General features: G+C 44.4%; 1 protein-coding gene and 1 long non-coding RNA gene across 2 annotated transcripts; both read right to left on the reverse strand.

Moving 5' to 3' along the window:
* Positions 1-304,672: 304,672 nt before the first annotated feature.
* On the reverse strand, positions 304,673-824,518 carry B3GLCT (beta 3-glucosyltransferase). The gene is made up of 15 exons (XM_044284963.1): positions 824,360-824,518; positions 711,262-711,314; positions 636,761-636,797; positions 634,847-634,956; positions 567,930-568,006; positions 520,238-520,349; positions 518,144-518,280; positions 455,418-455,481; positions 401,061-401,192; positions 354,711-354,780; positions 343,878-343,991; positions 339,344-339,443; positions 318,428-318,547; positions 314,489-314,633; positions 304,673-305,174 (listed from the first exon to the last, which is right to left on the reverse strand). The coding sequence occupies exons 1-15, from the start codon at positions 824,415-824,417 to the stop codon at positions 305,013-305,015; spliced, it is 1,491 nt and encodes a 496-aa protein (XP_044140898.1). The 5' UTR covers positions 824,418-824,518; the 3' UTR covers positions 304,673-305,012.
* Positions 483,132-484,496, reverse strand: LOC122931057. Its single transcript, XR_006388206.1, has 2 exons — positions 484,034-484,496; positions 483,132-483,881 (listed from the first exon to the last, which is right to left on the reverse strand). It is a non-coding gene; the product is annotated as an uncharacterized LOC122931057 (long non-coding RNA).
* Positions 824,519-1,153,433: the final 328,915 nt, after the last annotated feature.

Consider the following 1,153,433-nt stretch of genomic DNA (forward strand, 5'->3'; position numbering starts at 1 on the left):
GTCATAGCAGAGAATCAGGCTTCACGTCACCACACCACTGTAAGAGTCCATTTTCATAAATTTAGGCCCAGCACCCAGGCAGAGGAGAGAGGTCCCGTAACAGACAATCTGGCTTCATGTCAGCAGAGAATCAGTCTTCATGTCATAGCAGAGAATCAGGCTTCACGTCACCCACCACTGTAAGAGTCCATTTTCATAAATTTAGGCCCAGCACCCAGGCAGAGGAGAGAGGTCCCGTAACAGACAATCTGGCTTCATGTCAGCAGAGAATCAATCTTCATGTCATAGCAGAGAATCAGGCTTCACGTCACCCACCACTGTAAGAGTCCATTTTCATAAATTTAGGCCCAGCACCCAGGCAGAGGAGAGAGGTCCCGTAACAGAGGATCTGGCTTCATGTCAGCAGAGAATCAGTCTTCATATCATAGCAGAGAATCAGGCTTCACGTCAGCCACAACTGCAACAGTCCATTTTCATAAATTTAGGCCCAGCACCCAGGCAGAGGAGAGAGGTCCCGTAACAGAGGATCTGGCTTCATGTCAGCAGAGAATCAGTCTGCATGTCATAGCAAAGAATCAGGCTTCACGTCAGCCACCACTGCAACAGTCCATTGTCATAAATTTAGGCCCAGCACCCAGGCAGAGGAGAGAGGTCCCGTAACAGACAATCTGGCTTCATGTCAGCAGAGAATTAGTCTGCATGTCATAGCAGAGAATGAGGCTTCACGTCAGCCACCACTGCAACAGTCCATTGGCATATATTTAGGCCCAGCACCCAGGCAGAGGAGAGAGGTCCCGTAACAGACAATCTGGCTTCATGTCAGCAGAGAATCAGTCTGCATGTCATAGCAGAGAATGAGGCTTCACGTCAGCCACCACTGCAACAGTCCATTGGCATATATTTAGGCCCAGCACCCAGGCAGAGGAGAGAGGTCCCGTAAAAGACAATCTGGCTTCATGTCAGCAGAGAATCAGTCTGCATGTCATAGCAGAGAATCAGGCTTCACGTCACCCACCACTGTAAGAGTCCATTTTCATAAATTTAGGCCCAGCACCCAGGCAGAGGAAGAGGTCCCGTAACAGACAATCTGGCTTCATGTCAGCAGAGAATCAGTCTTCATGTCATAGCAGAAAATCAGGCTTCACGTCACCCACCACTGTAAGAGTCCATTTTCATAAATTTAGGCCCAGCACCCAGGCAGAGGAGAGAGGTCCCGTAACAGACAATCTGGCTTCATGTCAGCAGAGAATCAGTCTTCATGTCATAGCAGAAAATCAGGCTTCACGTCACCCACCACTGTAAGAGTCCATTTTCATAAATTTAGGCCCAGCACCCAGGCAGAGGAGAGAGGTCCCGTAACAGACAATCTGGCTTCATGTCAGCAGAGAATCAGTCTTCATGTCATAGCAGAGAATCAGGCTTCACGTCACCCACCACTGTAAGAGTCCATTTTCATAAATTTAGGCCCAGCACCCAGGCAGAGGAGAGAGGTCCCGTAACAGAGGATCTGGCTTCATGTCAGCAGAGAATCAGTCTGCATGTCATAGCAGAGAATCAGGCTTCACGTCAGCCACCACTGCAACAGTCCATTTTCATAAATTTAGGCCCAGCACCCAGGCAGAGGAGAGAGGTCCCGTAACAGACAATCTGGCTTCATGTCAGCAGAGAATTAGTCTGCATGTCATAGCAGAGAATGAGGCTTCATGTCAGCCACCACTGCAACAGTCCATTGGCATATATTTAGGCCCAGCACCCAGGCAGAGGAGAGAGGTCCCGTAACAGACAATCTGGCTTCATGTCAGCAGAGAATCAGTCTGCATGTCATAGCAGAGAATCAGGCTTCACGTCACCCACCACTGTAAGAGTCCATTTTCATAAATTTAGGCCCAGCACCCAGGCAGAGGAAGAGGTCCCGTAACAGACAATCTGGCTTCATGTCAGCAGAGAATCAGTCTTCATGTCATAGCAGAAAATCAGGCTTCACGTCACCCACCACTGTAAGAGTCCATTTTCATAAATTTAGGCCCAGCACCCAGGCAGAGGAGAGAGGTCCCGTAACAGACAATCTGGCTTCATGTCAGCAGAGAATCAGTCTTCATGTCATAGCAGAAAATCAGGCTTCACGTCACCCACCACTGTAAGAGTCCATTTTCATAAATTTAGGCCCAGCACCCAGGCAGAGGAGAGAGGTCCCGTAACAGACAATCTGGCTTCATGTCAGCAGAGAATCAGTCTTCATGTCATAGCAGAGAATCAGGCTTCACGTCACCCACCACTGTAAGAGTCCATTTTCATAAATTTAGGCCCAGCACCCAGGCAGAGGAGAGAGGTCCCGTAACAGAGGATCTGGCTTCATGTCAGCAGAGAATCAGTCTGCATGTCATAGCAGAGAATCAGGCTTCACGTCAGCCACCACTGCAACAGTCCATTTTCATAAATTTAGGCCCAGCACCCAGGCAGAGGAGAGAGGTCCCGTAACAGACAATCTGGCTTCATGTCAGCAGAGAATTAGTCTGCATGTCATAGCAGAGAATGAGGCTTCATGTCAGCCACCACTGCAACAGTCCATTGGCATATATTTAGGCCCAGCACCCAGGCAGAGGAGAGAGGTCCCGTAACAGACAATCTGGCTTCATGTCAGCAGAGAATCAGTCTGCATGTCATAGCAGAGAATCAGGCTTCACGTCACCCACCACTGTAAGAGTCCATTTTCATAAATTTAGGCCCAGCACCCAGGCAGAGGAGAGAGGTCCCGTAACAGAGGATCTGGCTTCATGTCATAGCAGAGAATCAGTCTGCTTGTCATAGCAAAGAATCAGGCTTCACGTCACCCACCACTGCAACAGTCCATTGTCATAAATTTAGGCCCAGCACCCAGGCAGAGGAAAGAGGTCCCGTAACAGACAATCTGGCTTCATGTCAGCAGAGAATTAGTCTGCATGTCATAGCAGAGAATGAGGCTTCACGTCAGCCACCACTGCAACAGTCCATTGTCAGATATTTAGGCCCAGTACCCAGGCAGAGGAGAGAGGTCCCGTAACAGAGAATCTGTCTTCATGTCAGCAGAGAATTAGTCTGCATGTCATAGCAGAGAATCAGGCTTCACGTCACCCAACATTGGAACAGTCCATTGGCATATATTTAGGCCCCGGCACCCAGACAGAGGAGAGGTTCATTCAACTTTGGGTAGCCTCGCAATAAAAATAAAATAATGGTAAAATGAAAATAAAAATAGGATTGAATGAGGAAGTGCCCTGGAGTCCAATAATATATGGTTAAGGGGAGGTAGTTAATGTCTAATCTGGACAAGGGACGGACAGATCCTGTGGGATCCATGCCTGGTTCATTTTTATGAACGTCAGCTTGTCCACATTGGCTGTAGACAGGCGGCTGCGTTTGTCTGTAATGACGCCCCCTGCCGTGCTGAATACACGTTCAGACAAAACGCTGGCCGCCGGGCAGGCCAGCACCTCCAAGGCATAAAAGGCTAGCTCTGGCCACGTGGACAATTTAGAGACCCAGAAGTTGAATGGGGCCGAACCATCAGTCAGTACGTGGAGCGGTGTGCACACGTACTGTTCCACCATGTTAGTGAAATGTTGCCTCCTGCTAACACGTTGCGTATCAGGTGGTGGTGCAGTTAGCTGTGGCGTGTTGACAAAAGTTTTCCACATCTCTGCCATGCTAACCCTGCCCTCAGAGGAGCTGGCCGTGACACAGCTGCCTTGGCGACCTCTTGCTCCTCCTCTGCCTTGGCCTTGGGCTTCCACTTGTTCCCCTGTGACATTTGGGAATGCTCTCAGTAGCGCGTCTACCAACGTGCGCTTGTACTCGCGCATCTTCCTATCACGCTCCAGTGCAGGAAGTAAGGTGGGCACATTGTCTTTGTAGCGTGGATCCAGCAGGGTGGCAACCCAGTAGTCCGCACAGGATAAAATGTGGGCAACTCTGCTGTCGTTGCGCAGGCACTGCAGCATGTAGTCGCTCATGTGTGCCAGGCTGCCCAGGGGTAAGGACAAGCTGTCCTCTGTGGGAGGCGTATCGTCATCGTCCTGCCTTTCCCCCCAGCCACGCACCAGTGATGGACCCGAGCTGCGTTGGGTGCCACCCCGCTGTGACCATGCTTCATCCTCATCCTCCTCCACCTCCTCCTCATCCTTGTCCTCCTCGTCCTCCAGTAGTGGGCCCTGGCTGGCCACATTTGTACCTGGCCTCTGCTGTTGCCAAAAACCTCCCTCTGAGTCACTTCGAAGAGACTGGCCTGAAAGTGCTAAAAATGACCCCTCTTCCTCCTCCTCCTCCTCCTCCTGGGCCACCTCCTCTTCCATCATCGCCCTAAGTGTTTTCTCAAGGAGACATAGAAGTGGTATTGTAACGCTGATAACGGCGTCATCGCCACTGGCCATGTTGGTGGAGCACTCGAAACAGAGCAACAGGGCACACAGGTCTCGCATGGAGGCCCAGTCATTGGTGGTGAAGTGGTGCTGTTCTGTAGTGCGACTGACCCGTGCGTGCTGCAGCTGAAACTCCACTATGGCCTGCTGCTGCTCGCACAGTCTGTCCAGCATGTGCAAGGTGGAGTTCCACCTGGTGGGCACGTCGCATATGAGGCGGTGAGCGGGAATGCCGAAGTTACGCTGTAGCGCAGACAGGCGAGCAGCAGCAGGATGTGAACGCCAGAAGCGCGAACAGACGGCCCGCACTTTATGCAGCAGCTCTGACATGTCGGGGTAGTTGTGAATGAACTTCTGCACCACCAAATTCAGCACATGTGCCAAGCAAGGGATGTGCGTCAAATTGGCTAGTCCCAGAGCTGCAACGAGATTTCGCCCATTATCACACACCACCAGGCCGGGCTTGAGGCTCACCGGCAGCAACCACTCGTCGGTCTGTTGTTCTATACCCCGCCACAACTCCTGTGCGGTGTGGGGCCTGTCCCCCAAACATATGAGTTTCAGAATGGCCTGCTGACGTTTACCCCGGGCTGTGCTGAAGTTGGTGGTGAAGGTGTGTGGCTGACTGGATGAGCAGGTGGAAGAAGAGGAGGAGGAAGCCGAGAAGGAGGAGGTGGCAACAGGAGGCAAAGAATGTTGCCCTGCGATCCTTGGCGGCGGAAGGACGTGCGCCAAACAGCTCTCCGCCTGGGGCCCAGCTGCCACTACATTTACCCAGTGTGCAGTTAGGGAGATATAGCGTCCCTGGCCATGCTTACTGGTCCACGTATCTGTGGTTAGGTGGACCTTGCTACAGATGGCGTTGAGCAGTGCACACTTGATTTTATCGGATACTTGGTTGTGCAGGGAAGGCACGGCTCTCTTGGAGAAGTAGTGGCGGCTGGGAACAACATACTGTGGGACAGCAAGCGACATGAGCTGTTTGAAGCTGTCTGTGTCCACCAGCCTAAATGACAGCATTTCATAGGCCAGTAGTTTAGAAATGCTGGCATTCAGGGCCAGGGATCGAGGGTGGCTAGGTAGGAATTTACGCTTTCTCTCAAATGTTTGTGAGATGGAGAGCTGAACGCTGGCGTGTGACATGGTTGAGACGCTTGGTGACGGAGGTGGTGGTGGTGTTGGTGGTACATCCCCTGTTTGCTGGGCGGCAGGTGCCAACGTTCCTCCAGAGGCGGAGGAAGAGGCCGAGGCGGCAGCAGCAGAAGAGGCCGAGGCGGCAGCAGCAGAAGAGGTAGCAGGGGGAGCCTGAGTGACTTCCTTGGTTTTAAGGTGTTTACTCCACTGCAGTTCATGCTTTGCATGCAGGTGCCTGGTCATGCAGGTTGTGCTCAGGTTCAGAACGTTAATGCCTCGCTTCAGGCTCTGATGGCACAGCGTGCAAACCACTCGGGTCTTGTCGTCAGCACATTGTTTGAAGAAGTGCCATTCCAGGGAACTCCTTGAAGCTGCCTTTGGGGTGCTCGGTCCCAGATGGCGGCGGTCAGTAGCAGGCGGAGTCTCTTGGCGGCGGGTGTTCTGCTTTTGCCCACTGCTCCCTCTTTTGCTACGCTGTTGGCTCGGTCTCACCACTGCCTCTTCCTCCGAACTGTGAAAGTCAGTGGCACGACCTTCATTCCATGTGGGGTCTAGGACCTCATCGTCCCCTGCATCGTCTTCCACCCAGTCTTGATCCCTGACCTCCTGTTCAGTCTGCACACTGCAGAAAGACGCAGCAGTTGGCACCTGTGTTTCGTCATCATCAGAGACATGCTGAGGTGGTATTCCCATGTCCTCATCATCAGGAAACATAAGTGGTTGTGCGTCAGTGCATTCTATGTCTTTCACCGCTGGGGAAGGGCTAGGTGGATGCCCTTGGGAAACCCTGCCAGCGGAGTCTTCAAACAGCATAAGAGACTGCTGCATAACTTGAGGCTGAGACAGTTTCCATGGTATGCATGGGGGTGATGTGACAGACTGATGGGGTTGGTTTTCAGGCGCCATCTGTGCGCTTTCTGCAGAAGACTGGGTGGGAGATAATGTGAACGTGCTGGATCCACTGTCGGCCACCCAATTGACTAATGCCTGTACCTGCTCAGGCCTTACCATCCTTAGAACGGCATTGGGCCCCACCATATATCGCTGTAAATTCTGGCGGCTACTGGGACCTGAGGTAGTTGGTACACTAGGACGTGTGGATGTGGCAGAACGGCCACGTCCTCTCCCAGCACCAGAGGGTCCACTAACACCACCACGACCATGTCCACGTCCGCGTCCCTTACTAGATGTTTTCCTCATTGTTATGGTTCACCACAACAACAAAAATATTATTTGGCCCAATGTATTGTATTCAAATTCAGCTGAATATAAATTTGAGGCCTAGTATTTAGGCGCTGGGTGACCGGTATGGATTTACTAACAGAATTAGACTTGGAAATGCACAGTAGCGTGTGTGTGAAGTTATTCTGAATGACCCTATGTGCACCTTGAATATTATATACCCTTTTAGGGATAGATTTCAAATAGCTCTGATATAGCAGAAACCACTAAATTATGAAATTGCTAAATTGGGAATTGTATTTCAACCCATAACAAAAAATGTGCTTTGACGGACACTAAATAACTTGCCCATCCACAACAGGACAGCGGTAATGACAGATTTAGCGGGATATAAATTTGAGGCCTAGTATTTAGGCGCTGGGTGACCGGTATGGATTTAGTGACAGAATTAGACTTGGAAATGCACAGTAGCGTGTGTGTGAAGTTATTCTGAATGACCCTATGTGCACCTTGAATATTATATACCCTTTTAGGGATAGATTTCAAATAGCTCTGATATAGCAGAAACCACTAAATTATGAAATTGTTATATTGGGAATTGTATTTCAACCCTGAACAAAAATTGTGCTTTGACGGACACTAAATAACTTGCCCATCCACAACAGGACAGCGGTAACGACAGATTTAGCGGGATATAAATTTGAGGTCTACTATTTAGGCGCTGGGTGACCGGTATGGATTTACTGACAGAATTAGACTTGGAAATGCACAGTAGCGTGTGTGTGAAGTTATTCTGAATGACCCTATGTGCACCTTGAATATTATATACCCTTTTAGGGATAGATTTCAAATAGCTCTGATAGAGCAGAAACCACTAAATTATGAAATTGCTAAATTGGGAATTGTATTTCAACCCTGAACAAAAAATGTGCTTTGACGGACACTAAATAACTTGCCCAGCCACAACAGTACAGCGGTAACGACAGATTTAGCGGGATATAAATTTGAGGCCTAGTATTTAGGCGCTGGGTGACCGGTATGGATTTAGTGACAGAATTAGACTGGGATATGGCCAAAAAATAACCACACTATTGCTGGTTAAATGCACTTGGTGTGATAGCTTGACCAACCACACTACTGAGGGTTAAATGCACTTGGTGACGGGCGCAGCTTGCCCCTGATGTAGTATATGGCCAAAAAATAAACAGACTATTGCTGGTTAAATGCACTTGGTGTGACAGCTTCACCCTGATGTAGGCTTTAGCCAAAAAACAACCACACCATTGAGGGTTAAATGCACTTGGTCGCAGCACCGCACAAGACACAAAATTGCCGCCGATCACCCCAGAAAAAAGTGACTGACAAACGGTCTGGGCAGCCTAAAAACAGTGAGCAATTGAATTTCAGCAGCTCAATGATGCACAGCTGCAGATCGATCGATTAATCAAGTCCTTTGGAGGAGTTAATCTGCCTAATCTCGCCCTACTGTCGCAGCCGCAACCTCTCCCTACGCTAATCACAGCAGAGTGACGGGCGGCGCTATGTGACTCCAGCTTAAATAGAGGCTGGGTCACATGGTGCTCTGGCCAATCACAGCCATGCCAATAGTAGGCATGGCTGTGACGGCCTCCTGGGGCAAGTAGTATGACGCTTGTTGATTGGCTGCTTTGCAGCCTTTCAAAAAGCGCCAAGAAAGCGTCACAAAAGCGCCAAGAAAGCGACGAACACCGAACCCGAACCCGGACTTTTACGAAAATGTCCGGGTTCGGGTCCGTGTTCGGGTCCGTGTCACGGACACCCCAAAATTCGGTACGAACCCGAACTATACAGTTCGAGTTCGCTCATCCCTAGACAGAATATGTCCTATTCTGGTCTTCAAAATGAGGACCTCAAATCCATAGAACAAAATGGGACAGCCAAAATTGTGGATCGCAAAATGGATATTCACCTTAAGGACCAGGCCATTTTTTGCAAATCTGACCAGTGTCACTTTAAGTGGTGATAATTTTAAAACACTTTGACTTATCCAGGCCATTCTAAATAGTTTTTTCGTCACAAATTGTACTTCATGACACTGGTAAAATGAAGTTAAAAAAAAATCATTTTTATTTATTAAAAAATGCCAAATTTACCAAAAATGTGTAAAAAATTGCAAGTTTCAATTTCTCTACTTCTATAATACATAGTAATAATACCAACAAAAATAGTTATTACTTTACATTCCCCATATGTCTACTTCATGTTTGGATCAATTTGGGAATGATATTTTATTTTTCTGAAATTTTCAAAAAAACACTTTTTAGGGACTAGTTCAGGTCTGAAGTCACTTTGTGAGGCTTACATAATACAAACCACCCGAAAATGACCCCATTCTAGAAACTACACCCCTTAAGGTATTCAAAACTGATTTTACAAACATCGTTAACCCTTTAGGTGTTCCACAAGAGTTAATGGCAAATGGTGATAACATTTCAGAATTTAGAGTTTTGGGGCAAATTTTCCATTTTAATCCATTTTTTCCAGTAACAAAACAAGGGTTAATAGCCAGACAAAATGCTATATTTATTGCCTCGATTCTGTAGTTTGCAGAAACACACCATATGTGGCTGTAAACTAGTGGACGGGCACACAGTAGGGCGTAGAGGGAAAGGTGCGCCGTATGGTTTTTGGAAGGCAGATTTTGCTGGACTGTTTTTTTTTACACCATGACCCATTTGAAGCCCCCCTGATGCACCCCTAGAGTAGAAACTCCATAAATGTGACCCCATCTAAGAAACTACACCCCTCAAGGTATTCAAAACTGATTTTGCAATTTTTTTAACCCTTTAAGTGTTGCACAAGAGTTATTGGCAAATGGAGATGAAATTTGCGAATTGTAATTTTTGGGCAAATTTTTCATTTTAATCCATTTTTTCCAGTAACAAAGCAAGGGTTAACAGCCAAACAAAATGCTATATTTATTGCCCCAATTCTGTAGTTTGCAAAAACACCCCATATGTGGCCATAAACTACTGTACAGGCACACAGTAGGACTGTTTTTTTTTTGACGCCATGTCCCATTTGAAGCCCCCCTGATGCAACCCTAGAGTAGAAACTCCATAAAAGTGACCCCATCTAAGAAACTACACCCCTCAAGGTATTCAAAACTGATTTTACAAACTTTGTTAACCCTTTATCTGTTCCACAAGATTTAATGGAAAATAGAGATCCAATTTCAAAATTTCGCTTTTTTGGCAGATTTTCCATTTTAATAATTCCAGTTACAAAGCAAGGGTTAACAGCCAAAAAAACCTCAATATTTATGGCTCTGATTCTGTAGTTTACAGAAACACCCCAGATGTGGTCGTAAACCGCTGTATGGGCACACAGCAGGGTGCAGAAGGAAAGGAATGCCATACAGTTTTGAAAGGCAGATTTTGCTGGACGTTTTTTTTTTTTTTTTTACACCATGTCCCATTTGAAGCCCCCCTGATGCACCCCTAGAGTAGAAACTCCAAAAAAGTGACCCCATTTTAGAAACTACGGGATATGGTGGCAGATTGTTGGTACTAGTTTAGGGTACATATGATTTTTGGTTGCTCTATATTACACTTTTTGTGAGGCAAGGTAACAAGAAATAGCTGTTTTGGCACCGTTTTTATTTTTTGTTATTTTCAACATTCATCTGACAGGTTAGATCATTAAAATTTTTTTTACAGAGCAGGTTGTCACGGACACGGCGATACCTAATATGTATCCAATTTTTTTTATTTATGTAAGTTTTACACAAAAAAAATCATGTTTTAGTGTCTCCATAGTCTGAGAGCCATACTTTTTTCAGATTTTGAGCAAATATCTTGGGTAGGGTATGATTTTTGCAGGATGAGATGACGGTTTGATTGGCACAATTTTAGGGTGCGTATGACTTTTTGATCGCTTGCTATTACACTTTTTATGATGTAAGATGACAAAAAATAGCTTTTTTTACGATATTCACCTGACGCGGCGATACCTAATATGTATTATTTTTTTTCTTTATGTAAGTTTTACACAATTATTTCATTTTTGAAACAAAAACTAAAAAATCATGTTTTAGTGTGTCCATATTCTAAGAGCCATAGTTTTTTCAGTTTTTGGGCGATTATTTTAGATAGGGTCTCATTTTTTGCTGGATGAGGTGACGTTTGATTGGTACTATTTTGGCGTACATACGACTGGGCAAAATTTCTAATTCATCATAGTTTTAAACTTTTTTATTTTTATGGCGTTCACCGTTCGGGTAAAGTAACATGACCGTTTTATAGATTAGGTCGTTACGGACGTGGTGATATCAAACATGTGTAGGGAATTTTTTTTTCCATTTTTAATCAGTGATAAATGTGTTTTTTTATTTTTACTTTTTTTTTCACTTTTTTTGACCCAGACCCACATGGTTCTTGAAGATCCAGTGGGTCTGATGTCTGTATAATACAGTACAGTACACTATATAGTGTACTGTACTGTATTTTCACTTTACAAAGTCTGATCAGACTTCTGCCTTTAGCAGCAGAGCAGTGGGTGATGGGAAGGGAGGGCCCCTCCCTCTACCATCGGGGATGAAAAGGCACAGCAGCCCCCGATGGGAGAGGGAGGGAGCTCCCTCCCTCTTAACCTTTTCCAGACAGGTGTCCCTACGGACCGCGGCATGGAAGGGGTTAAACGCATGGCATCTGTGCCAGCACAGATGTCAGGCGTTTCGAGCAGAGTGTCAGCAATGTGCTGACACTCTGCAAACCGCTCGTCTATCCTGAGAGAGGGAGCGGGCGGATCATTGCATGCCTGCCCGCCCTCCCTGCCGCACTCCCCCCACTGCGCCCGCCGGCAGATAACAAAGAGGGCAGCAAGGGGGGGTGGTTAAACATTAAAATAAAGCTTATTTGAAGTTTCTGATCCCTGTGGTCTTTGACCGCGGGGATCAGAAACTTCCGAAACCGCAGCAAACCGCAGGTCTGAATTGACCTGCGGTTTGCTGCGATCGCCGACATGGGGGGGTCACAGGACCCCCCGGTGCATCTAGCCAAGGTGCCTGCTCAATGATTTGAGCAGGCACCGGGTTCCGATCACCGCCCGCCGGGCGGCGGTGATCGGAACCATACATGATGTGTCCTTAAGTACCAGGACAACATGACGTACCGGTACGTCATGTGTCCTGAAGAGGTTAAGTCTGTGCGATGCCATCCCTGTACATGTACAACATTTTACGTTAACTACTTTCTTGCTGTGCCATACATGTATGGTGTTTTGTGAGAAGGGGTTAAAGGGGTTATATATCGAGAGTATATACAATACTGCAGAGATATAAGGGTGAGAGTTAGACGCGTTTGCATGCTGGTGTGCAGTGATAGTCAGTTTGCAGTGTTTGCCAATGAACACATGCGGGCTGCCATCTTGACTCACCCGCCCGGCGATGCACAGGTAAGCCCTTACCTGTGCCTGTGCCGGGAACAGGTCTGAAATCAAATGTGGTCACCGGGAGCAGGCAGTTCCGAGAACAGCCGCCGGGGGCCTTCATCTGGATGTTCTCAGAACTGCCTGCTCCCGGTGACCATATTTGATTTCAGACTGGCTTCCGGCACAGGTTCGTTTGCGAACACTGCGAACTGAGCATCACTGCTGGTGTGTAGCCTATGGGAGTTGCAAAATGTTCAGCTTCTGGGAGTCCCACAAGGCATACAATATTGGATTACTGTCTGTATGTCACAAATTGTTCAGATGGGTATACCTCTAAGTTTTATTGCACCTCTTGAAAGTGGCACAATCTGTGGTTTTTAGACTCTGATATAGGGCAATGCCTACTATCAAATATAGCTTTCCATTGTTTGCAGTCTAAAACAACATTTTTAGAATCTAGGTCAGGCTTTCACCGAAATCTGACTACTTGCAACATTTGTCAAGTCTCTTGATTTTAAAGAGAAATCCACTTTTGTGAGTCAACCATAGTTCTAAGGGTACTTTCACACCTGCGGCAAAGGGAATCCGGTAGGCAGTTCCGTCGCTGGAACTGCCTGCCGGATCCGTAAAAATGTATGCCAACTGATGGCATTTGTAAGACTGATCAGGATCCTGATCCGTCTTACAAATGCATTGAAATGCCGGATCTGTCTTTCCGGTGTCATCCGGAAAAACGGATCCGGCATTTATTCTTTTCACACTGCATGCTCAGATCGGAAGGACGGATCTGGCACTAATACATTCCTATGGAAAATAATGCTTGATCCGGCATTCCGTCAAGTGTTCCGGATATAAAGCATGCTGCGGTATTATCTCCGTCCCAAACAGTCAAAAAGACTGAACTGAAGACATCCTGATGCATCCTGAACGGATTGCTCTCCATTCAGAATGCATGGGGATAAAACTTATCAGTTATTTTCCAGCATCGAGCCCCTAGGACGGAACTCTAGCCATAAAAGAAAAAAGCTAGTGTGAAAGTACCCTAAGCCACCTGCTGAGTAAGCCTTCAGATTCCTATATAAGATACAGGGAGTGCAGAATTATTAGGCAAGTTGTATTTTTGAGGATTAATTTTATTATTGAACAACAACCATGTTCTCAATGAACCCAAAAAACTCATTAATATCAAAGTTGAATATTTTTGGAAGTAGTTTTTAGTTTGTTTTTAGTTTTAGCTATTTTAGGGGGATATCTGTGTGTGCAGGTGACTATTACTGTACATAATTATTAGGCAACTTAACAAAAAACAAATATATACCCATTTCAATTATTTATTTTTACCAGTGAAACCAATATAACATCTCAACATTCACAAATATACATTTCTGACATTCAAAAACAAAACAAAAACAAATCAGTGACCAATATAGCCACCTTTCTTTGCAAGGACACTCAAAAGCCTGCCATCCATGGATTCTGTCAGTGTTTTGATCTGTTCACCATCAACATTGCGTGCAGCAGCAACCACAGCCTCCCAGACACTGTTCAGAGAGGTGTACTGCTTTCCCTCCTTGTAAATCTCACATTTGATGATGGACCACAGGTTCTCAATGGGGTTCAGATCAGGTGAACAAGGAGGCCATGTCATTAGATTTTCTTCTTTTATACCCTTTCTTGCCAGCCACGTTGTGGAGTACTTGGACGCGTGTGATGGAGCATTGTCCTGCATGAAAATCATGTTTTTCTTACCTTGCAGACTTCTTCCTGTACCACTGCTTGAAGAAGGTGTCTTCCAGAAACTGGCAGTAGGACTGGGAGTTGAGCTTGACTCCATCCTCAACCCAAAAAGGCCCCACAAGCTCATCTTTGATGATACCAGCCCAAACCAGTACTCCACCTCCACCTTGCTGGCGTCTGAGTCGGACTGGAGCTCTCTGCCCTTTACCAATCCAGCCTTCTGGCCCATCAAGACTCACTCTCATTTCATCAGTCCATAAAACCTTAGAAAAATCAGTCTTGAGATATTTCTTGGCCCAGTCTTGACGTTTCAGCTTGTGTGTCTTGTTCAGTGGTGGTCGTCTTTCAGCCTTTCTTACCTTGGCCATGTCTCTGAGTATTGCACACCTTGTGCTTTTGGGCACTCCAGTGATGTTGCAGCTCTGAAATATGGCCAAACTGGTGTCAAGTGGCATCTTGGCAGCTGCACGCTTGACTTTTCTCAGTTCATGGGCAGTTATTTTGCGCCTTGGTTTTTCCACACGCTTCTTGCGACCCTGTTGACTATTTTGAATGAAACGCTTGATTGTTCGATGATCACGCTTCAGAAGCTTTTCAATTTTAAGAGTGCTGCATCCCTCTGCAAGATATCTCACTATTTTTGACTTTTCTGAGCCTGTCAAGTCCTTCTTTTGACTCATTTTGCCAAAGGAAAGGAAGTTGCCTAATAATTATGCACACCTGATATAGGGTGTTGATGTCATTAGACCACACCCCTTCTCATTACAGAGATGCACATCACCTAATATGCTTAATTGGTAGTAGGCTTTCGAGCCTATACAGCTTGGAGTAAGACAACATGCATAAAGAGGATTATGTGGTCAAAATACTCATTTGCCTAATAATTCTGCACGTAGTGTATGTGTGGTCTGCAAATGTGGCCAGCCTGTGGATCAGGGAAATGATAATACTTCATAGTGTAGGCTACATTTTCAAAAATCACTTTCCTCATATTTCCACAAAGGCTATGGACACCTTCGGATCCAATTCTTGTATTACTGATTCACACAGTATTTGCAGTGTCTTAAAAAAGTATTCATACTGCTTGAACTTTTCAAAAAATTTTCACGAGACACCCACAAACATAAATGTATTTTATTTATATTTTATGTGATAGACCAACACAAAGTAGCAAGTATGTGTGAAGTAAAAAGAAAATGATTTTTAAAATGTTTAATAAATAAAAATCTGGAAAGTGTTGTATTCTGTGGTATGTCTCTACCAGTTTTGCACATCTAGAACCTGAAATTTTTGCCCATTCTTCTTTGCAAAATAGCTCAAGCTCAGTCAGATTGGATAGAGAGCGTATGTGAATAGCAATATTCAAGTCTTGACACAAATTCTCTTTGGGATTTAGGTCTGGATTTTGACTGGGCCATTCTAACACATGATTATGCTTTGATCTACACTTTCATTGTAGTTCTGGCTGTATGTTTACGGTCGTCCTGCTGGAAGGTGAACCTCCGCCCCAGTCTCAAGTCTTTTGCAGCCTCTACCAGGTTTTTTCTCCAGGATTGCCCTGTATTTAGCTCCATCCATCTTCAACTCTGACCAGCTTCCCTGTCCCTGCTGAAGAAAAGCATCCCCACAGAATGATGCTGCCACCGCTATCTTTCACGATGAGAATGGTGTGTTCAGGGTGATGTGCAGTGTTACTTTTATTTTTCTCCCACACATAGCGTTTTGCATTTAGGCCAAAAAGTTCAACTATGGTCTCATCTGACTAGAGCAACGCTATGTCCCCTACATGTCAAAACATCGTCGGATCCGTGGTCACAACCAGGAAGAAAAAAAAGCTCACCTTCTCCCTGGCTGTGATGCTTTCCACTGCGATTGGCCAGCTCACAGCCAGGGAGAAGGAGACACCCCTTGAGAAACACGGCCGTCTCCTCCTCCCTGTACTGATGGTATGGATTTACATACAGGGCTGGAAACCAGGATGGGGGGGGTACAACGGGGGAACAGAGCAGTGCATAGAAAAAAAAAGAAAAATATCATATGTCATCAGTATGCCCTACACTACCAGGGCAGGTATTTATATGGTAATGTCAGGACCGGTGAAAGGTCCTCTTTAACCCTTTCATGACCAAGGGTCATTGATGCCCCAGTGTCCAGGTCAAAATTTACAAATCTGACATGTGTCGCTTTATGTGATAATAGCTTTGGAACACTTTTACTTATCCAAGCCATTCTAAGATTGTTTTCTCGTGACACATTGTACTTCATGATAGTCATATATTTGAGTCAATATATTTCACCTTTATTTATGAAAAGATCCCAAATTTACAAAAAAAATTGAAAAATTCACAATTTTCCAAATTTCAGTTTCTCTGCTTCTAAAACAGAAAGTGATACCTAATAAAATATTTATTACTTAACATTCCCCATATGTCTACTTTATGTTGGCATCATTTTGGAAATGTCATTTTATTTTTTTAGGGCGTTAGAAGGCTTAGAAGTTTAGAAGCAATTCTTACAATTTTAAAGAAAATTTCCAAAACCCACTTTTAAAGGACCAGTTCAGGTCTGAAGTCCCTTTGTGGGGCTTACATAGTGGAAACCCCCATAAATGACACCAATATAGAAACTGCACCCCTCAAGTTACTCAAAACTGATTTTACAAACTTTGTTAACCCTTTAGGCGTTCCACAAGAATTAAAGGAAAATGGAGATGAAATTTAAAAATTTCACTTTTTTGGCAGATTTTCCATTTTATATATTTTTTTTCTTTAACACATTGAGGGTTAACAAAACTCAATATTTATTACACTGATTCCGCGGTTTACAGAAACACCCCACATATGATCGTAAACTGCTGTACGGGCACACGGCAGGGCGCAGAAGGAAAGGAATGCCATACGGTTTTAGGAAGGTAGATTGTGCTGGATTGGTTTTCTGAACGCCATATGTTTTTTGTTTTTCTGCCGATTGTCTTGTGCAGGAGCTCGTTTTTTGCAGAAAGTGTTGAGGTTTTTATTGGTACCATTTTTGGGTACATAGGATTTTTTGATCATTCATTATTACACTTTATGGGGCAAGGTGACCCAAAAATTGGCTGTTTTGGAACAGTTTTCATTTATTTATTTTTACAGCGTTCATCTGAGGAGTTAGGTCATGTGATAGTTTTATAGAGAAGATCGTTACGGACGTAGCAATACCTAATATGTATACGTTTTCTTATTTATTTAAGTTTTACACAATAATAGCATTTCTGAAACCCAAAAAATTATGTTTTAGTGTCTCTATAGTCTGAGAGCCATATCTTTTTTATTTTTTGGGCGATTGTCTTAAATAGGGAATCATTTTTTGCGGGACGAGGTGACGGTTTGATTGGTACTATTTTGGGGGTCATAAGCCTTTTTGATCGCTTGCTGTTGCACTTTTTGTGATGTAAGGTGACAAAAATAGCTTTTTTGGCACTGTTTTTTTAATTTTATTTTTATGGTGTTTATCGGACGGGGTCCATCATGTGATATATTTAGAGACGGTCGTTACGGACGCGGTGACACCTAATATGTGTATTTTATTTTATTTTTTCATTTTTTTATAGGAAAAGGCAATGTCTTTTTTTATTTACATTTTTTTATTTATTGATTTATTTTTACTTTTATTATTTTCACTTTTTTTTTTTATCAGTTCCCTCTTGGATCTTGAAGATCCAGTGGGGCTGATAGTTGTACTATACTTTGCAATGCTCTTGCATTGCAAAGTATAATACTTCCAGATTGCCTGTAGGTGGCAGCACTGGACACCTTTGCCATGGCAACCGGACGCTTTTGCAAAGCGTCCGGTTGCCATGGCAACCATCGGGTGCTGCAATCACAGCGCTGCAGCCCCGATGGTGGAGAGAGGGAGCTCCCTCCCTCTGTTAACCTCATGGATGCCCCAACCGCGGCATCTATGGGGTTACAGGAGAGTGTCAGCATAGAGCTGACACTCTGCTGATGGCGACGGCTCAGGAATGGAGCCGCCGCCATCACACACAGAATGGGGAATCGGGGGCAGCGCTGGAAGGGAGGGGGGGATAAATCGGGGGGTACAAACTACAGGAGGGGCGGAGGGGCGGCTAGAAAATTAATGCAGGGGGCGGGGAGGGGGCGGATCGCATGGCAGGAAGGCGAGGCACAGTGGGGCATCATGGTCTTAGAGCGGCACAGATCGGGGGGGGGTGCATGAGGAACACTATCGGCTTTCAGGCTCTGATCTGCAGAGCGCAGATCAGAGCCTGAAACCGGCATTTTAACACTGCCGCGATCCGATTGGTTAGTCTGCACAGACTAACCAATCGGATCGATTGCCGGCAAGGGGCCACTCTGATTGGTCCCTTGCCGGCATTACTGCACTGTATGCTGTCCGTGACAGCATACAGTGCAGGGGCAGAAGCTTTAATCCAAGCGCTTTGCAGCCCTTGGATTAAAGAGCTTGTTTGACGTTTATATACGTGGTAGCTGCACGGGGTATGTGCAGCTATCACGTATATATACAGATTGCGGTCGTGAAGGGGTTAAGGACCAGATTATCTAAAGAGGGTGTTGAGGTAGCAGTCACTCATGGGGTCCAAAGATCTCTTTGCCACAAAATAAGATTTTGCATTGAGACCGAGGAGCTACCAGAATAAGGCTACTTTCACACTAGCATTGTTAGAATCCAGCAGGCAGTTTCGTCGGTGGTTGCCGGATCCAGCAACCAGTATGCAAACTGATATCCTTTTTTGATGGATTTGGTGAAATACCGGATCCGTCTCATCCGGGATCACACGAAATAACGGATCCGGTATTTACATTTTTTCAAAGATCAAAAGCGAAACCATCTCCTCTTATATCCTGGTGCATGCGCAGGCCGGATCCAGTGATGCAGCAATTTCTGGAACACTTGGTACCGGATCCGGCATTAATACATCTCTATGGAAATGCAAGCTGTGGTATTTTGTCCGGTCAAATACCATACAAGGGACGGAACGAAAGACATCCTGATGCATAGTGAACGGATTGCTTTCCATTCAGAATGCATCAGGACAAAACATCAGTTTTTTTCCGGTATTGAGACCCTTTACCGGATTTCAATACCGGAAAAGAATAAGGATAGTGTGAAAGTACCCTTAACCTTTAACACATAACCTTTTATGACAAGCATTTTTAAATATTATTAACTACATAAATATGAATATGTGGTGATGTCCAGTCCAACGGTTACTGCGGTATTCTTCAGGGTGATGACTTTTCACCATTTTGGCTATATTTATGTTTCACAGTGTTAAGTTATACTTTTCTTCCAGCAGAACACCCCATGATACATTTCCTGTGTATTCTTTTCTCTCTTGCAGTTTCCATTGCGATTCCTTTGCTAGAGCTTATCACACTCAATTACTGTCTAAATTACTATCCCTTCAAATCATAATTGTACTTGCTTGTACTGGCGCTGGAGAAGACTTGTAAAACATAATACTTCTGTCATGTATACAGTAGAGGCAAAGAAAGCTTCACATCAACCATATCCTCCAGCTTTACATCATTGGCCTAACACATACCCCCCAACCTTTGGCAAACAAAGAGCGGGGCACAACAAACAGCGTGTACATCATTCAGTGCCACACCGCCCTCGGACAGCGATACAGATGAATTCTACAGGCAGGGGAGAGGCATCTCCCTTCCCCGTTCATCTGAGAGGCTGCAGGCCTAATGACTGCAGCCTATCAGAGGCCAATGCAGGCGGCGCGAGCCGCACAGCAAGGGACACAGGCCGGAAGAGGCCTGCATAGCATTGCTGCCAGCCTGATGCAGGTAAGTATGTGAGTTTATTTTTATTATATGGTACAATACAGGAGAGGAGCACTATGGGGCACTGTGGGGGGCACTTGTTACTGCCACATGATTGAGGCGCATCTATGGGGGGCACTTCTTACTGGCACATTATTGGGTGGCATCTATGGGGAACTTCTTACTGGCACATTATTGGGGGACACTATGGGGTTCACTTCTTACTGGCACATTATTGGGGGGCACTGGGGGAATCTATGGGGGCACTTCTTACTGGCACATTATTGGGGGGCACTATGGGGGCATCTACTGAGGCCACAAAGAAGGGGTATTTTATATGGGAGGCACAAGGGGGAAGGGGGGAGAGGAACACTATGGGGGCATCTACTGAGGCCACAAAAATTGGGTATTTTATATAGGGGCTCTGTATAGGGGCATTTTATACTGGGACACATTATTGTGGGTACTATGGGGAAGGGGGGAGAGGAGCACTATGGGTTCATCTACAGGGGGCACTAAGAAGGGGTATTTTATACTTGAAAATTATGTTGAACACTTAGGGCATCTACTAGGGAACTATACAGGGGCATTGTACACTGGTACATTATGGGGGGCACTAGGAGAACGGGGGGAGAGGAGCACTATATAGGGGTATTTTATACTGGCACATTATGGGGCACTATGGGGACATTAACTAAACTGGGGGCATTAAAAGGGGGTATTATAAGGAGAATTTTTACTACTGGGGGCATTATGGTGGGCTTTATTACTACTATGGGGAACATGATTACTAGTATGGGCACTATGGGACCATTATTACTTCTGGGGCACAGTGTGGACATGTTGGGGCCCTTTGGGAGCACTATTACTGTGGGGGCACCCTGGCACAGTATCAGCTTACCACAATTATTTTTGGTGGACGTTATGTTTGCACTATTAGTGTCAGGGGCACTATTTGCTGAGCGCAGTTATTTTAGGATCCTGCGTGCCAATAATTATTGAGGGGCACTATTTGCATGGTACTACTATTATCAGGGGATTTATCTGTTTCTGCAGTATATTATTGGAGAACACAGCGGCACAGTATTGGGGGTTGTAGGGTGATTTGTCCAGAAGATGGGAGGATAATAGAAAAGTAGTAAACTAAGATTTTATTTTATTTTTTTCAAACTGCAGAGACGAGAAATGGCTGAAAACTCGTGTTCTGGTCTGAAAAGGAGAAGATGAGGAAAGAGAACATCTACATCAAAGGCGACGTCACTGGATGTAAGAGGTATGTGCCGCTGTATTACCCTGTATGTTCTGTAGTTATATACGTAATGGTGCTTTTAAAATTTTCACCTGACAGCATTCCATGGCATTCACACGTGGGTGTTTTGGTCATTGATTTACATCTGTGATTGTGAGCCAAAACCAGGATTGGAGCCTCCACAGACATAACGTATAAGGGAAAGATCTGCACCTGGTTTGGGCTCAAAATTACGGATGGAAATCACCGACCAAAACACTGACTTATGAATGAGGCATTATTCTATCCAATTCTTGCCCAAGGACAAAAAAATAAAAATATTCCAATGAAACAAGTCTGTAAAACACCCTTCAAAAAATTATTAGTTCCAGACATTCTCCCCAAACCAAATACTTACCATAAATATGGGCAGGGAAGACAATTCAGCACTCTTGCCATAACAGATCTACTACAGGACAGTTAGCGTTTTTTTTGGAAATTTAAAAAAAGTTACAGTGATAAATCTAGAGCATAGCTAATTAACATAAGGCAGCCACACCCACTTTCACAGCCACGTTTTGAAACTGGAGTGAGTGGAATAAAAATGCAAAAAGTCACAAAAATTTTGTGCAAATAAGTCCAATAGTTGTAAGACCCTATTTTTTTTGCTTTTTGAAATGAGAATTATGGGTGCAGGACATGATGAATTCCCCCCTACAAAATCTAGGCATATGCAAGCTGCCTCAATCCCTGCAGAAACAGTTAAAAAACAGGCAAGTCTTGAATATGTCTGCCGGGGACCACCAATCTTTAAGTGAATTAGGCTGGGATGCAAATTGCGTACTTCATACATAAGTCCTTTTTATTCATGTACAGATTTCCTAAATTAATAAAAGCCACTAGGGGGAGGAAACTGACGACAGGTGTTTACATATGGGGATCTTCTAAGAGCCAGAGGTGGTGTACAAAAGTCACACAAGAGCATTTTGCACAAGCATTTAAAAAAATTTTCTTTTTTCTGCATCACTTTTGGAAAAAGTAAGGCATGACCTCACACATCCTGACAGATGTACTACAAATTATACTGTAAACATACATCAGTTCATTGTTGTCATATATTTTAGCTCCTGGGGCATGCATTGCAAGAATATGTGTCAAATTTATTAAAAGGCCTGCATCTCTTAAAAAAAAAATTGGCACGTCTTACTCCAGAACAATTTTTATTATAGGGTTTTCTGACTTTTTTAGACTGATGAGCTATCCACTTTATAGGTCATCAGCATCTAATCAACAGGGCTCCTACACTCGGGTCTCTCACATATCATCTGTTAGAGAAGGCCAGAGAGCCCCTGTGAGTGCAACGGCTTTCTCCCAGCTTGCCCTAGGCCAGTGACGTTATGTTTATCGTTCACATGGTCTAGGCACAGCTCGGTCCGATTCAAATGATTAGGCTGAGATGCGATACCGAACACAGCCGCTGTACATTGTATGCTTGGTAAGCTGTAAGGAGGCAGCTGCGCTCACTGGACCACTGCAGTCTCCTCAAACAGCTGGGACCCCTGCCGATCAGATACTGATAAGCTCTCCTGAGGTTAAGTCATCAGAATAAAAAAGTTGGAATAAATTCCGGCCAGGGAGTGCCCCAATGAGTCACTGAACTACTTGCACCACTTGGTGGAAGATATGACAGAAGACACTGTAAGATACTGTAGGATGAGGTGAAGGGTTTTGAGGAAGAGTTTTATTAAAGGGATTATGTCACCTTAAAAATCGGTTTCAAACTCAAAATACCACCTTATAGGATAGTTGCCCAAAAACATAATCATGCTTTTTTTTAAATGAAATTCCAATCCGTTAATTCTTAGAAAAGCTTCATTTTGTTTTGTACAAATAAGGTTTCTCATCACCGTGGGTGGAGTTGCTCTATTTGGTGCTCAACGCTCTGCCAGTAATGGCGGCCAGCACCTCCCTACTTAGGGTATTTTATAGACAATTCCTGAGATTTCAGAGCTGGTAGTGATAACATAGGGGAATACAGGTAGACTGAAACACAGCCCTGGTCAAGGTGCACTAAAAACCTTATTTGCATAAAAATAAAAAGAATCATTTCTCAGGATTAGGGCATAGTCACACGGTCAGGTTTCTGCGTGCAGTTTTGGAAGCCAATATCAGCAGTGGAATATGAAAGGAGAGAAAGTATGCAGGACAGATATGACTTCTCCTCTTTTTTTTTTTTTTTTACTGAATCCTGGTTTTGGCTTCCCAAACTACATCAGGAAACCTGACCATGTGGTCGCACCAATAGGGCTCCTGCACACAAACATGTGCCATCTATTCTGTGCATTGGGGACCACAAATTGTGCACAGACACCATCCGTGTGGCTGGTGCAGATGGATGCAGACCCATTCAACTTGAAAGGGTCTGTGATCCTTCCATACCGTAAAAAATAGAACAAGTTCTAATTTTTTTTGGGGTGCGGAGGCATGAGCCGAAAGCTATGGAAGCACTCCTCCGTATTGCTTCAATGGCCTTCTGCTCCGTGCCTCCACACCGTATCTTCCGGATTGCGGACCACAATACGGACACCGGCCATCAACGGCTGAGTGCGTGAGCCCTTAGAGTACCAGATTTTCACAACAGAAAGATAAGGGCATGGCTATATTTTGGGGAAACTATCCTACATGGTGGTATGTTAACTTTGAAACCAATTTTGGAGGTGAAAGGCTCCATTTAAACATGACCCTAGAAATGGTTGTAAAAAGAGGGTAATATACAGAAAAAAAGAAATGGAAAAGAGATGGAGAGAGACTCCATCTAAAAGATAAGAACTGATATATCTAAATCTCTTTTTACCCTTGATGCTGTGGGGGAAAAAAACTCATATTATAGGCGGCTGCTAAATGTACTATGTATTTAATTACTTTGTGTCAATAGATTTGTCTCCTGCATTTACTTAGGGTACTTTCACACTTGCGTTGCTTGATTCCGGCAGGCAGTTCCGTTGCCTGAACTGACTGCCTGATCAGGCAAATTGTATGCAAACGGATGTCATTTTTTCTGACTGATCAGGCATTTTTCAGACTGATCAGGATCCTGATCAGTCAGAAAAATGCCTGATCAGTCAGAAAAATGCATTGCAATACCGGATCCGTTTTTCCGGTGTCATCAGGCAAAACGGATCCGTTTTTTTTTTTTTTTTTCATTTTTAAAGGTCTGCGCATGCGCAGACCGGAAGGACGGATCCGGCATTCCGGTATTTTGAATGCCGGATCCGGCACTAATACATTCCTATGGAAAAAAATGCCGGATCCGGCATTCAGGCAAGTCTTCCGTTTTTTTCGCCGGAGATAAAACCGTAGCATGCTACGGTTTTCTCTTTTGCCTGATCAGTCAAAACGACTGAACTGAAGACATCCTGATGCAAACTGAACGGATTACTCTCCATTCAGAATGCATGGGGATATCCTGATTGCCTGATCAGTTATTTTCCGGTATAGAGCCCCTGTGACGGAACTCAGTGCCGGAAAAGAAAAACGCTAGTGTGAAAGTACCCTTAGATACACATTCATGGTGGAAGCCAAGTGATTTCTACTGCATAAATGTTCCTGTCATGAAAATTAAATACAATTGGCATAAAAATATTGAAAACAGCAGGAATCTAATTATGAATGTGCATAATTCTCCACACAGTCATGGGGTCTGCAGTTAAAGTACAGTACAAAGATTTATTTGGGCTGTGATACTATGAGATCAACTGAGGATGGCGGTACAGTTGAAAACTGCAGCAGGTACGAGACCCAATGAGTTCCATCCTCGCCATTCACCATCACAGTCTGCCACTAGACCTGAAGCCTATGAGGCAGTAGAATGGCACAGGCAGCACAATGACGTCTTTGTGTCCAACTGTGAAAGGAGGCAGGTGGCGCGATGATGTCATCTAGTGTCGCCTGTGTCGGGATGCAGGCAATACAAGTGGAGACCGGAAGAGGCCTGTGGCAGAAGTCAGGGAGCATGGTGGTGGCAGTATTTTGAACACTCTGTTTTCACTTTGTCATTGTGGGGTATTGAGTGTAGAATGATAGGGAAAAATCTTAACTTTTTTAATTTTAGCACAAGGCCACAACATGTGAGAGAGATGGTACTCAGCAATATATATGCGTTGTCTTGGGGGGGGGGGGTACTATTTCTCATGACAGAGATAGCACAGTAGTATGCGTTGTATGCGGGCAGAGTATTGTAGGCCAGGCAATGAAAAGATATTCCAATTAGCTTTCCTAAGTCAATTTGATGCCAGCAGATGTAAGATTTGATAATTTTCATATACTTTTCTCAAAAACCCAAAGGAACGTTGACTGGATTATGATACTTTTTTTTAAAAGGTAGTTACCCAGAAACCAAGCCTGTATTTATTTGTGTGTAGTGCATTTACAGTATGTATCTGTTTAGTGCATATATATGATGTATGTATGTATATTTACACAGTATACGTGTCAGGTTCATATATAATAAATGTAAGCATTACAGAATTACCAGTAATCATTAGAGATGTCCTGAATAGTTCCCGGCGAACATAGCTTGTTCGCATTCACTGCGGCGGGCGAACATATGCGATGTTCGGTCCGCCCCCTATACATCATCATTGAGTAAACTTTGACCCTGTACCTCACAGTCAGCAGACACATTCCAGCCAATCAGCAGCAGACCCTCCCTCCCAGACCCTCCCACCTCCAGGACAGCATCCATTTTAGATTCATTCGGAAGCTGCATTCTCAGTGAGAGGAGGGAGAGTGTAGCTGCTGCTGATTCAATAGGGAAAGCGTTAGCTAGGGCATTGTTCTGTGTCCACAGACTCATCTGCTGTAAGGACAGCGTCCAGATAGCACCCCAAAAAGCCTTTTTCAGGGCTGGTACATCAGTCTGCTTTTTTTTATATATATATATATATATATATATATATATATATATTGCAATTAAATCACCTATGGTCTCTTGTGAAAGGGTACACTCCCACAGTAATGAAAATAACACAACGAAAATGAGTGCAAACACACCACTATAAAGTAGTAAAAAAATAAAGTTTTATTAATATATAAATAAATAATGAACATGATCAACGACATGTATAAAAATAAAAAAGCAGGGACTAAACACAGTTTGCACCGCCCTGCTGTTAGCCCTATCCCAATAAAAATGGTAAGAAATGTCTCTGATGATCAGTGCAGGATAGAATAAATAACCTATTGAAAGTGATCAATCAAAACAGTGTTAAATGGGTATGCAATACCAGATGCAAACGTGCCTCCTATAACTAACGGCAACACTACTAAGGCCCAGAACAATCAAGTCATACAACCTATGTCGTTGATCATGCACATTATTTATTGATATACAGTTGCAAGAAAAAGTATGTGAACCCTTTGGAATGATATGGATTTCTGCACAAATTGGTCATAAATAGGGATGAGCGAACTCGAACTGTATAGTTCGGGTTCGTACCGAATTTTGGGGTGTCCGTGACACGGACCCGAACCCGGACATTTTCGTAAAAGTCCGGGTTCGGGTTCGGTGTTCGTCGCTTTCTTCGCGCTTTTGTGACGCTTTCTTGGCGCTTTTTGAAAGGCTGCAAAGCAGCCAATCAACAAGCGTCATACTACTTGCCCCAAGAGGCCATCACAGCCATGCCTACTATTGGCATGGCTGTGATTGGCCAGAGCACCATGTGACCCAGCCTCTATTTAAGCTGGAGTCACATAGCGCCGCCCGTCACTCTGCTCTGATTAGCGTAGGGAGAGGTTGCGGCTGCGACAGTAGGGCGAGATTAGGCAGATTAACTCCTCCAAAGGACTTGATTAACTGATCGATCTGCAGCTGTGGATCATTGAGCTGCTGATCCTCAATTGCTCACTGTTTTTAGGCTGCACAGACCGTTTGTCAGTCTCATTTTTCTGGGGTGATCGGCGGCCATTTTGTGTCTTGTGGTGCGCCAGCACAAGCTGCGACCAAGTGCATTTAACCCTCAATGGTGTGGTTGTTTTTTGGCTAAAGCCTACATCAGGGTGAAGCTGTCACACCAAGTGCATTTAACCAGCAATAGTCTGTTCATTTTTTGGCCATATACAAAATCAGGGGCAAGCTGCGCCTGTCACCAAGTGCATTTAACCCTCAATGGTGTGGTTGTTTTTTGGCTAAAGCCTACATCAGGGTGAAGCTGTCACACCAAGTGCATTTAACCAGCAATAGTCTGTTCATTTTTTGGCCATATACAAAATCAGGGGCAAGCTGCGCCTGTCACCAAGTGCATTTAACCCTCAATGGTGTGGTTGTTTTTTGGCTAAAGCCTACATCAGGGTGAAGCTGTCACACCAAGTGCATTTAACCAGCAATAGTCTGTTCATTTTTTGGCCATATACAAAATCAGGGGCAAGCTGCGCCTGTCACCAAGTGCATTTAACCCTCAATGGTGTGGTTGTTTTTTGGCTAAAGCCTACATCAGGGTGAAGCTGTCACACCAAGTGCATTTAACCAGCAATAGTCTGTTCATTTTTTGGCCATATCCCAGTCTAATTCTGTCACTAAATCCATACCGGTCACCCAGCGCCTAAATACTAGGCCTCAAATTTATATCCAGCTAAATCTGTCCCTAGTGCTGTAGCTGGGCGAGTTATTTAGTGTCCGTTCAAGCACATTTCTTGTTCTGGGTTGAAATACAATTCCCAATTTAGCAATTTCATAATTTAGTGGTTTCTGCTATATCAGAGCTATTTGAAATCTATCCCAAAAAGGGTATATAATATTGAAGGTGCACATTGGGTCATTCAGAATAACTTCACACACACCCGCTACTGTGTATTTCCAAGTCTAATTCTGTCACTAAACCCATACCTGTCACCCAGCGCCTAAATACTAGGCCTCAAATTTAAATCCCTCTAAATCTCTCGTTACCCACCGCTGTACTGTTGTTGCTGGGCAAGATATTTAGTGTCCGTCAAAGCACATTTTTTGTTCTGGGTTGAAGTACAATTCCCAATTTAGCAATTTCATAATTTAGTGGTTTCTGCTATATCAGAGCTATTTGAAATCTATCCCTAAAAGGGTATATAATATTGAAGGTGCACATAGGGTCATTCAGAATAACTTCACACACACGCTTCTGTGCATTTCCAAGTCTAATTCTGTCACTAAATCCATACCGGTGACCCAGCGCCTAAATACTAGGCCTCAAATTTAAATCCCTCTAAATCTCTCGTTACCCACCACTGTACTGTTGTTGCTGGGCAAGATATTTAGTGTCCGTCAAAGCACATTTTTTGTTCTGGGTTGAAGTACAATTCCCAATTTAGCAATTTCATAATTTAGTGGTTTCTGCTATATCAGAGCTATTTGAAATCTATCCCTAAAAGGGTATATAATATTGAAGGTGCACATAGGGTCATTCAGAATAACTTCACACACACGCTTCTGTGCATTTCCAAGTCTAATTCTGTCACTAAATCCATACCGGTGACCCAGCGCCTAAATACTAGGCCTCAAATTTAAATCCCTCTAAATCTCTCGTTACCCACCGCTGTACTGTTGTTGCTGGGCAAGATATTTAGTGTCCGTCAAAGCACATTTTTTGTTCTGGGTTGAAGTACAATTCCCAATTTAGCAATTTCATAATTTAGTGGTTTCTGCTATATCAGAGCTATTTGAAATCTATCCCTAAAAGGGTATATAATATTGAAGGTGCACATAGGGTCATTCAGAATAACTTCACACACACGCTTCTGTGCATTTCCAAGTCTAATTCTGTCACTAAATCCATACCGGTGACCCAGCGCCTAAATACTAGGCCTCAAATTTAAATCCCTCTAAATCTCTCGTTACCCACCGCTGTACTGTTGTTGCTGGGCAAGATATTTAGTGTCCGTCAAAGCACATTTTTTGTTCTGGGTTGAAGTACAATTCCCAATTTAGCAATTTCATAATTTAGTGGTTCCTGCTATATCAGAGCTATTTGAAATCTATCCCAAAAAGGGTATATAATATTGAAGGTGCACATTGGGTCATTCAGAATAACTTCACACACACCCGCTACTGTGTATTTCCAAGTCTAATTCTGTCACTAAACCCATACCTGTCACCCAGCGCCTAAATACTAGGCCTCAAATTTAAATCCCTCTAAATCTCTCGTTACCCACCGCTGTACTGTTGTTGCTGGGCAAGATATTTAGTGTCCGTCAAAGCACATTTTTTGTTCTGGGTTGAAGTACAATTCCCAATTTAGCAATTTCATAATTTAGTGGTTTCTGCTATATCAGAGCTATTTGAAATCTATCCCTAAAAGGGTATATAATATTGAAGGTGCACATAGGGTCATTCAGAATAACTTCACACACACGCTTCTGTGCATTTCCAAGTCTAATTCTGTCACTAAATCCATACCGGTGACCCAGCGCCTAAATACTAGGCCTCAAATTTAAATCCCTCTAAATCTCTCGTTACCCACCGCTGTACTGTTGTTGCTGGGCAAGATATTTAGTGTCCGTCAAAGCACATTTTTTGTTCTGGGTTGAAGTACAATTCCCAATTTAGCAATTTCATAATTTAGTGGTTCCTGCTATATCAGAGCTATTTGAAATCTATCCCAAAAAGGGTATATAATATTGAAGGTGCACATTGGGTCATTCAGAATAACTTCACACACACCCGCTACTGTGTATTTCCAAGTCTAATTCTGTCACTAAACCCATACCTGTCACCCAGCGCCTAAATACTAGGCCTCAAATTTAAATCCCTCTAAATCTCTCGTTACCCACCGCTGTACTGTTGTTGCTGGGCAAGATATTTAGTGTCCGTCAAAGCACATTTTTTGTTCTGGGTTGAAGTACAATTCCCAATTTAGCAATTTCATAATTTAGTGGTTTCTGCTATATCAGAGCTATTTGAAATCTATCCCTAAAAGGGTATATAATATTGAAGGTGCACATAGGGTCATTCAGAATAACTTCACACACACGCTTCTGTGCATTTCCAAGTCTAATTCTGTCACTAAATCCATACCGGTGACCCAGCGCCTAAATACTAGGCCTCAAATTTAAATCCCTCTAAATCTCTCGTTACCCACCACTGTACTGTTGTTGCTGGGCAAGATATTTAGTGTCCGTCAAAGCACATTTTTTGTTCTGGGTTGAAGTACAATTCCCAATTTAGCAATTTCATAATTTAGTGGTTCCTGCTATATCAGAGCTATTTGAAATCTATCCCAAAAAGGGTATATAATATTGAAGGTGCACATTGGGTCATTCAGAATAACTTCACACACACCCGCTACTGTGTATTTCCAAGTCTAATTCTGTCACTAAACCCATACCTGTCACCCAGCGCCTAAATACTAGGCCTCAAATTTAAATCCCTCTAAATCTCTCGTTACCCACCGCTGTACTGTTGTTGCTGGGCAAGATATTTAGTGTCCGTCAAAGCACATTTTTTGTTCTGGGTTGAAGTACAATTCCCAATTTAGCAATTTCATAATTTAGTGGTTTCTGCTATATCAGAGCTATTTGAAATCTATCCCTAAAAGGGTATATAATATTGAAGGTGCACATAGGGTCATTCAGAATAACTTCACACACACGCTTCTGTGCATTTCCAAGTCTAATTCTGTCACTAAATCCATACCGGTGACCCAGCGCCTAAATACTAGGCCTCAAATTTAAATCCCTCTAAATCTCTCGTTACCCACCGCTGTACTGTTGTTGCTGGGCAAGATATTTAGTGTCCGTCAAAGCACATTTTTTGTTCTGGGTTGAAGTACAATTCCCAATTTAGCAATTTCATAATTTAGTGGTTCCTGCTATATCAGAGCTATTTGAAATCTATCCCAAAAAGGGTATATAATATTGAAGGTGCACATTGGGTCATTCAGAATAACTTCACACACACCCGCTACTGTGTATTTCCAAGTCTAATTCTGTCACTAAACCCATACCTGTCACCCAGCGCCTAAATACTAGGCCTCAAATTTAAATCCCTCTAAATCTCTCGTTACCCACCGCTGTACTGTTGTTGCTGGGCAAGATATTTAGTGTCCGTCAAAGCACATTTTTTGTTCTGGGTTGAAGTACAATTCCCAATTTAGCAATTTCATAATTTAGTGGTTTCTGCTATATCAGAGCTATTTGAAATCTATCCCTAAAAGGGTATATAATATTGAAGGTGCACATAGGGTCATTCAGAATAACTTCACACACACGCTTCTGTGCATTTCCAAGTCTAATTCTGTCACTAAATCCATACCGGTGACCCAGCGCCTAAATACTAGGCCTCAAATTTAAATCCCTCTAAATCTCTCGTTACCCACCGCTGTACTGTTGTTGCTGGGCAAGATATTTAGTGTCCGTCAAAGCACATTTTTTGTTCTGGGTTGAAGTACAATTCCCAATTTAGCAATTTCATAATTTAGTGGTTCCTGCTATATCAGAGCTATTTGAAATCTATCCCAAAAAGGGTATATAATATTGAAGGTGCACATTGGGTCATTCAGAATAACTTCACACACACCCGCTACTGTGTATTTCCAAGTCTAATTCTGTCACTAAACCCATACCTGTCACCCAGCGCCTAAATACTAGGCCTCAAATTTAAATCCCTCTAAATCTCTCGTTACCGCTGTCCTGTTGTAGCTGGGAAAGTTATTTAGTGCCCGTCAAAGCACATTTTTTGTTCTGGGTTGAAGTACAATTCCCAATTTAGCAATTTCATAATTTAGTGGTTCCTGCTATATCAGAGCTATTTGAAATCTATCCCAAAAAGGGTATATAATATTCAAGGTGCACATTGGGTCATTCAGAATAACTTCACACACACGCTTCTGTGCATTTCCAAGTCTAATTCTGTCACTAAATCCATACCGGTGACCCAGCGCCTAAATACTAGGCCTCAAATTTAAATCCCTCTAAATCTCTCGTTACCCACCGCTGTACTGTTGTAGCTGGGAAAGTTATTTAGTGCCCGTCAAAGCACATTTTTTGTTCTGGGTTGAAGTACAATTCCCAATTTAGCAATTTCATAATTTAGTGGTTCCTGCTATATCAGAGCTATTTGAAATCTATCCCAAAAAGGGTATATAATATTCAAGGTGCACATTGGGTCATTCAGAATAACTTCACACACACGCTTCTGTGCATTTCCAAGTCTAATTCTGTCACTAAATCCATACCGGTCACCCAGCGCCTAAATACTAGGCCTCAAATTTATATCCCGCTGAATTTGAATACAATACATTGGGCCAAATAATATATTTGTTGTTGTGGTGAACCATAACAATGAGAAAAACATCTAGTAAGGGACGCGGACATGGACATGGTCGTGGTGGTGTTAGTGGACCCTCTGGTGCTGGGAGAGGACGTGGCCGTTCTGCCACATCCACACGTCCTAGTGTACCAACTACCTCAGGTCCCAGTAGCCGCCAGAATTTACAGCGATATATGGTGGGGCCCAATGCCGTTCTAAGGATGGTAAGGCCTGAGCAGGTACAGGCATTAGTCAATTGGGTGGCCGACAGTGGATCCAGCACGTTCACATTATCTCCCACCCAGTCTTCTGCAGAAAGCGCACAGATGGCGCCTGAAAACCAACCCCATCAGTCTGTCACATCACCCCCATGCATACCAGGGAAACTGTCTCAGCCTCAAGTTATGCAGCAGTCTCTTATGCTGTTTGAAGACTCCGCTGGCAGGGTTTCCCAAGGGCATCCACCTAGCCCTTCCCCAGCGGTGAAAGACATAGAATGCACTGACGCACAACCACTTATGTTTCCTGATGATGAGGACATGGGAATACCACCTCAGCATGTCTCTGATGATGACGAAACACAGGTGCCAACTGCTGCGTCTTTCTGCAGTGTGCAGACTGAACAGGAGGTCAGGGATCAAGACTGGGTGGAAGACGATGCAGGGGACGATGAGGTCCTAGACCCCACATGGAATGAAGGTCGTGCCACTGACTTTCACAGTTCGGAGGAAGAGGCAGTGGTGAGACCGAGCCAACAGCGTAGCAAAAGAGGGAGCAGTGGGCAAAAGCAGAACACCCGCCGCCAAGAGACTCCGCCTGCTACTGACCGCCGCCATCTGGGACCGAGCACCCCAAAGGCAGCTTCAAGGAGTTCCCTGGCATGGCACTTCTTCAAACAATGTGCTGACGACAAGACCCGAGTGGTTTGCACGCTGTGCCATCAGAGCCTGAAGCGAGGCATTAACGTTCTGAACCTGAGCACAACCTGCATGACCAGGCACCTGCATGCAAAGCATGAACTGCAGTGGAGTAAACACCTTAAAACCAAGGAAGTCACTCAGGCTCCCCCTGCTACCTCTTCTGCTGCTGCCGCCTCGGCCTATTCTGCTGCTGCCGCCTCGGCCTCTTCCTCCGCCTCTGGAGGAACGTTGGCACCTGCCGCCCAGCAAACAGGGGATGTACCACCAACACCACCACCACCACCTCCGTCACCAAGCGTCTCAACCATGTCACACGCCAGCGTTCAGCTCTCCATCTCACAAACATTTGATAGAAAGCGTAAATTCCCACCTAGCCACCCTCGATCCCTGGCCCTGAATGCCAGCATTTCTAAACTACTGGCCTATGAAATGCTGTCATTTAGGCTGGTGGACACAGACAGCTTCAAACAGCTCATGTCGCTTGCTGTCCCACAGTATGTTGTTCCCAGCCGGCACTACTTCTCCAAGAGAGCCGTGCCTTCCCTGCACAACCAAGTATCCGATAAAATCAAGTGTGCACTGCGCAACGCCATCTGTAGCAAGGTCCACCTAACCACAGATACGTGGACCAGTAAGCACGGCCAGGGACGCTATATCTCCCTAACTGCACACTGGGTAAATGTAGTGGCAGCTGGGCCCCAGGCGGAGAGCTGTTTGGCGCACGTCCTGCCGCCGCCAAGGATCGCAGGGCAACATTCTTTGCCTCCTGTTGCCACCTCCTCCTTCTCGGCTTCCTCCTCCTCTTCTTCCACCTGCTCATCCAGTCAGCCACACACCTTCACCACCAACTTCAGCACAGCCCGGGGTAAACGTCAGCAGGCCATTCTGAAACTCATATGTTTGGGGGACAGGCCCCACACCGCACAGGAGTTGTGGCGGGGTATTGAACAACAGACCGACGAGTGGTTGCTGCCGGTGAGCCTCAAGCCCGGCCTGGTGGTGTGTGATAATGGGCGAAATCTCGTTGCAGCTCTGGGACTAGCCAATTTGACGCACATCCCTTGCTTGGCGCATGTGCTGAATTTGGTGGTGCAGAAGTTCATTCACAACTACCCCGACATGTCAGAGCTGCTGCATAAAGTGCGGGCCGTCTGTTCGCGCTTCCGGCGTTCACATCCTGCCGCTGCTCGCCTGTCTGCGCTACAGCGTAACTTCGGCCTTCCCGCTCACCGCCTCATATGCGACGTGCCCACCAGGTGGAACTCCACCTTGCACATGCTGGACAGACTGTGCGAGCAGCAGCAGGCCATAGTGGAGTTTCAGCTGCAGCACGCACGGGTCAGTCGCACTACAGAACAGCACCACTTCACCACCAATGACTGGGCCTCCATGCGAGACCTGTGTGCCCTGTTGCGCTGTTTCGAGTACTCCACCAACATGGCCAGTGGCGATGACACCGTTATCAGCGTTACAATACCACTTCTATGTCTCCTTGAGAAAACACTTAGGGCGATGATGGAACAGGAGGTGGCCCAGGAGGAGGAGGAGGAGGATGAGGAAGAGGGGTCATTTTTAGCACTTTCAGGCCAGTCTCTTCGAAGTGACTCAGAGGGAGGTTTTTTGCAACAGCAGAGGCCAGGTACAAATGTGGCCAGCCAGGGCCCACTACTGGAGGACGAGGAGGACGAGGATGAGGAGGAGGTGGAGGAGGATGAGGATGAAGCATGGTCACAGCGGGGTGGCACCCAACGCAGCTCGGGTCCATCACTGGTGCGTGGCTGGGGGGAAAGGCAGGACGATGACGATACGCCTCCCACAGAGGACAGCTTGTCCTTACCCCTGGGCAGCCTGGCACACATGAGCGACTACATGCTGCAGTGCCTGCGCAACGACAGCAGAGTTGCCCACATTTTAACCTGTGCGGACTACTGGGTTGCCACCCTGCTGGATCCACGCTACAAAGACAATGTGCCCACCTTACTTCCTGCACTGGAGCGTGATAGGAAGATGCGCGAGTACAAGCGCACGTTGGTAGACGCGCTACTGAGAGCATTCCCAAATGTCACAGGGGAACAAGTGGAAGCCCAAGGCCAAGGCAGAGGAGGAGCAAGAGGTCGCCAAGGCAGCTGTGTCACGGCCAGCTCCTCTGAGGGCAGGGTTAGCATGGCAGAGATGTGGAAAACTTTTGTCAACACGCCACAGCTAACTGCACCACCACCTGATACGCAACGTGTTAGCAGGAGGCAACATTTCACTAACATGGTGGAACAGTACGTGTGCACACCCCTCCACGTACTGACTGATGGTTCGGCCCCATTCAACTTCTGGGTCTCTAAATTGTCCACGTGGCCAGAGCTAGCCTTTTATGCCTTGGAGGTGCTGGCCTGCCCGGCAGCCAGCGTTTTGTCTGAACGTGTATTCAGCACGGCAGGGGGCGTCATTACAGACAAACGCAGCCGCCTGTCTACAGCCAATGTGGACAAGCTGACGTTCATAAAAATGAACCAGGCATGGATCCCACAGGACCTGTCCGTCCCTTGTCCAGATTAGACATTAACTACCTCCCCATAACCATATATTATTGGACTCCAGGGCACTTCCTCATTCAATCCTATTTTTATTTTCATTTTACCATTATATTGCGATGCTACCCAAAGTTGAATGAACCTCTCCTCTGCCTGTGTGCTAGGCCTAAATATATGCCAATGGACTGTTGCAGTGGTGGCTGACATGAAGCCTGATTCTCTGCTATGACATGCAGACTAATTCTCTGCTGACATGAAGCCAGATTGTCTGTTACGGGACCTCTCTCCTCTGCCTGGGTGCTGGGCCTAAATTTATGACAATGGACTGTTGCAGTGGTGGCTGACGTGAAGCCTGATTCTCTGCTATGACATGCAGACTGATTCTCTGCTGACATGAAGCCAGATCGTCTGTTACGGGACCTCTCTGCTCTGCCTGTGTGCTAGGCCTAAATATATGCCAATGGACTGTTGCAGTGGTGGGTGACGTGAAGCCTCATTCTCTGCTATGACATGCAGACTGATTCTCTGCTGACATGAAGCCAGATTGTCTGTTACGGGACCTCTCTGCTCTGCCTGTGTGCTAGGCCTAAATATATGCCAATGGACTGTTGCAGTGGTGGGTGACGTGAAGCCTCATTCTCTGCTATGACATGCAGACTGATTCTCTGCTGTCATGAAGCCAGATTGTCTGTTACGGGACCTCTCTGCTCTGCCTGTGTGCTAGGCCTAAATATATGCCAATGGACTGTTGCAGTGGTGGGTGACGTGAAGCCTCATTCTCTGCTATGACATGCAGACTGATTCTCTGCTGTCATGAAGCCAGATTGTCTGTTACGGGACCTCTCTGCTCTGCCTGTGTGCTAGGCCTAAATATATGCCAATGGACTGTTGCAGTGGTGGGTGACGTGAAGCCTCATTCTCTGCTATGACATGCAGACTAATTCTCTGCTGACATGAAGCCAGATTCTCTGTTACGGGACCTCTCTCCTCTGCCTGTGTGTGTGCTGGGCCTAAATATATGCCAATGGACTGTTGCAGTGGTGGCTGACGTGAAGCCTCATTCTCTGCTATGACATGCAGACTAATTCTCTGCTGACATGAAGACAGATTCTCTGTTACGGGACCTCTCTCCTCTGCCTGGGTGCCGGGGCCTAAATATCTGAAAATGGACTGTTCCAGTGGTGGGTGACGGGAAGCCAGATTCTCTGCTATGGAACCTCTCTCCAATTGATTTTGGTTAATTTTTATTTATTTAATTTTTATTTTAATTAATTTCCCTATCCACATTTGTTTGCAGGGGATTTACCTACATGTTGCTGCCTTTTGCAGCCCTCTAGCCCTTTCCTGGGCTGTTTTACAGCCGTTTTAGTGCCGAAAAGTTCGGGTCCCCATTGACTTCAATGGGGTTCGGGTTCGGGACGAAGTTCGGATCGGGTTCGGATCCCGAACCCGAACATTTCCGGGATGTTCGGCCGAACTTCTCGAACCCGAACATCCAGGTGTTCGCTCAACTCTAGTCATAAAATGTGATCTGATCTTCATCTAAGTCACAATAATAGACAATCACAGTCTGCTTAACTAATAACACACAAAGAATTAAATGTTACCATGTTTTTATTGAACACACCATGTAAACATTCACAGTGCAGGTGGAAAAAGTATGTGAACCCTTGGATTTAATAACTGGTTGAACCTCCTTTGGCAGCGATAACTTCAACCAAACGTTTCCTGTAGTTGCAGATCAGACATGCACAACGGTCAGGAGTAATTCTTGACCATTCCTCTTTACATAACTGTTTCAGTTCAGCCATATTCTTGGGATGTCTGGTGTGAATTGCTTTCTTGAGGTCATGCCACAGCATCTCAATCGGGTTGATGTCAGGACTCTGACTGAGCCACTCCAGAAGGTGTATTTTCTTCTGTTTAAGCCATTCTTTTGTTGATTTACTTCTATGCTTTGGGTCGTTGTCCTGTTGAAACACCCATCTACTGTTGAGCTTCAGCTGGTGGACAGATGGCCTTAAGTTCTCCTGCAAAATGCCTTGATAAACTTGGGAATTCATTTTTCCTTCGATGATAGCCATCCATCCAGGCCCTGATGCAGCAAAGAAGCCCCAAACCATGATGCCCCCACCACCATACTTCACAGTTGGGATGAGGTTTTGATGTTGGTAAGCTGTGCCTCATTTTCTCCACACATAGTGTTGTGTGTTTCTTCCAAAGAACTCAACTTTGGTTTCATCTGTCCACAGAATACTTTGCCAGTACTGCTGTGGAACATCCAGGTGCTCTTGTGCAAACTGTAAACGTGCAGCAATGTTTTTTTGTTTTTTTTTACAGCAGTGGCTTCCTCTGTGGTATCCTCCCATGAAATCCATTCTTGTTTAGTGTTTTACGTATCGTAGATTCGCTAACAGGGATGTTAGCATATGCCAGAGACTTTTGTAAGTCTTTAGCTGACACTCTAGGATTCTTCTTTACCTTATTGAGCAGTCTGCTCTGTGCTCTTGCAGTCATCTTTTCAGGACAGCCACTCCTAGGGAGAGTAGCAGCAGTGCAGAACTTTCTCCATTTATAGACAATTTGTCTTACCGTGGACTGATGAACAGCAAGGCTTTTAGAGATACTTTCATAACACTTTCCAGCTTTATGCAAGTCAACAATTCTTAATTGTAGGTCTTCTGAGAGCTCTTTTGTGTGAGGCATCATTCACATCAGGCAATGCTTCTTGTGAAAAGCAAACCCAGAACTGGTGTGTGTTTTTTATAGGGCAGGGCAGCTGTAACCAACACCTCCAATCTCATCTCATTGATAGGACTCCATTTGGCTGACACCTCACTCCAATTAGCTCTTGGAGATGTCATTAGTGTAGGGATTCACAACTTTTTCCACCTGCACTGTAAATGTTTACATGGTGTGTTTAATAAAAACATGGTAACATTTAATTCTTTGTGTGTTATTAGTTTAAGCAGACTGTGATTGTCTATTGTTGTGACTTAGATAAAGATCAGATCACATTTTATGACCAATTTGTGCAGAAATCCATATCATTCCAAAGGGTTCACATACTTTTTATTGCAACTATATTAATAAAACTTGATTTTTTTACTACTTTATAGTGGTGTGTTTGCACTCCTTTTCGTTGTGTTATATATATATTGCAGTTGCCTGGCTGCCCGTGTGTGAGGAGGCTGCAGGCTCAGTCACAGACAACACTGTGTGCACTGCACACCATTCATACAGGGTGTGACAGAAAATACCTCGCAGATAAAAAAAAATTATATTTAATATTTTTCTGTGATATAATCACAGTTGCAAGCCCGTGTGTGTCAGGCCCAAACAGACTGTACTGTGCCCACTACTTATACAGGGTGGCACAGTACCACTTATCTAAAAAAAAGAATGACAGGCAGAGGCAGGCCACCCCGCAGGGGCCGTCGTGGTCGTGGTGCTGTGATTTCCACTGGCCTTGGAATAATGCCCAGTGTTCAGAGGCCACGTACCCTGAACCCCGAAAATTCGGAGAAAATAGTTGACTGGCTTACACAGGACACCCAATCTTCAACAGCTTCCGCTAAGAACCTTGACGCACCATCCTCCTCCAGCTCAGCTTTGGTCACCTGCTCTCAAGTTACCACTTTCCCGCCCGCCGCCACCACCACCACTACCACCACAGCCGCTTCACTTGATCCCTCAGAGGAGTTATTTACACATCAGTTGGATGAAATTATTGATGCACAACCATTATTGCCAGAGGATGTAGATAACAGGGATATGTCTCAGTCAGGCAGCATTACACACATGTACGTACAGTGTGATGATGATAATGATGTTGTACCCACTGCTTCTTCCTTTGCTGAGGTGTCAGATACAAGTGAAGTGGTTGATGATGACGATGTGTCCGTGGATGCCACATGGGTGCCTGCTCGAAGAGAAGAAGAAGAGGGGGAAAGTTTAGAAGGGGAGACAGAGAGGAGGAGACGAGTTGGAAGCAGGGGGAGGTCGTCGCAAGGAGCTAGTGGCAGTCAGACAGCATGTATCGGCACCCAGGGTCAGCCAGACAGCACGCCAATCAACGCATGCTGTTGCCACCACCAGAATGCAGTCATTGCAAAGCTCAGCAGTGTGGCATTTTTTTGGTGTGTCTGCCTCTGACAACAGCGATGCCATTTGCAACCTGTGCCAAAAGAAACTGAGTCGTAGGAAATCCAACACCCACCTAGGTACAACTGCTTTGCGAAGGCACATGATCTCACATCACAAACGCGAATGGGATCAACACATGAGTACAAGCAGCACACAAACTCAAAGCCACCATCCTTCTCCTGGTCCAGCATCTTCAGCCACGTCAACCACTGCTGTCCTCCTTGCCCCCTCTCAACCACCCGCAACTCCGCCTCTCACCTTCAGCAGTTCCATCTCATCTGCCCACAGTCAGGTGTCTGGAAAGGAAATGTTTGAGCGTAAGAAGCCAATGTCACAGAGTCACCCCCTTGCCCGGCGTCTGACAGCTGGCTTGACGGAACTCTTAGCCCGCCAGCTTTTACCATACCAGCTGGTGGAGTCTGAGGCCTTCAAAAAATTTGTCGCTATTGGGACACCACAGTGGAAGGTACCCGGACAATTTTTTTTTTCAAAAAATGCAATCCCAAACCTCTACTCAGTGACTGAAAAGAAAGTCATGGCATCTCTGGCATACAGTGTTTGGGCAAGGGTCCATCTGACCACTGATACCTGGTCTGAAAAGCACGGTCAGGGCAGGTATATCACCTACAGTGCGCATTGGGTCAACCTGCTGACGGCTGCCAAACATGGAATGCGTGGCTCTGCAGCGGAGTTGGTGACACCGCCACGACTTGCAGGCAGGCCTACTGCCACCTCCTCTACTCCTCTTACTCCATCCTCTTCCATAACCTCCTCGGCTGAGTCCTCTTCTGCTGCGGCGTCTGGCTGCACATCAACTGAATCCCCCCAGCTCCCCAGGGGCTATTTCACATTCCGGATACGACAGTGTCACGCTGTCTTGGGGTTGACTTGCCTGAAAGCAGAGAGCCACACCGGACCAGCACTCCTGTCCGCCCTGAACGCACAGGTGGATCAGTGGCTGACCCCGCACCAACTGGAGATCGGCAAAGTGGTGTGTGACAATGGAAGCAATTTGTTGGCGGCATTGAATTTGGGCAAGTTGTCACATGTGCCGTGCATGGCACATGTGTTGAATCTCATCGTACAACGCTTTGTGTCTAAGTACCCAGGCTTACAGGACGTCCTCAAGCAGGCCAGGAAGGTGTGTGGCCATTTCAGGCGTTCCTACACGGCCATGGCGCACTTTTCAGACATTCAGCGCCGAAACAACATGCCAGTGAGGCCTTTAATTTGCGACAAACCGAGACGTTGGAATTCAACACTCCTAATGTTTGACCGCCTGCTCCAACAAGAAAAAGCCGTCAACGAGTATTTGTATGACCGGGGTGCTAGGACAGCCTCTGCAGAGCTGGGAATTTTTTTGCCACGTTTCTGGACGCTCATGCGCAATGCCTGTAGGCTCATGCGTCCTTTTGAGGAGGTGACAAACCTAGTCAGTCGCACCGAAGGCACCATCAGCGACCTCATCCCATTTGTTTTCTTCCTGGAGCGTGCCCTGCGAAGAGTGCTGGATCAGGCTGTAGATGAGCATGAAGAGGAAGAGTTGTGGTCACCATCACCACCAGAAACAGCCTTGTCATCATCACTTGCCGGACCTGCGGCAACTCTTTTTTTTTTTTTTTTTATTGATTATCTTTATTAATTAATATATCAAAACATTACAAATAGAAAAAAGGATGCAATTCCCCCCCCAACCCCAATTCCCTAACCCCTCCCCTCTCCCCCTACCTGTGGTGCGTCAAAGAGAAAAAAAAGAGAAAAAAATGTATCACAACTAATCAAGTCCTCCAACCACCCCATATCTTAGTCCACTTCTCCTCAGCTTCCCTCTGTTTATACATGATTTTCTCATAATTTTTTACCTTATCAATTAGATTTATCCATGTATTTATATCTGGAGTATATCGCGCAAACCAGGTCCGACTGACCAACACTCTGGCCAACATCAGTATCCTACTCAGGAGGAACTTTTGATACTTATGATTATTTATTTTGGAAAGATCATTAAGCACGAATACTTATAGTTCAAAAGGGATTCGTATTTTTAGTTTATACATAATACAATTATTTATAGTATTCCAATAGTTTATGAGTTCTGGACAGGTCCATATCATATGAAGATAATCCGCTCCTGCAGTGTCGCATTTAGGGCAGTTAGACGTGTCTCTTAATCCACATTTATTCATCCATAAAGGAGTGATATATAATCTATGGCAAATATAAAATTGTATTAAAACATGGTTGAAGTTCTGGGATAGTGAGCCTAAGTTCCCAAAAATATTCTCCCACCCTTCTAATTGTAAATTCGGACAATCCACCTCCCACGCTCTTTGTCCTGGTGACTGTGTATCACTAAACCGTGCCTTAAGTAATAACTTATATATATTTGAAATCTTTATTCTAGACAATGTACCCCCTACCCAATCATTCAAAAAAGATGAATTATCTATATCCAACACCAGTTTATCGTCCAGACTGGATAGTACTGAGCGCAATTGAAAATACCTAAACCATGAAAGGTTTTCTATATTATGTGTCATCTCTATAAATGGTTTAATATCTCTATCCTTAACTACCTGTGAAATATACAAAATTTTATTCTTCTGCCAAAATGTGTCGGCTGCAATATCATCTAGCCTTTGTAAATACACATTATGCCAGAGAGGCGTAAATGTAAGTGAACCCTTAACCTTCAACCATGTCCTAGTTATATCCCACACTTTCAGGAGTAGTTTTATAGTCTCTCTGTAGCCTCGCTCATAGCTCTTCAGTAGCCCGGATTCCAACAGAGTAAAAATATTATTGTGAGCGTGACTGGTTACCAACTTCCCCAGCAGTGCGCTGTTCTCTGATTCATAGCACATCAATAAGTGGGCTGCGATAAAATACCCTTTAAAGTAAGGGAGATTTAAACCTCCGCACTCCACTGATTTATACAAATATTCCAACTTTATTCGAACTCGCTTTCTTCCCCATATTAAATCATTAATTATTCTTTCCATGAGTTTAAAATACTTATCTTGTATCCAAATAGGTGTATTCCTGAGCACATAAAGAAATTGTGGTAATATCACCATTTTAACCAGTGAAACTCGGTCAGCTCTGGATAGGGGAAGTCTCAGCCAGATCCCTATTTTAGCTCTAATCCTTACCATTATGGGGATCAAATTAAGTTGTACAAAATTTTCAACCCGGGGTGATATAGTCAAACCCAAGTATTGAAAAGTGTCAACAATGTCCAACTGTGTCACAAGAACCTCTTTCTGTGGCAGGGGGTCTATTGGCATCAAACTGGTCTTGGCCCAGTTTATAAGAAGACCGGACACCTCACCAAATGCTTTAACCATTTGAATAATCCTAGGAAGAGTAATTTCCGTATGGTCTATAAAAAAAAGAACATCATCCGCATACAAGGAGATACGGTCTTGTGATCCTAGCGTACCAAATCCTTTAACCTGATCGTCCTGCCTGATGGCCATCGCAAGGGGTTCGATATAAAAATCGAATAACAAGGGGGATAATGGACAGCCCTGCCGCGTGCCTCTATTTAAATCAATACTACTACTCAGGATTCCATTAAGACTCAATTTTGCCCTTGGAGATCTATACAATAACTTGAGAGTACCTATAAACTTTTCCCCAAAGCCCATCCTTGCCAGGACCTTCCAGAGGAAGCGCCACTCCACCCTGTCAAAGGCCTTGGAGGCATACAATGACAGGATGGAGCGAGCGGTCCCCCCAGGGGCCTGAATATTAGAAAAGAGCCGATGCAAATTATGATGTGTGCCCTTGTTTTGAATAAAGCCACTCTGATCCGGATGGACAATAGAGGAAATGACCCTAGAAAGCCTTGTAGCCAGAACCCTCGCAAGAAGCTTTACATCTGCATTAAGCAGTGAGATCGGTCTATAAGATTCTAGATCTAAAGGGTCCTTGCCTTTTTTTGGAATTAATGTTATTACGGCTTCCATCATTGAATCTGGCAACTTCCCATCCTCCATTGATTCAGAAAAGACTTCCAACAGTCTAGGGAGAATACAGTCCCCATATTTACTATAGAATTCATATGGGAGTCCATCTGAACCAGGAGTGGAGTTGGCTGAGCATAATTTAATAGCTCCCTCAAGTTCCTGAATTGAGACCTCTAGTTCAAGTGCTTTCTTTTGCGCCTCAGTAATAGTTGGAAAGACGATCCCGTCAAGATAGGAATCCATCTTATCATCTGTGATCTTGGATTCAGCTTTATACAAATCAAGGAAATAGTCAACGAAGGCCTTCTCTACCGGACCCTGTCTAGTGACCATCCTACCATCAATCAGTCGAACCTTATCTATATATTTTTTGGATTGTTGGCTTGAGATTACTCTGGACAAAAATTTACCAGGTCGCCCTGACTCCGTAAAGTGTTTTTGCCCTTTAAAAAAAAAGACTCTGTTGGGCCTTGTCCAATAAAAAATTAGAATATATTTGTGTGGCTCTTTGCATATTTTCCCTATTCTCCTCCGTCTTATTCATATAGAAGGATTCTGTCGCCAGTGATACACGTTCTTCTAGATTTTTCAGTTTTTTCCCGTACTCCTTTCTGAGGTTCGCAATGTTACTAACCATCAATCCCCTCATATACACCTTGAAAGTATCCCATACCACTTGAATTTTTACTGAGCCATAGTTATTATCCCAAAATCGGCCAATTTCATTTTGGATTATTTCATGTGTCTTTATAACTGATAGCCAATAAGGATTTAGTCTAAAAGGAGGTTTTTGTGTGTATCTTTCCTGAGATAAGCAGAGTTCAAGTAGTAACGGAGAGTGATCCGATATTGACCTCGTTTCATATTTCATTCGCTTTACCAGTTTCACATGTTTACTACTTATCAGTGCAAGATCTATTCTAGACATCGATTTACCTGCTTTACTAAAACATGAAAAAGCCCTTTTCCCCTGTCCTAGATATTCCCAAACATCTTCAAAACCAGCCTCCAGGCAAAACCGTGCCAGGGGAGACCCCTGAACCGGACTATCACTCCTGACACTCGTAGAGACCCTATCACGTAGAGGATCGATGACACAGTTGAAATCACCAATAATCAGTGTTGGACACTCTGGCCATTTATCCATAAATAATACCAAAGAATTAAGAACCGAAAAGGAAAATGGCGGTGGAATATAGACAAAGGCCAAAATACATATCTTCCCCCTTAACCTACAATATAAAAAGATAAATCTCCCCTGATGGTCGACAGAGGATGCCTCACAAATGAAATCAATAAGTCTATGTATCAAGACAGTAACACCTCTCGAGTAACTGGAGAAAGTAGAATGATACGTGTGCGCAGCCCATCCCCTGTCGACCACCCTAGAGGTCTCTTCAGTGAGATGGGTCTCTAACAAGCATACTAGTGCTGGTAAGTGGACCTGAGTCAAGTCAAAAACCGCTTGTCTTTTTCCTCTATCCCCCAAACCGCGTATATTCCAGGCAATAATTCTAGTCGACATTATCAACAGCGGTTAAATGGGAAAAAAGGAAAAAGAGAAAAAAATATATATATAATTTGACGCACCACAGCCCAACCCCAACCCCCACCCCCCAACCCCCCAACCCCCCGTACAGGTAATCCACCACATGTTGTAGAAGATTTCTCTCCTATGACCATCCCTCCCGCACTCCCCCCACTCGGCCACCCCTATTGGGAAGCGGAGAGAAAGAAATTTAGGGGTATAAGCCCCTTATAACAATTATTGTTCCCACCACATCCTAAAACAATTAAATCATAGATTATTTCGTTCAAGCCAATCCACGGCTTCTTCCGAGGTGTCAAAAAATAGAATTTTGTCATTGAAAATAATCCGCAATTTTGCTGGGAACATAAGAGAATATTTAATATCCCTTTCTCTTAGCCTCTTTTTGACAGTCATAAATGTGCGTCTCTTTTCTTGTATATCTTTTGAGAAATCTGGAAAAAAGGCCAATCTGTTACCATTATATACAACCGGTGAACATTCCCTCGCCCTTCTCAAAAGGATATCTTTATCCCCTGTGGCCAGTAACTTAACAAGAAATGTCCGAGGTTGTCTCCCTGGAATTGGCTTACCCCCTGGGACCCGATGAGCTCTTTCTATCATAAAAAAAGGGGAAAACGAATCTTTCCCAAAATTCTCAAAAATTAACTTCTGTATGAATTGGGTTGAGTTCTTCTCTTCCGCACCCTCTGGAATCCCTATTATTCTCACGTTATATCTTCGTGACCTATCCTCAAGGTCCACCACCTTTTTCTTCAGAAGGTTACACTCTAGTTTAAGTGTGGAGACTTCAGTGTTTATTTTTTTGGATTCATTCTGTATCAGGGCAACGGAGCTCTCGAGGTTGTTAACTCTGTCTCGCATTTTTGACAAATCATCTTTTATTAGTCCCACATCAACTTGGATAAACCCAAGTTGGGTTGTAACAGCCTGTATTAAATCCCCATTTTGTTTGACCGCTAGCAGTATTTCTTCTAACGGAGAGGAGTTGTCATTAGGGATAACTTCCCCCATTATACCGTCTTCCTCTTCGGGGTATCTGGAGGCTTTTTGTGGTTCTATCTCAGTCACCTCTGAGTCGTCATTTTTTTTTGTGACAAGTTCCTTTTGTCCGCCCCTCGTATTAACCCTCGGAGACCTCAGGAACTGGTCTATTTTTGTTGTTTCAAAAGTTTTGGACCCCAATTTCTGACTTGAGAGGTCAACCGAGCGCCTACTAGCTTTTGGAGCCATACCCTGTTCCTGTATATCCTTTTTTTTTTCTTCTTCTTCTTTTTCCTTTTTTTTCCTTTCCTTTTCCCTTCTTTTTCTTCTCCTCCTTTTCCTCCCTTTTTTTTTTTTTGTTTTTTCCGCCTCTTTCTCTCCTTTTGTATTTATATCTCTTCTTTTTCTTTTTTCTTTTTTTTTCCTCTCCTTTCTCCTTCCTTCTTTGTTCTCCTTTTCTTTTCCTTTCCCTTTTTTTGCTCCTTATCCCTCTTTCCCCCCTTCCTTTTTTTTTTTCTTTTTTTATTTTGTGTTCCTTTCCCCCCCCCCTTTTTTTTTTTTCTCTTCTTTATGCTCTTTCTCCCCTTTTTTCTCTTTTTTTCCACTTTCCACCTTATACTTTATAGTTTATTCCTTTTATATTTGTAGCCACCTCACTTTTTTCCTCAGAAATGAGGATGGGTAACAATAAGCCTTAAATGTGTTTTAAGATGGTAAAGTAGTTTTAGTTAATAAGTATCATCCAAGGGAGAGGACATATGGGAGACAAAAGAGGGAGGACAAAAAAAAAGGAACAATCTCACCGGTTTTCAACCTTCCCCGACCATCCCAGGATTGGAAAGTCATGAAACGCACCGGCAGCAAAAAAGAAGAAATCACAATCTCCAACAGCCTGTCAAAGTAAGATTTGTAAGGTTGATCCCAGCAGTGCAAAGGAGGAGGGGAGGATGGTCAACGAAATCTAGAGGCACGAGGAGGGGTTCGGATATAACAAGGAGATCATACAAAGCCCCCTGAAGAATCCTCCAGCAGCCCGTCAATCTCCACACAGGATTAGTCACAATCACAGGGAGGTTAGTCACAACGGTAACAAGGAGGAGGGGAAACAGATCGGTGAAAACTGGAGACACAAGGGAGAGGTCAGGTATATGTCGGACGATCAGCAGAAGTCCCAAATGAATTCCAACAACCCGTCCTGCGGTCCATCAGCCGAGAGAAACACAGCAGGGCTAATCACAGCGACACAGGGAGGAGGAGGGAGGATCGGCAGAGACTGAAGACGAACTCCACACACATTCAGCGATCAGGGCAACACAGGACTAACCACAGCGGCACGGAGAGGAGGAGAGAGGATCGGCAGAAGCTGAGGACAAACTCCACACACGTTCAGCAATCGGGGCAGCAACACATGCCCCACGACCATAAAGAGGACACGGCCGAAGATCACCACGAAGACGCCAGGAGATTCAGGGGAGCAGGACAGCTGGGCCGCGGGGAGGCGGAGAGCGTGACGTACTCTGTCTACGTCATCACGCCATCACGTCTACGTCAGGACGTCCTCAAGCAGGCCAGGAAGGTGTGTGGCCATTTCAGGCGTTCCTACACGGCCATGGCGCACTTTTCAGACATTCAGCGCCGAAACAACATGCCAGTGAGGCCTTTAATTTGCGACAAACCGAGACGTTGGAATTCAACACTCCTAATGTTTGACCGCCTGCTCCAACAAGAAAAAGCCGTCAACGAGTATTTGTATGACCGGGGTGCTAGGACAGCCTCTGCAGAGCTGGGAATTTTTTTGCCACGTTTCTGGACGCTCATGCGCAATGCCTGTAGGCTCATGCGTCCTTTTGAGGAGGTGACAAACCTAGTCAGTCGCACCGAAGGCACCATCAGCGACCTCATCCCATTTGTTTTCTTCCTGGAGCGTGCCCTGCGAAGAGTGCTGGATCAGGCTGTAGATGAGCATGAAGAGGAAGAGTTGTGGTCACCATCACCACCAGAAACAGCCTTGTCATCATCGCTTGCCGGACCTGCGGCAACTCTGGAAGAGGAATATGAGGAAGAGGAGGCAGAGGAGGAATGTGGCGTTGAGGAGGAGGAAGACCAACCACAGCAGGCATCCCAGGGTGCTTGTTGTTGTCACCTATCTGGGACCCGTGGTCTTGTACGTGGCTGGGGGGAAGAAAAGACCATCAATGACATCAGTGAGGACGAGGAATGGGAAATAAGTAGCTCGGCATCCAACCTTGTGCAAATGGCGTCTTTCATGCTGTCATGTCTGTGGGACCCTCGTATAAAAAGGATGAAGGAGAACGACCTGTACTGGGTGGCCACGCTACTAGACCCCCGGTATAAGCAGAAAGTGGCGGAAATGTTGCCAAATTACCGAAAGTCAGAAAGGATGCAGCAGTTCAAAACCAAACAAAAAAATATGCTTTACACAGCTTATAAGGGGGATGTCACAGCACAACGGGAATCTAACAGGGGAAGAGGTGAAAGTAATCCTCCTCCTACCACGACCACGGCGGCAAGGACAGGACGCTTTACAGATGTGTTGTTGATGGAGGACATGCAGAGTTTTTTCAGTCCTACACATCGCTACAGCCCTTCGGGACCCAGCCTTAGAGAACGACTCGACCGACAGGTAGCAGAGTACCTTGCCTTAACTGCAGATATCGACACTCTGAGGAGCGATGAACCCCTTGACTACTGGGTGTGCAGGCTTGACCTGTGGCCTGAACTATCCCAGTTTGCGATAGAACTTCTGGCCTGCCCCGCTTCAAGTGTCCTGTCAGAAAGGACCTTCAGTGCAGCAGGAGGCATTGTCACTGACAAAAGAAGTCGCCTCTGTCAAAAAAGTGTTGATTACCTCACCTTCATTAAGATGAATGAGGCATGGATCCCGAAGGGACTGACAGTGGGGGATACGTTTGACTAACAAAAGGCCTGATGACATGCCTTGGCCTCAAAATGGTGCCCACGCTGCTGTATTTAATGTCTGCATACCGGATGACTTTCGTGAATTCTCCGCCACCAACTAGGGTTCAAGCCGCAATGTTTTTGTCACCTTGCAGAAGCTGCAATAATACCTAATAATACCAAAAAATACCAAAAAAAAGGCACATGCATGTGTCAATTCCCCTTCGTGATCGGTACCTTGTTGTGGTGAAGGGGCTTGCGTATCACAATGAAGCGATCATCACCTCTATGAGTGTGTTGGCAATGTTGTCACACCCCAGATAAGGCCATTGCTTCATTATGATCAGACTAAAAGCGATCGGCTGGATAAGTTTTCATAGAAAAAACATTATTTTTCTTCTTTTTTTTTAAGTTGTATGGGTTTTTAATGCATAAAATAAAAAATCATAATAAAGTCTCTTAATAGTTTATTAGAAATAATGTAGACAAATAAAAAAATCCCCATCAATTCCAATACAAAGCAAGTACAGAGCTCAGAACAAAATTATTTCAGGATGTCGTTAATTCGACAATGATTAATCAGTTCGACACACGTCCCCGGATAGGGGACGTAACAGGGATTAAACTGATGAGAATAGTACTACAGAAAATACCACTCATATCGGGTGTGACAGTAAATTACACGGCGCAGACGCAGTGACCGTGGTGTGGATTCAAACAAAGGGGAGGGAGCCAGCGTTTTTTGAACCATCTCCCCGTTCGAAAAATCTATTCAATTCACCTTTTGGGGACCCTTGGTGTTGTGCGTGGCTGGGTGGAGGAAGAAACCTTCAATGACATCAACGGGACATGGCTAGCTTGGTATCCAACCTTGTGAAAATGGGAAGTTTGCGGTTGGGCAAATGGACTGTTTGCGGTGCATTAAAAGGGGAGTTTGGTCTGTCAATGTTTGTGAAGCGGGCATAACCCTTATACTACCTGATCGATACAACATCATACCTGATCGTATACACACACTGGATGTTCTAAACCAAGTTGTTCAAAAAATTTTAGGATTGTTAGGTGATTTATGCCCTTTATGGATTAAAATCCAACTCTGCGTCAACTATGTAATTTTCCATGGGAGTTTTGCCATGGATCCCCCTCCGGCATGCCACAGTCCAGGTGTTAGTCCCCTTGAAACAACTTTTCCATCACTACTGTGGCTAGAAAGAGTCCCTGTGGGTTTTAAAATTCGCCTGCCTATTGAAGTCAATGGCGGTTCGCCCGTTCGCGAACATTTGCAGAAATTCGCATTCGCGAACGGAAAATTTTATGTTTGCGACATCTCTAGTAATCATTAGTGATGAGCGGCAGGGGCGATATTCGAATTCGCAATATTTCACAAATATTTGGGCGAATATTCGTGAATATACACCCTGAAATCCAGACAAGGTCTTAAAGAACCATCTTTTTTCTTAACAAAAAAAAAAACTGCGGCAACAGGTGACTTCGAGGGTCGGATGTGTCCCTTTCTCAGGCTCTCAGAGATATAAGTACAAATAGCGACTCTTTAAGGTTGGGAGAGATTGTATAAACGTGATTTCCAGTAGTGGGCCCTGGCTGGCCACATTTGTACCTGGCCTCTGCTGTTGCAAAAAACCTCCCTCTGAGTCACTTCGAAGAGACTGGCCTGAAAGTCCTAAAAATGACCCCTCTTCCTCCTCCTCCTCCTCCTCCTGGGCCACCTTCTCTTCCATCTTCGCCCTAAGTGTTTTCTCAAGGAGACATAGAAGTGGTATTGTAATGCTGATAACGGCGTTATCGCCACTGGCCATGTTGGTGGAGTACTCGAAACAGCGCAACAGGGCACACAGGTCTCGCATGGAGGCCCAGTCATTGGTGGTGAAGTGGTGCTGTTCCGCAGTGCGACTGACCCGTGCGTGCTGCAGCTGAAACTCCACTATGGCCTGCTGCTGCTCGCACAGTCTGTCCAGCATGTGCAAGGTGGAGTTCCACCTGGTGGGCACGTCGCATATGAGGCGGTGAGCGGGAAGGCCGAAGTTACGCTGTAGTGCAGACAGGCGAGCAGCGGCAGGATGTGAACGCCGGAAGCGCGCACAGACGGCCCGCACTTTATGCAGCAGCTCTGACATGTTGGGGTAGTTGTGAATGAACTTCTGCACCACCAAATTCAGCACATGCGCCAGGCAAGGGATGTGCGTCAAATTGGCTAGTCCCAGAGCTGCAACGAGATTTCGCCCATTATCGCACACCACCAGGCCGGGCTTGAGGCTCACCGGCAGCAACCACTCGTCGGTCTGTTGTTCTATACCATGCCACAACTCCTGTGCGGTGTGGGGCCTGTCCCCCAAACATATGAGTTTCAGAATGGCCTGCTGACGTTTACCCCGGGCTGTGCTGAAGTTGGTGGTGAAGGTGTGTTGCTGACTGGATGAGCAGGTGGAAGAAGAGGAGGAGGAAGCCGAGAAGGAGGAGGTGGCAACAGGAGGCAAAAAATGTTGCCCTGCGATCCTTGGCGGCGGAAGGACGTGCGCCAAACAGCTCTCCGCCTGGGGCCCAGATGCCACTACATTTACCCAGTGTGCAGTTAGGGAGATATAGCGTCCCTGGCCGTGCTTACTGGTCCATGTATCTGTGGTTAGGTGGACCTTGCTACAGATGGCGTTGCGCAGTGCACACTTGATTTTATCGGATACTTGGTTGTGCAGGGAAGGCACGGCTCTCTTGGAGAAGTAGTGGCGGCTGGGAACAACATACTGTGGGACAGCAAGCGACATGAGCTGTTTGAAGCTGTCTGTGTCCACCAGCCTAAATGACAGCATTTCATAGGCCAGTAGTTTAGAAATGCTGGCATTCAGGGCCAGGGATCGAGGGTGGCTAGGTGGGAATTTACGCTTTCTCTCAAATGTTTGTGAGATGGAGAGCTGAACGCTGCCGTGTGACATGGTTGAGATGCTTGGTGACGGAGGTGGTGGTGGTGTTGGTGGTACATCCCCTGTTTGCAGGTGCCAACGTTCCTCCAGAGGCGGAGGAAGAGGCCGAGGCGGCAGCAGCAGAAGAGGCCAAGGCGGCAGCAGCAGAAGAGGCCGAGGCGGCAGCAGCAGAAGAGGCCGAGGCGGCAGCAGCAGAAGAGGTAGCAGGGGGAGCCTGAGTGACTTCCTTGTTTTTAAGGTGTTTACTCCACTGCAGTTCATGCTTTGCATGCAGGTGCCTGGTCATGCAGGTTGTGCTAAGGTTCAGAACGTTAATGCCTCGCTTCAGGCTCTGATGGCACAGCGTGCAAACCACTCGGGTCTTGTCGTCAGCACATTGTTTGAAGAAGTGCCATGCCAGGGAACTCCTTGAAGCTGCCTTTGGGGTGCTCGGTCCCAGATGGCGGCGGTCAGTAGCAGGCAGAGTCTCTTGGCGGCGGGTGTTCTGCTTTTGCCCACTGCTCCCTCTTTTGCTACCCTGTTGGCTCGGTCTCACCACTGCCTCTTACTCCGAACTGTGAAAGTCAGTGGCACGACCTTCATTCCATGTGGGGTCTAGGACCTCATCGTCCCCTGCATCGTCTTCCACCCAGTCTTGATCCCTGACCTCCTGTTCAGTCTGCACACTGCAGAAAGACGCAGCAGTTGGCACCTGTGTTTTGTCATCATCAGAAACTTGCTGAGGTGGTATTCCCATGTCCTCATCATCAGGAAACATAAGTGGTTGTGCGTCAGTGCATTCTATGTCTTCCACCGCTGGGTAAGGGCTAGGTGGATGCCCTTGGGAAGCCCTGCCAGCAGAGTCTTCAAACAGCATAAGAGACTGCTGCATAACTTGAGGCTCAGACAGTTTCCCTGATATGCATGGGGGTGATGTGACAGACTGATGGGGTTTGTTTTCAGGCGCCATCTGTGCGCTTTCTGCAGAAGACTGGGTGGGAGATAATGTGAACGTGCTGGATCCACTGTCGGCCACCCAATTGACTAATGCCTGTACCTGCTCAGGCCTTACCATCCTTAGAACAGCATTGGGCCCCACCATATATCACTGTAAATTCTGGCGGCTACTGGGACCTGAGGTAGTTGGTACACTAGGACGTGTGGATGTGGCAGAACAGCCACGTCCTCTCCCAGCACCAGAGGGTCCACTAACACCACCACGACCATGTCCACGTCCGCGTCCCTTACTAGATGTTTTCCTCATTGTTATCGTTCACCACAACAACAAAAATATTATTTGGCCCAATGTATTGAATTCAAATTCAGGCCTTTTTTTACAGACACCTAACACTATCTGGCTATCTATTTAGGTACCGTATTACACTAATACAGGCACAGCAGTAACCACAGATTTAGCTGACTATGAATTTGAGGCCTAGTATTTAGGCGCTGGGTGACAGGTATACGTTTTACGGACAGAATTAGACTGGGATATGCACAGTAGCGTGTGTGTGAAGTTATTGAGAATGACCCTATCAGCACCTTGATTCTGATATACCCCTTTAGGGATGTATTTAAAGTAGGCCTGATACAGCAGAAACCACTAAATTAGGAAATTGCTAAATTGGGAATTGTATTTCAACCCAGAACAAAAAATGTGCTTTGACGGACACTAAATAACTTGCCCAGCCACAACAGTACAACAGTAACGACAGATTTAGCAGGATATAAATTTGAGGCCAAGTATTTAGGCGCTGGGTGACAAGTATACGTTTACTGACAGAATTAGACTTGGAAATGCACAGTAGCGTGTGTGTGAAGTTATTCAGAATGACCCTATGTACACCTTGAATCTGATATACCCTTTAGGGATAGTATTTCAAAGTAGCTCTGATACAGCAGAAACCACTAAATTAGGAAATTGCTAAATTGGGAATTGTATTTCAACCCAGAACAAAAACTGTGCTTTGACGGACACTAAATAACTTGCTCAGCCACAACAGTACAGCAGTAACGACAGATTTAGCAGGATATAAATTTGAGGCCTAGTATTTAGGCGCTGGGTGACAGGAATACGTTTTACGGACAGAATTAGACTGGGTTATGCACAGTAGCGTGTGTGTGAAGTTATTGAGAATGACCCTATCAGCACCTTGATTCTGATATACCCTTTTAGGGATGTATTTAAAGTAGGCCTGATACAGCAGAAACCACTAAATTAGGAAATTGCTAAATTGGGAATTGTATTTCAACCCAGAACAAAAAATGTGCTTTGACGGACACTAAATAACTTGCCCAGCCACAACAGTACAACAGTAACGACAGATTTAGCAGGATATAAATTTGAGGCCAAGTATTTAGGCGCTGGGTGACAAGTATACGTTTACTGACAGAATTAGACTTGGAAATGCACAGTAGCGTGTGTGTGAAGTTATTCAGAATGACCCTATGTACACCTTGAATCTGATATACCCTTTTAGGGATAGATTTCAAATAGCTCTGATACAGCAGAAACCACTAAATTAGGAAATTGCTAAATTGGGAATTGTATTTCAACCCAGAACAAAAACTGTGCTTTGACGGACACTAAATAACTTGCTCAGCCACAACAGTACAGCAGTAACGACAGATTTAGCAGGATATAAATTTGAGGCCTAGTATTTAGGCGCTGGGTGACAGGAATACGTTTTACGGACAGAATTAGACTGGGTTATGCACAGTAGCGTGTGTGTGAAGTTATTGAGAATGACCCTATCAGCACCTTGATTCTGATATATCCTTTTAGGGATGTATTTAAAGTAGGCCTGATACAGCAGAAACCACTAAATTAGGAAATTGCTAAATTGGGAATTGTATTTCAACCCAGAACAAAAACTGTGCTTTGACGGACACTAAATAACTTGCTCAGCCACAACAGTACAGCAGTAACGACAGATTTAGCAGGATATAAATTTGAGGCCTAGTATTTAGGCGCTGGGTGACAGGAATACGTTTTACGGACAGAATTAGACTGGGATATGCACAGTAGCGTGTGTGTGAAGTTATTGAGAATGACCCTATCAGCACCTTGATTCTGATATACCCTTTTAGGGATGTATTTAAAGTAGGCCTGATACAGCAGAAACCACTAAATTAGGAAATTGCTAAATTGGGAATTGTATTTCAACCCAGAACAAAAACTGTGCTTTGACGGACACTAAATAACTTGCCCAGCCACAACAGCACAGCAGTAACGACAGATTTAGCAGGATATAATTTGAGGCCTAGTATTTAGGCGCTGGGTGACAGGTATAGGTTTACTGACAGAATTAGACTTGGAAATGCACACTAGCGTGTGTGTGAAGTTATTCAGAATGACCCTATGTGCACCTTGTGCACCCTTTTAGGGATAGATTTCAAATAGCACTTATACAGCAGAAACCACTAAATTAGGAAATTGCTAAATTGGGAATTGTATTTCAACCCAGAACAAAAACTGTGCTTTGACAGACACTAAATAACTTGCCCAGCCACAACAGTACAGCAGTAACGACAGATTTAGCAGGATATAAATTTGAGGCCTAGTATTTAGGCGCTGGGTGACAGGTAAAGGTTTACTGACAGAATTAGACTTGGAAATGCACAGTAGCGTGTGTGTGAAGTTATTCAGAATGACCCTATGTGCACCTTGAATATTATATACCCTTTTAGGGATAGATTTCAAATAGCTCTCATACAGCAGAAACCACTAAATTAGGAAATTGCTAAATTGGGAATTGTATTTCAACCCAGAACAAAAACTGTGCTTTGACAGACACTAAATAACTTGCCCAGCCACAACAGTACAGCAGTAACGACAGATTTAGCTGGATATAAATTTGAGGCCTAGTATTTAGGCACTGGGTGACAGGTATAGGTTTACTGACAGAATTAGACTTGGAAATGCACTGTAGCGTGTGTGTGAAGTTATTCAGAATGACCCTATGTGCACCTTGAATCTGATATACCCTTTTAGGGATGTATTTAAAGTAGGCCTGATACAGCAGAAACCACTAAATTAGGAAATTGCTAAATTGGGAATTGTATTTCAACCCAGAACAAAAAATGTGCTTTGACGGACACTAAATAACTTGCCCAGCCACAACAGTACAGCAGTAACGACAGATTTAGCTGGATATAAACTTGAGGCCTAGTATTTAGGCGCTGGGTGACAGGTATACATTTACTGACAGAATTACACTGGGATATGGCCAAAAAATAACCACACTATTGATGGTTAAATGCACTTGGTGTGACAGCTTGACCAACCACACTACTGAGGGTTAAATGCACTTGGTGACAGGCGCAGCTTGCCCCTGATGTAGTATATGGCCAAAAAATAAACAGACTATTGCTGGTTAAATGCACTTGGTGTGACAGCTTGACCAACAACACTACTGAGGGTTAAATGCACTTGGTGACAGGCGCAGCTTGCCCCTGATGTAGTATATGGCCAAAAAATAAACAGACTATTGCTGGTTAAATGCACTTGGTGTGACAGCTTGACCAACCACACTACTGAGGGTTAAATGCACTTGGTGACAGGCGCAGCTTGCCCCTGATGTAGTATATGGCCAAAAATAAACAGACTATTGCTGGTTAAATGGACTTGGTGTGACAGCGTCACCCTGATGTAGGATTTAGTCAAAAAACAACCACACCATTGAGGGTTAAATGCACTTGGTGACAGCTTGCCCCTGATGTAGTATATGGCCAAAAAATATACAGACTATTGCTGGTTAAATGCACGTGGTGTGACAGCTTCACCCTGATGTAGGATTTAGCCAAAAAAACAACCACACCATTAAGGGGTTAAATGCTCTTGGTGACAGGCGCAGCTTGCCCCTGATGTAGTATATGGCCAAAAAATAAACAGACTATTGCTGGTTAAATGCACTTGGTGTGACAGCTTGACCAACCACACTACTGAGGGTTAAATGCACTTGGTGACAGGCGCAGCTTGCCCCTGATGTAGTATATGGCCAAAAAATAAACAGACTATTGCTGGTTAAATGGACTTGGTGTGACAGCTTCACCCTGATGTAGGATTTAGCCAAAAAACAACCACACCATTGAGGGTTAAATGCACTTGGTGACAGCTTGCCCCTGATGTAGTATATGGCCAAAAAATAAACAGACTATTGCTGGTTAAATGCACTTGGTGTGACAGCTTGACCCTGATGTAGGCTTTAACCAAAAAACAACCACACCATTGAGGGTTAAATGCACTTGGTGACAGGCGCAGCTTGCCCCTGATGTAGTATATGGCCAAAAAATAAACAGACTATTGCTGGTTAAATGCACGTGGTGTGACAGCTTCACCCTGATGTAGGATTTAGCCAAAAAACAACCACACTACTGAGGGTTAAATGCTCTTGGTGACAGGCGCAGCTTGCCCCTGATGTAGTATATGGCCAAAAAATAAACAGACTATTGCTGGTTAAATGCACTTGGTGTTACAGCTTCACCCTGATGTAGGCTTTAGCCAAAAAACAACCACACCATTGAGGGTTAAATGCACTTGGTGACAGGCGCAGCTTGCCCCTGATGTAGTATATGGCCAAAAAATAAACAGACTATTGCTAGTTAAATGCACCTGGTGTGACAGCTTCACCCTGATGTAGGCTTTAGCCAAAAAACAACCACACCATTGAGGGTTAAATGCACTTGGTGGCAGCTTGTGCTGGCGCAACACAAGACACAAAATGGCCGCCGATCACCCCAGAAAAAAGTGACTGAAAAACGCTCTGGGCAGCCTAAAAACAGTGAGCAATTCAATAGCAGCAGTTCAATCATCCACAGCTGCAGATCGATCAATGGATGGAGTCTTTTGGAGGAGTTAATCAGCCTAATCTCGCCCTACTGTCGCAGCTGCAACCTCTCCCTATGCTAATCAGAGCAGAGTGACGGGCGGCGCTATGTGACTCCAGCTTAAATAGAGGCTGGGTCACATGGTGCTCTGGCCAATCACAGCCATGCCAATAGTAGGCATGGCTGTGACGGCCTCTTGGGGCAAGTAGTATGACGCTTGTTGATTGGCTGCCTTTGCAGCCTTTCAACAAGCGCCAAGAAAGCGACGAACACCGAACCCGAACCCGGACTTTTACGAAAATGTAAAAAAACTATACTTTTCGGGTTCGCTCATTCCTAGCCGTGAGGCAATTCTCTCTGCAAAACTCACTCCAACCATTTATTTGCCTTGCTTGCCAATCAATGGTGGGGTTATGTTTAGTGAGCCAGGGTAGCCCCAACACTAGAGTAGGTAATCCGCTTAAGACGAAACATGACATATCCTCAACATGAGCGTCACCCACAGTCAAACGGATATTGTGAACTATGCCCTTTAACAATCTTTGAGAAAGTGGAGCCGAATCGATAGCAAAAACAGGTATATCCTTTTCCAAAGTGCATACCTGGAAACCATGCGTTATTGCAAATTGATTATCAATGAGATTGACAGCTGCTTCACTATCTACAAAAATCTCACAAACAATGTTCTTGCTGTCTAGTGCCACCCTGGAAGGTAGGAGAAAACAGGGACTACAAGTAAATGGCAAACCTTCAATTTCCGCATCAACCTTGCCAATAGTAGCAAATGGAAAGTTTTTAGAGGTTTTTTTTCTCCAACTCCATGAAACTCCATGAATCTCCTAGAGGGGCAAACATTAGCTAAATGATTTATACCCCCACAACAGAAACAAACCCTCCTCTGAGAGCTGAATCCTCTACTATCAGAGGCAAGCAAACCCAGCTGCATGGCCTCCTCCTCAGAGGGGATTGAGACAGACTGAGACCCCTGTGCACTGAATGAGACAGCCCCACTGTCCTTGGGCTGAATATGACAGGAAAGAGTAGTCTCCTCTCTCTCTCTAAGATGCCTGTCAATACGAACAGCTAGAGACATGGCTGACTCTAATGACGCTGATCTCTCATGAAAAGCGAATGCATCTTTCAATCTTTCCGAAAGACCATGGCAAAATTGACTTTGGAGTGCAGCATCATTCCAACCAGTATCAGCTGCCCATCTCCGAAATTCTGAACAATATATCTCTGCGGACTGTTTAACCTGGCATAAAAGACGCAGTTTAGATTTAGCCAGAGCAATACGATCCGGGTTATCATATATCTGCCCCAGGGCTACAGTAAATTCATCCACCGATCGGAGGGGCCGTGCCCCGACCGGCAGCGAACAGGCCCAAGACTGAGCGTTATCCCTGAGCAGCGAGATGATGATCCCCACCCTCTGCTCCTCATCACCAGAGGAATGGGGAAGTAGGCGAAAATGGCGTTTGCAAGCCTCTCTAAAGCGAACAAAATTCTCACTACCCCCGGAGAACATATCCAGAAGCGAGATCTTAGGCTCGGAACAAACTCCATGAATGCCAGCAGAACCAGTCACCTGAAACTGAGACACAGTTTTACGGAGATCTGCTACCTCCAGCAAAAGACCTTGCATGCGGTTAATCAAAGCTGAAACCGGATCCATGCTTAAGACGGTTATGGCAGTTTATAATGTCACGGATGGTGTTGCAGAAAGCTGGAACTTATAAATAAACATCCGACTGGCTTGATCCCAAACTAAGGAGCATATGGGTGAACCCTATAAAACCCCTAGAGCTCTCCCTTACTGCTATGCCCATGCAAAGGTCTTTATGGTAGACGATTGCATGTCCACGTACCTAATACTATGTGACACCTGAAAACCCTATAATAGTGAGGGGACACAACCACCGGCTCCCTGCACTTAATACGGACAGAGTCAGGGTCACCTAGAATCAAGCCAGCAAGGAAACACAAATAAAGGAAACAGACTTATCTGAGGAATCAGCAAAAGCAGCATCCAGCAGTGAACAACTCATCCAGGAAGAAGTATAAACCGCAAAGTGAGGCAGTATGGGAGAGAATATAAAGGGAGACAAGTGTAAATAGGTGACAGCTGGGAGAAGGAAAGGAGATGACAAAGTGAAACCAAAACAAAGAACGTCATGCAAGAGGTAGAGAAGAACGTCTAACAGATCCTCTCACAGAACTGGCGGTGACAATAAGTTACTGTGAAATTTAGGCCTGAAATACGGCTTTTGCTTACTGGGGTTAAAAAAAACTCTGATATACTGCACATCTTGGATTAGAGGTGCATAAGTTACTGTGAAATTTTGGCCACAAATACCGCTGTCATATAGAGTTAAAAAAGTTAGAGTTAGCCGGAGGCAGCGTTTGAACAACATGGTGGAACAGTACCTGTGCACACGCCTACACGTACTTACTGATGGTTCTGCACCATTCAACTTTTGGGTCTCCAAATTGTCCACATGGCCAGAGATTGCCCTGTATGCCTTGGAGGTGCTGCCCTGCCCTGCAGCCAGTGTACTCTCTGAACGTGTATTTAGCACAGCAGGAGGCATCATTAAAGACAGACGCAGCCGCCTGTACACAGCCAATGTGGACAAGCTCACGTTCATTAAAATGAACCAGGCCTGGATCCCACAAAACTTGTCTGTACTTTGTGCAGAATAGACAGGTCTAACAGCCTCAACCATCCATCCTTGACTCAAGTGCACTTTTTTTTTTATATGTCCCAATATTTTGGGGGATACCCCTATGTAAAAATGAGAAAATAACACATATCTGTGTTGGCTACCTATTCCTCCTTTGCCGCCGCTTCCACCTAGACCAACACGTGAGCCTACACGGCCTCATCCACCCATTCACTGCCTCCTCAACCTCCTTCTCCTACATCATTCCTAATTTTAATTTTTTTAAGGTCTTTTATGTTTTTTTTATTAATTTCCCTATCCACAGAGCAGAGCATTTGCTTTGCTCTTAAGCACATGTTGCTGCCTTTTGCAGCCCTCTAGCTCTTTCCCGGTCTATTTTAGAGCCATTTTAGTGGCCAAAAGTTCAGGTCCCCATTGACTTCAATAGGGTTCGGGTTCAAGTTCGGGGCAAGTTCGGGTCCCGAACACGAACTTTTTTTTCAAGTTCGACTGAACCTGCTGAACCCGAACATCCAGGTGTCCGCTCAACTCTAGCCAGGACCTAGGTCTACTACTACCCAAGCTATTGTTTATTAGGACATGGATAGTGATTTTGCTACCCACTAAGAAGAGCTCTATCCCATAAAAGGCATGATGAACAGTAGAGATGAGCAAAGTTATGAAAAATTAGATTTGGCTGCTTCACTGAATTTCACAAAGAAATTTGATTTGTGATGAATAACTTCAACACAGAGCATCTTCTTTTGTATGTAGCAAGCACAATGACGGGGAACGGTGATCGTGCTGCCCCCGTCATTGAACCCCTCAGATGCCGCACTCATCGCTGATTGCGACATCTAAGACTACAATTTTGGCCTTAGGGTTAAAAATTGTAAAATAAATAAATACTCATAGAGCCCATCATCGCGACCTTGATTGAAGACACCACGCACCACTGATGACAACACTGCGCCCCGCCAGTGCGCCGGTGTGCTGACGTCATACATTATGTCACCCTTGAGCTGGATTTCTAGCAATGGCACTCCGATCCCATGATCTATCAAAACTGGTGTACTTAGATAAGGCCTGAGCTAGCTGTCCCTCTCTCTCTCAGAAGGCTAGTACCCTGGCCAAAGGCTTGTGGCCCAGGGTCTGCGGCTCAGTAGTCCGACTGGTTCCTTGATCACAGTGCTGGTGAAACATGGTCTGTGTCTCAGCATCCCCCTCCAAGCATCTTCGTATGCTCATTCATGCAGTCTGGCACAGTCTGTCCTAATAAACACTGATCCCTAACTGCAGAACACTAGGGGCTCTGACTGTTTTTCTTTATAAACAGTTTCTAACTGAACTAGAACAGTCTAGTGGGAGGGGGGAAGTGGAGAAACACAACTCAAACTAATACAATGTTACACTTTTTGTCTGTCATAGACTTGCATTAGAACTTGAACAATGTTCAATGAGAATGACAAATACATTTTTCCAGACAAAAAAAAGTTGTCAGACATAATAACATACATACAGACGTGGACAAAATTGTTGGTACCCTTTGGTCAATGAAAGAAAAAGTCACAATGGTCACAGAAATAACTTTAATCTGACAAAAGTAATAATAAATTAAAATTCTATAAATGTTAACCAATGAAAGTCAGACATTGTTTTTCAACCATGCTTCAACAGAATTATGTAAAAAAATAAACTCATGAAACAGGCATGGACAAAAATGATGGTACCCCTAACTTAATATTTTGTTGCGCAACCTTTTGAGGCAATCACTGCAATCAAACGCTTCCTGTAACTGTCAATGAGACATCTGCACCTCTCAGCAGGTATTTTGGCCCACTCCTCATGAGCAAACTGCTCCAGTTGTGTCCGGTTTGAAGGGTGCCTTTTCCAGACTGCATGTTTCAGCTCCTTCCAAAGATGCTCAATAGGATTGAGGTCAGGGCTCATAGAAGGCCACTTTAGAATAGTCCAATTTTTTCCTCTTAGCCATTCTTGGGTGTTTTTAGCGGTGTGTTTTGGGTCATTGTCCTGTTGCAAGACCCATGACCTGCGACTGAGACCAAGCTTTCTGACACTGGCTAGTACATTTCTCTCTAGAATTCCTTGATAGTCTTGAGATTTCATTGTACCCTGCACAGATTCAAGACACCCTGTGCCAGACGCAGCAAAGCAGCCCCAGAACATAACAGAGCCTCCTCCATGTTTCACAGTAGGGACAGTGTTCTTTTCTTGATATGCTTCATTTTTTCGTCTGTGAACATACAGCTGATGTGCCTTGGCAAAAACTTCGATTTTTGTCTCATCTGTCCACAGGACATTCTCCCAGAAGCTTTGTGGCTTGTCAACATGTAGTTTGGCATATTCCAGTCTTGCTTTTTTATGATTCGTTTTCAACAATGGTGTCCTCCTTGGTCGTCTCCCATGTAGTCCACTTTGGCTCAAACAACGACGGATGGTGCGATCTGACACTGATGTTCCTTGAGCATGAAGTTCACCTTGAATCTCTTTAGAAGTCTTTCTAGGCTCTTTTGTTACCATTCGGATTATCCGTCTCTTAGATTTGTCATCAATTTTCCTCCTGCGGCCACGTCCAGGGAGGTTGGCTACAGTCCCATGGATCTTAAACTTATGAATAATATGTGCAACTGTACTCACAGGAACATCTAGTTGCTTGGAGATGGTCTTATAGCCTTTACCTTTAACATGCTTGTCTATAATTTTCTTTCTGATCTCTTGAGACAGCTCTTTCCTTTGCTTCCTCTGGTCCATGTCGAGTGTGGTACACACCATATCACCAAACAACACAGTGATTACCTGGAGCCATATATATAGGCCCAATGGCTGATTACAAGGTTGTAGACACCTGTGATGCTAATTAGTGGACACACCTTGAATTAACATGTCCCTTTGGTCACATTATGTTCTGTGTTTTCTAGGGGTACCATCATTTTTGTCCATGCCTGTTTCATGAGTTTATTTTTTTACATAATTCTGTTGAAGCATGGTTGAAAAACAATGTCTGACTTTCATTGGTTAACATTTATAGAATTTTAATTTATTATTACTTTTGTCAGATTAAAGTTATTTCTGTGACCATTGTGACTTTTTCTTTCATTGACCAAAGGGTACCAACAATTTTGTCCACGTCTGTAGCTAAAACAGACATTCAAAAAGTGTCAGTCTGTCTGGTTTTGGTGGTAAACAAGTCTGGCCTTTTCCTTCCAAAACATATTCTTCTTTAATCCTTAGCTAGAAAGTTCCAACAGTCTCTGTATTCATTACCCTTTCCACAGTGCTTTGCAAATACAGTGCAAGTAACAGGATATATGCCACAACAAACATAACATGCAGTTACACAGTATTAAGCTGTATAAGTCAGTACAAGTTAACCTTTTAAAATGAAATAAAGACTTTGTATAGGGGAAAGAGGAGCAAATGTCCAAAATATACAGACTCCAAAGAACCCCTGCTCCAGGGCACTACACTACCATATAGAATGCCCCTTTTCAGTCCCTGAGGATCTGAAAGACCTGTATAGATCCCTCGTGAGTATTGCACCCACACATGCTGAAGGTCTACCCCCCCCCCATCCCAACTCCCCAGGGCTGACCCCACATGATGTATTAGAATATCTCCATATGGAGTAAGCAAAACAAGGGAGACAAGCCTATCAGGGGGGGGGGGGTGCATCTCTGCATAAAACCAATTATACCACAGTGGTAATTTCTAGGGGGTTAGACTACTCTTTAGTCCTACTGAGTCTAAGGGTACTCATTAAGTATGGGCACAAGATTGATGCATGAACACACACTATAATTTTGTTGAAGATGGATACAAAGGGATAAGGAACATCAGGACAATTCTATATAAAGTCAAGAAACAGAGACTGAAGGACCATTTCCCAGGAGAGTTTCTCGGGGATGCCAGGCAATTTATTTACCCCACGCTGTGAAAAAGGACTTAAAGAGCATCTGTCAGCAGATTTGTACCTATGACACTGGCTGACCTGTTACATCTGCACTTGGCAGCTGAAGGCATCTGTGTTGGTCCCATTTTCATATGTGCCCACATTGCTGAGAAAAATAATGTTGTAATATATGCAAATGAGCCTCTAGGAGCAATGGAGGCATTGCCTTTACTCCTAGAGACTCAGCTTTCGCTGCTATTGTCACGCCCTCTGAACTTTGATTGACAGGGCCAAGCAGTGCAAACCTGATCACACCTGCCTGGCATCGTCAAAGTGCAGAGGGTGCAGCAATGCAGGCACATATGAACTTGGGACAACACAGATGCCTTCAGCTGTCAAGTGCACATGTAACAGGTCAGCCAGTTTCATACGGTAGGTACAAATCTGCTGACAGATGCCCTTTAACCCCCCTTTCCTTATGCTGGGCCTCTACTCTCCAAACCATTTTCATAATGAAAAATAACTTTTCGGCCCCTTCATTCTCAGTCTCATTAGGGTTCCCAGAGATCAGATCCTCTTTCATTCATAAATCTGATGGCATATTCTAACAATGTGACACCACTTTATAAGATATGAATAATTAGTTAAGAAAATAAGAAAAAATAATGGCAGAAAATATGTTTTTCCTACTACCCAAAAAGATTTGTACAGGGACATCGAAAATCAAAGTTACAAATGTACGACTCTCACAAAAAGTGGATATAAAGGGGGCGTTCCAGTCTCATCTGCATGATGGGAAAGTTACTTTAATGTAATGACAAAGTTGCCCTTTAACTGTAAACTTTTTTTGTTTTATTATCCATTCAGATCAAGGCTTATAAGTCCATTTATTACCACTATATACCCTGCAGGTATATATTGAGTCCCCCTCCAGACACATGAATGAATGATCTGTATGTATGTATGTACTTCAAAGGCAGAAGCGAAGATTCTTCATAGTTGGAAAGTTTTGGTGGCGTTCGATTTTATATGTTACCATCGTATAATGTAAATTATATTGTATATCAAAATGATATAAATTATTTATTTAGCAGTGTGATTACTGGCCTCTGATTTATTACATTTGCTATCTGTGGAGTAGAAAAAATGGTTCATGTGTGGCACAGCGTGGGCCAAAGGATGAATAATGGGTGCTTTGGAGTGAGATATATCACCGCTGAAATGTAAGTTGTGTCATTGCAACCGGCGAAATTGGAAAAAAAATGATAACTATCAAATGGCTGTAATCTTTGCTTTAGCATCTGTTTCAGGGCATTCTGTAAAATCCTCTCACCTTATGTAACGTTTTAAATTGCTCACAGCATTGACTCCATGACTGATAAATTGGATTAGCCTTATATGGGAAATGATATAAGAATGGCACCATCTACAATGAACACATTGCAATCTTTGGTCATCATAGGGTTACTCTGCCCATCTTCAGATACTTTAATAATTAATTCTGTGTTACTAGAGTCTCTTATTCAGGACAATGATCGTCTCAGCCTCTGGAGAACCTGGCATATCAGTATATTGCATAGACCTCATATTGATTTCAGTGGGCAACATGTAATGCTTCATTTCCCCTATTGGTGGCGCTGTGGAGACATTAAAATACAGAATAACCCTTTCAGCCTGGGAGGATTTTCAGTTTTTGCATTTCTGTTTTTTACTCCCTGCCTTCCCGGATCGAAAAACTATTTTTTTTTCTGCTCGCATAGCCGTATGAGGGCCTTTTTTTGAGGGACAAGTTGTACTTTCTAACAGCACCATATAATATTACATACAATGTAGTGAGAAGCTGGGAAAAAATCTGTTGGAATTGGGAAAAAAAATAAAAAATTCAGCCACAGATTTATGGATTTTGTTTTTACCACGTTCCCTATGTGAAAAAAATGACCTATTAACTTCATTCATCCAGAGTGAATACAGAGGGTTCACTACAAGATGTAAACCATTGCTGAGCCTCAAAAACAGGAAGGCCAGATTAGAGTTTGCCAAACGACATCTAAAAAAGCCTTCACAGTTCTGGAACAACATCCTATAGACAGATGAGACCAATATCAACTTGTGCCAGAGTGATGGTAAGAGAAGAGTATGGAGAAGGAAAGGAACTGCTCATGATCCTAAGCATACCACCTCATCAGTGAAGCATGGTGTGGTAGTGTCATGGCGTGGGCATGTATGGCTGCCAATGGAACTGGTTCTCTTGTATTTATTGATGATGTGACTGCTGACAAAAGCAGCAGGATGAATTCTGTTTCGGGCAATATTATCTGCTCATATTCAGCCAAATGTTTCAGAACTCATTGGACGGCGCTTCTAAGTGCAGATGGACAATGACCCAAAGCATACTGCAAAAGCAACCAAAGAGTTTTTTAAGGGAAAGAAGTGGAATGTTATGCAATGGCCAAGTCAATCACCTGACTTGAGCATGCATTTCACTTGCTGAAGACAGTTGCAGAAGAGGTCTGGCAGAGCATCACCAGGGATGAAACCCAGCATCTGGTGATGTCTATGCATTCCAGACTTCAGGCTGTAATTGACTGCAAAGGATTTGCAACCAAGTATTAAAAAGTGAAAGTTTGATTTATGATTATTATTTCCCATTACTTTTGGTCCCTTAACAAGTGGGAGGCACATATGCAAACATTTGTAATTCCTACACCGTTTACCTGATTTGGATGTAAATACCCTCAAATTAAAGCTGACAGTCTGCAGTTAAAGCACATCTTGCTAGTTTTATTTCAAATCCATTGTGGTGGTGTATAGAGCCCAAAATGTTAGAATTGTGTTGATGTCCCAATATTTATGGACCTGGCTGTATTTCCATTGCAATTCATTGCAGTTTGCTGTGTTCTTATGGAGCCCTGACACTTGCAGGGCTCCATAAGAGCCACAACTGCAATAACATGGGTTTCTTCATAAACTTGTATATTTGCTTAAAAACTGGCTAATAAAACATACAGAATAAAATAATGTGTTGCTTTTTGTTATGGTGGCCCTTCGCTATCCAGGGTAGGCACAAGCATCACATCTCTCACCTAGCTTTTGCTTAACCACCAAACTCCTGTGGCCCTCGTTTCAGGATGCAGTCTGGCTACAAGGTCTCCTACTGTGTGTACAGGTGAAACTCGAAAAATTAGAATATCATGCAAAAGTTCATTTATTTCAGTAATGCAAATTAAAAGGAATTGTATTAATGCAGCTTAAAATTAGAATTGTGTGAAAAGAATTAATATTTTAGTGACTGCATCGGGGCCCGCCCCTAGTTCCGGACTCCAGCCCCTCCTTTTTCCCGGCTCATACATCGCAGTCTGCGATGTAAAATGGAAGCATTTGCCCAATTAGACGCAGGGGCATTTCCCCCACACACACTTTTGGGGGGGGGGGGGGGTGTGTCTTATGGGGCGAAAAATACAGTAATCCATACCCCCTGAGAAAAGGGGACCTCAAAATTGTGACTTTGGGGTTTCATAAGCTGTAAGCCATAATCATCCAAATTATAACAAATAAAGGCTTGAAATATCTCGCTTTGCATGTAATGAGTCTATCACATATATTAGTTTCACCTTTTAAGTTGCATTACTGAAATAAATGAACTTTGTACGATATTCAAATGTTTTGAGTTTCACCTGTATGTGAGACAGACTTTTTCCTGCAGCAACTCAGGGGTAAATGGGTAAATGCCCTTTCTGATACCACGTTCAGCTGCTTTACTAATGAGCTCATTAGCCCTAGAATATACAGGTGAAACTCTAAATATTTGAATATCGTACAAAGTTCATTTATTTCAGTAATGCAACATAAAAGGTGAAACTAATATGAGATAGACTCATTACATGCAAAGTGAGATATTTCAAGCCATTATTTGTTATAATTTGGCTGATTATGGCTTACAGCTTATGAAACCCCAAAGTCACAATTGTGAGGTCCCCTTTGCTTATGGGGTATGGATTAATTAGCTGACTAGAGTGTGACACTTTGAGCCTAGAATATTGAACCTTTTCACAAAATTCTAAGTTTAAGCTGCATTAGGGCTGTTTCACACGAGCGGATGCCGTGCGTGACATCCGCTGAGTGAATGAGAGCCAAGACCCGATGCGGACAGCAGAAGCACAGAGCATTAACATGATTGATAATGCTCCGTGCCTCTCTGTGATCTCTTTACTATGAAATCACAGTGAGATAAAGTTGTCACAGTGATTTTGTAGTAAAGAGATCAAAGAGAAGCACAAAGCATTATCAATCATGTTAATGCTCCGTGCTTCTGCTGTCCGCAACGGGTCTTGGCTGTCATTAACGCAGCGGATGTCACGCACGGCATCCACTCGTGTGAAACAGCCCTTAATGCAATTCCTTTTAATTTGCATTACTGAAATAAATGAACTTTTGCACGATATTCTAATTTTTCAAGTTTCACCTGTACAGTAGCAGTGCTGCTGACCTCACTTCCTTACCTGTGCAGTTTGGGCTCTTGCAGATCATGCTCAGTCTTTCTAGTAGAAACTTATCTATCATGCAATACTATCAGGAAGGCATCTGATTGTAAGTTGAGGCCATCCATCTGCTGCAGAATAAATTTGGAGTCAGTCATTAAGAACTATCTTCAGCGTAAGGCTTATTACACACGAACGTGTGCTCTCCGTTGCCGTATTGTGGACTGCATTTGCGCATCCACAATACACAGGCACCGTTCTGTGTGCATTCCACATCATGGATGTGGACCCATTCACTACAGAGTGCTTCCATGGGGTTTCGTCCCGTACTTCCGTTTCGCAAAAAGATAGAACATGTCCTGTCTTTTTGTGGAACGGCCGGATCGCGGACCCATTAAAGTGAATGGGTCTGCGATCCGCTGTGGCTGCCCCATTCGGCCGTCTGAATGAGCCCTAAAGAAGAGCAAGGGGTCCTGAGACTGATGATATGGCCCCCACAGAGCCCTCATCTGAACATCATCAAATCTTTCTGGGATTACATGAAAATACAGAAGGATTTGAGCAAGCTGTCCAAGATGTCTGGAACAACCTTCCTGCTGAGTTCCTTCAAAAACTGTGTGCAAGTATACCTAGAAGAACTGATGCTGTTTCTAGGTCAAAGGGTGGTCGCAAAACAAATATTAACTGGTTTTAGATTTCTCTTTTGTTCCGAATAGCACTTCTAGTTTTGAAAGCATTCTTGCTTTGCAGCATTTTCTACAACTGCCTACAACTTTTGCACGTTACTTTAAGTCTGATAATGACCAACTAGTTTAATATGATATAGTGGCCCTGTCTCACACTCTGTGTCTCTACCGCCAGTTGGGGAATGTAATGCTTATCTTCAATTACTATAATCAGAAATTCCATTTCCACGACTATTCAGATCAGCAGCAATGCTGTGTGCAGTCCTCAGTAATTCTGGACAATAAACCAGGACAGTAATAATTCAGATGAAGTTATGAGCGTGCATTGAATAACACAATCGTTTCTTAAGAGCATCCCAATTTCCTCAGATGTCGGTAAGGCTGCTATTTTGTGCACTGTACATTTATGAATATCCATTATACCCTAGTAATGCTATATAGCTTTCTTGGATCTAGACGCTTGGAAAGGAACAATGGGCTCTTTATAATAGTCTTCAGACGTATACAGCTCAATAGATCAACTCAATGTGCATGCAAGAAAAAGATGTCTCATCTTTTCTATTACAGAACGAGTCTATCACAGTCATCTGCTCCATTAATATACCATTGTCTGTCTTTTCTCAAGGAATCTCAACTGGTTCAATCGAAAGGAATCACACACAGATAGGAAATAGTCGCTTATGAACTGTGCCTTGACACAAAGTATAGGTCTTACATTCTCCGCCTTTTCGAAAGTTCAAAGAAATTTAAAAATCATTTTTGAAACAACTGAAAAATATGAGACCAGGTTATACCTTCAAAGCTATTAGTCCAAAAGTGACTAAACTACTCTCTCCATGCCTCTTAGGTCTCTTTTCCTCCCTTTTTTCATTCAAACCAGATAATGAAACTATATATTTTTTTATCTGTTTTTAAATAAACAGATACATAAATGACCCAACCCTTCCCATTGTTTCTCTTTTATACATCAAAAGGGGAATAGATGCCCGTGATGAGAACATAGTCCTGCCACTATACAAATCACAAGTCAGACCACACATGGAGTACTGTGTACAGTTCTGGGCTCCTGTGAACAAGGCAGACATAGCAGAGCTGGAGAGGGTTCAGAGGAGGGCAACTAATGTAATAACTGGAATGGTTGGGCTACAGTACCATGAAATATTATCAACATTAGGGTTACTCACTTTAGAAAAAAGACGACTGAGGGGAGATCTAATTACCATGTATAAATATATCAGGGGTCAGTACAGAGATCTCTCCTATCATCTATTTATCCCCAGGACAGTGACGAGGGGACATCCTCTGCGTCTGGAGGAAAGAAGATTTGTACACAAACATAGAAGAGGATTCTTTACGGTAAGAGCAGTGAGACTATGGAACTCTCTGCCTGAGGAGGTGGTGATGGTGAGTTCACTACAAGAGTTCAAGAGGGGCCTAGATGTATTTCTGCAGGGTAATAATATTACAGGCTATAGCTAGAGATTAGCAAATCGAATCCCACGAAGTGGAATTCGATTTGAATTTCAGGATAAATTCAATTTGCCTCGAAGCCGAATTTCCTTGTGTTTCGTGTCAGCGAATCGATTTAACCTGAAATAGTGTAACAAACAAAAAAATTCAAACTTACCTCCTCCATTTGCTTGTGACGGGGAGCCAGCCTCCGTCTTAATTGAAGATCTCGGCTGAAATCCCATGCGTGGTGATGTAATCTCACGCCACGCAAGATTTTGCTCCAGATCTTCAAGCAAGATGGAGGCTGGCCCATCTTGAGCAAATGGAGGCGGTAAGTTAGATTTTTTTTTTTTTTATTGTTAATTTTGCACAGTTTTTAGACTCAGATCATGTATGAATACATGGCATCTGAAGGGTACAATGACGGGGGTGTCGCTATTGCAGCTCCCTGTCATTACACCCGCTACTTAAAAAAAAAAGCTCTTCGTGACTAAGTAATTGGTCACGAATCAAATTTTTTTGTAAAATTCGGCGAATCAGCCGAATCAAACTTTTCAAATTTTCGCTCATCTCTAGTTATAGCTACTAGAGATGGGCCGTTGATCCAGGGAGTTAGGCCTCTTGCTCACGAACGTAAAGGCTCAGTGCCCGCGCTGTGGACCGCAAATTGCAGTCCGCAATGCACGGGCACCGACCATGGGGCAGCCGCATGTGAATCGCGGATCCATCTGTTCCGCAAAAATATAGAACAAGTTCTATCTTTTTGCACAACGGAAGCACTCCATAATGCTTTCATTGGGTTCCGTTCCGTACCGCACCACATCTCCGGATTTGCATTGACTGATTGGAGTCAGGAAGGAATTGTTTTCCCCTAAAGTGGGAAAATTGGCTTCTACCTCACAGTTTTAGTTTTTTTTGCCATCCTCTGGATCAACTTGCAGGATGACAAGCCGAACTGGATTGACAAATGTATTTTTTCAGCCTTATAAAATATCCTACTATATTACTATGTAAATCCACATATAACAAATTAATGAAACTAAAAGGAAATTCATAAAACCTTCCCTTTTATGAACAAGGTCTCTTTCATTTCAGGCATAGAATCGTTGTTTTAGAGAAAATTGATCTGTTTAAAAAATATTTTTGCATCCTTTTTGTTTTTGGAAAAAGAAATTTAGCCAGTTTTATCATTTTTACCTGGAAACAAGGCAAGTGACCCGAGACTGAATTTTTGTCATTCTTTTTATAAAACCGAAACAAAAAAGGGATCCATTAAATTGATAGATGCTGTTGTATGCAATCGGTTTAACAGATCCTCTATTACTTTCAATTGATTATTATTATTTTTTAGATTTTTTTTTTTTTTTGCGGATTGAAATGGAAAGGGCTGCATGACAGTTTTGGAAAAAAATATATATTTTCATCGCTATATTCTGACCCCCATAACTGTTTTATAGTTATGTATATGGAGATGTGTGGGGGCTCATTATTTGCAGGACGATCTGTCCTTTTTGACCATTTTAGGGTGTGCATGACGATGGCTTTTTGTTAAATTTTCTTGGGCGTTACCGGTAATCGGACTTTTTTTTACGCCATTCACCATATGGACTAACTTTTTTTATATTTTAATAGTACGGGCGCTTTCGCATGTTGCAATGCCCATGATGCTGTTTTGTTTGTTTATTTTTATTTTAGGGAAAGGGGGGGTATAAGAATTTGTAATTTCTTTTTTTTTTTACTTTTTGTTTGGTCCCCAAGTGGACAACAACTTGCAATCATCATATTGCAACTTATACAAAATAATAGAAATGTATCCATTATTCTGTATAGAAATCTCTGTATCACAGTTCAGTGCTTCCAGCTAGTGGCCTGAACTGGGATATACTAATAATGAGACTGGAAGACTAGTACAGGCTGCGGCTCATTATTAGAACAGGGTGCTTTCCCTGATCTCCACCGGGGAAAAGCAGATCTCCACCGTCTGAGCAGAAAGCCCGTTCTTCCGGGTTTTAACACTCTCAGATGCAGTGGTGACATTGGACAACGGCATCTGATTGGTTAAATGTCCAGATCAGCATTACCGCAGATCGTGGACATTGGCCTCGAGTCAGTGGCGTACCGTCAATATAGGCAGACCACGCACTGGCTATGGGGCCCGTGAGGTTAGGGGGCCCGGCCAGGCTGCATGGCTCCGCCCCCTTTCCGACCTGAATACACGCTGCATTAGCTAACAGTAGAGATTTAAATACTGGCAATGGGGCGTTTGGGTCTGCAGCCCTGGGCCCAAACGCCCCAGTGCCATTACAGTTTTAGATTTTCATTTGGCATTATACACAGCGCTAGTGCTGCTCTGACAACAGCAGGCGGGAAGGAGGGAAGGGGGGAGAGTGAGCAGCCGATTCCTCCAATCAGGAAGCAGCTCACTGCCTGATGTGCCCGCCCCTCTGTGATGTCTTTGGTGGAAGTTTGCTCCCACAGCTAGCACCGCGGTAAAGTACCAGCCCTGCATTTACTTTTATCAGCAGTGATGTCCCACACGCTGACCCTCCTCTGGGTCTTCCTGCTCTTCTCTTGCTTGTTAACCCCCAGCACTGCCTTCACTATTCCTAGGCTGTGTGAGAGGGCAGAAGGAAGCAGAAGCGCTCTGCATGATAGAGCTGAGGTGAGAGGAGCTGACAGGAGGACGGGCTGTTTGCTGCAGCAGTGTGACTGGACTCAGAGCTGTTAGGGTCAGCCTCAGCTCTGCTCACTGTAGTGCATATGTATTCTTTCATATGGGACCTGTGCCATGTGCTGGATGCTCCAGATAGACAACCTCTGAGTGAAGGATGGGACATGACTAAAATTGCTCAGCTCTGCTCCCTGTTAATAACAAAGGGAGAAGTTGAGCTGTGAGACCGAGATCTAATGCTGTGGACCTGCAGAAGATCTGTCCCAGGGGTCACATTGACCAGTGTGGACAGTTCTGCTGCAGTAATTAATCCTCTGATTTACACCTATCATAAAATAAATAAAACTTAAAGGGTTAGGGTCCATTCACACGTCCGTTGTTTCTTTCCTGATCTGTTCCGTTTTTTTGCGGAACAGATCTGGACCAGTTCTGTACCCATTCATTTTCAATGGGTCCTGAAAAAAATCGGACAGCTTAATGTCTGATTTTTTTCATTCAGGACCCATTGAAAATAAATAGATACAGAACTGGTCCAGATCTGTTCCGCAAAAAACGGAACAGATCAGGAAAGAAACAACGGACGTGTGAATGGACCCTAAGGCCGAGTTCATGTCCCGTTTTTTCCATCCGTTTCATGTATACATACAGTGGCATCCTTCATCATAGAGTTTGAAAGAAAAATTTATTTGTTAACCTATACGGTTTTTCTACTGGACGCTGCAGGATAGAAAAACATAGGGTGCAGCACTTTTTTATTCCCCCCCCCCCCCCAACATATAAGTAAAAACGGATGGCAAAAACGTGATGTGACCATAGCCTAACCTTTTATTTAGCTCCTAATGTACCCCGCACCTTCACTAATCAGCTTTAATAATTAAACTTTTTATTGGGGGGGGGCCCAATTCTGAGTTTTGCTATGGGGCCCCATGATTTCTATGTACGCCCCTGCCTCGAGTGCCTGCTGCATGAAACAGCAGGCGTCCAGTTGCTATGGCACCCGATTCACTTCAGAGTGGGCACAATCTCTAAAGACCCGACATGCACAGTACATTTACGGCGGATGTCAGATAGGGGTTAATGGTCACATGACAAAATGTGTCTAGGACAGAGCTTTCTTTCTGCACAGACATTGGACCTAGTGCAGGTACTTTGGGAGAGAGGGGTTGTGTATGCCTGCAAGTGGCTGGGTAAGGTTGGGTCTAGTGGTGTGCTGTGGGGTACATGCTGTATGATGACTGGCTCCATTGCTGTAGCTTTTTGTGAGGGAGGGGAACTCATTGCTGTCAGGGGAGGGGGCATGTGGCATATTCTGGGGCCATGAGGGGGCAGATCTGTATGAGGAGCTTTATGGGGTGTAAATCTGTGAGGGAGGGCCGGAATCGACAGAATGTAACTGTGTTGTTAGTATATTATTACATGATTTGGGGCCCCACTTTTGATTTTGCCCAGGGTTTTTGTCTAAAACCGGCCCTGGCTAGTAGTATTGGTCATTTACCACCACAAATCCCTATGATATCTATGGTGGCATTCTTTGTTTTGGAGTGGGCAGTGGGCAGTACCTGCATGTAAAATAAAAGCTGGGCCCTGATGATACATTTGCAAGATTTAAAGGGACTCGTTCACCACAATTCTGGACTATTATCTGTAGTAATACATGAGCAAGGGTCTATTCACACATCTGCAATTTCGTTCAGCATTTTTCGGAACGGAATTGCGGACCTATTCATTTCTATGGGGCAGCACGATGTGCTGCCCGGATCCGGAAATGCGGATCCGCACTTCCGTTCCCGAAAAAAATAGAACATGTCCTATTCTTGTCTGCAATTGCGGACAAGAATAGGCATTTTCTATTAAAGGGAACCTGTCACCGGGATTTTGGGTATAGAGCTAAGGACATGAGCTAGATGGCCGCTAGCACATCTGCAATACCCAGTCCCCATAGCTCTGTGTACTTTATTGTGTAAAAAAAACGATTTGATACATGTGCAAATTAACATAAAAGAGTCATATCTTACTTGTGACCAGAGATGAGTCATATTTTCAAGCTCTGACTCATCTCATGTTAATTTGCATATGTATCAAATCGGTTTTTATACACCATAAAAGCACACAGAGCTATGGGGACTGGGTATTGCGGATGTGCTAGTGGCCATCTAGCAACCCATGTCCTCAGCTCCATACACAAAATCCTGGTGACAGGTTCCCTTTAAGTGCCGGCGATGTGTGGTCCACAAAATAGTGCATATATGCAGCCCAGATTGCCATTTTTTATTTTCCTACTGCCCTCCCCCCCGTTCCCTTGCCTTTAGCACCCAAAGCTGTGCAGAAATACACAGTCTGGACTTCTATGCCATGCTAAAACAATGGAAAGGACTCCTGTACATATGCACAGCATAACCAACAATGTATTTCAGCACAGCTTTAAGGGTCCATTCACACGTCCGTAGTGTATTGTGGATCCACAATACACCAGGCCGGCACCCCCTATATAAATGCTAGTGCGGACAAGAATAGGACATGTTCAATTTTTTTTCAGGAGCAGCGGATCGGAAGTACGGAGCAGCGGACCGGAAATGCGGATGTGTACAGCGCAATGGGTTGTCCACATCCTTTCAATCCCCATTTAGAATGACTGGGTCTGCCCCCTTTCCTCAGAATTGCGGAATGGATGTGGACCCACTCTACAGACGTGTGAATGGACCCTTAAACAATGACAGTGAAGTCATGGGGAAGCGGGTAGTAGGAAAAAAAAAAATAGCGATCTGGACTCCTTATCTTAAGTGCTACTCCTGTATTACTGCACATAATAGTCCAAGATCGTGGTGACAGATTTTCTTTAAAGCAGTTACTGACACATATAGTACAGGCTACTGCAGGGCCAGACAGATGAAGGAACACTGGGGTTCAAATTATTCATGAAAAAAGCTAATGCTGTGATGCCCAGCACATGCGAAGACCTGGACCATGAACCTGCTGCCTTCCACAACTCTCAAGTACTTCAGAGATAAGCTGTGCCACCCTGATCTGAAGATGCATGAATGCAGGAGAAAAAGAAAGAGTTCAGGACACAGAACACCATGGAGGTCGGATTTGGGGATATAGTGAAGGTGCAGCTAATGATAACCTCTAATAGAATGGTCCATTTGACTAGGGAATCCAAAGCCTGTGTGTTCAGATAATTCCTATCTGCTTTTATTTCCTTTCTTCAGGGAGGGAACATGAACCCTTAAAAGCTCACAATAATTGTGCGAGCAGTCTATTCATTCTTGAAAACCACAGAACGCTCCCTCAGTGTGTGTGCCTCAGTTACAGTAGTTCATCTTAGAAGTTTACCATAAAATTGTAATGTTATTTTAGTTGCGCTGCCAATATTGCCGCTCTGATGGAAAGCCTGAAATGTAATTCAGACTATTACAATATTTTTTTTTTTATCAAGAAAGCCTGCCAGTTCTTCCTTTTCACTGTAATTATTATCAATCCTGAGGACTAGTAGCAACTCTTAACCTTACAATGACCTACTACAAGAAAATTTAGACTAACACATTCATATACATAGTCACAGGTGCATATATCTATCAAGCAAACATGGTTGATAAAAAAAATAGCTGCACAGCTTTACACATACAAACAATAGAGCTGAGAAATGGGGATCATTCTAAATTAAAGTGGTATTATACCTACCATAAATGGAAAAATGGAAGCTCTTTGCGCACATATTTTATCAAACGTGTGTCGGGCCCATCTACCAGGCGTCAAGGTGGCTTCCGCAGACGGGTAACTAACACTAATATACCGGTATATTAGCTATGTCTTTCCGTCTGCTCCAACGAGATATGGGTGCCAACATGCTTCCATAACTCAGGGCACATCATGCCGACCATTTATGGTAGATACTAATTATGACACATATAGGTGTCCCAGAATGTCAGTTCTTCATTACGTGGGAACACAGGTCACCGCGTGTGGGGTGTTTAGAGTTCCTGTGACTCCCATGCTATACCGAACAAGATTATTAAAGTTATCAGCATGTAGGTCTTATCAGTAATGAGTTACAGCTGATAATACATTTACTCATATTCTGGTGTGCAATCTAACAGCTCCTGAAGCACATGCTGTAAAGGGGCCGGAGTGTCTGAGCTTCATTAACAGTTCTATAGGCTGGAGTATAAAGCGCAGGACACATCTTGTTAGCAGTTCCAAAAGCCACACGCTGTCCAGACTTCTTGGAACCGTAAGAAGGACTTCGTTATTCTAAGATTCAGTACAATATTATACCAGGAATTGGAAACATATTATACACTCATGAAATCATGTTGCAGAAAATAGAAGATACTAGAGAGGTGGAGGTCCTGTATTAATATTGCTAAATTCAACATCATTGCATGACATATTCATAGAATCAGACACAGATAATATATGCCATATAGAAGGTCATCTATTTATCACAGGGACATATGACATACCCAAAAATCACTCAACAGATAGTAGTAGAATATGTATATTCTCCCTCCTTTATGGGACATAGGAAAGTCATTTCCCAAGCACCTCACCTTGACAGGTCTCTCTGGCCTGACAACCCATCTGTGTTGAATGCTCAATATCCTTTCTAACCAACTCAAGTGATTATGAACAGTGATCCCACTTAAAGGTCGATAATGTAAAAACATTTGGAGCTGAGTAGGGATGAGCGAACCCGGACTGTATAGTTCGGGTTCGTACCGAATTTTGGGGTGTCCTGTGACACGGACCCGAACCCGGACATTTTCGTAAAAGTCCGGGTTCGGGTTCGGTGTTCGTCGCTTTCTTGGCGCTTTTGTGACGCTTTCTTGGCGCTTTTTGAAAGGCTGCAAAGCAGCCAATCAACAAGCGTCATACTACTTGCCCCAAGAGCCATCACAGCCATGCCTACTATTGGCATGGCTGTGATTGGCCAGAGCACCATGTGACCCAGCCTCTATTTAAGCTGGAGTCACATAGCGCCGCCCGTCACTCTGCTCTGATTAGCATAAGGAGAGGTTGCGGCTGCGACAGTAGGGCGAGATTAGGCAGATTAACTCCTCCAAAGGACTTGATTAATCGATCGATCTGCAGCTGTGCATCATTGAGCTGCTGAAATTCAATTGCTCACTGTTTTTAGGCTGCCCAGACCGTTTGTCAGTCACTTTTTACTGGGGTGATCAGCGGGCATTTTGTGTCTTGTGGTGTGCTAGCACAAGCTGCGACCAAGTGCATTTAACCCTCAATGGTGTGGTTATTTTTTGGCTAATTCCTACATCAGGGTGAAGCTGTCACACCAAGTGCATTTAACCAGCAATAGTCTGGTTATTTTTTGGCCATATACTACATCAGGGGCAAGCTGCGCCTGTCACCAAGTGCATTTAACCCTCAATGGTGTGGTTGTTTTTTGGCTAAATCCTACATCAGGGTGAAGCTGTCACACCAAGTGCATTTAACCAGCAATAGTCTGTTTATTTTTTGGCCATATACTACATCAGGGGCAAGCTGTCACCAAGTGCATTTAACCCTCAATGGTGTGGTTGTTTTTTGGCTAAATCCTACATCAGGGTGAAGCTGTCACACCAAGTGCATTTAACCAGCAATAGTCTGTTTATTTTTTGGCCATATACTACATCAGGGGCAAGCTGCGCCTGTCACCAAGTGCATTTAACCCTCAGTAGTGTGGTTTGTCAAGCTGTCACACCAAGTGCATTTAACCATCAATAGTGTGGTTATTTTTTGGCCATATCCCAGTCTAATTCTGTCAGTAAACGTATACCTGTCACCCAACGCCTAAATACTAGGCCTCAAATTCATATCCAGCTAAATCTGTCGTTACTGCTGTAGCTGGGCGAGTTAGTTAGTGTCCGTTCAAGCACATTTCTTGTTCTGGGTTGAAATACAATTCCCAATTTAGCAATTTAAAAATTTAGTGGTTTCTGCTGTATCAGAGCTATTTAAAATCTATCCCTAAAAGGGTAGATCATATTGAAGGTGCACATAGGGACATTCAGAATAACTTCACAAACCCGCTACTGTGCATTTCCAAGTCTAATTCTGTCAGTAAACCCATACCTGTCACCCAGCGCCTAAATACTAGGCCTCAAATTCATATCCAGCTAAATCTGTCGTCAGTGCTGTAGCTGGGCGAGTTAGTTAGTGTCCGTTCAAGCACATTTCTTGTTCTGGGTTGAAATACAATTCCCAATTTAGCAATTTAAAAATTTTGTGGTTTCTACTGTATCAGAGCTATTTGAAATCTATCCCTAAAAGGGTAGATCATATTAAAGGTGCACATAGGGTCATTCAGAATAACTTCACACACCCGCTACTGTGCATTTCCAAGTCTAATTCTGTGACTAAACCAATACCTGTCACCCAGCGCCTAAATACTAGGCCTCAAATTTATATCCAGCTAAATCTGTCCTTAGTGCTGTAGCTGGGCGAGTTATTTAGTGTCCGTTCAAGCACATTTCTTGTTCTGGGTTGAAATACAATTCCCAATTTAGCAATTAAAAAATTTTGTGGTTTCTGCTGTATCAGAGCTATTTGAAATCTATCCCTAAAAGGGTAGATCATATTCAAGGTGCACATAGGGTCATTCAGAATAACTTCACACACCCGCTACTGTGCATTTCCAAGTCTAATTCTGTCACTAAACCCATAACTGTCACCCAGCGCCTAAATACTAGGCCTCAAATTTATATCCAGCTAAATCTGTCATTAGTACTGTAGCTGGGCGAGTTATTTAGTGTCCGTTCAAGCACATTTCTTGTTCTGGGTTGAAATACAATTCCCAATTTAGCAATTTCAAAATTTAGTGGTTTCTGCTGTATCAGAGCTATTTGAAATCTATCCCTAAAAGGGTAGATCATATTGAAGGTGCACATAGGGTCATTCAGAATAACTTCACACACCCGCTACTGTGCATTTCCAAGTCTAATTCTGTCAGTAAACCCATACCTGTCACCCAGCGCCTAAATACTAGGCCTCAAATTTATATCCAGCTGAATTTGAATACAATACATTGGGCCAAATAATATTTTTGTTGTTGTGGTGAACTATAACAATAAGGAAAACATCTAGTAAGGGACGCGGATGTGGACATGGTCGTGGTGGTGTTAGTGGACCCTCTGGTGCTGGGAGAGGACGTGGCCATTCTGCCACATCCACACGTCCTAGTGTACCAACTACCTCAGGTCCCAGTAGCCGCCAGAATTTACAGCGATATATGGTGGGGCCCAATGCCGTTCTAAGGATGGTAAGGCCTGAGCAGGTACAGGCATTAGTCAATTGGGTGGCCGACAGTGGATCCAGCACGTTCACATTATCTCCCACCCAGTCTTCTGCAGAAAGCGCACAGATGGCGCCTGAAAACCAACCCCATCAGTCTGTCACATCACCCCCATGCATACCAGGGAAACTGTCTCAGCCTCAAGTTATGCAGCAGTCTCTTATGCTGTTTGAAGACTCTGCTGGCAGGGTTTCCCAAGGGCATCCACCTAGCCCTTCCCCAGCGGTGAAAGACATAGAATGCACTGACGCACAACCACTTATGTTTCCTGATGATGAGGACATGGGAATACCACCTCAGCATGTCTCTGATGATGACGAAATACATGTGCCAACTGCTGCGTCTTTCTGCAGTGTGCAGACTGAACAGGAGGTCAGGGATCAAGACTGGGTGGAAGACGATGCAGGGGATGATGAGGTCCTAGACCCCACATGGAATGAAGGTCGTGCCACTGACTTTCACAGTTCGGAGGAAGAGGCAGTGGTGAGACCGAGCCAACAGCGTAGCAAAAGAGGGAGCAGTGGGCAAAAGCAGAACACCCGCCGCCAAGAGACTCCGCCTGCTACTGACCGCCGCCATCTTGGACCGAGCACCCCAAAGGCAGCTTCAAGGAGTTCCCTGGCATGGCACTTCTTCAAACAATGTGCTGACGACAAGACCCGAGTGGTTTGCACGCTGTGCCATCAGAGCCTGAAGCGAGGCATTAACGTTCTGAACCTTAGCACAACATGCATGACCAGGCACCTGCATGCAAAGCATGAACTGCAGTGGAGTAAACACCTTAAAAACAAGGAAGTCACTCAGGCTCCCCCTGCTACCTCTTCTGCTGCTGCCGCCTCGGTCTCTTCTGCTGCTGCCGTCGCCTCGGCCTCTTCTGCTGCTGCCGCCTCGGCCTCTTCCTCCGCCTCTGGAGGAACGTTGGCACCTGCCGCCCAGCAAACAGGGGATATACCACCAACACCACCACCTCCGTCACCAAGCGTCTCAAGCATGTCACACGGCAGCGTTCAGCTCTCCATCTCACAAACATTTGAGAGAAAGCGTAAATTCCCACCTAGCCACCATTGATCTCTGGCCCTGAATGCCAGCATTTCTAAATACTGGCCTATGAAATGCTGTCATTTAGGCTGGTGGACACAGACAGCTTCAAACAGCTCATGTCGCTTGCTATCCCACGGCCTCTTCTGCTGCTGCCGCCTCGGCCTCTTCCCACAGTATGTTGTTCCCAGCCGCCACTACTTCTCCAAGAGAGCCGTGCCTTCCCTGCACAACCAAGTATCCAATAAAATCAAGTGTGCACTGCGCAACGCCATCTGTGGCAAGGTCCACCTAACCACAGATACGTGGACCAGTAAGCACGGCCAGGGACGCTATATCTCCCTAACTGCACACTGGGTAAATGTAGTGGCAGCTGGGCCCCAGGCGGAGAGCTGTTTGGCGCACGTCCTTCCGCCGCCAAGGATCGCAGGGCAACATTCTTTGCCTCCTGTTGCCACCTCCTCCTACTCAGCTTCCTCCTCCTCTTCTTCCACCTGCTCATCCAGTCAGCCACACACCTTCACCACCAACTTCAGCACAGCCCAGGGTAAACGTGAGCAGGCCATTCTGAAACTCATATGTTTGGGGGACAGGCCCCACACCGCACAGGAGTTGTGGCGGGGTATAGAACAACAGACCGACGAGTGGTTGCTCCCGGTGAGCCTCAAGCCCGGCCTGGTGGTGTGCGATAATGGGCGAAATCTCGTTGCAGCTCTGGGACTAGCTGGTTTGACGCACATCCCTTGCTTGGCGCATGTGCTGAATTTGGTGGTGCAGAAGTTCATTCACAACTACCCCGACATGTCAGAGCTGCTGCATAAAGTGCGGGCCGTCTGTGCGCGCTTCCGGCGTTCACATCCTGCCGCTGCTCGCCTGTCTGCGCTACAGCGTAACTTCGGCCTTCCCGCTCACCGCCTCATATGCGACGTGCCCACCAGGTGGAACTCCACCTTGCACATGCTGGACAGACTGTGCGAGCAGCAGCAGGCCATAGTGGAGTTTTAGCTGCAGCACGCACGGGTCAGTCCCACTGCGGAACAGCACCACTTCACCACCAATGACTGGGCCTCCATGCGAGACCTGTGTGCCCTGTTGCGCTGTTTCGAGTACTCCACCAACATGGCCAGTGGCGATGACGCCGTTATCAGCGTTACAATACCACTTCTATGTCTCCTTGAGAAAACACTTAGGGCGATGATGGAAGAGGAGGTGGCCCAGGAGGAGGAGGAGGAGGAAGAGGGGTCATTTTTAGCACTTTTAGGCCAGTCTCTTCGAAGTGACTCAGAGGGAGGTTTATTTCAACAGCAGAGGCCAGGTACAAATGTGGCCAGCCAGGGCCCACTACTGGAGGACGAGGAGGACGAGGATGAGGAGGAGATGGAGGAGGATGAGGATGAAGCATGGTCACAGCGGGGTGGCACCCAACGCAGCTCGGGCCCATCATTGGTGCGTGGCTGGGGGGAAAGGCAGGACGATGACGATACGCCTCCCACAGAGGACAGCTTGTCCTTACCCCTGGGCAGCCTGGCACACATGAGCGACTACATGCTGCAGTGCCTGCGCAACGACAGCAGAGTTGCCCACATTTTAACGTGTGCGGACTACTGGGTTGCCACCCTGCTGGATCCATGGTACAAAGACAATGTGCCCACCTTACTTCCTGCATTGGAGCGTGATAGGAAGATGCGTGAGTACAAGCGCACGTTGGTAGACGCGCTACTGAGAGCATTCCCAAATGTCACAGGGGAACAAGTGGAAGCCCAAGGCCAAGGCAGAGGAGGAGCAAGAGGTCGCCAAGGCAGCTGTGTCACGGCCAGCTCCTCTGAGGGCAGGGTTAGCATGGCAGAGATGTGGAAAACTTTTGTCAACACGCCACAGCTAACTGCACCACCACCTGATACGCAACGTGTTAGCAGGAGGCAACATTTCACTAACATGGTGGAACAGTACGTGTGCACACCGCTCCACGTACTGACTGATGGTTCGGCCCCATTCAACTTCTGGGTCTCTAAATTGTCTACGTGGCCAGAGCTAGCCTTTTATGCCTTGGAGGTGCTGGCCTGCCCGGCGGCCAGCGTTTTGTCTGAACGTGTATTCAGCACGGCAGGGGGCGTCATTACAGACAAACGCAGCCGCCTGTCTACAGCCAATGTGGACAAGCTGATGTTCATAAAAATGAACCAGGCATGGATCCCACAGGACCTGTCCATCCCTTGTGCAGATTAGACATTAACTACCTCCCCTTAACCATATATTATTGGACTCCAGGGCACTTCCTCATTCAATCCTATTTTTATTTTCATTTTGCCATTATATTGCGAGGCTACCCAAAGTTGAATGAACCTCTCCTCTGTCTGGGTGCCGGGGCCTAAATATATGCCAATGGACTGTTCCAATGCCGAAAAGTTCGGGTCCCCATTGACTTCAATGGGGTTCGGGTTCGGGATGAAGTTCGGATCGGGTTCGGATCCCGAACCCGAACATTTTCGGGAAGTTCGGCCGAACTTCTCGAACCCGAACATCCAGGTGTCCGCTCAACTCTAGCTGTTACTGTATTACCAGTGTAATACAGGGGGCTGGATCTCACAGGCCCTCCCGGAAGGCAGCCACGATGCCTAAGGAAGGCATCAGGCTACCTTCCCTGCCATTGGGTCCCCGTCACAGCAGCGCAGGGACCTGTCCGAAGCTCGCACGTGCCGCGGTCAGCGCTGACCACGGCCGTGCAGGGGTTAATGACATCAGTGATTTCAGTAACTGCCGGACCTTAGCCCCCGATCGGGAGGTCACAGCTCCTGCACCAGTCCGATCACCATGCAGTACATTTACGTCACTGGGCTTTAAGTCACGTCCAGATCTGACGTACATGTACGTCATCGGGCGTTAAGGAGTAAAGTGGGGGTTGTATCTAATGTAATGATGTACGAGATCTTTTACTGGAATACAGAATGATAATTGCTGCTTATGTATACAGTATATACACTATCACTGAGTACTAAGATATTACAGCAGTCAGTTGCTTTTTTAGAACAAATATCACTGAGGGCAACTTCTAAAACTTAACCTTTATTGTACATATACAAAATAAAAAATATTTTACTTGGTCCATACAGGACCCTGATAGCCATAGTACAAAAGAGCTGTCAAAACAATGGACGGTTAGCAATCATAAAGGTACAGCCTGGGGTATATTTGTCCCTATTCTTGCCCTGACAGAAATTGTTCAGCCCAGAGATACACCTTAACGGTAGGTGCACTCTGTCAACATTCCTGGGCTAGCCTGTCCTTATGTAGCCTTATCACTTTCTGACACAACATATAATGTCAAACATGGATACAGTGGGTGATTAAGCAGAAATGAGGACAGTATTCTGCGATGTGGACAGAGAATTAACCTCTATCTGTCCCTATTCTTGCCCTAAAGAAACTGCTCAGCCCAGAGATGCCCCTTAATGGTAGGTGCACTCAGTCCACATTCCTGGGCTAACCTGTCCTTGTAACGCCCTATCTCTTTCCGACACAACAAACAATGTCCCAGCGCGTTTCCCTTATAGGTAATCAAAGGTTCATTAGGGGACCAAATGCATCAGTTTGGTAATAGGCTACAAATTACAAAGCAAATATAAATAACAATAGAAAGGCATCTGCAATGAGGTACGAGGCAATAAGCCTCTGAACTAGAGTATTTACTAACAATGTATGAACACTAAGATACGCTCAATATAAGTTCACCACATATTAGATAGTATTAACAACACATTTTGAAAATATGACAACTTAGCTTATATAGAAGGATAGTGTGTTGATCCAGTCCTCTCACATATGCAGGATACTCGGCTGGGGGGCACCAGGGGGCAAAATAACAGCTCCATTTTGCCAAGGGAAAAGACTCTCATTTAAAAGATGATATAGAAGGCGGGCTTAAACCAAATTCGTCTTTTCCACATATGGATCCGCCCCCTCTATCACATGATCACACATTGCCACTCTCATTGGGTGGGTACGTGTTAATGTCCTCCCCTATTAACCCCAGTCAATTAACCAAAAACGCATTACGTCCACAACCTAATCTGGAGGCGCGTATCGCCGCCCCCCACTATCCTCCACACCTCTCTCGGAGAGCCGCCACAAGTTTCTACTGTGGAACGCACCATCATATGAGGGAACCCAAGATGGCCATCCACTCCATACGCAACGATCGTGGAAAACACGGGTCCAGGGCCAGCTGGAAACAGGCGCCTGAGATGCTAAATACTACGCGCAGGAAAGGAGAAAGGAAAGAGGAAAAGAAGGAAAAAGAAGGGAAAAGAAAAAAGAAAAAAAAAAAAAGGAGAAAAAAAAATAAATAAAAAGGAAGAAGAAGTGATACATATACAAAAGGAGAGAAAGAGGCGGAACAAGGAAAAAAAAAAAAAAGAGAGCAGGAACAAGGTATGGCTCCAAAAGCTAGTAGGCGCTCGGCTGACCTCTCAAGTCAGAAACTCGGGTCCAAAACTGTTGAAACAACAAAAATAGACCAGTTCCTGAGGTCTCCGAGGGTTAATACGAGGGGCGGACAAAAGGAACCTGTCACAAAAAAAAATGACGATCCAGAGATGACTGAGTTAGAACCACAAAAAGCCTCTAGATACCCCGAAGAGGAAGACGGTATAATGGGGGAAGTTATCCCTAATGACAACTCCTCTCCGTTAGAAGAAATACTGCTAGCGGTTAAACAAAATGGGGATTTAATACAGGCTGTTACAACCCAACTTGGGTTTATCCAAGTTGATGTGGGACTAATAAAAGACGATTTGTCAAAAATGCGAGACAGAGTTAACAACCTCGAGAGTTCCGTTGCCCTGATACAGAATGAATCCAAAAAAATAAATATCGAAGTCTCCACATTTAAATTAGAGTATAACCTTCTGAAGAAAAAGGTGGCGGACCTTGAGGATAGGTCACGAAGATACAACGTGAGAATAATAGGGATTCCAGAGGGTGCGGAAGAGAAGAACCCAACCCAATTTATACAGAAGTTAATCTTTGAGAACTTTGGGAAAGATTTGTTTTCTTCTTTTTTTATGATCGAAAGAGCTCATCGGGTCCCAGGGGGTAAACCAATTCCAGGGAGACAACCTCGGACATTTCTTGTTAAGTTATTGACCACAGGGGATAAAGACATCCTTTTGAGAAGGGCGAGGGAATGCTCACCGGTTGTATATAATGGGAATAGATTGGCCTTTTTTCCAGATTTCTCAAAAGTTATACAAGAAAAGAGACGCACATTTATGACTGTCAAAAAGAGGCTAAGAGAAAGGGACATTAAATATTCTCTTATATTCCCAGCAAAATTGCAGATTATTTTCAATGATAAAACTCTTTTTTTTGACACCTCGGAAGAAGCCGCGGATTGGCTTGATCGAAATAATCTATGATTTAATTGTTTTATGATCTGGCGGGAATAATAATTGTTATAAGGGGCTTATACCCCTAAATTTATTTCTCTTCGCTTCCTAATGGGGGTGGCCGAGTGGGGGGAGTGCGGGAAGGATGGTCATAGGTAAGAAATCTACTACAATATGGTCGACAGGGGATGGGCTGCGCACACTTATCATTCTACCTTCTCCAATTACTCGAGAGGTGTTACTGTCTTGATACATAGACTTATTGATTTCGTTTGTGAGGCATCCTCTGTCGACCAACAGGGGAGATTTATTTTTTTATATTGTAGGTTAAGGGGGAAGATATGTATTTTGGCCTTTGTCTATATTCCACCGCCATTTTCCTTTTCGGTCCTTAACTCTTTGGTATTATTTATGGATAAATGGCCAGAGTGTCCAACACTGATTATTGGCGATTTTAACTGTGTCATTGATCCTGTACGTGATAGGGTCTCTACGAGTGTCAGGAGTGACAGTCCGGTCCAGGGGTCTCCCCTGGCACGGTTTTGCCTGGAGGCTGGTTTTGAAGATGCTTGGGAATATCTAGGACAGGGGAAAAGGGCTTTTTCATGTTTTAGTAAAGCAGGTAAATCGATGTCCAGAATAGATCTTGCATTGATAAGTAGTAAACATGTGAAATTGGTAAAGCGAATGAAATATGAAACGAGGTCAATATCGGATCACTCTCCGTTACTACTTGAACTCTGCTTATCTCAGGAAAGATATACACCAAAACCTCCTTTTAGACTAAATCCTTATTGGCTATCAGTTATAAAGACACATGAAATAATCCAAAATGAAATTGGCCGATTCTGGGAAAATAACTATGGCTCAGCAAAAATTCAAGTGGTATGGGATACTTTTAAGGCATATATGAGGGGATTGATGGTTAGTAACATCGCGAATCTTAGAAAGGAGTACGGGAAAAAACAGAAAAATCTAGAAGAACGTGTAGCACTGGCGACAGAATCCTTTTACATGAATAAGACGGAGGAGAACAGGGAAAATATGCAAAGAGCCACACAAATATATTCTAATTTTTTATTGGACAAGGCCCAACAGAGCCTTTTCTTTAAAGGGCAAAAATACTTTACCGAGTCAGGGCGACCCGGTAAATTCTTGTCCAGAGTAATTTCAAGTCAACAATCCAAAAAATATATAGATAAGGTTCGATTGATTGATGGTAGGATGGTCACTAGACAGGGTCCGGTAGAGAAGGCCTTTGTTGACTATTTCCTTGATTTGTATAAAGCCGAATCCAACCAAACAGATGATAAGATAGATTTCTATCTTGACAGGATCATCTTTCCAACTATTACTGAGACGCAAAAGAAAGCACTTGAACTAGAGGTCTTAATTCAGGAACTTGAGGGAGCTATTAAATTATGCTCAGCTAACTCCACTCCTGGTTCAGATGGGCTCCCATATGAATTCTACAGTAAATATAGGGATTGTATTCTCCCGAGACTGTTGGAGGTCTTTGCTGAATCAATGGAGGATGGGAAGCTGCCAGACTCAATGATGGAGGCTGTAATAATATTAATTCCAAAAAAAGGCAAGGACCCTTTAGATTTAGAATCTTATAGACCAATCTCACTGCTTAATGCAGATGTAAAGCTTCTTGCGAGGGTCCTGGCTACAAGGCTTTCTAGGGTCATTTCCTCTATTGTCCATCCGGATCAGAGTGGCTTTATTCAAAACAAGGGCACACATCATAATTTACATCGGCTTTTTTCTAATATTCAGGCCCCTGGGGGGACCGCTCGCTCCATCCTGTCATTGGATGCCTCTAAGGCCTTTGACAGGGTGGAGTGGCGCTTCCTCTGGAAGGTTCTGGCAAGGATAGGCTTTGGGGAAAAGTTTATACGTACTCTTAAGTTATTATATAGATCTCCAAGGGCAAAATTGAGTCTTAATGGAATCTTGAGTAGTAGTATTGATTTAAATAGAGGCACACGGCAGGGCTGTCCATTATCCCCCCTGTTATTCGATATTTATATCGAACCCCTTGCGATGGCCATCAGGCAGGATGATCAGGTTAAAGGATTTGGTACGCTAGGAGTACAAGACCGTATCTCCTTATATGCGGATGATGTTTTGTTTTTTATAGACCATACGGAAATTACTCTTCCTAGGATTATTCAAATGGTTAAAGCATTTGGTGAGGTGTCTGGTCTTCTTATAAACTGGGCCAAGACCAGCTTGATGCCAATAGACCCCCTGCCACAGAAAGAGGTTCTCGTGACACAGTTAGACATTGTTGACACTTTTCAATATTTGGGTTTGACTATATCACCTCGGGTTGAAAATTTTGTACAACTTAATTTGATCCCCATAATGGTAAGGACTAGAGCTAAAATAGGGATCTGGCTGAGACTTCCCCTATCCAGAGCTGACCGAGTTTCACTAGTTAAAATGGTGATACTACCACAATTTCTTTATGTGCTCAGGAATACACCTATTTGGATACAAGATAAATATTTTAAACTCATGGAAAGAATAATTAATGATTTAATATGGGGAAGAAAGCGAGTTCGAATAAAGCTGGAATATTTGTATAAATCAGTGGAGTGCGGGGGTTTAAATCTCCCTTACTTTAAAGGGTACTTTATTGCAGCCCAGTTATTGATGTGCTATAAATCAGAGAACAGTGCATTGCTGGGGAAGTTGGTAACTAGCCATGCCCACAATAATATTTTTACCTTGTTGGAATCTGGTCTATTGAAGAGTTATGAGCGAGGCTACAGAGAGACTATAAAATTACTCCTGAAAGTGTGGGCTACAACTAGGACATGGTTGAAGGTTAAGGGTTCACTTACATTTACGCCTCTCTGGCATAATTTGTATTTACAAAGGCTAGATGATATTGCAGCTGACACATTTTGGCAGAAGAATAAAATTCTGTATATTTCACAGGTAGTTAAAGATAGAGAAATTAAACCATTTATAGAGTTGACACATAATATAGAAAATCTTTCATGTTTAGGTATTTTCAATTGCGCTCAGTACTATCCAGTTTGGATGATAAACTGGTGTTGGATATAGATAATTCATCTTTTTTGAATGATTGGGTAGGGGGTACACTGTCTAGAATAAAAATTTCAAATATATATAAGTTACTACTTAAGGCACGGTTTAGTGATACACAGTCACCAGGACAAAAAGCGTGGGAGGTAGATTGTCCGAATCTACAAATAGAAGGGTGGGAGAATATTTTTGGGAACTTAGTCTCACTATCCCAGAACTTCAACCATGTTTTAATACAATTTTATATTTGCCATAGATTATATATCACTCCTTTATGGATGAATAAATGTGGATTAAGAGACACGTCTAACTGCCCTAAATGCGACACTGTAGGAGCGGACTTTCTTCATATGATATGGACTTGTCCAGAACTCATAAACTACTGGAATACTATAAATAATTGTATTATGTATAAACTAAAAATACGAATCCCTTTTGAACCACAAGTATTTGTGCTTAATGATCTTTCCAAATTAAATAATCACAAGTATCAAAAGATCCTCCTGAGTAGGATATTGATGTTGGCCAGAGTGTTGGTCAGTCGGACCTGGTTTGCTCGATATACTCCAGATATAATTACATGGATAAATCTAATTGTTAAGGTAAAAAATTATGAGAAAATTATGTATAAACAGAGGGAAGCTGAGGAGAAGTGGATTAAGATATGGGGTGGTTGGAGGACTTGATTAGTTGTGTTTAATTTCTTTATTTATAAAGGTCTTTATTTTGACGCACCACAGGTAGGGGGGGAGGGGAGGGTTTTTTTTTTGTTTTTTTTTGTTTTTTTTTAGGGAATTGGGGTTGGCGAGAAATGGTATCCTTTCTTCTATTTGTAATGTTTTGATATATTAATTAATAAAGATAATCAAGTTTATAGATGCAAAAAAAAAATAAAAAAATACTACGTGCACTCCATTCCGGAGGCTTACATGAAAGATTCACTTAAATCTTCAATGCAGACAGGAGAAAAATTAGATGAACACCATATTAGAATCTGTTTATAACAGAGGGTGAGGATTGAGTGTCAGTTACATTGAGATGAGATAGACACCATATTAGAATCTGTTTATAAGAGAAGGTAAGTATATGTATATATACACACACACACATACAGTCCGGTCCATAAATATTGGGACATCAACACAATTCTAACATTTTTGGCTCTATCCACTACCACAATAGATTTGAAATGAAACGAACAATATGTGCTTTAGCTGCAGACTGTCAGCTTTAATTTGAGGGTATTTACATCCAAATCAGGTGAATGGTGTAGGAATTACAACAGTTTGCATATGTGCCTCCCACTTGTTAAGGGACCAAAAGTAATGGGACAGAATAATAATCATAAATCAAACTTTCACTTTTTAATACTTGGTTGCAAATCCCTTGCAGTCAATTACAGTCTGAAGTCTGGAACACAGACATCACCAGACGCTGGGTTTTATCCCTGGTGATGGTCTGCCAGGCCTCTACTGCAACTGTCTTCAGTTCCTGCTTGTTCTTGGGGCATTTTCCCTTCAGTTTTGTCTTCATCAAGTGAAATGCATGCTTAGTCGGAATCAGGTCAGGTGATTGACTTGGCCATTGCATAACATTCCACTTCTTTCCCTTAAAAAACTCTTTGGTTGCTTTTGCAGTATGCTTTGGGTCATTGTCCGTCTGCACTGCGAAGCGATGTCCAAGGAGTTCTGAAGCATTTGGCTGAATATGAGCAGATAATACTGCCCGAAACACTTCAGAATTCATCCTGCTGCTTTTGTCAGCAGTCACATCATCAAGAAATACAAGAGAACCAGTTCCATTGGCAGCCATACATGTCCACACCATGACACTACCACCACCATGCTTCACTGATGAGGTGGTATGCTTAGAATCATGAGCAGTTCCTTTCCTTCTCCATACTCTTCTCTTCTGATTATTCTGGTACAAGTTGATCTTGGTCTTATCTGTCCATAGGATGTTGTTCCAGAACTGTGAAGGCTTTTTTTAGATGTTGTTTGGCAAACTCTAATCTGGTCTTCCTGTTTTTGAGGCTCACCAATGGTTTACATCTTGTGGTGAACCCTCTGTATTCACTCTGGTGAAGTATTTTCTTGATTGTTGATTTTGACACACATACACCTACCTCCTGGAGAGTGTTCTTGATCTGACCAACTGTTGTGAAGGGTGTTTTCTTCACCAGGGAAATAATTCTTCGGTCATCCACCACAGTTGTTTTCCATGGTCTTCCAGGTGTTTCTGAGCTCACCGGTGCGTTCGTTCTTTTTTAGAATGTTCCAAACAGTTGTTTTGGTCATGCCTAATGTTTTTGATATCTCTCTGATTGGTTTGTTTTGTGTTTTCAGCCTTATGATAGCTTGCTTCACTGCTAGTGACAGCTCTTTGCATCTCATCTTGAGAGTTGACAGCAACATAATCCAAATGGCACACTTGAAATAAACTCTGGACCTTTTATCTGCTCATTGTAATTGGGATAATGAGGGAATAACACACACCTGGCCATGGAACAGCTGAGAAGCAAATTGTCCCATTACTTTTGGTCCCTTAACAAGTGGGAGGCACATATGCAAACTGTTGTAATTCCTACACCGTTCACCTGATGTGGATATAAATACCCTCAAATTAAAGCTGACAGTCTGCGGGTAAAGCACATCTTGTTCGTTTCATTTCAAATCCATTGTGGTGGTGTATAGAACCAAAAATATTAGAATTGTCGATGTCCCAATATTTATGGACCTGACTGTATATATATATTTCTGTGTGTGTAAAACGCACAAATTTAGCCGGTTACATCATACATCTGTACCTCGCTGTGTGTATAAATATATATATATTTATATATATATATATATATATATATATACTGTATTCTCATGGCGAGGTACAGATGTATGATGTAACCGGCTGATTTGCTACATGTCACACTAGTTAATAAGTAATCATTTGTAAAGGGATGACATTTTCATAACTTTAATTATCCATAACATAATAATTTTATAACTGTAATTATACTGTCCTCATACACGTTAGCACGGTGTGTAATCTGACATGTAGCTAAACCTTTTTGTCCTCTGAGAGAAAAGAGACTGTTCCGCTTTAAGGTTCTCTTTATTGCTCGTAGACTGACAGGAAAGGGTGAAACTACAGAATAAAACAGTAGTATTTTAGAACATAAATACCATGGTATATGGCATAAAACACAGATTAACCTGCTATACATTCAGTATATGATATAATACAATGATAGTAATGAGCTATCAATACAAGAAACATAATAAAATGCAGTAAATGACACATAGATAGTGCTCTTACCGACTATGCTCAAAAACAGGCTGAATAACAGATGATGTGACAGGAAAACCAGTGAGAGAGCATGGTTGCTGAGACATAAGATGATGGCTGCTTGCTGTACCAGCACAAGACTAGCAAGAACCAGGAACTACCCACAATGCACTGGGACTCCCATAATGCATAGAGAAAAACAGGCTGGGTGAAATACCTAAACTCATCAATAGATGGTGCTGTTACGACACAATGTAATGCAAATGAATTACAACAGTTAAAATGCCATGTCAACTGATAAAGAGACAGAAACAACTGGAACTGAATCTGGGGACAGAACAGTAATAATTCATAATTATTTTCAGAACTGTATATATACATTACAGAGTGTTGGCGAGAGATACAAAAGCAATGTAAGCATTGTACCTGGGCATTTTCTGTCATGGATCACTCTAATCCGCTCTGAATTCCTCCTCTTCAAATCCGACCATTTTTTTTTTATATGGCCATCCTAGGGTGATTGCGCTTAAACTTCCTCTTGAGCTCGGAATGGTTCTCACTCACAATAGCCTGCTTTGGTATGGGGTATGGGGTGTACAGCTGGTTCGCCTCCACGTGGTGTACCCTGGGTAACTAAATTAACCAGCAAATACTGGCAATAAGACAAAAAAAGCTTCTCCTTAGTCCTGAGCAACAGGACACAAACTCTAATCTATAGACTGTGTTTGTGTGTGTGTGTTGGGTATATAGTGTGTGGCAGGAAAATGGATGTGCAATGTGCATGTGAGAGATATTTCTATGCTGTCCATACGTACATTCTACAGACATGGTGCTGTGATGTTACAACAATACTTAGTGCACCAATCAGTAATATCTACTTAGACCTGATAAAAAGTAAAGTTATATGTATCGCAAATATTTTATAACACATCACTTCATATGGAAATAAATGACGAATATTCTAAAAAACGAATATATAGCACTATATTGAATTTAGTGCTATATATTAGTTTTTTTAGAATATTCGTAATTTTTTTCCATCTGAAGTCATGATTCCTCCCTGCTTAAGTTGCTTGTGGGCCAATGACTCATTGGCCCACAACCAAGAAGCAGGGAGGAATCATGTGTTCAGATCGAAAAAATGATGAATATTCTAAAAAAGAAAATATTTTGCACTATATTCTATAGTGCTATATATTTTTTTTGACCCACGCCTCTATTGATCGTGTAATATTCACATATTACGCGATAATTACCTTGCCGATTTTTGCTTAAATAAAAAAGAATGTAGAATATAACGAATACAAATATACGAATTCGCGAATATTCTACAAAATACTCGCAAAATATTACAAATTCGAATATGACCCCTGCCGCTCATCACTATTCAGGAGTTCTTCCTCACTGTCTCAAAAATTGCTTCCGACCATCTTTTCCAATCGCCTCAAACTTCGGGTAGTTCGAAAATAGTTGCTAGGACACGCCCCTTTTTGCGCATGCGTATTAAGTGAATTTTGCATTGTGATTTTATTAATGAAAAAAAAATGTGAACGAATGTAGCGAATTCACGAATATATGCCGAATATTCGTCCATATATTCGCAAAATATTGAGAAATCGAATATTGCCCCTGCTGCTCAACACTACTTATATACAGTCTTTTCCTACCAATATTCACTACACAATCACAACATGAAGAAGAAGGCATCCTAATATCCACTAACAACATATCTGCATATATTTTGTATATTCTCCCTGTGCTTGGATGGGTTTCCTCTGGCTACTCTGGTTTCCCTCCCACATTCCAAAGACATATTTGTGACGAACATTGGACATCTGTATTTGACTGTTTGTGTTTCCTGTATCCATAGTTAATGGCTGAATAGTAGTGTGTTGGCCAGTGATGAATTCTAGCTATTTTATGGCCTTGAATTCCTCTCTGAGACTGGGCAAGGAAGTGGAGGATTCTGGCATTGTCAGGCTCCAACTTACCTTTGTTTGAAGAGAGCCTCAAACCCATTTAGACCCGGTCACCAGATGGATTGGTTGGGGGCAAGACATATTAGATAATATTCTTGTGTTAGTTATATTATTATAGGTTGTGGTTGCCAAGACAAAGTTTTACAAACCCCATCTGGTCCTGTATGGGGAGAGAGTTGTGTGTGGATTGATATAATAACATCAGAACACAGCTCCTTGGATAACAGACAAAAATAACTGAATAGCAAGCTCCACTGTCAGGCATACCTGAACCACATTTTTAGGGATGTAAGTTTGGTTTTTATGTAATTTATTTTCTTTTACATATCTTTGTATTGTCTGTTACTGTTCATTTTCACAAAGTGTAACAGGAGAAAAAGCACACTATAGTTTGTGTCGCTGGAATTTAGGACAAGTACCAAGCTAGAGGACTACACTCGATTGTCTGTGGGATTCAAATTGGTTAATAAGTTTCCCCAGGTGCCAGGGGATGCGGTCGACCTAAAGAATCAAACAGCCAGACAAGTTTTCTGGTCAAACGATTCTCTGCCAGGCAATGCCCGTAGAGTCAGTTTTATTAAATGTACATTGTGGATCTAGCCACCCCCCCCTTCAACCATTTTAATATGACCAATTACAAGCATTTATTAAAGCAACCAATCAGAAACATGATGGTATATGATGGTATGAAAAATGACACATAGACACACAGGCATTGCTCATATATATCATGGACATTAGTCATCTGTCTGCAAAAATCCCCCTGTCTGTATATATCACATTCTGAAAGCAGTTCCCTATATGTGGTGTCCGTCCAGCTTCCTTTAACAAACCAATTGATGGTGACTCTTATTTCTCAATCATAGATTTTAAGAATAAAACAAAAAAAATTGAAGTTTGGCAATATAAGCACTATTCATATTCATTAGTTCATTAACCGCTTAATTTCTTTCACATTTGTTTCCTATTTTCTCCAGAATACGACAGCACCTCATGTGTGGTTGTAAACCGCTGTAGGGACAAACCACAAGAGACAGAAGGGAAGGAGCACCACATTGCTTTTAGAGGGCAGATTTCTCTGGAACAGACTCTGGAAGAGACTCTGAGGTACCCCTATAGTGGAAACCTCCAAAAAGTGACCCCATTTTGGACACTACACTCCTCATGAAATTTATCGAGGGGTGTACTGAGTGCTTTATGCCCACTGCATTTACAGAATTTAGAAATGCAGCAATCGCCTTTTTGGTTTTGTTCTTGTGGCATACACCGTGTAGGAAAAATGGCATGTTATCTTTATTCTTCTGATCAGTACGATTACAGAGATCCCAATTTTTCATTTTTTTTTTATATTTTAGCACTTTTATACAAAGCATTTTTGTAAAGAACAATCATGTTTTTGAATAGCCAATTTTTAGAAAGCCATATTTTTTTTTTTATTATTCTGGCAATGTGTTTAAGGTCTTGTTTTTTTGCAGTGTGATGAGGTGATGGTTTGATTGGTACAATTTTGGGGTACATACGTATTTGATCGCTCAATATTACACATTTAGTAAGGCGAGTTGTACTGGCATTGTTTTAATTTTTTTCTTTTTTACAGCATTCAACTGTCATAGTAGATCATTATGGATGCAGCCCTAATATGTCAATTTTTTATTTTTGTCATTTTTGAAAATAAAAATGTATTTGTTTTTGTGTCGCCATTTTCTGAAAGCCAAATTGCTTTTTATTTATTTTTCTGACGATTGTCTTAGATAGATGCTCGTTTTTGCGGGATGAGGTGACATTTTTCAAAGTTTTACAAACCCCATCTGGTCCTGTATGGGGAGAGAGTTGTGTGTGGATTGATATAATAACATCAGAACACAGCTCCTTGGATAACAGACAAAAATAACTGAATAGCAAGCTCCACTGTCAGGCATACCTGAACCACATTTTTAGGGATGTAAGTTTGGTTTTTATGTAATTTATTTTCTTTTACATATCTTTGTATTGTCTGTTACTGTTCATTTTCACAAAGTGTAACAGGAGAAAAAGCACACTATAGTTTGTGTCGCTGGAATTTAGGACAAGTACCAAGCTAGAGGACTACACTCGATTGTCTGTGGGATTCAAATTGGTTAATAAGTTTCCCCAGGTGCCAGGGGATGCGGTCGACCTAAAGAATCAAACAGCCAGACAAGTTTTCTGGTCAAACGATTCTCTGCCAGGCAATGCCCGTAGAGTCAGTTTTATTAAATGTACATTGTGGATCTAGCCACCCCCCCCTTCAACCATTTTAATATGACCAATTACAAGCATTTATTAAAGCAACCAATCAGAAACATGATGGTATATGATGGTATGAAAAATGACACATAGACACACAGGCATTGCTCATATATATCATGGACATTAGTCATCTGTCTGCAAAAATCCCCCTGTCTGTATATATCACATTCTGAAAGCAGTTCCCTATATGTGGTGTCCGTCCAGCTTCCTTTAACAAACCAATTGATGGTGACTCTTATTTCTCAATCATAGATTTTAAGAATAAAACAAAAAAAATTGAAGTTTGGCAATATAAGCACTATTCATATTCATTAGTTCATTAACCGCTTAATTTCTTTCACATTTGTTTCCTATTTTCTCCAGAATACGACAGCACCTCATGTGTGGTTGTAAACCGCTGTAGGGACAAACCACAAGAGACAGAAGGGAAGGAGCACCACATTGCTTTTAGAGGGCAGATTTCTCTGGAACAGACTCTGGAAGAGACTCTGAGGTACCCCTATAGTGGAAACCTCCAAAAAGTGACCCCATTTTGGACACTACACTCCTCATGAAATTTATCGAGGGGTGTACTGAGTGCTTTATGCCCACTGCATTTACAGAATTTAGAAATGCAGCAATCGCCTTTTTGGTTTTGTTCTTGTGGCATACACCGTGTAGGAAAAATGGCATGTTATCTTTATTCTTCTGATCAGTACGATTACAGAGATCCCAATTTTTCATTTTTTTTTATATTTTAGCACTTTTATACAAAGCATTTTTGTAAAGAACAATCATGTTTTTGAATAGCCAATTTTTAGAAAGCCATATTTTTTTATTTATTATTCTGGCAATGTGTTTAAGGTCTTGTTTTTTTGCAGTGTGATGAGGTGATGGTTTGATTGGTACAATTTTGGGGTACATACGTATTTGATCGCTCAATATTACACATTTAGTAAGGCAAGTTGTTCTGGCATTGTTTTAATTTTTTTCTTTTTTACAGCATTCAACTGTCATAGTAGATCATTATGGATGCAGCCCTAATATGTCAATTTTTTATTTTTGTCATTTTTGAAAATAAAAATGTATTTGTTTTTGTGTCGCCATTTTCTGAAAGCCAAATTGCTTTTTATTTATTTTTCTGACGATTGTCTTAGATAGATGCTCGTTTTTGCGGGATGAGGTGACATTTTTCAATAGTACAATTTTGGGGTACATTTGACTTTTCACTTTGTGTATTACACTTTTTGTGCGGCAAAGAGACAAAAAGGCTATTTTGGCACAATTTTTTTTGTTTCTTTTTTTTTTTACAATGTTCACCTGATGGGGTAGATAATATGATATTTTTATAGATCAGATTGTTACAGACACAGCAATACGTAATACAGTATGTCTGTTTATCTTTTTTTTCTATTTTCCTTTTACAATTTTATGTGACTTTTATTTATTTCCTTTCTATTTTTGTCACACTATGGGACTTCAACTTTTGGAGCTCTGATCCCCTCTCTAATGCATTACAATACACCGTGTATTGTAATGCATTGCACTTGTCAGTAACACACAGCTTCGGGGCTGGGTCTCATGGGCTTCCATAGCTGCCATGCTATAGCAGTCATCGGCCCCTTGTCACGCAGCACAGGTGACCAATGGGGTTGGAGAAGGAGCCCCCTGCTTCTGCAAACCCCATACATGCCGGTAAGTGTTGACCGCAGTATACAAGGGGTTAACACGCTGACATCTGTGTTGGCCAATACAGGAGGGGTCCATAGCCTGCCACTGAGCAAATGGGCAGAGCTCCTACACCCGCCTGATCAGCCTGCCATACATGTATGGTGCTGGGCGGCAAACCACATCCTGCTTTGCCATACATGGATGGCGCTGGTCAGCAAGGGGTTAATAGCTGCTGTGCTATCCTGTTGATGGAACCTGGTTATGTGTAGTATTGCAATCTACCATGTTTACAGCAGTGTGTTGGCTTGGCTGCAGTTGCTGTGCAGTGGGTGGCAATAGTCCTGTCATGGATAGGAGCCTCAGCAGATAAGGGTGAGGTCCCATAGGATGGAGTACTGTATCTGGCGTTATATAGCCTGGGGAATTCTGGGAACAGCCTTCTGTATCAACCCACAGTTAATCAAGCAGATAAGCTTAGCCAAAGAATGAATGGTGAAAGGTAGAGTGGTGTGACGTGACACCTACTGGTAGGGAACTTAGATTGTGAGCTCCACTGGGGACAGCGAGTGAAGATAATGGGGATCATTTTTCAATTTGGTGTAAAGTAGAACTGTCTTAGTTGCCCTTAGCAACCAATTAGATTCCTCCTTTCATTTTCCTAAGAAGCTGTCCAAAATGGAAGGTGGAATCTGATTGGTTGCTATGGGCACCTAAGCCAGTTCTATTTTACACCGGTTTGATTTTGATAAATGACCTCCAATGTCCGTAAGGGGCTGCTGAATATATTGGTGCTATATAAGCAATAGAAATAATTAAATACTCGCTTTGTAGCATTGCTTTTAGGGAAGGATACAGTGGTGCACAGAGTACTTATGTCTCCATAATATACAATTGTGGGGACTTATTGTGCTGTTATACATGCTGTGTGGGTCAAAAGATACACAACAGAAAGACCAACCAGAACTTGTTTGTTTGCCGAAATAATTTCTGGGAACAGAACAAATATAATTTAAAAAACATTAAAAAAAAAACTCAACTGTTTCCTACAACTCTGAAAAGAAAATAAGGCTGCTATAAAACAAATAACATAAGTAAAATATATAATGCAGTCCGTTATCGTTGGTAGGCCACCATCAAGTTTTAATGAGTTTTTGTGGGAACCTATAATGCACTAGTGTTGAGCGCGAATATTCGAATTGCGAATTTTTTTCTTGAATATCGCAATTTCGAGATTTCGCGAATATTTAGAATATCGTTCTATATATTCGCGAATTCGAATATTCGTTTTTTTATTTTTTTATTATTATATTTTTTTCTTTCCCACTTCTCTAAAGTTGTTCTTACCTGTCCTTTGGATTCCTGGCTTCCTGGCTGCTCCAGTCAGTGGCGTTTTCAACTTACTGCTATATTCCATATTAGCTAAATTACAATCTAATCTATATGTGTATTTTACGAAATTTCACAAATTGCGATGCGAGTAATATAACACGAAATAATCGCATGAAGATTTCAATTTAGCACTGCTATATTCCATATTCTAGCCTAATATGGAATATAGCTGTGCTAAGTTAGCACTGCTATATTCCATACTAGGCTAGAATATGGAATATAGCAGTGCTAAGTTGAAATCTTCATGCGATTATTTCGTGTTATATTACTCGCATCGCAATTTCGACTTTTGCAAATGTTCTTAATATTGCTCTAACTTCGTCTTTTAGAATATTACGAATATTCTAAAAGACGAAGTTAGAGCAATATTACGAAATTTCGTAAAATACACATATAGATTGTAATTTAGCTTATATAGTGCTATAATCCCTTTTTTTTCCTCTAATTTTTTTTGCCTCTTCTGAATTTAAGTTTTGTAAAATATGTACACTATTAAAAAATATTACTATAGCAGTATATTAGCTTAAATACAATCTATGTGTATTTTACGAAATTTCGTAATATTGCTCTAACTTCGTCTTTTAGAAATTTCGTAATATTGCTCTAACTTCGTCTTTTAGAATATTCGTAATATTCTAAAAGACGAAGTTAGAGCAATATTGAGAACATTTGCAAAAGCCGAAATTGCGATGCGAGTAATATAATACAAAATAATCGCATGAAGATTTCAACTTAGCACTGCTATATTCCATATTCTAGCCTAGTATGGAATATAGCAGTGCTAACTTAGCACAGCTATATTCCATATTAGGCTAGAATATGGAATATAGCAGTGCTAAGTTGAAATCTTCATGCGATTATTTCGTATTATATTACTCGCATCGCAATTTCGGCTTTTGCAAATGTTCTTAATATTGCTCTAACTTCGTCTTTTAGAATATTACGAATATTCTAAAAGACGAAGTTAGAGCAATATTACGAAATTTCGTAAAATACACATAGATTGTATTTAAGCTAATATACTGCTATAGTAATATTTTTTAATAGTGTACATATTTTACAAAACTTAAGTTCAGAAGAGGCAAAAAAAAATTAGAGGCAAAAAAAGGGATTATAGCACTATATTAGCTAAATTACAATCTATATGTGTATTTTACGAAATTTTGTAATATTGCTCTAACTTCGTCTTTTAGAATATAAGAGACGAAGTTAGAGCAAATCACGAAACTTCGTAAAATACACATATTAGCCTAGCCATAGTCAATTAGCATAGGAACGTTGCTTTATACTATCAAGATAAATAATCGCAATACGCGGAAAAAAAAATATTCGTATGTTATTCGCGATAATTAGAATAATTACGAATATTCGATTTCGACGAATATAACACGAATATTCATTCGAATATTCGCGAAATATCGCGAAATCGAATATGGCACCTCCCGCTCATCACTATAATGCACGCCACTGTTTGTCATTCTATCTGAAGCTACCTGATAACATACTGCACAAGAAGGTTCTTGGAATAGTTTCAGAGGATAACAGCGTCTGCTAAAAAGTAGCTGTGCTTGAAAAGGTTTTTCTTGTTATTTGTATACAATAAATTGTTCAGAACAAAAAAAGTATTGAGAGTTTGGTTGTATTTGGTTTTGGATTAAAGAACAAGGCAAATGTAGGTACCATATGTTTCACTTTTTAAGACGCACCTGATGATAAGACGCTCCTAGGTTTTAGAGGGGGGAAAAAAGAAAAAAAATATTGGACCAAATGGGTGCTTTGGTGGGTTTTGTACCAATAGGGATCTAGGGATGACACACTGTTATGGGAGATCTGCAGATGATGCACAGTTATATTATTTGATTATAAACCCACTAATCAATAAGAATGCATCAAGGCCCTGCAGTGCATAAATACATTCTTAAGGATGAGAGGAGTTATAGTCACATTTAATATAAACTCTGTCCAGGCACTGTACTGTAATTGTTGAAGTGTTTATAAGTCTTATTTTAAATATGACTATAGCCCCCCTCATCCATAGGAATGCACCCAAGTTCTGTGGTACAGGGATGTATCCTTAAGGATAATGAGGGGTTATAGACACATTTAATATAAACACAGACCAATTACAGTACAGTCTGAGAGTGTTTATATTAAATGTGACTATAACCCCCCTCATGCTTAAGAATACAACCATGTACTGCATGAGGGGGTTTATAGTCATTTATTGCCCCTGAGCTCCCTTTCATGTTCCCCTTCATGTCCTGGCTTTCACTCAGCCAGAAACTATGGTAGACAGTCCATTGAGAGACAGTGTCATTCACTTTACTGCCTTCCTTCCTTTAACAGCGGTGTACTGCTGGGCGGGAGTAAGTTGATGGAGGCGTCGGAGCAGGGCTCTCTGTCGGGATAGGCTGCAGCTGCCCCTTCTCCCACTCTTCTCACCATAGACTTGTTCCGGTATTTCCTAACTCTGCCCCTGCAGCTCCGGGACTGATTAACCCTTAAGTCTCCCCCAGCCACTCCGGTACGATCCTAGCACAGCTCGTCTTGTACCTGCCAAGAAATGCGGGGAAGGAGCGGTGGAGAACACCCGGGGCAGGAAGTTTTCTGTATAGAAGTGTCCGGGGATAAGCGAGGAAGGGGCGGACAGCAGAGGAAAAGGAAAATAGCTCTTCTCTCTCTTCGGCTATGGAGCGACAACAGGCAGGCTGGCGGCATTTAGCTTAACTGACAGCTTCAATGCCGCCGCCCGCGCTTCAATGCCGCCTCCGCCCGCCCTACACTGCAATGTCCAGGCTAACATAAACAATGTGCTGGCCATGATGATTTTTGGCACATTTGCTTTTTTAAGATGCACTAACTTCCCCCCCCCCACCCCCCCAAGGTCCTGCATAAAGAAGAAAGAAGACGATAACGGCTGTGCAATCAAGTGGATGAGGTGAGTAATTTTTTTATTTATTTTTTAACCCTCAATGGATATTTTACTTAGCATTCTGTATTAAAGAATGCTATTATTTTCCATTATAACCTTGTTATAATGGAAAATAATAAAATCTACAGAACACCGAACCCAAACCCGAACTTCAGTGAAGAAGTCCGGGTTTGGGTCTGGGTACCAACTGTCACGATCAGTGTATAGGGGGGAAACTCCACACTGAACACAGAAGGGAAGGGAAACAGTCTCTGGGCCTGGAAACTAGGGAAGAGACAGGTCACCTCCTAGAAAACCCTAATCCGGGCCCTGACTACCTATTAATATGAATAGACCTTGAAGGTAGGAATATTCATATGCAGTATACCTAGGCCCTGATTTCCCTACAAGGCCCTGGAATAAGTTTAGAACCAGAGAAAACCAATTCCTCCCCAGATGGACGAATGGAAGTCTCTGACTCAGATACAACAACAGGGAATAAAACAAATACAAACAAATGCAACACTTAACTTCTGTAGAGATGGAAGAACAGGAACACCAGAGACGACCTCACACCAGCTCAGCCAAACATAAATTAAGCTGTCTACTGCATAGTCAGAAAGGGTGTGGTCAGACTATAAAGGGTAGAAGTGATGACCACTGAGCAACAGCTGAGAAAAGGGAAGTGGTCATTAATCCAATCAGCACTGAATAAAGAGAAATCAAGGAGGCTGTTAGATTCCTCCACGCTCAGCCAGTCTGATCTCCTGACACCAGTCACCTGAGGGACCGTGACACCAACATTCAGTTTTTTACTACACGCGTGCAAAACGCTTTGCACTCGCGCTGAAAAAACTGAACAATGCAATAGCTGATAAATTGCGTGCAAACTCGCCCGGGTTTCCCTGAACCCGCCCGCAATGAATCTGGACTGAATCCAGCACGCTCATCTGCAAGGGGCCTTATAGTGGTGTAGAACACTGTGCCTTGCAGTAACATACATAGGGAGTCTGCTTTGGTAGTAAAATAATACTGTTAGTCCGTACAGCTGACAGGCGTCCCTCGTAGAATCACTGCATACTTCACTTATTTGGGCAATCACGGTGCCAAAACTGACCAAATAGCTCAAGTATGAACTCAGCCTTACAGGTTGATGTTAGTGCCAAGAAGAAGTGCACTCCTTTTACACAGTCGTCAGCTGATTCCACATAGATGGACGATTGCGCAGATAGGCAGCAGCCAACTAACTACATAGGATGTCTCTATACTAGTTCAGCTTGTCCTCCCTCTCATGGGTGTAAAAAAGGCCCCCATTTTGGACCAGTAGCAAGGTTCCAACAAGGTGGAGAGCCAGAAGTAATCCTTCTGCTGAATGGTGACAATTCGGCTTTCACTACGCCAGCAAGTGAGCATGCATCGGGCCATTTGTGCAAGTGACTCGGAGGGACTCCCTGCCTCCATCTCCACTGCATACTGCCACGGTGTGTCTGGGTCTTCTGCCTCGTCTTCCTCATCGCCCTGTAGCTCCTCCGGCTGCTCCTGCTTCTCCTCTCCGGTCACCTGTGTAGAAAAACCACCCATTTTGCTACACATTGCTTGTGCTCCAATGTCCTCCTCCTCCTTCTCCAGTTCTGCACCCACAGGGCTCATGTAGTCGTAAGATGTAGGCACCACATCTCCAGTAGTGTTGATCGCGAATATTCTAATCGCAAATTTTTATCGCAAATATCGACACTTCAAGAATTCGCGAAGATGTATAATATAGTGCTATATATTCGTAATTGCGAATATTCTAGATTTTCTTTTTCATCAGTAACCTCCCTTCTTGCTTGTGGGCCATAGAGAAGGCTGCAATATCTTTGTCAGGGCTTATCAACATTCCTAGCAACCAACAGGAACGTTGTTTACCCCTTACTATATAGTAAACTCCCCAGCAGCCATTTTCCAATTTTTTTTGGCAGTTCTCAGAAAGAGAGCAGTGTCATTGCTGTGCTCTGTGCTTTGTTGTGTCATTACATTAGATAGTTAGCTCATATATATAATACAGATAGTGGGAGATATTCAGTGTAGGTTAGATAGTAATATAGTGTAGCTGATTCCAGTACAGGGTGTTAGGTAGTGTGATAGGAATTACTATTTCTCTGCTGTCCATACATACATGCTATAGACATAGTGCTGTGATGTCACAACAATATTTAGTGCACAAATCAGTAATATCTACTCAGATCTGATAAAATGTAAAGTTGCATGTATTGCGCAAAAAATATGCGCATCATTAGTGCCCATTTGCGCAATTGCGAAAATAATGACTGGAGGTCACGAATTCTAGAATTCACGAATTTATTGCGAATATTATGCAAAAATTCATGAAATATCGCGAAAACGAGTATTGCCTATGCCACTCATCACTAGTCTCCCATCCCCTCACCAGCCAGATTTACCAGCATCTGTTCCAGGACATGAAGCAGTGGAATGACGTTGTTCATCACGTAGTCCTGGCGACTGACAGATAACGTGGCCTCCTCAAAGTGCCTGAGCAAACGGCAGGTGTCACGCATGAGCTGCCACTGGCTGACATCAAAGTTACACAGGGGAGTACTCCTGTCCCCTTGGATCATTCGTTGATGGCCTTTCTCTGTTCGTATAGTCGGTACAACATACAGCATGGAGGGTGGAATTCCAATGGGTGGAAACGTTGCATATCAGCCTATGATGTGGGATGGCATTCTGCCACTGCAGCTCAAGGTGTGCTTTGCAGTGTACAAGTGGCTGCAAATGGGTGGAAGACTTCAGGAACCGCTTGACAACCAGATTGAACACGTGTACCATGCAGGGTGCCCTCCTTGACGCAGCGTCGACACCATGTTCTTCCCGTTGTCAGTCACCATGGTTCCAATTTTTAGTTGCCGCAGAGAAAGCCAGGATTCGATTTCTTGCTGAAGGACACGGAGTAGTTCCTCCTCTGTGTGACTCCTTTTGCCCAGGCAAACCAAGTGAAGAACAGCGTATGAGAGGTATGAGAGGGGTTGCACATGGCTTGCATACACTACATGCCACCAACAAAATTTTCGGATCTCTACATGAAAATAATGTATTTGCTGTAAATCGCGAGAGGGGCATAGTTGGAGACATTGACTTCACAAGAGATGCAACACAGCGGAGTTCAGCCACCTCTATTTGCTTCCCGCTGTTTACTGCTCCTGAATTAAAATTGGGGCAACCAGCTTCAGCTTCCTCTGATGTGTATGCCTACGGAGTCCTTTTGTTATGGCTTTTCACAGGGAGTAAGAATGTTACGCACAATTCTGATGAAACACCTGATCTTAAGAAACTGGACTTGGACTCCAAAGCAGAGGCTCTCCTGTCATGTCTTGTGTGCTGTGGCGAATGAATGCAGACGGAGCAGAGAAAAACACTTGACTATTTTCAACTTACTGAAGCTGCTTGATTTAATTGTGAATAGATGGTAAAGGCAAAGTCTACCGGTGTGTTGTCATCAACGTCTTCATTATGTTTACTGCAGGACCCAAAATGACGTAATTCGGTCCATACAGCAAAAGGAGGTCTACAATCGCCCATGAATTTTTCCGAAAAAACATGTTTGAATTAAAAAATTTCACCAATGAAAGGATAATGGAATTTAGTTCATACAGAAGAAAGTCTACAATCACCCATTAATAATAAAAAAAAAAAAGCCTGTTTCACATAAAAAATTTCACCACTACGTAATCTGGTCCATACCGCAAAAAGGTTTTTACCACATATAACTGCACCGCTGAACAGCGATTATCTTTTTTTTGCCACTAATACTGTACATGGCAAAAAGGGCTTTACCACATATAACTGCACTGCTGTACGGCAAATAGGTCCTTATCTTTTTTTCCACTTTTCCACTACACAAGGCTTTTCAACATATAAGTGCAACGCTGAACGTCGAATATATTTTTCTTTTGCCACTAATACAGGGCAAAAATGGCTTTAGAATATATAAATGCACCGCTGAACAGCAATTAGGCCCACATTTTTTTCCACTTTTGCACTACACAAGGCTTTTCAACATATAAGTGCAACGCTGAACGGCGAATATATTTTTCTTTTGCCACTAATACAGGGCAAAAAAGGCTTTAGAATATATAACTGCACCGCTGAACGGCAATTAGGCTCTATTGTTTCCCACTTTTGCACTACACAAGGCTTTTCAACATATATGTGTAGAGTTGAGCGAACACCTGGATGTTCGGGTTCGAGAAGTTCGGCCGAACATCCCGGAAATGTTCGGGTTCGGGATCCGAACCCGATCCGAACTTCGTCCCGATCCCCAAACCCAATTGAAGTCAATGGGGACCCGAACTTTTCGGCACTAAAAAGGCTGTAAAACAGCCCAGGAAAGAGCTAGAGGGCTGCAAAAGGCAGCAACATGTAGGTAAATCCCCTGCAAACAAATGTGGATAGGGAAATGAATTAAAATAAAAATTAAATAAATAAAAATTAACCAAAATCAATTGGAGAGAGGTTCCATAGCAGAGAATCTGGCTTCCCGTCACCCACCACTGGAACAGTCCATTCTCAGATATTTAGGCCCCGGCACCCAGGCAGAGGAGAGAGGTCCCGTAACAGAGAATCTGTCTTCATGTCAGCAGAGAATTAGTCTGCATGTCATAGCAGAGAATGAGGCTTCACGTCAGCCACCACTGCAACAGTCCATTGGCATATATTTAGGCCCAGCACCCAGGCAGAGGAGGGAGGTCCCGTAACAGAGAATCTGTCTTCATGTCAGCAGAGAATTAGTCTGCATGTCATAGCAGAGAATGAGGCTTCACGTCAGCCACCACTGCAACAGTCCATTGGCATATATTTAGGCCCAGCACACACACAGGCAGAAGAGAGAGGTCCCGTAACAGAGAATCTGGCTTCATGTCAGCAGAGAATCAGTCTGCATGTCATAGCAGAGAATGAGGCTTCACGTCAGCCACCACTGCAACAGTCCATTGGCATATATTTAGGCCCAGCACACACACAGGCAGAGGAGAGAGGTCCCGTAACAGAGAATCTGGCTTCATGTCAGCAGAGAATCAGTCTGCATGTCATAGCAGAGAATGAGGCTTCACGTCAGCCACCACTGCAACAGTCCATTGGCATATATTTAGGCCCAGCACACACACAGGCAGAGGAGAGAGGTCCCGTAACAGAGAATCTGTCTTCATGTCAGCAGAGAATTAGTCTGCATGTCATAGCAGAGAATGAGGCTTCACGTCAGCCACCACTGCAACAGTCCATTGGCATATATTTAGGCCCAGCACACACACAGGCAGAGGAGAGAGGTCCCGTAACAGAGAATCTGGCTTCATGTCAGCAGAGAATCAGTCTGCATGTCATAGCAGAGAATGAGGCTTCACGTCAGCCACCACTGCAACAGTCCATTGGCATATATTTAGGCCCAGCACACACACAGGCAGAGGAGAGAGGTCCCGTAACAGAGAATCTGGCTTCATGTCAGCAGAGAATCAGTCTGCATGTCATAGCAGAGAATGAGGCTTCACGTCAGCCACCACTGCAACAGTCCATTGGCATATATTTAGGCCCAGCACACACACAGGCAGAGGAGAGAGGTCCCGTAACAGAGAATCTGTCTTCATGTCAGCAGAGAATCAGTCTGCATGTCATAGCAGAGAATGAGGCTTCACGTCAGCCACCACTGCAACAGTCCATTGGCATATATTTAGGCCCAGCACCCAGGCAGAGGAGGGAGGTCCCGTAACAGAGAATCTGTCTTCATGTCAGCAGAGAATTAGTCTGCATGTCATAGCAGAGAATGAGGCTTCACGTCAGCCACCACTGCAACAGTCCATTGGCATATATTTAGGCCCAGCACACACACAGGCAGAGGAGAGAGGTCCCGTAACAGAGAATCTGGCTTCATGTCAGCAGAGAATCAGTCTGCATGTCATAGCAGAGAATGAGGCTTCACGTCAGCCACCACTGCAACAGTCCATTGGCATATATTTAGGCCCAGCACACACACAGGCAGAGGAGAGAGGTCCCGTAACAGAGGATCTGGCTTCATGTCAGCAGAGAATCAGTCTGCATGTCATAGCAGAGAATCAGGCTTCACGTCAGCCACCACTGCAACAGTCCATTGTCATAAATTTAGGCCCAGCACCCAGGCAGAGGAGAGAGGTCCCGTAACAGACAATCTGGCTTCATGTCAGCAGAGAATTAGTCTGCATGTCATAGCAGAGAATGAGGCTTCACGTCAGCCACCACTGCAACAGTCCATTGGCATATATTTAGGCCTAGCACACAGGCAGAGGAGAGAGGTCCCGTAACAGACAATCTGGCTTCATGTCAGCAGAGAATCAGTCTGCATGTCATAGCAGAGAATGAGGCTTCACGTCACCCACCACTGCAACAGTCCATTGGCATATATTTAGGCCTAGCACACAGGCAGAGCAGAGAGGTCCCGTAACAGACAATCTGGCTTCATGACAGCAGAGAATCAGTCTGCATGTCATAGCAGAGAATGAGGCTTCACGTCACCCACCACTGCAACAGTCCATTGGCATAAATTTAGGCCTAGCACACAGGCAGAGCAGAGAGGTCCCGTAACAGACGATCTGGCTTCATGTCAGCAGAGAATCAGTCTGCATGTCATAGCAGAGAATGAGGCTTCACGTCACCCACCACTGCAACAGTCCATTGGCATATATTTAGGCCTAGCACACAGGCAGAGCAGAGAGGTCCCGTAACAGACAATCTGGCTTCATGTCAGCAGAGAATCAGTCTGCATGTCATAGCAGAGAATCAGGCTTCACGTCAGCCACCACTGCAACAGTCCATTGTCATAAATTTAGGCCCAGCACCCAGGCAGAGGAGAGAGGTCCCGTAACAGACAATCTGGCTTCATGTCAGCAGAGAATTAGTCTGCATGTCATAGCAGAGAATCAGGCTTCATGTCAGCCACCACTGCAACAGTCCATTGGCATATATTTAGGCCTAGCACACAGGCAGAGGAGAGGTTCATTCAACTTTGGGTAGCCTCGCAATATAATGGTAAAATGAAAATAAAAATAGGATTGAATGAGGAAGTGCCCTGGAGTCCAATAATATATGGTTATGGGGAGGTAGTTAATGTCTAATCTGGACAAGGGACGGACAGGTCCTGTGGGATCCATGCCTGGTTCATTTTTATGAACGTCAGCTTGTCCACATTGGCTGTAGACAGGCGGCTGCGTTTGTCTGTAATGACGCCCCCTGCCGTGCTGAATACACGTTCAGACAAAACGCTGGCTGCCGGGCAGGCCAGCACCTCCAAGGCATAAAAGGCTAGCTCTGGCCACGTGGACAATTTAGAGACCCAGAAGTTGAATGGGGCCGAACCATCAGTCAGTACGTGGAGGGGTGTGCACACGTACTGTTCCACCATGTTAGTGAAATGTTGCCTCCTGCTAACACGTTGCGTATCAGGTGGTGGTGCAGTTAGCTGTGGCGTGTTGACAAAAGTTTTCCACATCTCTGCCATGCTAACCCTGCCCTCAGAGGAGCTGGCAGTGACACAGCTGCCTTGGCGACCTCTTGCTCCTCCTCTGCCTTGGCCTTGGGCTTCCACTTGTTCCCCTGTGACATTTGGGAATGCTCTCAGTAGCGCGTCTACCAACGTGCGCTTGTACTCGCGCATCTTCCTATCACGCTCCAGTGCAGGAAGTAAGGTGGGCACATTGTCTTTGTAGCGTGGATCCAGCAGGGTGGCAACCCAGTAGTCCGCACAGGTTAAAATGTGGGCAACTCTGCTGTCGTTGCGCAGGCACTGCAGCATGTAGTCGCTCATGTGTGCCAGGCTGCCCAGGGGTAAGGACAAGCTGTCCTCTGTGGGAGGCGTATCGTCATCGTCCTGCCTTTCCCCCCAGCCACGCACCAGTGATGGACCCGAGCTGCGTTGGGTGCCACCCCGCTGTGACCATGCTTCATCCTCATCCTCCTCCACCTCCTCCTCATCCTCGTCCTCCTCGTCCTCCAGTAGTGGGCCCTGGCTGGCCACATTTGTACCTGGCCTCTGCTGTTGCCAAAAACCTCCCTCTGAGTCACTTCGAAGAGACTGGCCTGAAAGTGCTAAAAATGACCCCTCTTCCTCCTCCTCCTCCTCCTCCTGGGCCACCTCCTCTTCCATCATCGCCCTAAGTGTTTTCTCAAGGAGACATAGAAGTGGTATTGTAACGCTGATAACGGTGTCATCGCCACTGGCCATGTTGGTGGAGTACTCGAAACAGCGCAACAGGGCACACAGGTCTCGCATGGAGGCCCAGTCATTGGTGGTGAAGTGGTGCTGTTCTGTAGTGCGACTGACCCGTGCGTGCTGCAGCTGAAACTCCACTATGGCCTGCTGCTGCTCGCACAGTCTGTCCAGCATGTGCAAGGTGGAGTTCCACCTGGTGGGCACGTCGCATATGAGGCGGTGAGCGGGAAGGCCGAAGTTACGCTGTAGCGCAGACAGGCGAGCAGCGGCAGGATGTGAACGCCGGAAGCGCGAACAGACGGCCCGCACTTTATGCAGCAGCTCTGACATGTCGGGGTAGTTGTGAATGAACTTCTGCACCACCAAATTCAGCACATGCGCCAAGCAAGGGATGTGCGTCAAATTGGCTAGTCCCAGAGCTGCAACGAGATTTCGCCCATTATCACACACCACCAGGCCGGGCTTGAGGCTCACCGGCAGCAACCACTCATCGGTCTGTTGTTCAATACCCCGCCACAACTCCTGTGCGGTGTGGGGCCTGTCCCCCAAACATATGAGTTTCAGAATGGCCTGCTGACGTTTACCCCGGGCTGTGCTGAAGTTGGTGGTGAAGGTGTGTGGCTGACTGGATGAGCAGGTGGAAGAAGAGGAGGAGGAAGCCGAGAAGGAGGAGGTGGCAACAGGAGGCAAAGAATGTTGCCCTGCGATCCTTGGCGGCGGAAGGACGTGCGCCAAACAGCTCTCCGCCTGGGGCCCAGCTGCCACTACATTTACCCAGTGTGCAGTTAGGGAGATATAGCGTCCCTGGCCGTGCTTACTGGTCCACGTATCTGTGGTTAGGTGGACCTTGCTACAGATGGCGTTGCGCAGTGCACACTTGATTTTATCGGATACTTGGTTGTGCAGGGAAGGCATGGCTCTCTTGGAGAAGTAGTGCCGGCTGGGAACAACATACTGTGGGACAGCAAGCGACATGAGCTGTTTGAAGCTGTCTGTGTCCACCAGCCTAAATGACAGCATTTCATAGGCCAGTAGTTTAGAAATGCTGGCATTCAGGGCCAGGGATCGAGGGTGGCTAGGTGGGAATTTACGCTTTCTATCAAATGTTTGTGAGATGGAGAGCTGAACGCTGGCGTGTGACATGGTTGAGACGCTTGGTGACGGAGGTGGTGGTGGTGGTGTTGGTGGTACATCCCCTGTTTGCTGGGCGGCAGGTGCCAACGTTCCTCCAGAGGCGGAGGAAGAGGCCGAGGCGGCAGCAGCAGAATAGGCCGAGGCGGCAGCAGCAGAAGAGGTAGCAGGGGGAGCCTGAGTGACTTCCTTGGTTTTAAGGTGTTTACTCCACTGCAGTTCATGCTTTGCATGCAGGTGCCTGGTCATGCAGGTTGTGCTCAGGTTCAGAACGTTAATGCCTCGCTTCAGGCTCTGATGGCACAGCGTGCAAACCACTCGGGTCTTGTCGTCAGCACATTGTTTGAAGAAGTGCCATGCCAGGGAACTCCTTGAAGCTGCCTTTGGGGTGCTCGGTCCCAGATGGCGGCGGTCAGTAGCAGGCGGAGTCTCTTGGCGGCGGGTGTTCTGCTTTTGCCCACTGCTCCCTCTTTTGCTACGCTGTTGGCTCGGTCTCACCACTGCCTCTTCCTCCGAACTGTGAAAGTCAGTGGCACGACCTTCATTCCATGTGGGGTCTAGGACCTCATCGTCCCCTGCATCGTCTTCCACCCAGTCTTGATCCCTGACCTCCTGTTCAGTCTGCACACTGCAGAAAGACGCAGCAGTTGGCACCTGTGTTTCGTCATCATCAGAGACATGCTGAGGTGGTATTCCCATGTCCTCATCATCAGGAAACATAAGTGGTTGTGCGTCAGTGCATTCTATGTCTTTCACCGCTGGGGAAGGGCTAGGTGGATGCCCTTGGGAAACCCTGCCAGCGGAGTCTTCAAACAGCATAAGAGACTGCTGCATAACTTGAGGCTGAGACAGTTTCCCTGGTATGCATGGGGGTGATGTGACAGACTGATGGGGTTGGTTTTCAGGCGCCATCTGTGCGCTTTCTGCAGAAGACTGGGTGGGAGATAATGTGAACGTGCTGGATCCACTGTCGGCCACCCAATTGACTAATGCCTGTACCTGCTCAGGCCTTACCATCCTTAGAACGGCATTGGGCCCCACCATATATCGCTGTAAATTCTGGCGGCTACTGGGACCTGAGGTAGTTGGTACACTAGGACGTGTGGATGTGGCAGAACGGCCACGTCCTCTCCCAGCACCAGAGGGTCCACTAACACCACCACGACCATGTCCACGTCCGCGTCCCTTACTAGATGTTTTTCTCATTGTTATGGTTCACCACAACAACAAATATATTATTTGGCCCAATGTATTGTATTCAAATTCAGCGGGATATAAATTTGAGGCCTAGTATTTAGGCGCTGGGTGACCGGTATGGATTTAGTGACAGAATTAGACTTGGAAATGCACAGAAGCGTGTGTGTGTGAAGTTATTCTGAATGACCCAATGTGCACCTTGAATATTATATACCCTTTTAGGGATAGATTTCAAATAGCTCTGATATAGCAGAAACCACTAAATTATGAAATTGTTAAATTGGGAATTGTATTTCAACCCAGAACAAAAAATGTGCTTTGACGGACACTAAATAACTTTCCCAGCCACAACAGGACAGCGTTAACGAGAGATTTAGCAGGATATAAATTTGAGGCCTAGTATTTAGGCGCTGGGTGACCGGTATGGATTTAGTGACAGAATTAGACTTGGAAATGCACAGAAGCGTGTGTGTGTGAAGTTATTCTGAATGACCCAATGTGCACCTTGAATATTATATACCCTTTTAGGGATAGATTTCAAATAGCTCTGATATAGCAGAAACCACTAAATTATGAAATTGCTAAATTGGGAATTGTATTTCAACCCAGAACAAAAAATGTGCTTTGACGGACACTAAATAACTTTCCCAGCCACAACAGGACAGCGTTAACGAGAGATTTAGCAGGATATAAATTTGAGGCCTAGTATTTAGGCGCTGGGTGACAGGTATGGGTTTAGTGACAGAATTAGACTTAGAAATACACAGTAGCGGGTGTGTGTGAAGTTATTCTGAATGACCCAATGTGCACCTTGAATATTATATACCCTTTTAGGGATAGATTTCAAATAGCTCTGATATAGCAGAAACCACTAAATTATGAAATTGCTAAATTGGGAATTGTATTTCAACCCAGAACAAAAAATGTGCTTTGACGGACACTAAATAACTTTCCCAGCCACAACGGGACAGCGTTAACGAGAGATTTAGCAGGATATAAATTTGAGGCCTAGTATTTAGGCGCTGGGTGACAGGTATGGGTTTAGTGACAGAATTAGACTTGGAAATGCACAGTAGCGGGTGTGTGAAGTTATTCTGAATGTCCCTATGTGCACCTTCAATATGATCTACCCTTTTAGGGATAGATTTCAAATAGCTCTGATATAGCAGAAACCACTAAATTATGAAATTGCTAAATTGGGAATTGTATTTCAACCCAGAACAAAAAATGTGCTTTGACGGACACTAAATAACTTTCCCAGCCACAACAGGACAGCGTTAACGAGAGATTTAGCAGGATATAAATTTGAGGCCTAGTATTTAGGCGCTGGGTGACAGGTATGGGTTTAGTGACAGAATTAGACTTAGAAATACACAGTAGCGGGTGTGTGTGAAGTTATTCTGAATGACCCAATGTGCACCTTGAATATTATATACCCTTTTAGGGATAGATTTCAAATAGCTCTGATATAGCAGAAACCACTAAATTATGAAATTGCTAAATTGGGAATTGTATTTCAACCCAGAACAAGAAATGTGCTTGAACGGACACTAAATAACTCGCCCAGCTACAGCACTAAGGACAGATTTAGCTGGATATAAATCTGAGGCCTAGTATTTAGGCGCTGGGTGACAGGTATGGGTTTAGTGACAGAATTAGACTTGGAAATGCACAGTAGCGGGTGTGTGAAGTTATTCTGAATGTCCCTATGTGCACCTTCAATATGATCTACCCTTTTAGGGATAGATTTCAAATAGCTCTGATATAGCAGAAACCACTAAATTATGAAATTGCTAAATTGGGAATTGTATTTCAACCCAGAACAAGAAATGTGCTTGAACGGACACTAAATTACTCGCCCAGCTACAGCACTAACGACAGATTTAGCTGGATATGAATTTGAGGCCTAGTATTTAGGCGCTGAGTGACAGGTATGGGTTTAGTGACAGAATTAGACTTGGAAATACACAGTAGCGGGTGTGTGTGAAGTTATTCTGAATGACCCAATGTGCACCTTGAATATTATATACCCTTTTAGGGATAGATTTCAAATAGCTCTGATATAGCAGAAACCACTAAATTATGAAATTGCTAAATTGGGAATTGTATTTCAACCCAGAACAAGAAATGTGCTTGAACGGACACTAAATAACTCGCCCAGCTACAGCACTAAGGACAGATTTAGCTGGATATAAATTTGAGGCCTAGTATTTAGGCGCTGGGTGACAGGTATGGGTTTAGTGACAGAATTAGACTTGGAAATGCACAGTAGCGGGTGTGTGAAGTTATTCTGAATGTCCCTATGTGCACCTTCAATATGATCTACCCTTTTAGGGATAGATTTCAAATAGCTCTGATATAGCAGAAACCACTAAATTATGAAATTGCTAAATTGGGAATTGTATTTCAACCCAGAACAAGAAATGTGCTTGAACGGACACTAAATAACTCGCCCAGCTACAGCACTAAGGACAGATTTAGCTGGATATAAATTTGAGGCCTAGTATTTAGGCGCTGGGTGACAGGTATGGGTTTAGTGACAGAATTAGACTTGGAAATGCACAGTAGCGGGTGTGTGAAGTTATTCTGAATGTCCCTATGTGCACCTTCAATATGATCTACCCTTTTAGGGATAGATTTCAAATAGCTCTGATATAGCAGAAACCACTAAATTATGAAATTGCTAAATTGGGAATTGTATTTCAACCCAGAACAAGAAATGTGCTTGAACGGACACTAAATAACTCGCCCAGCTACAGCACTAACGACAGATTTAGCTGGATATGAATTTGAGGCCTAGTATTTAGGCGCTGGGTGACAGGTATGGGTTTAGTGACAGAATTAGACTTGGAAATGCACAGTAGCGGGTGTGTGAAGTTATTCTGAATGACCCTATGTGCACCTTGAATATTATATACCCTTTTAGGGATAGATTTCAAATAGCTCTGATACAGCAGAAACCACTAAATTTTTAAATTGCTAAATTGGGAATTGTATTTCAACCCAGAACAAAAAATGTGCTTTGACGGACACTAAATAACTTTCCCAGCCACAACAGGACAGCGGTAACGAGAGATTTAGCGGGATATAAATTTGAGGCCTAGTATTTAGGCGCTGGGTGACCGGTATGGATTTAGTGACAGAATTAGACTGGGATATGGCCAAAAAATAACCACACTATTGCTGGTTAAATGCACTTGGTGATGGGCGCAGCTTGCCCCTGATGTAGTATATGGCCAAAAAATGAACAGACTATTGCTGGTTAAATGCACTTGGTGTCACAGCTTGACCAACCACACTACTGAGGGTTAAATGCACTTGGTGACGGGCGCAGCTTGCCCCTGATGTAGTATATGGCCAAAAAATGAACAGACTATTGCTGGTTAAATGCACTTGGTGACGGGCGCAGCTTGCCCCTGATTTAGTATATGGCCAAAAAATGAACAGACTATTGCTGGTTAAATGCACTTGGTGTGATAGCTTGACCAACCACACTACTGAGGGTTAAATGCACTTGGTGACGGGCGCAGCTTGCCCCTGATGTAGTATATGGCCAAAAAATAAACAGACTATTGCTGGTTAAATGCACTTGGTGTGACAGCTTCACCCTGATGTAGGCTTTAGCCAAAAAACAAACGCACCATTGAGGGTTAAATGCACTTGGTGACAGGCGCAGCTTGCCCCAGATGTAGTATATGGCCAAAAAATAAACAGACTATTGCTGGTTAAATGCACTTGGTGTGACAGCTTCACCCTGATGTAGGCTTTAGCCAAAAAACAACCACACCATTGAGGGTTAAATGCACTTGGTCGCAGCTTGTGCTGGCGCACCACAAGACACAAAATGGCCGCCGATCACCCCAGAAAAATGTGACTGACAAACGGTCTGGGCAGCCTAAAAACAGTGAGCAATTGAGGATCAGCAGCTCAATGATCCACAGCTGCAGATCGATCAGTTAATCAAGTCCTTTGGAGGAGTTAATCTGCCTAATCTCGCCCTACTGTCGCAGCCGCAACCTCTCCCTACGCTAATCAGAGCAGAGTGACGGGCGGCGCTATGTGACTCCAGCTTAAATAGAGGCTGGGTCACATGGTGCTCTGGCCAATCACAGCCATGCCAATAGTAGGCATGGCTGTGATGGCCTCTTGGGGCAAGTAGTATGACGCTTGTTGATTGGCTGCTTTGCAGCCTTTCAAAAAGCGCCAAGAAAGCGTCACAAAAGCGCGAAGAAAGCGACGAACACCGAACCCGGACTTTTACGAAAATGTCCGGGTTCGGGTCCGTGTCACGGACACCCCAAAATTCGGTACGAACCCGAACTATACAGTTCGAGTTCGCTCATCCCTATATATGTGCACTGCTGAGCAGCAAAAATATATTTTTTTTCACACTAATACATGCCACAAAAGGCTTTACAACAGATACAGGTAACTGCACCGCTGAGCGACAAATATATTTTTTCTTTTTCTACTAATACATGCCACAAAAGGCTTTGCAACAGATACAGGTAACTGCACCGCTGAGCGGCAAATATATTTTTTCTTTTTCCACTAATAAACGACACAAAAGGCTTTACAACAGATAACTGCACCGCTGAGCGGCAAATATATTTTTTCTTTTTCCACTAATACACGACACAAAAGGCTTTACAACAGATAACTGCATCGCTGAGCGGCAAATATATTTTTTCTTTTTCCACTAATACATGCCACAAAAGGCTTTAGAACAGATAACGTCACAGCTAAGTGGCAAATATATTTTACTTTTGCCACTTATACACTAAAAAAATGGCTGTAATTTTAGCACTTCACCACACAATGACTAATAAGCCCTTTTTCCCACTAAAACAAGCCAGAAAATGCTTTAGAACATATAACTGCACCACACAAGGGCAAATAAGACATATAAATATTTCCTTGTAATAAACCCTGTTAATGCCTGTATCAAATAGCACTTGCACCCTAATAAGAACGGTTTGCTGGAATTACAGAGCTGTATAATGGCAATTTGGATCCCCAGTCAGTGCAGCAAGGTGTAATCGGATTGTTCCTATTACCCAGCCTGTAACCTCCCCTACTAAACCCTGTTCAACATAAATGCTGTGGAATGATTCCTCCCTATCCTTTCCCTACACCTTCAATAATCTTTCCCCGCACTTGTAAATGTTTTTTTTAGCACAATTATTATTTTTTTTAGAACACTGGTCCCTAGCACCTGCAGACGTCTTTCCCTGTACTAAGTACACTGGTAAATGGCAAAATCTAAGATGGCTGCCACTATTTATATGGCTGTGACATCACAGGACTAGCTGGCTGCTGATTGGCTGTATGCCAGGCATTATAGGTGATCCCGCCTTCCCAGACTTCCTTGCTCCATGTCCTCACATGTGCGGACATGGACAGTGACATACTAGAGGGGGATCAATGCCAAAAAATCCAACAAAAAATATGTGCCTTAATCAGGGCACATTTTTATGCGTCTTAAAGGGAAATTCTCTGAAATGTACCCTGTCGGAGACTAGAAAATTTTTATTTTAGGCAACGGGAGTACGGGCCTTAAAAATTGGGCATTCACCTGACATAAAAGAAATTCTAATTATGTGGCTCAAGGTACATTATGCGGTCAATGGATAAAAATTTTACTGTAGGTCACTGGACTACAGGCCCCAAACATTAGGCATTCACTGGACAGAAAAGATCAAATGATAATGTGGGCAGAGGTATATTACATGGTCAATGGATATCAATTTTACTGCAGGCCAGTACAAATACAGGTCAAATACAAGTGTTTAAAAGAACTAAAAATATTAAATTAAATCAAAAACATGGCTAACGAAAAATCCCTCTTAAAAAAAATTATGATAATAGTTGAAATTCGATAACACGTGGTCATCACTGGTGTTGAAGTCATCCGAGCCCCAAACAATTATTCATTCACCGTACAGAAAAGAACAAGTATGTATGTAACTGGAGGTAGATTACACGGTCATTGGATATCAATTTTACAGCAGGTCAGTGGACTACAGGAATAACTCTTATATTAGCAATCTGTTTACAAATTTTTCTGGAAATACTATTTACTGCCTGATAAGAATGCTTAAAATTATTAATTTATTCTGATAATGTTAAAATGTTGTGGTTACCCGCAGTGGCGTCTCTAGCTTTCAAATTTTGGGGGGGCACACTGGGGGCCAGGACAAAAGTAGGGGGGGCAGCTATAACAACGATACATTTACACAAGTACGCTTAGAAATGCTGCGATACTTTACCCAATACCTAAAACCGCAACAGGGAAGAAAAGTCCAGCTGTCTGTGGATGACACTGCTATGGGGGGGATCTGTGGATGCCACATACCGTGTAATGTATAGCATCTTATGCTATATGTGTCATCCACAGATCCACCCCATGACAGTGTCATCCACAGATCCCCCTCCCTATAACAGTGTCATCCACAGATCCCCCTCTCTGCCGCTCACAGGAGTGTACATTTGACATTTCTAAACCGTAATCCATATCCTGCAGTAACTTTAACTTTAAATCAGGATTAAGCGGCCGCTCATCTCTACTAGTACCTTAACCTTACACCATTCGGCTAGCTTCGGAAACAGGGCCAGGCTACAGCCTACAGGTACTGCCTGTTAGTTCTTATCGAGCGAGTGCTGATTTCTGCAGGTCAGAGGATACGGATTAGTTTAGAAGAAATGTACACTCCTGTGAGCGGTCCAGACCAGTGGCGGATCCAGAGCCTGGTCTCGGGAGGGGCACTTCCAGATTATTTTCTGTCCACCGCCACAGAACAAGGGTGCTTATAGAACAGACTGCACAGTGTACCGGTATACTATATATTGTGGGGCACAGCGTGGCGGTATACTGTATATTGTGGGGCACAGTGTAGGCTATATGTGTATAACAAACATATTCCACATGAACACTTACAGTTACTTGGCCCTTGGGGATCTCAGACGCCACTTCCACACTTTGGCCGGGGTCTCGGAGGAGCTGATGTGTTTTATCCTAATGAGAAAGATTTCATAATAAGGATTTGGAGAAGAGGCAGAGGAATAGCAGAGCAGGAAGAGGCTGGTGCTGCTACTAGGGGTCATACCATGTGGGAGTAATAAAGCCCACCATAATGCCCCCCGGTAGTAATAATTCTCCTTATAATGTGACAATGCAAAAAATACCCCCTTATGCCCCCAGTTGAGCTAATGTCCCCCATAATGTGCCAGTATAAAATACCCCTATATCGTGCCCCCAGTAAATGCCCCATAGTGCTCCTCTCCCCCTTCCTCCTAGTGCCCCCATAATGTACCAGTATAAAATGCCCCAGTAGATGCCCTCAATGTCCCCCATAATTTTGCAAGTATAAATTACCCCTTCTTAGTGCCCCAGTAGATGACTCCACGTGCCAGTAATAAGACCCACATTACGTGCCAGTAATAAGCCCCCCATCATGTGCCAGTAATAAGCCCCCCATCATGTGCCAGTATTAGGTCCCCCCATCATGTGCCAGTATTAGGTCCCCCCCATCATGTGCCAGTATTAAGCCCCCCCATCATGTGCCAGTATTAAGGCCCCCCCATCATGTGCCATTATTAAGTAAGTACCCCCCCTTCATGTGCCATTATTAAGTAAGTACCCCCCCCCCCCTTCATGTGCCATTATTAAGTAAGTCCCCCCCAATGTGCCATTATTAGGTAAGTCCCCCCCCCCCCCCCCCCCCAAGTATCACTATTGTAAAAAAAAATATTATACTTACCTCAGTGTCAGCGATGCGATGCAGGCCTCTTCTGGCCTGTGTCCCACGCTGTATGGCTCAGGCGGCGCGATGACGTCATCGCGCGCCTGTGCCGGCCTCTGATAGGCTGCCGGTCTAGTGCCTGCAGCCTATCAGAGCAAGGGGAAGGGACACGCCTCTCCCTCCCCTGCACCGCCGCTTAGTGATGGGAAGTTCGGATCTTTTAGGTGAATCGGTTCATTTGAATCAGCTCATTCAAATAAACCAATTCATGAATCGGATATTCGGTTCACTTGGTGAGTCAGACTGCTGAGCTGACTCGCAAGTGAACCGAAGACTCTAGGTGCCGGTGCGCATGCGCAGATGCTTGATACATTCGATTCACTCACTACTTGCTGCGCTGCTGACTCAGTGCAGTCGGCTCGTCTTCTTCAGCTCTCTCTGAACTCTGATTACTAGTATTGAGTGATTTATTATAGTAAAGGGAAGCTGAGGCTGACGCCGGCCAGGAGGACTCAGGAGTCAGACAGGAGTCAGAAGCTGTCACTGTGGTGTGCAATGTGAATTGTTGTCTGTTGTGCATTGTTACCCACAGTGACAACAGTCTGACACTGACAGTACAATCCATAAAGGTGATGTGAACCCACCCTTAGGCCCCTTTCACACTTGCGTTGTCCGGATCCGGCATAGAGTTCCGTCGTCGGGGCTCTATGCCGGAAGAATCCTGATCAGTTTTATCCTAATGCATTCTGAATGGAGTGAAATCCGTTCAGGATGCATCAGGATGTCTTCAGTTCCGGACCGGAACGTTTTTTGGCTGGAGAAAATACCGCAGCATGCTGCGCTTTTTGCTCCGGCCAAAAATCCTGAAGACTTGCCGCAAGGCCGGATCCGGAATTAATGCCCATTGAAAGGCATTGATCCGGATCCGGCCTTAAGCTAAACGTCGTTTCGGCGCATTGCCGGATCCGACGTTTAGCTTTTTCTGAATGGTTACCATGGATGCCGGGACGCTAAAGTCCTGTTTGCCATGGTAAAGTGCAGCGGGGAGCGGCATACTTACCGTCCGTGCGGCTCCCGGGGCGCTCCAGAGTGACGTCAGGGCGCCCCAGGCGCATGGATGACGTGATCGCATGTACACATCATCCATGCGCATGGGGCGCTCTGACGTCATTCTGGAGCGCCCCGGGAGCCGCACGGACTGTAAGTATACTGCTCCCCCGCTCCTCACTACTACTATGGCAACCAGGACTTTAATAGCGTCCTGGCTGCCATAGTAACACTGAACGCATTTTGAAGACGGATCCGTCTTCAAATGCTTTCAGTACACTTGCGTTTTTCCGGATCCGGCGTGTACCTCCGGCAAGTGGAGTACACGCCGGATCCGGACAACGCAAGTGTGAAAGGGCCCTTAGTTATATAGCTACTGAATGAGATGCCTTTAACATATCTATCTCCTGAGAAGCCAATTTTATTCTAAAGGGTTAATTTAATTCAACCTGTAATCTAAACTCTTGTGTCATCTGTCACTTCTCCTGTCCCTTAATCTTATCACTGCTGCAACAAAAGCAGCCTCAGCCTCAGTGTTAGGCTCCTTTCACACTAGCGTTCGCTGGTCCGTTCGTGAGCTCCGTTTGAAGGAGCTCACGAGCGGACCCAAACGCCTCCGTCCAGCCCTGATGCAGTCTGAATGGAGCGTATCCGCTCAGATTGCATCAGTCTGGCAGCGTTCAGCCTCCGCTCGCCTCCGCACGGACAGGCGGACAGCTGAACGCTGCTTGCAGCATTCAGCTGTCCGCCTGGCCGTGCGGAGGCGAGCGGATCCGTTCAGACTTACAATGTAAGTCAATGGGAATGGATCCGCTTGAAGATGTCACCATATGGCTCAATCTTCAAGCGGATCCGTCCCCCATTGACTTTACATTGAAAGTCTGAACGGATCCGCTCAGGCTGCTTTCACACTTAGAATTTTTTCTAAGTTATTAATGCAGACGGATCCGTACTGAACGGAGCCTCCGTCTGCATTAATATGATCGGATCCGTTCAGAACGGATCCGATCAAGCGCAAGTGTGAAAGTAGCCTTACCTGTTCTACCCTCTGACTCACGGCTCTTTTAACTCAATGAATCGAATGAGTCACAAACTAAGTCGGATCTTTAGATTCTTTTAACTTGTGACTCATTCGATTCCTTTCTATTCTGACTCCCTGCACTTACTTGTGTGACTCGATTCAGAGAGCTGCTGGTGTGCTGTGCTTGCCTTGCCCCCTCAGCTCTGGTCGGTGATTGGTTGGTGGGCGGGGAGGGGAGGGGCCGGCAGAAGCAGCCTCCACTCTGAGATCATATTACGCTCCTCCCCGTCCCTCCCTCAGGCTTCGGCTCCCTGCGTCCCTGCTGCCAGCAGCGTGAGGTGAGAGAGAGACTGTGACTGAGCTGAGCTGAACTCGGATCAGTCAAGTGAATGCTGCTGGCAGCGGGACGGGACGGGGGGGCGCATTTTAGTTGGGGGGGCACATGGGGGGGCCCAGCATGATGTTGGGGGGGCCGTGGCCCCCTCTGGCCCCCCCCTGGCGACGCCACTGGTTACCCGCCAACAATACAATTCAGGCTAGGTGCAGTGGAGTGGTGGACTGTTGGTATAATATTCAGCCACTAACTCCACTAGTACCAATGATACTCCTTTTTGCAGTACTGGATATATTCTCCACCAGGATAACTGCTCTCAGAATAGATACACTTTATGTTTGAAGTGTGTATCATGAGTTAATACTGTAGGTCAAACAGAGCTAATGATAGCACTCACAAAGGGAGGGGGTGATTGCTTGAATATGCGTTTGTAGCTAGCAGTCATACCCCAAACAGCTGTCACACTCTGAGACCTAGTATTAAGGCTCTATTGTGCATAGTCCCTGCTTAATGCAGCGTCCACTCGACACTAGATGGGGCCACTTCCACTAGGCTGAGCTACAGGCGGCAGGGATTGGAGGAGGCAGAATAAAACCTCCCCTCATGCCGTCCTTCATATTATGCTTATATACAGCACATAGGTGTTATTGATAACATCAGGCTGAGGGTGTTGAAGCCTATATGCATCAGATTATTTTGGCATAAATGCGGCATGGTATATATATCTAGCTGCCGCTAAAGAGCAGCAGATTTTCTATCTAGGTTTAGATGAAGCTGATATATGAAATAAAATCATACAAGCCACTTGGTTTAAGCGTCTGTAATGTGAAGGTCCACTGCGCTTCTTTGCGCAACAGCAGGTTGTCCACATCCCCCCTCTCTGGGGGAACCCTTCACACGTTTGATGCCATGAAATGTGATGTAGTTGTTCATTCCCAAATGACATTACATAATGTGTTGCGCAATTGGTGTATCATCCTGTTTGCTAATATTGGAAAGGTGTTCCTTATACGCCTCCGAAACTCTCTTTTGGTTTTGCCCACATATTGTTTGAGGCAAATACATGTGACAACATACACAACACCAACTGTCCTACAATTTATAAAGGATCTGATGTTATATGTGCGTCCTGTAACAGTACATCTGACCACATTGCCTTTCTTGATCGCTTTACAAGCTATACAGTTACTGCACTTAAAGGTGCCCATGGGTTTGTTGCTCAACCATGTTGTGTCAATAGGAGGATTGTATAGGCTATGTACCAACTTGTCTCTCAGATTGCTTCCCCTTCTATATGTTACCAGGGGATGGTCTCCCACTAGGTGACCTACTATTGGGTCTGATTTCAATAGTCCCCAATGTTCATTTAGTAGTTCATGAATTTATCTGTGTGCCACATCATAGGTCCCTATGATCCGGTTTGTACCATCATTAGAATCACATTTTTTAGGGAGCAAAAGGTCATCTCTGTTACTCACTGAAGCGTGTGCATACGCCTCAGTGAGATATGAACTTGGGTATCCTCTTTGGGAGAATCTTTTATGCAAGTCATTAGCAGCCCTTTTAAAATCTACCCACTCAGAACAATTACGCCTAGCTCGTAAATATTGGCCTTTAGGTATGCCACGTTTGAGCCTTTTTGGATGAGCGCTTTGCCATCTGAGTAGGTTGTTAGTGGCCGCAGGTTTGCGGTACATGTTGGTAACAATATTTCTCGATTTGTCAATAGTGATTGACAGATCCAGGAATGTCAGATGGGTGCCATCAATGTCCCTGGTGAAAAACAGGCCAAGATAATTGTTGTTTACCTGTGATACAAACTCATGGAAGGCCGCACGTGTGCCATTCCATAGAATGAAGACATCGTCTATGAATCTCAACCATAGAGTCACAGACGATGTCCATTGGTCCATTTTATCACTGAAGACAAATTCTCTTTCCCACCAGCCCAGGTAGAGATTGACAAAAGTCGGGGCACAGTGACTGCCCATTACCACTCCCCTGATCTGGTGGTAAAATTTCCGGTTGAAGAGGAGCACATTGTGGTCCAAAACGAACTCTAGTAGTTCCATCAAGAGCTCGCTGTGGGCCACTAAATGTGATCCCCTCTCATGAAGAAATGTTCTAACTGCTTCACATCCCTTCCTGTGTGGTATAGAGCTGTACAGTGCCTCTACATCAGGGCTGGCTAGGAACGTTTCTGTGACACAATAGACGTCATTTAGGCGTCTAAGGACGTCCATTGAGTCTCTCACATATGACGAGATATTGAATACAAAAGGTCTCAAAATTTCATTCACGTACATACTGATTTTCTCAGTGAGACTCCCTACGCCTGACACTATAGGCCTGCCTTTTAGGGGACTAAGTCCATTGTGGATTTTTGGCACACTGTAAAAAGCAGCTATCACCGGACATTCAGGTAGCAAGAAAGAGAATTCTGTTTTGTCAATAAGGTGACATTGTTCAACCTTTGATAGGATGTGCTTAAGTTGAAGTTTAAACACATCCATAGGATTGTGATCCGGACGCCTGTAGCATGAACTAGCATTAAGAATGCGTGTACACATGTCTTCATATTTATCAACATCCATAATCACAACATTACCCCCCTTGTCCGAGGGTTTGATCACTATAGTGGAATCTTTTTGTAGAGTTTCAAGGGCCACAAGTTTTTCCACTGTGAGATTGGATGCATGGGGTGTATTTCATTTTATCCGTAGTGACTGTGAGAAACGCATCTAGTGGGGAATAGTCACCTATGGGGGGGCTTTTACGTGATTGTTGTCTCAGATTGGTAAATGGGCCCTGGCAGAGATATTTATCCCCTTCTTCCAACAGGCCAGTTAGTACTCTGACATCCTGTAAATCTTCAGGTTCAATACCTAATCTGTGACACTGTTCACTGTCGTTTTGTAGAAATTATTCCTTCCATTTGAGCTTCCTGATAAACAGGTTGATATCTTTGACCCAATGGAAGGGGTTAAAGCGGCAGTCTGGGACAAACGAGAGGCCTTTATGTAAAACTTCCATTTCCACTTTATTGAGGGGACGTTTAGAGATATTAATGACTTGTAATTTGTCAGATGTGTTTTCTATCCCAAATTGTCTCTCCTCTTTTGTAGTTGGTAATTTGAAGTGGGGGTTGCTGTCCCTAAACCCCCCCATCACTTCTATCACTTGTACCTCGACCACATCCACGAGTACGGTAACGGCCCCTTCCCCTGCCTCTGGGAGCTGTAGATGTGCTCTGACTTTCTGACTCAGTGTCGTATTCCAAGGATGACTGTTCTCTGTCACTGTCCACTGTTGTTTTTTGGCCAGTTTTAATAAAATCAAATATTTTCCCCTCCTTAAAGTCCCTAGTATCCCTAACGAACTGAAAATGCTTACGCTCCCTGAGGAAGCCTGTGAATCTTTCTATTGACTGCTGCAGCAATAGCTCTCTTTTCTCAAAATCTGTTGCTGCAGAGTTTTTTTTTTTTAGCAATCTCAATACACTCCTGTTTTTCACATGTATTCGTCACTAGGAGTTTTCTCTCCTCTTTCAGGAGCAATTTCATTAGACGTAGGGTGCCCTCCACTGACTCTTTCTCCCACTTTTTAATAAATGATTCTGATCTCAGGCGTATGTTGAGCAAAACAGGATTCCTCAAACCACGTAGGATTATTTTATTTTTCAAGTACGTCTCTATGGTTTGCACCTCCCACCAAGATCGTACCGGATTTTTGTAAACTTTGGTGAGGTTCCTGAATGCTGCTGAAATAATAGGTGTTTCAGTCTGTGCTGATAAATCTTTGTCTGAGAAAACCTCCCTTGGGTTGCCCAGACACGTTTCAGGATCATGACCTCCTGACAAGAAGCCTGCCATTTTGTGTGCAAAATAAATGGAGTAACTCTTATATTATCAATCTGTTTACAAACTTTTTCAGGAAATACTATTTACTGCCTGATAAGAACGCTTAAAATTATTAATTTATTCTGATAATGTTAAAATGTTGTGGTTACCCGCCAACAATACAATTCAGGCTAGGTGCAGTGGAGTGGTGAACTGTTGCTATAATATTCAGCCACTAACTCCACTAGTACCAATGATACTTCTGTTTGCAGTACTGGATATATTCTCCACCAGGATAACTGCTCTCAGAATAGATACACTTTATGTTTGTAGTGTGTATCATGAGTTAATAGGTCAAAGAGACCTAATGACAGCACTCACAAAGGGAGGGGGTGATTGCTTGAATATGCGTTTGTAGCTAGCAGTCATACCCCAAACAGCTGTCACACTCAGAGACCTAGTATTAAGGTTCTATTGTGCATAGTCCCTAATGCAGCGTCCACTCAACGCGTTTCTATGCTGACCAGTAGGGGAAGTCTATCATCAGGAGCAGAGTGACTTGACTCCCATTGCATCTCGCCTATGTGTTTTAGCGTGATTTCATATGGGAGAAACAGGGGATAGTGCTGCACGCTGGAGGAGCCACTCGTGAAGCTAGGTAATCGCACAGCCTCCGGCTCTATGACGTCCGTAATCGCGGCCGCCGAGAGCGCTCTTTACATAGATGGCCAGTGGACTACAGGCCCCAAAAATTATGCATTCAGCGTACATAGAAGAACAAGTATGTATGTGGGTGGAGGTAGATTACACGGTCATTGGATATCAATTTTACTGCAGGCCAGTGTATTACAGGACCCACAAATTATGCATTCACCATACAGAAAAGATCAAGTGATTATGTGGCTGGAGGTCTATTAGATGGTCAATGGATATCAATTTTACTGAAGGCCAGTACAAATACAAGTTTAATAGAACTAAAAATCCCCCCTGTCGGTCACGATCCCATCTGCTGCACTGAATGTCCTTTCGGACAGGACATTCAATGAGGATCAAGCCAAGAGTTCCATGGCAAATTGTGCCAGCTCTGGCCACAGGTCAAGCCTGCACACCCAGTAGTCCAGGGGTTCTTTGCTTCTCAGAGCGTCCACATCGGCCGTTAACCTGATGTAGTCGGACACCTGCCGGTCTAGGCATTCCCCAAGGCTGGATCCAGAGTACGGCTGTCGATGGGTTGGCTGCAAGAATGATCTCATATCCAAAGTGACCAACACATATTGAATCCGCCCTCTTCTTGCATGCGCTGTTGGATTGGTACCCGCAACTGTTTCGCTGTGAGTGGAAATTCCTCTGACAACGCCCGCAAAAGCAGAATGCAGCATTTCTCAAAGCAAGGCCTGGAAGTACTGCATTCTGACAGACCTCTGTGATGCTGGTAACATGTCCGCCATTTTGTTTTTGTAATGGGGCTCTAAGTACGTTGTCACCCAGTACTGGTCCTTGCCCTTTATGCTTTTTATACGGGGGGCCCTCTTGAAACACTGGAGCATGAAGGCCCCCATTTACACTAAACTGGAAGCGGTGGAGTGGCCTGGCTCCTGCTCATCGTCCAGGATAATGTCATACTCGGTCTCATACCCCCAGCTATAGGCAACTCCAGGGATCCCAGAAAGGTTTAAAGAATGCTATTCTTGCTCCTCCTCCGCCCCGACATCCTCCTCCTCTGACTCCTCTTCAGACTCCTGTTGACTTGTCTCAGATGGAGTAGCCACCCCAGGGAATTTATCCAGCATTGCGACTTCCTCATCTTCCAGCTTCTACTCCTCGATGGCTTGATCAATGCCACAACGCAATGCACGCTCCAGAAAGAAGGCGTAAAGTACAATGTCACCGATGGTGCCCTGGCTGTGACTGACCAGTTTGGTGATCTCATCAAATGGCTGCATTAGTCTGCATGCATCACGCATGAGCAGCCACTGGCGCGGTGAAAAAACCTGCCCAAGAGTTCGTACAGGTAGTCGTTAACTGCACGCTTCTGCTGGAGCAGCCTATCAAGCATATACAAGGTGGAGTTCCAGCGCGTTACCTACAGTAAAATATGGTGGTGGTTCCATCATGCTGTGGGGCTGCGTGGCCAGTGCAGGGACTGGGAATCTTGTCAAAGTTGAGGGACGCATGGATTCCACTCAGTATCAGCAGATTCTGGAGACCAATGTCCAGGAATCAGAGACAAAGCTGAAGCTGCGCCGGGGCTGGATCTTTCAACAAGACAACGACCCTAAACACTGCTCAAAATCCACTAAGGCATTTATGCAGAGGAACAAGTACAACGTTCTGGAATGGCCATCTCAGTCCCGAGACCTGAATATAATTGAAAATCTGTGGTGTGACTTAGAGAGCTGTCCATGCTTGGAAGCCATCAAACCTGAATGAACTAAAGATGTTTTGTAAAGAGGAATGGTCCAAAATACCTTCAACTAGAATCCAGACTCTCATTGGAACCTACAGGAAGCGTTTAAAAGCTTTAATTTCTACAAAAGGAGGATCTACTAAATATTGATTTCATTGCCTTTTTGTGGTGCCCAAATTTATGCACCTGCCTAATTTTGTTTAAACAATTATAGCACACTTTCTGTAAATCCAATAAACTTCATTTCATTTCTCAAATATCACTGTGTGTGTCTCCTATATGATATATTTAACTGACTTTTTTTATCATAACAACCAACGATTTATACAGGAAAATTATGACGATTAACAAGGTGCCCAAACTTTCGCATCCCACTGTATGAGTAGAGTTCAGCAGACACCTGGATGTTGGGGTTCGACGGGTGCGGCCAAACTTCAGAAAAAAGTTTGAGTTCAGGACCCGAACTTCACCCCGAACCTGAACCCCATTGAAGTCAATGGGGACCCGAACTTTTGAGCACTAAAATGGCTGTAAAAATGTAATGGAAAGGGCTAGAGGGCTGCAAATGGCATTAAAATGTGGTTAAGAGCATGTAAAGTGCTCTGCAAACAAATGTGGATAGGGAAATCACTTTTCAAATACGTAAAAAAAAATATATAAATCTTGATCTAGGAGGATGCGGTCCATATGGAGTAGGAGGTTGAGGAGACGTTGAATGTGGCGGTGTAGGTGGAAGCGGTGGAGGAGGAGGTAGCCTACACTGCTTTTTGGTTTTAAATTTATATTTATTTTTTTAAATTAGGGTACACCCCAAAACATTGGGAAATATAACCTGTAATAACCCCCTCCAGTCGTGCTAAACACACGTTCAGATAATACACTGGCTCTAGGGCAGGCCAGAACCTCCAAGGGGTAATGGGCAAGCTCAGGCCATGTGCCCAATTTGGAGACCCAGAAGTTGCAGGGGCTAACCCCTGTCAGTCCGTTCGTGTAGGCGTGTGCATACTTACTGCCCCACCATGTTGCACGTCCCTGTGATGTTCACGATCCAATTTGATATCTGCTTTCGATGTTCTTTTAAGCGCCTACCATGGTGATCACGGGTGGCGGGGAATCAGGGTTCCAGGCCAGAGAGGGAGCGTGAGAAAGAGAGACCACATCCAAGGGAGTATACATTTTTTCTAATTTAAAATTATAGAGCGGAAATATGGGACAAAGTATTAAAGCGTAAAAGTTGAACAACTTTTTAAAGTTTAAGCATTGAATGTAAGAATGTGTCGCGCATCAATTAATGAAGAATTTCTTAAATTGTATTCCCTGTCAACTATGCAGAGCAGAGGTTTCTATCCGGTAAAATTTGAAAAATGTCACCTGACAATGTAATTGACGATTTTTTTTAATTTATGTTCCTGTCACCCATGTACAGGTGCCCCAGTGACATCCACCATCCATTTGGATATCTTCTCTATCAACTTGAAGCGCAAATGTGGGACAAAAGAGTAAAGCGAAAATGTGGGACAAATTATTGAAGTGCAAATGTGGGACAAAAGAGTAAAGCGGAAATGTGGGACACATTATTGAAGTGCAAATGTGGGCCAAAAGAGTAAAGCGGAAATGTGGGACACATTATTGAAGTTCAAATGTGGGCCAAAAGAGTAAAGCGGAAATGTGGGACACATTATTTAAGCGCAAATGTGGGCCAAAAGAGTAAAGCGGAAATGTGGGACACATTATTAAAGCGGAAATGTGGGACACATTATTGAAGCGCAAATGTGGGCCAAAAGTGTAAAGCGGAAATGTGGGACACATTATTGAAGCGCAAATGTGGGCCAAAAGAGTAAAGCGGAAATGTGGGACACATTATTTAAGCGCAAATGTGGGCCAAAAGAGTAAAGCGGAAATGTGGGACACATTATTAAAGCGGAAATGTGAGACACATTATTGAAGCGCAAATGTGGGCCAAAAGTGTAAAGCGGAAATGTGAGACACATTATTGAAGTGCAAATGTGGGCCAAAAGAGTAAAGCGGAAATGTGGGACACATTATTGAAGCGCAAATGTGGGCCAAAAGAGTAAAGTGGAAATGTGGGACACATTATTGAAGGGCAAATGTGGGCCAACAGAGTAAAGTGGAAATGTGGGACAAATTATTGAAGCGCAAATGTGGTACAACTTGTTAAAGTTTAAGCATTGAATGAAAGGAGGTGGCGCGCATCAATTAAAGAAGAATTTCTGAAATTGTATTCCCTGTCATCTATGCAGAGCAGGGGTTTATTCACGTCTAAAATTGTAAAATGTCAACCCAAGAATGTAACAGAAAAATTGCAGAAATGTATTAACCTGTCTACTTGGTAGAGCAGGGGTCTATGAAAGAAAAAAATTTTTTATTGTCACCCAAAAATGTAAAAGAAAAATTATTGAATTTTTTTTTACCTGTCTACTCAGTATAGCAGTGGTACATTTCACCCAAAAATTTGTGAATTTCACCAGAAAATGTAACTGACAAATATTTTTTTTAACCTACAGTCATGTGAAAAAATTAGGACACCCTTTGAAAGCATGTGGTTTTTTGTAACATTTTTAATAAAAGGTTATTTCATCTCCGTTTCAACAATACAGAGAGATTAAAGTAATCCAACTAAACAAAGAAAACTGAAGAAAAGTCTTTTCAAGATCTTCTGTAAATGTCATTCTACAAAAATGCCTATTCTAACTGAGGAAAAAGATAGGACACCCTCACATGTATTCCCTCTTAAATTGGCTCAGATCTCACACAGGTATATCACACCAGGTGCACATAATTAGTAGATCGTTACTCTGCATGTTGAATGAGGCTTGCCCTATTTAAACCTCAGACATTTAGTTTGGTGTGCTCCTGACTGTTGAAGTGAGAGTGAGCACCATGGTGAGAGCAAAAGAGCTGTCAGAGGACTTCAGAAAAAAGATTGTAGCAGCCTATGAGTCTGGGAAGGGATTTAAAAAGATCTCAAAAGATTTTGAAATCAGCCATTCCACTGTCCGGAAGATAGTCTACAAGTGGAGGACTTTCAAAACAACTGCCAACATGCCCAGGACTGGTCGCCCCAGCAAGTTCACCCCAAGAGCAGACCGCAAGATGCTAAAAGAGGTCTCCAAAAACCCTAAAGTGTCATCTCGAGAACTACAGCAGGCTCTGGCTACTGTTGATGTAGAAGTACATGCCTCTACAATCAGAAAGAGACTGTACAAGTTTAACTTGCATGGGAGGTGTGCAAGGAGGAAACCTTTGCTTTCCAAGAGAAACATCGAGGCCAGACTGACATTTGCCAGAGATAAAGTTGACAAAGACCAGGACTTCTGGAATAATGTTCTTTGGACAGATGAGTCCAAAATTGAATTATTTGGACACAACAGCAGAGGACATGTTTGGCGTAAACCAAACACAGCATTCCAAGAAAAGAACCTCATACCAACTGTGAAGCATGGAGGTGGAAGTGTCATGGTTTGGGGCTGCTTTGCTGCAGCAGGACCTGGTCAGCTCACCATCATAGAATCCACGATGAATTCTACTGTGTATCAGAAGGTGCTTGAAGAACATGTGAGACCATCAGTTAGAAAATTAAAGCTGAAGCGGAACTGGACCATGCAACATGACAATGACCCAAAACATACTAGTAAATCAACCAAAGATTGGCTGAAAAAGAAGAAATGGAGAGTCCTGGAATGGCCAAGTCAAAGTCCAGATTTGAATCCCATTGAGATGCTGTGGGGTGACTTGAAAAGGGCTGTACGTGCAAGAAACCCCTCAAACATCTCACAGCTGAAAAAGTTCTGCATTGAGGAGTGGGGTAAAATTTCCTCAGACCGATGTCGAAGACTGGTAGATGGCTACAAGAACCGTCTCACTGCAGTTATTTCAGCCAAAGGAGGTAACACTCGCTATTAGGGGCAAGGGTGTCCTATCTTTTTCCTCAGTTAGAATAGGCATTTTTGTAGAATGACATTTACAGAAGATCTTGAAAAGACTTTTCTTCAGTTTTCTTTGTTTAGTCGGATTACTTTAATCTCTCTGTATTGTTGAAACGGAGATGAAATAACCTTTTATTAAAAATGTTACAAAAAACCACATGCTTTCAAAGGGTGTCCTAATTTTTTCACATGACTGTATCTACTTGGTATAGCAGTGGTACTTCACACCCAAAAATTTGTGAATTTCACCCGAAAATGTAACTGACAAAGTAGTGAAATGACATAAAATACGTACAAATAAAAAAAATATATTTGATTTATGAGGTGGAGTTCCATATGGAGTAGGAGTTTGAGGAGGCGGTGCACGTAGCGGTGTAGGTGGAAGCGGCGGTGGAGGAGGACGAGGTAGCCAATACTGTTTTTTGGTTTTAATTTTAATTTTATTTTTATTAGGGTACACTCCAAAAGTGTAAAATATCCGAAATACAAGAATGAACAATTGCGCTGTAGTATAACAAAGGCTGGTTAAGGCCAGTATACTTGTCTATTCTGCACAAAGTACATACAAGTCCTGTGGGATCAATGCCTGGTTCATTTTAATCAACATGAGCTTGTCCACATTGGCTGTAGACAGGCGGCTGCTCTTGTCTGTGATGACGCCCCCTGCCGTGCTAAACACATGTTAGATAATACACTGGCTGCAGGGCAGGCCAGCACCTCCAAGGCGTGAAGGGCAAGCTCAGGTAATGTGCCCAATTTGGAGACCCAGAAGTTGAAGGGGGCAGACCCGTCATTCATGTAGGCGTGTGCACACATACTGCTCCACCATGTTGGTGAAATGCTGCCTCCTGCTAAGACGTTCTCTATCAGCTGGTGGTGCTGGTTGTTGTGCTTTTCCACATTTCGACCATGCTAACCCTGCCTTCTGAGGTTCTGGCGGTGCCCCAGCTGCATTGGGGACCTCTTCCTCGTCCTCTTCCTTCGCCTTGTGCTTCCACTGTGCCCCCGCTGTCAGGTGGGAATGCCACCAGCAGCGCGTCTACCAGTGTGCGCATGTACTCGCGCATCTTACGATCACGCTCCAGTGAGGGAATTAAGGATAGTACGTTATCCTTGTAACGGGTATCCAGCAGTGTGACCACCCAGTAATCAGCACAAGTTAGAATGTGGGCAACTCGGCGGTCGTTGCGGAGACACTGCAGCATGTTATCGCTCATGTGTGCCAGGCTGCCCAGAGGCAACGAAAACCTGTCCTCTGTATCCCCCCCAGCCACGCACCAGTGATGGCCATGAGCTGGTCTGGGTGCCACCCTGCTGTGAACATGGTTCCTCCTCCTCCATCTCCTCATCTTCCACCTAATCATCCTCCAGAACTGTGCCCTGGCTGGAACATTGTGTACCTGGCGTTTGTGGGTGCAGGAACCTACCCTCGGAGCCACTTGTGAATGACTGGCCGGAAACCCTACAAATGATCCGTCTTCCTCCTCCTCCTCCTGTGCCACATCCTCTTCCATTATTGCCATCAGCGTTTTTTTCAAGGAGGCATAGAAGTGGGATAGTTACGCTGATAACGGCGTTATCGGCACTGGCCATGTTGGTGGAGTGCTCGAAACAGCGCAACAAGGAACACAGGTCTCGCATGGAGGCCCAGTCATTGGTGGTGAAGTGGTGCTGTTCCGCAGAGCGACTCACCCATGCGTGCTGCAGCTGAAACTCCACTATCGCCTTCTGCTGCTTGCACATTCTGGCCAGCATGTGCAAGGTGGAGTTCAACCTTGTGGGCACGTCGCATATGAGGCGGTGAGCGGGAAGGCCGAAGTTACTCTGCAGCACTGACAGGTGAGCAGCAGGAGGGTGAGACCCTCGAAAGTGCGCACAGACGGGCCGCACTTTTTGCAGCAGCTCTGACATATCAGGGTAATTTTTAAGAAATCTCTGCACCACCAAATTCAGCACATGCGCCAGGCAAGGGATGTGGGTCAAACCGGCTAGTCCCAGAGCTGCTACGAGATTTCGCCCATTATCGCACACCACCAGGCCGGGCTTGAGGGTCACTGGCACCAACCACTCATCGGTCTGTTGTTCAAGGCCCGTCCACAGCTCCTGCGCGGTGTGAGGTTTGTCCCCCAAACAGATAAATTTTAAACCTGCCTGCTGTCGTTTACCCCTGGCTGTGCTGAAGTTGGTGGTGAAGGTGTTACGCTGACCGGATGAGGAAGTGGAGTAGGAGGAGGACGCAACAGGAGGAAAACTGAAGCGCCCTGCAATCTTCTGTGGTGGAAGGACATGTGCCAAACTGCTATCCGCCTCAGGCAATGCCGCCACTGCATTTACCCAGTGTGCTGTTATGGAGATATAACGTCCCTGACCGTGCTTACTGGTCCACGTATCCGTAGTGAAGTGCACCTTGCCACAGATGGCGTTGTGCAGTGCACACCTGATTTCGTCCCCTACTTGGTTGTGCAGAGAAGGGATGGCTCGCCTGGAAAAGTAGTGGCGGCTGGGCACAACGTACTGTGGGACTGCCACTGTCATAAGGCCTTTAAAAGTTTCAGTCTGCACCAGACGGAATGACAGCATTTCAAAGGCCAGTAATTTAGAAATGCTGGCATTCAGGGCTAGGGATATGGAGAGCTGAACGCTTCCGTGGGACATAGTGGAGATGCATGGTGACCCAGGTGGTGGTGTTGCTGGCAGATCCTCTGTTTGCGGGGTGGCAGGTGGCACTGTCACTCCAGAGGTGGATGAAGAGGCCGAGACTGCAGCAGAAGAGGAAGCAGGAGGAGCCAGAGACCTTTCTTGGTTTTTGAGGTGTCTACTCCACTGCAGCTCGTGCTTAGCACTTAAATGCCTGGTCATGCAGGTTGTGCTTAGGTTGAGAACGTTTATGCCTCGCTTCAGGCTCTGTCGTCAGCACATTGTCTGAAGAACTGCCATGCCAGGGAACTCCTTGGAGCTGGCTTTGGAGTGCTCGGTCCCTTACTGCAGTGGGCAGTAGCAGGCGTACTGTCTAGAGGACGGCCACTCCACTTTTGTACCCTGCTCCCTCTTCTGCTGTGCTGGTGGCTCTGTGCGACCAACGCCTCTTCCTCCGAACTACATAGGTCACTCGCATGACCTTGATTTCATGTGGGGTCGAGGACCTCATCGTCCTCCACATCATCATCCACCGAGTCTTTACCCCTGCCCTCCTTGTCGGTCTTGCACTTTCGAAAGCCCAGCAGTTGGCACGTTTGTTTCATCATCATCCGAGACGTGCTGCGATGGTCCTCCCATGTACTCATCTTGAAAGATTAGTGGTTGGGCATCGGTGCACTCAATCTCTTCCACTTCTGGGGCAGGACTAGGTGGATGGCCCTGGGAAACCCTGCTAACAGTCATCAAAAAGCAGAAGAGACTGTTGCATGACTTGGGGCTCAGACTGCTTGGCTGATTTGCAAGGGGGTAAGGTGAAAGACTGATGAACATGGGCTGCCGTTGCCAACTCTGATCTTTCAGCAGGATACTGGGTGAGAGACAATGTGAAGGAACTGGAGGCACTGTCAGCAACCCAATCTACTATCGCCTGTACTTGTTCAGGCCTCACCATTCGTAGAGCCGCATTAGACCCGACCAAATACCGCTGCAGGTTCTGTCGCCTACTCGCACCAGAGAAAGGGGTTTCACTTGTGCGTGTAGCTGGCACAGATCGACCACGTCCTCTCCCTGCAACAGGAGCTCCACCAGCAGCACCACGACCTGGGCCACGTCCCTTATTTGACGCTCTCCTCATATAAAGGATCTTTCCCTAAATGGGTGTTTAATAGTAGAATAGAACGACAGTATTTACAGGGTGTATCTCACACGCCCTGAACCAGACTAGGCCTAAATTAAATGTTTGCCCAAAATGGCTGTATTTCAAATACATGAATATAACCCCTGTATAAAAAGGATGTATCTCACAATGACATCTGCAGCAAAGGCTGCCAAATAATTATTTTTTGCCCAAACGGGTGTTTGTTTAATAATTTATTATGACAGCAGTATATAACCCTGGAATTTCAAACGTCTTGATGCTGCAAGGGCGGATAAATTGTGTATTTTTTTATTAATATAAGAATATAACCATATAAAGTGTGTATCTCATACGCCCTGACCCACACTAGGCCGCAATTTAAGATTTGTACCCAAAATGGCTGTATTTTAAATAACTGAATATAACCCCTGTATATAAAGGGTGTATCTCACACGCCCTGACCCACAATAGGCCGCAATTAAAGATTTATAGCCAAAATGACTGTATTTCAATTAACTGAATATAACCCCTGTATATAAAGGGTGTATCTCACAATTACATCTGCAGCAAAGGCGGTCCCAATTATTATTTTTGCCTAAACGGGTGTTTGTTTAATAACTGAATATGACAGCAGTATATAACCCTGGAATTTCAAACGTCTTGATGCTGCAATTGCAGAAAAATTTGGTATTTTGCCCCAAAAAAGGGTGTTTTATTAATAGAAGAATATAACCCCTGTATATAAAGGGTGTATCTTACACGCCCTGACCCACACTAGGCCGCAATTAAAGATTTGTACAAAAAATGGCTGTATTTCAAATAACTGAATATAACCCCTGTATATAAAGGGTGTATCTGTCATGGTCTTACCTTCTTACTGTTCTCCTTCGTTTGACATGTGCTGGTGGCCATCTTGGTTTCTGGGTTTCTTGTAGCCTCCCACCCTGCGGCTTCTCCTTCCCACTGGGAGGAGCTGGATGCCTAGCTCATATATATAGGAGGTCTGTGGCTTCAGTTCCTTGCTTGGTCCTCCTGTGTTCACATGCTTCTAAGACTGCTGCTGCTTCTGGTTCCTGATCCTGGCCTCGTCTGACTACCCCGTTGGTTCCTGATCCTGGCTTCGTCTGACTACCCTGCTGGTTCCTGATCCTGGCTTCGTCTGACTACCCTTCTGGTTCCTGACCTCTGTCTACGCAAGACCCTGCTTCGGTTTAGCCATCCGTTTGGACTTTTGCTTACAGCTTGATTTTCAATAAAGCCTTCTTATTTCCACTATCTCTTGTTGTACGTCTGGTTCATGGTTCCATGACAGTATCTCACACACCCTGACCCACACTAGGCCGCAATTAAAGATTTGTGCCTAAAATGGTTGTATTTCAAACAACTAAATATAACCCCTGTATTTAAAGGGTGTATCTCACACGCCCTGACCCACACTAGGCCGCAATTAAAGATTTGTGCCCAAAATGGCTGTATTTTTCAAATAAATGAATATAACCCCTGTATATAAAGGGTGTATCTCACACACCCATATCCAGACTAAGCCTCAATTAAATTTGTTTGCCCAAAATTGCTGTATTTCAAATACCAGAATAGAAACCTGTATATAAAGGGTGTATCTCACAATGACATCTGCAGCAAAGGCAGCCAAATAAACTTTTTTTGCCCAAACGTGTGTTTGTTTAATAACTGAATATGACAGCAGTATATAACCCTGGAATTTCACACGTGCTGATGCTGCAAGGGCTGTAAAATGGTGTATTTTGGCAAAAAAGTGTTTTTAAAAACCCAGAAAACTAGGGCTGTATTTCTAGCTTAAATTGCACACGGACTAATCCAGATGTTGTATATTGCCAAAAAAGTGTGTTTTTTTTACTAACAGAATATAAAAGCTGTATATATTAAACTTGAATTTCACACTTGCAGATCTGTAAAATAGTGGATTTTGGCAAAAAAAAAAAAAAGTGTGTTTTTAAAAACCCAGAAAATGATGGCTGTATTTCTAGCTTAAATTGCACACTGACTAATCCAGATGTTGTATATTGCCATATTGCCCAAAAAGTTTTTTTTACTAACAGAATATGAAAGCTGTATATAACGGTTGAATTTCACACGTCCATACAGAGGCGTAGCTAGAGTTCTATGGGCCCCGGGGCAAACTTTGAATTGGGCCCCCCCCCCCCTCCAGTCATACACAGGGGACTGGCATGGCATCAAATCCTTCATAGAGGCCCGGCCTCGGGGGCAAAATCATGAAATATATACAGAGCGGGCAAAAAATGTAATATATACACAGGAGACAAATGTAATATATACAGAGGGGGCAAAATGTATATATATACCCTCTGCGCCTGCGATCGTTACGCCCCTGCCTTTATATAAATCCATTTTGCCCCCTCTGTATATATTACATTTGTCCCCTGTGTATATATTACATTTTTTGCCCGCTCTGTATATATTTCAATTTTTTTCACTTTGCCCCTATATATGTCATTATTTTGTCCCCCAGGCTGGGCCCCTATGAAGGATTTGCTGCCATGCCAGTCCCCTGTGTATTACCACTGTGCCATGCTGCCAGGTGCCCCTCTGTGAGTTATGAAGCCAGCGGTGTGTGCACATTTACACACCTTCTCTGAGGAGACTTCTCCACTCCCGTCATCCGGCGTGCGCCGCGGGCCCAAGGGATCCCGCGAGATTACAGCAAGAAAGCAGCGATTGGTGGAGGCAGCGCCGGATTGGTGGAGGCGGGGCCGGGGCCGGATGTAATTCACTGTCAGAGCGCATCGCTGTGCCGCCGGTCAGGCATGACCTGACTGGCCATTATTAAAGTAAGATTAAAAAATGTTAATCACTTGCGTGCGGGGCTGTGGAGAGCGCGATCATTAGGACTTGCAAGGGGGGCCCTCTGGGCCCCCCTGGCTTAGGGGCCCGGTCGCAACTGCGACCGCTGCGACCCCTATAGTTACGCCACTGCGTCCATATGCAGCTAGGGATATAAAATAGTGTATTTTGGCAAAAAAAAAGTGTGTTTTGAAAAACCCAGAAAATTATGGCTGTATTTCTAACTTAAATTGCACACTGACTAATCCTGCAAATGCACCAGATGTTGTATATTGCCAAAAAAAGGGTGATTTTTTACAACCAGATTATTAGAGCAGTTTTCCAAGATTGGATTTTAATGTCACAAAAGCTCTGATGCAGTGCTGGTGCACTGAGCTTTCATAAAATGGCCGTTGCCGCTGCCCACCTAACTAACAGACGGATAAAAGTATTTTTTTTGCGGTCACTGGGCTCAGGGCAGGGTAAAAATATTGTGCCCTGCACCCACACAACTAAATGTACTGTATGTCGATCGCTGAGTTAGATTCACATTCTGAACCAAAGATTCTCTCCTATTCTCTCCCTGAAATAACCAACCACATCCTCTCCCTACACTAGTAACAGCAGAGTGACGTGCAGCGCTACGTGACTCAAGCTTATATAGAGCCTGGGTCACATGCTGCTCTGGCCAATCACAGCCATGCCATTAGTAGGCAAGGCTGTGATGGCTTCAAAGGGCACAGAGTTAAACGCTTGTTGGTTGGCTGCTCTGCAGCCTTTTAAAAAGCGCAGAGAAATCGCTGAACACCGAACCCGAACCCGAACTTTTACTGAAATGTTCGGGTCCGGGGTCCAAAAATCCTAAAGTTCGGTACAGTTCGGGTTCGCTCAACCCTATTTATGAGATATCTTCTGGTTTTGCCAGCAGTGTTTAAGATGCCTTCAACTGGCATGCTAATTCACAGGAATAGTTAGAAATTAGTAAATATCTCTGGCATCACTTTTTCTGGAGGTAGGTTGCATTAGGAATAGTGATGGCCTTGTGGTTCGCCCAGCGGTCAGTTTCACGGCGAACTTTGCGCGTTCGCGATCCGCTGAACATGCCGACATATGGCGATGTCCGCGTGTGCCATATTCTTTTGCATTTCGCCGAACTTTGACCCATGAGACATCCATCCGGTGGGACAGGACAGCCAATTGAGACGTTTCAGCACATGGACACCCCCCAAGTGTTAGGAACTTAGGGACACCAAATGCTAGCTAATAGGGCCCCAAAATTCCTTTTAAGGACTGGTAACATTGTGCTATCGATAGGTGTGATACATAGAGGGATGTGATATACTTCTAATATACTTTCTAACATAGAAAGTATATTATAGTGCATTTGTATGCTTCCAGAAAATACTCATTGAGGCCTGCCATATATCAGCTTCCACAAAATAGTGATAGAGGTTTTCCATATACCTGCGTCCTCAAAATTACTACTTGATGGTGATATACCAGCTTCAACTAACAACTGATTGAGGCCTGCCATATATTAGCTTCCACAAAATAGTGATAGAGGTTTTCCATATACCTGAGTCCACAAAATACAGATTGCGGGTTTTGATATACCTGCTTCAACTAACAACTGATTGAGGCCTGCCATATATCAGCTTCCACAAATACTGATCTTCTCTAGGGACTTTGGCACAGGGTAATTTTGAAAATGACAGGCAGAGGAAGAGGCAGGCCATTCCTCAGGGGTGGTAGGGGTTGGGCAGGTGCACCAGACCGAAACCTAAGTGAGAAGTTGGAGAAGGTGCATGCGATTATGTGAAAGGACGCACCAGACTTGGTTGAGTGGCTCACTCAGCCTTCTGCTTCTGCACCCTCCTCATCCTCTGTATCTGCACCCTCCTCACTCTCTGCTGCGTGCACCCACAAAGACACCACCACCACCATAGCCCCTCTACTCGAGTCAGAGGAATTATATTCCCATCCATTCCCAGACCTTACTGATGCGCAGCCATTCTTGGCATCGGATGAGGAAAAGGAGGTAGCAACGGCTGCCACCCAGCGGTCTGACGACAGTACCCAGATTAACCCAAGGAGGGTGGTCCCTGCTGTTGCTGCCTACTCCAAGTTCTATAATGTCAGTGGTGGTGAAGGTTACGATGATGATGTGTCGATGGACGTCATGTGGGTGCCCACAAGAGAGGAAGAGTAGGGGAGTTTAGAGGGAGAGACGGAGCAGCAGATAGGGAGGAGCAGGAGGAAAAGCAGGCAGAACTTACAGTACACAGGAGGCAAAAAGCAGACTGCAAATGTATCTGGAGCGAGCCATCCACCATGCACGGTCATATCTTGCGCTCCCAGGACGCCAGCACATGGCTCCGCAGTGTGGGCTTTTTTTTAACGTGGCAGCTGCTGACAATAGTGTTGCCATCTACAGCCTGTGCTGTCAACGCATAAGTCACGGTAAACCCAACACTCACCTAGGGATGACCCCTTAAGAAGGCACCTGGCCTCCCATTATCGAGCCCAGTGGGAGCAATGCTGTCAGAACCCACAAAGCCACACTCCCGGCGCTCCACGTTCTGCCTCTTCTCCTTCTCCTGTCTCCTCCCATTTGTCCTCCACTCCACCTTCCACTGTGCCGTTGTCGCGTTCATCTGGCACAAGGCAGGGTTTCGTGGCCCAAATGTTAGAGCGTAAAAAAATTATGACGCCAGATAATCCTCTTGCCCTAACAGCTAACCGCTGGCTTGTCGGAACTGTTAGCCTGCCAACTACTGCTATTCCACACCGGTCCCTGGAAGGAAATATTTCTCCCAGAAGGGCATTCTTGAACTATATGGCCACGTTCAGTATCAAGTTAATATACAGTGGATATAAAAAGTCTACACACCCCTGTTAGGATGTCAGGTTTCTGTGATGTAAAAACATTAGACAAAGATAAATCATTTCAGAACTTTTTCCACCTTTAATGTGACCTATAAACTGTACCACTCAATTGAAAAACAAACTGAAATATTTTAGGTGGAGGGAAGAAAACAAAAAATAAATAGAATAATGTGGTTGCATAAGTGTGCACACCCTCTTATAACTGGGCATGTAGCTGTGTTCAGAATTAAGCAATCACATTCAAAATCATGTTAAATAGGAGTCAACATACAGCTGCCATCATTTAAAGTGCCTCTGATTAACCCAAAATAAAGTCCAGCTGCTCTTGTTGGTCTTTTCTGAAATTTTCTTAGTCGCATCCCACAGCAAAAGCCATGGTCCACAGAAAGCATCCAAAGTATCAGAGGGATCTCATTGTTAAAAGGTATCAGTCAGGAGAAGGGTACAAAATAATTTCCAAGGCATTAGATATACCATCGAACACAGTGAAAACAAGTGGAGAAAATATGGCACAACAGTGACATTACCAAAAACTAGACGTCCCTCCAAAATTGATGAAACGACGAGAAGAAAACTGGTCTGGAAGGCTACCAAGAGGCCTACAGAAACATTAAAGGAGCTGCAGGAATATCTGGCAAGTACTGGCTGTGTGGTACATGTGACAACAATCGCCCATATTCTTCATATGTCTGGGCTATGTGGTAGAGTGGCAAGATGAACGCCTTTTCTTACGAAGAAATACATCCAAGCCAGGCTACATTTTGCAAAAACACATCTGAAGTCTCCCAAAAGCATGTGGGAAAAGGTGTTATGGTCTGATGAAACCAAGGTTGAACTTTTTGGCCATAATTCCAAAAGATATGTTTGGTGCAAAAACAACACTGCACATCACCAAAGGAACACCATACCCATAGTGAAGCATGGTGGTGGCAGCATCATACTTTGGGGGCTGTTTTTCGTCAGCTGGAACTGGGGCCTTAGTTTAGCTAGAGTGAATTATGAACAGTTCCAAATACCAGTCAATATTGGTACAAAACCTTCAGGCTTCTGCTAGAAAGCTGAACATGAAGAGGAACTTCATCTTTCAGCATGCCAACGACCCAAAGCATACATCAAATCAACAAAGGAATGGCTTCACCAGAAGAAGATTAAAGTTTTGAAATGGCCCAGCCAGAGCCCAGACCTGAATCCGATTAAAAATCTGTGGGGTGATCTGAAGAGGGCTGTGCACAGTAGATGCCCTCGCAATCTGACACATTTAGAGTGTTTTTGCAAAGAAGAGTGGGTAAATCTTGCCAAGTCAAAATGTGCCATGCTGATAGACTCATACCCAAATGTAATAAAATCAAAAGGTGCTACACTTATGCAACCACATTATTTCATTTTTATATTTTTTCTTCCCTCCACCTAAAAGATTTCAGTTTGTTTTTCAATCGAGTGGTACAGTTACATTAAAGGTGCAAAAAGTTCTAAAAATTATTTATCTTTGTCAATTTTTTTTTACATCACAGAAACATTTTAACAGGGGTGTGTAGACTTTTTATATCCACTGTATCTCTGGCACACAGTGTTGGTGCCAAGATACATCTGACCACAGACACGTGGTCTAGCAAACACGGGCAGGGAAGATACATCACTTTTACTGCCCACTGGGTAAATCTTCAGATGGCCATCAAGCATGTAACCTGAGGCACCTGTGTGGATTTGGTGTTACCACCATGAATTGCATGTAGGCCTGCTTCTTCTTCTCCTTCCACTCCATCCTCTGTCTCCTTCTTGCCTGACTCCTCATTTTCCACTACTACCGCCTCTTCCGCAGCACCCCCTAGCTCCCCAAAACCTATTTGACGTGCCAGGTGAGACATTGCCATACTGTGCTGCAACTGTTGTGCCTGGAAGCCAAGAGCCACACTGGTCCTGCAGCTCTGCGGTCACAGGCCGATCAGTGGCTAATCCCGCTCAATTTGACAGTTGGTAAAGTGGTGTGCGACAACGGTGCCAATCTGCTGAGCGTGCTTAAAAAGAGCAAAATGACACACGCGCCGTGCATGGCACATGTCCTGAACTTAGTCGTGCAGCAATTCATTGCCAAATACCCGGAGTCCAGGACGTCTTGTAGCAGGCCAGGAAAATCTCTGGCCATTTTAGAAGATCTTACACGGCCATGGCTCGCCTTGCTGATGTTCAACGGCGACACCACCTGCCCGTCAGACGTCTGATTTGTGACTGCCTGACGTGCTGGAACTCCACCTTGTATATGCTTGATAGGCTGCTCCAGCAGAAATGTGGCATTAACGACTACCCGTACGAACTCTGCGGCGCGACAGGTTCTGGGGAGCTTGGTTTCTTTTCACCGCCCAGTGGCTGCTCATGCACGAAGCATGCAGACTTCTGCGGCCATTTGATGAGATCACCAAACTGGTCAATTGCAGCCAGGGTGCCATCAGTGACATTGTACCTTACGCCTTCTTTCTGGAGTGTGCATTGCATCGTGTCATTGATCAAGCCGTTGAGGAGCAGATGCTGGAAGAAGAGGAAGTCGCAATGCTGAATGAATTCCCTGGGGGGGCTACTCCATCTGAGACAAGCCAGCAGGAATCTGAAGAGGAGTCAGAGGAGCATGGTGCTGGGGGGAGGAGGAGCAAGAAGAGCAGGCTTGAAACTTTCGGTGATCCCTGGTGTTGTCCGTGGATGGGGGGAGGAGACCGAGGACGACAATCTCCTGGGCGATGAGTAGGAGCCAGGGAGCTCCACCGCTTCCAATTTAGTGCAAATGGGAGCTTTCATGCTACAGTGTTTGAAGAGGGACCCCTGTATAAAAAGCATAAAGGTCAAGGACCTGTACTGGGTGGCAACGTATTCAGAACCCTGGTACAAAAACAAAATGGCAGACATGTTACCAGCATCACAGAGGGCTGTCAGAATGCAGCATTTCCAGGCCTTGCTGCGACAGATGCTGCATTCTGCTTTTGCGGGCACTGGCAGAGGAATTTCCACTGACAGCAAAACAGGTGCAGGTACCAGTCCTACCGTGCCTGCAAGAAGAGGGCGGTTTGAAGATGTGTTGGTCACTTAGGATATGAGATTATTTTTGCAGCCAACTCATTGACAGCCGCACTCCGGATCTAGCCTCAGGGAATGCCTAGACTGACAGGTGTCCGACTACATTGGGTTAACAGCCAATGTGTATGCTCTGAGAAGCGATGAACCCCTTGACTACTGGGTGTGCAGGCTTGAACTATTGCCAGAGCTGGCACAATTTGCCATGGAACTCTTGGCTTGCCCCTCATCGAGTGTCCTGTCTGAAAGGACGTTCAGCGCAGCAGGGGGGATTGTGACCAACAGTGATGGCCAGTTCACCGCGTTCGCCCACGAACACATGCGGGCTGCCATCTTAACTCACAAGTCCGGCGATGCACAGGTAAGTCCTTACCTGTGCCAGGAGCCGGTCTGAAACAAATGCGGTCACCGGGAGCAGGCAGTTCCAAAAACAGCCCGATGAAGGCCCCCGGCGGCTGTTCTCGGTGACCGCATTTGTTTCAGCCCGGCTCGCGCACAGGCACAGGTAAGGGCTTACCTGTGCATCGCCAGATTTGTGAGTTAAGATGGCAGCTCGCATGTGTTTGCGGGTGAACACGGCGAACTGGCCATCACTGGTATCCAATAAGCGCACTCGCCTAGCTCACGACAGTGTGGACTACCTCACATTTTTTTTAATGAATGAGACATGGATCTCGGAGGAATTCAACACCTGTGATGACCACGTGTAAGTGAGTTTCCTCATGACAGCCCACACATATCCGCCACCACCCAGAACAAAGAATGGTCCTTGCCTTATGTATATACAGGGGCATAAAGGGCCTTTTATGTCAGGTGAATGCCTAATTTTTGGGGCCTGTACTGGCCGACAGGTACATATTTATCCTGCGACTGCCTAATGTACCTCCAGCCACAGAATCCAAAGTTCTTTGCTGTCATTTGAATGCCTATTGCCTAATTTTTGGGGCCTGTACTTGCCGACAGTTACATTTTTTATCTCTAGCCACATAATCACACCCTTGTCTCACTCCTCTGCCTCTCATTATGGTGGCGTATGAACCACATTCACCATAAGGACCTTCTAACGTCACAGGGTCATGTGACCCTCACCCCGTACTGTGCCCCCTTATACCCTACATTGTGCCCTCTTACCACACCCTGTGCAGTGCCCCTAGTCATTCCCTGTACTGTGCCCTCTTATTCCCTTTTATCCGGTCACGGTAATAGCGGTGTTATTTGGTCACTGTACAGAGGTGTTATCCGGTCAATGTATGGCGGTGGTATCCAATAACTGGATAGCCATAACTGTATCCGTTTCCCTGCCCACGCCATCCTTTTTTAGACCTGGCATGAGCGGGAAAAATATGCAGATTGCGGTGCTAAGGACCTTTGCGCCACAATCTGTGTCAGAAATACGCCTAACATAGATGTATTTCTATATAATAAATGAACACCTAATTGTATTATTATTCAAGGGTAGGGCTTATATCTTTATATTATATAGATTATAGTGTATTATACCGTGTTAAGCATATAGAAAAGAAATAGTGTGCTCATTAAAACAGATACCTTTATTATAAGTTAACGGGTAAACAGCAAGAGGGGGGATCTATTGATACCAAGATAAAAAAATAAGAATGATGCAAACCTGATCCGTCTGATTTCTACTTATGATATAGCCAACAGAGAGGTTTTGGCCATTTTGCGAACTTATTGGCCAATCCTGACTATGGATAAAGATCTCTCTAAGGCAATGTCTCCCTTCCCACAAGTTACATACTGTAAGGGGAGGAGTCTAAAAGATAGACTTGTACACAGTTCCTATTCAGGTGTAAAAAAAGAAGGCACTTGGCTTGACAGGCAACCAAAATGGATTTTTAAATGTGGGACATGTAAGGCCTGCAAACACATCAATCCAACTAAAACGGTAACCTGTTCAATGACGAAATATACTGTATATACACTCTAAGCGATTTTATTAATTGCTATATTAAAGGGGTCATCTACAGTACAGACCAAAAGTTTGGACACACCTTCTCATTCAAAGAGTTATCTTTATTTTCATGAATATGAAAATTGTAGATTCACACTGAAGGCATAAAAACTATGAATTAACACATGTGGAATTATATACATAACAAAAAAGTGTGAAACAACTGAAAATATGTCATATTCTAGGTTCTTCAAAGTAGCCACCTTTTGCTTTGATTACTGCTTTGCACACTCTTGGCATTCTCTTGATGAGCTTCAAGAGGTAGTCACCTGAAATGGTCTTCCAACAGTCTTGAAGGAGTTCCCAGAGATGCTTAGCACTTGTTGGCCCTTTTGCCTTCACTCTGCGGTCCAGCTCACCCCAAACCATCTCAATTGGGTTCAGGTCCGGTGACTGTGGAGGCCAGGTCATCTGGCGCAGCACCCCATCACTCTCCTTCATGGTCAAATAGCCCTTACACAGCCTGGAGGTGTGATTGGGGTCATTGTCCTGTTGAAAAATAAATGATGGTCCAACTAAACGCAACTAAATCGGATGGAATAGCATGCCGCTGCAAGATGCTGTGGTAGACATGCTGATTCAGTATGCCTTCAGTTTTGAATAAATCCCCAACAGTGTCACCAGCAAAGCACCCCAACACCATCACACCACCTCCTTCATGCTTCACGGTGGGAACCAGGCATGTAGAGTCCATCCGTTCACCTTTTCTGCGTCGCACAAAGACACGGTGGTTGGAACCAAAGATCTCAAATTTGGACTCATCAGACCAAAGCACAGATTTCCACTGGTCTAATGTCCATTCCTTGTGTTCTTTAGCCCAAACAAGTCTCTTCTGCTTGTTGCCTGTTCTTAGCAGTGGTTTCCTAGCAGATATTCTACCATGAAGCCCTGATTCACACAGTCTCCTCTTAACAGTTGTTCTAGAGATGTGTCTGCTGCTAGAACTCTGTGTGGCATTGACCTGGTCTCTAATCTGAGCTGCTGTTAACCTGCGATTTCTGAGGCTGGTCACTCGGATGAACTTATCCTCCGCAGCAGAGGTGACTCTTGGTCTTCCTTTCCTGGGGCGGTCCACATGTGAGCCAGTTTCTTTGTAGCGCTTGATGGTTTTTGTGACTGCACTTTCAAAGTTTTCCCAATTTTTCAGACTGACTGACCTTCATTTCTTAAAGTAATGATGGCCACTCATTTTTCTTTACTTAGCTGATTTTTTCTTGCCATAATACAAATTCTAACAGTCTATTAAGTAGGGCTATCCACCTGACTTCTCCACAACGCAACTGATGGTCCCAACCCCATTTATAAGGCAAGAAATCCCACTTATTAAACCGGACAGGGCACACCTATGAAGTGAAAACCATTTCAGGTGACTACCTCTTGAAGCTCATCAAGAGAATGCCAAGAGTGTGCAAAGCAGTAATCAAAGCAAAAGGTGACTACTTTGAAGAACCTAGAATATGACATATTTTCAGTTGTTTCACACTTTTTTTGTTATGTATATAATTCCACATGTGTTAATTCAAGTTTTGATGCCTTCAGTGTGAATCTACAATTTTCAAAGTCATGAAAATAAAGAAAACTCTTTGAATGAGAAGGTGTGTCCAAACTTTTGGTCTGTACTGTATATCTGCCAGTGCACTTGTCCTAAAGATTATATAGGAAAAACGTACACGGAGCTGAGACGTAGAGTATGTGAACACGTCAACGACATAGTCAAAAAGAATGATACATCTGTGGCCAATCATGTGAATTATCATCACAACGGTGACCTCAGGTCCATCCATTTTGCGACATTTGCCTCTTTATCTTATCTTGCTTGTTCTACGGGCCCCCCATACAGTCTGCGGAGCCTATAGATTTGCGTGTGGCATCTGACTTTAGCCACACTCTATGCATGTCTCCTTTCTGTGACTATCAGGCCGGTCTGTGTATATGTGACATACCCAATAAAACTCTGTTATTATGTTATCATTCTGTCTGTTATATATTACCATCTTATTAAGGTTACCTGTATAAATGAGCAAAAATATATAATCTCCTACACTTCTGGATCTATTTCCAACTTTTGCGCTTTAATATGCGCTTCAAGGACTGTAAATAACGCGCTCTGGATCTATTTCAGCCTCATGCGCTCCAACTTGCGCTCCAAAGATCGGAAATTACGTGAACACTTTCGGTTTTACTCGCATGCGTTCCATTATGCGTGCCATGTACCGGAAGTGACGCGTCACAACTATGCGATGCGCTCCATCAACCGGATATGTATAATACCGGTGTCCGTAAGTGTAATTACAATATCAGTGCTTAAATACTGAGCACTGGCATCTTTAGACCGGCCATATCAGCTCACCCTAACATCTGTGACGACAGTGGGTCCCTCCTGATCAGAAGGTATATGAAACAGATACCCTGTGGACAGTGGTTTAGCAGTACTTACATCAATCCTTCTATTACAGGCTATCAACTGACAGGACTTAGTATCATCATATACTTTCCACTGACTGTGTACTGGAGCTAAGTATCATTTCTTTATTTATTTTGTGTATCCTTTATTTGCCCTACAAATTAGGGTTTGTCTATCACCCCCTGATGATCTTCCAGGCGCAGGTGAAACGCGTCAGGGTTTTACATAAATTCATCTTTGTATCCACCATCTAAGTTGGGTCATTATAGGGTGACTATAGCCATAGGTACAGGGACAGGGTATCTATACCATCAGGGGATATCCCTGGGCTTAGGGCCTAGAATAACTCCCTCCCCTTTAAATACCCCCTATGACCTGTCCTCGGATGTAAATACCTAATCACCTGTATGACTATAGGTTTATCTCTATAAAGTATCTTTTTGTGGCATCATAATCACAGTGGGAGTCAAAAGACTTAACCAACCTTCTGTTAGGTCATGGTCACCATTTGAGCAGCTTTCTGCTCCATTTACCCATTAACTTATAATAAAGGTATCGGTTTTAATGAGCACGCTATTTCTTTTCTATATGCTTAATACTAATTGATGACGTGTCGATTATATATATCTTATCAAATCTATATATATTTTTTCCTTAAACTGTATTATACCATGCCCTGTATTTCCCAGTAGAAAATGATCCTTGGGAAACACAGTCCTCATCCCTGACCACCAGAACCAGGTAGCGATCTGTCAGTACATGGCGGCCTCTCCTCTCCGCCACGCTGCTCTGCTGTGTATTGGTGCTTATTCTGACACTAGGGCTGGGTTCACATCCTATTTTTGCCACCCAATTAATGCATACCAAAAATTTATACTTTAACAGATGCCTCAGACTTTTTTAATGGACTCTGCAGGATACAAAAACGTGGAGTGCTGAACATTTGTATACATCAAACTGATAGAAAATAAAAAATTTCTAGGCCCCAGCAGGGAACATTTTTGAGAGTTTCCCTTTAAGATGCATAAAAATGGTCCCTGATTAAAATACATATTTGTGTGGGAATTTTTGCCAATGATCCCCATCTGGTATATCACTGTCCATGTTATGGGATTATTTGTGTACGTCTAGTAACTGTTTGCTGACTGCAAATATGACCTGAAGGTTTTTCAGGTTTGCCTACAATTAAAGTGAATGGGGTCCGCTGTGAACGCGCGATTCTGGAACATTTGATTGTGAACATGCATTCGCGAATCGTCCCGGCCACTGTTCGTCCATCACTAATTAGGAATAAAAATTGAGATCTAGTGTGGTGGATCTAAAACTATTCTAACCTTCAAATAAAAAGGCAGTTTCATAAAAATGTCAGTTACACTAACAAGAAAATGCATTCAACAAGTGAAAACAATTCAATATTTTAATAAAATCGGTAAAATGTAATAAACACAAAGTTTACCTAAAGGAGCACAAAGCTGTTCCAACAATGATAATATACTGGGATATAGAGATTTATTCCACCCCAGGTAATATATGGACATGATTTGAATAAGAAGTTTCTCCCGGGGTTTCTCAGCACTATGTATGCAGCAATATGAGACATGGATACATTTTGAAAGAGTTCTTACTCTCTATAGAAATGAATGTTTGAATTAGGGATTGTATATATTATGGTAGAATACAATTCCAGCAGTGTTAAAGCATATGGCGGGATTTATCATGAAATGCAGTATTTAAAGGGGTTGTGCAGGATCCTAAAAATGTAATTTAATTGTGTAATCCTCATCTAGAGAGCATAATAGTGTACCTGTTAACTTTTGGAAAGTATTCACTTCAATCTCCATGACCCTGCTGCACTTCATTGTTTAACACCCAAACATCCAGGTTGTGGGTGTAGATGAAAAGCAGTCACAACACTTCCCATAGTACTGTGTGTTGCATGATCAGTCACAAAAGTAAATGCCTACTACACCCTTTCCCGGGCTGAAAATTCCACTCACTACACCTTCCACCATCCCCTTGCTGTCTCCTCCTAATGCTTCCTCTCACACAGCCTCGATATGACAAGCAGTGGACTCCATCTAATCTGCTTGTGGCTTGAGAGTGTGGACCAGCCCATTCCAAGATCAAATAGGTCTGAGATCACGACCATTTGGGCAGGGACTCTGACAAAGGGGATCATGTGAGGCCTGGTCGTGATGTCAGAGGAAATACAGTCTGCTCAGAGGGCAAAATCATGTTACCACACGCTGGGTGCCGTCAGGTCACAGTACTGCGCAGCGGTAACAATTCCAGGGAGGGTGAGTGAATCTGTCAAGTAGCAGCACCGTCTGGAGCTGGAGAGGTAAGTTTATTTCCTTTTTTTAAATGTCTGATTGGGGGTCAAATCTGAAGATGTGCAGGCTGGGGAGTCTGGGGGCGTCTAATGGAGACTGATATGAGGCTGGGGAGGGTCTGATGGGGGTCTGATATGTTTGGGGGTTCTGATCTGAGGCTGATGGAGTTGGAGGGGCTGATCTGAGACGGAGAAAGGAGAAGGTATATGAAACAGATACCCTGTGGACAGTGGTTTAGCACCCCCATCTGTGCTCCAGCACCCCCAGCACCACCCAGGTATTTAGGGAAAGGTTAGGGTCAGATTAGGTTAGGCAGGGATATTCAGGGAAAGTTAGTGAGAAAAAAAACTACACATTTTTGTTGCATCACCCTAATATTGGGTGTCTGACAGACACCCCACCACTGATCAACTGCAGATGGTTGATCAGCGATTTTGAATTTATTATTTTTTTGTTAGTCTTTTATTTATATTTTTTGTCTGTTAGGTTTAGGGTGAGTTCGCGAACACCTGTGCCCCCCCCCCCCCCCCCGCCCCAAAAAATTAAGTTTATCATGCGCACACACACACGCAGACACACACTCCCTTATGGCCCGCCGGATGTTCTCGGCCGAGGAGGCATACGCCCAGCTTGCCTCTGAGTCCGAGAGTCCCAGTGAGGATGAGAATCACCCCACTTTCCTTTTGTCATCCGCGTCCTCCTCATCATCTAGCGATGATGATGAGCCCCCAAGGCGGCGGAGACGCTGTCAGGCGTAGCAAGGGGACTGCCATGCTAGGGACCCTGTGGCTCAGCCTAGTACGAGCAGCTCGGACATTTATTCATAACTTCCAGCTATCTGCAACATCAATCCGTGACATTATAAACCGCCTTTACCGTCTTAAGCATGGATCCGGTTTCAGCCTTGATTGACCGCATGCAAGGTCTTTCACTGGAGGTAGCAGATCTCCGTAAAACTGTGTCTCAGTTTCAGGTGAACGGTTCTGCTTGCGTTCATGGAGTTTGTTCCCAGCCTAATATCGCACTTCCGGATACGTTCTCCGGTGGTAGTGAGAATTTTGTTTGCTTTAGAGAGGCTTAAAAACTCAATTTTAGCCTACTTCCCCATTCCTCTAGTGATGAGGAGCAGAGGGTGGGGATCATCATCTCGCTGCTCAGGGATAACGCTCAGTCTTGGGCCTTTTCGCTGCCGGTGGAAGCACAGCCCCTCCGATCGGTGAATTAATTTTTTGTAGCCCTGGAGCAGATATTTGATGACCGGAATCGTATTGCTCTGGCTGAATCTAAACTGCGTCTTTTATGCCAGGGTAAACAGTCCACAGAGATATATTGTTCTGAATTTCGGAGATGGGCAGCTGATACTGGTTAGAACGATGCTGCACTCCGAAGTCATTTTTGCCATGGTCTTTCGGAGGGATTGAAAGATGCATTTGCTTTTCATGAGAGACCTGCCTTGTTGGAGTCTGCCATGTCTCTAGCTGTTCGTATTGACAGGCATCTTAGAGAGAGAGGAGAGACCACTCCTTTCTGTCATATTCAGCCCAAGGACAGTGGGGCTGTCTCATTCAGTACGCAGGGGTCTCAGTCTCTCTCAATCCCCTCTGAGCAGGAGGCCATGCAGCTGGGTTTGCTTGCCTCTGATAGTTTTGTTTGTTTCTGTTGTGGGGGGTAAAAATCATTTGGCTAATGTTTGCCCCTCTAGGAGATTCATGGAGTTTTCTGAGGGTAATAAAAAAGAAACAAAAAGAAAAAAAACCTCTAAAAACTTTCCATTTGCTATTATTGACAAGGTTGATGCGGAAATTGGAGGTTTGCCGTTTGCTTGTAGTTCCCGTTTTCTCCTACCTGCCAGGGTGGTGCTAGACAGCAAGAACATTGTTTGTGAGATTTTTGTAGACAGCTGTCAATCTCATTGATAATCAATTTGCTATAACGCATGGTTTCCAGGTATGCACTTTGGAAAATGATATACCTGTTTTTGCTATCGATTCCACTCCACTTTCTCAAAGATCGTTAAAGGGCATAGTTCACAATATCCGTTTGACTGTGGGTGATGCTCATGTTGAGGATATGTAATGTTTCGTCCTAAGCGGATTACCTACTCCTCTAGTGTTGGGGCTACCCTGGCTCACTAAACATAACCCCACCATTGGCAAGCAAGGCAAATAAATGGTTGGAGTGACTTTTGCAGAGAGAATTGCCTCACAGCGTCTCTTTCAGAGGTTTCTACCAAGACTGTACCATCTTTTCTCTCTGAATTTTCGGATGTGTTTTCCGAGAGTTGTGTCCAGGAGTTGACCCCTCACCAGGAGTACGATTGCCCTATTAATCTCATCCCAGGCGCCAAGCTGCCAAAATCACGTTTATACAATCTCTCCCAACCTGAAAGAGTCGCTATGCGTACTTATATCTCTGGGAGCTTGAGAAAGGGACACATCCGACCCTCGAAGTCACCTGTTGCTGCTGGTTTTTTTTGGGTTAAGAAAAAAGATGGTTCTTTAAGATCTTGTCTGGATTTCAGGGAGCTTAACCGTATCACAATTCGTGACCCATATCCGCTTCCTCTGATCCCTGACCTGTTTAACCAGATTGTTGGGGCTAAAGTTTTTTTCTAAGTTGGATTTAAGAGGGGCATACAACCTAGTCAGGAAAGGGGACGAATGGAAGACGGCCTTCGATACCCCTGAGGGTCATTTCGAGAATTTGGTTATGCCCTTTGGTTTGATGAATGCTCCGGCCGTATTCCAACATTTTGTGAACAGCATTTTTTATCATTTAATGGAGAAATTAATGGATGGTGTATCTAGATGACATTTAGATTTTTTCTCCTGATTTCAAAACTCATAGGGACCACCTTTGTCAGGTCTTGCTCATTCTGCGGGAGAATAAATTGTACGCTAAACTGGAAAAATGTGTGTTTGCGGTTCCGGAGATTCAATTTCTTGGTTTTCTTCTCTCCGTTTCTGGTTTTTGCATGGACCCTGAGAAGGTCCACACTGTGCTTGATTGGGAGCTTCCTGAGAATCAGAAGGCGCTGATGAGGTTTTAGGGTTTCGCCAATTATAACAGAAAGTTCATTTTGAATTATTCCTCTGTTGTTAAGCCACTCACTGATATGACTAAAAAGGGGGTAGATTTTTCCTCCTGGTCGGTAGATGCGCTTAAGGCCTTTTCTAGTATCAAAGAGAGTTTTGCTTCCGCTCCCATTTTGGTACAACCTGATGTCTCTCTACCTTTTATTGTTGAGATGGACGCTTCTGAGGTGGGTGTGGGTGCGGTCTTATCTCGGGGTCCCTCTCCTGCCAAATGGCGACTGTGTGTCTTTTTCTCAAGGAAACTCTCCTCTGCAGAGAGAAATTACAATGTGGGAGATAGGAAGTTGTTGGCCATCAAATTAGCTTTTGAGGAATGGCGCCATTGGCTAGAGGGAGCCAGACACCTTATTACCGTGTTTACCGACCATAAGAATCTGGCCTACTTGGAATCAGCCAAGCGTCTGAACCCGAGACAGGCCAGATGGTCTTTGTTCTTTTCTAGGTTTAATTTTGTTGTCTTGTTCCGCCCTGGGGTTAAAAATGTAAAGGCGGATGCCCTGTCACGTTGTTTTCCGGGAGGGGGGAACTTTGAAGACCCGGGTCCTATTTTGACTGAAGGGGTGGTCGTCTCTGCTCTTTATCCTGATTTGGAGGCAGAGGTTCAGGCAGCCCAGGCAGAGGTTAAGAGTTTTGTGGCAGCCTGCGAGACCTGCGCTCGTGCCAAGGTCCCTCATTCACGGCCATCGGGTTCTCTCCTCCCGTTACCCATTCCTTCCCGTCCTTGGACGCATCTGTCCATGGACTTCATTACGGACCTGCCTCGTTCCTCGTGGAAGACTGTGATTCTGGTGGTAGTGGACCGTTTTAGCAAAATGGATTCCCTTTCCTGGGTTACTCAATTCTAAGACATTGGTGCAAGCGTTTGTTGATCACATTGTTAAATTGCATGGCATTCCTTCGGACATTGTTTGGGATAGGGGCACGCAATTTGTTTCCAGATTCTGGAAGGCCTTTTGTTCTCGCTTGGGGATTCAGTTGTCATTTTCTTCTGCTTTTCATCCGCAGTCGAATGGTCAGACCGAACGCATTAATCAGAATCTGGAGACATATCTGTGCTGTTTTGTGGCGGAGAATTAGGAGGATTGGTATTCTTTTTTGTCCCTTGCTGAGTTTGCTTTAAATAACCGTTGCCAGGAGTCCTCTGATAAGTCACCATTTTTTGGTGCATATGGGTTTCATCCACAGTTTGGGACATTCTCTGGAGAGGGGTCTTCTGGTTTACCTGATGAGGAGAGATTTTCCTTGTCTTTGTCATTTATTTGGCAAAAGATTCAGGGTAATCTGAAGAGGATGAGTGAGAGATATTAGCGTGTGGCGGATAAGAGACGTGTGCCTGGTCCGGATGTGCCTGAATGTGGGTGATCTGGTGTGGTTGTCTACAAAGAATATGAAACAGAAGGTTTCCTCCTGGAAGTTGGGTCCTAAGTTTATTGGGCCTTACAAGATCTTGTCCGTCATCAATCCCGTTGCCTTCCGTCTTGATCTTCCTCAGACTTGGAAGATCCATAATGATTTTCACAGGTCCCTATTAAAACCTTATGTCTAACCCACTGTACCCTCCTCTTTGCCTCCTCCTCTGATTTTTGTTGATGGTAATCTTGAATTCCAGGTCTCTAGGATTGTGGATTCTCACATTATCCGCAGTTCTCTCCAATACCTTGTTCATTGGGAGGGTTATGGTCCTGAGGAGAGGATGTGGGTTCCAGTGGCGGACATTAAGGCCACTTGTCTCATCAAGGCTTTCCATAGGTCTCATCCTGAGAAGGTGGGTTCAGAGTCCCCCCGTAGAGGGAGGGGTACTGTCACCACCAGTTCTGTGAGAAGGTCTGACAGACGTCCTTCTGTACCTCTTGCATGATGTTCTTTGTTTTGGTTTCACTTTCTCATCTCATTTCCTTCTCCCAGGTGTCACCTATTTAGACTAATCCTCTTTCCTTTATATTCTCTCCCATACTGCCTCACTTTGTGGTTTATACTACTTCCTGGATTGAAGTGTTCACTGCTGGAGGCTTCTGCTTGTTCAGATAAGTCCTTTCATGTATTGTGTTTCCTTGCTGGCAGATTCTAGGTGACCCTGACTCCCTCCATATGAAGTGCAGGGAGCCAGTGGTCGTGTCCCCTCACTATTATAGGGTTTTCAGGTGTCACACAGTCTTAGGTACGTGGGCATACAATCGTCTACCTTTGAGACCCTTGTATGTGCTTAGCAGTCAGGGTGAGCTCTTAGGGTTTTATAGGGGGTCACTTATATGCTCCTTAGTTTGGGATCAAGCCAGTCAGACGTTTATTTATAACTTCCAACTATCTGCAACATCATCCGTGGCAGCTTCACTGAATACGACTACTTTAGTCTTTTTTTCAGTGACCACTTTGTAAATCTAATGGTGGAGCAAACAAACCTGTACGCCCAACAGTTTGTTGCTCAACACCCGGGCTCCTTTTTGGCTAGGCCCGGTGGCTGGACTTGGGTCAGTGCAGCCGAGATGAGAACATGTTGGGGCCTCGTGCTGCACATGGGTCTAGTTAAGAAACCTGTCAGGCATTACTGGAGTGGGGACGTCCTCTACCAGACCCCACTTTACAGTTTGGCCATGACACGCTCCCTGTTTGAGGCCATCCGGAAATGCCTGCATTATTCAGATAATGCAGCACGTCCCCCCCAAGAAGATCCTGCCTATGACCGCCTGTACAAAATCAGGCCGGTCATCGATCATTTTGGGGCCAAATTTGTACAGGCCTATGTACCTGGAAAGACGGTCGCGGTTGATGAGTCTCTCATTGCTTTCAATGGGAAACTCTTTTTCCGCCAGTATGTTCCCTCTAAGCAGGCAAAGTATGGTATGAAGCTGTACAAACTTTGTGAGAGTACCTCAGGGTACACTTACAAGTTTATTGTGTACGAGGAGTGAGATTCCCGTATTCAACCCCCAGAATGTCCCCCCACTCTGGGTGTTAGCGGGAAACCTTCTAGATAAAGGTTACCACCTGTACGTGGATAACTTTTATACTAGTAACCCCTTGTTCCAGTCCCTCGCCACCAGATCCACGTCCGCTTGTGGGACCGTGCGGAAAGATCAACGCAGGCTCCCTACCCACCCCCTTCAGGTACCTATCCCCAGGGGTAAGACCCGTGCCTTTACCACTGGAAATCTGTTGCTGGTCAGATATAAGGACAAGAGGGATGTCCTTGTACTGTCCACAATTCATTGTAACGGCATCACCCCTGTCCCTGTGCGAGGTACCGCGGCAACGGTCCTCAAGCCCGATTGTATCGTTGACTACAATCGGTTTTTGAAGAGGAGTACGCTACACCTTAAGTGGAGCGTGTGGACTGCTGGGGGCGCACGAGACAACCAAACAAGGACTGTGTTTTAATTTCGGCAGTATTCCATTTATTTATAAGACCTAGTCTTATAAATAAATGGAATACTGCCGAAATTAAAACACGGTCCTTGTTTGGTTGTCTCGTGCGCCCCCAGCAGTCCACACGCTCCACTTAAGGTGTAGCGTACTTCTCATCATTTCCATTACCCTAGTGGCAGGGTGGCCCCTGCCCAAAGGTGTTAGGACGGATCTTGGCTGCACCAACCATCCCTTGTCTATACTTGATCTCCATTGCAGTTGCATCCAATTGATGCAACCGCAGTAGGTGAGCAAACCATTTCTTTCATTAGAAATTTGTTTGTTTGAATTTACTTACCATATGAGCGCCTTCTCTATCCCATTGGCCATCATTTACAATCGGTTTTTGGGAGGAGTTTATCTATCTGATCAAGTCCTCAAGCCATCTAACGCCATGCGCAAAACCCGGGCATGGTACAAAAAAGTTGAGGTCTACTTGGTGCAGGTTGCCTTGTGCAACTCTTTTGTGCTCTCCCGGAGCGCTGGCAACACAGGGACATTCCTTCAGTTCTATGAGGCAGTCCTCAAGGACCTGATCTTTTCTGACCGGGAAAGAGCAGGCCAGAGTACCTCGGGAACTGGAGGCGTCCAGGTCTTCCCTGGCCAACAATTTCCAGGTGTGGTCCCCCATACTGGAAAGAAGGGACGGACCCAAAAAAGGTGCAGAGTGTGTCACAGGAGGGGGATACCTAAGGACACCACTACTCAGTGTGACACGTGCCCCCATTATCCGGGCCTTTGCATTATTGGTTGCTTCAGGGAGTACCACACTTCCATGGAGTACTAAATTTATATCCCAATTTAGCCACTGACAATCGGATAAAAAACTATGGTTCTCAGACTTGAGACACTAAAACAAAAAAAAATTGTTTTCTAAAATATCATTAAAAAAGTTGACATATTAGGTATCGCCGCATCCGTAAGAATCTGTTCTATAAAAATATCCCCCTAACGCCTCAGATGAACATGTAAAAAAAAAAAAAAGGTGCAAAAAAATGTCATATGCCCCCCACAATACTGCCAATAAAACTGTCCATTCATCCCGCAAAAAAATGAGCCCCTACCTAAGATATTCGGCTAAAAACTAAGAAAATAAATGACTCATACTATGGAGATACTAAAATGTTTTTTTTGTTTAGAAAAAGATAATATAGTGCAAAACATAAATAAATTTAAAAATAAATAGACATATTAGGTATCACTGCGTCCGTAATAATCTGCTCTTAAAAAATACCCCCCCAACCCATCAGATGAACACGGTCCAAAAAATAAAATTTCAACGGTGCCAAAAAAGCTATTTTTGGGCAGATTTTCCATTTAAATCAGTTTTTTCCAGTAACAAAGCAAGGGTTAACAGCCAAACAAAACTTTATATATATTACCCTGATTCTGCAGTTTACAGAAACACCCCATATGTGGTCGTAAATTGCTTTATGACCAAATGGCAGGTCGCAGAAGGAAAGGAATGACGTATGGTTTCTGGCAGATTTTGATGGCCTTTTTATTTTGGCACTATGTCCCATTTGAAGCCCACCTGATGCACCCCTAGAGTAGAAACTCCATAAAAGCAACCCCATCTAAGAAACTACACCCCTCAAGGTATTCAAATTAGATTTTACAAACTTTATTAACCCTATACGTGTTCCTGTTTATGGCAAATGGGGATTAAATTTCATAATTTCTATTTTTGGTAACCTTTCCTCACAAAAATGTAATATACAGGTCCTTCTCAAAAAATTAGCATATTGTGATAAAGTTCATTATTTTCTGTAATGTACTGATAAACATTAGACTTTCATATATTTTAGATTCATTACACACAACTGAAGTAGTTCAAGCCTTTTATTGTTTTAATATTGATGATTTTGGCATACAGCTCATGAAAACCCCAAATTCCTATCTAAAAAAATTAGCATATTTCATCCGACCAATAAAAGAAAAGTGTTTTTAATACAAAAAAAGTCAACCTTCAAATAATTATGTTCAGTTCTGCACTCAATACTTGGCGGGAATCCTTTTGCAGAAATGACTGCTTCAATGCGGCGTGGCATGGAGGCAATCAGCCTGTGGCACTGCTGAGGTGTTATGGAGGCCCAGGATGCTTCGATAGCGGCCTTAAGCTCATCCAGAGTGTTGGGTCTTGTGTCTCAGCTTTCTCTTCCCAATATCCCACAGATTCTCTATGGGGTTCAGGTCAGGAGAGTTGGCAGGCCAATTGAGCACAGTAATACCATGGTCAGTAAACCATTTACCAGTGGTTTTGGCACTGTGAGCAGGTGCCAGGTCGTGCTGAAAAATGAAATCTTCATCTCCATAAAGCTTTTCAGCAGATGGAAGCATGAAGTGCTCCAAAATCTCCTGATAGCTAGCTGCATTGACCCTGCCCTTGATAAAACACAGTGGACCAACACCAGCAGCTGACATGGCACCCCAGACCATCACTGACTGTGGGTACTTGACACTGGACTTCAGGCATTTTGGCATTTCCCTCTCCCCAGTCTTCCTCCAGACTCTGGCACCTTGATTTCCGAATGACATGCAACAGTCCAGTGCTGCTTCTCTGTAGCCCAGGTCAGGCGCTTCTGCCACTGTTTCTGGTTCAAAAGTGTCTTGACCTGGGGAATGCGGCACCTGTAGCCCATTTCCTGCACACGCCTGTACACGGTGGCTCTTGATGTTTCTACTCCAGACTCAGTCCACTGCTTCCGCAGGTCCCCCAAGGTCTGGAATCGGTCCTTCTCCACAATCTTCCTCAGGGTCCGGTCACCTCTTCTCGTTGTGCAGCGTTTTCTGCCACACTTTTTCCTTCCCACAGACTTCCCACTGAGGTGCCTTGATACAGCACTCTGGGAACAGCCTATTCGTTCAGAAATTTCTTTCTGTGTCTTACCCTCTTGCTTGAGGGTGTCAATGATGGCCTTCTGGACAGCAGTCAGGTCGGCAGTCTTACCCATGATTGCAGTTTTGAGTAATGAACCAGGCTGGGAGTTTTTAAAAGCCTCAGGAATCTTTTGCAGGTGTTTAGAGTTAATTAGTTGATTCAGATGATTAGGTTAATAGCTCGTTTAGAGAACCTTTTCATGATATGCTAATTTTTTTAGATAGGAATTTTGGGTTTTCATGAGCTGTATGCCAAAATCATCAATATTAAAACAATAAAAGGCTTGAACTACTTCAGTTGGTGTGTAATGAATCTAAAATATATGAAAGTCTAATGTTTATCAGTACATTACAGAAAATAATGAACTTTATCACAATATGCAAATTTTTTTAGAAGGACCTGTAGATAAACCAAAAATCATATGTACCCTAAAAATAGTCCCAACAAAACTGCCACTTTATCCTGTAGTTTCCAAAATGGGGTCAATTTTATGGAGTTTTCTAATCTAGGGGCGCATCAGGGTGGCTTCAAATGGGACATGGTGTAAATAAACCAGTCCAGCAAAATCTGCCGTCCAAAAACCACATGGCGCACCTTTCCCTCTACGCCGTACTGTGTGCCCGTACAGTAGTTTACGGCCACATATGGGTTGTTTCTGCAAACTAAAGAATCGGGGCAAAAAATATAGCATTTTGTTTGGCTGTTAACCCTTGATTTCTTACTGGAAAAAATTGATTAAAATGAAATTTAAGAATTTAAATTTTTGGGCAAATTTTCCATCTACATTTGCCAATAACTCTTGTGCAACACCTAAAGGGTTAACAAAGTTTGTAAAATCAGTTTTGAATACCATGAGGGGTGTAGTGTCTTATATGGGGTCACTATTATGGAGTTTCTACTCTAAGGGTGCATCAGGGAGCTTCAAATGAGACATGCTGTAAACAAACCTGTCCAGGAAAATCTGCCTTCCAAAAACCATAAGGCGCATCTTTTCCTCTACGCCCACTTATGGGGTTGACGGCCACTTATGGGGTGTTTCTGCAAACTAAAGAATCGGGGCAATAAATATAGCATTTTGTTTGGCTGTTAACCCTTGATTTCTTACTGGGAAAAATTGATTAAAATGTAAAATTTTCCCAAAAATTTAAATTCGCTAATTTCATCTCCATTTGCCAATAACTCTTGTGCAACACCTAAAGGGTTAACAAAGTTTGTAAAACAAGTTTTGAATACCTTGAGGGGAGTAGTTTCTTAGATGGTGTCATTTTTATGGAGTTTCTACTCATGGGGTGCATCAGGGGGGCTTCAAATAGGACATGGTGTAAATAAACCACACGGCGCACCTTTCCCTCTACGCCCCAAAAGTAGTACAGTAGTTTACGGCCACATATGGCGTGTTTCTGCAAACGACAGAATAGGGGCAATAAATACAGTACAGACCAAAAGTTTGGACACACCTTCTCATTCAAAGAGTTATCTTTATTTTCATGACTATGAAAATTGTAGATTCACACTGAAGGCATCAAAACTATAAATTAACACATGTGGAATTATATACATAACAAAAAAGTGTGAAACAACTAAAATATGTCATATTCTAGGTTCTTCAAAGTAGCCACCGTCTGCTTTAATTACTGCTTTGCACACTCTTGGCATTCTCTTGATGAGCTTCAAGAGGTAGTCACCTGAAATGGTCTTCCAACAGTCTTGAAGGAGTTCCCAGAGATGCTTAGCACTTGTTGGCCCTTTTGCCTTCACTCTGCGGTCCAGCTCACCCCAAACCATCTTGATTGGGTTCAGGTCCGGTGACTGTGGAGGCCAGGTCATCTGGAGCAGCACCCCATCACTCTCCTTCATGGTTAAATAGCCCTTACACAGCCTGGAGGTGTGTTTGGGGTCATTGTCCTGTTGAAAAATAAATGATGGTCCAACTAAATGCAAACCGGATGGAATAGCATGCCACTACAAGATGCTGTGGTAGCTGTGGTTGAATAAATCCCCAACAGTGTCACCAGCAAAGCACCCCCACACCATCACACCTCCTCCTCCATGCTTCACGGTGGAAACCAGGCATGTAGAGTCCATCCGTTCACCTTTTCTGCGTCGCACTAAGACACAGTGGTTGGAACCAAAGATCTAAAATTTGGACTCATTAGACCAAAGCACAGATTTCCACTGGTCTAATGTCCATTCCTTGTGTTCTTTAGCCCAAACAAGTCTCTTCTGCTTGTTGCCTGTCCTTAGCAGTGGTTTCCTAGCAGATATTCTACCATGAAGGCCTGATTCACACAGTCTCCTCTTAACAGTTGTTCTAGAGATGTGTCTGCTGCTAGAACTCTGTGTGGCATTGACCTGGTCTCTAATCTGAGCTGCTGTTAACCTGCGATTTCTGAGGCTGGTGACTCGGATGAACTTATCCTCCGCAGCAGAGGTGACTCTTGGCCTTCCTTTCCTGGGGCGGTCCGCATGTGAGCCAGTTTCTTTGTAGCGCTTGATGGTTTTTGTGACTGCACTTCGGGACACTTTCAAAGTTTTCCCAATTTTTCAGACTGACTGACCTTCATTTCTTAAAGTAATGATGGCCACTCGTTTTTCTTTACTTAGCTGCTTTTTTCTTGCCATAATACAAATTCTAACAGTCTATTCAGTAGGACTATCAGCTGTGTATCCACCTGACTTCTCCACAACGCAACTGATGGTCCCAACCCCATTTATAAGGCAAGAAATCCCACTTATTAAACCTGACAGGGCACACCTGTGAAGTGAAAACCATTTCAGGTGACTACCTCTTGAAGCTCCTCAAGAGAATGCCAAGAGTGTGCAAAGCAGCAGGGCCGGCCTTTGGGGTGTGCGGGCTGTGCGGCCGCACAGGGCGCCATAGCAACAGGGGCGCTGGGCGGCTGACAGCTCGCAATGTAATATGCGGCAGGCGAGGCTGCACTTGTGTTCTCCCTCGGGGCGCCCCCTCCATCTCCCCCTCCCCTGTCTGACCTGATTCGTTCCTCCTCCCCTGTGTCTGACCTGCCTGCTGCCCCGCAGCTGCCAATAAGAAGAGACATGGGAGGAGGAGGGGAGGGGCTGAGGCCACTGCGCCACCAATGAAGATAACTGACCTGTAATACAAATACAGGAGGCGGGTGCCGGAATCAAATAGCCGGCACCCGACCTCTGTGACAGGGAGCTGCGATCAGCTGCGGTACCTGAGGGGTTAACTGCCGCTGATCGCAGCTCCCTGTCACAGAGGTCGGGTGCCGGCTATTTGATTCCGGCACCCGCCTCCTGTATTTGTATAAGAAACGTTGGTGGCACAGTGCGCCCCCCCCTCAACACCCCAGTATAAGAAACGTTGGTGGCACAGTGCGGCCCCCTCCCCCCCAACACCCCAGTATAAGAAACGTTGGTGGCACAGTGGGAAGTGCCAATGAGGGTTAAAAAATAATAAAAAAAATTAACTCACCTCCTCCAGTTGATCGGGTAGCTGCCGCCTGCCGGTCTCCTGTTTCACTTTCTTCAGGACCTGTGGTGACGTCACTGAGCTCATCACATGGCCCATTACCATGGTGATGGATCATGTGATGGATCATGTGATGCATCATGTGATGAGCACAGTGATGTCACCAAAGGTCCTTTGACAGGTTCTGAAGAAAGAACAGGAGACGATCAATTGGAGGAGGTGAGTTAATTATTTTTTTATTTTTTAACCCTCATTGGCACTGCCCACTGCGCCACCAATGTTTATTATATGGGGGGTGCACTGCGCCACCAATGTTTATTATACTGGGGTGTTGGGGGGGCACACTGAACCACCAATGTTTATTATATTGGGGGGCGCACTGCGCTCATGCTTGTTATATTGGGGGGGGCGCACTGCGCTCATGTTTGTTATATTGGGGGGCGCACTGCGCTCATGTTTGCTATATTGGGGGGGCGCACTGCGCCAATGTTTATTATATTGGGGGGGGCGCACTGCGCCACCAATGTTTATTATACTGGGGTGTTGGGGGGGCGCACTGCGCCACCAATGTTTATCATACTGGGGTGTTGGGAGGGGCGCACTGCGCCACCAATGTTTATTATATTGGGGGGGGCGCACTGCGCACAACGACGGGTTAGGGAAATTTCACAGCAGAGTGCGCATGCGCTGGGAGCCTCACCAGCGGTTAGGGTAGGGAAAAAGCACTGGCCCGTACGTAATTTTTCCCTTCCCTAACCGCTGGTGAGGCTCCCGGTGCATGCGCAGTGTCGGCCGGTGTCCAGCTGAGAACATCCATCCGATCACTGCGCCTGCGCACTGGCCCATAGTTTTTCCCTACCCTAACCGCCGGCGAGGCTCCTGGCGCATGCGCACTCTGCTGTGAAATTTCCCTAACCTGTCGTTGTGCGCCTGCGTGGCGCTGCACACCTCCTCACGTCATGTCCGGTGCGACCGGAAGTGACGAGGGTAGGGAGATCTCACGAAGTAGGGAAGTATAACATTACACCGGCCTTTGGGGTGTGCGGGCTGGTAACTACTTGGTTGGATAGTCAGCCAGCCTATGCCATGATGCCAGCAACAAGCAGTGTTTTTTTTTTTTTTGGGGGGGGGGGGGGGGGCGCCACAAGGTTAGCTCGCACAGGGCGCCTGAACACCTAAGGCCGGCCCTGCAAAGCAGTAATCAAAGCAAAAGGTGGCTACTTTGAAGAACTTAGAATATGACATATTTTCAGTTGTTTCACACTTTTTTATTATGTATATAATTCCACATGTGTTTATTCATAGTTTTGATGCCTTCAGTGTGAATCTACAATTTTCATAGTCATGAAAATAAAGAAAACTCTTTAAATGAGAAGGTGTGTCCAAACTTTTGGTCTGTATTGTATATAATTTTGTTTAGCTGTTAACCCTTGCTTTGTTATTGGAAAAAATGGATTAAAATGGAAAATTTGCCCAAAAATCAAAATTCAGAAATTTTATCTCCATTTGCCATTAACTCTTGTAGAACACCTAAAGGGTTAACGACGTTTGTAAACACGGTTTTGAATACAATGAGGGGTGTAGTTTCTAGAATGGGGTCATTTTTGGGTGGTTTCTATTATGTAAGCCTCACAAAGTGGCTTCAGAACTGAACTGGTCCCTAAAAATTTGGTTTTTAAAAATTTGAAAAAAAAATTCAACATTTGTTTCTAAACTTCTAAGCCTTGTAATTTCCCCAAAAACTAAAATGTCATTCCCAAAATGATCCAAACATGACGTAGACATATGGGGAATGTAAAGTAATAAGTATTTTTGGAGGTATTACTATGTATTATAGAAGTAGAGAAAATGAAAATTGGAAATTTGCTATTTTTAAAAAAAAATTGCAAATTTTGTATTTTTTTATAAATTAAAATGATTTTTTTTTCTTCATTTTACCAGTGTCATGAAGAACAATATGTGACGAAATAACAGTCTCAGAATTGCCTGGATAAGAAAAAGTGTTTTAAAGTTATCACCAGAAATTGGAGAAATATAACTGAAAATTACTATATTTTTTCCATAATTTTCTATACTTTTTCTATAAAGGGTGTCAGGCCAGAGATTAGAGAAATATAACTGAAATTACTATATTTTTTCCTTAATTTTCAATATTTTTTCTATAAGGGTGTTTGCAGTGACTAATGAGATCCGTCCAGTACCTTCTGTATGTCAGTGCCGGAAATTGGAGAAATAGAACTGAAATTACTATATTTTTTCCATAATTTTCAAGAATTTTTGTATTTTTTAATAAATTAAAATGAAATTTTTTTACTTCATTTTACCAGTGTCATGAAGAACAATATGTGACGAAATAACAGTCTCAGAATTGCCTGGATAAGAAAAAGCGTTTTAAAGTTATCACCACTTAAAGTGGCACTGGTCAGAAATGCAAAAAATGGCCTGGTCCCTAAGGTGAAATATGTGTCTTCAAGGAGTTAAGGACTATTGTATGTGGTAGCAGGCTGGCAGTATTTTACAACTACAGTAAAAAAAAAAAATCCAGCATTTTCAATACTTATTCTATAGAGGGTGTCTGCAGTGACTAGTGATATCTGTATTATACCGTCTGTGTGTCAGGGCCAGAAATTGGAGAAATATAACTGAAAATAAAAATATTTTTTTTACATTATTTTCAATAATTTTTCTATAGAGGGTGTCAGCATTGACTTGTGACATCTGTCAAATACATTGTGTGTGTCAGGGCCAGAAATTGGAGAAATCTAACTGAAAATTACTATATATGTTTTCCATAATTTTCTATACTTTTTCTATAAAGGGTGTCAGGCCAGAGATTAGAGAAATATAACTGAAATTACTATATTTTTTCCATAATTTTCAATAATTTTTCTATAAGGGTGTTTGCAGTGACTAATTACATCCGTCCAATACCTTCTGTGTGTCAGTGCCGGAAATTGGAGAAATATAACTGAAATTACTATATTTTTTCCATATTTTTCTATACTTTTTCTATAGAGAGTGTCAGGCCAGAGATTAGAGACATATAACTGAAAATTACTATATTTTTTCCAATTTTTTTCTATAATTTTTCTATAAGGTTGTTTGCAGTGACTAATGACATCTGTCTAATACCTTCTGTGTGTCAAGGCCAGAAATTGGAGAAATATAACTGAAATTACTATATTTTTGCCATCATTTTCAATTATTTTTCTATTGAGGGTGTCTGCAGTGACTAGTGACATCTGTATTATCCCTTCTGTGTGTCAGGGTTAGAAATCGAAGAAATATAACTGAAAATAAATATATGTTTTACATAATTTTTTCTGCAGTGACTAGTGACATCTATATTATACCTTCTTTCTGTCAGAGCCAGAAATTGGAGAAATATAACTGAAAATATATTTTTCCATCATTTTCAATAATTTTCTATAGAGGGTGTCTGTAGTGACTAGTTACATTTGCATTATACCTTCTGTGTGTCAGGGCCAGAAATTGGAGAAATATAACTGAAAATTAATATTTGTTTTACATAATTTTCAATAATTTTCTATAGAGGGTGTCTGCAGTGACTACTGACATCTATATTATACCTTCTGTGTGTCAGAGCCAGAAATTGGAGAAATATAACTGAAAATTTCAATATTTTTTCCATCATTTAAAAAAAAAATTCTATAGAGGGTGTCTGCAGTGACATCTGTATTATACCTTTGGTGTGTCGGGGCCAGATATTAGAGAAATATAACTGAAAATAAATATATTTTTTACATATGCAGTCCTGCAGGGTGAGCGATGGTGAGGTCACAGGGGTAGTTACTAACCGAGGGTGTTTTTGGTACTCACAGTTTTTATGTACCCTGGGCAGGCGTACAGCAGTGATGGAGAGGCTGGCACAGGGATCCTCTGGGGCACTCTCTATGTATAGGGACCAGACCGGGTGGTAGGTGAGGTGCCCTGGGTGTTGCAGGTTTAATGTTCCAGTGGCAAGATCCCTTTAAGTTCGTGACGCCAGTGCCGGTAACGGTGGCACACCGATTTATTGTAGTAATAATTGAGGAACACAAGTTGCAGTAAACCAGAACTCCCTTTTACTGAAACAGTTCAACTATTTGCAGTCTTTAGTTGGTTCCATATGAAAAAAGGTTGAATACAGGCAGGCTTTATATAAAACGGCAGGCAAAGTCTTTGCAAGATACTCAGAGGGCATAAACACTTACAGATCAGGTTACACTTTTCCTCAGATCCTGTCTGGCTTACTCCAAGGCCCGTATGCCCTATTGCTGGCTTTATCCTTGGGTAGGGAAACCTTCCTCTGGTATACAGGGAGTGCAGAATTATTAGGCAAGTTGTATTTTTGAGGATTAATTTTATTATTGAACAACAACCATGTTCTCAATGAACCCAAAAAACTCATTAATATCAAAGCTGAATATTTTTGGAAGTAGTTTTTAGTTTGTTTTTAGTTTTAGCTATTTTAGGGGGATATCTGTGTGTGCAGGTGACTATTACTGTACATAATTATTAGGCAACTTAACAAAAAACAAATATATACCCATTTCAATTATTTATTTTTACCAGTGAAACCAATATAACATCTCAACATTCACAAATATACATTTCTGACATTCAAAAACAAAACAAAAACAAATCAGTAACCAATATAGCCACCTTTCTTTGCAAGGACACTCAAAAGCCTGCCATCCATGGATTCTGTCAGTGTTTTGATCTGTTCACCATCAACATTGCGTGCAGCAGCAACCACAGCCTCCCAGACACTGTTCAGAGAGGTGTACTGTTTTCCCTCCTTGTAAATCTCACATTTGATGATGGACCACAGGTTCTCAATGGGGTTCAGATCAGGTGAACAAGGAGGCCATGTCATTAGATTTTCTTCTTTTATACCCTTTCTTGCCAGCCACGTTGTGGAGTACTTGGATGCGTGTGATGGAGCATTGTCCTGCATGAAAATCATGTTTTTCTTACCTTGCAGACTTCTTCCTGTACCACTGCTTGAAGAAGGTGTCTTCCAGAAACTGGCAGTAGGACTGGGAGTTGAGCTTGACTCCATCCTCAACCCAAAAAGGCCCCACAAGCTCATCTTTGATGATACCAGCCCAAACCAGTACTCCACCTCCACTTTGCTGGCGTCTGAGTCGGACTGGAGCTCTCTGCCCTTTACCAATCCAGCCATCTGGCCCATCAAGACTCACTCTCATTTCATCAGTCCATAAAACCTTAGAAAAATCAGTCTTGAGATATTTCTTGGCCCAGTCTTGACGTTTCAGCTTGTGTGTCTTGTTCAGTGGTGGTCGTCTTTCAGCCTTTCTTACCTTGGCCATGTCTCTGAGTATTGCACACCTTGTGCTTTTGGGCACTCCAGTGATGTTGCAGCTCTGAAATATGGCCAAACTGGTGGCAAGTGGCATCTTGGCAGCTGCACGCTTGACTTTTCTCAGTTCATGGGCAGTTATTTTGCGCCTTGGTTTTTCCACACGCTTCTTGCGACCCTGTTGACTATTTTGAAGGAAACGCTTGATTGTTCAATGATCACGCTTCAGAAGCTTTGCAATTTTAAGAGTGCTGCATCCCTCTGCAAGATATCTCACTATTTTTTACTTTTCTGAGCCTGTCAAGTCCTTCTTTTGACCCATTTTGCCAAAGGAAAGGAAGTTGCCTAATAATTATGCACACCTGATATAGGGTATATGATATATACAGTGGAGGAAATAATTATTTGACCCCTCACTGATTTTGTAAGTTTGTCCAATGACAAAGAAATGAAAAGTCTCAGAACAGTATCATTTCAATGGTAGGTTTATTGTAACAGTGGCAGATAGCACATCAAAAGGAAAATCGAAAAAATAACTTTAAATAAAAGATAGCAACTGATTTGCATTTCATTGAGTGAAATAAGTATTTGAACCCCTACCAACCATTAAGAGTTCTGGCTCCCACAGAGTGGTTAGACACTTCTACTCAATTAGTCACCCTCATTAAGGACACCTGTCTTAACTAGTCACCTGTATAAAAGACACCTGTCCACAGAATCAATCAATCAAGCAGACTCCAAACTCTCCAACATGGGAAAGACCAAAGAGCTGTCCAAGGATGTCAGAGACAAAATTGTAGACCTGCACAAGGCTGGAATGGGCTACAAAACCATTAGCAAGAAGCTGGGAGAGAAGGTGACAACTGTTGGTGCGATTGTTCGAAAATGGAAGGAGCACAAAATGACCATCAATCGACCTCGCTCTGGGGCTCCACGCAAGATCTCACCTCGTGGGGTGTCAATGGTTCTGAGAAAGGTGAAAAAGCATCCTAGAACTACACGGGAGGAGTTAGTTAATGACCTCAAATTAGCAGGGACCACAGTCACCAAGAAAACCATTGGAAACACATTACACCGCAATGGATTAAAATCCTGCAGGGCTCGCAAGGTCCCCCTGCTCAGGAAGGCACATGTGCAGGCCTGTCTGAAGTTTGCCAATGAACACCTGAATGATTCAGAGAGTGACTGGGAGAAGGTGCTGTGGTCTGATGAGACCAAAATAGAGCTCTTTGGCATTAACTCAACTCGCTGTGTTTGGAGGAAGAAAAATGCTGCCTATGACCCCCAAAACACCGTCCCCACCGTCAAGCATGGGGGTGGAAACATTTTGCTTTGGGGGTGTTTTTCTGCTGAGGGCACAGGACAACTTATTCGCATAAACGGGAAAATGGACGGAGCCATGTATCGTGAAATCCTGAGCGACAACCTCCTTCCCTCTGCCAGGAAACTGAAAATGGGTCGTGGATGGGTGTTCCAGCACGACAATGACCCAAAACATACAGCAAAGGCAACAAAGGAGTGGCTCAAGAAGAAGCACATTAAGGTCATGGAGTGGCCTAGTCAGTCTCCGGACCTTAATCCAATCGAAAACCTATGGAGGGAGCTCAAGCTCAGAGTTGCACAGAGACAGCCTCGAAACCTTAGGGATTTAGAGATGATCTGCAAAGAGGAGTGGACCAACATTCCTCCTAAAATGTGCGCAAACTTGGTCATCAATTACAAGAAACGTTTGACCTCTGTGCTTGCAAACAAGGGTTTTTCCACCAAGTATTAAGTCTTTTTTTGTTAGAGGGTTCAAATACTTATTTCACTCAATGAAATGCAAATCAGTTGCTATCTTTTATTTAAAGTTATTTTTTCGATTTTCCTTTTGATGTGCTATCTGCCACTGTTACAATAAACCTACCATTGAAATGATACTGTTCTGAGACTTTTCATTTCTTTGTCATTGGACAAACTTACAAAATCAGTGAGGGGTCAAATAATTATTTCCTCCACTGTATATATCCTTGCTGTAGAATATCCTTCTTCCCTTTGGCTCTCTGTTTGGCTGGAATAAACTTGGCTCTGCACTGTACTTTTATAGGAACTTGGTTTCTCAGGAGGCAAACTCTTCTCCTGGTGCAACTTCTGAGTTTCTTCTGCTCAGGAAACTCAGACAGGCTAGACTGCACTAACTAGCCTCCTGGACTATATTGCACTGCTTCTTTACTGTCTGGGCCTAACTATATATACTAGGGGTTCCCTAGCTCGCTCTACTGTCTAGGAGGAGGAACTACCCCTAACAGGCCTGATACAGGAGATAACAGGAAAAACACATAAAAACATCATATAAAATACAATGACCATGTTCCACAGGAGGTGGAGAATAACGTGGCCATATTTACCCTTGTGTAGTGCCCACATTTACCTAGTGGGACACTACATACCCCGCTGCTTTGAGGTTGCCCGTCCTCGGGGCAACACAGGGGGCCCGCCCAGCTGGAAACTGCAACCTGAAAGACAAAAATGAAAAGCAGGCATTTACAATAATCACTACTTTTGCAGTATAAATATATCAGTCAGCTCCACTGGCAAAGGAACAAGTGCTGTGAAAAGGGGCGTTGTTCACTTCATGTAGTATAGAACAGGGAACAAGGGCGCTGACCTGGTACAGCGTATCCGGAATATCCAGGATAGTCCATAATAATGAAAATTGTAACAATAACATAAGTTCCTGGAGGCTCAAAAGAACAAAATAAGTCCGTACCCGGGTCTTGTAGACAGTTAAACAGGGGTTTCCTGGGAGAAGCTACTCTGGTCCACAATGTAGTCTCCGAATCTCACAGGTGGGTGCCCCTTAGTAGGCCGCATGGACCTTCTTACTGGCAGAGGCTCTTCCTGCCTTGGTTCAGGGGGGCCAGAGGAATCTACAGGGTCTGGAGCCCTTTCAAGTACACCCTGTGTCACTACCAGAGCTTTGAGACGTTCTCACAGCTCTGTGTCTCCACCCCTGTGATGATGTCACTTAGAGTTTGGAGGTGTTCTCACTGTTCTGTTTCTCCGCCCCTGTGATGAGGTCTTTACTCCCAGCTGTTCCTCCTGCGTTTGATTTCCCTGCCTTTAAATCACCCCTCCTCCTATTGCAGGGCGTGGATTATATTTCTCTTTTCAGTTGTAGCTCTGCCTTGAGTATCTTCACTTGTTAAGCTATTAGTTCTCTGGACCTGTGTTCTGTTGCTGCAAGCACTCCGGATATTGCCAGCGGCCCTTGGATCCGTCTTCTCTGCGGCTGCAGCTCCATCAGCTAAGTGTGCAGACATTGTTGTGTACCTGGTGATTTTCTGACTGGATCTGAGGTGGCCACGGTTCCCTCCATATTCTGAGCAGGGCATCGGTGGCCGTGCCCCTTCCACTATTGTAGGGGTTACAGGGCTCATCAGTTTTAGGCACGCGGGCATGCCTCGTTCCACCACATGGATCCGGGCATGTGCTTTAGCAGCATAGGGATAGTGTTGAGGGTCTGACAGGGGTCACCCTTTCTCTTCCCTAGTTTGGGTCCGGTCAGTAGCTCTTTTTACTGTGTATGCTCTTGTTACCCTTAAACAGCCGTGACATTATAATCCACCAAAACCGTCCTTGTTGACATGGATCCGCTTTCTGGCTTGGTTGACCGCATGCAGGGTCTTTCTTTGGAAGTAGCGGATCTCCGTCAATCTGTGACTCAGCTACAAGCATTGGGCTCTGCTCCGGCTCATGGAGTCTGTTGCGAGCCAAAGGTCTCACTTCCGGAAACGTTCTCTGGGGGCAGTGAGAATTTTGTTCGCTTCAGAGAGGCATGTAAGCTCCATTTTTGTTTGTGTCCCCACTCCTCTGGTAATGAGGAACAGAGGGTGAGGATTGTCATCTCCCTGCTCAGGGGTAATGCTCAGACTTGGGCTTTTTCGCTGCCATCAGGGGATCCTTCCCTTCGATCCATGGAAAGATTTTTTGTGGCCCTGGGGCAGATATATGATGACCCGGATCGTGTTGCTCTGGCAGAATCGAACTTACGTGTTTTATGCCAGAACAAACTGTCTGCGGAGCTTTATTGTTCTGAATTTCGGAGATGGGCAGCTGATTCAGGCTGGAATGATGCTGCACTCCGAAGTCAGTTCTGTCATGGTCTCTCAGAGGGTTTGAAAGATGCCTTTGCTTTCCATGAGAGACCAACGTCCTTAGAGTCTGCCATGTCATTGGCGGTACGCCTTGACAGCCGTCTAAGGGAAAGAAACAAGACCTCTCCGTCCAGCCATTGTCAGTCTAGGGGCAATGGTGCGGACTCATTCAGTATGCAGGGGTCTCATCCTTTCTCGCTCCCCTCTGAGGAGGAGCCCATGCAGCTAGGCCGACTTGCCCCTGATAAAAGAGGATTTAGTCCTCAGAATATGGTGTGTTTTTGTTGTGGGGGCATAGGTCATTTGGCAAATGTTTGTCCGTCTAGGAGATTCCTGAACTGTACTAAGAGCGATAATAAGAGAAAAACCTCAAGAGGTAGATCATCAAGTTCTGCTTCATCTGCTACTTTGGGCAAAGTTGATGTGGGAATTGATGCTATTCCTCTGACCTGCAGTTCCCGTTTTCTCCTGTCTGCCAGGGTGGCGCTAGAGAGCAAAGTCATTCCTTGTGAGATTTTTGTCGATAGTGGAGTGGCCGTCAATCTTATTGACACTCAATTTGTAGCCTTGCATGGTTTTCAGGTTTGTACATTAGAAAAGGATATACCTGTTTTTGCTATTGACTCTGCCCCACTCTCGCAGGAATCTCTGAAAGGCATTGTTCACAATATCCGGCTAGCTGTAGGTGACACTCATGTGGAGGAGATATCTTGTTTTGTCCTTAACGGATTGCCTTCTCCTCTAGTTTTGGGGCTACCCTGGCTCACTAGACGTAACCCCACTATTGATTGGCAAGGAAGGCAAATAAATGAGTGGAGTGACTTTTGTAGAAAGAATTGTCTCACAGCGACTTTTGCAGAGGTGTCTACTAAAACTGTGCCATCATTTCTCTCTGATTTCTCGGATGTGTTTTCCGAGAGCGGTGTTCAGGAGCTACCTCCTCACCGGGAGTTTGACTGTCCCATTAACCTCATTCCCGGCGCCAAGCTGCCAAAAGCACGCCTCTACAATCTCTCACAACCGGAAAGACTCGCAATGCGAACCTATATCTCCGAGAGTCTCGAGAAGGGGCATATTCGTCCCTCAAAGTCACCTGTTGCCGCGGGTTTTTTTTTGTTAAAAAAAAAGATGGCTCTCTGAGACCTTGCTTAGATTTTAGGGAGCTGAACCGTATCACGATTCGCGATCCCTATCCCCTTCCTCTGATCCCGGACCTCTTCAACCAAATTGTTGGGGCCAAGGTGTTTTCCAAATTGGATCTGAGAGGCGCGTACAACCTGGTCAGGGTCAGAGAGGGGGATGAATGGAAAACGGCCTTTAATACCCCTAATGGGCATTTCGAGAATCTCGTTATGCCTTTCGGCCTGATGAATGCTCCGGCCGTCTTTCAGCATTTTGTTAATAGTATTTTCTATCATTTAATGGGGAAATTTGTATTGGTGTATTTTGATGATATTTGAATTTTTTCCCCTGATGTTCAGACCCATCAGGATCATCTTTTTCAGGTCCTGCAGATACTGCGGGAAAATAAACTGTATGCCAAGCTGGAGAAATGTCTTTTTATGGTATCGGAGATTCAATTTCTGGGTTTTCTCCTCTCTGCTTCTGGTTTTCGCATGGATCCGGAGAAGGTCCGTGCTGTGCTGGAGTGGGAGCTTCCTGAAAATCAGAAGGCATTGATGCGCTTTCTGGGTTTTGCTAACTACTACAGAAAGTTCATTTTGAACTATTCCTCTATTGTCAAACCCCTTACTGACATGACAAAAAAGGGGATGGATTTTTCCTCTTGGTCGGAGGAGGCGCTTGCAGCCTTTTCTAAGATTAAAGAGAGTTTTGCGTCTGCTCCCATCTTGGTGCATCCCGATGTTTCCTTACCTTTTATTGTTGAGGTGGATGCTTCCGAGGTGGGTGTGGGTGCAGTTTTGTCCCAGGGCCCCTCTCCTGCCAAATGTCGACCTTGTGCCTTTTTCTCTAGAAAACTCTCTCCGGCAGAGAGAAACTATAATGTGGGAGATAGGGAGTTGTTGGCCATCAAGTTGGCTTTCGAGGAATGGTGCCATTGGTTGGAGGGGGCCAGGCACCCTATCACCGTTTTTACCGACCATAAGAATCTGGCGTACTTGGAGTCGGCCAGGCGTATGAATCCGAGACAGGCCAGATGGTCTCTGTTCTTCTCCAGATTCAATTTTGTTGTTACTTTCCGCCCTGGGATCAAGAATGTGAAGGCTGATGCTCTCTCTCGCTGTTTTCCGGGAGGGGGAAACTCCGAGGACCCGGGTCCCATTTTGGCGGAGGGGGTAGTTGTTTCTGCTCTATATTCCGATTTGGAGGCCGAGGTCCAGGCTGCCCAGTCTGAGGCACCTGCCTGTTGTCCCTCCAGGAAGTTGTTCGTGCCTCCTGAGCTACGTCACAAACTCTTTAAGGAACATCATGATACGGTTCTTGCTGGTCACCCCGGGAGTAGAGCCACGGTAGATCTCATTGCTCTGAGATTTTGGTGGCCGGCTCTTCGTAAGTCTGTGGAGGGTTTTGTGGCGGCTTGTTCACGACCTTCAGGTTCCCTTCTCCCGTTACCCATACCTTCCCGTCCTTGGACACACCTGTCCATGGACTTTATCACGGATCTTCCTCGTTCCTCGGGGAAGTCGGTGATCCTGGTGGTCGTGGACCGTTTTAGCAAGATGGCTCATTTCGTTCCTTTCCCTGTTTACCCAATGCTAAAACGTTGGCGCAAGCTTTTGTCGACCATATTGTTAAATTGCACGGCATTCCCTCTGATATTGTTTCCGATAGAGGCACGCAGTTTGTGTCCAGGTTCTGGAAGGCTTTCTGTTCTCGCCTGGGGGTTCGGCTGTCCTTCTCTTCTGCTTTTCACCCGCAGTCGAATGGTCAGACTGAGCGCCTCAATCAGAATCTGGAGACATATTTGCGCTGTTTTGTGGCAGAGAACCAGGAGGATTGGTGTTCATTTCTCCCTCTTGCTGAGTTTGCTTTGAACAACCGTCGTCAGGAATCTTCTGATAAGTCCCCATTTTTTGGTGCATATGGGTTCCATCCGCAGTTTGGGACATTCTCGGGGGGGGCTCTTTCTGGTTTACCTGAGGAGGAGAGATTTTCCTCGTCTTTGTCTACCATTTGGCAAAAGATTCAGAGTAATCTCAGAAAGATGAGTGAGAAGTATAAGCGTGTGGCTGATAAGAGACGTGTGCCTGGTCCGGACCTGAATGTGGGTGATCTGGTGTGGTTGTCTACAAGAAATATTAAACTGAAGGTTCCCTCCTGGAAATTGGGTCCCAAGTTTATTGGGCCTTATAAAATTTTGTCAGTCATCAATCCTGTTGCCTTCCGCCTTGATCTTCCACGGGTTTGGAAGATACATAATGTATTTCACAGATCTCTCTTAAAACCATATGTCCAGCCCACGGTACCCTCCTCTTTGCCTCCTCCTCCGATTTTGGTTGATGGCAATCTGGAGTTTGAGGTTTCCAGAATTGTGGACTCTCGCATTGTCCGCGGTTCTCTTCAGTACCTCGTTCATTGGAAGGGTTATGGTCCTGAGGAGAGGATGTGGGTTCCGATGTCGGACATTAAAGCCACTCGCCTTATCAGGGCATTTCATAGGACTCATCCTGGGAAGGTGGGTCCTGGGTGTCCGGAGTCCACCTGTAGAGGGGGGGGGGGGGTACTGTCACTACCAGAGCTTTGAGACGTTCTCACAGCTCTGTGTCTCCACCCCTGTGATGATGTCACTTAGAGTTTGGAGGTGTTCTCACTGTTCTGTTTCTCCGCCCCTGTGATGAGGTCTTTACTCCCAGCTGTTCCTCCTGCGTTTGATTTCCCTGCCTTTAAATCACCCCTCCTCCTATTGCAGGGCGTGGATTATATTTCTCTTTTCAGTTATAGCTCTGCCTTGAGTATCTTCACTTGTTAAGCTATTAGTTCTCTGGACCTGTGTTCTGTTGCTGCAAGCACTCCGGATATTGCCAGCGGCCCTTGGATCCGTCTTCTCTGCGGCTGCAGCTCCATCAGCTAAGTATGCAGACATTGTTGTGTACCTGGTGATTTTCTGACTGGATCTGAGGTGGCCACGGTTCCCTCCATATTCTGAGCAGGGCATCGGTGGCCGTGCCCCTTCCACTATTGTAGGGGTTACAGGGCTCATCAGTTTTAGGCACGCGGGCATGCCTCGTTCCACCACATGGATCCGGGCATGTGCTTTAGCAGCATAGGGATAGTGTTGAGGGTCTGACAGGGGTCACCCTTTCTCTTCCCTAGTTTGGGTCTGGTCAGTAGCTCTTTTTACTGTGTATGCTCTTGTTACCCTTAAACAGCCGTGACACCCTGGGACCGGTCATCCTGGGGTTGAGGACTAGAAGGAACTGGAGCTGGTTCCACCAAGTTCAACCAGGGTGTGAGGGACCAATGAAGTGGCTCTTTATCATGTAACAGGTTTTCAACAGCCTACATAGGAGCAACAGGTTGGGCTGGCAACTCGGGCTCAGGAGACTCTGGCTCAATGTCCCCTGCTGCAGTTTCTTCTTCTATGCAGGGTTTTAAACGATTCCTGTGTACAATTTGGGAGCCTTTACCTTCCCTGGAAATTTAATAAATGTGGGCCTCAGCATTAGGAATAGCAGTTATGACGTAGGGAGTCCTTTCCCACTTACTATCCAGTTTACTGGTTCGGTGGTTATTCTTCAGCCACACCATGTCTCTTAAAGCTAGAGGTTCTGCATGAGCAGCCAGGTCATAGTCTCTCTGCTGTCGCTCTCAGGCACTTTCCATGCGCTCCTGAACAATCTCCTTGGCATTAAGGAGACGTCTTTGATGCTCCACCACCCAATCAGTGTTTGGTAGTGGGTTGATGACATCAGGCACTTGTACATCCAGGGAGTGGTTGGCAGGCAGCCTCCCTTGACGGCCGAACATCAAATAGAAGGGCGTGTACCCGGTGGAACAGTGAATTGTATTGTTATATGTATACATAAGTTGTGGCAGCAGTGTAGGCCAATTACCCCTTGTCTCAGGGGGTACTGCTCTCAACATTTCAATGAGAGTTTGATTCATCTTTTCACAGAGTCCGTTACCTTGCGGATGATAGGCTGTGGTCCTTACCGTCTGGCAATTATGTAGCAGGCACATCTCCTGGAACAACTGTGATTCAAACGCAGACCCCTGGTCAGTGAGGATCTTCTCTGGGCAGCCGTAGGGCAGGAGGAAATGCTTCCAGAATGCTTCTGCCGCAGTCTTGACTGTCAGGTCCTTCACAGGCACTGCTACAACAAACTTAGTGAAGTGATCAATAACGGTCACGGCATAAGTATAACCTGAGCGACTTGGCTCCAACTTCACATGATCAATGGCAACAAGCTCCAGGGGAGTTTTACTCACTATAGGATGGCGAGGCGCTCTCTGGTCATGGAGTTCACTGAACGGCACAGGCAGTACATTCCCAGCACCATTTTTCAATGTCTTCTCTCATCCCAATCCAATAGAACCTTCTGCGAATGGTGGCCTCAGTTTTCTGCACGCCAAAGTGTCCGGACTGGTTATGATACATCTCTAGCACCAGACTGGCATCTCAACGTGGTATGAGGATCTGGTACACCCTATCGCAGGACACTGGATCCAGGCTCCTTCTTAGCAACAGGCCTTTTTGAAGGAAGAGTTGGTGGCGTTGTCTCCACAATTTCAATAGTTCTTCCGCTTGTAAGGATGTCGAGCAGTTCACCGAGGACTCTACTTTCTGACTGGAGCTTAACCCACCTTTCTTGTTCGCCTCTGGATTCAGGATTATTCGGTGGAGAGGGATCAGCAGCTGAGTTGTGTTCAGTGTGAACATTATCTTGCTGAGCAAACTTGTTATAAAATGCTGGCATCTCTACTTCTTCCCAGGAATCCTTTGGTTCGTCTGGGGCCTCTGTAGTGGGAAGCCGAGACAGAGCATAAGCATTATCATTTGAACGGCCTGCCCGGTATTTCACAGTGAAGTCATAGTTGGCGAGACGGGAGGCCCACTTTTGCTCCAGAGACCCTAACTTGGCCGTATTCAGATGCGCCAGGGGATTGTTGTCAGTGGCAGCAAGGTAGTCCTTGAATTTTTCTGTCACAGCCCACACTAAAGCAAGGAACTCCGGCTTAAAGGAACTATAGTTCTGTTCGTTTTTCTTAGCTCCCCTCAGGGATCTGCTGGCGTAGGCAATCACCTTCTCTTTGTTGTCTTGCACTTGAGCCAACACGGCTCCCAGGCTTCTCTTTCTGGCATCCGTATAGAGGTGAAATGGCTTCTGGTAATCCGGGTAACCCAGGACAGGGGGTTCGGTCAGCTTTTTCTGTAGGAGCTGAAAGGCATCTCCCATTCTTCATTCCATTCAACAGGGATAGGAGTCTTTGGACTCTTTTTGGGATGCCCCCTTAGGAGTTCCTGGATCGGATCTGCAATCTGTGCAAAATGCGGGATGAAGCGTCTCTGTAATATCCTGCAAAGCTGAGGAAACTTCTCACCTCCTTCACGGTTGTAGGAGTAGGCCAATTGCGGACAGCAGCAAGTTTATCAGGATCAGGCTGGACTCCTTCTGCACTAACAACATGTCCCAGGTACTTTACCGCTGGTTTCAGCAGATAGCACTTTGACGGCTTGATTTTGAGGTCATATTTAACGAGGACTTGAAACACTTCAGCCAGATGTTTTAAATGATCCTCATATGTCTTGGAGTAAATAATGACGTCATCCAAGTATAGCAATACGGTCTCAAAGTTCTTATGGCCTAAACAACGCTCCATCAACCGCTGGAACGTCCCTGGAGCATTACACAGTCCAAAAGGCATGTAGTTAAATTCAAACAGGCCCATAGGCGTAGTGAAATGGTCTTTTCCCGGTCTTCCGGGGCCATAGGTACTTGCCAGTATCCACTGGTTAAGTCCAACGTTGAGAAGTAGGCTGATGACCCCAGGGCAGTCAAAGACTCTTTAATGCGTGGCAACGGATAAGCATCTTTGTGGGTGATTTGATTGATTTTTCTATAGTCCACACAGAACCAAATGCTGCCATCTTTTTTACGAACAAGAACTAGGGGCGCAGCCCAGGGACTATGACTGTCCCGGATTATATTAGAGTCCTTCATTTCCTGTATCATCTCTTTTACAGACTGGTAGGTAGTAGGTGGTATGGGTCTGTATCTCTCCTTGATAGGAGGATGAGAGCCAGTGGGTATGGTGTGTTTGATTACATTGACCTCTCCATAGTCCGTGGAGTGCTTGCTAAAGGCCTTGTGGTGCTCTTTCACCAGATTCAGGACTCCCTCTATTTGATTATTTGATCCATCGCCGGGGTGGATTCGTTCCCCACATGAAGTTCCTCCCACCAGGACACTGAAAAGGCGCTGGCAGGGGCGCTGCTGCTCTGTGCGGTTTGAGACGTCTCCGTGGCAGGCAGACAGATAACATACTGGAAGGATACCTGGAAAAGCTGAGCAACAGGGCAGTGCTTAGAGAGAGTAACAGGGTGATCACTGAAATTAATCAAACGGACAGGCACTTTACCTTGTGATACAGTCACCAGGCTCTTGGCTGCTCGCACGAAGGGATGATTCTCAATTTGGATAGGCTCCACCAGGGCTTGATAGTCTTGGCCCTGGATTTCTAGTACAGCATGGCACCACAGAATGATCTGAGAATTAGGTGGCAGGATTACCGGCCGGTTATCCCGGATCCGGGCAGTACAGATTTCTCCTTTTCCATTTGCAAATTTTTTGCTGAGCACGCAGCACACTGATAGTCTTTTGAATGACTCTTTTAGAAGCAGGTGAAGCTTAAGATATGGATTGGCTCAGTGCCTCAAGCACCTCGGAGTAACAATTTTTAAAGACATTAGTTCCTAAGATCACGGGGTGTCCCCCTTTGTCTCCGGCTTGCACCACAATCACACCTTGCTTTGGTAAGGTGGCTTCTCCCACCTGAAGGGTAGGTTCCCAGTATCCATGGACTTTCACAAGCTTGCCATTGCTAGCAATGATATCCAACTAGGATTCCGGTGGCTGGGTGAGGAGACTTGAATCCCAGAATTTGTCAAATGTGGGTCGTTGTATGGTGGTGACCTGAGACCCAGTATCCAGCAGGGCTTCAAAAGGGATCTCGTTGATGCATATGTAAATTTTTGGACGAGATCCCACGTATCTGGGGATCCAATTTGGATCCTTTGGACCTACTGGTCTACCTCCCGAGGGTCGGTCCTTGGCCTCGGGGGTGCCCGTTTAACTGGCAACACATTGACTGAAAGTAGCCTAACACACAACCTCTTAACTCAAATTTCTTAACTCATCAGGTAATCTTGAAACACAAGGTATTTTTAAAATATCTTAACGTATTTAATTGCATTAAGTTTACATAACATGTCTCATAAAGCATGTGTGTTAACTCTACTACATCCGTGTTTCATCCCTTTTCAAATCATTACTTAATACCTGTTGTGACATGTACAAAATGTGGTTTCATCATATATCTCTACCTCGCTGAGATTGTATATATATTGTTATACACAGCGCGGTACTGATGTCACCGGATGATTTCATACGTTCCACACGTTTATATCTAAATAAACTGCAAACATCATTCAGCATTCCGGTCAACGTCCCCGACCATTACATACATCCCCCACTTAATTTGCATGGGATTCAAGAATATATATACAGTACAGACCAAAAGTTTGGACACACCTTCTCATTCAAAGAGTTTTCTTTATTTTCACGACTATGAAAATTGTAGATTCACACTGAAGGCATCAAAACTATGAATAAACACATGTGAAATTATATACATAACAAAAAAGTGTGAAACAACTGAAAATATGTCATATTCTAGGTTCTTTAAAGTAGCCACCTTTTGCTTTGATTACTGCTTTGCACACTCTTGGCATTCTCTTGATGAGCTTCAAGAGGTAGCCACCTCAAATGGTTTTCACTTCACAGGTGTGCCCTGTCAGGTTTAATAAGTGGGATTTCTTGCCTTATAAATGGGGTTGGGACCATCAGTTGCGTTGTGGAGAAGTCAGGTGGATACACAGCTGATAGTCCTACTGAATAGACTGTTAGAATTTATATTATGGCAAGAAAAAAGCAGCTAAGTAAAGAAAAACGAGTGGCCATCATTACTTTAAGAAATGAAGGTCAGTCAGTCTGAAAAATTGGGAAAACTTTGAAAGTGCAGTCACAAAAACCATCAAGCGCTACAAAGAAACTGGCTCACATGTGGACCGCCCCAGGAAAGGAAGACCAAGAGTCACCTCTGCTGCGGAGGATAAGTTCATCCGAGTCACCAACCTCAGAAATCACAGGTTAACAGCAGCTCAGATTAGAGACCAGGTCAATGCCAAACAGAGGAAGGAGTCCTGTTAACTCCGAAACGCGTCTGGTGTACACGAGTCTCTAAAGTAAGAAGAAAACCGCAGTATACCTTCTGCACACCACCTTGCGATTATGACAAACATTTGAATATTTCCAACAAAGAAACGAAAGTCCAGCCTTGTCTTGCAAAAAAAGACACAAAGATACGCCGGATTCCACAGCCGGACTCCACAGCGGTTCCAACTATATATTGACCCCGGCGCTAAAGCGGACTGTTTCTTGTTTTAAAGACACCTCTCACTCACGATAAAGTCGACTGGAGGTAAGACCGCATGTGCTGAAAATACGTGGGACGCCATGCTAAGCACAGCAGGACAAACACCCCATCGCTGCCAAAAGTGAGTAATGTGTAGCAATTAAGTAAAGCTGCATCTGTGGAATCAAAATCTAGCGGTGAACAACTACATACCGCAAACCAAGAGGTTACTATACGTGTACTTGTTACACAATCCTTATTAGTGGAATCTATTAAACTAAACAAATCGCAGGTTTACCGCAGACTATTAAAAGACCGGACCCATCAACGTCTTGGCTGAAACTAAAAACCGTGAATAGGCAGTGTATTCAAGACTGCAACATACGACCTTATTATAAATTAACCCTTAGTGTTTTATACTTTATATTAATATTGGTATTATCTGTAACATTTTAGAGTGAATGATTAGGTACCTATGTGTTATATTATAATAAATTAAATTTTAACATATTGGCTAGTGTTTTATGTAAATCCAGATGTAGGTGTGCCTCCCTATTCCTTTATTACAATGCCACATAGAGTTCTAGCAGCAGACACATCTCTAGAACAACTGTTAAGAGGAGACGGTGTGAATCAGGCCTTCATGGTAGAATATCTGCTAGGAAACCACTGCTAAGGACAGGCAACAAGCAGAAGAGACTTGTTTGGGCTAAAGAACACAAGGAATGGACATTAGACCAGTGGAAATCTGTGCTCTGGTCTGATGAGTCCAAATTTGAGATCTTTGGTTCCAACCACCGTGTCTTTGGGCGACACAGAAAAGGTGAACGGATGGACTCTACATGCCTGGTTCCCACCGTGAAGCATGGAGGAGGAGGTGTGATGGTGTGGGGGTGCTTTGCTGGTAATTTATTTGGGGATTTATTTAAAATTGAAGGCATACTGAACCAGCATGGCTACCACAGCATCTTGCAGCGGCATGCTATTCCATCTGGTTTGCGTTTAGTTGGACCATCATTTATTTTTCAATAGGACAATGTCCCCAAACACACCTCCAGGCTGTGTAAGGGCTATTTGACAATGAAGGAGAGTGATAGGGTGCTGCGCCAGATGACCTGGCCTCCACAGTCACTGGACCTGAACCAAATCGAGATGGTTTGGGGTGAGCTGGACCGCAGAGTGAAGGCAAAAGGGCCAACAAGTGCTAAGCATCTCTGGGAACTCCTTCAAGACTGTTGGAAGACCATTTCAGGTGACTACCTCTTGAAGCTCATCAAGAGAATGCCAAGAGTGTGCAAAGCAGTAATCAAAGCAAAAGGTGGCTACTTTGAAGAACCTAGAATATGACATATTTTCAGTTGTTTCACACTTTTTTGTCATGTATATAATTCCACATGTGTTAATTCATAGTTTTGATGCCTTCAGTGTGAATCTACAATTTTCATAGTCATGAAAATAAAGAAAACTCTTTAAATGAGAAGGTGTGTCCATACTTTTGGTCTGTACTGTATATATGTATGTATGTTCCGCAAAAACTCAAAAACACAACCATCGATTTAAACGAAACTTGGTATACACATCCCTTGCTACCTGGAAAGAAATCTTGCATGTTCTCGGCTGTCTACGACGTACACAAGATATTCCCCCAAAATTACCTGTATTATCCAATACAAGCCTGCCAGCCTTTCACTTAAATCCTAACTGCCAATTGACGGGAGCTGTGGAGTTCACAGTTAAAGGGGCGTTCACCGTGAAAGTCACTGTGTATTAGGGCGGTCACCATCAAAGTCACTGTTAAAGGGGTGGTCACCGTCAAAGTGACACTTAAAGGGGAGACTTTAAGCCTCCTTCTAATTATAAAGTTACCTTGACAACTAAATCAACAGGGAGGGAGGGCGGTTTGGCAGCAGATCTTCAAAATGCGGCTTAGCAGACAGTCTAACGCTGGCAGCCACAAAAAAATTATATACCCAACATAACACCATCCAATATCCCCTTATCTAATTTCCAAACTGTTGTTTGGTTTACCTAAACATTCATTACCCAGTCACAATACCCTATAGGGCCCCTTCCTAACAAATCCCATGTTACCTCATTCTACCTTGTAACTTAGACAATTAAAAAAAAAAAACATTTTAAAGGTAAATCCACAATTGGTATGAAGAAAATGTGAAGGCGCCCATGGAGGAGGAGGGAGAAAATGTGGAGGCGGCCATAGAGGAGGAGGCAGAAAATGTGCAGGCCACTTCACCCCCAGATATAGGTGATACAGAGGCCACTGAGGAGGAGGCCGGACCTTCCCAGCCACCTGATTCTGCCCCCCCAGCTCCAGAAGAGGAGGAAGAGGTGGTCTACACCCCCCACCGGGAGGGTAAATATCTGCACACATTACTATAATTTGATATACATAACATATTCACAAGCATCCCACGATCCCCACAACACCCTGCATCTCCGGAGCTGTAATGCACATGTGTAATGAATCTGACAAATAGCAGCCCTTAGTTAACATGGCTGCCTGTTTAGCTGAGTTGCATTTGCACCCCGATTCACAAACGATTATGCCTGGGGGCAGGGTGTTTGTTGGTCCGTAACAGACTGTCCCTCTGCATCAAGTCACGTTCCGCTGAGGCCTATGCTTAATGGCCGGTTGTGAAGTGGTTAAAAGTGGTAACAATGAGGGGACAACAGAAACTAGTGTTATATTAAAATAAAAATAAATGCACTATTTGTCTTATAAGTAACTTTAATTTTAAATATAATATTTTTTTTTCCAGTAGTGAACATGGCTATAAGAGAATTGGAGGCCACCAAAATGGAATTCAGTAAAGATGTTGCGGAGCATAAGAAAATGCAGCATTGCTTTAGTTTCAATAGTTTTTTATTTTATCAAATAAAAACAAAGGAGCATTCGAGCATGGACAACAACACACCAGTCAGATGAGTGCATAAGCAAAGACAGTACAGCTGTGGTCGCAGCCACTATTAAACAATAACTGATGTCAGAGGTCTATCAAGTATATTAGACACAGTAACCGTACACGTCGACAGTAATATAGGTGTAGCACTAAAGCACCTACAAGTGTAATCCATATTCCGCAACCTAGGCATTGCAGTCGTAACGATCTGAGAGCACACAGACACAAAAAAAGAGTGAACCATGTAGTCACTATATAGTGACAACCAACAATTTAAACAGAACCAAAAGCTGTGGGTTACCACAGAGCAACCTAGGGTAAGGCCACTTCTTGAGAAAAGGAAATAATGGAGAGAGGGAAAGGAGGACACAGAAGGAGGGGGTTAAGAAGTACCCGAGTTGTATTCCAGTTGTATCTCCGCTGCTTCCACCGTTATCCAGGGTTCCTCCCTCAAGGGGAGTAGAAGGTGCTACGGATCCACCCACTCCAAGTCGCCTGCCTCAATTTTATGGGAATAATTGATGAGGGTAAAGAAAGTTCATACCTGCAAGTCTGATTAATCTCTTGTATAACTTCGGAAATCGAAGGAGGGGCCTGGTTCTTCCAGTGTCTGGTAACAACCAGTTTGGCGCTGAGCAGAATATGGCCTGTGATGTGTCTATTCAGGAGCGATATTCCCTTAATCCCAATGAACAACAAGGCTAACTCTGGGGACGGGTCTATTTTTCGCCCCACTAGAGTAGAAACCAAACGGAAGACTGTCTTCCAGTATTCATTGAGGATAGGACAAGACCAAAGGATACGGAGTAAGGATCCGCCTCCTCCACAGTTCCTCCAACAGTATGGCGATGTAGAAGGGTAAATTATATGAAGTCTCTGGGGGGTAAAGTACCAATGGAGGATGGTTTTTAGACCTGCCTCATAGTGAGTGACACACTTGAAATTTGATGTAATAAATCCAATGGCATCATTCCAAGAGTCATCTGGAAAGGTCCTATTTAGTTCCCTTTCCCATCTAAGGATGGGAGGGGATTTAACAAAAGTAGCTTTATCCCCCAGTATATCATATAGGTTTCTTGTGGAGTGTTTCCTGAACAGGGAGGGGAACCGAAATAATCGCATTACAGATGAGTTGACCTGCGGAGGGGATTGGAGGGTCTTTGAAAGAAAGTGACGTATCCTTAAATATGTAAATAATTCAGAGTGAGGTAATGCAAAAGTACTTTGAATGGTAGCAAACGGGAGAATGGAGTGACCTGCCATCAGTTGGGAAATAGTGACGATCCCTCTATCTCGCCATGGCGCTAAGTTAATGTCAGGTATGGACAACTCGATAGCCCGTGTGGAAGAAATTTTAAGGAGCTGGGATGATTCATCTTTCGATGTGTTATGAATGGTGGTCCACAGGGCTCCAACATGCAATATTGTGAGAAGAATGCGTGCGGGGGAAGCAGGACCCCACAACAGGTGAATTAAGTAGTCTTTAACCGGAACGTGTTGCAGCGCATGGCTTTCAATCTGCTGCCACGCTTTTTCATTATTGGACGCCCACCATTCCCTAGCAAAGGAAAGGCCGATTGCTATAAAATAATCTTTAATGTTAGGGAGACCTGCTCCACCAGCACGCCTCCTTTTGGTCAAGAGTTCGCGAGCCACTCTAGGCTTAGAACCTCCCATATGTACTTGCCTAGTAGTGCTTGGGCTTTCTGAAAAAATGCAGCTGGGATCGGGATTGGGAGGGCCCGAAAGATATAAATCAGCTTCGGCAAGGTCATCATCTGGAACGATGCAATCCTACCCACCCAAGAGACTGTCCGCATAGAGAAGCTCGCGAAGTCAGTAGACAGGGTGGTAAGAAGGGGGACATAGTTCTGTGTGTACAATAAAGAACAGGGCAAGGTGATCTTGATTCCTAAATAGGAAATCTCTGAACACTGCCAGTCAAGGTCGTGGGAAGCTTTCAGAGTGGCTAAATCCGAGGGTGAAATGTTGATGGGGAGGACCTGTGATTTCGAACTGTTAATCTTATAATATGAGAGGGATCCATAATGGGAGATCACATCGAATGTGGCTGTAAGGGATTGTGAGGGGTTCGTCAAGGTGAGTATGATGTCATCAGCGTACAGGGTAATGGTGTGAGCTCTATCACCAACTACAATCCCAGATATGGTGGGCAAGGTTCTAATATGTTGTGCCAGTGGCTCCAATGCAAGAATAAATAGAAGCGGGGACAATGGACAGCCCTGTCTCGATCTGTTAGTTATTATGAAAGGGTCCGATAGGATTCCATTAACCCACACTCTCGCCAAAGGGTGCGAGTATAGACTAGTGATGGCATGAATAATCTGACCCGAGAACCCCATCCATCGGAGAGTGGAAAAAGCGTAATCCCAGTGTAAGCGATCAAACGCTTTTTCGGCGTCCAAAGTCACTGCAAGCATTGGGAGGGAATGAACCTCCGCGAAATTAACCAGGTCTACAATGCGTCTGGTATTGTCGGAAGCCTGTCTTCCTGCCACAAAGCCGGTCTGGTCCGAGTGAATCAAGGAAGGAATCAGGGGAGAGAGCCTGCTTGCAATGAGCTTGGCAAAGAGTTTTATATCAGAATTTAACAGGGAGATCGGCCTGAAATTTTGGGGTATATCAGGAGGTTTGCCAGGCTTGGGTATTGTGACCACTAGAGCCTCAAGCATGTCCGCAGGGAAGGGGTCGCCCTCCATCACCCTATTAAACAGGCTTAGCAGGTGGGGGAGGAGGTCGGGTAGAAAATGACGATAATATTCGTTTGACAGACCATCAGGGCCTGGGGATTTACCCGGCGGTAATGATAAGACTACTTTGGTCAATTCCTGGGAGGAATCAGGGGTATTGAGGGACTGAAGTTGCGCTTCGGTTAGAGTGGGCAAAGACGCTTTGGATAGAAAGTCTGCCACTAGTGTCGGGTAGTCTTGCGGCAGAGGGGTATGGTCTTTTAAATTGTACAGGGTTTGATAATATAGTTTGAATTGATCAGCGATGTCTCTCGGGTCCATCAACCTCGCCTTTGTAACCGGGTGAAGTAAGTATGGGATTTTGGATTTGGCCTGTTGCCTTTTAAGCTGCTGGGCCAAGAGACGGCCTTATTTCCCTGGGCGTAGAACTTTGATTTCATTCTAAGGAGAGATTCATGATAGTTTTGTAACAGTAAAGCACTCAATTTATTTCGCGCCACACGGAGGGAATTAGAGCCTTGTAAAGTGGGGGAGGACTTATTAATAGTCTCCAGATCCGTTATTTCCTTCAAGATCAACGCTATCTCCCCCTCTCTGTGCTTCTTTAAATTAATGTTCAATTTAATTAGGGAACCTCTCATGAAGGCTTTATGAGCCTGCCATAAAACAAAGTTATTCGAGACAGAGCCAACGTTGAACTGAAAGAACTCGCGGAGGTGGGCAGACATTTCCTCGATGTATTTAGGGTTATTAAAGAGAAAAGTGTTGTTTCTCCACACTGGGGCCCTATGAGATTGGTATTGTTCATCAAGAGTAATAGTGATGGGAGCATGATCAGACCACTTTATCAGGCCTATCTCTGAGGAGATGGTGTGGAGCAGGGAGGTATGGTCAACCATAAAAAGGTCTATTCTAGAATAAGAGAGATGTGGGACCGAGAAAAAGGTATAATCTCTCTCCAGGCTATGTTGGGCTCTCCACACGTCATTCAATCCCTCTGACTGTAAAAAGGAGGCTATACCCACATCTGTTCTACGGGAGGGGGAGGAAGAATCTAAGGCAGTTTGCAGGACCGAATTGAAGTCTCCACAAATAATCAATTTACTTTGCTTAAGTGAGTTAACCTGTCGCATGACTTTATGTAAAAACGCCAGCTGATGTGAATTAGGGGCATATAGATTGACAAGAGTGTATACTATATTATTGATGGAGCACACTAATATCACATAACGGCCAGAAGGGGCTGTCTTGGAGGCAATTAGGGTGAATGCTACCGTGTTTTTAACTGCAATAAAAGTACCTCGTTTTTTCCTGGAGAAGTGTGAGTGAAAGATGTTTGAAAAGAGGCGATGATGTACTCGAAAGGCGTCAGCTTGGAGCGGGTGGGATTCCTGTACACACAGCACATCGGCGTGGGAAGCCAAGGCTTCAGCCCAGAGATAGGTTCACTTTTGAGGGCAGTTGAGGCCTTTGACATTGAAGCTCATAATCTTGAGACCCATCTCTACACGATGAAGGACACCTATATGTTAGGAAAGCAACGGAGATACAACTTCAGCTCAGTGCAATACAAAATGGAACTATAAAATCAGACAAATATTCCCTGAAATCACAGAAAGAAGATCAACTCCCCTGGACGGAGAGGGAAGGGTTAAACAAACAAAGGGAGGAAAGAAAGAGGATTAGGACAGATTAGGGTGGGAGGCGACAAATCCCGTCACCTAGACGAACTAGGGGCGAAAGTCCACTGCCAGGGCTGGCGAGGTAGAGAACAAGTAGAAGGAGGTAGGAGATCGCACCGGTCCTGTGTAAGCAATAGAAAGCAGCCCATTATTAGAGTCCAAGTGCCGTGTTAATTCCATCATCCGGTGGGTTCTATATATTCAGGACGTCCGTTCCTAGCAGGAGTACTGCATACCAAGTAGAGGGCACGTATCAGTCCCTGTGGAGAATGGATAAGATTATTGTGAGACAGGGGGATTATCCCCAGTGGGCTTAGTGGATAAAGGGATACCCCAGAGCCGGAGGAGATGTTTCCCCTCATTCAGATTTTTGGTCGCATGAACTTGCCCATTCCTGCGAATAAGAATTTTCAGGGGGTAGCCCCATTTATAAGGGACATCACAGTCCTGAAGAGCCGTAGTTATAGGTATTAGTTCTCTGCGACGGCGGAGCGTAAATCTGGACAGATCCGTAAAAAGCTTCACTGTTTCATTAGGAGCTGGGAGTGGTTGCTTTCTTCGCGCCGCTGACATCATGGCTTCCTTGGTATGAAAAAAGTGGATGCAAGCAAGGGTGTCGCGCGGGATATGTGACCCTAAATGAGAGGGCTTTGGAATCCTGTGAGCTCGATCTATAATCATGTCCGGACCCGGAATCTGAGGCAGGAGCAATTTCATGAGGCCTTTCAAATATGGTTGCAATTCCTCAGGGGTCACCTCTTCAGGGATGCCTCTAAACTTGATGTTATTTCGCCTTGAGCGATCTTCCATATCAGCAATCTTTAAATTAATGGCTTCAATCTGGTCCGCCATGTCATTATGAGCGTCAATAAGCTCGTTTTGGGATGCCGCAAATTCGCCCATTTTCGTTTCAATGTGGTCAATTTTGCGTTCAGCTGTCTGCATTCTGGCGAGCACGGGGTTAAGTAGCTTCCCCATATCAGTGCTGAGGGAGAATTTTAGGGCCAGCAGCATATTCTTTAGGGAGTCCTCAGTGACTAATTTATCAGAAGTAGAGAGACTGTGGAACGGGTCTTCCGGCTGTTCAGCAGCATAAGACTTGTTAGCAAAGTCACTGACCTGTACAGCAGATGGTTCGGAGACATCCATGTTCAGATGCTGGGAGTCTCTGAGTTGTGGCCATTCACGGAGGTCAGCGCTGTCTGAGGGGGATTGGGCGCCATCTTGTCCAGCATGTGTTGGGTCTGCAATATCTGCAGGAGTCGGAGGAAGAGACGGCTGGGGGCCATGGAGGAGGTGAGTCAGCTCTAAATGGTCCGGTGGGGACGGGGAGCGGACTGCAGGTGAAGGCGACGGAGCGCTGAGAGGAGACGCTGGCGGGGATTCCGTCATGGGGCCGGCGCCATCTTTCCCTCTCCCCCTCGTGAAGAAGGAGTCCACTGACCCATACTGTAGTTTAGGCAGGGATCTTTTCGATTTCCCCATGGCTGCAGGGGACGGCAGAGACGGCGGGAGGCAGAAAATCAGCCACTCAGAAGCTGTTTATAAAAGGCTGGCTGTGGATACGTCGCTGCGGTGCAGGAGCTCCTCTTTCATGCGGCCATCTCGCTCAGCAGCCAGGCCACGCCCTGCAGCATCGCTTTAATAAGAGGATGCGGCAAATAGAGGTAAAAAACCTTCACCAGCTCCGAAAACTTAACAAAGTATTATTGGAGCTAAAAAAGTTGCCATAGAGGCTTGCTTTATTATTTTTGTTATAATAAATATATTTTTTACAGTTTGATAACGTGTGGTTTTTTTTATTTTTTTTTTTATGTAATTACGGTGTAGTTTTACGGTGTAATTTTAGACATTTTAGAACAGACAGCATTAGGTACAAGGTAACACTGTAGTATACGCCCCACACATAACTCAGCAGTGTCAGGACCTACAACAGCAAGTATCGGTAACGTTGGAGTATAAGGCCCACACATAGGTAATCAGGGTCAGGACAGACTTCAGCATCAGCAGCAGGCATATGCTAAGGGTCCAGTATAAGGCCTACACATAGCTCGGCCTAACTCAGCACGACAGTCAGCAGCACGTTCGAAGTGTGCAGCAGTAAAAAAATTACACTATTTGACTTTCTAAAATTTGTTTAAATAAAAAATAATTTTTTTAAACAACAAGAAAAAGAAGTACAAAATTAGCTACACAGGACACGACGCATTCCTCTGACTGAGAGAACTTTCAAGATTGGACACATCAAGTCTGTGGCAGATAAATGTTTTTAATAACATTTTAACAATAACAATATCAAACATTTTAACAATAACAGTCAATTTTGGCTTATTTTAATTTTTTTTCATGAAATGCATATGTTTTATTATTTATGGTTCCTCTGATCCATCCTCCAAACCTTTTTTGAAACCCGCCGCAGCAGCTTATGTAGAGCCAATCGATCCTTTTCTTGCTCCTTCTGGTACTTGGCCATTCGTTTATGGCATTTATTGATTACTGTATGTTTAAAAGAAAAGAAAATATTAATGCAATTTAGTTTATCAGAGTGCATTGTGTGGAGTAGGTGTATAAACACTTAAGATTTACATCTAAATCCAAAAGTTACACATGTTTATGGTCATTATAGTGTTTTATAGATTAGAGATAGTTCGGATACAGTTTAATGTTATTTTTTTGGGTAGTTTATATTTATTAGCTACTTTAGACACTTACGCCACTTGCACACGACCGTATGCCCTACGAGACATACAGTCCAAAAAATAAAATCGTTTTAATATAGATAATAATCGCATCTACGAATATTTCAGAATTCGTGATCTACAGAACAACCATTGTGCTGCATGCAATATCTACACAAACATATATATGCTTTAAGAGAATATTACTTAATTAGTTAATATGATGTCGTCCTCATCTTTCTCAAATATGTGTCTGAACTTTGACTTTTTTTCGGTAGCCATTGTAGTCATTCACTTGTAAAGTTCAAATAGTGATGATGAATGCTTTATACTGGTCACAGTCACTGGGCGGTTCTAGTACTGTAAATTACGTCATACGCTTTTTCACGCATGTTTACGTTACCCGCTTTATTTAAATTAGGGACAGCGATAGCAAATAAAAAAATAAAAAAAAATCTAATATTATTTGGAACAAGAAAATCGAAATCAAGATTTTGATTATTTCACGAATATTTGAAAAAATCAATACATAGCAATATAGTGAATATATTCGTTATTTAATCAACTTCAGCATACACGTCCCCGACAAGCGTCCCGTCACCATGGGAACGCCTGTGGGTTAGAAAATACCATCGGATCTGAGTTTTCCCTGAGATCGTGAAAACTCAAATCCGATGGTATATTCTAACCCACAGGCATTGCCATGGTTATGGGGATGCTTGTCGGGGAGCAGTATGCCAAAGTGGAATAACTACACATTGGAAAAAAAAAAAAGACGAATATTCTAAATAACGAATGTATTCTTAATACTGCTCTAACTTCGTCTTTTAGAATATTCGTAAAATTGCTCTAACTTCGTCTTTTAGAATATTACGAATATTCTAAAAGACGAAGTTAGAGCAATATTAAGAATATTCGTAAAATACACATATAGACTGCAATTTAGCTAATACAGTGCTACAGTAATTTTTTTAATAGTGTACATATTTTTCAAAACTGAAGTTCAGAGGAGGCAAAAAAAATTTGACAAAAAAAAAAGATTATAGCACTATATTAACTAAATTACAATCTATATGTGTATTTTACAAATATTCGTAATATTGCTCTAACTTCGTCGTTTAGAATATTAGCTAATATTCTAAAAGACCAAGTTAGAGTAATATTAAGAATATTCGTAAAATACACATATTAGCCTAGCCATAGTCAATTAGTCATAGGAACGTTGCCTTATACTGTCAAAAGAAAAATCGTGATACGCGATTAATTAAATCGCATATTATTCGCGATAAATGGCATAATGACGAATATTCGATATCGAATATAAGACGAATATTCAATCGAAATGATCTCAGCAGGTCCAATGAAATACAGTGGAAAGTTTTTTTGGGGATTAAGTTAATTTTCATAGCAAAGAAGGACTATGCAATTCATCTGATCACTCTTCATAACATTCTGGTGTATATGCAAATTGCTATTATAAAAACTTAAGCAGCAACTTTTCCAATTTCAAATATTTATGTAATTCTCCAAACTTTTGGCCACGACTGTATACATTCTATGCGTCAGTGCCAGAGTCTGGAGAAATATAACTGAAAACTACTATATTTTTTCCATCCTTTTCATTTATTTTTATATAGAGGTTGTCAGTAGTGACTAGAGACATCTGTCTAATACCTTCTGTGTGTCAGGGCCAGAGATAGGAAAAATATAAGTGAAATCTATTTTCATTTTGCTATAGTTTTAAGTACTTTTTCCAGGACGTCCCTCCATGACAGTACCCACTGGAGGATGTCCTATTGGATCTCTGTAGGGACAGGAAGCGTGAGAGGTTAAAAGGCCCCTCCCCTACCCTCCCACCAGTGTTCTTCCTGTCCCTACAGGGATAGGAGCAGTGAGTGGATCCCTGCAAAATGTAGGGAGCAAACACTAGGCCGAGGCTGGTCGGGGGGCTCTTGCCTCTCCTCTTCAGCCTCCGTGAGGCCTAAAAGCCAGCACCCCTCTGGCAAGGGGTCCCCTAGCTTGTCCGGTACCTTTTTTTCCTGAAGCAGGCCGCAGGTACCTGGACGCTGAGCGGCTTCTCCGACGGAGCTCTGCGCTCAGCAGCGGCTCCGCCCTCCTCGATGACGCGATCAGCGTCACTTCCTGTGCGACCCGGAAGTGACGCGTCCAAGATGGCGGCGCGCATACATGCTGGAGGCCTCGGTTTGGGGCCTCGCATGTGGGGTTGATTTTTCTATGGAAGAGTCCCCCAGAAGAGGAGGCGGTCCCGGCGGCGATGAGGGGAGGGCCTGTAAGGTAGGAACCTTATTTAAATGCTATGATGTGTGCTAAGTGGCGGTTGCATCATGGAGGCCCAAGGTGTGAGCAAGCTAGATGCGGTAGCTGACCCCCTCGTCCAGAGTAATGTAAGTAGTATCCGGCTGGCAGGTGTATAGTTCCCCCTAGGCTGGTTTTTATATCTCCTTCTCCCCCTATTAAGGTGGAAAAGGAGGCGGGACATAGACCGCATGGAGACACCAAGAAAAAAGCTAAGAAGTGTGCGACATGCACAAAAAAGCTGTCTGAGTCGTATAGAAAGGCCCTCTGCATGGATTGCTTAGCAAGCCTTCTCTTCCAGTTCCCGCTTCCCCTCCGTCCAAGCGTACCAGGGTACACTTAGTATCGGATTCAGAGGAAGAAACCGGGTACCCTTCAGACGATCTGGAGGATCAGATCCCCCCTTCGGTGTCGGAGGAGCCTAGGAAATACCTGTTTTCCTCGGATCAGCTGGACTCGCTCCTTACTGCAGTAAGGCAGACCATGGCAGTTGAGGAGGAGGAGCCGAAACGTTCTATACAGGACGAGATGTTCGGCGGATTAAGGGCCAGGAAAAGAAAGGTTTTCCCGGTGAATTCTTACCTTCAAGATCTGATCAAAGAGGAATGGGAAGAAGGTGACAAAAAACTCTATATTCCCAGGGAATTCAAGAGCAGACTGGCCTTCAATCCAGAGGAGACTAAACTTTGGGATGAAATTCCAAAAGTCGACATCCAGGTGGCCAAGGTGGTGAAGAAGACATCTATTCCATTCGAGGATTCTTCACAATTAAAGGACCCCATGGACCGGAAAATGGATGGACTCCTGAAGAAGGCCTGGGAATCCTCAGCGGCCACTATTAATGCTAACATTTCAGCAACCTCAGTAGCTCGAGCAATGTGCTTATGGCTGGAGCAACTGGAGGAGCATCTCAAGATGAAGACCTCCAGGGAGGAAATTCTTGAGTCCTTACCCTTATTAAAATTTGCTGCATCCTTCATGGCGGACGCCTCAGCAGAGTCCATTCGTTTCGCTGCCAGGAACGACGCTCTTACGAACACTGCAAGACGGGCCCTCTGGCTCAAATCCTGGACAGGAGACATTGCCTCTAAAAACAAATTATGCGCAATTCCCTTCACCGGAACATACCTTTTCGGCCAGGTCCTCGATTCCATTTTGGAAAGCGCAGCCGACAAAAAGAAAGGGTTTCCGGAGGAAAAAGCAAAAAAGCCTGTGCAGCCCTTTTGTAAGACCTCCAAACAGTATACACCCTCAGAGAGAGGGAAAGGTAAAACAGGTAGATGGAGCTACCCTAAAGGAGGGAGAGGTAGGGGTTTCCTCTTCAATCCCAACTCAGGCCCAAGTAAGCAATGACATCAGGCCAGTAGGGGGCAGGCTCCGCTTATTTTGGGAATCCTGGACTCGGATTACCCAAAACCAGTGGATCCTAAAAACCATCCGAGAAGGGGTAAAATTAGATTTCCGTGGTCCTCCCCCGGAAAGATTCCTGGTTACAAAAGTCCATTCGGTGAGTCAGCAGAATCAATTAGGTCTGGACGTGCAGAAGCTACAAAAATTAAATGCTATCGTCCAGGTTCCAGAAAATCTGAAATTTCTGGGTCATTACTCAAGTCTCTTTCTAATAAAGAAACCAGACGGATCCTACAGGACAATTATCAATTTGAAGTCCCTGAACAAATCAATAACCTATCACAAGTTCAAGATGGAATCCATAAAGTCGGCAATTCCGTTGATTTCAGAGGGAGACCTTCTATGCACCTTGGACCTGAAGGATGCGTATTACCACATCCCGATTCACCCCCTACACCAGAAATATCTCAGGTTTGTAGTCATTCAGGAGGGGACGGTCCTTCATTATCAATTCCAGTGTCTCCCCTTTGGAATCTCTTCAGCCCCTCGAATCTTTACAAAAGTCATCACGGAAATTGTGGCGCATTTGAGAAAGCAGCAAATAAGGATTGTTCCATACTTGGACGATTTTCTTCTTATGGCCAACACGAAACAAAATCTAGAGGGCAGTATTCATCAGACCTTAGCCCTCTTCAAGGATCTAGGTTGGGTGATAAATTACCCCAAATCCGACCTGGTACCAAACACCAAAAAACAGTTCTTAGGGGTTCTCTTGGACACAGAAAGTCAGTTCTCCTTCCTTCCAGAATCCAAACAGGAGACGATAAGGAGGAAGATATTGGCCTTCCAGAAACAGAAGGGTCATACTTTAAGGGAGGCAATGAAGATCCTTGGCCTAATGACTTCATGCATCTCAGTGATCCCGTGGGCCCAGTTCCATTCCAGGAGCCTACAGTCCGCAGTGCTGGCAGCTTGGGACAGGGATCATCAGTCCTTAGACTCAAAGGTAACACTTACAAAGCGGTGTCTAGATTCTCTATCCTGGTGGACCAATCCCGGAAACCTAAAGAGGGGGGTTGCCTGGAACCTCTCTCCTTCTATAGTCATCACCACGGATGCAAGCCAGTGGGGTTGGGGGGCCCATCTGGAAGGACATGTCTTCCAGGGCAAATGGTCCACCCTGGAAAGCCGCAGATCGTCCAACTACAGGGAGCTGAAGGCGGTATGGAAGACACTAATGTCAGCCGAATATATTCTCTTCAACCACCACATCAGAGTGCTGTCAGACAACATAACCACCGTATGTTACCTGAAGCGTCAGGGGGGTACCAGGAACCCTCTACTTCTGGAGTTATCCGAAAAAATATTTCACTGGGCAGAGAGGAAAGTCCTCTCGGTGACAGCGGTCCACTTAAAGGGGGCAGAGAACTCTGCGGCAGACTTTCTGAGCAGACACTGTCTCGATGCAGGCGAATGGTGTCTAAACCGGGAAGTTTTCCTTCAAATATGCCATCAATGGGGGTTCCCACAGATAGACCTATTTGCCTCCAGAAGGAACACCCAGGTAGATCAATTCTTCTCCCTGAACCCCAGAGACAATCCGAGAGGGGTAGACGCCTTATCCCAGAAATGGGACATGGAATTAGCTTACGCCTTTCCTCCGTTTCCTTTAATTCCGCTGGTCCTGAAAAAACTAAAGGCTTGCTCAGCGACCCTTATCCTGATAGCCCCGGCCTGGCCAAAGAGAGCCTGGTTTCCGCTCTTGACGGACTTACTCCTAGAAGACCCAATAACCCTTCCAGCAAGGAAGGACCTTCTCGTTCAAGGGCCCCTGGAACACCCGAATCTCGAGAAGTTAAAGCTAACAGCCTGGATCCTGAAAGGCAGATCCTGAGAAGTAAAGGCCTTTCGGATAAGGTAATCTCAACCTTGCAGCAGAGCCGAAAACCGGTAACCTCTGCCATATACTTAAAGATATGGAAAAGGTTTTTATCATGGCTCGCAGACACTCATCCAGGAATCTCGGTCCCATCTATAGGCTGCATTCTGGACTTTTTACAGGCAGGGTTCGACCTGGGCCTAAAGCCCAGTACCCTTAAGGTCCAGATTTCGGCTTTGAGTAGTTTTCTTGACACCCCTCTGGCCGACCACAGGTGGATTAGGAGGTTTGTTAAATCGATTTCCAGGTTAAGACCCACTGTTAGACAGACGGTTCCCCCATGGGACTTAAATGTAGTCTTAGAGAGTCTTTGTAGGTCCCCCTTTGAACCTATTGACCAATTATCGGATAAAATGCTTTCCCTTAAAGCTGTCTTCTTACCACAGCTCGTAGAATTGGGGAGATTCAGGCCCTCTCCATCAGAGAACCATTCTTGAGGATTCTGGATGACAGAGTCATTCTGAAATTAGACCCATCTTTCTTGCCAAAAGTGGTATCACCGTTTCACAGAGAGCAGGAAATAATTCTTCCCTCCTTTTGTACCTTCCCTAAGAATGCGAAAGAAGAAAGGTTCCATTGCCTCGACGTAAGAAGAACCATTCTCGCTTACCTCCAAAGGACGGAGCCGTGGAGAAGATCACAGAACCTCTTCGTTTCCTTTGGGGGAAAGAACAGAGGCAACAAGGCCTTGAAACAAACTCTAGCCCGCTGGATCAGAGACTTGATTCGAGAGACTTACTCACAGAAAGGACTTCCTTGTCCGTTTCCCTTAAGAGCCCACTCCACCAGAGCAGTCGCATCATCGTGGGCAGAGAAAGCAGATGCTTCTGTAGAGCAGATTTGCAAGGCCGCAACCTGGTCCAGTTTCTCTACATTCATTAAGCACTATAGATTAGATTCCCTGGCCAACCAGGATCTGGCATTTGGTCGCAAGGTCCTTCAGGCTGTGGTCCCCCCCTAGTTGTTTAGCTGGTAGTTCTCCAGTGGGTACTGTCATGGAGGGACGTCCTGGAAACGAAGGTTTAGTCTTACCGGTAAACGGTTTTCCAGGAGTCCGACATGACAGTACCCGTTATTTCCCCCCCATAATTCTTTTCGGTTATTGCCAGGATCCTTAAAATTATCTTTCCGATGTGTGTCTAACATGGAAGTTTAATAAATACGTTGGATCCTATCTGGTGTAGTAATTGGAAAGAACACTGGTGGGAGGGTAGGGGAGGGGCCTTTTAACCTCTCACGCTTCCTGTCCCTACAGAGATCCAATAGGACATCCTCCAGTGGGTACTGTCATGTCGGACTCCTGGAAAACCGTTTACCGGTAAGACTAAACCTTCGTTTCCTTATACTGTGCTTGCTGTGAACTTTGACATCCGTGCCACATCTTGTGTGTCAAGCGTGCATATAACATGTAATATGCGCAAGGCGAGCCTTAAGGGACCAGGAAGTGGCCGTTATGCTGATGGTTAACGCAGAGGCTGTGGCCCTGGGCGTGTTGAAACTGTGCCTGCTGCCAGAGCACAAGAAAAACAATCATCCATGATACCTAGCTTCATGTCCCAGTGTCACGACCATGGTCATGGCCGTGACTCCTGGAACCGCAGGCAGGGCTGCAACATATTGTATTTGACAGTATAGCAGCCTGAGCTGCTGCTAGGCAGCTTGCTGTCAAGTGCATGTGGTTGCACCTGGCAACCTGTCTATGTATGTGTGCACGTTTTCTGTTTGGTGTGCACGGGGTTTATATGTTGGTGCACTTCCCCTTTAACCCCTTAAGGACCCTGCCATTTTTCACCTCAAGGACCTGGCCATTGTAACGGTCACGTACACACACACACACAGGGGGGAGGATAGTGGCCACTGCGCTCCACCCTCACCCCTGGCCCTGCCTACTTGCCTCACGAGTCCTGATGACAGGGGACAACTGGACGGCAGTCCCTAACTTAGAATACGTGCGGGAAGGACAGACAAGACAAATAACGGATAGTGAACGGACCGGGTCAAAACCAAGAGGACAACGCAGTACAGAGGGATAAGCAAAGAAAGGTCAGGAGAAGCCGGGGTCATAAATACCAGGAGAGTCGAGAAGTACCAAAGGAGTCCACAAAGAATAGTCAGGTGGAAGCCGAGGTCAATATACCAGGAAGGATGCGCAGTACAGGAGGAGCAGGCAAAGGATCGTCAGGGAACAGGATCAGGTAAGTACACAGGTATCCAACAACTGCCTAAATTAACCTAAATTAACAGGCAACCTGTGGCCAGCAGGCTGCCTATATTTATAATGGGGAGTGAGGATCATGTGACGTGGCCAGCGTCACATGACCGACAGACCGACCAGTCGAGCACCGATTGATCAGCTCGGCGCTCAAGGCAGACCTAGGAGCAGGGAGCCTCCCAGCTAGCAAAGCTGCCCTGGGCACGAGGTCAAACACAGATCCTCACTCCCGAAGCCAAGCAGCAGGTCTGCGGCTGATGGGAGACCAAGTGCGCCTTCGGCACCTCGTTACAGCCATTTTTTGCAAATCTGACAGGTGTCATTTTATATGGTAATAACTTTGGAACGCTTTTACTTATCCAAGCCATTCTGAAATTCTTTTCTCGTCACACATTGTACTTCATGACAGTGGTAATTTTGAGTCTAAATATTAAATTTTTATTTATAAAAGAATACCAAATTTACCAAAAATTTGGAAAAATTCATAATTATCAAAATTTCTATTTCTCTGCTTTTTTTTTTTTTTTGAACAATAATTTTTATTGAAAAATTTTATAACAAATAGGTTACATAATGAATGAATAGTAATCACATTTACATATTCAATTACATGTTTTTCTCGCAGCATTGGAAGCACTTAATAAGCTTTGTAGAGGTAGAACGGTTAGACGGGTACATATAAGAAGGAGAGATATCAAGAACTTGTATAAGCTAGGCAAGCATTACAATCTAATGGAAGCATTCATAGGCAAATTACATTTTTTGTGACTCAGCCAAACCTCCCATTTCTTTAAAAATGAAGTCTTCATATTCTTTGAGGATGCCCATAAACCTTCATATAAGCAGCTATTGTCTAATGATCTACAAATCCTATTGATATTAGGAAGGTTTCCAGACTTCCAGCAAGCAGCAATTTTTAAGCGAGCTATGAATATTAGGTGGCTAGCTATAAATCTAAAGTGACAAGGAAAGTCTAGTAAGCCAATAGATAACAAGGCCATCTTAGATGAAGGTTCAATAGTGTAGCAAGCTAATGATGAGATAAAGTTAAATACTGAAGCCCATAGAACTTTAACATTTGGGCAATCCCACCACAGATGAAGAAAATTACCCTGAGCTTGTCCACATCTCCAGCATGCCGGTGAAATTTCGGGAAAGATTTTATTTAAATATGTAGGAGTTCTATACCATCTATAAAGTATTTTCCTTGCTCCTTCTAAGTGGTCAGCACATTTAGACAATTTGGATACAGAAGTGAAGGCTTCAGTCCATTCAGAGTCTGAGAGGACAGAACCCAGGTCTGTATTCCAGAGGTCCAAGGTATGTTGTAAGGGGTTAACGCCTGACTCTTTCAATAGGAGATAACCCTTAGTGATGCCTTTGTCCAAATTTTGGGACATGTGAATCCATTGTAGAAATGCTTGGTTATTGGCATTGTGTGTAAAAATTCTTGGAGATTTTAGTAAGTGTCTCAACCTTAGATATTTATAGAAATCTGAATTGGGAATACCAAAATCTTTATGCAGTTGGGCAAACTCTACAAATACCGTATTTTTCGCCGTATAAGACGCACCGGCGTATAAGACGCACCTAGGTTTTTGGGGAGGAAAATAAGAAAAAAAATATTTTGAACTAATTGTGGTCTGTGGGTGATGCACTGTTATGGGGATCTGTGGATGACGCACTGTTATGGGGGATCTGTGGGTGACACTTATAGGGGATCCTCTCTGGATGGCGCTGTTATGAGGATCTGTGTATGACAGTTATGGTGGGGATCTGTGGATGACACATATATAGCATCTTATGCTATGTGTCATCCACAGATCCCCTCCATAAGTGTGGGGGTCGCATTTGCTTTTATAATGGGGGTGGGGGTCGCATCTGCATTTATAATGACAGCGGGGCCCGTGCAGTGACTGTATTCTACTACACGGGCCCCGCTTACTGTACAATCATATCCCTAATACCGTAGTTAATTGTTGTGTGCACTGCATGTAAAAGCATAATGAGCGATGATGAGCGCTATTACTTACAATTAGAAGCGCTTGCCGTTCGGAGCAGGGAGGAGGGAGGAGGCAGGAGGCAGGCCGGGAGGACGGGCGCTGGCAGTGTGAGTCATCCGTCATGCGCCCACGCCGCCTGCTTCATTCATGAAGCAGGCGGCGCAGGCGCGTGACGTATGACTCACACTGCCAGCGCCCGTCCTCCCGGCCTGCCTCCTGCCTCCTCCCTCCTCCCTGCTCCGAACGGCAAGCGCTTCTAATTGTAAGTAATAGCGCTCATCATCGCTCATTATGCTTTTACATGCAGTGCACACAACAATTAACTACGGTATTAGGGATATGATTGTACAGTAAGCGGGGCCCGTGTAGTAGAATACAGTCACTGCACGGGCCCCGCTGTCATTATAAATGCAGACGCCGGCCCCCAGCCCCTCCTCCCTCACAGCTGATATACCCGCCGCACGGCATCGCGGCGGGTGTATCATTGAAAACTAAGCAAAATCGGCTACATTCGCCGTATAAGACGCACTGCTATTTCCCCCCCACTTTTGGGGGGGAAAAAGTGCGTCTTATACGGCGAAAAATACGGTACATCTTCTTTCCATAGTTGTTTGACCTCAGTAATGCCTAACTCCACCCAATTATTTAAATGAATGTCTGGAATAGCTAGTTCACAGACCTTCAGAGGCATTGAAGATAAGGAGGTAGTAATTAATTTATCTATTCTAGTAACAGAGTACCAGGTGTTTAGTATTGCGGTCAAAGTTGATAGTGGCGAGTTATTTTTGATACCGAAAGCTGCTGAAGCGGAAAGGCGCATATTTATGTTGTAGGAGCCCATAATATTTTTTTCTAATGATACCCATTTTTTTGTGGTGTCATCTTTGATCAAGTATCTCAATTGATCTAGTATAGATGCGGCATGATAATGTTTAATAGAAGGTACATTTAGGCCTCCTGTTTTAAGTGGCTTGTTAAGAATAAGTGTTTTCACTCTAGGTTTAAATTTACCCCAGATGTGACGGTTAATTAAAGATTGGAGCTTAGCCATGTATCCAGAAGGGATGGCTATAGGGATGTTACGGAACATGTAGATAATCTTGGGAAGAATAACCATTTTCAATGCAGCAATTCTTCCTAACCATGAAAGGGAGTCTATCCGCATGTTATTCAAGGAATCATTAATTTTATCATATAGAGGCCAAAAATTTACCTTGAATAGCTTGTTAGTAGGGAAGGCAAGTTGAATACCCAGATATGTCAAGGATCCGTTAGCCCAGGGAAATTTAAATGAGTTGGAAATTAGACGTTTGGTAGCCGGGGACAAGCCTAGGTCTAGTATTTGAGATTTATTTATATTTACTTTATAGAAGGAAGCTCTACCAAACCTGGAAATAATATTATTAATAGCAGATAATGCTGTAGCTGGATTAGATGTAATAATTAAGACATCGTCTGCGAAGAGACCTATGCGGTGGTCCACGCCTCCTACTGCTATACCTTTAATAAGCGGGGAGGATCTAATGTGTTCTGCGAAGGGTTCCATTGCGAGAGCAAATATTAAGGGTGACATAGGGCAACCTTGTCTTGTTCCATTCTTAATATTAAATGGAGCAGAGAGAAAACTGGACGAATATATAGCAGCACTGGGATTAGAATACAAAGACATTACTGCAGTTAGATAGAAATCCCCAAACCCAAATTTCTTTAAGGTTGCATAAATATAATCCCAATGTATTCTATCAAATGCCTTCTCTGCATCCAATGATAGAAGCAGAGAAGGTGTTCGGGTAGAATATGCCACATCCAAAAGGTCTATAAATCTTCTAGTGCCATCTGAAGATTGCCTATTAGAAACAAAACCTATCTGATCATTAGAGATCAAAGAAGGTAGAATATTGGATAGCCTTTTTGCTAGAATTTTTGCAAAAATCTTTATATCAGAATTTAAAAGTGATATGGGTCTGAAATTAGCTGGAGTGTCCGACGGCTTACCAGGTTTTGGGAGGGTTATGATTAGTGCATTTAACATGTCTTTTGGGATTGACTTTTGTGCAACTATTGAATTGAAGGTTCTATTCAGGAAGGGGTTTAGAATGTGCGAAAGGGTCTTATAATACTCATTTGTGAGACCGTCTGGACCAGGAGATTTGTTATTTTTGAGGGAGTGGATAGCTTCGGAGATTTCTGAATGTGTGATTCCAGCATTTAGAGTTTGTTTTTGGTTTGCTGTCAGAGATGGGAGGGAAATGCCACTGAGAAATTCGTTTATATATTCAGGAGTAGGTTGGAGAGTATCCTTTGAGCTTTCTAAGTTATAAAGTTTTGCGTAGTAGTTTGCGAATTCCTCTGCTATATGTTTGGGGTTAAACAATTTTTTGCCTTGCGTGTCATATAAAAAAGGGATTCTTATTTTAGCTTCTCTTTTTTTAATTCTGTTTGCCAGAATTTTTGAGGCTTTGTTACCTTGTGAGTAATGGTCTGATTTGATTTTACGAAGATGGAATTCATGCTTTTCATGAAGGTGAAGATACAAGTGGTGTCTAGCTGTTTTTAAATTGTTAAGAATTTTCGGATCTAGAGAAGATTTAGAAGATTCCTCTAGATGTTTAATGTCCGCTAGTAGTTTATCTAGAGCTTTCCTTCTGTTTTTTTTTTGGATGGCCGCATGTTTTAACAGTATCCCTCTGATGAACGCTTTGTGTGCACTCCATAATGTGGTGTCTGATATCAAATTATTATCATTAGTCATAAAATATTCTTTAAGCGATTTTTCCACATCCATACGAATAACAGAATTTTGGAGCAGTGAGTTATTAAGTCTCCAAGGTGAATATACTCTGTTGTTGTACATGTCATCTAGTGTGAGAGTTATAAATGCATGGTCTGACCACGTGATATTAGAAATGGATACGTCTAACACTTTTTGAAGAAGCCATTTATCTGAGATAAAAAGATCAATTCTAGAATATGTATTATGTGGATGTGAAAAAAAAGTAAAATCTTTTTCATTTGCATGATGTACTCTCCAAATATCAAGAAGTCCTTCTTGAAATAGAAAGTCTTGTAGATACGAGGATTTATGGGAAGTAGGATGGGCTGGTAGCCTATCAATTGAAGAATCTGGGCACATATTAAAGTCCCCACATATCAATAGAGAACCTTGCTTGGATTCTTGAGCCAGCTTAATGGTACGCTTGATAAAATTTATCTGATCAGAATTTGGTGCATAAAGATTCACTATTGTATATCTGGAGTTATTTATGTCACAGATGATTATAATATATCTACCCTCCTTGTCCAAAATTATATCGTGACACTGAAAAGCGACAGAGTTTTTAAAACCTATAATCACACCTCTCTTTTTTTTTGTAGCTGGAGACATAAAGATGTGTGGAAAAGAGGGGTGGCAGAATCTGCGGGAATCTTCCTCATTAAGGTGAGACTCCTGAACACAGATAATGTCAGCTCTCTGTCTTCTCACCTCATTCCAATAAGTAGAGCGTTTAAAAGGGCTGTTTAAACCTTTAACATTTGTTGAAAGGATCTTTATACCGTTGTTAGCCATCTTAAAGTTCTAGATAGAAAATCCTTGCTAGACTTAGTACCCTGTGTTTGTGCAAAAACAAAACAAGTATTACAGAGCAAAGTACCCCAATGTTACCGTTTGATGATTGAGGGGGCCATGGAATTATACCTTTGTTTTCAGATATTTGATAGGATAGGAGTGGATCCCGTATATGTAACCTTGTAAAATAATAATGAATTAAAACGTAAAAATTAACATAGATAATAAATAACAATAACATGGTAAGGGTCCAACAGTGACCACAAAAAAGAAACTGTGATGTCTATCACTTAGAATAAGAGGCGTAAAGGGAACAATGGATTAGGGAGAGTGAACACCTGGATGAAAAAGGTGTTCTGAGAGGTAAAGCAACAGGGTGTGGAACCCCTGAAGATTTGTGGAACATAGCAATTAGCTAAAAGAAAAGGCAGCTATATTTACTGTCCCGGATTGGAATCATGGAGGAGTTCTTCCAACTCTTGTCCATTCTGGTGTTAGGTTGAGATGTTTCTTATCAGCAGAGGGTCTGTTGGGAGAGGAGTCCATAGCTTTATCTTTGTCTTTGGCGCCCTCTTGTGGTAGAATAATGTTCCATTTAGAAAAAGCTTCTGAGGCTTCCTGAGGAGAAACTAGAACATGTGATGAGTTTTGATATCTCACAATTAGTTTAACGGGGAAACCCCATTTGTAGGGGATATTGTTATCCCTTAGCGCTTTGGTGTAGCTTTGAAATTCACGTCTCCTGCTTAGTGTCGCTGGTGAGAGATCTGTAAAAAGGAGAACGTTACTGAATCTGTCAGGAATATCTTTCTTCTGTTTTTGAGCTTCTCTCATCAGGGAGTCTTTTAGATGATAAAAATGGATCCTAGCAAGGACGTCCCTGGGAACAGAGGCTGGGAGAGCTTTGGGTTTAGGAACCCTATGTACCCGGTCAATGATTAACTCTGACCCCGGGGTATCTGGGAGGTACGACACGATAAGATCCGAAATAAATTCTTGCAGCTGAGAATCCATCACATTTTCAGGAATATTTCTGAATCTGATATTGTTCCTTCTGGAGCGATCCTCCAGATCAGCAATTTTAAGTTTAATGGTTGCAATATCGTCCTCAACCACATTGTGATTATCCACTAGTGAATTATGTGCCGTAACAAATTCCTCCATTTTTTCTTCTAAATGTGCTGTTCTTTCTCCTATAGCTACTATATCTGCATGGATAATCGAGATTGTCTCTTTAAAATCTCCATGAATAGATTTTTTTAGGTCTGTCAGCATGTCCTGCATTGTAGTGACAGTAAGTCCAGGTTCAGTGCCTGGTGAAGCAGGGTAAGTATCAAGGGGAGCATTGTATGCATGCTGTTCACTCACCCTTTTTTGTTTTTTAGACTCCTGTGGAGCTGAAGGACTGGATCCTGCTGAAGAAGGAGACCCTGAGGACCGCTGGTCGGGTGTCGCTGCAAGAGAGGCACGGAGCTCTCTCTCTGTGTGGCGGGAATCGGCGCCATTTTGAGAAGACCCAGGAGCTGGATGGAAGAACGCCGTCATTTTCTGAGGCTGCGCTCCCTTCTTCTTCCCCCTCGTCATCATCAGCAGATCTGCAGGATTAAGGTCCGTCCTGGGGTAGGTAAGTATGGCAAAAATCGCTCTGTATTAATCGCTTTTAGCCGCTGTAAGGGGTTCCACAGATGGAGCTCAGGCTCTAAGCGTCCTCTGCTCCCGGCATCCGGCCACGCCCCCTCTCTGCTTTTAAAATAGATAGTAATACCTCCTAAAATAGTTTACTTTACATTTCCCATATGTCTACTTCATGTTTGGATCATTTTGTAAATGACATTCACTGGTCACAGAGCTCCCCAAACATAGCACTAAGGAAGGGCTATGGATGTGTGAGGAGTACTGAAGGGGTTAACTCTGCAGCTGAGGAGGAAGGGCAGGCTAATCCACAGCTTTGATCTCCTCAGCACTAGAGAAGGAGAAATACAAGTAGCTCGGTTCTAATCAACTGTGTGTTTACTCACAGTGACAGTTTAACTGCAGGACGGATTGTTCGTCCTAGTGCGTTAAGTACCTGCAAGTTAGGGGGAGCATTCTCGTCCAAGGTCCTGAACGTGTTAAGTGGCTTCACTACCCCGTCTGGCATTGGAAGGGTTAATTCCCTTTCCAGTGTGTGTCTGTGTGGGTGTGGCTACTGGCTATTTAGCTTCTGCTGAGATCTGAAGCTAAGTGGTACTCCAGTCTTGTTTGTAAGCTGGAGTCATCCTCCTGGTCTTTTTACCATCTGCCAGTCAGGGCCACCCTTGTGGTCATAAAAGTTATGCGTGATCTTTATTTTAAGTTTGTATGGTGCTTATTATCACTGCAGCTATGGATCTGGGTTCCTGTGTGTTTATGTGTGTGCTGTTTCCTTTTTATGTTTGGTGTGGACACTAGCATTTGAGCACGGGATCCAGTCAGTGTGTCTGTGGCAGGTAGGTGTGGAAGTGCTTTCACTCACCTGCCATATCCATAGGCTGTTTATGTTTCTCCTTCCTTGCAGTTTGGCCAGTTTAGACTCCTGTTCCTCCGTGTCTAGGAGGAACAGGTTGTCTTACCCAGCTCCTAGCTCAGGGATCTGCTGAGGGTTAGTAGGGACCCGAGGTTCCTGAGTATGAGCCCTCCTACCATCTGGGTTGGCTCATAGAGCTAGGAGTCAGGGTCAGAGTTAGGGACGCTGTAGGAGGTGACCTGCTCCCTAATTCTGTTGTCCTGGCCAAGCAGCTTCCACATACATTTAACATCGCACGGCTGAGGGTTTCCCCCATCCTCAGTTGTGACACCCAGTTTGCAGTGCATCGCAGGACAAAACTCTTGAAGTCCGACCACTGCGACAGTCACAAGAACATGACGATGGGGAACGGCAATGAGGTGGATGATGATGAGACACAATTGTTAATGATTCAACAGCAATTTTTGTCTCAAGAGGTTGATGAAGAGGATGAGACACAGTTGTGAATCACTGAGGTTGTGGTTAGGTCAACAAATCAAGAGAATGATCAGAGTGAGGAAGTGGAAGAGGAGGTGGTGGATGATGAGGTCACTGACCCAACCTGGGAAGGTGGAAAGCCAAGCAAGGACAGCAGTACAGAGAGGGAAGGATCTGCAGCACTGCAACAGACTGGAAGAGGCAGTGGGGTGGCAAAAGGGAGAAGGCGGGCCACACCAAACAGGCCCGCAACGGTGTAAATCTCATTTGCCAAGGGGTAGGTGTTCCTCAGTATGGTGCTTTTTTCAGGAAAGTGCGTACGACAAAAGAATAGTAGTTCGCAACCTGTGCCACACCAAAATGAGCCGGGGCGGGAACACTAGCAACCTCACCAACACCAGCATGATCCGCCACATGGCATCCAAGCACCGTAATAAGTAGGACGAACGCCTGGGTCCACAATCTGTGTCTGCGAGTCACACCACTGTATCCTCTTCCCCTATGGTACGTGCTGGCCAATCGCCTGTCGAAGGCGCAGGCGAGGATGCCTTCTGCCCTGCACCTGGACCTTCGCAAGCACCATTAGCGAACCACATCCACTTCCCTGTCCCAGCAGAGCAGCTAAATGTCATTACCCCAGGCATTTGAATGCAAGCGTAAATACCCAGCCACCTACCCACAGGCCATAGCACTAAATGCGCAACTTTCAAAATTACTGGCCCTGGAAATGTTGACATTTAGGATTGTGGACACTGAGGCCTTCTGCTGCCTGATGTCGGCGGCCATCCCGCGGTACTCTGTCCCCAGCCGCCACTATTTTTCGAGGTGTGCCGTGCCCGTCTCACACCAACGTGTCCCAAAACATCACACGTTCCCTGACCAACGCAGTTACTGGGAAGGTCCACTTAACCACGACACATGGACAAGTGCATTTGGCCAGGGACGCTACATTTCCCTGACGGCACACTGGGTGAAATTGTGGAGGCCGGTTGTGAGTCATACCCTGGGATGGCACAGGTGCTACCGATGCCGAAGATTGCGGGCGCTAATTTCATCAGGGTTTCCGCCATCACCTACGTTAGTGGCTTCAACCCCCACTTTTCCTCCTCTGCCTCCTTCTCCACTTCCACCTCTGAATTATCCACATGCAGCACCAGTCAGCCATGAGCCAGTAACTAGAAGCAGTGTAGCACTGCAGTGGGGAAGCATCAACAGGATGTGCTGAAGCTGATATGCTTAGGGGACAAACAGCACTCCGCCGCAGAGCTGTTGCAGAGGACAAGAGACCAGACTGAGCTGTGGCTTTTGCATGGTTGTGTGTGATAATGGCCGTAACGTGGTGGCGGCTTTGGAGCTCGGCAAACTCAGACACATCCCATGCCTAGCCCACATCTTAAACATAGTGGTTTAACGGTTTCTCAAAACCTACCCCAATTTGCCTGAGCTACTGGTGGAGGTGCGCCGCGTGTGTGCACATTTCCGCAAGTCATTGACAGCTTCAGTCGGTTTGTCACTTAGTGGCTGGGAGCTGATTTCATGACTGATATGTTCAATTTTCTCAGTGAACTAGGCAGCTAAGTCTTCAGCAGAGAGGTCTGTGGTGGGTGCCTGAACTTTAGGACTGAGGAAGGATTGGAAAGTGTCAAAGAGGGTTTTTTGGGTTGTTGGACAGTGGGGAGATTAGAGTGGTGAAGTAGGTCTGTTTAGCGAGGTTGAGGGCAGAGTTATAGGTCCATAGCATGAATTTGTAATGGAGGAAATTCTCGGGTGTGCGCGTTTTCCTACATAGGCGTTCAGCACTCCTGGAGCAGCTCTGGAGGAAGCGAGTTTGTGGTGTAAGCCAGGGTTGCTTTGGTCTGTGTTTGAAGGTTCTGAGGGTAGGGGGCGCTACTTTGTCCCGGGTGCTTCTTAGGTGATTTACAGCCTTATCGGGATAGGAAAGGAAAAAAATGTGGGGGATTCAGCCAGCACAACCCTGTAAGCAGGTGCACATTGCTATGGCGAAATAAACATACAAACGCAAAAACACAAATGCAATCGCACTCTGCAATCAGCACTCTATGCCTCTATGCTGGATGTTGAACGAGGCATTAGTTTGGCCAAAGCGTAATAAGCCACTCACCGCGTCAAGGTCGCCTCTATGAGTGGTCCCTAACACTAGTTCCTACCTGTTATGGGCCATGTCAGCCACACAAAGTCCAGGGAGCGCAGGTGCAGCATGCACGCTAGGCACACTCTGCTTTTAACCCCGTCCGGTGCCATTACAGCTTTCATCAGATCCAGGGATGCAAGTACCAACATCCATGCTGAGCCCACTATATACTTCTCCTGGAGCCAAATGGCTACTGGTAGGCGCTATGAGAGCAGACTCAGTTTTATACTGACTTTAAAACCAGCCTCCAGGGCAGACTAACTGGTCAGGTGTGACTGACTGCATGGAGATCGCCAAGCCTCCAATGAATACTACAAAGAAAAAAATGTGGGGGATTCAGCCAGCACAACCCTGTATGCAGGTGCACATTGCTATGGCGAAATAAACATACAAACGCAAAAACACAAATGCAATCGCACTCTGCAACCAGCACTCTGCCCTGCCTCTATGCTGGATGTTGAACGAGGCATTAGTGTACATTTTGGCCAAAGCGTAATAAGCCACTCACCGCGTCAAGGTCGCCTCTATGAGTGGTCCCTAACACTAGTTCCTACCTGTTATAGGCCATGTCAGCCACACAAAGTCCAGGGAGCGCAGGTGCAGCATGCACGCTAGGCACACTCTGCTTTTAACCCTGTCCGGTGCCATTACAGCTTTCATCGAATGCAGGGATGCAAGTACCAACATGCATGCTGAGCCCACTATATACTTCTCCTGGAGCCAAATGGCTACTGGTAGGCGCTATGAGAGCAGACTCAGTTTTATACTGACTTTAAAACCAGCCTCCAGGGCAGACTAACTGGTCAGGTGTGCATGACTGCATGGAGATTTCCACGCCTCCAATATATACTACAAATAAAAAAATGTGGGGGATTCAGCCAGCACAACCCTGTATGCCTCGTTCAACATCCCGCATAGAGGCAGGGCAGAGTGCGTTTTAGGAAAGTAAAAAGATTGGGGACAGTGATGCATGTAGAGTGTCTGTAAGTGTATGAGGGTCATAGTGTTGATTTAGCAGCAGCATAAGGAGACCACAAAGTGGCAAGGTGACATAGTGTGGAGGTGCAGCAGCAGAAGGAGGCCACAGAGTGGCCCATTTACATAGTGTTAAAGTGTCAGCAGAATAAGGAAGCTACAGAGTGGCCCAGTGACATTGTTTTGACTTAGCAGCATCATTACGAGGCCACAGTGTGGCAAGGTTACATAGTGTGGAGGTGTTAGCAGCAGCATGAGGAGGCCACAGACTGGCAAGGTGACATAGTGTGGAGGTGGCAGCAGAAGCATGAAGAGGCCACAGACTGGCAAGGTGACATAGTGTGGATGTGTCAGCAGCAGCATGAGGAGGTCACAGACTGACAAGGTGACATCGTTTGGAGGTGGCAGCAGAAGCATGAAGGGGCCACAGACTAGAAAGGTGACATAGTGTGGAGGTGTCAGCAGCAGCATGAGGAGATCACAGAGTGGCAAGGCGACATAGTGTGGAGGTGGCATTAGCAGCAGCATGAGGAGGCCACAGAGTGGCAAAATGACAGAGTGTGAAGGTGGCAGCTGCATGAGGAGACCACAGAGTGGCAAGGTGACATAGAGTGGAGGTGGCAGCAACAGCAGCATGAGGAGGCCACAGACTGGCAAGGTGACATAGTTTGAAGGTGGCAGCTGCATGAGGAGACAACAGAGTGGCCCAGATACAGCGTTGTGAGTTGGCAGCAGCATGAGCACACAACAGAGTGGCAAGGTGACATAGTTTGGAGGTGGCAGCCGCAAAATGAGGAGGCCAAAGCATGACCCTCTGACATAGTGTTGATTTAGCAGCAGCATAATGAGACCACAAAGGGGCAAGGTGACATAGCGTGGATGTGGCTGTAGCAACAGCAGGAGGAAGCCACAAAGTGGCCCATTTACATAGTGTTAAAGTGGCAGCAGCATGAAGAAGCCTCAGAATGGCTCAGTGACATAGTTTTGAGTTAGCAGCAGTATGAGAAGGCCACAGAGTGGCAAGGTGACATAGTGTGGAGGTGTCAGCAGCAGGATGAGGAGGCGAAAGGCTGGAAAGGTTACATAGTGTGGAGGTGGCATTAGCAGCAGCAGTGTGAAGGTGGCAGCTGCATAAGGAGACCACAGAGTGGCCCAGAGACAGAGTTGTGAGTTCGCAGCAGCATGAGGACACCACAGAGTGGCAAGTTGACATAGTGTGGAGGTGGCAACAGCAGTATGAGGTGGCCACGGAGTGACCCAGTGACATAGTGTTGATTTAGCAGCAGCATGAGGAGCCCACAGAGTGGCAAGGTGACATAGGTGGCAGCAGCAGCAGGAGGAGGCCACAGAGTGGCCTATTTATATAGTGTTAAAGTGGCAGCAGCACGGCAGAGCATGTGTGTGGACGTACACAGGTGACGCCGCACCTCCCCCCGGGTAATGAACTTCCAGCCCAGGTAAGACGCTACCTCTGTTGAGACCATTCTCAACCCGCCGACTCTTGTACCTGAGCCCTGCCGTGAACCCTGGTGTGTGTCCCGCTGTGCACTACCTGCTGTCGCCGATGACCCTGTCGTGAACCCTGGCATGTGTCCCGCTGTGAACTACCTGCTGCTGCTGATGTCTGCCTGAACGATGTACCGAACGTGGAGTACAGACGGATTCCGGTGGCTTTCAAGGTTTGAGACGGTGAAGAAGACGGGTAGCGGCAGAAGTAGATTTTTCTAATCAGGTTTGAGCACTGGATATTCTCCTTTGCCTCTGTGTTCCCCGCTCAAGGAAAATGAGAGCGGAGTGGGACGCGAAACAGCAGTGTGGAGGGTTGAGTAGCGGAGTGGAGTCGGTGGTATGTTAGTTCTCTTGCCAAAGTGAGACGGGGAGCTGCAGGCGGACCTAGTGCTGGGACTTAAGGCTGATAAACTGAAAGGTCCTGATTTATTTTCTATAAAACTGGGTCGAGGTTTCTCCCCTTCCTCTGAGGTATATGTTGGGGGTGTAAGTGGAATTAACGTTTTGGAGTTGGGGAGAGAGGGATGACCTCCGAGGCAGAGACGGACATGGAGGGAGATAAAAGAAATTGGAACTAGTGGACCAACTTGAACTTGTTTTTTTTTTTTTTTTTTTGCTGGAGGGTCCTCGCTTGTTAATTCTCCTTGCTGTGTACTAGAGGAGTGGGGCTTGTAATGCAATAGGGAGGTTGATCTATCGAGTGAACGAGTCACCAATTTTATATTGGATATAAAGGACAATACCTTCCTAAAGCTAATGTATAGAAGATAACTAACGTTGGTATTTCCTTCCCTCCCCCCTCCAGTTGAAACAGATCCTTCTGGCGATTACTGGGAGTACAAGAAGCCTGAAGAGTTGTGAGATTCTGGACTTTTTTTTTTTAATTAGTTTTTTTGCTTCTCTCTATATGAAATTTGCACGTTTCCCTTATTTATTGTATTTTTGATTAATTGTGGATTAATTGCAACTATAATAATGGTATTTATGGACTGAGAGGAGCGAAAGCCCTCGGTAGGAATCTAGCAAGATCTATTAATTAACCTAGGAATTTTTAATTCTGTCTATGGATGTTTTGATTGTAAATACTAGATTAATTATTAAGGATGTTGTATAATAGGTAGAGGGGAAAAAAGAAAGGGAGAAAACAAAGGAAGGAGGAAGGAGGGAAAAGGAAAAAGAAAGGGGGAAGGGGGAAAAGGAAGGAGGAAAAGGAAAAAAAAGGGAAGAGAAAGGAAAGGAAAAGGAGAAGGGGACGAAAGGAGGGGAGAAAGGGAAAAAAGAAAAGGGAGAGAAAGGGGAAGAAAGGATGGGAAAGGAAGGAGAAAAAAGAAAAAAAAAGAGAGAAGGTTTTAGGATATATAAATGTCTAGACAGGGAACAGGGAGCAGGGAAAAAGGGGAGAAATAATCCAGAATTAAATATGACGATCTCCCTGAAGAGGGCAGAAAGAGTAAAACAACATCTACTGATTAACACAAGCAGACAGATTAGTCCACCTAGAAAGAAGAAAGATGATATATCTCAAATTCAGGAAAGGGATCTTGGCTTGACAGAGAGCGCGATGATGATTCCACCTGACGGTGGTGAAATCCAGTCTGGTGGGAGAGGTACAGAATTTTTTTAGGAAGCCGAAAGAGGTGTTTTAATTCAGGGGGAGCAGGCACCGAGTCTGCTGGAAATATTTCAAGAAAAAAAATACAATTTGGCGATACAGGACCTCTCTCTCCAGACTGGAAACATTAGGGGCTTCTCAGGATGGATTTACAAAAATACAAAGATAGATTACTAGAAGTAGAGAAGAGAAAATCTGATTCAGAGGACCTGTTGCAGACAACAGTTAAAGAGAAATCTACTTTAAAGGAGGAAAATACAGTGCTTAAAAACAAACTATTGGACTTAGAGAATAGGTCTAGGAGGTCTAACCTGAGATGCCTAGGGTTCCCAGAGGGAGTGGAGGGACAAGATCTTTGTGGTTTTATACAAGCCTGGTTAAGGGAACAACTGGGACAGGATATCTCAGAATATAAAAACTTTATAGAGCAAGCTCATAGGCTACCGGTTAGGTTGCCCCCTCCTGGTACAAGACCGCGCCCAATAATAATTAATTGTCTGTCGGTAAGAGAAAAGGAAGAAGTGTTACGAAGGTCAAGAAATAAAGGGAAGCTGGAATATGGGGGTGCAATAATAATGTTCCTCTGAATGCAAAAGAAACAATAAGAGAAAGAAGTTTTTTCATTGATGTTAAAAAAAAATTGCGTATAAATAATGTAAAGTACTCATTGATAGTTCAAGCTAAGCTCAGGGTCGAATACAGCGGAGGCAGCGGAAGAATGGTTAAAGGAAAAGTTAAAAAGTTAAGGAAAACAGGGCTGGGGGCTCATACGAGAGGGAGTAATGCAAGAGAGAGGGCTAGGTTCAGATGGTAACCTGGGCCATTCAGGGAGGGTGGGTTAGAGAGGTTTTGGTAACTGCTGTGGCGTTCATTCCTGGGGGGGATCCAAGAGGAGGAATAAAAAAAAAAATTTTTTTTTCCTGTACTCCGTTTCCCCCGGTTGCTCCCTCCTCTTTCCCGGGCCTATATTTTTGCACTGTTAAATAAAGGACAGCTAGTAATATATTTTTTTGAGGAGAGTGCATGAGAGCAATTTTATGGAATATCAGGGGATTTAGTAGGGGAACTAAGAGAGTAGCAGTCTTTGATGCAATCCAAAGGTTTCTCCCTGCCATAGTCTGTTTACAAGAGACACATCTGACAAGTGAGACGATAGTAGGGGTGAATAGGTCATGGATACAGCATGCTTTTCATTCAGTGTTTTCATCATATGCAAGAGGGGTGAGTATATTAATTCATCGAAATATAGATATTATAATAGTTAGTACAGCCATTGATCAGGAAGGTCCATATGTTCTTATGGATTGTATAATAGAAGGTAGAGCATGGATTATAGCAAATGTATATATACCGCCCCCCTTTAGACCAGAGGTCTTATTAAAAATAAATGATTATTTTGTTCTTAAGGCAGGCGATAAACAATTGTTAGCAATGGGAGATTCTCAAATGGACAGATGTAGACAAAATAATCTTCAAGTAATTAATACAGGGTCGAAATTAAAAGATATTACAACAGAATTAGGTTGGCTTGATATCTGGAGGGTAAGAAATCGAAACTTAAAAATATATTCTTGTTATTCCAAAACTTACAGGAGTTTGTCACGAATAGATCTGGTATTCACGGATAATAAAGGTGCACAGGACATTGAACAGATTAAGTATGGACGGCGGGGGATATCGGATCATAACACAATTATCATAAATGTACAAAACACAAAATAAAATAAGAAACACAAGGATGAAGGTAAATATAGGCTGGATTAATATAATGGGCACTCACAATAAAATTTTGCAAGAAATTAGGGAATATTTTGAGATAAATGAGGGCTCAAAGGCATATATAAGGGGGATTATCACTAAATATACTGTAATGTATAGGAAAGGAATTAGGAAAAAAATAATGGAATTAGAAAGTGAGGTGGAAGAACTTGAAAAAAAATATGTCGAAAACCTTATTGTACAGAATTATAAAGTATGGACAGATAAAGCCACCAAATTGGAAAGTGACCTACTTTTAATGGCGGAACAACATAAAGAGAACCCAGTAAAAAATTGGCCGCTTTGGCGGCAACTCAGACAAAAAATAATAATTATATACATTGCCTGGTAGACAAATCTGGCCACAAAGTGGTTGAAGAATCAGCTAAAATGGAGGTACTTAAGGAATATTTTCAAAATGCATATAATAGCAAGATAAATAAGAGCAAGATGGAAATAAAACAGTTCCTTGAGGAAATTAGTATTATCAAGCTAAGTGAGGTTCAAAGAGAAACCCTAGAGAATCCGTTAGATGTTACAGAAGTGGAGGAAATTTTGTCTAAGATATCTAAGAATAGGACTCCGGGAATAGATGGGATCCTGTTTGAAGTTTATGCTCAATATAAAGAAGTATTAACTTCAAAATAGCTAAAAATGTGGTTATCCTCAAAGGAACAGGAAAACTTTCAGATTCTGTGAGGGAAGCCCTAATAACACTTATATTAAAACCAGGGAAAGACCCAGCATTCCCGGACTCTTATCATCCTATTTCATTAATAAATACGGACCATAAATCACTGGCAAGGATCCTGGCAAAAAGATTAGGGATGGTGGTTTCCGGGATTATTCATGAGGATTAGTCGGGGTTTATGTCAGGGAAAACTACAACCATAATACTTTATGAATACCCAGTTGGAACCTTTGAACTGCGGTGAACGTATGACTGTAACCATAGACACAGCAAAGGCTTTTAACACCATTGAATAGCCTTTCTTATTTGCTACATTGGAGAGAATGGGATTCGGGGACAATTTTATAGCTTTGGTTAAATTATTGTACGTTGAAGTTTCTGCAAGGGTAATAATGAATGATGAATATTTGGATAAAATATCTATTGGTAGGGGGGTTAGGCAGGGCTTCCCCCTATCTCTGTTGCTATTCGCTATAGCTATGGAACCACTAGCTGATATAATTAGACAAGATAAACAAATTGTAGGCTTTAGATTCGGGGCATATGAAGAAATAATTTCTCTGTATGCAGATGACATTATGCTGTTTGTGGGAACTCATGGTTCACTTAGGAAGATATTTGGGGTATTTGAAGATTATAGTACATATTCTGGACTGAATATAAACTGGTCCAAGTCGGCCTGCATCCCGATTGATCCTTTGAATGGTTTTGTACAGGATTATTCGAAGTTAAAGAGAGTCTAGAACCGGTTAAATATGTAGGTATTCAGATAACAACTAGTCCCGAGGATTATATACAGTTGAACGTGCTCCCTAAAGTACAGGAGTTGCGAAAGTAAATAGAAGTTTTGAAAAAAATACATATTTCGATGGCAGGACATATCTCACTGGTTAAAATGACTTTATTACCCTCTTTAAATTACTTCTTTTGGAATACACCAATAATAATCCCCAGAAGAATCTTTAAAACAATAGCCACTCTAATAACAGACTTTATTTGGCAAGGTAAAAAACCGAGGATAAGAGCACAGATATTATATATCCATGAGAGAAAGGGTGGACTATCAGTTCCAGATTTGTAACTTTATTTTGTTGCTGGATAGATTAGAAATATGCTAAATTAAAAATGTAATATTTTCCAATTAGTAGAAGCAGATATATTGTCAAATCAACAAACTGATAAAATATCTATATTTGACCTATGGAATAAATCTTGGAACATGATAAAAAAAGAACTGTGCTCTCAAAAGGAAATACATTCAGATACTTTGTTATGGGACAATATTCACTTAAAGGAACTAAAATTAATTGAACAAAAAATCTGGTGGAAATATGGAATATTTAAATTGGGTCAGATATGGAGAGAGGGGGATATAATAACCTATCAAGATCTTAAGAATGAATACAGTATGGGAAATAAAGATCTGACTCTCTTTTATCTTCAGTTGAAACAAGCTCTGCGCACGGAGCTGGGAAAGGATATACAAATAACACCACCCCGCGACCTTTAGAGGATATTTTTAACCTAGTGCCAGGGAGGAGACAGATTTCCAAGGTACAGTCATGTGAAAAAATTAGGACACCCTTTGAAAGCATGTGGTTTTTTGTAACATTTTTAATAAAAGGTCATTTCAACAATACAGAGAGATTAAAGTAATCCAACTAAACAAAGAAAACTGAAGAAAAGTCTTTTCAAGATCTTCTGTAAATGTCATTCTACAAAAATGCCTATTCTAACTGAGGAAAAAGATAGGACACCCTTGCCCCTAATAGCGAGTGTTACCTCCTTTGGCTGAAATAACTGCAGTGAGACGGTTCTTGTAGCCATCTACCAGTCTTCGACATCGGTCTGAGGAAATTTTACCCCACTCCTCAATCACTTTTTCAGCTGTGAGATGTTTGAGGGGTTTCTTGCACGTACAGCCCTTTTCAAGTCACCCCACAGCATCTCAATGGGATTCAAATCTGGACTTTGACTTGGCCATTCCAGGACTCTCCATTTCTTCTTTTTCAGCCAATCTTTGGTTGATTTACTAGTATGTTTTGGGTCATTGTCATGTTGCATGGTCCAGTTCCGCTTCAGCTTTAATTTTCTAACTGATGGTCTCACATGTTCTTCAAGCACCTTCTGATACACAGTAGAATTCATCGTGGATTCTATGATGGTGAGCTGACCAGGTCCTGCTGCAGCAAAGCAGCCCCAAACCATGACACTTCCACCTCCATGCTTCACAGTTGGTATGAGGTTCTTTTCTTGGAATGCTGTGTTTGGTTTACGCCAAACATGTCCTCTGCTGTTGTGTCCAAATAATTCAATTTTGGACTCATCTGTCCAAAGAACATTATTCCAGAAGTCCTGGTCTTTGTCAACTTTATCTCTGGCAAATGTCAGTCTGGCCTCGATGTTTCTCTTGGAAAGCAAAGGTTTCCTCCTTGCACACCTCCCATGCAAGTTAAACTTGTACAGTCTCTTTCTGATTGTAGAGGCATGTACTTCTACATCAACAGTAGCCAGAGCCTGCTGTAGTTCTCGAGATGACACTTTAGGGTTTTTGGAGACCTCTTTTAGCATCTTGCGGTCTGCTCTTGGGGTGAACTTGCTGGGGCGACCAGTCCTGGGCATGTTGGCAGTTGTTTTGAAAGCCCTCCACTTGTAGACTATCTTCCGGACAGTGGAATGGCTGATTTCAAAATCTTTTGAGATCTTTTTAAATCCCTTCCCAGACTCATAGGCTGCTACAATCTTTTTTCTGAAGTCCTCTGACAGCTCTTTTGCTCTCACCATGGTGCTCACTCTCACTTCAACAGTCAGGAGCACACCAAACTAAATGTCTGAGGTTTAAATAGGGCAAGCCTCATTCAACATGCAGAGTAACGATCTACTAATTATGTGCACCTGGTGTGATATACCTGTGTGAGATCTGAGCCAATTTAAGAGGGAATACATGTGAGGGTGTCCTATCTTTTTCCTCAGTTAGAATAGGCATTTTTGTAGAATGACATTTACAGAAGATCTTGAAAAGACTTTTCTTCAGTTTTCTTTGTTTAGTTGGATTACTTTAATCTCTCTGTATTGTTGAAACGGAGATGAAATAACCTTTTATTAAAAATGTTACAAAAAACCACATGCTTTCAAAGGGTGTCCTAATTTTTTCACATGACTGTATATGGAAGTCTGTTACAGCATAAGACAAATAAAAAAGCTATAACTGCTCTAAGGTACAGATGGCAAGAGGATTTTAACTCGCAACAGGAAGAATTTTGGGAAAAGGTTATACAATCTAAAAATAAACTTAAATTTATATAGAATTATGCAATTTAACATAATTTATCGATTATATTATTCCCCAAAGTTTTTAATGAAATGTTATAAATCTAAACAATTTGGCTGTAAAAAATGCAGTGAAGTAGGAGCAGATGACATTTATATACTTTGGACATTCAGCAATTCTGTAGGAATGTGAAGGAAAAAATAGAGGAAAATCATTTGTTTAAACTTCCTTTCAGTTTTGAGACATGCATTCTGGGGGTCATGGATAGAATGGTCACCTCTAAAGATCATGAAGTAGCATCTAAACTGTTATTCTATGCTAGAAAATGTATTGTGGCACATTGGGGAGATGGGGCGGTCCCTACGGTAAAGGAATGGGAGAATTTGACTAGATTTTCGCTGGTTGGAGAAGAATTTCATCTGGTGTTGGATGAAATTGGAAGAAGGATAAATTTGTTAGAAGGTGGCAGAGGGGGAGTGGATGGGGGTGGATGGGGGTTTGGGTTGGCATTGTGGGGAACGGGCAGGAGAATAAAAATATTAATATTCCCCCCCCCCCCCCAGGAGTGCACTAAGCAGCAGGAGGGATGATAGTAAGGGTATTATTGTTTATATTGAAAAAATAAGTAGTAAACTAAAATGGAGTTACTGAAAATTTGTAAATTGTAAACATAAAAAAAAAAAATTGGCAGCAGCATAAGGAAGCCACAGAGTGGCCCAGTGACACAGTTTTGAGTTTGTAGCAGCTTAAGGATGCCACAGAGTGGCAATGTGACATAATGTGGAGGTGGCGGCAGCAGCATGAGCATGAGGAGGCCACAGAAAGACCCAGTGACATAGTGTTGATTTAGCAGCAGCATGAGAAGACCACAGAGTGGCAAGGTAACATAGCGGGTAAGGTGGCAGCAGCAGCATGAGGAGGCCACAGACTGGACAATTTAAATAGTGTTAAAGTGGCAACAGCATAAGGTAGCCACAGAGTAGCCCAGTGACATAGTTTTGAGTTAGTAGCAGCATGAAGCATCAGAGTGGGAAGGTTACATTGTGCGGAGGTGGCAGCAGCAGCTTGAGGAGACCACAGAGTGGCATAATGTCAGAGTGTAAAGGTGGCCAGAGACAGAGTTGTGAGTTGGCAGCAGCATGAGGAGACCACAGAGTGGCAAGGTGACATAATGTGGAGGTGGCAGCAGCAGCAGCATGAGGAGGCCGCAGAGTGGCCCATTTACATAGTGTTAAAGTGGCAGCAGCATAAGGATACCACAGAGTGGCCCAGTGACATAGTTTTGAGTTAGCAGCAGCATGAGGAGGCCACAGAGTGGCAAGCTGACATAGTAGAGTTGGCAGAAGCAGCAGCCTTAGGAGGCTACGAAGTGGCAAGGTGATATAGTGTGGAGGTGGCAGCAGCAGCAGCATGAGGAGGCCATAGAGTGGCCCAGTGACATAGTTTTGAGTTAGCAGCAGCATGAGGAGGCCAAAGAGTGACAAGGTGACATAATGTGGAGATGGCGGCAGCAGCATCAGCGTGAGGAGGCCACAGAAAGACCCAGTGACGTAGTGTTGATTTAGCAGCAGCATGAGAAGACCACAGAGTGGCAAGGTAACATAGCATGAAGGTGGCAGCAGGAGCATGAGGAGGCCACAGACTGGCAAGGTGACATAGTGTGGAGGTGGCAGCAGCAGCAGCATTAGGAGGCCACGAAGTGGCAAGGTGATATAGTGTGGAGGTGGCAGCAGCAGCATGAGGAGGCCATAGAGTGGCCCAGTGACATAGTGTTGAGTTAGCAGCAGCATGAGGAGGCCACAGAGTGGCAAGGTGACATAATGTGGAGGTGGCGGCAGCAGAATCAGTGTGAGGAGGCCACAAAAAGACCCAGTGACATAGTGTTGATTTAGCAGCAGCATGAGAAGACCACAGAGTGGCAAGGTAACATAGCGTGAAGGTGGCAGCAGCAGCATGAGGAGGCCACAGACTGGCAAGGTGACATAGTGTGGAGGTGGCAGCAGCTGCATTAGGAGGCCACAGAGCACAAAGTGGCAAGGTGATATAGTTTTATGTTAGCAGCAGTATGAGGAGGCCATAGAGTGGCAAGGTGACATAGTGGAGTTGGCAGCAGCAGCAACCTTAGGAGGCCACAGACTGGCAAGGTGACATAGTGTGGAGGTGGCAGCAGCTAGGCGGGATAAGAAAGCTGCTTATCATCAACTCTAGACTCAAGCTGATGGAGCTGGTTCTGCTCCTACCCTCCCCCCCACCATAGCAGTCATGGCAGTAGAACGAGAGTGCAGAGGGCCCCCGGTCAGACCTGTCAGAGGATGGACGATGGAGCAGGTAGGCAGCGGCCAACTGACTACATAGGATGTCTCTGTAGTAGTTCAGTTTGTCCTCCCTCTCAGCGTGTGTAGTAAAGGCCCCCATTTTGGACCGGTAGCGAGGGTCCAACAAGGTGGAGAGCCAGAAGTCATCCCTCTGCCGAATGGTGACAATTCAGCTGTCACTACCCAAGCAAGTGAGCAAGCAGTGGGCCATTTGAGCAAGTGACTCAGAGGGATCTCCCTCTTGCTCCTCCGGCTGCTCCTGCTCCTCCTCTCCTGTCACCTGTCTAAAAAACGACCCATTTTGCTACACATTGCTTGTGCTCAAATGTCCTCCTTCTCCTCCAGTTCAGCCCCTTCAGGGCTCATGTAGCCATGAGATGTAGGCGCCACATCTCCAGTCCCCTGGCCAGCCAGATGTACCAGCATCTGTTCCAAGATATGAAGTAGTGGAATTACGTTGTTCATCCCGTAGTCCTGGCGACTGACAAATAACATGGCATCCTCAAAGGCCTGAGCAAACGGCAGGTTTCACGCATGAGCTGTCACTGGCTGACATCAAAGCTACACAGGGAGTCTTCCTATCCACTTGGATTATCAAGAAATCATTTATGGTCTTTCTCTGTTCATATAGTTGGTCCATCGTTCCAATGGGTGGAAACATCGCATATCAGCCTATGTTGTGGGATGTCGTTCTGCTGTGGCAGCTCAAGGAGGGTGTGCTGAAGTGCATGCATAGTTTCCTGGCCATTTTTAGGATGTTTTGAAGATGGGTGGAATACTTCAGGAACCACTTCACAACCAGATGAAAGCCAGGATTCGATTTCTTGATAAAGGGCATCGAGCAGTTCCTCCCCTGTGTGACCCCATTCACCCAAGCAAACGAGGTGTAGAACAGTGTGACACCGCTGTGCCCTGCACATGTGGTATGCTGGAGGAGCACTGTGAATTGTCCCTGCAGTGGAGGCCGAGGACACGGTTGAGGATGAGGAGGCAGAGGTGGACATTGTCGCAGGACCAACTGCGTGAGAACGTGGAGGCAAAAGCGGCGTCACCTGGCAAAGTTGCAGGTTTGGCTGGGCAGAAACCACATTTACCCAGTGGGCCGTAAAGGACATATATTGTCCTTGACCATAGTTACAGCTCCATACGTTGGCAGACACCGACAGGCTCAAGGACTGGCCCACCTTCTGTTCTACATATTTGTGCAGAGATGGTACTGCCTTTTTGGCAAATAAATGACGGCTTGGCACAAACCCTCATTCACCACTTGGAAAGGGAGCACCAGCAACTTGGCCAGGAGCACATTCAGCTTCTTCGCCATTGGATGAATGCACGCATACTATTGTCGCTTGTAAATCGCTTCAATTAATGATTGCTGACGAAATGACTAATGAGGAGTAGGAGGTCGAGGAGCAGGAGCATCAGGACCGGTAGACGATAGGAAGGACAGACAGCTCCCTTCGGCTGAGGTGTTGCAGCCTTGACTGCCTGAAATCGAGTGTGGGCCACTGGGTGATGCAGCGGTTGCTGCGGCAGGCTGGACCACCACATCAGAGCAACGGTTCTCCCAGGTCACTGTAATTCTCTATACAGGAAAGACAGTGAAGGCAAGAAGGGGGGAGGGATGGCCCTGTATGTGAAAGATAGCATGAAATCTAATTTGATACAAGTTAGCAAGACCAATTTAGAGTCAGTTTGGGTTACCCTGCAGATTGATAATCATAAGGTAATTCGTGTAGGTGTGATATATAGACCACCTAGCTGCCTAATCAAAGAATTAGATCTACTAGTTGAGGAAATAGCTAAAATGACATTGAAGGGGGAAGTTATCATTCTGGGAGATTTTAATCTTCCTGATGTAAACTGGAAAACCAAAATAGCTAGTTCTGCCAGGAGTACAGATATTCTAAATTCCCTACTGGGATTATCTGTACAGCAAGTAGTTGAGGATCCAACCCGGAAGGAGGCCATTTTAGATTTAGTATTCACAAATGGGAATTTGGTATCTGATATTACTGTAGGGGAAAGCTTGGGATCTAGTAATCACCAGTCAGTGTGGTTTACTATAAGTACACTGACTGAGTCACACCACACAAAAACAAAAGTTTTAGATTTGAGAAAAACTGACTAGTGGTATATGAATCCCTATCAGATTGGAAAAGTTTCAATGGAGTCCAGGAGAAATGGGACTACTACAAAATGGCACTATTGACGGCAGCAGAAAATTGCATTAGGCTTGTCAGTAAAAGCAAAAAAAGGAAGAGACCACTGTGGCACTCAGCAGAAGTGGCCAAAATCATTAAAAACAAAAAGATAGCATTTAGTAATTATAATAAGAAAAAAAAAACAGGATGACAGGCAAATTTATAAGATTAGGCAGAGAGAGGCCAAACAAGTTGTAAGAGCTTCTAAAGCACAGGCAGAAGAGAAATTATCTCAGTCAGGGAAAGACATTCTTCAGATACATAAATGAAAAAAGGAAACTAAAACAAGGAATTACCAAATTAAAAACAAAAGAAGGATGGTATATGGAAGAAGCTAAAGAACTAGCTGACTGCCTCAATGAATACTTCTGTTCAGTTTTTACGAAAGTAAAATGAAGGAAAAGGATCTCAGTTAGGAAAGAAGACTAATTAATTTTCTGATGCATGTGTCTTTACAGAGGAAGAGGTTCTAAGTCAGCTGTCTAAAATTAATACAAATAAGTCACAGGGGCCTGATGGGATACACCTAAAGCTATTAAAAGAGCTCAGCGGCGAACTAGCAAAACCATTAACAGATTTATTTAACCAATCACTGGAAACAGGAGTCATCCCAGAAGATTGGAAATTGGCAAATGTTGTGCTTATTCACAAGACAGGTAGTAGGGAGGAATCTGGCAACTATAGGCCAGTAAGCCTGACATCAATAGTGGGGAAATGAATGGAAACCATACTTAAGGAGAGGATTGTGGAACATCTAAAATCCCATGGATTGAAAGATGAAAAACAGCATGGGTTTACTTCAGGGAGATCATGTCAAACTAATCTTATTGATTTTTTTGATTGGGTGACTAAAATAATAGATGGCGGAGGTGCAGTAGACATCGCTTATCTGGACCCTAGTAAGGCTTTTGATACTGTCCCACAAAGAAGGCTTATCAATAAATTGCAGTCTTTGTGCGTGGACTCCCATATTGTTAAATGGATTAGGCAGTGGCTGAGGGACAGACAACAGAGGGTTGTAGTCAATGGAGTATATTCAGACCATGGTCTTGTTATCAGTGGGGTACCTCAGGGATCTGTTCTGGGACTCATATTGTTTAATATCGTTATCAGCGAAATTGCAGAAGGCCTCGGTGGTAAGGTGGGTCTTTTTGCTGGTGATACAAAGATTTGTAACAGGGTTGATGCTCCTGGAGGGATGCACCAAATGGAAAAGGATTCAGGAAAACTAGAGGAATGGTCAAAAATCTGGCAACTATAATTTAATGTTGAAAAGTGCAAGATAATGCACCTGGGGTGTAAAAACCCAAGAACAGAATATAAAATCAGTGATACAGTCCTAACCTCAGTATCTGAGGAAAGGGATTTAGGGGTCATTATTTCAGAAGACTTAAAGGTAGGCAGACAATGTCATAGGGCTGCAGGAAATGCTAGCAGAATGCTTGGGTGACCTCTTTATGAGTGGAACAGTGTAGCTCCAGAGATTTCTTTAGCAGGCACGGGGCAGTCTGTTCTCAGCCAGCAGATAAGAGAGAGGTGCAGGTCCTGGTGGTCTGTAGCGTACGCAGAGATGGTGGTATTAGAGGGTCCAAATTTCTCCCAGACGCGTTTCGAAGTCTTATGGGTTCTGACTTCTTCCTCAGTGGACAAAAAGGGCTGCAATTTTCTCACTTCACCATACAACGGCTAATAAGCCTTTTTTTGCCAATAATACACTTCAACAAAGGCTTTAGAACATATAACTGCACCGCTGAACGGCAAATAATACTTTATTTGGCACTAATACACGTCAAAAAAGGCTTTAAAACATATAACTGCACCACTGAATGGCAAATAATACTTTTTTGTCACTAATACACAACAAAAAAGGCTTTAGAACATATAACTGCACCGCTGAGCGGCAAATAATACTTTTTTTTGCCACTAATACACTTTAAAAAGGGCTGCAATTTTCTCACTTAACCATACAGCGGCTAATAAGCCCTTTTTTGCCAATAATACACTTCAAAAAAGGCTTTTTGAACATATAACTCCACCAGCTGAACAGCAAATAATACTTTATTTGGCACTAATACACGTCAAAAAAGGCTTTAGAACATATTAATGCACCGGACAAGGGCTAATAAGACATAGAAATATTTCCTAGTAATGCACCCTGTTAATGGCTGTATCACACAGCACTTGCACCCCAATAAAAAGAACGGTTTGCTGGAATTACAGAGGTATCATCTATTGCAAACCTGAAAGTAGCAGTATAATGGCAATTTGGATCGCCAGTCAGTGCAGCAAGGTGTAATAGGATTGTTCCTATTACTCAGGCTGTACACTCCCCTATTGGACCCTGTTCTGCTTTTATAGCATGGAATCGTTCTACCCTATCCTTTCCCTATACTTCTAATAGTGATCCTTACCTAAAAGTTTTAAAGTCTTTCCTAGCATTTTTCCTAGCGCCTACTGACGTCTTTTCCTGCACTAAGTACACTAGAAAATGGCTGAATCCAATTTGTCTGAGGCTATTTTTAGGGCTGTGGCATCACAGGGCTGGCTGCTGATTGGCTGCATGCATGGCATTGTGGGTGATCCCTTGTTCCCAGAGTTCTTTGCTCCATGTCCTAACATGTGCAGTAGCCATTCGGTGCAAATCGAATTTCTCCTGAAATTCGGATCGAATTCCACTTCGTCAACTTCGATTCGCTCATCTCTAGTTAATTAGGTTCTTTGGGCTTCTGGTGTTTTTAACAGCAAGATTAGGTCTGCTGACTACAGTCTAATTTCCATCAATGTGATAAACAGATGGTCCATCCTGTAGTATATGTTACCTGCTGTGTGATTTAGGAGTATGACATATTCCTGTGATAAATAGTTGCAAGGGTCCTGAAAGACTTTTTTTATACTTTTTTTTCTGATACTGGACTGGAAAAGGACTTGCGTAAGGCTACTTTCAGACTAGCGGCAGCATTCTTTGCCACGCTGTTCCGGCGGGTGAACAGCCTGCCGGATCCGTGCTGCCGCTAGTGCACGTGTGCTGCCGGAGGTCCGCTCCGGCCCCATTGATGATAATAGGGGTGGGCCGGAGTTATGACGGCAGCACGGCAAACATGCTGAGAGGTGGCCGGAATAAAACTACGAGAAAGCTGCCACTAGTGTGAAAGTAGCCTAAGATTGTGGAAAGTTTGCTGTACTGTTGCCGCATGAACTCAGCTCTAGAGTTGAGCGGACACCTGGATGTTCGGGTTCGAGAAGTTCGGCTCCGGATCGGGTTCGGATCCGAACCCGATCCGAACTTCATCCCGAACCCCATTGAAGTCAAAGGGGACCCGAACTTTTCGGCACTAAAAAGGCTGTAAAACAGCCCAGGAAAGGGCTAGAGGGCTGCAAAAGGCAGCAACATGTAGGTAAATCCCCTGCAAACAAATGTGGATAGGGAAATGAATTAAAATAAAAATTAAATAAATAAAAATTAACCAAAATCAATTGGAGAGAGGTCCCATAGCAGAGAATCAGGCTTCACGTCACCCACCACTGGAACAGTCCATTTTCATAAATTTAGGCCCAGCACACAGGCAGAGGAGAGAGGTTCCGTAACACAGAATCTGGCTTCATGTCACCAGAGAATCAGTCTTCATGTCATAGCAGAGAATCAGGCTTCACGTCACCCACCACTGTAACAGTCCATTTTCATAAATTTAGGCCCAGCACCCAGGCAGAGGAGAGAGGTCCCGTAACAGACAATCTGGCTTCATGTCAGCAGAGAATCAATCTGCATGTCATAGCAGAGAATCAGGCTTCACGTCACCCACCACTGTAACAGTCCATTGTCATAAATTTAGGCCCTGGCACCCAGGCAGAGGAGAGAGGTCCCGTAACAGACAATCTGGCTTCATGTCAGCAGAGAATCAGTCTGCATGTCATAGCAGAGAATCAGGCTTCACGTCACCCACCACTGTAACAGTCCATTTTTATAAATTTAGGCCCAGCACCCAGGCAGAGGAGAGAGGTTCCGTAACACAGAATCTGGCTTCATGTCACCAGAGAATCAGTCTTCATGTCATAGCAGAGAATCAGGCTTCACGTCACCCACCACTGTAACAGTCCATTTTCATAAATTTAGGCCCAGCACCCAGGCAGAGGAGAGAGGTCCCATAACAGACAATCTGGCTTCATGTCGGCAGAGAATCAGTCTGCATGTTATAGCAGAGAATCAGGCTTCACGTCACCCAACATTGGAACAGTCCATTGGCATATATTTAGGCCCCGGCACCCAGACAGAGGAGAGGTTCATTCAACTTTGGGTAGCCTCGCAATATAATGGCAAAATGAAAATAAAAATAGGATTGAATGAGGAAGTGCCCTGGAGTCCAATAATATATGGTTAAGGGGAGGTAGTTAATGTCTAATCTGCACAAGGGATGGACAGGTCCTGTGGGATCCATGCCTGGTTCATTTTTTTGAACGTCAGCTTGTCCACATTGGCTGTAGACAGGCGGCTGCGTTTGTCTGTAATGACGCCCCCTACCGTGCTGAATACACGTTCAGACAAAACGCAGGCCGCCGGGCAGGCCAGCACCTCCAAGGCATAAAAGGCTAGCTCTGGCCACGTAGACAATTTAGAGACCCAGAAGTTGAATGGGGCCGAACCATCAGTCAGTACGTGGAGGGGTGTGCACACGTACTGTTCCACCATGTTAGTGAAATGTTGCCTCCTGCTAACACGTTGCCTATCAGGTGGTGGTGCAGTTAGCTGTGGCATGTTGACAAAAGTTTTCCACATCTCTGCCATGCTAACCCTGCCCTCAGAGGAGCTGGCCATGACACAGCTGCCTTGGCGACCTCTTGCTCCTCCTCTGCCTTGGACTTGGGCTTCCACTTGTTCCCCTGTCACATTTGGGAATGCTCTCAGTAGCGCGTCTACCAACGTGCGCTTGTACTCGCGCATCTTCCTATCACGCTCCAGTGCAGGAAGTAAGGTGGGCACATTGTCTTTGTACCATGGATCCAGCAGGGTGGCAACCCAGTAGTCCGCACACGTTAAAATGTGGGCAACTCTGCTGTCGTTGCGCAGGCACTGCAGCATGTATTCGCTCATGTGTGCCAGGCTGCCCAGGGGTAAGGACAAGCTGTCCTCTGTGGGAGGCGTATCGTCATCGTCCTGCCTTTCCCCCCAGCCACGCACCAATGATGGGCCCGAGCTGCGTTGGGTGCCACCCCGCTGTGACCATGCTTCATCCTCATCCATCTCCTCCTCATCCTCGTCCTCCTCGTCCTCCAGTAGTGGGTCCTGGCTGGCCACATTTGTACCTGGCCTCTGCTGTTGAAATAAACCTCCCTCTGAGTCACTTCGAAGAGACTGGCCTGAAAGTGCTAAAAATGACCCCTCTTCCTCCTCTTCCTGGGCCACCTCCTCTTCCATCATCGCCCTAAGTGTTTTCTCAAGGAGACATAGAAGTGGTATTGTAAAGCTGATAACGGCGTCATCGCCACTGGCCATGTTGGTTGAGTACTCGAAACAGCGCAACAGGGCACACAGGTCTCGCATGGAGGCCCAGTCATTGGTGGTGAAGTGGTGCTGTTCCGTAGTGCGACTGACCCGTGCGTGCTGCAGCTGAAACTCCACTATGGCCTGCTGCTGCTCGCACAGTCTGTCCAGCATGTGCAAGGTGGAGTTCCACCTGGTGGGCACGTCGCATATGAGGCGGTGAGCGGGAAGGCCGAAGTTACGCTGTAGCGCAGACAGGCGAGCAGCGGCAGGATGTGAACGCCGGAAGCGCGCACAGACGGCCCGCACTTTATGCAGCAGCTCTGACATGTCGGGGTAGTTGTGAATGAACTTCTGCACCACCAAATTCAGCACATGCGCCAAGCAAGGGATGTGCGTCAAACCGGCTAGTCCCAGAGCTGCAACGAGATTTCGCCCATTATCGCACACCACCAGGCCGGGCTTGAGGCTCACCGGCAGCAACCACTCGTCGGTCTGTTGTTCTATACCCCGCCACAACTCCTGTGCGGTGTGGGGCCTGTCCCCCAAACATATGAGTTTCAGAATGGCCTGCTGACGTTTACCCCGGGCTGTGCTGAAGTTGGTGGTGAAGGTGTGTGGCTGACTGGATGAGGAGGTGGCAACAGGAGGCAAAGAATGTTGCCCCGCGATCCTTGGCGGCGGAAGCTGCCACTACATTTACCCAGTGTGCAGTTAGGGAGATATAGCGTCCCTGGCCGTGCTTACTGGTCCACATATCTGTGGTTAGGTGGACCTTGCCACAGATGGCGTTGCGCAGTGCACACTTGATTTTATTGGATACTTGGTTGTGCAGGGAAGGCACGGCTCTCTTGGAGAAGTAGTGGCGGCTGGGAACAACATACTGTGGGACAGCAAGCGACATGAGCTGTTTGAAGCTGTCTGTGTCCACCAGCCTAAATGACAGCATTTCATAGGCCAGTAGTTTAGAAATGCTGGCATTCAGGGCCAGGGATCGAGGGTGGCTAGGTGGGAATTTACGCTTTCTCTCAAATGTTTGTGAGATGGAGAGCTGAACGCTGCCGTGTGACATGCTTGAGACGCTTGGTGATGGAGGTGGTGGTGTTGGTGGTATATCCCCTGTTTGCTGGGCGGCAGGTGCCAACGTTCCTCCAGAGGCAGAGGAAGAGGCCGAGGCGGCAGCAGCAGAAGAGGCCGAGGCGGCGGCAGCAGCAGAAGAGACCGAGGCGGCAGCAGCAGCAGGGGGGGCCTGAGTGACTTTCTTGTTTTTAAGGTGTTTACTCCACTGCAGTTCATGCTTTGCATGCAGGTGCCTGGTCATGCAGGTTGTGCTAAGGTTCAGAACGTTAATGCCTCGCTTCAGGCTCTGATGGCACAGCATGCAAACCACTCGGGTCTTGTCGTCAGCACATTGTTTGAAGAAGTGCCATGCCAGGGAACTCCTTGAAGCTGCCTTTGGGGTGCTCGGTCCAAGATGGCAGGCGGTCAGTAGCAGGCGGAGTCTCTTGGCGGCGGGTGTTCTGCTTTTGCCCACTGCTCCCTCTTTTGCTATGCTGTTGGCTCGGTCTCACCACTGCCTCTTCCTCCGAACTGTCAGTGGCACGACCTTCATTCCATGTGGGGTCTAGGACCTCATCGTCCCCTGCATCGTCTTCCACCCAGTCTTGATCCCTGACCTCCTGTTCAGTCTGCAGAAAGACGCAGTTGGCACCTGTGTTTCGTCATCATCAAAGACATGCTGAGGTGGTATTCCCATGTCCTCATCATCAGGAAACATAAGTGGTTGTGCGTCAGTGCATTCTATGTCTTTCACCGCTGGGGAAGGGCTAGGTGGATGCCCTTGGGAAACCCTGCCAGCAGAGTCTTCAAACAGCATAAGAGACTGCTGCATAACTTGAGGCTGAGACAGTTTCCCTGGTATGCATGGGGGTGATGTGACAGACTGATGGGGTTGGTTTTCAGGCGCCATCTGTGCGCATTCTGCAGAAGACTGGGTGGGAGATAATGTGAACGTGCTGGATCCACTGTCGGCCACCCAATTGACTAATGCCTGTACCTGCTCAGGCCTTACCATCCTTAGAACGGCATTGGGCCCCACCATATATCGCTGTAAATTCTGGCGGCTACTGGGACCTGAGGTAGTTGGTACACTAGGACGTGTGGATGTGGCAGAACGGCCACGTCCTCTCCCAGCACCAGAGGGTCCACTAACACCACCACGACCATGTCCACGTCCACGTCCCTTACTAGATGTTTTCCTCATTGTTATTGTTCACCACAACAACAAAAATATTATTTGGCCCAATGTATTTTATTCAAATTCAGCTGGATATAAATTTGAGGCCTAGTATTTAGGCGCTGGGTGACAGGTATGGGTTTACTGACAGAATTAGACTTGGAATGCACAGTAGCGGGTGTGTGAAGTTATTCTGAATGACCCTATGTGCACCTTCAATATGATCTACCCTTTTAGGGATAGATTTCAAATAGCTCTGATACAGCAGAAACCACTAAATTTTGAAATTGCTAAATTGGGAATTGTATTTCAACCCAGAACAAGAAATGTGCTTGAACGGACACTAAATAACTCGCCCAGCTACAGCACTAACGACAGATTTAGCTGGATATAAATTTGAGGCCTAGTATTTAGGCGCTAGGTGACAGGTATGGGTTTACTGACAGAATTAGACTTGGAAATGCACAGTAGCGGGTGTGTGAAGTTATTCTGAATGACCCTATGTGCACCTTCAATATGATCTACCCTTTTAGGGATAGATTTCAAATAGCTCTGATACAGCAGAAACCACTACATTTTTAAATTGCTAAATTGGGAATTGTATTTCAACCCAGAACAAGAAATGTGCTTGAACGGACACTAAATAACTCGCCCAGCTACAGCACTGACAACAGATTTAGCTGGATATAAATTTGAGGCCTAGTATTTAGGTGCTGGGTGACAGGTATGGGTTTACTGACAGAATTAGACTTGGAAATGCACAGTAGCGGGTGTGTGAAGTTATTCTGAATGTCCCTATGTGCACCTTCAATATGATCTACCCTTTTAGGGATAGATTTCAAATAGCTCTGATACAGCAGAAACCACTAAATTTTTAAATTGCTAAATTGGGAATTGTATTTCAACCCAGAACAAGAAATGTGCTTGAACGGACACTAAATAACTCGCCCAGCTACAGCACTAACAACAGATTTAGCTGGATATAAATTTGAGGCCTAGTATTTAGGCGCTGGGTGACAGGTATGGGTTTACTGACAGAATTAGACTTGGAAATGCACAGTAGCGGGTGTGTGAAGTTATTCTGAATGACCCTATGTGCAGCTTCAATATGATCTACCCTTTTAGGGATAGATTTCAAATAGCTCTGATACAGCAGAAACCACTAAATTTTTAAATTGCTAAATTGGGAATTGTATTTCAACCCAGAACAAGAAATGTGCTTGAACGGACACTAACTAACTCGCCCAGCTACAGCAGTAACGACAGATTTAGCTGGATATGAATTTGAGGCCTAGTATTTAGGCGCTGGGTGACAGGTATAGATTTACTGACAGAATTAGACTGGGATATGGCCAAAAAATAACCACACTATTGATGGTTAAATGCACTTGGTGTGACAGCTTGACAAACCACACTACTGAGGGTTAAATGCACTTGGTGACAGGCGCAGCTTGCCCCTGATGTAGTTTATGGCCAAAAGATAAACAGACTATTGCTGGTTAAATGCACTTGGTGTGACAGCTTCACCCTGATGTAGGATTTAGCCTAAAAACAACCACACCATTGAGGGTTAAATGCACTTGGTGACAGCTTGACCCTGATGTAGTATATGGCCAAAAAATAAACAGACTATTGCTGGTTAAATGCACTTGGTGTGACAGCTTCACCCTGATGAAGGATTTAGCCAAAAAACAACCACACCATTGAGGGTTAAATGCACTTGGCGACAGGCGCAGCTTGCCCCTGATGTAGTATATGGCCAAAAAATAACCAGACTATTGCTGGTTAAATGCACTTGGTGTGACAGCTTCACCCTGATGTAGGAATTAGCCAAAAAACAACCACACCATTGAGGGTTAAATGCACTTGGTCGCAGCTTGTGCTAGCACACCACAAGACACAAAATGGCCGCCAATCACCCCAGTAAAAAGTGACTGACAAACGGTCTGGGCAGCCTAAAAACAGTGAGCAATTGAATTTCAGCAGCTCAATGATGCACAGCAGCAGATCGATCGATTAATCAAGTCCTTTGGAGGAGTTAATCTGCCTAATCTCGCCCTACTGTCGCAGCCGCAACCTCTCCCTACGCTAATCAGAGCAGAGTGACGGGCGGCGCTATGTGACTCCAGCTTAAATAGAGGCTGGGTCACATGGTGCTCTGGCCAATCACAGCCATGCCAATAGTAGGCATGGCTGTGATGGCCTCTTGGGGCAAGTAGTATGGCGCTTGTTGATTGGCTGCTTCGCAGCCTTTCAAAAAGCGCCAAGAAAGCGTCACAAAAGCGCCAAGAAAGCGACGAACACCGAACCCGAACTTTTACGAAAATGTCCGGGTTCGGGTCCGTGTCACGGACACCCCAAAATTCGGTACGAACCCGAACTATACAGTCCGGGTTCACTCATCCCTACTGATGACATAAACAAATGGGGTCAATCTGCAGGGAATATAATATATTACACCGTACAAGAAAGAAATCTATGACATTATTGTAAAGTTTGTGAAATAGTTTTTGGAGAGCACTACAGAAAAACTGAACCAATTGCCAGAGTAAAATATAAAGTTATCCAGCATACACAGAATAATAGTATAGGAGGAAATGCTACGTTATTATTACACTCAAAAATCCAAAATTGTCCAGATACTGGAGACATTGCACAAAAGTTGCTCTAAAAAGCTAATGTTCCTTTATTTTGTCTGAAAGTCTAGGTATAATGTTGCTAAGCCTTGAAATATAATTCTGAAAGCAGGTCTAACTTTGTAATATGAATCCACTGTTCCACTCAACAGATTAGGGGCTACTCCTAGGGGTGTTATGTAACTTTGCCACCCTTATATTTACCCTCTAACCCCTATATAGTGACATGGGCTTTGCTGCAGGGGAAACACCAGGTCACTACCTTGTGACATCGTCGCTGCTCAAGCCACTGCTGACCCACAGGGGTCAAGAGACAAGTGTTCAGCCACAACCATAGTAAGCGAACAATCCAATGTTAGGGCATGTTAGGGCAAGCACCAATTCAGTTATAAAGTGATTTTGAGGGGCTATTTTAGAAACTACACGAATCAGGTAACCTTAATCTAAACAACACTGAATTGATTACCTCCGTAATCTCGTATGGACCTATAAAACGAGGTGCAAACTTTTTGGAGGCCACCTTAAGAGGCACATTCTTAGAGGACAGCCACACCTGATCCCCAACCTGAAAATCCATCCCCCTCGAACGTCTCTTATTAGCTTTAATTTTTTGATTATTTTGAGCCTTCTCTAGGTTTGACTGAACCCGGGCCCAAACTGTGCACAGTTCAGATGAGATCTTATCCGCCTCAGGGTTAGACGAGGAGACAGATGACCGAGAATGAAAACGAGGATGGAAACCATAGTTACAAAAGAATAGGGAGAAACCAGCGGAGGAATTAACATGGTTGTTTATCGCAGATTCTGCCAAAGGAAGGTATTCAACCCACAACTGTTGCTCACCAGACATATGACCTGAGAAATTGTTCCACAGACTGATTAAGTCGCTCCGTCTGCCTGTTACTCTCAGAATGATAGGCAGACGAGAAGGGCAATGAGATTTGGCACCTGTGACAGAAGGCTCTCCAAAATCTCGACACAAACTGGACACCCCTATCAGACACAAAGTTCTCAGGGAACACCAGGCAAACATACAATTTGTTCCACAAATACAGAAGCAAGAGTCTTAGCATTTGGAAGTTTAGCAAGGGGAACAAAATATACCATATTACTGAATATGTCCACTACCCAAACCACAGTTTTACCCTCAGCAGGTGGCAGATCCGTGATGAAGTCCATAAAAATATGGGACCAGGGTGTACTGGGAATGGGTAGGGGTCGCAGTTCACCAGTAGGACGAGTCCTAGGGGTTTTGGACCTAGCACACACCTCGCAGGCCGACACCTAGGACTTGATACCCTTGAACAGGGTGGGCCACCAATAAGACCTGGATACCAGCTCTTTAGTACTCTTGATACCAGCATGTCCACACAAAACAGAGTAATGACACTCACCCAAGAGCCAGGGACAGAACTGTTCAGGAACAAACAGCTTATCTGTTGGTGTGAGTACCGGGCCAGAAGTTGTTGTGCCTTAATAAGAGCCGTAAGATCTTGGGATAAGGCTGCTAAAAAGACACTAGCTGGCAATATGGTTTCAGGCGGTGCGTCCGTGGGCTGAAACGCACAGAAACTTCGGGATAGGGCATCTGCCTTCACGTTCTTACTCCCTTGCCTGAAAGTGATGGAGAAATTAAAGTGTGTGAAAAACAATGCCCATCTGGCTTGACGGGGATTTAACCTCTTAGCAGACTCAAGAAACATCAGATTTTTGTGATCAGTAAGAACGGTAACACAATGTTTAGCCCCCTCAAGTAAATGTCTCCACTCCTTAAATGCCCATTTAATGGCCAGCAATTCACGATTCCCTACATCATAATTTCTCTCGGTTGGGGAAATTATTTTGGAAAAGAAGGCACAAGGCCTTAAATTGGTAAGACTAGCGGGACCTTGAGAGAGGACTGCCCCCACTCCGTCCTCAGAGGCATCCACCTCCACAATGATAGGTCTCTCTTGATCCGGCTGAATCAAAACTGGAGCGCAGCTGAAAGCCTTCTTAAGTGTCTCAAATGCTTCAGTAGCCTCAACAGACCAGTTCTCCAGGTCCACCCCTTTTTTGGTGAGGTCGGTCAAGGGCCTAGCCATTACTGAAAAATTATTTATAAATCTACAGTAATAATTAGCAAATCCTAAAAAATGTTGTAAGGCTTTTAAGGATGACGGCCTTACCCAGTTCAAACTTGCTAGGATCCATTTTAAAAGCATGAGGAGTGAGGACATACCCAAGATGCAGATTCTCTTGTACCCCAAAAACACATTTCTCCTGTTTGGTCGCCAATTGATTCTTCCTCAAAACCTCCAATTCTTTTTTCACATGAGACACATGACTCTCAAAATCAGGGGGGAAAAAAATCAAAACATCATCAAGGTAAACAATTACAAATTTACCGAAGAATTCCCTAAAAAAATCATTCATAAAGTTTTGAAACACAGCTGGCGCATTGCTGAGTCCAAAAGGCATAACAACATATTCGAAGTATCCAGCTGGTGTATTGAAAGCTGTCTTCCACTCATCTCTCTTCTTAATACGAATCAAGTTATATGCCCCATTCAGATCAATTTTAGAGAACTAGGAAGCCCCCTTTACCTGATAAAACAAATCAAGAATCAATGGAAGGGAGTATTGATTCTTGATCGTTATCTTGTTCTACTCCTGGTAGTTGATGCAAGGTCTGCAGCCTCCATCTTTCTTTTTGACAAAGAAAAATCCCGCACCCATAGGAGATACAGAAGGCCTAATGTGTCCCTTGCTGAGAGTCTCTTCAATATAATCTTCCATGGCCTTGCGTTCAGGTCTGGAAAGATTATAGATACGTCCCTTGGGATATCTGGCCACCTCTACAAATTCAATGGCGCAATCATAAGGTCTATGGGGCAGTAGCAACTCGGGGTTTGAGGAGGAGAACACATCCATATATTCCTTTAAGAGTAAAGGAAATGTATTGGATTCTGCTGAGACCCCCGCTTGCACAACGGACAAGCACAAGTCGCATTCAACCCCACATTTCACCAATTCACCCTTGGTCCAGTCAATAATGGGGTTATGTAACTGGAGCCATGGCATTCCCAGTACCACTTCTACTGGTAAGTTTTCTAGAACAAACAGAGAACATATTTCAGAGTGACACCCCCCCACAATCAAGGATATCTCACGGGTAGAATACTTCACAGTACCACCCACCAGGGAGGTGGAATCGATAGCCATGATGTGGATGGGAGTGGGTAGTGTCAAAATCGGAATACCCAAATTTAATGCAAATCTTATTTTAATAAAGTTGGCAGCAGAACCTGAGTCAATGAACGCATTACCAGAACATTTCAGAATGTTCAGAATGATAGGCAGAGGCACATAAAGGAGTTCAACACATGGCTTGGTAAATGGTGTCAAGAGCAAGGATTTGGCTTTGTTTCTCATAATAGCTCTACTTGGAATAGAAAGGAACTGTACAAAAAAGATGGTTTGCATCTTTCTCTCAAAGGAACAAATGTACTTAGTGAACAACTCCAAGAATTTGCGAAAGAGTATTTAAACTAGGAAGGGGGGAGCAAAAGAGTGAAAATAAAAGAGTCCAATTGCCCCCCGAAACAATGCCAGAACAGGTCAGAAGCACAGAGGGTAAGAAATAAGCTCCGAGTCCTCTCTACAAATGCTCGCAGTTTAGGTAAAAAAATCAATGAACTTGGGTCAATAATGGCATCTGAGAATGTAGATTTAGTGGCTGTTACGGAGACATGGTTTAATGAAAGAAATGACTGGGACATAACCATACCAGGGTACTCTTTATACAGAAGAGACAGAGAAGGCAAGAAAGGAGGAGGAGTGGCCCTGTATGTGAAAGATAGCATTAAATCTAACCTAATACAAGTTGGTGAGGCCAACATAGAGTCAGTTTGGGTTACGTTGCAGTTTGCTAATCATGCAGTAACTCGTGTAGGTGTGATATATAGACCACCTGATCAAGTTAAAGAACTAGATGATCTACTAGTTGAAGAAATAGCTAAAATGACAATGAAAGGAGAAGTTATCATTATGGGAGATTTCAATCTTCCAGATATAAACTGGAAAAAACCAAAATAGCAAGTTCTACCAGGAGTACAGATATTCTAAATTCCCTACTGGGGTTATCCCTACAACAAATGGTTGAGGAGCCAACCCGGAGGGAGGCCATTTTGGATTTGATATTCACAAATGGGGATTCGGTATATGATGTCATTGTCGGCGAAACCTTGGGATCTAGTGATCACCAGTCAGTGTGGTTTAATATAAGAACTGTGAAAGAGTCCCACCACACAAAAACAAAAGTTTTAGATTTTAGAAAAACAGACTTTTCAAAAATGAAATTAGTCATAAATGAGTCCTTATCAGACTGGAACGGATTACATGGAGTCCAGGAGAAATGGGACTACTTAAAAGGTGCATTATTGAAGGCAACAGAAAATTGCATTAGACTTGTCAGTAAAAGCAAAAAAAGGAAGAGACCACTGTGGTACTCAGCAGAAGTGGCCCAAATCATTAAAAATAAAAAGCTAGCATTTTGTAATTATAAAAAAAAAACAGAGCAATGAAGATAAGGAAATCTACAAGATTAGGCAGAAAGAGGCCAAGCAAGTTATAAGAACTTCTAAAGCTCAGGCAGAAGAAAAACTAGCTCAGTCTATGAAAAAAGGGGATAAGACATTCTTCAGATATATAAATGAAAAAAGGAAATTAAAACAAGGAATAACTAAATTAAAAACAAAGGACGGAAGGTATGTAGAAGAGAATAAAGGGCTAGCCGACTGCCTTAATGAATACTTCTGTTCAGTTTTTACAAAAGAAAAAGAAGGAGAAGGACCTCCACTAGAAAGGATGACTATTAAATCGTTTGATGCATGTGTCTTTACAGAGGAAGATGTTCTAAGTTTGCTGTCTAAAGTGAAGACAAATAAGTCACAGGGGCCTGATGAGATACACCCAAAATTATTAAAAGAGCTTAGTGGTGAGCTGGCAAAACCGTTAACAGATTTATTTAACCAATCATTAGTAACAGGAGTCGTCCCGGAAGATTGGAAATTGGCAAATGTCGTGCCCATTCACAAGAAAGGTAGTAAGGAGGAATCGAGCAACTATAGACCAGTGAGTCTGACATCAATAGTAGGCAAATTAATGGAAACCCTATTAAAGGATAGGATTGTGGAACATCTAAAATCCCATGGATTGCAAGATGAAAAACAGCATGGGTTTACTTCAGGGAGATCATGTCAAACAAATCTTATAGATTTTTTTGACTGGGTGACTAAAATAATAGACGGTGGAGGTGCAGTAGACATCGCATATCTAGATTTTAGTAAGGCTTTTGACACTGTCCCACATAGAAGACTTATCAATAAACTGCAGTCATTGAGCATGGACTCCCATATTGTTGAGTGGATTAGGCAGTGGCTGAGTGACAGACAACAGAGGGTTGTAGTCAATGGAGAACATTCAAAACAAGGTCATGTTACCAGTGGGATTCCACAGGGATCTGTACTGGGACCAATTTTGTTTAATATCTTCATAAGTGATATTGCAGAAGGCCTCGATGGTAAGGTTTGTCTTTTTGCTGATGACACAAAGATATGTAACAGGGTTGATGTTCCTGGAGGGAAACGCCATATGGAAAAGGATTTAGGAAAACTAGAAGAATGGTCAGAACTCTGGCAACTGAAATTTAATGTGGATAAGTGCAAGTTAATGCACCTGGGGCGTAAAAACCCAAGGGCAGAATATAGAATATTTGACACAGTCCTGACCTCAGTATCTGAGGAAAGGGATTTAGGAGTAATTATTTCAGAAGACTTAAAGGTGGGAAGAGAATGTAATAAAGCAGCACGAAATGCCAGCAGAATGCTTGGATGTATAGGGAGAGGTATAAGCAGTAGAAAGAGTGAAGTGCTTATGCCGCTGTACAGATCACTGGTGAGACCTCACTTGGAGTATTGTGCGCAGTACTGGAGGCCATATCTCCAGAAGGATATAGATACTCTAGAGAGAGTTCAGAGAAGAGCTACTAAACTGGTCCATGGATTGCAGGATAAAACTTACCAGGAAAGGTTAAAAGACCTTAACATGTATAGCTTGGAAGAAAGAAGAGACCGAGGGGATATGATAGAAACTTTTAAATACATAAAGGGAATCAACTCGGTAAAGGAGGAGAGCATATTTAAAAGAAGAAAAACTACCACAAGAGGACACAGTTTTAAATTAGAGGGGCAAAGGTTTAAAAGTAATATAAGGAAGTATTACTTTACTGAGAGAGTAGTGGATGCATGGAATAGCCTTCCTGCAAAAGTGGTAGCGGCAAATACAGTGAAGGAGTTTAAGCATGCGTGGGATAGGCATAAGGCTATCCTTCATATAAGATAGGGCCAGGGACTATTCATAGGATTCAGATATATTGGGCAGACTAGATGGGCCAAATGGTTCTTATCTGCCGACACATTCTATGTTTCTATGTTCTATTATAGACACATTCTATGTTTCTATGTTCTAATAACTTGTTCCTGACCACATTAGGAAATACCTGGTTCTTAAGCTCTTGGTAGATTTACCGGAAGAAGGTTTCTTGGAGCATTGGTTTATCCAATGGTCTGACTCGACACAATAGAAACAAGCCCCTTGTTGGCGACGCTGATCTCTACGAGTCATCCCGACCTGCATCCTGCATGGGTTCCTTAGAAGAGAAATCTGCTCTTCTCACAGGACAGACCTCTGACTGGAGCACCTCCTGAGAAAAAAGCAAACATCCCTGCCGTCTCTCCTAACATGTGTCATAGTCTCCTCTGTCTCAGGAAGCTGGTAGTTCACCAACAGGTTTTTGAGATTTTCAGACAACCCTGACCTGAACTGGCTTTTTAGGTCTGGTTCATTCCAGCCAAAAGGAACACACCATCTCCTGAACTGGGTACAATAATCTTTGGCTGGTTGATCTCCCTGTACCAAAGCCTTAAGAGCGGTCTCAGCTACCATAGCCCTGTCAGGTTCATCATACAAGGTACCCAGGGCCTGGAAGAACCCATCGACAGAGCTGAGACAACAAGCGTAAGAAGGCAAGGAAAAATCCTGGGGATCTCCCTGGAGACAGGAGATTACAATGCCCACGCGCTGGCTCTCAGAACCAGATGACAAGGAACATAATCTGAAATAAAGTTTACAATTCTCTTTGAAAGACAGAAACTTTCTACGGTCACCTGAGAATGGTTTAGGAAGCTTTATATGAGGCTCCATATGATGACTAGATACATGAGGAGTGGATGCACTGTGTCCTGACTCATGTAAATGGAGTTTCTCCCCTAATTAGAAAAATGTTCCGTCAGGGTAACCAAAGGGTTCATGATAACAGTGGTAATGTGGGCCTGTTATTCTGTCACACACAGGGGGTGGGGTAGTGACCACTGAACTCCACCCTCACCCCTGTCCCTGCCCACTTGCCTCGCAAGTCCTAGCGACAAGGGGCAACTGGTCGTCAAACCCTTAGCTAGGATAGTGCAGGGAAGACAAACAACACATAAACAGAAAGGTCAAACAAGCAGCGTCAAAACCAAGAGAGCAGAAAAGGTACCGGAGGAACAAGCAGAGAATCGTCAGGACAAGCCGGTCAAACCAGGAGAGCACGCCAAGACCAGAGGATTAGACAGACAGTAAATCGGAAGCCAAGCAGGAACAAGCAAACCAGGTGAATAACATGCAGGAAGGACCACAATAACAGGCAATCTGTGGCCAGGAGATTGCCTGTTTAAATAGTGCACTAGTGGAGTCATGTGGCATGGCCAGCGTCACATGACTCCTGAGCTCCAATGCAGCCCATACAGCCGAGCGCCGAGTGAGTCTTGAGAGTTTTTATTTTAATATTTTTTTACAGCATTCACCTGAGGGGGTAGATCATGTGATATTTTTATAGAACAGGTTGTTATGGACGGGGCAATACCTAATATGTCTTGTGATTATTTTATGTAGCGGCTCATTTTTTTGTGGGATGAGATGACGGTTTGGTATTATTTTGGGGTACATATGACTTTTTGATCCCTTGGTATTACACTTTTTGTGAGGCAAGGTGACCAAAAAATTGTTGTTTTGGCACAGTTTTTATTTATGTATTTTTATTTCGGCATTCACCTGATGGGGTGGATCATGTAATATTCTAATAGAGCTGGTCGATATGGACATGACAATACTTAATATGTCTGGTTTTCTTTTTTTTTGTCTTATTTTATAAATGAATATTATGGAAAAGAGAACTTGAAACTTTTTTTTGTATTATAAAAAACTTTTTTTTTACTTTTTATTTTTGTCCCACTGTGGGAGTCTAATCTCGTCTACAATGCTTTACAATACATACGGTATGTATTGTAATGCATTGACTGTCAGTGTATTATCAGTGTAATATACTGACACCCTGCTGTCAACGTGGTTAATACATTGGCATTCAGTGTTTTTACCAATGCTGGGGTATACAGAAGGGGCTCGGCTGTCAACGAAAAATGTACAGAGAAGGTCCTCTACGGTTTAAGAAAACGTAGAAAAGTTAGCCATAAGTTGAACAGTTAAATGGTTGCTAACTTTCCACACAGCTTTGCATAAATCAATAAAGAGAAGAAGGTATGCAAATTAGCTCTTAGCAAGCTCTGCCTCTGATGCCACCAGATGTTAGTTAGCTATCCTATAACTCAATGTTTGATCCTTTAAATAAGCCTTGGGACATGCCTTGGATAATAATTAAGGCAGAACCTTTTCTTCTTGGGAGAGCACCTTAATCGGGGTGAGGAGTCTTATAGGCCATACATGTTTCTCTGGAATTCTGAGAATAAGGTATGCAAATGAGCTCTCAGCAAGCAGATGTAAGCTAGCTATTCTGTAAGTCAATGTTTGACCCTTTAAACAGGCCTTGAGACATGACTTGGATCATCTGCAGATGAGGTGCTAGCTTAATTATTATCCTAGTCATTTCTCAAGGCCTATTTCAAGGGTCTGTTATCCAACGTGAATTCAAAAGATGTGCAACCCTAAAAATTCGCCTGCAGATTATTAATTTCTCATTCCAAGTGGTGGGTCCAAACTACCTTCTCTCTATGTAACACCCTATCAATGATAAGCATATTCATTTGCTCAAATCCCACTTCTGACACCAAGTGTAAAGAAATGTGAATTCAAAATATTTCAGAATGAATAAGCTTACGGAGGCTAAGTGAGTAAATATATATACTAAGTGTGATTAAATATACGATAACGCAAACAAATCACATACTAAATAATGAAAAATAAATAAACATAAACATAACTAGCCTAAATTGGGTGGAGACTCAGTCGATCATCCTATAACACATGACTGTCTACCACATTATAACATATGAACGAAACCCCAGGGTGTACGAGATAGGGCAAAACAATACTTACATCCTACCTAGGATGAATTTCAAGCTGGAGTTCCCTGAATGCATGTGTGTCACAGATTTTAAACCTTTTAGCCCCTCCTCCAGTGTGTAGCACACATGTCTCTGAGACCACTCAGGAATGTGGTCTTATCAGGACAATGGGGGATGAGTACTAGATTACAAGGCACATCAATACACAGAATGGTAATAATAAAACAGAACAGAATTCAAGGGACAGAACCAATTAGTACTTAAAAAATACCCTCACAATACAGGGTCAAACACTGACTTAAAGGATAGCTACCTTACATCTGGTAGCAGAGGCAGAGCTTGCTAAGAACCCATTTGAGTACATTTGTTCCAGAAATCCAGGGGAGTATGTATGGCCTATAAGACTCCACAAGTCAATTAAGAAATTCTCCATATACACCCCAAATCATAAATCAATAGTTCAGGCGACCACAAGAAACTTTGTAATGTCTTATCAGTGAGAAATGTCTAGTTTGATAACTGTTAACATCTCACCCCTTCCTAATTTCTTTTTACTTCGAAAAATTTTAAACCATCCAGAATGGTGCAGCTCCACAGAAGGATCATACTACAAGTATATTGATGAGGGATTGGGGAGAAGTGAGCAGGAGCTAAATGAGATAGACAAGGCTAAAATATAAACTTTCTAAGCTTTGTTCACAACTATACAGGTTAGAACTTTTCTGTAATGCCCTCTATGATCCTGGAGCTGCTTCTGAGTGAGTAACAGAAGGTTAGGAAGCAGATTCTCCTTTACTTTCTGTATGCAGTGGATGACAGATCGTCTCGACTCACACACTGTTTCAGAGGAAAACTGCTAAAATGCCAAACACAAGTCATATAGTGGCCAGATATAGTCTTATTCCTCATATACACACATTTTACTATTGATTAATGTAAAGTTTGTTGAAAGGTTAGGTACGCTTAAAGGATGCATGCAAGCTGACCATTTAGGAACCGGAGGAAGCACGCACCATATGGAAAGTCAGAGACACTGCAGGCAAGAGCATACCAGCGAGACACTGATGAGCAAAAACCACCACAGCACAAGAGCAGGGGATTGGGTAAGGGTTGTAGTAGCCAAGTCCGTCAGGAACAAGGAGATGCTGATGACCATGGACTGATGATGTCACAACACCCTATAAAATCTCCTCAAATATTGCTTTCAAATGCTCCCAGATAAGCTACACATCAATTAAATGGGTCTGAGCTGCAATAACAGACCATGGACAGCCCCTTTAAGTAATACTTAAAACTGATCGAGTAAATTTAACATCTTTAACAGATTGTGCCCATCTGTTGCTGTCTGGCTCTTTTCTAACAGCTGAGCAAGCACTGAATAGAATCATAGACTTTCTATGAGCTTGTACACTGCTTACTATGCTCTCAAAGGATAGATGATCAGAAATGAAGGGGAAGAGCAATGGGCTGAGCTAAGGATGAGCGAACCTGTCAAGATTCAGCCCAGTTCAGGTTTGCCATATTTTTGAAAAAATTTTGTTCTGACCCATATTGATTTGGAGTCACTTACCAAAGTGACTCCAATTGCCCTGAAAAGTCCCTCTAGTCTCCTAGGACTTGGAAATTTTAGGAAAACATATCACTTTTTTCTGCTTTTTCCCTCCCGAAGCTCTTAAACTCAATGAAAAGTAAATGACGTCTGAGTGACATTGACATACATAGCTATGGGTAAACACATTTGAAGCAATTAACAAACAGTGTATTTAAAAACACATTGTCACCGTCATGTTTTTTGCTTTACATATTCCTAAAATTATCCCTTATCAGGGGTAGATGGTGTTATGGAATAAAAAAATTTTTTTTTTTAAGTACCTTGACCAAGCATCCAAAAAGTATGCCTTGACAGGGTCAGAATGCCTGTCCATACAACATGCACAAGTGTTAATTGTGAGAAGAAAAAATGGCTCTGTGAACAAGCCTAGAAAAATTCTCCTTTCTAACCCCTTCAGCCGGCACCTGGCAACAATGACCGGAATCGGCAATGGATCCAAGGAAGATACATGCGGCACTCCGCTGTCAGTGTTGCGGTGCGCGTGTCCCGGGAAGGTCCGCAGATACTTGTATAGAAAGGGCCTGGCACTTACTCTGGTTGTAATTTTCAAGTAATTTTAATGGTCACATACAAGTGGTGACGCGTTTCGGTTACTATGAGCCTTTGTCAAACATAATAAGTGCAGGTAACAGACGAATTTAAATAGCCCGCGATGGAGCCGGAAGTGACGGTGGTAACTATAGCAACGTCGTTAACAAGGGGCACAACAATGCAGAGATAACAATTTAACAAGTGAATGTCATTAGTTAACAGGGCACCATGCTTAACAGTGCTATATTCTGCTGAACGTTGTGATATACTGCTCAATGCTAGATGATACGCACTGTAACAAACTTGTATAAGAAAACGTCATTAATTCACAGTGCACCATGCTTTACAGTGCTACATTGTGCTTGGCATTATTATAATGATACAAAATACTAAATGCAAAATGCTTATATGTTACGTGGTGAACTTACGCCCTGATCAGGCACTAAATGACATAGGTTTTTTTATTGCATCAAGTTCTCTGAGGAAGAAAGAGAGAGGGAACATGTTGAAAGGGTTACTAAACACTATACCTTAAAGGAAACAGTTCAAATCATAATCACGATTTAACCCCTTCGGTTCTAGGGTTTGCAAGCGATGAATCCAGTAGGCTTCTCGTTTTTTGAGCATTTTAAACCTGTCTCCTCCTCTCCTGGGTAGTGATACGTGCTCTATTATCTTGAAGCGTAACTGGGAGATGGCATGCCGGTGTTTCTCAAAATGATATGGGATGGGAAGTAGTAAATTTTTCTTTCTAATTGTAGATTTGTGCTTACAGAAGCGATCTTTCATCCTCATGGAGGTCTCACCGACATACACAAGTCCACAGGGATACTTCAAGAGGTAAACTACGAAGTTACTGTTGCAGGTAAAGAAGCCATTTATTTTGAATTTTTCCCCTGTGTATGGGTGAGTGAAATATTCTCCTTTGATGGCACTAGAGCAATGTATGCATTGAAGGCATGGATATGTCCCATTTTTAGGTGTGGAGAGAGTGGCCTGATTGGCAATGGGGCAGAAAACAGTCATTTAACCCCTCAGATGCTGCATTCAATAGTGAGGTAGAGGTTAGTCAGAAGGAGTCAGCACCCAATGCAGTGAAATCGCAAGGCTCTGATTGGTTACCATGACAGCCTAGGGCCTGGTGAAGTTACCTAGGTATTCGCTGATGGGCATAGTGAGTTCATAGAACTTTTTATTTTTTGTCACAAGTTAGCGGAAAATGATGATTTATTTTTTATTTTTATTTTTTCCTTACAAAGTCTCATATTCCACTAACTTGTGACAAAAAATAAAAACTTCCATGAACTCACTGTGCCCATCATGAAATACCTTGGGGTGTCTTCTTTCCAAAATGGGGTCACTTGTGGGGTAGTTATACTGCCCTGGCATTTTAGGGGCCCAAATGCGTGAAAAGTAGTTTCAAATCAAAATCTGTAAAAAATGGCCTGTGAAATGCCCCTCACGGAATACCTTGGGGTGTCTTCTTTCCAAAATGGGGTCACTTGTGGGGTATTTATACTGCCTGGCATTTTAGGGGCCCAAATGCGTGCAAAGTAGTTTGAAATCAAAATCTCTAAAAAATGCCCTGTGAAATCTGAAAGGTGCTCTTTGGAATGTGGGCCCCTTTGCCCACCTAGGCTGCAAAAAAGTGTCACAAATCTGGTATAGCCGTACTCAGAAGAAGTAGGGCAATGTGTTGTGGGGTGTCTTTTTACATATACCCATGCTGGGTGAGAGAAATATCTCGGCAAAAGACAACTTTTCCCATTTTTTTAAACAAAGTTGCCATTTGACCAAGATATTTCTCTCACCCAGCATGGGTATATGTAAAATGACACCCCAAAACACATTCCTCAACTTCTCCTGAGTACGTCGATACCACATGTGTGACACTTTTTTGCAGCCTAGATGCGCAAAGAGGCCCAAATTCCTTTAAGGAGGGCATTTTTAGACATTTGGATCCCAGACTTCTTCTCACGCTTTAGGGCCCCTAAAAAGCCAGGGCAGTATAAATACCCCACATGTGACCCCATTTTGGAAAGAAGACACCCCAAGGTATTCAATGAGGGGCACGCCGAGTTCACCGAATTTTTTTGGGGGGGCACAAGTTAGCGGAAATTGATTTTTTTTTGTTTTTTCTCACAAAGTCTCCCTTTCAGCTAACTTGAGACAAAAATTTAAATCTTTCATGGACTCAATATGCCCCTCAGCGAATACCTTGGGTTGTCTTCTTTCCAAAGTGGGGTCATTTGTGGGGTGTTTGTACTGCCCTGGCATTTGAGGGTCTCTGCAATCATTACATGTATGGCCAGCATTAGGAGTTTCTGCTATTCTCCTTATATTGAGCATACGGGTAATGAGATTTTTTTTTCCGTTCAGCCTCTGGGCTAAAAGAAAAAATGAACGGCACAGATTTCTTCATTCGCATCGATCAATGTGGATGAAAAAATCTCTGTCCCAAAAAAAAAAAAGGAGGGGAAAGGCGTCTGCCAGGACATAGGAGCTCCGCCCAACATCCATACCCACTTAGCTCGTATGCCCTGGCAAACCTGATTTCTCCATTCACATCAATCGATGTGGATGAATAAATCATTGCCGGGATTTTTTTTTAAATATATATACAAAGTGTTTGCCAAAGCATATGAACACCGCCGCCTCCTCAGCTCATATGCCTCGGCAAACGTATTTTTTACTGCAGAGGAGAAATCTCGTCTTGCAGCGCCGCATACACCGACTTTTGCGGAATCTGACAGCAGCGCAATGCTTCTGTCAGAATGCACATCAGTGCTGCAGCTAGTCGATTGGTTGGTCCACCTGGAAGGTAAAAAAAACAAAACTAAAAAGAAAAAACCAGGCCGCAACGCAATAAATTTATTAACTTTATAATAACTTTTGAACAGAACATATAAACTTTATTTAACTTTTTGAACATAACGTTAAATTTTTGGCTTACTGGTGATTTTTTTTTTATTCCATTTTTTTTACCTTTATAGGACAAACCTCTCCTTCCCCATAGGACAATGTGCAAAGCGCAAATCGCCCAAAGATGTGGCAAAGTATATTATGCACTTTGTCCCAGGTGAAAGGAGAGGTTTGCAGCAGCTCTGTGTGAATGGGCCCTAATAGCCCTGTGTGCCTGTCCTGTGAGATGTGAACCCTATGCTAAGTGTACCTGTGTGTGGTACTTCCGGAAACACTCCCCAAAGCATAGGGCAGGGTGGGCAGGGCAGTCAGGACAGAAATAACGGGTGTCACGCCTTATTCCACTCCTACTACAGACACAACATCTTTTTCGGGGTGACGGTTGAGTTGAGGTACCGGCAACGACACTGGGGAAATGTCGCTCACTACACTGGTGGATGGGGCCACGGAACCTCCTGGATACAGGAGGTTCTCTATGATCTCTTCCTGAAATTTGAGGAAGGATCCTGTTCTCCCAGCCTTACTGTAGAGAACAAAACTATTATATGCAGCCAATTGAATTAAATATACAGACACCTTCTTATACCAGCGTCTGGTGCGTCGGGAAACTAAATATGGAGCCAACATCTGGTCATTGAAGTCCACCCCTCCCATGAGCAAATTATAGTCATGGACACAGAGGGGCTTTTCAATGACACTGGTTGCTCGTTCAATTTGTATTGTTGTGTCTGCGTGAATGGAGGAGAGCATGTAAACGTCACACTTGTCTCTCCATTTCACCGCGAGCAGTTCTTCATTACACAAGGCAGCCCTCTCCCCCCCTTGCAAGACAGGTGGTAACGTGCCATTGGGGGAAGCCCGTGCGACTAGGTCGCGCGGTGCCACAGCAGCCAATCTGTTCTAGGAACAAATGCCTGAAGAGGGGCACACTTGTGTAGAAATTGTTAACATAAAGATGGTACTCCTTGCCAAATAGGGGGGACACCAAGTCCCAGACTGTCTTCCCACTGCACCCCAGGTAGTCAGGGCAACCGACCGGCTCCAGGGTCTGATCTTTACCCTCATAGATCCGAAATTTGTAAGTATAGCCTGTGGCCCTTTCACAGAGCTTATACAATTTGACCCCATACCGGGCGCGCTTGCTTGGGATGTATTGTTTGAAGCCAAGGCACCCAGTAAAATGTATAAGGGACTCGTCTACTCAGATGTTTTGCTCAGGGGTATACAAATCTGCAAATTTCTGGTTGAAGTGGTCTATGAGGGGCCGAATTTTGTGGAGCCGGTCAAAAGCTGGGTGGCCTCTGGGACGAGAGGTGCTATTGTCACTAAAGTGCAGAAAACGCAGGATGGCCTCAAATCGTGCCCTGGACATGGCAGCAGAGAACATGGGCATGTGATGAATTGGGTTTGTGGACCAATATGACCGCAATTCATGCTTTTTGGTTAGACCCATGTTGAGGAGAAGGCCCAGAAAAATGTTTAATTCGGAAACTTGGACGGGTTTCCACCGGAAAGGCTGGGCATAAAAGCTTCCCGGGTTGGCGGATATAAATTGAGTGGCATACCAGTTTGTTTCTGCCACGACTATGTCCAAGAGCTCCGCAGTCAAGAACAGCTAAAAAAAAAAACAGGACCGAACCGATCTGAGCTGTCTCAACCCGAACTCCAGACTGGGCGGTGAAAGGGTGAACTAATGGTGCGGCTGAAGTTGGGGACTGTCAATCAGGGTTTGCCAGCACCTCAGGGACTCTAGGGGGTCTGCAGGCCTGTCTGTGTGGTGGCTGCGATGGGGTAACTATTGCACGTGCCGCCGTACCAGCTTCAACTGCCCTTCTGGTGCTTGCCACTTCACCATGTTGTACGGCAGTGCTGGTACTAGGTCCAGGGTGGGCTGCGCTGCTGGTATATGCCCCACCACGTAATCCGACAGCGCCAGCCCCACTCTGCTGCCCTTGAAGCGGATCCTGCGCAACCTGTGGTCTAGCAACACGGGGGTGGGTACGCCTGGTGGTATCAGGGACCTCAACCTCCTGACTTTGTGTCAGACTGCCACTGCTTTCTACAGGTTCATATTCTGACCCGCTAGATTTGTCAGATGAGGGTTCCCATTCCTCATCCGACTGGGTCAGAATCCTGTAGGCCTCTTCAGAAGAATACCCCTTGTTTGACATTTGGACTACAAAATTTAGGGGGTATTCCCTGTGACTACCCAAGAAAAAAAGCAAGCCTGTCTTACAAATGGGAGGCTAGCGAAGTACCGGAGGCCGCTGCGATTGATAAAAAATATCAAAACTGATTTTTTTATCGCCGCAGTGCTTGTAAAGTGAATGTGCAGTGATCAAAAATAAATAATTTTTTTGTCACTGCGGCGAGGCGGGCGTGGGTGAACGCACGTGTGGGCGACCGATCAGGCCTGATCGGGCAAACACTGCGTTTTGGGTGGAGGGCGAGCTAAGGTGACACTACTACTATTATAGATCTGACTGTGATCAGTTTTGATCACTTACAGATACTATAAAAGTACAAATGCTGATTAGCGATACGCTAATCAGCGAATCAGTGACTGCGGTGCGGTGGGCTGGGCGCTAACCGATTTCTACCTAACCAAGGGGCCTAAACAATCCTAAAACCTAACAGTCAATACCAGTGAAGAAAAAAAAGTGACAGTTTACATTGATCACTTTTTTTCCTTTCACTAGGTGATTGACAGGGTCGATAAAGGGGTTAATTGGGGTAATGGGGGGGTGATCTGGGGGCTAAGTGTTGTGTCTTGTGTACTCACTGTGAACTGTGCTCCTCTGCTGAGACCAACCGACGAAAAGGACCAGCAGAGGAGCAGGGAAGCTATTTAACACTTTATATTTATAAATATAAAGTGTTAACTGGCCTGTGATTCGTTTTTTTTTTAAATCATCAGCTTGCCAGCCACGATCATTGGCTGGCAAGCTGATGACGTGACCCCCCTCGAACTTTTGCCGGCCCGTGATGCGCATGCGCGGGTCGGCTGTGCGCGTCATCTGGTAAATTAGAAGCAGTAGCATTGCAGTGTGGATGTGGAAAGGTTAGGGTAATAAGAGGCACATTGCTGCAATAGTATAGGCAGCAGAAGCAGCATATCATCAAAAATACAAGGCAGTAGGTCTGCTGTGTATGGGTGGTAGTAGTAGTAGTAGTAGTGGAAGTGGTAGTAGTGGTGATAATACTGTTAGATGCATAGCGCTACTAGTGGTGGCAGTAGCAGATTAGCAGCAAGCAGCCATATGGTACATGTTGGCAGGCAGCAGCATGGTGGAGGAGGCGGTGGTGTAGCCTAACAGAAGATGATGGTAGGCAGGCAGCAGCAGTGGCATAATGGCAGCAGTTGCAGTGTGAAAATCCAGCGCAATCCACCCAAATGGATCAAAGTGATGTTTTGGTCCATTTAGGTGTTCCACGGACGTGTGAATGAAGCCTTAGGCCGAATGCACACGGCCGTTTTTCACAGCCGTGAGCGGTCTGTGGAACCGCGGCCTGGATTCCTGCTGAGAGCAGGAGCGCACGGCGTCATTGGTTGCTATGACGCCGTGCACTCCCTGCTGCCGCTACAGTACAGTAATACACTGGTATAGATCATACCAGTGTAATACCGCATAGCAGCCAATGACGCCATGCGCTCCTGCTCTCAGCAGGAATCCAGGCCGCGGTTCCACGGACCGCTCACGGCTGTGAAAAACGGCCGTGTGCATTCGGCCTTACTCTGACCATTCCTCTATTCAACCCTGCCTTTGGCAGAGTCTAATTGGCTTATATAATTAACAACCTCTGAGATCATTGTTAGGCCTCTGGATGCCATAGCGACCATTGAATCTCAGTGATCATTTACAGGGGGTCCAATGGGGTATGTAGGGAACTACGAAACATCTAAGGGGTTTAATTCACTAGTTTTGAGCTACGATAGCTCTGAGCTTGCATGTTAAGGGTCCACACGTCCGTTGTTTCTTTCCTGATTGGGTCCGTTTTTTGCGGAACAGATCTGGACCAGTTCTGTACCCATTCATTTTCAATGGGTCCTGAAAAAAATCGGACAGCTCAATGTCAGATTTTTTTTCAGGACCCATTGAAAATGAATGGGTACAGAACTGGTCCAGATCTGTTCCGCAAAAAACGGAACAGATCAGGAAAGAAACAACGGACGTGTGAATAGACCCTATAGCTCAGCTGTGTATTACAGATTGCATGGGCTCAGTTGCTGAACTTGTGTAATGCCAGCACCTTTTCGCAACGCTGTACATGTTTAGCAATTTCGAGAAGACGTTAACTTACAAATTATGAGAGTACTGTTATTATCACTGCAATTATAGTCAATGCCGCTAGGATCACATACCAGGGCACTTTTCATTCTCTTGCTGTGATACTATCATAGTTTTTCTAGTAGTAATAAATTAATTAGGGTTGAGCGAACCCGAACTGTAAAGTTCGAGTTCGTATCAAACTTTAGGATTTGTAGACCCCGAAACCGAACATTTCTGTAAAAGTTCGGGTTCGGTGATTTATTGGTGCTTTTTGAAAGGCTGCAGAGCAGCCAATCAACAAACGTTTAACTGTGTGCCCTTAGAAGCCATAACAGCCATGCTTACTAATGGCATGGCTGTGATTGGCCAGTGCAGCATGTGACCCAGGCTCTATATAAGCTGGAGTCACATATCGCTGCACGTCACTCTGCTGTGCTTAGTGTAGGTAAAGGATGCTGCTGTTGTGAGGGAGAGAATAGGACAGAATCTTTAATAAGAACTCCAATTGAAATCAGCGATCTATATAGATTTTGTTGTGTGGGTGCAGTGCACAATCTTTTTACCCTGCCCTGAGCCCAGTGACAGAAAAAAAAAAAAACTTTTATCCGTCTGTTAGTTAGGTGGGCGGTGGCAGACTTTTTATGCAAGCTCAGTGCACCAGCACTGCATATGTGCTTTTGTGACATTCAAATGCAAGCTTGAAATACTGCAATAATAATATGGTTTTAAAAAAAACACCCTTTTTTGGCAATATCCTACATCTGGTGCCTTTGCAGCATTAGTCAGTGTGCAATTTAAGCTAGAAATACAGCTATAATGTTCTGGGTTTTCAAAAACATCCCTTTTGGGCAAAATACAACATTTTTCTGCCCTTGCTGCATCTGCATGTGTGAAATGTTAACGTTATATACAGCTGTCATATTCTGTTAGTAAAAAAAACACACCCTTTTTTGGCAAAATACTTATTATTGCAGCCTTTACTGCATCTGTCATTGTGAGATACACCCTTTACATACTGTTGTTCTATTCTGCTATTAAAAAAAACACCCATTTAGGGCAAAAAACTAAATTTGTCAGCCTTTTCTGCATATGTCATTGTGAGATACACCCTTTACATACTGTTGTTCTATTCTGCTCTAAATAAAAAAAAACACCCATTTTGGACAAAAATCTTAAATTGCAGCCTAGTCTGCATCTGTACATATGAGATACACCCTTTAGATACTGTGGTTCTATTCTGCCATTAGAAAAACACAAATTTTGGGCAAAAATCTTTAATTTTGCAGTATTTGCTGCATATGTCATTGCAAGATACACCCTTTAGATACTGTGGTTCTATTCTGCTATTAAAAAAAACACACATTTTGGGCAAAAATCTTACATTGGGGCCTAGTCTGCATCTGTGCGTGTGAGATACACCATTTAGATACTGTGGTTCTATTCTGCTATTAAAAAACACCCATTTAGGGCAAGATAAGAGCGTTAAAAATGAGGGACGTGGTCCGGTCGTGGTGCTGCTGGTGGAGCTCCTGTTGCAGGGAGAGGACGTGGTCGATCTGTGCCAGCTACACGCACAAGTGAAACACCTTTCTCAGGTGCGAGTAGGTGACAGAACCTGCAGCGGTATTTGGTCGGGCATAATGCGGCTCTACGAATGGTGAGGCCAGAATAAGTACAGGCGATAGTAGATTGGGTTGCTGACAGTGCCTCCAGTTCCTTCACATTGTCTCCCACCCAGTCTCCTGCTGAAAGGTCAGAGTTGGCACCTGCAGCCGATATCCATCAGTCTTTCACCTCACCCCTTTGTAAATCAGCCAAGCAGTCTGAGCCCCAAGTCATGCAGCAGTCTCTTCTGCTTTTTTATGACTCTGTTAGCAGGGTTTCCCAGGGCCATCCACCTAGCCTTGCCCCAGAAGTGGAAGATATTGAGTGCACCGATGCCCAACCACTTACAAACCGGATTCCAAAAAAGTTGGGACACTAAACAAATTGTGAATAAAAACTGAATGCAATGATGTGGAGATGGCAAATGTCAATATTTTATTTGTAATAGAACGTAGATGACAGATCAAACGTTTAATCCGAGTAAATGTATAATTTTAAAGGAAAAATACGTTGATTTAAATTTTCACGGTGTCAACAAATCCCAATAAAGTTGGGACAAGTAGCAATAAGAGGCTGGAAAAAGTAAATTTGAGCATAACGAAGAGCTGGAAGACCAGTTAACACTAATTAGGTCAATTGGCAACATGATTGGGTATAAAAAGAGCTTCTCAGAGTGGCAGTGTCTCTTAGAAGCCAAGATGGGTAGAGGATCACCAATTCCCACAATGTTGCGCAGAAAGATAGTGGAGCAATATCAGAATGGTGTTACCCAGTAAAAAATTGCAAAGACTTTGCATCTATCATCATCAACTGTGCATAACATCATCCGAAGATTCAGAGAATCTGGAACAATCTCTGTGTGTAAGGGTCAAGGCCGTAAAACCATACTGGATGCCCGTGATCTCCGGGCCCTTAAACGACACTGCACCACAAACAGGAATGCTACTGTAAAGGAAATCACAGAATGGGCTCAGGAATACTTCCAGAAACCATTGTCAGTGAACACAATCCACCGTGCCATCCGCCGTTGCCAGCTGAAACTCTACAGTGCAAAGAAGAAGACATTTCTAAGCAAGATCCACAAGCTCAGGCGTTTTCACTGGGCCAGGGATCATTTAAAATGGAGTGTGGCAAAATGGAAGACTGTTCTGTGGTCAGACGAGTCACGATTCAAAGTTATTTTTGGAAATCTGGGACGCCATGTCATCCGGACCAAAGAGGACAAGGACAACCCAAGTTGTTATAAACGCTCAGTTCAGAAGCCTGCATCTCTGATGGTATGGGGTTGCATGAGTGCGTGTGGCATGGGCAGCTTGCATGTCTGGAAAGGCACCATCAATGCAGAAAAATATATTCAGGTTCTAGAACAACATATGCTCCCATCCAGACGTCATCTCTTTCAGGGAAGACCCTGCATTTTCAACAAGATAATGCCAGACCACATTCTGCATCAATCACAACATCAAGGCTGCGTAGGAGAAGGATCCGGGTACTGAAATGGCCAGTCTGCAGTCCAGATCTTTCACCTATAGAGAACATTTGGCGCATCATAAAGAGGAAGGTGCAACAAAGAAGGCCCAAGACGATTGAACAGTTAGAGGCCTGTATTAGACAAGAATGGGAGAGCATTCCTATTTCTAAACTTGAGAAACTGGTCTCCTCGGGCCCCAGACGTCTGTTGAGTGTTATAAGAAGAAGGGGAGATGCCACACAGTGGTGAAAATGGCCTTGTCCCAACTTTTTGGGAATTTGTTGACACCATGAAATTCTGATTCAACATATTTTTCCCTTAAAATGGTAAATTTTCTCAGTTTAAACTTTTGTTCCGTGATTTATGTTCTATTCTGAATAAAATATTAGAAGTTGGCACCTCCACATCATTGCATTCAGTTTTTATTCATGATTTGTATAGTGTCCCAACTTTTTGGGAATCCGGTTTGTATGTTTCAAGATGAGTACATGGGAGGATCATCACAGCACGTCTCGGATGATGACAAAACACAGGTGACAACTGCTGGCGCTTTTGAAAGTGTGCAGACAGACAAGGAGGGCAGGGGTGAAGACTGGGTGGAAGATGATGTGGAGGATGCCACACGGAATCAAGGGCATGCGAGTGACCTGTGTAGTTCAGAGGAAGAGTCGGTGGTCGCACAGAGTCACTAGCACAGCAGAAGAGGGAGCAGGGTGCAAAAGCGGAGCGGCCGTCCCCTAGGCAGTACGCCTGCTACTGCCCACCGCAGCAAGGGACCGAGCACACCAAACCCAGCTCCAAGGAGTTCCCTGGCGTGGAAGTTCTTCAGACAATGTGCTGACGACAAGACACGAGTGGTTTGTACGCTGTGCAATCAGAGCCTGAAGCGAGGCATAAACGTTCTCAACCTGAGCACAACCTGCATGACCAGGCATCTAAGTGCAAAGCACGAACTGCAGTGTAGTAGACACCTCAAAAACCAAGACAGGTCTTTGGTTCCTCCTGCTTCCTCTTCTGCTGCAGTCTCGGCCTCTTCATCCACCTCTGGAGTGACAGTGCCACCTGCCACCCCACAAACAGGGGATCTGCCAGCAACACCAACATCTGGGTCACCAAGCATCTCCACAATGTCCTACCGAAGCGTTCAGCTCTCCATCTCCCAAACACTGGAGCGGAAGAGGAAGTACCCCCCTACCCACCCGCAATCCCTGGCCCTGAATGCCAGCATTTCAAAATGACTGGCCTTTGAAATGCTGTCATTCCGTCTGGTGGAGACGGAGAGTTTTAAAAGCCTTATGGTGGTGGCTGTCACACAGTACGTCGTGCCCAGCCACCACTATTTTTCCAGGCGTGTCATCCCTTCCCTGCACAACTAAGTAGGGGACAAAATCAGGTGTGCACTGCGCAACGCCATCTGTGGCAAGGTGCACCGCACTACAGATACGCAGACCAGTAAGCACGGTCAGGGACGTTATATCTCCATAACAGCACACTGGGTAAATGCAGTGGCGGCTGGGCCTGAGGCGGATAGCAGTTTGCCACATGTCCTTCCACCACCAAGGATTGCAGGGCGCTTCAGTTTGCCTCCTGTTGCTTCCTCCTCCTACTCCACTTCCTCATCCTCTACTGGATCCTCATCCGGTCAGCGTAACACCTTCACCACCAACTTCAGCACAGCCAGTGGTAAACGACAGCTGGCAGTTTTAAAACTTATCTGTTTGAGGGACAAACCCCACACCGCGCAGGAGCTGTGGACGGGCCTTGAACAACAGACAGATGAGTGGTTGGTGCCAGTGAACCTCAAGCCCGGCCTTGTGGTGTGCGATAATGGGCGAAATCTCATAGCAGCTCTGGGACTAGCCGGTTTGACGCATATCCCTTGCCCGGCGCAAGTGCTGAATTTGGTGGTGCAGAGATCCCTTAAAAATTACCCCGATATGTCAGAGCTGCTGCATAAAGTGCGGGCCATCTGTGCGCGTTTTCGGCATTCTCACCCTGCTGCTGTTCGCCTGTCAGCGCTGCAGCGTAACTTCGGCCTTCCCGCTAACCGCCTTTATATGCGACATGCCCACAAGGTGGAACTCCACCTTGCACATGCTGGCCAGACTGTGCGAGCAGCAGCCGGCGATAGTGGAGTTCCATCTGCAGCAGGCACGGGTGAGTCGCTCTGCGGAACAGCACCACTTCACCACCAATGACTGGGCCTTCATGCGAGACCTGTGTTCCTTGTTGCGCTGTTTGAGTACTCCACCAACATGGCCAGTGCCGATAACGCCGTTCTCAGCGTTACTATCCCACTTCCATGCCTCCTTGAAAAAATGCTGCTGGCGATGATGGAAGAGGATGTGGCACAGGAGGAGGAGGAAGAGGGATCATTTCATAGGGTTTTACGGCCAGTCATTCACAAGTGGCTCCGAGGGTGGGTTCCTGCACCCACAAACGCCAGGTACATAATTGTCCAGCCAGGGCACAGTTCTGGAGAAAGACGAAGTGGAGGATGAGGAGGAGGAACCATGTTCACAGCAGGGTGGCACCCAGACCAGCTCATGGCCATCACTGGTGCATGGCTGGGGGCGATACACCTCCCACAGAGGACAGCTTTTCGTTGCCTCTGGGCAGCCTGGCACACATGAGCGATTACATGCTGCAATGTCTCCGCAACGATTGCAGAGTTTCCCACATTCTAACTTGTGCTGATTACTGGGTGGCCACGCTGCTGGATCCCTGTTACAAGGACAACGTACCGTCCTTAATTCCCTCACTGGAGTGTGTTCATAAGATGCGCGAGTACAAGCGCAAATGCGCTGGTAGACGCGCTGCTGGTGGCATTCACACATGACAGCGGTGGCACAGTTGAAGCTTAAGGCGAAGGCAGAGGAGGAGGAAGAGGTCGCCAACGCAGCTGGGGCACTGCCAGCACCTCAGAAGGCAGGGTTAGCATGGCCGAAATGTGGAAAAGCTTTGTCAGCATGCCACAACAACCAGCACCACCAGCTGATATGGAACTTCTTAGCAGGAGGCAGCATTTCACCAACGTGGTGGAGCAGTGTGTGTGCACATGCCTACACGTACTGAATGACGGGTCTGCCCCCTTCAAATTCTGGGTGTCCAAATTAGGCACATGGCCTGTGCTTGCCCTTTAAGCCTTGGGGGTGCTGGCCTGCCCTGCAGCCAGTGTATTATTTGAACGTGTGTTTAGTATGGCAGGGGGCGTTATCACAGACAAGCGCAGCCGCTTGTCCACAGCCAATGTGGACAAGCTCACGTTCATTAAAATGAATCAGGCATGGATCCCACAGGACTTGTCCATACCTTGTGCAGAATAGACATGTATACTGGCCTTAACCAGCCATTGTTATACTACAGCGCAATTGCTCATTCTTGTATTTTGGATATTTCCCACTCTTTTGGAGTGTACACTAATAAAAATTAAAAAATTTAAAAAAAATTTAAATTAAAACCAAAAACCAGTGTTGGCTACCTCGTTCTCCTCCACCTCTGCTTCTATCTACACAGCTACGTCCATCACCTCCTCAACCTCCTACTCCATATGGGCCTCCACATCATAAATCAAGTTTTTAAATTTTATTTGTACGTATTTTATTTTATGTCATTTCACTAATATGTCTGTTACATTTTCGGGTGAAATTCACCAATTTTTGGGTGTGATATACCACTGCTATACCTAGTAGACAGGTAAAAAAAAATCACGAATTTGTCTGTTACATTTTCGGGTGAAATTCACCAATTGTTAGGTGTAATATACCACTGCTATACCTAATAGACATGTAAAAAAAAATTCACAAATTTTCCTATTATATTCTTGGGTTGACATTTAAATTTTTTTGCCGTGAATAAACCCCTGCTCCGCATAGGTGACAGGGACCAAAATGTAAAAAAATAATATGTTCCATTGGTGGGTGACATTAACTAATTTCTGGCGATGAAAACCCCCTGCTCTGCATAGGTGACAGGGACTTAAATTTCAAAAATTCGTCTTTAATTGGCCCTTTCATTCGATCCTTCTGCTTTAATAACTTGTCCCACATTTCCGCTTCATCCCATTGCAGCCATCGACCTCCCTTGGATGAGTTCTCCCTTTCTCATGCTCCCTCTCCGGCGTGGAACCCTGATTCGCCAATAACCGTGATCAACATGGTAGGCTCATGAACTTTAAAAGTTGATAGAGAAGATATCCAAATGGATCATGGACATCACAGGGACGTGAAATTAGGCATAGCCTCTCCTGGCTAACATTTCCAAATCCAAAATACCCCAGTGATATTCTATATAATTTTTTATTAATAATTCCAATAACAGGGCATCTTAAGAGTCCTGTATTGTTATTTATCGTCACTACCTCCCCGAGTCAGGATTGGGTAATTGCCCCACGCCCCCTCCTTTCCTTCAATTCTTCTGCTTTAATAATTTAATAATTTGTCCCACATTTCTGCTCGAACACAATTTAATTTTATCCATTGATCTCCCTTGTTTGTGGTCTCTCCTTGTTTGTCACGCTCCCTCTCCGGCGTGGAACCCTGATTCGCCGCTAACCGTGATCAACATGGTAGGCACAGAAAAGAACATCGGACGTTGATAGAGCAGATATCCAATAGGATGGTGAACATCATGGGGACGTGCGACATGGTGGGGCAGTAGGTTTGCACACGCCTACACGAACTTACTGATGGGTCTGCCCCCTGCAACTTCTGGGTCTCCAAATTGAGCACATGGCCTGAGCTTGCCCTTTACGCCTTGGAGGTGCTGGCCTGCCCTGCGGCCAGTGTATTGTCTGAACGTGTGTTTAGCACGACTGGAGGGGGTTATCAAAGTTTATATTTCCCAATGTTTTGGGGTGTACCTTAATTTAAAAGAATAAAAATAAATTTAAAACCAAAAAGCAGTGTAGGCTACCTCCTCCTCCACCGCTGCTTCAACCTACACCGCCACATCCACCACCTCATCAACCTCCTACTCCATATGGACCTCGCCCTCCTAGATCAAGATTATAATTTTTTATTTTTACGTATTTTATGTTATTTAAAGTCCTTTCCCTATCCACATTTGTTTGCAGAGCACTTGCCATGCTCTTAACCACATCTTGATGCCATTTGCAGCCCTCTAGCCCTTTCCATTACATTTTTACAGCCATTTTAGTGCTCAAAAGTTCAGGTCCCCATTGACTTCAATGGGGTTCGGGTTCGGGATCAAGTTCGGGTCCCGAACTCAAATTTTTTTGTGAAGTTCGGCCAAACCCGTCGAACCCGAACATCCAGGTGTCCGCTCAACTCTAAAATGAATCAAACCAATGAAATTGCTTCCAGTGGTGGAAATGTCCTCAGCAACCAAGGAGGTTACATTCCACAATTTGTTTTGTGTATACAGTACAAGTAGTTTAGGTAATATAAAGCCAATAAAACGTAACGCGTGCTTTCTAGTCTGGAATACTTTGTTCCTTCCTGCTGAGTTCTTATTATTCCTTTCAAAACACATAAATCTCTGACATCTCACTACAACACTAAATGTTGGTCCAAGTTCCTATTGCAAAAGTATCGGTTTTCCAGCATGTTCTAATAATAAAACACCTTGCTTACACATGTGCTAAAAAAATTGGCAAGTCAGAAATTACTGTCCAGCATATGATTGCTTGTCAAGAGAATGATGATTGGAAGGATATGTACTGTGTTTACAAAAGGATTTCCATTGTCTAAGAGATGAAGCTTAACCCCTTCAGGACCTTGCCATTTTTTTACTTAAAGACCAGGCCATTTTTAGCAAATATGACGTGTCATTTTATGTGGTGATAACTTTAAAATGCTTTAACTTATCCAGGTCATTCAGAGATTGTTTTCTCGTCACATATTGTACTTCATGACAGTGGTAAATTTAAGTCAAAATATTAAATTTTTACTATCATAGATAGTAATACCTCCAAAAATAATTATTACTTTACATTACCCATATGTCTAAAACACTAAATAAAATGGCCTAAATGGGAGGAAGTGCTCAGAACCCCAAATACTGTAGCGTATTTATAACCGGGATAGCAAATGCTCCTCATGTGGTCCGTTGCTAATGGCAATCCCCAGAAAAAAATGCATACAATGGAGGATGCTGGCAACATACCACATGTGCCACAACAACATCCTACACAAAAATGGATACATGTGGATGAGACTATAAGAATAGATAACTTACTGCAAAAGGTGCACTACAACAATATGCAAATTATAATATATAGCTAAACCCTCACGCTAGTGTTAAAAATGAGATTTTAGCCAATATATTCCGGTCAAGAACATATTGGAGCCCGTGCACATCGTCAAGGTATCTCAGTGTAGCGTGAGATCTAACGCTAACCTACCTGTAGTATGTAAACACTGTCTGATAGGTGCAAAAGTCCGACTCACAGCCAAAACTCCCAAAAACCTCCAAAGTAGGATCACAAATACAATGGGAGGAGGGAGGAAGCTGTGAGCCCCACCTATAACAAGCTCATGTGATGCAGGCTACCAGGTGCACCAGAATGTTTCCAAAGATGAAAACCGGCACATTCCATACATATAACAAAACCAAATCACTAAATAAAGTGGCCTAAATGGGAGGAAGTTCTCAGAACCCCAAATACTGTAGCGTATTTATAACCGGGTGAGAAAATCCTCCTCATGTGGTCCGTTGCTAAAGGCAATCACCAGCAAAAATTCATACAATGGAGGATGCCCGCAACGGACCACATGTGCCACAACAACATCCTACACAAAAATAAATACATGTGTGGAAGAGACTATAAGAATAGATATACAGTGGATATAAAAAGTCTACACACCCCTGTTAAAATGTCAGGTTTCTGTGCTGTAAAAAAATGAGACAAAGTAAAATCATTTCAGAACTTTTTCCACCTTTAATGTGACCTATAAACTGTACCACTCAATTGAAAAACAAACTGAAATCTTTTAGGTGGAGGGAAGAAAACAAAAAAACAAAAATAATGTGGTTATAACTGGGGATGTAGCTGTGTTCAGAATTAAGCAATCATGTGAAATAGGAGTCAGCATACACCTGCCATCATTTTAAGTGCCTCTGATTAACTGATCAATAAAGTTCAGCTGCTCTAGTTGGTCTTTCCTGAAATTTTCTTAGTCGCATCCCACAGCAAAAGTCATGGTCAACAGAGAGTCATCATCAAGTGGAGAAAATTTGGCACGACAGGGACATTACCAAGAACTGGACATCCCTCCAAAATTGATGAAAAGACTAGAAGAAAACTGGTCTGGGAGGCTACCAAGAGGCCTATAGCAACATTAATGGAGCTGCAGCAATATCTGGCAAGTACTGGCTGTGTGGTACATGTGACAACAATCTCCCATATTCTTCATATGTCTGGGCTATGGGGTAGAGTGGCTAAACAAAAGCCTTTTCTTACGAAGAAAAACATCCAAGCCAGACTACATTTTGCAAAAACACATCTGAAGTCTTCCAAAAGCATGTGGGGAAAAAGTGTTATGGTCTGATGTAACCAAGGTTGAACTAGTTGGGCATAATTCCAAAATATATGTTTGGCGCAAAAACAACACTGCACATCACCAAAAGAACACCATACCCACAGTGAAGCATGGTGGTGGCAGCATCATGCTTTGGGGCAGTTTTTCTTTACCTTGAACTGGGGCCATAGTTAAGCTAGAGGGAATTATGAACAGTTCCAAATACCAGTCAATATTGGCACAAAACCTTCAGCCTTCTGCTAGAAAGCAGAACATAAAGAGGAACTTTATCTTTTAGCATGACAACGACCCAAAGCAAACATCCAAATCAACAAAGAAATGGCTTCACCAGAAGAAGATGAAAGTTTTGGAATGGCCCAGCCAGAGCCAAGACCTGAATCTGATTGAAAATCTGTGGGGTGATCTGAAGAGGGCTGTGCACAGGAGATGCCCTCGCAATCTGACAGATTTGGAGTGTTTATGCAAAGAAGAGTGGGCAAATCTTGCCAAGTCAAAATGTGCCATGCTGATAGACTCATACCCAAAAAGACTTAGTGCTGTAATAAAATCAAAAGGTGCTTCAACAAAGTATTAGTTTAATAGTGTGCCATATTATTTTATTTTTATATTTTTTCTTCCCTCTACATAAAAGATTTCAGTTTTTTTTTATTGAGTTGTAAAGTTTATAGGTCACATTAAAGATGGAAAAAGTTCTGAAAATGATTAAACTTTGTCTCATTTTTTTACATCACAGAAACCTGACATTTTAACAGGGGTGTGTAGACTTTTTATATGCACTGTATGCCTGGAGAAGCTTCTGCAACAGAAATGCTCCAGCCTTCAGAGCCAATAGAAGCTATTCCTATTACTGAAGACATCACTGAGGCCACTGCAGAAAGGACCCCAGTTGTTGCAGCACCAGTTTGCCGTTCATCTTGCAGACGAAGGCTACTTCCTCAGATCGATTCCGATTTAGATTCTCAAATATCTAAATCGGAATCGATCTGACAGCAAGGAAGAAGTGGCTTTAAAAGGCGGTGCATTTCTGCAGTGGCCTTGTTAATTGATCAGTTTGCTGGGCCTCAAAAGCCACACAAAGTGGTAAACACACCAGACCCCACAATAGTTCACACCCCTGGCCCTTATTCAAGGGAATTATTCGCTTTGTAATTTATTAATTTTTTTTGTTATAATAAAAAAAATATTATATTGTTACTATTTCGTATGTTTTTTATCTTTAAAAATATAATACTTTAAAAAAGTATGTTTTTAATATTGATGACCTATTATCTGTTTAGGTCATTATTATGAAATAATATTTTAGAAAAAAACATTTTTCAATTATAATAAGGCATCATGTACATGGCTGTTGCCAGGCCGTGGCCGTATTGTGGCCCAAAAACAGCAGGTCCGCAATATGCATGCACCCTGTATCATGGATGCGGACTTATTCACTTGAATGGGTCTGCTATCCGGAAGATGTGGAATGGAAGCACGGATTGGAAACCCACGGAAGCATTATGGAGTGCTTCCGTGGTGTTTCTGTCTGTGCCTCCACACTGCAAAAAAAATGTATATTTATTTGCGGTGCGGATGGATCGCAGACCCATTCAAGTTGATCCGTCCTGGCCACAAATTGTGGTCCCCAATTGAGCTTGAGTAAACAGTAGAAATTATCATGTTCCCCCCCCCCCATTTTAGGTTCAGAGCTGACCCGGACATATCCATAAATTCACCTAGGCAGCCCCCCTGACAAGAGTATCGGAGCACTTCATGCTCCGATGCTCTCCTTTGCCCTGCACTTGATCGCGCATGGAAAGGGCTCCTTTTGTTAAAACAACATGCTTCCGGCAAGCAGTGTGTTTGGTGACACCATCAGCTCTGAAGGGCCGGCTTTAGCACTGCCCTAGCCTTTTTAGCTAGGTCAGCACAGAAGCCTGCACATTAGTGCCGGTGATTAGGGATGAGCGAACCCGAACTGTATAGTTCATACCTGTCACCCAGCGCCTAAATAATAGGCCTCAAATTTATATTCATCTAAATCTGTGGTTATTGCTGTGGCTGGTCAAGTTATTTAGTGTCCGTCAAAGCACAGTTTTTGTTCTGGGTTGAAATACAATTCCCAACTTAGCAATTCTCTAAATTAGTGGTTTCTGCTGTATCAGGCCTACTTTAAATCTATCCCTAAAAGGGTATATTAGATTCAAGGTGCAGATGGGGCCTTTCTCAATAACTTCACACACACGCTACTGTGCAATTCCAAGTCTAATTCTGTCTGTAAACGTATACCTGTCACCCAGCACCTAAATAATAGGCCTCAAATTTATATTCAGCTAAATCTGTCGTTACTGCTGTGCCTTTATTAGTGTAATACGGTACCTAAATAGATAGCCAGATAGTGTTAGGTGTCTGTAAAAAAAGGCCTGAATTTGAATTCAATACATTGGCCCAAATAATATTTTTCTTATTGTGGTGATTGGTAACAATGAGGAAAACATCTAGTAAGGGACGCGGACGCGGACATGGTCGTGGTGGTGTTAGTGGACCCTCTGGTGCTGGGAGAGGACGTGGCCATTCTGCCACAGCCACGTGTCCTAGTTTACCAACTACCTCAGGTCCCAGTAGCCGCCAGAATTTACAGTGATATTTGGTGGGGCCCAATGCCGTTCTAAGGATGGTAAGGCCTGAGCAGGTACAGGCATTAGTCAATTGGGTGGCCGACAGTGGATCCAGCACGTTCACATTATCTCCCACCCAGTCTTCTGCAGAAAGCGCACAGATGGCGCCTGAAAACCAAGCCCATCAGTCTGTCACATCACCCCCATGCATACCAGGGAAACTGTCTGAGCCTCAAGTTATGCAGCAGTCTCTTCCACCTCAAGTTATCCAGCGGTGGAAGACATAGAATGCACTGACGCACAACAACTTATGTTTCCTGATGATGAGGACATGGGAATACCACCTCAGCATGTCTCTGATGATGACGAAACACAGGTGCCAACTGCTGCGTCTTTCTGCAGTGTGCAGACTGAACAGGAGGTCAGGGATCAAGACTGGGTGGAAGACGATGCAGGGGACAATGAGGTCCTAGACCCCACATGGAATGAAGGTCGTGCCACTGACTTTCACAGTTCGGAGGAAGAGGCAGTGGTGAGACCGAGCCAACAGCGTAGCAAAAGAGGGAGCAGTGGGCAAAAGCAGAACACCTGCCGCCAAGAGACTCCGCCTGCTACTGACCGCCGACATCTGGGACCGAGCACCCCAAAGGCAGCTTCAAGGAGTTCCCTGGCATGGCACTTCTTCAAACAATGTGCTGACGACAAGACCCGAGTGGTTTGCACGCTGTGCCATCAGAGCCTGAAGCGAGGCATTAACGTTCTGAACCTTAGCACAACCTGCATGACCAGGCACCTGCATGCAAAGCATGAACTGCAGTGGAGTAAACACCTTAAAACCAAGGAAGTCACTCAGGCTCCCCCTGCTACCTCTTCTGCTGCTGCCGCCTCGGCCTCTTCTGCTGCTGCCGCCTCGGCCTCTTCCTCCGCCTCTGGAGGAACATTGGCACCTGCCGCCCAGCAAACAGGGGATATACCACCAACACCACCACCTCCGTCACCAAGCATCTCAACCATGTCATTCAGCTCTCCATCTCACAAACATTTGAGAGAAAGCGTAAATTCCCACCTAGCCACCCTCGATCCCTGGCCCTGAATGCCAGCATTTCTAAACTACTGGCCTATGAAATGCTGTCATTTAGGCTGGTGGACACAGACAGCTTCAAACAGCTCATGTCGCTTGCTGTCCCACAGTATGTTGTTCCCAGCCGGATAATCCAAGAGAGCCGTGCCTTCCCTGCACAACCAAGTATCCGATAAAATCAAGTGTGCACTGCACAACGCCATCTGTGGCAAGGTCCACCTAACCACAGATACGTGGACCAGTAAGCACGGCCAGGGACGCTATATCTCCCTAACTGCACACTGGGTAAATGTAGTGGCGGCTGGGCCCCAGGCGGAGAGCTGTTTGGCTCCCAAGGAGAAACTTTTGAGAAAGCTGTTTGAGATCCCAAGGAGAAACTTGAAATGCAAAGATGCAAATGAGTTTCCGGTTGCAAGGAATCTAAAAAAAAAATATAGAAAAAATACAGCTTTATACACCACCACAATGGATTTGAAATGAAAAAAACCAAGATGCGCTTTAACTGCAGACTGTCAGCTTTAATTTGAGGGTATTGACATCCAAATCAGGTGAACGGTGTAGGAATTACAATAGTTTGCATATGTGCCTCCCACTTGTTAAGGAACCAAAAGTAATGGGACAGAATAATAATCATAAATCAAACTTTCACTTTTTAATACTTGGTTGCAAATCCTTTGCAGTCAATTACAGCCTGAAGTCTGGAACGCATAGATATCACCAGACGCTGGGTTTCATCCCTGGTGATGCTCTGCCAGGCCTCTACTGCAACTGTCTTCAGTTCCTGCTTGTTTCTGGGGCATTTCCCCTTCAGTTTTGTCTTCAGCAAGTGAAATGCATGTTCAATCGGATTCAGGTCAGGTGATTGACTTGGCCTATGCATAATATTCCACTTATTTCCCTTAAAAAACTCTTTGGTTGCTTTTGCAGCATGCTTTGGGTTATTGTCCATCTGCACTGTGAAGCGCCGTCCAATGAGTTCTGAAGCATTTGGCTGAATACAAGCAGATAATATTGCCCGAAACACTTAAGAATTCATCCAGCTGCTTTTGTCAGCAGTCACATCATCAATAAATACAAGAGAACCAGTTCCATTGGCAGCTATACATGCCCACGCCATGACACTACCACCACTATGCTTCACTGATGAGGTGGTATGCTTAGGATCATGAGCAGTTCCTTTCCTTCTCAATACTCTTCTCTTCCCATTACTCTGGCACAAGTTGATCTTGGTCTCATCTGTCCATAGGATGTTGTTCCAGAACTGTGAAGGCTTTTTTAGATGTCGTTTGGCAAACTCTAATCTGGCCTTCCTGTTTTTGAGGCTCACCAATAGTTTACATCTTGTAGTGAACCCTCTGTATTCACTCTGGTGAAGTTTTCTCTTGATTGTTGACTTTGACACACATACACCTACCTCTTGGAGAGTGTTCTTGATCTGGCCAACTGTTGTGAAGGGTGTTTTCTTCACCAGGCAAATAATTCTTCGGTCATCCACCACAGTTGTTTTCCGTGGTCTTCTGGGTCTTTTGGTGTTGCTGAGCTCACTGGTGCGTTCGTTCTTTTTAAGAATGTTCAAAACTGTTGTTTTAGCCACGCCTAATGTTTTTGCTATCTCTCTGATGTTTTTGTTTTTTTTCCAGCCTAATGCTAGCTTGCTTCCCTGATAGTGACAGCTCTTTGGATCTGATCTTGAGAGTTGACAGCAACAGATTCCAAATGCAAATAGCACACTTGAAATAAACTCTGGACCTTTTATCTGCTCATTGTAATTAGGATAATGAGGGAATAACACACACCTGGCCATGGAACAGCTGAGAAGCCAATTGTCCCATTACTTTTGGTTCCTTAACAAGTGGGAGGCACATATGCAAAATGTTGTAATTCCTACACCGTTCACCTGATTTGGATGTAAATACCCTCAAATTAAAGCCGACAGTCTGCAGTTAATGCACATCTTGTTCGTTTCATTTCAAATCCATTGTGGTGATGTATAGAGCCAACAATGTTACAATTGTGTCGATGTCCCAAAATTTATGGACCCGACTGTATGTTTTAATATTAATTTACATAAGTTAATATTCAATATATAGTATTAATTAAAATGATAAAGTTCACTTACTTCAAGGTGACTATCAACCTTTGCTCTGCTGCGATGCTGCACCTCATACTGGTGTCCATAAAGGTAAGGTCAGGATGAAGACAGACCAGCAGGTGATCAAATGCTTCCATGGACATCCGGCAATAGTTTTTTAATTTGATGGGGTCACGTTGCAGCTCGTTATACAAGGTATGAAATTGTCCTTTGTAAAGGCGCTAAGCAACAATGGGATACACCCACTGCAGTCTCCTCTTTCTCACCGGTTTCTCATCCAGCATCGCTGACTGCCGTCTGAATCGCCGAGAAAGAATCAAGTGAAATAGTACTTTATCTATAAGGTCTGCCATGATGATCGCTGAGAAATAGGAAGAAAACTATGGCAACCAAGCAAAGGTTTCTCACACAGCTCTGAACAACACCAAAAGCACAATAAAATGGCACCTGTACTATCCGGTATTTCCGGAAACACAGATCCGCAAAAAATGGAATGTAAATCTGGAAAGGAAAAATGCTGACGTGTGAATGGACCCTTAGGGTCCATTCACATGTCTGTAGTGCATTGCGGATCCGCAAATCGGGGTTCGCAATACACCCGGCCGACACCCCCATAGAAATGCCTATTCTTGTCCGCAATTGCCTCTTGCACATGTCCGCAATTGCCTCTTTTTCCTTTACATTCCGTTTTTTGTGTTTCGTATACGGAACCATTCATTTCAGTGAATCCGCAAAAAAAACGGAAGGTACTCCGTATGCCTTCAGTTTCCGTTCCGTTCAAAGATAGAACATGTCCTATTATTGTCCGGATAACGGACAAGGATAGTACTGTTCTATCAGGAGCCAGCTGTTCCGTTCCGCAAAAAACGGAATGCACACGGACATCTGTATTTTTGGTGGATCCGTTTTTTGTACACCGCAAAATACTGAAAAAGCCATATGGTCCTGTGGAAGAGGCCTTACTCTCAGCCCATCTAGAAGTTTTCCGTGTTAATTGTCAGAGTCATAGCGCATTAACTAGATGTGATAGCTCAACAAGTGTGTGTTAACTCTGCTACATCTGTGTGTGTTTGTATATATATATATATATATATATATATATACAGTACAGACCAAAAGTTTGGACACACCTTCTCATTCAAAGAGTTTTCTTTATTTTCATGACTATGAAAATTGTAGATTCACACTGAAGGCATCAAAACTATGAATTTACACACGTGGAATTATATACATAACAAAAAAGTGTGAAACTACTGAAAATATGTCATATTGTAGGTTCTTCAAAGTAGCCACCTTTTGCTTTGATTACTGCTTTGCACACTCTTGGCATTCTCTTGATGAGCTTCAAGAGGTAGTCACCTGAAATGGTTTTCACTTCACAGGTGTGCCCTGTCAGGTTTAATAAGTGGGATTTCTTGCCTTATAAATGGGGTTGGGACCATCAGTTGCGTTGTGGAGAAGTCAGGTGGATACACAGCTGATAGTCCTACTGAATAGACTGTTAGAATTTGTATTATGGCAAGAAAAAAGCTGATAAGTAAATAAAAACGAGTGGCCATCATTACTTTAAGAAATGAAGGTCAGTCAGTCCGAAAAATTGGGAAAACTTTCAAAGTGTTCCCAAGTGCAGTCACAAAAACCATCAAGCGCTACAAAGAAACTGACTCACATGCGGACCGCCCCAGGAAAGGAAGACCAAGAGTCACCTCTGCTGCGGAGGATAAGTTCATCCGAGTCACCAGCCTCAGAAATTGCAGGTTAACAGCAGCTCAGATTAGAGACCAGGTCAATGCCACACAGAGTTCTAGCAGCAGACACATCTCTAGAACAACTGTTAAGAGGATACTGTGTGAATCAGGCCATCATGGTAGAATATCTGCTAGGAAACCACTGCTAAGGACAGGCAACAAGCAGAAGAGACTTGTTTGGGCTAAAGAACACAAGGAATGGACATTAGACCAGTGGAAATACAGGGAGTGCAGAATTATTAGGCAGATGAGTATTTTGACCACATCATCCTCTTTATGCATGTTGTCTTACTCCAAGCTGTATAGGCTCGAAAGCCTACTACCAATTAAGCATATTAGGTGATGTGCATCTCTGTAATGAGAAGGGGTGTGGTCTAATGACATCAACACCCTATATCAGGTGTGCATAATTATTAGGCAACTTCCTTTCCTTTGGCAAAATGGGTCAAAAGAAGGACTTGACAGGCTCAGAAAAGTCTAAAATAGTGAGATATCTTGCAGAGGGATGCAGCACTCTTAAAATTGCAAAGCTTCTGAAGCGTGATCATCGAACAATCAAGCGTTTCATTCAAAATAGTCAACAGGGTCGCAAGAAGCGTGTGGAAAAACCAAGGCGCAAAATAACTGCCCATGAACTGAGAAAAGTCAAGCGTGCAGCTGCCAAGATGCCACTTGCCACCAGTTTGGCCATATTTCAGAGCTGCAACATCACTGGAGTGCCCAAAAGCACAAGGTGTGCAATACTCAGAGACATGGCCAAGGTAAGAAAGGCTGAAAGACGACCACCACTGAACAAGACACACAAGCTGAAACGTCAAGACTGGGCCAAGAAATATCTCAAGACTGATTTTTCTAAGGTTTTATGGACTGATGAAATTAGAGTGAGTCTTGATGGGCCAGATGGATGGGCCCGTGGCTAGATTGGTAAAGGGCAGAGAGCTCCAGTCCGACTCAGACGCCAGCAAGGTGGAGGTGGAGTACTGGTTTGGGCTGGTATCATCAAAGATGAGCTTGTGGGGCCTTTTCGGGTTGAGGATGGAGTCAAGCTCAACTCCCAGTCCTACTGCCAGTTTCTGGAAGACACCTTCTTCAAGCAGTGGTACAGGAAGAAGTCTGCATCCTTCAAGAAAAACATGATTTTCATGCAGGACAATGCTCCATCACACGCGTCCAAGTACTCCACAGCGTGGCTGGCAAGAAAGGGTATAAAAGAAGAAAATCTAATGACATGGCCTCCTTGTTCACCTGATCTGAACCCCATTGAGAACCTGTGGTCCATCATCAAATGTGAGATTTACAAGGAGGGAAAACAGTACACCTCTCTGAACAGTGTCTGGGAGGCTGTGGTTGCTGCTGCACGCAATGTTGATGGTGAACAGATCAAAACACTGACAGAATCCATGGAAGGCAGGCTTTTGAGTGTCCTTGCAAAGAAAGGTGGCTATATTGGTCACTGATTTGTTTTTGTTTTGTTTTTGAATGTCATAAATGTATATTTGTGAATGTTGAGATGTTATATTGGTTTCACTGGTAAAAATAAATAATTGAAATGGGTATATATTAGTTTTTTGTTAAGTTGCTTAATAATTATGCACAGTAATAGTCACCTGCACACACAGATATCCCCCTAAAATAGCTAAAACTAAAAACAAACTAAAAACAACTTTCAAAAATATTCAGCTTTGATATTAATGAGTTTTTTGGGTTCATTGAGAACATGGTTGTTGTTCAATAATAAAATTAATCCTCAAAAATACAACTTGCCTAATAATTCTGCACTCCCTGTATGTGCTTTGGTCTGATGAGTCCAAATTTGAGATCTTTGGTTCCAACCTTCGTGTCTTTGTGCGACGCAGAAAAGTGAACGGATGGACTCGACATGCCTGGTTCCCACCGTGATGCATGGAGGAGGAGGTGTGATGGTGTGGGGGTGCTTTGCTGGTGACACTGTTGGGGATTTATTCAAAATTGAAGGCATACTGAACCAGCATGGCTACCACAGCATCTTGCAGCGGCATGCTATTCCATCCGGTTTGCATTTAGTTGGACCATCATTTATTTTTCAACAGGACAATGACCCCAAACACACTTCCAGGATGTGTAAGAGCTATTTGACCATGAAGGAGAGTGATGGGGTGCTGCGCCAGATGACCTGGCCTCCACAGTCACTAGACCTGAACCCAATCGAGATGGTTTGGGGTGAACTGGACCGCAGAGTGAAGGCAAAAGGGCCAACAAGTGCTAAGCATCTCTGGGAACTACTTCAAGACTGTTGGAAGACCATTTCAGGTGACTACCTCTTGAAGCTCATCAAGAGAATGCCAAGAGTGTGCAAAGCAGTAATCAAAGCAAAAGGTGGCTACTTTGAAGAACCTACAATATGACATATTTTCAGTTGTTTCACACTTTTTTGTTATGTATATAATTCCACATGTGTTAATTCATAGTTTTGATGCCTTCAGTGTGAATCTACAATTTTTATAGTCATGAAAACTAAAGAAAACTCTTTGAATGAGAAGGTGTGTCCAAACTTTTGGTCTGTACTGTATATATATTCAAACCGGATTCTCAAAAAGTTGGGACACTATACAAATCGTGAATAAAAACTGAATGCAATGATGTGGAGATGGCAAATGTCAATATTTTATTTGTAATAGAAAGTAGATGACAGATCAAACGTTTAATCCGAGTAATTGTATCATTTTAAAGGAAAAATACATTGATTCAAAATTTCACGGTGTCAACAAATCCGAAAAAGTTGGGACAAGTAGCAATAAGAGGCTGGAAAAAGTAAGTTTGAGCATAACGAAGAGCTGGAAGACCAATTAACACTAATTAGGTCAATTGGCAACATGATTGGGTATAAAAAGAGCTTCTCAGAGTGGCAGTGTCTCTCAGAAGCCAAGATGGGTAGAGGATCACCAATTCCCACAATGTTGCACAGAAATATAGTGGAGCAATATCAGAAAGGTGTTACCCAGCGAAAAATTGCAAAGACTTTGCATCTATCATCATCAACTGTGCATAACATCATCCGAAGATTCAGAGAATCTGGAACAATCTCTGTGCGTAAGGGTCAAGGCAGTAAAACCATACTGGATGCCCGTGATCTCTGGGCCCTTAAACGACACTGCACCACAAACAGGAATGCTACTGTAAAGGAAATCACAGAATGGGCTCAGGAATACTTCCAGAAACCATTGTCAGTGAACACAATCCACCGTGCCATCCGCCGTTGCCAGCTGAAACTCTACAGTGCAAAGAAGAAGCCATTTCTAAGCAAGATCCACAAGCTAAGGCGTTTTCACTGGGCCAGGGATCATTTAAAATGGAGTGTGGCAAAATGGAAGACTGTTCTGTGGTCAGACGAGTCACGATTCAAAGTTCTTTTTGGAAATCTGGGACGCCATGTCATCTGGACCAAAGAGGACAAGGACAACCCAAGTTGTTATCAACGCTCAGTTCAGAAGCCTGCATCTCTGATGGTATGGGGTTGCATGAGTGCGTGTGGCATGGGCAGCTTGCATGTCTGGAAAGGCACCATCAATGCAGAAAAATATATTCAGGTTCTAGAACAACATATGCGCCCATCCAGATGTCATCTCTTTCAGGGAAGACCCTGCATTTTTCAACAAGATAATGTAAGACCACATTCTGCATCAATCACAACATCATGGCTGCGTAGGAGAAGCATCCGGGTACTGAAATGGCCAGTCTGCAGTCCAGATCTTTCACCTATAGAGAACATTTGGCGCATCATAAAGAGGAAGGTGCAACAAAGAAGGCCCAAGACTATTGAACAGTTAGAGGCCTGTATTAGACAAGAATGGGAGAGCATTCCTATTTCTAAACTTGAGAAACTGGTCTCCTCGGTCCCCAGACGTCTGTTGAGTGTTGTAAGAAGTAGGGGAGATGCCACACAGTGGTGAAAATGGCCTTGTCCCAACTTTTTGGGGATTTGTTGACACCATGAAATTCTGATTCAACATATTTTTCCCTTAAAATGGTACATTTTCTCAGTTTAAACTTTTGTTCCATGATTTATGTTCTATTCTGAATAAAATATTAGAAGTTGGCACCTCCACATCATTGCATTCAGTATTTATTCACGATTTGTATAGTGTCCCAACTTTTTTGGAATCCGGTTTGTATATATATATATATATATATATATATATATATATATATACAGAAAATGGACGGCACTCCAGTTAGATGAAATTAAGTGATTCCTTTTTTCCGAAAATGGAAAACATTTGTGCATCCCAGCACAGGCGAGTCTCACAACATTTTGTTTCATCTCACATGTAACTCAAGTTACGTTAGTTATGTGTTATCATGCCCGTGTAACTTGCTCTACGTGGGCGAAACGACGACCGACCTTAAAACCCGTTTGAACAACCATCGTCTGAGAAGTCGGAAGAAGCGTTTGGATCTACCGGTATCCAAGCATTTCTCTGAGGCGAGTCACAAGGAGGGTGATTTGAGGTTTTGGATCCTCGATCATATACCTCAGCCCAGACGTGGGGGTGACAGGTCAAGGTTACTCAAGCGCAGGGAACTAAGTTGGATTCATAGATTGGACAGTTTAAGACCAAATGGGTTAAACATAGAATTCAATTTTGGTGATGTGGTATGAGGTGTGGCTTGCCTCCTCTGATCGTCGGGCTGCTTTTCAGTGTCCTGTGTACACACTAGGGGAGTGTATTTATTTATTTCAAGATTCTTTGTTTCAACAGTTTCAAATATATATTTATATTTTTTCTGTTCTCTGTTTTTTCACAGTTCACTTATATTCAGCACTTTGAGGGAAGGAGCATGTGGATGAAGTGGACGCAGCATCATATGCGGGGGGGGGGGGGGGGGGTGTCATTCCTATGGGCTATACATTTTTATTATTATGTATTCAATTTTTTTATTTTATGTATTCGCACATTTTGTACTGCCGGACCCGGCGAACACCTTGGGACCCATATATATATCCTGTCACATCAGCCTTGATGGTGTTACCCAGATTCTCCATTCTAGCTGGTTGGATCTGCCCCCTGTGGCATCTGTGTTCCTGTAGGAGGAGAACCCTCCTGAGTATGGTTGCGATATGACACCCTCGTTATATACCTGTTCCTACACCGCGGCTCACCGTGGGTGTTATAGGTTGATACTTGGGTATAGCATGTGGGCACCCTGGTTTTTACGCTGTCCCTACTGGTCCAGATTGCTATACTCTATTCTACAACAGGTCTGATGCTTGCACATAGTGATACATGGGGCATGGGCATTCCTCCAGTGCTAAAGATGGCGTTCCGAGAACAGATGGCACTGGGCATGCGCTGCAATGAATGGCGTTGTGATGACGTAAGAGCACTGGCCAGCTCTGATGATGCTTGACGTCTTCCTACCACTGGTCCCGGATTGGTGTAGCGCCGCGCCTGTGCACTGGTGCGTACACAACGCTGAATAGCCGTATGGAATATGCCCCTCGTCCCTGCTCCGCCCCTTGTTTGCCTTATGTACACTGGGAGCATCCATCAATTGGTCTCTTGTGCCAGATCGATGGGTCTGTCCCTATATTTACATGATGTATGCAATTATGGGACATGTATATTCCTGTTCTTTGCCTTATCACTTGTTGTTTCACTGCTTTTATTGTTTTTGCTTGTTACCCTGTCACTGACATTTTTGTAAACACACCCACTGGGCGGGGTGTGGTCACATGATCTGCACATTGATTGACTCACTTATATATTTGCTTGTACTCACATTGTATCTCTGCCTGGAAAAGGCTCATTTTAGAGCCAAAATTTTGCACCGGATGGTTGAATAAAGGAATTGCTTAATTTCATCTAACTGGAGTGCCGTCCATTTTCTGGATACATTGGTGGGGGAAGAAGTCGATTCCCCAGGAACGTGCACCCTATCTCTACTGATTGTAGCCATTTTTATATATATACACACATACATACACACACACACACATATATATATATATATACAAAGAAAATCATTACTGGGATTTCCGCCTACTGTGCCAGTGTCCACTAGATGAACATCCAGAGTATACAAATGAGGAAAAAAGACCACAGCATTGCAGGTTCCAAATATATGCAATGTTTTGGCAGTACAACACGTTGCATATATTTGTAGTGGACATGACTGTCTGAATAAAGTGACTTGGAGCAACACCTGGAGCCAGTGATGCTGTGCTTTTTTTCCCCCACGTTTATAAATATATATAGTTTTGACAATGATTTTCACAAAAAAGTGTTGCTACTGTGTTTTTCTACCTTTTTGTCAGATGTTTCTATGGCATGGTAAGCATTTAATTTTTTTTTAACTATTGACAAACTGGTGTAGAGGAAAAATGGTTTAGTTGCCCATAGCAACCAGATTCCACCTTTATTTTCAAAAGGAGCTTTGAAAAATGAAAGGCAGAATCTGGTTAGCATGGGCAACTAAGGGTACTTTCACACTAGCGTTATTCTTTTCTGGTATTGAGTTCCATCACAGGGGCTCAATACCAGAAAAAAATCGCTTCAGTTTTATCCTAATGCATTCTGAATGGAGAGCGATCCGTTCAGTATGCATCAGGATGTCTTCAGTTCAGTCCCTCTTTCAGTATTTGGCCGGAGAAAATACTGCAGTATGCTGCAGTATTTTTTCCGGCCAAACACTTGCCGAAATGCTTGATCCGGCATTAATTCTCATTGAAATGTATTAATGCCGGATCCAGTACCAAGTGTTCCAGAAAACCGGATCCGGTTTCAAGGTCTGCGGATCAGTTTTTACAGATGACACCGGAGAGATGGATCCGGAATTTCAATGCATTTGTCAGACGGATCCGCATCCAGATCTGTCTACAAATGATATCCGTTTGCATATGCAAATGTGAAAGTACCCTAAGGCAGTTTTCCTTTGCATCAGTTTTGGCAAATCTCCCCCATCAGGTTTATGGAAAGACTCAATATTTACAGTGTGTGCCCTTCTTTATCAAGGCTTTTTTTTAATTCTCCCTGGCATGCTGGATATCAGCTTTCCCATTCTTGCCTTTTCAGTTCTTGGAGATTATCCCAATTTCTGTTTTCTTTTTGTACTCTCGCTTTTTGAGGATTGACCACAGGTTCTCAGTGAGATTGAGATGCGGGGAGTTTCCTGAGTATGGAGCCCAAATTTTCAATGTTTTGCTCACTTTTTATGTGACATAATGTTCTATCATGCTGGGGAAAAGTACTGTTCATCAAATTGTTCCCTGTATGAATCATTGGGAGAAGCTGCTCTTGGAGGGGGTTTAAACACCATTCTTTATTCATGGCTATGTTCAAAGACAAAATAGTGTAAGCAAGATCACTCCCTTGGATAATTATCAACCCCACACATTAATGGTTTCAGGATGTTTTACTAGTGGTGGCATGACATAGGGAATCAACAAGGTAAAAGAGGAGATAATATTTAAAAGAAGAAAAACTACCACAAGAGGACATCGTTTTAAATTAGAGGGGCAAAGGTTTAAAAGTAATATAAGGAAGTATTACTTTACTGAGAGAGTAGTGGATGCATGGAATAGCCTTCCTGCAGAAGTGGTAGCTGCAAATACAGTGGAGGAGTTTAAGCATGCATGGGATAGGCATAAGGCCATCCTTCATATAAGATAGGGCCAGGGGCTATCCATAGTATTCAGTATATTGGGCAGACTAGATGGGCCAAATGGTTATCAGCCGACACATTCTATGTTTCTATGCTCATGGTAGCACTCAACTTTTCTTCTCAAATCATTTTTCCAGATGTCCCAAACGGTCAAAAAGTGTTTCAAAAGAGAAAATAACTTTACCCCAGTGCACTGCAGTCTAATTGCCGCACTTCCTGCAGAATGTTAGTCTGTCCCTTTTTTTTTTTTTTTTTAGAAAAATGGCTTCTTTGTTGCCCTTCTTGATGACAGACCATCCTCTAAAAGCAATCACCTTATATATGCACCCACACCTGCCATTTCTGAGCAAGCTGTGCGCTGGTGGTAAATTGATCCCATAGTCGACTCCTCTTTAGAAGAGGCACTCATCTTTAGTTCTGGCACTAAAGCCTTCTTAACAGCAATTGAACCTATCTCCTTGACGTTATCGATCTGATAAATGGTTGACTTAGACGCAATCTTAGGGTATGGCCACACATTTAGATATCCTAATGCAGTTTAGTAAGCCAAACTCAGGAGTGGAATACAAAAGAAGAGAAAGTATAAAGGGAACATGCAATCTCTCTTTTTTTTAAATTAATTCCTGATTTTGGCTTCCAAAATTGCATTAGGAAACCTGACCACGTTGCCATACCATTACAAGTAGCAATGTCCATGCCTGTGACCTTGTCACCAGCAATGATGAATGCGTGTATCTTTTTGGAGGTAACCATAGTTAACAGAAGAAGACAATGAATTCAAACATCACCCCCTTTTAAAGCAACCAGCCTGCTTTTCTAATTCAATCAGCATTATAGAGTAATATCAGCAGCCTTATCCTTGGTAACACTTTCTCCTGAGCTAATGAGATGATCACCGAAATAATGTTAGCAGATCAATTTGTGGCAGGGCTGAAATGCAATTTTTATGGCAAGGAATGACTTTGCAATTAACCACTTAGTGACCACCCATATGCCTTTTACAGCAGTCACTAAGGGACCTTAGCCTGGGCCACCATTTTTTTTACGGTGGCCCAGTATAAGTGCTGCATGGGTCCCCCTGTGCAGCAGGGGCTCAGCTCCTGCTCAAGCAGCCCAGACCAGCAGGAGTGCCGAGCCGGGTTGTTTAACGCATTATATGCCACCGCAATGGCACCTGCCTTATGTAAAGTGCTGACAGAAGGAGTGGACTCCCTCGGTCTCCTCGGCACCCGCAAATACGATCATGGGGTGCCGATGCGTGTGAAGGCTGGCTGGGGTCTGATGTAGGCCCCAAACCAGTCTTGACTAGTTTCCAGCAGGCTGTGCCTCTCTCGTACAGCCTGCTGGTCAATGTCAACATAGCACTGACATTAAAATGCAATGCACTATAGGGATAGTGCATTTTAAAATCAATCAAAATGTTGTCTGTTAAGTGGTAAAAATAAGTACAAAAAACCACATTAAATAAAAGAAATTCCAGTAAAAATAAAAAAACACACTTTTTTCAATTGAAAATACGCTTTCCAATAAAAATAAATAAAAAATAAATAAAAAATGTTTGGTATCGCCTGTAACGACCTGCACTACATGAAATATCATGTAAATTATTCCCTACTGTGAACGCCGTAAAAAAAAAAACAACAAAAAAAAACTTACCGTAACTTAAATGCCACCCAAAAAAACATTCAAATGCTCAAAAATTCAAGCCCTCACACAAATCCATAGAAATAAAAAAGTTATGGGTCTTAGGAAGCGGCGATGCAAAAATGTTTTATTCCTTAACCAGCTCAGCTCCCCTAGCTTAAACCCCCTTAATGACCAGACCACTTTTTACAATTCTGCCCTACACTACTTTCACGGTTTATTGCTCGGTCATACTACTTACCACCCAAATGAATTTTACCTCCTTTTCTTCTCACTAATAGAGCTTTCATTTGGTGGTATTTCATTGCTGCTGACATTTTTAATTTTTTTTATATTAATCAAAATTGACCAAAATTTTCACTTTCTGTTGTTAAATTTTTCAATTAAAACTACATTTCTATATAAATTTTTCTCTAAATTTATTGTTCTACATGTCTTTGATTAAAAAAAAATGCAATAAGTGTATATTTATTGGTTTGGGTAAAAGTTATAGCGTTTACAAACTATGGTACAAAACAATTAATTTATGCACTTTGACTTTCTGAGCACCTGTCATGTTTCCTGAGGTTCTACAATGCCCAGACAGTAGAAACACCCCACAAATGACCCCATTTCGGAAAGTAGACACCCTAAGGTATTTTCTGATGGGCATAGTGAGTTCATGGAAGTTTTTATTTTTTGTCACAAGTTAGCGGAAAATGATTATTATTATTATTATTTTTCTTTTCTTACAAAGTCTCATATTCCACTAACTTGTGCCAAAAAATAAAATTTTACATAAACTCGCCATGCCCCTCACGAAATACCTTGGGGTGTCTTCTTTCCAAAATGGGGTCACTTGTGGGGTATTTATACTGCCCTGGCATTTTAGGGGACCTAAAGCGTGAGAAGTAGTTTGGAATCCAAATGCGTAAAAAATGCCCTGTGAAATCATAAAGGTGCTTATTAGAATTTGGGCCCCTTTGCGCACCTAGGCTGCAAAAAAGTGTCACACACGTGGTATCGCCGTACTCAGAAGAAGTAGGGCAATGTGTTTTGGGGTGTATTTTTACATATACCCATGCGGGTGAGAGAAATATCTCTGTAAAAGACAACTTTTCCAATTTTTTTATACAAAGTTGTCATTTTACAGAGATATTTCTCTCACCCAGCATGGGTATATGTAAAAATACACCCCAAAACACATTGCCCTACTTCTCCTGAGTACGGCGATACCACATGTGTGACACTTTTTTGCAGCCTAGGTGCGCAAAGGGGCACAAATTCCAATGAGTATCTTTTAGGAGGGCATTTTTAGACATTTGGATTCCAGACTTCTTCTCACGCTTTAGGGCCCCTAAAATGCCAGGGCAGTATAAATACCCCACATGTGACCCCATTTTGGAAATAAGACACCCCAAGGTATTCCGTGAGGCGCATGGCGAGTTCATAGAAGTTTTTTTTTTGGCACAAGTTAGCGGAAATTGATATTTTTTTAAGTTTTTTTCTCACAAAGTTTTCCTTTCCGCTAACTTGTGACAAAAAGTTCAATCTTTCATGGACTCAATATGCCCCTCAGTGAATACCTTGGGGTGTCTACTTTCCAAAATGGGGTCATTTGTGGGGTGTGTTTACTGTTCTGGCATTTTGGGCGGGGCTAAATTGTGAGCAACCCTGTAAAGCCTAAATGTACTCGGACTTTCGGCACCTTTACGCAACTAGGCTGCAAAAAAGTGTTACACATGTGGTATCGCCGCACTCAGGAGAAGTAGGGCAATGTGGTTTGGGGTGTATTTTTACATATACCCATGCTGGGTGAGAGAAATATCTCTGTAAATTGACAACTTTGTATAAAATAGTTTTTTAAAGTAGTTATTTAAAGAGATATTTCTTACACACAGTATGGGTATATGTAAAAATACACCCCAAAACACATTTCCCTACTTCTCCTGAGTACGGTGATACCACATGTGTGACACTTTTTTGCAGCCTAGGTGCGCAATGGGGCCCAAATTCCAATGAGTACCTTTTAGGAGGGCATTTTTAGGCATTTCGATTCCAGACTTCTCACGCTTTAGGGCCCCTAAAATGCCAGGGCAGTATAAATACCCCACATGTGACCCCATTTTGGAAAGAAGACACCCCAAGGTATTCCGTGAGGGGCATGGCGAGTTCCTATAATATCTTTCTTTTGGCACAAGATAGCGGAGAATGATTTTGTAAGAGAGAAAAAAAAAACATTTTCCGCTAATTTGTGCAAAAAAAAACAATATTCTAGGAACTCGCTATGCCCCTCATGGAATAACTTGGGGTGTCTTCTTTCCAAAATGGGGTCACTAATGGGGTATTTATACTGCCCTGGCATTTTAGAGGCCCTAAAGCGCGAGAAGAAGTCTGGAATATAAATGTCTACAAAATTTTACGCATTTGGATTCCGTGAGGGGTATGGTGAGTTCATGTGAGATTTTATTTTTTGTCACAAGTTAGTGGAATATGAGACTTTGTAAGAAAAAATAAAACTTCCGCTAACTTGTGCCAAAAAAAAAATATCTTCTACGAACTCGCGATGCCCCTCAAAAGTGATCTTTATAGCGCCGCAGCGATTTTACTGTGTTTTTGCTGTGATCAGAAAAAAAAAATTGTCACTGCGGTGGGGCGGACTGAGCGCAAGTGTGCGCACAAGATCAGACCTGATCGGGCGAACACTGCGTTTTTTGTAGAGCCTATAGAACATGTCCTATTCTTGTCCGCAATTGCGGACAAGAAAAGGCATTTTCTATATAGTTCTGGCAATGTGCGGATCCGCAAGCACATTGCCGGTGTCCGTATTTTGCGGATCCGCAAAACACATACGGATGTCTGAATGGAGCCTTACAGGGGGGTGATCAATGACAGGAGGGTGATCAGGGGTTAATAAGTGACAGGGGGGGTGTAGTGTAGTGCTACTTATTACAGAGCTGCCTGTGTCCTCTGGTGGTCGATCCAAGCAAAAGGGACCACCAGAGGACCAGGTAGCAGGTATATCAGACGCTGTTAACAAAACAGTGTCAGATATACCTTTCAAGGGTTATAAATAATCGCATCTACAGCCTGCCAGCGAATGATCAGCGCTGGCAGGCTGTAGTTTAACTTGTTTACTGTGCGCTCCTGTGAGTGCGCGTTCACAGGAAATCTCAGGTCTCACGAGATGACGCCAATAGGCGTCGCTGAGACCTGAGAGCGCTGCCGCCCGGACGCCTATCGGCGTCACAGTGGCGGCAAGCAGTTAAAAAAAAAGGGGGTGAACAAAAGTAGTATAATAGAAAAGAAAAAACAATATGTTTTTGGTATCACTGTAATCGTACTGACCCAGAGAATAAAGATATGGTTATTTATTCCAAAAAATGAATGCTGTAAAATGTATAACGTATAAGCTCATTGGCAGTATTGCTGTTTTTCCCATCTCCCTCCCAGAAAGAGTTAATAAAAGTTAATAAAAGTTATGTGTACCCCAAAATGGCACTATTAAAACTACAGTTTGTCCCACAAAAAAACAAGCCCTCAAACAGTTATATAGATGGAAAAATAAAAGCTCTTGGAACACGATGATAAGAAAAGGAAGAAAAACACTTGGTCAGTAAGGCTCAAAACAGGCTGGTCACTAAGAGTTTAATTGAAATTAATCCAATCACTATTCATAACAAATTGACACTATAAATAGTGAAGCAGAAAACTTTGTGAAAACCGAACTTTGTGTCAGTTTCAAAAGTTTTGTCTATGACTGTATTAACAGAGAAATGCTAGACAAGTATTTTGGCAGCAAAGCAAATTGAGTAATTCAAGTATACATCCATACTCGCACATACTGATTGACACAATAAAACAATCATACTACATACAACGACTAATAACAATAAATCATCTGCCTACTATTGTGTAGGCTCCACTGAGTCACCAAAATGTCAAGGCACTCCCCAAGACATCTGAAGCTGTCCTGTGGTGTCTGGCACCAACACATGCCAGATACCGCATGAGATCTGGGGAATTATGAATGTGGAGTCCAAGTCAACTCCATGAACTTTTTGTCATGTTCCTCATTTTTGCTTTCATCACTGATCTCTTTATTGGTTTGGGGATTTTTTTGATTTATAATGGAACAAAACGGAACAAGTCAAGCACGCCATAACAGTCTGTAACTTTCATGGCATGCTAGGATGTGTAGCTTCAGAACAGGAGAGAAGAACGAACACAAATGTACCGGTACAGTTGAAAGATCAGTATTCTTATTTATGATACTTTGCATAGGCTTCTGTAGCCATTAGGAGGAATATCAGGGCTGATCGCCTACAGCCCTGATACCCGTGATCAGTGAGCATGATATAAAGGGGGAAGGTTTAACAAAAATGATTAGTTAGCAAGGAGAGAGAGATTTGCCCTGTAAAAAGTCAAGAATACAAGTGGTTGAGCTTGCAACAGAAAAACTGTACCTATTCAGTAGCAAAGTGGAATTCAAATAAAAGGGCTGTTCCACTAATCAGTTTGATCATGCAAAACACAATGTTTTTGAAATCGTTTAACCCTTTAATGACCAGCGCCATGACATCTGAGGCAGCTTTCCCTTGGAGTGCTACGCTACTGGGGACTGAACAGCTCGAGGTAGCCTGGGTCCCTCTGTAGGATCCAAGGCTACCACAGCAGTAGTTCCTATGGAGGCCTAAAGGTTGCAGGGCTCTATCAAAACATGGTGAATCTCCCATAGGCTACAATAGTAATTCATTGCAGTCTATGTTAAAAGTGATCTGAAGATAGCCTTTTCAAGTCTCCTAAGGGGATTTAAAAAATGTATACAAAACAAAGGTTAAAAAAAGCTTCTAATATAAAAATTCAAATCACTTCACTTTCCCCATAAAAAATAAAATAAATAATAAAAAATAAACATAGGCATTGCTGCATTCCAAAATGCCGAAACTATTAAAATATAAGCATATTTATCGTGTCTGGTGAATGGCATAAGAAAAGAAAAATCTAAATTTGCCATTTTTTTGTCATCTGTCAAAAAATGTAATTAAAAGTGATTAAAAAGTCATACACACGCCAATGGTATCAGTAAAAAGTTTCCCAACAAGGCTCCATAGGCGTAACTATAAAAAGTCAGAACGTGCTGATGAACAGAAAAAAATATATTTTTTCCTATTTTTTTTTTAATTATTAAAACACAAGAAAAACTACGTGAATATGATATTACTGTAATCCTACTGAGAATTAAGGTAACAGGTCAGTTTTCCTGCATAAGGAATGACGTAAAAACAAAACCAATAAAACTGTGGTGGAATTGCGTATTTTTTTTTTCCAATTCCGCCCTATTTGAAATATTTTTTTCAGCTTCCCACTACATTGTATGCAATATTAAATGGTGTAATTAGACAGTACAAATTGGTCTGCAAAAAACAAGCCCTCAAATGGGTACATGGATGGAAGAATAAAGTTATGGCTCCGGTAAGGAGTTAAAAATAAAAAAATAGAAAATTGCTCAAGGCTGAAGGGGTTAAAATGATGCTTCTGTTTAGATATTGCTATCACAAACTTGCTATAGCCCTGGGTGATTCTGATTCCATCTCAGAAAGCCAGCCTAATTTGTCAAGTGCTGGAGGTCACACTCAATTCCACTGCCTAGATCCATTCGTACGCAGGTGGCAGATTTCTGCTACAACCTGGAAAATCGAAGGAATTGCCACCCAGCACTGCCATTTTTATGGTGTTCTGAGAACAGACAAGCAAGTGTGCATCTTGGGAGTTGCAGTTTTACCACAGCTGGAGTGCCGGAGGTTAGCCATCACAGACCTACAGTAGCCTAACCAGCTGCTCTTTTATTTCTTCACACACTTAGGTAGGCAGCAGCTTATCAAATGCCTTCATTACTCAGGGAGGTATTGCAGTCATTGCTGGTTAACCCTTTCCACCACTGCACAGAAAATAGTCCTTTACACACAGCACCAGTGATGCGACTAATATTGGAGCCCCAGTTACAGGGGAAAACAGCCCCCTGTGGGGGCATTACACACAGGCAGAGCTGATCAGGGTCTCCTTAGACCCTGCAGCTCTGCTCCTGCCCCTGACACCCCCGGTGGTCACATGATGTCACTTTCCTTCTCTCTTGCATGGATCTTCTGCCGTCACGGGAGAGGGCAGAAGTGGTAATAAACTGCTACTGTCTTCTCCTCAGGGTCCCTGCTGTGTCTGTCAGCCAGGCCACGACTTGCTCCTGGGTCCCAGCTGCACAGGGCATGTGCAGATGGGACGTATATACCCAGTGGGCAGGGAAGGGGTTAATAATTACTTCATTTTAAATGCTCCATTCACTGCACAGTAATTTTTGTGGGATTACCCCATTAAGAGGTTGTTCACTCAGCTTTTTTTACTTCATAGAAAATACACAAATATGACTTTGTGAAACATACTTCAAACAAATATTTTTCCAGATCGAGTAGAAGAAATAAAATATGGAAAACCCAACAAAAAATATTCCAGTTAAAACTTTGCTGATCTTCTTCGGGAATGGCATATACCTGGATTGTTAGATGCGATGTGTTACCTGTACACGGTGCTGAATAATAGTTAAGAAGAATAAAGATAAGTATTTCTGAACGGTTCTAGGACGTCTTTATTGTTCACAGAATTACATGACAGCAAATAGCGTAACACAGAACACATGGGAACAACAATGCAGTAACATAGTACACACTGCACACCGAAAACCAGTAGATATGCCTACTGTGTAAGGCACTCTGTTCTTCAATGAGCAAAATGCTTTTGTAAAGTGTCGCTGCCAGTCGTGAGTTGTCGGACAATAGTGGTCAGTAAATCACAGCGAGAAATGTTTTCCATTCACGTAATCATGAAAACGGATAAACCGGTATGTTCTTTACACCATCGTCCCTGAGTGCGGACTGTAACAAGGGGCAATAAACATATTGCTTTCAATAAAATATGAATAAGGTAATGCCGTATATGAGAACACACAAATAATGGGGTTTAATATTATACAAATAATGGGGTTTAAAAGGATCCTAAATCAAGTGTAACAATTTCTATAGAAACATACAAAAAGCAAAAATATGTAAACTTAATAGTAATAAGTATATAACATATCTAAAAGTCCTAACCCTGAAGAGTCAACCAGGGATACAGTCAAGGAAAACCCTTCCAATGCTCACACTGCCAATTTTCAAGTGAATGGTGCCAAACTTTAATACCGGTTACGGCACTGTTAATTCTTATCCAGGACAGCACATTGAAAGGCAGGTGCATCTGGTTTTTAAGGTTTTTAGTGTAGGCTTTGCCACTTATTAGATGTAAGGCTGGTCATACTCAAAAAAAATCTAGGATGAACTTTTCGTCAAGATTGGTTGATCGTCTAATGTGAACGGGGGCCTCCTGATTCTCCTGGCTGTAGATGTTAAAGAAAGCATCAGGCAGTCGGATTTCAACGCCCCGATCTTTTGTTACCTGGAAAATTAGCTGCTGACAGCGTATATGGATGCGGCTTTCTCCCCTTTTCCCTTTAAAAGAAACGTGTCACCAAAAGTTTTACCTGCCAGTTGAAATCAGATAGCAGCACATCTCCTTTTTTTCCTGATGTTTTTATTTTGATTGTAGATTTTTTTTTTTTCCTTGAACCTGATAATGAGGGCAGCCATCTTGGCTGAACTGTTCATAACAGCATTTATAAAGCATTAAATTGCTTTACGGCAGTCCCAGCAGCTAAAGACACAATGGACCGGAGGGAACCCTATTGACCTCTATGGGAGAGTCTTCTAGGCATGCTCTGTGACCTGTGCAGAGGTCATTGTACATGGAAAGAATAAATAAGCTCTGACAATCACTTACTAGGAATGGTGGATCCCGTCTTATCTATACAAAGAGGTGGTAGCATTCCAGGCAGGGTTAGAATGAGTTAACTGCAGTAAAGTGATCTGTGAGGACCAAGAAGTGGCTCGTTAGACATAGTGGCCAGTGCAAAAACTGCAGGAGTTTTTGTTTCAGTTTAAATATAAAAAGTGGCATGGAAAATGAACAATAAAATAATCAAAAATTCTTTAAAAAATATATGTTAAACATAAAAAAAATGATTTAAACAGGTCATTTTCTGATGACACATTCCCTTTAAGGACAAAAGCTTGCTGGGCCAAACCGGGTTCACATGTGTATGGAGGAGTCAGGAAAGATGATGTCGGCTGAACGTGCATTTGAGAAATGTGTATGACTAGCCTCAGACATGGGATACAACTGTATCCGCTTAATACCCATCCCAAAGTGCTTGAATAAAGACCTCTGCACATTGCCAAGAGGTTCCACTGTATGAAACGAGCCACAGAAGGGGTGTTTCTATATGGGATGCAGAGATAGCAATGACACACGGGCTGAGATCAGCCCATAAACCCCTCTTCCCTGTAAAACACCAGTATTATAAATGGCAGCAGTGTCACTTCTATGGAGTCTGACCAGTTTGTGCTGCTAACTGGCCAGGAGGGCTCATTTCAGGGAATGGTATAAGCTGCTATACATTACATCCAGTAATTTAACGATTGTCACCATAAAGGGGTTGTCTCATCATAGACAATGGGGGCATATCGCTAGGATATGCCCCCATTGTCTTATAGGTGTGGGTCCCACAGTTGGGATGTGCACCTATATCAGGAACTGGAGCCCCGCAAGGTGGTGGCTGGAGGACTCCGGTCCAGCCACCACCAAGCCGGCTCCCCATAGAAGTGAATGGGAGTGCACCGTGCATGACAGGCCACCACTCCCATTCACTTCTATGGGCTCGAAGAAAATAGCCAAACCAGTGCTCGGCTATTTTCTCCGGCCCTTCTTAACTTTCTGTGCTCTGTTTTCTATATAAGTGCGGGTCCCAGAGGTGGAACCCACACCTATAAGACAATGGGGGCATATCCTAGTGATATTTTATTCTGTAAAGTGACGTGATCCATCTGCTGGATCCCTACACAGGCCAGCTGTTCCAAGAGAGTGGGCTGTTCTGTGACTTCTAAATGATACATCCCATGTCATATAACACAGGCTAGGAAAACTCATGGCAACTGCCCGTTTTTGGGATGCGATGAATTTTAAAACACATGATATAAAATCCTGTACATTAATCGTTGAGGCTTCTAACAACTGTATGTCTTAGTTCTATGGTTAGTCTTTGGTTGCAGTACTCAGTATACACAAAGTATATACAGTAGGATGTCTGTGGATTTATGGTTTATGGTCAATTCAGCTTATGGACAGTGTGGATACTGCAAAGTGCCGGTACCTGTTCAGATATTTGAAACACTAAGGCCCCTTTCACACGAGCAAGTATTCCGCGCGGATGCGATGCGTGAGTTAAACGCATTGCACTCGCATTGAATACTGACCCATTCATTTCTATGAGGCTGTTCACATGAGCGGTGATTTTCACGCATCACTTGTGCGTTGCGTGAAAATTGCAGCATGCTCTATATTCTGTGTTTTTCACGTAACGCAGGCCCCATAGAAATGAATGGGGTTGCGTGAAAATCGCAAGCATCCGCAAGCAAGTGCGGATGCGGTGCGATTTTCACGCACGGTTGCTAGGAGATGATCGGGATGGTGACCCGATCATTATTATTTTCCCTTATAACATGGTTATAAGGGAAAATAATAGCATTCTGAATACAGAATGCATAGTTAAATAGCGCTGGAGGGGTTAAAAAAAAGAAGAAAAATTATTTAACTCACCTTAGTCCACTTGCTCGCATAGCCCGGCATCTCCTTCTGTCTTCATCTTAGCTTTTTGTAGCAACAAGGACCTTTGGTGACATCACAGTCATCACATGATCCATCACCATGGTAAAAGATCATGTGATGGAACATGTGATGACCGGAGTGATGTCATCACAGGTCCTGTTCATGTAATTAATGCTCACCCCAGGTCCTGTTCAGCAAAGGACACAGAATGAGAGGCCGGGCTATGCGAACAAGTGGACTAAGGCGAGTTAAATTATTATTATTATTTTTTAACCCCTCCAGCGCTATTTGACTATGCATTCTGTATTCAGAATGCTATTATTTTCCCTTATAACCATGTTATAAGGGAAAATAATACAATCTACAGAACACCGATCACGCGAGTGCAAAACGCATTACAATGTTTTGCACTCGCGCAGAAAAATCGCGGGTGTTCCCGTAACGCACCCGCACATTTTCCCGCAACGCCCATGTGAAAGGGGCCTTAGGCTACATACAGCAGCTAAAGTTAAGAATTAATCAACCTTGTAAATGGTCTTCATTAAAAATCTATTTTTTGTGCTACATCATCTCTGCAGACGTGGTAACAGCCTACAAACATTGTCCTTCTATTGGTAGCCTCATTCTTGATAACCTACGAAATGTATGTTAGAAGGAATTAAGGGACAATGATTGTAGAATCTGACTGCACAGGGTTTGTTTGTAGTCTGTAACCATTGAGACACATGGGCCTGAACAAAAGCTGCATACATAAATTGATGAGAGATTCGTAATTAAGACAATTTGCATTTTCATCTTAGATTTTAGATCAACAAAAACAAAACATGTAAATGATAGATAGTCCCTTTTATGATATTCCTTATATCAATTCAGTGGCATCATTAGAACATGTGCATTCCAAACGCTCAAAAAAGGATGTTACAACATTGATGTTGTATTTCAGGGATCAGCAACCTTCAGACTCCAACTGTTGTGACACTACTACTCCCAATGTACATTTTAGTTGCACAACTGCTGGAGTGCTGGAGGTTGCTGAATCCTGCAGTGTATTTCTTAATGGAAACCTTCCATCAAACATCATATGTCATCAATAAGCTTTCAGTATATACGTACTAAATGTGTCTTAGTAGATTTCTGCCTTGTGGGTACAGGCCATACAGTTCCATCATAACCGGTATCAGCGTTCACTTTCCCACAGAGACATTATGCAAGCAGTAATCAAAGTAATGGATCGGGCAACAACAAGTGCTCAACTGACCAAGCCAATTAAGATGTCTCATCTGAAATGCTGGGAACGGATACATTCAGAACCGAGGATTAAGAAATTTCTAACCATTAAGAATAGATGTTAAAATTCACTAAGAATTTCCTTCACTGGTGTAGAGTTTCCTTTATTAGACAGCAATATATGTAAAAAGCCCAATACTGGAACAGCAGCGACAGCTAGTGACCATAGCTATTTGTTACATAGGTTGGTCTGGAACGTTATACTTAAATATTTTGTTCAGCGAATTGTGTACATTACAATAAAAAAGAATACTCTCTCCATCTCCACATATAGGTATCTACCAGGTATGTCAATGGCCAACCCATAAAAGAAACACGACGATAGATATTAGCCAAACTGAACATCCATCCCGACACTAACTGGATCTTATATATATATAAAAAAAAATAATAATGTAAATCCCACTCCCAGATACAATCCTAAAACAAAGTGATAGAAAAACAGGCGAGGTGCTGTTTTAGTATGTACGCTGCAACATTTTTTTCTTCTTTCTACTTCTGGACAAACCTTTTAAAGCCAGGGCACAACATCAAAATCAAAACTCAGTTTACCATCTTCACCACCAAAGGGGTTGCCTGGCATTAGGAATACAGAAAGTTATAAATGGCACCCCACTTGTCCAATGTGTCTGGTATTGCAGATTAGCCACAGCCACTGGACAAGAGTGGTGCTGTTTTTGGAACAAGAGGATCCTTTTTTGTCATTGATTTAAAGCTGTCCAGAACTATTATCATTTTTAGCGTATGTCGTCTAGACTGGTAACAGACATACTGTCTATGGAACAGAAGCAACAATAATACTGTTCTTACTGTGCATTAATAAAAAATTACTAAACATAGCTGTCGGAGAACAAAGAGCACAAAATAATCATTCATCTGCTCTCTAGTGAATGTTTTTATCTCTCTATGTTTAGACACTACAAGATCGCCCCCTAACCTTTGTCCTCATCTTAGGCTACTTTCACACTTGCGGCAGAGTGATCCGGCAAGCAGTTCTGTCGCCGGAACTGCCTGCCGTATCCAGCAAAACGCATGCCAACTGATGGTATTAGTAAGACTGATCCGGATCCTGATCAGTCTTAAAAATGCCTGATCAGTCAAAAAAAATGCATTGAAATGCCGGATCAGTCTTTCCAGTGTCATCTGGCAAAACGGCATTTATTTTTTTCACCTTTTTTTCCTGCGCAAAAGATGGATTTGGCACTAATACATTCCTATAGGAAAAAATGCCGGATCCGGCATTCAGGCAAGTCTTCCATTTTTTTTTGCCGGAGATAAAACCGTAGCATGCTGCGGTTTTCTCTTTTGCCTGATCAGTCAAAATGACTGAACTGAAGACATCCTGATGCATCCTGAACGGATTACTCTCCATTCAGAATGCATGGGGATATGCCTGATCAGTTCTTTTCCGTCATTGAGCCCTTTTGATGGAACTCAGTGCCGGAAAAGAAAAACGCTAATGTAAAAGTACCCTTAGAGGGTGATCTGCTGTTTTAACTTACTAGAACATTCTGTCTATGTCGGCCACCTCGTTTATGAATACATTATGTCATGCCATGCCGCAGTATGCAAATTACAAATGGCTTTCAGTCAAGCAAACAATTGGCGTCTTAAAAAATGTGTGTCAATGGATAAATTCAAGAGGATAATCTCCACATTGCATGCGAGAACAATCTCCAAGCATGTCAGGAAAGAAGTCAGTAATGTCTTTTTTATGTTTTCTTTGCATTGCATGATGATGTTTTTATGCACGTGAAATAAAGATTTGGAGTTTTTAACCACAAGTGCCAGAAGATTTGTCCAGGATTCACAACATAAAGGGCGGACTCAAAGGGAATCTGTCACCTATTTTGACCATATAAAACCGTTAACATAGAAATGTGCAATAAAGTACCTTCTTACCTACATGTGTCTTCTTTCTTTTATTCAACTTTTCATTCTTATTAAAAAGCGATATTTCTGATATGCAAATGAAGTCTCAAGGTGCCCAGAGGGGCGTTATTACTCTGCTCTAGTGCCCAGTAATGCCCCCCTGCACTGCCCAGCTGGCCTTCCTTCCAAGCCCAGCTGGCCTCCGAAGAAATAAATGTCCTCCCACATACTTGCCGAACAGCACCGCCGCCTCCCCACTAGGTCATTTAATTTATTCACTGCATCAACTGTGCTCCCTCCTCTCTTTGCCTACAGCGCCGCCCCCTCCCCACTACGTAATTTAATTTATTCACTGCACGCACCGGCCCTTGCTTCCTCCTCGCTTGTCCTCCGAAATCCAGCGCAGGCATGCGCCGAGCCCAGTGACGTAATCAGAGTGCTGTTGCCTCTGAGAGATTCTAGAGGAGGAAGCAAGGGCCGGTGCGTGCAGTGAATAAATTAAATGACGTAGTGGGGAGGGGGCGGCCCCATAGGCCAAGAGAGGAGGAAGCAAGGGCTGATGCAGTGAATAGATTAAATGACGTAGTGGGGAGGGGGGGCGCGGTTCGGCAAGTATGTGGGAGGACATTTATTTCTTAGAAGGCGTGCTGGGCTTGGAAGAAAGGCTGGCTGGGCACTGCAGGGGGGCATTACTGGGCACTAGAGCAGAGTAATAACGCCCCTCTGGGCACCTGGAGACTTCATTTGCATATCAGAAAAATCGCTTTTTAATAAGATTGAAAAGTTGAATAAAAGAAAGAAGACACATGTAGGTAAGAAGGTACTTTATTGCATATTGCTATGTTAACGGTTTTATATGGTCAAAATAGGTGACAGATTCCCTTTAACTGACACAGCCAAGCCTGGGTTTCTCTAGAGCACTGTGGAGATCCAAGAGGTGCGGTACTACTGTAAAAGGGTGAACGAATAGACGTCTATTTATTTTTTTACTTTACCAAGAAGTCAGTAATATAACATAAGACCATATTCTTAAAGGGATTATTTACCCATGTTGCTTCCAGGCATTCAGCTGTAAAGAATACATATTTTGCAGGTTCAGCCATATCTCTAGATCAGTGTTTCTCAGCATTACTAAGCCAAGTACCCCTTGCCCAAAGCTACAGCTCCCAAGATGCCCCCTTGCTTGGCTGTTCTCAGAACTCCATAGAAAGGAATGGAGCATGCTGGGAGTTGTAGTTTCACCACAGCTGGAGTGCTGGAGGTTAGCCATCACTGTCCTATAAGGTTCTAAATGTTCCCACTCAGTGATTGTATTGTACATTGTAGCCTGCCAAGGGTTTGCTGGCATGATTCAATATTGGATAGAATATGTTCCATTAGAAATTGGAGACCTTGACCAAATTTGACCTAAGGTAAGGGTAGACACATCTGTACATCAAGTTTAAGCAACCACACACTATAGATTTCACTTCTAAGATTTCTAAGCGACTTGTCTTTCATGGTTGGACTGAAGATCTAGGCCTCTGTCCTGATCTGTGATCTAGGCTATCAAAAAGGTGCAAATCTGTTGTTTGGCACAAACAATTTTAAAGAACTACCAAAGAGTGCACCTGACAATCATAATACGTAAGATCAGCTTTTTTTACAGAGTTGTTTTATTGTCGGCCTTGTGTGTCACTTAACACTTGCGTATGACCAGCTTACGAGGAGTCACTTGGGGTCACTCTTTTTTGTTATTAAAAGGACTAACACCTCCACCCCTCTTGTGATAAGGGGATGCCTGGCGGGATAACATTTTTTAAATGGGGGCAGAATGGGTTAAAACTAAAATAAAAAAAGCTTGACCAATCCCCTGCCACAGCCAGTTTGACACTTACCAGGTTTCCGCATCTCTCCTCTTCATTGCCTCAACACACAGGAAAAAGCAGTGGTGACCTACTTCAGCGAGCTATTGTCTGATCAGACATTTCTTGCACATTTCTTGCTTGTTTAGACTGAACCAGAAAGTGGAGACCAGCAACTGGTAAACATCAGAACGGCAGTAATGAGGGATCGGTGCAGTATCAAATCAATGCTGTGAGCAAGGCTTCTTTTTTTTTTAAACCTATTCTGCCCCTTATTGAAATTTTTTTATTCCTGTGGATGACCCATTTAGTATGCTGTAGATTTATCTTTGCTTCTTTTTGGAATATATGAACGCAAATGATAAATAAAAATCAAATGAAAACATTTTTGTAAAAGCCAAAACACTTCAAGCAGTCAGCATCTTGTATACATGCAGCCTGTGAACTAACCATGGTCATTTTTTCTCTGTAGACCATGGTATAGACAGTATATCCCCATCTCACCAAGGTTGCCCACCTTGACCTGAGCCTCTTTTCCATTGCATGGGATCGGCTTGACTTTACCCTGTATTACCTTGTTTTTTCCCTAGTAGGCCAGAATTTCAAATAGACACCTGGGGGGACATTTATTAAGAATGATACACCACTTTTTGGAGTATTAATTGCTGTTGAGCAAAGAGAGCTTCGGATGCTTCATCTGAAGTTGTTTCACTCAAAACTTTGGAATAATGCTGTCCGGAGGTTTGTTGAGCCGAGTTCAGTTTCAAGTTTTAAAGTGTTTTTCCACTTAAAAAATTAATTACAGAAGTTATTCAATGAAGTCAGCAACGACTTCACGAATAACTTACCTCAGCTCATCGGAGCCCATACATTGTAATACTGTACGGGACGTATCTCCGTACATTATTATTCCGAAGTTTTGAATTTGCCTACTTGAGATGAAGCATTCGAAGCTCACTCCGTTCACACTAGTATTAATGTAGAAGATTTTGTCACAATAGGTTTTTGCGGCAAAATCTGTAACTTATTGCCACTCAAGACACTTTTCCCGCGTGCTGAGAAAAGGAGGTGTGGTGTGGGTGGGGAAGAGGGCGCATTGCCCAAGGGAGCTGGTGTAGATTTTAATATTTTGCACAGCCTGCTGTAGGAAGCACCAAAGTTATGACAGGGCCTGTGTCTCGATATAACTTTGGCTCATACACCGGGAGCGCAGAAGGACTTACCGGTGTCTAAATCACTGGTCTTAATAAATAATTAATAAATGTCCCCCGTGGTACTTTTTTGGTACTTGATCTAAGGGGGTACCATACAAGCAAAGTTGGTACCATGAAGTCGCGTTGCCACACTGCTGTCTAATGACCGACTGGAGAAAAACTTCACTACACTGCCACACTGAGGGGGTAAAGTTTGAAGATGGAGTCTCTGATCATGTGGACTTCATTGTGTCTGACTCAATTATCCTGACATACAGTATGTATAAATTTAAGACTTGTTTGACATGTTTGTGTGAGACCTTATCCATTTTTGTCTTCTGGAATTAACAAAAGAAACTTGCCTGAAATGTTTGTGGAAGACTTTGCCCATGTTATCTGATATTACAAACATGTCTTCTTTGTCTATGTGTAAAAGGTATTATCCCACTTACAAACCGGATTCCCAAAAAGTTGGGACACTAAACAAATTGTGAATAAAAACAGAGTGCAATGATGTGGAGATGGCAAATGTCAATATTTTATTTGTAATAGAACGTAGATGACAGATCAAACGTTTAATCCGAGTAAATGTATCATTTTAAAAGAAAAATACGTTGATTCAAATTTTCACGGTGTCAACAAATCCCAAAAAAGTTGGGACAAGTAGCAATAAGAGGCTGGAAAAAGTAAATATGAGCATAACGAAGAGCTGGAAGACCAATTAACACTAATTAGGTCAATTGGCAACATGATTGGGTATAAAAAGAGCTTCTCAGAGTGGCAGTGTCTCTCAGAAGCCAAGATGGGTAGAGGATCACCAATTCCCACAATGTTGCACAGAAAGATAGTGGAGCAATATCAGAAAGGTGTTACCCAGCGAAAAATTGCAAAGACTTTGCATCTATCATCATCAACTGTGCATAACATCATCCGAAGATTCAGAGAATCTGGAACAATCTCTGTGCGTAAGGGTCAAGGCCGTAAAACCATACTGGATGCCCGTGATCTCCGGGCCCTTAAACGACACTGCACCACAAACAGGAATGCTACTGTAAAGGAAATCACAGAATGGGCTCAGGAATACTTCCAGAAACCATGGTCAGTGAGCACAATCCACCGTGTCATCCGCCGTTGCCAGCTGAAACTGTACAGTGCAAAGAAGAAGCCATTTCTAAGCAAGATCCACAAGCTCAGGCGTTTTCACTGGGCCAGGGATCATTTAAAATGGAGTGTGGCAAAATGGAAGCCTGTTCTGTGGTCAGATGAGTCACGATTCAAAGTTCTTTTTGGAAATCTGGGACGCCATGTCATCCGGACCAAAGAGCACAAGGACAACCCAAGTTGTTATCAACGCTCAGTTCAGAAGCCTGCATCTCTGATGGTATGGGGTTGCATGAGTGCGTGTGGCATGGGCAGCTTGCATGTCTGGAAAGGCACCATCAATGCAGAAAAATATATTCAGGTTCTAGAACAACATATGCTCCCATCCAGACGTCATCTCTTTCAGGGAAGACCCTGCATTTTTCAACAAGATAATGCCAGACCACATTCTGCATCAATCACAACATTATGGCTGCGTAGGAGAAGGATCCGGCTACTGAAATGGCCAGTCTGCAGTCCAGATCTTTCACCTATAGAGAACATTTGGCGCATCATAAAGAGGAAGGTGCAACAAAGAAGGCCAAAGACGATTGAACAGTTAGAGGCCTGTATTAGACAAGAATGGGAGAGCATTCCTATTTCTAAACTTGAGAAACTGGTCTCCTCGGTCCCCAGATGTCTGTTGAGTGTTGTAAGAAGAAGGGGAGATGCCACACAGTGGTGAAAATGGCCTTGTCCCAACTTTTTGGGATTTGTTGACACCATGAAATTCTGATTCAACAAATTTTTCCCTTAAAATTGTACATTTTCTCAGTTTAAACTTTTGTTCCGTGATTTATGTTCTATTCTGAATAAAATATTAGAAGTTGGCACCTCCACATCATTGTATTCAGTTTTTATTCACGATTTGTATAATGTCCCAACTTTTTTGGAATCCGGTTTGTATTTGATGACCAATAAATTAACAAGGACAGGGTTTGGAAATGTGTGTGCAAGAGAGTTAGCTTTGTCTGCCCAGGTCATCTTGGGTTTCTGATTTATTGCGGATCTGAGGATTGGCCACTCCAAGGTCCGAAATAATAACAGATAAACAAGATATGCACACTGACCCATATAGATTTGATAAGCTGGCTACATTGTACTAGTGGGTGAAGCTCTTTTGTTAAAACAGTATTAAAGCTGGACCTTTTCAGTTAAGCAGCTGAAGTTCACCTACCCCTCATGTTGAAATGTTTTCCCGATTGAGACTCTGACTGCTTTCGTTGAAACAGATGTCCCAGATGATGTGTCGCTCTCAGATGATGTTAACTCAATTGGTGAAGTAAGCTTTCTATTCTTTGTATATACTTAACTTGCGAAAAGAAGGACATCATATATCTATATACTTATTGTAATATTTAATAAAATCCTATTATCAACATTCATTTGAAATGTAGTTGTCACCTTTATGTGAAGTTGCAGTTAAGAGTCTCTCTTTAAAGAGCATCCGTACCTGAATTCTTGCTCTTATCACCAAAACAGGGGTTACTATATTCACTGTGAAAAACAAACTGCCTTGCACCAAAACAGAGTAGAGTAGGGTAGGGTGAAGCCAGTACCATACAGTGGAAAAGTAGCTCTACAGAAAAGGCCCATATCTTATGAGAACCACCTACCCTAGGCTGAGAACATAGGTTCCAAGGCACTGACCTCTAACTTGTGGCACTTTGGCTATTACTGGGAGATGCGGGTTAGAGATCACCGATCTAGAGGTAACAGATCAGCACTGTGGATATGCCATAAATATCCAGATGGGAATACCCCTTTAAGTAGAAATAATGACCTTACTGAATGCATATGAGGGTGTAGTACCTAGACTGTAACAGAAAGCAGTATCAGGAGACGGTTAATTAGTGACTAGATTATTAAGAACATGTCTGTTTATGCAAATACACAGATTTATTTCTTTGCTACTAAGCCAGGCTTTTACCAGTCAGGTAGACACTACTGATTTAATTGAAACAATTAAGAGAAAATAGATCAATAAAATAGATCTGCCGCACTTCAAATCCACTCCTGGTAACATCTGTCCTGAAATGCAGTGTTCAGGTATCTGATGGCCAATTGTTTGGAGGTGCATCTCAGACATCACCATGTTCTTTTCCACAGTTGACCACTGTGGTTGAAAGACAGAGCTCTTAAACCGGTAAGACCTTGAGAGGTTGTCCACGATCAGAATAAAGATCGGGTCCATTGGTTTTCTGGTAGATTGGATCTCTTCACTTAAATGGGGAAGATATGCAATACCAGATACAGCCTATGGACAAGAGTGGCACTGTTTCAGGGACAAACAGACTTTATTTTTTTTTATACCTAATACCAGATACACCACTTTATTAAATCTACACAAATATTAGCATAAGCCATCTTGTAATGTTGTACCTGGCAGTTATACAGGGTGACCGTTCCATGCCCTAAACAAACATTTCATAGATGGCTATTATGATCAACCACTCAAGCATGAAGCACAGACTGCCATCACTAGTTCCACGGGAACGAAAGGGGTTCATTGTCATAAATACTGCTCTTTTCCACAAAATGGCTGCCTGGTAAAATCTTGTGAACCTAAAAACCATTTGTACTTTTTTTGTGCAGTGTAGGGTTGTTGTGATCTCATAGATCTTCCTTTGCATATTTTCTTTTTTGAGGTTTTTCACTTTTATCTTGTGCCAGCCAGGAGTTGTAGACTTTTATGGGGTCAATGTTCCAGTGCTTGTGGAATGATACGGGGACTTGGTGGGAAAGGTAATCTTTAGAATAGTCCGCTGGCCGTGCCTAAAAATTGAAATGCAAACAGATAAAAGTTAGATAATCTGCATATCCCAATCTGTCATTGTTACATTACCGTACTTTAAGCAAGTCATATAAAGTTTACTTTGCTTTCCTTACTGACTGCCCATGCAGGCCACTGGGTGTATACGTACATAGATACCAACATTTACACCCTGCCCCAGGCATGGCTAAACTACCTTGTAATGACCACTTCTGGGTGACGTTTACATGTCCCACCCATTTTAAGTTTGGGACAAGCCAAATTCCAGATGATCCTGGCCAATATTGGCTGTCGGTAAGCGAATGGTGTGGTCTATTGCTCCAAATGACTATTCAAATGGACATAGTTGCAGAAAGTTTAGGCTGTCAAATTTGCTTCCATGAGTCACTATTGTATCACAGTTGACTTGTGACTTGAGCAACTAAAGCAAGGCCTCCATTTTTCTTTTACACCAGTTTCTATAAAAGTGCCAATACAGATGTAGCAAAGCAGATCCTGTGCATAGTCAACTGTAGTGTACTTTGGATAGCTCCTTTCCAAGACATAACTTGAAGCACTGGGGACTCAATGCAAAATGTGTAATATACCCCATTCCCAAACTACCATGTGCCATTTACAGGTGAAACTCGAAAAATTTAAATATCATGCAAAAGTCCATTTATTTCAGTAATGCAAATTAAAGGGAATTGGATTAATGCAGCTTAAAATTAGAATTTTGTGAAAAGGTTCAATATTCTAGGCTCAAAGTGTCACACTCTAGTCAGATAATTAATCCATACCCCCTGACCAAAGTATGGATTTTGGAACCTCAAAATTGTGACTTTGGGGTTTCATAAGCTGTAAGCCATAATCATCCAAATTATAACAAAGGCTTGAAATATCTCGCTTTGCATGTAATGAGTATATCTCATATTAGTTTCACCTTTTAAGTTGCATTACTGAAATAAATTAACTTTGCACGATATTCTAATTTTTCGAGTTTCACCTGTATAATATTGGTCTCCTTAAGGACTTTTAGGATCTCCTTAGGCCCAGTACCTGGGTACAACTGCAAACTCTACAACTCTTATGGCTACTTTCCAGACGCCTTTCTGTTAGATAGGTTCCCGAAAACTAGATAATCATGAAGGGTAATGCAAAAACATGAGTGATCATGAAGAAAGAAAACCACTCATATAGCTAACAGAAGGGATTATACACAAGTATGTATCTTTCAAAAAAAAAATGAATTTAGAGGCCTTTAATGTCTTGATACTGTAGGCAACCGTGTTCTGTTTTCCATAACTATATCTGTCATTATGGATTCAACATCATGCATTCTTCATTTACTTAGTAATCATAATATATGAAACAGTCAATCTCCGCAGCAGGACCACAATATCAATGGCTAAATTAACTTGGCTCAATTGTGATAACAGTCGCCAAAACTGCATTTATTACCGTCACGGGGACTAGAAGATCGAGGAGACTGGCTGCACGTGATTGACGGTCTCTTTAGTTTTACTTTCCGTGTTGTTGCTGATGACCACACCTCTGGTCTCACGTCTAGCAGCTTAAGTAGTCATTCCTCCTCCTCTATTTAGTCTGTTCTCACCCAGCATGCTATGCGGTTGATAGTTCCTTTTGGACGTTGGAAGTGCTGGTGTTGGTTCTCCTTTGAGTTCCTGCTCGTTCGCATACTTCGGAGTTGTGTTTTTCTTTATTTCTTGGCAGCCAAGGCTTCAGTAGCGTCCTGGCTGCCATGGTAACTGATCGGAGCCCCACAATTTCACTGCTGGAGCTCCGATTGGTAGCTGCCACTGCACCAATGAGGAGGGGACCCTGTGGCCACTGCCACCAATTACTATAATACTGGGTGGATGGCGCACTGCGCCACCCATGAAGACAATTAATCTGTTAATACAAATGTAGGATGCGGGTGTCGGCGGAATCACATACACGGCACACGCCCTCTATGACAATGTTCTGCGATCCCCGTCAATTAACCCCTCAGGTGCGGCACCTGAGGAGTTAATTGCCGCGTTTCAGAGGATAGCAGCGCCCTGTCAAAGAGGGCGGGTGCGGGGTATGTAACTCAGCCAGCAGACACATCTTACATTTGTATTAACAGGTTATTTGTCTTCATATTGGTGGCGCAGTGGCCACAGCCCCTCTCTTCTCATTGGTGGCAGCAGCAGCAGCGACACAGTGGGGAGGGAGGGAGGAACTCCCTCCTTCTCCCCTGTGCTGCTGAGACCATGGCAAGCGCTGAGAGCGGCACGTGCTATGTTCTTTAACAGATACTGGTATTGATTGGGTATTGCTAGTTCGATAACCAGTGCAACCCTAATACTTACCACCACATACTAGGAACACCCAAAAGACTTGTCATTTTGGAGATGCCCTGACCCATTGGCTTGTCATAACAATTTGGCACTTGTCAAAGTTACTTCCATACTTACACTTGCCCATTGTTTTCTTGCTCCCTAATGTATCCCACCACTTGTCAGGTGCCATTGTCACCAGGTAATCAATACTATTCACTTCACCAATCAGTGCCTTTAATTTATTGGCTGATCGGTATGCTATATGTAGTGTGCTTGTAAGTGCCCATTGGCAGCAGCTGCAGGAAGCCAGAACTGTATAAATGTAATTGTGTCTATGTCTATTCAGTGGACTTTGTGCTCCGAGTCCCAGCTTAAATTACAATTTCAGACATGGACCACTCCTGTGTTACAGTCCCATGTCCAGAATACATGTTTTAATAAATTGTTCCATGTGTTCTGCATATGGTTTTGAGGCAACATCAGGAAGGTAAATTATTAATAATAAAATGTATTTATATAGCGCCACCATATTCCGCAGCGCTTTACAAGTTCATAGTGTTTGGGTGAGAGTGAGAAGTTTGAACTGTATTCTGTGGTGAATGGGCAACCAGTGAAGTGACTGGCACAGACTAGTAGCATCAGTGTAGCGGTTGGATGGATAGATGAGCCTGGCTGCAGCATTTAGAACAGACTGAAGGGGAGAAAGTTTAGTGAGAGGGAGACCGATTAGTAATGCATTACAGTATTCAAGACGAGAATGGATCAAGGCAACAACAAGAGTTTTTGCTGTATCCACCGTAAGAAAAGGGTGGATTTTGGCAATATTCTTGACGACAAAAGCGTGTAAGTGATTGAATATGGGGAACAAAGGAAAGATCAGAGTCAAATGTGGCCCCAAGAGAGCGGGCATGTTGCACAGGAGTTATGATAGTGCTGCAGACTGAAATTGAAATATCAAGTTTAGGTGAGTAAGCAGATGGGGGAAAGACAAAAAGTTCAGTTTTTGAGAGGTTCAGTTTTAGATACAGAGAGGACATGATGTTATATACAGCTGCCAGACAATTACTGATGTTTCGGAGTAAAGCAGGGGTGATGTCAGGGGATGAAGTGTATAGTTGGGTGTCGTCAGCATAGACATGGTGTCGAAAGCCAAATCTACTAATAGTCTGTCCGATAGGGGCTGTATAGAGGGAGAAGAGTAGAGGACCTAGTACTGAGCCCTGAGGAACTCCAACATCAAGAGGAAGAGGAGAAGAAGAAGAGCCCGTGAATGATACACTAAAGGAGCGGCCAGAGAGATACAGTCCTGATCAAAAGTTTAAGACCACTTGAAAAATGGCAAAAAATCATATTTTACATTGTTGGATCTTAACAAGGTTCCAAGTAGAGCTTCAACATGCAACAAGAAGAAATGAGAGTGAGACAAAACATTTTTTGAGCATTCAATTAATTGAAAATAACGATTAAACTGAAACAGGCTGTTTTTCAGCTGATCCAAATTTTAGGACCACGTGCCTTTAAAAGGCCAAATCTGTGCAAAGATGTGGATTAATTGTCATTTTCTGTCAGGTAGTGACACGTTGTGATGGCAAAAGCCAAAAGACTCTCCCTTTTTGAACGTGGTTGGGTTGTTGAAATGCATAAGCAGGGTCTCTCACAGCACGCCATAGCTGCTGAGGTGGGACGCAGTAAGGCCTCCTGCACACGACCGCTGTGTGCACCCGTGGCCGTTGTCCCGTTTAACGTGTTTTTCTGCGGTCCCATTGACTTTCAATGGGTCCGTGGAAAGATCGGAAAATGCACCGTTTGGCAGCCGCATCCATGATCCGTGTTTCCTGGCCGTGAAAAAAAATATGACCTGTCCTATTTTTTTCACGGCCAACGGTTCACGGACCCATTCAAGTCAATGGGTCCGTGAAAAATCACGGATGCACACAAGATTGTCATCCGCGTCCGTGATCCGTGTCTGTTTTTTCTTATCATTTCAATGGCAAACTTGACTTTTCATTTTTCATGTCCGTGGATCCTCCAAAAATCACGGAAGACCCACGGAAGAAAAAACGGGCACGGATCACGGTACAACGGAACCACGTTTTGCGGGACGTTAAAAAATACTGTCTTGTGCAGGATGCCTAAGACAGTCATTTGGAATTTCTTAAATGATCCTGAGGGTCATGGAACAAAAAAGTAAAGTGGAAGACCCAAAAAAATGTCATCAGCACTGAGCCGGAGGATCCAATTGGCTGTCCGTCAAGACACTCGATCCTCGACCCAAATTAAGGCCCTTACTGGTGCTGACTGCAGCCCCATAACCATCAGACGGCATCTGAGACTGAAGGGCTTCAAAAGCTAAAGATGTCTTCAAAGACCTCGTCTCCTTGAACGCCACATAACTGCTTGTTTGGACTTTGCAAGAGAGCACCAAACATGGGACATTCAAAGGTGGAAGAACGTTTTATTCTCTGATGAGAAAAAATTTAACCTTGATGGTCCTGATAGTTTCCAATGTTACTGGCATCTCCCAGCTGAGATGATTTCTATGCGACACAGTGGAGGGGGCACCATAATGGTCTGGGGTGCTTTTTCCTTCAGTGGAACAATGGAGCTTCAGGATGTACAGGGGCGTCAAACGGCCGCTAGCTATGTCCAGATGTTGCAGAGAGAATTCCTCATGACTGAGGGCCCTCGCCTGCGTGGTAACGACTGGGTTTTTCAACAGGACAACGCTACAGTACACAATGCCCACAGGACAAGGGACTTCTTCCAGGAGAATAACATCACTCTTTTGGCCCATCCTGCGTGTTCCCCTGATCTAAATCCAATTGAGAACCTTTGGGGATGGATGGCAAGGGAAGTTTACAAAAATGGACAACAGTTCTAGACAGTAGATGGCCTTCGTGCAGCCGTCTTCACCACTTGGAGAAATGTTCCCACTCACCTCATGGAAACGCTTGCATCAAGCATGCCGAAACAAATAAACAATAACGGCGGACCTACTCATTACCGAGTTCATGTTTTTGGGGGGTTTAGTTTTTTTTTGGAGGTGTGGTCCTTTTTTGGAGGTGTGAAACTTTTGATCAGATGAAAAACAGCTTGTTTCAGTTTATCTGTTGTTTTCATTAAATTGAATGCTCAAAAAATGTTTAGTCTCACTCCCATTTCTTCTTGTTGTATGTCGAAGCTCTACTTGGAACCTTGTTAAGATCCAGCCATGCTAAATATGATATTTTGCCATTTTTCAAGTGGTCTTAAACTTTTGATCAGAACTGTAGGAAGAGAACCAAGAGAGGGCAGTGTCCTTAAGGCCAATTGAGTGGAGCATGGTGAGGAGGAGTTTATGGTCTATGGTATCGAACGCTGCAGAGAGATCCAACAGAATCAGTAGCGAATAGTCACCATTTATTTTTGCTGTTAGGAGATCGTTAGACACTTTAGTAAGGGCAGTTTCTGTAGAATGAAGAGGGCGGAAGGCAGATTGTAATGGCTCAAGAAGAGAGTTTGCACAGAGATAACTTATTAAGCGAGAGTAGACAAGACGTTCAAGGAGTTTAGAAATGAAGGGGAGGTTAGAAACAGGTCGGTAGTTTGCAGCACAGGTCGAGTCAAGAGATGGATTCTTTAGTAGTGGGGTTATAATAGAGTGTTTTAAAGAGGAGGGAAAGATACCAGAAGAGAGAGAGAGGTTGCAAATTGTAGTTAGGTGAGTGATGACAGCCGAGGAGAGGGACTGGAGGAGGTGTGATGGAATAGGATCACTGCTACAGGTTTTGGGTCGAGAAGAAGAGAGAAGCCTGGAGACTTCCTCTGTTATAGGGTCAAAAAAGGAGAGAGAGCATGTGTAGGAGTTGGAGGGAGGAGGATTGAAATTATTTGGGGACTGGGAGATTATTTCCTGACGGATAGTGCCAATTTCCTCTAATGGAAGTGCTGCCTATGCACCACTTCAATTGGTATTCAGTCCATCATTTAGCAATATATTTTTATTAATGAGGTTATCTTGTGCAAAACAGCATTCAAAATAGAAAAAAGTTATAAAAACCATACATCGATATTGTCAGGTCCATGTTCATATTCGAAGACACCTGCGCTATTATGCATTAAATAAGTTTCTATATCTTGTGCACTCGGCTGGTGTCTTTCTCAAGAGCAAAATTCGCCAGTGTCAGCATGCTGCCCCAGTCATGCGATGCTTCGAGGAACATGCTCCGTTTGTCAAGCATATGCTGCCATCACATTACCACGCTTTTAAATCGTATATGACATGATCGTATACAAAACATTAAAGTTACACATCCCAATGAGGACTTTCGTCGCTGAATCAAAAAGATCGATTTATGTTCATTCAGATGTAATTTAATGGATCCATATCCCATACCACAAGGTCGTTTCAAAAGTGTAATAGAATTCATATCACAAGTGCAAAGATGATGAATCTTTTTACCACTCAAAGGATGACGAACTATATCCCCTTTAATAATTGAATTAGTAAAATACCCAATTACCGCCTCATAATATACCTATTATAGGTGCTAAAAAAAAAAAAAAGTCTATATTTCTTAGTTTTATTTTTATTCCTATTTTTTCCACTGCCTCATATGTGTATTTTCTTTATCATATACCTAGGATAACCTCTCTTAAGGAACTTATTACACACATTCTTTTTTTTTATTCCAAATATTTCAGTGCACTTGATAGTCTATCTATCTTAGCGAGCTATCTCCTCGGTAAACTCATAAATATGTGGGAAGAATGGTAGCTAGAAAAACAAAAAGCATTATTCCAATCTGTGCTTTTACATATAGGGTAGTTTCAAATCTACTTACAGGTAATCTTACATCCAAAAAGGATATTGTACTTTTCACCCATTCTGGATTAAACTTGATACGCTCGTGACACTGATTCAAATAATAAACAAATCTATTAAATTCCTCTTCTGTGCCCTTTCATGTCAAAAATATATTGTCCAAGAATCTGAGCCATTTAACCACAAGGCTCATAAAGGGGGACAGAAAAATAAAACTATTTTAAATCAAGTCCATTAAGGTATTGGCAAAACATGGAGCTGCAGAGCATCCTTTCATTGTCCCCTGCAGCAACTAGTAAAAAGTTTCCCAAAAATCAAAGTAATTCTTATTCAAAATAAACCAAATCCATCATCACCAAAACCTTATGCCTCGTTTAGACTGCTCAACTGTTGGGCACATTATCAGGAGTGAACATTCCTAGAAAACGTATTAAAATAATACAGACTGGCACTCAGACATAGGGGATCACGTGAGAGACTCAGAAGATGTGTAATAAAATGCAATTGAATAACTAAATACAAAATAAAATCCAATAAAATACAACATGAAAGTGAGATCTTAGGTACGCATTCCTATATATAAAAGCCACAATAGATAGTTATAGCATTGTTATATATTGCCACAAACTTTATGAAACAGGAACTGAAGCTGCCATTATAACAGGACCGTTTTTTTTTTCACATCTGCATATTTATCTAACAGCTATAACAACCTGCAGACTTTCCAGCTATAACTATCTATTGTGGATTTTATATATAGGACTGCGTACCTAAGATCTTACTTTCATGTTGTATTTTATTGGATTTTATTTTGTATTTAGTTATTAAATTGCATTTTATTACACATCTTCTGAGTCTCTCACGTGATCCCCTATGTCTGAGTGCCGGTCTGTATTATTTTAATAGTTTTACTATTTTGAAAGGGTGATTCATATCAGACATAGGCACCTGGCCGTTATTATAGGGAGTGAGCCGTCTTACTACCAAACCAGATCTTTGATTCCTAGAAAATGCCTGTATAAAAAAATCTGCCCATGTAAAGGCGCTGCAGATCACCCAATGAACGAGCAAAACACTCATTTAGACTTTGTGGGATCGACCTTACTATCGGTTGCATGAATGAATCTAAGTAAGCAGCTAATGGCTGCAACAGTGTACCTAACCCGGAGGCTATAGGCCTCCTCAATGGTTCACAGGTTCCTTATGCATTTTTGGCAATAGATACAGCAAAGGTATCGTAGGTGTTTCACAACTTAATGCCCTCATCACATTTTCCATTAATTTTACCAATATCAACCACTTATTTTAGAAAGTAATCTATTTCTTTTGTTAACCCTTTCGCTACCAGAACCATGTACAGCGCTGGAGCTCTGGGTAAACATGGCACCCGCTCACACGTGCAACGACCCATGGCCAGCAGAGACCCGCGACTAATGACCACGACCGGCGATGATGATGCCGATCGTGTTCATTAAAGCGTTTAGATGCAGCTTCCGGGTTATTACCGGAATTCCCCTCTGGCAATGGGGATGCTGGCAATTTACTTTAATACACTGAATCTCTCTGAAGAGACCCAGCATATTAGAGCGCCAATTCTTCATAAGAAATTAGCGATTCACATATTACCATGCTCATGTATGGAGTGTAGTAAAAAAAAATTGTGAGTGTTGTAGGCGCCTACACAGGCTACAAAAACAAAAAAAAATATTTCTTAGAATAAAAAGATAAATATATAAATAAATAAAAATTAAAACATTATGGGCTTCACTGCAACTGCTGCACCTTGTGCATTTTGATAGACTTAAGAAGTCAGGCGTTATCACATTTACTCTGGCTGGTCCTGTCTGTCAAAGTGCAGAGGGTGCTGCAGTTGCAGAGAGAGCAGAGCCTCTAGGTGTAATGGCGACACCCCCGTTGCTCCTAGAGGCTCATTTGAATATATTAAAACATCATTTTTCTCAGCAATGAGAAAATATGAACATGGGACCAACACAAATGCCTTCAGCTGCCAAGCACACATGTAACAGGTCAGCCAGTTTTCATAGGTACAAATCTGCTGACAGATGCCCTTTAAGAGGAAGTTTATAGGCTATTTAAAGGTGGGGCTGATGAGCACTTTTATTTCCATCTGCTACATTTCATGTGCATGATAGGTCAATAAGACAGAGCAGCATATAAAATGTCATTAAAAGCATTACCCTCTTACCTGATGGAATAGTGGGCTATGAGTGACGGAGATTCCCAGGCCACTGGCGCACATCCCGAGCACCATATCATCGGGTGCATCATTGCTGTAACATCGACAATTACTCCCAATAAACTCCTTCACAGCCGCTCTGCTAAACACCATTCTGGGAAACAGAACCAGTTGAGATATTAATATATCTATTATATATCTTTACTCTATGTTTTGTGAAGTTGTAAATGCATTTACATGTATAATCTTTGGGTTCAAGTTTTTTTCATATCCTCACTACTGTATGTAGTACTTTTATATTCTCTTCTACCGCATTAGCTTTACTTGAACTCATACTCAGATACACAAACATTGTGATCAGCCATTTCTGCATTGTTACTAGACAGAAAATTGCCACCACATGGAGAGAAGTACAGTATATACCTTCCACCACAGAAATAATGATGGGAGTTGAGACCAATTGTCGGTATGAAAGGGTTTCTGCCACCTCCGTAAATAAAAAAACTCATTTTTTATAAAAAGTGGGATATCTTGTTGTATTAGTTATTTTCACTCCTCTTCTATAAACTCCTATTTTATAGTTGTTTTGTTATTTATACACTTTAAAAAACTGCACTTCGCTCTACTATTTGTTAGATTTCAAAATATACAAATATAAATCCAATGTTTCAAAAATAACTAAGTAAAATCCTCAAAAACCTCTTTAACTGCTGATTTAACCTCAGTATCTAAGGAAAGGGATTTAGGGGTCATTATTTCAGAAGACTTAAAGGTAGGCAGACAATGTCATAGAGCAGCAGGAAATGCTAGCAGAATGCTTGGGTGTATAGGGAGAGGCATTACCAGTAGACAGAGGGAGGTGCTCATGCCGCTTTACAGAGCAGTAGTGAGACCTCACTTGGAGTATTGTGCTCAGTACTGGAGACCATATCTCCAGAAGGATATTGATACTTTGGAGAGAGTTCAGAGGGAATCAACAAGATAAAAGAGGAGAGAATATTTAAAAGAAGAAAAACTGCTACAAGAGGACATAGTTTTAAATCAGAGGGGCAAAGGTTTAAAAGTAATATCAGGAAGTATTACTTTACTGAGAGGGTAGTGGATGCATGGAATAGTCTTCCTGCAGAAGTGGTAGCTGCAAATACAGTGGAGGAGTTTAAGCATGCATGGGATAGGCATAAGGCCATCCTTCATATAAGATAGGGCCAGGGGCTATCCATAGTATTCAGTATATTGGGCAGACTAGATGGGCCAAATGGTTCTTATCTGCCGACACATTCTATGTTTCTAATTACAGTTTGTATGTATTATAAATAGAGTTGAGCGAACTTGTGTTTTAAGTTTGGCGTCTAAAGTTCGGGTTATCGAAGAATCGCGTTATGGATTCTAAATTCCGTTATGGTCCGTGGTAGCGGAATCCATAACGCGATTCTTTGACAACCCAAACCCGAACTTTAGACGCCGAACTTAAAACACAAGTTCGCTCAACACTAATTATAACGTCTTCCGCATCTTTTTCTATATAGCACTACTATGGCATATTTTTTTTCTAATGTAAAACGTTTTTGGAAACTGCTCAATGGAAAAATGTCCTACAATAAAGAATAGAAAACTTGGAAAAATTAGGAGATAACCAAGAAGGCACTTGGATTACACGCATCAATTCATCTCTGCAGCTCCGATAACAAATGTGGAATACAAAAGGACATTCATGGAATTAGATTTTGACCACAGAATAAATACAGTTTTCGGCCATGATGCATGTCGCTCACTTTAAGATAAATAACATCCATTATAAATCAAAAAGCAGATGACAAATAGTTATCTATATAGCAGTTCTGTGGTTTATACAAGATGTTCTCATATTGAAGCTCACATCCTCCATTCTGATTGCCATCTGCCAATGAACAAACAGTTGCCAAACTTGACCTTGCTATAAAGAAACCTGGATGTGGCCTGGGATTTTATCCAAAACTATATAACAACATTTATTCTAGTCACCACAAAAATTACAAAATGTTATTGAATACAGTATTTAAAGGGGTTTTCCAGGCTTTTAATATTGATGACCTATCCACAGGATAGGTCATCAATACCAGATTGGAGGGGGTCCGACACCCCCGCCGATCAGCTGAAGAGATATAGCAGACCTGCTGTACTGTTATCTCAATTCTACACCTACTATTATCATAACGATTATCTTGCACATAACATCTTCCCCTCACAGTAGCAGTAAACTGACAATTCATTCACCATCTACAGTATAGAGAAGTGTTACCCCTGTGCTGACTGCTACAAAAGGACACAATTTTGTAATTTTTAAAGTAAACGATAGCTGAAATGAAAAACAGAATAAATATGAACGATACCGCACACTCCTTTCCCTAAACCAGTAAGATGCCCCAGCTGAAAGTAGATCGCAGACACTTACAACCAATTGTAACATAAGTTACCTTACTAGTGGTTCTCGTACCACAGCGTCTACAGTATCTTCCTCTCTATGCAGTATGGGGATCAAGCTGGGTATGGGTCTGGTTTCTAAGATGCGGATCGCACCCCGGCCGGTGGCACGATACCGTGCATATAAGTTGTACCTCAAGCTCTTAGTGAGCGACTAGTGACGTCACTATACAAACTACGGATAGTTGCAAGTACCAAACTTCCTTTCAACGCGTTTCAGATAGTACGCTGTCCTTTGTTAGGTATGCACGGTATCGCGCCACCGACCGGGGCGCGATCCGCATCTTAGAAACCAGACCCATACCTAGCTTGATCCACATATTGCATAGAGAGGAAGATAGACGCCACGGAATGAGAACCACTAGCAAGGTAACTTATGTTAAAATTGGTTATAAGTGTCTTTCCAGCAGGGGTATCTTACTGGTTTAGGGACAGTAGAGCGCGGTATCCTTCATATTTATTCAGTTTTACTTACAGTGTGCAGTAGTTTGTGCTGTCCTGCTGCGATACCGCAGCCAAGTGTAGAGACGGAGGGTATAAGCGCCAGGGAGACACTATAGCATATTGGTGAAATGAAAAACAGACAAAATTCCCCAAAAAATATAGCTTTCTATGACTATTGAGTTTATAAAAATACCCCTTTTTGACAGTGTTCCTTTGATATGGCATTCGGACACAGTTCCAAACTAAGGGCTCATTCAGATGACCGTATTTATGTGTCCGCATCCGTTCCGCAATTTTGCAGAACAGATGCGGACCCATACATTTCAACGGCGCGGCAAAAGATGCGGACAGAACACAGTGTAACGTTCGCATCAGTACTTCTGTTCTGCGGCCCTGCAAAAAAGATAGAGCATGTCCTATTCTTGTCCACAATTGCAGACAAGAATAGGACATGCTCTATCATAGGGCCGGAAGGCACAAGGCCGGTATGGTGTTTTGCGTATCTGCAATGTGGGGACCGCAAAACACATATGGTCGTCTGAATGAGCCCTAAGGGTACATTTGGGACTATTTTGCAAGCATGGAGGACAAACTTGACCAGTTGGTGTAGATTTGGATCAGAGTAGCTGTGTGTTAGCTACTCTCTAGTTCATCTGGCGATATGACCTTGAAGCGCATCTCTCACAAAGGGAGAATGAAATGATCAGATCTGACAGTCCATAGTTTGTAGACAGGCGACACTTTTGCTTTCCGGTTGGAGGACTTTCACAGCGAGATCCATCAATCACTAAGTTGCACATTAGGAGTTAATCACTGCTTGCAATGCATAATCATTGGCAAACCTACCGGTATATGCTCTTGGTTTCCCACAGGCTTTGCATTTATGGGAAATTACTAAAAAATGAATATAATTATAATACAGCTGCTTGATTTCTACTCGCCGTGAGCATAGAATATACAATTAGTAAAACTTGAAAGTATTAAAAAGGAAATAGGCTTAAAGATTTATATCTAAATCACATCAAGTAGATCGCAATCTCTTACCCGCCTCCACCGGTGATATAACTGTAACCTCTCGCTCCTAATCCATAGCCATAACGTTCTCCCAAAAAGACAGGCTCATTAGAATCATAGCAGCTTAGCAGTTTCTGTAATCTTGGGAGGCTAGACAGGAATAAAAAAAAAGTTCATAAAACAGTATTAAAATAACACAAACAACTCTCCAACTCAAAAGCTAAACTAGAATGCAGATAACCAGATATCCTGCTACCGCTTACTGTAGCAGGATATATGGAAATATGGAGAATTTGAGTTTTTTATCTGGCAAACAAAAACAAAACTCTGCAAGATTAAAAGGACGGAAATGCTATTAGCATTCACCGGCAATTACAAGCTTTCTAGTGCTCAGGGTCAAACATAAGTGAGAGCTTCTAAGACAAAAACAACAGCCCACACAAATTGAAAGAGCAGGGCCTATGAGCGCTGAGGAGAATGGCGTGCAAAAAATGATCTATCCACTGTTCACTCACTGCTGAGCTCTAAACTTCCTGTAGAAGCGACCTAGGCACAAGAACTGGGCTCCAGGAGCTTTATTAAAGGGGTTGTGCCACAAAAAACATTCTACATTCATTCAAATCAGCACCTGGGTCTAAATACTTTTGTAATTGCACGTAATTAAAAATTTCGTATGGCCACTGAGCTATTCAATAAAATGTATCTGTATAGTGCCACCTGCCGTTTGTTCGTTTCCTTATTTCGTGTCCACCTTACTGGAGGGGTCGCACACGCTCAGTTTAAAGGTTATGTACAACTTTTTTATATTGCTATTATTTTGAGCTAAAAATCATTTTTTCTTCAATTGGTCTTTATTAACACTATGGAATCCTTTTGTACATAGCTGACATGCTCTACTAGCTGCCTGTGGATTTTCTCTCTTTTCAGTCATCTGGGGAGCAGACCGACTTCTTATCTCTGCTCTATGACCTTATAAATGCTCATAATTGTTGATAAGAATGTGGCTACCATAAGTGTTAATCACCTATTAGTAGTTTAGAGATAAGGTTTATTAGATGACGATATACCAGTTCCGTCTCATCCGGTATCATCCAGAATAACAAATCCGTTTTTTTTAATTTTACAAAGATCAAAAGCGTAACTAGCTCCTCCTATATGCCGGCGCATGCGCAGACCGGAGAACCAGCATTAATACATCTCTATGGAAATTAATGCCGGATCCAGCAAGTGCGGTATTGTTCCAGAATTTTGTCCGGAAAAAATACAGCAGCAAGCTGCAGTATTTTGTCCGGTCAAATACTGTACAAAGGACGGAACTTTTTTTTTTTTTGGTATTGAGCCCCTTTATTGGATTTCAATACCGGAAAAGAATAACACTAGTGTGAAAGTTACCCTAAAGAAGTTTCCTAAATTGGCTAAAAAAAAAAACTGCTAAAAGCAGAGGGCTGTATAAAATAATGGACAAACCCTTATTCAGTGTACTTCCTTGATATTGTGAACTTCTTCTGAGTACACCAGTGCCTTACATAACAGGCAGTTCTTTCTAGCAGTAAACTCAGGAAATATAAAATAAATAAACGAGACAACTCTACTATTTTCTAAGCTACATTTACGTTTTTATTAAAATATTAATATGAAGTCATAATCCACAACCGGAAAATCTCATATACCATACAGTGAAGAAGGCATTAATACATTTTGTAAGCCACTCAATCTGTTTGTGTAATTAACTGCCAAACCCAGGCTGATGATCATACTTTAAAAATTAAAGAGCCATGAAAGGAGGAGGATGGGCCAGGTACGTGGTAGGGAAGGGATGAGATACTGAGAAAACATCTGCAGTCTATGTTAGCCTGTGTCTTTGAAAGCCATAATCATTGCTCAGGAAAGACTGACAATACGTGGTCTTCCAGCGAGGTCTTCTCTAGGCTACAGATAGATCATATACTCCAGGCAGATCATCAATATCAGATTGGTGGAGGTCCGACATCCAGCAATTCAACAATCAGCTGTTTTGGGGCAGCCGAGTTGCCAGAAACTAACAGTGTACAGAGAGAAATCAGAAGGCTCTATCCTCTGACGAGTTTCTGGTGCCAGCATATTGAAGCTCAGCTTTTTTTTTTTTCACTTAATGTGAGCTGACCTGCAGTACCCCCATATAGCCACTACACAGTGTGTGGTGCTGCCTGCCCACAGAAACAGTCACAGTATAGTTTATGGTGGCGCGGCTGGCCGGAACAGCTGATTATGGAGTGCCAGGATTTTAACCCCCCACCAACCTGACACTAATGATCTTTTCTGGAGGATAGTTCATCAATGTCTGTAACCCAGAGAATTCCATTAACATTTTCTCATAGAATGGCAAACAAGAAAAGCAAACTGGTTGAGTTTCTAGATTCACCAAATTTTTCGAAAATTTTAGTTTGAACCCGAAACTTTTCGGGACGATCCAAAGTGGCTCTAATTGCCCTGGAAATTGAAAGACCCTCTAGTTTCCTAGGATTTATAGGAAAACTTATCTCTTTTCATAAATTTTTTAAATGAATTTTTGCTTTTTCCCTCCCACCTCCCTAAGCTCTCAAACACAATGACAGCAATAGTAAATCATGTCTGAGTGACACTGACATACATAGCTATAGGTAAACGTATGTTTGACGGCGTGTATAAAGACACACAGAGCCATCATAAGTGTTATACTTTTTAAAAATCCACAGATTTCAGAAATAAACATGGTTTTATGGGATTGAAAAAAAATAAGTGGCTTGTTGTGGGACCAAGCATCCAAAAAGTATGCCTTAACAGGGTCAGAATGCCTGCCCATACGACACACACAGGTGTTAACTGAAAAAGTGGCTCTCAGCGAATAAGCCTAGAAAAATTCTCCCTTTGAATTGGGAGCAGCAGCAGTGCAGTGTGGAAAGGGTAGCAGTGAAAGAAGAAAGTGCCAATTTGGGCCACTGTTCCAGTCTGCCTGCCCAGAAATCCATGGGGTCAGGGAACAGGTTATGCACCAGAGATCGACTAGAGTGCAGGTAGGCCTGAATCTGGTTGTTGAGGCGGGAGCTATCGGCTGTCTGTACAGTGATCCCTCAGGATACAATATTTTCAACATACAGTGGTCTTTTCTGACCCATCGTAACTTGAAACCAGACTGAACATACAATGGCCCAAACTCAGATACAATGACTTCTCTAGTAAAATATCTGTATTAGTTGTTAGTTGGCAGCTATTACTGACTGTTATATGTAAGGATTTGGTTTATCTGTCTTAGTTAGCTGCTTATTTGTGTTAAATCCTCATTTTCTCCTCTTGAAAAGGCAGCACTTCATTCTCATCCACCTCCTGTTCCATGGTAGTTTCTACTTTTGGGTACCCAACAGCTATAGGGCATTAGCTGTTCTAAAATAAATATGAGGGGGTGACATCTTTCATGCTGCAGTTGTCCCTGCTAACAAACTTTGCGGCTTCTTTAAAGAGCTTCAGCACCTGATAGGCATCTCAAAGCTGCTCCCTGCTGCTGAGGTGGTCTGGTACATGACAAAATTGTTCATGGCTTTCGCTGCTTGTATAGTTGCTCGAGAATGTGCAAAGTTGAATTCCAGCGAGTTGGAACGGCGTGGATTAAGCGGTGTGGCAGCAAGTCTTTCTGTCACTACAAGTCCAAGAGAGCGTTCCTTGCCACGTACTGCCAGTACAATCTCTTGGACAGTGACAACAACTTTGCGCAAGTCAGTATTCTTATTTAAAACGTTGCATGACTAGGTTGATGTTGGACGTACACCAGTTAGGGAGCATGTGTTATCTCTCAGGTTCACGATGGCCACAATGTTGTGGCCACTGTTGCTGATCAACATGCCCAGTTGGAGTCGGAGGGGTGACAGCCAGCAGGATGTTTACTTCTTGATGTACTTTAGCAACTGCTCGTCTGTGTGGCTACTCTAGCCAAGGCTGATCAGCTTTAACATGGAGTGGCAACGCTTGACATGACATATGTAATTGGAAGGAGGTGGAGGGGAAGCAAGGCAGTGCCCTGCTGCTGTTGGGGAGGGAAGCGCATCAATGGAAGAGGTTTCGGATTTGATACTTGATGTGGGAGTTAGTTTGACGAAATCACAGGGGAGTCAAAAGGACCTGGCCTTGTTTCCGGGGTGCTGCATTGCCGCTTCTGCAAAAACACTGACCCAGTAGGCCGTGAAAGACATACAGATGTAGCAGGGTTAGCACTCAAGCTCTTAACTCAAATTTATTAACTCATTACATTATCTTGAGACAAAAGCCATTGAAGGTGTTTGCTTAACGCATTTAGTTTAGATAACACGTGTATACTGACCCTGCCCATAACAGCCGCTCTAGGGGTTCACCGTGGCGTGAACCTTTCCTCACAGCGAGAATCGCAGGGATCCTCCCGCTTTTTCCACCAAGTGAGAATACAAGGTAGGGGTGGCTTTTTGGGAGAAATAATGATGGCTAGGTATCTTCCAGCAAGGCTGAGAGCATGCCATCGGCTCCTTAAAGGAAGAAGACTCGACTAGATGGTGAGCCAGCAAATGCACAGCCAGCGGATTTTTGAGCGTGTACAGTTGTTTCCTGGCCACACATTCCGTTATTGATGGCTGACGATGGAGCAAAGAAGGGGAAGAAGTGTCTGAGTGGAAGAGGCAGAAACGGATGACTACGATATGAAAAACAACGTACTGCCCATGGATGCGGCCTGGCTGTATAAAGGGGACTGGGAGAAGGTGGGAACTCCTGTTGCAGTAGCTGGCTGCCACCTTTGCTTGCCCATTGGATGGGGTGATGCCTTTTCATGTGGTTCAATAGATCTGTGGTGCCTGCCAATGTCTTATTTTGTTCTTGCAGAGCTTGCACAGGGCAGTGCTTCTGTCTTCCAGCAGCATGGAGAAAAACTGCCATACAGGAGATACTTCCCCAAAGCTAGTGGCACCCAAGAGTGGTTTAGCTCTGGCACGATTTGGGCATAACTCACCCAGAGTGTCACTGGAATCACCAGAACCTGAAGCAGACATGGTCCTGGCTATCGCCATCCCTCTCTGATGTTGCCTCCTCCTTCTCAGCAACCCAATCCGGCTCCCAGGTTCTGTCCAGCACAAAATCGTCATCAGAGTCCTCACACTCCCTATGCTTTTACCAGAATGTGAAATATCATGGTGGGTTCTTTGGCCCCCTCCCCTGCATTTGCCCCGACTGCCACTGTTGCTGCCCCCAACGCCAAAACAGTGGCTATGGGTGCCAATATTTCCACCAACACAGTTATGCGTGGGGTGCTGCTGCCTCATCCTGTACCTCCTCCTTAGGGCAGTACAGATGCTTTTTGCTCTTTACAATATGCAGATTCAGAAAAACTAAATTCTCCAGTGTAAAACACAAGTTGGCAAACTACTATGCAATTATTACCATCCCTCCACCACTATACCAACCCTTGAAGTGCCTGGACATGGATTTTTACGTAGTTTTTCACGTAACCATTGTAGCTGGCCAGCTAAGACCTGTCCTAGGTTGCTAATATAGCTTGTGTGTTTATACAACTAGACCTGCCAATCACCTTAATACAGTTCCTATGTTTGTGTGTTAAAGACAAAAGCAGAGTTATTTACAGTGACTTCATGTTTGGATGCCATGCAATAGTTATATTTTGTGTCCACAGAAGCAGAAAAAGATAATGTGCCTTTAAGATTGATTATATAATGTGAGGTAAGCTCAATGACACAGCAGAAACAACAGAAAGCATAGAGTTAAGCTGTTGTTGCTGGGCAGGAGTCTAGACCAATCACAGCCAGCCTCACACATAGCCTGTGTGGGAAATTCCCTAGCAGGAGCTGCTAGAAATTATTATTCACCAAAGAGAGAAGCTGAACAGACATTCACTCCACTAAGAGCTGTGTTTTAAGGAAGCAGAGGCCAAAATACCTCCAGCAATTGCAAACTACTAAGTTCACAATCCAAATTCAAATTGCATATTGCAATCTAAATTGCATACAACCATAACAGATCATACTCAACAAATCTGGAAATAGTTACTAACTGCATATTGCAAATTGCAACCAAATTCAGCAAGTAGAACTATTAGTTAGACCTCAGATATACCTCTCAGAGAGATCATAAAGTGCTTAAATAACTTAAAGTGAGAGTATTTAAAAAAAAATTCCCCATGAAAAGTGTCCTGTCTGACCCAGGAAGAAGTACAACAGCGACTTAAAAAGATTAAAATAGACAAATCACCAGGACCGGATGGCATACACCCCCGTATTCTAAGAGAATTAAGTAATGTCATAGCTAGACCCTTATTTCTGATATTTGCAGACTCTATACTGACAGGGAATGTCCCACAGGATTGGCGCATAGCAAATGTGGTGCCAATATTCAAAAAGGGTCCAAAAACAGAGCATGGAAACTATAGGCCGGTAAGTTTAAAATCTGTTGTGGGTAAACTGTTTGAAGGTTTTCTGAGAGATGCTATGTTAGAGCATCTCAACGGAAATAAGCAAATAACGCCATATCAGCATGGCTTCATGAGGGATCGGTCATGCCAAACTAATTTAATCAGTTTCTATGAGGAGGTAAGTTCTAGACTTGACAGTGGCGAATCAATGGATGTCATATATCTGGACTTCTCCAAAGTATTTGACACTTTACCACATAAAAGGTTAGTATATAAAATGAGAATGCTCGGACTGGGAGAAAATGTCTGTATGTGGGTAAGTAACTGGCTGAGGGATAGAAAACAGAGGGTGGTTATTAGTGGTACACACTCAGATTGGTGAGGTTTAACACTGACAAATGTAAAGTTATGCACATGGGAAGGAATAATGCAAGTCACCCGTACATACTAAATGGTAAAACACTTGGTAACACTGACATGGAAAAGGATCTAGGAATTTTAATAAACAGCAAACTAAGCTGCAAAAACCAGTGTCAGGCAGCTGCTGCCAAGGCCAATAAGATAATGGGTTGCATCAAAAGGGGCATAGATGCCCGTGATGAGAAAATAGTCCTACCACTTTACAAATCATTAGTCAGACCACACATGGAGTACTGTGTACAGTTCTGGGCTCCTGTGAACAAGGCAGACATAGCAGAGCTGGAGAGGGTCCAGAGGAGGGCAACTAAAGTAATAACTGGAATAGGGCAACTACAGTACCCTGAAAGATTATCAAAATTAGGGTTATTCACTTTAGAAAAAAGACGACTGAGGGGAGATCTAATTATTATGTAAAATATATCAGGGGTCAGTACAGAGATCTCTCCCATCATCTATTTATCCCCAGGACTGTAACTGTGACGAGGGGACATCCTCTGCGTCTGGAGGAAAGAAGGTTTGTACACAAACATAGAAGAGGATTCTTTACGGTAAGAGCAGTGAGACTATGGAACTCTCTGCCTGAGGAGGTGGTGATGGTGAGTACAATAAAGGAATTCAAGAGGGGCCTGGGTGTATTTCTGGAGTGTAATAATATTACAGGCTATAGCTACTAGAGAGGGGTCGTTGATCCAGGGAGTTATTCTGATTGCCTGATTGGAGTCTGGAAGGAAATTTTTATTCCCCTAAAGTGAGGAAAATTGGCTTCTACCTCACAGGGTTTTTTTTCTTTTTTGCCTTCCTCTGGATCAACTTGCAGGATGACAGGCCGAACTGGATGGACAAATGTCTTTTTTTGGCCTTATGTACTATGTTACAGATACTCAAGGGGTAAATATATCTACCATTTTATGTTGAATGACAAGATTGAACAGTTAAACCACCATCTTATGCATAGAGCCATTTTGTGATATCTTTTCAATACGTGTTATGTACATGGGCTATCTGCTGCAGAGGCGGCAGTGCTATATAAAGAAAAGTTAATAAAGAAGTTATTTCAAGCATTTGGTGTGCTCCATAAACCTACTGTTTCCATAGAACGGCGCTAGAGGAATTACAGAGTAATAGACAGTCTAGTTAGACTAAAAGTCAGAGATATCAAAATTCTTCTAATGCCACAGCGCAAAAGGCACTTCATAGTGCTGCGCCTGCCACAACCACTGATGTTAACCGTCTGCTACCCTGCTAATCGTAAGACAAGTATATGCTGCTTTTCAAAAGTTCCACCCAAAAAAATTAAATATGAAGTGTGTGGAGATGAAACAACACGGCCGTATGTTTAATATTTCACATTATCACTCAAATATTTTTGTCTGCTACCCTACATATTGTAAGACATGTATATGCTGGTTTTTAAAACTTCAACCTAAAAAAATGTAATTTGAACAGTGTGAAAATGAAACAACATGGCTTTATGCCTGATATTTCACATCATCAGTCACAGATATTTTTGTCTGCTATCTTTCATATTGGAACACAAGTATATGCTGGTTTTAAAAATTTCAACCCAAACAAATTTGAACTGTGTGGAGATGCTCTGACATGGAGTTTGGACTAGTATTTCAGGTGTTTTTACTGATATTTCAAATGCTACATCTATTGTCTAGATGGTAAAACAGGTGTTGTACAGTATTGCGCTTATTCTATATGCCCCACCCAAAAAAATAAAATAAAAAAATAAAGGGAAAAAAATTAAATAAATAATCTTACAGGTAGGTGCTTTTTAGGTTTGTAGCAACTGCAGTTGTGCTGGGAGGCACTCTCTTCACTTCTTACTACCTGGATGACAGTTTTCCCTGTCTGTCCCTGCTGTACACAATTCTTCCTCTTTCAAATTACAGTTGCAAGAAAAAATATGTGAACCCTTTGGAATGATATGGATTTCTGCACAAATTGGTAATAAAATGTGATTTGATCTTCATCTAAGTCACAACAATAGACAATCACAGTCTGCTTAAACTAATAACACACAAATAATTAAATGTTACCATGTTTTTATTGAACACAACATGTAAACATTCACAGTGCAGGTGGAAAAAGTATGTGAACCCCTATACTAATGACATCTCCAAGAGCTAATTGGAGTGAGGTGTCAGCCAACTGGAGTCTAATCAATGAGATGAGATTGGAGGTGTTGGTTACAGCTGCCCTGCCCTATAAAAAACACACACCAGTTCTGGGCTTGCTTTTCACAAGAAGCATTGCCTGATGTGAATGATGCCTCACACAAAAGAGCTCTCAGAAGACCTACGATTAAGAATTCTTGACTTGCATAAAGCTGGAAAGGGTTATAAAAGTATCTCCAAAAGCCTTGCTGTTCAGTCCACGGTAAGACAAATTGTCTATAAATGGAGAAAGTTCAGCACTGCTGCTACTCTCCCTAGGAGTGGCCGTCCTGTAAAGATGACTGCAAGAGCACAGCGCAGACTGCTCAATGAGGTGAAGAAGAATCCTAGTGTGTCAGCTAAAGGCTTACAAAAGTCTCTGGCATATGCAAACATCCCTGTTAGCTTATCTACGATACGTAAAACACTAAACAAGAATGGATTTCATGGGAGGAAGCCACTGCTGTCCAAAAAAAACATTGCTGCACGTTTACAGTTTGCACAAGAGCACCTGGATGTTCCACAGCAGTACTGGCAAAATATTCTGTGGACAGATGAAACCAAAGTTGAGTTGTTTGGAAGAAACACACAACACTATGTGTGGAGAAAAAGAGGCAAAGCACACCAACATCAAAACCTCATCCCAACTGTGAAGTATGGTGGTTGGGGGCATCATGGTTTGGGGCTGCTTTGCTGCGTCAGGGCCTGGACGGATTGCTATCATCTAAGGAAAAATGAATTCCCAAGTTCATCAAGACATTTTGCAGGATAACTTAAGGCCATCTGTCCACCAGCTGAAGCTCAACAGAAGATGGGTGTTGTAACAGGACAATGACCCAAAGCATAGAAGTAAATCAACAACAGAATGGCTTAAACAGAAGAAAATACGCCTTCTGGAGTGGCCCAGTCAGAGTCCTGACCTCAACCCGATTGAGATGCTGTGGCATGACCTCAAGAAAGCGATTCACACCAGACATCCCAAGAATATTGCTGAACTGAAACAGTTCTGTAAAGAGGAATGATCAAGACTTACTCCTGACCGTTATGCACGTCTGATCAGCATCTACAGGAAAAGTTTGGTTGAAGTTATTGCTGCCAAAAGAGGTTCAACCAGTTATTAAATCCAAGGGTTCACATACTTTTTCCACCTGCACTGTGAATGTTTACATGGTGTGTTCAATAAAAACATGGTAACATTTAATTCTTTGTGTGTTATTAGTTTAAGCAGACTGTGATTGTCTATTGTTGTGACTTAGATGAAGATCAGATCACATTTTATGACCAATTTGTGCAGAAATCCTATCATTCCAAAGGGTTCACATACTTTTTCTTGCAACTGTATATCCTGTCTCTAGCAGTAGAATAGAAGATGGATTATAATTTTTGACTGCCCCTAAGATTGTTTCTCTGGCAGATTAAAGGGGTTGTCAGAGTTATGGAAAAAAAAAGATATAGCACTGTAAATCTGATGATCAGCGTTATGTATAACTAAGCTAAGCAAGTTTTAGGAAAAAAAAAATTTATATTTCCTCATTTCCCTGGTTCTCTTCTGGCCCTTTGTTTACTTGCAATAAAAACAATCTCTGCCCCTCCCCCTGCACTGCTAAGGAAGTGAATACAAGTGCTGCCCTGAGTGACATGTCTGCCTGCTGGGAGACTCTGCAGCATGTTGTGTGTATAGAACTACAAGTCCCAGCTGTACAATGACAGTGCTAAAACACACAGGATCTTCCCCCTACCAGCAATGCTCTGCAGAACTTCTCTTTCAGCTCCTGTGCCCAGCATGCCTGCAGCTACACAGTAAACACTTCAGCCCTGAGTCTGTGAAGCTGAAGGGGTTAAGAATCCTGGGAGATAGCAATAAACAGCAGCGAGTGCAGGGGGCGTGGCCAGCACAGTGAGGTCTCCTGTACAGATCTCTCAGGCTTGTGCACCAACATTATCAGAGAAGGGAGAGAAGCTGACATCACAGGTCATGCGACCCTCAGTGAAATCTGAGAAACCAGCCAATGGAGATTAAGTGAGCTAATTGGAAAGCTGTTACATTTGCCTAGTTACAAACATAGAAAGAATATAAGAATAAAAAAAATAACTCGGACAACCCCTTTAAGACCCATCCCCCCCTCATTTACAGCCCAACATAGAATGACGTTCTGCAAGAGAACATCCCTGCACTGATTGACTCATCCAGGCTGTCTGTCGGCTAGGGAGCCAATCAAGGCAACCTCCCTCTCCCATTTCCTCTTATGGTCACCTTTTTTCTTCCAGCCGATAAATGCAGTAAAATGGCACTGTGTGGCGTTTGGCTGGATTTGTGCGAAATAAACCTAAAAAGGTTCGGTTTCATCTGCCACCTGAAATTTAGCAGTTTGCAACAAATCCCAGTTTGTTACGAACTAGTTCTCTCATTCTTAAATGGGAACCCTACTGCATATCAGTCACCAACAGACCAACATGGCTATCTTTAGAATAAGCTGTTAATATGGAGATCTGATCATGTCCAACTGACACAGACAATTGTCGGGAAGAAAGCGTCGCTTCACGACAATCGGCAGCCCATTAAGTTGAGGTGAAGCAAGCACTTACATACAGTGATCACCTCCACAGTAAGTCCCCATACAAAATGATTGTTCCTGGGCAGCAGAGTCCTGGTTAGATAGCACAATCTGTGGCCCGGCAATGATGATTGAGGTATCCACACCTCAGATCATTTTGCCCAATGAACAAGTGTTTTGTTACAACTTTATACGGTCAGATTATTGGGAACGAGCAATAATCAGCCTGAACTTTGTGCTGTGTAAACCCAGCTTTAGGGTACTTTCACACTTGCGTTATTCTTTTCCGGCATAGAGTTCCGTCAAAAGGGCTCTATGCTGGAAAAGAACTGATCAGGCATATCCCAATGCATTCTGAATGAATAGAAATCCGTTCAGTTTGCATCAGTATGCCTTCCGTTCAGTCACTGTCAGGCGTTTTGGACAGACATAATACCGCAGCATGCTGCGGTATTATGTGCGTCCAAAGTGCCTGATCAGTTGCCAGAATGCCGGATTTGGCATTAATTCCTATTGACTTGCACTAGTGCCGGATCCGGCATTGCAAAACAACTGAAGGACGGATCCGTCCTTCCGGTCTGCGCATGCGCAGACCGGGAAAGCTGTGAAAAGGACTACAAGACAGATATGCGGACAAGCGGAGAGACGGATCCGTTCTTGCAATGCATTTGTAGACTGATCCGCACCCGGACCCGTCTACAAATGCTGTCAGTTGTCATACTGATTGGCGGATCCGGCAGACTAGTGTGAAAGTACCCTTACCTGACAGTACAGTAAGTACACCGAATAATTTTTGGGCCAATTATTGAAAGCAGTCATTCAAAGGATCTCTCATTTCTGGCCCATATAATTGTGCCGTCAATCAGCTTATAAAGAGCGCTTGTTTGTCGTCATATTGGCATCGTTCATCAGGATAAAAGATGGATGATTATCGGGCACCACATCTCCCCGTGTCAGGGATGTGCTGCCAATAATCAGTAGACTGAACTGAAGGGAGCAGCTACGTGTTCGTGTTTATCATCCATCGCCGCTTGCACTGCCCAAATATCAGGTAGTGTAATAGAGAACCGAGTGTCCATCGTCATTACAGGAGAACTAAGGTATTACACAGTTACTATAGATGCCACCCACCGTTCTGGCAAACAGTTGAAGGTCCTGAATGGGGGACTCAGAATTCCCTTAAAAAGCATTTAAAAATAGATTTTTAAACCAGACAACCCCCTTGGCGACAGACATTTGGTAGCTAGCAGCCGATCACAGAAGAGATTTAATTTATTGCAGTAAACTTGAAAAATTAAACATATGCTGTGATTGGTTATGTAGGCATTAGATGGTTCCTTATTACGTTTTTTGGAAATCTCTCCTGCTTTACCCAACAAATAAAATTATTAAGTGACTGCTAACCGAATATTTATTCTAATAAAACTAACCGATCCTTCAGGATGTCCTTTGTTCCCTCCACAGAAAAGATACGGTAAATACACTGCCTGATTTCTGCTCTTAACGTATCTCCTGCCATCAGTGAGCTGCACACTATGATCTTCCTTACTCACTGACCTCTTCCTAAGAGCATTAACTGAATGTATAATATTAGAGTAATTTCTCAAATTATGAGCTATTTGAACTGAAAAACACAGTATTGGAAAGGTCCCAGAAAGGTCTTTGCAGACTTCTCATTATCGAGCAGTACATTTGTCATGTAAGTGAAGTTCTCCATCTGTAATTAGCCGCAATTTCTTTATTATTCCTTAAGCCATGCAGATAAATTTAGCTTTCACAACATATTATAGGATTCTTGTGGTCTGAAAATGCATGGGTCAATGGACATATCAGTATGATGTTTGCTTCCTATTATTCATTCACTCAGACAAAAATGCAATGAGCAAAGAATCTTCCGGTTACTCAAATAAATCCTGGTACAAAAGATCACAAAAGGCTTTTAAAGTAAACATTCTAGTAATAAAATGTAGCGCGCCATGAAAAAAAATAACAAAGGGAAAAAAATTGTGGCATTTCATTTTTGGGTTTGGGGTTTTTGACAACTTTTTTTTTTTTCATTTTAATTACGGTCATACTAAATCTACATACTTTTCTGTTTCACTACTTTTGCACAATAAAAACACTTAAATGTTATTGTTTGTCCCCATATCCTGAGAGTCATAGGTTTTTCTATCAATGATGAAAGGTGAGGGCTTGTTTATTAGTGGGATTCGCGTCCCCACCCATCTCTTGGTTGAACCTGATGGACTTATGTCTTTTTTAGACAGTGGAAAGATTTGCACTCTTTCTTTCTTTTTGACCTGCAAGTGGTTTTGGCTCCCACGATTAGTAGAAGGAGCTGAAACCACTGTAACTAACCAACGTTATGGAGCCAGAAGCAGACAGCTCCCTACACTTTATCAGTGGTGGTGCTGGCAGTTGGACCCCCACCAATTTGATATTGATGAGTTAGCCGTAGACCTGATCCTTTTTCAGTGATCTTCATCAGTGGTTGGGAGCCAAAACTAGATGTGGGTCAAAAATACAAAAAAGTGCAAATCTTTGCATTATAACTCATCTCTGTGTAGAATCCACTCCTGGTTTTACCTTACTATTATTGATCGAAACACTGACCAAACACTGTCAAAAGAGCCTCAGGACTAAGACCCAGTATAACCCTTTAAAGGCAAAAATATACGGTCATCTTGGTCAGAGAAGGGGTTAATGCCACTAATCCCTGCACTGCAGTGGGGTGATGGGTGTTGGACATCCATCAATTAGATATTGATGACTTAGCCTTAGGCTTGATCCACATGTTAATGTTTTAGTCTGTGATTTTCATCAGCGATTAAAAGCCAAAACCAGATATGGGTCAAAAAGACAGAAGTACAAATCAATTCATTATATCTTATCTCTGTCTAGGACCCACTCCTGGTTTTACCTAACAATCACAGATAAAAAAAACTGACCAAACACTGACTGTGTGAAAGGAGCCTCAGGACGAAGACCTGGTATACTCCTTTAAAGGTAAAAATAGGTGCCAGTAATCCCTGGTGGTCTAGAATGGAATGGTTAATCTTTTACACCTGGGGTCCAACGCTGTCCTGACTGCAGGCTTGGACTGGCCCACAGGGGTACAGGGGAATCCCCCGGTAGGCCCCTGAGCAAGGTGGGCCCCTAGTCTCCCACCCCCTGCATAAGTGTCACATAACACAGTAGACTTACTGCACCACATATAAAGATTCAATGTACCACACCTCAACCAGCCTATGTTCATATAAAAAACCTGTTAGATTATTTAATATATTTGAATGTATCCACCATACAGTGGGCCCCCAAAATAAATTTTACTGGTGGGCCCTAGGTACCCCAGTCTGACACTGCCTGACTATATTCAGCTAAAAACCTTGTACAGACTGTTTTGATAAGCAATCAACAGAAATGTTCTGCTGGATTCTCTATTCTCACCTAGCTAAAGGAAACATTTTGAAAAATGAATCATGAGGGTTATAGCTAAAGTCAGTTTTGCCTTAGTCAGCGTCGCTGTATTTTGCATCAAATGTTGCATGTTTTTTGTTAAGTTTTATGCACCTTTAAACGTAACCCTTTTGTCTAAAAAAACTGGAGTGAGTTTGAGTGTTTTTTTTTTATATTTTTTATCTGTGAAGGTGATAAATCTGACCTGCCCCTTATTTACACAGCTAACCAAGCTCACTTTCTCATCAAGAAAGTGGAGTGAGTTGTGTAAAAAAACAATTTTGTGGGGGTTATCTGGAGTACAGGTTATGAAATCATATTAAAGGGTTATTCCTATCTCAGTCTTTCATGGCTGATTTCAGAATAACCTTTGTAAGAGGCGGCCAGAGGGAGTGGAGCACAGTCACTAGGTCTATCACAGACCTTCGGCACTCCAGCTGTGGTAAAACTACAACTCCCAAGATGTACACTTGCTTGGCTGTTCTCAGAACTCCATAGAAATAAAGGGAGCATGATGGGAGTTGTAGTTTCACCACAGCTGGAGTGTCGGAGGTTAGCCATCACTGCGACTAGGCTGTTTACAAAACTCCACCCATAGGTGATGAGAGTTATTCCGATTTTGGTCATGAAAGACTGAACAACCATTTACCAGGCCCTAAAACTATAGGTCGCACTCAGGTTTTAGGCAACAAAACATTAGGAAAACAAATTCATACTAGTTTGGCATAATTATGGCAGTACCAAGTATGTCAACAAGCACTTCAGAGAAAAGCAAACTAGATTCCCACCATCTCAGCCCATCTCATGCTTCAAACAGTGCTGGCGGTGTAAGGGGAAAAAAATCCTGAATCGGAGACAGGCACATAAGCGATAATCCCAAGATGTGAAATTTTCTCTAGCACTCCATAAAAACTGATAATCTTTATTGTCACCTCTATAAAAACAGCTTAAAATGTAGCAGTAAAAGATGCTTACGCATTTCAAACAGAGCGTGACTTGTTCTTAATCCTAGCACTTGTCTAACTGTGGTGAAACACATTTAAAACCACACGAACTACAACACAAGTTGTTAATTAGAATCACACACGGTTAAGGCTACTTTCACATTAGCGTTTTCAATTCCGCTATTGAGATCCATCATAGGATCTCAATAGTGGAAAAAAAAACGCTTTCGTTTTGTCCCCATTCATTGTCAATGGGGATAAAACTGAACTGAACAAAACGGAGTACTCCAGAATGCATTCCGTTCCATTTGGTTGCGCTCCCATCGTGGACAGGATAATGCTGCAAGCAGCGTTTTTCTGTTTGCAATGTGGTGCGAAGCAAGACAGATCTGTCCTGACACACAATGTAAGTCAATGGGGATGGATCCATTTTCTCGGACACAATAGAAAACGGATCCGTCATGGCTATAGAAAACATAATACCAGCGGATCCCTTCGTGACGGATGCATGCAGTTGTATTATGGTAACGGAAGCGTTTTTTTTTGCAGATCTATGACGGATCTGCAATAAATGCTAGTGTGAAAGTAGCCTAACTTAAACCTGGCCGATACCTGCATCCTTTAGCATAAAAAAAAAATATATAGATACCGTATTTTTCGCTTTTTTAAGACACACTTTTTTCCCCCAAAAGTGGGGGGAAAATGGCTGTGCGTCTTATAAAGCGGATACTTCGCTGGCCGCTATGCTGCACAGCGCGGCCTGCGAAGTATCAGTGTGGAGGGAGGAGGCGGGGACACTCATGGCAGGGCCCGGTGCAGTGACTCTACCCTAATACACCGGGCCCCGCAACTGTTAAGTACATTCAATCCGATCCATATCTTAATGTATACTGCACTGTTCTGTACTTACTGTAGTACTGTATGTATAGCATTAAGATGGCGCAGACCGGCAGCTCCATCGGTCATGCGCTGCCTTTCCCGCCTGCCTGTTCATTCATAAAGTGAGATAAGCAGGCAGGCCGCATGACGAGGGAACTGCGGCAGGCGGTGCATGACCGAGGGAGCTGCAAGTCTGTGCCGTCTTAATGCTATATATACGGTACTACAGTAAGTACAGAACAGTGCGATATACATTAAGATATGGATCGGATTGAATGTACTTAACAGCTGCAGGGCCCGGTGTATTAGAGTAGAATCACTGCATCGGGCCCAGTCATGAGTGTCTCCGCCTCCTCCCTCCACACTGATGCACCTGATGGGGGATCTGTAGATCACATAAGTGTCATCCACAGATCCCCCATCAGTGTAATCCACAGATCCCCCATCAGTGTCATCCACAGATCCCCCATCAGTGTCATCCACAGATCCCCCATCAGTGTCATCCACAGATCCCCCATCAGTGTAATCCACAGATCCACCCATAACAGTGCATCATCCATAGATCCCCCATCAGTGTAATCCACAGATCCACCCATAACAGTGCATCATCCATAGATCCCCCCATAACAGTGCGTCATCCATAGATTCCCCCATAACAGTGCGTCATCCACAGATCCCCCCATAACAGTACGTCATCCACAGGTCCCCCCATAACAGTGCGTCATCCACAGATCCCCCCATAACAGTGCGTCATCCACAGATTCCCCCATAACAGTGCGCCATCCACAGATCCCCCATAACAGTGCGCCATCCACAGATCCCCCATAACAGTGCGTCATCCACAGATCCCCCATAACAGTGCGTCATCCACAGATCCCCTATAACAGTGCGTCATCCACAGATCCCCCATAACAGTGCGTCATCCACAGATCCCCCATAACAGTGCGTCATCCACAGACCACCATTAGTTCAAAACCTACCAAAAGCACACCTTTTGGTTCAAAATATTTTTTTCTTATTTTCCTCCTCAAAAACCTAGGTGCGTCTTATCATCAGGTGCGTCTTATCAAGCGAAAAATACGGTATATGTGCGATAATTATTCTAAACACAAAACCATATACAGGTCCTTCTAAAAAAAATTGCATATTGTGATAAAGTTCATTATTTTCTGTAATGTACTGATAAACATTAGACTTTCATATATTTTAGATTCATTACACACAACTGAAGTAGTTCAAGCCTTTTATTGTTTTAATATTGATGATTTTGGCATACAGCTCATGAAAACCCAAAATTCCTATCTAAAAAAATTAGCATATCATGAAAAGGTTCTCTAAACGAGCTATTAACCTAATCATCTGAATCAACTAATCAACTCTAAACACCTGCAAAAAATTCCTGAGGCTTTTAAAAACTCCCAGCCTGGTTCGTTACTCAAAACCGCAATCATGGGTAAGACTGCCGACCTGACTGCTGTCCAGAAGGCCATCATTGACACCCTCAAGCAAGAGGGTAAGACACAGAAAGAAATTTCTGAACGAATAGGCTGTTCCCAGAGTGCTGTATCAAGGCACCTCAGTGGGAAGTCTGTGGGAAGGAAAAAGTGTGGCAGAAAACGCTGCACAATGAGAAGAGGTGACCGGACCCTGAGAAAGATTGTGGAGAAGGACCGATTCCAGACCTTGGGGGACCTGCGGAAGCAGTGGACTGAGTCTGGAGTAGAAACATCCAGAGCCACCGTGTACAGGCGTGTGCAGGAAATGGGCTACAGGTGCCGCATTCCCCAGGTCAAGACACTTTTGAACCAGAAACAGCGGCAGAAGCGCCTGACCTGGGCTACAGAGAAGCAGCACTGGACTGTTGCATGTCATTCGGAAATCAAGGTGCCAGAGTCTGGAGGAAGACTGGGGAGAGGGAAATGCCAAAATGCCTGAAGTCCAGTGTCAAGTACCCACAGTCAGTGTGGTCTGAGGTGCCATGTCAGCTGCTGGTGTTGGTCCACTGTGTTTTATCAAGGGCAGGGTCAATGCAGCTAGCTATCAGGAGATTTTGGAGCACTTCATGCTTCCATCTGCTGAAAAGCTTTATGGAGATGAAGATTTCATTTTTCAGCACGACCTGGCACCTGCTCACAGTGCCAAAACCACTGGTAAATGGTTTACTGACCATGGTATTACTGTGCTCAATTGGCCTGCCAACTCTCCTGACCTGAACCCCATAGAGAATCTGTGGGATATTGGGATAAGAAAGTTGAGAGACGCAAGACCCAACACTCTGGATGAGCTTAAGGCCGCTATCGAAGCATCCTGGGCCTCCATAACACCTCAGCAGTGCCACAGGCTGATTGCCTCCATGCCACGCCGCATTGAAGCAGTGATTTCTGCAAAAGGATTCCCGACCAAGTATTGAGTGCATAACTGAACATAATTATTTGAAGGTTGACTTTTTTTGTATTAAAAACACTTTTCTTTTATTGGTCGGATGAAATATGCAAATTTTTTTAGATAGGAATTTTGGGTTTTCATGAGCTGTATGCCAAAATCATCAATATTAAAACAATAAAAGGCTTGAACTACTTCAGTTGTGTGTAATGAATCTAAAATATATGAAAGTCTAATGTTTATCAGTACATTACCGAAAATAATGAACTTTATCACAATATGCTATTTTTTTGAGGACCTGTATATAAACAATATAATACATACATATACAGTACACAGGTTAAAAAAAAAATCTATTTTCATATTCATCCCAGAGGGAAATTGTATGTCCAAGTTTAACATCCACAATCTTTCTCTGGCACATAATTTATGTTCCCAATTACCACCTCTGGGAGGTTTATTGACTTTCTCCAGGCCCATGAGTTGGATAGCCTCTAAGTTTCCAGCATGTTTAGTAACAAAATGTTTTGAGGCTAAGTACCCTGTTTCCCCGAAAATAAGACAGTGTCTTATATTAATTTTTGCTCCCAAAGATTCGCTAGGTCTTATTTTCAGGGATGTCTTATTTTTCCATGAAGAAGAATAAGGTACACATTTATTGTTGAACAAAAAAATCAGGGTGGGGAGGGGGATGACTTAAAATGGCACAGGGGTATCAGGGTGGGGAGGGGGATCAATTAAAATGACACAGGGGGATCAGAAGGGGGAATCAAAATGGCACAAGAGAATCAGAGAGGGGGATTACCGTACCATTTTAGTACCCCCTTCTGATCCTCCTGTGTCATACTTGTATGGCGTTTTTCAAAAGTGTCACAACTGAAATTACAAAAACCCCTCCAAAAAAAAAACATGTAAAAAACATGATTAAAAAACACAACCTAAAAAACATCTACGGTAATAAAAAAAACCATTAGAATGATGGTATTTTTTTCCAAGCAAAAAGAATGCTACAAAAAAAAGCTGTTTGAAGGATCCCGTAGTAAGGCTATGTTCTTTTCAGTGTTATTTCATTATTTGCTTTACTCTATTGCTCAGGGTTTTAATACCGATAGACTATAGGCCATCAATATCTAATCTGCTGAGTCCAACCCTCCACTGATCAGCTGTTTCTGTCCACTGTGGAAGCAGCTGGTAACTGCAGTGCTGCTGCCTTGAAGTGAAAGGGAGTAACACTGTCGTTACCAGGTCCATCCCCTATAAAATGGACAGAGCTGTGTAGTTCTGGGGTTGACACTAATCTGAAAAAGTTGATTGGTGGGAGGGTCCGGGATGTGTGACCCCCATAGATCAAGTATCCCGGAATACCGCATCAAAAGTGTTGTCCGAGATACTTCACCTCAGAAAAGTTCTATAATGGCTTAAAAAAACGTTATACTTACCCATTTCTCTCCGCCGCTGGTGGTTATCCTGTGCGGTGGTGACGTGCTGGGATGTTTTGAGACCACTGCAGCCAATCATGTCCCTTGTCCCAGCACGTGAATGGTGAGTATACTTTTTTATTTTAAACCATATTACAAATTGTCAGACAAACTCCTTTAAGGATAGGCTAAAGTGGGATTATTTTATAGAGGCGTGGGGGCCAATACTTGTATTTGTACCACAGAGTTGGTTCATTTTTCATTGCAAACCGAATACAATTCAATACAAATATTTCGTTTTGCACTATACCCTGCTACATGAAAACACACCTGATCAGTGTATCGTCATCCACTACCACGAGCCACCGTGCACGTAAAAGATTCGATTTCATAAACCGCTCCAAAATAGCAAATGTTTTCCCACAGTGTCCTGAATACACACAAAAAAACAGTTGTGATAAAATAAAAACTGCATTACATACAACTAAAGTAGATTTCACATTATACATACAACTAAAGCATTTTCAGCTGCATTTCCACCACCGAAAACGCTTCTGAATTATACCTCAATTCCCAAGGGTTGGATAAGAAATACGCTGGGAAAACCACTTCAAAATCGTCTTCTAATACTTCTCTATATCCCCCTGTTCTCAGCTAGTAATCGGGTACTGATTTTGTTGCCGCAGATTTTGCTGTGTGAACACACCCTGAAGGAGCAAGTTATCAAACCTTCTCTTCCAGCAGGAGATCCCAGCAAAATCTATGAGACCAATGAATTGCTGAATTACATTCAATCAGATACATGTTGCCCAACTCGTTTGTCTTTGTCTCTGATATTGAGAAAACGCTCCTAAAACCTACAGAAGCTGCCAAACAAGCGGTGGGGGTATGTTTTTAATGCTGACGGTTTATATAAATTGTGTATTCTATTGCTTTGCTGTTTGCAATTCTTTTTAACACTGAGAAAAAACAACTACATCAAGTACTCAAGGTTAAAAGTATTTTTCAGCCTGGATCAGAAGCTGAAGGAGCAGGTTGAATAGAAGGTCAAAGCAACCTACGAGTTGGAGAACAAACACAATACTAAGGCTACTTTCACACTAGCGTTCGGCTGTCCGCTCGTGAGCTCCGTTTGAAGGGGCTCACGAGCGGACCCGAACGCAGCCGTCCAGCCCTGATGCAGTCTGAATGGAGCGGATCCGCTCAGACTGCATCAGTCTGGCGGCGTTCAGCCTCCGCTCCGCTCGCCTCCGCACGGACAGGCGGACAGCTGAACGCTGCTTGCAGCGTTCGGGTGTCCGCCTGGCCGTGCGGAGGCGTGCGGATCCGTCCAGACTTACAATGTAAGTCAATGGGGACGGATCCGTTTGAAGATGCCACAATATGGCTCAATCTTCAAGCGGATCCGTCCCCCATTGACTTTACATTGAAAGTCTGGACGGATCCGTCCGAGGCTATTTTCACACTTAGCTTTTTTTAGCTAATATAATGCAGACGGATCCGTTCTGAACGGAGCCTCCGCCTGCATTATTACGATCGGATCCGTTCAGAACGGATCCGATCGAACGCTAGTGTGAAAGTAGCCTTAAATGGTGCCCTCTTTTTCACCTTTTTAGTCGCCGATCTGCTGATTCACGGGCCCATATAAGAAGGATGCACCGCTTCTCAGCGAGCTTATTGTGCGTTTTGTAGCCCAAGACACTTACTGCTGCCCGTGCATTGGTCAGCGCTGCTCATGTGAACTGTGCTGTCCAATCCAAGAGCGGGGCTGGGCAAGTAGGAAGTGTCTTCGGGTACCAATACACAGTATACATCAGATAGTCTAAGAAGCCGCACGGCCATCTTGGATGGCAGAAGAGGAGCCCAAGAAATAAAGGATCTGCAACAAAAAAAATGAAGAGGAGGTCACCAAGTGAGCATTCTGCTTGTTCCCCAGTTAATGTGATTTTTTTTTTCTTGAACTACAGGATCGCTTTCATGATAATCTGGTGGAAAACAGGATACAAAGAAGGACACTTATCAAGACTGGTGTACCCATGTGCCAGCCTTGATCTCTGGGCACTGGCGTGATATGCTCTTAATTAAGAGGCTTAATAAATTATGCACATCTCTGCCCTGCCGTGCACCAAACCTGAAGTCTATGCTAGCTACAGGATGGTGTTGCATTCGGCTATAACTTCCACCCCTTTCCGGCGAAAGCCCCGCCCCTTCTCGACACAAAGTGCAAAAAGTCACAAATTATGGTGCACATTTGACATGCGCCATCATTTATAACTTCGTTACACTACAATAGTGGTGTGAATGCCTTGATAAATGCCCCGAACGTCTTGTAGAGGCCACTGAAGTACAACTACAGTAGCTATTAAATATGTTTATACAATCATATAATACGCAGTGGAGAAACACAATCTGAAAAAGACAGCGTCAAGTTTCATACACACAACACTAGGCAGTCTAATCATTTAAAGTGTAGCTCCACCAACCAAAAATATAATCTCTACTACTCAAGAATTGACGTTTGGACCCACTGCAGGGGAGGCAGGATGTGCCGTGGTGAGAAAACAGCTGGACAGCAAAGTCTCACTTGTAAACATCTTGTCCAGATGATTCTTTGATGACCAATGGTTGCCTTAGAAACCATTCTGCATCTCCCACCATCAGTTCTAAACTTTGGGTGGGAGAGCTGGCATTCTAAATCACTGGAACTACACTTTCTATGGCATTCTTCTTCAGGACAGGAAGTAGACCACACCACTTGGCTGTCTCCATCAGTCCCACAGATTTGCTTAACCACCGCTCCATTCAAACTCCTCCTACTGTGGTTGTGCAGAGAGGAGGAATGAGGGCTTGGAATCCCCATGTGAAGTGACTGTACGAATTGCATGGTGGCACCCTCAACAATCATTTATCGCCTATCCTGATCATCATTTCTGGACAACAGATCTTACTATTTAAACAGTGATCTGCTTCCCAGAAACAATGATTCTGATTGCTATAGTGATCCCTCTTCCTCATACTGTGAAGGAGATTGCTCCATGTAAATACATTGGTCTCCTTCACTGAGTGAGCAGCTGACTCTTGTGAAGGAACGCTTCCTTCCCGACAATCGGTCGCTCCATCAACCCATCTAAACCCGCCTTTAGATACTAACGATCTATCCATCAATATCAGGTCTTTGGCTGTTTGAAACCTGGCACCTCAATGATCTGTTTTGTGCAGCTGCTGGTACAGTAGACATACTTGGAAGTGAAAAGCTCCTGTCAATGTGCAGTAGTGTACCAGGTTACTAAAGATCAAGGATGCTCAACCTGCAGCCAGGGGCGTATCTACCATAGCGGCAGACCATGCGACTGCTATGGGGCCCAGTCTTAGTTGGGATTATCTCCTCTACTGAGGGTGAAAACTTGGTCAGGAATCTTCCCTCTAAAGGAACAACTTTTAGTAAATTGAGCAGTGGAAAAATGATCCATGGGTCATTGAAAAGGGTTTAGGCAGAAACCATTCTGTCCTGTGTGGGGGGCCTGGTTTGATCCTTGCTATGGGGCCCTTACTTCTCTATGTACGCCACTGCCTGCAGCCCTCCAGCTGTTGCAAAGCTACAACTCCTAGCATGCCCTAATAGCTGTAGGCTATCCAGGCATACTGGGAGTTAAAGTTTTGCAACAGCTGAAGTCCCTGCTATAGATCAACCCCCATTCAAGTAAATTGGAGCTGAGCAGCAGTACGCCGTCGACAGGAACTGCACAGTGGACGGAGACTTCTGCTTCCAGCATCACCCCACTGTGTAGTTTCTGGCGCTGTAGTAAGACCTACACCAATCAGATACTGATGACTTATCCTACAAAGAGGTCATCTGTATCTAAGTCCAGTAAAACATCTGTAATGGAAATGCACTGGCCTCTACATAACTTCGGCGCATCCAGCACCAGTTCTAAATGTATGACAGCTTCCTAGCTGTCTTACATGTAGACCATTTTGTAAGCCTAAAACAGGCGTCAAAATAATGAATAAGACATTTTTTTTCCCAAGTTATCACTATTTCTGCCTGATTTCTTCCTCTACCCTTCAGTGGGAAGCCATATATACCACTCATGGGCCAATAAGATCCTATATAAGGTCTAACCCCCTTACATATTACCTGAATGGCTATTCTATGTACAATATACACCTGGACGTTGTTCCCTACGTCGCTAGCAACTGATTGCCGCAGCCACAGGTCTACTGTAGCCTCTCCCACCCCCAGTGATCAGCTGCTTCCTGAAACAGCTTATGAGAAGTATGTATGGTGACCAATCTGCACAGCAGGCGACACCAACTTAGGTGACTTTCACACTAGCATTTTTGCTGGATCTCTCATGGTTTAGCAAAAACGCTTCAGTTATTGATAATACAACGGTCTGCCTCTGTTATGAACGGATATGGTTGTATTATTTTTAACATAGCCAAGACGGATCCGTAATGAACTCCACTGAAAGTCGATGGGGGACGGATACGTTTTCTATTGTGTTAGAGAGTCACCATTGATTTACATTGTGGGTCATGACGGATCCTTTTTGCTCCGCAACCCAGGACAGAATGCGTTTTGCTCCGGTATGAGAACGGAACTGAATGTATTTTGGAGCATTCTGTTCTGTTACGTTTTGTCCCCATTGACAATGAGTGGGGACAAAACTGAAGTTTTTTTTTCCGGTATTGAGACCCTATGACGGATCTCAGTACCGGAAAATATTAACGCTAGTGTGAAAGAAGCCTTATGTAGTGAAGCAAATTATAATCCTTGAAAATGAAAACCTATATATTTTTCAAATATATAAGAATGGTTTTACATACAGCATCGAGGAATGCAGACTACAAGTCATTTTACCTCTTTCGACATTTGGAACGCCTAGATCTATTGTAGGGATTGTAGGATCGGCATAATCACTGTAATATTCAAGGAGCACAACATTCTTTTCCCAAGTCTGTTTCACAACTGGTACTGCAAAAACAAAGTATGGATTATACATCTACAAATGAGAAGTAAAACACAGAAAGATAGGTTAAAAGGGCTGACATGTTTTGGAGCAGGGAGGGCTGTGTCAATTAAAGAAACAACCTTACTAACCTTTACAATGTCCGGCCACTCCCAATGCGGCCATCAAGTGAGCAATGAACGGCATATGTGTATGCTACAGGCCCGGCGAGGATTTGAGAGGCAAGCCATTTAAAAGATGAGCAGTTATTTTTCATTATTTAACACAGCCCCATGCTCTGCCAAATATTCAACAATCTTGGAAAACACTTCTAATAAAGAACATATAAAGTATCTTTGAAGTGAATCTCCATATTTCCATTCAATGATAAAACAAAAATGGCAAGAAGTTTAATGAAAAAAAAAAAATGCAATAAAAACATCAACTAAAAGCACTAACTCAATAAGGTAAACCTGCCAAGAAGATGTGAAATATCCCCAAATACCAGGCAACTAACGTGAGCCAGTTGGCGCTTCCTATGAACTAATTCCATTTTCTAATCTTCACAGATGATGGGTACATGATATGCAGTAATGGTGGGAAATTCTAGCAACTTGGCAAGCAATAGGTTCTTCATATTATTCCAAGTACACATGCTACTGTCATGCATTGGAAGGCCTGCGGTGAGTTCATCCAAGTTTATCATGGGAATGCCCCCTTATTTTTTTGAGGTCTTCTATAACACCCTTAATAAACAATGCCTTTCTTTCTTATTTTAAAATCAATTGAACGACAGGTGTGAAAGCCATATATATTCACAACAGCGTTCCCAGCCAATCACACACAAGACTGCTGCTTGCCAAGCAATGGCCTCAGCCTTGATGTGGCCAGCAGTGTTGACCATGTATATGGCACACGACCCTTCTGGCCCAGTATAGACTGAAAGTGGCTTGGATGGGTGCTACAAGGTGAGTTTATATATTTTTTATGTGATGCTGGCACTTGCAAATACAGGGTTAGACATTGGCATTCTGATAGGGCATCTATTTTACCCAGGATGCATGACAGATGAACAGTTTTTGTTATTTTTTAAGTTTATGGTGTTGCTTTTTTTTCCCTACTTTTGACTTCGGAAAGATGATGCTTACATTTAGGAGCTGCCTTGCCATTTTAGTAACATTTCCAGCTTTTTTTTACATTAGTACGATCAAGTTGTAACCATGACTGCCTGGTCTGGAGAACTACCATGTCTTGTTTAAAGTAATCATTCATCAAATTGCTCACTTAATGGGGTTGTTCACTTTTTTGGGGAGGGGGGGGGGGGGGGTTGAAAAGACCCCCATTCTGGTGAGACCTGCAAAGGGAGGCATACTTAGCTGCTCTACAGTGCTGGGACCTGCCTCTTTTGCTGCCTCGTTCAGGTCCCTGCTGTCAGCGTTCAATTTGACACTGCGGCCTTCAATGAATGGCCGCAGCAGTGATCTGGCCCTTTTGAGTCATGTCAATTGATCACGCAAGGCAATGGGGCCAGGTCACCCCCCCACCAGCCTAAAGGCGAACAACCTCTTTAGAGAAAACGTGTCAGGTGATTTCTGCTGTACTGAGAGCAACATATGATAGAGCGAGAAAAACTGAGCTCTGTGATACAAGTGGTCCCTCAAGTTACAATATTAATTGGATCCAGGACAACCATTTTAAGTTAAAACCATTGTAATGCTATAATAACTCTAGGGAAAACCAGTAATTGGTTCCAAAGCCCAAAAATGGCAACACAAAATACAAAAAAGTGAACTAAGCAGATAACCAAGACATAAGGCCGGTCTATACATAAAATAGACAGGAAAAGATGCTGGATGCTAGACATGACTTTCTATGGTAAGATCAGGAGCTTATTCAGGGTCTTGTATTGGACATACAGTACAGACCAAAAGTTTGAACACACCTTCTCATTCAAAGAGTTTTCTTTATTTTCATGTCTATGAAAATTGTAGATTCACACTGAAGGCATCAAAACTATGAATTAACACATGTAGAATTACATACATAACATAAAAGTGTGAAACAACTGAAAATATGTCATATTCTAGGTTCTTCAAAGTAGCCACCTTTTGCTTTGATTACTGCTTTGCACACTCTTGGCATTCTTTTGATGAGCTAGCTTCAAGAGGTAGTCACCTGAAATGGTCTTCCAACAGTCTTGAAGGAGTTCCCAGAGATGCTTAGCACTTGTTGGCCCTTTTGCCTTCACTCTGCGGTCCAGCTCACCCCAAACCATCTCGATTGGGTTCAGGTCCGGTGACTGTGGAGGCCAGGTCATCTGGCGCAGCACCCCATCACTCTCCTTCATGGTCAAATAGCCCTTACACGGCCTGGAGGTGTGTTTGGGGTCATTGTCCTGTTGAAAAATAAATGATGGTCCAACTAAACGCAAACCGGATGGAATAGCATGCCGCAGCAAGATGCTGTGGTAGTCATGCTGGTTCAGTAAGCCTTCAATTTTGAATAAATCCCCAACAGTGTCACCAGCAAAGCACCCCCACACCATCACACCTCCTCCTCCATGCTTCACGGTGGGAACCAGGCATGTAGAGTCCATCCGTTCACCTTTTCTGCGTCGCACAAAGACACGGTGGTTGGAACCAAAGATCTCAAATTTGGACTCATCAGACCAAAGCACAGATTTCCACTGGTCTAATGTCCATTCCTTGTGTTCTTTAGCCCAAACAAGTCTCTTCTGCTTGTTGCCTGTCCTTAGCAGTGGTTTCCTAGCAGATATTCTACCATGAAGGCCTGATTCACACAGTCTCCTCTTAACAGTTGTTAAGGTCTGCTGCTAGAACTCTGTGTGGCATTGACCTGGTCTCTAATCTGAGCTGCTGTTAACCTGCGATTTCTGATGCTGGCGACTCGGATGAACTTATCCTCCGCAGCAGAGGTGACTCTTGGTCTTCCTTTCCTGGGGCGGTCCGCATGTGAGCCAGTTTCTTTGTAGCGCTTGATGGTTTTTGTGACTGCACTTGGGGACACTTTCAAAGTTTCCCCAATTTTTCAGACTGACTGACCTTCATTTCTTAAAGTAATGATGGCCACTCATTTTTCTTTACTTAGCTGCTTTTTTCTTGCCATAATACAAATTCTAACAGTCTATTCAGTAGGACTATCAGCTGTGTATCCACCTGACTTCTCCACAACGCAACTGATGGTCCCAACCCCATTTATAAGGCAAGAAATCCCACTTACTAAACCTGACAGGGCACATCTGTGAAGTGAAAACCATTTCAGGTGACTACCTCTTGAAGCTCATCAAGAGAATGCCAAGAGTGTGCAAAGCAGTAATCAAAGCAAAAGGTGGCTACTTTGAAGAAAATGACATATTTTCAGTTGTTTCACACCTTTTTGTTATGTATATAATTCCACATGTGTTAATTCATAGTTTTGATGCCTTCAGTGTGAATCTACAATTTTCATAGTCATGAAAATAAAGAAAACTCTTTGAATGAGAAGGTGTGTCCAAACTTTTGGTCTGTACTGTACATTTACCAGAAAAATAAAATGAAGGAGCAGCTCACCCTGACACAGACAGTGGACAGTACAGAAAATGTAGTACCACAAACAGAGGTCTCACTACATTTTTTCCAGAAGAGTAAAAATACTGCTCTGACCATTTCTGAGGAGTATTTTTACCCGAGGAGGATTATTAAATTTGCGGATAATTGAACTTCATAATATATAGGCTCACATCTGCGTTGGATGCTACGTTTGGAGCCTCTGTTGCAGATTCTGTTGAAAGACCAGACAAAAAAGCCTTACATGCAGGACTACTTTGTCTGGTAAAAAGACAGATCCTGAACGGAAACTGAACAGTCTCCATCATAGTCGGCGGAGTCTCTTCAGCTTCTTCCCTGTCAGTTAGGCCTACAGGTTTTTTTTGCTGAATTTTGCAGGATGGAAAAATGTGGTACACTATGCTTTCCCATCCTGCAATGGAACTCCATAGTGCCATGCCACAGTATGGCATCTGTCTGAGGCATCCGTTAATGTGTACGTTTTTTGTGTACGTTGAACGCATCACAAAAACCCAGCCTTACGTGCCCGATCCAGCACTAATGTTATTTTTGTTGCTCTGCTCATCTAACGGAGCAGAACAACATAAATAAATAGCGCTGGTGTGAACGTGGCCTAAGAGGTGGATAATTATGCGGGGGAACCATTACTAATCTAAAGACCATCAGGCAATTATAGTCAAGTGATAAAGTCCAGTCCAATATAGTGGATTTAACCCTGTAATTTATCACTTGGCTATATTAGCCTGCCTGCATTAACGACACACTACATACATCACACACACTACACGCATCAGTGTGTGTGGTGCAGTGTATGGTGCATGTGGTGCAGTGATCATCACACACTGCTGTCACCTCGATGTCTGGGGCTGTTTGTCAACTCTGAGGAGTCCCCTTCAGCTCCTCCGCCATGTTTCCCAGAGTCCGTGTCCAGCGCGCCCCCTTTCCTTATTGTAGAAACTCCAGACAGCCGGCCCCTCCTCCTTCCATCTCCTGCTGGCTTCCTCTGCTGCTCGGCGCTGTATCGCATTGGCGCCCGCCCAAACCAACCAATAGCAAAGCTCCTTACTGTAAGGAGCTTTGCTATTGGTCATTTCAGGCACAGGCAGCATCGCTGCGCTGCCCGTGCCATTCACAGAGCGCCCTGCGCTCATGAATGTGGGGGAAAAGTCTAAGGTATATTGGTATGCCTTAGACTTTTTCCAGGGAGTAATATGGCCTGAACAGGCATCAATGACGCTTGCACAAGCGTTATTGCAACCTCTGACCACAATTAGACAACCAATTAAGGTGTTTTACCAGTAAAATGGCCATGTTGATTGGTTGGATCTGAGTCTGAGGCATTGTATATTGAGTCCCGTTTTAAGTTATGGTGGCCTAGAAAAGACCATTGTAAATTGAAAACATTGTATCTTGAGGGATCACTGTATATAGATTAACATGATTTGGAGGATATGTAGTAAAATGTAGCGTAAATCGTGACAGGACTCCTGACAGAAGGGTTTCCTTAACAGTCCTAATTACCCTACACATGATGGTTGACAGCTCTCCCTGCATAAGTGTGTGTACAGCTAAAACAGGGCAATGTGCTGCTGACAATAAGGAATGCATGAAAAATACAATCGTCTAACATAAAGGCAAAGTTTGCTTGTTTATCAGCACATTTACACATGCCAATTATCGGCAACAATTGTGCATACAAACGTTTGTTCCCAATAATTAGCTTAATCCTCAGCCTGTGTAAAAGTAAAGAAATCTTATAAACCTATATATCAGAGAGCTCAGCTCTCTACATTAACTTTTGATTTGCCATATTGACTATATATATATATATGTATATACACACGTAAAACTAAAAAAATTAGAATATTGTGCAAAGTTAATTTATTTCAGTAATGCAACTTAAAAGGTGAAACTAATATATGAGACAGACTCATTACATGCAAAGCGAGATATTTCAAGCCTTTATTTGTTATAATTTGGATGATTATGGCTTACAGCTTATAAAAACCCCAAAGTCACAATTTCAGGTCCCCTTTGCTGAGGGGATATGGATTAATTAGCTGACTAGAGTGTGACACTTTGAGCCTAGAATATTGAACCTTTTCACAAAATTCCAATTTTAAGTTGCATTAATGCAATTCCTTTTAATTTGCATTACTGAAATCAATAAACTTTTGCACGATATTCAAATTTTTGGAGTTTGACCTGTATAACATATATATATATATATATATATATATATATATATACACACACACATATATATACATATATATATATAGTGATGAAAGACGGACAGCACTCCAGGTAAAAAGCAATGGTGTTTATTCATCACTATTTATATGGGGTAAGCAGCTACATCCCTGGACCTAGCACCCAAACGGCTTTTTTCCGGTGCCGCCATCATTTTCTTCTTTTTATATATATATATATATATATATATATATAGAAAAAAGAAAGTCCAGCGGGAGCACCAACCTGAAGAGTGGGTGCAAAATCCAAGGGGGATAGCGGCAGTCCCCAATAGTATAATCGAAGAAATAGGACTGCACTCCGGATATTGATGAAAAAATCAAGTGGTTTTATTCACCCATATAATGGCAAATCTTGCAACGTTTCAGCTCTTGCGAGCCTTTCTCAAGCATAGAGTAAGTGAAAGTGAGCACATATAAAGCGTTTACAAAAAAGTGTTACACCCATCGGGGTGTGGTTACAATCAACTTAATTACAGACATGTGTTACAATTATAAAGTGCATGTTTAGCATAGTAATCAGTGGAATACATTTTATCATATCAGGATATAGTTCCTTTACATACAGAATAAAAATATATCCAAGACTAGTGTTCCAATTAGAATCATAAAGTGTTATAAACATACTGAATAGGGATCCCAGGAAGAGACTCAGCAAGCAATGGAGCCCACATATACCATCACGTATCCTTCGCGTCTCGGTCTCTTCAATGCGCATGCCCAGAGTGACGACATCATGTGAGTCGCCGTGTAAAATTGGTGCGCATGCGTTCTATCCAGTGACATCTCACCGCACCATCTTGGTTAATGGAAAGTAGCCCCAAGTGACAGCTCTACGCCCATCATATACATGGTAGCTAAACGGAGTAAATATCCTCCCAGTATATTTTAAGAACCATAACTATAAATAAAAATTCATAGAGAGTATTACAGACCGCAGCAGGGATCTCCTGCAAAAACCAGCATCAGGACCGGGGTCCCCACCTCTCGGGAGGGACACCGGACCCTGGGGTCGTCCACGTCAGGGGGGAACATCTCCATGTGGAGGAGGGAAAGAGAAACAAATGGGTTCGTGATGCAGATGATTACAAACGAGGCGATATATATACATGGCAATCCGATACACCATCTATGGGCTCTAACCGCAATAAGAAAAGTCGGAGATTTATGCAACTACCCACAGATGAGAATAAATCTTTTTTAGGGGACATTTTGGATATAAAGGAGGGAAAGGATCAAGGACAAGGCGAGGAGGCCGCAGGTACAAACGGAAAAGGGAAGCAGCGATACAACCGGACCAGACTACAATCGACGAAAGTACCATCTCAGAGAAAGAGACAATAGTCTTCAATTTGTCTTCAGCTGAACTGACTGTAGCCCAACATAGTGTCCTCTCTAAAGGGCTTACATTTTGCCCAAGATCCAAGGTAAACTGGTTCGATCTAGAAATGGATCTAAATGATTTCTTTCGATCTATTAAACTGAAGGTTTTTTTTAAGCATCATACTGTTGACACACTGACACATACGAGTGAATTTTCACTCAAGAAATTGGGTTTAATGAATAAAAGTAATTTTTTTCCTTATGTAAATGAACCTGCTGTTGAGGCCTATATTTCCGCAGTCAAAAGGGACGTTAGAGAGCTAAAATCCCGTTTTGGTGATATAGAAAAATTAAATAAACCTAACCTGACGACTGCTGAAGTAGAGGCCCTTTCTCAACTTAGAAGCAACCCCCAATTAACCATTAAACCCGCCGATAAGGGGGGTGGGGTGGTTGTTCTCGATACATGTAATTATGTTAAAGAAATTGAACGTCAACTTCGTGACACAGATGTGTATGGTTTGTTACAGCATGACCCTAAATTTCAGATTATGAATGCTATAAAAAATATTTTGTCCGATGCTGTGGCCGGGGGCATTATTGATGAAGGGCTAAGGGAATATTTAACGGTGTCTTCTCCCATTACTCCGGTTTTATATATCTTGCCCAAAGTCCACAAAACTCTTGTGGACCCCCCCGGCCGCCCCATCGTCTCTGGCACGGACTCTGTGTTTAGTAAAATCGCTATGTTTCTTGATAGGATTTTGCGAGAATTCTCGACGGCCGGTAAATCATATATTCAGGACACTGGGCATTTTTTACAGCAGCTGAGAACAGTTGATACAGCTGAGTTGCAGACTGCTACTCTCGTGTCCTTTGACGTTGTATCTTTATACACGTCAATAGGACACGAGAAGGGCATTTCTGCTGTGAATAAATATCTGGATGGATCGTCTATCACACAACATTCCAAATGTTTTATTAATATCCTGCTGAGACTTATTCTGGAAAATAATTATTTTCTTTTCCAGGACACCTTTTTTAGTCAAAAACGTGGCGTTGCGATGGGGTCCAATGTGGCCCCCACGTACGCAAATATTTACATGCGGCACATGGAGGAGGACTTCATCTATGTATCCCACCACTTTCAGTATGTTATTGGGTGGTGGCGGTACATAGATGACGTCTTCCTCCTGTGGTCAGGCTCAGAAGTCCAGCTGACTGAGTTTCATACATATTTAAATAGCATTGATTCTGACCTCCAGTATACGGTGTCTTACTCCAAGATTGAACTATCCTTCCTTGATACCAGTGTCAGATTGGTTGATGGTTCGATCAATACAGGTCTTTATGTCAAGCCAACTGACAGGAATACCACTTTAAGATACGAAAGTAGTCATCCTCGTAGTTTAATTAAACATCTTCCACATTCACAATTTCTACGTGCTAAACGCATAGTATCCGATCAGACTGAGCTAATATCCACTTTGGATATGATGGTGGATAAATTTAAGAGACGGGGTTACCCCCACCGATTGTTATCTGCCCAAAAAAATGATGTTCTGCAGAATAGCCCTGAGAAAATTACCACTAACCTACAGAGGACCCGCAGAATACCTTTCATGTCCACATATTCTGAGTGCAGTGTGGAGATGGGACGTATTCTAAAGGATAATTGGAATATCCTCAGTAGGTCCATAAAAGACATACCTGAATTGAATTCCCCTCCTCTCCTATCATATCGAAAAAGTAAAAATATTAAGGACCATTTGGTTAGAGCGGATGTAGGCCCTAAAAAAATCAGCGTACAACGAACATTGTCTAAATCGGGACATGGTTGTTATCCATGTCTCAATTGTGTTAACTGTCGCTGTATATGCAAATCCAGATCCTTTATACATCCTACTACACATAAAGAATATCCCATTAGGTTTCATTTAAATTGTTCATCTTCGTATGTGATTTACGTGCTAGCATGTCCATGTAATTTAATATATATCGGTGAAACGTCTACAGAACTAAAACTAAGATTGAATAACCATAGGAATTCAATAAGAAAAAAACGTGCCGATTTACCAGTCTCCAGGCATTTTACGTCCCTTGGGCATTCCGAGCGGGACTTGAGATGCTGGATACTGGACCATGTTGAGCTCCCAAGGAGAGGTGGTGACCGTTTGGCAATTCTCAAGAAAAGAGAACTGAGGTGGATTTATGACTTAGATACTCTGCACCCTAGAGGATTAAATGTGGAGTTTAGATAGGTGTCTGTTGATCTGTCGCCTGCCCGTCCTTTCCACGCATGTATGCATTGCGCCTTCTCCATGTACAGAATAGGTGCATCAGAATTGTGAAAGTAATATATGCAATTGCACAACTGACAGATTTGGAAACTAATATATATTTTTTTCTTGCCTTTTAGAATTTTTAATCCTCACAGTGCTGGATACGGACCCCTGGACTTTGACTCAATGGAAGCGGTGCAGCCCAGTACCAACTACAGCGTCCTATGGTGTATGCGCTATTCCAGATATATCACTAAGCTCCAGTATGTTTTTGCTCTTTGTAAAGGTGAGGGATTACCCCTCCCAGACTGCTTTATTTCCAGCAAGAGGGCCAGACACGTCGGTGGGGTTCATGGAGATGTTCCCCCCTGACGTGGACGACCCCAGGGTCCGGTGTCCCTCCCGAGAGGTGGGGACCCCGGTCCTGATGCTGGTTTTTGCAGGAGATCCCTGCTGCGGTCTGTAATACTCTCTATGAATTTTTATTTATAGTTATGGTTCTTAAAATATACTGGGAGGATATTTACTCCGTTTAGCTACCATGTATATGATGGGCGTAGAGCTGTCACTTGGGGCTACTTTCCATTAACCAAGATGGTGCGGTGAGATGTCACTGGATAGAACGCATGCGCACCAATTTTACATGGCGACTCACATGATGTCGTCACTCTGGGCATGCGCATTGAAGAGACCGAGACGCGAAGGATACGTGATGGTATATGTGGGCTCCATTGCTTGCTGAGTCTCTTCCTGGGATCCCTATTCAGTATGTTTATAACACTTTATGATTCTAATTGGAACACTAGTCTTGGATATATTTTTATTCTGTATGTAAAGGAACTATATCCTGATATGATAAAATGTATTCCACTGATTACTATGCTAAACATGCACTTTATAATTGTAACACATGTCTGTAATTAAGTTGATTGTAACCACACCCCGATGGGTGTAACACTTTTTTGTAAACGCTTTATATGTGCTCACTTTCACTTACTCTATGCTTGAGAAAGGCTCGCAAGAGCTGAAACGTTGCAAGATTTGCCATTATATGGGTGAATAAAACCACTTGATTTTTTCATCAATATCCGGAGTGCAGTCCTATTTCTTCGATTATATATATATATATATATACAGACATGACTGCACAGAATTATTGTTACTGTTGTTGTACTGTTATTTCTACTTTTATTTTTACAATCTGTTATTTCTCCTCAAGGCAAAACATAGGCCATGAACAAACCACTCTGTTTCTTCAGCAATCATAACATGTATCCTCTCGATTTACCCAGTAATGTACTATATCAGATGAGAAAACATACTTCTGTCTTTGTGAAACTTTTTGCATGTTTTCACAGCCACAAATATCTCCTCGCTCTTCGCTGGTTTGCCCTAAAAAATAAATAAAATAAAAATTATAATAATATAATAATTTAACAAAGTTAAAAGGAATCTTAAGTGAATTATGTTTCAGAATGCTAATCATAAAAATAAATTAAAAAAATATTAAAGGGGTCTCCAGGAGTGTAACATCTGGTAAAAAGTTGTATTATCAGATTCTATTACAAAAGGTGGTCAATTTTGCATCTGAAGTAAAATAAAAATGTTAAAACCCATCATTTAGCCAAACATTTCTGACAGAATCTGCAACAGAGGCTCCTGAGATGTCAACCCAAGTGTGAATGAGCCCTTATCCTGCTCTAGTCACTGCTGGTATAGTTTACAAAGTTGTGCAACCCAATATGGGTGGGGCTGCAGTATAAATGAATGACAGCTCCAAGGGTTGCCATAGGTTAAGACACTTTGATGGCATGTCCTACTAAAAAAATTAGCATACTGTGATAAAGTTCATTATTTTCTGTAATGTACTGATAAACATTAGACTTTCATATATTTTAGATTCATTACACACAACTGAAGTAGTTCAAGCCTTTTATTGTTTTAATATTGATGATTTTGGCATACAGCTCATGAAAACCCCAAATTCCTATCTAAAAAAATTAGCATATCATGAAAAGGTTCTCTAAACGAGCTATTAACCTAATAATCTGAATCAACTAATTAACTCTAAACACCTGCAAAAGATTCCTGAGGCTTTTAAAAACTCCCAGCCTGGTTCATTACTCAAAACCGCAATCATGGGTAAGACTGCCGACCTGACTGCTGTCCAGAAGGCCATCATTGACACCCTCAAGCAAGAGGGTAAGACACAAAAAGAAATTTCTGAACGAATAGGCTGTTCCCAGAGTGCTGTATCAAGGCACCTCAGTGGGAAGTCTGTGGGAAGGAAAAAGTGTGGCAGAAAACGCTGCACAACGAGAAGAGGTGACCGGACCCTGAGGAAGATTGTGGAGAAGGACCGATTCCAGACCTTAGGGGACCTGCGGAAGTAGAAACATCCAGAGCCACCGTGTACAGGTGTGTGCAGGAAATGGGCTACAGGTGCCGCATTCCCCAGGTCAAGCCACTTTTGAACCAGAAACAGCGGCAGAAGCGCCTGACCTGGGCTACAGAGAAGCAGCACTGGACTGTTGCTCAGTGGTCCAAAGTACTTTTTTCGGATGAAAGCAAATTTTGCATGTCATTCGGAAATCAAGGTGCCAGAGTCTGGAGGAAGACTGGGGAGAGGGAAATGCCAAAATGCCTGAAGTCCAGTGTCAAGTACCCACAGTCAGTGATGGTCTGGGGTGCCATGTCAGCTGCTGGTGTTGGTCCACTGTGTTTTATCAAGGGCAGGGTCAATGCAGCTAGCTATCAGGAGATTTTGGAGCACTTCATGCTTCCATCTGCTGAAAAGCTTTATGGAGATGAAGATTTCATTTTTCAGCACGACCTGGCACCTGCTCACAGTGCCAAAACCACTGGTAAATGGTTTACTGACCATGGTATTACTGTGCTCAATTGGCCTGCCAACTCTCCTGACCTGAACCCCATAGAGAATCTGTGGGATATTGGGAAGAGAAAGTTGAGAGACGCAAGACCCAACACTCTGGATGAGCTTAAGGTCGCTATTGAAGCATCCTGGGTCTCCATAACACCTCAGCAGTGCCACAGGCTGATTGCCTCCATTCCACGCCGCATTGAAGCAGTCATTTCTGCAAAAGGATTCCCGACCAAGTATTCACTGCGCTCACCACGTGGACCTTTTATCTTCATTCAGCAGGACCTGCGGTGACATCACCGCAAGTCCTTTTGCAGGTCCTGAAGAAAAGAAGATACCGGCTGCGCGATCAAGTGGATGAGGTGAGTTTTATTTTTAACCCCTCAATAGACATTTTATTTAGCATTCTGTTTTAAGAATGCTATTATTTTCCGCTATAACCATGTTATAACGGAAAATAAAGTGAAGTTCGGGTCCCTATTTACTTAAATTGGGTCCTTGTTCAGGGTGAAGTTCGGGTCCCGAACCTGAACTTTGACCTGAAGTTTGGCCGAACCCACCACTTCCACGGGTTCGCTTATCCCTAGAGATATTACATCATTTCATAAAATATTTTTTTTTTTATAATTTAGAACATGATGGCAGCAACGCATCTCAAAAAAGTAGGCAAGTTACATGTTGCGCATGACTTCCATTAAAGTTAATGGAGTAAAAGTTGCATTGCGACATCATAGACAATCATTAGATCAAATGTCGCTGGACTCTTTTGATGTGTGACACTAGCCGTACCGTAAATCACAAGACTGGGAATAAAAAGAGCATGTTAGACAGGCAGAGTCTATCAGAAGCAAAGATGGACAGAGATTCACCAATCGACGAAAAACTACATCTAAAAATGTTGGAAAAAATTTCAGTTGAATATTCCTCAACATAAAATTGCATAGACATTGAAAATCCCATCATCTATAATACATATTATCATCAAAAGATTAAGAGAATCTAGAGAAATCTATGGGCTCAAGAGACAAGGGGTCAATACTGGATGCTTGTGATGTATGGGTCTTCAGACGGCATTACATTAAAAACAGGCATTATTCTGTACTGGAAATCACTGCACAGGCTCAGAAACACTTCCAGAAATCATTCCCTATAAACACAGTTTGCTGTGCAATCAACAAATGCAAGTTGAAGCTGTTTCATGTAAAGAAGAAGCCATGTGTCAACAATCCATTACACTTCATCCCATGACATCAATCTTTCTGTACTACAGAACAATAGTAATTGTCTGCCTACTGTCCTCTCTCCATCTGAAACCGAATCTTTCAAAAACAGAACTACTTGTAGTAATAGGGGATGTCTAAAATGTAATCAGCGTGGTCTCATGTTGCAGCAAGACCCCATCAAAATTGCCACAACGCGGGGATGATCGAATCAGTTCTATTCCATTGAACCTCAAACAGTCTGGATTTCCATTATGTTCAAGGAGAACATGTTTAGCGATTGGGATCTCGCTCTAGTTTCTAATGTCCCCCAGATGTTCATCCACTGTCCGCAGTAGCTCTCGCAGGGTTTTTCCTACATATTCTTTAGTGTAACTACATGTCATTTTGCACTCCTTTTGATTTGCAGTTGATAAAATCAAGGATTTTATATTCTCTCCCTGTCATCTGGCTAGTTCATTTTTTTTCCTGTCATCATGAACCTACAGCCACCACAACTGTAGCATCCTTGGACTTTCTAACCAAGCGGTGCCCCTCGGTGGTGATTTGTAGGGCTGTGTACCAGCCTATCATGGAGGCTGCGACCCTTCCTATATGTAATAAGGGGTGGTCATTGTTGAAATCCTTTAGATCATGATCTAATGTTAATAGATCCCAATTTTTACACCTCGTCTACTACTCTGTCATAGGTGATGATAAGGCAGGTAGCAGTTCTATCAGAGTCCCTAGTCCAAGGTGTCTAAAGCTTGTCCCTGCTGGTGTCCTGGGCCTGCCTGTTGATCTAAAGATGGCATCAAGATAACCCTTATCATTGAACAGTGACTGTAAGTCATAAACTTTATTCTGAAAGTCTCAGACATCTGGATTTAGGGACCTATACTTTAGTATATATGGGCCTTGCCTCCTCTTAACTCCCTGATGCTCTTTGATTTGTCTTGCCTTCTGATAATAGGCTAAGAATTAATTCTGAATAATGATTAGTGTCACCTTATCCCCAAAAAAGGAATATTACTTCAGAAGGTATCCCTTCATATGGTTAAATGGATACAGGGGTTTTGTCCTATTTACATGTATGGGTCATAATTAATCATCCCTTCATCATTCCACAATAACCTAATTTGCCTAATTGCTTATTATGGATGTGTTGGGATCGGCTGATCAGAAAGCCTAAATGTATCAAATGAAAGACAACCCTCATGTGTGTCAGCACCAGCATCGATACATTGTGCAGTGTTATCAGTCTGCACTCACTTGACCCAGGGGATGTCAAATGTCCTCTAGCAGCAGGCATCTTGATTGTGAGCGGGCAATAGCATTGTCATGACGCTGTCGTGATGCGTGGTATAGAATGTGCTATCATGTGACAAAGTGCTCCGCATCACGTGACAACGTCCATATGCACATTGGGGTGGGACCGGGCAACGTTTGAACAGGGGAGTGCGTTCATACTTAAACAGTGTGCTGCCTGCACTATCCCTTTATACTTAAAGGGGTTCTCCAGTTTTTTTTAAACTGATGATCTATCCTCTGGATAGATCATCAGCATCTGTTCAGCGGGGGTCCGACACCCGGGACCCCTGCCGATCAGCTGTTTGAGAAGGCAGCGACACTGGCAGTAGTGCCGCGGCCTTCTCGCTGTTTACCGCAGGCCCAGTGATGTCACAACTAGCATCACTGGCCTGGGCGGGGCTAAGCTCCATTCAAGTGAACAGAGCCTAGCCACGCCAAGGCCATTGATACTAGTCGTGACGTCACTGGGCCTGCGGTAAACAGCTAGAAGGCCACAGCGCTACTGCCAGTGCCGCTGCCTCCTCAAACAGCTGATCGGCAGGGGTCCCGGGCCCCTGCCGATCAGATGCTGATGATCTATCCAGAGGGTGGCTTCCAGAGTCGACAGTCCACTGACTGCGGCTCTTGTTGATTTGATTGAAGTGGATCCTGGATCTCTTTATCCCTAGCCTCTCGCTTACTATACACACTTTTGGTTTCCTACCCCCTATCCTTAGTCCACTGAGGAGTTAATCAGTATTGAGACAAACATGGCAAGTTGGGCAGAAATAGGGCTGCCTAGGAGGAATAGGTCCAATATAAAGGGCAAGGTTTCAGACGGGGATGCTCTGTGGATAGGTCTCTTAGTTTTGATAGTCTCCTTTGCTCTTTTGCAAGGGCTATGCCAGGAACTGATAGGCCACCGTCCACAGAGGATCCAGCCTAAATAACTGGGGAAGAAATTACCTTGACTGCTCTGACTTACTGGATATTCTGTTATATTATCACTGGAACTTAATCTTTAGCAACACAAAATCCAGGATACAGCCAAAGAATACAGCATCCGAAAAACTACACTGATGGCAGAACCACCAGGTATCCTCTACTGACAAGGCAATGCCTCTCGGTAAAAGACTTTTTGTGTTCCAGCACACACTGTATATCAGGCGCCAAGAAGTAACTAGTAGCAGCCTTTTTTTTTTCATTTTACAGCAATTCAATTAAAAGTTACATTTTAGACATCGCCTATTACTGTATATTCACTTAACTCTCCCCAATACACTCAGAATGCAGCAGCCAGGCTCATCCATCTGTTTAACCGCTACACCCATGCCTTCTGACTCTCTCCACAGCACTGCACCCCCTATATCTCTGCACTCATCTCTGTCTACCACCCTACCTGTGCTCTACCGTCTGCAAATGATTTACCACTAACATCCACCATAATCTGAATCTCTCATTTCTGTTCTCCAAGATTTCAGTAGACCTTCACCTGTTCTCTGGAATGACCTACCCCAAGAAATTAAGTTAATTCTCAACGTTCACATATTTAGGCGCTCCCTAAAAACATATCTTTTTAGGGTGGCCTAACACATGTCCTAATCTAAGTCTTCACCATTTCTGCTCCCAACCCCATCCTTCAGAGCCTGATCCACCATCCAACTGTATCCACCACACCCCATGCACTCAGAAGCACTACATATATGACTTGCTCATGCGGCTTTATACCTACTCCCGTATGTTAAGGGTCCATTCACACGTCCGTATGCGTTTTGCCAATCCGCAAATGGCACACCCCATGAGTTTTGCGGATCCGCAAATGGCACACCCCGTGCACTCAGAAGCACTATGAACGTCTGTATGTCCGTATGTGTTTTTCAGATCCGCAAATGGCACACCCCATGTGTTTCGCGGATCCGCAAATGGCACACCCAATGCACTCAGAAGCACTACATATATGACTTGCTCACGCAGCTTTATACCTACTCCCGTATGTTGTTAAGGGTTTATTCACACGTCCGTATGTGTTTTGCGGATCCGAAAAACACGGACACTGGCAATGTGCGTTCCGCATTTTGCGGACCACACATCGCCGGCACTCTCATAGCAATTGCGGACAAGCATAGGAGATGTTCTATTTTTGGGCGGAACGGAAGTGCAAATGTGGATGCGGGCAGCACATTCCGGCCCCAATAAAAATTAATGGGTCCGCACCAGTTCTGCAAAATTGCGGAACGGATGCAGACTCATTTTGCGGACGTGTGAATGGACCCTAAAATTGTACAAAACAAGCACTTTTATCTGAGTACAATGAGAGTACACCCTTTAAGGCTAAGCATGCACTGTACCCCCTGTGCTACAGATACCACAGGTTGAGAGCCTAGGCTCTAGAAGACCATTTTTCACAGCAATTTGGGATAGTGTTGCCTTTAGTAATAAGGTAATGATCACGACTAAGCACGTTTGTGAAACGCGTTGGAGGAGTGAGGGCTCCTTATGCAGACAGTTCGACTTTCTTAGACGTTTGCTTTTTTCATCTGGGCACTTTATATACCTTTATTTGGTATAGGTACTTGTGTGCAATAGTGTTTCTGTTCGTTTTAAGCACTTTGCACTTTCTTATACGTGACTTTTTCAATCTCTGCCAACTGGGTTTATTGTTACCAGTATGCTATTTTTTGTGCCCTCTCCTGTCTGATCATATTACCTGGCTCTACACTATTGCAATGTCTGCCTTGGGTACGTCCCTCAAGTGAATCTTGTTCATCTATCCTGTGTGGATTTTTCCAATTTTAATTTAGACATTTTAATTCATAATTAATAAAGGATATATATTTTTAGTCATCTTCTTGCCTTTATTTCTTTTTTTTGTGTTTAAAAGTATTTTTATTATACTCTTAAGTAAGCATACAGTGTAACATAACACCAACAGTGGTGTAAATCGGTACCATCCACATAAGCATGTAAACATCTTATAGCACAGGAAGGGTTAGGAGTGACAGGAGTTACAATCCAATAATAACGAGAGATATCGCACATTAGGATCATACATCAGCCATATGGAAATAGAACCAGATTACACTAGTCAGAAATAATACTGTCGTTATCAGAGGAGTATGTTGGGTAAGACTCATCGGGCACTTATAACCAAAACCCTAGCATCCATTCAAGTAGGGTGCTCATAGGGGCCGAGGAAGAGGGGAGATTCATTCCTGTTGGAATCCAGCCAGTGGGCTTAACTAGACATATTTTGGATGGAGAGAATGATGTAAAGCTGTCAGTGCTGGGTGAATCTATATTTAGTCCAGGGGGCCCACTTTCTCAAAAATGTTAGGTGGGTCCGAGATTCCCAGGAAGCCATTTCTTCGAAGCGGTGGATTTGGTCTACCTTCAATCTCCATTGCTCCACCGAGGGTAGACTGGTTTGCAACCAGTATTTGGGAACCAAAGCGAGAGGTCTTAATTGGGGTAATGTACTATTGCGAGAGAATTTTGTAGCCATTCTCTTGGGCCCTAACACATCTAGATGATTTGTGAGGGGTGTCAAAGAGCGTAGGTAAAGAGTGGATAGGGAGATCCACACCAGTTTCCAATTCCCATGAGCGTATGAAAGCTGGTTTAACAACTAAAGGCGGAGATCTTAACTTGTTGTAGACCAGGGAAATAGGTCTTTTAGGGGAGTTGGGGTTGATTATTAATGCTTCGAACCATGTGAGGGGTCGGAGGAGTTTGCCATTCATGTTATTTTTGTGAATAAAGGATTTGATAAGAGGGATGATAGTAAAATCACGTGGTTGTGGATTCAGAAGGGTTTTGATAGTTTCATTCGAAGGTGCCAAACCCTGGGGGTCAAGGAGAAGGGAGAGTGGCAGGGCTGAGGATCTAATTATTTTGGAAGAGGTGTCCCAGGGCCCGCTGGTAGGTGAGCCGAGGATATCGATGGTTGTGATAAGGGGAGAGGGAAATGGGGTAGAGCAGTGGGAAAGATTCCACCATTTCCAGGCTTAAACTGTTGCTTTGATGAGTGGGAAGGATTGTATATTGGTTTGGGGGGGGGGGGGGGAGTATGATATCCCAGGCAGAAGGCTCGAGTCGGCATTCCAATAATGTCTTGTTCCATGGCTACCCAGGATTTGCTCTCTGTGTTCCTCAACCAGTCTATTACTCTTGACATAAGTATAGCCTTCCCATATAGTTCAGGATCTGGCAGCCCAATCCCACCTGTCATGCGAGAGCGAGACAGGAATGAGTAGGAAAGTCTCGCCTTCCTGCCGTTCCAAATGAATGTTCTGAATCTCTGTTTTAGGGAGGTATAGTAGGATTTAGGCACGGGAATTGGGAGGACTTGCTGGAGGTATGTAAGACGTGGGATGATTAGAGCCGAGAGGATATTTTTTCTACCAAACCATGATAAGGTGGGGGCTGATTTAGTGAGTTTGTCAAGAGCTGAAAATAGGGCAGTTTTTAAAGGGACATAGTTGAGTTTGAACAGGTCTGGTATGGAAGGGCTAAGTTTCACTCCTAAGTAGGTAATAGTTGGAGAAAACCAGTTAAAAGGGGAATCTATCATTAAAGAGTGTTTGACTGATAATGATAGTCCTGTGCTAATGATGGTAGATTTGTTCTCATTAATCTTGAAGTTGGAGACCGCTATAAATCTTTAAGTGTTCCTGGATTAAGGGGAGGGAAATTTTAGGATTGGATGTCATTATCATGACATCATCAGCGAATGCCGCAATTTTATGACTCCTACCCCGAAGGGTTGGTCCCTCAATCTTGGTATCTGCTCTAAGTTTGGAAAGTAGGGGTTCCATAGCCAATATGAAGAGCAGGGGGGATAAAGGACAGCCTTGACGAGTTCCGTTTTGAATACGAAAAGGAGTGGATAAGTCACCATTGACCATAACTCGAGCTGTGGCCTGGTCGTACATAGCAAATACAGCCTTGATATATGGACCAGGCAGGCCAAAGAACTTAAGAACATAGCTCAGGTAGTTCCAATTTATGCGGTCGAACGCTTTTTCAGCGTCAGTGCTGAGGAGAACAAGGGGAGTAGAGGTATGTCTAGCATAAGAGAGAGCATTAACAACTCTAGAGGTGTTATCCCTACCCTCCCTATTACGTACGAAGCCTACCTGATCCATATGCACCAGAAGAGGGAGAAGGACTGCCAGGCAATTGGCCAAAAGCTTCGCAAATAATTTTAGGTCGATATTCAAAAGAGAAATGGGCCTGTAATTTGCACACAGCTTAGAGTCCTTCCCCTCTTTAGGGATCAAGGCTATATGAGCCAATGTCATGTCCCTGTACAAAGGGATGCCTTGCAGAGATTGATTGCACACTGCCAATAGATGTGGCAACAGTAGCTTTTTGAAGGTCTTGTAGTAAAATGCAGGTAGTCCGTCTGGACCGGGGCTTTTCCCCTGGGGCATTTGGTCTAGGGCTATAGAAATCTCCTCCATAGTAAATAGAATTTCGAGGGCATCTTGTTGATCCACTGATAAAGTTGGGCAGGAGGTAGTTTTTAGAAAAGCGTCCACTAGGGAGGAGTGGGCAGATGGAGTCGCGGGGGAAGGAAGATTATATAGTGCTTCGTAAAAATCTCTAAATTGTTTTGCGATCTTAGAGGAAGCAAAGATTGTTTCACCGCTAGGGGTAGACAACTGGTGAATGTAGTTATCAGCTCTTCTGGATTTGTCCCCGTGTGCAAAGAACTTATATTGAGAATTAAGATAATACTTGGCCGAGTTATTATGTAATAATGTTTTTAACTCTGCTCTTGCTTTAGACAATTCTTGGAGTTGGATGTCGGATGAGGTTAATTTATGGGCAGACTTCAATTTGTTTATTTTAGAGAGGAGGGTGTTGATGTTGATTTCTCTAGCCTTCTTTAAATGCGATCCAATACTAATGAACTCACCCCTAATATAGGGTTTGTGCGCATCCCAAATGGTCTGTGGTGATAGCTCAGGTAAAGAGTTTATGGTGAAGTATTCTTCCAGCTTAGACGTAATTTTCTTTATAGAATCTGGATTGCCAAGGATAGATTCATTTAGTCTCCAGTTAAAGCTTTCAGTTTTCTGTGTAGGGGAGGATACCTTAAGGAATATAGGGGCGTGATCAGAAATATGTATAGACCCAATCTTGGCCATTTGGCATAATTGGAGGTGCTCTTTTGCGATAAAGAGATAATCTATACGGTGGTAATTATTGTGTACGTGGGAATAAAATGTATAGTCAAGGGCATCAGGGTAATGTGAACGACAGACGTCTACTAGATGGAGATCCCAAAGGATATTTTTGATGAGCTTTAAGGAATGTTTTGAGTGGGAAGTTGTGTGAGCTGATGAATCCATTTGGGGATTGACGGCCACATTGAGATCACCCCCTAGCACTACTATGCCCTCCTTAAAGGAGGTAATCAAGGGAGCCAAGGAGGAGAGCCAACTAGCCTGTTTAGAGTTAGGGGCATAAAGGTTTACAAATGTATATACCTGAACACCTATGCTCCCCTTGACCATAATGAATCTGCCCTCTGGATCTTGCTTATGATCAATATATTTAAAGGGAACCTTCCTCTTGAAACCGATACTCACTCCTCCGGACGAGGCGGAGCCTCCCCCACAGTGAAACCAGAGAGGGTAATGAGAGAATTCCATGTTGGGGTAATGATTAAACCTAAAGTGTGTCTCCTGGAGGAGCAGCACATCCGATCCCTCCTTACGTAAAATGGAGAAAATTTGGCTTCTTTTGGAGGGCGAGTTGAAGCCCTTTACGTTATACGAGGCTATGAGAATATCAGCCATGATCAAGGGTCATTGTGTAAGGAAGAGTGAATGGTGTGCTGGTCCCCCAGAAGAGGGCACTTACGGTTTTAGGAATATCCACCTCGTCCAGGAGAGAAACCCGGCCTCACAGATTCTGTGCGTCCTTTGAGAGGATAAGGAAGATGTGTGGCAGGTACCTTGAACTAAACAAAGGGAGAGGGGAAACAATGAGAACATAGAAAAAGAAAACAAAAAAGTAACTTAGAAAGTGGGTTGGCCCACTGGTGTAAAGCATGGGGGAAAATTGGTCAGAGACCTGTGAACAGTCCGTTCTGCACATAGGATTGCAATCAGGAACTAAACTAACTTTAGTTCAAGCAATCTTCAGCTTTTTATATGAAGGAGGAAATGGTCAGGTCTTCCTCGGGTATTCCTAGCAAGGAGAGTAAAGAATCAGCAAGGTATTACAGGAGGGAAAAACTTAAACAGGATAAAAAAGAGGAACCAAGAGAAAAGAAAATTGGAGCAGGGCGTTGAAGGTTAGAGGAGGGAGAGGAGAAGCAGATGAGAAAAGCATGAGCATCATAGTACAGAGGTAATATCATACTAAGCCGGACTTAAGCCTGGGTCTACTAGCAGTATGTTCAGCTAATAAGGCATATGGTAGCCAAGGTCTCTTTATAAGGACGAAGCAGATTATCTGGATAGATCCAGGGAAGTCCAGGAGAAAGGAGAGTACCATCTCTGCATGTGAGGATTAAACCGGACACAGTCCAGAGAGATTAATCTTGAGACAGTCTCTTGGGTGTCAACTGCCGACTCCTCTTCCCCACTTTGTGGGCCTTAGGGGTGTGCTGCACAGTGAAGGCTTCAACCGATGGAATATCTGGTAAGGCTCCTATATCCAGGAATAAGTCCCAGTTCTCAATTGGCATAGGAGGGATTTGCAGGTGATCATAAACAGCCTCCAGGTCGGCGTAGGTGGTAATGCTTATGCGGCGGCCTCCATGGGAAAAAGAGATGCCAAAGGGAAAGTTCCATTTGTAAAGGATTCTATTCGCCCGGAGCCATTCTGTCAAGGGTTTAAGAAATTTGCGCTTCCTTAAAGTTGAGGGGGCTAGATCTTGGTAAATTGAAACTTGAGCCCCTTCAAATAAGATGTCTTGTCTATTTCTTGCAGCTTCCTGGACAGCATTCTTGACCTGGAAATTGAGAAATCTGCACACTATGTCTCTCGGGGGTTCTTCCGGTTTAGTTTGGGTCTCAGCGCTCTGTGAGCCCTCTCCAGAACGATCTCCAACGCAAATTCGGGGCCCAGGAGTGAGGAGCAGAGGGAGACGATCGCAGCTGGAATATCGCCGGGGAGCACAGACTCAGGGATCCCCCTTATGCGCAAGTTGTTCCTGCGTCCCCTGTTTTCCTGGTCCTCCAGGGCGTTCTGGAGTTGGTTCAGGTAAGTACCGCATTTCTGGAGGGAGATGGACGTGGCCCTCTGGTGGTCCAGCATCTGGACCTGCTGATTCTCCAGCGTTTCCACCCTGTCCCCTATGTGACGCATGTCTTGTCGCATAGCAGCGAATTCACTCAAAAGGGGTTCAAGGGCTTTGCTCAGGGTGTTCTTCAGGTAGTTTCTAGTGATCGGGAGGGCCCCCTACCTTGCGGTTCTTCATTATCGCTTTCGTCTTCCGACCTGGCCTTCTGTGGCTGAGCGGGCGCCATTTTAGATTCGCGGGCAACGTATGAAGCGGCCGCTTTCTTCAGGAATTTATCCATGTCGCCTCCCGCCACTTGACTTTTGCCGGTACCGGAGCTGTCCCCTGCTCTGGGGTTCCCGATTTTGACCATCTTCTGGCAGATTGCTACTGTTAGCTAGTGCAAAGAACGGAGTGTGGCACGGAGCTCAGAAACAAGCGGCCATCACAGAACGGCGCAGGCTCCGCCCCCCCCCCCCCTTCTTGCCTTTATTTCTGGGCTTTAGCACTGCAGTTGTTTGTAGGTTTTGTATGTATATTGTGGTGTGCCCTGAATATTAGGTCTATTTTTGATAGTTTATGCTTTAGTAATAAGAACCTACTGAGCTTCTGGCAATCACATGAAGGAACTATGAATAGGAGCAATTTGTTCATATGTATCAACCTAGTATATGTTTCCTTCTCACTAGTCTACAGTACATACTAAAAAGTTATTTTCTGTAAAAGGAAAATTTTATGTTAGATAATAAAATTATGTCTTTACAATTCTTCTAAAATATGTAAAATAAAATTAAAATAAAAAAAGTAGTTTTGTTACAAGAAAACTGTTTGTGAGGGAATTTAATCTGGCTCATAACATAGCGCAACAATTATTTTGCTACTGAGAAAAACATGTGATTTATACTATAAATGAGCATGCGGATTCCAAATATGAACTTGGAATTTGCCTGACACGTCTAGATTTTAACCCCTTAAGGACCCTGTGATTTTCCATTTTTGTGTTATGCATACCATGTAGTAGGAAGCAGGAAAAAAATAATTCCAAATGGGGTAGAATTAGGAAAAATTGCAATTCTGATAAAGGTTTTTATTTATTATTTTTTACACTGTACACTATGCAGTAAAATTGACCTGTTATCTTCATTCTGCAGGTCAGTACAGTTACAACGATACCACACTTGAATCATTTTTCTTGCGTTTCATTACAGAATTTTTTAAACCTTTGAGAAAGGCCTTATGCACACGACCGTTGTATGCATCCGCGTCCGTTACAGCATTTTTCACAGTTTAGCTGAGGTCCCATTTATTTCTATGGAGCTGTGAAAAAAACTGATAGTCCTCAGTTTTTTCTCTGCGTCCGTGATCCGTGATTCCAGTCTGTCAAAAAAATATAACCTGTCCTATTCTTGTCAGTGGAAAAACAGAGGACGGACCCATTCAAGTCAATGGGTCCGTCAAAAAAAACGTGTCCGCTTTTTTATACAAGACCTTACACTTTTCCACTTTTCATTAACCTTCCTTTTTTTCCCCTGTCAGCCAAAAACAAAGGAAGACACAAGAAAACACAACTGAAGCAAAATCGGACACGGACCACTGAAGCCAAATCACTGTCAGTGAAAAAACTCTGTCATGTGCATGAGGCCTAAAACAACATTTTTATTTATAACCATATTCTGACCCCTATAACTTTTTTGTAGTTATGTGAACAGGGCTGTGTGAAAGCGCATTTTTTGTGGTACAATCTGTTCTTTTCAGTGATACCAATTTGAAGCGTGCGCGGGTTTTTTAAATATTTTTTTTATGAAAAAATTAATGGGTAGTTGAAGTGACAAAAAAATGGCAAATTGGCTGTTTTTATGTTGTTCCCCGTTACGCCATTTGCTGTATGCCATTAATATTGTTATATTTTAATAGTATGGGCATTTGTGCAAGTGGTGATGCCCATGATGTTTATTTTCTTTATTGTTTAAGTTTTTTTATTTTAAGGAAACGGAGGCAATTTGAACTTTTTTTTATATTTGCAAATATATATATTTTTTATATTGGGTGACAATAACTGGCAATCATTGCGTTCATTGATGTCTATATATACACCACTGAACACTTCATATGCACTATACCAATACAATGCTGCCACCTAGTGGCCTGTATTGGTATAGTCATCTAATAGGCACCGAAGCCTGCTTGAGGCTTCAGCCTATTAGATTGATGCAACAGGTTCCCCGATCTTAGCTGGGGAACGCTGTTACCGGAGCGGAAGTGTGCGATTCCGCTTCCGGACTGCGCAGATGCCGTGGTCACATTTGACCACGGCATTTAAAAGTGGAAATATATGCGATCAGCCTTATGGCTGATCACTAGTGATGATCGAGCACCAAAGTGCTCGGGTGTTTTGGCCGACAACATCGGGATGCTCGGGTGCTCTACCAAGCAACCGAGTATAATGGAAGTCAATGGGAGAACCTGAGCATTAAACCAGGCACCCCCTGCTCTGAAGAAGGGAGGGTGCCTGGTTCATAGAAAAAGGTCAGATATTGATGGAAACATCACTAAAATGGTTCGGGAACAGCACGGGGAGGATGTCTCGATGCATCTTGGACTCACAGGTCGCTGCTGGGAACCATGTTGTCCGAGTAGTATGCCACTTTTACAGACTGACAATAATATGCAAAAAAAAAACAAAAAAAAAAAAAAAAATTTTAGAGGAAAAATTGTTAAGAAACATTCTTTCCTGTATATTTACTTGTATATAAAGTGCAAATGCTGTCAAAAATTACAAGGAAGAGGTATAACGATACAACCTGTATATCACATAATGGAGGGCCCTTATTCACATTGTGGTACAATAGTTCAGGTAGTGGGACTCCTACACTCATAAATCCTATGCACTAAGGGAAAGGGCTGCCAAAAATTACAAGGAACCGGCGCTCGAATACACCGTTTGTTACACATAAAGGAGGGCATCATACACACCCTTGAAAAATTATGATTGATGGCCTGCTTGTGACCCTCAGAAACATTTGGAGCAAGGGCCTGCTGATCTGACCATCTAAAACCTTAAGGACGCGGGCCTGCTGTCGCATTGGTGACTCTAGATAACCTCTGGCTAATTGCACGTCCCCGTGACGGCAACGATCCAGTCGGATGTCTGCCCTATCAACCTTCCATGTTCTTTTCTGCGCCTACCATGGTGATCACAGGTAACGGGCAATCAGGGTTCGATGCCGGAGAGGGAGCCTGAGAAAGGGCTACCACATCCAAGGGAGGTCAATGGCTGAAATTTGGTTGGCTGTTGTTTCCTTGCCCCTTTTTTTTCCTAATTGTGAACCACCCAGAGAGGGTGGGTCAAGTTATTAAAGCACAAGCATGCAAGGAAGGCAGCAGGCACGCGGCAATTACCTTCTCCCGACTCAGGGAGGTATTGACAATAAATAACAATACAGCACTCCTAAGCGGCCCTGTTATTGGAATGAGTACACTTTCCATTAACGAGGATCTATTGGAGGGCAAGTCTGGTGCCAGCAGCCAACTTGCTCCGGCCACCACAACGTTAACCCAGTGTGCCATCATGATGAGGATTGTGCTGACCAGACTCTTGGCTACGGAGGCGGGACTTGTAGGTGAGGGCCTGATGCCGCTTTGTTAAATTCTAGGCGATCACATGTCCCCATGATGGCGACTATCCATTTGGATGTCTGCCCTATCAACTTTGGAGCAATTTTTCAACAAGGACCTTCTGGTATAGCACCATTTTGCTTGTCCTCTCCACCAGAGGAATGAGAGATGAGGAGTTCTCTTTGTAGCGGGGGTGGAGAAGGGTGAACAACAAGTAATCCGTGTTGTCTAAAATGCGCATAACGCGCGGGTCGTGGTAAAGGCAGCCTAACATGAAGTCAGCCATGTGTGCCAGAGTACCAACAGGAAAGACTTTGCTGTCGTCATCAGAAGGTGAGCTGACCCTGTAAAACATTATATGCGAGGGCCTGCATGTGAGCTGACCCTGTAAACATTATATGCAAGGGCCTGCAGGTGAGCTGACTCTGTAAAACATTATATGCGAGGCAGTGCTCCAGACTAAAAAAAATATCAAGGAGCCATTGGCTCCTAACCTGAAAAATGTAGGGGCCAAATGAAATTTTTAGTTGCCAAATTTAAAATACACATAATATAGCTGGGATGCTTAGGAGCATGGGGTTTTCTAAGCTACAGCACACGCAATTTAAGGAGTTGTACACTCATTTCGATGACCTGTCAGACTAGCCAGATTCGCGTTGGTAATCCCTAGGTGCTGGGTCCCGGCTCATTCGCTTCCTGGCCTCCGCTGCTTGTCTTGGGTTTCTCCATGAAAACGTTTGGCTGCAGTGGCATCAAGACAATCTCTGGCCACGGTGGAGATCTGCTCCCCTTGCATCACATGACCATTTAACATAATGCACGGGAAGCAGTAGTCAGTCATTGGCTGTAACGCCGTCAAATAGGAGGTTTTCATGAAGGGACTCAAGACAAGCAACAAAGGCTGGGGAGCAAACGAGCCGGGACCCCGCACTGGGCATCAGGCAAGCATGATCACCAACAAAGCTCCTGCCAGTCTCAGAGGTCCAGAAATTAGTGTATCCAAACCCGTTAAGGAGTAATTTTTATATTTTTCTTTAAGGGGTTTTAAACCAGTATTATTCTATATGTGACACAGAATCGGTTCAAATAAACTATCCCCACTGCACTCCTTAAAAGGCCAAACTTGAGAGTCGCCACTGCAACCAGTGACCACATCAGCGGGCATCACGTGTTGACGGGACCAGCATGACAGTGGGGGTGGGGAAGGGCAGATATTTATAATACTGACAGATAAAAATATAATACTTCACAAGATTTACTCTTTATTCTCAACCTCTCTGCTTGCCGGTCAGTGAATGAAAACCTCTTGTTGCTGTTGTTTCTTGAGGAAAGATTGCCCATATTCTAGTGCTGCTCACTGTGTAACTGTGGCTGGACATGGACATTCAGTCTGTGAATGTCAACCTTAAAGGTTTCTATTCACTGCCAGCAAGCAGAGATGTAGGAAAGCTAGGGGACCTCCTCTGGCAGCTAAACTAGCCTGTGCTTAACCCCTTATAGGCTGCTTCAGTGCCATTTCCCCTCTTTTTAACTCTACCACGTCTTTGGCACAGAAAGGAGCAGTTAAGGGCTCTCTGCCCATCACCCACGTGTCAGCAAGGAGCCGTGCACGGACATCGCCCTCCTTTTCTAGAACGTGCGCAGTATAGGCGGCAATCTCTCCTTGTCAATCTGCGTGCCTTGGGACTGCTAAGCGATCCCCTAGGCTGGGGGAGTCCCATTGTTTCATCATTCTGCCAGCAGTAACACGGACTGACGGGAAGGTTGACATCCGATTGCTATTCCCTATGTGGAAGTGAATACTGGTCTTGTGAAATAAGGGGAATAGATTATATGATTTATGATCAGAAATGGTTACTAGTCTGTGCATTGATAGGATTGCACTGGTTTTACACCAGTGTGTCTGCAGGAGTTCTGTACTGCTGGGGTCGCATAGCATTATATTGATTTATGATGCTATGTAACCCTTACAGTTCTGGAATGTATTGGATAACACTGGCAGCATTAGGTCAGTGTTATGCAGTACATTCCAGACCTCTAAGGGTTACTTAGCATCATAAAACAATATAATGCTGTGCAACCCCGGCAGTGCTATGCAGACCAGGACAGCAGATCCCCCCCCGACATACTGTGGTGTTAAAGCAGCACAGCTGGTGCTTATACTTGTTCTTACGGATCTCTGCCTTCTCCTTGTGACCTCATAGGGACCCAGTCCTATAACACTAATAAATCTGCATGCCTAGTGTTATTAGCAGAGGCCCACGCGGGAGCTCTGTGCTGCCCTAGTTGAAGTGTCTCAAGCAGCTCAGCTCCACAGCAGATTCCACTCCAAAACTTGCTAGACTGCTGGAAGCGGGAGCAGTAGCCACGGGTAGGGTGAGGGACGGATCTTCACCCAGCAGACATCTGCAGAGTGTGTCTGTCTGCTGGATGAAAGCCTTTTTTTTCTTAGAGGCAGAGCAGCAAGCGGAGGGTCTAGGCCATTTAGCAGTTCTAAGTCGCATTGGCGACCATTTTGGTCGCCATCTGGAGCCCTGCGAGGGCCTGCAGGTGAGCTGACCCTGTAAAACATTATATGCGAGGGCCTGCAGGTGAGCTGACCCTGTAAAACATTATATGCGAGGGCCTGCAAGTGAGCGGACCCTGTAAAACATTATATGCGAGGGCCTGCAGTTGAGCTGACCTTGTAAAACATTATATGTGAGGGCCTGCAGTTCAGCTGACCCTGTAAAAAACTTATATGTGAGGGCATGTATGCGAGGGTATTATATGCAACGAATAAGCATGTTGATATGATGGAAGAGGTGGAGGAGGATGAGAAAAGGAAGATTTAACCATATACCCTTTTTTGGTGGAAGGGGTGTATGGGAATACAGTGTATTGAGTACATTAAACAACACATTTAGAGTGCCTTTGTTCATCCGCTTTCTTCTGGTGGAGTCGAGAAGTCTGGGGCAATCCTTGTTCATTTTTATAAGAGTCAACCTGTCAGCATTTTCAGTTGACAGGCGGATACGCTTATCTGTTATAATGCCACCAGCAGCACTAAATAACCGCTCAGACAAAACGCTGGCGGCAGGGCAGGCCAGCACCTCCAAGGCGTAGAGCGCAAGTTCGTGCCACGTGTCCAGCTTGGACACCCAGTAGTTATAGGGCACTGAAGGATCACTGAGGATGCTTAAACAGTCTGCTACGTAAATGAGAAGTTCTCTTTGTAGCGGGGGTCGAGAAGGATGAACACCCAGTAATCCGTGTTGTCTAAAATGCGTATAACGCGTGGGTCGCGGGAAAGGCAGCCTAACATGAAGTCAGCCATGTGTGCCAGAGTACCAACAGGCAAGACTTTGCTGTCGTCATCAGGAGGATCATTCTCAATCTCCTCATCCTCTTCTGCCCACCCATGCTGAAGAGATGGAGGCAACTGTCTCCTGCTTCTCCTCCTCTTCATCGTCCAATTTGCGTTGAGAAGACGGACGGACAGATGGTGGTCTGGCTATCACCCTGTGTAATGTCTTCTTCCCCCATTTCCACCTCTTCCACATGCAAAGCGTCGTCCTTAACCACCTCCCGACCGCTGTACGCGTATATGCGTCCGGGAGGTGGTTGCTTTATTCCTCCTGGACGCATATACGCGTCTTCTCGCGAGACGCGAGATTTCCTGTGAACGCGCGCGCACAGGCGCGCGCGCTCACAGGAACGGAAGGTAAGCGAGTGGATCTCCAGCCTGCCAGCGGCGATCGCTCGCTGGCAGGCTGGAGATCCGAATTTTTTAACCCCTAACAGGTATATTAGACGCTGTTTTCATAACAGCGTCTAATATACCTCCTACCTGGTCCTCTGGTGGTCCCTTTTGTTAGGATCGACCACCAGAGGACTCAGGTAGGTCAGTACAGTCCCACCAAACACCACACTACACTACACTACACCCCCCCTTCCCCGTCACTTATTAACCCCTTATAAACCCCTGATCACCCATGATCACCCCATATAAACTCCCTGATCACCCCCCTGTCATTGATCACCGCCCTGTCATTGATCACCCCCCTGTCAGGCTCCGTTCAGACGTCCGCATGATTTTTACGGATCCGATCCATGTATCCATGGATCCGTAAAAATCATGCGGACGTCTGAATGGAGCCTTACAGGGGGGTGATCAATGACAGGCGGGTGATCACCCATATACACTCCCTGATCACCCCCTGTCATTGATCACCCCCCTGTCATTGATCACCCCCCTGTAAGGCTCCATTCAGACGTCCGCATGATTTTTACGGATCCGATCCATGTATCCATGGATCCGTAAAAATCATGCGGACGTCTGAATGGAGCCTTACAGGGGGGGTGATCAGTGACAGGGGGGTGATCACCCTGATCACCCCCTGTCATTGATAACCCCCCTGTAAGGCTCCATTCAGACGTCCGCATGCGTTTTGTGGATCCGATCCATGTATCCATGGATCCGTAAAAAATCATGCGGATGTCTGAATGGAGCCTTACAGGGGGGGGGGTGATCAGTGACAGGGGGGTGATCACCCTGATCATCCCCTGTCATTGATAACCCCCCTGTAAGGCTCCATTCAGACGTCCGCATGCGTTTTGTGGATCCGATCCATGTATCCATGGATCCGTAAAAAATCATGCGGATGTCTGAATGGAGCCTTACAGGGGGGGTGATCAGTGACAGGGGGGTGATCAACCTGATCACCCCCTGTCATTGATAACCCCCCTGTAAGGCTCCATTCAGACGTCCGCATGCGTTCTGTGGATCCGATCCATGTATCCATGGATCCGTAAAAAATCATGCGGATGTCTGAATGGAGCCTTACAGGGGGGGTGATCAGTGACAGGGGGGTGATCACCCTGATTACCCTGATCACCCCCTGTCATTGATAACCCCCCTGTAAGGCTCCATTCAGACGTCCGCATGCGTTTTGTGGATCCGATCCATGTATCCATGGATCCGTAAAAAATCATGCGGATGTCTGAATGGAGCATTACAGGGGGGGTGATCAGTGACAGGGGGGTGATCACCCTGATTACCCTGATCACCCCCTGTCATTGATAACCCCCCTGTAAGGCTCCATTCAGACGTCCGCATGCGTTCTGTGGATCCGATCCATGTATCCATGGATCCGTAAAAAATCATGCGGATGTCTGAATGGAGCCTTACAGGGGGGGTGATCAGTGACAGGGGGGTGATCACCCTGATTACCCTGATCACCCCCTGTCATTGATAACCCCCCTGTAAGGCTCCATTCAGACGTCCGCATGCGTTCTGTGGATCCGATCCATGTATCCATGGATCCGTAAAAAATCATGCGGATGTCTGAATGGAGCCTTACAGGGGGGGTGATCAATGACAGGGGGGTGATCAGGGAGTCTATATGGGTGATCACCCCCCTGTCATTTATCACCCCCCTGTCATTGATCACCCCCCCCCTGGTAAGGCTCCATTCAGACATTTTTTTTGGCACAAGTTAGCGGAAATTTTTTGTTTGTTTTTGTTTTTGTTTTTTCTTACTAAGTCTCATATTCTACTAACTTGTGTCAAAAAATAAAATCTCACATGAACTCGCCATACCCCTCACGGAATCCAAATGCGTAAACATTTTTAGACATTTATATTCCAGACTTCTTCTCATGCTTTAGGGCCCCTAAAAAGCCAGGGCAGTATAAATACCCCACATGTGACCCCATTTCGGAAAGAAGACACCCCAAGGTATTCCGTGAGGGGCATATTGAGTCCATGAAAGATTGAAATTTTTGTCCTAAGTTAGCGGAAAGTGAGACTTTGTGAGAAAAAAACAAAAAAAAAAATCAATATCCGCTAACTTATGCAAAAAAAAAAAATATTCTAGGAACTCGCCATGCCCCTCATTGAATACCTTGGGGTGTCTTCTTTCCAAAGTGGGGTCACATGTGGGGTATTTATACTGCCCTGGCTTTTTAGGGGCCCGAAAGTGTGAGAAGAAGTCTGGGATCCAAATGTCTAAAAATGCCCTCCTAAAAGGAATTTGGGCCCCTTTGCGCATCTAGGCTGCAAAAAAGTGTCACACATGTGGTATCGCCGTACTCAGGAGAAGTTGGGGAATGTGTTTTGGGGTGTCATTTTACATATACCCATGCTGGGTGAGAAAAATATCTTGGTCAAATGCCAACTTTGTATAAAAAAATGGGAAAAGTTGTCTTTTGCCAAGATATTTCTCTCACCCAGCATGGGTATATGTAAAATGACCCCCCAAAACACATTGCCCAACTTCTCCTGAGTACGGCGATACCACATGTGTGACACTTTTTTGCAGCCAAGGTGGGCAAAGGGGCACCTTTCGGATTTTGCAGGCCATTTTTTACACATTTTGATTGCAAGGTACTTCTTACACATTTGGGCCCCTAAATTGCCAGGGCAGTATAACTACGCCACAAGTGACCCCATTTTGGAAAGAAGACACCCCAAGGTATTCCGTGAGGGGCATGGCGAGTTCCTAGAATTTTTTATTTTTTGTCACAATTTAGCGGAAAATGATGATTTTTCTTTTTTTTTCTTTTTTCCTTACAAAGTCTCATATTCCACTAACTTGCGACAAAAAAAAAAAAATTCTAGGAACTCGCCATGCCCCTCACGGAATACCTTGGGGTGTCTTCTTTCCAAAATGGGGTCACTTGTGGGGTAGTTATACTGCCCTGGCAATTTAGGGGCCCAAATGTGTGAGAAGAACTTTGCAATCAAAATGTGTAAAAAATGCCCTGCAAAATCCGAAAGGTGCACTTTGGAATATGTGCCCCTTTGCCCACCTTGGCAGCAAAAAAGTGTGACACATCTGGTATCGCCGTACTCAGGAGAAGTTGGGCAATGTGTTTTGGGGTGTCATTTTACATATACCCATGCTGGGTGAGAAAAATATCTTGGTCAAATGCCAACTTTGTATAAAAAAATGGGAAAAGTTGTCTTTTGCCAAGATATTTCTCTCACCCAGCATGGGTATATGTAAAATGACACCCCAAATCACATTCCCCAACTTCTCCTGAGTACGGCGATACCAGATGTGTGACACTTTTTTGATGCCAAGGTGGGCAAAGGGGCACATATTCCAAAGTGCACCTTTCGGATTTCACCGGTCATTTTTTACAGATTTTGATTGCAAAGTACTTCTCACACATATGGGCCCCTAAATTGCCAGGGCAGTATAACTACGCCACAAGTGACCCCATTTTGGAAAGAAGACACCCCAAGGTATTCCGTGAGGGGCATGGCGAGTTCCTAGAATTTTTTATTTTTTGTCGCAAGTTAGTGGAATATGAGACTTTGTAAGGAAAAAAGAGAAAAAAAAAAAATCATCATTTTCCGCTAACTTGTGACAAAAAATAAAAAATTCTAGGAACTCGCCATGCCCCTCACGGAATACCTTGGGGTGTCTTCTTTCCAAAATGGGGTCACTTGTGGCGTAGTTATACTGCCCTGGCAATTTAGGGGCCCAAATGTGTGAGAAGTACCTTGCAATCAAAATGTGTAAAAAATGGCCTGCAAAATCTGAAAGGTGCACTTTGGAATATGTGCCCCTTTGCCCACCTTGGCTGCAAAAAAGTGTGACACATCTGGTATCGCCGTACTCAGGAGAAGTTGGGGAATGTGTTTTGGGGTGTCATTTTACATATACCCATGCTGGGTGAGAAAAATATCTTGGCAAAAGACAACTTTTCCCATTTTTTTATACAAAGTTGGCATTTGACCAAGATATTTTTCTCACCCAGCATGGGTATATGTAAAATGACACCCCAAAACACATTCCCCAACTTCTCCTGAGTACGGCGATACCAGATGTGTCACACTTTTTTGCTGCCAAGGTGGGCAAAGGGGCGCATATTCCAAAGTGCACCTTTTGGATTTCACCGGTCATTTTTTACACATTTTGATTGCAAAGTTCTTCTCACACATTTGGGCCCCTAAATTGCCAGGGCAGTATAACTACCCCACAAGTGACCCCATTTTGGAAAGAAGACACCCCAAGGTATTCTGTGAGGGGCATGGTGAGTTCCTAGAATTTTTTATTTTTTGTCGCAAGTTAGTGGAATATGAGACTTTGTAAGAAAAAAATTAATAAAAAATCATCATCATTTTCCGCTAACTTGTGACAAAAAATAAAAAGTTCTATGAACTCACTATGCCCATCAGCGAATACCTTAGGGTGTCTACTTTCCGAAATGGGGTCATTTGTGGGGTTTTTCTACTGTTTGGGCATTGTAGAACCTCAGGAATCATGACAGGTGCTCAGAAAGTCAGAGCTGTTTCAAAAAGCGGAAATTCACATTTTTGTACCATAGTTTGTAAATGCTATAACTTTTACCCAAACCATTTTTTTTTTTTGCCCAAACATTTTTTTTTTATCAAAGACATGTAGAACAATAAATTTGGCAAAAAATTTATATATGGATGTCGTTTTTTTGCAAAATGTTACCGCTGAAAGTGAAAAATGTCATTTTTTTGCAAAAAAATCGTTACATTTTGATTAATAACAAAAAAAAGTAAAAATGCCAGCAGCAATGAAATACCACCAAATGAAAGCTCTATTAGTGAGAAGAAAAGGAGGTAAAATTCATTTGGGTGGTAAGTTGCATGACCGAGCGATAAACGGTGAAAGTAGTGTAGTGCCGAAGTGTAAAAAGTGCTCTGGTCATGAAGGGGGTTTCACCTAGCGGGGCTGAAGTGGTTAATTGTGAGCAGCAAGCGTTTGAGTAGACATAGAAGTGGGATGGTTACGCTGATAATAGCATTATAGCTGCTCACCATCTGTATTGATTCCTCAAAGTTTCTTAAAACCTCACAGAGGTCAGACATCCATGCCCACTCCTCGCTTCTGATTAGCTGAAGGTGACTGGAAAGGCGATGACCATGTTGCAGCTGGTATTCCACTACTGTCCTCTGCTGCTCACAAAGCCTGGCGGTTAATCATATGTCTGGATGCAGTGATGCCTGGGGCTGCCGTGCACCTTGCTGTATAGGGCCCAGGCAGTATCAGGTATGCTGGATTCCTGTGTGTGTGTTGTCTGTACGATGTCCTGTTTGGTATGTGGGCACCTGTACTTATGCTTGGGTTCCAGTCGTGGCGGCAGCGGCAGCTGAGTTTTCCGGTGTTCTTACCTGCCAATCCAGATGCTGTATATGGTCATTTCCCTTCCACCTGTTACTAGGCAGCTGGAGACTCTGGTTCGTCTGAGTCCCTGAGGAACCGGTTGTTTCCTATTCCTGAAACCCTATGCCAAGGACCGCCAGGGTCAGCAGGATCCAGGTTACAGTGCATGAGCCCACCCACCTCATGCAGTCAGGAGATCAGGGTCAGGATTAGGGCGGCTGTAGGTTGTGGCCTGCTCCCTTAATTGTTGTCTGGCCTAGTACCAGATCCTACTATACGGTAGACAGCCTGCCACGACCAGGGCTGTGGAGTCGGAGTCGGAGTCGAGGAGGAGTCAATTTTGGGTACCTGGAGTCGGAGTCGGCAAAAAATGAACCGACTCCGACTCCTACTAAATTTAAATTGGAATAAAAAAATAAAAAAGCAAGTTTAAATGTCCGAATTCATAAACAGTTATAATTAATGACTTCTCTACTGTAAGAATAAAGGCCAATGCATGCAGTGCCTCACATAACCGCAAAACAAACGTGTTCAATGATGTGAAGAAGCATGCTTTTCATATGCTTCACTATATGGCACGCAATGCACAATTAGGAGTGGCAATACATATACTTTCCATTGTGTTGTGTTCTGATGTTACAGGGAACACAATGCCCATGGTTTACCTAGCCTCTCACTGATAAGGGATTAAGTAAATATGTGTTTTGCAGGACTAGAGACACTTGTATAAGTGAAGGGAATGGAGGGTCAATAGTTCAAGACGGAAGCTGTAAACCATGGATGTCAAACTCATGGCCCTCCAAATGTTGCAAAACCACAACTCCCATCATTCCCTGATAGCTGTAGTATGCCCAGGCATGATGGGAGTTGTAGTTTTGCAACAGCTGGAGGGCCACGAGTTTGACATCCCTGCTGTAAACCATTGGAAAAACTGCTGTCATTCAGCTAAGGCTATAAAACGTGTAAACTCAGAATGTTATCTTAAACTTTAAACATGACTATGGGATTCTTCTAGGGAAATCATGTTTTAAAATAAATGTCCCTTCTTGGATCCTCCCACTGCCCTGTCTTCAGCAGAAGATCAGCACACAAAGGAGAAGGCAGCAGCTTCTGCCCAACTACCTCTCTGCTATAAGAGCTTAGAAGAACTTCTTTCTTTCCTTCAAGGAATGTATAAAATACATTCGCATATTAAATACAGAGGAGTCGGAGTCGGAAGTACAAAAAACTGAGGAGTCGGAGCATTTATCTACCGACTCCACAGCCCTGGCCACGACACACAAAATAGTCTTTAAAAGGACTTTTGGATCTTTGAAACGTTTTTCTACTGAATTGATTGTGATCAGTCTCCCTACACTCTCTGTCCCTTCCAGGGCACAGCACTCCCTGACTACAAATGAACCAAACATGAGTCATCAGGTGCTATATAGCACCCGATGACTTGTTCCGGCCAGCCAATCACTGTAATGCCAGTAGCCAACGTGGCTACTGGCATTACAGTGAGGTCAGTACTTACCTGCACGTTTACTGGCTGCAAAGCAGCCGCAAAACGAGCGGGAAGGAGACTCAAGCATGTACCGCCATGTGCCGAGCATAGCGATGCTCGAGCCGAACAGCAGTTCGGCCGAGCACGCTCGCTCAAAACTACTGATCACATACATGTGCCGGAGGTCTCTGCTTTTTAAAGTAGCAGAAACCCGATGGCTATGGCGCCCGCTACACATGCGAGCGGGCACCATGTTTGGGGACCGAATTTCTGCCGTGCATGTACGCTTAAAGGGTTAAGTTATACATGCAAAGCCTATTCAGTTATAATATTAATGCATTATATTGGATATATTTTAATGGACATGTCCAGACCTGTTTGGACGCACTCAGGCTGATGTCAGCAATGAGTATATAAGGCAAGCTGGACAGATTTCGATAAAGTGATCTGTTAGAGTGCTATCAGTTTTGAAACTTAAGATGGATAAACGCAAATGTGTTAATGATCCAGACAATTTCTGCTACATATGTGGCAAATACACTGCTTATGATCAGTGCAGAACTTCCTTGGGAACAGACAAGCTGCAAACTATGCTGAATTAGTAGACAACATGCTTGCAGCATATGAACAACTTGGCTGCCAAATGTCATTGAAAGTGCATTTCTTATATTCCCATCTTGACTTTTTCCCACCCAATTTGGGACACGTAAGTGACTAACATGGAGAGCGGTTCCATAAAGATATTTCTACAATGGAGAACAGGTATCAAGGCCGCTGGAATCCCGACATAATGGGGGACTACTGCTGGTTTTTGCAACGAGAAAATATGACCGTTCAAACACAAAAGCAGATGCCTGAAGCACTTTTAACAGTACTGAGCCTTGCTCAAGTAAGACTTTTAGGCCCATTTCACACGGGCATTGTGGGAAAATGTGCAGGTGCGTTGCGGGAACATGCACAATTTTTCCGCGCAAGTGCAAAACATTGTAATGCGTTTTGCACTCGCGTGAGAAAAATCGGCATGTTTGGTACCCAAACCTGAACTTCTTCACAGAAGTTCGGGCTTGGGATCGGTGTTCTGTAGATTGTATTATTTTCCCTTATAACATGGTTATAAGGGAAAATAATAGCATTCTGAATATAGAATACATTGTACAATAGCGCTGGAGGGGTTAAAAAAATAAAATAAAAAATATTTAACTCACCTTAATCCATTTGATCGCGCAGCCGGCATCTCTTCTGTCTTCTTTCTTTGCTGTGTGCAGGAACAGAACCTGTGGTGACATCACTCCAGTCATCACATGGTCCATCACATGATCCATCACCATGGTAAAAAATCATGTGATGGATCATGTGATGACCGGAGTGACGTCACCACAGGTCCTTTTCCAGCACACCGCAAAGAAAGAAGACAGAAGAGATGCCGGCTGCGCTATCAAGTGGATTAATGTGAGTTAAATATTATTATTATTTTTTTTAACCCCTCCAGCGCTATTTTACTATGCATTCTGTATTCAGAATGCTATTATTTTCCCTTATAACCATGTTATAAGGGAAAATAATAATGAACGGGTCTCCATCTCAATCGTCTCCATCTCAATCGTCTCCTAGAAATCGTGCGTGAAAATCGCACTGTATCCGCACTTGCTTGTGATTTTCACGCAACCCCATTCATTTCTATGGGGCCTGCGTTACGTGAAAAACACACAAAATAGAGCATGCTGCGATTTTCACGCAATGCACAAGTGATGTGTGAAAATCACCGCTCATGTGAACAGCCCCATAGAAATGAATGGGTCGGGATTCAGTGCGGGTGCAATGCGTTCAACTCACGCATCGCATCCGTGCGGAAATCTCGCCCGTGTAAAAGGGGCCTTAAACTGAAAAACAAGACTTTTTGAAATGTTGTTATTCCATTACATTTTCATACACTGTTTACTACGCAAACTTTGATGTAGATCAGGTAACTGTTGGAGTAAAACTCGTTCTGTTCAAAATTATTCAATGCTTTCCAAGTGCTTAATTCATTTAGGCATAGTTATGCATAGCTAAATTTTGTGACGTGTTACAACAATTCTGAGCACGGATTTGTAATCCGTACACTCAATTTAGTATAGGACAAATGGTTTTTGCCCAGTAGCAGACGAAAAGTATTTTTTTTTAGCATTTTTTATATCTCTTAGACATCATCTAATCTAATATATAAAACTGAGTGTATGTGTGTGTGTATGTCCGCTAAAGGAATCCGCACTGTCGCATTTACAATCACGAAATTTGGCACACAGGTACATCAGGTGTCCTGGAAGGTTTTAGATCAGCTCTCTTGGACGACCGTTCCTGAGATATTCACAAAAAATGCATTAGCCAATAAAAGCCTGGTCACATGACCCTTATCAGCGAATAGAACCTCGCAGGTCCTCTAGCCTCCACATACACAGTTTTACTCCAGGTTTCCATAACAACCCAGCCATTTATCTTCACTGCTGTAGGAGAGCTTTAAAGGAAATCTGTCACCAGGATAATTGATATTGAAGTAAAGCCATGGCCTAATAGCAATTAGTACCTTATTTCAAGATGTGCCTTTGTTCTAGCAATAGATATTTTTATCCTCTGAAAATCCAGTTTATTTGGTATGCAAATGAGCCAGTAAGGTGCCCAGAGGGGCGTCACTCTTGCAGGAAGGAGCCCAGACACACCCCCTGCCACAATGTGTCCACCCTCAAAAGACTTAAAACCCTGCCCTCAGGTAAGTCAAAGCCACGCCCCTGTTCTTGTTAGGCCACGCCCCTCCTACTCCTGAGCAGATGGGGATTGAAAAAATGAAGTTAAAAAGCTACTTCTGCAGGGGTGGGAGGGAGGGTGACTTTCTCCCTGCAGCTCACAGTCAGACAGCACAGTGCTGTTGTGTTGGTGAGCTGTTCCAAAGGACACAACCCCGATCCGGTTAGGCCACGTTCCCTCCCACTCCTGAGCCGATCGGGGATTGAAAAAATGAATGTAAAAACACAAAATGCAATCGCACACTGCAACCAGCACTCTGCCCTGCCTTTATGCTGGATGTTGAATAAGGCAGCAAGGGGTTGTGCGGGCTGAATTTTCCATATTTTTCTCATTGAAAAAATGAAGTTAAAAATCAACTTCTAGCTTGCACTAAGCCACGCCCCGATCTGGTTAGGCAACCCCCCCTCCACTCCTCAGCTGACAGGAATTGAAAAAATTAAGGTAAAAAAAAATACTTTTGTTAACTGCATAGGTGGGATGGATGGCGACTTTCTCTCTGCAGCTCACACTCAGACAATACAGTGCTGCTGTCTTAGAGTGAGCTGCTCAAAAGGACATGCCCCCGATCCAGTAAAGGCCACTGTTAAGGGGGCAGGCCCCTGTGGAGGTCACTGTCAAGGGTGTGGTAAGCTGTGAAAGTCAGTGTTAAAGGGGAAGGCTTCTGTAAAGGTCAAAGTTAAGGGGGTGGGCTGCTGTGGAGGTCCAATTATAAGGGACGGGGCAATGTGGGGGGATCAGTGTCAAGGGGGGGCTGTGGAGGTAATTGTTTTGGGGGCGGTGTAGATAGTGTTGATATCTTTTAACGACACACACAAACATTAAATTAAATAGATTAAATATACCCGAGCGAAGCCGGGTCCTTCTGCTAGTTTAACATATAAATGTAACAAACACATGAGGGAGCTTTCTTTTACCATTCAAATTTTAAATATACCGAAGTTATTAAAATATTGAAACTCGCTTTAATCATTATTTTACACAGGAAAAATGTTTTTAATTTAATTTGTCATAATAAGCCAGGGAAATTGTGCAGATGTTCCATGCTCCATAAAACTATTAAAATATTTAATCCGCCTCATCATTTTAACCTCTTCCCGACATGCACCATACATGTACAGCACAGCAGCTCAGTAGCTCCCGCAGAGTGATATACATGTACGATGCAGTGATTGGGTAGGCACAGAAACTCTATCACAGGAGCAAGCCAGTAGTTCCTGCAAAGTGCTGTACATATACAGCGCAGTTATTGTGCATGAACAGGAGCCAGTGGTGTAGCGTGTGGGAAAGGGGGGGGGGGGGCGCAATGCCCAGGCGCAAAATTGCAGGGGGCGCCAGGCAGCAGGAATTTTAATGTGGGCCATGGAACCCTTTAGCTCCCATCCCCTCCGTTCAGCCTCATAGGCTTAAGGCTAGTGACCTGATGCCTATGAGGCAGTAAAGCGGCGCAGGAGATGGTGACCTCCTGTGTCGGGTCTCGCGGGATGACGTGATGATGCAGCGCAGAAGGTTATGGTGATGTGTTTGCGACCGCCCGTGCCGGGACGCTTGAAGACAGGTCATAAGCGGTGACGGAGTAAGGAAGAGAGGTGAGTATTTATTTTATTTTTTTAATAGGCAGGTCATGGACTGGGGGTACTATGGGGCTGGGGGACATTATACAAAGGAGGCAATCATATATAGAAAGAATGGGGGCCCTGGACTGGGGGCACTATGGGGATGGGGGACATTATACAAAGGAGGCAATTATATATAGAAAGAATGGGGGCCATAATTATTACAATAATACAGAAGGGACCATAATTATTACAATAATTCTACAGAGGGGGCCATTATAATAATAATAATAGTACAGAGGGGCAATTATATCATAAAATATTACCAAGGACATTATACATATGGGCACTACGGGGGGAGGTCTTTTATCTAGTGGCACTACAGAGGGTCATTATAACTGCATGGGGCACTGCAGCGGGTCTTTATAAATACTTGGACCACTATAGTAGGTATTATAACTACTGCAGACACTATAGAGGACTTTATTACTATTGCGGGCTCTTATAGGGGTATCTTATAGAGGGGCCTTCTTACTGCTGGGGGGATTATTATTGTTGCACATAATAATGGGGATGCTATTGGAGGTACTGTGGGGCAGTGTTCCTCTACTCCAGTCCTCAGGGCCCACCTGCCGGTCATGATTTGAGAGTATCCCACAAAATAAATACCTGTGGTAAGTCCTGATGCACTGACACTAATTATATTACCTGCTCAATACTAAGGAAATCCTGAGCACATGACCGGCAGGTGGACCCTGAGGACTGGAGTTGAGGAACCCTGCTGTAGGGAACACTATTACCATTAAGGACAGTTTGGGAGCATATTATTATGGGGGACTATTTAAATGGAACTAGCTCAGTATTGGAGGTAGAATCAGAAAGACAGTGTTTAGGCACCAGCAAGGGGAGGATGATAGTAAAGTGAGGAATCAAAAAAATAATAATCTTTGAAACTCTGCAGAGACGAGACATGGCTAAAAGAAGGTGTTATGGCGGTCTAATCTCCGAATGAAGACATTGAGGAAAGTCTACATGACAGGAGATGTCACTGGATGTAACAGGTATATGCTGCTGTATTCTACGGCATATTTTGCAGCAATATATGAAATCTCCATCCAAATATCTGTTTCACGGTAGGGTTGTGGGGGAGGGGGATATAGAATTTGGCCCACACTGCCTCAGCCCGGCCCAAGACTTCTGTACGTGTTCTGAATTCTGGGGCCTCACACCCATCTACTACATTTGTATTTAGAGAGTTATCACTGTGTTATCTGTGGTGTTACATAGGACTGCAGGTGACATCTACTACATTATCTGTAAAAAGGGCGTGGCCACAGGTTGGGGGGGCGCAGCAATACTTGGCTTGCCCCGGGTGCTGGCAATCCACGCTACGCCACTGACAGGATCCGTGCTTGCTCGATGACTAACAGCCAGGCTTCTTCTGTAACTGCCGGTGATCGGGGATAACTTTGATGCTGTCCATTTAACCATTTTTTTGCGGTGGTCAATGTTGACTACCGCATCTAAGGGTTTTACACATAATGTCAGGGAAGAGATGGACTGGGCAAAATAAATATTTTAGTAGGTCCCTTTGTTTTCCTGGGAGATAAGCAGTCACCAAAAGTGTCTGGCAGCGGATTTGTCTGCTTCACCCATAGAATGCACACAAGTGTTCGGCCGAGCCAAATATCCATGTAGGAGGAAGTCAGGAGAGATAGCTGTCGGCCGAATGATAGTTTAGCAGAGAGCAAAATGTATATGCCCACCTTAAGTCTCTGATGGACCCGCTGTGCAAAACATATTGAGCTGTGAAGTGCCATAGGTCGAAAAAACAGCAATTTTCATTCTGCAAGTTTTACCGTGCATTTATACATTTCATGACCTAGTCCAGGGATCAGCAACCTCTGACACTACAGGTGTCCCGAAACTACAACTACCAGAATGCTCCATTCACTTCTATGGGAGTTGTGAGAACAGCTGAGCAGGATTGCATGCTGGGAGTTGTAGTGTTACAGCAGCTGGAGTGCCGAAGGTTGCTGATCCCTGACCTAGTTTATGAAACACTCGTGGGGTCTAGCCAATAAACATAATCCCAGGAGAATTTCATTAGGGTTTTAGTTTCCAAAATGTGCTACATTTTGGGGGATTTACACTGTACTCAGGGGCTATGCAAAAGTGAAATCGTGCCCGAGAACCATTCCAGCGAAATCTGCGCTTCAAAAGCCAAATGGTGTACCTTCCCTTCTGAGCCATGCAGTGTGGCCATACAACATTTACGATCACATATGGGGTGTTGCCATATTCAGAAAAAATGCACACATTGGTGCTTTTTTTCCTGCTGCTCCTTGTGAAAATGAAACATTTGGGGCTAAAGCAATATTTTATTGGAATAAATGTCATTTTGCATTTTCACAGCCTAAGGCCTCATGCACACGACTGTTCCGTTTTTTCCATTCCGCAAAAAACGGAAGCCGCCCATGTTGCCTTCCGCAATTTGCAGAACGGAACGGGCACTGGCAATATAAATGCCTATTCTTGTCTGCAAAGCGCGGTCAAGTATAGGACATGTTCTATATTTTTAGCGGGGCCGCGGAACGGAGCAACGAATGCGGACAGCACACGGAGTGGTGTCCGCATCTTTTGCGGCCCCATTGAAGTGAACGAGTCTGCATCTGAGCCGCCAAAACGGCGGCTCGGATGCGGACCCAAACAACGGCCGTGTCCATGAGGCCTAATTCTAATAAATTCTATGAAACAATTCTGGGGTGAAAATGCTCACTACACCGCTAGATAAATTCCTTGAGGGTTGTAGATTTCAATATGGGGTATTTTGAAGGGTGTTTCTTATGTTTTGGCAGCTCAAGACATGTTTCCTAAATTCATCTCAATAAAATCAAGGCCCTAAAACACAAAGTGTGCCTTAATTTCTGATTGTGTTTGAAACGTTTAGCACACTACAGTACCACATGGGTTATTTCCATTTTTCACTATTAATCCTTAATTAATTAATTTAAAAAAATTGGATTAAGATGGGAAATCTGTAAAAAAAAATAAAAAAATTAATTTCATCTACTTTTTGTTTTACTTCATGTAGAACAACTAAAGGGTTAACAGTTTCTAAATTCAGTTTTGAATACTTTTAGTGGTGTATCTGTAAGGAATAATGAGAACCTTCACAGACATTTAGTGGTGTAGTTTCATTTATGGTAGTTTCCCAGTATGTAAGCCCGTTAAAGTCACTTCTCAACTGACTTTGTCCTTAAAGGGGTTGGCTCATCTAAGACAATGGGGGCATATCGCTAGGATCTGCAGGACCTGTAAAGGGAATCTTACTTACCAGTTTCCCAGCACTGGTTCCCTACCCCTTTTTCTCCAGTCCTGCTGGATGCTCTTCTGGGCTCCAGCGATTTCAACATTCGGTTTGACATCGCCGTAGCCAATTACAGGCCACAGTGGTGTCAGGGTACCCCTTGCGACCATTTGTCATGTTGCAAAGGGGAGCCTGACATCATCACAGTCTGTGATTGGTTGTATCAATATCAAAATGGATGTGGACATCACTGGAGGCCAGAGGAGCGTCGCAGGCCTGCAAGAGAAGGACCAGGGAGCCGGTGCCGGAAAGCAGGTAAACTTCCCCTTGCAGGTCCTGGAGAATGGAGGGGTGAAGGGGGTTAGGAACCCCCCTTCCCCATTCTTGCACAACCCCTTTGAGCTTTTAATGATGCAGCAGACTTTGGCTTCAAGGATCCCAAGAATTGTTTTTGTCTCTTGGCATTTAATTCGTCAAACAATAATTATGTGGGAAATAGTATTGAACTGTACAACCCCAATTTCAAAAAAGTTGGGGCGCAGTGAAAAATGTAAATCAATGTAATTAAATACAGAATGCAATGATTTGCAAACCTCATAAACCCATATTTTATTTACAATAGATCGTAGAATATATTTTTGTATAACGAAAGCATATAATTTTGTCAATTATTGAGTGCTTTCATTCTATAACTCTGGCCAGTTTTTTCCCCTTTTTTGTATATTCAAAGTTTTCAAAATTTTATGTCGAGGAATGTTTTTATAAAAATGTGCCACAAATTTTAAATGCAGTTTTTCGCAGATTGGTGGACCTCTGTCCATCTTTACTTTTGAGAGACTCTGCCTCTCTAAGGGTGGGTTCACAGCACGTTTTATACCTCTGTTTGACATATATGTTACAAAAAAGGATATAAAAACGTAGCACACCACATTCTTGTATCCTGCACAGTCCAGTAAAAAAAAACGTATACCGTATTTTTCGCCCCATAAGACACACTTTTCCCCCCCAAAGTGGGGGAAAAATGCCCCTGCGTCTTATGGGGTAAATACTAATGAGCGCTTCCATTATGGAAGCGCTCATTAGTACCGGAGGACCAGGAAGCGGTGAAGGGTCTGTACTCACCACTTCCTGGTCCTCGGCTGTCGGGTTTGAAGGCTGCGCACCGCGTGAGGGTGCTCTGTGACCTCACACTGTGCACACCAGTTCACAGCACAGCCAACAGCAGGAGGCAGAGGATCGCAATTTGAGGAGCGATAATGTCCAGGAGCAGGAGAGGTAAGTTTTTTTTTTTGTGATCTGAGGCTGAATTATGGCAGGGGGCTGCTCACATATGGCTGGGGGCTGATTATATGACTAGGGGCTAATATGAGGCATGGGGGTCTCATCTGAGGTCTGATTGGGGGTCATTCACATTGGGGTCTGATCTTAGATCTTATTAACATTGGGGATCTGATTGGGGCTGTGAGCTGAGGTCTGATTGCTGATCTGAGGTCTAATGAAAAATTTATTTTTCTTATTGTCCTCCTCTAAAACCTAGGTGTGTCTTATAGGGCAAAAAATATAATACTTCTTTTTTTTACAACGGTAAAACAAGTATACTTTTTTTTTATAATAGAACACTATGGTAAATGGATGCCACTGTTTGGCATCAGTCTGAGGCATCTGTTTAACGCATACTTTTTTTTTGTATACGTCAAACGGATGGGAAAAACGTCACGTGAACCCAACCTTACACGTTCTTTTAATAGCCAGCTGTTGTTTTCTTTTTAGTTCTGAGACACACTTGGGGTCTGATTGGGGTTCTGGTCTGAGGTCTGAGAATCACTGGGGGTCCGATATGAGGTCTGAGAATTATGGGGGGATCTTCATCAACACTGGGGGTCTGAGAAACACTGGGGGTCTGATTGGGGCTCTGATTTGAGGTTTGAGAAACACTGGGGGTCTGATCTGATTAGCATTGCGGATCTGATCTGAGGTCCGATGAAACATTTTTTTTTTCTTATTCTTCTCCTCTAAAACCTAGGCACGTCTTATGGGCAGGTGCATCTTATGGAGCGAAAAATACAGTACATGGAATAAAAATGGCTCTCTTTCATCTTCCATTGTGCATTATTTCTGCCTCTCATATTAAATTTACAGAGAATAATCCATAAAATTAGTTACAGTAGTTATATAAAATTTTCATTCATGATGTGTGTGTTGCATCAATTGTGCTATGAATGCAGAGTGACTACTTCAATTACATATGTAATTATGTTAAAATATTAAACCAATGTTTACTCCATAATGGGAGTAGGAAAAGACTGAAGTGGAAAACATTAGTTGTTCGCATCAGTAATAAATTGCTTTGTGTGTTGGCTGTCAATCAATAGTAACTTTATTGAGAGGATAATTACACCTCGGGATGCCTTAAGTTTGATTTGCAGATTTCTGTAATTTATTAAGAAAGACATATGCTGATTTAGATAAGACAGATATAACACTGGAGCTATTTAATCACAAAGCGTAAAAATAAAGAGAATACAAAAAGCAGAGTCAGTTACAAAAGAAATTCCACTGTAGGATAAAAGTTGCCTAAAATGTCAACTACCACCTCACATAATACTCTAGTTGGGCAACAGCTATGGTGCGACATATTTTTAGGCTGGATTCACGGTAGTGGTACTGTTCCACACGGCCAAACTACAGGCGGTTTATGATGCATTTCTGTCATGTAAAAAAAAAAAAAGATCTGTATCACGCAGGACAACAATAGACATATTGCAGTGGATTGTACAAAGTGATCAAATGATGGCAGGTTCCAGTCACCTATGGTTACAAAAAAAAGCTTAAAAACGTTTTTTAAAATATATAAAAAAAAAATTTTACAATTTTTTTCCCACTTTTTCTAAATTCAAAAAAAAAAACACATAAATTGGTATTGTTGTGTCAGAAAGTGTCTAAAATATTGCATCCTGCATAGTGAATGTCATAAAAAAGAAATCCCATTGTCAAAGACTGGCCCAAAAAAAATGACAATTAAAAAATTATTAAAAAGTCATGTTACCAATAAAACTTACAGCTCACAACAACAAAAAAAAAAAAAAAAATTTTAAAAGTAGTAAAAAATAAACTACATAAACTTGGTATTGTCTTAATTGTACCAACTTGCTGAATAAACTTAACGTAATTTTTACGGCAAACTGAATGCGGTAAAAAGGAAAACCAAAACCCAAGGCAGAATTGCCTTTCTTCTCCCATTCTACTCCACAAATATTTTTTTTTACAGCTTGTTAGTACATTATTTGGGTTATTAAATGGTGTTATAAAAAATACTATTTGTCTCGCAAAAAAAAAAGTTCTTACGATGTTATATTGACGGAAAGTGGCTTTTGGAAGTCGGGTGAAAAAAACAAAAAACAATTATGCCAAAACTGGCTTGGTCCTAAAAGGGGTACTCCAGGACTTTACTACTGAAGGCCTGTCCTTGGGAAAGGCCATCAAGATTTTTGTTTGGTCCCAAACCCTGCACCCACCGGTCAGCTGTTCCAGGTCCGCTCCAGCGCTGGAACTAAACGTCCATTGTGTTGTGGACAGAGATGGTTACTGTTCCCATTCACATCAATGGGAGCAGCACTGCAGTATCCAGTTCTGTCTACTACTCTGGAACAGCTGAGTGGTGGGAGTGGGGGGTGTAGAAAACCTCCAATCTGATACTGAGCTGATCAATTCTAAGGGTAGAAATAGTTCTTTAACCTTAAGGCTATGGGCCACAAATGGTGTAATCACTGAGAAAGACTGAAGGCAAGACCCGCTGTGATTCCTGCAGCAATGCCGCTGCAAGAAGCAGCCCATTTTGGCAGTTTTTTTTTGCTGAAGCTGATGTCATAGTAAACCACTGTTGGATATATCCTAAATCAAGTTCTTATGTTAAACATATTTTTAAGAATTTCTGGTGTTTTATTTTTTATTTTTCATGTCCCTCGCTATATTAAAATAATCATGAGTTCTTGCAGTTTTCATTGTCCAATAAGCCTAATAATAGTCGGATACTTCCTATTCTGTGCTGATTATTTCTCAGCAGTCATTATCATCACAGGCAGGATTACAATGAAACGTAACAAGTATATATACAAATAACAAACAGTTGATGGTTACTGCTCCCCCCCTCACACACACTCCTCGTACATTGATCTCTGCAGAGGTCACAAACCATGACTAGAAAAGCCTCCCAAAGTCAATGGGTCATCAACAGTCTACAAGTCCCTATGGTCCATTTGGCTGCTGTAAAGCATATCTCTGCTGTCAACTGCAGCTGAGGCAAGATGTCTGCCCACATATTCATGTAAAACTTTTAGAAAATGATAAAGTAAAAAATAGTCCCATACAAAAAACAAACAAACCTATTGTACCCCCCATCAAATGTGTGCATTTTTATTAAATAATAAAATAAAGAACAAGGACAAGTTAGATCCACTTGATGAAAAGCTATGGGGCAACGGTACATTGGGACATATACTTTGCACTGTTCACCTGTTGCTATACCACAACATAGTCCCGACATAGGAGGATACCTACTTAACCGCAGCACATGCAACATTAGTCCTGATGCCCTGGTACTTCGACATGCATTTCACTTTCAGTTAATCAGGAGGCATACAGGAAGAGTAAGCCAGAAAGATAAGACGGACCAATCTACCAATGAGTTGATGGTCATATACTAAGCCTAGATTCCCTGTCACCGAGGAATACTCAGCGCTTACTCAAACTGACCTGCTCCAAACCAAGGAGCTTTCACCCACCATCCAAGGCATGGGTGCATTCCTTGAATCGTAGGTGGACAGTTTGAGCATGTGCTGAGGGTTCCTAAGATCTGGTGACAGGTTATGTAGGCTTAGCATATGACTGGCCAGGTAGTTCATTGGTGAATTGGTCTTCTTATTCTGCTCTTACTCCTCTTTCCCGTACACCTCCTGACGACGCCAAAGCAAAACACATGTCAAGATTATAAGGCATTAGAATTACTATTCTGTGCCGTTTTAAAAGGCTATGTACACCTTTGGGGGCATTTTTTTTAATTAGTGCATTGTACTCATTATGAGCTAAAAATCATTTTTCCAATTGGGCTTTAAAGAGTCCTTTTCTCTGTACAGAGCTGAGATCCTCTACTAGCAGGATCTTAATTTTCTCTCTGCTCAGTCAGACAGGGATCTGACAGGCTCCTTATCTCTGCTCTCAGACATTATAAACACTCAAGATACCAATGAGCAATAAAACACAAAATCGGAATGCATCTGTACAACACAAATAGAATGCAAGTGTCAAAAAAGAATAGCTCCTAGATGGGACAAACCCAGACACTCAGCATATACACAGATATAATACAAAAATGTAGGAAGCTGACGCGAAACACGTGTCGGGGTCTCTAAGAGGTGCCACTAGCCAGGTCTCTATTGTGTATTTTTTTGTTTTATTGATTTCAATAAAGATACATTTTTGGATATATATTTTTTTATTATATCTGTATATATGCTGAGTGTCTGGGTTTGTCCCATCTAGGAGCTATTATAAACACTCATGAAAGCTCAATCCGTATCTTACGGATAAGAATGTGGCTTAAATAACTGTTTATGACCTCTTAGTAATTTAGAGATGAGGGTTATTAGATGACCAACACAATGTGAAAGTGAGATGCACACAGCTAGAAAATGCAATTATAAAAATAATTGTTCTCAACAGTGTACATAGCCTTTAAACTATTCTTTTATTTCAAGGCTATTTTCTAGTATAACAACTAATTGACAGGGGGATGCAAAGCATACATACCAATGTGATATGCAGTGATAGATATGTATATGTAGGGTATACGGTTATTCTGTAGCTTTTTATCAAGTGGATCAATTGAATATTTAATAAAAGGTATGCACTTTATGGGAGTACAAAAGGCTCTTTTTTCTTTTTGTATTGAATTAATTGTTATCTTGGCATAATTGTCGTATAATTTGGCATAATTGGTATAATTTGGTATAATACATTGGTATAATTCCCTGTGATGAAAGAGTTACAAAAAAAGTCTGTTAATAGGGTTAATAAATCTGATAATAAAAACAGGTTAGAAAGTATACGTACAAGCTATGGTTTTAATTAGTAACAAAAATAATAATAAAAAAAAATAGGCAATGCATTTGCTTCAAACAATAATGAGGCCTGCAGACCGTTCTGAATTTTCAAGGGGAAATTGCTATTTTTAAATTAAAAACTGCAAAAAGAAAAAAGTATATTTAGCCTCAAAATCTCCAAGCCTATTGCTACCTTCAAGTCTGAGCACTGTCTCCTTCCATGTGCAAAATGGTGTGAAGGCTGGCACTGGGCACACTCCTTTTACAGTCTGCACAGTAGCAGCCTCTGCCATTATGATCATTTTTTTTTTTTATGTATTTATTTTATGCTCTTATATAGCGCTGTTATATTCTGAAGCGCTTTACAGACATTATCATCACACTCCCCCCAATGGGGCTCACAGTCTAGATTCCTATCAGTATGTCTTTGGAGTGTGGGAGGAAGCCCACACAAACATGGGGAGAACATACAAACTCCATGCAGATGTTGTTCTTGGCCGGATTCAAACTTAGGACCCCAGCGCTGCAAGGCACCAGTGTCAACCACTGAGCCTCCACGCACAGGTAAGAAGACAACACTCAAGCATTTTTGAGACACAACCACGTTGAGTGGTGAGACTATATACCCCTCCCCCACCCTTTTTTTTGTTGTTGCTATTTTGCTGTGTTTATTGGAGAGAGCTCTTAGTTGACTTAATCTAAGGATCTGCATCTTCTGTCCATAACTACAGGAAGATAAAAGAATCATAGTATCATAGTATGCTCTGTGTGTTTTTTGTTTGTTTTTTTTATAGTCAAGATTTTTTTTTTTTTATAGTCAAGAGATGAGGGATTCAAACCTTCTACATTTGTCATCAATAACCTAGCAGTCTGACATGGCTATTAGGGTACATGTACTCGACTGTAATTTATTCAGATTTATCCAATGGATTTTCGTGTGGTTTATGCTACATTTCCGCACCAAAATCTACATGTGTTAATTGTGGATTTTGTCACAGATTTTGATGTGTATTTGGCTCAGATATCACCCTTTGCATTGCAAACACTGAAATTTGCATTTATACAAACAACTGACATTCTGCAGATTTCCTTGTGGAAAATGTCTGAACCATGTACATGATATTTTGAAAATCTCATCTACTTAACCCCTTAGGGACACAGCCTTTTTACACCTTAGGACCAGGCCATTTTTTGAAAATCTGACCAGTGTCACTTTAAGTGATGATAACTTTAAAACGCTTTGACTTATCCAGGCCATTCTGAGATTGTTTTTTCGTCACATATTGTACTTCATGACACTGGTAAAATAAAGTTAAAAAAAATATTTTTTTTTGCATAAAAAAATGTCAAATTTACCAAAAATTGGGAAAAATTAACAAATTTCAAAGTTTCAGTTTCTCTACTTCTGTAATACATAGTAATACCCTTAAAAATTGTGATGACTTTACATTCCCCATATGTCTACTTCATGTTTGAATTATTTTGGGAATGATATTTTATTTTTTGGGGATGTTACAAGGCTTAGAAGTTTAGAAGCAAATCTTGAAATTTTTCAGAAATTTACAAAAACCCAATTTTTAGGGACCACTACAGCTCTGAAGTCACTTTGCGAGGCTTACATAATAGAAACCACCCAAAAATGACCCCATTCTATAAACTACACCCCTCAAGGTATTCAAAACTGATTTTACAAACTTTGTTAACCCTTTAGGTGTTGCACAAGAGTTATTGGCAAATGGGGATGAAATTTGAGAATTTCATTTTATTGCCTAATTTTCCATTTTAACCCATTTTTTCCACTAACAAAGCAAGGGTTAACAGCCAAACAAGACTGTATCTTTATTGCCCTGACTCTGCCGTTTACAGAAACACCCCATATGTGGCCGTAAACTACTGTACGGCCACACAGCGGGGCGTACAGTGAAAGGTGCGCCGTTTGGTTTTTGGAAGGCAGGTTTTGCTGGACTGTTTTTTTGACACCATGTCCCATTTGAAGCCCCCTGATGCACCCCTAGAGTAGAAACTCCATAAAAGTGACCCCCATCTAAGAAACTACACCCCTCAAGGTATTCAAAACTGATTTTACAAAGTTTGTTAATCCTTTAGGTGTTGCACAAGAGTTATTGGCAAATGGGGATGAAAATTGAGAATTTCATTTTTTTGCCTAATTTTCCATTTTAACCCATTTTTTCCACTAACAAAGCAAGGGTTAACAGCCAAACAAGACTGTATCTTTATTGCCCTGACTCTGCCGTTTACAGAAACACGCCATATGTGGCCGTAAACTACTGTACGGCCACACAGCGGGGCGTAGAGTGAAAGGTGCGCCGTTTGGTTTTTGGAAGGCATGTTTTGCTGGACAGTTTTTTTGACACCATGTCCCATTTGAAGCCCCCCTGATGCACCCCTAGAGTAGAAACTCCATAAAAGTGACCCCATCTAAGAAACTACACCCCTCAAGGTATACAAAACTGATTTTTACAAACTTTGTTAACCCTTTAGGTGTTGCACAAGATTTAATGGAAAATAGAGATACAATTTCAAAATTTCACTTTTTTGGCAGATTTTCCATTTTAATATTTTTTTTCCAGTTACAAAGCAAGGGTTAACAGCCAAACAAAACTCGTTATTTATGGCCCTGATTCTGTCGTTTACAGAAACACCCCATATGTGGTCGTAAACCGCTGTACGGTCACACGGCAGGGCGCAGAAGGAAAGGAATGCCATACGGTTTTTGGAAGGCAGATTTTGCTGGACTGGTTTTTTAGACACCATGTCCCATTTGAAGCCCCCTGATGCACCCCTAGAGTAGAAACTCCAAAAAAGTGACCCCATTTTAGAAACTACGGGATAGGGTGGCAGTTTTGTTGGTACAAGTTTAGGGTACATATGATTTTTGGTTGCTCTATATTACACTTTTTGTGCGGCAAGGTAACAAGAAATTGCTTTTTTGGCATTGTTTTTTTTTTTGTTATTTACACCATTCATCTGACAGGTTAGATCATGTGGTAATTTTATAGAGCAGGTTGTCACGGACGCGGTGATACCCAATATGTATACAATTTTATTTATTTATGTACGTTTTACACAATAATTTCATTTTTAAAACAAAAAAATGTTTTAGTGTCTCCATAGTCTAAGAGCCATAGTTTTTTTTAATTTTTGGGCGATTATCTTAAGTATGGTCTCATTTTTTGTGGGATGAGATGACGGTTTGATTGGCACTATTTTGGGGTGCACATGACTTTTTGATTGCTTGCTATTACACTTTTTGTGACGGAAGATGACAAAAAATGGCTTTTTTATTTTTATTTTTTTACGGTGGTCATCTGAGGGGTTAGGTCATGTAATATTTTTATAGAGCCGGTCAATACGGACGCGGCGATACCTAATATGTATACTTTTTTTTTATTTATGTAAGTTTTGCACAATGATTTCATTTTTGAAACAAAAGAAATCATGTTTTAGTGTTTCCATAGTCTAAGAGCCATAACTTTTTCAGTTTTTGGGCGATTATCTTGGGTAGGGTATGATTTTTGCGGGATGAGATAACGGTTTGATTGTTACAATTTTGGCGTAGATGCGACTTTTTTGATCACTTTTATTACCTTTTTTGGGAAGTAAGGTGGGCAAAATTCCAATTTCATCATAGTTTTTAATTTTTTATTTTTATGGCGTTCACCGTTCGGGTAAAGTAACATGACCGTTTTATAGATCAGGTCGTTACGGACGCGGCGATACCAAACATGTGTAGGGAATTTAATTTTTTTCATTTTTAATCGGTGATAAATGTGTTTTTTGATTTTTACTTTATTTTTCACTTTTTTCACTTTTTTTTTGACCCAGACCCACTTGGTTCTTGAAGATCCAGTGGGTCTGATGTCTGTATAATACAGTACAGTACAATATATAGTACTGTACTGTATTTTACACTTTGTCTGAACAGATCTATGCCTTTCAGCACAGATCTGTTCAGCACCATGGACAGCAGGACGCCTGAGAAGGCGTCCTGTTGCCATGGGAACCTTCCCCGTCTGCTCAGTTATGGTCAGAACTGCGCAGACGGGGAAGGGTAAGGACGGGGCTTGGGGGGCTGCCTGGGAGCTCTCTCCCTCTCCATTCGGAGGGGCTGCAAAGGCACAGTAGCCCCCCGATGGGAGAGGGAGGGAGCTCCCTGCGCTGTTAATCTTTTCCATACAGCGGTCCGTACGGACCGCTGTATGGAAAGGGTTAAACGGCTGACATCGCATCACCGATGTCAGCCGTTTATACCAGGGTGCCAGCAATGTGCTGGCACCCTGGTATACCCACTAGACGCCAACGATTACGCAATGGGAGGCGGGCGGGGGATCGCGATCCCGCCTACCGCACCGCCCGCCTCCCGCACCGCCCGCAACCCTCCCCCTGTACCTCCCACCGTGCTCGAATAACTCAGGGGTGCAAGGGGGAGGGATACACGAAACAATTTTTAATCCTAAAGTTTCTGATCCCCGCGGTCAGGGACCGCGGGGATCAGAAACTGCAGAAATCGCAGCAAACCGCAGGTCTGAATTGACCTGCGGTTTGCCGCGATCGCCGACATGGGGGGGTCACGGGACCCCCCCGCGCATTTAGCCTAGGTGCCTGCTCAATGATTTGAGCAGGCACCGGGTTCCGATCACTGCCAGCCGCACGGCAGTGATCGAAAATGCACAGGGCGTACATGTACGCCCTGTGTCCTTAAGTACCAGGGCACAAGGGCGTACCTGTACGCCCTGTGTCCTTAAGGGGTTAAAGGAGTTGTCCCATGAAAAAATATTGTACAGTTGTCAATCCAGCACTTGGATGTTAATACTTTTGTAATTCCATGTAATTAAAAATTTAGCATAGCCACTAAGTTATTCATTAAAATGTATCTGTATAGCGCCACCTGCTGTGTTTTTTTTTTCTTATTTCTTTGTCCTGCTCACTGAGATGGCCGCACATGCTCAGTTTCATCCTTCAACTGCCTCCTGAGCTGTGATAGGGAGAGCTGAGACACGCCCCCTGAGATGCAGCGGAACAGACACTCCCCCTTGAGCTGTCAGCTTGATAAAAATATACCAGAGCAATGAATGGGGAAATCTCTGGATCCATGTGAGGTACAGGGCTGGTTCTAGCTTTGTTAGAAAGAGGTTGTCATGCACTAGATCAGGGGTGTCAAACTCGTGGCCCTCCAGCTGTTGCAAAACTACAACTCCCATCATGCCTGGGCATACTACAGCTATCAGGGAGTGATGGGAGTTGTAGTTTTGCAACATCTGGAGGGCCATGAGTTTGACATCCATGCACTAGATGGTGTCTGATTTTCAGTTTTTACATTGGTCATGGGATAAACCTTTTAAGCTATTACTGTATAATGCAGTGGATTTTCCACACAAATATCTGCACATAATACACACCACAAGCATGTGGCCTTATAATATTACCGCTTGCTGTTTCTACACTTTAAGACCTCATGCACATGACCGTTGTTTCATTCCGTGTCCGTTGTTCGTGATTTTCTGCGGACCCATTGACTTTCAATGGGTCCGTTGAAAACTCAGCTAATACACCGTTTGTTATCCGCGTCCGTGATACGTGGTTACAGTCAGTCCAAAAAAATATAACCTGTCCTATTTTTTTTCACGGAAAACGGTTCGCGGACCCATTCAAGTCAATGGGTCCTTGAAAAAACACGGAGGCACACAAGATTGTCATCTGCGTCCGCGTCCGTTTTTTTCCTATCATTTGCATGGCAAACTTGACTTAGAATTTTTTTTACTTTCATTCATGTCTGGTGATCCTCCAAAAATAAAGGAAGACACACGGAAACAAAAACTGAAACGGAACAACGGAACCCCATTTTGCGGAACGGAACACAACAATGGTCGTATGCATGAGGCCTAGTAAGTTATCAAGCTCTCTGCTGGAGGCTAATGAACTTCTTCCTCAGCACAGCATGCAGCTGGGTGCACTCAATTTACACTGTCACTAATACACTAATACAAGAACACACACAAAGATGTTGCTACTTCCAACAGCAAAAGAACTCTGTATGTTGTTTCCGAAACTTGCACAAAATTAATACTCACACAGACTGGTAAGGTGTTGGTGAAAGTGGTGGCGCATTCTGCTGCTTTCGGAGACTTTGGATCTTCTGTGCAAAACTCTGGAACCGATGTAAGCTCCAGGGCATCAACTTTCTGCCATATGTACAGGGCAATCTATAGAAAAACAAGAAAGCTTACTGCAAAACATTTAACCTAACAGCGTGCAGTACTGACACTACCAAATTTACATTAGAGCAAAAGGTTCTTAATATTTATTGACTGCATAAAACATTTAGTTTTGCATTTGTCTTTTCCTTCTTTTTATCAAAATTGCTCTATAATTGTATGCACATCAGTTTTAAAGTACGGTGCTGACAAAAAGTATTTGGTCCTTCCACTTTCTTCTATTTTTACACATTTATCACACATGAATGTTTCAGATCTTCAAAGACAGACAAAATTAGACACATATACTGTAACCCAAGAAAACGCAAAATTTTGTTACCGAATAATGATTATTGAAGGAAAAATGTTGTTCAGCCCTATATGGCCACTAAATCAACCAGGAAACCAAATTCAATTGAGAATTTGGTTTCATTTCACCAACTACATACACCCTGGCATGATTACTGAGTGAAAAAAAAACAAACAAGGCCTCATTTAGTCATCTCAATGCGAAAGTGTTTTACAATCCAGAATACCAAGAAGAAAAGGCTAAATATTTTTCAGCCCCTTAAACGGAACCGGTCACCAACATGTACTTGGCATATGAAACTAATGGGATGGAGCTGCAGGGCACATTACACTGAAATCTATCATGTCTCCGGTAACACCGTCAGCAGTGCCTTTTGCAGAAACAAAACTTTAAAAAAAAGTACCTGTCTGTATATAAATGAGGATCCTGGGGTAATCTATTGTCTCACGGTAATGCGGTCACCGGTCCAAACCTGTCCATCTTACTTTGATTGACATCCCCTTGGCTTGGAAACAATCACCCAGCATCACTGAAATCTTGAGCATGATGAGATTTATATATATTATATCTATCTATATACATCTTGGCTCACTACTACTGTCTGGAGAAGAACAGTAAGTTAACTGCTTGGCGCAAAGGAACCAACACAACTTGCAGATTGGATGAGATGAGAACTTCGTTATTATAGGTTATGCACAGAAACAACGCGTTTCGGGGGCATCAAAATCCGTTTCATCAGGTTACAATATGTCCCAGAAACACATGGTTTCTTTGCATAACCTACAATAAAGACGTTCTCATCTCGTCCTATCTGCAAGTTGCGTTGGTTCCTCTGCAACAAGCAGTGAATTTACTGTTCTGCTCCGTTTCCTACAAAATTGGGCATCTTTCCTAAAGGCACTCAGACTGCGGCTGCATAACGGGCAAATTTGCTTTTGTTACACGCTTACATTTGATTTGTGCCTAGTAGGGCTGCAACGAGTACTCGACTACATCGAGTAATTAGACACAAAAAAAATCCTCAATGCAAATTATTTGCATCGAGGATTGGTTTGCATCACGTGACCACGGAGCGGGAGTGAAGCGCTTGCTATTACTCCCTCTCCGTGGTCTCCCGCTGGACTGCAATGCGCTCGGAATACTCACCTTTCCAGCAGGGGGCCTCCAGACACTCCACAGCACGTCCATGGTCCCGTGCTGCACTGACCTCCTGACTAGTGATGAGCGAACTTCTGTTTTAAGTTCGGCGTCTAAAGTTCGGCTTCCGGTTAGCGGAGAATTCCGATTTGGTTCCCGATATGGATTCCGACTTCCGTTGTGGTCCGTGGTAGCGGAATCAATAATCGGCCATTATTGATTCCGCTACCACGGACCACAACGGAAGTCGGAATCCATATCGGGAACCATATCGGGATTCTCCGCTAACCGGAAGCCGAACTTTAGACGCCGAACTTAAAACAGAAGTTCGCTCATCACTACTCCTGACGTATGTACGCACGTAGTGACCTGACGCTCTGTGTGACGTCAGGCCCAGAGCAGCACAGAACGATGGAGTATCGGCGGCGGCCCTGCTGGAAACGTAAGTTGGTGATACTGAGGGGGTGGGGGAGCGACTAAGGCCAGACGCCCAGAGTGCTCAGCATCATAGCAACCAATGACGCTGTGCACTCCAGGTGTCAGGAGGAGAGCAGGCTGGGCTTTCATGGACCGTGCGTCCCTAGTGTGGCCTGGCCTTAGGGGAGAGATGGCACAAGGTGAGCAGAGACGATGGCACAAGGGGAAGTGGAGCTGATGGCACTGGGGTGGTGAAGAGCTGATGGCTCTGGGGTGGGGGAGAGCTGATGGCTCTGGGGGAGTGGAGCTGATGGCAGTGGGTGGGGAGAGCTGAAGGCACTGGGTGGGGGAGAGCTGAAGGCACTGGGTGGGGGAGAGCTGATGGCACTGGGGTGGGGGAGAGCTGATGCCACTGGTTGGGGAGAGCTGAAGGCACTGGGGGAGTGGAGCATATGGCACTGGGTGGGGGAGAGCTGAGGGCACTGTGGGAGTGGAGCTGATGGCACTGGGGTGGGGAGAGCTAATGACACTGGGTGGGGAGAGATGGCACAAGGTGAGCAGAGACAATGGCACAAGGGGGGAGAGACGATGGCACAAGGGGAAGTGGAGCTGATGGCACAGGGTGGGGAGAGCTGAAGGCACCGGGGTGGGGGAAAGCTGAAGGCATTGGGGGAATAGAGCTGATGGCACGGGGGGAGCTGATGGCACTGGGGGATATTGGAGCTGATGGCACAGGGGGATAGTGGATCTGATGGCACTGTGGGGAATGGATCTGATGGCACTGTGGGGAATGGAGCTGATGGCACTGTGGGGAATGGAGCTGATGGCACTGGGGGGGAACTGATGCACTAGGGCTGATTGCACAGGGAGGAATGAAGGGTGTTGGGGACTGATGGGCAGGGGGTCTGTTGTGTTTTAATAAAGAAAAACAGTCTATTAATTCATTTTTCTTATTAGAGTACTCGATTAATCGTAAATAATCGGTAGAATACTCAATTACTGAAATATTCGTTTATTTCTGCAAAGAGGCCCTGCTGAAAGTTTATGTAATGTAAGGTGTAATGTGACCAGCAGCACCATGCCATTAGTTTTATATGCAAAAAGTTGCAGACGAATTTCTTTTAAGCCCAAAAATGCCTTGGTCCTAAAGGGGTTAAATAGAGTGAAAACCAGAACAGATTTATTATTTAAGCACAGTGCATGATAATATGACATTCACTGGAAAATGCATTACAAAAAAAAAAAAATTTCTAATAAGAAATTAACTACTAGATGTGAAGTTAACAGGAACAATTTTTGGTTTGGTAGAACATGACAAATCAGTGCAATTACAGTCATCAGGCGTTCATAGGCACTGGCCACAGCAGCACAATAATTAAGATGCAAACAAAATTGTTACAATTAGAAGGAAGATGAGAGCAGGTCACAATGTCCACACACCATGACACAGGAAAATCTTCCTTTCTGCAAATATAGCTCATAAGAGCACAGATAATGCCACAAGTATCCACAGTGTTCTTGAGACGGCACAGAAAATCTAGTCTAATTAACGGGCATCTGTCAGCAGATTTGTACCCATGAACCTGGCTGACCTGTTCCATGTGCGCTTGACGGCTAAAGGCATACACATATGTGTTGGTCCCATGTTCATATGTGCCCACATTGCTGAGAAACATATTTTAATATATGCAAATGAGCCTCTGGGAGCAATGGGGGCGCTGCCGTTACACCTAGATAGTCTCTGCTCTCTCTGCAATTACGGCACTCTCTGCACTTTGTTTGACAGGCAGTGAAATCATCATAACGCCTGGCCCTGCCAATCAACGTGCCGAGGCACGTCAGTTCCAGAGAAAGCAGTCTCTAGGTGTAACAGCAACGCCCCCATTGCTCCTAAAGGCTCATTTGCATATTTAAAAAATCATTTTTCTCAGCAATGTGAACACATATGAAGATGGGACCAACACAGATGTCTTCAGCTGCCAAGCGCACATGTAACAGGTCAGCCAGTTTCATAGGTAAAAATATGCTGACAGATGCCCTTCTGGTTATGTAAAATTTTCCCCTATCCACAAGATCGTCTATCTCTGGGACGCTGACGATCAGGAGAATGGGGACCCGCTCCGTTAATTTCACAGGGTATGGGGGTCAATATTCTGATGATCAGTGGGTCCCAGCAGTAGGACCCCCACCGCTCTATCTTGTGGATAGGGGATAACTTTACATAACAGGAATACCCCTTTAAAGGAGTTTTCTAGAAATTTGTTGTTTTTCTATAATGACTGCAGTCTGCCTCTGTAAAGGGAAGATTCATACTTACCTTCTTTCCACCTCTGCAGTCCTCCATGCTGGCTCCCGCTTGTCCTTGTTCCGGTCGACGCCGTGTCTACATCCAGCACTGCATGGGCATGGTAACATGCTCATCTACAACCAATAACTGGGTTCAGCAGTGATGTCCCGCTTGTGGCCACATCACTGCTGAAGCCAGCCCCTGGCTGCAGCGGAGCATGCGACCATGGCCATGTAGCACTGGATGTAGACACTGTATGGAGCAGAAGACTGACATGCAGTAACCAGCGCAGATCACCGGAGCAGTGGGAAGAAGGTTAATATGGATCTTCCGTTGACAGAGGCAGACTGCAGTCATTATAGAAAAGACATTATTCCTGGAAAACCCCTAACGTTTTTTTCTGGACAGTAAAAAATATATAACCTAAAGGCTAATCTAAACAGGGTTAGCCCTACTACAAATGCATCACATTACAATTAAAGGGTTTTTCTAAATTTTATATAAATGTTCAAGCACTGCTTACATAAAATATTTTCAAGATATCTGTTTGCTGTCAGTGAATACTTATTAAAGGGAACCTGTCAACTGGATTTTGTGTATGGAGCTGAGGACATGGGTTGATAGATGGCCGCTAGCACATCCACAATACCCAGTCCCCATAGCTCTGTGTGCTTTTATTGTGTAAAAAAAATACGATTTGATACATATGCAAATTACCCTGAGATGAGTCCTGTCCCTGACTCATCTCACGCACAGGACTCATCTCAGGTTAATTTGCATATGTAACAAATCATGTTTTTTAACACAATAAAAGCACACAGAGCTATGGGGACTGGGTATTGCGGATGTGCTAGCGGCCATCTAGCAACCCATGTCCTCAGCTCTATACACAAAATCCAGATGACAGGTTCCCTTTAAGGCCTTATTTTATGTGGCTCTGTGTGGCCATTTCAAAAATAATAAAACACGTTCTATTAATTTCTATTGTTTGGAGTGAGAAAAATGTGGACTGCACACAGAAGGCATCCGTATTTTGCGGACACTTAATATATGGACCGAAACCTGGTCGTGTGTATGAAGCCTTAGAGCCAGAAAACCAGTACTTCAACTGAGAAGCAGATACAAATCAGGGATGAGCGAATCGATCCGTCTCATCAGCTAGACTTCATTACCTATGCCCAACTGCAGTTTTAGTGACAGAGCCGGACATCCCGCCCGGTGCTGTCAATCTCTTGCCTGTGCCGCTATTCTGAGTAGTGGGGCAGAAGCTCACATTCAGCTTCAGAAGCAACGACTGCTTATGCGCCCCTACCCAGAAGCACTGCCGCCTGCGCAGCTACTCTGAACAGTGGCGCAGGCTGGAGGGCCAGGTATGATGTCAGGCCCTGTCAATCAAACCACAAGTGGGCGCTTCTTCATCTGTGGAGATTTATTAGAATCCATTTGCTACGAATGTATCCAGTCTAGGCACTGCTGTCTGACGCTAATAATCTGGACTCCAGACGGATACATTGTGGCAAACGACGAGACATTTGTGCAGCTGCTGGTGATGTTTTGTCTCACAGAATATTACCCAGGTTAGACACAATCACATCCACTTCTCATTTAAGAGCAAGACTAGGTATGTAGGGCCCCTGAATGTAAACAGGTGTGTTCTCGTTCACTGACAGCAAACAAATATCTTAAAAATCAAAAAGGAACCTAATCTAAAAGGTTTAGATTAGAAACTAAATGTGCGAGTGTACATTATATAAATATATCTTTAGATACATCTGTATCTCTGTCTATAGATATAAAAAAAGGGGAAAAAGGGGCAGCACTCAAAAAAAGATTAAAAAAAGTATCTGTAGCATTATAGGTGAATAAAACATTCCACGTTTTCATCTCATTTGGAGCGCTGCCTCTTTTTTCCTTTTTCATTGTCGTTATTAGTTTGCGATTCTTGGAGGAGTCTATCTAGACTCTATCTAATCTCTAGAATCTATCTAATCTCTCTCTGAATAACAAAAATTGAGGCAGTACTCCAAAGATGGTGAGGGGGGTGGACCCGATTATTACCCCAGTCGCAACGTTTCAGCCCAGCTCAATGGGGCCTTTGTCAAGCAAACAAATGATGTCTCACAGGGGTTTAAATCCATAGTGTAAAAGTTCATATTGTAGCAGTTGATAAATCATATATATATTCATCCTTTAGTGTTATAAAAAACATATAATATAAAGTGCCTGTGCACAGGTAAGTGATTACACCTGTAAAAAGTGCCTAGTGCAATTAAAAATCACCAGCGTCAGCTGTGATAAATATAATCTCTACAGAAAACACCTGCTGCATCGTTGGTGGCTCATAGTGTGAGCAACCGCGTCCTCCATGGGCCAATGAGCATGTCACAAGTAGCGCCAATCACTCACTATCATCGGCCGACCCCACATGACTAAGGGTCCATTCACACGTCCGCAAAATGGATCCGCATCCGTTCCGCAATTTTGCGGAACGGGTGCAGACCCATTCATTTTCAATGGGGCCGGAATGTGCTGTCCGCATCCACACTTGCGGATCTGCGCTTCCGCATCCGTGCTTCTGTTTCCGCAAAAAAAAATAGAACATGTCCTATTCTTGTCCGCAATTGCCATCAGTTTCTTAGAGTTAAGCGTATTGTGCAGTACTCTGACAAACTGTCTAATAGATATCAGGAGATGACATATAAATGTAGACAAAAGGGGGTATCCCTCTAAAACTTATACAGAAAGGCTCCCTTTACGCGTATACCTTTTGTTACTACTTTCTCTGAACAGAGTATTAAATAGTATTATCAGGAAACATTGGTCTATTTTGACTAGTAATTTGAAACACAATTATGCACTATTGGTGTTCAATTATGTAATCCTGTATCTTTATCACTATGTGGGCATTTAAACCCCTGTAGAGTTCTGTTCCCTTTTTTTTTCTTCTTTCTTCTCTTCCGTTCTCTCTCTCCTCCTCTCTCCACCGGGGTGGGGGGTGGGTGGTTGGGTGATATTACATAATTTTTTTTTTATAGTAGTAATATGGAATATGTTTTATTATGTTATTGATCTGATGAAAGATTTTATGTCTTAAAAAAGAAAAGAATAAAGGTTATATAAAAAAAAAAAAAAAAAAAAAAACCCTGTGAGACATCATTTGTTTGCTTGACAAAGGTCCCATTGAGCTGGGCTGAAACGTTACGACTGGGGTAATAAATGGGTCCACCACCCTCACCTTCTTTGGAGTACTGCCTAAATTTTTGTTCTTTGGGCATTATCTGTGGATTCGTACCTGGAATCTAGGAGGGATTACACCTATTTTAACTTTTTAGGAAAATGTGCTGCTGTTGTTTTTTGTTTGTGTGTAATCTCTCTAAGGCTACTTTCACACTAGCGTTTACGTTTCCGGTATTGAGTCATAGGGGCTTATTACCGGAAAAAAAACACTTCAGTTTTGTCCCCATTCATTGTCAATAGGGACAAAGCTGAACTGAACGGAATGCTCCAAAATGCATTCCATTCCGTTTAGTTGCGTTCCCAGACTGGAGAGCAAACCGCTACATGTATTTTGCTTTCCGTCCTGGGATGCGGAGCAAGACGGATCCAGCATTGCCCCCAGTGTAAGTCAATGGGGAGAGATCCGTTTTCTCTGCCACAATAGAAAACGGATCCGCCCCCCATTGACTTTTAATGGAGTTAATGACGGATCCGTCTTGGCTATGTTAAAGATAATACAACCGAATCCGTTCATAACAGATACAGATGGTTGTATTATCAGTAACGGAAGCGTTTTTGCTGAACCCTGCCGGATCCAGCAAAAACTCTAGTGTGAAAGTAGCCTAATCTACATCTATCATTATCTCCAATTAAACTATCTATCTTATCTTTCTCTCTAATCTATCCATCCATCCATCATACCGAACTGTGGAACGCTATGTTTTCCTGGTCTATACAACTTCAGCTTTTAGCGGTGTATCTTTAGCGTTATATACTGACCTTTGCAGCTGAGCAGCATATAGATGTTTCAGACACAATATTGTTCTGCATAGCTGGCCAAAAACAAGAAACAAGCAGCTTTGTTTTTTTTTTTAAATCTAGGATAGTCCCAGGAGGTTACAGATATTTGGCAGCTACTGTACCACGGCAAACAGATGAAGCAAGCACAATAGGTGGTATCTTTTTGCAAAAAATGCTATGTGCAATCCTCTTTTGTATTTGCTCATATTACAGTCTTCATATTGATTGCCATCCCTAGAGAAAACGACTCGCCCTGCGATAATTAGATCACCTATGTGCTTTGTTCTAAAAGATATTATGGTTTAGATTGGATAATCCTGGCTGGGCAATGTGCCATGACCGGAGCAATCACTGTAGAAAATAGATGCCGGATTTAAGCAGGGGAACAGTGTATTCATGCATTTCTCAGAAGCGGTTGCAGTTTTGCAGAATTAGTGTCAGCTGTTGGCCGTGGCAGGGACTTAACTGCGATTCAAAGTGTCACATCAAAGTGATTATGAGAATAATATAAGGCTTGCACAAACAGAAAATGAAGAGCTAATAATGATGGTAAATTATGTCTGTGCCGACCACTGGGCTAGTGCTATCTGGTTAATATAAGGTGGTGTTTGAACATTTTGAAGCACTCATCTGTTTCTAAGCAGTATAAACACTAAAATGATATTACGCTCACAAACCAGTATCCTAAAACATCTGATGAAATGAATATACCCAAACTAAAAACTGCAATAGTCTTGCGGTCAGTTCTGAACTGATTGTATCATAAATTACTATAATACAGTAAGTTCGGTTAGGGGGTGCCTCTGTTGAACCCTGGAAAAGCCACCGACACGCGCTTCATGTTGGCCGAGTGGGCAGACTTTCTGCTGTTTCTGTAACTCTGTAACCAGTCTTAGAATGTGTCTAGGACGGGTGGCCTCCTCCTGTAGACCTGACTTGTAGCATGAAGGGAGCAGGGCCTCGATTGCACTCCAGTGCCTGCCTTCACTTCACGTTGCTGAGCTTTACCATCAGGCTGCTCAGCCTGACTGCATTTCTCATGCTCTATTACCACCTATTGTAAATTATGCAGAACACGTCATTCTGAGGCACAGTGCGACAGGCAGCCTGTCAGAATCCTATAGACTGCAATAGTATTTCTAATGCAAACTATGATACAAGTGATCAGAAGATCGCATGTACAAGTCTCCTATGGGGACTAAAATTTACAGTAATAAAAAGTTGTTTCAAAAATAAATTCAAACATCTTAAAAATTTAAAATCAACCTCCTTTCCTAATTGTACATATAAAAAATAAACAATAAAAAATTAACATAATAAATATAGCTGCATCAGAAAAACGTCAAATTATAAAAATACAAAAAATAATTTTCCCGTACAGGGAATGCCATAATGGGGGGGGGGGGGAAAGAAAAAATGCATATCATTTTTAGTGCATAATGAACGCAATAACAAAGCCAAATAACCATGGTGGATTTCTTATTTTAAAGACACAAAATGCAATCGCACTCTGCAACCAGCACTCTGCCCTGCCTTTATGCTGGATGTTGAATAAGGCATTAGTGTACATTTTGGCCAAAGCGTAATAAGCCACTCACCACGTCAAGGTCGCCTTCATGAGTGGTCCCTAACACTAGTTCCTACCTTTTATGGGCCATGACAGCCACATAAAGTCCAGGGAGCGCAGGCACAGCATGCACACCAAGCACACTCTGCTTTTAACCCCGTCCGGTGCCATTACAGCTTTCATCGGATCCAGGGATGCAAGTACCAACATGCATGCTGAGCCCACTTTATACTTCTCCTGGAGCCTAATGGCTACTGGTAGGTGCTGTATAAGCAGACTCAGTTTTATGCTGACTTTAAAACCAGCCTCCAGGGGGCAGATTAACTGGACAGGTGTGCTTGACTGCTTGGAGATCGCCACGCCTCCAATACATACTACAGAGAGAAAAATATGGAAATGCCTTATTCAACATCCAGCATAAAGGCAGGGCAGAGAGCTGGTTGCAGTGTGCGATTGCATTTTGTGTCTTTACATTTATATCTCTATTTCGCCATAGCAATCTGCACCTGCTAGGGGTTGTGCGGGCTGAAATTTCCATAGATTTCATATTTTAGTTTCACCCCACAAAGAATATTTTCCCGTTTTCCAAAACAAGACGTGGCAAATTAGACAATGACATTAAAAAATACAACTTGTGTTGGCTCGGATACGTCTATGTGAATAAAAAAATAAAAATACAACATTTTGGTTTTTGGAAAGTAGAAAGGAAAAGAATGCAAACGTAAAACCTAAAATTGACCTGGCTCTTAAGGGGCTAATCATTCCCAGAGAAAAACTTTAATATCTCCCATAAATATATTGCCCATCATCAGCTTAGTCTATGGTTGCAAGAGTTCTTTCAACTCATCTCTACAAAACGGTATGTGCAATAGTTGTTTAGCCATCAATCAAAATACATATTCAGTGAAAAGTCCACAAAAGATCACCCCTTTGAGAACTCCCCTCCCCATTTCAGACTTTTTTTATGTACCAATTTGCCTATCCATTATACTATATGGAAGCTATTCCTGTATAAGACCACCCCTATCCTCACTAAAAGGTCACTTTTTAGCACAGTTTTCAGTGGAAATCCCTCAGAAAACAATTGCAACAATTGCATACACTATAAATTGGATAGACATGGGTCTGCGATGCATCAAATCATCAGACTAGAGTGTACAGGAGCAGACTTGAGAGGGACATCAGCAAAGAGATGCTACCAGCATTGAGCTGCATCACTGGAATAGAGAGCAGGAGGAGGCCCATTTTCAGCACTATCGGGTGTCATAAAAGGGGAGAGGCTGGGTACAGTCCACATCATACTGCACTTAAGAGAATGTAAACTACTGAACAGAGGAGGTTTTAAACCACCACTGAAGTGTCGTGGTTAGTGGGTAGCCATGTTAGGAATCAGGAATGAGAGTAAGAAGAGGAAGACATATGTTGGACACTAGGAATTATAGAATGAAGTTATACAGGTAACCACGGCAGAGACCAACATTTAAAGAGGTGCCATTCTAGGATTTAGAGGCAGGCTACTCGGAGAGGGGGTTTTGGCAGGGGCTGTCATTAGAAGCAATAACAATAATGGAACCATCTTGAACTGTAAAAAGGAGGGCTTACCATGGGGACGGTGAAAGAGAGAGGACCACCTACAGTTTTGTTTGTGATCAGTTACAATACCCATGCCTGTATTATTAGATCTAGTCTGGTTCTGTGTGATTTGGTAATGTGAACCCAAACACAAAATACATAATTTTGGGGCATTTTGATCATTATTTGTGCACTATACACTTTTAATGACTCAGACTCTGTAACCTGCATTCTGTATAGTTTTCTTTGAGAGGACTACATCCATAAAAGACCATAGTGAAACAACTCAAGGAAATTCCACTGTGAAATTGTTTGTTTGTTTCCCTTAAATCCTATGAACACCTTTAGGTTCATGTTTTATCATTGCATTCTACTCATTTTGGGCTAAAATGATTTCAATTGGTCTTTATTAAAAGTTTTCAACCGTTTCCTAGTTTTCACTGCAAGTACATCTATAGACTGTTGCTTTCTGCTTCACAGTGAATCTTTCAGAAAGCAGCTCTGACTGCTTGATCTGTAGCCCCTCATAGCTCATACATACTCATTTAAAGCATAACTGAGTTTTCAAAAAAGGTTTGCATAATGGCTGTGCTTCTTTTTACTATCATAATTGTGAAGGAGTAGGTATTTTTTGGGCTTCCCTAAAGTCTTTTTCAGCCGTATTCTTCCTTGTCTCAGCTGCACAGCTAGATGCATTTCATTCAAAACCAAGGGACGTCTCCCTTCGGTAGAATCGGCCAGCACTGTACCGCTGTATCCTTTCTCTTCCCACTATTAGTGTTGAGCGAACCCAAACTGTAAAGTTCGGGTCCATACCGAAAGTTACGTGCTCGAGTACCCGGACCCGAGCTTTTCTGGAAAAGTTCGGGTTCGAGTTTGGGCTTTTAATAAAGCTTGTTAAAAGGCTGCAGGGCAGCCAATCAACAAGCTTTTACGCTGTAAACACTTAGAAGCCATCACAGCCATGCCTATTAGGCTACAGTCACACGAACGTTGTTTGTTTCCGTGTACGTTCCTTTTTTTGCGGCTAGGATGCAGACCTATTTATTTCGATAGGTCCACAAAAAATGCGGACAGCACACAGTGTGCTATCAGCATCCGTATGTTCATTCCGCAGCCCCGCAAAAAAAATATAACATGTCCTATTTTTGTCTGTTTTAGGCATTGTTACAATGGAACTGCTAAAAAAAACGGATGGCATCCGATTTTTTTTTTGTGGAACCGCAATTTGGGGACCGCAAAACACATACAGTCGTGTGCATGTAGCCTTAATGGCATGGCTGTGATTGGCCGGTGCATCATGTGACCCAGCCTCTATAAAAGCTGGATCACGTGTAGCACCGCCCATCAGCTCTGAGTATTGCAGTGACAGGAAGCAGGCAGCTGAGGGAAAAAGAGGGAAAGTGTTAGTAATCTCATCTGGCTATTTATTCTGTGGGTGACATGTACAGATTTTTTTTGTGGGTGCAATACACCAGCTTTGCACCCCTGACACAGAAATATAATAATTAATCTGGCTGTTAATTCTGTGGGTGACATATACCCATTTTTTTGTGTGAGGTACACCTGCACTGCATACATGACGGGGAAAGTAATATAGTTAATCCGTCTGTTAGTTCACACCCGTGATGAGATGCAGTGATTTTCACGCATCACTTGTTCGTTGCGTGAAAATCGCAGCATGCTCTTTATTGTGCGTTTTTCACGCAACGCAGGCCCCATAGAAGTGAATCGGGCTGCGTGAAAATCGCAAGCATCCGCAAGCAAGTGCGGATGTGGTGCTATTTTCACGCATGGTTGCTAAGATAAAAGTCTATTCACTGTATTATTTTCCCTTATAACATAGTTATAAGGGAAAATAATAGCATTCTTTAATACTGAATGCTTAGTAGAAGGTCTCCTGTTCTTTCTTCAGGACCTATCAAAGGACCTGTGGTGACATCACTTTGCTCATCACATGATCCATCACCATGGTGATGGACCATGTGATGAGCTCAGTGACATCACCACAGGTCCTTTGAAAGGTCGTGAAGAAAGAACAGGAGACCGGCAGCTACGCGATCAATTGGAGGAGGTGAGATAATTATTTATTAATTTTTAACCCTCAATTGACCTTCTACTAAGCATTCTGTATTAAAGAATGATATTATTTTCCCTTATAACCATGTTATAAGAGAAAATAATAAAATTTACTGAATACTGAACCCAAACCCGAACTTCTGTGAAGAAGTCCGGGTTCGGGTACCAAACATGCCGATTTTTCTCACACGTGTGCAAAACGCATTAAAACGCTTTGCATTCATCTATTCCTGCAATGCACCCACAATGACCGTGTGAACCCAGTCTAACAACCATGAGGCCTGTCACTGCCTCACAGTGACATATACCCATTAATTTATTTTATTTTTTTAGGTACACCTGCACTGCATACATGACAGGGAAAGTAATATAGTTAATCTGTCTATTACATCGGTGGGTGACATACACCAATTGTTCGTGTGAGGTACACCTGCACTGCATACATGACAGGGAAATTAATAAAGTTAATCTGTCTGTTACATTGGTGGGTGACATATACCAACTGTTTCTGTAAGGTACACCTGCACTGCTTACGTGACAGGGAAAGTAATAAAGTTAATCCGTCTGTTACATTGGTGGGTGAAATATGAAGAGAAATGTGACTCCATCTTGTCTTCTCTAAATATGTAAAGAATTGTTATAGCATCTCACCCACGCACTGTTTCACCTTCCCCCGCTGTGAGTTCGGTTTTCTTATCTGTCCCAGGACAGATTCTGTGAATCTCCTAGAACTAGTAGAAACGTTCTTGCCTTATTCAGGGTCATTCGGCACAACTGCGTACATTCCTATATGTGACTGATTAAAACCTATTCTTTCTGCTTACTGCACGTACACATACCATAAAAGGATGTTCCGGTAGTACGTGTGTGAGCACCAATTTTTATCTTTTATGATTGGTTTAACGCTGTTGTTATGCAAACTTTTCTACTGCCTATATACAGGGAGTGCAGAATTATTAGGCAAATGAGTATTTTGACCACATCATCCACTTTATGCATGTTGTCTTACTCCAAGCTGTATAGGCTCGAAAGCCTACTACCAATTAAGCATATTAGGTGATGTGCATCTCTGTAATGAGAAGGGGTGTGGTCTAATGACATCAACATCCTATATCAGGTGTGCATAATTATTAGGCAACTTCCTTTCCTTTGGCAAAATGGGTCAAAAGAAGTACACAAGTATGGGTTACTCAGAAAAGTAAAAAATAGTGAGATATCTTGCAGAGGGATGCAGCACTCTTAAAATTGCAAAGCTTCTGAAGCATGATCATCGAACAATCAAGCGTTTCATTCAAAATAGTCAACAGGTGTTGTTGCCTCTGGGCAGCCTGGCTCACAGTGACTACATCCTGCAGTGCCTGCACAACGACCGCCGAGTTACCCACATTCTAATCAGTGCCGATTACTGGGTGGACACCCTGCTGGATCCTCGCTACAGGGAGAACGTGCCGTCCTTAATTCCATCACTTAAGCGTGAACGGAAGATGCGCGAGTACAAGCGCACACTGGTAGACACGCAGCTGATGGCATTCCCACCTGACAGCGGGGGCTCAGTGGAAGCACAAGGCGAAGGCAGAGGAGGAGGAAGACGTCGCTAAAACAGCTGGGGAACCGCCAGCACCTCAGAAGGGAGGGTTAGCATGGCCGAAAGGTGGAAAAGATTTGTCATGACGCCACAACAACCAGCACCCCCAGCTGATACAGAACGTCTTAGCAGGAGGCAGCATTTCAGCAACATGGTGGAACAGTACATGTGCACACGCTTACACGTACTGACTGATGGGTCTGCCCTAATCAACTTCTGGGTCTCTAAATTGGGCACATGGCCTCAGCTTGCCCTTTACGTCTTGAAGGTGCTGGGCTGCCCCACAGCCAATGTGGACAAGCTCAAGTTCATTAAAATGAACCAGGCACGGATCCCACAGGACTTGTCCGTATCTTGTGCTGAATAGACAAGTATACCGGCCGCACCAAACCATTGTTAGCCTCCAGCGCACTTTCTCTTTGCATTCTCTTTTCTAGTTCCCAATGTTTTGGGGTCTTCCCAAATTTATAAAAATAATAATAATAATAAAAAAAAACTGTGTTGGCTGTCTCCTCCTTCTCCACTGCTTCCACCTACACCGTCACGTCCACCGTCTCCTCAACCTCCTATGCCACTTTGATCTCTGCCTTCTAGTTCAAGATTTTTTATTTTTTTTTGTTAAGTAATTTCCCTATCCACATTTGTTTGCAGGGCAACTGTCCTGCTGTTACCCCCATGTTGCTTCCTTTTGTAGCCCTCTAGCTCTTACTATGACTATTTTACGGCCATTTTAGTGCACCAAAGTTCGGGTCCCCATTGACTTCAATGGGGTTCGGGTTCGATTTTGAGTCCCGAACCCAAACTTTTACCCGAAGTTCGGCCGAACCCGAACATCCACGGGGCCGCTCAAACCTGCCCACTATGTTTGTTTTCAGCTCTGGAGCTCACATAACAGATAAGGAGGGGGAAATCACACTTAAGGAAATGTGGAAAGTACAGTGACTAAGAAAACTTTCTAACAAATAATAATTTAGCTATAATAAGCATCTATGAGCTGTTAGGAAAGTACAGATGAGGGCAACAGATTGAGCTGACAGTCTGCAGATGCAATGATGTTGAAGAAAAACAGCTGACATTTTTTAAAAATTAGGCCACTTGAAAAAATGTTTTTTTTTTGTTCAAAATGAGTAGAATACAATTAGAAAAAGTGCCTCCATGGCCTTTAATGACTTTGTTAATTTATCACTAATAGAGGCTCTCTTCACATTTGAGTTTGGGAGTTCTGTTGGTCTTTCTGATACCACGGATGGCAAAGTCTCCAGTGCTATTTCTACTGTTAAAACAAACTTATCAAGCGATTTCTGCTGCTGCCTTATCTGAGAGCAGGATATGAAAGAGGGAGAAAAGACGAACTGTGCACTGTGAGTTATCAATGAGTAAAAAGCACAATAAATCTTGACAGGACTCCTACCAGAGTCATGATTACTCTGACCCGACACACAATGATTGACAACTCTCCCTGCATACGTGTGTACACAGAAGGTGGTCAATCATTCTGTGTTGGCATATGACTCTTACAGTCTCTCCTAAGTGTCCTGTCAGGATTTACTATGCTTTTTACTCAGAAACCATGCTCCAAACAACACAAATTTATAAATCACAAAGCTCTGCTTCTCTCCATCATATTCCACACTCAGATAGGGCAGCAGGAGTCCCCTGATAGGGCTCTGACAACTTTAAAGCAAACCTATTGGACCTTGTTATAAACAATGGGGTCCATGGGGATTTGGCAGTTTATATGCAAAAACCATGAAGCTAAATGTCAGCAGATCCTTACATGTAGAGCGGCTTCACACATTCATTACACTTTCACTATATACTAATATTGTTGTCTAGAATTACACCACAGCAGGATAGGAGATGAATAACTGGGGCCTCACTGTTAGGACCCAAACTCATTGTGGGGTTCTCCTCTTATTTCTCACTGATGGCAGTGGTGATGCATAATGCTCGATAGCCTCTTTATTTAAGCTCCCACAGTTGTGTAGTGAAGTGAAAAGTGGGACAGCGGACCCCCTAGCTACTAGTGTGAAAAGCAGGACACAAGAACCCAGAGCTACTGATGTGGAATGCGGGACACGAGAACCTCTAGTTACTGATGTGAAAAGCAGGACATGAGAATCCCTAGCTACTGATGTCAAAAGTGGGACGGAAGAACCTCTATCTACCGAAGTTAAAAGCAGGACACAAGAACCCAGAGCTACTGATGTGGAATGCGGGACACAATAACCCCTAGCTACTGATGTGAAAAGTGGAACACGAGAACACTACCTACTGATGTAAAAAGCGGGACATGAGAACCCCTAGCTACTGATGTAAAAAGTGGAACACGAGAACCCATAGCTACTGATGTGAAAAGTGGAACACGAGAACACTACCTACCGATGTAAAAAGCGGGACATGAGAACCCCTAGCTACTGATGTAAAAAGCGGGACATGAGAACCCCTAGCTACTGATGTAAAAAGCGGGACATGAGAACCCCTAGCTACTGATGTAAAAAGCGGGACATGAGAACCCCTAGCTACTGATGTGAAAAGTGGAACACGAGAACACTACCTACTGATGTAAAAAGTGGGACATGAGAACCCCTAGCTACTGATGTAAAAAGCGGGACATGAGAACCCCTAGCTACTGATGTAAAAAGCGGGACATGAGAACCCCTAGCTACTGATGTGAAAAGTGGAACACGAGAACACTACCTACTGATGTAAAAAGCGGGACATGAGAACCCCTAGCTACTGATGTAAAAAGTGGAACACGAGAACCCCTAGCTACTGATGTGAAAAGTGGAACACGAGAACACTACCTACTGATGTAAAAAGCGGGACATGAGAACCCCTAGCTACTGATGTAAAAAGCGGGACATGAGAACCCCTAGCTACTGATGTAAAAAGCGGGACATGAGAACCCCTAGCTACTGATGTAAAAAGCAGGACACGAAAACCCCTAGCTACTGGTGGGAATCCTAGTACTGTGGCCCCCAGTGATCATACATCTGTCAGTTATTCTATGGACAGGTAATGTTTTTTTTTGTGGGATAGCCCCTTAACCCCTTAGTGACCAAGCCTGTTTGGGCCTTTATGACCAAGCGTTTTTCTTCCTTTTTTCATGGTCTTGTTCCAAGAGCTATAACTTTTTTATTTTTTCATCTATATAACTTTATGAGGGCTTGTTTTTTACGGGACAAGTTGTAGTTTTTAATGGCACCATTTTGGGGTACACATAACTTTCTGATTAACTCTTTCTGGGAGGGAGATGGGGGAAAATAGCAATACTGCCACTGCGTTTTTACATTATAAATTTTACGGCGTTCATTTTTCGGTACAAATAACATAATATCTTTATTCTCTGGGTCAGTACGATTACAGTGATACTAAATACCTATAATTTTTTTTACGTTTTACTACTTTTTTTTCCAATAAAACCCCTTTTATTAACCCAAAAAATGATTTTGCATTGCCACTTCACAAGACCCATAACTTTTTTTTTCTTTTTCTATGGAGTTGTGTGAGGGCTTGATTTTTGAGGGACAACTTGTATTTTTCATTGGTATCATTTTGGAGTAAATGGCGCTTTTTGATCGCTTGTTATTAAGTTTTTTTCGGTGGAAACTAAGAATAAATTAGAAATTCGGTCTTTTTTTTATTTTTATTTTTTACGGCGTTTCCCATAGGGGATAATTTATGTTGTATTTATGTAGTCCAGGTCGTTACGGACGCGGCAATACCAAACATATGCGGGATATTTTCTTTTTGCAATTTTTTTCATTGAAAAGTGTATTTTCAATGGAAAAAAAAGCATATTTTTTTATTTTATGGAATTTTTTTATTTAATAAATGTGTATTTATTTTTTATTTTTTTTACTACTTAAAAGTCCCACAAGGGGACTATAATATACAGTATTTTGATTGCTTTTAAAATGTAATGCATTATCTCTATAAGGCATTACATTTCAATAGCAATGCATTTCAAACATTGACCAGCAGGCTGCGCCAGAGAGGCACAGCCTGCTGGAGAGAACTGAAGACAGGCTCGGGGTCCTGAACAGAAGCAAGGTAAGCTTCCCAACACATCAGCACCCCGCGATCTTATTTTCGGGGTGCTGATGGGAGACAGAGGGAGCCCGCATGTAAAGGGTTAAACAGCCCGGATCGGCACTCCTGCCGGTCCGGGCTGTTAGAGCAGGGTCCCAGCTCTAATGTGAGAGCCGGGTCCGTGCTCCCCGCTGCACGGGGGATCCGTGCAGCGCTTAGACCGGGCCGCCGTAAAAACGCGGCGGCCCAGCCTAAGGCCCCTTAGTGACCGCCGTAAAAACACGTATGGGTGGTCACTAAGGGGTTAAGTCTACATAAGGAAAAAATGTGAATATTTGGTTATTTTATGGATTGAATTATAAAATTGTTCCTTTTCATGATGAGTAGAGCTTTTAAAATAATCCACAAAAACAGAATTATAGCATTATAAGTTTGAAAGTCGGTCAGCGCATTATTTTTTATAATACACTCTTCTTATAGACCTGAAGCTTATGTTAATCAGCACACGGCGTAGCTGCAGAGACCAAGCTCAATGACAAGTGCAACACAAATCTACCCCCTACTGTGAGACTGACATGCTGGTTCTCTCATATATTCAGTCTCAAAGTTACTGCGAAAATATTAATTGTCTGCCCAAAATCTAGTCTGTAGGAATCAGCTAAATGTCCTATTATATCTCATACGCTTGTACAGTATGTGCTGTAAGAGAATAAGGATTCTACATATTCAGAACACACGCTATAATAGCTTTGGTCTATAACTTCTACAAGTGGCTAACATAATGCCATTCCTATGCAGTATACTGTACATGACTGAAATCAGAAAAGTCAAATAGTGACGTCCTATAGACAAGTGAGACGACTTGGTAAGTGGGAATCTGTGAGCTCAGGCTTGTGCTCAAGAGCCTGTACTCCATGTTGTAGAGCAGAAGAAGCTGAGCAGATTGATATATAGTGTAGTTTTGTGGGAAAAGATGTAGAAAAACTTGCAATTTATTCATTCTGGGCTTAGGAGTCCAGTAGGCGGTCCTACTCAGCGATTGATTGCCAGCTTTCTCTGTACACTTAACCATGCAGTGTTGGCTGTCAATCACATGGTAGAAATGCCCACTGGACACCTAAACTCAGCATAACCAGGGTTAAACAGAATATTTTTCCCATAAAAATACAGCATACTTTATGGACATAAGCATTGGGACACCTACAGGAACTTTTTATGACATCTCATTCTAAATCCAGGCAATAATATGGAATTGGTCCCCCCTTTGCAACCTCAAAAAATAAAACAGCCCCATAGCATTATTCCTTCTCCACCAAACGTAAGAGGGGTAGTCACAATGCAGTTAGGCAGGTAAGGGTCTCCTGGCATTCGCCAAACCCAGACTCGTCCGTCAGACAGAGAAGCATGATTCATCAATCCACAGAACACTTTCCACTGCGGCATGCGTTACACCACTCCATCTGACACTTGGCATTGTGCATGGAGTTGTTCGGCCATGGACACCTATGCCTTGAGACCATTTCTGCTGATGTTGAGGGGAGTCTGTCACCATGATTCTGGACTATCATCCACAGTAATACATGAGTAGTACTGAAGAAAAGGAGCCTGGATCGCAATTTTTTTTTTCCCTGACCCCTGTTAGCGCTCAAAGTTGCTCTGAAATATTAAGTCTGCACTGCTCTGCTAACATAACAGAGAGGACTCCTGCAGGTGCAGCAGTCCTGACAATGTATTTCAATGCAGCTTTAAGAAAGGGAAGGGGGGCGGTGTAAAACAAAAAGTAGCAATGTGGACTCCTTATCTGCAGTACAGGTCATGTATTACAGACGATAATAGTCCAAAATTGTAGTGACAGATTCCTTTTAGTGCCAAAGGAGGTTTGAACTCTGCAGTTTTGGAGTCAGCAGAGCATTGGCGACTTCAATTCATTATGTACCACATCACTCGGTGACTCTGTAACTTTAAGTGGTCTGCCACTTTGTGGCCGAGCATGGCTAGGGGCAGGATTTTATACACCTGTAGCAATGGGACAGAATGAAACACCTGAAATCGCTGATTAAGAAGCGAGTCTCAATACTTTTGTCCATGTAGTGTATAAGCTCAGCTCCTCCTGCTCTACAACATACTGCCTGCAGATCGCACTGCATTTCACAGTGTGATACGTTCCCTTTAAAGAGGACCTTTCTGCGCTCATGATATATCTGCTTTAAATAAATACTTGCGTTGTCCATGCAATAATAATTCTGGAGCATCTTTTCTTAGAAGTCTGTGCTGTTCATATGCTATTCCTCCTGGAAATGCATGAATACAATTGATCTTTCCACTTCCTGTTAAAGACAGGAGAACGCTAGAGGCCAGAGGGGTATGCAAGAGTAAATGTTGCAGCGTCCGAGACCCCCAAAAAACTAACATTATCCCTTTCTCTGCTCTAGACCTCCAGGGATACTGGCATTGACCCCCTTTCTCTGTGCTAGAGCACAAGAGATGCTGATAATAATCCCTTCAGTACCCTGTCATTAATCCCTTAGTGACCACATTTTAAATTCACACCGTTCACCCTATAGTATAAAAAAATATGTTGTAAATCTCTGTGTCAATACGATTTTGGCGTTAACAAATTTCGAACAATAGAAAACCCATTAACATGACATTTTTGCAAAGCATTTTGTAAGGCAAAAACATTGATTTTTTTTAACCCTTTAACAAACACTGAAGTCTTTAATAGGTCATACGTGCCGTGGAAACCCATCGGCACAGGGGCACTGATGAGATGATAGAAGACCCCTCCTTTTATGACTGTGGCATCTAAGGGGTAAGGGGTTAAATGGCCAGGATGGGAAATTAAAGAAGACCTGTCGCCACAAAACGCAATGCAATCTGAAAGCACAATGTTATAGCGCAGGAGGAGCTGTGCAGATTGATGTGTATTTTTGTGGGAAAAGATTTTGGAAAACTTTTATACACGCACTGGTATTAATCACTGATAACCCCTCCCTCCTGTACCAACAGGTATTCACAGGAAGTGAAAAAAAGATATAAAATGTATAAAATACAAGTATGACTGAAACTTTTTCCCACAAAAATATATATCAATCTGCACGGCTTCTCCTGCCCTATAAAACGTTGCCTGCAGTTTTCATCGCATTTTGTGGCGACGGGTCCTCTTTAAGGGTACTTTCACACTAGCGTTTAAGTTTTCTGGTATTAATCCCACATGACATAAAACAGCACTGTGGGTCTGTGTCTGCTATGCTTCATTTCACCAGACTCTTTCAGCACCCCGAGTCTAACTAGTTTGCCATGTTCTTTGCAATAACGCATGCAATGGTTGACAATTAAAATCATTTGTAGAAGTATTTATGTATTTGTCTTTGTCACACTAAAATGGGCACTTCAGAAGTAGAACATTATTTTGCTTCTATCTTTGGCCTAAAGATCTAAAATAATGTAACAAGCATGAAAATATAATGTAAGCTAAACACCACAACAAAACATATCCATAAAACTGAGTTAAAGAGTCACTGTACTTTCACACAATTTAATTTAGTTTAATAGATAATTGCGTAACAAGCAAAAGTTTCTAAGTAACTTTATGCCTGCATCCACTGCAAATGCTGTAAAATCATGGCCACGAGGGTTCTCACCTCAACCTTAGTTGAAGTCCACTGCCTGTTGTCAGATCCATCTCTGGTAACAGAGACTCAAAAGATGGCTGAGAGGAAGTGGGGGTGTGTGGGGGCTAGCTGAGATCGTGAACCTGATAAAACAACTGCTTCTACACTGTGAGATTTATCCCACCACATCAGCTTTTTGAACTCCCTAGAAGAAAACAAACATAGTGGGAAGTCAGCCTGGCTATGAGCTGTGCGCTGCGATTGGCCAGCAGTGCAGCAAGGGACACGCCTCCTACAAGAAATCAGTCAGAGGGAGCGCAGACACCGGAGCCTATACCGGGCGAACGGAGCGGCGCCCAGGCATACTAGTAAGTGCAGGGGGACCCCTGGGCGCCGCTCTGCCCACAGGTATAGTTAGTTTTTAGTTTGTAGAGTAGTGAAAGGTCCTCTTTAAAACCTTTGTAAAGTAGATAATCAGGGAGATTAATAAAAACTGTCTACCAACCAATCACGGAGCAGCTTTAAAGGGGTAGCATGGCCTAGGGGTACCCAATAAAAAAAATAAAAAAAAAGTAATATACCCAAAGGTCCAATGTTACTGACCTACACACATAAAATATATGTAATTTATTAACCACTTAAGGACCACAGGTTTATACCCCCCTAGTGACCAGGCCCTTTTTCATAAATCGGCACTTCACAACTTTACCGGTTTATTGCTTGGTCATGCAACTTGGCACCCAAATGAAATTTACCTCCTTTTCTTCTCACAAATACAGCTTTCTTTTGGTGGTATTTGATTGCTGCTAAGATTTTTCGTTTTTACGATATTAATCAAAATAGGCCGCAATTTTCTCAAAAAAAGTGTATTTTTAACTTTCTCTGGTTAAATTGTTCAAATATAATTACATTTCTATACGTTTGTGTCAGAATTTATTGTGCTATATGTCTTTGATAAAAAAATCCAATAAATGTATATTTATTGGTTTGTGCAAAAGTTATAGCGTTTACAAACTATGGTACAAAAATGTGAATTTCCGCATTTTGAAGCAGCTCTGACTTTCTGATCACCTGTCATGTTACTTGAGGTGCTAGAATGCCAGGATAGTATAAATACCCCACAAGTGACCCCATTTTGAAAGAAGACACCCCAAGGTATTCCGTGAGGGGCATGTCGAGTTCCTAGAATATATATTTTTTGGCACAAGTTAGCGGAAAATGATTTATTTATTTATTTTTTCTCTTACAAAGTCTCATATTCCACTAATTGGTGACAAATTATAAAATTTTACATGAACTCGCCATGCCCCTGACGAAATACCTTGGGGTGTCTTCTTTCCAAAATGGGGTTACATGTGGGGTATTTATACTGCCCTGGCATTTTATGGGCCCTAAAGCGTGAGAAGAAGTCTGGAATATAAATGTCTAAAAAATGTTATGCATTTGGATTCCGTGAGGGGTATGGTGAGTTCATGTGAGATTTTTTTTTTTGTCACAAGTTAGTGGAATATGAGACTTTGTAAGAAAAAAAATAAAAAAATCAATTTCCGCAAACTTGTGCCCCAAAAAAAAAATCTTCTATGAACTCCCCATGCCCCTCAAAAGTGAGCTTTATAGCGCCGCAGCAATTTTACTGTGTTTTTGCAGTGATCAGAAAAAAAAGATATTCTGTCACTGCGGTGGTGCGGACTGAACGCAAGTGTGCGCACAAGATCAGGCCTGATCAGGCAAACACTGCGTTTTTTGTAGAGCCTATAGAACATGTCCTATTCTTGTCCGCAATTGCGGACAAGAAAAGGCATTTTCTATAAAGTGGGAGTGATCAGGGAGTCTATATGGGGTGATCAGGGGTTAATAAGGGGTTAATAAGTGACAGGGTGGGTGTAGTGTAGTGTGGTGATTGGTGCTACTTACAGAGCTGCCTGTGTCCTCTGGTGGTCGATCCAAGCAAAAGGGACCACCAGCGGACCAGGCAGCAGGTATTACAGATGCTGTTAACAAAACAGCATCTAATATACCTTTCTGGGGTTAAAAAAAACGCATCTACAGCCTGCCAGCGAATGATACAAAAACATGACAAAAAAAACAAATTACCCATGGTATGACGGAACCCAAGGTCGGTGACCACAGCTGCACCTCGACGCGCTGACGAAGCCTTTCTCTGCGAAACGCGAGTCGAGGTGCAGCTGTGGTCACCGACCTTGGGTTCCGGCATACCATGGGTAATTTGTGTTTTTGTCTCATGCATGGCTATTTTGTTACTTTAGTATGATTCAATGCTTACACATAGCATTCCTGCTTTGCCATTGACTTTGCCACTATTCGGTAATCTGCATTCACCCGATGGCCATCTATGTTATATCTGGAGGGCAGGTTTGCTATATGTGACCATATTTACTTTCTTATATCATTGTATGTAGCATACACATGTTAATAGGTTACTTTGGGTGAACTTACAGCTCTCCCACTAGTATGCGGCTTTTATACCCAATGTCTGTGACCCCCTTTCCCTGTTAGTCCGGTATATGTGAGGGTGGTTGATTTTGGTCCCAAGACATGGGGCGCCTCACCACCCCCCTTTACTCTGTGCCTTTGTGTTATATTTATTGTTATTTAATTGTGTCTTTAATAAATTACATATATTTTATATGTGTGTCTTCTCATTCTATATGGAGTTTATTGGTCTTTTTTTCGTTGGTTGGTTCAGTATATTATACTAGACCCCAGTATATCTATATACCCAATTTGAGTTTTTTCTTATAGGTTGGACATTCAACACCTGTGACTCCTGAGGTCAGTGAATGGCCACAGCCATCGCAAGACCAAATCAATTCCTGTCTGGCAGGTACCCAAAGCAGCCAGGAACATGTTACCAATACTGGGGTTGTCGGCCACTAGACTGGACAACCACTTTATTTTTTGTAAATTAAAGTACAACTGTGATTGGTGTGAAGGGCAAGTTTTCATTGATCACTCCCATTGTTTCAAGGTGGCTTACTAGAGATGCTGGCCGCACTAAACTAGTAGTCAGGGGAGAAAGGCCTTGGCATGAGAGGAGACAGAGAACACAATGTTCACTCTGGCTGAGCTCCAAAGATCCTGCATGCAGAAGGAAGAAACTTCCAGAGGGTCTCTTTCTGGCAGAGTGGTCAGAAAGAAGACTCTCTTCTTTAAAAGCCACATGAAAGCCCAACTGGAGTTTGCAAAAAAAGCACCTAAAATACTCTCAAACAAACTGTGAGAAACAAGATTCTCTGGTCTAATTAAACCAAGATTTAACTTTTTGGCCTCAATTCTAAGTGTTATGTTTGAAGGAAACCAGGCACTGCTCATCATCTGCTCAATGCCATCCCTACGGTGAAGCATGGTGGTTGTAGAATCATGCTATGGGGATACTTTTCAGCGACTGAAACAGGGAGACTGGTCAGGGTTGAGTGGAAGCTGAATGGAGAAAATTACTGAGATATTTGAAACCCTGATCCAGAGTGCTCTAGACCTTAGACTTGGCTAAAGGTTCATATTCCAACAAGACAATGACCCTAAGAACACAGAAGACAACATATGAGTGGCTTATGGGACACCTCTGTGAATGTCTTTGAGTGGCCAAACCAGAGCCCAGACTGAAACTCAAACAATTCTGAAGAGACTTTAAATTGGTCACCGATGGTCCCCATCCAACCTGACAGAGCTTGACAGGATCTACAAAGAAGAATGGCAAAAAATCCCTAAAGCCAGATGTGCAAACATTGTGGCATCATATCCAAGAAAACTGGAGGCTGTATTCTCTTCCAAAGGAGCTTTAATTAAAGGGAGTCTGTCACCTCCATATGGCCATATACAGTGCTTACATGGCTCTGTAGCACACCTATACAGGATTGTAACAGTACCTTTGTTCTTTTCTTTAGACTTTTAGCAGCAGGAAAAACGAAGTTTAATTCATATGCAAATGAGCACTCGCAAGTGCCCAGGGGCGGCGTTCAGTGTGTAGGTGCACAGGCTGCTCTGCCTTCTTTTTACTTTACTCCTCCCCAGCCTCTGCCTTAGCCTGCCCTCCAAGTCTCTTGCCTCATCAATAGGGCAAAGGCAGAGGCTGGAGAGGAGTAAAGTGAAAAGAAGGCAGAGCAGCCTGGGCACCTACACAGTGAACTCCTCCCCTGGGCACTTGCGAGTTCTAATTTGCATATGAATTAAACTTCGTTTTTCCTGCTGGTGCAAGTCAAGTCTAAAGAAAAGAACAAAGGTACCGTTACAATCCTGTATAGGTGTGCTACAGAGCCATGTAAGCACTGTATATGGCCATATGGAGGTGACAGACTCCGTTTAAGTACTGAGTAAAGGGTCTGAATATTATGTCAATGCAAGATAATAGTTTATCCTTTTCTATAAAACAGAAAAGATTTTATTCATTCTGTTATCCCTTTCTCATTATAGGGTATTGAGTGTAGAATGATGGGGAAAAACTTGAATTATTGTTATTTTAGCACAAGGTTGTAACATACAGTAACAAAATAGTGAAACGGTCTGAACAAAGAAAAACAGTTTAAAGACTTTCCGAATGCATTGTACATCTATTGTGAGTACAGGAGTGCACTGTTTCCCTGTGTTAGTTTTACTACTCTCTATCAGATGGTCACTACCCCACCCGACATGTTTCGCCGCGATGCAGCTTCGTTAGGGTAATAGCGTGACACGCTATGTTTCGCCTGCCTAAGTAAACTATCTATCCCCTCCCAAACTATGGGTTCCACCAATCGAGTTGTGTTGCTGCGATTGACATGTGTATCAGCCCATCCTGTGGGCTTCACTAGGATTGGCAGGTGGGCGGGGGGAGTGACATCAGACGAGTGCTACTCCTCTCCACCAATGAATTGAATCGCACACCCCCTTACATAGTATCGCATCACTGATGATGCTTTCTTGACGCCTATCATGCGCGTCCTTCTGGGTACTGCGCGATCGGCATGTATATCAACCCACCCTGTGAATAAATAAAATAGTAGGCGGGGGGAGTGACATCAGACGAGTTTTGCTCCCCTCCAACATTGAGATGAATCGCACCAAAGACACACACCCTTCCATTGTATCGCATCACTAAGGATGCTTTCTTACCGCCTATTGCCCACATCCTTCTGAGTGCTGCACCAAACCATGGGGTGCGACGTCATGGAAGTGCCGCTTCCTTACTACCAGTACGATTCCCCTCGGCACAGACACGCCCCCATCCTCCATATCACGTGATCAGTGTCTCTTGACAGGGGTAGGAGGTTGGACTATGTCATTCTCAATGCAGTAACCCTTTCCTTTCTGCTCATGTAGTCGTCAGCAAGTGATCACTGTAATACTATGGGAGTCCATGGATACCCTAGCAATGCCATAGGTGCCTCTCACATGGGCCATCCTATACCTTATCCCTTTCATGTATAGGATCAGTGACAGGGGAGGGGAATATGGTATGTATTGCAGTCTTATTTACCCAAAAATAAGGGCTTCTCTAATTTATAGTGTATTAGCATCTTATATCTACACTAATGACAATATCGGCATTATATGGCTACTTAACTCCTTACATGGATCATAGCTTACTAAATGAAAGCTGTGTATGAGAAGCCCTCATTGAGGCCACTCAGACTCAAGGATTGTAGTCTATAGATCCATCTGGCTTCCTCCTGTAATAATGTCTGATTCAAATTTCCACTTCTTGGTCCCAGTTTTATTCTTGAAATACCCCAGAATTTTAACACTTTGGGGTTTTCATTGTGTACGTATGCAACATGTCTGTAGAGAGGTGTATCCTTTTTAGTATTGATCGCAGTGACGTGTCCAGAAATTCTTCTTCTTAGTTCCTGCATTGTTTTGCCCACATAACTTTGGACAGGTGCACTTTGCCACGTAAACAATGCTGCTGCTGCGGCAATTAAAAAATTCCCTGATAGTGTATTCCCGACCATCTACTGGGTTCCTGATTTTTATTTTTTTTACTCTGGGTAAATATTTACAAAATTTACAGTTACCACGGGGGAATGAGCCCTGTATCTTTGACTTCAGCTATAATGCATTATCCGTATGTATTTTAGGCAGAAAACTGTGACCCAGATGGTCCCTGACATTCTGCCCCCTTCTATATGTGATACTCGGATATGCTGGCAAAACCCTCCTAAGGCTACTTTCACACTAGCGTTCGGGCGGATCCGTTCTGAACGGATCCGATCATATTAATGCAGACGGTGGCTCCGTTCAGAACGGATCCGTCTGCATTATTTTTAGCATAGAACAGCTAAGTGTGAAAATAGCCTAGTACGGATCCGTCCAGACTTTCAATGTAAAGTCAATGGGGGACGGATCCGCTTGAAGATTGAGCCACATTGTGGCATCTTCAAACGGATCCGTCCCCATTGACTTACATTGAAAGTCTGGACGGATCCGCACGCCTCCGCACGGCCAGGCGGACACCCGAACGCTGCAAGCAGCGTTCAGCTGTCTGCCTGTCCGTGCGGAGGCGAGCGGAGCGGAGGCTGAACGCCGCCAGACTGATGCAGTCTGAGCGGATCCGCCTCCATTCAGACTGCATCAGGGCTGGACGGCTGCGTTCGGGTCCGCTCGTGAGCTCCTTCAAACGGAGCTCACGAGCGGACCAGCGAACGCTAGTGTGAAAGCAGCCTTAGATGAGCGTCACTTGTAAGTATTCTCCAGTGTTTTTTTTTTTTATCCCCATTATTTGTTGGTAGTGACTATCAAAGCTGCTGATACATCTAATTATCTGAGTTTTCTGGGAAGTATCCTTGATGTTTTTTGATACTCTCAGCTCCTCGCTTTTTTGAGTTCCCCTGCCTTTTTTTCAAAGGCTTCCTCTGTACTGCAATTTCTTTTGGCTCTTAAATACTGACCAACTGGAATCCCATTTTTTTAATTCTTTTGGATGCCAGCTGGACCAGTGGAGGAAACATATAAATCTCTGTCTGCATGTGTCCATTTTCATCTTTGATGATTTTTTAATTCAGGGAGCAAATTTCCTGCGAATGAATTTCGCTTGTGAAGTGCATGCCAATTGTGTTGACATTCAGTTTCTCAACAAAATCATGGAACAATTGTAATTCCCCATCCCAAAATATAAGGACGTCATCATTGAATCTGCCCCAAAATAAAATGTGCCTGTGAATTGTGAAAAAGTATCCGAAAAAACTATATGATCCTCCCACCACCCTAAAAATAAATTAGCAAAAGTCAGTGCACATGGCGTACCCATAGCGGTACCTTTCGTCTGATGGTAAAAAGTACCGCTATGGATAAAATAAATTATTTGTGAGTACAAATCTCAATAAATCCAAAACGAAACAATTGTGTTAAAAAAAAGACGTGCTCTTAGTATCCAGATAGGTTTTCGCTGCCCTGATGCCTATTTCATGTTCTATGTTGCTGTATAGCGCCTCGACGTCAAGACTGGCTAGATACTCCGAGGCTGGTAATGTGAGGTCATTGATTTTCACAAGTGTGTCACTGGTGTCCTTTAGATAGGAAGGTAATGATGTACCAAAAGGTCTTAATTAGTGCAACTGCTCATAGTCTGTTCTATTTTGAATCACAATATTGCCTCCCTTGTCACTAGGTTTTGGATTTATTGAGATTTGTACTCGTACATAATTATTTTATCCATAGCGGTACCTTTTACCATCAGACAAAAGGTACCGCTATGGGTATGCCATGTGCACCGACTTTTGCTAATTTATTATTAGGGTGGTGGGAGGATCATATCGTTTTTTCTGATACTTTTTCACAATTTACCAGGCACATTTTATTTTGGGGAAGATTTAATGATTACGTCCTGATCTGTAGACAGCTCTCCGTAATGGAGGAGGAAAATGCATTTTTGAAATCTGAGATTTGTAAATTAACTGTTAAACTCAGGCTGGGAATGTTGCAATGCCACTGCCACAGAGGCCCCCTAGAAATAGAAGATGGGTTACTGCAGGTTCTGGTAGAATTAGAGGTGTTGACAGAAGACATGTCCCACAGTCTGTGGCCCTCCATAATTCAATTGCCGCACTTTCAGAGCGCAAGAGCAACATGGAGGATGTCTCAGGCACAGTGGGTGAGGAACAATCATCTCCTATGCCTAAAGTATGCAAGACTGCAGCCAAAGACAAAAAGGATAAGGTGAGGACTGATAGTAAGCAGCTGTTGGTGGGCGATTCTATCATTAGAGGTGTGAAGTTTGAGGAAAATGGTTTTGTGAGATGTCTCCCTGCTGCTACCGCTAGCAGGGACAGACGACGCATCCTTAATATTGTTAGGCAAGCAAAGCAGGAAAGGGAGATGGATGTCATTGTCCATCTTGGGACAAATGATCTGGCTTGCAATGAGGTTTCAAAGGTGAAGGAAACTTTTCACACACTTGATGATGATATACGGGAGGTTGCATCAACTGTTTCATTTTCTGCAGTTTTGCCTGTGCATAACCTTCAGCATGACAGGAAGATGATCTTTAAGGAATTCAATGTATGGCTTGGTTAATGGTGTCTGAACCAAGGGTTTGGCTTGGTGTCTCATGTTAGCTCTCGTTGGAATGGAAAAGAACTGTACAAGAAAGATGGTTTGCATCTTTCTCTCAAGGGAACGAATGCCCTCAGTGAATAGTTCAAAGTATTTGCTAAGGAGCATTTAAACAAGGAAAGGAGGGGGGGGGGGGCAAAAGAGTGATAATCCAGCAGTCCGACTGCCCCCGGGAGCAATGCCAGAAGATGCAAGTAGCACATAGGTTAAGAAAGACCAGCTCAGAGTCTTGTCTACAAATTCTTGCTGTTTAGGGAATAAGATCAATGAACTTGAGTCTATAATGGCATTGGAGATTATAGATTTAGTGGCCGTTACTGAGACATGGTTCAATGGGAGTAATGACTGGGATATAACAATACCAGGGTTGTCTCTATATAGGAAAGACATAGAAGGCAAGAAAGAAGGAGGGGTGGCCCTGTATGTGAAAGATAGCATAAAATCTAATTTAATACAAGTTAGCGAGACCAATTTAGAGTCAGTTTGGGTTACGTTGCAGCTTGATAATCATAAGGTAACTCGAGTAGGTGTGATATATAGACTACCTGGCCAAGTCGAAGAATTAGATGATATACTAGTTGAGGAAATAACAAAAATGACATTGAAGGGGGAAGTTATCATAATGGGAGACTTTAATCTTCCTGATGTAAACTGGAAAACCAAAATAGCTAGTTCTGCCAGGAGTACAGTTATTCTAAATTCCCTACTGGGATTATCTCAACAGCAAGTAGTGGAGGAGCCAACCCGGAAGGAGGCCATTTTAGGTTTAGTATTCAAAAATGGGAATTTGGTATCTGATATTACTGTAGGGGAAAGCTTGATATCTAGTGATCACCAGTCAGTGTGGTTTACTACAAGTACAGTGACTGAGTCACACCACACAAAAACTAAAGTTTTAGATTTTAGAAAAATTGACTTTTCTAAAATTAGATTAGTGGTATACGAGTCCCTATCAGATTGGAACAGTTTCAATGGAGTCCAGGAGAAATTGGACTACTTAAAAATGGCACTATTGAAGGCAACAGATAATTGCATTAGGCTTGTCAGTAAAAGCAAAAAGAGGAAGAGACCACTGTGGTACTCAGCAGAAGTGGCCAAAATCATTAAAAACAAAAAGATAGTAATTATTAAAAAAATAAAAAATGAGGATGACAGGCAAATTTATAAGATTAGGCAGAGAGAGGCCAAGCAAGTTATAAGAGCTTCTAAAGCACAGGCAGAAGATAATTTAGCTCAGTGAAAAAAGCCGATAAGACATTCTTCAGATACATAAATGAAAAAAGGAAACTAAAACAAGGAATTAACAAATTAAAAACAAAAAAAGGAAGGTATATGGAAGAAGATAAAGAACTAGCTGACTGCATCAATGAATACTTCTGTTCAGTTTTTACAAAGGAAAATGAAGGAAAAGGACCTCAGTTAGGAAGGAAGACTAATGAATCTTTTGATGCATGTGTCTTTACAGAGGAAGAAATTATAATACAAATAAGTCACAGGGGCCTGATGGGATACACCCAAAGCTATTAAAGGGATTCTGTCACCTCCCCTCAGCCAAAAAACGATTTAAAAGCAGCCATGCAGCACAGCTTACCTGGATTAAGCTGTGCTCTTTTATCTTGAAATCCGTCCAGCAGTTAGTGCAAAAAACGACTTTGATCGATATGTAAATGTGTCCTGAAGGTGCCCAGAGGGGCGTTTTTTTTCTTCTTAGTGAGCCCAGTACCGCCCCTCTTTCAGTGCCCAGCCCGCCTTCCTTGTACTTTCTAACCGCCGCCCCCAGCCTGCCACAGCCTCTCCTGCCTCTCCTCCCCCTCCCTCACGCCGAACGAAGTCTCGCACAGGCGCAGTACCCACTGAGGGCTGCGCCTGTGCGATCATCAGGAGACTGAGGGCGGCAGCTTCATCTTCGTCACTGGGCATGCGCCGAGCCCAGTGACGTCCGATATTAGCTCTTTCCCTCAGTCAGCCTGGTAGGAAGCGCCGAGGATTGCCGATCGGCTGCTGCACCCTGCGCTTTCTCCAGTCTGCCTGCCTTTACTTAATATAATAATACCTAATTCTCCCCAACAAATACTTATTTCTTTCCTGAAGGGAGGGTGGGGAAAGAAATCGCTGGCCGTCTTCACTGTGGCAGGCAGACTGGAGAAAGCGCAGGGTGCAGCAGCCGATCGGCAATCCTCTGCGCTTCCTACCAGGCTGACTGAGGGAAAGAGCTAATATCGGACGTCACTGGGCTCGGCGCATGCCCAGTGACGAAGATGAAGCTGCCGCCCTCAGTCTCCTGATGATCGCACAGGCGCAGCCCTCAGTGGGTACTGCGCCTGTGCGAGACTTCGTTCGGCGTGAGGGAGGGGGAGGAGAGGCAGGAGAGGCTGTGGCAGGCTGGGGGCGGCGGTTAGAAAGTACAAGGAAGGCGGGCTGGGCACTGAAAGAGGGGCGGTACTGGGCTCACTAAGAAGAAAAAAACGCCCCTCTGGGCACCTTCAGGACACATTTACATATCGATCAAAGTCGTTTTTTGCACTAACTGCTGGACGGATTTCAAGATAAAAGAGCACAGTCTAATCCAGGTAAGCTGTGCTGCATGGCTGCTTTTAAATCGTTTTTTGGCTGAGGGGAGGTGACAGAATCCCTTTAAAAGAGCTTAGCGATGAACTAACAAAACCATTAACAGATTTATTTAACCAATCACTGGTAACAGGAGTCGTCCCAAAAGATTGGAAATTAGCAAATGTTGTGCCCATTCGCAAGAGAGGTAGTAGGGAGGAATCGGGCAACTATAGGCCAGAAAGCCTGACATCAATAGTGGGGAAATTAATTAAAACCATACTTAAGGAGAGGATTGTGGAACATCTAAAATCCCATGGATTGAAAGATGAAAAACAGCATGGGTTTACTTCAGGGAGATCATGTCAAACTAATCTTATTGATTTTTTTGATTGGGTGACTAAAATAATAGATGGCGGAGGTGCAGTAGACATAGCTTATCTAGACTTTAGTAAGGCTTTATATACTGTCCCACATAGAAGGCTTATCAATAAATTGCAGTATTTGAGCTTGGACTCCCATATTGTTGAATGGAATAGGCAGTGGCTGAGGGACAGACAGAGGATTGTAGTCAATGGAGTATATTCAGACCATGGTCTTGTTACCAGTGGGGTATCTCAGGGATCTGTTCTGGGACCCATATTGTTTAATATCTTTATCAGCAAAATTGCAGAAGGCCTCGATGATACAAAGATTTGTAAAAGGGTTGATGTTCCTGGAGGGATACACCAAATAGAAAAGGATTTAGGAAAACTAGAGGAATGGTCAAAAATCTGGTAACTAAAATTTAATGTTGATAAGTGCAAGATAATGCACCTGGGCCGTAAAATCCCAAGAGCAGAAAATAAAATCAGTGATACAGTCCTAACCTCAGTATCTGAAGAAAGGGATTTAGGGGTCATTATTTCAGAAGACTTAAAGGTAGGCAGACAATGTCATAGAGCAGCAGGAAATGCTAGCAGAATGCTTGTGTGTATAGGTAGAGGCATTACCAGTAGAAAGAGGGAGGTGCTCATGCCGCTCTACAGAGCACTAGTGAGACCTCATTTGGAGTATTGTGCTCAGTACTGGAGGCCATATCTCCAGAAGAATATTGATACTTTGGAGAGAGTTCAGAGAAGAGCTACTAAACTAGTACATGGATTGCAGGATAAAACTTACCAGCAAAGATTAAAGGACCTTAACATGTATAGCTTGGAAGAAAGACGAGACAGGGGGGATATCATAGAAACATTTAAATACATAAAGGGAATCAACAAGGTAAAAGAAGAGAGAATATTTAACAGAAGAAAAACTGCTACAAGAGGACATTGTTTTAAATTAGAGGGGCAAAGGTTTAAAAGTAATATCAAGAAGTATTACTTTACTGAGAGAGTAGTGGATGCATGGAATAGCCTTCCTGCAGAAGTGGTAGCTGCAAATACGGGGAAGGAGTTTAAGCATGCATGGGATAGGCATAAGGCCATCCTTCATAAAAGATAGGGACAGGGGCTATTCATAGTATTCAGTATATTGGGCAGACTAGATGGGCCAAATGGTTCTTATCTGCCGACACATTCTATGTTTCTATGTTTCCTCTGGATCGCTGAGTAAAATATATGCAAATTATCATGTCTAACATATGCCGGCATCAGGTCTAGGAAAGCTAGTTTGAAGACAAACTGCTCTTCCGGACACCAGTTGAGGGCTTTGTGTGTCTCGTAAACCACGAAAGTGACTTATATGTTATCTGTCGTTTTTTCTTTTATGTAAGCACTTTTCTTACCTGTAGTAGTTATGTGGATATTTTTCTTTGATCTCTATTTATTTATTTTATTTTACTACTTTGGAAAGAATAAACAGTTCACCCATAGAATTATGGTCTAAGATTCCAATACTTTCAAGTTACAATGGTTGTTCCAGCATAAAATATTTGTAATTAACTAAAATTTGAGGGAGCACTATAAAAGGTAGATATTTAACCTTTTCCCCGACCTCCCCTGTAATACTAGGGCAGAGGTTGGATCTTTAAAGATGGTACCTGCTCGCAAGCACAATGGAGCCATAGCTGCTGGGTTTCTGCTGTTTCATTCAGCAGACACCCAGGTATAATGCCTGCTATCAGCGGTAATGCTGATTGTAGGCGTTTAACCCCTCAGATCCCACAGTCAAATGAGACCATTGCCCCTGAGATTGTAAAACCCAGAAGCGCTGCCACCTGCAGGCCTACACTGTGAAAAGCATTGGAGCAGGCCCCGGCCTTTCACAAGCACGAATGGCTCCTCCGATCACCATATGGGGGCAGCACTACATTGGAATATACTGAATGTTCTATCTATGAATGGATTCATTTTCATTGATATATAGAATTGGCGACCTAAGGATTGCATGAAATTGGGCCCTTGGGGCCTAAATGAAAGTAAAAAAAAAAAGTAAAACAGTAATAAGAAAAAGAAAAATTATAAAAATTAAATACAATAAAAAAATATACATCATGGGCACCACCGCATGCAAAAATGCTCATATTAAAATATTTATTCCATACGGCGAACAGCATAATGAAAAAAACAAACATAGAATTGGCTGATTTTTCGGCATTTCACCTCCCAAAAAATGTAATAAAAAGTGACCAAAAAGTCCCACACTCCAAACTGGTATGAATAAAAACTACACATCACTGTGTAAAAACTAAGCTCGCACACATTTCCATAGACATAACTATAAAAAAAGTTATGCGGGTCAAAATATGGCGATGAAAAGAAAAAAATAATCCAAAGTTTTTACTTTAAGTGTTAAAATACAAGAAAAACTATATAAGTGTATAACTATATAAGTTTTAACGCATAGGAAAGGAATTTCAATTTCACCATTTTTTTTCCACCCTCACACTACATTATATGCAATATTAAGTGGTTCCATTGGAAATTAAAACTTGTTTCGCAAAAAAACAAGCCCTCATAGGGCCATGGGAAGGCAAGGAGTAAAAAACGCAAAAACAAAAAGTTGTCGGGGGTAGAAGGAGCTAATATTGTATAAACTGCAATATAGAGGGACAAAAACTATTTATAAAGAGCATTGAAAAAAAAAAAGATTAACCTGCATATTATTTTCCATTACGCAATATCTAAAAGTTTTAAATAGCAATTTATACTAAAACCTGCAGTGATCTATAAAAGAACTTCAATTTAGAGGAGGTGTTGTATTACAATTTTGGAATTGATTTATTAAGCAGAGCAGAACTTTGTTTTATTTCTCCATACGAGAAAAACACAACATCCAGTTAATTGATTTACAGAGAAAAGAAGCATTACATTTTTAATGAGACTCTCATTTTACCATTCTTTGTAAGGCCCAAGAGTTCTGGTATTTAAATGGTCCAAAAACCCAAGAAAAGTCGATGTCAAGATGATATATTTCAAATATTAATTGAAGTCAATAACTATTGTAGCTGTAAAATTTTTCCATTTAGTTTAGAGTCTTACAATGGCTGGTACTTGATACAAAGTATGTACAGAGCAATACAATTAAATTGACTCTTTCTTGCCAGGAAACCTAACAAAGCAGAACTTCTTTGCATTCAAGTGACCCTGTGAGGAGAAATTGACACTTTAAAGGCGTTGTCCAAGATATCAAAAAAATCTTGGACAAGCCCCAAAAGGGTTTTCCCGAGATCTAAATACTAATAACCTATCCTCCGGGACCCCCGCCAATCAGTTGTTTGAGAAGGTACTGGCGCTCATTTGAGTGCCTCAGCCTTCTCAGTGCTCACCAAGTACAGTGCCGTACATTGTATAGTAGTTGTGCTTGGTATCGCAGCTTAGCCCCATTCACTTCTATGGGGATGAGCTGCACCTAGGCCCCGTGACAAATGAACGTGTCATCGCTGGCTTAGGAAAAGTTGCGAGAAGGCCATGGTGCTACGGCAAGGACCGCTGACTTCTTGTCAGGGATCCCATTTGTTGCACACCCACTGATCAGACACTGATGACCAAGAAGACAAGTCACAGTAAGTTCTGGAAAACCCCTATAAATGGTTTAAAAAAAAAAGCATGCTATACTCACTCCTTTATCCCATGCCCTTTTTTCTGCATCGGTTTTCCTGCCACTGCGTATCTACAAACAGCAGTGATGATGTGTCTAGACACAGCACAGTCAATCATGTTCCTTGCCCCAGCATGGCTTATGAATTTTTTTTGTAAAAAAAGTGTAAGGGGGCTGGCTTACAGTCAGTAAGAGAAATAAGCCATGACCCCTAAAGCCAAATCATTGATGACGCCTCGTGTTGGCAGAGAAGGAGAGCAAAGAAGAGGAGCGGGATTCACACACAGCTGAACTTTCAGCCCACTGGTATGTATACATATTTATTGTAAGGGTATTTTTTAAGTACCGATTGGTTCTGTCCTTTCCCTTTTATTATTACCATTCTGTGTAATGATGTGTCTTGTAATGCACTACCTATCCCCCATTGTGCTGATAAGATCACATTCCTGAGTAATATCAGAGACATGTATGCTGCACATTGGAGGAGGGGCAAAAAGGTTTAACATCTGTGACGCACATACATTCGGGGGACTCCAGCTAAAACTTCATCCTAGGTAGGATGTAAGTATTGATTTGCCTCATCTCTTGTAGACCCTGGGGTGTCGGTCATGTGTTATAACGTGGTAGACAGCCATGTGTTATAGCATGATTGAAGGAGTCTCACCCCATAATATTGCATATTTAGACTAGTGATGTATTTACTTTTTTATTAAGTATGTAATGTGTCTGTGTTATCTTATATTTAATCACACTTAGTAAATATATTTATTCAATTGGCCTGCGTAAGCTTATTCATTCTCAAATCTTTAGAATTTACAGTCAGGTCCATAAATATTGGGACATTGACACAATTCTAACATTTTGGGCTCTATACACCACCACAATGTATTTGAAATGAAACTAAGAAGATGTGCTTTAACTGCAGACTGTCAGCTTTAATTTGAGGGTATTTACATCCAAATCAGGTGAACGGTGTAGACATCACAAGACGCTGGATTTCATCCCTGGTGATGCTCTGCCAGGACTCTACTGCAACTGTCTTCAGTTCCTGCTTGTTTTTGGGGCATTTTTTCTTCAGTTTTGTCTTCAGCAAGTGAAATGCACGCTCAATCGGATTCAGGTCAGGTGATTGACTTGGCCATTGCAGAACATTTCACTTCTTTCTCTTAAAAACACTCTTTTGTTGCTTTTGCAGCATGCTTTGGGTCATAGTCCATCTGCACTGTGAAGCGCCGTCCAATGAGTTCTGAAGCATTTGGCTGAATATGAGCAGATAATATTGCCCGAAACACTTCAGAATTCATCCTGCTGCTTTTGTCAGCAGTCACATCATCAATAAATACAAGAGAACCAGTTCCATTGGCAGCCATACATGCCCACGCCATGACACTACCACCACCATGCTTCACTGATGAGGTGGTATGCTTATGATCATGAGCAGTTCCTTTCCTTCTCCATACTCTTCTCTTCCCATCACTCTGGTACAAGTTGATCTTGGTCTCATCTGTCCATAGGATGTTGTTCCAGAACTGTAAAGGCTTTTTTAGATGTCGTTTGGCAAACTCTAATCTGGCCTCCCTGTTTCTGAGGCTCACCAATGGTTTACATCTTGTGGTGAACCCTCTGTATTTACTCTGGTGAAGTCTTGTATTGATTGTTGACTTTGACACACATACACCTACCTCCTATAGAGTGTTCTTGATCTGGTTAACTGTTGTGAAGGGTGTTTTCTTCATCAGGGAAATAATTCTCTCAGTCATCCACCACAGCTGTTTTCCGTTGTCTTCCAGGTCCTTTGGTGTTGCTGAGCTCACCGATGCGTTCCTTCTTTTTAAGAATGTTCCAAACAGTTGTTTTGGCCACGCCTAAGGTTTTTGCTATCTCTCTGATGGGTTTGTTGTGTTTTTTCAGCCTAATGATGGCTTGCTTCACTGATAGTGACAGCTCTTTGGATCTCATCTTGATAGTTAACAGATTCCAAATTCAAATAGCTCACTTGAAATGAACTCTGGACCTTTTATATGCTCATTGTAATTGGGATAATGAGGGAATAACACACACCTGGCCTTGGAACAGCTGAGAAGCCAATTGTCCCATTACTTTTGGTCCCTTAACAAGTGGGAGGCACATATGCAAACTGTTGTAATTCCTACACTGTTTACCTGATTTGGATGTAAATACGCTCAAATTAAAGCTGACAGTCTGCAGTTAAAGCACATCTTCTTTGTTTCATTTCAAATCCATTGTGGTGGTGTATAGAACCAAAAATGTTAGAATTGTGTCAATGTCCCAATATTTATAGACCTGACTGTACGTTACGAAACATAAAAGTACAGAAAGCACTTTAGACAATATACACTTTGCTTGCATGGAGAGAATCTACAGCAGGACAACGTAGAACATTAATTACTGGTAAATAACACCCCCCCCCTTTCCACCCACACACCCACACTAGAATACCCCTTTAAAGAAGTTGTCTATTGAGGTAGGGTAGAATCAGCTAAAAACACAAAGACCTCTCGACAGCAGCAGTGGTAGAGGTTAGTGAGGTAAGCAATGACTCTTATGATTTTTAATATCTTTGTACACCATACTGTATCTGAAATGCCCCCTAATCTTCAGCCAACCACAGATTTAAAGGGATTCTGTCACCTCCCCTAACCCAAAAAACGATTTTAAAGCAGCCATGAAGCACAGCTTACCTTGATTAGGCTGTGCTCTTTGATCTTGTAATCCGTCCAGCAGTTTCTGCAAAAAACGACTTTTATTGATATGTAAATGTGTCCTGAATGTGCCCAGAGGGGTGTTTTGTTCCTCTTAGAGAGCCCAGTACCGCCCCTCTTACAGTGCCCAGCCCGCCTTCCTTGCACTGTCTATCCGCCCCCAGCCTGCCACAGCCTCTCCACCCTCTCCTCCCCCTCCCTCACGCCGAACGAACTTTCGCACAGGCGCAGTATCCACTGAGGGCTGCGCCTGAGCAATCAGCAGGAGACTGAGGGCAGGAGCTTCATCCTCGTCACTGGGCATGCGCCGAGCCCAGTGACGTCCGATGCTCGCTCTTCCCTCAGTCAGCAGGGAAGAGCGAGCATCGGACGTCACTGGGCTCGGCGCATGCCCAGTGACGAGAATGAAGCTGCCGCCCTCAGTCTCCTGATGATCGCACAGGCGCAGCCCTCAGTGGGTACTGCGCCTGTGCGAAAGTTCATTCGGCGTGAGGGAGGGGGAGGAGAGGGAGGAGAGGCTGTGGCAGGCTGGGGGCGGATAGACAGTGCAAGGAAGGCGGGCTGGGCACTGTAAGAGGGGCGGTACTGGGCTCTCTAAGAGGAACAAAACGCCACTCTGGGCACATTCAGGACTCATTTACATATCAATAAAAGTAGTTTTTTGCAGAAACTGCTGGACAGATTACAAGATCAAAGAGCACAGCCTAATCCAGGTAAGCTGTGCTTCATGGCTGCTTTAAAATCGTTTTTTGGGTTAGGGGAGGTGACAGAATCCCTTTAATCTAATTGTATACACAGTGAAATCTGACAAACACAATGAGCTGAGTGGTTAGCCCATGTTCAGATGTAGATATGTTGTACAGTGGCTCACCAATTTAGCAATATGGAGTGAGGTGCTATGTCATCGGCACACCCAGAGGCCATGAATTGAAAGAGAATGAGTATAGATGGGTATGACAGGCACACTCTTATACGTTACTGCACGGAATAAATACAGAGACAATGATGGGGTTTAAAATTGTGTGTTTATTTATATATCTAAGTGGCTATTCAGTTGGGATATGTAAAAATGTGGTGTTTATTTGTGTTTATTTGCCGTAAAGGTTGGCTGGAGTGTAAAGTGTGTGGGTAGTTGTGCCGGATGGTTCTTGGTTAGGTATTAGGTGTGGTAGAACTTCAGTGCAGTATGTGAACTTGTGCATGTAAACACAAAAAAAAGGAAAAAAAAAGGAAAAAAAAAAAGGGGTTAGGCTTCCAATGTTTCCTCAGGAAATTTGTCCTGGTAGAGGAATTTGTATGACAATCTTGTGGTAATCATAAAAAGTCATATAAGTGGTTCCATGTGTTTGAAAAAACTTGCAATGTGAAAAGTGAAAATAGAAATAACAATAAAAATAGAAAAATAGAATTGGGAGTGATATATAGTTTCACTTGAGTCGGTTAAAAATGTTAGGTAGATTTTACTTTACCAATTTGCTGTGTTTTGTTCCGCTTGTCCGGTTGCTTTCTTTATCATGCAAGGACCTACGAGGCGTCCCACATGGTCCGTTGCGGGTGTGTTGTGGAGTCTCACGTGACAGGGCGGGGTAACGCATCAATCCTGGCGGTGGTTGCGATTGGTCCCCAAGATTTAGGTGGGATTTCGTTTTTGGAGTGTAGAATCGCAATTGGTTATCCGCTTTTTTGTTCTTTCCGATTGGTTTTAAGGTTTCCGAAAGATAATTCAAATGATTTCGAAAGAAAGGATATAAAAATTATATAAGAAAAAAAAGGTGGAAATAAATGTATATGACCCTCGAGTTCCTTTACCAGATGTGTTTCGGAGCTTTTTAATCTGCGCCTTCCTCAATGACTAAATAATTTCATCCAAAGACTCCAAAGACCCATAACTCAAAGAAGACCAAATTGAGACATGAAAGCAAATACAACACTACTTTCGAAGAGATCAACCCTAAATGTTCTGAAATAGAACAACACTTCCAAACACCCCCATTCATGCGATTATCACTGCGATTTATCCAACAATACAAACAAATACCAAATTCGACAAAATCCAATCCAGATCTTCGAGATCAGACAATCGCAACGCCCACCTTCAGGAAAACTGCTTAAAATACCCTCACAAGTTAAAGTACATCACTACAAGCCACTGAGGAAGGAGCAGATTAAAAAGCTCCAAAACGCGTCTGGTAAAGGAACTCGAGGGTCATATACAGTTATTCCTATTTCCACCTTTTTTTTCTTATATAATTTTTTTTTAAATCGTTAGAATTATCTTTCGGAAACCTTAAAACTAATCAGAAAGAACAAAAAAGCGGATAACCAATTGCGATTCTACACTCCAAAAGTGAAATCCCGCCCAAAACTTAGGGACCAATCGCAACCACCGCCAGGAGTGACGTGTTACCCCGCCCTGTCACATGAGACGCCGCAACACACCCGCAACGGACCACGTGGGACGCCTCGTAGGTCCTTGCAGGGTAAAGAAAGCGACCGGACAAGCGGAACAAAACACAACAAATTGGTAAAGTACGATCTACCTAACATTTTTAACCGACTCAAGTGAAACTATATATCACTCCCAATTCTATTTTTATTGTTTTTTTTCACATTGCAAGTTTTTTCAAATACATGGAACCACTTATATGACTTTTTACGATTACCACAAGACTGCCATACGAATTCCTCTACCAGGACAAATATCCTGAGGAAACATTGGAAGCCTAACCCACCTTTTTTTTTTGTGTGTGTTTATATGCACATATTCTCATTGAAGTTCACATACTGCACTGAAGTTCTACCACACCTAATACCTAACCAAGAACCATCCGGCACAACTACCCACAAACCTTACACTCCAGCCAACCTTTACGGCAAATAAACACAAATAAACACCACATTTTTACATATCCCAACTAAACAGCCACTCAAGAAAGAAGACTCTCCATCCCCAACAACAATTCTGCCAAAAATGTTTTATAAAAATTTTTTTTTTTTTTTACATAAAATAACTTTTAATACTTAGATATATAAATAAACACACAATTTTAAACCCCATCATTGTCTCTGTATTTATTCTGTGCAGTAACGTATGAGAGTGTGCCTGTCATACCCATCTACAGTAGTGGCCAAAAGTTTTGAGAATTACATAAATATTGGAAATTGGAAAAGTTGCTGCTTAAGTTTTTATAATAGCAATTTGCATATACTCCAGAATGTTATGAAGAGTGATCAGATGAATTGCATAGTCCTTCTTTGCCATTTAAATTAACTTAATCCCAAAAAAAACTTTCCACTGCATTTCATTGCTGTCATTAAAGGACCTGCTGAGATTATTTCAGTAATCGTCTTGTTAACTCAGGTGAGAATGTTGACAAGCACAAGGCTGGAGATCATTATGTCAGGCCGATTGGGTTAAAATGGCAGACTTGACCTGTTAAAAGGAGGGTGATGCTTGAAATCATTGTTCTTCCATTGTTAACTATGGTGACCTGCAAAGAAACGCGTGCAGCCATCATTGCATTGCATAAAAATGGCTTCACAGGCAAGGATATTGTGGCTACTAAGATTGCACCTCAATCAACAATTTATAGGATCATCAAGAACTTCAAGGAAAGAGGTTCAATTCTTGTTAAGAAGGCTTCAGGGCATCCAAGAAAGTTCAGCAAGCGCCAGGATCGTCTCCTAAAGAGGATTCAGCTGCAGGATCGGAGTGCCACCAATGCAGAGCTTGCTCAGGAATGGCAGCAGGCAGGTGTGAGCGCATCTGCACGCACAGTGAGGCGAAGACTTTTGGAAGATGGCCTGGTGTCAAGAAGGGCAGCAAAGAAGCCACTTTTCTAAAAAAAAAAAAAAAAACATCAGGGACAGATTGATCTTCTGCAGAAAATATGGTGAATGGACTGCTGAGAACTGAGGCAAAGTCATATTCTCCGATGAAGCCTCTTTCTGATTGTTTGGGGCATCAGGAAAAAGGCTTGTCAGGAGAAGAAAAGGTGAGCGCTACCATCAGTCCTGTGTCATGCCAACAGTAAAGCATCCTGAGACCATTCATGTGTTGGGTTGCTTCTCATCCAAGAGAGTGGGCTCACTCACAATTTTGCCCAAAAACACAGCCATGAATAAAGAATGGTACCAAAACACCCTCCAACAGCAACTTCTTCCAACAATCCAACAACAGTTTGGTAAAGAACAATGCATTTTCCAGCACGATGGAGCACCGTGCCATAAGGCAAAAGTGATAACTAAGTGGCTCAGGGACCAAAACGTTGACATTTTGGGTCCATGGCCTGGAAAACTCTCCAGATCTTAATCCCATTCAGAACTTGTGGTAAATCCTCAAGAGGCGGGTGTACAAACAAAAACCCACTAATTCTGACAAACTCCAAGAAGTGATTATGAAAGAATGGGTTGCTATCAGTCAGGAATTGGCCCAGAAGTTGATTGAGAGCATGCCCAGAATTGCATGAAAAAGAAGGGCCAACACTGCAAATACTGACTCTTTGCATAAATGTCATGTAATTGTCGATGAAAGCCTTTGAAACGTATGAAGTGCGTGTAATTATATTTCACTACATCACAGAAACAACTGAAACAAAGATCTAAAAGCAGTTTAGCAGCAAACTTTGTGAAAACTAATATTTGTGTAATTCTCAAAACTTTTGGCCACGACTGTATACTCATTCTCATGTTCAGATGTGTTGCTTTTTCCAGGTGGTCAGGAGTGCCACTGTGAAGGGAAAAAACTGTGACGGGCCTGCGGTGGCCTCCAATGGCCACTTTATTCTCTGATTCTTCACTGGGGATCACCAAAGTGGGACACTCAACATTTAGAAATTGATGGCATGTCGTAGTGATATACCATCACTACCTGTGATAGGAAAACCCCTAGTTAATAGGCAATAATTTAGCATAATCTTCAGGTATTCTATTTGCTGCTAATATCATATTAATCATTTACAGATTACAATCTAGATAAGGAGAGATATTGCTCAAATCTTACAGGAGATTTTTTATTTTACTGGCAATCTTTTTTCCAACTGGCAGCACTTCAGGGAATGTATGTATTTTTACAGTTGAGAGTAAGTTGGCATAATAGGCTTCCATTAAGGGCTCATTCACACAACTATATCCATTTTTGCGGCCCACAAATTGCAGATCCGCAAAACACAGATACCGGAGGTGAGTGTTCCACATTTTAAAGATCGGAACATCCTTCTCCATGAAAGAAATGCCTATCCCTGTCCACCAAAAACAGATGAAACTTTTGCAGCCCTATTGAAATGAATGGGTGCGGATCGGATGCAGAAAGAAAAATACGGTCGTGACTGGGCCCTAAACCTGTAATCTTGTACTGAGAATATCTGTAAAGAATTCGCTCTATTTGACTCACCTAACCATTACCTGCACATAGGTTTTAGAGGAGGTGCACTAAAATATTTTACTACCTACAGTTTTAAGGGAATGTTATATGATAGCCTTTTCCTTCTTTGATATCTTTCAAAATTGTACCATATGCAGCAGAAGACTAAGGCATTTTTTGCTACAAAATACAGTAATGAAAAAAAAATGTCAGCACTGTGTCCTTCATAGTTATGAGGGCACTGCAGCTGAGAACATCAGTGGATGATATACTGTTATGGGGATCTGTTCCTGATACACTTATGAGAGATCTGCTACTGACACACTGTTATGGATGATCTGTTGCTGACAATCTTATGGGAGATCTCCTGGTACACTTTAATAGGGGATCTGCAGATGACACACTGTTATAGGGGGATCTCAGTGGCGGATTATAATTGGGGCGTTTGGGTCGGTAGCCCCGGGCCCGGCATCGCTGGGGGGCCCAACGACCCAAACGCCCACAAACTACGGCGGGGCACGGGAGCGCATAGTTCCCTGCCCCGCCGCGGATCACCACCATAGGCTTCAGGCCTAGCAGGCCTGAAGCCTATGCGGTAGTAAAATCCTGGTACAGGCGGGCGTGATGACGTCATCGCGCTGTGCCCGGACGCAGCACACTGACGTGTGTGCGCACGCCTGCACCATCTACGAGTGAGCGCCGGCTGGGACACAGGTAAGTATTAGCTTTTCTTTTTTTCTTTTTTGGTGTGCCAACTACTGACTTTGGGGGACATTACTGAAGGAACAGGGGGGGGGCAAACTACTACGTGGGGGCAAATTACTAGTATGGGGGAAATTAATACTGTGGGGGTAGTGTGGGAGACAATTAATACTGTAGGGGCAAATTACTACCATGGGGGGAATTAATACTGTGAGGGCAGTGTGGAGAAATTAATACTGTGGGGGGCTATTTACTTAATGGATGGCAGTGTGGGGGAAAATTATCTAATGGGGGGCAGTGTGGGGGGTTATTACTTGATGGGGCAGTGTGGGGGGCAAATTACTTAATGAAAGGGCAGTGTGGGGGCAAATTACTTAATGGATGGCAGTGTGGGAGCAAATAACTTAATGGATTGCAGTGTGGGGGGCAAATTACTTAATGGATGTCAGTGTGGGGGCAAATTACTTAATGGATGGCAGTGTCAGGTAAAATGATCTAATGGGGGGCAGTGTATGGGGTTATTACTTGATGGGGGCAGTGTGGGCAGCAAATTACTTTGTGGGTGAAATTACTACATGGGAGGCAGTGTGGGGGAAATTACTGTATGGAGCAGTGTGGGGGAACTTACTATATGGGGGAAATTACTATATGGGGCAGTGTGGGGGAAATTACTATATGGGGCAGTGTGGGGGAAATTACTATATGGGGCAGTGTGGGGGAAATTACTATTTGGGGGCAGTGTGGAAGAAATTATTATATGGGGGCAGTGTGGGGGAAATTACTATTTGGGGCAGTGTGGGGGAAATTACTATATCGGAGGCAGTGTGGAAGAAATTACAGTATGGAGCAGTGTGGGGGAATTTACTATTTGGGGCAGTGTGGGGGAAATTACTGTATAGAGCAGTGTGGGGGAATTTACTATATGGGGGCAGTGTGGGAGAAATTACTATATGGGGGCAGTGTGGGAGAAATTACTATTTGGGGGCAGTGTGGGGGAAATTACTATTTGGGGGGCAGTGTGGGGGAAATTACTATTTGGGGGGCAGTGTGGGGGAAATTACTATTTGGGGGGCAGTGTGGGGGAAATTACTATTTGGGGGGCAGTGTGGGAGAAATTATTATATGGGGCAGTGTGGGGGAAATTATTATATGGGGGCAGTGTGGGGGAAATTACTATATGGGCCAGTGTGGGGGAAATTACTATATAGGGCAGAGAGGGGGAAATTACTATATGGGGCAGTGTGGGGGAAATTACTATATGGGGCAGAGAGGGGGAAATTACTATATGGGGCAGTGTGGGGGAAATTACTATATGGGGCAGTGTGGGGGAAATTACTATATGGATCAGTGTGGGGGAATTACTGTGTGGGGGCAGTGTGGAAGAAATTACTATATGGGGCAGTGTGGGGGAAATTACTATATGGGGGTAGTGTGGGGGCCTTTCTATTAGGGGACATTATTTTTGGGGACACTATACAGGTATTATTACCTGGAACACAATATAGGGTGTTATTATTACTGGGGGCACTCTAGGGGACATTATAATTGCTGTAGACACTATAGGGACCTTTGGGGTAATTTATCAAACTGGTGTAAAGTATAACTGGGTTAGTTACCCATAGCAGCCAATCAGATTCCAGCTTTCATTTTTCACAGCTCCTTTGGAAAATTAAAGGTGGAATCTGATTGGTTGCTGTGGGCACCTAAGGCCCCTTTCACACGGGCGAGTTTTCCGTGCGGGTGCGATGCGTGCGGTGAACGCATTGCACCCGCACTGAATCCTGACCCATTCATTTCTATGGGGCTGTGCACACGAGCGGTGATTTTCACGCATCACTTATGCGTTGCGTGAAAATCGCAGCATGCTCCTCTTTGTGCGTTTTTCACGTAACGCAGGCCCTATAGAAATGAATGGGGTTGCGTGAAAATCGCATGCATCCGCAAGCAAGTGCGGATGCGGTGCGATTTTCACGCATGGGTTCTAGGTGACAGTCTATTCACTGTATTATTTTCCCTTATAACATGGTTATAAGGGAAAATAATAGCATTCTGAATACAGAATGCTTAGTATAATAGTGCTGGAAGGGTTAAAAATAATAAAAAAGTTAACTCACCTTCTCCTCTTGTTCGCGTAGAGGCCGGTCTGTTCTTTAGCTGTGGCTGAAGGACCTTTGATGACGTCAGATCACATGCTCTATCACCATGGTGATGGACCATGTAATTGGAGCATGTGATCTGACATCACCTCAGGTCATTCAGTCCACAGCTAAAGAACAGACCGGGATCTACGCTAACAAGAGGAGAAGGTGAGTTAACTTTTTTATTATTTTTAACCCTTCCAGCACTATTATACTAAGCATTCTGTATTCAGAATGCTATTATTTTCCCTTATTACCATGTTATAAGGGAAAATAATACAATCTTCAGAACATCAATCCCAGACCCGAACTTCTGTGAAGAAGTTCGGGTCTGGGTACCAAACATGCGTGATTTTTCTCACGCGAGTGCAAAACGCATGACAATGTTTTGCACTCGCGCGGAAAAATCGCGCATTTTCCCGCAACGCACCCGCCTCTTATCCGGGCAAAAAACATGACGCCCGTGTGAAAGAGGCCTTAGCCAGTTGTAATTTACACCAGTTTGATAAATGACCCCAATTATGAGAACTCTAACGTGTCTGTGTAACAAACTCTGTAGAGACGAGATGCGGCTGAAAGAATTTGTCATGGCGGTCTAACGGAGGAGAAGATGAAAGAGAGGATCTACATGACAGGAGATGTCACTGGATGTAACAGGTATGTGGTGCTGTATTATCCTATATGTAGTGCTGGCTCACTACTGTGACCATCTTCTCCTCCAAGTCTTTTTTTATCATAATCGTATGTATTTTAAATTTGGCAACTAAAATTTGTATTTGTCACCTGCAGTCCTATGTAACAGCCTAGATAACAGTGATTACTTTCTGTGTACAGATAATGTAGTAGATGTTCCATGCAGTCCTATGTAACACCCCACATAACACAATAGTTCACTGTGTTATGTGGGGTGTTACATAGGACTGCAGATAACATCTATGACATCTGTACACAGAGAGTTATGAGATGGTGGGGGTCTGACTCCTGGCACCCCCGCCAATCAGCTGTTTGAGGAGACCGCGATGTCCCAGTGAGCGTCGCAGCCTCTTTGCTCGTTACCAAGCACAGCTCTGTCCATTTGATAGCCCGAATTGGGTAGACAGCCCCGGGCCTCTCATGCACTTAATCCGCCCCTGGGGGATCTGCATATGACACACTGTTATAGGGGGATCTGCAGATGACACACTGTTATAGGGGGATCTGCAGATGACACACTGTTATAGGGGGATCTGCAGATGACACACTGTTATAGGGGGATCTGCAGATGACACACTGTTATAGGGGGATCTGCAGATGACACACTGTTATAGGGGGATCTGCAGATGACACATTGTTATGGGGAGACCTGGAGATGACACGTCTTTTGGAGGCACACTATTACCCAAGCGACAAGCAGGACCACAGCTAGAGGGCTTCAAGTATCAAAGAGATCAGCGAATCTCACAATCTTACAGTTCGATGGCCGATTAATAGGTAAAGTAAATATGAGTAGCGGTATGACCAGTAGAACACTAGATGGCAGCGGGCTTTAACAATTATTAAAGGGTTTCTATCACTTCGCTGCACATATTTAGCTGTCAGACACTAGCGATCCGCTAGTGTCTGCTCTGCCCAACCATCCTAATATAATTGCTTTTGGGGCAGCCGTTTTGCTAAAAAAAAGAACTTTTATTAATATGCTAATGAGCCTCTAGGTGCTATGGGGGCGTCATTAGCACCTAGAGGCTCTGTCTACCTTCAGAAACTGCCGCCGCCCAGCGCGTCCCTCCAGCCCCTCCTGAATGCGATCCTCCTTGTGAGCGTATGTATTCTGCGCATGCACAGTGAATGTCTGACCGCTTCCTTGCTCAGACATCTCCACTGCGCCTGCGCGATGACGCCATAGTGCTCCGAGGAACAGGCGCAGTGGAGATGTCTGAGCAGAGAAGCTGTCAGACATTCACTGCGCATGCGCCGAATACAGGCGCTCACAAGGAGGATCGCATTCAGGAGGAGATGGGCGGGCTGGAGGGATGCGCTGGGCGGCGGCAGTTTCTGAAGGTAGACGGAGCCTCTAGGTGCTAATGACGCCCCCATAGCACCTAGAGGCTTATTAGCATATTAATAAAAGTTCTTTTTTTAGCAAAACGGCTGCCCCAAAAGCAATTATATTAGGATGGTTGGGCAGAGCAGACACTAGCGGATCGCTAGTGTCTGACAGCTAAATATGTGCAACGAAGTGATAGAAACCCTTTAAAGGGGTTATCCAACCCCTATAATGCCCCTCCAAATGCCCAGGCCCCTCACACAGATTGTACTTACCCCGCTCCCCAGCACCTGCATTGCTTCTGATGCCCGCACGGCCGCTCCTGCATCTCCCCATAGCGCGGATTGCAGGGAAGTCATAACCATGGATAATGTGATAAAAAATTAATCAAGCCAGCAAAGGAGGCAATATGGACAATCACAATACATTACTAAGTGTCTTTTATTAAGTTTCAGACAACCCCTTTAATATCCAAAGCTGACCTCACTGCTGTGAATTAGCACTATGTGGTGTTAGGGCTGCAAATCTTATTTCAGCTCGCTGGTTTCCTGCTTTAATGAGTGAAAAGTGACTGCCTAGCTCTTGATCGGGTAATAAATCAAATGCGAATAGTACGTAACTACTTGTAAAATCTTTATTTCATGTACAAGAGACATATACTTTTTGATGGCTAAATCGACTTCGAAATTAGGCTGAAAAGGGCTTGCAGGAATCTGTTATCCATCTATATACAGAGCAGCATGATTTATATTACACCCAGATTCCTTTGGTAATTTCTGATAAATGCTTCATTATCCACAAATCCTAACAGTTTTAGGAATCTGACCCTCAAACTAATTTTCATGATTTGAAGTCCCTGTACCATTCGGTATGCTGTACACTTTTAGGCCCGCTCTATTAACCGCATATTTGGCTGGAGTTGTTAAAAGCACTTGACTGCGACCTATTCTGACAGCTGGCGCTACCTGCACTCATTTGCCATAAAGAGAGGCCTGTAAGATTTGTACTTGAAACTGTTCAGGGTCGGCAGATATCAAACAAAAAATATCATTTTTGGATAGTTTGGTTTTAACCCCTTCACGCATTTTTAGGTACATGTACGCGGGGGAATGTGGTCTCTTGTCGCATCCCCATGTACATGTACGTGAACTGAACGGGCTTGATCAGTGGCACGGGCCTGGCTGTAACCAGCAGCATAGCTGAAAACGTAGATGACAGCAGATTAACCCTTCACATGCCGTGGTCAATGCCGACTGTGGCAGGTGCAGGGTTTACAGAAGGAGGGGGCTCCCACTCTGACCCAATCAGCATTTGGGAGTTTCTACTGTAGGGGTGCATCAGGGGGTCTTCAAATTTAACATGGCAACCAATGAAATCTGCCCTCCAAAATCCATATGGTGACCCTCCCTTCTGCACTCTGCTGTGTGCCCATACAACAATTTACAACCACATATAGGGGGTGTCTACAAACTGCAGAATCAGAGTAATAAATGTTGAGGTTTTTGTTAAACCTTGCTGTGCTACAGGAAAAAAATTGATAAAAATAGAAAATCTGTAATTACATGTATCACTAATCTTTTCTAGCAATACTAAATTGGTTTTATGCATTACAATCTTTATTATATTTATGCTTTCTCTTATGTTGTCTGACTTTTCGGTTGACCGGCTCCTTTCACATATCCGACTCCCTCCTTACTTAGGGAAGCACTTTAGCCATGCTTCCCATTTTTGTTGCATAATGGTATACCTGTCCATACATATTGCATACGATTTTTCATTGATACAGCTTCATGACACCATCTCTATAATATTTTTAGTAATTGGTATGTATTGTTTCTGTTTTACAGTTTTTTGCTATCAACGTTCTGTATGCAATAAAGATGTGTATCAAGGGGAACTGCACCGATGAATCCATAGAGTCTATTCCCAGATTCAGCAATACCAGTTCTGGGGTGATAGTAAGGGTTTTACCTGTGATCATATTAACTAGTATACCTATATCGCCTTTCAATCTCGTCAGTTTCGGGCAAGACCAAAAGACATGGAACAAAGTTCCCCTTTGATTACAGTTTCTCCAACATGTGTCTGAGCATGTGTCGTAAAAGAAATGTAATCTTGCAGGGGTGTGATACCATCTACATAGTGTTTTAAATAATTGTTCTCTATGGTTAGTGCAAATTGTTGCTTTTTTAAACAATATCAATGCTGTGTTCCAATTGTGATTAAAGAAATGTTCTCAATGTATATGTAATAAAGATTCACTTTTCTTTATTCATTTAAGGTTAAAGTTAACAAAGATTTAAGAAGGCACTTTTGTGTATATGTTTATTTTACTTTGTAAAAATACACCCCAAAACACATTGCCCTACTTCTTCTGAGTACGGCGATACCACATGTGTGACACTTTTTTGCAGCCTAGGTGCGTAAAGGGGCCGAAAGTCCAACGAGTACCTTTTAGGCTTTACAGGGTTGCTCACAATTTAGCCCCGCCCAAAATGCCAGAACAGTAAACACACCCCACAAATGACCCCATTTCGGAAAGTAGACGCCCCAAGGTATTCACTGAGGGGCATAGTGAGTCCGTGGGAGATTTATTTATTTTTTTGCCAGAAGTTAGCAGAAATGAAAACTTTATTATTATTTTATTTTCCTTAGAAAGTGTCATTTTCCTTTAACTTGTGAAAAAAAATTAAATCATACATGAACTCACCATGCCCCTCCACGAATACTTTGGGGTGTCTTCTTTCTGAAATGGGGTCATTTGTGGGGTGTTTCTACTGTCTGGGCATTGTAGAACCTCAAGAAACATGACAGGTGCTCAGAAAGTCTGCTTCAAAATTCACATTTTTGTACCATAGTTTGTAAACGCTATAACTTTTGCGCAAACCAATAAATATACACTTATTGGATTTTTTTTATCAAAGACATGTAGCACAATAAATTCTGAATACAAACTTGTATAGAAATGTAATTATATTTGAACAATTTTACCAGAAAAAGTTAAAAATAAATTGCGGTCTATTTTGATTAATATCAGAAAAACTAAAAATATCAGCAGCAATCAAATACCACCAAAAGAAAGCTGCATTTGTAAGAAGAAAAGGTGGTAAAATTCATTTGGGTGCCAAGTTGCATGACCGAGCAATAAACCGTTAAAGTTGTGAAGTGCCGATTTGTAAAAAAGGGCCTGGTCACTAGGGGGGTATAAACCTGTGGTCCTTAAGTGGTTATACTGAAATAGATAGAAAAACAACAACAAAAAAACAGCAAACCTACAGCATGCTTAATTTTATTTTTTTAAGGCAGGATGACAAAAAAGGCACCTAGTGAATGAAAACCCCACTTGCAAAAAAAATATGCTTGTGTGTCCTGTATTTCATATTTCCAATAGATCATCAGCTAACATCTGGTATAAACTGCAGCACTAAGAACAGAAAACTGCAGAATAATGCCCAAAAAACACACTTGTTAAAGCTTTCTGAAAGTTAAAAGTAACAATTATAACACAAAGTAACAGTATTTTTCTTCTGCTAAATAAGAAAATCGCCTTACCTCATGTTTCAGGTCTATAGTAAAATCCGAAATAGGTGGATCCTTAATGAGAATCTCAGTAAGCCTAAAAAAAAAATCACAATAAAAAGTCTAATTAACACATCATGGAAAATGGCAGGCAGATAAAACCCACAAAACTATACACTGGGAAATGTTACAGAAACCAAACTCATCTACAATGACTTGATGGGGCCCATTTACTCTGTGTTCTTGTTATAATACTCAAACAGCTGCCAACAGCATTGAAAGCAAATATACTTAATTTAATAAAATGATTTAATTGCAAAGCGGTCAAATGAAAGTATCTTGGGGGAAAAAAGTTAATGAAAAGTACAAAAGTAAAATAGAAATGTACTACATATGTTGAAATGAATAACAGATTGAACAGAAAGCCTTTTTCCATCTAGAATTTCCAAATACGTAAGAGGTATAATTAGTGAAATAAGGGAGTACTTACATCACGAAGCAAATGAACATTTTAGGTTTAATATAATAAATACATGCTAACTCAATAAGGATTATATATAGTAAACTTTCTCCAAAAGACCACTCCTGATCAAGACCAGATTTTTCTATGAAACATGAATTTCAGTTTCTTATACACATCATGTATCTTGCCAAAGGGCATCTGTCAGCAGATTTGTCCCTATGACACTGGCTGACCTGTTACATGTGCACTTGGCAGCTGAAGGCATCTGTGTTGGTCCCATGTTCATATGTGTCCGCATTGCTGAGAAAAAAAATAAGTTCTCATACAAGCAAATGAGCCTCTTGGAGCAACGGGGTGTTGCCGTTACAGCTAGAGACTCTGCTCTCTCTGCAAATGCCGTGCCATCTGCACTTTGATTGACTGAACCAGGCGTGATGATGTTACCCTGTCAAAGTGGAGAGGATGTAGCAGTTGCAGAGAGAACAGTGTCTCTAAGTGTAATGGCAACGCCCCCATTGCTCCTAGAGGCTCATTTGCATACAATAAAACAATTTTTTTTCTACAAAAGCGGGCACATATGAACATGGGACCAACACAGATGTCTTCAGCTGCAAAGTGCACATGCACCAAATCAGCCAGTTTCATAGGTACAAAACTGCTGACAGATGCCGTTGAAAGGACACCTAAATCTTTAGGGTATGACCACTCGGTGAAGAAACTTCAGTACTGCGCACCCTTTAACAATACAGACCCATTAAACAGTACAATGTTCATTAATTTAATTAGAGCTAGTTGTGCGTGGTACTCGAACGCAGCAAGGCCGTGTCCCAACCGTGGCATGACTCCGTGTGAAACCACGAAGATGCAGCAGTGCTTCTCAGTGTGCACCTTTTGCTTTCATTAGCTCTGCTTTTCCAGCATGAGGGGGTTGGATCATGGAAATGATATGTAAGATCCATGCTCTGTACACTAGAAAAGCTGAGCAGAGCTGATGAAAGCTGAAGGTACAAAGTGCTTTAACCTCCTAACAGTCCCGTTAAAATTGGAAAAACCCTCACAAAAATGTCATTTTTTTATTGCAGTCTGCAATAAATCCTGTTGGCACACAACTCAGGGGACACTATTGCATTTTTAACCCCTTAGTGACATCATTCATTTTAGCCTTAAGGACCAATAATATTTTTCCCCTTTGTGTTCCAGGAGTCATAACTTTTCCCCCCCCAAATTTTTATTTTATTTTGTGGGATTAGTTAAGTTTTTAGGAACCATTTGGGGTATATATAGCGTATTAAAGGGCTTCTGTCACCCCAAATACACAATATTTTTTTTGGGCTTGTTAAAATCCTTATTTAATGACTATTCCCTATACAGGGCTCTTACCTTTGTCTGTGGCTTCGTTTCCTTAAAAATCGATCTTTTAAAATATGCAAATCACTTTACTACCAGCAAGTAGGGCGTCTACTTGCTGGTAGCCGCCGCAAAAAACCGCCCCCTCCTCCTGTTGATTGACAGGGCCAGCGAACGCTCTCCTCCTCCGGAAGGCCCTGTCAGCATTTCAAATCCTGCGCCTGTCTTCATTCGGCGCAGGCGCTCTGAGAGAAGGAGGCTGGCCTCCTCAGCACTCCCTCAGTGCGCCTGCGCCGATTACGTCACCGAAAGAGAAGACGTCATCGGCGCAGGCGCACTGAGGGAGTGCTGAGGAGCACGAGCCTCCTTCTCTCAGAGCGCCTGCGCCGAATGAAGACAGGCGCAGACAGGGCCAGCCGGAGGAGGAGAGCGTTCGCTGGCCCTGTCAATCAACAGGAGGAGGGGGCATTTATTTGCGGCGGCTACCAGCAAGTAGACGCCCTACGTGCTGGTAGTAAAGTGATTTGCATATTTTAAAACATCGATTTTTAAGGAAACAAAGCCACAGACAAAGGTAATAGCCCTGTATAGGGAATAGTCGATAAATGAGGATTATAACAAGCCCCCCCCCCCCCCCCCCAAAAAAAGAAAATGTGACAGAAGCCCTTTAAATTTGTTTTATTATTACATTTTTAGGGAGAAAGATTACAAAACAGCAATTTTTATTATTTTGTGGAATTTATTTACAGCGTTCACTGTGTGGTAAAAATTACTTTATTATGTGGGTGTTTACTTTGATGATAATGTCACATTTCTATATATTTTACTGCAAGCTGTCAGCCCTGTAACTGCTCCCTCGTTCTCCTCCAGACGGACAGGGGGGAGGGGCGGGCAGTTCCTTTAACTGCACAAATCTCTAATATTGTTTGAAAGCTGACATTCCAAGCTTTCAGACAATACCAGAATGACAGTAATATGTTCAGGACATGGGAAGATATCACTGTTAGAAATCAGGATGCAGTGAATACAGCTGAAAGTAAAAGCGGGCTTTACCCGCGATTATTCCCGACTCGAGTGATATCTCCTCTGTTGCTTGGACTTTAGCATCCAAACAAGACTAGTTGCATGTTTCTAGCTGTGACCATTCAGGAGATAGCAGCATCTAAAGCAGTTCTCCCCCTCCACTTTCTGCCTGAGCTCAGTGAACAGGCTCAGGACGGCACGGTTCAAACTTCAACTCTACGCGTTTCAGAATTCTCTGATTCCTTCATCAGGGATGCGGATTGTTTGCATCCTATGTCTTTGAACACACTCCCTTAAATCGCAAAACAGCTGTATGGTTTAAATAAGTGGTAAATGTACTGTTTGTAACAAGCAATCTTTTTTTTTTTTTTTAGCAAACTTCTGTTTTCACATCCCATAATAAATCAATCAAACAGCGATAGAAAAACCATACAAATATGGTATTGTTGTAATCATACTGACCCAGAAAATGAAAGACACAGGTCAGCTGTACCACATAGGGAACGCTGTAGAAACCAAACCCATGGGGAATTGTATTTTTATTCCAGCCCATTTAGATTTCTTTTTCCAGCTTTGCGCTACAGTGCATTGCAATATTAAATGGTGTCATTAAAAAGTACTACAAATCCTGTAAAAGACAAGCCCCAATAAGACTAAAAAGTTACGGTTACAGGAAGGTAGAGAGAGAAAAACAAAAATGCAAAAATAGACTGCTGGCTCATAAAAGGGGTTCAACATTGACTAAGGGTCCATTCACACGTCCGCAATTTCGTTCCACATTTTGTGGACCCGCACTTCCGGGTCCGCAATTCCAATCCTGAAAAAAATAGAACATGTCCTATTCTTGTCCGCAATTGCGGACAAGAATAGGCATTTTCTATTAAGTGCCGGCGATGTGCAAAACACACACTGCCATCCTGACATCACACAGCATGGGGACATAGTGCACGCATACGTGTAAGGGCTGAAAGTGCAGTGTGACACGGGCCGGCGGGTAATAGCAAGCGCTTCACTTCCGCTCCATGGTCAGATGGCAAAAACGAATCCTCGATGCAAAATATTTTTTTGTGTCGAATGAGGCTACTTTCACACCTGTATTAGGTGTGGATCTGTCTGTTTTTTATTTATTTTTTGTTCATGATAATGCAAACGGATCCGTTTTGACTTACACTGAAAGTCAATGGGAGGCAGATCAGTTTTCAATTGCACCATATTGTGTCAGTGAAAACGGATCCGTCCCCATTGACTTAGGCCTCATGCACACGACCGTGCCGTTTTTTGCGGTCCGCAAACTGCGGATCCGCAAAAAACGGAAGCCGCCCGTGTTGCCTTCTGCAATTTGCGGAACGGTACGGGCGCCGGCAATGTAAATGCCTATTCTTGTCCGAAAGTGGACAAGAATAGGACATGTTATATTTTTTTAGCAGGGCCATGGAACGGAGCCACGGATGCGGACAGCACACGGAGTGCTGTCTGCATCTTTTGCGGCCCCATTGAAAAGAAACGGCAGCTCGGATGCCGACCTAAACAACAGTCGTGTGAGATCCTGAACGGATCTCACAAGCGGACCCAGAAACGCCAGTGTGAAAGTAGCCTTAGGCTGCTTTCACACTAGCGTTCGGGTTTCCGTTCGTGAGCTCCGTTTGAAGGAGCTCACGAGCGGACCCGAACGCAGCCGTCCAGCCCTGATGCAGTCTGAATGGAGGCGGATCCGCTCAGACTGCATCAGTCTGGCGGCGTTCAGCCTCCGCTCCGCTCGCCTCCGCACGGACAGGCGGACAGCTGAACGCTGCTTGCAGCGTTGGGGTGTCCGCCTGGCCGTGCGGAGGCGTGCGGATCCGTCCAGACTTACAATGTAAGTCAATGGGGACGGATCCGTTTGAAGATGCCACAATGTGGCTCAATCTTCAAGCGGATCCGTCCCCCATTGACTTTACATTGAAAGTCTGGACGGATCCGTCCCAGGCTATTTTCACACTTAGCTTTTTTTAGCTAATATAATGCAGACGGATCCGTTCTGAACGGAGCCTCCGTCTGCATTATTATGGGCGGATCCGTTCAGAACGGATCCGCCCGAACGCTAGTGTGAAAGTAGCCTTAGTCGATTGTTTCAGCTCTACATGGACCCACTATGAATGCAACATTTACCTGGCAAGAATCAGAATATCATTAGGAACATGTATTGTTAAACCTCTCAACCCCTTTCCATTTATTTAATTACATGCTGGCAGCGTATTTGTTCTTTGGCTTTGCAGAGATCCAAAAGTGTTTAGTTTCATTTTAAATAATGTGGTTTTAGGTTTAAATATTTTGAGAGGCACCCAAAACAAAAGGGTAAAAATTAAGATACTATACAATGAAATATAGCTGGCTTGGTAAATACAGAAACTGATCTATTTTAGTAAATCAAGAATTAAAATAAGCTCTCATCTTGCAAGGACATGAATTTGTTAAAGGGAACCTGTCACCCAAAAATCGTCTATCAAGCTGTTTACAGTACCTTATAGTGCTGTGTCCTCGTTTCTCGATGCACTTTTTCTTCGTTTTGCCGCATGTCTGCTCATTCAGAAATCGTAGTTATATTCAGCTGCTGCCCCGTGCTGCAAGTCAGGCTTGAAGTCACGGGGGCAGCGGCCTCGGCGTCTTCCATGGCCCTCTCCCCGCCCCCTGCCTCTGTGACTGACACCCGAACATCCGAATCCGGGACCGCGCTCAACGGCCGCATGCGCAGTAAAGGGCGGCAGGAGCGCGGTCCCGGCTGCCGCGCGTACTACGGGCCGTCTTACTTTCGCCGCACTGCGCATGCGCCCGACATCCTGTATCAAACGCGCCCGCGCCCGGCATCTGGGCGCGGGCGCGTTTGATACAGGATGTCGGGCGCATGCGCAGTGCGGCGAAAGTAAGACGGCGCGTAGTACGCGCGGCAGCCGGGACCGCGCTCCTGCCGCCCTTTACTGCGCATGCGGCCGTTGAGCGCGGTCCCGGATTCGGATGTTCGGGTGTCAGTCACAGAGGCAGGGGGCGGGGAGAGGGCCATGGAAGACGCCGAGGCCGCTGCCCCCGTGACTTCAAGCCTGACTTGCAGCACGGGGCAGCAGCTGAATATAACTACGATTTCTGAATGAGCAGACATGCGGCAAAACGAAGAAAAAGTGCATCGAGAAACGAGGACACAGCACTATAAGGTACTGTAAACAGCTTGATAGACGATTTTTGGGTGACAGGTTCCCTTTAACATGTAGTTACAACTCATAAGAGAAACGTCTTTCAGTTCTTTAGATCCCTAGGCACATTAAAATAACATGGACTTACAGCCCTGCAAGTCTGAAGTTATAAGCATGCCTCAGCCATGTAAGAAGCAGCCCTGATCATCCAGCAACATTTCCAACACATATATATATAGCAGACTGTCATGTTTCCCTCCAGCCACCAGAGGCCACTGTGGCTGAGTAGGACAGTGAGAGGAGTTGTTTCCAGAGGACAAGGAGTTAAGTGTTTTTCCCGGGCTGAGCAGAGGGCCTGGGCTGAAGGTGTCTGAGTACACAGGAAGAAGGACGCTGTGCACTGAGAGGGAGATCCACAGGGAAGATTAGAGCGATTTCTCCCTGCCTGCTGTGACACAGTATCTGTGTGCTGTCTGCTGTAGTGTGAGGCACTTACCAGAGGAACTGTGAGTGAATTCCAGGCCCTGTCTGATTACACGTCCAGAGCTGCTGATTATCTCTAACCAGAGTTACAGAGACTACAAAGAGAGGCCAGAGCTGAGCCACGCTGAAGCAAGCAAGCAAGCAAGCAAGCAACCAACCAGATTGGGACCCAGACTGTACCTGCCTGCATGTGCCGGACACCGAACTGTGAGTGCACTGATGCTAACCTGAGCTAGGGCATAGTGGAATAGGATTTAGTTTAGTGCACCGTAGAGGTGCACCCCGGGTAGCGGGGACAGATAGGACTACCTAGAAGAGAGTAGCCTGCTATTGTCTGTACTTGTGTTTGTGATTCCTTTGTGTTCTTTATGCAAATTTCCATTATCTTTATTGTGAATTCTCAAGCTGTTCATATTGTAAATCTGCTTCTCCGGCAGTTAGAGTTCTCTTTTAATAAAGCCGGTTTCTACTTCAGCCTCCTTGTCTGCTGCACTGTAATTGAGTCCTGCTCTACGGTCTCTTCCTCTGCTGACCGTTACAAGTGGCGCTGCGAGCAGGGTACAGTCACAAAGATGGAGGCGGCTGAAGGCAATGTGCATGATGTTAATGTGAGTACCTCAGGCAATGGTGGAACCCTTGCAAGGGCCCTTCCTATTGGCACGTTGTTCAACTTGCTACCCAAATTTGATGGCCAGAACATGACACTGTCAGACTGGGTGACAAGGTTACAGAGTGCTGTTAGGATTTACAATGTCAGCCCAGAACTACAAGTAGAAATTGCTTTGGCCGCTCTCGAGGGTGAGGCCCGAAGAAATGTTCTCCTACAACCAGAAGCCACGCGCAATACATTGCAAGAGATGGTGAGATTCCTGGAAGAAATATATGGGGAAACAGCCAGTGCAGGGCACCTCCGGGCGAAGTTTTTTTACCGGATTCAACGGGAAGACGAAGGTGTCTCTCAGTACGCTACAGCCCTACAGGAAGTGTTGGCCGAGGTACAAAAAAAAGAGGCAGATGGGGTTACTGGCATGGGACCCATAGACCGGATACTGCGGGAACAATTTATTCTAGGGCTCTACAGCAATCCCCTGAAACAGGCTCTGCGGGAACGAGTCAGAGTAGACCCTACCCATACCTTTCGACAAATTTTGGCAGAGGCCGTGACGCGAAACAAAGAAGACGGCTATGCTTCTGGAGTAATACGGACCCAGACCGTTACACCCCCCGGGGTTACGAGAAATGAGGAAGCCCTGGTCAGAGTGGTACAAGACTTGCAGAGCTCCCTGAGTGCCATGCACGAAAAGTTGACACACCTGGAGAAACGGATAGAGTCGCGCCATACTACTGAGGCTGCCTATCCAGCCCGACAACAAACCTATCAGGCGACTCCGTGGGTTCCTACACCCGAATGCCCTTATGCTAGTTTCCCATACCATCAAGCCCCTCATTACCCTTCAGTGGGGCCATCCAGCCAAGCTCTGAGGGCACCTCCCACTCGCAGGCAAAAAGTGGGCCGTCAAGGGGCACAGTGTTGGCGGTGTGGAGATCTAGGACATTTCGCCAGAGAGTGTCGGAATAATCCAGCTGGACGCCAAGAGCCGCCGTTAAACTACCGACCCCTGCAGTAGTGGGGCGTACTGCAGGGGAGGTGGAGAGCCAAGTTACCCAGCAAAGCTCCGAACACCTGGTCGCAGGGTGCCCCACTATACGAGCTGAGTTCGAAGGTGTTCCTGTCGACTGCTTAGTGGATACTGGGTCTCAGGTGACAACTATGCCCGAGTCATTCTTCTACCGTTACTTTCAAGCGCTGGCCAAGCCAGAAAGAGAGACACTGGTCCGGGTTACAGCGGCTAACCAACAACAGATTCCTGTCACAGGGGTCGTGTGGATGAATGTACGGCTATGTGGACAGGAAGTGGGGCGGAAAGGTATCTTGTTGGTCCCCGAAACGTTCAAAGAAGATGTGCCGGTGATAATGGGCATGAATATCCTGCGAGAATTGGATCAGATCATGTTCACCAAACGGGGGCCGGGTTACTGGAAACAAGCCACCCCGCACAAACCTACCCAGAAAGCATTTCAACGGCTAATCCGTTTTTGTGGAACACAGAAAAGTGTACCAGCACACCAGGCGGTGGGAACGATCCGAGCGCCAGGAAAGGCTACCTTCACCCTTCCCCCTGGTCGGGAGACCGTGCTGACGTTACCCGTGGGAACTTTCCGTAATCTTGAAGGCATGGAGGTGTTCGTTGAACCAACAGGCCTAGGAGAGCTGGGTCAGGACGTCCTGGTGGCCCGGACACTGGGAGTGGTCCAGAATGGACGAGTACCCATAAGAGCTGTGAATGTGGGATATCTAGAAGTTCCCTTGACGCCAGGGGTGGAACTGGCTCGTGTGTACCTACATCAGGGAGAAATCCTGAGTCAGAGAGAAGTGACTCTAGCTCCGGTAGGGGATGCTGGTTGGACCCTTGCAGTTACTGCCAGTGCAGAAGAGGCGCCGACCCCAGAATGGAATGGGGGAACCATCTTGGGTCAAATGGAGATAGATGTTAAGGCTCTCAGTTTAGACCAACAGCGAGCAGTTGAAACCATGCTGTGGGAGAATCAGGCTGCGTTTGCCCGCCACGCCGATGACTTTGGCTGCACGAATGCTATCACACATGATATACCGACGGGGGACACTCCACCAATTCGGGAGAGATATCGACAGATTCCGCCCAAGTTGTACCAGGAAGTGAAGACGCTATTGAAACAGATGATAGATTCCGGAGTGGTGCGGGGAAGCCAGAGCCCTTGGGCAGCCCCAGTGGTGCTTGTCAAGAAGAAGGACGGCACTATTCGATTTTGTGTGGATTACCGGCGGTTGAATGCTTGCACTGCGCAAGACTCATATCCTCTGCCACGCATCGAGGAGTCTTTGACGGCTCTAGGACGAGCCAAATACTTCTCCACCCTGGATCTAGCAAGTGGGTACTGGCAAGTACCAGTGGCTGAGCAGGACAAGGCAAAGACAGCATTCATACTCCCCATGGGGTTATTTGAATTCAACAGGATGCCATTCGGACTGACTAATGCCCCTGGAACCTTCCAGCGGCTGATGGAGAGATGCCTGGGAGACCTGAATTTTGAAGCCACTCTGATATACCTAGACGACATCATCGTATACTCTGCTACTTTTCAAGAACACTTGAATCGGCTAGGGCAGGTACTCGAGCGACTGCGATCCCATGGCCTGAAGGTAAAGCCAAAGAAGTGTCATCTCTTCAAGAGGGAGATCGAGTACCTGGGCCATAGGGTGTCCCAAGACGGAGTGCTACCGTCCCAAGACAAAGTGGCTGCAATACGACAATGGCTAGTGCCGAGAACACTGCGTGAGTTGAAGGCCTTCCTGGGACTGACTGGGTACTACCGGCGGTTCATCAAAGACTACGCAAAAATAGCGGGCCCTCTGAATGAGTTGTTGAGAGGAACGGCTGGGCAACCCAAGGGCCAAAGTATCCCCTGGGGACAGAAACAGGAAGAAGCCTTCCAGGCCCTGAAAGAAGCCCTGACATCGGCCCCCATCTTGGCTTATGCCGATTTTGATAAACCATTCATCTTAGCTACTGATGGCAGCCTCTACGGACTTGGGGCAGTCCTGTCGCAGGTACAAGATGGACATGAGAGAGTGATCGCTTATGCCAGTAGATCCTTGCGAGATACGGAGCGAAACCCCCATAACTACAGTTCCTTCCGGCTGGAACTCCTTGCCCTGGTGTGGGCTATGACGGAGAAATTTGCAGGATATCTGACAGGAGCTAAGAACTTCGTACGGACGGATAACAATCCCCTGGCCCATCTGGGTACTGCCAAGTTGGGAGCCCTGGAGCAACGCTGGGCAGCTCGCCTCGCAAAGTATGACTTCTCAATTCGCTACCGCTCTGCTACAGAGAACACTAATGCTGATGGTCTCTCGAGGGTTACTTTTGAACCTCCAGTAGGGGATATGGATGAACAAAAGGAAGAAGATGAAACTCCTGACTTCCGCAAGTTCGCTCCCCCAACAGTCGCGGCCCAGACAAGTGGGGAGGCCCGTAAGCTACCCAAAGCATTGGGGAGAACTAATGAAGAATGGGGCAGATTGCAAGATGAAGACATTGGACTGCAGCAAATGAAAAGCTGGGTAACCCAGTGCAGGAAACCCAACAAAGAAGAAAGGACTGATCTGGATGCCGAGATGAAGTCCGTTCTACATCAATGGGACAGACTGGAAGTGCATGGAGCTGTTTTGTTCCGCAAGTGGCAACAGCCTGCCGACCTAGAGGCGAGGTGGCAGGTAGTGATACCCAGAAGAATGGCACGGGAGATAGCCAAAGAGGCTCATGGGTTTGGAGCTCACTTCGGGCCAGTCAAGACATACCAGTGGCTGCACCGTTATGTGTATTGTCCGCGACTGGAGGCCACAGTTGAAGAAGTTTGCCGACAGTGTCGAGTGTGTGAACTCACGAAGAGTACAGAACAGAGAGCACCCCTACAGTCCATCCAGACCACAGAACCGCTGGAAGTGTTGATGATAGACTATCTTCTTGTGGGACAATCGTCAAGAGGTCCACAGTATTGCCTGGTCATGATCGACCACTTCTCCAAGTTTGCAGTAGTCACCCCAACTCGGGACCAGACGGCCGAGTCCGCTGCTCGAGCCATTTGTCAAGACTTCATTCGGGTCTATGGGTGTCCAAAGTGGATCCATTCAGATCAAGGGGCGTGCTTTCAAGGAAAAGTGATGGAAGAGCTACATCGACTGTACGGCATTGAAAAATCCAGGACAACTCCTTATCATCCCCAAGGAAACGGAGCCTGTGAGCGCTTTAACCGCACATTGCTGCAAATGCTGAGGACACTAGAGGAAGACAAGAGGGCACACTGGCCTGACTACCTGCCAGAATTAGTCTGGGCTTACAATAATCGTGTCCACACCACCACCGGTTACACCCCATACATGTTACTGTTCGGTAGGGCTGGTCGAGAGATCGTGGAATTAAACCTAGAACAGCCAGAAGACCTAATAGAGCGATCAACCACCTCATGGGTGAAAGAACACCGTTGGAGTCTCCAGACCATTCGCCGGTTGGCAGGTCAGCGGTTACAGGAGAGAGCTCATACAGACCGTCCTCCAGTTCAGGAGGTTCCATTGCAGCCTGGGGATCGGGTACTGGTACAAGAGAAACGTCCCAGAGGCAAGTTGAGTGAGCGTTGGGAAGTACAGCCGTATAAAGTGATCCAGAGAGTGTACCCTAATGGTCCGGTCTACGAAGTGCAGGTTGAGAATGAGGAATTTGCTTCACGGACTCTACATAGGAATATGTTACGGCCATGCCGGTCCAAAGATCCCGCACCTGTTCAGAGGACACCTCCTCCTGCCCCATACTCAGAACTTGTTATCTCTGATGGAGATTATGGTGAAGACTGGTGGTCTGCTCCCAACACTGAAGAAGCCTCCCAGGTTACAGGTGATGAAGGCACTGTCACAGAACCATTGCCAGCCCGTAATGGAGAGGGGCCCTCGGACACACCCGAACCTCCTATTGTGGTGGATGAATCCAGACTGGCAGTTCCTAGTGGAGAGAGTCAGGTCGCAACAGATAGCCAGGACCTCCGGAGATCCAGTAGGCTTACTGCAGGGGTTCCACCAAACAGGTACGCTGCTGATGAGTTCATTTGGTCCACCTGTATGTATTGTGGACAATGTTGTACTGCTGTATAAAAAGTTACATTAACCATTATTTCTATGGACTATATAGCAAGGCCGAGGACGGCCACCTTTAAGTGGGGAGGCATGTAAGAAGCAGCCCTGATCATCCAGCAACATTTCCAACACATATATATATAGCAGACTGTCATGTTTCCCTCCAGCCACCAGAGGCCACTGTGGCTGAGTAGGACAGTGAGAGGAGTTGTTTCCAGAGGACAAGGAGTTAAGTGTTTTCCCGGGCTGAGCAGAGGGCCTGGGCTGAAGGTGTCTGAGTACACAGGAAGAAGGACGCTGTGCACTGAGAGGGAGATCCACAGGGAAGATTAGAGCGATTTCTCCCTGCCTGCTGTGACACAGTATCTGTGTGCTGTCTGCTGTAGTGTGAGGCACTTACCAAAGGAACTGTGAGTGAATTCCAGGCCCTGTCTGATTACACGTCCAGAGCTGCTGATTATCTCTAACCAGAGTTACAGAGACTACAAAGAGAGGCCAGAGCTGAGCCACGCTGAAGCAAGCAAGCAACCAGATTGGGACCCAGACTGTACCTGCCTGCATGTGCCGGACACCGAACTGTGAGTGCACTGATGCTAACCTGAGCTAGGGCATAGTGGAATAGGATTTAGTTTAGTGCACCGTAGAGGTGCACCCCGGGTAGCGGGGACAGATAGGACTACCTAGAAGAGAGTAGCCTGCTATTGTCTGTACTTGTGTTTGTGATTACTTTGTGTTCTTTATGCAAATTTCCATTATCTTTATTGTGAATTCTCAAGCTGTTTATATTGTAAATCTGCTTCTCCGGCAGTTAGAGTTCTCTTTTAATAAAGCCGGTTTCTACTTCAGCCTCCTTGTCTGCTGCACTGTACTTGAGTCCTGCTCTACGGTCTCTTCCTCTGCTGACCGTTACAGCCATAAACCTGGTCATTTAAGGATTGAGTAAACCTGTGATCTGTGACAGGTTGGGTAGAAGTTTCTAAGCAATATACTGAATGCCCAATGCCATGGTGTCCCTGTAATTCTATAAGAAGCTAAAGTTCATAAAGTTCCCAAAAGAATTGTGAATTACCTGACAATTCCAACACAAAAGTGTACACTGACCTACAATAAAGCCTGTATTACACCAACAGATTATCTAATAGATCTTTTAACCAATCATTGCTCAGATGGCCATTTCCACACACAGATCTTTTGTTATACACACCAACTATTGGTTCGATTGGACAGAAATTGGTCAGATAATCTGTTGGTTTAATACAGGCCTTACACTACGGTATAACTAAATTCAAGAAGAAGAGTTAAGGACAGAAGCTTTTACTCACAGTTAAGTACTAAATTACTAAACCTTTCTTTCAGTACTATGTGAATAAAAAACAAAAACCCCAAACATTACAGGAGTTATTCACTTCACACATCACTAATGACTGGCTGCAGTGGCCAAATGACCTGCATAAACCATATCTTGACGCAGGGAGACCTGAGAGTTGCAGCGGTGCGGAGAAAGGGAAGGAGACAGAACTCAGCAGCAGGGATGAAGTAAATATGATTCCCTCCACAGATCTGGCCAGGCTGGGGGATTTGCCCAAGAAGTGAACAACCCCTCTAACCACCTCCCGTCCGCCCACAGACTAAAAACGTTTGTGAGGTGGTTCTCTCTCTCTGAATGGACATTCCAGAACGTCCATACAGAGACTGCAGCTGCACGCTGATCGTGCAGCTGTAGATCGGGTTGCCCGCTGTCAGTGACAGCAGGGCAACCCTTAGAGAAGGCAGGGACAGTTCCCAGGTGTCCCAGCCTTCTAGATCGCTGTATATAAAGCACTCACAGAGCACTGTGTATACAGAGCAGGAAGCGCTATGAGCTTTCTGTTCTGGCCCGGCAGTCATGTGACCGCTGGGGCCGGGAGAGTGCAGGAGCTGACGGGTCTTTCACAGACCTCGATCAGCCCTGCACTGGGGCTGTACAGCCTCTCTGGGGGGTGTATTTCTCCTGTAACTGGGGCTACTATGTCAGCCGCTGTTACAGGAGAAATCAATGGTGAAAAAAAAAAAGTGAAGTTAAATGTCCCCCAGAGGTCTTGTATGACCTTATGGGGGATGAAAAGTATATATAAAAAAATAATAATAAAAATAAAGTGTTAAAATAAAAAAATAAAAAAGGTTTCACATGTAAAAAAGAATTCCCCAAGTAAAGAATTACAAAAGATTTTAAAAATAGAAAAAATAAAATAAAATAGCCATATTTGGTATTGCCGCGTCCGTGACGGTGAGCTCTATAAATATATCACATGATCCACCCAGTCCGATAAACATCATAAAAATAAAAATAAAAACTGTGTTAAAAAAAGCCATTTTTGTCACCTTGCATCACAAAAAAAGCAACACCAAGGGATCAAAAGGCATGTCCCACAAAATGGTACCAATAAAACCGTCACCTCATTCTGCAAAAAATGAGCCCGTACATAAGAAAATCGCTCAAGAAATAAAAAAACTATAGCTCTCAGAACATGGACACACTAAAACATCATTTTTTTGTTTCAAAAGTGCTATTATTGTGTAAAACTTAAATAAATAAAAAAAAGTATACATATTAGGTATCGCCGCATCCGTAACGACCATCTCTATAGAAATGTCACATGACCTAACCCCTCAGGTGAACACTGTTAAAAAAAAAAAAAAAAAAAAGGCCTTTTTTGTCACCTACTATCACAAAAAGTGCAACACCAAGCGATCAAAAGGGCGTATGCCTCCTAAAATAGTACCAATCAAACCGTCACCTCACCCCACAAAATATGAGCCCCTACCTAAGACAATCGGTTAAAAAAAAAAAAAAAAGACTAGAGGAAGCTTTTTTTGGCCTCTATCAGGTGAATACAGGCCTATGGCTACATACGCCAACTGCATCTATTGACTGTAGTGTGAACGCAGATTTATCAACACTAGTGCATGGTACAGAGTAGCGCTTTACAAATACAGCATTTTGTCCAGAAAATTTACAGATATGCCCCGTTATTTTCCAGTTATTTGCGTAAAAGGACATGAATAAGGGTAGGTTCACACAGATTTTAGGAGGAGGTTTTGAGGCAAATTTTTCTGCAGTTTTTTCATTCAAAACCAGAAGTGGGTTCGAAAGGAATCGGAAATGTAAAAGATCCTTCTGGATTCACTTCTGACGTTGGCTGAAAAATCTGAAAGGAAATCTGCCTTAAAACCTGCTTCAAAAAAACCTCAGTGTGAACCTACCCTTAGGGCTCATGCACAAGGAAGTATTTTTTGTCTTTGTCCATTATATATTTTTCAAAATTTACAAATGATCAGTGAGACCAATGGCTGTCTCTAGATTGACACGTGTGATAAATTTTCCTAAATTAAAACGTAACATTTATTGTATTGAGTAGTTAAAAACTTCACACTAGACTAACGTTTAAAATTGTCAGCTCAGCCTACTGTCTGTATAATGATTTTTTATTTTAAATCATGAGTGATGGTTATGGCGTCTTAGGATGCATGTGGAGGTGCTGCTAACTGCCTTATTATTTTATTTTATTATTTTTGCTCTGCTTGGCTGCTTTGTTTTTAGAAGCCACCACAGATGTTTGCTGTTACCAGCTCTGTTGATTCACAGTGCTGTAGTCCGTCACAGTGGTTGGTGCGCTCTCGCTCCTATTTGTTTTGTTTAAGGCAGAAGCTGATGCACTATTCCTCCTCAATGTCCCCTATCTGACTGTTTCTCTTTGCTCTCCTAGTAGCTTGTACATAGTAGGCTAAAGCTGTCTTAAATTCGCGCATGCGCCTAATACGGAGCCTTCGGCTGACCGCGGGCTCTACTGCGCATGTTCAGGGACTTAGACTCAGCGCTCTCCTTCGTGCGCTGGACCGGATTGTGAAAATAGAAACGGAGGATGTGATTGGATCCCATAGGAAGGCGGAAATAAGGACAATATAGAAGGTGGCCCCCGATAGGCTCAAGTAACATGTGGGTTACGATATGTATCCAGAGTGGATACAAACAACATGACATCATCAAAGGAAGGTCTTATAAGCTCCGGTCACCTCAGCAGCAGACTGCCCGTTCCCCTGAAGACGCCAAGTTAAATTGGCGAAACATGTTGGGGGGCAGAGTGCTGTAAAACATGAATTTTAGACAGCTTTAGCCTACTATGTACAAGCTACTAGGAGAGCAAAGAGAAACAGTAAGATAGGGGACATTGAGGAGGAATAGTGCATCAGCTTCTGCCTTAAACAAAACAAATAGGAGCGAGAGCGCACCAACCACTGTGACGGACTACAGCACTGTGAATCAACAGAGCTGGTAACAGCAAACATCTGTGGTGGCTGCTAAAAATAAAGCAGCCAAGCAGAGCAAAAATAATAAAATAAAATAATAAGGCAGTTAGCAGCACCTCCACATGCATCCTAAGACGCCATAACCATCACTCATGATTTAAAATAAAAAATAAAAAATCATTATACAGACAGTAGGCTGAGCTGACAATTTTAAACGTTAGTCTAGTGTGAAGTTTTTAACTACTCAATACAATAAATGTTACGTTTTAATTTAGGAAAATTATCACACGTGTCAATCTAGAGACAGCCATTGGTCTCACTGATCATTTGTAAATTTTTAATTCAATTGTGTCTCAACACGTAGTGAAGGGTCATTTTTTTCCCCGCCTGTATATGGAACCATATATATATATTTAGCAGAGCTGTATCTGAAGCTGTTCTGCAACAGTGCTAGAGGGTACTGGTGGAGACAGATGTAGCAGAGCTGTATAGGAAGCAGTTCTGCCACAGTGCTAGAGGGTACTGGCGAAGATAGATGTAGCAGAGCTGTATAGGAAGCGGTTCTGCCACAGTGCTAGAGGGTACTGACGAAGACAGATGTAGCAGAGCTGTATAGGAAGTGGTTATGCCACAGTGTTAGAGGGTACTGGCGAAGATAGATGTAGCAGAGCTGTGTAGGAAGCGGTTCTGCAACAGTGCTAGAGTGTACTGGCGAAGATATATATAGCAGAGCTGTATATGCATCTATACAGATACATGGTCTAAGGCTACTTTCACACTTGCAGCAGAGTGATCCAGTAAGCAGTTCCGTCGCCGGAATGTATGCCAACTGATGGCATTTTTAAGACTGATCAGTCTGAAAAACGCATTAAAATGCCGGATCAGTCTTTCCGGTGTCATCCGGCAAAACGGATCTGGCATTTATTCTTTCTACCTTTTTTCAATCTGCGCTTGCGCAGACCGGAAGGACGGATCCAGCATTCTGGTATTTTGAATGCTGTGTGCGGCATTAATACATTCCTATGGGGGAAAACGCCGGATCCGGCATTCAGGCAAGTGTTCAGTTTTTTTGGCCGGAAATAAAAACCATAGCATGCTGCGGTTCCATCCTGATCAGTCAAAAAGACTGAACTGAAGACATCCTGAACGGAATACTCTCCATTCAGAATGCATGGGGATAAAACTGATCAGTTATTTTCCGGTATTGAGCCCCCAGGACAGAACTCTGTGCCGGAAAAGAAAAACGCTAGTGTGAAAGTACCCTTAGGTGTATACACAACTGTAGGAGAGCTGTAATGGAAACAAATCTGCATCAGTGCTGGTAGGTGGGGGAATGTTAATATTTTAGGGGAGGAAAAAGCACAGATCATTTGACTACTAGCTAACATGCTTTTGGGTTGATGTACAGTAGTGATTTTTTTTTGCTGCTCAGAATGGGGTTTGTGTGTTAAACTGTATTAGAATGCAGGACAGCCAAATGTTACCGTCTTCGCTCATTCCCATGACTCTGAGTGATTATTCCCCAGCAGGGGGGAGGGGCCTCACAGACACTGCAGGCTGCCAGACTGATGACTCATACTCTTCACATGAACCAGCACGCAAGGACTGAGTTCTCAGTGTGATGTCATAAGGAGGTGTCAAACTGCCTAAGCCCACCCAGCCTTAGCAGCAGGAAACCAGGAAGTGAACAGCATAGCTGGCTGCAGGTAAGGATTAAATAGCAAGATGGGAATACCCCTTTAACAAACTGGTGTAAAGTAGAACTTGCTTAGTTACCCATAGCAACCAATCAGATCCCACCTTTCATTTTCCAAAATTGAGCGATTGGTTGCTATGGGCAACTAAGCCAGTTCTACTTTATACCAGTTAGATAAATTAACCTCATAGGGTTCTCCAGGTAAACCTATGTATTGTTAGCACTAAGAATCATTTTAGACTCAATGGTGTTCAGCTTGTTTCAGTCTTCTCTCAAGTAGGTATGTCTCTCCCAGGTATCAGTGTGTCCAGGATGCTGCTGTCTTCCTCTGCAAACTACCTTGTGCTTTCCACTCTATCTTTAGCCTGTGTGAGCTGGCCTCCTTGGATGCTTGCCCCTCCCTCTCCACTCTCTGACCTTTCATGTACATCCTCCTCCTACCGCTGAGAGAAAGGAGGGAGAGCGGTCAGAAACAGGATCCGTGCTCTAACAGATTAATGTCAGATTCAGCACCTAGGCTTACAGTGTGCAAACGCAAAATGGTAGGAAACTTTTAATGAAGACTATTCAAAAAGTTGTTTAAATTTGGATCAATTTAATAAATGAACAACAGAAAAACATCAGTAAAAAGATTTCTATAACCTTTTCTATAATTACTTCAATATCGTCACACTACTATATATGTCAGCGGTAGGGTCTCTAAAGAAGGCGTCCGCTCTGGAGCAGTTTGGGCACCAAAGATGCCAGGTTTCTGCAGACATTCAACCCCTCAGATGACTGGTCAAGTGTGAGCAGCTTTCCCTAGGAGGGCTGTGCTTCTGCGTCCGCAAGAGCTTCCCCATGTGGAGATTGAGGCTACCATGCCTTTCGACAGCAATGCTCCTATGGAGCCCTTCCTGTGACAGAGCTTCATAGTAACATAGTAAATATCCCAAAGACCACAATGTTTAATTACTGAAGTCTATGGGAGAAGCAATCAGATGAATGAATGATAAAGTTCCACAGGGGAACTATAAAAAGTGAAATAAAACTTTTTTTTATTTTTAATTACAAAAAATAAATGTAAAAATTCAAATCATGCCCCTTTCCCCATTTTACAAATAAATAAAAAATAATCACAGTCACCGCCACAAAAAAATAAATAAAAATAAAATCTAGAACGGAAAATGAAGGAAACTGGTCTGTAAATACTGCATAGGGAACATTGTAAAAACAAAACCAATAAAACCGTTGCGGAATTGCGTCCCCCCCCATTCAAGCGCATTTGAATATTTATTTATTTTTTTACAGCTTCCCACTACATTGTATGCATTATTAAATGGTGTTATTAGACAGCACAACTTATCCTAAGGGAAAAAAAAAAGAAAACCCTTATAAAAGCTACGTGAACAAAAATATAAAAACAATATGGTCTGGGAAGGCTGGGAGATAAAAATGAAAATGCAAAAAATGGAAAGTTGCCTGGTAATAAGTGGTTAAGTAGCGGGTGTCACACTGCCTAAGATGCCTTAGAGTCTGACCATTCTGGCTATAGACTACAATGGTTCCTCAGTAAGCGTTTGCTTCCAAAAGGCATGCCAGTTTTGATAGATGTGGCAGTAAGTCAGCGACAGTCTTAAAAGTATTAAGACATTCGGTTTCCCAAGTAAATGTTTAATTTACAGGTATGTTGAAATCCTCTGGAGAGCTTTCTTCATTCATTGACCTTTATTATTATCCATATTAAAATGATAAAGTAATTAGCCAAGAAATTTACTAAAGCATGACATCTTGGATAGTCAAAGAATTCGACAATTTATTGTTGTCTCTTGTTTTCCACATCTGAAAGGTCACTTCAGCACTTTGCGCATACTTCCGAGAATATTTAATTTATGCTGATAGGTTGTGATTACCAAGTAACAGAACTGCAATTTTTCACAATCCATTCCTGTCCTTCATAAATGTATCCATAAACCACTCAACAAAGCCGATTGTCCCCAAAGAGAGGGACATCATGACAAATTGAGTCTAACAGAAGAGAACCTGGAGGGTTAAAAGGGACCCTGTCAGCAGCGACCTCCCTATCCAGCTGTTTGCACAGACACATAGCTGTGGGCACCTGATTAAGGACTCATTCACATGACCATATTTATGCATCTGCATCTATTCTGCAATTTTACGGAATGGATGTGGACAGCACACCACCCTGAGCTGTCCGCATCAGTACTTCCGATCCGGGGCCCCGCAGAAATGATAGAGCATGTCCTATTCTTGTCTGCAATTGGGGACAAGAATAGGCATTTCTATCATGGGGTTGGTCGTGTGCGTTCCGCAAAATGCAAAAAACATACGGTTGTCTGAATAAGGCCTAAAGCACTGTTTTTGTTTTGTTGATCTGAGGCTCAGTTTACAGGTAATGACACTTTCTTAATATGCAAAATTAGGCCTTTCGTGCAATGAGGGTGTCACCATTGCTGTTGGTGCACCCAAGCTCCACTGATTTCTGAGGCCAGCCCCACCCTTACTATTTTGATTGACAGGGCTAGGCAGTGGCCAAGCAGCGAGGTAGGGGCTGGCAACAGAAAGAAGTGGAGCTTGGACGCAACAAGAGCAATTGTGACCCTTCAAAGGATTAAATGCTTAATTTGCATATTAAGAAAAAGTATCCTCTTGGGAATGAAGGCCCAGATAAACAAAAGAATAACAATGTTTTAATTAGATGAACCACAGCTACAGTCAGGTCCATAAATATTAGGACATTCACACAATTCTAACATTTCTGGCTCTATACACCACCACAATGGAATTGAAATAAAACAAACAAGATGTGCTTTACCCGCAGACTGTCAGCTTTAATTTGAGGGTATTTACATCCAAATCAGGTGAACGGTGTAGGAATTACAACAGTTTGCATATGTGCCTCCCACTTGTTAAGGGACCAAAAGTAATGGGACAATTGGCTTCTCAGCTGTTCCATGGCCAGGTGTGTGTTATTCCCTCATTATCCCAATTACAATGAGCAGATAAAAGGTCCAGAGTTCATTTCAAGTGTGCTATTTGCATTTGGAATCTGTTGCAGTCAACTCTCAAGATGAGATCCAAAGAGCTGTCACTATCAGTGAAACAAGCCATCATTAGGCTGAAAAAACACAAAAAAAACATTAGAGATAGCAAAAACATTAGGCGTGGCCAAAACAACTGTTTGGAACATTCTTAAAAAGAAGGAACGCAGCGGTGAGCTCAGCAACACCAAAAGACCCGGAAGACCATGGAAAACAACTGTGGTAGATGACCGAAGAATTATTTCCCTGGTGAAGAAAACACCCTTCACAACAGTTGGCCAGATCAAGAACACTCTCCAGGAGGTAGGTGTATGTGTGTCAAAGTCAACAATCAAGAGAAGACTTCACCAGAGTGAATACAGAGGGTTCACCACAAATTCTAAACCATTGGTGAACCTCAAAACCAGGAAGGCCAGATTAGAGTTTGCCAAACGACATCTAAAAAAGCCTTCACAGTTCTGGAACAACATCCTATGAACAGATGAGACAAAGATCAACTTGTACCTCTATGTTTCTATGACCTAAACATGTATAGCTTGGAAGAAAGACGAGACAGAGGGGATAACTGTAGGATAGAAACTTTTAAATACATAGAGAATCAACAAGGTAAAAGAGGAGAGAATATTTAAAAGAAGAAAAACTGCTACAAGAGGACATAGTTTAAATTAGAGGGGCAAAGGTTTAAAAGTAATATCAGGAAGTATTACTTTACTGAGAGAGTAGTGGATGCATGGAATAGCCTTCCTGCAGAAGTGGCAGCTGCAAATACAGTGAAGGAGTTTAAGCATGCATGGGATAGGCATAAGGCCATCCTTCATATAAGATAGGGCCAAGGGCTATTCATAGTATTCAGTATATTGGGGAGACTAGATGGGCCAAATGGTTCTTATCTGCCAACACATTCTATGTTTCTATGTACCAGAGTGATGGGAAGAGAAGAGTATGGAGAAGGAAAGGAACTGCTCATGATCCTAAGCATACCACCTCATCAGTGTCATGGCATGGGCATGTATGGCTGCCAAAGGAACTGGTTCTCTTGTATTTATTGATGATGTGACTGCTGACAAAAGCAGCAGGATGAATTCTGAAGTGTTTCGGGCAATATTATCTGCTCATATTCAGCCATATGCTTCAGAACTCATTGGACGGCGCTTCACAGTGCAGATGGACAATGACCCAAAGCATACTGCAAAAGCATCCAAAGAGTTTTTTAAGGGAAAGAAGTGGAATGTTATGCAATGGCAAAGTAAATCACCTGACCTGAATCCGATTGAGCGTGCATTTCACTTGCTGAAGACAAAACTGAAGAAAAAATGCCCCAAAAACAAGCAGGAACTGAAGACAGTTGCAGTAGAGGCCTGGCAGAGCATTAACAGGGATGAAACCCAGCGTCAGGTGATGTCTATGCGTTCCAGACTTCAGGCTGTAATTGACTGCAAAGGATTTGCAACCAAGTATTAAAAAGTGAAAGTTGGATTTATGATTATTATTGTCCCATTACTTTTGGTCCCTTAACAAGTGGGAGGCACATATGCAAACTGTTGTAATTCCTACACCGTTCACCTGATTTGGATGTAAATACCCTCAAATTAAAGCTGACAGTCTGCAGTTAAAGCACATCTTGTACGTTTCTTTTTAAATCCATTGTGGTGGTGTATAGAGCCAAAAATGTTAGAATTGTGTCGATGTCCCAATATTTATGGACCTGACTGTATGTGTCTATGCAGACATTTGTATAGGGAGGTCGCTGGTGACTGATTCCCTTTAAAGGGGTTTGCCAAGTTTATAAGTTATCCTCCAACAACAGGATGAGGGATAACTGGCTCATTGCTGGGGTTACAGCTGCTGGGACCCCACCAATCCCAAAAATGGGGGCCTCATGCCCCCGTGTGTGCACACTGACGTTCCATACTCTCTCTAGGGGAGCGCTGGAGATAGGCGAATATAGAGCTCAGTCGGTGCTACCATAGAGAATAAATTGAACGGAAGCGCACAAGCATGACCTGCCACTCCATCAGAACAGGGTAATGGGACCTCCATTCTTGGGATTGGTGGTTATGTTTAAACTTATTTTATTCAGTTATGTTCCACAGTACGTATAGGGGATAGCTTTAAAACTTGCCACAACCCCTCTAATATCCTACTAGTGGACTTTTCTCATGTACAGTCATTGCAGTCATTAAAGGACCTGCTGAGATCATTTCAGTAATCGTCTTGTTAACTCAGGTGAGAATGTTGACGAGCACAAGGCTGGAGATCATTATGTCAGGCTGACTGGGTTAAAATGGCAGACTTGACCTGTTAAAAGGAGGGTGATGCTTGAAATCATTGTTCTTCCATTGTTAACCATGGTGATCTGCAAAGAAACGCGTGCAGCCATCATTGCGTTGCATAAAAATGGCTTCACAGGCAAGGATATTGTGGCTACTAAGACTGCACCTCAATCAACAATTTATAGGATCATCAAGAACTTCAAGGAAAGAGGTTCAATTCCGATGCTTCTTTTCCGGGTGTAGGCTGACGTCATCAGCGCAGGAGCACTGAGGAAGGAGCAGGCAAGCGAGCGTCCTTCTCTCAGAGCGCCTACGCCGAATGAGGACCGGTATGGCGCAGGCGCGGGATTTTATGGTCAGAGAGGGCCAGCGAGAGGAGGAGAGCGCTCGCTGGCCCTGTCAATCAAGTGGAGGAGGGGGCGTTTTTTTAGACCGAGGATGCGGCAGCTAGTAGCAAGTAACCGCCCAACTTGCTGGTAGTGAGGAAATTTGCATATCACAAAAGTACTATTTTTTTAAAGAATTTAAAGCACAGCCAGAGTTAAGAGGGGTATATATGGACTCTGTGTACATTAGCAATTATATTAAGTCCAATACTGAAAATTGCTGTTTGGGGGTGAAAGAAGCCCTTTAATGCACGGAGCCACATTTGGCAAAAAACAAAGACAGTGCAAATACAGTACCGCATACCAACTGTCAAGCACAGTGGTAGAAGAGTGATGATTTAGTCTTGTTTTTCAGCCACAGGACTTGGACATCTTGTGTTTTTTTTTTTTCAAAAACGAAAAAAAAACTGATCCAGCGCCCATTGACTTAGGGCTCTTTCACACATGCGTTCTTTTCTTCCGGCATAGAGTTCCGTCGTCGGGGCTCTATGCCGGAAGAATCCTGATCAGTTTTATCCTAATGCATTCTGAATGGAGAGAAATCCGTTCAGGATGCATCAGGATGTCTTCAGTTCCGGACCGGAACGTTTTTTGGCCGGAGAAAATACCGCAGCATGCTGCGCTTTTTGCTCCGGCCAAAAATCCTGAAGACTTGCCGCAAGGCAGGATCCGGAATTAATGCCCATTGAAAGGCATTGATCCGGATCCGGCCTTAAGCTAAACGTCGTTTCGGCGCATTGCCGGATCTGACGTTTAGCTTTTTCTGAATGGTTACCATGGCTGCCGGGACGCTAAAGTCCTGGCAGCCATGGTAAAGTGTAGTGGGGAGCGGGAAAGCAGTATACTTACCATCCGTGCGGCTCCCGGGGCGCTCCAGAGTGACGTCAGGGCGCCCCAAGCGCATGGATCACGTGATCGCATGGACACGTCATCCATGCGCATGGGGCGCTCTGACGTCATTCTGGAGCGCCCCGGGAGCCGCATGGACTGTAAGTATACCGCTCCCCCGCTCCTCACTACTACTATGGCAACCAGGACTTTAATAGCGTCCTGGCTGCCATAGTAACACTGAAAGCATTTTGAAGACGGATCCGTCTTCAAATGCTTTCAGTTCACTTGCGTTTTTCCGGATCCGGCGTGTAATTCCGGCAAGTGGAGTACACGCCGGATCCGGACAACGCAAGTATGAAAGAGGTCTTACAATGGTTTCAGTGCTGGATTCGGTTTTTAAATTTTCGATATAATACAACCGGATCCGTTCTGAATAGATACAGCCAGTTGTATTATCATAACAGAAGCATTTTCCTCCAGTTATTTAGATCCCATGCTGGATCTCAAAACTTGACAGCAAAAACACAGATGTGAAAGTATCCCAACCCCTTTAACCCTTTAAGGAAGTCCGGTCCCTAAATATGGCGCCCGCTCACACATGCAGCAGGCGCCTTAGCAGCAGGGTTTGTGCTATTTTAAATAGTAGGGACCCGCAGCACATGTATGCGATCATCCATAAGGCTGATCGCATACATTTTCCCTTTCAGATGCCGTGGTCAAATGTGACCACGGGATCTACGCAGTCCGGAGCGGAAGTTTTGCACTTCCGCTCCAGTAACAGCGTTCCCCGACTGAGATCGGCGAACCTGTTACCTTGCGCTAATAGGCTGAAGCCTCAAGCAGGTTTCAGTGCCTATTAGAGGACTATACCAATACAGGCCACTAGGTGGCAGCATTATATTGTTATAGTGAAAATAAAGTGTTCAATGATGTCTATATAGACATCAATGAACACAATAGGCAATCTAATGAATGCCAGTTATTGTCACCCAAGGTGACTTAAAAAAAAGTTTTAAATATTTTTTTACAAATATAAAAAAAAAGTTCAAATCACCTTTTCCTTAATTTTCCTTAAAATACTTAATAAAAAAAATAAACATCATAGGTATAGTCGAGTGTGAAAATGCCCATACTATTAAAATATAACAATATTAATGGCATACGGCAAATGGGGTAATGGGAAAATAAATAAATACCAATTTGCCATTATTTGTCACTTCAACTACCCATTAATTTTTTTATAAAAAGTGATTAAAAAGTCACACATACTTTAAATTGGTATTACTGAAAAGAACAGATCGTCCTGCAAAAAATGAGCCCTCACACAGCCCTGTACACATGACTACAAAAGAGTTATAGGGGTCAGAATATGGTTATAGAAAAAAAAAAATCCTCAAAGTTTAATTATTATTTTTTTCAGTATTAAAACGCAAGAAAAATTATACAAAAGTGTGGTATCGTTGTAACCGTACTGACCTGGAGAATGAAAATAACAGGTCAATTTTACCGCATAGTGCACAGTGTAAAAAAAAAAATATAAAAAAAAAAAAATCTATCAGTATTGCGTTTTTTCCCTGTTTCCTACTACATGCTATGCAACCGTAAATGGTGCCAATAGAAAGCACATCTTGCCCCGCATAAAATAAGCCCTCATAAGGCTATGTGAATGGAAAAATAAAAAAGCTAGGAGTATGGGAAGGCGGGGAGTGAAAAACCAAAATGCAAAAATGGAAATCTCTGGGTCCTTAAGGGGTTAAGCTTCACTCCGATACTGCACAGTGTGGTAACCAATGTGGGGGTATAGCTGCAAATAACTCCCCTCTTCTGTCAATAGACACCTTACCTAAATTGAAGAGGAAGTCTATGTTACTGAACGGTCATATATTGGTCTATAATCAATGGGCGAGTGTCCGTAATAATTTGACGGGTATTGCTGTATAAAAATACTGATTTAGGTTCCTCATTTTAATCTTATTTTAATGAATCCCACTCATGATAGAAAATATATAGCAGATGATGCGCTGATAGATAAAACACGTACAATGCAAGCTCCCAATTTAATGCTAGGCACACTGTGCCCCTTTATTATGGCTGTCAATGTCTGCCCCATACAATGGCAACTATAGTGTTCCCCATACGGTCACAGTGAAACATATGTTGCATCAATGATGTTGCAAAGACCAGTAAGTAATCAATCTGCTATTACTACAGAGACTAGCGACCATTCCGTAATTACTACAATTCTGGAATTGATTCTAGAATAACCTTTCCCATTAGTTATGGCTTTGTTCCCCTTACCAAACTCTTATAAAACTAAACTGTGTCCTACAATCTACTCCATACTGAGAGGCAGGTATGGTATTTGGCTTTTAGGATGCCAAAGAATACATACCAGTAGGACGCATGAACAGAAAAACTGCCTCAACAGGATCACTTCAATACCTGTACAAAGACAACCTCAAGCAGGAGGTTGGAGATATTCAATGCCACAGGATTATCCAGGCTGCTGGTTTATATAGTATAAATTGACAAAAATGTTTTGTGAGGTTAATGCAGTATAAAACATTGCATAGATGTGTGTCAGGTTCAAAACCATGTTCATAATGTTTGAGCTCAGCTTTTGGGTATTTGGGAAGCCCCTTTAAATTAATAGGCCATCAATATTAGATCAGTGGGAATTCGACACCCAGCAACCCCACCGATCACCGGTTTTCAGCAGCTGCTGTTACCAGAAAGAATACAATGGACGAAGCCAGGGTTAGAGACCTTTATCCACTGTATAGTGAGTCATGTTAGGGTCTTGCAGTTCAATCAAATGCTGCTGAAAACAACTGGTCAGTGGAGATGCCACTGATGCTAAGAACCTATCCAAGGATAGGTCATCAATATCCCTAATAACACCTTAAATATTTGTAATATACATATTTTATATGACCATCTTCAGGTGTTATTTTGCTTCTCCCCCAATTACATTAGGCCTACATGATAATAAGTTCTGTATACAGAAATAATTTAAACAAAAACCTCCATAAATGATATTTTTTTATTTCTGCATGAAGGTGGTTAATGTCATACAAACAAGGAAATGCTCTTCATTTAGATAGAAGGGAGCAGATAATCTTGATTCTGCTCTTCAGACCTTGGTTTATGCTTGTGTGTTGCTTCTTCAAATCCAAGCCTCGTTCACACATGATGAAGAAGTGAAGAGCTGGAATGTTGGAAGTGTGACCCATGTAGGTGGAGTTCTCCCTGGATTCCTCTAGGATGTTCTTCCCACAACACTGCATTCATCCATTTGGCCTTTTGACAAATCATGGTTGTTAAAGGAGCAGCCGCATCCTTCTGCCATTCCATGTCTGATTAGAGAAGGAGCAGCCGCATCCTTCTGTTAGTCCATATTCGGTAATTGAAGGAGCAGTCGCTTCCTTCTGTCATACCCAGTAGTCAATATCGGTAGTGTTTGTGGTTGGCACCAATTCTGCAGATGAGCTGTCTAGATGGTTACATAGCAAGTAGGGTTGAAAGAACTGCTGTGGAGATCCAGAGAGAGGCGAAAAAGCCCTGAGGACTACTGGTTGTCTTGTCCTCGTATTAGGGTAAACAATTCCTCCCCGACCCCAATTTTGGCGATCAGAATAAAACCCTGGATTGTTGGTGCTCGAATCTGCCTGGATGTTAAGTGGTGGATGCTTGGTAGGTTTGTCACAAATCGGTGTAGAAAGGTTCATTCCTGGATGTTACTGGAATGAGGCTGATTTATATCAGCCGTTTACTCCTGTAAAAAGACAAATAGATATGTCTGAGAATCAGCTCTTCACATATATATTGTATAACTGGGGGGAGGGGGTAAAAATACTGATAAGGTTTATAGTGTCTATGTAACTGAGCAATGATAACACTATAGATGACATTGGGATTTATACTTACAATCCCATTGGAATTGTGGGCGGGCTCTGCTGAAGAACCGGTGACATCTGATGGAAGATGTTATTGCCAATCGGCCATGTGTATAGGTAAGGGTCTATTTACACATCCGCAAAATAGGCCCTCATCTGTTCCGCAATTTTGCTGAACAGGTGCGGACACATTTATTTTCATCCTGAGGACCCATTTCTTCCCTTCAGAACAGATAAAAATGTTACCGCTGATGAAGGTCTGATGTGACCGAAACGTCCGGTCTAGATATTCTGTTTGTACCTTGAAGATAAATATTGGGCAATTGGATGAAACTACTGCGAAACTAAATAAATAATTTAATTGCAACACTAAAAAATCTGTGTGCCTCAATCTCACTGCATGTACATTGGCGGGGTTCAGCCCTTGATTGGCACCAGAGTCAATCAAATTGAGTGCGGCTCTCCACTTCATCATATACTGCAGAGAGAAAGACACTTATTATCGAGGATAATTTATGGTAAGAACTTTAGAAAATAGATTTGTAAAAAAACAACTTGGGGAGTCAAGGATAATATGATTATGTGTGAATTACCGATGAACGATGCCGTGTTCATGCAGGTATTGGAGTCTGCAGACCATATCTGCTGCAAAGAGTCTGTGGAGTAGAAAGCAGAGAAATGATTAGAGGTTACATACAGTGGATATAAAAAGTCTACACACCCCTGTTAAAATGTAAGGTTTCTGTGATGTAAAACAATGAGGCAAATAAATAATTTCAGAACCTTATCCACCTTTAATGTGACCTATAAACTGTACAACTCAATTTAAAAACAAACTGAAATCCTTGAGGTGGAGGGAAGAAAACAAAAATAAAATAAAAAATAATGTGGTTGCATAAGTGTGCACACCCTCTTATTACTGGGGATGTAGCTGTGTTCAGAATTAAGCAATCACATTCAAAATCATGTTAAATAGGAGTCAGCGTACACCTGCCATCATTTAAAGTGCCTCTGATTAACCCCAAATAAAGTTCAGCTGCTCTAGTTGGTCTTTCCTGAAATTTTCTTAGTCGCATCTTACAGCAAAAGCCATGGTCCACAGAGAGTGTCCAAAGCATCAGAGGGATCTCATTGTTCAAAGGTATCAGTCAGGAGATGGGTACAAAATAATTTCCAAGGCATTAGATATACCATGGAACACAGTGAAGACAGTCATCATCAAGTGGAGAAAATATGGCACAACAGTGACATTACCAAGAACTGGACGTCCCTCCAAAATTGATGAAAAGACGAGAAGAAAACTGGTCTGGGAGGCTACCAAGAGGCCTAAAGCAACATTAAAGGAGCTGAAGGAATATCTGGCAAGTACTGGCTGTGTGGTACATGTGACAACAATCTCCCATATTCTTCATATGTCTGGGCTATGGGGTAGAGTGGCAAGACGAAAGCCTTTTCTTACGAAGAAAAACATCCAAGCCAGGCTACATTATGCAAAAACACATCTGAAGTCTCCCAAAAGCATGTGGGAAAAGGTGTTCTGGTCTGATGAAACCAAGGTTCAACTTTTTGGCTATAATTTCAAAAGATATGTTTGGCGCAAAAACAACACTGCCCATCACCAAAAGAATACTAAGCTAGAGGGAATTATGAACAATTCCAAATACCAGTCAATATTGGCACAAAACCTTCAGGCTTCTGCTAGAAAGGTGAACATGAAGAAGAACTTCATCTTTCAGCATGACAACAACCCAAAGCATACATCCAAATCAACAAAGGAATGGCTTCACCAGAAGAAGAATAAAGTTTTGGAATGGCCCAGCCAGAGCCCAGACCTGAATCAGATTGAAAATCTGTGGGGTGATCTGAAGAGGGCTGTGCACAGGAGATGCCCTCGCAATCTGACAGATTTGGAGTGTTTTTGCAAAGAAGAATAGGCAAATCTTGCCAAGTCAAAATGTGCCATGCTGATAGACTCATACCCAAAGAGTGATGTAATAAAATCAAAAGGTGCTTGAACAAAGTATTAGTTTAAGGGTGTGCACACTTATGCAACCATATTATTTTATTTTTATATTTTTTCTTCTCTCTACCTAAAATATTTCAGTTTGTTTTTCAATTGAGTGGTACAGTTTATAGGTCACATTGAAGGTGGAAAAAGTTCAGAAATGATTTATCTTTGTCTCATTTTTTTTACAGCACAGAAACATGACATTTTAACAGGGGTGTGTAGACTTTTTATATCCACTTTATATATACACTCAAAGCGAGGTAGAGATGTATGAGGTAAACGGATGATTTGCTACATGTCACACCAGGTACTTAGTAATCATTTGTAACGGGTGTATATATACAGTACACATTGTTGGCGATAGGGAGAAAAAAAAATAAAATAAAAATAAAAATAAAAAATAAAATAAAAAAAACATTGTACCCGGGCATACTCTCTCACTGAGCTCTGTGATCCAGTCAGGGTGCCTCCTCTTGAGATCAGACCACTTCTTTATTATGGCCACCTCTTCATGAGCAGTTTCTGTATCCCCATCACTATTCTCTGCTTTTCCTTTTGGACCCTGATCCGATCATATATAAGTATTAAGAGTAAATGTCCTCAACAACACAGCAAAAAGTATTTAATTGTTGGAAGGGGAAATATTAGATTTAATGTTATCGTTATAAGATCAGATTGTATTCCAATTCTATGTGTATGGGGTCTGAGCAATCGTATATTGGCCTGCTGAGCTGAGATGTACGGTACCTGTCTAGTGAAGAGACAGTACGTTATGGGGTGTAGAGCTGGTTCGCCTCCCCGTGGTGCACCCTGGGTAACTCTAAATGAACCAGCTAATACTGGCGGTCAGACAAAAAAAGATTCTCCAGACCACCAAGACATAAACTCTAATCTATAGACTGTGTGTGTGTGTTATATAGTGTGTGGCATGTGATTGATATTTCTTATTTCTTTGCTTTCCATACATACATGCTACATAGTGCGGTTATGTCACAACAATACTTATTGCAACAATCATGAATATCTAATCAGACTTGATCAAAAATGAAGTTCTATGCTTTGTACAAAGATAATTGCAACATTATTTAAGATTTGCGCAATCGCAAATATTTTATAACACTCTTGCTTACTAAACTGATATTATTCAAACATGCATTAAAAAAGTAATTGAATACAGTGTTGTACTCACAGTTATCAGGAGTTCGTCCTCTTCGTCGCGGAAATTGCTGCCAACCATTTTCCAAAGTGTCTTGAAACTTTTGCCCAGTTTGAAAAACGTCGTCACACACGCTAAGCCATGCCCATAATGTGCAAACACTTGCGCATTACGCAAATATTATGATTGGGATAACGAATTAGCGAATATTTGATGAATATATGTCAAATATTCTATCAAATCTTCGAGAAATATCGACTATTACCCCTGCTGCTTATCACTACTTTGTGAGGCCTCATGCACACGACCGTGCCTTTTTTTGTGGTCCGCAAACCGCAATTTGCAGAACGTAACGGGTGGTTCATTTGTAGACATGCCTATTCTTGTCCGCAAAACAGACAAGAATAGGACATGCAATATTTTTTATGCAGGGCCACGGAACGGAGCAACGGATGTGGACAGCACACTGAGTGCTGTCCGCATTTTTTGCGGCCCCTTTGAAGTAAATGGGTCCGCATCCGAGCCGCAAAAACTGCGGTTCAGATGCGGACCATAACTACGGTCGTGTACATGAGTCTTGAAGGAGATGTTTATAGCGGATGACCTGGAACGCTTTTAAAGCACCATTCACTATTTGTCTTGCATAGAAAAGTGGTCTCCTACATTGGATAACCCAGTCTCTGTTGTTTTTTATTCTGTTCTGGGCTGCCTCTCTTTGTAGGTTTTGGGTCTCTAGACTTTCAGATCTGGAGGAAGAGACATACGGTATATTGATGTTTTTTGGAGAACCTCTTCAATTCTGTGCAGATGATCTTTCTCAGCTTTTGGAGGATTGCATCTTTGTTCATCGTCATTCTCTGAGGGGCCAGTTCTCCAATTTTTCTCATGGTGTTAAGAATGGTCCTCTGAAGTTCTTTATTGGCAGAGTTTGCAGAGTGAGGTTTCATAAGGTTCTCCATTTTCCTTTTCTCTGTTAGGATTTCATGTCTCTTGATCTTTCTTGTTTTCTCCAGATTCTGTCTTTTAGATGCCATTTTTAAGGCAACATTGTCCATATCCAGTGGTTTAGAGCCTTTTCGCCCTAAAGCGAACAATGGTTTTTGTTCTTCATTTATTCTTCTCCTCTGTCTCGGAACCCGATCTCTTTGGGTTCTTCTCCTCTTCTGCTCCTCCATTATATAATCAGTTTTTACTTTGTTTATCACGAAACGCATGGCGCCCACCTCACCAGCGGGAGTCTGTAAGGTAGTGATTTTCTCCAAGTAGGAGCAGTGACAAACAGAAGTTGATGATGTTATCAAATCACCAATTACAGTTGTGTTCAAAATAATAGGAATAAGACATCAATAAACTGATCAATTACTGTTTTTGGTAGAAATGATATTTCTACATGGCAAATAATTGACTAGCAAGTGTCAATTATAGAAACCCAACAGTCATGACATGCATGCTGCCGATTCTCTGTAATTCAATCACTTAATGAATAATAGCAGTGTGGGGTTCAATGAGTGAGGTCATTCACTCTTTGAAAAACAGGTGGCAATTATTGCCCTTATTTAAAGTATAACTGTCATATATATATATATATATATATATATATATATACACACACACACACATATATATATATATATATATATATATATATATATTGGAGTATTGGATTGTGGTGATTAATATCTTGGTGGACCTATTTCAACTTTTCACTGTGTATTCTTTTCTTTTCAATTTTCTTTTTATTAGTTTTTATATAATATATGAAAAAATCCAATAAATGTACATTGTATACATAATGAGGAAGAAGTTCAGTGATTCATTAGACACCATAACAATGTACAGCATAAAGACAGGTAGTACAACAACTCAGTTTGCGTATTTTAAGTCTGATAGAGTAACCATAAAACAAAGTGAGTGACGGAAGGAGATGTAAGTGAGTTGGTCCAAGGTTGGAGACAACCATATTGCGTCATGTAGGAGAGGGCGGGAAAACGTCAGGAAGAGGAGGCAAAGGGGGGGGGGGGGGAGGAAAAGAAGTGGGAGGACCTCAGTTATATGATGGTGTTTATAATCACCCTAGGTGTAATTTAAGTTGAGTCAGTTAAAAGTTGTATGGCAGGAGTGGAGGAGCGGTATTTAGTCCAACTGTCCCAAATTTTAGTAAACCTATTGTGTGTCCTCAGTTCCCAAGCCGAAAGTTCCTCCATGTGAAAGATATGGTTAGCCTTATGTAGCCACTGTGAGAGGGTGGGAGAGCTTGGTTGATTCCAATGTTGAGGAATCAGTAATTTAGCTGCAGCAATGAGGTGTTGGAAGAGTATTCTTTTCTCTACTGGAACGCTATCTAAACGGATATTAAGGAAAATAGAGGCCAGAGATGGATCATGCGTTAAGGTACATATCTCTTTGATTAAACTGAGTACCAGGGCCCAGAATGGGTTGATTACCGGGCAGTCCCACCACATGTGGATATATGTGCCTCTTGAGCATTTACATTTCCAGCATATGTCAGAGTTTAGACAGGTCATCTGCCTTAGTCTAACGGGTGTACGATACCACCTAGTGACTATTTTGTATGAGTTTTCTTGTAGCCGGATACATCTGGAGATACCGTGAGATTTGAGATATATTTGTTTGATTTCTGCATTGGACCATGTGGTGTCCAGATCTTTTTCCCATTCCCCCAGAAAACCTCTAATGCTTGGATATTTAATTTGTTGTAAGGTATTATAAATCTGCAACAGCAAATGTTTAGGAGGAGCGGAGGAGGCCGCAAATTTTTCAAATTGCGTCATTTCCCTGGGACTTGTGGCTTGGGCGAGATATGGCTTTATTAACGAGTGAACATGGGCCTTATGTAGCGCGTGCATTGACTCAGAGGATCTTCTATTTGTTCTTGATCAAGAAAGGAGTGTATTGTAATGGAACTAACATCATTAAACTTTAGACCTGTGTCCTTGTATTTCCCCTGGTGTAGTTCTGCAATGTCTGTTATCATTAAGGGGGACAATATGGGACTTAGGGAGTCCGAATATTGGTACCATAACGACAGGGTGGACTGTGTAATAACGTTTGGTGTAAGTTGGGAGATAGGTTTGTCTTTTTTCCTCCATAGTAATGCCCTGAGAGGAGATATTGCTAGTAGGTTTTCCAATGGGAGCCATATTTTATTTTCATCTGACCTTAACCAATGTACTATCCTGGAAATATGGGTAGCTTCGTAATATAATCTCCAGTCAGGGATCGACATGCCTCCTCTTGATTTGTGCTGGGTTAGCAGATTCCAATTTAATCTCGTTTTTTTGCCGTCCCAGAGGTAGTTACTAACAATCCTGCGTATATTATTGAAAAAGGATACTGGGAGTGGTATCGGGAGAGTTTGGAACAGGTATGTCAGTTTAGGGAGTAGTATTGCTTTTATTAGGTTTTTACGACCCATCCAGGACAAAAAGGGTAAAGACCACGAAGATAATATTTGTCTAAAGGTGTTTGGAATCTGAGCGTAGTTGAGTGAGTATAAATCGCTCCAGTTTGAACTTAATTTTATACCTAGATAAGTGATGTATTATTTTGGCCAGTGGAAGGGGTGTTGGGAGCGCAGAGATTCAATCTCCTCCTTACTAATATTAAAACCCAGTGCTTCTGACTTGGAGGCGTTTATTTTGAAGTTTGATATCATGCCATATTCCTTCAGGATGCCCTGCAGCGCAGGCAAGGCGTAGAATGGGTTTGACAATGTGAGCAAAATATCATCCGCATACGCAGCTGTTGTATGTACGTATCTGCCATCATTGAATCCCTTTATGTCAGGATGGAGTCTGATAGAAGCTAATAATGGTTCGAGCGAGAGGACAAAGAGGATTGGTGATAGTGGACACCCTTGCCTTGTTCCATTATAAATATAAAAAGGTGCCGATAGGTTTTGGTTGATACGTAATCTCGCTGAAGGGGCATCGTACATCAGGAATATGGCATCCACAAACTCTTGTGGTAGTCCAAAATGTAGGAGAACCTGTTTCATGTAGGTCCAGTCCACCCTGTCGAAAGCCTTCTCCGCATCTGTCCCTAGCAGGACCAGGGGGGTTTTCATCTGGCTAGCTATTTGCATAATGGAGAGAACTCTCAGGGTATTATCCTTCCCCTCCCTTCCGGACACAAACCCTACCTGCTCTGGAGAAATCAAAGACGGTAATAAGGGTTTGAGTCTATTGGCCAGCAAGCTTGCGTATAATTTCAGGTCTGTGTTTAACAAAGAGATTGGCCTATAGCTTCCACACTGAGTGGCATCCTTCCCCTCTTTATGTATTAATGTGATATATGCCTTGAGGGCCTGTTTTGGAATGCTGGATCCTGAGAGGTAAGCATTGAATGTGTCCGTCAGGTGAGGGAGAAGGACATCCGAAAAAGAATTGTAATAGGAGCAGGGAAGGCCGTCTGGGCCTGGTGCTTTCTGTTTAGGACACTTTCGCAGGATGGACCGGACCTCTGTCTGTGAGAAGGGTTTCATCAGATTTGTAAGTACGCTAGGGTCTAGTTTGGGGAGGGAAGCACGGGTTAGAAATTGAGATATTGCTGCAATAGTATCCTGTGCGTTCATCTGTCTCTCTGGGGTGCGTAATTGGTATAATGAGGAGTAGAAGTTAATAAACTCTTTTTCAATCTTTCCTGGGTCATTAGTGATGATTCCCCTACTGTCCTTAATTTCCCTTATAAAAGTGTGGGACTTTCTTCTTTTGATAAGGGACATCATTAATTTAGAAGCCCTATGTCCATGGGCATAGAAAGAATGTTTGACGGACATGTAGAGTTTGGCTGAGTTTTTGTTCAATAAATCTCTAAGCTGTAGTCGAGATTCTGTAAGCTTCTGTAGGATTGGCGCTATGAGTGATTGTTTATGAAGTTTTTCCAGGTGTGAAATTTCTGACTGCAAGGATCTAATTTTTTGTTCTCTTTATTTTTTACAATATGTGCCAATGGAGATGAATTCGCCTCTGATGGTTGCCTTGTGTGCTTCCCACACTACCGGCGTGGAGACCTCTGAATTGTCATTCAACTCAAAGTACATTTTGAGACGTTCTGAGATTCTATTATGGACCTCAGTGGTGGTAAGGAGAGTTTCATTAAGTCTCCAAGGCGGCCGTGTACATGGGCGGTCTGATAATATTATGTGAATTTCTAACGAGGAGTGATCCGAGTGTATTCCTGAACCTATTGCAGATGATTGTGCCTTGGTGAGGGAAGACTGCTGAAGAAAAAAGTAATCGATTCTGTGGTAAGAGTTGTGTGGTGCTGAGTACAGAGTATAGTCTTTCACCGAGGGGTGGAGAAAGCGCCACACGTCGGTCAAGGATAATATCTGCAATGATTTCTTGATATGTCTTAATGCTTTGTAAGAAAGGGTGGACCGCCCGGAGGATGTGTCAAGAAGTGGATCAAGGGCTACGTTGAGATCCCCACCTACTACTAGAACTCCTTTTGACAAGCTATGTATTAATGTCGTGGGGTCTCTTATCCATTGGGGTTGTTGTGTGTTGGGGGCATATAGATTCGCCAAAGTGACCTGCTTACCATTTAGTAGCCCAATGAGTACAAGTAGTCTGCCTTCTTCTTCTTTGTATGAGCTCTCGAGTTCGAATGTGATGTGTTTGGAGAAGGCAATGGCTACCCCTCTAGAGTTTTGTAGGGGTGTGTGAGTGGTACCAGTGGTTATAAAAATGTTTCTGGAATGAGGGGGTCTTTTCCGTGAGGAAATGGGTTTCTTGTAAAAAATAGAATATCGGCTCGTGATTTTTTTAGAGCTTGGAGCAGTTGGCTGCGCTTAATCGGAGAGTTTAGGCCTCTAACATTATAAGTGGTTAAGTGTACCGTGGTCATGGGAAGTGTTGAAAGTGTGGTGTTCGAGTGTCGGAGTTACACCTGGGTGTTGTAGGGTAGTGGAGTGGGAGGTCCAAGGGTTGTGACTCAAAAGGAGGCAGGAGAAGGGTGGAGGTCAAACAGGAGGTACTTGTCTGTAACAACCATAAATGTAGCATCCCTAAAGGGATAAACATATGCAAATGCAGTAAAGAACAAAACATATCTAGCATATGCAACAACATTGATAAGCTACAGCCATGAGGGCGTTATCACTTTTAACATTGCTTTGACTGCAGAGAGGGGACTTATCAGGGAACTATGTCAAGTCGGGAAGGGGTGTCCGACACTATATCTAGGTATGAGGAGCAGTGGTGAGGGATGGGGGAGAGGCCCACCACCAGCTCCCAGTGGGTGTGGGGGTATCAAGCGAACAAAATTATGCTTTTATCAAGTATATGTTGTCATGACCCACTCCCCCATCCCGCACCAATAACAGGGCCATAGAGGCAAAGGTGAAACCAGTAAATGAGGTGATTGCAACAAATGGTAACTACGAACAAATTAAACTACTGAGTGGGAACCCCCTGAGGGGGGTAGCATAAGCTAGCATCACCTAGGAAAAATCAGTTCTCAGGTGGGGTCGATGTCTAGACGTCTTGGAGTCAGCTTCCCCTGTCGTTTTTCGGCTGCGACTCTTCCTCTCTGCACCAACAGATTCCCATGGTGTGGGTGGAGGGACCGTTGGTAGGCTGGTGAGGTCTAATATTGGAGACCAATCTGGGATGTCCACATCTGTGATCTGAAGTGATGATAGGATTTCTGCCAGTTCGGAGTGATCCCTCAAGATGTATCTTTTTCCTTCAGCTGAAAAGGAGAGGCCGAACGGGAATAGCCATCTATAAGGGATATTTCTGTGTCGTAGGACTTCTGCGAGAGGACGGAGCATATTCCTTTTGGATAAGGTGACCCTGGCTAGGTCTTGATATATCGACACTTCAGACCCTTCTAATTTGACCATGGGTTTGGCTCGAGCGAATTTTAAGATGTCATCTCTCACTCTGGAGTTGAAGAGGCGGCAAACTACATCTCTCGGTGGGTCTGACCCTTGTGGTTTGGCTCTTAGCACCCTGTGCGCTCTTTCAATAGAGATTTCTAGTAGATAGTTGTCACCCAGTATAGCTGAGAATATTTGTTTGACTGTATCCGGTAGGGCCTCTGTAGAGATGGATTCCGGGATTCCTTTGAGTCTCAGGTTATTGCGTCTGGCCCTATTCTCCTGGTCTTCCATCCAGTTGACGATTTTGTTCATGTGTGTCTGGCATGATGAAAAGTTTGCGGAAGTCGCTTCTGTGTATGAGATTATTTGAGCTTGCGTAGATTCCAATTGCTCAACTCTTCCGCCCATGGATTTCATTTCTTGTTTAATATCCTGCAGCTCCTTTACTACTGGTTTGAGTGCTTTTGAAAGGGCCTGCCCCAGAAATGCTCTTGAAATGGGTAAGCTAGTGTCTTCTTCTTGGTCACTTTCCATCTCTGAGGGACTGTTGGGTGTAGTGTTTTTGTTAAAGAACCCGAGTGCGTGGATCTGTGTGTATGTGGATTCTTCACAGGTGGTGCAGGGAGACGTTTCTGCATGTAGGAGTCGAAAGAGCCTGAAAGACACTTATTGGAGTCGGGCCTGGGTTTGCCTGGGCCGATTTTAACCATCACTATTTAGCTAGTTGACTGAGCCAATCAATCCCACTGGAGTGAGAGCTTTAAGGAATAGCAGAACAGTGCGAGTAGTATGGTGAGTCCCCTTTAACCTCTTTTCCTATGGCCCTCAATGGCCGTGGCTGTTATTTATATGTAGAATTGCATTGTGGTGCCTCTATTAATCTTCTAAGTAGAGGCTAGAAAAAATTGGGCCAAAGACCCTAAAGTCTGTTAGATCTCAGTTGAGGGGGGGTAGATATGTCACTGAAAATTCTGTGTCAGAAGCGTAAATGATGAGGCACTCCTGTTTGCCTATCAGCTCCAATGACTGAAGCACAGAGTGGCTGTTTTACTGATAGGAATATTCTATGCGAATTTTTATGCGAATTTTTAAATCGATCCGAATTTTCTAGACATCCGAATTTTCTTTTCAGCAAATAATCGCAATGCTCAGTCCTATGATAAGATTATTTCTATGCGATCCGATTTTTATGAACATCCGATTTTATCTGCGGCGAATATTCGCAATAGCCTGGGGCTAGGTCTGTGAAGTAGCAGATGACTCACCCAGCTCAGAGCTTCCTGTTGTCGGATGCGATCCTCCGTTTCAGTCCGCTCTCTGCGGGCCTCTCTGAGTCGCCGTGACTGCCAGCATCTGGGGAGACGGACCCTGGATTCGGGTTGATGATGCGATTGCCGTGCACGCCGAGGATTACAGCTCTCTGTCAGCGGTGCCCGTACGTCAGGGTGGGCTGGTAGCTGGATCGCTACTCTGGCGCTTCTGTAAGTTGTATCGTCCGGCTCTTTGGGTGATCACTGGACGCTTGTCGGGGTCCGCAGCTGTGCGTGGAAGGCGGCTGTGTCTCCTACTTTAGGCCGCTGTCTGGGTGCCGCGCCAGGCCGCAGTCTTATCTTCCTCCTGGAAAGCTGGATTTTCCAGGGATATGGCTGATGATGCAGGCGGAGGGCTCACCAGTTCCTCCAGTCTCGATTTTCTTTACTTTGGAGGTCTTAAACCCCGGGTAGCCGGCTGGCAAGTCCCCGGCACCCCTGCTCTAGTAGGCCGCAGCTCTGTGGACTCTTTAGATTCTTGTTACAAGTCCAATAAAGTAGTTATTCTGCTCTGTCAAAGCTTGTCTGTTGATTGATATCGTTTTTAAATGCTTTTGGAGTCCTTTGAAGGCTGGATGAGCTCTGATTTATTTAATAGAGCAGGAGCTGTGGATCTGTGCGTCTTCTCTCATCAACGGTCAGCTCCGCCCCCTTTCACTGTTTATTCAATTACCCCCTAATTCCACATTTTTGTTCCCTGTACTGCCTATTATTACCTGTGCTTAAAATAGGGTTGCTAGGCATGGTCCGTCTATCTGTTGATAGACGGAGCACACAGAGTGCTGGCTCACATTACTGACAGCCAGGGACTGTAAGTAAATGATTAAAGCCAGGTCCTCCCCAGCAGCTGATAACAGTGCCTGGGCTGTGTGCACTTCTCCTGTCCCTGCGCTTGGCAGATGCTCCCTCACTCAGCAGAGCTGGAGAATGCAAAGTTGGAGCAGCGCAGACCAGGGAAGGGAGATCTGCCGTCTGCTCAGTGTATAAATGAAAGCAACATTTGGTAAGAGGACCCCTTTGTGCTGCAGGACATTAACCCGTTAGGGGGAGGGCTCTGGTTACTGACACTTTTGGGGGGCTATTGTTACTGGCTAGTGCATGTGAGAAGCTCAATGCATTGTGGGTAGTGAGGGCAGGCGAGATTAGCCTCAGGGTGAGGGCAGTGGCGGCCATCTTAACTGAATAGTGAAATTGCAGTTTTATGCAGACTGGTTGCTAAGGGCTGAATCTTATTAAATATGGGGTAAGTCAGTCTAATAGTAACTGATTCTGGAATATCATGTTATTACTAACTACATATATGAAAATTGAAATGAGGGTCTAAATGTGACAGTTATCCTTTAAGGAAGGAAGGCAGCAAATATTGTACATGCTGGTTACAGGGCATTTCTCTCTGAAATTCTGAGGAAAATGGGTCGTTCCAGACATTGTTCAGAAGAACAGCGTACCTTGATTAAAAAGTTTATTGGAGAGGGGAAAGCATATAAAGAAGTGCAGAAAATGATAGGCTGCTCGGCTAAAATGATCACAAATGCTTTAAAAGGGCAACCAAAACCTGAAAAAGACGTGGAAGAAAGCGAAAAACTACCTTCCTAATGGAATCAAAATGTCAAGGACTCAGCCAACAATCAGCTGCAGGAAGATCAAAGGTCTAAAGTTACCTGTGAGTACTGTTGCAATTAGAAGACGCCTATGTGAAGCCAAACTATCTGCAAGAAGCCCCCGCAAAGTCCCACTGATAAAAAAAAGACATGTGCTAAAGAGGTTACAATTTGCCAAAGAGCACATTGACTGGCCTAAAGAGACATTTTGTGGACTGATGAAAGTAAGATTGTTCTTTTTGGGTCTAGTGGTTGGAGACAGTTTGTCAGACGACCCCCCCCCCCCCCCCCCCCCCCCCAAACACTGAATTCAAGGCACAGTACACTGTGAAGACAGTGAAGCATGGTGTCGCAAGCATCATGATATGGGGATGTTTCTCATATTTGAAATGTGTGTTCCAACAAGACAATTTCCCCAAACACACCAGTAAACGTGCAACATCTTGGTTTCAGACCAACAAGATTGATGTTATGGAGTGGCCAGCCCAATCCACGGATCTTAATCCAATAGAAAACCTGTGGGGTGACATGAAAAATGCAGTTTCTGAGGCAAAAAACAAGAAATAGAGAAGAACTGTGAATTGTAGTCCAATCATCCTGGGCTGGAATTAGGGGTGGGGGCGATATGGCATAAAATCTATATTGCAATATGAATTTAAGCATGGGCGATATGCGATATATATTGCTTTCTATATTGGGGGGGTTTAAACTTTTTTTTATATCTTTTTATTTATTTAATAACTATTAGCCCCCTAAAGGGCTAGAACCCTTGTCATATTCACCCTAATAGAGCTCTATTAGGGTGAATAGGACTTTACACTCTCCCTGCTGCCCTTTACACTCTCCCCATGGCAGATAGCCTCTCATGTGCCCCCAGCCTCTGATCAGCCCCCCAGCCTCATGTGCCCACCAGCCTCTGATCCGCCCTCCAGCCTCTGATGTGCCCCCCAGCCTCTCCCTCTTATCAGCCCCCTCTGGTAACTCAAACCCACCCCCCCTCCCTCCCCAGTATTAATCATTGGTGGCAGTGGCCACAGGGTCCCCTTCCCCATCATTGGTGGAAGCGGGCAGTGCGCCCCCCCCCTCCCTCCCCAGTATTGATCATTGGTGGCAGGGGCCCCCTTCTCCCCCACATCATTGGTGGCAGCAGCAGTTCCGATCGGAGTCCCAGCAGTGTAATGCTGGGGCTCCGATCAGTTACCATGGCAGCCAGGACGCTACTGGCTGCCATGGTATGTCAGTGAGCAGCATTATACTCACGTGCGCCGTGGCCGCCGGGCGCTCCTTCTTCTGTCTGTGCGGCGCATTGCTAATGCTTATAGCTCACGTGCGCCGTGGCCGCCGGGTGCTCCTTCTTGTGTCTGTGCGGTGCATTGCTAAAGCTTATAGCATTAGTAATGCGCCGCACAGACCTATGATAAAAAGGAGCGCCCGGCGGTCACGGCGCACGGGAGCTATAAGCATTAGCAATGCGCCGCACAGATAGAAGAAGGACCGCCAGGCGGCCACGGCGCACGAAAGTATAATGCTGCTCACTGACATACCATGGCAGCCAGTAGTTCAGTAGCGTCCTGGCTGCCATGGTAACCAATCAGAGCCCCAGCATTACACTGCTGGGACTCCGATCGAAACTGCTGCTCCGTGGTCATATCGCAGTCCGGCGATATGCACAAAATTTATATTGTGGCACAAATCTATATCGCATATCGCCTATACCGCCCACCCCTAGCTGGAATACCTGTTCACAGGTGCCAGAAGTTGGTTGAGTTTATATAGTGAATGTTTGAGTTTGTAAAGAAGAATACAAACACTGCTATTTTTTTTGAACAGTCTAATAGTCACTTTTCTTCAATTTTTTTTAGAGGAACAACACAAATTTGATATATTTTTCTTCATGTTTTGATTCAGAATAGAATGTGTAGTGTTCCCAATGCATTTGTGTGTATGGAAATAAAAGCTATTAGAAGGATTTTAATCTGTATTTACTTTTTTAAACACACTGCTATTATTTTGAACACAACTGTAGATATTTCTTCTTGTGAAGTCATAGTACCATGGTTCCATGACAAGTTACCATTACAATTTTCTTACTAAGAGGTCATAATACTGGTGTTCTACAATCACCATGGCATATTACTGTGAAGGGAGTGTATGTATGTGTACATATGTATGTATATATGTTAAATGAATACAATTATATAAATCCAGCATCATACAATATTTAAAATGATCATATATTCCATTATATTCACATAGTACATCAACAAGGTTCTATGTCTATGTACTTAATGGGGGTTCTTCATCATAGTATGGTCATGATAAATCTGCTGGCAAAGATACAGAAATAGCACCTGTATTTCCTTCTCCGTGCTATATACATAGGTACTTACTGCTCTGCATTATTAATATAACTCAACATCTAAGAGGTTTGACAGGGTAAGGCCTCATGCACACGACATTATTTTTTCATGGTTCGCAAAACGGGGTTCCGTTGTTCCGTGATCCATGTCCGTTTTTTCTTCCGTGTGTCTTCCTTGATTTTTGGAGGATCACCAGACATTAAGGAAAGTAAAAAAAAAAAAAAAAAGTCGTTTTGGTGTCCGCCTGGCCGTGCGGAGGCAAACGGATCCGTCCTGACTTACAATGCAAGTCAATGGGGACGGATCCGTTTGACGTTGACATAATATGGTGCAATTGCAAACGGATCCGTCCCCCATTGACTTTCAATGTAAAGTCAGGAGTCCCTATCAGCGTTTTCTCCAATCCGATGGTATATTTTAACTTGAAGCGTCCCCATCACCATGGGAACGCCTCTATTTTAGAATATACCATCGGATTTGAGTTAGATCGTGAAAACTCAGATCCGACAGTATATTCTAACACAGAGGCGTTCCCATAGTGTTGGGGACGCTTCAAGTTAGAATATACTAAGAACTGTGTACATGACTGCCCCCTGCTGTCTGGCAGCACCCAAACTCTTGCAGGGGGCTGTGATCCGCACAAATAACCCCTCAGGTGCCGCACCTGAGGGGTTAATTGGGCGCATTATAGCCCCCTGTAAGAGATCAGGTGCTGCAAGGCAGCAGGGGCCAGACCCCCCTCCCTCCCCAGCATTGGTGGCCAGTGCGGCCCCCCCCCTCCCTCCCAAGTATTAAATTCATTGGTGGCCAGTGCGGCCCCCCTCACTGCCCAGTATTAAATTGGTGGCCAGTGCGGCCCCCCCCTCCCTCCCCTGTATTAAATTCATTGGTGGCCAGTGCGGCCCCCCCTTCCCTCCCCTGTATTAAATTCATTGGTGGCCAGTGCGGCCCCCCCTTCCCTCCCCTGTATTAAATTCATTGGTGGCCAGTGCGGACTCCTCTCTCCCCCCCCTAATTAAAATGCCCCCGATCATTGGTGGCAGCGGAGAGTTCCGATCGGAGTCCCAGTTTAATCGCTGGGGCTCCGATCGGTTACCATGGCAACCAGGACACTACTGCAGTCCTGGCTGCCATGGTTACTTAGCAATTTTAGAAGCATTATACTTACCTGTGCTGTCTGTCTCCTACTGGTAAGTGAAAGGTCTGTGCGGCGCATTGCTTATAGCACAGACCTGTCACTTACCAGTAGGAGACAGACAGCACAGGTAAGTATAATGCTTCTAAAATTGCTAAGTAACCATGGCAGCCAGGACTGCAGTAGCGTCCTGGTTGCCATGGTAACCGATCGGAGCCCCAGCGTTTAAACTGGGACTCCGATCGGAACTCTCCGCTGCCACCAATGATCAGATGGGGGGGGGTGATTGGGCAGGCCGCAGTGGCCACCAATGAATTTAATACAGGGGAGGGAGGGAGGGGCCGCACTGGCCACCAATGAATTTAATACTGGGGAGGGAGGGAGGACCGCACTGGCCACCAATTAATTTAATACTGGGGAGGGAGGGGGGGGGCCGCACTGGCCACCAATGAATTTAATACTGGGGAGGAAGGGAGGACCGCACTGGCCACCAATGAATTTAATACAGGGGAGGGAGGGGCCGCACTGGCCACCAATGAATTTAATACTGGGGAGGGAGGGAGGGAGGACCGCACTGGCCACCAATTAATTTAATACTGGGGAGGGAGGGGGGTCTACCCCCTGCTGCCTGGCAGCACCCGATCTCTTACAGGGGGCTATGATATGCACAATTAACCCCTCAGGTGCGGCACCTGAGGGGTTAATTATGCGGATCACAGCCCCCTGTAAGAGATCGGGTGCTGCCAGGCAGCAGGGGGCAGTTATGTCCACAGTTCTTAGTATATTCTAACTTGAAGCGTCCCCATCACCATGGGAACGCCTCTGTGTTAGAATATACTGTCGGATCTGAGTTTTCACGATGTGAAAACTCAGATCTGAAAAGCTGTTATGCAGACGGATCTGCGGTCTGTGCGAAAGTAGTCTACGGGCGCGGATGAGAATCTTGTGTGCATCCGTGTTTTTTCACGGACCCATTTACTTGAATGGGTCCGTGAACCATTGTCCGTCAAAAAAATAGGACAGGTCTTATTTTTTTTGACAGACAGGAAACACGGATCACAGACGACAAACGGTGCATTTTCCAAGTTTTCAACGGACCCATTGAAAGTCAATGGGTCCGCAGAAAATCACGGAAACGACACATGTTTTTGTCCCACGTTTAACATATACTTTGGGAAAACAAAGGATGCAAAAGTGTACTACACTATGCTTTTCCATCTAGCAGATTCCCATCATTCACTCCTATAATTCTATATCGTTGCTTCTGTAAGGGTACTTTCACATTAGCATTTTTCTTTCACGGCATAGAGTTCCGTCACAGGGGTTCTATACCGGAAAAAAAAAGGATCAGGTATATCCCCATGCATTCTGAATGGAGAGCAATCCGTTCAGGATGCATCAGGATGTCTTCAGTTCAGTCATTTTGACTGATCAGGCAAAAGAGAAAACTGTAGCATGCTACGGTTTTATCTCCAGCGAAAAAAACTGAAGACTTGCCTGAATGCCGGATCTGGCATTTTTTCCCATAGGAAGGTATTAGTGCCGGATCCGGCATTCGGAATGCCGGAACCGTCCTTCTGGTCTGCGCAAGCATAGATCGAAAAAAAGGTGAAAAAAGTAAATGCCGGATCCATTTTGCTGGATGACACCGGAAAGACGGATCCGGCATTTCATTGGATTTTTTTGACTGATCAGGCATTTTTAAGACTGATTATTATCCTGATCAGTCTTACTAATGCCATCAGTTGGCATATGTATTGCTGGATCCGGCAGGCGGAATTGCTTGCCGGATCTCTCGGCCGCAAGTGTTAAAGTAGCCTTATAATGCACACTATTAAAATATCACTTTATTTAATTGGCACAGTGATCACTTTTTGGTCATGCTGCCTCCAAAGACAGGAATAAAGAGTGAATAAAAGTCAAACAGTGAATTCCAAACTGGTAGTAATAAAAACTGTTGCTCGCTTCACAAAAAAACAAGCGCTCACAGAGCTCTATTCACAGGTTCCCTGGCTCCCAGAACTTGGGGGCGTAAAACCATTTATTTTTTCTTCATTTTTCTTAATGGTGCAATACACTGAAAATATAAAAAAGTGACATTTGATATCGCAGTGATTGTACTGACTGGTAGATTAATGGTAACATGTTATACAGTGAAAAGTGCAAAATCTACAGAAACAAGTCAAAGTAAAAAATGTAACATTGGCTTGTTAGTAAAGTGTGTACATACAATAGGCACTGTGGGGATTCGCTCTGGTAGTTGGGAAAAGCGGGTGCAGCACAGAGGCAAAAAACAAGTTCATAATTCAAATGTCCGTGTTTATTCACACATAAGGTCAAACAAAAAACCCTCTTTGCAAGCTTGGTGTTTGATCACACCAAGTAGAAAGTTTGTGCATAACAAAAAACTTCACCTTGTCGGCGGTTCTGCCTCCAGCAGTCAAAATGCAGGCTTTAGGTGGCCTACTCTCCAAACACACTGGTCTCAGCTTTTCAACCCAGCCCAGGGCTCAGTTTCCACACTAGCGATTCCCAGAGCTCCTCTGTGAGAGAGAGGTAATCACTCACAGCTGGCACTGCTGGCTGTTTTTTTTATAGGCCAGTCAAGACCCGGCCTGGAACGTGGGGAGTAGTCACCCACCCATAACTTTGACTACTTCCAGTAAGAGCCATCCCGGATCAGCTATACAGCCATACCATACCAATAGCAAAGTGTCAATCAGCATTAGCTGCCGCCGACACCTGAAAATACCAGCTCTTACTTCACCGAGGCCAGGCACCTCGGCGACACATACCTTCCATCTATGACGGTACCTTGCGCCTTCCTACATACCTCCCGCCTTTGTTCAACCCTGAGGGGGTGAACACTTGCCAGACAGTGTACCCGGGACAGGGCATCCACGTTTCCCTTTAAGCAGCTTGCCCTGTGTTCCACTGAGAACCTAAATTTCTGTAATGACCAGAACCATCTGGTGACCCAAGCATTCCTCTCTTTGACCTGGCTCATCCACTTGAGAGGGGAGTGGTCGGTCACCAGACGGAACTTTCTCCCCAACAGATAATAGCAGAGAGACTTGAGTGCCCATTTGAATGCAAGGCACTCTCTCTCCACTATACTGTACCTAGTCTCGGCTGGGGCGAGTTTGTGGCTCAGAAAAACAACGGGATGTTCCTCCCTATTGATTTCCTGAGAGAGTACAGTACAGCTCCGAGGCCTACTTCAGAGGCATTGGTCTGTACCAGAAACTCCCTCTTGAAGTTGGGCGTCACCAAAACCGGTGACCCGCACAGGACCGACTTCAACGCGGAAAAAGCCTCTTCCGCCTGGTCATTCCAGCGGACCATCACGGACTTCTGTCCCCTAAAGGGCCCTATCAACGGAGCCGCTAAAGTGGCAAAATGGGTAACGAACCACATATAATAGCCCACCATTCCCAGGAACAAATTTACTTGTCTAGCGGTGACAGGTTGGGGCCAATTCCGAATTGCCTCTATTTTATTCACTTGGGGTTTGATAACTCCACGTCCAATGACGTACCCCAGGTACTTAGTCTCCTCTAACCCTATTGCGCATTTCTTTGTGTTAGCGGTTAGTCCAGCCTTTCTTAGGGAGTCCACTACAGCCTGCACTTTGGGTAGATGACTTTCCCAGTCGGTACTATGGATGACGATATCGTCCAGGTAAGGCTACTTTCACACGTTTGGTGCGGATCCATCATGGATCTGCACAGATGGATCCGTTCATATAAGGCCTCATGCACACGGCCGTTTTTTATTTAAGGTCCGCAAAAACCGGGTCCGTAGGTCCGTGATCCGTGACCGTTTTTTCATCCGTGGGTCTTCCTTGATTTTTGGAGGATCCACGGACATGAAAAATGAAAAAAAAAATCTAAGTCAAGTTTGCCATTGAAATGATAGGAAAAAAACGGACATGGATCACGGACGCGGATGACAATCTTGTGTGCATCCGTGATTTTTCACGGACCCATTGACTTGAATGGGTCCGTGAACCGTTGGCCGTGAAAAAAATAGGACAGGTCATATTTTTTTCACGGCCAGGAAACACGGATCACGGATGCGGCCGCCAAACGGTGCATTTTCCGATTTTTCCACTGACCCATTGAAAGTCAATGGGTCCGCGAAAAAAACGGAAAACGGCACGACGGCCACGGATGCACACAACGGTCGTGTGCATGAGGCCTAAGACAAACGTCTGCATCCGTTCAGAACGGTTCAGTTTGTATTATCTTTAACATAGCCAAGACGGATACGTCTTGAACACCATTGAAAGTCAATTGAGGAAGTATCAGTTTTCTATTGTGCCAGATTGTGTCATAGAAAACGGATCCATCCCCATTGATTTACATTGTGTGTCAGAACGGATCCGTTTGGCTCAGTTTCGTCAGACGGACACCAAAACGTTACAAGCGGAATGGAGACGGAACGGAGGCAAACTAAGGCATTCTGAGCGGATCCTTTTCCATTCAGAATGCATAAGGGCAAAACGTATCTGTTTTGGATTGCTTGTGAGAGCCCTGAACGGATTTCGCAAACGGAAAGCCAAAACGCCAGTGTGAAAGTAGCCAACGCGCACCGTCGATGTGGACGAAGTACAATGTCCATGAGTCGTTGGAACATGGCGGGGGAACCTTGCGGACCAAAAGGTAACACTTTATACTGATACAGCCCCTCAGTGGTGACAAAGGCAGTTTTCGCTTTGGCAGCCTCCGTTAAGAGCACCTGCTAGTAGCCCTTCGCGAGGTCCAAAACAGAAAAATATCAGGCTTTTCCTAACCTCTCGATATGCTCTTCTACCCAGGACATGGGATATGCATCGGAGATTTCATTTAGTTTGTGAAAATCGTTACAGAACCGTAACGTCTCGTCCGGCTTGGGTATTAAGACTATCGAACTGGCCCATTCACTTTTGTACTCCTCAATGACGTCTAGTTGCAGCATTAGCTGCACTTCTCCGCGATGGCTTGTCGCCGAGCCTCGGGTACCTGTTATGTTTTTAACTAGACTTTTCCCTGAGGCTCAGTGACAATGTCATGCTGGATTATGGAAGTGCATCCAGGGGGGTCCGAGAACACATCCGTGTTCCGACTAATGAACTCCCAGGCTTCCTGAGCCTGTTTAGAGGAGAGGCTGTCACCAATGTTTACTGTGACAACTGCTTCTCTTGCATCAGACCAAGGAGCCTGAACCTTTTCTCCTACAAAACCTGGCCGTGGGCTGTCTTCAGTAGAGGACTCCCTATCTTTCCACGGTTTTAGTAAATCACACGGTACACCTGCCCGGCCATCACTGCCCCGGCAGGTGTACCTTGTAATTTACCTCTATCACTTTATCAAGTACCTCGTAGGGCCCCTGCCACCTAGGTAGGAACTGTCTACGGTTGGTACCAGAACCAAAACCTGATCACCTGGGTTAAAGTTCCGGACCCGAGCCTGACGATTATAGACCCTACTCTGGGCTTGCTGCGCTGCCTCCATATGCTCCCTGACCAGAGGCAACACTGTCTCCATCCGTCCTTGCATCTGGGTGTGGGTTGTTGTTCCCATGCTTCTTTGACTATGTCCAACAGACCGCAAGGGTGTCTGGGGCACCTCTCGCACTGTGAACATGATAGGGCAGAAGAAGGTCCCAGTCCCTCCCATCCTTAGACACCACTCTTTTTAACATGGATTTTCATGTTTGATTAAATCTTTCTACCAGACCATCCGTTTTTATATGAAGCAACTTACAGAGTTCCCTCATGACCATGGACATAAAAGGGGTCCCTTGGTCAGTCAAAACCTCTTTAGGTAGTCCCACTCTGGAAAAAATCTCCATTAACTCCTTAGCTATGAGTTTGGCTGATGTATGTCGCAGAGGCACCACGTCCGAGTACAGAGTGGCGTAGTCGAGGACGACCAAGAAATATTGGTGCCCTCTAGCGGACTTCGGCACTGGGTCTATGAGATCCATACCGATTCACTTGAGGACCTCGTTAATTGGCAGAGGTACCAGGGGGCTCCAAAAATGTGGCTGGGGGCTATTTATCTGGCAGGTTGAACAAGACTTACAAAACTCTTCTACCTCTCTGAACACACTGGGCCAGTAAAACCGCTCTAGTATCTGGTCCTGCATTTTCTGCAACCCCAAGTGACCCCCAAGAACATGTTGGTAGGCAAGCTCCAATACGAGCTTGCGATACACCTTGGGCACCACCAGCTGTTCAAAATGCTCACACCGTAGTTGGTTTACCCAATATAGCATTTCCTGATGAACGACAAAATGAGAAAATATCGAGTCGGCCCCAGGTTTTTGTGGTTCACCATCAATTATTACCACATTCTCCCAGGCCCGGGATAAGGTTGGGTCCCGGTGTTGTGCGGTTCCGAAATTTTCACCGGAGACATTGAGGTCTGCCAATTCAGGACTCGGCGGAAGTCCTCAAAGTCTCCAACCAACACACTCAGCAGGGGGTCACCTCTACCGCTGGTCCTTCGGCCTTAGGTTCCCAGGGTTCTGGCTTCCTGCCCGAGCCAGGCCTCTCTGCTGAAGTTACCCCTATTTAGGGGCATCAACAACTCTCACAGCCGAAAGTCTCTCCCTATTATTAGTTCATAAGGTAAAGTGGTGGCAACGGCCACCTCGTGGGTCCACTTGCCCCCTCCCGTGGATAGAGACACCAGGGCAGTGGAATAGTCCTTTAAATCAACATGTATAAACACGACCCAGATTTTTCAGCCAGTATACTCTTCGGGCCGCACCAGGGTAGCTCTTACTAGGGACACCAGACTCCCAGAGTCCAACAAAGCCACTGCCTGAGTGTTTCCCACTTCTACCTGGCACAGGTGGTTATTGTCTATAGTCTCTGGGATACCTGATGCACACAGCTTCCTGGCGTACGAGTTGCGGTATCCATAGTTAGTCTCCATGAGTTCGCCAGGCTCCTGACACCTCCAGCATACTATCAGAGCTGGGTGTACGGGGGATACACCCTGGGCGGGCTTGGATGGCACAAGTCTCTAGGTCTGGGATGGAGATTGCTGGAGTTTGGCTGCCCCCCCTCCTAATCAAACCCCCTTTTAAATTCCTGGTAGCCTCATAGCGTTACACCATCTTAAGGGCATTACCAGGAGACACCTGGCCGATCCAGTGCTGGAGGGGATACGGCAAAGCCCTCCAGAACACATTAACCAAAAGACGGTCCAATATAGCAGTGGGACTCCGCACATCAGGTTGAAGGTTTGCAACAGGTGTAATATGGTATAAAATTGGGGCCTCGCAGGCTCAGCTGGGTTAAACTCCCACTGATGCAACCACTGGGCCCGGACTAATACATTCAACCCCAGTCTCGCCAGGATCTCACCCTTTACTGTCGGGTAATCAGCCGCTTGGTCATCCGGTAAGTTAAGTTAAAATACACCTGCTGGGGTCCAGACACCATGAACGGAGCGATGACCTCAGCCGATTGCTCCCGGGGTAGCTTCTCTTTCACGGCTACCTTCTCGAAGATTGCAAAATTGGTCTCGACATCATCTGCGTGGGTCATCTTGGGGATTGCAGCACGGACCGCTTTCAGGCATCATGGATGCTCTAGGATGCTCTTGCTGCTTGTAAAGCCATCACATGTTGTAACGGCAGCTAGTTTGTTTCCTGCTGTTGCTTATTGGCCTCCCGCTGTTGCAGGTTAGCTTCCACGAGGGCTTTCACGACAGCTTCCATTTTATCGAGGGACACTGGTTGTAATCTCACTGGCTTCATGTAAGACATACAACTGTGTCCGTAAAAACAAAAATATTTCACGCCAGCCTCACTGCAATGCCCGCATCCTCCACCAATTGTGGGGATTCGCTCTGGAAGTTGGGATAAGCGCGTGCAGCACAGAGGCAAACTACAAGTTCGTAATTCAAATATCCATGTTTATTCACATATAAGGTCAAACAAAAAACACTCTTTGCAAGGTTGGTGTTTGTTCACACCAAGTAGAAAGTTTGCGCATAAAAAAAAAAAAAATTCACCTTGTCAGCGGTTCTGCCTCCAGCAGTCAAAATGCAGGCTTTAGGTGGCCTGCAATCACAACACACAGGTCTCAGCACTTCAGCCCAGCACAGGGCTCAGTTCCCACAACAGCGTTTTTTAATTTTTTTATAGGACAGTCAAGACCCGGCCTGGAACGTGGGGAGTAGGAACCTAAGGGACACATACCTTACATCAACGACGGACCCTTGCGCCTTCCCACAGCAAATAGAATACATTTACTGGACTGAGGAATCATTTACAGATACGTTTTATTAAATCTTAGAAGAGATATTTCTTGTTCTGTCCTTTACTTTATGTACAGATGTAGTTATTACTGTGATGGAACAAGTCTTCTAAACGGCAGCTTCTTGGGAACGGACATAAAGTTATTGGTCTCCAGATTTCATGCAGCCTCATGTAGTACTGCAATGGTTGATGCAGTTATAGCGTGAAATTGTGGTAGTTATCTTGAACTGTAAAGTGCTGGTCTTTTGCTTGAGTGTAAAATTTATCTCCAGGCCTGGACATGTAACCTTCACTAGGGTTTATTTACCAAGTCTACGGAAGCGAATGGACAACCAATTCAAGAGCGACAGAATATCCTACATAACACAGAGTTTAGATTACAACAAATTCCAGAGGTGACCTCCCCACTATATATTGCAGGAATAGGTGCCACTAAGGGTGTACATACCATGCGGCTGATACTGGGCGGCCCTTATAGAGAGGAGACCTAGCCCTGGTTGGTCCCATTTCCTCTTTGCATCTGTGCAGGTCTGTGTGCTGTAACTGAAACCTATGGTAGCCTGGGGCTTGTATACATTTCAGGTATAATGTACACCAGATTTCTGTATGAATGATGAGGTACTGTATTATGAAGTTCCATACCACAACAAAAAGGTTTACTCACGTGTACCGCCAGCATGGAGACACAAAAAAACCCACTTCATAGCCTCCTTTACTACAGCCCTATGGATACATCTAATATGGTGACCATATATGTACAATTTATAGCTGTATTATCTGGGGGTGCGATATATTTTGCACTGTAGGTTTGGTTCTGTTATTTGCACTTTGCATTGGTGCTTTTATATGTGCACTGTATGACGGGTTTACAGTGTATGGCTCTTTGTGCTTTGCACTATTGTAATATCTTCTGCAGGTCTCTAGTCTCAGACAATTCCTGTAGATAAGCTGAAACCAGCCTAAACATTCTGCCTATCACATTCTGTCCTTATTTAGTGATCCTATTGGATTTACTGATTTATTAAATATTTGAGCAGAAAGAAAATGGTTCTTCAAGGAACAACAAGACCTTGGTTCAGACATTCATTATTAAAAGTTAAACATGTGATAGTTTCATTTAGATGGAAGGTGGACCCTCAAAATAACTTCTTCTAGTAGGCACCATGGGGGAGATTTATCAAACTGCTGTAAAATAGAACTGGCTTAGTTGCCCAAAGTAGAACTGGCTTAGTTGCCCATAGCAACGAATCAGATTTTCCATCATCCCCCCTATGTACTTGAAGTCACACACTGAAAGTATTGGTCATATGAATGAGGTTTTACTGGAAATAACCTGCAGGACAGATGATGATTTTCAAAGAACTGCAGTGTGCCCATAGAGACCTGAAGTCCTCTACAGCTCAAATCATGGGACTGGGGGGGGGGGGGCCTGATGGGACTTGGGGGGGCTGATGAGTTTTTATAAACAAAAACGTTCTTTTAATTAGTTTTTTGTTATTAGAGTACTCGATTAATCGATAGAATACTCAATTACAAAAATAGTCGCTAGCTGCAGCCCTAATATGAGCCCAAATGAATTAGAGTTGCCCATTTTCTCAAAATGTCCTTGCATTACGTCACAAAGTAAATGCCTAAAAATCTTGCAGCAAGATCAACTGTATACTGAGGGTGATAGGAGCAGGACCTGTCGTTATCATTTGATCACTCCAGGGGCCACGTTATAATTTTTTTTTTTGTCTCTAGCGAGACAATGAATTTAAAGCACATCTGTCAGCAGATTTGTACCTATGAAACTGGCTGACCTGTTACATGTGCACTTGGCAGCTGAAGACCTGCATTGTACCCACATTATTGAGAAAAATTAAGTTTTAATATATGCAAATGAGCCTCTAGGAGCAACGGGGGCGTTGACATTACACCTATTCTTCTCTCTCTGCAACTGCCTCTCCAATTCGACAGGGTCAAACAGTGAAATCATCATCACGCCCCTAAGGGCTTATTTGCATATATTAATACTTAATTTTTCTCAGCAATGCGGGCACATATGAACATGGGACCAACACAGACGCCTTCAGCTGCCAAGCGCACATGTAACAGGTCAGCTGGTGTCATAGGTGCAAATCTGCTGACAGATGCCCTTTAACAGGGGTTGTCTAGGTTCAGAGTTGAGCCTGGACATAACCCCTTCTTCACCCAGGCAGCCCCCCGATGTTCCCCCTTGCCCTGCATGATGCCGTTTGTTTACCTTTTTACATTCCGCCTAGCAGTGATCCCAGTGATATTACCAGCACTAATGGGCAGTCTTTAGCGCCAGCCTAGCCTGTTTTAAAGGCTCGGGCAGCGCTAAAGACTGCCCATTAGTACAGGTGACATCACCGGGATCACTGTTAGGCAGAAGCCTCCGCCTGGCATTGCCGGGTACATCAACGGTTCTTGGGGAAGAAGGGGTTCAGCTCTGAACCCAGACAACCCCTTTAAGATCTCCTACATCAATTAAAAAGTAGGCATATATTGTGTTTTGTTGTGAAGATTGAATAAGCAGATAGAAAACACATCAGTGTCAAATTTGCAGGTGTAGAGTTCCCTCTAAATACACAATGCTTCTTTTTCTGGCACAATATATAAAAAATAAAAGCACAGTATTTCTATTATGATGAAAACTTTAGCCTGGTCCTCAGCACCTAATTAAGTAGTGCTTGTTCTTTCAGGTTAAAGAAAACGTACAGTACAAATCTGCAGGTGACAATTTCAAACAATCCTATTAAACCTGTGTCTGTCATAACCTCTATCGCAACGGGAAAAGACATTTTGGTTGCAGTTAGTAAATGTCTGTTAACCATCAGAACAAAAGGTTGAAATCAAAACATTTCCTGAAAAGTTTATTTTCCGCAGAATAAAAGAATTAGCATTGTTGGTTTGGACTATAGAAAGACAAAAGGTAATATTCAAAAACTCATGGGGATTGTAGTACAAAAATGTAGACAAACATTGGAGCACAGGGGCGACTGACTTCCAACTAATACACAAAAAGACAGATCTGGACAGGTGGACCTTTAAATATTAAACTCAACTTCATGTTCCTTTTTTGTCATCTGTGGTCTTGGAGCATTGATCCCTTGAATTGCTTCGATAATGCTTCAAAATACCAAGCCTCTGGACCACAGGTGCCCAGCTTCTGAACCCATGTGATCACAGTGGCACACCTCTATGTATTAAAAGGGTTTTCCTTAATTTTGTTATTGATTGTCTATCCTCAGAATAGGTCACAGCAGACTGTCAGGGGTCCCCCCCCCCCCGCCCCCCGCCATCAGCTGTATGAAGAGGCCGCTTGGCTCTGTGAGAGCTTAGGCCTCTTCCTAGGCCAGTGACATCATATTCATTGGTCACATGACCTAGACACAGTTCTGTCCCATTCAAGTGAATGGGGCTGAGGTGCAATACCAAGAACAGCTGCTATGAAATGGACGGTGATGACCATCAGCCTTATCAGAGCAACGGTGAATGCAGCAGTTCCACCAGGGGCGGACTGGGCCGGGGGGCAGGGAGGCAATTGCCCCCCAGGCCGCCACGTCTAAAAAAAAATAAAAAAATTTTTTGGGCCGGGCTGTGGGGCAGGGGAGGGAGAGGCGTGTCCCTCCCCTGTTCTTCTGATAGGCCGCAGGCACTAATGCCTGCAGCCTATCAGAGGCCGGCTCAGGAAGCGCGATGACGTCATTATCATCGCGACGCCTGAGCCGGCAGCACACGCTGCTGATGGAGGTAAGTATTTTTTCTTCTTTGCGGAGATCTGGCACTATGGGGGGGGGGGGGGGGGGGCGGAGATCTGGCACTATAGGGGGGGAGATCTGGCACTATAGGGGGGGGGGGGGGCGGAGATCTGGCACTATAGGGGGGGAGATCTGGCACTATGGGGTGCACTATAGGGGGAGCTGGCACTATGGGGGGCACTATAGGGGGAGCTGGCACTATGGGGGGCACTGTGGGGAGCTGGCACTATGGGGGGGACTATAGGGGGAGCTGGCACTATGGGGGGGGACTATAGGGGGAGCTGGCACTATGGGGGGGGGACTATAGGGGGAGCTGGCACTATGGGGGGGGGACTATAGGGGGAGCTGGCACTATGGGGGGGCACTATAGGGGGAGCTGGCACTATGGGGGGAGCTGGCACTATGGGGGGGCACTATAGGGGGAGCTGGCACTATGGGGGGCACTATAGGGGGAGCTGGCACTATGGGGGGGGCACTATAGGGGGAGCTGGCACTATGGGGGGGCACTATAGGGGGAGCTGGCACTATGGGGGGCACTATAGGGGGAGCTGGCACTATGGGGGGGCACTATAGGGGGAGCTGGCACTATTGGGGGAGCTGGCACTATGGGGGCATTTCTTACTGGCACATTATGCGGGGGCACCATGGGGGAGAGGAGCACTATGGGGGTAACTGGGGGCTCTAAAGGGGCTTTTTTTTTTATTATTAGCACATTCTGGGGGGCACTATAGGGGAGAGCAGCACTATGGGGCATCTGGTGCTACTATAGGGGCATTATTTGGGGGCACTATGGGGAAGTGGGGGCTCTAAAGGGGCCTTTTGTATTGGAACATTATGGGGGGCACTATGGCATTTGGTGGCACTAAGGGGGCATTTTTTACTGGCACATTATGGAAGGCACTATAGGGGACAGCGGCACTATGGGGGAGTGGAGCACTATTGGGGCATATGGTGGCACTAAGAAGGGGCATTTTTTTACTGGTACATTGTGGGGGAGAGGAGCACTATAGGGGCATCTGCTGGGGGCACTAAGGGGCATTTTTTTACTGGCATATTATGGGGACACTATGGGGAAGGGGGAGAGGAGCAGTATGAGGGCATTTACTGGGGCACTATATAGGGGTATTTTATACTGGCATACATTATGGGGACATTAGCTCAACTGCGGGCACTAAGCGGGGGTATTTCATGTACTGTCATATTATAGGGAAAATTAGTACTACTAGGGGGTATTATGGGGAGCTTTACTACTACTAGGGGCTATGAAGAACATGATTACTAGGGCACTATAGGGGCATTATTACTACTAAGTGTGCTCTGGCAGAGAATTATTTCTATTGGTGGGATTTTGGGGAGCATTGTTACTTTGGGGGCACCCTGGCATAGTATCAGCTTAGCACAATTATTTTTGGGGGACATTATCTTTATACTATTAGTGTCTGGGCGCAGTTATTTTTTAGAGCGCTGTGTGCCAATAATTGTTTAAGGGGGCACTATCTGTGGGGTAGTAGTATTTCCAGGCGGACTGTTTCTGCAGTATAGTATTGGGGGCATAGCGGGTACAGTATTGGGGGCACTATCTGTGTGGTAGTTTGTATTTCCAGGGGGACTGTTTCTGCAGTATAGTATTGGGGGTGGCAGGAAACTAATGTCTGTTTCTCAATCTCTGCAGTGAAGGGAGATGGCAGAAAAATCATCATGGCGGTCTGGTCTGAATGGAGAAGATGAGGAAAGAGAACGTCTACAACAAAGGTGACATCACTGGATGTAAGAGGTATGTGGTGCTATGTAGGAGAGGAGATGCTCCGGCTCATCCCCCTGCCATTTGCAGAAGGAGGATTCAGAACTGGGTGAGGATGACGAAAGGGGGCAGCAGGCCACGGGCGGGTGGCAGATGGTGGGGGGAACCACAGGCCTTGAGCAGGATCAGGGTAGGGAGGAGAGCGGAGGAGCTTCCTGGCTGTAGCTTGTTATATAAGCAGGCAGTGCAGCCAGGACAGACCTCCCCTCTCCGTATGATGTGTAGAGACAGGCCGCAACTATAAAATGTCAGCTGTACAGTGTGTGTTGGGAGTGGCCTATTATATGTAGGAGGGGCTTTTAATGATGGGCGGGGCTAAAATGGGCCACTTGACTAGATTTGCCCCCCAGGACTAAGGCTGCCAGTCCTCCCCTGAGTTCCACGGACGTCTGCATGAGGCTTTACATGTATATGTAGAATTATCTCTTATGTATAGAGACAAGCAATCGATAATGCTACTGGTCATCTCCATACAGATTTATTGTTTCTGAGCAGCAGAAACCAAGATTTTGGTGTCCACATCAATGATGTCTTCATCCAGTGAACGAGGACAGGACTGTTACTGGAAATAAGTATTCGTAGGAATGCTGCTTTTCAATAATCGATTGTTGCCCAAACTCTGAAGGGGCCCACCCAGGAGGAGGACTAAAAGATTTTCTGCCAGAGGAGCCTCAAGAGTATTATATAATGACATTATATACAGTGACAAGACAAACAATATATAGGTGTAGGAAAAAGATGGAGCGGTTGCCCGGCCTCTTCTGAGAGAGCGATCTTGACTAGTCTCAGGAGTGGGGGTTGCACCGGAGGAGGGTGTTGCGAAGACGTTGCTGGTGGAGGTCTCATTTTAAAACTTGCTGAGGCCCCCAGTCATTTCTAGATACACCACTATACAGGGAACTTAGTAATGAACTGTGATTGTCCATATTGCCTCCTTTGCTGGCTTCATTAATTTTTTCCATCACATTATACCCTGCTCATATCTAGGGGTTACGACCACCCTACAATCCAGCAGCGGTGGTCGTGCATGCATCACTATAAGAAATAGCGCCGGCTTCTCTGGTGGCTGAGATTGTGAGAGTGCACACAGGTAAGCATGAGAAGCAGCTCCCGTACCGGCCACCTCGTGTCTGCGCTGCAGTGGCCATAACCCCTGGAAACAAGTAGTGTATCATGTGATGGAGAAATGCATCAAACCAGCAAAGGAAGCAATATGGACAATCAAAATACATTAGTAAGTGTCTTGTATTACCATTCTTTACAGGATAAATTAAGTGAGACAACCCCTTTAAGCCTTTTTATGGATATGTTCAATGAAACTGCCTATATCTGTTTAGTCAGTAACAGCTTCCCTCTCGCCAGGAACATGGCTTGAAACTAAGCAGGTAGGAAAAACATTTACGGCATGTTAGGACTTGATTAGTGCGAGAGAGACACACTCTACGACAAAGGTCACACCTGACTATTTAACCTTTCTCCAGTATCAGTCATTAGCCGGAAAAAGTCAGCAAAAATAAAGCCAAACTAAAATAAATAGGACTAATTGCATTCTCCCAGGTTTTGAAAATACATCAGCCCAAGCCCTGGAAATGTAAAGGCCATTAGACATGGTCTGAGATGTTTTACACAGTGTGGGAAAAAGATGCATGTGCTTTCTCAGGTGAAGTGCAGCTCTTAAAGGAGCTATATATATATTTTTTTTTTTAACAAGAAAATGCACACTGCTCATTTCTCTATTGAATATTACAAACTGCTCCTAATACAGGTTGTCCCCTTTAAATTAGTCAATGACTTGTAATTTTCATTGTCCAATGTGACAAATTTCAACCACTCATTGTCGTCTGGTTGCCTTTTCCATGTCACGCAAAAGACCACGTCAGCATCAATCAGAGACATATTTATGTGTAAAATTTGACCCAATGGTGCATTTTTAGGCAATAGTTGGAAAGCCATTCATGGCAAACAATAGTTTGTGCACACCATCGACAGAAGCGTAGCCTAAGATTAAAGGGAACCTGAGACTTAGAGGAGGAAAACGCCGTCCACCTTGACTTGAACAGAATTATTTTGGCAAGGAGATTAAAAGCAGATTTTTGGCCCATTTACTAGTCAGAAAACCACAACAAGAACTTCTTCCAGAGCTCCATAAGCACATAAATAAGGTACCGTGGGCAGTGTAAATGACATATCGGAGGTGACAGGTTCTCTTTAAGGTGGACTCTAAGGCCAGGTCATACTTCAAGACAATGATTTATTGGAAATTTGTGGTTTTAATTTCCAGAAGGTATTTGTCTGGCTGAAACATGGTCAATGACAATTCGGCTGTACATGGTCGTGTCCAGCAAAGCCGGAAAAAGTGAGCTCCGGTAGCCTGATCCTCTGTCAGATTAGGCTACCAGATTCCCAGAGCAACTGTGAACATAGCTTAAGGCAGGTAGATTTAGCAAGTTCCCTGGAGGCAGGGCTTCATAATGAAGTGCTCTCTGTACTGAGCTGCTTCACAGCCCCTTACCTCTGCTGTAATGGTCTCCTGGTTGGGTGCTATGGCGGTCACATGGAGAAGAAGGGAAGGGCTGTGAAGCAGCTTGCGAGTGCAGAATCTGGCAGAAAGTTTAGCAAGGTCAAAGTGCCAACTGAAACCCTTGAAAGACTTTGCCAACTCCCAAGTATTCTTAGGCCAGAGAACTACAAAAAGGAACTAGGCGGCACAAATTTATAGGTGGTGGAGGCCCCTAGGCAATTACCACTAATCTAGGCCCACATAAGCCCATTTGACTGGAATTAAACATGTTCCATTGTTCCACCTCCGAGAAGAAGGGCTTCCAGAAATATCTGGTTGCAGCTTATCCCCTGATTTAAAGGGTTTTTCTCACAAAAATTATTTGACATTTTTCAAAGCAGCACCTGGATCTCAATACTTTTGAGATCACATATTATTGAAAATGTAGTATACGGACTGAGTTATTCAGCAAAATGTATCTGTATTGCGCCGCCTGCCGTTTGTTCTTTTCCTTAGTTCTCCATTCACCTCAATAACATCGCTGAGGTAGTCGCAAATCTCAGTTCTATCCTTCGACTACCTCCAGCCATATCTACTGTTAGAAGCCGTGCCGGCTACAGGGAGAAATCTGCCGCAGAAAGGACATGACCCCTCAACTGCAAGCCTTAAGAACATCTAGCATTTGGGCCAATGACTGGTGGGATCTCTGGATCCATGTGAGGTACAGGGATGGTTCTAGCTTTGTTCCAAAGAGATTGCCATATACTATATGATGTCTGGTTTGCATCTCACTTTGATCGCAGGACAACCCCTTTGAAATGAACATGTACGCTCAACTGGTGTAAACGAAAACGTTTACATGGCGGTTACAACAGACAAATGATGTCCGACGACTAACTCAAGAGTGGGAGGGAAATGGTGAAGAACGTGCAATAATAATTTCCATATTAAATACTTGCTCTTTTGTACCTTCTCCAGATGTAAAATAAAAATAAGCAGCGCTTTCTGACTACATGGAAAAATAAAATCTGGACAAAGTACCAAGCTCTGTCTTCCAGTGCTCCTTATTATTCTGAAGTGTGTGCTGCATCCACTAATGAACTACGCCGAGAAACTGTTCAGCTCAGTGGGTGCTGTTCATTTTATTTTATCGTCTAAACGGAAGGGATGCCTTATTTACTAAATCTCTGTAGAGTCCCATGAGAGCTGAAAACTAAAGGCGCAATGTTGTAGCAACTCATTGGCTCGCCGTCGAATTGTTTTCTAAATGTAAATCATATCAGTGCTCTGTGCGGGTTTCATTTGTGAATACTAAGAACAAACAGCAGCCTTTCAGAATTTTATTAGGAGGAGTAAAAAAAAACTGTAAAATAATAAAAAAAAAATAATATTACCTTCTCACAAGTGGCATACTGAGAGCCCAGCCGGCAGCAAAGTCTGGATACTTAAAATTTGTAGGGTCTTCAGCAAAGGCATAATGATGAACGATAGTAGACTCTTCATCATATAGTTCTTTCCCCAAAAAATATTTCTAAACCAAAAAGAAAGGTATACAAAAGTCTATAGCTTATAATCGGAAAGGACAGAATAGCAACTACGGTACTGATATAACGAATGAACATAAATACAGTAGGTAAAGTTAACAACTTTGTGGAAACCAGGTACGTAGGTCATGTGCACCCGGGGCAGATTTGCTGCAGAAGTTTATTTGGATGTCCCATTTGTTTGAATGGGGTTTACAGAAATCCATGCAAATTCTGCAGAAACAACCCTATTCTGATATATCTGAACCGATTTTTTATTTGGGAAATTTCAACAGTTTCCTGCTGCTCTAGTCCAGCGTCAAGGGTCTCATTCCTGCTGCTTCCTGTAGCCTGTGGCCTCAGGAGTAACCACTGCTTGGGGACGTGTCCCTGCTGAAAACAGTGAATGGCTTCAACGTTGCACGTGACCATAGATGGGACGCCACACTTCTGATCCACAGAGGACTGGAAGGAGGTGAGATGAGAGCCTTGCACTGGATAGGCTAGTGTTTTTTTTTTTTTTTTTAGATTCTCTTTTAGAGACTCACCCTGGTCAGATAATCCCTTATAGGGGTTTTCCAGGATTACTATTGTTTTTAAAAGATATGTTCATATAGTTGCTTTCCTTACCTCCTTTCCCCAATCACTCTGGTTCGTATATAGCAGTATCACTGTCGCAGTTCCAGCGCCGATCCCAACAATGGGCAACTAGTCTATAGCTACTCCCACCCAGCTCGTTACATAGACACTTGCTGCACTTGCGGCCTGTGCCTACAGCCCCACTCCTCTGAGAAGGCATGGGTGCCTCGCCACTCACCCAGTGCCTTTAGTGCCAGCCATCCAGACCTGGATCCTCTTCTCTGCGCACCTGAAGAGGGCCCGACCACCTGTGCTTCCTATTAAGGCCACCTAGCTCTGCTCCTACGGCATGTGAGCACCATCCGGCTCTTGAAGGGCCAATGAGCACACTCCCCAGTCTTCTCCAGCCAACAGTTGTCCATCTCAGAGTATCTAAGGAAACTTCCCCTTGGGGAGTGTGCCTGAGCTTTAGATTACCTAGCTTGTTATCGACAATTGGTGATAACTGGCACATCGACAAACAGGAGGCATTGCACAATTATCCCACATGACGATAACATTTTGAGGTTTCATGTGGCTATACATTTTTTTTTTTCAATCTGCCTTTTATACCCCTCCTACATTCCACAGATTGGAGCTAAGTGCTTGAAAATCTGATCCTAGTGACACCTGTTACCTCCTCCATTTGCATAACATTTTGGCTTGTGCTGGTATTTTAATGTTGAGGAGTGTAGTTTTTAATTACACCCCCTTGTTCTAAAGACTTTCCTTTCAAGACTGTACTGATGGGCCAGACCAGCACCATTTCTGACTACCGATCGACACATTGAAGGGGTTGGTCACTTTATATGGTATTTAATTTCACAGATTTGTGACCTGTATTAAAGGTACTCTTTTTAGCAGTTCAGTGCCATTGGCTTGTTCTGAGAAATAATGACCTCTTTTAGTATAGCCTTCTCCACTATCTGCATGGTGCTATGGTCCTATACATTGATGCTGAGGGAGAGGCAAATAAGCAGATCAATCAGCAACTTTCAATAACACGGCGTGGCAAGGAAAACTAGCACATGCACAGTACCGTGTTGTCCAATAGAGGCCACCAGTGGTTGGGTCTGGTCATGTGCTCCTCACCAGCAGCATGTTTAGGAATAAAGCACCATCTAGACAGTGCAGAACACTATACTAACAAGGGGAGAGCATTACTCAGAGCAAGACTTTGGCAATTGGCTGCTAAAAACAATATATTATTAAGTACATACATTTTTTAGCACAATGCCCTGTTCAATGACATCCTAATTGCCATCAGTGTAAGTGGCTGAATAACTTTATCCCCATCAATTTTTTACCATTTCAGTTTTCATGATTATTTCAGTCAGGAAGACATACCTTAGACTTGTCATATCTCTGCAATGTTTCCAGTAGCTTTCTGAGGCTCACCGATGTGTCTTCTTCACAGAAAAATATCCAGGAAGAATTTCTGCCATAATTATCTGCAAAACTTTAAGATAGGAACATTGTGAGGATGATGAGGATAAACACTAAAAAAATTTCAAATAGAAATCTGAACACAAAAAAGCGAGGTGATAAATGTACTATAGGTAATGGACATCACTGCTTACTAGACACAGTGGTTCCCAACATGATGATCAAGTCTTGCATCCCTGTCAACACAATACATCCTTGTATACTCAGAGTACTAAACAGAGAAGCATCCCATGTATCTGCAGCAAGTAGTAGATCTTTATTCAGTGTAAGAAAAATAACAAGAAAAAGTTAAATAATAAAAACTAGGCGGGCAGGAACAATGTGATAAGGTTTGGCCATAATGTTATATTATGTCTTGTTACCCTCATAAGCACTAGTGGGGAGAATGTGCTATTAAACATATGATGGTACAGGAATTCCTTGGGGAATGCACATTAAAGGGGCTGTCCGAGATAATTTCATGCAATAGCATAAAATAAAATAAAAATTCCACATGCTCTCCTCTTTTTCCAGTGCCATGCTCTGTGGCACTGTGCCGGTCCTCCAGCCGCTGTAAGGCATGTGACTGCTGCAGCCAATCCTTGTCCTCAGTTCTCCATTTGTTCAGTGGACAGAGCTGGTTACTGCGGCACTGACCCAATTAGCTTCAATGGGGCTAGCACTGAAGTCAATTCCATTTGCTTCACAGTGGAAAAAGTTGTGTTGTTTTGTCACCCACAAATGACCGAAACAGCTAATCGGCGGATGAGCGGGGCGTTGGAATCCTGAGGTCTATCCTGAGGATAGGTCAATATAAAGGGGTTATGGCATGATAATCAAAAAAATAAATCACACAACACATAGTAGATGACAATATCTTCATTATGAACATTGGTTAGCGTTAATCTGCCGGTGTAAAGGTGCCACCATTTAGCCAATGAATGAGCGAAATGCTCATTCATCGGGTAATATGATTGTTTTTGTGCGGTCTCCGAAATCATTGTTTGCTGGCAGGAGATTGTGCTGTCTAAACACACTCTGCTGCCGGCAAATAATGATTCTGTATGGGGATGAGAGATGGCATTAGTGATCAAGCCTCTCCATACTCTGGAGGAGATCACTGCATGTAAATACGGCGGTCTCCTCCACTGATGAGCAGGCGATTGCTGGGAAGGAATGCTTTGTTTCCGATAATCTGCTGCTAAATTGTTCAGCGTAAAGGGGTCTTAAAAGGGGTATTTTGATTGGTACAAGTTATCCGCTATCCATAGGATAGGGGCTAACTTTACGATAGGTGGAGTCCTAGCGGTAGGACCCCCACTAATCACGAGAGCGCTGTCAGCTATATCCGGAACACCCATAGAAATCAATACAGCGGTCACTCTGGTCATTTTAGGGGAGGCTACCAGGGGCCTACAGGGGGTACGGGCCCCATTCTTGTGATCGGTGGGGGTCCCAGAGGTCGGACCCCCACTAATCTTATTAACCGGAATAACCCTTTAAAGTTAGAACCAGCCCGGTACAGCACATGGGTTCAGAGATCTTCCTTTTCACTCCTTGTTCAGATTCAAACTGAGCATGTTCGACTAGCTCAGTGTGGTGGACAATACTGTGGAATACACCACATTAAACGTGACCTTGGGCTTTGATCATTGTTTCCGTCCTAATTTATGCACATGATAATCAATTATCCATCCAACAATGTGATATTTGGCCGTCAATCCAGGATCTCTAGATAAGTGCAGAAGTCGCTTTCTATACCCCGTCTAAGCTGACATTTGGTCACCTGGTGTCTTGTGAGAAATGACACATAGATTTCTAGATCGTTGATAGCGTCAAAGCATCAAATTTAAAGAAGATTATAAATGGACACACAGACATCTTAGATTCCTCACTTTTCCATCATCCTCCCCCTCCTGGTGCCGCAACATTGTCATCCTGCTGCTATCTCTATTACTGTTCCCACTGTGCTCCCCAATGCCCACAAACGCTATACTGCAGAAATAATAGTGCTAAACAGATAACCCCCACAAAAAACCCTCAGACAGTAATAGAGCCCCCTACCGTACCTGCAATACCAACCGCATTAGAAGTAGAGCCCTCCATTACTGTGCCCAATAATAATGCCCCCACAGAACACCTACATAGGGCATTAAGGCCCCCTATAGTGCCCCATTTATATAATACTCCCCCCAGCAGAGGTCGCGCTACATTTTTTCTGGAAGAGTAAAAATACTCCTCTTACCATTTTTGAGGAGTATTTTCAGCCGATGAGGAGTACGAAAGTTACAGTAATTCAAATAGTTAATACTAAGGTCTACATAACATTAAGGGGTTGCTATTTATGCAGGGAAACCATTACTAGTATCTAGAACTGTCTTCCTTGCATATATAGCAAATTTAGATAATTTAAAATCTAGCTGGTCACTGTTGCTCTGAGGGGGTCGGCACCACTGAGGTCACTGTTGCGCTGAGGGGTCGGCACCACTGAGGTCACTGTTGCGCTGAGGGGTCGGCACCACTGAGGTCACTGTTGCGCTGAGGGGTCGGCACCACTGAGGTCACTGTTGCGCTGAGGGGTCGGCACCACTGAGGTCACTGTTGCTCTGAGGGGGTCGGCGTCACTGTTGCTCTGAGGGGGTCGGCACCACTGAGGTCACTGTTGCTCTGAGGGAGTCGGCACCACTGAGGTCACTGTTGCGCTGAGGGGTCGGCACCACTGAGGTCACTGTTGCTCTGAGGGGTCGGCACCACTGAGGTCACTGTTGCGCTGAGGGGTCGGCACCACTGAGGTCACTGTTGCGCTGAGGGGTCGGCACCACTGAGGTCACTGTTGCTCTGAGGGGGTCGGCACCACTGAGGTCACTGTTGCTCTGAGGGGTCGGCACCACTGAGGTCACTGTTGCTCTGAGGGAGTCGGCACCACTGAGGTCACTGTTGCGCTGAGGGGTCGGCACCACTGAGGTCACTGTTGCTCTGAGGGGTCGGCACCACTGAGGTCACTGTTGCGCTGAGGGGTCGGCACCACTGAGGTCACTGTTGAGCTGAGGGAGTCGGCACCACTGAGGTCACTGTTGAGCTGAGGGGTCGGCACCACTGAGGTCACTGTTGCGCTGAGGGGTCGGCACCACTGAGGTCACTGTTGCTCTGAGGGAGTCGGCACCACTGAGGTCACTGTTGCGCTGAGGGGTCGGCACCACTGAGGTCACTGTTGCTCTGAGTGAGTCGGCACCACTGAGGTCACTGCTGTGCTGAGGGGTCGGCACCACTGAGGTCACTGTTGCTCTGAGGGAGTCGGCACCACTGAGGTCACTGCTGTGCTGAGGGGTCGGCACCACTGAGGTCACTGTTGCTCTGAGGGAGTCGGCACCACTGAGGTCACTGTTGCGCTGAGGGGTTGGCACCACTGAGGTCACTGTTGCGCTGAGGGAGTCGGCACCACTGAGGTCACTGCTGCGCTGAGGGAGTCGGCACCACTGAGGTCACTGTTGCTCTGAGGGAGTCGGCACCACTGAGGTCACTGTTGCGCTGAGGGGTCAGCACCACTGAGGTCACTGTTGCGCTGAGGGGTCAGCACCACTGAGGTCACTGTTGCAGTGATTTTATGAGGTTTAAAGGGTTTGTCCTAAGATCGATATGTATCACCTGTGGTTAAAGAGGACCCCTCACATCTCCGTATTTGTCTGTTTTGGAAACTACTTGCACCCCCCATGTAATAACAATCCTGGAGCATCTATTCTTATGACTTTATGTTGCACCATTCCTCTTATTTCTGTTATTAGTTATGAATGACTTGCTAACAGTTTGCAGTGAAGGTCCAGATGGGGGTGGCACAGCACAGCACAGCCTGATATTATTCAATCAGTGCTCTCAACTGGTAACCCCCTGCTGGAACTTTATTGCAGACTACTAGCAATTTGTTCATAAGTTCTAGTAGGAATGATAGAGGAATGGTACAATATAGAGTCACAAGAATTGATTCCCCAGAATTGTTATTGCATGGGAAATGCAAGTCGTTACTAAAACAGACATGTCCCCTTCAAGTACATGATCGCTGGGGGCCCCACCTCGGTTACCATGTTCTAGTGTTCTCTGGGTCAAGTATGGATACGTAAATAGTGTTGATCTTGGGACAATCCCTTAAGTTTTTGCTGCTGTTTCTGTGTCACTGGGGTTTGCCATCCATCACGTGGCCATTGCTGCCCACCAAAGTTACGTCCTTGTAGATGAGCTCTCAGGTGGGTATGTCGTGCCACCAGGGCTGTTGGTAGACTCTGAAGAGACCTGAGGCACTGGCAGAACAGGACACAGGCACAATAGATGGTGGTGCATGCTGGTGCCAAGGGCACAAGCGAAAGACCCGGGCACATACCTCTGGTGCCAGGTGCTCGCACCGACAGTCACTTGTTGTGGATCTGGATGATGTCATCACGCAGTAATAACCACTGATCTGGGGTGCAGCAACCTTTGGCACTCCAGCGCTGCTGTGAAACTACAACACCCAGCATGCACACTTGCTCAGCTGTTCTTGTGACTCTCACAGAAGTGAAAGGAGGATACTGGGAGTTGTAGTTTCAGAACAGCTGGCGTGCCGGAGGTTGCTGATCCCTGATCTAGAGGCTGTCATTTTGTGTTGTGCTTGATCTGGCTATAAAGGGGAGTTTGTCTTCCATGACCCATTTCCCCATCTCATGCCACCAGATAATGCCACAAAATTGCCACCACCGCTGTGGTTATTGGATTATACAGTCTTACAGCGAAGACTTCATGCGCTTGGCAGAGGGACTGTATGTCCTGGAGGCTGTAAATCGCCACATGCAGTCCTTATAGCACCATGTGCCGCCATGAGGCGCCGCATTACAGAAGAAATCCTTATAGCACACAAAATGTCTAGTTCAGCGTCTGATGGAACATGCGGCAATGAATTATCCTTGATGGATTCATAGGAAAGCTGACAGGTGACATAGATGTCTACGGGTGACAGGTCTGTCCATTATGGAGGTCTCCTGTTGGCGTGTCCAGCGCTGGGACCCTCGCTGACCTCAATAAGCAAGAGTCTGAAGCGCTCAGCCACTTTTCCTCACTGCGCGGTAGTGAAGACGGTCCCCTAGACCTTCTATTGAGGCAGTCTTCAGTACCGCACTCAGCAGGGAGGAGAGACGGCGCTCGGCTGAGCACTTCAGACTCATCATTATAGAGAAAAACAAGGGGCTCAGATCCAGGACCCCCACTATATTTCGCAGCAAGGCCACTTGCCCCGCCAGTGAGGATCGCGCGCCTCCTTCCTCACTTCAGAGCGGTGTGCCATAAGCTCCGGCAGACGGCTCAAACTGACCAATAACAAAGCTCCTCACTGTAAGGAGCCTTGTTATTGGTTGTCTCAGGCAGCAGCAGCATCGCTCACGGCACTGATTAATGGCAGGAAAAGTCTAAAGGCGCATCGGTACGTCTTCAACTTTTTCCAGGGAGTGAAATGGCCTGAACAGGTGTCTATGATGCTTGTACAGGCGTTATTGCGACCTCTGCCCCCCAGTATAATGCCCACATAAATGATGCTACCCCTCACTGTACTATAATGCTCCCATATATAATGCTCTCCCATAGCAGTGCCATAGATATATTTAAAAAAAAATTATAATCATCTGTGTCTGGCTGTTATACGTGCCACAGGTTTCCTTCTTTTTTCAGTTCTGAGTTGCTGCTTCCTGGAGCAGGCGTCACAATGACATCACTTCGACCTCCTGCACCGGGTTACGGGGGTGGCGTGATCATGTGGTCACGTGCCTACGTGCCCGTGACCAGGTGCCCATTCTACTGCCTCACAGGCTTCAGGCCTAGCGGCCTGAGGCGTAAGGGGCTGAACAGCAGGGATGGGAGCCAAAGGCTCCTGTGCCCCGCAGCAAACTGCCAGAAGTGGACATGTTTACAGTAATTAAGAAAGGGCGATATCGCCATTTCTTAATACCGTGGTATATGTAACATACCGGTATACTGGCTAAAACTAGAGACAACAGGAGAAATGGCGCTGGATTTAACGGGTGAGTAATGGTTGTTTTTCACGTTACAACTTGTTTGTTTATTTTTTGCAAACTCCTGGATAACCCTTTTAAGTCTTCAGTAATATTTTTAAACAACACAGTTCAGATCAGCCTTACACAAGTAGTTTCAGGGTCATTATCCCACTGTAATACAATGTTCTTTTCCTATAATGAGAACATTAAATGTTTAACTTTTTTCCTCCAGAAACATAATCATCAAAAATTGCAGCGGCTTTGGTTCTGTAACCGAGACTACTTCCTCCCCACAAGGAACAAACCGTGATATTGGTACAAAATTCTTGAAAATCTTTTAGACAAGGGATATCCATGTTCAGTAAAATATAACATGTAAATAAAAAATTTGCCAAAATTGACAAAATTCAAACATGAGACGTGACTGACATAACTTGTTGTGCGATGGCTCAATTTATGTACACAGTGGAAATGGCAAGGTGGGACAACCCGTTTAAAAGGGTTATCTGGGAAATGATAAAGATGACCTATAGATAGGCCATTATTATTACATCGGTGGGGGTCCAAGTTGTGCCATCCTACCGATCAGCTGTGTCAGGAACCCGCTACACTCACCAGAGCTCTGGTGAGCACCTTCCAGGTCATTTCCCCAGTTCCATCACTCACATCCCCATCTTTTGAGGGCTACATCCCCAGCATCTTTCACCCACTGTCCCAGAGAGTGGTAGTTGTATACTGAGCCTCTGGCTCACCCTCCCTGTCTTCTGAACTACCAACTCTCACTTTGGGTGACTTTAAGATCAGCAGAATCTTCCCATCTGCCTCCCAACTCCTATACCTTACCTCCTCTCTTGGCCTTTCAGAATGTTGGCAATACACTTGACCTGGTCTTCCTTTGGTTCTGCTCTATTTCTGATTTCATTAACCCTCCTCTCTCACTCTGTGACACAACCTTCTCTCCATCACTGTTGAAATTGGAGAAGGTGGTGCCTTCAGGCAATACACCCTCTGTGAAGACACTTTGTCGGCGCAACTGAACGACCAGATGAGTAATGATGTGAACTTCTGTTTATTGAGGATGACAATGCATTTCGGAGCATGCAGAGCTCCTTTTTCAAGTCTTAGATGCCAATAGCCAGATGTGAGGGATGCCGGAAAGGCTTCCAGTTCACATCCTTACTCATCTGGTTGTTTAGTCGCGCCGACAAAGTGTCTTCACGGAGGGTGTATCGCCTGAGGGCACCACTCTCTCCAATTTCATTATCCACCTCCCAGGGGATGGCAACCCGTTCTAGTGAGGATCGAACGACACTGGCAGCACCGACCACTTACCAACACCTGTGTACACTAGGGTTGTGCCTGCGGTTGCACAACCACCTAAGGCGAGCCTAATCATCTTCACAGTCTTTTTTCTACCATACATACTACCCTATGAGCGCCTATCGTCTCCTTGTTGCCCGATTTGCTCCATCAATGTTGGAAATCATTATCCATTCCCAGCACACTCCTACTAATCACATATTGAGAAATCTACATGAAATTGACACTAAGAAATGTACGGACACTCTACAGTCATCATTGTCCCTAATCTCTTCCCTCTCCTATCCTGATGTGGCTGCAAACTACAATCACACACAAGAAAGCAATCCTGACTCACACATCAAACTCGCTTTCTTGAGCTATTCTCCAGGAGTGCTGAACTCCTATGGAGAAAACCTCATACAGGAGTAGGTTCCCTCCATTATATACTACCTATAACTCTGCCATCCACCGTGCCAAACAAACCTATTTCACCTCTCTCATTTCTTCACCATCCAATAAGGAGGGTGATCAGGGCCCCTATTATTCGTTTAAATAGTTGACTTGTTTGTTGCTAGGTAATTTAGGATTTTATTTGTATATGAACCCTCTTATTGTAAAGCGCTGCAGAATATGTTGGTGCTATATAAAGATGATTATTATCATTCTTAAAGAAGAGACAAATTCTAAATCTACAATAAAGGGCTCATGTGCCGGCACTTACGTGCATTGAGGACTGCAAATTAAAGTCCCCAATGCACGGGCACCGTGAATGGGTCTGTGATCTGGTCGCATCGCAAAAAAATAGAATATGTTCCTTCCAGATTAAGGACCCATTCGAGTGAATTGGTCCACATCCGTGATGCTGTGCAGAAACGGCCAGTGCCTTTATATTACAAACATGCTGTTTGTGGGCCGCAATACGGACCCGGCCGGCACACTTTCATGAGCCCAGAAAGTGAAATTTTCAGGAGGGTTTTTCCAATTTAAAGGTTAGGGCATTAAGCAGCAAAAATCTCGGTTTCTTAGATGCAAGTATGGTTTAGGTGGCAAGGGAAGACTGCTTTGAAATTTTCGATTTAAAGGGATACTTCAGTTCCAGCAAATATATTTTTTTTTTTGCAAAAGGAAAAGCTACTTGATGGCTCATTACAAGACTCTGAGGCTGGGTTTGCCTTGCACTGTATTTGCTGTGTTTTGAAAACCAGGGAAAAAACACAAATGAAAAACCACATGTAGAAATTAGTGTTTTTTTGACGTGTATACTTTTTCTGAAACCACAGATGCTTTTGTGACTTTGATCAAGGACATATATCATTGATCAAAGACACAAAATGGATGTGTGCTTTTAAAAAAACAAACGTGTTTCTCCATTACATTTTTTCAGATTTGTTTTTCAGATGTAGTTGTCTCCTCTGAATTTCAAAATGCAAGAAAAATGAACTATGTGACCATGCAGAGCTCTGTATCCAATGGAAGTAAACAATGAACTTCCCTACTGAATGACTGCAAGCAGAGATCTTGGAAACTATAAAGAACTGGTACAGAGTATAGTGGAAAATTGCATAATTTTTTTTATTGCAACTAAAACATATATTTCCTCTTTTTTAAATGTAGTCATTAGGCTTGAGCGAATTAAGCATCGGACCACAGATTCAAATTCAATTTTTTTCAGACAGCATTAAATTCGGCTCTTTGTAGCCAAACTTTGTCTCACAGAAGTCGGTGAATGACTACGACATTCCTATCGGTGTATTTAAAAACAATGTAAAATAGGAATCCGAAGTTGGCTTCGGTACTGGCAGGTACCTCGGCACTAAAGCCGATTTCGGAGTACGCAGATAGGTATACTGAAGTCATTCACTGAAGTCTTGCTACATGGGGCCAATACATATTAATGCTGTACGGAAACCGCATTAACACCAACGTTTTTAAACGAATCGACTTCGGATCTATGATCCGACGCTCGATTCGCTCAAGCCTAGTAGTTATAATCGATCATAATCTAGTCTTGTTTCAAAAACTGCATTTATGTGTATTTGCTGTAATTCTGAAGAATTGCTCAGGGGCATTTTATACTTTGTTACTTCTTTTATTAATAGAAAACCGCAGAAGCTTTTAGTGTTTCGGGAATCTAGGCCACATAAATTGGATGTCATGGATGTCTCCCACAGCTGACACTGGATTATTGCTACACATTGTATTTAAATGTAATTCAAGCCACTGAAAAGTCATTAGACTGGTGGTGGGTGAAGTCTCCCGAGGCAAATGAGCAATGTTGTAAAGATACAGAATAAAATGACAGTAGACAGCTGATGTGCATGACTTCCGCATAAGTTGGATCGTAGCGAGTAACACTAGGAATATTTCATCCAGACAAAGTCCAATATCAATGTTATAAGCCCCAAGTGCGGAGCTCATCTGCTTAGAAAGAACAAACAGAAGAGAAATATGTAGAGTCCAGATGTCAGAGTCCATGTCAAGAGGATGAGCTTGAAGATGGTTAAGGCCCCTGCAAGTTTTTCGCGCGGGTGCGATGCGCGACGTAAACGCACAGCACCCGCACTGAATCCTGACCCATTCATTTCAATGGGTCTGTGCGCGTGAGCTTTTTTTTCACGCATCAGTTCTGCGCTGTTTGAAAAACGCAGCATGTTCTATAGTCTGCGCTTTTCACGCAGTCCTGGCCTCATAGAAGTGAATGGGGCTTCAGTGAAAAACGCATCGCATCTGGAAGCAAGTGCGGATGCAATGCGTTTTTCACTGATGGTTGCTAGGAGATGTTTGCAAACCTTAGACATTTTTTTATCACGCGCGTGAAAAGCACATTGCACCCGCGTGGAGAAAACTGAACTGAACACAATCGCAGATAAAACTGACTGAACTTGCTTGCAAAATGGTGCGAGTTTCACTGAACGCATCCAGAGCCAATCCGTATCGCTCGTGTGAAAGGGGCCTAAAAGTCTAGGAAGAAATGGGTGATATATTGCTTATGTACGTGAGGATCCAAACTGCAAAGTATCTAAAATGTAAATTGGGAGTTTAAGCACTTCCATTTTTACTCCCTGTCTTCCCAGAGACATAACTTTTTTTTTTTTCCATTCACATAGCCTCATGAGAGCTTTTTTTTTGTACTTTCTAATGGAACTATTTAATAATGCATACAATTCAGTGGAAAGCTAAAAAAAAAAAAATAATCCAAATGGGATAGAATTGGAAAAAAATACAATTCCCCCACAGTTTTATGGGTTTTATTTTTATGGCGTTCCCTGTATGGTAAAACTGACCAGTTACCTTTATTCACCAGGTCAGTACAATTACAATGATACCACATTTATATAGTTTCTCTTATGCTTTAATAGTGAAAAACAATAAAATAAAATAAAAATGGAAAAATTTTATATTTTTTCTTTTTATCGCCACATTTTGACCCCATAAGGCTACTTTCACACTAGCGTTCGGGCGGATCCGTTCTGAACGGATCCGCTCATAATAATGCAGACGGAGGCTCCGTTCAGAACGGATCCGTCTGCATTATTTTTAGCATAGAACAGCTAAGTGTGAAAATAGCCTGAGCGGATCCGTCCAGACTTTCAATGTAAAGTCAATGGGGGACGGATCCGCTTGAAGATTGAGCCACATTGTGGCATCTTCAAACGGATCCGTCCCCATTGACTTACATTGAAAGTCTGGACGGATCCGCACGCCTCCGCACGGCCAGGCGGACACCCGAACGCTGCAAGCAGCGTTCAGCTGTCCGCCTGTCCGTGCGGAGGCGAGCGGAGCGGAGGCTGAACGCCGCCAGACTGATGCAGTCTGAGCGGATCCGCCTCCATTCAGACTGCATCAGGGCTGGACGGCTGCGTTCGGGTCCGCTCGTGAGCTCCTTCAAACGGAGCTCACGAGCGGACCAGCGAACGCTAGTGTGAAAGCAGCCTAACTCAAAATGGCGAAACGCCCATTTAGATTTTTTTTTCTGTTACAGCGTTCACCAATCAGGATAAATACGTTTTTTGTATTTTTTGAGTATTTCAGGGCATGGGGATGCCTATGATGTTTACTTTTTATTGTTTACTTATTATTTCTTATTTAATTATGGTGAAAGGAAACAGATTTTAATTTTATATATTTTTTAAAACTTTTATTTTAATTTTTTTTAACCTTTTTACCTTTGGGGACTATAAGAAGCAATTACTAGATTGCTACTCCCTTACATTGCAATGACGTGCAATGTCCTTATGGAGCCCTCCCACCCGCAGAGCTCAGTAGGAACTAGAACTGTAATAGCATAGGTTTCCTCAGAGAGACCCAGGCTATGGCAGGCAGTGAACAGTTCCCCCAATCATCGCACAGGGAAGCCATTTAGGACCTGGGAGTGAAGCACTCCCGGGAGAAAACTGGATCTTTGTATCAGAGGGGTTAATTCAAGGCACTTACAATATATTAGTAATTGTCCATATAGTCTCTTTTGCTGGCTTGATTCATTTTTCCTTCATATTATACACTGCTCATACCCTGCAATCTATCAATGGTGGTCAAGCTTGCACAGTATAGGAAAAAGCGATGGTTTATGCGTGGTCCCAGACACCAGAGAGGCCGGCGCTTTTTCCTATAGTGTGCAAGCATGACCACTGCTGCTGGATTGCAGGGTGGTCGCAACTATGGAAACAAGCAGTGTATAAGGAGATGGAAAAATGAATCAAGCCAGCAAAGGAGACAATATGGACAATCACAATACATTAGTAAGTGCCTTGTATTAACTTTCTCGACATGACAAATGCCATTTGCTAAAATTAGACAGCCCCTTTAACGTATACTGCACAGTGCAATAACACATTGAACACAGCACACAGTAAGCTCCCTATAGGGGCAAATGTCAGGTTTTATTAGAAAAATAAATAAATAAACAAATAGACTTGGGCAACTTCAACTCCCACCTTTTACCTACATTTCTATTGTGTTGCACTGTTCAGTGGTAATGTTCTTGTTAGGTGTTTTCTTATACGTACAGTATATGCAGGGTGTGCAGTGATTATTATCTACTAAGAGTGAACCAAGGAAGGACTAGTTAACCAGCTCATTGATCGCTGCGCAGAACAAATCAGTAGCAAACTGAATGTATTACAAGGAATTATACAGACACAACCCTTCTCATGGCCATTATGAACTTGGAACACTCCTACATATACATTGCGCATATATATATATATATATATATATATATATATACCCAATCTGGATGGGCCGTCGCAGGAGCTGCTGGCCGCCTGTGAGACAAGAAAATGTGGTAATCTGTACAAATAGATAAGAAACATTAGCCTATGCCATGACATTAGTATGAGAAATGCTAATGCTGTTTACACCACTTCGGCAGAACATTGACTAAGATGTTCCCTGCATTAATGTGATCCTGAATTAGGCTGCGCTGTCCATTATTAATAGTGTTTATGCCGCTGCATGCTTATCTACCTCTGTCCCAATTCCCTGGCAGTATACATATAGAGCAGCAATTCTGTATCCTCCAGTCTGACTTGTCTGTTTTCGGATAATGGAGGCTAGGAGTGTTAAAGGGGTTTTCCAGGATCAAAATACTGATGGTCTGTCCTCAGGAGAGGCCATTAACAACAGATCGGTGGATCCCCCCGCCAATCTGTTGTTTGAAGGGGCCTCCTTCCACTCTTCCATAGTCCAGTCCTAATGCTTACATTCCACTTTTAGTGCTTTCGGCAGTGGAAAGCATGGACGCTCTGACCAGTCTGCAGCGGCGCAGCCCCACGCCCTGAAAGCTGCGATGGCCTTTGCTTTCCGGCACCTTTCTTTCATAGCCAGAACAGACTTTAGTCATTTGTGCTGCTGATTTGTTCCGCGCAGCAATCAATGAGCTGGTTAACTAGTCCTTCCTTGGTTCACTTTTAGTAGATAATAATCACTGCACACCCTGCCATTTGGAGACCCTCTGACCGAGACATCTAGCTGTTGGCAAAAACAGCCAGATCCCATTTTTCCAAAATTGGAGTGAGCGGTGTAAAAATGCAAAAAGTAAAAAAAAATTTGCGGAAGTGAAAAAATCCTAATTTGTGACTTTTTAACGCAGGATTCTGCAGTGAATGGCTTGATAACTTCCCCCTATTAACTTCAAGAACTGACTGTTCACTATATGCTTAATGTATTTCACCTCCTGACTGGCGCCAATGTCATGAAACAATCAATTTTCTTTGGTTCTCCTGTCAATGGTTTTAACGTACAGGCTGCTGTGTCCTAAACACCTAAACCCGCACTGTAGTAAACGTATGGAGTAAATTAAAGCAACTATGTGAGCTGTGGAGCAGCTGAAGGCCAGCCCTAGCACAGGAGACAAGGGTGGCAATGACTAGACCAGTGCAACTGTCCCATTGTTACAGAGGTGAGTTAGACCCGCACAGTCCTAATAGTGACAACTATTATCTCTGTAATCAGACCGATTTTTTTCTCTAACTGGTTTACACAATACTCCGGTACAGACAAATCTGAAAATACTTGACCCTCTTTTGATTTAAAGGGCTTGTCCAGGTTCAGAGCTGAACCCGGACATACCTCCATATTCACCCCGGCAGCCCCCCTGACTTGAGCATCGAAGCAGATAATGCTAAACCGCCACTAAACCGCGCAGGGCAAAGGCATTTTTTGGAGATCCGGTGACGTACCGGGGCTCTCCATGGGGCTGCCAGGAAGCCCGGTGACGCACTGAAGGGCGGGATTTAGCACTCCCCTAGCCAGTAAAACGGCTAGGACAGCGCTAAAGCCCGCCCATCAGAGCCGGTGACATCACCGAACACACTGCCGGGCGGAAAAAAGAGCCCATCCCCTGTGCGATTTAGCGCAGGGAAAGGGAGCGCATCGGAGCATGAGATGCTCCGATGCTAGCCTCAGGGGGGCTGCCTGGGTGAAAATAAGGGTATGTCCGGGTTCAGACATACCCCAAAAATGGTCAGGCATTAATATACTTAAAATAGGTGTTTATAGCTTACAGACTAAGGCGTCATGCACACGGCCGTTGGGCGGCCGTGGCCGTATTGCAGTCCGCACCATGCATCACGGATGCGGACCCATTCACTTGAATGGGTCCGCAATTCCGGAGATGAGGAACGGAGTCATGGAATGGAACACCAGAAGCACTATGGAGTGCTTTCGCTGTGTTTCTTTCCGTTGTTCCGCACAGCAAATAAATAGTACATGTCGTATTTTTTGGCGGTGCAGACAGACCACGGACCCATTCACGTTGAATGGGTCGAGCCAGCTGCACTGAACGGCCGCCCAACGGCCGTGTTCATGAGGCCTTACAGCCAGAACATAATGCAAGTGCAGGTCATTATATAAAATTGGTCAATTACATTTATTTTCCTGATCTTATTCGAGCGGTGAACGCAATAATAATAAAGAAATGAGGTCACCTCAGTTTTCAGATCTCTTGCAGTGTGGTAACCTCTAACTATTCTGTTGGGAGTATAAACCTTTCTTATACAGAGTATCAAACTGAAAATAAATTCAGTTCACCCCATCTGGTCTCTCTTAGGGTGCATTTACACGGCCATAAGTATTTTGTAGTGTGCAAAATGAGGATTTGCAAAAAATATGGATGATGTCCGTGTTCCATTAGTTTTTTTTTTTTTGTGGAACCATTGTAATAATGCATATTCTTGTCTGCAAACCGGCACCATGTGCTGTCCGCATTTTTCCAGCCCCATTGAAATGAACGGATCTCCATCTGTTCTGCAAAAATTGGATGCAGAGCAAAAATACGATCCAGTGAATGGGGCCGTAGTGTCCTTACAGAACATAATTTGTAGTCTGAAAATCCATGATAAAATGCACGTTACACACCGACCTTTGGAGGATTAAGCTGCAGAAAAAAAACGGACATGCAGTGGATTTTTTGTGGAAATTTCTTAACATGTACAGTGCAAGTGCCGCAAGTTGGGGTTTTTAAAGAAGACACCTGCTCAGGAGCTGAGCCTGTTCCATAACAGCAGGGTGCTTGCTATTTTACACAGCAGACACCTGGAGGCATAGACCGTAATTGGCGATAATGCCGATCACGGACACTTAACCCCTCAAATGATGTGGTAAATTGCGACCATGGCATCTGAGATGTCTTTCCCTCTCACATGAATGAGATACTGTACAGGTTATACTAAATCTCTACCCACAAAACTATACAATCTGCTCAGCTCCTCCTGCTCTATAACATGTTGCCAGCAGATCAGTCTCCATGTTCAACGTGACAGGTTTCCTTCAAATCTTGCTGCCAATAAGAATTTCAAGTAGGAAATTTTTACTTTTTCAAAAGTGTCTCTTCATGTTTTCATGCCCTGACCAGCATGTTCAGACCTCAACGAGATTGACTTACTTATTGACACCTTTTAGCTGCTGTAGGTCTTATCAATGCTTATCCTGTCAGGTTTCAAACAAATGGTGGCAATTTCTTTTCGTTTTTGGTGCTTCTACTCTTCAATTTTTTTTTTTTCATGGTGCCTCTACTCTTCTTCCTCGTCTCCACTAAGCCATAAAGAGCTGGTGACATATTCCCAAGACCATTCCTTCTCTTTAGAACTCCTGGAGAACTCCAATGACTTGCCTCCTAAATATAACATGACTACTTCTACGCCTTGCTTACAGGAAGTTGTTTGTGGAATTCTTTACACACTTGTTAAGGAGTATAAACCTTTGAATATGTAGAAAGTCCTTTGTTTCAGAGATTTCATTACTTATACCATATCCCCAATGTGATGGTTGATGAATCTAGACCTTCTTTCAAGTCTATTACAATATGCTTATGAGATATTCACCTGGTTAAAAGCTTGAAGAAACTCTAATAACCTAGATGGCACCTTGTCAATCACAGTCATCATTTATCAGCACCATTCCACTCTTAAAGCTATAAGTGACACCACCATCACATCTCAGTAATTAACCTGCCTACTTGTAAGGTCCTTAACTTTCTCACTTAGTGTCAACTGTCAGAAGCCACATACATTCACTGTAATAACACCCTCTATAGTAACTGACTGAAATTTAATATATCAGGACAAAAGCACCAAGAAATCATCAAGTAGTCATAAAAGTCTTGTGAACGGTTCATCATCAAGGTCTTAAACAGTATCTAAAATGTTACAACAGCCCTTACACCCCTGCAGAATTTGACTTTGTACTGGAACTTATCCTTCCACAGGTGGACACAACTGGGCACAACTAGTGCAAAGACACTTGCACTTATATTAAAAACGAAACCGTAATTGCACTTTCGTTGCAGAATTTTCTTAAAATCCGTGGCAACATTTAGGTTTTACATAAGGATTTTGTTGCAGATTTGCTTTGGATTTCACTCTATGCAATTGCAAAAGGTAAACTGCCAGGTGAAAATCCACAGCACAAATTGACATGACGCTGGTTTGAAATATGCGACACAGGACAATTTCTACACACTTTTTTGGATAATGATCTGAGGAAAGATAATCAATTCTAAATTCCCTGAAAAAAAATCCTTTTAAATGTCATTTAGATTTTTATTCACTATTGCATAGGGACAAGGATTTTAACCCCTTCCTGACATGCATCACATACATAGGGCACAGCAGGAGGAGAGTTCCTGCATTGTGCTGTACATGTATGGTGCATTGATCGAGTGGGCACAGGACCTATGCTCGCTCAATCAGGACAGGGGCCTGACTGTTACTGAAAGTCAGGCCCCTATTGTAGCTGCCGATATTGGTGAAAACCCTAATGGTGGCCTTTGACCAAGATGGGGCGGTCAATGATAACCGCTGCATCTAAGCAGTTTGTGGAGAGGGGGCTCCCTCTCTCAACACATTGTCACGGTCCCGCCTGTGACAGGGGTCAGAAGATCTAAGACTGGCTGCACGTGATGTGATCTAACAGCCACTCTGGTTTCACTTTTCTGTGTTGTTGCTGGGTATGACCACACCTCTGGTCTCAGGTGTAGCTTAATTAGTTAAGTTATTAGTTAATTCTAACTCTGCCCTAACTTTAGTCTGGCCTCACCCATCATGCTATGCAGTTGATAGCTCCTTTCAGGTTGTGAAGAGCTGGTGTCTGGTTCTCCTCTGAGTTCCTGCTCGTCTGCATACTTCGGAGTTAAGTGTCTTTTCTCTATTTCTTGTCCGTGGTTTTCCCCTACCTTTCGGTATTAGGCTGAGGGAGTCTCCTGTTCCCTCAGCTGGGAAGGAACAAGTCATCTCTTGTCCTGACACTATTTCCAGGGCCCTTTAGGGTCAGATAGGGCCCTAGGTTCCAGCGTATGAACATTCCTACCATTAAGGTCTGTTCATACTAATAGTAGTCAAGGCTCGGTTTAGGGATTCACTAGGTGGTGACCTTTTCCCCTTACCCTAGTTTCCAGGCCTAGTACCTTTTCTCTTAGTACCTTTTCTCGCTTGTGGTCGTGTGGAGTGATCTACCCACACTGCGCCGTGACACACATCTGCTCTCCACAATGCGATAGCATTACTATATTACTCAGGCTGCTATGGTTACTATAGCAGCCTGAGGCTTTATGAAGGCTTTTGGGCCTGTCAGCTAAGGACGCCTATAAGGCCCAGCTACTGACCGTAAAAAAATGGCAGTTTCAATGTAATACAATACAGCATATATTGTATTGCATTGCATTATAAAAGTGATCGAACCCTAGTGGGACTTAATTTTATTAATTTTTTTAAAACCTGTAATTTACAAAAAATAAATAAAGTGTCACATGTAAAAAAAAAAAAAATGTGCCACTCTTGATGTCTCCTGCACTGTCGAAATAAAATTAAAGGGAACCCATCATCAACTTTATGCTAACCTCACTGAGGGCAGCATAAATTAGTGACAGAAATGCTGAGATAAAATTAGGTGGTTGCTGAGAACCAGCATCATAATCATTGCAGCACAGGCCTTGAAAAGAGTCAAATCTACCTGAGAAGAGTCATGGTTATTCATAATGTCCTGCACTCTCACCCATCTGCTGAAGATTGGCAGTTCTCTCCTAGAGAAAAAGGGAGAAAACTAGGTAGAAACCTGTCAATCATCAGCAGGTGGGCAGGAGAGCAGGAATTCATGAATAACCATGACTCTTCTCAGGTGGCTGTGACTCTTTTCACGATCCAGTCTGCAATGATTGGGCAACATAAAGTTGATGACAGGTTCCCTTTAAAGGGCTTCTGTCAGCCCACTAAACCCTTTTTTTTTTTTGTTAATATTAATCCCTACACTGCAAGCTCCCTGTACATATGCTAAATATTAATTTTCGTTCAGTAGATATTGTTAAAAATCAAGTTTTATCATATGTAAATTACCTTGCTACCAGCAAGTAGGGCGGCTACTTGCTGGTAGCAGCCGCATCCTCCTCTCATGACGCCCCCTCCTCCGTTTGATTGACAGGGCCAGGGAACGGGTTCGTTCTCTGCTGGCCCTGTTCGAATTCAAAATATCGCGCCTGCGCCGTACCTTTCTTTAATCGGTGCAGGCGCACTGAGAGGCGGCCTCTCTCCCGGCCGCTCCATCCTCAATGCGCCTGCGCCAGGTGTAGATGTGACGTCATCGGCGCAGGCGCACTGAGAGGCGGCCTCTCTCCCGGCCGCTCCATCCTCAATGCGCCTTCGCCGATGACGTCACATCTACACCCGGCGCAGGCGCATTGAGGATGGAGCGGCCGGGAGAGAGGCCGCCTCTCAGTGCGCCTGCACCGATTAAAGAAAGGTACGGCGCAGGCGCGATATTTTGAATTCGAACAGGGCCAGCAGAGAACGAACCCGTTCCCTGGCCCTGTCAATCAAACGGAGGAGGGGGCGTCATGATGAGAGGAGGATGCGGCTGCTACCAGCAAGTAGCCGCCCTACTTGCTGGTAGCAAGGTAATTTACATATGATAAAACTTGATTTTTAACAATATCTACTGAACGAAAATTAATATTTAGCTTATGTACAGGGAGCTTGCAGTGTAGGGATTAATATTAACGGGGAAAAAAAAAAAAAAAAAAAAAAAGAGTTTAGTGGGCTGACAGAAGCCCTTTAAGCATTTCCTCCGCAGTCTGTGCACCTAAACAGAATCTACAACAGCTGAGAGCTGCCATAGATTTCTGGATTCCTTTGCACCAGGAATCTGGTATAATTGAAAATAAATTTGTCTCTGCTGTTGACCATGCCTCTTTCCCATTCTTGCCATGCCTACTTTTGGAAAAGTGGCGCATTTAAAAACTCACAAACGTACAGCTTGTGACTTTTTAAAGCCACTTTTCAGGTGCAACTGAGATGATAAATCTCCCCCATGGTTCTTAGAAAACAGCTATACCTCAGAGGCAGTTTGATAGCAACAAAGCGGCAGTAAACCAATCCATTTATGGCATTTCCGTGACTAGTTGAACCTGCCCAATTTAAGGGGCGTGGTGTCTCTCAAATGGCACATGCAGCGCAAAACACACTGGGAATTCGAATGCCATTCCGTGGAAAAATGTGAAGTTCCCATTTTACACTGTCCCCTGCAGAGGTCACAATAACACCTTTACAAGCATCACAGACGCCTGTTCAGACCATTTTACTCCCTGAAAAAAGACCCATGGTCTTGCTCTAGTCCACAGTGCTGTATCAGCAGCCTGCCAGGTCCGGCATACAGGAAGCCCCACCTTCTCCTGAGAAGCCCCGCCCCTCACCAATGATCTCCCTCATTAGGGATGAGCGAATCGACTTCGGGTGAAACATCCGAAGTCGATTCGCTCATCCATCATAATAATAATAATAATAATAATAATAATAATAATAATAATGATGGAGGCTAGTAATGGTTTCCCTGCAGAAATAGCAACCAAATAACTAGAGATGAGCGAATCGAAGCTGACGAAGTGGAATTTGTTCCGAATATCAGGAAAAATTTGATTCACACCGAATGCGAATTTCCTCGCACTTCGTAGTGACTAATCAAATTTCTCCTAAAATGGCTGCTGCATGTGTGAGGACATGGAGAAGGAAGTCTGGGAAGGCGGGATCACCCATAATGCCATGCATGCAGCCAATCAGCAGCCAGCCATCCCTGTGATGTCACAGCCCTATAAATACTGCAGCCATCTTAGACTCTGCCATTCACCAGCATACTTGCAGTGCAGTGCAGGGAGAGACGTCTGCAGATGCTAGGAACAGTAATAGAAAAAATTTCATTGTGCTAAAAAAAAATTTTTTAAAGTGCAGGGAAAGATTATTTAAGGTATAGGGAAAGGATAGGGAGGAATCATTCCACTGCATGTCTTTTGAACAGGGTTCAGTCGGGGAGGTGACAGCCTGGGTAATAGGAACAATCCGATTACACTTTGCTGCAAAGAATGGGGATCGAAAATGCCTTTATACAGCTCTGTAATTCCAGCAAACCGTTCTTATTAGGCCTCTTTCACACGACAGTATGTCCATTTCAGTGTTTTGCGGTCCGTTTTTCACGGATCCGTTGTTCCGTTTTTTGCTTCCGTTGTGGTTCCGTTTCCGTTCCGTTGTTCCGTTCCGTTTTTCCGTATGGCAAATACAGTATACAGTAATTTCATATAAAAAATTGGGCTGGGCATAACATTTTCAATAGATGGTTCCGCAAAAAACGGAACGGATACGGAAGACATACGGATGCATTTCCGTATGCATTCCGTTTTTTGCGGACCCATAGACTTTAATGGAGCCACGGAACGTGATTTGCGGCCAAATATAGGACATGTTCTATCTTTAAACGGAACGGAAAAACGGAAATACGGAAACGGAATGCACACGGAGTACATTCCGTTTTTTTTGCGGAACCATTGAAATGAATGGTTCCGTATACGGACCGTATACGGACCGCAAAAAACGGCCCGCAAAACGGAAAAAAAAAACGGTCGTGTGAAAGAGGCCTTAGGGTGCAAGTGCTGTTTGATACAGGCATTAACAGATTTTATTACAAGGCAATATTTCTATGTCTTATTTGCCCTTGTGCCCTTGTTTTAGCGTAAAAAAAAGAAAAAATATATTTGCCGCTCAGCGGTGCAGTTATTTCTCGTAAAGCCTTTTGTGACGTGTATTAGCGCAAAAAGAAAAAATACATTTGCCGATCAGCGGTGCATTTATTTCTTGTTGAGCCTTTTGTGACGTGGATTAGCGTAAAAATAAAAAATACATTTGCCACTCTGCGGTGCAGTAATCTGTAGTAAAGGCTTTTGTGGGGTGTTTTAGCGGAAAAAGAAAAAATACATTTGCCGCTCTGCGGTGCAGTTATTTCTTAAGCCTTCCGTGAAGTGTATTAGCGCAAAAATAAAAAATACATTTGCCGCTCTGTGGTGCAGTTATTTCTTGTACAGCCTTTTGTGACGTGTATTAGCGCAAAAAGAAAAAAAATATACATTTGCCGATCTGCGGTGCAGTAATCCGTTGTAAAGGATTTTGTGGGGTGTTTTAGCAGAAAAAGAAAAAATACATTTGCCGCTCTGCGGTGCAGTTATTTATTGTTAAGCCTTTTGTGACGTGTATTAGCACAAAAAGAGAAAATACATTTGCCGCTCAGTGGTGTAGTTATCTGTGGTAAAGGCTTTTGTGGGGTGTTTTAATTTCCTTTTTATTTATTTGATCTCACAGTATGCCAGACACAGAAGTACCAGGCCCTGCAGGCAGAGGTCGCAGCAAAGTAAGGGGAAGTGGCAGCAGTGGTCACTTCCAGAGGCCTGAGCTCCCAGTGTAAGCGAGAGGTCGTGTCGTGACCAGCAACCCAGCGGTTCTTGAGTGGTTGACTCGATCTTTGACTTTGTCGCAAGTGACATCAGACACCCCCAGCCAAGAGTCAGTGGGTTCGTCAGACACAACACTTAGTTTGTATGGCCCGGGAGCAGGCCTTGTGCCCTCACCTTTCTTCAACCTGCCTCTGTCCTTTTCTGTTCCCACAGCCATAGAAGTATTGTATGCTGTGGGCTCAGCTCCACTATATAGAGAGGACGAGGTACTAGTGGACAGTCAGCAGCTACTGGCCAGCCAAGATCTGGAGGAGACATCCGCCACTTCCTCCGCTAGGCAAGCAAGCTGTGATAAGGAGAGTGGCGTGAGAGCTGGTGTTGCGAGCGGTCAGACTCCTTACCCAGAGATGGTTGAGGAGGACATCAGTGACGTGTAGACAGTACTCGATGATGATGTAGCTGATCGCACTTGGGAGACGGGTGACGAAGGGGCTTCATCATCATCGGGAGAAGAGGGTGGCAGCTTGTACGTGAGCCAGTGGCAGAGCCAGCAAGTCGCTAGCATGGCCGGGAGTCAGCAGGGTGGAAGCAGTGGGTAGTCGGGAGCTAAATGTTCCCGGGGTATACCACCTGCATCGCGGGAGCCTACCTGCCAGGGATGTAGCGGTGCAGGGGTTCATCAGAGGCAGCGGCTGCATTCAGTCAGTGCGTAGTGTTGGTGGTAAAATCACCACTATGGCCCTGCGTCATCATATGCAGCGTCGCCTGGGAGAACCGTGGCTCCGATGTGGTGGTCCAGCCGCCACAGCAACCGCTGCTTCACTCAGTGGCACGTACCCAGTTTCAGGCAGTCAAGGCTTCATCACCTCAGCCGAAGGGAGCTGTCTGTCATTCCCATCATCTGCTGGTCCCGATGCTCCAGCTCCTCTTCCTCATCACTCATTCCGTCAGCAATTGATCACCGAAGCGATTGCCAAGAAACAACAGTATGCGTGCACTATTCCAACGGCGCAGAAGCTGAATGTGCTCCTGTCCAAGTTGCTGGTGCTGCAGTCCATCCCTTTCCAAGTGGTGTACTCTGCACCTTTCACAGAACTGATGGCTTGTGCCAAGCCGAGGTGGAGAGTCCCTAGCACCGACGTGTGGAGCTGTAACTACGGTCAGGGACAATACATGTCCTTTACGGCCCACTGGGTGAATGTGGTTCCTGCAAAGCCACACCAACAACTTGGCCAGGTGATGCCGCTTCCGCCTCCACATTGCTACACCGTTGGTCCAGCGACAATGTCCGCCTCTGCCTCCTCATCCTCAGACTCAACTGCAAGGACAATTCACAGTGCCCCTCCAGCATACCACATGTGCAGGGCACGGCGGTGTCACGCGGTTCTGCACCTCCTTTGCCTGGGTAAACGGAATCACACAGGGGAGGAATTGCTCCATGTCCTTCAGCAAGAAATAGAATCTTGGCTTTCTCCGCATTAACTGAAAATCTGAACCATGGTGACCGACAACAGGAAGAACATTGTGTCGGTGCTGCGTCAAGGAGGGCTGAGCAAAGCGCCCTGCATGGCACACGTGTTCAATCTGGTTGTGAAGCGGTTCTTGAAGTCCTCCACCCATCTGCAAGACATCATAAAAATGGAAAGGAAACTTTGCATGCATTTCAGCCACTCGTACACTGCAAATTCTACCCTCCATATGTTGGACCGACTGTACGAACAAATAAAGGCCACAAACGATTTCCTGATCATCCAAGTGGACAGGAGTATTCCCCTGTGTAACGTCGATGTCAGCCAGTGGCAGCTCATGCGCGATACCTGCCATTTGCTCAGGCCCTTTGAGGATGTCACGTTATTTGTCAGTCGCCAGGACTACGGGATGAACGACGTCATTCCACTGCTTCATGTCCTGGAACAGATGCTGCTAAATCTGACTGGTCAGGGGACAGGAGACGTGGTGCCTAGATCTCACGGAAACATCAGCCCTGTGGGGGCTGAACTGGAGGAGGACATTGGAACACAAGCAATGTGTAGTAAAATGGGTGGCTTTTCGACCCAGGTGACAGGAGAGGAGGAGCAGGAGCAGCCGGAGGAGCAAGAGGGAGATGAGGAAGACGAGGCAGATGACCCAGGCACACCGTGGCAGTATGCGGTGGAGATGGAGGCAGGAAGTAACTCCGGGTCACTTGCGCAAATGGCCTGCTGCATGCTCACTTGTTTGGGTAGTGACAGACAAATTGTCACCATTCGGCAGAGGGATGACTTCTGGCTCTCCACCTTGTTGGACCCTTGCTACCGGTCCAAACTGGGGGCTTTTTTTTTTTTTACACCCGCTTAGGAGGACAAACTGAACTATTATAGAGACATCCTATGTAGTCAGTTGGCCGCTGCCTATCTGTGCCATCATCCATCCTCTCGCAGGTCTGACCAGGGGGTCCTCTGCACTCACGTTCCACTGCCATGGCTGCTGGGGAGGGGTGGGGTGGCAGGAGCAGTACCAGCTCCATCAGCAGCAGCCTGAGTCTAGAGTCGCTGATGAGCAGCTTCCTTCACCCGCATAGTGAAGAAACTACTCACCAGCAGCTGGACATAGAGCAGGACCTGAACCAGCAGGTGGTGGCATACTTGGACAGCACCCTGCCACCCTACATTGAAGATCCGGACTACTGGGCAGCCAAACTGGATTTGTGGCCGCAACTAGCAGAGTTTTCCCCCGGAAAAGCTATCCTGCCCGGCCAGTAGTGTGGCATCAGAGCGGGTGTTTAGTGTGGCAGGGGGCCATAGTTACCCCATGAAGAACTCGCCTGTCCACCCAAAATGTGGAGAGACTGACCTTTATCAAGATGAATCAGGCGTGGATCAGCCAGGATTTCCACCCACCAATGCCTGATGCATCAGACTAGATAAGCCATGGTGCCACATCAACACTTTGACAAAAGAGACCGGTTTCTTCTGGCTACTTGCCTCAGCTACTATTCTGATGCTGGCACCCGCCTGATGCCACACATCTGATGCCAAGTGCTCATGCTTTAACCAACACCTATATCGAGCACTGGTATTGCCACCCACCTCCACACTATGTCACCGTGCCACTCTGTGGTCTCCTGATGCTGCTTTCCCCTCACTACTATGTCACCGTACCACTCTGTGGTCTCCTCATGCTGCTTCCACCTCACCACTATGTCATAAGGCACTCTGTGGACTTCTGATGCTGTTCCCACCCTCCACACTTCATGACTGGGCCACTATTTAGCCTTTCTGGCTTGGCTGACATCATCATTTATTTAACCCGTCTTCTAAATGAGATGCACAACTGATCCTCTCTGTGTAGCAGCTGTAAGGCCTGTATGGTCCCATCAGAATTGGCTTATGATTTGGTATCAAAAGTAGGAGTGGGTACAAAACACAGAAGACATGCAAATATTCTGTTCACGTGTCATCTCTGTTTTGGGTCCACTCCTGTTTTTTGGGCATTAGCGATACTAATGGATTACTGACAAAATGCTGACCGAGTGAAGGTGAATGCTCCATGGACAGGATCGTTTTTTTGTGGGTTATTGTTCTGACGGATCAGAGGAAGGGCAAAATAATCAGTGACGTCGACAAAAACTGACTGCTGACACTCTCTCCGCTCTATCAGGCAACTCTACTTGTATAAGCGTTTAATAGAACAGGGTCTGTAGACATCTATGTGGAATCAGCAGATTATGGTTTAAAAGGAGTGCGCTTATTTTTGGCGCTAACATTGAACTGTAAGGCTGAGTTTATACTTGAGTTATTTGGTCAGTTTTGGCCCTGTAACTGCCCAAATAAGTGAAGTGTGCAGTGATTCTTAGAGCGACGCCTGTCATCTGCATGTCATACGCCCTCTCAGTATTATTTCACTACCAAAACAGACTCGCTATGCATGATACTGCAAGGCACAGTGTTCTACTCCACTATAAAGGCTCTCTGCAGCCGGGAAATAGCCGTTTTTTCACGTAATTCGCCGCAAAATATATATTTTTTTTTATTCACTTATCTCTAATCATAACGTTATGTAGACCTATGAATTACTGCAAAATTCATACTCCTCCTCGGCTAAAAATACTCCTCAAAATTGTTAAGAGGAATATTTTTACTCTTCTAGAAAAAATGTAGTGCAACCTCTGGTCCCCTGGTCATTAGTTTCCACGAAATACCTGTGATGTCAAAATACTCACTCCACCCCTTGATAAACAACTTGAGGGGTGTATTTTCCAAAATGGGGACTCAGGATCTTTGCATGTGTGATGTAGTGCCTGAAAACCATGGCAGGAAAATCTGCAGTCCTTCCCTTATGAGCTCTGTCAAGTGCCCATAAAGCAGTTTAACCTGCTCAGGACCGCCGTACGCAGGATTGCGTCTTTGCGGCGGTCCTGTTCTTCTGGGTGGACGCGCCGGTGCGTCCTCTCGGGAGACGCGAGATTTCGGGGAAAGCCGGCCCGCGCATGCGCATCGCGGGCCGGCAGAATTCGAAAGACAAGTTCGTCATCAACCTGCCAGCCAATGATCGCGGCTGGCAGGTTGCTGATTTTCAAAAAAACTAATCAGCAGCCAGATAACCCATCATATTAGTAAATATGATGTGGTTATATGGCTGCTGTGCTCCTCTGCTCCTTCTTTTGGTCGGTTGGTTCCAGCAGAGGAGCAGAGGAGCACACATCACTGTGAGTACCCACCAACACCACACTTAGCCCCCAGATCACCTCCCAGCACCCCAATTAACCCTTTGATCACCCCTTATTGCCCCTGTCAATCACTAGTGAAAAGGAAAAAAGTGATCAGTGCAAACTGTCACTTTTTTTTTTTCACTGGTATTGACCGTTAGGTTTTAGGATAGTTTAGGTCCCTTGGTTAGGTAGTTTAGCGATCAGTTAGTGCCCAGCCCACCGCACTGCAGTCCCTTATTCGCTGATTAGCGTATCGCTAATCAGCATTTGTACTTTTATAGTATCTGGAAGTGATCAAAACTGATCACGGTCAGATCTATAATAGTATTAGTGTCACTTTAGTTCGCCCTCCACCCAAAACGGAGTGTTTGCCCGATCAGGCCTGATCGGTCGCCCACACGTGCGTTCACCCACGCCCGCCCCACCGCAGTGACAAATTTATTTATTTTTTTTGATCACTGCACATTCACTTTACACGCACTGCGGCGATAAAAAAAATCAGTTTTGATATTTTTTATCAACCACAGCGGCCTCCAGTACTTCGCTAGCCTCCCTTTGTAAGACAGGCTTGCTTTTTTTCTTGGGTAGTCTCAGGGAATACCCCTAAATTTAGTTGCCCAAATGTCAAACAGGGGGTATTCTTCTGAAGAGGCCTACAGGCTTCTGACCCAGTCGGATGAGGAATGGGAACCCTCATCTGATGAATCTAGCGGGTCAGAATACGAAACTGTAGAAAGCAGTGGCTCTCTGACCCAAAGTTCGGACGAGGAGGCAGAGGTCCCTGATAGCACCAGGCGTACCCGGCCCCGTGTCGCTAGACCACAGGTTGCGCAGGATCCGCTTCAAGAGCAGCAGAGTGGGGCTGGTGCTGTCGGATTACGTGGTGAGGCATACACCAGCAGCACAGCCCTTCCTGGACCTAGTACCAGCACTGCCGTACAACCTGGTGAAGTGGCGAGCACCAGAAGGGCAGTTGAAGCTGGTACGGTGGCACGAGCAGTAGTGACCCCGTCGCAGCCACCGCAAAGACGTGCCCGTAGAGCCCCTAGAATCCCTGAGGTGCTGGCAAACCCTGATTGGCAGTCCCCAACTTCAGCCGCACCTGTAGTTCCCCCTTTCACCGCCCAGTCTGGAGTTCGGGTTGAGACAGCTCAGATCGGTTCGGCCCTGGGATTTTTTGAGCCGTTCTTGACTGCGGAGCTCTTGGACTTAGTCGTGGCCGAAATAAATCGGTATGCCACACAATTTATATCCGCCAACCCGGGAAGCTCTTATGCCCAGTCTTTCCGGTGGAAACCAGTCCAAGTTTCCGAAATTAAAACTTTTCTGGGCCTTCTCCTCAACATGGGTCTAACTAAAAAGCATGAATTGCAGTCATATTGGTCCACGAACCCAATTCATCACATGCCCATGTTCTCTATGCTTTGTCCAGGACACGATTTGAGACCATCCTGCGTTTCCTGCACTTTAGTGATAACAGCACCTCCCGTCCCAGAGGCCACCCTGCTTTTGACCGGCTCCACAAAAATCGGCCCCTCATAGACCATTTCAACCTGAAATTTGCAGATTTGTATACCCCTGAGCAAAATATGTGCGTAGACAAGTCCCTGATACATTTTACCGGGCACCTTGGCTTCAAACAATACATCCCAAGCAAGCGCGCCCGGTATGGGGTCAAATTGTATAAGCTCTGTGAAAGGGCCACAGGCTATTCCCACAAATTTCGGATCTATGAGGGAAAAGATCAGACCCTGGAGCCGGTCGGTTGCCCTGACTACCTGGGGAGCAGTGGGAAGACAGTCTGGGACTTGGTGTCACCCTTATTCGGCAAGGGGTACCATCTTTATGTGGACAATTTTTACACAAGTGTGGCCCTTTTTAGGCATTTGTTTCTAGAACGGATTGGCGCCTGTGGCACCGCGCGAACTAGTCGCGCGGGCTTCCCCCAACTGCTCGTTACCACCCGTCTTGCAAGGGGGCAGAGGGCCGCACTGTGTAACGAAGAACTGCTCGTGGTGAAATGGAGAGACAAGCGTGACGTTTACATGCTCTCCTCCATTCACGCAGACACGACAATCCAAATTGAGCGAGCAACCCGTGTCATTGAAAAGCCCCTCTCAGTCCACGACTATAACCTTCACATGGGAGGGGTGGACTTCAATGACCAGATGTTGGCTCCGTATTTAGTGTCCCGCAGAACCAGGCGCTGGTATAAGAAGGTGTCTGTATACCTAATTCAATTGGCTCTGTATAATAGTTTTGTTCTCTATAGTAAGGCTGGGAGAACTGGATCCTTCCTCAAATTTCAGGAAGAGATCATAGCGAACCTCCTGTACCCAGGAGGTTCCGTGGCCCCATCCACCAGTGTAGTTAGCCGTCTACACGAGCGACATTTCCCCAGTGTCGTTCCTGGTACCTCAACCGACCGCCACCCCGAAAAAGATGTCGTGTAGCAGGAGTGGAATAAGGCGTGACACCCGCTATTTCTGTCCTGACTGTCCTGACCACCCTGCCCTATGCTTTGGAGAGTGTTTCCGGAAGTACCACACACAGGTACACTTAGCATAGGGATCACATCTCACCAGGACAGGCACACAGGGCTATTAGGGCCCATTCACATACAGCTGCTGCAAACCTCTCCTTTCACCTGGGACAAAGTGCATAACGCACTTCGCCACATCTTTGGGCGATTTGCGCTTTGCACATTGACCCATGGGGAAGGAGAGGTTTGTTCTATAAAGGTTAAAAAAAAATAAAAAAAATAAAAAAAAAACACCAGTAAGCAAAAAGGTTAATGTTTAGTTCAAAAAGTTAAAGTTTATATGTTCTGTTCCAAAGTTAATAAAATTCTTGCGTTGCGGCCTGGTTTTCTCTTTTTTTTTTACCTTCCAGGTGGACCAACCGATCGACTAGCAGCAGCACTGATGTGCATTCTGACAGAAGCATTGTGCTGCTGTCACTTTACACGCAAGTCGGTGTATGCGGCGCTGCAAGACGAGATTTCTACTCTGCAGTAACAGATATGTTTGCCAAGGCATACGAGCTGAGGAGGAGGCGGCGTTCCTATGCTTTGGCAAACACTTTGTATGTAAAAAAAAAATCCCGGCAATGATTTATTCATCCACATCGATTGATGTGAATGGAGAAATCTGGTTTGCCAGGGCATACGAGCTAAGTGGGTATGGATGTTGGGTGGAGATCCTATGTCCTGGCAGACGCCTTTCCCCTCCTTTTTTTTTTTATGGGCAGAGATTTTTTTTTATCCACATTGATTGATGCGAATGAAGAAATCTGTGCCGTTCATTTTTTTTCTTTCAGCCCAGAGGCTGAACGGAAAAAAATCTCTCATTACCTGTATGCTCAATATAAGGAGAATAGCAGAAACTCCTAATGCTGGCCATACATGTAATGATTGCGGAAACCCTCAAATGCCAGGGCAGTACAAACACCCCACAAATGACCCCATTTTAGAAAGAAGAAACCCCAAGGTATTCGCTGAGGGGCATATTGAGTCCATGAAAGATTGAAATCTTTGTCCCAAGTTAGCGGAAAGTGAGACTTTGTGAGTAAAAACAAAAAGAAAAAAAAACAATTTCCGCTAACTTATGCCAAAAAAATACATTTCTATGAACTCACCATGCCCCTCATTGAATACTTTGGGGCGTCTTTTTTCCAAAGTGGGGTCACATGTGGGGTATTTATACTGCCCTGGCTTTTTAGGGGCCCTAAAGCGTTAGAAGAAGTCTGGGATCCAAATGTCTAAAAATGCCCTCCTAAAAGGAATTTGGGCACCTTCGCGCATCTAGGCTGCAAAAAAGTGTCACACATGTGGTATCGCCTTTCTCAGGAGAAGCAGGGGAATGTGTTTTGGGGTGTCATTTTACATATACCCATGTTGGGTGAGATAAATATCTTGGTCAAATGCCAACTTTGTATAAAAAATGGGAAAAGTTGTCTTTTGCCAAGATATTTCTCTCACCCAGCATGGGTATATGTAAAATGACACCCCAAAACACATTCCCCAACTTCTCCTGAGTACAGCGATACCAGATGTGTGACACTTTTTTGCAGCCAAGGTGGGCAAAGGGGCACATATTCCAAAGTGCACCTTTCGGATTTCGCAGGCCATTTTTTTACACATTTTGATTGCAAAGTACTTCTCACACATTTGGGCCCCTAAATTGCCAGGGCAGTATAACTACGCCACAAGTGACCCCATTTTGGAAAGAAGACACCCCAAGGTATTCCGTGAGGGGCATGGCGAGTTCCTAGAATTTTTTATTTTTTGTTGCAAAATAGTGGAATATGAGACTTTGTAAGGAAAAAAAATAAAAATAAAAAAATCATAATTTTCCGCTAACTTGTGACAAAATATTAAAAATTCTAGGAACTCACTATGCCCATCAGCGAATACCTTAGGGTGTCTACTTTCCGAAATGGGGTCATTTGTGGGGGTTTTCTACTGTTTGGGCATTGTAGAACCTCAGGAAACATGACAGGTGCTCAGAAAGTCAGAGCTGCTTCAAAAAGTGGAAATTCACATTTTTGTACCATAGTTTGTAAATGCCCAAACATTTTTTTTTTATCAAAGACATGTAGAACAATAAATTTTGCTAAAAATTTATATATGGATGTCGTTTTTTTTTGCAAAATTTTACAGCTGAAAGTGAAAAATGTCATTTTTTTGCAAAAAAATTGTTACATTTTGATTAATAACAAAAAAAGTAAAAATGTCAGCAGCAATAAAATACCACCAAATGAAAGCTCTATTAGTGAGAAGAAAAGAAGGTAAAATTCATTTGGGTGGTAAGTTGCATGACCGAGCGATAAACGGTGAAAGTAGTGTAGTGCAGAAGTGTAAAAAGTGGCCTGGTCATTAAGGGTGTTTTAGCTAGCGGGGTTGAAGTGGTTAAAGGGAACCTGTCACAAGGATTTGGGGTATAGAGCTGAGGAGATGGGTTGCTAGATGTCCACTAGCACATCCGCAATCCCCAATCCCCATAGCTCTGTGTGCTTTTATCGTGTATAAAAACCGATTAAATACATATGCAAATTAACCCGAGTTGAGTCAGAGCTTGAAAATATGACTCTTCTCTGGTCACACAAGAAAGATATGACTCTTTTATGTTAATCTGCATATGTATCAAAGCGTTTTTTTACACAATAAAAGCACACAGATCTATGGGGACTGGGAATTGCGGATGTGCTAGTAGCCATCTAGCAACCCATGTCCTCAGCTTTATACACAAAATCCCGGTGACAGGTTCCCTTTAAGGCTACTTTGGGCGGATCAGTCATGGATCTGCAAAAATAGATCCGTTACAATAATACAACCGCATGCATCCGCCATGAACGGATCCGTTTGTATTATCTGTAACATAGCCAAGACGGATCCGTCATGAACTCCATTGAAAGTCAATGGGAGAGGGGGGCGGAGACGGCGCTGAGAGTGGATGGCTGTGTGAAGCGTCGCTCCGCTACTTAGACATCCTTCAAAGCCCTTTATCATTTGCCAATCAGACCAAAAATGGTCAAAATCTGTGGACAGAAGAACGCAGAACAGTCTGGTACTACCAGAGCGCCGACTCAGCCCGGAGATATGGACAAATTTATTAAGAAAGCGGCTGCCTCATATGTGGCGAAGGAAACTAAAATGGCGCCCGGAACACCGAAAGCTGCGGGAGGCAAACAACAGGCCCCGCCAGGCGCCGAAGGAGGCAGAGAATCTTCTCCCAGCCCTGACGCTCTTCCAATCTCCAGGAGCTTTCTCAAGGACTCTCTGGCTGAAGCTCTCGAACCTCTTAGCTCTGAGCTTGCGGCTATTAGAAGTGACATTCGTCACATTGGATCCAGAGTGGAAACCCTGGAAGAAAACCAGCAGAAGATGGTTGCGCATCAGAACGTGGTGTCTGCGAACCTGGCTGAATGTCATTCTCACATTAACTCGCTCTACACGGCGCTGGAGGATCAGGAAAACAGAGGTCGAAGGAATAACCTCAGATTTAGAGGCATCCCTGAATGTGTGGGCTCGAGCGATATCTCAGAAGCAGTAATGCAGATCTGCTTCCAGTTATTAGTCCCCGATACTGCGCATGAGGTTATAATTGAGAGAGCTCATAGGGCTCTAAGACCCAAGCCGCCTCCGAATGAACCTCCACGAGATATAATATGCAGGTTCCTACATTTTCCAGCCAAAGAAGCGATTCTCTCTAGTGCTAGAAATAGTCCTGAGATACTGTGGGAAGGCAATGAAATCTCGATTTACCAGGATCTAGCTCAAACAACACTTCGCAAACGCAGAGCGCTTAAGCCACTCACAGACTGGTTGCGATCACAAAAGATATTATATCGATGGTCCTTCCCTTTCGGTCTTTCGTTTTCGCATGATGGCCGACGCATGTTTGTCTCCTCACCTAAAGACCTGGAGAAGATTTATGAGCAGCTTCAAATTCGGCCGCTACCTATCGAAAACTGGGAAGTGCTCCAGAACTCTATTTCTCTGCCGGACTTACCTCCTCTCATTCCTTGGGAACCGCCACGCACCCCAAAACCGCAAAGAGGCAGAAGAATGTCTGCTTCCACTCCGAGGAGACTTCCTATGAACGTCGACTGAATCCAGTCTTCTCCTGATAAGAATATACTCACAGGACTGCAGTAGCGGTATTCGCAAGTATACATCATAATACGATGAGGTTGTTAACTGCTGGCGTCTATCGTCGTTGTAGATAGCTGCAATGTTTATTCCCTGCGGATTCAGTTAAGTTAGGTTACCTTAAATTCGCATGCATCAATGGTTAGAGATGAGTTGGTCGCTGCGAATCGGGTCTTGAGACATTAGAAAAACGGTGTTCACCTTTCCCTGACTTTCTTGGTTTGACTTGCTGAGAATAATATTCATAATGAGTACTTTATCCCAGTGACTGTTTCATTATGCGATCATTTGCATTTAAATCTTAGGTCACGTTTTCTATTCTTTTCGGCTGACCACATTGATAATACCTTGTAAACTGGGACCACTTTCCCTGTTTTGTAGTATGGGATTTGCTAAATCTTCAATGCTTCTTGATTTCTTTCCAGCTAACTGCTCGGATGTTTTTCCATACCCTTAATTCAATTCGCATGACGTAAGAGTATGGAAATTGTAGCATACGCTAATATCTGCGAATATTGTCATCCGAATATATTAGATTGGGAGGGTAAATGTTCGCATGAAGGGCCCTCCGTTGGTTAGGCCTAAGTCGCAAGTCCTGTCTCACGTGAACTACGCTTTTGGCTTTCATCTTGCGATTACATATTGTTACTGTATCTCCATATGTGAACCATGGTCTGGTTCTATTTGCTTTTGGGAAGGATGTAGCGAGATGAATACTTCTCTCTCCCCCCTAGATGATAAGTGTTTTGATCTGTTTTAATATGTTCAATGCACTTTACTGTGTTTTCTCCACAGTTGTTCGCCATTTTTGTTCCTTTTCTTTTTCTTTTGTTATTTCTGTTTTTCAATCAGGTACCTTTCCTTGTATACAGGACATACACCTTTCTTCAAGATTCGTGGGCCATACTGAAGCTAAGTTCCTGGAGGTTAAATGCTCCTCGTGTCTAACAATACCAGGTTTCATATTAACCACATTAAGCATAATTGTAGTACACCCCCTCACTTTGGAGTATGGATGATCTCCGTATTGCATCCTTCAATGTGAAAAGATTTAACTCCCCCTCCAAACGAAGTCAAATCTTCTAATATTTGAAAAATGAAAAATGCTCAGTCCCATTTCTTCAGGAGACTCACTTTAAATTCGACAAATACCCAAACCTTAAAAATTCATTATTTTCAGATTGGTATCACTGTGGCTCGGGATCCTCGTCCTCCAGAGGTGTTAGCATAGGCTTTAGGAAAAATACCCCATTTACTTATATGTACCATACACAAGATCAGGAAGGTAGATACCTGCTACTCAAGGGATCCGTGGCTAATCAGATCTACACTTTCATCAATATATATGCCCCCAATGCTGGCCAGGCTGCATGGCTTATAGAGGTGCTATCCTTATTAGAACCTTTTAGGGAAGGAGTGGTAATTTTTGGGGGAGACCTCAATCTAACACTTGAACCCCACATTGATTCTACTTCTAAAAAACCTCCGCTAGCCACTAAAGTGCTTAGACGGCTCAAGAAAACCTTACACAGTTGGTCTATATGCGACGCTTGGAGGCTTTTTAACCCCAATGAAAGGGATTATTCCTTTTTTTCCCATGTACATGGATCTTATCATAGATTACAGTCATGTGAAAAAATTAGGACACCCTTTGAAAGCATGTGGTTTTTTGTAACATTTTTAATAAAAGGTTATTTCATCTCCGTTTCAACAATACAGAGAGATTAAAGTAATCCAACTAAACAAAGAAAACTGAAGAAAAGTCTTTTCAAGATCTTCTGTAAATGTCATTCTACAAAAATGCCTATTCTAACTGAGGAAAAAGATAGGACACCCTTGCCCCTAATAGCGAGTGTTACCTCCTTTGGCTGAAATAACTGCAGTGAGACGGTTCTTGTAGCCATCTACCAGTCTTCGACATCGGTCTGAGGAAATTTTACCCCACTCCTCAATGCAGAACTTTTTCAGCTGTGAGATGTTTGAGGGGTTTCTTGCACGTACAGCCCTTTTCAAGTCACCCCACAGCATCTCAATGGGATTCAAATCTGGACTTTGACTTGGCCATTCCAGGACTCTCCATTTCTTCTTTTTCAGCCAATCTTTGGTTGATTTACTAGTATGTTTTGGGTCATTGTCATGTTGCATGGTCCAGTTCCGCTTCAGCTTTAATTTTCTAACTGATGGTCTCACATGTTCTTCAAGCACCTTCTGATACACAGTAGAATTCATCGTGGATTCTATGATGGTGAGCTGACCAGGTCCTGCTGCAGCAAAGCAGCCCCAAACCATGACACTTCCACCTCCATGCTTCACAGTTGGTATGAGGTTCTTTTCTTGGAATGCTGTGTTTGGTTTACGCCAAACATGTCCTCTGCTGTTGTGTCCAAATAATTCAATTTTGGACTCATCTGTCCAAAGAACATTATTCCAGAAGTCCTGGTCTTTGTCAACTTTATCTCTGGCAAATGTCAGTCCTCGATGTTTCTCTTGGAAAGCAAAGGTTTCCTCCTTGCACACCTCCCATGCAAGTTAAACTTGTACAGTCTCTTTCTGATTGTAGAGGCATGTACTTCTACATCAACAGTAGCCAGAGCCTGCTGTAGTTCTCGAGATGACACTTTAGGGTTTTTGGAGACCTCTTTTAGCATCTTGCGGTCTGCTCTTGGGGTGAACTTGCTGGGGCGACCAGTCCTGGGCATGTTGGCAGTTGTTTTGAAAGCCCTCCACTTGTAGACTATCTTCCGGACAGTGGAATGGCTGATTTCAAAATCTTTTGAGATCTTTTTAAATCCCTTCCCAGACTCATAGGCTGCTACAATCTTTTTTCTGAAGTCCTCTGACAGCTCTTTTGCTCTCACCATGGTGCTCACTCTCACTTCAACAGTCAGGAGCACACCAAACTAAATGTCTGAGGTTTAAATAGGGCAAGCCTCATTCAACATGCAGAGTAACGATCTACTAATTATGTGCACCTGGTGTGATATACCTGTGTGAGATCTGAGCCAATTTAAGAGGGAATACATGTGAGGGTGTCCTATCTTTTTCCTCAGTTAGAATAGGCATTTTTGTAGAATGACATTTACAGAAGATCTTGAAAAGACTTTTCTTCAGTTTTCTTTGTTTAGTTGGATTACTTTAATCTCTCTGTATTGTTGAAACGGAGATGAAATAACCTTTTATTAAAAATGTTACAAAAAACCACATGCTTTCAAAGGGTGTCCTAATTTTTTCACATGACTGTAGATTATTTGTTCATATCGAATGAACACCTTCAGTATTGCAGCCAGGCCAGCATTGGCACGATGCACTTGTCAGATCATGCCCCTGTCTTTTTGACACTGTCCGCCCCCAACAAGGTCCCGCGCCCGTTTAGATGGAGATTCAATGAGCAATTAATAGCCCCTGGTGACCCGTTATCCCAGACTCAGACAGCGCTAAAGGAATATTTTTCTCTCAACAATAATTCAGTGAGCTCTTGCCAGGTTCTATGGGATGCCCATAAGGCATTTATAAGAGGTCATTTCATCTCTATGGAAGCAAGAGTCAAAAGAGAAAGAAAAGCCCAGGTAGATGCCTTACTTCATAGAATCCAGGAACTGGAAACCCTCCATAAACAATCTCTACTAGAGTCTCACCTTACCGAATTAACAGCTGCGAGAGAAGCCTTGAAAAAGATCCTAAATGCTATCTCAGCCAAATATTATCTACAAGCATGTTTTAAATATTATGCCCATGGTGATAGAGCATCTAAGTTCATGATGCAGCGGATCAAACAGAGAAAGGCTCACAATTTTATTCACCAGATTAAGACCACTACTGGTAAGCTAGCTTACACTACAGCCGAAATAGCTGCTCAATTTAAGGAATTCTACCACTCTCTATATAACCTAAAACACCAGGACGATATGATACAGTATCCTTTTCCACCTAATGATTTAATATCATCCTTTTTACGATCTTTATCGTTACCCTCTTTAGCCAAGGAGCTGGCCCAATGGCTATATGCCCCTTTCACCCTCCAAGAAATAAAAGAAACTATCATGCAGCTTCCAGGAGGAAAGTGTCCCGGCCCTGACGGATTCCCAGCTTCATACTATAAATCGTTTTCTGACATTTTAAGCCCCTTTCTACTGGATGTATGTAATAGTGCTCTATTTGGCGCTAACATGACTACAGACATGACGAAAGCTCACATCTCTTTAATTCATAAAGACGGAAAAGATAGCTCGGATTGTGCCAGTTATCGCCCCATCTCTTTGCTAAACTTAGACCTTAAAATACTAGCTAAGTTATTGGCTTCTCGTCTGTCCTCCCTCCTTCCCTCCCTAATCCAAAAAGATCAAGTAGGTTTTGTAAAGGGTAGGGAGGGGAAGGATAACACGGCTAGAGTCCTAAACTGCATTTTTCAGGCTAAAAGATTTAAACGTCCGCTGATCCTTCTCAGAACTGATGCTGAGAAGGCATTTGATAGGGTAGATTGGGATTTTATGTGTAAAGTCTTATCAACATTTGGGATTCCAGATAATTTCCTGAATGCAATCTTCTCCCTATACGCAAATGCATCAGCCTCGGTAATTGTAAACGACTCACTATCCTCCCCCTTTAACATACATAACGGGACTAGGCAGGGTTGCCCCCTCTCCCCTCTTTTATTTGTACTAGTGATGGAGTCATTGCTACAGGCCATCAGGAATGAGGAGGGAATCCAAGGGATCAAAGCTGGACGTCATGTCCACAAAGTCGCAGCATTTGCTGACGACCTGCTTATTATGTTTACGAACCCAACCATAGCTTTCCCACATATTGAACGTATACTTGGACTCTTTGGTAGGCTCTCTAATTTTAAAATTAATGCCACAAAATCACATGTCCTTAATGTTGGCTTTTCTTCATCCCTGGTTAGTAAGCTCAGGTCGAACTCTCCATTTAATTGGGATCAGCCACACATCACTTATTTGGGAGTTAAAATAGGTCCTGTTCCGGACACACTATTCCGCCTAAATTACACTCCTCTTCTAAATTCAATACAAGATCAGCTATCCGCCCTTAACTTAAAAAATATAGTGACTTCTATTATTATTCCCAGAATGACTTATCTCCAACAGGTCCTTCCAATCCCAGTGCCCAAATCATTCTATGTCTCATTCCAGCGGATGATTAGGACATTTATTTGGGCTGGCAAGAAAGCTCGGATTGCTTTCTCGACCTTGAAGAAGCCCAAACCCTCTGGTGGGATAGCTTTACCTGATCCTGAACTATACAACATTGCAGTCCTCCTTGCTAGATTTGTAGGATGGATAAAAGGCAGCTTGAAGGAACCTTGGGTCGATCTCGAACAAACACACCATGGCACCCCTTTTAGGGGACTTCTGATAAACAAGGAAATATCCCAACAAAGGGCCACAAATGACAACCCCATAGTCAAATCCACATTGAGGGCCTGGGATTGGCTCCAAACTTCTATTCATGCGATCCCTTTACCGTCCCCTTTGGTTCAACTGAGAGATATAGTGGGATTAGCACCTAAAGCTCTGTTGGATAGCCTCCGAAAATCTATTAGAGACTCGGAACAGACGGTGATTTCACTACTAGACGATAATGGTGAACCAATGAGCTTAGCTTCCGTCACTAAACTTTTTCCAGATTGCAAATTCCCCACTCCTTTCTTTTCCTTCCTGCAGTCCTTTATTAACAAGTTCATTAAGATAAGCTCCTTACAACGCCCACTCACATGGTTTGAAAACCTTTTAAATAAGCCTAACCCACAACCTAAACTGATCTCCCTGATATACAAAAATCTAATTTCACCTAAGCCTTTAGTAAAGCCGGCATTCATTGGCATGTGGGAAAAAGACCTTGACTCCTCGTTCACACATAATGATTTCCAGATTACTTATTAGACCTCATAAGGCTTCGAGATGCGTGCGCATCCAGGAGAATGCCTATAAAGTTTTAACTAGGTGGTATAAAACCCCGGAAATTACCTGTAGATTCAACCCTACACTCTCAGACAGGTGCTGGAGGTGTGGAATAGAAAAGGGTTCCTTCTTCCACATATGGTGGTCCTGTTCCAAAATCAAAGCATGGTGGGGAGCTATATTTGAACAATGCAACAATATATGCAATTTATCAATCCCCGTTTCCCCTGACTTAGCCCTTCTAGGGACACATATCTCTAATAACAAGACTCCCATTCCTCATCTGTTTAGCCATCTGTTGGATGCGGCCCGTCTCCTGATTCCGTGCTATTGGCTTTCAACGGAAACACCGCCCATTTCTAGGTGGTATGCCAAGATTGATCAAATTTATAGATTTGAGGAACTGGCATCTTGGGAAAATAGAAATGTAATTGCTTATAAGAAATGCTGGTCGCAATGGTCGTCATTTCGGAAATATGATTAATTGTTTCCCATGTATGTGGATTCTGCCTATCTGATACTCATTGCTGAATGCCTTTATGCAATTGTCCAGATCAGTAACTTACTGGAATAGATATACAAGCTTTATAATGTTAACCCGAGAAGAATCCCAAATCTCTGTAACACAGATTTCTGTAACACAAATTTCTGTAACACTAATTTGTACCTGATTGTACTTGATTTTTGTTTGTACTTGTTTTACTTTTGAAAAAAAAAAAGGTCTGTAACCTTTGGAATTTCTTTCAATAAAGAAAAAAAAAAAAAAAAAAAAAAAGAAAAAGAAAGTCAATGGGAGACAGATCCGTTTTCTATTGTGCCAGGTTGTGTCAGAGAAAACTGATCCATCCCCATTGACTTACATTGTGAGCCAGGAAGCACCCTTTCTTGGCTCAGTTTTGTCAATCGGACAGCAAAACGCTGCAGGCAGTGTTTTGGTGTCCGCCTCCAGAACGGAATGGAGACTGATCGGAGGCAAACTGATGCATTCTGAGCGGATCCTTTTCCATTCAGAATGCATTAGGACAAAACTGATCCGTTTTGGACCGCTTGTGAGAGCCCTTAACGGATCTCACAAACAGAAAGCCAAAACGCGAGTGTGAAAGTAGCCTAAGTTGGTATTTATGGAATTTCCATAACCAGTAGAACCTTCCTATAACTTTAAGAAGTATAGTGTCTCAAATGGCACAAGCTGGGCACAGCATATCAGGCACTGAAATAATATATCTGTGGAAAAAACTGCAATTTTCACTTTCACTGCACATTACTTTCTCCCAAATACCAGTGTCATCAAAATGCTCACTCCACTCCTTAATACTTTGAGGGGCGGCGTTTTTAAAATGTCATCACCTCTTACGGGTTCCATTTATTACTTCACCCCAGAACCTTAGGCAAAAGAATAGAGCCACATATGTAGGGAGTTTCCAAAACCAGGAAACCCATTATAATAAGAGGGCTTGCTTTTCACACTGGTACATGTTGGCCACATACCATATTTTTCGCTTTATAAGACGCACCCCGGGTTTAAGAGGATGAAAATAAGGAAAAAATATTTTTCATAAGCCCTCATATCAGACCCCCATAAATATCAGGACATCAGATCAGGCCCCCATAAATATCAGGACATCAGATCAGGCCCCCATAAATATCATGACATCAGATCAGGCCCCCACATCAGGACATCACATCTGACCCCCTTATCAGGACATCACATCAGCCCTCCATGTCAGAACGGCATCAGACCTCAGATCAGCCATCAATGTTAGACCGCATCAGACCTCAGATCAGATTAAAGTAAAAAATCTCCTCTTACTTGTCCTGCGCCGCGGCTCCTCTCCACTTCTGGCAGAAGTCGCGCTGCCCTGTCTTCCCGGCCTGCGTTGCTCTGTCACCTGACTGCGTGCAGCGTCAGGTCATACTGCCTGCACTACATCCTGACGCTGTACGCGGTCAGGGCAGTGAAGCGCCGGCCCCAGGAAGGAAGAACGGGTGAAGACATGGTGAGTACCACAAGCGCTTGCTGCGCTTCACTCCCTGCTCCTGGCACCTAATTCATACTAGTGAGCACTTCCATAATGGAAGCTTTCACTAGTATTCGCTTTATAAGACACAGGGACATTTTTTGTCTTCTAAAGCTAAAAATACAGTAATATTGGGCACTAAAATGGCACATCTGTGGGAAAAAATGCAATTTTCACTTTGCACCATATGCTGTGCTCTAATTTTTGCAAAACACCTGTGGTGTCACTACACCCCCTGGTAAATTCTGTGAGGGGTGTGATTTCTAAAACTGGGTCAGTTCTTGGGGGGATTCTTTATTTTTGTTGACTTCCGAGACTCTGCAGTTATCAGCCAGTGCTGTATAAGTCACCAAATTAGGCCTCAAACAGCAGTTTATGACCACGTAAAGGGTATTGTCTAACAAAATTATCTAACACAATCTAGGGTGGTTTTTCTTTCATTTTCACTTGTGAAAATGAAACATTTGAGGCTAAGATTATATATAATTAAAGCAAAATGCCCTCTAAAACCAAAATGGCACTCCTTCCCTTCTGAGCCCTGCCGCCTGCCCATAAAGCAGTTTAAAACCACATATGGGGTGTTTCCATAATCAGGAAAAATGCTTAACAAACTGTGTGGTGCTTTTTCTCCTGCACCCCTTATGAAAATAAAAATGTAAGATGATGATAAAGTAGAGATATGGTAAATGTTAATTAATAACTATTTTGTGAGGTATCACTATCTGTTTTAAAATCAGAGAAATTCAAATTCAGAATTTATAATGTTTCTATAAATGTTGGATTTAACTACCTGAGCTTCAATATAACAAACATCAATCAGAGTAGCTGCATGCCACCGATGGCGTGTGTGCAGCCTGTAGCCTCCGGCTCTATAATGGACGTTGGATTTAAACTAAAACATATTAAATTTACCAGTAATGTTAAGTACAATGTGTCACAAACAACAAGCTCAGAATCAGTTAGAGAAGTAAAAAAAAAAATATATCAAAGTTATTAAAGCTTAGAGTGACAAATCACATTTGGAAAATTAGACTGTCAGGAATGTGTCTGGAAGGGGTTAACAATGTTAAAAATTTAACTTTACTAGAGAAATATGTTTCTTTTTATTAGCAAACAGGGTGCAAAGAGTTCTTAGAAACAGGCTAAACACTGCTAAGGAGAGTCTGTCTTCAGCATTCTACTAAGCACTGAAGACGAATGTATGGAACACAGAGGGGAAGGCTTGTCAGTCAGTGTGCCTCTGAGTTCACTACCCCAGCGCCTGGCTCCCTGTGTGTGCCCTCTCTGCCTATCTGACTTATTGCCAGCACTAACTAGTAGCAGCTTTGCTCCTTTATCTCTATTGCCCGTGCTTCTAGTTTACTGAGAGCAGAGAAGCAGTGCTGCCAGCGCAGATGGGGTAGTGAAATAAGAGGCAGGCTGAGAAGATTTAGTAGAACATTGAAGACAGATTCTTCTTAGACATGCTCAGAGTGTTACTAAGGAGTCTCTGTATACCTGTTCTTTGGTATACCTTCGCATCGTAGTATGGCTTTATGCCTCTTCTATGCTGATTATGGTTCAGAATAATGGTCCATTCACACGTCCGCAATTTCCTTCCGCATTCTACGGAACGGAATTGCGGACCCATTCATTTCTATGGGGCAGCACGATGTGCAGCCCGGATCCAGAATTGCGGATCCGCACTTCGGGGTCCACAATAGAATAGAATATGTCCTATTCTTGTCCGCAAATGCAGACAAGAATAGGCATTTTCTATTAAGTGCCGGCGATGTGCGGTCCGCAAAGTGCGGAACACACATCGCCGATGTCAGTGTTTTGCGGATCCACGGATCTGTGAATGGACCCTAACACTGCGGTGTATCAGCCATTATACACTGTTTCATTACATTTACTCTGGGACCCGCACCTACACGGAGAACGGAGCGTTGGCTCGGCTATTTCAGTCGGCTCCTTAGTAATAAATGGGAGCGGGGGGTGCACATGTGTGGCACACTCCCATTCACTTGTATGGGAGCAGCGCTTGGTGGTGGCTGGACACCGGAAAATCTGGGGTCCTCCAGCCACAAATCTCCCTGCTCCATTGTCGTTGTAGGTGCAGCTCCCAAAGGTGGGACCCGCACTTATCAGACAATGGGGGCATATCCTAGTGATATGTCCCCATTGTCTGTGATGGGAATACCCCTTTAATAAATCCCCAGAGGTTGAACAGTCAAACTATTTAAACCAATGCAGTGAAAATGCGGGGCTCCAATTGTGAAAACTCCCAGTAGACCGCCTGTTAAGCAGTGGCTGTGGTAGGGCTTTGTAGGAAGTTAGCCTAAGTTCCTAAAGACTGCAATAGCTGGCTATGGTATAACTAATCAGAGAATATAACATTCAAGAACCCTTAGGGGACTAAAAAGACAATAAAAAAATGTATACAGTCAGGTCCATAAATTTTGGGACATCGACACAATTCTAACATTTTTGGCTCTATACACCACCACAATGGATTTGAAATGAAACAAACAAGATGTGCAGGAATGAACACAATTGATGGCTGGCACTCTACTGAGTATAGTGTTGTCTTCGGTGCTCAATGATAGAGGTTATCTCCAAGGTAGATACTGCAGACTGTCAGCTTTAATTTGAGGGTGTTTACATCCAAATCAGGTGAACGGTGTAGGAATATATCAGGGATCAGTACAGAGATCTCTCCCATAATCTATTTATCCCCAGGACTTTGACGAGGGGACATCCTCTGCGCCTGGAGGAAAGAAGGTTTGTACACAAACATAGAAGAGGATTCTTTACGGTAAGAGCAGTGAGACTATGGAACTCTCTGCCTGAGGAGGTGGTGATGGTGAGTACAATAAAGGAATTCAAGAGGGGCCTGGATGTATTTCTGGAGTGTAATAATATTACAGGCTATAGCTACTAGAGGGGGGTTGTTGATCCAGGGAGTTATTCTGATTGCCTGATTGGGGTCAGGAAGGATTTTTTTCCCCTAAAGTGGGGGAAATTGGCTTTTACACAGTTTTTATTTTTCCTTCCTCTGGATCAACTTCCAGGATAACTGGATGGACAGATGTCTTTTTTCAGCCTTATAAACTATGTTACTATGTATTTTAGTACCAGTAAAATATAATAAAACTATAAAAAATCTGGTATCCCGTTTATCACACTGACTCACGGAATAAAGCTCTCATGTCTTTTTTAGCAAAACAGTAAACAAAGTAGTGCTGTAAAGGTAAAACCTAAAAGCAATGGCAGAATTGTGTTTTTTTTTTTTTTTTTATTCAATTTCACCCCCCACAAAAAAAATTCTGTCTTCCAGTCAAGAAATAGTAAATGAAACGGTACCATAAAAAAATAGAACTTGTCCCACAAAAAAATAAAAAAAAAAATAAACCTTTATACAGCTATGTGAACTAAAATGTAAAAAAAGCTATGGTCATTGGAAAGTGGACAGGAAAAAAAGGCTGTGTTCTGAAAGGGTTAAAACAATACGATTAAGTACATTATTCTCAGTATTTTCTTTTTGCAAGGTAGAAGTATTATTCATAAAGACCAAGGCAGGATGTCTTATGCAGCGTGATTTATCCTTACCCCCCCACCAAACCATTTGAATATTTGTTGCTCGAGTCCAGTAGAAGTCCTAACAAGAGGTGATAAAAATGATGATCTCCAGCAAGGATCTTATATTATCAGTGAAAGTAAAATAACCAGACTTGACCTACCTTAGAAGAAGATACTCAATTTTACACAAGATACAACATGCAATTTAAATGCACAGGGGCAGATTCATCATAGAGGGCGGCACACTCCAATCGCCTTGCACCCCGCAGTCCGTGTGCTTATACTGATATCTGACTTTGTTGCAGCAGTTTTCATGAATCTGCCCCTTAGCATAGTTTAAACAAAAGGGGCAGCTTTAAGACGGTAACATCTCAGAAAGAAAATGTTTTTGTGTGTGATGGAGTTTGTAAGAACTAGAATTTGTGAAATTTTCCAAATAAAACTGGTAAATGTGCTTTGCATAGAAACTGCATTTTGCGTTGGGTGAAGCCATTCAAAACCATTGGCTGTTTACATCATTGGAAAAGTCGGGGCCACCCAAAGACAGTGAACAGGAGTCAGGCATAGTCCTAGAAAATTAACTAGGCTGACTAGTGTGGAACTACAAGTGCCACAAACTACGGTATGGCATATCTTACAAAAAGGTCTGCGTTGTAAGCCATACATACAAATTCTTCACGAGCTGAAAGCAGATGACAAACCGAAACGCGGTGAGATTTGCGCTGACTTTCGGGTCCAGTTAGAAGAGGACGAATTTGCTGACAGACTAATGTTCAGTCATAAGGTTACCTCTAACCTCAGTGGGAAGATCAATCGCCACAACGTTAGAATCTGCTGCTCAGAAAACCCAAGTGCCCTTATTGAGCACATTATCAAATACACTTTAGGGGATATGGTGGAGAAATGTTGTATCCAAAGCGACAAAATACTTACTGGAAATATGATGATTTATGGTTTCCATAGGCACGTAGTACCCATATTAAGGGCCAATATTATGACCTTCTCCCCATGTTTCTGCTTGAAGGGGCTGTCTCACTTCAGCTAATGGCATTTATCATGTAGACAAAGTTAACCCCTTCACTACCGAGCCAATTTTTACCTTAAATCCCAGGCCAATTTTTGCAAATCTGACATGTATCACTTTATGTGGTAATAACTTTAAAACACTTTTACTTATCCAGGCCATTCGGAGACTGTTTTCTTGTCACATATTGTACTTTATGACAGTGGTAAAATTCAGTCAAAAAATATCATTTGTATTTATAAAAAAAAATAAAAAATTTAGAAAAATTTGCAAATTTCTCTTCTTTTATAATAGATAGTAATAACTCCAAAAATAGTTGCAACTTTACATTCCCCATATATCTAATTCATGTTTGGATAATTTTGTGAATGCCATTTTATTTTTTGGGGACGTTAAAAGGCTTAGAAGTTTAGTAGCAAATCTTGAAATTTTTCAAAACCCACTTTTTAAGGACCAGTTCAGGTGTGAAGTCACTTTGTGAGGCTTACATAATAGAAACCACCCAAAAATAACTCCATTTTAGAAACTACACCCATCAAGGTATTCAAAACTGATTTTACAAATTATATTTATTGCCCTGAATCAGAAACACCTCATATGTGGTCGTAAATTGCTGTATGGGCACACGGCAGGGTGCAGAAGAAAAGGAACGCCATATGGTTTTTGGAAAGCAGATTTCACTGGGATCATTTTAAACTGCCATGTCACATTTGAAGACCCCCTGATGCACCCCAAGAGTAGAAACTCCCAAAAAAAAAAAACATTTTGGAATATATGGCATAAGGGGGCAGTTTTGTCGGTACTATTTTAGGGTACATATGATTTTTGGTTGCTCTATATTACACTTTTTGTGAGGGAAGGTAACAAAAAATTGCTGTTTTGGCACAGTTTTTATTTTTTGTTATTTACAGTGTTCTTCTGACAGGTGATAGATATCATGTGCTACTTCTATAGAGCAGGTTGTTACGGACGCAACAATACCAAATATGGTATTGGTTGTTTGTTTCAGTTTTACATAATAAAGCATTTAAAAAAAATAATAATTAGCGTCTCGATATTCTGAAATCCATAGTTTATTTTTATTTTTTGGGCGACTGTTTTAGGTAGGGTCTCCTTTTTTGCGGGGTGAGATGACGGTTTGATTGGTACTATTTTGGGGTGCTTATGACTTTTTGATCGCTTGCTATTACACTTTTTGTGATGTAAGGTGACAAAAAATGGCTTTTTTGACACCGTTTTTATTTAAAAAAATTTATAGAGCAGGTCGTCACGGACATGGCAATACCCAATATGTATACTTTGTATTTATGTAAGTTTTACACAAGGATATAAAGGAGAGCCATAGTTGTTTCAGTTTTTGGGCGATTGTCTTAGGTAGGGTGTATTTTTTTTTTGCAGGATGAGATGATGGTTTGATTGGCACTATTTTGGTGTGCATATGACTTTTTGATGGCTTGCTATTACACTTTTTGTGATGTAAGGTGATTTTTTAACACTGTTTTTATTTTAAAAAATTTACGGTGTTCACCCGAGGGGTTAGGTCATGTGGTATTTTTATAGAGCAGGTTGTTTTACGGACGCGGCAATACCTAATATGTCTACTGAACTGACAACCGTGTGATCAGAGGTTCCTCAAGATATAAGAAGGTCACTGGTATATAGAGTAATGCGGATTACAGTGGCTGTCCTACAGATTTGTACCATACACACAATACGACAGCTGCACGTGGCACTTACTATGGTATGACAGGAAGAACGGTCCAAGCACCATCATTTTCAGCAACCTCGTGAAGCAGTAGCACTTTGGGTAATTTCTGAAAAGTAAAAATATACATACCGTAAGTAAATGAAATATCATCAGGTAAGGTGTCAGTCAAGATAAGCCAGAAGTGGGGGAGGGCAAGCATTTATTTTACTATAACAGGCTAAGGGGGAGTCAGACAGCTTGTTTCTGCCTAATAAGCGGATCACACTTTCATGTATTTCATTATTAGTGGATGTATAAAACCAGGTGTCCCCTGCAGCAGCACACAGACCACTGTTCCCCCACAAAGGATCGGATATCTTCTCCGGACTTACTGGATTCAATAAGAAAGATTTGACCTACTATTTCCATACAGGTCTGAAAGGTGCCACCCCTCTTTTTTCAAGAGCTAATCTCCCGCCCTCGTGGGACGCCACGATCGTAGCTGGTGAGTATAGAGGGTTTTTACCAACTATCTGCGCTACGGAGTACCCCGCTCCCGGCAACATTCAACAGACGGGTAAGGTTATATATACACCTTTTAAACACATTGGCTACATTTATACCAATGTAACTACTGAATTGAGCATTGCTATAGATCGCTTTTGCTCACAGGAGGATCTGTACTGTGGCACAGCTATTCAAATGTGAAGAAACATAAGTGCTACTACAGGTAGTACCAAAACTCCCAGCAATCCCATGAACAGACTCTTTTCCATACAAGACTTTCCACAGGTGTTCGGAATATCACCCTCTGGAGCCTACATCAGATTCATCCTTGGACATTGACTGTATCCTTTTTCTGGGACTTATTTTTACTCTTACCCCTTTTTATATACTTTTTTTTTTGATATCCTTCATTTTCTCTATTCCTATATTTATTACAGCTCTCCCACCCTTTTTTAAACATCCACTTTTAATAAACATCCATTCCTATTTATATATATATATATTTTATATTTAATGATAAAAATCCACTTTTAGGTATACTGTAGTTATATTTGATTGTATTTCATACTATCCACTATTTACACTGACAAACAACCATCCAATCCTAGGTAATGAGTGCCCTCCACACTGACTAAACTTTACAATAGCCATTTCCTTTTGCGGCATTGGGACGAGTCGCACGGAGTGAGCACCACACCATTGTTTTCAGGCAGGTGTAGCCACTTTCTCCTACACAGTGTGAAACCTACCTTGGTTTTGCAGATCTGTGGCTGCTATGTGTCGAAAAAAAACTGTTTTTACATTCATGCAAATTAAATGCTCGGAGCACGGAGGGCGCGGCCTAGCCCATCGGAGCACCAAACTTTCATCTCTTTTCTCATTGCACCCCTTTCTCCTCTTTCTAATTGACAGGGTCAGGCTACTGTATCCTGCCATCTCCTGGCCGGGTAATCACAAGAATAGCTCCAGGGGGGCCTGCACCAGCAGGGGTCTTGGGCCAGGCAGCTCAGGAGACTATTCACTATTTACATACAGAACCTGGCAGACTCCACAGGTAGAGATGAGCGAATTTCATATTATGAAATTCGTTCACACTTCGTTTGTTGGTTAAAGGTGAATTGCGTTATGGATTCCTTTACCAAGGACCATAACGCAATTCTTTGACGGAATGAATAACGGAATGCCTCTAAAGGCATAGAGCTGAGTTATGGTCCGTGGGAACGTAATTCATAATACAATTCACCTTTAACCAATAAACAAAGTGTGAACGAATTTCATCATCTCTACGAATTCAAGCGGAAATTCATCTCTAGCCACAGGTAATGTGCTAAATTCTCCAGTGAGGTCTCTAAGGCTACATTCACACTGTGCTATGCAGTGTCAGATTACCTTTTTTTCTATATGGAATAATGCACGATTTTCACAGTGGGAGTCTACGACAGGAGGATGCCACTGTTTGCTATCCTCTTTTAGACCAGTACAATATTAACACCATGCAGATAGAATAGGCCAGGGATCAGCAACCTCCGGCACTCTAGTTGTTGTGAAACTACAACTCCCAGCATGCTCCATTCACTCCTTTGGGAGTTCTGAGAACAGCCAAGGAGCTGTGCATGCTGGGGGTCGTAGTTTCACCACAGGTGGAGTGCAGAAGGTTGCTGATCCCTGGAACAGGCATTACATATGATCAGCTACTGATGAGCAATCGATTCATACTCATACACATATAAATACATTGAGGGAGATTTATTAAATCTGTTATAAAGTAGAACTGGCTCAGTTGTCCATAGCGACCAATCATATTCCCCCTTTCATTGTCCAAAGGCTCTCTCAAAAATGAAAGGTGGAATCTAATTGATTACTATGGGAAACTAATTCAGTTTTGATAAATCTCCCCCATTCACTTTTAATCACACCATATATCCAACCTGATTTATCTGCCCCAAAAATATGTCTAAAAAGTGGAGGAAATTGACACAACTTGGCAAATTTATGGTTTTTACACTTTCCTCTGATATGTTTGACGAGAGGGTGGTGCTTAGTGGAAAGGGTTGAAATGTTGCGGGAAGGGTGTGGGGCCCATTTTGCACAGAAATTGCACCATAAGGGCTTATGCACATGAACGTACTTTCTTTCCGTGTCTCTTCCGTTATTTTAATTTTTTTTCAGAATTTATGGTGAACCATTCATTTCAATGGGTCCGCAAAAAAATGGAAGTTACTCCATGTGCATCCTGTTTCTGTATGTCCGTTTTGCAAAAAAAAAAAAAAAAGACCATGTCCTATTATTGTCTGCATTACGGACAAGGTTAGGACTGTTCTATTAGGGGACAGCGGTTCTGTTCTGCAAAATACGGAATGCACACTGACGTCATCGGTATTTTTTGCGGATCCAAGTGTTACAGACCACAAAATACATACGGTTGAGTGCATGAGCCCTAATGCTGCTGTAAAAATCTGTCACAAAGTAAGCAAACCAATATTTGTATGTACTGTATAAAGTCAGAGAAAAGTCTGTCCCTGCACCACATGTAGTGTATCCTCCAGCCGGTCTAAGCTTACGCCATCTACAGGATCAGTAAATCTGGGACTGGCTCTTTCACATTCAAACATTTCAGCAGCCTCTGTGCCCTTACTCAGGTGCATCAGTTATATTCACTTTGATGCAAGCAAAATTGTCTGCAAAATCTGGAACAAATCAGTGGCAAAACAGAGCAGGAGCTGAGTGAGCATGACTGTTACCGATAGCTCCAACATGGGGTGAAGCTTGGCACCGCTGAACTACTTTCATGTTGTATTTATTGTGCTTCATTTACTTTTTTTGCAGGCTGTAATGGGCCAAAGCCTTTTCTTGATTATTTTCCTGTACAAAACACATTAGCAGCGAGCGCTCCAGGCACTGGAAGTTGTGCTTCATGGTCACTTTGAACTTGGCAGACTAGAACAAGGATATATTACCAGGAACAAACACCGTCTTGCTTCTAGGAATACTTGATTTCTTCTTAATCCAACACAAATTTGATGAATTGTTACTAAAATACAATTCTATTTTACAGCAGAATCCAGAATCTTGTGTAATATAAAAATATTAATTACATAAATATACTATCTCTAATGGACTCACTGACAAAAAAAAATAATCAGATAGAAATGTCGAATTGCTGAAAAACTCTGCTTGCAATTGTGTCTTAGGCAGCAAAGGATTGCTGGTGAGGTCTGATTAGAAACTGGGTCTTGCCCCAAGTCCAGGGTGGATTTGATTTAAATCAAACTGATTTAAATCACTAGTCAGTAAGGCTTGATTTAAATTATAGTTTTCTACATAAAGACTAATTCTTGCTGGTATAACTTATAATATGCAAGTAGATGAAGATTTTTCGAATAACAACTTTTCATATTAGTTTGATTAGGTTGATTCTGTATTCATAGGTTTGTAGAAGTTAGGATTAAGGTCTTTTTCTCAACTCTGTTCATGTTATAACATTTTTGCTGTGAAGAAGAGGCATGTGATCTCTGCTGAGTCAAATTCAGTTTTGAGAACTGCAAAAGTAAACCAAGCATCTGTGATAATCCAATTGAGAATCTGTGGAGGGAGCTAAAGATCAGGGTGATGGCAAGAAGACCCTTCAACCTGAAAAATTTGGAGCTCATTGCTAAAGATGAATGGGCAAAAATACCTGTGGAGACCTGCAAAAAGCTGGTCTGCAATTATAGGAAGCGTTTGATTGCTGTAATAGCCAATAAAGGCTTTTCTATTGATTATTGAGAAGGGTAGGAATAATTTTGGACTGGACACTTTTTGCTCAAAAGTAAATAAAAGCTGAGAAATGTTTTTATCCCACAATAATGCCTCTTGTACATAGTCATATTATCTTTTGGGAGACACCTATGTCATTTCCCGTCAAAAAATTACTTGCTGGTTGAATAAAAGTACGGTAACCTTAAGTAAAAATTTGCCAGGGGTATGAATAATTATGGGCAGCACTGTATATATAGCGCGGGTGCAAGATCCTCCCAGCCGCAGGCTCAACGGCTAATGAATAGATATATATTCAAAAGATGAGGCAGCACTCTTCAGAGGGGTCAATAAAGGGCCCATCGATTTTCACTTTACCTTTGGAGTGCTGCCTCATCTTTTGAATATATATATATACACACACACAAGACACAAGAAAGTGGTTTGCTGCGTTTTTGTATCCTTTTTTATTCTAACGTATACGTCAAGCGGAGGCATAAAAGTGATTTGACTTATACACATAAGATATGGCCCTTTTAACCCCACCTCATGCAAAATACTCCAATAATGAGTGAGAGGAGGGCTGTGGAGTTGGTAAGGCTAGTTTCACACTATTGCTTAATATCTGGCAGGCTGCTGAATATTAAAGGGGTTCTGAAGTTTTTTTAAACTGATGATCTATCATCTGGCTAGATCATCAGCATCTGATAGGCGGGGTCCAACACCTGGGACCCCTACGGATCAGCTGTTTAGGAAGGCAGCGGCTAGTATCACTGGCCTGGGGGCGGTTAAGTTCCATTCAAGTAAACAGAGCTTAGCCCCGCACAGGCCATTGATACTAGTCGTAACGTCACTGGGCCTGCGGTAAACAGCTAGAAGGCCACGGCGCTACTGCCAGCGCCGCTGCCTTTTCAAACAGCTGATTGACAGGGGTCTCGGGTGTCGGACCCCCGCCTATCAGATGCTGATGATCTATTCAGAGGATAGATCATCAGTTTAAAAAAAACGGCAGAACCCCTTTAACCACCTCCCGACCGCTGTACGCACGGATGCGTCCGGGAGGTGGTTGTTTAGTTCCTCCTGGACGCATCGGCGCGTCCTCTCGCGAGACGCGAGATTACGTCACAGCCGGCCCGCGCATGCGCATCGCGGGCCGGCATTTCGCAGAAGACTATTTCGTCAGCAGCCTGCCGGCCACGATCATTGGCTGGCAGGCTGCTGATTTTTAAAAAATCCAATCAGCAGCCATATAACCCCACATATTAGTAAATATGATGGGGTTATATGGCTGCTGTGCTCCTCTGCTCCTTCTTTTGGTCGGTTGGTTCCAGCAGAGGAGCAGAGGAGCACATCTTTACTGTGAGTACCCACCACACCACATTTAGCCCCCAGATCACCCCAATTAACCCTTTGATCACCCCTTTTATCCCCCCCTGTCAATCACTAGTGAAAGGAAAAAAGTGATCAGTGCAAACTGTCACTTTTTTTTTCCACTGTTATTGACCGTTAGGTTTTAGGTATAGTTTAGGTCCCTTGGTTAGGTAGTTAGCGATCAGTTAGCGCCCAGCCCACCGCACCGCAGTCCGTTATTCGCTGATTAGCGTATCGCTAATCAGCATTTGTACTTTTATAGTATCTGAAAGTGATCAAAACTGATCACGGTCAGATCTATAATAGTACTAGTGTCACTTTAGTTCGCCCTCCACCCAAAACGCAGTGTTTGCCCGATCAGGCCTGATCGGTCGCCCACACGTGCGTTCGCCCACACCCGCCCCACCGCAGTGACAAAAAAATTATTTTTTTTTGATCACTGCACATTCACTTTACACGCACTGCGGCGATAAAAAAAATCAGTTTTGATATTTTTGATCAACCGCAGCAGCCTCCGGTACTTCGCTAGCCTCCCCTTTGTAAGACAGGCTTGCTTTTTTTTTCTTGGGTAGTCTCAGGGAATACCCCTAAATTTAGTTGCCCACATGTCAAACAGGGGGTATTCCTCTGAAGAGGCCTACAGGCTTCTGACCCAGTCGGATGAGGAGTGGGAACCCTCATCTGATGAATCCAGCGGGTCAGAATACGAACCTGTAGAAAGCAGTGGCTCTCTGACCCAAAGTTCGGACGAGGAGGCTGAGGTCCCTGATAGCACCAGGCGTACCCGGCCCCGTGTCGCTAGACCGCAGGTTGCGCAGGATCCGCTTCAAGAGCAGCAGAGTGGGGCTGGTGCTGTCGGATTACGTGGTGAGGCATACACCAGCAGCCCAGCCCTTCCTGGACCTAGTACCAGCACTGCCGTACAACCTGGTGATGTAGCGAGCACCAGAAGGGCAGTTGAAGCTGGTACGGTGGCACGTGCAGTAGTGACCCCGTCGCAGCCACCGCAAAGACGTGCCCGTAGAGCCCCTAGAATCCCAGAGGTGCTGGCAAACCCTGATTGGCAGTCCCCAACTTCAGCCGCACCCGTAGTTTTCCCTTTCACCGCCCAGTCTGGAGTTCGGGTTGAGACGGCTCAGATCGGTTCGGCCCTGGGATTTTTTGAGCTGTTCTTGACTGCGGAGCTTTTAGACTTAGTCGTGGCAGAGACAAACAGGTATGCCACACAATTTATCACCGCTAACCCGGAAAGCTTTTATGCCCAGCCTTTCCGGTGGAAACCAGTCCAAGTTTCCGAATTTAAAACTTTTCTGGGCCTCCTCCTCAACATGGGCCTGACAAAAAAACATGAATTGCGGTCATATTGGTCCACGAACCCAATTCATCACATGCCCATGTTCTCTGCTGCTATGTCCAGGACACGATTTGAGGTCATCCTGCGTTTTCTGCACTTTAGCGACAACACCGCCTCCCGTCCCAGGGGCCACCCTGCTTTTGACCGGCTCCACAAAATTCGGCCCCTCATAGACCATTTCAACCAGAAATTTGCAGATATTTATACCCCTGAGCAAAACATCTGCGTAGACGAGTCCCTGATACATTTTACCGGGCGCCTTGGCTTCAAACAATACATCCCAAGCAAGCGCGCCCGGTATGGGGTCAAATTGTATAAGCTCTGTGAAAGGGCCACAGGCTATACCCACAAATTTCGGGTCTATGAGGGAAAAGATCAGACCCTGGAGCCGGTCGGTTGCCCTGACTACCTGGGGAGCAGTGGGAAGACAGTTTGGGACTTGGTGTCACCCTTATTCGGCAAGGGGTACCATCTTTATGTGGACAATTTTTACACAAGTGTGGCCCTCTTTAGGCATTTGTTTCTAGAACGGATTGGCGCCTGTGGTACCGCGCGAACTAGTCGCGCGGGCTTCCCCCAACGGCTCGTTACCACCCGTCTTGCAAGGGGGCAGAGGGCCGCACTGTGTAACGAAGAACTGCTCGCGGTGAAATGGAGAGACAAGCGTGACGTTTACATGCTCTCCTCCATTCACGCAGACACGACAATCCAAATTGAGCGAGCAACCCGTGTCATTGAAAAGCCCCTCTCAGTCTACGACTATAACCTCCACATGGGAGGGGTCGACTTCAATGACCAGATGTTGGCTCCGTATTTAGTTTCCCGACGCACCAGACGCTGGTATAAGAAGGTGTCTGTATATTTAATTCAATTGGCTCTGTACAATAGTTTTGTTCTCTACAGTAAGGCTGGGAGAACTGGATCCTTCCTCAAATTTCAGGAAGAGATCATCGCGAACCTCCTGTATCCAGGAGGTTCCGTGGCCCCATCCACCAGTGTAGTTAGCCGTCTACACGAGCGACACTTCCCCAGTGTCGTTGCTGGTACCTCAAACCGACCGCCACCCCGAAAAAAATGTCGTGTCTGTAGCAGGAGTGGAATAAGGCTTGACACCCGTTATTTCTGTCCTGACTGTCCCGACCACCCTGCCCTATGCTTAGGGGAGTGTTTCCGAAAGTACCACACACAGGTACACCTAGCATAGGGATCACATCTCACCAGGATAGGCACACAGGGCTATTAGGGCCCATTCACTCACAGCTGCTGCAAACGTCTCCTTTCACATGGGACAAAGTGCATAACGCACTTCGCCACATCTTTGGGCGATTTGCGCTTTGCACATTGACCCATGGGGAAGGAGAGGTTTGTTCTATAAAGGTAAAAAAACAAAAAAAAAACAGGTAAGCAAACAGGTTAATGTTTAGTTCCAAAAGTTAAAGTTACATGTTCTGTTCCAAAGTTAATAAAATTATTGCGTTGTGGCCTGGTTTTTTCTTTTTTTTTTTTGTCTTTTTACCTTCCAGGTGGACCAACCGATCTACTAGCTGCAGCACCGATGTGCATTCTGACAGAAGCATTGCGCTGCTGTCAGATTACACGCAAGTCGGTGTATGCGGCGCTGCAAGACGGGATTTTCTCCTCTGCAGTGACAGATACGTTTGCCAAGGCATACGAGCTGAGGAGGAGGCGGCGTTCCTATGCTTTGGCAAGCATTTTGTATATATATATATATATATATATAAAAAAAAAAAAATCCCGGCAATGATTTATTCATCCACATCGATTGATGCGAATGGAGAAATCTGGTTTGCCAGGGCATACGAGCTAAGTGGGTATGGATGTAGGGCGGAGCTCCTATGTCCTGGCAGACGCCTTTCCCCTCCATTTTTTTTTTTGGCAGAGATTTTTTCATCCACATTGATCGATGCGAATGAAGAAATCTGTGCCGTTCATTTTTTTCTTTCAGCCCAAAGGCTGAACGGAAAAAAAAATCTCATTACCTGTATGCTCAATATAAGGAGAATAGCAGAAACTCCTAATGCTGGCCATACATGTAATGATTGCGGAGACCCTCAAATGCCAGGGCAGTACAAACACCCCACAACTGACCCCATTTTGGAAAGAAGACACCCCAAGGTATTTGCTGAGGGGCATATTGAGTCCATGAAAGATTGAAATTTTTGTCCTAAGTTAGCGGAAAGTGAGACTTTGTGAGAAAAAACAAAAAAAAATCAATTTCCGCTAACTTATGCGAAAAAAAAAAAAAATTCTATGAACTTGCCAGGCCCCTCATTGGATACCTTGGGGTGTCTTCTTTCCAAAGTGGGGTCACATGTGGGGTATTTATACTGCCCTGGCTTTTTAGGGGCCCTAAAGCGTGAGAAGAAGTCTGGGATCCAAATGTCTAAAAATGCCCTCCTAAAAGGAATTTGGGCCCCTTTGCGCATCTAGGCTGCAAAAAAGTCTGACACATCTGGTATCGCCGTACTCAGAAGAAGTTGGGGAATGTGTTTTGGGGTGTCATTTTACATATACCCATGCTGGGTGAGAAAAATATCTTGGTCAAATGCCAACTTTGTATAAAAAAATGGGAAAAGTTGTCGTTTGCCAAGATATTTCTCTCACCCAGCATGGGTATATGTAAAATGACACCCCAAAACACATTCCCCAACTTCTCCTGAGTACGGCGATACCAGATGTGTCACACTTTTTTGATGCCAAGGTGGGCAAAGGGGCGCATATTCCAAAGTGCACCTTTCGTATTTCACCGGTCATTTTTTACAGATTTTGGTTGCAAAGTACTTCTCACACATATGGGCCCCTAAATTGCCAGGGCAGTATAACTACGCCACAAGTGACCCCATTTTGGAAAGAAGACACCCCAAGGTATTCCGTGAGGGGCATGGCGAGTTCCTAGAATTTTTTATTTTTTGTCGCAAGTTAGTGGAATATGAGACTTTGTAAGGAAAAAAGAGAAAAAAAAAAAATCATCATTTTCCGCTAACTTGTGACAAAAAATAAAAAATTCTAGGAACTCGCCGTGCCCTTCACGGAATACCTTGGGGTGTCTTCTTTCCAAAATGGGGTCACTTGTGGCGTAGTTATACTGCCCTGGCAATTTAGGGGCCCAAATGTGTGAGAAGTACCTTGCAATCAAAATGTGTAAAAAATGCCCTGCAAAATCCGAAAGGTGCACTTTGGAATATGTGCCCCTTTGCCCACCTTGGCAGCAAAAAAGTGTGACACATCTGGTATCGCCGTACTCAGGAGAAGTTGGGGAATGTGTTTTGGGGTGTCATTTTACATATACCCATGCTGGGTGAGAAAAATATCTTGGTCAAATGCCAACTTTGTATAAAAAAATGGGAAAAGTTGTCGTTTGCCAAGATATTTCTCTCACCCAGCATGGGTATATGTAAAATGACACCCCAAAACACATTCCCCAACTTCTCCTGAGTACGGCGATACCAGATGTGTCACACTTTTTTGATGCCAAGGTGGGCAAAGGGGCGCATATTCCAAAGTGCACCTTTCGTATTTCACCGGTCATTTTTTACAGATTTTGATTGCAAAGTACTTCTCACACATATGGGCCCCTAAATTGCCAGGGCAGTATAACTACGCCACAAGTGACCCCATTTTGGAAAGAAGACACCCCAAGGTATTCCGTGAGGGGCATGGCGAGTTCCTAGAATTTTTTATTTTTTGTCGCAAGTTAGTGGAATATGAGACTTTGTAAGGAAAAAAGAGAAAAAAAAAAAAATCATCATTTTCCGCTAACTTGTGACAAAAAATAAAAAATTCTAGGAACTCGTCGTGCCCTTCACGGAATACCTTGGGGTGTCTTCTTTCCAAAATGGGGTCACTTGTGGCGTAGTTATACTGCCCTGGCAATTTAGGGGCCCAAATGTGTGAGAAGTACCTTGCAATCAAAATATGTAAAAAATGCCCTGCAAAATCCGAAAGGTGCACTTTGGAATATGTGCCCCTTTGCCCACCTTGGCAGCAAAAAAGTGTGACACATCTGGTATCGCCGTACTCAGGAGAAGTTGGGGAATGTGTTTTGGGGTGTCATTTTACATATACCCATGCTGGGTGAGAAAAATATCTTGGTCAAATGCCAACTTTGTATAAAAAAATGGGAAAAGTTGTCTTTTGCCAAGATATTTCTCTCACCCAGCATGGGTATATGTAAAATGACACCCCAAAACACATTCCCCAACTTCTCCTGAGTACGGCGATACCACATGTGTGACACTTTTTTGCTGCCAAGGTGGGCAAAGGGGCGCATATTCCAAAGTGCACCTTTCGGATTTCACCGGTCATTTCTTACACATTTTGATTGCAAAGTTCTTCTCACACATTTGGGCCCCTAAATTGCCAGGGCAGTATAACTACGCCACAAGTGACCCCATTTTGGAAAGAAGACACCCCAAGGTATTCTGTGAGGGGCATGGCGAATTCCTAGAATTTTTTATTTTTTGTCGCAAGTTAGTGGAATATGAGACTTTGTAAGAAAAAAAAAAAAAAAAAAAATCATCATCATTTTCCGCTAACTTGTGACAAAAAATAAAAAGTTCTATGAACTCACTATGCCCATCAGCGAATACCTTAGGGTGTCTACTTTCCGAAATGGGGTCATTTGTGGGTTTTTTCTACTGTCTGGGCATTGTAGAACCTCAGGAAACATGACAGGTGCTCAGAAAATCAGAGCCGTTTCAAAAAGCGGAAATTCACATTTTTGTACCATAGTTTGTAAATGCTATAACTTTTACCCAAACCATTTTTTTTTTTGCCCAAACATTTTTTTTTTATCAAAGACATGTAGAACTATAAATTTAGCGAAAAATTTATATATGGATGTCGTTTTTTTTGCAAAATTTCACAGCTGAAAGTGAAAAATGTCATTTTTTTGCAAAAAAATCGTTATATTTTGATTAATAACAAAAAAAGTAAAAATGTCAGCAGCAATAAAATACCACCAAATGAAAGCTCCATTAGTGAGAAGAAAAGGAGGTAAAATTCATTTGGGTGGTAAGTTGCATGACCGAGCGATAAACGGTGAAAGGAGTGTAGTGCCGAAGTGTAAAAAGTGGCCTGGTCATGAAGGGGGTTTCACCTAGCGGGGCTGAAGTGGTTAAGTGCTAATGTGAATCTAGTCTTAGCCAAAGCTCTGACTCCTGCATTTATTACACTCTGACTCCAGCTCCGACTTCATAATTGGCCACTAATTTAATCATAAATTTACTATAGTAAAATGGAAACATCGGGCCTTTTCTTACTATCATGTAAGTAATCAGGCTACTTACATAGAACTTAAACTATATTTAGTGGAATATAATTTCTGAAATTCCTGAAGTGTTCCTGTAAATAAATATTAATTGCATAGTACATTGCATAACTGGAAAACACTGCTACACACTTCATCATTTTAAGAAATCTATGAATTTGTCCCCATAAAAAGTTAGAAAAGCTCTATATGCATGTCCTGGAAATGCAGAGAATCATGTGCAAGTCTAAATGGGAATAAAAGACACAATAAAATAAGTGTACAGTAGCTGCTATATTCAGTGGTCTGGGGATAAGTCACTTTTCACAGTTGCCCACAGCCTGCTATCTGCAGCTCCGGTCCATATGTCCGGTCCGCGCATTGTTTACTTCCACTCTGGCATGAGCATGATCATCTGCTCTGCTGCAGCCAATGACCGGATTAAGCGCTGATATGTCCATACGAGACATGCTAGTTCTGTGTGCTCAGAACTGTGCTGCATTTCTGTTGGACCTTCCCGTTTCTGACTAGGCTTTAACTGATATTTCTGCCTTTGACTCTTCAGCTTGGTTCAGGTTTAACCCACTGTCTGCTGTTTTGGCATCTATTGACTCTCCTGGCTGAGACTCGGGCTTGTTTTACTCTTCTGCTACTCCTTGGCATCTGACAGGTCTGCTGCTTATGAGCTTGCACCTGTTTTCTGTTACCTTACTGCACAGACCTAACCTGGGTCCCGAGCAGGCAAGCCCAACTGGCCTAACAATGGTCTCTGGTGAATCTCAAGGGGGTAGCATAAGACTAACAGCAGTGGGGAAGTAAGATAGGTAACAGACAGAGTTTGATAGCAGTGGTCCATGATGGTGACCCTATTTTTTTTTAACCTCTGTTCCCTTAAACGGGAATGCTTGTCGCCTTGCACTGGGTTGACCCTCCTTTTCACATGCACTGCCGTTGCCTGTGTGCCAACCACACAATACACATAACTATGATCACTTCACGGTGTAAAAAAGTGAATGATTTCCCAGCATACAGTATTTGTAAACTATAGTCAGGTTGACATGTATATAATCCCCTGGAACGCCCTATTCCACTAGCAATTGTAAGCATCATAAACACCTAATTTATGAAAATGCTGCCTGTGGATACGGGCAAAGGGACAAAAGTGAAATATTCATCTTACAAAAGTATTTGCATTTATGTGATCAAAATTTTGAATGTGAATGTCACATATATCAAACAAGACACAATTGAGACTAAAATGTAATCAAATTGGCAACATGTATACCACACAAGAAAAATGTCTGATTCCATATGGTCCTTGGTACGAATAAAGCTGCCACTAATTTCAACATGTAGTGATATACCAGAAGAAAAAAGCTGGATGGATCGTGGCGCTGTTCCTCAGGGGTTAACACTCAGTGGTCTAGTTGTTAAAAGCACATACGTTAAAATCCTTGTGTAACACGCTTCAAAGAGGGTCCCCCTTCTTCATCAGACACAAGAAGACAAGAATGGCAGCTAGATTTATACTGATGACACAGTATGAGTACTAGTGCAAAGAAATACCATAAAATACATACAAATAAAATACGCCATACCTCATACTGTAGAAAAAAAGGGCAACACCTGGGAATAAAAGAATCGTACTAAGACGATAAAAGAAAGATGGATTAAAGGGGCTGTCTGGGCTTTTTCGGTTAGGTCATCAATATCAGATCGGCGGGGGTCCGACACCCGGCATCCCTGCCAATCAGCTATATGAGGAGACGGTGCTATATGAGGAGACTGTTGATTGCTGTTGTCTATGGCAAAGACCATAGACCGCAGCAGCGGACAGGAAGAGAGAAGGGAGACGGCAAATGCACACAATCTCCTCATACAGCTGATCGGCGGGGGTGAAGGTTGTCGGATCCTCGCCAATCTAATATTGATGACCTATCCCCTAAAGCCTGTACAACCCCTTTTACCCTGGGTTCAGACCTGAGCGTTTCACAGCACGTTCCTACGCGCTGTAAAACGCTCAACAAGGAGAACAAAATGCTTCCCTGTGGGAATGGTTCTCCCCTGGGCGTTTTACAGCACGTACGATCGCGCTGTAAAACGCCAGACGCTCAAAAAAGTTCTTGAGCTTCTTTGGGGCGTTTTGTCGCGCGTTCCCGTACATAGACTTTCGGGAACGCGCGACAATGGGCGTTCGCTTGTCTCTGTATGCGCGATTGTTAACGCCGGTACAATCGCGCATACAGAGCGCTCCATCGCGAATGCTCAGGTGTGAACCCAGCGTTAAGGGAGCTAAAGTGTAAGGGAAGTGATCTAAGAGGGTACGCAAGAAAAAAAAAAAAGCGACAAGGATGAGAAAGTAATGATAATGAACGTTAAAAGAGGGAATATGTAAAGAAGTAAAAGAAAAATAACTAAGAGAATGTGCAGGACACTAATGTAATACAAAGGCTGGTATGGGGAAATAAAAATTGGGAGACCAGAAAGGAAATGGTCAGAATCTTTTTTTGCAGTAAACTAATACGAGGACAAACAAAGAAAGGGTTCAAGGCTAAGAACTACAATGAATGGAATGAAGATAAAAAAAAATAAAGAAACAAACAGAGCTACTAATGATTTTCCATATTTGAAAGCTAGAGCCAGGCTGAAGTCCCCTGAAACTCCCCAAAACTTGGCCATTTCACTGGCAGTTGTAAATATCATCATAACTACCTAATTTGTGTAAAAGCTGTTTGTGGATACGGGCAAAGGAACAAAAAATAATAATAATCATGATCGCATAAAAGCATTTGCGTTCATATGAACCACATTTTAAATGTGAATGTCACATATATCAAACAAGACACAATTGAGACTAAAATGTAATCAAATTGGCAACATGTATACCACACAAGAAAAATGTCTGATTCCATATGGTCCTTGGTACGAATAAAGCTGCCACTAATTTCAACATGTAGTGATATACCAGAAGAAAAAAGCTGGATGGATCGTGGCGCTGTTCCTCAGGGGTTAACACTCAGTGGTCTAGTTGTTAAAAGCACATACGTTAAAATCCTTGTGTAACATGCTACAAAGAGGGTCCCCCTTCTTCATCAGACACAAGAAGACAAGAATGGCAGCTAGATTTATACTGATGACACAGTATGAGTACTAGTGCAAAGAAATACCATAAAATACATACAAATAAAATACGCCATACCTCATACTGTAGAAAAAAAGGGCAACACCTGGGAATAAAAGAATCGTACTAAGACGATAAAAGAAAGATGGATTAAAGGGGCTGTCTGGGCTTTTTCGGTTAGGTCATCAATATCAGATCGGCGGGGGTCCGACACCCGGCATCCCTGCCAATCAGCTATATGAGGAGACGGTGCTATATGAGGAGACTGTTGATTGCTGTTGTCTATGGCAAAGACCATAGACCGCAGCAGCGGACAGGAAGAGAGAAGGGAGACGGCAAATGCACACAATCTCCTCATACAGCTGATCGGCGGGGGTGAAGGTTGTCGGATCCTCGCCAATCTAATATTGATGACCTATCCCCTAAAGCCTGTACAACCCCTTTTACCCTGGGTTCAGACCTGAGCGTTTCACAGCACGTTCCTACGCGCTGTAAAACGCTCAACAAGGAGAACAAAATGCTTCCCTGTGGGAATGGTTCTCCCCTGGGCGTTTTACAGCACGTACGATCGCGCTGTAAAACGCCAGACGCTCAAAAAAGTTCTTGAGCTTCTTTGGGGCGTTTTGTCGCGCGTTCCCGTACATAGACTTTCGGGAACGCGCGACAATGGGCGTTCGCTTGTCTCTGTATGCGCGATTGTTAACGCCGGTACAATCGCGCATACAGAGCGCTCCATCGCGAATGCTCAGGTGTGAACCCAGCGTTAAGGGAGCTAAAGTGTAAGGGAAGTGATCTAAGAGGGTACGCAAGAAAAAAAAAAAAGCGACAAGGATGAGAAAGTAATGATAATGAACGTTAAAAGAGGGAATATGTAAAGAAGTAAAAGAAAAATAACTAAGAGAATGTGCAGGACACTAATGTAATACAAAGGCTGGTATGGGGAAATAAAAATTGGGAGACCAGAAAGGAAATGGTCAGAATCTTTTTTTGCAGTAAACTAATACGAGGACAAACAAAGAAAGGGTTCAAGGCTAAGAACTACAATGAATGGAATGAAGATAAAAAAAAATAAAGAAACAAACAGAGCTACTAATGATTTTCCATATTTGAAAGCTAGAGCCAGGCTGAAGTCCCCTGAAACTCCCCAAAACTTGGCCATTTCACTGGCAGTTGTAAATATCATCATAACTACCTAATTTGTGTAAAAGCTGTTTGTGGATATGGGCAAAGGAACAAAAAATAATAATAATCATGATCGCATAAAAGCATTTGCGTTCATATGAACCACATTTTAAATGTGAATGTCACATATATCAAACAAGACACAATCATGGCATAAAAACGGAATCCAACTGGCAACATGTATACCACAGGAGAAAAATGTCCGACGCTGGATGGTCCTTGAAAGCTGCTGTTGATTTTAACATGTTCATCTTGGCTGAACAGCTTGTGACATGAACACTCTAGTCCCCACAGACAGCTTAGACCTATGATAGAGGCTTTATTTCAACTGGGAGACACACCTTTATAGTGTATATTGTTAGACAAAAGGAAAGACAATGGGGAACATTTATTAACCCCTTAGTGACCAACCCTGTATGAGCCTTAATAACCAAGCCAGATTTGGGAAATCTGACGTGCCACTTTAGCAGAGAATAACTTTGTAAAGGTTTTGTACATCAAAGTAATTCTGACACTGTTTTCTCACCACATATTGTACTTTACTTAGGTGTTAAAATGTTACTGATAAAATATGCGCATCTATTAAAAAAAGTAAAAATCTATAAACATTTTTACAAATTGGCATATTTTCCTATTTTTAACTGCAATATTTCACATACAAACAAATACTATTCAATATTTTTATCAGAAATATATTTCCACATCTTTACTTTATTTTGGCTGCACTTAATTTTTTATTTATTTAGGAGACTTACCATTTTAACATAAATTTAAAAATTTTGGAAGTACATATTTTATCCTGCAACAAGCCAAGTTTGCAGAGGCTTATAAGTGTCAGAATAATAGATCCCCCCCCCCCCCCCCACAAAAAAAAAAGTGACCCCATTTTGAAAACTAGACCCCTTAACGTATTCATCTATGGGTGTAATGAGTTTTTTGAACCCCTAGTCTTTTTGAAATTAATGGGAAGGTGTGAATTTAAAGACACAAAGTACATGAAAATGAAGAAGTACACCCCAAAATGTATCACCCCATTTCTCCTGTCTTCAGAAATACCCCCTTTGTGGCCCTAATCTTATGTCTTGACACACGGCAGGGCCCAAACATAAAGGAGCACCTGAGGCCTTTCAGACACATGTAATGGCGTTGACCTGCAAAATGATAGAAAACCCTTATAAATGACCCCATTTTAAAAACTAGATCCCTTAAAGCATGCATCTAGTGGTGTAGTAAGCATTCTGAGTGCAAAAGAATTATAGGATGAAATAATGAATATATATAGTTTTATTTAAATTGCTAATAAAAATTTTCACAGGAAATTGGAGGGTTTTTTTGTTTTTTTTTAGATGGGTAACCCTGTTACTGTCTTAGAAATCCGCCACACGAAGCAACTATGTTTGTTCACAAGATACAAGAACAGCGATAGGGCTGTAATGACAAGCTGACATTCAGGGACAGTGACTGGTCGTACGACGTCTCTTTCGCCCCATCAATCCCTATATGAGAGACGAACGTGCTAAGTGACGTGGCGCACCATAACAGGCCCCTGTGCACACAATCAACCAGTCACCTACAGAACATATAAAAGGACAGTGTCCAGAACCGTCTGTAGGAACAGTAATGGATCACTAATTCTCAAAGTTATGTCAATGTTTCTAGACGTGTTGTAGGGTGTCCACAAAAAATAAATTCTTAATAAAGCCCTTAGCGTACTGGTGTGGAACAACTCAATCATTAGAGATCCTACAAATAAAATATCATGCCAATATCATGATACAGTAATGTGAATGGAATTAACAGCTTTGTGTGGCAGTCATAAAAAATGAAATAAGCAAAATTAAAGAAAAGGTAAAATTAGTTTCAATGTCAGATTTTTTTTTTTAGCTCCACAACTCATCCCAAAAGGGTTTGTTCCTCCCTCCCTGGAAATCCCACAAACTAAACAGAAAAAGACAATAAATTGACTTCCTGAAATGCCCCCCATCACCACCCACCCCTTTTGGTATTAAATAAAATTAATAATTAGCAACCGTATGGTACGTCTCAAAACAGGGGTAATTGCAGAGGCCTGGTTGTGATGGGCAACTGGGGCAGTAAATTCGGACGTCCCTCCTCCTTCTGTGTTTGCTACACACCCAGCATCATTTCTGAGGATATGTCTTGCTAGTAGTGGCAGAGACGGGGTGAGGGAAGAGGCGTTCTGAAAGCCTTCGAACGTCCTCAGATTCAATGGCTTGCCCAGCTACGCCTCCCATAAATTTATTGTAGTCTGTCACACAGACCGGTTTGTGTTTGTCCGCAGTAGCCCCCCTCTCCCGAACTGCTACTGTGGTGTCTGCGTGCACGGTGGTGAGCATGTAGACATCCTTCCTGTCCTTCCACTTCACTGCAAGCAGCTAGTCACTTGCAAGGGGCAAAGGATTCTCCTTTCTCCAAACGCTTGGACATCAGTGGGTGTGGGTATCCCACTCTGTTTTTGCGCACTGTCCCACAAGCCCCTGTGTTTGCAGCATAGAGGGATTTAAAAAGGGGTATACGGCTCTAAAAATGATAACCTTTGTGTAGGAATGGCGCCAATAGATCCCACACAATTTTTCCAGATGTCCCAATATTTTCGGGGCAGCCTGGGGGGTTAAGTTGGGAGTCTCTGCCCTCATATACAGACAGACCGCAGGTGTAGCCGGATGTGCTCTCGCACACCTTGTATAATTTTACCCCATATCTTTCACGCTTGGAGGGAATAAACTGACGGAAGGAAAGGCGACCTTTAAAAGGAAAGGCGACCTTTAAAACTAAAAAGGGATTCATCGACAGATAAAATTATATACCCCTGAAAAAAATCTAAGAATAAATCTGTAAAGAGGTAAATAAGGGGTCTCAATTTATTTAGGCAGTCGTAGGATGGGTCAGTTCTGCGGGGGAGAGTTGGGAATAGTCCCAAAAATGCATAAACCGCATTAGGACTTCATAGCTGTTTTGGGACATAACTGCTGCAAATACAGGGGTTGAGTGGACAGTACTCGCAGTCCAATACGATCGGACAGATTTTTTTTTTTTTTTTTTTTTTTTTTTTTTTACAATGCCCGTGTCCAAGATAATCCCCACTTTTTTATTTTATTTCAGGGACACTTGTGGGGGTCCACCATCTTGTATAGATAGACATGGGCCTTTGTACAGCAAACTGTGTGGCGTACAGATTAGTTTGCTTCACAATTAACTCAAGGACTTTATAGTCCGAAAAGAAATGAAAAAAATCATAAGGGGTAAATTTGGTGACGTCCACATTAATTTGGGGAGTGTATAAAAATTGGGGTACTGGGGGGGGGGGGGGGAATGAAGTGACAGGAACCCACATAGTAGAAGGGACGGGACCACTGGGTTGAGAATGAGATGAGGTGGCGACTTCTACCACCATAGGGCTATGGGATCTGGGGATGGAAGCAGAACTAGAGTCCCCGCCATCTGAAAACATTTCTGCCTCTGAAGCGGTGTCAGAGTGGTCAGAGCAGAGCAATTCATATGCCTGCTCTGCCCCGAACAATCGGAGGCATTTATTTTTTTTTTTTATTTTTTTTTTTTACAACGTCCCTAATAGACTAGTGACGGACACCCACTGACCGCCAGTAACAGATGGACACAGGGTCCCTAATGAAAATAATTGACTAATAGACGTTTAATGATGGACGCCTAATTACGGACACCCACTGACCGTCAGTTGCTGATGGACAGTTTATAAATTGATTTTTCTTTTTATTTAACAGTAAATCGCACAGCCAGGACAGAAGTCTGATCTCTCTCTCTCCTCACAGAACAACTGCACTGAGGGGAGAGAGAAGCACAGCCCATGTCCTGGCTGTGTTTAGTAAATATAATGGATGTGATAGGTTTATCATGGAGACCACATGATCAGGGACCCATTGGTCCCTGATGGTTACTGTGCTGAAGGCAGATATTCAGCACAGTAACCAGTGCGCATGTCTGCGCCATTTTGTAATTTATTTATTTTTTTTACACTGAGGGGGGCTCCTGCCCTTTATTTAAATGTATTCGGGGCTATATTGCCCCAATTGGGCTGCTGCCGGGCCAGATCGGGGCATTATTACTCTGGTGCGGGGGCAGAGGCGGACAGCTTACAGTGTGTGCATGCGCTGGCCGCCAACTTTCTTGTGGGCAGAGGGGGTGGGGGTGAGGATCGGGACCCAGCTTTCACTTATGGGGATGCTGGGGGATCTGATCACTGCACCGGAGGCTTTCTCCCTCCTCTCTTTCAGTGATCGCCGTGATAGAGTGTCACTGTCTCTGAACACTGCCCCGAGACCTCAGCTACCTCAGGTAGCAGCAGGAACAGAGCTCCAGCGCTTGATTTAAGCACTAACTTGGGCAGAAGTGCCGCCGTAAAAAGGCGGCACTCCAGCCCAAGGCCCCTTAGTGACCGCCGTAAAAACACGTATGGGTGGTCATTAAGGGGTAATACCTACGAGTGATACACTGATCTTAATCCCTGGGTGCGGCAGGTGGATGCACCTAAGTTATGTAGAGGAGCGGTCCTCTACATAACAGATGGTTGCTGCGGTCACCAGTGCGACATGCTTTAATCTGTGCCAGCTCCCTTGTTGGGGTAGTTTAAGGTAATTTTTCAATCATAAACTGGCGTGGAAAATGATAAAGACAGGCCGGCCAGCCCACCTTTTTCTGCCACTTCATAAAGATGTCGTGAGCGGAGTAAAGTCAAAAAATTTTTTGCAAAACACCTGCAACAAAATCTGATACCTAAATACGCCATAAAGTGGCATATAACACATATTAAATGAATGCTAACAAAGTGGTCATTAATATCCAGGAGGCGCAAGAAGCAGTGAGAGAAGCGCTATGCTGGCTGTGCTCACCCTCCTTGGTCTTCTTCCAGGCTTCACTCTGCTCTATGTCCTGACTGCGCACAGCATCAGGACGGAGTGCATGTAGGCGTTCACTATAACCTGACACTGTAGTGGTGTATCAGGCCAGAAAGTGCTGTGCAGGCAAGAAAGCGGTGAGTGTAAGATCTACCGAGTGGCAGCACCTTCTAGAGCAAGTGAGGAAAGTGTATTTATTTTTGGGGGGTTCTGATCTGAAGCTGATGGAGGCTAGCTGTGTGTGTGTGTGGGGGGGGGGGGGGGGTCCAATATGAGGCTGTAACAAAAAAAGGCTAGGGCGGCACTAAAGCCCGCCCATTAGTGGGGGTGATGTCACTGGGCTCACTGTTAGGTGGAAGCCTCCGCCTAGCTTACCATGGAGAGCCTGATACATCACCGGATCTCAAGAAAATTACCTTGTAGGGCAAGGGTGGGGGGGCATCGGAGCATGAAAAGCTCAGATGCTTCACTCATTCATGGTGAATTAGCGCAGATCAAATTGTATCCAGGTTCAGGTCTGATGGTATACACACACGGTATATACATATATCAGAAAGTAAGAGTTAAGGAAAATTGGTGCAGTGATGAAGAAGAAAAAAAAAAAAAAAAAAGACAAAAAAGAAAATGCAATAAAAAATGTGCATGGATCGCTTGGCGCCCTCCAGATGCATACAGGGAGATGGCAAGGGTAAAAAAAAAAAAAAACTTTCTGCACTGTAAATAAATAGAAATAATACAAAAATAGAAATTTATGTCACTGATCGGCAGAAAGTTGGTGCAGAAGTAGAAAAAAAAATTAAAATAAAATGTGACCCAAAAAAAATATAAAAATGGCTCAGCATTCGTCAGACACATGGACCATGGACACACACAGGTAGGACATTGGATGTGAAAGGGATAGGGAACCGTTAATTCCTGCAGCTGATGATCATATGAGGAATATGCTTGCGTTTGCTTCCATGCAGATTCCCAGCAACTACTGCATATTACAGTACCAGCAGCGTGTATGAGATTACACAAATCTCATGTATACTTTGCTGACTTTTTCCATGCAGAAACTGACCTGTCACGTACAGTAGATTTCCAAATCCTCAGAATGTCAATTATGTTTGTGATTTTAGATGCGGATTTCACCCTTTTCCAAAGGAAGGGCAAGATCTCCAGCAAAACAGCATCAAATACGCACCAAAATCCGCAATTAGAAATTGTGGATTTTGGTGCAGTTAGGGTGCAGAAACGCACATAAATCCACGCTGAAATTTGGGCGGCTCTTATGTGCGTTCACCCGCACTCATATGCAGGAGGCCAAGTTGTGTGACTGGCCAGTCAGAACTGACCAGCTAAACACAGCGTTTCAACAGGCGGAACACGAGAGCCTTGCCTGCCGTGCCGTACATGTACAGCAGACAATGGGAAAGGCTTAAAGAGCTTGTGTCACTACAGCAACTACACGTAGCTTATATTATGTAGAGGAAGTTAATACAAGCTACTTACTAATGTATTGCGATTGCCTTCATTTTTCGATCACATTATACATTGCTTGTTTTCATGGTTACAACCACCCTGCAATCCATCAGTGGTGGTCGTGGCTGCACACTATAGGAAACAGTGCCAGCCTCTCTGGTGGCTGGGACCATGGGAGCGCACATAGGCCGGTACTTTTTGCTATAGTGTGCAAGCACGACCACCATTGATGGATTGCAGGGTGGTCATAACCATGAAAACAAGCAGTGTATAATGTGATAGTAAAATGAATCAAGCCAGCAAAGGAGACAATATGGATAATAACAATACATTAAAAGTGGCTCATATTAACTCCCTCTACATAATAAATGCTACTTTAGTGAGGCAACCCCTTTAAGGCTAGTTTCACACTAGCGTTCGCGAGATCCAGCAGGCTGAATTTCTCCATATCCGGTATGGACGTGGATGCCGTCCAGCCCCATTAACTATAACTATAATGGAGAATGGAGGAAATCCGGTCGCAATCCGGCAAACATGCAGCGAATCAGCAGGACAAATACCGCTGCGAGCACATTTGCCAGGTAGCACCCAGATCTCTGCCGATTCCCATTAAAGTTGAAGGGGCCAGATGACATTTATGTTGCTTCCCGGCAATGCCAGATACTGAGAGATCCGGCAGGCTATTCCCTGCCAGAACAGCCAGCCGGATCTCACAAACGCTAGTGTAAAACTAGCCTTAGAATATGAGAAAATGTCTGAAAGCTGGTCCTTTTTGCAAAAGGCTATAAAATAATCTGTACAATCATGATTTAATGTAATTGCTTAAAGGGATGTGTCATCAGAAAACCACCTTTTGTTTAATCCACTTTTTTATATTTAACATATTGAAGTATTTTTTGATGATGCCATTTTTTATTTTCCATGTCACTTTTCATGTTTAAACTAAAAACAAAAATCCAGCAGTTTTTGCACTAGCCACTATGTCTAATAATTGGCGCCACTTAGGGCTGAAACGATTACTCAATTGAAACGAGTAATTCGACACAAAAAAATCCTCTATGCAAATTTTTTTTCATCGAGGATTGGTTTGTGTCATGTGACCACGCAGTAAGAGTGAAGCGCTTGCTATTACTTACCGCTCCGTGGTCACCCGCCGGCACGTACCGCGCTGCACTGGATCCTGACATATCACCAGGTCATAGTGCACGTAAGTGCACACTATGACCCGACGCTGTATGACGTCAGGATCCAGTGCAGCACGAGGAGAAGAGGAAGGTGCTGTGGAACGGCGCCCCTACAGGAAAGGTAAGTATTTTATTTCACTGGCGCTGGGGACATGGCACTGAAGGGAGTGCGGGACATGCAGGGGCGGATCTGATGGCACTGAGGGAGTGGGGGACATGGAGGGGCCGATCTGGTGGCACTGGGGGAGTGGGTAACATGACAATGGATGGCATGGAGTGGCTGATGGCACTGGGGGAGTGGACCTAAAGGCACTGGGGTGGGGGAGAGCTGAAGGCACTGGGAGAACTGATGCACTTGGGCTGATGGCACAGGGGGAACGAAGGGTGTTGGGAACTGATGGCAGGGAGTCTGATGAGTTTTTATAAAGGAAAACAGTCAATTCATTTTTTCTTATTAGATTACTCGATTAATCGTCTACTGCAGCCCTAGAGCCACTTCTTGGTTCATACAGATTACTTTACTGCAGTTAACTCATTCTAATGCTGCCTGTAATGATACCACCTGTGTGTATAGATAAGACAGAATCCACCATTCACAATAGGTGATTTTCAGAACTTATCTTTTCTTTCCTTGTACCTCTGCACAGGTCACAGAGCATGCCTAGAAAACTCTTCCATAGAAGTCAATGAGGTCCCCTCCTGACTTCTATGGCCCATGGGGCTGACGTGAAGCAATTTTTCAAATGTTTTTTAAATGTTGTTAAAAACAGCTCTGGCAAGATGGCCGCCCCTATAATAATGTTCAGGAAACAGAAAAAAAAAAAATCTATAATCAAAAAATAAAAACAGATCAGAAAAAAAGGAGATGTGCTGCTACATGGTTTTAACTGGTAGGTAAATTTTTTGGCGACACATTTCCTTTAACCCCTTCCCAACCAGCGCCGTAATAGTACAGCATAGCAGGATGTGACTTGCCGCCCAGCGCCGTACTATTGCGGCGGGCTGATAGGGCGAGTGCAGGAACTGCGTCCACTCGATCAGAGGCAGGGGTACAGCAGTGACTGATAGCCGGACACCTGCTGTATGCGCCGGCAATGGTGAAAATACCAATGCCGGAGCACTAACCTTTGATGTGCCACGGTCCGTGCTGACCGCGGCAAGTGCGATATATGGGGAGGGAGCAGCCATCAGGTACCCACGCTGCTGTGATGGGGACCTGATGGCAGGGTAGAGAGCCCGATGCCTGACTCAGCGCCCTGAATCTCACAGGCAAGCAGGCTGTAAGTGTATTACACTGTTAATACACTTAGATGTATTGTGATACATTGCAAAGGGGATCAGACCCCCAAAAATAAAGTGAAAAAAATAAAGTTTTACCCAAAAAAAATTAAAGGGTTTCTGTCGCTAGAATTTTCAGTATTCATCTGGCTGACATTAGCAATGTGCTAATGTCAGCTGCACCTAACTCTACTATTCTAATGATTATCCATGCCCTCGTTACTGTCGAATTCTTACTTTTATAATATGTAAATGAGCCTCTAAGAGCGGGGGGGGGGGTGCTTTCTCCTGCACCTAGAGGCTCCCGTCTCCCACACCTCAAGTCACGCCTTCTAAGTGTTCATTGACAGGGCCAGGCATCGTTCGCATCCTTCTGCCTGCCCTGGGGAAATTTCGTGCCGTTCGGTATTCTGCACAGGCGTGGTGAGGGAAGGGCACTCGCAGGCTGCCAGCTTCCTCTCCGCGCCTGCGCAAAATACCTAATGACGCGAGATTTCCCCAGGGCACAGGGCAGGCAGAAGGATGCGAACGATGCCTGGTCCTGTCAATCAACACTTGGAAGGCATGACTTGAGGTGGGAGACTCTAGGTGCACGAGCAATGCCCCCCCTGCTCCTAGAGGCTCATTATAAAAAGTAAGTATTCTACAGTAACGGGGGCACGGATAATCATTAGAATAGCAGAGATAGGTGCAGCTGACATAAGCACATCGCTTATGTCAGCCAGATTAATACTGCAAATTCTAGTCACAGAAACCCTTTAAAAGTTTCAAGAAAATAAAAAAAAGTTTTATTTTTCCAAAATAAAGTACAATTGTTATTTATTTTTTTAAATAGGGAAAAAAAAAAGAACAGTGGACATATTGGGTATCGCCACGTCCGTATCGACTGGCTCAATAAAAATATCACATGACCTAACCCCTCAGGTGAACGACATAAAAAAGATTAAATAAAACCGGTATAAAAAAAAAGCCATTTTTTGTCACCTTACATCATAAAAAGTGTAATAGCAAGCGATCAAAAAGTCAGATGCACCCAAAAATATTGCCAATCAAACCATCATCTCATCCCGCAAAAATGATACTCTACCTAGACTATTGCCCAAAAACTGAAAAAAATATGTCTCTCAGACTATGGAGACAATAAAACATGATTTATTTTTTTATGAAAAAATAAATAAAAAATATGCTGTTATCGTGTAAAACTTAAAATAAAAAAAGTATACATATTAAGTATCGCCGCATCCGTAAGAACCTGCTCTATAAAAATATCACATGACCTAATCCCTCAGATGAACACTGTAAAAAAAATAAAAATAGTGTAAAAAATGCCAATTTTTGTCACCTTACATGTAATACCGAGCGATCAAAAAGTGATATGCATCCTAAAATAGTACCAGTCATCTCATACCGAAAAAAAAATGAGCCCCTACATAAGACAGTCGCCGAAAAAAATAAAAAATAATAATAATATGGCTTTCAGAATATGGAGACACAAAAAATAATTTTTTTCAAAACAAACAACCAAAGAAAGTTATATTTGGCATTGTCGCGTCCGTAACAACCTGCTCTATAAAAATAACACATGATCTAACCTGTCAGATAAACATTGTAAATAACAAAAAATAAAAACGCTGCCAAAAGAGCTATTTTTTTGTTACCTTGCCTCACAAAAAGTGTAATCTAGAGCAACCAAAAATCCTATGTACCCTAAAATAGTACCAACAAAACTGCCACCTTATCCCGTAGTTTTCAAAATGGGGTCTTTGTTTGGAGTTTCTACTCTAGGGGTGCATCAAATGTGACATGGCAGCTTAAAATTATCCCTGTGAAATCTGCTTTCCAAAAACCATATGGCGTTCCTTTCCTTCTGCGCAATTCCATTTGTCCATACAGCAGTTTACGACCACGTATGGGGTGTTTCTGTAAACTACAGAATCAGGGCAATAAATATGTTTTGTTTGGCTGTTAGCCCTTGTTTTGTTAGTGGACAAAAATGGAAAATCTGCCCAAAAAGTGAAATTCAGAAATTTCCTCTCCATTTTGCATTAATTCTTGTGGAACACCTAAAGGGTTAACAAAGGTTTGTAAAATAAGTTTTGAATACCTTGAGGGGTGTAGTTTCTAAAATTGGGTCATTTATGGGTGGTTTATATTATGTAAGCCTCCCAAAGTGACTTCAGACCTGAACTGGTCCTTCAAAAGTGGGTTTTGGAAATTTTCTGAAAAAATTCAAGATTTGCTTCTAAACTTCTAAGCCTTGTAACGTCCCCAAAAAATAAAATGGCATTCACAAAATTATCTAAACATGAATTAGGCATATGGGAAATGTAAAGTAATAACTATTTTTGGAGTTATTACTATCTATTATAAAAGTAGAGAAATTGAAATTTGCTAATTTTTTGTGAATAAAAATGAAATATTTTGACTCAATTTTACAACTGTCATGTGATGAAAAAACAGTCTCAGAATGGCCTGGATAAGTAAAAGTGCTTTAAAGTTATTACCACATAAAGTGACACATGTCAGATTTGCAAAAAAAATGGCCTGGACAGGAAGGTGAAAACTGGCCCGGGGTTAAAAGGGTTAAGCTTCATACCGTGAAATCATGACACGAACAGATCAAACATTACCTTGATGGAGTTCCCCTAGGATGCCAGACTGGAAAAAGGCCATGCCACATGGGAGCCCTATCTAACCCTGCGTATCTACTGCATTATGAAGGGATCTATTGTGTCTTTTGAGTATAGTACATTGTATTTGTGCTTCGGGATTGTATCCTTCTAACGTGACAGCGAGCCCTAGCTGATATTGGCTGCAATGTCTGGAATACCCAGAATGTATTTGTCCTGTAAACACTTAGCAGCTACAACACTGAAACCCTTGACACAAGAAGTGAATAACATGGATTATCCTGTGACAATGGGAACTGTCAAACGGTGGGATAGATTAAGCAGCTTAACAGTCAGTTCTTGAAGTTGTTGAATTGGAAGCAGAAATATAGGCAAGCGTTATGGATCTGAGAGACACCGATAAGAGTCAAATTATGATGGCTAGTCGACTGGATCAGAGCTTCTCCAAAACGGCAGGTCTTGTGGGGTGTTACTGGTATGCAGTGGTTAGTATGGATCAGTGAACCCCTGGCAGAGTCTTTGGCTTATTGTTGCACAAAGTGAGAGAAAACCGGTCGGTCTGATCATGCATAAGGGCTACTCTCGCATAAATGGATGAAGAAGTTAAAGGTGTTTTTTACTGATGACCTATCCAGAGGATAGACATTCAAATAGTAGATGACGGCAGCATCGTTCTCCATTAATTCTTTATTTGTCGTTAATCCATAAAATATGTACAAAAAAAAGACCAATAATAGCAGCAACGTTTCGACTACGAAGCAGTCTTTTCACAAAGACTACATCGTAGTCGAAATTTTGCTGCTATTATGGGTCTTTTTTGTACATATTTCATGGATAAACGACAAAAAGAATTAATGGAGAACGATGCTGTCGTCATCTACTATTTGAATGTCTATTGTGGGCGACAATGGATCTGCTGCCCGAGACAAGCTGCTCTACATACAAGATTACGCTATCCAGAGGATAGGTCATTGGTGTCTGATCGGTGGCGGTCTGACACCCAAGACCCCCGTGGATCAGCTTTTTTAGAGGGCACCGGCACTCACGATAGCGTAGTGGCCTTCTCTCAGCTAACTAAGCACAGTGCCGTACATTGTATAGTAGATGTGCTGGGTATCCCAGGTCAGACTCATTCAATTCAATGGGACTGCACTGCGCGTAGGCCATCTGACCGATGAAAGTGATGTCACATGGTCTAGGCCAGACATCCTCAAACTGCGGCCCTCCAGCTGTTGTAAAACTACAACTCCCACAATGCCCTGCTGTAGGCTGATACCTGTAGGCTGTTCAGGCATGCTGGGAGTTGTAGTTTTGCAACAGCTGGAGGGCCACAGTTTGAGGATGCCTGGTCTAGGCAAAGCTGGAGAAGGCAGTGGCACTACTGTAAGCTCCCCTGCCTTCTCAAACAGCTGACCGGCAGGCGGCCCGGATACCACCGGACACCTTCAGAGGTCCAGGCCAGTGACAAATGAGAGCTGTTTTGGTGGCACAAATGGGACCTACAACATATGATACAGGTTACAGCTGACCATTCTACATTGAGAGCACCACTTACCTGACATACCCGTCTGCAGGTCAGAATGGCTTTCACATGCTCTACTCCACGCACTCCCATTGCCAGTAGTGTTGTACATAACATGGATCTTGAGTATATATCAGTCATGGCAAAGTTTAAAGTGCAGCCAAGTACACTTCATAAAAACTTTTTTAACCCCTCAAATACTAATGGTAATTATAATTACAAATGGCAAGACACAGCATGCAGTAATAAGGTCTGTAAAAGGTTTAAAATCCAAGTCCAGGCTCTGTAAATCCATAAAAAGAACATTATCGGATAACACATCTCATTGAAGGTGTTCATGTAAGGTCACTCTGACCTATCATGCTGCTCATGGCTATTTAATTTCTCCCCATCATTTCTATTGTGGACATAAAAAAAAAAAAACACCTGCTTGAAAATTTAGCCTTGCAAAAGGCATAAAAGTTGTAAATGGAACAAAAAAAAACAAAAAAAACAAAAATTTACATATTTCCTCTGGCAAGATGAGCTCTTAAATTTTACACAGATTTATCTTTGTTATTTGGGGGACATGAACCTTATCTAAGAGAAGGTTTTAACAAGGGCTATGCTCTTATACGTTAAAGGGGTTATTCCATGATTAATGTAAAACTTGAAAGAAGCAAGGGATGGGCAGCGTCCGTGCCGCCTCGGGAGAGTGGGACAGTGGTGGACATGGGCCGGCAAAGTAACAGTACCCCCCTTATGCTCCTTCTTTGTTCCAGACAGTTGCAGGAATTCAGCAGGACAGGAGCATCAATGTTCTCAACATGCTCCCAGGACTAGTGATGAGCGAACTTCTGTTTTAAGTTCGGCGTCTAAAGTTCGGCTTCCGGTTAGCGGAGAATGCCGATATGGATTCCGAATTCCGTTGTGGTCCGTGGTAGCGGAATCAATAATGGCCGATTATTGATTCCGCTACCACGGACCACAACGGAATTCGGAATCCATATCGGAATTCTCCGCTAACCGGAAGCCGAACTTTAGACGCCGAACTTAAAACAGAAGTTCGCTCATCACTACCCAGGACCTCTCATTGGGACCAAAACCTCTAATCTATCCAGAAGAAGGTTTTACCTGTAATCATCTTCATGCCCAGAATATCGTACATTGATCAGTTTATTGGCGATATGGTTTTGTGCATTTGGTCTATTCAAAATGGCTTCATAAAGAACGTGGCATAAAAAAACAGTAGCATAATGACTTTATGGGGGGATTTATCAAGGAAGGCGCCTTCTGTGCTGGTCTTGATATCCTCTGCGCCACCGAAGGATGCGCCACATTTATGATGAGGTCCTCGACTTGTCATAAATTAGGCGCATCTTCCGTCAGTCAGTGCACCTAAACAGAAATCTAAGGGTCCATTCACACAACCATAGGCCGTCCATGTAAATCCCGTATCATGGATGAGGACCCAATAAGGCTACTTTCACACCTGCGTTCGATGCGGATCAGTCTTGTATCTGCACAGACGGATCCGCACCGATCATGCAAACTGATCCGTTTGCATTATTCATTACAAAAAAAAAAAAAAAGGCTAAGGGCTGTTTCACACGAGCGAGTTCAGGCCGGGAATCGCGCTCTGTGTGCGAGTGTGATCCTCTGCTCTGGACTTGCAGGAGCGCACGGCATGATCATGATTTATAATGCTATGTGTCTCTGCATGGCCTTTTTTCCACAGAATCATAGTGACATAAAGCTGCGAGTAGGATTCTGTAGAAATAAGGTCAAGCAGAGACACATAGCATTATAAATCATGATAATGCCGTGCGCTCCTGCAAGTCCAGAGCGGAGGATCACACTCACACACGGAGCGCGATTCCCACAATGGACTCGCTCGAGTGAAACAGCCCTAAGTCAAAACTGATCCATCTTGACTTACATTGAAAGTCAATGGGGGGACGGATCCGTTTTCAATTGCACCATATTCTCTGTGAAAAATGGATTCGTCCCCTTTGACTTACATTGTAAGTAAGGACGGATCCGTTTGGCTCTGCATCGTCAGGCGAACACCAAAAATGCTGCAAGCTGCGTTTAAGTGACCGCCTTTGGAGACCAAACGTAGCCAAATTGATGCATTCTGAACGGATCCTTATCCATTCAGAATGGGGCTGAACTGATCCCTTTTGGGCCACTTGTGAGAGCCCTGAAATGGATCTCACAAGCGGACCCAGAAACACCAGTGTGAAAGTAGCCTAACTTGAACGGGTCCGCAATCATCGAGATACGGTGTGGTGCTGAGGCACAGAACGGAAGCCCATAGAAGTGCTCCGAAGCGCTTCCGTGGGTTTTTTAGTCTGTGCCTCTGTCCTATGTTTTGCCGTATATTGCGGATTGAGAACCCATTCAAGTGAATGGATCCGCGCCGCAAACCGGGATTCACACGGCTGGTGCCCATGCAGCTTACGTTTGTGTGCATGTACCCTAAGACCACTCAGAGCTGCCATAGATTTCTGGATTCATTTGCATCAGAAAACTGGCGTAAATGAGGATAAATTTGTCGGATTCGCTTGCCACTCCCCCTTTAGGGAAAGTGGCAAGGGTCGGCAAAAAAATAATAGATGCAACACATTTTTTTAAAGTTGCAGTAAAAAATTAGCACCTGTGACTTTTTAACGCCACATTTCAGGCCCAAGGAAAATGATAAATCTCCCTCTAAGTAGGTATTGTGTGTAAAAAATATCTTACCGCAATCTCCTAATATTGGTATATATCGGTATTAATCCCATCACCTGCCCAGCTCTCCCGCTACAGTAAGATCGCAACTTCAATTTGAATAAAGTGATCTCACTGGTTGATGATTTTTCTTTAATTAAACTGGCCGAAAAGCTTTGTTGTATACAAGACGTGAATCCGGTTTACTGCATTGGCACAAGCGAGAATTGGCCATTCTCAATTCCGCATAATTGTAATGCTGAGCCGTGTAAATCTTTGATGAGGACATCACATAATATAAGCAATCAAATGAACAATAGATTCATACATAAGAGGGGAACAGCAGGATGTTGTTTAGAAGGACAATCGCTCATCCGCAAAGTTATGCAAGATAATATTAAGATACTGAGCAAATTACGCATATTTAAGCATCCTGCTAAGTAATCACACATTAACGGCAAATGCCTGACAAAATGATAGCTCCCATGTAAATTCTTGACTGTAATCATGTGGCCACTGCAGTCTCTCATGGGTCACTTAAAGGGGTTGGCCATTTGTAAGTCAATGGGGACGGATCCGTTTGAAGATGCCACAATATGGCTCAATCTTCAAGCGGATCCGTCCCCCATTGACTTTACATTGAAAGTCTGGACGGATCCGTCCGAGGCTATTTTCACACTTAGCTTTTTTTAGCTAATATAATGCAGACGGATCCGTTCTGAACGGAGCCTCCGTCTGCATTATTACGATCGGATCCGTTCAGAACGGATCCGATCGAACGCTAGTGTGAAAGTAGCCTTAGCCAACATTTTGGTGCATTTAGTTTAGCAAATCCCTTGTGGCAACCCCCTGTGGCAACCCCCTCTCCCCAGCTTGATTCACAGGTCTCGTCCTCTTTGTAAATATTTAAGGCAGCATGAATCTGCTTGCAGGTCTCCTATATGAGAGAGCAGCAGAAATACCTAGTCAAGGAGTTCAGAAAAAAAAAAAAAAAGCTTTGATTTGACTGCCATAGTACATGACACAAAGAAAACTACAAATATAAAGCTCTAAAAGTACTGAAAACACAATAGGGTGTTATTTAAAGTCACAAATCATACTGAACAACCAGTGTGTATAATTAAAGCGGCTAAAGAGGACATCCCAGCGCTAAAGCCTTCTGTGAGACATCTAATTAGAAGGTGGAGGACAAACAGAACAAAACGATATTAAAAAGCAGACAAAGAATCATGATGTGAACAACACTCATTATGCAGGCGGCATCTGCGCTGAAAAGTAATCTGCACGCGCCCTTTCTACGGTAAGAACTGTATATGCTAATGTAATGGCGCAGAATGCAGGGAAATTATTACTCGTATCATAAGGGTCACTACCACTAGATAGGCTACCTTCTCCCATATAACATCCTGAATTCTTTAAGGCCCGGATCGGATAAGGTACTTCAGACAAGCCCATCCATTTGTGCCAAACTAGCATGGTCATCCTATGGCGGTATACAGTAAGGGTTTTGCCACCATCAAATCCCCCCTAACACCTGCCCACCCTTCTGTATGCACACACACTGAGGCCTTATGCACACATGTCCGTTGTTCTGGTCAGTTTTTGCGGCTCGGATGCGGACCCATTCACTTCAATGGGTCGGCAAAATATGCGAACAGCACTCCGTGTGCTGTCCGCATCTGTTGCTCCGTTCTGTGGCCCCGCAAAAAAATATATATAACCTGTCCTATTCTTGTCCATTTTGCAGACAAGAATAGGCAGTTATATCAATGGCTGTCCGTGCAGTTCCGCAAATTGCAGAATGCACACGGACGATGTGTGTTTTGCGGACCGCAAAACACATAACGGTTGTGTGCATGTAGCCTGAGGGAGAGATACTGCACCTGCACCCCTTAATCTACTACTTATTGCTCTACAAGGGTTTATATTCCCCTAAAAAGACATAGGGGTTCACTTATTTTAAGACCGTCATTTTAGGCGCCGGTCTTACTACCCCTTTAACTGGCGGTGGATGAACCGAATTTATGTAGTGGCACCGGCTTCCACATAACTTCGGTGTGTGCTCCGCTGGTCTAAATCTACGCCAGATCCCTTGCTGGCTTAGATTTAGAACATTTTCTACGCCTAAAACAGATAAGAAAATGATGAATGAGATGGGCCTGCCAGCCTACCCCCGCCATGTCCCCTTTTTAAACCTCACGTGAGCGGGGAGAAGTCACAAAGGTTATTTGCGCCACAGTCTGTGACAGATATAAACAGAAAAGTGGCATATACCTGTTATTAAATGACCCCCATAGTATAAATTTTCATATATTCACACATGCTACTCATTTATAAAAATAAAACACTCGCTATAGGCCTGGTTCATAAGGCAAGCCAGGAGGCACTGACGGATATGTTGCATGACAGATACCAATCACACCCAAACTTATGTTGCTATTGCTCCCGTTAAATCAGAGGAGGTTTGCAATGGAGCCTGAGCTTTAGGGTCCATTCACACGTCTGTAAGTGTTCTGCGGATCCGCACATCGCCGGCACTATAATAGAAGATGCCTAATCTTGTCCGCAATTGCAGACAAGAATAGGACATGTTCTATTTTTTTGTGGAGCACGGATGCGGAAGTGTGGAGCCGCAAATGCGGACGCGGACAGCACATTCCGGCCCCATTGAAAATGAATGGGTCTGCACCCGTTCCGCAAAATTGCGGAACAGATGCGGACCCATTTTGCAGACGTGTGAATGGACCCTTAAATGTGAACAGATCTTGACTTTGGACAAAATGATCCCAACGTGTCCATCTGCTGGGATCACTAGCGTTCAGCTTTTATTTCTCTGCAGTGCCTCCGCAGGGGAGTCTAAGCATTACACAGTGTCCATTCACATCAATTGTTTGCCTGTGTAATGTAGGACAGGACATGTCCTCCACAGTAAGGCTAGCTTCACACATGGGTCACAGCAATCCGGCAGAGAACAGTTTTCTGGATCTGGATAGCTTATGTCAAGATAGTCTACCACTGTGGCGGAAAGATGAGGATCCTGAACAGGGGACCTCCTTTTTTTTTTTTTTTTTTATCTAAAATCTCCATAATAGGTTATATGAAAATGTGCTAGCTACACTGGAAAACTCTTTTAATGTGGGTTATACTAAATGTACTAATTTATGACAGATCACAATCCCTCCACACAAAACCCCCCCCCCCAAAAAAAAAAAAAATTATTCCATTGTTAAAGCCATTTATACTAGATTCCTTGATGATAGCTATACGGATACATTCACACAAACTTAAGCTGTCTGCCGGTGTGAACCCCATATTGCGGCACGGACCATTCATTTGAGTGGGCCCGCGATCTGCAATTTACGGCAAAAGATGGGACATATTCTATCTTTTGCAGTGCGGAGGCACGGACCAAAAAGCCCACAGAATAGCTTCCTATCCGAGCCTCTGCACCGCGCCATGTCTTGCGGACCTATTCAAGTCAATGGATCTGCATCAGTGATACGGGATTGTGGAAACGCCGTTTGCGCAATATGGTCACGGACTGCCTATGGTCGTTTGAATGAGCCCTAAGTGAACCTGCTGCTGGCTCCAGGTGCTAACGCATGTGCGGTTTCAGATTATGCACTGTGGTGCAACACAAAGCCTCATGTCTAACACAAACGGTATGCTAAAAGTCGCCATGTCATCATGACAACCCCTTTTCATATGACCCAACATATAAAAGTCGCAGAGGGAGGTTGTCAGCCACAGCAGTAGGCGACTTTGTGCAACATTTCAAATTATACAACTTGTGAGCATTACAGCAATCCATACACATACTCACTGAAATAACAAGTATATCACAACTGGGTAAATATATAGAGGAGTATCACTGAACAAACTACAGTAATTACCCCTAAAACGGCACTTTATTAATAGTGAGCTATCTTGAGGCCCATTTGGGGCACAATGTTTTTTTAGGTGCCTTCTGATGTCCTGGCTGATGTGTGCGCGCTCCAAATGTGTGTATTTGCTCTAGTGCATTGTAAGATAAAATAACATTGATAAAGTAACATTGTTGCTACATCGTACAGATACATTATTACCACTAAGAACATTGGCGTACGTCACATGGGGATTGATACATTGAACTATTTCTAACAATCCAATCCTAGAAGAGATTTTTTGCTTTCTTTTGCCTTCAATTGCTGCTAATATTGCTGCTATCCATTAATTGCTATTTAATAACTGATATTGCTGCTATTTGTCAACTGTTATTAATTGCTGCTATACATTGTTGCTAGGATATTGCTGCTATACATTGTTGCTAGGATATTGCTGCTATACATTGTTGCTAGGATATTGCTGCTATACATTGTTGCTAGGATATTGCTGCTATACATTGTTGCTAGGATATTGCTGCTGAAACTATTTGCACTGTATCTTCATAAATATTTTATCCTAGCTCATAGCCATTAATTGTTGTTATATTATTGTTATCTATTGTATTGTTTTATGCTCATATATTTTTAATGGTATTTCAAATTAATTAAAAACCTGCTTTTCCATGAACCCATAATTTGAGTGCCTGCCTGTCATTATTTTATCTTTTAAACCCATTTACAATTGACAAGGGTGAGTCATATTGGGCAAGAGCACCTGCTTCCAGAAAACCAGTGGAGAGACGCCTTTTCTGCTATATTTTCTAGTGCATTGTAGCCCGATTGGGCACTGAGCTTTACCCAATAGGAGACTCCCTAGGTCGGCGCATGCGCAGTACTGTGATTGACGCCACTTGCCAGGAATACGAATTTCTAACCCTTGTGCGGGCGCAAATGACTAGGATTTACGCCGATCGTGGCAATGGATAGCGTGTGATATTTAAACCTGCGGGGGACATTCATTCCCTTGCTGCAGGTCAGTACATCCACTGGCTTCTTCCATATTGTATATAGGGGAAACACGTCAACGCACAGTAATTTGGAGACATTATATGGGGATATCATCTTAATATATAGGCAGCATCATATATGGGATTTTTTTTTGGAGAGGTAGGGATTTTTAGGAGAGGGAACAGCCACCGATAACTGGGGCTGCCCCTTTCGGGACAATTTCTCTGCTTTTAGGTAGGGACAGTATAGATCAACAGGGACAGTATCCCATTGCCTACAAGCAGATTTGGTTCAGTTGTTTCCTGTGTCCCCTTGAACGGTACAAAGATCCATCGAATAATGCTGCAGCATCTGGTACTCAAGTACCTTCACAGAGTGACGCGGTGAACGAAATCTCTCCATTATTGAGATCCAAAGTACCGTGAGTAACCACATCTGTGGTAATAATCGATGCCTATAACAGTATATTGTCATACTTGCCTCCTTTGCAATATTTTTTATTGTTTTGATGTTGGAATATTTTTAGTCATTATTAATAAGTGATGTTTTAAGGGTAATTCGTTTGTTCAGTGATTCATACACGTCTTAAAATGAGAAAAGAGAATGTCTATTGTCCAAAATGATCAAAATCATCCGCACGCTAAACTAAAAACTAAAAAAGAAATTAAAATTTGGTTTTAACTGAATGCAATTTCATAATAGCATAATGGCTCATCATAAGGAGATGCATATCATATCATTTTAATTGGAGTACTCCAGTTTTTTTTTTATATATATGTGCGTGAGCCCCGCATTTCTGTATGTTAATAAGGAACGTGGTTATGCATCAAAGTGTTTTTAACTTTATTCTTTTATATGTTTAATAAATTGACCTCGATATCCGGCTGCTTGCACAGACAGACCGTGGTTCATCTGATTATAATGCCTTTTTTATTTTGTTGATCCAACCCTCCGTTCCAGACTTATGATTTTTATTGATATGCAAATTATACCTTTGGTGCAACAAGGGTTTCACCATTGCTCTTGCTGCACCCAAGCTCAACTCATTTCTGTGGCCAGCCCCTCCCAGGCTGCTTTGAATGACAGGGCCCGGCCGTGGCAAAGCAGCAGAGCGGAGAAAGGAGTGGAGCTTGGGTGCAACAAGAGCATTGGGGTGCGCTCACTGCATCAAAGGCCTAATTTACATATTAAGAAAACGTATCTTAATTATCGATGGTGAAACATTCCCTTTAACTGAAGGCTAATTAACAGAAACCATGAGTCTTTCAGAAACTTGAGATTTATTTTTGAGGAGCTTCTATTACATATTTATAAAATGTATGGGCTGGCTCCTCACAAAAGCATCTCCGAATGGGCAACATATTAACCATTCATCAAATAGCTTGGAAGATCCCCACAGACCCAGTCTTAGAGTCTGGTAACTTGAGAATGAAATATTTATTAGGAATATTAATGACATGATTTACGCCCAGAAATGAAACTTGTAGACATCAGATCAAAGTACATACCATAACTATAGAAAATCTTGCTTAGGGTACTTTCAAACTAGCGTTTAAGTTTTACGGTATTGAGATCCGTCATAGGGGCTCAATACCAGAAAAAAAGCTTCAGTTTTGTCCCCATTAATTGTCAATGGGGACAAAACTGAACTGAACAGAACAGAGTGCTCCAAAATGTATTCCGTTCCGTTTAGTTGCATTCCCAGATCGAAGAGCAAACCACAACATGTTGTATTTTGCTTTCCGTCTAGGGGATGCAGGGCAAGACGAATCCGGCATTGCCCTCAATGAAAGTCAATGGGGACAGATCCGTTTTCTCTGCCACAATAGAAAACGGATCCGTCCAACATTGACTTTCAATGAAGTTAATGACGGATCAGTCTTGGCTATGTTAAAGATATGTTAAAGATAATACAACCAGATCCGTTCAGAACGGATGCAGATGGTTGTATTATCAGTAACGGAAGCGTTTTTGCTGGACCCTCCCGAATCCAGCAAAAACAATAGTGTGAAAGTAGCCTTAGGTGGGGTGCTAGCTCTCCTTAAAGAGAAGCCACTGAAGTAAAGATAATAACTGGTCTGGTCCTGACTAAATAATATAGTCACTGCCTGAAAAGATACTAAAAATGAAAATAATAAAACCTTTATTAGTATAACATCTAAAAACCAACATAAAAGCAGAGTGCCCTAAATATCTAAGGCAGATGTCTCTATGTATACAGCACTCTGCACTCAAAAAGGAGGCAAGATGATGGTATGCTAAGTGTCCGGCTCGTCAGTAGTGTGTGGTTATCAACATATATCACCCTTTCAAAAATCACCACTGGCGGCTGAGAGGCAAAAAATTTCCCAATTGAGGAGATCTGTAAAGTGACCACACGTCCCTCAAAACTGTGTGTACAATCAAAGGTATAACGCTATCCTCTGAAGCATGTCAAAAATGTGCTCTAATGATGTCCTGTTTTATAGCTTACAATGTGTACGCGTTTCCCCAGAAAGTATCTGGCTCCTCAGGAGCAGGCAGCATAGAGGACCAAAGGTTCAAAATACCAAAAGAACATGTATAGACGACAACAAGCCTTGGAACATGACAAGAGAAAATAGCCAAACCATATATCCATCTGTAGACAGTTGTTTCAGGTTGCTTGTACCTCATCAGTATAGACGGATTCTGGACGGCAGAATGCGATACCTTGAATGCAGCTTAGACACTGTGCTGCCTCTCCTTAAGCTAAGTTCACACTTCAGTTATTAGGTTAGTTATTTCCATCAGGTATTGGGAGCCAAAACCAGTTGCGGGTCAAAAACGCAGAACAGATGTGTAACGGCAGTTGCTGACCGCCTATGTTCCCCTACTCACCACCACGGTCCCATTCATGGCCGCAGTCCTGGGCTCTGTCCTTACAGACACCATCCTTCCTGGAATCTGTGCCATGGTTTCCTTCTACCCCTGGACACAGCATGCCTTCCAGCTTCTTCCCTGTAGCACCTTATTAAGGGACAGCACACGTCACTTCCTGTGTTTAAGGGTTTTGCACATGTGACCTGAGCGACCTATCACAGCCATCCTGCACCTACAGTACAGACCAAAAGTTTGGACACACCTTCTCATTCAAAGAGTTTTCTTTATTGTCATGACTATGAAAATTGTAGATTCACACTGAAGGCATCAAAACTATGAATTAACACATGTGGAATTATATACATAACAAAAAAGCGTGAAACAACTGAAAATATGTCATATTCTAGGTTCTTCAAAGTAGCCACCTTTTGCTTTGATTACTGCTTTGCACACTCTTGGCATTCTCTTGATGAGCTTCAAGAGGTAGTCACCTGAAATGGTTTTCACTTCACAAGTGTGCCCTGTCAGGTTTAATAAGTGGGATTTCTTGCCTTATAAATGGGGTTGGGACCATCAGTTGCGTTGTGGAGAAGTCAGGTGGATACACAGCTGATAGTCCTACTGAATAGACTGTTAGAATTTGTATTATGGCAAGAAAAAAGCAGATAAGTAAAGAAAAACGAGTGGCCATCATTACTTTAAGAAATGAAGGTCAGTCAGTCCGAAAAATTTAGAAAACTTTGAAAGTGTCCCCAAGTGCAGTCACAAAAACCATCAAGCGCTACAAAGAAACTGGCTCACATGCAGACCGCCCCAGGAAAGGAAGACCAAGAGTCACCTCTGCTGCGGAGGCTAAGTTCATCCGAGTCACCAGCCTCAGAAATCGCAGGTTAACAGCAGCTCAGATTAGAGACCAGGTCAATGCCACACAGAGTTCTAGCAGCAGACACATCTCTAGAACAACTGTTAAGAGGAGACTGTGTGAATCAGGCCTTCATGGTAGAATATCTGCTAGGAAACCACTGCTAAGGACAGGCAACAAGCAGAAGAGACTTGTTTGGGCTAAAGAACTCAAGGAATGGACATTAGACCAGTGGAAATCTGTGCTTTGATCTGACGAGTCCAAATTTGAGATCTTTGGTTCCAACCACCGTGTCTTTGTGCGACGCAGAAAAGGTGAACGGATGGACTCTACATGCCTGGTTCCCACCGTGAAGCATGGAGGAGGAGGTGTGATGGTGTGGGGGTGCTTTGCTGGTGACACTGTTGGGGATTTATTCAAAATTGAAGGCATACTGAACCAGCATGGCTACCACAGCATCTTGCAGCGGCATGCTATTCCATCCGGTTTGCGTTTAGTTGGACCATCATTTATTTTTCAACAGGACAATGACCCCAAACACACCTCCAGGCTGTGGTAGGGCTATTTGACCATGAAGGACAGTGATGGGGTGCTGTGCCAGATGACTTGGCCTCCACAGTCACCGGACCTGAACCCAATCGAGATAGTGCTAAGCATCTCTGGGAACTCCTTCAAGACTGTTGGAAGACCATTTCAGGTGACTACCTCTTGAAGCTAAACAAGAGAATGCCAAGAGTGTGCAAAGCAGTAATCAAAGCAAAAGGTGGCTACTTTGAAGAACCTAGAATATATGACATATTTTCAGTTGTTTCACACTTTTTTGTTATGTATATAATTCCACATGTGTTAATTCTTAGTTTTGATGCCTTCAGTGTGAATCTACAATTTTCATAGTCATGAAAATAAAGAAAACTCTTTGAATGAGAAGGCGTGTCCAAACTTTTGGTCTGTATTGTATATAAATGGCTCAGCCCCCTTCCCAGGTGCCTAAGCGTCAAAGGTCTTTGTGTCCTGCAAAGATTGCTGTCCTTTGTCCTTCCTGTATTCCTGACCTCATTATTTGTCCTGTCTCGACTCTTGTGTTTCTGACCCAGATTGCCTGACCTGTACCTGAGCCGTCTGCCCTTACCCATTGCTTGTACGACTTTGCCACTGCCTACTCTGTTGCTCCTGGTTACAACTCAGCCTGTTGACTGACTGTACCTCGGGTACCCCCTGGTCCGCCTAGACCAACTGCTTCGTGTGCCAATCCACCTCAAGAGGTAGCAACCTGGGACTTCGCTCGGGAAAGTCTATTCCCACCATCAGGGGTACAGCGAAGAATAAGTGTTTCACTCAGACAATGCTGTTAGAGGAGGTTAGTCACCTGGCACAGCGAGTTCACACCCTCTGGTTTGTGAGAAGATTAATATCTTTCCATTATACCTTATCTCTGAGTAGGATTCACTGCTGGTTTTGGCTCACAGTAACTGATAAAAATAACTAATCAAATAACTGAAGTGTGAACTCAGCATTAAAGAGCCCAGTCCTGTATGGAGACTTAAAGGGTTTCTACCACTTCAGTATGACCAAATTAGCTTTCAGACACTAGCGATCTGCTAGTGTCTGATCTCCATAACCATGCAATTCTTAGAGCTTTGTGTGGAGCCGTTTCATAAAAAAATTAACTTTTATTCCTATGCAAATGAGCCTCTAGGTGCTATGGGGGCGTCTTTTCAGCACCTAGAGGCTCGGTCTACTCACACTGTATGCCCGCCCATCTCGTCTTGAATGCCTGCCTCCATCACAGCCATCGGACGAATTCACGCGCCTGCGCCGTTCACTTCTGTCTTCAGTGCAGGCGCAGTGAGTAAATGATACGCTTCTGGTGCCGGACTCCTCACTGCGCCTGCGCCGACTACGTCACAGTGAGGAAGCCGGCATCAGGAGAGCGGCCTTCACTCACTGCGCCGAAGACAGAAGTGAACGGCGCAGGCGCGTGAATTCGTCCGATGGCTATGATGGAGGCAGGCATTCAAGACGAGATGGGCGGGCATACAGTGTGAGTAGACCGAGCCGCTAGGTGCTGAAAAGACGCCCCCATAGCACCTAGAGGCTCATTTGCATAGGAATAAAAGTTAGTTTTTTAATGTAACGGCTCCACACAAAGCTCTAAGAATTGCATGGTTATGGAGATCAGACACTAGCAGATCGCTAGTGTCTGAAAGCTAATTTGGTCATACTGAAGTGGTAGAAACCCTTTAATGACAATGCTACATGGGAAAAAATATGCAAAGCGGTATCTCCCAGGGAAAGAGAACCATCTCACTGGTACCACCTAGCGCCCACCTATTCCAAGGCTTGTTAAAATGTTGGACTTTGCCTAGTAGGGAGCCACTCCCAGAAGGTGGCAGTAGCAAGATGTTTCTCCTATCCTGGGAGATATCAATTAGCATATAGAAAATCTCAACGCACCAGTCAAATGTTGCCAAACTATATTCACAGCTTCACTTAATTGACAAGGCTCTTTTCATATAAGCCGTTTAGCTTTTATTTTAAGAGCAACTCAAAAACTAGAAATTAATGCTAAAAGTAAACTAAAAATATAGTAGTCCTGTGTATGTCAGTCTGTAGTATTAACCTGACATTTCACAGCATTCATTTCAGCAACTGGCATTTATCATATAGACAAAGGTAATACAAGGCACTTGCTAATGTATTGTGATTGTCCATATTGCTTCCTTTACTATTGATTCATTTTTTTCATTGCATTATACACTGCAATCCAGCAGTGGTGGCTGTACTTGAAGAAAAAGGGTCAACCTATGCACACTCCCTTCCACGAGAGAGGCCGGCGCCTTTTCCTATAGTTTGCAAGCACGGAAACCGCTGCTGGATTTCAGTGTATAATGCAATGAAAAGAATAATCAAGTCGGCAAAGGAGGCAATATGGACAATCACAATACATTAGTAAGTGCCTTGTATTAACTTTCTCTACATGATAAATTCCATTTGCTGAAATGAGACAACCCCTATAACTATGAGGCTGGGAGGACAGAAAAGCAAGAAATGTTAAACTCCCCATCAGAAAATGGTGCGTCCGACTCCTTTAGGTATAATATGTAAGTAATCAGCAAGATACAGTGTAAGAATACTGTATGTCCCCACAACGTTTTCCTTCCACAGATTTCATTCGTTGAAATGCAAATTCACAGTAACATTTCAGGAACAGAATGGGTTTGCTATGCATCTGAAAATCAGCAGCATGAAGAGAGTCCTGTACAGATTATTCCACTACATCCACATGTATCGCACCCTCATATGGCACAGAAAACCTGCCAGGTCTGAATTTGGCACAAGTACAGACTCGTGAGATTAGGAAATATTTAGAAAATAGAGGGATCAGTTTATGAAAAGCAGGCGAGTTACAGCCCTGGAAGGGGGAGACGTCAAACTTATCGCTTTGTAACTGTACTAAGAATAAAGGTAGTGAAATGTCAAATCCATTCTATATAGGTTAGGTGGCACACCTGTTTCAATGTCGTAGATCACAGGAGATGGTTCCCAAGCCAATCAGAATAAGAGAAAAAAAGACTTCTGTATTGCACTATGTTCCTGCCAATATTCCCTGCGCTGCGGCCACGTTCATAAAATGTTATGTCCGTACTCCGTACACCGCTGAGCAGTCGGCGGTGTACAAAAGTGTCAGTTTTAAGCGCACAGGAAATGGTGCGCTTTATCAAGGAAAAAGTATAATAAAAATACAAAATCCATTAATAAAGTATACTAGAAAAACATTTATTTGGGCACTAGGGACATCTTATTAAAATTGAACTCAAATGTTTAGTTACTCTTTAAATTTACTGGATACTCACCTAATAAATTAATACAGCACGTAAAAGCAACCCAGTGGAATACAGACTTTTCATTGCATCCAGACATGATCAAGCACCAGATACACAGGTACAAGTACAAGAAATGAGTTTACTTACAAACCAGAAAACACAGAAGGGCATTTATCAAAACTGGTGTACCCATACACCAGTCTTGATCTCCCTACACTGGCGTGAGATGCACCTAATTTATTAAGAGGCAGATGCCTCTTAATAAATTAGGCGACTCTCTGCCATGTTGTGTGCCAGATACTGAGCTCTATGCCAGCTATAGGCTGGGGCAGACTTCAGCTATAACTTTTGGCACTTTCTAGCGAAAGTCATAGCAAATCTAGCTGGCAGCATGAAGCTCTGCCGCCTCCCACTAAGCAAAGTCCCTTTTCTAGGCACTTTTGAAAAATGCAGAGAAGCTTAAAAAGTCGCAAATTATTGCGCAAATGTGACTTTTACACCACAATAGTGGCATAATACCTTTAGTCTGTTTCCCATAAAGTCCATTCATATGTATTATATACTGTTCTTTTTTCACATAATACAGTATCATGGTTTAATCCATTTAACAAGACTTCTTTTCTAAGGCCACATGCACATGACCATATGGATTTTGCTGTCGGAAAATCCTCTCATACCAGCTGTGGTTCGATGCGCAACACTTTCGCCCTACCCCTTGTCGGGTCAAAGAAAAAGAATTGGATAAATTGGTAAGGGGGCACTCTGTAATACTCCCCCTTTTTCTCTTACTTGTTTGGTACCCCATTAGGCTGTGCTCCCTCCCGTTACCTGCATGGATATCTGGAACCACATGGACACCAAAGTCAAGAGAATAGAATCTTATACTTTTGATAAATTATTACAGTGTATTATGATTAAACACTTTTAAAGATTTAAAAAAAACTTTTGCATAAACAGTTGAGAAACAAATGGGAAAATCAGATCACTGAACCAACTCTTCCAGAGTGGTTTGATCCCTAAAGGTTTACAATTGAATAAAGAACCAGCGCAGGATCTGTTATGCGACACGTTCAGGTTGGAATGGGACACGTGTTTGAGAGAACAGTCCTGCCAACTTATTAGAATTATAGTTAGGAGACGTACAGAAATGCTAGAAGAGATTTTGGAACAAATTACTGGTCTTAGAGTAACTATAGACAAACTACCACAGGATGAGACTTACCATAAACGGCAAGAAAGAATCTGTAATAGTTTAGATTATTTAGAAAGAGAAATAATGAGCAAAAAATCCAAGAAATTCAGACACTGCAGTAGAATCAACAGTCACAGGACCTATTCACACACAGGAACCAGTTGAATCCCAAAGAAACGTTAACCCCTACCAGTATAACGCATCCACTATTAATAGATTTGAGGCTCTATTTTCTCCCCTTTTTTTAGACCACACTCCCCCACATCACAAGACGAGAAGAAACAAGTCACTCACTCACTCCGCCATGTAGTTACATGAAAACACAAACACGGACAGACAATCACAATTTGAGACAACACCACCACAACCACAGGAACACTGAACAACAGAATTATCCACCGAGACACCAACAACACCGATCGTAACACCACAAAGTCAGGGCACCCACCAGGATAAACACTCACTATGAAAACCAATACGCAGAGGAAGACACAAACAAAAAAAGAGCTGTACACAGACAACACAGGAGACATCCATAATAGATAATCTAAGTGATACTATTCTCACTTCAGCACAATCTTCACTTTTGAATAAGGGTTTGAAATTCTCACCCACTACCCCCCTTCATAGGTTCTCAATTTTTATAGGTATAAGAAACATTTGTAAGGAAACTGTGCTTGAAAAAATATTTTATGAAAAATCCAATAATTAGGGTAGAAAGTATCCCATCTCCGTTTACACACACTGATCTCAAGCCCTTTTCAAAAAAGTATCCTAGACAAGAGATCAGCTGTGAAACTGCCACCTTTAGAAAGAATGTGGAAACAGATCTCCGTAAACTAAAACAACCTAAGGTCACCAATAATTTAACTAAAAGAGAATTTGAGGCCATTAGACAACTACAGTCGACCAAAAAGAACAATAAGACCAGCCGACAAAGGGGGTCCAATGGTGATTTTAAATACAACTGACTATGAGAAAGTGTGGGAGTCAACTTCTGGACACAGCCACTTATAGGAAATTACAGTCTGATCCCACGCATGAATATCACCAACAATTGATTGAATATTACAGAAGGGGCCAATAAAGGGATACTTTCAGATAACAAATTCAGATATATAATAGGAACCCAAAAGCGCATACTAGTTTTCTATTGTATCCCAAAAATACACAAAAGTCTAAGTAATCCACCAGGCAGGCCAATCATATCAGGCATTGGTTCAGTCTCTTCTAATTTATCACAATATATAGACAAACTCCTACAACCCCTAGTAAGGACGATTCAATCATTCATAAAAGACACTACAGATATCATCACTATCCTTGAAAAAAATCACCTTTGAGGAAAATTGGGTAATGGAAACCATAGATGTCACCGCTCTATATACAAGTATAGAACACTCACAAGGTATGGAGGCGTAAGAGAAATAATTGACTCACAATAGCAAATTACATAGAGATCAGATCTCCTTCCTCCTGGAAGGAGTCAATTATATTCTCACTCAACTATTTTGCTTTTGATTCAGATTTTTACATTCAAAACCGGGTACCGCCATGGGCACCAGATTCGCCCCCAGTTATGCAAACCTCTTCATGGCCCAGTGGGAGGAGGATCGTATTCTACCTAGACTGGGGACGGATCTGGTGCTATGGCGACGCTACATCGATGTCATTTTCATTTGGAGAAACTCAGATCACTCATTAGAAGAATTCCTACAGGACATCAACACAAATGATAGGAATCTTCAATTTACCAGTTCAATTAGCAAGACGAGAATAGAATATCTGGATTTAACAATAACTACGGATCACAATAAATTAGTATGTAGCACATATCATAAACCTGTCATGCGTAACAGTTACATCCTATTCACTAGTTGCCACCTACGCAGGTGGCTGTTAAATATCCCTATCACCCAGTTTAGAAGGATAAAAAAAAACTGCTCAGATACAACTCAATTTGAATGTGAGGCTATGGAGCTGAAATACCAGTATACAATGAAACAATATCCCGATAAGGCAATAGAGAGATCCCTAAATAAAGTTAGGACCATGAAAAGAGAAGAGTTCTTTATACCTAACCAAGAGAAAAAAAGACCATTACAGAACGACAACTGCCGAATCATTTTACCATTCAATGCCCACTTCAAATCAACAAAGAATTATTAGGAAACACTGGCACCATCTTTTAGGGGATAAAATTAAAAGGAGCCACATTAACAGATCCACACATAGTGTACACCAGGGCACCCAATCTATGCCTGAAAGTGGCACCGACGGTGAACAAAAGAACCACCCACAACAACTCAAATTAGCTCAGTTTTAAAGATTTCTTTAGATGTGGCAGATTTTGGTATTGTCAGATCACATCTCCGGAAAAAAAAACTGACAGGTCCAATCAACCCAAAATTCCTTTAAAGTATAACTGTAATTTTTTTTTTTTTTTGGGAGTATTGGATTGTGGTGATTAATATCACCTTGGTGGCCCTATTTCAACTTTTTCCTGTGTATTCAATTACCCCTTAATTCAACAGTTTAGTTCCCTGTACTGCCTACTTTTACCTCTGCTTAAAATCAGGTTGCTATGCAGGGTCCGTCTATGTGTTGAAGGACGGAGGACGCAGGAGCAGGCAGTGTGCAAGGTCAGATTACTGATAGCCAGGGACTGTAAGTAAATGATTAAAGCCAGGTCCTCCCCAGCAGCTGATAACAGTGCCTGGGCTGTGTGCACTTCTCCCTGTCCCTGCGCTTGGCAGACGCTCCCTCACTCAGCAGACTGGGACAATGCAGAGTTGAAGCAGCACAGAGCAGGGAAGGGAGATCTGCCATCTCAGTGTATAAATGAAAGCAACATGTGGTAAGAGGACCCCTTTGTGCTGCAGGAGATTAACCCTTTAGGGGAAGGGCTCTGGTTACTGACACTTTTGGGGGGCTATTGTTACTGGCTAGTGAGGGCAGGCGGGATTAGCCTCAGGGTGAGGGCAGTGGCGGCCATCTTAACTGAATAGTGAGATTGCAGTTTTATGCAGACTGGTTGCTAAGGGCTGAATCTTATTAAATATGGGGTAAGTCAGTCTAATAGTAACGGATTCTGGAATATCATGTTATTAGTAACTACATATATGAAAATTGAAATTAGGGTCTAAATGTGACAGTTATCCTTTAAATTTATGATAAAGGATGGCTTGACCTGTGACTCAATGGATGTGATCTATCTTCTTTTTGTCCTGCCTTATATACTGTTTACGGCAAGGACATTCAAGATCTCTGAAAACACGAGTGGCAGAACATATAGCCAACATCAAAAAAGGTTTTGAATCCCATTCAGTGTCACACCATTTTTTAAAAACTTTCATAATAGTGCCCTTCCCTACTAAAATATGTAGCGTTCGAAAAGGTAAAAAAAAGTAATGGAAGGGCGGAAACCACATTGCGAATATGTCCCAAACCGAATCAAGGAGGATTTTTTTTATTTAACACCATCATTCCATTAGGTTTAAACACCGAATTTGAATTTTAGTTTTTTTGTTATGACTCTCTGGGGTGGATGTCGGGTGGTAACAGAATTGAGTGTCCGGATGTGTATCAGCACCTCAATCTCCGAGAGGCTGTTCACCCTTTCGAATCCATCCTGCCGCTATTTGGCCGTGCTGCCGCTCCGTCCCCAATGACTATAATGGGGATGGGGCAGAGCTCCGGCTCAGCTCGGCAGTTCGCAGTGAGAGGCCGCCGGACTAAAAAGTCGGACATGCAGTACTTTTAGTCCGGCGGCTTCTCGCCGTGCACTGCCATGCTGCACTGCAGCACCACCGCTCCCTCCCCATTATAGTTAATGGGGAGGGAGCGGCGGTCCGGCAGCACGGCCAAATAGCGGCAGGACGGATCCGACAGGGTGAACAGCCTGTCGGATCCGTCCTGCTGCTAGTGTGAAAGTAGCCTAAGCTATTAATGAACTGTCTTTACACCCTAACTGTATATCAAATGCTTGTCTCTACACCATCACTGTTGGAGTGAGAGACACTCCTACTTGTCCAATAGGTGATACCCCATTATTTTTGGATAAACAAGGGGCAGTCATTGGTGACGTTATTTGGAACCTGGCTTTTAAGCAAGTCCCTTAACCATCCAGTTTGGACATTATTGTCTTCACTAATTGGACTGCTACACTTTGCTGCATTTCTTGCCTCTCTTGTGGGCATTCGCTATTGCCCCATATTTACACCATTTGGTGCCCCCCCCCCCCTTTTTTTTGTATTTTTATCCTTTGATATTCCACTTCAGCTCCCCCTCTTGTACTGAAGGAAAGCCTTAGGGGGTCATTTATTATCAGATATATGACCGTTTTTTGGTGAATATCTGCTTGCGGCAAAAAGTTTTTTTGCGCAGCAAACTGCGATTTTTCCCCGCTCATGCTAGGTCTAAAAAAGAGAGGGTGGGGTGGTGTGGGAGGGGAAAAAGTTGGGCCTCCAGGCCCCTCTTATTTAATCAATTTCTACGTCAGTTTTAGACATAGAAAATGTTCTAAATCTACACCAGCATGGAAGTCGTAGTCGATTTAGCCGGCGATGAATGCGTCAAAGTTATTTAAGACCGATGTCTAAAACGCCGGTTTTAATAAATGACTCCCTAATTCTTATATTTTTGCTTGAAGGTCACAGCTTAAATTTTTGTCTGCAGAGCTTGCACACTGCAATTATTTTGTTGACAGACACTGTGGAGAAACATTGTCACACGGGAGATACTCGCACAGAGCCACCACCAGCAATGCTCACAACATTCCTGGCACCACCACTACCAGCATCTAAGCTTGTCTTAGGTCTGACAACTGTTGAACCTGCACCAACAATATCAGCGGTAACACCTGCATCTGGATGTTTTGGGACATTGGTTTTTGCTCTTCACTGCTCCACCTCTCGTCTGAAAGCTCAATAGCACAGTTTCAGACTCAGAGATAACATCGTCCTGCTGTGATTGAGACGAGCAAACCATCCAGCCTGCAATAACATCCGCTCCCGCCACAATAATAATCTGTCACCTACTGTAAAAGAAACGAGGAAGAACCATGGCCTGCTACTACTGGCACTGACTGTGCTGCTTACGTTTAAGCCACCCACATTCTCACCAGCAGATGACTTGGAATGGGTCTATCACTTTCCATTACACCACTCATTTCCACTTTGTCGTTTGCCAGATATTTTTTTTTAAAGCCTATTTTAACAAACAGTTAACAGTCATACTGTAAGGTTAGAGAAAGTCCACTAAAATTAAACAGAATGACACAGAACACAACAGGTACATCTGTCTGTGATAACTAGAAGTTTTGCAATAAAATTTACAATACTTTTTATTTTTTTTTAAAGTCCACTACATCAGAACAGTGAGTGAAGCAGAACATGTCAGGTACTGTATATTACTCTATGATGAATGACATTTTTGTAATAATATTAGAAACACTTTTTTTTAGAAAACAAAAATGTGTAACTAGGCAGAGTCCAGTGCAACTATGAAGCAGAAAAATGTGTCAGCCACTACAATATTAACACCAAGATTAATATTGGAGATTTCTGCCGGTGATTGTAATTTGAGTACTGTAACTTTAAATTTTAATGTGCAATGCATGCAGAGTCTGACTGAATGGTTGCAGCCCAGTGACACACATTACACTGAGCCAGATGCCTCTCCTGTCCCCAGCGATCCTCTCTATCAATTAAGTCTAACTAACTAGCCATATATTTTCTAAAATTGTCCCTGTCGGATCCTAAAATTGGTGTTTTGTGTGTCTAAACATAAGCTTTCTTTGCTCACTCTCTCTGACACATCCACATACAAACATAGTAACATAGTTTATAAGGCTGACAAAAAGACCTCTGTCCACCCAGTTCAGCATGTTATCCTGCAAGTTGATCCAGAGGAAGGCAAAAAAATATATAATAAATAAACCCTGTGAGGTAGTTGCCAATTTTCCTTATTGTAGGGGGAAAAATTCCTTCCCAACACCAATCAGGCAATAAGAATAACTCCCTGGATCAACGACCCCTCTCTAGTAGCTATAGCCTGTAATATTATTACCCTCCAGAAATACATCCAGGCCCCTCTTGAATTCCTTTATTGTACTCGCCATCACCACCTCCTCAGGCAGAGAGCTCCATAGTCTCACTGCTCTTACCGTAAAGAATCCTCTTCTATGTTTGTGTACAAACCTTCGTTCCTCCAGACGCAGAGGATGTCCCCTCGTCACAGTCACAGTCCTGGGGATAAAGAGATGATGGGATAGATCTCTGTACTGACCCCTGATATATTTAGACATGTTTATTAGATCTCCCCTTAGTCGTCTTTTTTCTAAAGTGCATAACCCTACTTTTTAATAATCTTTCAGGGTACTGTAGCCCAACCATTCCAGTTATTACTTTAGTTGCCCTCCTCTGAACCCTCTCCAGCTCTGCTATGTCTGCCTTGTTTACAGGAGCCCAGAAATGTACACAGTGTGTGGTCTGACAGGTGATTTGTAAAGTGGCAGGACTATGTTCTTATCACGGGCATCTATGCCCCTTTATGATGCAACCCCGACACTGAGGCGCCGCTCCAACATGCAGCCTATTTCAGCAGCTCTCCATTCATTCTTGAGTTCTTCCTTTTTTAATTATTTTTTTAAAACCTGTTGTGTACTTACTTGTTACTTAGTTTTTGCCTATTGACAAGATGGAGTGGACTACATTTTGGTCAACCCGTTTTTTTTTGTTTTTTTTTCTTTAATAGTTTTTGCGTCCGGCGAGAGAGTGAGCGATCAAGCTGCTATTGTTTACAGCAGGGATCAGCTGTTAGCGCTCCGTAGCTCTGCTGGGTCGTTTACCACACAACAAGACTATATTCCCCGCGAGTTAAGGAGAAAGACGCGGGACCCGGGCTGGAAAAGGACATTGGGACCGGAGGAAAAAGAACAGACCCGCCATCTCTTCCATCATCATGGGAAATATGAGATTGCTCCAAAAAAGAAGGAGATTAACTTGCGGCATTAGTGCATCTATAGAGAGAGTAGTTTACTCATTCTGACTGAGACGTGGCTGACAGGATTAACGCCGGACATGCATGTATACATGGAAGGGTTTCATCTGCTCCTGGCTGACAGAAGCAAAGAGAGCGGTAAGAAGACAGGAGGAGGTCTGGCTGTGTTTGTGACTGATAGATGGTGTAACTCTAGGCATCTAACTATCAAAGAGACACTTTGCTGTGAAGACATTGAGCTGCTAGGTGTTAGCTTGAGACCTCACTATCTACCATGTGAGTTTACACAGGTTATTGTTTAAGCAGTCTACGTGCCCCCCTCTGCCAATGCTTCAGCTGCCTGTGACATTATTCACACTAGGACCAGCAGACTCCAGACAAAACACCCCAGGCTCTCTTTTTGGTCTCTGGAGACTTTAATCACGTGTCCCTGTCTTCCACTCTTCCCACCTTCAACTAGTATGTTAACTGCCACACCAGAGACAACAGAACGCTAGACCTACTGTATGCGAATACTAAACAGGCATACAGCTCCTCAGACCACAATCTGGTTTATCTTCAGCCTGTGTACAGACCCCTTGTATGCAGAGTACCAGCTGTGAGGCGCACAGTGAGAGGATGGTCTGAGGAGACTGAAGACGCTCTGAAGGAACTGTTTCAACTGCACTGTGTGGGGTGAGCTCTGTGCTCCTAATGGGGAGGACATCGACAACATTACTGACTGCATCACAGACTACATCAACTTCTGTGTGGAGAACACAGTGCCAGTCATGAAGGTACAGTGTTTTTCTAATAATAAGCCTTGGATTAACACAGAAATAAAGGCTCTCCTCAAGGAAAATAAAATAAACTTTAAATCTGGAAAAAAGGAGGAGCTTAAAACTGTGCAGAAGGAGCTGAGAAGGAAGATTAGAGTGGGGAAAACCATCTATAGGAAGAAGATGGAGGACCAGCTGCAGCAGAATAACACACGCGGGGTCTGGAAAAGCTTGAAAACCATCTCAGGTCACAAACCGGGTCAAATCCAGACTGCAGGTGACTTGGGGTGGGTAAATGAGTTCAACAAGTTCTTCAATAGGTTTGACCAGATACCCACCCTCCCCTGACCCAATCCCCCATGCCTACAGACCAGTATCACTGACCTCACACTTGGTGAAGACCCTCGAGAGGCTGGTAGTCAAACATCTTCGCCCCCTGGTGAGGTCTTCATTGGATCCACTGCAGTTTGCCTACCAGCCTGGCATCAGGGTGGGTGATACCATCATCTACCTCCTACACCAAGCTCTAACTCACCTGGAGAGGCCTGGAAGTACTGTGAGGATCATTTTTTTTTATTTCTGCAGTGCTTTTAACACCATCTAACCTGGACTTCTGAGGGACAAGCTGGAGATGGCAGGAGTGGACCACCACATGTCACATTGGATACTTGACTACCTCAGAGAACGCCAACAGTTTGTTAAATCTCAGGGTTGTGTCTCTGATAAGCTAAACTGAAGTACAGGGGCACCACAGGGAACTGTGTTGGCACAGTCCCTCTTCACCCTCTACACTGCAGACTTCTCCATCAACATAGAAACATAGAATGTGTCGGCAGATAAGAACCATTTGGACCATCTAGTCTGCCCAATATACTGAATACTATGAATAGCCCCTGGCCCTATCTTATATGAAGGATGGCCTTATGCCTATCCCATGCATGCTTAAACTCCTTCACTGTATTTGCAGCTACCACTTCTTCAGGAAGACTAGTCCATACATCCACTACTGTCTCAGTAAAGTAATACTTCTTGATATTACTTTTAAACCTTTGCCCCTCTAATTTAAAACTATGTAGCAGTTTTTCTTCTTTTAAATATTCTCTCCTCTTTTACCTTGTTGATTCCCTTTATGTATTTAAAAGTTTCTATCATATCCCCTCTGTCTCGTCTTTCTTCCAAGCTATACATGTTAAGGTCCTTTAATCTTTCCTGGTAAGTTTTATCCTGCAATCCATGTACTAGTTTAGTAGCTCTTCTCTGAACTCTCTCCAAAGTATCAATATCCTTCTGGAGATATGGTCTCCAGTACTGCACACAATACTCCAAATGAGGTCTCACTAGTGCTCTGTGGAGCGGCATGAGCACCTCCCTCTTTCTACTGGTAATGCCTCTCCCTATACACCCAAGCATTCTGCTAGCATTACCTGCTGCTCTGTGACATTGTCTGCCTACCTTTAAGTCTTCTGAAATAATGACCCCTAAATCCCTTTCCTCAGATACAGAGGTTAGGACTGTATCACAGATTTTATATTCTGCTCTTGGGTTTTTACGCCCCAGGTGCATTATCTTGCACTTATCAAGATTAAATTTTAGTTGCCAGATTTTTAACCATTCCTCTAGTTTTCTTAAATCCTTTTCCATTTGGTGTATCCCTCCAGGAACATCAACTCCCCAAGCTGCCACCTACAGAAGTTCTCTGATGACTCTGCCATAGTCAGCCTTATCACAGGTGAGGACGACTCAGAGTACAGACAGAGGACACATGATTTTGTGGACTGGTGTCAACGGAAGCAGCTCCAGATAAACGCGGGCAAAACCAAGGAGCTGGTGGTGGATTTCCGCAGACACAGGCCCTCTGCTTTAGTTTCGGTGAACATACAGGGAAAAGATATTGAGGTGGTGGACTCTTATAAATACCTGGGTGTTCACCTGAACAACAAACTGGACTGGAGCCATAACACGGATGCCCTTTTCAAAAAGGGTCAGAGCAGACTATCTGTTGAGGAGACTGAGGTCCTTTGGAGTGCAGGGGATGTTCCTAAAGACCTTCTTTGACTCAGTGGTGGCATCAGCCATATTCTATGGTATGGTTTGTTGGGGGAGCAACTTATCTGCGGCTGAGAGACAGAGATTAGATAAGCTCATTAAGAAGGCCAGCTCTGTCCTAGGTTGTCCCCTTGATCCAGTGCAGGAGGTGGGTAACAGAAGAACTCTAGCAAAATTAACATTACTGTTAGACAATGTCTCCCACCCCATGCACAAAGCTGTTGTGGAGCTGGAGAGCTCCTTCAGTGACAGACTGCTGCATCCTAGGTGCACAAAGGAACGTTATCGGAGGTCCATCCTCCCAGCAGCGGTTAGGATTTATAACCACCATTGTTCCCAGAAACCCAGTAGTGAATTTTTAAAGAAAATTCTGTTATGTTTTTCTTGTATTTTACTCTTTCATTTCTAATTAATTACTCTTATTTTTACTCCTGTTGCGAATGTGATTGCTGCTGTTATGCCAAAATTTCCCCACTGAGGGACAATAAAGGGATTTTCTTATTATTATTGGTCTTGGCAGCAGCTGCTGGTTTCTACAGCTTAGTTTGCTGCTCACTAAAATTCTTAGGTCCTTTTCCATGTCAGTGTTACCCAGTGTTTTACCATTTAGTATGTACAAATGACTTGAATTATTCCTTCCTATGTGCATAACCTTACATTTGTCAGTGTTAAACCTCATCTGCCACTTCTCTGCCCAAGCCTCCATTCTATCCAGATCCATCTGTAGCAGTATACTGTCCTCTTCTGTGTTAATTAAATTAAACAGTTAGGTGTCATCTGCAAAAATTGACCTTTTTACTGTGCAAGCCTTCTACAAGATCATATATAAATATATTGAAGAGAATACGTGCCAATACTGACCCCTGTGGTACCCCACTAGTGACAGTGACCCAATCTCGAGTGTGTACCATTAATAACCACCCTCTGTACTTTTTTGATCATTGAACCAGTTACTTACCCACATAAAGACATTTTCTCCCAGTCCAAGCATTCTCGGTTTATATATATTTATATATATTTTCAAAGGCTTTGGAGAAGTCAAGATATACAACATCCATTGATTTGCCGCGGCCAAGTCTAGAACTTACCTACTCATAGAAACTGATTAAATTAGTTTGACATGACCGATCCCTCATGAAGCCATGCTGATACAGCGTTATTTGCTTATTTTCATTGAGATACTCCTAGAATAGCATCTCTTAGGAAATACTTTAAACAGTTTACCCACGACCGGTAAACTTACCGGCCTATAGTTTTCAGTATTTGTTTTTGGACACTTTTTGAATATTGGCACCACATTTGCTATGCGTTAATCCTGTGGAAAAGTCCATCAATATAGAGTCCTTAAATATCAGAAATAAGGGTCTGGCTATGATATTACTAAATTCTCTTAGGATAGCAGAGCGTTTGTCATCTGGTCCCGGCGATTTGTCTATTTTAATCTTTTTAAGACGCCACTTCTTCCTGGGTCAAACAGGGCACTTTTAATGAGGAATTTGCTTTTACATTCTGCATTTCATCTGACAGATAATTTTCCTAAGTGAATATAGTGGAGAAAAAAGTATTTAATAGCTTTGCTTTCCCCTAGTCGTTGTCTGCAATCCCCCCCTCATCACTCTGTTAAGGGCAGACACCTTCAGATTTATACTTTTTACCATTTATATAATTAAAGAACATTTTAGGGTTAGTTTTACAATCTTTGGCAATGAATATGTCTCTAGTTTGGCTGCTTTTATTTGTCTTTTACATGTTCTGATTTTTTTTCCTTATAGTTTTTCATCGCATCGATTTGCATAATACTTCATTTGAATGCAGTTCGGAGCGAGTGCCTCATACAGTATTAGAATCTATTGGCTCAGATGAGCCGAAGTTATTACTTTGCGAAGTCTTGCGAGACTTTGCATAATAACTTAATAAATTACGGTAACTTCTGCTCATCTGAGCCAATACATTCTAATACTGTACGGAGAACTCGCTCCGTACAGTATTCAAACAAAGTATTATGCAAATCTACGTCGGATGTTTCATCCGAAGTCGGTTCGCTCATCCCTAATAACGACCTCATGATTTGCTGCCTCATCTATCTCGTTTAGTAGTAGATTTTCTACTATTAGGTGGCTTATAACAAACATCTATCAGTATTTTATTATTGTTTTTGCCTCCATGTATTTCTACCCGCAGTGAATCCACATTCTCTTGTCCCTTACTAATATCTTCCCGGAGTGTGGGCTTTAGAATATATGTCTTCCCTGGTTGGAATCTTATATAGTGCTTATGACACATCTAAATACCGTTCCTCCTGACTGGCGGATGAAAACAAGGCATTATGGCCAAGTCCGCAGGCCAGGGTAATCCTCCCCCATCTTCTGTGCAATGCTATTCTGTCTGCTAATCTGTAAAATGGCCAATAGCATTTTGAGAGATTCGACCAAGCCGGAAATATTTCAGATTCGCTGGAACCCCAAAGTTTTGGGAAATTCAACACAAATTTAATTCATTTAGAGCTTAACTCATTTCTAATTCTAACCAAATGTTTTATCTGCTGTGCTTTTCAAGGAAATGTACATCCACATGGGAGTTCCTTAGGACGTGGCCTGTCATGTGGCGTTTCTAACCTTAGAGTAAAAGAACAGTCAGGAGCACGTGTACGCTAAATTACTTGGGTGAAGGTAGACTTTAATAAAGCAATGAATAATTTAACGCAGGAACGTAATTCTGGGAACACATTTACAATATTTCTCTCTATTACAGTTATAAAGCCATTTATGGAATTAACATAATGAAAAGATAATGTCCATAAAATGTGTAGATAATAAAATAAAATGGAGTGTACTAAAGTGTATGGCAGCACACCTCTAGTAACTGTAGGGTCAAGGTGCATTTTATGAAATTGTATACTAAATATTAAAAAATATGTAACACCACCCCCCCTCCCCCCCAAAAAATGTTCTTTACAAATGATGGGGGAGATTTATCAAACTAGTGTAAAGTAGAACTGGCTTAGTTGCCCATAGCAACCAATCAGATTCCACCTTTCATTTTCCAAAGGAGCTGTGAAAAATGAAAGGTGGGAGCTGATTGGTTGCTATGGGCAACTAAGCCAGTTCTACTTTACACCAGTTTGGTAAATGACCCCCTATGTCTTTAGGTTGCTTCATGACTTTCAGCTCATCCTATAATTTTCTAAGAAGCATTGAACATACCATACAGAACGTATACAAACAGCTGTATGCTCCAGATCTCAACACATTATATAGAAGAGGAATCTGTACTGCAGCAATGTGTATGTTTAGGGCCTGATATACCATGGCTGTTTTTTAAGCCACACAAACTGAGGTTTTTGCACTTTTTCTGAAAACTAGTGTAAATTATAGCTGACAGCTATGTCAGTTCTGAGCTGGTGTAGATTTCAGGTGCAGAGAAGTGACAAAATCATTAAGAACAAGCAAACCAGATTATTAAATGGCATCTGTCAGCAGATTTGTACCTATGGAAATGGCTGACCTGTTACACATGCACTTGGCAGCTGAAGGCATCTGTTGGTCCCATGTTCATATGTGCCCGCATTGCTGAGAAAAACAGCAATTGCAGAGAGAGCAGAGCCTCTAGGTGTAATGATAACGCCCCCGTTGCTCCTAGATGATCATTTGCATATAATAAAACATCATTTTTCTCAGCAATGAGGACACATACAGTACAGACCAATAGTTTGGACACACCTTCTCATTCAAAGAGTTTTCTTTATTTTCATGACTATGACAATTTTAGATTCACACTGAAGGCATCAAAACTATGAATTAACACATGTGGAATTATATACATAACAAAAAAGTGTGAAACAACTGAAAATATGTCATATTCTAGGTTCTTCAAAGTAGCCACCTTTTGCTTTGATTACTGCTTTGCACACTCTTGGCATTCTCTTGATGAGCTTCAAGAGGTAGTCACCTGAAATGGTCTTCCAACAGTCTTGAAGGAGTTCCCAGAGATGTTTAGCACTTCTTCGCCCTTTTGCCTTCACTCTGCTGTCCAGCTCACCCCAAACCATCTCGATTGGGTTCAGGTCCGGTGACTGTGGAGGCCAAGTCATCTGGCGCAGCACCCCATCAATTTTCTTCATGGTCAAATAGCCCTACCACAGCCTGGAGGTGTGTTTGGGGTCATTGTCCTGTTGAAAAATAAATGATGGTCCAACTAAACGCAAACCGGATGGAATAGCATGCCGCTGCAAGATGCTGTGGTAGCCATGCTGGTTCAGTATGCCTTCAATTTTGAATAAATCCCCTACAGTGTCACCAGCAAAGCACCCCCACACCATCACACCTCCTCCTCCATGCTTCACGGTGGGAACCAGGCATGTAGAATCCATCCATTCACCTTTTCTGCGTCGCACAAAGGCACGGTGGTTGGAACCAAAGATCTCAAATTTGGACTCATCAGACCAAAGCACAGATTTACACTGGTCTAATGTCCATTCCTTGTGTTCTTTAGCCCAAACAAGTCTCTTCTGCTTGTTGCCTGTCCTTAGCAGTGGTTTTCTAGCAGATATTCTACCATGAAGGCCTGATTCACACAGTCTCCTCTTAACAGTTGTTCTAGAGATGTGTCTGCTGCTAGAACTCTGTGTGGCATTGACCTGGTCTCTAATCTGAACTGCTGTTAACCTGCGATTTCTGAGGCTGGTGACTCGGATGAACTTATACTCCGCAGCAGAGGTGACTCTTGGTCTTCCTTTCCTGGGGCGGTCCGCATGTGAGCCAGTTTCTTTGTAGGGCTTGATGGATTTTGTGACTGCACATGGGGACACTTTCAAAGTTTTCCCAATTTTTCGGACTGACTGACCTTCATTTCTTAAAGTAATGATGGCCACTCGTTTTTCTTTACTTAGCTGCTTTTTTCTTGCCATAATACAAATTCTAACAGTCTATTCAGTAGGACTGTGTATCCACCTGACTTCTCCACAACGCAACTGATGGTCCCAGCCCCATTTATAAGGCAAGAAATCCCACTTATTAAACCTGACAGGGCACACCTGTGAAGTGAAAAACCATTTCAGGTGACTACCTCTTGAAGCTCATCAAGAGAATGCCAAGAGTGTGCAAAGCAGTAATCAAAGCAAAGGGTGGCTACTTTGAAGAACCTAGAATATGACATTTTCAGTTGTTTCACACTTTTTTGTTATGTATATAATTCCACATGTGTTAATTCATAGTTTTGATGCCTTCAGTGTGAATCGAAAATTTTCATAGTCATGAAAATAAAGAAAACTCTTTGAATGAGAAGGTGTGTCTAAACTTTTGGTCTGTACTGTATGAACATGGGACCAACACAGATGACTTCAGCTGCCAAGTGCACATGTAACAGGTCAGCCAGTTTCATAGGTACAAAACTGCTGACAGATGCCTTTTAATAATCTGGTTTGCTTGTTTTTAATGATTTTGTCACTTCTCTGATGCTATACTGCACCTGAAATCTACACCAGCTCGTTGTATGAAATGCCAGTCTTTGTAGATCAGGGCCATAGACCATGATATATCAGACTGGATTTGTCTTTATTTTGGAGTAAATTGCAACTTTTCTGTTGTTTTACTTCCCAGGAAAATGTATCAATAGTCTGCATCTGGTCCAAAAAATTTTTTGCTCCTACTAAGTCCACTTCAGAACCTAGCTGTTTGTGGGTGTTACTCTGGAGTAAGTTGGTTTTTGGCCTTATTCATCATAGAGGACACGAGTCAAAAATTGTCTCCATTGTGTTCCACTCCTGACCTGCCTTAGCTGCTGCAGGTGAAAAGATGTCCGAATGTGATAGTTTGCCTGTTCCAAATTCAATGCGTGCTGTGCGCCACTTTCATAAATTTGAATGACAGACAGTTTCCTTCACATAAATAGACAAATTTAAATGCAAACTTCAAATTGTCCCCGGCTGGTAAATCAGGACCTTAAGTGTTCAAAATGTGGAATACAATGCTGCCATCTAGTGGCAAGGATTAGGAAGCTTTACTCTTGACTGGTTCTTTATGCATTATTACATCAGGGCAGTCTTATGGTCAAGCAAACAGGAATTACAGAATGCTAGGCACTACCCCTGATCCCTAAAACTCATGAGGACAGGTGTCAAATGGTTTCAGTATTTGATAGCTGCCAGCCAAGATTTACCAACTAAAATTGACATTTGGCTCCTTAGTGCATTTTAATCCATAATGCCATCCGAGTGATGACCTCTCACTCCACGTACCCTTCATCCAGGCAAATATATTACATTGCCATAAGGGACGGTGTCATCCACAAGTACTGAACACACACAAACACTAGAACTAATGCCTCCCATATAGTACAAGTCACATTCCTGCAGTGAATAGTATAAAACTACATCAGCTACAATACAACACAACAGAGTACAAAGCACCGCGCTGAGATCTGAGCAGTACAACCAAACCCCCAAAGAATATTCAAAGCAGCTCTGGATGTGAACAGAGCACAAGATATCACATACTTCAAGACCAGTACAAGATAAAGAAACCTCAGGATTACAGTACAATAATGTTCAACACTGGGCCGCTTTTTGGGGTTTTCAAGGATTGTTCATTGATGGCCTACTCTTACAACAGACCGGTAATGTAGGATAAGGAATGTCAATGAAGGGGCAGAGACACTTGTTGCAGCCCCTTCACTGCAGTACCTGATACAGGGACGTCCATTCACTGTGGCTGCGTCTGGTCCTGCACGTGAACCTACTAACGTGAACACGGATTGTCACTGCCAACACGAATTGCATACTGATGGTCCATGAAAAAGAACGGCTACTGACAAATCACAGAAAATCCCTTTAAAGAGCTATTGCAGTAGTAGAACTGCTGCTCTGACATTACCTGGGTGCCACGCTGCTCTCTACTTACTGCTCCTGCGTGAATGGGCCCTAAGGCTGGGAACGCTGCTCAGCCAGTCACGGCTGCAGCAAATATCCAACTCAGCTGGTGACTGGCTGAGCGGCATTCCAAGCCATTTACTGCCGAGTCGAGACATGAGTTGGAATTACGGTGAGCACCCGAAGCAGCAGTAATTATAGGATAGGATATAGAATAGGATATGCCCCCATTGTCTTATAGGTGCGGGTCCCACCGCTGGTACATGCACCTATATAGGAAACGGAGCCCCGCAAAGTGGTGGCTGGAGGTGTTCTCCCTATAGAGGTGAATGGGAGCAGACCACACATGACCGGCCACCGCTCCCATTCACTTCTATGGGCCCGACGGAAATAGCCGAGCCAGCGCTCAGCTATTTTTGGTAGCCCCATAGAAAATGAATAGAGGGGGCTAGGTGAGACCCACACCTGTAAGACAATGGTTGCATATCCAAGCAATATGCCCCTATTGTCTGAGGTGAGACAACCCCTTTAACATATGAGGAGAAACCTTGTCGGAGGATCCTCGGCCGCTTGTCATTGCAGAACATTTCCAGTTCCTTGATGCTCCTGTGTCATCACTTGTGGATTGCATTACTTAATATGCACCACAGGTGTTCAAATGGGATCAAGTCTGCAAACAGAAAGGCCATTGCACCCATTTTTGTGTAGCGTTTGATGTTTTTAGGGTCATTATCTGAAGCAGCCAACCATGGCCGATTTTCATGGCGTCTTCTGGCAGATAGGGGGGACCAGTTTAAAACCTCCTGATGTTTAGAGAAGTCCATTATTTCACCAGAAGCACCACCACATCTGACTACATTGCACGATTCCAATTGTGGTTCCAATGATGTTGTGTAAATTGAGGGCACAGCACATTGTGGCTCACTTAGGCTACTTTCACACTAGCGTTCGTCGGTCCGCTCGTGAGCTCCGTTTGAAGGGGCTCACGAGCGGACCCGAACGCAGCCGTCCAGCCCTGATGCAGTCTGAATGGAGCGGATCCACTCAGACTGCATCAGTCTGGCGGCGTTCAGCCTCCGCTCCGCTCGCCTCCGCACGGACAGGCGGACAGCTGAACGCTGCTTGCAGCGTTCGGGTGTCCGCCTGGCCGTGCGGAGGCGTGCGGGTCCGTCCAGACTTACAATGTAAGTCAATGGGGACGGATCCGTTTGAAGATGCCACAATATGGCTCAATCTTCAGGCGGATCCGTCCCCCATTGACTTTACATTGAAAGTCTGGACGGATCCGTACGAGGCTATTTTCCCACTTAGCTGTTATATGCTAAAATAATGCAGACGGATCCGTTCTGAACGGAGCCTCCGTCTGCATTATTATGATCGGATCCGTTCAGAACGGATCCGATCGAACGCTAGTGTGAAAGTAGCCTTATAGTTAAGGCTTCTTTCATGACTCTTCCCAAAAGCTTCTGGTTACAAAGGTCACACCAGATGGTAGGTTGGAACCACCTTATTTCACTAATTTTCTGGAATTGCGATCCTTGAAATGATTTTTTTCACTTTTTAACTCATCTGTACCTGCCAATAATTTTGCCCTTATTGTATTTAATGGCAGCTTTAACCGCCTCCCGACCACCTAACGCAGAGATGCGTCCTGCGGGCGGCCGGGTTATTCCTCCTCGACGCGTCATCTCGCGAGAGGCGAGATTTCGCATGAACGTGCGCACGCTCACAGCGACGTGCAGCTAAGAAGTTGATCTACAGCCTGCCAGCAGCGATCATTCGCTGGCAGGCTGTAGATGCGATTTTTTTAACCCCAAAAAGGTATATTAGACGCTGTTTTGATAACAGTGTCTAATATACCTGCTACCTGGTCCTCTGGTGGTCCCTTTTGCTTGTATCGACCACCAGAGGACACAGGCAGTTCTGTAAGTAGCACCAATCACCACACTACACTACACACACCCACCCCCCCCCCCCCCGTCACTTATTAACCCCTTATTAACCCCTGATCACCCCATATAGACTCCCTGATCACCCCCCTGTAAGGCTCCATTCAGACGTCCGTATGTGTTTTGCGGAAATTGATTTTTGTTTTTTTCTTACAAAGTCTCATATTCAACTAACTTGTGACAAAATTTTTTTATCTTACATGAACTCATCATACCCCTCACGGAATCCAAATGCAGAAAAATGCCCTGTGAAATTCTAAAGGTACTAATTGGAATTTGGGCCCCTTTGTGCATCTTGGCTGCAAAAAAGTGTCACACATGTGGTATCGCTGTACTCAGGAGAAGTTGGGGAATGTGTTTTGGGGTGTATTTTTACATATACCCATGCTGGGTGAGAGAATTATCTCATTTAATTGACAACTTTGTTTAAAAAAAAGTAAAAAGTTGTCTTTTACAGAGATATTTCTCCCACCCAGCATGGGTATATTTAAAAATACACCCCAAAACACATTGCCCTACTTCTTCTGAGTACGGTGATACCACAAGTGTGACACTTTTTTGCAGCCTAGGAGCGCAAAGGGGCCCAAATTCCAATGAGTACCTTTTAGGAGGGCATTTTTAGACATTTGGATTCCAGACTTCTTCTCACGCTTTAGGGCCCCTAAAATGCCAGGGCAGTATAAATACCCCACATGTGATCCCATTTTTGAAAGAAGACACCCCAAGGTATTCCGTGAGGGGTATGGTGAGTTCATGTAAAATTTTATTTTTTGTCACAAGTTAGTGGAATATGAGACTTTGTAAGAAAAATAAAAATAAAAAAATCATTTTCTGTTAACTTGTGAGAAAAAATAAAAACTTCCATGAACTCACTATGCCCATCAGCGAATACCTTAGGGCAGTGATAGCTAACCTTGGCACTCCAGCTGTGGTGAAACTACGACTCCCAGCATGCTCCATTTATTTCTATAGAGTTCTTAAAACAACCAAGCAAGAGGGGCATCTTGGGAGTTGTAGTTTTACCACAGCTGGAGTGCCAGGGTTAGCCATCACTGCCTTAGGGTGTCTACTTTCCAAAATGGGGTCATTTGTGGGGTGTTTCTACTGTCTGGGCATTGTAGAACCTCAGGAAACATGACAGGTGCTCAGAAAGTCAAAGTGCGTAAATTAATTTTTTTTGCACCATACTTTGTAAACGCTATAACTTTTACCCAAACCAATAAAAATACACTTATTGAATTTTTTTTTATCAAAGACATGTAGAATAATAAATTTAGAGAAAAATTTATATAGAAATATAGTTTTATTTGAAAAATTTTACAACTGAAAGTGAAAAATTTCATTTTTTTGCAAAAATTTCGGTCAATTTCGATTAATATAAAAAAAAGTAAAAATGTCAGTAGCAATAAAAAACCATCAAATGAAAGCTATTAATGAGAAGAAAAGGAGGTAAAATAATTTGGGTGGTAAGTTGTATGACCGAGCAATAAACAGAATTGTAAAAAGTGGTCTGGTCATTAAGGGGGTTTAAGCTGGGGGAGCTGAGGTGGTTAAAGGGGCATTACCATCTGGGGCAACGATGGCATGTCACTAGGATATGCCATTGATGTCAAACAGGTGCAGGTCCCATAATTTGGACCAGTTCCCATCTCCAGAACATAACCCCAAAGAACAGGCCACCCTTTGTTCACCACTACTATAGGAGTTCTAAAAATAGTCAAGCGCTGGGAGACCCACCTGACGCTGATGGCATATCCCAGCGATATGCCATCAGTGTCTGACATGGGACATCCCCCTTAAAAATTTGCTTCAATAGACAAAGCGTCTAAAAAACGTGGCTGACCAGTTGATCACGTTTGGTCTCGCTCCCAGCACCCCTTGACTTTGCCAGGGACGCTGCAGCCAGCCAGGCATTTCCCCTCTAGTGGCCGTGCATGAGAAACGTAGTATTGCACGACAGCTATTCAGATGAATGGGCACCTAGGTAATACAAAGACTGTTCGAGTCCGGCAGAAGGGGAGTTGCTTGCGTAGAGCAGCATGGCTCATAACAGGACATAAGACGGGTTGTCTTCATGAGACACCCCTCTGCTAATGATACTCACAGACTACTCATTTTAATAACCATTTATTAATCTGTGCAGCCATCTGCCTCGTTTGAACTGACAGCTCTCCACCCCAGGACAATGAGAAATGATTGAAGGGTTTGGTCAGTTTGATGCAGGAGGCTGCATGTTTACCCTGCAGCGGCCTCGGAAGGAGAAATGGAGTATTACATGGTGTCCACTGACATGAATGGAAGACCTGTAAGTAATACATGTGATGAGTGGTTCTCTGTTGCAGCAGACAGCGGCGGTCCTAGCAGGACACTTGTATGATGTCTGATATACCGTATGAATGGTAAGGAATTTAATTATTACCAGTATTCTTTATTTTACATGGTTTTGACCAGGCTTTTTATGGGTTGGCTGCTGACGGTTCAGGAGATGGCTTCATACTGTATGTGCTAGGTAATTGAGCTCCGGGGTTCAGGATCAGAGCACATGACAAGCACCTACCTTGCCGATTTCTGCAGCCTGCTTTGAGATGTTTTCTTCCAGGTCTTTGGCTCGCTTTTTGTGGAAGGAATTACTCTGGCTTTGTATCACGAATACAATTTCTTCCAGTTCTATAATAGTAGAAAATGGATCATTTACAAACAAAGCCGAGGATGAGTGAAAATGTTCTAAAGTGGAAAGACACAGCCGACTTTTATATTCAAGTGAGAATTGTTACACTGTAGTTCTCAATATACTACGAGAACGAATAGTGGGCCAGTGTGACTGACCCTTATTGCTTACACTTGTAGGACGGGGGCCAGGTAAGGGGCATTTACAAGATTGCTGTATGAAAAGTAGTAGGAACCAGTAAATGTCCGAGATGCAAATGTGACACAGACCTATCAAAACTATAGCAACACTGCCACCTACAGCAGATCAATGTGTACTGCATCTTATGAACTGTTTACTAGAGTATTGGGGTCTCTGTAATAACACAAAGAAAACAAAATCAAAACCTTCTGCAGCTTGTACTTACATTTTTTCCAAAACCACATTTGGGGACCTAACTAAACATGTGGAATTAGCTCTTCGCTCACGGAAGAAAAAAATCACGCAAACTTTATACATTGCTATCAGAATGAATTGCTAATATCCTGGGGGACAAACTATGAAACTGTCTATTAAATATCAAATTAACTAATTATACTGTGTGGCACCCAGTAGGACAGCATGCATCACATACACTGACATATATGTATGCATATATCAAATAACACAAAGTCTGCCAAGACATTTACACTACAGCGTGTGGTCTACTGAGAGTTAAAGATGTTGGCCCATCTCATACATTGGGGGCATACCCTCTGGAACCTGCCCTCCCTTCATTTCTAAAGGAGTGCCAAAAATGGCCAAGTCCTGTAAAAATGAATGGGAAGCACGCTGCGCAAGTGCAGCCACGGCTCCATTTACTTCTATGGGGAGAAGAAAATAGCCGAGCCAGCACTTGGCTATTTTCAGCACTCTCACAGGAATGAATGGTGGGTGGCCACGCATGTGCGGTGCACCCTCCTTCACTTTGTGGGCTTCGTTCTAAGTATAAATGGAGGTCACAGAGGTGGGACCCACACCTATCAGACATTGGGCACATATTCTAGAGATGTGTGATCTGTAGGGGTCTGGCTAAGTTGATCAGCAGGATATAGAGGCTGCAAAACTGCTGTAGCACTGTGGACACTTCACTGACTACCACAATATTACTCTCATTCTTTCAGCTGTGTCTAATGTACCATTTCAGCCATAGCTGCGTGGATGTGGACTGTTCTGGGTCTGCTACAGTAAAGAGATCATGGTGCTCCAAAGGGTCTGTATTCTTAAATGGAATTTCCTAGATGATATTTATGGCCCAACCATGAATGGGACTGAACTGCAGTACTCGGCAAAGCTGTCCCAGCTGGTAAAGAACATCCTGCCCAGCACTGACAATATCGCACCTGTGCCACCGCTCCAAGTAGGGGCATAAGCACAGAGTCTCTGCTTCAACTTCTGGAGCAGCAACTGCTCATGCGTCATTACCTGAAAGTGTAGTGGTCCATGCACAGTTGCTGCCCTGGCAGAAGCATAGCCTCTGCTTCTGCACTGCAAGTGCGAGATTGTCAAGGCAGGGCAAGATGTCCAGCCATGTCAATCAGGCGTCAGGAGGAGATTCTTCACCAGCGGGGATAGCCCCCATGGGTGAAGAACTCTGGTTGATGGGAAGAATTGATCTGTAAGAATTGATTAGCTCATTCCTAGTCCTGGCCCCTTCAGACAGCAGATCAGTGGGATTGCTGCGAGTCAAACTATAGCAATCTCATAATGACAGACAATATCAAAGTCCTGAAAACCCCTTGTAATGTCTTCAAATACACATGTTCAAATTCAGGAAAAACTCACCCAAAGGCACAGGAGCCAGCGATCCGCTTTCAGGATTCTATGGCAAACAAAAAAGAGTATATAAATACAATAAAATAAAAGAAGAATTCTATCTATTTTATGATATCAAAGACAGTTTATATGTACAGTAACTTCTCAAACCTAACAGTAGTATTCATTATTCATAAGTAGTATTCATTAAAAAGGCCTCACCTTCATTTATTATTTATAAATCTTACTTTATCGTCTGGTAATGGTCGCCACACCGCAGGAGGAAATAGGTAATCTGAGCAGGTGTATTGTTATACATTGCCACACCTAGCTGTGACACCCTGGCCAAAAGCAAATGTGGTTATTTTAAAGGGAATGTGCCATCAGGAAATGACCTATTCTTTAAATCAAGTTTTTATGTTACACTTTTTTTTTAAATTATTTTGTGTATAGAAAAAAATATATAAATAACTATCTACTGTATTTTATGCTAGTAAGAGAAAATGGTGGTGCATTTTATAAATTGAATAGATCCGAGGCCTGCTGAAGACCGGGAGTCTGATCCGAGGCCTGCTGAAGACCGGGAGTCTGATCCGAGGCCTGCTGAAGACGGGAGTCTGATCTGAGGCCTGCTGAAGACAGGAGTCTGATCTGAGGCCTGCTGAAGACCGGGAGTCTGATCTGAGGTTGCTGCTGACGAAGCTTGTGCTACTTCTGCCCCCCTTCAGCTGTCATGGCTGTGGAACGTGAGCGCAGAGAGCAGCCCTGGTCAGACCTTCGTGAAGATGGGCGATAGCGTACATAGGAAGCGGCCAACTGACTACATAGGATGTCTTGATTGTAGACGAGTTTATCCTCCCTCTCAGTGGTAGCAAGGGTCTAACATGGTGGAGAGCCAGTAGTCATGTCTCTGCTGAATGGTGATAATAAGGCTGTCACTACGTAAGAAACTCCGTATGCAGCTGAACATTTGTGCAAGGGACTCCCAGCCTCCATCCTCACTGCATACTGCCACGGTCTGTCGGGGTCATCTGCCTGGTCTTCCTCATCGCCCTCTAGCGACTACTGCTCCTATCCTGTCACTGTGCAGAAAAACCACCCATTTCTGCATACATTGCTTGTGCGTGAATGTCCTTCTCCTGCACCAGTTCAGCCCCCAAAGGGATCAGGTGGCTGTGAGCTGTAGGCACCACGTCTCCTGTCCCCTGGCCAGCCAGTTTCATCAGCATCTGCACCAGGACGTGAAGGAGTGAGATGACGTTCATCCCATAGTCCTGGCGACTGACAAAGTGGCCTCCTCAAAGGGCCTGAGCAAACAAAAGGTGTTGCGAATGTGCTGCCACTGGCTAACATCGAAGTTACAAACTGGAGTGCTCCTGTCCGGCTGAATCACCAAGAAATCGTATACAGCCTTCCTCTGCTCATATAGTCGATCCAACATGTGGAGGGTGGAGTTTCAATGGGTGTTAACGTTGCATATCAGCCGATGTTGAACGCTATTCTGTTGGGGCTCAAGGAGGGCATATTTTGCAGTGTAAAAGTGACTGAAGTGCATGCACAGTTTCCTGGCCATTTTCAGGATGTCTTGCAGTTGGGTGGAAGACCTCAGGAACCACTTTACAATCAGAATAAAGACATGTGCCATGAAGTGGGCATCGGTCAGCCCTCCCTGACGTAGCGCCGACATGATGTTCTTCCCGTCATCAGTGACCATGCTTCAGTTCGATTTCCTCTTGAAGGACATGGAGTTCCTCACTGGTGTCACTCCGTTCGTCCAGGAAAACCAAGTGCAGAACAGTATGACACCGCCATGCTCTGCACAGGTGGTATGCTGGAGCACTCACAGCTTGAGAAAGAGGAGGCAGCAGTACAGTCACTTGGACAAGTTGCTAAGGTGGCTTGGCAGGAACCACATTTACCCAGTGGGCCGTAAAGGACATATATTGTCCTTAACTGTAGTTACAGCTCCACACGTCGGCGTTGCTGTGTACTTTAGCAGACACCTACAGGCCTACCTTCTGTTCAACATACGTGTACAGGGCTGGTACAGCATTTTTGAAGGTAATGACGGCTTGGGACCCTCCACCTTGGCTCGGCACAAACAAGCCAACAGTTTGCTGAAAGATGCAGAGTCCACTACATGGAAGGGGAGGGACTATAGTACCAGCAACTTGGCCAGGAGCACATGCAGCTTCTGTGCTGTTGGATGAGTGCACACATACTGTTGTCTTTTTGCAATCGCCTCAGAGATCAATTGCTGACGAAATGAGTGACGAGGAGTAAAAGGAGTAAAAGCATCAGGACCAGTAGATGATGGGGAGGAAATACAGCTCCCTTCTGCTTAGGTGGTGGAGCCTTGACTGCTGGAGAAGAATTGTACAACTGCCATGCTGACGCCCTCCGGCGACTTGATGAAGAATTCCCACACCAGCGAGTATGGCATTTTCCCCCCACCACTCCATGCTGACTGCCTGCCACAGCTGCCTCAGTGAACCCATGCACCGCTAGTTCTTTCTGGACAGGTAGGCTCCTGTGTAGCAGATGGTCTACCCTGGGCACGTTTGGCTCCAGAGCTCACACTGGTGCCACTCTGCTGACTCACAGCCAGGCTAGCACCTTGCTGGCTCAGCTACTGCCTCATGCGCAAGATGCCAACCTCATCCCCCGATGAAGCCCCCTCTTCACCAGGCTCCCACGTGCGACTGGCTACATTATCGTCCACTACTGTCTGTACATTACTGATGTCACCCTCATCAGTCGTACATGACTGCTCACAACACCTGCTCCCACATGACACTGATCGTCACTACTTGCCTGCCTATCGGAGGAAGCAGAGGATCTCTCCTCCACATCTTGGCTGGCCAGTAGCTGCTGAATGTCCTCAATTAGCTTGTGCTTGCTGAAAAGCGGAGCAGAGCCGACAGCATACAATACAATTCTGGAGGAGATGGAATAGAAAATATAAGAGGCTTGCTCACAACAGGTGGGGGAACATAGCTTGTTCCTGGGCCATGCCAACTAAGTGTGGTGTCAGAGGAACTCACCAACTCCTAGCTGAGGGTGCTTGATGTCACTTGAGATGATGTTGAAGACAGAGTCAACCATACAAGGACAGCTGGGTTGCTGGTCAAAACACGACTGCTGGATGACACTGGCAGCTCTAACCTGTCGCAGCGACTGCTGCTACCACCCCCACTTCTTCTGCTGCAACTTCTGCCAGCTCCAGGAACATTTTTGCCACTGCCAGTTCCCTTAGAAGGCACTGTCACCTGTCTGTCGGACATACTGTAATGTAACAGTAATTAAGTGTAAAATAGCAGTAGTTTTAGGGTGCAATTTCACCACCGAATCAAGGATGAATGGATGTATAGTCGTGGCCAAAAGTTTTGAGAATGACAAATTTTAGTTTTCAAAGTTTACTGCTAAAATGCTTTTAGATCTTTGTTTCAGTTGTTTCTGTGATGTAGTGAAATATAATTACACGCACTTCATACGTTTCAAAGGCTTTTATCGACAATTACATGACATTTAAGCAAAGAGTTAGTATTTGCAGTGTTGGCCCTTCTTTTTCAAGACCTCTGCAATTCGACTGGGCATGCTCTCAATCAACTTCTGGGCCAATTCCTGACTGATTGCAACACATTCTTTCATAATAACTTCTTGGTGTTTGTCAGAATTAGTGGGGGGCTTTTTGTCCACCCGCCTCTTGAGGATTGACCACAAGTTCTCAATGGGATTAAAATCTGGGGAGTTTCCAGGCCATGGACCCAAAATGTCAACGTTTTGGTCCCAGAGCCACTTCGTTATCACTTTTGCCTTATGGCACGGTGCTCCATCGTGCTGGAAAATGCATTTTTCTTCACCAAACTGTTGTTGGATTGTTGGAAGAAGTTGCTGTTGGAGGGTGTTTTGGTACCATTCTTTATTCATGGCTGTGTTTTTGGGCAAAATTGAGAGTGAGCCCACTCCCTTGGATGAGAAGCAACCCCACACATGAATGGTCTCAGGATGCTTTACTGTTGGCATGACACAGGACTGATGGTAGCGCTCACCTTTTCTTCTCCGGACAAGCCTTTTTCCTGATGCCCCACAATCGGAAAGAGGCTTCATCTGAGAATATGACTTTGCCCTAGTCCTCAGAAGTCCATTCACCATATTTTCTGCAGAAGACCAATCTGTCCCTGATGGGTTTTTTTTGGAGAGAAGTGGCTTCTTTGCTGCCCTTCTTGACACCAGCCATCTTCCAAAAGTCTTCGCCTCACTGTGCATGCAGATGCGCTCACACCTGCCTGCTGCCATTCCTGAGCAAGCTCTGCACTGGTGGCATTCCGATCCCGCAGCTGAATTCTCTTTAGGAGACGATCCTGGCGCTTGCTGGACTTTCTTGGACGCTCTGAAGCCTTCTTAACAAGAATTGAACCTCTTTCCTTGAAGTTCTTGATGATCCTATAAATTGTTGATTGAGGTGCAATCTTAGTAGCCACAATATCCTTGCCTGTGAAGCCATTTTTATGCAACGCAATGATGGCTGCACGCGTTTCTTTGCAGATCACCATGGTTAACAATGGAAAAACAATGATTTCAAGCATCACCCTCCTTTTAACAGGTCAAGTCTGCCATTTTAACCCAATCAGCCTGACATAATGATCTCCAGCCTTGTGCTCGTCAACATTCTCACCTGAGTTAACAATACGATTACTGAAATGATCTCAGCAGGCCCTTTAATGACAGCAATGAAATGCAGTGGTAAGATTTTTTGGGATTAAGTTAATTTTCATGGCAAAGAAGGACTATGCAATTCATCTGATCACTCTTCATAACATTCTGGAGTATATGCAAATTGCTATTATAAAAACTTAAGCAGCAACTTTTCCAATTTCCAATATTTATGTAATTCTCAAAACTTTGGGCCACGACTGTACTCATGTATAAAAGAATGTGAACACCCCAAAATCTGTAGTATCAGGCCACAATTTCACCCTAATTACACAGTTAAGGATTAACAGATTTACTTATGTATAAAATAATGTAAACACCCTAAAATCTGTAGAATCAGGCCGCAATTTCACCCCAAGCACACAATTGGGGATTAAAGAATTGGATTATGTGAAAAAGAATGTGAACACCCTAAAATCTGTAGTATCAAGCCTCAATTTAACCCCAATTACACAATAAAGGATTAACAGACTGAATTATATATAAAAGAACGTTAAGCACCCAAAATCTGTAGTATCAGGATTAATGGAATTACTTATGTATAAAAGAATGCAAACAACCTAAAATCTGAAGTAATAAAACACTTGATAACCTCAATTAGTGCAGTAAGGTGTAATAGAATAGCCCCTATTATCCAGGCTTACACAGTTCAATTGTCTCTGCTCTCTCCCTATAGTATAGATAATGCCACCCTTTTATATTTCTACACTTTTACTTAGCTGTCCTTGAACTGCTCAATAGTAATATTTTGTAAATAGTGATGGACGAACATCGGCCGGGACAGTTCGCAAACACAATCAAATGTTAGCGAACCGCAAGTTTGCGGCTGGCCCCATTCACTTTAATGGCAGGCGAACCTGAAAAACATTCAGCTCATAATTGCAGCCACCAAATACTTAGTAGAAGTGCGCAAATAGTCCCACAACATGGACAGTGACATAGGGAATCAATGACAAAAATTCCAACCAAAAATATGTGACTTAATCAGGGGACATTTTAGGCCACAGGAGTACAGGCCTTCACCTGACATAAAAGAAATTCTGATTATGTGGCTCAAGGTACATTATGCGGTCAATGGATAAAAAAATTACTGTAGGTCACTGGACTACAGGCCCCAAACATTAGGCATTCACTAGACAGAAAATATCAAGTGATAATGTGGCCAGAGGTATATTACACGGTCAATGGATATACATTTTACTGAAGGCCAGGACAAATACAGGTTAAATACATATGTTTAAAATAACTAAATATATAAAATTTTATTAAAAAACATGGCTGACAAAATTCCCCCTTTTAAAAAACAAAAACAAAAGAAAATAGTTGAAATTCGATAACACGTGGTCATCATTGGTGTTAAATTCCTCCAAGGCTGCAACAATTTTTCATTCACCGTACAGAAAAGAACAAGTAAGTATGTGGCTGGAGGTAGATTACACGGTCATTGGATATCAATTTTACAGCAGGCCAGTGGACTACAAGCCCGAAACATCATGCATTCAGCATACAGAAAAGAACAAGTATGTATGTGGCTGGAGGTAGATTACACGGTCATTGGATATTAATTTTACTGCAGGCCACTACAAATACAGGTCAAATATATATGTTTAAAAGAACTAAAAATATAAAATTGGAATAAAAAAATGGCTAACAAAATCCCCCCTCTTGAAAACCCCCCCAATGATAATAGTGTTGATGCACGTGGTAGTCACAGGTGTTGAATTCCTCCGGGGCCCAAAACATTAGGCATTCAACAGACAGAAAAGGCCTTTTATGCTGCGGATATTTGTGGGCTGTCATGAGGAAATTCAATTAAACGTTGTTGTCACAGGTGTTGAATTCCTCCAAAATCCATGCCTCATTCATTTTTAAAAATGTGAGTAGCCCACACTGTCGTGAGCTAGGCGAGTGCGCTTATCGGTCACAATCCCCCCTGCTGCGCTGAACGTCCTTTCGGAAAGGACATTGGACGAGGCGCAAGCCAACAGTTCCATGGCAAATTGTGCCAGCTCTGGACACAGGTCCAGCCTGCACACCCAGTAGTCCAGGGGTTCCTCGTTTCTCATAGCGTCCACATCGGCCGTTAACCCGATGTAGTCGGACACCTGTCGGTCTAAGAGTTCCCTGAGGCTGGATCCAGAGGGCGGCTGTGGATGGAATGGCTGCAAGAATGATCTCATATCCGAGGTGACCAACACATTTTCAAACCGCCCTCTTCTTGCATGCGCTGTTGGATTGGTACCCGCAACTGTTTCTCTGTGAGTGGAAATTCCTCTGCCAGCGCCCGCAAAAGCAGAATGCAGCATTTCTCAAAGCAAGGCCTGGAAGTGCTTCATTCAGACAGCCCTCTGTGATGCTGGTAACATGTCCGCCATTTTGTGTTTGTACCGGGGGTCTAAGTACGTTGCCACCCAGTACTGGTCCTTGCCCTTTATGCTTTTTATACAGGGGTCCCTCTTCAAACACTGGAGCATGAAGGCCCCCATTTGCATTAAACTAAAAGCGGTGGAGAGGCCTGGCTCCTGCTCATCGTCTAGGATAATGTCATCCTCGGTCTCCTCCCCCCAGCCACAGACAACACCAGGGATCCCCAAAAAGTTTAAAGCATGCTCTTCTTGCTCATCCTCAGCCACGACACATCCTCCTCTGACTCCTCTTCAGAATCCTGTTGACTTGTCTCAGATGGAGTAGTCCTCCTGGGAATTCATCCAGCATTGAGACTTCCTAATCTTCCTGCTCCTCGACGGCTTGATCAATGACAACGCAATGCAAGCTCCAGAAAGAAGGTGTAAGGTACGATGTCACTGATGGAGCCCTGGCTGCGACTGACCAGCTTGGCGATCTCATCAAATGGCCGCAGAAGTCTGTATGCGTCGTGCATGAGCAGCCACTGGCTCCCCAGAACCTGTCCTGCCGCAGAGTTCGTACGGGTAGTCATTAACTGCACGTTTCTGCTGGAGCAGCCCATCAAGCATATACAAGGTTGAGTTCAAGTGCGTCGGGCAGTCACAAATCAGACGTCTGACAGGCAAGTGGTGTCGCCGCTGAACGTCAGCAAGGCGAGCCATGGCAGTGTAAGATTTTCTAAAATGGCCAGAGATTTTCCTGGCCTGCTGCAAGACGTCCTGGACCCCGGGGTATTTGGCAACGAATCGCTGCACAACTAAGTTCAGGACGTGTGCCATGCATGGCACATGTCTCATTTTGCCCTGTTTCAGCGCGCTCAGCAGATTGACACTATTGTCACACACCACTTTACCAACTGTCAAATTGAGCGGGATTAGCCACTGATCGACCTGTGACCGCAAAGCTCAAAGGAGTGCAGGACCGGTGTGGCTCTTGGCTTCCAGGCACAACAGACGCATCCCAGCTTGGCAACATCTCACCTGGCATGTCTAATAGGTTCTGGGGAGCTTGGGGGGGTGCAGCGGAAGAGGCGGAAGCAGCGAAAAAGGAGGAATCAGCCGAGGAGGAGACTGAGGATGGAGTAGGAGGAGGAGGAGAAGAGGCAGGACTGCATGCAATCCATGGCAGTAACACCAAATGAACATGGGTGCCACAGGTTGCATGCTTGACGGCCGTCAGAAGGTTCACCCAGTGGGTAGAAAAAATGATGTACCTTCCTTGTCCGCGTTTGCTAAACCACGTGTCTGTGGTCAGATGTATCTTGGCATCGACACGATGTGTGCCAGAGATACATTCACTTGCCGATGAACGTGGCCATATAACTCTGGAATGCCCTTCTGGGAGAAATATTTCCTTTCAGGGACCTTCCATTACGGTGCCAATGGCCACAAATTTTCTAAAGGCCTCCGAGGCCACCAGTTTATATGGCAGTAGTTGGTGGACTAGTAGTTCCGACAAGCCAGCGGTCAGCCGTTGTGCAAGAGGGTGTTCCGGCGTAATCATCTTTTTACGCTCGAACATTTGGGCCACGGAAGCCTGCCTTTTGCCAGATGAACGCGACGACAGCACGGTGGAAGGTGGAATGGAGGAAAAATGGGAGGGGAAGAGGCAGGACGTAGAGCGCCGCGAGTGTGGCTTTGTGGATTCTGACGGTGTTGCTCCCACTGGGCTCGGTGATGGGAGGCCAGGAGCCTTCCTAAGGCGGTCGTCCCTAGGTGAGTGTTGGGCTTACCGCGACTTATGGGTTGAAAGCACAGGCTGCAGATGGCAACACTATTTTCAGCAGCAGACACGTTAAAAAATGCCCTCACTGCGAAGCCATGTGTCGGCGTCCTGGGAGCGCCAGATGTGACAGTGCATGGTGGATGGCTTGTTCCAGATACAATAGCAGTCTGCATTTTGCCTCCTGTGCACTGCAAGTTCTGCCTGCTTCTCCTCCTCCTCCTCCTCCTCCTCCCTATCTGATGCTCCATCTCACCCTCTGAACTCCCCTCCTCTTCTTCTCTTGTGGGCACCCACATGACGTCCATCGACACGTCATCGTCACCTTCACCACCACTGACATTAGAGATCTCGGAGTAGGTAGCAACAGCGGGGACCACCCTCCTTGGGCTGATCTGGGTACTGGTGTCAGACTGCAGGGTGGCGACCGTTGATACCTCCTCTTCCTGATCAGATGCCAAGATTGGCTGCGCATAGTTAAGGTCTTAGAATGGATGGGAAAATAATTCATCTGACTCAAGCGGAGGAGATATGGTGGTTGTGGTGTCTTTCGGGGTGCAGACAGCAGAGAGTGAAGAGGGTGCAGATAGAGAGGATGAGGAGGGTGCAGAAGTGGAAGGCTGAGTGAGCCACTCAATCAAGTCTGGTGCGTCCTTTGACGTAATCGCAAGCACCTTCTGCAACTTCCCACTTAGGCTCCGGCCTGGTGCACCTGCCCGACCCCTACCACCCCTGCGGGACGGCCTGCCTCTTCCTCTGCCTGTAATTTTTACAATGACCCTGTGACAAAAGTCCCTATAGAAGAGCAGTATTTGTGGAAGAAGGTATATCACACCCCTGCCTCAATCAGTTTTCTTGGGGGGGGCAACTGGTATATCACACCAGTAGAAATTATTTGTTCCAATAGCGTTTGTCACACTTATTTTGCGCGTGGTATCGAATGATATCGAGTATCGCAATACTTTTTTATGGTATCGAAACTGAATCAAAATTTTGGTATCAAAGCAACCCTAGTTCCAAAAGCGTTTGTCACTCTGTAGATGCTGTAACGCAGCAAAACCACAAACAAATGCTGCACTGTCTAAATGCACCATACAGAAAGTATATTATTGGTATATAATACCCCAGTTTCAGTTTTTTGGGACAACTGGTAAATCACACCAGTAGAAACTATTTGTTCCAATAGCGTTTGGCACTCTGTGTAGCTGCAGTATCGCTGCAGAACCGCACACAACTGCTGCACAATACAATTACACTGTAATATACTTTCTATGTTAGAAAGTATATTATAAGTATATTACACCCCTCTGTATGTCACACCTATCGATAGCACACCTATACTAGTCCTTAAAAGGACTTTTGTGGCCCTATTAGCTAGCGTTTGGTATCCCTAACAGTCTGTCCTGCTCCACACAGCAACCTCTCCCTACACTGGCAAAATCCAGTAGTGAAGCCTACACAGACATGAGGTATAATAGAAAGATCTGCACCTGTTCTGTGTTTTTGATCCGTACCTGCTTTTGGCGCACAATAACTGACCAAATAACTGAAGTGTGAACTCAGCCTGAATGGAGCCTAACACAGATACTGCAGTGCGTATTCATATTATGCGCGTATATTACACTAGTCTGAAACATGCCATAGTTTAAATAAACCTGTACATACAACACATAACCTTTAATAAAATATTGCACCTCTGTAGCTGTAATACTGAAAACTGCCAGGAGAGGGCAGACAGGCACCAGAGAATCAGGGATAAGTTCTTTTGAATGGATTTGTATTTTTTTATTCTAAGCTACTGAGAAACATCAAAGAACAGCAAAAAGCTACCCGCCCTATAGACCCAAACGATTTACTGGAAAATATATTCATGTCAACAGTTTCTGCCACTTTGTGGGCAGCTAAATCCCTTGGGCAAAAGTGTCAAATCTCTTCTCACCATTAGTATCTCATGCTCTCCTAGGATACTTTCACACTTGCTTTAAACTTTTCCGGTATTGAGTTCCGTCCTAGTTTTATCCTAATGCATTCTGAATGGAGAGCAATCCGTTCAGTATGCATCAGAATGTCTTCAGTTCAGTCACTGTACGGTTTTTGGATGGAGAAAATACCACAGCATGCTGCAGTATTTTCTTTGTCCAAAATTCCAGAATGCATTAGTGCCGGATCCGGCACCACGCGCAGACCTTTAAAAATGTGAAAAGATAAATACGGGATCTGTTTTTCCAGATGACAACCAGAGAGACGGATCCGGTATTGCAATGCATTTGTGAGACGGATCTGCATCCGTCTACAAATGGTATCCATTTGCATACAGATTGCCGGATCCGGCCGGCAGTTCTGGCGACGGGACTGCCTGCTGGAATCCAACAACGCAAGTGTGAAAGTACCCGCAGTGTGCTAGTTTATGTTGGGACTATGCTTTGTTTCTGTCCTGCAATGCTTACTACATCCCTATTCCCTGGCGAACCTTGTACCTCACTTACATTTTTCTGTGTATTTCCCTCATTATTGATATGGCTGTTATCTATTACCCTTAACTCCTTAACGACCAGAGAGCTCTAGTCCTTAACTATGCACATGTGCTGGTTTCACAGTTCGAACGTTATTTTTTTTTGGGGCGTTTAAAATCATTTTGGGGCTGGATTCACACATAGCCCAAAAAAAAAAAAAAAAAAAAAAGTTTTTGATTCTAATTTTTTATTTTTTTTTAAGCCAATGCGGAAGTGGATTAAAGACGAACAGGAAATGTCCTTGCTGGATCTACCTCTGACTTTGCCTCAATCAGCTGCATCAAAAACTGCCCCAAAAAGCAGCAGCATTTTTCTTGACACACACAGGGCTGTTTTTACAGTGGAGTCTGTCAGCAGGAAATTCACCGATAAGCCCAGACAATGTCTTGTAAGCTCCAGCTCAGCTGAATGTAATGATACCTTTCCCTTAGCGATCCGTAAGTAAATAAGCAGACAAGTGTACCGAGCGTAGGCCCAAGCCATCCTGTGCACCCTGCTCCTCCTGCGTCCTCTGCCAACCCCTCCATCATTCTTGATTGAAAAGGTCAGGCAAGAAGACTTGCGATGGGCGGGCATAACAGTATTCGGACCCCCACTAATAAAAACCTTTGTCACTATGACATATCAAGTTTTTGGTCAAAGTTTTTTTTTTTTAAAGGACAGGTATGCATACAAAAAGTTGGAGAATGAGTTATGGGGGTAAATATGTCTGTAAGATGCCCCACCAATCAAATGACACTGTATTACATGTTGATGCTTTGTCAAGGGATTTGGTGTTAATTTTAATATTTTTAGGACACGCCCAAACAGTGTGTATACGCTGAAGATCTTTCAAAAAAGAAAATCTACAGAAGCAGCAGCGAATTAAGTTTAACCCCTTTAGAACCCAGCCACTTTTCACCTTCCTTACATAGAATACTGTATTTTTCCGCTCTATGATCCGTAACTGCCCATAAAACATAGGTTTTAGAGGGAAAAAAAATAAGAAAAACATTTTTCATGAGACCTCAGAACAGAGCCCCAATCAGAACCAACATTGTGCACAAGACCCCCATTCAGACCTCAGATCAGACCTCGATATCCATAAGTCCCCCAATCAGACCTCGATATCAATAAGTCCCCCAATCAGACCTCAGATCAGAGCCCAATGTGAATGACCCCCATTCAGACCTCTATGCTCGGATCAGAGAAATATCAATAAAACAACTTACCTCTCCAGCTCTGGACGCCGTAGCCGCTCCCGTCATCTAGCTCTCTTCTTGTTCTCCCTGCCTCGCGCTGTGCTGTGACCCGATGCCACACAACATGAAGTCACAGAGTGCCAACGTCCTCACACTGTGCGCAGTCACAGCACAGCGAGCAGCCAAGGCAAACCAGGAAGAAGTGCGTACATACACCAGGGAGCGCTGCATTCCTGGATGCACTGAAGTTGTGGGAAGGTCTGCAGCTCTTCATAACTTTGGCGGAACCACCGCCGGCTTAGGGCTTTATTAAAACCGGCGTCTAAAACGTTAGTCTAAATAAATGTGCCCCTGTATCCTCAAGTTATTCAAAACTGAAATTATTTAAAACATTGTCAACCCTTCAGGTGTTCCACAGGAATTAAAACGTTTCAGTACATCAATAACTAATAAACCACATGAAGTGTGTAACACAAATTACACCAAGATTACACAGCACCTGAAAAAGCATCCAGAGTGTCATACAGTAAGCAGCCCTAGTGTCACATATCCTGGTGCCCTACATCTCCCATCATTATCAAGGGCAGTCCCAAGTGACCCCTATGTATGGTTACCCTATAATCACCCTCATTTGCTTGGAGCAAAGGGGGAAAAAGGGTCCCTCATGGGTTGTAGAAGGAGAAATCGGTACAGAAATGGGGGCTAGTGAAGGCAGTAGCATCCTGGACACACACACTTTAGTAGAGCATTACTGGGAAGGCTACATACATGATAAAACTAAGAGCAGGATATAAACTAAATATCAGGGGGTCTGGAAATGAATGAAGATTGCTTGTTTTTTTTTTACTCAAGGTAACCTTCTAAGAATCGATTCTTCCATATCAAAGATGTCCAGGGCCTTTTGATTCACTGGGCAAAAAAATTCACATCATATGTGGTATCAATGGTTGTTTCAAAGGCTAGCAAAGTACTCAAATGCACATCAAAAGAAGTGTAAACTGCTCAACTTGCAAGGTCTTCCAGGAGAGCCAGACTTCAGTTACTATTCCCTGCGTAGCTTACAATGCATTACAATAATGACTTGCTTCACTGAGAATTTGATTGGTTTGAGTAGAGAAGCCGATAAGCATCAGTCAATGTCATCTCCAGGTGACACAACTGCTCCACTTTCAAAAGGAGCCTCAACCCAGAATTACACTTGAATTATAATGTGTCCATGCCGTGTAGAGCGCTACATCAATTTCTTCTAATAGCTGAATGCATCTACAGCCCACTAAAGAGATCTCGGCAGCTCTTGACATGCCGCACGTTTCAACAAAATCTTGTCAGGGAACTTCACATTAATAACGCTTTTTGGAAGTGGCGACAGTGGAAATATTATTCGTTACTAAAGGTGTCCAGATAGAAAAGTTACCCATCCTAAATCTAGATCATTAGTAGGAAAATTTGTTTGGCTACAACAAAAATAATCCTCCAATAAAGTATAAAATAATAATAACAACAACAATAAATCATAAGAGAATGGCTAAGTATATAGAAATATTAAAATAAACTTGCAATACAAAGGCTTTAGAGTTTTTTTTTTTATCCATACTGATCACTATGTTGTGTACCTCTGTCTAGAGAACAGAATTGTCAACAGCTCCTTCACATAAAAGAGAAAGAGAGGGGGAGAAAGATAGAGGGCGAGAGGGAGAGAAATAGAGAGGGCGAGAGGGAGAGAAAGAGAGAGGGCGAGAGGGAGAGAAAGAGAGGGCGAGAGGGAGAGAAAGAGAGAGGGCGAGAGGGAGGGCGAGAGGGAGGGCGAGAGGGAGGGCGAGAGGGAGGGCGAGAGGGAGGGCGAGAGGGAGGGCGAGAGGGAGGGCGAGAGGGAGGGCGAGAAAAAGAGAGAGGGAGAAAGAAAGGCGAGAGGGAGGGCGAGAGAAAGGGATGGAGAGAGCAAAGGGGAGGGAGAGAGCAAAGGGGAGGGAGCAAGAAAGAGGGAGAGAGCAAGAGGGAGGAAAGGAGGGAGAATGGGGGAAGGCAGAGAGGGACAGAGGAAGAAAGAGAGGGGGGACAAAGAAAGAGGGCGAGAGGGAGAGAGAGAGAGAGAGAGAGAGAGAGGGTGAGAGGGAGAGAAAGAGAGAAAGAGAGAGGGCAAGAGGGAGGGGGAGAGGGAGGGAGAGAAAAAAAGAGAGAGAGAGAGAGAGAGAGAGAGAGAAAGAGAGAGGGAGAGAAAGAAAGGCGAGAGGGAGGGCGAGAGAAAGGGAGGGAGGGAGAGAGCAAAGGGGAGGGAGGGAGCAAGAGGGAGGAAAGGAGGGAGAATGGGGGAAGGCAGAGAGGGACAGAGGAAGAAAGAGAGGGAGAGAGAGAGAGAGGGAGGGAGGAAAGGAAGGAAGGGGAGTGGGAAGAAGGAAGAATGGGGGAAGGCAGAGAGGGACAGAGGGAAAAAGAGAGGGGGAGAGGGAGAGAGAGAGGGAGGAAAGGAAGGAAGGGGAGAGGGAAGGAGGAAGAATAGGGGACGGCAGAGAGGGACGGAGGGGGAGTGAGAAACAGACGTAGGGGAGAGAAGGGGGTAGAGTGAGAGGGAGAAAGATGAGAGAGGGAGGGAGGAAGGGAGAGGAGGAAGGGAGAGAAGGAGGGGGAAGAGAGGAAGAAAGACAGGAGAGAGGGATAAAAACCAAATGGGGTGAGAGAAGGAGGGAGAATGAAAGAGTGAGACTACAAGGGAGAGGCAGAGTGACAGAGAGGAAAAAAGGAGGAGATGAAGAGAGGGAGAAGGCGTGCGAGAGAAATAAGATGGATTTGTGAGATACATACAGAAAGATATAAACAAATTTGGCAACAGTTTTTTGGCAGCTTCATTGTTGTATCGTATTTGACCTGTAAATACATGTGTTTTTGACAACATGGCACTCCAGCAGCCCGCACACATTCACACTAACACTTCTGATAATCTGAGCACTGTCTAAGGAAAGGCTCCAAATTGTATAAGACACCTTTCTAGCAGGCATGGGTCCGACTCCTCATACAATGCTCCATCGGGTGTTGTATGTCACAAGCTACAGTGCAAAAATCAATAATTCCAGGGGAGAAAAGCTCTGTACATTTAAGATCAATGGAGTATGTCACATTCTGTCATTTGAATGCAATCTAACAGAAAAATATAAAAATGTTCCAGGATGTAAAGTCCTCGTGCACCTCATGTAAACCCAATAACAACTTAATAATAATATTTATATGGTGCCACCATATTCCGCAGAGCTTTACAAATTCAGAGGATTCATGTACAAAACAAAAGACATCACAACGTAACTGGCTAATATACAACTGAAACACTGGGAAGAGCTTACAATCTATGAGGAACTGGGGGGTGACACATATGGTAGATGATTATGATATCTAGTAGTCAAGCCATTATTATACTGAAAGCAGTGGTGTAGGCCGATCTGCTTCGGGTGTGGGACCGTTCAGGCTTGAGGAGTTGGTGGGTCAGAGGTTTACTCGGGGAACAGTCATTTTAGGAAGCTTAATAAGCCTGCCTGAAAAGATGAGTTTTTAAGGCACGTTTGAATGTAGGGAAGTTGGGAATTGACCTAATATTGTTGAGAAAAGTCTTGAAGATGGTAGTAAGAGGTACGAATTATGGTGGATTTTAATCTTAGGTCACTAACAGAACGGAGAGCACGAGTAGGGTGGTAGATGAAAATGAGGGAGGAGATGTATGGAGGTGCAGCACTGTAAAGAGCTTTGTGGGTAAGGGCGAAAAGTTTGAACTGTATTCTGTAGTGGATGGGCAACCAGTGAAGTGACTGCCACAGGATAGAGGCATCAGTATATCGGGTAGACAGATAGATAAGCCTCGCTGCAGCATTTAGGACATACTGAAAGGGGGAGAGTTCAGTGAAAGGGAGACCGATTTGTAATGAATTGCAGTAGTCGAGAATGAATCAAGGCAACAAGAGTTTTTGCCATTTTCACTGTAGAGATATGCTTGAAGTGCAGAGACAAGATGGGAATACCCCTTTAAAGAGGTTTTCCAAGCCTGCAATACCATCAAACTATCCTCAGGATAGGTCATCAGTATCTGATCTGTGGAGATCTGACACCCGGAATCCACGCCGATCAGCTGTCTAAGAAGGCAGCAGCGCTCAGCTTTTCCTCGGCTGTGTGACGACACGTTGATCGGTCACATGGCCTAAGCGCAGCTCAGCCCCATACAAGTGAATAAGAATGAGCTGAGATCCCAAGCACAGCCGCTATACAATGTAAGGCGCTATGCTTGGGAGAAGGCCGCAGTGCATTATGTGTATGAAGTTGACAAGAGTTAACTTAGGCTACTTTCACACTGGCGTTTTGGCTTCCTGTTTGTGAGATCCGTTCAGGGCTCTCACAAGCGCTCCAAAACGGATCAGTTTTGCCCTAATGCATTCTGAATGGAAAAGGATCCGCTCAGAATGCATCAGTTTGCCTCCGTTCCCTCTCCATTCCGCTCTGGAGGCGGACACCAAAACGCTGCTTGCAGCTTTTTGGTGTCCGTCTGACGAAACTGAGCCAAACGGATCCGTTCTGACACAGACACACAATGGAAGTCAATGGGGAGGAATCCGTTTTCTATGACACAATAGAAAACTGATCCGTCCTACGTTGACTTTCAATGGTGTTCAAGACGGATCCGTCTGGCTATGTAAAAGATAATACAAACTGATCCGTTCTGAAAGGATTCAGAGCTTTGTATTATCTGAACGGATCCGTCCATGATGGATCCGCACCAAACACGAGTGTGAAAGTAGCCTTATACTTATTATACTAATATAATGGCCCTGGTCCGCAATATCTTCAGATTTGTTCTTTTTTATACACTGCTTGTCCGCAGCGGTGGCAGCGCTTGCAGACAAGAATAAAAGCCAACCTGCTCTTTACATACAAACAGATTGCACCAACCATTTACCATTGGTTGTCACGATCTTTACAGAGCCCGCTCAATCAAAGTTGCTAGTGATGCCGATACACTAGCAGTCCCGGGATGGCGCACGCACAGCCGTTTGCCTGCGCAATCATTCACAAGAGGCACCGCCCCCACTACAGCTTAGGCACCGATGGCTAACCTCCAGCTGTGGTGATATGAAACTACAACTCCCAGCATGTTCCATTCATTCCTATGGAGTTCTGAGAACAGCCAAGCAACTGTGCATCTTGGGAGTTGTAGTTTCACCCCAGCTGGAGTGCCGGAGGTTAGCCATCACAGGCCTAGAGGGGGTGCCGGAAGTGATGTGTGCAACACTAAAATCAGGAGGCGTGACAACCCCTTTAGGCCGAATGTTCCGCGACCGAGAGCGGTCCGTGGTATGCCGGGCTGGATTCCTGTTCAGAGCAGGAGCGCACGGCGTCATTGGTTGCCATGACACTGTGCGCTTCATGTAGTCACTGCACTACAGTAATACACTATACTAGTGCAGCGGTGGCATGAAGCGCACGGCGGCATAGCAACCAATGACGCTGTGCGCTCCTGCTCTGAACAGGAATCCAGCCCGGCAAACCACGGACCGCTCTTGATCGCGGAACACGGCCGTGTGCATTCGGCCTAAAGGTCACTACCACTGAGAAACTGGAAACATGTACAATAAATATGGCAGTTTCTGGGGAAGAAAGAAAACATACAAGATAAAAAGGAAGGGAGTGGGCTCAATATTTTAAGTCGTGTGCTATATGTGCACTTGAGATTCCTATAAGTAAACTGGAGATCAGGTGTAAGCCACATTATGAAAAGTTGGCTTCCGCTTGCAGTGTGAATTGCACAGCTATTATATTCATCATATCAATTCAACAGCAGAAGACTTTTGCAGTGAACGCCTGAGACACTTTGCAAAGAATTTCTATCTAACAAAAGTACTGAATTAACCTGGAGAAATCTGTTTACAAGCTGCCACATGTAATGGAATTCTGAGCTAAACAAGCAGAGTGAATAAAATGCACTTCTTTCCCCTTGTGTATGTATCATTAGCGAGCAATAAGAAAGCTTTGGTGACCCGGGTCATTAACGGAGTCCACCTCCATAAAGCTGGAAGCAGAAAATATGCATTCCATTGTGTGCTGGTGGCATCTAATAAAATTGACGCAGAATGAACAGCTGGATGCGAAAAAAAATTGTAGTGGGAGGATTAAAAGGCGACAAACACCATAAGGGCTCATTCACACGACTGTATGAATGAGTTTGCATCAGTTCTGCAATTTTGCGGAACGGCCGTGGACTCATTAATATCAATAGGGCTGCAAAAGATGCGGGCAGCACGCGGTAGTTCCGTTCCGTGGACCCATAAAAAATATAGAGCATGTCCTATTCTTGTCGGCAATGCCGCAAAAGAATAGGCATTTTCTATAGAGCGCTGGCCCTGTACAAAATGTGTAACGCACACGACCGGTCCCCAAGTTTTTGCAAGGATCCGCAATTTAAGGACCGTGAAACACTGACACACTTCTCCGTGCTGAATATGTGAAGGGAAGCATACATACTTTCGAGTGCTCATTTGCATATGAATTAAACATTGTTTTTCCCGCTTCTGCAAGTATAAAGAAAATAACAAAAGGTACCATTACATTCATGTATCGGTGTGCTACAGGATAATGTAAGTGCTATATATGTTCATATTGTGGTGACAGACTCCCTTTAATACTGAGTAACTGCATTTTATATATAGGTTGTCATACATATCCTGCTCATTTGCACTGTTTGAACAGCACTGTGGAAAGGGTTAATAAATACTGAGAGACGTATGGGACTTTCTAGCTAATAAAGAGAAACTGTTAACTTTCCACAGTTACCATAATAGTTGAAGAAAAACTTGTTTTGGAGGGAAAAAGCTAGACTTCGTTATCACCAAAACCAGACAGGCTGACATTTTGAATGTCTGATTTGGCTAAGTTGTCATGTCTTAAGACTTTTATTTTGTCTGGGAAAACTGCTGTGTCATTGCTATTGAGTAATTTAGGATCTAATGCAAGTCTATGAGAGACTTGTATTGTAACATTGCATTTGTTTGGGTTGTGTTTCTCCACTCCACTGCTGTGACTAGAAGGTTCTAGTTCAGCCAAAAACTGTATATAGAGAGCAGTCAGAGCCCCTAGTGTTCTGCAGTTAGGGATCAGTGCTTAGGGTACTTTCACACTAGCGTTATTCTTTTCCAGCATTGAGTTCCCTCCTAGGTGCTCAATACTGGAAAAAAGCTGATCAGTTTTATCCTAATGCATTCCGAATGGAGAGCAATCCGTTCAGGATGCATTCAGTTTAGTATTTTTGCCTTTTCAGAACAGAGACAAAACAAATCAGTTTTTGTGGTCTGTGCATGCTCAAAATAAATGCTGGATCCGTTTTTCCCACATGACACTGGAGACGGATCCAGCATTTCAATGCATTTGCCAGATGCATCAGGATCCTGATCCGTCTGACAAATGCCATCAGTTTGCATACGTTTTGACAGTTCCGGCAAGCAGTTCCGGCGATGGAACTGCTTGCCGGAATCCTCTGCCGCAAGTGTGAAAGTACCCTTAGAAGAGACTGAATGGGTGACCTGAAAAAGACTCTGAGATGGGGGATGCTGAGCCACACACCATGGGTCACCAGTCTGGTGACCAAGGAGCCGGCTGGACTACTAAGCCACAGACCGTGGGCCTCCAGCCTTTGGTCAGTGTACCAGGAGAGAGAGAGAGAGTGAGAGAGTGAGAGAGTGTGAGAGAGTGTGAGAGAGAGAGTGAGAGAGAGAGTGAGAGTGAGAGTGAGAGTGAGAGAGAGAGAGAGACTGCTAGCTCAGGCCTTTCCTCAGCATTAAACCCTTCTTCTGCCCGGGATGAGACTAGAGAAGCAAGCCCTATGCCTTGGCTGTATTGTTTTGCACTTGAGTTCCTACAGTAAAGAACATACTGGTTCACTGCAGATCCTGACTCCCTGGACTTATTTCCCATTGGGGTGCACTAGCAACATGTGGTGACATCTCAATGGTGTTCGGAGAACCAAGCGCAGCGCTCGGGCCATACCAAACTCGGCCACTGCACACAGAATATCAACAAAGGCTGTATTTAGTAACCGTCATATAGTCACCTTACATACACACTGGTCACAAGAAGCTATAAAGTGGCCATTCCCTTTAACATTATAATATTCCAAAGCACTGATTCTCCAAAACTCCTCACAAGAAGTGTCCAGCTGCTCAAACTTATACCCACAAAAACCGAAAGAAGGCAAACCAGAAGACAGACCGAAAAAAGCAATACAAGTAAGGCTACTTTCACACTCGCGTTTGGTGCGGAACCGTCATGGATCTGCACAAACGCTTCCGTTCAGATAATAAAACCGCATGCATCCATTCAGAACGGATCCGTTTGTATTATCTGTAACATAGCCAGACTGATCAGTCTTGAACACCATTGAAAGTCAATGGGGGACGGATCAGTTTTCTATTGTGCCATATTGTGACAATGAAAACGGATCCTTCCCCGTTGACTTACAAGGTGTGTCAGGACAGATCCGTTTGCCTCCGCATCATCAGACGGACACCAAAACGCTGTCAGCCTCCAGAGCGGAATGGAGGCGTAACGGAGGCAAACCGATGCCTTCTGGATTGATCCTTATCCATTCAGAATGCGTTAGGGCAAAACCAATCCGTTTTGGACCGCTTGTGAGATCCCTGAAACGAATCTCACAAACGGAAACCAAAACGCCAGTGTGAAAGTCTATTACAGCTTCTAGCAGTATGACAGTGTAGACATTTAGTGATTCACATCATTCCCCTCATTTTTCTTCTCACTGGCTTAGTAATTTGCACTTTGGATTTCTATTACAGCAAGGACAGAATGATTGTAATCTCCATGCACTGACTTTCTGCTGAGTTAGTGACAGACGTGTGTTTATACCGCAGCAGCCTATCAGAGGAGGCAGAGCTGCAGGGGCAAGGAGAGAGCAGAAACCCGACCATTGATCAGGTAGGAAATGTATCTCAGGCTTCTACAGACCCCCAGTGCGCACTGTAGACAAACTGTAGTCATAGGTCATAGCCGTGCCCTAATGGAGCCGAATGAAATACATAGCAAAAAGAAAAAAGAGCAGGCAGACTTTGAAGGGAGTCGTCTAATCTAGGCCTTTCATGGGCAAGATGGGAATAACCTACAGTTGAGACATGTCCAGGGTGGCCAGAAGTAACAAAACGGCCAAGCGGTCAGCGCTCCACTGTTTCTGCAACTCCCACTGCAGTGAATGGTTGATACGCAAATAGCCAGCTTCTAGTCACTCACCATGGGCCAGGGCTTACTGCGGGTTATTTCTATCTTGGCCACAAAAGACCAGAATGAGACAACCACGCTAAGCTCACACTTGGGCATTAGCTCCTACTTCTACTGACAACTTAGTGCCAGAGCTTGACTACTGATATTTAAGTTCTTTGGCACGGTCCAGGTTCTGATCTCCTTCTGGTTACATTTTCCATAAACACTTTCTGGCACCATTCATATTCTGCTGCTTGATTCTGTCCACGGCCACGTTCCTAAATGGGACTAATATTTAATGAGATATTCCGGTCTTTAGAAGTTATCCACAGGATAGGGGACAAGTATTAGATCGGTGGAGGTCCTACCCCTGGGACCCTCAATGATCACAAGAACAGGGGCCCCATACTCCCTGCAGCCACCCTAAAATGAACGGAGCGGCCGGGGAATAGCAGGAACACACATGGAGGGTCGGGTGGTCCTAATCTTGTCCAAGATACGATACGATCAGCTCGCCAGCAAGATTGAAGGAGGTGTTCCTTTTGGTCTACTCCTAAAACTTTGAAAAGATAAGCGACTCCTTCACTACAAAAAAGGTTGAACACTCCTTTAAGACTGGATATAAAAGAGTACATATAATTAGATACAAATATACATACAGGGCTAAAAAGATTGATCTAAAACATACAATTCAAAGGATTATGCAATGAAAGCAAACTATATTCTTCACTGCATACTTTCGCTTATTACCTTGAGGAAAAGCAAAACAAAATTCTAAAGGAAATGCACAAGAAATGTAAAGCGCCCCACTAGGACTAAATAATAGGTCACACTTCAGATATCATTAGGCATACGGTATGTCTAAACATATGAAACTCGGCTCATGGCTGCACGGGTCTCACTGGACAGCCGCATACATTAAGAGCAGAGTGCCTTAGGGTTAGCTTTCATGTCTATCCCTGGAGATGTTTAATACAAATCTCTACGTATCACAAGACCAGAGATTTCATTCCAGATATTTCTGTGTTATATTTTAAGGCTTGGTATAGCTTTGTGGTAATCAAACTTGCCGATTTTCATTTTCTACATTCTAATGCCTATAACTGTAAATACCTCTTTCTTAAGTCCTTGCCTGTGATGACATCTGTGACTAAACTGTCAGTGGTTCATCTGTGAAGACATCCAAGAAGACTGTGTTTGGTCCAAGTGTCCGCTTTTTGCCCTCCATCATCCCTATTCCTTGGTGACTGCTAGGCTAAAAATTAATTTCCAGAGCATCTCCAATGGTCCATGAAAACTCTGGTCCAAACACGAACGGCATCCGTGTTGTGCAAGTGGTTTTTATTGACTCAATGTCCATGAGTGATCCATAGCAATCACAGAAAAAATAAGGCATGCTTCCAAGTCCCTACAGACCCATGGCCCATGGAAAACTACAGATGTGGTCATTGGATACGTGAGCTGTTATGGAGACCACGTACAGCAGGCATCCATGATTCACTGCCATGTACTCTGCCTTCAAGAGCATTAGTTTGTGCTTCTAGAGTTGTTGCGATACCAATTTTTTGATTCGGTTTCGATACCATGAAAAAGTATTGCGATACTCGATACCATTCGATACCACGCGAAAAAAATAAACAAAAAAAGCCACGTGCATTCCTCATTTTTAAAAATGGCGAATCGCGCAGTTTTTATTTTATTTTTTCTGTTCCGGCATTCACCACCTAGATTTTTTTTTATATATTTTAATAGTTTGGACTTTTCTGACGTGGCGATGTAATATGTTTATTATTTAAATATTTTATATGTGAAATTGGGAAAAGGGGGTGATTTATACTTCATATTTTAGTGTTTTTTGTTTGTTTTTTTTACACTTTTTATTTAATGACTATTTTCCCCTTAGGGGCTAGAACCTGGGATCTTTCATCCCTTTTCCTATTCAGCCTGATAGATCTCTATTAGGGTGAATAGGACTCCACACTGTCCCTGCTGCTCTGTGCACACAGCATCAGGGATGTTACCATGGCAACCAGGGCTTCTGTAGCGTCCTGGCTGCCATGGTAACCGATCGGAGCCCCAGGCTTACACAGCTGGGGCTCCGATCAGAAGCTGCCACTGCACCACCAATGAGGGGGGGGGGGGGGGGGGGGGAAGAGGTCCCTGTGGCCACTGCCACCAATGATTTTAATACTGGGGGGTTGAGAGGGGCCGGCACACTGTGCCACCAATGATTTTAATGGGATGGGTGGGTTGAGGGGGGGGGGGGCAATGATAACTACCTCTTTATACAGGAGGCGGGTACTGGCAGATCAGCGGCAGTTAACTGCCGCTGATCGCAGCTCCCTGTCAGGGGCAGGGTGCCGGCAATGCGATTCTGCTGCCGGCACCCGCCTCCTGTATGTGTTAAAGACTGACTACTGTATATGAGTCCAGACTTTCACTATCAGGCCACACAGAGCGGCGCCCAGCAATGTCCCAGCACTCACCATTAGTCCTGGGCGCCGCTCCGTTCGCCTGCAGTGCTCCATTACTGTCTCCTGTCCTGCTCCACATGCTGCTGATTACTATCGGAGCGATGGGAGGAGACATCAGATTCACTAGTGGGCGTTCCTTCTCCCTGGCTGTAGCGCTGTCCAATCGCAGCGCAGGGAGAAGGAACGCCTACTAGTGAAGCTGATGTCTCCTCCCATCGCTCCGATAGTAATCAGCAGCATGTGGAGCAGGAGAGGAGACAGTAATGGGGCACTGCAGGCGAACGGAGCGGCGCCCAGGACTAATGGTGAGTGCTGGGGCATCGCTGGGCGCAGCTCTGTGTTGAAATAATCCTATCATTGGTGGCGCAGTGCGCCCGCCCCTCCTCCGCCCCTCTCTTCTCATTGCCGGCGCCGCCCCTCCTCCGCCCCTCGCTTCTCATTGCCGGCGCTGCCCCTCCTCCGCCCCTCGCTTCTCATTGCCGGCGCTGCCCCTCCTCCGCCCCTCGCTTCTCATTGCCGGCGCTGCCCCTCCTCCGCCCCTCGCTTCTCATTGCCGGCGCTGCCCCTCCTCCGCCCCTCTCTTCTCATTGCCGGCGCCGCCCCTCCTCCGCCCCTCGCTTCTCATTGCCGGCGCTGCCCCTCCTCCGCCCCTCGCTTCTCATTGCCGGCGCTGCCCCTCCTCCGCCCCTCGCTTCTCATTGCCGCCCCTCCTCCGCCCCTCGCTTCTCATTGGTGGCAGCGGCAGCAGCAGCACAGGGGGAGGGAGGACAGCTTCCTTCTCCCCGTGCTGCTGAGAGAGAACATGAGCGCGCCGATAGCAGCGCGCTCATGTTCAGAGATACTAGACTGCGCAGAAGCGCAGCCCAGTATCGAAAAAACGGAAATCCCGGTATCGTATCGATACCGGGACAAAAGTATCGATTGGGTATCGAAATTTCGATACCCGCAACAACCCTATGTGCTTCAGAGCTGCTCTTATGACTGCGATTGTCTATCTTACTTCCAAAGCCCGTGCCTACATCAGGGGTCGGCTACCTTCGCCACTCCAGCTGTTGTGAAACTACAATTCCCAGCATGCTCCATTCATTCCTATGGGAGTTCAGAGAAGAGCAGAGCAAGTATGCATGTTGGGAGTGGGAGTTGTAGTTTCGCAATGACTGGAGTGCAGGAGGTTGCTGACCCCTGGGACAAGCACACAAGGGGACAATCATGACAGCCCACATGCACCATGGGTTCTTGTAGTGCAGATTCCTGGTATGTTTTTAATCAAACAAAAGTAGTCAGCAGGTCTTGCATTTTAAATAGTATAACCTAATACATACTCGTTTTAGAAATTCCAAGAACGTTTTGTGGAATAAGATGTAAAACAAGTTTTTATAGTTTGTATTCTAATAACACAAAAAAGTCTAGCATAGTGCCACTGGATCTATGGTGCTTTGGCACAACTGTACTGATTGATGACATCACTGTCCAGATATCTAAACAAATATATGGTAGAAATGATGAGGGCCGTCTTACTGCGACAGCCCTTTTAGAAAAGGAAACAGTTCCAGCTTCAGAACCTATCTGTGATAAGGGGACAGAGAAAGCTGCAACCAGGAAGACATTTCTACAGCAGGGGAAATGTAGGATTATATGGTGGCCATTGACATGGATACATAGCTAGGCCTGGTCTGCCAGAGTGGGAGAACCTGTTGCTTCACGGCTCACAGATCGGGGTCCTAAGCAGGAGACTCCCTTCTATGACATCCATAAGCCCTAAAGCTGTAAACTCTTAATACTCGCAACATAAACCCCTACTGAGTTAAAGGGGTTGTCAGCCAAATTATATATAAAGTGAGGAACAGAAGGATTTTGAAGGATTTTGCAAGCACACAGCCATGATAACCAAGGAGTGGCTCCGTAAGCATATCAAGGTTCTGTAGCGGCCCAGCCAGTCCCCAGACCTAAATCCAATAGAACATCTTTGGAGGGCGCTGAAACTCCATGTTATTCAATGACAGCCCCGAAACCTGACAGATCTAGAGGAGATCTGAGTGGAGGAGTGGGCCAAAATCCCTGCTGCAGTGTGTGCAGAACTACAGGAAACGTTTGACCCCTGTAATTGCAAACAAAGGCTTCTGTACCAAATATTAACACTGATTTTCTCAGGTGCTTAAATACTTATGTTCAGCAGTGCAAGACTAATACATTCTTTAAAAATCATACAATGTGATCTCCCGATTTATTTATTTTTTATTCTGTCTCTCAGAGTGGGAATGCAAATGTGAAGTTCAGACCCCTCCATGATTTCCAAGTGGGAGAACTTGCAAAATTGCAGGGTGTTCAAATACTTCTGTTCCTCACTGTGTGTGTGTGTGTGTATATATATATATATATATATATATATATATATATATATATATATATATATAACAAATTCAGGGCAGCACACCTTTAGTACAAAAAAAGAGTAGTGCCAGCAGTACAAACTTGACCACTGTTCTATCAATAGCATGAAGAAAACCACAGCACTTCCAATTGGTGAAAAAATGTGAAGTCCTTTATTCACTCGCGCAACGTTTCAGTCCGCTTACTGGAAGGTATTTCCGGACCCTGCAGCCCCGATCGCTGCTATTGGCTAGATTCCGCAGACACGCGCATCGCAGTTCCAGCTGCGATACTGAGATGCAGGGGGGGCAGGCTGTCATGTGGAGGTGAATGGTGCTGAACAAGCCAGCATCTGTCTCCACCTGGGTCAGGCAGGGGACACCAGTGTTTTGGGTCCCCTGCCAGCGCTTCTAGTGGCTGGAACAATGCTCCAGCCAATGGCAGCGCTATAGCTGCACATGAAGAGGCAGAACTTCCCTGCATGCAGCCATTCTAGCTGGTGACTGCGTGCAGAGAGGTTCTGTGTCTTTCTGTGCTGCTGTTGGCTTGCTGGGACTTGTGGTGCACCACCACTGTAATTTAACCCTTTCCTGCTGAAAGAAGAAGAAAAGAATTAGAACATCTGAAATAGCTATACAAATTTTTTTTTTCATTTACCTAAACCACCCTCCGTCCCTGTCCCTTCCCCTATCTTTTTTTTTTTTTTTTTTTTTTTACAGACGCCACTTTACCATTTTCCAGATCTGCACCACTTTTTGTGCATGTAAGCTGTGACCGCCAAGTGCTGGTCACTGCTTACCTGCCTGGGGATTATTTGTGCTGATTTTTTTTGCCAATTTTTTATATAAAAAAAAAAAAAATTAATAATAAATAAAATAAATATATATATATATATATATATATATATATATATATATATATATATATATATATATATATATATATATATATAGCCAGTGTTCACTGTAGTGAATTTTGATAATTTTGAGTAGCATCTGCACATTTTATTTTTATTTTTTGTGTGTGTGTGAAAAAAGAACTGCAGTTAGTGGTAGTTAGATATATACCGTATTTTTTGCTTTATAAGACGCACTCCCCCCCCCCCCCCCCCCCCCCCCCAAAAAAATGGTGTCATTTTTACATGGCTGACACTGATGTATCGCGGGCCGGTATGCTGCACAGCGCGGCCGGCGTGTGACGTCAGTCCGTCCGTCGCGCTCCTGCTTAATTAATGAAGTCAGAGGAGCGCGACGTCACGCGCCGGCCGGACCGCTGCATTCATAGCGAGTACTGTTTCAGACAATTAGGCTAGTTTATCAAAGGAGAGCGATTGCTTCTGCATTAAAGAAATAAAGAAATAGACTTTACAGGAGGGCGGAGCCAGCGCCTGAGCCGAGAGGACATGCTTTGCTGAGCTCCGTACACTACCTTGCCAAGGGACCCGCTTACGTCTGCTGATTATAGCTAAAAATGGTTAAAATTGGAGGACAGAAGCCTGCTGAAGCTGGCGCGATGCCTAAATCGCATAATTCGGGTGCAGGAATGGTGAAATTTCTGAAGAAGCAATCCAGCACGGCTGTGCTCAAAGAATCCAAGATGGCGCAGGCAGAAGATCGCACTCCCGCCGAGACAGAAGGAGCTACAGAGGACGAAAGTGACGGAGGTGAGTCAGTTCACTCACGTCACCTACCTGTCTCCAGACGCTTTATTAAGCAAGTTCTAGCAGAAGCCTTAACCCCGCTTAAGCAGGAGATCTCGACTCTCACTCAGGAGATCCAGCACATAGGCCACAGAGTGGAATCTCTGGAGGCCACACAGTCGGCAACCCTGGAGCATAGCTCTGCTGTCACTCAGTCTCTCTCCTCATGCCAGCGCCACATTAACTCCCTCTATGCCGCAATAGAGGATCAAGAAAACAGGGGTAGACGAAACAACTTAAGATTCAGAGGCATCCCAGAAGCTGTGCCTGCTGAAGAGCTTGCTTCCACTATAAAGAAAATTGCTGGATCACTTCTGGGTAGTGAAGACCCTGAAGATATGATTATAGAGAGGGCACACAGAGCCCTTAGGCAAAAACCAAGAGATTCTGAACCTCCTAGGGACATTATATGTCGATTTTTGAATTTCTTAGATAAAGAAAAAATACTTGCGGCGGCTAGAGCAGTTAACTCCATTACATTTGGGGACGCCACAGTTACAATATACCAAGACCTTGCTCCTGTGACCCTACAGAAAAGAACAAACCTCAAACCCCTTACAGAGCATCTCCGCAAAAGTCGGATCCCATATAGATGGACTTTCCCGTTTGGTCTTACATTCTCACATGCAGGAAAATTCATCAGGATTTCTTCCTATGAGGATCTTCAAGCAGCCTTCATTAACATGGACATTTCTCCACTGGACATTCCTAATTGGGACACTGTGTCTGACATTACATCACTTCCAGATCTCCCGAGAATGATCCCATGGGAAATATCGCCTACAACCAAACTCCAGAGATTCAGACGCAGGAGCGGTTTGCCGACTCCAAGAAGAATTACCTGAGCTGTCTTCACCTAAAATAGGACTCTCAGAAGTTCTCTAACATTACCTAAAATGGTCCCACACCTTTGTGTCTCTACACTTCTCTTGATTCTAAATTTACTTGTCCCTCCTGAAGGGCATTCTCTTGCAGTATGTTCTCGGTCCTTTTTTTTATATCTACTTAGTATACCTGTATGCTCTACTGTTCAACTTATTTTGTCCCATTTACTGGCAAGACCTGATACATGGGTTCGCCCACTTTTCCCCCTCTCACGATTGAGCTTGTAAAATATACAATGCTCATAGTGAAAATACTTTTCTTCTTGCTATATTACCATAATTTTGTTCACAGTTATGTTTATGGTTGTAACCTTACCTATTTTTCCCCTCAGTCATGCCTTGTCGAACCAAATTTCCTCAAGCCACCGTATAATTGTAGGACAGGATGCTCACTCTCCCTTGAGGTTGCCTGCTGTAATACCCTCTGCATGGATCCCGCAAGGTATTGGTATGTACGCTCAGCCCGAAACTCATTTAAAACACAATGGTAGGACCTAAATATAGTCACTTATAACGTGAAAGGCCTTAGATCTCCATCTAAAAGATCTCAAATTTTCTCCCTTTTGGGAAAAGAAAAATGCTCAATACTTTTCCTCCAGGAGACCCATTACAAACATGGTAAATACCCAGATCTCTCCTTTTCCAGGTTCCCAACCTGGTATCACTGTGGAGCTGATGGTGCCGCCTCAAGAGGAGTGAGCATAGGATTTAGAAAAAGTGTCCCTTTCACTTACACCTTTCATGTTCAAGATCCCGAATGGAGGTATATCATTCTAAAAGGCCATCTTTCTCAGAAAATGTACACCTTTGTGAACGTGTATGCACCCAACTCTGACCAAGTATCCTGGCTGTTGTCTATTCCATCTTTAATAGAAAACACTCAGGAAGGTATTCTTGTCTTAGCAGGAGATCTCAACATTGCGCTACAACCTCTCACTGATACCTCCTCTAAAAGGTCTTCCTTCTCTGCTAGATTACTAAAAAAAATTGAACACTAAGCTATACAATCTGGGCCTTATTGATATTTGGAGATGTCTTAACCCAAAATGTTCTGACTACTCTTTCTACTCCTTTCCAGGCCAATCCTACAGTAGAATTGATTATATTTTTGTCCCCAAGAACCAGGTACAGTTCTGTACAGACACGAAGATTGGCAACATTTCTATTTCCGACCACGCCCCGGTATTCTGCACCATACGTTCCCTAACCAACCCTGGTAGGTCCTCTCTTTGGAGATTCTATACTGAGCAGCGAAGCAAACAGACATTCTTTTACATCTCTATTAGACGAATATTTTTCCTTAAACAGTACACCTGAGATATCCCCCCAAGTCCTTTGGGAAGCCTATAAGGTATTTATCAGGGGACATTTTATTAGCAAATGTTCCTTTATTAAGAAGCAAGCTAAGTAACGTCTGTCTTCCCTACTAGACCAGATTCACTCACTTGAATCTATACATAAAAGATCCCTAGCACAACAACATTTAATTAAACTTAATGCCCTTAGAGCAGATCTTAAAAATGTATTAAATGAGAGATCAGTTAAATACCATCTGTCTTCACAGCAAAAAATTTTTACTCATGGAAACAAAGCATCCAAATTTGTGATGAACCGTATTAAACGTAGCCAACAAATTAGACATGTGACCTCTATTAATCCCTCCCAAGGCCCACCAATATTCTCTTCTTCGGCAATAGCGGAGCAATTCAAGAAGTTTTATGAATCTCTCTACAACCTTAACCCACTAGATGAAGGTCAGGCATTATTAGCTAGAGAGAATGAAACGCATCGCTTCTTAAAATCATTGAAACTTCCATTGATTTCTTCTACCCAAAAAGAAGCCCTATCGAAACCTTTCACAATTCAAGAACTGACTTTAGCTTTAAAAACCTCCCCTAAAGGAAAAAGCCCTGGACCTGATGGCCTATCCACTTCCTACTACCTAACATTTCAAAAAACACTGCTTCCCTACTACCTCCCAGTATGTAACTTAGCTTTACAAAATGTCTCATTATCCTCTGAGATGACTAATGCCCTAAAAACAATAATCCCAAAAGAAGGAAAAGACCCCTCATCTTGTGCGAATTATCGCCCCATATCCCTCTTGAACATATACCTAAAATTGCTTGCACAAATGATGGCCACCAGACTACAATCCCTTCTCCCATCCCTAATACATCCGGATCAAGTGGGATTTGTACGTGGTAGAGAGGGAAAAGACAACACCACCAAAGTCCTTAATGCCTTGTACTTTGCCTCTCATAAAAAAAAAAAAAAAAAAAAAAAACGCTCGTCCTTTTAGGCACTGATGCCGAAAAGGCATTCGACCGTATAGACTGGTCTTTCATCAAGTTGACCCTGCAAAAATTCCAAATCCCTGATCCATTCATACATGCAATTTTTGCAATGTATAACAAATCCTCTGCAGCGGTTTCAGTTAACAACCTTATTTCTTCACGCTTCCCTATAAGAAACGGTACCCGTCAGGGTTGCCCCCTTTCCCCTCTTATTTTTGTCCTCATAATGGAAACCTTGATGCAAGCCTTTAGACAGGAAAATGAAATTATAGGCCTAAAAATTGATTCTTCGGAATTTAAATTAGCTGCTTTTGCAGACGACCTTTTGATATTCACCACTAATCCCCTAACCTCCATGCCTTTAATTGTTTCACTCTTAATGAAATTTGTCTATTTATCTAATTTTAAAGTCAACTCACATAAATCACAAATTCTCTATACTGGCCTATCCCCTAAAGCTCTCTCAGCTCTCAGAACCAATTCCCCTTTTGACTGGTCCTCTCCTCATCTAAACTACTTAGGTATCAAACTAATTTCACATCTCCCTGATTTATTTTGCCTTAATTACACGCCCCTCCTGTCAGCTATCGCTGCTCAGTTGGAATCACTGGATAACCAATATTTATCCTGGTTTGGGAGAAAAAAAAACTTAGTAATGTCTCTAGTGATTCCTAGACTCACTTACCTCATGCAAGTCCTCCCGATACCAATCCCTAGATCTTACTTTTATTCCCTGAACAAGTACATTAGAAAATTTATCTGGCAGGGAAAGAAACCTAGGATCTCGTTCGCAACTTTAACCAAGCCCAAACACTTAGGCGGAATAGGCCTTCCGGATCCTGAGAAATATATGAAGGCCATACACTTGTGTAGAGTTATAGACTGGCTCAGACCCTTTAAGCAAAAGCAATGGTTGACTCTGGAGAATATATTCTTCCCTTCCACACTTAGGGCCTTGTTGCTGGTGGACAAGCCACTCCCTGCCCGAGCCTCTATCCCAAATCCGATAATACGTACTACTATTAAGGTATGGAAGTGGTTCTCCGCTAATTACCATGCCATAAACTTGCCTTCTCCCCTGCTACAGGTAAGGGATATAATATCCTTAGCACCTAGGGAAATAAAAGACTCCTCTCCTATTGAGACTAGATTCTCCAGCAAATCTGTATTAGACTTTCTAGATGATGATAGCTGTATCTTATCTGATACGCTTCTTATGGAATCTCTAGGCCTCTCTTCTTCCAATAACTTACTCCTCAACTATGTAAAAAAAGAACTCCGCTTTTTGCAAAAACATTAGATGCACAAAGACCTTCAGAATGGTTCGATAGCCTAATAACTTCTTCCAAATACCCTCTCAAGCTTATATCCACTATGTACAAAAAAATAAACCTTCCTTCCGTAGATGTTAAACCTGCTTTTATTGGTACATGGGAAAAAGACTTAAAGAAAACCTTTTCTCATAAAGAAACTATTAAACTATGTTCTATCCCTCATAAACTCTCTCGCTGTGTTAGGGTTCAGGAAAATGGCTATAAGGTACTCTCTAGATGGTACAAGACTCCAGACAAGATTTCATTGTTCTATCCTAATGTTCCTGATACCTGTTGGAGATGTGAAGCCTCGAAAGGCACGTTTCTCCACATCTGGTGGGAATGCCCCAAGATTAATGAATGGTGGAAAAAAATATTCCAAATTAAGAACGAAGTATGTAAGTCTACATTCACATGCACCCCTGAAATTGCGTTACTTTCATTCAGCATCCGAGGCAGAGATATACACAAAATGTCCTTATTTTCCTCTATGATTTCAGCAGCTCGTCTATTGATTCCTTATCACTTGGCGTTCAACTGAAACCCCAAAGGTAGAACATTGGTTCAATAAAGTCGATCAGATTTATCGTCTGGAAGAACTATCCCACTGGGAATTAAATACCAGGCACACATTTTTGTCCATCTGGTCCCACTGGAAAAAATACAGGGACTTTACATAACATCCAAAGCCTGCAATACCCCTTTTTCAAATAAACATGACTGACCGTCCCACCCCTCTCCCCCTGTTCCCCTTTTTCCCTCTTTCCTCCCCTCTTCTCACTATTTTTGAACTAAGTGTTTAACTATATGTTCTAATTGTATTACTTGATACATCATCATTTGTATTTCTTTGGATTCATCTACTGTCCATTGGACTGTAATATGCTGATGTTCTCATGTATACTGCTTAACTAAAACAATAAAAAATTGTTAAAGAAAAAAAAAAAAGAAATAGACTTTACATACAAGTGGGCAAGGTATGGCATTAAACTGTATAAAGTCTGTGAGAGTAGCTCTGAGTACACTCACAAGTTCCGGGTTTATGAAGGGAGGGACAATCTGATTGAAATCCCAGTATTCCCCCCCGCCCTCCTAAAAGTTAGTGGGAAGATAGTGTGGGACTTACTGCATAAGGGTATATGTGGATAATTACTACACGAGTCTTCCACTGTTCCAAACACTAAGTTCCAGAGGTACTGTTACGAGCGCCACAGTATGCAAAAATCAGAGAGGCCTCCCTAGATCCCAGGTAGGGCAACTACTAAGAAAAGGAGACAGCCGTGCTCTTCTCAATGAGAACATGTTGGTGGTTAAGTACAAGGACAAGAGGGATGTCCTTGTACTGACCACTATTCACAGTAACACCAGCTCCCCTGCCGCTGTACGTGGTACCACTACCACTGTCCCCAAAACCAGACTGCACTACAATAAACACATGGGGGGGGGGGGTGATCTTTTAGATCAAGTTCTGAAGCCCTACATTGCCACACCAAAAACAAAAGTGTGGTACGAAAAGCTGGCCATGCACCTTGCACAGATTGCGCTGTACAATGCATACAAACTATTTAGGTCTAGAGGCCAGACAAGAACATTCCTACAATTTCAAGATGTGGTGATAAAGGCCCTAATTCTTCCAAATCAAGCAATGGAGGGCCCCAATATGCAAGTTACGGTGCCCGAGTTGTACCAGGGCAACATTTCCCTAGTGAAGTCCCCCAAACAGCAAGGAAGAGAAGGACCCCAAAAAGATGCAGGGTGTGTTCCAAAAGAGGGATAAGGAAAGACACCATTTACTATTGCGAAACCTGCCCAGAAAAACCTGGCCTGTGCATCAAAGATTGTTTTAGAATCTACCATTAATCCATGGAGCATTAATTACATTTCATCCTTGATGTACCCTGTAGTTTTACCACCTTATATCTCTGATTTACGGCAGCAGCATAACTTATATATCCACTTTCCACCAACCACTACATATTCATTTCTGTGAAACACCTGTTAGGTCAAAAGTGCCCTTTCCACCCCTTAAAATGTTCGGACGGGGGTGCTGTTTCCGAAATGGGGTCACTTCTTGGGGTTTTTCTGGGGACCTCAGGAATTTTATTTAATGCGACATGGCATCTAAAATACATGTCTGTTGCACTTTGCCTCTAGAGACCTGCTGTGCGCCAATACAACAGGCTACAAGCACATATGGGGTGTTTGCAAAAAGGGGAAAAAATGGGGAACATATACTGGGGTGCATTTTTTTCCTTTAACCCCTTGTGAAAGTGAAAATTTGGGGTCTGCTAGTAATTTTTCATTTTTACAAATGTGTGCTTTGAAATGCTCTCTCTAGTATTTCTGCCTTCTGTGAGTCACCTGTTTGCTGAAAAGTACCCTTTCCACCACTTAAAATGCTCTTTCCGAAATGGGGTCACTTTTTGGGTTTTCTAATTTCTGGGGACCTCAGGAAATGTATTTAATGCGACATGGGCACCTAAAATAACTGCCAATTCAGGTCAGCAAAATTCTTATTTAGCCGTTTGATTCTAGAGCCCTGCTGTGATCCCATACATAATTTTTTTGAGCACATATGGGGTGTTGGCGAATTCGGGTGGAAGTGGGGAACAAAGTGTGGGGTGCATTTTGTCCCGTTACCCCTTGTGAAAGTGAAAAATTTTGATATAAAGCTGATGGGTCAAAGTGCTCACTGCACACCTTGAAATATTCCTTGAGGGGTGTAGTTTCTGGAATGGGGTCATTTTTGGGGGGTTTCCACTGTAGGGCCACCTTAGGGTGTCTTCACATGCGACATAGCTCCCAATTACCATTTCAGCTAAATCCGCTCTCCAAAAGTCATATGGTGCCCCTTCCCTTTTACTTTCTGTAAACTTCAGATTCAGGGTAATAGATTTGGTGTTTTGTTTGGCTGTTAACTCTTGATGTGTTGCAGAAAAAATAGATTAAAATGTAAAATCTGCGGGGGAAAAAAAAATAAAGTTTAATTTTCACATTTCATTCTCATTTTCTTTTAATTCTCGTGGGGCACCTAAAAGGTTAACAAAGTTTGTAAAATCAGTTTTTAATAGCTTGAGGGGTGTAGCTTCTAAAATTGGGCAATTTATGGGTGGTTTTTAATATGTAAGCCCCAGAAAGTGACTTCATAACTGAACTAGTCCTGAAAAAATTGGGGTTTGGAAATAGCCTTAAAATTTGCTTCTAAAAAATTCTAAGCCTTCTAGCGTCCCCAAAAAATAAAATGTAATTTTCAAAATGATCCAAACATCAAGTACACATATGGGGAATGTAAATTAATAACTATATTTGGAGTTATTACTATCTATTATAAAAGAGAAATTGAAATTTGGAATTTTGCGAATTTTTACAAAAATTTGGTAAATTTAGTATTTTTTAATAAATAAAAATGAAATTTCTTTACTTAATTTCACCACTGTCATGAAGTACAATATGTGACGAGAAAACAAACTCATAATAGCCTGAATAAGTAAAAGCGTTTTAAAGTTATTACCACATAAAGTGACACGTCAGATTTGCAAAAATCGGCCTGGGATTTAAGGTGAAAAGTGGCTCGGTAGTGAAGGGGTTAAGGCTTTAAACATGCAAATACAAACATAACCTAACTCGCAGAACCCCCCCCCCCCCCCCCCCCCCCACCTCCACTCTGGTTTTAAGGGGGAAAAAATGCATCTCTCTTGTCATATAGAAATTGGAAAATCTGCAATTTCACCCAAACCCTAGCTTGTAGAGTATTTTCATTGAAGGGATAAAGTTAGGTCCGAGCCATTTCAAAGATATCACCATTGGACCATTGGACATTATTAAATTCCTTAGCAGCATCAAGTGAGACAGCTCTATTCCACACTCAACAGATGGAATTTGAAGGCTCAAGTAGAGGCGTCTCAAGTTAATAGCTGTAGACTTTTCAGGCATAAAGCCAGTTTGGTCTGAATGTCCAACGGATGTTATAACCTTAGTTAGTGGAATAGACAGGACCTTGGCTAAGATTTTAATATGTTAAAAGAAGAGAGATTGGCCGATACAATTCAGGTAACGTTTGATCTTTACCTGGTTTGGACAATACAACAATTACGGCTTCCTGCATGGAGGGTGGCAAAACTCCTCGTTCAAAAAGAGAGCTGGAAAACCTCCAGTAATTTAGGAAGCAAATCATCTTTTTATATCTTTTAGATATCTCCGTTGGTAATCTATCTACTCCCTGAGCCTTTTTATTGGCCATTGTAGTAACTGCCTTTTCTAATTTTACTAAACCTAAATGGGTCCCTAAGGAGTTTCTAGCTTTCTCTGATAGTTTTGGGATTCTAAAGGCTTAAGTATCCCCAAAATTGTGCGAGACTATTTGACCAGTAGAAGTTTGCAAGGAACTAATGTAAGAGGCATATAGTCTGGCTCTCAATATCACTGAAAGCAGATGACCTGCTTTCTCCTCATCAAAGAACTTCTTTTAAAAGGTAAAATCTTTTCCTATCAGCTACCTCAAGAAGGTGACACTTGATCTCCGACTGAGCAGAACGTGATCTATGTTGATGTCACGCTTCGGTGTGGGAAGGAAACACCACACGAGCATAAGAGGGAAGGGGGGGGGGCAGGGAATCAGGCCTGAGAACTAGGGAAGGAAGATGGACACCTAGAAAAACCCTAACCAAAATCCTGTCTACCAGTATGAACAGACCCCAGAGGTGTGTTTATACGCAGGAATACCTAGAGTCCTTTCTAGCCCTGTAGGACCCTGGTACTAATGACAGGGATGAGACTACCTGTTCCTCCAAAAAGGAGGTCTCCTACAGGCCTAATACAAACAACAGGGAAATGCAACACACAAAACCCAAAGAAAATACAAAAGGGAAAACAAAGACTTAACTTCAAAGGGGCTATGGAAGCACAAGGAACTCTGCCGAGATCCACACCCCAGCTCTCCACAACTGAAACTGAAGCTGAAGCTATAAACCGCACAGCATTGTGGGACAAGCAACAATAAATAAGGAAGGTTAAATTACCACATTAGCAACACCTGAGGCAAGGGGTGTGGCAGAAACAACACAGAGGCCTATTGATCCACAGGGAGAACTTGTCAGATCAAACCACGTGTTGCCAATCTCACGATCTCCTGCCACCTGTCGCGAGAACGTCCGTGATAGTTGAGTAGTCTGAGATGGGTTTTCTACAAATGCGGATTCTGCCTCATGAAGCTCTACGTGCAAAGCTGCATTTAATACTTTAGTCTTCATTTTGGTGACATTAATTGATTTATTTATTACTCCACAAATATAGGCTTTCGTCACCTCCCAAACAGAATGCATAAATGCCAGCCCAGCATTGAAAATATTCTGTTATATATCTAATAAAGGAAAGACTGCAGCACTTCCAATCGGTGAAGAAAAAAAAAAAGTGAGATCCTTTATTCACCTTTATTCATGGGTGAATAAAGGACCTCACATTTTTTTCACTGATTGGAAGTGCTGCAGTCTTTCCTTTATTGTATTTTATGACGGTGGGTTGGGTCTTATTGCTGGCACTCCTGACTTTAATCATATTTTTGTGCTGCCTTGAACTTTTCTGTTATATATCTAGAAATTTCCATCTATTAATGGACACCAGAATAGATTTTATTTCCATAATCTAGGGCCCAACATAGTCATCTGAAAACATAAAAGATATCTTTAAGGGGAAATGATCAGACAGTGTTCGTGGTAGATACAGATAAGCTAAACTTGATGGTTAAAGGGGTTAGCCCATGACTAATGTAAAAAATGAAAATCAGACCCAATATAGTACATGACATTCTCTTTCTAACAAAGCTAGAACCAGCCCTGTACCTCACATGGATCCAGAGATCTCCCCATTCATTGCTCTGCTAGATTTATATCAGGATGACAGGTCAAGGGGAGTGTCTTTTCTGCTGCAGCTCAGGGGGAGTGTCTCAGCTCTTCCCATCACAGCTCAGGGGGCGTGTCTCAGCTCTCCCTATCACAGCTCAGGGGGTGTGTCTCAGCTCTCCCTATCACAGCTCAGGAGGCAGTTGAAGGATGAAACTGAGCATGTGCGGCCATCTCCGTGAGCAGGTCAAAGAAATAAGAATAAAAAAATCAAAGAGCAGGTGACGCTATACAGATACATTTTATTGAATAACTCAGTGGCTATGCAAAATTTTTAAGTACAAGGTGAAGGAGAATTCCAAACTGAGTCAATTGAGAGCTCATAAGAGAATGACCAGAATGACATTTATCCTGTTGTGAATCAGGGACATTGTATTAAAGTCCCCGGTAATATTATAAGGTAATTCAGGAACTGAAGATACAATAGTTAACACTTTAAAGGGGTTTTCTGAGATTTTGATACTGATTACCTAATCTCAGGATAGGACATCAGTATTTGATCGGTAGGGATCCGACACCCAGGAAATTGCCAATCATTTGTTTGACAAGGCACCAGTGTTCCTGTGAACGCTGTGGTCTTCTCGCAGCTTACCAAACACAGTGCCATACATTGCTCAGGCCCGTTCACTTCTATGGCATGGCTTGTTCCTATACACTTGAATAGGAAAGAGGAGTCCCATTAAAGTGAATGAGATGGCTTGTAATAATACCTGGTCACCACTGCGATGTCAAGGGTGAGCAGGTAAACAAAGAAGGGAAGGCAGCGCTGGCATGGAGTACGGCCTTCTCTGCAAACAGCTGACCAATGGGGGTATCAGTTGATTGACCCCCGCTGATGTGATATTAATGACCTATCCTGAGGATAGGTCATCAATAATAAAATCCCAGAAAACCCCTTCAAGCATAATCATAGTACTATGAAGAGATTTGTCGCCGATTCAGAGCACAGACACGTTTGTGCAGATCAAGGCAAGGAAGGAAGTGAGGTTTCTGCCAGACAAATTCATTGGATTAAGAGAGCAGATGCTAAAGTGCCTTCACAAAGCAGCAAACAGGTATTTGAATCTAATGGTGCCTCTGGGGAGTCCAGCGAACCTCAAGGTGTAGGATCCTCCAGAGGCTTGCAGTTGCGCATAAAACTACTATTAGGCCACACCTAACCAGTGCTTACAAGCAGAAATGGTTGCAGTGTGTCCAGACATAGGCCACAGTACTATTAGTACACAGTAAACCTGTCCTAATCATACAGCAGGACAAGTTAATTTACAACACTGAGCTAAAAAGCTGCCTCATCCCCCTCTCTGCTCTATTTGACAGGGATATGATCCTGAACACACCTGATAAGATGTTCAGCTGAATCTCTGTAGAAAGGGAGTTCATGAAAAGACATGAAGTACAGAAAGGACAGACAGGATATACTGTGGTAATGTGGTGCTGTGGTAATGGAGACTAAATACAAGACCTGCTGCTCATTAGCCACATGAAATCCATTCCTACAGAGATTCAGCTGAAGATCTAAACATCTACAGGTCCTTCTAAAAAAATTAGCATATTTTGATAAAGTTCATTATTTTCTGTAATGTACTGATAAACAGACTTTCATATATTTTAGATTCATTACACACAACTGAAGTAGTTCAAGCCTTTTATTGTTTTAATATTGATGATTTTGGCATACAGCTCATGAAAACCCAAAATTCCTATCTCAAAAAATTTGCATATTTCATCCGACCAATAAAAGAAAAGTGTTTTTAAAGTCAACCTTCAAATAATTATGTTCAGTTATGCACTCAATACTTGGTCGGGAATCCTTTTGCAGAAATGACTGCTTCAATGCGGCGTGGCATGGAGGCCATCAGCCTGTGGCACTGCTGAGGTGTTATGGAGGCCCAGGATGCTTCGATAGCGGCCTTAAGCTCATCCAGAGTGTTGGGTCTTGCGTCTCTCAACTTTCTCTTCCCAATATCCCACAGATTCTCTATGGGGTTCAGGTCAGGAGAGTTGGCAGGCCAATTGAGCACAGTAATACCATGGTCAGTAAACCATTTACCAGTGGTTTTGGCACTGTGAGCAGGTGCCAGGTCGTGCTGAAAAATGAAATCTTCATCTCTATAAAGATTTTCAGCAGATGGAAGCATGAAGTGCTCCAAAATCTCCTGATAGCTAGCTGCATTGACCCTGCCCTTGATAAAACACAGTGGACCAACACCAGCAGCTGACATGGCACCCCAGACCATCACTGACTGTGGGTACTTGACACTGGACTTCAGGCATTTTGGCATTTCCCTCTCCCCAGTCTTCCTCCAGACTCTGGCACCTTGATTTCCGAATGACATGCAACAGTCCAGTGCTGCTTCTCTGTAGCCCAGGTCAGGCGCTTCTGCCGCTGTTTCTGGTTCAAAAGTGGCTTGACCTGGGGAATGCAGCACCTGTAGCCCATTTCCTGCACACGCCTGTACACGGTGGCTCTGGATGTTTCTACTCCAGACTCAGTCCACTGCTTCCGCAGGTCCCCCAAGGTCTGGAATCGGTCCTTCTCCACAATCTTCCTCAGGGTCCGGTCACCTCTTCTCGTTGTGCAGCGTTTTCTGCCACACTTTTTCCTTCCCACAGACTTCCCACTGAGGTGCCTTGATACAGCACTCTGGGAACAGCCTATTCGTTCAGAAATTTCTTTCTGTGTCTTACCCTCCTGCTTGAGGGCGTCAATGATGGCCTTCTGGACAGCAGTCAGGTCGACAGTCTTACCCATGATTGCGGTTTTGAGTAATGAACCAGGCTGGGAGTTTTTAAAAGCCTCAGGAATCTTTCGCAGGTGTTTAGAGTTAATTAGTTGATTCAGATGATTAGGTTAATAGCTCGTTTAGAGAACCTTTTCATGATATGCTAATTTTTTTAGATAGGAATTTTGGGTTTTCATGAGCTGTATGCCAAAATCATCAATATTAAAACAATAAAAGGCTTGAACTACTTCAGTTGGTGTGTAATGAATCTAAAATATATGAAAGTCTAATGTTTATCAGTACATTACAGAAAATAATGAACTTTATCACAATATGCTAATTTTTTTAGAAGGACCTGTATATTCAGAATCATAATCCCTGAGGCAGCTCTTTAGCTCAATGTTGTGAAGTACTTAGTGTTGCTGTCTGATTAGGACAGGTTTTGTGTGTACTAATAGGACGGCAGCATTTTTATTTCCCCTGGTGACTTATTCTCAGAAAAAAATAAGTCATTATAACTAATGAAAGGTATTTGGGAATGTATTTAGAATAAAGTAATATTTAACCACCCTGGCGGTAAGATTATGTCAGGAATTTTGTACCAAAAGTGGTACAATTTTTTGCATGAAATTTGGTGTCATGTATTGTAGGCTTGCAATTCTTAGTAATTACTTACTTAAACCTGACCAAACAAGACTTTAGTAGAGAGAATCTAAATCGCACATCCTCATTCCTATACTTATGACTACGGTACGTAATTTGCAGCATTTCTATTGATAAAACGTGGCTATACAGCACCAGTATCAATCATTTGCTGTGCACTATTAGGAGGCATTAGTATACAGTTTGATCAAAGAGCATAGGCCCACTTACCGCGACAAGGTTGCCTCTTGTTAAGTGGGAACCTACTCTAACCATAGCGCAGTGCCATGCGGCGACCACCGCGTCTCCACACTGCTCCAGCAGGCAATGGGATCCAGCAGCCACACAGCTACCCCGCTATACGGCGGAGCTACCTAGGCCTCGGATCCCACAACTCCACCAGCACAGCACAGAAGCAGCGACGGCCACCGTCCAGCGCCGCATGTGAACTGGTGCTAAAGGATCACCTGTTCACAGCTTCTCAGGAACTCCAACTGAGATGTGGTAGGAATTAAAACCCTGTGCAGATTACTGCTAATTTAAGTTAAGAGCACCTGTGCCACATGGGGAGGAGTGCTGACTTAGAGGGGTTGCACAGTGTTTTAATTCCTCCAGCAGATGATGTGGCCATCCCATAGGCGATTTACCTGGGGTTGAACTTCATGTCTTTACCGGTGGATGACTCGCAGAGCATGTAGGATTTGATGCCAAACCACGCTCTTTTGGATGCAATGTACTGTATCCAGCTTAGGCTTCCCTTGTAGGCCATCAAACTTTCATCTACGCTGACGTCCCTTTCTGGCACGTAGGTCCGCTGGAAAATTGGTCACAATAATTTGCCATACCTCCCATATTTTTTTTTTTTTTTTAGTTTGTGCGCAGGATGCGTGGCCTCATCAAATTCTTCATTGTTTGTGAAGTGGAAATACTTTATGATGAGGGAAAACCAGTATTCTGACATCACGGTGCCAAAAAAGTGTGGCCAGTAACTTATTGGTGGTCCAGTACCATTTCTGGAGCTGTTTCCCCATCACCCCCTGAAGAATGAGGAGTCCCAGAAACTGCCACATACCCTCTTTGGTCACCAGTTCCCACTTTCTGCTTCTGGAAAAGGTGGCATGCAGCGTAGCGGATTGCTGCTCTTGGTAGCGATTTGTCTCTGTGACAATTTTTTCAATTACCTCCTCCGTGAGGAATAATTGCAGGTATGCCAGAGGGTTGTCACGCTCAACATCTACCTCCATCCCAGGTGATCCAGTTAACAGGAATCTTGGGGGGCGTTACCTGGTCCGTATCGCAGTCAATAGGGCACCAAGTGCGCACAGGGCTGAGGTCAGGTGCAGGATCATCGCCGTTGTCACTTGCCAGATCACTGTCAGACGACAAATCTCCCCACAACTCACTATCGCTCAGTTCTGAGAGCACCTCCGTGTCACTGTCGCTGTCCCTCAACTGGAGCAAAAGCGCTTTCGTAGTAAAGTTGCGCTTTTTTGATGCCATCTTATAAATTTATTTTATGGGCACAAATGACAGTAAAATGGCAGGCAAGGGGCACTGTACAGTCAGATCTGAGGTTATACAGTGTAATCCTCTCAGATTACAATGTATAACCTATTTTATGTGTGTGTGTCACTTTTGTGTTTCCCGCCCAGTTCCGTTCCCATGCGCAGCTGCTGCTCGCAGGGAACAGAACCAGGAAGTCAAATGCACTCTCACCGGCGATCACAGCGAAGGACAAAGCCGACAGAAGGTGAGGGGACTCTGCAATGCTACCCCGCGCGTGACTCAGGGTTACTGCTCCTGGTAGCGAAAATTAACCCTGAGTCACGCTCGGGAATACCGCCAAGGAGGTTAAGTATTTTCAGTACATTTATTTTATTAATTTCCAGAAAACCCCTTGATATGAAAAAAAATAAAGTTCCAGCACTTACAATTTCTTGGTAGCTAAAAATCTGTCTTTATTCAGGCAGTAGAAAAAAGTGTACAGGACATCCACCCACTAGTGCAGCAACATTGATGCGTTTCGAACAGAGTTCCTAATCGAACTCTGTTCGAAACGCATCAATGTTGCTGCACTAGTGGGTGGATGTCCTGTACACTTTTTTTCTACTGCCTGAATAAAGACAACGATTTTTAGCTACTAAGAAATTGTGAGTGCTGGAACTTTATTTGTTTTCATATCAAGGATATATAGGCTCACCAGCCTGTTCCGTGCACGCGGGTGATTTGGATGATTGGGCGAGCTGGACTTTCTTTGTGCATATTCACGCCAGAAAACCCCTTGAATGTTAAGTTTATTTTGACACTTGCGCTTTCCCTTTGCGCTATTGAGATCTGTCACGCTTACGTTTTGTCCCCATTCATTGTCAATGGGGACAAAACTTAACTGAACGCACCAGAATCCATTCCGTTCCGTTTGGTTGTGTCCCCTTCGCGGACAGAAAAACACTGCAAGCAGCGTTTTTTCTGTCCGTGATGTGATGCGGAGCAAACGGATCAGTCATGAGGCTGATGACAAGATGAGGCTGATACCAGGAAGATAGTACTGGGCATGCGGAGAAAAAAAAAAAAAACGCCCAGTGCAGTGAATACTAATGAGCTGGGCGGCACTAGGAGACGGCAGTTGGGGTGCGGCTGGGCACACAACTGAATGAGGGACAGCCCCTTGGGCACAAAGTACGGTAATGTAAGTCAATTGGGACGGATCAGTTTTCTCTGAGACAATAGAAAACTGATCCTTCCCCCTTTGACTTTCAATGGACGGATCAGTATTGGCTATTTTAAAGATAATACAACAGAATCCATTTATAACGGATGCAGACAGTTGTATTATCAGAACTGAAGTGTTTTTGCGGATCCATGACGTGTGAAAGTAGCCTAAGAGACAAGCTTTGTTAAAGTCAGTCAGTTAAAGACAATCTACAGGAGCTACACATCTGTACACGGTTCAGGTTTTTACTTCATAGCATTGCTCCAATGCATATTTATTAACCCCTCTCTTGATTCAAAAACCAAAGTAGCTAGTAAGCAGTGATCTCGCCCCCGCAGACATCCCATCTGTCTTGACTTGTGATGCCGATAGTTGTGCAGCCGTCTTCTCTCTTGTGTCTTCTATTTGAAGTGCATCATGGACAGGAGAGCTTGTAATTACCTCCTTCTACATCTGTTCTCTGTAGAGAGTAGTCCCTTCCATCTTCACAAGCTCCCCATTCCATGATTATTTTCTTTTACACCTCAGCTTTTAGCTTTTAAGTGCTCCTATAAAATGACTGCATTCACTTTCAGGATTGTAGCTTTTCATCCAACCCTTGCTGTACATAACTCTCTCATTCTTCATATTTGCTTGACTCTTCACAAGTCTCAACAGTTATAACACTGATCAGCTCACTTGTTTCATAGCTATATAAAATAAATTACATATAATATATACAGGTGAAACTCGAAAAGTTAGAATATCGTGCAAAAGTCCATTCATTTCAGTAATGCTAATTAAAAGGAATTGCATTAATGCAGCTTAAAATTAGAATTTTGTGAAAAGGTTCAACATTCTAGGCTCAAAGTGTCACACTCTGGTCAGCTAATTATTCCGTACCCCCTGAACAAAGGGGACCTCAAAATTGTGACTTTGGGGTTTCATAAGCTGTAAGCCATAATCATCCAAATTATAACAAAGGCTTGAAATATCTCACTTTGCATGAAATGCGTCTATCTCATATATTAGTTTCACCTTTTAAGTTGCATTATTGAAATAAATTAACTTTGCACGATATTCAAAATTTTTTGAGTTTCATCTGTACACCATATTTCATTTGATATGCTATATGTTTTCATAACAAAAAATAAATATATATACACACACACACACACACACACACACACACAGTGAGGAACAGAAGTATTTGAACACCCTGCGATTTTGCAAGTTCTCCCACTTAGAAATCATGGAGGGGTCTGAAATTCACATTGTAGGTGCTAGGGATCGAGCGATATTGATTTTTTAGAGCCGATACCAATATTCTGTGAACTTTCAGGCTGATAGACCATAACTTATACCAATATTCTGTGCATTTTCATTTTAGAATACTACATCATACACTCCTTATATACCTGATAATAGTATACATAACATATACTGTGTGTTATATATACACCTCATACTATTATACATATACAGTGTGTTTTATACGTATTTTATATACCTCATATTCACACTACATCATACACGCATTATAGTATGTAATTCTAATATGTGTATGATGTAGTATGAGGTATATATAACATACTGTATATGTATAATAGTATGAGGTATATATAATACACTGTATATGTATAATAGTATGAGGTATATATAATACACTGTATATGTATAATAGTATGAGGTATATATAATACACTGTATATGTATAATAGTATGAGGTATATATAATACACTGTATATGTATAATAGTATGAGGTATATATAATACACTGTATATGTATAATAGTATGAGGTATATATAATACACTGTATATGTATAATAGTATGAGGTATACATAACACACAGTATATGTTATGTATACTATTATCAGGTATATAAGGACTCTAAGGAGTGTGTGATGTAGTATGAACGAGGTATATAATATAGAACACACTGTATATGTGTAATATTATGAGGTATATAAGGACTCCTCGCTCATACTACATCACATACTCCTTAGAGTCCCTATATACCAAATAATAGTATACATAACATACACTGTGTGTTATATATACCTCATATCACATTATATACCTCATACTGTTATACATATACAGTGTGTTATATGTATTATATACCTCAGCTCATACTACATCATACACACATTACAATTACATACTATATAATGTGTGTATGAAATAGTATGAGCTGAGGTATATAATACATATAACACACTGTATATGTATAATAGTATATGAGGTATATAAGATGTGTAATATGATGTCGTAGGTAACACACTGTATATCTACTATGATGCACGTATGTATTATTACCATAGCACAAGTGTATAGTGACTGTAATTGTCACGACCGCTATCCCAGCAGCAGTCGTGTCGCACCAGACGGAGGGGAAGGGGGACCCTTATCTACGGATGGGAAATAGAACGGTCACCCCTGTCTAACCCTAAGCTGGCACCTGTCTGCCCTGATACCCTAGACGGGGTGTGAACCCGTGCGGCGAGCAGGATGCCTAAACCCTCAGTCACCCTAACAAGACTAGACTGGGGAAAGGCAGATGGGAGCACTAGTCACCATCACTCACGTCTAGGAGAACAACAGGGGAAGACAGCAACAAACAAACAAACAATCAAACATAGATAGACTTATCCAGTCACGAGCAGAGAAGGTGATCCCAATAACGACAGTCCACACCAGACGAGAGCTCCACAGCAATACCATCAAACGATCTCCTTCAAAGGTCAGAATAGCACTGGAAATAAGGACTATATCTGGCAATGACTGCAAGTGAAACTGAAACTAATATAGTAGCTGGGAGTGGCAGACAGGACTCACCTGAGAAGGATGCCTACAAACTTCCAGTCAGGACAAAAAGGTTCACAAGGCAAAACCCTGATGACATACCCTGAACCACAGAGCAAACTCACAAGCTATCGTGAGTAGCAAGTCGCTGCGACCTTCTCCTCCCAGACCTGTCTGGATCAGTCACAGTCGTGACAGTAATCTCAGCAGGCACTCCTTTATGTTTCTCCACTCTCCCCTACACTGACCACTTTCCCACCTCCAATGACGTCAGTAACATCGACTAGCGTCTCCTACGTAGTCCCGTTCGGGGATGTTCCAGACAGGCTCTCCTGTCTCTCCTGTACTCCCGCGATAATTGGCACTGGCAGCCGAAAGACATGGCGGACTCAAAGACTTTGGACAGACGGGCGCAGTGTAACCATTATCGGCAATTTAGATACAGATACAGATACCAAAAATAGGAATATCGACCAAACCGATAATCGGTCGATCCCTAGTAGGTGCATTCCCACTCAGAGATAGAATAGAAAAAAATTAAATAAAATCAGGAGATCACATTGTATGATTTTTAAAGAATATATTTGTCTTGCACTGCTGAACATAGGTATTCGAACACCTGAGAAAATCTGTGTTAATCGTTGGTACAGAAGCCTTTGTTTGCAATTACAGGGGTCAAACGTTTCCTGTAGTTCTGCACACAGTGCAACATGGATTTTGGCCCACTCCTCCACACAGATGTCCTCTAGATCTGTCAGGTTTTGGGGCTGTCTCTGAGTAACACGGAGTTTCAGCTCCCTCCAAAGATGTTCTATTGGATTTAGGTCTGGACACTGGCTAGGCCACTCCAGTGATATGCTTCAAAGGAAGCCACTCCTTGGTTATCCTGGCTGTGTGCTTCGGGTCATTGTCATGTTGAAAGACCCAGCCACCGTTCACACACACGTGAACCCATGTGGCTTTCCCAGCCTGATGTCCATCAGCCTCCTGGCTGTTACCACACCGGTGTCTTTTGGGGGATTGTGGCCTGGTCGTCTGCCCGACGCCGACCATGCGACCCTTATGCCTAGGTGTCGCGGGATCCCCCAAACCGCAGACTAATCCCATCCTCGTGGTCTCTCAGTGCTCCCAGCTCAGACCACACACAGAACCACTCCAGGCTTCTGTACAACACAAAATACACACCCCTCTCACTTTGAGGACAGCTTTATGCTCCGTTGAAGGCCTGACCACTGGTGGGAAAGAGATGGATAATCCTGCCATTCCTCTCTCCTAACAGCCATGAGGCCAAGATAATGTTTTAAGGCATTTTTTATTACTTTCTGCAATGTCAAAATTTTACATACACTAAGATTACTATGCCGTTAAACAATTCTGGACTGCCCATATGATGTCATGTGTTTGGAAGCTTCTGCAACAGAGGAGTTAATTAGAGACACACTTGTGGATGTATTTAAATGCACACCTGAAACACACTGCTCGTTTGTGTAGCATCATGGGAAAGTCTAAAGAAATCAGCCAAGATGTCAGGAAGAGAATTGTGGACTTGCACAAGTCTGGCTTTACCTTGGGTGAATTAGCGCAGAAAGAAGGGTCCACTAGGGATCCAAAAAAGAAAATAAGGAAAAAAAGCCCTTATAGTAGCACCAAAGGATACCTCTATATAAACGCCTTAGTGGCAACCGGTAAACTGTAGTGAAGGTTCAGGAGAAGTGTGTCCCTTTATATGCTCTAATGGCCTGTCAGTGTCCCTTTAATACTGGGGAGGAGGGGGGCGCACTGCCCACCAATGATTAAAATCATTTAAGTGAGTGCTAATAACGGTGATATTAACTCCCACAACTGAAGGCGAGCACATAATTATTTGCAGTCATCATCATTTTTGTGCACTTACACTCTCCTGCACATGAAGCTCTCCCCTTTTTGTTTTCCTCTACTTTGAGGCTGACCCTTGCCCGGTCTGTGGGTTTTGGTGAGCAACGTCTCCCGTCAAGTTTGTAGTTGTGCAATATACTTTTATAACCCAACCCTGATCTTCACTTCTCCACAACTCTGACCTCCTTGGAGGCTCCTTGGTATTCATTTTTCTTGCTTAGTAGTGTTGCAGACTCGGGAGACTTTCAGAACAGACATGGTTATACTCAAATCATGTGACAATTTGAACACAGGGGACCCTATTCACGTATTCAACTGACTTCTGAAGTTAACTGGTGGAACCAGTCCAACAGGACACATAAGACCCTTATTTTGTGTCTTTAGATGAAGATATAATATAAAAAAATATTATATTTAATAAAATAATAAAAAATTCCTTTGTTATCAATTTTTTTTAAAACACAAAAGAACACGCTATACTAAATATAGTTAAAACAAATGCCTATATTTTTAATATTTTTGGTGATAGAAAAAAGGAAAAAATGTGTGTACATTGTGACAACTTGGGGTGACTTATCTCTCCAGGTTCGCCGTCTTCTCACCTCAGATGGTTGGCACACCTCAAGAAACCATTCCAACACTGCAGTTTTGGGTGCAAACTGGCAACAACCAGCTTTGTCACTTTTGCAGGCATCAAAACATAACTCATAAACATGAATCCTAGGCCGTCTAGCCCCTAACTACACAGCAGTTTCCCTCTCTATCGGGATCTGGGTCTACCACCCAGCTCACCAAAACACCACTCAGTGCTTACCCCACACAGGGTCAGGGGGTCCCGGCTCCCACAGGCCTTGGCGCAGCCTGCTCCTTCCCCAGGCTGGGAGCCCTGATTGAGGAGCTAAGCCCACATTTACCTGACCTCCTCAGCTTGCTGCTAACTACCTTCATTACCAGCCTGGCTAATACACATGGAGGGAAAACACTATTTTCCCAGCCTTTCTTCTTCTCACCCAGCTTCCTCTTCTTCACCATTTTAATGGCCCTCTGGTAGCTCCACTGCCACAACGTTTATATATTTTACACACACACACACAAGTCTATGGTTATAACTTTTATAAAACAGTTATAAAATTCTTTAAAAACACGTTTGACATAAAAATGCAATTTAACCTCCTCACGACCGCCGTACGCAGGATTGCGTCTTCTCGGCGGTCGTGCTCTTCTGGGTGGACGCGCCGATGCGTCCTCTCGCGAGACGCGAGATTTCCGGGTATGCCGGCCCGCGCATGCGCATCGCGGGACGGCAAAATTCAAAGAAGAAGTTCGTCATCAACCTGCCGGCCACGATCATTGGCTGGCAGGTTGACGATTTTCAAAAAAAAAAAACAATCAGAAGCCACATAACCCATCATATTAGTAAATATGATGAGGTTATATGGCTGCTGTGCTCCTCTGCTCCTTCTTTTGGTCGGTTGGTTCCAGCAGAGGAGCACACATCACTGTGAGTACCCACCACACTACACTTAGCCCCCAGATCACCCCAATTAACCCTTTGATCACCCCTTCTTGCCCCTGTCAATCACTAGTGAAAAGGAAAAAAGTGATCAGTGCAAACTGTCACTTATTTTTTTTCACTGGTATTGACCGTTAGGTTTTAGGTATAGTTTAGGCCCCTTGGTTAGGTAGTTTAGCGATCAGTTAGCGCCCAGCCCACCGCACCGCAGTCCGTTATTCGCTGATTAGCGTATCGCTAATCAGCATTTGTACTTTTTTAGTATCTGGAAGTGATCAAAACTGATCACGGTCAGATCTATAATTGTATTAGTGTCACTTTAGTTCGCCCTCCACCCAAAACGCAGTGTTTGCCCGATCAGGCCTGATCGGTCGCCCACACGTGCGTTCGCCCACGCCCGCCCCACCGCAGTGACAAATTTTTTTTATTTTTTTTATCACTGCACATTCACTTTACACGCACTGCGGCGATAAAAAAAATCAGTTTTGATATTTTTTATCGACCGCAGCGGCCTCCGGTACTTCGCTAGCCTCCCCTTTGTAAGACAGGCTTGCTTTTTTTTTTCTTGGGTAGTCTCAGGGAATACCCCTAAATTTAGTTGCCCAAATGTCAAACAGGGGGTATTCTTCTGAAGAGGCCTACAGGCTTCTGACCCAGTCGGATGAGGAGTGGGAACCCTCATCTGATGAATCCAGCGGGTCAGAATACGAACCTGTAGAAAGCAGTGGCTCTCTGACCCAAAGTTCGGACGAGGAGGTTGAGGTCCCTGATAGCACCAGGCGTACCCGGCCCCGTGTCGCTAGACCACAGGTTGCGCAGGATCCGCTTCAAGAGCAGCAGAGTGGGGCTGGTGCTGTCGGATTACGTGGTGAGGCATACACCAGCAGCCCAGCCCTTCCTGGACCTAGTACCAGCACTGCCGTACAACCTGGTGAAGTAGCGAGCACCAGAAGGGCAGTTGAAGCTGGTACGGTGGCACGTGCAGTAGTGACCCCGTCGCAGCCACCACAAAGACGTGCCCGTAGAGCCCCTAGAATCCCAGAGGTGCTGGCAAACCCTGATTGGCAGTCCCCAACTTCAGCCGCACCTGTAGTTTTCCCTTTCACTGCCCAGTCTGGAGTTCGGGTTGAGACAGCTCAGATCGGTTCGGCCCTGGGATTTTTTGAGCTGTTCTTGACTGCGGAGCTCTTAGACTTAGTTGTGGCCGAAACAAACAGATATGCCACACAATTTATAACCGCTAACCCGGGAAGCTCTTATGCCCAGTCTTTCCGGTGGAAACCAGTCCAAGTTTCCGAAATTAAAACTGTTCTGGGCCTCCTCCTCAACATGGGCCTGACAAAAAAGCATGAATTGCGGTCATATTGGTCCACGAACCCAATTCATCACATGCCTATGTTCTCTGCTGCTATGTCCAGGACACGATTTGAGACCATCCTGCGTTTCCTGCACTTTAGTGATAACAGCACCTCCCGTCCCAGAGGCCACCCTGCTTTTGACCGGCTCCACAAAATTCGGCCCCTCATAGACCATTTCAACCAGAAATTTGCAGATTTGTATACCCCTGAGCAAAACATCTGCATAGACGAGTCCCTGATACATTTTACCGGGCGCCTTGGCTTCAAAAAATACATCCCAAGCAAGCGCGCCCGGTATGGGGTCAAATTGTATAAGCTCTGTGAAAGGGCCACAGGCTATACCCACAAATTTCGGATCTATGAGGGAAAAGATCAGACCCTGGAGCCGGTCGGTTGCCCTGACTACCTGGGGAGCAGTGGGAAGACAGTTTGGGACTTGGTGTCACCCTTATTCGGCAAGGGGTACCATCTTTATGTGGACAATTTTTACACAAGTGTGGCCCTCTTTAGGCAATTGTTTCTAGAACGGATTGGCGCCTGTGGTACCGCGCGAACTAGTCGCGCGGGCTTCCCCCAACGGCTCGTTACCACCCGTCTTGCAAGGGGGCAGAGGGCCGCACTGTGTAACGAAGAACTGCTCGCGGTGAAATGGAGAGACAAGCGTGACGTTTACATGCTCTCCTCCATTCACGCAGACACGACAATCCAAATTGAGCGAGCAACCCGTGTCATTGAAAAGCCCCTCTCAGTCCACGACTATAACCTTCACATGGGAGGGGTGGACTTCAATGACCAGATGTTGGCTCCGTATTTAGTGTCCCGCAGAACCAGACGCTGGTATAAGAAGGTGTCTGTATATTTAATTCAATTGGCTTTGTACAATAGTTTTGTTCTCTACAGTAAGGCTGGGAGAACTGGATTCTTCCTCAAATTTCAGGAAGAGATCATCGCGAACCTCCTGTACCCAGGAGGTTCCGTGGCCCCATCCACCAGTGTAGTTAGCCGTCTACACGAGCGACATTTCCCCAGTGTCGTTCCTGGTACCTCAAGCCGACCGCCACCCCGAAAAAAATGTTGTGTCTGTAGCAGGAGTGGAATAAGGCGTGACACCCGCTATTTCTGTCCTGACTACCCTGCCCTATGCTTTGGAGAGTGTTTCCGGAAGTACCACTCACAGGTACACTATTAGCATAGGGATCATCTCACCAGGACAGGCACACAGGGCTATTAGGGCCCATTCACTCACAGCTGCTGCAAACGTCTCCTTTCACCTGGGACAAAGTGCATAACGCACTTCGCCACATCTTTGGGCGATTTGCGCTTTGCACATTGACCCATGGGGAAGGAGAGGTTTGTTCTATAAAGGTAAAAAAAAAAAAAAAAAAAACACCAGTAAGCAAACGTTAATGTTTAGTTCAAAAAGTTAAATTTTACATGTTCTGTTCCAAAGTTAATAAAATTATTGCGTTGTGGCCTGGTTTTTTCATTTTTTTTTTTACCTTCCAGGTGGACCAACCGATCTACTAGCTGCAGCACCGATGTGCATTCTGACAGAAGCATTGCGCTGCTGTCAGATTACACGCAAGTCGGTGTATGCGGCGCTGCAAGACGGGATTTTCTCCTCTGCAGTGACAGATACGTTTGCCAAGGCATACGAGCTGAGGAGGAGGCAGCGTTCCTATGCTTTGGCAAACACTTTGTATATATATAAAAAAATAAATAAAAAAATCCTGGCAATGATTTATTCATCCACATCGATTGATGCGAATGGAGAAATCTGGTTTGCCAGGGCATACGAGCTAAGTGGGTATGGATGTAGGGCGGAGCTCCTATGTCCTGGCAGACGCCTTTCCCCTCCATTTTTTTTTTGGGCAGAGATTTTTTCATCCACATTGATCGATGTGAATGAAGAAATCTGTGCCGTTCATTTTTTTCTTTCAGCCCAGAGGCTGAACGGAAAAAAAAATCTCATTACCTGTATGCTCAATATAAGGAGACTAGCAGAAACTCCTAATGCTGGCCATACATGTAATGATTGCGGAGACCCTCAAATGCCAGGGCAGTACAAACACCCCACAACTGACCCCATTTTGGAAAGAAGACACCCCAAGGTATTTGCTGAGGGGCATATTGAGTCCATGAAAGATTTAAATTTTTGTCCTAAGTTAGCGGAAAGTGAGACTTTGTGAGAAAAAACAAAAAAAATCTATTTCCGCTAACTTATGCGAATTTTTTTCGATGAACTTGCCAGGCCCCTCATTGGATACCTTGGGGTGTCTTCTTTCCAAAGTGGGGTCACATGTGGGGTATTTATAATGCCCTGGCTTTTTAGGGGCCCTAAAGCGTGAGAAGAAGTCTGGGATCCAAATGTCTAAAAATGCCCTCCTAAAAGGAATTTGGGCACCTTTGCGCATCTAGGCTGCAAAAAAGTGTGACACATCTGGTATCGCCGTACTCAGGAGAAGTTGGGGAATGTGTTTTGGGGTGTCATTTTACATATACCCATGCTGGGTGAGATAAATATCTTGGTCAAATGCCAACTTTGTATAAAAAAATGGGAAAAGTTGTCTTTTGCCAAGATATTTCTCTCACCCAGCATGGGTATATGTAAAATGACACCCCAAAACACATTCCCCAACTTCTCCTGAGTACGGCGATACCAGATGTGTTACACTTTTTTGCTGCCAAGGTGGGCAAAGGGGCACATATTCCAAAGTGCACCTTTCGGATTTCACCGGTCATTTTTTACACATTTTGATTGCAAAGTACTTCTCACACATATGGGCCCCTAAATTGCCAGGGCAGTATAACTACGCCACAAGTGACCCCATTTTCGAAAGAAGACATCCCAAGGTATTCCGTGAGGGGCATGGCGAGTTCCTAGAATTTTTTATTTTTTGTCGCAAGTTAGTGGAATATGAGACTTTGTAAGGAAAAAAGATAAAGAAAAAAAATCATCATTTTCCGCTAACTTGTGACAAAAATAAATACATTCTAGGAACTCACAGTGCCCCTCACGGAGTACCTTGGGGTGTCTTCTTTCCAAAAAGGGGTAACTTGTGGCGTAGTTATACTGCCCTGGCAATTTAGGGGCCCAAATGTGTGAGAAGTACCTTGCAATCAAAATGTGTAAAAAATGACCGGCGAAACCCGAAAGGTGCACTTTGGAATATGTGCCCCTTTGCCCACCTAGGCTGCAATAAAGTGTCACACATCTGGTATCGCCGTACTCAGGAGTGGTTGGGGAATGTGTTTTGGGGTGTCATTTTACATATACCCATGCTGGGTGAGAAAAATATCTTGGTCAAATGCCAACTTTGTATAAAAAAATGGGAAAAGTTGTCTTTTGCCAAGATATTTCTCTCACCCAGCATGGGTATATGTAAAATGACACCCCAAAACACATTCCCCAACTTCTCCTGAGTACGGCGATACCAGATGTGTCACACTTTTTTGATGCCAAGGTGGGCAAAGGGGCACATATTCCAAAGTGCACCTTTCGGATTTCACCGGTCATTTTTTACACATTTTGATTGCAAAGTTCTTCTCACACATTTGGGCCCCTAAATTGCCAGGGCAGTATAACTACGCCACAAGTGACCCCATTTTGGAAAGAAGACACCCCAAGGTATTCTGTGAGGGGCATGGTGAGTTCCTAGAATTTTTTATTTTTTGTCGCAAGTTAGTGGAATATGAGACTTTGTAAGAAAAAAAAATATATAAAAAATCATCATCATTTTCCGCTAACTTGTGACAAAAAATAAAAAGTTCTATGAACTCACTATGCCCATCAGCGAATACCTTCGGGTGTCTACTTTCCGAAATGGGGTCATTTGTGGGGTTTTTCTACTGTTTGGGCATTGTAGAACCTCAGGAAACATGACAGGTGCTCAGAAAATCAGAGCTGTTTCAAAAAGCAGAAATTCACATTTTTGTACCTTAGTTTGTAAACGCTATAACTTTTACCCAAACCATTTTTTTTTTGCCCAAACATTTTTTTTTTATCAAAGACACGTAGAACAATAAATTTGGCGAAAAATTTATATATGGATAAATATACCGAGGACGGTGATGCAGATGAATTCAGGGGATACCTGTAGCTGTAAGCCCGATGTATAAGAACCTGATGTTCCAAGCATTAATTAATGCTGAGAGCATCAGAGAATTATGTAGCGGGCCAGTAGCTGTGAGGAGGGCTTGGGCAGCCCCCAGGAGATTTACCTGTGGGGTCTATAGCCAGTCCGCCCCTGAACGGCTGGGACTTGTAATTTCACATTCTCTCCCTCCTTTCCCAGTTCCGAGAGGCATCAGCAATCAACTTTTCCCCATTCAAAAGACCTCAGAGAAGTCATGTTCAAAAACAAGTAAATATAACACAACACATTAATAAAATCAAGAAAAGAGCAGCATGCCAGGTAAACTTGCCCGACCCTGGGTTTCCCCACACAACTGGCTTCTTCTGTGGCAGTATTGCTGTTTTTTGCCATTAAAAACTACAACTAGTCCCGCAAAAGACTGATGGAAAAATAAAAAAGTTATAGCTCTTGAAATGCATCAATGAAAAAAATTAAAAATAATTGCATGGTCTCTAAGGCCCAACACTAAGGAGTTAAAATACGTAAGATAGAGGATGGATTTACAGAAACCCTACAAGTCAATAAGAACGTCATCAAGAAAGCAGAGCTTACACTGGTCCAAACTAATCTATACACTGTACATTATAGAGACCACATTAATCGTAAACCCAGACACATAAATTCACATAGACATATCTTAATGCATTTACTGCACTGACAGCCACAAGGTATATATTGATAAAACTATGTAATCCATGGATGAGAAACGATGAGCTATTTCTAGATCTTAATGTACTTTCTACTGGAGAAATAAACCTTCGCTCTAAAAGTAGATGAATAACTCATCTCCAAAAGTAATACATTTAGCATGACAAAGCAGGGGGGAACACAAAGCTGCATTATTGGCAACGCTCTTCCTTTCCCATAGATTCCTACTATTAGTTGGGGCGGTGGGGGTATGTTAACACAAGGATACTGTAAAATGTTTTATATAGCATTTGTCACTCAAAGAGTAACTAAACCTTTATCTAAACTTAATAGGTGGTCCCTAATGTCCTAATAAAATAAACTCTAATATACTTTATTAATGAATTTTCTATTTTTCCTACCTAAAGCACACCTGTCACACAGACAGAGGGTGGGGTAGTGACCACTGAACTCCACCCTCACCCCTGTCCCTGCCTACTTGCCTCGCAAGTCCTAGCGACAAGGGACAACTGGTCGACAAACCCTTAGCTAAGATAGTGCAGGGAAGACGAACAACACATAAACAGAAAGGTCAAAGAAGCCGCGTCAAAACCAAGAGAGCAGAAAAGGTACCGTCAGGACAAGCCGAAGTCAAACCAGGAGAGCACGCCAAGACCAAAGGATGAGAGGGATGGGAAATCGGAAGCCAAGCAGGAACAAACAAACCAGGTGAGTATCATGCCGGAAGGACCTCAATAACAGGCAATCTGTGGCCAATAGATTGACTGTTTAAATAGTGCACTAGTGGAGTCATGTGACGTGGCCAGTGATCAGCTCGGCACTCAGCCCCAGTGTGGTTCCCACGGGAACGGGCGACGTCGGGTGCGATGATGACGCGAGCGCGCCTCGGCCATGCCCGCCTCCTGGAACCATACACAGAGCTTAAAACTCTGTTATCTGTACACTGCTGAGCTGTCAGTGGTGTACGGAGTACATTTTCTCAATGGGCTGGGCAGCGCTATGAGTAAGAGCACATTGCTGCTACGGCCCATACTCCCTGGACTATTATTAACTCTCGGCATAGCACAAGATGTGACTGTGATAACAGTGGGCAAAACTATGCTCCGGTTAGGAACTAGAGTGCAGGTCACTTGGACAGTACATGATCTGCATTTACTCATGGTCAAGTTATGTCATTCAAAGAAAAAAATTATAAAATCACAGAGAAACAGCTCTATAACATAACACTATAGACGTTATTTACATTGCCGTATTATTTTATACTGATCTCTACATATAAAATTCTAAAATGGCACTCCTGATGATGCAAAAAATGAACCCATTTAATGTGCAGTACATCGGGGCTTCACCGTACTGATTCAGATAACAAGGGTAGCCAGAAGCTGATCTCCGAGCCCAGCACCGCCCCGCTGTTAATTTATTCACTCCTCTCTGGCCTTTTTTATTTTTTTTCTCAGTGCGCATGCGCCGATGTCACACACATTCCGGCCCGCGCGGTGTCCTAGCAGCAGCCTCATCGAGTGTGATCGGAGCATGCGCGGGATTACGGCGCACAGAGAGAAAAAGAAAAGGCCGGAGAGGAGTGAATAAATTAACAGCGGGGCAGTGCTGGGCTCGGAGATCGGGGGCATGGCTGGGCACAAAGAGCTGTATGGATAGCCCCTTGGGCACGTTAAGAAGGTAATTACCATATACAGAAAACCTATTTTTATAAAAAATGAAACGACAGGTAGGGGTAAAACTAGAATATTTTTAATGAGATAATGCAGACTAATATGATGATGAGACCAAAATCTCAGTATCGAAAATCGGGCTGACAGAATTTCTTTAAGGGTGTGGGGGACATCTTAGGCTGGGTTTAGACCTGAGCATTTTACAGCGCGTTCCTACACGCTGTAAAACGCTCAACAGGCAAGAACCAATGATTCCCTATGGGAATGGTTCTCACCTGAGCGTTTTACAGCGCGTACGATCGCGCTGTAAAACGCCCGACGCCCCAAGAAGTACATGAGCTTCTTTGGGGCGTCTTGTCGCGCGTTCCCGTACATAGACTTTAGCGGGAACGCGCGACAATGGGCGTTCGCTTGTCTCTGTATGCGCGATTGCAAACGCCCGTACAATCGCGCATACACAGAGCGTACGTTCAAGTACGCTCAGGTCTGAACCCAGCGTTGGAGAACAATGCTTGTGGCGCTAGCTGCACAATTGAACATGGCTTAGAAATTAAAGTACCAAACCCCAAGGAACAATGTTTTGTGGCGGACCTGCAAGAAAACATCATTATGGAAAGGTTGACATGTGACAGGAACACAATTTTGTGTCTAAGGTTACTTTCACACTTGCGTTAAACTTTTCCGGTATTGAGTTCCGTCCTAGGGGCTCAATACCGGAAAAAAGCTGATCAGTTTTATCCTAATGCATTCTGAATGGAAAGCAATCCGTTCAGGATGTCTTCAGTTCAGTCACTGTACGGTTATGGGATGGAGAAAATACCGCAGCATGCTGCAGTATTTTCTCCGCCCAAAATTCCGGAACACTTGCCTGAATGCCGGATGCAGCATTATTTTCCATTGAAATGCATTAATGCCGGATCCGGCCCCAAGCGTTTCGGAAAAATTGAACCGTTTTTTGCAGTCTGCGCATGCGTAAACTTTTAAAATGTGAAAAATATAAATACCGGATCCGTTTTTTCGGATGACAACCAGAGAGACGAATCCGGTATTGCAATGCATTTGTGAGACGGATCCGCATCCAGACGAGTCTACAAATGGTATCCTTTTGCATACAGATTACCAGATCCAGACGCTTACCAGACACTACATAGCATTGACCACCAGGGACAAACCATAAATGTCCCATTGACCAAAAGACACCACATGATAAACATAGCTTTACACTGAGGGTTTGAGAAACCATTTGCTTATCAGTGCTAGTGGGCTATGTGAGCGTAATGTACATCTCTTGCTGTCCAACAGGCCATATGACCATGTTGAACACATCATCCAGTAAGTTATGACCTTCTTCTAACAAGCCATTTAGGTTTCCCCACAATAGCTGTCAAATGTTAGACTATAATCTGATAGGATACATCCTAGGAATAGTTATATAAAGGTTCTAAATAATAATTTTCCATATGGAGGTTGGCTTTTAGGCCTCACATTGAGGACAATATGAAGTTCATCTACGATGCTATATGTAGAGGTGTTGGATTCAGCACGCTTCACAATGACCACAAAAAGTTGCCGTTTGTTGTAAGTTTCAGAGATTCACAGCAACCGTCACATCAGCCTGGATAAAAGCAAGCCTTGTTAATCCGAAAAGACTCGAAGGATAAGATTTTTTTTTTAACAGAACATATTCTGAAGTGATAGCGAAAATCTTCCTTTCTGATTTCTTGAAACTTTTATCATCAGGGACAGGATTGTCTGCCTTTCCTGAGCTGTGTCCTCCATCTTGACATTTTGATGGCCATTATTTATAAGCTGCATTATACGACTCCACACACAATTGCACACAAAAATAAGTAAAAAATCTTCTTTAAAGATGTTTGCTCAAGGGAGTCTATCAATACATGGACCTTTTTTTCTATTTTAGAACATTAATTTTAAAACCCCCAATAAAGAAATAGTCTTCATCTACATTGACTAAATGTCCCACATACAGTTCACATTTCACAAGGACCCATCAGCTCTTCTGATATGGCTGTTTTAGTAAATACTTGGATTCCCCATAAAATTACAATTCTAGAGCATCTGTTCCTAAAACTGTATGTGTCATTCATCTGTTATTCCTGCCGGAAATGTATGAAGAATAAAACAATTGGGTGTGTCCATTACCCTTGTCAATGGCTTCTCTAACCACAGTACCAGACTATGCAGAGAAAATCCTAGTAACAAGGGTTTCAGCTAATAGCCTGTGGGTCCTCAGAGAATTAGACAAGATTCTTAAAGGGATTGTGCCATGATATAAACTTATCCGATATACACAGAATAGGGGCCAAGTATCTGATCAGAGGCGTTAACGCCATACGGATCACAAAGATGAGGTCCCATGTGCCAATATGAATGGAGCACTAGGTCAAGCTTGCACGTTGCCAGTGCAATCATTCTCTATGACACTGCCTGAGATAGCCAAGTGTAGCAAAACACATACAGACGTCTGAATGGAGCCTTACAGGGGGGTGATCAATGACAGGGAGGTCATCACCCCCCTGTAAGGCTCCATTCAGACGTCCGTATGCGTTTTGCGGATCCACGAAACTCATACGGACGTCTGAATGGAGCTTTACAGGGGGTGATCAACCCATATAGCCTCCCTGATCACCCCCATCATTGATCACCCCCCTGTAAGGCTCCATTCAGACGCCCATAAGTGTTTTGCGGATCCGCAAAACACATACGGACATCTGAATGGACCCTTACAGGCGGTGATCAATGACAGGGGGATGATCACCCAATATAGACTCCCTGATCACCCCCCTGTCATTGATCACCCTCCTGTAAGGCTCCATTCAGACGTCGGTATGTGTTTTACAGGTCCGCGGATCCGCAAAACACGGACACCGGCAATGTGTTTTCCGCATTTTGCGGATCCGCACATTGCCAGAACTATATAGAAAATGCCTTTTCTTGTCCGCAATTGCGGACAAGAATAGGAAATGTTCTATATGCTCTACAAAAAACGCAGTGTTCGCCCGATCAGGCCCGATCTTGTGCACACAATTGCGCTCAGTCCGCCCCACCGCAGTGACAATTTTTTTTTCTGATCACTGCAAAAACACCGTAAAATCGCTGCGGCGCTATAAAAAGATCACTTTTGAGGGGCATGGCGAGTTTATAGAATAATTTTTTTTTTGCACAAGATTTTTTTTTTTGTTTTTTTTGTTTGTTCTTACAAAGTCTCATATTCCACTAACTTGTGACAAAAAATAAAATCTCACATGAACTCACCATACTCCTCACAGAATCCAAATGCGTAAAATTTTTTTAGACATTCTTCTCACGCTTTAGGGCCCCTAAAATGGCAGGGCAGTATAAATACCCCACATGTAACCCCATTTTGGAAAGAAGACACCCCAAGGTACTCCGTGAGGGGCATGGCGAGTTCCTAGAATATTTTATTTATTTTTTGGCACAAGTTAGCGGAAAATGTTTTTTTGTTTTTTTTTCTCTTACAAAATCATTTTCCACTAACTTGTGCCAAAAAAAATAATAATAATATTCTAGGAACTCTCCATGCCCCTCACAGAATACCTTGGGGGGTGTATTCTTTCCAAAATGGGATCACATGTGGGGTATTTATACTGCCCTGGCATTTTAGGGGCCCTAAAGCGTGAGAAGAAGTCTGGAATCCAAATGCCTAAAAATGCCCTCCTAAAAGGTACTCATTGGAATTTGGGCTCCTTTGCGCACCTAGGCTGCAAAAAAGTGTCACACATGTGGTATCGCCGTACTCAGGAGAAGTAGGGCAATGTGTTTTGGGGTGTATTTTTACATATACCCATGCTGGGTGAGAGAAATATCTCTGTCAAATGACAACTTTGTATAAAAAAAATGGGAAAAGTTGACTTTTAGAGAGATATTTCTCTAACCCAGCATGGGTATATGTAAAAATACACCCCAAAACACATTGCCCTACTTCTCCTTAGTACGGCGATACCACATGTGTGACACTTTTTTGCAGCCTAGGTGGGCAAAGGGGCCTAAATTCTAAAGAGCACCTTTAGGATTTCACAGGGCATTTTTGACACATTTGGATTTCAAACTACTTCTCACGCATTAGGGCCCCTAAAATGCATTTTTGACACATTTGGATTTCAAACTACTTCTCACGCATTAGGGCCCCTAAATACCCCACAAGTGACCCCATGTTGGAAAGAAAACACCCCAAGGTATTTTGTGATGGGCATAGTGAGTACATGGAAGTTTTTATTTTTTGTCACAAGTTAGTGGAATATGAGACTTTGTTAGAAAAAAAAAAAAAAAATATATATATATATAATATATATATATATATATATATATATATATATATATATATATATATATATATATATATATATATATATATTTGTGGTCATGGCTACGGCCAAGAGGTATCCGAAGAACCCTAGGGAGAAACAACAGGAACAACCTAACCCAGCTAGGCGTGTCTTAGCTGACCTGACTAAATGGCTTGTTGTGTGCCCTAAGCCATGATCGTGGGTAGGCCTATAAGTGGGCATACCCTGTGGAAATGAGAAGATAAGGGAGGGAGGGTGGGGCACCTGAAAACACACACCTGTGAGTGAGGGTGTGGCTCGTATATGAAGAGCCTCCGCCCCTCCCACAAATGCAGGCTGACTAATCAGCCTTACCAACTTGTGGTCATGGCTACGGCCAAGAGGTATCCGAAGAACCCTAGGGAGAAAACAACAGGAACAACCTAACCCAGCTAGGCGTGTCTTAGCTGACCTGACTAAATGGCTTGTTGTGTGCCCTAAGCCATGATCGTGGGTAGTCCTATAAGTGGGCAAAAACCAAGCCAAGTAGGGTAGAAAAGGAATTTGAATGGCATGTACAAACTAATCCCCAAGCCAACTGCAAGGCATCCGGGATCTAGAGCGAAAATTCGGGGTATGTGAGGCAAGACCAGTAGGAAACCTACAACCCATCTTGTGGATGACAAGGCCAGAGACATGATGCTCAATATTGCGGATACTGCACCAAAGCGGAATGGAGGACCGAGAATACGTTGTGAAATGGATCATAAAAACCAACTGAAACTTGTAAAGTTTGGTTCTAGTGCGTGTACTGGCAATGCCCTAGCGTCAGGAGATCATGGGACCAAAACCTAACTGCCTAGACTATGCAGGAATGGGGGCCAAAAAGAACCATGTAGATAGGAAGAGAATCCTTGAATAGTTACCCAGACAACAGCTATCCGCGCTTTGTTCTACTGTACGCCCCTGAGAATTGTTTTTACGCTTGAGACGTGAAGACCGACCTACTATCTGAATCTTCTACCGTGAGAAAATGCTGGACCTTGTCCAAAATCCGATTCAACGTGGTTGTAGGGAGTCGGAGGTTAGTGCGGCAAGAAGCTATGAAGCCATAATATACAAGATTCTGTCTATGCCCTCCCATGAGTGAGGGAATGCAATGCAATGAAGCTACTGGCGAAAATGAATTCCTGGTCGCGGTAAAAAGGCAAAGACTTTGCGTGGGGACCTGGTTGACAAGATATGATCGACTACAATCAGAGACTGAAATGCTAGAGCGAATTGCCCTACTTGTTCTTCCTCTGGCAGGACCTGAACGAAAGCATGAACAATTGAAGAAAGACAAAATATCTGCGTAAGACATGACAATAATGCTGTAGGGCGAACCGGACCAGTTTGCGGTAAAAACATAAAATGAGCGATCAACATGGATTATTAGGAAATTAGGGAAGCGGGTATGTATGCGATACATAGGGGCCAAATCAGCTTAGAAGCCACGGGGCCGAAGCAGTCGTCGGGCCCCCGAAGCCACGGGGCCGAAGCAGTCGTCGGGCCCCCGAAGCCACGGGGCCGAAGCAGTCGTCGGGCCCCCGAAGCCACGGGGCCGAAGCAGTCGTCGGGCCCCCGAAGCCACGGGGCCGAAGCAGTCGTCGGGCCCCCGAAGCCACGGGGCCGAAGCAGTCGTCGGGCCCCCGAAGCCACGGGGCCGAAGCAGTCGTCGGGCCCCCGAAGCCACGGGGCCGAAGCAGTCGTCGGGCCCCCGAAGCCACGGGGCCGAAGCAGTCGTCGGGCCCCCGAAGCCACGGGGCCGAAGCAGTCGTCGGGCCCCCAAAGCCATGGATCAACATGGAGCGATCAACATGGATTATTAGGAAATTAGGGAAGCAGGTATGTATGCTATACATAGGGGCCAGCCTAGATGCACCTGAAAACACACACCTGTGAGTGAGGGTGTGGCTCGTATATGAAGAGCCTCCGCCCCTCCCACAAATGCAGGCTGACTAATTAGCCTTACCAACATATCATTTTCCGCTAACTTGTGACAAAAAATAAAAAGTTCTATGAACTCACTATGCCCATCAGCGAATACCTTAGGGTGTCTACTTTCCGAAATGGGGTCATTTGTGGGGTTTTTCTACTGTTTGGGCATTGTAGAACCTCAGGAGACATGACAGGTGCTCAGAAAGTCAGAGCTGCTTCAAAATGCAGAAGTTCACATTTTTGTACCATAGTTTGTAAACGCTATAACTTTTTTGCAAACCAATAAATATACACTTATTGCATTTTTTTAATCAAAGACATGTAGAACAATACATTTAGAGAAAAATGTATATAGAAATGTAGTTTTAGTTGAAAAATTGTAGAACTGAAAGTGAAAGTCATTTTATTGCAAAAAAAAAAAAAACAGTTAATTTCGATTAATAACAAAAAAAAGTAAAAATGTCAGCAGCAATGAAATACCACCAAATGAAAGCTCTATCAGTGAGAAGAAAAGGAGGTAAAATTCATTTCGGTGGTAAGTTGTATGACTGAGCCATAAACCGTGAAAGTAGTGTAGTGCAGAACTATAAAAAGTGGTCTGGTCTAGGGCTGCAGCTAACGATTATTTGAATAATCGATTAGTTGCCGATTAATTTCTACGATTAATCGGGAAAAACGACAAAATTACAAAACAAAGAGGTTTATATGATCTTACTTGAAAAATTATGTTCAAAGGCCATATTAAAACAAATTGTGGACGACACTATTATGGGGAGGATCTGTGGATGGCACTGTTATGGGGAGGGGGGGATCTGTGGATGGCACTGTTATGGAGGGTGGGATCTGTGGATGGCGCTGTTATGGAGAGGGGGATCTGTGGGTGGCGCTGTTATGGAGAGGGGGATCTGTGGGTGGCGCTGTTATGGAGAGGGGGATCTGTGGGTGGCTCTGTTATGGAGAGGGGGATCTGTGGGTGGCTCTGTTATGGAGAGGGGGATCTGTGGGTGGCGCTGTTATGGAGAGGGGGATCTGTGGGTGGCGCTGTTATGGAGAGGGGGGGATCTGTGGGTGGCGCCGTTATGGAGAGGGGGGGATCTGTGGGTGGCGCCGTTATGGAGAGGGGGATCTGTGGGTGGCGCCGTTATGGAGAGGGGGATCTGTGGGTGGCGCCGTTATGGAGAGGGGGATCTGTGGGTGGCGCCGTTATGGAGAGGGGGATCTGTGGGTGGCGCCGTTATGGAGAGGGGGATCTGTGGGTGGCGCCGTTATGGAGAGGGGGGATCTGTGGGTGGCGCCGTTATGGAGAGGGGGATCTGTGGGTGGCGATGTTATGGAGAGGGGGATCTGTGGGTGGCGCCGTTATGGAGAGGGGGATCTGTGGGTGGCGCCGTTATGGAGAGGGGGGATCTGTGGGTGGCGCCGTTATGGAGAGGGGGATCTGTGGGTGGCGCCGTTATGGAGAGGGGGATCCGTGGGTGGCGCCGTTATGGAGAGGGGGATCTGTGGGTGGCGCCGTTATGGAGAGGGGGATCTGTGGGTGGCGCCGTTATGGAGAGGGGGATCTGTGGGTGGCGCCGTTATGAAGAGGGGGATCTGTGGGTGGCGCTGTTATGGAGAGGGGGATCTGTGGACTGTTATGGAGAGGGGGATATGTGCACTGTTATGGGCATAACAGTGCACAGATCCCTTTCCCCATAACAGTGCACAGATCCCCTTTCCCCATAACAGTGCCATACACAGACCCCCCTCCCCATAGCAGTGCCATAGACAGATCCTGCCCCCTCCCCATAACAGCCCCGGCCCCGCTGCTTAGTCGGACTAATCACTGCATCTTTATTTTACCTTTTACAATGACGCTCCGGTAACAACTAACAGGCAGAGTGGACGCGGCGTAACGTCACTTACTCACGTGACGCACCTGCTCCGCCCACTTAATGAATGAAGGAGGCGGAGCAGGTGCATCACATGAGTAAGTGACGTTACGCCGCGTCCGCTCTGCCTGTTAGTTGTTACCGGAGCTGCATTGTAAAAGGTAAAATAAAGATGCAGTGACCGCCCGCCCGCATAGCAACGAATCGGCGATTATTCGATGACTGGATTCGTCGACAACGAATCCAGTTATCGATTATAATCGATTACATCGATTAATCGTTGCAGCCCTAGTCTGGTCATTAAGGGGGTTTAAGCTAGGGGAGCTGAGGTGGTTAATAGGGACTCCTGACTTTACATTGAAAGTCAATGGGGGACGGATCCGTTTGCAATTGCACCATATTGTGTCAACGTCAAACGGATCCGTCCCCATTGACTTGCATTGTAAGTCAGGACGGATCAGTTTGGCTCCGCACGGCCAGGCGGACACCAAAACGCTGCAAGCAGCGTTTTGGTGTCCGCCTCCAGAGCGGAATGGAGCCAAACTGATGCATTCTCAACGGATCCTTATCCATTCAGAATGCATTGGGGATGAACGGATTCGTTCGGGGCCTCTTGTGAGAGCCCTCAAACGGATCTCACAAGCGGAAACCCAAACGCAAGTGTGAAAGCCGGAATTAGACTTACCGGTAATTCAGTTTCCACGAGATCACCACGACGGCTACAAGGAGATTGACCCCTGACCTCTGTAGGGGCAGGAACAGAGAGAGGGTTTAAATCCCCCCCTCCCACCACCAGCACCAGTGTGTCCAAAATTACAGAGACAGAAATAAGTGGTGAGAACAGAAAATTAATGAACCGAGAGGGTATTACTTCATAACCTCCCAGGTAAGACTAAGGAAGGGTAGGGAATATATGTGCCGTCGTGGTGATCTCGTGGAAACTGAATTACCGGTAAGTCTAATTCCGGCTTTCCACCTCATCACCACGACGGCTACAAGGAGATATAAAAAATTATAGCTTAGGGGGGGACGACCGCCTGAAGGACCTTACGTCCAAAAGACAAGTCTGAAGTAGATAGGTCTAACCTATAGTGTTTAGTAAAGGTGTGGATGTTAGACCAAGTAGCAGCTTTACAGATATCCTCAAGAGAAGCTCCGGCCCGCTCGGCCTGGGAGGAGGACATAGCCCGGGTAGAGTGAGCTCTCAAATTTGGGGGGCACGACAGACCTTGGGACTCATAGGAGATGGAAATAGAATCCTTTATCCACCGTGCTAAGGAGGACCTGGAGGCTTTTAGACCCTTATTCTTACCTGAGAATAACACAAATAGGTTGCTGGATTTACGGAAACCTTTTGATACCTCAAGATACCGTAAGACAGAGCGTCTTACATCTAGAGAGTGGAAGCTAGATTCCCTAGTATTAGAGGGATTACTGCAAAAGGAGGGTAAGACTATCTCCTGGTTACGGTGGAAATCCGATACCACTTTAGGCAAAAATCCTGGATCTAACTTAAGAATGATTCTGTCATCGGTGATACGGAGATAGGGTTCCTGTATCGATAGTGCTTGGATCTCGCCTAGCCTTCTTGCGGACGTGATGGCCACCAAGAATGCAGTCTTAAGCGATAGATGTTTGGTGGAACAACTAGATAGGGGCTCAAACGGAGCAAGAGTCAAGCCAGTGAGTACCGTATTGAGGTCCCAGTTGGGGATCCTAGATTTTAGAGAGGGACGTAGTGGGGAGGCAGCTCTCATGAATCTTTTAATCCAGCGATGACTGGCTAGATCTCGATCAAAGAAGCAGGCAAGTGCCGAGACCTGTACCCTCAGGGTAGAGGGTCTAAGACCTAATTCAAGCCCCTGCTGGAGGAAGTCCAAGATTTTCAGAAAATTGGGCGGCTCTAAGTTTGGGGCAGGGTTGCCCATCCAGGTACAGAATCTCTTCCAGATCTTTAAGTAAATTGAGAAGGTAACCTTCTTTCTACTCGCTTTTAGGGTGGCTATCACTCGGTCTGAGAGCCCCTGGGACCTCAACCTCTGGACCTCAGGATCCATGCTGACAACTTGAGGAAGCTCGGATCTGGGTGTAGGATTGGCCCCTGGTGAAGCAGGTCCCTCCTGGAAGGAAGAGGCCATGGATCCTCTACTGATAGATTTTTTAAAGAAGAGAACCAGCTCCTTTTCGGCCAATAGGGGGCTATTAGAATTAGTGTCGTATCTTCTAGGTAGAGTTTCTGGATTATCCTGGGAAGTAGAGGCAAAGGTGGGAATGCATAACTGAGATCCCAGTCCCAATGAATCGTCAGCGCATCCAGCGCCCAGGGATTGTCCCGTGGGTTTAGCGAACAGAACGTTGGTACCTTTGCGTTCTTTTTGGAGGCGAACAGATCCACTTGTGGAGTGCCCCATCTTTCTGCCAAAACCTGAAATACTTCTTGATTCAGGGACCACTCGGTATGATCTATTGACTGGCGACTGAGATAGTCTGCTTCTACGTTCAGTATTCCTTTTAGGTGAATTGCGGAGATAGAACTCACATGGGATTCTGCCCAGTTGAAGATCTTCCTTGCAATAGACATCAGTTTCTCCGATCTCGTGCCTCCCTGGTGAGAGAGATAAGCCACCGTCGTCGTGTTGTCCGAAAGGATCTTTACGTGCTGACCCACCAGAAGGGTCTCTGCAGCCTTCAGGGCTTTCCAGACTGCTTCCAGCTCTCTGAAATTGGAGGACTGAGAGCGGGTTGTTGGAATCCAGGAACCTTGGAACAAATGATCTCCTACTTTCGCTCCCCATCCTTTTCCGCTTGCGTCCGTAAGTACTTGAATGTAGGGAACCTTCTCCCAGGCAACTCCCAAGGACAGATTGCTTGTGTTTTTCCACCAATTCAGGGAGGTCTTCACCGCTAGGGGAATCAGAACTTTGTGATCCAAGGAGGACTGTTGTTTGTTCCAAGTTCTGAGGATCCATGCTTGGAGAGATCGGAAGTGGGCCTGACTCCATGGGACGGACATGATACAAGACGAGAGAAGACCCAGGAGGCTCATAGCTTCCCTTATGGGACATGACCTCCTGTTCTGGAAACGTCGAACCTGTAATTGAAGGTTTTTGACCTTGTCTGGTGGAAGGAAGGTATGCTGCGTTCGGGAATCCAGGATGACGCCCAAGAACTGGATAGTGCTGGAGGGCACCAGGTTCGATTTTTTCATGTTCACCAACCAACCCAGATCTTGAGTGAGAGACAGGAAGGTTTGTAGGTCTGTTCTGAGTTTGTTCTCCGAATTCCCAATTAGTAGGAAATCGTCCAGGTACGGTATAATCACCAGACCTTTGTGTCTCAGGAAGGCCACCATCTCGACTACCAGCTTCGTAAACACTCTGGGTGCAGATGATATCCCAAAGGGGAGGGCCGTAAACTGGAAGTGATGAGTTACTCCCTTGTGGTCCTGGATGGCGAACCTCAAGAACCTTTGTGACTCTGGATGAATTGGGACGTGATAGTAGGCGTCCTGAAGGTCTACTGAGCACATCAGGGCGTTCCTCCCTATTAACGGAATCAGGGACTTCAGGGATTCCATCCTGAACTTCCGATAAATGACAAACTTGTTCAGGGCTTTCAAGTTTATAATTGTGCGGAATGAGCCCTCTTTTTTCTCTACCAAAAACAGGTTCGAATAGAACCCTTGCCTTTGCTGTGTTGACGGGACTTGTACTATCACGTTCGTCGCCAGAAGACTTTGGACCCCTAGCAGAATCTTTTTGCGCACTTTGGGGGAACTTGGGTTGGTGACAATAAAGCGGTTTGGGGGAGATGAAGAAAGTTCGATGTGGTACCCGGATTTTATTATGTCCCGAACCCAAGGGTTCCGGGTAGTGGACTCCCAAGGAGTCAGAAAATTCTTTAATCTCCCCCCAACTCTGGCGTCACTGCTTGTCCGAGGGCTTATTCTGGGAGGAGGAGGGGTTGTTCCTACCCCTGCCCCCTTTTGGGTAACTCCAGCGTCCTGACTTCCCTTTATCCTTAAAGGGTCTATTCTGGCTGGTGGGGGCCCGAAAAGGATATCTCCTTTTAAAGGGTCTCTCCTCTGGGAACCCCTTTTTTTTGTCCGCCGCTTTCTCCAGGATATGGTCTAGGACGGGCCCAAAGACATATTCCCCCGAGAACGGGATGGAGCATAGTTTCATCTTTGATGTGTTGTCGCCTGACCAGCTCTTCATCCACAAGGCCCGGCGGGCCGCATTAGAGAGCCCCGCATCCTTTGCCGCAAATCTGACAGACTCGGCTGAGGTGTCTGCCATAAATGCTGTGGCGGATTTCAATAGGGGGAGGGACCTTAGGATCTCATCCCTGGAAGTATTATCTCTGATGTGAGATTCCAGTTCCTCTAGCCACAGCCTCATGGATCTTGCCACTGAGGTAGCTGCGATGTTCGTTTTTAAAGTGAACATCGCCGCTTCCCACGATTTTTTTAGGAGGCTATCTGCCTTCCTATCCATGGGATCACGCAGCTGAGAAGTGTCTTCGAACGGCAAGGCAGTCTTCTTATTGACCTTTGCGACTTGAATGTCGACCTTTGGTGTTTCACTGAAAATTTTTGCTTCGCTTGAGTCAAACAATAGCCGGTTCTTAAAGGACCTGGACACCCCCAACCTCTTCTCCGGGTTGGACCACTCGTCAAGCACCATATCTCGTATGTTCTCGTTTATTGGGAACACCCGGGTCTTTTTAACCCTGAGTCTCCCAAACATCTCATCCTGGACCGAGTGGGCTCTAGGGGTTTCTTCGACCCCCATAGTGGCCCGGACCGCCTTTAGAAGATCTGGCATCTCGTCCAATGAAAAGCAGAATCTTCTATCTGATTCCGAAGTATCAATATCAGAGGAGGCCCCCTCGTCCTCCCAGGCTCTAGATGATGAGGCATCTTCCTCTATCATCTCCGGGTCTGATAAGGAAGGAGATGGACCCCTACGTCTTTTTGGTGGAGGTGCATCCCTGGGTGAAGGCATCTGGGATAAGGAGGTTCTTACTTCCTCATGGATCATGGACCTTAATTCGTTAAAGAAGGAAGGCTGTTCTTCAGCGATAACGCTAGAGATGCAGTCTTTGCAAAGCTTTTTGCGATAGTCGTCCGGAAGCCGTTTAAGGCAGGACACACACTTTGACTGTTTTCAGATTTTTTTCTGGGCCTCCTTAGCGACCTGGGAAGAATAACCCCCATTAGCCATCTAGGTATACATGGAACTAACAGACAGAAGCCCCAAGCCAGAGAAGTGGAGGAGGAGGAACAAGCAACCTGGTACAGTGTCTAGGAACAAGTAACAGGGTGGAACAAAGCGCTTCCCCACAGGGGAACTTACTGCAGGCGGCACAGAAGGGTCTCCAGGGGAGCGGGGTTCGGTCGACATGACTGCACGCTGCTCCGATGTACGCCGGTACACTGAGACATTCGGCACAAAATTTGAATGTGAGACGCCTCTGAATGACGTCACTTCCCTCGTCCACCGGAAGTGACGTCTGCCGCTTTCCTGAAGCGCTTAGCCAAACAGGCCCGGCGGGAGAACGCGACCCGGGAGCAGGCTCACATATTGTAATGGAGCGAGTCCTCCCTCCTTCGCCCCTGCCCAGCGTTAGTACGAGGACCGCAGGAGGGCAGGGGGAACACCCGGTAGGTGTCAGGACGTTACATTCTCTTCATCTCCCCGCAGGGAGACTCTCTCTGCCCCTGTCCTCTGTAGGGACAGGAAACACTGGTGCTGGTGGTGGGAGGGGGGGGATTTAAACCCTCTCTCTGTTCCTGCCCCTACAGAGGTCAGGGGTCAATCTCCTTGTAGCCGTCGTGGTGATGAGGTGGAAAGTAGCCTTATCCAAGAATTCCGTTATGGATTCCGCTCCTGTAAATGTTGCGGCCTTCTACCTGTATACACATTGTAAAGCGGCTATGCTTGGTATCGCGCTCTGCCCCATTCAAAATTGGACAGCTTAGGCCACACTTTCTTTCCGGCAAAGCACTGCCCCTATTCCACTAAGCCCTGTCCCACTGTGAAGTAGAGTTGTTGTGATACCAAATTTTTTATTCCATTTCGATACCATAAAAAAGTATTGCGATACTCGATACCACGCGAAAAAATAAATAAACCAAAAAAGCCACGTGAATTCCGCATAGATTTTTTTTCTATTTTAATAGTTTGGACTTTTCGTACATGGCGATATGTGATATGTTTATTTATTTATTGTTTATATATTTTATATGTAATTTTAACTAAATATTTTTATTTTTACTTTTTATTTAATAACCATTTCACCCCTTAGGGGCCAGAACCTGGGATCTTTTCATCCCTTGTCCTATTCACCCTGATAAAGCTCTATCAGGGTGAATAGGACTTTACACTCTCCCTGTTGCCCTGTGCTCTGTGCACACAGCATCAAGGATGTTACCATGGCAGCCAGGGCTTCAGTAGCGTCCTGGCTGCCATGGTAACCAATCGGAGCTCCAGGATTACACTGCTGGGGCTCCGATCAGAAGCTGCCACTGCACCACCAATGAGGAGGGGTGAGGTGACCCTGTGGCCACTGCCACCAATGATTTTAATACTGGGGAAGGTTGAGGGGGGAAGGGGGCGCTGCGCCACCAAATGATTCTAATACTGGGGGGGGGGGGGGGGGGGGGCGCACTGCTCCACCAATGATAATTAACCCTGAATACAGGAGGCGGGTACTGGCAGCAAATCAGCGGCAGTTAACCCCTCAGGTGCTGCACCAAAAGGGGTTAACTGCCGCTGATCGCAGCTCCCTGTGAAAGGCAGGGTGCCGGCAATGTGATTCTGCTGCCGGCACCCGCCTCCTGTATTAAAAGTTAAAGACTAATCTTTCATGGGTTCAGACTTAGTTAAGTTAGCAGGCTACATAGAGCGGCGCCCAGGGATCTCCCTGCACCTACTATTATTCCTGGGAGCTGCTCCGCTCTCCTGCTATGCCCCAGTTACAAACTCCTGCTCCGAATGCAAATTACTACTATTGCAACGATGGAGAGGAGACATCAGCTTCTCTCCTGGGCGTTCCTTCTCGGAATCAGCTGTACAAAGAGGCCACGGTGCTCTGTGAGCGCTTAGGCCTCTTCCTAGGCCTGTGATGTCACATGTATCGGTCACGTGTCCTCGGTGCAGCTCAGCCCTATTCAATGCAACACTGCATTCAAAGCACAACCACTATACAATGTACTGCAGGGAATCCCATAATAGGGTAACCTGCTGCAGTGCGAATAGTACTACTGCTTATTATTCGTCCCTAGTGATTTTATTCATACTACATATTTCAAAGTGATTTTGTAGCTATTTGACAAAAGGGAATTATGTGCAGCTAACAAAATATTAATATTGTTTTGTTCAATAACAAGGTTTCTAAAGCTCCAGAACTTTTCTTGTAGCAGAGGGATACAAAATAGAAAATATCTATATTTCATACAACTACAAAATGAGGAAAGACCAATCGAATTTAAAAAAGGGAATCTCTCACGCTCGCTAAATGTGGCCATTTAATTAGATTTCCATAGTATTTGTGTATATCTGATGTACAGCAAGAACAGCACTTTGTGAGATCACTTACCTGAGGATGTGCACTCTCTTTGGGGCTGTGTGCGGAAGCAATGCCAAAAACATCTGTTTGGAAAAAGAAAATGGAAAATCAAATAACATGACAAATAGAAATGGAACAGTTTAAAAAAATGCTAACAGTCCTCAATTTCCAACAGATATAGAATGTAACTTTATGGGAATGTTCTAAAACAAATTCAGCTTTATTAAAGCATTAAAAACCCAGTATGTAGTCAGAAATTACAGTTTCTGATGCGTTTCGGCCTCAATAGCAGCTTAGCTATGACTAAGGCCTGCTAGTCAGGTCGAAACGCATCAGAACAGTGCATTTTTTGACTACCAATGGCTGACTTTGGATCTTACTGGGTTTTCTATGCTCCAGCAAAGATGGACTTGTTTCAGAAGATCAGCATTTTCCCGGTGACTCGCTGTAACGCATTAGCTGTACTAGACTGCTTTTTATAGGAATATTCTTACACTAGCTGAATCAACCCAAAGCTTCATGTGGTATCGGTTGGTATCACACGCACAATGATTCTGCCCCATGTATTAAGATTTTGATTTGATAACCGGCTGTATTTCCGTACTAATAACATGAATCCTAAACTGGCCTTATTAAACCTGCTTGTGGCTCTATTAGCCCTAAAAACTGAATTTTATAATCTGACAATCAGCTACCTAAGGTGCACAAGAGGACGTCCGTTAATACAGCACTTCACTCAACGAAGCCGCTGCCAGGAGTCCGCAGCGCACGGACGGGAGGATTGCGGAGGCGGCGCTGAGGTGAGGAAGGTGATTAACGGACGTCCCCTTGGGCACCTTAGGTAGGTGATTGACAGGTTATAAAAATCAGTTTTTTGGGCTAAAAGAGCCACAAGCAGGTTTAATAAGGCCAGTTTAGGATTCATGTTATTAGTACGGACATGGGCATATGTTTAGCTTATAGGGCTAAAATCTCATGACAGAATCCCTTTAAAAAGGAGTACTATACCATTAAAATGATTGTGCTGTTATACCAACAATACTGTAGAATACTGTATAAAACGTTTACAACATTTTAAAGGATTATAAGGTAATTCTGACAATGTTGACATCTATGGAAATACAGCTTTTTTTTTTTTTTTCGAGACAACTGTTATAAAGGGCACTAAACTACTTGAAAAGTTTTAGAACTATGCGAATGTGACCTAAGACATAAAATATGATCCGGGCGGCATGTAGCATATGTTCTAATGAGGACATTAGCTGACTAATTACTCATACTGCAGAAGATCAAATATATTAATAAAGCTGAGCAAACAACTCTGATATTTAAGAATCTTACTTAGACTCCCACAATTCCTGATTTAGAGGCCGATTTCCAGCTCATACATGATGATGATGATACACACAACCGTTTCACAGTACGAGCTAGTATGGGGTAAACAATGGGAAAGCTCAGACACAGCTGGTGCATCGAAGGGGAAACCATCAGCTTTTAAGTTCGTAAAAAAAATAAACTCCAATATGATAAAAAAATAAATAAATTATATATATATATATATATATATATATATATATATATATATATATATATATATATATATAATAATTTTGGATATTATGATGATGTTCTTTCAAAATCTACAATATCTACCAGTTCCTTCAGATAGATATTGCACCTAAGGGAACAAAGCTCAACATGACATCATTAATTATCAAAATTTGTAATGGTAAACATTACAAACTCCTGTGGAGAAGCAATACCATTGCAACAGTTTCTGTCCCAATATTTAAGCAAATCTTATCTACATCAACCCTCAGGACTTTTTAGCAAGAGGTTTTCTTGTCTTATAGTCAGAAATATAAGTCCATTGCAGGAACAACCAGAATAAACACAATAATGGCCGATAGTTTGTGGACACTTGAACTTCACATCCATACAGTTATAGGCCTCTTTCCCACGGGTGTGTGCGCCCCATGGTCGTGCTGCGGCCCGGAAAATGCGGGCCACAATGCACGAGCACAGTTCGCGGGGCAGCAGCATCGGATCACGGACCCATTCACTTGAATAGGTCCACGATCCGACTGTTCCGCAAAAAGACAGGACATGTTCTATCTTTTTGCGGAATGGAAGTACGGGACGAACCCCACGAAAGCACTCCGTAGTGCTTCCGTAGGATTCTGTCCCGTGGTTCCGTCCCGCACCATTGCGCATCTCCGGATTTGCAGACTCATTGAAGTGAATGGGTCCGCATCCGTGATGCGGAATGCCTACGGTACGGCGCCCGTGTAATGCGGATCCGCAAATGCGGTCCGCAATATGGCAACGGGGCGCACACGCCCATATGAAAGAGGCCTTACAGAGGATCTAATTCTCACGTCATGGGGATAAGGAACTGGTGATGCTTCTGACTTTCCCTCTTCTGGTTGTAACAGCCTATAACATTTGTGTGAAGGTTTTCTACCAGGGTTATATTTCGTTGTACAAATGTTAGCATGCTCATAAATAGATTTTAGGAAAGATAGCATGGACCTCAACTGGTGTCCCAATCATCATGATTGGGTTAACGTCAACTATTAGTGGAGATCAGTCAAGTTCTATCATATCAAGTAATTCGTTTTTAGACTCGTCAAACAGTTGGCACAATGTTGGAAGCATAGAAGTGTATGCTGTGTTACAGTATGCTGCATTAAGAGGAAAATTGGGTGCCCACCACGACCCATGAAAATAGCCATCAGGAATAAAAACTCTTCAGTCAAACTCTATATGGCATTCTAAGGCCTCTTTCACAAGGGCGTCATGTTTTTTGCCTGGATAAGATGCGGGTGCGTTGCAGGAAAATGCGCGATTTTTCCGCGCAAGTGCAAAACATTGTAATGAGTTTTGCACGCGCATGAGAAAAATCTGCATGTTTGGTACCCAAACCCGGACTTCTTCACAGAAGTTCGGGTTTGGGTTAGGTGTTCTGTAGATTGTAATATTTTCCCTTATAACATGGTTATAAGGGAAAATAATAGCATTCTGAATACAGAATGTATAGTACAATAGGGCTGGACCTGGGTAAAGGACCTGTGGGGATGTCACTGCGTTCATCACATGGTCCATCACATGATCTTTTACCATGGTGATGGATCATGTGACGGGCCATGTGATGAGCGCAGTGATGTCATCACAGGTCCTTTACCCAGGTCCTGAAGAAAGAAGACAGAAGAGAGCTGGGCTGCGCGATCAAGTGGATTAAGGCGAGTTATTTTTTTATTTTATTTTTTTAACCCCTCCAGCCCTATTGTACTATTCATTCTGTATTATGAATGCTATTATTTTCCCTTATAACCATGCTATAAGGGAAAATAATAATGATCGGGTCTCCATCCCGATCGTCTCCTAGCACTTGCTTGCGGATGCTTGCGATTTTCACGCAGTCCCATTCACTTCTATGGGGCCTGCATGAAAAATGCACAAAATAGAGCATGCTGCGATTTTCACGCAACGCACAAGTGATGCGTAAAAATCACTGCTTATGTGCACATCCCCATAGAAATGAATGGGTCCGGATTCAGTGCGGGTGCAATGCGTTCACCTCAGGCATTGCACCCGCGTGGAAAACTCGCCTGTGTGAAAGGGGCCTAACTCTGCAGAGTCAAAATTCAGCTGTAAATTTGCAGATGGTGACCTGAGATTTGTCTCTCCAGATGACATTTTCCACTGTTCTAGAGGCCACAAGCAATAAGCTGATGCTTAGCATTGTGCACTGTAATATTAAGCTTGTATGCAGCTGCAAATGAAAACTGAATCCATAAAGATCCCGATGATCAATTCTTTAGCTGATATTGCTTCCAGGACAGTATTCAATACCACCCAGTGTAGAACTGAACTGCAATTTCTTGACTACAAAGATTGCATGGCTTGATGTTGCTTTTATGCACTTCTCTACAATGGCCAAAACTACTGATGATTAGTTAAGATATAGAACGTATTTTTAAGACTAAGACACACTTTTTTCCATAAAATAAATGTGGGGAAAATGGCAGTGCATCTTACAGTCTGAATTCTAATGACCACTTCCATTATGGAAGCCGTTATTAGCATGCAGGAGGCGCAGGGAGTGGTGAGCAAATCCTTGGTGTGTCTTATCGTCTGGAAAATATGGTACATACTGCTGGCCATGCAATGTGTTTTATGTTTAAGTTGCAGTAACAGGTTGCAGAGTCAGATCCAATGCGATCAGGGAGATTAAATGCTACTCATAGCTCAGTAATTCCATAATAAATGCACATCACGATCAGGTTGATGCAACATCACATCCCCATTCGACAGAGTACGCATCGTCTTCAGTTAATTTTCAGGATTTTTCCACTTCTTTGGCCTCTCATCTGCGTTCACAGTGGCGTTGATGAGCCTTTTGAGTAATAATTTAATTTCCACACAGATGTTTCTACAGCTGCAGAAAGCAAAATCTGCATTCTGCACTGTTAAAATACTAATTGTGTGTGTGTGTGTGTGTGTGTGTGTGTGTGTGTGTGTGTGTGTGGGGGGGGGGGGGGGCACTGTTTTATATACATACATAGATAAGTGCATTTTGGAAAATTTCAGTATTCAGGACAGTCTTAGAAAGAAAGTAGCATTGTAAAATAAATAAAATAAACTTAACATATTACCAAAATTACACAAAGTATCTTAAACCAATAGAGGATAAAATATTCACAAAATATAAAAAACTAGGCATGATAAATTATACTGTTGGAGAAGCTTACAAGCCACTTACAGCCGGGGAAAAGGTTCAGATGTGACTCAACACATTTACTATGCTGCAATAAAAAAGCCATTTGCTTGAAAGAGAGCATGTGCCACATTTTTCAGACTATAAGACACACTTTTTATCCTTGATCTTGTGTCGCCATCTCTGCACTCTGCGTACACAACCTGTAGGTTACCTGCTCACTGAACTCTCACATATTACACAGATACTTTTTACTAGAATTTCCTATGAAACTATAATTTCAAGTTCTAAAGCTCTATATCTGGTGTGGGATGTTTCCATCCTGACCATAATAAACCAGGACTTCTATAAAATCCCCCTGAATCGTCTCACCTACTTAACATCTCAGTCAGGGATCATGCACATGAATATTTTTTCTTTCCGTGTCCGTTTCACTTTTTTTGCGGACTGTATGCGGAACCATTCATTTTAATCAGTCCGCAAAAAAAAAAAAAAAAAGTTACTCTGTGTGCAATCCATTTCGGTATGTCTGTTCCGCAAAGGGATAGAACATGTTCTATTATTGTCCGCTTTATGGACATGGATAGGACTGTTCTATTACGGGCCGGCTGTTCCGTTGCGCAAAATATGGAAAGCACACGGACGTCATCTGCATTTTTTGCAGATCAGTGTTTTGAAGACCGCAAAATACACGTGGCCGTGTGCATGAGCTCTCACTCTGTATGGTAGTGACACAGTTTGGTAAGAGACTAATCACACCAAAACCACTATTTACCTACTATATGATCAAAACATACCACATAAAAGGTTAGCTGTTTAAAGAGGTATTCCGGTTTTAATTATGACATTTAGTCATTAGACAAGAGGATGTTGAACCATTTTCTAATCAGTGATGGTCAGTTCGCAGTGTTCGTCAGCGAACACATGCAGGCTGCCATCTTTAGTAGGTCGTTACCTGTGCCTGTGCCGCGAGCCGGTCTGAAATCAAATGCGGTCACCGGGAGCAGGCAATTCCGAGAACAGCCCGATGAAGGCCCCTGGCGGCTGTTCTCGGAACTGCCTGCTCCCGGTGACCGCATTTGATTTCAGACCAGGTCGCGGCACAGGCACAGGTAAGGACTTACCTGTGCATCACCGGACGGGTGAGTCTACCTTACTAAAGATGGCAGCCCGCATGAGTTTGCTGGCGAATACTGCGAACTGACCATCACTGTTTCTAATAAAGTTCTACAGGCAAAATTTTAAATACATAGATTTATATTATATCCATACAGTATCCGCTTCCTAAAGAAAAAGAAAAAAAAAATATAGTATGACCCATTTTAGTCCTGTAAAATGCATCCATAAAGAAGCTGGATAGGACTAAACATGGCGTTAGTCATATGAGCCATCCAAGGATTCATCCAGCACTTTAAAAAAAAAAAAATCTGGCTTTTACTGTCACAATTTAAAAACCCTCTGGATGTGCATTCAGAAGCTTCTAAGGCTCTTTGAATAGAAATGCTCCTCATCCTGTCATTGCTCTTGATGAATACATTTTATTCCAGATAATGGCGAGGACAATTCGGTAACCTTATTAATGAAGCCGTACAAAATGTTTTTTTTCTATTATTAAATCTACCACAACCCTCTCTACTGAATAGTGCTTGGAGCAACACAACATGAGGCACGCACACCAATACAGTTCTGGATTGTAAGCGGCTCATCAGTGGTTTAGGATTCTTACATCCATGGTTCTTGTCCATAAATATCTGGCTACTTATCCTACCCAACCACAGTCATACCAATTTCATCTTAGCCTTGAGTCTCCAAAGCTGCAAAAGTCAAATTTGAGTTGCCAAGGTCAATGGTGCCCAGTGAACTCCCTTGCCTGGCAAAGTACAGAATGAATGATTACTTCCATAACGACCAGATGCTCACGTCACAAGGTGGCAAATGCTCCCAATTTCACGACCATGTATGACTGTTAGTATGAGGGTTTTGAAGTTGAATCTAAAGGTCTTTTCAGATGTTTCAATTTAGAAGCATTTTGCCTTCAGCAGTAACTTCCAGTGGGGAACATATAAGCTTTTACAGTGAACAAGACTTTTAAAAATATATAACTCATACAATACAATGAACCATTTTCCGGCCAAGCAGCAAGCCAGACAATCGGAGATGGCTCACCACAATTCCAGGTCTATACAAGTTACAGATAATTGGGGGGGGGGGGGGGGGGATATCATTTGCGGTGGTTTGGATGTCAATTTTAAGTCTGTCTTTGCTTTGTGAGGTTGTGTCAGATTTATGAACTGGTGCACAGTAATAATATATTTGGTGCAAGTGCAATGTGGTGTACGCCTACAGATGAGTTTATGAGTTAACTAAACTAAATGCGTTAAGCAAACACCTTCAATTGCTTTTCAATGGCTTTTGTCTCAAGAGAACGCAATGAGTTAAGAAATTTGAGTTAAAGGGGTTGTTCGGGTTCAGAGCTGAACCCGGACATACCCTAATTTTCACCCAGGCAGCACCCCTGATGTTGGCATTGGAGCATCTCATGCTCCGATGCGCTCCCTTGCCCTGCGCTAGATAGCGCAGGGCATGGGCTCCTTTGTTTACAATCACACACTGCCGGGCAGAAGCTTCCGCCCGCAGTGTGTTCGGTGACGTCACCAGCTCAGATGGGCATGCTTTAGCACTGCCCTAGCCGTTTTACTGGCTAGGGCAGCGTTAAGCCCTCCCATCAGTGCCGGTGATGTCACTGGGCTTCCTGGCAGCCCCATGGAGAGCCAGTTACGTCCCCGGAACTCTTGAAAATGCCTTTGCCCTGCACAATTTAGCGCAGGGCAAAGGAGAGCATCGGAGCATGAACTGCTCAGATGTGCATGTCAGGGGGCTGCCTGGGTGAAAATGGAGGCATGTCCGGGTTAAGCTCTGAACCCGGACAACACCTTTAAGAGTTTGTGTGTTAACCCTGCTACATCTGTATGTCGGTGAAAGTGCCACAGGGGGTTGCTTGGTGTGGAGAGGCAACTTTTTGTCACTTTTAAAAATGAGACCTAAAGGTTTTTTTCCCCCAAGAGTTTTATACTGATGACCTATCCACTGGATAGTTCATCAGTATCTGATCGGTGGGGGTCCGACAATCGGGACGCTGGTCAATAAGCTGTTTGAGAAGGCATCACGCTAGCATCAGGATCGGTGTATCAGCAGCCAATTGTGGAACGGCAGAGGACTTTGTACTGCTCGACCTGGCAATCAGCCACTGATGCTGCAGCCGCAGTCCGTGTCTCTACAATCCTGCCAGGCTGACTGGGCACAATGCACAATTAAAAGTATTGTGCAGAAGGGTCTCAAAAAGGGGTTGTCTCACTTCAGCAAATAGTAATTATTATGTAGACACAGTTAATACAAGGCACTTACTAATGTTTTGTGACTCTCCATATTGCCTCCTTTGCTGGCTGGATTAGTTTTTCCATCACAATATACACTGCTCCTATCCATGGTTACCCCAGCATAACGTAAACCGGACGGATGAGTTATGCAGCCCTTAGACTAGAATTGCGTTATGGTCCGTGGTAACGGAATCCATAACGCAATTCACCTTTAACCAACAAAGTGTGAACGAATTTCAAAATATAAAAATTTGCTCATCTCTAGTCGTAACCATGGAAACGAGCAGTGTATAATGTGACAGAAAAATGAAACCAGTATGTCAGCAAAGGAAGCAATATGGACAATCACAATACATTAGTAAGTGCCTTGTATTAACTTTCTCTACATGATAAATGCCCCTTGCCGAAGTGAGACAACTCATCCGAGTTGCATTCTAGGCCAGGTTTCAAACAGTCAGTGCATCTTACCGATTTATTTATTTCCTGGAGAACACCTTTAAGTCTTTAGTACTAAAAGGTGCAACTACTTTCATAGATGGATAGCTTTGTATTGGTCTCTCTTGGTTGGTGGTGGAAGGATTTTGGGGGAGCTACATTTGTGTGACCATAGTGTGGAGGGAAGCATCATCAGACTGTAGATGGTGCGTGAAGTAATAGAAATAGAAACGTTCCTCGTGCAATTTTGCAGAACACGTCTGAGATAAATGAAGTAGAAGCTACAAAATCACAGTAATTAACGCCAATCACATTAAGGAGAAACACAATAATTAACTGATGGATTCATGATTACTTATCAAGGCTGATAAATGGAACTGCTCTTAATTTAATAAAGTACCTGCTATTCTAAAATCCCATTAAGGACAAATCATAAAACTCTTTTATATTAACCGCTTAAGGACTGGGCCAATTTTTGCATTTTGGTTTTTTACCTTCCAAAAGCTGCAACTTTTAAAAATTTTCATTCACACAGCCATAAGAGGGCTTATTTTTTTTAAGTTTTGTTTTTGTTTTTTATGACTCCAATTAACTTACCATAACTTTAATTGGAAAACAGGAAAAATTATATGTAGGAAACATTAAAAAAATTAAATAAAGCAATAAAAAATAAAATTCTAGCATTATTTAGGGGTTTTATTATTACGGCATTTTAATATGCGTTAAAATAGACGGGACAAATTTATTCTGTGGGTGACCATTTTGTGACACCTATAACTTTTTATGTTTAATCAATATTAAATTAAGTTTTTCATGAGAAAATACAAAAAGGAAATAGAATACCCTTGCAGGACCAAACAGGAAAACTACAAATATACAACCCTACCAACATAAATCTAGCCTCTTCCCTCCAACATAAATAAGCAAATGTTTGTCCCTTCAGAAATAACCACTACAATTTACATTCCGGCACTGGAATATCAGAGTGTTCCCCAATACTACCCCATTGGTGGCCCAGTCAGTGGAAAATGAGCCTAAGTCAAGTGGGGCAAGAACAATTTCTGTATGGAGGGCAAGCTTGAGGGAGGCACACCAACAGCTTCTCACACAAAACCATAAAGAATGCAGGAATTTGTGAGAATAACCAGAGGCCTTGGTGGAGAGCTCTTCCATGAGACATCTCCACCTGCCACTCCAATAAGGAGGAGGATGTGGGTTGACCTCCAATGTCATTCTCTAATTGCAGTCAGGCAAAATCGTAAAAGTTCTCTTTTCTGGGAACCAAAATGCTACCTGCGGGGAAACCAGTTAAACTTTTACCAGTGATGGGAGTGTACATGGGAAAAAAATCCAATCCAATAAGATCTCAACTGATTACAACTTCACTAGATATGTCACATAGTACCCCTTCCCCTCCCACAGCACCAACTCATCTCTGAAACTGAAGGATAGAATGAGTGTATCTTAGTAGAAATACAATACGAATCAGGCTACTTTAACAACTGCGTTTTCAATTCTGCTATTGAGATCCATCATAGAATCTCAATAGCGGGGGGGGGGGGGGGGGGGACGCTTCAGTTTTGTCCCCTATTCATTGTCAATGGGGACAAAACTAAACTAAACGGAGTGCACCAAAATGCATTCTGTTCCATTACTTTTTTGTTCTTTATTTTTATATGTAAAATTGGGAAAGGAGAGTGATTTTAATTTTTAATATATTTGTGTTTCTTCTTTATTACCATAATTTTTAGCCCCCTTACAGGACTTATACACTCTTCTGATCACTTGTCCCACAGACTGCAATAGAATACTATTGCAGTCTATAGGATTTTAACAAGCTGCCTGTCAGGCTGTACTTTCACAAGGCCCCTGGCGATCGGAGCCCCAAAGTTTTGCTGCAGGGGCTCTGATTGGAGGGCTGAGGAAACAAAACTTCCTTTGTCTATATCCACAGACTCTGCAGCTGCTATTGAGGAGTTGTGTCCCCAAAGATGCCGCGCATGTATGTAATTCATGACAGTGTCCTATTCAAGGGGTGGTCTAGAAGAATCTAGGTGTTTAAATGGCCAGGATCTCGGCTGCCAGTTCTCGGCTCCTGTAGTACTGCTGCCACCTCCCCTCAGCCCAATTATTGGACCTTCCTGCAGGGAAAAATCTAACTCATGCTGAACGGCAAAATAATCACATTACTTTGATTAACTTCACAGCCATGGGTTTAAGCATCGCCTCAAAAACCTTATCTAGATTCCGTATGTAAATAATGTTCACTGACCTCATCTTCAAACCCATTAACACCCTCATACAGGGGTACACCTAATTAACATTGCTACATACATCCACTTTTCCACACTCTTCAAAATTGGCGAGAGAATATTGCACCAGAATTTTTTACCGTTTTTCCACCAAAATTCCTGCACACATGAAAAGATAAATACCCCAATGTATTTGATTGTCTGTGCACCATGTAAAACACTAAAAACCCATGCTGATGGCTGAGGAGGTGGGACCACACTGCAGTGCCAGTTAGTATGACATGGCTAGTGCCATGGGTTCCCACCATACATTGCTGTTGACCTCATGAGCGCACACCTTACTGATGAGACTGCCTAGAGCCTGAGACTCTGAAGATGCAATCATGAGATAGACATGGGTTGCCAGACATTGCTCAAATCCTAAATGTATGAGCAGAGAATAGTACTCCGGTTCGACGGACCACGCACTCTAAGGTGATTCGCATAGACAGCGATGGAGAACGCTACACATACTTCACAGACAGGCCCTGGTGAAATACTAGTCACAACCAGAGATGTAACTTGTGCGCAAAGCCAAAATTGGTGAACCAACAAAAATAGCAAAATGTTTACTGCAGCATATAAATCATTGAGATGCAGACACATGGTATCTGTTACATCATGAGGCAGCTGCAATAATCATTTGGACCGTTTCCCCTGGCGAGTGCCATGCTAATTTCTCCTTTATGGGATTGTTTGGACTTGTCAGTTATCACTACCGAGAGGGCCTGCGCCCGCTACCGATGAGGATCTGCGAGTTGATAGCACCGATCACCGCACTATACATACTGGATAACATATACTGATAGATCGATCACTGCCAAACTCGAAAAAGAAAAGACAGCGACCCTTTAATCAACAAAAAAAGAGGAGAAAAATGAAGTCACAGTCTGTGAATGGTAATAAAAACCTAATAAACAGTGATAGTTTGATAAATGGAGCTAACAGTCTGCTGGCCATAAGAATGTAAAAAGCAGCCGCAAGATAATATAAAATAATTAGCGTGAAAAGCAAGCTCAGCACAACGTCGGGCCATGGCGCCCAAAGTAAAGGACGGAGCTGAATAGAAAGTGCATTAAACATTTTCATCTAATCATTAAAATGGCCAGTGCTTGGAGGAAACAGGTTCAACATAACGAAAAGATTAATGAAATAGGATTAAGGAGCAAACATTCAGTATGAATAGGAAGTAGGACATAGAAAACAGTACGTCTGAATGGTGTCTAGGCAGCAAGCCGGAGAGAGGAGATGAGATGTATATGGCAGCTGTCACAGATTATAGGGCTTACAGCACAAGTTGTAGTTTATATGGAAAATAATACGAAAGCAGCAGAGTAGCTTCTGGAGGTAATAAGGCGAGACTTCAACTGCAAAATTATAACAAGATCCACAAGCGGATAACCTTACCTTTGGAATAACAATAGGCAGAGAGATTGTATATGTATATGGTACACGTTTCTTTTACCATAGGGTATATCAGTCATTGTAATACACAGGGCATGAGCACGCCCTCCGACTGCGGCAATTTGGAAGGTGTATTACAAATACACAGAATAGACGAAGGGAATAAGTCTCTGTTCAATGATCTGGTTATCAACCGCTATCAGGTGAGGCCGTGACTCGAGGTGCGGATTTGAATGTATGAAAATGACAATAAAAATGCACATAAATCCACACTATTTATCACAGTTTTTCCATGTTTCGGTGCGGATTCTTATGCGAATCTTTATGTGTTCCTCCTTTCCTATTATTCATCCAAAAGACGCTGTGGAGTCCTATCAATTCTTCTTCAAGGAAATCTGCCACCGGGATTATTCACTGTTAAGCCTTGCACAACGGTTTGTTGGCCTAGCTCTGCTGAAGGTAATAAAGCTCCACCTGGTAGCTGTTGCCTCATTCTGGAGATTTTTTTTTTTTGCATTTGTAAAGGATAACTATTTGACCATGAAGGAGAGTGATGGGGTTCTGCGCCAGATGACCTGGCCTCCACAGTCACCGGACCTGAACCCAATCGAGATGGTTTGGGGTGAGCTGGACCGCAGAGTGAAGGCAAAAGGGCCAACAAGTGCTAAGCATCTCTGGGAAGTCCTTCAAGACTGTTGGAAGACCATTTCAGGTGACTACCTCTTGAAGCTCATCAAGAGAATGCCAAGAGTGTGCAAAGCAGTAATCAAAGCAAAAGGTGGCTACTTTGAAGAACCTAGAATATGACATATTTTCAGTTGTTTCACACTTTTTTGTTATGTATATAATTCCACGTGTTAATTCATAGTTTTGATGCCTTCAGTGTGAATCTACAATTTTCATAGTCATGAAAATAAAGAAAACTCTTTGAATGAAAAGGTGTGTCCAAACTTTTGGTCTGTACTATACACACACACACATATATATATATATATATATATATATATATATATATATATATATATACACACACAGGTCCTTCTAAAAAAAAAAAAGCATATTGTGATAAAGTTCATTATTTTCTGTAATGTACTGATAAACATTAGACTTTCATATATTTTAGATTCATTACACACAACTGAAGTAGTTCAAGCCTTTTATTGTTTTAATATTGATGATTTGGGCATACAGCTCATGAAAACCCAAATTTCCTATCTAAAAAAATTAGCATATTTCATCCGACCAATAAAAGAAAAGTGTTAATACAAAAAAAGTCAACCTTCAAATAATTATGTTCAGTTATGCACTCAATACTTGGTCGGGAATCCTTTTGCAGAAATCACTGCTTCAATGCTTCGTGGCATGGAGGCAATCAGCCTGTGGCACTGCTGAGGTGTTATGGAGGCCCAGGATGCTTCGATAGCGGCCTTAAGCTCATCCAGAGTGTTGGGTCTTGCGTCTCTCAAATTTCTCTTCCCAATATCTCACAGATTCTCTATGGGGTTCAGGTCAGGAGAGTTGGCAGGCCAATTGAGCACAGTAATACCATGGTCAGTTTTACCAGTGGTTTTGGCACTGTGAGCAGGTGCCAGGTCGTGCTGAAAAATGAAATCTTCATCTCCATAAAGCTTTTCAGCAGATGGAAGCATGAAGTGCTCCAAAATCTCCTGATAGCTAGCTGCATTGACCCTGCCCTTGATAAAAACTGTTTCTGGTTCAAAAGTGGCTTGACCTGGGGAATGCGGCACCTGTAGCCCATTTCTTGCACACGGCTGTACACGGTGGCTCTGGATGTTTCTACTCCAGACTCAGTCCACTGCTTCCGCAGGTCCCCCAAGGTCTGGAATCGGTCCTTCTCCACAATCTTCCTCAGGGTCCGGTCACCTCTTCTCGTTGTGCAGTGTTTTCTGCCACACTTTTTCCTTCCCACAGACTTCCCACTGAGGTGTCTTGATACAGCACTCTGGGAACAGCCTATTCGTTCAGAAATTTCTTTCTGTGTCTTACCCTCTTGCTTGAGGGTGTCAATGATGGCCTTCTGGACAGCAGTCAGGTCGGCAGTCTTACCCATGATTGCGGTTTTGAGTAATGAACCAGGCTGGGAGTTTTTAAAAGCCTCAGGAATCTTTTGCATGTGTTTAGAGTCAATTAGTTGATTCAGATGATTAGGTTAATAGCTCGTTTAGAGAACCTTTTCATGATATGCTAATTTTTTTAGATATGAATTTGGGGTTTTCATGAGCTGTATGCCAAAATCATTAATATTAAAACAATAAAAGGCTTGAACTACTTCAGTTGGTGTGTAATGAATCTAAAATATATGAAAGTCTAATGTTTATCAGTACATTACAGAAAATAATGAACTTTATCACAATATGCTAATTTTTTTAGAAGGACCTGTACATACATACATACACACAGTCCTGATCAAAAGTTTAAGACCACTTGAAAAATGGCAAACAATGATATTTATCATTGCTGGATCTTAACAAGGTTCCAAGTAGAGCTTCAACATGCAACAATAATTAATGGGAGTAAGACAAAACATTTTTTGTTTTATTGAAAACAACGAATAAACTGAAACTGGCTGTTTTTCAGCTGATCAAAAGTTTAGGACTACACCCCCCCCCCCCCCCCCCCCCAAAAATAAAAAAATAAAATAAAAATTTTCTAAGTTATTAATGCAGACGGATCCGTACTGAACGGAGCCTCCGTCTGCATTAATATGATCGGATCCGTTCAAGCGCAAGTGTGAAAGTAGCCTAATGAGTAGCTCCGCAGTTATTGTTTATAACTTCCAAAATTTGTTTCGGCATGCTTGATGCAAGCGTTTCCATGAGGTTAGTGGGGACATTTCTCCAAGTGGCGAAGACAGACGCACGAAGGCCATCTACTGTCTGGAACTGTTGTCCATTTTTGTAAACTTCCCTTGCCATCCATCCCCAAAGGTTATCAATTGGATTTAGATCAGGGGAACATGCAGGATGGGCCAAAAGCGTTGTCCTGTTGAAAAACCCAGTCGTTACCACACAGACGAGGGCCCTCAGTCATGAGGAATGCTCTCTGCAACATCTGGACATAGCCAGCGGCCGTTTGACGCCCCTGCACTTCCTGAAGCTCCATTGTTCCACTGAAGGAAAAAGCACCCCAGACCATTATGGCGCCCCCTCCATTGTCACGCGTAGAAAACATCTTAGGTGGGATCTGCTTGTCATGCCACTAACGTTGGAAACCATCAAGGTTAATTTTCTCTCATCAGAGAATAAAACTTTCTTCCACATTTGAATGTCCCATATTTGGTGCTCTCTTGCAAAGTCCAAACGAGCAGTTCTGTGGCGTTCAAGGAGACTAGGTCTTTGAAGACGTTTTTTGTTTTTGAAGCCCTTCAGTCTCAGATGCCGTCTGATGGTTATGGGGCTGCAGTCAGCACCAGTAGGGGCCTTAATTTGGGTCAGGGATCGTCCAGTGTCTTGACGGACAGCCAATTGGATCCTCCGGCTCAGTGCTGACAAACTTTTTTTTGGGTCTTCCACTTGACTTTTTTGTTCCATAACCCTCAGGATCATCTAAGAAATTCCAAATGACTGTCTTACTGCATCCCACCTCAGCAGTGATGGCGTGCTGTGAGAGACTCTGCTTATGCAGTTCAACAACCCGACCACGTTAAAAAATTGAGTTTTTTTTCCATCACAACGTGTGACTACCTGACAGAAAAGGACAATGAATCCACGTCTTTGCACAGATATGGTCTTTTAAAAGGCATGTGGTCCCAAAATTTGGATCAGTTGAAAAACAGCCTGTTTCAGTTTAATTGTCATTTTCAATTAATTGAATGCTCAAAAAATGTTTTGTCTCACTCTCATTTCTTCTTGTTGTATGTTGAAGCTCTACTTGGAACCTTGTTAAGATCCAACAATGTAAAATATGATTTTTTTGCCATTTTTCAAGTGGTCTTAAACTTTTGATCAGGACTGTGTATATATATATCATTCTTCGCCAAGCTAAATGATGGATTCCCACAGGAAAGACTTATTTCAAGTCCTTTCCATTTAAGATCTGGTCTAGCAAAGATCCTAGATCCCTGTTATTTGTCTTAATAGTCTTACCAAAGTCATATGTGTGAAAATAGTCCAGGATGGTGTGGAAGGATACAGTTACCTCTTCTAAGTTATATCCTTAAATGGATTTGCCCATTCTGGAAGTCATGTGATGTGTAGTTGGTTAGAAGGGGGCGGAATGTATTAAGCATTCTATATTGATGTCTAGGATTAGACATGCCCATTTCTTGATATCATGAAGTTTTCTCTGAACAGAGGTAATGTATATAACTTGTATTCCTATTTTATATCCTAACATAATAATAGCTTTGTTATAATGTGACAAGTTATTTCCACTCACATGTATTGTTAAGCTTGTAATGCTTTATATTAATGCTATATATATATATATATATATATATATATATATATATATATATATATATGTAACTTTGCATGTATCATTGTGTTTATTTACTTATGTTTATAATCTTGTAACCAATAAATCTGCATATTTTTATAATACCTGTGTATTATATAATGCTAAACTACATTTTTATCATTAACGTCATCTCACGTCAAAAATAACTTATTATCTGAGGAAATAGTCGGACTCAGATGTGAATTGTATCGATTAGGTTGTCTAGAATTCACCAGATCATGTTTATGAATTTATGACAAATTTTATAAATTTTATTTTTTTCATGGTTAATTTTAGGACCATAATTAATCATTCTTAATTGAATTATTACCGCCCGACACCAAGCTATATGACAGCTACAGTGGATATAAAAAGTCTACACGCCCCTGTTAAAATGTCAGGTATCTGTGCTGTAAAAAAAAAAATTAGACAGATAAATCATTTCAGAACTCTTTCCACCTTTAATGTGACCTATAAACTGTACAACCCAATTGAAAAACAAACTGAAATCTTTTAGGTGGAGGGAAGAAAACAAAAAAACTAAAATAATGTGGTTGCATGTATCTTATAACTGGGGATGTAGATGTGTTCAGAATTAAGCAATCACATTCAAAATCATGTTAAATAGGAGTCAGCATACACCTGCCATCATTTAAAGTGCCTTTGATTAACCCGAAATAAAGTTCAGCTGCTCTAGTTGGTCTTTCCTGAAATTTTCTTAGTCGCATCCCACCGCAAAAGCCATGGTCCACAGAGAGCTTCCAAAGCATCAGAGGGATCTCATTGTTAAAAAGGTCAGGAGAAGGGTACAAAAGAATTTCCAAGGCATTAGATATACCATGGAACACAGTGAAGACAGTAATCAAAATATGTCACAACAGTGACAATACCAAGAACTGAACATCCCTCCAAAATTGATGAAAAGACAAGAAGAAAACTGGTCTGGGAGGCTACCAAGAGGCCTACTCAACATTAAAGGAGCTGCAGGAATATCTGGCAAGTTCTGGCTGTGTGGTACATGTGACAACAATCTCCCGTATTCTTCATATGTCTGGGCTATGGGGTAGAGTGTGGTAAGACGAAAGCCTTTTCTTACGAAGAAAAACATCCAACCCTGGCTACAATTTGCAAAAACACATCTGAAGTCTCCCAAAAGCATGTGGGAAAAGGTGTTATGGTCTGATGAAACCAAGGTTGAACTTTTTGGCCATAATTCCAAAAGTTGTTTGGCCTAAAAACAACACTGCACATCACCAAAAGAACACAATCTCCACAGTGAAGCATGGTGGTGGCAGCATCATGCCAAGGGGCTGTTTTTCTTCAGCTGGAACTGGGGCCTTAGTTAGAGGGAATTATGAACAGTTCCAAATACCAGTCAATATTGGCACAAAACCTTCAGGCTTCTGCTAGAAAGCTGAACATGAAGAGGAACTTCATCTTTCAGCATGATGACCCAAAGCATACATCAAATCAACAAACGAATGGGCTTAGATAGACATAGCCGTCATATAGCTTAGATACATAAAGCAGTCATATAGCTTAGATACATATAGTCGTCATATAGTTTAGATACATATAGCCGTCAAATAGCTTAGATACATATAGCCGTCAAATAGCTTAGATACATATAGCCGTCAAATAGCTTAGATACATATAGCCACCATGTGGCTTAGATAGACATAGCCGTCATATAGCTTAGATACATATAGCCACCATGTGGCTTATATAGACATAGCCGTCATATAACTTAGATACATATAGCTGCCATAGAGCTTATATACATATAGGTGTCATATAGCTTAGGTCAGTAATGGCTAACCTCCGGCACTCCAGCTGTGCTCAAACTACAACTCCCAGCATGCTCCATTCATTTCTGTGAAGTTCTGAGAACAGCCAAGCAATTGTGCATCTTGGGAGTTTTAGTTTTACCACAGCTGGAGTGCCGGAGGTTAGCCATCACTGGCTTAGGTCTTAGAAGATACTCTGCCTGTGTGAGCTAGGAGATGATGCAAAGTTAGGATGTGCAGAGCAGGGGGAGGGGAAGGGCAGATTGTTCACGCCCATAAATATTCATGAGGCAGAGCTCAGGCATTGTTGGTACACGCCCCCACAGCTTTGCTGCAGCATGTATACAAAGCATGAATAACAGAACCATGCAAAGGTGCAAGTGTGGGTTTTTCTCTTAAGAAATCAAGCTTAACTAATGTATATGTATGTCCTGATGAGTTTTACAAATTTTTTTCCCCCCAAAACTCGGATAACCCCTTTACATCGCAGATAGCATGCCAAGGCGTGCAAGTACGTGCATTTCTGTGTGTGGCGCTCTTATTCAATACTGAATAAAACGGATAATGTTTTGAATACGTCCCATGTTTCCATTTTTTTATAATTTGCATATCATTAACATGCCTGTAATTTCCATAATTCCATGACTTTCTTCTTGGTGTTGCAATTCCAATTTGCATATAGAGAGAGGGAGAGAGTTTTGCTGGTGAAGGTCACATCATCATATTATAAAGTTTCTCTGTTAAGAAACCTTTTATCAAGACCACAATATACTTTCCCACTCGATTCACTGGAGTGGTTCTCCTGCACTTAACATAAAACGGCCTCCTCTGTATTGTAGAGCTCTTATGTTCCTCCACCTTTAATTTGGTGCCATTTGTGTGAAGATATCCCTGGCATATTTATGCCCTAAAAGAACATAATACATTACAAGAAAGCGCGGTGCGGTGCGTATGAAAGCTGCAATCATGTGGGGGGAAAGGGGGTTTGACGCAAAAAAGCACTTACTGCTTAAGAAAAGCCATTCCTCCTGAGCTGGATGCCAACCCGCAATAGCCACTGAATGCGCCCCCCCCCCCCCCCAGAACTTGGATAGCTAATAAATGTACATCATTATTGATTGTATCTACACAGACGACCATGCCATTCAGCTTTGAGGAACACTGGGTGAACGAACCTTTGAGGTGTTAACGGCTGCTTTTAGTGATCGTCATCCAGTGTCTGTAGCGCTGCCAGAGACCAAGATAACCCTGGGACTTCTATCTCATTCATTATCTTATGAATACACAAACTTCACTATACTTTTCAGTATCAGAAGATAAAGACAAACACATATACATAAGTACAGACAGTATTAGACTGGCAGATGATCGCTAATGAACGTTCCTATGAATGCTCGTTAGCCATCATCTGGCAGTCTAAGGCTGCATTCACATCACCGTTCAGCTTTCCGTTCGTCTGATCCATCAGAAGACGAGAGAAAGGGGGAGAAAAAAAAACCAGGATCCTGCTGCATCAGTCTGAGCCATTTCCATCGGAGATCCGTTTTTTTTTTTACACAAATGCATGCAGTACTTTTATTTTCTGTTTTAAAAAACTGATTTCAGATGGAAATAGTTCAAACAGATGACAACTGATGCAACAGGACCGTTTTTCTACAGGATCCTGTTATTCTTCTCTCTCTCCTTCTGACGGATCAGAAGAACGGAAAGCTGAACGGCGATGTGAATGCACTCTAACGCTGCCTCCAAATGGCCGAGGAATGATCAAATGCTCGTTCATCGGGCAATTATGATTTTTAAGCACTCTTAAAAATCACAATGGTGCCGGCAGCAGATCGCACTGTGTAACAGCGATCTGCCGCCGCCACACCGCTGCCCTGCATATCGCTCCATGGTCTCCTCCACTAGCTATCTGACGATTGTCGAGAGGGAACGCTTTTCTACCGACAATCGTCTGCGGCATCGTATTGTCTAATAAACCCTTTACTTTCCTTCAAGGCAAGATAAACTTCCAGATGAAGAATTGGTTAACTTGCACTCACAGAGCAGTAAATACATTGGTGTAGAAGATGTTATCTTGTCTTTCCATAGCTTTGTTGCGATAGGTACAAATCTGATAAACTGACACCTATGACACTGGCTGACCTGTTACATGTGCACTTGGCATCTGAAGGCATCTGTGTTGAGCCCATGGTCATATGTGCCCGCATTGCTGAGAAAAATGATGTTTTAATATATGCAAATGATCCTCTAGGAGCAATGGGGGCGCTGTCATTACACCTAGAGGCTCTGCTCTCTGTGCAACTGCCACGCCCTTTCCACTTTGATTGACAAGGCTAGGCAGTGAAAACACCATAACCCCTGGTGCTGACTTTTCCTAAAGTCAAAGTGCAGAGGGTGCAGCAGTTGCAGAGAGAGCAGAGTCTCTCGGTGTAATGGTAACGCCCCCGTTGCTCCTAGAGGCTCATTTGCATATAGTAAAACATCATTTTTCTCAGCAGTGCGGGCACATATGACCATGGGACCAACACAGATGCCTTCAGCTGCCAAGTGCACATGTAAGGCTACTTTCACACTCGCGTTTGGTGTGGATCCGTCATGGATCTGCACAGATGGATCCGTTCAGGTAATACAAATGTCTGCATGCGTTCAGAACGGATCAGTTTGTATTATCTTTAACATAGTCAAGACGGATCTGTCTGGAACACCATTGAAAGTCATAGGAGGACGGATCAGTTTTCTATTGTGCCACATTGTGCCATAGAAAATGGATCCATCCCCATTGACTTACATTGTGTGTCAGGATCTGTTTGGCTCAGTTTCTTCAGACGGACACCAAAACGCTACAAGCAGCGTTTTGGTGTCCGCCTCCAAAGCGGAATGGAGACGGAACGGAGGCAAACTGGTGCATTCTGAGGGGATATTTTTCCATTCAGAACGCATTAGGGCAAAACTGAACAGTTTTGGACCGCTTGTGAGAGCCCTGAACGGACCACAGAAACGGAAAGCCAAAACGCCAGTGTGAAGGTAGCCTAACAGGTCAGCCCGTGTCATAGGTACAAATCTGCTGACAGATGCCCTTTAAAGCTTGTTGTGTACTAAATGCATTAAGTGCCAAGTTAAAGAATGCTACAACGGTGTGGGTCCTTTCTAAGGCAATTTCCCGAACATCATTATTTCCTGATTGAAGAGCACGTACCGAGGAGAAGTGTGAGGTCTACAATGACCGAGTCACCAGAAAGGTTAATAAACACAGCTGCCTGTCACACCTGACGGCAGCGGCAATCTCCTGGCCTCCTGAGCACATTTCCAAGTGTACCATTATTAACATGTCAGCAGTTACTCCCTCGCCACATTTCACATCCTGTGGAGTCTATGTATAAAAAAACAAAACAAAAAAACTTCACATTTATTTCAGGAATGGTTATGAAATTCATTCACTCTTTGTTTACTGGTAAAAGGTGAATTGCGTTATCGATTCCGTTACCACGGACCATAATGCAATTCTATGACGGAATGCCTTTAGAGACATTCCGTTATTCATTCCGTCATAATAGAAGTCTATGGGCTGCAAAACGTATTTGTCCCATTTCCACCATGCAGGGGGGTCCCAGGGTTGTCAGGATACAAAAATTTTGATTCGATTTCGATACCATAAAAAAGTACTGCGATAATCGATACCACACGAAAAAAAATAAAACACCAAAAAAGCCTCGTGCATTCCATATTTTATGAAACGTCCAGGCCATAATAGAGCACTCCTATCCTATTTTTTGGGGGGACAAGGTGACAAAATGGCAACTCACACGTTTGTGATTTTTTTTTTTTCTGTTACGGGGTTCACTGCATAGAATTTTATTTTTTATATTTTAATAGTTAATTTTTTCGGACATGGCGATATGTAATATAAAATTTACAAACAAAAAATGTACATATGTAAAATTGGGAAAGGGAGCAATTAAAACTTTTAGTATTTACATTTTTTTTTTATTTTTTTTACTTTTTATTTACTATTAGCCCCCCTTAGGGGCTAGAACCCTTGTCACCGAGTATCGTTATATAGTAAGACCCGGTACCATATCAATCCAGGTCTAAAAGTATTGACCGAGTATCGATACTTCCATACCCAGTGCAACCCTAGTACGACCAGTTTCCACCGCCCACTGAGGTAATGACCTACCAGTGCTTACATGAATTAAGGCACCTTTACACGAGAGCGATGAACGAGTCGTTTCATGGTGTAGTGAACGTTCCAACAATGACCCTTTAGATGCGGTGAATATCATTCACAAAATCGCAATGTCGATCGCATATTCCATCATTTATAAAGCAGACAGTTGCATTTACAATAAGCGAAATTTGAGTGGCGTGTTTAAACACAGCCACGGTGTAATTGTCTGTAATCGTGCGTGCAGTGAACAATTCCTGTTTACACGTATGAAATAGTTAACGCCCAATGATGATTTTTGTGCCCACACAAACGATTGACCCAACGAGAAATCTACGGATTGTTGGTTATCGCTCTATAGTTCATTGCTTTTACGCTGCATAATTGTGCAGTTCCACTCGATTTAATAATAATTTTCACGATAATCGGCTTGTGTAAAGGTAGATTAAAGCCTGTATTACACCTGCCGATTTTTGTCAGATGATTGCTCATGGGCTCCTGCACATCTATAAGTGGTTCATCCCCCTTCCCAGATGCCTAAGTGTCAAGGTCCTTGTGTCCTGTTAAGGCTCCTGATATCTGCTTGTGTTCCTGACTCGTGCTTGTATTCCTGGACTTTGCTACCCGTTTGATCCCTGCCTGCTTGCCTTGAATCTCCTGTTGCCGATGCAACGGATCAGTCTTGAACACCACTGAAAGTCAATGGAGGACAGATCCATTTTCTATTGTGCCAGATTGTGCCATAGAAAATGGATCCGTCCCCATTGACTTACATTGTGTGACAGACTGACACCAAAACACAGCAAGAAGAGCTTTGGTATCCGCGTCTAAAGTAGAATGGAGATGGAACGGAAGCAAACGAATGCATTCTGAGCGGATCCTTTTCTATTCAGAATGCATTAGGGCAAAACTATGCATTAGGGAAATAGCCTAAGACTGTCGTGGTCACGAGGCCACTGTATGGAATGGAGGGGGCCATGTATGGGTGTTATCGCAATCACTAGGCTCAAAAGTGGCCCAGGACAATTAGTAAACAAAAAAATAAAAATAAGAAAAGCTGCATCATTTTTTAATAAAGAAAATGTACTATACTGTATTCCAAATTATTATGCAAACTGTCATAAAGATGTAATTTTTTGTTTTTCAATTAATCCCTTCAAGAAAAAGCCAGGAAAATACCAGAGCCCCAATTCTCAAATCGGTCACTTTATCTGGTAATAACTATGGAACGATTCTAAGACTTTTCTCTCATGACATATCTTACTTTGAGATAATATGCTTTATCTTTAGGCAGGGCTCCAGATGGCGACCAAAATGGTCGCCAATGCGACTTAGAATTTACAAATGGCGACAAGACTGAGAAGTACATCGGCGACGGGGCAGAGAACCATCAGCTCCTGTGCCCCGCCGCTGCAGCTCTGCTGTTAAATACAGCGGCGGGGCACAGGAGCTGATGGTTCTCTGCCCCGCCGCCGATGTTCTTCTCAGCAGCGCAGAGGAGAAGGAGTCTCTCCCTCCCCCCTGTGCTGCCATCGCCGCCAATAGGAAGAGACAGGAGGAGGAGGGGCTGTGGCCACTGCGCCACCAATGAAGGTAACTGACCTGTTAATACAAATACAGGAGGCTAATCGCATAGCCGGCACCCGACCTCTATGACAGGGAGCTGCGATCAGCGGCAGTTAACCCCTCAGGTGCCGTATAAAAAACATTGGTGGCGCAGTGCACATTGCACCCATGCAATAAAAACTGAACAACGGAACGCAATCGCAGTCAAAACTGACTGCAATTGCGTACCTACCTGCGGGGGAATTGCTGCAATGCACCCGGGACGCATCCAGAGCCAAAACGTGACGCCCGTCTGAAAGAGGCCTAAGGCTACTTTCACACTTGCAGCAGTCGTCGGAACTGCCTGCCGGATCCGCCGATCTGGATGCGACTGAAAGCATTTGTGAGACGCATCCCGATGCGCATCCATCTCACAAATACATTGCAAGAACGAATCAGTCTCTCCACTTGTCATGCGGACAGACGGATCCGTCTTGTATCTTTTTACACATGCGCAGACCGGAAGGACGGATCCGGCATTCCGGGATTTTGAATGCCGGATCAGGCACTAACAGGCACTAATAGATTCCTATGGGGAAAAATGCCGGCATGTCTTCTGTTGCCTGATCAGTCAAAATGACTGAACTGAAGACATCCTGATACATCCTGAATGGATTGCTCTCCATTCAGAATGCATGGGGATATAACTGATCAGTTCTTTTCCAGTATAGAGCCCTCTATGCCGGAAAAGAAAACCGCTAGTTTAAAAGTACCTAAAATATTAAGTTTAAATCCTCCCTTTCCCAATTTTACACATAAAATATATAAACAATAAATAAACATATTACATAGCGCTGCGTCCGAAAAGTCCAAACTATTAAATTATTAAAAAATATATCCTATGCGGTGAGCGCCGTAACAGAAATGAATAAATAAAAACCATGCGATTCAACTTTTTTTGTCATCCTGTCACCCCAAAAAAATAGGAAAGGACTGTTCTATTATGGGCCGAACGTTTCATAAAATGCTAAATGCACGCGGCTTTTTTAGGCGTTTTTTTTTTTTTTTTTTTTCTGGTGACGAAAGCAAATCCAAATTTTGGTATCGAAACAACCCTACACCGATCTGATCGGCGTAGCGTTGTCACAATACCAAAATTTTGATTCGGTTTCGATTTGGCGACCAAAAATTTAACCACCTCCCGACCGCCGTACGCGTATATGCGTCCGGGAGGTGGTTGTTTTACTCCTCCTGGACGCATATACGCGTCCTCTCGCGAGACGCGAGATTTCCTGTGAACGCGCGCGCGCTCACAGGAACAGAAGGTAAGCGAGTGGATCTCCAGCCTGCCAGCGGCGATCGCTCGCTGGCAGGCTGGAGATCCGAATTTTTTAACCCCTAACAGGTATATTAGACGCTGTTTTCATAACAGCGTCTAATATACCTCCTACCTGGTCCTCTGGTGGTCCCTTTTGTTAGGATCGACCACCAGAGGACTCAGGTAGGTCAGTACAGTCCCACCAAACACTACACTACACCCCCCCCCCCCGTCACTTATTAACCCCTTATAAACCCCTGATCACCCCATATAAACTCCCTGATCACCCCCCTGTCATTGATCACCGCCCTGTCAGGCTCCGTTCAGACATCCGCATGATTTTTACGGATCCGATCCATGGATCCGTAAAAATCATGCGGAAGTCTGAATGGAGCCTTACAGGGGGGTGATCAATGACAGGCGGGTGATCACCCATATACACTCCCTGATCACCCCCTGTCATTGATCACCGCCCTGTCAGGCTCCATTCAGACGTCCGCATGATTTTTACGGATCCGATCCATGTATCCATGGATCCGTAAAAATCATGCGGACGTCTGAATGGAGCCTTACAGGCGGGTGATCACCCATATACACTCCCTGATCACCCCCCTGTCATTGATCACCGCCCTGTCAGGCTCCATTCAGACGTCCGCATGATTTTTACGGATCCGATCCATGGATCCGTAAAAATCATGCGGACGTCTGAATGGAGCCTTACAGGGGGGTGATCAATGACAGGCGGGTGATCACCCATATACACTCCCTGATCACCCCCTGTCATTGATCACCCCCCTGTCATTGATCACCCCCCTGTCATTGATCACCCCCCTGTCATTGATCACCCCCCTGTCAGGCTCCATTCAGACGTCCGCATGATTTTTACGGATCCGATCCATGTATCCATGGATCCGTAAAAATCATGCGGACGTCTGAATGGAGCCTTACAGGGGGGGTGATCAGTGACAGGGGGGTGATCACCCTGATTACCCTGATCACCCCGTCATTGATAACCCCCCTGTAAGGCTCCATTCAGACGTCCGCATGCGTTCTGTGGATCCGATCCAGGTATCCATGGATCCGTAAAAAATCATGCGGATGTCTGAATGGAGCCTTACAGGGGGGGTGATCAGTGACAGGGGGGTGATCACCCTGATTACCCTGATCACCCCCTGTCATTGATAACCCCCCTGTAAGGCTCCATTCAGACGTCCGCATGCGTTCTGTGGATCCGATCCATGTATCCATGGATTCGTAAAAAATCATGCGGATGTCTGAATGGAGCCTTACAGGGGGGGTGATCAGTGACAGGGGGGTGATCACCCTGATTACCCTGATCACCCCCTGTCATTGATAACCCCCCTGTAAGGCTCCATTCAGACGTCCGCATGCGTTCTGTGGATCCGATCCATGTATCCATGGATCCGTAAAAATCATGCGGACGTCTGAATGAAGCCTTACAGGGGGGGTGATCAATGACAGGGGGGTGATCAGGGAGTCTATATGGGTGATCACCCCCCTGTCATTGATCACCCCCCCTGTCATTGATCACTCCCCCCCTGGTAAGGCTCCATTCAGCCATTTTTTTGGGCACAAGTTAGCGGACATTTTTTGTTTGTTTTTGTTTTTGTTTTTTCTTACAAAGTCTCATATTCCACTAACTTGTGTCAAAAAATTAAATCTCACATGGACGCACCATACCCCTCACGGAATCCAAATGCGTAAACATTTTTAGACATTTATATTCCAGACTTCTTCTCACGCTTTAGGGCCCCTAAAAAGCCAGGGCAGTATAAATACCCCACATGTGACCCCATTTCGGAAAGAAGACACCCCAAGGTATTCCGTGAGGGGCATATTGAGTCCATGAAAGATTGAAATTTTTGTCCTAAGTTAGCGGAAAGTGAGACTTTGTGAGAAAAAAAACAAAAAAAATCAATATCCGCTAACTTATGCAAAATAAAAAATTATTCTAGGAACTCGCCATGCCCCTCATTGAATACCTTGGGGTGTCTTCTTTCCAAAGTGGGGTCACATGTGGGGTATTTATACTGCCCTGGCTTTTTAGGGGCCCGAAAGTGTGAGAAGAAGTCTGGGATCCAAATGTCTAAAAATGCCCTCCTAAAAGGAATTTGGGCCCCTTTGCGCATCTAGGCTGCAAAAAAGTGTCACACATGTGGTATCGCCGTACTCAGGAGAAGTTGGGCAATGTGTTTTGGGGGGTCATTTTACATATACCCATGCTGGGTGAGAAAAATATCTTGGTCAAATGCCAACTTTGTATAAAAAAATGGGAAAAGTTGTCTTTTGCCAAGATATTTCTCTCACCCAGCATGGGTATATGTAAAATGACACCCCAAAACACATTGCCCAACTTCTCCTGAGTACGGCGATACCACATGTGTGACACTTTTTTGCAGCCAAGGTGGGCAAAGGGGCACATATTCCAAAGTGCACCTTTCGGATTTTGCAGGCCATTTTTTACACATTTTGATTTCAAGGTACTTCTTACACATTTGGGCCCCTAAATTGCCAGGGCAGTATAACTACGCCACAAGTGACCCCATTTTGGAAAGAAGACACCCCAAGGTATTCCGTGGGGGGCACGGCGAGTTCCTAGAATTTTTTATTTTTTGTCACAATTTAGCGGAAAATGATGATTTTTCTTTTTTTTTCTTTTTTCCTTACAAAGTCTCATATTCCACTAACTTGCGACAAAAAATAAAAAATTCTAGGAACTCGCAGTGCCCCTCACGGAATACCTTAGGGTGTCTTCTTTCCAAAATGGGGTCACTTGTGGCGTAGTTATACTGCCCTGGCAATTTAGGGGCCCAAATGTGTGAGAAGAACTTTGCAATCAAAATGTGTAAAAAATGCCCTGCAAAATCCGAAAGGTGCACTTTGGAATATGTGCCCCTTTGCCCACCTTGGCAGCAAAAAAGTGTGACACATCTGGTATCGCCGTACTCAGGAGAAGTTGGGGAATGTGTTTTGGGGTGTCATTTTACATATACCCATGCTGGGTGAGAAAAATATCTTGGTCAAATGCCAACTTTGTATAAAAAAATGGGAAAAGTTATCTTTTGCCAAGATATTTCTCTCACCCAGCATGGGTATATGTAAAATGACACCCCAAAACACATTCCCCAACTTCTCCTGAGTACGGCGATACCACATGTGTGACACTTTTTTGCTGCCAAGGTGGGCAAAGGGGCACATATTCCAAAGTGCACCTTTTGGATTTCACCGGTTATTTTTTACACATTTTGATTGCAAGGTACTTCTCACACATTTGGGCCCCTAAATTGCCAGGGCAGTATAACTACCCCACAAGTGACCCCATTTTGGAAAGAAGACACCCCAAGGTATTCTGTGAGGGGCATGGTGAGTTCCTAGAATTTTTTATTTTTTGTCGCAAGTTAGTGGAATATGAGACTTTGTAAGAAAAAATAAAAATAAAATCATCATCATTTTCCGCTAACTTGTGACAAAAAATAAAAAGTTCTATGAACTCACTATGCCCATCAGCGAATACCTTAGGGTGTCTACTTTCCGAAATGGGGTCATTTGTGGGGGTTTTCTACTGTTTGGGCATTGTAGAACCTCAGGAAACATGACAGGTCCTCAGAAAATCAGAGCCGTTTCAAAAAGCGGAAATTCACATTTTTGTACCATAGTTTGTAAATGCTATAACTTTTACCCAAACCATTTTTTTTTGCCCAAACATTTTTTTTTTATCAAAGACATGTAGAACTATAAATTTAGCGAAAAATTTATATATGGATGTCGTTTTTTTTGCAAAATTTCACAGCTGAAAGTGAAAAATGTCATTTTTTTGCAAAAAAATCGTTACATTTTGATTAATAACAAAAAAAGTAAAAATGTCAGCAGCAATAAAATACCACCAAATGAAAGCTCCATTAGTGAGAAGAAAAGGAGGTAAAATTCATTTGGGTGGTAAGTTGCATGACCGAGCGATAAACGGTGAAAGGAGTGTAGTGCCGAAGTGTAAAAAGTGGCCTGGTCATGAAGGGGGTTTCACCTAGCGGGGCTGAAGTGGTTAATTTGGCTCCTACATTTTTCAGTTCAGGAGCCAATGGCAAGTAGGTATTTTTTTAAGGTCTAAAGAAAAGAAAATTATAAAAAATTTGCTTAAAAGTTGGAAAAATTTGTAATTTTCTATATTTGAATTTCTCCGATTTTAAGACAAATAGCGATTGCTCGCTAAATCGTTTTAAAAAAAAGCGTCAAATAGTGCAAATGCCTGTTATTTGCATCAACCAAAATTACTTTCCACGATAAGTTGGAATGTGGTGTAGTTTCATTGCTTGCCACTCATTTAAGGCAAAGGACCCTTACAGGGTCTTTGGTGCTACAGTTTATCAAGCCACAGCTATGGGCTGTACCCTCAAATGTGACTGCACCTGGTACATCTGCAGGAGCGGGTACAGGCATATGCTGCTCTAACTGATCAATAGGGGTTCTGGACGTTTGGACATCATGGACTATACTATGGATAATACAAACTATAAAAAGAAAGAAAAAAAAGACTACATGCATAAAAACATAAGATACAAAAGTCAGGGATTTCTTCTGTTACACCATAGAATTTTACAATCTGGGGAATTGAATTACTTTACAGATGTTGCTCATTTTCTAAAACTATTCAATTTTTTAAGCAGCCCATTATACAGTCAGTATGTTTACTGCTTCTTGTAATACATTTTCTGATTTATGCTGAAGTAATCCTTAATGAATATGGCCGTGTTACAGTAATTGACACCTCCACATTACCTTGTCACACAGCGGCGGTTGATGGAAGGATTATGTTGCTGCCAAGACAATACTGGTAATCAGTGTTCGTGCAATTAATTATAGGGTTATTGCAAACTTCCTTCATGTAGAATCGTACGGTATAATCAGTGTGGAAGGACAAGAATCGGGAAACGCCTGGAGAATGCGAGAACTGCTTCTCGGGGTCCACAAAGCAGGGAGAAAACAAGACAACATCTGATGGTGGAAGCAGAGTCTATAGGCTAGGCCAAAGAAAAATAATCATATTCACAGGAAGCCTAGGATGTAGGAGGACGGGTACGTGGGATCACCGGCAGAACCAGTTTCAAATATACATCCAAAATAATACCATCTGCAGCCAGTTATTGGTTTTAGAGACTACTCTCAAGTCATAACTTGGGATTCCCTGCACATACCGTAAGGTTATACTGCCATGCAGGTACTTTTAGGTAGAAATGGCAAATTCCCTTAGACATCTCCACCCCCCACCTAGCCGTAAGTCAAATCTAAGTATCACAGTGGGTCCACGCCCCTCTCGAGTGTTACTCACCCTGCACGCTCTGTTAATCTCATTCAGCCGGGTTATTTAAACTCTACTTGGGCAGCAGGACACTGCCTGATTATACAAGTTGTCCTGCGTCCTGTTAACATGGCTGTCCAGTTCACCTCTGCTACACCAGCCTCTGCTACACCAGCCTCTGCTACACCAGCCTCTGCTACACCAGTAATTAACCTCCCTACTGCCATACAAAACCGCTGCCTATCCATGCTACCGAGACCTGATCGTGAGAGCAGGAGAACTTTATTTCAGCGGTTTAAAAACTTTCTGTTACAGGAAATAAAGTATTGTTACGCGTTTCAGACCACCTCTATTCTGGGTGGTCTGAAACGCGTAATACTACATCATTTCCTGTAACAGAAAGTTTTTAAACCGCTGAAATAAAGATCCCCTGCTTTTGATTACAGCTGGACTTCCAAGTGTGGTTTTGGACTATTGATTTAACAGCCAAACTCAGAGGCTGCTGTCCATGCTCTGCACAGCAGAAAACAGGTGAGAGACGCTTTTTCCAATACTTACACTTACACCAAGGCACTTATTAATGTATTGTTATTACCCATATTGCCGCCTTTGCTGATTTGTTTCATTTTTCCATCACATTATACACTGCTTGAACTCAGGGGTTACGACCACCCTGCAATCAAGCAGCAGTGGTCGTGCTTGCATACTAGAGGGAAAGACGCTGACCTTTCTGGTGGCTGGGCCTGTGGGAGTGCACCTAGGCTGGCGCCTTTTCCTATAGTGTACAAGCAGGGCCACCACTGCTGGATTGCAGAGTGGTCGTAACCCCTGGATACGAGCAGTGTATAATGTGATGGAAAAATAAAAAATCAAGACAGCAAGGGAAGCAATATGGACAATCACAATACATTAGCAAGTGCTTTGTATTTAAGAGGACCTGCATTGCAATCTGCAGGAAGCATGTTATGGAGAAGGAGCAGCCAAGCGGATTGATATATTGTTTTGTTGGAAAACATTCAGTAAAACCTGCAATTTATACATTTACATCTCTGGCTTTTTCACCTCCTGTGAACAGAAGAAGGGGTTACCAGTGACTGACAGCACTGTGTGCATAAGTCTACATAGATAGCAGTCAGTCACCGGTAACTCCTCCCCCTCCTGTACCAATAGCTGTTCACGGGAAGTGGAAAATGCAAAGATATAAATGTAAACATTACAAACTTTACTGAATCTTTTCCCATAAAACTATATATCAATCTGCTTGGCGTCTCATGTACAATAACACAGGGGTTTCAGATTGCATTGCTTTTGGTGGTCCTTTTTAACTTTCTCTACATGATAAATGCCATTTGCTCAAATGAGACAAACCCTTTAAAAAACAAAAAAAAACAAAAAAAATGAATTATTAAATTAAATCCCTAGTTTGTCCTCCAGTGTGGGGTCTTTTAAGATACCTAAATCTCTGACAGAAGGGCCGGATGCCGTAAAACACTTAGTGTTTTTTTTCTGCACATTTCAGCCCTGAGGTTGTTGCTACAGCTTCTCTCCACACCAAACACAAAGTCTAAATTTATTCCCAGGACCACCATAAGTACCAGAGTCCGTATCCGTCCAATATCACGAACCTCTAAGAACCGCAGGATTTCTACAGTAAACAATGTAAAAATACTAGGAGTTCCCCTCTCTGTAATTAAAATGACCTGACAACCATGAGATGGTTGAGCGACACTGGTGAAACATGAGCTTGGAAATCTAACCTGTGGTGCTGAAATACAAGCTAACATTATACTGGAGTGTGATGACGAGAAATGATAGAATATCCTGGACACGACATACAAATGGCCCTTGTTACTTACCTCGTACTATGTGCAAGGCTCATGTGGAATGTCCTTTCCAAGGTGTCCATCACAGCCGTGGGTCCAATGAGCAGTAGAAGAGATAGTGCATCCACCTAGCTAAAATCAACGCTCTTTTCCTTGTGACCAACATTACAGGCTAAGGGGGTCATTTATTAAGACCGAAGTTTTAGACACCTGCGCTGACGGTGGATCTGCCAGAGTTATGAAGAGGAGCCGGCCTATTCATAACTTTGATGGATCCACGGCCGATTCTAAATGTATGACAGCTTCCTTGCGGTCTTACATTTAAAGGGTTTCTACCACTTAGGTGTCACATATTTAGCTGTCAGACACTAGCGATCCGCTAGTGTCTGCTCTGGCCAACCATCCTAATATAATTGCTTTTGGGGCGGTGGTTTGGCTAAAAAAACTACTTTTATTAATATGCTAATGAGCCTCTAGGTGCTATGGGGGCGTCATTAGCACCTAGAGGCTCCGTCTACCTTCAGAAACTGCCGCCGCCCAGCGCGTCCCTCCAGCCCGCCCATCTCCTGCTGAATGCGATCCTCCTTGTGAGCGCCTGTATTCGGCGCATGCGCAGTAAATGTCTGACAGCTTCCCTGCTCAGACATCTCCACTGCGCCTGTTCCTCGGAGCACTATGGCGTCATCGCGCAGGCGCAGTGGAGATGTCTGAGCAAGGAAGCGGTCAGACATTCACTGCGCATGCGCAGAATACATACGCTCACAAGGAGGATCGCATTCAGGAAGAGATGGGCGGGCTGGAGGGACGCGCTCGGCGGCGGCAGTTTCTGAAGGTAGACGGAGCCTCTAGGTGCTAATGACGCCCCCCATAGCACCTAGAGGCTCATTAGCATATTAATAAAAGTAGTTTTTTTAGCCAAACCACCGCCCCAAAAGCAATTATATTAGGATGGTTGGCCAGAGCAGACACTAGCGGATCGCTAGTGTCTGACAGCTAAATATGTGACACCTAAGTGGTAGAAACCCTTTAAGACCTTTTTCTACTCCTGAAACAGGCGTAGAAAATGGTAAATGATACGGGCTTGCTGGCCCGTCCACTTTTTTCAGACATGGCGTGAGCTGCGAAAAGTCACAGTTTACGGCATAACCAACCTCTAATGCCTAATTCAAATGTCAGTTTTTGATCAGTGATTTTGAGCCAAAACCAGGTGCAGATCTTTCCCTTATACCTGATCTCTGTGGAGGCTCCAATCCTGACTGAACACTGACTGTATGAATGAGGCTCAATATAGACGTATTTCAGCCCTTATAAAATGACCACCTAAGTGTATACTTTGCCCAAGAACTCGTGATTGACAACACTGACAAGCATGGCAGAACCACAGAATATGCCATAAAAGTTGGATATTCTCTATAAGAGTGTGGCGGTACTTGACCCCAGCTCCTCCACCAGATGAGGTAGCCAGTAGTTAATGGGGGAGATTTATCAAAGCCAGTGCTTTCCGCGTCTGTCTTGATACCCCTGCACTGCTGGAGGATGCACCTAGTTTATGACAAGGTACAGGCCTCATCATGAATCAGGCGTGTGCTCCGGCAGTCCGCGCACCTAAACAGAATCTTCAACATCTCAGAGCGGCCATAGATTTCTGGTGTAAAAGAAGATTAATTTGTCTCAGCTGTTGGTCACACCCTTTCCCACCCTTGCCATGCGGAAAGCACGCGGCCGGTATCTGTATTTTGCGGACACACATTTTGCAGGCCTGCAAGTGTTGGATTTCTTGAGACGGGTGCAGCGATCCCATTCATTTGGATCAATTTTGCCCTAATGCATTGGAAAAGTATCCGCTCAGAATGCACCAGTTTGCTTCCGTTCCGTCTCTATTCCGCTTTGGAGGCGGACACCAAAACGCTGCTTGCAGCGTTTTGATGTCCGTCTGACGAAACTGAGCAAAATGGATCCGTCCTGACACACAACGTAAGTCAATGAGGACGGATCCGTTTTCACTGATACAATATGGCACAATAGAAAACGGATCCGTCCCCCATTGACTTTCAATTGTGTTCAAGACAGATCCGTTTGGCAATGTTAAAGAGGATACAAACTGATCCGTTCTGAACAGATTCATGCGGTTGTATTATCTGAACGGAAGCGTCTGTGCAGATCCATGACGGATCCGCACCAAATGTGAGTGTGAAAGAGGCCTAACCTGGCTGCGAAGCCTGTCGCATGACCAGTGTCACCGTGTAGCCGTATCCTTAGCGGCATATTTTTCGCTGCAAAATACATCTGGTGTGGACGTATTCTAAAAGGTTATTTTCACGTTATAGCACAGAGACAGGATATGCCCGAACATTAAGATTGGTGGGGGTCCAACCTCCGGGAATCCTTCAGATCTCCCTCATCTTATTCCCAGCACACTGGCACGCCACTCTACCTTCTGGGCAGGAAACGGAGGGCGGCCGGGATCACAGCTTTGCAATAACCCTGAACAAGTCGCAGCATTTCGTCAGCTCTGTGGCCCCTTCATTCCATGGAGGTGCCAGAAGTCAGACACCCAAGGCTGGGTTCATATCAAGTTTTTCCCATCCATTTAATGCATACAAAAAACGTACACGTTTAACGGATGACTCAGACTGATGCCATACAGTGGCTTCTGTTCACCATTCGTTTTTTTTTTTTTTACCGGACTCAGCAGGATACAAGAACGTGGCGCGCTGCACTTTTTTATCTCTTTTTTTTCTAGAGTGTACATCAAACGTGAGGCATAAAACGTGACGTAAACCCACCCTAACAGGCGATGGCAAATCACAGCAACATGACATCCCACACAGTGTGAAAACCCAAGAAATCCCTTTAGCTTTGCAGACAGCATATTATTTCGAAAGTAATCTAAAAAAAAAAAACACAGCTACGCCGATTCCCTTTTAAACTAATTCTACAACTTCATCTTTGGAACGTCTCGGGCCCGCATTGTGCGCTCTCCAGCGTTGCCGGTTGCTTGCAGAATACTGTCAGCAGATAAATGGAAGCTAATTGCGCGCTAGTTTCATCTTTTCATAGCTCGATAAGTCTCCCTGGCGTCTCCTGTGAAGCTGCGAGCTCAATAGGCCTAACGCTCAGCAGCACGTCCAAAGAAACCTTACAAAATTGCTTTTTTATATAGTCGTTCAAATGTTTGATATCTCTGCACTAATCCCGGCACTTCATTACCAGCGCCGACTATTAGGAGTGCAGGTTTTAGCAGTAGGACAGCTTTTTAGTGTTCAAATAAATGAGTCACCCATCACTCAAGATTACTTTACCGAGCCCATTCATTTCTCCAATCCGCCGCCTTTCCAACTCTCACTAAATAAATTTGAAGACCAAATATTACAGTAAAGAAAAATTTATGCCGAGATTTTATAGAGATGGTGTCTAGAGCTGGAGGCGGACTTGAAGCATTTAGGTTTGTGGCGGTTTTTACGCAGTTTGTGTTCTGCTCTGATCGATTCCGTCACTTATCAATGGCAGTGACGCATTTCTTCAGCTCTCCCCCATAGTCGCTTCCTTACTCTAGATCTGCAGTACGCGCTGTTCCTAATAAGTGCCGTATGAGAATGAACAGAGCAGTGCATGCTCCGGAAATCTTAGTCCTATGTCCTAAAAAATTAAAATATAAGTAAACATCATCCATACAAATCTGAGTGTAGAACAGTCATATAAACTGCAAGTTAAAGGGAATCTGTCACCACGGATGCTGACTATTATCTGCAGTAATACATGAGCAGTACTGCACATCAGGAAGCCGGAACGCCATTTTTTATTTTCTCACTACCCATCAGCTCTCAAAGCTGCACCGAAATGCGCAGTCTGGCCTGTTGTGCTTTGCCAACATAACAGAGAGGACTCCTGCACGCATGCACAGCAGTCCTAAGCAGAGAGAGCAATAACGCCTGTACAAGCGTCACAGACACCTGTTCGGGCCATTTAAATCCTTAAAGGGAATCTGTCACTAGCATATTAGATTTATATTTTTTTTATGTATCCATGTGTAATAAAGTACCTTATTTCCATAAGTCTTTTTCATTTTATTCTGTGTCTTGTCATTTCTTCAAAAAAACGCTTTTTATGATATTCAAATGAAGCTGTAAGGAGCCCAGAGGGGCATTATTCTTTGTCCACGGTGCCCAGGAACGCCCCTCTTGAAGTGCCGTGTCCGCCTAAATTTGACAACTAAGAACTCCTCCAAGATCGCTTAAATCATCTCCCAGAGGCGAGGCTAAGTGCTCCCCCCTCCCCCCAGCGCCGCACTCTGCGGCAAACACCCCCGATCCTCCTCTCGCCCGCATCCGAAATCCCGCACAGGCGCAGTGCCGGTGATTGCCTGCGCGATGATAAGACGACTGAGGGCAACAGCTTCCAGCTGGCTGAGGAAACAGCGAACACGTCACTGGGATCGGCGCATGCCCAGTGACGCTGTTGAAGCTGTTGCCCTCAGTCGTCTTATCGCGCAGGCAATCGCCGGCACTGTGCCTGCGCGGGATTTCGGATGCGGGCGAGAGGAGGATCGGGGGTGTTTGCCGCAGAGCGCGGCACTGGGGGGGGGGGGGGCGGGGAGCACAGCACTTAACCTCGTCTCTGGGAGGCGATTTAAGCGATCTTGGAGGAGTTCTTCGTTTTCAAATTTAGGCAGGCACTGCACTTCAGAGGGGCGTTCCTGGGCACCGTGGACAAAGAATAACGCCCCTCTGGGCTCCTTACAGCTTCATTTGAATATCATAAAAAGCGTTTTTTTTTGAAGAAATGACAAGACACAGAATAAAAAGAACAAGACATATGGAAATAAGGTACTTTATTACACATGGATTCATAAAAATAAAAAAAATGATAATATGCTAGTGACAGATTCCCTTTAAAGAAGTCTAAACACACAATACACATTCATCAGCGCAGGGCACAATATGAGCGGCACCAGCAGCGCAGCGATTTCTGCTGGAGCCTGAAAGCTGCGTACAGCAAGGAGTTTTGTTATTGGTTGGTTTGGGCGACTGCCGGAGCGGTATAGCGTCCTGCTGCAGGTAGTAATAGCTGTAATTGACAGGGAAGGAGTGGTTAGCTCCCAAGCAGTTGGTGTAACGGGAGAGTAAGGGGGAGCGGTGAGACCCCTCCCAAGGGTTTATTATCTCTATGCTGGAGGGCATATGTTATTTACATGGGACTGTATGTTGGAGAGCGGGACAGAGGATGGGATGTTATTTACATGGGACTGTATGTTGGAGGGGCGGGACAGAGGATGGGATGTTATTTACATGGGACTGTATGTTGGTGAAGCTGACGGGAGGGGAGAGGTTATTTATATGGGACCGTATGTTGGAGGTGCTGAAGGGTGGGATGTTACTTACATTGGGTGGGACTGTACGTTGGAGGGGGCTGGAGAGATGTACTCATGCACACGTCCGTATGGCTTTGTCAGTGTTTTGCAGTCGTTTTTTTACGGATCCGTTGTTCCGTTTCCGTTTTTCTGTATGCCATATACGATATACAGTAATTCCATAGAAAAAAAATTGGGCTGGGCATAACATTTTCAATAGATGGTTCCGCAAAAAACGGAACAGATACAGAAGACATACGGATGCATTTCCGTATGTGTTCCTTTTTTCTTTTTTTTTTTTGCAGACCCATTGACTTGAATGGAGTCATGCACCATGATTTGCGGACAAGAATAGGACATGTTCTATCTTTTCACGGTACGGAAATACTGAAACGGAATGCACACAGAGACACTTGAAATGAATGGTTCAGTATAAGTACCGCATACTGAACTAAAAAAACAGCCAGTGTACTGAACGCAAAATACTGTCGTGTGCATGAGCCCTAATAAGGATTCTCCTGCATTAATACCAGCCTCTTAGGCCCCGTTCACACCACCGCTATTTATTTCTGGTTTTCTGCTCTGTAAGATGAGCTGAACACAAATAATAGAAGTGCTAGATCGGGCACACAACTGACCCGAACGCACGCCACCGACTATGATGGAGTCCCTTCAGTTTCTGTTAGGGATCCTGCTTTTTTAGCAAACTAAAAGTGTCCTGAATGTGGGGCTTTTCCGTCCAATCTTTTTATAGACAAACGAACTGCAGCTTCCAATGCAGATGTGAACAAGCCCTTAAAGTGGTTGTCCAGTATCAGATGGGCAGGGGTACGACACCCCCTCTGAGCAGCTAGTTGAAGGGAAGGTGCGGGCCTTCTCTTCGTTGTTTACCTGCTCGCTCTCACAAAAGCAGTGTAATTACAAGCCGTCCCATTTAACTGAATGGCGGAGTAGTAATTACACTCCGGGCCATTTCTTGGACCGGGCGGGCCGGGTGGCCGCCAAGGCGCTGTCAGAAGGGGGACGCTGGCAGGGCACAGCAGGAGATGAGCGCTGTGCTTCCATTGTGAAAGCGCTCACTCATCTCCATAGTCATCTGTATCACCGTCCTCAGGAAGGGGTATTCTCCCTGCTCTCCTATCCCTCTGCCCTTTCTCCAAATCCTTATTATGAAATCTTTCTCATTAGGATAAGGCCTCATGCACACGACCGTTGTGTTCTGTTCCGCGAAATGGGGATCCGTTGTTCCGTGATCCGTTTCCATGTGTCTTCCTTTATTTTTGGAGGATCACCAGACATAAAGGAATGCAAAGTCTAAGGCTACTTTCACACTAGCGTTCAGAACGGATCCGTCTGCATTATTTTTAGCATATAACAGCTAAGTGTGAAAATAGCCTCGGACGGATCCGTCCAGACTTTCAATGTAAAGTCAATGGGGGACGGATCCGCCTGAAGATTGAGCCATATCGTGGCATCTTCAAACGGATCCGTCCCCAATGACTTACATTGTAAGTCTGGACGGATCCGCACGCCTCCGCACGGCCAGGCGGACACCCGAACGCTGCAAGCAGCGTTCAGCTGTCCGCCTGTCCGTGCGGAGGCGAGCAGAGCGGAGGCTGAACGCCGCCAGACTGATGCAGTCTGAGCGGATCCGCTCCATTCAGACTGCATCAGGGCTGGACGGCTGCGTTCGGGTCCGCTCGTGAGCCCCTTCAAACGGAGCTCACGAGCGGACCGACGAACGCTACTGTGAAAGTAGCCTAAGACAGGTTTGCCATGCAAATGATAGGAATAAAACGGACGCGGACACGGATGACAATCTCGTGTGCCTCCGCGTTTTTTAGCGGTCCCATTGACTTGAATGGGTCCGCAAACCGGTTTCCGCGAAAATAGGACAGGTTATATTTTTTTGACGAACTGGAACCACTGACGCGGATGGCAAACTGTGGACTATCCGCATTTTCAACTGCTGCATAGAAATGAATGGGTCCGCACCTGAAAAGCTAAAATCGGCGGAACGGACGCGGAAGCAAACAACGGTCGTGTGCATGAGGCCTAAAGCACAACATCAGCTCCACCGAGCCCGGGGCCAAAGTGTTGAAGTTGTGTCCGAGATCCCCAAGGGCCAAGTAATTGTAAGTTTTCATGTGGATATGTTTATGTTATACACATATAGCCTACACTGTGCCCCACAATATACAGTATACCGCTACACTGTGCCCCACAATATACAGTATAACGCTACACTGTGCCCCACAATATACAGTATACCGCTACACTGTGCCCCACAATATACAGTATACCTCTACACCGTGCCCCACAATATACAGTATACCGCTACACCGTGCCCCACAATATACAGTATACCGCTACACCGTGCCCCACAATATACAGTATACCGCTACACCGTGCCCCACAATATACAGTATACCGCTACACCGTGCCCCACAATATACAGTATACCGCTACACTGTGCCCCACAATATACAGTATACCGCTACACTGTGCCACACAATATACTGTATACCGCTACACTGTGCCCCACAATATACAGTATACCGCTACACTGTGCCCCACAATATACAGTATACCGCTACACTGTGCCCCACAATATACAGTATACCGCTACACCGTGCCCCACAATATACAGTATACCGCTACACCGTGCCCCACAATATACAGTATACCGCTACACCGTGCCCCACAATATACAGTATACCTTTACACCGTGCCCCACAATATACAGTATACCGCTACACTGTACCACACAATATACAGTATACCTCTACACTGTGCCCCACAATATACAGTATACCTCTACACTGTGCCTCACAATATACAGTATACCGCTACACTGTGCCTCACAATATACAGTATACCGCTACACTGTGCCACACAATATACTGTATACCGCTACACTGTGCCTCACAATATACAGTATACTGCTACACTGTGCCACACAATGTACAGTATACCTCTACACTGTGCCCCACAATACAGTATACCGCTACACTGTGCCCCACAATATACAGTATACCGCTACACTGTGCCCCACAATATACAGTATACCGCTACACTGTGTAGGGGTCATACATTTTATGTACAGTATACAGTAATCCGCCTTGCCATCTATGCTTTGAATCTGGTTTTATATGTTACTTGGTTTTTGTACATTTACTTGCGTGTGCTAGTTGAGACCTGCTGTGATTGGGTTTTAGTTATTAAATGCTAACATGACAGTTTATTGGTTTTGCACATTATTGATGATTGTACTTCATGACTACTCTTCTAGGTATCGCCTTCCTTTATACTGCAGTTCTCCTGTACCACTCTGCCTGTGACTTTTAGCAGTTTAAGCAGTAATTTATGAATTTCTTTTGCTCTCAATAAATCTTGTGTTAAGCATAAAAAATAAAATAAAAAATTATATATATATTGAGACGGTTGCAAGTACTCTTCTGATATGATTTCATCGAGCAGTTTTGATGGGTTTTTTTACACTCGCTCTGAGAGAAATTTTACCTAGAAACTGCACTGATTACACTGCTCGCTGCTGCAATGTAGACGGTGAGCAGGTAAACAGCGTGATCGTGAGGGTGCCGGCAGTTGGGCCCCCGCGGATCTGATATTGATGACCTATCCTGAGGATACATCATCAATATAAAAAAGCTGACTACCCTCTAAGGTGGTTCAGGACTGACTGGAGTTAAAGCACCTCTTTCATGAAAAAGTGCCAAATTAACACATCTATAAAATGGTAAAAAGTAGTGGGTAGCGAGGAGCCCGCACTATGCAGGGAGGCTGTATGTTGTACCCGTCATCCAGCTGAACAGGATATTTCAGAAAAGCAAAGTGAGAAGAGTCCTATCAATCTGTATAGCAGGTTACAGTAATGATAATGTTAAAGAGGACCTGTCACCTCTCCGGACACGGCTGTTTTAATAGCTTCATGCATTCCCCATGTAATGGAAAAGTAAAAGGAATGCCACAACATAGAGCCATAAGAATAGATGTTACAGAATTATTATTACATGGGGAATGCATGAAGCTATTAAAACAGGCATGTCCGGAGCGGTGACCGGTCCTCTTTAAAAAGGAACTTTGAGTGAGCGCTTACACAGCGCCATACATTGTATAGTGGTTGTGCTTGGTATTGCACTCTGCTCTATTCACTTGAATGGGGCTGGTCTGCTCCTAGGCCACGTTAACAATGAACGTTTCGTCACTCGGCCTAAAAAAAGCAGAGCGAAGGCGCTCGCAGGAGCATCTCTGCCTTCTCAAACAGCTGATCGGCAGGGGTCCAATCAGTAAGAAAATCTCAGAAAACCCATTTAAAGTAAGTGGTTGCTGAGAACCAGCAGTATAATCATCAAAGCCCAGGGCTGGAAAAGTCATTGCTGCTGGAAAGGAGTCACGGGTCTTCATGAGCTCATGCTGTCCCCTCCCGCCAATCTGCAAGTGTGAGAGGGAGCGCTCATAAATAACCCTGACTCTTCTCAGGCAGCCATGACTCTTCCAGGCCTGGGCTGTGATGACTATATTGCACTTTTATCTCATGAATGACAGGTCACTGAATCAGCATGCTCTCAGTGAGGGCAGCATAAAGTGGACGACAGGTTCCATGGCTGTTGCACCGACCCCCTAGTCTTACAAGTGTGCAGTAAGGAGAGATTTGGACGGCTGCATGCTACGCCCTTACACAGAAGATATGCTGTAGCTGTGCAAGTCAGACATTTATGGCAGGTTCAGTAAATATGCCCTAAAGGGGTGGTCTCACTTCAGCAATAATACAAGGCCCTTACTAATGTATTCTGATTGTCCATATTGCCTCCTTTGCTGGCTCGATTCATTTTTACATCACATTATACGTTGCCCATTTCCATGGTTACGACTACTCTGCAATCCAGCAGCGGTGGTCGCGCTTTCCACTATAGGAAAACGCACCAGCCTCTGCGCAATCCCGCAGTTCCGGCCACCAAAGAGGCTGGCACTTTTTTTTAGTGTGCAAGCACGACCATCACTGCTAGATTGCACGGTGGTCATAACTTCCTGGATACAAGCAGTGTATACACAATGTGATGGAAAAATGAATCCAGCCAGCAGAGGAAGCAATATGGACAATCACAATACACTAGTAAGTGCCTTGTATTAAGTTTGTCTACGTGATAAATGCATTTTGCTGAAGTGAGACAACCACTTTAAATGGTATAAGGGTTTCTGATGTTCATAAAGAACCAATTATGACAAACAAATACGGTTCTCAGAGCAGAAGTCATTCCAGGTAACTAATGAATGCAGAATAAACATTAGTCACTAAAAGCCTTTCTTCTAACGCAAGATTGTCTGCATGCAGTATATGGGATTTCACTCCACTATACCAGGAGACTTACAGCAAGGGAGTATACATCACAAATACTGGAGCTCCATCTTGGCATGCCATGTCAACAGATATTAAACGGCATCTGTCAGCAGTTTTGTACCTATGACACTGGCTGACATGTTACATGTGCACTTGGCAGCTGAAGGCATCTGTGTTGGTCCCACGTTCATATGTGTCCACATTGCAAAGAAAAATGAAGTTTTAATATAAGAAAATGAGCCTCTAGGAGCAACGGGGGCGTCGCCATTACACCTAGAGGTTCTGCTTTCTCTGCATGTTGATTGACAGGGCCAGGCAGGATGACGCAGAGAAAGCAGAGCCTCTAGGTGGAACGGCAATGCCCCCCGTTGCTCATAGAGGATTTCGCATATATTAAAACTTCATTTTTCTTAGCAATGCGGGCACACATGACCATGGGACCAACACAGATGTCTTCAGCTGCCAAGCGCACATGGAACAGGCCAGCCAGTGTCATAGGTACAAATCTGCTGACCGATGCCCTTTAAAAAAAAGAGTTGGTCGCAATGTTAGCTAATGTAATGTAGGCGTGATTTTTTCTAAGCTTACTAATAAATGTTTATCCTTTTTCTGCACCATTTTCATTGGAAAAGAATTGCCTGCATCCGTGTGATATGCCATAAATGGCCGATAGATGCAGGTCCCACTTCTGGAGCACAGGGCCCTTTCTCGTGCCACCATGAATGGAGAGGTGGCCGTGCATGAGTAACTGTCACCATTCACTACTATGGGAGTCCCAAAGAAGTGAATGGAGAGAGACATGTATAACGTAGCCAACTATCCACTCATGGTATCACCAATTTGTCAATTTCTTTAACTCTGGGATCCACTCCTAGAAGTGAATGGAAAGAGCGGCATGTGCATGGCCACCTATCCATTCACCGTTACAACTATTTGTCAGTTATTCACCCGTGGAACTTGCTCCTATCTCGAGAATGGGGTCCCACCTTGTGCAGCCATGAATGGAGAGATTCACGTCTATACTTCCCACCTCGCCACCCCTGCACAAATCTCTTCACTTCTATACTAGTCCCACCCCTGCACAAATCTCTTCACTTCTATACTAGTCCCACCCCTGCACAAATCTCTTCACTTCTATACTAGTCCCACCCCTGCACAAATCTCTTCACTTCTATACTAGTCCCACCCCTGCACAAATCTCTTCACTTCTATACTAGTCCCACCTCTCCACCCATGCACAGATCTCTTCAGTCACTTTTTTGGGAGTCTCACTCCTCCAAATATAAACAGCTCTCTCCGTTCACTTCAATGGGAGTCCAAACTGAATGGAGAGAGCAGAGCATGCACAGCCCCCTATCCATTCATGGTGACACCCATTTTTCACTTTATTCATACATTTTCAGGTGAGAGAACAAGGGCAATGGCACAAGGAAGAGCTCTAAGCAAAGACTCTCCAAAACTGTTATTTTATGGATAAGACAGATCTTTACTACTCCACTTTAACCAACAGACTAGGGCTGCAACGAGTACTCAATTCAATAGAGTAATTCCACATAAAAAAATCCTTGATGCAAATTTTTTGTGAACTGATTGCAGGAGGCGGCACTCTCTATACCAGTATGACTTCTCCAGCCAATCCCAGTGCTCCTCTCATATACACCTCACCTCACCTGGGTAGGGGACAGCTGATGGCACAGGGGTAGGGGACAGCTGATGGCACAGGGGTAGGGGACAGCTGATGGCACAGGGGTAGGGGACAGCTGATGGCACAGGGGTAGGGGACAGCTGATGGCACAGGGGTAGGGGACAGCTGATGGCACAGGGGTAGGGGACAGCTGATGGCACAGGGGGGAACTGATGCACCTGGGCTGATCACACAGGGGGGAACAAAGGGTGTTGGGGACTGATGGCAGGGGGTCTGATGTGTTTTTATAAAGGAAAACAGTCTAATAAGAAAAAATGAATTAATAGAGTACTCAATTAATCGTAAAAATAATTGGCAGAATACTCGACTACTGAAATAATAGTTTACTGCAGCCCTACAACTACTGCTGAGGCAGGCAGACAGGTGCAGATGTTGTAATGAACAGTTACCCAAGTCTTCAGTTCAGACCCTAAGGCTAGGGTTATACACTGACTGCACGACGTTAAGGCCTCATGCACACGACCGTTGTTTGGGTCTGCATCCGAGCCGCCGTTTTGGCAGCTCGGATGTGGACCCATTCACTTCAATGGGGCCGCAAAAGATGCAGATAACACTCCGTGTGCTGTCCGCATCCGTTGCCCCGTTCCGAGGCCCCGCAAAAAAAAATATATAGCATGTCTACAATGGGCGGCTTCCGTTTTGTGCGGATCCGCGTTTTGCGGACCGCAAAAAAACAGAACAATTGTGTGCATGAGGCCTAAGACTGCAAACAGTCCTGCTGTCAGTCACACCTAATAGTATAGGACGTGTGCATTAAGAAGTCAACAGGTTTAGATTTCTGTCGCTTGCCATGTAGTCACACCGCGACCACAGTCACCATTATTAGGCGCAGTCTCGTAGCACAACATTGTGATCCCATTTCGCACTACAAGAAGTCACCATGGTCTGTGCCATTCAAGCTAATCTGCCATCGGGATCATAAAAAATTGATCATTTTTAGGGGCTAAAATTTTAAGTGTAGGCATTATAGGAAAGATCTCAGCAGAGAATGGAGTCTAACCAAAGACGAAATTAAATTTGCAGCAGCTCAAGAAAATAGGCCTGATCACTGATGCAAATCTGTCAATGTTTCCTTGCTATTTCCTTTGTAGCAGGCCTCCCTCGGATGACTCCACAATAATGCAAGTGCAGAAAAACAAAATCAAATGCATTCAAAAGATCAAACTGATCCTCATACATAAAAATACAGGCAGCACGTCAAACGTGCAAAAGTAACACATGCATAAAATATAGGATGAGAATGACAAGTGGGTGAGAACATCTTCAGGCCATTATTCTATTCGGCATTTTCAGGTTATGAGTACATTCTGTATCTTCGCACAATAACGTCAGCGACTTCAATTTGTGCGGGTTTGTGGAAATACTAAAGCTATTGTCAGGTAAGATACCGTCCAAGCAAAGAAGATCTCCTGTGCAATCACCAAGACTCATGTTCAAGCGTAGCAACAGGTTATACAACGTATGGCGACGATACTTAATCATTTAGATGGCAACAAACTTCAAGCATATTACAGAAGACACAACAGTCTCGTCTGCAGCTGCAAGAAGACACAGGATTCTATTTCTACATCACATTCACCACGGAAATCCAGCATCGTCAAGTCTACAGACAGATCGCATTACAAGAACACTGCCGAAAGTACAGAGTACAGTATATTGGTCTTCTCTTAACCCATTGAGGACAGGGCCAATTTTAGTCTTAAGATCAGGAATAATGTATTTGTTATTCTTTCTCATTGCATTCCAATGGCCATTTCTTTTATTCTTTGTTTGACCCCCACCAATCACGAGAATGGGGGGTCCTGTGGAGCGGCCCTCAAGCATGTGCACTGGTTCTCCAGTCAAAGTCTGCCAAAGAGAGTACAGCAGTCCCATACAGATGAAAGGAGTGGCAGGGAAGATTTCTGACTGCCACACCATTTAAATAGTAGACGTAGGTGGTCCTGTCGTTGCTCCCACCCATCAGACACTATGAACAGGTGATAAGTAGAGTTGAGCGAACACCTGGATGTTCGGGTTCGAGAAGTTCGGCCGAACATCCCGGAAATGTTCGGGTTCGGGATCCGAACCCGATCCGAACTTCGTCCCGAACCCGAACCCCATTGAAGTCAATGGGGACCCGAACTTTTCGGCACTAAAACGGCTGTAAAACAGCCCAGGAAAGGGCTAGAGGGCTGCAAAAGGCAGCAACATGTAGGTAAATCCCATGCAAACAAATGTGGATAGGGAAATGAATTAAAATAAAAATTAAATAAATAAAAATTAACCAAAATCAATTGGAGAGAGGTTCCATAGCAGAGAATCTGGCTTCCCGTCACCCACCACTGGAACAGTCCATTGTCAGATATTTAGGCCCAGCACCCAGGCAGAGGAGAGAGGTCCCGTAACAGAGGATCTGGCTTCATGTCAGCAGAGAATCAGTCTTCATGTCATAGCAGAGAATCAGGCTTCACGTCACCCACCACTGTAAGAGTCCATTTTCATAAATTTAGGCCCAGCACCCAGGCAGAGGAGAGAGGTCCCGTAACAGAGGATCTGGCTTCATGTCAGCAGAGAATCAGTCTGCATGTCATAGCAGAGAATCAGGCTTCACGTCAGCCACCACTGCAACAGTCCATTGTCATAAATTTAGGCCCAGCACCCAGGCAGAGGAGAGAGGTCCCGTAACAGACAATCTGGCTTCATGTCAGCAGAGAATTAGTCTGCATGTCATAGCAGAGAATCAGGCTTCACGTCAGCCACCACTGCAACAGTCCATAGTCATAAATTCAGGCCCAGCACCCAGGCAGAGGAGAGAGGTCCCGTAACAGACAATCTGGCTTCATGTCAGCAGAGAATCAGTCTGCATGTCATAGCAGAGAATGAGGCTTCACGTCACCCACCACTGCAACAGTCCATTTTCATAAATTTAGGCCCAGCACCCAGGCAGAGGAGAGAGGTCCCGTAACAGAGGATCTGGCTTCATGTCACCAGAGAATCAGTCTGCATGTCATAGCAGAGAATCAGGCTTCACGTCACCCACCACTGCAACAGTCCATTTTCATAAATTTAGGCCCAGCACCCAGGCAGAGGAGAGAGGTCCCGTAACAGAGGATCTGGCTTCATGTCACCAGAGAATCAGTCTGCATGTCATAGCAGAGAATCAGGCTTCACGTCAGCCACCACTGCAACAATCCATTGGCATATATTTAGGCCTAGCACACAGGCAGAGGAGAGAGGTCCCGTAACAGACAATCTGGCTTCATGTCAGCAGAGAATCAGTCTGCATGTCATAGCAGAGAATGAGGCTTCACGTCAGCCACCACTGCAACAATCCATTGGCATAAATTTAGGCCCAGCACCCAGGCAGAGGAGAGAGGTCCCGTAACAGAGGATCTGGCTTCATGTCACCAGAGAATCAGTCTGCATGTCATAGCAGAGAATCAGGCTTCACGTCACCCACCACTGCAACAGTCCATTTTCATAAATTTAGGCCCAGCACCCAGGCAGAGGAGAGAGGTCCCGTAACAGAGGATCTGGCTTCATGTCACCAGAGAATCAGTCTGCATGTCATAGCAGAGAATCAGGCTTCACGTCACCCACCACTGCAACAGTCCATTTTCATAAATTTAGGCCCAGCACCCAGGCAGAGGAGAGAGGTCCCGTAACAGAGGATCTGGCTTCATGTCACCAGAGAATCAGTCTGCATGTCATAGCAGAGAATCAGGCTTCACGTCAGCCACCACTGCAACAATCCATTGGCATATATTTAGGCCTAGCACACAGGCAGAGGAGAGAGGTCCCGTAACAGACAATCTGGCTTCATGTCAGCAGAGAATCAGTCTGCATGTCATAGCAGAGAATGAGGCTTCACGTCAGCCACCACTGCAACAATCCATTGGCATATATTTAGGCCTAGCACACAGGCAGAGGAGAGAGGTCCCGTAACAGACAATCTGGCTTCATGTCAGCAGAGAATCAGTCTTCATATCATAGCAGAGAATCAGGCTTCACGTCAGCCACCACTGCAACAGTCCATTGTCATAAATTCAGGCCCAGCACCCAGGCAGAGGAGAGAGGTCCCGTAACAGACAATCTGGCTTCATGTCACCAGAGAATCAGTCTGCATGTCATAGCAGAGAATGAGGCTTCACGTCAGCCACCACTGCAACAATCCATTGGCATAAATTTAGGCCCAGCACCCAGGCAGAGGAGAGAGGTCCCGTAACAGAGGATCTGGCTTCATGTCACCAGAGAATCAGTCTGCATGTCATAGCAGAGAATCAGGCTTCACGTCACCCACCACTGCAACAGTCCATTTTCATAAATTTAGGCCCAGCACCCAGGCAGAGGAGAGAGGTCCCGTAACAGAGGATCTGGCTTCATGTCACCAGAGAATCAGTCTGCATGTCATAGCAGAGAATCAGGCTTCACGTCAGCCACCACTGCAACAATCCATTGGCATATATTTAGGCCTAGCACACAGGCAGAGGAGAGAGGTCCCGTAACAGACAATCTGGCTTCATGTCAGCAGAGAATCAGTCTGCATGTCATAGCAGAGAATGAGGCTTCACGTCAGCCACCACTGCAACAATCCATTGGCATATATTTAGGCCTAGCACACAGGCAGAGGAGAGAGGTCCCGTAACAGACAATCTGGCTTCAGGTCAGCAGAGAATCAGTCTGCATGTCATAGCAGAGAATCAGGCTTCACGTCAGCCACCACTGCAACAGTCCATTGTCATAAATTCAGGCCCAGCACCCAGGCAGAGGAGAGAGGTCCCGTAACAGACAATCTGGCTTCATGTCAGCAGAGAATCAGTCTTCATATCATAGCAGAGAATCAGGCTTCACGTCAGCCACCACTGCAACAGTCCATTGTCATAAATTTAGGCCCAGCACCCAGGCAGAGGAGAGAGGTCCCGTAACAGACAATCTGGCTTCATGTCAGCAGAGAATCAGGCTTCATATCATAGCAGAGAATCAGGCTTCACGTCAGCCACCACTGCAACAGTCCATTGTCATAAATTTAGGCCCAGCACCCAGGCAGAGGAGAGAGGTCCCGTAACAGAGGATCTGGCTTCATGTCACCAGAGAATCAGTCTGCATGTCATAGCAGAGAATCAGGCTTCACGTCACCCACCACTGCAACAGTCCATTTTCATAAATTTAGGCCCAGCACCCAGGCAGAGGAGAGAGGTCCCGTAACAGAGGATCTGGCTTCATGTCAGCAGAGAATTAGTCTGCATGTCATAGCAGAGAATCAGGCTTCACGTCAGCCACCACTGCAACAGTCCATTGGCATATATTTAGGCCCTGGCACCCAGACAGAGGAGAGGTTCATTCAACTTTGGGTAGCCTTGCAATATAATGGTAAAATGAAAATAAAAATAGGATTGAATGAGGAAGTGCCCTGGAGTCCAATAATATATGGTTATGGGGAGGTAGTTAATGTCTAATCTGGACAAGGGACGGACAGGTCCTGTGGGATCCATGCCTGGTTCATTTTTATGAACGTCAGCTTGTCCACATTGGCTGTAGACAGGCGGCTGCGTTTGTCTGTAATGACGCCCCCTGCCGTGCTGAATACACGTTCAGACAAAACGCTGGCTGCCGGGCAGGCCAGCACCTCCAAGGCATAAAAGGCTAGCTCTGGCCACGTGGACAATTTAGAGACCCAGAAGTTGAATGGGGCCGAACCATCAGTCAGTACGTGGAGGGGTGTGCACACGTACTGTTCCACCATGTTAGTGAAATGTTGCCTCCTGCTAACACGTTGCGTATCAGGTGGTGGTGCAGTTAGCTGTGGCGTGTTGACAAAAGTTTTCCACATCTCTGCCATGCTAACCCTGCCCTCAGAGGAGCTGGCCGTGACACAGCTGCCTTGGCGACCTCTTGCTCCTCCTCTGCCTTGGCCTTGGGCTTCCACTTGTTCCCCTGTGACATTTGGGAATGCTCTCAGTAGCGCGTCTACCAACGTGCGCTTGTACTCGCGCATCTTCCTATCACGCTCCAGTGCAGGAAGTAAGGTGGGCACATTGTCTTTGTAGCGTGGATCCAGCAGGGTGGCAACCCAGTAGTCCGCACAGGTTAAAATGTGGGCAACTCTGCTGTCGTTGCGCAGGCACTGCAGCATGTAGTCGCTCATGTGTGCCAGGCTGCCCAGGGGTAAGGACAAGCTGTCCTCTGTGGGAGGCGTATCGTCATCGTCCTGCCTTTCCCCCCAGCCACGCACCAGTGATGGACCCGAGCTGCGTTGGGTGCCACCCCGCTGTGACCATGCTTCATCCTCATCCTCCTCCACCTCCTCCTCATCCTCGTCCTCCTCGTCCTCCAGTAGTGGGCCCTGGCTGGCCACATTTGTACCTGGCCTCTGCTGTTGCAAAAAACCTCCCTCTGAGTCACTTCGAAGAGACTGGCCTGAAAGTGCTAAAAATGACCCCTCTTCCTCCTCCTCCTCCTCCTCCTGGGCCACCTCCTCTTCCATCATCGCCCTAAGTGTTTTCTCAAGGAGACATAGAAGTGGTATTGTAACGCTGATAACGGTGTCATCGCCACTGGCCATGTTGGTGGAGTACTCAAAACAGCGCAACAGGGCACACAGGTCTCGCATGGAGGCCCAGTCATTGGTGGTGAAGTGGTGCTGTTCTGTAGTGCGACTGACCCGTGCGTGCTGCAGCTGAAACTCCACTATGGCCTGCTGCTGCTCGCACAGTCTGTCCAGCATGTGCAAGGTGGAGTTCCACCTGGTGGGCACGTCGCATATGAGGCGGTGAGCGGGAAGGCCGAAGTTACGCTGTAGCGCAGACAGGCGAGCAGCAGCAGGATGTGAACGCCGGAAGCGCGAACAGACGGCCCGCACTTTATGCAGCAGCTCTGACATGTCGGGGTAGTTGTGAATGAACTTCTGCACCACCAAATTCAGCACATGCGCCAAGCAAGGGATGTGCGTCAAATTGGCTAGTCCCAGAGCTGCAACGAGATTTCGCCCATTATCACACACCACCAGGCCGGGCTTGAGGCTCACCGGCAGCAACCACTCGTCGGTCTGTTGTTCAATACCCCGCCACAACTCCTGTGCGGTGTGGGGCCTGTCCCCCAAACATATGAGTTTCAGAATGGCCTGCTGACGTTTACCCCGGGCTGTGCTGAAGTTGGTGGTGAAGGTGTGTGGCTGACTGGATGAGCAGGTGGAAGAAGAGGAGGAGGAAGCCGAGAAGGAGGAGGTGGCAACAGGTGGCAAAGAATGTTGCCCTGCGATCCTTGGCAACAGAAGGACGTGCGCCAAACAGCTCTCCGCCTGGGGCCCAGCTGCCACTACATTTACCCAGTGTGCAGTTAGGGAGATATAGCGTCCCTGGCCGTGCTTACTGGTCCACGTATCTGTGGTTAGGTGGACCTTGCTACAGATGGCGTTGCGCAGTGCACACTTGATTTTATCGGATACTTGGTTGTGCAGGGAAGGCACGGCTCTCTTGGAGAAGTAGTGCCGGCTGGGAACAACATACTGTGGGACAGCAAGCGACATGAGCTGTTTGAAGCTGTCTGTGTCCACCAGCCTAAATGACAGCATTTCATAGGCCAGTAGTTTAGGAATGCTGGCATTCAGGGCCAGGGATCGAGGGTGGCTAGGTGGGAATTTACGCTTTCTATCAAATGTTTGTGAGATGGAGAGCTGAACGCTGGCGTGTGACATGGTTGAGACGCTTGGTGACGGAGGTGGTGGTGGTGGTGGTGGTGTTGGTGGTACATCCCCTGTTTGCTGGGCGGCAGGTGCCAACGTTCCTCCAGAGGCGGAGGAAGAGGCCGAGGCGGCAGCAGCAGAATAGGCCGAGGCGGCAGCAGCAGAAGAGGTAGCAGGGGGAGCCTGAGTGACTTCCTTGGTTTTAAGGTGTTTACTCCACTGCAGTTCATGCTTTGCATGCAGGTGCCTGGTCATGCAGGTTGTGCTCAGGTTCAGAACGTTAATGCCTCGCTTCAGGCTCTGATGGCACAGCGTGCAAACCACTCGGGTCTTGTCGTCAGCACATTGTTTGAAGAAGTGCCATGCCAGGGAACTCCTTGAAGCTGCCTTTGGGGTGCTCGGTCCCAGATGGCGGCGGTCAGTAGCAGGCGGAGTCTCTTGGCGGCGGGTGTTCTGCTTTTGCCCACTGCTCCCTCTTTTGCTACGCTGTTGGCTCGGTCTCACCACTGCCTCTTCCTCCGAACTGTGAAAGTCAGTGGCACGACCTTCATTCCATGTGGGGTCTAGGACCTCATCGTCCCCTGCATCGTCTTCCACCCAGTCTTGATCCCTGACCTCCTGTTCAGTCTGCACACTGCAGAAAGACGCAGCAGTTGGCACCTGTGTTTCGTCATCATCAGAGACATGCTGAGGTGGTATTCCCATGTCCTCATCATCAGGAAACATAAGTGGTTGTGCGTCAGTGCATTCTATGTCTTTCACCGCTGGGGAAGGGCTAGGTGGATGCCCTTGGGAAACCCTGCCAGCGGAGTCTTCAAACAGCATAAGAGACTGCTGCATAACTTGAGGCTGAGACAGTTTCCCTGGTATGCATGGGGGTGATGTGACAGACTGATGGGGTTGGTTTTTAGGCGCCATCGGTGCGCTTTCTGCAGAAGACTGGGTGGGAGATAATGTGAACGTGCTGGATCCACTGTCGGCCACCCAATTGACTAATGCCTGTACCTGCTCAGGCCTTACCATCCTTAGAACGGCATTGGGCCCCACCATATATCGCTGTAAATTCTGGCGGCTACTGGGACCTGAGGTAGTTGGTACACTAGGACGTGTGGATGTGGCAGAACGGCCACGTCCTCTCCCAGCACCAGAGGGTCCACTAACACCACCACGACCATGTCCACGTCCGCGTCCCTTACTAGATGTTTTTCTCATTGTTATGGTTCACCACAACAACAAATATATTATTTGGCCCAATGTATTGTATTCAAATTCAGCGGGATATAAATTTGAGGCCTAGTATTTAGGCGCTGGGTGACCGGTATGGATTTAGTGACAGAATTAGACTTGGAAATGCACAGAAGCGTGTGTGTGAAGTTATTCTGAATGACCCTATGTGCACCTTGAATATTATATACCCTTTTTGGGATAGATTTCAAATAGCTCTGATATAGCAGAAACCACTAAATTATGAAATTGCTAAATTGGGAATTGTACTTCAACCCAGAACAAAAAATGTGCTTTGACGGACACTAAATAACTTTCCCAGCTACAACAGGACAGCGGTAACGAGAGATTTAGCGGGATATAAATTTGAGGCCTAGTATTTAGGCGCTGGGTGACCGGTATGGATTTAGTGACAGAATTAGACTTGGAAATGCACAGAAGCGTGTGTGTGAAGTTATTCTGAATGACCCTATGTGCACCTTGAATATTATATACCCTTTTAGGGATAGATTTCAAATAGCTCTGATATAGCAGAAACCACTAAATTATGAAATTGCTAAATTGGGAATTGTATTTCAACCCAGAACAAAAAATGTGCTTTGACGGACACTAAATAACTTTCCCAGCTACAACAGGACAGCGGTAACGAGAGATTTAGCGGGATATAAATTTGAGGCCTAGTATTTAGGCGCTGGGTGACCGGTATGGATTTAGTGACAGAATTAGACTTGGAAATGCACAGAAGCGTGTGTGTGAAGTTATTCTGAATGACCCTATGTGCACCTTGAATATTATATACCCTTTTAGGGATAGATTTCAAATAGCTCTGATATAGCAGAAACCACTAAATTATGAAATTGCTAAATTGGGAATTGTATTTCAACCTAGAACAAAAAATGTGCTTTGACGGACACTAAATAACTTTCCCAGCTACAACAGGACAGCGGTAACGAGAGATTTAGCAGGATATAAATTTGAGGCCTAGTATTTAGGCGCTGGGTGACAGGTATGGGTTTAGTGACAGAATTAGACTTGGAAATACACAGTAGCGGGTGTGTGTGAAGTTATTCTGAATGACCCAATGTGCACCTTGAATATTATATACCCTTTTAGGGATAGATTTCAAATAGCTCTGATATAGCAGAAACCACTAAATTATGAAATTGCTAAATTGGGAATTGTATTTCAACCCAGAACAAAAAATGTGCTTTGACGGACACTAAATAACTTTCCCAGCCACAACAGGACAGCGGTAACGAGAGATTTAGCGGGATATAAATTTGAGGCCTAGTATTTAGGCGCTGGGTGACCGGTATGGATTTAGTGACAGAATTAGACTTGGAAATGCACAGAAGCGTGTGTGTGAAGTTATTCTGAATGACCCTATGTGCACCTTGAATATTATATACCCTTTTAGGGATAGATTTCAAATAGCTCTGATATAGCAGAAACCACTAAATTATGAAATTGCTAAATTGGGAATTGTATTTCAACCCAGAACAAAAAATGTGCTTTGACGGACACTAAATAACTTTCCCAGCTACAACAGGACAGCGGTAACGAGAGATTTAGCGGGATATAAATTTGAGGCCTAGTATTTAGGCGCTGGGTGACCGGTATGGATTTAGTGACAGAATTAGACTTGGAAATACACAGTAGCGGGTGTGTGTGAAGTTATTCTGAATGACCCAATGTGCACCTTGAATATTATATACCCTTTTAGGGATAGATTTCAAATAGCTCTGATATAGCAGAAACCACTAAATTATGAAATTGCTAAATTGGGAATTGTATTTCAACCCAGAACAAAAAATGTGCTTTGACGGACACTAAATATCTTGCCCAGCAACAACAGTACAGCGGTAACGAGAGATTTAGCAGGATATAAATTTGAGGCCTAGTATTTAGGCGCTGGGTGACCGGTATGGGTTTAGTGACAGAATTAGACTTGGAAATACACAGTAGCGGGTGTGTGTGAAGTTATTCTGAATGACCCTATGTGCACCTTGAATATTATATACCCTTTTTGGGATAGATTTCAAATAGCTCTGATATAGCAGGAACCACTAAATTATGAAATTGCTAAATTGGGAATTGTACTTCAACCCAGAACAAAAAATGTGCTTTGACGGACACTAAATAACTTTCCCAGCCACAACAGGACAGCGGTAACGAGAGATTTAGCGGGATATAAATTTGAGGCCTAGTATTTAGGCGCTGGGTGACCGGTATGGATTTAGTGACAGAATTAGACTGGGATATGGCCAAAAAATAACCACACTATTGCTGGTTAAATGCACTTGGTGACGGGCGCAGCTTGCCCCTGATGTAGTATATGGCCAAAAAATGAACAGACTATTGCTGGTTAAATGCACTTGGTGTCACAGCTTGACCAACCACACTACTGAGGGTTAAATGCACTTGGTGACGGGCGCAGCTTGCCCCTGATGTAGTATATGGCCAAAAAATGAACAGACTACTGCTGGTTAAATGCACTTGGTGTGACAGCTTCACCCTGATGTAGGCTTTAGCCAAAAAACAACCACACCATTGAGGGTTAAATGCACTTGGTGACAGGCGCAGCTTGCCCCTGATTTAGTATATGGCCAAAAAATGAACAGACTATTGCTGGTTAAATGCACTTGGTGTGACAGCTTCACCCTGATGTAGGCTTTAGCCAAAAAACAACCACACCATTGAGGGTTAAATGCACTTGGTGACAGGCGCAGCTTGCCCCTGATTTAGTATATGGCCAAAAAATGAACAGACTATTGCTGGTTAAATGCACTTGGTGTGACAGCTTCACCCTGATGTAGGCTTTAGCCAAAAAACAACCACACCATTGAGGGTTAAATGCACTTGGTCGCAGCTTGGATGCACTTGGTCGCAGCACCGCACAAGACACAAAATGGCCGCCGATCACCCCATAAAAAAGTGACTGACAAACGGTCTGGGCAGCTTAAAAACAGTGAGTGAGCATTTGAGTATCAGCAGCTCAATGATGCACAGCTGCAGATCGATCGATTAATCAAGTGAAGTCCTTTGGAGGAGTTAATCTGCCTAATCTCGCCCTACTGTCGCATCCGCAACCTCTCCCTACGCTAATCAGAGCAGAGTGACGGGCGGCGCTATGTGACTCCAGCTTAAATAGAGGCTGGGTCACATGGTGCTCTGGCCAATCACAGCCATGCCAATAGTAGGCATGGCTGTGACGGCCTCTTGGGGCAAGTAGTATGACGCTTGTTGATTGGCTGCTTTGCAGCCTTTCAAAAAGCGCCAAGAAAGCGTCACAAAAGCGCCAAGAAAGCGACGAACACCGAACCCGAACCCGGACTTTTACGAAAATGTCCGGGTTCGGGTCCGTGTCACGGACACCCCAAAATTCGGTACGAACCCGAACTATACAGTTCGAGTTCGCTCATCCCTAGTGATAAGCTCTCATTCTGGGGCAGCTCCTTAATGGCAGGTAATGACAACCTTTCCTCAGGATAGGTTATCTCTATCACATTGGCAGGAGTCCGAGTCCCCGAAATCCCTGTCGATCAGCTGCTTTAGGGAGTCACCGTGCTCACCAGACAAAGGACTCCCAGTAGCTTATCAAGCACAGCGCCATATATTGTATAGTGGCTGTGCTTGGTATTACAGCTCAGCCCCATTCACTTCAATGGGGCTGAGCTTCACCGAGTGTCCATCCTCTTCTAACAGCTGATGATCAGGGGTCCCAGGTGTCGGATCCCTGCCAAATTGATATTGATGACCTATCCTCAGAACAGGTCATCAATATAATTTACTGGATAACCCCATTAATTAAAAGTTACATTTCATATTTCAGGGACAGCGCCCAGTAATGGTTTAAGTAGTTGTCCCATGACAAAAACATCTATAATGCAAACGCTGAGATCCGTTCAGAACGGATCCGTTTGCATTACCATGAACAAAAAAAAAATATAATAATATATATATATTTTTTTTTTCATGATAGTGCAAACGGATCCGTTTGCACTTTACATTGAAAGTCAATGGGGGATGGATCCGTTTGAAAATTGAGCCATACTGTGTCAACTTCAAACGGATCCGTCCCCATTGACTTACATTGTAAGTCTGGACGGATCCGTTTGCCTCCGCACGGCCAGGCGGACATCCGAACGCTGCAAGCAGCGTTCAGGTGTCCGCCTGCTGAGCGGAGCGGAGGACAGACGCTGCCAGAATGATGCATTCTGAGCGGATCCTTATCCACTCAGAATGCATTAGGGCAGTACGGATCCGTTCGGGGCCGCTTGTGAGAGCCTTCAAACGGAACTCACAAGCGGAGCCCCGAACGCAAGTGTGAAAGTAGCCTAAGAGATAAGTGTCTCATCGCTGGGTGTCTGACCACTGGGGCCCCCTCCGATCACTAGAACAGGGATCATGTCCGCTGCTCCATGTAGCTTTATGGGGCTGCTCTTGACAGCCTAGTTCTGGTACTTACCATCTCCGGCGGCCCCACACAGTTGAATGGAGCGGTGGAAACGCATGCCTGTCTACCTCTCCATTCAAAGGGGTGAACAAGGGCCGGTGTTCTACTTATCAGCAGGGACCTCAGTGATTGGACCCCTGCCAATCAGATGTCCATCTCCCATCCTGTGGATAGAGAATAAAGGGTTGTCAAGGGAATACCCATTTAATTCATTTGCGTGCAGTATTGAATACTGGGGACAGATCTAGTAGACATGTTCCCTGGGCTTTCCGAAAACAGACCCACGCCGATCCACTGAACATTGTGCAAATGTAATTTAGAAAAGGGGTTATTAAGATTATTCCAGAACAGGGCCAGAACAGAAGTAGGAAAATTAGTAAATAATTTTTTTTTGCCTAAAACTTGCTTAGCTTATGTATTTATTTCTGACCTTCAGATTTAGGTCTCATGCCCACGAATTTAAGGGCTCTGTGCCTCTATTGTGGGCAGCAAACGGTGGGTCTGCAACATACGGGCACTGATCATGTGCACTCCGTGCTGCAGATGCGGACCCATTGGCATGAATGGGTCCATGATCAGTAAGATATGGCTGAAGATAGGCCATGCTGCGTCTTTCGCGGAGCAGAGGCACGGATCTGGCCGCAGTTTTGCTATATTTTATTAATTTTTTTAGACAAGATACCGCTATTGATGAGCTGGATGATGCAGTTTCTCTTTTCTTGGGAATCTTCTTCATGGCTGCTCCTGGATTAGATCCAGTGACCTTTCACTTATGAATCAGCCTAATAACACACTAATCTATTAGGGAAGGTGAGAACAGGTTGTAATTTGTAGTATAGAAGAAGAAAAATATTGTTCCATTACCAGGAGCAAAAGTAACAATGCAGTTAGATGACAAGAATCTGCATAACTATTCATATGCTAAATAGTTGCAAGTCCAGTTTATGTATGAGATAGCCAAGATGAAGGTCTATAAAATGATGGTAGTTCCATGTTGGAAGCTGTAGTGGATGGTGAGATATGGAGCCTGAAAGTCAAAAGTTCAAAATAATGTTACCCATTTGCTCGTCAGTGTAAGGTGTGCCCCCCCTCAAACTTGTCTGGTTTGGATCAGATGTAAGGACTTGGGAAATATTTGGATCCTTACAGAAAGACAAACATTTATATGGAAGTATTGTCACGGATGTTCCCGAAGCAGGTACCAGGAGATCGGAGAGACTGGCAACTCGTGGGTTAAATTTACAAGTTCACTGTGGATCTTATTGTGTCTGTTTTGGTGAATGCCACACCGCTTGCTTCAGGTGTTGCTTGTTGGTAAACTACCTTTCCCATAAGTAGCAGCTTCTCTCTCTTGGAGGTGCGGTTTATAGATTTTCTTCCTGCCTTCTGACTAGCTGGTTAGTTGTACTCTGTGGTGCTTCTGGGGTTGCCAGTTTTCTACTTCCAGCTAAGTCTTGTCTTTTCTTATTGTTTGTGTTTGTTATATTCCCTGTTTGTATCTGGGCCTGAGACAGAGACTTCCATTCGTCCATCTGGGGAGGAATGGGTTGTCTCTGGTCCTAACCTCATTCCAGGGCCTTATTTGGATATAAGGGCCTAGGTATATAGCATATGAATATTCCTACCTTCAAGGTCTATTCATATTGATAGGTAGTTAGGGCCCAGATTAGGGTTGTCTAGGTGACCTGTTCCTTCCCTAGTTTCCAGGCCCAGTTACTGTTCTCCTTCCCTCCTGTGTTTAGTGTGGAGTTTTTCCACCACACTGATCGTGACCAGTATATGGATAGAATCTGTGCCCAGATCATGCCGAGACTTCTTGCTCGGGGAGAGGCAGAAGAAACTACCATTTTATGCAGCAGGTTTCTAAGGACCTGATAGATCATGAGGGAAAGAACATGATCATTGGTGCTGTAAAACCCATACTCTGCTTATCCAGTTTCACACTAGTGCTATGTCTCCGGCAGGGAACAGCCTGCCAGATCTCTCTGCATTCCCGGAAGCTGGAACGTCTCTGCCCGGCCCAAAAACAACAATGGGGACTGGCAGAGATCCTCCCACACCCTGGAAAATATGCCAAGAAAAGAAAAGCGATGCCAGAGCCGATTCTCTGCATATTTCCTGGATTGTGGCCCTGATCTCCGCCAGTCCCCATTACAGTTAATGGGTCCGGACTGAGACTTTGAAGCTTTCGCCAATGCAGGAATGCAGAGGGATCCGGCAGGCGGTTCTGGATACATAGCGCTAGTGGGAAACTAGCCTTACCAAAGTCACATGCATCATTTGTTATAAGTAGGCATAATGCGAAGTCGATTCGCATTAAAACTTCGTTTCAATACTGTATGGAGCGACCTTGGAACCGAACAAGAGTTCAGGAAATGTTTTTTTACAGTATAAATCAATTTCTGAAGTTATTATGAGAAGTCTTGTGAGACTGTGCGAAGTAACACCTTCGGCTCATCGGAGCCAATACATTCTAATACTGTACAGAGCGCTCGCTCCGTACAGTATTGAAACAAAGTTTTATGCGAATCTACTTCGGATGTTTCATCCAAAGTCTATTCGCTCATCCCTAAATATGATACAAACACAGTAGTAAAGTAAGAATCAAGAGTTGCCTTATTGTAAGAGTCAATCTGCAGTCTTCGTTTTCTTGTGTCACATACTTTAGACCAGATATATTGCTAATGTGTGGCGGTTTGTGGATTATTATTTTGGCTCTCTCAGAAGGCAAGGCGCTGGCTGGCATCTCATTACTGCATGAAATAGGCGCCGATACATTGTCTATGTTGGTTTTAGTCTAAATGATTTTGCTTAAATTATTTTTTAATGCCCTGAGAGCTAAGCCGTTATTTCTCCTACCATTCTAGGATATATTCCAAAACAGCTTTCTCGGCGATAAGGCAGATATTCCATCACGGTGTTATCGCTGTATGAAAGTACCTTTCATTTTCACTTGTAGCAGCAGCATAATATTGGTTTACACAGAAAATTAGACATTGTGCCAATCAACTTGGCATGTCACCCGGTAACACATACACCGCACGTACTGAACTCTATGCAGTGTTTTTTTTTACATCTGAAGAAAATAAAGTGTAACCCTTTCCTGCCCAACCCACGTAAACGTGCTAGTTACTATGGCAGAAGCCTGTTACTTTCCGTGCTGCCTGCTCCTGTATACAGTATTATCTTCAGGGTCAGGATTAGGCCTCATGCACGCGGCCGTTGTTTTGGTCCGCATCAGAGACGCCGTTTTGGCTGCTCGGATGCGGACCCATTCACTTCAATAGGGCCACAAAAGATGCGGACAGCACTCCGTGTGCTGTCCGCATCCATTGCTCCATTGATTGTGTCATTCCGTGGACCCGCTAAAAAAATATAACATGTCCTATACTTGTCTGCGCTTTGCGGACAAGAATAGGCATTTATATTGAAGGATGTCCGTGCCGTTCCGGACCGCAAATCACACCACGGTCGTGTGCATGCGGCCTTATCCTGTCCTACAGTACTGAAGTCATCATTTTCCAATTTACTAAAAACCCAAATGCAGAACTCTTCACTTCTGCATTCCAACCTTTGCTAAGGAACCCCATGACATATTTAACCACCTCCCGACCGCTGTACGCGTATATGCGTCCGGGAGGTGGTTGCTTTACTCCTCCTGGACGCATATACGCGTCTTCTCGCGAGACGCGAGATTTCCTGTGAACGCGTGCGCTCACAGGAACGGAAGGTAAGCGAGTGGATCTCCAGCCTGCCAGCGGCGATCGCTCGCTGGCAGGCTGGAGATCCGAATTTTTTAACCCCTAACAGGTATATTAGACGCTGTTTTCATAACAGCGTCTAATATACCTCCTACCTGGTCCTCTGGTGGTCCCTTTTGTTAGGATCGACCACCAGAGGACTCAGGTAGGTCAGTACAGTCCCACCAAACACCACACTACACTACACTACACCCCCCCCCCCCCCGTCACTTATTAACCCCTTATAAACCCATGATCACCCCATATAAACTCCCTGATCACCGCCCTGTCATTGATCACCGCCCTGTCATTGATCACCGCCCTGTCATTGATCACCGCCCTGTCATTGATCACCGCCCTGTCATTGATCACCCCCCTGTCATTGATCACCCCCCTGTCATTGATCACCCCCCTGTCATTGATCACCCCCCTGTCATTGATCACCCCCCTGTCATTGATCACCCCCCTGTCATTGATCACCCCCCTGTCAGGCTCCGTTCAGACGTCCGTATGATTTTTACGGATCCACGGATACATGGATCGGATCCGCAAAAAGCATACGGACGTCTGAATGGAGCCTTACAGGGGGGTGATCAATGACAGGCGGGTGATCACCCATATACACTCCCTGATCACCCCCTGTCATTGATCACCCCCCTGTCATTGATCACCCCCCTGTAAGGCTCCATTTAGACGTTTGCATGATTTTTACGGATCCGATCCATGTATCCATGGATCCGTAAAAATCATGCGGACGTCTGAATGGAGCCTTACAGGGGGGGTGATCAGTGACAGGGGGGTGATCACCCTGATTACCCTGATCACCCCCTGTCATTGATAACCCCCCTGTAAGGCTCCATTCAGACGTCCACATGCGTTCTGTGGATCCGATCCATGTATCCATGGATCCGTAAAAAATCATGCGGATGTCTGAATGGAGCCTTACAGGGGGGGTGATCAGTGACAGGGGGGTGATCACCCTGATTACCCTGATCACCCCCTGTCATTGATAACCCCCCTGTAAGGCTCCATTCAGACGTCCGCATGCGTTCTGTGGATCCGATCCATGGATCCGTAAAAAATCATGCGGATGTCTGAATGGAGCCTTACAGGGGGGGTGATCAATGACAGGGGGGTGATCAGGTAGTCTATATGGGTGATCACCCCCCTGTCATTGATCACCCCCCTGTCATTGATCACCCCCCTGTCATTGATCACCCCCCCTGGTAAGGCTCCATTCAGACATTTTTTTGGGCACAAGTTAGCGGAAATTTTTTGTTTGTTTTTGTTTTTTCTTACAAAGTCTCATATTCCACTAACTTGTGTCAAAAAATAAAATCTCACATGGACGCACCATACCCCTCACGGAATCCAAATGCGTAAACATTTTTAGACATTTATATTCCAGACTTCTTCTCACGCTTTAGGGCCCCTAAAAAGCCAGGGCAGTATAAATACCCCACATGTGACCCCATTTCGGAAAGAAGACACCCCAAGGTATTCCGTGAGGGGCATATTGAGTCCATGAAAGATTGAAATTTTTGTCCTAAGTTAGTGGAAAGTGAGACTTTGTGAGAAAAAAAAAATAAATAAATCAATATCCGCTAACTTATGCAAAAAAAAAAAAATTCTAGGAACTCGCCAGGCCCCTCATTGAATACCTTGGGGTGTCTTCTTTCCAAAGTGGGGTCACATGTGGGGTATTTATACTGCCCTGGCTTTTTAGGGGCCCGAAAGTGTGAGAAGAAGTCTGGGATCCAAATGTCTAAAAATGCCCTCCTAAAAGGAATTTGGGCCCCTTTGCGCATCTAGGCTGCAAAAAAGTGTGACACATGTGGTATCGCCGTACTCAGGAGAAGTTGGGGAATGTGTTTTGGGGTGTCATTTTACATATACCCATGCTGGGTGAGAGAAATATCTTGGTCAAATGCCAACTTTGTATAAAAAAAATGGGAAAAGTTGTCTTTTGCCGAGATATTTCTCTCACCCAGCATGGGTATATGTAAAATAACACCCCAAAACACATTGCCCAACTTCTCCTAAGTACGGCGATACCAGATGTGTGACACTTTTTTGCAGCCAAGGTGGGCAAAGCGGCACCTTTCGGATTTCGCAGGCCATTTTTTTACACATTTTGATTGCAAGGTACTTCTTACACATTTGGGCCCCTAAATTGCCAGGGCAGTATAACTACGCCACAAGTGACCCCATTTTGGAAAGAAGACACCCCAAGGTATTCCGTGGGGGGCACGGCGAGTTCCTAGAATTTTTTATTTTTTGTCACAATTTAGCGGAAAATGATGATTTTTCTTTTTTTTTTTCCTTACAAAGTCTCATATTCCACTAACTTGCGACAAAAAATAAAAAATTCTAGGAACTCGCCATGCCCCTCACGGAATACCTTGGGGTGTCTTCTTTCCAAAATGGGGTCACTTGTGGGGTAGTTATACTGCCCTGGCAATTTAGGGGCCCAAATGTGTGAGAAGAACTTTGCAATCAAAATGTGTAAAAAAATGACCAGCGAAATCCGAAAGGTGCACTTTGGAATATGTGCCCCTTTGCCCACCTTGGCAGCAAAAAAGTGTGACACATCTGGTATCGCCGTACTCAGGAGAAGTTGGGCAATGTGTTTTGGGGTGTCATTTTACATATACCCATGCTGGGTGAGAAAAATATCTTGGTCAAATGCCAACTTTGTATAAAAAAATGGGAAAAGTTGTCTTTTGCCAAGATATTTCTCTCATCCAGCATGGGTATATGTAAAATGACACCCCAAATCACATTCCCCAACTTCTCCTGAGTACGGCGATACCAGATGTGTGACACTTTTTTGATGCCAAGGTGGGCAAAGGGGCACATATTCCAAAGTGCACCTTTCGGATTTCACCGGTCATTTTTTACACATTTTGATTGCAAAGTTCTTCTCACACATTTGGGCCCCTAAATTGCCAGGGCAGTATAACTACGCCACAAGTGACCCCATTTTGGAAAGAAGACACCCCAAGGTATTCTGTGAGGGGCATGGTGAGTTCCTAGAATTTTTTATTTTTTGTCGCAAGTTAGTGGAATATGAGACTTTGTAAGGAAAAAAAGAGGAAAAAAAAAAAATCATCATTTTCCGCTAACTTGTGACAAAAAATAAAAAATTCTAGGAACTCGCCATGCCCCTCACGGAATACCTTGGGGTGTCTTCTTTCCAAAATGGGGTCACTTGTGGGGTAGTTATACTGCCCTGGCAATTTAGGGGCCCAGATGTGTGAGAAGAACTTTGCAATCAAAATGTGTAAAAAATGGCCTGCAAAATCCGAAAGGTGCACTTTGGAATATGTGCCCCTTTGCCCACCTTGGCTGCAAAAAAGTGTGACACATCTGGTATCGCCGTACTCAGGAGAAGTTGGGGAATGTGATTTGGGGTGTCATTTTACATATACCCATGCTGGATGAGAGAAATATCTTGGCAAAAGACAACTTTTCCCATTTTTTTTATACAAAGTTGGCATTTGACCAAGATATTTTTCTCACCCAGCATGGGTATATGTAAAATGACACCCCAAAACACATTCCCCAACTTCTCCTGAGTACGGCGATACCAGATGTGTCACACTTTTTTGCTGCCAAGGTGGGCAAAGGGGCGCATATTCCAAAGTGCACCTTTTGGCTTTCACCGGTCATTTTTTACACATTTTGATTGCAAAGTTCTTCTCACACATTTGGGCCCCTAAATTGCCAGGGCAGTATAACTACCCCACAAGTGACCCCATTTTGGAAAGAAGACACCCCAAGGTATTCTGTGAGGGGCATGGTGAGTTCCTAGAATTTTTTATTTTTTGTCGCAAGTTAGTGGAATATGAGACTTTGTAAGACAAAATAAAAAAAATAAAATCATCATCATTTTCCGCTAACTTGTGACAAAAAATAAAAAGTTCTATGAACTCACTATGCCCATCAGTGAATACCTTAGGGTGTCTACTTTCCGAAATGGGGTCATTTGTGGGGGTTTTCTACTGTTTGGGCATTGTAGAACCTCAGGAAACATGACAGGTGCTCAGAAAGTCAGAGCTGCTTCAAAAAGCGGAAATTCACATTTTTGTACCATAGTTTGTAAATGCTATAACTTTTACCCAAACCATTTTTTTTTTTTGCCCAAACATTTTTTTTTATCAAAGACATGTAGAACAATAAATTTGGCGAAAAATTTATATATGGATGTCGTTTTTTTTTGCAAAATTTTACAGCTGAAAGTGAAAAATGTAATTTTTTTGCAAAAAAATCGTTACATTTTGATTAATAACAAAAAAAGTAAAAATGCCAGCAGCAATAAAATACCACCAAATGAAAGCTCCATTAGTGAGAAGAAAAGGAGGTAAAATTCATTTGGGTGGTAAGTTGCATGACCTAGCGATAAACGGTGAAAGTAGTGTAGTGCCGAAGTGTAAAAAGTGCTCTGGTCATGAAGGGGGTTTCACCTAGCGGGGCTGAAGTGGTTAAAGGGAACCTGTCACCTGGATTTTGGGTATAGAGCTGAGGACATGGGCTGCTAGATCGCCGCTAACACATCCGCAATATCCAGTCCCCATAGTTCCCTGTGCTTTTATTGTGTCAAAAAAACTATGTAATATATATGTAAATGAACTTTAGATGAGTCCTGTCTCCTCCATGCTTCAGAGATGAGTCCAGCGTTCTGACTCTGAGCCCAGCACCGCCCACCGTGAAGGAGCCCAGCACCGACCCCACATCCTCCAAATCTCTTCCTTGCTCCCTGACGTCACAAAGCTAGAGCGCCTTAATCCTGCGATGCGTGAGCTAGCGCATGCGCAGTTGGTTCCCTGAGGCTGATGCCAGCACAGGGAAGGAACACTATGCCGACACTTCGCATGAGCTAGCTCGCGCATCACGAGATTACGGTGCTCTAGCTTTGTGACGTCGGGGAGCAAGGAGGAGATTCTGAGGATGCGGGGCGGTGCTGGGCTCAGAGTCAGAACGCTGGACTCATCTAAGGTTAATTTACATATCTATAAAATAGGTTTTTTTGACACAATAAAAGCACATAGAGCTATGGGGACTGGTTATTGCGGATGTGCTAGCGTCGATTTAGCAGCCCATGTCCTCGGCTCTATACACAAAATTCAGGTGACAGGTTCCCTTTAACCACTTGCCGCCACGCTAACGCCGAAAGGCGTCATCGCGGCGGCTCTCCCAGGTCACACTAACGCCAATAGGCGTCATCTCGCGAGACGCGAGATTTCCTGTGAACGCGCGCGCGCTCACAGGAACGGAAGGTAAGCGAGTGGATCTCCAGCATGCCAGCGGCGATCGTTCGCTGGCAGGCTGGAGATCCGAATTTTTTAACCCCTAACAGGTATATTAGACGCTGTTTTCATAACAGCGTCTAATATACCTCCTACCTGGTCCTCTGGTGGTCCCTTTTGTTAGGATCGACCACCAGAGGACTCAGGTAGGTCAGTACAGTCGCACCAAACACCACACTACACTACACCCCCCCCCCCCCCCGTCACTTATTAACCCCTTAAAAACCCCTGATCACCCATGATCACCCCATATAAACTCCCTGATCACCCCCCTGTCATTGATCACCGCCCTGTCAGGCTCCGTTCAGACGTCCGTATGATTTTTACGGATCCACGGATCGGATCCGCAAAAAGCATACGGACGTCTGAATCTGAATGGAGCCTTACAGGGGGGTGATCAATGACAGGCGGGTGATCACCCATATACACTCCCTGATCACCCCCCTGTCATTGATCACCCCCCTGTCATTGATCACCCCCCTGTAAGGCTCCATTCAGACGTCCGCATGCGTTTTGTGGATCCGATACATGTATCCATGGATCCGTAAAAAATCATGCGGATGTCTGAATGGAGCCTTACAGGGGGGGTGATCAGTGACAGGGGGTGATCACCCTGATTACCCCCTGTCATTGATCACCCCCCTGTAAGGCTCCATTCAGACGTCCGCATGCGTTTTGTGGATCCGATACATGTATCCATGGATCCGTAAAAAATCATGCGGATGTCTGAATGGAGCCTTACAGGGGGGGTGATCAGTGACCGGGGGGTGATCACCCTGTTTACCCCCTGTCATTGATAACCCCCCTGTAAGGCTCCATTCAGACGTCCGCATGCGTTTTGTGGATCCGATACATGTATCCATGGATCCGTAAAAAATCATGCGGATGTCTGAATGGAGCCTTACAGGGGGGGTGATCAGTGACAGGGGGGTGATTACCCTGATCACCCCCTGTCACTGATAACCCCCCTGTAAGGCTCCATTCAGACGTCCGCATGCGTTCTGTGGATCCGATCCATGTATCCATGGATCCGTAAAAAATCATGCGGATGTCTGAATGGAGCCTTACAGGGGGGGTGATCAGTGACAGGGGGGTGATCAGGGAGTCTATATGGGTGATCACACACCCCCCCCCCCGGTAAGGCTCCATTCAGACATTTTTTTTGGCACAAGTTAGCGGAAATTTTTTGTTTTTTGTTTTTTCTTACTAAGTCTCATATTCCACTAACTTGTGTCAAAAAATAAAATCTCACATGGACGCACCATACCCCTCACGGAATCCAAATGCGTAAACATTTTTAGACATTTATATTCCAGACTTCTTCTCACGCTTTAGGGCCCCTAAAAAGCCAGGGCAGTATAAATACCCCACATGTGACCCCATTTCGGAAAGAAGACACCCCAAGGTATTCCGTGAGGGGCATATTGAGTCCATGAAAGATTGAAATTTTTGTCCTAAGTTAGCGGAAAGTGAGACTTTGTGAGAAAAAAAAAATAAAAAAATCAATATCCGCTAACTTATGCAAAAAAAAAAAAATTCTAGGAACTCGCCATGCCCCTCATTGAATACCTTGGGGTGTCTTCTTTCCAAAGTGGGGTCACATGTGGGGTATTTATACTGCCCTGGCTTTTTAGGGGCCCGAAAGTGTGAGAAGAAGTCTGGGATCCAAATGTCTAAAAATGCCCTCCTAAAGGGAATTTGGGCCCCTTTGCGCATCTAGGCTGCAAAAAAGTGTGACACATCTGGTATCGCCGTACTCAGGAGAAGTTGGGGAATGTGTTTTGGGGTGTCATTTTACATATACCCATGCTGGGTGAGAGAAATATGTTGGTCAAATGCCAACTTTGTATAAAAAAATGGGAAAAGTTGTCTTTTGCCAAGATATTTCTCACCCAGCATGGGTATATGTAAAATGACACCCCAAAACACATTGCCCAACTTCTCCTGAGTACGGCGATACCAGATGTGTGACACTTTTTTGCAGCCAAGGTGGGCAAAGGGGCACATATTCCAAAGTGCACCTTTCAGATTTCACCGGCCATTTTTTACACATTTTGATTGCAAGGTACTTCTTACACATTTGGGCCCCTAAATTGCCAGGGCAGTATAACTACGCCACAAGTGACCCCATTTTGGAAAGAAGACACCCCAAGGTATTCCGTGAGGGGCATGGCGAGTTCCTAGAATTTTTTATTTTTTGTCACAAGTTAGCGGAAAATGATGATTTTTCTTTTTTTTTCTTTTTTCCTTACAAAGTCTCATATTCCACTAACTTGCGACAAAAAATAAAAAATTCTAGGAACTCGCCATGCCCCTCACGGAATACCTTGGGGTGTCTTCTTTCCAAAATGGGGTCACTTGTGGCGTAGTTATACTGCCCTGGCAATTTAGGGGCCCAAATGTGTGAGAAGAACTTTGCAATCAAAATGTGTAAAAAATGCCCTGCGAAATCCGAAAGGTGCACTTTGGAATATGTGCCCCTTTGCCCACCTTGGCAGCAAAAAAGTGCGACACATCTGGTATCGCCGTACTCAGGAGAAGTTGGGGAATGTGTTTTGGGGTGTCATTTTACATATACCCATGCTGGGTGAGAGAAATATCTTGGCAAAAGACAACTTTTCCCATTTTTTTTTATACAAAGTTGGCATTTGACCAAGATATTTCTCTCACCCAGCATGGGTATATGTAAAATGACACCCCAAAACACATTCCCCAACTTCTCCTGAGTACGGCGATACCAGATGTGTCACACTTTTTTGCTGCCAAGGCGGGCAAAGGGGCACATATTCCAAAGTGCACCTTTTGGATTTCACCGGTCATTTTTTACACATTTTGATTGCAAAGTTCTTCTCACACATTTGGGCCCCTAAATTGCCAGGGCAGTATAACTACCCCACAAGTGACCCCATTTTGGAAAGAAGACACCCCAAGGTATTCCGTGAGGGGCATGGCAAGTTTTTAGAATTTTTTATTTTTTGTCGCAAGTTAGTGGAATATGAGACTTTGTAAGAAAAAAAAATAAATAAAAAATCATCATTTTCCGCTAACTTGTGACAAAAAATAAAAAGTTCTATGAACTCCCTATGCCCATCAGCGAATACCTTAGGGTGTCTACTTTCCGAAATGGGGTCATTTGTGGGGTTTTTCTACTGTTTGGGCATTGTAGAACCTCAGGAATCATGACAGGTGCTCAGAAAATCAGAGCCGTTTCAAAAAGCGGAAATTCACATTTTTGTACCATAGTTTGTAAATGCTATAACTTTTACCCAAACCATTTTTTTTTTTTTTTTTTGCCCAAACATTTTTTTTTTATCAAAGACATGTAGAACAATAAATTTGGCGAAAAATGTATATATGGATGTCGTTTTTTTTGCAAAATTTTACAGCTGAAAGTGAAAAATGTCATTTTTTTGCAAAAAAAATCGTTAAATTTCGATTAATAACAAAAAAAGTAAAAATGTCAGCGGCAATGAAATACCACCAAATGAAAGCTCTATTAGTGAGAAGAAAAGGAGGTAAAATTCATTTGGGTGGTAAGTTGCATGACCGAGCAATAAACCGCTAAAGTTGTGGAGTGCCGATTTGTAAAAAAAGGGCCTGGTCACTAGGGGGGTATAAACCTGTGGTCCTTAAGTGGTTAAAGCCATATCCAAACAATTACAAGTGTTTTTTTGTTTTTGTTTTGCCGAGTAATACAGTACCAGCAAAGTTAATGAGATTTTCTAAACTTTGTGTACACAATGCATTTTTTTTGTCCAGATATTCAGTGCATCTTTCACCCCTTACAATGGGATTTGGATTTGCATGAAAATCCATAGACACTACACTCCAAAGGGGTTTTTCAGGAATAATTATCAACATAAAGGCTATGTACATATTCAGGGACTTTTTTATGATTGCATTTTACTTATTTTGGGCTGAAAAAAATATATTATTTAATTGGTCTTTATTAAAAATATCCAGCTGTTCTGTCACACAGGGTTAACCGTTTTTCTAGCTGTGTGAATCATACTTCTATATTGTGCCTGTCATCTCCTAACCCTTATCTATAAATTACTAAAAGGTCATAAACACTGATAACAATGTGGTTTAAATAAGTAAAATTGAGCTATAATGAGTGTTTAGGAGGTCAGAGATCCGAGATAAGGAGAGATCCTGCAACTAAACCATGTACAGAGTAAAGGGCTCCCAATTTTTTTTATTATTTTTTTTTACTCAAAATTAGTACAATGCAATAATAAAAAGAATAAAATTGCCCCAAACAGTGTACATAGCCTTTAAGGTCCCTATCCTACATCGCCTACAGAAAGATTCATACTTTCGTGCTCTCCACCACTCCATTCCTATGCGTTGGCTCCTGCTCCTCTATCTTCCAATCATGCTGCAGCGGTGACATGTCACTTGGGGACACTTCATCCTTGAAGCCAGTCATTGGCTGCAGTAACACGGGTGACCATGACCATACTCTGTCCGTAAGAAAACAAGCAAGGGACAGGAAAGATGGAGGAACGGAAGCAAGTGAACAGGAGCAGCAGGGAGCAGGTAAGTATGAATCTTTCCGTAGGCAGTGCAGGCTAGGGGCCTTCAGTAATTATTCCCAGGAAACCCCTTTAATGACCGCTCATGGTGTCCTAGATGTCAAGCCTCAATTTTAAACCCCATTACACTCGCCAATTATGATTCACTAGTTTCTGAAAAACTGTAATAACAAAGAATAATAATAAAACTAGCGTTTATCAAGAATTGACAATGGAGATACCATTAAAAATATTAGTGGCAGAACTGATAAATGTAAACGGTGCTCGTAGGGACATAACCATAAGCCATTGCTGTGTGCACAGTGTTCCCCATGACTTGTATACTCTATTGGGAAGTATAGGGGACACGAGCTGGACCAGAATCTGTATAGAGTCTGTCTACACCAGGGATCAGCAACCTCCGGCACTACAGCTGTTTAGAAACTACAACTCCCAAAATGCTTCATTCTCATCTGTGGGAGTTAGAAAAACAGCCGAGCATGCTGGGAGTTGTAGTTTCAGAGCAGCTGGAGTGCCAAAGGTTGCTGACTTCTGATCTACACAAAGTAGCCCCATCTTCACATAATCTATATAGTGACTGGACAACACCGCCCTAACACAGCTGTAACGTGGCAGGATGACACCATCATACTGCTGGTAGACATGTCAGCGAATCTTATTAAGTTGAGACTAAAACCCCTTGTGTTCCCCAAAAATAATAGAACCGTATTGTCCCTCTCTTCTATATACTATGAGCCCTGTGCGCCCCTTCTTATATATTATGGAACTGTGCTCCTACTCCTGTATGCTATGACCCCCTTGTCCCCATTCTGTGTATAAATGGTGTACCATAGGGTATTCACCTGCCACTGCTTACATCCTCCTCCACCTGTTGCTCTTTGGGACTATGCTGCTGGTTTTAGACATGGTCGTCATCTCACTGTTGCTGCTGGCCCTGATGCAGCAGAGTGGGCGGTGGGGGGGAAAGCTGCCCCGTGTCAGGATGTTATGTTCTGATGTCTAGATCCTGGCCAATGTGTGCCTCTCCGCACACTACAGGACCTTGTGCCTGGCCTCCCGACTGAGAGGCTTGCATTAGGGGGTCTTTGTAAGGTTTGCCTGAGCTTACCCACAAGTGCCACCCTAGGCACTACAGTGCCCAGGCAAAAAGATAAATACTGTCCTGGTCACAGGGAGCGTGAATAGGTTTTTTGCACTACAGCGAAACAGGAAAGAAACCAGTCACTGATCGTCCCGAGACAGGGAGGGAGCAGCAGTGAGTCTTACTGGACTCCTCTCCGTCACAACGCTGGCGCACACTTTCTCTACTTAGTACTCTAAAAGTACTGACTTCCATCACAGAAGTGACGAACCGCTGAAATCAGCTCAACTGGATGGAGTAGAGGTAATTACAATGCGCTACCTCTACAAAGGAGGTAGCGCGCAGGAAACTTTGAAGCGGAAGCAGCGCTCGCACATGTTAAAGGGGGTGTCTCATCATGGACAATGGTAGCACATCGCTAGGATATGCCCCCATTGTCTTATAGGTGCGGGTCCCACCGCTAGAACTCGCGCCTATATCGAGAACGGAGCCTCGCAAGTGAAGGAGGGCGCACTGCACATGCCCAGGCTCAGATATTTACGTCGGCCCCATAGAAATGAATGGGAGCAGGGGCCGCACATGCGCGGTATGCTCCTATTCACTTCTATGGGGAGCCGGATTGGATGTGGCCGGACCAGAGTCCACCAGCCACCACCTTGCAGACCCGCACCTATAAGACAATGGGGGCATATCCTAGCAACATGCCCCCGTTGTCTGTGATAAGACAACCCTTTAAAGCCACTGCACAACCCCTTTAAATTCAGGGGAGAACGATTATTTCAGTATCAGAAGTAATTAAAGGGGTTATCCAGGAAAATATTTTTCTGAGTTATCCTCAGGAAAGGTCATCAGTATCAGATCTGCCGGGGTGTGACACCTGGGACCTCCGCCGATGAGCTGTTAGAAGAGGCCTTGAGCGCCACAGCCTCTTTCTAGGCCAGTGACATCACTGTACAACGGTCACATGGCCTAGTTGCAGCTCAGCCCCATTTAAGTCAACGGAGCTGAGCTGCAATACCAAGCATTGCCACTATACGATGTACGGCGCTATCCTTGGAAACTTGCTTCGCTCACCAGAGATCCGGTGAGAGTAGTTGCTCCCTTAAACAGCTGATCGGCGGGGGTGCCAAGACTTTGACCCCCGCTGATGTGCCAACGATGACCTGTCTTGAGGATAAATCATTATTATCTTTTCCAGGATAACCACTTTAAAGAGTATTGTGCTTTTTGTTTTTTTACAGTCATTCTAATTGTCTTATTAAACTAACTATATGCCACCCCCATCTGTTTGGCAGGGGTCTCTCCCCGTTGATACATAAGCAAAATGGCAGAGGCCCTGGGAAAGCACCATTCCATTTTGCCTCCTCTGGGCGTTGCCCTGTTACTGAGTGGTACATGGATAACCCTCGACTATAATGGACATCAATATGGTTGAAACAATCTACTGGGACACCTTTCTAGTACTACTGAAATTCTAGCGACATGAGGGGGTCAAACCGAGGGTGGTCTGATACCCACTGATAGGACATTGGTGCCATAACCTAAGAATACAGAATGCCAGCAATGTCTTTAATGAAAATCCTTACTAGGGATGAGCGAATCGACTTCGGATGACACATCCGAAGTCAATTCGCATAAAACTATGTTTCAATACTTTGTTTCAATACCAAACCAGAGTTCGGGAAATTTTTTACAGTATAAATCAATTTCTGAAGTTATTATGCGAAGTCTCGCGAGACTTCGAAGTAATAACTTCGGCTCATCAGAGCTAATACATTCTAATACTGTACAGATCGCTCACTCCGTACAGCATTGAAACCAAGTTTTATGAGAATAGACTTCGGATGTTTCATCTGAAGTCTATTCGTTCATCTCTAATCCTTACCTCTACGAATAACTTGCAAATGTCGACTTATTCTTACAGCAAATGGTACATCCAGTGAAAGGTTTCACGGAAAAAAAAAGGGGATTATGCCATTTTCTATCCGCCGGTCATGCATTTGCCTTTATATCTCAGAAGCCTGATGTGTGCTCTGCAGAAATGGAAAGTGCCTATTAATCAAGATCAAGTTATACGAGCTAAGGAACTGTGATTGGGAGAAAACGCAATGCCCGTGCATACATTGTAGGATTTACCAAAAAAAAAAATCCTCCATTGTTTCTTGGCTAAACAAAAGCTCGGGATGACGTACTGCACCAGCAAAGCTGCAGTCTGAGCTGGGTAACCTATACTTTACCAAATTGATGCTAAAATGTATTTCATTGTGTAATCAAGCTTTATTCGGGAAACACGCGATGCCGTGGCGAGTACAAAGCGCGGGCTGATCCGGAAATCCTGCCGCAAAGGGAAAAGGTTTGTGAAAAGCAAACCGGCCAAAACACAGCGCCAAAGAGAGACATAAAGGGAATTTATACAAGGGGGCATTAGGTCAGTCATCAAGTGAGGTGCTCTGCAGAACGTGTACATTGCTTAGGGAGTAATCGCATATAATGCAGCACTCAAATACACTGTTCTTCATGGGTCAGAGCCTCGTGGAAATTTCAGAACATCTGCAGATTTGATGTCAGCCAGTCACCAAATCATAGGCTTTTTTCTTTGGAAAACCTACAGCGGCCCACGGGGCCCTCCCTGCAGTCCCTGGTTCCCCTGTCCTGTTTTGCACAGTACTCGACTTGTTAAGTTTCAATAATTATGTCTCCTTCTCCAATTTTAGAGGAGACTAGTTTGGCACGTGGTTGAGGTTTCTGGGCAACATTAGGGCCGTATCATTACTCGTGAGATCTGCCAGTGGCAATTCTTGGCGAGCGGTGGGGGTGAGTGTCAGTTCTCGTCTATTGTCAGCTATATTTCTTTAGGGACCTGCAGCAGCTCCGATTCCTGAAGGGTGATGTACTGAATTTAAAGAGAAACTGCCGTGCCTTCTCTAACAGCTGATCGTCAGGGTGTTGGACTTCCACCAATCAGATATTGATGGCCTATCCTCAGTATTAAAATCTTGGAAAACCCTTTTAAATTGACATATAGCACAAGTTAGTTTGCTACATCTGTACATAAAACTGCAGATTATGGCATTTGTTTTTTAGGACATTTATATAGTAGATGGGTCCTCTTCATAGAGTCCTTTCACCAAGCAAATTGTAGTTTACAGCAGCCGTTGGCACCAGAGAACCGCAACTTGTAAAAAAAAAAAAAAAAAAAAAAATTGGCAACCTAACTGTCTGTGGATTACAATGGGCATCTTGTCATGGTTTGTTTTCTCTACAATGTGACTCCCCTACAGCAAACTGCTGATCGTGGGAGGTCCGGGCAGGACCCCGCGAGCGACTACACCACGATACAGACAACTGACTCTCGGCACTCATATCCAGCAATGATTTTTAATTTTTTTTTGCAACATAACCAGGTGGCTATAAACCACAACCAGGAGCAGACTGATACACAATCCAGCCTTACCAGGATATAATTTACACGCGAGATAGCCCCAAAGCAAATTATTAGTTTTAAGTAGAAAGTGTGATCCGAATAGCATAAAACAACCATATCAAAAAGGCAAAAACGTGATGGGCGCACAATAAAATCTGTGTGTCTGCATGGGGAGGGTATTGCAGTATAATAGCTTGGATTTTGCTCCCCAGGTGCACCTGTCCAATTTAGATCTCTCGCATAATATATGAAAAAGGCATCCTCATGTGAAAGCGCTCTACAGCAAGCGCCACGCTGCCAGAGAAAACTCCACCACACTGTGATAGGGAATGATAACAGATCAAGATGCTCATGGATAGATCTGCGGATCTGAATTTCGTCAGACTGAAACTAAATCCGGCAGGGAGCATACATGTTCTCCATATCGAAAAAGATGGCAATACACCTTATATAGCATGGCCATGCATGTCTCCTGACCTGCTCATGAACATGCCCACTCGACTAAGCATACATGTTTCTTTCATGGGGAGAAAGGGAAGAAATTGCTGCCAGACATCTCTGGCTGAGACTTTAAAGTGGTATTCCGGATGTGAGAAGCTCTCTCTTATCCCCATCTGTAGGGGTCCCACCGCTGGACAAGAACAGGGAACCCGTACCCCTCGTGGCCGTCTGAAATGAGGAGCGGTAGGTCGAGCATGCTCACTGCCGCTCCATTCATCTCTACGGGAGTTCTGAAAATAGGCAAGTGCTGCGCTGTGCTGTCTCTGCACCTCCTGTACGGATGAATGGAGCACCATCACCATTGGACATTGGATGCTACAAACATTCAATATATGCCTCTGCTAATTACACATTGTAGGCAGAAGTCACAATACTTTTTTCCAGAAGGGTAAGAATACTCCTATTACCATCTTTGAGGAGTATTTTTTGCCAAAGAAGAGCACAAAAGTTTCAGTAATTCAAATAAATAATGTGTAGGCCTACATAATGTTAAGGGCTTTTTCACATGTGCGTTGGAAGCTCCGTTCAGGGCCTCAGTCGTACATTCTGTCAAAAAGCCAAAAAACAAAGCCTTGCGTGCAGCATTCACTCCAGACCCCTCCCTGGGAATTAATAACCCCAAGCAGGCTTCCTGAACAACATTAACTAACGCAGACTGCCCACCAGGAGACCACGTACCCCACCGCATGCCGCTGCACAACTCTCCTTCCACAGTTTCAGAGCGGTATGCGGAATAGTCCGCTAGCCAACCGACCAATAACAAAGCTCCTTGCTGTACAGAGCTTTGTTACTGGATATTTTTGGCACCAGCAGCATCGCTGCGCTGCCTGTGCCATTCATATTGCGACCATGAATGGCGGGGGAAAGTTTAATGCGCAAAACTTTTTAGGGAGTAAAACGTCCTGCACAGGCGTCTATGAGACTTGCACAGGCATCTTTGCAATCTCCGATTGTAGGCATAGCACATCAGCAAAACCCAAAGAGACAGATGTATGCCAAACAGGCAGCAATGCTTCCTTTCTCTGCATGGCGACTGGCATCCTTCAAGATGTCGATTGACGGAATTGGTATTTATAGATTGCTAAAAATGTAGATCCTGTCTCCATTTTTGTAAAAATACCAAAAAAGCAACATAGGGAAGGCAATTAGTATGTGATAAATGGCAATGCTGGGCTAATTAATTACCTCTAAGGCTTTAATCCGCAAACTGTGGATCTGCAGAATACGGACGCGGTCTGTGTTCCATTCACAATGTTTGTGGACCCATGTTGCAGTTAACTATAGGACATGTTTTAACCCTTTGCAGAACGGACATACATAGGCGAAAAGTCAATGGGTCCGCAAAAAATTAAAATTACGGGACATGGACCACATCCTGATTTGTGGATAGCAAAATGTACGGTTGTATGCATGCCGCCTAACGCTAAAGGATGGTGCCAGAAACACATGATGGCTCTCAACTACGTATGCATTGGCGGCTTTTGGAGAGAGCTGTAAAATTTACATGCCGGAGAATGTACGGTAAATGCTGCCTGTGTTTACAGTCAAATATTAGGAGAAGACTTTCCCTTTCCGAGAGCCCCGGCTAGTGTGTACAAAGTCTTAATATCTCCGGCACTATGGCGGCTCCAGTAGTAAATTCAATTATAACACTATTGATCTGCTAAATACGGGAGTAGTTTTGAACAGCATAAATCTGCTACTTCACACTGATAAGCTGTCTCACTACCTGCAAAGCATAAAATATAGTAAAGTAGGATCCCCACACAGAATTAGAAGAAAATAAACTCGCCTAAAGCATTTGGAGAACTGGAGTCACTTCAGAACCAGGAGAGAACATAACAGGTAGCTGCAATTTCTAAAGCTTTCTAAAACGTTCCTTTGAATTCTTGATAAAGAACTTCTTTACTTTGCAATTAAATTACTGTATAGTCCTTTACCAGAAAAAAAAATATATAATATCCTAGCAACTACCGGGTATTCTGCTCCAACATATTATACACCAACAGCCTCATTGCCTGTGTGCCAATTCTACATCAGAAGTGTAGAATAATTGAACCATTGTTGTCATTTTGGCTAGTCTGTCTATGGGCTTGGTATTGCGGGTCTGCCGACGTCTCCATTGTCTCCACTATTGAATTCATTACTGTGATTTGTGTATTTGCACATATTCTAATGTATCTAACTATTATGTTAGATTTGCTGCTCTTTTCCTATAATGTTGGGGTTATGGGGGATTTTGTTATTGTATTTTTTTTATACATTTGTATTTACTTTTACTTCAATAAAAATGATCTGATTTAAAAAAAAAAGAAGTGTAGAATAAACCATGCGACTATGTAGCCACAGCTCGTGTAATCAGTTTTGTAGAAAAACCTAGTCACAATACACACCTTGCTCTCTTGCAGAATATTTAGTGTGCATTTCTTGTCCCCAGAAACTTAGACCAGATCACCCCAGGGGCCACTACTGCAGTTCCTTTTTACCCCTCCCTTTGTTGCCAAAACACTGTCACCCCGTCGGTAGCCAGGAAAGGCCCTCACCCACCTCCCCACTCCTCCGACAGCCACGACAGGGCTTCACCCTCAACAGCCACGCCAGGGGGCAGAGGCCCCCCTGTCTTCCCCCTGGGCAGCCACGTCAGGGGGCCGAGGCCCCCCTGTCTTCCCCCTGGGCAGCCACGCCCCTGTCTTCCCCCTGGGCAGCCATGCCAGGGGGCCAAGGCCCCCTGTCTTCCCCATGGGCAGCCACGCCAGGGCCTCAGCTCACTTTCCACCCAGTAGCCAGGGCAGGACTTCCACTTCCAAGAGTAGCAAGTATTTAGCTGGTGAAGGCCATTCAGTAATAAAGCACCCTGCCATCAAATGCATTGGAGGGGGGGGGGGGGGGGAATCATGACAGGGTCTTCCAACCCTTAGTTCTAATAAGGTTAAGAACAACCTGTCTTTGTGGGAAAGTAGGCAGGGCCTAACAGAAAGTCTGTTCTCACCCCAAGAGCTCGACTTTGACTCAAGAGAACCAAGACCCTTCATTAGCACACAGGGATGATGACAGCCCACCTCCTCCTGAGGGCAGGGGGAAACGGCAAACTATATCTGTGTCTGACATTTTCAACCAGGTGTGAACAGAGATGCGTCACAATTTGTTCAAACCTCAAGACAACTAAAGGCCCCTTTACCAGGACCAATTTTGCAGGCGATTGTCAGGAGGGAAGCGATCCTTCCCGGCAATCGCCTGATCGTTGGCGGAGGAGACTGAAGCCATTACATGCAGTGATCTCCTCCACAGTATGGGGAGTAGTGATCACTAAGGCTACTTTCACACTAGCGTTGTTTTAATCCACCGGAACTGCCCGCCGGATCCGGAAAAACGTGTGAAAACGGATTACATTTGAATCCTGATCAGGCTTTCGATCACAATGGAAAAATGCATTGGAAAAAACGGATCCGCCATTTATGGACTAACTTTTTTTTCACATTTTTCGGGTTTAACATGCAAAAGACGGATCCGTTTTGACTGAACACACAGCGCCGGATCCGGCGTTTATGCAAGTCAATGGGAAAAAAGCCTGATCAGGCGTTCAGTCAAAGTGTTCAGGCTTTTTGGCCGGAGGTAAAAATACTGCATGCTACGTTTTTCTGAAAAGCCTGATCAGTCAAAAAGACTGAACTGAAGACATCCTGATGCATCCTGAAGGACTGACTCTCCATTCAGAATGCATTAGGATAAAACTGATCAGTTCTTTTCCGGATTTGAGCCCCTAGGACGGAACTCAGCGCCGGAAAAGAAAAACGCTAGTGTGAAAGTACCCTTATTCCATCGCTCATCCCCATACAGAATCACTGTATACCGGCAAACAATGATTGAGATATCTGCATCAACAATGCTATTACCCGATAATTTCCTCGAGTAATCAGTGGTATCTTTACACCAGCAGATTATCGCTAATGAGCATCTGTACGATGCTCGGCCAGTGTAAAGGGGCCTTAAAGTAGCACTCCCACAAAAATGTTTAATTCTATGACCCGTTAGAAAGGTACATGATATAATCTGTTGTGAAAGTAATCTTTTCATCAGTGACTGCAGTTGTGAGTTATAACCTCCCTTCTGATCCTAAGCGGTGTCATGTGACCAGCACTCTGATCTCTAAATTAAACAGGGCAGGAAGTCAGTTACTTTTCTATTTATTCCTGTGAGACTAACATTAAGCTAACATTAAGGCCTTTCACATGACTTTTTTTTTTTGTTTACAGGCCGTTTTTTGCGTATACGAAAATATTCATTTCAATGGTTCTGCAAAAAATAAATAAATGCAGTGTACTCCGTATGCATTCAGTTTCCATATTTCTGTTCCGTTGAAAGATGGAATATGTCCTATTATTGCCCGCAAATCACGTTCCGTGGCTCCATTCAAATAAATGGGTTCGCAAAAAAAAATACAAAAAAAAAAAACACGGATCACATACGGAATTGTATCTGTATGTCTTCCGTATCCGTTCTGTTTTTGCGGAACCATCTATTGAAAATGTTATGCCCAGCCCAATTTTTTTCTATGTAATTACTGTATACTGTATATGCCATACGGAAAAACGGGACAGAAACACAATGGATACAAACAACGGATCCGTGAAAAACCTGACCGCAAAACACTGAAAAAGCCATACGGTCGTGAGAAAGAGGCCAATAACCACGTACAATACACTCAGACTCCCACACAAAATCCTCCCCTCTGCCTGTGATGCAATCAACTAAATACAATAAGCATTGTCTGAGATGCAAATCAACAAAATACAATTACCAATAACACAAAGGCTACAACCCACCTAGAATCCTCCCCTCTGCCTGTGATATAATCATGATACACCATGGTTAACATAATCATCACAGGCTGGCGAATACACAATTATATCTCAGGACAAAGGCACATCGTCAATACACACAGAGAGACAATGGAACAGACCTCACTACTCAACGTATACAATGTCCCACCCTTTACAATACACAGACATTTAACATCCCAAAATGGCACGAATTAGATCAGGGGTTCAGGTTAGTACAAGTCCTTTGTGAACAAAGGAAGCCTGGCTGATGAGAGGGCCCATAATCCTGGGGCAGGAGGCTAGCAAACAGGCCTCTCCAAAACCCAGTGGCGAGGTTGGTTTCACCACAGACCCTATATTGTTCTGTACAGTGAAAGATATTGGTTACAGAAGTGTGTATGTCTGCTGATGATCCAAGCTTCATATATTCAATGGCCAATATATGTTATGTGAACCATGCTAATAGGATTGCCCTCAGAAATGCCAATTCATACCAGAGCTTTATCAATATACTTAGAGACTGGGACCCAGTGATAGTTTTAGATCAGATGCAGATATATCAGTAGTGAGCAGAGGTACAAGAAGGAAGAAATTCATCAGGTGTTACAAATGTCACAGACCAGGGCACATTCAGAGATTTTGTAGAACCCCCGATATTTCCAGCCTGATACCGGATGATGAAAGTTTCTCAGATGAGCTCTGCCACCCTGGACAAGGAAAGAATACCACAGGAGCCTGATGTAATGGATAACAGCCTTGGGGAGTCAGGAAATGCTGAGGGGCAAAAGGAGGAGATTACAGATAACAATGGCACCCACCCTCCGAATAGCCAACAGCCATGGGGGACGAGCATACCAATGTTGGCACCCTGGACTCATCTTCCATTTTGGCTGGTATGCAGTTGGTCCAAAATTGCATTACCATTTTTCATAAAAAATATGGCAAAATTTGTGAACAATGCCTGCTTAGTTTAGGAAGAATATGGGACTTATATTCTAGCCATACAGATAACAGGACTTGGGGAATAAGGAGTTGACCGTTATGATAATTGTGTGTAATAATTGTCTTTGTGTTTCTTTTTCAGGAGCCACTAAAGGCAGCTTAGGGCTCTTTCACACCTGCGTTATTGTCTTCCGGCATAGAGTTCCGTCGTCGGGGCTCTATGCTGGAAGAATCCTGATCAGGATTATCCTAATGCATTCTGAATGGAGTGAAATCCATTCAGGATGCATCAGGATGTCTTCAGTTCCGGAACGGAACGTTTTTTGGCCGGAGAAAATACCGCAGCATGCTGCGCTTTTTGCTCCGGCCAAAAATCCTGAAGACTTGCCGCAAGGCCGGATCCGGAATTAATGCCCATTGAAAGGCATTGATCCGGACTTAAGCTAAACGTCGTTTCGGCGCATTGCCGGATCAGACGTAAAGCTTTTTCTGAATGGTTACCATGGCTGCCGGGACGCTAAAGTCCAGGCAGCCATGGTAAAGTGTAGTGGGGAGCGGGGAGCAGTATACTTACCATCCGGGCGGCTCCCGGGGCGCTCCAGAGTGACGTCAGGGCGCCCCACGCGCATGGATGACGTGATCACATGGCACGCCATCCATGCACATGGGGCGCTCTGACGTCATTCTGGAGCGCCCCGGGAGCCGCATGGACTGTAAGTATACCGCTCCCCCGCTCCTACTATGGCAACCAGGACATTAATAGCGTCCTGGCTGCCATAGTAACACTGAACGCATTTTGAAGACGGATCCGTCTTCAAATGCTTTCAGTACACTTGTGTTTTTCCGGATCCGGCGTGTAATTCCGGCAAGTGGAGTACACGCCGGATCCGGACAACGCAAGTGTGAACGAGGCCTTAGTCAAGCTGGCTGAACACTAAATGTTTTTGTTTTGTTCATAGGTTTTATGTGGAGTGGTACTGACTACATTTAGTTAAGCATTAGATCAATTTAAAAAGGTCTTCATAGTCGCTACGTGGTATCATGAGCTCAATAATTAGTAATTAAATAACAGTCAGGCATTTGTTGGTTAAAACAGTCACGTATACTGTACTTTGTGATGTGAATTTATTTTTGTCCCGTCCCCCCGTAACCTTTTGTGTTTTTTGGCTACTTTCACACTAGTGGCAGGATGGATCTGACAGGCTGTTCACCCTGTCGGATCCATCCTGCCGTTATTTCGCCGGACCGCCGCTCCGTCCCCATTGACTATAATGGGGACTGGGGCGGGGATCCGGCGCAGCATGGCAGTGCACGGCGAGAGGCCGCCGGACTAAAAGTACTCCATGCCTGACTTTTTAGTCCGGCGGTCTCTCACTGCGCACTGCTGTGCTGCACCAGAGCTCCGCCCCCATCCCCATTATAGTCAATGGGGACAGAGCGGCAGGACGGATCAGACAGTGTGAACAGCCTGTCGGATCCGTCGTGCCGCTAGTGTGAAAGTACCCTTAGGTGTAAATAGCATTTGCTCTTTCAATGGACCTCACAGGAAGATGTCTTTGCTCACACACCAGAACAAAAGTTGAGTTGGGAGATGGTGGTAGTATGTGTCTGTCTGTCTGTGTGCGATGTGTTAAGGGCCAGCAGAATCTTTTTTTTCTACCTTTGCATTTTTTAATTAAAAAATTGTTTTAAAGTATTTTTTATTTTGTTTTTTTATATACAGACCTACTGCTTGGGTAGGCACTAAACTTCAAAGTTGTTTACCAGATTGGTAAATTTTTTAGTTAGTATGGTACCAAATGGGAGAATGGGTTTGAAAGACTTAGTTACACCAAGAAGCGCTTTTTTTTTGTGTGTGTGTGTTTGTGTGGTTTACAAATACCCCCTACCTGACCCCTTCCAATCCCCACTGCCATTCCCTTAATTGTATTTAGATTGCAAGTATATCCCTATTTGTAAAGGTAATTTAGTTTCCATGAATCCACCATGACGGCAACCAATTAGAGATTGACCCCTGACCTCTGTAGGGGCAGGAACAGAGAAAGATTAAATCTCCCCCTCCCACCACCGTTCACTAGTGTGTTACTAGATTACTGTGCTCCATAACCCAACTTAATGATGGACATTATATATACACACACACACTTATTTATTTTTTGTATTCCTTCACACTTTTTTTTATTTTATTTTTTTGGGGGGGGGGGGGGCGGGGTTTATTGTGCCATCATGGTGGATTCATTGAAACTCAATTAGAGGTAAGTCTAATTCCGGTTTTCCATTTCACCACCATGACGGCAACCAATTAGAGACCTAACAGATCACATGAATTAAGGGGGGCTATGGCCTGAAGGACCTTCCGTCCAAATGATAGTTCAGAGTACTCTGATAAGTCTAATCTGTAATGTTTCACGAACGTGTTCATACTGGACCATGTTGTGGCCCTACAAATCTGTTCTATTGAAGCACCAGCTTTTTCTGCATAAGACGACATGGCTCTAGTGGAATGTGCTTTTACATAGATTGGGCAATTTAATCCCTGAATCCTGTAGCAATCTAAAATGGTCTGCCTAATCCATTTGGCAATGGATGCCTTCGATACCATCTTTCCCTTATTTGTACCCAAAAATTGCACTAACAGGTTATCTGCTAATCTGAAGTCTTTTATAACTTCTAGATATTTTAGGACCGTTCTCCTGACATCCAGTGAATGAAATTCCTCCTCTTTAGAGTTTCTTGGATTTGTGCAAAAAGGTAATACCATCTCCTGGTCTTTATGGAAACAGATACTACTTTAGGTAGAAAACCTGGGTCTAGCCTCATGACTATCCTGTCATCCCGTATGCCAAGATAGAGTTCCCGGATAGATAGGGCCTGTATTTCCCCCAGTCTCCTGGCCGATGCTATGGCTATGAAGAAAGCAGTTTTGTGAGACAGAAACTTAATGGAACTTGTCTCTAGGGGTTCGAAATGTTGTCTTGTTAGGCCTTTGAGAACAGTATTTAGATCCCAAGAAGGGACTCGTCGTCTGATAGTAGGTTTTAACCTAGATGCAGCTTTGATGAATCTTTTAACCCATCTATGGCTGGCCAACTCAGAATCAAAGAAAGCGCTTGGGGCTGATATTTGGACCTTCAGTGTAGAGGGTCTAAGGCCGAATTCTAGGCCCTTTTGAAGAAACTGAAGAATCTGCTGAAGATTAGGTTCTGAGTGATTGGGTGTGACTTTTCCTGCCCAGGAACGGAACCTTTTCCACATTCTCAGATATATGGATGAGGTCACCTTCTTCCTGCTCATCTTCAGAGTGGATATAACCTCCTCTGATAGACCTTTGCATTTAAAAATGTCGGATTCAGGATCCATGCTGTTAATTTGAAGAATTCTGGGCGAGGATGCGTTACTGGGCCCTGCGTCAGAATGTCTTTCCGGGGGGGGTCCATGGTTGTTGTGGTGATAGTCTCTTCAATAGGGAGAACCAACTCCTTTTGGGCCAGAATGGTGTTATTAGGATCAGATTTGCCTTCTCCTGAACGGCCTTCTGTATAACTCTGGGAATTAGCTGGAACGGAGGAAAAGCGTAAGCAAGATCCCAATCGCATGTCTGGGAAAATGCGTCTATTGCCTCGGACTGGTCCCTGGGATTTAGAGGAGTAGAAGATTGGAGTCTTTGAGTTGTCCCCTGATGCAAATAGGTCTATGGATGGACAACCCCATTTCTTCATAATCAAGCTGAAAACCTGTGTGTTTAACGACCATTCTCGTTGGTCTATCCCTGCTTAGGAAATCTGCAACGCAATTTTTGCTTCCCTTCAGATGTATAGCTGATATGGACTTCACTGTATTTTCTGCCCAGGAGAATATTTTTCCCGACAGATTCCCTAGCTTTACTGACCTTGAACCTCCCTGATGTCTTAAGTAAGATACAGATGTCACATTGTCTGAGAATATTTTTAAGTGCTGGCTCCTCAATTCCTCCTTGGCTACCTTTTAAGGTTTTCCAAACTGCTCTGAGTTTGCGATAGTTTGACTCTTTGTTCTCTGGAGACCAGATCCCTTGATAGAGATTTCTTCCGACCTTTGCTCCCCATCCTGTAACTGCTTGCATCCGCCTGGATTACTACTGATTGTACTTTTTGCCAGACTACTCCCTTTTCCATTCTTTTTGATTTTGTGCCACCATAGGATGAAATATTTTACATGTCCCGGGATAGGAAATTTGTGGTCTAGTGATGTTTGGTATTTGTCCTATTTCCTCAGTAACCAGGCCTGTAGTGGATCTGACACCAAGGAACTGCCACGATGCACGCTGTCATTAATCCTAAGAGACTCATAGCTCCTCTGATGGAATATGATCTTCTTCCCAGGAATTTTCTTGTCGCTTCCTGTAATGTTTTTATTCTTTCTGGTGGAAGAAAGGATGCCTGTCTTGTAGAACCTAGGAGTACGCCTAGGAATTTCATCTTCGTGTCTGGTAACAGGACCGACTTTTCTTGATTTATTACCCATCCTAGATAGTTTAACAGATGGCAAAATCTGTTTAGATCTGCTTCAATTTGATGTTTTGGATCTGATCTTATTTAAAAAAAATCGTTCAGATAAGGGACTATAGTTGGTCCTTTGTCTCTCAGAAAAGCCACCATTTCCACTATCAGCTTAGTGAAGACTCTGGGTGCAGAGGAGATTCCAAAGGGGAGGGCGACAAATTGAAAATGTACTATGTTCCCCATAGGGTCTTTTATGGCAAATCTTAGGTATTTTTTAGACTGAGCTTTGATCAGGCCCTGATAGTACGCATCCTTTAAATCAGGCATGTCCAAACTGCGGCCCTCCAGCTGTTGCAAAACTACAACTCCCAGCATGCCATAATAGCTGTAAGCTATCCAGGAATGCTGGGAGTTGTAGTTTTGCAACAGCTGGAGGGCCGCAGTTTGGACATGCCTGCTTTAAATCGATCGTGCACATTAGTGCGTTCTTTCCCATCAGTGGGATGGCACTGCTCAGCGATTCCATCTTTAATTTTCTGTATAGTATATGTCTGTTTAGGTCCTTTAAGTTTATTATGGTTCTGTAGGAACCACTGGGTTTTCTTACAAGGAACAGGTTTGAGTAATATCCTTGTCCCCATTGAGACTGAGGTACCTGAACAACTACTCCTAAATTTCTAAATTCCTGTACACCTGCCCATATATATTTTTTGGATTATATCTGAGGAATGGTAAGCAACGCGGAACCTTGTTGGAGGGGGGGAGGAAAATTCTATTTTGTAACCCTCTTATATTATGTTTATGGCCCAGGGGTTTGAAGTTATTGACTCCCATTGAGTATTAAACCCTTTTAGTCGTCCCTTGTCCCCCGTCCCCCCCCCATCCTGACGTCATTGTCTGTCTGTATTCTTATTTTGGGCATTGAGGCGATAACCTCTACCACGCCCCCCTTTCTGGTAACTCAATTGTCCTGTTTTTCCCTTCCCTCGATAAGACCTTTCCTGATTTTGGGAACGAAAGGGCAATTTTCTCCTAGGGGTCTCTCTTCAGGGAACCCTTTTTTCTTATCTGTGGCCTTTTCTAGTATCTTGTCCAGGACTGGTACAAACACATACTCTCCGGGGAAGGGAAATGAACATAAAAATTCATTTTAGGCATTTTATCTCCTGCCCAGGACTTCATCCTGAGTGCTCGCCTAGCGGCGTTTGATAATGCTGCGTCTTTTGCCGATAAATTGACTGTTTCCGCGGAAGCGTCTGTAGTAAGGGAATGGACTCTATTATTCCTTCCCTTGGTGTTTTATTAGCTAGATGTTTCTCTAGTTCATTTAGCCAGAGGTACATTGACCTGGCCACTGATGTAGCTGTGATATTCGTTTTTATACTATACGGCTGCCTCCCAGGATTTTCGAATGAGGCTATCAGCTTTTCTCTCCATGGGGTCTTTTAACTGAGTGGAGCCCTCAAAGGGAAGCAACGTTTTTTTTATTTATTAACTTTTGCCACCTATATAGAAATTTTTGGTATTTCATTAAAAACCTCTGACTCAGTGGGATCAAATGAGAGCCTATTCCTGAGCTCTTTAGAGATTCCAAGTCTCTTTTCTGGGTTTGCCCATTCATCCATTACCATCTCTTTGATCTATTCGTTAATGGGGAAGACAATAGATCTTTTGGCCTTAAGTCCACCAAACATTTCCTCTTGTACCGAATGGGGTTTCTGAATATCTTCTATCCCCATCGTATTTCTGACCACTTTTAAAAGGTCATTTTTTTTCTTCGGTGGAAAAATTGCATTTTTTAGATTCCTCTATCACCTCTCCTTCTGATAAGGGATTTTCATCATCCCATATTTTGGACGAGGAAGCTTCATCTTCCAACCCGTCAGATTCTGAGGAGGAACCCTTCGCTAATTTCTGGCGTTTGGGAGGCTGAGGTCCAATGGTCTCCTCACGGAATGATGCAAGAGACTTCACTTCCTCGTGGATCATTGATCTGAATTCCTTCATAATAGATGGTTGTTGCTCTCTTACAATTCCCGCTATACATTGAATGTATTACATTGAATGCGTTTATTACTTCTTTGGGGCTTTTTCAAAGCCACTTTAGAGACCTGTAGTAAGAGAGTAAGACCATCAGTGCAGAATATCTTAAAAATATCTGCATGCATATTCCCTGGCCTACTGACTCAAAATACATACAGGAGCCATACCATTAAGGGAGAGGGGAAAAAAAAACATGGCCCCCACATACATTTAAAGCCAGCTGCCAGACATCCCCCATGGGGAACTCACTGTTTGCTGAGAAGAAGTCTCAAGCTCCCTGGACGGATGCATCTCAGAGCCCGACATCTTTCTCCTGGCACCAGCTCAAGAGACCTGTAGAACGGATCTCACCCTGTGCCGTCGGGACCCGGACTTAAAACTACTTCTGGGTATGCGCACGTGTCCTGAACTCGGAAGTGACGTGGGTCGCGCGGCAATGCTTGCTAGTCTCACTAGGAGATAGGAGGCAGATGGCAGCATCAGGGTAGGCTCCTGAGTAACAGGAAACGTGACCCCTCAGTCTCCCTGCCAGCCGTGGAATATACCACCGGGGGCCAGGGGACGCACCTGGGGGCATAATAGGAAAGCGTGAACTTCCGATGCAGTGCCCAGGTTAGAAAAACAAACTAATCCTTTTCACCTGCCTGACTGGCAGAGAGGTCTTCTCTGTCCTGACCGCTGTAGGTACAGGAACACAATGGTGAACATTGGTGGGAGGGGGAGATTTAACCTTTCTCTGTTCCTGCCCCTACAGAGGTCAGGGGTCAATCTCTATTGGTTGCCGTCATGGTGGTGAAATGGAAATCTGTGACTTTTCCCCGCTCATGCCAGGTCTACAAGCGTAGGCAAAGAAAGGGGATGGGTGAGTAGGCCCGTCTCACTCATCATTTTCTACCCCTGTTTTAGGTGTAGAAAATAGTCTAAAAATCTATACTAGCAAGGAAGCTGGCGTAGATTGAGAAGCGCAAGTGGATGTGCAGAAGTTTTGTAGAGGCGCTTCTACATACTGTATTGTCCGCTTTATAAAGATGCGCCCCAGGTTTAAGAGGAGGAAAATAAGAAAAAAATAAAGTTTTCATCAGACCTCATATCACATCCTCATATCAGACCCCCATAAATATCAGGACATCACATCAGACCCCCCCCATATCAGGACATCACATCGGCCCTTCATGTCAGAACCCCATCAGACCTTTTATCAGCCCACATAGTGAGACCCCCATCAGACCTCAGATCAGATTAAAATAAAAACCATCTCTTACCTGTCCTGCACCGCGGCTCCTCTCTACCTCCGGAAGAAGTCGCGCTCCCCTGTCTTCCCAGCCTGCGCTGCTCTGTCACCAGTATGCGGTCAGGACAGTGCAGCGCCGACCCAGCAAGAAAGACCGGGGAGAGTGAGTACTACAAGCACTTGCGGCGCTTCGCACCCCTCTCCCGTCACCTAATTCATAATAGTGAGCGCTTCCATAATGTAAGTGCTCACTAGTATTAGCTTTATAAGACGCACGGCCATTTCCCCCTCCAAAAAAGTGCATCTTATAAAGTGAAAAATACAGTAACTTTGGTGGATCCACCACCAGTGCAGACCAGCGTCTAAAACACAGGTCTTAATAAATGACCCCCAAAGTATCTGCTCAACAGAAGCAGAGACCTTCACAGCCCAAAGACTGAGGAAGAAGCATAAGCAAATAAGCCAAAGTGCACAGATTCCAATGCACTATCGAGACAGCCAAAGGCCACACTGCTTAGTGATCTGCAATAGGTATTCACAGTGCTACAAACATAAGTAATGGTGGGTTAAAACATAGGTTTTTAAATGGCATTTATGAGCGCTGGTTTTCACGCCTTTAATTTTTTTTAGAGCAAAAACTTTAGCTCCAGATGTTTGCTGAAAGTCTATGGCAAACAAGTATTGTTTTGCTACTGGAGTTTTTGTTAATTAGGTGGCATTTTTGGATCTTTGACATTTGATAAAATAGCAGCGTGTCAAAGCTCTATAGAGGAATGCATGCAGTATGGAAAAGCGCAAACTGATTCTGAGGCTTTTTATATAACAAAAAAAAAAAAAGAACAAATTTGTGTGTAGAGACCTCAAAAGGATTATTCCAGTTTTATTAAGTTATCCCCTATTCACAGGTTAGGGGATAATTATTAGATCGGTAGAGGTCCCATCGGTAGAGGTACCGGAGCCCCCATTGTCATGATTGGAGGAGGTCCTAGCAGTAGGACCCCAGCGATCTAATAGTTATACCCTATCGTCTGATCCTTTGAAAGGGACAACTTAACCACCTGTTTTGTCTGAGTCCAGCTCCAGCAGTGGGAAAAGCAGCTAACAGGAGGGTGGAGGGCTGCTTTAGATGCTGCTATCTCCTGAATGTTAGCAGCTAGAAACATGCATACCGATACTGATCTTGTTTGAAAGCTGACATCCCAGGCTTTCAGACAATACCAGAATGAAAGCAATACATTTAGTACACGGGAAGATATCACTGATAGAAATCGGGATGCTGTTAATGTAGCTGAAAATGAAAGTAAAAGCAGGTTTTACCCGCGATTATTCCCAACTTGATTTCTAACAGTGATTTCTCCTCTTGCTAGGACATTAGCCGTCATTCATGGCATGTCAGCTTTCAAACAAGACCAGTTGCAGGTTTCTAGCTGCTACCATTCAGGAGATAGCAGCATCTAAAGCAGCCCTCCCTCTCCAGTTAGCTACTTTTCCCACTGCCCGAGCTATGCATGGAGGAAAAAGAACACAGCATTCCAAGAAAAACACCTGCTACCTACAGTAAAATATGGTGGTGGTTCCATCATGCTGTGGGGCTGTGTGGCCAGTGCAGGGACTGGGAATCTTGTCAAAGTTGAGGGACGCATGGATTCCAGTCAGTATCAGCAGATTCTGAAGATCAATGTCCAGGAATCAGTGACAAAGCTGAAGCTGCGCCGGGGCTGGATCTTTCAACAAGACAACGACCCTAAACACTGCTCAAAATCCACTAAGGCATTTATGCAGAGGAACAAGTAGAACATTCTGGAATGGCCATCTCAGTCCCCAGACCTGAATATAATTGAAAATATGTGGTGTGACTTAAAGAGAGCTGTCCATGCTCGGAAGCCATCAAACCTGAATGCAAAACATCTTTAGTTCAAAGAGGAATGGTCCAAAATACCTTCAACCAGAATCCAGACTCTCATTGGAACCTACAGGAAGCGTTTAGAGGCTGTAATTTCTACAAAAGGAGGATCTACTAAATATTGATTTCATTTCTTTTTTGTGGTGCCCAAATGTATGCACCTGCCAAATTTAGTTTAAACAATTATAGCACACTTTTCTGTAATTTGCAGAGGGGGATCTGTGGGTGGCGCAGTTATGCAGAGGGGGATCTGTGGGTGGCGCAGTTATGCAGAGGGGGATCTGTGGGTGGCGCAGTTATGCAGAGGGGGATCTGTGGGTGGCGCAGTTATGCAGAGGGGGATCTGTGGGTGGCGCAGTTATGCAGAGGGGGATCTGTGGGTGGCGCAGTTATGCAGAGGGGGATCTGTGGGTGGCGCAGTTATGCAGAGGGGGATCTGTGGGTGGCGCAGTTATGCAGAGGGGGATCTGTGGGTGGCGCAGTTATGCAGAGGGGGATCTGTGGGTGGCGCAGTTATGCAGAGGGGGATCTGTGGGTGGCGCAGTTATGCAGAGGGGGATCTGTGGGTGGCGCAGTTATGCAGAGGGGGATCTGTGGGTGGCGCAGTTATGCAGAGGGGGATCTGTGGGTGGCGCAGTTATGCAGAGGGGGATCTGTGGGTGGCGCAGTTATGCAGAGGGGGATCTGTGGGTGGCGCAGTTATGCAGAGGGGGATCTGTGGGTGGCGCAGTTATGCAGAGGGGGATCTGTGGGTGGCGCAGTTATGCAGAGGGGGATCTGTGGGTGGCGCAGTTATGCAGAGGGGGATATGTGGACTGTTATGGGAAAGGGAATCTGTGGGTGGCGCTGTTATGGAGAGGGGGGATCTGTGGGTGGCGCTGTTATGAAGAGGGGGATCTGTGCACTGTTATGGGGAAGGGGATATGTGCACTGTTATGGGCATAACAGTGCACATATCCCTTTCCCCATAACAGTGCACAGATCCCCCCTCCCCATAGCAGTGCCATAGACAGATTTCCCCCTCCCCATAGCAGTGCCTCAGACAGATTTCCCCCTCCCCATAGCAGTGCCATAGACAGATTTCCCCCTCCCCATAGCAGCCCCGGCCCTGCTGCTCACAGCAGAGTAATCACTCACTGTATCTTTATTTTACCTTACAATCGTGACGCTACAGTAACAACTAACAGGCAGAGCGGAGGGCGGCGTAACGTCACTTACTCACGTGACGCACCTGCTCCGCCCACTTTATGAATGAAGGAGGCGAAGCAGGCGCGTCACATGAGTAAGTGGCGTTACGCCGCCCTCCGCTCTGCCTGTTAGTTGTTACTGGAGCGTCACGATTGTAAGGTAAAATAAAGATGCAGTGACTTACAGTAAACCGCCCGCCCGCATAGCAACGAATCGGCGATTATTCGATAACTGGATTCGTCGACAACGAATCCAGTTATCGATTAATCGTTGCAGCCCTATATTTAACTGACATTTTTTATCGTGACAACCAACGATTTATACAGGAAAATCATGACGATTAACAAGGTTGCCCAAACTTTCGCATCCCACTGTATATGTACTTTGGTTGTCCCCATTCATTGTCAATGGAGACAATACTGAACGAAACGGAATGCACCAAAATGGATTCCGTTCCATTTGGATGCGCTCCTATTGCGGACAGAATGTGGTGCGCGATGTGGTGCGGAGCAAGACGGATCCGTCCTGGCACACAATGTAAGTCAACGGGAACTGATTCGTTTTCTCTGACAATAGAAAACGGATCCATCCCCCATAGACTTTCAATGGTGTTCATGACGGATCAGTCATGGCTATAGAAGACATAAAACAACCGACCCCATTCATGACGGATGCATGCGGTTGTATTCTGGATCCTCAAAAAACGCTAGTGTGAAAGTAGTCTAAGTCAATTCTACTTTACACCAGTTTGATAAATCTCCCCCTATGTTTTTAAGTCTATTACTTCATTTGCAATACTCTATTCATTGCACATGAATACTTTTCATGGATAACCCCCCTATTTAGTTCAGTATAACAGGTGTTGCATCTGTGATATAGACCCCAAAAATGTGGCCACATTATAGCCGTGTGGAGCCGGCCTACAGTCTATTTCTGAGCACTGAAACTGCCCGGGCTCCGGCCATCTCTCCGCTTTTTGAGGATGTTAATTACATGAACAGTTTTGTAAGAAAAACAGAAGCTTTAATACAATATTTTGGGTAAACTGTAATAAGCAGCAGGGGAGCAGGAATGAAAGAAGTGACAGCGCCGACAGCCTTGCCGTGATTTTATTAGGAGAAAGCAGACAAGGCGCAGAGAGCAGTAAGACTGCACTTCTAAAAGGAGAATCATAAAGAAATAAAACACTTAGGCCATAGACATGAGATAACGGCTGTAAGGACGGCCATTAACCCATTAAACGGGCATTAAACACAAAGGGGCACATTTATTAAGACCAGCATTTTAGACATCAGTCTTAATAAAGTCCTGCACTGGTGGTGGGTCCGCTGCAGTTATGAAGAGGCGCCAGCCTCTCCATAACTTCGGCGCAACCAGCGCCAGTTCTAAATGTAAGAAAGCTTCAGACCTGTCTTACATTTAGACCATTTTCTACGCCTAAAACAATTTTAGACCTGGCATGAGTGACCAGGGAAAAGTCACAGTGCCGTCATCTGCGCCTGTAATACACCTAATTTAGGCACATTTCAGATTAATAAATGACCCCCAAAGTTCACAAAAAAAATAAAAAAATCCCTGCCCTTCCTCCTTTTCCTTATTTTGTCTCCTATTAGAATTAAAAGGGTTCTCCAGGCTACAGATATTGATGACCGATCAGATCGGTAGGGGGTTTGACACCTGGTGCACACCCCTCCAATCAGCTGTTTCGGGCAGCCTCCGGCAACGGCACTATACTGTGGACAGTGATGGAAGGAGACTATTCTGGGAGTCGAGTGTCAAACACCCCACAAACTTAGGCCCCTTGCACGCAACCGTATGGCCCTCCGAGGCATACTGTCCGTGAGCAGGCCATAAGTCCCGAAACGGCATACATCGTGCGCACGGGAACTCACAGCATCATAGGTTACTATGATGCTGTGCGCATCAGGCCACCCGCGGGACTATTGTCCTGCACTCATGAGTGCAGGACAATAGTACTGCCGACAGCCCGATGCGCACAGTATCATAGTAACCTATGATGCTGTGTGCTCCCGTGCGCACAATGTCTGCTGCTCCGGGACATATGGCCTGCTCACGGACCATACGTCTCGGAGGACATACGGTCGTGTGCAAGGGGCTTTATACTGATGATCTATCCTCATGATAGGTGCTACAAATATTGCTAAAATAAGTAAAAAAGCAAAGTGTACATGAGATTTGTCTAATCCCATACACTTTGCAGAAAAAACACGTGTAATCTGCACCGAGTGCCGGCAGCCTTAAATGGTCCATCTTTCTAGCATTGATGACCTATCCTCAGGACAACTGATCAATATTACATCAGGGGGGTCCGACTCTGGGCATCCCTGTCGATCAGCTGTCTGAAGGGTAAGCAGTGCTTGTATGAGAATAAAAAAGGGAGCCTCTCTCCTACCTCTGTGGTTAGTTCATCTAATTGTATTATTTTATTTTTTTTGGTACACCCTGTGCAACTTAAACCGAGAACCATGAAACACCAGGGAGGGAATTAGGAAGGGGGCTGTCGCAATGGGTCTGGAAAATCAGATTACCGATGAGTGTAATCATTTTTCCCTTCCCCCCAGGACAGCACCACAGAGAGATTACAGAGAACTTTCTTACAAACAGAAGATCAGAGGAAGAATTTAGTTGGAGCCGATAGTGACGGTAAAAGGTATAAGGAGAAGACCACGTGGAAGCCCTACAGATATGCTCAATAGAAACACTAGCCCTTTCAGCCCAAGAGGTAGAGAATGCGTGAGTAGAATGTGCTCTCAGGAGAACTTCCAGAAGAGGTGCAAGCCAGAGAAATAACTGTCCTAATCCATCTGGCTAGTGAACTCTTTGAGGCCACCTTACCCTTAATTACGCCAGAAAGAGAACAAAAAGCGCAGAGGGCTTTCTTCAATCCTTGGTTACTCCTAGGTAACGTATAAGGCATTTCCTGATATCCAGGCAGTGGAAAACCCTTTCCTTCTGATCCCTGGGCTTATCAAAAGTGCTTGAAAGGTAATCTAAGCTAAGAATACCCAGATGGAAGCATAGGGAACCCAAAAGGCTAACAAGAGGTCTGTACTAGAAACAAAAGTCGGATCAATAAACATCCCAAAACTTAGGAAATTTTAATACTAGACACTATACTTAAAACCCAGCATAAGCTTATAAAATAAATCTCATATGGGTTTCTCATCAAGTGTTTATCAAAATAATCATAACAGATTTAACAAACCATCTTAGAGAAGTACTTATCTTGACAAAGAATGATCAAAACTGAAGATGATTGCTGAACACCAATTCGTTTGGTGCAGAATATATTGTGAGAAAGAAGCTTTGATTCAAGATGCAAAGGAGGTTACATTACCAGAAGAACTTTAGACGTCAAAATCTCCAAATTTCCTCGCAATCTGGCATCCATCCCCTGTCTGAAGGGTAAGCAGTGCTTGTATGAGCTCACGGATCTGCCACAAGCGGTCCAAAGAGCCCCCTGGACCCTTCACACCCCTAGGGTTCCCACTGCCAGAACTACAGCACGGACGACCCCACAGATAACATCTGACCCTCCAGGGCCTCCCTGGGAAGTTCTAGATTGGGAGCAAGTATTTATAGGGTTTTACTGGTGCGCCATACCTCCTGTATGCCACCCAGACTAAATGTTCCAGCCTATCTTCTTACTCCCAACCAGGAGCCATATAGGGCTTTGTTTGTACGCCATTGAAACAATATGGTTTATCCCATATCCTTATTCCCAACCAGGAGGCTTATAGGGCTTTGCTGGTACGCCATACATCCTGTAGGCCAGTGTTTCCCAACCAGTGTGCCTCCAGCTGTTGCAAAACTACAACTCCCAGCATGCCCGCACAGCCAAAGGCTGTCCAGGCATGCTGGGATTTGTAGTTTTGCAACAGCTGGAGGCACACTGGTTGGGAAACACTGCTGTAGGCCATCCAAGCAATATGGTCCAGCCCATCTTCTCACTTCCCACAAAGAGCATTATAGGGCTTTGTTGGAGTGCTATGCTTATTGTAGACCATTAAACTACAAATTGACAACATAGCCACAGAACTAGCTCACTCTGCCTGCATAGTCACCAAGGTAGACCGCCACCGAGACATGGCGGTACTTCAGACACAGCTGGTCACATAGACATCCACTCAGAGCCAAGTACAGTCATCCAGACCCTGCTGCATGAGCGGTCAGCCATCAAGACTTTGTTAAAGAAGCCCCGTAGACATGGTCGCAGAAGTAGTTAGCCATGCAGACTCTGCCGTAGAAGCTGCCAGCCGATTAAACACAACTGCACTAGATAAGCCCAGCAGCAGAAACAGAAAGCTACAATGCGAGGCTGCTGGAGAAGTCATCCCAGCAAGCATAAACACAGAAGCAATCCGCTCCATAGGCACATGAGGCCATCCAAGCATATACTAAAAGCTAGTTAGCCAGGAAAGGCAGCCAGCCAGCCAGCCAGGCACAGACTCTGAAAGGCAGCCAGCCAGCCAGCCAGCCAGGCACAGACTCTGAAAGGCAGCCAGTTGACCAGCCAGGCACAGACTCTGAAAGGCAGCCAGTTGACCAGCCAGGCACAGACTCTGAAAGGCAGCCAGTTGACCAGCCAGGCACAGACTCTGAAAGGCAGCCAGTTGACCAGCCAGGCACAGACTCTGAAAGGCAGCCAGTTGACCAGCCAGGCACAGACTCTGAAAGGCAGCCAGTTGACCAGCCAGGCACAGACTCTGAAAGGCAGCCAGTTGACCAGCCAGGCACAGACTCTGAAAGGCAGCCAGTTGACCAGCCAGGCACAGACTCTGAAAGGCAGCCAGTTGACCAGCCAAGCACAGACTCTGAAAGGCAGCCAGTTGACCAGCCATAGACACTACAGGCGTTGAGGCAGCCAACCAGGCATAAGGTGTTCCTGGTTTCACAGCCCTGGAGGCTGCATGCTCCAGGCTCCACTGTCCTCCGGAGAGGAAACCACACCATGAAGACATGTTCTCCTCATGAATTCGAGTCGCATGCGGTGGAACGCAACACCCCCTCCTGGGGCTGCTTCCCCTTCAACTCCAGAATCGTGTGGCCTCACTCCCCTGGAGGAGCACACGCACCTTGCGCAAGAGCCACGTGGACAACCCAAGACTCCTAGGGTCCTTCCAGTCCATCCTCTAGGCAATAGACCCCACCAGATATGTTACCAACTAGCCCTCCAGAACATATCTGGGACTTCCAGACTAGTGGTAGTGACCTGAAAAATAAACTGCATGTCTCCCACTGCAGGGACAGGAAACCACTAAGGTGGGAGAGAGGCTCCACATTTTTATTCTGCAGTTTCCTGTCCCTGGGGGCGGATCCTCTCTCTCTCTCTCTCTGTGGTGCTGTCGTGGGGGAAGGGGGGAAAAAAGCATGCATATCCATTAGTTTTTTCTTGAACACATCCTGACACAATCCGTATAGCATGAGATTTTGCCTGTGTATCACATGCCCCCACTGTTCACCTCATACGTTTCTTTTTAGTATGACTGCCCTCGGGTCTATTTTACAGAAATCGCCTTTTGAAAAAAGTTGCTGACAAACAAAATGTGTAACTTGAAGCATCTACTGGCAATAGCCAAGTCAAAGAGTCACCACCACAAGCCCGCCCGTCTGACAACCCTCTGGCTTGTCCACGCCATCACCGCCCCCTCCGAAATCTCACCCAGGCACTGCAGCTCCAAATTACCCTCGCTTGTCCCGACATGCTGTGGGCCAAGGAGAACACTCTGCTTACTCCAGTGAGTCAGAACTAAGCAGCTGGTCCACTCATTTCAGGGGGCTGCAGGGGGTACGGGGCCCCTTTCTTGTGATCAGTGGGGGTCCCAGTGGTAGGACTCCCACTGATTTAATAGTTATTCCCTATCCGAAGGATAGGGGATAACCTGACATAACCGTAATACCCCTTTAAATTGGTTCCAAAGATAACATATAACCCTACTAAATAAATTATATTGTTTTTAAACCTTTTATCTTTTTTTTTATTTAAACATATAAATATAGATGTTCCCCACAAGTGTAAGAATGTAAAGCAAGGTGTTTCTATTATGTCCAGTTATATCTGAAGAAGAGATTTAATACCCGAAATTTATAATCAATGATGATGTCTGTAAAGCCCTGTGGAATATGTCAAAATGAATAATCATTGGATCAATAAGGAATCACACAGATTATTTCTGGCCGGCACCTTCCTTCTCCCACGAAGAGGTTCTCCAGCCTCTCACACTGTGCACCAAAGGGACAGACACACAATGGGTGCATGGGGGCCTATGGACACATGTGGAGCAGGCGAAAAAAATAAAATAAAAAAGGAAATGTAAACCCACAATAAAACAAACTGCTCGAGAATTGTTATTTCACAGGGAAGACATGCCAGGAGCGGTGACAGATCCTCTTTAATTTCACACGTTCTTTTTTTTTTCCTTCCTATGCAGACGCTTTCCTTTTGTCAGATTTTATTAAGAAAATTGCTTGCTGTCTAGAAGAAACCTAAAAGGTCTCACAACAGCGTCCCCGTGCCAAGTCCTACGGCGTCACAAAGCAGACACAGCTCCACAAGTTACAAATCTGTGTCCCGGTAAAACAAGTGACACTGTCATATCAGCATTACTACAGTAAATGCGCAAAGCGCGCACCGCAGCAAACAAGTATTAGGGGCTGTTCACATCTCAGTTTTGCTGTACGTCAAGCGGATGATACATTGTGAACAGAAAAAATAAATAAAAAATGTATGGAAACATATGCCTTGATGTATCCATAGACAAAGAAGCGCATGCGTCTGACTCAGTTCGCCACTGCTTACGTTTTTGTATGGGTTGTTTTGCAGGACTCAATAATGTAGGATACAGTACCACGCGTTTCTGTCCTGCAAAAAAAAGTATAGAAATGTATAGGTTGCTTTTTTTTTTTGTAGTGAATGGGAGACAGATGGAAACATAAGACAATGAGCCTCTATCCGTTAATTGTACCTTTTTTTTTTTTTTTTCACATAATGCCTTCAAATTTTTATTTGAAAAAGAAAAGTTTCACAAAAACGCATGTTTTTTGTTAAAAAAAACTAACGTACTCAAACGTCTAACGCATGTTTAACCTCCTCTGTACCACCTATAACGCACGGAGGCGTCCTGGAGGCGGTCGATTCATTCCTCCTGGACGCATCCGTGCGTCATCTCGCGAGACGCGAGATTTCTGTCTGAGCCGGCCCGCGCATGGGCATCGCGGGCCGGCAAAAGTTCAAGCACGATTTCGTCATCAGCCTGCCAGCCAATGATCGCTGCTGGCAGGCTGGCGATTTTTAAAAGCTCTACTCAGAAACCATCTAACACCTTATATTTGTAAATATGATGTGTTAAATGCAGGGCTCCAGACTAAAAAAAATATCAAGGAGCCATTGGCTCCTAACCTGAAAAATTTAGGAGCCAAATTGAAATTTTTAGTCGCCAAATTTAAAATGCATATAATTACGGTATAATAAAAAAAAAAACTAACACACATGTCTTACCTAGGGTTGCGCCACCAATGATTCTAATTTATAATACTGTAGATGGGTACACTACAAGGGGCATACTATAGGCAGCACATTGGATGCGCCTGAGCTCTGGGTATACGTGTGCATCAAAATCAGAAGTGGCCACCGGTGCTGACCAACACGGGTCTTGGTGTACACTGACAGGACAGAGCTTGGGCATCACGTGGGTGACAGCCTATGTACTTTTCCACACTGGCACAGAAGCAGATGGCGGTATAGATTAACCTTATGTGTTCTGGGTCATGTGTAGAGACAGTATAGTACCAATGGACAGTGCATGGCGGAGAACCGCATATAAACATTGACGTACAAAGACACCTGCACACAGACAGGGCACACGCATGCAGCATCCTGCTGTACACTGCAAGCCCCGGAATAGCTGGTACTTATTACTGTGGCTGAATGAAATGCCAGTAAATACCAGAACCTAAACTGTTTGGCAGCTGGGATGAATTGTGGAGGAGCCATCTTCACTCTCCTCCGCCAGCACACGCGTGGTTAATGTATTTTTCATGAGGCCACACACATATTGTGTACAGTAGACATAACTGCATACCCTGCAACGGCGTACGTATGCCAAATGTGAGACATCCACCTCGTATCGCCGACGCTCATCCTCCTCATTGTCTGTGCATGCAACATCGGCGATAGGGAAATATACAGTAAGCGTCCCCGCAGTTGGAGAAGGAGGCGGTCCCTCCCCCTGTACTGCTGCTGCCACCAATGGGCTGATAGCAGGGAGGGGAGGGGCTAATGCCACTGCACCACCAATGAATATCGTTTATGCTTACAATACAAACGCAGGCTGCCATGCGGGTGCCGGACACATCCCATACCCGGCACCCAGCCTCTATGACTGCGCGCTGCGATCTGCCGCTATTAACCTCCCAGAAGGGGTTAATAGCGGCAGATCGCAGCGCGCAGTCAGAGGCTGGGTGCCGGGTATGGGATGTGTCCGGCACCCGCATGGCAGCCTGCGTTTGTATTGTAAGCATAAACGATATTCATTGGTGGTGCAGTGGCATTAGCCCCTCCCCTCCTCCTCGCTGCTATCAGCCCATTGGTGGCAGCAGCAGTACAGGGGGAGGGACCGCCTCCTTCTCCCCCGTCAGTGTTGTTGAGAACATGGCCTTGCTGAGAGCAGCGCGTGCCATGTCAGTTTGTGAAAGCGGCAGAGCAGCGGCGGTTCTAGGCGCAAATGGCGACAAGACTACAAAGTCTTGTCGCCATTTAGCAATTCTAGGTCGCATTTGCGACCATTTTGGTCGCCATCTGGAGCCCTGAAATGGCTTCCCTGCTCCTCTGCTGGTCCTTTTCGTCGGTTGGTCTCAGCAGAGGAGCAGGCTTCACAGTGAGTAGCACCAAACACTACACCTTAGCCCCAGATCACCCCCCCAGCACCCCAATTAACCCCTTGATCACTCCTTCTTGCCCCTGTCAATCACCTAGTGAAAGGGAAAAAAGGGATCAGTGTAAACTGTCAATTTTTTTTTTTCACTGGTATTGACTGTTAGGTTTTAGGTTAGTTTAGGCCCCTTGGTTAGGTAGTTTAGTGCCCAGCCCACCGCACTGCAGTCGCTTATTCGCTGATTAGCGTATCGCTAATCAGCATTTGTACTTTTATAGTATCTGTAAGTGATCAAAACTGATCACAGTCAGATCTATAATAGCATTAGTGTCACCTTAGCTCGCCCTCAACCCAAAACGCAGTGTTTGCCCAATCAGGCCTGATCGGTCGCCCACACATGCGTTCACCCACGCCCGCCCCGTCGCAGTGACAAAAAATATATATTTTTTAATCACTGCACAATCACTTTCCAAGCACTGCGGCGATAAAAAAAAAATCAGTTTTGTCAGACACGACAATCCAAATTGAGCGAGCAACCAGTGTCATTGAAAAGCCCCTCTCAGTCCACGACTATAACCTTCACATGGGAGGGGTGGACTTCAATGACCAGATGTTGGCTTCGTATTTAGTTTCCAGACGCACCAGACGCTGGTATAAGAAGGTGTCTGTATATTTGATTCAATTGGCTGCATATAATAGTTTTGTTCTCTACAGTAAGGCTGGGAGAACAGGATCCTTCCTCAAATTTCAGGAAGAGATCATCGAGAACCTCCTGTATCCAGGAGGTTCCGTGGGCCCATCCACCAGTGTAGTTAGCCGTCTACACGAGCGACATTTCCCCAGTACCTCAACCCAACCGTCACCCCGAAAAAGATGTTGTGTCTATAGGAGGAGTGGAATAAGGCGTGACACCCGCTATTTCTGTCCTGACTGCCCTGACCACCCTGCCCTATGCTTAGGGGAGTGTTTCCGGAAGTACCACACACAGGTACACTTAGCATAGGGATTGCATCTCACAGGACAGGCACACAGGGCTATGAGGGCCCATTCACACACAGCTGCTGCAAACCTCTCCTTTCACCTGGGACAAAGTGCATAATGCAGTTCGCCACATCTTTGGGCGATTTGCACATTGTCCCATGGGGAAGGAGAGGTTTGTCCTATAAAGGTAAAAAAAAAAAAAAAAAAAAAAACAGTAAGCAAAAACGTTAACGTTCAGTTCCAAAAGTTAAATAAAGTTTATATGTTCTGTTCAAAGGTTATAATAAAGTTAATAAAATTTATTGCGTTGCGGCCTGTTTTTTTTTTTTTTTTTTTTTTTTACCTTCCAGGTGGACCAACCGATCGATAGCTGCAGCACTGATGTGCATTCTGACAGAAGCATTGCGCTGCTGTCAGATTACACACGGCGCTGAAAGACGAGATTTCTCCTCTGCAGTAAAAGATACGTTTGCCGAGGCATATGAGCTGAGGAGGCGGGAGTGTTCATATGCTTTGGCAAACACTTTGTATATATAAAAAAAAATTCCGGCAATGATTTATTCATCCACATCGAATGATGTGAATGGAGAAATCGGGTTTGCCAGGGCATACGGGCTAAGTGGGTATGGATGTTGGACGGAGCTCCTATGTCCTAGCAGATGCCTTTCCCCTCCTTTTTTTGGCAGAGATTTTTTCATCCACATTGATTGATGTCAATGAAGAAATCTGTGCCGTTCATTTTTTCTTTCAGCCCAGAGGCTGAACGGAAAAAAAAAAATCTCATTACCTGTATGCTCAATATAAGGAGAATAGCAGAAACTCCTAATGCTGGCCATACATGTAATGATTGCAGAGACCCTCAAATGCCAGGGCAGTACAAACACCCCACAACTGACCCCATTTTGGAAAGAAGACAACCCAAGGTATTCGCTGAGGGGCATATTGAGTCCATGAAAAATTGACATTTTTGTCCCAAGTTAGCGGAAAGTGAGACTTTGTGAGAAAAAAAAAAAAAAATCAATTTCCGTTAACTTATGCTAAAAAAAGAAAAATTTCTATGAACTCGCCATGCCCCTTATTGAATACCTTAGGGTGTCTTCTTTCCAAAATGGGGTCACATGTGGGGTATTTATACTGCCCTGGCTTTTTAGGGGCCCTAAGGCTGGGTTCACACCTGAGCGTTTTACAGCTCGTTCGAACGTGCTGAAAAACGCCCTACAAAAAAGTTCTTGAGCTTCTTTGGGGCGTCTTGTCGCGCGTTCCCGTACATAGACTTTCTGGAACGCGCGACAATGGGCGTTCGCTTGTCTCTGTATGCGTATTGCAAACGCCGGTACAATCGCGCATACAGAGTGCTCCTTTCAGAACGCTCAGGTGTGAACCCAGCGTAAAGCGTGAGAAGAAGTCTGGGATCCAAATGTCTAAAAATGCCCTCCTAAAAGGAATTTGGGCCCCTTTGCGCATCTAGGCTGCAAAAAAGTGTCACACATGTGGTATTGCCGTACTCAGGAGAAGTTGGGAAAAAAATGGGAAAAGTTGTCTTTTGCCAAGATATTTCTCTCACCCAGCATGGGTATATGTAAAATGACACACCAAAACACATTCCCCAACTTCTCCTGAGTACGGCGATACCAGATGTGTCACACTTTTTTGCCGCCTAGGTGGGCAAAGGGGCCCACATTCCAAAGAGCACCTTCCAGATTTCACAGGCCATTTTTTTACAGATTTTGATTGCAAACTACTTTGCACACATTTGGGCCCCTAAAATGCCAGGGCAGTATAACTACCCCACAAGTGACCCCATTTTGGAAAGAAGACACCCCAAGGTATTTCATGATGGGCATAGTGAGTTCATGGAAGTTTTTATTTTTTGTCACAAGTTAGTGGAATGAGACTTTGTAAGGAAAAACAAAATTAAAAAAAAAATCATAATTTTCCGCTAACTTGTGACAAAAAATAAAAAGTTCTATGAACTCACTATGCCCATCAGCGAATACCTTAGGGTGTCTACTTTCCGAAATGGGGTCATTTGTGGGTTTTTTCTACTGTCTGCGCATTGTAGAACTTCAGGAAACATGACAGGTGCTCAGAAAGTCAGAGCTGCTTCAAAAAGCGGAAATTCACATTTTTGTACCATAGTTTGTAAATGCTATAACTTTTACCCAAACATTTTTTTTTTATCAGACATGTAGAACAATAAATTTAGCGAAAAATTTATATATGATGTCGTTTTTTTTGAAAAATTTTACAACTGAAAGTGAAAATTTAGTTAAATTTCAATTAATAACAAAAAAAGTTAAAATGTCAGCAGCAATGAAATACCACCAAATGAAAGCTCTATTAGTGAGAAGAAAAGAAGGTAAAATTCATTTGGGTGGTAAGTAGCATTTTTACACTGTCTACAGTTAACACCACCTATTAGTTGTCTATACTGTCGCATCTTAAGACGACCTGCACATGTAGCGGATTATGCACAGTTTTTCCACGCGGGTTTCTGTGTGGAAAAAGTGCTGCGTAATACAGTACCAGCAAAGTGTATGAGAATAGACAAAGTTAGCCATCACAGTTTTAGAACAACTCTATCTTCCATGATAGGGAGGTATGGGGCTTCACAGGAAAAAGCTTGAAGTTCTCCAATTCTTCTTGCTGTAGTATGTGCAAGGAGAACAGTTGCTTTAAAGGTTAACAGTTTCAAGGGAATATTCATAACTGGTTCAAAAGTTGGTCGTGACAGTACTGATGGAACCAAGTTTAGCCACACGTCCCTAGGGACCGAAAACAACTGGAGATGTAAGGAGGAGGCGCATTTTTATAGTGCTCCATGTTGTTGCCTGCCTCCTGTCAGTGCCGAGGTGGAGGCCTTAGGAAAATTGAGGATTTGGTTACAGGAACACACAGAAATCTGCACGGAAATGTATGTGGATCTTCTGCACGTTCACCTGCAACCATGTGCACTTTCCCTCTAAGCTACACCCCTTTCTAAGACACTTAGGCCCCCTTCACACGGGCGTCGCGGGTGAGGGCCGGATGCGTTTAGGGTGCATTGCGGGCAACCCGCACGAGTTGGCATGCAATTTCAGTCAGTTTTGTCTGCGATTGCGTTCCAATGTTCAGTTTCAAGTGCAATGCGTTTTGCACGAGCGTGAGAAAAAAAAAACAAAAAAACAATGTGGTACCCAGACCCGAACCCGGACTTCTTTGTTTATAATGGAAAATAATAGCATTCTTAATACAGAATGCTTAGCAAAATGTCAATTGAGGGTTAAAAAAAAAAAATAATAAAAACATAACACCTCATCCACTTGATCGCGCAGCCGGCATCTTCTTTCAGGACCTACAAAGGGACCAGAAAGAAGACGATGCCGGATGCGCGATCAAGTGGATAAGGCGAGTTAACTTTTTTTTTATTTAACCCCTAAAGCCATATTTTACTAAGCATTCTAAGGAATGTTATTATTATCCCTTATAACAATGTTATAAGGGAAACTAATACAGTGAATAGACTTTATTGGGGTCCGCAGTTGCTCATCCCTATCATCTCCTAGCAACCATGCCAGCAGGGACAGTGTAAAGTCCTATTCACATTAATAGATTTCTATTAGGCTGAATTCACACGTCCGTGGAACACAGTCCGTGAGATACCGGACTGGCATCCTGCTGAGTGCAGGAGCGCGCGGTGTCATTGGTTATGAGGCTGTGCGCTTCGTGCCGCCACTGCTGCACATAATACACTTGTATAGATCATCCGAGTGTATTGCTATAGAGCAGCGGCAGCACTAAGCGTGCGGCCTCATAGCAACCAATGACGCCGTGCGCTCCTGCACTCAGCAGGATGCCAGTCCGGTATCTCACGGACCGTGTTCCACGGACGTGTGCATTCAGCCTTAGGGTGAATAGGACAAGGGATTAAAAGATCCCAGGTTGTAGCCCCTAAGGGGGGAAATAGTTATTAAATAAAAAGAAAAAAAAACACCAAAGTATAAATAACCCCCTTTCCCAATTTTACATTTAAAATATATATAAACAATAAATAAACATATTACATAGTCGCCACGTCTGAAAAGTCCAAACTATTAAGATAGAAAAACAAAATCTCTCCTATGCGTAACAGAAAAAAAAATTCTAAATTAAAACAGCGTGATTTGCCATTTTTTTTACGCGGTATTTAATGGTATTGTAAAAGTATCGCAATACTTTTTTATGGTATCTAAATCGAATCAAAATTTTTGCAACCCTATCCCCAATATGTGCAAAATTTACAGTAGTTCCAGTTCATGTGCTGGATTATGTCTCTTAGTTACGTGCTCCAGTTTACATAGATATCCATAGATTATAAAACACATTCTGAAAGAGCAGAATTCTGTCAGGCCATGTCAAAAAGAAGAAGGGGGAGGGGCTGGCAGAGGAACCAGGAGGAGAAAGGGTGCACAGAGCGACTTGGGCCCGCCCTCAGTGCACTTAACTGCTTTTTTGTATATGGATTAAAATAACTTTCTCCAGAATGAAGCAATGGATCGCTAAGTGAAAGATATAGTACTACAATCATTGTGCAGTGAATTTCCTGATGACATATCCCCTTTAACCCCTTCAACCCCTTCAGTCATTGTGACGTACCTGTACGTCACAGTAGATGAGGGAATATATCGAGAGGGCTGCTGTGCTGATCCGGCTTTACAATACACAGGCACCCAGCCGCAATGACCAGGATCAGTGATGAAGCCGAAACCAGTCATTTAACCCCTGAGATACTGCGTTCAACAGTGATCGTGGCATCTGTGAAGTTAGAGTAGACAGAGGGATGCAGCTCCCTCAGCCTCACAATTGGGGCTGTGCAGTGAAATCCCAGGGCTCCGATCGGTTACCATGGCGGCCTGGGGCTTGCAGAAGCTTCCTAGGCCTGTCATGGTAAGCTGCCTGCAAAGCTGTACACAAGTCACAGCTCAGCAAGTAGGAGCGGCAGAATCCCCTTCATCATAATAGATTTCTATTAGGGTGAATGGGACAAGGGATCAAAAGATCCTAGGTTTTAGACCCCTAACGGGGTGAAAAGTTATTGTGTAGAAAAAAAAAAGTTTAGAAAAAAAAAAAAAGAAAAAAAATATATATTAAAAAGTTTAAAATCGCCTCCTTTCCCAATTTTACATATAAAAGTATATAAACAATAAAAAATAAATAAAAAAATAAAAAAGTATCGCCGCATCCCGAACAGTGTACACTGCAACGGAAAAAAAACAACAACTCACCATTCACCATTTTTTGCTCACCTTGTCCCCCCCAAAAATAGTGGTCAAAAAGTTGTATGTACTCCAAAAATGATACCAATAAAAACTACAGCTTGCCCCACAAAAAAAAAAAAACAAGCCCTCGGACAGCTCCGTGGATGGAAACATAAATACGTTTTGGCTGTCAGAAAATGGCGATGCAAAGAAAATTTTGATATTTTTTTTAATGGTTTTTATTTTTTAAAAGTAGCAAAACAATAAAAGGAAAAACTATACAAATTAGGAATTGCCGTAATTATATTGAGCCACAAGATAAAAACATCATGTCATTTTTTGCGCACAGTGAACACCGTAATAGGAAACCCCAAAAAACTTGGCAGAATCTGAAGGGGGGTTCAATTTAACCACAGAAAGATATATATTTTTCCTGTTTTCCAAAACAAGACATGGTAACTTAAAAATGCATTTTGTCCTGCAAAAAAGCCCTCAAATGGCTATACGAATGGACAATTACAATTTAGAGGTTAAGAGAAGAATACGGCTCTGTCTACATCTGTGTTGCAGGTTCTGTTCAGCGGTTACTACACGGTGATGGTCCAATCTACAATGGACGCCAATGGCACTCGATGACCCCACTGACTTACAGTATAATGGGGCACTCCGATGCCTTCTTGGTTAGAACTACCAGGACCCGGTGCCACAGCTGTAGAGATTTCCCGCAGCTCAAATCCTCCGCCACCTTTTCAATATCTGGAAGCTTTTACATTAAAGTAACTGGAAATTCAGGGAAAAAACGTCTCACATTTGCTCTAAGGCAAGAAAACATTAAACGTATCATTAACGACATCAGATAATTCTCAAGAGGTTCAGCCGAATGTGCAGGTCATCTGAAGAGAGAGCGAAGAGATGAAGAGCTGCCAGACATCTGTCTCGCTGCTCTCCAGGGGAGACAACAAGACGGGACATGGAATCCAACCTGCAGAGACCGGGGGACTCACGGATACTGCACAGAAACCCACTGGGCTACTGTCCATGTTCTCCACACACAGCACGCAGGTCCTATGAATCCTACACATGTATTAGGACATCTTTTTTCCCCATGGACTGTTGGTCTGCAGGAAAATCACGGGTGTATGCACTACTTTGGTCCATTTTGTGGACCGAACACGCCCATTCTATTCAATGGGTCCATGAAAAACAAGGTCAGCATGCGGATGGAATCCATTTCTTACTGATAAACTGTATAGAAAACTGCAAGCAAAAAAGAAAAAGTTGCCATATTGTACAGGTCAACTACGCCGGGTCAGATGTACTAAGACTGACATCAGAAACACCTATTAGGGTACTTTCATACTAGCGTCGCCAGATCCGGCAATCTGTATGCAAACTGATACCATTTGTAGACGGATCCGGATCAGTCTAACAAATGTATTGCAATACCGGATCCTTCTCTGGTTGTCATCCGGAAAAACGGATCCGGTATTTATCTTTTTCACATTTTTAAAAGGTCTGCGCATGCGCAAACCGCAAAACCGGATACGTTCTTCCGGAACACTTCGGGCCGGATGCGGCATTAATCCATTTCAATGGAAAATAATGCCGGATTCGGCATTCCGGCAAGTGTTACGGAATTTTGGACGGAGAAAATACCGCTGCAACCGTACAGTGACTGAACTAAAGACATCCTGATGCTCTCCATTCAGAATGCATTAGGATAAAACTGATCAGTTCTTCTCCGGTATAGAGCCCGTAGGACGGAACTCAATACCGGAAAAGAAAAACGCTAGTGTGAAAGTATCCTTAGTATGAAGTCTATGGGTGCAGAATCCGCCAAATTTATTAAGAGGTGCTTTTATGCACTGGCCTCTTAAAGGGGGTCGCCTGGTTTCCAATATTGATGACCTATGCTCAGATTGGCTGGGGTCTGACTACTGGTATATCACCCCCCCCTGTTTGTTTACCCTAGGATAAAGTCGGTATGAGAAGCTGAATACAAGCAGTCAGCCCCGACGGGAGTTAACCCCTGCTGATCTGCTATTATTGATTTATCCTGAATATCAGAAATCAGACAAGCCCTTTTAAAAAAAAAAATAGGGCACATTTCCAGGCTATGAGCCAACATAGATTTGCGCTATCCTTTTCGCCAGTTTCTGGGGTAAGGGGTAGTAAACCCGTTGGGCTGCAGAAGGCCACGTTCCTCCATTTTTTCCACCACTAATGCAAAGTCCCACGAGAAATACATAGTTGCAAATGATGGCACACATTTGGTGCGTGCTAAACAATAGGGGGTGTGAAATGATTAGTGAATGTCCCCGAGTCCTGAACTCAGACCTTAGCAGGTGCAAAACAGTCAATTTTGGGCATCCGCAAAACAGACGGAGAGATATGAATAAGGCCTTACACGCGGATTGTGGTGGAGATTTTCTGCGGATGTCGCCCGATGCACTGCAAAGGAGAAGATCTATGATGACATGTGGCGTTCTAATGGGCACTGCAGGACGATTTCTACTGCAATGCGGTTTACGTCTATAACCGGGGAGGTTGCCTGGCGTGGAGTTTCGACATTTTTTTGACTTTTGCAAAACTTGCACATAGTACATGTGCCATAATCCAAGTCTAATCTCACTTTTAGCTCTTAAAACATTGACCACTTTGAAAAGTGGAGAGGATCACGAAATGTCACAAAATTCTACCAAATTGCTACGACAACCCTGATTTAAAAAACGTCACCTATGGTAAAATCTCCGCTGCTATTACAAAACACTGATGATTTTCCGCCCAAAATTCCACGTTGGAAAATCTGCAGTGGGTACGCCTCAAGTACACCCCCTTAAGAAGACGTATTTGCAGTACTACTAGTGTAGCAGACGTCGGGGCTGAATAGTTGGAGTCTGCCTCTCATACGCACTTTATCCTAGGATTTTTTAAGGCTTCCACCGTGATGCCGCCAGCAGTCATGACGACGCACATTGCTGCGACTTTCAGATTACTGCTACGCTCCATGGCAATGTGGCGGGCAGCGGTAGTCTAAGCAGTAATAGAATTGCAGTCTATGTGACGCCACTCACCTTTTTATATATACCATTTTACCCGATGGGGAGAGGGCAGAATATCAGCAAGACCGCCATGTGTAATTATAATGGTATATCTATTAGCCTGAGAGGAGTGTCAGGGTGTGAATGGCGGCAAGTGGATTTTCTGACAACCTGACAGAAGCTTGTCCGTTGTCACCAGGCAGGTCTCCGGGTGAGGAGCGAGGATTTCTCAGCTGCTTCCACTGATCAGGATTTATCTTCTAGAGGAGGAGGGCGATCACGTCGCCCCACAGCACATGGAGCACAGCCCCGGGGTCCATGAAACACTGAATTCACGGGGCACCCTGGACGGCTTTACTGTCCCGAGCAACGAGACAATGATGAAGCGTCGCCAGAGGGAAGCAGAAGGGAGGACATAAAACCGCTCACCCCTAAGAGGAAGCAGAGACAGAGCCATATAAAAGCAAATAGAAGACAGCGAGGGGGCGGAAATCACTACCTCAGAGGCGAATAATCTCACTGAGCGCCAATCTCAATTACTGCTGCCTCAGCGACTGACAACCACAGCCACTGCCTTAGCTGACAACCTCAGCACCACAGAGAGCAACATCAACTGCTGACAACCTCAGCCACACAGAGGGTGTCAATCCTCAAATGCTGAAAACTACAGCTCACAAAAACTAAAAATCAACCTTAGCCGCTGACAACCTCAGCACCAGAGAGGGAGCCCCAGCCGGCGGCGCCGACAACCTCAGCACCAGAGAGGGAGCCCCAGCCGGCGGCGCCGACAACCTCAGCACCAGAGAGGGAGCCCCAGCCGGCGGCGCCGACAACCTCAGCACCAGAGAGGGAGCCCCAGCCGGCGGCGCCGACAACCTCAGCACCAGGGAGCGAGCCCCAGTCGGCGCCGCCGACAACCTCAGCACCAGAGAGCGAGCTCCAGCCGGCGCTGCCGACAACCTCAGCTACAATGTGTCACAGACAACACTGCTGACAACCTCGGTTCCAAATAGACATCAACTGCTGAGATCAGTTGCTGACAACATACCCGAACAGAAATTGACATCAGCCCCACAAACCACTGACAACCTCTGATATCCTCAGCCTCAGATCATGTTAAGTGCTGACAACTTCAGACCCATAGAAATAAACCTCAACCACTGACAAAATTCACACTTGGTGACCGACAACCCAGATGGCAGAATCTCAGACACTGACAACCTCAGCTAGCATCAGAAGGAGACAACCTTTGAAGTTCTTTCTCAGAAGACCCTAATACACACTGCATATAACGGCGGTACCGCAGCACGGAGGTCTCCAGAGACGTGGATGGAAAAAGTTTCTTCTCCTTCCTGCGCGCTCAGAAAAAAGTTACCACTACTAGAAGAAGATACTTACAGGGGAGGAAGAGGAGGAGGATGAGGCACATCCCGCCCGGCATTGTCCCGGAGCTCATCCCTGTGCGCACCCGGAGCGGCTCTCACATCCCAGCAGCAGCCGCTTCTCCCTGACACTGAGCGCTGACTGCCCGCACACTGACAGCGCCGCCAGCCTCTGCCGCCGCCGTCTAAGAGCCGCCTCCTGATTGGTCACTCCTTGGACCATTCCAATTGGCTGCTGAGAGACTTGCAGCGATTGGCTGAGAGCGGCCCTGTTTGAGGGAGCGGAGGAAAAGGAAGAAAGTTTGGGTTTCAATTTAGAGGTAACTGGCGGGGAGGAGCAGCGGGTGAGCCCTGAGGCGGGCACAGCCCGGAGAAGCGGCGGGTGAGCCCTGAGGCGGGCACAGCCCGGAGGAGCGGCAGCGGCTGAGCTCTGAGGCGGGCACAGCCTGGAGGAGCGGCGGCGGGTGAGCCCTGAGGCGGGCACAGCCCGGAGGAGCGGCAGCGGGTGAGCTCTGAGGCAGGCACAGCCTGGAAGAGCTGCAGCGAGTGAGCCCCGAGGCTGGCACAGCCTGGAGGAGCGGCGGGTGAGCGCTGAGGTGGGCACAGCCTGGAGGAGCACCAGCGGGTGAGCCCTGAGGCGGGCACAGCCCGGAGGAGCGGCGGGTGAGCCCCGAGGCTGGCACAGCCCGGAGAAGCGGCGGCGGGTGAGCCCCGAGGCTGGCACAGCCTGGAGGAGCGGCGGGTGAGCGCTGAGGTGGGCACAGCCTGGAGGAGCACCAGCGGGTGAGCCCTGAGGCGGGCACAGCCTGGAAGAGCAGCGGTGGGTGAGCCCGAGGCTGTTACAGCCCGAGGAGCGGCGGGTGAGCTCTGAGGCGGGCACAGCCCGGAGAAGCGGCGGGTGAGCCCCGAGGCTGGCACAGCCCGGAGAAGCGGCGGCGGGTGAGCCCCGAGGCTGGCACAGCCTGGAGAAGCGGCGGGTGAGCGCTGAGGTGGGCACAGCCTGGAGGAGCACCAGCGGGTGAGCCCTGAGGCGGGCACAGCCCGGAGAAGCGGCGGGTGAGCCCCGAGGCTGGCACAGCCCGGAGAAGCGGCGGCGGGTGAGCCCCGAGGCTGGCACAGCCTGGAGGAGCAGCGGGTGAGCGCTGAGGTGGGCACAGCCTGGAGGAGCACCAGCGGGTGAGCCCTGAGGCGTGCACAGCCCGGAGGAGCGGCGGCGTGTGAGCCCTGAGGCGGGCACAGCCCGGAGGAGCGGCGGCGGGTGAGCTCTGAGGCTGGCACAGCCTGAAGGAGTAGCGGCGGGCATAGCCCGGAGGAGTTCTTGTCTGAAATGGTAAACTGGTAATAAACTCTTGAGGTGACCTGAAACGGAAGGATTTGGGTTGTGCCGCTAATAAATGTTTTTAATAAGGTTCATCATGAGAACTAGAGACTTTTTGTAATTCTAATTTTTTTTATTTTATTTACAAAAATGTGCCAGTTGTGAGATATTGGGGGAGATTTATCAAAACTGGTGTAAAGGAAAACTGGCTTAGGCTTCGTTCATATCACCGTTCAACCTTTCCGTTTCGGAAAATGGAAATGTCGGATTCTGCACATAACTGAGCCACACGGAGCCCACGGGCCCCATAGATTATAATGGGGTCCGTTAGGTTTCCGCTCAGAAGAAGGTTTTGGAGCGGAGACAAAAGTTGTGCATCCAGGATTTATGTCTCCTCTTCAAAAATCTTCTGAGCGGAAACCTAACGGACCCCATTATAATCTATGGGGCCCGTGGGCTCTGTTTGGCAAAACTGGGCAGGAGAACAGAAAGTCTGAACGGTGATGTGAACAAACCCTTAGTTGCCCAGCCCATAGCAACCAATCAAATTACACCTTAAAGGGAGTCTATCACCTAAAATGACCATTATACACCCCAAACATGATGATATCCATTACATTCCCCATTTTATAATCTTACCTTTCATATTGCTGTCCGTCGCCTATTCGCTCTTAAAAACACTTTTATTCCATATGCTAATCAGGTTCTGAAGGTGCCCAGGGGCGGCGTTTATGCGGCCGGTGCCCAGGCTCCACGGCGCTGTTCAAATCAAACCCCTCCCCTTTCACCCCTCTGGCCCGCCCTCGGTTCTTCAGATACCATCCTCCAGTCAATGACAAATCCGGCGCCTGCGCACTCCATTACTCACTAGGGCAGAGGCAGCAGAGCGTTTAATGCGCATGCGCCGGCCCGTACATCCCGATATTTTGGCAGTTTACTTCCGCCGGCTAGATCGGGATGTACGGGCCGGCGCATGCGCATTAAACGCTCTGCTGCCTCTGCCCTAGTGAGTAATGGAGTGCGCAGGCGCCGGATTGGTCATTGACTGGAGGATGGTATCTGAAGAACCGAGGGCGGGCCAGAGGGGTGAAAGGGGAGGGGTTTGATTTGAACAGCGCCGTGGAGCCTGGGCACCGGCCGCATAAACGCCGCCCCTGGGCACCTTCAGAACCCGATTAGCATATGGAATAAAAGTGTTTTTAAGAGCGAATAGGCGACGGACAGCAATATGAAAGGTAAGATTATAAAATGGGGAATGTAATGGATATCATCATGTTTGGGGTGTATAATGGTCATTTTAGGTGATAGACTCCCTTTAAATTTTTCGGAGCTCCTTTGGAAAATGAAAGGTGGAAGCTGATTGGTTGCTAACTAAATGAGTTTTCCGTTATACCTGGTGTTAAACCCCTTAAAGGGGTTGTCCGGGTTCAGAGCTGAACCCAGACATACACATATTTTCACCCAGGCAGCCCTCCTAATGTTAGCATCAGAGCATCTCATGCTCCGATTCTTTCCCTTGCCCTGCACAGGATCGCTAGGGCAGCGCTAAACCCCGGCCATTAGTACCAGTGACATCACCGGGCTCACTGCTCCGCCTTGCAGCCTGAAGAAAGGCCCAGTACGTCATTGGAATCCACAAAATACCTTTGCCCTGCACGATTCAGCACAGGGCAAAGGTGAGGATCGGAGCATGAATTGTCAGGGGGGCTGCCTGAGTGGAATTCTGGGTATTTCCCATGATCATAACCTCACATTAATAATAACCCCATCTAGTACCTCCTCACATAATTGACAACTAAGTAACGTCATGATGTACCTCACACATTAAAGGGATTCTGCAGATATCCTCTGGATAGATCATCAGCATCTGATCGGCGGGGGTCCGACACCCGGGACAGCTGCCGATCAGCTGTTTGAGAAAGCAGTAGCACCGCGGCCTTCTCGCTGTTTACCGCAGGCCCAGTGACGTCACGACTAGTATCAATGTCCTGGGCGGGGCTAAGCTCTGTTGACTTGAATGGGTCCGCAATCTGGAAGGTGCGGTGTGGAACGGAGGCACGAAACAAGCCCTACGGAGTGCTTCTATAGGGTTTCTCTCTGCCTCTGCACCACAAAAAAAATAAATAGAACAGACTCAAGTTGAATCTGTCTGAGGAATCCACATGGATGTTGCCAGTGCATTAGGGAGCGGAAATTGCGGTCCCCAATACACGAAACGACAGAGCAACCATGTGCATGAGCCCTAATACTAAGTAACCTCATCATGTACATTACACATTAACATCATGTGTCCCATTATATAAGGAGGTACTTGATAGGGGCACTTTTACTATTAATGTGAGGCACATGAACGTACTAGTATAATAACACCACGTGCTTCACATAAAGGCCTCATGCACACAACCGTTGTTTTGGTCCGCATCCGAGCCACAGTATTTGCGGCTCGGGTGCGGACCCATTCACTTCAATGGGGCCAGAAAAGATGCGGACAGCACTCCGTGTGCTGTCTGCATCCGTTGCTCTGTTCCGTGGTCCGAAAAAAAAAATATAAGGGTCTATTCAGGCATCTGTAGTGCATTGCGGATCCACAAATTGCAGATCTGAAATACACCTGGCCGGCACCCCCATAGAATTGCCTATTAATGTCTGCAATTGCGGAGAAAAATGGGACATGTTCTATTATTTTCCAGACCAGAAGATCGGGGGGGGGGGCGCTCCGGAAATGCAGATGCGGAGGGCACATAGTGTGCTCTCCACATCCATTCCGTCCCCATAGAGAATGAATGGGTCCGCACCCGTTTTGCAATTTGCGGAACGGATGCAGACACATTATACGGACGTGTGAATGGAACCTAACCTGTCCGATTCTTGTCCATTTTGCGGACAAGAATAGGCAGTTATATCAATGGCTGTCCGTGCCGTTCCGCAAATTGTGGAATGCACACAGACGCCATCTGTGTTTTGCGGATCCGCAATTTGCAGACCGCAAAACACAACGGTCGTGTACATGGTTCACACATCAGTATTTTTCCTTTCCAGATATACAGTGGCGGAAATAATTATTTGACCCCTCACTGATTTTGTAAGTTTGTCCAATGACAAAGAAATGAAAAGTCTCAGAACAGTATCATTTCAATGGTAGGTTTATTGTAACAGTGGCAGATAGCACATCAAAAGGAAAATCGAAAAAATAACTTTAAATAAAAGATAGCAACTGATTTGCATTTCATTGAGTGAAATAAGTATTTGAACCCCTACCAACCATTAAGAGTTCTGGCTCCCACAGAGTGGTTAGACACTTCTACTCAATTAGTCACCCTCATTAAGGACACCTGTCTTAACTAGTCACCTGTATAAAAGACACCTGTCCACAGAATCAATCAATCAAGCAGACTCCAAACTCTCCAACATGGGAAAGACCAAAGAGCTGTCCAAGGATGTCAGAGACAAAATTGTAGACCTGCACAAGGCTGGAATGGGCTACAAAACCATTAGCAAGAAGCTGGGAGAGAAGGTGACAACTGTTGGTGCGATTGTTCGAAAATGGAAGGAGCACAAAATGACCATCAATCGACCTCGCTCTGGGGCTCCACGCAAGATCTCACCTCGTGGGGTGTCAATGGTTCTGAGAAAGGTGAAAAAGCATCCTAGAACTACACGGGAGGAGTTAGTTAATGACCTCAAATTAGCAGGGACCACAGTCACCAAGAAAACCATTGGAAACACATTACACCGCAATGGATTAAAATCCTGCAGGGCTCGCAAGGTCCCCCTGCTCAGGAAGGCACATGTGCAGGCCCGTCTGAAGTTTGCCAATGAACACCTGAATGATTCAGAGAGTGACTGGGAGAAGGTGCTGTGGTCTGATGAGACCAAAATAGAGCTCTTTGGCATTAACTCAACTCGCTGTGTTTGGAGGAAGAAAAATGCTGCCTATGACCCCCAAAACACCGTCCCCACCGTCAAGCATGGGGGTGGAAACATTTTGCTTTGGGGGTGTTTTTCTGCTAAGGGCACAGGACAACTTATTCGCATAAACGGGAAAATGGACGGAGCCATGTATCGTGAAATCCTGAGCGACAACCTCCTTCCCTCTGCCAGGAAACTGAAAATGGGTCGTGGATGGGTGTTCCAGCACGACAATGACCCAAAACATACAGCAAAGGCAACAAAGGAGTGGCTCAAGAAGAAGCACATTAAGGTCATGGAGTGGCCTAGTCAGTCTCCGGACCTTAATCCAATCGAAAACCTATGGAGGGAGCTCAAGCTCAGAGTTGCACAGAGACAGCCTCGAAACCTTAGGGATTTAGAGATGATCTGCAAAGAGGAGTGGACCAACATTCCTCCTAAAATGTGCGCAAACTTGGTCATCAATTACAAGAAACGTTTGACCTCTGTGCTTGCAAACAAGGGTTTTTCCACCAAGTATTAAGTCTTTTTTTGTTAGAGGGTTCAAATACTTATTTCACTCAATGAAATGCAAATCAGTTGCTATCTTTTATTTAAAGTTATTTTTTCGATTTTCCTTTTGATGTGCTATCTGCCACTGTTACAATAAACCTACCATTGAAATGATACTGTTCTGAGACTTTTCATTTCTTTGTCATTGGACAAACTTACAAAATCAGTGAGGGGTCAAATAATTATTTCCTCCACTGTACGTTCCGTTTTTTTGCGGATCCGTGTTTCCGCAAAAACCTTATATTTTTTTTTCAAATGTGCATCCGTTTGAAAAAAAGATGTTGCTAGGGTACTAAAAAAATAAAAAAAAGATGTTATTAATCGGGACATTTTATTGTGCTTTTGGTGTCGTACAGAGCTGTGTGAGAAAACTTTGCTTGGCTAGCATTGATTTCTACCTATTCTAAGTGATCATCATGGCAGAAGACCTTCTGAATGAAGTATTATTTTGGTGGATTCATTCGCGGCTATTTGGACGGCAGTCTGCAATGCTGGACGAAGAATCGGAGAGGAAGAGGAGACGGCGGTGGGTCCATCTGATTGTTGCTCAACGCCTTCACAAAGGACAGTTCCATACCTTATACAAAGAGCTGCGACAGTGACCCCATGAAGTTTATTGTTAAATCTTTTTATTGTATGCAAGGACAAAGCAAGAGAAACAAAGCATTATAAACAATATAAGCATTAAATGCCACGTCCTTCCATCTTAGGGTAGGAGCTTTTGCGGTTTAACAGCTTTACATTACAACGCAATCCACAATTCAAGGCACAGTTTGAGATATATTAATCTGGAGATTCCTCCCCAATTAACAGGCAATGTGAGACTGAGTTTTCCTGCGAGATTGTGGGTGAACTTAGAAGACAGACCCTGACTTGAAAACATATTAACCCTTTAACTGGGGAAGATGTGTCGTCTTGAGTCCTATATTGTGCAGTAACTTATATTGGAGAAAAAGAAGACATAAAATGCATGTTACATGAGCCAAATATGCTGGAAATTAATGTGACAAGCACTCGCGTCGGGCACCTATTTTACACATTAATAGTAAGGCAAGTATAGTGCTTATGGAGTCGTGGCTCAGAGATAGAAGCACAAAATAAAAACAACAAACAAAGACAGACAATAGACCAAAGGAGGGAAGAGGGAGAGAAAAGGACAGGAGAAGGGAAGGGACTCCTGGAGAAATTATCAGAGATATCGTCAGGTGTAATCGCCTGTATCTAACCAGATTTGGAAACGAGAGGAGCTCCTAAATTGTAGCCAGGGCTCCCAGGTCTGCGTGTAGATTTGGGTTTGGTTATGGGCCTCAGCCCCTAACTCCTCCATTCGAACCAATGCGTCCAAGGCACGTACCCACATGACTCTCCACAAGCTGTCCGATGATTTCCACTGGCGCAGTAGAATCTGACTCATAGATTGAACAAATGTTTTAAGAGCCCCTTTTTTGGACCAACTGACATCTGCCTGTATAAACAGAAAGTAAAGCAATCAGAGGGGATGGTGATATAGTAGTCCAGTATAGAGCATTGTAAATAGCAAAGATATCCTGCCACAGGGGGGCGACCCCCGGGCAGTCCGACCAGATGTGGAGCATAGATCCAACTCCCTCTTGGCATCGCCAGCAGGTGTTGGGGACCGATGGATAGAATTGATGTAGCTTGACCGAAGTCCTATACCAACGTGTGAGAATTTTATAATTCAACTCTTGCAGATGACAAGATGTAGTCAATTTATGTGTAAACCCCATGAAGTTTAAAAACTATTGCCGGATGTCCATGGAAGCGCTCGATCATCTGCTGGTCTGTCTTCATCCGGACCTGAATTTCATGGACACCAGAATGAGGTGTCGAAAAAGTAATGAAAAAGAATATGAAAACTTTTTTTTTTTTAGATTCCTTGTTACAGGAAACTAGTTTGCTTCGTTGCATTATGAGTTTCTCCTTGGGATCTCGACAATATCTGGGATTGTCTGTCATACCTGCAAAGTCTTCTTGCAGCGACTCATAGAAGCGTGATGCTCACGCCCAAGGCGGAAGATTGGCTTCGTATTGCCGAGGGATTTTACATGCATTGAGGCACTGGATGGAAAAACACATCTGTGTAAAGAAGCCGCCTCACTCAGGGTCCCGGTACTTTAATTACAAGCAATATTTTTCTGTATTGCTGATGGCCTTGGCTGACAGTAACTACAGGTTTGTAATTGTTGATATCGGGGCCTATGGGAGCACTTCAGATGCCCGCATCTTTAGAGCTTCCAGAATGGGTCAACGGCTTCAGACAAACCAGCTTGCCCTGCCAGAGCCCAGAAGACTACCGGGATCTGCAGGTCCGTCGGTTCCATTTGTGATCGTGGCAGACAAAGGATTCTCAATGTCACCCCACCTGATGCGGCCCTTCCCTAAACGCGATCTGTATGACCGGAAGCGCATCTTCAACTATCGATTGACTCGTGCCCGTCAGTATGTGGAGTGCGCTTTTGGAATGCTGTCCACAAAGTGGAGAGTGTTCATGTCATCCATACAGATGAATATAGACAATGCCACCTTGGTGATAAAGGCCTGTGTACTTGGGATCGACCGATTATCGGTTTTACCGATATTATCGGCCGATATTCAGGATTTTGATCGGTATCGGCATCTATTTTGCCGATATTCCAATAGCTTATGGGGAACACAGATCGCGCTGCTGACAGTGCTCTCTGAGTTCCCTCAGCAGCACAGGGGAGAAGGAAGCAGTGTCTCGCTCCCCCTGTGCTGCCGCTGCCACCAATGAGAGGAGGGAGTACAAGAGAAGGGGAGGGCTGTGGCAACTGCGCCACCAATGAACAGAAATCTCTCATTTATTCAAATTGAACAGGAGGCGGGAGCTGGCTGCAGAATCACTTAGCTGGCTCCCGACCTCTATGAGCAGTAGCTGCGATCTGCGGTAGTTAACCCCTCAGGTGCCGCGGATCGCAGCTACCGCTCATAGAGGTCAGGAGCCGGCTATGTGATTTTGCAGCCAGCTCCCGCCTCCTGTATATGAATAAATGAGAGATTTACCTTCATTGGTGGCGCAGTGCGCCCCCCACCCCAGTATTAAAAACATTGGTGGCAGTGGCCACAGGATCCCCTCTCCCCTGCTCCTCCGATCGGAGCCCCAGCAGTGTATGCTGCCATAAGCTCCATGCTGCTGTGTGCACAGAGCAGCAGGGATAGTGTGAGCTCCTATTCACCCTGATAGAGAACTATCTGGGTGAATAGGACAAGGGTTCTAGTCCCTAAGGGGGCTAAAAGTTAGTAAAAAAAAAAAAAAGTTAAAAAATAAAACACCAAAATATTAAGTATAAATGAAAAAGAAAGATTTACAAAAAAAAAAATACACATTAACAATAAACATTCATTTTCAGCAGATTTGTGTAGGAATTTTATTTATTTTTTTCAAAAATGAAAATTCCCAGAATATCGGTATAAATTATCGGCCTAAAAGTTCACAAATTATCGGTATCGGCCCTAAAAAATCTATATCGGTCGATCCCTACTGTGTACTGCTACACAAATTCACCAGAATTCATGATGCCTCCACAGATGCTGAACTGGGCCTAAATATGACATCCCGTCATTTTAGACATAAGCCAGGCTGGACTCTATGCTGACTACTTCTGCAGTCCTGAAGGGGCATTGTCGTGGCAGTTGGAAGCCATCCGTGGAAGTCGTTGATTTCAGCTGGAATCTGGTTTTAAATTTGATTTAAAATTATATATTCCTAGCTTTGTTACATCCCCTGTTAGTTTAGATTAGGGACTCTTGACGTGAACTTGTAGGATGAGGTATTTTAAAATTGGTTGTAAATACCTCATTTCTAATTTATGTTTTATCAATTAAAATAATTAATTTCATTAAAAAGTACTTATTGTCCAGGTTCAGAGCTCAACGAGTTCATGTCCATTTATCTTAGATTTTTTTAAGGGGATATGTCTGTGTTCATCTTTGAACTCGAACACAGACCTGCAATCCACAAAGAATACAATTCTATGCAGACATTTTAAGTTGACAGCACATGATTTTTATTGTTGGTATTCAGCTAAATGCTGTTCATGCATTGGCCTGATTGAAACAATAGAAGCCATCATGTTCCATATCATTAAAAAGCTGATTAGGCCTCATGCACAAGGCTGTTGCCAGGATGTGACCGTATTGCAGCCTGCGTACAGCGGGTCTGCAATACACGGGCACCGGCCGCGTTTCTTCACGGATGTGGACCCATTCACTTGAAAGGCTCCGCAATGCGGGTGATGCAGTGCGAAATTAAAGCATGGATCTGAAGCCCAAGAAAGTTCTACGGAGTGCTTCCAGGGATGTTTCAGTTCATGCCTCCGCACCACTAAAAAATATAACATTAATTTTTTATTTTTTTTGCTTTGTTGACCCAATAAAGTTTAATGGGTCTCAATCCGTCCCAGCATTGGGGAACACAAAATGCGGTCCCAAATGCACGGAATGGCCGTGTGCATCAGCCCTCAGACTACAATAATTTTGCAATTTTCTTTTTTTATATTGGTGACCTACATAGATAATAGCTCATCAATATAAAATGCAATACCCCTTTTGTTTTTTGGGTAATTTTCATAGTGGCGGAAGCATGTTCCGGCGGGGGAACAGCCAACCGAATCCGTGCAGAAGCTATATTACTGTGCTGCTAGCTTTCGACTCCAGCCCCATTCACCAATGGGAATTGGCCGGAGTGAATGGGGCAAGAACGGAAATCTAATGTCATTGTGGGCTAGCTTCAGAATGGATCCAGAAGTCTGATCCCCCGCCAGAAGAGCCAGATGAACTCTGCTGCCTCCAGTGTGAAAGCATACCAAAATAAAATAAAAAGATAAGACAATATTTTTAAGGTGCAATAAAAATTTTATTTGACAAAAAATTTAAGATCATATAATTCCCTTGTAAAAGGGCCAGGGGTCTGAATTATTGGTGGGTCTGTTGGGTGGACCCGTCAACTTGGGGTCTCTACATTGAGATATCTATCTCGCACATTCTCCATTTTGTGAACCACCTCAATTAGTTCTTCCGGATTGGCATGTAAGTTTAACAACAAGGTCAACGCAGAAACGCAACGTGATTGCTGTTCATCAGGCACACAAGCTAAATAGGGCGCCAGACTTTTTAATACCCTTTCTTCGTTGGTATAAGACCGATTCCGATTTAGATATTCGAGAACCCGAGCATCAATCAGGCCTTAAATATCTAATTCAGAATCGGCTGCTGGTCTGCGCCGCCATCTACCTTACGAACGGCGACCACGCTCTTCCGAAACCAGAGTTCTTTCTGCGATGGCCTCATTATCAGGTGGCGGCATAATCTCCGGTTCCATTGGCTCTTCAACATTTTGAGAATCTTCGGTTGGAGCTCGAGACAACTCAGAATGTGAGGCTTCACCGGTAGCCTCCGGATTTCTTTCCATTGTTTCAGACTAAAGATTGTCCACAGTGCTGTTGAATAAAAAAATGTATTATAAATATTTAATAATTTTTACTTTACATTAAAAATAAAATTTATGAAAAATAAACTTACCTCCTTAGTTCCATAACTGGTTTAACCTCTTAAGGACATAGGGCGTACAGGTACGCCCTTGTGCCCTGGTACTTAAGGACACAGGGCGTACATGTACGCCCTGTGCATTTTCGATCACCGCCGCACGGCGGGCGGTGATCGGAACCCCGTGCCTGCTCAAATCATTGAGCAGGCACTTGGAGCAAATGCGCCGGGGGGTCCGGTGACCCCCCCATGTATGCGATCGCAGAAAACCGCAGGTCAATTCAGACCTGCGGTTTTCTGCGTTTCCGGGTTATTCGGGTCTTTGAAGTCCCGATAACCCGGAACAGGATGGTGATGGTGGTGTGATTTCACTCCACCAATCACCATCCAGCGATCCTGAGTGGTGATGGTGACATCACCACTCAGGATCGCTTTCTGATTGGTCTGTGGGCGGTCCGGCGGCAGATTCAAAAGAGGCAGGCGCTCCTCTCCTCCTCCTTTTGTGTTCCGGAGCCGGAGGAGAGAGGAGCTGCCTGCACGTGTCTGCCACCGCTGCCTGCACCCCGATCTGTGCCCCCCAGGACCCGATCTGTGCCCCCCAGGACCCGATCTGTGCCCCCCAGGACCCCATCAGGTACATAGGGACAGCTAGGGAAAGTTTGGTTTAGGCAGGGAAAAAAAAGGGAAAGTTAGTTTTTGAACTTTGATTGCATCACCCTAAGTTAGGGTGTCTGGGGTCCACAGCACAGCTGTGTGACCCTAGACCCCCCAGGGGTGCTGCCACTTGCCCCCCCCCCCCCTGCCCCCCCCCCCCACCTTTTTTGGGGTGCATTTTTTTTTTTTTTTCGTGTACGCTGACTGTGGCCGGCACTTAGTGTCCGGCCACTGTTAGCGCATCGCACACCCCACCGCTGATCAACTTCGGACGGTTGATCAGCGGTTTTGAATTTTTTTCCCCACATTTTTTGCCCTTTTTTTTAGTTAGTTTATTTTATTTTTTTTCTGTTAGTTTTAGGGTGAGTTCGTGAACACCCGTGCCCCCACACACACGCACACAAAATAAAGAGTTACACACACGCACATATACACGCAGACACACACTCCCCTATGGCCCGCCGGACGTTCTCGGCCGAGGAGGCATACGCCCAGATTGCCTCTGACTCCGAGAGTCCCAGTGAGGATGAGGATGACCCCACATTCCTGTTGTCATCCGCATCCTCCTCATCATCTAGCGATGATGATGAGCCCCCAAGGCGGCGGAGACGCCGCCAGGCGGAGCAAGGGGACCGCCATGTTAGGGACCCTGTGGCCCACACTAGTACGAGCAGCTCTGGGGCTCGTACTGGTTTCCCGGCCCACCAGTTAAATCCACCGGAGCCCCCTGCCGGTGAACTTGTCTGGTGTAGCCCAGAGCGATACGAGCCTGTGATTCCTGATTTTGTTGGCCAATCAGGAATCCAGATTTCCACAGTGGGCTACACTGAATATGACTTTTTTTGTCATTTTTTCAGTGACCCACTGGTAAATCTGATGGTGGAGCAGACGAATCTGTACGCCCAACAGTTCGTCGCTCAACACCCGGGCTCCTTTTTGGCCAGGCCCGGTGGCTGGACGCCGGTCAGTGCAGCCGAAATGAGGACATTTTGGGGCCTCGTGCTGCATATGGGCCTGGTCAAAAAACCCAGTGTCAGGCTGTACTGGAGTGGGGACGTCCTATACCAGGCCCCACTTTACAGTACAGCCATGACACGCTCCCGGTTTGAGGCCATCCGGAAATGTCTGCATTATTCCGATAATGCAGCATGTCCCCCCCGAGGTGATCCTGCCCATGACCGTCTGTACAAGATACGGCCGGTCATCGATCACTTTGGGGCCAAATTCATGGAGGCCTATGTACCTGGAAGAGAGGTCGCGGTTGATGAGTCTCTCATTGCGTTCAAGGGGAGACTCATTTTCCGCCAGTATGTGCCCTCCAAGCGGGCGAGGTATGGCGTGAAGCTATACAAAATTTGTGAGAGTACCTCAGGGTACACTTACAAATTTTGTGTGTACGAGGGGCGAGATTCCCGGATTCAACCCCCAGAATGTCCCCCCACTCTGGGTGTTACCGGGAAACTTGTGTGGGACCTTATGTACCCACTGCTGGATAAGGGTTACCACCTTTACGTGGATAACTTTTATACCAGTATCCCCTTGTTCCAGTCCCTTGCCGCCAGATCCACGTCCGCTTGTGGGACCGTGCGGAAAAATCAACGCGGCCTCCCTGCCCACCCCCTCCAGGTACCTATCCCCAGGGGTGAGACCCGTGCCCTTACCACTGGAAACCTGTTGCTGGTCAGGTATAAGGACAAGAGGGATGTCCTTATGCTGTCCACAATTCATGGTAACGGCATCACCCCTGTCCCTGTGCGAGGTACCGCGGCAACGGTCCTCAAGCCCGATTGTATCGTCGCTTACAATCGGTATATGGGAGGAGTTGATCTCTCTGATCAAGTCCTCAAGCCATATAACGCCATGCGCAAAACCCGGGCATGGTACAAAAAAGTTGCGGTCTACTTGGTGCAGGTTGCCATGTACAACTCTTTTGTACTATCCCGAAGCGCTGGCAGCACAGGGACATTCCTCCAGTTCTATGAGGCAGTCCTCAAGGCCCTGATCTTTTCGGACCGGGAAAGAGCAGGCCGGAGTACCTCGGGAACTGTAGGTGCCCGGATCGTCCCTGGCCAACACTTTCCAGGTGTGGTCCCCCATACTGGAAAGAAGGGACGAACCCAAAAAAAGTGCAGAGTGTGTCGCAGGAGGGGGATACGGAAGGACACAACTACTCAGTGCGACATTTGCCCCGATCATCCGGGCCTCTGCATTGACGGTTGCTTCAGGGAGTATCACACTTCCATGGAGTACTAAATTTATATCCCAATTTAGCACTGACATCGGATAAAAAAAACTGGTTCTCAGACTTGAGACACCCAAAAAAAACTAAAATAATTTATTAAAAGTAGACATATTAGGTATCGCCGCGTTGGTAATAATCTCCTCTATAAAACTACCCCATGACCTAACCCCCCAGATTAACACGGTCAAGGAAAAAAAAAAAAAAAAGGTGCAAAAAAAGGTTTTTTTTGTCACCTTACATAATAAAAAGTTTAATAGCAAGCGATCAAAAAGTCATATAGCCCCCCAAAAAGTGCCAATAAAGCCGTCCACTCATCCCACAAAAAATGAGCCCCCACATGAGATAATTGGATAATTTTTTTTTTTACAAAAATGACCCTTAGACTTTAGAGATACCCCCAAAAAAATTTTAATCAAAAAAGATAATATAGTCTAAAACCAAAATAATTGTAAAAAAAGTTGACTTATCAGGTATTGCCGCGTCCGTAAGAATCTCCTCTATAAAAATACCCCATGACCCAACCCCCCAGATTAACACGGTCAAAAAAAAAAAAAAATAGGTGCAAAAAAATAATTTTTTTGTCACCTTACATAACAAAAAGTTTAATAGCAAGCGATAAAAAAGTCATATAGCCCCCAAAATAGTGCCAATAAAACCGTCCGCTCATCCCGCAAAAAATGAGTCCCCACATGAGATAATTGGATAAAAAAAAATAAAAAAATGACCCAAAAAATACCCAAAAAAAGATTTGTATCAAAAAAGATAATATAGTCAAAAACCTAAATAATTGTAAAAAAAAAGTAGACTTATTAGGTATTGCCGCGTCCGTAAAAATCTCCTCTATAAAAATATCCCATTACCTAACCCCCCAGATTAACACATAAAAAAAAAAAAAAAAAAAACAGTGCCAAAACCGCTATTTTTGGCACTTTTCCATTTCAATCAGTTTTTTCCGGTAATAAAACAAGGGTTAACAACCAAACAAAACTTAATATTTATTACCCTGATACTGCAGTTCACAGAAACACCACATTTGTGGTCGTAAACTGCTGTATCAGTAAAAGGGAGGCCGCAAAAGGAAAGGACCGACATGGTTTCTGGAAGGCCGATTTTGATGGCCTTTTTTATTGACACCATGTCCCTTTTGAAGCCCCCCTGATGTACCCTAGAGTAAAAACTCCCCAAAACTGACCCCATCTAAGAAACTACACCCCTCAAGGTATTCAAAACTGATTATACAAACTTCATTAACCCTTTAGGTGTTCCTCAACAGTTAATGGCAAATGGAGATGAAATTTCAGAATTTCAATTTTTGGTAACCTTGCGTCACAAAAATGTAATATAGAGCAACCAAAAATCATATTTACCCTAAAAATAGTCCCCAAAAAAATGCCACCTTATCCCGTAGTTTCCAAAATGGGGTCACTTTTAGGGAGTTTCTACTCTAGGGGTGCATCAGGGGGCTTCAAATGGGACATGGTGTAAATAAACCAGTCCATAAAAATCAGCCCTCCAAAAACCAAACGGCGCACCTTTCCCTCTACGCCCCGCTGTGTGGCCGTACAGTAGTTTACGGCCACATATTGGGTGTTTCTGTAAACGGCAGAGTCAGGGCAATAAAGATACAGTCTTGTTTGGCTGTTAACCCTTGATTTGTTAGTGGAAAAAATGGGTTAAAATGGAAAATTAGACAAAAAAATGAAATTTGCTAATTTCATCCCCATTTGCCAATAACTCTTGCGCAACACCTAAAGGGTTAACGACGTATGTAAAATCAGTTTTGAATACCTTGAGGGGTGTAGTTTCTTAGATGGGGTCACTTTTAGGGAGTTTCTACTCTAGGGGTGCATCAGGGGGCTTCAAATGGGACATGGTGTAAATAAACCAGTCCATAAAAATCAGCCCGCCAAAAACCAAACGGCGCACCTTTCCCTCTACGCCCCGCTGTGTGGCCGTACAGTAGTTTACGGCCACATATTGGGTGTTTCTGTAAACGGCAGAGTCAGGGCAATAAAGATACAGTCTTGTTTGGCTGTTAACCCTTGATTTGTTAGTGGAAAAAATGGGTTAAAATGGAAAATTAGACAAAAAAATGAAATTTGCAAATTTCATCCCAATTTGCCAATAACTCTTGCGCAACACCTAAAGGGTTAACGACGAATGTAAAATCAGTTTTGAATACCTTGAGGGGTGTAGTTTCTTAGATGGGGTCACTTTTAGGGAGTTTCTACTCTAGGGGTGCATCAGGGGTCTTCAAATGGGACATGGTGTAAATAAACCAGTCCATAAAAATCAGCCCGCCAAAAACCAAACGGCGCACCTTTCCCTCTACGCCCCGCTGTGTGGCCGTACAGTAGTTTACGGCCACATATTGGGTGTTTCTGTAAACGGCAGAGTCAGGGCAATAAAGATACAGTCTTGTTTGGCTGTTAACCCTTGATTTGTTAGTGGAAAAAATGGGTTAAAATGGAAAATTAGACAAAAAAATGAAATTTGCAAATTTCATCCCCATTTGCCAATAACTCTTGCGCAACACCTAAAGGGTTAACGACGAATGTAAAATCAGTTTTGAATACCTTGAGGGGTGTAGTTTCTTAGATGGGGTCACTTTTAGGGAGTTTCTACTCTAGGGGTGCATCAGGGGTCTTCAAATGGGACATGGTGTAAATAAACCAGTCCATAAAAATCAGCCCTCCAAAAACCAAACGGCGCACCTTTCCCTCTACGCCCCGCTGTGTGGCCGTACAGTAGTTTACGGCCACATATTGGGTGTTTCTATAAACGGCAGAGTCAGGGCAATAAAGATACAGTCTTGTTTGGCTGTTAACCCTTGATTTGTTAGTGGAAAAAAAGGGTTAAAATGGAAAATTAGACAAAAAAAAGAAATTCTCAAATTTCATCCCCATTTGCCAATAACTCTTGTGCAACACCTAAAGGGTTAACGACGTATGTAAAATCAGTTTTGAATACCTTGAGGGGTGTAGTTTCTTAGATGGGGTCATTTTTGGGTGGTTTCTATTATGTAAGCCTCGCAAAGTGACTTCAGACCTGAACTGGTCCCTAAAAATGTCGTTTTTGTAAATTGCTGAAAAATTTCAAGATTTGCTTCTAAACTTCTAAGCCTTATAACATCCCCAAAAAATAAAATATCATTCCCAAAACAATTCAAACATAAAGTAGACATATGGGGAATGTAAAGTCATCACAATTTTTGGGGGTATTACTATGTATTACAGAAGTAGAGAAACTGAAACTTTGAAATTTGCTAATTTTTCCAAAAATTTGTTAAATTAGGTATTTTTTGGTGCAAAATAAAATATTTTTTTGACTTAATTTCACCAGTGTCATGAAGTACAATATGTGACGAAAAAACAATCTCAGAACGGCCTGGATAAGTCAAAGCGTTTTAAAGTTATCAGCACTTAAAGTGACACTGGTCAGATTTGCAAAAAATGGCCTGGTCCTAAGGTGTAAAAAGGCTGTGTCCTTAAGGGGTTAAGGAATTAGAGCTGTTTAGTGTATAGGTATGTGTTTTTTTTTTTTTAATTTTCAAAGATCCATCCCAACTACATTGTTTTTGATTAAGCTCCCTCATGAACTGATCACGTCAGTAATACCACCTTTCTTTATATCCTTTACTGTTAAAGTGAAAAAAAAAAATTACAATACATTTTTATAAACAATCTTCAAAAATTTAGATGAGACGGGCAATATACATGGGGCTGATGCAATTAATCCAAAACCATTCAGCTAGAATGCTTCCATGCGCTGTCAGATTTCAAAATATAAATATAAAGGCTCATGCCCACAAATGTAAGGGCTCTGTGCCCGTGCTGCGGAATGCAAATTGCGGCCCGTAATGCACGGGCACAGACGGTGGGGCAGCCGCATGCGGATCGCGGACCCCTTCACTTGAATGGGGTCCGCTATCTGCATCTGATGGTCTGCACCGCAAATAAGTAGTGCATGCTCTACTTTTTTGCGGTGCAGAGGCACGGACAGAAACACCACGGAAGAACTCTGTCTATCAACTAGAAATTGTGATAGAGGCCAATTAAAATGTTAAAATCAGCAATATAAAGGAGTTCATCAAGTTTTAAAATAAAAATATTTAAAATTAAACCACGGTTGCTATGCAACAAGTTGAATAATGCATTTCAGATAGGGAATAATTAATGCATGCAATGCAATAAACACTAGGCCTCATGCACAAAATGTAAAAAATCTTGAAGTTAAAACACAGTGAGTGGCCATATGTCCTGAAAGAGCATAGAAAATGTTTAAATGAGCAACTCAAATTCACGGTCAATCAGATGTACACTATCTATGATGCGATTCAAAGACATAAGGCCCACTCACGGACCTTATATCTGAATCTATACTTACAAATTACACATTACATCTTAAACTTTCTATACTCCATTTTTTCTCTTTTGGCGACGTTCTCCATTTCCCAGACAGATGGCATTAAGGCCCCATTCACACGTCCGCAATTTCGTTCAGCATTTTGCGGAACGGAATTGCGGACCCATTCATTTCTATGGGGCAGCACGATGTGCTGGCCGGATACGGAATTGCGGACTCGCACTTCCGGGTCCGCAGTTCCGTTCCCAAAAACAATAGAACATGTTCTATTCTTGTCCGCGGAACGCACATTGCCGGTGTCCGTGTTTTGCAGATCTGTAAACGGATTTGCAATTGCAGATGACATGCGGAACACATTGCTACATTCCACATGTCATCCTCATTTTTTGCGGATACATCGACTACAATGGGACGACGGAACGTATTTTGCAGACAATAGTAGGACAAGGTATATTTTATTTGTGGATCCGTGGAACGGAATCACAATGAGTGCTGTCTGCATTTTTTGCGGGGCCATTGAAATAAATGTGTCCGCATAACGTTACACAAATTTGCAGAACGGATGCGGAGTACATCACACGGATGTGTAAATGGACCCTAATAATAAGTGATTCCCCATCAATTAACTCATGTAATTGCAGCATTGGGGTTAATGAGCCTCAATGTTCCTCTGTGCTGGTGGCTGTCCGTGGTGCAGATCACTGGAAGGAAGAAGAACCCTCTGCTCGTATGTGCCAACTATACCCCACCCTCCCTCTGTCATTGACATTGCCCCCACACCCCACCCTCGTTTTCAGTGGTGGCCGGTGGATTCACAGTTCCACCCTTACTCCCCCCTCAGCATTTTCATTGGTGGTGGTGGCCTTCCACATCACAGTGGGAAGGGAAAGATGCTCTCCTTCCTTCTTCACTGTGCGACTGCTGAGGGGGCCTGGTGTGTGCTGCTCTATGCACGCACCAAATTCTCTAATAGTAACTGCACAGTACCGGAGCTTCATATAGAAACGTGGGAAATTCTGGTATGTAACCGGGTAGCAAAATATTGAAAAAAAGTATCAAGTGTGACCCAGGTGGAGGTACCCTTTTTATTTTGTATTTAAGAAGCAACTGAACAATAATAATAAAAAAATGAAACAACAGCAAAGCAGCGGCGCATTCTAGAAGGGCCACTCCAAAAACACAAGATATCATAGGAACAGCAGATATACCATAAAACACTACAAAATGCCACAAACCAAAACAGTGTATGTACATTCTCATGTTTCAGTAAAAGCATGAAAATCGCATCTAGCTGCATTGTATTAGCCCACAAAACACTATAAAAAAATCTAAAAAAACATTAAAAAATGCAGCTAAACATTTTAATACATGTATGCTAACTGAGAAATCAGCGCAAATAAATCTGAAATAATGAGATGTGAAGGTGAAAAACTGGATGTGTTAGGGCCGAAAATAGATGCACAGTGAAAAGGTTAATATATAAAGCGTTCTTTATCTGGAGACTTTCTCATAGACTGCGCTGCCAGATCCTACTGGTGTTCTTCTAAATGGAAGTTTACACATTATTTCCTATTGTGATTGACTTGCCTTATATTGCATTCAATTCAATGTTTTTATTATAATTGTCATCATTTTGTATTATTGTACTGAGGATGCTGGTGGAAAGAAAACAGTAAACCCTCTTCCGACTATTTAATACCTTTACTCCAAACCTGAAAATTCAGATGTGACTATACCCTACTTCTAAGGGCTTATGCACACGACCGTATGCCCTCTGAGACATACGGTCCGTGAGCGGGCCATATGTCCCAGAGCGGCATACATCGTGCGCACGGGAGCGCACAGCATCATAGGTTACTATGATATTATGAGTGCAGGATAATAGCCCTGCGGGCGGCCCAATGCGCACAGCATCATAGTAACCCTCTGATGCCGTGCGCACGATGTATGCCGCTCCGGGACATATGGCCTGCTCACGGACTGTATGTCTCGGAGGGCATACAGTCGTGTGCATGCGCCCTAACACTGACATCTCATATGGTCCAGAAAGCTAAGCTGGTCTGACGTCTTGAAAGATGGTGGTCAGTAGTGTTGATCACGAATATTCGAATTACGTATTTTTATCACGAATATCGGCACTTCGAGAATTCGCGAATATTTAGAATACAGTGATATATATTCGTAATTTCGAATATTCAAGATTTGTATTTAATCAGTACACATGATCCCTCCCTGCTTCTAGCTTGTGGGCCAATGAGAAGGCTGCAACATCTATAACTTTAGGAGTAGTGTTAAATGCAAATTTTTATCACAAATTTTTCAATTGCCGATTTCCTCAATCAAGAAAATAATGATTGGAGATTTTGAATATTGCCCCTGCCGCTCATCACTAGTGGTCAGCTGTTTTTTTCCTACTTGTATTCACACACAGCTTTTAGCAGTGTTTTTTATGACTTTTTAGGTGGGGTCGGACTGGCTCACCAGAGTAATAAAGGATCCTCCGGTGGGCCAAGGTAAAAAGTCCCATTTGGAGCAGCCTTTGGAGCTAATAACTTACCACTAGAGTCTATTTCCTTGAATTAAAACCTATTAGACTTTATTGATATAGGGGTTGGTCCCCAAGAATAATTTCCTTTGGTCGTCCCAAGGAACCCCAGTTCTATGCTGTTTTAGTTCAAAAATGCTTCAGCGAGAGTTTACTTAAACTATAGCATACACAGCATTTTGGTATGTGGTGTTTTTAGGGTCGGTACCAGTTTCAAAACTCAGCATGCTTGTGGGATTGATGGTTTATTTTGGCATTTTAGGCTTCTCTATAGTACGCCCAAAAAAAAAAAAAAGCAAGATTAAAAGGTTTGAAAATCAAAAAGGCTTGAAATTCATGTTGCTTTTTTTTTAAGGATTTAAAAACAATGAAAAAATAGTGGAGCAGATTTGTCACAGTGATTCAGGCTGGATAATAAATCTAGTGCATGGATACACATTTTTGTCTAACCTTATACCAACTATTGGTTGTTTTAGTCAGCAACATAATTTTGCGCGTGAATTAAGGTGCAATTTTGCAGCAAATGTCACATTATTAAGCTATGACCCTTTCACACTAAACTACATGCCCGTGGTAAACTAGGTACAGAGGAATTAGCTAAAATTAAATGCGCAAAAATGTGCTAAATTATAGCGCCGTTTATGACAATGTTTAGGTGCACTCATATTTGTAAATGTAGGACATTGTGCGTGAAGCAGTTGATTTAACAGGTGATAAACTATCTTCAGGATAAGGCTTCAATATCTGATAATCGGGGGCCAGAGACCCTACAGTCTTTAGTAGCTCCGACACCAGAAGTTGGAAAGGAACTACACACCATTCTCTATTGTGTAGTGGACAGAGCTGGTGACAGAGCAGTATCCAGTCCCATGCCCTACACAATGGACAGAGTTGTGTATTTCTGATGCCAAAGTGGCTAATTAGCTGGCGTGAAGGTTGTCAACCCCCCCACCCCACCGATCTAATATTGATGGCCTATTCTGAAAATAAGCCATCATTGTAAAATTACTGGAGAACCCCTTTAAGCTGTCCATACACCTTTAACAGCTGTTGACAAGACTCTTGTTTGGTCAAAAGCTATCTCTCCCAACTCCCACACTCAGTTGAGCATGTATGTATTTTCAATGTAGAGAGAAGAAAGTTGCTTCCAGATACCTTTGGCATTGGCATTAGGGGCCCAGAGCTGCTTTTTTGGCTGGATATGGGTTGGGGCCCTCTCCCAGCACATTGACTTTTACTGAAGAAATTACCGTATGTTACAGGTCTTTGTTGGGGTTTGAATCTGAGACCGTCTGTAGATTTACCATTATACTAAAGATCTGTCCTGTTAGAGAGTCTGGATTTCCTGTGTTTGGGAAGCTAATAAATAGTATTACTGTATTCTTCAAAGACATAATATATTACTGAAATTGTGCAATTTTTATTTATACTGTTTAATGATTACCAAGAATAATGATGAGATGTACTAAGACTTACTTTACGAATGCAAGTCTTAGTATAAAGTCACAGAATGTGGCAAATTTATTGAGGCCGCTTAATAAATTTGGTGCATTTCCGGCCAGTCTGTGCTCCAGACTTCCTAATCTACGACAGCTGTGAGCTGTAATAACTTTTACTAAAGAAAGAATTTCATAGGTCTTGGCTGGGAAATGAATACTATATCCAGCAGCCGTATCCACCACTATATAGAAGTATGCTGCTGTAAGGAAAGGATTTTCTACGCCTAAAAAGCTAATGCATAGTATTAGGGTATGTTCATACAGAGGATTTAGTCCGTCCTTTGCTGTGGTTTCTTCCATGAGTTTTTTTATGTGGACCCGCTCTACGTCAACTGTAAGCAGGCTCCTACTGCTACTATGCATGGGGTCTGTGCACTAACCACGCCAACCAGTACATTATTGTCACCGTCTTGAAAACTACACAGCAAAAGCCCTTGGCCTGATGAACTGCGGCACAGCCTTCCATTTCAGCCCTGTTTTTGGCATCAAATCTGCTCTGAAACCAGCTCCCAAAATCATCTGAACATACCCTTAATTTTTTGTTCACAAGTATAACCTTAAATAGTAACACTGTTTTAGTATAATTTTTAGCACAGAAAATCTTTTAATACCAACAGAGCACTTCTAGAGTAGTGGTAAATCTTTTGCCTGCTATACAGAAGGTTTGGGGTTCAAGTCCAAACAGAGATCTAGCAAATATTTGTCTTAGTAAAGCTTATAGCAGAAAAACATTTTGTTTCCTGTTTTTTCTTTTATGGTAAAATAAAAAAAATTATGAAAAAAGATTGCTGTAACAGGCAGTGGGTATGATCCACTGTGCCAACTAACTGGTCTGACATTGGGCTAAACCCAAGGGCTTTATCCTGGCAGTCCCTTGATACTCACCATTTAACGTCTATGCAGGCATCTGGACTTCTCTGCAGAAAAACCAACCAGGCCACTACCTCCTGGAATACTCAGGGCAGGCACAGTTTGTGTGTATTCATAAAAAAAATGGCAGCGGATCAGATTCCATAGATGGGCAGAATTCATACATAGTAACATAGTTTATAAGGCTGGAAAAAAAAACTCTGTCCATTCAGTTCATCCTGTTATCCTGCAAGTTGATCCAGAAGAAGGCAAAAAACCCCATGAGGTAGAAGCCAATTTTCCTCACATTAGGTGAAAAAAATTCCTCCTCGACTCCAATCAGGCAATCGGAATAATTCCCTGCACCAACAACCCATCTCTAGTAACTATAACCTGTAATATTATTACATCCAGGCAGCTTTTGAACTTTTTTAGCAAATTCACCATCTCCTCAGACAGAGAGTTCCATAGTCTCACTGCTCTTACCGTAAAGAATCCTCTTCTATGTTTGTGTACAAACCTTCTTTCCTCCAGATGCAGAGGATGTCCCCTCGTCACATTCCTGGGAATGATGGGAAAGATCTCTGTACTGACCCCTGATATATTTATACATAGTTATTAGATCTCCCCTTAGTTGCCTAATTTTGATAATCTTTCTGGGTACTGTAGTCCATCCATTCCAGTTATTACTTTAGTTGCCCTCCTCTGAACCCTCTGCAGCTCTGCTGTGTCTGCCTTGTTCACATTATCCCAGAACTGTACAAAGTACTCCATGTGTGGTGTGACTAGTGATTTGTACAGTGGCTGGACCATGTTAGATAGAGAGAAAAAGCACCTTCACTAGAACTAGCAAATACTAGAATATCTAAAGCTCAGGCAAAAGGGTGGAACAAACAGCCTAGTACAGTGATGGCTAACCTTGGCACTCCAGCTGTAGTGAAACTACGACTCCCAGCATGCTCCATTTATTTCTATAGAGTTCTGGGAGCAGCCAAGCAAGGGGGGCATCTTGGGAGTTGTAGTTTTACCACAGCTGGAGTGCCAAGGTTAGCCATCACTGGCCTAGTATATATAAGAGACCGGATCAGCAATGTAGTCAGCAGCTGGACAGAGAGCAAGAGAAAAAGATTAAGAGTTTTCCAAGATTTTTATACTGATGACCTCAAAGTTTACCAAGCACAGTGTCATACATTGTATAGTAGCTGTCACGCTCAGCCCTATTCACTTGAATGTGGCTAGCTGCTTGTAGGCCATATGACACAGGAATGTGTCATCACTGGGCCTCGGAAGAGCAGAGAGAAGGCCACGGCACTCACAGGAGAACCCCCACGATCAGATACTGCTGAACATACTATTAAATATCATAGAATAATATATGGTATTCAAGTAATCATAATAACTGGTACAATATAGTGAACACATTATTTATGGTGATGGCCCGGCGCAGTGTGGGAGGTAAACTCCACACCAAACCCAGAAGGGAAGAGGTACTAGGCCTGGAAAGGGGAAAGGTCGCCACCTAGTGAATCCCTAAACCAAGCACTGGCTGCTATCAGTATGAACAGACCTTGATGATAGGAATGTTTATACGCCGGAATCTAGAGCCCTATCTGACCCTAAAGGGCCCTGGATATAGTGTCAGGACAAAAGATGACCCGTTCCTTCTCAGCTGAAGGAACAGGAGACTCCCTCAGGCCGAATACCAAAAGATAGGGGAATACAACAAACAAGAAATAGGAAAAAGACACTTAACTCTGAAGTACGCGGACGAGCAGGAACTCAGTGGAGAACCAAACACCAGCACTTCCACAACCAGAAAGGAGCTATCAACCGCATAGCATGATGGGTGAGACCAGACTAAATAGAGGAGTTGGAATGACCACTTGAGCTACACCAGAGACAAGAGGTGTGGTCATAACCAGCAACAGCACAGAAAAAAGTGAAACCAAATAGGCTGTCAGATCACGTGCAGCCACTATCTTAGATCTTCTGACCCCTGTCACGGGAGAGACCGTGACAGTATCCCCCCTTTAACATGTGGCCTCTGGACACCCAGGACCAACTTTATCCGGATGAGCTCTGTGAAAGGCTATCGCCAGATGACTAGCATTAACGTCGGCTGCTGGAACCCACATCCTCTCCTCTGGTCCGTAACCCTTCCAGTGAACGAGATACTGGAGGGATCTACAGAGAATTCGGGAGTCCACTATCCTTGTGATCTGAAATCCCAGATTACCGTCCACCATGACAGGAGCGGGAGGCAAAGAGGATAGCTCAACAGATTTGACATCTCTTTAACAACAACTTATGGAACACATTATGAATCTTCAAAGAAGTTCAAGACGAAAGGCTACTGGGTTAATAATGGCAGTGATCTTATATGGACCAATAAACCTTGGACCCAATTTCCAAGAAGGTACTTTCAACTTAATGTTTCTTGTGGACAGCCACACAGAATCACCCACTCTCAGGTCCGGACCATTCATATGTCTCTTGTTAGCCATACATTTATACTTGTTGCCCATTTTTTCAGATTATTTTGAATTTTCCGCCAAATAGATGACATAGAAGAGGAAAATCGTTCCTCTTCGGGTATACCAGAAGTCTCCATACCAGAAAATGTGCCAAATTGCAGGTGAAACCCATATGCCCCAAAAAACGGCGACTTATCAGTGGACTCCTGTCTACGGTTATTTATGGCAAACTCAGCTAAAGACAAAAATGAAGACCACTCCTCTTGCTTCTCCAAGACAAAACATCTCAAATAAGTCTCCAAAATTCTGATTAGTGCGTTCAGTCTGTCCGTTCGATTGAGGAGGAATGGCAGAAGAGAAGGACAATTGTGCCCCCAGACGAGTACAGAACGCCTTCCTGAACTTGGAAGCAAATTGAGTCCCGCTATCAGACACCACATCAGATGGAATACCATGTAATTTCACAATGTTATCGACAAACACATGTGCAAGACTTTTAGCATTAGTTAGCCCTGGCAATGCTATAAAATGCACCATCTTACTAAAGCGATCAACAACCACCAAAATCAAAAACCCCAAATTTTTCCTGAAGAATTAGGTAAATCTGTAATAAAATCCATGGATAAATGAGTTCAAGGTCGGGACGGTATGCTCAACGGAAGTAAAGATCCGGAAGGCCGAGTACTGTATGTGTCACCTTAGCAAGTGCACAAGTACTACAAATAGACACATAGTCCTCAACACACTTACGCAACCTCGGCCACCAAACTCTACCAGAGATGAGTTTGACAGTGGATCTGCTCCCAGGGTGTCCTGTGAGAACCGTACAGTGATGTTCCTCTAACACCTTTTGACGTAATTCAGAAGGAACAACTTCCCTGGAGGACAAGAATCCGATGCATCTCCCTGGGCCTCCAACACCTCTGCCTCAAGGTCGGGATATAGGGCGGATATAACTATCCCTTCAGACAATATCAGACCAGGATCTTCCGAATCACCCCCCCAGGAAAGCTATGCGACAAAGCATCAGCCTTGATGTTCTTAACCCCAGGGCGATAGGTGACGATGAAATTAAATCTGGTAAAAAAACAATGACCATCTGGCCTGCTTGGGGTTCAGTGGTTTAGCCGACTCCAGGTAACCCAGATTTTTGTGATCAGTAAGCACAGTAATTGGATGGATTGGTCCTTCCAACCAATGACGCCACTCCTCAAAAGCCAACTTAATGGCCAGCAACTCTCTATTACCCAAATCATAATTCCTTTCTGCAGCCGAGAGTTTCTTAGGGAAGAATGCACATGGGCGCCATTTACTAGGTGAATGACCCTGCGACAAGACTGCTCCTACCCCTACCTCGGATGTGTCAACTTCCACAATGAATGGCTGTAAAACATCCAGTCGCACCAGTATAGGAGCAGAAGCAAAACATTCCTTCACTGCAGAGAAAGCTTGTAATGCCGCATTAGACCAGACTGAGAAATCCGAACCTTTCCTAGTCAATCATGTTCGTTAAAGATTTAACTACAGTCAAGTAGTTCAAAATGTATTTATGGTAGTAGTTGGTGAACCCTAAAAACCCATAAACGCTTTCAGATTTTCGGGTCGATCCCAGTCCAACACAGCACAGTCCTTCTCTGGATCCATACAAAAACCTGAAGATGAGAGTAGGTAACCCAGGAATTGCACTTCCTGAACTGCAAATACACACTTCTCCATCTTAGCAATTTATTCTCGCTTAGGATCTGTAACACCTGTCTCACATGATCCTAATGAGTCTCCATATCTGGAGAATAAATTAGTATTATAGGTTTATAGTGGCTCACCCTTCTGTTTACCAGGTTCGGTGCTCTAACTATGATGTGGTTCACCCCAACCACATAAGGGGTTAACAATAAAGAAATATGTAAATTATAGTGAGCACTCAATATCTGTGGTCATATATCAGGTCTGTTGATATAACTATTTTATTAGAACATGAAATGGTGCATACAATAGATATAGCATAATAAAATATCGTACCTTAAGATTAAAATTAAATAATAAAACAAAATATGGAAAAACACAGTTGGTTATACCGATAGAAAATTGGTCACTTAAGGTTGGTATTGTCTCCTTATAGAGGCTGCAATTTTGTTTTTATAGGTGTTGCAACATTGTTCCCAACGTTAAATATCTCAGTTATCAATGGTGTGTCCGTGCATGTAGTTAGCCAGAAGTACTCACTGTTTGGGGTTCGGCTCGTGTGTAACTGTCCGTGGTGGCGTCCCACCGTGGGTCAGTGCACTCACCCAATGTAACGTTTTTGGAGTGTCTTCCGATATTCACGGTCCGCGGTGTTGTTGCGGTAATCCTGCTCCCCAAGAGACCGCTGTGCGTCCCTCGTGTAGCTGGCGTCCTGCTTTTTTGCTGACACTACACGTGATCAGGGCGCCGGGGAGGTCTTTACCCGATGAAAAGTTGTGGGATATCTCCCGATGATCAAAGTCTGCGGTTACGGTAATCCTGCTTCCAGGTGGCCGCTGTGTGTCCCACGTGTGGCTGGCGTCCTGTGCTTTTTGCCGGCACTCCACGTGATCAGGGCGCCGATGAAGTCTCTACCTGTGATTGGTTCAAGACTCCTGTGATGAATTAGGAATATTTTCGATCACCGTCTATGCGGTCGTGTCCGTGATTCCGTGTGCTGATCAGCTCCGATGGGTTAAAGTGTCCAGTCGTCTATAGGGATCCCAACCGCTATACGCGTTTCAAGGTCTCTGACCTCTTCCTCAGTAGCAGGGGTATATCACAGACAAAAATTGGTGAATGTCACCCAACTATGTAACAGAAAAATTAGTAAAATATATTAACCTGTCCACTAGGTAGAGCAGGGGTATATCTTCACAGCCAAAAATTAGTGAATGTCACCCAACTATGTAACAGAAAAATTTGTGAAATTTATTAACCTGTCTACTAGGTAGAGCAGGGGTATAGCAAAGCCAAAAATTTGGGATATGTAATCCAACAAAGTATCAGACAAATGAGTTAAATGACTTTAAATAAAATACATAAAAATTAACAAAAAATAATCTTAATGTATAAGGTGGAGGTCCATATGGAGTAGGAGGTTGAGGAGGCGGTGGACGCGGCGGTGGAGGAGGATGAGGTAGCCAACACTGGTTTTTGGTTTTAATTTATTTATTCATTTATTTTTTTAAATTAGGGTACACCCCAAAAGAGTGGGAAATATCAAAAATACAATAATGAGCAATTGCGCTGTAGTATAACAATGGCTGGGTAAGGCCGGTATACATGTCTATTATGCACAAGGTACAGACAAGTCCTGTGGGATCCATGCCTGCTTCATTTTAATGAACGTGAGCTTTTCCACATTGGCTGTGGACAGGCGGCTGCGCTTGTCTGTGATAACGCCCCCTGCCGTGTTAAACACACGTTCAGACAATACACTGGCTGCAGGGCAGGCCAGCACTTCCAAGGCGTTAAGGGCAAGCTCAGGGCATGTGCCCAATTTAGAGATCCAGAAGTTGAAGAGGGCAGACCCATCAGTCAGTACGTGTAGGCGTGTGCACACATACTGCTCCACCATGTTGCTGAAATGATGCCTACTGCTAAGATGTTCCATATCAGCTGGTGGTGCTGGTTGTTGTGGCGTGCTGACAAAGCTTTTCCACATTTCGGCCATGCTAACCCTGCCTTCTGAGGTGCTGGTGGTGAACCAGCTGCATTGGCGATCTCTTCCTCCTCCTCTGCCTTGTGCTTCCACTGTGCCCCCGCTATCAGGTGGGAATGCCACCAGCAGTGCATCTACCAGCGTGCGCATCTTACGATCACGCTCCAGTGATGGAATTAAGGATGGTACGTTGTCCTTGTAACGGGGATCCAGCAGCGTGGCCACCCAGTAATCAGCAGAATGTGGACAACTCGGCGGTCGTTGCGGAGACACTGCAGCTAGAGTTGAGCGGACACCTGGATGTTCGGGTTCGGCCGAACTTGAAAAAATTTGGGTTTGGGACCCGAACGTTACCCCGAACCCCATTGAAGTCAATGGGGACCCGAACTTTTGAGCACTAAAATGGCTGTAAAAATGTCATGTAAAGAGCTAGAGGGCTGCAAAAGGCAGCAAAATGTGCTTAAGAGCATGGCAAATTCTCTGCAAACAAATGTTGATAGGGAAATGAATAAAAAAACATAAAAGACCTTAAAAAAAATAAAATTAGCAATGATGTAGGAGGAAGAGGTTGAGGAGGCGGTGAATGGGTGGATGTGGCCGTGTAGGCTTACGTGGCAGTCTAGGTGGAAGCGGCGGCGAAGGAGGAATAGGTAGCCAACACAGATGTGTGTTATTTAGCATTTTTAAATAGGGGTATCCCCCAAAATATTGGGACATATAAAAAAAAAAAGGAATAAGTGCACTTGAGTACAAGGATGGATGGCTGAGGCTGTTAGAACTGTCTATTCTGCACAAGGTACAGACAAGTCCTGGGGGATCCAAGCCTGGTTCATTTTAATGAACGTGAGCTTGTCCACGTTGGCTGTGGACAGCAAGCCTCTGTAATGATGCCTCCTGCCGTGCTAAATACACGTTCAGAGAGTACACTGGCTGCAGGGCAGGCCAGCACCTCCAAGGCATACAGGGCAAGCTCTGGCCATGTGGACAATTTGGAGACCCAGAAGTTGAATGGGGCAGAACCATCAGTCAGTACGTGTAGGCGTGTGCACAGTTACTGTTCCACCATGTTGATCAAATGCTGCCTCCCACTAACACGCTCCATATCAGCAGTTGGGGCCGGTTGTTGCGGCGAGGTGACAAAGCTTTTCCACATGTCGGCCATGCTAACCCTGCCTTCTGAGGTGCTGGCGCTGACACAGCTGCGTTGGCGACCTCTTCCTCCTCCCCTGCCTTTGCCTTGTGCTTCCACTTGTCCACCGGCATCAGTCGGGAATGCCTTCAGAAGCGCGTCTACCAGAGTGCGCCTGTAGTCGCGCATCTTCCGATCACGCTCCAGTGAGGGAATTAAGGACGGCACATTGTCTTTGTAACAGGGATCCAGCAGGGTGGCCACCCAGTAGTCAGCACACGTTAAAATGTGGGCAACTCTGCTGTCGTTGCGCAGGCACTGCAGCATGTAGTCGCTCATGTGTGGCAGGCTGCCCAGAGGTAATGACAGGCTGTCCTCTGTGGGAGGCGTATCGTCTGCGTCCTCCGTATCCCCCCAGCGACGCACCAGTGATGGGCCCGAGCTGCGTTGGCTGCCACCCCGCTGTGAACATGCTTCATCTCCATCCTCCTCGTCCTCCAGTAGTGGGCCCTGGCTGGCCAAATTTGTACCTGGCCTCTGCTATTGCAAAAATCTTCTTTCTGAGCCACTTCTAAAAGACTGGCCTGAAAGTGTTAGAGATGACCCCTCTTCCTCCTCCTCCTCCTCGTCCTGGGCCACATCCTCTTCCATCATCGCCCTATGTGTTTTCTCAAGGAGACATAGAAGTGGTATTGTAACGCTGATAATGGCGTCATCGCCACTGGCCATGTTGGTGGGGTACTCGAAACAGCACAACAGGGCACACAGGTCTCGCATGGAGGCCCAGTCATTGGTGGTGAAGTGGTGCTGTTCCGCAGTGCGTGCTGCAGCTGAAACTCCACTATGGCCTGCTGCTGCTTGCACAGTCTCTCCAGCATGTGCAAGGTGGAGTTCCACCTGGTGGGCACGTCGCATATGAGGCGGTGAGTGGGATGGCCAAAGTTACGCTGTAGAGCAGACAGCCGAGTGGCGGCAGGATGAGAACGCCCGCACTTTACGCAGCAGCTCTGACATGGGGTAGTTGTGAATGAAGTTCTGCACCACCAAATTCAACACATGCGCCAGGAAAGGGATGTGCGTCAAACCGGCTAGTCCCAGAGCTGCAACGAGATTTCTCCCATTATCGCACACCACCAGGCCGGGCTTGAGGCTCAACTGGCAGCAACCACTCGTCGGTCTGTTGTTCTATACCCCGCCACAACTCCTGCGCAGTGTAGGGCCTGTCCCCCAAACACATCAGTTTCAGAATGGCCTGCAGACGTTTACCCCCGGCTGTGCTGAAGTTGGTGGTGAAGGTCTGTCGCTGACCGGATGAGGAGGTGGTAGAAGAGGAGGAGGAAGCCGAACAGGAAGAGGAGGCAAAGAATGATGCCCTGCGATCCTTGGCGGTGGAAAGACGTTCGCCAAACAGCTCTCCGTCTGGGGCCCAGCCGCCACTACATTTACCCAGTGTGCAGTTAGGGAGATATAGCGTCCCTGGCCGTGCTCACTGGTCCACGAATCTGTGATTAGGTGGACCTTGCCACAGATGGCGTTGCACAGTGCACACATGATTTTATCCGATACTTGGTTGTGCAGGGAAAGCACGGCTCTCCTGGAGAAGTAGTGGCGGCTGGGAACGACGTACTGTGGGACAGCAAGCGACATGAGCTGTTTGAAGCTGTCCTTCTCCACCAACCTGAATGACAGCATTTCAAAGGCAAGTAGTTTAGAAATGCTGGCATTCAGGGCCAGGGATCGAGGGTGGCTAGGTGGGAATTTACGCTTTCTATCAAAGGTTTGTGAGATGGAGAGCTGAACGCTTCCGTGTGACATGGTGGAGATGCTTGGTGACGGAGGTGGTGTTGTTGGTGGCACATCCCCTGTTTACTGGGCGGCAGGTGCCAACGTTTCTCAAGAGGTGGAGGAAGAGGCCGAGGCAGCAGCAGAAGAGGGAGCAGGAGGGGCCTGAGCCCTTTCTTGGTTTTGAAGATGCTTACTCCACTGCAGCCCGTGTCTCGCCTGGTCATGCAGGTTGTGCTAAGGTTCAGAACGTTAATGCTTCGCTTCAGGCTCTGATGGCACAGCGTGCAAACCACTCGGGTCTTGTCGTCAGCACATTGTGTGAAGAAGTGCCATGCCAGGGAACTCCTTGAAGCTGCCTTTGGTGTACTCGGTCCCTGGTGACGGTGGCCAGTAGCAGGCAAACTGTTTTTGCGACGGCTGCTCTGATTTTGCTACGCTGTTGGCTCGGTCTCACCACTGCCTCTTCCTCCGAACTCTGAAAGTCAGTAGCACGACCTTCATTGTCCCCTGCATCGTCTTCCACGCAGTCTTCCTCCCTTACCTCCTTTTTGGTCTGCACACTGCAGAAAGACGCAGCAGTTGGTACCTGTGTTTCATCATCATCAGAGACGTGCTGAGGTGGTATTCCCATGTCCTCATCAGGAAACATAAGTGGTTGTGCGTCAGTGCATTCTATGTCTTTCACCCCTGGGGAAGGGCTAGGTGGATGCCCTTGGGAAACCCTGCCAGCAGAGTCTTCAAACAGTATAAGAGACTGCTGCATGACTTGAGGCTCAGACAGGTTCCCCAATATGCACGGGTGTGATGTGACAGGCTGATTGGCATGTGTTTCAGGCGCCACCTGTGCGCTTTCTGCAGAAGACTGGGTGGGAGATAATGTGAACGTGCTAGATCCACTGTCGGCCACCCAATTGACTAGCACCTGTAATTGCTCAGGCCTTATGGTATTAGGCCCGACCAAATATCGCTGTAGATTCTGGCGGCTACTGGGACCTGAGGTAGTATGTTCAGTAGGACGTGTAGCTGTGGCAGAACGGTCACATCCTCTCCCTGCACCAGAGGCTCCACCAACACCACAACCATGACCGCGTCCCTTATTAAATGTTTGCCTCATAGCGTTCACCAAGCAAAGTAAAAAGTGGTTAAGTCTGTTAAAAATAATTAACCGCCAATAAAAACCCTGATGTAGGGTATTGCACAAAATTATTTTTTTTAACTCTATATGACAGCTGTATTTGTGGCCTAAATTTCACAGTAACTTATGCATGTCTTATCCCAGATGTACAGTATATCAGAGGGTTTTTTCACCCTAGTAAGCACAAAGCCGTATTTCTGGCTTAAATGTGACAGTCACTTATGCATGTCTAATGCCAGATGTGCAGTATATTAGAGGGTTTTTTCACCCCAGTAACCAAAAAGCCGTATTTCTGGCCTAAATGTGACAGTCACTTATGCATGTCTAATCCCAGATGTGCAGTATATTAGAGGGTTTTTTCACCCCAGTAACCAAAAAGTCGTACTTCTGGCCTAAATGTGACAGTCACTTATGCATGTCTAATCCCAGATGTGCAGTATATCAGAGGGTTTTTTCACCACAGTAACCAAAAAGCCGTATTTCTGGCCTAAATGTGACAGTCACTTATGCACGTTTAATCCCAGATGTGCACTATATGAAACAGATGTATTTTTTTTCACCCCAGTAAGCAAAAAGCTGTATTTCTGTGACGACGTGAGGTCACGGTTATGGGCAATCGAGGGTACTCACTATATTTGAAGAACCCTGGGCAGGCGCGTGGCAGTGAAGGAGAGGTAGACACGGTTCCTCTGGGGCACGCTCTGTATATAGGGACCAGGCCTGATGGTGGATGAGGTGCCCTGGATGTTACAGGTATTTTGTGTGCCTGGGGCAAGGTCCCTGTGGTATTCGTGACGCCAGTGACTTTGGACGGTGGCACGCCGGTTGGTGGTTGGAATGATGGAGGTACACAAGTATATAGTGAACCAAACGTAACTTTACTGAACAATCCAACTTTGTACAGCAGGTAGTAGTACAGTCTTTCAAACACAGTTCCACAAGGAGGCTTATTCACAAATTGGCAGGTAATAGTCATGCAAGATACGCAGAGGGTAAATTCACAAGCACTCAGCAGCAGGTTGTACCTTTCCTCAGAATCAATGTACACTGTCCTTTCTAGAACTCCTGCTCTGGCTTTATATCCCAAGGCCCGGATGCCTAAAGGGTGGCTTAAATCCTTGGTTACTTTCTTCCTCAGGTATTAGATTCTTGCTGCACTTTCTAGTGTAATCTGCCCATCAGGGTCACTTAGCTTACCCTGGATCGCCCTCTCTTGTAAAGTGGATAACTGTGGGTTTCTCCCAGGAGGTTGGGTCCTGCAACTGGGGTGTCTTCAGAGCTAACTAAGGCTCTCTTGTTCTCAGGCAGGCTGGAGCTTCTCACTAGCCTCCTGGACATCACTAGCAGCCAGGGTTATCCAGCTGCATGTCAGGAGGAGGCTTTTTAACCTCTGTCTTCTCAGACTCCTGACTCTTCACTAACACTCCCTGTCTGGGCCTGGACATTTATACTAGGGGCTCCCTATCTCCCTCTAGTGTCTGGGATGTCTAACTACACCCAACTAGGCCTGCTGTTGCATCATACAGGGGTACATTGCATATAACAACACATTAGAACATACATAAAATGCACAATTAAATATAACACTTCTGTTCCTTGGGAGTAGGAGTAACGCGCACACCAATTGACCCTTGTGTAGTGCCCACCCCTACCTAGTGGGACACTACATTTCTGGACTTGCAGACATGCAGATAGCCTGTGCTGGTGCACTATCGTTGCATAAAATGGCTGCCGATTATGTATTGATATTGACTAACTGAAGGAAAAAAAGTTCATTTTCAGTAGTAGTTGGCTCAGGGCAGGCTTAAAAAAATTGTGCACTGCACCCACAAAACACATTTGCTGTAGATCGCTGAGTAAAGAAGCAGTTCTGATTCTTCATAAGATTTCTCCCTGATCTCTCCCTCGCAGCAGCTGCAGCCTCTCCCTACACTAATCCGAGCAGAGTGACGGTCGGCGCTACGTGACTCCAGCTTAAATAGAGGCTGGGTTACATGCTGCAGTTGGCCAATCACAGCCATGCCAATAGTAGGCATGGCTGTGATAGCCTTTTGGGGCAAGTAGTATGACGCTTGTTTGGAGCCTTTCAAAAAGCGCCATAAAAATCACTGAACACCGAACCCGAACTTTTACGGAAATATTCGGGTCCGGGTGCCGAAAACCCTAAAGTTCGGTAGGAACTCGAACTTTACAGTTCGCGTTCGCTCAACTCTAACTGCAGCATGTAATCGCTCATGTGTGCCAGGCTGCCTAGAGGCAACGAAAAGCTGTCCTCTGTGGGAGGTGTATCGTCTGTGTCCTCTGTATCCACCAGCCACGCACCAGTGATGGCCATGAGCTGGTTTGGGTGCCATCCTGCTGTGAACACGGTTCTTCCTCCATCTGCTCATCCTCCACCTCGTCATCCTCCAGAACTGTGCCCTGGATGGACAATTGTGTACCTGGCGTTTATGGGTGCAGAAACTCACCCTCTGAGCCACTTGTAAATGACTGGCTTGAAACCCTATGAATTGATCCCTCTTCCTCCTCCTCTTCCTGTGCCTCATCCTCTTCCATCATCGCCCAAAGCGTTTTTTCAATGAGGCATAGAAGTGGGATAGTAACGCTGAGAAGGGCGTCATCGGCACTTGCCATGTTGGTGGAATACTCGAAACAGCGCAACAAGGCACACAGGTCTCGCATGGAGGCCCACTCATTGGTGGTGCTGTTCCGCAGTGCGACTCACCCGTGCATGCTGCAGCTGAAACTCCACTATCGCCTGCTGCTGCTCACACAGTCTGGCCAGCATGTACAAGGTGGAGTTCCACCTTGTGGGTACGTCACATATGAGGCGGTGAGCGGGAAGGCCGAAGTTACGCTGCAACGCTGACAGGCGAGCAGTAGCAGGGTAAGAACGCCAAAAGCCCGCACAGACGGCCTGCACTTTCTGCAGCAGCTCTGACATATCGGAGTAATTTTAAAGGAACCTCTGCACCACCAAATTCAGCACATGCGCCAGGCAAGGGATGTGCGTCAAACCGGCTAGTCCCAGAGCTGCTACAAGATTTCGCCCATTATCGCACACCACCAGGCCGGGCTTAAGGCTTACTGGCACCAACCACTCATCGGTATGTTCCATGCCCGTCCACAGCTCCTACACAGTGTAGGGTTTGTCCCCCAAACAGATACGTTTTAAAACTGCCTGCTGTCGTTTACCCCTAGCTGTGCTGAAGTTGGTGGTGAAGCTGTTATGCTGACCGGATGAGGAGGTGGTAGAGGATGAGGAAGCGGAGTAGGAGAAGGAAGCAACAGGAGGCAAACTGAAGCGCCCTGCAATCCCTCGGTGGTGGAAGAACATGCACAAAACTGCTATCCGCCTCAGGCCCAGCCGCCACAGCAATTACTCAGTGTGCTGTTAGGGAGATATAATGTCCCTCACCGTGCCTACTGGTCCACATATCCGTAGTTAGGTGCACCTTGCCACAGATGGCATTGCTCAATGCACACCTGATTTTGTCCCCCACTTGGTTGTGCAGGGAAGGGATGGCTTGCCTGGAAAAGTAGTGGTGGCTGGGCACGACGTACTGTGGGACAGCCACCGCCATAAGGCTTTTAAAACTCTCCTTCTCCACCAGACGGTATGACAGTATTTCAAAGGCCAGTAATTATGAAATGCTGGCATTCAGGGCCAGGGATCGCGGGTGGGTAGGGGGGGTACTTCCTCTTATGCTCCAGTATTTGGGAGATAGAGAGCTGAACGCTTCAATGGGAAATCGGCGAGATGCTTGGTGACCCAGGTGGTGGTGTTGCTGGCAGATCCTCTATTTGCGGGGTAGCAGGTGCCACTGTCACTCCAGAGGTGGATGAAGAGGCCAAGACTGCAGCAGATGAGGAAGCAGGAGGAGCCAGAGACCTTTCTTGGTTTTAGAGATGTCTACTCCACTGCAGCTCATACTTTGCACTTAAATGCCTGGTCATGCAGGTTGTGCTCAGGTTGAGAACGTTTATGCCTCGCTTCAGGCTCTGATTGCACAGCGTGCAAACCATTTGTGTCTTGTCATCAGCACATTGTCTGAAGAACTGCCACGCCATGGAACTCCTTTGAGCTGGCTTTGGTGTGCTCGGTTCCTTGGTGCGTTGGTTGGGCAGTAGCAGGCTTACTATCTAGGGGACAGCGGCTCCGCTTTTGCACCCTGCTCCCTCTTCTGCTGTGCTAGTGGCTCTGTGTGACCACTGCCTCTTCCTCCGAACTACACAGATCACTTGCATGACCTTGATTCCATGTGGGGTCGAGGACCTTATCAACCTCCACATCATCTTCCATCCAGTCTTCACCCCTGCCCTCCTTGTTGGTCTGCACACTGCAGAAAGCCAAAGCAGTTGGCACCTGTGTTTCGTCATCATCCGAGACGTGCTGCGGTGGTCCTCCCATGTACTCATCTTGAAACATAAATGGTTGGGCATCGGTGCACTCAATCTCTTCCACTTCTGGGGCAAGGCTATGTGGATGGCCATGGGAACCCTGCTAGCAGAGTCATCAAAAAGCAGAAGAAACTGCTGCATGACTTGGGGCTCAGAAGGCTTGGCTGACTTGCAAGGGGGTGAGGTGAAAGATTGATGGACATCGGCTGCAGGTGCCAACTTTGATCTTTCAGCAGGAGACTGGGTGGGAGACAATGTGAAGGAACTGGAGGCACTGTCAGCAACCCAATCTATCACCTGTTTTTGTTCTGGCCTCACCATACATAGAGCCGCATTAGGCCCGACCAAATAACGCTGAAGGTTCTGTCGCCTACTCGCACCTGAGGAAGGTGTTTCACTTGTGCGTGTAGCTGGCACAGATCAACCACGTCCTCTCCCTGCAACAGGAGCTCCACCAGCAGCACCACTACCGGGGCCATGTCGCTTATTTGACACTCTCCTCATTCCCCGCAAATTTAGGATCTTGCCCAAAATGGGTGTTTTTTTAATAACAGAATATAACAGCAGTATTTCAAGCTTGTATTTCACACTGACAAATGCAGCAAAGGCCCCAGATGTAGGGTATTGCCAAAAATGGGTGTTTTTTTAAACCCAGAATATTATTACAGTATTTAAAGCTTGTATTTCACACTGACAGGTGCAGCAAAGGCTGCAAATTTAGTCTTTTGCCCAAAATCTGTGTTTTTTTAATCCCAGAATATTAATGCAGTATTTCAAGCTTGTATTTCACACTGACAAATGCAGCAAAGGCCCCAGATGTAGGGTATTGCCAAAAATGGGTGTTTTTTTAAACCCAGAATATTATTACAGTATTTAAAGCTTGTATTTCACACTGACAGGTGCAGCAAAGGCCCCTGGTGTATGGTATTGCCAAAAATTGATAAAAAAAAAAATAGAATATCATTGCAGCATTTCTAGCTTGTATTTCATACTGACAAATGCAGCAAAGGTCCCAGATGTAGGGTATTCCCAAAAATGGGTGTTTTTTTAAACCCAGAATATTATTGCAGTATTTCAAGCTTGTATTTCACACTGACAGATGCAGCAAATGCCCCAGATGTAGGGTATTGCCCAAAATGGGTGATTTATTTTTAAACCCAGAATATGATTGCAGTATTTCAAGCTAGTATTTGACTGTCACAAAAGCACATATGCTGTGCTGGTGCACTGAACTTGCATAAAATGGCCGCCGACGCACACCTAACTAACAGACGGTTAAAAGTTATTTTTCAGTGTCACTGGGCTCAGGGCAGGGTAAAAATATTGTGCACTGCACCCACAAAACAAAATCGCTGTAGATTGCTGAGTTAAACAAGCACTTCTGATAAATGATTATTTCCTATTCTCTCCCTCACAGCAGCAGCATCCTATCCCTACACTAATTAGAGCAGAGTAACGTGGACGTGACTCCAGCTTATATAGAGGCTGGGTCACATGCTGCACTGTCCAATCACAGCCATGCCATTAGTAGGCATTGCTGTGATGGCTTCTAAGGGCACACAAGTTAAACGCTTGTTGATTGGCTGCTCTGCAGCCTTTTAAAAAGCGCTATTAACTCGACAGAAATCCTAAAGTTCGGTACGAACCCGAACTTTACAGTTTGGTTTCGCTCAACCCTATTAGTTAACCCAAACAGCATGACCAGACTCTCAAAATGACCCTCTGGGGTATTAAACACCGTCTTCCATTTATCCCCTTCCTTGACTCTGACCAGATTACATGCCCCCCTTAGGTCCAACTTGGAGAACACCTTGGCACCAACAATCTGGTTAAACAAGTCAGGAATCAAAGAAAAGGGGTACCCCCCTTCCTGCTGTAAACCATGTAAATTAGTCTTGGCCAGGGAGATCTGATGCAGGTCAAAGTAGATAAGACCCAGAGCTCTGAAAAATTAATCTACCGACAGGAGGGACTGTGATCCGTTTGGTAGAGAAAAAGGCCAAGACTGAGCGTCCCCTTAAGCAACGACATGATAATACCCACTCTTTGACTCTCATCCCCAGATGAGAGCGGACATAACTTAAAGTACAATTTACACGACTCTCTAAACCGAATGAAATTATTGCTTCCCTCTGAATATCTATCCGGAAGTGCAAACTTAGCTTCAGGACTAACCTGGTAACTACTACTGACACCAACAGCCTATGATCCCTGGATCTGCGTGCGGAGGTCAGCTACCTCTATTGACAGACCCTGCAATTGTCTAGCCAGTGCAGTGATTGGATCCATAGCCTCACTCACACAAACAAAAAATGAAGGTTTTTGGTGGTTGATAATGTCAGGGCACAGTGTGGGTAGTAAACTCCACACTGAATATAGGAGGGAAGGGAAAAAGGTACTAGTCTTGGAAACTAGGGAAAGGTCACCACCTAGTGAATCCCTAAACTGAGCCTGGTTGTCACCACCAGATCTTTGAGAAGTTCTGATAGACGTTTTTCAGTACTTCCTGCATGATCTTCTTTTGTTTTGCTTTAGTTTTGACATAGCTCCTCCCTCTCCCAGCTGTCATCTATTAGCAGTGATTGCCTCCCTATATATCTCCTCCCCATACTACATCACCTTGCGGTTTATACAACTTCCTGGACTGTGCTGATGCTAGAAGCCTCTACTGCTGCATCCACAAGATAAGTCTGTTCCTTTATTTCTGTTTTCCTGTGGTCTTGATCCTAGGTGACCCTGACTCCCTCCGTATTTTGTGTAGGGAGCCGGTGGTCGTGTCCCCTCACTATTATAGGGTGTTCAGGTGTCATACAGTCGAGGAACGAGGGTATGCAATTATCTACCATAGAGATGTTTGCATAGGCTGAGCAGTAAGGGAGAGTGCTAGGGCTTGTTACAGGGCTTACCCTCTTATTCCTTAGTTTTGGATCAAGTCAGTCGGATCTTCATTTGTGTCTTCTAGTTTTCTGCAACACCATCCGTGACATTATAAACCACCTAAACCGTCTCAAGCAGGAATCCGGTTTCATTTTGACTGAACGCATGCAGGGTCTTTCATTAGAGGTAGCAGATTTCCGTAAAACTGTATCTCAGTTTCAGGTGACCGGTTCAGCTTGCGTTCATGGAGTTTGTTCCAAGCCTAAGATCTCGCTCCCAGATACGTTCTCCGGGGGTAGGGAGAATTTTGTTTGTTTTAGCGAGGCTTGCAAACTCCATTTTCGCCTACTTCCCCATTCCTCTGGTGATGAGGAGCAGTGGGTGGGGATCATCATCTCGCTGCTCAGGGATAACACTCAGTCTTGGGCCTTTTCGCTGCCGGTGGGGGCACGTCCCCTCCGTTCAGTGGATGAATTTTTTGCCCTGGGTCAGATATATGATGATCCGGATCGTATTGCTCTGGCTGAATCTAGACTATGTATTTTATGCCAGGGTAAACAGTCCGCAGAGATATACTGTTCAGAATTTCGGAGATGGGCAGCTGATACTGGTTGGAATGATGCTGCACTCCGAAGTCAATTTTGCCATGGTCTTTCAGAGGGATTGAAAGATGCATTTGCCTTTCATGAGAGACCTACCTCCTTGGAGTGTGCCATGTCTCGGGCCGTTCGTATTGACAGGCGTCTTAGAGAGAGAGGAGAGATCACTCCTTCCTGTCATACTCAGTCCAAGGACAGTGCGGCGGTCTCATTCAGTGCGCAGGGGTCTCAGTCTCTCTCATTCCCCTCTGAGCAGGAGCCCATGCAGCTGGGTTTGCTTGCCTTTAACAACAGAGGATTCAGCTCTCATAGGAGGGTTTGTTTCTGTTGTGGAGGTATAAATCATTTGGCAAATGTTTGTCCCTCTAGGAGTTTCAGGCAGTTTTTTGAGAGTAATAAAGTAACAAAAAGAAAAAAATTCCTCTAAAAATGTTCCATCTGTTACTATTAGCAAGGTTGATGCGGAAATTTAAGGTTTTCCGTTTGCTTGTAGTTCCCGTTTTGTCCTACCTGCCAGGTTGGCGCTAGAGAGCAAGAACATTCTTTGTGAGATTTTTGTAGATAGTGGAGCAGCTGTCAATCTAATTGATATTCAATTTGCTATAACACATGGTTTCCAGGTATGCACTTTGGGAAAGGACATACCTGTTTTTGCTATTGATTCCGCTCCACTTTCTCAAAAATCGTTAAAAGGCATAGTTCACAATATCCGTTTGATTGTGAGTGATACTCATGTTGAGGATGTGTCATGTTTTGTCCTAAGCGGGTTACCTACTCCTCTAGTATTGGGGCTACCCTGGCTCACTAAACATAACCCCACCATTGATTGGCAAGCGAGGCAAATAAATGGTTGGAGTGACTTTTGCAGAGAGAATTGCCTCTCGACATCTGTTTCAGAGGTTTCTACTAAGACTGTACCATCTTTTCTCTCTGAATTTTCGGATGTATTTTCTGAGAGTGGTGTTCAGGAGCTGCCCCCTCACAGGGAGTACGATTGCCCTATTAATCTCATCCCAGGTACCAAGCTGCCTAAATCTCGTTTATACAATCTCTCCCAACCTGAAAGGGTCGCTATGCGTGCTTATATCTCTGAGAGCCTGAGAAAGGGACACATACGACCCTCGAAGTCACCTGTTGCCGCTGGTTTTTTCTTTGTTAAGAAAAAAGATGGTTCTTTAAGACCATGTCTGGATTTCAGGGAGCTGAACAGTATCACAATTCGTGACCCTTATCCGCTTCCTCTGATCCCGGACCTGTTTAACCAGATTGTTGGGGCTAAAGTTTTTTCCAAGTTGGATTTAAGAGGGGCATACAACCTGGTCAGGGTCAGAGAAGGAGACGAATGGAAGACGGCCTTCAATACCCCTGAGGGCCATTTTGAGAATTTGGTTATGCCTTTTGGTTTGATGAATGCTCCAGCCGTCTTCCAGCATTTTGTGAACAGCATTTTTTATCATTTAATGGGGAAATTTGTACTAGTGTATCTAGATGACATTTAGATTTTTTCTCCTGATTTCAAAACTCATCAGGACCACCTACGTCAGGTCTTGCTCATTCTGCGGGAGAATAAATTGTACGCTAAACTGGAAAAATGTGTGTTTGCGGTTCCAGAAATTCAATTTCTGGGGTTTCTTCTCTCCGCTTCTGGTTTTCGCATGGACCCCGAGAAGGTCCGCGCTGTGCTTGAGTGGGAGCTTCCTGAGAATCAGAAGGCGCTGATGCGCTTTTTGGGTTTTGCCAATTATTACAGGAAGTTCATTTTGAATTATTCCTCTGTTGTTAAACCACTCACTGATATGACTAGAAAGGGGGTAGATTTTTCCTCCTGGTCGGTAGAGGCGCGTAAGGCCTTTTCTGGGATCAAGGAGAGTTTTGCTTCCGCTCCCATCTTGGTACAACCTGATGTCTCTCTACCCTTCATAGTTGAGGTTGACGCTTCTGAGGTGGGTGTGGGTGCGGTCTTGTCTCAGGGTCCCTCTCCTGCCAAATGGCGACCGTGTGCCTTTTTCTCGAAGAAACTCTCCTCCGCAGAGAGAAATTACGATGTGGGAGATAGGGAGTTGTTGGCCATCAAGTTAGCTTTTGAGGAATGGCGCCATTGGCTAGAGGGAGCCAGACACCCTATTACCGTGTTTACCGACCATAAGAATCTGGCCTACTTGGAGTCAGCCAAGCGTCTGAACCGAGACAGGCCAGATGGTCTTTGTTCTTTTCAAGGTTTAATTTTGTTGTCACGTTCCGCCCTGGGGTTAAGAATGTGAAGGCGGATGCCTTGTCACGTTGTTTTCCGGGAGGGGGGAACTTTGAAGACCCGGGTCCCATTTTGGCTGAAGGGGTGGTTGTGTCTGCTCTTTATCCTGAATTGGAGGCAGAGGTTCTGGCAGCCCAGGCAGAGGCTCCTGATCTTTGTCCTCCTGGGAGGTTGTTTGTGCCTCTCGCTTTGCGACACAAGGTTTTTAAGGAGCACCACGATACTGTCCTTGCTGGGCACCCGGGGGGTAGAGCCACAGTGGATCTCATTGCTCGGAGATTCTGGTGGCCGGCTCTTCGTAAGTCGGTTGAGGGTTTTGTGGCAGCCTGCGAGACCTGCGCTCGTGCCAAAGTCCCTCATTCACGGCCATCGGGTCCTCTCCTTCCGTTACCCATTCCTTCCCGTCCTTGGACACATCTGTCCATGGATTTCATCACGGACCTGCCTCGTTCCTTGGGGAAGACTGTGATTCTGGTGGTGGTGGACCGTTTTAGCAAAATGGCGCATTTTATTCCTTTTCCTGGCTTGCCCAATGCTAAAACGCTGGCACAGGCATTTATTGATCACAATGTCAAACTGCATGGTATCCCTTCAGACATATTCTCTGATAGGGGCACGCAGTTTGTTTCCAGATTCTGAAAAGGGCTTCTGTTCTCGCTTGGGGGTTCGGTTGTCATTCTCTTCTGCTTTCCACCCGCAGTCGAATGGCCTGACGGAGCATCAGAATCTGGAGACTTATCTGTGTTGTTTTGTGGCGGAGAATCAGGAGGATTGGTGTTCTTTTCTCTCCCTTGCTGAGTTTGCTTTAAATAACCGTCGTCAGGAGTCCTCTGATAAGTCACCATTTTTTCGTGCATATGGGTTTCATCCGCAGTTTGGGACATTCTCTGGAGAGGGGGCTTCTGGTTTACCTGATGAGGAGAGATTCTCCTCGTCTTTGTCATATATTTGGCAAAAGATTCAGGATAATCTAAAGAGCATGAGTGAGAGATATAAGCGTGTGGCGTATAAGAGACGTGTGCCTGGTCCGTACCTGAATGTTGGTGATCTGGTATGGTTGTCTACTAAGAATATCAAATTGAAGATTCCCTCCTGGAAGTTGGGTCCTAAGTTTATTGGGCCTTACAAAATCTTGTTGTCATTAATCCCGTTGCCTACCGTCTTGATCTTCCTCAGACTTGGAAGATCCATAATGTTTTTCACAAGTCCCTATTAAAACCTTATGTCCAACCCACTGTACCCTCCTCTTTGCCTCCTCCTCCGATTGTGGTTGATGGTAATCTTGAATTTCAGGTCTCTAGGATTGTTAACTCTCGTATTGTCCACGGTTCTCTTCAGTACCTCATTCATTGGGAGGGTTATGGTCCTGAGGAGAGGATGTGGGTTCCAGTGGCGGACATTAAGGCCACTCGTCTTCTCAGGGCATTCCATAGGTCCTATCCTGAGAAGGTGGGCTCTGAGTGTCCGGAGTCCACTCGTAGAGGGAGGGGTACTGTCACCACCAGATCTTTGAGAAGTTCTGATAGACGTTCTTCAGTACCTCCTGCATGATCTTCTTTTGCTTTGCTTTCGTTTTGACATCTCTCCTCCCTCTTCCAGCTGTCATCTATTAGCAGTGATTGCCTCCCTATATATCTCCTCCCCATACTGCCTCACCTTGTGGTTTATACAACTTCCTGGATTGTGCTGATGCTATAAGCTGCTACTGCTGCATCCACAAGATAAGTCTGTTCCTTTATTTCTGTTTTCCTGTGGTCTTGATCCTAGGTGACCCTGACTCCCTCCGTATTTTGTGTAGGGAGCCGGTGGTCATGTCCCCTCACTATTATAGGGTGTTCAGGTGTCATACAGTCGAGGAACGAGGGTATGCAATTATCTACCATAGAGATTTTTGCATAGGCTGAGCAGTAAGGGAGAGTGCTAGGGCTGTTACAGGGCTTACCCTCTTATTCCTTAGTTTTGGATCAAGTCAGTCGGATCTTCATTTATGTCTTCTAGTTTTCTGCAACACCATCCGTGACACTGGTAGGACCTTAATGGTAGGAATGTTCATACACAGGAACCTAGAGCCCTATCTGACCATAAAGGGCCCTGGAAATAGTGTCAGGACAAAAGATGACCTGTTCCTTCCCAGCTGAAGGAACAGGAGACTCCCTCAGGCCTAATACCAAAAGATAGGGGAATACAACAAACAAGAAATAGGAAAAAGACACAACTCCGAAGTACGCGACGAGCAGGAGCTCAGTGGAGAACTAAACACCAGCACTTCCACAACCAGAAAGGAGCTATCAACCGCATAGCATGATGGGTGAGACCAGACTAATATAGGAGTTGGAATGACAACTTAAGCTACACCTAAGACAAGAGGTGTGATCATAACCAGCAACAGCACAGAAACAAGTGAAACCAAAAAGGCCGTCAGATCACACATATTTTGTTTTCCTTCATTCAACCTATAATAAAAGTTGAAATTAAAATTTTGATCTTTGCCTGAGAATTTGGATTTTGACATTTATTTCTGGTTTTGACCCTGTCTTGGTAATGTATCTGATTTATCTGTTTCTGGTTTTACTATCTTCAGTGTAGTTCTAACTCTGATTTATGGTTCCTGATTCAGTTCAGTTTTGTCTCTCTTGGTTTTGACCCGGCTTGTCTGTCTCCATCATATGACCGTTTTTGTGGCTGCCGATTTGCCAATAGTCTGTTGTTTTCCTCCTGTTCTTCCCATCTGTATAGACCCGAGCACGCATTTAGGAAGGGACTGAAGACCAGTTGTGGGCCGCTGTCTAGGGTGGAACGTGATAATAGGTAGAGATGGTGGGATGGGTGAGTTCAGGGTTCACTGCTCCCACCATGACTGCTACTCTGCTACTAAGGAAAACACATGAGGTGTCAAATCATAATGGACTGGGAAACTGAAAGCTGTAGATCTCATAAAGGATACAGGTTCTTGGCAATAAATTACCTGTCCTAACTGGTTCAAGATATGACTACTGGGATGGGCATACTGGACACAGTATTAACCAACAGACCAGACAGAACAACAGATGTGCAGGTTAGTGGACACCTGGGAGGTAGTAATCATATTATAATAAACTTCCATTTGTCATTTAATGCTGAACTTGAATGCTGAACTTCAGGAAAGCAAACTTTGATCAGCTTAGAGAGGTCATTACCCTCACTAAATGGGACAATGTCTTCAAAAATAAAAATACAGACACAAAATCAGACATTTATAAAAGCATCCTAAATTTTCACTCAGGAGTTTCTCCACCCAAGGTGTCAGAGGAAGCCGCCATGTCATATGATAGATAGAGTTGAGCGAACACCTGGATGTTCGGGTTCGAGAAGTTCGGCCGAACTTCCCGAAAATGTTCGGGTTCGGGATCCGAACCCGATCCGAACTTCGTCCCGAACCCGAACCCCATTGAAGTCAATGGGGACCCGAACTTTTCGGCACTAAAACGGCTGTAAAACAGCCCAGGAAAGGGCTAGAGGGCTGCAAAAGGCAGCAACATGTAGGTAAATCCCCTGCAAACAAATGTGGATAGGGAAATGAATTAAAATAAAAATTTAATAAATAAAAATTAACCAAAATCAATTGGAGAGAGGTCCCATAGCAGAGAATCTGGCTTCCCGTCACCCACCACTGGAACAGTCCATTCTCAGATATTTAGGCCCCGGCACCCAGGCAGAGGAGAGAGGTCCCGTAACAGAGAATCTGGCTTCATGTCAGCAGAGAATCAGTCTTCATATCATAGCAGAGAATCAGGCTTCACGTCACCCACCACTGCAACAGTCCATTTTCATAAATTTAGGCTCAGCACCCAGGCAGAGGAGAGAGGTCCCGTAACAGACAATCTGGCTTCATGTCAGCAGAGAATCAGTCTTCATGTCATAGCAGAGAATCAGGCTTCACGTCACCCACCACTGTAAGAGTCCATTTTCATAAATTTAGGCCCAGCACCCAGGCAGAGGAGAGAGGTCCCGTAACAGACAATCTGGCTTCATGTCAGCAGAGAATTAGTCTGCATGTCATAGCAGAGAATCAGGCTTCACGTCAGCCACCAATGCAACAGTCCATTGTCAGATATTTAGGCCCAGCACCAAGGCAGAGGAGAGAGGTCCCGTAACAGAGGATCTGGCTTCATGTCAGCAGAGAATCAGTCTTCATATCATAGCAGAGAATCAGGCTTCACGTCACCCACCACTGCAACAGTCCATTTTCATAAATTTAGGCCCAGCACCCAGGCAGAGGATAGAGGTCCCGTAACAGACAATCTGGCTTCATGTCAGCAGAGAATCAGTCTTCATGTCATAGCAGAGAATCAGGCTTCACGTCACCCACCACTGCAACAGTCCATTTTCATAAATTTAGGCCCAGCACCCAGGCAGAGGAGAGAGGTCCCGTAACAGACAATCTGGCTTCATGTCAGCAGAGAATTAGTCTGCATGTCATAGCAGAGAATCAGGCTTCACGTCAGCCACCAATGCAACAGTCCATTGTCAGATATTTAGGCCCAGCACCCAGGCAGAGGAGAGAGGTCCCGTAACAGAGGATCTGGTTTCATGTCAGCAGAGAATCAGTCTTCATATCATAGCAGAGAATCAGGCTTCACGTCACCCACCACTGCAACAGTCCATTGTCATAAATTTAGGCCCAGCACCCAGGCAGAGGAGAGAGGTCCCGTAACAGACAATCTGGCTTCATGTCAGCAGAGAATCAGTCTTCATGTCATAGCAGAGAATCAGGCTTCACGTCACCCACCACTGCAACAGTCCATTTTCATAAATTTAGGCCCAGCACCCAGGCAGAGGAGAGAGGTCCCGTAACAGACAATCTGGCTTCATGTCAGCAGAGAATTAGTCTGCATGTCATAGCAGAGAATCAGGCTTCACGTCAGCCACCAATGCAACAGTCCATTGTCAGATATTTAGGCCCAGCACCCAGGCAGAGGAGAGAGGTCCCGTAACAGAGGATCTGGCTTCATGTCAGCAGAGAATTAGTCTGCATGTCATAGCAGAGAATCAGGCTTCATGTCACCCAACATTGGAACAGTCCATTGGCATATATTTAGGCCCTGGCACCCAGACAGAGGAGAGGTTCATTCAACTTTGGGTAGCCTCGCAATATAATGGTAAAATGAAAATAAAAATAGGATTGAATGAGGAAGTGCCCTGGAGTTTAATAATATATGGTTAAGGGGAGGTAGTTAATGTCTAATCTGGACAAGGGACGGACAGGTCCTGTGGGATCCATGCCTGGTTCATTTTTATGAACGTCAGCTTGTCCACATTGGCTGTAGACAGGCGGCTGCGTTTGTCTGTAATGACGCCCCCTGCCGTGCTGAATACACGTTCAGACAAAACGCTGGCCGCCGGGCAGGCCAGCACCTCCAAGGCATAAAAGGCTAGCTCTGGCCACGTGGACAATTTAGAGACCCAGAAGTTGAATGGGGCCGAACCATCAGTCAGTACGTGGAGGGGTGTGCACACGTACTGTTCCACCATGTTAGTGAAATGTTGCCTCCTGCTAACACGTTGCGTATCAGGTGGTGGTGCAGTTAGCTGTGGCGTGTTGACAAAAGTTTTCCACATCTCTGCCATGCTAACCCTGCCCTCAGAGGAGCTGGCCGTGACACAGCTGCCTTGGCGACCTCTTGCTCCTCCTCTGCCTTGGCCTTGGGCTTCCACTTGTTCCCCTGTGACATTTGGGAATGCTCTCAGTAGCGCGTCTACCAACGTGCGCTTGTACTCGCGCATCTTCCTATCACGCTCCAGTGCAGGAAGTAAGGTGGGCACATTGTCTTTGTAGCGTGGATCCAGCAGGGTGGCAACCCAGTAGTCCGCATAGGTTAAAATGTGGGCAACTCTGCTGTCGTTGCGCAGGCACTGCAGCATGTAGTCGCTCATGTGTGCCAGGCTGCCCAGGGGTAAGGACAAGCTGTCCTATGTGGGAGGCGTATCGTCATCGTCCTGCCTTTCCCCCCAGCCACGCACCAGTGATGGACCCGAGCTGCGTTGGGTGCCACCCCGCTGTGACCATGCTTCATCCTCATCCTCCTCCACCTCCTCCTCATCCTCGTCCTCCTCGTCCTCCAGTAGTGGGCCCTGGCTGGCCACATTTGTACCTGGCCTCTGCTGTTGCCAAAAACCTCCCTCTGAGTCACTTTGAAGAGACTGGCCTAAAAGTGCTAAAAATGACCCCTCTTCCTCCTCCTCCTCCTCCTCCTCCTGGGCCACCTCCTCTTCCATCATCGCCCTAAGTGTTTTCTCAAGGAGACATAGAAGTGGTATTGTAACGCTGATAACCGTGTCATCGCCACTGGCCATGTTGGTGGAGTACTCGAAACAGCACAACAGGGCACACAGGTCTCGCATGGAGGCCCAGTCATTGGTGGTGAAGTGGTGCTGTTCTGTAGTGCGACTGACCCGTGCGTGCTGCAGCTGAAACTCCACTATGGCCTGCTGCTGCTCGCACAGTCTGTCCAGCATGTGCAAGGTGGAGTTCCACCTGGTGGGCACGTCACATATGAGGCGGTGAGCGGGAAGGCCGAAGTTACACTGTAGCGCAGACCGGCGAGCAGCAGCAGGATGTGAACGCCGGAAGCGCAAACAGACGGCCCGCACTTTATGCAGCAGCTCTGACATGTCGGGGTAGTTGTGAATGAACTTCTGCACCACCAAATTCAGCACATGCGCCAAGCAAGGGATGTGCGTCAAATTGGCTAGTCCCAGAGCTGCAACGAGATTTCGCCAATTATCACACACCACCAGGCCGGGCTTGAGGCTCACCGGCAGCAACCACTCGTCGGTCTGTTGTTCTATACCCCGCCACAACTCCTGTGCGGTGTGGGGCCTGTCCCCCAAACATATGAGTTTCAGAATGGCCTGCTGACGTTTACCCCGGGCTGTGCTGAAGTTGGTGGTGAAGGTGTGTGGCTGACTGGATGAGCAGGTGGAAGAAGAGGAGGAGGAACCCGAGAAGGAGGAGGTGGCAACAGGAGGCAAAGAATGTTGCCCTGCGATCCTTGGCGGCGGAAGGACGTGCGCCAAACAGCTCTCCGCCTGGGGCCCAGCTGCCACTACATTTACCCAGTGTGCAGTTAGGGAGATATAGCGTCCCTGGCCGTGCTTACTGGTCCACGTATCTGTGGTTAGGTGGACCTTGCTACAGATGGCGTTGCGCAGTGCACACTTGATTTTATCGGATACTTGGTTGTGCAGGGAAGGCACGGCTCTCTTGGAGAAGTAGTGGCGGCTGGGAACAACATACTGTGGGACAGCAAGCGACATGAGCTGTTTGAAGCTGTCTGTGTCCACCAGCCTAAATGACAGCATTTCATAGGCCAGTAGTTTAGAAATGCTGGCATTCAGGGCCAGGGATCGAGGGTGGCTAGGTGGGAATTTACGCTTTCTCTCAAATGTTTGTGAGATGGAGAGCTGAACGTTGGCGTGTGACATGGTTGAGACGCTTGGTGACGGAGGTGGTGGTGGTGTTGGTGGTACATCCCCTGTTTGCTGGGCGGCAGGTGCCAACGTTCCTCCAGAGGCGGAGGAAGAGGCCGAGGCGGCAGCAGCAGAAGAGGCCGAGGCGGCAGCAGCAGAAGAGGTAGCAGGGGGAGCCTGAGTGACTTCCTTGGTTTTAAGGTGTTTACTCCACTGCAGTTCATGCTTTGCATGCAGGTGCCTGGTCATGCAGGTTGTGCTCAGGTTCAGAACGTTAATGCCTCGCTTCAGGCTCTGATGGCACAGCGTGCAAACCACTCGGGTCTTGTCGTCAGCACATTGTTTGAAGAAGTGCCATGCCAGGGAACTCCTTGAAGCTGCCTTTGGGGTGCTCGGTCCCAGATGGCGGCGGTCAGTAGCAGGCGGAGTCTCTTGGCGGCGGGTGTTCTGCTTTTGCCCACTGCTCCCTCTTTTGCTACGCTGTTGGCTCGGTCTCACCACTGCCTCTTCCTCCGAACTGTGAAAGTCAGTGGCACGACCTTCATTCCATGTGGGGTCTAGGACCTCATCGTCCCCTGCATCGTCTTCCACCCAGTCTTGATCCCTGACCTCCTGTTCAGTCTGCACACAGCAGAAAGACGCAGCAGTTGGCACCTGTGTTTCGTCATCATCAGAGACATGCTGAGGTGGTATTCCCATGTCCTCATCATCAGGAAACATAAGTGGTTGTGCGTCAGTGCATTCTATGTCTTTCACCGCTGGGGAAGGGCTAGGTGGATGCCCTTGGGAAACCCTGCCAGCAGAGTCTTCAAACAGCATAAGAGACTGCTGCATAACTTGAGGCTGAGACAGTTTCCCTGGTATGCATGGGGGTGATGTGACAGACTGATGGGGTTGGTTTTCAGGCGCCATCTGTGCGCTTTCTGCAGAAGACTGGGTGGGAGATAATGTGAACGTGCTGGATCCACTGTCGGCCACCCAATTGACTAATGCCTGTACCTGCTCAGGCCTTACCATCCTTAGAACGGCATTGGGCCCCACCATATATCGCTGTAAATTCTGGCGGCTACTGGGACCTGAGGTAGTTGGTACACTAGGACGTGTGGATGTGGCAGAACGGCCACGTCCTCTCCCAGCACCAGAGGGTCCACTAACACCACCACGACCATGTCCACGTCCGCGTCCCTTACTAGATGTTTTCCTCATTGTTATGGTTCACCACAACAACAAAAATATTATTTGGCCCAATGTATTGTATTCAAATTCAGCTGAATATAAATTTGAGGCCTAGTATTTAGGCGCTGGGTGACCGGTATGGATTTAGTGACAGAATTAGACTTGGAAATGCACAGTAGCGTGTGTGTGAAGTTATTCTGAATGACCCTATGTGCACCTTGAATATTATATACCCTTTTAGGGATAGATTTCAAATAGCTCTGATATAGCAGAAACCACTAAATTATGAAATTGCTAAATTGGGAATTGTATTTCAACCCAGAACAAAAAATGTGCTTTGACGGACACTAAAAAACTTGCCCATCCACAACAGGACAGCGGTAACGACAGATTTAGCGGGATATAAATTTGAGGCCTAGTATTTAGGCGCTGGGTGACCGGTATGGATTTACTAACAGAATTAGACTTGGAAATGCACAGTAGCGTGTGTGTGAAGTTATTCTGAATGACCCTATGTGCACCTTGAATATTATATACCCTTTTAGGGATAGATTTCAAATAGCTCTGATATAGCAGAAACCACTAAATTATGAAATTGCTAAATTGGGAATTGTATTTCAACCCAGAACAAAAAATGTGCTTTGACGGACACTAAATAACTTGCCCATCCACAACAGTACAGCAGTAACGAGAGATTTAGCGGGATATAAATTTGAGGCCTAGTATTTAGGCGCTGGGTGACCGGTATGGATTTACTAACAGAATTAGACTTGGAAATACACAGTAGCGGGTGTGTGTGAAGTTATTCTGAATGACCCTATGTGCACCTTGAATATTATATACCCTTTTAGGGATAGATTTCAAATAGCTCTGATATAGCAGAAACCACTAAATTATGAAATTGCTAAATTGGGAATTGTATTTCAACCCTGAACAAAAAATGTGCTTTAACGGACACTAAATAACTTGCCCATCCACAACAGTACAGCGGTAACGACAGATTTAGCGGGATATAAATTTGAGGCCTAGTATTTAGGCGCTGGGTGACCGGTATGGATTTAGTGACAGAATTAGACTGGGATATGGGCAAAAAATAACCACACTATTGCTGGTTAAATGCACTTGGTGTGACAGCTTGAACAACCACACTACTGAGGTTTAAATGCACTTGGTGACGGGCGCAGCTTGCCCCTGATGTAGTATATGGCCAAAAAATGAACAGACTATTGCTGGTTAAATGCACTTGGTGTGACAGCTTCACCCTGATGTAGGCTTTAGCCAAAAAACAACCACACCATTGAGGGTTAAATGCACTTGGTGACAGGCGCAGCTTGCCCCTGATGTAGTATATGGCCAAAAAATGAACAGACTATTGCTGGTTAAATGCACTTGGTGTGACAGCTTGACCAACCACACTACTGAGGGTTAAATGCACTTGGTGACGGGCGCAGCTTGCCCCTGATGTAGTATATGGCCAAAAAATGAACAGACTATTGCTGGTTAAATGCACTTGGTGTGACAGCTTGACCAACCACACTACTGAGGGTTAAATGCACTTGGTGACGGGCGCAGCTTGCCCCTGATTTAGTATATGGCCAAAAAATTAACAGACTATTGCTGGTTAAATGCACTTGGTGTGACAGCTTCACCCTGTTGTAGGCTTTAGCCAAAAAACAACCACACCATTGAGGGTTAAATGCACTTGGTGACAGGCGCAGCTTGCCCCTGATGTAGTATATGGCCAAAAAATAAACAGACTATTGCTGGTTAAATGCACTTGGTGTGACAGCTTCACCCTGATGTAGGCTTTAGCCAAAAAACAACCACACCATTGAGGGTTAAATGCACTTGGTCGCAGCTTGGATGCACTTGGTCGCAGCACCGCACAAGACACAAAATGGCCGCCGATCACCCCAGAAAAAAGTGACTGACAAACGGTCTGGGCAGCCTAAAAACAGTGAGCAATTGAATTTCAGCAGCTCAATGATGCACAGCTGCAGATCGATCGATTAATCAAGTCCTTTGGAGGAGTTAATCTGCCTAATCTCGCCCTACTGTCGCAGCCGCAACCTCTCCCTACGCTAATCAGAGCAGAGTGACGGGCGGCGCTATGTGACTCCAGCTTAAATAGAGGCTGGGTCACATGGTGCTCTGGCCAATCACAGCCATGCCAATAGTAGGCATGGCTGTGACGGCCTCTTGGGGCAAGTAGTATGACGCTTGTTGATTGGCTGCTTTGCAGCCTTTCAAAAAGCGTCAAGAAAGCGTCACGAAAGCGCCAAGAAAGCGACGAACACCGAACCCGAACTTTTACGAAAATGTCCGGGTTCGGGTCCGTGTCACGGACACCCCAAAATTCGGTACGAACCCGAACTATACAGTTCGAGTTCGCTCATCCCTAATGATAGATCGTCACGAGAGCGAGGGACCTTAGATCTCTATCAGGCGTCTATCCATACGTACAGCATTTGCACTGCTTTGAGACGCATTTGTGTGATCCAATTATGTTCTGACCTGACCTCCTCCCCGGAAAAGTAAGTCCCTTGACTCAACTAGTATTACTACCTTCTCTTTTTAAAAGTTTAGTTGCTTTATACTAAGCGTATTTTTATTTATGTGCCATCACCTTAATATGGTGATAGCGCCCAGCTCTACCTATAGTTTATATGTTACATCTACCGTTTAGGGCTTCCACCCTTTCCACTCGGTCTTTGGCCTATCTGCCATCTGAGCCTATATACACTTACATCTGCTCCATTTCCTCTTGTTACCTACTTTCCTTGCAATCAGTTACCTGTTCTGGCACCTCACTACACAGTTTTTTGTCTCTCCTGCATGCGGTACACTTGATAAGTGTCCTTGTGTTCTGCCTTTTCCAAGTGGGTAGCTGCCTTCTGTTGTAACGGGTTACCACGACCTGGTGTCTATTTTGAATCATCCAGTTCTCCTCTGGCGCTCTATTCTGTTCCCTCCTTCCTTTCCCTCCCCATAACTCTTTTCCCACTCACATACTCAATTTTTTCTTTTGTTTTTACTTAACCCAGAAAAAAGCACACTTGTTACTTGAAAAGATTAAAGTAGACAAATCACCGGGTCCAGGTGGCATGCACCCCAGTATCCTAAGAGAATTAAGTAATAAATAGACAGAACCTTATTTGTGGGTCTATTCCACAGGGCTGGTGCTTAGCAAATGTGGTGCCAATATAAAAAAAATGAGTCAAAAACTAAGTAAATCCAGAAATTATAAGCTGGTAACTTTAACATTTGTTGTAGGTAAACTGTTTGAAGGTGTTCTAAGAGATTCTATACTGGAGTATCTCAATAAAAGTAAGTGTTGTATCAGCACAGCTTCTAATTTAATCCGTTTCTATGAGGAGGCATTCTAGACTTGACCAGTGGTGTATCTTGGTTATGTGCTGCCCTAGGCGAGACTAAACTCGGGCACCCCCCTAATATAAATTTGACCCACCCCTTCCTGTCAAGGCCAAACCCCTTCCTCTGTAAACCCCATCCCTTCCTCTTTAGGCTCCACCCTTTCCAGTTAGAGCTAGTGATAGTACAGTATTAACCCCTCCCTAATTCTCCCCCCTCTAACCACCCAACGGGTCCCAACCCCCTTACCCCATAAAACAACTAAGTAATTCATGTTTTGTGAATTACTGTAATTTAAGTACTTACAGTTTTTGAAGACAGCAGGCTCAGGGATCAGTGCATTGGTGGCCGGGGCCTGGCCTCAGTTTTCACGGTGACCATGTGCAGGATCCGTTCTGCACTTGGAGGAGATAAGGCTCACCCTAGCGTTGCCTGCCCGTGACTCCACCTCCGTGTGATGTCACAACGGCAACGTGCGGACGCAAAAGGCAGGGGAGGTCGGGAGGAAGTCAGGAGGAGGAGGAAGTAAGTCTTTCAACTCCTTCACTATGCGGCGCCGGCGATGCCGCTCGCATAGTGAAGGATCGGATCGGACAAGGGGCCAACAAAAATATTTTGCATATTGTGTAACTATCACTAAGCAAACAAGGTATTTTGCCGCCCCATTGGCAAGTGCCGCCCTAGGCAAATGCCTTGTTTGCCTTGTGATAGATACACCCCTGGACTTGACCAGGGTGAGTACAGTCGTGGCCAAAAGTTTTGAGAATGACACAAATATTAGTTTTCACAACGTTTGCTGCTAAACTGCTTTTAGATCTTTGTTTTAGTTGTTTCTGTGATGTAGTGAAATATAATTACACGCACTTCATACGTTTCAAAGGCTTTTATCGACAATTATATGACATTTATGCAGTGTTGGCCCTTCTTTTTCAGGACCTCTGCAATTCGACTGGGAATGCTCTCAATTAACTTCTGGGCAAATTCCTGACTGATAGCAACCCATTCTTTCATAATCACTTCTTGGAGTTTGTCAGAATTAGTGGGTTTTTGTTTTTCCACCTACCTCTTGAGGATTGACCACAAGTTCTCAATGGGATTAAGATCTGGGGAGTTTCCAGGCCATGGACCCAAAATGTCAACGTTTTGGTCCCCGAGCCACTTAGTTATCACTTTTGCCTTATGTCACGGTGCTCCATCGTGCTGGAAACTGCATTGTTCTTCACCAAACTGTTGTTGGATTGTTGGAAGAAGTTGCTGTTGGAGGGTGTTTTGGTACCATTCTTTATTCATGGCTGTGTTTTTGGGCAAAATTGTGAGTGAGCCCACTCCCTTGGATGAGAAGCAACCCCACACATGAATGGTCTCAGGATGCTTTACTGTTGGCATGACATAGGACTGATGGTAGCGCTCACCTTTTCTTCTCAGGACAAGCCTTTTTCGTGATGCCCCAAACAATTGGAAAGAGGCTTCATCAGAGAATATGACTTTGCCCCAGTCCTCAGCCGTCCATTCACCATATTTTCTGCAGAAGTTCAATCTGTCTCTGATGTTTGTTTTTGGAGAGAAGTGGCTTCTTTGCTGCCCTTCTTGACACCAGGCCATCTTCCAAAAGTCTTCGCCTCACTGTGCGTGCAGATGCGCTCACACCTGCCTGCTGCCATTCCTGAGCAAGCTCTGCACTGGTGGCACTCCGATCCCGCAGCTGAATCCTCTTTAGGCCACTTTCACACGGGCGACTTTTCCGTGCGGGTGCGATCCGTGCGGCGAACGTATGGCACCCGCACTAAATCCTGACCCATTCATTTCTATGGGGCTGTGCACATGAGCGATGTTTTTAACGCATCACTTGTGCGTTCAGTTGAAATCGCAGCATGCTCTATATTTTCTGATTTTGACGTGACGCAGGCCCCATAGAAGTGAATGGGGTGTGTGAAAATCGGATGGCATCCGCAAGCAAGTACGGATGCCGTGCGATTTGCACGCATGGTTGCTAGGAGACCATCGGGATGGAGACCCGATCATTATTATTTTCCCTTATAACATGGTTATAAGGGAAAATAATAGCATACAGAATGCATAGTAAACCAGCGCTAGAGGGGTTAAAAAAAAATAAAAAATAATTTAACTCACCTTAGTCCACTTGCTCGCGAAGCCCGGCATCTCCTTGTTTCTCCGCTGCTGATGAACAGGACCTGGGGTGAGCTACTCCATTAAATAGAGCTTAAGGACCTTCGATGACGTCACTCCGGTCATCACATGATCTTTTACCATGGTGAATCACCATGGTAAAAGATCATGTGACGTACCATGTGATGACCGGAGTGACGTCATCGAAGGTCCTTAACCTGTATTTAATGGAGCAGCTCACCCCAGGTCCTGTTCATCAGCAGCGGAGACACAAGGAGATGCCGGGCTTCGCGATCAAGTGGACTAAGGTGAGTTAAATTATTTTTTATTTTTTTTTAACCCCTCTAGCGCTGGTTTACTATGCATTCTGTTTTCAGAATGCTATTATTTTCCCTTATAACCATGTTATAAGGGAAAATAATACAATCTTCAGAACATCAATCCCAAGCCCGAACTTCTATGAAGAAGTTCGGGTTTGGGTACCAAACATGCGCGATTTTTCTCACGCGAGTGCAACGCATGACAATGTTTTGCACTTGCGCAGAAAAAATCGCGCATTTTCCCGCAACGCACCCGGCTCTTATCCGGGCAAAAAAAACTCACGCCCGTGTGAAAGAGGCTTTAGGAGACGATCCTGGCGCTTGCTGGACTTTCTTGGGCGCCCTGAAGCCTTCTTAACAAGAATTGAAACTCTTTCCTTGAAGTTCTTGATGATCCTATAAATTGTTGATTGAGGTGCAATCTTAGTAGCCACAATATTCTTGCCTGTCAAGACTGTAGTTGAATGTCATAGATCTTGACTTTTTCAAAGCATTTGAAACTGTGCCACATAAAAGTTTATTGCATAAAATGAGAATGCTTGGACTGGGGGAAAATGTGTGTGTGTGGGTAAGTAACTGGCTCGGTGACAGAAAACAGAGGGTGGTTATTAACAGTACACATCAGATTTGCTCACTGTCACTAGTGGGGTACCACAAGCATGAGTATTCTCTTCAGTATATTTATTAATGATCTTTTAGAAGGCTTGCACAATAAAATAAAAAAATTTGCACACAATACTAAACTGTGCAAAGTAATTAACACAAAGGAGGACAGTATACTGCTACAGAGGGATCGGAATAGATTTGAGGCTTGGAAAAAGAATGTTTAACACTGAGAAATGTAAGGTTATGCACAGGGTAAGGGAGAATACGAGTCACCTGTAAATACTATATGGGAAAATAGTGGTTAACACTGACATGGAAAAGGACCTAGGAATTTTAATTGACAGTAAACTTATAGGTAGCAACTAGTGTCAGGCAGCTGCTCTGAAGGCCAGCAACTTTGTGGGGTGCATTAAAAGGTGCACATGGTGAGAACATAGTTCTTCCACTTTACAAATTACTAGTCAGACCACACATGGAGCATTGTGTACAATTTTGGGCTCCTGTGCATTCTATAGAGTGCATAACAATAACATAGCGTAGCTAGAGAAGGTTGAGAGGTGGTTAAATAAATTAGGGTTATTTAATTTAGAAAAAAAGGCGACTGAAGGGGGATCTAATAACTATGTACAAATTTATCAGGGGTCAGTTCAGAGATCTCTCCCATAATCTACTTATACCCAGGACAGCAAAAATGTGGATAGATTATGGGAAAAATAATAGTGTTTGCTGTATTATAATTTTCTCCCTATATCTGTGCCTGACAACCACGCAAGGTGTTGAAGCACAGATCACGCAATTCATGGATTACACCATTGACAGCAAAAACGTGAATAGATTATGGTAAAAAAAATAGTGTTTTCTGTATTATAATTTTTTTCTCTATAACTGGGCCTGACAACCACACAAGGTGTTGAAGCACAGATCACGCAATTCACGGGTTACACCATTGACAGCAAAAATGTGGATAGATTATGGGCAAAAAAATTATTGTTTTCACTAATATTCTTCCTATCTCTGCTCCTGACACACAGAAGTTATTTCTGCACAGATGTTGCAAGTCACTGCAGACACCTTCTATATAGCAAAAGAATTGCTATTTCGCAAAGTATTAAAAAAAAAATGGAGTACTACTTTGCACAATTCAATTGCAGCCACCACACACAATAGTCCTTCAAAGGACTATTGGGTCTTTGAAACGTTATTCACTGGAATATATTGCGATCACAATCTGACTCGCAATGAGCTGAACCAGTGTGATCGGATGCTATATATCACCCAATGACGTGTTCCGGCCAGCCGATCACTGTAATGCCAGTACTGGCATTACAGTGATGGCAGTACTTACCTGCCAGTTTATTGGCTGCTTAGCAGCCACGAAACGTGCGGGAAGGAGACTCGAGCACGGCGCTTGAGGACATGTGGTACTCGGTCGAGTACCGCCATGTGCCGAGCATAGCGATGCTCGAGCCGAACAGGTATTCGGCTGAGAATGCTCGCTCATCACTACGGGCACCCAGGACCGACCTTATCAGGATGGGCTCTGTGAAAGGCCTTCACCAGACGATTCGCATTAACATCGGCCGCTGGAACCCACATCCTCTCCTCTTGTCCGTAACCCTTCCAGTGGACGAGATACTGGAGGGATCTACGGAGAACTTGGGAGTCCACAATCCTGCTGATTTGAAATTCTAAATTACCATCTACCATGACAGGAGCGGGAGGCAAGGAAGACGGCTCAACAGGTTTGACACATTTCTTTAACAACGCCTTATGAAATACATTATGAATTTTTAAGGCCTGAGGATGTTTAAGATGGAAGGCTACAGGGCAGTGATCTTATATTGACCAATAAATCTTGGGCCCAACTTCCAAAAAGGTACCTTAAGCTTAATGTTTCTTGTGGACAGCCACACAGAATCACCTACTCTCAGGTCCGGACCATTCATACGTCTCCTGTCAGCCACATGCTTTACCTGTTGCCCATCTTTTTCGGGTTATTTTGAATTTTCCGCCAAATAGATGACAATCGTTCCTCCTCAGGAATACCGGGAGTTTGAGAACCAGAAAATGTGCCAAACTGTGGATGGAATACATATGCCCCAAAAAATGGCGACTTAGGCTTCTTTCACACTTGCGTTCGGGGCTCCGCTTGTGAGTTCCGTTTGAAGGCTCTAACAAGCGGCCCCGAACGCATCCGTACGGCCCTAATGCATTCTGAGTGGATGTGGATCCGCTCAGAATGCCTCAGTTTGGCACAGTTTGTCCTCCGCTCCGCTCAGCAGGCGGACACCCGAACGCTGCTTGCAGCGTTCGGGTGTCCGCCTGGCCGTGCAGAGGCAAACGAATCCGTCCAGACTTACAATGTAAGTCAATGGGGGCGGATCCGTTTGAAGTTGACACAATATGGCTCAATTTGAAACGGATCCGTCCCCCATTGACTTTCAATGTAAAGTCTGGACGGATCCGTCTGAGCAACTTTCACATCTAGAATTTTTTCTAAACTATAATGCAGACGGATCCGTTCTGAACGGATCCCATCGTCTGCATTATAGGAGCGGATCCGTCTGTGCAGACACCAGACGGATCCGCTCTGAACGCAAGTGTGAAAGTAGCCTTATCAGTGGACTCCTATATACAGTTATTAATGGCTAACTCTGCTAACGACAAGAATAAAGACCACTCCTCCTGGTTATCCGAAACAAAACATCTCAAGTAAGTCTCCAGATTCAGATTGTTGCACTCCGTCTGTCCATTTGACTAAGGATGAAAAGCCGAAGAAAAGGACAATTCTACCCCCAGTCGAGTACAGAACGCTTTCCAGAATCTGGAAACAAGCTGAGTCCCCCGATCAGACACCACAACAGAGGGAATGCCATGTAGTTTCATGATGTTATCGACAAACACCTGTGCAAGAGTCTTGGCATTAGGTAGAGCAGGCAATGCTATAAAATGCACCATTTTGCTAAACCGATCAACTACCACCAGGATCACGTTTTTTTCCGAAGAATTCAATAAATCTGTGATTAATGCGTCCAAGGTCTAGACCGGATGGGTAATGAAAGAAGAGATCCAGAAGGCTGAGTATGTGTCTGTCACGGCCTTTGGTGTGCACTGTGACACTTTTGCGATGCTTGCTGTTGCCTGTGGCAACGTGTTGCTGTTTCAGCATGCGGGGGCAGTGTCACGGCCTTTGTGGTGTGTGCCGTGACGTGGTTGCCTTGCATGTTGTTGCCTGCGGCAAAGTGTAGGTTTTTATGTTGGTGTGTGCACTTCCCCTTTAAGTTGTTTCCTCCTCTGTCTGGTGCTAGAGGGGTTAACCACCTGGTTGGGTGTGGTCACTAGGTGCTTCAACTTACCTGTGGCTAGAGGCCAGGAGTCAATTGTACTCCAGCCATGGTGTCTGCTGGAATTATGCTCCTGGTCTTCATGTTTCATCTCTTAGAGTGAGGGCCTCCTAGTGGGACATCGAGATCTCCAGCGATCTCTTCCCTCCCTTACATGTGTTGTATGTTTGGTGTGGGGTTATGATTTGGTATGTTGTAATGTCTAGCTTGGTGTTACATGTCTCGTATGTTTGGTGATATCTTCCAGCATGGTTTTTTGACATTTCCCCGGTTTGTTGTCTTCCTCCGAAAGGGGCTGGTTTCCCGGAGGGGTGAACCAATAGTCTGTATGCATCTTGCTGCATGGGGGTCCAGGCAATTACTGGTGAGCTGGTTTCCTGTATGTGTTGTTTGTACGGTGCCCGGTTTGGTGTGTGGGCTCCTGCACGGGTTCCAGTCGTGGTCGCAGCGGCAGGTAAGTGTGTTTTCCGTTGTTCTTACCTGCCAATCCAGTTGCTGCATATGGTCTTTTCCTTTCCCTGCTTCTAGGCCTTTTGATACTCCTTTTTTTTTTTTTTTTTTCTTCAAATCTTTGTTTATTGAGGCAGGGCAAGTAGTACAGGGTATACATTCCAGTTTGTGTATATACAACACAGCAATAGAATATCACATAGGCAGTGTTACATCCCTGTTCATCATATGCCTGATACATCTGGACAGGCTATAATGCGTATCAGTTAAACAATAAAATAAACACAAACAATAAACAAAAACGACACAAGTCGTGGATCACATATAAAGGGCAAGACAGTATCGCTGCAGCTGGTTTAGTGAATTCAGATGAGCAAATTCCCTAATACAGTAAAAGGGATGGGGGGGGGGGGGAGTTCAGTTTACAATATAAAGGGGCCAATTTGTTGGAGCTGTCTGGAGACCGTAGCAGTCAGGGAGGACTAGGTCAGGCGTGGAAGCAAAGGAAGCGAGTTATCTTACACGTTGGAGCTACACCAGGCAAACCAAGGTGCCCATTGTTTAAGATATTTAAGCCTTTTGATACTCCTGTTCTTCCGTCTCTTGGAAGAACAGGGTGCCTCTCCTTCGCTCCTTTGTGAGGGATTCTCAGAGCCTCAGGTATCCAGGGTATGAGCCGTTCTATCATCCAGGTCCGCTCATACGGTGAGGAGTTAGGGCGAGGTATAGGGATGCAATAGGAGGTGAGCTTCTCCCTAATCCTTGTATTCAAGCCTAGTTCCTTTCCTTATCCCCCAGTCATCGTATGGTGTGGGGGGGGGGGGGGGGGTGGTTTCCCCACTCTCCACCGTGACAGTGTCACTTTAGCACCAGCACAGGTACAACAGGCTGACACAGTCCTTAACACACTTACACAGCCCCTGCCACCAAAATCTGCGCGAGATGAGATCGACAGTGGATCTACTCCCAGGGTGTCCAGCCAAGACAGTACAGTGATGTTCCTTAAATACCTTATGACGTAAGTCTGAAGGAGCAAACAATTTCTCTGGAGGACAAGAGTCCGGAGCATCCTCTTGGGCCTCCAACACCTTAGCCTCAAGATCAGGATATAGGGCAGATATAACTACCCCTTCAGGCAAAATAGGACTAGGATCTTTAGAATCACCGCCCCCCCCCCCCCCCCGGAAAGCTGCGCGACAAAGCATCCGCATTGACGTCCTTAATCCCAGGGCGGTAGGTGACAATGAAGTTAAATCTGGTGAACAACAGCGACCATCTGGCCTGACTTAAATTCAGTCGTTTAGCCGACTCAATGTAAGCCAGATTATTGTGATCAGTAATTACTAGGTGAAGGACCTTGCGACAAAACTGCTCCCACCCCTACATCGGATGCGTCAACCTCTACAATAAATGGCTGAGACATGTCCAGTTGCACCAGAATAGGGGCTGAAGAAAAACATTCTTTCATTGCATAAAAGGCTTGTAATGCTGCCTCAGACCAAACAGAGAAATCGACCCCCTTCCTAGTCATGTCTGTTAAAGGTTTAACCACAGTTGAATAGTTCAAGATGAATTTACGGTAGTAGTTAGTGAATCCCAAAAAACCCATATGTGCTTTCAGATTTTCAGGTCGATCCTAGTCCAACACCACACAGACTTTCTCAGGATCCATACGAAAACCTGAGCGATTGTTGAGTCGATGTAAGCCGGATTAAAGGTAAGTCAACAATCGCTTGCAAGCTGTAAAGTAGCGGGACGCCGCTACTCATCCTGTTTCAGTGGGACACCGCTCTGCTCAGGAGAGTTTTACACTAAATCTATTTTAATTAATATTTATAGGACGGATTGGTTCAGGTGGATCAAGTTAAGGAACTTCGAAATCTCAATAGTGGATTTACCATTGACTTTCGATTTTTTTGCAGTCTGGTCCTATCGATATATTACTATTGGGACTGTCCATTATTTATTCGATTATTTATTCGATTAATATTGCTGCTATTTATTAATTTGATCTTATTTTGCTACTATTTAGATAATCGATTGTTGCCATCAACCAATATTCAGATTTTATATGATTCTTCTATATGGTTTTAGAGTGAGGTCCATTGTTTTGAACTATTTAGTATAACAATAATAAAAAAAAAAAATTCTTGCATCTCCTAATGGTCCGAAATTTCTGAGTGTGCCCTGTTCCACATTCTTTCTTAGTTATGATCTCATTACTATCTTACACACTCAGCTCCGGAAACATGCAGTGCGGGCGGCGCTCGCTCACTGGGCGGCGCAGGCGCGTAACATCAGTGAGTGAGCGCCGCCCGCACTGCCTGTTACTGGAGCTGAGTTTGTAAGTCAAGATAGTAATGAGATGAGCGCTGATTTAAAGTTCAGTTACTTCAGGATACGGATTACTGAGGGGATGATCTGTGGGGTTGCCCAGACGGCTAGGCCCTTGACAGTAGTTATTAACCCCTTTCAGCAGTCCTCCATTCACTGAAGGGGGGCCTGCTAAAAGGGGTTAATAACTACTGTGAAGGGAGGACTGCTGAAAAGGGTTAATAACTACTGTGAAGGGGGGGACTGCTGAAAGGGGTTAATAACTACTGTGAAGGTCCATGAGGGTGTGGCTTCATTGGGTGGGGGTGGGGCTTCATGGGGTGGGGGCATGGCTTCACGGAGGCGTGATACAATGGGCTTGTGCCCCGGATGTTTTCAGACCCTAGCAACGCCCCTGGTCCAAAGAAAGTCTAGGCTTTATATCTCTGAGCATATGTATTCAGAACATATTTTCCTAAAATGGTGGAAAATGTTACTGGGTAGGAAAATTGGCAAGGTTTGAAACAAGTAGTATTTCCTTACCTCTAGTAGCGGAAGCTAGGTCTGTAAATTTGTATTTCCATGTAGAGAAACAACACGTTTTATACACTATAATGTCATCTATGCAGCAGCGTTGGATGTCTATCAATGTCTTCATGTCAATGTTGCACATTGCATTAAAAGCAGAGAAAGGTCAAGTAGGCAAATGTTCTATGGATGGGCTCCAAAACATTGCCACATTACATCCATATACTAAAAGATTTGGATACAGCTGAGGTTGGATTGACTCAATATGTGTATACAAGAATAACTCACAAATGATATCTCTCATTTACATCACCATCTGGATGTTGTCTGTCTTTAGTTCTAGGATGCCGACTGCTATCCTCCTGAGCAAAAATAACTATGACAACCTAAAATGATCAGGGTTGTCTAGCTGTCACACAGCCTGCTGCCATTAAGTTAACAGTGATGCCTCCATGTATTTGTGGTGAGTAATGGAAAGATGAGGCTCCTGATGGATTGTATGTATTGTGGGGATTGTCTCTGGTAGACAGGGTGTGCGGACGCAGTACTGAGGCAAATTACCAGTTCTTAAATCAAACTTCTGTGTTTATTCATACATAAAGCAAAAACAAAGCGTCACTTTGCAGTCTTGGTGTTAGTTCACACACAATGGAAAGTCCACATAGCAAAATTACCTTGTTGGCAGTTCTGCCTCCAGCAGTCCATAGCAGGCTTTTATGGGGCCTGTTTCCCTTATAGACGGGTCTCAGCCCTCCAGCAGGGCACAAGCCTCAGATCCCAGCACACGCACCTCCTGAGCTCCACTGTCAGACTGAGGTAATCCTCCTCACCTGGCAGTGCAGCGTCCCACATTTGTGTAAAAGGGACACTTTAAACATCTGCTTATTTATGTATTTATCTAATGTATGGAATTTCATATTATCAAGCTGGCAATGTCATTCCACCCATTCGCCCATAGGTGGTGCTGGCACCACACTATATATAGCTTTGGGTGTGTCTAGCTTAGAGCAGAATGTTATGTTAGAGTCAGAGTGAGAGAGGAGAAGCAAGTTCATGGAGGAGAGAAAAAGGCCCAAATCAACATGTAGCTGTTTTGCTTTCCTCTGGGCCCTGATCAAGCCTGGAGAAGACAACCACAGCAACCAAACACCAGACAGTGAGTCTATGTCTAAATATGAAGTAAGCCTAGTGAGGGTTACAGCTGAATCTAGCTTGTGGACCTCATCAGCACAAGTGCCTGAGAGCAACTTTCCAAGTGCAGGGACACGAATGGATAATTAGTGAGCAGAATTGTCCTTATTCACTAGAAGCCTTAAGGGATATAGTGGAAAACCTAAACCTTTTTAGGAGAGCATCCTGCAAATAATGTAGCAGAAGACTGATGCCTGCCACGAGGGAGAATGCCCTTATAGGATAGCTCAAAGTAAACCGAAACCAGAATATTTAGTACGAAAGTGCTATAGATTAAGCTTATAACTATTATAAGAAGACTTGCCTGTAAAGTGTCAACCCTAAAGAAAAAACTCCTCAACTGACAATTGCCTAAACCTGATAAGTGGAATATAATTGAACAAGGGGCGTAGCTATAGGGGAAGCGGCTGCTTTGGGGCCCACCCAGGAGGAGAACTAAAAGATTTTAATGTCAAGGCCCCCATAACGGTATTATACAATGACGATATATACAGTGACACCAGGCTCGGTCTGGCCCACAGGGGTACAGGAGATTCTCCCGGGGTGGGGGGGGGTGGGGGGGCCCTGACACTGTAGAAAACGGATAGAGCAGCTACTGGGTTTGGTCTGAGAGAGTTATCTTGACTAGCCACAAGAGTGGGGGTTTCACAGGAGGAGGTAGTTGCGAAGGAGTTTCTTGGGAGGACCCAATCAAAAATTCATTTCTAATTATGCCACTGAATTGAACTTATTTCTGAGTCCTCACTTATGCCATATGAATGCACTTTATTGATGGACTGTAACATCTGCCTTGAAACTGTTGATTCAAGTAAAGGAATAGTTTTACAACAACTGACTCTTCATTACTACTACTACTACACTCCACATTTGCACCTTACGGTGCTGGCGTCACAAACACAGGGGCCCAGCCACCAACGCACCTTAAACACCTACAGCATCAATGGCACCACAACTTCCATCTGGCGTGTGTTCCCTACAACTGAGAGTGCCCCTGAGGATTTAGTTCTGTATTCCCATCTACTGCACTGACGGCACAGGGAGGCTCTTCTAACTGTGAGTACAAACTACTACCCCACATCGGCCCACCATGAGCCTCACATGTTTTCCCCTGTTATCCGGCTCGTCGCAGCAGTGCTGGCAGGTTTTTAGGCCTGGCAAAACCCGTCCTAGAACATGGGGAGTAATCACCCACCCAGCACTTTGACTACTCCCAGTAAGAGCCGTCACGGATCAGCTATACAGCCATACTAAGTATTAAGGTGTCAAACAGCAACTGCTGCTGACACATAAAAAAATTGTCTCTTACTCCACTGAGGCCAGGAACCTCGGTGACACGTACTTATCATTCACGATGATTCTTTGTACCTTCTTATATACCTCCCCCCTTTGTTCAACCCTGAGGGGGTGAACACATTCCATACAGTATACTCGGGACAGGCCATCCGCGTTTCCCTGCAAACGGCCTGCCCTGTGTTCTACGGAGAACTTAGTTTTGTAAGGACAGAAACCACCCTGTGACTCGGGCATTTCTCTCTTTGGCCTGGCTCATCTACTTGAGAGGGGAGTGGTCAGTCACCAGGCTCGAGGGCCCACTTGATAGCCAGGCACTCTCTCTCCACTATACTGTACCTGGTCTTGGCTGGGGTGAGCTTGCGGCTTAGGAAGACAATGGGATGCTCCTCCCCATTGACTTCCTGAGACAGTACAGCACCGAGGCCTACTTCGGTGGCGTCTGTCTGCACTATGAATTCCCAATTGAAGTTGAGTGTCACCAAAACCGGGGACACACGCAGGGCCGACTTCAAAGCGGAGAAAGACTCTTCAGCCCGGTCATTCCAGTGAACCATCACTGACAATGTCAATGGCCCAGCTACAGTAGCAAAGTGGGGAATAAATCTCATGTAATAGCCTATCATTCCTAGAAATGACTTTACTTGTTTAGTGGTGACAGGTCGGGTGTCACGGAATGTGTACAGGTAACAAGGCAAAACAACATGCATAAATGACTCGCTGGATCCAACAGCTAAGGAACAAAAGGGAGACCCCTGTAGAAGACCTGGCACTTTCCCTGGCTGCTTAGCCTATGCATAGATCCGAATGGTGGAGGTATGCATATCCACGTACCTTGACTATATAACCCCTGAGCACCCTACAATAGTGAGGGGACACGACCACCGGCTCCCTACACCAGACACGGAGGGAGTCAGGGTCACCTGGGATCCAGCAAACAGAAAATAACAGATAACAGTTCAACACTTAACTTTGTAGAGGAGAGGAGAACCAGATGGGCATGCACACATACTCCAGGAAGAAATATAAGCCGCCCAGAAAAGCCTTCTGGGGAAGAATTTAAAGGGAAGCAATTAGTCCAACACATGACAGCTGAGAGAGGCTAAGGAGAGGAGGAGCTGAATACCACAACACAGAAACTCAAAGAGGAGGTTCTGAAAGGCCTCTGTCAGAGCTTCTCAGCTGTCTGGTTGTGACATCGGGGCCAATTTCTTATCGCCTCTATTTTGTTTACTTAGGGTTTGATCACTCCACGCCCAATGACATACCCCAGGTATTTAGTCTCCTCTAACCCTATCGCACATTTTTCTGGGTTAGCGGTTAGTCCCGCCTTACAAAGAGAGTCCACTACAGCCTGCACTTTGGGTAGGTGACTTTCCTAATCAGTACTGTGGATGACAATATTGTCCAGGTAAGCGAAAGCGTACCGACAATGTGGACGCAGCACAATGTCCATAAGCTGTTGAAAAGTGGTGGGGGCACCATGCAGCAGACCAAAGGGTAGCACCTTGTACTAATACAGCCCTTAAGGTGTGATAAAGGCAGTTTTCTCTTTGGCAGCCTCCGTTGAGGGTACCTGCCAGTACCCTTTCGTGAGGTCCAAAACAGAAAAATACCGGGCTTGTCCTAACCTCTCGATAAGCTCATCCACTCAGGGCATGGGATACACATCGAATTTGGAAATCTCATTCAATTTACGAAAATCGTTACAGAACCGGAGTGTCCCGTCTGGCTTGGGAATTGGCACTATAGGACTAGCTCACTCACTTTTAGACTCCTCAGTGACGTCTAACCTCAGCATCATCTGCACTTTCTCTGAGATGGCTTGTCGCTGAGCCTCGGGTAACCGGTATGGTTTTAGCCGGACTTTCGTCTGAGGCTCAGTGACAATGTCATGCTGAATTGTGGAAGTGCCTCCAGGGAGATCCAAAAACACATCCATGTTCCGGCTAATAAACTCCCTGGCCTCCTCAGCCTGCTTAGAGGCAGGCGCGTACATACAGGGGTCGCAGCGGTCGCAATTGCGACCGGGCCCGGCACTCCAGGGGGCCCGGCTGCCTGTGGACCCCTGGCCCCTGCAGTAGTGCTGTACCCAAGGCAGCTGGGGCCCGCAGCCCCACCGAAATGATTTTAAAAATTTTAATATTATATGGCCGGTCGGGCCCCGGCCTCTGTGCCTGGCACTGCGCACTAGCAGTTAGTACCTTTACGCGGCGGCCCCTCCTCCACCCATCCAGAGCTGCTGCCAGTGCCTTGCTCCAGACCCGTGACCCTCGCGCCAGGTCTCGCGGGATCACGCTGGTTGACGGGATGACGCGGCCGACGCACGCCAGAAGACAAGATTATGAACAAGACAGCGGGAGCAGAGCAGGTTCAGAGAATAGGTAAGTTTTTTTTTGTTTTTTTTTGTATGTGCCGGCTCATAACACAAGGAGGATCTGTCAGTGCGGCCAATCCTTCATAGGGGCCCGACCCTGGGGGCAAATTTAATTAAATATTAGCAAAAATGCAAAAAATGACAAAAATGTAATATATACAGAGGGGGTAAAAAATGGAATACATACACAGGGGACAAATGGAATATATACAGAGGGGGCAAAATGGATAAATATATATATATATATATATATACAGGGCCCCTGTATATATATATATATATCCATGTTGCCCCCTTTGTATAAATTCCATTTGGCCCCCTGTCCTAGGGGGACACATATCTGGCCATAACTACAGTGAGGGGGCACATATCTGGACATAACTACTACTGTGAGGGAGACACATATCTGGGCATAACTACTGTGAGGGGGACACATATCTGGGCATAACTACTGTGAGGGGGACACATATCTGGCCATAACTACTGTGAGGGGAACACATATCTGGGCATTACTACTGTGAGGGGGATACATCTGGCCATAACTACTGTGAGGGGCCACAAGGAGGACATAACTATTTTGAAGGGACCACAAGGTGGGCTTAATTACTATGAAGGGCCACAAGGTGGGCATTAGTACTGTGTAGTAGCACTTAGGGGAAATGTATGCTATACATTGGCATGGCTCAGTGTTACAGGCCAGCACAGCGCCCCCTGCTGGTGATTTGACAGGGGCAGTCACCATCCCTTCCTTATGTGATTATTCTTTTTTTCTCTATCACCACAGGGACCTTGTTCTGGATCCAGCGGACATCACGCCGACGCCAGCGACACCCTGGATGAGGTAGGACCAGATTTTATTAGGACTGGGTGAGTGTAGCCATGCATTGGGCTCAGGGCTCTTTCACATGAGCGGATCCTGTGCAGGTAATCCACTGCGTGAAAGATAGCCAAGCCCTGTACTGGACAGCCGAGACACGGAGCAGTAACATGATTGATGATGCTCTTTGCGTCTCTGTGATCTATTTGCTACAAAATCACAGGGACAACTTTATCTCATTGTGATTTTGTAGTAAAAAGGTCACAGGGAGGCACGGAGCATTATTAATCCCAATCCAGGGGGCCCAAGTAAATTCTTGCGACAAGTTGGGGGGGGCGACAGGGAGGGGGCCCCATGGATCAGTTTTGCACCGGGGCCCCATGGATTTTGTGTACGCCACTGCTTAGAGGAGAGGCTGTCAGCAATTCTTACTGTGGCAGACGCTTCCCTTGCTTCAGACAGAGGGGCCGAAACCGCTTTCCCTAGAAAACCTGGCCGCGGGCTGTCTTCAGTACAGGTTTCCCTATCTTTCCACGGTTTGAGTAGATTCACATGGTACACCTACCCAGGCTTTTGCCACCCTGGCTGGTGTACCTTGTAATTTACCTCTTCAATTTTTTCAAGTACCTCGTAGGGCCCCTTCTACCTGGCCAGGAACTTACTGTCCATGGTCGGCACCATAATCAAAACCTGATCACCCGGGCCTGCCGATTATAGATCCGACTCTAGGCTCGCTGAGCGGCCTCCATATGCTCCCTGACAAGAGGCAAAACGGTCTCTCTCTGCTGTTGCATCTTGGTTACATAATCAAGGACACTTCTATGCGGAGTGGGTTGCTGTTCCCACGCCTCTTTGGCCACGTCCAACAAACTGGGAGGATGTCTGCCATATACCAATTCGAAGGGCGAGAACCTAGTAGAGGCACAGTAAACATGAGATAGGGCAGAAGAAGGTCCCAGTCTTTTCCAGCTTTAGACACCACACTTTTTAACATGTTTTTTTTATGTTTTATTAAACCTTTCAACACCAGACTGTCCGTTTGCAGATGGTAAACAGACGTCCGTAACTGTTTGATATGCAGCAACTTACAGAGCTCCCTCATGACCTTAGATATAAAATGGGTCCCCTGGTCAGTCAAAACCTTATTAGTTAGCCCCACTCGGGAGAACATTTCCATTACATTATCAGTTTAGCCGATGTATGTCGCAGTGGCACCACCTCCGGGTACCGAGTGGCGTAATCTAGGACTACCAGGATGTGTTGGTGTCCTCTAGTGGACTTTGGTACTGTCATGACCGGCGTGCCGATCACATACGTGACACAAAGGGAGGGAAAAGGGAAGGCCCTGCCCAAGGGAGAGGAAAAGGTGGTGACCCCTAACTCACCTTGAGGCTGGCACCTAACTGCCCTGACGTCCCTAGACGGTTTCCTCACCCGTACGCCGATCAAGTGCCTAAAACCCTGGCTTTCCCTAAGATGAGCCCTAGGTAGTGAATAGGGCGGTGGGCGCACTAGTCCGCACCACTAACACTAAAGGAAAACACCAAGGAGAGGACAGACAATACAGACAAAACATATAATCCCAGGTGGGCGACCACAGTGGACAACAAAAGCCCAACAGGGATCCGGAGGGTAACACTCTGGAACAACAACCAGGGATCACAGCTCCAGTGGGTCAGTATAGAAGTCCAGGCAGGAAGCTCTATATCTGGCAACCAGAGAAGTGGGAGAGGAGAATATAAGGAGGTTGGGAGTGACAGACAAGAAACAGCTGAGGAGAAGAAGCTACGGATCCCTGAGTGAGACAAAAAGGATTGCAAGGCAAACACAGAAAACTATCATTAAGAAACAGCGTGATCTTTAGACATAGAGCGCGCAGCCATCCGCTGCGACTTCCTGACCCTGGGTATAACGGAGTCAGATGTGGCTCTTGACACCCTCGTGACAGGTACTGGGTCTATGAGGTTCATCGCGACTCGCTCAAACAGTACCTCGATGATCGAGAGAGGTACCAAGGAACTGCGGAAAAGGTGCTGGGGGCTAGTTGCTTGGCAGGTAGGGCAAGACTTAGGCCCCTTTCACACGGGCAAGTATTCCGCGCGGGTGCAATGCGTGATGTGAACGCATTGCACCCGCACTGAATCCTGACCCATTCATTTCTATGGGGCTGTGCACATGAGCGGTCATTTTCACGCATCACTTGTGCGTTGCGTGAAAATCGCAGCATGCTCTATATTGTGCGTTTTCCATGCAATGCAGGCCCCATAGAAGTGAATGGGGCTGCGTGAAAATCGCAAGCATCCGCAAGCAAGTGCGGATGCGGTGCGATTTTCGCGCACGGTTGCTAGGAGATGATCGGGATGGAGACCCGATCATTATTATTTTCCCTAATAACATGGTTATAGAGGAAAATAATAGCATTCTGAATACAGAATGCATAGTACAATAGCGCTGGAGGGGTTACATTTTTTTATTTTTATAATTTAACTCAACTTAATCCACTTGATCGCGCAGCCCGGCTTCTCTTCTGTCTCCTTCTTTGCTGTGTGCAGGAAAAGGACCTGTGGTGATGTCACTTCAGTCATCACATGATCCGTCACCATGGTAAAAGATCATGTGACGGACCATGTGATGACCGGAGTGACGTCACCACAAGTCCTTTTCCTGCACACAGCAAAGAAGAAGACAGAAGAGAAGCCGGGCTGCGTGATCAAGTGGATTAAGGTGAGTTAAATTATTATTTTTTAACCCCTCCAGCGCTATTGTACTATGCATTCTGTATTCAGAATGCTATTACTTTACCTTATAACCATGTTATAAGGGAAAATAATACAATCTACAGAACACCGATCCCAAGCCCGAACTTCTGTGAAGAAGTTCAGGTTTGGGTACCAAACATGCCGATTTTTCTCACGTGCGTGCAAAACGCATTACAATGTTTTCCACTTGTGTTGAAAAATCACACATGTTCCCGCAATGCACCCGCACCTTTTCCCGCAACGCCCGTGTGAAAGAGGCCTTTCAGAATTTGCCCACCACTCTAAACACACTGGTTCAGTAAAACTCTTGTAATATCTGGTCCTGTGTTTTCTGCATTCCCAGATGCCCCCCGAGAACATGTTGGTGGGCTAACTCTAACACGAGTTTGCGATAAGCCTGGGGCACCACTAACTGTTCAATACGTTCACCCAGCAGTTGGTTTACTCAATACAACATATCCTGATGAACCACAAAACGGGGAAACACCGACTCTTCCCCTGGTGATTATGGTTCACCATCTACTATTAATACTTTCCCCAAGCTCGGGATAGGGTTGGGTCTCGGTGTTGTGCAGTACCAAAATTCACCTGCCGGCCCCTGTGGTTAGAGATACCAGGGAAGTTGGATAGTATTTTAAGTCTCCATGGATGCACATAACCCCGAGTTTCAGGTCAGTATACTCCATGGACCGTACCAGGGGAGCCCTTACTAGGGACACCAGACTCCCTGAGTCCAGCAGAGCCTCTGCTGGAGTGTCTCCCACTTCCACCCGGCACAAGTGGTTTAGAGTTTCTGTGGTACCTGCTGCATACAGCTTCCTGGCATATAACGACTGACGGTAGCCATAGTTAGTATCCATGGGTTCCACCTGATGTGGACAGTCAGCTCTTACATGGCCAGGCTTCTGACACTGCCAGCGAACTATTGGAGCCAGGTTCGTAGGGGGTATATCCAGAGTGGGTTTGGTTGGTACAGGTCGCTGGGTCTGAGATGGAGATTTGTGGGGTTTGACTGCCCCCCTTCCAAAAGAACCCCTCGTAAGATTCTTAGTAACCTTGTAGCGCTCCACCAGGTACACCATTTCCAGAGTATTGCCAGAGGTGGCAGAGCCCTTTAGAACATATCAGACAATAGTCTATCCAGCATAGCCGTGGGACTCAGCACATCAGGCTGCAGCCACTTTTGCAAGAGGTGGAATAAGTCATAATACTGGGGTCTCGCAGGCTTCGCCGGCCACTGATGTTCCCGCTGGGCCCGGACCAACACATTCACCCCCAGTCTTGCCAAAATCTCACCCTTTACTTTTTGGTAGTCAGCCGCTTGATCGTCCGGCAAGTCGAAATACACTCACTGGGAATCGGATGCCAGGAACTGAGCGACGACCTCAGCCCACTGGTCTCGGGGTAGCTTCTCCCTGATGGCCACATTCTTGTACATTGCCAGGTAGGTTTTTGATGTCGTCTGCGGGGGTCATGTTAGGAATCATCGCACGGACTACTTTCCGGGCATCGTGGACCGTCAGGGTTGCTCCTGCTGTCTGTAAAGCCATAACATGTTGTAGCAGGAACTGGTTGGTCTGCTGCTGCTTATTAGCCTCGCGTTGGTGCAGGTTTGTCTTTCGCTGCTGCAGATTAGCCTCCATGAGGGTCTTCACAACAGCCTCCATTTTGTCATGGGGAACTGGTTGTAATACAGCTGGTTTAATGTACGACATACAACCGTGCCTGGAAAAATGCAGAACCCCAAAATATCGGCATTCACGCCAGCCTCCACCAATTGTGGGGATTTGTTCTGGTAGACAGGGTGTGCGGACACAGTACAGAGGCAAATTAACAGTTCTTAAATTAAACTTCCGTGTTTATTCACACATAAAGCAAAAACAAAACGTCACTTTGCAGTCTTGGAGTTAGTTCACACACAATGGAAAGTCCACATAGCAAAAATTACCTTGTTGGCAGTTCTGCCTCCAGCAGTTCATAGCAGGCTTTTAGGGGGCCTGTTTCCCTTACACATGGGTCTCAGAGCTCCAGCACGGCACAAGCCTCAGATCCCAGCACACACACCTCCTGAGCTCCACTGTCAGACTGAGGTAATCCTCCTCACCTGGCAGTGCTGGCTGGTTTTAGGCCCAGCACTTTGACTACTCCCAGTAAGAGCCGTCCCGGATCAGCTATACAGCCTCAGTGACACGTACCTATCATCCACAATGATTCCTTTCTTACAGAATATATGAATTTTCTGCACACACTGTAGGCAGCTATTGGTTCTCTTCATTCTGTCCCGTTTGCCTTCCATTACTCCAGGGCTCTAGAATGGCTTGTCAGATCATCGGAAATATAGAGTGCAAGAATAATTATTTTACTGGTCACCTACGAGAGTAGGTGACCGTAGGCATTCTGGTTGGCCATCACTGTATTTCTATATCCAAGAAAGATTGGATGGAGAATTTGAATCACTGGTTTAGTCACCCTTGGATACTAATAACACTTACAACTACTTACATTTTTATAATGCTAATGTTTATGTCTTCTTATACCAGCCACCCCACTAAAGCAGGCAGTACACATAAGATTTTGATTGGTGAGAATGTGGCTGATCAGTCGTCCAACACATTGGGGTTGCAAAGTTGTCAGATAATCATACCATGCATTTGTGTATTCAGCTAATGTCATACCTGGGATGCCAGTGGCCACGATCGTCAGCAAGCGTTGGCATCTAGTCTCCCTAGGAACCAGGCAGGAGCTCCAGGTACAGGAGCATTGGCCAATCATTGACATGACCAGCCATGTGACTTGTAAGGCAGTATATTTAAATAGGCAACTGCTGGCCACAGTTGCCTGTGATTTGGTCCTCTGTGTCACACGAGCCTGTACTGCTGTGATTACTACTTCTGGATCTCGACCTCAGACTGCCTTTTGGACCTGCCTCTAACTGCTGATTTAATTCTCGTGATATCTTTTTGCTTTGACTACTGCCTGGACCTTGACCCTGCCCCTGTTGTGTGATTTGGACTTTGACCTTACTCCTAGTGTTCAGCGCCAGACTGGCCCACCAGAGTACCAGTGTCATGCTCTAAGTGGGATTACGTCCATGACAGTACCCCCCCCCCCTTCTACGGGTGACCTCCAGGCACCCAGGACCGACCTTATCCGGGTGAGACCTGTGAAAAGGTTTCACCAAACGACTGGCATTCACGTCAGATGTCGGTACCCACATCCTCTCTTCAAGTCCATAACCCTTCCAATGAACAAGATACTGAAGAGATCTATGGAGAGTTCGAGAGTCAATTATCTTGGTTATCTGGAATTACAAACTACTGTCCACCATGACAGGAGCGGGTGGCAAGGAAGACGGCTCCAAAGGTTCAACTTATCTCTTCAACAAAGATTTACGAATGTATTTTCAGAACCTGAGGAAGTTCAAGACGAAAAGCTACAGGATTAATAATGGTAGTGATCTTATATGGACCAATAAATCTTGGACCCAACTTCCAAGAAGGTACCTTCAACTTAATGTTTCTTGTGGACAGCCAGAAAAAATCACCCACTCTTAGGTCCGGCCCATTTCCTGTCAGCCACACATTTACTGTATACTTGTTGCCCATATTCATCAAGTTATTTTTAATTTATAGATGATAATGATGATGAAAAACGTTCCTCCTCAGGAATACCAGAAGTATCTGAACCAGAAAATTATTTATGGCAAACTCTGCCAAAGACAAAAACGAGGGCCACATCTTAAAGGGATTCTGTCATGAGAAATTGGTCCTAGTGCGCACGCAAGGGATCTGGCTGAAGCGAGCGGACGTACGAGAGGCGGCGTTTAACTGAGGTAGGCGGATTGAAAGAAAGGGAGGGCGGCGATTTCAGCATTGAAGGCGGCGCTGGGCACCTAAAAGAGATGGATGCAGCCGGGCACCTTTCACCATGAGACGCCCCCTTGGACACATTTCGAAGTGATTGACAGGTGATATAAACCTCTTTTTTATGAATATAGAGCCACAAGGGCATTTGATAAACTCACTTTAGGATTCAGTGTTTTACAAGGGACATCGCCATATGTTTAGCTTATAGGACCAATTTCTCATGACAGAATCCCTTTAAGTATTTCTCCAGGCTCTGATTAGTGCACTCTGTCTGTCTGTTCGACTGAGGATGAAAAGCCGTAGAAAAAGACAGTTGTACCCCCTGCCAAGTACAGAAACCCTTCCAGAATCTGGACACAAACTGAGTCCCACGATCTGAAACCACTTTAGAGGGAATTCCATGAAGTTTCACAATGTTGTCAACAAACACTTGAGCAAGTATTTTAGCATTAGGTAGCCCAGAAAACGCTATAAAGTGTACCATTTTACTAATACGATCAACCGCCACCAAAATAACTGTCTTTCCTGAGGAGTTAGGCAGATCAGTGCTAAAATCCATAGATAAATCAATGGTCTGGATGGGCAACAGAAGTAGGGATCCGGAAGGCCAAGTATGTGTTACCTTAGCACGCGCACAGACACTACAGGCCGACACATAACCCCCAACAGACTTACACAACCCCGCCCTCTAGAATCTACGAGAGATGAGGATGACAGTGGATCTGCTCCCAGGGTGTCCCATAAGAACAGTACAATGATGTTCCTCAAACACCTTGTGACGCAATTCTGATGGCACAAACAATTTCCCAGAGGGGCAAAAATCTGGTGCGTCTCCCTGTTCCTCTAACACCTTAACCTCTAGGTCAGGGTATAGAGCGGATATCACCACCTATTCCCACAGAATAGGACTCGGATTTTCAAAATCACCACCTCCAGGAAAACTACGTGACAAGGCATCTGCCTTGACGTTCTTAACCCCAGGACGATAAGCGACAGTGAAATTGATTCTGATGAAAAACAAAGACCATCTGGCCTGCCTTGGGTTCAGTCGTTTAGCCGACTACAGTTAAGCCAGGTTTTATGATCTGTGAACACCATGATCAGATAAATCGCCCCTTCCAACCAATAATGCCATTCCTTGAAAGCCAACTTAATAGCCAGTAACCCTCTGTTACCCACGTAGTTTCTCTCTGCGGAAGAGAGTTTTTTTTAGAGAAAAAGGCACATGGACGCCATTTACCAGGTGACGGGCCCTGCAATAAAACTGCTCCTACTTCCACCTCGGACGCATCCACTTTCACAATAAAAGGTTGAGATACATCCGGCTGCACCAATATAGGGGCAGAAGAGAAGCACTCCTTAACTGCAGAAAAGGCTCGCAATGCCAAATTAGGCCACACTAAAAAATCCATCCCTTTCTTAGTCATGTCAGTACGGGTTTCACCACTGTCGACTAGTTCTTAATACATTTTTGATAATAATTGGTGAACCTCAAAAACCACATAAGAACCTTCAGATTTTCGGGTTGATCCCAGTCCAATACAACATGGACTTCCTCTGGATCCATTCGAAAACCCGAGGCGACAACAGGTATCCCAAAAATTGTACCTTGTGTACAGCAAAGACACACTTCTCTAACTTTGCGTACAATTTATTATCGCTTAAGATCTGCAACACCTGTCTAACGTGATCCTGATGTATCTCCACATCTGGAGAATAAATGAGTATGTCATCCAAATACACGACCACAAACCTCGCCACAAGGTGATGGAAAATGTTATTCATAAAACGCTGGAAAACCGCAGGAGCATTGGTCAACCCAAAAGGCATGACCAGATTCTGCAAGTGACCCTCAAGAGTATTGAAGTCATCTTCCATTTATCCCCTTCCTTTATCCTGACCAGATTATATGCCTACCTTAAGTCCAACTTAGAGAACACCTTGGTACCAACAATCTGGTTAAACAAATCAGGAATCAAAGGGGAAAAAAAATGCTGCCACTGGAGATTTAGAAGGTCTTAGGTGTCCTTTAGCTCCCCTTACATGGGTTCGTCCCCAGACCTAAACTCAGGAGTATCTTCACCCAAAGTGTCAGAGGAGGATGCATGTGATAGTATGTCCTGAGAGTAGGGGCCCCTAGATCCTCTCTCTAGCGTCTGTCAATGCATATGGCAAGAGACATAGCAGCCTCCAGAGAAACAGGAGTTTTATAAAAGGCCAAAGCATCTTTCAGCCTCCCTGATAACCCCTGACAAAACTGGCTACAGAGAGCCGGGTCGTTTCACTCAGTATCCGTAGTCCACCTCCTAAACTCAGAGCAATAAATCTCAGCAGAACGATCTCCCTGACGAAGGCAGAAGGCAACGCAGCTTAGTTTCAGCCAGGGATGTCCAATCCGGGTCGTCATAAATAAGACCCAAAGCTTCGAAAAACTCATCCACCGACCGGAGAGACTGCGGTCCGGTTGGGGGAGAAAAAGTCCAGGTCTGCGCATGGTCATGCTACCTCAACAGTTTTTTTGCTTTAAAACTGCTATTATTGTGCTAAAGGGAAAAAAAATAAAAAGTAGACATATTAGGCAATGCAGTGTCCGTAACAACCTGCTCTATAAAAATATCACATGACCTAACCCCTCAGATGAACACCGTAAAAAAAAAAAACGGTGCCAAAAAAGCCATTTTTTGTCACCTTACAGCACAAAAATTGCAACACCAAGTGATCAAAAAGGCATATGCCCCCCAAAATAGTACCAATCAAACCGCCCCCTCATCCCACAAAATATGAGACCCTACCTAAGACAATCTGTCAAAAAATAAATAAATATGGCAACACTAAAACATAATTTTTTGGTTTAAAAATTGCTATTATTGTGTAAAACTTAAATAAATAAGAAAAAGTATACATATTAGGTATTGACACATCCAAAATGATCTGCTTTATAAAAATATCACATGACCTTACCTCTCAGGTGAATGCTGTAAAAATAAATAAATAAAGACTGTGCCAAAATTAAACATTTTTAGGTCACCTTGCCCCATAAAGTGTAATAATGAATGATCAAAAAATCATATGTACCCAAAAATGGTACCAATAAAACTGGCAACTTATCCTCTAGTTTCCAAAATGGGGTCACTTTTTGGGAGTTTCTACTGTAAGGGTGCATCAGGGGGGCTTCAAATGGGACATGGCATCTAAAAACCAGTCCAGCAAAATCTACCTTCCAAAAACTATATGGCGTTCCTTTTCTGCTGCACCCTGCCATTTGCCCTTACATCAGTTTACGACCACATGAGGGGTGTTTCTGTAAAGCGCAGAATCAGGGTAATAAATATTGAGTTTTGTTTGGCTGTTAACCCTTGATGTGTTAAAGAAAGAAATGGATTAAAATGGAAAATCTCCTAAAAAAGTGAAATTTAGAAATTTCATCTCCATTTTCCTTTAATTCTTGTGTATTACCTAAAGGGTTAACAAAGTTTGTCAAATCAGTTTTGAGTAACTTGAGGGGTGCAGTTTCTTCAATGGGGTCATTTATGGGGGCTTTCTACTATGTAAGCCCCACAAAGTGGCTTCAGAGCTGAAATGATCCTTAAAAAGTGGGTTTTGGAAATTTTAAAAAAAAATTCAAGATTTGCTTCTAAGCCTTCTAACGTCCTAAAAAAATAAATGACATTTACAAAATGATGCCAACATAAAGTAGACATATGGGGAACGTTAAGTAATAAATATTTTATGAGGAATCACTTTCTGTTTCAGAAGCAGAGAAATATAAATTTTTAAAATTTTGAATTTTTCTAAATGTATGGTAAATTTGGGAATTTTTCATAAATAAGGTAAAATATATTGACTCAAACTCATGACTGACATGAAGTACAATGTGCAACGAGAAAACAATCTCAGAATGACTTGGATAAGTAAAAGTGTTCCAAAGGTATTACCGCATAAAGTGACACATTTACAAAAAATGACCTGGGCAGAAGGGTGAAAACTAGCCTGCAGTAGAAGGGGTTAATAAAACATTGCATGGAAGCTGCCGATGCAGCAAATTTATCACTGACACAACATTCATAAATGGGCACATATTAACATTTGAATAGGGCACATAGTTCACAATTATGATGGCTTAGCCGTCAGTGAATTGGGCAGATGATCCTCATAATAGCTGCAGATACACTTTTATTTTAGCTCAGGTCACATCTGTTAAGTAAGAACTGTTAATCCAGCAAACATATATAAAACTGTCATCACAAGGCTTTCGGCATCATTATTTCTTCATGTTATGTGCACCCATGAACCTGCCAGTGATTTGTAGATATATTAGAAATGATTTCAGCTCTAGGAAATGAACTGGAACAAGTAATTTCCTACATACTGTAGTTTTGTAGTCTAGTTGTTTCTGTCTACAAATAGACAGTACATAAAGAGTCATTATTGGCTGTAGATAGGATGTAGATCCATGACCTATGTATTTCCATAAAGTCAGTGTTTGGTCAGTGATTTACATCAGTGATTTTTAGCCAAAACCAGGTGCGGGAAACAATACAGAACAAGTGCAAATCTTTCCCTTATACCTTATCTCTGTGTAGCCTCCACTCTAGGTTTTGGCTCACAATCACTGATGGAAATCACTGATCAGACACTGATTCTATGAAAGCAGCCTTAGGGCTCATTTACTTAGCATTCTGTATTAAGAATGCTATTATTTTCCTTTATAACCATGTTATAAGGGAAAATAATAAAGATCAGGTCCCCATCCCGATCGTCACCTAGCAACCATGCGTGAAAATCGCACCGCATCCGCAAGCAAGTTGCAATTTGCAATTCTCACGCAGCCCCCTTCACTTCTATGGGGCCTGTGTCGCGTGAAAACGCACAATATAGAGTTGCTGCGATTTTCACACAACGCACAAGTGATGCGTGAAAATCACCGCTCATGTGCACAGCTCCATTGAGGTGAATGGGTCTGCATTCAGTGCAGGTGCAATGCGCTCACCTCACGCATTGCACCCGTGCGGAATTCTCGTCCATGTAAAAGGGGCCTTAATGTTATCGTGGTGGTATTGCAGTCCTTCTTAATCGTAATGACACCTCAGCACACGTCTAATTTGAATGGCTTTTGTGGGTGCTCGTCTCTTGTTACCTCCTTCCACCCGCGGAGTGAGATTGTAGCTTTAAATAAATTTTTTCAGAAACAGCACACCGATGTAGTTTGTAATTCAACCTTTATTTACCAGTGGTATATTCTCAAGTTATTTTATGACATTTATTGCTGTCTGCAACGTTTCGGGCCCATTTGGTGCCCTTTGTCAAGCTATAAATGCAAAAAAATAAACACAGGACAATATAATTAAAAACAGAAAGGAAAAAAATTCATATACACATCACTTGGAATTCATATATATACATATATCTCAATTCTCATGAAACATATTATATTATTGCTCCTTAATGGATGGGAATTTTATCCATAATTTGACTATTTTTTCAATAAATCATTCATAATTCATATCCTTCAAAGGACTGTTGCTCATATATGAGGGCTAAGTTAATATCAATTACTAGCATGGTTAGACATATATATGAGAGATGCCCGCATACATCAATTCATTTAAAGAGGGGTTGCGGGGGAGGGGAGGGGTTTGGGTTCTTTGCATATATTGTGCATCAGAATCAAAACTAACATGATTAAAGTAAAATTCATGAGAAATCACAGTTCATAATTCATAACAAGTGAGACATGATTAGACGGCAACATGATTAAGGCATAATTTCAATAGAGCATGATTATAACAAGTGGTATAAAAGGGGGGGGGGGGGGGGGGGTTCCGTGGAAAGCAGCACTAGTGGCAGGTTAAATTCATGATTAAACACATGATTACACAGTATAGGCTAGTCAAGGGAAAAAAGGGGGGTTGTGCAGTTACACACTACACCCCTGTGGACACCTTAGGGGGGGGGGGGGGGGCGGCTAGCATACATGATCCAATACAATGCAATGTAGGAAAGGAGAGGCATGTGGCACGAGTGAGGACCGGTATTGCAGTCCTTGTTACTATCCCTCAGGAAAACCGCACTTTTTCTGTTGTAGTGTTTCATCCGTTTTTAAGTCTTTATGATTGTATCTCAATAAAAAGTGTATTTTAGCTGAGCTTTGGTGACTCTATTTTTCTGTAGGTTGTTTTGTTATACGTGAGTCGGCTTCTTACTGGGGTATTACTATAGTTCTGTAACTATTTTTCTAATTATCTATGATTGCATTCAGTGTTTCAGTCTTTTCTGCCCGGATGCAGTTTTTGATGCATTTTTTAGACACGTGTAAAAAAAACTGTAGAATGACATTCAACATCTCCCACCAACCATCATTAAAAAAAACATTGCATCCGGATGCCTCCCATTGTTCATGAAAGCCCTATTCTTTTATATGTAGCCAGAGCTGTGTGAAAAATGCACAAAAAACATGCTGCGATTTTTCCGGAACAAAAAGATGGCACATGAAAAACAACATTCATGTACACAGACCCAATGAAATGAATAAGGATTTACTCCAGATGCTTTGCACTTGCTACACACATCACATCTGGATGGAAGACTGGAACAATTTCATATGGCTATTTATCCTGGATTATCAATGCCATAAAAAACTTAAAAGTGATCGAATAGTCATATGCACCCCAAAATGTTAACAATAAAACTACAGCTCGCCCAGACAATAAACAAGCTCTCACCTAGCTCTGTAGATGGAACAATAAAAAAAATTGGGGATGTCAGCGTATACAAATTATAATTTTTTTTTTTAAAAGGTTTACATTTTTTTTAAAAAATAGTAAAACATTATAACTATATATATATTTGGTATTTCCATAATCATACTGACCTGCAGGATAAGATCTTTCTGTCATTTTTAGCCCTCAGTGACTGCCACTAAAAAAAATAAAAAAATGTTATGGCTCTTGGATGCAGGGAGGAAAAAATGTAAAAACAAATTGGTCCTGAAGGGGTTTATTGTATGCTATTGTTTTTTTTTTTATTGTAGTAAAAAGTAAATAATCATCACTGCTCTACACATGCCGACACCCCATATGTCCGACACCCCATAGTCATACAATAGTTAGGGATAGTATTTCAATCAACATCCTATCTGGATGATTTCTTCAATAGAGTGCCTATTATGTGTGTGTGCAGCCAAGTTTATACCCTTGCAGCCCTTCTTCCCAAGGATGTCCAGTGTCCAGCACACGTCTCTGAGATAACCACTCAGGAATGTGACCTAGCACAATGGAGGTTGTACATGCTTTCTAACTAGTGTTGAATGAATCAAAGTTAAAGGGAGTCTGTAATCTACTAGAGTTTTTAAACTGCTAATATCGTGTTATAGAACAGTTGCCCATCATAAAATAATATTCATATTGTGTCTGTCCCACGTAGAGATCATGAAAAAATGACTTTATAAAGTTATGCTAATTAGGTATTGCACGTGCCCAGAGGCGTCGCTATGGCCGCTATCTCAGAGCCGGTGGAAGATGATGAAGTAGGAGGGCAGAGTGGGCCTGAGGACAGAAAGGGGAACTGTTATCTGGGCACATCGGCGAGGGGCCTGGGCACTTGCGGGACCTAATTTGCATAACTTTCTAAAGTAATTTTTTCATTATGTATATGTGGGAAAGACACAATATAGGTACTATTTTAATGGTGGGAAACTGTTCTATAACGCGATATGAGCGGTCTGAAACACTCAAAGTAGGTGACAGACCTCCTTTAACAAAATGGAATTCGATCAGAATTTCTGAAATTTTTTGAAACGCCACTAATCCGCTTCATAGTAACTAATCAATTTTTCCTGAAATGGCGGTAAAAAAAAATACTCTTGTTTGAAGAAAATGTGCCAAATCCCGCGTGCGCTGACATGTGAGGTCACAACGTCAGTGCACTGGATGGGTACGATGACGTCATCAGTGATGACGTCACAGCAACTGGCCAACGTGTTGATGTCACCACATGCAAGATTTAATTTTTTTTAACAAGATGGCTGCAACGGCCTCACCGCGATCAAATGGATAAGGTGAGTATGCTTTTTTTTTAACCCTTGAAAATCCTCAAGATTCAATACCTCAGGATTCAATACCAAAGCGCGATCACAGTTTCCCGCCATTGCACCGGCTACATACAATGGAATGTGATTTTTTATGAAGTAGTTCGTAATGAATCCAAATTCCTTGTCGAAGTTCGGAGAAGCAGCTAACTCAAATTTTTTTAAACTTCACTTATCACTATATCTAGCGATCATTACACAGAATATAGAAGATAATATAAAAGGGACAGAATTCAAGGGGACAGAACCAATCAGTACTTAAAAATACCCTTACAACACTTTCCATCTCTGATTCCTCCACTTTAATTCATTTTCACCTATCCCAAAATATAACATCATGACCTATTCTAACAAAATATAAACCCTAGTCATTTAACAGAAAACCACTTTTCAACCAATTGTCCATTTCTTGGTGTTCTGTACACCATACCGCATGGCCCTGTTATGTCACAACACATATGTTGTTTCCAGCTCTGTACAACTTTATGTAGTTCAGTCTCTTACCCCTCCTTTTTCTGTGCTGAAGTATATGAGATTAGTGCAGGTTTCAGAGCCTCCTTTCAGTGGTTGTAGGAAAGTTTTTAACTTTGTTTGTGGAAAGAGCTTTGACACTGGGGCCTCCTCCCCTCAATGGTCTGCAGGTTTGTAAGACCGTGAACCGGGGAGGGACCCCCAGGATACAGCGAAGTCATGGAATAAGGAAAGCGACACGGACACCAGCTCCTGATGCAAAAACAGTAACTTTACTGAACAGTAGAATAAACAGTAGTATTAACAGTAGTTACAGAGAGTATATATATCACATATATATCAAATACAATGAACAACATGTCACATTCCTTTCTCTTGCCCCCAAATGACACTGTTCACGTGCCCTGAATACTCTCAGCAATAGCGGAGTGTCCAGAATACCCTATACCCCAGGCTCAGAGTCACGGTACCAGCCCAACTGAACAACCGTACCCAAAGCGGCGTACACAGTAGAGCCCGCAAGTCGATACTGTGCCGCAGTAGAGCCCGCAAGTCGATACTGTGGCGCACACGGCAGAGCCTGCAAGTCAATAACCGTGCCGCTAAGTTACTGACCTGGGTATGTCCTGTGCTTACTGGTTGCTCCAGACTGACAGCAAGTCCCTGCCACAACATGTGACCCTGCAGAACCTGTACTCTGGCCCTCTGTTCCGATCAGCTTCCTGACACTGATACTCATTCCTGCGAACAGAATCCGGATCCACACGGTTCTCTCATGCAGCTCACAAAATGGCGGACTACTTCTTCTCCAAGCTGAGCAACTCCACCTCTCCTGGTGACTCCAACCGTTCCACAGCTCTTCCAGCCTTCCAGGACCCAGTCCTCTCTCTCTCTCTCTGGGAAGCCTTCTGGATCGCTGACCCTGGCCTGGTCCTTATCCGATGGGGACTTACACCAATTCGCAGGTCCTTCCATCCACCATGAGGCCTCACAGGCGTAAAACTTAAATACATTTTAAAAAAGTATACATATTAGGTATTACCACGTCCGTAACAACTGTTCTTTAAAAAATACCACATGACCTAACCTCTCAGGTAAGCGTCGTAAAAAAAAAAAAGCCATTTTTTTGGTCACCTTACAACACAAAAAGTGTCACACAAATATTTAGACAGCACTCCTTAAGTGATGATAATTAATGGTTTTATTTCACTTCATATTATTTCAGCCGGAGTAAGTGGTATATCAAAACGAAAAGTCTGTGGATCACTACAGCTGATTAGTGGATTTAAGGTGCTCTTGGTTTAAGTGACCCACCCAGTCACATAAAACGTATAAAAATATAAGGATTAAACCAGGCACTCAAATATGGATTATAGGTCAAAATTTTAATAAAATATAATATATCGATATACTCATAAAATACAATATAAAATTCACATAAGGATAACCATTAATTAATAGCAGCAATATATGGCCAATAATTATAGCAGCTTAGGTTTGAAAGACCACAATCCGAACAAAGGTCTGTATAAAGTTCCAGGCGGTTTTGAGTTAAAGAACCGCACCCTTGGTTGTAGCCTGAAACAGCCTGGGTAGTTTAAGTTCAAACAGCCGCAATCGTTATATCAGTCTTTAAAGAAAACCGCAATTCCAATTGTATTAAAAGGTCTTGTGAAACATACACCGATCCTACTCGGTTATGGTAAAGGTGACTGTGCACTAAGGTGGCGTCCCACCTATTCAAGCAACTTTATTGCTTTACCTGGTCGATGTTACCTTGTCCTATGTCCGGGCCTAAAGGAGATGTGCTGTGGATGCCGAGTCAGCCGAGTATCTGCTCACAGAACTGTGTTTGTGGCTATTTCTTCCGGTGCTCGTTCCTCTTGATCACAGCTATTTAAACTTGAAGTCCAGGGGAGCTACTGTCCCAGCATGCCGGTATGAGGTGTTGGACCATACGCGTTTCGGGGTTCTCTGAATCGCCCCTTCCTCAGTGGACTTCCACTATTTTTTTGCTTTTTTTTTTTGCATGCGCTGACTGTGGCCGGCACTCTTAGCGTCCGGCCACTGTTAGCGCATCTCCCACCCCATTGCTGATCAGCTTCGTACCGCTGATCAGCACGTTTGAATCTTTTTTTTTTTTTTTTACACTTTTTGGGATTTTATAATTTTTTTTTGTTATTTAGATATTTTTTTCTGTTAGGTGTAGGGCAAAGTCCGTGAACACCCGTCCTCCACACACACGCACACTGAATAAAGTTTTCCACACACGCACACCGCTATGGCCTGCCAGAAGTTCTCGGCCGAGGAGGCATACGCCCTGCTTGCCTCCGACTCTGAGAGCCTCAGTGAGGACGAGGATGACCCCACTTTCCTTTTGTCATCCGCGTCCTCCTCATCATCTAGCGATGATGATGAGCCCCCAAGGCAGTGGAGACGCCACCAGGCAGAGCAAGAGGACCGCCATGCTAGGGACCCTGTGGCCCACACTAGTACGAGCAGCTCTGGGGCTCGTACTAGTTTTCCGGCCCACCAGATAAGTCCACCTGAGCCCCCTACTGGTGAACTTGTATGGTGTACCCCAGAGCATTTTGAGCCTGTGATTCCTGATTTTGTTGGCCAAGCAGGAATCCAGATTCCTACAGTGGGCTTCATTGAATATGACTATTTTAGTCTTTTTTTCAGTGACCACCTTCTGAATCTGATGGTGGAGCAAACAAACCTGTACGCCCAACAGTTCATTGCTCTACACCCTGGCTCCTTTTTGGCTAGGGCCGGTGGCTGGACTCTGGTCAGTGCAGCCGAGATGAGGTCATTTTGGGGCTTCGTGGTGCACATGAGCCTAGTTAAAAAACCTAGTGTCAGGCATACTTCTATCAGACCCCACTTTACAGTACGGCCATGACACGTACCCGGTTTGAGGCCATCTGGAAATGCCTGCATTATGCAGATAATGCAGCATGCCCTCCCCCCCAAGGTGATCCTGCCTATGATCGCCTGTACAAAATCAGGCCGGTCATCGATCACTTTGGGGCCAAATTTTTGGAGGCCTATGTACCTGGAAGGGAGGTCGCGCGGTTGATGAGTCTCTCATTGCTTTCAAGGGGAGACTCCTTTTCCGCCAGTATGTTCCCTCTAAGCGAGCGAGGTATGGCGTGAAGCTGTACAAACTTTGTGAGAGTACTTCAGGGTACACTTACAAGTTTTGTGTGTACAAGGGGCGAGATTCCCGTATTCAATCCCCAGAATGTCCCCCCACTCTGGGTGTTAGCGGGAAACTTGTGTGGGACCTTATGTACCCACTGCTAGATAAAGGTTACCACCTGTACGTGGATAACTTTTATACTAGTATCCCCTTGTTCCAGTCCCTCGCCGCCAGATCCACGTACGCTTGTGGGACTGTGCGGGAAAATCAACACGGCCTCCCTACCCACCCCCTCCAGGTACCTATCCCCAGGGGTGAGACCCGTGCTCTTACCAGTGGAAACCTGTTGCCAGTCAGATATAAGGACAAGAGGGATGTCTTTGTACTGTCCACAATTCACGGTAGCGGCATCACCCCTGTTCATGTGCGAGGTACCGCGGCACCGGTCCTCAAGCCCGATTGTATCGTCGACTACATCCGGTATATGGGAGGAGTTGATCTCTCTGATCAAGTCCCTCAAGCCATATAATGCCATGCGCAAAACCCGGGCATGGTACAAGAAAGTTGCGGTCTACTTGGTACAGGTTGCCTTGTACAACTCTTTTGTGCTGTCCCGGAGCGCTGGCAACACAGGGAAATTCCTGCAGTTCTATGAGGCAGTCCTCAAGGCCCTGATCTTTTCAGACTGGGAAAGAGCAGGCCGGAGTACCTCGGGAACTGGAGGTATTGCCGCGTTCGTAAGTATCTGCTCTATAAAATTACCGCATGACCTAACCCCTCAGATAAACACGGTCAAAAAAATAAAATATAAACGTTTCAAAAAAAGGTATTTTTTTTGTCACCTTACATCACCAAAAGTGTAATAGCAAGCGATCAAAAAGTCATATGTCCCTCAAAATAGTGCCAATAAAACCGTCCTCTCATCCCGCAAAAAATGAGCCCATACCTAAGATAATCGGCTAAAAACAAAACAAAAAACTGACTTAGACTATGGAGATACTAAAATGTTTTTTATTTTTTTGTTTATAAAAGGATAATATAGTGTAAAACCTAAATAAATAAATAGTAGACATATTAGGTATCGCCGCGTCCATAAGAATCTGCTCTATAAAAATACCCCATGACCTAACCCCATGACCTGAACACGGTAGAAAAAAATTAAATAAAAACGGTGCAAAAACAGCTATTTTTGGGCAAACTTTCCATTTTAAACCGTTTTTACCAGTAACAAAGCAAGGGTTAACAGCCAAATAAAACTTAATATTTATTACCCTGATTCTGCAGTTTACAGAAACACCCCATATATGGTCGTAAACTGCTGTATGACCGAACGGCAGGGTGCAGAGGGAAAGGAACGCCGTATGGTTTCTGGAAGACAGATATTGATGGCCTTTTTTTTGGCACCATGTCCCATTTGATGCCCCCCTGATGCACCCCCAAAGTAGAAACTCCATAAAAGTGACCCCATCTAAGAAACTACACCCCTTAAGGTATTCAAAACTGATTTTACAAACTTTATTAACCCTTTTGGTGTTCCTCAGCAGTTTATGGCAAATGGAGATGAAATTTCAGAATTTCTATTTTTAGTAACCTTGCCTCACAAAAATGTAATATAGAGCAACCAAAAATCATATGTACCCTAAAAATAGTCCCAACAAAACTGCCACCTTATCCCGTAGTTTCCAGAATGGGGTCACTTTTATGGAGTTTCTACTCTAGGGGTGCATCAGGGGGGCTTCAAATGGGACATGGTGTAAATAAACCAGTCCAGCAAAATCTCCCTTCCAAAAACCACACGGCGCACCTTTCCCTCTACGCCCTATCGGGTGCCCGAACAGTAGTTTATGGTCACATATGGGGTGTTTCTGCAAACTACAGATTCCGGGCAATAAATATTGAATTTAGTTTGGCTGTTAACCCTTGCTTTGTTACTGGAAAAAATGGAAAATTCGCCAAAAAAATGAAATTCTGGACTTTCATCTCCATTTGCCAATAACTCTTGTGGAACACCTAAAGGGTTAACGACGTTTGTAAGATCAGTTTTGAATACCTTGAGGGGTGTGATTTCATAGATGGGGTCACTTTTATCGAGTTTCTACTCTAGGGGTGCATCAGGGGGGCTTAAAATGGGACATGGTGTAAATAAACCAGTTCATCAGAATCTGCCTTCCAAAAACCACATGGCGCACCTTTCCCTCTACGCCCTTCTGTGTGCCCGTACTGTAGTGTACAGCCGCATATGGGGTGTTTCTGCAAACTACAGAATCAAGGCAATAAATATAGAGTTTTGTTTGGCTGTTAACCCTTGCTTTGTTACTGGAAAAAATTGATTAAAATGGAAAATTTGCCAAAAAAAGAAAAAAACGAAATTCTGAAATTTTATCTCCATTTTCCATTAACTCTTGTGGAACACCTAAAGGGTTAACGACATTTGTCAAATGAGTGGTTTCTATTATGTAAGCCTCAAGTGACTTCAGACCTGAACTAGTCCTTAAAAAGTGGGTTTTTGAAAATTTCTGAAAAATTTCAAGATTTGCTTCTAAACTTCTAAGCCTTGTAGCGTCCCCAAAAAATAAAATGTAATTCCCAAAATGATTCAACCATGAAGTAGGCATATGGGTAATGTAAAGTAATAACTATTTTTGTAAGTATTACTATGTATTATTGTTGAGAAATTGGAAATTAGTTATTTTTTTTATTTTTTTTGTAAATTTTGTATTTTTTTTATAAATAAATATGAATTTTCTTACTCAATTTTACCAGTGTCATGAAGTACAATATGTAACAAAAAAACCTGTCTCAGAATGGCTTGGATAAGCCAAAGCATTTTAAAGTTATGGCCTAATAAAGTAAAACATGCCAGATTTGCAAAAAATGGCCTGGTCCTTAAGATGAAAAACGGCAGGGTCCTGAAGGGGTTAAATAACAACTTTTCAATGGTACTATAGAGGTCCTCTGCCAACGCAAAACAAACTTTACTGAATCTCATACCTAGTCTAATTGTCTCTGTATTAGGTAACAAACAGTTACATATACAATGAACAAAAATATAAACGCAACACTTTCGGTTTTGCTCCCATTTTGCATGAGCTGAACTCAAAGATCTAAAACATTTTCTACATACACAAAAGACCCATTACTCTCAAATATTGTACACAAATCTGTCTAAATCTGTGTTAGTGAGCATTTCTCCTTTGCCAAGATAATCCATCCCACCACACAGGTGTGGCACATCAAGGTGCTGATTAGACAGCATGAATATTGCACAGGTGTGCATGTCACCGCCACTTCTGTGAGAAGGTCTGACAGACATCCTTCTCTACCTATTGCATGATGTTCTTTGTTTTGGTTTCACTTTCTCATCTCATTTTCTTCTCCCAGGTGTCACCTATTTAGACTAATCCTCTTTGCTTTTCCTCCCATACTGCCTCACTTTGCGGTTTATACTACTTCCTGGATTGAAGTGTTCACTGCTGGAGACTTCTGCTGCTGCTTGTTCAGATAAGTCCTTTCATGTATTGTGTTTCCTTGCTGGCTTGATTCTAGGTGACCCTGACTCCCTCCGTATGTAGTGCAGGGAGCCGGTGGTCGTGTCCCCTCACTATTATAGGGTTTTCAGGTGTCAAGCAGTCTTAGGTACGGGGGCATTCAATCGTCTACATTTGAGACCCTTGTATGCGCTTAGCAGTCAGGGTGAGCTCTTAGGGTTTATAGGGGTGACCTATATGGTCCTTAGTTTGGGATCAAGCCAGTCAGACGTTTAGTCATAACTTCCAGCTATCTGCAACATCATCCGTGACAGTGCCTTAGACTGCCCACAATAAAAGTCTACTCTTAAAGGGGTTATCCAGTTTCAGAGCTGAACCCGGACATACCCTTATTTTCACCCAGGCATCTCATGCTCCGATGCGCCCCTTTGCCCTGAGTTAGATCGCGCAGGGCATGGGCTCTTTTGTTTATTATAAAACACTGCTGGGCGGAAGCTTCCACCCAGCAGTATGTTCGTTGACATCACCGGCTCTGATGGGCGGGCTTTAGCGTCGCCCTAGCCATTTTACTGGCTAGGGCAGCGCTAAAGCCCGCCCATCAGTTCTGGTGATGTCACTGGGCTTCCTGGCAGCCCCATGGAAAGCCCGGTTCATCACCAGAACTGCTAAAAATGGATTTGCCCTGTGTGATTTAGCGCAGGGCAAAGGAGAGCATCGGAGCATGAACTGCTCCGATGCTCTTATCAGGGGGGCTACATGGGTATGAAAATGGGGATATGTCCGGGTACAACCCTTTAAATGTGCACAGTTTTGCCTTACATGGGGGGGGGAGGGGGGGTCATAAAACCAGTCAGCATCTGGTGTGGCCACCATTTGCCTCACGCAGTGCAACACATCTCCGTTTCATAGAGTTGATCAGGTTGGTGATTGAGGCCTGTGAAATGTTGGTCCACTCCTCTTCAATAGCTGTGCGAAGTTGCAGAATATTGCCAGGAACTGGAACACGTTGTCGTATACACCGATCCAGAGCATCCCAAACATGCTCAATGGGTGACATGTCTGGTGAGTATGCTGGCCATGCAAGAACTGGGATGTTTTCAGCTTTCAGGAATTGTATACAGATCCTTGCAATATGGGGTCATGCATTAACATGTTGCAATACGAGGTGATGGTCGTGGATGAATGGCACAACAATGGGCCTCAGGATCTCATCACGGTATCTCTGTGCATTCAAAATGCCATCAATAAAAGGCACCTGTGTTCGATGTCCATAACATATGCCTGCCCATACCATAACCCCACCGCCACCATGGGCCACTCGATTCACAACGTTGACGTTAGCAAACCGCTCACTCACAGAATGCCACATACGCTGTCTGCTATCTGCCCTGGACAGTGAAAACTTGGACTCATCCATGAACAGAACGCCTCTCCAACGTGCTTGGTTACGACGACAAACTCCAGTCAGGTCCAGACCCCGATGAGGATGACGAGCATGCAGATGAGCTTCCCCGAGACGGTTTCTGACAGTTTGCGCAGAAATTCTTTGGTTATGCAAACCAATTGTTGCTGCAGCTGTCCAGGTGGCTGGTCTCTGACTATCATGGAGGTGAACATGTTGGATGTGAAGGTCCTGGGCTGGTGTGATTACATGTGGTCTGCGGTTGTGAGGCCGGTTGGATGTACTGCCAAATTCTCAGAAACGCCTTTGAAGATGGCTTATGATAGAGAAATGAACATTCACTGCACGGGCATCAGCTCTGGTAGACATTCCTGCAGTCAGCATGCCAATTGAATGCTCCCTCAAGCGTTGCGACATCTGTGGCATTGTGCTGTGTGATCAAACTGTACATTTCAGAGTGGTCTTTTATTGTGGGCAGTCTAAGGCACACCTGTGCAATATTCATGCTGTCTAATCAGCACCTTGATATGCCACACCTGTGAGGTGGGATGGATTATCTCGGCAAAGGAGAAGTGCTCGCTAACATAGATTAAAACTGATTTGTGAACATGTCTAAATGGGTTATTTGTGTATGTAGAAATTGTTTCAGATCTTTGAGTTCAGCTCATGCAAAATGGGAGCAAAACAAAAGTGTTGCGTTTATATTTTTGTTCAGTTTAGATGCATCATTAAACTCAATGTGTACTAACACTTCAAACCCAACTTATATGCACGTACATGCAGCAATTTATCCTCATAATCAATCATGTTTAATTGTCTTTGATAGCCTTTGTTACAAGATCACATTATAACATGTATCAAAAATATTTTTTTGTTGTATTACATTTGCATATTCATTGTCCATTGTGAGGTAAAACCAAAAACATAAATGTAAAATGTCTTCATTCATGGGTATCTTATTCAAGGTAAAACCTTCAACCTGGTAGTTTAGCCATCTGCCTACCATAAAACTGGACACTATTAATATCATATGTATTCATAAATCTTCTAAGATGCCCAGTGTTGTAATCTTTTAATATACCCAATGTTGTTCTTTTACTCTGCACCTTTGGTATTTTGGTTTGCAGATGTACCCAGCTTTTCTTGATGTAAATTTTCCATGAAGGCATACACTGGAACACAAAGACTTTTCATGGGGGTTTTTCATTAGGGATGGGCAAAAGGGCTTTCTTTGTGTCTGTCAAGTCCACCCTTTTGTCCTCCTCCCCACTAGGTCATCTAAGTCCACCCCTTCCGGTTGGACGGTGCGATCCTCCATAATCAGTCTATTCTTAACCATTCATGGAGACAGATCTCTTGTTATTTGAACATTCAACATATAATATGTAACAACAAACATAGAAGCAAACAAATCTGACAACAAAGACATAAGCACATGAACGGCCTATGGGAAACATTTCCATAACACTTTGAGCTTAATAAAAAAATTGGCACCAGTTGAAAAATAAAATCTCCCAAGAAAACATTAAAAACCCCATTGTTGTACTCCACCTTCTTATTTCATATACCTTCAAATTTGTATTCCTTGTGGCAGCATCCTATACGTATACATATATCCACACACAGCTCATAACTACACCTGGAGTGCAGACTTCACACACAGCTCTGCTGAGCATCTATCAAATTTTTCCATGCTACAAATTCACACATCCACAACAACAACTCAAAGCCACAAATATTCACATTCCAATGAAGGATTTATGGCTGCAATACTGCTCTCAGCTATCCCTGACACTATACAGCCATCCAGCTTTCCTACTAGAATTGATAATGATCTCTATTTGTTTCTGACATTACTTGCCAGCGTCTTCTGGTCTTCACTGTGTAATAAATCAAAAGCTTATAACAAGACAGCATATTCTTATAATACTTTTTTTTTTTTTGCTAAGCCTGAAACATGTAATCATTTTATATGCCATGTGCTCTTACTCAATTGGTGGTGCACATATGTAATAATGCTTCTATAAGGCTAGGTTCATACATGACAGCTGCTTGGAAGAGAAGAAAGAAAAATTATTAAATAATCTTCACTCTGTGTCTTCTAAAAAGGGTTCTGCACATCACTTACTAAAACACATCAACAACATTTCAAGGATCTTAGAATCTGTCTTACTCCTCTGTCTCCCCTCCCTCTCTACACATTCTTTAGTAGTCAGCCCCCTTTTCCTGACTTATCTCCCAAGCATTGATCCAGCTTTCCTGAGACACGTGCTCACTTCAGCGAAGGGGGAAACAGAGCTATACAAAAGCCACTGAAGGGGGATAGTACATTAAATACAAGTATCCATGTGTGTCCATGTCCCTTTAAAAAATGGCTGATATGTCTGGATTGTTCTTTGTTTAAGGTAAAAGGGAAGGGCATTTTGTAAGGCTTCTCACAGACCCCTTACCCATAATTATTCATACCCCTGGCAAAATTTGACTTAAAGTTACTTTTATTCAACCAGCAAGTAATTTTTTGACGGGAAATGACATAGGTGTCTCCCAAAAGATAATAAGACGATGTACAAGAGGCATTATTGTGGGGGGAAAAAAAATTCTCAGCTTTTATTTACATTTGAGCAAAAAGTGTCCAGTCCAAAATTATTTATATCCTTCTCAATAATCAATAGAAAAGCCTTTATTACCTATTACAGCAATCAACCGCTTCCTATAATTGCAGACCAGCTTTTTGCAGGTCTCCACAGGTATTTTTGCCCATTCATCTTTAGCAAGGAGCGCCAAATCTTTCAGGTTGGAGGGTCTTCTTGCCATCACCCTGATCTTTAGCTCCCTCCACAGATTCTCAATTGGATTCAAGTCTGGACTCTGTCTGGGCTGAAATGTCCACTGGTGCCCAAGGCCCAGACTGCCTGATGTTGTCGTTGAGAATCCTCATGTATTGCTCTTTTTTTATGGTGCCGTTTACTGTGATTAGGTTCCCTGGTCCATTGGCTGAAAAACTCCCCCAAAGCATTAGGTTCCCACCGCCATGTTTGACAGTGGGGATGGTGTTCTTTGTGTTGAAGGCTTCTCCTTTTTTACGCCAAATTAAGGAAACATCATTGTGACCAAACCATTCCATTTTTGTTTCATCCGACCATAACACAGAAGACCAGAAGTCTTCTTCTTTGTCCAGATGAGCTTTTGCAAGGGCCAAGCGAGCTTCTGTGTGCCTTATCTGGAGAAGTGGCGTTCCCTTTGGCCTGCATCCGTGGAACCCAGCAGTGTGCAGTGTCCATTAGACTGTCAGCCTTGCCACCAGCAGAGCCCAGATTCACCAGGATGGCCTTGGTAGTGATCCTTGGATTCTTTTTCACCTCTCTAACTATCCTCCTGGCCAGCACAGGTGTCACTTTTAGCTTCCGAACACGTCCTCTGAGATTTTCCACAGTGCAGAACATCTTGTATTTTTTGCTCAAATGTAAATAAAAAGCTGAGAAATGTTTTTTTTTCCCCACAATAATGCCTCTTGTACATCGTCTTATTATCATTATCCTTAAAAAAATTACTTGCTGGTTGAATAAAAGTAACTTTAAGTCAAAATTTGCCAGGGGTATGAATAATTATGCGCAGCACTGTATATCTAACACCTTTTATTTTCTTAGTGCTAACCACACATCTATTAGCACACACTAGGTACAATGCTTATTCATCAATTTTTTTCCAGAACAATTTCTAATGCTATGGCCATTGGTCTTTCGGACACACACAACATTAGGGTAAGAAAAGCTTATTCTTATAAGATTTTGCAGGCTAAGGCTACTTTCACACTAGCGTTGTTTAAATCCGGCGTTCAATTCCGACACCGGAACTGCCCGCCGGATCCGGAAAAACGTGTGAAAAAGGATTACATTTGAATCCTGATCAGGATTTTGATCACAATGTAAAAATTCATTGGAAAAAACGGATCCGCCATTTATGGACTTTAACTTTTTTTTCACATTTTTCGCGTTTAACATGCAAAAGCCGGATCCGATTTGACTAAACACACGGCGCCGACGCAAGTCAATGGGAAAAAGGCCTGATCCGGCGTTCAGTCAAAGTGTTCAGGATTTTTGGCCGGAGGTAAAAATACTGCATGCTACGGTTTTCTGAAAAGCCTGATCAGTGTCACGACCCTTGGTCATGGTCGTGACTCCTTGGGAGCCGCATGCAGTTACCCGCGGTTTTGGTGTTGTGTCAACCGCAGCTGGGGGCACTTAGTGGTTTGCCTCAGGTGCGGTTGCCGCGGATAACAGGCATGCGTTCGGTTGCCCTTGGCAACGTGTTTTATGTGCACTCCCTTTGTCTGTTTGTGGTGCACTAGGTCATGTGTTGTATGCACGGAGACACCTTCCTTCACCTGCGGTTGTCCCCGGCAACATCTGTTGCTGTGTGCATGTGGTGGCAGGGTCTCGGCCTGCTGGCTGTTCCCCAGAACATGGTTGCCACGCATGCCGTTGCTGGCGGTAACAGGTGAGTGTGTTGGTGTGTGTTATGTATTGTGTGTACTTCCCCTTTAAGTTGGTGTTTTCCCTTTCCTGTGGTGCTGGAAGGGTTAATTCTCTTCTCAGTGTGTGTGATGTCACTGGGTGTGTTCTGACCGGTGGGTGTGGCCACTTAGGCCTATAAAGCCTCGTTCTCTGGCTGGGCTCAGTAGGTTGCTTTCAGCCAGGCATAGCTGGAGCAGCCTCCTGTATATTACCATCTACCAATGGGGGCCTCCCTTCTGGTCATAAAACTTTGTTATTCGGTGTTATCTAGGTGTGTGTGGGGTTTCTGTATCATTGCAGCTTATGGTCCGGGTCCCTGTGTGATGTCTGTGTGTGCTGTCATTGTTGGTGTCCTGAACAAACAGCACCTGCACATGGGTTCCTGGTTGTGTTGTTCTGTGGCAGGTGAGTGTTGTGTTGATTGCGTTTGCCTGTCACTGCCATAAGGTGTTTTCTGTTTCCCCTTGTTGCTTGGCCATTGAGACTCCTGCTCCTCCGTGCCAAGGAGGAGTAGGTCGTCTCACCCAGCTCCTAGTTCAGGGATCTGCGGAGGGTCAGCAGGGATCCGAGGTTCCTGAGTATGGGCCCTCCTACCATCAAGGTTGGCCCATGCAGGTAGGAGACAGGGTCAGAGTTAGGGACGCAACAGGAGGTGACCTGCTCCCTAATTCTGTGTTGTTTGGCCAAGTGGTAACCCTACCATCTCCTGGCACCGCACGGCTGGGGGTTTCCCCCACGCCCAGCCGTGACAATCAGTCAAAAAGACTGAAATGAAGACATCCTGATGCATCCTGAGCGGATTGCTCTCCATTCAGAATGCATTAGGATAAAACTGATCAGTTCTTTTCCGGATTTGAGCCCCTAGGACGGAACTCAGCGCCGGAAAAGAAAAACGCTAGTAGCCTAAGTGAATATTTACTAAGCGTGATTAAATATACAGAGAAAGACAAATCACATACAGAGGAGTAAAAAGTAAATAATCATCCCTGGCCTACACATACAATATGGGGGAGCTCAAGTCTGCTATGTTGTAGCACATTGCCGATACCCCATGGTCATATAAGAGATAGAGATAGAATTTCAATCAACATCCTACCTGGATAATTTCTTCAATGGAGTGCCCATTACCTGTCTGTGTGCAGCCAAGTTTATACCCTTTCAGCCCTTCCTCCCAAGGATGTCCAGTGTATAGCACTCATGTCTCTCAGATAACCACTCAAAAATGTGACCTTGCACAAAATATAGAAGATAATATAAAAATAAGATAATATAAAAGGACAGAATTAAAGGGGACAGAACCTAACAGTACTTAAAAATACCCTTATAACACACAAAGCAATGATTATGAAGGCTCATTTGATTGTATGTCTGTGTGAACTTCAGATCGACATTTAACTATTTTTTATTTATTTTTTTGGCCAGTTTATATACTATTCCTATGCTTGCCAATGGATACAACTTTCATTGTGCCGATTGTATATTTTAGTATGAAAAAAACATTTCCTTCATAAGTTGTATTTGGACCTTCAGTCTCAAGATGTAGTATTTTGACACTTGATCCACTAATGCAAAAAAGAAATTGTGTGCAAGGCCATGGGCACCTTTGGGAACAATTTTGTTTATTATGGCATTGTACTTATTTTGAGCTATAAATAATTTTTTAATTGGTCCTTATTAAAAATTCCAGCTCCTTTCTCTGTACGGCCTTATGATTCTCTAGTACCAGGCTATGTGTTTATACTGCTTCCTATTAGGCAGCTCACCTTATGGCTCCTTATCTCTGATCTCCTGACCTCATAAGCACTCATTATAACTCAATTCTTATCTTACTGATAAGTGCTTATGAGCTGTTATTACTTCAAAGATAAGTTATATACATTGTCAGCCATTATCATCTGGCTGACAATCTAATGTGTTAGGAACTCCTGACTCCTCCCTGACAGATGATGTCAGAGGAAAAAAGGATCATTTTAAATTAATATTCTCACGCAATTTTTTTGTTCTCCTTGGAGATAAGCCACCTCCAGAAATTTTCTGGCAGTAGCTTTCTCTCCTCTCCCTATTAAATACTCATAAAGATAGATTCAATGATGCCCGCACTGCCGTTGTAAAGGAGAAGGGAGAGATTACACTAGGTAACACTCTGTAGAGTGCGTCGCTGCCGGTCTAGAGGGGGTTAATTGCCCAAACCCCTGATCAATGTGGAAACAACAAGAGTTAATTGGCTAGACCGTGCTGACTTTCTAGTGTTATGTGGTAATGAGATGTAGTTGGTGTACTATTTCCAATCATCATTCATCAACAAAACAACAGGGTAATTACTTGCCACTGGTGTTGCACAGTCCACGGACTTCACAAGGGTGGTAGTGCTGCTGTACTGAGAGTCTGTAATCTTTCCTCTACTAGCATGCGCTGTCCCAGCCGGTGACACGTGCGTGCGAGGGAAACCACGCTGGTAATCCAAGGGAGAGAGACTTCTGTGTGACGTCACACCGGGTATGGGTGCCTGCTTGGACCACAATTTCTTCAGACGCGTTTCCCTTAAGCAAGGAATACGTTAATTCCGAAACGCGGCAGAGGATATTGTGGTCCAAGCAGGCACCGTACCCAGTGTGACATCACACGGAAGTCTCGCTCCCAAGGATTACCAGCGTGGTTTCCCTCGCGTGCACGTCTCATCTGTCGGGAGCGCGCGCTAGTAGAGGAAACTGAAGATTACAGATCCCAGTACAGCAGCGCTTTCACCCTTGTGAAGTCCAACACCAGTGGCAAGTAATTACCCTGTTGTTTTGTTTATGATTGATGATTGGATGAGTACACAAACTACATCTCATTCCACATAACACTAAAAAGTCAGCGCGGGTCTAGCCAATTATCTCTTGTCGTTTCCAAATACTCATACATGTCTGGCCGAGCCTAATGTGTATATGTATGGTGCAGTCGGTCGTCAATATCTATTAAATGTGAATGGCCATTCTTAGCATATGGCGACATGTGGCATAAATGTTACGGATATCTGCTGAATTTTACAATAGTAAAAAGTGAATGCCAAATGGTGGATTTTTGGATTCTTTGCAGATATCACCCTGTACATTACAAAGGAGGAAATCTGCAGTATAAATTGATGAGCTGCAAATTTCTAATCTGCTCTGCAGGTAATTTTTCGCTGCAGATTTTATTTGTAGCTTGTGGATGAGATTTTAATATCTCTCACCCACTTTACCCATACCGTAGAATGTTCTGGATTTGCGGGCAGCAAATCGCAGAGGCAAATCTGCAGTGGATACAATCCTTTTTGAATGGGCCCTGGATAAATCACTCATTTCAATGAAGAATTAATGTGATATCAAAGATTTTATAATAATCCAGTTACAAAAAAAAATAATGTCAGCCTAAGAAAGGTAGTAGTATAAAGGTAACACTCGTCTGGATTCATTTTCTTTCTGCAAGGCACCTTTTATATAATATACTAATTGTTGGTAGGGGATCTCTGTTCCATAAATCTATCACCAAGACACTTTCACAATGAAATATTAATACTAGGTATAGGATTTATTACATTTCTCTAGAAACCTATTATGCTGAAACTTCAGAAAAACTGAAAGTGTAAAACATCCTGCTGGTAGTCGGCTTTAATAATGTTCTCACAGGCATAATTACTTACTATAGCCTTTGAAGTCGGTAGGAGGTACACTACTTACTGTATATATAAGGTGGGATGTAATCAGAAATGTGCTTCAATACAGATGTAATGTTAATGAAAATCCACCCAATCCAGACATTGGTCGGAATACAAATCATTTCATTTTATTTTTAAGTTTATTTATATTTCTATGTTAATTAAATTTATAATATAAGAGGAATTTGAGCTTTGTGGGGTTTTTTTATACACAGAGCTACAAATTCCATCATTCTCTGCATAAAGCCATGAATGATCAAATTCAAACTGCCCACATCTTCCACTAGGTTGAGCTTACTGTATACTGATTTACATATAATAATAATCTCCTAAGTGCCACCTAGTGGCTGCTGCACAAAAAGTTATCACTGATCTCTATAACTACCAATATATGGAATTCAAACAGGCAAAGGAGTTCACACACCTATAGTCATCACTCACCAGTGGTGGAAATTGGAGTATTAACACAGTGGCTGGGATCTGTCCAGAGAGTAGTCGGATTCACCTAGGAATCTAAGGTCTTGATAACTTTATGTGTAGCCAGTTTAAAGTTTTGGCTAGTAGACAAGAAGTCCTGAACAGGGGACTCTCCTTTATTACATCAGAATCTTTAATAGGTAAATGAGTTTTCTAAACCAGGCAACCTCTCTGTAGGTTTGTTTTCCCAGTAACAGCGCCACTCATTTCCATAGGCGGAAATTGATATTGCACCTCAGCCCCATTCACTGCAAAGTTTAAGCTCAAGGAGCGACTACAAAGCATAGCAAGGTAACAGTTTGATCACGTATCACATTTTCCATAGGTATGATAAACACATATTCACCACAGGATGTGTGACTGATATCTGAGGTTTAGCCCTCATACATACGACTGTGTCTGTTTTGCAGTCCGTGTGCTTTTTGCATTCATGTGTTCTTTCCTCAGAAAGTGGAATATGTCCTCTACTTGTCCGCAAAGTGTGAACTGCAGACGCTTTGACGTCAATGGGGGAGATTTATCAAACTGGTGTTAAGAAGCTCTGAAAAATGAAAGGTGGAATCTGATTGGTTGCTATGGGCCCCTTAGAAATGAATGGGGCTGAGTGAAAATCGCAAGCATCCGCAAGCAAGTAAGGATACGGTGCGATTTTCACGCATGGTTGCTAGGAGATGATAGGGATGAGCAACGCCGGACCCCATTAAAGTCTATTCATTGTATTATTTTCCCTTATAACATTGTTATAAGGGAAAATAATAACATTCTTGATACAGAATGCGCCTTCAGAGGTTAAATAAATGCAAAAAATTAACTCGCCTCATCCACTTGATCTCGCAGGTGGCTTCGTCTTCTTTCAGGACCTGCAAAAGGACCTTTGATGACATCAGCGCAGGTCCTTCTAAAATCTACACAACACTGAACCCAAACCCGAACTTCAGAGAAGAAGTTCTGGTCTGGGTATCACATCCAGTTTTTTATCGCGCGTGTGCAAAATGCATTGCACTCGCACGGAAAAAAACGGAACATTGCAACGCAATCGCAGTCAAAGCTGACTGAAATTGCGTGCGCACTCGCACGAGTTTCCCTCTATGCACCCGGGACGCATCCGGAGCAAATCCGGGACGGCCATGTGAAAGAGGCTTAAGAGATGAAGATTATAATCTGAGGCTTTTCATTTGCATAGACCTAGTGGCTATTCCACATGATTTCATTTATGAGTTTGAAAAGTCGGGTTTGACAACATATTAAACAGCGAAAGAAAAAACCATAAAACTCTTCATTACACTTGTCTCTTTAATAATGCAACAGTTAATAAAACATACCGGTATATGAAGCCCTGTACTTTCTTGAATACTCAATGGCTGTTGTTAATATTCACAGCGAGTGCTGCCACTAATTTAGTATCCAATATTGTAGTAATGGGCATGAACTGCTTGCAATACAATTTAAATTTAATTAAAGATCTCATATAAAACCAGTCCCTGGATTTCAGCTCTCAGACACAGAAATACAAAATGTTAAAAATGAGTTATTTCATCTGAATCATAGATGTGCTGAAAACACAGATTTCACATTATCAGTGCTGTTTACCCCACAGTGTCAGCATCTCATTATGGGACTATTGAGTATCCTATGCCAGGATAGATCATCAATATCAGATTGGCGGGGGTCCGACACCCAGAATCCCCGCCAATCAGCTAGTTGAAGAGGAGGCCGCACTTTGTGAAGAAACCACTTGAAATCTTGCGCAGGGTGACATGTGACGATGACGTCACCATGCCTGGCCAGTGTGATGACGTCATCATGTCGCCTAACAAGATTTTGCCCTGTTTCTTCATTCAAGATGGCTGCAACAGCCTCTCTGCAAGCAAATGGATAAGGTCAGTATGTATTTTCTTTAACCTTTGTTGTGGAAATTTTATTATGCAGACATTTTATCTTAGGATGTGTGTGTGTTTTTATAGATTGTCATCTGTCTCCCTGTGTCAGATTTAGCCGAAGAACGCTCTAGCAGAGGGTACTTGGGTTGAATCGACTCCAGTGGTAAAACCGTCAGTATGAAAACCTTCTCATGGGCTTGGAGACGTGTTCTCAGTGTGTAGGGGGGGGGCGTTTGCCGGTTTGTGAGCACTAAGTGCAATGCATTGAGCTTCTTCCCTTCAAATGTCTATACATATTAGAGAAGTGAAGTCTGCATAACTAGAGATACATATTATACCTCTGCTGTGGCTTCGCTATCCCTTTCTGGATACATATCTGCTTTTAAGACATGCATATCTGCCTTGTCGGTATACTCGTACCGTATACTGACAGTAGCAGTAGCAATGTCTCGCAGATAATCTCAAACCTATAAGAACCAGTAGAATGATCTTCACTAGATACTGGTCACTTTGAACAGTATTGAATGGGATCCATGCTGACAGTGATGGGGGATGATCAGGTGGTGGTCAGCCGGCACTCTGTTCAAGAGGTGTGGTGAGCGAGTCCGAGACAATAATCCCACTTGTATAAGCAAAAAAAGACCGGCACTCACTTTTTCTTCTGCTGATTAAATCTCTTTATTCGTCACATATGAGATATTCTGTGATGCGCGTTTCGGCTCCAATACGAGCCTTTCTCAAACAGATACAAATGTAGTATACAAAATGGCACAATGTACACGGTTTAAATAGACCGCCTAAGCGGAAATGACATCAGGTAATCATGGTAATCAATCAAACAAACAAAGTGAAACAAGGTCAATGATTTGAAAGCGCAATTGCGCAATATTATGTTTGTGTCATGGTCTTACCTTCTTACTGTTCTCCTTCGTTTGACATGTGCTGGCGGCCATCTTGGTTTCTGGGTTTCTTGTAGCCTCCCACCCTGCGGCTTCTCCTTCCCACTGGGAGGAGCTGGATGCCTAGCTCATATATATAGGAGGTCTGTGGCTTCAGTTCCTTGCTTGGTCCTCCTGTGTTCACATGCTTCTAAGACTGCTGCTGCTTCTGGTTCCTGATCCTGGCCTCGTCTGACTACTCCGTTGGTTCCTGATCCTGGCTTCGTCTGACTACCCTTCTGGTTCCTGATCCAGGCTTCGCCTGACTACCCTTCTGGTTCCTGACCTCTGTCTACGCAAGACCCTGCTTCGGTTTAGCCATCCGTTTGGACTTTTGCTTACAGCTTGATTTTCAATAAAGCCTTCTTATTTCCACTTATCTCTTGTTGTACGTCTGGTTCATGGTTCCATGACATTAGGACCAAGCCATGAGTTCTGACGGTACAGGGCCATCCTCGCTACCTACGCTGGTTGCCAGACTTGATCAGCAGGATCACCTGTTGGGTCGGTTCGCTGTGGCGTTGCAAACCCTGCTTGAACGCACGGCTCATTTCGCTTCCGTTGCCGATGGGTCGGTTGTCGCTCCTGGGCCCGCTCCTACTGCCGCTCCGGTTGTTGCGCCAGAGTCTACCCCGACACCTGTTGCTGCGCCTGCGGTGTCTCGGGGTATGACCGGTTCTGCCCCCCTTCCACAGCGCTTTGGGGGAGAGCCAACTCAGTGCCGAGGTTTCCTTAACCAGGTGGGCATTTATTTCGAGTTGCTGCCGCATGCCTTTCCTACTGAGAGATCAAAGGTGGGCTTCTTGATCTCGCTGCTCTCGGACAAGGCCTTGGCCTGGGCCAGCCCTTTATGGGAGAACAACAATCCGGTGGTTGCCGAGTTTTCCGGTTTTGTTGCTTCTCTTCGGAAGGTATTCGATGTGCCGGCTCGTGCTGCCTCTGCTGCGAAGCTCCTTATGTCCATCAGACAGGGTTCACGATCCGTAGCTGAATACGCCATTGAGTTTCGTACCCTGGCAGCAGAGGTGGGCTGGAATAATGAGGCTCTGGTCGCTGCTTTCTCTCATGGTCTCTCGGATGTCTTGAAGGATGAGGTTGCAGCTAAGGACCTACCAGTGGAGCTCGAGTCTCTTATTTCTTTCCTGATTTTGATTGACACCAGACTCAGGGAGAGACCTTCCTTTAAGGAGAGCCTGCGGAGGTCTTCTAACAGATTGGCGCCTACGTTTGCTGTCCCACCCGTGCCTCCCTCTCCTCCCACGCCTCCTGGGGATGACTTGTCTGGGGGTGAACCCATGCAGCTGGGGTTTGCTCGCCGGTCCGAGGGGGAGAGGGTACTCCGGAGACGCGAGGGCCGATGCATGTACTGTGGTCTCGGTGGGCATTTTCGGTTGGCATGTCCGAACCGTCCGGGAAACGCTCGCACCTGAGATCCTGTCGGGGGCAGATCTTGGGTGGAGTCTCCTCGTCCCCGGTTTCCCGTGTTGACAAACCACTGATCACTGTTGTCCTCTCCTGGGTCGGGGGCTCGGTGACGACCCAGGCGTTGGTGGACTCTGGTGCTGGTGGTTTGTTCATTGATAGTGTGTTCGCTGCCGCCAATTCCATTCCTCTGCAGCCTCGAGGTTCCCCACTGGCTCTTGAGGCGATAGACGGCAGACCCCTTCTGCCGCCACACGTGACTCATGAGACCCTTCCAGTGGGGATAGCCATTGGTGCCGTTCACAGAGAGTCGGTCTGTCTCCAGGTGATTTCGTCTCCACACTACTCGGTGGTCTTGGGGTACCCCTGGCTCCAGAAGCATAATCCGACTTTCGATTGGAGATTGGCCGAGATCCTCTCGTGGTCACTGCAGTGTGGGGCTAGTTGCATCCATGGGCCTGTCAAGTTGCTGTGTACTTCCTCGGACTCTCTGTTGCCTCCTGAATACGAAGAGTACCGGGATGTATTCGATAAGGTGCGCGCGGTTGCCCTACCTCCGCACCGCCCATACGATTGTGCCATAGAGTTACAATCTGGTGCCGTTCCTCCTCGTGGCAAAGTCTATCCACTGTCAGTAGCGAAGAATGAGGCCATGGAGGAGTACGTGAGGGAGGCGCTTTCACGCGGACACATTCGCAAATCCTCGTCCCCGGCAGGGGCTGGATTTTTCTTTGTGAAAAAGAAGGGCAGTGAGTTGAGGCCTTGCATCGATTACAGGGGTCTCAATCGCATCACGATCAAGAACGCTTACCCGATACCCTTGATTTCCGAGCTGTTCGATCGCCTCAAAGGGGCCACGGTCTTTACCAAACTCGACCTGAGGGCGGCATATAGCCTGGTAAGGATCAAGGCGGGCGATGAGTGGAAGACCGCGTTTAACACCAGGACCGGTCATTATGAATCCTTGGTTATGCCCTTTGGGTTGTGCAATGCGCCCGCAGTCTTCCAGGAATTCATCAACAATGTTTTCCGTGACCTGTTGCAGCAGTGTGTGGTGGTCTATTTGGATGACATCTTGGTATATTCTGAATCCATGGAGGCCCACATTATGGATGTCAGACGAGTGTTGCAACGGTTACGAGAGAACAGGCTGTTCGGTAAGCTTGAGAAATGCGAATTTCACCGATCCCAGGTAACCTTCTTAGGTTACATCATTTCCGCTGAGGGGTTCTCCATGGATCCTGAGAAGGTTTCGGCTGTCTTACAGTGGCCCCAGCCCAGTGGTCTCCGTGCCCTGCAGCGCTTTTTGGGCTTCGCCAATTATTATCGGAAGTTCATCAGGGACTTTTCCATGCTAGCCAAGCCTCTCACGGATCTGACCAGGAAGGGCAGTAATTTCCAGGTCTGGCCGCTCGAGGCCATCCGAGCTTTTGAGGCTCTAAAGTCCGCCTTTGTGTCGGCTCCGATTCTGTCGCATCCCAACCCTGGGTTGCCCTTTGTCCTCGAGGTGGACGCGTCTGAGACGGGAGTAGGCGCCCTTCTGTCTCAGCGTAGAACACCAGAGGGTCCTCTGCTTCCTTGTGGGTTTTACTCCCGGAAACTGTCTTCCGCGGAGTGCAACTATCAGATTGGTGACAGGGAGTTATTGGCCATCGTGCAGGCCCTTAAAGAATGGAGGCACTTGCTCGAGGGTTCGGTGGTTCCGGTTCTCATCCTGACGGACCACAAGAATCTGACCTACCTTTCTGAGGCCAAGAGATTGACACCACGTCAGGCCAGATGGGCTCTGTTCTTGTCACGTTTTAATTACGTGGTCTCCTACCTACCCGGTTCCAAGAACATCAGAGCGGATGCCTTATCACGGCAGTACTCCGAGCTGTCCGGGGAGGAGTCGATTCCGACTTCGGTCATACCTCCGAATCAGATCCTGGCCGCCATTTGCACCAGCCTGACCTCTCCCCTGGGTGAGCAGATTTTGGCGGCTCAATCTGGTGCTCCCTCTGGGAGACCCAACGGCAGGTGTTTTGTGCCTGAGGAGTTGCGCACTCGGTTGTTGCGAACCTACCATAACTCCAAGGCCGCGGGGCATCCTGGAAAGAATCAGCTGTCCTGGGCTGTTTCACGTCTGTTCTGGTGGCCTTCTCTACGTTCCGACATCGCCGCATATGTAGCGGCATGCTCCGTTTGTGCCCAGAGTAAGTCCCCTCGGCACCTTCCGTTGGGCCTTTTGCAACCCATAGCCACCGGGGAGCGCCCATGGTCACACCTGGGGATGGATTTCATTGTGGACCTCCCTGCATCCCGAGGCCATACGGTCATTCTCATGATTGTGGATCGGTTTTCCAAAATGTGCCACTGTGTTCCTCTCAAGAAGTTACCCTCTGCACAAGAGTTGGCCACGATTTTCGCCAGGGAGGTCTTCCGGTTGCACGGTTTGCCCAAGGAGATTGTGTCGGATCGGGGGAGTCAGTTTGTGTCCAGGTTCTGGCGCGCCTTTTGCTCCCAGTTGGGGATTCATCTCTCTTTCTCCTCGGCCTACCACCCTCAGTCCAACGGGGCCGCAGAACGATCCAATCAGGCCTTGGAGCAATTCCTTCGTTGCTATGTCTCCGATCACCAAGACAATTGGGTTGACCTCCTGCCTTGGGCTGAGTTTGCCAGGAACACGGCGGTGAACTCTTCCTCTGGGACGTCTCCCTTCATGGCCAATTATGGGTTCCAACCTGCCGTGTTACCAGAGGTATTCTCTCCCCAGGATATTCCGGCTGTGGAGGATCACCTTTCCGTCCTACGTGCTTCTTGGGTACAGATCCAGAGGTCCCTTGAGGTCTCTGCGCAGCGCCAGAGACTCCAGGCTGATCGCAGACGAGCGCCCGCTCCTTCCTACCAGGTCGGAGACCGTGTATGGTTGTCCACCCGCAACCTCAACCTTTGAGTGCCCACTCCCAAGCTGGCGCCTCGCTTTGTTGGTCCCTTCCGAGTGCTTCGCAGGGTAAACCCGGTAGCCTATGCCCTTGCGCTTCCTCCTGGCATGCGGATCTCCAACGTGTTTCATGTCTCCCTGTTGAAGCCATTGGTGTGTAATCGTTTCACTTCCTCGGTTCCTCGGCCCCGTCTGGTCCAAGTGGGCAATCGTGAGGAATATGAGGTGAGCAATATCTTGGACTCACGCCTGGTCCGCGGTCGGTTGCAGTTTTTGGTCCATTGGCGTGGTTATGGTCCAGAGGAGCGTTCCTGGGTTCCCTCCGCAGATGTCCATGCTCCTGCTTTGCTCCGAGCCTTCCACGCACGCTTCCCTCAGAAACCGTTCCTTACTCCGCGGAGGAGGGGCCCTTGAGGGGGAGGTACTGTCATGGTCTTACCTTCTTACTGTTCTCCTTCGTTTGACATGTGCTGGCGGCCATCTTGGTTTCTGGGTTTCTTGTAGCCTCCCACCCTGCGGCTTCTCCTTCCCACTGGGAGGAGCTGGATGCCTAGCTCATATATATAGGAGGTCTGTGGCTTCAGTTCCTTGCTTGGTCCTCCTGTGTTCACATGCTTCTAAGACTGCTGCTGCTTCTGGTTCCTGATCCTGGCCTCGTCTGACTACCCCGTTGGTTCCTGATCCTGGCTTCGTCTGACTACCCTGCTGGTTCCTGATCCAGGCTTCGTCTGACTACCCTTCTGGTTCCTGACCTCTGTCTACGCAAGACCCTGCTTCGGTTTAGCCATCCGTTTGGACTTTTGCTTACAGCTTGATTTTCAATAAAGCCTTCTTATTTCCACTTATCTCTTGTTGTACGTCTGGTTCATGGTTCCATGACAGTTTGCAGCGATCAAAGTGGTAAGGAACCGGTAGAAGCAAGTTATTTTTCCTTATGGTGGACTTGTGTTTAGAGAAGCGATCTTTCATTCGCATAGATGTTTCGCCTATCTATAGAAGTCCACAAGGGCACTTTAATAAGTACACAACATAATTGCTGTTACATGTATAAAAAAAAAACCTAACTGGGAATCGCTTGCCTGTGTGAGGGTGTGTGAAATATTCCCCTTTAATTACACTTGAACAATGTATACACCCCAGGCAAGGAAACCTGCCCTTTCTGGGAGTAGATAGAATCTGTTGACGCTTCTCAGTCTGAACACTGCCCACATCGGCCCTTACCACCATGTCGTGAATATTTTTATTGCGTTTGTAGCATATTAGAGGAGGGCGCTTAAATTCTTCAACAGAGGGGTATGCTCGGGACAAAATGTTCTAATGTCGAGAAAAAATATACAGACATTTGGGTGAAATTTAGTAATGAATAGAACGCACGGTCCCCTTGGCTCCTGTTTAGGGGCCAAAGAGGTAACCTTACTCCTCTCATTACCTAGCAGTGCAGTGGGATAACCTCGATTTTCAAATCTCATAAGCATTTCATCAAGGCGTTTCTCTTTAACATCCACATCGGATACAATCCTACGCACCCTCTGGAACTGGGAATGGGGTAACGCTTTTTTTACCGTAGGGGGATGATAGCTAGAGAAATGAAGAAGAGAATTTCTATCAGTATTTTAATATACAAATCAGTCACAACCGACCCATTCTCACCCTTGATGACTAGGGTGTCCAGAAAATTAATTTCATGATCGTTATAGTGCAGAGTAAATTGAAGCTCGGACCAAACCGAGTTCAAGTAATCCACAAAATCACGAAGGGATCGAATTCCGCCCCGCCACACGCAAAACATGTCATCGATGAATCTTCGCCAAAAAATGCGAGTTTTAATCAGATCATTACTGTAGATATATTTATCTTCAAACCATGACATGTATGAATTTGCGTATGGTGGTGCGGCATTCGAGCCCATCGCGGTCCCACAGCACTGCTGGTAGTAGGTGAAACAGAAAGTAGTTTTCATTTAAAATAATTTCAAGCAATTTCAGGAAAAATTGTTTAGCACCTTCAGTGTGAGAGGAGAAGGATAAAAGCCACTCAACCGCCCGTATACCCTTCCAATGGACAATCGAGGTATACAATGAACACACATGAAAAGTTACTACTAAATCATCATCCTGTAACGCCAGGGTCCCAACCTCATGCAAGAATTGATTAGTATCAAGCAAGAAAGACGGCATGTTCTTTCTAAGAGGTGTCATGACTTTTTCAAGTAAAATCGCTGGTGGGGATAAAATAGAATCGGTTAGAGCCACAATGGGGCGACCCGGTGGCTGAGTCAAGGATTTGTGCACTTTGGGAAGTGTATAGAATACTGGCGTTACAGGATGATGATTAATTAAGTATTCCCCTAATTTTGGGTCAATAATCTGTTCTACAGTAAACGTGTCAACCAAAGTGCACAATTTATTTTTAATGGTAAATACCAGATCACCGTTCAAAGGACGGTATACATCGGTATTAGCTAACTGACCCAAGATCTCACTAACATAATATTCTTTGTCCATCAGGACAAGAGCACCCCCCTGTCAAGGAACCATGAACCAGACGTACAACAAGAGATACGTGGAAATAAGAAGGCTTTATTGCAAATCAAGCTGTAAGCAAAAGTCCAAACGGATGGCTAAACCGGAGCAGGGTCTTGCGAAGCCAGAGGTCAGGAGCCAGAAGGGTAGACAGACGAAGCCAGGATCAGGAACCAGAAGGGTAGTCAGACGAAGCCAGGATCCGGAACCAGCGGGGTAGTCAGACGAGGCCAGGATCAGGAACCAGAAGCAGCAGCAGTCTTAGAAGCATGTGCACACAGGAGGACCAAGCAAGGAACTGAAGCCACAGACCTCCTATATATATGAGCTAGGCATCCAGCTCCTCCCAGTGGGAAGGAGAAGCCGCAGGGTGGGAGGCTACAAGAAACCCAGAAACCAAGATGGCCGCCAGCACATGTCAAACGAAGGAGAACAGCAAGAAGGTAAGACCATGACACCCCCTTATCAGCAGGTTTGAAAACCAGGCTATTATCATGTGTCAGATCCTCAATAGCCTGTCCCGCGGGGACTGCGAGTTCATCTGAGACCCACATTTTGCGATAATATTGATTATTGCCCCAACTTCTCGAATATACTGAATAAGTGTTCAATGGACCTTATGGTACTAACCATCGAATATTTGACTGAAGCCATCACCGCTAGTAAGCAAAAAATCGTAACAATTGAGGCGCAACTGAAAGACGCTCTACCTGTGGATGAATTAAATGCTTTGAAGTCAAAGGTGGATAAAATTGGCGCTGACCTTAAGCCGAACATTGAAAGCACCAAACGTCAAAAATTCATCAGAGATTCTGAAGATTATCAGAATAAACGTGTATATAAATGGCAAGACTTGTCCGGTACGGCACAACAATTGTTCGTTCGGCCGCAGCGCCGGGGAGGCTCGATGTCATCTGGATCCGGAAGCGATTCCACGATTGGAGCTCCATGCTCGGCTTTTTTAGGCAGAAGGAGGCAAAGACACCAGCCAAGAAAAACACCAGACGAGCAGGACGTCATTATCGGTGGCATTGATGCACCGAGGATAACGCGCTCTCAGGTAGAAATGACACTCTAATATTTAATATCTCTTCAAAAATTTTGAGTCCACTCCAGCTGCTTATACTTGAGAAGGGACTATCGTTTTGCCCAACCAGTCCGTTGGACAGCTTTGAGCTTGATATGGACTGTCAGCGCTTTTTCCGTAATGTTCGGCTTAAGGCACTTTTCAGGTCTGCAATCTACGAGTTCTGAAATATGTGAAAATAGAGTGAGGGCAGATGATACCTGTTTGTCACTAAAGGATTTCGGCTTGAGAACAAGAAGTAATTTTCAACCTCCAAAATGTTACCATCCTGTTGAAACGTTTATTTCCTTGGTCCAACGAGATATTTCACAATCACTACAGGAAATGCGACAGTGTGGGTTTAATTTAAGCCACAACTTGTCACGTCTTGAAAGACAGGCTATTGAGGATCTGACACATGATAATAGCCTGGTTTTCAAACCTGCTGATAAGGGGGGTGCTCTTGTCCTGATGGACAAAGAATATTATGTTAGTGAGATCTTGGGTCAGTTAGCTAATACCGATGTATACCGTCCTTTGAACGGTGATCTGGTATTTACCATTAAAAATAAATTGTGCACTTTGGTTGACGCGTTTACTGTAGAACAGATTATTGACCCAAAATTAGGGGAATACTTAATTAATCATCATCCTGTAACGCCAGTATTCTATTTACTTGAAAAAGTCATGACACCTCTTACAAAGAACATGGCGTATTTCTTGCTTGATACTAATCAATTATTGCGTGACGTTGGGACCCTGGCGTTACAGGATGATGATTTATTAGTAACTTTTGATGTGTGTTCATTGTATACCTCGATTGTCCATTGGAAAGGTATACGGGCGGTTGAGTGGCTTTTATCCTTCTCCTCTCACACTGAAGGTGCTAAACAATTTTTCCTGAAATTGCTTGAAATTATTTTAAATGAAAACTACTTTCTGTTTCACCTACTACCAGCAGTGCTGTGGGACCGCGATGGGCTCGAATGCCGCACCGCCATACGCAAATTCATACATGTCATGGTTTGAAGATAAATATATCTACAGTAATGATCTGTTTAAAACTCACAGCATTTTTTGGCGAAGATTTATCGATGACGTGTTTTGCGTGTGGTGGGGCGGCATTCGATCCCTTCGTGATTTTGCGGATTACTTGAACTCGGTTTGGTCCGAGCTTCAATTTACTCTGCACTATAACGATCATGAAATTAATTTTCTGGACACCCTAGTCATTAAGGGTGAGAACGGGTCGGTTGTGACTGATTTGGATATTAAAAATACCGATAGAAATTCTCTTCTTCATTTCTCTAGCTATCATCCCCCTACAGTAAAAAAAAGCGTTACCCCATTCCTAGTTCCAGAGGGTGCATAGGATTGTATCCGATGCGGATGTTAAAGAGAAACGCCTTGATGAAATGCTTATGAGATTTGAAAATTGAGGTTATCCCACTGCACTGCTAGGTAATGAGAGGAGTAAGGTTACCTCTTTGGCCCCTAAACAGGAGCCAAGGGGACCGTGCGTTCCATTCATTACTAAATTTCACCCATGGGTTAACAAATGTCAGTATATTTTTTCTCGACATTGGACATTGGAACATTTTGTCCCGAGCATACCCCTTTGTTGAAGAATTTAAGCGCCCTACTCTAATATGCTAGAAACGCAATAAAAATATTCACGACATGGTGGTAAGGGCCGATGTGGGCAGTGTTCAGACTGAGAAGCGTCAACAGATTCTATCTACTCCCAGAAAGGGCACGTTTCCTTGCCTGGGGTGTATACATTGTTCAAGTGTAATTAAAGGGGAATATTTCACACACCCTCACACAGGCAAGCGATTCCCAGTTAGGGGTCTGTTTACATGTAATAGCAATTATGTGCCCTTGTGGACTTCTATATATAGGCGAAACATCTATGCGAATGAAAGATCGCTTCTCTAAACACAAGTCCACCATAAGGAAAAATAACTTGCTTCTACCGGTTCCTTACCACTTTGATTGCTGCAAACATAATATTGCGCAATTGCGCTTTCAAATCATTGAGCATGTGGCACAACCTCGCAGAGGGGGGAATCGGATTAAGATGTTAAAAAAACGCGAATCCTATTGGATTCACACATTACAGACATTGGAACCCATGGGGTTAAACCAGGAGTATGATTTGAATAGCTTCCTGTAATTTCCCAAGCTCCATTTTATATGTATATTAAAACTTTTTATTTATTTGTCTTTTTATGTATTTTTCCAGAAAACGTGAGGAACCCCCAACCGCATCATCTGAATTAGAAGTCGCCATGATCATTTAAAAAATTTCGCATGATCCTCAATTACTACCATTTTGATTGATGCTGCTGCAGTTGGGTCGCTTCTCACGTGTTTCTGTTTTTGTTTCACTTTGTTTTTGTAACGGATCTCCTAGCACCCCGACCGGGTACCTCCGTCGATAGATGCTCCTAGTGCTTTCCGAGGACTCCAAGCACTCCACTTGACACCGTACGCCCTGCAGACCCCTCGAACCACCGCAGCTTGGTTGGGGTCTCACCGTCCTCCACCCACGCTGGACCTACGACAAGGCTCCAGGCTCCAGTGGGTGAACCTCTCCTACAGCCAGAGAGCAGGAACAGCTCTTACAAGAGCTAGTAGTTATGCCAGAGGAGTATAGCAAATCTTCAGCGTATAGCAATCCCCCAGTTTTGATTAGTTATCCAAACACCAGTCTCAACATGATGAAGGATAAAACAGGAACACTTTATTGAGGGCTACCCGCCCGTATTTATGCAGGTCCCCATCTGGTGGACACGCCCCCAGGGGACCAGAATGGAGACTGCGACACACCGAACAGATACAACACATCCCCACAATGCATCATGGTTTCCTCCTCTCTGCCCCAGAGACAACCGAGGAATAATCCAATTATCTCTCAGGACAAAGGGGAGATCGCCAATACACATGTGGAGACAACAGGACAGACATCACCATTTAAACACACAATGTCACACCCTCCCAGCAACCACAGACATTTAACATATTCCCAGATAGCTCAAGTCTGAGTGCATATCATTAGGCGAATGGCACTCAGACCACACGAATACAATTAAACTAGCCATCTGGGTACCCTCACATAACAAAATACAATTCCAAAGACAGATTTAAGCTTTGCGGCCGGCCTGTCTTCTATAAAGTTAGTATGGGCCATAATCCTGAGGCAGGAGGCTGGCAACCAGCCCCCTCCAAAACACCGTGGCGAGGTTGGTTTCGTCACACATCTCCCCCTTCCAGGGAAGACTAACCAGATACCTGACCTCACGGTCAGTACCTGAGTTAGTCTGGCAGTCCAACCACAACCCCATACTGGACCTGTTGAATTTTGGGGCCTGGCTCTGTTCTGTATGTCCCTAGCTGTTGAGTGGGCATCTGCGACTCCTTGCTGCCTTGTGGTTCTCTAGCTTGGAGCTGTAGGTACTTGGTGGGCAGAGGCCGACTGCGCTCTGCCCAGATCTCCAGCGGCAGTGCATATCACAGGGAGAGGAGACAACCGGTCTCTCTCCCCAGCGGCAACCTGAGTTCCAGGGGGAGGAGATGCGGGGTCCCTCTGCCTTACAGCAACCAGAGTCCTGGGGAGGAGAGGCAACCGGCCTCACCTTCCACCAGCAGCCGGAGATACCGGGAAAAGGGGAACACAAGCCCCTCTGCATGGGGCGCAGATGAGACCGCGGGCTCGGTGCCAGTCCTACAGGGATGCTGGACAGTCGGTCCAGATCCCCATCCATCTCCGCAGGGATACCAGGAGGAGGAGGTAAGCGAGCCCTCCCCTTCCCAGCTACTTCCCAACAGAGTTCTGGGGGCAGGGGATGAGCCTGCGCTACCCACTGATTTCTTCCCAGCGGAAGAGCTGGCATCCTCTATCCTCTTCTCCAGAGCCGGACATCCCACTGCTGCCACCAATGTAACGGATCTCCTAGCACCCCGACCGGGTACCTCCGTCGATAGATGCTCCTAGTGCTTTCCGAGGACTCCAAGCACTCCACTTGACACCGTACGCCCTGCAGACCCCACGAACCGCCGCAGCTTGGTTCTCACCGTCCTCCACCCATGCTGGACCTACGACAAGGCTCCAGGCTCCAGTGGGTGAACCTCTCCTACAGCCAGAGAGCAGGAACAGCTCTTACAAGAGCTAGTAGTTATGCCAGGGGAGTATAGCAAATCGTCAGCATATAGCAATCCCCCAGTTTTGATCAGTTATCCAAACACCAGTCTCAACATGATGAAGGATAAAACAGGAACACTTTATTGAGGGCTACCCGCCCGTATTTATGCAGGTCCCCATCTGGTGGACACGCCCCCAGGGGACCAGAATGGAGACTGCGACACACCGAACAGATACAACACATCCCCACAATGCATCATGGTTTCCTCCTCTCTGCCCCAGAGACAACCGAGGAATAAATCAATTATCTCTCAGGACAAAGGGGAGATCGCCAATACACATGTGGAGACAACAGGACAGACATCACCACCCAAACACACAATGTCACACCCTCCCAGCAACCACAGACATTTAACATATTCCCAGATAGCTCAAGTCTGAGTGCATATCATTAGGCGAATAGCACTCAGACCACACGAATACAATTAAACTAGCCATCTGGGTACCCTCACATAACAAAATACAATTCCAACGACAGATTTAAGCTTTGCGGCCGGCCTGTCTTCTTTAAAGTTAGTATGGGCCATAATCCTGAGGCAGGAGGCTGGCAACCAGGTTGGTTTCGTCACAGTTTGTTTGATTGATTACCATGGTTACCTGATGTAATTTCTGCTTAGGCGGTCTATTTAAACCGTGTACATTGTGCCATGTACACGAGCATCACAGTATATCTCATATGTGACAAATAAAGAGATTTAATCAGCAGAAGAAAAAGTGAGTGCCGGTCTTTTTTTGCTTATACAAGTGATGGGGGATGGGCGGCCACCTGGCTGATCAGACAATGGACATTACTCATCCTTCCTTATACAGGGATGGGGTGTGTAAATTGCGCTGTCCAGCCACGTTGATGCCCTCCCCTGTGCTTTGACAAGTACCTGAACTTTCTCATCTTCCTGTGTCATCACTTCCTGTATCCTTTTTACATGAAGTAAGTGTTCAGGTGATGGGCCAGCCCCTTTCTATTGTTACTGTGACTAAATAAAAGGTGAGCAGACTGTGGAGGAGGGGCAGTTGCTCAGAAGAACTCAAGATGGTAACACCTGTGTCTGACTGCGGTTGAGAGTTTTGCCTGTCCTTACACAAAGTTTGATGAGAGCCGATTTTTTACTATTAATATTTCTATAACAGATGGTGAGCCAGGTAGGAGATAATTTCTATAACACCTTGAATTAACCTCTGAATGACCTCCATTTTAACATCAGGTGCCGCGATCAGCAATGAATGCGGCATTTGAGGGGTAAAATGGCAGGGGACGGCGCAGTCACTGTTCCCTGTCATTGTGCCCGCTACTTACAAAGTTATGCAATTTGTGAAGTAATTTGTAACAAATCGAATTCCTTTGTAAAATTCACCAAAGCAGCCGAATCAAATTTTTCTAGCCTGAGGATAGGTCATCAATATTAAAATCCTGGAATACCACTTTAAAGGGTTTGTTTGGGGGTTTAACCCCTTAGTGAACACCCATATGTCTTTTTACGGTGGTTACTAAGGGGCCTTAGGCTGGACCGCTGCTTTTTTATGGTGGCCAAGTCTAAGTGCTGCACGGGTCCTTTGTGCAGCGGGGAGTGGGGACCCAGCTCTCACATGAGAGCCACGGCCCTGCTCTAATAGTCCGGACAGGCAGGAGTGCTGATCTAGGCTGTTTAACACTTTATATGTAAAGTGCTGACAGATGGAGCGGACCCCCTCTGTCTCCCATCGGCACCCCACAAATGCGATTGCGGGGTGCCAATGTGTGTGAAGGCTGCCTGGGGTCTGATGTAGGCCCCAGACCAGCCTTGAGTAATTTCCAGCAGGCTGCGCCTCTCTCGCAGCCTGCTGGTCAATGTCAGAATAGCATTGCCATTAAAATACAATGCACTATAGGGATAGTGCACTGCATTTTAAAAGCATTCAAAAAGTTACGCTTTTTTCCATTTAAAATATGCTATTCAATGAAAAAATCTTCCCCATACGTTTGGTATTGTTGCGGCCGTAATGACCCGGACTACATAAATATCATGTAAATTATCCCCTATGGTGAATGCTGTAAAAAAAATTTAAAAAAAAGACAGAATTGCTCATTTATTCTTAGCTGCCACTGAAAAAACTTAATAACAAGCAATCAAAAATTGAATTTACTTCAAAATGATACCAATGAAAAATACAAGTCGTCCCCCAAAAATCAAGCCCCCACACAACACCATATAAAGAAAAATTTAAAAAGTTATGGGTCTTGGGAAGTGGCGATGAAAAAACATTTTTTTCTTTAAAAAGAAAATGGGTTTTATTGAAAAAAGTTGTAAAAAATAAAATAAAAATATATGTATTTGGTATCACTGTAATCATACTGACCCAGAGAATAAAGTTATGTTATTTATACAGAAAAAATAACGCCATAAACTTATAATGTAAAAAATGCAGTGACAGTATTGCTGTTTTTCCCCATCTCCCTCCAAGAAAGAGTTAATAAAAGTTAATCAGAAAGTTATGTGTACCCCAAAATGGCACCATTAAAAATAAAAACTTGCACATTGTCTATATAGACCATACTACTAGGCCTGGAAGCCAGGATAAGGGAGCAGGTCACCTCCTATGCATCCCTAAATACAATCCCTGACCTTCTGACTGTATGAGCCAACCCTGATGGTGGAAGGGCTCATACCCAGGACCTTGGACCCTAATTCGCCCTGATGATTCCTGATAGTATTGTAAGGAGAAAGAGACAACCGGTTCCTCCAAGACACGGAAGAACCGCAGTCTCCCACAGGCCTAACAACAATGAAGGAGCAGAGAGCAAGCATAAACACATAACGGCAGGTATGAGCCCAGCGTAAACAACACGCACTGGAACAACCACCACTTACCTGCCACAATAACTAGGTGGAACAACTACAGCTTGCTGACTTGCGGTTCACCCCTCCGGGAAACCATTGAGCCCACTTCCGCAGGAACAGACAGACCATGCTGGACTACAAACACCAAATAGACCAGACATGGAACACCAAATGACATACAACAAACATCCTGTGCATAAACCCACACCAAACATCATAAACAGGTGAGGAACAGTAAGGGGACACGGGGAAATATCGGGATGACATTGCCAAAGACCTTGATGTTCCACAAGGAGGCCCTCACTGACAGGTGACTCATCCAGAGAGGAGCAAAGCTCCCACTCATACAAAGGCAGACATACCACTAACCTCACGCTCACAACTTCAGTATAAGAAGAGCCATGAGGCCACACCCAGCTCTCCCTAGCACACTCTTTTAACCCTAAACAAACCAAAATGGGAAGGAACACCAGCCTTAAAAGGGAAGTGTAAAATCATGCTAACAACACTTGCCACCAGTAACAAGCATGCACGGCAAAAGTGTCACGGACCAGTACCACCAGACCATGACAGCCGTGACAGCATTTGGTCGGTTTTTGGAATCAGTAGTTGATCAGTATTGGTAATGGGTCCAAAACAGAGATAACATGTGATGGAAATATTTGCATTTCTTCTGGCTTTCGGACCCACTCCTACTTTTGGCCAAATCATGATCAAATTCCGATTCAAAATACTGCCCGTGTGATAGAGGCCTTCTGGATGCAGAAGCAGAAGAACAGAAGAACTGAAAAATAAACAGTGATGTCAACACGGCCAAACAGGGACACTAGAGGCCCTGTAAAAGACTGGGGACGGTGGCAACAGCATGAAGAGTCACAATAGTAGCCCTGGGACAGAGTTGGGGGGGCAACAGAAGTGGCAGTAACAGCACGAGATGGTGACAGATCACAGAAGGGGCAGATGGCAGTAGAGGCAGCAGGCGTGTGGCATCAGACTGGTGACAGCATCAGAATAGTGGCAGCAAGATGTGGGCAGAAGGATGTGGGCACTTGTCACAAAGTTCTGGTGTGGCAACATACTACAGTCAGCTCATTACTCCCAGAATGATCAAGTCTGTTATATCAGGCACTGGTGTCTGAAAATCCTGGTTGATCCAGGCCTGATTCATCTTTATAAAGGTTAGTCTCTCTACATTTTTTGTTGAAAGACAAGTTCTCTTTGTGGTAACTATGCCACCTGCTACACTAAACACCCGCTTTGATGCCACACTACTGGCCTGGCAGGAAAGATTGCCCAGGGCAAACTTGGCAAGTTGCAGTCACAATTCAAATTTGGCCGCTCAGTACTCCGAGGGCTCTTGGATCTGGGGTGACAGGGTGAAGTCAAAGTATGCCACCACCTGCTGGTTCAGGTCCTGCTTCTACTGGGTGGTTTCTTCAGTAGTCGGGTGAAGAAAAGTGCTCAACCGAGACTCAAGACTTAAAGGGGTTATTTCATGACTAATGTAAAAAATGAAAACCAGGCAATATATAGTACAAGACAATGTCTTTCTAACAAAGCTAGAACCAGCCCTGTACCTCACATGGATCCAGAGATCTCCACATTCATGGTTCTGCTAGATTTATATCAAGCTGAAAGCTCAAGGGGAGTGTCTTTTCTGTTTTAGCTAAGGGGACATGTCTCAGCTCTCCCGTTTGATGTGTAGTACGTTCCAAAAAGAAGTATCTAAAAACAACTATATACTTTATTCAAGTTGCCACCTACCAAGATGGCTACTTAACATCCCTGCCGGACAGTTCCGATATGTAAAAAGGAACTGCACTACAGAAGCTGATTTTGAAAAAGAAGCACTATAGTTGAAGGAACAATTCCTAGTTAAAAAATACCCACCCCATGTATTGGACACATCACGATCTAAAGTTAGAAACATGGTAAGAGAAGAATTCTTCGGATCAGAAAACAATGAAACAAAAAAAGAAAAAGAAGGAGATGATTTGATAAGAATAATCCTACCATATAATGCCCAACATAACAAAATGGAAACAATAATAAAAAAACATTGGCTTTACGTCCTAAAAGATAAACTAGTAGGTCCCCTTTTAACAAGTACACCACAGATTGCATACACCAAAGCACCAAATCTGGCACTCAAAGTAGCACCCACAGTTAAAAAATCACAAAAAAAATACAAAATAAAGAAACCCCACACAATTGGTTTAACCTAAAAGGTTTTTACCGATGCTGCAACTGCAAGAATACGAACTTTCCAAAAAAAATGATCAAAATTTCATCAAGAACCAACACATTCACCCACGAAATCGACAAATTTTTATCTTGCAATTCTACTAATGTACTATATGGGATCGAGTGCCCCTGCAGAAAACAATACATAGGGAGAACCAAGAAATCTTTAAAAAAAAGAATATCCGAACACAGGAACAACATTAAGAATGTTTTTTCAAATATAGCAGGCACTCCTCATCTGATTATATAGGTAGTCAAGGGTTAATATAATAGTAATAATTTATTATCACAAAATTTCAACAATGGTTTAAAATAGCAATTATAATTAAACATGTAATTAAAAAATGTAAAAGCGTGTATAACAATAGATTAATAACTGCTATTAATAACTTCTATTTTTATACACACTATTAAGCAAGAACACCCGTCCTTTGATATCAGGAAAGTGAGCCACTATATAATTTTTCATCAACATTAAGAATGGATGCAATAAACACTCTTTATCGAACCATTTCAAACTATATCACAATAAGGATGCAAGTCAACTAACATATACAGTATAGCCTTTGAGAAAGTGTAAATTAACGGGAGAGGGGGAGACCACATCTCACGGATGTCAAGTTCAAGAATCAAGGAGGATATATGATTTTGAAACATTAATACCTGACAGTTTAAACGCTGAATTCGAACTATTTGGATTTTTATGACCCAGACCCGAAAAGGCGAATGAATACCCCCCCCCCCGCAGATACACAAACAATGGTATGACTACCTGGGACGTGCGCCCCGCGTTGACTGGCAGACGTGGTACGGCTGTTTACCAGCACCGCGTCCGCTCCTCGATGGTAGGCTTTTGTTTCCTAGCATATGAATTAAATCAGAACTCAATAATAAAAGATCTCACTAAAACTAAAAGAAAATAACTATGGCCAGATAGTAACATGGGAGACAATACAGACACATAAAGAACACCTTCTTTCAGAAACATAAGACTAAACAATGAATAAACAACAGACAACACAACAATAACCAAAAAAATAGGGAAACAAAATGCATATAATGGAAAGAAGCACAGAAAACGCATGTGCGTTTTCCATGCAAAACCAGACACAATCTTAAAACTAAGATATTCACCATTTCCTTTTCTGGAGAAAAAATGACCACTACTAACCTTTTAAGGGTTTTTTAATTCCCAATTTTAAATATTTACTTTGTATATATATATATATATATATATATAGATATATATCTATATCTATATCTATATATATCTATATATATATATATATATATATATAGTGACAGGACCAGGGGGAAAGTGGTAGAAGGAGTCTACATGTCACCTAGGTTCCTGTCCTATACGTTCTAAAAAGCAGCCAGGGAATTGACAGCAAGGAAAACTAGGTTTTCTCTTTGCAAGGGTTTTGTTTAAAAAAGAGATGGGTGGGTCCCTGCTCCAATTAGCCACTCCAGGTATTCAGGTAACTGTGGCTAATCACCTTGGAACCTGAGTGTGCTATAAAAGGGCAAACCGCTCACTAGCTGATCTCTCTGCTCCTGGGAAGAACCCTGCTGGGTGAGTGAAAAAACAACAGTGTGTTTTGTTGATGGAGCTGGGCATAAGGCTCAGTTTCATGTAGTTAGGGACTACTGCCTGTTTAGACGTAGTGGCCAGACGGCCAGATATTTCATTTGTTTTGAACTGTTTTGTTTAATATTTATCTTTCTGCAAAAGTCAATAAAACTGTCTGAGGCCAGTTGCACCATACTTGCTTGGACTGGACTGTGTTTTATGTGCCTATAGCGCCCGTCTATCCCAGGAGACGGCGGTCCCGTAAGCTAATCCATTTACAATATATATATATATATATATATATATATATAATTCTTTCACTTACTACTAGTTTTTTTCTCAATCTACACACAAACATACCATCTAAGATAAAATATATATACCCTGATGTAAAGTTATGAAATCAACAGACACACAAAACCTTTTCTAAGCAAACTGAAACATAAGACTAAACAACAAAGACAATACAGCAGTAATAGAAGAAAAAAACGCATGAAAAACGCGTAGAAAACGCACATGCAGTTTTTATAAAATTAGACATAATTATATGACTAAGATCGTTACCACTATCTTCTACATAGAAATTCATCATCATTACCTTGTATGAAGACTCATTTTGTTTATTCTGTATATTTCTACTATATTTTACACTCCAATATATATTCTTATATTTTTACACTACTTATACATCATTTTTAATACCCACTATCTAATTTCCCCCAAAAAATAGATATTCAATTCCAACCAGCAAGACTATATGCCCTTGTCTACATATATGCACAGAGACATAGGTGCCAAGATAACACAAGTCCAACATAGAAATGTCCAAATAAAATAACAACATGAGTAACAAATCCTAAGTGAACAAACTCTGGACCGGGTTTTTGGTGGGCCTATTGATTAAGGAAAAATTTAAAACAGCATGCCTGGAATCATCTCCACAGACTACGCAGCGGTAGGAACCAGCCAACAGGGTGAGTACCGTCTAATGCAGTGTGGGACGCCACCAGCAGTAGCAGATACCTTATCACTAGGGATGAGCGGACCCGAACTGTATAGTTCGGGTTCGTACCGAATTTTGGGGTGTTCGTGACACAGACCCGAACATTTACGTAAAAGTTCGGGTTCGGTGTTTGGCGTTTTCTTGGCGCTTTTTAAAAGGCTGCAAAGCAGCCAATCAACAAGCGTCATACTACTTGCCCCAAGAGGCCATCATAGCCATGCCTACTATTGGCATGGCTGTGATTGGCCAGTGCAGCATGTGACCCAACCTCTATTTAAGCGCCGCACGTCACTCTGCTCTGATCAGTGTAGAGATAGGATGCAGCTGCTGTTAGGGCGAGATTAGGCAGGGATTAACTCAGCAAAAACACTTAATGAAGTGATTGCTCTAGAGCTGTGAATCATTCAACTTCTGCTAGTTAATTGCTCACTGTTTTTAGGCTGCCCAGAGCGTTTTTCTGTCGCTTTTTTTCTGGGAGGATCGGCTGCCACCAAGTCCATTTAACCATCAATAGTTTTTTTTTTTTGCTATATCCTACATCAGGGGCTTGGCTGTGCTTATTGTCCCCCCTAGAAACTCAGGATAGAATTTTCTATATTTTATTGAGGGGTGAAATTCACTTGCAAAAATAGCAATCCCCTAAATCAGTGGTTTTTGCTGTTGCAGGCCAAGTTTAAATCTGTCCGTAAAAGGGTATATTACACTCAGCGTGCATCTCCAAGTGTATTTTTTTTTTCCGTAAAAGGGTATATTGCACAAACTGTTAAATTACATTTGCTGAAAGCATAAGCCTTTAAATTTGCACGCACTATTGTGCATCTCATAGTGTATTTCTGTCCGTAAAAGGGTATATTACATTCAAGGTGCAAATTCAAGTGCTGATAGGGTCATCAACCTCAATAACTTCACACGCTACCGTGCATCTCCAAGTGTAATTCTGTCCGTAAAAGAATACCTTTCATCCAGGGCCTAAATACTAGGCCTATAATTTATATTCCGCTAAATCTGTGGTTACTGCTGTGGCTGGACAAGTTTTTTAGTGTCCGTCATCTCCAAGTGTAATTCTGTCCGTAAAAAGGGCCCACTACTGGAGGACGAGGAGGACAAGGATGAGGAGGTGGATGAGGATGAAGCATGTTCACAGCGGAGTGGCACCCAACGCAGCTCGGGCCCATCACTGGTACGTGGCTGGGGGAAAACGGAGGACGATGACGAGTAGAGCAGCCTGGCACACATGAGCGACTACATGCTGCAGTGCCTGCGCAACGACAGCAGAGTTTCCCACATTATAACGTGTGCGGACTACTGGGTTGCCACCCTGCTGGATCCCCGGTACAAAGACAATGTGCCCACCTTACTTCCTGCACTGGAGCCTGATAGGAAGATGTGCGAGTACAAGCGCACGTTGGTAGACGCGCTACTGAGAGCATTCCCAAATGTCACAGGGGAACAAATGGAAGCCCAAGGCGAAGGCAGAGGAGGAGCAAGAGGTCGCCAACGCAGCTGTGTCACGGCCAGCTCCTCTGAGGGCAGGGTTAGCATGGCAGAGATGTGGAAAAGTTTTGTCACCACGCCACAGCCAACTGCACCACCACCTGATACGGAACGTGTTAGCAGGAGGCAGCATGTCACTAACATGGTGGAACAGTACGTGTGCACACCCCTCCACGTACTGACTGATGGTTCGGCCTCATTCAACTTCTGGGTCTCCAAATTGTCCACGTGGCCAGAGCTAGCCTTTTATGCCTTGGAGGTGCTGGCCTGCCCGGCGGCCAGCGTTTTGTCTGAACGTGTATTCAGCACGGCAGGGGGCGTCATTACAGACAAACGCAGCCCCCTGTCCACAGCCAATGTGGACAAGCTGACGTTCATAAAAATGAACCAAGCATGGATCCCACAGGACCTGTCCATCCCTTGTGCAGATTAGACATTAACTACCTGCCCATAACCATATATTATTGTACTACAGGGCTCTTCCTCATTCAATCCTCTTTTTTTAATTTTACCATTATATTGCGGGGCAACCCAAAGTTGAATGGACCTCTCCTCCGTCTGGGTGCCAGGGACCTAAATATCGTAAACTGGCCTGTTCCAATGGTGTGTGACATGAAGCCTGATTCTATGCTTTGACATGAAGCCTGATTCTCTGCTATGGGACCTCTCTCCTCTGTCTGGGTGCCGGGGCCTAAATATCTGACAGTGGCCTGTTCCAGTGGTGGGTGACATGAAGCCTGATTCTCTGCTATGGGACCTCTCTCCTCTGTCTGGGTGCCGGGGCCGAAATATCTGACAGTGGCCTGTTCCAGTGGTGGGTGACATGAAGCCTGATTCTCTGCTATGACATGAAGCCTGATTCTCTGCTATGGGACCTCTCTCCTCTGTCTGGGTGCCAGGGCCTAAATATCTGACAGTGGCCTGTTCCAGTGGTGGGTGACATGAAGCCTGATTCTCTGCTATGGGACCTCTCTCCTCTGTCTGGGTGCCGGGGCCTAAATATCTGACAGTGGCCTGTTCCAGTGGTGGGTGACATGAAGCCTGATTCTCTGCTATGACATGAATACTGATTCTCTGCTATGGGACCTCTCTCCTCTGTCTGGGTGCCGGGGCCTAAATATCTGAAAGTGGCCTGTTCCAGTGGTGGGTGACATGAAGCCTGATTCTCTGCTATGGGACCTCTCTCCTCTGTCTGGGTGCCGGGGCCTAAATATCTGACAGTGGCCTGTTCCAGTGGTGGGTGACATGAAGCCTGATTCTCTGCTATGACATGAAGCCTGATTCTCTGCTATGGGACCTCTCTCCAATTGATATTGGTTAATTTATTTTTATTTTTTATTAATTTCCCTGTCCACATTTGTTTGCAGGGGATTTACCTACATTTTGCTGCCTTTTTCAGCCCTCTAGCCATTTCCTGGGCTATTTTACAGCTTTTTTAGTGCCGAAAAGTTTGGTTCCCCATTGACTTCAATGGGGTTCGGGGCGAAGTTCGGGTCGAGTTCGGATCCCGAACCCGAATATTTTCAGGAAGTTTGGCGAACCCGAACATCCAGGTGTTCGCTCAACTCTACTCATCACCAAAAGCTCATACCGCATACTATTTATTCTGATTAACCAACTCTGGTGATGCAAACTATAAACTGTCCATAACCTACATTGGACGAACATAAGATCCTACATCCTCTTTATCTCCTTTTTTTCCCTCTGGATAGTAACTTGTTTTTATTCATCTTTGGTTTTACTCAACCTGCTTTTATTTCATCCCCTTTTTACAATACCCTTGGTAAAGACATCCATAATTAAAACCATTTTTTTAGCCGTGCTATCGAATTTTTAATCGCAGTTGAATAAAAAATACTTACCGTATTTTTCGCTTTATAAGACGCACTTTCCCCCCCCAGAAGTGGGGGGGAAATGCCCGTGCGTCTTATAAAGCGGATACTTCGCTGGCTGATATGCTGCACAGTGCGGCCAGCAAAGTATCAGTGTGGAGGGAGGAGGCGGGGACACTCATGGCGGGGCCTGGTGCAGTGACTCTACTCTAATACACAGGGCCCCTCAACTGTTAAATACATTCAATATGATCTATATCTAAATGTATACGCACTGTTCGGTACTTACTGTTGTACCGTAAGTATAGCATTATACTGCCTGCCGCAGCTCCCTCTGTCATGCGCCGCCTGCCATAGCTCCCTCTGTCATGCGCCACCTGCCCCAGCTCCCTCTGTCATGCGCCGCCTGCCCCAGCTCCCTCTGTCATGCGCCGCCTGCCCCAGCTCCCTCTGTCATGCGCCGCCTGCCCCAGCTCCCTCTGTCATGCGCCGCCTGCCCCAGCTCCCTCTGTCATGCGCCGCCTGCCCCAGCTCCCTCTGTCATGCGCCGCCTGCCCCAGCTCCCTCTGTCATGCGTCGCCTGCCTGTTCATTCATAAAGTGAGATAAGCAGGCAGCATGACCAAGGGAGCTGGGGCAGGCGGCGCATGACCGAGGGAGCTGGGGCAGGCGGCGCATGACCGAGGGAGCTGGGGCAGGCGGCGCATGACCGAGGGAGCTGGGGCAGGCGGCGCATGACCGAGGGAGCTGGGGCAGGCGGCGCATGACCGAGGGAGCTGGGGCAGGCGGCGCATGACCGAGGGAGCTGGGGCAGGCGGCGCATGACCGAGGGAGCTGGGACAGGCGGCGCATGACCGAGGGAGCTGGGGCAGGCGGCGCATGACCGAGGGAGCTGGGGCAGGCGGCGCATGACCAAGGGAGCTGACAGTCTGCGCCGTCTTAATGCTATACTTACGGTACTACAGTAAGTACCGAACAGTGCGTATACATTTAGATATAGATCAGATTGAATGTATTTAACAGTTGCGGGGCCCGGTGTATTAGAGTCACTGCACCAGGCCCCGCCATGAGTGTCTCCGCCTCCTCCCTCCACACTGATGCACCTGATGGGGGATCTGTAGATGACACTTATTGGGATCTGTGGATGACATAAGTGTCATCCACAGAGCCCCCCATAAGTGTCATCCACAGAGCCCCCCATAAGTGTCATCCACAGAGCCCCCCATAAGTGTCATCCACAGAGCCCCCCATAAGTGTCATCCACAGAGCCCCCCATAAGTGTCATCCACAGAGCCCCCCATAAGTGTCATCCACAGAGCCCCCCATAAGTGTCATCCACAGAGCCCCCCATAAGTGTCATCCACAGAGCCCCCCATAAGTGTCATCCACAGAGCCCCCCATAAGTGTCATCCACAGAGCCGCCCATAAGTGTCATCCACAGAGCCCCCCATAAGTGTCATCCACAGAGCCCCCCATAAGTGTCATCCACAGAGCCCCCCATAAGTGTCATCCACAGAGCCCCCCATAAGTGTCATCCACAGAGCCCCCCATAAGTGTCATCCACAGAGCCCCCCATAAGTGTCATCCACAGAGCCCCCCATAAGTGTCATCCACAGAGCCCCCCATAAGTGTCATCCACAGAGCCCCCCATAAGTGTCATCCACAGAGCCCCCCCCATCAGTGTCATCCACAGATCCCCCCCATCAGTGTCATCCACAGATCCCCCCCCCATCAGTGTCATCCACAGATCCCCACCCCATCAGTGTCATCCACAGATCCCCCCCCCATCAGTGTCATCCACAGATCCCCCCCCATCAGTGTCATCCACAGATCCCCCCCATGAGTGTCATCCACAGATCCCCCCCATCAGTGTCATCCACAGATCCCCCCCATCAGTGTCATCCACAGATCCCCCCCATCAGTGTCATCCACAGATCCCCCCCATCAGTGTCATCCACAGATCCCCCCCCATCAGTGTCATCCACAGATCCCCCCCCATCAGTGTCATCCACAGATCCCCCCCCATCAGTGTCATCCACAGATCCCCCCCATCAGTGTCATCCACAGATCCCCCCCCCATCAGTGTCATCCACAGATCCCCCCCCCATCAGTGTCATCCACAGATCCCCCCCCATCAGTGTCATCCACAGATCCCCCCCATCAGTGTCATCCACAGATCCCCCCATCAGTGTCATCCACAGATCCCCCCATCAGTGTCATCCACAGATCCCCCCCATCAGTGTCATCCACAGATCCCCCCCATCAGTGTCATCCACAGATCCCCCCCATCAGTGTCATCCACAGATCCCCCCCATCAGTGTCATCCACAGATCCCCCCCCCATCAGTGTCATCCACAGATCCCCCCCCCATCAGTGTCATCCACAGATTCCCCCCATAACAGTGCGTCATCCACAGATTCCCCCCATAACAGTGCGTCATCCACAGATTCCCCCCATAACAGTGCGTCATCCACAGATTCCCCCCATCAGTGTCATCCACAGATCCCCCCATCACAGTGCGTCATCCACAGATTCCCCCCATCACAGTGCGTCATCCACAGATTCCCCCCATAACAGTGCGTCATCCACAGATTCCCCCCATAACAGTGCGTCATCCACAGATTCCCCCCATAACAGTGCGTCATCCACAGATTCCCCCCATAACAGTGCGTCATCCACAGATTTCCCCCCATAACAGTGCGTCATCCACAGATTTCCCCCCATAACAGTGCGTCATCCACAGATTCCCCCCATAACAGTGCGTCATCCACAGATTCCCCCCATAACAGTGCGTCATCCACAGATTTCCCCCCATAACAGTGCGTCATCCACAGATTTCCCCCCATAACAGTGCGTCATCCACAGATTTCCCCCCATAACAGTGCGTCATCCACAGATTTCCCCCCATAACAGTGCGTCATCCACAGATTCCCCCCATAACAGTGCGTCATCCACAGATTCCCCCCATAACAGTGCGTCATCCACAGATTCCCCCCATAACAGTGCGTCATCCACAGATCCCCCCATAACAGTGCGTCATCCACAGATCCCCCCATAACAGTGCGTCATCCACAGACCACCATTAGTTCAAAACCTACCAAAAGCACACCTTTTGGTTCAAAATATTGTTTTCTTATTTTCCTCCTCAAAAACCGAGGTGTGTCTTATCATCAGGTGCGTCTTATAAAGCAAAAAATACGGTAATTAAACCTTTATTAATAAATATATTTTATGTAGAAACCAGATAAAGAGTGCCTGCCTATCTATTATTTACACATTTTCCATCTCTCAGTGACTGGGCGAATCACCTAAAACAGCACCAACCCAGAGCGTTAAATTGGGAGAGCCTCTATCAGCATTTTTATCTAATGTAGTGGAACACCATTGTGCCTTTGCAGCTCAAGGAGGGAGTGTTTTGCGGTGTATGAGTGGCTGAAGTGCATGCACAGTTTCCTTGACATTTTCAAGATGTCTCGCAGTTGTGTGGAAGACATCAGGAACTGGGCGACAACCAGATTGAAAACATGCGCAATGTGGGGCTCATGGGTCAGCGCAGACAGATTGTTCTTTCTGTTATCAGTAACCATGGTTCCTATCTCCAGTTGTCAAGGAGACAGCCAGGATTCAATTTCTTGGTTAATAACACGGAGAAGTTCCTCCCCAGTGTGACTCAGTTTGCCCAGGCTGACCAGGTGCAGAACCACATGACAATGCTGTGCTTTGCATAGGTGGTATGCTGGAGGACAACTCTGATCTGTGCCTACCGTTGAGGCTGAGTACAAGGTGGAGGATGAGGAGACAGCGGACATTGGCGCAGAAATCACCTGATTACAATGTAGAGGCTTGGGCAAGTTGCTGGTGTGCCTGGGCCAGAACTAGATTTACCCAGTGGGCTGTAAAGGACATATATTGTCCTTGGCCATAGTTACAGCGCCACACGTGAGCGCTGGCATCAACTGTACCAAACACAGACAAACCCACCTTCTCCCATGTGCAATTGGCTACATCATCATCCACTAATGTCTGTTAGTCACTTATGTCACCCTCACCAGTCTCATGGCCCCTTCCTTGACTGCTTGCAACACGTGCTCCCACCGACTGTCATCATCGCTGGTTGCACACCTAAGGGAAGACGCAGTGGACCTCTCCTCCAAGTCTGTGCTGCCCTCTAGCTGCTGACTGTCCTCCCTAAGCTCGTCCTCACTGAAAACCAGAGCAGAACCGGCAACATTCATTACTTCCCAAGTAGAAGGAGCAGCAAAAGAAATAGGCAGTTGCAAGACAGGTGAGGGCACAGAGGTTGTTCCTGGGCCTGGCCAACTAAGTGTGGTGTCAGAGGAACCCATCAACTTATCTGATGTTGAAGAGCTAGTCAACCATTCCAGTACAGCTGGATTTTCAGTCAGAACGCGACCGCAGGATGACAGTGGCAGTTCTGGCCTGTTGCTGCAGCTGCTGCTACCACAATCCCTTCTTCTGCTACTACTTGTGCCAGCTACAGCAACATTTTTGCCACTGTCTGTTCCTTTTGAGGGCCCAGGCAACTGTCAGTTGGCCATAGTGTACAGTAACTGAATCAGTAATGTAACAGATGAAGTATAAATGGCGCAGCAAATAGACTAGAAAAAGTGTCTATGATTTACACCGCCTGTTGACAATGAGTCTGATGCACAGTACGCTTATGTATAACTGAACAGATTAATTATTAATGGCGCAGCAGATGACCAAGGTGTATGCGCCTATATATTAGATCGGCTGTTCAGACGAAGTCTGATGAACAGTCAGTCTATGCATAACAGAACAGATTAAGAATGAATGGCATAGCAGTGGAACACGATGCTCAGGACGATTACACAGAGCCTGCACTGTCCTGGCAGTCTCCTTATACTCTTTCTAAAGTTTCTGAAAACTCTCCCTACGATCTCTCCCTGCCCTGTCTCTATCCAATATTCTACTACTATCCCTAGCACTTGTCATGTCTCTCACTATGCTCAGCTCACAGTAAAATGGCAGAGACTGGGCGGGATTAGGCTTTTTATAGGGCTATGACATCACAGGGGATGGCTATCTGCTGATTGGCTGGCTACACAACATTATGGGTCATATCTTGTTCCCTGGCTTCTTACTTTCACTCAGTAACACATGGTGCCACCATTTTAGGAAAAAAAGCGATTTGTTACCACTAAGTGTCGAATTCAATTCGTTTCACTTTGATTTGTTCAAAACTAGTCATCAGTATTAAACACCCAGAAAATTCCTTTAAGTAGTTACATATTTTGAGGGTGGGTTCAGTTTTCTAGGAAGTTGCTGAAACTTTTAAATTAACAGAGACACTAGTATTAGCATAGTATAAATACATCTATCATTTGTGAAACCATCCCATTTCACTTTACTTCCATAGTTGTGAACTGTCTCCAATGTGCACGAGCAAATATTTTTAAAGGCTTTGGATAGAGGGAATGTTTTTTTTTTTTACTCACTTTGGGTTAAAAATATATTTTTTAATTGGTCTTTATTAAAAATGTTCTACAAGAGTCAGTCTGTTTGCAAGCTGTCACAGTCTGTTTTCTTTGAATCCCGTCATCTGACAGCTCATGTGTAGGCTTTATCCCTGATGTTATAAACATTCATCATAGCCCGCTTCTTATCAAACTCATAAGAATATGGCTTAAATAAGTGTTTATGAGGTCAGGAGATCAGATATAAGAGCTACATATGAGCCGGGTCCTAGCTCCTCCTGGAGTTCCTCTGCTTTCCAGTGCTGATCCAACCCCTGGGAGCAGTGACTGTAGTGCTGCTAGCGCAGGCTATACTCACCGCTCCTGGTCTTCTTCAGGGTATAAAGCTGCAATATGTCTTGACTGTGTATAGCATGAGGATGTAGAGCCCGTAGGCATGCACTATGACCTGACGCTGTGTGACATCAGGTCACAGTGCAGTGCAAGGCTGGCAGAGGACCAAGGAGCGGTGAGCACAAGAAGAGCCTGCTGGATCTTGCAAATAGTGGTGCCATCCGAAGCAGGAGAGGTAGTTTATTTATTTTTATGTCTGATCTGAAGTGTGATGAGGATTGGGGGTCTGATCTGAGGTCAGATACAGATTGAGGGTCTGATCTGAGGTCTAATAAAGATTAGGGGTCTGATATAGATTGGGAGTCTGATCTGAGGTCTGATAAAGTTTGGAAGTCTGATTGGGGGGCTGATCTGAGATCTAATAAAGATTGGGGATCTGATCTGATGGCTGATAAGGTTTGGGGGTCTGATAAAGATTGGGCATTAGATATGAGGTCTGATAAAAATTGGGGGTCTGATTGGGGGGGTTTGATGGAGATTGGGGGGTCTGAACTGAAGTCTCAAGAAGCTTGGGAGTCTGATGAAGAGCGGGAGTCTGATCTGAGGTCTGATGAAAAATATTATTTTTTTTCATATTTTTCTCCTCTAAAACCTAGATGTGTCTTATAATCAGGTGTGTCTTATAAAGTGAAAAACATGGTAAAACAGGAGAACATAAATTGTTGGTGAGAAGTAAAAGGGTTTTTGATATGGAGATAAGATTGTAGCTAGTGTTGATTGCAAATATTCTAATAGCAAATTTTTACTGCAAATTTTCCAATTGCTGATTTTCGCAATCAAAAAAATAATGACTGGAGATTACGAATTCTCTAATTCACGAATATATGGCGAATATTCACAATGTATCTCAAATTCGAATATTGCTCATCACTGATTTTAACCAAACACAATGGCCCAGTTGGAGATAGTCATACACATCTACAACCATAGTTGTTTCTCAGCATATAAACTAATCCAAGAGATAGTAGAAAGGGATAAACCAGGTCTGATCACACCATATGTGGCCAACGTAAAAGAAATAATGAATTCTGCTAGTGTATTGTGCTCACATTTTCCATGATATAAACATTATAAGAGGTCTTTTAAATTCTACATCGCTGCTGTGGGAATACAGAGTTCAATATCAGCATGTAAGATTCATAAGGAGCAGAACCTTAGAGGATGTTAACCAGGAAAAAACAGCAATGAATGCTAAAATGATAAGCAGAACATAAAAAGCAAGCAGATAATAAGATGTATTCTTCATATTGAATTATAATCCCCTTGAAAACTCATGTATTGTATAATGTACACAGAGCATAAACATACATATCAACACACATACAAAACTGTATCTTACACTCAGAAATTTGTGTTTTTTTGTGCTGTAAAACCGCTACAATAAGCGCATGCAAGGTTTTTCTTTTGCTTCCTTGCCACATTTATTGAGCTTTTTTCGTTGGTTGTTTTTTTTTGCACTTTTGCACAGAGTGTGTCTTAGGCTACTTGCACACTTGCGTTGTTAATTCCGGTATTGAGATCCAGCAGAGGATATTAATACCCGAATTAAACGGATCCGTTTTGATTTTGCACATTAGGATGCATCTGTTTCTTTAGGATTCTGTTGTGTGAAATCAAAACGGATCAGTCACTAAATACATTGAAAGTCAATAGGTGTGAATAGGCTCCATAAAAAAAAGGATCCGTCACCATTGACTTACATAGTTTTCAGAGCCGGATCCGTTTTTTTCTGTTTTGATTTCAGACAACTGCATCCTAAAGAAACGGATGCATCCTGATTTAATTCCGGTATTGAGACCCTCTGCCGCTTGCAGCGGTTTTGTGTCCGGTCACAAAACGGAATGCTGCCGGAACGGAAGACATCCTGATACATCATGAACAGATCAATATCCATTCAGAATGCATGAAGACTAAACGGAAATGCTTTTTTCCGGTATTGAGATCCTCTGCCGCATCTCAACACCGGAAAACAACAACTAAAGTGGGAAAGTAGCCTTACCACTGCAGTTTTCATCATGGCATTTTCTCCTATAGAGAAGGTGATACTAAAAAGCCAGAAAAAAGTACCAAGAGCTCTAGCGTGCTGCGTTTTTAAAAAAATTACAAGGAAGAGGCACTCCGATACAACCTGTATTTCACATAAGAGGGCCTCATTCACATTGTGGTGCAATTGTCCAGGTAGTGGGACTCCCACACTCATAAAGCCTATGCACTGAGTGAAAGGGCTGCCAAAAATTACAAGGAACCGGCGCTCCAATACACCGTTTATTACACATAAAGCAGGGCATCATGCACACCCTTGAAAAATTATGTTTGATGGCCTGCTGGTGACCCTCTAAAACATTAGGGGTGAGGGCCTGCTGCCGAGCAGACCATCTAAAAAATGTTGTGGGAAAGGGCCTGCTGTCGAGCTGACCATATAAAAAAAAATTGTGGGCGAGGGCCTGCTGCCGTGCTGACCATCTAAAAAAATTTGTGGACGAGGGCCTGCTGACGAGCTGCCCATCTAAAAATTTTGTGGTGAGGGTCTGCTGCTGAGCTGACCCTCTAAAACATTATGGTTGAGGCTTTCTGGTGACCCTTAAAAACATTATGGGTGAGGGCCCGCTGTTGAGCTGACCCTCTAAAACATTAAGGCAGCCTAATAAGCATGTTGATATGATGGAGGAGGTGGAGGAGGACGAGAAAAGGGAGATTGAACCATATTCCTTTTTTAGTGGTGGTAATGGTGCATGGGAATACAATGTATTGAATACACCATAAAATACACATTTAAAGCACCTTTATGCTTTCCTCTGGTGGAGTAGAGAAGTCAGGGGCAATCCAGGCCTTGTTCATTTTTACAAGAGAAATTTTTCCACAAGGACCATCTGGCAGAGGCGTACATAGGAATCACTGGGCCCCATAGCAAAAATCTGAATTGGGCCCCTTAACCCCGCCCACTACCCACCATGGCCCCTCCCACTTCCTGACTTTGCTCCTCCCATGCCACACCCCCATTAAATAAATTTATACATGACCTACAGAAACTGTTAGGGGTTTCCTGGGGGTGACCTGTCACATGGGATATCTGCTGCAGCCTGCAGGTCTCCTTATTTGGGGTGCCATGTTAGGCTACTTTCACACTTGCGTTCGGGTCTCCGCTTGTGAGTTCTGTTTGAAGGCTCTCACAAGCGGCACCGAACGGATCCGTCCAGCCCTAATGCATTCTGAGTGGATGCGGATCCGCTCAGAATGCATCAGTATGGCTCCATCTGTCCTCCGCTCAGCAGGCGGACACTTGAACGCTGCTTGCAGCCTGGCCGTGCGGAGGCAAACGGATCCGTCCAGACTTACAATGTAAGTCAATGGGGACGGATCCGTTTGAAGTTGACACAATATGGCTCAATTTTCAAACGGATCCGTCCCCCATTGACTTTCAATGTAAAGTCAAAACGGATCCGTTTGCACTATCATGAACAAAAAAAAAAATGTTGTTTTTTTTTTTTGTTCATGTTAATGCAAACGGATCCGTTCTGAACGGATCTAAGCGTTTGCATTATAGGTGCGGATCCGTCTGTGCAGACACCAGACGGATCCGCTCTGAACGCAAGTGTGAAAGTAGCCTTAAAGGGAATCTGTCACTAGCAATTTACCCCCAATTTTTTTTTCATGAATCCATGTTTAACAGAGTACCTGTTTTCCATCTGTCTTGTTCTTTTGATTGTGAGTCTTGTCATTTCTTCAAAAAAATCGATTCTTATGATATGTAAATGAAGCTGTAAGGAGCCCAGAGGGGCGTTATTCTTTCTCCACGGTGCCCAGGAACGCCCCTCTGAAGTGCCGTGCCCAGCTAAGTTTGAAAACTAATAACGCCTCCAAGTTCATCTAAATCGCCTCCCAGAGGCACGGCTAAGTGCTCAACACCCCCCTCCTCAGTGCCGCGCTCTGCGGCAAACACCCCGATCCTCCTCTCGCCGGCATCCCAAATCCCGCGCAGGCGCAGTGCCGTCAGTCATCTTATCATAGCGCAGGCAATCGCCGGCACTGCGCCTGCGCGGGATTTGGGATGCCAGCGAGAGGAGGATCGGATTTGGGAGGCGATTTAGATGAACTTGGAGGCGTTATTAGTTTTCAAATTTAGCCGGGCACGGCACTTCAGAGGGGCGTTCCTGGGCACAGTGGAGAAAGAATAACGCCCCTCTGGGCTCCTTACAGCGTCATTTACATATCATAAGAATCGATTTTTTGAAGAAATGACAAGACTCACAATCCAAAGAACAAGACAGATGGAAAAAAGGTACTCATGGATCCATGTTTAATAAAGTACCTTTTTTCCATCTGTGTTCTTCTTTTCCATGTCAGTCTTGTCCTTTCTTCTAAAAATCGATTCTTGCTGTAAGCCGGACTGGAGCCCAGAGGGGCGGTTTTCTTTCTCCACGGTGCCCCTCTGATTAGTGCCGTGCCCGCCTAAATATGAAAACTCTAACGCCTCCATCATTTAGCTGAATCGCCTCCCAGAGGCGCGGCTAAGTCCTAGACACCCGCCCCCCTCCTCAGCGCTGCGCTCTGAAACACCCGATCCTCCTCTCGTCGGCGTCCCAAATCCCGCGCAGGCGCAGTGCCGGCGATTGCCTGCGCCTGCGCTCTGATAATACGGCTGAGGGCAACAGCTTCAACATCGTCACTGGGCTCGGCGCATGCCCAGTGACGATGTTGAAGCTGTTGCCCTCAGCCGTATTATCAGAGCGCAGGCGCAGGCAATCGCCGGCACTGCGCCTGCGCGGGATTTGGGACGCCGACGAGAGGAGGATCGGGTGTTTCAGAGCGCAGCGCTGAGGAGGGGGCGGGTGTCTAGGACTTAGCCGCGCCTCTGGGAGGCGATTCAGCTAAACATGGGGGGGGGGGGGCCCTGGGGAGAAAAGCAGCCGCATAGCCGGCTGCTGGTCATCAGTGGGCGGGGCCTTATCTGCGCTACGGGCCCCCCAGTGCCGCGGGCCCCATAGCAGTGGCGTGGTCTGCCTCTATGGGCGGTACGCCACTGCCATCTGGTATTGAACCATTTTACTCATCCTCTCCACCACAAGAATGAGAGATGAGAAGTTCTCTTTGCAGTGGGGGTCAAGAAGGGTGAATAACCAGTCTCGGTGTTGGCCAAAATGCGTACAACACGAGGGTCACAGGAAAGGCAGCCTAACATAAAGTTAGCAATGTGTGCCAGAGTCCCAACAGACAAGACTTCGCTGACCTCATCAGAATGACTCTCAATCTCCTTATCCTCTTCCTCCTCTTCTATCCATCTGTGGCAGGCGCAGCACTATGAAGTGCCTTTTGCGCTGTGACATTAGAAGAATTTTGATATCTCTAACTTTTTAGTCTAACTAGACTGTCTATTACTCTGTAATTCCTCGAGTGCCGTTCTATGGAAACAGTAGGTTTAAAGACAACACCAAATGCTTGAAATAACTTCTTTATTAACACGTGTTGAAAAGATATCACAAAATGTCAGTATGCATAAGATGGTGGTTTAACTGTTTAATCTTGTCATTCAACATAAAATGGTGGATATATTTCTCTCTTGAGTATCTGTACTCTCACTTTAAGTTATTTAAGCACTTTATGATCTCTCTGAGAGGTATATCTGAGGTCTAACTAATAGTTCGCTTGCTGAAGTTGGTCGCAATTTGCAATATGCAGTTAGCAGTAACTATTTGCAGATTGGTTTTGTATGATCTGGTATGGTTGTATGCAATTTGGATTGCAATATGGAATTTCAATTTGGATTGTGAACTTTGTAGTTTGCAATTGTATAGTATTTGCAATAGGTGGAACTGTAAGTAAACACATATATAACTAGTTCAGTATACAGTTCTAATCACTATTAACAGTAGGGACATTATATAACAGTTTTAAATACCAATTTTGGCCTTTCTGCTTCCATAAAACAAAGCTCTTAGTGCAGTGAATGTCTGTTCAGCTTCTCTCTCTGGTGAATAATAATTTCTAGCAGCTCCTGCTAGGGAATTTCCCACACAGGCTGTGTGTGAGGCTGGCTGTGATTGGTCTAGACTCCTGCCCAGCAACAATAGTTTAACTCTATGCTTTCTGTTGTTTCTGCTGTGTCATTGAGCTTACCTCACATGATATAATGAATCTTAAAGGCACATTATCTTTTTCTGCTGCTGTGAAATATAACTATTACATGACATCCAAACATAAAGTTACTGTAAATAACTCTGCTTTTGTCTTTAAAACACAAACATAGGAACTATATTAAGGTTATTGTCAGGTCTAGATGTATAAACACACAAGCTATATTAGCAACCTAGGACAGGTCTTAGCTGGCCAGCTACACTCCCACCAAAATTACTTATAATTCTATGTTCTTAGTGGTAGGACTTAAAAATGAATCTGAGGAATCCATCAGGTTCTCAACTTCAAGTGTCTTTTATTACTCTCAAGTAGAACAACTAACTTCTGTATAGGACGTTCCAATTTGAGTGGAGTAGTGAGACGTTTTCCTTTTTGTCAAGTTTTGAGTCTCCTTTTTGTAACAAAACTCTTCTTACTAGTGTAAGAAGAGTCACACAGTAAAAAAATAACGGCTAACCTTTTGTAACAGAACGGCTCAATATCTCTTATGTATATAAAAATGAGTGTCTGTCTGTCTAGTCGTTCTTTATGCGTGACCTTTACTGCTTTAAGGGGCAGGCAATGTGGAGGTCACTGTTTTTAAAGGGGCGGGCACAGTAGAGGTCACTGTTATTAAAGGGGCGGTCACTGTGAAAGTCACTGTTAAAGGGGGGGTCACTGGGAAAGTCACTGTTAAAGGTGCAGTCACTATTAAAAGGGAGGTCACTGTGAAAGTCACTGTTAAAGGGGCATCACTGTGAAAGTCACTGTTAAAGGGGCGGTCACTGTGGAAGTTACTGTTAAAGGGGCCGTCACTGTAAAAGTCACTGTTAAATGGGCGGTCACTGTGAAAGTCAATGTTAAAGGGTCGGTTACTGTGAAAGTCACTGTTAAAGGGGCGGTCACTGTGAAATTCACTGTTATGGGGGAAACTGTTGATATATTTTTACGACACACGGAAACATAAAATGAAATAGATGAGATATACCCATGCGAAGCCGTGTCCTTCAATTGTTGGCACTTGTGTATGGAGTGGTTCTCTCCTTTTTATAGCTGCGGTATCACAGCAGAACTGCACACAACTGCTGCACAATACAAATGCACTATAATATACTTTCTATGTTAGTATATAAGTATATTATAAGTGTATCACACCCCTCAGTATATCACACCTATCAATAGCACACCTATACCAGTCCTTACAAGGACTTTTGTGGCCCTATTAGCTATTCTGCCTGACGAAGGGCATCCTATCTGCCCAAAATGTTGCTTTGTGTACCACCATGTCGGCCAATAAAAAACAATTAACCAGCATAAAAAATTGGAGAACTGTCTGAATTGTTTTACACAATTGTTTTACACATACTTGGTTCTAGTGCTGTATTTATGTAATGAGATTTGTTCTGGTGCTGTATTTATGTAATGTACTGAGTTCTGGTCCTGTATTTATGTAATGTGCTTGGAATGGCACCACTACCACTGTATCTCAAATAGTATACTATGTCTGCATGGTATCCTCTCCCTTTACTGCTGTGAGGAATTCAGAAGATAGCTGAACCAGTGCACAGCTATTTTCAGAAGTCCCATGGTGGTGAACGCAGGGGTGGCTACACATGTGTGGCTTGCTCTCCATTCACTTTGGGGCCCCGTTCTTGAGATAGTAGGTGGGACCCGCACCTGTCGGACATTTATGGCATATCGTATTGATATGTCATAAATGTACCAAATGGGAATATCCCTTAAAGCATTAACTTTGCATTCTTTTCTTCATAAAATTAAGTACATTTTAAATATAATGCTACTAATTTAGCACCCTATAAGGGTTGCGCAGGCTGCTTGTGTGTGTGTATCAGCGGCAAAAAGACTTCTCGCACAAGGCGGTATGTAACCTAAGGCTGGCTCTGTTCACTTGGCATCATCCTATGTAATAGACTGTTGCCGATTTACGCGTTTGTTGTCAATCAGCGCTCATCCTGCCAGAGCATCGGGGAGTCTATTAGGGCCCTAAGACATTTCTTCCAGTCGACCAGTAGCCTACTCTTTACAGACAATGGGCAAGAATCCCAAAACAGCTGTGTACAGGTGGATGTCTCTTTTTTAGCTGGTAAGCGTCAGTAAATAACCACTGAATGAGAAGATTGAGCAGCCCAATCTCCAGAACTGTACATAGTAGATGCCTGGCTATATGAAAACCAGCACTCTGCAATTCTTTCTGAAGAGATCTTTTGAAAGAACACACCGGCTAAATGTTTTGCTCTGTTGGTTATTTGTGCATTGAACAAATCAGCAGAATGGTGGGAAGCCGAGCAGAATGAGGTACTGCACCACGAGCTCTGTGTTTTGCTAATGGTAATTTTGAAAATCTTCCAGGTCAGGAGAGTGTCAGTGATGCACCAAGCTGGCCCATAATCCCCAGAGAAATGACTCCATGAAGACGCATCAGAGACGAGAGCTTGAGGAAAATACGGTAACTCCACCGAAAAGATATCGACAAAGCACGGCAGTGACATCACTTCTTCCATGGCATATGTTCAAGTACAGTAAGAGAAGTGACCCTGCACATGCTCCTTCTGCTACCCTCATGGATGATTGGGTACATACTTGCCCTGTGGGTCTATGCTATGAGTGTAATTCTGCTATCTATTTCAGCTATTTTGACGTCTATGACATTTAAAAATATTTTAATTCATGCACAAGATGAGGTTTAAGCTGATTAATTGCAAGAAAATGAGCTGGTAATGCTGACATTTTGCAATGATGGCATAGAATCAGGTGGCAACTTAAAAACTCAAACCTTTAGAAAACCTTTGGCTTATGGGGAAAGATATTACAAACCTTTGCCCAGCATTGTGAAATGTTAATGTTTAGCAGCTAGATATATGCATAAATTCAGGCTGAGTGTTCCTCAAGGAAAAAACACTAGGTCTTGTCCATGTCTCCCATGATTTCAAATACCTAGATAGCCTTGGATGCTACATAGACATAGAAGGTAGGAGAAGAAACAAAGGATTCTTGTTTTACCCATTTGGAGATATTGAAGGGGGGAGTTCTGGTAATTTAGCTCTGAGCATCAGTGATGGTCAGTTCGCAGTGTTCGTCAGCGAACACATGCTGGCTGCCATCTTTAGTAAGGTGGACTCACCTGTCCGGCGATGCACAGGTAAGCCCTTTCCTGTGCCTGTGCCGGGAGCCGGTCTGAAATGTGATTGCAATTGATTTCAGACCGGATCCCAGCACAGGCACAGGTAAGGGCTTACCTGTGCATCGCCGGACGGGTGAGTCTACTTTACTAAAGATGGCAGCCCGCATGTGTTCGTTGGCGAACACTGTGAACTGACCATCACTACTGAGCAATGCATCATGTTCTCTTCAATCTCTGATTAATGCTAATGATTGGTCATGCTTTGGCACTATTATCCATTTACAGTGTGGTGGTATTATTCAGTTATGATATTATACTAATATGTGGTAATATATGATGGCATAAGGTTACATTACCTCTTTTTTTTTTTCTTTTTGACTGCAAACTTACGCCCTTTGGCATTAGTCTGTCCTGTCATAATGAGTATGATCCATGGACTAATCTATCACGACCTGATTTGTTGGTAGTAATGTATGGTTATGCCGTGGAGTTATTCTTTGTGGACCCCTGCAGAATTATTTTATCCTTTTTATGGTCTTGTAGTATTATTTGGTCACTACACTGTAAATCTTTATGATAAAGGTATGATATACCAGTTTATAATTAGTCAAATACTGTAATTTAAGTCTGGGGTGAAACATTCTTCTAGAAAGTGACAACTCCCTCAAGGTTTTTTCAGAGTTTAGGCATGCTCCTAGGTTTGTAAATATAAAACCTAAATAGATAGGAAATAAATGCCTGATTGGTGGGGATCCTGCCACTGGGTCCCCAGGTGTCTCCCCATATGGAGCAGAGGTCAAGCATCTCGTGATCAGTGGCTGTCCTAGTGTTTGACCCCTACCGATCAGTCCCTTAAAGGCTATATACACCTTTGGGGGCAGTTTTTTTATTACTGCATTGTACTCATTTTGAGCTAAAATCATTTTTTAAATTGGACTTTATGAAAAAAATGGACCCCTTTCTTCTGTACATAGCTGAGATGCTCTAGTCTGGATTTTTTCTCTTTTCCATCAGTTGGGGAACTGATGGGCTCCTTATTTCTGCTCTTTGACATTATAAACACCCATTATATCTCAGTTTGTATCTTGCTGATAAGAATGTGGCTTAAATAAGTGTTTATGTTAGTAGTTTAGAGATAAGGCTTATTAGATGACTAGCCCAAAGTGAAAGTGAAAGTACCAGTCACACAGTAAAAAAGACAGAACGGCTCAATATCTCTTATGTATATAAAAATTAGTGTCTGTCCGTCTAGTCGTTCTTTATGCGCGACCTTTACTGCTTTAAGGGGCAGGCAATGTGGAGGTCACTGTTTTTAAAGGGACGGGCACAGTGGAGGTCAGTGTTATTAACCGCCTCCGGCCCGCCTAACGCAGGATCGCGGTCCGGAGGCGGCAGCTGCAGGCAGAGTCACGCGCGGATGCGTCATCTCGGGAGACGCGAGATGACGCGATTAGCCGGCACGCACATGCGCATCGCGGGCCGGCATTTGTTCGAGGGGGGTCACGTCATCAGCTTGCCAGCCAATGATCGTGGCTGGCAAGCTGATGATTTTAAAAAAATCCAATCAGAAGCCATCTAACACATCATATTAGTAAATATGATGTGTTAAATGGCTTCCCTGCTCCTCTGCTGGTCCTTTTGGTCGGTTGGTTCCAGCAGAGGAGCAGGCTTCACAGTGAGTACACCAAACACTACACTTTAGCCCCAGATCACCCCCCTGCACCCCAATTAACCCTTTGATCACCCCTGTCAATCACCTAGTGAAAGGAAAAAAGTAATCAGTGTAAACTGTCACTTTTTTTTTTTCACTGGTATTGACTGTTAGGTTTTAGGATAGTTTAGGCCCCTTGGTTAGGTAGTTTAGCGATTGGTTAGCGCCCAGCCCACCGCACCGCAGTCACTGATTCGCTGATTAGCGTATCTATAATAGTATTAGTGTCACCTTAGCTCGCCCTCCACCCAAAATGCAGTGTTTGCCCGACCAGGCCTGATCGGTCGCCCACACGTGCGTTCACCCACGCCCGCCCCGCCGCAGTGACAAAAAAATATATTTTTTGATCACTGCACATTCACTTTACACGCGCTGCGTCGATAAAAAATAAATCCGTTTTGATATTTTTAATCAACCGCAGCGGCCTCCGGTACTTCGCTAGCCTCCCATTTGTAAGACAGGCTTGCTTTTTTTCTTGGGTAGTCTCAGGGAATACCCCTAAATTTAGTTGCCCAAATGTCAAACAAGGGGTATTCTTCTGAAGAGGCCTACAGGCTTCTGACCCAGTCGGATGAGGAATGGGAACCCTCATCTGATGAATCTAGGGGGTCAGAATATGAACCTGTAGAAAACAGTGGCACTCTGACCCAAAGTTCGGACGAGGAGGCTGAGGTCCCTGATAGCACCAGGCGTACCCGGCCCCGTGTCGCTAGACCACAGGTTGCGCAGGATCCGCTTCAAGGGCAGCAGAGTGGGGCTGGCGCTGTCGGATTACGTGGTGAGGCATACACCAGCAGCGCAGCCCTCCCTGGACCTAGTACTAGCACTGCCATACAACATGGTGAAGTGGCGAGCACCAGAAGGGCAGTTGAAGCTGGTACGGTGGCATGTGCAGTAGTTACCCCGTCGCAGCCACCGCACAGACAGGCCCGTAGACCGCCTAGAATCCCTGAGGTGCTGGAAAATCCTGATTGGCAGTCCCCAACTTCAGCCGCACCATTAGTTCCCTCTTTCACCGCCCAGTCTGGAGTTCGGGTTGAGACAGCTCAGATCGGTTCGGCCCTGCGATTTTTTGAGCTGTTCTTGACTGCGGAGCTCTTGGACATAGTCGTGGCAGAAACAAACCAGTATGCCACACAATTTATAACCGCCAACCCGGGAAGCTATTATGCCCAGCCTTTCCTGTGGAAACCAGTCCAAGTTTCCGAAATTAAAACTTTTCTGGGCCTTCTCCTCAACATGGGTCTAACCAAAAAGCATGAATTGCGGTCATATTGGTCCACGATCCCAATTCATCACATGTCCATGTTCTCTTCTGCCATGTCCAGGGCACGATTTGAGGCCATCCTGCGTTTCCTGCACTTTAGCGACAACACCACCTCCTATCCCAGAGGCCACCCAGCTTTTGACCGGCTCCACAAAATTCGGCCCCTCATAGACCACTTCATACCCCAGAGCAAAACATCTGCGTAGACGAGTCCCTAATACATTTTACCGGGCGCCTTGGCTTCAAACAATACATCCCAAGCAAGCGCGCCCGGTATGGGGTCAAATTGTATAAGTTCTGTGAAAGGGCCACAGGCTATACCCACAAATTTCGGATCTATGAGGGAAAAGATCAGACCCTGGAGCTGGTCTGGGACTTGGTGTAACCCTTATTTGGCAAGGGGTACCATCTTTATGTGGACAATTTCTACACAAGTGTGGCCCTCTTCAGGCATTTGTTTCTAGAACTAGTCGCGCAGGCTTCCCCCAACGGCTCGTTACCACCAGTCTTGCAAGGGGGGAGAGGGCTGCCTTGTGTAAGGAAGAACTGCTCGGGTTGAAATGGAGAGACAAGCGTGACGTTTACATGCTCTCCTCCATTCACGCAGACACGACAATCCAAATTGAGCGAGCAACCCGTATCATTGAAAAGCCCCTCTCCGTCCACGACTATAACCTTCACATGGGAGGGGTGGACTTCAATGACCAGATGTTGTCTCCGTATTTAGTTTCCCGCAGAACCAGACGCTGGTATAAGAAGGTGTCTGTATATTTAATTCAATTGGCTCTGTATAATAGTTTTGTTCTCTACAGTAAGGCTGGGAGATCAGGATCCTTCCTCAAATTTCAGGAAGAGATCATCGAGAACCTCCTGTATCCAGGAGGTTCCGTGGCCCCATCCACCAGTGTAGTTAGCCGTCTACACGAGCGACATTTCCCCAATGTCGTTGCCGGTACCTCAACCCAACCGTCACCCCAGCAGGAGTGGAATAAGGCGTGACACCCGCTATTTCTGTCCTGACTGCCGTGACCACCCTGCCCTATGCTTAGGGGAGTGTTTCTGGAAGTACCACACACAGGTACACCTAGCACAGGGATCACATCTCACCAGGACAGACACACAGGGCTATTTGAGCCCATTCTTATGCCCAAAAAAAAAAAAATTCTATGAACTCGCCAGGCCCCTCATTGAATACCTTGGGGTGTCTTCTTTCCAAAGTGGGGTCACATGTGGGGTATTTATACTGCCCTGGCTTTTTAGGGGCCCTAAAGCGTGAGAAGAAGTCTGGAATCCAAATGTCTAAAAATGCCCTCCTAAAAGGAATTTGGGCACCTTTGCCCACCTTGGCTGCAAAAAAGTGTGACACATCTGGTATCGCCGTACTCAGGAGAAGTTGGGGAATGTGTTTTGGGGTGTCATTTTACATATACCCATCCTGGGTGAGAGAAATATCTTGGTCAAATGCCAACTTTGTATAAAAAAATGGGAAATGTTGTCTTTTGCCAAGATATTTCTCTCACCCAGCATGGGTATATGTAAAATGACACCCCAAAACACATTCCCCAACTTCTCCTGAGTACGGCGATACCAGACGTGTGACACTTTATTGCAGCCTAGGTGGGCAAAGGGGCACACATTCCAAAGAGCACCTTTCGGATTTCACCAGTCATTTTTTACAGATTTTGATTGCAAACTACTTCTCACGCATATGGGCCCCTAAAATGCCAGGGCAGTATAACTACCCCACAAGTGACCCCATTTTGGAAAGAAGACACCCCAAGGTATTTTGTGATGGGCATAGTGAGTTCATGGAAGTTTTTATTTTTTGTTACAAGTTAGTGGAATATGAGACTTTGTAAGAAAAAAAAGAAAAAGAAAAATATCATCATTTTCCGCTAACTTGTGACAAAAAATAAAAAGTTCTATGAACTCACTATGCCCATCAGCGAATACCTTAGGGTGTCTACTTTCCGAAATGGGGTCATTTGTGGGGTGTTTGTACTGTCTGGGCATTGTAGAACCTCAGGAAACATGACAGGTGCTCAGAAAGTCAGAGGTGCTTCAAAAAGCGGAAATTCACATTTTTGTACTATAGTTTGTAAACGCTATAACTTTTACCCAAACAATTTATTTTTTTGCCCAAACATTTTTTTTAATCAAAGACATGTAGAACAATACATTTAGCGAAAAATTTATATATGGATGTCTTTTTTTTTTTGTCGCTCGTGTTGCAAAATTTTACAACTGAAAGTGAAAAATGTAATTTTTTTGAAAAAAAATCGTTAAATTTCGATTAATAACAAAAAAAGAAAAAATCTCAGCAGCAATGAAATACCACCAAATGAAAGCTCTATTAGTGAGAAGAAAAGGAGGTAAAATTCATTTGGGTGGTAAGTTGCATGACCGAGCAATAAACGGTGAAAGTAGTGTAGTGCAGAAGTGTAAAAAGTGGCCTGGTCATTAAGGGTGTTTCAGCTGGGGGGGGTTGAAGTGGTTAAAGGGGCGGGCACTGTGGAGTACACTGTTATTAAATGGTCGGGCACTGTGGAGGTCACTGTTATTAAAGGGGAGGGCGCTATAAAGGTCACTGTTAAAGGGTCAGGCACTGTGAAAGTCACTGTTAAAGGGGCTGGCACTGTGAAAGTCCCTGTTAAAGGGGCGGTCACTGTGAAAGTCTCTGTTAAAGGGGCGGCCACTGTGAAAGTTACTGTTAAAGGGGCCGTCACTGTTAAATGGGCGGTCACTGTAAAGAGTCACTGTTAAAGGGGCGGTCACTGTGAAATTCCCTGTTAAAGGGGCAGCCACTGTTAAAGGGGCGGTCACAGTTAAAGGGGTGGTCACTGTGATAATCACTGTTAAAGGGGCGGTCACTGTGAAAGTCACTGTTAAAGGGGTGGACACTGTGAAAGTCACTGTTAAAAGGGGCAGTCACTGTGAAAGTCACTGTTAAAGGGGCGGGTACTGTGAAATTCACTGTTAAAGGGGCGGCCACTATGAAGGTCACTGTTAAAGTGGTGGTCATTACTAAAGAGGCGGTCACTGTTAAAAGGGTGGGCACTGTGGAGGTCATTGTTAAAGGTGGCGGGTACTGTAGAGGACACTGTTATGGGGGAAACTGTTGATATCTTTTTACGACACATGGAAACATAAAATGAAATAGATGAGATATACCCATGCGAAGCCGTGTCCTTCTGCTAGTCTCTTATATATATAAAAATTAGTTTCTGTCTGTCTGTCTAGACGTTCTTTATGCGCGACCAAACGACTGGACCGATCTTTACCAAATTTGGCACACAGTTACATCAGGTGTCCGGGAAGATTTTAGACCGGGTTTAGGATCTCTAGGAGGTACCATTCCTGAGATATTTGCTCTCCAGGACGTACCATTCCTGAGATATTACCCAAAAATGACCTACATTAGCCAATACAAGCCTGCAAGTCTCTCTTCAAATCTCAACTGCCATAAACACAGTTTTACTCCAGGTTTCCATAACAACCAAGCCATTTTTCTTTACTGCTTAAAGAGGCAGGCACTGTGGAGGTCACTGTTAAAGGGGGGTCACTGTGAAAGTCACTGTTAAAGGGGAGGTCACTGTGAAAGTCACTGTTAAAGGGGCTGTCACTGTGAAAGTCAATGTTAATGGCGCTGTCCACTGTTAAAGAGGGCGGTCTCTGTGAAAGCCACTGTTAAAGGGGCGGTCACTGTTAAAGTCACTATTCAAGGGGCGGTCACTGTTAAAGGGGCGGTCACTGTGAAAGTCACTGTTAAAGGGGCGGTCACTATGAAAGTAATTGTTAAAGGGGCAGCCACTGTTGAAGGGGCGGTCACAGTTAAAGGGGCGGTCACTGTGAAAGTCACTGTTAAAGGGGCGGTCACTGTGAAAGTCACTGTTAAAGGGGCGGTCACTGTGAAAGTCACTGTTAAAGTCACTGTTAAAGGGGCGGCCACTGTGAAAGTCACTGTTAAAGATGCGGCTACTGTGAAACTCACTGTTAAAGGTGTGCTTACTGTAAAAGTCACTGTTAAAGGGGCGGTCATTGTAAAAGTCACTTTTAAAGGGGTGGTCACTGTGAAAGTCACTATTAAATGGGCAGCCACTGTTAAAGGGACGGTCACAGATAAAGGGGCGGCCACTGTGAAAGTCACTGTTAAAGGGGCAGGCACTGTGGAGGTCTCTGTTAAAGGGGCATGCAGTGTGGAAGTCACTGTTAAATGGGTGGGCACTGTAAAGGTCACTGTTAAAGGGGCGGCCACAATAAAGGTCACTGGTAAAGGGGCAGGCACTGTGAAGGTCATTGTTAACCCCTTCAGGACACAGCCTTATTTCACCTTAAGGACCAGGCCATTTTTTGAAAATCTGATCAGTGTCACTTTAAGTGCTGATAGCTTGAAAACGCTTTGACTTATCCAGGCCATTATGAGATTGTTTTTTCATCACATATTGTACTTCATGACACTGGTAAAATGAAGTAAAAAAAATGATTTTTATTTATAAAAATACCAAATTTACCAAAAACTTTTAAAAAATTGCAAATGTCCAAGTTTCAATTTCTCTACTTCTATAATACATAGTAATACCTACAAAAATAGTTATTAATTTACATTCCCCATATGTCTACTTCATGTTTGGATCAATTTGGGAATAATATTTTATTTTTGGGGGATGTTACAAGGCTTAGAAGTTTAGAAGCAAATCTTGAAATTAAAACCACCCAAAAATGACCCCATTCTAGAAACTACACCCCTCAAGGTATTTAAAACTGATTTTACAAACGTCGTTAACCCTTTAGGTGTTCCACAAGAGTTAATGGCAAATGGTGATAAAATTTCAGAATTTCAATTTTTGGGCTAATTTTCCATTTTAATCCATTTATTCCAGTAACAAAGCAAGGGTTAACAGCCAAACAAAATGCTAAATCTATTGCCCCGATTCTGTAGTTTGCAGAAACACCCCATATGTGGCCGTAAACTACTGTACAGGCACACAGTAGGGCGTAGAGGTAAAGGTGCGCCGTATGGTTTTCAGAATGCAGATTTTGCTGGACTGGTTTTTTTGACACCATGTCCCATTTGAAGCCCCCCTGATGCACCCCATGAGTAGAAACTCCATAAAAGTGACCCCATCTAAGAAACTACACCCCTCAAGGTATTCAAAACTGATTTTACAACCTTTGTTAACCCTTTAGATGTTTCACAAGATTTAATGGAAAATAAAGATACAATTTCAAAATTTCACTTTTTTGGTAGATTTTCCATTTTAATAATTTTTTTCCAGTTACAAAGCAAGGGTTAACAGCCAAACAAAACTCAGTATTTATGGCTCTGATTCTGTCGTTTACAGAAACATCCCATATGTGGTTGTAAACCGCCGTTTTGGAAGTCAGATTTTGCTGGACCGGTTTTTCTGACACAACTGTCCCATTTGAAGTCCCCCTGATGCACCGCTAGAGTAGAAACTCCAAAAAAAGTGACCCCATTTTAGAAACTACCGGGTAGGGTGGCAGTATTGTTGATACTAGTTTAGGGCACATGAGGCAAGGTAACAAGAAATAGCTGTTTTACCACCTTTTTAATTTTTTATTTATTTTCAACATTCATCTGACAGGTTAGATCATGTAATATTTTTATAGAGCAGGTTGTCACGGATGTGGCGATACCTAATATGTATAAAATTTTTTATTTATGTAAGTTTTACACAATAATTTCACTTTTTTAAACAAAAAAAATCATGTCTCCATAGTCTGAGAGCCATAGTTTTTTCAATTTTTGGGCAAATATCTTGGGTAGGGTATGATTTTTGCGGGATGAGATGACGGTTGATTGGCACTATTTTGGGGTGTGTATGACTTTTTGATCGCTTACTATTACACTTTTTGTTATGTAAGGTGGGCAAAATTTCTATTTCATCATAGTTTTTTATTTTTTATTTTTATGGCGTTCACCGTTCGGGTAAAGTAACATGACTGTTTTATAGAACAGGTCGTTACGGACGCGGTGATATCAAACATGTGTAGGGAATTTAATTTTTTTCATTTCTAATCAGTGATAAATGTGTTTTTTGATTTTTACTTTTTCTTTTCACTTTTTTTCACTTTTTTTTTATCCAGACCCACTTGGTTCTTGAAGATCCAGTGGGTCTGATATCTGTATAATACAGTACAGTACACTATATAGTGTATTGTACTGTATTTTACTTACACTTTGTCTGAATAGATCAATGCCTTTAGCACAGATCTGTTGAACACCATGGACAGCAGGATGCCTGAGAAGCGTCCTGTTGCCATGGGAACCTTCCCCGTCTGCCACAACTGAGCAGACGGGGAAGGGGAGGGAGGGGAGCTACCTCTGTCACTCCATCCTGTCTGGGGGCTGCAGCACAGCAGCCCTCCGATGGGAGAGGGAAGGAGCTCCCTGACTGTTAACCCTTTCCATACAGCGGTCCGTACGGACCGCGGTATGGAAAGGGTTAAACGGCTGACATGACAGCACAGATGTCAGCCGTTTATACCAGAGTGTCAGCAATGTGCTGACACTCTGGTATAACCACTGGACACCAATTAATATTCAAGAGGAGGCGGGCGGGGGATCGCGATCCCGTCTGCCCCACCGCCTGCCTTTCGCACCGCCCGCACTGCCTGCAACACCCCCCCTGCACCACCCGCCGGCATAATAATCATTCAGGGGTGCAGGGGGGGGTGAAAACTCAATATTTTCGACATTTTAATGTTTCTGATTCCTGCGGTCAGGGACCGCGGGTATCAGAAAGTGCAGCAAACCGCAGGTCTGAATTGACCTGCGGTTTGCTGTGATCGCTGACATGGGGGGGGGGGGTCACAGGACCCCCCAGCGCATCTAGCCAAGGTGCCTGCTCAATGATTTGAGCAGGCACCGGGTTCCGATCATCGCCCGCCGGGCGGCAGTGATCGGAACCATACATGACGTACCGGTACGTCATGTGTCCTTAAGTACCAGGACAACATGACGTACTTCTGCTAGTCTCTTATATATATAAAAATGAGTTTCTGTCTGTCTAGAGGTCTGTCTGGACGTTCTTTATGCGCGACCAAACGACTGGATCGATATTCACCAAATTTGGCACACAGGTACATCAGTTGTCCAGGAAGGTTTTAGACCGGGTCTCAGCTCTCTAGGACGTACCGTTCCTGAGATATTACCCAAAAATTACCCATATTAGCCAATACAAGCCTTTCTCTTCAAATCCCAATTGCCACAAACACAGTTTTACTCAGGTTTCCATAACAACCCAGCCATTTTCTTTACTGCTTAAAGAGGCAGGCACTGTGGAGGTCACTGTTTTTAAAGGGGTGGGCACAGTGAAGGTCACTGTTATTAAAGGGGCGAGCGCTATGAAGGTCCCTGTTAAAGGGGCAAGCACTGTTAAAGTCATTGTTAAAGGGGCGGTCACTGTGAATGTCAATGTTAAAGGGGCGGTCACTGTGAAAGTCACTGTTAAATGGGCGGTCACTGTGAGTCACTGTTAAAGGGTGGTCATTGTGAAAGTCACTGTTAAAGGGGCGGTCACTGTGAAAGTCACTGTTAAAGGGGAGATCACTGTGAAAGTCACTGTTAAAGGGGTGGTCACTGTGAAAGTCACTGTTAAAGGGGCGGTCACTGTGAAAGTCACTGTTAAAGGGGCGGTCACTGTAAAAGTCACTGTTAAAGGGGCAGTCACTGTGAAAGTCACTTTTAAATGGGTGGGCACTGTGAATGTCACTGTTCAAGGGGAGGCCACTATGAAGGTCACTGTTAAAGGGGTGGTCAATGCTAAAGAGGTGGTCACTGTTAAAGGGGTGGGCACTGTGGAGGTCACTGTTAAAGGGGCAGGCACTGTTAAAGGGGCGGGCATTGTGAAGGCCATTGTTAAAAGGGCAGGCACTGTGGAGGTCAATTTTAAAGGGGCTGCCACTGTGGAGGTCAATGTTAAATGGCCGGGCACTGTGGAGGTCATTGTTAAAGGGGCGGGTACTGTAGAGGTCACTGTTATGGAGGAAACTGTTGATATCTTTTTACAACACACAGAAACATAAAATGAAATAGATTAAATATACCCGTGCAAAGCCAGGTCCTTCTGCTAGTTTTTAATACAGGCCAATTGAACATATGATTTTTAGCCAAAAATTTGTAAAATGCAATCATAAACAAAAATTGCCTCCAAAGGTATTCATAGCCTTTAAAGGGATATCCTGATTATAACAAGTTATCCCCTATCCACAGGATAGAGGATAACTAGCAAATTGGTGGGCACCCTACAACTTGGACCCCCACTGATCACGAGAATAAAGCACCCTGTGGAAAAGCGCACCACCACTCTTTTCATTTCTATGAGAGTGCAGCTCGGCTATCTCCAACGTTCCGATAGAAATGGAGCATTTCCAACCAGCCATTCTGTCCATTTCAGGGGCACTCCACAGGTTACCGATCTGATAGTTCACTTGTTATAACCGGAATACCCCTTTAACCCCTATCCTGTGGGCAGAATATAAATTAAAATAATTGGGCAGAGAGAGATAAAATAAAGTTCAATGTGGATATATTATTAAATAGTATAACACTGGGGAAAACGCCACCGTAAGTGGTGCAGTGGCGGCATATACATAGCTCTCTACATTGACTTCTTTGGGGATTTCCAAAAATAGAAAGACACTCTTAATATTCACAGCATAATGATATAGGGCCCCACATTCAAAATAATTGTATTCCCCAGAGGTGGGACCAGCACCCGTTGGACATTTATGGCATATACTGTGGATATGCTATTAATGCGCTGATGAGAATACCCCTTTAAGGGAATGGGTAGATTGCAGTACCAAGGCACATTTATCAAACTTATCGAATTTGGATTGGGCTTATTTACTTTCGAAAAAAAGATGGCTTAAGGAGTGATCTAATGACAATGGACACACATATATAAATGGGGAGTAAATAAATTTGTCTAATTGTTTTTATAACCATAACAAAAGGGCCTCCTCTTCATCTAGAGGAAAGAAGGTGTCACCATTACCATGGAATACCACAGAAGGGGATTATTTACTGTAAGAGCAGTGAGACTGTGGAATTCTCTATCAGAGGAGATTGTAATGGCTAATTCATTCATCAAGTTCAAGCAGGGTACTCGATTTTTTGGGTGGCAATTAGATTTCACGAGGTGGACTCGGAAATCCTGGGATCTATTGATTTGTTCTGTTTGCCATATTTAGGGGTGGGAAAAATTGTTCCCCTAGAATGAGATATTTGTCGACCACCTTATAGAGAGTTTTTACCTGCCTCTGGATCAACACGGTACTATTATACAATGAACTTAAAGGATCTGCATCTTTTTCCAACCTTACCAGCTATGTTACTATGCAATTCCTTTACAAAGTAAGAACAAGCAGCATTTCAGTGTTTCTGAACATTATGACATTTCTTGAGCAACAAGGGATTCAGAATTCATAATGCAATTTTCAACTACTCTGAATTCTTACAAAGAGCCTGATGCCCATGGTTTGCAAAATCGAAAAAGTCCAGTGCCTTCAGACTATAAATCGCAAGTGGACCCCTTTGTACGTTATATTTATTTTAACTTCTCTGTATGTCTAAGAAATATACTGCAATGTTTTCATATTTTTATACTGACGACTTATCCTCAGACTGTGTTACCTGGCACCCCCACCGATCAACTGTTTGATGAGGCTCTGGTGAGCACCATAGCCTCCACGCATCTTATGAAGCACTGCGCCATCCATTGGATAGCGTCTGTGCTTGGTTTGCAGCTCATACCTTTTCAAATGAATGGGCCTGAGCTGCTCCTAGACCATGTGACCGATAAACATTACATCACTGGCCTAGGAAGAGGCTGCAGCAGTCACCAGGGTCTTCAAACAGCTAATCAATGTGAGAGTTGGGAGTTGGACCCCCACCGATCAGATACTGATGACCTATCCTGAAGATAGAGAAACAAAAGTGCAGGAGCAGCCCTCAACGGTCCGTCCTTGTTGTAGGGAGTTGCAACAGCCCCGCACCAGCCGCGGATCCAATCAGCCAGAGAATACGTGAAAATCAAACAGCGGTGGCAGCATCTCCCATCATTCCATCTTTATTAGTGCTTCACAGCATACAAAAAATCAGCAACGTTTCGGCTGTACAACAGCCTTTGTCAAGCTTGACAAAGGCTGTTGTACAGCTTAAACGCTTTCCGAATTTTTGTGTATGCTGTGAAGCTCTAATAAAGATGGAATGATGGGAGATGCTGCCACCGCTGTTTGGTTTTCACCTATCCTGAATATAGGTCATCAGTATAAAACACTGAGAATTCTACAGAACCATTGCTTTTAACCCCTTAGTGACCACCAATACACCTTTTTATGGTGGTCACTAAGGGGCCTTAGACTGGGCCGCCACTTTTTCATTGTTGCCCGGTCTAAGTGCTGCACGGGTCCCCCATGCAGCGGAGAGCGGGGGCTTGGCTGTCACATGAAAGCAGCGCCCCTGCTCTGACAGCCTGGTCTGACATGAGTGCTGATCCAGGCTGTTTAACCCCTTACATGCTGCGAGCAATAGCTCCCGCCTGATATAAGTGGTGACAGAGGGAGTGGACTCCCTCTGTCTCCCATTGGTACCCCGCAAATGCGATCATGGGGTACCGATGTGTGTATAAGCAGGCTGCGACCTGGTGTAGGCCCCAAGCCTGCCTTAAGTGTTGTTGGTCAATGTCATTAAAGCAGTGACATTAAAATGCAGTGAACTATAAGGATAGTGTATTGTATTTTAGAAGCAATCAAAAGATTGCATGTTATAGTCCCTTGTTGGACTATTAACCCCTTAAGGACCCTTGCCGTACATTTACGTCATATCTGGACATGACTTAACGGAAAACTGTCCCCTCATAAAAACATCCCAAGCTGGCAGCAGTACCTTAGAGTAGCCAACAGCACCCCTTTACTGTGATTGACAGCTGGCAGTTCGGCAAAGCCAGCCGAACTGTCTTGCATAAGCGCTGTCAATCACATTGAAGGGGCAGGCAAGGGGGCGTGGTTACTGTGACTTGAAGCAAGGAGGCCGCTGCCTCCGTGACTTCAAGCCTGACTAGAAAAGCGAACAGGGCAGATTATTAAAGATTTTTTTAGACGTTTTTAAAGGTAAGTGTCTTTGGTTATTGCCAAGAACCTGTTTCCTTTATGAGATATAAAAGTTTCAGTTTCCCAGTCTATATCTGGGTAGTTGAAGTCCCTCATAATAACCACCTCATTATGATTTGCTGCCTTGTCTATCTCGTTTAGTAGTAGATTTTCTGTGGACTCTGGTATATTAGGTGGTTTATAATAAACTCCTATTAGTAATTTATTATTGTTTTTGCCTCCATGTATTTCTATCTACAGTGACTCCACATATTCATGTTCCCCACTTATATCTTCCCGGAGTGTGGGCTTTAGACAGGACTTTACATAAAGGCAGACCCCTCCCCCTCTCCAGTTTTAGCGATCTTTTCTAAACAGACTGTAACCCTGTACATTAACTGCCCAGTCATAGCTATCATCCAGCCATGTCTCAGTTATTCCCACTATGTCATAGTCCTCCTCACATATCACTAATTCTAGTTCCCCAGTTTTATTAGTCAGGCTTCTAGCATTAGTATACATACATTTAAAAGGTTTATGTATATTTTTTACCCTACACTTTTCCTTCTGAGCTGTTCTAGTTCCTCCTTCCATTCCTCACCCAGTCCCATTACCTTGCCCCTGGTCTCGATCTGCACTATATTCCCATCCTATAATGTAATTTCCCTCCCCCCCTCCAACCTTCTAGCCATCTTCTCCCCAAACACATCTACCCCTTACCTATTGAGGTGCAGCCCATCCCTACGATAGAGCCTGTAGCCGAGAGAGAAGTCGGCCCAGTTCTCCAGGAACCCAAACCCCTCCTTCCTACACCAGTTCTTGAGCCACTTGTTAGCCTTTCTAATCTCCCACTGCCTTTCTTGTGTGGCTCGTGGTACAGGTAAGTATTTTGGAAAATACTACCTTTGAGGTCCTTGCCCTAAGCTTTTGACCCAAATCCCTAAAATCATTTTTAAGGACACTCCACCTACCTATAACTTTGTCATTGGTTCCGATATGGACCAATTACAGCTGGATCTTCTCTCATTGGAGTCGGGAAGGAATTTTCTTCCACTTAAGTGGGGAAAATTGGCTTCAACCTCGTGTTTTTTTTTTTTTTTTTGCCTTCCTCTGGATCAATTTGCAGGATAACAGGCCGAACTGGATGAACAAATGTACCATATTTTTTTCGGCATTATATACTATGTTACTATGTCTGGTTAATATCTGTCAGATCAGTGTATGTTTAGAATTATATCTAGTTATTAAACTGTATTGTGAATTAGTAGAGGAATTTTGCAGTTTTTTTTGTGATCTATGTCTTTGGGTTTAAGGGCCTTTTTCTGGAATTACTTTTAGAATTCTCTTGGTTGAATCCTTAGTGAGTTTTTTGGGGTAGCCCTTCTCAAATCTGTGCCTAAGGGTCTCAAGCTGTTGTCTCATGGTATCATCATCTGAACAGTTCCTTCTTATTCACTTCATCAGGCTATAGGGAATGTTTCTTCTCCATTTTAGGTGGTGGCAACTTTTATAGTCCTAATAGCTATTCGCATCAACTTTTTTAAAAATGGGTTTTAGTGGTTATTTTGTTGTAAATTATAGCAAGGTGGATGTCCAGAAAAATGGTCTCTGTATGATGTATTCGAGGGTGAAAGATAGACCCCAGTCATTGGAATTTAACTCTTTAATGAAAAGTCCAAGCTCCTCTACACTATCCTTCCAAATAAAAATTATATCGTCGGTGTATCTTCGATAAATTAAAATGTTGGGATGCGAGATAAGACCAAAAACATCTTCAAGCTCCATAAAAAGATTTGCATATGATGGTGAACATTTAATCCCTATAGCAGTTCCTTTTGGTTTGGATATAAAAAGACTCATTAAAAATAAAGTAATTGTGATTTAAAATAAACTCTATGGCTTTAAGAATAAAGTTCTTTTTGGATATCGGGCATATTTGGGTCAAGTTTAAGAAAAAAATGTATTGCAAAAAAAAACGAATCATGTCTGATGTTGGTGTAAGGGGATGTTACATCGAGAGTGACCCATATATACCCTTCTTTCCAACTTATAGAGTCAAGGGTATTGATTAGTGTTGATCAAGCACCAACGTGCTCGGGTGCTCTGGCCGAACACATCAGGATGGAAGTCAATTTGAGAACCCGAGCATTAAACCAAGGCTCCCCCTGCTCTGAAAAGGGGATAGTGTCTGGTTCATAGGAAAAGATCAGACATTGATGCATCTTGGACTCTCAGGTCGCTGCTGGGAATGATGTTGTCCGAGTAGTACGCCACTTTTACAGACTGACAATAATACGCTCAAAACCGAAGATAAAATCGATTTTAGAGGAAAAATTGTTATGTAAACATTCTTTGCATTTATATTTACCTGTATATAAAGTGCAAGTGCTGCCAAAAATTACAAGCAAGAGGCACTCCGATACAACATGGATATCACATAAAGGAGGGCCTCATTCACATTGTGGTACAATTGTTCATGTAGTGGGACTCCAACACTCATAAGTGAAAGGGCTGCCAAAAACTGCAAGGAAAAGGCACTCCAGTAGATCCTTTGTTACACATAAAGGAGGGCATCATACACACCCTTGAAAAATTCTGATTGACGGCCTGCTGGTGACCCTCTAAAACATTTGGAGCAAGGGACTGCTGATCTGACCATCTAAAACTTTAGGGGTGAGGGCCTGCTGCTGAGCTGACCCTCTAAAACATCGTGGGTATGTGTGAGGGTCTTCTGCTGAGATGACCATATAAAAATTTTGGTTGAGGGCCTGCTTCATAGTTGACCCTCTAAAACATTCTGATTGAGTGCCTGCTGCTGAGCTGACCATTAAAAAATTATGGGAGTGTGCCTGCTGCTTAGCTGACCATTGAAAAAATGTATAGTGTTCAAAGCAAGGCCGGGCCACCTGAATACTAGCTAGGAATAATGGAATAGGATACGGTTCTATTTTGTTAGTATTCGGAACCGGGGTCATGATTAAGAGGGACGGCCGGGGGCATCCGTATTGCGCCGTTAGAGGTGAAATTTTCATTAATCAAAAACGAAAGTCAGAGGTTCGAAGATGATCAGATACCGTCGTAGATCCGAACATAAATTATGCCGACCGGCTCTTTCTCGATTCTGTGGGTGGTGGTGCATGGACATTCTTAGTTGGTGGAGCGATTTGTCTGGTTAATTCCGATAACGAATGAGACTCCTTCGTGAGAACTAGTTAAGCGACCCCTGGCGGTGAGCATTGTGTTGACCAGACTCTTGGATAGTGAGACTGGACTTGTATGTGAGGGCCTGCTGGTGAGCTGGCCCTCTAAAAAATTATATGCAAGGGCATGCAGGTGAGCTGACCCTGTAAAAGATTGTAAGTGAGGGTCTGCTGGTGAGCTGACCCATGTTAAAGGTTGTAGATGAGGGCCTGCAGGTGAGCTGAACCTCTAAAACATTATATGCAAGGGCCTTCAGGTGAGCTGACAATGTAAAAGATTGTAGGTGAAGGCCTGCTGGTGAGCTGACCCTTTAAAACATTATATGCGACAGCCTGCTGGTGAGCTGACCCTGAAAAGATTTTAGGTGCGGGCCTGCTGGTGAGCTGACCATGAGAAAGATTGTAGGTGAGGGCCTGCTGGTGTGCTGACCCTCTAAAAGGTTGTAGGTGAGGGCATGCAGGTGAAATGACCCTCTAAAAAATTATATGTGAGGGCCTTCAGGTGAGATTACCCTGTAAAAGATTGTAGGTGAAGGCCTGCTGGTGAGCTGACTCTGTAAAATATTATATGCGAGGGCCTGCTGGTGAGCTGATCCTGTAAAACATTATATGTGAGGGCCTGCTGGTGAGCTGACCCTGTAAAAGATTTACGGTGCAGGCCTGCTGGTGAGCTGACCCTGTAAAAGATTTTTAGGTGTGGGCCTGCTGGTGAGCTGACCCTGTGAAAGATTGTAGGTGAGGGCCTGCTGGTGTGCTGACCCTCTAAAAGGTTGTAGGTGAGGGCCTGCAGGTGAAGTGACCCTCTAAAAAATTATATGTGAGAGCCTTCAGGTGAGATGACCCTGTAAAAGATTGTAGGTGAAGGCCTGCTGGTGAGCTGATCCTGTAAAACATTATATATGACGGCCTGCTGGTGAGCTGACCCTGTAAAAGATTTTAGGTGCAGGCTTGCAGGTGAGCTAACCCTGTAAAAGATTTTAGGTGAGGGCCTCCCGGTGATCTGACCCTCTAAAAATGTATATGCGAGGGCCTGCTGGTGAGCTGACCCTGTAAAACATTTATTGTCAGAATGGGGTGGCTCTACTAATCAGTGGGGATGGAAATGGTGCTCAATATCTCAGTGTGAACTCCACACACCAAAAATTATTGCAAAAAAATATATTCAAGGAAGATATGGCACTCATACATCCGGAGGACTGCTCAAACACTTGATTTTATTATATTCAGATATTTTGTCACAAATGTCAAAAAATCATTAATCTAACAACACCATACAAGATACATAAATTGTACAAGAATTAAAACACACAATTAAACTATTAAAACATCACTATAATGACGGTTGGATGTATAAAACTGAGGTATAAGGTAATTAATTCTACCTATATGTCTAGCAACAAATGTAATCGGGTCATCGAATAATTTGCTAATTTGAGCAGGGTGTCGATCAGACCATTATCATATATTCGATAACCATAATAAATTCGATAAACGCAATTGGTATGTCCACCACAGTGTACTCTGGTTAACAAATATAATGATCGTTCAGGCCAGATTTTTGATCAGATAATCACCATATTTTTAACATTAGCGATCGCCGTTTAACATGTTGAAATGTATTTGTGTATTTTCACAGAAGGCAAAACGTGGTTTCAGTTCGATTATTGGCTGTGAGTTATAGGTGTTTATATCGACCCAACACCATATATTCGATCAGCTCACAAAGTCAATATAGAAACACTGTGCAATAATTTACAAGTTAGCTTGAATAATTCGGGATTCCATCTCTCTGGTGGCGTCCCACCTCTTTATGAGCTGTACTGCTCCCTTACCTCCAAAGCAAGTTATAGCTTTTTCCTCTGCTCTCCGCTGCTTCAGCGTCTCTCGTGCTCAGATCCTGGGTTGCTCCAAACAAGGTGGAATGGAATAATATGGCTCTGGGGAATTTTTAGCAGGCACGGGATAATCTGTTCTCAGCCAGCAGATGAAAAGAAGAGGTGCAAGTCCTGGTAGTCTGTAGCGTACGCAGAGATGGTGGTATTAGAGGGTCCAAATTGCTTCCAGACGCGTTTCGAAGTCTTATGAGTTCTGACTTCATCCTCAGTCCCTGTAAAACATTGTAGGTGAGGGCCTGCTTGTCAGCTGACCCTGTAAAGCATTATATGCGAAAGGGCATTTATGCAAGGGCATTATATGTGACGAATAAGCATGTTGATATGATTGAAGAGGAGGAGGATGAGAAAAGGAAGATTCAACCATATAACCTTGTTTGTGGTTGAAGGGGTGCATGGGAATACAGTGTATTCAGTACATTATAAACAACACATTTAAAGTGCCTTTATGTTCATCAGCTTTCCTCTGGTGGAGTCGAGAAGTCATGGTCAATCCAGGCCTTGTTCATTTTTATAAGAGTCAAACAGCATTTTTCAGTTGACAGGCGGATACGCTTATCTGGTATAATGCCTCCAGCAGCACTAAATACCCGCTCAGACAAAATGCTGGTGGCAGGGCAGACCAGCACCTCCAAGGCGTAGAGCGCCAGTTTGGACACCCAGTAGTTGTAAGGCACAGGGATCACTAAGGACGCTGACACTGTCTGCTATGTACTCCTTCACCATCTTCCAAAATTTTTCCCTCCTTGTGACACTAGGCCGCTCATCAGGGTGAGGGTGCTGGCAAGGTGTCATTAAACTGTTCCAGGCTTGGAGAGTGTTGCCCTGCCTCTGTTGGAACTGCTGTGTGTACCCCTTGTCTCCCCTCCTCGGTTGGCCAAGGAACTACAGACTCTGTCACCAGTGTTGTCAGATGGAAATTTTTGGAGCAATTTTTCAACAAGGATCTTCTGGTATTGCACCGTTTTGCTCGTCCTGAGAAGTTATCTTTGTAGCGGGGGGTCGAAAAGGGTGAACAACTAGTAATCTGTGTTGTCTAAAATGCGTATAACGCGCCGGTCGCTGGAAAGGCAGCCTAACACTAAGTCAGCCATGTGTGCCAAAGTACAAACAGGCAAGACTTCGCTGTCGTCATCAGGAGGATCACTCTCAATCTCCTCTTCCTCCTCTTCTGACCACCCATGCTGAACAGATGGAATATAACTTCCATGGGTACTACCGTCTGTAGCGAAGGCAACCGTCTCCTGCTCCTCCTCTTCATTGTCCAATTCACGCAGAGAAGACGAGCTGAGGGTGGTCTGGCTATCACCCTGTGTAATGTCTTCCCCTATTTCCACTTTTCCACATGCAAAGCGTCATCCTTAATTGTGAGCAGCAAGCGTTTGAGTAGACACAGAAGTGGGATGGTTAGGAGTGTTATCGCCGCTCACCATCTGTGTTGAGTCCTCAAAGTTTCTTAAAACCTCACAGAGGTCAGACATCCATGCCTACTCCTCGCTTGTGAATAGCGGAAGCTGACTGGAAAGGCGACGACCATGTTGCAGCTGGTATTCCACTACTGCCCTCTGCTGTTCATAAAGTATGGCCGACATGTGGAACGTAGAGTTCCAGAGTTTGCTCACGTCGCACACCTGGTGAGCTGGCAATTTCAAGCGTTGCTGCAGTGTTGATAGACCGGCTGAAGCTGTCGATGACTTGCGGAAACGTGCACACATGAGGAACACCTTCACCAGTAGCTCAGGAAAATTGGGATAGGTTTTGATAAACCGCTGAACCACTAGGTTCAAGACACGGGCTAGGCATGGGATGTGTGTGAGCTTGCTGCGCTCCAAAGCGGCCACCAATTTACGGCGATTATCAGACACAACGATGCCTGGTTATAGGTTAAGTGACAAGAGCCACAGCTCAGTCTGGTCTCTTATCCCTGCCACAGCTCTGTGGCGGTGTCCTGTTTGTTCCCTAAGCATATCAGCTTCAGCACGGCCTGATGCCGCTTCCCCACTGCAGTACTACACTGCTTGCAGCTACTGACTGATGACTGACTGGTGCTGCACGCGGATAATTCAGAGGTGGAAGTGGAGGAGGAGGCGGAGGAGGAGATGTGGGGGTTGAAGCCACTAACGTAGGTGGTGGCGGAAACCCTGATGGAAATTTGGCCCGCAATCCTTGCCATCGGTAGAACCTGTTCCATTCCAGGGTACGACTCGCTCCCGGCCTCCACAACATTCACCCAGTGTGCCGTCAGGCAAATGTAGCGTCCCTGGACGAATGCATTTGTACGTGTGTCCGTGGTTAAGTGGACCTTCCCAGTAACTACTTTGGTCAGGGCATATTGTGATGTTACCGGACACATGCTGGTGTAAGGCGGGCACGGCACACCTTGAAAAATAGTGGTGGCTGGGGACTGCGTAACGCGGGACGGCCAATGACATCAGGCTGCGGAAGGCATCAGAGTCCACAAGCTTAAATGGCAACATTTCCAGGGCCAGTAATTTAGAAAGTTGCGCATTTACTTCTATGGCCTGTAGGTGGGTGGCTGGGTATCTGCACTTGCGTTCAAATGCCTGGGATAAGGTCATTTGTACACCGCGCTGGGACACGGAAGTGGATGTGGTCACTGATGGTGCTTGCGAAGGTCCAGGTGCAGGGCGGGAGGCTTCCGGGCCTGCGTCTTGGACAGGGAATTGGCCAGCACATAACACAGGAGAAAAGGAAGCAGTAGTGTGACCCGCAGACACAGATTGTGGACCCAGGCGTTTGGCCAACCTATTACGGTGCTTTGATGCCATGTGTTGGATCATGTTGGTGGTGGTGAGGTTGCTAGTGTTCACGCTTCTGCTCATTTTTGTATGGCACAGGTTGAAAATTAAAATTCTTTTGTTGTCCACACTTTCCTAAAAAAAGTGCCATACTATGGAACACCTACCCCTTGGCAAGGGAGATTGCCGCAAGTGGGTCCTCCAGGGAACAGTTGTGGGCCTGTTTGGTGTGGTCTGCCTTCCCCCTTTTACCACCCACTGCCTCCTCCAGCCTGTTGCGGTGCAGCAGATCCCTCCCCCTCTGTACTGCTGTCCTCGCTCAGCTTTCCACATTCCCAGGTTGGGTCAGTGACTTCATCATCCACCACCTCCTCTTCCACTTCCTCACTCTGCTCATCCTCCTGACTTGTTGACCTAACCACTACCTCAGTGATTGACAACTGTGTCTCATCCTCTTCATCAACCTCTTGAGACAGCAATTGCCGTTGAGTTATTGGCAAATGTGTCTCATCATCATTCACCTCATTAAACAGTAATTGCCTTCCCCGCCATCATCTTCTTGTGATTGTGGATGCTCATGAGTTTGGAAATCAGGGCACAATATCTGTCCCTCTTCAAGTGTGCTTGGCTAGAGGACCAAATCAAGGAATGGTGCTGAAAAGAGCTCCTCGGAATATCCGAGTGTGGGATCACTTGTTTGCCCAGACTCTCCATGGTGGGAGGAAGGAGGATTAGGGTGAGAATTGGGTTGAGCAGACTCTTGGCTACTAAGACTTGGTGAAAGACAGGGTGGTGCTTAACCAACTGGAAGCATTATCTGCCGCAATCCAACCGACCACCTGGTCGCACTGACCTGACTTCAAGAGTGGTGTCCTATGCTGCCCTGCAAACTGGGACATGAAGCTAGGTATTGTGGATGATTGTTTTTCTTGTGCTCTGGCAGCAGGCACAGTTTCACCGCGCCCAGGGCCACAGCCTCTGCCTGCACCATCAGTATCACGGCCACTGCCCCGTCCCTTACTGCTCGCCTTTTTCATATTAAATGCTATATATGATTGAAAGTCTGTCACACATACAGTAGCGTAGGATTTGGAAGTGTATGCGCAAACAAATTTAAAAAGGTATTTGGGATGTGGAAACGTCACACAGGTGATATCCCGTAGATAATGTCAATACTGTCACCAGCAGCTAATGAAAAATTGCAGGGAATGTCATAGGTATTTGGGATGAGGGAACGTTATACAGGAGGGGTACCACCGGTAATGTCCACAGCATCTACACAAAAAAGTACACTGTATGTCACAGATAAATTTTTGAAGCGCACACGTTACACTTTAGAGGTAGCCCTGGTAATGTCACTGTCAAAAGCAGACGCCATCTATTGAAAAAGTACACTGTATGTCACAGATTATTTATTTTTATCGCACACGTTAAACTGGAAATGTGCCCCTGGTAATGTCACTGTCAGAAGCGGACACCGTCTATTGACAAAGTACACTGTATGTCACAGATACATTTTTGAAGCGCACATGTTACACTGTAGATGTGGCCCTGGTAATGTCACTGTCAGAAGTGGACACCGTCTATGGAAAAAGTACACTGGATGTCACAGATATTTTTGGGATGTGCACACTTTACACTGGAGATGTGGCGCAGCTAATGTCACTGTCCGCAGCGGACACAGTCTACGGAAAAAAGTACACTGGATGTCACCGATTTTTTTTGGGTGCGCATACTTTACACTGGAGATGTGGCGCAGCTAATGTCGCTGTCTGCAGCGGCCTAACTAGTGTATGCTATTTAGCGCAGGATGAGCTAAAAATAGATATTTGCTGACACACACAATAGTTCTAAGAAGGACTTTTGGGCCTGTAATGTGTTAGCAATTTAGCTCAGGTTGCGCTAAAAATATAGATTGCTGCTGCCACACATAATAGTCCTTAAAAGGACTTTTGGGTCTCTGAAAAGTTTGGGTGGTAAAAATATTCTATCACTCCCTACACTGTCTGTCCTTTCCTCAGCACAGCTCTACCTGACTAAGAATGAGCCGAACATACGTAATCGGGTGCTATATAGCACCCGATGACGTGCTCCTGTTGGCCAATCACTGTAATGCCAGCAGTCAACATGGCTACGGCATTACAGTAAGGGCAGTACTTACCTGCGCGTTTATTGGCTGCGTAGCAGCCAAGAAACGTGCGGGGCGGAGACTCAAGCATTGTGCTCGAGCACATGCGGTATTCGGTCGAATACCGCCATGTGCCGAGCATCGAGATGCTCAAACCAAACTGGTGTTCGGCCGAGCATGCTCGATCATCCCTAGTATTGATCAGATAGGTATATATGGGTCACTCTCGATGTAACATCCCTTTACAGCAACATCAGACCCGATATGGGTCTTTTAGAAATAAAAAACGTTCTTAAACTTGACCCAAATATGCCCGATATCCAAAAAGATTTTATTCTTAAAGCCATAGAGTTTATTTTAAACCACAATTACTTTATTTTTAACGAGTCTTTTTATATCCAAACCAAAGGAACTGTTATGGGGACGACATTTGCGCCATCATATGCAAATCTTTTTATGGTGCCTTTTGAAGATGTTTTTGTTCTTATTTCGCATCCCAACATTTTCATTTATCGAAGATACATCGACACCCATATAAAAAAAAGTTGACACGAATAGCTATCTGGACTATAAAAGTTGCAACCACCTAAAATGGAGAAGAAACATTCCCTATAGCCAGATGAAGCTAATAAGAAGGAACTGTTCAGATGACAATACCATGAGACAACAGCTTGAGACTCTTAGGCACAGATTTGAGGAGAAGGGCTACCTACCCCAAAAAACTAATTAAGGATTTAACCAAGAGAATTATAAAAGTCAACCAGAAAGAGGCCCTTAAACCCAAAGACATAGATCACAAAAAAAAACAGCAAAATCCCTCCACTAATTCACAATACAGTTTAATAACTAGATATACACTGCCTGTCCCCAAAAAAAAGTCGCCACCTGGATTTAACTAAACATATAGTTATGAGCCCTCTATTGGATAATTACTGCATGGGCGATTATCTTTCAGCTGGCAATAGGTTATTTAACCCCAACTGATGCAATGAGTTGCTTCTCATTCCTAAAACAACCATGTCGAAATACACAGCTCGTGGTCGTGGAAAAGGTATTAGTCTGTTTGAGAAGGGTCAAATCATTGGCATGCATCAAGCAGAGAAAACATTTAAGGACATTGCAGAAACTACTAAAATTGGATTAAGAACTGTCCAACGCATTAATAAAAACTGGAAGGATAGTGGAGACCCATCATATTCGAGAAAGAAATGTGTCGGGGAAAAAATCCTGAATGATCGTGATCGGCGATCACTTAAACGTTTGGTGAAATCAAATCGAAGAAAAAACAGTAGAACTCAGGGCTATGTTTAATAGTGAAAGTAAGAGCATTTCCACACGCACAATGCGAAGGGAACTTAAGGGATTGGGACTTAACAGCTGTGTAGCAGTTTAAGAAAACCACTAATCAGTGAGGCAAACCAGAAAAAAAGGCTTCATTTGCTAGGGAGCATAAAGATTGGACTCTGGAGCAATGGAAGAAGGTCATGTGGTCTGATGAGTCCAGATTTACCCAGTTCCAGACTGATGGGCGCATCAGCGTAAGAAGAGAGGCAGATGAAGTGATGCATCCATCATGCCTAGTGCCTACTGTACAAGCCTGTGGGGGCAGTGCTATGATCTGGGGTTGCTGCAGTTGGTCAGGTCTAGGTTCAGCAACAGTATGTGCTCCAAGAATGAGGTCAGCTGACTACCTGAACATACTGAATGACCAGGTTATTCCATCAATGGATTTTTTCTTCCCTGATGGCACAGGCATATTCCAAGATGACAATGCCAGGATTCATCAGGTTCAAATTGTGAAAGAGTGGTTCAGGGAGCATGAGACATCATTTTCACACATGGATTGGCCACCACAGTGTCCAGACCTTAACCCCATTGAAAATATTTGGGATGTGCTGAAGAAGGCTTTGCGCAGCAGTCAAACTCTACCATCATCAATGTAAGATCTTGGTGAAAAATGTATGCAACACTGGATGGAAATAAATCTTGTGACATTGCAGAAGCTTATCGAAACAATGCCACAGCGAACGCGTGCCGTAATCAAAGCTAAATGCGGTCCAACAAAATATTTTTGTTGGCGACTTTTTTGGGGGGCGGGCAGTGTAATTCTAAACACACACTGATCCAACAGATATTAAACAGACATTGGTCGATCCCAAGACCCCATTCTAAGAAAATATTTACCACCCTTACCAATTATTACATACAGAAGAGCACAAACCCTCAAAAACATGATGGCCCCTTCCCTTCCGAAGAAAAAGACAAAAAAAGGGACTCACACACACCCATCCTTCAAAGATCCAGTCATTAAAGGCCCACACAGATGCAAGTGCTGTGACATAATCAATAAATACATTTTCCATCTTCCAACGAAACATTTTATTTGAAACATGATATGAATTGCGGGCCTAATAATGTAATCTACCTTCTACAATGTCCATGCAATCTGTTATATGTAGGGAGAACCATCCAAACCCTTCATGATGAATGAGCACAGGTCCAACATCAAACAAAAAATTCTGACGCACAGTGTCTCTAGACACTTTTCGACCCATCATGATAGCAAACCTTCGCTTCTCCGAGTTACTCCGTTATAGTTGATCCCTCAATCGTACCAATCTCTATGCCGGAAAGAGATGTACTGGATCTTCCGTTTAAACACTTTACTCCCTCTTGGGTTAAACGAATCCCTAGAGTATACAACTACTAAACCCGCAGACCGTTAATAATTCAAGATGATGAAAATTAGAATATGGAAAGACCCCACTAACGCTCAACCAAAGGATTTTAATTCAGTTTTTTATTAGGATTTGATCTATTTATTCCCACAAATTTACTTTTAAAGATTCATCCACTAAATGTTTTAAGCCATTTAGGCTACTTTATAGATAATAGTTTTTACCTTATCACATTTATTTATTTCTCAGATGGACTCATTTATCTTTATATTTATAACAGCGGTATTTTTCTTAATATATTATATGATAATATACTTCTAATATAACACATTATGATATATTTCTAACACACTATACAACAATAACATATATATTTTTTATATATATTTCATATACATTTTATGTACATTAACCAGCCTTTTTTACAATATTTATAATATATTACAATATTTATACATCCACTCCTGAATAAGGTCACCCATCCACCTACTGTAAGTGTACTGTTATCATTCATCATATCTCTTTAACCTTTGTTTTATTTTTTATTTTTTTCGGTTTCTTTATTTTTTTATTTTTCATTCTTTTTTTTTATTTTCAATTTTTTATTCATTATTGATTTTTTTTTATCTTTTATTAAGTAATACATCCATCTATCACATTTATCTATTGTTATTACCGTGTTTATTCATTTATGTATTTACTATTCCATCATCCATCCATTTATTAACTTAATTATCCATCTAGACCAGGGGTGTCAAACTCAAATTCATCGGGGGCCGCATCAGCAGTTTGGTCACCCTCAAAGGGCCAGGTTGTATCGGACTTATGGGGGATCTGTGGGTGACACTTATGGGGGATCTGTGGGTGACACTTATGGGGGATCTGTGGGTGACACTTATGGGGGATCTGTGGGTGACACTTATGGGGGATCTGTGGGTGACAGTTATGGGGGGGATCTGTGGGTGACAGTTATGGGGGGGATCTGTGGGTGACACATATATAGCATCTTATGCTATGTGTCATCCACAGATCCCCTCCATAAGTGTCCCTGTAGTGAATGACCCTCAATACACAGGCTAGGGGCCGGCATCTGCTTTTATAATGACAGCAGGGCCCGTGCAGTGACTATTCTACTACACGGGCCCTGCTTACTGTATAATCCTATGTCTAATAGTTAATTGTAATTGTATGTAATCGCATAAGGAGCGCTGTGTATTACGGTACTTACAACTACAAGCGCTCGCCGCTCGGTAGGCAGAGAGGAGGGAGGAGGCAGGCCGGGAAGACAGGCGCTGGTAGCGTGAGTCATACGTCATGCGCCCACGCCGCCTGCTTCATTCATAAAGTGGGCGGCACAGGCGCAGTGACGTATGACTCACACTGCCAGCGCCCATCCTCCCAGCCTGCCTCCTCCCTCCTCTCGGCGAGCGCTTGTAGTTGTAAGTACTGGTAATACACAGCGCTCCTTATGCGATTTATTATCACTTCCTGCAGGGGCCGCCTGCAGGAAGTGATAATAAAAGGTGAAGGCTGGCGGCCGGCGGCGGCTACGCAGGCCACATGACGAGGTCTGGCGGGCCGGATTCGGCCCGCGGGCCTTGTGTTTGACACCCGTGATCTAGACTGTTAATGCATTTGATTGTATATTTGTCCCCTATCACTGTCTATCCATGTATTGACTGTCAGTGATTAAGGTACACAATGTACACCAATACGCCACATATATGTATACATTGCCTATATCTCCCTTGTTAAGAATGTGCCTTCATTTATTCAATAAGCTAACAATACTTATGCTTTCCAATGGACAAGGGCAGAGCTTGAAGCGCCGTCTCCTTCCGTACGTTCCACCACACCGGAAGTGACTTGCGTTCCACCGATGCGTTCCACTGCGAGCAGGACCAGACGTTTCCCTCCGTCCCGCTTGCATGCCAATCCACGCTTTACCTCACCCTCCTCCAGGGTTTGAGGTACACTCTAGGCACCAATTAGCACCACCAATGGTATTTAACTATCCCACAAACGTTTTTTTGAATAAAACTATTGTTTAGATACTGGAATGCACAACTTCTGGTTTACACCGGAAATGACGTCCATCCCCCCCCCTCCCTCCATCCCTACCACATGTTTTAGGTGACCACAAGCAACACATATATAAGGCCTATTGGTAAGTGAATGTATTATAGCATTTTTGTTCTGCTATTTTATACTTGACTGGTCCTGAAGAAGGGGGCACTTTGAAGCCCCCAAAACGTGTTGATCCCACCTGACATTCTATTAAAGGAAACCTCCTGAAGTACATCTTGGATACGGCTGTGTTCTTTTCTGTCACACTACGAGCGATCCTGGCAGGGGAGGTACTGTCTATTTGGGTGTCTTGAGTTTATCCCATAGACCTCCTTTCTCAGTGAAGTGAGTTATTTTATTCTACTTGGCTTTATTGCATTTATTCTCGTTTATTTTAACTGATCTGACTACGACGTCTGAAATATTACCCTACGAGCAACCCAGGCAGGGGAGGTTGCATCTATTGGGTGTCTTTGCCTATCCCTTAGACCTCCTCCTCAGTAAAGTGAGTCTTGTTTATAGGTTCTGTTTTTTAATCCATTTTTTTATCCATCTTGATATCGTATTGATATAATTGTTCCCACTAAAACACACCCTACAATAGATTCCCTTTACCATCACCATAACTTTTTTCCGATTGGATTAAAATTTCCAGCACCTATTAATTTGGAAGGGTTTTTGGCGCAGTTTTTGATGTTTTTTTTTTCACTTTCTATACTCTTATTCACTCTTGCAGTAGTTTTGTCTACTCATAACCATAATTGGCAGCCGATCCCCGAACATATCCCTATCTAGAAACTTTCAACCATTATTTCCCCTGTAGGCGCCCTGCTTGTTGGTCCTTAAACCCTCTTTAGTGCTTTTCCGGGAAGGCTCTTTACGACAAACACTTCGTTTTTTTGCTGGAAACCTTTGTTTTTCTTTTTTGTTCTTCATTATGGCACATAACAGGTAGTATTTGTGTTAGGTTCCCGTATTATAGAGATCGCCTTGATGTTTGACAGACGGGCCCAAATAATTTTGTACAAGATGTATTTGCCAAGAATCTAAAATTTTCAAAATAAGCATAGCATTAGCATCAGAATATTTTATATAATTATGGCATTATTGTACTTTATTTGTGTTTGCAGAGTGCTTTTGCATTGTCGTTTTTACTTTAAGAAACTGCATTATGTTATAATGGGTTGTCAAGAGGTGATCTCAGCTGTACTGCTGTATCATAATTATATATTGATCACTCTTACCTGTAAAATAGCATTTTTTTTATGCCAGTGTCCTTCAAGATATCAATTGTATGAAGTACTATGAGAACCGCAATTGAATGCCATTAACTGAAGTTTAAAGATCATGACTGTATACAGCAAAAAAACAACAAAAGGAACCTGACAGTCATGCTATCTTGCTGGTCCTGCTTACACTTACATGTAGACAAGAGAATTCTGAACTGGCAGCAGGGCTGGGTCAAGCTACTTAGGTGTCTCAGCCAAATATAATAATTTGTGTCTATGCATCAGGACTTACCACAGGTATTCCTTCTGTGGGATAGTCTCAAATCATGACCGGAAGGTGGGCCCTGAGGACTGGAGTTGAGAAACACTGCCCTAGAGGGTTCTTTCATGTAATGGACTGCTCCAGAACTGATCTCTTTGATCAGTGCTTGTCAGAGAGAATTGGGCTGCTATTTGATGGCACTACGATCTCTACAACAGAAGGTCCAGCTATTTTCTGACCACCTGATCTTTCTGTATAGTCAGCAAAATGGGAACATTGTAATAAGCTCTTTGAATTGGGATGAGGCAGGTGTGGTTGGACCTCCCGGCTACACCTTGTCCTGGTCTGGATTAGCCCGACTAGACCCCTGTGTGGCTTAGTATCTGTAATTCCAGCATGGACTTCGCTAGGTTAAAATGTTTAGGGCCTGGGCCCCAGATGTTTTGTCCCAGGCCTCAAATGTACTGCCTGCAAGGGATATACAACTGTATATCTTGCTGTTCTGAGGATAGCGATACAGTTGAATCACTGTGGCGGAACATGGGAGCCAATTGCTCCCTTTCCTGCTGTTTTCTGTCATAGGCCGCAGGCAAAAAGGGCCTGAGGCCTATGAGTAGTGTGGTGCAGGCGGGTCTTAGGTGGCACGATGATATCATTGCGCACCTGTGTCTAGACGCAGGCAGTGTGTTGTCTTCAATGTAGGCGTCAGTGAATCTGGGAACTTGTGGCTGCTTCAATGAAATCAGGTGAGTATCTTTTTTCCCTTGTCTGTTGGGCAGCATGGGGGGCATTATAAGGTCTGGAGGCACTACATGGGGCCACTTCAAAGTCTGGGGGAACTACGGGGGCAGGTTAAGGTCTCGGGAACTAAAGGGGGCCACTACATGGGGCCACTTCAAAGTCTGGGGGCACTTATGGGGGCAGGTTAAGGTCTGGGGGCACTACTGGGCTGCAGATTGGGGATGCTACAGGGGGCTCTTTAAAGATGGAGGAATGTACAGGGGGCACTATAAGGACTGTACACACTACAGGGGGCACTATTAGAACTGTTGGCACTACAGGGGCAATTAAAGTACTGGGGGCACTACAGAGGAGCACTAAGACTAGGGACACTACAGGTTGTACTATAAGGACTGTGGGCACTATAGGGTGGCACTAAGGACTATGAGCACTATAGGGGGGCATTTAAGGACTGAGGTCTTCATGGGGCACTATAAGGTCTGAGGGGCAGTTTAAGAACTGGGGCGCTACAGTGGGGCACCATAACGATTGTGGGCACCATAGGGGAGTACTATAAAGTTTAGGGGCAATATAAGGTCTATGGGGGGCAGTTTAAGGACCAGGGGACCACTTTAAGGACTGTGGGCGCTATAAGGTTTCGGGCACTAGAAGATCTGGGGCACTACAGGGGGACTGTAAAGACTAGGGGCACTATAGGGGGTATTTAACTTACTGGTGCACTATATGGGGTATTATAATTAGTTAGAACACTATCAAGGAGACTTAAGGGGGTTGTCTCACTTCAGAAAATGGCATTTATCATCTACAGAACGTTAATACAAGGGACATACTAACGTATTGTGATTGTCCATATTGTCTCCTTTGCTGCTTTGATTAATTTTTCCATCACCTTATACTCTGCTCGTTTCCATGGTTATGACTAGAGTTGAGCGAACACCTGGATGTTCGGGTTCGAGAAGTTCGGCCGAACATCCCGGAAATGTTCGGGTTCGGGATCCGAACCCGATCCGAACTTCGTCCCGAACCCGAACCCCATTGAAGTCAATGGGGACCCGAACTTTTCGGCACTAAAAAGGCTGTAAAACAGCCCAGGAAAGAGCTAGAGGGCTGCAAAAGGCAGCAACATGTAGGTAAATCCCCTGCAAACAAATGTGGATAGGGAAATGAATTAAATTAAAAATTAAATAAATAAAAATTAACCAAAATCAATTGGAGAGAGGTTCCATAGCAGAGAATCTGGCTTCATGTCAGCAGAGAATTAGTCTGCATGTCATAGCAGAGAATGAGGCTTCACGTCAGCCACCACTGCAACAGTCCATTGGCATATATTTAGGCCCAGCACCCAGGCAGAGGAGAGAGGTCCCGTAACAGAGAATCTGTCTTCATGTCAGCAGAGAATTAGTCTGCATGTCATAGCAGAGAATGAGGCTTCACGTCAGCCACCACTGCAACAGTCCATTGGCATATATTTAGGCCCAGCACCCAGGCAGAGGAGGGAGGTCCCGTAACAGAGAATCTGTCTTCATGTCAGCAGAGAATTAGTCTGCATGTCATAGCAGAGAATGAGGCTTCACGTCAGCCACCACTGCAACAGTCCATTGGCATATATTTAGGCCCAGCACACACACAGGCAGAGGAGAGAGGTCCCGTAACAGAGAATCTGGCTTCATGTCAGCAGAGAATCAGTCTGCATGTCATAGCAGAGAATGAGGCTTCACGTCAGCCACCACTGCAACAGTCCATTGGCATATATTTAGGCCCAGCACACACACAGGCAGAGGAGAGAGGTCCCGTAACAGAGGATCTGGCTTCATGTCAGCAGAGAATCAGTCTGCATGTCATAGCAGAGAATCAGGCTTCACGTCAGCCACCACTGCAACAGTCCATTGTCATAAATTTAGGCCCAGCACCCAGGCAGAGGAGAGAGGTCCCGTAACAGACAATCTGGCTTCATGTCAGCAGAGAATTAGTCTGCATGTCATAGCAGAGAATGAGGCTTCACGTCAGCCACCACTGCAACAGTCCATTGGCATATATTTAGGCCTAGCACACAGGCAGAGGAGAGAGGTCCCGTAACAGACAATCTGGCTTCATGTCAGCAGAGAATCAGTCTGCATGTCATAGCAGAGAATGAGGCTTCACGTCAGCCACCACTGCAACAGTCCATTGGCATATATTTAGGCCCAGCACACACAGGCAGAGGAGAGAGGTCCCGTAACAGAGGATCTGGCTTCATGTCAGCAGAGAATCAGTCTGCATGTCATAGCAGAGAATCAGGCTTCACGTCAGCCACCACTGCAACAGTCCATTGGCATATATTTAGGCCTAGCACACAGGCAGAGGAGAGAGGTCCCGTAACAGACAATCTGGCTTCATGTCAGCAGAGAATCAGTCTGCATGTCATAGCAGAGAATGAGGCTTCACGTCAGCCACCACTGCAACAGTCCATTGTCATAAATTTAGGCCCAGCACCCAGGCAGAGGAGGGAGGTCCCGTAACAGACAATCTGGCTTCATGTCAGCAGAGAATTAGTCTGCATGTCATAGCAGAGAATCAGGCTTCATGTCAGCCACCACTGCAACAGTCCATTGGCATATATTTAGGCCTAGCACACAGGCAGAGGAGAGGTTCATTCAACTTTGGGTAGCATCGCAATATAATGGTAAAATGAAAATAAAAATAGGATTGAATGAGGAAGTGCCCTGGAGTCCAATAATATATGGTTATGGGGAGGTAGTTAATGTCTAATCTGGACAAGGGACGGACAGGTCCTGTGGGATCCATGCCTGGTTCATTTTTATGAACGTCAGCTTGTCCACATTGGCTGTAGACAGGCGGCTGCGTTTGTCTGTAATGACGCCCCCTGCCGTGCTGAATACACGTTCAGACAAAACGCTGGCTGCCGGGCAGGCCAGCACCTCCAAGGCATAAAAGGCTAGCTCTGGCCACGTGGACAATTTAGAGACCCAGAAGTTGAATGGGGCCGAACCATCAGTCAGTACGTGGAGGGGTGTGCACACGTACTGTTCCACCATGTTAGTGAAATGTTGCCTCCTGCTAACACGTTGCGTATCAGGTGGTGGTGCAGTTAGCTGTGGCGTGTTGACAAAAGTTTTCCACATCTCTGCCATGCTAACCCTGCCCTCAGAGGAGCTGGCCGTGACACAGCTGCCTTGGCGACCTCTTGCTCCTCCTCTGCCTTGGCCTTGGGCTTCCACTTGTTCCCCTGTGACATTTGGGAATGCTCTCAGTAGCGCGTCTACCAACGTGCGCTTGTACTCGCGCATCTTCCTATCACGCTCCAGTGCAGGAAGTAAGGTGGGCACATTGTCTTTGTAGCGTGGATCCAGCAGGGTGGCAACCCAGTAGTCCGCACAGGTTAAAATGTGGGCAACTCTGCTGTCGTTGCGCAGGCACTGCAGCATGTAGTCGCTCATGTGTGCCAGGCTGCCCAGGGGTAAGGACAAGCTGTCCTCTGTGGGAGGCGTATCGTCATCGTCCTGCCTTTCCCCCCAGCCACGCACCAGTGATGGACCCGAGCTGCGTTGGGTGCCACCCCGCTGTGACCATGCTTCATCCTCATCCTCCTCCACCTCCTCCTCATCCTCGTCCTCCTCGTCCTCCAGTAGTGGGCCCTGGCTGGCCACATTTGTACCTGGCCTCTGCTGTTGCCAAAAACCTCCCTCTGAGTCACTTCGAAGAGACTGGCCTGAAAGTGCTAAAAATGACCCCTCTTCCTCCTCCTCCTCCTCCTCCTCCTGGGCCACCTCCTCTTCCATCATCGCCCTAAGTGTTTTCTCAAGGAGACATAGAAGTGGTATTGTAACGCTGATAACGGTGTCATCGCCACTGGCCATGTTGGTGGAGTACTCGAAACAGCGCAACAGGGCACACAGGTCTCGCATGGAGGCCCAGTCATTGGTGGTGAAGTGGTGCTGTTCTGTAGTGCGACTGACCCGTGCGTGCTGCAGCTGAAACTCCACTATGGCCTGCTGCTGCTCGCACAGTCTGTCCAGCATGTGCAAGGTGGAGTTCCACCTGGTGGGCACGTCGCATATGAGGCGGTGAGCGGGAAGGCCGAAGTTACGCTGTAGCGCAGACAGGCGAGCAGCAGCAGGATGTGAACGCCGGAAGCGCGAACAGACGGCCCGCACTTTATGCAGCAGCTCTGACATGTCGGGGTAGTTGTGAATGAACTTCTGCACCACCAAATTCAGCACATGCGCCAAGCAAGGGATGTGCGTCAAATTGGCTAGTCCCAGAGCTGCAACGAGATTTCGCCCATTATCACACACCACCAGGCCGGGCTTGAGGCTCACCGGCAGCAACCACTCGTCGGTCTGTTGTTCTATACCCCGCCACAACTCCTGTGCGGTGTGGGGCCTGTCCCCCAAACATATGAGTTTCAGAATGGCCTGCTGACGTTTACCCCGGGCTGTGCTGAAGTTGGTGGTGAAGGTGTGTGGCTGACTGGATGAGCAGGTGGAAGAAGAGGAGGAGGAAGCCGAGAAGGAGGAGGTGGCAACAGGAGGCAAAGAATGTTGCCCTGCGATCCTTGGCGGCGGAAGGACGTGCGCCAAACAGCTCTCCGCCTGGGGCCCAGCTGCCACTACATTTACCCAGTGTGCAGTTAGGGAGATATAGCGTCCCTGGCCGTGCTTACTGGTCCACGTATCTGTGGTTAGGTGGACCTTGCCACAGATGGCGTTGCGCAGTGCACACTTGATTTTATCGGATACTTGGTTGTGCAGGGAAGGCACGGCTCTCTTGGAGAAGTAGTGCCGGCTGGGAACAACATACTGTGGGACAGCAAGCGACATGAGCTGTTTGAAGCTGTCTGTGTCCACCAGCCTAAATGACAGCATTTCATAGGCCAGTAGTTTAGAAATGCTGGCATTCAGGGCCAGGGATCGAGGGTGGCTAGGTGGGAATTTACGCTTTCTATCAAATGTTTGTGAGATGGAGAGCTGAACGCTGGCGTGTGACATGGTTGAGACGCTTGGTGACGGAGGTGGTGGTGGTGGTGTTGGTGGTACATCCCCTGTTTGCTGGGCGGCAGGTGCCAACGTTCCTCCAGAGGCGGAGGAAGAGGCCGAGGCGGCAGCAGCAGAATAGGCCGAGGCGGCAGCAGCAGAAGAGGTAGCAGGGGGAGCCTGAGTGACTTCCTTGGTTTTAAGGTGTTTACTCCACTGCAGTTCATGCTTTGCATGCAGGTGCCTGGTCATGCAGGTTGTGCTCAGGTTCAGAACGTTAATGCCTCGCTTCAGGCTCTGATGGCACAGCGTGCAAACCACTCGGGTCTTGTCGTCAGCACATTGTTTGAAGAAGTGCCATGCCAGGGAACTCCTTGAAGCTGCCTTTGGGGTGCTCGGTCCCAGATGGCGGCGGTCAGTAGCAGGCGGAGTCTCTTGGCGGCGGGTGTTCTGCTTTTGCCCACTGCTCCCTCTTTTGCTACGCTGTTGGCTCGGTCTCACCACTGCCTCTTCCTCCGAACTGTGAAAGTCAGTGGCACGACCTTCATTCCATGTGGGGTCTAGGACCTCATCGTCCCCTGCATCGTCTTCCACCCAGTCTTGATCCCTGACCTCCTGTTCAGTCTGCACACTGCAGAAAGACGCAGCAGTTGGCACCTGTGTTTCGTCATCATCAGAGACATGCTGAGGTGGTATTCCCATGTCCTCATCATCAGGAAACATAAGTGGTTGTGCGTCAGTGCATTCTATGTCTTTCACCGCTGGGGAAGGGCTAGGTGGATGCCCTTGGGAAACCCTGCCAGCGGAGTCTTCAAACAGCATAAGAGACTGCTGCATAACTTGAGGCTGAGACAGTTTCCCTGGTATGCATGGGGGTGATGTGACAGACTGATGGGGTTGGTTTTCAGGCGCCATCTGTGCGCTTTCTGCAGAAGACTGGGTGGGAGATAATGTGAACGTGCTGGATCCACTGTCGGCCACCCAATTGACTAATGCCTGTACCTGCTCAGGCCTTACCATCCTTAGAACGGCATTGGGCCCCACCATATATCGCTGTAAATTCTGGCGGCTACTGGGACCTGAGGTAGTTGGTACACTAGGACGTGTGGATGTGGCAGAACGGCCACGTCCTCTCCCAGCACCAGAGGGTCCACTAACACCACCACGACCATGTCCACGTCCGCGTCCCTTACTAGATGTTTTTCTCATTGTTATGGTTCACCACAACAACAAATATATTATTTGGCCCAATGTATTGTATTCAAATTCAGCGGGATATAAATTTGAGGCCTAGTATTTAGGCGCTGGGTGACCGGTATGGATTTAGTGACAGAATTAGACTTGGAAATGCACAGAAGCGTGTGTGTGAAGTTATTCTGAATGACCCTATGTGCACCTTCAATATGATCTACCCTTTTAGGGATAGATTTCAAATAGCTCTGATATAGCAGAAACGACTAAATTATGAAATTGCTAAATTGGGAATTGTATTTCAACCCAGAACAAAAAATGTGCTTTGACGGACACTAAATAACTTTCCCAGCCACAACAGGACAGCGTTAACGAGAGATTTAGCAGGATATAAATTTGAGGCCTAGTATTTAGGCGCTGGGTGACAGGTATGGGTTTAGTGACAGAATTAGACTTGGAAATACACAGTAGCGGGTGTGTGTGAAGTTATTCTGAATGACCCAATGTGCACCTTGAATATTATATACCCTTTTAGGGATAGATTTCAAATAGCTCTGATATAGCAGAAACCACTAAATTATGAAATTGCTAAATTGGGAATTGTATTTCAACCCAGAACAAGAAATGTGCTTGAACGGACACTAAATAACTCGCCCAGCTACAGCACTAAGGACAGATTTAGCGGGATATAAATTTGAGGCCTAGTATTTAGGCGCTGGGTGACAGGTATGGGTTTAGTGCCAGAATTAGACTTGGAAATACACAGTAGCGGGTGTGTGTGAAGTTATTCTGAATGACCCAATGTGCACCTTGAATATTATATACCCTTTTAGGGATAGATTTCAAATAGCTCTGATATAGCAGAAACCACTAAATTATGAAATTGCTAAATTGGGAATTGTATTTCAACCCAGAACAAGAAATGTGCTTGAACGGACACTAAATAACTCGCCCAGCTACAGCACTAAGGACAGATTTAGCGGGATATAAATTTGAGGCCTAGTATTTAGGCGCTGGGTGACAGGTATGGGTTTAGTGCCAGAATTAGACTTGGAAATACACAGTAGCGGGTGTGTGTGAAGTTATTCTGAATGACCCAATGTGCACCTTGAATATTATATACCCTTTTAGGGATAGATTTCAAATAGCTCTGATATAGCAGAAACCACTAAATTATGAAATTGCTAAATTGGGAATTGTATTTCAACCCAGAACAAGAAATGTGCTTGAACGGACACTAAATAACTCGCCCAGCTACAGCACTAAGGACAGATTTAGCGGGATATAAATTTGAGGCCTAGTATTTAGGCGCTGGGTGACAGGTATGGGTTTAGTGCCAGAATTAGACTTGGAAATACACAGTAGCGGGTGTGTGTGAAGTTATTCTGAATGACCCAATGTGCACCTTGAATATTATATACCCTTTTAGGGATAGATTTCAAATAGCTCTGATATAGCAGAAACCACTAAATTATGAAATTGCTAAATTGGGAATTGTATTTCAACCCAGAACAAGAAATGTGCTTGAACGGACACTAAATAACTCGCCCAGCTACAGCACTAAGGACAGATTTAGCGGGATATAAATTTGAGGCCTAGTATTTAGGCGCTGGGTGACAGGTATGGGTTTAGTGCCAGAATTAGACTTGGAAATACACAGTAGCGGGTGTGTGTGAAGTTATTCTGAATGACCCAATGTGCACCTTGAATATTATATACCCTTTTAGGGATAGATTTCAAATAGCTCTGATATAGCAGAAACCACTAAATTATGAAATTGCTAAATTGGGAATTGTATTTCAACCCAGAACAAGAAATGTGCTTGAACGGACACTAAATAACTCGCCCAGCTACAGCACTAGGGACAGATTTAGCTGGATATAAATTTGAGGCCTAGTATTTAGGCGCTGCGTGACAGGTATGGGTTTAGTGACAGAATTAGACTTGGAAATACACAGTAGCGGGTGTGTGTGAAGTTATTCTGAATGACCCAATGTGCACCTTGAATATTATATACCCTTTTAGGGATAGATTTCAAATAGCTCTGATATAGCAGAAACCACTAAATTATGAAATTGCTAAATTGGGAATTGTATTTCAACCCAGAACAAGAAATGTGCTTGAACGGACACTAAATAACTCGCCCAGCTACAGCACTAGGGACAGATTTAGCGGGATATAAATTTGAGGCCTAGTATTTAGGCGCTGGGTGACCGGTATGGATTTAGTGACAGAATTAGACTGGGATATGGCCAAAAAATAAACAGACTATTGCTGGTTAAATGCACTTGGTGTGACAGCTTCACCCTGATGTAGGCTTTAGCCAAAAAACAACCACACCATTGAGGGTTAAATGCACTTGGTGACAGGCGCAGCTTGCCCCTGATTTAGTATATGGCCAAAAAATGAACAGACTATTGCTGGTTAAATGCACTTGGTGTGACAGCTTCACCCTGATGTAGGCTTTAGCCAAAAAACAACCACACCATTGAGGGTTAAATGCACTTGGTGACAGGCGCAGCTTGCCCCTGATTTAGTATATGGCCAAAAAATGAACAGACTATTGCTGGTTAAATGCACTTGGTGTGACAGCTTCACCCTGATGTAGGCTTTAGCCAAAAAACAACCACACCATTGAGGGTTAAATGCACTTGGTGACAGGCGCAGCTTGCCCCTGATTTTGTATATGGCCAAAAAATGAACAGACTATTGCTGGTTAAATGCACTTGGTGTGACAGCTTCACCCTGATGTAGGCTTTAGCCAAAAAACAACCACACCATTGAGGGTTAAATGCACTTGGTGACAGGCGCAGCTTGCCCCTGATTTTGTATATGGCCAAAAAATGAACAGACTATTGCTGGTTAAATGCACTTGGTGTGACAGCTTCACCCTGATGTAGGCTTTAGCCAAAAAACAACCACACCATTGAGGGTTAAATGCACTTGGTCGCAGCTTGTGCTGGCGCACCACAAGACACAAAATGGCCGCCGATCACCCCAGAAAAATGTGACTGACAAACGGTCTGTGCAGCCTAAAAACAGTGAGCAATTGAGGATCAGCAGCTCAATGATCCACAGCTGCAGATCGATCAGTTAATCAAGTCCTTTGGAGGAGTTAATCTGCCTAATCTCGCCCTACTGTCGCAGCCGCAACCTCTCCCTACGCTAATCAGAGCAGAGTGACGGGCGGCGCTATGTGACTCCAGCTTAAATAGAGGCTGGGTCACATGGTGCTCTGGCCAATCACAGCCATGCCAATAGTAGGCATGGCTGTGATGGCCTCTTGGGGCAAGTAGTATGACGCTTGTTGATTGGCTGCTTTGCAGCCTTTCAAAAAGCGCCAAGAAAGCGTCACAAAAGCGCGAAGAAAGCGACGAACACCGAACCCGAACCCGGACTTTTACGAAAATGTCCGGGTTCGGGTCCGTGTCACGGACACCCCAAAATTCGGTACGAACCCGAACTATACAGTTCGAGTTCGCTCATCCCTAGTTATGACCACTCTGCAATCCAGCAGCGGTGGCCATGCCTGCACATTAAAAAAGTCCTGGCCAGGACTGAAGGAGTGTGCATAGGCCACTGCATTTTCCTATAAGTACAGGCTTGCAGGTGGCTTGAACTCCATGGGCCGGTGTAGATATTGTTGAGGAGATAGAGATGTAGGTGGTGTGCCCAAACAGCTGCTCCAATGCAACGAAATGTCTTGGTCAGGTCATTCAGGAGTGGGCCAGTATCCAGGATGATGGCCACCTGGGTTCAGAGCATCCTTTTCTTGGGCTGCTTTCTCAAATGCCGAGCTAGTACTCTTCAAATAGAGGTCGATCTTCCAGTCGAGCTCTGAATAGGTAATCCAAAACATGACTATTAATCTCCTTGCTTGCACTTAGGGCACCCTTCTGCCTTCTGATGTCTGTTCTTGCTACCTGATGCACTTCAACGTGCATAGGGCTGTTGCTTGTGGATGGAGCAGAGGGTCTGACTTGAGGAGGGTCAGTTGTTCTTCACATAGAATTACCAACCTGAAGATACTATATTTATTTGTCATTCTTGAATTCACTTTAGTATTCTTGTACGTTAGTACCATATGATAATACAGTAAGTAGCATATCACTGTACACTATACAGCATTACCATATTACCATAAAACCTGTTATCAGTTACCTAAATACCGTGTGAAGATATGCTAAGTACCATATCACCATAAGGCATTACTATATCACCACTTAACCTAATAACTTATTAACTGATTAAAATAAAAATCAGTCACACACTGAAGGAATATACAGTAAGTTGCTCAAATAAATGTACAGCCTCTTCATTGGGGTGGCGGAACATCTTTTTTTTTTCTTCCTGGTGGGTCTGTTGCCCTAGAAAACTGATTACCGCAGCTGCCCCAATGGTTATTTATATCTTCAACTCAAAGAAAATTTTTATAAAAAAAAGATATATATATTTTTGCTGCATTGACAAAACTGGTTATATACATTCTACAATCATTTTATGGACAACATGACGGAAATAGGACAAGAGTATGACATCACTATCAGCAACAGGGCTTTGGTTGTACGTAACAATTTTGTTTCACTCCGCACTACCATTTTTGCCATTTTTGCCCCATAGTTGTGGGAACAGGATTTTGTTCACATTGTCTCATTCCACATGCTTGTTGTAACAGTAAGTCGTGGCATCCATTGCAGCAGGATCAATATACTGTAGGTCCTTTAAGAACACTGGTTCACTTTGATTTTGCTTTACTGGCTGGTTGTAGCTCCTTTCATCGTTTAAAGAAAAAACAAAAAAAATCCCAAAATACTAAATGGAACTGTTGAGTCTGTTTTTCACATGGACCTATTGATTTCTATTTGGCCAGTCTAGCATAAAAAATTTAAAAAATAGAACATCCTGCAACTTCCTTGTCAAAGACCAAAGGTTCATGGAAAAATTTGCCTATGTGAGTTTATACATTGACTTTGGTCACTGTTGAATCTGGTTGCTGTCAGTTCAACACTTGAACAGAACATGGATGGAATACGACTGTCTGAATAAGCCCTAAAATATACCCATCCTGTCCCAAAATGAATTTGACCTATATATTATGGGACGATTATGCATGTCGGAACCAGCAAAAGAGGAGGATAGGGAAGTCCCCTTCTCAAGGAGTCTGCATATCCATTACTTCAGGGAATAGCAGGTACCAAGAAATACACTCAGGTCCATAAATATTGGGACATCGACAAAATCCTAACATTTTTGGCTCTATACACCACCACAATGGATTTTAAATGAAACTAACGAGATGTGCTTTAGCTGTCAGCTTTAATTTAAGGGTATTTACATCCAAATCAGGTGAACGGTATAGGAATTACAACAGTTTGCATATGTGCCTCCCACTTATTAAAGGACCAAAAGTAACGGGATATAATAATAATCATAAATCAAAATTTCTCTTTTTAATACTTGGTTGTAAATTCTTGGCAGTCAATTACAGCCTGAAGTCTGGAACGCATAGACATCACCAGACGCTGGGTTTCATCCCTGGTGATGCTCTGCCAGGCCTCTACTGCAACTGTCTTCAGTTCCTGCTTGTTCTTGGGGCATTTTCCCTTTCAGTTTTGTCTTCAGCAAGTGAAATGCATGCTCAATCGGATTCAGGTCAGGTGATTGACTTGGCCATTGCATAACATTCCACTTCTTTCCCTTAAAAAACTCTCTGGTTGTTTTTGCAGTATGCTTTGGGTCATTGTCCATCTGCACTGTGAAGCGCCAGTCCAATGAGTTATGAAGCATTTGGCTGAATATAAGCAGATAATATTGCCCAAAACACTTCAGAATTCATCCTGCTGCTTTTGTCAGCAGTCACATCATCAATAAATACAAGAGAGCCAGTTCCATTGGCAACTATACATGCCCTCGCCATGACACTACCACCACCATGCTTCACTGATGAGGTGGTATGCTTAGGATCATGAGCAGTTCCTTTCCTTCTCCATACTCTTCTCTTCCCATAACTCTGGTACAAGTTGATCTTGGTCTCATCTGTCCATAGGATGTTGTTCCAGAACTGTGAAGGCTTTTTTAGATGTCGTTTGGCAAACTCTAATCTGGCCTTCCTGTTTTTGAGGCTCACCAATGGTTTACATCTTGTGGTGAACCCTCTGTATTCACTCTTGTGAAGTTTTCTCTTGATTGTTGACTTTGACACACATACACCTACCTCCTGGCCAACTGTTGTCAAGGGTGCTTTCTTCACCAGGGAAAGAATTTTTCAGTCATCTACCACAGTTGTTTTCCGTGGTCTTCCGGGTCTTTTGGTGTTGCTGAGCTCACCGGTGCACTCACTTTTAGAATGTTCCAAACAGTTGTTTTGGCCATGCCTAATGTTTTTGCTATCTCTCTGATCGGTTTGTTTTGGGGGGTTTTCAGCCTAATGATGGCTTGCTTCACTGATAGTGACAGAGTTGACAGCAACAGATTCCAAATGCAAATAGCACACTTGAAATGAACTGTGGACCTTTTATCTGCTCATTGTAATTGGGATAATAAGGGAATAACACACACCTGGCCATGGAACAGCTGAGAAGCCAATTGTCCCATTACTTTTGGTCACTCAACAAGTGGGAGGCTCATATGCAAACTGTTGTAATTCCTACAACTGTTCCCCTGATTTGGATGTAAATACCCTCAAATTAAAGCTGACAGTCTCCAGTTAAAGCACATCTTGTTTGTTTCTTTTCAAATCCATTGTGGTGGTGTATAGAGCCAAAAATGTTAGAATTGTGTCGATGTCCAAAGATTTATGGACCTGACTGTATATCAAAATGGTATTACTATGTCACTCAGTTCTTCCCATGTACATTTTTTAGCTATCAGCCACAGCCATACACAGATCTTATAGGGCCTCATAGCAAAATTTAGCATAGGTGCACGGCCCGATGCAGTTTCTCATGTGTGGGAATAGGCAATATGTAGCACAAAGTGTGATGTGTCTGACCAATTTGCTGTTTTTTTTTAAGCAGAAGAAATTTTAATTAAAAAAAAATTGTAATTAAAATGTTACACTCTGCCTCAACCACTTTATCAAACTTCTATGTTAAAAAAACGTGAAACAGGTGCTTTATAAATATGGCACTCATTCTGAACAGCTGGCATAATTACGCTGCTAAATTGCCTCCATATTTTTCTGTCAGGCGGGAAAGTGTGTATTATAAAAAGTATATTTATAAAACTGTTTTATAAAAGTGTATTATAAGACTGTCTGCCTGAATTCACCACAAGGGGGAGCACAGTGCGTAGGAATTGATACACTTATCATTGACTGCAATGGACGCTGTAAAAATATATTTGCAGTTGCATGAAAATGTAGTGTTTTCATGTTGGGTACAGGAGGAGTTCAGCATCACTGTGACGCTACTTGGAGAAGCAGGGCAGGCACAAAATTATCAGGGCTTTGTGATATTTCCTGCCCTGTCAATCAAGCTGCAAGATGGACAGCCCTAGTCAGCTGAAGAACTCTATTTGATGAATGGATTAATTTGTACAAATTGAGTTGCTCATCCCTAACCTTTAATACTGGAGTTTTTCAGTTTTCACATATCTAATATGTAATTGTTACCATTTTAATGTTTTCCTCCTCCGGTCCATAACTTTTTAACTTTTCCATTCACATAACTGTATGAGTGCTTATTTTTTATGGGACTTGGTATGGGACAAATCATATTTTTAATCATACCTTTTCAAAAAAAATTTTTGGGGGGGGGGGGGGGGGGGAGGGGTTGTTGTTTTTATGGCATTCAATGCATGCTAAACATAACTTGACAATCTTATTCTGCCTGTCAGTATGATTACAATGATGAAATTTATATATTTGTTAAAATTATTTTTACATCTATTATATATAAAGAAGGACACATATATGTATGTGTGTATGGATATATGTTTTTATTTATGCTCCGCGATCAATCAAAAACGCAACCATCAATTTCAACTAAACTTGGTATACAACTAGAGTTGTTGCAATACCAAAATTTTGATTTGGTTTCAATACCATAAAAAAGTATTGCAATACTCGATACCATTCGATACCACGCGAAAAAATGAAACAAAAAAGCCACGTGCATTCCGCATTTTAAAAAATGGCGAATTGCACAGACTTTTTTTTATATTTTAATAGTTTGGACTTTTCGGACTGTGGCAAGTTTATTTATTTATTGTTTATATATTTTATATGTAAAATTGGGAAAGGGGGGTGATTTATACTTAATATTTTGCTGTGTTTTTTTAAAACTTTTTTTAAACTTTTATTTTTTACAGTTAATTTAATAATTATCCTGGGATCTTTTCATCCCTTGTCCTATTCACCCTGATAGAGCTCTATCAGGGTGAATAGTACTTTACACTCTCCCTGCTGCCCTGTGCATAGTGCACACAGCAGCAGGGAGCAGACTATGGCAACCAGGGCTTCAGTAGCGTCCTGGCTGCCATGGTAATGTCACAACCAGACAGCTGAGAAGCTCTGACAGAGGCCTTTCAGAACCTCCCCCTTGAGTTTCTGTGTTGTGGTATTCAGCTCCTCCTCTCGTTAGTCTCTCTCAGCTGTCATGTGTTGGACTAATTGCTTCCCTTTAAATTCTTCCCCAGAAGGCTTTTCTGGGCGGCTTATATTTCTTCCTGGAGTATGTGTGCATGCCCATCTGGTTCTCCTCTCCTCTACAAAGTTAAGTGTTATACTGTTATCTGTTATTTTCTGTTTGCTGGATCCTAGGTGACCCTGACTCCCTCCGTGTCTGGTGTAGGGAGCCGGTGGTCGTGTCCCCTCACTATTGTAGGGTGCTCAGGGGCTATATAGTCAAGGTACGTGGATATGCATACCTCCACCATTCGGATCTATGCATAGGCTGAGCAGCCAGGGAAAGTGCCAGGTCTTCTACAGGGGTCTCCCTTTTGTTCCTTAGCTGTTGGATCCAGCGAGTCATTTATGCATGTTGTTTTGCCTTGTTACCTGTACACATTCCGTGACATTATAAGCCGCCAAAACCGTCTTAAGCATGGATCCGGTTTCACTTTTGGCTGAACGCTTCCAGGGTCTTTCATTGGAGGTAGCTGACCTCCGTAAGACTTTTTCTCAGCTTCAAGTGACCGGTTCAGCTTGCGTTCATGGAGCTTGTTCTGAGCCTAAGATCTCGCTCCCGGATACGTTCTCCGGGGGTAGTGAGAATTTTGTGCGTTTTAGAGAGGCTTGCAAACTCCATTTTCGCCTTCTTCCCCTTTCCTCTGGAGATGAGGAACGGAGGGTGGGGATCATTATATCGCTGCTCAGAGGTAACGCTCAGTCCTGGGCCTTTTCGCTGCCGGAGGGGGCACGGCCTCTCCGTTCAGTGGATGAATTCTTTTTAGCCCTGGGTCAGATATATGATGATCCGGATCGTATTGCTCTGGCGGAGTCTAGACTACGTCTCTTATGCCAGGGTAAACAATCCGCAGAAATATACTGCTCAGAATTTCGGAGATGGGCAGCTGATACTGGTTGGAATGATGCTGCACTCCGAAGTCAATTTTGCCATGGTCTTTCAGAGGGATTGAAAGATGCATTTGCCTTTCATGAAAGGCCTATTTCTTTGGACTCTGCTATGTCTCAGGCCGTTCGTATTGACAGGCGTCTTAGAGAGAGAGGAGAGATCTCTCCTTCCTGTCATACTCGGTCCCAGGACTGTGCAGCGGTCCCATTCTGTGCGCAGGGGTCTCAGTCGCTGTCAGCCCCTTCTGAGCAGGAGCCCATGCAGCTGGGGTTGATTGCTTCTGACAATAGAAGATTCAGCCCGCATGGGACGGTTTGTTTTTGTTGTGGAGGTATTAATCATTTGGCAAATATTTGTCCCTCTAGGAGATTCAGGCAGTTCTCTGGGTATAATAAAGAAACAAAGAGGAAAAAATCTTTGAAAAATGTTCCGTCTGTTACTATTGGCAGGGTTGAGGCGGAAATTGAAGGTTTTCCGTTTGCTTGTAGTTCCCGTTTTGTCCTGCCGGCTAGGGTGGCGCTAGAGAGCAAGAACATTTTTTGTGAGATTTTTGTGGATAGTGGAGCAGCGGTCAATCTCATTGATAATCAATTTGCGATAACTCATGGTTTCCAGGTGTGCGCTTTGAGAAAGGATATTCCGGTTTTTGCTATCGATTCCGCTCCACTTTCTCAGAAATCATTAAAGGGCATAGTTCACAATATCCGTTTAATTGTGAGTGATGCTCATGTTGAGGATGTGTCATGTTTCGTCCTTAGCGGTTTGCCCACCCCTCTGGTGTTGGGGCTGCCCTGGCTCACTAAGCATAACCCCACCATTGATTGGCAAGCGAAGCAAATAAATGGTTGGAGTGACTTTTGCAGAGAGAATTGCCTCACGACATCTGTTTCTGAGGTTGCTACTAAGACTATACCATCTTTTCTCTCTGAATTTTCGGATGTCTTCTCTGAGAGTGGAGTTCAGGATTTGCCCCCGCACAGGGAGTACGATTGCCCTATTAATCTCATCCCAGACGCCAAGCTGCCTAAATCTCGTTTATACAATCTTTCCCAACCTGAGAGGATCGCTATGCGTGCTTATATCTCTGAGAGTCTGAGAAAGGGACACATACGACCCTCGAAGTCACCTGTTGCCGCTGGTTTTTTCTTTGTTAAGAAAAAAGATGGTTCTTTAAGACCTTGTCTGGATTTCAGGGAGCTGAACAAGTATCACAATTCGTGACCCTTATCCGCTTCCTCTGATCCCGGACCTATTTAACCAGGTTGTTGGGGCTAAAGTCTTTTCCAAATTAGATTTAAGAGGGGCATACAACCTGGTCAGGGTCAGAGAAGGGGACGAATGGAAGACGGCCTTCAATACCCCTGAGGGCCATTTTGAAAACTTGGTTATGCCTTTTGGTTTGATGAATGCCCCAGCCGTTTTTCAGCATTTCGTGAACAGCATTTTTTATCATTTGATGGGAAAATTTGTATTGGTGTATTTGGATGACATTTTGATTTTTTCTCCCGATTTCAAAACTCATAAGGAACATTTACGTCAGGTTTTGCTCATTCTGCGGGAGAATAAATTATATGCGAAACTGGAAAAATGTGTGTTTGCGGTTCCAGAAATTCAATTTCTGGGGTTTCTTCTCTCCGCTTCTGGTTTTCGCTTGGACCCCGAGAAGGTCCGCGCTGTGCTTGAGTGGGAGCTTCCTGAGAATCAAAAGGCGCTGATGCGTTTTTTGGGCTTTGCCAATTATTACAGGAAGTTCATTTTGAATTATTCTTCTATTGTTAAACCACTCACTGATATGACCAGAAAGGGGGTAGATTTTTCTTCTTGGTCAGTAGAGGCGCGTAAGGCTTTTTCTGATATCAAGGAGAGTTTTGCTTCCGCTCCCATCTTGGTGCAACCTGATGTTTCGTTACCCTTCATAGTTGAGGTTGATGCTTCTGAGGTGGGTGTGGGGGCGGTCTTGTCTCAGGGTTCCTCTCCTGCCAATTGGCGACCGTGTGCCTTTTTCTCAAGAAAACTCTCCTCCGCAGAGAGAAATTACGATGTGGGAGATAGGGAATTGTTGGCCATCAAGTTGGCTTTTGAGGAATGGCGCCATTGGCTAGAGGGAGCCAGACACCCTATTACCGTATTTACTGACCATAAAAATCTGGCCTACTTGGAGTCAGCCAAGCGTCTGAACCCGAGAAAGGCCAGATGGTCGTTGTTCTTTTCTAGGTTTAATTTTGTTGTCACGTTCCGCCCTGGAGTTAAGAATGTGAAGGCAGATGCCCTGTCACGTTGTTTTCCGGGAGGCGGGAATTTTGAAGACCCGGGTCCCATTTTGGCTGAAGGTGTGGTGGTCTCTGCTCTTTTTCCTGAATTGGAGGCAGAGGTGCAGGCAGCCCAGTCAGAGGCTCCTGATCTTTGTCCTCCTGGGAGGTTGTTTGTGCCTCTCGCTTTAAGACACAAGATTTTTAAAGAACACCACGATACGGTCCTTGCTGGGCACCCGGGGGTAAGAGCCACACTGGATCTCATCGCTCGGAGATTCTGGTGGCCTGCGCTTCGTAAGTCGGTTGAGGGTTTTGTGGCAGCCTGCGAGACTTGCGCTCGTGCCAAAGTCCCTCATTCACGGCCATCAGGTCCTCTCCTTCCCTTACCCATTCCTTCCCGTCCTTGGACACATCTGTCCATGGACTTCATAACGGACCTGCCTCGTTCCTCGGGGAAGACTGTGATTCTGGTGGTGGTGGACCGTTTTAGCAAAATGGTGCATTTCATCCCTTTTCCTGGTTTGCCCAATGCTAAGACGCTGGCGCAGGCATTTGTTGATCACATTGTCAAATTGCACGGTATTCCTTCAGACATAGTCTCTGATAGGGGCACGCAGTTTGTTTCCAGATTCTGGAAGGCTTTCTGTTCTCGCTTGGGGGTTCGGTTGTCATTCTCTTCTGCTTTCCACCCGCAGTCGAATGGCCAGACAGAGCGCGTCAATCAGAATCTGGAGACATATCTGCGTTGTTTTGTGGCGGAGAATCAAGAGGATTGGTGTTCTTTTTTGTCCCTTGCTGAGTTTGCTTTAAATAACCGTCGTCAGGAGTCCTCTGATAAGTCACCATTTTTTGGTGCATATGGGTTTCATCCACAGTTTGGGACTTTCTCGGGAGAGGGGTCTTCTGGTTTACCTGATGAGGACAGATTCTCCTCGTCTTTGTCATCTATTTGGCAAAAGATTCAAGATAATCTAAAGAGCATGAGTGAGAGATATAAGCGTGTGGCTGATAAGAGACGTGTGCTTGGTCCGGACCTGAATGTTGGTGATCTGGTGTGGTTGTCTACCAAGAATATCAAATTGAAGGTTCCCTCCTGGAAGTTGGGTCCTAGGTTTATTGGGCCTTACAAAATCCTGTCTGTCATCAATCCTGTTGCATACCGTCTTGATCTTCCTCAGACTTGGAAGATCCATAATGTTTTTCATAAGTCCTTATTGAAACCTTATGTTCAACCCATTGTACCCTCGCCTTTGCCTCCTCCTCCGATTATGGTTGATGGGAATCTTGAATTTCAGGTCTCTGGGATTGTGGATTCTCGTCTTGTCCGCGGTTCTCTTCAGTACCTTGTTCACTGGGAGGGGTATGGTCCTGAGGAGAGGATGTGGGTCCCAGTGACGGACATTAAAGCCTCTCGTCTCATCAGGGCTTTCCATAGGTCCCATCCTGAGAAGGTGGGTTCTGAGTGTCCGGAGTCCACTCGTAGAGGGAGGGGTACTGTCACAACCAGACAGCTGAGAAGCTCTGACAGAGGCCTTTCAGAACCTCCCCCTTGAGTTTCTGTGTTGTGGTATTCAGCTCCTCCTCTCGTTAGTCTCTCTCAGCTGTCATGTGTTGGACTAATTGCTTCCCTTTAAATTCTTCCCCAGAAGGCTTTTCTGGGCGGCTTATATTTCTTCCTGGAGTATGTGTGCATGCCCATCTGGTTCTCCTCTCCTCTACAAAGTTAAGTGTTATACTGTTATCTGTTATTTTCTGTTTGCTGGATCCCAGGTGACCCTGACTCCCTCCGTGTCTGGTGTAGGGAGCCGGTGGTCGTGTCCCCTCACTATTGTAGGGTGCTCAGGGGCTATATAGTCAAGGTACGTGGATATGCATACCTCCACCATTTGGATCTATGCATAGGCTGAGCAGCCAGGGAAAGTGCCAGGTCTTCTACAGGGGTCTCCCTTTTGTTCCTTAGCTGTTGGATCCAGCGAGTCATTTATGCATGTTGTTTTGCCTTGTTACCTGTACACATTCCGTGACAGGTAACTGATCAGAGCCCCAGGATTAAACTGCTGTGGCTCCGATCAGAATCTGCCACTGCCACCAATGAGGACGAGGTGAGGGGACCCTGTGGCCACTGCCACTAATGAATATAATACTGGGGGGGGGTTGAGGGGGCGGGCGCACTGCGCCACCAATAACAGTTAACTCTTAATACAGGAGGCGGGTACTGGCAGCAGATCAGCGGCAGTTAACCCCTCAGGTGCCGCACCTGAGGGGTTAACTGCCGCTGATCACAGCTCCCTGTCAGAGGCAGGATTCTGCTGCTGACACCTGTCTCCTGTATTAAAAGTTAAAGACGACCTTATATGGGTTCGGACTTTGTTTAAGCAGCAGGCTACACAGAGTGGCGCCCAGGGATGTCTTAGCACTTACTATTATTCCTGGGCGCTGCTCCGTTGGCCCTCTGTGTGTCTGTGCCCCATTACCGTCTCCTGCAGTCCTGCTCCATATGCTAATTACTATCGGAGCAATGGGGAGGAGACAGCAGCTTCTCTAGTGGGCGTTCCTTCTCCCTGCACTGCGATTGGACAATCGCAGCGCTACAGCCATTGGAGAAGAAACGCCCACTAGAGAAGCTGCTGTCTCCTCTCCATCGCTCCAATAGCAATTAGCATATGGAGCAGGACTGCAGGAGACGGTAATGGGGCACAGGCGCACAGCGGGCGAACGGACCTGCGCCCAGGAATAATAGTAAGTGCTGGGACATCTCTTGGCGCCTCTCTGTGTAGCCTAATACTTAAAGTCCGGACCCATTAAAAGTACTATCATTGGTGGCGCAGTGCGCCCTCCCCTCCTCCGCCCCTCTCTCCCCATTAGTGGCAGTGGCAGCAGCAGCATAGGGGGGAGGGAGAGACTGCTTCCTTCTCCCCTGTGCTGCTGGGGGAACATGAGCGCGCTGACAGCAGCGCGCTTATGTTCAGAGATACTAGACTGCGCAGAATCGCAGGCCAGTATCGAAAAAATGGAAATCGATACCGGGGCAAAAGTATCGATTGGGTATCGAAATTTTGATACCCGCAACAACCCTAGTAAACACATCCCTTGCTACCTGGAAAGAAATCTTGTGGGGGTCACAGCTCTCTAAGAGATATTTCCAAAAAAAGACCTGCATTAGTGTCACAGCGGTGTCTCGGTCTGGTTGTTGTGCGCCGTGACACGTTAGCCATGCATGCTGGTTGCCATGGACAACGCGTTGTTTTGTTTGTCTGTGTTTAGCTCCTTCCTCTGGGTTCCTTCCCTGTCTGGTGCTGGAGGGGTTAACTACCTGGCTGGGTGTCATCACTTGGTGTTTATATTGCCTGTGGCTTGTAGGCTGGAGTCAATTGTACTCCAGCCTTTGTTGGTGCTGGAGCTTTGCTCCTTTCCTGGGTGTTCCATCTGCCCAGTCCTTGAGGGCCATCTAGTGGGACAACGATGTCTCTCTGATGTCTTCACGTTTTCTCCTTTGCTTCACTATCTGTTTTGTAGTAGGGTGTTGTTTATGTATGGATGGGTGTTGTGATGTCTTGTTTGGTGTTCCATGTCTGGTCTGTCTATGGTAAATGCTCAGTCCTGCATAGATGCTAGACATCTCCCTGTGTATCTGTGCCTTTGGTAAGAGGGCCCCAGGGTTCCCCAGAGGGGGAACTACAGAAAAATAGGTAAAGATCAGCGTCAGCGCAAGCGAGTCACCCCAAAACTGCCGCCAGCATGCCTGAACAACTAACCAGGAAACAGGCAGCCAACCAACAAACAGCCAGGAGTGACCACACTGAACCCTGCGTCCAAACTCAGACCAAGTTCACACCAGGTCACTGCCAGCAAGCATCCCCCAACCAGCAAACACCAAAGCAAGTACAGCAAGGAATGCAGCCAGTCACCACGGCACAAGCGACAGGAACCACTGAGAAATGGACAAGGGCATAGGCGTGCGCAGCCTATTGCATTAGGGTGTGCACCCTAAAGCACAAACACACACGCCGTGCGTGTATGTATGTATATATTATATACACATACACACACATATACTGTATATACACAAATACACTCTGCATACACAAATTCAGACCCGCACTATCAATATATTGAAGGGAGAAGAAATCATTTTTAAACTTACCCGTATTTTTCGCCCTTATAAGACGCTCCAGCCCATAAGATGCACCTAGGTTTTAGAGGGGGACAATAATAAAATAATATTTTTCATTACACCTGAGGTCACACAACCAATTAGACCCCCAATGTTAATCAGACCTCAGCGGACAGCCCCAATAAGACCCCCAATGTTAATAAGACCCCAATAAGTCCTCAGATCAGACCCCAATGTGAATGACCCCCAATCATACCTCAGATAAGAGCCCCCCAGTGCCCCTCTTCAGCCCCCCAGTGCCTCATATCAGCTCCCAATGCCCCTCTTTAGCCCCCCAGTACCTCATATCATCCCCCAGTGCCTCATAGCAGCCCCCTAGCAGCCTCTCTTCAGCCTTCAGTGCCTCATATTAGCCCCCAGTGCCTCATATCATCCCCCGTGCCTCATATCAGCCCCCAGCAGCCTCTCTTCACCCCCCAGCAGCCTCAAATCAGCACCCAGTGCCCCATTTCAGTCCCCCAGTGCCCCTCTTCAGCCCCCAGCAGCCTCTCTTCAGCCTCCCAGTGCCTCATATCAGCCCCCAATGCCCCTCTTCAGCCCCCAAGTGCCCCTCTTCAGCTCCCCAGCAGCCTCTCTTCAGCCCCCAGTGCCTCATATCAGCCCACAGCAGCCTCTCTTCAGCCGCCAGTGCCTCATATCAGCCCCCCAGCAGTCTCTCTTCAGCCCCCAGTGCCTCATATCAGCCCCCCAACAGCCTCTCTTCAGCCGCCAAATAAAAAAAATAAAAAAAACACTTACTGTTCCTGCTCTGGATGCTGGCACTCCTCACCACCCCCACTCGGTAATCCTCTTGTACAGTCTGTTGTGTGGGCGCATACAGTGTGAGGTCACAGCGTGGCCTCACACTGTTCGCAGCCTTCACAGTGGAGCGCCGAGACCCAGGAAGGAAGAGGTGAGTATAGCGCTTCCCGGCCCTGACAGAACCCAGTTGGCTTGATTAGGGTGTGCCCAGGCGCACGCCTATGGACGAGGGGAGATACAAACACAAGTAAAGGTAAATACCAATGCTGCAACCAATGTCACAGAGAACCGCACTAGCATCTCACCTTTCACCCTCCCTCCGGAGGACAAGCATGCGCACCTGAAAACGGGAAGACATCGGAGAGACATCATTGTCCCACTAGGTGGCCCTCAAGGACTGGGCAGATAAAACACCCAGGAAAATGTAGTGTCCCACTACGTAAAGGTGGGCACAACTAAGGGTCATGTTGCCCCCACCTCCTGTGGGAGATTGGTATTTTGTATTGCATTATAATGTATATTGTCATGTAATCTCCTATGTACCAGGCCTGTTAGGGGTGTAGTTTCTCCTCCCAAGCTGTAGAGGGAGCTAGGGAACCCCCTAGTACATATAGTTAGGCCCAGACAGGAAAGAGTCAGTCCAGTCTAGTCCAGGAGGCTGAGTAGTGCAGTCTAGCCTGAAGTGCTGAGCAAGTGAAGCTCAGAAGTTAATCCAGGGGAAGAAGTTGCCTCCTGAAGATATCTAGCATTTTGTAAAGTACAGAGCAGAGCCAATTTTATCCAGCCAAGTAGAAAGCTGAAGGACAGAAGGATATTTACCGCAAGAGGATTTATACCAGAGGAAGGTTTCCCTACCCAAGGATAAAGCCAGCTATAGGGCATACAGGCCTTGGAGAAAGCCAGACAGGATCTGAAGAAAGTACAGCCTGATCTGTGAGTGTTTATTTTCCCTCTGAGTATCTTGCAAAGACTTTGCCTGCCATTTATGTGAAGCCTGCCTGTTATCAAGACCCTGCATATGGAACTAACTGAAACCTGTACATAGTTGAACTGTTTCAGTAAAAAGGAGTTCTGGTTCACTACAACTGTGTGTATCTCAATTATTCCTACAATAAATCGGTGTGCCACCGTTACCGGCACTGGCGTCATGAACTATAAGGGATCTTGCCACCGGCACACTAAATCTACAACACCCAGGGCGCCTCACCTACCATCAGGCCTGGTACCTATACCCAGAGAGTGCCCAAGAGGATCTATGTGCCAGCCTCTCCACCACTGCTGTACGCCTGCCCAGGGTATATTAAAAACTGTGAGTACCAATAGCAAATTGGTGTATTGCAAAAGGAGCAAAGCTCCAGCACCAACAAAGGCTGAAGTACAACTGACTCCAGCCTTCAAGCCACAGGCAATATAAACACCAAGTGACCACACCCAGTCAGGTAGTCATAGGCGTGCGCACGGGGTGTAGTGGGTGTGCCTGGGCACACCCTAATCAAGCCTCAAAATTGAGGTTCTGTCACCTCCGGCAGCTGCCTCTTGAGCCCCGCTGGTCGGCGAATACTAATTAAGCACTTCCATTTTGGCTCTGTACTTACCGGTTCCTGGTCCTCAGCTCTCGACTGTGCAGGGCTGGGCACAGCGTGAGGCGCTTTGTGATGTCACGCTGTGCGCGCCAGTTCAGAGCACACAGCCGAGAGCCGACACCAAGAGGAAGAAAATCGCAGGCGGCGAGGAGCGGCGGCGTCCAGGAGCAGAGAGGTGTTTATTTTATAAAACATTAGGCTGCTGGGGGCATAATGTGGGCTAATGAGAGGCATAATGGAGGCTAAGGAGAGGCATAATAGGGGCTAATGAGAGGCATAATTGGGGCTAATGAGAGGCATAATGGGGGCTAATTAGGCATATGGGGGCTAATGAGGCATATAGGGGCTAATGAGAGGCATAATGGTGGCTAATGAGAGGCATAATGGGGACTAATAAGGCATAAGGGCTAATAATGGGGGCTAATGAGGCATAAGGGCTAATAATGGGGGCTAATGAGGCACAAGGGCTGATAATGGGGGTTAATGAGGCATAAGGGCTGATAATGGGCGCTAATGAGGCATAAGGGCTGATGATGGGGACTAATGAGGCATAAGGGCTGATGATGGGGACTAATGAGGCATAAGGGCTGATGATGGGGGCTAATGAGATGCATAATGGGGGCTAATGAGAGGCATAAGGGGGGCTAATGAGGCATAAGGGCTGATAATGGGGGCTAAAAGATATATATATATATATATATATATATATATACACACACACGCGAGCGGTGTGTGTGTTTGTGCTTTAGGGTGCACACCCTAATGCAATAGGCTGCGCACGCCTATGCAGGTAATTAACCCCTCCAGCACCAGACAGGAAAGGAACCCGGAGGAAGGAGCAAAACACAGACATGCTGCAAAACAACACGTTGCCCATGGCAACCAGCATGTACAGCTAATGTGTCATGGCGCACAACAACCAGACCGAGACACCGCCATGACAATTAACCAATACAAGCCTGCAAGTCTTTCTCTTTATATCCCAACTGTCATACACATGGTCACAAGTCCCTTTTCAGCCAATAGAAGCTCGCCGGACCTTAGTCCCCACATACACACAGTTTTACTCCAGGTTTCCATAGCCCAGCCATTTTTCTTCAGTGCTGCAGGTCAGCTTTAAAGGGGCAGGGCGCTGTGGATGACACTGTTAAGGGAGCGGAGTGCTGTGAGGTCACAGTTCAGGGGGCAGGTAGGGTGGCTATTCAGGCCACCCTCAAAAAACAGACTTAAAAACTCCACCCCCATGTCCCCATAAGCCACGCCCCTGATCCAGTTAGGCCGACGGGGATTGAAAAAAGGAAGGTAAAAATCAACAAAATAAATTATAAATGAGAAACAGCGCGCTGTAACTTTGAAATAGGCGACGTATTAAAAATCATGTGGGACGCCACGTGAGACGCGCCAGACACGTGACCAATACTCTGAAGTTTTGACTCACATCTGATTTCAGCGCCAATAGAGCGTGGATTAACGCTGCTTGCATAGCAAAAGAAACCTCCAGTTAGTTCTAAAGATCCATATGAAGTCTAGAAAATCCTTGGTATATTGTAAATCAGAGGAAAAACTTATTGTTTTGTGGACTGAAAAGGCTTTGGTCCAGAGAAGAGGTCTTGGGAACCCTTGAAGATTATTCATGCTCCTCTTCTCTTGAAGAAATTCTGCAAACGTCTTGCATATGGAAGAGGGGCATAAGGAGGAGACTCTGTTATGATACCCTACTTACTCCTGCAGGCACGGGCGCAGCACATCTCACCTTCTCCTTCGCGCCCGCTCCTGTGTTTGCCAGCATCTCCCAGGCTGCGACCTGCAAATTCTCATGTCTTCCGGCCCTGACTCCCTTAGGGAACCAGCGTATGTGTTCAAATCCTTCCCCAGCCAATGGCTGGATGCTCCAGAGTATTTAAGGCACCCTCCTCAGTTGGAGAGTGCCTGAGCTTCAGGTTATCTAGTCTCTAGTAACAGCATGGTGTCTTTCTCTGTCTGACTTCAGTGTATCGAACTCTAGCCTGACAACTGACACTGACCCCTAGCTGCCTGTCCTGACCTTAACCTGTTATCAGATTTCCCTTCTGCCATCTCCCCTTCCTTTGGACTTGTCCCTCATTTATGTTAGAACTCTTCTTGCCCTGACTTCAGCCTGTCTCCTGACTTCATATATTGCCTGATCCTTTGGCACCTACAGTGTCAACTCTGATATACGTGTGTTGGCTACCAACTACACTAAGACTATTCCAGCTGTTAGCGGCCTTATTAGTTTCAGTCCAGATCCCTGTATGGCGGTTAAAGGGCGAGACCACCAGGACAATGCCCCTAGGTTTTGCCCATAGCCAAATTGGTTAGTTGGCACAGTTGTTACAGTATCGTAGAGCTACTGCTATGAAGCCCTCCATTCTTCACTAAACACCACACAGATTAAGGAGTCAATGCAGATGACTGGTATTAGGGATGCACAAAGGATGAGTAACTGAGATGAGTGTGGTACACTGGACACCCAGTGATTGTGATGTGCATTGCAGTCTGTCCAGAGTTTAGATAAGATGTTGTGATATTGTACTGAATTTGTTACACAACAAATTGCAAGTTTTAACTAAATCGGAGATCAGTTAGGTTTGGACTCATCTGTAGATTCCAGTAGTCCAACAATTATAGCAATGGTGGTTCCCACATGATTTTGATTCTATTCTCAGTTGATAACACAACCTGCTCCTACTCTTTCACTTAGGCTACATGCACATGACCGTATGTGTTTTGCGGTCCGCAAAGTCCGCAAAAAGGTTGTGTGCATGAGGCCTTACTGTGTGGCTGACGTTGCCAAGAAATCTGACCGAGCAGACTTAGCACCTGTTGCAAAAACTGGTACCCTTATGGTCACACGCCCTACGGCAATAATGAAAGACAACCAAGTGCAGCATTCCTATTCCCCACAAAACAAATGCCTGCGGCAATATTTTGCCTCAGTGGCATATTTGTTCATAAGATTTTAGTGCTGGACTTTACCTATAGCAGTCACCTTTCCTGGGTACTAACATCGTGTCCTTGCAGATACTCTCAAAACTTACAGTTAGGCTCCATTCACACGTCCACAAAATGGATCCGCATCCACTCAGCAATGTTGCGGAACGGATCCGGACCCATTCATTTTCAATGGGGCCGGAAAAGATGCGGACAGCACACAGTGTGCTGTCCGCATCCGCACTTCCATTCCGCAAAAAATAGAACATGTCCTATTCTTGTCCGCAGACACGGACAAGAAAGGGCACTTCTATTAAAGTGTCGGCCATGTGCGGTCCGCAAAATGCGGAATGCACATGGCCGGCGTCCGTGTTTTGCGGATCCGCAATTTGAAGACCGCAAAACACTTGCGGATGTGTAAATGGACCCTAACACCGAATTGTATAACGACAGGATGATCGCAAGAATAAGGTCATGTAGCACATATAATCACGGGCAAACAACAAGTATAGTGAAGCAAACTCAGGAAGACACAAAAACATAGGAAGAACATGTAATTCAGGTAATACAACAAATTGGTAATACAACAGGTAATACAACAAACCACAAACTTCACAACTAGCAGCAATGAAGGCACTAGAAGGACCAAGCTACAGGCACATGTACAAATACTCTGGAATCTACAGCTGGTGACCTGGGTTTTACCCTATACCAGGGATGCTCAACCTGTGGACCTCCAGCTGTTGTAAAACTACAACTCCCACGATGCCCTTCTGTAGGATGATAGTTGTAGGCTGTCAGGGAATGATGGGAGTTGTAGTTTTGCAACAGCTGGAGGGCCGCAGGTTGAGCATGCCTGCCCTATACTTTTATGGAACGATCTACAAGGACATGTGTAATGCCCCACAGGTGCATTACCACCTTATACACCCCGCCACTATCTCTCATAGTTAACCTGTGTCATCCCCTGTATTAATTTTCAGGGCTTGCAAAATGTGTATTTCTATTCCCTTGTAACTGTGATGTTTAAGTGTAATATGCCTGGTCTACCAGCAGATGGCGGCATTATTGGCAGAGCTACTTTAACTAGAATGGAACCCTTCTGTCCATTCTAGCTCTCTATAAGAGAGGAAGGGACTAGTTAGTGAGAAGCAGTCTAGAGTACTCTTGCTAGGGGAAGGAGCAGATCCTCGTCCCTGCTGGACGAGCACTGCCAAACCCAGTCAGAGCACCATAAGCTCAGCTGGATCCAGAGGCAGATGCCTGAAGCCTCTGAAGCCAGGAAGAGAGTTCCCTGGATAACTAGAGTCAGACTACAGAAAGTTAAGTACAGCAGAAAGAAAAGATTCCTATTTAAGCCCGTTAGTACAGCAGAGCCAGAGAGCAACAGACGCAGCAAAGCCAAGTGTGTTTGCCTGCCAGAATTGCAAAGCCCGCTGGAGACCAAGACAAGATACCTTTTATATACAGACTAATTAGCCTTATAACACAGTATATGCTAGTTTGCAATGAACACTTTAACACCAATTTATCTCTGCAACAAAATGTATTTATATAAGCTTGCCTCGTTTCTATTATACAGATTTACTATGAAATTTCTACACTATTTGTCGGATCATAATTGATTGTAACATACTTCAGGTTGTAAGACCGTTATTTTGGTTGTTTGTATTACTATTTTTATGAGTTGAATGAATAAGTATTCACACTGTGCAGTTTATATTTGCAAAAGCACATAATTTGGTGACTGCGGGGTTAATTTGACCCAGGAATATCCTCACAATGTGTTTCTAATTGTATGTGTAATCGACGAACCAAATGAAGAGGTGTGCCTTTGTTGTGGCAGCCTATGAGATTGGATGCTCCTCCCAGGATTTTCTGACGAGGTGCACTCCAAATCCTTTATAATGTGGGGTCACACTTAGCATGGTGCTACGACTAAGGGTACACACCCGAAACGCGTCAGCGACCATGCCGTGGATCCAGTGACTGTGTCGGTTTTATGAATTTACCAATAAAGAAGAGCTAAGAGGACCTCTATTGTCTCCAGAAACCTTTTTTCCTAATTTGTCTGGAGACCAAGACAAAGCCTGTAACCTGTTTAAAGAAAAGTTTATTCAAGTAAAGTTGCTGTTCAACTAAATGCAATGTCTGGACTCAATCATTTCTTCAAATCCCTCAACTATTCACCCATCGGCTCTGCATCGGACGACAACGCCTGTGGTTCCAGCGTATCCAGGTAGGAGCACCGTGACACGTGCAACACTATTAAGGCACATTTTAGGCCACCCACACCACTCTGGCATTCCTACACTGGGTGCCATCTAACACTATATCACTAAAAGGAACCCGGTGCCCTTGTTGCTTAATTGCAACTGGCGTCATGACAAAAACACTAAGAAAGGACCCCTTGCCACTGTCGGACACCGCACATGAATCAAATGCAGGTTAGGAACAAGGTACAAGGGATTATTAAAGTTTCTGGATACAAATGCACCAATCTAATTCTACATCTGGCAACTAAAGAGCAGAAACCATGGATATTTAAAGGAAGGCTAAAACTCCTTTCTAAATTAACCAAGTTTAGCAAGCTGATTATCTGGCAAAGAGATCAGGCTTAAGACAGTTGCTAAACAAAGCTAGTAAACAGGAGAAGAATAGACAATAAGGAAATCCCTACTGCTCTTAACAGTTATAAACCAGCACACTTTACATAAGGCAACAACTACTATACATAATAGAGCATAAAAAGAACCTATACAATGGCAACACTTAGGACTCCATGTGATACATTAAAGTTACTAGGCCAATTTGCATGTCTAGTTCTCTTGATGGACTACTGGTCCATGAAAAGGGCATGGCAGCATGCAGAACTTTAGTTCAATTTTCACACTAGACTCACTCATTCAAGTCAATGGATAAATAAATAAAAAAAGGACAGCAAACTGATGCCATCTTTGTGTGGTTCATTTGTCATGGATGTTCGCAAGGCACTGACATGTGCAATGAGCAGGACACTGGGTCAGTGGGGTTGCTATGCAGTGGGTCAGTTTTATATGTGTATAAGTTCATGACGCCAATTGCAGCTTGCGCGGGTACTGTAGCAGGACCCTTTAAGATGGTATAGCTCACATACCAGGTGAGGAATGCCAGAGGGGGAATATTGTCTCTATGCAGTGTCAACGGTGTATCCTAACTTGGTACGGCTCGACTCCTGTATCCTGGCTCACATGCAACAAATTGAGTGTTGTTAATAGGAGTTCTGATTAAATAAGTGAGATCCAGTCTGATAATAAAGTCCAACTTGTCTTTACTTAATGGTAGCTTTGATCCATACAAGGTAACAGCAATAGTCTTGGGTCCCAGCAGGTTTTAGCAATATGTGGCAGAAATTTATCTATTCTGCATCTGGTACCTACGCCTATAGATCTGGCAGGTATTAGTCTTCTGCTCTGTCTGTATTCTGCTTGGTAGTGGGCATGACTAGCTGAGGAGGTATTTGGCCTCTCCTGGACTTGGGATTTGTACTCACAGGACTGCTCGCAGGGTATGGTGTCTTCATCCTGGAGATCTATTGTTCTGTGGATGCTGCTTCTCTGGTCGTCCAGCTGAGGTAGATGACTCAGGCTGGGAAGATGGATCCTGAACCTCAGCCGAGGTTGGATCCAGGGTTGGGATCCCTGTAACTGGGAGCTCCTACCAACACACCCTCCCCTTGCAGGGGGCTGGTACACACTGACTAACCTTTCCTTCCTCCCTATGAGGTAGGAAGTGGGAAGATTCCACTCCTCCTCAGAAAGGGGGGAGCTAGCCTGGAATGGACTATTCCAGCCTAGATATACTAAACTGTCCTATAGACTGCCTATATATTGCCGCCACCTACTGGTGTACATGAAGAATTAAAGCAATTTACATAAAACAGTCCTAGGAAATCCAGATAATGCAAATGTAATGTCAGATTACACAGGATGATAACACATTTACACTTTAACATAATGTAGCAGGGTGACAGAGTTTTAGTGACATACTCTGGGATGTTACACATGCCACAGGCAACAGCAAGAAGCTGCAAGGAAACCATGGGGAAAGGGAAGGAAATTTTAAGGAGGCAAGGTTTGGGGATGGAGTTTAATGGTTGCAAAAATGATTACGATGCTGTACACTGACTACTTATGTAGTGCAGCAAGTGCACAGTGTGATGTTCATGTGGGGGGCACACTTCAAGTTGAAGAGCCCACAAAGCAGGGCTGCATCGTGTCCCAGCAGCCTAGGTTCTCCTGCATGCGACCGTATTTGTTTTTGTGGTCTGCAAATCGTGGATCTGCAAAACAAGCATGCCATCCAAGTGCATCCCGCATTTTCCCTTCCCCAGGTCCCATGCTATGTTAATCTCCTCAGGACCGCCGCACGCAGGGATGCGTCTTTGCGGCGGCCCTGTAATTCCTCCTGGACGCGCCGGCGCCTCGCGGGCCGGCAAAAGTTAAAGGACAATTTCGTCATCAGCCTGCCAGCCAATAATAGTCGCTGGCAGGCTGATGATTTTCAAAAAATCGAATCAGAAGCCATCTAACACATTATATTTATAAATATGTGTTAAATGGCTGCTGTGCTCCTCTGCTGGTTCTTTTTGTCGGTTGGTTCCAGCAGAGGAGCACAGTTCACAGTGAGTACACACCAACAGTACACTTAGAACCAGATCACCCCAATTAACCCCTTGATCAATCACCTAGTGAAAGGGAACAAAGTGATCAGTGTAAACTGTCACATTTTTTTTTTCACTGGTATTGACTGATAGTTTTAGGATAGTTTAGGCCCCTTGGTTAGGTAGTTAGCGATCATTTAGCACCCAGCCCACCGCAGTCACTGATTCGCTGATTAGCGTATCGCTAATCAGCATTTGTACTTTTATAGTATCTGTAAGTGATCAGAACTGATCACAGTCAGATCTATAATAGTATTATATTAGTGTCACCTTAGCTCGCCCTCCACCCAAAACGCAGTGTTTGCCCGATCAGGCCTGATCGGTCGCCCACACGTGCGTTCACCCACACCCACCATAAAAATATATATTTTTTGATCACTGCAAAATCACTTTACAAGCGCTGCGGCGATAAAAAAATCAGTTTTGATATATTTTATCAATCGCAGCGGCCTCTGGTACTTCGCTAGCCTCCCATTTGTAAGACAGGCTTGCTTTTTTTCTTGGGTAGTGTCAGGGAATACCGCCTAAATTTAGTAGTCCAAATAGCAAATAAGGGGTATTCTTCTGAAGAGGCCTACAGGCCTCTGACCCAGTCGGATGAGGAATGGGAACCCTCATCTGACGAATCCAGCGGGTCAGAATATGAACCTGTAGAAAGCAGTGGCAGTCTGACCCAAAGTTCGGACGAGGAGGTTGAGGTCCCTGATACCACCAGGTGTACCCGGCCCCGTGTTGCTATACCACAGGTTGCGCAGGATCCGCTTCAAGGGCAGCAGAGTGGCGCTGGCGCTGTCGGATTACGTGGTGAGGCATACACCAGCAGCGCAGCCCATCCTGGACCTAGTACCAGCACTGCCGCACAACATGGTGAAGTGGCGAGCACCAGAAGGGCAGTTGAAGCTGGTACGGTGGCACGTGCAGTAGTTCCCCCGTCGCAGCCACCGCACAGACAGGCCCGTAGAGCCCCTAGAGTCCCTGAGGTGTTGGCAAACCCTGATTGGCAGCCCCCAACTTCAGCCGCACCAGTAGTTCCCCCTTTCACCGCCCAGTCTGGAGTTTGGGTTGAGACAGCTCAGATCGGTTCGGCACAGTTTTTTTTTTAGCTGTTCTTGACTGCGGAGCTGTTGGACTTAGTTGTGGCAGAAACAAATCGATATGCCACTCAATTTATAGCCGCCAACCCGGGAAGCTTTTATGCCCAGTCTTTCCGGTGGAAACCCGTCCAAGTTTCCGAAATTAAAACTTTTCTGGGCCTTCTCCTCAACATGGGCCTAACAAAAAAGCATGAATTGCGGTCATATTGGTCCCACGAACCCAATTCATCACATGCCCATGTTCTCTGCTGCCATGTCCAGGGCACGATTTGAGACCATCCTGCGTTTTCCTGCACTTTAGCGACAACAGCATCTCCCATCCCAGAGGCCACCCAGCTTTTGACCGGCTCCACAAAATTCGGCCCCTCATAGACCACTTCAACAACAAATTTGCAGATTTGTATACCCCAGAGCAAAACATCTGCGTAGACGAGTCCCTTAAACATTTTACCGGGCACCTTGGCTTCAAACAATACATCCCAAGCAAGCGCGCCCGGTATGGGGTCAAATTGTATAAGTTCTGTGAAAGGGCCACAGGCTATAGCCACAAATTTCGTATCTATGAGGGTAAAGATCAGACCCTGGAGCCAGTCTGGGACTTGGTGTCACCCTTATTTGGCAAGGGGTACCATCTTTATGTGGACAAGTTCTACAGTGTGCCCCTCTTCAGACATTTGTTCCTAGAACAGATTGGCTGCTGTGGCACCGCGCGACCTAGTCGCTGGGGCTTCCCCCAATGGCTCGTTACCACCCGTCTTGCAAGGGGGGAGAGGGCTGCCTTGTGTAACCAAGAACTGCTTGCGGTGAAATGGAGAGACAAGCGTGACGTTTACATGCTCTCCTCCATTCACGCAGACACTACAATCCAAATTTAACGAGCAACCAGTGTCATTGAGAAGCCCCTCTGTGTTCTCGACTATAATTCGCTCATGGGAGGGGTGGACTTCAATGACCAGATGTTGGATCCCTATTTACTTTCCCGCAGAACCAGACGCTGGTATAAGAAGGTGTCTGTATATTTGATTCAATTGGCTGTATATAAAAGTTTTGTTCTCTACAGTAAGGCTGGGAGAACAAGATCCTTCCTCAAATTTCAGGAAGAGATCATCGAGAACCTCCTGTATCCAGGAGGTTCCGTGGCCCCAACCACCAGTGTAGTGAGCAGTCTACACAAGCGTCATTTCCCCAGTGTCGTTGCCGCTACCTCAAACCAACCACCACCCCGAAAAAAATGTTGTGTCTGTAGCAGGAGTAGAATAAGCCGTGACACCCGCTATTTCTGTCCTGACTGCCCTGATCACCCTGCCCTATGCTTAGGGGAGTGTTCCCGGAAGTACCACACACAGGTACACTTAGCATAGGGATTGCATCTCACAGGACAGGCACACAGGGCTATTAGGGCCCATTAACACAGAGCTTCTGCAAACCTCTCCTTTCACCTAGGACAAAGTGCATAATGTACTTCGCCACATCTCTGGGCGATTTGCGCTTTGCACATTGTCCCATGGGGAAGGAGAGGTTTGTCCTATAAAGGTAAAAAAAAAAAATCACCGGTAAGCAAAAAAGTTAATGTTCTGTTTCCAAAGTTCATAAAAGTTAATGTTCTATTCAAAAAATATTATAAAGTTCATGTTAATATATTTATTGCGTTGCAGCCTGTTTTTTTCTTTTTTTTTTTTACCTTCTAGGTGGACCAACCGATCGACCAGCTGCAGCACTGATGTGCATTCTGACAGAAGCATTGCGCTGATGTCAGATTATACAAAAGTTGGTGTATGCAGCGCTGCGAGATAAGATTTCTCCTTTGCAGTAAAAAAGATATGTTTGACGATGCTTATGAGCGGAGGGGGCGGTGGTGTTCATATGCTTTGGCAAACACTTTGTATATAAAAAATAAAAACGGCAATGATTTATTGATCCACATTGATTGATGTGAATGGAGAAATCGGGTTTGCCAGGGCATACGAGCTAAGTGGGTATGGATGTTGGGCGGAGCTCCTATGTCCTGGCAGACGCCTTTCCCCTCCTTTTTTGGGGGCAGAGTTTTTTTCATCCACATTGATCGATGCGAATGAAGAAATCTGTGCTGTTCAGTTTTTCTTTCAGCCCAGAGGCTGAACGGAAAGAAAAAATCTCATTACCTGTATGCTCAATATAAGGAGAATAGCAGAAACTCCTAATGCTGGCCATACATGTAATGTTTGCGGAGACCCTCAAATGCCAGGGCAGTACAAACACCCCACAAATGACCCCATTTTGGAAAGAAGACACCCTAAGGTCTTCGCTGATGGACATAGTGAGTTAATAGATTTTTTTATTTTTTGTCACAAGTTAGCGGAAAATGATGGGTTTTTTTTCTTACAAAGTCTCATATTCCACTAACTTGTGACAAAAAGTGTGTGGGGTATTTATACTGCCCTGGCATTTTAGGGGCCCTAAAGCGTGAGAAGAAGTCTGGAATCCAAATGTCTAAAAATGCCCTCCTAAAAGGAATTTGTGCCCCTTTGCGCCCCTAGGCTGCAAAAAAGTGTCACACGTGGTATCTCTGTACTCAGGAGAAGTTGAACAATGTGTTTTGGGGTGTCTTTTTACATATACCCATGCTGGGTGAGATAAATATCTGTGTCAAATGACAACTTTGTAAAAAATAATTGGAAAAGTTTACTTTAGAGAGATATTTCTCTCACCCAGAATGGGTATATGTAAAAATACACCCCAAAACACGTTGCCCTACTTCTTCTGAGTACGGCGATACCACATGTGTGACACTTTTTTGCAGCCTACGTGGGCAAAGGGGCACAAATTCTAAAGAGCACCTTTGGGATTTCACAGGGCATTTTTTACACATTTGGATTTCAAACTACTTCTCACGCATTAGGGCCCCTAAAATGCAAAGGCAGTATAAATACCCCACAAGTGACCCCATTTTGGAAAGAAGACACCTCAAGGTATTTCGTGATGGGCATTGAGTTCATGGAAGTTTTTATTTTTTGTCACAAGTTAGTGAAATATGAGACTTTATAAAAAATAAATAAAATAAAAATAAATCATCATTTTCTGCTAACTTGTGACAAAAAAATAAAAACTTCTGTGAACTCACTATGCCCATCAGCGAATACCTTAGGGTGTCTTCTTTGCAAAATGGGGTCACTTGTGGGGTAGTTATACTGCCCTGGCATTTTAGGGGCCCTAATGCGTGAGAAGTAGTTTGGAATCCAAATTCGTAAAAATGCCCTGTGAAATCCTGAAAGTACTCATTGGAAATTGGGCCCCTTTGTGCATCTTGGCTTCAAAAAAGTGTCACACATGTAGTATCTCCGTACTCAGGAGAAGTTGGGCAATGTGTTTTGGGGTGTTTTATTTACATATACCCATGCTGGGTGAGAGAAATATCTCTCTAAAATGACAACATTGTATAAAAAAAAGTGAAAATTTGACTTTTAGAGAGATATTTCTCTCACCCAGCATGGGTATATGTAAAAAGACACCCCAAAACACATTGCCCAACTTCTCCTGAGTATGGCGATACCACATGTGTGATACTTTTTTGCAGCGAAGATGCGCAAAGGGGCCCAATTTCCAATGAGTACTTTCAGGATTTCACAGGGCATTTTTACAAATTTGGATTTCAAACTACTTCTCACGCATTAGGGCCCCTAAAATGCCAAGGCAGTATAAATACCCCACAAGTGACCCCATTTTGGAAAGAAGACACCCCAAGGTATTTTGTGATGGGCATAATGAGTTTATGGAAGTTTTTATTTACCCATGCTGGGTGAGAGAAATATCTCTCTAAAAGTCAACTTTTCAAAATGAAATTGTACAAAGTTGTCATTTTAGAGAGATATTTCTCTCACCCAGCATGGGTATATGTAAAAAGACACCCCAAAACACATTGCCCAACTTCTCCCGAATACGGCGATACCACATGTGTGACACTTTTTTGCAGCCTTGGTGGGCAAAGGGGCACAAATTCTAAAGAGCACCTTTAGGATTTCACTGGACATTTTTTACACATTTGAATTTCAAACTACTTCTCATGCATTAGGGCCCCTAAAATGCCAAGGCAGTTTAACTACCCCACAAGTGACCCCATTTTGGAAAGAAGACACCCGAAGGTATTTTGTGATGGGCATAGTGAGTTCATGGAAGTTTTCATTTTTTGTCACAAGTTAGTGGAATATGAGACTTTGTAAGAAAAACAAATAAAAATCATAATTTTCCACTAACTTGTGACAAAAAAATAAAAAGTTCTATGAACTTACTATGCCCATCAGTGAATACCTTAGGGTGTCTACTTTCCGAAATGGGGTCATTTGTTGGGTTTTTCTACTGTCTGGGCATTGTAGAACCTCAGGAAACATGACAGGTGCTCAGAAAGTCAGAGCTGCTTCAAAATGCGGAAATTCACATTTTTGTACCATAGTTTGTAAACACTATAACTTTTACCCAAACCATTTTTTTTTTACCCAAACATTTTTTTAAATCAAAGACATGTAGAACAATAAATTTAGAGAAAAATGTATATAGAAATGTAGTTTTATTTGAAAAATTTTACAACTGAAAGATGTCATTTTTTGCAAAAAAAAATCGGTAAATTTTGATTAATAACAAAAAAAGTAAAAATGTCAGCAGCAATGAAATACCACCAAATGAAAGCTCTATTAGTGAGAAGTAAAGGAGGTAAAATGTATTTGGGTGGTAAGTTGTATGACCGAGCAATAAACGGTGAAAGTAATGTAGTGCAGAATTGTAAAAAGTGGTCTGGTCATTAAGTGTGTTTAAGCTAGTGGAGCTGAGGTGGTTAAAAATGTATATTCTTATCCACAAAACGGACAAGAGTAGGACATGTTCTATTTTTCCTTTTTTTTGCGGGGCCCCGTAACGGAAATACGGATGCAGACAGCACACAGTGTGCGATCTGCATCTTTTGCTGCTCCGTTTAAATTAATGGGTCCAAATCCAATCTGCAAAAAATGTGGATCAGATGCAGACCAAAACTACGGCATAAAGTCTAAAGCTGTGATTTAAGCATTTTCATTTTTCATTAAAATCATAATACAGTAAAGTGCACATGATCATGTACACTGTACCTTATACACATGTATATATCTTTACAGGTTAGTTTTATAGTATGGTTTCAAAAATCATGCATCACTGTAGATCAGAAAGAAAAATTTCAGTGACAATAATGATAGAGGATGCAAACTGTGAAAAATAAAAAGTGGGACAAATCAGATTGCATTCACAAGCTGTGACAGTCTGTTTCATCTTCAGGATCTCAGGTGACAGCTGTGAAAGACAGCCACAGCTGATTGAAGATTTTCTAACAAGCTGTGCTCATGTTGTGAACGATGCCCAGGATGTAGGGGAACAGTGAGCGCCCCCACAGCCATTGTTAGAACGGATAATACCGACTGTGAGATACATGATGGAACTGGGTTACCATTTTGAAAGCATCCAAGCTATGTAGATGGCGATTAATTCAAAAACACAGATCTTCTCTTCCCATCCTTCCTGCAGCAGCCCGAGAATATCAACAACGCACAGCGAAGAATAACACGACTGAAAAATGTCTTTTTAGGTTTCATAACATACTGACAGCTATGGCTGATAAACAGGGACACAACTTATATCTATGGTTCAAATTTACTGATCCTGTAGATCGCGTAACCCTAGATCAGCAGTCTAGACCTTCACCAGATTTATCGCAGGGGCTCAGGCTGGATGATAAATGTGGTGCAGGGACAGGCACTTTTCTCTGACTTTATACTAGCTATTGGTTGGCTTACAGCGAGACAGAATTTTACTCCAGAATTTTGGTGCATCTTAGGCTCACCCCTTCCTGCCAAGCTACACTCACTTTCAGATAAGCTACACCCCTTGTCAAGCATATAGGAAAAAAGTGCATAAACTATAGATAATTGAAGGAAAAAGGCAGCTCTCACCTGCTTCTCCTGCCAGAGCATGGATAGGAAGCCTGGACTCGTTTGATGCAAAACTGAAGAAAAGAGAGAAAATCCAGCTCATGATATCATGGGTAAGGAACAGCATGTAAAGGTCCGAAACGCGTAGATTTGACAGTTATGTGAGCCGGAGTATTTTCAGCCAATGCAGCTCCCACGGGATGAGGGGATGATTCTGGCTCCCTTGATTTTGCCTGTCTCACACCTTGCAGGCTCCGGCCGCTTCCTGTGTCGCCCATAGTGGCTGTTGCGCAAGGGATCCCCCTGCAGGGCGTCTCGTGTCATGGCGCAGTTGCATTGTGGGTGTCACTACCAGAGCTTTGAGACGTTCTCACAGCTCTGTGTCTCCACCCCTGTGATGATGTCACTTAGAGTTTGGAGGTGTTCTCACTGTTCTGTTTCTCCGCCCCTGTGATGAGGTCTTTACTCCCAGCTGTCTCTCCTGCCTTTGATTTCCCTGCCTTTAAATCACCCCTCCTCCTATTGCAGGGCATGGATTATATTTCTCTTTTCAGTTGTAGCTCTGCCTTGAGTATCTTCACTTCTTTAGCTACTAGTTCTCTGGACCTGTGTTCTGCTGCTGCAAGCACTCCGGATATTGCCAGCGGCCCTTGGATCCGTCTTCTCTGCGGCTGCAGCTCCATCAGCTAAGTGTGCAGACTTTGTTGTGTACCTGGTGATTTCCTGACTGGATCTGAGGTGGCCACGGTTCCCTCCATATTCTGAGCAGGGCATCGGTGGCCGTGCCCCTTCCAATATTGTAGGGGTTACAGGGCTCATCAGTCTAAGGTACGTGGGCATGCCTCGTTCCACCATTTGGATCCGGGCATGTGCTTTAGCAGCATAGGGAGAGTGTTGAGGGTCTGACAGGGGTCACCCTTTCTCTTCCCTAGTTTGGGGTCCGGTCAGTAGCTCTTCTTACTGTGTATGCTCTGGTTACCCTTAAACAGCCGTGACATTATAATCCACCAAAACCGTCCTTGTTGACATGGATCCGCTTTCTGACCTGGTTGACCGCATGCAGGGTCTTTCTTTGGAAGTAGCGGATCTCCGTCAATCTCTGACTCAGCTACAAGCATTGGGCTCTGCTCCGGCTCATGGAGTCTGTTGCGAGCCAAAGGTCTCACTTCCGGAAACGTTCTCCAGGGGCAGTGAGAATTTTGTTCGCTTCAGAGAGGCATGTAAACTCCATTTTTGTTTGTGTTCCCACTCCTCTGGTAATGAGGAACAGAGGGTGAGGATTGTCATCTCCCTGCTCAGAGGTAATGCTCAGACTTGGGCTTTTTCGCTGCCATCAGGGGATCCTTCCCTTCGATCCGTGGAAAGATTTTTTGTGGCCCTGGGGCAGATATATGATGACCCGAAACGTGTTGCTCTGGCAGAATCGAACTTGCGTGTTCTATGCCAGAACAAACTGTCTGCGGAGCTTTATTGTTCTGAATTTCGGAGATGGGCAGCTGATTCAGGCTGGAATGATGCTGCACTCCGAAGTCAGTTCTGTCATGGTCTCTCAGAGGGTTTGAAAGATGCCTTTGCTTTCCATGAGAGACCAACGTCCTTAGAGTCTGCCATGTCATTGGCGGTACGCCTTGACAGGCGTCTAAGGGAAAGAAACAAGACCTCTCCGTCCAGCCATTGTCAGTCTAGGGGCAATGGTGCGGACTCATTCAGTATGCAGGGGTCTCATCCTGTCTCGCTCCCCTCTGAGGAGGAGCCCATGCAGCTAGGCCGACTTGCCCCTGATAAAAGACGATTTAGTCCTCAGAATATGGTGTGTTTTTGTTGTGGGGGGCATAGGTCATTTGGCAAATGTTTGTCCGTCTAGGAGATTCCTGACCTGTACTAAGAGCGATAATAAGAGAAAAACCTCAAGAGGTAGATCATCAAGTTCTGCTTCATCTGCTACTTTGGGCAAAGTTGATGTGGGAATTGATGCTTTTCCTTTGACCTGCAGTTCCCGTTTTCTCCTGTCTGCCAGGGTGGCGCTAGAGAGCAAAGTCATTCCTTGTGAGATTTTTGTCGATAGTGGAGCGGCCGTCAATCTTATTGACACTCAATTTGTAGCCTTGCATGGTTTTCAGGTTTGTACATTAGAAAATGATATACCTGTTTTTGCTATTGACTCTGCCCCACTCTCGCAGAGATCTCTGAAAGGCATTGTTCACAATATCCGGCTAGCTGTAGGTGACACTCATGTGGAGGAGATATCTTGTTTTGTCCTTAACGGATTGCCTTCTCCTCTAGTTTTGGGGCTACCCTGGCTCACTAGACATAACCCCACTATTGATTGGCAAGGAAGGCAAATAAATGAGTGGAGTGACTTTTGTAGAGATAATTGTCTCACAGCCACTCTTGCAGAGGTGTCTACTAAAACTCTGCCATCATTTCTCTCTGATTTCTCAGATGTGTTTTCTGAGAGCGGTGTTCAGGAGCTACCTCCTCACCGGGAGTTTGACTGTCCCATTAACCTCATTCCCGGCGCCAAGCTGCCAAAGGCACGCCTCTACAATCTCTCACAACCGGAAAGACTCGCAATGCGAACCTATATCTCCGAGAGTCTCGAGAAGGGGCATATTCGTCCCTCAAAGTCGCCTGTTGCCGCGGGTTTTTTTTTTGTTAAAAAAAAAGATGGCTCTCTGAGACCTTGCTTAGATTTTAGGGAGCTGAACCGTATCACGATTCGCGATCCCTATCCCCTTCCTCTGATCCCGGACCTCTTCAACCAAATTGTTGGGGCCAAGGTGTTTTCCAAATTGGATCTGAGAGGCGCGTACAACCTGGTCAGGGTCAGAGAGGGGGATGAATGGAAAACGGCCTTTAATACCCCTAACGGGCATTTCGAGAATCTCGTTATGCCTTTCGGCCTGATGAATGCTCCGGCCGTCTTTCAGCATTTTGTTAATAGTATTTTCTATCATTTAATGGGGAAATTTGTATTGGTGTATCTTGATGATATTTTGATTTTTTCCCCTGATGTTCAGACCCATCAGGATCATCTTTTTCAGGTCCTGCAGATACTGCGGGAAAATAAACTGTATGCCAAGCTGGAGAAATGTCTTTTTATGGTATCGGAGATTCAATTTCTGGGTTTTCTCCTCTCTGCTTCTGGTTTTCGCTTGGATCCGGAGAAGGTCCGTGCTGTGCTGGAGTGGGAGCTTCCTGAAAATCAGAAGGCATTGATGCGCTTTCTGGGTTTTGCTAACTACTACAGAAAGTTCATTTTGAATTATTCCTCTATTGTCAAACCCCTTACTGACATGACAAAAAAGGGGACGGATTTTTCCTCTTGGTCGGAGGAGGCGCTTGCAGCCTTTTCTAAGATTAAAGAGAGTTTTGCGTCTGCTCCCATCTTGGTGCATCCCGATGTTTCCTTACCTTTTATTGTTGAGGTGGATGCTTCCGAGGTGGGTGTGGGTGCAGTTTTGTCCCAGGGCCCCTCTCCTGCCAAATGGCGACCTTGTGCCTTTTTCTCTAGAAAACTCTCCCTGGCAGAGAGAAACTATGATGTGGGAGATAGGGAGTGTTTGGCCATCAAGTTGGCTTTCGAGGAATGGCGCCATTGGTTGGAGGGGGCCAGGCACCCTATCACCGTTTTTACCGACCATAAGAATCTGGCATACTTGGAGTCGGCCAGGCGTATGAATCCGAGACAGGCCAGATGGTCTCTGTTCTTCTCCAGATTCAATTTTGTTGTTACTTTCCGCCCTGGGATCAAGAATGTGAAGGCTGATGCTCTCTCTCGCTGTTTTCCGGGAGGAGGAAACTCCGAGGACCCGGGTCCCATTTTGGCGGAGGGGGTAGTTGTTTCTGCTCTATATTCCGATTTGGAGGCCGAGGTCCAGGCTGCCCAGTCTGAGGCACCTGCCCGTTGTCCCTCCGGGAAGTTGTTCGTGCCTCCTGAGCTACGTCACAAACTCTTTAAGGAACATCATGATACGGTTCTTGCTGGTCACCCCGGGAGTAGAGCCACGGTAGATCTCATTGCTCGGAGATTTTGGTGGCCGGCTCTTCGTAAGTCTGTGGAGGGTTTTGTGGCGGCTTGTGAGACGTGCGCTCGCGCTAAGGTCCCTCGTTCACGACCTTCAGGTTCCCTTCTCCCGTTACCCATACCTTCCCGTCCTTGGACACACCTGTCCTATGGACTTTATCACGGATCTTCCTCGTTCCTCGGGGAAGTCGGTGATCCTGGTGGTCGTGGACCGTTTTAGCAAGATGGCTCATTTCGTTCCTTTCCCTGGTTTACCCAATGCTAAAACGTTGGCGCAAGCTTTTGTCGATCATATTGTTAAATTGCACGGCATTCCCTCTGAGATTGTTTCCGATAGAGGCACGCAGTTTGTGTCCAGGTTCTGGAAGGCTTTCTGTTCTCGCCTGGGGGTTCGGCTGTCCTTCTCTTCTGCTTTTCACCCGCAGTCGAATGGTCAGACTGAGCGCCTCAATCAGAATCTGGAGACATATTTGCGCTGTTTTGTGGCAGAGAACCAGGAGGATTGGTGTTCATTTCTCCCTCTTGCTGAGTTTGCTTTGAACAACCGTCGTCAGGAATCTTCTGATAAGTCCCCATTTTTTGGTGCATATGGGTTCCATCCGCAGTTTGGGACATTCTCGGGAGGGGCTCTTTCTGGTTTACCTGAGGAGGAGAGATTTTCCTCGTCTTTGTCTACCATTTGGCAAAAGATTCAGAGTAATCTCAGAAAGATGAGTGAGAAGTATAAGCGTGTGGCTGATAAGAGACGTGTGCCTGGTCCGGACCTGAATGTGGGTGATCTGGTGTGGTTGTCTACAAGAAATATTAAACTGAAGGTTCCCTCCTGGAAATTGGGTCCCAAGTTTATTGGGCCTTATAAAATTTTGTCAGTCATCAATCCTGTTGCCTTCCGCCTTGATCTTCCACGGGTTTGGAAGATACATAATGTATTTCACAGATCTCTCTTAAAACCATATGTCCAGCCCACGGTACCCTCCTCTTTGCCTCCTCCTCCGATTTTGGTTGATGGCAATCTGGAGTTTGAGGTTTCCAGAATTGTGGACTCTCGCATTGTCCGCGGTTCTCTTCAGTACCTCGTTCATTGGAAGGGTTATGGTCCTGAGGAGAGGATGTGGGTTCCGATGTCGGACATTAAAGCCACTCGCCTTATCAGGGCATTTCATAGGGCTCATCCTGGGAAGGTGGGTCCTGGGTGTCCGGAGTCCACCCGTAGAGGGGGGGGGGGGGTACTGTCGCTACCAGAGCTTTGAGACGTTCTCACAGCTCTGTGTCTCCACCCCTGTGATGATGTCACTTAGAGTTTGGAGGTGTTCTCACTGTTCTGTTTCTCCGCCCCTGTGATGAGGTCTTTACTCCCAGCTGTCTCTCCTGCCTTTGATTTTCCTGCCTTTAAATCACCCCTCCTCCTATTGCAGGGCGTGGATTATATTTCTCTTTTCAGTTGTAGCTCTGCCTTGAGTATCTTCACTTCTTTAGCTACTAGTTCTCTGGACCTGTGTTCTGCTGCTACAAGCACTCCGGATATTGCCAGCGGCCCTTGGATCCGTCTTCTCTGCGGCTGCAGCTCCATCAGCTAAGTGTGCAGACTTTGTTGTGTACCTGGTGATTTCCTGACTGGATCTGAGGTGGCCACGGTTCCCTCCATATTCTGAGCAGGGCATCGGTGGCCGTGCCCCTTCCACTATTGTAGGGGTTACAGGGCTCATCAGTCTAAGGTACGTGGGCATGCCTCGTTCCACCATTTGGATCCGGGCATGTGCTTTAGCAGCATAGGGAGAGTGTTGAGGGTCTGACAGGGGTCACCCTTTCTCTTCCCTAGTTTGGGGTCCGGTCAGTAGCTCTTCTTACTGTGTATGCTCTGGTTACCCTTAAACAGCCGTGACAGTGGGGCAGTGTGGTGTGCCCTGCAGGGCAGTGTGTGCCAATACTAGAAATAGCTAGGCAGGGGGCCGCCACATGCGCTTGCGCAGGGGTGTCAGGGGCTGCATAATGGATGGTGTCCTCCAAGTATTCTGCATCTTCATTTTAGCTACCTGTTCGTCAACTTCGCTAATTCTAGCAATCATATAGGAAAGTTTACTATAGAGACAGCTAAGTTTAATTCGCTATTGCTAGAATTAGCGAAGTTGATGAGTAGGTAGCTAAAACGAAGATGCAGAATACTTTGTTTTCTTCGTTTTGTGGAATATGACGAATACATTCGTTATATTCGTTTTGTGGAATATGACGAATACATTCGTCATATTTGCTAATTCTACCAAGCCAACCATAGTAAACCAGGTCCAAGTTGAAATCGCAATTCGATTAATTCAAGTTATAATAATCAAATTTCGATTTTAACTTAGCACTGCTATATTCCATATTAGGCTAGAATTAACGAATATGGAATATAGCAGTGCTAAGTTAAAATCGAAATTTGATTATTATAACTTGAATTAATCGCATTGCTATTTCAATAGGAGAGTAGCCTTTAAGTTAAAATCGAAATTCGATTATTATAACTTGAAATAATCGAATTGCGATTTCAACGTAATTCTCAAATCCGACAGTACATTCTAGTATATGGAGACGTTCCCATGGTGATGGGGACGCTCCATGAGCACGGAAGTCGTCAGAAGCGGCAACGGGCACTGACTGGAGCAGCCAGGAAGCCAGGAATCCAAAGCACAGGCAAGAACAACTTTAGGGAAGTGGAAAAGAAAAAAATATAACAATAAAAAAAAAAAAAAAAAAAAAAGAATATTCGAAATATCGAATTTATATCACTATATTCGAAATATTTGCGAATTAGCGAAGTGCCGATATTCGCGGAAAAAATTTGATATTCGAATATTCGCGCTCAACACTAGTACCTAGGCAGGAGGCAGTCTAAAGCCTTATGAAGGGAACCGGCCACTAACTCCACTGCCAGCGCAGAATCACGGATCTGGGGTACAAGTACGGTGGGCATGCCTTTTATGACTACCACCGCTCATTTTTCTGCTAAGGCTGCCATTGCTCTTGCTCAATACCAGCACGTCACCAACTGGGCTTCCATGACATGGAGCTCTTTTGCCAGCATTTCGCGGGACTCAAGGCCCCTTGCCAGTCCTTCTCCCACTACTCAGATTGGTGCCCCAATGTAAGTTCTTCTGTCACTCACGGTAGATTTTTTTCCAGCAGCTCTGGGTTCCAGTAAAGGCCGGGTGAAACCACAGACAAATTGGATCGAGCCATAGTTTTCTTGACAACAGTTGGGTGTGCAACAATTGCAACTGCTCAGTCTGCAACTATAATAAATGTAGGGCCCTTCATGAGTGTTCGGTGTGTTTTATTGCCCCTCCCCAAACGGCTTGTCCTCAAAGATCTTTCAGACCCACATGACTAGCCGGGGTCAATGTGGACCTATTAGCAGCCCTCCTCCAAGGTCACCACAACACCCAGTTTATCCAATTCTTGGTTTCCGGGTTCACCGAAGGGTTCCATACGAGTCTAGTTGCTCTTCCCCAGAGGGGCATGGTTGGTTAAAACGAACATCGCGGATGCTTTCAAACTGCTGCCTGTCCGGCCGCAACTTTGGAAGTTCTATGGGATAAGTGGCAAGATCTGCCCCTGGCTTTTCAATCAATTTGCGCAGGCTTTGCATTGGATCTTGGTCAACTGTTGCGACTGTCCGCTGGTCATCCATTATTTGGGACGATTTCCTATTGATAGAGAAACCAGACTGCAAACCCTGTAAACTCGAGACCCTTCTCCAAGTCTTTTCAAACTCAATGTCCCTGTGGTACCCTCAAAAATAGAAGGCCCCAGGACGGTAATTGCTTTCTTGGGCATAGTTTTAGATACCATCAAAATGGAAGCTAGGCTGCCAGAAGAGAAGCTTTTAAAAATTAAGGAAGTCATCTCCAAATCAGTAGGTACAGTACTAGGATATTCACAAAATTAGAATTACAATCTCTGCTAGGCATGTTAAATTTCACTACCAGAGTCATGCCCCAAGGCAGGGCTTTCACATCCAGCCCCCGAGCAAGACAGCCCCATATGTTTAGATGCCCAAGCAATAGCCGATTTGGCCATGTGGAACACGTTCCTGGCCAAATGGAACGGTGTCTCCCTGTTTGTGCCGCAATTGGGTCCCGCATCTGCCGTGATTTTCTCTAACGCTGCCTTTTCTGGGGATTTCGTAGCAATTTGCAGCAATCAGTGGTTTGCAGGTTCCTGGCCCTTGGAAATCTCTTCAGCCAGAGATTTTTCGAAGTCTTCTCCTTTATTGGAGATCTACCTAATCATAGCGGCCACCCAAGTTTGGGGCAGGCAATGGGCCGATTCCTCTGTGGCATTTATTACCGATAATCAGGCGGTGGTAGAGATCATTACCAAGGGCAGATCAAAGGCATCCCAAATCATGTCTTTTGTTCGCAGGCTGGCCTGGCTCTTCCTGCAGTACAATTTCAATGTGTCATGTAGGTACATTCAGGGTATACAAAATGTTGCCACAGATGCATTGTCGCGTTTTAATTTTCATACCTTTTTCAGGTTATTCCGGAGGCGGAACAAGTGGGACTATCCCCTCCAGCTTTCCAAACTCTAATCTTGGATTAAAACCATATATCTCTTCAGCCAGGTCTCTGGTGCAAAAGTCTCTGTTAACATGGCCAGGAATTACAAAACCGCCTGGAACGTTTTTACAGATTTGCACTCCGTCACCCAAGGGAGAACACAGACAAGACCACGTATTTTATGGCTTTCATAGCTTACTGCCACACTGACCTCAAACTTTCCTACAACACAATTAAATTGTATTTGGCCAAGGTTCAGCATTTTTCCATGTTAGAAGACCCGTATAGTAGGTCGGTTTTTATGTCCCAGGCAATCAAAGCACTCTCAGAGGCGTACAGAGGAGTAGCGGGGGGTAGAGTCCCAAGCAGACAGACAATATTAGGGGAACCATTCAGAAAACTTTCCACCTCCCTAGATGGTAATCCTTTCGGGCTCCATTCTAGTATTGTCATCAAAGCGGCCATGTACCTCAGTTTTTATGGGCTCTTGAGGCCAGGGGAATTCACCAGTATTTCCGCCAAAGCCAAAAGCTTAACCAGGAGTAAGTTAGTATGGCGCAATGACAATTTCTCATTATAGCTTCCAAAACGTCGCAAGTCGGGCCAGCGGTGGAGGTCAAGTGATTCCAGACATTCAATGAATGGTGCCCAGTCAGGTTTTTAAGAAATTATTGTTGGGTTTAGGCGACTCCGCCCCGGACAACCCATTGCTTCCATTCAGGGTCAGGGCCATTACTTCATCTCAGTTGATCTCCCATATCCGTACCCTAGTGACTGACTTGGGTTTCGATCCCAAAGCCATTTCGGGGCACTCGCATCCGTGGCTTCAAGGCATAATGTCCCAGGCAATATAATTCGCAAGATGGGTCGTTGGCATTCTTCGTGTATTGCTCGATACATTCAGAATCCTCACGCTGAAATATCTGAGGCTTTTCGCAGCTTGGCTTTATGATTCGGTTGTACATACTCAATAAAGTTATTCCCAATACTACATGGCTTGGTTTTTGCCCCCTTATAGGCCTACCCACGACATAGCTAAGGGCACTCCACCAGCCTTCCAGTCAGGTCAGCAAGCCGTTAGTTAGGATAGGCCAGTTAGGTCGTTATTTGTTAGGTATCCAGGTTCTCTTTGTCCGTAGCCGTGACCACAAATAGGTAAGGCTGATAGGTCAGCCTGTATTTGTGGGAGGGGCGAATGCCTCATAAATACGGAGGCACGACCTCACCTGTCACCTATGCGCTCCAGGTGTCCCCACCCACCCTCCTTTTTATATTTCCCCAGGGTATGCCCCCTTATAGGCCTACCCACGACATGGCTTGAGGCACCCCACCAGCCTTCCAGTCGGGTCAGCAAGCCATTAGTTAGGATAGGTCAGTTAGGTTGTTATTTGTTAGGGATCCAGGTTCTCTTTATCCGTAGCCGTGACCACAAATATATATATACACTGTATATGTATGATGGAATGAGGGGATGCATATTGTGGTTTGCTGTGGTTCACCTGAGATGTGCCACCAAGGTACCCAGCCTTTTTGGAGTGGAAGCCAGTAGCTAGAGTGTCCACTAAGTTAGATAGTGGACACTGTTGCTACCTACTATAGTTGGCACCAGCTTTTATTGCTAATAAGCAAAGAGCTGGGTGGGTGCTTATTCCTCACGATCCACTCCGTTTTTTATACGTGGCTCATGTCCACGATTGTGGTTTAAAAGTTAGCAGCATGATGCAGGGTGTGTCTGTTGTGTGAGAGGCTGCAGATCACACACTGCAAGGCATGTGTGAGGCAAACACTGGCCTGTGGACTGATTACCTGACCCAGCTGCGATCCGGCTGTAACTGAACTGTAAGTTTGCTGGAACAAGCAATAAACCATGTTGAAGAGACTTTGTTGTGTCCCTGCCTTTCTTCAAAACTGGTCATAGGAGCCCACAGCATTACACTATCTATGTATCTAATCTATCTCATATCTAATATCTGTCTATCTATCTATCTATCTATCTATCTATCTAAATGGATTAAAAAAGCATTACTCACCTCACCACTCCCACCTCAAACTCCTTTATTCTGATGCTTTCTGGGTATACGATGATCTCAACTTCCTGGTCCTGGCTTGGCACACGGGAAATGGCAGGAGATGCCAATCACTGGCTGCAGCAGTGGTCCACCTCAAGCAGCCATCTTGAAGCATTTCTTGGTGTCCCACCAGACTGTTATGGAATATAATGGACACTTGCTTGTCACTTACAAAATGGTGTCTGTCCGAGAGACAACCCCCAGTATGCATTCTATGACTGAAACTATTTGCAGCAAAGACTTGAAACTGTCAGTGAAACTGTCTATCATACATATGCCTTAAACTTATTTCCTGTTTACATTCCTTCTTGCAAAAAGACCAATCATGTAACCCACTCCTCCCACTAATATGCAGGGTATATAATGTGAAGCCCCCACCTAATACATTTTTATGCTTTGACCTTATTCAGAGTGTCAGTGTTAGTTCTCTCACTGTGCATGCACATATCTATCTATCTATCTAATTTGGAGCAGTGTATCAACCTACCTGACAATTGATCAGAACCAGAACATTTTGGCACCCGGCGTGGAGCTCAAAGGTTGGACCCCCCTGTTCCCGTACCCCCGAAGATCAGACAAAGGAGGGGTACACCAACAGACATCGGGATCGCTACCCATGATATGAGGTAAGAAAACAGAGTAATCTTGCCTCTGGTGTAGCCTCTTGTCAAAGGTCTGAGGAAGGGGTGCAGAAGCAGTTGGGGCGTAAGTAAGAGCCCCACAGTAATTGATGAGATTTTAATACACTGTGTTTTATGTGTTGTGTTGTTCTGACGTCGTTATGACCTTTAGCTCCTCTGTATAAACTACCGAGTGACAAAATAAGGAAGCCTACCTCATTAGCCTATATCACGGTACAGCCAGAGGCGTCTGTCTGGATAGTAGAAGGGGAGGAGGTGGTCAGAACCTGTCCAAAGGTGTACTACGTGTCTGACTCAAAGAAGAACTGCAAGCACAGGTTACAGACTAGATGGCTCCAGGAGATATTACATTATGGGAAATGTTGAAAGTGTCCCGAAGGGATGCTGCTTACCAGAGCAGTACTTGGCGGACAAGAGAGGGAAATGCTTCGTAAATTGTTTACCCAGGTTGGAGAAACATTATGAGATGTGTAAAGGTGGCACTCTTTGTGTTGATACATGGAGAGCATTGTTAAATGGAAAAAAAAAGAAAAACTTGCTGATGAAAAGATAGTAAATGCAGTTGAGGTGTGGCTTTACTGCAGCAAAGAATTTGAACGGACGGGGGGAGAACAGACATATAATGAAAAGACAGGAAGATATTACTGTATGCCCGGGCAGCAGCCACCAGCATGTATCGGCACCCGGGGTCAGCCAGACAGCACGCCAATCAATGTATGCTGTTGCCACCACCAGAATGGCGTCATTGCAAAGCTCAGCAGTGTGGCATTTTTTTTTGTGTGTCTGCCTCTGACAACAGCGATGCCATTTGCAACCTGTGCCAAAAGAAACTGAGTCGTGGGAAATCCAACACCCACCTAGGTACAACTGCTTTGCGAAGGCACATGATCGCACATCACAAACGCCTATGGGATCAACACATGATGATGAGTAGAAGCAGCACACAAGTTCAAAGCCACCATCCTCCTCCTGGTCCAGCATCTTTAGCCACGTCAACCACTGCTGTCCTCCTTGCCCCCTCTCAACCACCCGCCACTCCGCCTCTCACCTTCAGCAGTTCCATCTCATCTGCCCACAGTCAGGTGTCTGTAAAGGAAATGTTTGAGCGTAAGAAGCCAATGTCACAGAGTCACCCCCTTGCCTGGCGTCTGACAGCTGGCTTGACGGAACTCTTAGCCTGCCAGCTTTTACCATAACAGCTGGTGGAGTCTGAGGCCTTCAAAAGAAATTTCGCTATTGGGACACCACATTGCATTATTTGAATTTTTTTTTCAAATAAGGCAATCCCAAACCTCTACTCAGTGATTGAAAAGGAAGTCATGGCATCTCTGGCATACAGTGTTGGGGCAAGGGTCCATCTGACCACTGATACCCGGTCTGCAAAGCACGGTCAGGGCAGGTATATAACCTACACTGTGCATTGGGTCAACCTGCTGACGGCTGCCAAGCATGGAATGCGTGGCTCTGCAGCGGAGTTGGTGACACCGCCACGACTTGCAGGCAGGCCTACTGCCACCTCCTCTACTCCTCCTACTCCATCCTCTTCCATAACCTCCTCGGCTAAGTCCTCTTCTGCTGCGGCGTCTGGCTGCACATCAACTGAATCCCCGCAGCTATTCCACATCTCGGATACGACAGGGTCACGCTGTCTTGGGGTTGACTTGCCTGAAAGAAGAGAGCCACACCGGACCAGCACTCCTGTCCGCCCTGAACGCACAGCGCACAGGTGGATCAGTGGCTGACCCCGCACCAACTGGAGATCGGCAAAGTGGTGTGTGACAATGGAAGCAATTTGTTGGCGGCATTGAATTCGGGCAAGTTGTCACATGTGCCGTGCATGGCACATGTGTTGAATCTCATCGTACAATGCTTTATTTCTAAGTACCCAGGCTCACAGGACGTCCTCAAGCAGGCCAGGAAGGTGTGTGGCCATTTCAGGCGTTCCTACACGGCCATGGCGCACTTTTCAGACATTCAGCGCCGAAACAACATGCCAGTGAGGCGCTTGATTTGCGACAGCCCGACACGTTGGAATACAACACTCCTAATGTTCGACCGCCTGCTCCAACAAGAAAAAGCAGTCAACGAGTATTTGTATGACCGGGGTGCTAGGACAGCCTCTGCGGAGCTGGGAATTTTTTTGCCACATTACTGGGCGCTCATGCGCAATGCCTGTAGGCTCATGCGTCCTTTTGAGGAGGTAACAAACCTAGTCAGTCGCACCGAAGGCACCATCAGCGACCTCATCCCATTTGTTTTCTTCCTGGAGCGTGCCCTGCGAAGAGTGCTGGATCAGGCTGTAGATGAGCGTGAAGAGGAAGAGGAAGAGTTGTGGTCACCATCACCACCAGAAACAGCCTTGTCATCATCGCTTGCCGGACCTGCGGCAACGCTGCAAGAGGAGTATGAGGAAGAGGAGTCAGAGGAGGAATGTGGCTTTTAGGAGGAGGAAGACCAACCACAGCAGGCATCCCAGGGTGCTAGTTCTTGTCACCTATCTGGGACCTGTGGTGTTGTACGTGGCCGGGGGGAAGAACAGACCGTCAATGACATCAGTGAGGAGGAGGAACGGGAAATGAGTAGCTTGGCATCCAACCTTGTGCAAATGGGGTCTTTCATGCTGTCATGTCTGTTGAGGGACCCTTGTATAAAAAGGATGAAGGAGATTGACCTGTACTGGGTGGCCACACTACTAGACCCCCGGTATAAGCAGAAAGTGGCGGAAATGTTACCAAATTACCAGAAGTCAGAAAGGATGCAGCAGTTCAAAGCCAAACTAAAAAAATATGCTTTACACAGCTTATAAGGGGGATGTCACAGCACAACGGGAATCTAACAGGGGAAGAGGTGAAAGTAATCCTCCTCCTACCACGACCACGGCGGCAAGGACAGGACGCCTTACAGATGTGTTGTTGATGGAGGACATGCAGAGCTTTTTCAGTCCTACACATCACCACAGCCCTTCGGGATCCAGCCTTAGAGAACGACTCGACCGACAGGTAACAGACTACCTCGCCTTAACTGCAGATATCGACACTCTGAGGAGCGATGAACCCCTTGACTACTGGGTGTGCAGGCTTGACCTGTGGCCTGAACTATCCCAGTTTGTGATAGAACTTCTGGCCTGCCCCGCTTCAAGTGTCCTGTCAGAAAGGACCTTCAGTGCAGCAGGAGGCATTGTCACTGACAAAAGAAGTCGCCTCGGTCAAAAAAGTGTTGATTACCTCACCTTCATTAAGATGAATGAGGCATGGATCCCTAAGGGACTGACAGTGGGGGATACGTTTGACTAACAAAAGGCCTGATGACATGCCTTGGCCTCAAAATGGTCCCCACGCTGCTGTATTTAATGTCTGCATACCGGATGACTTTCGTGAATTCTCCGCCACCAACTAGGGTTCAAGCCGCAATGTTTTAGTTACCTTTCTGCCTGGAAAACATTAAATTTTTTGCAGCGGCTGCAACCATACCAAATTTTTCAGGATTCAAACAGGATTCAAACAAAGGGGAGGGAGCCAGCGTTTTTTTTTAACCCTCTCCCCGTTCGAAAAATCAATTCAATTCACCTTTCGGTGACCCTTGGTGTTGTACGTGGCTGGGTGGAGGAAGAAACCTTCCTTGCCATCAACGGGACATGGCTAGCTTGGTATCCAACCTTGTGCAAATGGGAAGTTTGCTGTTGGGCAAATGGACTGTTTGCGGTTGTTTGCGATGCATTAAAAGGGGAGTTTGGTCTGTCAATGTATGTAAAGCGGGCGTAACCCTTACACTACCTGATCGATACAACATCATACCTGATCGTATACACACACTGGATGTTTTAAACCACGTTGTTCAAAAACATTTAGGATTGTTAGGTGATTTATGCCCTTTATGGATTAAAATCCAACTCTGCGTCAACTATGTAATTTTCCATGGGAGTTTTGCCATGGATCCCCCTCCGGCATGCCACAGTCCAGGTGTTAGTCCCCTTGAAACAACTTTTACATCACTACTGTGGCTAGAAAGAGTCCCTGTGGGTTTTAAAATTCACCTGCCTATTGAAGTCAATGGCGGTTCGCCCGGTTCGGAAAATTTTATGTTTGCGACATCTCTAACTATCAGTTATGTCTGGCTTTTATTAAGTGTGCCCACTGTTACAAAATATATGAGAATACATGGATACACAACATCTTGCCCCCTCTGTAGCCTATTTCTTGTTTCTTGTGTCTATTTAGTTGTTCCCTTTCGCCCCCCAGGGCCACTCATAGGAACTTTCCTAAAGTGCCTGTACAGTAAATCCATCCCTGTTTCTGAGTGTTTGTGACTATTTGTTGTAACCTTTATGGATGTTTTTGGGGGATTTCAGAAATCATCAAAAGCCACAAAAATCTACTGCATAATACACGCAGAGGGGTGGGGGGGAAAAGAGACATCCATATTAAACAGAAAAATCAATGCTGATTTCAAAGCATGCTGCCCAGATCTGTAGCATGACAATTCTGCAATTGCAGTGCACTAAAATGTATGGTGCAAAAGGCTTGGCCTTAAAGGAGTTGCCCAGGTTGTCTCCCCCCAGCCAATGGTACACTCACCAACTTCCTGTCACTCGGTCATTCACTGGACTTCAGGTGCCCATCTTAAGCTTATGCAGGGATAGGGTCTTGTGAGTTGCTGAAGCCGATGACTAGCCTTAGTTGTGGTGTGTCCCCAAGTGGCACATGACTCAATATTAACGTGCCACTTGGGGTCATTGGCTGCAGTAGTGCTTGTGACCCTGTTCAAGTGGAAGTTGACAGATGGGTACCGGAAGTCCAGTGAAGAAAGCTGGGCATCCAGGGAGCTGCAAACAGAGCAGAGCAGACGAGTGTGGATTTCTCTAGAGATACCACTGGCTAGGGGCAGATTAAAAAACCTGGAGGACCACAAGCCTATTTTTAGTACTATTTTGCACAATGCATTTTTGAAATCTGTAACATTTCCACAACAGAATTGTTGCTAGAGATCTGCAAATATTCCAGCAAACCCTGAATTTAGCGTTCATTTTTCAGCTTCACTTGGACCGCTTCTTGAAAATAGATTTCTGGAAGTATTATGCAGTAAATTATTTTGTGTGGATTTCCCTACAGGTACCACTGGCTAGGAAGGAAAAAAACAAAAAACATGGATAACCCCTTTAAGAAACTATGTATAAATGGTATAATACAATACAAAAGTATCTCCCTGACTTGTCCTAGAGATCTATGCTAATTGACAGTGAAATTATATATAAGCACATGACAGTATTCCTGTAGACATATGTTTTCTGATTGTATTTGGGTCTATTTTAAGTATGCAATAAGTCATTCTATAAAAATAATAGATGCAATACATTATGTAGAACAATATGCTCTCATTTATTGGCCATCTGTCATGTCAGTTTTACAGAAGCAAATAGGAACACTGTGAGATGAAAGCATATGGACAGTGTGCAGACATTTTATTTAAATAATGCTGAAACTGCCTTTTCTGTAAGCAGTAGAGCAACACAAAGTATATTGCTTGGAGCAACCCTCTGGATTATAAACTATTACACTGTATCATTCATCTGTCCTTCACTAAAGGCCTCTGTCCTGCAATGATGGAGCCATTTCTGTCTACTGCATTGTCTGGGAAACAATAAATCTTGATTAAAGCACTACTTAAAATGATAAAAAGGAAATGATACAAATTAATATTCTGAAAAGTGTTCATTAACATGGGCATTACATTTTCCACATATGGTTTAGGGTGACACCAGCAGCAGTTAATGAAGATCGTATTGATCTACATTCCACCATCCAGATCAGACAGGTTGGACCTCTAGGGGATACAGTATGTGTTAAGGTAGAAATGAGTGAACTTTTAAAAAAAGATTTTTCGTGTCTGATTCGTTGTATTAAAAAAAAAAAAAGAGTTATTTGTGTCTGAATTGATTCTACACAAATCAAAAGTGCTCCAGTTGCCCTGAAAATTGGTGTATGATACTGAGGTCTCCTAAGACTCATATTTTTGCTATCTTGTCTCTATCTTTTTTTCTATGTTTTCGAACTTTTGAACTTTCTATAAGTAAATAATGTCAGAGTGACAGTGACATACACTCACCTAAAGAATTATTAGGAACACCATACTAATACAGTGTTGGACCCCCTTTTGCCTTCAGAACTGCCTTAATTCTACGTGGCATTGAGTCAACAAGGTGCTGAAGAAATGTTGGCCCATATTGATAGGATAGCATCTTGCAGTTGATGGAGATTTAAGGGGTGCACATCCAGGGCACGAAGCTCCCGTTCCACCACATCCCAAAGATGCTCTATTGGGTCGAGATCTGGTGACTGTGGGGGCCATTTTAGTACAGTGAACTCATTCTCATGTTCAAGAAACCAATATGAAATGATTCGAGCTTTGTGACATGGTGCATTATCCTGCTGGAAGTAGCCATCAGAGGATGAGTACATGGTGGTCATGAAGGGATGGACATGGTCAGAAACAATGCTCAGGTAGCCCGTGGCATTTAAACGATGGCCAATTGGCACTAAGGGGCATAACGTGTGCCCAGAAAACATCCCCCACACCATTACACCACCACCACCAGCTTGCACAGTGGTAACAATGCATGATGGATACATGTTCTCATTCTGTTTACGCCAAATTCGGACTCTACCATTTGAATGCCTCAACAGAAATCGAGACTCATCAGACCAGGCAATATTTTTCCAGTCTTCAACAGTCCAATTTTGGTGAGCTCGTGCAAATTGTAGCCACTTTTTACTATTTGTAGTGGAGATGAGTGGTACCCGGTGGAGTCTTCTGCTGTTGTAGCCCACCTTTCTTTCCCATTCTGACATTCAGTTTGGAGTTCAGGAGATTGTCTTGACCAGGACCACAACCCTACATGCATTGAAGCAACTGCCATGTGATTGGCTGACTAGATAATCGCATTAATGAGAAATAGAACAGGTGTTCCTAATAATTCTTTAGGTGAGTGTATATAGCTAGGGGTAAATACATGTTAATGGTGTTAACAAACAGCCTGTTTAAAAACATACTGTGCTGTCGCATTTGTTATGCTTTTTAATATTAAAAATGTTTTAAGATGGTATTTTGTTCTCAACAAGTGTTCCAAAAATGATACCGAGCTGAACCCGGACATAAGCTCCCCTTCACTTACTTACCATGTATGAGTGAAGGATCGGAGCATTTCTAGCTCTGATGCTCCCCCTTGCCATGCACTGCATTGCGCAGGACAAGATCTGTTTGCTTACTGCTGGTGACATATCCAGCCTTTTCTCTTTATACTAGGCAGAGGCTTCAATAGGGCAAGAGGGAGCATCTGAGCAAGAAATGCTCCGATGCTTCACAAAGAAATTGTAAATGAGCGAAGGGCAGCTTATGTCGGGTTCAGCTCTGAACCCGGACAAGCACTTTAATGGCAAATACCTGCTCCTGTTTATACACAGACTTTAATGTCATAACAAACAATGGCTTGATCTGCACAAGTGTCAAAAAATAACGCGTTAATACAAAATGCCTGACTAGAAAAATTATCCTTTTTATTTGGGAGCAGTACAGTGTGAAAAGGGTAAGTAGTGTTGGGGTAGTGACTGGCAGCAATAGTAGCACCAGCAGTAGCAGAACAGCATGGAACAGAGAAGGCAGCAGATGAGTGTGTGGCTGTGTGTAGAGGTAATCGAAGTGGCAGTATAGGGATTAGCAGTGGGAAGTAGCAGCTGCAGCAGTGGTGGCAGCAGCAGCCATACAGTACAGAACATGATGACAGGTAGGCAGACTGAAGCAGTGGTACGATGGGGTCAGCGATATATAGCCACTAGAGTTGATCGAGCATGCTCGGCCGAACACCAATTCGGATAGAGCATCTCGATGCTCGGCACATGGCGGTATTCGGCCAAATACTGCATGTGCTTGAGCGCAATGCTCGAGTCTCCTCCCCGCACGTTTGTTGGCTGCTACGCAGTCAATAAGCGTGCAGGTAAGTGCAGGTAAGTACTGCCCTTCACTGTAATGCCATAGCTATGTTGGTTACTGGCATTACAGTGATTGGCTGGCCGGAACGCGTCATCGGGTGCTGATGACACGTGTTTGGCTTAGTGTTAGTCAGGGAAAGCTGTGCTGAAGAAGGGAAAGATAGTGTAGGGAGTGAAATTATTTTTTTTAAGTTGAAAAACTTGTCAGAGATCCAAAAGTCCTTTTAAGGACAATCGTGTGTGCCAGCAGCAATATATATTTTTTAGCGCAACCTGCGCTAAATTACTAAAACTTTACAGACCTAAAAGTCCTTTTAAGGGCTATTGTGTGTGGCAGCAATATCTATTTTTTAGCGCATCCTGCGCTAAATAGTCTGCAATAGTTAGGCCGCTGCAGACAGCGACATTATCTGCGCTACATCTCCTGTGTAACGTGTGCGCATCCCAAAAATATCAGTAACATCCAGTGTACTTTTTCCGTAGACGGTGTCCGCTGCGGACAGTAACATTACCTGGGGTATATCTCCTGTGTAACGTTTCCACATCCCAAATACCTGTAACATTCCCTGTAATTTTATATTAGCCGCTGGTGACATCAGCAACATTATCTGCAGTATTTCTCCTGTGTAACGTTTCCACATCCCAAATACCTGTGACATTCCCTGCAATTTTTTATCAGCCGCTGGTGACAGCATTGACATTATCTGTGGTATATCTCCTGTTTGACGTTTCCACATCCCAAATACCTGTGACATTCCCTGTAATTTTTTATTAGCCACTGGTGACATCAGTGACATTATCTGCGGTATTTCTCCAGTATAACTTTTCCACATCACAAATACCTGTGACATTCCCTGCAATATTTTTGCACATACAGTACTGTCTGTGTGACATACTTTTAAGCATATATAACATTTAGTATGAAGAAGGCGAGCAGTAAGAGACAGGGAAGTGGCCGTGATGCTAATGGTGCACGCAGAGGCCGGGGCCCTGGGCATGTTGAAACTGTGCCTGCTGCCAGAGCACAAGAAAAACAATCATCCACGATACCTAGCTTAATGTCCGAGTTTTCAGGGCGGCGCAGGACACCACTCTCGAAGTCAGACCAGTGTGACCAGTTGGTCAGTTGGATTGCAGCAGATAATGCTTCCAGTCAGTCTAGCACCACCCTGTCTTCCACCAAGTCCAGTCTCAGTAGCCAAGAGTCTGGTCAACACAATCCTCACCCTGATCCTCCTTCCTCCCACCATGGAGAGTCTTGCCAAACAAGTGATCCCACACTCGGATATTCCAAGGCGCCATTCCTTCATTTGGGCCTCTCGACAAGCCCGCTTAAAGAGGGACATGAGATCTTGTGCCATGATTCCCAAACTCTTGAGCATCCACAGTCACAAGAAGATGACGGTGGGGAACGGCAATTAGTATTTCACGAGGTGGATGATGATGATGATGAGACACAGTTGCCAAAAAGTCAACGGCAATTAGTGTCTCAAGAGGTTGATGATGAGGATGAGACACAGTTGTCAATCACTGAGGTTGTTGTTAGGTCAACAAGTCAGGAGGATGAGCAGAGTGAGGAAGTGGAAGAGAAGGACTTTGAAGTCACTGACCCAACCTGGGAAGGTGGCAAGCCGAGCAAGGACAGCAGTACAGAGGTGGAGGGATCCACAGCACCGCAACAGGCTTGAAGAGGCAGTGGGGTGGCAAAAGGGAGAAGGCAGGCCACACCAAACAGGCCCGCAACTGTTCCCCGGAGCACACCCTTGCGGAAATCTCCCTTTCCAAGGGGTAGGTGTTCCTCAGTCCGACGCTTTTTTGAGGAAAGTACGGACGACAAAAGAATTGTAATTTGCAACCTGTGCCATACAAAAATGAGCAGAAGCGTGAACACTAGCCTCACCACCACCATCATAATCCACCACATGGCATCAAAGCACCGCAATAGGTGGGCCGAACGCCTGGGTCCACAATCTGTGTCTGTGGGTCACACCAAGGCTTCCTCTTCCCCTGTGTTACGTGCTGGCCAATACCCTGTCGAAGGCGCAGGCCCGGATGCCTCCCGCCCTGCACCTGGACCTTCGCAAGCACCATCAGTTGCCGTGTCCCAATGCAGAGTACAAATCTCCTTACTCCAGGCATTTGAACGCTAGTGCAAATATCCAGCCACCCACCCACAGGCTATAGCACTAAATGTGCATCTTTCCAAATTGCTGGCCTTGGAAATGTTGTGATTTAGGCTTGTGGACACTGAGGCCTTCTGCAGCCTGATGTTGGCGACCGTCCCTTGTAACGCAGTCCCCAGCCAACACTATTTTTCATGGTGTGCCGTGCATGCCTTACACTAGCATGTGTCCGTAACATCACCAGTGCCCTGACCAACGCAGTTACTGGGAAGGTCACCTTAACCACTGACACATGGACAAATGCTTTCAGCCAGGGACGCTACATTTCCCTGACAGCACACTGGGTGAACGTTGTGGAGGACGGGAGCGAGTTGTACCCTGGGATGGCACAGGTGCTACCGACGCCAAGGATTGCGGTCCCTAATATCATCAGGGTTTCCGCCACCACCTACGTTAGTTGCGCCAACCCCCAATTCTCCTCATCTGCCTCCTCCTCCACTTCCACCTCTAGAATTATCCTCTTGCAGCACTAGTCAGCCATCAGTCGGTAGCTGAGCTGTGGCAGGGGATAAGAGACCAGACTTAGCTGTGGCTCTCGCCACTCAACCTAGAACCAGGCATGGTTGTGTCTGATAATGGCCGTAATTTGGTGGCTGCTTTGGAGCTTGGAAAACACACACATCCCATGCCTAGCCCACATCTTCAACTTAGTGATTCAGTGATTTCTCAAAACCTACCCAAATTTGCCTGAGCTACTAGTGAAGGTGCGCAGCGTGTGTACCAATTTCTGCAAGTCATCGACAGCTTCCGCCGGTCTGTCAATGCTGCAGCAGCGCTTACAATTGCCAGCTCACTGACTGTTGTGCGACTTGAGCACACACTGGAACTTTATGTTCAACATATTGCCCAGGCTTTGTGAGCAGCATAGAGCAGGAGTGGAATAACAGCTGCAACATGGTGGTCGCCTTTCCGGTCAGCGTCCGCTCTTCACAAGCAAGGAGTGGGCATGGATGTCTGACCTCTGTGAGGTTTTAAGAGACTTTGAGAAATCAACACAGATGGTAAGCGGCGATAACGCTGTTATCAGCGTCACCATCCCACTTCTGTTTCTACTCAAACGCTCGCTGCTCACAATTAAGGCCGCCGCTTTGCATGTGGAAGAGGTGGAAATGGGGGAAGACATTACACAGGGTGATAGCCAGACCAAGCTCAGTTCGTCTTCTCAGCACAAATTGGATGATGATGATGATGATGAGGAGGAGCAGGAGACGGTTGCCTCCCCTACAGAGGGTAGTACCCATGTAAGTTTATTCCATCTGTTCAGCGTGGATGGGCAGAAGAGGAGGAAGAGGATAAGGAGATTGAGCGTCATCCTCCTGATGATGACAGCGAAGTCTTGCTGTCACGGTGGGGAGTGGGGAAAACCCCCCACCGTACGATGACTGGTGGATAAGGAAAGCAACTAGGCCTGAACACAAGGATAAGGGAGCAGGTCACCTCCTAATGCATCCCTATACCTAGCCCTAACTCCTCACCGTATGAGCGGACCTGGATGGTAGGACAGCTCATACCCTGGATACTCACGGCCCTGAGTTGCCCTGAGAATCCCTTTACAAAGGAGCTTAGGAGAGGCGCCCTGTTCTTCCAGGACACGGAAGAACAGGAGTCTTAAAAGGCCTAGAAGCAGGGAAAGGAAAATACCATATGCAGCAAGAGAATCGGCAGGTAAGAAAACAAGACAACACGCTTACCTGCCGCTGCCACCACGACTGGAACACGTTAAAAACGTACCGGAGCCCTAACACCAAACAGGACACCGTACCAGCATCTAACACAGGTATCCAGCACACCAGACTCGGCCGGGACCGCCATGCCGCAAGGTGCATGGCAGCCCCAGCGGCACTGCATACAGGCTAGGAAGTCAAGCAACCATGCTGGAAGATATCACCAAACATACCAGACATGGAACACCAAGCAAGACATTACAACACACCAAATCATAACCCCACACCAAACATACAACACATGTAAGGGAGGGAAGACATTGCTGGAGACCTCGATGTCCCACTAGGAGGCCCTCACTCTGGGAGATGGAAACATAAAGACCAAGAGCATAACTCCAATACACACCATGGCTGGAGTACCATTGACTCCTGGCCTCTAGCCACAGGTAAGATGAAGCACCTAGTTACCACGCCCAACCGGGTGGTTAACCCCTCCAGCACCGAACAGAGGAGAAAACAACTGAAAGGGGAAGTGCACACACCAGCATAAAAAGCTACACGTTGCCGCAGGCAACAACATGCAAGGCAACCATATCACGGCACACACCACAAAGGCCGTGATGCTGAAACAGCAACACGTTGCCACAGTCAACAGCAAGTGCGGCATAAGTGTCACAGCGCACACCAAAGGCCGTGACACTTCCCTGTTTGTACTCTGGCACACATGGTTGACTTTATGTTAGGCTGCCTTTCCCGTGACCCACGCGTTTTATGCATTTTGGACAACACCAATTACTGGTTGTTCACCCTTCTCAACCCCCGCTACAAAGAGAACTTCTCATCTCTTATTCCTGTGGTGGAGAGGACAAGCAAAATGGGGCAATACCAGAAGGTCCTTGTGGAAAAATTGCTCCCAAAATTTCCTGCTGACAACGCTGGCGGCAGAGTACGTAGTTCCTTCGGCAACCAAGGAGGGGATACAAGGGGAACACAACAGTTCCAACAGAGGCAGGGCAACACTCTCCAAAGCCTGGGATAGTTTCATGACACCCCGCCAGCACCCTCACCCTGATGCGTGGCCTAGTGTCACAAGGAGGGAACATTTTTGAAAGATGGTGAAGGAGTACGTAGCAGACTGTGTCAGCATCCTCAATGATCCCTCTGTGCCAACAACTATTGGGTGTACAAGCTGGACACGTGGCACGAACTGGCGCTCTACGCCTCGGAGGTGCTGGCCTGCTCTGCCGCCAGCGTTTTGTCAGAGCGGGTATTTAGTGCTGCTGGGGGCATAATAACTGATAAGCGCATCCGCCTGTCAACTGAAAATGCTGACAGGTTGACTTTTATAAAAATGAACAAGGACTGGATTGCCCCTGACTTCTTTACTCCAGCAGAGGAAAGCGGCTGAACATAAAGGCACTTTAACCACTTCAGCCCCGCTAGGTGAAACCCCCTTCATGACCAGGCCACTTTTTACACTTCGGCACTACACTCCTTTCACCGTTTATCGCTCGGTCATGCAACTTACCACCCAAATGAATTTTACCTCCTTTTCTTCTCACTAATGGAGCTTTCATTTGGTGGTATTTTATTGCTGCTGACATTTTTACTTTTTTTGTTATTAATCAAAATGTAACGATTTTTTTGCAAAAAAATGACATTTTTCACTTTCAGCTGTGAAATTTTGCAAAAAAAACGACATCCATATATAAATTTTTCGCTAAATTTATAGTTCTACATGTCTTTGATAAAAAGAAAATGTTTGGGCAAAAAAAAAAATGGTTTGGGTAAAAGTTATAGCATTTACAAACTATGGTACAAAAATGTGAATTTCCGCTTTTTGAAACGGCTCTGATTTTCTGAGCACCTGTCATGTTTCCTGAGGTTCTACAATGCCCAAACAGTATAACTACCCCACAAATGACCCCATTTCGGAAAGTAGACACCCTAAGGTATTCGCTGATGGGCATAGTGAGTTCATAGAACTTTTTATTTTTTGTCACAAGTTAGCGGAAAATGATGATGATTTATTTTTTTTATTTTTTTTCTTACAAAGTCTCATATTCCACTAACTTGCGACAAAAAATAAAAAATTCTAGGAACTCACCATGCCCCTCACAGAATACCTTGGGGTGTCTTCTTTCCAAAATGGGGTCACTTGTGGCGTAGTTATACTGCCCTGGCAATTTAGGGGCCCATATGTGTGAGAAGTACTTTGCAATCAAAATCTGTAAAAAATGACCGGTGAAATCCGAAAGGTGCACTTTGGCATATGCGCCCCTTTGCCCACCTTGGCATCAAAAAAGTGTCACACATATGGTATCGCCGTACTCAGGAGAAGTTGGGGAATGTGTTTTGGGGTGTCATTTTACATATACCCATGCTGGGTGAGAAAAATATCTTGGTCAAATGCCAACTTTGTATAAAAAAATGGGAAAAGTTGTCGTTTGCCAAGATATTTCTCTCACCCAGCATGGGTATATGTAAAATTACACCCCAAAACACATTCCCCAACTTCTCCTGAGTACGGCGATACCAGATGTGTCACACTTTTTTGCTGCCAAGGTGGGCAAAGGGGCACATATTCCAAAGTGCACCTTTCGGATTTTGCAGGGCATTTTTTACACATTTTGATTGCAAGGTACTTCTCACACATTTGGGCCCCTAAATTGCCAGGGCAGTATAACTACCCCACAAGTGACCCCATTTTGGAAAGAAGACACCCTAAGGTATTCCGTGAGGGGCACTGCGAGTTCCTAGAATTTTTTATTTTTTGTCACAAGTTAGCAGAAAATGATGATTTTTTTTTCTTTCTCTTTTTTCCTTACAAAGTCTCATATTCCACTAACTTGCGACAAAAAATAAAAAATTCTAGGAACTCGCCATGCCCCTCACGGAATACCTTGGGGTGTCTTATTTCCAAAATGGGGTCACTTGTGGCGTAGTTATACTGCCCTGGCAATTTAGGGGCCCATATGTGTGAGAAGTACTTTGCAATCAAAATCTGTAAAAAATGACCGGTGAAATCCGAAAGGTGCACTTTGGAATATGCGCCCCTTTGCCCACCTTGGCATCAAAAAAGTGTGACACATCTGGTATCGTCGTACTCAGGAGAAGTTGGGGAATGTGTTTTGGGGTGTCATTTTACATATACCCATGCTGGGTGAGAGAAATATCTTGGCAAAAGACAACTTTTCCCATTTTTTTATACAAAGTTGGCATTTGACCAAGATATTTATCTCACCCAGCATGGGTATATGTAAAATGACACCCCAAAACACATTCCCCAACTTCTTCTGAGTACGGCGATACAAGATGTGTCACACTTTTTTGCAGCCTAGATGCGCAAAGGGGCCCAAATTCCTTTTAGGAGGGCATTTTTAGACATTTGGATCCCAGACTTCTTCTCACGCTTTAGGGCCCCTAAAAAGCCAGGGCAGTATAAATACCCCACATGTGACCCCACTTTGGAAAGAAGACACCCCAAGGTATCCAATGAGGGGCCTGGCAAGTTCAAAGAAATTTTTTTTTTTTCGCATAAGTTAGCGGAAATTGATTTTTTTTTGTTTTTTCTCACAAAGTCTCACTTTCCGCTAACTTAGAACAAAAAATTCAATCTTTCATGGACTCAATATGCCCCTCAGCAAATACCTTGGGGTGTCTTCTTTCCAAAATGGGGTCAGTTGTGGGGTGTTTGTACTGCCCTGGCATTTGAGGGTCTCCGCAATCATTACATGTATGGCCAGCATTAGGAGTTTCTGCTATTCTCCTTATATTGAGCATACAGGTAATGAGATTTTTTTTTCCGTTCAGCCTCTGGGCTGAAAGAAAAAAATGAACGGCACAGATTTCTTCATTCACATCGATCAATGTGGATGAAAAAATCTCTGCCCAAAAAAAAAATGGAGGGGAAAGGCGTCTGCCAGGACATAGGAGCTCCGCCCTACATCCATACCCACTTAGCTCGTATGCCCTGGCAAACCAGATTTCTCCATTCGCATCAATCGATGTGGATGAATAAATCATTGCCGGGATTTTTTTTTTTATATATATATATATATATACAAAGTGCTTGCCAAAGCATAGGAACGCCGCCTCCTCCTCAGCTCGTATGCCTTGGCAAACGTATCTGTCACTGCAGAGGAGAAAATCCCGTCTTGCAGCGCCGCATACACCGACTTGCGTGTAATCTGACAGCAGCGCAATGCTTCTGTCAGAATGCACATCGGTGCTGCAGCTAGTAGATCGGTTGGTCCACCTGGAAGGTAAAAAGACAAAAAAAAAAAAAAACAGGCCACAACGCAATAATTTTATTAACTTTGGAACAGAACATGTAACTTTAACTTTTGGAACTAAACATTAACCTGTTTGCTTACCTGTTTTTTTTTTTGTTTTTTTTTGTTTTTTTACCTTTATAGAACAAACCTCTCCTTCCCCATGGGTCAATGTGCAAAGCGCAAATCGCCCAAAGATGTGGCGAAGTGCGTTATGCACTTTGTCCCATGTGAAAGGAGACGTTTGCAGCAGCAGTGAGTGAATGGGCCCTAATAGCCCTGTGTGCCTGTCCTGGTGAGATGATCCCTATGCTAATAGTGTACCTGTGAGTGGTACTTCCGGAAACACTCTCCAAAGCATAGGGCAGGGTGGTCCGGACAGTCAGGACAGAAATAGCGGGTGTCACGCCTTATTCCACTCCTGCTACAGACACGACATCTTTTTCGGGGTGACGGTTGGGTTGAGGTACCAGGAACGACATTGGGGAAATGTCGCTCGTGTAGACGGCTAACTACACTGGTGGTTGGGGCCACGGAACCTCCTGGATACAGGAGGTTCTCGATGATCTCTTCCTGAAATTTGAGGAAGGATCCAGTTCTCCCAGCCTTACTGTAGAGAACAAAACTATTGTACAGAGCCAATTGAATTAAATATACAGACACCTTCTTATACCAGCGTCTGGTGCGTCGGGAAACTAAATACGGAGACAACATCTGGTCATTGAAGTCGACCCCTCCCATGTGGAGGTTATAGTCGTGGACTGAGAGGGGCTTTTCAATGACACGGGTTGCTCGCTCAATTTGTATTGTCGTGTCTGCGTGAATGGAGGAGAGCATGTAAACGTCACGCTTGTCTCTCCATTTCACCGCGAGCAGTTCTTCGTTACACAGTGCGGCCCTCTGCCCCCTTGCAAGACGGGTGCTAACGAGCCGTTGGGGGAAGCCCGCGCGACTAGTTCGCGCGGTACCACAGGCGCCAATCCGTTCTAGAAACAAATGCCTAAAGAGGGCCACACTTGTGTAAAAATTGTCCACATAAAGATGGTACCCCTTGCCGAATAAGGGTGACACCAAGTCCCAAACTGTCTTCCCACTGCTCCCCAGGTAGTCAGGGCAACCGACCGGCTCCAGGGTCTGATCTTTTCCCTCATAGACCCGAAATTTGTGGGTATAGCCTGTGGCCCTTTCACAGAGCTTATACAATTTGACCCCATACCGGGCGCGCTTGCTTGGGATGTATTGTTTGAAGCCAAGGCGCCCGGTAAAATGTATCAGGGACTCGTCTATGCAGATGTTTTGCTCTGGGGTATAAATATCTGCAAATTTCTGGTTGAAATGGTCTATGAGGGGCCGAATTTTGTGGAGCCGGTCAAAAGCAGGGTGGCCCCTGGGACGGGAGGCGGTGTTGTCACTAAAGTGCAGGAACCGCAGGATGGCCTCAAAACGTGCCCTGGACATGGCAGCAGAGAACATGGGCATGTGATGAATCGGGTTCGTGGACCAATATGACCGCAATTCATGTTTTTTTGTCAGGCCCATGTTGAGGAGGAGGCCCAGAAAAGTTTTAAGTTCGGAAACTTGGACTGGTTTCCACCGGAAAGGCTGGGCATAAAAGCTTCCCGGGTTAGCGGTGATAAATTGTGTGGCATACCTGTTTGTTTCGGCCACAACTATGTCTAAAAGCTCCGCAGTCAAGAACAGCTCAAAAAATCCCAGGGCCGAACCGATCTGAGCCGTCTCAACCCGAACTCCAGACTGGGCAGTGAAAGGGAAAACTACAGGTGCGGCTGAAGTTGGGGACTGCCAATCAGGGTTTGCCAGCACCTCTGGGATTCTAGGGGCTCTACGGGCACGTCTTTGCGGTGGCTGCGACGGGGTCACTACTGCACGTGCCACCGTACCAGCTTCAACTGCCCTTCTGGTGCTCGCTACTTCACCAGGTTGTACGGCAGTGCTGGTACTAGGTCCAGGGAGGGCTGGGCTGCTGGTGTATGCCTCACCACGTAATCCGACAGCACCAGCCCCACTCTGCTGCTCTTGAAGCGGATCCTGCGCAACCTGCGGTCTAGCGACACGGGGCCGGGTACGCCTGGTGGTATCAGGGACCTCAGCCTCCTCGTCCGAACTTTGGGTCAGAGAGCCACTGCTTTCTACAGGTTCGTATTCTGACCCGCTGGATTCATCAGATGAGGGTTCCCACTCCTCATCCGACTGGGTCAGAAGCCTGTAGGCCTCTTCAGAGGAATACCCCCTGTTTGACATGTGGGCAACTAAATTTCGGGGTATTCCCTGAGACTACCCAAGAAAAAAAAAGCAAGCCTGTCTTACAAAGGGGAGCCTAGCGAAGTACCGGAGGCCGCTGCGGTTGATAAAAAATATCAAAACTGATTTTTTTATCGCCGCAGTGCGTGTAAAGTGAATGTGCAGTGATCAAAAAAAAATTTTTTTTTGTCACTGCGGTGGGGCGGGTGTGGGCGAACGCACGTGTGGGCGACCGATCAGGCCTGATCGGGCAAACACTGCGTTTTGGGTGGAGGGCGAACTAAAGTGACACTAGTACTATTATAGATCTGACCGTGATCAGTTTTGATCACTTCCAGATACTATAAAAGTACAAATGCTGATTAGCGATACGCTAATCAGCGAATAACGGACTGCGGTGCGGTGGGCTGGGCGCTAACTGATCGCTAACTACCTAACCAAGGGACCTAAACTATACCTAAAACCTAACGGTCAATAACAGTGAAAAAAAAAAGTGACAGTTTGCACTGATCACTTTTTTCTTTTCACTTGTGATTGACAGGGGTGATCAAAGAGGTGATCAAAGGGTTAATAGGGGTTCAGGGGGGTGATCAGGGGCTATAGTGTAGTGTTTGGTGTACTCACTGTGAAGCCTGCTCCTCTGCTGGATCCAACCGACGAAAAGAACCAGCAGAGGAGCAGGCAGCCATATAACAGATCATATTTACAAATATGATCTGCTATCTGGCACTTTGATTGGATTTTTTAAAAATCAGCAACCTGCCAGCCACGATCATTGGCTGGCAGGTTGCTGACGAAATACCTCTCGATGAAATGCCGCCGCGAACTGCGCACGCGCGGGCGCATACTCGCGTCATCTCGCGTCTCGCGAGATGACGCGTATATGCGTGACTGTGCGCCAGCCTGCCACCTCCGGAACGCACATGTGCGTTAGGCGGTCCGGAGGTGGTTAAATGTCTTTTTTTATAATGTACTGAATACACTGTATTTCCATGCATCCCTTCCACCACAAAAAAAAGAGTATATGGTTCAATCTTCCTTTTCTCGTCCTCCTGCTCCTCTTCCATCATATCAACATGCTTATTAGTCTGCCCTCCTAATGTTGTAGAAGGTCAGCTCACCAGCAGGCCCTCACATACAATCTTTTAGAGGGTCAGCTCACCCACATGCCCTTGCATGTAATGTTTTAGAGGGTCAGCTCACCAGTAGGCCCTCACCTACAATCTTTTAGAGGGTCAGCTAACCTGCAGGCCCTCGCATGTAATGTTTTAGAGGGTCAGCGCACCAGCAGGCCCTCACCTACAATCTTTTAGAGGGTCAGCTTACCTGCAGGCCCTAACATAATGTTTTTGAGGGTCAGCTCACCAGCAATCTTTTAGAGGGTCAGCTCACCTGCAGACCCTCGCATATAATGTTTTCGAGGGTCAGCTCACCAGCAGGCCTTCAACCATAATGTTTTAGAGTCAGCTCACCAGAAGGCCCTCAACCATAATGTTTTACAGGGTCAGCGCACTAGCAAGCTCTCACCCCAAAATGTTTCAATGTTTAGCTAAGCAGCAGGCACTTGCCCATAATTTTTTCAATGGTCAGCTGTCACTGCCAGCTCTCTGAGAAGGTCTGGCAGACGTTCTTCTGTACCTCTTGCATGATGTTCTTTGTTTTGGTTTCACTTTGTCATCTCCTTTCCTTCTCCCAGCTGTCACCTATTCACACTAATTGCCTCCCTTTATATTCCCTCCCATACTGCCTCACTTTGCGGTTTATACTACTTCCTGGATTGAAGCGATCACTGCTGGAGACTTCTGTTACTGCTTGTTCAGATAAGTCCTTTCTTGTATTGTGTTTCTTTGCTGGCTTGATTCTAGGTGACCCTGACTCCCTCCGTATTAAGTGCAGGGAGCCGGTGGTCGTGTCCCCTCACTATTATAGGGTTTTCAGGTGTCACACAGTCTAGGTATGAGGGAATGCAATCATCTGCCTCTGAGACCCTTGTATGTGCTTAGCAGTCAGGGTGAGCTCTTAGGGTTTTACAGGGGTCACCTTTATGCTCCTTAGTTTGGGATCAAGCTAGTCGGATGTTTATCCATAACTTCCAGCTATCTGCAATATCATCCGTGACATCAGCTCAGCAGCAGGCAATCACCCATAATTTTTTCGATATTCAGATCAGTTTTAGAGAGTCAGTTTTAGAGAGTCAGCTCTGCATCAGACCCTCACCCCTAATGTTTTAGATGGTCAGCTCAGCAGCAGGCCCTCACTCGTAATGTTTTAGAGGATCACCAGCAGGCCCTTGCTCCTATTGTTTTTGAGGGTCACCAGCAGGCCATTAATCATAATTTTTCAAGAGTGTATGAGGCCCTCCTTTATGTGATATACAGGTTGTATCGGAGTGCCTCTTCTTTGTAATTTTTGGCAGCACTTGCACTTTATATACAAGTAAATATACAGGAAAGAATGTTTTCTACCAATTTTTCCTCTAAAATCGATTTTATCTTCGGTTTTGTGCGTATTATTGTCAGTCTGTAAAAGTGGCGTACTACTTGGAGAATATCGTTCCCAGCAGCGACCTGGAAGTCCAAGATGCATCGAGACATCCTCCCCATGCTGTTCCTGAACCATTTCGGTGGTATTTCTATAAATTTCTGACCTTTTCCTATGAACCAGACACCCTCCCCCCTTCAGAGCAGGTGGTGCCTGGTTTAATGCTCGGGTTCTCCCATTGACTTCCATTGTGCTCGGGTGTTCGGTAGAGCACCCGAGCATCCCATGGTGTTCGACCCGAGCACCCGAACACCCGAGCACTTTGGTGCTCGATCAACACTAATAGCACTTGAGAAAAGTGATGTTTTGTATACTGGCGGAGGAAAAATTTGTCCATTTGGGTGTGACAACGCCACCTGCCGAGTTTAAAACCCCATCTGAGATGACAATGTAGGTTGGACAAGACAGCAAACTAAGAAAGTTCCAACCACTGTTCCAATCTGCATACCCACAAGTCAATGGGATAAGGGAACACAGTATGTGCCAGGGAACGGCCACAGTCATTTAGAAAATGAGAGCATTTTAAACATTTTTTTAAATGGATACCTGGCAAAAACACCAACTGATAGCATAGAGAAGAATTACATTTTGGGGATGGCACAGAACTGTGCCACTACAGATGCAGTGACCAAGAACGGGTTCGCTGACGCCACTTTAAAGCAGTGGCAGGGTCGGGTGGATAATATATCCTGTATTTGTCGTGACGCCAATTGCAGCATGCACAGGGTACTATCCCAGGGCCCTTCCAAGGTGTTATAACGCCGCTGCTCCTCCCCATGCACGGATTAAAACATCCGACGTTGGGGGGGTAGCCAATGGAAGATCCTCTCTAGCATCGCGGGTAACATTGTGTGTGAGGGACCTGGGCATATGGGGGGGGGGGGATTTCAGGGGTCGGATAACCCCTTTAAATTTTGTGGATGACAAGTTTTTACAGGCAACAAGTCTGACCAATGGCATAAGGCAAAACTTGTGGCTGATGGCATAAAGAAGTATTTAATTTTATTGATAAGACAATTTTTATGGACACCTGGAAAACTAATGGCATAGAAAATAATTACATTTTGGGAAAGCGCACTAATGACACCACTAATGACACCTTGCAAAAAGTCCTGCTAATGGCATAGAGAAGAACTACATTTTAGAGAAGAATTACATTTTGCTGAAGGTGCGGAACTGAGCCATATTTACCATCGTTAAGTGGTATGGCAGCAACTGCACCAACAGCAACGTAGCCAAGTGGCAGTTCCGCTTGCTCACAAGCTAATTGCAGGTTGTGAAAAGTTTTCTCATGGCCACCCCATTCTGTTATGGATGCCTCATGATGGAGCAGAGGACAAGGTGGTGCAAGAGTTTGAACAGGAGAAGTAGATAATGATGACAAGGACACTGTACTGTTTCAGGATGTGGCATGAACCTCCTCCTCATAGCAATCCATGCGTATGCTTCTCACACACGTCAACAGGGAAACTATCCTGACTATCCTGAGTCTCTTCCATAGCACATCAGTTTTTGAAGCTTCTTAGGAAAAAAAGAAGGTGCCCCACAAGAAGAGGGCATTGAAAACAGAGATGATATAACTAAAAGGCTTTTCTTGAACCACAAGGATAAAGAGCAGGTGGAATGCTGCGACCTCAGAGGAGGAGTGAGCCATCCAGTCCACAATGTCATGTTGTCTGTCCTCAATAATAATAATGTGGCAACTATCCGAAGCGAGGGACAACTGTCACCTACTACCAATACTACGAATACTTGCCAGATTGCTGGTGCTGCTACTGCTTTTTGCACTACTACCCACTTTCTGACTCTTGTATGATGAGGTATGGATCTTTTATTTTGCACACTTCTGTTTACCAAACATTTTATTATGAAGCCTATAAATAAAAAAAGTCACAGGTTTGTTACACAAATTATTACATGGTACTAGCAAAATTGCAAGTGTTTTCTATAATTTAAAGACAGAGATACAATTAAATATCTCCCCCTTCTACAAACACACTGCACACTGGTAATGACAGTTTACAATGGTAATTAAGTTTTTGCAGTTTTTGTTCTGTATACTGGGTGTAATTATCAGTATCTGCTCTTATTCTGTACATATCAAAACTGCAATGTACCTCTTCTTTTGTCATGTATACTGGGTGAAATCCTAAATATCTGCCCTTATTCATTATATATAGACACTGTACAATGCCACTTCGCTTGTCCTGTATTCTGGATATAATTCTCAGTATCTGCTCTTTTTCGGTATATATAGACACTGCACAGTAACACTTTTCATGTCCTGTATACTGAATGTAATTCTCAGTGTTTGCTCTTAATTCTGTATATGTGAACACTGCACAGTACCACTTCTCCTGTCATATACTGGGTGTAATTCTCAGTATCTGCTCTATATCTGTATATAAGGATTGGAGTAGCAGACAATGCTGGAGGTGAATAACCACTGGACACCATATACTTGACCTATACCCTTCCACACACACTCCATAATTTATCAAAATTAGAGGTAGAAAAGTCTCCATGGAAAAGGACCTATTAAAAAGAGAGCATTTTGTCAACTCTGAAGACAATTTCCTCAATAGTAGGGATAACTGCAGATTTCCAGTGGCTGTCGATAGCTAACTTACTCTGCCCCCCTATTTATTAGACTCTGGATAGGTCATCAGCATCTGATGATCACTTGAATTGGGCTGACCTGTGTCCAGGCCATGTGACTATAAACTAGATTAGAGATAAACCGTTTAAGTGGTAGGTACCTGGTATTGTGTACAGTAATAATGGAAAATGGTAACCTTAAAATGTAACTTTTATTATTACTTATAATAAAATAAATGCCCTTAGATATTGGTGCAAGGTACTGGAGATGGGGTAGGGGTCCCCACTCAAGGTGAGTATACGGTACTCCTAGGGAGGGTGTAGGGAAAAGGGGGGAAGGGGATGCTGGGTCTTAGCCCCTAATTAATACCCTAATCAAAAGGGCCCTTCTCCTGGTACACCGCAACCTCCTATAATGCCCCTCAATGTGTCCCTGTACAGTGCTCTGACTGCCCAGCTTTGTCCTGAAGGGGTAGGAAAGGGGGGGCCATGATAGGGACACCCCCCTGGCACGCCATGTGACAACATTCCATGGCGGCGACTATTCACAAGTTCGATTCATGGGTATTGAGGCTGTCCCACCCCCAATTAGGGAGGCGACTGGGACCAAAAGATCCTACAAAGAGAGACTTGGTAGATCTTTCAATTAAAAACTGTCCACCCACTAGGATTAAACGAACAGCTTTCATTTAGCTGTTTCATCTGATATAACTCCCTACCTCCTGCGCAGCTACCTGCTCCTATGCCAATTTGGTTTACTTTTCCATTGCATGTGCTAAAAGCATTGAGACACACTTATGTGAGATGTGTCACAGCGTTTGAATTTGAATTTGTATATCTTCCCCTGTACAACAGGATAGGGGATCTAGTGAAATTACATGACCTTAGCTTTTCTTGATTTCCACTGGCCAAAATACTCTGGGTAACGCAGCGCCACTTTAATGTGTGAGTTACAGCGGTGTCCCGCTTTCGAATGAATATGGAACTTCATTCATCCATTTGGTTCAGTGTGAGGTAACCCTATCCCTGTAGGGCATCCCCACACATCTTTTCCGCCTAGGTCTCATAAGCATAAAGGATGCAGATATTTTACAGAGATCTAAGTATAGGGGACGGGCGGGTGCGGCTTAACTATTTTGAGCACGCACCTCTACCTTGATAGCCTCCCCAGCACTCTCTCCCGGTCCTAGTGTGGTCGCAGGACCTGCGATCACATGACGCCCCACGTGACCATGACGTTGTGGTCACGTGACGGGTCAGGTGATCGGGAGGATTGGCGGAGTCATGATGACGCGGACGGCTTTAAATGGTGCAGCTGTGCCGGCGTTGTCTGCGGTACTGCCACACGCGGGATCCAGCACACAGACTGGTGAGGAACAGGAACCAGTGTGTATAGTGGGAACAGGTCCACTGACCGGTCGCTCCTGACGAGATAAGTAGAATCTTTCGGCGCAAATCCCCATCTGTGATTGCGACTAATGTTACACTGCCACACAATGGGAGTTTATGAAGCTTGATGTATATCCATACAGTTGTTGTCATTAACTACTGCTGAGCATATCTGTGAAATTTATAGTGACTTGCCCCCACCCGAGGGGAAGTCACTGATACTGATATCTATCCTTACAGGCCCCTGACGAACTGAAATACATCAGAGAAACGCGTCGGGCCACCTTTTATTTACTGATTAATTCAGCATTACTCTACATACTAGTGTCGGGTTATTCACGGACGTGACATCTGAACACTACAATTATTTGCAGGACATAGGTCTTCACTGGTCTAGTGTCGCTTCACACAGTCGTGTCCCAGGGCTCTGGGAGCGTATCTGTGGGTGGTATATGATTTGTCACTAGGGAATCCTCCCCCCCCCCCTTTCCTACCCCTTCAGGACGAAGCTGGGCAGTCAGAGCACTGTACAGGGACACATTGAGGGGCATTATAGGAGGTTGCGGTGTACCAGGAGAAGGGCCCTTTTGATTAGGGTATTAATAGGGGCTGAGACCCAGCATCCCCTTCCCCCCTTTTCCCTACACCCTCCCTAGGAGTACCGTATACTCACCTTGAGTGGGGACCCCTACCCCATCTCCAGTACCTTGCACCAATATCTAAGGGCATTTATTTTATTATAAGTAATAATAAAAGTTACATTTTAAGGTTACCATTTTCCATTATTTCTGTACACAATACCAGGTACCTACCACTTGAACGGTTTATCTCTAATCTAGTTTATAAATGTACTATGGCTGCACCACAAATTCCAACAGAGAAAGTCCAGCTCACTGCATAGTAAAATCACAGGCCTTTATTTGATAATCCAGGTGAAGCCAATACAGGATACTGGCCTAGGGTAAGGAGCAAGAAGGCTGCCGCGCTCAGAGGAGCACCAGACCTTTTCAAACGTCTGATTGACAGGTGTCCTTGATGTTGGACCCCTACTGATCAGATGCTGATGACCTATCCAGAATTACAAATAGTTGAATAACCCCTTTAAGGAAATTTGGTTGATATCAATCAACAAAATAGCCATATGGGGGGGGTGAATGGCTTCTCAGCAATCTTAGCAGCCAGATTAAACAGTGAAGGCCACAGCTTATATAGCAGAGGACAGGCCCATAAAATGTGAAGTAAGGTCCCCCTAATTCCACAGCCCTTCCAACACAAGTGAGAAATGCCTAGGAAGATGTGACTGGGCTGTTCTGCGGTATCATATTGTACCAGCGAAGTATGGTTCTTGTCAAAGATTCATAATGGGATGCAAAGTTGACAAAATACTATTACATGGAGGGAATTTAGCCATTGGTCTGTCAAGAAAGACTTTTGCTTGCCTTTTTCCCAAGCTACAAAAGGGATAATTTGATGAGCTTATTTTTGTTTCCCAATGAGATATAATGGGGTCTGATATCTTTCCCAAGGCGTCATTTTGAGACCATAATGAAAATCATTGGGAATTTGCTGAGATGGAATATGGATTATTATTCTGAATAAGATGACGTATCTTTAAGTATTTATAAAAGTCTCTATGAGCGATGTGATAAGCCTAATTGAGATGAGTAAATGAGTGAAGATTATTATCCTGTAGAAATGAAGATATAAAAAGCAAATACTTATGTAAATCTAGATCAGGAGTTTCCACTGGAGTCCGGGGAAGTAAGTATATATTTGACAGCAGGGCTTCTAGTATAAAAAGCTTTCCAAATAGATAAAGATTTTGAAAAGAAATAAGGTAGAGTGCCAAACATATTAAGATTTGCTCCTAATGAGGCAATCAAAGCTCTAAGATTTTTTAGTGGGCTAAAGTACATTCAGAATAGACTCAATGTTGGGAATGTCTCCATTCTACCAGTCTCTTAACATAGAATTTGAGTCCAAAGAAAATGATTATGATAATATGGACCTGTAGCCTGCGCGATGTGACATCACAAGCTTCCGGCCCTGCTGCGCTCTCACCCTGAAAATGAGAAGGTGCAGTGGGGCAGATGGCTTGCGATGTCTATGTAGTTACATTGCGCAGGCTGCAGGTCGAGACTATCATTATCATACAAGCGCAGCAGGGTCACCATCAGGGCAGTACTACTGGTACTGAGCGCTGTCAGGGACCCTGCTGCAAAGAGGCAAAATAGAGGTCACTCACAGCTGCCCCCACTGGGCGGCCCATATTAAAGTTTACTGACCCCAAGAGAAGGCAGCTCCCCCTCCTCTCTGCAGCGTGATAGTCCATGTGAGGAGGGGGCGGGGACTCCTTCCAGTCCAGCAGTGGCTGCAGGAAAAGAGGAGAACCGGCAGGAAGGGACTCTGAACCTTCACTTCAGGTAATGTTAGTGTGCTGCATCTGCGGTGCTGGAATTATGAAGTCCCCTCACTGGTCCCTGCATCCCTCCTACACACAGCAGCAGGGGTGTAAGTTACTGTAGGGGGCAAGTTAAGTCAGTCCTGAAGGTGCTGCCTATCACCTGTGTTCAAGTGTAATTCTGTGCCCCCCAGACCTCACAGAGCCCCTGCAACTCTGCAATGGTCTACTCTCGAAGACATCTGGGGTATCCCTTACCCTGTAAGACAGGGATGTCAAACTCGTGGCCCTCCAGCTGTTGCAAAACTACAACTCCCATCATGCCTGGCCATACTACAGCTATCAGGGAATGATGGGAGTTGTAGTTTTGCAACATCTGGAGGGCCATGAGTTTGACATCCATGCTGTAAGAGGTTTTAACGATATATGTCCCTCTGTTAGAGCAAGTAGTCGTGACGCCAGTTGCAGTTAAGCAATGAGGACATGGAGTCCCCTTTGTAGATGGTAGAGTTGGTACCAAGGGTAGGAATGCCAGAGTGGTGTTGAGTGGCCTACAGTGTCTCTGAAGATGCATGTGTAACAGTGCTCCTACCTGGATATCCTTGGATCCCAGACTTGATGTAGTCTGAAGCAGTGCAAAACAGTTGTTTAGTTTGGATGATGAATAAGTAGAATAAATGTTCTTTTAGAGTCCAGACTTGTAGTAACATTATACACAACTTTACTTGGCATAAACGGTAATCCAAACAGTTTCCAGACTTTATCTTGGTCATCAGCAGGTATTGGCATGCAAACACTTCTGCAACAATCTCAGCTCTGCTATGCTGTAGCTTTCTCAACTCTGCTATGCTGTCTGGAGTAAATAGGAACTTTTCCTCTTCTGCTGGAACTGTACTTAGCTCTCTGTAGTCTGTCTCTTACTTTAATCCTAGGAACTTCTTCCTGGCATCAAGCGTACTTTAGCTTGGATATAGGCAATGCAAGCCCAGGAGGGGACAAGCAACCATGTAGAACTTTCGCAGGCAGGACCTGCGGGCCCAGCAGAGCAGGCAGCGCTCTGCTGGCAGACACACAACCTTTCCCTAAGGAAGGGTAAGCTAGACTACCCACTAACTAACTAACTTCTTCCTCTCTAGAGAGGGTCGAAAGAGAACTAGAAGGTTCCTCTCCAGGGAAACTAACACACTGCCAATGTTGCTGCCACCTGCTGGTGAACCAGGCACATGACACTTAAACATTAGTTTGTAAGGAAATACATACATACTATTGCAGGAAATGGCAATACATATATAGGATTACACAGGATAGCACAAAGGAGATAGTAGTGGTACAAAGGAGGTGGTAATGCCCACTCGGGTTCATTACATTTCCCGGCACTTAAAGGAAACCTGTCACCATGATTTTGCGCATAGAGCTGGGGACATGGGCTGCTAGATGGCCACTAGCACATCTGCAGTACCCAGGTCCCATAGCTCTCTGCGCTTTTATTGAGTTAAAAAACACTTTTGAGTGATATGCTAATTACCTAATATGTGTCCTGTAGCCCGAGATGAGTCAACCGGAAAGGAGCCCAGCACCGCCCCGCGTCCTCCAATTCTCCTCCCTGCTGGGTGATGTCGCATAGCCGGAGCGCCGAAATCTCGCGATACGCGAGCTAGCGCATGCGCAGTGTCGGCATCATGTTCATTCCCTGTGCTGGCATCAGCACAGGGAACGAACTGCGCATGCGCTAGCTCGCGCATTGCGAGATTTCGGCGCTCCAGCTATGCGACGTCACCCAGCAGGGGGGAGAATTAGAGGACGCGGGGCGGTGCTGGGCTCCTTTCCGGTTGACTCATCTCGGGCTACAGGACACATATTAGGTAATTAGCATATCACTCAAAAGTGTTTTTTAACTCAATAAAAGCGCAGAGAGCTATGGGACCTGGTTACTGCAGATGTGCTAGTGGCCATCTAGCAGCCCATGTCCCCAGCTCTATGCGCAAAATCATGGTGACAGGTTCCCTTTAAGAGGCGAGCCGCCCTCAGCTTGTGCTTAGGGTATACACAATACATAGATACTAAAAATACAGTATATATATGCTCTTAAGGTACCAAAATATAGAGAAAGTGATGCAATAAAATACTGAAATTCGTTACCATTTGTCAGGAATAAGGACCACCTTATCCTTAGTTATTATAATGTTTGCAGCGATATTATATGTTTTATGGTTATATGTCGTAGTGTATCATATTCCGGTGTCACTTACATATATATGTGTATTTGTATCTTTTGTACTAAAAGGCCAGCAGTCATGTTGGGGGTAATTGATTTATGAATTGGTTTAAGGCTGCATAGAGAGAGTCAAGCTGTCTTCCTCGTACCTGGGAAACAGCCAAACTGCTCCCCGGTAGAACAAAACATCCAATGCAACAGCACTCTGCAAACCAAAAAAAGTACAAAAATTTATTATATTGCTAATGCTATGCTTATACTGTAAATTAAAGATGCTTGGAAAATCATTTTGTACAAAATTATTTTAGCCTGTCTGCCACACATCAAGGCGATCTCTGTAAGACGGGAACCTAACACTAAGTTCAACCTGTTAAGTGCCATGACAGCGACCATGAAGTTTAGGGGGTGTAGATTCCGCATGCATGCTGGGCCCCCTTTGGTTTTTATCATTTTCGATACCAAAATGGCCTCCATTGAATCCAAGGACTACTACTACCAGGGGCCGAGCATGCATGCGGAACCTACACCCCCTGAACTTCATGGTTGCTGTCATGGCACTTAACAGGTTTAACTTAGTGTTAGGTTCCCATCTTACAGAGATCGCCTTGACGTGTGGCAGACTGGCTCAAATAATTTTGTACAAAATGATTTGCCAAGCATCTCTAATTTATAAGCATAGCATTAGCAATATAATACATTTTTGTACTTTATTTGGTTTGCAGAGTGCTGTTGCATTGGATGTTTTGTTCTATGTTGTGTTTTCAGCCATAGCAATGTGCACCTGCGCATTGGGATGTGCTGACTAACCCCCTTTTTTTGTTTGCAAACTGCTCCCTGGGAGGTAGTTGGTACAGAGATGCTAACAAGGATGGGCCCATTTGCTGATCACAGTTCAGGACAGGGGACTGAAGACTCTCTGGCACCTTTTGTCAGCAAGGGGGTTCCTAACCAGAGAATGAACAATAATTTGTACTCCTTCATAACTTGTTCAGGAGGGGCGGATGTCTCCAAAATCCTCTGGTATGATGGGGGCATTGCATGGGCACCCGACATGGCGTATCAACTCGCCTTCATCTTCATAAAAGAAGAATCTCACCTTCCAAGCGTCCTGGATGTGTCTCATTTGATATGCTAGGACTCGGAACGGTGAGCGTCTCGGCCTTTTCCCTAAGATCAAGTGTAGTATCTGTTCTTATCAGTGCAGCCTGGCTGTACTGTAAACTCCGTCCATAGGGGTGGGTCTGCGTGGCCACACTATGAGATGGGGAGGGCAGTGAACCACACAGTTACCCTGGTGTACAGCATGGGGGCCAAGTCAGGTCCTGTGCGAGGTGACCAGGGGGCTGGATCAAACCCATGAGGCTGGGTTGTGTTGAAAGCCCGTAGTGCAGAGTGGTCCAGGAGTGGTGACCCTGGGGTGCTTGAACTCACTGTGGGTGGGGTCCCACTGAGTGACGGCACATTTGCACAGCACTTTCTTTCCTCACATTTCTAGCGCACACACCTCTCTTTGCTCGGCTTCAGCCATGGCAAGATGAGGAATTTTTAAATTCCGGTCGAATGTCCGGGCCGTAATGGCACACATACACTTTATTTAGTGTGCACTTTACACGTTTGTTTTGTCAGTAGGATTTTCAGGGTTGCGGCAACCTTATGGTTAACCCCCCTGAGGTCTAGGGGGGGGGGTGTGTGGCCATTTTGGTTCCTCACCCCCCTGTGAAACCCCTTGGGCTCTCCCTCTGGGATCTATTAGCTTTATGAAAAAGGAATGAGAGGGTGAGATAGGAAGAGTTGTGAATAAGTAGTGTGGTTTGGGTTGGAGAAACATTTTATATGCCACAGTTCGATCTGCCCATGACATTTCATGTTTGGAGAGCTACACTTAAGTTAGTAGAAGTAGCAATGTAAATCCCCCAATATTTAATCTTTTCTGTTTGCCAATAAGAAGGGAAACTGAGTTGCATATTCCTCAATTCTGAATTTGTTAGATGTAAAAGGAGAATTGGTCCAGGTTCTATTTGTAGTATGAAAGTTCTCCAAACCCTGAAAAAACATCTTAAGTCTTGCATAATGAACAGTGAGGTTCTGAAAATTAGAGGATTATGTCGTCCACATAGAGAGGCAGCAAGAGTGATCGTCAATCTGTATTCTTGTCATATTATCCTGTTACCTTATTGCTTGGGGCAAAGGTTCAATTGAGAGGACAAAAATCAAGGGGATTGGGGGTGCCCCTGGTGATACCCTGTAGTAATGTCAAATTCATCTGAAAAAAGATTCAGATACAGTGCTCTCCCAGAGTTGACAATTTTTCACCAAAAGCCCATATTGTCTAGTACAGAGAAGGCAAAGAACCAGTTAACCTGCGTTCTCGGGGTCCAAGGCAACCAAAACAGTTTACACCCGACCATGCTCCACATATTCTAGGACAGTGATGGTGAACCTTTTAAGACCGAGTGCCCAAACTGTAACCCAAACCCACTTATTTATCGTAAAGTGCCAACACAGTGATTTACCCTGAATACTACAGTCCAATATAGTATATCTTCCATGTACTTTATCATTTAGCTATAATAGCCTGCCTACATACAATGTGCTGCCTGTGCTGTGCATAGTGCGTCCTGTGCTGATGAATGGCAGGAAAAGTCTAATGCATATTGGTACACTATAGACTTTTTCCAGGGTGTGGGTGCCCACAGAGAGGGCTCTGAGTGCCACCTCTGGCACCCGTGCCATAGGTTCGCCAACACTGATCTAGGATATTAAGGACAACTTCAAAACAAAGAGGGTTAGTCAGCACATCCCAATGCGCAGGTGCACGCCGCCATGGCTAGAAACACGGAAAAAAAAAACACAATGCAACAGTACTCTGCAAACACAAATAAAGTATAATAATGCCATAGTTATAGAAAATATTCGGGTACTAACGCTACGCTTATTTAGTAAATTTGAGATTCTTGGCAAATACATTTTGTACAAAATTATTTGGGCCCATCTGCCAAACCTCAAGGCGATCGCTATAAGACGGGAACCTAACACTAAATACTACCACCGATCAGCTGTTTGTAGGGAAAGCAGCGCTGCTTACTCTGCTCTGTTTACCTGCACGCTGCAATTGCTGTGGTAAGCAGGTGTAATTAAAAGTATGGTGTCCCTATTCACTTCTATGAGAAGGCTCCTTCCTATGCACTTAAAAAGACAGAGCTGTCCCATAGAGAAGTGAATGGGGACGACATTGTAATGACCGGCGTCATGCACAGGGAGGGAAAAAGGAAAGCCCTGCCCAAGGGAGAGGGAAAGGTGGTGACCCCTGACTCACCTTGCGGTTGGCACCTGACTGCCCTGACGTCCCTAGATCACGTGCCTAAACCCTGGCTTTCCCTAAAATGAGCCCTAGATAGTGAATGGGCCGGTGGGATCGCTAGTCCGCACCACTGACACTAAGAGGAAAACACCAGGGAGAGGACAGACAATACAGACAAACACATAAACCCAGGTGGGCAACCACAGCAGACCACAAAGGTCCAACAGGGATCCGGAGGGAAACGTTCTGGACCAACAACCAGAGAACGCAGCAACACAGCTCCAGTGGGTCAGTATAGAAGTCCAGGCAGGAAGCTCTATATCTGGCAACCAGAGAAGTGTGAGAGGGGAATATAAGGAGGTTGGGAGTGCTGGACAATGAACAGCTGAGGAGAAGGAGCTACGGATCCCTGAGTGAGCCAAAAAGGGTTGCAAAGCAAACCCAGAAAGCTACCATAAGGAAACAGCCCTATCTTACTACATAGAGCGCGCAGCCAACCGCTGCGACTTCTTGACCCCGGGTATAACTGAGTCAGGCGTGGTTCTTGACACCCTCGTGACAGTACCCCCCTCTCTACGAGGGGCCTCCGGACACTCAGGACCAGGTCTCTCAGGATGAGAGGCATGAAAAGCCCGAACTAGCCTGTCGGCAGTTTACCTCAGACGCAGGAACCCACATTCTTTCCTCGGGACCGTAACCTCTCCAATGCACCAGATATTGAAGAGAGCGGCGGACCCGACGAGAATTAACAATTTTGGACATCTGAAACTCTAGATTACCATCCACAACAACAGGAGGGGGTGGCAGCGGTGACGGTTCTAGAGGTGGAGCATATTTTTTGAGTAACGACTTATGAAAAACGTTATGGATTTTAAAAGTCTGAGGTAGCTCCAGGCGAAAAGCCACGGGGTTGATGATGGCTACAATTTTATAAGGGCCAATGAACCTAGGACCCAGTTTCCAAGAGGGAACCTTTAATTTAATATTCCTAGTAGACAACCACACATAGTCATTCACTCCTAGGTCCGGACCTGGCGACCGTCTCTTATCAGCCATGCATTTGTATTTACCTCCCATATTTTTCAAGTTAGCTTGCACCTTCTGCCATACCGATGAAAGAGATGATGAAAACCGTTCCTCTTCGGGAACCCCAGAAGACCCCCCCCTCTTTTGAAAGTACAGAATTGGGGATAAAAACCATATACCAAGAAATGGTGACTTGCCAGTGGATTCCTGACGATGATTATTTATGGCAAACTCAGCTAACGGTAAATATGATGACCACAACTCTTGGTTTTCAGACACAAAACATCTTAGATATGTCTCAAGGTTTTGGTTGGTACGCTCAGTCTGTCCATTCGACTGAGGATGGAAAGCTGAGGAAAATGACAAGTGTACCCCCAAACGGGTAACAAAAAGCTTTCCAAAATTTTGAAATAAACTGGGTACCCCGATCCGAAGCAACATCGGAAGGGACCCCGTGAAGCTTCACGATTTCACTGATGAATACCTGAGCAAGAGTCTTAGCATTAGGTAGTGCGGGTAACGCAATGAAGTGTACCATTTTGCTAAACCTGTCCACTACTACCAAAATAACTGTTTTACCCGCAGACAAAGGTAAGTCAGTGATAAAATCCATTAACAGATGTGTCCATGGTCTATTGGGAATGACGAGTGGTAATAGAGACCCTGCAGGACGTGTATGCAAAACTTTTGCGCGTGCACAGGTAGAACAAGAAGACACAAAATCCAATACATCCTGACGCAACCTTGGCCACCAAAAACGACGAGACAATAGCTCCAAGGTTGCTATACTACCCGGGTGCCCAGCAAGTGCCGAATTATGATGTTCTTTTAATAATTCGAAACGCAGGTTCAACGGTACAAACAATTTCTCTGAGGGGCAAGAGACCGGGGCGTCCCCCTGGGCCTCTAACACCTTTCCCTCCAGAGCAGAGTGTACCGCAGAAACAACCACTCCTCTTTGAAGAATGGGTACCGGATCACTCACATTACCCCCTCCAGGGAAACAACGAGATAGTGCATCAGCCTTGGTATTTTTTGCCCCAGGACGATAGGTAATAACAAAGTTAAACCTGGTAAAAAATAGCGACCACCTAGCTTGTCTAGGAGTGAGATGCTTAGCTGATTCGAGGTACAGAAGATTTTCGTGGTCCGTAATCACAGTGACGGGGTGGACTGCCCCCTCTAAAAAGTGACGCCATTCTTCAAACGCTAGTTTAATAGCTAATAGTTCCCTATTGCCAATATCGTAGTTCTTTTCTGCTGCAGATAGTTTTTTAGAAAAGAAAGCACAAGGACGCCATTTGCCAGGAGACGGACCCTGAGACAGCACCGTCCCCACTCCCACCTCTGACGCATCGATTTCAACAATAAAAGGCTGAGAGACATCAGGTTGGACTAGTACAGGTGCCGAGGTAAACCTCTCTTTTAGAGAGGAAAAAGCAACTTTAGCAGCGTCAGACCATTTAGAAAAATCAGTCCCCTTCCTAGTCATGTCAGTAAGGGGTTTTACAATAACTGAATAATTTTTAATGAATTTTCTATAGAAATTCGCGAAGTCCAAGAACAGTTGCAGTGCTTTGAGGTTCTTAGGAAGATCCCAATCTAAAATTGCCTGGACCTTCCTAGGATCCATACGGAAACCTGAAGCAGATAAAAAATAACCTAGGAATTGTATCTCCTGAACGGCGAAGACACATTTTTCAATTTTAGCATATAATTTATTCGTCCGTAGGACCTGCAGTACTTGTCTGACATGCACCTCATGTGTTCCTCAGATCAGACGAATAAATTAAAATATCATCTAGGTGTATTACCACAAACCTGCCGATTAGATGACTAAAAATGTCATTAACGAAATGTTGAAAGATGGCAGGAGCATTGGTCAGACCGAAAGGCATAACTAGATTTTCATAATGCCCCTCAGGGGTGTTAAACGCTGTCTTCCACTCATCTCCCTCCTTGATACGAATCAGATTGTAGGCCCCCCTAAGATCAAGTTTAGAGAACCACCTAGCACCCGCAATCTGGTTAAACAGGTCAGGAATGAGAGGAAGAGGGTATGGGTCTCGGATGGTTATCCGATTTAATTCGCGAAAATCTAGGCAAGGACGCAGACCCCCATCTTTCTTTTTAACAAAGAAAAACCCTGCAGCCACGGGTGAAGAAGAGGGTCTGATGTGTCCCTTAGCCAAACTCTCGGAGATATAATCTTTCATGGCTTGTCTCTCTGGACCCGAAAGATTATATAACCTGGTCTTGGGTAATTTTGCGCCGGGAATAAGGTTAACCGGGCAATCATAAGGACGGTGAGGTGGTAACTTCTGACAACCCTTTTCAGAAAAAACGTCCTCAAAATCCTAAATAAATGTAGGTAGGGTAGTTGGAGGCGACTAAGCAATTGCTATTTAAGCAATTTTCTCTGCAATGCTCACTCCACTCTGATATCTCCCTGGCCTGCCAATCCACCACTGGATTGTGCGCTACCAACCAGGGAAGGCCCAGCACTACCGGAGTGGGAAGCCCCTCTAGAACATAACATGAAAGCATCTCGTTATGGTGGTCCCCTACCCGAAGGTGTAAATTATGAACAATGTGGGTGAGGTTTCTCTGAGACAGAGGAGCAGAATCAATAGCGAATATGGGAATAGGTCTCTGTAGCGTACAGAGAGACAAACCCATAGTGCGGGCAAAATGGGCATCTATCAAATTTACCCCTGCTCCACTGTCTAGAAAGAAAGAAATAGTCTCCGTCTTCACACCAAAAACAATAACCGCTGGCAACACAAATTGCGATGTACGTATGGAGGTATTACTGAGTCAGGCGTGGTTCTTGACACCCTCGTAACAGACATACTTGTAATTACACCTGCTCACCACAGCAATTGCACTCCCGCCCATCTACCTGGTGCTTTTAATCAGTAGTATCACATAGTTGGATCCTCCTTTGCCGAGATTGTAGGCTAAAAGCGCAGGAGAGGCATGCGTTAGTGTAGGTGCAATTTTTGATCAATAATATGCACAAAGAGCTTCTATTTTTTCTTACAGTAACTATAGCAGTTATGTAATTTACTTTTTGCATGGATTCACCGTTTACCTATGTCTTTGTGCATTGGGCAGTGTGTTGGACCAATAATATATCGGCTTTATTATTCTAGGTATAATACTAGGATTTAATCAATGTACTATATGCTAAGATAAAAAGTGGCCGTGTCTGGGTGGCGAAGAGAAGAAAGTCTCTTGAGATCTATGCAGGCAGGAGTGACCATAGGGATCTGTTACCTGGTAGACATCAAGGTTATCTGTACATGGAAACAAACACAACAGAAACAGAAGAGAAAAATAGACTAGAGTTCACTGGCACCAAGGGAACAAAGAGAGAACATAGACCATAAGGGTTGTATTACATTAAAAGATTTTGCAGGTGATTGTCAGAAAGGAAGCATTCCTTCCCGGCAATCATCTGCTCGTTAGTGGAGGAGACTGGTGCTATGACATGGGGAGAATTGTATCGAGAGGAATGATCACTAATGCTCGTACCCATATTGAATCATTGTTAGCAGACAGCAGACTGTGATTACACAGCATAATCTGCCACCGGAAAACGATGATTTATAAACCTGCTTAAAAATTCTGATTGTCCGATGAATGAGCGTTCGCTCGTTCATCTGTTAATCGGCGGCAGTATTAAATTGCCAGATCATGGTTAACGAGTGTTCCTACAGACACGCATTAGCAATTATCTGGTTGTCCATCAGCTAGTGTAATAGAACCTTAACTAGCCGTATTAGTTGACTGAGCATATCGGAGAAAACATTGAAAGAGAGTCATTGATAATTAAAGGGGTTGTGCAAGTTATATTTATTGATGATCTATCCTCAGGATAGGTCATCAATATCAGATCGGATGGGGTCCGACACCCAGCACCCCCGCCGATCAGCTGTTTGAAGAGAAGGTGCGCGCCGTGCCAGCGCTGCCTCCTCTTTATTGTTTACCTGCTAGCCGTTGCATCTGGAGCGGTGAGCAATTCATTTCAATGGTACGGATCGCTCCTATACTTGTATAATAGCGATCCGTAACATTGAAATGATTTGGACAGCTTGGGTGTAATTACACCTGCTTACCGCCACAGATGCTCGTTCATTGGGCAAACTGAATTTTTAAGCAGGTTTAAAAATCACTGTTTGCCGGCGGCAGATCGTGCCGTCTAATCTCGCTCTGCTGCCAGCATACAATGATTCAGTATGGGGACGAGTGATGGCATTAGCGATTGCTCCTCCCCATACAGTGGAGGAGATTGCTGCATGTAATAGCTTATTTCCTGACAATTGCCTGCAAAATCTTTTACTGTAATACAGTTATAAGAACAAGTCCCTCAACAATTAGGTTAATGCTTTGCAGACACCACCTGCTAATTCCGTTCCATCGAAGCAGGAGTAGATCTTGAGTCAACTGATAAGCTGGGAGCAGGGATATTCCAATCTTGAAGTAGACATGGCCCTTTCTCCAGAAATGTGACGCTATGTAATTTGCTATTGCAGTTGACAAAGATCTTCAGGGATTTTATGGTTCCGGAGAATGGCAGTGATTGGGGCCAGTTGTCTATGGAGTGTCACTGTGGATAAGTCCATATAAAGTACTAAGTTAGTACAGGGATGGCAGTTCTGTCTTGATCCTAGTGATTCATTGCACCCTCTTTAATATGGAATGAGGGAGGTATATAAGTTAGCACAGTGATGGCGAACCTTTTAGAAACAAAGTGCCCAAACTGCAACCCAAAACACCCTTATTTATCGCAAAGCGCCAACATGGCAATTTAACCTGAATAATGAATGGAGGGGGCACTGGGGGTCATTACACTCTACGGGGGGCCACTTGGGGTCATTATACTGTGTAAGGTGCCCTCACACAGTGTAATGATCCCTCAGTGGCCCCCTCACACAGTGTAATGACCCCCCAGTGGCCCCCTTATATACCCATCATTGCCAGTGCGTAGGGGAGCCACATACCTCCCACCACATATTAATTCTTGCCCCTTTGTGACAGCACACATTAATAATATCCACATTGTGCCACCTTCACAGTTATGCCCAGATATGCCCCCTTCACAGTATTTATGACCGATTATGTGCCCCCTCACAGTAATTATGCCAGATTATGTGCCCCCTCAAAGTAATTATGCCAGATTATGTGCCCCCTCATAGTAATTATGCCAGATTATGTGCCCCCTCATAGTAATTATGCCAGATTATGTGCCCCCTCATAGTAATTATGCCAGTTCATGTGCCCCCTCATAGTAATTATGCCAGATTATGTGCCCCCTTATAGTAATTATGCCAGATTATGTGCCCCCTTCAGAGGATATAGTAACATAGTACATAAGGCCGAAAAAAGACATCTGTCCATCCAGTTCGGCCTGTCATCCTGTAAGTTGATCCAGAGGAAGGCAAAAAAATATATATTTAAATTCTCACCTGGTTCCTCTGATGCTCAGATGCCGGAGCTCCTCAGCAGCAGCAGCAGCAGCTGCCAGGCATCACGCTGATGTTTAGGAGGAGAAACCCACAGTTGATTCCCAGGTCCTCCTACATCGCAGCGCGATGTGTGACAGTACATCATGCTGCTGAGGAGCTCTGGCTGAGGTCATGACATCATTGCTGGGCCGGGCCTGAAGGAGAGAAGGAGTGTAGGGAGATGAGCTGTGGTTAGTGAATTATGGGACCACCGCCTCCCCTGAGCTAAAGCAATGAGTGCTTCCATCTGTATTGATGGAAGTACTCATAGCACCCGGCCTTGCACGCCTGCCCACAGATAGGGCTCTGAGTGCCCCCTCTGGCACATGGGTCATAGGTTTGCCACCACTGAACTAGCATGTCATGTGGGACAGAGTCTAGTAAGTGTTTAGGATGGGCCATCCTGTGGGTGTGATCTATGACAATCTCCTGCTGATTACATGTGGGTAGTAAGGTTTTAAAAAGCTCTTGCAGAAAGGAAATAAACTCCAGTTGTGTTACTTCCTCAGGGATACCGCAAAAGGTCAGTAACTTTAGCTCTCATCAATTTGACCTCCACCGCTAGATCATTATTTCAATAATTATTCCATATGGTCAACTCTGTTATCTAGGTCTTGAACTTTAGTTTGGACAGGATCAAATAGCTGAGCAATATCCTGGTGTGCAGACTGTTTAAAGCTACTAGAAGTTCTTTGATGGTAGTCCCAGAAGCAGGCTTATCTGAAGTGTGGATATTAGTAGAATCAGAAAGGGGTCCAGGCATCAAGATATTAGAAACACTGCTTCGATGTCTCACCTCATGTGAAGAAGCTGGCTCCTTCAGTCTTGACTTTTCTTTGGCAGGGCTCACTGAGGGATAGGAAGAAGGTAGCACCTGGCCTGTCCAAGCTTTTCACCAACTGAGTTGGAATCCATCCAGAATCCAGAAACAGATCGAACTGAGATCTTGAAGAAAAGATTGGGCTTTCCAGGAGAGTTTCAGGGAGGAGAAGTGGTGGTGGAGATAGGTGTGTGTGACTCTGCAATAGAAAGGGTGACACCTTTATCTATATCAAAGTAGAAATCCAGCTTGTCTTGCATCTCATGTATCCATTTGTCCGTGGTCATCATTTAAGCACTTGAAGAGGTTCAGGTGGTGAGGTGTACAATGTGAATATGGTTCTACTAGTATATTAGATTTGCTAACGTGCAGCAATTCTGTTCAGCAGTCAAACCACACCCCCTTCATTCCTAAACTTTATTTGTATTCTCTTTTAACTATTCTTTGGTAGAACAACATTGTCTTGCTGCATGACCCACCTTCTCTTGAAATTCCGCTCACAGACAGATGTCCTGACTTTTAGAATTTGCTGGAATAATTTGGAATTCATTCTTCCATCAATAATGGAAAGTCATCCTGGCCCAGATACAGTACAACATGCCCAAACCATGATACTACCACCATATTTTATAGATAGCATGAGGTTTTTATGCTGGAATGCAATGCTTTCTTTTCTCCAAACATTTAAACCAAAAAGTCCTATTTTGGTCTCATCTATCCACAAAACATTCCAATAGCTAAAACATTTCACTAACCTTTAAGCTTATCCAGGTGACTCTTAGCAAACCGCAGACGGATAGCAATGTTTTTTTTTTGTAGAGCAGTGACTTTCTCCTTGCAATCCTGCCATGCACACCATTGTTGTTCAATGTCCTCCTGAAGGTGGACTCATGAATAGAGTTGAGCGAACACCTGGATGTTCGGGTTCGAGAAGTTCGGCCGAACTTCCCGAAAATGTTCGGGTTCGGGATCCGAACCCGATCCGAACTTCGTCCCGAACCCGAAACCCCATTGAAGTCAATGGGGACCCGAACTTTTCGGCACTAAAAAGGCTGTAAAACAGCCCAGGAAAGGGCTAGAGGGCTGCAAAAGGCAGCAACATGTAGGTAAATGCCCTGCAAACAAATGTGGATAGGGAAATGAATAAAATAAAAATTAAATAAATAAAAATTAACCAAAATCAATTGGAGAGAGGTCCCATAGCAGAGAATCTGGCTTCACGTCACCCACCACTGGAACAGTCCATTCTCAGATATTTAGGCCCAGCACCCAGGCAGAGGAGAGAGGTCCCGTAACAGACAATCTGGCTTCATGTCAGCAGAGAATCAGTCTTCATATCATAGCAGAGAATCAGGCTTCACGTCAGCCACCAATGCAACAGTCCATTGTCAGATATTTAGGCCCAGCACCCAGGCAGAGGAGAGAGGTCCCGTAACAGACAATCTGGCTTCATGTCAGCAGAGAATCAGTCTTCATATCATAGCAGAGAATCAGGCTTCACGTCACCCAACATTGGAACAGTCCATTGGCATATATTTAGGCCCCGACAGAGGAGAGGTTCATTCAACTTTGGGTAGCCTCGCAATATAATGGTAAAATGAAAATAAAAATAGGATTGAATGAGGAAGTGCCCTGGAGTACAATAATATATGGTTAAGGGGAGGTAGTTAATGTCGAATCTGCACAAGGGATGGACAGGTCCTGTGGGATCCATGCCTGGTTCATTTTTATGAACGTCAGCTTGTCCACATTGGCTGTAGACAGGCGGCTGCGTTTGTCTGTAATGACGCCCCCTGCCGTGCTGAATACACGTTCAGACAAAACGCTGGCCGCCGGGAAGGCCAGCACCTCCAAGGCATAAAAGGCTAGCTCTGGCCACGTGGACAATTTGGAGACCCAGAAGTTGAATGGGGCCGAACCATCAGTCAGTACGTGGAGGGGTGTGCACACGTACTGTTCCACCATGTTAGTGAAATGTTGCCTCCTGCTATCACGTTGCGTATCAGGTGGTGGTGCAGTTGTGGCGTGTTGACAAAACTTTTCCACATCTCTGCCATGCTAACCCTGCCCTCAGAGGAGCTGGCCGTGACACAGCTGCCTTGGCGACCTCTTGCTCCTCCTCTGCCTTGGCCTTGGGCTTCCACTTGTTCCCCTGTGACATTTGGGAATGCTCTCAGTAGCGCGTCTACCAACGTGCGCTTGTACTCGCGCATCTTCCTATCACGCTCCAGTGCAGGAAGTAAGGTGGGCACATTGTCTTTGTAGCGTGGATCCATCAGGGTGGCAACCCAGTAGTCCGCACACGTTAAAATGTGGGCAACTCTGCTGTCGTTGCGCAGGCACTGCAGCATGTAGTCGCTCATGTGTGCCAGGCTGCCCAGGGGTAAGGACAAGCTGTCCTCTGTGGGAGGCGTATCGTCATCGTCCTGCCTTTCCTCCCAGCCACGCACCAGTGATGGGCCCGAGCTGCGTTGGGTGCCACCCCGCTGTGACCATGCTTCATCCTCATCCTCCTCCATCTCCTCCTCATCCTCGTCCTCCTCGTCCTCCAGTAGTGGGCCCTGGCTGGCCACATTTGTACCTGGCCTCTGCTGTTGCAAAAAAACTCCCTCTGAGTCACTTCAAAGAGACTGGCCTGAAAGTGCTAAAAATGACCCCTCTTCCTCCTCCTCCTCCTCCTCCTCCTCCTCCTGGGCCACCTCCTCTTCCATCATTGCCCTAAGTGTTTTCTCAAGGAGACATAGAAGTGGTATTGTAACGCTGATAACGGCGTCATCGCCACTGGCCATGTTGGTGGAGTACTCGAAACAGCGCAACAGGGCACACAGGTCTCGCATGGAGGCTCAGTCATTGGTGGTGAAGTGGTGCTGTTCTGTAGTGCGACTGACCCGTGCGTGCTGCAGCTGAAACTCCACTATGGCCTGCTGCTGCTCGCACAGTCTGTCCAGCATGTGCAAGGTGGAGTTCCACCTGGTGGGCACGTCGCATATGAGGCGGTGAGCGGGAAGGCTGAAGTTACACTGTAGCGCAGACAGGCGAGCAGCAGCAGGATGTGAACGCCGGAAGCGCGAACAGACGGCCCGCACTTTATGCAGCAGCTCTGAAATGTCGGGGTAGTTGTGAATTAACTTCTGCACCACCAAATTCAGCACATGCGCCAAGCAAGGAATGTGCGTCAAACCGGCTAGTCCCAGAGCTGCAACGAGATTTCGCCCATTATTACACACCACCAGGCCGAGCTTGAGGCTCACCGGCAGCAACCACTCGTCGGTCTGTTGTTCTATACCCTGCCACAACTCCTGTGCGGTGTGGGGCCTGTCCCCCAAACATATGAGTTTCAGAATGGCCTGCTGACGTTTACCCCGGGCTGTGCTGAAGTTGGTGGTGAAGGTGTGTGGCTGACTGGATGAGCAGGTGGAAGAAGAGGAGGAGGAAGCCGAGTAGGAGGAGGTGGCAACAGGAGGCAAAGAATGTTGCCCTGTGATCCTTGGCGGCGGAAGGACGTGCGCCAAACAGCTCTCCGCCTGGGGCCCAGCTGCCACTACATTTACCCAGTGTGCAGTTAGGGAGATATAGCGTCCCTGGCCGTGCTTACTGGTCCACGTATCTGTGGTTAGGTGGACCTTGCCACAGATGGCGTTGCGCAGTGCACACTTGATTTTATCGGATACTTGGTTGTGCAGGGAAGGCACGGCTCTCTTGGAGAAGTAGTGGCGGCTGGGAACAACATACTGTGGGACAGCAAGCGACATGAGCTGTTTGAAGCTGTCTGTGTCCACCAGCCTAAATGACAGCATTTCATAGGCCAGTAGTTTAGAAATGCTGGCATTCAGGGCCAGGGATCGAGGGTGGCTAGGTGGGAATTTACGCTTTCTCTCAAATGTTTGTGAGATGGAGAGCTGAACGCTGCCGTGTGACATGGTTGAGATGCTTGGTGACGGAGGTGGTGGTGGTGTTGGTGGTAAATCCCCTATTTGCTGGGCGGCAGGTGCCAACGTTCCTCCAGAGGCGGAAGAAGAGGCCGAGGCGGCAGCAGCAGAAGAGGCCGAGGCGGCAGCAGCAGAAGAGGTAGCAGGGGGAGCGTGAGTGACTTCCTTGGTTTTAAGGTGTTTACTCCACTGCAGTTCATGCTTTGCATGCAGGTGCCTGGTCATGCAGGTTGTGCTAAGGTTCAGAACGTTAATGCCTCGCTTCAGGCTCTGATGGCATAGCGTGCAAACCACTCGGGTCTTGTCGTCAGCACATTGTTTGAAGAAGTGCCATGCCAGGGAACTCCTTTTTTTTATTTTTATTTTTATTTTATTTAATATATATCTTTATTTCAATTTCATACAATAAATACATCCATAAAAAAAAAACCATATTGCTCCAACAATACATGAAAAACAGTTATTAGTAATTGATAATTACTATTCATTTTTTTCTTTCTTTCCCCCTCCCCCTTCCCGTCCACCCCCCCATACACTTCCATCCCACCCCCAAAAGGACGCGAGGGAGCGTGAAAGAAAAAAAAAAAAAAAACTAAAGTAACCAATTTTTCCAAACCTGGTCGAGATTTGGTGACTTTTTAGTATAATTCTTCATCCCACGTTCTTCTTTGATTAGATTATCTATTGCTTTTCTCCACTGTCCCACCGTCGGTAAATCTACCTTTATCCATTTCCTAAGTATAAGGAGCCTGGCCTGAAATAATACTTTATTCAAAACCAATGTTAAACAGATACTGGGCACTCTCTTAATATAGGAACCTCATAGTTTATTAATATTACCACACATAAACAATTAATACATTACTACTTAAAATGATAAAACATGCAATATAAATAAAAAAGATTCCTCAAATATTTGGTACCAATCACACGTAAAATTAATAAAATATGGAGTATCTCTGGGTATTTGAGGGATGAAACAAGACTTCCAATGTACTGTCCATCCAACTTTGATTTAGATGTAGAAGAGATCGTTTTTGGGAGTGTTGAAAAAATTCTCCACAAAACGAAATGGCAATATAGTTAATGTTGCAGTGATCTGTTGATGCGGCGTCCCGCAATTACTCACTGTTTCGCTGTACACTTGTGCACAGGCACTGAGGAAGGGGTAACAATAGACCCCGAAACGCGTTTGGTGCTAGGACCCCTGGATGGACTTGGACTCTGTGTGCTAATACACCGCCCGCATCGAAACCACTCCTGTCTTAAACTGCAGATCCGATGCGCACCTCTGAGGACTGGCTGTAAGAGCATATCACGCTCACCTATACAGCAAGCCCAGCGCGGTACAAGGAGTCTGTAAACTTACCCAAGTGCCGGCTCTTAGACCTACGGAGCGGCGCCGGGAAGACAGCTAAGGGATTGCGACTATCACAAGACATCCCTGAGTTTACAGTACGGACATAGCGGCGGAGCACAAGTGTACAGCGAAACAGTGAGTAATTGCGGGATGCCGCATCAACAGATCACTGCAACATTAACTATATTGCCATTTCGTTTTGTGGAGAATTTTTTCAACACTCCCAAAAACGATCTCTTCTACATCTAAATCAAAGTTGGATGGACAGTACATTGGAAGTCTTGTTTCATCCCTCAAATACCCAGAGATACTCCATATTTTATTAATTTTACGTGTGATTGGTACCAAATATTTGAGGAATCTTTTTTATTTATATTGCATGTTTTATCATTTTAAGTAGTAATGTATTAATTGTTTATGTGTGGTAATATTAATAAACTATGAGGTTCCTATATTAAGAGAGTGCCCAGTATCTGTTTAACATTTTATATTGTACCAAAGGAAGGGTGAGTCCTTTTTACTGAGAGCACCTCTCAAGCTGTTAGCACCAATCCAGTGCGCCACTTCTCTTTACTCTAATTTTTATTCAAAACCAGTCGTATTTTTTTTATTTAATTTCAAATGTTCAATTGCCCCTAAAATACAAATTACTGGATCATTGGGCAACCGAACCTTCAGGAGCAAAAACACGGTTTCTATTATATCCGTCCAATATCTATGAAGCTTGGGACACCTCCAAAAACAATGTATCAAATCGGCTCTCTCCTCCCAGCATTTTGGACACTTATCTGTTACTCTAACTCCCATTCTTTTCAACATCCATGGAGATCGATGTAGTCTATGCACTATAAAAAATTGTGAAATCTTGTGCGAACCCCTATCCGAAACTGTCGCATAGTTTCCAAGAGCATCTCTCCATTTTTCTTCTGTAAAGGAATCTAGATCTTTCTCCCATTTTTTCACAGCAAGCATTGTAATCGTTTTTCTTTTTCCCTCCATCAAAAGCCTATATCTCTTTGCAGTTATTCCACCTCCTTCCCCTACTACAGTAAACTTATCCAACCTATCTGATTTTTCCCTTCTGTACCTATCCTCCTGTACTACTGTCCGCAATGCGTTCCTAAGCTGGAAATATTTATACATATCACTATAGGGGATCCCAAATTCCGACACCATTATGTTAAAATCCTTCAGCTTATCTTCCTCAAAAATCTGATCTAGATATTTTATTCCTTTTTCCCCCCAATCTATATAATCTCTTATTGTTTCCAATTCCTTTAAATTAAGATTTTTCCATATCGGTGTATACTTTAAAAACCCTTTAATCTCCAATATCTTCTTAATTTCCCCCCATACATATTCTACTAAATTTAGTATCCTATTACCAGTATTTTTTTTCCCCAAAAAACCTGACTCCAACACCTCTAAGTGATTACATTTCTCTTTCCATCCCCATCTATTTAATTCTTGCCTACCCACCTGACTATCTAAACTATCCTTTATGTTCCCACATTGTGTTATTAAGTAAAAAAACAGATTGGGAAGCGCTAATCCTCCTTCTTGCACTGGAAGCTGAAGGACTTCCTTCTTTATCCGAGGCATCGCACCCTTCCAAACAAAGTGTCACGAGGGTGTCAAGAGCCACGTCTGACTCCGTTATACCCGGGGTCAGGAAGTCGCAGCGGGTGGCTGCGCGCTCTATGTCTAAAGATCACGGTGTTTCTTAGTGTTTGTTTTCTGTGTTTGCATTGCTATCCTTTTTGTCTCACTCAGGGATCCGTAGCTTCTCCTCCTCAGCTGTTTCTTGTCTGCCACTCCCAAACTCCTTATATTCTCCTCTCACACTTCTCTTGTTGCCAGTTATAGAGCTTCCTGCCTGGACATCTATGCTGACCCACTGGAGCTGAGAATCTGGTTGTTGTTCCAGAGTGCTACCCTCCGGATCCCTGTTGGGCTTTTGTTGTCTCCTGTTGTTGCCCTCCTGGGATTATATGTTTAGTTTGTATTGTCTGTCCTCCCCTTGGTGTTTTCCTTTAGAGCTAGTGGTGCGGACTAGTGTTCCCACCGCCCTGTTCACTATCTAGGGCTCATCCTAGGGAAAGCCAGGGTTTTAGGCACGTGATCGGCGTACGGGTGAGGAACCCGTCTAGGGACGACAGGGCAGCCAGGCGCCAGTCGCAAGGTGAGTCAGGGGTCACCACCTTCCCTCTCACTAGGGCAGGGCCTCCCTCTTTTCCTCCCTCCGTGTCACGTATGTGACAGTTACGCCGATCGTGATATTATAACTGGCCCTTATTTTTTTTTTGAGAAAAAAAAAAATTTTTTTTTAAAAAATATATACGTTTTTTTTTTTTCTCTCTACTTAGAATCCAATATGGATCCTATTGCTGCTTTGGCAAAACAGCTTCAAGGCCTGTCTTTGGAGGTGGCGGGATTGAAGGCGTCTGTCCTCCAACAGCAGCAGCAAATGCAGCAGACCGTAAGCCCAGCGGTTGCTATGGGTAACCAGGTTGTTACAGAACCCAAGGTTGTTCTTCCTGACAGATTCTCTGGGGGAAGGGACAAATTTGTGTTGTTCCGTGAGGCCTGCAAATTATATTTTAAGCTGCGCCCTTACTCCTCAGGTAATGAAGAACAGCGGGTGGGGATTGTTATTTCCCTGCTTCAGGGGGACCCGCAATCCTGGGCGTTCTCGTTACCCCCTGGTTCCCAGGCTCTCCAGTCAGTGGAGGGATTTTTTGGGGCTTTGGGTCTCATATATGATGACCCTGACCGTGTCGCCCTGGCTGAGTCGAAGTTACGGAGACTCCTACAGGGAGATCGGCCAGCAGAGGAATATTGCTCAGAGTTCCGCAGGTGGGCTACGGATACTCAGTGGAACGACCCGGCTCTCAGGAGTCAGTTCTGCTCTGGGTTATCTGAAAGGGTTAAGGATGCGCTGGCGCTGTATGAGACCCCCCTTTCCCTTGATGTTGTTATGTCCCTCTCTATCAGGATAGATAGACGTCTTAGGGAGAGATCGAAAATTCCTGAGCAATCGGTAACCTCTCCCAAGCAGCAGTTAGTCTGTACTGACTTGGATGAGCCTATGCAGCTAGGAGGAACTTCTCGTCAGGTCCGTCCTCCTGAGGTTCGCCGTAGGTGGGGGGCTTGTTTTTTCTGTGGGGGGAAGGGTCATTTCATTAATGTCTGTCCCTCCTTTTCCCAAAAACAAAAGACCGCCGGAAAACTACTAACCCCAGGCTGTGCGGAGGATGTCAGCCGGGGGGTATACGTTTCCTCCATACGAACATCTCAATTTGTGTTGCCAGCGGTTATTGTTTTTGGTGTTAAGACGGAGTCTATTTCTTTTTTTCTAGACAGTGGTGCAGGGGTAAATTTGATAGATGCCCATTTTGCCCGCACTATGGGTTTGTCTCTCTGTACGCTGCAGAGACCCATTCCCATATTCGCTATTGACTCTGCTCCTCTGTCTCAGAGAAACCTCACTCACGTTGTCCATAACTTACATCTTCGGGTAGGGGACCACCATAAGGAGCGTCTTTCATGTTACGTTCTGGAGGGCCTTCCCTCTCCTGTGGTATTGGGTCTTCCCTGGTTGGTAGCGCACAATCCAGTGGTGGATTGGCAGGCCAGGGAGATATTGGAGTGGAGTGAGCATTGCAGAGAGAATTGCTTAAATAACAATTGCTTAATCGCCTCCATAGCTTCCCTACCTACATTTATTTCAGACTTTGAGGACGTTTTTTCTGAAAAGGGTTGTCAGAAGCTACCACCTCATCGTCCTTATGATTGCCCGGTTAACCTGATTCCCGGTGCAAAATTACCCAAGTCCAGGTTGTATAATCTTTCGGGTCCCGAGAGACAAGCCATGAAAGATTATATCTCCGAGAGTCTGGCCAAGGGACACATCAGACCCTCTTCTTCACCCGTGGCTGCAGGGTTTTTCTTTGTTAAAAAGAAAGATGGGGGCCTGCGTCCTTGCCTAGATTTCCGTGAGCTAAACCGGATAACCGTCCGAGACCCATACCCTCTTCCTCTCATTCCTGACCTTTTTAATCAGATTGCGGGTGCTAGGTGGTTCTCCAAACTTGATCTTAGGGGGGCCTACAATCTGATTCGTATCAAGGAAGGGGATGAGTGGAAGACAGCTTTTAACACCCCTGAGGGGCATTACGAAAATTTAGTCATGCCTTTCGGTCTGACCAATGCCCCTGCTGTCTTCCAACATTTCGTTAATGATATTTTTAGTCATCTCATCGGCAGGTTTGTAGTCATATACCTAGATGATATCTTAATTTATTCGGCTGATCTGAAAACACATGAAGTACATGTCAGGCAAGTACTGCAGGTCCTACGGACGAATAAATTATATGCGAAAATTGAAAAATGTGTCTTCGCCGTTCAGGAAATACAATTCCTGGGATATCTATTATCTGCTTCAGGTTTCCGTATGGATCCTGGGAAGGTCCAGGCAATTTTAGATTGGGATCTTCCTGAGAACCTTAAAGCTCTACAACGGTTTTTGGGTTTCGCAAATTTCTACAGAAAGTTTATTAAAAATTATTCAGTGATCGTTAAACCCCTTACTGACATGACTAGGAAGGGGACTGATTTTTCTAAATGGTCTGACGCCGCTAAAATTGCATTTTCCTCTCTAAAAGAGAGATTTACCTCGGCACCTGTCCTAATTCAACCTGATGTCTCCCAGCCTTTTATTGTTGAAGTTGATGCGTCGGAGGTGGGAGTGGGGGCTGTATTGTCTCAGGGTCCGTCTCCTGGCAAATGGCGTCCTTGCGCTTTCTTTTCCAAAAAATTATCTGCAGCAGAAAAGAACTATGATATTGGAAATAGGGAACTGTTGGCGATTAAACTGGCGTTTGAAGAGTGGCGTCACTTCTTAGAGGGAGCAATCCACCCCGTCACGGTAATTACGGATCACAAAAACCTTCTGTACCTAGAATCGGCTAAGCGTCTCACCCCTAGACAAGCTAGGTGGTCGCTATTCTTTACCAGATTTAACTTTGTAATCACCTATCGTCCTGGGGCAAAAAATACCAAGGCAGACGCATTGTCTCGTAGTTTCCCTGGAGGGGGTAATGTTAGTGATCCGGTACCTATTTTACAAAGAGGAGTGGTTGTCTCTGCTGTACACTCTGTTCTAGAGGGAAAGGTGTTAGAGGCCCAGGGGGACGCCCCGGCCTCTTGCCCCTCAGAGAAATTGTTTGTACCGTTAAACCTGCGTCTTGAGTTATTGAAGGAACATCATAATTCGGCACTTGCTGGGCACCCGGGTAGTAAAGCAACCTTGGAGCTATTGTCTCGTCGTTTTTGGTGGCCAAGGTTGCGTCAGGATGTAATAGATTTCGTGTCTACTTGTTCTACTTGTGCACGCGCGAAAGTCTCTCATACACGTCCAGCAGGGTCTTTATTGCCACTTTTCATCCCCAATAGACCATGGACACATCTATCAATGGATTTCATCACTGACTTACCTTTGTCTGCGGGTAAAACAGTTATCTTGGTAGTAGTAGACAGGTTTAGCAAAATGGTACACTTTATTGCTCTACCCGCACTTCCTAATGCTAAGACTCTTGCTCAGGTGTTTATCAGTGAAATCGTGAAGCTTCACGGGGTCCCTTCCGATGTGGTTTCGGATCGGGGAACCCAGTTTATTTCTAAGTTTTGGAAAGCTTTTTGTACCCGTTTAGGGGTACACTTATCCTTTTCCTCAGCTTTCCATCCTCAGTCGAATGGACAGACTGAGCGTACCAACCAAAACCTAGAAACATATTTAAGGTGTTTTGCGTCTGAAAACCAAGAGGTGTGGTCATCATATTTACCGTTAGCCGAGTTTGCCATAAATAATCGCCGTCAGGAATCCACTGGCAAGTCACCATTTCTTGGTGCATACGGTTTTCATCCCCAATTTTGTACTTTCAAAGAGGGGGGGTCTTCTGGGGTTCCCGAAGAGGAACGGTTTTCTTCATCTCTTTCATCGGTATGGCAGAAGGTGCAAGCTAACTTGAAAAATATGAGTGGTAAATACAAATGCATGGCCGATAAGAAACGGTCGCCAGGTCCGGACCTAGGAGTGAATGACTATGTGTGGTTGTCTACTAGGAATATTAAGTTGAAGGTTCCCTCTTGGAAACTGGGTCCTAGGTTCATTGGTCCTTATAAAATTGTAGCCGTCATTAACCCTGTGGCTTTTCGCCTGGAGCTACCTCAGACTTTTAAGATCCATAACGTCTTCCATAAGTCGCTGCTCAAGAAGTATGTTCCACCTCTAGAACCATCACCGCTGCCACCTCCTCCTGTTGTTGTGGATGGTAATCTGGAGTTTCAAATATCCAGAATTGTTGATTCTCGTCGGGTCCGCCGCTCTCTTCAGTATCTGGTGCATTGGAGGGGTTACGGTCCCGAGGAAAGAATGTGGGTTCCAGCGTCAGAGGTAAACGCCAACAGGTTGATTCAGGCTTTCCATGTCTCTCATCCGGAGAGACCTGGTCCTGAGTGTCCGGAGGCCCCTCGTGAAAGGGGGGGTACTGTCACGAGGGTGTCAAGAGCCACGTCTGACTCCGTTATACCCGGGGTCAGGAAGTCGCAGCGGGTGGCTGCGCGCTCTATGTCTAAAGATCACGGTGTTTCTTAGTGTTTGTTTTCTGTGTTTGCATTGCTATCCTTTTTGTCTCACTCAGGGATCCGTAGCTTCTCCTCCTCAGCTGTTTCTTGTCTGCCACTCCCAAACTCCTTATATTCTCCTCTCACACTTCTCTTGTTGCCAGTTATAGAGCTTCCTGCCTGGACATCTATGCTGACCCACTGGAGCTGAGAATCTGGTTGTTGTTCCAGAGTGCTACCCTCCGGATCCCTGTTGGGCTTTTGTTGTCCCCTGTTGTTGCCCTCCTGGGATTATATGTTTAGTTTGTATTGTCTGTCCTCCCCTTGGTGTTTTCCTTTAGAGCTAGTGGTGCGGACTAGTGTTCCCACCGCCCTGTTCACTATCTAGGGCTCATCCTAGGGAAAGCCAGGGTTTTAGGCACGTGATCGGCGTACGGGTGAGGAACCCGTCTAGGGACGACAGGGCAGCCAGGCGCCAGTCGCAAGGTGAGTCAGGGGTCACCACCTTCCCTCTCACTAGGGCAGGGCCTCCCTCTTTTCCTCCCTCCGTGTCACGTATGTGACAGTTACGCCGATCGTGATACAAAGTCCCCCATCAATCTATCAAATAATTTAAAAATATTCTGCGGTATTCTTACTGGGGCGTTTTGCAGTACATAAAGTATCTTTGGGAGAAAGACCATTTTTTATTAAATTTATCCTACCCTGCATTGACATTGGTAGTCTTTTCCATATGTGTATTTTAGTTCTTAATTCTTTTATTAAGGGGAGGACATTTAGTTTTTCATATTCTTCTATATTTCCGGAAATTTGTATGCCGAGATATTTAAAATTTTCGTGTTTTTTAAGAACGTGCACCCGTGTATCTCTCTGTAGTTGCCCATCTCCTAATAATAACATGTGTGAATTCCCCCAATTGATATTTAGGCCAGAAAAAAACCCAAACTTATCTATTATCTCTACCACTTTGTTAAATTGATCCCCAGTGTTTTGCAAAAAAAGTAAAATATCATCTGCATACATTAACAGTTTTTCTTCTCCACCCACATATGAAAAACTTTTAATCTCCCTGTCATTTCTTATTATATTTGCCAAAGGTTCAATTGCAATTGCAAATAACAGTGGGGAGAGAGGGCATCCCTGCCTTGTGCCTCGTGATAGGGCAAACGGCAGGGACAAGCTCCCATCCACAACCACTCTGGCCCTAGGGTTACGATATATTAGCTGGATCCACCCTATAAAACCCTCCCCTATACCAAACCTCCTTAGTACTGCCCATAAATACTCCCATTCGATTCAATCGAATGCCTTTTGGGCATCCAATGAGAGTATCGCTTTCTCTCCTGATCTATTGGCTTCAATGTTAAGGAATAACCTTCTTATATTGGAGTATATTGTTCTACCCGGTATAAATCCTGTCTGATCTTTATTTATTATTATCTTAATAACCCTTGAGAGCCTATCCGCCAAAACTTTTGCCAAAATTTTGACGTCCGTGTTCAAGAGGGATATTGGCCTATATGAGCCGGGATCTGTTTGTTCTTTCCCCTTTTTTGGAATTAATGCAATAATTGCTTCTTTCATAGAATCCGGTAGATCACCTAATTTTCGCGCCTCATCCAGTGTTGTTTTTAATTCTGGAACTAATACCTGGGAGAAGGTTTTATATATTTCGAAGGGGAGCCCGTCTCCACCTGGTGTTTTCTCAAGTTTAACCTTCCCCAGAGCTAAATTTATTTCTGCCGCCGTTATTTCTTTTTCAAAATATTCTTTTTGGACCTTAGATATCCTACTAAAGGCAATCTTGTCTAGATATGAATCTAACTCTTGTTTTGAATATTGTACCCTAGACTTATATAGCTCTTGGAAATAGTCCCTGAACACTTTTTTAATATCTTCGGATATGGTAAATAATTTGCCCGTTTTATCTTTGATCACACCGATCCATGATTTCCCTTTTTGATTTCTCACTATATTTGCTAATATTTTACCAACCTTTTCACCCTCCGAGGCTAACCGAATCCCTTGAAAGAGCAATTCTTTCTTACTTTTTTCTAATTGATATATCTTCAACTTTTCCTGTTCTTCCTCCCAAACTCTCTTATTGAGTACAGTAGGATATCTCATACATGCCATTCCAGCCTCTTGCAATTTTTTCTCCAGTACCTTCCCGTTCTCTCTAGTACTTTTTTTCCAATAATTTACTTTTTTAAACAATATACCCCTCAAAAATGCCTTAAAAGTGTCCCAAACCACAAGTCTACCGACAGAACCGTTATTTTCCATGAAGAAGAGTTTTGACTCCTCCATTATACTCTCATTATCTGAGATCAATAATAGCCAATGGGGATTAAATTTAAAAAACGGCAAAATATTATTATTTTTTAAATCCAACTCAATTACCATTGCACTATGGTCCGACAGGGCCATAGGTATATACTTTGTCCTAATCCTGTTTTGGGATATTAGATTTTTGTTTCCAAAAATCATATCTATTCTCGACCAAGTTTGGTGTGTTTTTGAATAACAAGAGTACATAATTTCATCTGGGTTCTGAACCCGCCAAACATCTACCCAATTAAATTCATAGACTAGTTTACATAAATCTACATTTTGTGCTCCTCCCCCTCTGCCAGACATCCTATCCCTGAGTGGATCCATAACCGCATTATAATCGCCGACCGCAATCAGTATACATTCCTATTTATTCAACATAAATTCATACAACTGATACAAAACATCTGGTTTATATGGTGGTGGAACATATATATTTGCGAGTACGGTTTTTCTCCCTTCTACATAGCAATATAAAAAAAGGTATCTGCCATAGTCATCGGCCTCACATGCCAGAGCCTCGAATCTAATCTTATTATGTATCAAAATTGAGACCCCTCTGGAGTAAGTAGTGTGTACAGAATGATATCCCGCCACCATCCAACCCCTCTCCAACCATCTCACTGATTCCTTATCCAGGAGTGTCTCCTGGAGGCAGATGATGGCTGGCAGAAACCTCCTCAGGGAACTCCTTGAAGCTGCCTTTGGGGTGCTCGGTCCCAGATGGCGGTGGTCAGTAGCAGGCGGAGTCTCTTGGCGGCAGGTGTTCTGCTTTTGCCCACTGCTCCCTCTTTTGCTACGCTGTTGGCTCGGTCTCACCACTGCCACTTCCTCCGAAATGTGAAAGTCAGCGGCACGACCTTCATTCCATGTGGGGTCTAGGACCTCATCGTCCCCTGCATCGTCTTCCACCCAGTCTTGATCCCTGACCTCCTGTTCAGTCTGCACACTGCAAAAAGACGCAGCAGTTGGCACCTGTGTTTCGTCATCATCAGAGACATGCTGAGGTGGTATTCCCATGTCCTCATCATCAGGAAACATAAGTGGTTGTGCGTCAGTGCATTCTATGTCTTTCACCGCTGGGGAAGGGCTAGGTGGATGCCCTTGGGAAACCCTGCCAGCGGAGTCTTCAAACAGCATAAGAGACTGCTGCATAACTTGAGGCTGAGACAGTTTCCCTGGTATGCATGGGGGTGATGTGACAGACTGATGGGGTTGGTTTTCAGGCGCCATCTGTGCGCTTTCTGCAGAAGACTGGGTGGGAGATAATGTGAACGTGCTGGATCCACTGTCGGCCACCCAATTGACTAATGCCTGTACCTGCTCAGGCCTTACCATCCTTAGAATGGCATTGGGCCCCACCATATATCGCTGTAAATACTGGCGGCTACTGGGACCTGAGGTAGTTGGTACACTAGGACGTGTGGATGTGGCAGAACGGCCACGTCCTCTCCCAGCACCAGAGGGTCCACTAACACCACCACGACCATGTCCACGTCCGCGTCCCTTACTAGATGTTTTCCTAATTGTTATCGTTCACCACAACAACAAAAATATTATTTGGCCCAATGTATTGTATTCAAATTCAGCTGAATATAAATTTGAGGCCTAGTATTTAGGCGCTGGGTGACAGGTTTAGATTTACTGACGGAATTAGACTTGGAAATGCACAGTAGCGTGTGTGTGAAGTTATTCAGAATGATCCTATCAGCACCTTGATTCTGATATACCCTTTTAGGGATGTATTTAAAGTAGGCCTGATACAGCAGAAACCACTAAATTAGGAAATTGCTAAATTGGGAATTGTATTTCAACCCAGAACAAAAAATGTGCTTTGACGGACACTAAATAACTTGCCCAGCCAGAACAGTACAGCAGTAACGACAGATTTAGCGGGATATAAATTTGAGGCCTAGTATTTAGGCGCTGGGTGACAGGTATAGATTTACTGACAGAATTAGACTTGGAAATGCACAGTAGCGTGTGTGTGAAGTTATTCTGAATGACCCTATGTGCACCTTGAATATTATATACCCTTTTAGGGATAGATTTCAAATAGCTCTGATACAGCAGAAACCACTAAATTAGGAAATTGCTAAATTGGGAATTGTATTTCAACCCAGAACAAAAAATGTGCTTTGACGGACACTAAATAACTTGCCCAGCCAGAACAGTACAGCAGTAACGACAGATTTAGCGGGATATAAATTTGAGGCCTAGTATTTAGGCGCTTGGTGACAGGTATAGATTTACTGACAGAATTAGACTTGGAAATGCACAGTAGCGTGTGTGTGAAGTTATTCTGAATGACCCTATGTGCACCTTGAATATTATATACCCTTTTAGGGATAGATTTCAAATAGCTCTGATACAGCAGAAACCACTAAATTAGGAAATTGCTAAATTGGGAATTGTATTTCAACCCATGTGCTTTGACGGACACTAAATAACTTGCCCAGCCAGAACAGTACAGCAGTAACGACAGATTTAGCGGGATATAAATTTGAGGCCTAGTATTTAGGCGCTGGGTGACAGGTATAGATTTACTGACAGAATTAGACTTGGAATTGCACAGTAGCGTGTGTGTGAAGTTATTCAGAATGACGCTATCAGCACCTTGATTCTGATATACCCTTTTAGGGATGTATTTAAAGTAGGCCTGATACAGCAGAAACCACTAAATTAGGAAATTGCTAAATTAAATGCACTTGGTGTGACAGCTTGACCAACCACACTACTGAGGGTTAAATGCACTTGGTGACAGGTGCAGCTTGCCCCTGATGTAGTATATGGCCAAAAAATAAACAGACTATTGCTGGTTAAATGCACTTGGTGTGACAGCTTCACCCTGATGTAGGCTTTAGCCAAAAAACAACGACACCATTGAGGGTTAAATGCACTTGGTGACAGGCGCAGCTTGCCCCTGATGTAGTATATGGCCAAAAAATAAACAGACTATTGCTGGTTAAATGCACTTGGTGTGACAGCTTCACCCTGATGTAGGCTTTAGCCAAAAAACAACCACACCATTGAGGGTTAAATGCACTTGGTGACAGGCGCAGCTTGCCCCTGATGTAGTATATGGCCAAAAAATAAACAGACTATTGCTGGTTAAATGCACTTGGTGTGACAGCTTCACCCTGATGTAGGCTTTAGCCAAAAAACAACCACACCATTGAGGGTTAAATGCACTTGGTCGCAGCTTGTGCTGGCGCACCACAAGACACAAAATGGCCGCCGATCACCCCAGAAAAAAGTGACTGACAAACGGTCTGGGCAGCCGAAAAACAGTGAGCAATTGAGTATCAGCAGCTCAATGATCCACAGCTGCAGATCGATCAATTAATCAAGTCTTTTGGAGGAGTTAATCAGCCTAATCTCGCCCTACTGTCGCAGCCGCAACCTCTCCCTACGCTAATCAGAGCAGAGTGACGGGCGGCGCTATGTGACTCCAGCTTAAATAGAGGCTGGGTCACATGGTGCTCTGGCCAATCACAGCCATGCCAATAGTAGGCATGGCTGTGATGGCCTCTTGGGGCAAGTAGTACGACGCTTGTTGATTGGCTGCTTTGCAGCCTTTCAAAAAGCGCCAAGAAAGCGACGAACACCGAACCCGGACCCGGACTTTTACGAAAATGTCCGGGTTCGGGTCCGTGTCACGGACACCCCAAAATTCAGTACGAACCCGAACTATACAGTTCGAGTTCGCTCATCCCTACTCATGAACATTAATATTAGCTAGTGTGAGAAAAGCCTTTAGCTGCTTAGAAGTTACCTTGGGTTCCTTTGTTGGCTTGTGGACTATAACACGCCTTGCTGTTGGCGTGATCTTTGTTGGTCGACCACTCCTAGGGAGGGAGTCCAAACACTTTAGAGATGGTTTTGTAATCTTTTCCAGCCTGATGAGGATCAACAACTCTTCTTTTGAGGTCCTTAGAAAACTCCTTTGTATGTGTCATGATATACACTTCCACAAACATGTTGTAAAGATCAGAGTTTCATGGATCACTGTTCTTTAAATAAAACAAGTCATCCACTCACACCTGGTTGTCATCCCATAAAATTAAAACGTCTGGTTCTAATTCTACCTTTAAATTATCTGCTAATTCTAAAGGTTTACATTCTTTTGCCACTCACAGACATGTGATATTGGATCATTTTCCTCCATAAAGAAATAACCATGCCTAATATTTTTGACTCATTTGTTTGATTTAGTTATCTTTATCTACTTTTAGGACTGATGTAGTCTTAGGTCAAATTTATGCAGAAATATAGAACATTCTTCACAAAATTTTAAGCAACAATATTGCTGTATAACATAATAACACAATATGATGCCTAAGGCATCTTGCACACGACCGTGTGGCTTTTTCAGTATTTTGCGGTCCCCAAAAAACGGATCGCCCAAAAATTCGGATTCGGAACAGAACTGCTGGCCCCTGATAGAACAGTACTATCCTTGTCCGTTATGCGGACAATAATAGGACATGTTCTATATTTAAACGGAACGGAAAAATCGAAACGGAAGGCATATGGAGTACCTTCCGTTTTTTTTGCGGATCCATTGAAATGAATGGTTCCATACAGGGTCCGTATATGGAACGCAAAAAAACAGAACGTAAACGGGAAAAAAACCGGTTTGTGTGCAAGAGGCCTAATAAGTACGTACTTATTGTCACAAACTGAATATGATACAAAATACTATCACCACAGTGTGCACAAAAACTCCACAGAGGACTGAAATAATCATGAAATACAGTTCCAATTATAAAAATTCCATTCCAAAATGATACCAACGTTTAGTGGCTCCAGAGCTGAAAAGCAAACTGTTCTACTTCCACTGTGTAACTAATGTTGACAGTGGGAAGACATATCATATTTATTGCACACAGTAAAATATATGCAAATGAGCAGTTAAGTTCACCTCAAGATAACAATATATGACAATATAAACTCTACACAAACAACAACACTGACAATAAGCGCATCATATACACTGTGCTTCATATAAATCATAACGTTTTGGCCCCAAAAAATTAGCAGAGTACCTCTGGCTACATGCATATGTGATCTATGAGAAAAAGGGGGTCATTTACTAAGTGATATACGCCAGTTTTCTGGCATACATCTGTCGCAGATTGTGGCACAAAGGTTCTTTGCACCACAATCTGCAACTTTTCCCCACTCACACCAGGTCTAAAAAAAAAAGGGGGGGCATGGCGTTGGGGGAGAAGGGGGTGGGCCACCAGGCCCTTCTAAATCTATGCCAGCAAGGGAGCCGGCCCCTCTACACAACTTCGCCAGCACAGTGGCGTCTAAAACGCAGGTCTTAATAAATGACCCCACAATCTTTACCATTTCCAACCATTTAGGCCAAGCTGCCAGGTCCAAAAGAATGTTACCAGCAAAGTGAAGGCACATTCCATACACATAAAGACAAAAACTCACTGAAAAAAGCATTTTTTGCTGGGGATTGCTGTCCTGCGGACCACATGCAGAGGAATTGCTCCCCCGGTTATAGACGCGCTACAGTGTCTGGGTTTGATGCATTTCCACCAGTTTAGGCCACTTTTTTCAAGTAAGTTTTTGTCTTTATGTGTGTGGAATGTGCCACTTTATTTTGCTGGTAACGTTCTTTTGCACCTGGCAGCTTCTGTGTCACATGGTCTGTTGTAGGTGCGGCTTCTGTGTCACATGGTCTGTTGTAGGTGCGGCTTCTGTGTCACATGGTCTGTTGTGGGTGCGGCTCACAGCTTTATCCTACATCACAGTGCATTGGTGATACCACTATAGAGACATGTGAGAGTCTGGCTGTGAGTTGGTTTCTAGCCCTGTTCACACACCACGGCGAGGTGAGTGGTAGGACCCCATGTGTGCTGAGACACCGTGACGTGTCACTGTCAAAAGTCACTGTTAAAGGGGCGGTCACTGTCAAAAGTCACTGTTAAAGGGCCGGTCACTGTGAAAGTCACTGTTAAAGGGGCGGTCACTGTGAAAGTCACTGTTAACCCCTTAAGGACCAGGCTCATTTTCACCTTAAGGACCAGGCCATTTTTTGCAAATCTGACCAGTGTCACTTTAAGTGCTGATAACTTTAACCCCTTAAGGACACATGACGTATCGGTACGGCATGTTTCCCGAGTCCTTAAGGACACATGACGTACCGGTACGTCATGTGTTGTTCCGATCACTGCCGTGCGGCCGGCTGTGATCGGAACAAGGTGCCTGCTCAAATCATTGAGCAGGCACCTCGGCTAAATGCGCGGGGGGGTCCCGTGACCCCCCCATGTTCGCGATCGCAACAAACCGCAGGTCAATTCAGACCTGCGGTTTGTTGCGCTTTCTGCAGTTTCTGATCGCTGCGGTCCCTGACCGCGGCGATCAGAAACTTTAGTGTGGCGAAAATATATATTTATCACCCCCCCTGCACCTCTGAATGATTTTAGCCCGGTGGGAGGTGCAGGGGGGGTGTTGCGGGCGGTGGGGGCGGTGCGGGAGGCGGGCGGTGCGGCAGGCGGGATCGCGATCCCCCGCCCGCCTCCTATTGCGTAATCGTTGGTGTACAGTGGGTATACCAGGGTGCCAGCACATTGCTGGCACCCTGGTATAAACGGCTGACATCGGTGATGCAATGTCAGCCGTTTAACCCTTTCCATACAGCGGTCCGTACGGACCGCTGTATGGAAAAAGTTAACAGTAAGAGGGAGCTCTCTCCCTCTCCGATCGGGGGGCTGCAGTGCCTTTGCAGCCCCCCGATGGAGAGGGAGAGAGCCCCCAGACAGCCCCCCCAGAGCCCCGTCCTTACCCTTCCCCGTCTGCGCAGTTCTGACCATAACTGAGCAGACGGGGAAGGTTCCCATGGCAACAGGACGCCTCTCAGGCGTCCTGCTGTCCATGGTGCTGAACAGATCTGTGCTGAAAGCATAGATCTGTTCAGTGTAAGTAAAATATAGTACAGTGCAATATATATTGTACTGTACTGTATTATACAGACATCAGACCCACTGGATCTTCAAGAACCAAGTGGGTCTGGGTCAAAAAAAAAGTGAAAAAAAGGTAAAAATCAAAAAACACATTTATCACTGATTAAAAATTAAAAAAATAAAATTCCCTACACATGTTTGGTATCGCCGCGTCCGTAACGACCTGATCTATAAAACGGTCATGTTACTTTACCCGAACGGTGAACGCCATAAAAATAAAAAATAAAAAACTATGATGAAATTGAAATTTTGTCCACCTTACTTCCCAAAAAAAGGTAATAAAAGTGATCAAAAAAGTCGCATGTACGCCAAAATTGTAACAATCAAACCGTCATCTCATCCCGCAAAAAATGAGACCCTACTTAAGATAATCGCCCAAAAACTGAAAAAACTATGGCTCTTAGACTATGGAAACACTAAAACATCATTTTTTTTGTTTCAAAAATGAAATCATTGTGTAAAACTTGCATAAATAAAAAAAAGTATACATATTAGGTATCGCCGCGTCCATATCGACCGGCTCTATAAAAATATCACATGACCTAACCCCTCAGGTGACCACCGTAAAAAAATAAAAATAAAAACAGTGTAAAAAAAGCCATTTTTTGTCATCTTACGTCACAAAAAGTGTAATAGCAAGCGATCAAAAAGTCATATGCACACCAAAATAGTGCCAATCAAACCGTCATCTCATCCCGCAAAAAATGAGACCCTACTTAAGATAATCACCCAAAAACTGAAAAAACAATGGCTCTTAGACTATGGAGACACTAAAACATTTTTTTTGTTTTAAAAATGAAATCATTGTGTAAAACGTACATAAATAAAAAAAATTGTATACATATTAGGTATCGCCGCGTCCGTGACAACCTGCTCTATAAAATTACCACATGATCTAACCTGTCAGATGAATGTTGTAAATAAAAAAATAAAAAACGCTGCCAAAAAAGCTATTTCTTGTTACCTTGCCGCACAAAAAGTGTAATATAGAGCAACCAAAAATCATATGTACCCTAAACTAGTACCAACAAAACTGCCACCCTATCCCGTAGTTTCTAAAATGGGGTCACTTTTTTGGAGTTTCTACTCTAGGGGTGCATCAGGGGGGCTTCAAATGGGACATGGTGTAAAAAAAAACAGTCCAGCAAAACCTGCCTTCCAAAAACCGTATGGCATTCCTTTCCTTCTGCGCCCTGCCGTGTGCCCGTACAGCGGTTTACGACCACATATGGGGTGTTTCTGTAAACTACAGAATCAGGGCCATAAATAATGAGTTTTGTTTGGCTGTTAACCCTTGCTTTGTAACTGGAAAAAAAAAATTAAAATGGAAAATCTGCCAAAAAAGTGAAATTTTGAAATTGTATCTCTATTTTCCATTAAATCTTGTGCAACACCTAAAGGGTTAACAAAGTTTGTAAAATCCGTTTTGAATACCTTGAGGGGTGTAGTTTCTTAGATGGGGTCACTTTTATGGAGTTTATAATCTGGGGGTGCATCAGGGGGGCTTCAAATGGGACTTGGTGTCAAAAAACCGGTCCATAAAAATCAGCCCTCCAAAAAACAAACGGCGCACCTTTCCCTCTACGCCCCGCTGTGTGGCCGTACAGTAGTTTACGGCCACATATGGGGTGTTTCTGTAAACAGCAGAGTCAGGGCAATAAAGATACAGTCTTGTTTGGCTGTTAACCCTTGCTTTGTTAGTGGAAAAAATGGGTTAAAATGGAAAATTAGGCAAAAAAATGAAATTCTCAAATTTCATCGCCATTTGCCAATAACTCTTGTGCAACACCTAAAGGGTTAACGACGTATGTAAAATCAGTTTTGAATACCTTGAGGGGTGTAGTTTCTTAGATGGGGTCACTTTTAGGGAGTTTCTCCTCTAGGGGTGCATCAGGGGGCTTCAAATGGGACATGGTGTAAATAAACCAGTCCATAAAAATCAGCCTTCCAAAAACCAAACGGCGCACCTTTCACTCTACGCCCCGCTGTGTGGCCGTACAGTAGTTTACGGCCACATATTGGGTGTTTCTGTAAACGGCAGAGTCAGGGCAATAAAGATACAGTCTTGTTTGGCTGTTAACCCTTGCTTTGTTAGTGGAAAAAATGGGTTAAAATGGAAAATTAGGCAAAAAAATGAAATTCTCAAATTTCATCGCCATTTGCCAATAACTCTTGTGCAACACCTAAAGGGTTAACGACGTATGTAAAATCAGTTTTGAATACCTTGAGGGGTGTAGTTTCTTAGATGGGGTCACTTTTAGGGAGTTTCTCCTCTAGGGGTGCATCAGGGGGCTTCAAATGGGACATGGTGTAAATAAACCAGTCCATAAAAATCAGCCTTCCAAAAACCAAACGGCGCACCTTTCACTCTACGCCCCGCTGTGTGGCCGTACAGTAGTTTACGGCCACATATTGGGTGTTTCTGTAAACGGCAGAGTCAGGGCAATAAAGATACCGTCTTGTTTGGCTGTTAACCCTTGCTTTGTTAGTGGAAAAAATGGGTTAAAATGAAAAATTAGACAAAAAAATTAAATTCTCAAATTTCCTCCCCATTTGCCAATAACTCTTGTGCAACACCTAAAGGGTTAACAACGTATTCAAAATCAGTTTTGAATACCTTGAGGGGTGTAGTTTCTTAGATGGGGTCATTTTTGGGTGGTTTCTATTATGTAAGCCTCGCAAAGTGACTTGAGACCAGAACTGGTCCCTAAAAATTGAGTTTTTGTAAATTTCTGAAAAATTTCAAGATTTGCTTCTAAACTTCTAAGCCTTATAACATCCCCAAAAAATAAAATATCATTCCCAAAATAATTCAAACATGAAGTAGACATATGGGGAATGTAAAGTCATCCAAATTTTTGGGGGTATTACTATGTATTACAGAAGTAGAGAAACTGGAACTTTGAAATTTGCAAATTTTTCCAAACTTTTGTTAAATTTGGTATTTTTTGGTGCAAAAAAAATAATTTTTTTGACTTCATTTTACCAGTGTCATGAAGTACAATATGTGACGAAAAAACAATCTCAGAATGGCCTGGATAAGTCAAAGCGTTTTAAAGTTATCAGCACTTAAAGTGACTCTGGTCAGATTTGCAAAAAATGGCCTGGTCCTTAAGGTGAAATAGGGCTGTGTCCTTAAGGGGTTAAAACGCTTTTACTTATACAGGCCATTCTGAGATTGTTTTTTCATCACATATTGTACTTCATGACACTGGTAAAATAAAGTCAAAAAAATTAATTTTTTTGCATAATAAAATACCTAATTTACCAAAAATTTGGAAAAATTTGCAAATTTCAAAGTTTCAGTTTCTCTACTTCTGTAATACATAGTAATACCCCCAAAAATTGTGATGACTTAACATTCCCCATATGTCTACTTCATGTTTGAATTATTTTGGGAATGATATTTTATTTTTTGGGGATGTTACAAGGCTTAGAAGTTTAGAAGCAAATCTTGACATTTTTCAGAAATTTACAAAAACCCAATTTTTAGGGACCACTACAGCTCTGAAGTCACTTTGCGAGGCTTACATAATAGAAACCGCCCAAAAATGACCCCATTCTATAAACTACACCCCTCAAGGTATTCAAAACTGATTTTACAAACTCCATTAACCCTTTAGGTGTTGCACAAGAGTTATTGGCAAATGGGGATGAAATTTGAGAATTTCATTTTTTTGCCTAATTTTCCATTTTAACCCATTTTTTCCACTAACAAAGCAAGGGTTAACAGCCAAATAAGACTGTATCTTTATTGCCCTGACTCTGCCGTTTACAGAAACACCCCATATGTGGCCGTAAACTACTGTACGGCCACACAGCGGGGCGTAGAGTGAAAGGTGCGCCGTATGGTTTTTGGAAGCCAGATTTTGCTGGACAGTTTTTTTGACACCATGTCCCATTTGAAGCCCCCTGATGCACCCCTAGAGTAGAAACTCCATAAAAGTGACCCCATCTAAGAAACTACACCCCTCAAGGTATTCAAAACTGATTTTACAAACTTCGTTAACCCTTTAGGTGTTGCACAAGAGTTATTGGCAAATGGGGATGAAATTTGAGAATTTCATTTTTTTGCCTAATTTTCCATTTTAACCCATTTTTTCCACTAACAAAGCAAGGGTTAACAGCCAAACAAGACTGTATCTTTATTGCCCTGACTCTGCCATTTACAGAAACACCCAATATGTGGCCGTAAACTACTGTACGGCCACACAGCGGGGCGTAGAGTGAAAGGTGCGCCGTTTGGTTTTTGGAAGGCATGTTTTGCTGGACAGTTTTTTTGACACCATGTCCCATTTGAAGCCCCCTGATGCACCCCTAGAGTAGAAACTCCATAAAAGTGACCCCATCTAAGAAACTACACCCCTCAAGGTATTCAAAACTGATTTTACAAACTTCGTTAACCCTTTAGGTGTTGCACAAGAGTTATTGGCAAATGGGGATGAAATTTGAGAATTTCATTTTTTTGCCTAATTTTCCATTTTAACCCATTTTTTCCACTAACAAAGCAAGGGTTAACAGCCAAACAAGACTGTATCTTTATTGCCCTGACTCTGCCATTTACAGAAACACCCAATATGTGGCCGTAAACTACTGTACGGCCACACAGCGGGGCGTAGAGTGAAAGGTGCGCCGTTTGGTTTTTGGAAGGCATGTTTTGCTGGACAGTTTTTTTGACACCATGTCCCATTTGAAGCCCCCTGATGCACCCCTAGAGTAGAAACTCCATAAAAGTGACCCCATCTAAGAAACTACACCCCTCAAGGTATTCAAAACTGATTTTACAAACTTCGTTAACCCTTTAGGTGTTGCACAAGAGTTATTGGCAAATGGGGATGAAATTTGAGAATTTCATTTTTTTGCCTAATTTTCCATTTTAACCCATTTTTTCCACTAACAAAGCAAGGGTTAACAGCCAAACAAGACTGTATCTTTATTGCCCTGACTCTGCCGTTTACAGAAACACCCCATATGTGGCCGTAAACTACTGTACGGCCACACAGCGGGGCGTAGAGTGAAAGGTGCGCCGTATGGTTTTTGGAAGCCAGATTTTGCTGGACAGTTTTTTTGACACCATGTCCCATTTGAAGCCCCCCTGATGCACCCCTAGAGTAGAAACTCCATAAAAGTGACCCCATCTAAGAAACTACACCCCTCAAGGTATTCAAAACTGATTTTACAAACTTTGTTAACCCTTTAGGTGTTGCACAAGATTTAATGGAAAATAGAGATACAATTTCAAAATTTCACTTTTTTGGCAGATTTTCCATTTTAATATTTTTTTTCCAGTTACAAAGCAAGGGTTAACAGCCAAACAAAACTCATTATTTATGGCCCTGATTCTGTAGTTTACAGAAACACCCCATATGTGGTCGTAAACCACTGTACGGGCACACGGCAAGGCACAGAAGGAAAGGAATGCCATACGGTTTTTGGAAGGCAGATTTTGCTGGACTGGTTTTTTGACACCATGTCCCATTTGAAGCCCCCCTGATGCACCCCTAGAGTAGAAACTCCAAAAAAGTGACGGCATCGCTATTTAAAGCCATGACGTACCGGTACGTCATGTGTCCTTAATGACTCGGGAAACATGCCGTACCGGTACGTCATGTGTCCTTAAGGGGTTAAAGGGGCGGGCACTGTAGAGGTCACTGTTAAAGGGGCAGCCACTATAAAGGTTACTGTTAAAGGGGTGGTCAATGTTAAAGGGGAGGTCACTGTTAAAGGGGCAGACACTGTGGAGGTCACTGTTAAAGGGGCAGGCACTTTTATAGCAGCAGGCACTGTGAAGGCCATTGTTAAAGGGGCTGGCACTATGGAGGTCATTGTTAAAGGGGCAGGTACTGTAGAGGTCACTGTTATGGGAGAAACTATTGATATCTTTTTACATCACACGGAAACATAAAATGAAATAGATTAAATATACCCGTGATAAGCCGAGTCCTTCTGCTAGTTATATATATGTCCATGCAAAGGTACACAAAGCGTGTCAGGGCAGGCGCCATTCTCGACTGCGGGACCCATCATGGGTAACGTTTTTTCTTAATTTTCTATACATATACATTTTACTTTGTAGACATTAATTGCATTGGGGAGTTCATATATATGTATGCACTTTTCCTGCAATGCCTTCTTAAAGCTGTTTTTAATTGTATGAAAATAACATTTAATGGTGATAGAACCCATTTAACTGTTCATTTGCATGTGAATGAAAAGTACTTTTTTCAGATCGCTAAGTGAAGTGTATCATTACATTCAGCTGAGCGAGCCCTATAAGACATTGTGCTTGGTTTATCAGTGAATTTCCTGCTGACAGATTCCCTGTTAATGCAGTTAGTGTTTGCTCATGCACAAACTCTCAGGCACTCATAAATAACAGCCAAGTACAGTAGCTTTGTGTAGATAGGAGCTGTACTTTAATTTGTGTGTGCAGCACCCCATAAAAAGGGTACTTGCAAAATAGTTTCTTGTTATTTAAATGTTATTTAACTCTTAAGCCTCATGTACACGACAGTTGTTTTTCTCGGCCTCCGTTCCATTTCTTTTTGCGGATAGGATGGGGACCCATTCATTTCAATGGGTCAGCAAAAAAATGCTGATAGTTCACCCATTTGTGTTCCGCGTCCGTTGTCCGTGTTTCCCTTCAGCAAAAAAAAAATAGTGCATGTCCTACTTTTTTCACATTTGCAGACAAGGATAGGCATTTATTACAAGGGCATCAGTTTTTTTTGGGCGGACGCACAATTTGCGGATGCAAAAAACGTGTGCATGAGGCCTTAGGATACAGTTTTTTAGTTTTTTTTTTTTCATTTTTCCCCTATCTTTCTTGAGCCATAACTTTTTTTCATTTTTCTGTATATATCCAAATGAGGGCTTATTTTTTGCGGGATAAGTTGTACTTTCTAATGCCTCCATTCAATATGGCATACAATGTAGGGGGAAGCAGGAAAACAATTCCAAATGGGTGGAATTGAAAAAATTGTAAATCAGCCATTTTCACCCTTTTTTTTGTTACGCCAATCACCGTATTGGAAAAATATTTTTATTTTGATCACTTGATCATGGATTCTAAAGGATTTAATGGCTGTGATCAGCATTATTGCCAGTCGCGGTCATTAACCGCAAGTCTCTGCTATTTAAAACAGCAGAGACCCGCTGGCCATGGCCCCCGCTATACGCACAAGCGGGCGCCATGTTTTCCTATCAATCCAGCGCTATACATGTACGGCGCTTGTAGTGAAGGGGTTAATGTTCTGATGTATTGCAGCCAGCACAGCTTAGTATCGATAGGTCAGACTGACTCTGCCCTTGTAGGAGGCTAGGATTTGGACCTAGGTCCATCCCTAGTTTTAGGATTGTGAGTCTTGTGTTAGCTGAGGAAGAAAGAGGAGCTACATGCGCTCACTCCTCAGAGTGACTCCCCCTTAGTCCCAGAGAATCACTCTCTCTGAGATATTTGCATGAAGAAAGCTCTAATTCATCTCTACTTTACAGTACTCCAGAGCGAGAGAGAGAAAAGGAAAAACTACAACGTCCAGAATCTGCAAGGCCAAGCATTAGTCAGTCATTAAGGTATTCACTGTTTAAGGCCTCATGCACACGGCCGCACAATCCTCGGCTGGGAATTACAGCCAAATTTGCAAGAACCTTAGTGCCAGCCTTAGATACTGCAGAGAGAGAGAGAAAGATAGAGGGAAGGAGTACTACAACCCCATAATTGCTCATGCCCATGCATTACTATCAAGGAAGATTTGCACTGTGAATTGTTTAGAACTGTGTTTGATACCGTTGGATGGACTAGAACCTCAATTCTGCACTTAAAAAGAACCTGTCACCAGTTTTATGGTGTCCTAACTAAGGGCAACATAAATAAGTGACTGATTCTCTTAGCAAAATGCTGGGTCACTTTCTTTAATTGACCCAGTCAATCTGCCAACATCTTGTATTGAAAAGCTCCAGCTGATAATGATGAGTCCTGAATATTCATGAGCTCCTGACTCTCCCCGCCCACCTGCTGCTGAATGACAGTTATTTTCCATATGAATCAGCAGCAGGTGGGCAGGGGAGTGGCTATAGCTGTTAATTAAATATACGCTGGACTCAATGACATCACGCTGGACACCAATCAGCTCATTAGCATGCGGCATCTTTGTGTTAACAGTACAGACCAAAAGTTTGGACACACCTTCTCATTCAAAGAGTTTTCTTTATTTTCATGTTTATGAAAATTTTAGATTCACACTGAAGGCATCAAAACTATGAAATAACACATGTGGAATTATGTTTTGGAACCGCGCTGCTGGACACTATGTTTTCCGGTCACAAGTGGATGGTACAAGGGTGTCAGACCCTCTCCTCAATACCAAGGAATACGATCCTCCCAGATCTCCTCCTCTACAGGATTTAAGTGGATAGGCAGAATAGTGAAGCACCCTTGAGAATCTTATCTTAAAAGGTTTTATTCTACTTACAACAGATCAGTAGACAAAAGTCATAAAATACAAAATGATCGTCACATTCAAAACTATGAATTAACACATATGGAATAATACACGTAACAAAAAAGTGTGAAACAACTGAAAATATGTCATATTCTAGGTTTTTCAAAGTAGCCACCTTTTGCTTTGATTACTGCTTTGCACACTCTTGGCATTCTCTTGTTGAGCTACAAGAGGTAGTCACCTGAAATGGTTTTCACTTCACAGGTGTGCCCTGTCAGGTTTAATAAGTGGGATTTCTTGCCTTATAAATGGGGTTGGGACCATCAGTTGCCTTGTGGAGAAGTCAGGTGGATACACAGCTGATAGTCCTACTGAATAGACTGTTAGAATTTGTATTATGGCAAGAAAAAAGCAGATAAGTAAAGAAAAACGAGTGGCCATCATTACTTTAAGAAATGAAGGTCAGTCAGTCCGAAAAATTTAGAAAACTTTGAAAGTGTCCCCAAGTGCAGTCACAAAAACCATCAAGCGCTACAAAGAAACTGGCTCACATGCGGACCGCCCCAGGAAAGGAAGACCAAGAGTCACCTCTGCTGCGGAGGATAAATTCATCCGAGTCACCAGCCTCAGAAATCGCAGGTTAACAGCAGCTCAGATTAGAGACCAGGTCAATGCCACACAGAGTTCTAGCAGCAGACACATCTCTAGAACAACTGTTAAGAGGAAACTGTGTGAATCAGGCCTTCATGGTAGAATATCTGCTAGGAAACCACTGCTAAGGACAGGCAACAAGCAGAAGAGACTTGTTTGGGCTAAAGAACACAAGAAATGGACATTAGACCAGTGGAAATCTGTGCTTTGGTCTGATGGGTCCAAATTTGAGATCTTTGGTTCCAACCACCGTGTCTTTGTGTGACGCAGAAAAGGTGAACGGATGGACTCTACATGCCTGGTTCCCACCGTGAAGCATGGAGGAGGAGGTGTGATGGTGTGGGGGTGCTTTGCTGGTGACACTGTTGGGGATTTATTCAAAATTGAAGGCATACTGAACCAGCATGGCTACCACTGCATCTTGCAGCGGCATGCTATTCCATCCGGTTTGCGTTTAGTTGGACCATCATTTATTTTTCAACAGGACAATGACCTCAAACACACCTCCAGGCTGTGTAAGGGCTATTTGACCATGAAGGAGAGGGGTGGGGTGCTGCGCCAGATGACCTGGCCTCCACATTCACCGGACCTGAACCCAATTGAGATGGTTTGGGATGAGCTGGACCGCAGAGTGAAGGTAAAAGGGCCAACAAGTGCTAAGCATCTCTGGGAACTCCTTCAAGACTGTTGGAAGACCATTTCAGGTGACTACCTCTTGAAGCTCATCAAGAGAATGCCAAGAGTGTGCAAAGCAGTAATCAAAGCAAAAGGTGGGTACTTTGAAGAACCTAGAATATGACATATTTTCAGTTGTTTCACACTTTTTTGTTATGTATATAATTCCACATGTGTTATTTCATAGTGTTGATGCCTTCAGTGTGAATCTACAATCTCTTAGAATGAGAAGCTGTGTCCAAACTTTTGGTCTGTACTGTACATAACAAACAAGTGTGAAACAACTGAAAATATGTCATATTCTAGGTTCTTCAAAGTAGCAACCTTTTGCTTTGATTACTGCTTTGCACACTCTTGGCATTTTCTTGATGAGCTTCAAGAGGTAGTCACCTGAAATGGTCTTCCAACAGTCTTGAAGGAGTTCCCAGAGATGCTTAGCACTTGTTGGCCGTTTTGCCTTCACTCTACGGTCCAGCTCACCCCAAACCATCTCGATTGGGTTCAGGTCCAGTGACTGTGGAGGCCAGGTCATCTGGCGCAGCACCCCATCACTCTCCTTCATGGTCAAATAGCCCTTACTTTCAAAGTTTTCCCAATTTTTCGGCTGACTGACTGACCTTCATTTCTTAAAGTAATGATGGCCACTTGTTTTTCTTTACTTAGCTGCTTTTTTCTTGCTATAATACAAATTCTAACAGTCTATTCAGTAGGACTATCAGCTGTGTATCCACCTGACTTCTCCACAACCAACTGATGGTCACAACCCCATTTATAAGGCAAGAAAACCCACTTATTAAACCTGACAGGGCACACCTGTCAAGTGAAAACCATTTCAGGTGACTACCTCTTGAAGCTCATCAAGAGAATGCCAAGAGTGTGCAAAGCAGTAATCAAAGCAAAAGGTGGCTACATTGAAGAACCTAGAATATGACATATTTTCAGTTGTTTCACACTTGTTTGTTATGTATATAAGTCCACATGTGTTAATTCATAGTTTTAATGCCTTCAGTGTTAATCTACAATTTCCATAGTCATGAAAATAAAGAAAACTCTTTGAATGAGAAGGTGTGTCAACACTTTTGGTCTGTACTGTATATTATGAGGTATCCATCTGTCACACCAGTAAGTGAATACATCTAAGGTACCTTTTAGTAGTTAATGATTGTATATAATTAGTTAGATTATAATCAAATATCCACATGACAGGTTCCCTTTAAGAGTGACTTGTCTGTTTTCTACAACTGTCCTGGTTACTGATTCTAACACCATTCATAAGCCATGGCACCTACATTTGCTGCATTTCACCAGTACCAAACTAATACCACCAAGGGCAGCCAAACTACCATTAGACAGGAGCCCCGACACCAGGGAGTAATCCCCAGAGAACAAAGTGTGTGCCCTCCTGTCACTGACCATCCTTAGGAAGCATCGGTGTGAAGATCCACTACCACTCTCATCCTCCACTCTACTCCTCCCGAGCACGGCACTTGTATGTAGGAAGTGGTTTGCTGTCTGAGAGTGATGATCAATAGCACCTTACAACATAAAGTACAAGGTGTATATCAAAGGTAAATGATTAATATGCTATATTTAATATGCTACAAGTAACTGCTGAAATACAGGAAGGGAAATAAATTAATCATCACCATAGGAGTATATGTAGGTGGAGGCCTCCTGGTAACCATTCACACATGCATAAAAGCCTCCATATAAGTGATTTGTGGAAGCTTTTGTAGTTTTCTATTACTTGGCCTTGGGATTGGACTATGCTTCATATTGTTGCAGAAAAAAAAGCTTAAAGTTAATCCCGATCTTTTATCATCATGTAATTTTTAGATCCTACAGTTGCTGCTGGTTAATTTCTTAATATATCTTTATAGTGGTCAGATCTTTATATACCTGCTGTAAGCTCCAAGATCCTGCAGGGACATGGATCTAAGAGCTAACATGCTGTCTGCAGTCACCACTAGAGGACATGGGAGCTAACAACACACTGCTTATAGACTGAACTCAATCATAAAACAGTTTGTACTAAGCTCCTGAGCTCCATCTAGTGGTGGCCACAGGCAGCCTGAATGATACTGTATATTTATGTGGAGTATTTAGAGCCCTGTATCTTTGCCGTGCTGGCAGTATAAAAAAGTAAGAAACATGTCATAAGAGCTACCAGGTCCACTTTAAATACAGGATCAATGGCATACATAACATACAGGCAAATAACACAACTGCTATATGGTGTCTGTGATCTTCCATCATGACACTCAGTCTTAGCATTTCCTATAGCCACCACTAGGGAAAATTCCACAGATATTTTTCCAGCTCCCATTGAGTCTGTCACTAGGCTAATTAATATCAAACAGATACAACAGCTTTAGTATATGTGATAATGAGATCTAAAATGTGCACTTTAGCACCTCCACTAGCCACTTGATTAACATGGTCAGGAGCCTGAGTCGCCATCTTGCGTGGCCGGCGTCCTTCATCCCCTAGACAACAAGCAGGGGGGGAGCTGAGCGGCGATGTGTAATGACCGGCGTCACGCACAGGGAGGGAAAAGGGAAAGCCCTGCCCAAGGGAGAGGGAAAGGTGGTGACCCCTGACTCACCTTGCGGCTGGCACCTGACTGCCCTGACGTCCCTAGACGGGTTCCTCACCCGTGCGGCAATCACGTGCCTAAACCCTGGCTTTCCCTAAACTGAGCCCTAGATAGTGAACGGGCCGGTGGGATCGCTAGTCCGCACCACTGACACTAAGAGGGAAACACCAGGGAGAGGACAGACAATACAGACAAACATATAAACCCAGGTGGGTGACCACAGCAGACCACAAAGGTCCAACAGGGATCCGGAGGGAAACGTTCTGGACTAACAATGTCACGGAATGTGTACAGGTAACAAGGCAAAACAACATGCATAAATGACTCGCTGGATCCAAAAGCTAAGGAACAAAAGGGAGACCCCTGTAGAAGACCTGGCACTTTCCCTGGCTGCTCAGCCTATGCATAGATCCGAATGGTGGAGGTATGCATATCCACGTACCTTGACTATATAACCCCTGAGCACCCTACAATAGTGAGGGGACACGACCACCGGCTCCCTACACCAGACACGGAGGGAGTCAGGGTCACCTGGGATCCAGCAAACAGAAAATAACAGATAACAGTATAACACTTAACTTTGTAGAGGAGAGGAGAACCAGATGGGCATGCACACATACTCCAGGAAGAAATATAAGCCGCACAGAAAAGCCTTCTGGGGAAGAATTTAAAGGGAAGCAATTAGTCCAACACATGACAGCTGAGAGAGACTAACGAGAGGAGGAGCTGAATACCACAACACAATAACTCAAGGAGGAGGTTCTGAAAGGCCTCTGTCAGAGCTTCTCAGCTGTCTGGTTGTGACAGTACCCCTCCCTCTACGAGTGGACTCCGGACACTCAGAACCCACCTTCTCAGGATGGGACCTATGGAAAGCCCTGATGAGACGAGAGGCTTTAATGTCCGTCACTGGGACCCACATCCTCTCCTCAGGACCATACCCCTCCCAGTGAACAAGGTACTGAAGAGAACCGCGGACAAGACGAGAATCCACAATCCCAGAGACCTGAAATTCAAGATTCCCATCAACCATAATCGGAGGAGGAGGCAAAGGCGAGGGTACAATGGGTTGAACATAAGGTTTCAATAAGGACTTATGAAAAACATTATGGATCTTCCAAGTCTGAGGAAGATCAAGACGGTATGCAACAGGATTGATGACAGACAGGATTTTGTAAGGCCCAATAAACCTAGGACCCAACTTCCAGGAGGGAACCTTCAATTTGATATTCTTGGTAGACAACCACACCAGATCACCAACATTCAGGTCCGGACCAAGCACACGTCTCTTATCAGCCACACGCTTATATCTCTCACTCATGCTCTTTAGATTATCTTGAATCTTTTGCCAAATAGATGACAAAGACGAGGAGAATCTGTCCTCATCAGGTAAACCAGAAGACCCCTCTCCCGAGAAAGTCCCAAACTGTGGATGAAACCCATATGCACCAAAAAATGGTGACTTATCAGAGGACTCCTGACGACGGTTATTTAAAGCAAACTCAGCAAGGGACAAAAAAGAACACCAATCCTCTTGATTCTCCGCCACAAAACAACGCAGATATGTCTCCAGATTCTGATTGACGCGCTCTGTCTGGCCATTCGACTGCGGGTGGAAAGCAGAAGAGAATGACAACCGAACCCCCAAGCGAGAACAGAAAGCCTTCCAGAATCTGGAAACAAACTGCGTGCCCCTATCAGAGACTATGTCTGAAGGAATACCGTGCAATTTGACAATGTGATCAACAAATGCCTGCGCCAGCGTCTTAGCATTGGGCAAACCAGGAAAAGGGATGAAATGCACCATTTTGCTAAAACGGTCCACCACCACCAGAATCACAGTCTTCCCCGAGGAACGAGGCAGGTCCGTTATGAAGTCCATGGACAGATGTGTCCAAGGACGGGAAGGAATGGGTAAGGGAAGGAGAGGACCTGATGGCCGTGAATGAGGGACTTTGGCACGAGCGCAAGTCTCGCAGGCTGCCACAAAACCCTCAACCGACTTACGAAGCGCAGGCCACCAGAATCTCCGAGCGATGAGATCCAGTGTGGCTCTTACCCCCGGGTGCCCAGCAAGGACCGTATCGTGGTGTTCTTTAAAAATCTTGTGTCTTAAAGCGAGAGGCACAAACAACCTCCCAGGAGGACAAAGATCAGGAGCCTCTGACTGGGCTGCCTGCACCTCTGCCTCCAATTCAGGAAAAAGAGCAGAGACCACCACACCTTCAGCCAAAATGGGACCCGGGTCTTCAAAATTCCCGCCTCCCGGAAAACAACGTGACAGGGCATCTGCCTTCACATTCTTAACTCCAGGGCGGAACGTGACAACAAAATTAAACCTAGAAAAGAACAACGACCATCTGGCCTGTCTCGGGTTCAGACGCTTGGCTGACTCCAAGTAGGCCAGATTTTTATGGTCAGTAAATACGGTAATAGGCTGTCTGGCTCCCTCTAGCCAATGGCGCCATTCCTCAAAAGCCAACTTGATGGCCAACAATTCCCTATCTCCCACATCGTAATTTCTCTCTGCGGAGGAGAGTTTTCTTGAGAAAAAGGCACACGGTCGCCAATTGGCAGGAGAGGAACCCTGAGACAAGACCGCCCCCACACCCACCTCAGAAGCATCAACCTCAACTATGAAGGGTAAAGAAACATCAGGTTGCACCAAGATGGGAGCGGAAGCAAAACTCTCCTTGATATCAGAAAAAGCCTTACGCGCCTCTACTGACCAAGAAGAAAAATCTACCCCCTTTCTGGTCATATCAGTGAGTGGTTTAACAATAGAAGAATAATTCAAAATGAACTTCCTGTAATAATTGGCAAAGCCCAAAAAACGCATCAGCGCCTTTTGATTCTCAGGAAGCTCCCACTCAAGCACAGCGCGGACCTTCTCGGGGTCCATGCGAAAACCAGAAGCGGAGAGAAGAAACCCCAGAAATTGAATTTCTGGAACCGCAAACACACATTTTTCCAGTTTCGCATATAATTTATTCTCCCGCAGAATGAGCAAGACCTGACGTAAATGTTCCTTATGAGTTTTGAAATCGGGAGAAAAAATCAAAATGTCATCCAAATACACCAATACAAATTTTCCCATCAAATGATAAAAAATGCTGTTCACGAAATGCTGAAAAACGGCTGGGGCATTCATCAAACCAAAAGGCATAACCAAGTTTTCAAAATGGCCCTCAGGGGTATTGAAGGCCGTCTTCCATTCGTCCCCTTCTCTGACCCTGACCAGGTTGTATGCCCCTCTTAAATCTAATTTGGAAAAGACTTTAGCCCCAACAACCTGGTTAAATAGGTCCGGGATCAGAGGAAGCGGATAAGGGTCACGAATTGTGATATTGTTCAGCTCCCTGAAATCCAGACAAGGTCTTAAAGAACCATCTTTTTTCTTAACAAAGAAAAAACCAGCGGCAACAGGTGACTTCGAGGGTCGTATGTGTCCCTTTCTCAGACTCTCAGAGATATAAGCACGCATAGCGATCCTCTCAGGTTGGGAAAGATTGTATAAACGAGATTTAGGCAGCTTGGCGTCTGGGATGAGATTAATAGGGCAATCGTACTCCCTGTGCGGGGGCAAATCCTGAACTCCACTCTCAGAGAAGACATCCGAAAATTCAGAGAGAAAAGATGGTATAGTCTTAGTAGCAACCTCAGAAACAGATGTCATGAGGCAATTCTCTCTGCAAAAGTCACTCCAACCATTTATTTGCTTCGCTTGCCAATCAATGGTGGGGTTATGCTTAGTGAGCCAGGGCAGCCCCAACACCAGAGGGGTGGGCAAACCGCTAAGGACGAAACATGACACATCCTCAACATGAGCATCACTCACAATTAAACGGATATTGTGAACAATGCCCTTTAATGATTTCTGAGAAAGTGGAGCGGAATCGATAGCAAAAACAGGAATATCCTTTCTCAAAGCGCACACCTGGAAACCATGAGTTATCGCAAATTGATTATCAATGAGATTGACCGCTGCTCCACTATCCACAAAAATCTCACAAAAAATGTTCTTGCTCTCTAGCGCCACCCTAGCCGGCAGGACAAAACGGGAACTACAAGCAAACGGAAAACCTTCAATTTCCGCCTCAACCCTGCCAATAGTAACAGACGGAACATTTTTCAAAGATTTTTTCCTCTTTGTTTCTTTATTATACCCAGAGAACTGCCTGAATCTCCTAGAGGGACAAATATTTGCCAAATGATTAATACCTCCACAACAAAAACAAACCGTCCCATGCGGGCTGAATCTTCTATTGTCAGAAGCAATCAACCCCAGCTGCATGGGCTCCTGCTCAGAAGGGGCTGACAGCGACTGAGACCCCTGCGCACAGAATGGGACCGCTGCACAGTCCTGGGACCGAGTATGACAGGAAGGAGAGATCTCTCCTCTCTCTCTAAGACGCCTGTCAATACGAACGGCCTGAGACATAGCAGAGTCCAAGGAAGTAGGCCTCTCATGAAAGGCAAATACATCTTTCAATCCCTCTGAAAGACCATGGCAAAATTGACTTCGGAGTGCAGCATCATTCCAACCAGTATCAGCTGCCCATCTCCGAAATTCTGAGCAGTATATTTCTGCGGATTGTTTACCCTGGCATAAGAGACGTAGTCTAGACTCCGCCAGAGCAATACGATCCGGATCATCATATATCTGACCCAGGGCTAAAAAAATTCATCCACTGAACGGAGAGGCCGTGCCCCCTCCGGCAGCGAAAAGGCCCAGGACTGAGCGTTACCTCTGAGCAGCGATATAATGATCCCCACCCTCCGTTCCTCATCTCCAGAGGAAAGGGGAAGAAGACGAAAATGGAGTTTGCAAGCCTCTCTAAAACGCACAAAATTCTCACTACCCCCGGAGAACGTATCCGGGAGCGAGATCTTAGGCTCAGAACAAGCTCCATGAACGCAAGCTGAACCGGTCACTTGAAGCTGAGAAAAAGTCTTATGGAGGTCAGCTACCTCCAATGAAAGACCCTGGAAGCGTTCAGCCAAAAGTGAAACCGGATCCATGCTTAAGACGGTTTTGGCGGCTTATAATGTCACGGAATGTGTACAGGTAACAAGGCAAAACAACATGCATAAATGACTCGCTGGATCCAAAAGCTAAGGAACAAAAGGGAGACCCCTGTAGAAGACCTGGCACTTTCCCTGGCTGCTCAGCCTATGCATAGATCCGAATGGTGGAGGTATGCATATCCACGTACCTTGACTATATAACCCCTGAGCACCCTACAATAGTGAGGGGACACGACCACCGGCTCCCTACACCAGACACGGAGGGAGTCAGGGTCACCTGGGATCCAGCAAATAGAAAATAACAGATAACAGTATAACACTTAACTTTGTAGAGGAGAGGAGAACCAGATGGGCATGCACACATACTCCAGGAAGAAATATAAGCCGCCCAGAAAAGCCTTCTGGGGAAGAATTTAAAGGGAAGCAATTAGTCCAACACATGACAGCTGAGAGAGACTAACGAGAGGAGGAGCTGAATACCACAACACAGAAACTCAAGGAGGAGGTTCTGAAAGGCCTCTGTCAGAGCTTCTCAGCTGTCTGGTTGTGACAAACAACCAGAGAACGCAGCAACACCGCTCCAGTGGGTCAGTATAAAAGTCCAGGCAGGAAGCTCTATCTCTGGCAACCAGAGAAGTGTGAGAGGGGAATATAAGGAGGTTGGGAGTGCTGGACAAGGAACAGATGAGGAGAAGGAGCTACGGATCCCTGAGTGAGCCAAAAAGGGTTGCAAAGCAAACCCAGAAAGCTACCATAAGGAAACAGCCCTATCTTTCATAGAGCGCGCAGCCAACCGCTGCGACTTCCTGACCCCGGGTATAACGGAGTCAGGCGTGGGTCTTGACACCCTTGTGACACGATGGCAATGAGTCGGCGCTCAAGTGTTTAGATCTTAAGGACATGGGTCACATGACGCTGGCCAAGTCACGTGACCCATCAATTAGACCTATTCAAACAGGTAACCTGCTGGCCACAGGTTGGTCTTATTACCTCACTAGCATTCTCTGTATGTGTGACTTAGTTTGTTTGACTTCGGCTTATATTTGACCTTGACCTGGTGTTATCCCTTGCACTGACGCGATCTCTTGGCTCCTGACCTCGGCTTGTATTGACTTTGATTAAACCTTTGTGCCTGTGTTACCTCCTGGCTCTTGACCTCGGCTTCCAGTTGTTCCTGTTGTGGTACTTTCCAAGCCTGAGAAACTTTGCGCTTCTGTTTGTTCTGTCTTTGTGTTTTGTTCTCTTCTCTCGTTATTTCCTTCCTTTAGGCCCCCGCACATACGTAAGCTAGGGACTGCCTCCCAGTTGTACCCTGTCAGTAAGAATGAACCGTGCAAGTAGGTAGGGATAGAGGAGTGGGTGGAATTTAGGGCTGAACTTATTTCTACCTTTTTGTGACACAGTACCTGACCATTAGTACATGTACATATAGAGAATCTACACATCTGTAAACACGTAAAATTGAATATAATTGCAGACTACAAATATCTATATGTACACATATAAAGTCTACTGGTATATTATACTTATATACATACACACATAGGATATAACTTGCTCCTGAAGTGATGTTTAGCAGGGGGTTGCAAGAAGAGAGAGAGCCTCCCAAGTTTTATGTCACCTATATGTTCCTGTATCCCAGCCCCCACCATGGTCTCCACCCTGTGACCACCCATATATCTTGCCAATCTGTTGGCCAAGAGAATGTTCTCCAACTGCTTTTACAATGTGCCCTTTCTGCCTTTGATGTGCTAACAAGGGACACAATGACCAAATGGCTACTGGCCAATTTGATATCACTGAATGGGTGAATACCACTGGATATCAATATACACTATATCCAATTATTAGGTGTATTTGTGTGGTCATCAAGCTGAGGTTCTTGCTGAGAGACATATTTTCCTGTAACAAGGGTCAAAAATAAAAGAGAAGCATTTCTCACCTAAACGACCCCTCACCACTGCCTTTCCTCCACTGCTACCTCCTGCCACTCTACTTCCTGCTCCCAGTTCAATCACAGGAAGTGGCTGAAGAAGTGGGTATCTCCTTCCCTTGCTCTCTGCTCTACACAAGGAGTTTGGCTATCTGACCCTATGATTCAGGGGCGCCGGGGAAGCGGCTGTTTTGGTTCCCAAACTTAGAAGGGGTGCACACCAGATGAGGACTAAAAGATTTTATTGTCAGGACCCCCTCAACAGTATTATACAATGACATTATATACAGTGCTGTGGGGCCCAGTCATTTCTAGTTACGGCACTGCTAGGATTTCTGACATTGAGTGACATTGAATCTTAAAAGAAATGTGTCATCAGCAAATGATCTATTGTTTATATCTAGTTGTTATGTCAAACATATTTTTTTTTAATAATTTTTGAACTTCCCTTATGATTATCTGTATTTAAAAACAATAGATATCCTAAAATCTCACAGTTTTTGCAATGGCCACTAAGCCTAATAATAGCTGCCATTTCTTGATCTGTCCAGATTACTTTTAATCAGCCAGCTCATTGAGGGATTACAATGACAGATAACACATTATATATTGATAACACAAGATCTCCCATTCACAATAGGCGATATCACAGCTTATTTACTCACTTCTGACCACTGCACAGGTCACAGAGCATTCTAGAAAAACCATAGAAGTCAATAAGTCCCTCCAGTCTCTTGTTTCTATCACCCATGGTGGCTGCTGTAAAGCATATCCCTAAATGCTTTTAACAACAGCTCAGGCAAGATGGCCACCCCCATAATATTGTTCAGGAAATAGAATAAAAAATTGTATTTAATTTAGAAAATATAAACAGGAACTTCCAATGATAAAAATCATTTACGGTCACGTGATGATGTCAAAAGTGCACAGCTCTGATAACTGTACTGTAATAATCTGCATGTCCAGGGCCGGAAGTAAAAAATAAAGTCCCTATTAAGGGACAACAAGCAAGGATCTAGCAGACAAGGGCGAATTGTATAACTTTTCATTACTGTGTGGCAAGTTTTATTTTTAAGAGGTTATTTCTCTTTAATTCCTTGGAGTGTAGTGATATTCTACGTAATGCAGTTGGTTAGTTGCACTAGACTGCATTCCTAGGGTCTGAAGTAACCAGTCATGCACACTGGAGACCTTTAGAGGAGGCTGGAAAGTTTGAAAAACATCTAGGAATGTAATAAAGAGCTTCAGCTCCACTGAGGACATCATTAGGTTAAGATGTGTCCTGTGATTGCCACCTCTCTTTGTACCATATGGATGTGAGCCCAATGCCATGTTGGGAATAGGTTGATTGGGAGCTCGCCCATTTGTTCACAGCCTAGGTTACTTTATTTTTAAACTTTTTATGCAAATATGTTTTGTCAGGCCTATTTTATTCTCGAATCTCAGAATTCACGGTAAAACAATTAGGCTTCATTCACACGTGAGATACCGGACTGGCATCCTGCTTAGCGCAGGAGTGCATGGTGTCATTGGTTGCTATGATGCTGTGTGCTTTCTGCCTGCCACCGCAGTACAGTAATACACTCATATGATCTGAGGGGGAGGTGTGTAGGTTCATATGGAGTGATCTCTACTATGTGCACTTGTCATGAGTAAGGACCGTAATATAAGTGCCCGAAACATGTAGACCGTGTACTTTTATCCTGTGTTTGGAAAACGTCTTTGACATGGAATAAAGGATCCGATTTTTAGAAGCTGGATTTTTTCTCTTTTATGGATTTTTACCTGTAGCCGGGTCCAGGCAATGTCCGTGCATCTGAAAATCGGAAATAGGTGAGCGCTGCAAAAGACTTTTCTTTTTACTCATATGATCGAGTGTATTACTGTACTGCGGTGGCGGAACAAAGCGCACTGCGTCATAGCAACCAATGACGCCGTGCGCTCCTGCACTAAGCAGGATGCCAGTCTGGAATCTCACTGACTGTGTTCCACGGACATGTGAATGAAGCCTTACACAGAGGAAATAATTTATTTGCTGAAACCAGAATCTCCAACTCTAATAATTGAGGTGACATACGGTAAATGCTAAAATAATACTTGACATTTAAAAGCAGGAGGCATTGATTCTCTGCTGTGATATTGCCTGACATCCCAGCTACACGAGAGAACTTAAAAATTAGGCATAAAACAATCTGAGAGGTAATATTTTCAGCTGAACATTAAAGGTTTAACAACGCTGCAGAAAAAAAAAATATATTTTTGCAGTTGTCATTTAAGCTTAAAGTAAAATGTTAACAAAAACCTTGTTTGGCTTCTCCTTCCTTCACATATTTGCTCATAAGCTGACTGCTTCTTATTAATTTGCTGTCACACTCAGTCAAATCACTGGGTGGAATAATCACAAAAGATTCAGGCAGAGAATGATCCTCAGGCTTTTCTTGCCACAGACGACCTCACAGAGGATATTACCACAAAAAGAGACAAAAGAGACAGAACGTACAATGGGACCCGCTTGGCGAATAAAGTTCAAGTAGGAAATATGAAGAGACTGGAGCTCGCTATGAAAGGATGGTTAAGGAACGTTTACCAGAAGTGCTGGGTGTGTTTTCTGGGACAAATGCACGGCTCGCATGCTTGATGTGGCAAACTTAATTAACTTTCCCTTATCAAAGTAATAAAATATATTTTTCTCAACAAAGAGAAGGTTATTTTGTTTTTTCCTCAGAAAGGAATTTGTGTCTGAGCGGCATACAATGATGGATGCACAAATCCATCATCCGGGGTAAATTGTCTGCCAGGGCCATATGCACAGCTGAGATCTAAAGACAGTTTTTGGATTAAAGAGGTTTTTCAACATCCTAGTGGCCCAGATCTTCCTTGTTGGGTAGCGATGTCACTTTATTCAAGAGGTTACATGACCTCCGCAGCCAAACTTGGCTCATCTCTGTGATGTTGAATCCACAAAGACTTACTATGCTTGCCTTTCACGAGACGCCGGGGCGCTCGCTCTCCTCAGCGCCGCCAGCGTCCCGTTTCTGTGCAGGAGTGAGGACGCTGACACAGCGTCCTCGTCTCCTTGGTGATAAGGGGCGGGACGGACCGGCTGCGCATGTCTCCTCCGCGCGGCCGGCGTCCTCAGTTCCCCCAGCAACCAGGCGGGATCTGAGCACCGAGCTGGGCACTCGGTGCTCATCTGTATTTCCTGCTGCGGGTCATGTGACGCTGGCCAAATCACATGACCCCAGCTAGCCAGTATTTAACAGGCAGCCTGCTGGCCACAGGTTGCCTGGTAATTTTAGGTTCCTAGCGATTTGTTTGACTCCTGAATACTTACCTGATCCTGTTCCCTGATGATCCTTTGCCTGCTCCTCTGGTACGCCGCATCCCTCCTGGTATTTTGACCTCGGCTCCCACCTGACTACTCTTTGCTGACTCCTGTGGTACTTCTCTACTCTCCTGGTATTTGGCCCCGGCTTCTCCTGACTATTCCTTGCTTAACCCTCTGTACTGCGTAGCTCTCTTGGTTCTGACCCGGTCTGTTCACGTTCCGCATTTTGTCTTGTCTGTCTTCCCTGTACATATTCACTGCACAAGTTAGGGACTGCTGTCCAGTTGTCCCCTGTCACCAGGACTCGTGTGGCAAGTAGGCAGGGCCAGGGGTGAGGGTGGAGCGCAGTGGCCACTATTCCCCCCCCCCCCCCCCCCGTGTGTGTGTGTGGATGTGACCGTTACATTGCCGCTGTAGTCAAATAAGTATCTCAGGCTGCAGAACTTGTCACCTGTATAACTGAAGTCTTTGAGGGCACCAAAAGGGTCCATCCCCATCTACATATAAAAATGTGTATGTCTACTTTTGATATACTCTCCATGAATGGCATAGTTCTTCATGGACACCTCCTGCTGGTATTGTAACCATGCTGTTCGCCCGGCGGTCATTTTGTGGCGAACTTTGCTCGTTCGCTGTTTGCTGAACAGGCGAACATATGGCGATGTCCGCTGGCGCCATATTCTTTTGCATTGTGCCAAACTTTGACCCATAACACATTCATCAGGTGGGACAGGACAGCCAATTGAGACATTTCAGCACGTGGACACACCCCCTACCCTATAAATAAACCCGATCTGGCCACTATTTTACATTCAGTCTTTTGCCAGTGTAGGGAGAGGTTGCTGTGTGGAGCAGGGACAGACTGTTAGGGACACCAAACGCTAGCTAATAGGGCCGCAAAAGTCCTTTTAAGGACTGGTATAGGTGTGCTATCTATAGGTGTGACATACTGAGGGGTGTGATATACTTATAATATACTTTCTAAAATAGAAAGTATATTATAGTGCATTTGTATTGTGTAGCATTTGTGTGCAGTTCTGCTGAGATACCACAGCTATACAGAGGGACAAACGCTATTGAAACAACTAATTGCAACTGGTGTGATATACCAGTTGCCCTCCCCCCAAAAAAATTATTGATGCAGGGGTGTGATATACCTATAATATAATTTGTATATAGTGCACTTGTATTGTGCAGCATTTGTGTGCAGTTCTGCTGCGATACCGCAGCTATACAGAAGGACAAACGCTATTGAAACAACTAATTGCAACTGGTGTGATATACCAGTTGCCCCCCCAAAAAAATGATTGAGGCAGGGGTGTGATATACCTATATTATAATTTATATATAGTGCATGTGCAGCATTTGTATGTGGTTCTGCTGAGATACCGCAGCTATACAGAGGGAAAAACACTACTGGTGTGATATACCAGTTGCCCCCCCCAAAAAAATGATTGAGGCAGGGGTGTGATATACCTATAATATAATTTCTATATAGTGCATTTGTATTGTGCAACATTTGTGTGCAGTTTTGCTGAGATACCACAGCTATACAGAGGGACAAACGCTATTGGAACAGCTAATTGCAACTGTTGGGATATACCAGTTGCCCCCCAAAAAAACTGATTGAGGCAGGGGTGTGATATACCTATAATATAATTTATATATAGTGTATGTGCAGCATTTGTGTGCAGTTCTGCTGAGATACCGCAGCTATACAGAGGGAAAAACGCTACTGGAACAACTAATTTCAACTGGTGTGATTTACCAGTTATAGTCCAGCTAACTAGTAACCCTAACAAGATTAATATTTATAAATTTTATTACTATATAAACAAAATGTCCAAACATGTCCAGGCGTACACCAGGCCATCCATACGATTAGGCCAGAGTGTATGTATTAGAAAGCCCTAAGCTTTGAACCTAAATCTTGGCACTAAGCCCAGGGGCGGCCCCTGATGGTGGAGACCCCCTGTCCTCGAACCTAACTATACACTCCTATTGTACCCTAGTACTTTAGGTTAGTAAGGGGCCTAGATTTAAATGTGGTGGGCTGGTGTAGGCGTGGGCACAGAGGATCAGTGAAAAAAAGCGCACAGTGTATACAACCCTGCCCATGCAGAGATAAGCAGGTACACGGTGCAACAAGTTAAATCTAAAGACACCAACAAAAAAGGATGGTATATAATATCACAGACTAAATCTGTGTAAACCCCAACGCGTTTCCCCCACTATGTGGGATCATCAGGGGGTAGATAGAGATACGGTAAATAAATGAGAAAAACAAAAGAAAATAACCCTGTCAAACGGAAGGAAGTCCAAACGGTGTTGGCATATCCATGATATATCCGTATGGCAGGTGGTGTCAAAATAAAGACATACAAGATTAAAAGATTAGACAAATGAAATTCCTGGGAGGTATTAGAGGGAAAAGGAATATTTATACCAGACGTCTTGAGCTACCAAGTATGTGCATGTCACAACAAAAAGATGGATATTGAGTCAAGACAGGATATAGAGCACAATGGTGGCCAGGATTGATACCAAGAGGCACACATCACAGTCTTCAATGTACTGGTACTCTCAGTCTTATTTTGAATGTCCCAGGATCATTCAGAATCAGCGTGACGATACACTTAAGATGTTGATTAGATAACGTAACCCGGCCTCTCAGGATATGGCCATCCACTGGTTAAAGTCCATGTTGGTGGTGAATCCCTCAGGTAAAGTGGATGTCCTTGTGTGATTTACCAGTTGCCTTAAAAAAAACTGAGGCAGGGGTTTGATATACCTATAATATAATTTATATACAGTGCATTTGTATTGTGCAGCATTTGTGTAAGGTTCTGCTGAGATACTGCAGCTATACAGAGGGACAAATGCTATTGGAACAAATAATTGCAACTGGTGTGATACACCTGTTGTTGCCCCAAAATAAACTGATTAAGGGGTTTGATATACCTGCTTTCATAAATACTGTTTTTCTATAGGGACTTTGTCACAGGGTCATTTTAAAAAAGACAGGCAGAGGAGAAGGTGTGTGCGATTACGTCAAAGGACGCACCACAGTTGGTTGAGTGGCTCACTCAGCCTTCCACTTATGCACCCTCCTCATCCTCTGTATCAGCACCCTCCTCACTCTCTGCTGTGTGCACCCCCAAAGACACAACCACCATAGTCCCTCCACTCGTGTCAGAGGAATTATTTTCCCATCAATTTCCAGACCTTACTGATGTGCAGCCATTCTTGGCATCAGATGAGGAAGAAGAGGTAGCAACGGCCGCGACCCAGCGGTCTGATGACAGTACCCAGATCAGCCCAAAGAGGGCGTCCCCGCTGTTGCTGCCTACTCCGAGATTTCTAATGTCAGTGTTGGTGAAGGTGATGATGATGAAGTGTCGATGGAGGTCACTTGGGTGCCCACAAGAGAGGAAGAGGAGGGGAGTTCAGAGGAAGAGACGGAGCAGCAGATAGGGAGGAGAAGGAGGAGAAGCAGGCAGAACTCGCAGTGCACAGGAGGCAAAAAGCAGACTGAAAATGTATCTGGAGCGAGCCATCCACCATGCATGGTCACATCTTGCGCTCCCAGGACACCGGCACATGACTCCCCAGTGTAGGCTTTTTTTTTTAACGCGTCAGCTGCTGACAATAGTGTTGCCATCTGCAGCCTGTGCTGTCAACGCATAAGTCGCGGTAAGTCCAACACACACCTAGGGAAGACAGCCTTAAGAAGGCACCTGGCCTCCCATCACTGAGCCCAGTGGGAGCAACATCGTCAGAACCCACAAAGCCACACTTCCGGCGCTCCATGTCCTGCCTCTTCTTTTCATTCTCCTCTCTCCTCCCATTTGTCCTCCAATCCACCTTCTACCGTGCCGTTGTCGTGTTCATCTGGCAAAAGGCAGGCTTTGGTGGCCCAAATATTCCAACGTAAAAAGTTGATGACGTTGGATAAGCCTCTTGCTCAACGGCTGATCGCCGGCTTGTCGGAACTGCTAGCCCGCCAACTACTGCCATATAAACTGGTAGACTCGGAGGCTTTTAGAAAATTTGTGGCCATTGGCACACCACAATGGAAGGTCCCCGGAAGGAAATATTTCTCCCAGAAGGGCATCCCAGAGCTATATGGCCATGTTCAGCGGCAAGTGAATGTATCTCTGCCACACAGTGTCCGTGCCAAGATAAATCTGACCTCAGACACGTGGTCTATCAAACACAGCTAGTAAAGGTACATAACTTTTACTGCTCACTGGGTGAACCTTCTGACGGCCGTCAAGCATGTAACCCGTGGCACCCGTGTGGATTTGGTGTTACCTCCACGGATTGCATGCAGGCCTGCCTCTTCTTCTCCTCCTCATACTCCATCCTCCATCTCCTCCTCGGCTGACTCCTCCTTTTCCACTGCTACCGCCTCTTCCACTGCACCCCCCAAGCTCCCCAGAACCTATTTGACTTGCCAGGTGAGACGTTGCCATGCTGTGCTGCGGCTTTTGTGTCTGGAAGCCAAGAGCCACACCGGTTCTGCACTCCTTTCAGCTCTATGGTCACAGGCCGATCAGGGACTAACCCCGTTCAATTTGACAGTTGGTAAAGTGGTCTGCGACAATGGTGCCAATCTGCTGAGCACGCTGAAACAAGGCAAAATGACACAGGTGCCGTGCATGGCACACATCCTGAACTTAGTCGTGCAGTGATTCGTTACCAAATACCCCAGGGTCAAGGAGGTCTTGCGGCAGGCCAGGAAAATCTCTGGCCATTTTAGATCTTACACAGCCATGGCTCACCTTGCTGACGTTCAGCGGCGACACCACTTGCCTGTCAGACGTCGGATTTGTGACTGTCCGACGCGCTGGAACTCCACCTTGTATATGCTTGATAGGCTGCTCCAGCAGAAGCGTGCGTGCTGGCTCAGTTTGGTTATGCGGACACCAAAACACAGCCAGCAGCGTTTTGTTGTCTGCCTCTAAAGTGAAATGGAGGCAGAACGGAGCCAAACTGATGCATTCTGAGCAGATCAATTCAGAATGCATTAGGGCAAAACTGATCTGTTTTGGAGACCTCTTGTGAGATCTAAATCTCCTGTGTGAAAGAAGTCTTATTGCGGATCGCATTGGTGGATCCGCAATATATGTGCACCCTTCCGTTTGCATTATGATTCACCGATGCAGACCCATTCCGCCTATCATGAGATTTGGAATGGGGCACTAAGGAGTGTTTCCTGGGGTTCCATTCAATTCCTCTGCACTGAAAAAGGATAGAACTTGCCCTATCTTTTTGCTGAACGGATGAATCGTGGACCCATTCAAGTGAATGGGTCCATGATCTGTATGTGGCTGGCCCACGGTCGGTGCACGTGCATTGTGGACCTCAATTTGCGGTCAACAGCACGGGCACGGGCTGCACATGGTCACACGAATAAGCCCTTATGCAGCAGTTGAAAAACACGAATGCCGCCTGTGTGCTGTCATAAATTTGTCTATCCATAAACATCTATCCATAAACATCGCTGACAGGGTCACACTACAGGGAGTGCAGAATTATTAGGCAAATGAGTATTTTGACCACATCATCCTCTTTATGCATGTTGTCTTACTCCAAGCTGTATAGGCTCGAAAGCCTACTACCAATTAAGCATATTAGGTGATGTGCATCTCTGTAATGAGAAGGGGTGTGGTCTAATGACATCAACACCCTATATCAGGTGTGCATAATTATTAGGCAACTTCCTTTCCTTTGGCAAAATGGGTCAAAAGAAGGACTTGACAGGCTCAGAAAAGTCAAAAATAGTGAGATATCTTGCAGAGGGATGCAGCACTCTTAAAATTGCAAAGCTTCTGAAGCGTGATCATCGAACAATCAAGCGTTTCATTCAAAATAGTCAACAGGGTCACAAGAAGCGTGTGGAAAAACCAAGGCGCAAAATAACTGCCCATGAACTGAGAAAAGTCAAGAGTGCAGCTGCCACACTCACGTTTGGTGTGGATCCATCATGGATGGATCCGCACCGATAATACAAACTGCTGCATCCGCTCAGAATGGATCAGTTTGTATTATCTTTACCTTAGCCAATATGGATCCATCTTAAACACCATTAAAAGTCAATGGGAGATGGATCCATTTTCTATTGTGCCAGATTGTGTCATAAAAAACAGATCCGTCCCCATTGACTTAGGGCTCTTTCACACTGGCGTTTTTGCTTTCCGTCCTAGAGTTCCGTCCTCGGGGCTCCAGGACGGAAAGATACTGATCAGCATTATCCTAATGCATTCTGAATGGAGAGAAATCCCTTCAGGATGCATCAGGATGTCTTCCGTTCAGTATGTGAAAGTTTTTTGGATGTTGACAAAACCGTATCATGCTGCGGATTTGTCTCCGTCCAAAAATCCGGAAGACATGCCGTAACGCCTTATCCGGAATTAATGTCCATTGAAGTGCATTAATCCGGATCCGGCATTAAGCTAAACGTCGTTTCGGCGCATCACCGGACCAGACGTTTAGCTTTTATGAATGGTTACCATGGCAGCCAGGACGCTAAAGTCCCGGCTGCCATGGTAAAGTGTAGTGGGGATGCAGGGGACAAGTATACTTACCGTCCGTGCGGCTCCCGAGTCCCAGGGCGCTCCACAATGATGTCAGAGCGCCCCAGGAGCATGGATCACGCGATCCATGCATGTGGGGCTCTCTGATGTCATTCTGGAGCGCCCCGGGAGCCGCATGGATGGTAAGTATACTGCTCCCCCGCTCCCCACTACTTACTATGGCAACCAGGACTTTAGTAGCGTCCTGGCTGCCATAGTAACACTGAAAGCATTTTGAAGACTGATCAGTCTTCAAATGCTTTCAGTTGTCTTGCGCTGTGACGGATCCGGCGGGCATTTCCGGCGACGTAAGTGCACGCCGGATCCACATAACGCAAGTGTGAAAGAGCCCTACATGTGCACTTGGCAGCTGTAGACATTTCTGTTGGTCCCATGTTCATATCTGCCGGCATTGCTGAGAAAAATGATGTGAAAGAGGCCTAACATTGTGTGTCAGGACGGATCCGTCTGGCTCAGTTTGGTTATGCGGACACCAAAACACAGCCAGCAGCGTTTTGTTGTCTGCCTCTAAAGTGAAATGGAGGCAGAACGGAGCCAAACTGATGCATTCTGAGCAGATCAATTCAGAATGCATTAGGGCAAAACTGATCTGTTTTGGAGACCTCTTGTGAGATCTAAATCTCCTGTGTGAAAGAAGTCTTATTGCGGATCGCATTGGTGGATCCGCAATATATGTGCACCCTTCCGTTTGCATTATGATTCACCGATGCAGACCCATTCCGCAAATCATGAGATTTGGAATGGGGCACTAAGGAGTGTTTCCTGGGGTTCCATTCAATTCCTCTGCACTGAAAAAGGATAGAACTTGCCCTATCTTTTTGCTGAACGGATGAATCGTGGACCCATTCAAGTGAATGGGTCCATGATCTGTATGTGGCTGGCCCACGGTCGGTGCACGTGCATTGTGGACCTCAATTTGCGGTCAACAGCACAGGCACGGGCTGCACATGGTCACGCGAATAAGCCCTTATGCGGCAGTTGAAAAACACGAATGCCGCCTGTGTGCTGTCATAAATTTGTCTATCCATAAACATCTATCCATAAACATCGCTGACAGGGTCACACTATGAGGGCCACGCTCCCACATCTATCCATAAACATCGCTGACAGCGTCACACTATAAGGGCCACGCTGCCACATCTATCCATAAACATCGCTGACAGCGTCACACTATAAGGGCCACGCTCCCACATCTATCCATAAACATCGCTGACAGCGTCACACTATAAGGCCCCTTTCACACGGGCGAGTATTCCGCACGGGTGCGATGCGTGAGTTGAACGCATTGCACCCGCACTGAATCCAGACCCATTCATTTCTATGGGGCTGTTCACATGAGCGGTGATTTTCATGCATCACTTATGCGTTGCGTGAAAATCGCAGCATGTTCTATATTCTGCGTTTTTCACGTAACGCAGGCCCCATAGAAATGAATGGGGTTGCGTGAAAATCGCAAGCATCCGCAAGCAAGTGCGGATGCGGTGCGATTTTCACGCATGGGTTCTAGATGACAGTCTATTCACTGTATTATTTTCCCTTATAACATGGTTATAAGGGAAAATAATAGCATTCTGAATACAGAATGCATAGTATAATAGTGCTGGAAGGGTTAAAAAAAATAAAAAAGTTAACTCACCTTATCCTCTTGATCGCGTAGTTCCCGGTCTGTGCTTTACTAGCTGTGGGCTAAAGGACCTGTGGTGATGTCAGATCACATGCTCCATCACCATGGTAATGGATCATGTGATTGGAGCATGTGATCTGACATCACCACAGGTCATTTAGCCCACAGCTAGTAAAGCACAGACCGGGAACTATGCGATCAAGAGGATAAGGTGAGTTAACTTTTTTATTTTTTTTAACCCTTCCAGCACTATTATACTATGCATTCTGTATTCAGAATGCTATTATTTTCCCTTATAACCATGTTATAAGGGGAAATAATACAATCTTCAGAACATCAATCCCAAGCCCGAACTTCTGTGAAGAAGTTCGGGTTTGGGTACCAAACATGCGCGATTTTTCTCACGCGAGTGCAAAATGCATTACAATGTTTTGCACTCGCGGGGAAAAATCACGCATTTTCCCGCAACGCACCCGCCTCTTATCCGGGCAAAAATACTGACGCCCGTGTGAAAGAGGCCTAAGGGCCACGCTCCCACATCTATCCATAAACTGACAGCGTCACACTATAAAGGCCACGCTCCCATATAGATCCCTAAACATGACTGAGAGCTTTACACAATTATAGCAGCTTTGAAACAAAAAAATATTGTTTTAGTGTGTCCATAGTCTGAGAGCCACCGTTTTTTAATTTTTTGACGATTGTCCTAGTTAGGGATTCATTTTTTGCGGGTTGAGGTGACGGTTTGATTAGTACTATTTTGGGGGACATGCGCCTTTTTGAACGCTTGTTGTGGCACTTTATGTGATGTTAGGTAAAAAAAAGCCTTTTTTTTTAAACAGTTTTTATGATATTTTTTAAGGTGTTTTTCGGACATGGTGTGTAATGTGATATATTTATGGAGCCGGTTGTTACGGACAAGGCAATACCAAATATGTGTAGGTTTTTTTATTCATTTAATTTTTTTCACTTTCAATTTGTATGCTCGTTCACTTGTTTGCACGTTCCCTTTTTTCAGTTTCACTTCTTTTTACTGTCACTTTTTTCACTTTTAGTTTTTTTTCATTCCCTTTTTTAATACTTTCACTTTCACTTTCATACAGTGCATTGCAATAGTCATCTATTTCAATGCACTGTATTGTCAGTGCTACTTTTGCACTAAGGCTAATCAGACCTGAGGGTCTGATTAGCCTTAGGTCCATAGCAACCAGGACGCCTTTTTTGCAATCGCAGCAGCAGGGGCGCGATGGTAGAGAGAGGGAGCTCCCTCCTTCTCAACCACATGGATGCCGCGGGTGTCAGCTGTTACAGAGTGTTAGCTGTTACAGTTACAGCTAACGGTCTCTGCTGATGGCAGCGGCTCTGTTCCTGAGCCGCTGCCATCAATATCGGCACCACAAGGAGCGGACGCATCGAGGGGGGGGGGGGGGGGGCAGGGGCATTTCTTATATATGGGACAATGGGGACAGAAAGGAGTGGAGCATTTTAGGGGAGGCACTTTATTTCACTTTTATGGGGGCACTCACTTACTTTCAAGTTCCTTGAATTTTTACATTAGGCTGCAAGTGAATGTCGGCAAGGGACCACTCTGATTGGTCCCTTGTTGGCGCCCGGTGACGTCACTGGACTGGAGGGGCGGAGCTTAGCGCAATCTTGGCCAGGAGAGTTACTGCCCCTCCTAGACTTTTTAAAGTGTGTGCATGTGCAATGCTTTTAAACAATGGTCCCTAATCCCGGACAACCCCTTTAAGGAGGATCTGTCCGCTCTTCTGACATGTCTGTTTCCCCATGTAACAACAATTCTGGAGCATCTACTCTTATGACTCTATGTCGTGCCACCAGTCTGCAATTAAGGTCCAACAAGGTGTCACCAGTTGGAAGGGGTGGGGGTTCCCAGCATGGTCTGACACTAGTAGCACTGATTGGATGGTGTCAGACTGTGCAGGGACACACCAACTGGTAACCAGGGCCGGTTCTAGGTGAAATGGGGCCCTGGGGCGAAAAACAATAAGGCCCCCCCCCCCCCCCCCCCATGACACTTGATGATTTTTACAGAAGAAACTGTATATTTTGGGGCACAGTGTAGCGGTATACTGTATATTGTGGGGCACAGTGTAGAGGTATACTGTATATTGTGTGGCACAGTGTAGAGGTATACTGTATATTGTGGGGGACAGTGTAGCGGTATACTGTATATTATGGGGCACAGTGTAGAGGTATACTGTATATTGTGTGGCACAGTGTAGAGGTATACTGTATATTGTGGGGCACAGTGTAGAGGTATACTGTATATTGTGTGGCACAGTGTAGCGGTATACTGTATATTGTGGGGCACAGTGTAGAGGTATACTGTATATTGTGTGGCACAGTGTAGCGGTATACTGTATATTGTGGGGCACAGTGTAGCGGTATACTGTATATTGTGGGGCACAGTGTAGCGGTATACTGTATATTGTGTGGCACAGTGTAGCGGTATACTGTATATTGTGTGGCACAGTGTAGAGGTATACTGTATATTGTGTGGCACAGTGTAGCGGTATACTGTACATTGTGTGGCACAGTGTAGCGGTATACTGTATATTGTGTGGCACAGTGTAGCGGTATACTGTATATTGTGTGGCACAGTGTAGAGGTATACTGTATATTGTGTGGCACAGTATAGAGGTATACTGTATATTGTGTGGCACAGTGTAGAGGTATACTGTATATTGTGTGGTACAGTGTAGCGGTATACTGTATATTGTGGGGCACAGTGTAGAGGTATACTGTATATTGTGGGGCACAGTGTAGAGGTATACTGTATATTGTGTGGCACAGTGTAGCGGTATACTGTATATTGTGTGGCACAGTGTAGAGGTATACTGTATATTGTGTGGCACAGTGTAGCGGTATACTGTACATTGTGGGGCACAGTGTAGAGAGGTATACTGTATATTGTGGGGCACAGTGTAGAGAGGTATACTGTATATTGTGTGGCACAGTGTAGAGGTATACTGTATATTGTGGGGCACAGTGTAGCGGTATACTGTATATTGTGGGGCACAGTGTAGCGGTATACTGTATATTGTGTGGCACAGTGTAGCGGTATACTGTATATTGTGTGGCACAGTGTAGAGGTATACTGGATATTGTGTGGCACAGTGTAGCGGTATACTGTACATTGTGTGGCACAGTGTAGCGGTATACTGTATATTGTGTGGCACAGTGTAGAGATATACTGTATATTGTGTGGCACAGTGTAGCGGTATACTGTATATTGTGTGGCACAGTGTAGAGGTATACTGTATATTGTGTGGCACAGTATAGAGGTATACTGTATATTGTGTGGCACAGTGTAGAGGTATACTGTATATTGTGTGGTACAGTGTAGCGGTATACTGTATATTGTGTGGCACAGTGTAGAGGTATACTGTATATTGTGGGGCACAGTGTAGAGGTATACTGTATATTGTGGGGCACAGTGTAGAGGTATACTGTATATTGTGTGGCACAGTGTAGCGGTATACTGTATATTGTGTGGCACAGTGTAGAGGTATACTGTATATTGTGTGGCACAGTGTAGAGGTATACTGTATATTGTGTGGCACAGTGTAGAGGTATACTGTATATTGTGTGGCACGGTGTAGCGGTATACTGTATAATAAACATATTTCACATGAAAACTTACAATTACTTGGCTTGGCCCTTGGGGGTCTCGGACACCACTTCCACACTTGGCCGAGGGCTCGGCGGAGCTGATGTTGTGTTTTATCCTAATGAGAAAGATTTCATAATAAGGATTTGGAGAAGGGGCAGAGGGGTCACAGAGCAGGGAGAGGCCGGTGCTGCTACTAGGGGGTCATACCATGGGGGGGTAATAAAGCCCACCATAATGCCCCCCCCCCCCAGTAGAAATAATTCTCCTTATAATGTGTCAGTGCAAAAAAAAAACCCTGTAATGCCCCCAGTTGAGCTAATGTCCCCATAATGTGCCAGTATAAAATACCCCTATATAGTGACCCCAGTAAATGCCCCCATAGTGCTCCTCTCCCCCTAGTGCCCCCCAAAATGTACCAGTATAAAATGCCCGATATATAGTGCGCCAGTAGATGCCCTCAGTGTCCCCCATAATTTGTAAGCATAACATACCCCTTCTCAGTGCCCCCGTAGTAGTCCTCTCCCCCCTTCCCCATAGTACCCACCACAATGTGTCCCAGTATAAAATGCCCCTATACAGAGCCCCCATATAAAATAACCGTTCTTTGTGGCCTCAGTAGATGCGCCTATAGTGCCACCAATAATGTGCCAGTAAGAATTCCCCCCATAGATGTCCCCCAATAATGTGCCAGTGAAATGTGCCCTCATAGATGCCCCTTAATCATGTGCCAGTAGCCTCAGCCCCCCATTAACATGTGCCAGTAGCCATAGGCGCCCCCCTATCATGTGCCAGTAGCCATAGGGCCCCCCTATCATGTGCCAGTAGCCATAGGCGGCCCCCCATGAACATGTGCCAGTAGCCATAGGCGGCCCCCCATGAACATGTGCCACTAGCCATAGGCGGCCCCCATGAACATGTGCCAGTAGCCATAGGCGGCCCCCCATGAACATGTGCCAGTAGCCATAGGCGGCCCCCCATGAACATGTGCCAGTAGCCATAGGCGGCCCCCCTATCATGTGCCACTAGCCATAGGGCCCCCCCTATCATGTGCCACTAGCCATAGGGCCCCCCCTATCATCAGTATTGTACAGAAAAAAAAAAAAAGGAGAAAAACCCCTATACTTACCTCCTTGGCAGCGATGCGATGCAGGCCTCTTCCGGCCTGTGTCCCGCGCTGTGCACGGCTCAGGCGGCGCGATGACGTCATTGCGCCGCCTGCGCCGGCCTCTGATAGCAGGGTTCCAGACTAAAAAAAATATCTAGTAGCCATTGGCTCCTGAACTGAAAAATTTAGGAGCCAAATTAAATTTTTAGTCGCCAAATCGAAACCGAATGAAAATTTTGGTATCGTGACAACGCTACGCCGATCAGATCGGCGTAGGGTTGTTTCAATACCAAAATTTTGATTCGCTTTCGTCACCATAAAAAAGTATTGCGATACTCAATACCACGCAAAAAAGCCATGTGCATTTCGCATTTTATGAAATGTTCGGCCCAGTCCTATCCTATTTTTTGGGGTGACAAGGTGACTAAAAAATGGCGAATGCTCACCGCATAGGAGATATTTCTTAATAATTTAATAGTTTGGACTTTTCGGACGCAGCGCTATGTAATATGTTTATTTATTGTATATATTTTTTATGTAAAATTGGGAAAGGGGGGATTTAAACTTAATATTTTAGAGTACTTTCACACTAGCGGTTTTCTTTTTCGGCATAGAGTTCCGTCACAGGGGCTCTATACCGGAAAAGAACTGATCAGGCCTATCCCCATGCATTCTGAATGGAGAGCAATCCATCCAGGATGCATCAGGATGTCTTCAGTTCAGTCATTTTGACTGATCAGGCAAAAGATAAAACTGCAGCATGCTACGGTTTTATCTCCGGCGAAAAAAACTGAAGACTTGCCTGAATGCCGGATCTGGCATTTTTCCCATAGGAATGTATTAGTGCCAGATCCGGCATTCAAAATACCGGAATGCAGGATCCGTCCTTCCGGTCTGCGCATGCCGGTAAAAAGATACAAGATGGATCCGTCTGTCCGCATGACAAGCGGAGACATGGATTCATTCTTGCAATGCATTTGTGAGACGGATCCGCATCTGGATGCATCTCATAAATGCTTTCAGTCACATCAAGATCGGCGGATCTGGCAGGCAGTTCCGACGACGGAACTGCTTGCCGGATCACACTACCGCAAGTGTGAAAGTAGCCTTAGTGTTTGTGTTTTATTTTTACTTCCTATTAGCCCCCTTAGGGGCTGGAACCCTTGTCCTATTCACCGTTAGGCCCCTTTCACAGTGCACCCCCCCAGTATAATAAACATTGAGTGCGCCACCCCCAGTATAATAAACATTGAGTGCGCATCCCCCAGTATAATAAACATTGAGTGCGCCCCCCAGTATAATAAACATTGAGTGCGCCCCCCCAGTATAATAAACATTGAGTGCCCCCCCAGTATAATAAACATTGAGTGCGCCCCCCCAGTATAATAAACATTGAGTGCGCCCCCCCAGTATAATAAACATTGAGTGCCCCCCCAGTATAATAAACATTGAGTGTCCCCCCAGTATAATAAACATTGAGTGCCCCCCCCAGTATAATAAACATTCAGTGCCCCCCCCCCAGTATAATAAACATTCAGTGCCCCCCCCCCCTAGTATAATATACATTGGTGGCACAGTGGGCAGTGCCAATGAGGGTTAAAAAAATTAAAAAATAAATTAACTCACCTCCACCAATTGATCGCGCAGCTGCTGGTCTCCTGTTCTTTCTTTAGGACCTGTCAAAGGACCTGTGGTGACATCACTGTAGTCATCACATGGTACATCATATGATCCATCACCATGGTAATGGACCATGTGATTAGCTCAGTGACGTCACCACAGGTCCTGAAGCAAGAACAGGAGACCGGCAGCTGCGCGATCAATTGGAGGAGGTGAGTTAATTTTTTATTTATTTTTTTAACCCTCATTGGCACTGCCCACTGCGCCACCAATGTTTATTATACTGGGGGGGGGGCCTCACTCAATGTTTATTAAACTGGGGGGGGGGGGGGGCCGCACACAATGTATATTATACTGGGGGGGGGGCCCACTCAATGTTTATTATACTGGGGGGGGGGCGCACTGCGCCACCAATGTTAATACAAATGCAGGAGGTGGGTGCCGGAGTGAAATAGCCGGCACCCGACCTCTATGATAGGGGGCTGCGATCAGCGGCAGTTAACCCCTAAGGTGCCGCTCCCTGTCATAGAAGTCGGGTGCTGGCTATTTGATTCCGGCACCCGACTCCTGTATTTGTATTACAGGTCAGTTTTTATCATTGGTGGCGCAGTGGCCACAGCCCCTCCCCTCCTCCTCCCATGTCTCTTCTTATTGGCGGAGGCGACAGCAGCAGCACAGGGGGGAGGGAGAGAGCCCGCCCCCGCCCCCTCCTCTATGGAAGCGCCAACGCCGTCCCTGCCTATAGTTAGTTGCGGGCCGGCGCGGGGGGCCCCTAAGGACTTGGGGGCCCGGGGGCAATTGCCCCCCTTGCCTCTATGGAAGCGCCGGCCCTGCTGGTAACACCCAGCTGGATCTTTATGGCAGACTGCTGACAATGTATTCATAAACTTTTAGTAGAAATAGTAGAGGAGCAACACAACACAGTTAAAAGAATAGATACAGAATAGTTATTTCATAGAGAATACAAATAGTTACTAAAGCAGACATGTAAGGAGAGTTTACATCTCATTAAGGGCTCATGAACATATTTTCTTTCCGTGTCAGTTCAGTTTTTTTTTTTTGCGGACTGTATGCAGAATCATTCATTTCAATTGATTCGCCAAAAAAACAGAAGTTACACCATGTGCATTTCGTTTTCGTATGTCCGTATTTCCGTTCCGCAAAAAAATAGAACATATCCAATTTTATTGTCCGCATTACGGACAAGGATAGGACTGTTATATTAGAGGCCAGATGTTCTGTTTCACAAACTACGGAATGCACAAGGACTTCATCCGTATTTTTTGCGGATCCATTTTATGGACCGCAAAATACATATGGTCGTGTGCATGAGCCCTAAGGCAGACTCGCCTTGCATAATAGGGGTAAATAATTATTAGAAGGAGTTTATTCTTGTATATGCAAGTTGTTCTGAATGTCGCTCTTGTTTGAACAGCTTTTCTCTTGACTTTTGAGTTTTGTGCTGTGAACACAAACTGTTCACCACGCTGATAGGAACAAAGAGTTTATTCTGTTAGGCTGGGTTCACACGGACGAGTTTTCTGCGGGAGTTCAATGCGTGAGGCGAACGCATTGCACCCGCACTGAATCCGGACCCATTCATTTCTATGGGGCTGTGCACATGAGCGGTGAATTTCACGTATCACTTGTGTGTTGCGTGAAAATCGCAGCATGTTCTATATTGTGTGCTTTTTCACACAACGCGGGCCCCATAGAAGTGAATAGGGCTGCGTGAAAATCCCAAGCATCCGCTAGCAAGTGCGGATGCGTGCGATTTTCACGCATTGCTAGGAGATGATCGGGATGGGGACCCAATCATTATTATTTTCCCTTATAACATGGTTACAAGGAAAAATAATAGCATTCTTAATACAGAATGCTTGGTAAAATAGGGCTGGAGGGGTTAAAAAAAATATCAATAATATTTTAACTCACCTCATCCACTTGCGCCCGCAGCCCGGCTTCCCTTCTGTCTTCTTCTTTGCTGTCCAGGAGGAAAAGAACCTGTGGTCACGTCCCTGCGCTCATCACATGGTCCGTCACATGATCCATCACGATGGTGATGGTCCATGTGATGAGCGCAGTGACATCACCACAGGTCCTTTTCTTCAAAGAAGAAGAAAGAAGAGAAGCCAGGCTGCGCGAACAAGTGGATTAACCTCTTCCGGACACATGACGTCGGCGGGCGGTGATCAGAACTGGATGCCTGCTCAAGTCATTGAGCAGGCACCTTGGGTCAATGTGCCGGGGGGTCCTGTGACCCCCCTGTGTCGGCGATCGCAGCAAACCACAGGTCAATTCAGACCTGTGGTTTGCTGTGTTCCCGGGTTATTCGGGTCTCTGGGGACCTGATAACCTGGAACAGGATGGTGATCGGTGGTGTGATAATACACCATCAATCACCATCCTGTGATCCTGAGAGGTGATGGTGACATCACCTCTCAAGATCGCCTCTCATTGGTCGGCTGGGCGGATGGGCAGTTCAAATTACTGCAGCGCTCCTCTCCTCCTCCTTTTCAGTCCGGGAGCCGAGGAGAGAGGAGCGCTGCATCGGATCTCAGAGCCAGCACCCTCATCTGTGCAGGGATCATCAGCCAACACCCCATCTATGCCCCAGCACCCCCATCTGTGCACCAAGGTATTTAGGGAAAGGTTAGGTTAGGCAGGGATATTCAGAGAGAGTTTGTGAGAAAAAAAATAAAATAATTTTGTTGCATCACCCTAAATTGGGTGTCTGGGGTCCACAGCACAGCTGTGTGACCCTAGACCCCCCAGGGGTGCTGCGGCTTGCCCTCCTGCCCTCCTCCCCCTCCCAACTTTTTTTGTGGCGCAAGCATTTATTTTTTTCTCCGTACGCTGACTGTGGGCGTCACTCTTAGGGTTCGGCCACTGTTAGCGCATCGCATACCCCACCGCTGATCAACTTCGGACGGTTGAGCAGCGATTTAGAATTTTTCTTTTTTTTTTTTATCACATTTTTTTGCCCTTTTTTTAGTTAGTTTTTTTTTGTCTGTTAGGTTTAGAGTAAGTTCGCGAACACCCGTGCCCCCACACACACGCACATCAAATAAAGTTTATCACGCACGCACACACACACTCCCCTATGGCCCGCCGGATGTTCTCGGCTGAGGAGGCATACGCCCAGCTTGCTTCCGAGTCCGAGAGCCCCAGTGAGGAAGAGGATGACCCCACTTTCCTTTTGTCATCCGCGTCCTCCTCCTCATCTGGCGATGATGATGAGCCCCCAAGGCGACCGCCATGCTAGGGACCCTGTGGCCCACACTAGTACAAGCAGCTCTGGGGCTCATACTAGTTTTCCGGCCGACCAGTTAAGTCCACCGGAGCCCCCTGCCAGTGAACTTGTCTGGTATACCGCAGAGCGTTTTGAGCCTGTGATTCCTGTTTTTGTAGGCCAACCAGGAATCCAGATTTCCACAGTGGGCTTCACTGAATATGACTATTTTAGTCTTTTTTTCAGTGACCACTTTGTAAATCTAATGGTGGAGCAAACAAACCTGTACGCCCAACAGTTTGTTGCTCAACACCCGGGCTCCTTTTTGGCTAGGCCCGGTGGCTGGACTCCGGTCAGTGAAGCCGAGATAAGGACGTTTTGGGGCCTCGTGCTGCACATGGGCCTAGTCAAGAAACCTAGTGTCAGGCATTACTGGAGTGGAGACGTCCTCTACCAGTCCCCACTTTACAGTACGGCCATGACATGCTCCCGGTTTGAGGTCATCTTGAAATGCCTGCATTATGCAGATAATGCAGCATGTCCCCCCCAAGGTGATCCTGCCTATGACCGCCTGTACAAAATCAGGCCGGTCATCGATTACTTTGGGGCCAAATTTGTGCATATGTACCTGGAAGGGAGTTGATGAGTCTCTCATTGCTTTCAAGGGGAGACTTATTTTCCACAAGTATGTTCCCTGTAAGCCAGGGGTGTCAAACTCAAATTTCATCGGGGCCGCATCAGCAGTTTGGTCACCCTCAAAGGGCCGGTTGTATCTGTAGGATGTATACGGTTGTATACTGTATGGGGGCAGGGGCCACAGGGTGACGTTATACTGTGCGGGGGCAGCCGCTTGGTGACGTTATACTGTATGGGGCACTAGGGCAGCCCCAAGGTGACGTTATACTGTATGGGGGCCACAAGGAGACGTTATACTGTATGGGGGCAGCCACAAGGAGACGTTATACTGTATGGGGGCAACAGGGAGACATTATAGTTTATCAAGTGCCACGTGCAGTGCAGATTGCAGGCAGGGCCAGAGCCTCAGAAGACAGACAGCACAACCTTTATTTCTGACATCCCTGCAGATGAGCGTTCCTCCCGGAGCCTGTCCACATCGCAGCTCCCATCCTGACCTGCAAGCGCTGACTGGGGTCACATAGCATTATACTGATTTATGATGCTATGTAACCCTTACAGTTCTGGAATGTGTTGGATAACACTGACATAATGATGTCAGTGTTATCCAACACATTCCAGAACTGTAAGGGTTACATAGCATCATAAATCAGTATAATGCTATGTGACCCCAGTCAGCGCTTGCAGGTCAGGCCGGGAGCTGCGATGTGGACAGGCTCCGGGAGGAACGCTCATCTGCAGGGGGCCGTGGGGTCTCTCACTCCTCTTCTCCCATCTTGGCCTGCAATTACTCAGTCTCTGGAGACGGTGTGCTGACTTACTGTGCGCTCCTGTGCTGGCAGGTGGGCGGAGACTTCGATACAGGAGGCGGGAGGAGCGGGGGCCGCCTGCAGGAAGTGATATGTAAGGTACTCATATGCACGATGCAGGGGCAGGCTGACATAGATGTAGGAGCGGTCAGCTCGCGGCTAGCATATGACCGCTCCTATTACTGCCCAACCGACATATCCCTGCTACTTGCCCGCACAGGGCTAAACAACTGTTCAAACTACTTGCCCGGCGCCCGGAACTGCATGTCCCGGGCGTCGGGCGATAGGAATTCCACACCCCTGAAAG

The sequence above is a fragment of the Bufo gargarizans genome, chromosome 3 (genome assembly GCF_014858855.1).
Source record: "Bufo gargarizans isolate SCDJY-AF-19 chromosome 3, ASM1485885v1, whole genome shotgun sequence".
Taxonomy (NCBI): Eukaryota; Metazoa; Chordata; class Amphibia; order Anura; family Bufonidae; genus Bufo; species Bufo gargarizans.

Coding starts and splice junctions, on each gene's coding strand:
- B3GLCT (XM_044284963.1), bottom strand. CDS start 824,417: ATGAGCTCCGGGACAATGCCGGGCGGGATGTGCCTCATCCTCCTCCTC. Junction 634,957..636,760: donor GCTGGCTCCTGTGCCTTTGG/GTGAGTTTTTCC, acceptor CTACTATTATAG/AACTGGAAGAAATTGTATTC. Junction 305,175..314,488: donor ATAGCCCACTATTCCATCAG/GTAAGAGGGTAA, acceptor TTCAATTTTTAG/GCACGGCCAGCGGACTATTC.